The sequence below is a fragment of the Gopherus evgoodei genome, chromosome 5 (assembly GCF_007399415.2).
Source record: "Gopherus evgoodei ecotype Sinaloan lineage chromosome 5, rGopEvg1_v1.p, whole genome shotgun sequence".
NCBI lineage: Eukaryota > Metazoa > Chordata > Testudines > Testudinidae > Gopherus > Gopherus evgoodei.
The window spans coordinates 30,956,754-31,830,695 of NC_044326.1; the positions used below are offsets into that span (position 1 = coordinate 30,956,754).

Below are 873,942 nucleotides of genomic sequence, written 5' to 3' on the forward strand. Positions count from 1 at the left end.
AGAGCATGTTCTCCAGTGGTTGCATAATCTTGTATTTGTGGACCTTGCAGTTGGAGTTTTTGGTGCAATCTGAATGAGATTAATCAAAATAAATAAATATTAAGTTTATAAACTCCATGGCCAGAATTTTCAAAAGAACTCAGCACTCACAATTGGGACCAGATTTTCAAAACAGCTGCCAAAATCCCATTTAGGTGCCTAAACAAGTGGTTGAACTTTCAAAAAAAACCCTGAAAACAATGGATGGTGGCCTTTTTTGAAATCCATCAATAAGTGTTTCAACAACAGGATCTGCTCGATGTAGAACATATTTGAGAATCTGTCCCCAGTGGTTGGTGCTCAGCACTTGAAAATCTGGCCACATATCAATATTCTGGGTTACTACAGAAATAAAATCAGAGAGTGTTACGATAGATGAGATTTAGAGATTAACTATAATGGTCATATTGAGCCACTGATTTTTAAGTAGTGCTCACCATTAACTGGACCTGACCTAGGTATTAACAGAAACAGAGTGGCACACTCAGAATATTCCACTATTTGGAAACCTACAATTTCCAGCCATATTCTCTATGCCTATGATGGGTAATTCTGATAGAAGTGGTAGGACCTTCCAAAATGGTACAGAATTTTAAGTTCAGTCACTGTATGCTATACAGTGTAATATATTTGAACCAGTTACTTCCTTAATCCTGAGTAGAAAAAAAGACAAGCTCCCAAAGAGGGGATGATCTTATTCCCGCTCATTTCCCAAACTTAGAAACTAACATGACATTTAGTTGTAAACGTTTGATTTGTTCCAGTTTTATGGCATAATTTTAGCAAGGATTGTCTTCATATAAATTTAGGATTTATCCAGCTATATATCACTTCACACTTTCTTCAGAGAACCATTTTTTTGTCATCTACACATTTTGCCGATATGCTGTGCCATGCCCCTCTCACAACTGTGATAAATCTACACAACAACTCGTCAAGGATTTAAAATGATATTCATCTCCTTTTATCTGAGAAAGCCACTACTAGTTCCTGTAGCAGATTTCACAGCTAACAAAAGATGCAAAATGACAAGGGATTACATGATGCATGTACTCCATGCTAGTAGTTTTTCTAGTGAGCTCTCCTCTCATGATTTTCTATAATCTCTGTGTTTAATTTCTGCCTTCAAGCTTTGACATGAGATTTTGACAAATTAGGACATTAGGAATGAAAAAATTAAACTAGGGAAACCATACAGGTTTTAGCACCAAAATGGAAGGAGAGTTTCCTCCATCAGTTGTAATTGTGTTTGATGAGAGATAGGAAGAATGGCTACGAGTAAATAATACACCAGCTCCCAGTCCCTGCTCCCTTTGTACCACTCTGACAGCAGAAAGTGGCTGGAAAGCTAGTCTGGGATTGTCCCAGAACAGGAGAATCCCCCAGTGGTGTAGAATCAGATACCTGAAGTAGGACCATGTAAGGAGTTGCTATAGGGCATGGTCAGAGCATCTCGGGGACCATTACAAGCCAGCATAATTGAGAACAGCCTTAAAGCTCTCTAAATTGCACCAGGGGCTGCAACGAGCTTTCAGCCAGTCCCAGAGTTGGGGGGATGTAAAAGTGACATATGACCACTTTTATGCCCCCTTCCTCTGGACCTGTGCAGCTTGGCTGGACCTGAGGACTGAACACATTATAAACTATTCACTGCATATGAAGGGAGCGGCTGCCAGCCCTTCAAAAGCACCTTACTAATGGAAAAAATAAATATTGGTACTGTATATATCATAAGATACCTATTTGTATTATTCAGGACATTCTAAATTCAAGTGGGAATAGATGGGCCAGATATGTTATGGCATCTGTTATACCTCAAAAACATCATAGGGGTTATTACTGTGATTGTGACAAGCCTCCCCTTTGTAGTGGAACACACTATTATGGATTCTGAGGGGAAGACTATTTGGTTGTTTTGGGGTGGGAGCTTCTAAAATTCAACTTCTCTTTTCCTGTTCATTTGCCCCCTTTCACCTTACCTTGAATAAACCCTCCATCTAGTGGAGAAGGGATGGATGCAATATCTCTTTCAAGTTGATGTGTTTATGTTTTTCGCCAGCTCTTTTAATTCCTCAGAGAATTTATGAATCCAGAGTACTTAAATTCCTATCAAGCCCTTCAGCCAAAGTTTCTGAACAGGAGAAAATTTCACATTGTCTGAAAAATATTTGCACTAAAACCAAACAATTTTGTTTACATTATTTATATTGTGGTACTACCTAGAGGCCTTAACCAGGTTGGGGGTGTCATAGGACATTGCTGCCCCCAAGCATCCCCACTGGATAAGCATGGCACAGTTAGCACTCCCTTCCTCAGTTTCCCTCCCAGAGGTTGGTCTCCTCAGCTTTTCTAGCACCAGTTTATACTGGAGACATGGCTTAGCCCTCCAGCCAATGATAAACTCAACCTCTTCCAGGATGGCAAAAGCCCAACTAAAAGGTCCTAAACAAACAAACAAAGAGGACTCTCTTCTCCTTTCTTTAGTCCACCATCTAGGCCCTGCTAGGCTACCTTTGTCAGTCCTTCTCCTACTCTGGTATAGGAAATATGGACTTGGTGTAAGCACACACCATTGTGCTCCCTGCAGTTCCACACCAGGACTGAGCTCTCAGTCCTTTTAGAAGTCCCAGGTATCTATTACGATATCACCTGACCTGCCTTAGTCCTTCCCCTTCAGACTAATTACTTATGGCACAGGTGTGGCTAGCCCCATCTCCCCTTAAAAGGGCCAGTCATCATGTAACAGGGCCCCATTACATTAGATGTCACAAGATTCATGCCTAGCTGAATGTGTTGCTCTTGTGTGTGGAAGTATTGAACACATCACTGGAGTCCAGCAACGGACTCACTCTCCCTCGAGCTCATGCCCTATATTCCTGTGGATTAGGGCTGATGTACTCATCACCATTAAACATTGCTTGAGGATCATTTTTTTTAATTACCCCAAATTGATTTACCACATCAGAAAGTTAGTTACAATGCAACTCAAGAGAAGAGACTGTAACATGCATTTTAAATACCTCCTTCATTTAAAAGGGTACCTAAACACAGAATAATAAAAATTAAGGACAAAACACTTAACCACAAAATAATGAAGAACCATTCAAAGCAAATGCATGGCTAGCCAGAAACAGGAACCTAGCACAGAAGGCTATTCAATGACTCCCATAGCCAACCATCTCTTTGGAAAAAGGGGTCAATTTCCATCACTGTTTATGATCCCTATTCTCTTGCTTATAGTAAGTGAAATTCACTCTGATGTAGAGTGACCACCCCATGCCCTACACACAGTGTAATCCTACTTTATAGGATTAACTGTTGCAAAGACCTTCAATTGGCTGTCTGCCCTGGGGTGAATTATGTGAGTAAAGAAGACAGAGAAGGGTGAGGACTATATTCAGCAAAATAAGCAATTAAATTAATTCATTCCCTATGTTTTCAGGGAGAATGATAATGCCACCTGCAAAATTCCTGTAGGGAGCACACATACAGCACACATCATGAGATTAACATGACAGGGCCCCTCAGCTCCAGTTTCTGTAATTAACTTTATAGAGGAGTGTCATTCTCCCCAAATGAGCTATAAGAAAGATGCCTAAATTTGATACCGATCAGAACTCAGCTAGCTGAAAATTTACAATCTAGGTAAGCAGGAGGGCTGGGCAGGGGTCTGAAATGCTTCTCACAAAATATGTTAAACTCAGCTTTCGCCTCCTATTGGGGGCCCTGGCTGCTGAAGTTCTAATAGCTTGGAATGAATAGAGTAATTGTTATTGTAAAATGTAAAATACATTGTGGTTTAGTTCCCTACTCCCTGTCTCAGGCTGCCACCAGCAATGGATTTCTGCACCACCCAGGAGGGCGCCACTGTAAAGGAAACCTACAAAGAAGCAGCAAGCTGCTAATGTATTTTCTATCAGACGTACAGAGCAGAAGCAGAGTTTATCCCCTCAACTGCCTCACAGCTCTCTCCTTCCTCTTGTCAGGTTCAGCACAGGAACGTGCATGATGAGTAGGAAACAAGAGAAAATTGCAGCGAGGATGGTAAAGTGCTTCAGACTTTAAACAGTCACCTTTCAGTACCCTTAGTGACAATTTAACAGCAACACTATTTCCTGAGCAGGGGGGTGAATTATCAATGTTTTATGCAGTGGATTAGCCAGGCATTTTCCAGTGATTTTTAAAAAATTGACTCGAGTATTTTCTGCATTCTAACTCTAACCCAGCTAGAGTATGGAGATTAAGAACTGGGAAAACCTACACTGTCCCAGTGTGCAAAGCACACCAAACTCAGTCCATAATTATGCTAATTTGCATATGTACATGCCCAAATTCAGAATGCTTTTCAACTTGTAGCTATGTCATAGCAGTGGTACAAGTCTGAATACAGGAAATACATGTAATGCTATTTGAGCACACCTTAGGTTTGATGTCTTTGGCTGGATTGATGAATTTCCATTCCATACGGCTAAATGCAGTGCCTTGCATGGTGTCAAGTATCAGAGGGTAGCCGTGTTAGTCTGGATCTGTAAAAGCAGCAAAGAATCCTGTGGCACCTTATAGACTAACAGACGTTTTGGAGCATGAGCTTTCGTGGGTGAATACCCACTTCCTCAGATGCAAGGCTGGATTGTAAACTTACAGTCTAGTAAGGGGTAGCACATAGCTGTGCTGCCCTAGGAGCAGAATAAGAGTTAGATTGTGAAAGTCACAATGTTCCCCCTGGTTCACTGCTGCTCCAGGGGAATAATAACCTGCGCCTTTTGCTTGTGTAGCTTACTTACCCCATTGATCTGGTTCAGCTGTACTGTCTCAGGTGAGGAAGAGCCAAAATCTCGTCCTGCACACCTGCTCCTCACCCACCTGCTTGGCAGGTGGAGTAGTAGCCCATTGGGGCTGCTCCTGTCACTAGCAGGTCTGGCAATATGGGCACTGGTGAATAAATGGACAACAAACACAAGCTGATTCATAGACTTGAAGCCCTGAAAGGACCATTCTGACTATCTTGTCTGGCCCTTGGCAGAACTTCCCCAGTAGTCTCTTCATCAATCCCATAACTCTTGTTGGAGCTGTAGCATATCTTTCAGAAAAGACATCCAGACTTGATGTGAAGTCTTCAGGTGATGGAGAAGCCAACACATCCTTATGTAAGTAGTATGAATGGTTAACTACCTTCACCGTTAAAAATTTGCACCTTATGGCTAATCTGAGCTTCCACTTCCAGCCATAGGATGGTGATGTCTTTTTCTGCTAGACTGAAGAGCCGTATAATTTTAGAAATCTCTTCCCCATATATGTACGTGTAGACTATGATCATCACCAACCTTCTTTTGGATAAACTAAATATCAGCATCTTAAATCTCCTATTAGAAGACATGGTTTCCAAATTTCTTGTACCTTTCCAATTTGTCAACATCCTTTTTATACTGTGGACACAATAACCAGACACAGTATTCCATTAATAGTCCCACTAATGCCTTCAACAAATGTAATACCACCTCTCTCTTCCTACTCAATATTCCCCTGTTTATGCATCCAAAGATGGTGTTTTCTCTCTTAGCTACAGCATCACACTGGGAGCTCATATTCAGCTGGTTATCTGCCACGACTCCTAAATCTTTTCCTTTAAGACACAGAAGCTAGACTCTTAGTGTCACATTCTTCTTGCAGACAAAGCTCATGCTCAGAATACAGCAACACCTTCCCTTCTTTTTTGAGAAATGCATGTTACTGTAACACATTAAAAATAAAAATGGTAAGGAAGAATGTGTATCAGTGTCCAATAGCATTATTGCCATTGTTCATATATTACAGTACTCCTAGAGGCCCAACTGATATTGGGGCCTTTGTGTTGAGCACTCTACAATCACATACCATAGTCAGAGACAGCTCCTGCTTTAAAGAGCTTACAACCTACATAGACAGGACAGATAAAGAGTGGTGGAAAGGGAGTATTGTTATTAATAAGCTATAAGAATTCTAACTAAAATATTAGCTACTGGACTCAATTCAGCATGTGAAATCTGGGAGCCCTGTGTCTTCCTCTCTGTTGTTAATGTAGAAGAGGTCTTTGACAGAGCGTCTGGAAGCTATTGTTTTCTTATTCCAATATTTTGTTCCATAAGTTTGAATCTGCTCCTTAATTTTTAGTGAGCTGAATTATAGAAATTTGGAGCATGTATGTGGTTTAAAGGAGAGAGCCAAGATTGCTGAGGGTCTAGTCCCAGATTCTGCTACTGACTCACAGAGGGACCTTGGACAAGTTACTTAATTCCTCTGTGCCTCACTAGCTATCTGTAAAACCAGTCAAAGGGGTCAGAGGTGGAAAAGTTCTATCAGGTCATCCCAGTCCATTCATTGGTCAGCAGGATTGTTTCTGATAATGTATTTCTAATGTTTTGTCTGGTTTACTTTTAAATGCCCAAAGTGATGGGGTTTTCACCTCATTTTTGGGAGACTGTTCTACAGACTAACAGACCTCAGTGTCTCTGTTTCATCCTGTTAGTCCTATTAGATGCCTTTCTACTGCACTAATTAGTTCCTGTTGCACCTCAGCAGTTACACCCTGCAATTTTGTTTTGCAAAGAACTGAAGATGTACATTCATATGTCACGACTTAAGTATACAAACAATCTTCCCATAAAAAGTCAGCCACAGTAGTGATACATATTAGTGTGCGCTTATGTATTATTTGTGAAGACAGATAAAATGAAAGCATCCAGTGATAAAGTATATATTTTAAAAAAACCTTTGACATATATTTGACATCTATTTCGTATTACCAAATGTGCATATCGCTGTCTGTTTTATAGTTCGGGTTAAATAGCTTTCAGAATATCTCAATACGTCAGAAAACCCCACAAAACATAATAAAAAGAAACACAAATGTGAGTGACTAAGAGCGGGAAGAATGTGTGACAAAAATTCCATTGTCAAAAGAAATCTCTGAAACCTCACCAAATGCTCGGAGTGTTATCTGCCCTCAGATAGTACGCAGTTCACATTGAAACCGACAGGAGATGCACATATATCTGAGTGCCAAATTTGGCTTCTCATACACAGAAAATGTTGATAGTTCATAGTTTATAGCAGAGTTGGTAACATACATTTTATGACCCTTTAGCTAAGCTTTCAGCACTCAGTTTCTGCATGTTAGAACTAGTCAAATACATACTTATTTTCAGTTGCTCAAATTTGGGCTTCTGAAACACAGCATAAATGGGCAAAATGTGTTGCCTACTAACTTTTGACTGTGAAACCCAATCTCTGGTCATACTGAGGCTCTATTGGGATGGATGGAGTCAGGAGGAATGAGTCAGATAACATTTTTATAATTGGGTGCTTTCAAGTTTTAAATCTGTATTTTCTCACTGACGTATAGCCTCATTAAAGAGATACAAATCTCCTGCAACACTTTTGCTGTCAACGTGGGATTTGAAATACTTGCAGGGATTGCTGTTATCTTTGTGAGCTAATATTACTCTCATCAAAATGGATCAACTCCCTAATGCTCTTAAAATTCTTTATGTCCTTTTGCCAAATATATGTCAGTCTCATATATTGGTATTTCATGAAGCAGAAACAGGAGTGGGTTTATGTCTTCTCTATGTGCTGGAGTGCACTATACCTCACTCACCTCTTTGACAGTGGTAATGTCCCTGATAGCTACTACGAGACTGGGAGTCAACATTCAACATGCTCCACTTCTGTCTCTCTGGGCAACCTTGGGAAAATCACTTTACTTGCTATGATGCAGTTTGCCAATCTATAAAATGGGTGTAATAATACATGCCGTCCTGGCAGTGCTTTTGTGAACACTATTTAAAATTTGTGAAGTGCTCTTAGAGATTGTCATCTGAAAAGTGCTATAAAATACTATATTAGGAAGCTGGGTGAGTATATGCACTGTTTGGGAATGGCTGTATTTGTTTAATGAAGGAAATTATATAAGCAGCTAAATCAAGGACTTTTTGCCTCTCATATTAGATAAACAGCCTTTTTCTTGCAAGTATGTCTCATCTTCCTAAATTAGTTTCAGGAAACCCTGTTAATGTCAGTCACTATTAGCGTTTGGAACAGCATTAAGAGGTTTATGGGCGCTCATATTAATCTGCCCGGGTTAACCTTTATATCCAGGCTCCTCAGTTGTATTTCAGGTTTGCAGAATGTCAGTCCTTCTCATTGGGCAGAAAAGAGTTTAGTCCAGATTTAACTCTTCTTTGATCATGGCATGATGCAGTAATTTTGAGCTAATTTTTTTTACCAGAAAGAAACTTATGAGCAATTTATGTCTCATCAACTAAGTTGCTTAACTAGTGGAAGAAAACTCTTTGAATCTTCACGCCTGAAAGCTGAACTGGAGTGGAGATGCCAATCTGCAAAGATTATTATATTGCATCAGGATATTATTATTTGGGAAACTGAGAATAATGTAATACTAGATAATGATGTGCACAGAATTTTAATAATTCTATTTCACTGGGTAAAAAGAAGGGAAGAAGAATTGTTTTGAGGTTATGGCCCAGAGTGTGAGTTGATCTGGATTTTATTCCTGGTTCTGCAGCAAACTTCCTGTGTGACCTGGGCAAATCGACTTCACCGTGGTTCAGTTTCCTCATCTGTAAAATAGGGATAATGAGCCTAACCTACTAAGCAGGGTTGTATTGAGAGCCCGAGAGGGAAGGTGTTGTAGAAGTGCAAAGTATTATTATTAATTTGTGTGAGTTTGAGCCTGATATCACTTAAATAATTAAGCAACCCCATTGGTTTATGTCTGAATACTGGTGACATCATAGCAGTTTTCAGAAGCCTTCATGATCCGTCACTAATTTTGAGTACCCAGAAACTGACCACCTAGTGATTTGCCACACACCATCCATCCATCTTTTTGCTGGTCATCTCCTATTATAATGACCTTTCACCATTCCTTCTGTGATAGCTTTCTCAGGGTTATTTCTATTACTACGCCTAATGTGACCAAAGTACTGATTTCTGATACCAAGGTCTGCTTCCCTTCAAAAATACTTCTAAAATAAGCATTTGTATTCTTTTTCATCCAGGAGAGACACAAGAGTTTCACCAACATCACATCTCAAAATCTTCACTTTTCTTCTTCATCCATGAATCACGAAGGAACAAATAAGGCTTTACACCAGATGCACCTTTGCACATTTTGAGATACCATTTTTTTCCCCACACTTCTTAAAGGAGTCTATAGCTGAATGAACCAGCCCATGTCCTCATCCAGTTCCTCTGGAACAGCCTCCTTGGTTGGATATATGTGATCCCAGCTGAGGAGGCTCTTCCAAAGTTATCATTTACACTATTTTGAATGCAAAGTAACTCCACCAAATTCAATGGAGTTACTGCAGATTTATAGCAATTTATCTGAGAGCAGAATCTATTCCTGTATTTTATTGTCTCTACTTTTATAAGGGTCTTATTTTTATTTTCCTTTTAATAGTTCTTTGTGGCAAGGAATGTGTGTTTTGTGTTTCTACAGCACCAACAGTGTGCCAGGCACTGACAGAAATGACTCTTTTTCAGGGTATTTGTACACTGGCATAATCCATTCTACTATATACAATGTGAATAGGTTGTGTACTTGCTAATCACTGTTGGGATGTTACTTGAGTCACCTCAAACTAGCTGTCTATCTGTTTTCTTTTCAATTTCCTGGCAAGGGCATAGTCAATTTTGTTAAAGATATTTTTCATTAAAGGGACGTAGTGTTATAACAATTTCAAGGTATAGCTAGATTGTGATTTGCAGAGGTTAACTAAAGTCTCTTCAAAAAGAAAGTGTGGCTGAAATATCTGCTACAGGGTGGTGAAAATAATCTGGTAACAGTCTGAAATGGTTTTAATAAGGGCCAGCCCAGCAGATAGATGAAAGCACAACATGCTGCTACCCATGTGATTTGCATTTTGGCCCTGAGCTTGGTTCCAAGTTCCCTTCCAACTTTCCTTACTGGCAAAGAACTAGGACTTGCTGCTGAGATGGTGTGTTCAACTCCCACAGTGATCTCTTCTGGTTAGCATGGCAGAAGCCACAATCCATCCTCCCCCAGACTTAGTCATGGTGTTGTTGAGCCTTTGAGGTTGGTGAAAAGGGAAAAATTAAGAGGATCCTGAAGAGCCACCTCTGTCCAAAAGAAACAATGTTGATAAATGTTGATGTTTGTGTCTGGCTGCCTGTCTGCTATTTAAAGATGCAAGGAGGCTTCTGATAAATATTTAAGTGGCATCAATTTATTTAGTTCTGTACATGGTTAACAGTCTGAATACTAAGAAGGGGAAATAGTTGAGAATTTTAAATGAATAGTTTTGCTGTATTGTTTTTTAGGGTCTGTCTGTAGCAGGGATATATCATATTTGTACCAACATAGCTACGTGACAGAGCTAAATCAGGCAACCCTCTCAACATGTATAATACTGGGTATCCATACTAGGGCAAACTCTGTTTTGTATCAGTGCACTGTATCTAGGGCTTTGCATGGCTTTGCTACATTGATGTACTAATATTCCCAGTTCAGATGGGGCTGTAGATGACAAAGTTTTCTGCATAACTGCTCTGGCTGTCATGCGGATGATCTCTATCCTCACCTTCAAAAGAATTGCATCTGTGTGAATACAGTTTTAAGGCCAAATATTGCCCTTGGCTATGTGCACACAGTTGTGCACACAGTTACACAGCTGAAGTCAGTAAGAAGTGCATGTGTATCCAAGGGCAAAATTTGACCCCTAAGTATTTCTACATCAGTCACATGTTATTGTTATATGAAAGTTTAATTGTAGGTGATTAGCTCAGAGTACTTTGCTGTGACATATAAAAGACTCTCTAAGTATCACTTGATTAGTTCTCCTGTCTTGACCGCAATACAGAAGTAAAAATACTTAATGGCCTGCACTAAATTAAGCAACACCAGACTGTGATTCAGGTATGCATGACTAAATCTAGATCAGCGATTCTTACGCTTACAGTGTTGACAATGAGCTACCCGGAAAGGGAATTGCATTAGAGAGAGCTGCTTGCAAGGACAGAATAGTTCCTGGATTCTTGTTTATGACAGTCACTAGGCATCTGTATCATTTAAGGGCAGTACAGCAGCTGTACATTTTTGTTTCAGAAATAAGAATACACATTAGAAATGTGTCCTTGAGACCTTTTTCTTCTTGCAATGTTTTAGAGAAAGCATGGCTTGGCAAGACACTGACTCTAGTACAACTATCATTGTTACTGATGTCAGGACAAAATAATGCAAATACATAGCTATTGTTTTATTCCCTTAGCTACATTTTTCCTTCAACACTGGGAAATCTCAGCAAAGGAACCTGAGGTAGCAGTACATTAGCTACAAATGTAGGCCAATATTCTACATAGAGATCCAACCTCAGTGAGAGTCTCCACTGGCTCATGAGTCTTCCTTTCTGCAGAATTAGGGCCGTAATCTTTAAAATCAGCAAAGAGTCCTGTGGCACCTTATAGACTAACAGACGTTAGTTAGTCTATAAGGTGCCACAGGACTCTTTGCTGCTTTTACAGATCCAGACTAACACGGCTACCCCTCTGAATCTTTAAAATGTTATTGACAGTTATGACATCATATGACAGATAACATTATTGAACAGCTGTATTTAATATATCATATTTATGCATTGGTCCTCGTTTGGTCTTCTATGCAAAGTTATTTTCTCTACTAAATCTATGTTTGCCAACTACTGCATTCATCCTGAATGCAGTGGGGGCATGTTAGATTTCCATTTCCTACACATCACGCTGATGGCTTCTTACAAAGATGTGAACACTCATTTGTTAGTGATGCCTGGGCGCTATAATTCATCTGCCAATTCCATTATACCAATCTCCAACGCGGGGCAGAGACTCAAATGCAGTAATATTGAAAGCCCTCTGCTTCTATTGGTCCGATATAGTGTAGTTTGTGGCAAGGAAAACTGTGGGAGATCCTTGAGTGTCAAATTGAAAGCTATGGAAAGGGTAAAGAGGAAAGAGAATTTTGCCACATTCTCCACCTCCAAAACCCTGAGGCCAAAACAGGATAAGTTATAGCTGCTTATGTCACCGAACCCTCTGGTTTGGAATGCATTATCCCACTAAGGGAGATTCCAGGAGTAGCCAGTAGCTGGGGGAGACTTTGGCAGCATGGCAGCAGTCTTGCTGTGCAGAGGACAGTGGGATCCAGAGGCAGACCAAGTGTGACACTCTGGGCCCCAAAGCAACCCCCTGGCACCTCCATATTCACCACTGTTATATAAATTATATGTTTTGTACAAAGTATACCTTGTGAGATGTCATTCTATAAGTCTTGAGCTATTGAACATTAATAACCTGTGGGATTGTATGTGAAAAATTATGAAGTTTTGCTACGTGTGTTACTGAAAGGTCTTGTGAAGTTGGAAACACCCACAACTAGCCTTTCAAGTACAACAGTGAAGGAGCAAGACAGTGCTAATGGCACATCAACTAAAACAATGGGCCATGTAAAAAGCTTATCGCCACCTGGTGGGCCTTCCTGTGAACACTTGTCAGCCTATGGATAATGGCTGCCATGAAAGCATGCAAGGGCAGGTGACCTGATCAAATGATACTGAACTTCATTTTGGTACCTTTGTTTTTCCACAAACTGAGCTGGAAACTTGGCTTGGAACAAAGGGTTCTTGCTATATAGAAGAAACTATAAAAGGTGGAGGTGACATCTCACTTTCCCCACAATTCAACACCTGGAAATACCTCTAGAAGAACAAAGACTTTGAACTGGGAAAGTGTTGGTCCCAGACAGGAAAGAAGGAAACATCTACAAACTGCTTGTAGTAGCTAACAGTGTGAGAGACTGATTCAAATTCTGCGTAGTATAGTAGGCTTAGATTGCGTTTTTGTTTAGTTCTTTGTGTGGAAATAGAGCAAGGCCTGACAGGGATTGGAAGGGGATTTCAATGCAAACAGTCACCTATGTGAGCAAGAGTCAGGCTAGCTGTAACCCTAATAACGTGAGATTTGTAGAAGCAAGGATTGCATGAGGCGAATGGGAAAGAACTGTGTGAGAAGTTGTTGCGACCTTGTGTAGATAAGATAGAATGTGGACTAGAGTCAAAATAAGTGAGAAAAATAAGAAATCAAGATATGTATAAACAAAATGCAGCTGTTGCTTATTATTGTATGTAACAAAAGGTATAAATGCTGTAATTGTTTATCTTTGGAGAGACCTGCCCTGTGTCCTAGCGCACTCCCTCCTTCTATGCAATTGTAAAGAGAAAATAAAGTATCTGACTTTGCCGCACCCAACCAAAAAGCGAGAACTAAGTTTTTCTCCAACATTAGGTAACCATCTTTGATCTGTTTGCTATCACTTATAATCACTTGAAATCTATCTTTCTATAGTTCATAAATCTATTTTATCTTTTTTACCTAAAACAGTGTGGTTTGAGTGAAGAGTTTGGGAAAAATCTCAGCTCAGTTAACAAATGTTTTTGTGCATATTCCTCTCCACATCAAGGGAGGGGCAACCTGGGTAATTGTAATAAACTTTACTGGTTGAGCTTTTGCCCAGGGCAGGATGGTAGAGCTCTGGGAGTCCTAGGCTGGGGAGCTTGGGGTATTTTGGCTGAAGCTTCTCTATTGTTGGTTCATGCAGCGCCTGGCCACAGCATTCATGAATGTAGCTGGCTGTGGTCCCAGCCTGTGGATGTTGGTGTGAGTGCAAGCTTGGAGGGCTCAGCTGTACCCAAGTTCTGGGAGGCACGTGGTAGAGACCCATAACACCAAGAAGCCTCGAGGTAGCTTACTCCTGCTTGAAGAATTTGCATTCTTGGAGTAGAATTCCCTCAGCTTCGTTGCTGGGGATCAAGATGGAAGGCAGACGAACCCTCCTGCTTCTCTGAAATGATTCACTCAGGGGATTTCTGTTCTCCTCATTTCCGTGTTCTGGTCATTCCCGCATGTGGGGGCCTGAGTAAGGATTGCAGGATTTGACTCTGTTTTGTAAAGGCCAGATTCTTCCTCATGGGGTAGCTCCAGGTAGTAGCCTCCTACCCTGGTAACCCTATGGAAATCAGTGGAAGTACTCAAAGTAGAGGGGCATCAGAATTTGACCCTAAGTGATTGATTTGTGCAGGGAAAAATAATAATTTGATTGGGGTATAAAACTCTGTTTTTCCACTTGTATTTGAAATATTTCTCCCCAAAATCTATCGCAAAGTAACATTTATAAATACTGAAAGAGAAGAACTGATCAGTGTAAATTTGTGGTGTTTTCTTGGGGAGACTTCATCAGCATGCAATCTCTGCTATTCTTGCTGTGAATAGCATTCTTCCTCTTTGTAGTCCTGGGGTAAATTAGAATATGAGATATAGCCTTAAAAAAAAAGGTTAATTAGCACTTCCATTGTACAGGATCTTATTTTAGTCAGTTGTTTTAGACTCATCCACAAGAGATGCCTGTTTTTCTGAGATTTTATACACAAATTAGAATGTGTACACAGTTATTTTCATTTGTACACAAAAAATAGCACACACACTCTACTTTATGTATTTATCCTTGGCAATTGAGGTTCAATACATAAAAAAATCATGCATCAGAAGCTCCCATCCAGGCACCCACCTAAAAATTCATGAAGGTTGAGGGGAAAAATCATTGTCTTTCAAAATAAAAATCCCTGTTTGTCTGTCTTTTTAATGAATGCCAAGAAGTAGCTACATTCATGCAGCTTAGAGACTTATTTTGAAATGGTAACACTAGACTTTTCTTGCTGTCATGTTCTCTGGTGTTTCAGAAACAATGGGTGAGAGTCATTAAATGTTTGTGCATTGTTTACACATAAATTTTGTTTAATTTCCAGAGTCAGCTTGTAGAAAACACCAAAATTCTGGGCACTCTCTAATAAACTAGCCTCCTTCTTACTATGCAGATCTTCCTAAGAATCAAAACTACACTTGGGGCAGAGGTTTTCAACACAGAAATTCTCATTTCCACTTAGTAATTTACATCTAGCTCACCCTGCAAATATATATAATTCATTTTGCATATTTTATGCATAATACAATTTTAATAAGACTCAGTTTCAAAAGGAGATAATTCATAATGTGAAACAACTGAAGGGGAAACGAGGACAGTAACATCTACAAAGAAGGAATAGGGCTAGATCATGCAATTTAGGTACTCTCCTGAGTAGGGGACAACACGCAGCCTTCCCCACCACAAGGGAGCTCAGAAAATGAGGCTTAATCCCTCTGAGCTCCCTGCTGTGCAGGCGCACTGCACAGGCTAGATCATGCTTTAGCATAATGCTATCTCTGCTTAGTGCACCCAACCCACTCGGTGGGCCAGTTCAGAAGGGGGAGAGCCTTTGTCATCCCTCCCTCCCTCCTCATGCTTCATCCTCGTCTCTGGGCCTCCTTTGCCACAAGATGCACCTTAGAGGCATGCAAAAGGAACAGGCTCTCTCCGGTAAAGTAAATCACCAGCAGAGAATACCATGCCCATCACTTTGCTTTAATTGCAGAGTGTCAGGTTCTTCTCTCGTTGACTGCTGTACTTTAGTAACAAGATAGGTATGTTGCCTGAGGTTTGTTGAAGTCTGATCCAAGTGACAGCCAGGAAATGTAAGGTAGAGGCCCTTCCATACCCGTTAAACGGATTGCTAAAACGCCCCTGCTGTCCAGTCTTAAGGGATCCAACTGTGGAGGTTGATAAGCCAGTGTAAGGAATCTCTAGAAAATCCAAGGTGTCAAGTTTTCTGCAGTTAGATAAATAGCCTGGGAACTAACCAGCTCTCATAGACTCAAGGACTGGAAGGGACCTCGAGAGGTCATCGAGTCCAGGCCCCTGCCCTCATGGCAGGACCAAATACTGTCTAGACCATCCCTAATAGACATTTATCTAACCTACTCTTAAATATCTCCAGAGATGGAGATTCCACAACTTCCCTAGGCAATCTATTCCAGTGTTTAACTACCCTGACAGTTAGGAACTTTTTCCTAATGTCCAACCTAAATCTCCCTTGCTGCAGTTTAAGCCCATTGCTTCTTGTTCTATCATTGGAGGCTAAGGTGAACAAGTTTTCTCCCTCCTCCTGATGACACCCTTTTAGATACCTGAAAACTGCTATCATGTCCCCTCTCAGTCTTCTCTTTTCCAAACTAAACAAACCCAATTGTTTCAGCCTTCCTTCACAGGTCATGTTCTCAAGACCTTTAATCATTCTTCTTGCTCTTCTCTGGACCCTCTCCAATTTCTCCATGTCTTTCTTGAAATGTGGTGGCCAGAACTGGACACAATACTCCAAATGAGGCCTAACCAGCGCAGAGTAAAGCGGAAGAATGACTTCTCGTGTCTTGTTTACAACACACCTGTTCATGCATCCCAGAATCACGTTTGCTTTTTTTGCAACAGTATCACATTGTTGACTCATATTAAGCTTGTGGTCCACTATGACCCCTAGATCTCTTTCTGCCATATTCCTTCCTAGACAGTCTCTTCCCATTCTGTATATGTGAAACTGATTGTTCCTTCCTAAGTGGAGCACTTTGCATTTATCTTTATTGAACTTCATCCTGTTTACCTCAGACCATTTCTCCAATTTGTCCAGATCATTTTGAATTTTGACCCTCTCCTCCAAAGCAGTTGCAATCCCTCCCAGTTTGGTATCGTCCGCAAACTTAATAAGTGTACTTTCTATGCCAACATCTAAATCGTTGATGAAGATATTGAACAGAGCCGGTCCCAAAACAGACCCCTGCGGAACCCCACTTGTTATACCTTTCCAGCAGGATTGGGAGCCATTAATAACTACTCTCTGAGTACGGTTATCCAGCCAGTTATGCACCCACCTTATAGTAGCCCCATCTAAATTGTACTTTCCTAGTTTATCTATAAGAATATCATGCGAGACCATATCAAATGCCTTACTAAAGTCTAGGTATATCACATCCACCGCTTCTCCCTTATCCACAAGGCTTGTTATCCTATCAAAGAATGCTATTAGATTAATTTGTTCTTTACAAATCCATGCTGGCTATTCCCTATCACCTTACCACCTTCCAAGTGTTTGCAGATGATTTCCTTAATTACTTGCTCCATTATCTTCCCTGGCACAGAAGTTAAACTAACTGGTCTGTAGTTTCCTGGGTTGTTTTTATTTCCCTTTTTATAGATGGGCACTATATTTGCCCTTTTCCAATCTTCTGGAACACTGTGTGTTTCCATTCCCAGAGTGCTCTAAGATGGCCTCCTTCTCTTTGGGAAGGACTCTCCCCAGATTTACGTACATACCTGGTGCCTTGATCAAGGATTTGGACCACTCCTCATCACATTAACTCTCTCTCTGTGCTCTGAAGACACGCTGAGTGACTACTGGAAATGCAGTTTACCTACAAGATGAAAGAACATTGCAAATGTCTTTGTGTCTCTGGCAATCTGCCAGCTTCCTGCATCACGCCATGCAAGATCCATTGTGCCAGCCAGAGAAATGTTTGGCAAATCACACTTGGGGGGTGGGGGGACTCTTAACAGTGGGATGGTCTGCTGACCAAATTCACTAAGTTAAAGCTGATAAAACTTTGTTCTCAAGGGAATACTCCATTTGAGGAATGGCCTCTAGACAAAATATTTAAAAGATATAGCAGATCCTAAGGGATACTTACAGGTAAGACATTGATAATCAACAAATACTTAATCTAACAAAGATTTGTAAGCACTTCTGCAGGGTCCAGGTCATTATCTTACAGCCCGATTACACAGAGGGAGTAGTCCAGGTCTTCACCATTCAGTGTTTCATTAGACATTAAGGAAGGAATTCTCCTGACCATCTGTCAGTAGTGTCCCAGAGACTGAAGCTACAGAATGTGATTTAAACATATTCTAGCATGGACCTAGCCCTGTCCACACTGTCTGGCCAAACGGAGTCAGAATTGCTTAGGACAGTGGATTCACTAAGACCTTAAATTGGTGAGGAGTAACATGGAATCTTATCTTATACACTTTGGGTCAGTATATATTTTAATGTTTCCTGGGCTGTTTGCATTTGCTTGACTATTGTTAGCACAAACCTTGGAGAAAATAACATTCCCGCCAGAAACAACTTTTAGAGAATCTCAGGAAGGGCTTTTGACGACAAAATCTGTTCTTCCTTACTACTGGGAAGGGTGTTGAACAATATCTGGATAGAACAGCACATTCAGACTGGAGATTTGTCTCAGGAATTCCAGATGGGTAGTCAGCCCTCTCCCCCATCTCTCTCTCAGTTCTTCATCGTCCGTGGGGATCACATGAGCCCCTGTCTTGGGTGTATTCTTACACCTCTGCCATGTGTCTCAGATACTTATCAACTTAAAGGTTGGTCTAGGAAGCAAATGTAGGCAAACACACAAGATTTGATCCAAAGCTGTTTCTCTGGCAGAAATCCAGCAGCCTGCATCACACTGCAACAGCTAGGGCACTACTGACTGGTCCTCCCAGCAGAGCTCAGGTTTCTGACATATGGTGGCCATAAAAGGATACACACCATTAGTGTTAACTATGTGCAGGGGAAATTAATAATAAAACCCAGAAAGACGGAAAAGGGTGGGATTTTTTGTATCAACACGGCCAGGTGTTCTGGAAAAGGGGTTCTACATGTTGGGAGACTGGGGATGTTCAATGATCCTGTCTGGGTATTGATTCATGTCTGTATCTGGCTCTGGCTCAGCTTCCATGGTTACCTCCTCACCATTATCAGTGATATGGGAGTTTTCTTTGGAAACGAGTCATTGCTTAGAGTGCCCAGGCCCCAGATGCTTCTCTGTATCAGTCCCCTGCTGTTAGACATGTGCACTAGCCATGATATTAAGAGTCTCATACAGCGCCCACGGAGTGAGCCATTTGGTAAGTGAAACACATCATTCACCTTCACATCAGTCAGGATGATCTTACTACAAGGGGATACAATGTTGAAATTAAAGGCTGGAAGTGTGAAGGGTGTTGTAGATTAGAGGGAAGTGGCTCAGCTAAAGGGTAGTGTTTGAAGCTTCACAGCAAGCTTGTTAATTTAAAAAAAAATATTTCCCTACAAATCATTTCTGGGCTAAGACTGAACATGAGAAATTTCAGCTCAGATAATATGAGATGATTATAACAGTGAAAATAAGGATTACAGACCTGGTTTTGCCATGCTTATTCACACGAGCACTACTGTTGGTCTTCCACTGACGTCAATGAGATTCCTGACATATGTGGGTAGATGCCCGGGTATGTTCCGCCAAGGCACAGCAGCCATAAACATGACATAATTGAAGATTAAATCAGGTTTACGGGTGCTTTGGAGAAGTGCAAAGCAGCTAAAACGTACCACTGAATCTGGAACAAGGGAAGCAGAAGTGGGACGTTGGGGTAGAAATGTCATCTTCTGTCTCAATGTAGCATAACAAATACCACAATGGTAGTGAGTTTGAAAAAGAATGAGACAATTTTACTCAACATCCAAAAGAAAAAGATTTGAGAGTTCTTGGCATATATTTTAAAGAAAGAAAGATAGATGTATTATAAGGAAAATGTAAAGCATTGTAAAACGTTATATTCAGAAAGCTCCGATGTATCAGGAATACCAGCATCTGAATCTAATTCTTCACCTTCAGAAAATACTTTGATTTTTTAATCCAAACACAAAAATCTTCATTTCAAAACCATCTAAAGCTGCTACGTGACAACAGTGAGCTTACCTATCACATTGTTGCTCCTTTTTGACCTGAGTGGCTAGGCAAATTTCAAGGCCTTGGGGATGGTCCAGAAATTGGAAGCAGAAATTGATAGAAAATAGTATTTTCTTTAACACACTCTTGTTATTTACGAAGGCTGTACAAAGGCCTCCTTCGCCAAATGCATGAGGAACCAAGAACAAAACAGCAGTTTCTTACTTGACAACCCCAAGCCTCTTCAGCCAATGTACCCAAAAGTGCTCTCACTGGCTTTTTAACCAGGCCATACTCTATTCACAGGCTAATGCTTGATTTTCTGTTTTTTGCCTCTGCCTCTCTTTCTGTTCTGCTTCTCAGTTCTCTCCCCGTCCCCCCCTCCAAAAAACACAAACTCAGACAAAAACTCCTGGGCACTAGGATCACACACACCTTTTGTCTTAGATGGGGGCTTATGCATACAGATATGTTAACTGATGGATGAGTTCACGGCTATCAATCTCAGTGGGATTTTAACTTGAACCTATAACAAGGTTTCACTCAGCTCATATCAACATCATTAGAAAACCCAAACAAATAGGGGCATAGAAATGAATAGTAAATTTGTACTGCCCACAAAACCTAATAGTATCATCAGTTATAATGAAATATATTCCACTACAAGCTTAATGCTGACCCCTCACAAAATTAACCAGTTATGATAAAAGCCCAGCACAAAACGTTTGTGAAAAAGAAACATAAAAAGTATATTGATTAAGCTCAAATGTAAGTTTAGCTACAAAGCTATTATATCATTAACCAATGTCATAGAATCGTAGGACTCAAAGGGACCTTGAGATAGGAGCTAGTCCTGTCCCCTATACTTGTGGTAGGATTAAGTATTCATAGAATCATAGAAGATTAGGGTTGGACGAGACCTCAGGAGGTCATCTAGTCCAACCCCACCTAAATCATCCCAGCCAGGGCTTTGTCAAGCCGGCCCTTAAATACCTCTGAGGATGGAGATTCCACCACTTCCCTCGGTAACCCATTCCAGTGCTTCACCGCCCTCCTAATGAAACAGTTTTTCCTAATAGCCAACCTAGACCTCCCCTACTGCAACTTGAGACCATTGCTGCTTCTTCTGTCATCTGTCACCACTGAGAACAGCCTAGCTCCAGCCTCTTTGGAACCCCCCTTCGGGTAGTTAAAGGCAACTATCAAATCCCCCCAACTCCTCTCTTCTGCAGACTAAATAAACCCACTTTCTTCAGCCTCTCCTTGTAAGTCATGTGCCCCAGCTCCTTAATCATTCTCATTGCCTTCTGCTGGACTCTCGCAAATTTGTCCACATCCTTCCTGTATGTTGGGGGCCCAAAACCAGATGCAATACTCTAGATGTGGCCTCACCAGGGCAGAACAGAAGGGAATAATCACTTCCCTTGATCTGCTGGCAATGCTCCTACTAATGCAGTCCTGTCATAACATTTCTTCCCAGATCTGGACCTTAACATTTCTTCCCAGATCTGGGTGTTAGCATGAAAACCTCCAAGCTTAGTTATCAGCTTGGACCTGGTAAAGCTGCCACCAGCCAGGAATTATACAGTGCCTAGCTTACTGTGGTCTCCCCAAAATCTTCCCTGGGGGACCCCTAGACTCAGATTTCTTGAGTCCTACAACAAAGGGAAATAACCCCCTCCCCTTGTTTCCTGGTTACTTCCTCCCAGGCTCCCCTCCCTGGACGACCCTAGGAGATTCCCTGCTTCCAAACCTGGAAACACAAGTACCGAGAGAGCTAATCTCTCTTCCCCCTTACCCAGAGGGTATGCAAAGTCAGGCTTAGTAAATCTAACACAAAGAGATTTTCCCCCTGATTTCTTCCTCCCACCAATTCCCTGGTGAGCTGCAGACTCAATTCCCTGGAGTCTCCACTAAAGAAAAACTCCAACAGGTCTTAAAAAGAAAGCTTTATATAAAAAAGAAAGAAAAAGAAATTAAAAATAGTCTCTGTATAACGGTGAAAATATACAGGGTCAATTGCTTAAAGGAAAAAAATGAATAAACAGCCTTATCCAAAAGAATACAATTTAACACATTCCAGCAACTACACACATGTAAACACAAAAAAAATATAAACTTATTGTCTTACTATCCTTGTACTTACAACTTGGAAACAGAAGATTAGAAAGCCAGGAGATAGAAAAATCACTCTCATAGCCGAGGGGGCACAGACACAAGACAAAGGACAAAGAACTCACACCCAAAACTTCCCTCCACCCAGATTTGAAAAAGTCTTGTTTCCTGATTGGTCCTCTGGTCAGGTGTTTTAGGTTCCCTGTGTTAACCCTTTACAGGTAAAAGAACCTTAACCCTTAGCTATCTGTTTATGACAAGCCCACTATGCCATTAGCTTTCTTGGCAGCAAGGGCACACTGTTGACTCATATCCAGCTTCTCAGCCACTGTAATCCCCAGGTCCTTTTCTGCAGAACTGCTGCTTAGCCAGTCAGTCCCCAGCCTGTGGCAGTGCATGGTATTCTTCCATCCTAAATGCAGGACTCTGCACTTGTCCTTTTTGAACCTCAGAGAATCAGAGATTATTAGGGTTGGAAGGGACATCAGGAGATCATCTAGTCCAACCCCCTGCTCAAAGCAGGACCAATCCCCAAATCGCCCCCTCAAGGATTGAACTCACAACCCTGTGTTTAACAGGCCAATGCTCAAACCACTGAGCTATTCCTCCCCCTAGATTTCTTTTGGCCCAATCTAGATCATCCCTGAGAGGTGTTCATCTAACCTGCTCTTAAAAATCTCCAATGATGGAGATTCCATAACCTCCCTGGGCAATTTATTCCAGTGCTTAACTATGACAATTAGGAAGTTTTTTCGAATATCCAACCTAAACTGCCCTGGGTGCAATTTAAGGCCATTGCTTTTTATCTTATCTTCAGAGGTTAAGAACAACATTTTTTCCTCCCTCCTGCTTGTAACAGTCTTTGATGTACTTGAAAATTATCATGTCCTCTTTTAGTCTTCTTTTCTCCAGACTAACAAACCCATTTTTTTCAATCTTCCCGCATAATTCATGTTTTCTAGATCTTTAATTTTTTTTTTTTTGCTCTTCTCTGGATTGTCTCCCATTTGTCCACATCTTTCCTGAAATGTGGCACCCAGAACTGAACACAGCATTCCACTTGAGGCTTAATAAGCATGGAGTAGAGTGGAAAAGACGGTTACTCACCTTTGTAACTGTTGTTCTTCGAGATGTGTTGCTCATATCCACTCCAGTAGGTGTGCGCGCGCCGCGTGTATGTTCGTCGGAGACTTTTACCCTAGCAACACTCGGTGGGCCGGCAGGACGCCCTCTGGAGTGGCGCCGCCATGGCATTGGTTATATACCCCTGCTGGCCCTCCGCTCCTCAGTTCCTTCTTGCCAGCTACTCCAACAGTGGGGAAGGAGGGTGGGTGTGGAATGGATACGAGCAACACATCTCGAAGAACAAGAGTTACAAAGGTGAGTAACCGTCTTTTCTTCTTCGAGTGCTTGCTCATATCCATTCCAGTAGGTGATTCCCAAGCCTTACCTAGGCAGTGGGGTCGGAGTGAGACGTTGCGGAGTGTAAGATTGCTGAGCCAAAGGTGGCATCGTCTCTTGATTGCGCAACGAGCTCATAGTGAGAAGTGAACATATGCACTGACGACCAGGTAGCTGCGCGGCATATCTCCCGGATGGGAATGTGTGCCAGGAAGGCGGTCGACGAGGCTTGAGCCCGAGTAGGGTGGGCGGTAAGACGGCCAATCGGGACGTGGGCCAAGTCGTAGCACGTCCGGATACAGGACGTTACCCATGATGAGAGCCTCTGAGCAGATATAGGCATACCTTTCATACGCTCCGCCACCGCTATAAATAACTGGGGCGAGCGTCTGAAGAGTTTTGTCCTCTGGATGTAAAAGGCGAGGGCTCGGCGGACATCCAGGGTATGAAGCTGTTGGTCCCTGCGTGATGCGTGCGGCTTCGGGAAGAAGACCGGTAGAAAGATATCCTGATTAATGTGGAAGGCAGAGACCACCTTGGGAAGAAAAGCCAGGTGCGGGCGTAGCTGCACCTTATCTTTGTGGAAGATCATATATGGAGGGTCTGCCATTAAAGCACGGAGCTCCGAAACCCGCCTGGCCGATGTGATAGCTACCAGGAAGGCCGTCTTCCAGGATAGGTACAGCAACGAGCAAGTGGCTAAGGGCTCAAAGGGTAGAGCTGTGACCCGAGTCAGAACAAGGTTGAGATCCCAGGTAGGGGAAGGAGGCTTAACCGGTGGGTAGAGGCGCTCCAAGCCCTTAAGGAATCTCGAAACCATCGGGTGAGAGAAGGTGGAACTGTTCAACTCCCTTTGATGGAAGGTCGAGATGGCAGCTAAATGCACCCTTATTGAAGAGAGTGCCAAACCTTGTTCCTTGAGGTACCACAAGTATTTCAGGATAATAGGGATCGAAACGGCCTCTGGAACTAGGGAACGTTGTGTACACCAAAGAGAAAACCGCTTCCACTTGGCGAGGTATGTCATCCTCGTGGAGGGTTTCCTGCTTCCCAAAAGGACCTGTTGAACCTGGGCAGAGCAGCGGAGCTCGAATTGGTTCAACCAAACAGTAGCCACGCTGTCAGGTGCGGGGACTGCAGGTCTGGATGGTGAAGCCTGCCGAAGTCCTGCGTTATAAGATCCGGGCAGAGTGGCAGTGGTATCGGAGTCGTTAGGGATAGGTCGAGCAGCATGGGATACCAGTGCTGCCTCGGCCATGCCGGAGCGATCAGTATCAGTCTGTCCCTGTCCCTGTGGAGCTTGAGCAGGACTCTGTGGACTAGGGGAAAGGGTGGAAAGGCATAGAGAAGATGTCCCTTCCAGGGGATCAGGAACGCGTCCGAGAGAGAGCCCCGGGAGCGGTCCTGAAGGGAGCAGAACACTTGGCATTTCCTGTTCTCCCTGGAGGCAAATAGGTCTATTTGGGGAAAGCCCCACTTCCGGAATACAGAAAGAAGGATGTCCGGACGGATGGACCATTCATGGGACAGGAAGGATCTGCTCAGGCGATCTGCGAGAGAGTTCTGGACTCCCGGAAGGAAGGAGGCTACGAGGTCTATCGAGTGGGCTATACAGAAGTTCCACAGTCGCATCGTCTCTTGGCAAAGGGGGGAAGACCGTGTGCCCCCTTGTTTGTTTATGTAATACATGGCCGTTGTGTTGTCCGTGAAAATCGCAACACAACGGCCCTGTAGATAGTGTTGGAAGGCCTGGCACACCAAGTGGACCGCTCTCAGTTCGTGAACATTGATATGCAGAGTCAGCTCTTGCAAGGACCAAAGGCCCCGAGTGTGAAGGTGCTCTAAGTGTGCACCCCAGCCCAGGAATGAAGCGTCCATCGTTAGCGACACCGAAGGCTGTGGTGGGTGGAACGGGCGACCGGCACACACCAGGGAGGGTGTCAGCCACCAGATGAGGGAGTCCAGGGTTTTTGTTGGGACTGTGACTATCATGTCCAGGGCATCCCTGCGCGGACGATAAACTGAGGCAAGCCAAGTCTGAAGAGGGCGCATGCGTAGTCTTGCATGCTTTGTCACGAAAGTGCACGCAGCCATGTGGCCAAGTAGGGCGAGGGTGGTACGGACAGAGGTTGTTGGGAAGGCTTGTAGCCTCTGGATGAGAGAGACTATAGCCTGGAGGTAGACTGGCCATTGCAAGATTCGAGTCCAGCATGGCCCCGATGAATTCTATTCTCTGCGTAGGAAGCAGAATGGATTTGTCTAGGTTGAGGATCAGACCTAGATGGGAGAATAGGTCCTTGATGACGTTTACGTGTGCGGTAACCTGAGCCTCAGAGGTCCCTTGAATAAGCCAGTCGTAGAGATATGGGAAAACGTGAACTCGACAGCGACGGAGGTCGGCGGCGACTACTGCCATACACTTTGTGAATACTCGAGGGGCCGAGGAGAGGCCAAAGGGAAGGACCGCAAATTGGTAGCGATGGCGGTTTATCACGAAGCGAAGGAACCTTCTGTGTGTGGGGTAAATCGCAATATGAAAATATGCGTCCCTCATGTAGAGAACAGCGTACCAATCTCTGGGATCCAAGGAGGGTATAATGTTTCCCAGGGATACCATGCGGAACTTGAACTTCGTGATGAACTTGTTCAGAGCTCAGAGGTCCAGGATGGGCCGGAGGCCCCCTTTCGCCTTGGGAATTAGGAAGTATCTGGAATAGAACCCTCTTCCCCTTAGGTCCTCTGGAACCTCCTCTATAGCTCCCAGCGCAAGGAGTCTCGAAACTTCCTGCAGAAGGAATTGCTCGTGAGAGGGGTCCCTGAAGAGGGACGGGGAAGGAGGGTGGGAAGGAGGGGACAAAATAAACTGAAGACAATAGCCACACTCCACCGTGCTGAGAACCCAGCGGTCCGATGTTATCTGGGACTATGCAGGGAAGAATGCGGCAAGGCGGTTGGCGAACTGAAAAGGATCCTGGGACGTAATTGGTACAGTGCTTCTGAGCGCACCCTCAAAAGTTTGGCTTCAGTCTCGCCGGTGGTTTGGCGGGGCCGGAGTTATTACTCCCTTGCGGGCCAGACTGGCGTCTGCGGGAGTTACGGCCTCTCCTTCTGGAGAAGTCCTGTCTTGGCCGAGGTGGGGGATAGGGCGCTGAGGTTGTGGGCGGAAAGGTCGCCTCTGAGTCTGCGGCATATGCATTCCTAGCGAACGCATGATCACGTGGTTGTCCTTTAAACTTTGGAGGCGAGGATCCGTCTTTTGGGAAAAAAGGCCCTGACCGTCAAATGGTAGGTCCTGTATAGTATATTGCAGCTTGGGTGGTAGACCCGACGCTTATAACCACAATATGCGTCTCATAGCAATCCCGGAGGCGACCGTTCGAGCTGCCGAATCAGTGGCATCTAACGAGGCCTGGAGGGAGGTCCGTGCAACTTTTTTCCCTTCCTCCAGGAGAGCAGAGAACTCCTGGCGGGAATCCTGTGGGACTAGTTCTACAAACTTCCCTACCGACTCCCATGTATTATAATTGTATCTACTCGAGAGGGCTTGCTGATTCGCCACTCTGAGCTGGAGGCTCCCCGCTGAGTAGATCTTCCTTCCCAACAAGTCCATGCATCTGGCTTCCCTCGATTTAGGCGCAGGGGCTTGTTGGCCGTGGCGCTCTGGTTCGTTAACGGATTGGACTACTAACGAACAAGGGGGAGGGTGTACATATAGATACTCGTACCCCTTGGATGGAACCATATATTTGCGCTCGACCCCCTTGGCTGTAGGTGGAACGGATGCCGGGGTTTGCCAGATTGTATCTGCTCGAGCCTGTATGGTACGAATAAAGGGGAGGGCCACCCTTGTCAGAGCCTCTGCTGATAGGATGGTGACCACTGGGTCTTCCACCTCAGGAACTTCTTCCACGGGTAGATTTATATTAAGAGTGACCCGGCGGAGGAGGTCCTGGTGCGACTGAAGGTCAATTGGAGGCGGTCCAGATGTGGCCGTCCCCGCTACTGCCTAGTCTGGTGACAAAGAGGAAGAGACCCCAGGGACCAATGGGTCTTGAAGCGACTCTTGGTCCTGTGGAACGTCCTGGGGGGGGGGTCTTGTACATCTGAGACCAGCGCCGGGAGATGTTCTGTACCCGCTGGAGGAGGTCTGCTCACCATGGCCTCTGGCGCCCTATGTTCGGAGGGCCCCGAGCGCGGCAGTGGATGTGGGGCACCTTGGCTCTGATGGTAGGCCCAAGGAGTCCAAAAGGACCACTGATGAGGGTCCTGCTGATTGTCCGAGTCCCCATAGGATGCCGATCAGGCATGGGAGGAGACTGATGGCTGATGAGATGGCCATGGCGGGGTGGAGACCGTGAAGTGATGGTCCCTGCGTCCACTGGAACCGTCCCTACACGGTGCCGGGGAGCGGTGCCGAGAGCCTCGACGGTGCCGAGATTGCGACTGGGACCTGTGACCAGCGCGGTGCCGGAAGGTCGACCGGTGCCGGGAGCCGTGGTGCCGAGATCGGCTGCGGGAAGCCCGGTGCCGCGAGTGATGACGGGACCTGGAACAGTGCCGGTAGTGTCTGGACGGTGACCGGGACCTCGAGCGGTACTGCGAGTACGACCGGTATCGCGACGGGGAACGGTACCGGGACTGCGAGCGGCCGCGGGATCGAGATCGATGGCGGGACCGTGAGCGTCTGCGGGACGTGGACCAGGACCGAGACTGATGAAGTCCCATGGTACCAGATGAAGAAGGTCTTACAAGGGCCGGCTTGCCTGCAGATTGAGGGACCCGCACCGGCGGTGCCGGGGGTCGAGGCAGCTCAGGCTCCGTTAAGGCGATCAGGTCCTGTGCCGCAGAGAACGTCTCCGGAGTGGAGGGCATGACAAGCTCAACCACGGCCCGCACCGGGGAGCTGGTAGGCACCGGACTCGACGGCTCATCCGAGGCCGGAGTCAACGGTGTGGTGGAAGTCGATGCCGCGGCAGACGGCAGTGCCGGGGGGGTCCGGTCTGGCTAAGCGCTCTGACTGCGGTGCGGACACGGCAGCCGCAGGAGGCTTGCGCTTCTTGCTCAAAGGTGACATTGAGTGGTGCCAGGTAGAAGCTGGTGCCGGAGAAGGTCGGTGACTCGGAGTCTTCGCTGAGGAGGTATGCTCCGGTGCCAATGAAGCAGTTGATCTCGGTGCCGATGCCGGTGCTGAGGAGTGGGGAGTCAGTGCTGCCTCCATCAGCAACTGCTTGAGACGAACGTCCCGCTCTTTTTTAGTTCGGGGCTTAAAAGCCTTACAGATCCGGCACTTCTCTGTCAAATGGGCCTCGCCCAAGCACTTAAGGCAGACTTTGTGCGGGTCACCAGTGGGCATCGGCCGACAACAGACCACGCACGGTTTGAAACCCAGTGAGCCGGGCATGGGCCTGGTACCGGGGTTGGGGAAGGGGCTAACCCCCAATCCCGTCGAACTATCTACAATACACAAACTCAACTACTAAATAACACTAACTACAATTAATCGAACTATATACAATATAAGAAAAAGACGAGTGAATAGCTAGGGAGGTGGAGAACAGCAAGCTGCGCTCCACGGTTCCAACGACCGACACGGGCGGTAAGAAGGAACTGAGGAGCGGCGGGCCGGCAGGGGTATATAACCGACGCCATGGCGGCACCACTCCAGGGGGCATCCTGCCGGCCCACCAAGTGTTGCTAGGGAGGAGAAACTGGTTTTGTAATTGGCAGAAATTGTGGAAAAACAACATCGCTTGCCTCATAACCTAAGTCGTGCAGAACGCAATGCCATCCACAGCCACAGAAACCACCCAGATATTATCATCAAAGAGGCTGATAAAGGAGGTGCTGTTGTCATCATGAACAGGTCTAACTACCAAAAGGAGGCCGCCAGACAACTCTCCAATACCAAATTCTACAGACCACTTCCCTCAGATCCCACTGAGGAATACACTAAGAAACTGCAACATCTACTCAGGACACTCCCTTCACTAACACCAGAACAAATCAACATACCGTTAGAGCCACGACCAGGGTTATTCTATCTACTACCCAAGATCCACAAACCCGGAAATCCTGGAAGCCCCATCATCTCGGGCATTGGAACTCTCACTGAAGGACTGTCTGGATATGTGGACTCTACTCAGACCCTATGTCACCAGCACTCCCAGCTATCTCCGTGACACCACTGATTTCCTGAGGAAACTACAATGCATTGGTGACCTTCCAGAAAACACCATCCTAGCCACCATGGATGTAGAGGCTCTCTACACGAACATCCCACACACAGATGGAATACAAGCTGTCAGGAACAGTATCCCTGATGATGCCACAGCACAACTGGCCGCTGAGCTCTGTGCCTTTATCCTCACACACAATTATTTCAAATTTGATGACAATATATATCTCCAGATCAGTGGCACCGCTATGGGCACCCGCATGGCCCCACAATATGCCAATATTTTTATGGCCAACCTGGAACAACACTTCCTCAGCTCTCGTCCACTCACGCCCCTTCTCTACCTGCGCTACATTGATGACATCTTCATCATCTGGACCCATGGGAAGGAGACTCTAGAAAAATTCCACCACGATTTCAACAGCTTCCACCCCACCATCGACCTCAGCCTGGACCAATCTACGCGGGAGGTCCACTTCCTAGACACCATGGTGCAAATAAGTGATGATCACATTACCACCACCCTACACTGAAAACTTACTGACTGCTATGCCTACCTTCAGGCCTCCAGCTTCCATCCCTTGGGTGGCAGGCCTTGGGTGGCAGGCCAGTCCTCGCCCACAGGCAACCTGACAACCTGAAACATATTCTCACCAGTAACTGCACACCGCACCATAGTAACTCTAGCTCAGGAACCAATCCATGTAACAAACCTCGATGCCAACTCTGCCCACATATCTACACCAGCGACACCATCACAGGACCTAACCAGATCAGCCACACCATCACCGGTTCATTCACCTGCACGTCCACCAATGTAATATACGCCATCATATGCCAGCAATGCCCCTCTGCTATGTACATCGGCCAAACTGGACAGTCGCTACGGAAAAGGATAAACGGACACACATCAGATATTAGGAATGGCAATATACAAAAACCTGTAGCAGAACACTTCAACCTCCCTGGCCACACTATAGCAGACCTTAAGGTGGCCATCCTGCAGCAAAAAAACTTATGGACTAGACTTCAAAGAGAAACTGCTGAGCTTCAGTTCATCTGCAAATTTGACACCATCACCAAAGACTGTGAATGGCTTGCCAATTACAAAACCAGTTTCTCCTCCCTTGGTTTTCACACCTCAACTGCTAGGACAGGGCCTCATCCTCCCTGATTGAACTACCTCATTATCTCTAGCTTGCCTGCATATATATACCTGCCCCTGGAAATTTCCACTACATGCATCTGACGAAGTGGATATTCACCCATGAAAGCTCATGCTCCAAAACGTCTGTTAGTCTATAAGGTGCCACAGGATTCTTTGCTGCTTTTACAGATCCAGACTAACATGGCTACCCCTCTGATACTTATTTACTATGTCACCTGAATATGAGAATAGGCATTTGCATGGCACTTTTATAGCCAGTGTTGCAAAGTATTTGTGTGCCAGATATGCTAAACATTTGCAAGCCCCTTCATGCTTCAGCCACCATTCCAGATCACATGCTTTCAAGCTGATAACACTTGTTAAAAAAGTACATTAATTTGTGACTGAACTCCTGGGGGTGGGGTTGTATAGCTCAAGCTCTGTGGATTCACCCTCATTCTGCCATATATTCTGTGTTATGGCAGTCTCAGATGATGACCCAGCACATGTTGTTTGATTTAAAACTTGAAAAAGACCTACTAGTGACAATATCGAGGAAGGTATCAGAGGTCGGCATAAAACTCTGAGTTCTTAGGGATGGGTAGAATAATTGAAAATGCCAGAGGACAGAAGCTGATATGAGAAGCTGTTTGGCTGCTCTCTGCCATTTTGCATTCGAATTGCTGGGGTGTTCATAGCTTTTGCACTGACATCTGGTGTTTGCAGATGGAAAGACAAGCTTTGTTTTTTTCTGAATTCCTTGCCAGTGCTGTTGCTGTGACCAGAGGCTTCCTGAGCTTAGCATCAATTAAAAAAAAAAAAAAAAAAAGATTCTTTTAAATAAAAAGGAAATAAGATCAAGTCACTTGGGTACATGAAAAATTATTTCATTATAATATAACTGGGCAAAAGAGTTGCCAGATTTTTGAAAAAGGTCCAGTACTGCAGCATTTTGGGAATATTTTTCACATGTGAAAAATTTAGACAAATTGTAATGAAAAAAATCTATTCCACAGTCCACGTTCTTTGTAAAATGGAAAAGATGTGCTTGCTCAAACATTCGCACTATTAAACTGTGAACCAGAAATGAAAAGTACATGTTTGTCCTAGAGGCAACATGCACTAGTATATTGGCTACTGGGCTGGGAACCAGGAGCTCTTCGGGTGTCGTATTAACTAGTCTCAATTAACTTTTGCAATTATATAGTATTTTATATGGATAAACTCTTACCTGAGCCCCCTGTGCTGTAGTAAATTTCACCCCATGAGAAGGTGGGCAGGGGGGAGAATTGATTTTTTTGGTCACATACTTTTACCAGTGCTCACATTGTTGTTTTTTTTAAGGACCCAGTTCCTGGAGTCCTTTGATTACATGAGAATCTTTGTTTTCATTTAAAAATAAAAGTAAGTTTCTAGCTTTCATAGTTGCAGAAGAAAGCATGAAAATGTGCAACCTAAAGACTTAAACACCAGAAGACAGATGCACTTTGGATTGTGTTTAGCTTTTTAAAAATATCATGATTTTTAACTTGGTCTCATGCTGTATTTTTGGAGGGGCTGACTCATGATTTTTGAAGTCTTAGGATCAGAGACACTGGTAATAATATCAATAAATGTGCACCAAAACTCCTGGTCTCCAATGCACTTGTGCATGCCCCTAGACACACACAAAACAGCCACAAAATATTCAAAATCCAGCACAAACATGGTAAACACATGAATCAAAGTTAGTTATTCCCCTGTGCTGAACCAGAAACACCAAGGGAGTGTGTGGCCTCTCAGATAGAAGCAGAAACTGATAATGCAGTCTTGTTGGTCTTATTCCCCTACTATGGGACTGATCTACTGAGTGATTTTTGGGCAAGTGAGTTAGATTCTCTGTGCTTCAGTAGATCAATCTGTTACATGGAAATAATAATATATAATCTGCTGTGGAAGAAAGGGGTCTTGTGCAGCTTAATTGAGGTTTCTAAATTGCTTTGAGATTGCTGTCTGAAAGGTGCTATGATGAATGCATGGTATTGTTTTAATGCATGGATTGTATTTCATGTATCGAAGTACAGAAATGATTGTGACTTAAGTGACAGCAAATTATAGATTTTGATGCACACATTTTAGTGCATACTATGAATATCAGTTATGAACAGACATGCTGACTTTTAATTAGTGCCAATGGTCTGCTTGGGGAATTGCCTGGAAGGAAATATGGTATATTGCCTAATTAATTAGTTCAGATTAAAGGGATCTTTACTGCATTGAAGTGCAAACAATATTGGTGCTTTCAACTTACATCCCAAACACTGTGGCATTGCACTGTTGTTGTAGCTGTGTTGTCTCAGGATATCAGAGAGAAAAAATGGGTGAGATAATCTCTTTTATTGGACCAAGTAGTGTTGGTGAGAGAGACAAGCTTTTGAGCTTAGGACAGTTGTGTACACTTAAAACACTGCATCAGCACACAGCTGTAGTGCTTAAGTGAAGATGCTTCTACGCCAACAGAACTTCTGTCATGTAGTTAATCACCTCCATGAGAGGCAGTAGCTATGCTGAAGGGAGAAGTCCTCCCATCCACACAGCGCTATCTACACCAGGAGTAGGTCGGTATAAATGCATTGCTCGGAGATGTGGATTTTTCACACCCTAAGCGACATAGTTATACTGCTATAAGTCTGTAGTGCAGACCTGGCCTTACACAGAGCTCTTGATAAATATCTGAAGATGAGCTCTGTGTAGCTCAAAAGTGGGTCTCTCACCAAGGGGAGCTGGTCCAATAAAAGATATTACCTCACCCACTTTAGCAGGGGCAATTAAATTTGTTTTACGTAGGAGGAATCAGCTAGACTTGAAGAATTGTCTCAAGCCATTTAAAAGTAGAAGGTTCTTGTGAAATGTTTTACTCTGGAAATCCGTACTGGGGTTACTTTAAAAGAAGAGACAGGGAGAGAAGGGTAAAAAAGCAGTTGGCCTTATGGTTCTCTTACTGGGCCATATTGACAGGGCTGCAGTCTTGCTTTTCTTAATGAGACTTAATCAGGGGACAGGAACCCAAAGTAGATCAATTCATAATCACATTCTTTTGTGTCTCATTTTAATGGCTAAGTTCAGTAAGGCTGTTAGAGCAAAGGGATGATTCCATTTCCTGCTTGTCTGTGAATGATCCACTATGGTTTCATAGTTGTTGCCTGAAGTATCTCATTTCCATTTCTTGTTAAGAAGAAAACATCCATATATTTGACCCCTAGCTGAAAACTGAAATGCAGAGAATAGCAAGGGAAAAAGTGTATTAAGCAAAGTTTATAGCTTTCTTTTCTCCTTCACAGTATCGCCATCTAGGATTTCCCATCAAGATGGAAAGATCATGAGTGGAGCCTGTATTGCATTTTAATTATATGCTCCGGGTCCCGTAAAATGAAAGGTCTGAGTTATCTATAGATTAGGCCTAAGGGTATCATAGCACAACCATTAAGTTACATTTATGTCTGTTATGAGCTTAAAGGGAAACTAAAAATCTGGCACTCTGTATTACAAAGGCTGACAAAGGTTTTTGGGTGCCTACCTTCCATTGAAAGTTCAGAATTAGCCACCTAAATACCCTTAAAAATCTGGCCCAGACTATAGACAGTGCCATTCTGGTTAGGAAATGCATCTAAATGGCAGATGTCAGACACTGACCCTACAGCTGAGAAGGAGAATCTATAAACTGGCACAGTTGCCCAAAATAGTTGGGAACCTTTAATATAGCCTACACCTGCTGCTTCCATTTCACATATCCCATGTGCCTTTAAAGCCTCAGAACTCTTACCTTCCACTTGCAGACAGCCCTATCTTAAGGGACACATTTGTCCATGTCCTAATCTTGATTTCCCAAAATCATCACTACAGAATTATTTTTGTTTAAATATGGCTTTCACTTAACTCCTTGCCTCACCCCAAAACTATGTATTTACCAACAGTGTGATGTGACATGACTAACAGATCTCACCCACTGTTTGGCAGGGATGGAATTCAACCATTCAATACCCAGACGGAAGAGCAAATTCAGGAGTCTTCCCTCAATGACTGGGCTGTAGAAGAATTCAGCCAGGTAGGACTGTGGCTGAGCTAAGCTAAAACCAATTACCACATCGTTCAGCCAGCTGTTAGCACATGTAAACCCAGGCTAAGTGGAAAGTGATTAATTTCTACATCCATACGTTTTAGAAGTGGAATTAATCTGATGTTTAAAAAATACCCACACAAATACTTAAGAGCCAAATTTTGTTCAATCAGTGTTTCTTTGTACACACTTATAGAGCTGGTCCCTCTGTGACAATGCGTTCCTCAAGTTGCACTTCAGTCAGCAGCCAAGAAACGAAGATGAGCTGTGTTCATTCCCATTGACCTCAGCCATCATGCTTGTGCACAATCAGAGAAGCAAACTGAGGCAAGCCTGTTAACATCTGCACCATTAGCAACACAAGTCATGGGGAGCTGGAAAGAATTCCACACTAGCAAATAGACAAGGATGATGTAGCTTAGGTACAAAAGGGCCAAATTCTGCTGTCACACTAGTCAGTGCAAGCCTACTGATGTAAACAGGATTGCATCAGGGGAACTGAGACCTGACCTTGACCCTCTGTGTCATATCAGCTTGGACCAGACCTGCATCTTTACAAGCTTCATTGTGGTTATCACAAAATGAGAGTGAACAATGACCCAAGATTTGACACTATCTTTTGAAGATACTTACCTAAAGAGAAAAGCTGCTGTTGTCTACCAGACTATTCTGTCTAAACTCTTTGGAAGCTGGGGATGTTACCTACATGCTGTATGTTCTAAATATTCATTAGCCAGGTAGTCTAGAAAGCTCCAGTGGTGCAAGGGTTAAAGATTTGCTTACATGTATGAAAATCTTGAAAACTCCCTAAGCTGTTTAGTTTTACAATGGGATTTGGAGCAGAACAGTTCTTCGGTAGTTCATATTTTTGTATACAAGTTTCCCACACTCAATGTCACAAATCTATCCCATTCAAAAAAGAATCAGTGGAATATTTGAGACTGGCTGCTTTCTTTGTCTGTCATCAAACAGCATCATCATCACAGGAAATAAGCTGGGCTCTCAATCATTGGCATGAGACATGACAGAACATTCTCTAAAATGAATCTCTGGATGTAACTGGACCAATTATTTATTACAACACAAGGGCAAGTGAATAGGAAACTTTTGTGCTGGGATACAAAGGTTCATTATTTATAGTTACAAAAATAATTTTGAGTGAGGCCATTTTCTGTTTGCCACTTTTATGCTCAATCTACATTCATAGTTAGTCACAGTTTATTTGGGGCCATGTCTCACCTTCATGTCCATGAGCTGAGAGAAACCAAACCTAGTGAAAATTAGCGAAGAGGCAGAACAGGGCCTGGGGACAAGTGAGGATCCTTAGCTGCTCAGTATGCACCCAATCACAAGAAAGCCTCCTCACAAGTACACATCTCAGGGGTCTGTATGGATCCATGGATGGGAGAAGCCACCTTGTTGCCACCTAGCTTCAGAGCAAGCAAGTTTTGCCAGTGGTAACTAGGTGTCAGGTCCCCAACACAACCACCAGCCTCTCAGTCACTCAAGCATTATTCTCTGGGCTATACATGCTGCCAATTGACAATAGATGTACCTCACCCCCGAGTGCATTCAAAGTGCCCCCCTGTGGTATTCAGCCCGATTAGTGGATACCCACAGAAATCCCAGCTCCTCCATTCCCAAAGGAAGAGTGAGTTTACCAGTTTTACCTTAGCCCACCGCTCCTGTATCACACATTGCACTTGGGGATCAATTGTAGTAAAACAGAAGGACATTAAGAAAGACTAGAGATTCAAAGAGAAACCAGGGTGAGCGATGGAAACACATGGTTACATCCAAAACAAAATCATAAAACAAACTAGGGCCTACACTTGTTACCTTCCTATCCAGTAAAGATGAGTCTCATCCCAAAGTTGTCTTTTGCTGCATGTGCTGGCCCCCAAGAAGCTATGACCTTGTCTTTCAGGAAGCTCCCCCACACTCATCAATGTTCCTTAGTTAATGGATCTAGTGTGTCTTTCTCCACCCTGTGATATACTGAATTAGTCTTCATTTCCGGCCAGGGTGTTCCCCTTGCTGTTATAGCATTCCTTTTCCTTCTGAGGGGTTTTGATGTTTATAGTTTGTCTTTGCTAGTTTTCCATTGACTTTTCTGGGTTGGTGCAAAGGTAGACAATTGAACAATACATTACATAATCCCCTAGCCAGGGAAGGGTTAAAGTTACCTCACACTTGAATGGGCCATCACTGAGACCTATTTTCCCCCCGTGACTTGCTTTCTCTCCAAAACCATAAGGGCATAATTTTCAATATAGTCACTTTGTTGCTTATATATTACCCATACACATGATTATGACTATGAATAAATTACAAGCTGTCAGTAGAGACCTCATATGCTACCCATGTTATAAATACCATGAAAGCAGTGTATTAGGTGTTTTGAGTTTGTCAGGTGTCAGACAGAAGTTGATTGGAAAGAAGAGTGAGCCCTCTGCCAGTTGGCACCAACAGGCTTCAGAGTCACAGAAAATAGTGCTGCTGGTAGCAGCTGCAAACTTCCATTCGATCTGATGTGTAGGTGCTGTTGTTCAGTTGTGGGGATGAGGAAGCCCATAGCATCATGGCTCCTGAAGGAGCAGCACTTCCATAGTGGGGTGTGATGGGTCACCTGTGTAGAGGCAGTTGGCTGTCTGCAGATTTTGGGACATTCCCTAGCTAATGGGACCTAACCCCGTACCCATTCCACCAGGGAAAGGGAGTAAAACCTACCTCCTCACTGAACACTGATGAGAAAACTCCTTAACTAGAACTGCACGGAGTTTCCTAGACCCTGCATGGGCTTTTCCTATGTATTTTATGGCACTAATTTTAGATCTTCTTGTGGGGTGAGGGGAAAAAGGCAAACAAAAAGATGCTGACTAGTTTAGAGGGGATGACTATATTAGGACCAGTTTCTCCTTTCCAGATTATGTATTGCACACACTCCTGCTATCCTCAGCTCTTCAAATCAGAATCAGAGGGTATCTTTCCTAAAGCAAAGCTGGTAAAGAATCAGTGTCATGCACTGCAATACTGCTGTCCAATACTCTTATGCAGGCATTTAGTAACATATTGGGCTGAGTTTGTTGCTGTAAGCAGGGCCGGCTCCAGGCCCCAGCACGCCAAGCACGGGCTTGGGGCGGCATGCCGTGGGGGGCACTCTGCTGGTTGCCGGGAGGGCGGCAGGCAGGCAGGCTGCCTTCGGCGGTTTGCCTGCGAAGGTCTGCTGGTCCCGCAGCTCCGGTGGACCTCCCTTAGGCAGGCCTGCAGAGGGTCCGCTGGTCCCACGGCTTCAGTGGAGCTGCGAGACCAGCGGACCCTCCGCAGGCACGTGCGCGGGAGGTCCACCGGAGCCGCGACCGGCAGAGCTCCCCCGCAGCATGCCGCCATGCTTGGGGCAGCGAAACGTTTAGAGCCTCCCCTGGCTGTAAGCATAACTCCATTGACTTCAATGGACAGACAATATAGCCCATTGTTTAAAATGAGACAAGTGACACAATATCTAGTCCATATGCATGTGCCCAGAATGAAAAAACAAAACTAATTTCCTATTACATATTGCTTCCACTAGATTAAACAATACAGCCTCTCTCTGTCTCTCTCTCTCTTGAAATGTGTGTCTTTAATCAGGCTACACGTATTGCCATGTTCAGTGTATGAAATTGTACATTTGCATGGACTCATTTTCATATCAGTGATTTTCTTTTCTGGAGCTGTCAGGTTCAGTTTATTTTTGTCTATAAATCAAACTTTTTGGTGGTGATAATTATATTAGTATTACTGTCCTGGGCATAATTAAATCCTTATTGTATCCTAAGAGCTAGATGAATGGCCCAGTTTTTGCAGGTTCGACTGCTTAAGGAAGCACTCTATTCCCTGAAATTTACTTGTGGTTTTATACATGATGAAATTACACTATACAATATTTAAGAGATTGGGGAAGACATTAAAATAACGTACGTAGAGCCTAGATAGGAGATAAAACATTTTTCACATGCCTTTCAGGCCTCCTCTTAGCTGATCCAGCAATGAAACCGTACTCACTATTCGACAGTCCAAAAAAATTCATGGCGACAGGTTACCAGAAACAGAGCAAATGTCTTTATGGCAAAACCAAGCTAGAACAGTAAGGTTTTGAGGAGGAAAAACTCTTTAACACACATAAATCAGTATTAGTAACTTGCCAGCAATTTTCTGGATTGCCTCAAAACAATTTTGTGCTTCTTTTTCCTCATGCAGTTTTGTTCCTGCGTGAAAATCCCCCTTTACAAACAAGATGTGTAAAGGAATGCTCATTTTGGTATCATCAGAAGACCCAGAGAATATGGCCTGGATGAGGAGGATATTAGTCATGGAAAAACTCACATATCAAATGACAGCAAGAAGGAGACAGACTTGAAACCTGGCTCCCTTTCTTAGAATATTTGAATGAGTCAACACCAATACCTAGAGTTAAAAAGATGGCATAGTGGCTACTTCTACAAGTGGCACATGTGCCATCCAAGTACTGTACTGTTCAAAACGAGACCACCACAGAGCGCATATTACTTTAAGTGACCAGTCCCTATTTCCCTCTATTGGAAGTGTGGCATTTTTTCTCCTTCATGCTGGAAGTTGTGGTTGGTTGATTTGGTTTGACTAGTAAAGGTTCAGTTCATCTGCTGTGTTTAAAAATATTGGAAGGAAGAAACAAAACGCTCATTGATTACAGGGAAAGGGCATTGGAATTGTAATAGGTGTTTATGACCATTAGTTTGTCAGAACAATGAATACATACAATCAATGGAATAAATACAATAAAAAGGCACAGAGCAAACGCTCAAGCTCATGTTGCACACACAACCGTTTCCAACAGCAGACCCACCATTCCCCAGAGCAATCAGTTGCATGTAGGGAATAAGAATGGGACTACTAGACTCAGTTATGCACATGCTTAAGTGCTTTGCTGGACCAGGGCCAGACACAGGCAGGTGCAGCTGGACATAGATACCTACTGTACAAAATTGTCTATAAGAAATACTCCATGGTTTCAGTCTTTGCTCTAGGGAAAAGCTGGGCCAGTGTGAAAATCCAAGGCTTCATCTATTTAAGAATTTTCTGTCACCTCCCATGTGCAGCCCAGGCAGTAGATCCAAATGCAACCCTGCTGTAGGCGGGCACAACAGATTTGCAGTAGCAGACACATGACAGACAAGCACAGAATGTCATGTTAGTTCTGCCACTGCTATGCAGCTTAAGCTGTGTTGCCAACACAAATTCTCCCTCGTGAAACATTCTGTTGAATCTGGAGCCTAAGGACAGCTCAGAAGATGGTTGTTGGATCAGCCTAGTTGTAGTTGTCAGGTCCTTTGTTGACGTTTTCAGCATCAGCTACTAATACAAGATTAGGTTCCAGTGCAAGACTTATTGTCTCATTACAGCTGCTGATTTGGGGTGTTCAGAAGATGTTAACTAATCTGGATGTGAGGTCCCACTGCTTAGAGGTGAGAAAATCTGTTTTGTACTGGTCAGCTCTCATGCCTGGTAACCAGCTATAACAAACTGCCTGGTCTTATTTTTGCATATATGAGTTTACAGATGCAGTAAGCAGTTTGGGATAGAAGAGCAGTATGAAGTTCCTAATATTTCCCTCTCCCCACTGAGCTGAAGTTCCCACTTCTGGGGATGAGCAAGCTGTTCAGTAACATGACCTAACTGCGGCTATGATACAGTTCTGTGTTGTGCTGAGCCACCTCAACTCCTGTTCAAGGTCCGTGAGCATGGGTGGAATCAGCATGTCACAGGATCCAGTCATTACGCTCACAGCCTGCTTCAGTGGGGCCAGGTGTAATCTGAGGGCAGGAAGTTCACCATCACCCTGACTGGATGGAATAAACTTTGAGCACTTGCAGGGAGGACTCTTTTCAAACTGGTACTTTAGCTCCTACCACAGGAGAGCCAATGGCTGTAGAAGAGCAGAACTGGGGCAGGATTAGGGCTTGAGCTGTATGAAGTTGCGTAGTGTCGGTCTTCCCTGAGCAATAAAACCACTCCATTTTAAAAAGAAACACTTTGTTTAGTAACTTCCTTTGATCCAAGATACACATTCCCATCCAGGTCCTGCCATATGATCCCAGCACAGCTGGTCTGAGGTATTTGGACAATAACTTGTTTGTTGTATAAAAATGTGCTGATCATAGCATATGCAGATTTAAGGCTTGTGATTAATATTGAATAAGCTATTACTATGAAGTATATTTGCCTATACAAACATAAAAGAGGATTAATTTTCTATTTCACAATGTTTGCTTGGTGCTTTACATCATCATCTCTAATAGAATTCACCATCTAAGGAGTCAATCCTACAGACTAAGTCTCTGTGTCTGCATGGAAACCTGCTTATGCAGGATAGCTTGCAGGACTGGGGCCTAAGATGCATCTTCAACATCCTCTGGTGCTCAGTATCTCATAGGCTTAGGTGAACAGACCACCACAGATAAAACTGCCCTTGGTGATCAGGTTTGCAGAGCCCTGCATATTATTTAACAGTGCTTTTCCGTGTCTGGAGAGGAATACAATGAACCAGGGGTGGAATCCTTGACTTATTAGGTGTGTCTACACTGCATTTTAAAACCCCACAACAGCTGGTCTCAGAGCCCAAGTCTACAGACTCCGGCTCATGCTACAGCCCTAAAAACTGCTGCATTGAAATTTGGCTCTGAAGACAGGGGAGGGAGGTGTGAAATGAAAGACCAAATAACTTGGTAATTGATTTTCACATTGTTACAAAAATGAAAATTGGCCCAATATTGCAAATCCCCCCACCTCCTACCATTTTTAGCTTTACCTTTAGATCCATCGCTATATCTGGAACAAATTTAACGATCTTCAGTTTCCACTTACATATTCAAACAGCTCAATTTTAGATCCTCTCTGGTTGCAGGTTCTGTTTGTGATGGGGAGAAAACAACGTTCTACCAAGAAACAAAGAATTAACAAGCTCTAATTTACAAGATGGATAAATTTGTTGCTATGCTAGAGATAAGAGACAAATGGAAAAGAACTCTTTAGCTTCATTAGGAAATCTCCACACCATTCATCTGTGACAAACAGCTTAACTTCACCTTCCCCTGAATCATGTTCATGTGATGCCTCCTAATATGCAGAGGTACCTTTTAGGTTTCATAACTATGAGAGATGCTCCAGCTGCATAAGTTAATAAGTCAGTTAAGGCCCTTCCAGTGAAAATAAAATTTCAGATGGCTGCTTAGAAGTCATATAAGGTAATTTGTTTCTTGAAGTCAATAGAATGAACACAGTTGAGCCCTCTAATATGCAAACAGTAGCTATTTAAAAGGACATTATCAGAAGGAAAGATCCTCCCATTGAAGATCTCGGAAAAAGTCAATTCCAATACAAAGCCAGGATTTCATCAGCTGATTAAAAGTGTGCTTGAAACTAGCTTGCTCACTTAAATTAGAGTGTGTCCTGATTTGTAAGGCAGAAATGTGTCACTCTTTTGCACTCAATTTTAGTAACATTCAGGTGGCAGAACAATTTCAGTTGTATAACTTTTAGATAGGACATGAGCAGTTATGAATAATGTCTATTTGTTTCATGTGTCTTCCCCTCCCACCAAAAATAAAAATTCAAATTTCCTATTTATAAGACTGGACAGCTGTGAATTAGCATTTCAAGTTTGCCATAATAAAGTGAATACTTACTTCATTAAGACGGGATTTACTGGCATGACAAAAAACAAGTTGCTTTACTAAAACTGTAATGAAAAAATATATAGATATTTACAGTAAGGGAAACTTAACAAAATCAAACCACTAAAGAGGAGAAATTTACACAATACATAAGCCCTAAATTATGACTGACAAATAAACAAACAGAACACTCATGATTATAAAACCCACTTTGCCTTGAGGGGAAATTCTGTTTGGTCTGGTGAATGTTTGAAAGGCTGCATAATATTTCATAGCTTAATAAAACATTCCTATGGAAAAAGTTTGGTAGTTAAAGACCAACAAAATGGATCTTGTGTGCACACTATCAGTTTTCCATGCGTGCTTTTAAAATTCATTTGGCAATTCATTTTAGCTTAAAGACAGCTGGGGCAATCTGGTTTCAATTCTTTTTGGGATACACAGATTCCACATGCCCATTTATTCATTCATTCCTCAATAATCTGAAATAAAACAAGACAGGATGACTGAAATTTGCAAGCAAAGAGAATGAAATCCACATAAATGTAAATAAATGGGATGCACAATACATAGCTGGTCCTGGCTGGTATTTGCAACTGTGCTTCCCCTGACTTCAGCAAATCACTTCTGGGGTTATACAGAGGAAAGATAGTAGAAAGTAACTAGACTAAGGTTACAAAAGATGTAGTGCTCTTTTCTTCAAGGTGCAGACTAAATGTTCAAAGAATCAATGTTAAGTGTGCAGCCAGGGAACTAACAATTTAAGAGAGCCTGGTGCAATGGGAACTTTACATCCCAATTTGGTGCCTATAATACCAGATATTCAAACTGTCCAACAAAAAGTTTGTGCGCTCACAATTGCCCTCTGATCAACAACCCTTTCTCAAACACACCTTTGTATTACTCGGATGCAGCAAAACACTGAAGCATGTTTGTAACTCAGTGAGTAGTCCCACTGAAGTCATTGACTTCTCACATGCTTAAATCATGCATGACTTACTGCTTTGCTGGACTGAAGCCCAGGTAAGCATCTTCTAATAGCTCCTTTCGCTGTCATTGGCTCTTGTTAACTTTGTCATTCACACTGTAGCCTTTTGTAACACCCCTTCCCCACAAAAGTCTGCTTTTACTATTGCTGAAGCCAAACTATTACCTTTTAATTTCTCTCTCAAAATCCAGAGGTATTAGTTTGTAAAACATGAGCTAAAAAGTTAAACCTCTAACATTTTACTTATTTCTAATAAAATACATAAAAAGGGGCTACCTATTAAAACATCTTTCCTCTTTTTCCTAGGGCAGTTGAAAATGAGACCCATTTAGAGGTGCCAGCCTAATTAAAATTTGAATTCACATCTAAAGATATCATTTAGCTAAATAAAAACTTGCTATCGGATCAGCCCTCGGTAAGGTATATCTATAATTTGAGTATATTGTTTTACAAGTTCTTGCTCATTTCTGATCTTTATTTTTGCTATATATTCTCTCAATTACTATTTTTACATGGTTATCTTCTACTTCGTTCATTTCTCTTCGCAATAAAAGCTTCATGGGAACTAAGGAGCGCTTTTTAATACATCAGATTTGCACATACTGATTGATTATGTTAAATAATATCTGACAAATGTGCTCCTGCATGAATAAAGAAATGGCCAGAACATGACATCCATTTCTGGTAATTACACATTTACATATCTGCTGAAACTGTTGAACTGTATGCAGGTTAGGAAGGAGATATAGGAGCCTCATTTTATGAACTTACCTGTGGCCCTACATAGTTTCCTGCCCATTGCTTGAGTTCTATGAAGTTCCTTGAGTGGAAAGTGCCTACATCTTAGAAATGCACAAACAGCATTTTGACCTCCCCCCCTACAAATCTAGGCAGGGGAGAGATTTAAATATAAGGCACCTGTGAGCACTTTGTAATCATTTTGTAAATATTTTATAAATATCATTCGATTTAAATAATGTCTTATTTATTCCTTCTCACAAGTCATGCAATGGCAGATGCTACATTGCGCCAGGTAACAGGCTACCTCCGGTAGACCGCTTGGCACAGAACAAGAACACAACTTGTGGCAAAATGGAGCAGGCTGATCGTTCAGTAGTAACATAAGCCCACACTGTGCTGTGGTTCAGAACTCGATTAAAGACCATCCAGGGAAAATATCTGCTAGTTAGCTATAAGTTATTTATAAAGACTTGTCACTTCTCCCTCCCCAACCGCATATCTACCCTGTAAAACTGGTTAGCCAACTACAATCTAGAGCACATTTGACTTTCCCCTGCTTGTCTAAGTCCATCCATCAGAAACACGCTCCTCCTCACCAACTCTAGGAAAAGCACAGGAGCAGACAGACTAGGAAGAGAAAGGATGAAGAGGGGACAATGCAGAGAGGAAAAAAATAGCGAACAAGAAACTGTAGCAGCTACAGTGTCATGTGGGCTTGCAGAGCCTGAGCCACACATCCACACTGCTATTTTTAGCATGCAGCTCGAGTCCCACTAGTGCACGTTTGTCCACCAGGCTGGGAGGCAGGCTCCCAGCTGCAATGCAGACAGGCTTATCTACCTGGAGACACTCAGGAAAATTAATGTGAAATAATGAAAAATTTGAATTAAAATCAGTTTAGTTAAACTGCATTAAATCCCAGTGTGGACACACATTCAGAATTAAAGTGACCTTAAAATCAAGTGAGGGCCACAGACCACACATTGCAACTTTAACTGCCCCCTTTTCATCCTTCTGCAATGCTACTTTACCACATTATATATTTCCCAACACTAATCAAGTTTGGTGCAGTAGTCTATCATGTTTGGAGAGGATAATCTAATAAGGAATTGAGTAGAAGGGCAGTTAGAGGGGTGATGGAACGCTGGCAGTTCTAGGGAGCTCTGAAATTTGCAGGATATGGTCTGTAGTGTACAGCAGTAGTGATATGTCCCTGCAGGTGAAGGAATAGAGGATCTGGATAGATAGGCATTAATATTAACTTCATTTCTTTGCTTTTGTGGGGAGATTAGTCAGGTATATTGTGTGTAGCAACCTTAAGTGCTTTGCAACCTCAAGTGCTTTGTTTATTAGTTTTGTAAGTTTTTTTAATGCTTGAAAGGGAGTGGGAAAGCCAAACCTGTGTGGTAGAAGAAATGCAGCAATCCTGTTGTAGGCTAAAATCTGACATAAATGGGTAATTACTGAAAGCGAGTTGGCGACCTACTCCAGTCAATCAGGTTTGGATTGTCTATTTCCCATCAATCAGATTTGCATTTGCACCAGTTCTAGTTAGTACACCTCTGGAAAAAGTTTTATGTGGACAGACAGTGTTCAGTACAAACTAGGATGACAAGGAAAAATGTCAGTGAGCGCCCTATTTCAAAGACTTCCTATTAAAACATTCTGAAGAGAAACCAAGTACGTATGGTTTGTATGAAGTAAACAAATAATCCAGATATCATACAAACTAACAAACTGCATGATATTTTAGAGGAAAAAAGGAATGTGTATCCCATTTTAAGCCCCATTAGAACACAACCTTAACTATGTAGTTGCTACAAGTCACCTGCAAAGTGTGTTCACAGAATAAATGGAAATACAATATATTTAATAGGTTGCATTTTAAATAGTCACATATTTACAAATCACATTTCTATAGGAAGTTTTTTAAAAAAAAATCTGCTATTACTGCAACTAACTTTTCTATCATGAAGAGTTGCTTTTTTTTTTCTTTTTTTAAACTTTTGCATTTGACAATACTTTGTATAGTCAGTTCCCCTTGTTTGTGTAGGTCTTTCTTACACTATGGGAAGAAAGACACTAAGAATAGGAACACAGGCTGTAAAACCACAAAAATTAACAAGATGATACAGGGGCGATTGAAACAAAAATACCCTACTTAAAAAAAATGGACTGGATTTCAATTTGATTCTGTCTCTAAACAATTAGCATTCAGATTAACAGTAGGCTGACATTAGTACCTCCTGCGGGTTTGACATAGTGATGAACACACAAGAACAAAACCAGTATTAAAACTAGGTCTAAAGTAGGCTGCTTTTCCTGTGCTTGCAAAAAATAAGTTCTTCACTGTGAAACCAGAATATGCAGAAGTCACACTGCAGTATTCAAAATTGACAACTGTTGCAAAGAAATCCAGTCCATTCTTTTCCTTTTTTAAAACAAAGATTACGAAATTGAATTTTATTGAGTTTCACACAAGATGCACTTATAAAATTGGTACAGAATATCATTTAACAGATGAAAATCATTCTAAGCTTCCTTTGCCAACTGCTAAATAACTGAAAAATTCACAGATGATCTGAATTGAATTTGAATGTGTAAATTTCTCAATGAGCATAAAATACACCCAAAATAGAAGCATTTTAGACTCTCCTCTCCCCTCACCCCCAACTATTTCAATTGATTCTGGACACTACTGCAACTGCTGTTGGTGGAGGAGGAGAAGGGGCAGCAAGAGGCTCCTTTTAGAGCAGATGATGTTGACTTGTATGGTAAAGCCATTTTTCATGACAACTTCACATTCTGATCTGTTTCATAACATTATTTCTGTACATTTCTCTGTTCTGTCATATTAATACAACTTTGCTGATTTTAGGAATTAGCATGTATTCTTCCACATTTCATATTCATAAATCAAACATTAAACTTTGGCTTTTCAACTCCAATGGATTACAAATTAGTTAATAAAAGAAATCCTGTGGTTTGTTCATCACTGAAATAACCTGTATCATATCAAAAAAACAAAAAATCCCAATAACTTAGCAGACATCAACTTAAATCTTTTGAAAGGTTTTTGAAAATAGAGGTTAATGTTACATTTTAACAGCAAATGTAGGATTCATCACTGGATGAAAGATTGTCTTTTGATTCAGTTCTCTAACCTAATTATTGAGCTGAAATGCAGTTCATTCTTGAGGGATTCAACATGCCTTTCATCAATTCCCCCAACCTTGCCACACAAACCAGAAATTAAGATGCATTACACTTCATAAAACCAAGCGTTTCATAATATAGCTATTCATATCTACTTAAGTTTGCTTAAAATCCATCAATTAAAATGGACACTTCTGATTTTCTGTATAACTATTCTATGGGCAATTTTTCCAGCTAAGTTAATATACAGATGCCATTTTTATCAACTTGTTTAAACCAAAATGTAGTGAGTAATTATTTCTTCCATTGCATTGGAAATATCTGGAATTAATGCAACACTGGTGTTGCTGGCTGCAGTTCACACTACCTTTCTCAATATAAAGAAGTGTCACTTTGTAACAAATGCTTCCCATTGCAAAAAAACAAGCCACAGCTTTTTTTAAAAAAAGCCTTTCATATAGAATTTATAAATGCATATAGTTTGCCTTGCAGAACACATTGTAATTGAACAGAATAATGATGAAGTTGAGTTTGCCCAGTTATGCGGAACCTTCACTGTATTTCTTTGTATGTGTGATCCATTTCCCTCGCTGGTTTAGATTTTAGATAAAATACTATGCAGTGGGTCTTTCATTTAAGATACTGTAGTATTTTATTCTGATCAGTTCTGATACATCTTCAAAGATTTTTCTGGTGACAAGAATAATTACCTTGACTTACTGTTTAATCTACCAGTGCTTTTTTATGTATTCGCTGATAAGTACAAGTTTTGAAATCTGCAGCTGTTTATGAAAACAACATGAGACTGAAAAGATGAGCTTCCTATTAAAGTTGTCACATATTCCCAGGTATATCCATGTACTGGAGAGACCTTGATGAAAAATGATATGTTCTGGAAGCATGGTTTCAAAAAGCAGAACAGGATTTTGATTTTTTCAGTCTATTTCCAAGGCAGCGATACTGTAGCTCTGCCAAATAGACAAGAGACTCTCACAATCCATTATATTTTCCAAAGAGCCAAGTTAAAGATTTCTGTTACTTGATCTGACCAGCTACCAAGCCTAGTTACTTGTAAAAATTAATATTTGTTTGCCATTAATAATTTAAGTTTTTAAATAAATATTTAAGTGCCTTTTTTTTTTTGGCAACTGTCCATTCTGGTAGCATTTGCTGTCCCAATAGCTCAGTATCCTAAGCACATCTATTCAGAAAACTTAGTCAATTCTGTTTCCACAAATAGTAAACCTGTCTATCTCCAACAAATCTTTCTTTGAAGATCTGTGTTTTAATTCTGAATTGTCTTGGCTTATATCTTTATCTTCTCCATCAGGAGTCATCAGGAATTGATCAGAGTTGCTTGTCACAAGTAAAGATGGAGGATTTTCCTTCTGATGCACAGGCTGATTGGTAACTGATGCAGAGAAACTTTCGTCTGTGGGAATTCCTGTTGGAAGAGCAGAAAAATCAGAATTTTTAACTTGTGTTAATTGTGTAAGCACATCAATGAATTTGAAATTGACAGATCTGTCCATCATCAAAGCTGCACTGAGAGTTTAGAAAGTTAGCCATGTGAACAGTAAAAGTAGTACAAAATAAATGAACCAGTTTTGAAAACCAGATACTTCTGAATATCTGTCAAACCACTTCACTTTTTGTTACCACTACCATTAGGATCCTAGAATGCTTACTAATGCAACAGAATATTGTGTATGAATTTCCAGTAACGTTGTGATACAAATCCAGCAAAATAAAGAAGTCCAGGAAAGTCAGGAATATACCATATGTCATCCAATATTAAGGAACAACGGAATGCAATAAAACAAGCAGATAAAGGTCATGATCATTGTGGCATGTTACAGAAAGCCATATGGTATGTTTCTGGTTTACTTGCCTGTTTTTGATGATTTGTGTAATAAGTTTGTTTTCTCTATCTCTGAAGCCAGTTGAAATGATCCCAATCAACAGTAGTAACAGATCTGATTTCAGAGAAAGAATCTACCTATGTTACTAGTGACAGGATTTGTATCCCTAAGTATCTGCATATGAAAGCTGGATGCCCTAAGTTTTATCCCATGGAGAAGGTTCAGATACGGTAAAATATTTTTATAGCATTGGATCCCCAAATAACTCTTTGAAGCCCCTGATTTGTTAGGATTCCTTCTTTTTGTTTCCTTAGAACTGAACATTGGGTTTATTAATACAATTTTAAAAAACACATTTCTATGCTGTATTAAAATATAATTTTTGAAACAGTTGAAAATGCATGATTTTTCCCATCGCAAAGGGGAAGAGTGACAAGTTATTTTTTTTCTCCTCTTAGAAACAAGATAACTAACATATTTTAAGGGATTTTTTGAAAAACATCTGGCTTGGTTTGAGAAGCTGTTGTAAGACCCAGCCAAGAGAACATTTTCTGACAAAAGTAATAAACATCAAAATAGGGGTTTGCAACAGAAATATTGCAGCAATGTGTAAAACCATATAATTACTAGTTCCAGATAACTACTTTATAAAGCAGCTTCTCTATCATATCACCTCTTCCAGTCATTTGGTTATTTTCCTAAAAAATATACAATCTCTGGAGTAATTTAATAAAGTCCTATGTAAGTAAAACATACTGCATCCCCCAGGAAAGATCAATCATAACAAGGTTCACTGTAGAGCTTCGATATGTAGGTAGGTATCTTCCCATTGCACAATTTCCAGAGGAAATCACTGTTCAATTTAAAAATGATTACCAGTCTAATTAGTGAGCTTATTCTTCAAGAGTAGTTTCAAACTTTACCCAGGGTAACTGCAACTGTATACATTCCTATGAGAAAGGTGCAAACTCTCAGGAAAATAAACTACCCTTACACTATAGGCTGAAGGAAAGTAGGTTAGATGAATTCATTGACACTGGTGATTATATTGCTAGCAATAGATGCTGTGCTGTTCAAGCCCATAACTGGGACATAGGGATTAATCAATAATGCAGAATTCTGCAATAATAGTGAATAGACAGGAGTGAAGGCAAACTAGAAAAATTCTTACATATGATCTGGTTTACAAGGAAACAATTGTTAAGAGTCACTGTATTTATAAAATGAAGTGATGGCATTGAAAAATTAAGCTTCTTCCACCTTTGAGGATTTTATAGAAGCTGAGAATTTTTTTTTAAGTGACGGTCACAGAAATATATAGGTCTCTGCTTCTTATAAAATTCTGTCATTTGAGGCATAAGCTCTCTGGTGGACTGACCTGGTAAGCTTACTGCTGCTTCAGCTAAAAATAGTCTTCAGGATGTATTTACTGGGAACTGTTGGTGAGTTTTAATGGCCAACCCTTATTATTGTCCCACATCCAAATGAAGTATTAACATATTTTATAATTTAAGAAAAAATTAGTACTGTAATACTGCAACATTTTCTAGTGAAAGCTTAGAAAAAGCATCCAGATCTACTGTACATAAGTTTTTTCACCATATAACTAAAAACACCAATGTTATGGATTTAAGCCATTTTAAAATGAATGTATTCACTAAGTTCAGCTCAACGTGATTTGACACAGTTGAGATACAGGGTTTTATAACTGAAATGCTGACAGACTCAACTCTCGTATTGCTGGCGAGACACTAAGATGTCTAATAAACATCTTAAATTTCATGCTGTTCAAGTCTTTGGCTAACAGAGTAGAACACAACAAAGCCTCACTGTTAAATTCTAAGAGGCTTCCACTGGATTCTTCCCAGAGATGATATACAATCCAACTTTGTTGATCAGAACAGTGAAGGTTTCTGTTTTCCCCCATATTATGTCAAAGAGAGATATAAAAAGAATATACCATTACATTTATTTATTAACAACAGTTTTTTTTAAATACTGATGTTAAAGGTGCTATATATAAACTGCAGAAGACTAAGAAGACCACCTTAAATACTACAAAGCAAAAAACATGGAGGCAAATCTCAGACCAAGAGAATTAACGTTAATTTCACTTAGAGAATGAAAAGCTGCCTGAAATCTTCCTATCTTCATCACAATTTTAAGTAATTGTATCTGCTACATGTCATATTTTGCCTGCATTTCTGTAAGAATTCAATGAAACATTCCTTATGAAACGTCAGTATTGTCAGACCTCAAGCCAAATGTGAAATATCAGCATTTACAAGAAGGTGCTCCTCTAAATGGTCACGGACATGCACACAAAGTCAGTACTAGCTCTCATTTTGCTTCCCTACCTCCTTTCCCATACCCTGGTGGAATTTTATTGTAGTGGAGAAAATTAACATCTGTGAAGGATGAAGCACTGAATAATGGAAAATAATTATTTTGTTTACAGAACTGTGCTCCAGCTGCTAGGTGTATGCTCACAGTCCTAACATGTGAACCAACGCATAGTTATCTTGTGGTAAAGGTACTGTTGAACAGCAGAGAGGGTAACAGCTGACTGAATATTAAATTAAATCTGGAAACCGTTTCCTTTTCACTGATCATCAGAACAAGCAGTTAAACTTACCTTGAGGAGATTTAAATTTGCTTTGGGGTTTGCTGAGTGGTTTGCCTGGGGTGCTAGTAGGGGGAGGATCGAACAACTTCTCTTCCATTTTTGCCTCCTTTACATATTGGCATGATTTGCCCAACAACACAATGCTGTTAAGTACTTTTAGTGAAATTAACCTGAAACATAAAAGAGTACATTTACATATTTGCATTAGTGGATGTTCATATAAAAACAGTTTCATGTATGGTTTCTGCTGTTCGGAAGGGATTTAATTTGTTAGCTAATCCTTCCAACTGTAAGGCTCTTTCTCATGGCCAATAGACACACACTCCCCTACCTCCACCCCCCCCAAAAAGCAGCACGCTAATTTGGTTTCAGGTTCAATGTTTTAACGTAAAGAGTTTCATAGGGTAAAAATTTCAAATGTTGCCAGAAGTCATTTGGATTCTAATATCAGTATTTTAGTTACTTAATATCAATGTTTACTTCATGGAGCAGCTATGGGAATTTCAATAAATTTTCAATACAATCAGTATTTAAACATCTACTTTGAAAAGCATATAAAAGTAACAGCAAGTCTGTGATAGCTTTGAAGCATCTCTAATAATAATAATAATAATAATAATAAAAAATAATGCACACTATGTGGAGCTCTCAAACTTTGAACAACCAATGGCCACATAAAGAGTTCAAAGACTACACCTAATTTCCATAAAATAGCCAAATTGCAGTAGCCCTCAGCTTTAATACTGAGGTGTGTGGTCCACAGAGTCTACCAGTTTCATCATGCAATATTCCACTTCTATCTGAGTAGCCAGGATGGGAGTAACATGACCCAGTAGATAGTGGACACCTAAATTCTTTTCCTGCCTCTGATTTGTTATGTGAACTTTGGCACACCACTTTAGTTCTACCTCAGTTTTCCCATCTGTAAAATGGGAAAGAGGTTTTTTACCTTTGAAAAATGCTTTGAGATTTACAGATGAAAAGCACTTTATAAAAGCTAATTACTACTATGATTGACAGAACAAAAAAGGGGGAGGGATAGCTCAGTGGCTTGAGCATTGGCCTGCTAAACCCAGGGTTGTGAGTTCAATCCTTGAGGGAGCCACTAAGGGATCTGGGGCAAAAATCAGTATTTGGTCCTGCTAGTGAAGGCAGGGGGCTGGACTCGATGACCTTTCAAGGTCCTTTCTAGTTGATAGGTATATCTCCAATTATTAATTATCATCACCACCACATGCTAGGATCGTACATATTTTTAGACTATGTCTCCATATTGAAGATGAAGGCAGCTGTGATTTAGAGCTTTGATTTACAGGAAAGTTTGATGGTTCTATGCTATTCTGGGCTCAGAATTTGGGTCTCCTGAACTTGTTTCTCACTCAAGGAGCTGCAAGAGTACCTTTTATTTCTCTCAGTAGATAATCCTGCAGCAGTTGTATTGGAGTTTGGATGGAGCCCTATATCCTTGCTCAACATTAGGATAGTAAATAGGTAGAGAAGAATGTGGAAACCCACTGATTATGGAAATCTTAACAGACATTGTGATGATAATCTAAATTCAGAAAATTTGCTGGAAAAAGTGAATGTTTTCAAATTAAAAGCCCTAAAGCACGTCTAAATTTGTGCATTATAAAAAAGACCAAAGTATACTTCAGTAGCAACTCAACTATCACACATTGCATTAACACAAATGTCAAAAAGAAAAAAAAATTAGCATACAAGATTTCTCTCTCAAAAGTATTTTTATGTAATACATTTTCCTATAAAAGTAAGTCTGTTAGAGGGATAGGAGGATATACAGAGCAGACAATCTTCAGTATTTAAAAAGGAATCTCTCACTTCGGTATCCAAGCAACCACAAACTAGACAAAATTAGATTCCCCCAGGTCTGTAACTGTGGTTCTATAAGGTCCCTTCTATTAGGGTAAGAGAATAGTGTGATGTGTCATGGTGGGCATCTGCTACAGACCACCAGACCGGGAGGATAAGGTAGACGAGGCTTTTTTTGGACAATTAACAGAAGTTTGCAGATCACAGGCCCTGGTTCTCATAGGGGACTTCAAGCACCCTGACATCTGCTGGGAGAGCAATACAGAAGTGCACAGACAATGCAGAAAGTTTTTGGAGCGTGTTGGGGACAACTTCCTGGTGCAAGTGCTGGACAAACTAACTGGGGACCGTGCTCCTCTATTGCTCACAAACAGGGAAGAACTGGTAGGGGAAATAGAAGTGAGTGGCAACCTGCGCAGCAGTGACCATGAGATGGCAGAGTTCAGGATCCTGCCAAAAGGAAGGAAGGAAGGAAGGAGAGCTACAGAATACAGACCTTGGACTTTAGACTTTGACTCCTTCAGGGCACTGATAGGCAGGATCCCCTGGGAAGCTAATATGAGGGGGAAGGGAGTCCAGGAGAGCTGGCTGTATTTTAAAGAAGTCTTATTGAGGGCACAGGAACAAATCATCCCAATGTGCAGAAAGAATAGCAAATATGGCAGGTGACCAGCTTGGCTTCACAGAGAAATCTTCGGTGAGCTTAAGCACAAAAAAGAAGCATACAAGAAGTGGAAACTTGGACAGATGACTAGGGAGGAGTATAAAAATATTGCTCGAGCATGCAAGGGTGTAATCAGGAAGGCCAAAGCACAATTGGAGTTGCAGCTAGCAAGGGATGTGAAGGGTAACAAGAAGGGTTTCTAGAAGTATGTTAGCACAAGATGGTCAGGGAAAAAAGTGTGTGATCCTTATTGAATGGGGGAGGCAACCTAGTGACAGATTATGTGAAAAAAGCTGAAATACTCTATTTATTTTTTTTGCCTAGGTCTTCACAGACAAAGTCAGCTCCCAGACTGCTGCACTGGGCAGCACAGTATGGGGAGGTGGTGAGCAGCCCTCATTGGTGAAAGAACAGATTAAGGACCATTTAGAAAAGCTAGACATGCACAAGTCCATTGGTCTGGATCTAATGCATCCAAGTGTGCTGAGGGAGCTGGCTGATGTGATTGCAGAGCCACTGGCCATTATCTTTGAAAACTCCTGGCGACTGGGGGAGGTCCCAGACGACTGGAGAAAGGCAAATATTGTGCTAGATCGTTGGGCTCAACAGATAATGTTCGATGGCTTGATGTCTAGTTGGCAGCCGGTATCAAGCCGAGTGCCCCAGGGGTTGGGTTTGGGGCTGCTTTTGTCCAACATCATCTTTAATGAGCTGGATGATGGGATGGATTGCACTCTCAGCAAGTTTGCGGATGACACTGAGCTGGAGGGAGAGATGGGTACACTGGACAGGAGGGATAGGGTCCAGAGTGATCTAGACAAATTGATGGATTGGGCCAAAAGAAATCTGATAAGGTTCAAAGGACAAGTGTAGAGTCCTGCACTTAGGACAGAAGAATCCCATGTGCTGCTACAGGCTGAGGACCGACTGGCTAAGCGGCAGTTCTGCAGAAAAGGACCTGGGGATTACAGTGGATGAAAAGCTGCATATGAGTTAACAGTGTGCCCTTGTTCCATATTGGGCTGCATTAGTAGCAGCATTGCCAGCAGATGGAGGGAAGTGATTATTCCCTTCTATTTGGCACTGGTGAGGCCACATCTGGAGTACTGCGTCCAGCTTTGGGCCCCTCACTACAGAAAGCATGTGGACAAATTGGAGTGTGTCCAGCGGAGGGCAAAGACAAGGATTAGGAGGCTGGGACACATGATTTATGAGGAGAGGCTGGGATTATTTAGTCTGCAGAAGAGAAGAATGAGGGGGGATTTGATAGCAGCCTTCAAGTACCTGAAAAGGGGGTGGGAGGGAGCTAGGCTGTTCTCAGTGGTAGCAGATGACAGAACAAGAAGCAATGGTCTCAAGTTGCAGTGGGGGAGGTCTAGGTTGGATATTAGGAAAAGTTATTTCACTAGGAGGGTGGTGAAGCACTGAAATGGGTTACTTGGGGAGGTGATGGAATCTTCATCCTTAGAGGTTTTTAAGGCCCGGCTTGACAAAGCCCTGGCTGGGATGATTTAGTTGGGGATTGGTCCTGCTTTGAGCAGGGGGTTGGACTAGATGACCTTCTGAGGTCTCTCTGGCCCTAATCTTCTATGATAACAGTTTTTCTTTCTACAAAGACATGTCCCTTGCTTCCTTTCCCCACACTGCCTTTCTAAAAAGGCCTTCAAGAGTTTTTTCCAAAACAAGATACTTTCACAGATATGTACTAATTATTTCAAAAAAATGAAGGGGTTCATGGCCTAATCCAATTCAGTGACAGTTGGACCAGGATGTTGCCAGGTTACAACTCACCTATCTGATGTATTAATACCAGATTTTCATCATGGATTACATAAGAACTTCCAAAATTTTTACTGTCACAGAGTTTTGAGTTTCTAACTACTGGGAGGGCAGAAGTGGGTCAGATTAGTTTATAATGTATAAATTTATAGTTTATAATCATAAAATTAAATCAAAATGCAAATTACAAATATTGGGTAAGACTTAATATTTTTGATTACATTTAATAATGTAACTTAATAAAGAACTATTGTTGCACCCCATCAAAACAATTTCCTTCTTATTTTAGCCTACAACTTTTGTGATAAAATCTTAAAGCTTTATCTAGGCAGTGTTTCTCATGTCTGTATTATACCTAATTCTGTCTCTCACATTGCAGATAATTCCACTTATGTAGATTATAATTACAGACACTGAAAGCAGTGTGCAGAACTTTGAATTACTCAGAGGATTTAGGAGATGTACTAATTCTAAACCTGAGATCACAGCAAAAGAATAAGGTCCATTCTCACAGTATGACAAAATCTAATCTAATAAACTAAATCCAAAGAAGAAAGAGGTCACAGCTGTCTTTATTCATGAATACTTAACACATCTCTATAGACTCTGTCTCCTGTCATTTTGAAGGTCAATGTCCCATTGTCCAATTTGGAGCAGAATTGGTGAGTTGGAGTCAGGTGTTTTATTGGTGTAATTTTTTTATTTACAAAATGTGCACAGGCCCTGTTTCCTTGAATTGAGGTGGTAACAAACAATACACAGACAACTCCCTTCCTGCAGAAACCTCAGACCAGGCACTTCTGCCCTGGACCCAGGATTCCTGCACTTTGTTTCTCTCTAAGGCCATACCCAAGTCTTACTGCTCAACACAGAGGGTATGTCTTTGAGTATGTCTACTGAGCAAAGAAAAACCCATGTCTGGCCTGTGTCAGCTGACTTGGGCTCTCAATCTGTGGGGCTGTTTCATTGCTGTGTAGACCTCTGAGCTTGGGCTGAAGCCCGAGCTCTGGGACCCTCCCACCTTGCAGGGTCATAGAGCCCGGGCTCCAGCCTGAGTCCAGATGTCTACACAGCAATGAAACCGCTCCGCAGCCAGAGCCCTGATGGCCCTAATTGGCTGGTATAGGCCAGCTATGGGTTGCTGTGTAGAAAGACCCTTTGTGACCCTGAGAGCCCTTCAATGTCAATTGGCTGAGGGGTCTCACCCCATACTGTAACTTACATGAGGCCTGACACACACACTGCATCAACATACTGTTGTCATAATATATATCTAAAAAGTGTCACACAAATTATATATAAACGGGTATCAGAGGAGTAGCCATGTTAGTCTGGATCTGTAAAAGCTGTAAAGAGTCCTGTGGCACCTTTCAGACCAACAGACATCTTGGAGCATGAGCTTTCGTGGGTGCATGCATCCGACGAAGTGGGTATTCACTCATGAAAGCTCATGCTCCAATACGTTTGTTAGTCTATAAGATGCCACAGGACTCTTTGCTGCATATATAAACTGGTGACACGCAGGTCCTGGAAATCACTGTATGATGTATTATGGGTTGGGTACAAAGTTGTAGATGTGTGTTGTAAATGTGTTCTTAATATGTGTGTTGGAAAACAGAGCATAAAACTCAGTCTGCCCTAGACAAAGGAATATGTATTAGCCAGTCTGATTGGCTTGGTTACCAGCAGAAGACAATGGAAGAACATTTACACATAAGATAAATGAAGCCATCAAGCTAAATGAGCAGGGGAGAAGAGCATTTAACAATCATGCTGAGGGACAAAATCTGCACCCCAGGAAACCTTCCTGGCTCTTGAGACAGAGACAATGGAGTTTGAGTAATATAAGGGGAGAAAAAAGATTTTTTTAGTTATCCATCACTGAGGGGACAATAGGGTACAGCACCTATGAAAGCTGGATCCTCTTGGCCTGAAAGACAAGAGCTGCTGGAAACTTTATATAGTGAGAAACTGCTTGGGCAAAAATTGTAACTTGCTAAAATTAAGTTTTAGTCACTAGAAAGCATGTTTGGTCTAGTTACAAACAAAACAAATCTATTATTCTTGCCTACTCGGTACTCTAACTTTTTCTTATTTTGTTTCAAAACTCTCTCAATGCTGGTATATTAAAGTGAAGTGAGAGTCTTCAGCTGAGCCAACTGGCAGAGTCCTGAAGAGTTTGCTGGCCTGACACACAGCTGAGCAACAGCAAAACTCATTTACTGAGGCTGAAGGATAACACAGTGGCTCAGAATTCTGGGTGTCCTGAGCAGGATGTCAGTCTTCTCTGCAGTTAACTTGGTTTTGCCTAGCCTGGGTGTGAGCAGACACATTGAAAAGCCACACTCAAGTCACAATGTCCTCACTGGTGCTGCGCTCACCACTGAGAGTTGCTAGGATTTCAGTGGACGTATCCCATAGTTTTGTGATGCACTAAGCTGAGACGTTAACTGTTGGAGAATTTATAGAAGGCACTGAAGGACTATCAGCATTCAAAGGATTTATCCTGCATCCTCACTGCAAAGTGGGCTGGTAACTAGCCCATCTGAAAGAAGCACCCAGACTTTAGTCTATACCACGGGACAGGCCAACTAGCTGAGGCTGAAAGCACCACTCATCTTGGGCCAGAGGATTTTATATGTGGATGTAAGAATCTGAGTAAGAATCTGGGTTAATGTTATAGGGCTTGTCTACATCAGAAAGTTGCAGCGCTGGTGAGGGAGTTACAGCGCTGCAACTTAGGAGGTGTACACATCTGCAGGGCACCACCAGCGCTGCAACTCCCTGTTTGCAGCGCTGGCCGTACTCCCGTTTTGTCTCGGGTGTAGAGGATCCAGCGCTGGTGATCCAGCGCTGGTAATCAAGTATAGACACTTACCAGCGCTTTTCTTGACCTCCGTGGAATAAGCAGGTATCCCAGCATACCTGAGGAAGCCTCTGGTAATCAAGCTGGTCTCCTTCCCCGGCTTGCTCTCGCGTTCCCCGAACCCCGAGCAAGCAGGTCTCCTTCCCTGCGGTTTGCAGGGTGGTTCGGGGAACGCGAGAGCAAACCGCGGCGAAGCTGGTCTCCTTTCCCGGTTTGCTCTCTCGTTCCCCGAACCCCCGAGCAAGCAGGTCTCCTTCCCTGCGGTTTGCAGGGTGGTTCGGGAAACGCGAGAGCAAACCGCGGCGAAGCTGGTCTCCTTTCCCGGTTTGCTCTCGCGTTCCCCGAACCCCCCTTGAAGCCGCCCAACAGCGCTGCAGTGTGGCCACATCTAACACCACTTGCAGCGCTGGTTGCTGTAAGTGTGGCCACTCTGCAGCGCTGGCCCTATACAGCTGTATTAATACAGCTGTAACAACCAGCGCTGCAAAATTTTAGATGTAGACATGGCCATAGTGAAAACATGTCCAGATATTCTTCTCAACTTGACCAGTCCCTGAGTTTTATATCTGGGAAACCTCTAGATCAAGCAAAGACATCGACTTTCCAAAGCGCAGAGGGGGAGGGGGACGGGGCGTTGGGAGGTGTGGGGTTGACCCCTCTGCCTCACTTCCCCCTCCCAGGCCCCACCCCTTCACTTCGCCCAAGGCCCCAACACTGCCCCGCCTTTTTCCACCCAGTTCCGCCCCCTCCCCTGAATGCGTAAGTGTGGCACAGAAAAACTACAGATATCCACCTCCAGTTGGATTTAGATTAAATGTATGAGAGGATCTATTTTTTTCTAAGGGTAGCACTTGTGTGCTCAAGATCAGGGTGACTACCATCTGCTCCATTCCATCCAAATTTGATATGGTCCTCGAGCTCCTGGCCAACTGCCAAAGTTACCCCCAGCTGAGAAAAGTTTTTATGCCTCTGGTTTAAGCAGACAGCATTATTAATTACTGTACAAGTTTCTATGAGGTCGTATAATAAGCTAATCACTATATTAAATAGCTAGGATTACATATAATCTCAGGAAATGTAAAATAACCCAAGTTTAATTCAAATAAGAAATATATAAAACACTCCTTATACCCTTTTTGACCCAGACATGAAGGATAATACAAGTATTATCCCTTGCATACTCACCTACTTTAAAAAAAACACCCAAACAACACTACAATCATTCTTTGCACCCATCTTCTCCTCCCTTTTAAACTCTGGTCTCATTTTGTTGACCATAATCATAACTTCTCACTAACTGAAAAGAAAGGCTCTGAAACTGATGCAAATGTTTATCTGCAAATTGCTCAGTGGTGGATACTCAGAGTGCATGGCTGTTATTTTTATTCTCCCATGCCTCAGTCAAAGCGTGTACTTCTGCAAAGAGTGTGAGCTCCATATAGGTAATCTCAGCTTCTGCTGCTAGATCCAACTATGATTGTTCTGCAATGCATTTTATGTAAATTTCACACCTATTAGACTCCATGGAGAAGAGATTGTATTATGATTGTACCTTGAAACATCAACAGAGCAAAATTATTTCTTACAATATTTTAGTTAAACAGTAAATACTGTTCAATAATTGCTTCTTTTGTGTTCCACTTACCCACAATAGAAGAGCACAACACAGGCATAAGCCAAGACTCCTTGTACTTTTATTGAGCTTGTTACGACTCTGATGAGCTGTTTTAAAAATAAAAGTTCAACAGTTCAGGCACATAGATTAATAATTAATAGAATAAAGAGGACATTTACATCGAGTGAAGTTTGACAAAAATGAGAATATTGATATTAAAGACAATTAACTTTGTAATGTTCTGTGTTCCTCTTGATATTGCTAATTATTCAAGAATTATCTGAATAAATATTACACAACTATCTGCTATTGCTTGACTATGCAATAGAGTTGTAATTAGAGTAGGGCTGTCCATTAACTGCAATTAACTCATGCAATTGACTCAAAAAATTAACTGTGATTAATGGCAGTTTTAATCGCACTGTTAAACAAGCAAATACCAATTGAAATTTATTAAATATTGCTGGATGTCTTTCTACATTTACATATATATTGTATTCTATGTTGTAACTGAAAAAGTGTATTTTATTTTTTATTACAAATATTTGCAATGTAAAAATGAAACAAAAGAAACTATTTTTCAATTCACCTCATACAAGTACTGTAGTGCAATCTTTGTCGCGAAAGCGCAACTTGGAAATGTAGATTTTTTTGTTACATAACTGCACTCAAAAACAAAACAGAGTGATTAATTGCCTGACAGCCCTAAATTCTAGTTAGAACTCTACAGTCTGTTGCTATATAAATGATTTATATCAAGTTCAGCATTATGACTTCTTTGCAGAATCAAGAAAGAAATGATGGGCTGGAAGAGGATACCAGTTATTGACAGAAATATCTGAGGAAACTACCCAATATGTCTGTGTGGAAATCACATTAAAGATATTGATATAGTGAACCAGGATTGTAATGTATTACTCTGCACTAAAGAAAACTTCAGAATGAACTCTTTTGTGCACTCAGCATGGTATGGAATCTATCTGTTTGCAAAGTTTGAACACCAAGAAATCACAAAAGTTCGTTTTCAGTGTAGCAGTTATAAGGCCCCAATACAGGAAAACAGTTAAGCTTGTGCTTAAGTCCATCCTTGTTAAGGACTGCATTTCAGCACATGCTGAACTTTAGATATGTACTTAGGTCCCATCTTGAATATGGATGCGTTCCATAATTGAAGTCTAAGCAGGCAACTGTAATTTTGACCACAGTAGATGTTGGTCACTGCTGAGCTTAACTAGACAAAGTTATCAGTAACACTTTTGCTCGATCCTTGTGGGACAGTATTGCAACAAAAAAACTAAAAATGTTACATCACTAATCACTCTACCAGTAACATTATGGGACTTTGCTGGCAGAGTTGGTGCTTCTGTCCAATGCCATTATGACTACAGGCTCATCTACACAGACAAATTGACCAGAACAATGATTGCAGAATATGGTTGTCATAAACAGATAGTCAAGGGTTAATGTCTCTTTTACCCTGTAAAGAGTTAAGAAGCTCAGTAAACGTGGCTGACACCTGACCATTGCACCAATAGGGGAACAAGATACTTTCAAATCTTGGTGGAGGAAAGTCTTTGTTTGTGCTCTTTGTTTTGGGTGTTGTTCGCTCTTGGGACTAAGAGGGATAGCCAGGCAAGGCGGATTAGTCTTATGTTTGTTTTCTCAACTTGTGAATGTTGCTTTTTGCTGGAAGGATTTTTACCTCTGTTTGCTGTAACTTTGAATCTAAGGCTTGGGGGGGTCCCTCTGGTCTATATGAATCTGAGTACCCTGTAAAGCATTTTTCCATCCTGATTTTACAGAGATAATTTTTACCTTTTCTTTCTTTAATTAAAAGCTCTCTTGTTAAGAATCTGATTGATTTTCCTTGTTTTAAGATCCAAGGGGATTGGGTCTGAACTCACCAGGGATTGGTGGGGGGGAAAGGAGAAGGAATGGTTAATTCCTCCTTGTTTTAAGATCCGAGGAGTTTAAATCTGTGTTCACCAGGGAATTGGTGAGGCCTCCCAAGGCAACCCAGGGAGGGGAAAGTCTGGAGTGGGGGGGGGGGGGGACGACGACAGGGAGTGCGCCAGACACTGAATTTCTGGGTGGTGGCAGTGTCACCAGATCTAAGCTAGTAATTAAGCTTATAAGTGTTCATGCAGGTCCCCACTTTTGTACTCTAAAGTTCAAAGTGGGGAAAGAAACCTTGACAATGGTATTCCAGAACAGTTCCCTTTGTAGTTCAGAATAAAAGTCACTTTATTTCAGAATAATGTACGTGCTCAGAAATCACAAAATGTACTAATTATTCCATAATAAAGTGACTAATTCTGGAATAGCATGCCGACATAGGGGGAAGAGTGGGAGAGGGAACACAGGGAGCTAATCCAGAACAGTTTATACCACAATAATTATTCTGATCACCTACCCTGTGCAGACAAGCCCTAAGCCACTGAACATACCAGTGCAAGGAAGGGTATGATAAGAAAACACTGAAGGTGTTTTATAAAAATGTTCCTATCAAGAGCCTTAAAAACCTGCACAACTGTCAGCTTCCTGGCAGCCAGCTGCTTTTGCTATTCTGACTGAACAATCAAGATACTTGCCAAAAGGAATAAATGTTCAATCAGTATGGCGGTAGCCTGTTCCAATATAATGGTCCAAGTCATTATAAATTCCATAGTAGTAATCTGCATTTTTAACTCTCTATGCTAGGAGGATAAACACTAACACATACATCAAGTCATGACTCTGTATCAAGTGATATAAAACTTTCCTTATGGTGAGTGCTAAATGAGATGTGTAGAGCCATTTAGATGTGTTAAAATATAAAGAAGAGCTCATTTCACAGTCACACAATTGTTTCAACAAAATGAGCTGTGCAGCCTACTAACAACTATACATACATCAAACCTCTCCTCAGAAGTAACAGTCAAGCCCTCTAACCCTTAGCTCACTTCCTTCCCACATAACAGGGGGTGGGGTGGGAAGGAAGGGTGTTCCAGCATGTCCAAAAGAAACTAAGGCCACGTCCAGCCTAGGGCATTAAAATCGATTTTAGATACGCAACTTCAGCTACGTGAATAACGTAGCTGAAGTCGAATTTCTAAAATCGAGGTACTCACCCGTCCAGACGGCGCGGCATCGATGTCTGCGGCTCTCCGTGTCGATTCCGGAACTCCATTCGCGTTGATGGAGTTCCGGAATCGATGTAAGTGCGCTCGGGGATCGATACATCACGTCCAGACTAGACGCGATATATCGATCCCCGAGCAATCAATTTTAACCCGCCGATGCCGCGGGTTAGTCTGGACGTGTGCTAAGCCTTTTTTGGACCAAGGAATGGAGTGAATTCTGAAGTTGAGGGAACAATCTTGTGGTTAAGGTACTGAACTTGAATTTAAGAGATATAGGTTCAATGCCTGGCTCTGCCACAGACTTCCTATGTGACTTCAGTCAAGTCACTTAGTTTCTGTGCCTCATTTTTATATATAAAAAGAAGATAATGCTTCCCTACCTCACACAGGGTTGTGAGGATCAATTAATTGTTTGTGACCCACTCAGATATTAGGGTGGTTGTGGCCATATAACCAAATAGACAGCTCCCTCTCAGTTACATGAAGAAAACTCCAGCAAAAATGTATATGTTGACCTTAACTGTGGCAGCAATGGAAAGAGAGAGAGAGAGCATTTCTTAGGTAATCAGGTACCTAACTCATTTACAGGTTAAAACCCAACACCATGAACTCTACCAGGAAACTTAACATCAGCCTGTATAAATCCTGGGGCATTTATGCTCCCAGCATGAAGCTACATCTAATAATCATTCACTTTATTCGCTCCAGCTTCAGTTTCTATGTGGCCTTAAAATAGAGCACCAAAAATAATACAGTCTCCTGGTGGCAAAGACATGGGTCCTCATCTGTCTCACACTGAGTTTCTTCAGAGAAATAAAGCATTTTTCTATGACCTTGAATTAATCTTTTATCCCTAAGCAGAATTCTTACTAACCACTGAGATTTTTGGTCTGAAAAATGAAAATACACGACTTACTAAAACAGCCAATGGGAGAGGAATAAAACCCATTCTCCTGGAAACAGAATCGCTGTAATCTGTGTATGCCTGCAAAAAAAGAATTGGAATTTGAGTCATCTCTTCCCTATTTTGGCTTGGCGCACATTCTAGGAAGGTAGCAATCACTACTAGCGTATACATTACATTGATAAAGAAGCAACTATTTAAATCTGGTAAACAACTGCTTTCACAGAAATCTACATGGATATGCAAATGCAGATATCTGTTTGTGTGAATACAATTAGCACTAATACGACTGTTAAAATTAGCCACAGAGCTCTAAATCAAGAGCAGTTAGGAAATTATGCCTCAAATCATGCCAAAGCATTTCAAAAGTGCATTACTGCCACTTCACTTAGAGATTTTTTATTATCAATTCAGTTTCGATCCCTAAATATAACATGCAAAAATCCACACTGAAGGGGAAAAAACAAAAGAAAGAAAGAAAAAAAGAAAAAAAGGTGATTATCCAAAGCACCATTGTAGCAATTTCAATAGTCACTCCAAGTTCCTCTGTAATTAGGCTCAAGATAATACTTCTCCTTATCCCTTTTTAAAAAGCCAATTAAGGGCTTTGTGCTCATTGGTACTATAAAAGTGGTCTACTTTGCCTGAGAATTCTCATGTGGTACTGAAATTTCTCTGATGCTGAAGAACAGTTGTATCATATTAGCACTCATTTTCCTCAAGCCACCCTCACAAAAATATAAAATATACGACTTTTCAGAATTATCCAGTTTATTCCTAAAATTTGTAATATGAAGATTCCATTAGTATTCCAGGTAATTTAGGCCCTCTTGTCCATGGCACAGTATGAAAGATTTTTACTTATGTTTCTTCATTCATAAGCTTGATAAAGGAAGATTGCTTACCAGTAATCTCAGTTCTCTGAATGTACTGCCTCTGCAGATCCACGATGTAGGAGTAACAAGCACGGTACGAGGGATTTGCATAGGCAATTCATATGGCAGTAGGAAAATTACCAATGAATGTTGTACAGATAGCATAGTTTGGTGACCTACTATAGTTAAGATTAAATGGGAAGGAAGAATAGATCTATTTTATGGAAGGCTGCAGGTAGTTCAAAATTACTCCAGGAAAACCCTGCTAAACTTGTTTAGCCAGTTTACTTCCAACATATCACATAATTAAACCTGTGCGAGCATAGTTTGCTCTTAAAAATAAAAGGCAATTTACTGCAAGAAAACTGAAGAACTGAACAGAAGTTATGTGGCTAGATCATGGTGCAATATTCATTTCGTTTTGTACGTGCACAATAGCAGGATATAATTTCAGTGTTATAGAAGAGAACATTTTCTGAATATCTGTTGGCACTGACATGTGCTGTACTGAAAACAATGACAGCAGCTAATAAAAGAACATGCCCTTTTTATTTTCACGCTTACATTTTTCTGTCGACTGCTAACAAGGTCAAATGCCAAGCTGGCTCTGTACTCACTGTAGACCTGGGAAAACAAATCCAGCAGATTGGATGTGTGATTAATGTACATGAGATCACAATTTACAGCAGCAACAGGATTTCATTGATAAAATATTTGTGCAGGAACTGATGCATTCAATCTTGCCGTTTCATGGAGGTACATACCGCTGCATAAGTAAGGACAATACTGTATACACATGAGCAAACAGAAGCCAATTTTCTAAAATATACAACTGTACATGATACAATTAGATTACAGTATATACATTTACTTTTGGATTTTAGATTCACCAATACGGTATTAATAACTGTGTTAAGCCAACTGGCCATGTATATTTTGCCAGGATGATTAACGTGGCAACTAAAACCCAAGTGGGATATCTGGAAGAGGATTTAGGAATGAAGAACCCCATGTTCTGGCCAAATTCCAAACAGGAAGTTAGTGGCCTGGATGCAAAAAAGGAGTTAGCTTCAGCAGGATAGATGTCTGTTGCATTTCGGATAAATAATTAGTGTCTCTTTTGGGCCACAGAGACTGAGACTGGGAAAAAAACATGAAATGTATATATTCATAGTGGAACAATTTCAACAAGAGAGACTGAGGGAGCCCCCACATCAGAATATCCTATAATTCAATGGTACAGTACTCACCTGAGAGGTGGCAGATCCCTGTTTAAATCCCTCCCCCCAGGTGACTACCCTAATCACTGGGCCAAAAGTTATGAGTGAGGTTTTCCCTCCTCCCCTACTCCCCATCCTGGTCTATTTTATGTTAACTCACATGAGAGGCTAGTCCAGCAGGTGAGCTCAGAAGGCACCTACTAGATTGGGCCCCAAATGCCTATCTTCTCCTGGTTTGTGAATTGCTCTGGGGCTTAGGTGAGAGAAAGATGTCTAGACACCTAGAGTGGGGCTGCAGTGTGCTTGTTCAGAGGCAGAAACATAGGTATATATGGAACTTTTACAGCAAAAATTTAGGTGCCAGTTAAGGCACCTACAGGGTTCAGTGGGAGTTTTCTACATTGCAGAGATCCTGAAACTGAGACTTATGCATCTAACTCCTTTTGTGCATCCAGCCATTCTGCCTATCCAAAATATCCTCAATAATGTCAATTTGATATAGTGCCCTTCATTTTCTTGAGTTAGGTGTTGTGATGCATTGCTGCATCCTGCTTAATGATTGTGCCTTGCACCTTGTGTTGACTGCATTTCAGTGACGGAATTAGTTTTGTGTACACACACACACACACAGTTTTGAGAGTCTCTTTATGAAAGACGCTATGTAAATGTCAAGTATTGGTTACCTAATTAATTCTTGTAAACAATTAGCAGCACCACAAAGTAATACAAGACAATCTCTATGGTCTTATTATTATTCATTTAAATTGCAGATCTTTTTGAGTTAAGGCCAATAGCACAAAGTACAAAGGATGTACTGTAATTTGAAGGACTATGATTTTTACATTTAGTTAACAGTTTAAATTAGAAGCTGCGTGAAAGCACTAGACTCAAGCGAAACAAATAACTGAACTTGTAATCGTATGCTGACCTAGGATCCCATAGAATGTTATATTAGGCAGCTGGGAAGGAAAACAGGAAAGTAATATTTTCAGACACTAAGGAAAACATAGCTATTTCAAGGGTAAAGGGACTGACCATCTGCTACTCCAGTAAACTTCAATTAGCACTGCATGTGCTCACCACCTCTGAAAATTAGGCGCAATGGCTATAAATCTTTAGAATCTACATGTAATATGGTAAAGGAGTGTGTTAAATAATAACCTTGCAGGATGGTCTATAACTGATTCAGCACATTGAAATGTATTTCTGGCTATCATTTCATTATTCCTTTTTTCTGTACTTTTTACATGAAAGTAGGGCATGCATAAATGCCTCTGGCATAAGGGAGTTTATTAAGTGCATCTATTAAACTTGTTTCTACACCATATACTGTAGTTACTTTAGGAAGTTTTGACCTCGCTTCTTTAAAAGAGGATTTAGGTAGTGAGAAGAAAATGCTAATACATCTCTCAAATTTACAAAGGGCACCTGAGTCCACACATCAGTTTCTAAGGGTTTGTCTACACTTTAAATGATACAGCAACACAACTGCACTGCTGTAATGCTTCAGTGTAGACACTACTAATACTGATGGGAAGGGTTCTCTCATCAGAATAGGTAATCCACCTCCCCAATAGGCAGTAGGCTAGGTGGACAGAAGAGGTGGTTACTCATCTTGTTCAGTAACTGAGGTTCTTCAAGATGGCTGTCCCTGTGGGTTCTCACTTTAGGTGTCTTGATGCCTTGCACTTGTAATCAGAGATTTATGGTAGCAGTGCCCAGGTGAGCCGCGCATGCGCCATAGCGACTCATGCTGGTCTGAACAGTTACACAGTGGTGTGGAGGCAACCATCCCCCTGTTCCTTCTCTACCTCAGAGAACTGGCCTGAAACTCTGAAACAGAGGGGAGGAGGGATGGTAGTGGAGCACCCACAGGAACAACTGTCTTGAAGAACAGCAGTTATTGCACAAGGTGACTAACCTCCTCCTCTTCTTCGAGGAGTGTTCCTGTGGGTGCTCAACTTTAGCTGACTGTTGAGCAGCGCCCATCAGTGGAGGAGCAGGATTTCGGAGTTGGCCTATTGATGGTGGATAATGCTTAAGTCCAAAGTGAGCATCTGATGCTGATTGTTGTTCTAAAGCATAATGTTTAGTGAAAGTATGGAGTGATGCCCAAGTAGCTGCTCTGCAAATGTCAGTGACAGGCTACAGATGCTGCCAGTACTCTAGTGGAGTGTGCGCAAACTCCTGGTGAAGGTTGTAAATTGCTGTTCTGGTAGCACATATGGATACATCCAGATAGCCATTTGGATAGTCTGATTTTGGGAGAGTTTGATCCATTGAGTGTTCTGTTAGGAAAACAAATAGTCCAGGTGATTTTCTAAATGTTTTTGTTCTTTCAATATAGAAAGCTAATGCTCTGTGAACATCCAGTGTCTGGAGTGAGGCCTCCGTCCCGCCCGCATGTGGCTTCAGACAAAATATAGGTAAGTAAATGAGTTGATTTAAATGAAAGGGGAAGGTGACTTTGGGTATGAACTTAGGATGTGGTCCTAGGATTACTTTATATTTAAAGAATGTTGCATAAGGTGGGTGTGCCATTAAGGCACCTAATTCTCCCGCCCGTCTTGTGGACGTGATGGCAATGAGGAAAGCCACCTTCACTGATATGTGCAACAAAGAGGAAGTTGGAAGGGGTTCAAACAGTTTTCCCACGAATACATGCAGAACAAGGCTGAGGTCCCACATGGGGGGGATGAGTGTTTTCAATGCCTTCAAGGAAGCATTTAATCATCAGGTGAGCAAATATAGCGACCCTGTCCATCTTGCCATGGAAGGAGGTAATAGCAGCCAAGTGTACTCTGATGGAGCTTGTGGATAGCCCCGTATTTTTAAGTCCCAGTATATAGTTGAGGATCCTCGGTAGGGGGGCCAACTCTGGTAAGATCTGTTTGTCTTGGCACCATGTTCAGAATTGTTTCCACTTAAGGATATGTTTTTCTTGTATTTAAGTCTCCGATTGTTCAGTAATATATCTTTTACTTCCTCAGAACAGGCCTTCTCGACCCCAGTCAGCCATGAAGTAACCAGGACTTAAGGTGGAGTACTGCAAGGTTGGGGTGACAGACGCATCCCACATCTTGTGATAGAAGGTTAGGTACTAAGGGAAGGGTTCAAGGTGGTTTCACTGTCATCTGATGCAGCTATGGGAACCACATTTGTCTGGACCATGTGGGTACACTGAGAATGACCCTAGACTTGTCCTGCCTGATCTTGTGAATGACTCTGCTTAGAAGTACAGTTGGAGGAAATGCATACATCAGTGGCACCTCCCATTTTATGAGGAGAGCGTCGCCTAGAGAGTAGAGTCCCAATCTCACTCTGGAAAAATATTTTAGGCATTTGGCATTCTGAGCTGTTGCAAATAGATCTATGGTGGGGATCCCCCATAGTTTGAATATGAATTGACAATTCCTCGATCCATCTCCCACTTGTCGGTTTGTGAAAAATTGCCACTGTTGTATTCTGACATCCTAGCAGATAGGATGCTGATATCTCTATGTTGTTCATTATGCACCAATTACAAAAGGTGTACTGCTTCTGTACATAGGGAGTATGACTGTATTCCCCCTTGGAGGTTTACATAAAACACGCATGCTCTATTGTCCATGAGGATCTTGATAGCATTGTTCTTGATTAGAGGGAGAAATTAGAGGGTTGCATGCATTTCGGACTGCCCTTAGCTCCAGTAAATTTATGTGCAAGTTGGACTCTGCTGAGGACCAGTGGCCTTGGATTGTATTGTTGAGTAGATATGCCCCTCCAACCTATTAGGAAAGCATCTGTCATGATTGTCATGTTTGGAGTTCTTTGTTGGAAAGGGACTCCCTGACCAGACATTTTTTGGTTGTGTCCACCATGTTAATGAGTCTTACTCTGTGTGGCACTGTGAGGCATCTGTTGAGAGTGTGTCTGTGGGGTATACATACTGTTCAAAGCCAGGCCTGCAAACATCTCATGTGGAGTCTGGCATATTTTACAACAAACGTTGCTGACATATGCCCCAAGAGTTGTACGTATGTTCTGGCAGATGTTTGTGGGCTGTCCATCATCGTTGAATTTAAGTTTACTAGAATGAGAAAGCATTGTTGGGGTAACATTTCTGTTGCTGTGAGACAATCGAGGTAGGCTCTTATGAATTCTATCTTTTGGACAGGAACCAGTGTGGACTTTTGTGTGGTGTTTATTGCTTCTTGCTGAGTTGGTGTCCTTATAAAGCAATCATCTAAGTATGGAAATATCACTCCTTGTCTGCAGAGCTGAGCTGCAATGACAGCGAGAACCTTGGAAAAAACCCTTGGGGCAGTGGAAAGGCCGAAGGGTAGTACTCTGTACTGGAAATACTGTTTCCTTAGGGTGAATCTCAGGAATCTTCTGTTTGATGGGTGGACTGTAATATGAAAATAAGTGTCCTGAAGGTCGAGGGCCAAGAGCCAATCTTCCTTCTCTAATGCCAGAATTATTGTAGTTAGAGTCACCATTTTGAAACGTTCTTTTCTCATGAATTTGTTGAGTTTTCGTAAATCCAGGATGGGTATCCACCCAGCAGTCTTTTTATGAGTTAGGAAAAAAATGTGTATAAAAATCTCTTCCCTTGTGTTGCACTGGTATGGGTTCCACGATACCTACTTGGACAAGGTGGTTTATTTCCTGTTGTAATGGGTGCTCATAAGAGGGGTCCCTGAAAAGGGATGGGAAGAGATGTGGGTAGGTGGGATAGAAGTAAAGAGGATGGAGTAATCCTTCTGGATAATCTCTAAAACCCATTTGTCTGCTGTGATGGTGATCCAGACTAGGTAGTATGGTGAAAGGTGGTCTCTGAATGGGTGGTGGACTGCTTCTGATTCCAGAGTCAGAGAGTGTGGCGGCCTCAAGCCCCTGACCACACCTTCAAAATGATTGCCTAGAGGTGAATGATTGAGACATTGAAGGCTGATCTTAGTTCTGCCAACGTCTATGCTGTCTTTGTTTAAAGCAGTTGGTTGTACTGTCTTTGGGGCTGAGAGTGTGCTGTAGCCCGGAATCTCTGGTTGTAAAACCTGCCTTATTTTTGTTTGCAGGTACGTTGATGCCCAGAGTTTTTAAGGTCATCTTGGAGTCCTTTAAGGTCTGTAAGGACACATCAGTTTTGTCAGCTAACAGTTTTTGACCCTCGAAGGGAATCCTGGACCTCCCTTGGGAATCCAGAAAGATGGAGCCAGGATGCATGGTGCATGATCACGAATGTGGCAATGGATCATGCTGCCATGTCTGCAGAGTCAAGGGAGTCCTGTAGGATTGTCCTGGCAATGAGACACCCCTCAAATGTGTGTCTTATATTTTTCTTGTTTTTATCATCTGGCAAATTTTCAATAAATTCTGACATTTTGGAGAACAGATTGTGTGTATATTTAGCCAGCAAGGCCACATAGTTAGCTTGTGGAACTGAACTGTAGCTGAGGAATAGGTTGTCCACCCAAAAAGGTCTTGCCTTTCCATTCCTTATCATATGGGGTCATTCAAGACTGGTGTTGTTTCCCCTTTGATTGACTGCCTCCACCATTAAGGAGTTTGGAGTGGGATGTGTAAATAAAAATTCAGCTCCTTTTGCTGGCACATAATATTTTTTTGTCAGACCTCTTACGCAAGGTAGTGCAGTAGATGGAGTCTGTCAGATGATTTTCCCAGGCTCCATAATAGCATCATTTATCGCAGGGCTCTCTTTGCTAATGGGGATGCCTGGAGTATGTCCAGGAGCTTAAGTTGGGCTTCTGGCAGCTGTGTAAATGGAAAGCCTAGAGATTAAGCAACCCTTCTGAAGAGGTTCTGAAAAGATTTGAAATCATCCCCCATAGTAGGGGGTAGTGGCATTCAGTTTCATCTGGTGATGAAGATGAGAGGTAAGCAGGTGGTGAAGTGTCATGTATGGCTATGTCCTCGGGTTCTTCAGCGTCTTCCTCTTGTGTTTCTGAGGGTGCTGTGATGGTTGGCGAAGGGACCGGACTATTTTGGACCTAGGCGGACTAGGGGGCCTGCAGTTTTGGTTGCCCATGGATTCCACGATCACCAGTTAGGTGGGAATGGTATGGGGGCGGTGCCCATGGGTGACTATTCCATTCTCGTGTCTCCACAGGTGGTGGGTTATGAGATGATCCTGGCTTGGGTGAGGAGTGTATATTACTGCATCATCCTCTTCTTCCTCATTAGTGGAGATAAGAGGGGCTGATCGGCAGGGAGTAGTCAGCTGGGTTAGTATTGATCTGGACGGGGTGCCCTTGGTGCCAAGTAGAGGAGATTAAGGCACTGAGAGCACTATCAGGTCTGCATGCCTCAGGAGTTGCTGCGGTCAGGGCCGGCTCTAACTTTTTTGCTGCCCCAAGCACAAAAAACCAAAACCAAAACCAAACACCACCCTGCTGAACCAAAAACAACTCCCGCCCCAGCGAACCAAAAACAAAAAACCTCAGTGCTGCCCTGCCGAACCAAAATCACACCCCCCCCCCCGAGTGCTGCCCTGCCGAACCAGAAACACTCCCTCAACGCCGCCCTGCCAAACCAAAAAGAACCCCGCCCCTCCATGCTCGGAGAGCAACCGCACCAAACCAACAACAAAAAAACTTAAGCGCCACCCCGCCAAACCAAAATCAAAACACAACAAAACCCAGCACCGCTCTACTGAACCAACCACCTCTCCTCCTCCCAAAGCACCGCCCTGCCGAACCAAAAAGAAAATCAATACCTTCCCCTGGAGCGCCACCCCACTGAACCAAGATTGGCCACTCCTTTTAAGGTGCCGCCCCAAGCACATGCTTGGTCGGCTCATGCCTGGAGCCGGCCCTGGCTGCGGTACCGTGAGATTCGGTGCTGTAGATGGCATGGCGGACAGCCCAGGAACATGATTTGAAACTGCCAGTGCTGAACATTTATAGCTGTTCAGCATAGGTACAGCAGGTGGTGCCATTGTACTGCTTGGGCAGAGATCTCAGTGGATGCTGAGTTGGATGGTTTCACCTTAGTGTGTGAACCTCCATTAGAGCCTGCCCATATAGTGTCTTTAGCTTGTCGGAAACTCTCGGTGCCAGACGTTCCCAGTGCCTTGTGGTCCGGCGCTCTTGGTGCTGTCAATACTGCGGTAGATTTTTCAGTTGGAGAGCACTTTCTTTTGGGTGATTCTTGGTGCGAGGATGTCTGCGACCACTTTTTTTTTTTGTAGCCTTTCTAGGAGCAGGCTCCTTAGCAACACGCTTTTGTTGTTGGAGCAGGGCTCCTATCAGAGGCTGCCGCTGGCGACTGTTGGCCAGGAAGTGACTTGGACTCAGGATTAGGGGCTGGCGGCTGCCCTGAGGAATTTCTCCATCATGAGGAGCTTCACTTGGAGATCTCTGGCTTTTCTTGTCTTAGCTGCCAGCTTTCTGCAGTGTGGGCACTTTAAAGTAAATGTGCGTCTTGTTGAGGCAGCGGACACGCTGAGCGCGGCCGTTAGAGACCAGTATGGAAAGTGTACAAGTCAGGCAGTGTTTAAAAGCAGCTGAGCCTGGCATGCCTGAGAGAGTTAGTCTCTTGGAGAAAAACAGGGGTACACCCTGTTTGAGGCTAAGGCTGTAGGCCTGCTGGAGTGATGGGTGAATAGGGAAGGTAGACTGGAAAAAAAAATTTTTTTTGTTGAAATTAAAGAAAATAGAGTAGGCCAAGGGGATAGGGAAGCTAACTACAACTAAGTTAATACTACTATGATGAATTATCTACTGTACATTTTTTCTGAAGTAAGAGAGGGCACTGCTGATCACTCTAACTCAAGCCAAAGGCAGCAGAGGAGAAACTGGAGTATGGTTGCCTGTGCACCGCTATGTAACTGCTTGGAGCGGTGTGAGATGGCTACGGAGCATGTGTGGACCAACCGGGCACTGCTACCACAAATCTCTTATTACAACCACAGGGCGTCAAGACACCTAAAGTGGAGCACCCACAGGGTCACTCCTCAAAGAAGAATTCTTTTGTCGACCTAGCAGCCTACACTATAGGTTAGATTGGCTTAAATACACCACTCAGAGGTGTGGATTTTTCACAATGCTGAGTGACGTATTTAAGCAGACAATTTTCTAGTGCAGACCAGGCCTAAGACAAATACAGCATGTGTAGTGTCTATATATGTCATGTTAGCATATAATATAAAACAAATTTCATACTATATATGCCCCAAGAAATTACAGGAATGGTAAACCAACATTAACCTACTTTATATTCTGTGCTGCAGGGACAGAAGGGAAAAAAATATTTCTGATCTCAGTTTCCATCTTTAAAAATACACTGAAACAGAAAGATTCAATAGTCTCACAGAGAAAAAGATTTTTCTAAAACATGAATTGTATCTCACAATCCATTTTGTTTAGAAAAATGTACATGGTCTGGGTGACTAAAGTAAAATATAAACATTACCGTTATGTTTTCCTGACCTAGCAACTGCCCCAAAAGTGATTTGCAAATTATGTGAATTGTGGTTGTTACACAACAGTCACAAGTTTAATTTATGGATCTGGAACTATGAATTTAGAAGCAAAGGTATTTCAGGCACATTAAATTAATCCTCAGAAGTGCACTGTTAATAAGAAAATAATTACTGGAGTTTTAGGAAATGGCTTTTTTAACTTTAATATCAAAAAACATAATCTACAACATTTTCTGCATTAGACTCAATCTTTTTCTACATTTTATAGCGGTCTTAAAAACAGAGTAAATCACAACTAGAGCAAACATGTTTAGAAATCCAATAGTATACCTACATCTGCTGTAATGTCATTGAATTTTGTTATAAATGCATGTTTCACAATATCCACTGCAATTTCTGATGCAATGACCATGCAAACATCTGGAAACAACACCCAAAGGTGATCTGAAGGTTAAGAAAAGATTAAAAATCAGTTATACTGTACAATTTGATCCCATAAGTAAAGAAAACTTGCAATTACTGCTTTGCACAGCAGTCAAACTTTCGACGGTACAAAGCATTTTATATCTCTCTCTCTCTCTCTCTCTCTCTCTCTCTCAGAAATGAATGGGTGACTATTAGAGATGAATTCCTACCACAGTATCTACTCTGGGGAATTGTTTGTATTAGCATAGCTCCCAAAGGCCCTACGGAGGATCAGGCTCTGTTGTGCTAGACCCCGCACTGTAAGGCTTTATCTTCACTAGGATAAAAGCTATGTTTTTTAACATGTGATAGCTATCATGTGTTAAAACTTAGTGTAGACAAAGCAGTTGCAGCTTAACAGGTTATCTGGTTAAGATAAATCCGCTGGCCAACATGCGTTAAACACCTTTTGTCCTAGAGAAAAAGGCACAGAATCAGGCCCTACATCACTAAACACATTTCCAGCCTGCAACATTAGAACAAACACCAATGTTTATTTGAATTAAGCATTTAAAAATAACAAAAAGTTTAATTAGTATTAAAATCAAGATGGAAATACATTTTCAGTCTTATACTTGGTTCCTTTCTTGCTAGCATAAGAAAATAACTACACTTTTCTAACAGGATTTCTCACTGGTAGATTCAAAAATATAAAAAATGTAACTCAAAACGTTGCAAAACACATCAATGTTTATTTATGGTGCAAGGGGATATGCTTCCATTGGAATCAATGGAATCACAATCCACAGAAAATGAAATAGTTAACAGATTATTCAGATCTTGTGATCTGAGATCATAGGAGTCCGATTTTAAGAGTACTGCTCGCTTTTTGACTTTCAGATTGCTGTGTTGGTATGTATGATTGCCTTACATGTGTACCTGTACTATTGTAATTACATACTAACAAGTATATAATTTAAAAAATTACATGTTTTTCAATAGCGTCATTACCTGGATTCCATGAGAACTGCTCCATATTTCTTAGACATACTATCAATAATAGCACATAGTTGGTGAATCTCTCCTTTATATCTGGGGAAAAAAAAATCAATCGTCAACTCCAAATAAAATATTTATCTGTATTATGGTAGTGCCATTGTACTAGGCACTGGACACACAGTAAGAGCCAACATTGGCCCGAAATTGCTCAATCAGGTTCAGAAGGACAACACACAGTTTGTCACTTCAAGTAATTTGCAACTCAAATTCCTGCTTCCTCTAGAGTAGGCAGAGATCAGACATATCAAAGGGGTGATATAGACTCGGTGCTCCGGTGAAAGTGAATGGCTTTAAGTGAAGTTGATTGCACCATATTTAGAGGATCTCTGGTAGTCTGTCCCGAAGCAGCATTAAAAGCAAGTTGGAGGAAGCTGTCAGTTCTGGTCTCATTAAGGTAAAACATGGTGCCACAAAGACAGTCAAAGCTTGATATTGAATCATTTGCCATGCCGGATCAGATCATGTGTCCTCCACCTGCCTATCGCAACAGATAATAGTAATATATTATATGTAGCATCTATAAACATAGTATGATAAGGCCAAGTTTATGAGGTCTTCTACTCAACTTGCTAGCATTTCTGTTTGGATGTAACACAATAACTTTGGAACACTGCATCCAATCAATTCCAACACTTCAGCGACATTTTCTAAGCATCAGTGGGCAGAACCCTTTTGATTGTGGTGAAAAAAGAATCGGACCAACAGAAGGGGGAAATGGATGACACATGGAGACCCTGGAACACATCTGGTTAGCAGAGATAGCAGCTTCAACTGCCTCTGTAATGATGCACAGATCAAAGAACTGGTTGATGGCAGTCATTATCACATTCCAGCCTAATACTCCTCATTTCAGCTATCCCTAGCTTGCCAATAAAGTTTCAAAATAATCACACCCTGAAGGAGAGAGGGAGAAGCGTGGTGAGGTGGAGGGGGGGGAAATGGAGAGGTATGGTGGAAGGGAATGCACACAGAACTCCTGGCATGGGGGACATGGGGACACACACAGAGCCTCTGGTATGAGGGAAGAATTGGGGACAGAGGGAAGTGGGGCTAAACACAGCCCCTAGCATGGGGATACTGGAGGACACAGAATCCCTTTCACAGGGGAGAGTTAGAAGGGGTTGTAACGAGTCCCTGAAATAGAGATGGAAAGGATGGGGCTTGTGGGGGAATAGAGGAATGCAAGAAGCCATTGGTTGTACAATGATCTTGGCCCACAGAAGTAATGAATGGTGCAAATGCCTAGTTTCTAAACTGCTTGACTGAAGAGACAATTCCAGTTTAGACCAGATAAAAAACATACTTTTTACATACAGTTCAATATACCAGGTATTATAGCAGGATCAGCATCTAAATGATGTAAGTTTTTCCAAGGATAATTCTACAGGAAAGCTTACGGACAACCAGGCACCATTAGATTTCGTGTGCATTCTGATGTACTTTGGCTTATATTTGACATGACAATTATCAGCATTACAAAAATGATCACGCAGTTTTCAAGAGACCTGTAAATAAATACTCTCTCTTTTACTGAGCAAAAAAAATTATGAAATCCTTTACTCTGTCTTGTATGTTGCATAGAAACATTAGATCAATATGTAATGTTTCATCAAAATGCAACACTGCAAAAAAACGATACGCAAGACTCCACCATTGATATCACAAAAATATATGAAAACGGTGAAGGGAAAAATTCCAAAATTTGAGTATGGATCCTCAATGAAACCTGAAATGGCCACAACAGGTCCCATACTTCCCCGCAAGCCCCCCAAACTCTGTTCAGTATGTGATGGCTCCCCATACCCTGTGTTAGGGGACACAGGAGAAGAGGTAAGGGGTGATTCTAAAGATCTGCTATTTTTGTTGTTCTTGCAGGTGGACACTATCCCACTTTCTGTCCCTCCCTGAGTTCTTCCTCTGCTCAAGGTGCCTTCTCTTCTTATCCTTTTCCTCTTAACTGCCACAACTGTTGAAGGGACAAGATGGGTAAGGTAATATCTTTTATTGGACCAACTTCAGTTGGTGAGAGAGAAACAAGCTTTTGAGTTTACACAGAGCTCTTCAGGTCTGGGAAATGAAGGCCATGTCTACACTATAAAATTAAGCAGACTTAACTTATGTCGGCATACAGCTGCCACATTAATCACATCACTTGCATGTGTCTACACTTTACTCCTTGTGTCTTCAGTGCGCATCCTCATCAGAAGTGCTTTTATTGATTGTACCATTGGTGTGAGACTTCGTGGGATAGCGCCTGAAAATCAGTAACAAACATAAGCAATGAGGTGTCTACACTGACACTGCATCGACCTAGACATTATGCTGCTCATGGAGGTAGAGTTATTAAATCGGCATAGTGGAGCTGTTACGTTGGTCAAGTGAAATTTTAATTGCAGATGCTTCCTTAGTTGAGTCAACATAAGCTGCCTTGCATCAACTTAACCCTGGAGTGTAAATCAGACCTCAAATAGATCAATTTGGGAAGTTCCCCAGAGCAGGAAGATGGACTTGTCAATATCCAGAAATACAGACCACTCATGGTGATTGAAGAAAGTCCTGCTCAGTCAACCCACCAATGTTTTCTGCTTCCCTGGAAGGTAAGCAACTCAGATGAACTGGTTATGCAAAAGATCCAGAGGCAGATTGCCACCTGTCAGAGCTGTCTGAAGCGTGCCTGTCTCTGTCTATTTAAAACATGGTTGCAAAGTTGTTTGTTAGAAGCAGCAAGCTCTTTCTTGCTTTATGTTGGAGGAAGGCTGAACAGATCTTAACTCTCTGATATTTCTGAGAGTCATTAGATCCTGAGGTGCCCAGAGACTATCAGTCTGCAGGGACTCTCCAACCCAGGTCTGATGCATCTGTAACTAAAATGGAGAGCTGGTAGGGAGGAGAAGGGTTAAAGTTACCTGACACAAGACATGAAGGGGTTACGGTGGCTAGATAGGCCAATTAAATGCCCAGGCTTCCCCTGGAGGAGGAGCAAGGGGTAGCAATTAATCAGATGAGGCTCAGCTGGATGGGAACAGGAGGGGACTGTAGAAAGCCCAAGAGCTGAGAGCAGCTGGGGGGCTGCAGAGAAGTAGTCTGCAATCACTCCCTGGGAAAAGGGAGGTGTGTTTGGGTCTACAGAAGCAAGCACCCTACAGTTACTCCCTGGTAGGAGGGAGTTTGGGCTGGCAAATGCAGAAAAGTAGGAATGGCTCCGGGGAAAGGCAGCAAGGGACAGGATAGGTCAGACCTTGGCTGCTAATGAAAGGGCCCGAGTTGGAACCCTGAGCAGAGGGTGGGTCCAGGTTCACCTACCAGCCACTGGAGAAGCGGCACAGACCAATTAGTGGAGCGTGGACTGCTTGGGACAGTTTGATATCCCAGAAGGGGGAAACATGCAGTGACCCGGCCTGAGGGCCAAGTCATGAAGAAGAAGCACCTAGAGTTGCAGAGATGGGTAGAAAGACCACTATAGGGGATACAGCACCTGGAAGGAGCTAATCACCAGAGCAGCCAGAAAGCGGAGCCCTATTGATGAATGGATCCCCATGACATGGGAACCCCTCCCCACACACAGGTTCATAGAGTCCACCAATCCAGGAATGATAAAACTGACGTTGGCACCCAAATCACCTTGCCCAGATGATTTCAACCTGAGATGTATACAGCAGCTAGCCATGCAAGAAGCTTTCTAAGGTGTAGCTTGTTGTGTTGAATGACATAAGTCAATGTTGCCATGTCACTCAGGATGCAGAGGAAGACCTAGTGGGTGGGGGAATGACCCACAGTGCCCAGAATGGCCACTGATATTGGACTGGGACACAACTTTTGTTGGGCCATTGTCCCTCAGGAGGAGGGGCAAGCCAGTGTTGAGGCTGCTGCATTGCCCATGTTCCCAAGTCTCTGATGGAGGGTATGTCTTCTGTCTTGGATGAGACACAGATAAATGTATCTCTGAGTCTGAAGATGAAGCATCTGAACTGTCTGATATTGGGGGTGGGGGACAGAACCAGTCAATCAGGGACAGGTACCCCAAGCCCTGGGAAGGAGGTATTGGGTTAACCAGTAGAGGCTTGCCCTTAGACTGCACCAGCCTTTGCAGAGGCTTGGTAGCTAATGGCACTGAGAGTTAGGAGCCACAGGCACTGGTACCAACTCTGACCCTTCTTGCATCACCAAGGGTACCGGCACCGAGAAGCTAAGTCTCTTGTGGCTGCATACGCCTCCAGGGTAGATGGGAGTGCCAGTGGCAGTAGCTAGTGGCTTTGACTCAGAGACCTTTCAGGGGACACCCTCGACGGATGTGGCACAGGCTTGGGAGGTAACAAACTCTTCTTTTTAAGGTGAAGATTGCTCCAGTCAGAGACTCTCCCCAGCATGTTTCCTAGCCTCTGCCTTTACTAGGCTTAGGCACAGACACGACCAAGTCTGGTACCAAGCTTGAGGAAGGTCTAAGCCTTTTCTTCAGTACCAGAGGGATTAGAGACGTCTTTGGCGTGCTCTTCACTGAGGACGATGTATTCAGGGTGCTCTAAGTGTGCACTGAGTCCGATAGGGGCCAAAATGCTGCCTCCATAAATAGACACTTGAGCCTTCTGCTCTGTTTTTCTTTGAGCAGACTCAAAACCCTTGCAGATCTGACATATCACTGATATGGGAGCCTCCTCAACACTTTAAACAGGCTTGGTGTGGGTCACTGACAAGCTTGTGTTTAGTGCAAGTTCCGTAAGACTTAAACCCTGGTGAGCATGGCATCGCTGCAGGAAGGAGAAATGAAACAGTCCAAAAGACCTATGACAAAAACTAGCTAAAACTAACTTAACTAATTCCTAACAATAAGAAGCTATATATACAAAGGAGGGAAGCATTTACAATAACTAGTCTAAGATCTTTCCGACAACTGTCACAGGGGGAAGAAGGAACTGAGGAGAGTGAGGGGCAACTCCACCCTCTTATGCCAGCACACAGCAGTGTATCGCAACAGAGGGAGCTCGAGCCACCCTGATGGGTACTAATGAGTGAAAAAGTTCTCCAATAACTGTGCCCAAGGCAAGCAGAAAAACAAAGAATCTCTGAACCAGGCATCAGTACAAAAATGGGATTGAAACCTCCAGCCACAACAATGCACTCTGGCCCAGCTGTAACTGTTCTAAGGAAAGAAAGGGGCATGAAGCCCAGATGGCGTGGACAATGCTGGAGGGTCCAAAGTCCACTGGCAGTCAGTGCCTCAGAGGAAGTCACCTTAAGACTTTTTTTTTTTTAATAGCAAGTTATATTTTAAACAAAACACAGATACTATTGAAAATGATATGGTGGAGGATAAGAGGATAATGGTGAGATGGCCTTGCATCAAGCTGGGACTAATGCTGATGATCCATTGGTTGAGGTTTCATGGCAATTAATTTGCTCAATGTGGTTAGAAGCGAACCGAACTTTGGAAAACTAGTGTATAGCTTGAGGATTAGTTTGAGTTACGGGAGTTCCCATCAGGCTTGAGCGCAGATGCACAGATCCAAGAGTGGCATTCTAGTCAGATGAGTATCTTTAGAGAATACACTCCCAAGATGTATCAAGCAAGCAGGAGGGAAATCATTGGAATCCTACATCAGAAAACAAACAAAACAAAACATGCATGTTAAAGTGAAGGCACAGAAAGTAGTTTTCAAAGCATCAAAAGCAGCTGATAAGTCAAGAGGGATAAAGAATAGATGCAAGACCTTTGAAGTTTGCTCTAAGGAAGTCATTAAAAACTAGTGAAGGCTGTCTCATTAGAATGAGAACAAAAACCAGCTCAGAGAGGATCAAGAACAGAATGTTGAGTGAGGTAAGGAAGCATGTGACAATTAGCAGCCATTCCAAGATAGATATTTTAAAAGAATGAAAGAAATGGGGGTGGGGGGGCAACTGGAACAGACAGTAGGATTAGAAGAAAGGTAATTTAAAAATAAAAACACAAATGAGAGAATTAGCTTTTGGACATGGAAATGGAAATTCAGAAGTCCAAGATATACTCCTGACGGGAACTCTGCACCAAAAATATTAAAAATTCTGTGCCAAAAAAATAATTATGCGCACAGCATTGCAAAATTCTGGAAATTTTATTTGTCACATAAATGTGGAGGCGCCAGCAAGGCGGCGGAAGCACAAGCCACTGGCTGCACAGAGTTGGGAGATCACCATGCAGCTCCCCCCACAACACGAATTCAGTGGGGAGGCCGCCCCCAACCCTGACATAGCACAAGGCCTGAGGCTGTCCCAGAAACACCCCAGCTCTGTTCTTCCCTTCTTCTGTTTCTTTGTTCTCATAATTTGAACGTAAATATCTTGTGATGCCGGCTATAACAGTGCCATATGAATGCCTGTTTTCACTTTCAGATCACACTGTAAACAAGCAGAGGGCAGCACTGTCTCCTGCAAACGTAAACAAACTTGTTTATCTGAGTGATTGGCTGTACAGGAAATAGGACTGAGTGGACTTTCTAGGCTCTAAAGTTTCACAATGTTTTATTTTTGAATGCAGGGTTTTTTTGTACATAATTCTACATCTGTAATTTCAACTTTCATGATAAAGAAATTGCACTACAGTACTTAAGGAAATTGAAAAATACTATTTCTTTTGTTTTTTACAATGCAAATATTTGTAATAAAAATAAATATAAGTGAGCACTGTACACTTTGTATTCTGTGTTGTAATCGAAATCAAAAAATTTGAAAATGTAGAAAACAACCATTTATTTGAATATTTTTGTTTCTCTTATTGTTTAACAGTGGGATTAATCACAATTAATTTTTTTAATTGCTTGACAGCCCTAGTTTTTATATACAATATTTCTATATCCATCTTAAAAGTCCTTTAGGATCAAAGTATTCTTCTGAGATTTGTTTGCCGTGTTGTTTAAGCCATGTTGGTTCCAGGAGACAAGATGCATGCACCTGAAGAACTCTGTGTAAGCTCAAAAGCTTTTCTGTCACCAACAGAAATTGGTCCAATAAAGGTATTATCTCACCCGCCTTGTGTCTCTTCTCTTGACACGGTCAACAAAGATTTGGAATATAAGACATTAACAGATCCCGTCTCTGGGGAAGGGATACTGACTGTAAATGTTGTAACTGAAATACAGTTGCACATCTGTATTGATGAGGTAATATAAACCATGTTAATGAACACGCCACTTTATCTACTCAAGGCTGTTATATAGAGCTAGAAAGGATTGGAGCTTGTAGAGAACATGGGACACAATCCTTTCAGCAAACCTGTTGGGTCAAGAAAGAAAAGTGTTGCTAATTATGGAAAATCTTCAGGCATTTAACCAAATTGTTCTGGAACTAGGTTTAAAGTCTGCATTTTGCAATATATAATTTAGTAATATTTGGATGCAACATTCATTTTATACCCCGTTCAGTAGAACTTTAGCATTATGGACACCAGAGTTACGAACTGACCAGTCAACCACACACTTCATTTGGAACTGGAACTATGTAATTGGGCAGCAGTAGAGACCAAAAAAAAAAGTGCTTAGGGACGACGCTACCTACATTGATGGGACAGCTTCACCCATCAGTGACGGTACTCCACCTCTCTGAGAGGCAGTAGCCCTCTCGTCAACATAGCCCTGTCTACATTGGGCATTAGGTCAGTATAACGCCACCGCTCAGGGGTGTGGATTCCACACCCCCGAGCAACGTAGTTATACTGATATAAGTTACTAGCATAGATCAAGCCTAGCAACTTCCATTGGTATAGCTACGTCTCTCAGGCATGTGAAAAATCCACATGCCTGAGGGCAAGTCTACACTTAAAGCACTGCATTGGCGCACCACTATAGCTTCAATGAACACATAAAGTGTAATTAAGCCACACATACATACCCCCAGAGGTGGTAGTTATGTCAGTGGGAGAAGCTCTCCTGCCAACATAGCGCTATCTACAGAGTGTTTGATCAGTATAACTATGTCGCTCAGGGGTGGGGATTTTTCACCCCTGAGCGATGCAGTTATACCAGTATAGGTCTGTAGCATAGACCAGACCTGACAGACATAGCTATACCGACCTAACCCCCAGAGTAGACAGCTACAGCCTTTCGGGGAGGTGGATTACTTATGCAGACAGGAGAACTCCTCCCGCTGGCATAGGCAGTGTCTACACTGAAGCACTGCAGCTATGCTGCTGTAGCATTTTAAGTATCGACATATCCGTTGATGTTTTAATGATACAAGTCAGAATTTCCACAGTAAGCTAACACAAAATATGCCACTGTTTCAGTACATGCAACTGAAGCTATCGAACCACAAGTGGAAAGGGGCTACTACCAAATATACGAACAATCTTACAAATTGATTTGCCAGCCAGTATTTGCAAATTGCAGTGATTAATTTAGTGCTATCTATACTGTTGGAAAAGTATTATGGTACATCTGAAATTCTAAACACACATGGAAAGCTTAGAAAACTTGCTGTTTTCCTCTTTTTAGGCATACAATATGTATGTGATTCATTAAAGTTCTATGAATCATTTCAGGAAAAGTTAGCTATCAATTTGAAGAGAATGAACTCAGTTGTTATGTGCACTCTTGCATGCACTCATCTATTTCTATACCCATCTGGCATAATGCATGGCCTCACTTCACCCCATGGCTAGGAGCGAAACTTGACATTGCCATTACAGATTATTGCTAACAGTGCCCAACAATAAAATAGAAGAAATAAATGAGAAATGGTTGATCATCACAGCCTCTAATCTATTTTAAGTAGAACTCATCTAACTTAAAAACCATGATTGGGACCTTAAAAATCATAAGACCAAACAAAAACCGAGCTGGGTGAATATTGCAAATATTTTCTGAGTATTCACTCAAGTTTGAGAGAATTTGTTCTGGCCGTGCTCAGACCCGTTTTTATGTTCACTTTGTGAACATTCCAGCAATCCAGTTTTACGTGCACAAAGACTCGCATTGAGCAGATTTTAATTACACATCACATTTCATTCTCTAAAGTTGATATTTAAAATTGGCCATCAGAAATGATCACCGCTAGTACAGGATAAGAGTTCCTTCCGACATGGCTGAAGAGTATCAATTTTTTGGCTTTCACAGACTTCCAATAAAAAGATAAGTTTAATGTAATAGGAGAATTATTTAAATTTATCGTTTTATTATTCTACTATGTTTACTCATGTATGACCTCTTATCCAAGAATTTAAAGGCACGATGAAAACATTAATTCTCTCAACATTAACTGAAGTAGTATCACACCGATCTTCCAGAGGGATAAAGTCACTGAAGCAGACACAAATCATCTTGTTCAGAGTCAAAAAGCAAGTAACTGGCTGACCTAAGAACGCAATCACCTGCACTAGACATATTCCCCTCCAGAAGTGAAGATTGTGACAGAGCTGTGATCTTAGTGTCTCACATACACAAGTCAGATATTCAAATGATGAAGCAGTTTGCTAAAATCTAACTCTTGGAACACTTCAAATTATCCGTTTTACGTAAAGTTTTACACTTAGTCATTGGTTTAGTTTCTTTACTAAAGCCTGATTTAAAGGAAAGTATCTTCTTCATTTACAAGTTGAGAGAGTGTCAAAAAAAATTAAAGCCTTTTATTTAATGCGTGATGTTGCCGTCTATATGGTTTTATAAAAATATGCTAATAACTGAATATACTGTAACTGGAATATGCTTCATGGAAAAGGTCTCTTGTAAGGTAGCATTACAAAGTTTATAATCTACTGAGTGTGATCATCCTAGTTGTATAAATGTACCACTCTTGTATCTGAAACTAGAAATATGAAATATAACTCTGAGGGCCTATTGTAATTATGCAAAGTGTGGGCCATTAATGGTGGTTTGGAATCTTGATGACTCCCATTAACCAGGACAATTGTCTGAAGATGGCTGTGGTCTTCCTGCATATGTGAAGTCTTCCTGCATGTGTGTGTGCTGGCAAGTAGGCAATGAAGTCTTGCAGTGACATGTGATCATGTCACCTGAACTGGAATCCATCTTTAACCTGGTGTCTTTCCATTGAGAAGGAGGGGGTCGGAACCCAGAGAGGGACAAAGGATTCTCACTTTATGCAAAAGATATATAAAGGGGTGGAACAGAATAAAGGGAGGAAACATCATGAGGAATCCCCTAGCTGCCACCTGAGCTGGAAAAAGAGCTGTACCAAGGGAAAGAATTGTGCCCAGGCCTGGAAGGTGTTGAGTCTGGGGAAAAAACTTACTGAAACATCTCTGAGGGTGAGATTATCTGTATTCAGTTTGATTAGACATAAGATTTGCGTGTTTAATTTTATTTTGCTTGGTAACTTTGTTCTGTCTGTTACTACTTGGAACCACTTAAATCCTACTTTCTGTATTTAATAAAATAACTTTTTACTTATTAATTAACTCACAGTATTAGGGGGAGGGAAAGCTTAGTGGTTTGAGCATTGGCCTGCTAAACCCAGGGTTGTGAGTTCAATCCTTGAGGGGGCCACTTAGGGATCTGGGGCAAAAATCAGTACTTGGTCCTGTTAGTGAAGGCAGGGGACTGGACCTGATGACTTTTCAGGGTCCCTTCCAGTTCTATGAGATAAGTATAGGTATGTATTAATACCTGGGGGAGAAAACAACTGTGCATATCTCTCTATCAGTGTTATAGAGGGCAAACGATATGAGTTTACCCTGTACAGGCTTTATACAGGGTAAAACTGATTTATTTGGGATTAGACCTCATTGGGACTTGGGCATCTGAGTGTTAAAGTCAAGAACACTTTTGTTAGCTGCTTTCAGGTAAACCTAAAGCTTTGGGGCAAGTAATTCAGACCCTGGGTCTTTGCTGGAGCAGACAGGCGTGTCTGGCTCAGCAAGACAGGGTGCTGGGGCCCCGAGTTGGCAGGGAAGGCAGAGGCAGAAGCAGTCTTGGCACATCAGCTTGCAGTTCCCAAGGGGGGTTCTGTGATCTAACCCGTCACAGTGTGATTGTGTGCATCTGTGCACTCATATGTAATTTTTAATTTTAATGCTTGCCTATCACATATGCATGTAATGAAGAACTGAAACAAATATTCTTTTTTCTAAGGTTAATGCACTGCACTTGTATGAGGAGATATCAGGAATAAAGAGACCTTAGCATCTCTTCAACATCATACTATATCTCAAAGCATCAAAAAAAAATATTTTTCCTAACTAGGTACTGAAATTAATACGAAAATTTCTACTGGCCACCTGAAATATTTGACAAAGGTACTTAAGTCAAAGGATAGTTCAGACTTCTCTTCCCGGAACAATCTTTCTAATCTAGAGTGTTTCCAAATTTCAATACATTCAGCAACACAATCATGAATACCAGATACACAGTTGTGTTCTTTAAGGGTGTGTCTATACAGTGTGGCCATGTCTACATCTAAAATTTTGCAGCGCTGGTTGTTACAGCTGTATTAGTACAGCTGTATAGGGCCAGCGCTGCAGAGTGGCCACACTTACAGCAACCAGCGCTGCAAGTGGTGTTAGATGTGGCCACACTGCAGCGCTGTTGGGCGGCTTCAAGGGGGGTTCCGGGAACGCGAGAGCAAACCGGGAAAGGAGACCAGCTTCGCCGCGGTTTGCTCTCGCATTCCCGGAGCCACTCAGCAAACCGCAGGGAAGGAGACCTGCTTGCTCGGGGTTCCGGGAACGCGAGAGCAAACCGGGAAAGGAAACCAGCTTCGCCGCGGTTTGCTCTCGCGTTCCCGGAGCCACCCAGCAAACCGCAGGGAAGGAGACCTGCTTGCTCGGGGTTCCGGGAACGAGAGAGCAAACCGGGAAAGGAGACCAGCTTCGCCGCGGTTTGCTCTCGCGTTCCCGGAGCCACCCAGCAAACCGCAGGGAAGGAGACCTGCTTGCTCGGGGTTCCGGGAACGAGAGAGCAAACCGGGAAAGGAGACCAGCTTCGCCGCGGTTTGCTCTCGCGTTCCCGGAGCCACCCAGCAAACTGCAGGGAAGGAGACCTGCTTGCTCGGGGTTCCGGGAACGAGAGAGCAAACCGGGAAAGGAGACCAGCTTCGCCGCGGTTTGCTCTCGCGTTCCCGGAGCCACCCAGCAAACCGCAGGGAAGGAGACCTGCTTGCTCGGGGTTCCGGGAACGAGAGAGCAAACCGGGAAAGGAGACCAGCTTGATTACCAGAGGCTTCCTCCTTCCACGGAGGTCAAGAAAAGCGCTGGTAAGTGTCTACATTGGATCACCAGCGCTGGATCCTCTACACCCGAGACAAAACGGGAGTACGGCCAGCGCTGCAAACAGGGAGTTGCAGCGCTGGTGGTGCCCTGCAGATGTGTACACCTTCAAAGTTGCAGCGCTGTAACTCCCTCACCAGCGCTGCAACTTTCTGATGTAGACAAGCCCTGTGTTAGTTTGCACTAGAGGGGTATAAATTAGTGTACATTAGCATGTCGTGTACTAACTGGTCTGAGTTGACCTTGCTGGCTTACATGAAAAATCCGAGTGAGCGTTTGAAACAGGATTACAGTAACATCCAGTAGGAAACTTTTAGTGTGCATGAACAGGTCTACACAGGTCAATTGGTGAGCAACATACTAGTGTGCACTAGAATTTAAACCCCTCTAGCATGGACTAACATATCACATAGACAAGACCTAAACCTCTTGTGGTCTTAATTTTATCTAACATGCAGATCTATGGTTCTTCCTGACATGCTCTAAGAACTACCATGATTTCATAATATACTCTCTCAAAGTACATTTTTTTCATTACATTGTTTGCTTACCAGAATAAAACATGATATTGTGATATGCACATAAGCCCCAGTGATCACTAACCTAGCAAAGATGCCAGAATACTTACTAACAAGGCACAATTAAGTGGTATTTAATAATACAGTGGTCTACCAGAGGTTTCTGAAATTGACAATAATCTTAAATGGTATTTGAGTAGGTTAAACGTGTGAATTTTGAGAGTGTATTTAAGTAGACAGAAAATGCATGGACAGATTCCTGGCATATTTAGATACTAAAGTGCAAACAGTTATTTATGCAAATAAATGTTCCTAAAACTGAATTCTTGGTTTAGTCCTATTAAACAAAGCAGTAATGAGGTGATCTGGAATTCAGGTCTACATTAACAGAAATACAGAGTGCTCAACAGCTACTTCAAGATAATAGCTGTTATATCAATACCATAAACATAATGGAAGACTATACTTGAAATAACAACAAATTTTGAATTATCAATATTTTTCTGACCTATGTAAATATACATACCACTGTTTGACATTTGAAAAAGATTGTTCTTCTCAAATTTCTTGAAAACACTTCCTTTTATTTCAACGAACTGTAATTTTAAACACAAACAGCTTCATTACAGATTATCCATGTGCTATGGAAGTTAAATTTTTTTTTTAACTGAAAATCAAAGAATCAAACACTTAAAATTATTCAGATGCTATGTTTAGGATAACTTAGGGTATATATAAAAATTATGAAGTTATACTACTCTCTAAGCATTACAAATTTGTCCTGTGGAACAATGATGCTAAAATGCACTGTGTCACTTGTTCATCTCTTTCATTTACGCGCATTTGCTTATTACTCTGAGGAAAAAATCAAATTTACTTCATACTTACATTATTAGACATCATGATGGTAAGCAGTGACTTGTTGTGGGAGTTGAAGGCTACATTAAGTGTTGTTGCTTGGACCATTATAAGAATAGCATGCAAGACTGAAAATAGCAGTGTTAAAGAAAATGACATTTGAAAAGAACATTTCTATACTGTATTATATTAGCATCATCCAAAACTGAAAAAAATTCAGACAAAGATCTTATTTTGTCCTCAAAATTAATAGAAAATAAAAAATATTTCATGCATCATTGAAAAATTAATTAGTGGAGTAGATTAGTAGTTATATAGTACTTGCGGAGGTAAAATTCTCATTGACTTCAATGGGGCCAGGATTTCATCAGTGTGTTGATATGCTTTTTACATGAGCACTGTAACAAGATTTTAAGTTACAGCAATTTCTTATACTCAAACCTGTGAGTTTCAGAACTGCTTATATTTCCACAACATGCTTGTAATATACCACACCGTTTTACAACATTAATCACATAGTATTAAGTTAAGGCACTGAAGTCCTCTACTAGGCAGCTCATTCGACTCTGATAGAAACAGCATTCTTTTGCAGGTCATGTTCCAGGTTGCATCAAGGTTTCCTGTTTTGAAAGAGCCCAATGTCATCACGTAAGAGAAATGTTAATATAGGGTGAAAGTACTTGAGATGATGGAGTCTGAGTGTATAACAACTGCATTGCACACTGTATCTGGCATGTAGTAATTCTGGATCTATCATTACTGCTGCTGGTTTCTGTACCTCTTGTTGATCTAAGTTAGGGACACCACATCTTGTCAGTCCCAGAGAAAAAATGTCACCAGAAGAGCTGCCACAAAAGCAGGCCAGTGAAATAGCAGAAGCAGTAAGAAATTTAAGTCTAATAATAAATAAAGCAATGAGGAAAAATAAGCAGGAGAGGGCTCCCTCTAACTTTCATATGCCTCCTTTCCTTCCCAAGAAACATTCCAGGAAAAGCTCTCTAAGTATAAGAATAGTTAAGCACTTGAATAGGCTTCCAAGGTTGGTTGGGGAACCTCCAGAGGTTTTTAAGAACAGGTTAGAACAAACACCTGTCAGGGACAGTCTGGGTATATGTGGTCCTGCCTCCGTGCAGAGGAATGGACTAGAAGACTTCTCGAGGTCCCTTCCAGCCCTTCATTTCTATGGCTCTATGATTCTTTCCTCTCTGGAAGTTGAGTAAGAGACTGAAATGGGCCCATAGAATTCAATAGGGAAAAATGCAGGGCTAAGTGGCAGACAACACTGCACTTAATTATTTTTGAAGAAACAAACATCTATTGGACTCTTCTCCCAATTCACCCTATATCAACAAACGAAAGTCTAGGAACCCATCTGCATGGAATAAGAAAATCTTCTGCCTTGATTTATTTAACATGACTGTCATGGTACAATTCCCCACTCTGAACCTTAGCGTCCAAAAGATGGGGTACCAGCATGAATTCCTCTAAGCTCAATTACCAGCTTAGAACCTGTAGCGCTGCCACCAACCAGGAATTCCAGTGCCTGGTACACTCTGGTCCCCACAAAACCTTGCCCGGGGACCCCCAAGACTCAGACTCTCTGCATCTTAACACAAGGAAAGTAAACCCTTTCCCTCACCATTGCCTCTCCCAGGCTTCCCCTCCCTGGGTTACCCTGGAAGATCACTGTGTGATTCAAACTCCTTGAATCACAAAACAGAGAGGACAATTCACCTTCCTCCCTCCTTCTCTTTCCCCCTCCCAGACTCTTCCTGAGAGAGAAAGTAATCCTGACACAGAGAGAAATTAGCCTCTCTCCCACTTTCCTCCTTTCTCCCCACCAATTCCCTGTTGGATCCAGACCCAGTACCCTGGGGTCTCACACCAGAATAAAAAAAACAATCAGGTTCTTAAACAAGAAAAGCTTTTAATTAAAGAAAGAAAAAACAGTAAAAATTATCTTTGTAAATTAAAAAAAAATGAAATAGGTACAGGGTCTTTCAGCTATAGACACTGGGAACACCCTCCTAGCCTAAGTATACAAGTACAAATTAAAATCTTTTCAGCAAAATACCAATTTGAACTCCTTTCAGCCAAATACACATTTGAACTTCTTCCAACCAAATACACACTTGCAAATAAAGAAAACAACCATAAGCCTAACTCACTAGTCTGAATTTATAAGAGCCTGTATTGGAGAGATTGGAGAGAAACCTGGTTGCACGTCTGATCCCTCTGAGCCCCCAGAGTGAACAACAACCAAAACTAACAGCACAGCACAAAAACTTCCCTCCCTCAAGATTTGAAAGTATCCTGTCTCCTGATCAGTCCTCTGGTCAGGTGACAGCCAGGCTTACTGAACTTGTTAACCCTTTATAGTTAAAGAGATATAAAGTACTTCTGTGCTATTAACTTTTCTTACCTGTTTATGACAATGACAAAGAAATAAGAACCACTTCCATTCTTTATTGACATTAGAAGACACTACCATAAAGAATATACGAATTTCTGCCTTATAAAAAGTTTCTTGCTTTTATAACCCAATTTGAAAGTCAGGAAGATGGACAGACAAGCTTCTCTGAAGGGCACCTCAAGCCAACCTCCTCAGTTAAAGAACAACAATGTTGCATGGCTGCATGGGGCAACATCACGAGTAATGCAATATATGAATGTATTTAATCTAGTGACAAAAATAGAAAAAAAACCCTAGAGCTGGAGGAGGGAAGCAAAAATAATTATTAGAGTTATATTTTTTTCAAACAAATATTTTCAAATTAGGAGGGCAATTATGCTGTACCGAAGCTAGTAAAATTGCTGTTTTAAAAACCTCTTGTGAGAAAATACTTAAATGTAAGCACAATCAATGTTCATTCAGAGTCCATTTGCTCCACTTTTGGTGTTAGCAAGATCATCAATTGCTGCACGAGAAATACAACCCTTAACTCACATCTTGGCAGGTTAAAAGTATTTCAATTCACTTTTAAAAAATGAAGTACTGTAAATCTTATTCTGAAAATGAATGTGAATATGTAATTTCAGGCAAGCCCAGAAACATATTCAAATAATTTTACACAATTCTGTTTTTAAATTATTCTTACTTTAATTTACTGAGAAATTCTTTAACCTAATATACAACAAGCTAAAGAAAATTGTTGCAATTAATTCTGACAAAAAGCAAGGAAGGATACAGACATACAGCACTGCCATGAAAAAGTGAGGAATCACACCTATATGAGCTCTTTTTCTCTCCTTAGGTTCGGTAGCTGTCCAATAAAGGGCATCCAAAATATCTTGCCCAAAAGAGGAAAACAGGCGATCGGCCACCTAAAGAGAGAGACCTTTTAATATTTTAAAACATTGCTTCTCCTATTAAAATAAGTCATTTTCATACATTGCAATAGTTAAAGCTCAACCCACAAAAAGGGCCTTAGAGCTCAATTTTTTTTTCATATGATTTTCCTTTTTTGGACACATCATTCCACTGCGAAGTTTTCCCAGTGCTATGTTACAGTTGCCTTGTTCACATTCCTAAATGGTCTACTCTTCCCTAACCTCACCATCTCTTTCAGCAGGACTTACTCTGGCACTGGACATCTACTTGATAAGTGCAAAGCAATGCACATTGGAAAAAACAATCTCAACTATAAATACAAAATGATGGGGTCTAAATTAGCTGTTACCACTCAGGAAAGATCTTGGAGACATCATGGCAGTCAAAAAAGCAGAACATTAGGAACCATTAGGAAAGGGAAACATCAAACAGAAAATATCATAATGCCACTATATAAATCCATGATACACCCATGCCTTGAATATTGCATGCAGTTCTGATTGCCTCATCTCTAAAAGATAGATCAGAATTGGAAAAGTTACAGAGAAAGGCAACAAAAATTATTAGGGAGTATGGAACAACTGCCATACAAGGAGAGATTAAAAAGACTGGGAACATTCAGTTTAGAAAAGACATGACTAAGGGGGGATATGATAGGGGTCTGTAAAATCATGAATGGTGTGGAGAAAGAGAATAAGGAAGTATTATTTACCCTTTCACATAACACAAGAATCAGTGGTTACCCAATGAAATTAATACACAGCATGTTTAAAACAAAAAGAAGTACTTCTCCACACAATGCACAGTCAACCCCTGGAACATGTTGCCACAGAATGTTGTGAAGGCCAAACATATAACTGGATCAAAAATAATTAGGTAAGTTCATAGAGGATAGCTCCATCAATGGCTATTAGCCAAGGTGGTCAGAGATGCAACCCCATGCTCTGGATGTCCCTAAACCTCCAATTGCCAGAAGCTGAGACTGGACAACCAGGGATGGATGATCGACATCCCTGTTCTTTTCATCCCCTCTAGCATCTTGCTCTGGCCACTGTCAGAAGATAGGATACTGGGCTAGATGGACCTGACCCAGTATGGCCATTCTTATGTACTTATGGACATGAAATCCTGGGCCTGGCAAAAACTGCAGCTATGGCAGCTTGTGGTTAGTGGCAGACTGCAGTTCAAACTTCTTTCACAAATCAACATGTTCACTATCATGCCACAAAGTCAGCCTGCATCTCATTTTTTCCAAATATTTTAAAAGAATGAAGGAAAAGGTAATGATAAACAGCGAAGTGTCAAGATGGGGGAAGAGGGAGGAGATGTCTAGTGGGGGGTATGGCAAAGATTGGCATTTGGTCTGTTCATATAACACCTTCACTAATGCCCTGGAGCACAGAATGACTGGCACAAATTCAGATAACATTTAAAGGAATTACAAATACCAAAGAGGACAGAAAAATGATACAAAGGGATCTAGAGGGATTAGAAAAATGGGCAGAACATAACATGAGAGCAGATTTGGAAAACTGCAGACATCTGAGGAAATGCAATCTGAAATATATATGCAATGGGGGAGGAAGAACCCAGAAAGCAATAATTCTGATAGGAATGCAGTAATAATCACGTGTAGCAAATTACACAAGTTTGCTATTCAATACAGCAGCAAGAAAGGTCCAGATAATTAAATTTAGTTCTCAGCAACTGGAGATATTGCCAAATTGAAAGCAGTTCAGAAGAGAATTGATGGAATCTCTTCCTCCAGCACATACATACAAGTCTGGAATATTTAAAATTAAAATGAACAAAGCACTGGAGGATGTACTTTAGAGAACAATTCTATATTCATAGAGCATGTTTGGCTGAATTAATAAGTATTTTCCATCTCTTACGAGGCTGACCCAAGTAAACAGATCAATATGACAACACTAATATATTACCATTCCTTATTAAACTGTAAGATTGTGATATAAAAAACACTGTCATAAAAGGTATTAAGATTAATGCTTCACTCAGCTGTTCTTTTGTAAACTAAAAATGACAACTTTAGACAAGTAAAGGCTATAAGCAGTAATATCAGAGTAGAACAGAAGATATACAAGCAAGTACTGCCACAATTAACTAAAAGGTTTTTCATAGAACAACGTAAAGTCAGCCAGGGCTCAATGCTTTTTTTTTTTTAAGCTGTTATTACTCAATTTTTAAAAAGTTATTGAAGAGCAACGTCTGACGGAAATTAGAAAAGTTCAACAAACTCTCAAGCTAACACTCATTATTTAGTACCACTAAAAAAACTTAAAGGTGAAGATTTGACCAAAACAGCAAATGGCAGTTATATGCTGAATGTCCCAAAGAAGACACTTAAGAGTAGCATTTAGTTATTAACTGCCTACCCTCACCGCATTATGACAACAGAATCTCCTACTCTGAGTTATTTCAAATTTAGCAGCTTGAAATTTTGAATTAGAAAAAGAATTAGATTAATTCAAAAGGATATTTACAATGGCACTGTTTTCGGCTTTTTACTTTTCTCAGTGAAGGTGGTCAACAACCCCTTGCTCCAGCTCCATGTGATGCCTCATCATGCCCTTTGGTGAAGTGGCACCCACTATAGAATACTTAAGGAGTCAGGTAAGTTTGGTTTTGCGCACAATATTGCGGGGGGTTTAAAAGGTGTCTTTTCTTTTAACATTTAAATATCTTTATCTCTTAGGGTATAAAACAAGGAAACACCACGCAATATTGTGGGTTTTTTTAAAGTGGACTTACCTAAACCCTATATGCCGGCTCCAGGCTCCAGTAGAGTTCCATGGTGAATGTTGTGTCACCAGCATAACACACGCTGGGGCTTCATAAGGAGCAGGAGCCGGTGGGTCTGAATCTAAAAAAAGAAAAGCGTCATTTTAAGCCAACTGGGCTGAACGCACCCCTTAGTCTGGTTATTGGGGTGGCATTCAGCACATTATTTGGAAGTTTTTTATTTCTATCAAATCCATTTGTAGGACAATTTTCTCTGACCCAGAGATAGCCGAAAACATCATTGTAAACATCTTTGTCAGTCTAATCATTTCTCCAAATTAAAATTTCAAAATGAGAAATTTGAGTTAAGTATATTTTGATACAAATGTAAGTCTGGTTATTGCCTTTTAAAAAAAATAATTAAGAAGTGTCTATTCCTATACAGGCAACTTGAAAGGTGTACTACTAGTGGCAGATCTGTGTTTGGGTAAAATGGAAACATGCTCCCAGCAAGTATGCTGAGTGGGACCTAGGACCCTCTGTTTCCTTCTGTGATTTAGGCTTGTAAAAAGAAATCATTTTTCCTGCTCTGCTAGGCATGAAGTTATTCATAGCAGATCAAAGAAATCCAATACACTTTCTAGTTGGATCCTTCTCCTCTGAAATTAAAGGGAGTTTACTTTGCTAACCACAGTAGCTATGAGCAGTATCAGAACACAGAATTCAGATCAGCAGAAACTATTTCCTTGCTCTCGAGCAGGGAAGTGCACTATTGGTTCTGCTTGGATTCAGGTAAAGCCACACAAACTCTCCCTCTGTTAACTCAGTGAGGGGATGACATACTCCTTCTGTTTCTCTGAGCAAAATACGGAAGTCTCCTTTTACAATTTGTAATAAGTAGGCCATCACTGTTTTGAAACAGTTAAACTGAAATGAACTGAACTATTTTGAGCATTAATAAGTTGCACCATACTTGGATTTACTTACTAAATCATGATCACTCATACTGCCAGAGATTAAGAAACTGTATGTGGATGAATGTCTCCCTAGAATGTCACAGTCCACATGATCTCAGAGTGCTGAATTTTGCATTTTGATTTCCAGATTATTTAAAAGTAGTAATTAAAAAAAATTATTTGCAAGGCAAGAAAGCCTTAACAACTAAACATCCAAGGTAACTCACACAGATTGCTTATTTCAGGAAGTGTATTAATATTGTGGTTATAAAATGTGCTTCTTATTCATTATTTTCAAACAGCAGTAGGGAATAACTCATGTCTAGAACCAAAATCTCTAGATTTTGGACAAACCGCGTCCCGATCTCAATAATCCTCAAAGGTTTGTTAGACATCTGTATCATACTAATTATTCAAGGACTATTAGGAACACTACAGTATCCTGGCAGAACAAGAGAAGCTGTAGTATCCCCTTAAACACGTTATGCCACTTACATGCTACAGATATGCAGATCTGGAGTCAGACTCAAGCCTTATCCAACTACTTTTTCTTAAATGTTATTTACTATTGTTCACTACATTTTAGTGATAAGAAAATCACAGTTGTAAAAGCACAGTTGTCCAAAAGCTTTATATTAATAATGAATAATACAAAAACAGATTGTGACAGGGTGCCTGCTCCACACTGGGCTCTAAGGGGTTAACAGAGCGCAAGAAGGCTGTGCAAGAGGCAGCCAATTAGAGAAAGGTTGAAAGGAGCAGCCAATCAGGGCCAAGCAGGCCCATATAAAAAGGGAGCTGCAGGGCAGAGGAGGGCAGTTCTCTGCTGGGAGCCCAGAGAGGAAGGACTGTGCCTACGGAGGACTGAGAGAACTGCCATCACCCAGGATAGAGCAGTGCTGCGAGCAGGGACCGGGGGGAGCGAGAGAGAGCTTCTGGCTGACTGCTGGGGTTTGCAGGCAGAGTCCCTGAGGCAAGGGCAAAGAGGCTGCTGGGGCCATGAGGAGGTGGCCAGACAATACAGTGCAGTAGCCACTAATGGAAGTGGCTCAATAGGAGACTGCAGGCCCCTCAGGGGGTAGCAAGGTGTGTGGCACTGCCAGAGGGCTGAGTGACTGAAGAGGATGCCACAGTCTTTGGAGTAACATGGATCCTAGAGTAGGAGTGACGGTGGTGAGACACTACCTGAAGAGGGCACAGAGCTAACTCCCAAGACAGCCAGCAGCTGGTGCCACAGTGGTGCATAAACCCCGTTACACAAATACTTTGAGTTTTTCCAGGATTTCCCTTTATTCTACCTCATAAACGTTCTCTCCCTCTGCTTCCCTCCCCTGTTTCTCTAACACTCCTCTAAACTCATGGCAGAAACTCTATCCATGCACTCAGACTTTTCTCTGATGGTATGGATTGGGAGAGGTTGAAAGAATCGATTTCGGTTTTTGTAGACAAGCCTAAGCATACTAAAAGGCACATTTTTAAAAAGAAAAATTAAATAGATAAATTTAATCTACCTTTTGCCTTTTCTTTTTTCTTCCATAGGATTTTGCCACTAGTGGGCAAAACCTTCTCAGAAGCTCTTCCTATTCCAAATAATTTTTTCAAACTATCAGTCTCTGACTCTTGCATTTCAAGGTTCAGTCTCTTCTCTGTTTTCTATTTCTCACTTTCTCTCTTCCTCAATTTTTATTTAACTTAATTAACTCTGACTGCATTACAGGAAACAGATTTATGAAAGAGTATGTATAACAAAGATCTTGCGCCCTGTTTTATGGAAGCATCTCTTATAGATATTTTCATGTCCACGTCTATTTTACTATATGTTAAAGTCCACCTTGAGGTTTAACGTCTTTCTACTACTATATTAGAGAGATGTACAAAGTACCAAAGTCATAACAATATGTTATATTAGATATCCTGAAAGAAAGCATACTTTGACATTTCTTTTTGATGCCAATGCCCTTACCTCCAGCATGTTGTAGATGATGTAGAGTTTTATGACAGACTGTCCTCTTATCAGATGGTACATCATAGAGTAGTCAACATAGTGCATCATGAAGTAGCAGATGACCAATATAACTCCTTTGAAAATGTCACATACCTGAGCAGGTTGTAGCAAACGTCTATCGCTGAAATATAAAGCATAAAATAATTCTACTATATGTTATACAGCCACAAAACACAAATGCCACTAGTTGATATGCACTGTTGGCTAAGAATACATAGTATTTGAAACGGGGCTAAAAATCCAAGAAGCAGTGAACTAGGAAAAAATTATACAAAATTACAGCTCAGTCTTGAATAGGATTGCTTCTCTGCTAGCTGTCAAGACTCCAGGCATTCAGATAAAATCTCATTTGTCCCCAACCTTGACAAGAGCCTTGTGCACATAGGCATATTTGCTTTTACTTAACCCTTCATTCTGGGCCATTTTACATATCAGTTTAATCTTTTCCCTTACAAAAGTAGCCATGCTTGCTTCACTCTTTGAGAAGGAAATGAAGCAGCGTTCTCTGAGACTGCAGTACAAAGAATGAGATGCTGAGGGATGGAGCACAAACCCCTAATATACTATTCAATATCTCTTTTTAGTACACCTCTACCCTGCTGTAACGTGGTTGTGGGGAGCCAAAAATCCCTACTGTATTATATCTGAAACCCCGTTATATCGCGTTAGGGGCAGCAGGGCTCCAGCTGTGACTTAAAGAGCTCCAGGCTACAGCTGCTGCGGGGAGCCCCAGGCCCTTTAAATCGCCAGCAAGCCCTGCTGCCACAGCCCCGGGGTAGCAGTGGCGGGACTCCAGTGGTGATTTAAAGAGCTCTCGATTCCGGCCACTGTGGGGAGCCCAGGCCCTTTAAATCGCTGGTGAGCCCTGCTGCTGCAGTCCCGAGGTAGGAGCGGCAGGGCTCTGCGTGATTTAAAGGGCCCGAGGATCCCCACAGCAGCCGGAGCCCTGGACCCTTTAAAGCACTGCCGGAGCCATGCTGCTACCGCGTTATACGCGGACCTGTGTTATATCGAGTCGCATTATAGCGGGGTAGAGGTGTACTAAGATTCTGCGGATTTCTCAAAAGCACACAGCCTGAAATGTGCAAGTCCCAAGGTAGCTCCCAAACACGTGTAGCCATGTAAAAGTACACAGCATAACACTTTCCACGCATGTTCTTCTGCCTTAGTTGTATGGCTACCAACCATTCAATGTACTTTAACTAAAACCATACAAAGCATGCCAACTTGTCCCAAGACACACACACTTCATATTTAGCATGATGAAATTCCAAGGAAGATACTTACCTATGAATGCTTATAAACAACTACTTAGCACTAATCAGATGCTGAACACTTGAAATTCTTACAGATTGGGTCAAAGCACCATAGCGCCAAATATCAAAAAAGCACACGGAAAACTAATGTGAAGTAAGCCTCAAAACATTCTTGTGAGGTACCGTACATAATCATGTCTACATTTGAATTAAAACATGTTTATTAACAAATTAAAGCTTTAGTACATACAAGGACACTACAGTTAACTTTGACCAGTTAAAATGACTATTATTATGACTGTATTCTTGTTTACACTAGAACTTTCTGATGCATTCACAAGTGTTAAAACATGATCATTAATTCTGGTGTAGATCAGCCCAGAAAGATAATGCATCTTTGCTCCAGCTGGAGAAGACGTGAAACTGCCTGGAAGCTGGACACAGAGTATGTTCCTTTATCTTCAGGGTTGTCTACATTTGGACATTTTCGGGAATAGTTATTTTGGTCTAAGCCCCTGTGTGAATACTCATTCTGGAATAAGTGAATTAAAAAGGCACTCATATACGAGAATTAGTGTGTAAACGGGGGATTATACCAAAATAACTACTCTGGAATACTTATTCTGGAACAGCTATTTCAGTACATTTGCAAGTGTGAACAAGCCCTTATTTTCTACCAGCCTAAATTAAAATTAAAAAATTACTGGCAAGAAAGAAACTGCCTGGACAGATACATATACATAATGAAATCACTCTATGTAGAAATTATAAAATATGCCAGAGATGCTATGAGTGATACATTTAAAGGAAGAGCCATAATCAGATTTAACTGGTACCTTATCAGAACGTAAAATGTAGACAAAATTTTAGTACATTCCCAAAGCAAAACTTGTGGTATAAAAATACAATGAATATGTTGGGTTAAGCGTACATAAATTATGTAAGGTATACAGTTCCATTGCAGCAGATTACTTTACTTATTTGCAGTACTATTGTAAGCCACATTGGTCCCAGGATATGAGACACACAAGGCAGGTGAGGTAAAAGCTTTCACAGTTGGTCCAATAAAAGATAATACCCCTAACCTACCTTGTCTCTGATTACTTTACTTAACAGAAGTAGGCATATTCTACATTCTCCTTGGACTGACAAAATCAGAAGCCCATCTACTCATTGCAGTGTTTTACACACACTCCACACAATTGTTTAATGATTCCAACTCATTATTTACTTATTTATTTAGAATCTTGAATTACAGACAGCCTAAAAAAGCCTCATTTTTTCATTACTATACCCTTGTTTTTCCTCCTTCCCTCTCTCCTGCTATTGTTAATTGGCCACTCATTTATTATGTCTTGAATTAGTCTGTAAACTCTTAGGAGTTTGGACAATGTCATTTTATGTGCTTGTACAAATCTAGCACAAGAAGATTCCAATCATGATTTGTGCTTTTGGTTGCTCCTGTAATATAAATTAGACAGTGTTAACAGTAGGCATCATTTCAATTTTAAGGCACGATACATTCTTTTCAACTAAACACTGCATCGTACGACTGTAGCATAATATAATGCAGGTTCTACATAAAAGCTCATTTCTTGCAAAAAACACATGGCTGATAGTGTTTGAACCAAGTGTTTATATGGATTCACACTCTTGAGGAGAGTGTCATATTTGTCCCAAGCAACTGCATGTACCTATGTTGCAGTGTTTAATGTCCATTTTGCTTCTGTCTTCACTAAAAAGGGAAAGGGTTACCAGATATTCAACACAATTTAATATTAAACACAAGGGGAAGGAGCATAAGCCAAAATAGGGAAAGTACAGGTTCAAGAATATTTAGATAAATTAGATGTATTCAAACTGGCAGGGCCCATCCTAAGGTACTTAAGGAACTAGCTGAAGCAATCTTGGAACTGTTAGTATTATCTTCAAGAACACCAGGAAGACAGGTGAGGTGCCAGAATACTGAAGAATGGCAAACATACTACCTATCTTTAAAAAGGATAACAAAGAGGACCCAGGGAATTACAGACCAGTCAGCCTAACATCGAAACCCGGAAAGATACTGGAAAAAATTAAACAATTTGCCAGTACCTAGAGGATTATAGGGTTATAAGTAATAGCCAGAATAGATTTGTCAAGAACAAATCATGCCAAGCCAACCTAATTTCCTTCACTGACAGAGTTACTGGTCTAGTAGATGGGGAAGAAGGGGGAAGCAGTAGATATGATATATCTTGATTTTAGTGAGGACTCTGACATAGTCCTACATGACATTCTCATAAGCAAACTAGGGAAATGTGGTCTAGATGAAATTACTCTGAGGTGAATGCACAATTAGTTGAAAGACAGTACTCAAAGAATAGTTATCAATGGTTTGTTGTTAAACTAGAAGGGCATATTTAGTGGGGTTCTGCAGGGGTTATCTTGGGTCTGATATTATTCAATATTTTCCATTCATGTCTTGGATAATGGAGTTTATAAAATTTGTGGATGACAAGAAGCTGGGAGAGGTTGCAAGCACTTTGGAGGACAAGACTAGAATTTAAAATGACCTTGACAAACTGGAGAATTTGTCTAAATTCAACAAGATGAAATTCAATAAAGAAAAGTGCAAAGTACTTATAGACTCATAGACTCATAGACTCTAGGACTGGAAGGGACCTCGAGAGGTCATCGAGTCCAGTCCCCTGCCCTCATGGCAGGACCAAATACTGTCTAGACCATCCCCGATAGACATTTATCTAACCTACTCTTAAATATCTCCAGCGATGGAGATTCCACAACTTCCCTAGGCAATCTATTCCAGTGTTTGACTACCCTGACAGTTAGGAACTTTTTCCTAATGTCCAGCCTAAATCTCCCTTGCTGCAGTTTAAGCCCATTGCTTCTTGTTCTATCATTGGAGGCTAAGGTGAACAAGTTTTCTCCCTCCTCCTGATGACACCCTTTTAGATACCTGAAAACTGCTATCATGTCCCCTCTCAGTCTTCTCTTTTCCAAACTAAACAAACCCAATTCCTTCAGCCTTCCTTCATAGGTCATGTTCTCAAGACCTTTAATCATTCTCGTTGCTCTTCTCTGGACCCTCTCCAATTTCTCCACATCTTTCTTGAAATGCGGTGCCCAGAACTGGACACAATACTCCAGTTGAGGCCTAACCAGCGCAGAGTAAAGCGGAAGAATGACTTCTCGTGTCTTGTTTACAACACACCTGTTAATGCATCCCAGAATCACGTTTGCTTTTTTTGCAACAGTATCACACTGTTCACTCATATTAAGCTTGTGGTCCACTATGACCCCTAGATCTCTTTCTGCCATACTCCTTCCTAGACAGTCTCTTCCCATTCTGTATGTGTGAAACTGATTGTTCCTTCCTAAGTGGAGCACTTTGCATTTATCTTTATTGAACTTCATCCTGTTTACCTCAGACCATTTCTCCAATTTGTCCAGATCGTTTTGAATTTTGACCCTTTCCTCCAGAGCAGTTGCAATCCCTCCCAGTTTGGTATCGTCCGCAAACTTAATAAGCGTACTTTCTATGCCAACATCTAAATCGTTGATGAATCGTTCCTTGTTACTTCACGTAACAAGGAAAATCGCAAATGCATAACTATAAAATGCAGAGTAACTGGCTAGATGGTTGTACTGCTCAAAAGGCTCTGGGGGCTATCGTGCATCACAAATTGAATATGCGTCAACAACGTGATGCAGTTGCAACAAAGGCTAATATTCTGGGGTGCATTTAACAGGAGTGTCATATGTAAGACATGGGAGGTAATTGTCCCGCTCTATTCAGAATGGGTGAGGCCTCAGCTGGAGTACTGTGTCCAATTCTGGGCACAACACTTTCAGAAAAATGTGGGCAAATTGGAGAGCTCAGGGAAGAGCAACAAAAATGATAAATGGTTTAGAAAACCTGACCTATAAGGAAAAGTTATAACTATTGAGTATGTTTAGTCTTGAAAAAAGAAGACTTAGGTGGGAGCTAATAGTCTTTATAACAGCCCTTAACATTTTGGAAGAGGATGGTAAACAAGGGTTCTCTATGTCCTCTGGAGACAGGACAAGAAATGGATTTAATATTCAGCAAGGGAGATTTACATTGGCCATTGGGAAAAGCTAACATAAGGATAGTTAAGCACTGGAATAGGCTTCCAAGGGAGGTTGTGGAAGCCCCATCATTGGAGGTTTTTAAGAACAGGTTAGACACAGCTGTCAGGAATAGTCTAGGTTTACTTTGTTCTGGCTCAGCACAGAGGGCTGGCCTTGATGACTTTGAGATCCTTGCCAGCCCTACATTTCTATTTTACGATTCCTAGTTCAAAATGTCACAGCACAATTATCGTCTAGCACATTTAATCATCCAGGTAAGGAAGGTGAGTGTCAAGAGCTATTGTGTATTTAATATGGGATAGGAGAAATGTATTATCCATGCAATTAACTGCTTCAGTGTAAGACCTTCCACAGGGTAACCTGGGGGACAAACTGCCATCTTAACCTACCCATCAATATAAATTTCACATATCTCCTACGTTCATTTATTCAATACACTTGCTTCTATTTTTGTCACCACTGTAAAACAGTCATTTTCCCCAGAAATTTAGCATCATGCTCAAATTGAGACTCACGTTTAAACGTGTGATTAATATGGTATAATTTCTGTAATATCCTGGACAAACCGTACTGAATTAAACTTGATTCAAGAAGGTTTAATTTAAGAGTTCACTGAATTGAAAATGCAAATGTTTATGTATTATCATGGGACCGTATGCAATTTATCTAGGGGGGAGACATGACTATTGTAAACCCTGGGAAGTGTTATGAGTTTCAAAAGGACTATTTGAACAATGTACAGTATCCTAGACACAAGACTGTGACCTTTTGAAACTTAACCCTGAAGAGGGGACCATTGTCTGGTTTATCACCTATTCACAGTCTCTGCAGATCAAAGACTTAATCTGTATAAAGGAGCAACTTTCATACTCATGGATGTTCTTGTTCTGAGCAAAAGATGTTATGAACTTGTAACCACAGTGTGGGATCTGAAGGTCTAATCCCCTGCCAGAGCCCCTGTTGGGCTTAAGGGTGATCTCTGGTAAAAACTTACTAGCATTCAGGTCCTTTTATTGTTTTTAATATGTTTTCCCTGTAATGTTTCCACTTTAAGAATAAATGTGTTTGCTTAGAAAAAGCTGTGTGGTTAACTGTGGGCAATTATGCTGTTCATAGCTTCTGAGGAGAATGCAAAGCATGCCTGTTTACGCAGTCTGATTTGCTAAGGAATTCACAGTATAAACAGGCAGAAAATATCCTGGTCAGGAGGGAGAGAGACATGTCCCTCCATCCAAGAGAGGTGACAGCTGGGGAGCCAGAGGCTTAAGGGTAGCCCATGCTGGCCCACGGAGGGGGGAAGAAAGGAGATACAGGTTCAGTTGCCCTAAACCGTGACAGAAAGGTGCTTTCAGACCTTTTTAATATTGAGCATGCAATGGGTTTTGAGAACTAAAATGTGGAGTGGCAAGCTAACAACATACATCCACAGAATTGCACCGATTCAACGAAAGTGGTTTGAAATCACATCTTCAGTTAATCTAGTGCAACTGTGTGTACCCAGAACTTGGCCAATCACAGGTGAAGGACGAAATAGAGGGCAGCAAATTGGAGGAAAGAAGAGTTTATATACATGGCTGGTTTTTCTCCCGAGAAAGAAAAAGAATGACCAATGTACTACAACAGCACCATTTACTCCTGAGGAAAAGGAACTTGACAACAGTCCTATGTCTAAAGCAGGTGCTAAAAGTGAGCAGGGAATAGCAGCTTCCTATACTGGTCTGCTGAACCCCTACGTCAAGGCGGTCCCAAAAATAGAAGTAGCCATACAAGTAGAATAGAGGTGAATTAAGTGGATATCACAGCTACTAGCTAAGTAAGCGGCGTAGTAGGTTTTCTCTAGATTTTCCTGGGAAAAGATTGGGGGGTTTAGCAGAGGAAAGTGATATTTTGAAATTATTAGAAAGATTCCTGCCTATCCATTACCAGTTCCCCGATCCCCTCGAGAGGTATGGGGTGGGATTTTTTAAATTGACAATTGAACGTTGATTGTATATGTGTGTAGTTTCATAGCTTCTCTAGTCACCAATATGGTCATGATAGGATGCTTATGAGCAAAAGGTGGCCACAATTATTACCATTACAATCTTGGAGAGCAAATTTTAAACTAAGACAGTTTTTTTCCTTGAACAGTGTGTCCATCCTTGGTATATTCTTCAGTGCTGGGAAAGGCGAACAGCAGCCACATAAACAGAAAGCCTACTGTGGAAACATATCCTCAAAATGCATCTATAACCAAGCATGCATGTTTGTTGCTGTGTGCAATCCAAGCTCATCTAAAAGAAAGTTATGTCTGGTACATGCTAGCTCCGGTAGGGTAATATCCAAACAGCCTGCTGTCCAAGATGTTTCCTATAACCTCTTACTGGATTCCAGAAGTACGTGGTTTTTGTGAATCAATTACATTTCTATAATATGCTGGCAATATAGGTAAACTTGGTTTAAGTCATAACTACTGTACCTCCATTCACAAATCTACAGAATTCTTTGAGGAGGTCAACAAGCATGTGGACAATGGTGAATAACTATATCCACTGGATATAGTGTATTTAGATTTTCAGAAAGCCTTTGACAAGGTCCTTCACCAAAGGCTCTTAAGCAGAGTAAACTCTCATGGCATAAGAGGGAAGCTCCTCTCATGGATCAGTAACTGGTTAAGAGATAGGAAACAAAGGGTAGGAATAAATGGTCAGTTTTCAGAATGGAGAGCAGTAAATAGTGGTGTCACCCAGGGGTCTGTATTGGGACCAGTCCTATTCAATATAGTCATAAATGATCTGGAAAAGAGGAACAAACACTGAGGTGGCAAAATTTGAAAATGATACAAAGCTACTCAAGATAGTTAAATTCAAAACCGACTGCAAAGAGTCGCAAAGAGACCTCACAAAACTGGCTGACTAGGCAACTAATTAGCACATAAAATTCAATGATAAATGTGAAGTAATGCATACTGGAAAATACAATCTCAACTATACATATAAAACGATGGTGTCTAAATTAGCTGTTACCACTCAAGAAAGAGATCTTGGAGTCACTGCAGGTAGTTCTCTGAAAACATCCACTCAATGTGCAGCGGCAGTCAAAAAAGTGAACAGAATGTTGGGAATAATTAAGAAAGGGATAGATAGACTCATAGACTCTACGACTGGAAGGGAACTCGAGAGATCATCGAGTCCAGTCCCCTGCCCTCATGGCAGGACCAAATACTGTCTAGACCATCCCTAATAGACATTTATCTAACCTACTCTTAAATATCTCCAGAGATGGAGATTCCACAACTTCCCTAGGCAATTTATTCCAGTGTTTAACTACCCTGACAGTTAGGAACTTTTTCCTAATGTCCAACCTAAATCTCCCTTGCTGCAGTTTAAGCCCATTGATTCTTGTTCTACCACTGGAGGCTAAGGTGAACACAATATGATAATTAGACAGAAAATATCATATTGCCTCTATAGAACTCTGTGGTGTGCCCACATCTTGTGGTGACCCCATCTCAAAAAAGATACATTGGAATTGAAAAAGTTTCAGAAAAGGGCAACAAAAATGATTAGGGGTATGGAACAGCGGCCATATGAGGAAAGGTTAAGAAGACTGGGACTTTTCAGCTTGGAAAAGACACGACTGGGGGAGGAGGGGGGAGGTTTTATAGAGGTCTATAAAATCATGACTGGTATGGAGAAAGTAAATAAAGAAGTGTTATTTACTCCATCTCATAAACACAAGAACTAGGGGTCATCAAATGAAATTAATAGGCAGCAGGTTTAAAACAAACAAAAGAAAATATTCCTTCACACAGCCAACCTGTAGAGCTCCTTGCCAGATGTTGTTGTGAAGGCCAAGACTATAACAGGGTTAAAAAAAGAACGAGATAAATTCATGGAGGATAAGTCCATCGATGGCTATTAGCCAGGTTATCAGGGATTGTATCCCTAGCCTTGGTTTTGCCAGAAGCTGGAAATGGGCAACAGGATGGATCGCTTGATGATTACCTGTTCTATTCATTCCCTCTGAAGCACCTAGCATTGGCTATTGTTGGAAGACAGGATACTGGTCGAGATGGACAACTGGTCTGACCCAGTATGGCCATTCTTATGTTCTCACAAGTCAGTAATGCATGAACTGTGTGCTCGTGGCTGTCCTTCAAGTGATCTTTATTCCAGCGGAAAGACTGTAAAATTCTTGCCTTTTCCTCTACTTGCTCTTCCTACTGTTTAGTGTATTATAACACAATTATTTCAAGGCTTCATAACCGATTTGATTATCCTAAACTTGTACTACTTATACTTAACCTTAATTATAGACAGGACTAATTAGTAACAAAGCTTTAATTCAAATTGATTAAAAACTGTAACTAATTCCCTTCAATGAAGAGAAGAGCAATTTGTTTTCTCCATAATCCACTGCACAGAAGTTTCAATTTACCTTATTATTGTTTATGAGCGATAGTATGTTAGTGTCCACAAACTGTAACACTTTTTGCATTTGCAAAAAAGTCTTACAACTTTATGTTCCACTGAGTTTGTATCAAGCTCCCTGGCACAGCCCCACCTTCCCAAATAGCAACTATTCGGGGGGGGGGGAGATAATGAGAAAGAGCTTTTTATCTCTGGGCCACATGTTGCAAGCTGGACAACCGAAAAGATACACATCAGAAAGACCAGCTGATTGCATTTGTCAGCAAAAGAGGATAATCTTGGGGCATTCACCAGCTCACTCTCCATTGAACATCCATAGATATTGGTATAGACCAAAGAACTCAATCTCTCTCAGGGCTCTAGTGAGGCAGCAAAGCTGTAAGTGAGGCTACTCTCTTAAGAGCACACAAGAGGCCAACCTTCATTTGGGGTTTTTGTCCTATCAAACTATTTTGTTCATCACTTTGTTATGGTACTTAAAAAAATATAGCGGTGCCAGAGATGTATAGTGGCAATATATCAAAGTCTAGGAAGTGTTACCGTGATGTTAATGTCACATCAATTAAATATATCTTTCCAGTTGTCAGAATGTAAAGTTTATTTTAACCTCAAATTTATTTTGCTTTAAATATGAGCTAATGGGAAAAAATAATCAACTTTTAAAAATGATTATATTTCTGACATATGAAAAGGCACTTTTAAAGACCTACATGAGTACCTGCTTCCTGGCCCTCAGTTAAACATCCCTGACTATTGCAATATAATGCAAAACTATAGAAAATGAACAATGTTTGACCAATGAAAAGGAACTAATGGGGGAAATTTCTTTGCTTCAGAATTTTTTTTTTAATTCCATTTTTGAAACAATCATAACCCAATGATTTGACCATGTGCAAGTTTTATACACATGCTATTCTAAACAAATTTCTTACGTGTATCTCATACAGTAGGAAGGAGTTCTGTCTCCATCTATTGTTTGGGAGAAACAAAGCCCAAGTGTCTAAACTTGTGCAAAAAATCAGAAACACACAAATACTATTATGAAGAAAACAATTATAAATGCTCATACGTTAGGAGTATTTCAACTGCAGAGAATATTTGTTTCGACAGTATTTGTACTGTACATTATTCTAGGAGAAGAAAATAGCTTCAGGCTCATATCGCACTGCCATCTGTCCTTGCCAAACCCTTCTTTTTTTCTAACAGCTGTACCATTAAAGTTATTTAACAATTGGTAGAGCATGAGTAAAATGAACCACAATAAAATCCTGGTTTACTGTTATCCAGAATAACTAACCCACAAGTCAATTAAATGTACAAAGCTGATGAGATTCTGGCATCCAAAACCTGTAATCTGGCTAGTGCATTTTTAGCTATCTTTATCCCACATACAAAGGATCCATAATATAATGATATAATAAACTTATTCACAATTTTACTCAGTGCAGCCAATATTTTGAAGAGAAGCCAGGCTACTGATTATTACCAAATTTATCCCAAGAAGAATCTGACAGCATTTCTTCAATGGGCCCACCACAAAAAACCCCAAAAGCCAATCTAAAAACAAGAATGCAACAAAGACACTTAAGAATAAACATGAAGGCCTTCTGTTGTTGTGTTTTAAGCATCAGCTCACAAAAGACAGCAGATTTCTTATATACAGTTTGTTTGTTTGTTTGTTTGTTTGTAAGTAAAGGGCCATCTGGATAAAATATCCTTGGCCTATGTGGCTCTTACACAGTAGAGGTGGTAACTGATTGCAAAACAGAAAGGACAGAAGCACAAAAAATATCCATCTTCTCTCTTTAATTCTAATGTCATAGTACATTTACTTTGTATTGCATTAAATTGCAACATCTAGGTACTTCTCTACAGTTTTTAGATTATAAATTAAAGATGCATCATGACTATACAAATAGATGACAAAAACACAAACAGCCATATCTGATCCAGTCAAACTGTCCGTCTAGTCCAGCATCTTGTTGTCTCAAATACTGATTAATGCTTCAGAGGATAAACCCTCACAGTGGAAAAATATTCAGTAATATGCTCAGGTGGGAAGTTTCTTTCCAATACTAGGCAGCAAATGATTGGTTTTTATTCCACAAAGTTTATTACTTTTCTAAATTCTTATCTAATTTAAGTGTAATAGTCTTATATAAATGTAATCCTTTTTTAATCTAAGTCTATCTTTTGGTTCAATATTCTTTGGCAGTGAGTTATGAATTATGCAACAACTGATTATCAATTTTAAAATCTGTTGCCTTTTAATGTCATTACTGTATATAATTTTATCATGCTGTTGCATATGTGAAAGAGGGTAAAAAATAAGCACCCAATTTATTCTCTGTATAGCCCTGTTTGTGACAAACAGTTAAACTGTCCCCAAAACATCATGCCCGCTAATAATTATGTTTTGAGATCTATGAGTTTGTCATTCTGACATTATACAGGGATAATTATGTATTGTATATACTGATTTTGTATAGGGCTATTTTTTTTTTAAATCAGAATGTTGTGAACTACCAAGTCTAATGCCTTACAAAAGTTTAAGTATACAGTACCAACACAATTACCTTTATTAACAAAAGTTATAATCACATCCAAGAATCAGACAAGTTAAACTATGTCAAATGGCACATTACTGTCCCTTGATTTTTTTTTTTAAAAGGAAAGGTTGTTTTGAGACGCAATAATTTTCCCAGGATCAATGTAAAATCCATCAGCCCATAATTACTAGTTCATCCCACTTGTCTTTTTTAAAGATGAGAACAACATAGCAGTCCTTCCCTATTTTTAAAGATTTACAAAAGATCAGCAGCTGTCTAGAGTGCATCTCAGACAACCCTTAAAACTTTAAGTGCATGTAATCTAGACTTGCTGATTTTAAAATATTTAGCTTTAGCAGATTCTGTTTAACATACTCCTTAGTTGCTATTATGATAGAAAGTACACCTCTACCCTGATATAACGTGACCCAATATAACACGAATTCAAATATAACACGGTAAAGCAGTGCTCCGGGGGGGGGGGGAGGAGGGGCGGGACTGCGCACTCTGGCGGATCAAAGCAAGTTCGATATAACATGGTTTCACCTATAATGCAGTAAGATTTTTTGGCTCCCGAGGACAGCGTTATATCAGGGCAGAGGTGTATATAAATCATTCTACTACTAGACAGGTGTAATTTGTGAAGTCGTGTCGGTAAAAATGCCACAAATGGCTGAAAACAAACTGAATGGTAACAGACCACAAATCTCAGTGGTGACTGAACCTGGTGATATTCTAAACAAAAACAGCTCTCAATCATGTTTGTAGCTGTTGTCATAACTTTATAATAACCTCAAACATCAGTCTGAAGCCTAGACTGTTGAGTCATTGTGTGTACTGGTTGTGTTCATTTATGAATGGGTGGCACTGTGCGGATCTGTATGGGTGGTAAATGAGGGGTATGTGCTGCAGTGAAAGGTTTATGTTTCAGGTTACCGCATATGCTGGTTGTGTTGTGTGAATGGTTGTGTGGATTTGTGTCTGGGGCATTGTGCTGGGAGATTTGTGATGATTTGTGCAGGTGGTGCGCTGCAGTGAGGAGCTCTGTGTGTCGGGGGTTACTGTGCAAACTGATGATGTTGTGTTGGGCTGGGAGAGTTGTGTTGATTTATATGGGTGGTGAACGAGGGGTGTGTGCTGCAGTGAGAGGCTATGTGTATTTGGGGTTACTGAGTACGCTGGTTGTCTTGTGCAGATTTGTGCAACTGAGCCAAGTAATCCATCACCCTATACAGTCTCCTTCATACAAACAATGAAATTGTTGCATGCAAATTAGCTGTAGAGTAAGGTGGTGATTGGCTGGGTTACCTCTGAAATCACAGTAGTCTAGGACCCTTGCCACTGCTTAGATACATGCCTTACTATAGCTGCACATGGAAGTAATTCATATCATAAAAATGGCTGAGAACTTAAAAAGTGGATGGTGACAGACCACTAAACTCAGTAATGATTCAACCTAGTGATATTCTGAACAAAAAGAGTTCTAAACCACATTTGTAACTGCTTCCAGTGCTTCACACTGACCCATCAATCATTTTAGGGTTCAGAGCTACAGTCCTGGAACCTTATATAGATAATACAAACCCAGGTTCCTCCAAATACAGACAAATATTACTGAATATTTTCTCATTAGTAGAAAAGGTGGGGCTAAAGTTGAGTCACTTGGATCCCAGACTAGTATACCATCCCCATAAGGACGTTTTGACCAGTAGCAATATTTGTTTTGCCTATGTCTCCTCCAGAAATTTCCTTGTGTGGCTGCTTCGAAAGACAAGAGGTTCAGGTATAGTCAGAATGTTCAAACACTTAGTTTTCAGTCAATGATAATTCAGTCAACTCTGGGTGGCTACTCCACAGTGAAAGGAAAAAGCACCTCTCTGACTTCATGGCTACCAACTGATCCCCTGCCAAATTTTGAATTACTGTTCCAGAGAGCTGAGGCACTCGAGCCATTCCAAAAGACTCAGACTCTTTTTAATAAATACTGGCAAAACTATTTATTTTTCACTAACCTTGTTACTGAAAAACAGTTGAACCATTTTTGCTCAAACTTTCAAAAACAAAACAATCTGAAGCAGACACTAAGAATGGAATATTTCAACCAAAGCAGTTAAAAATTGACAAAGTTATAAGCAACTGAAGAGAGGCTGTAATAAGAGACGTGTTAGACAACCTTATTATTGGTATTCCTACAGTCCTCACATCACAGCTGCTGTAGGCGAGACTGCTAGTGTGCAGCAACCACAGTCTTTCATGCTGATCAATAAATCTCTTCTTGTTTACTTGTACTCCCTGTCTGTTGATATTCATCTCTGTCTCTTGTTCTATACTTAGATGATAAGCTCCTTGGAGAAGGGACTGATTTTTTGTTCTGTTTTTGTATATTGGGGATTGGTCCTGCTCTGAGCAGGGGGTTGGACTAGATGACCTCTTGAGGTTCCTTCCAATCCTGATATTCTGTGATTCTAGGTATAGCATCTAGCACAATAGGGCTCGTGGTGCTATTGTTATACAAATAAATACACAGTAATACACACTACAGATTATACAAAAATATAAGATAAAAATATGTAGTTGTTAATGAACACATTATCTTATTAATACTATCTTAGATTAAGCCAGATTTTGTTAATAAATCTAATTTACTTAATTATATAGAGTACTTATTGCATTTCACTGAGCTTATATAATGCAACAGGATAGTTAGTTGTATTGTCTGGTTCATGCATTAAAAACACTTAAAGATCCGGTCGCAAAACTAAGTGAATTTTTCAGTCCAAACAAAAATCCTTTTTCATTTGAATTTTTAAAGATATTGATTACAACTTTTCCATTAAATATTAAGCATTATACATTTAAAAAGAAATCATCACTAAGTTTTGGGCCTCAGTGTATTGACCACATCTCTCTTTAAAGTCAAAGAACATTCAATTTAAACACAACTACTGCTAACAGATTAAAATCTGTTTTTGTTTCTCTTTTTTATAACTACTAACTACTAACGATATTTACATGAAAACCAGATTGTTAAACTTTTAGCTCCTTAATACATATTTTTCCTCAACTGAAGTCTTAATCCTTCACTTGTAGCATCACAATTATATCAAAATTACTGCACTAGAGGATTATGACTTTAAATGAGGCACCAATAGGAATGAGCAGGCTACTATGCTTTTATTTTTCATAAAAATCTCTTTACTAATTAAAATGTCAGGGAAAATAAAACCAAAATGAGTTTGCTATAAGCATGCCTGTATATAGACTGAAATCAGTGTCAGTTTTTGTTTTGGAAAAGGTGTGTGCATGCGCACTTCTCAACTGGCTTCTAATATTAGGGTATTGCTCATACACCTCCATTTGAAATATAGGACAAAATGAGGATAAGTTTATCAGTATTAAATGGCACTTCACTTTTCAAACACAAAAACTACATGCAAACAACACAGCACAAGACCATGCTAAGAATGTAATATAAAACCAACCTGATTCCTAGGCCCTGAGGAGAGCTGTCTCAGAATAAATGAAAATAAGATTTCATGTAAGAACAAAAAAAATAAAAATCACTTAATACATTTACTTTTTAAATAACAAGCAGCAGTAATATTAAGTCAACAAATGAAGAACCTAGCACAATTTTAAGTGTCTATTTTATTTTGCAAATAAGTCTAAAAAGTTTTCACAATATCGATAACTTTCTTTCTGAAAAACAAAGCCATCAGCTTAGTCTTTTATACCTGGTGAAATGCAGATATATTTTCAAAAATCCAGAGACTAAAACTGGTCTTGTGGTCACCCAGAGATACAAAGTAATTTCACTCCGTTAACTGAGTTACAGGTTTTATAAATCTCCTGTAGTTTTAATTATAAAATTTGGTTAAAAAATAAAGTACAAGCAAAAATATGATGGTGCAGAGAAGCATTCGGAATACAATGTATTACAATACAAAGTAAAAACAGACCATGTGCTATGCTAGATAATTAATCAAAACAGAGAGAGCAAGGGCGATGATGTTAAGAATATTTTATATGTTGGTTGAAGTGGTGCACATACACTGTACCTACAACATTTTTAAAACCTAGTGATTTTTAATATCAAACTATATTTCCATAGCCAAGAAAAGTCACATAAGACCATTATGTGACTTACACAAGTAACAGACTTACACAAGTCTATTACTTACAGCAAGGGATAGCCTTTATGTTTTCCTATAAAGAGCCATACATCTGTGAGCCATGTATAATAAGCACCAGACTTTTTATCCAGGAATGTTAATTAATAATCTACCTATGTTGTCCATTTATATATTGCGATCAGTCAGTTTACTGAACACAAGAAGATGGGAATTTGGCTGATAGCATAAAAGGAAAATCAGGATTTACTCACCATGGAGAAGTTCCCTGTGACACCACATTCCATCCTATAAAGGAAGTGAAAGTGCTCTTCCCTTCAGTCTGATTTACAAGAGAGAAAGAAAGAGAGAAGGTTGTAATGTCGCTACACTACGTAGTTATGAAAAGGAAAGATGGACGTCTGCACTGACACTGATAAGCTTTTCTAACGTAGCATACACAGAATGCACATGGACAGGGTTTTGTTTTTTCGTTTAGAAGGAATAAATTAGAATATATCCTGATGAAAGAAGACACACATTTGTCTTCTCAGTGATTTCATCAGACAGTGAAGAATCTGTGTGAGTACGAAGGCTGGAATTAGTCCTTAGCACAAAAAACACCGTCCCAAAAAAAAAAAAAATCAACCAAACAGCTGGGGAGTCTGTATGTAATGGAACGCCAATTTACTTTTTTTAAAAGGTCTGACAATGACAAAGAAACAAGATCCATAGAGGAAAAGTATGTTTGGTTTTTTTTAAACGGTTCTCTCTGCTATAGTTCTTTCTTGGAAGTAAAGCAGTAACATTTATTTCCTACTGAAAGGCCTGAAACCCAACAAGGATAAGGGGGAATTTTATAGTTATAGCCACTACAACCAGGCCTAGAAGGGAGCTAAATTTATTATAATTGGACATAGTTCTACTTATTCCTTTTAGGAAGAAATGAGCAGAGCAACAACATACCTTATATGCCAAGTGTATTTAAAAGACAAATCTGTTGATTTCCATATAACAGAACAAGTTTGAACATTTTAGGGAAACACTCCAAGGATTTAATACTTAGATACTGACATTTCTTCCCATATAAGAAAATTTATAATCTAGTTCAGTATTTTCTAGAATGCTGCTTTAAAAAAAAGTCTGAGATTACAGAAAAAGTTCACTTTCAGGAAAGAACAAAGATGTAATTTAATCTAGTTTTTATTCATTCTATGGCTTAATTACAGAATTAGTTTTACTGGATAGGATTCTCTTTAGTCCGAATATCTAAGAAGCTGTCTTTAATAATGTGCAATTTTAAGACTTCATCCTATGACTCTCTGTACTAATATTATTATGAACAAAGATCTTGCTATCATTTCTTCATGGGCCTTTAGCTATGCTAGGCTGAAAATAAATGATCAATATCCTTATAAAATTCTATAAGCAAAAGATTAAGATGCTTAAGAAATCTATTGTCTAAACTAATCAGATCTGGTTCAATTGTCAAGGAAACATCTAATTCTTTTCTCAGAAGTGCAGTTCAAGAATTTACTCTTGAGAAGTATCTGAAGAGATTTATTCCAACAAATTTCCAGAATTGGTGTTTCAGCATAGCATGATTGAGTGGTTGAAGAATATCTTGGTTAGTATCCTGAATTTAGTTAATACACCTCTACCTTGATATAACATGACCCGATATAACACAAATTCAGATATAACGCGGTAAAGCAGTGCTCGGGGGGGGGGGGGGGGGGCTGCACACTCTGGTGGATCAAGCAAGTTCGATATGACGTGGTTTCACCTATAACAGGGTAAGATTTTTTGGCTCCCGAGGACAGCGTTATATCGAGGTAGAGGTGTAGTAAGTATAGGGAAAAAAAAAATTTACTGAATTTAGAAGAATTTTTTCCTTCCTTGGAGGAACACATACTGGAATTGTTTAAGAGTTTCATAAGATTGCCTTACTAGTTCTACATAACTTTCTAAACTGTTTGTCAAATCTTTAGAGACACCAACTCTATGTTTGGAACACCGACTTAAGGAAATTAGGCCTGCCAAACTACCAGAATACACACTATCACTCACTCCCAAGGGAAACAGCACCAAAGTCCTGCCAGTTTTGCTGTGCAAGATTGACAGGCAGTTTACACTTAGTGACAGACTCTTGAATTGCTCCAGCTACAAGTGAATTGTAGATAAGCTGTAGCCTCAGTAATTTTGAGCATCTGTGAAGATATAGCTATCTATGTTAACATTAATGTTGCTCTAACAAATATAATGGACTGGAATTTGCACAACAGATCTAGACTAAAGAAAGTGACCTAGAATGACTTAGTGGTCAAATTGTTGATGAGCTTATATTCTCTAACCTGTAAAGTAGGTATGTCAAAACCTGACAATACGCAAGTAGAATAGCGACAGGAAATTTATCCTAGATCTGGGAATCTCCTTGTTCAGCTAATTTGTTTCATGGGGATATTAAAATATACATATAAGAAACCTATATGCAGTTTCCTCTTTGCATTTAAGCACCATGCATGTCACCATGAATACAGATTAGCCCAACATAAAAGAAAAAGCTTTAAGTCCTTCCAAGAAAAAAGGAAGGGAAATACAATCCCTTTCTATTTTATAAAGAACAGTAAAGTTACAAGGAAATAGAATAAATGAAGAGCAAAAGGAGAAGGGAGACAGAATGCTAATCAACTTCTCTAATGAGATCTTGAGAAAAAAGGTCCAAGTGAAGGGAGGAGCACTTCTATTTACTATACAGAATGGAATGCGATGTTACAGGTTACAGCTACAAGAAAAACCTAGTCAAATCTTTCCAATCAAAGGGGAGAACACCAACTTGAACTGTGTGAGGAAGAGAAAGTTAATCAGCCATTTGCTTTGTCAATAACTTCAGTAATTACAGATATGCTTTACTTACTGACGTGATATTTAGCTATACAGAAGTGTATATTGATAATTTTGGCAAAGCCCAAGTTTTATTTTTTGCTATACCAAATCAAATCAGTGGTTATTAAATAACCAAAGTAAAATGGAGAACTCAGAATGCCTAGGAACAGCATCATCATGTCATGCTAAACAAAATTACAGTGTATTGTAAACATGAATTAAGTGTGAACATTATATAAAATCATCACATTTAAAACATCCATGAATTAGACAATGTATCATAATCTACTCTAATGAAGAGTCTACCTACCTAAATGTATTTGGAAAGGTGTATTCCGAGTGAAGCTGTTTTGAAAAATGATTGAACAAAACTGAACTTACTCACTGAAAAGATCTGCTCCTTAGGTATAATGAAGCCATAGCTGTTGATATTAGCAACAAAAAAGGTTTACTACTACTTACTTTTTAGCCCTGTATAGCCAAAATAAGTTGGATTCTGGCTCAAACATTGAAAAAGAAAGTTAAATTAGTGGACCAAATTGTTAAATTACTGGCTCTTGGCTAAACCTGACTGAAGACACTGGGGTTGCCAACACGCATCTAAAAACCAATGTTTACTCTATAGATATTTATTACAGATTATTATGCACAGCAGAAGAGACTTGTTTTCCTGATCCCAGCCTAGCATCAGGGAAAACATTTTACTTGTAAACTGTGTAAAAAGAAAGGAAGTAACAAACAATAAATCCCCACAATGCCATTTTTAAATTACAGTTTTAGAGTTGAACTGCATTTTAATACTTTGGTGATTACATCTCCTCTTATAAGAATCTGTATGGATGTTGTTTAACTGGTGATGAAGAAAAGTTAAAATTGATAAACTGTAGTACTGTGCTATCCTACAGATGTACATGGTAAGAAAATCTTTGTTTTGTATTATGAAAAACTCCCAGATTAATCTCATGAAACAGCAAGATAAAATACACCAAAGGCTGCCATCTAGTGTCCATTTTTAATAGTTTTAAACATATCCCAAATTTGGGCACACAAATTTCACAGCACAAAGCAGAAGATGCTTTAAAGGTATGGTGGTCTTTGTCATGTAAACACACTAGTCTTCCCTCTGTTAAAATGCTATGTTCTAAAATAAAACATTTCAAACCCACAAAACATTGTCTACAGAATACAAATACAAGCTGCCTTTTTATTATTAGGTCAACACAGTACTTATGAAGTGCAGACTGCAGCCACACAATATTCTTTTAATTCAAATAAATATTACAGCATAGGCACCAGTACTGCAATCTCTCAAGGGTTTGCATAAAGTCTAAATGGAGATATCCTCTTTTCAGAATTAAACTAAATTTAATCTATGCATCCATTCAGGGTTTGCAGCAGGGAGAGGGAATGGGGGACAATTGTATATGGGCCCTGAGATCAGGAGCCACACCAAAAGGGCAATAACTTCTGTGTAAACAAAGTGAAAAAGGAGAGGGAGGGGCCCCAGTGAGCATGATGTACCAAGGCTCCATGTTTCTCTGGACAGGCCTGCATCCATTCACTCTTTGTTCTTTCAGCCAGAGAGGCAAAAAACAACCCCAAAACCCAAAGCCATCAGATGGTAATAACTTTTACGCATTAACATTTATAACTATTGATCTAGGAGTGAAAGTCTCTATACTCATTACCAATCCCCCAAATCAATCAGGTTCCTTAAATAATTTTAGTAAGGCAGTGCGCTCAATCCTTCCAGATTACTGTACCACTTTCAGGAGTATGACCTGTCTTGTGTACCCCCAAATTACACCTCACTTAAAAACTACTTGCTTACAAAAAAAATCAGACAAATATACAAAAGTATCACAGCACAATATTACTGAAAAATTGTTTACTTTCTCATTTTTACCATATAATCATAAAACAAATTAAATGGAATATAAATACTGTACTTACATTTCGGTGTAAAGTATATAGAGCGTATAAACAAGTGTCTGAATGAAATTTTAGTTTGTAATGACTTGGATAGTAGTTTTTATGTAGCCTGTTGTAAAACTAGACCAGGGGTCGGCAACATTTCAGAACTGGAATGCCGAGTCTTCATTTATTCACTTTAATTTAAGGTTGTGTGTGCCAGTAACACATTTTAAACTTTTTTTAGAAGGTCTCTCTGTAAGTCTATATATTATATAACTAAACTATTGTTGTATGTAAAGTAAACAAGGTTTTCAAAATGTTTAAGAAGTTCATTTAAAATTAAATTAAAATGCTGATCTTATGCCGTTCCATTCACCTAGGCCGGCACTGGGCTGAGTGGGGCCTGGGGCCAGGACCCCAGACTGGCAGTGGGCTGAGCGTCTCTGCCCACTGCCGACCTGGGGTTCCGTCCGCCGGCACCTGTGAGCCAGGGCCAGAGTGGGTACCTACCTTCTCCCTAGTTTTAGCCCATTCTCTTCCCCTCTCTGTGCACTGAGCACAGGACTAGGGGTTGGGGTGTAGGGTCTGGCCAGGAGCTAGAATGAGGGAGGGGGCTCAGGCAGGAGGTTTGGGTGTGGAGCAGTTACCTGAGCAGCTCCCATTTGGTGTGAGGGGTGCAGATGGGAATGTGGGGGAGGGATGTGGGGAATGCAAGAGTCAGGGCATGGGGTGTGGAGGGGTGGGGTATGTGTGTGCGGTGCAGGAGTCAGGGCAGGGTGATGGGGGTGAGTGAGGGAGGTGCAGGAGTCAGGGCATGGAGAGTGGGGAAGCTGGGTATGTGTGGGGGGTGCCAGAGTCAGGACTGGGGATGTAGGGGGGGAGGTTAGGAGTCAGGGCAGGAGCCTGGGTGGGGCAGGGGGTTCAGGAGTCAGGGCAGGGGGCTGGGAGCATCCCCATGACTCCAGCCCACACCCCAGCCCCCTGCCCTGAGTGGCTCATGGCAGGGTCCTGGAGGGTTTATGCCCTGATTCCACTCTCCTTCCCCAAAGCCTCGTCCCCACCTCTTCTCTGGAGCAGAGAGCAGAGTTCCGGCTTCACTTCTCCCCCTCCCTCTCCAGGGCCAGCAGCTGTTCGGCCATAGGGAGGGAGAGGAGGAGGGAACCCAGCATGCTGGAGGAAGAGGCAGGGGAGGAGGGAGCTTGGCTGCCAGTGGAGGCTGCCCTGCAGCAGGAGCCGGCAGGACCAAGCTTCTGCCCTCTGCCCCCGCAGGAGAGAGCGGTGGGTGGGGGCAGAGAAGAGCAGGCTGGACTGGACAAGATTTTTAATGGCACGCTGCTGCCTGCCGGGGTCCCAGCCGCTGGCCCCGCCCAGCCCAGCCCACTGCCTGGGGGGTTCGGCAGCGGCTGAGCGGGACCAGCGGCTGGGACCCTGGCAGGCAGCAGCGTGCCATTAAAAATCGGCACATGTGCCATAGGTTGCCGACCTCTGAACTAGACAATTCTCTAGATGAGTTGATGTACTCCCTGGAAGGCCTCTACATAGCCTCAGGGGTATGCGCACCCCTGGTTGTTGAAGTAAGGTACCCACTCCACCCAGAATTGGCTTCCTTATTGAAGTAAAATCATGCTTTTTTCATAGGCAAAAGGGTTACCTTTGATTTCACAGCGAAGTGTTTATTTCAAAGCAAAGCCACAACGTATCAATGTGCCCATTAACAAGAACTGAATTAAAAGGGCTATTTAATTCAACTCTTTAAAAAAAAATGTTGTTATAGGCAACATGTGGGGCAAATAAAGGGGTGAGTTAGTGATGAGTGTTAAGACTAATTTGACTTTTTTTCCCTGTTTTGGTAGGTTTAAATGAGATCTTCTGTTCACAACACTGAAATTCATTACAATATGAGTCTAAGCCAAAAGAGCCATAACATTAAATAGGCCAATAACAAAAAGTTAACCACGTAGCTGAAATATTATTTAAAGATAGTAATATTTTATTTCTTTAAAAACAAAACAAAAGCTTACCGTAAGCCATAGCAAGGCAGAGTGATGAACCGGAACAATGCCAGAAAAATTCGCAAAGGAAGCAGGGTGAACACATAGAGAAAAGCATCCAGGCACAAAAAGATTCCAAAAAACATCAACTAGATTATAAAAACAAAACAAAAAGACAAACATGTCATTCCTTTTACACAACTGTCTATATTGTAATAATTTCACATATAGGACCTTAGTCAACAAAAATATCAAACAGTAAAACCCAGTTATGCACAATACTTCCATTTATTTAGACAGCTGAACTGTAGAAAGCAACATGCGGTAAACTTGGAAATCTACCCAGCAAATATTCTGTTCCATGAGGTCCAAATGCAGAAGCTTTGCAGGCTTCCGCAGCTCACTAGTCTCAATGTTTATTCAATAGGTGAACTGAACTTGGATGAAGCTGCAGATCACCAGCTCTCACTTCCACTAAGATTACACAATTCAAGTTGAAGTTTTTAGGTTTTCAAATATAAAAGTAGCCATCTTTGGCAGATATTCTTTTTAACGTGTTTGTCTTTTACAAATAATTATTTCCCATCATTATGAAATATATGGATAAAAATTCAATTTTTAAAATATCGTTCTACCATATCAGGCCAAGGTCAATGTTAATTTTCTTTGAGGGGTATCATTCCCTTTTCTTGTCCAATCTTATGGGAGAGAACTTATTTAGGAAGTTAATCTTTTAAATTAAAAGGCAACAAAACCTACACACTGGGTGTAAGTTAGCACACAAGATACTTAAGGCTGGAAGACAGCTTTTCCTCCCCCAGCCAAGTTCACAGGTACTCTGTGGTAACTAAGTGGATGTAGATTCCTTAAGTAAGGCAGCCTGGAAAGCCTGTGACAAACTCAGGTAAACTTTAAAAAAAAAAGGATCTTAATGAATTAAAGATGAAAATGAATAATCCAATTGGTAAAGTGTCTCATTGTTGGGTATTAATTTCAATTATGTGCAGGTTTTTGAACGGTCAATGAATATCTACTGCAGAAACTGTCAGGGAGAAAGCTAAATGTTTTGTCAGCTGGGTAGGAAATTGTTAAGCGTTTGGGGGCTGTGAAATAAGCACACTAGGTAAAATTTTGCAAAAAGGATGAAACCCCATCTCCATTTTTACAGGTGCAATTAGTGCCTGAAAAATGTAAACCCATATTTTACATCAGTTTAACATTTAATGGCTTCTGCCACTTTTGAAGTGAAAAGATCAAAGCATATACACTTTCATTTCAAACTGTAACCACTTACTTGATTTAAGTACAGAGCAATAGTAAAAATATCTGATGTTTGTAACGTAACTTGGTATGGACAATTCTCATGGGAACCCTAATGGCATCGTTGAAAGTGGAAAAATATTAGGTTTTGATTTACCAAAGTTACAATCATTTCAAAACTACGTGCTGAGAATCCACAGTAGCAAGTGTCATCAAGTCTCTATGTATACAGAGATTCACTGCTCATGACCATCTAGTTTAGTGCACTCTTTCCCAGACTTGCCCACTTTCAGTATTTCACAACTTCAAGGCTACTAAAGCTATATACACTGCTTGCTTTGCAGCTCTTCATAAGAATTATATATTAAGCCAAGTTTGAAGAACTGTGCTGGGGAGAAACGTCTTTGGTTTTGGCAGATACACCTTAAAGCAGACGTTCTCCTGTCAGTAATCTACAGGGATCTTTCCAGCTGCTTTTTTGTACTCCTTTCTGGTGACAAAATGTTCACTAAACTGAATTCTGAAAAAGGCTAAACGGACCTCATGGGCTTGCGATTGTGTGGCAAGTCACAGTTTGAAAAGGAAAAGTTCATTCCTGCCTATTCTTTCTATAAAGCAATTGTTCAAAGTGTAACAAATTTAATGTATATGTTGTGCCTTTCTGACTGGAGACCGAACAAATTAAAATTTAGGCAGGAAGACAACCAGTCAGGAATTCATTTTCTCCCTTCACATTAAGTTTCACCCCTTCTCAGCCCCCATGTGTAGCTTCCAAAGTTGAAATTCCTACTTCTTTAAACTGAACCCTCAAACATAAGCTCTGGAATCTGCACTAACACATGGGCTACGTCTACACTTGGAACTGTGGGGTGGAGGGAAGGAGAGAGAGAGAGAATTCCCAGCTCATGCCAACATACTGACACTAGTTCTCAAAGCCAGAGTGCTAAAAACCATAGCGTCGCCACAACAGCACAGCCCCAGGCACAGGCTAGCCGCTCATAGTATGTCTACATTGCAATTAAAAACACGCAGCTGGCCTGTGGCAGCTGACTTGGACTCATGGGGCTTGGGCTAAACAGCTGTTTAACTGCTGTGCAGACATTTGGGCTCGGGCTGGGACTCAGGCTCTAGGACCCTGCAACATGGCAGGGTTCAAGAGCTCGGGCTGTAACAATTAAACAGCCCCTTAGCCTGAGCCTGCCGTCTGAGTCAGCTGGCATGGGCCAGCTGCAGGTGTCTAATTCCAGTGTAGGCATACCCTATGAGTACAAACTCACCCAGATGCAGTGTGTATGTACTTGGGCTGGTTAGCCGTACTCTGCACTTGCTATAACCATCACACTATTATTTTTAGTGCACCAGATCAATGCAGCTAGTGTGAGTAGGTTTAATCAAGTTGGGAATCATACCCCCAACTCCAAGCTTAGACATAGCCACTGTCATAGGTAACCTGCCAGTTAGTCAGCCTCTACTACGAATGACCTGATCTACCTAGCTGGCACAAACCAAGAGGCAAAATAGACCTCTTCTGTCCTTCACAGGATGAATAAAAAAATCAACGATTTTTTTTTATTTAAAAATTGGATTTTTTTTTGATACAATGCTTTATGAGGAAAAAAACCTATCTAAATATAGTTTTAATTAAGATATCTTTGAGCTACAATGTATCTCATCATGGAATAGGGATTATAAATTATAACTTTATCGTATGAGAATATATTCATGTAATGTTTAAGAAAAGTTTTGTAAATGAGTTCCAATAGTTCATGGAAACAACCCAGGAAACTACAGACCAGTTAGTTTAACTTCTGTGCCAGGGAAGATAATGGAGCAAGTAATTAAGGAAATCATCTGCAAACACTTGGAAGGTGGTAAGGTGATAGGGAATAGCCAGCATGGATTTGTAAAGAACAAATCATGTCAAACCAATCTGATAGCTTACTTAGATGGGATAACGAGTCTTGTGGATAAGGGAGAAGTGGTGGATGTGGTACACCTAGACTTTAGTAAGGCATTTGATACGGTCTCGCATGATATTCTTATCAATAAACTAGGCAAATACAATTTAGATGGGGCTACTATAAGGTGGGTGCATAACTGGCTGGATAACCGTACTCAGAGAGTAGTTATTAATGGTTCCCAATACTGTGGGGTTCTGCAGGGGTCTGTTTTGGGACCGGCTCTGTTCAATATCTTCATCAACGACTTAGATATTGGCATAGAAAGTACGCTTATTAAGTTTGCAGATGATACCAAACTGGGAGGGACAGCAACTGCTTTGGAGGACAGGGTCACAATTCAGTATGATCTGGACAAATTGGAGAAATGGTCTAAGGTAAACCGGATGAAGTTTAACAAAGACAAATGCAAAGTGCTCCACTTAGGAAGGAACAATCAGTTTCACACATACAAAATGGGAAGAGACTGTCTAGGAAGGAGTACGGCAGAAAGGGATCTAGAGGTTATAGTGGACAACAAGCTAAATATGAGTCAACAGTGTGATGCTGTTGCAAAAAAAAGCAAACGTGATTCTGGGATGCATTAACAGGTGTGTTGTGAGCAAGACACAAGAAGTTATTCTTCCGCTCTACTCTGCGCTGGTTAGGCCTCAACTGGAGCATTGTGTCCAGTTCTGGGCACCGCATTTCAAGAAAGATATGAGAAATTGGAGAGGGTCCAGAAAGGAGCAACAAGAATGATTAAAGGTCTTGAGAACATGACCTATGAAGGAAGGCTGAAAGAATTGGGTTTGTTTAGTTTGGAGAAGAGAAGACAGAGGGGACATGACAGCAGTTTTCAGGTATCTAAAAGGGTGTCATAGATCATAGAATATCAAAGTTGGAAGGGACCTTAGGAGGTCATCTAGTCCAACCCCCTGCTCAAAGCAAGACCAATCCCAACTAAATCATCCCAGCCAGGGCTCTGTCAAGCCTGACCTTAAGATATTTTGCCCTCTGTAGTGAAATCTATGTGTGTCTGTGCGCACACATGCACATATATTAGGGTGGAGGCGACAAGAGTAAGACCAGCAGAGGCTCAGGTTTGAACACAAACCCTCTCCAGGTCATAAGGAGGAGGGAGAAAACTTGTTCACCTTAGCCTCCAAGGATACAATAAGAAGCAATAGGTTGAAACTGCAGCAAGGAGGTTTAGGTTGGACATTAGGAAAAAGTTCCTAACTGTCAGGATGGTTAAACACTGGAATAAATTGCCTAGGGAGGTTGTAGAATCTCCATCTCTGGAGATATTTAAGAGTAGGTTAGGTAAATGTCTATTAGGGATGGTCTAGATAGTATTTGGTCCTGCCATGAGGGCAGGGGACTGGACTTGATGACCTCTCAAGGCCCCTTCCAGTCCTAGAATCTATGAATTAGAGACTCAATCTTATGGGGTTCCACAAGATTCTGTATAGATTATTTAGGTTAATCTTTCTATCTACGCAATGGGACTCAGTGCTCAGTCTAGGGGATACCATCAGAGATGCTTAGTTTTGCAGTTCTCGAACTGTGGATTTGTTCCCCTAGAGGTAACATGCTTGTTAACAGAAAAAATGTATTTAAATAAATAAATATATAGAAGTGAGAAATAACCAACCTCAACCCTACTGTCCCTCTGCAAATTTGTGTACACAGAGTCAACCCCCTACCCCTTTCTAAAAGTGCAAAGTTTCAAAAAGTTCAATAAATAGAAGATTGTTGAGGACGGAATAGATCTGGACAAGGAGAAGAAGTCTGAAGATAAATGTGAAAAAGGAGAGATAGGCAGTAGAAACAAAAATGAAACTGTTTGAGCAGCATATTCCAGAAGTCTTGAGGTCTTTCTTAGTATAGCCTTCATTGATTTGAGATCTACCATACCATTCTCTCACTAGAAGAAAAAACCTATAATGGCAGAAGGCCAAAAAAGAGACCCAGTGTGGGAATATCTTAATGAAGTTCCTCTATCTGTGGGTAAGACAGGCATGCGTGCAAAATGCAAACACAGCAACAAAAAAGCAAGGCCTGGCTGCCCGAATGAAACAACATCATGAGAAGAACAGGAGTACTTGTAGCACCTTAAAGACTAACAAATGTATTTGAGCATAAGCTTTCATGGGTTACAGCCCCACTTCATCAGATGCGTTTCTCAGGAGGAAGCTGCGTTGAAGATGATGAAAGGAACATATCTGAACATGCAGGATCTTCAGGTTGGTAAACTTTTTTATTTCATACTTCTTTCTTAAGGACTGCCTATCTTCCTTCTCGACTATTCTCGAATTCTCATGTTTGTGCAATGTTGTTACTCTATGGTACTATGTCTTACGTTGTTACTCTACGGTACTACCATTTTAGATGCAGTTGTGATAAAAATAAATAGCTGAAATAGGCAGGTTTTCTTTTTACAATTTTACCTTTGAAGTAGTACTATCAGAGAATGCAATGAGTAATATGGTAATAAACGAGCAGTATGGTAATAATAATTAAATAACTGCATTGACTTATTTAGTTTAGGAGAATCCATCCTCAATATACAGGATTCTGAAGACTATCCACCTTCAAGATCACCCTCATTTTCTATAGTTTCAGAGTTATCTGCCAAGGCGGTAACTGATGAAAATATTGCCCAGTTTGCTTATGAAACAAACTCTCCTTTTCGTATGATTGAGAACCCACACTTTATTAACATGGTTCAGTCATTAAGACCAGGATACAGTCCACCCAACAGAGCAGATGTTGCAGGCAAATTCCTGGATAAAGTCTATGAAAGAGAAATTGAGCAGTGTGTAAAAGGTCTAGAGGGTGAAATTACCTGAGTCTTGATGGGTGGAGCAATGTCCACAATGATCCTGTTGTATGTGCTTGTGTGACAACAGAAGGGGGAATGTCTTCCTTACAAAAACAATTGATACATCAGGAAATGCACAAACAGCAGAATACTTACAAGAATTAGCAGTAAAAGCTATAACAATCCCTGAAAAAGAATTCAAATGTCTAGTATGCAGCTTGGCCACAGACAATGCTGCAAATGTATCCAAGATGAGAATAAATTATTCAGAAGAGAGTACCCAAGCTAATAACATATGGCTGTAGTGCTCATTTGATGGACCTCCTAGCCAAAGGCTTCAGTGTTCCAGAAAAAAAGGCTAATGATGTTGAAATTGCAAAATACTTCTCTAACACCCATTTTGCAGTAGGCACTATGAAAAAAGTGGAAGGAACCAAGCTAACTCTCCCACAAGATGTGTGATGCAACTCAGTAGGGGACTGTTTTGAGCACTATATCAATAACTTGCCTAATCTGATGACAGTTTGTGAACAAAATCGTGAAAAGATAGATGGCACTGTCACAGCCACAGTTGTCAACATTGGTTTTAAGAGAAATGTTGAACACATGCTAAGTACCCTGAAGCCTATTTCTGTAGCCTTGAACAAAATGCAGGGAAACGGCTGTTTTATTGCTGACAAGGTTGAAATTTGGAAGGAAATGAGTGAGATCTTAAAACGAGAAATATGCAATGACCGAGTTAAATTACAAGCATTAAAAAAGTGAATGGGACAAGCACTATCTCCAGCTCATTTTCTTGAAAATATTCTCAATACTCGGTACCGAGGTCAAGCCTTGACTGCTGAAGAAGAGGAGTTGGCTATGACATGGACATCCAGCAATCATACCTCCATAATACCAACTATAATTAACTTCAGAGATAAGGGTGAACCATTCAAGAAATATATGTTTGCTGATGTTTTAAAGAAAGTCACACCAGTGAACTGGTGGGAGTCACTTAAGCACTTGGATTCAGAGACTGTTGAAGTTATAGTCTCGCTTTTAACAGCTGCAGCTTCTTCTGCTGGTGTAGAAAGAATATTTTCTTCCTTTGGACTAACTTATTCTAAATTGAGAAATGGTTTGGGACCTGAAAAGGCAGGAAAACTTCTCTCTCTTGTCCAGACTATGAACAAACAGGAAAATGAAGGTGAAGACAATTGAGTTAGCTGCAGAAGCCAATATTTTAAGATTCTCGTGTTGACCTGGCTGACATAGCCGATTTAATTTTTGGTTTGTTTTTTTTTAAATTCATTGAACTATTTTAGTTAAAAACAATTAACAAAAGCAAACCTGATTTTAAAAAACTTGAATGTTTAACTAAATTCAAAAATTTATGCTTGTTTTGTTAAAATACTATATGTTGCATAATATTTTGTTAAAATATTACATACAAAAAAATTCAGAATACATAATGTTGTTGTTTTAGTTAAATATAACAATTTAAATGTCTGTCTGATGATGTTCTCCTCCTAATACAGCATGGCAAGAAAATCCTCCAAATATGAATGATTAATCTGTTGAATTGGAGATAGCTCACCTCCCAATGACTTCATAAATATATGCTTCAATTACCTTTGGTAAATGAAATAACCAATCATTCATTTGCTAATATAGCTATAAAACTAATCTGAAAAGTTTAAAAAAAATCACTTCAAAAAATGTATTTTGTGTACCTTCTAAAAACGAAACCTACATCTATCTTTGAGTTGCGAAGAATATGTATTAAAGTTACAACCACCAACAAGAATGCACTTTTATGTAGAAATCCATGATTAAATCAAGTCCTCCTGACTAGTGATTTAAATCAAATCCACCCTGCTAAATTTTCACACACCCGTCTCCCTCCATAAAGGTATATATTTTTAAAATTATTTTTAGTTGTTAGTGCACATTATGATTTCTTCTTCAAGAATTTCAAAAGTTAACTATTTGCTAAAATAAAATTTAAAAAGAAAATATAGGGGGAAATGGCAAGCATGAATGGTTTACAGCAAATCCTGAATACATATTATTGGTCCAAGAGCATTCCGATATTTAGTTTCCCTCTCGATGAAAGAGAAGGGAAGAGAACTGTCCCTTCTACCTCACCCCTTTAAGAATAAGGGGGGACATGGTCAGGTAATTCACAAAAATCCACTCTCCCCCTTCCTCTAAATTTAAGTTGGTCATTTGTGTCTCTAGGTTTTCATGTCATCTACTTCCTGTGTTAGTATTGTCTCCTTTCCACCAGTCTCTCCTTATTTTCTGTCTGAATTCTTTCTAATGCCTTTATTTATTTATTTATTTATTGGAGGGGGGGCTGCACATCTTCTGGAATAGTCCTTCACTTCTCCTCATTTTCATAAATAGCAAGTAGCCCCATTTAGAAGGGACAATTCATTTTTTGCAAATTGTTTGCTATTTTCCTTGGTCAGCGGTATTTCAATAAAATTGAGAGATGAATCCATATTTCTCTCCAAATGTTTTTATTTTTAGCTTTCAAATGTTGGCAAGTATTTGACAACTGCATTGCAGCTACTCCCTTTTCAACTAAGCACTGGAGACTGCTCCCTTCAGAAACATCAGCCTTGTTTCTTCAGATGCTCAAAGTAAAATACTTCCTCTTCTCTGCAGACTTACTCATGGTCTACACTAGAAAATTAGGTCAACATAACTACATTGCTCCACATTCTTCTGTTGACCAAGCTAGCACCTCTTGGGGAGGTGAATTATCTACACCACTGTAGTGTTCTAAGTGTAGACATACCCTTCAGTGTGTTACTTCTATAGCCTCCCAAGCTTCACAGCCTGAGGAACAAAGGACAAAGTTTGGTCACAGTTGAGGTAACACTAATTTTAACCAATCCACTCAGTCTTTTTTCCCCCCCTTCTCCAGTCCCCAACAATTTGGGTCATCTTAAAATGCTCCGTGGACTAGCACATGTTCATTCCTATGTTAATGAACAAGGTGTTCGTGTAAAGATGCCAGTAGGAGCAGAACAAACCCAGTCATGATTGTGTGATCCTTTGCAGATTTATTGCTGACTACTTCAGCACCGTTGTAAAAGAGTAGAAACAGCTGGTAAGAACAGAAGGAGAAAAGGGATTTCTCATCCCTCCTTTGCTCATGGAACGAGGACTTTGAAGGCACATGACTGCACAGGCCACTCAAGGCATAACCCATTAATGAGAGAAAGGCTTATCCCAATACCTTCTAACTTCTTTTCCTGCAATCCTCTTACTCCCTCTCTCTTACCAACCGACAAGTTAGAATTGTAGTCACTGTTAAACAAGGAAGGTTCAGGAGATAAAGTTCTAGGCAATGATGTGTCATAAAAGAGTTCAGAAGAGCAGGCAGTTTCTCAAGGAGAATATAAAAAAGGCACAACTGCAAACTATTCTGATGTGAAGGAAAGATAAGAATAAGAAGAGGCCAATATAGCTCCATAAGTAGCTCTTTAATGACCTGAAAATCAAAAAGGACTCCTACAAATAGTGGAAACATGGACAAATTGCTCAGGAGTACAAAAAATTAGCACAAGAACGTAGGGACAAAATCAGAAAGGCTAAGGTACAAAATGAGTTACACCCAGCAAGGGACATTAAAGGCAATAACAAAACATTTTTTAATACACTAAAAGCAAGAGAAAGACGAAGTAAAGTACAGGTCCTTTACTAAGACAAGAAGAAGAGCTAACAACTGATTACATCAAGAAAGTTGAGATGTTTAGTGCCTGTTTTACTTCAGTCTCCACTAAAAAAGTCAATGGGACCAGATACTCAACGCAGTTAATATAAACAAGGGAGAAGGAACAAAAGCCAAAACAGGGAAAGAACGGGTTAAAGAATATTTAGATAAGTTAGATGTATTCACATTGGCATGGCCTGAAGAAATCCATCCCAGGGTACTTAAGGAACTAGCTGAAGTGATCTCAAAACTGTTATCAATTATCTTCAAGAATTCCTGGAGGATGGGTGACGTTCCAGAGGACTGGAGATGGGCAAACATAGTACCTATCTTTAAAAAGAGGAACAAAGAAGAACAAGGGAATTATAGGCCAGTCAGCCTAACATAGATACCTGGAAAGATACTGGACCAAATTATTAAATAATAAATTTGTAAGCACCTAGAGGATAATAGGGTTACACAGAATAGCCAGAAAGGATTTGTCATGTCAAGAACAAATTGTGCCAAACCAACCTTATTTCCTTCTTTGACAGAGTTATTGATCTATTTTAGCAGATGGGGGAGGGGAGGAGTGGTACACTTGAGTAAGGCTTTGGATACAGGCCCACATGACATCATCATAAGCAAACTAGGGAAACGTGGTCTAGTTGAAGTTACTATAAGGTGAATGCATGTCTTGTTGAAAGACCGTACTCAAAGAGTAGTTATCAATGGTTTGCTGTCAAACTGGGAAGGCATATCTAGTGGAATCTCACAAGGGTCAGTCTTGGGTCTGATACCAGTCAATATTTTTATTAATTACTTGAATAATGGAGTGGAGAGTATGCTTATAATATTTGCTGATGACACCAAGCTGTGTAATTGCAAGGACTTTGGAGGACAGCATTACAATTCAAAATAACCATGACAAATTAGAGAATTGGTCTGAATTCAACAAGATAAAATGTAATGCAGAACATTCTACACTTTGGAAGGAAAAAGCATAACTACAAAATGGGGAATAAGTGGCTAGGTGGGAGTACTGCTGAAAAAGATCTGGGTTCACAAAAGTGGTTCACAAATTGAAGAGGAATCAACAATGTGATGCAATTGTGAAAAAAAGGTTAATGTTCTGCGGTGTTGTAACCCAGGAACCTTTTGACAACGACTTGTAGAGGGTGCAGGGGGCATATGGAATGTTTCAGGGATTCTGTGGGTTTTATATATGCATAATAATTCACTAAAGGGTGGCATGTGAGGTTTCTACCATAAGCCAATAGCTCAACATAGCTATGAATAGTATTTAAGAAGTTATATATCGATATCAAAAATTATGTTCTTACGGCAGGAAACCAGGAGGTGATATGTCTCGGACAGGGTCCTTTCTTCGGGGGCTTCTCTTCCTGTTTGATCATTATGTATTCCAGCATATGATTATTTGCATACTGAAACAGATGCTTATCAAGGATACAGCTACACTGTTTCTTTCAGCTGTGTGTAGAGAATTATACAGGGACCTACTCCTCCCCCGCTCCCGCCACCCACTAGCATGAGTATAAATAGCAGCATATAGGACAAGGCACAACTTACATGAGAAAAGACACTGAACTGAAGGGTGAGAGTATATACCCGAGTACAAACCCTACATGGCTCTTTATTTGCCCAAGCCATGCCTTCCTGCCTACCCTGCTATTTTTAGCAGCGCAATGTTCTGCTGCCTCCCTGCTGCTGGAGCCTTTCCTGCCACAGGGAAAGACTCTGGCAGAGGCAAAAGGCTCCATGGCTACACTACCCTACAGGCTATCACCAGTGATAGCGTAGACACAGCCTAAGAGATTGCAAAATCTACACAAAAGGAGTACATGTGAAAAAAATAACCAGCAAGGGGAGTGTCCTACTTATCAATGATAATGGATTGTTTGGTTATATCTAGGTCTTTTCACTAAGGAGGTAAACTGACAGCATGACTTGTCTCATAGTGAAAGATCACAGCCACGCCTGGCTGTAAAACACTGGATGGACTTTGGGTGAGCATTGCTCTGTAAGAAATGAAAATATCTAATTAAGTCTAGGTTCTAGAATGCATGTTATAATTTTATGTTATACATAATCATTTGTTTCCAATACTTCTACTGGCTACCACTCTCTATATTTTGTTAAATAAGCTTTTACGACAAATCTACCTAAGACAAGTGTGTTAAATGGAACCGTAATCTGAGGTGTAATTGGTAAGCTTGGGTGTACTGTTCTTTGCAAGCAATGAATCTGTAACCACAGGTGTCCAGTGGAACGGGGGCTGGACACTCCAGAGATGCTCAGAGAGGGCTTGGGGATTGGAGTGTGCCTACTGCAGTGGTCCCCAAACTTTTCACATCACACACTCCTTTATCTCAGTCGGGAGCTGGGATGTGGCTCTAGGGGTGGGGGAAGGAGAATAAGTGAACAGAAGTAAGGCGGCTGAGGTCTGATCTGAGGCTGAGAGAGGGACCCGGAACAGAGCCAAGGCTGGGGGCAGGGCTGGGGGCAGGGCCAGGCCACTTTTGAGGGTTGAGGCTGGGGCCGTAGCTGGGTATGGAACTGCGGCCAGGCGCCAGAGGGCAAAACTGGAGCCACAGTTGTGGGCAGGAGCAGAGCTGTGGCTGGGAGCTGGGGCCATGGCTGGACTGGAGCAGAGTGGGGATGGGTGGTGCTCCCTCCACAACCCCCATGAAGGCTAGCCCAGACCCTGCCAGACCCCCACAAACATTCCTCCCACTGGCCTACTGCTGACAAGAAGAGGGACAGCACGGCCTGTGCAGGCCTAGTATTGAGTGCTTGTGTTGTCCAGAGAGTTGGGAAGTTGACCACCGGCAGCAACCCCCTTCCTAGGCTTCAAAGCGAAAGCTACAACTTCAAAGCACCACCTACAAAGCTATTTTCAGAGGGCTAGCACAAGCCCTACCAGAAGCAAGTCTGTTGTCACAGACTGTGTAGATATACGCAGTGCTTTCTCTTTTTTCCTGGTCAACTTTAATCTCTCCTCACCCCTCAGCTCTCTGGCTATTGGAAGGGGTCAACAATATTCTCTCCCCCAGTCACTTTCCTAATGTGAGTTGTTTACGTCTTCACTGTTCACTCTTGGCTGTATGAATAATATCTGACAATGTCTCTAAATGTAATTATGCTCATGTGCAATTCAAGCCTATGACCTAACTTAAAAATGAAATGGAGCTACATACTGTTCCAGCATCACAAGCATCCCAGGAGAGAAAAGCCAGCTGCTAAGAGACATCACAGTTTAACCCAGACTCGGAGAGAAATATATAGCTTTCTTCTCCATATACGATACAGCTTTGCTTAAGGCAAATGAGTGATCAAAGAAATATAGTGGGTAATGGGGAGATTAGTATTAAAAGGTGCTGACGTCATTAGTTCAAAAACATCACCTTACTAAGAAGCTAAAAAAGGAAACAATAAGGGAATAAGCGAGACTGGCATGGTTAAACAGGCAGTTTACACACTTATGCTCATACTTTTGCATGTTTGGGTTTCTTTTAAGTTTAACCTTAGCACAGTATTTCTTTGCTTTTTAAGGTTGTTGCTAACCACTATTCTAAGAACTTTTACCCTTAAGTTACTGATATGTAATCTGAATTTTAGTTTAGTCTTCTAGGTGATTTGCAAAGAACTTTCAAAAAACTGGAATTCTGCCCTTTTTTTATGATATATACAAGATTTTAAAAAATTATGTCAAGTTTGGTATGCCCCGTTTTTTCTAGAGGACATGCAAGTGATTGCAGGAATATTTATTGTGAACAACAATTTAGATGAAGAGATTTGAGTGCTGAATTTTTAACAAAAGTTCATTTAAATATTTGTCAGTCACTGGTAATAAATAGGGGTCAACAGAAATCTGAAAACAGAATTTTGAACAGTTGAACAAAAAAAGAATTCCCTTCAACTGCTCAATTTTCATTCTTGTGACGTCATTATTTCACTCTAGCAGATCTTGAGAGATGCACAAGAAGAAAAAGAATGGCCCTCAATATCTTCTGCTACTCCTCTCTACCTATAAGAGGTGCTCAGGAGCAAACAGTCATAAGGAAGTGGAGAAAGCAGGAACCCAGAAAAGCTTCCTTTTTCCTACACTCTGGGCAGGAGATTTGGAGAGTAACAACCTCTTCCCTTAGCTGTAACTTCCCTTAGCTTCACCTGCTTCCCAACTTGGGTGTCTGGGGCTGCCTGCAAGCCATAGTTACCTCAGTAGGTTCTGATCTTGCTATTTAAAACATTATAAACTAAAATTTGATCTCATGCAGCAGATACTAATAAGATGACTTCGGTGAATACAATTTTTTATCTTATTCCTTTTTCTTTTTTTTTTGGCTACAGAGTGACAAAATAATTTGAAGATTTTCTGAACACACCATTATGTCAGTTCAGGAATCCTTTTCCCTAATTTATTTTAAATTTGGCAAAAAAAAAAAAAATTATTTTCCTAGGCACCAGACTATCAATTGTGAAGATCATAGTCTTTTTTTTTGGTGGGGGGGGCGAGGGGGGAAGAAGAGGAAGGGACATCACCCATGGACTACAAGTTGGAATCAGAGGGAGGAGAAGCAGCAGCAAGTTTGAGCTCAAAATAAACAATTAACTACCACCTCACTTGGGGTTTATAAACAAAGCTCTTAATTTAAAAATATGTTTTGAAGAATTAAATTACTCTAAATACCTTAGCATGACAGCCATGGTTTGAATGTGTAAAGCAAAATAAACACCTTAAGAATATTTCACCTTTTCCAATTCTCTTGGTATTCGCATACATGTGTATACTCTCTCTCGCCGTTCTGTGTATTTTGCTTCATTATGTTCAAGGAAGTAACCTCTTGTTAGTTCAGCACTGATGAACCTCAGCAGTGAAAGGTCTGCACAGAGGAAAACACATAAAAACAAGTAAAACCCGTACAGAAGACATATCAAACATTAACTTAACTTTGAAAATGACAAGTCCAACTGTGCTTCCTTTTTCAAGCCCTCTCGCAAATATTTCTTGACCTGGAAAGCCTCCTACAACCTTTAACTCCGGTCAGGTCTATACGAGGAGCTGTCAGTATAGTCCAACAAAGCACTCCTAGTATGGATACAGTTTATTCAGGCAACTCTGTTTTTATCTGTATGGCTTATTCCAGCCCCCAAGTAAGCTATACTTGCAAAAGTGCAGTTTTGCTGGTATAACTGCATCTACACTAGGTACTTTTGCTGGCACAGCTAGGTCAGTGAGAAATCACACCTCATCACAACCATGACAGGCACAGCTGTGCTACCAAAAGCTTGTAGTGTAGACCTGGCCTTAATCTAAGAAATTTCTAAAACAAGTGTAGTGTTATTGAAAGCTTTCAAATATTTAATATTTTCTCTCTCAGAGACACGGACAGTTTGTTCTTCATGTTTTATTAAAATCTTGGCTGATGCCCATATTAAAATGTTCATAATACATGACCAAGTAATTCAATGCACAAAAATTATCACCACAAATCAGCCATACTTGGGACCATTTGAAGAAACCTAGACCTCTAAATGGCACATAGATCTGATGGCAATGATAAGAGCAGTTTTTGTTTTTAAAAAAAAATGTGGTACAAACATTCACAGTAACTTCTGTTTTGATGGCATGGAGTAGTACTCAACACTTTTTGGAAGCATTTCCTCTTCTGATTATGTGAATTCATAGATTCCAAGGCCAGATGGGACTATTGTGATCATCTACCCAGACTTCCTGAATAACACAGACTATAGACTTAGGCTGGTCCACATTACAAAGTTAGGCCAACCTAAGTTGCCTTGCATTGACCTATTTGTGCATGTCTATGCTCCAAATTGTCTTTGGCCAACGTTAGTGCCCTATTGCAGTAACGCACTACAATCACTTCCCTGAATGACACAGACACAACTGAAATTGATGCAGTGCGAGTGTATACACTGCATGACCTGTGTCAACTCTAACAGTCCTCCAGCAGCTGTCCCACAATGCCCCATTCCCTGTAGCAGTGACCAGTCTAATCACAATTTTATACTCCACTGCCAAGGTTATAGAGACCGGAAGCCACCATCCCCTTTAAAATTCTCTGCATGTTTTTGAATTGACTTCCCAATTGCCCACATTGGCAAGCACACCTACCAGCTTGCCCTTGTTGTGTGCAATGGCCCAAACAACCATGCCAGCTCCATGAGGAAGAAATGCTCCTAATATATCCTGTCTATTCCAGGCAGATCTCCTGGAGACTGTGCAACAACAGCTAAGGCCCAGCCATACAAACACAGACATCTAAGATCATATTGCATGATGGATGCAGCAAAGGGTGTGACAGGGATAAGCAGCATTGCCATATTAAAGTGAAGGGACTTTGCCAGGGAGAACAATAATAGATCTGGTGCTACACCACAGACCAGCAGCTTCTACAAGGAACTGTATGTCGTATTTGGCAGAGACCCTACCAGCACAAAAAGACCATTGTGGATACCTCAGAGGAGCTTGAGACTGAGACCACTGCTGTCATGGTAATTCCCACTCTGAACCTTAGCATCCAAAAGATGGGGTACCAGCATGAATTCCTCTAAGCTCAATTACCAGCTTAGTACTTGTAGCGCTGCCACCAACCAAGAATTCCAGTGCCTGGTACACTCTGGTCCCCACAAAACCTTGCCCGGGGAACCCCAAGACCCAGACCCTCTGGATCTTAACACAAGGAAAGTAAACCCTTTCCCTCACTGTTGCCTCTCCCAGGCTTCCCCTCCCTGGGTTACCCTGGAAGATTACTGTGATTCAAACTCCTTGAATCTTAAAACAGAGAGGAAAATTCACCTTCCCCCCTCCTTCTCTTTCCCCCTCCCAGACTCTCCCTGAGAGAGAAAGTAATCCTAACACAGAGAGAAAATTAACCTCTCTCCCTCCTCCTTCCCCCCACCAATTCCCTGTTGGATCCAGACCCAGTCCCCTGGGGTCTCACCAGAATAAAAAACCAATCAGGTTCTTAAACAAGAAAAGCTTTTAATTAAAGAAAGAAAAAACAGCAAAAATTATCTTTGTAAATTTAAAATGGAATATGTTACAGGGTCTTTCAGCGATAGACACTGGGAATACCCTCCCAGTCTAAGTATACAAGTACAAATTAAAATCCTTTCAGCAAAATACAAATTTGAACTCCTTCCAGTCAAATACACATTTGCAAATAAAGAAAACAAACATAAGCCTAACTCGCCTTATCACCTAGTACTTACTATTTTGAATCTATAAGAACCTGTATCAGGGAGATTAGAGAGAAACCTGGTTGCATGTCTGGTCACTCTCAGAACCCAGAGAGAACAACTATCAAAAACTAACAGCACACACAAAAACTTCCCTCCCTCAAGATTTGAAAGTATCTTGTCCCCTGATTGGTCCTCTGGTCAGGTGACAGCCAGGCTCACTGAACTTGTTAACCCTTTATAGGCAAAAGAGATATGAAGTACTTCTGTTCTATTAACTCTTATTTATCTGTTTATGACAACCGCCATGAATAATGAGGAGGTGGAGGTGGAAGATGCAGCAGAGCACTCGAGCCATGCCATGAGCCAGGCCCTGTTTGAGACTCTGCAACAGTATTTCCAGTCCCACCAGGTGAGCATGGATAAGCATGCATTTTTCCTTACAAATTTTAAATTTAAAGATGTTGCTCGTTATCAAGAGAAAGGTATAGATTTTTCATTGTTTTTTATACAAGAAGATGCAGAGATACCAAAGCAGAGGTAGAGTTGGCATGTTTTTCATTTCCCTGTTGGATTGCAGGGGGTGGGGTTTGGAGATGAGAAGGAAGCCTACACAGGACTCCGATTATGTGTCTAGGTATGTCCTTTTTAGTCTCCTAAGAGATATTTCATGGAGGCACTCTGCAATCCTCTCCTGAAGTTTTCTAAGGATGGTTGCTTTATTTCCTCTACCACAGTAGGATGCTTTCCCATGCCACTCTGTGATGAGTTAGGCTGTCACCATTGCAGTAAATAGGCTAGTGGCATACGGGCCCAAGCGGCTTCAGGACACCAGCAGCAGCTGTGTTCTCTGTGCCATTGTAACCCTCAGAAGTGAGATATCAGCTAAAATCACCACTACCTATGGAAAACAGTGCTAATATTCAGTGCTATTACCCCATGCTCGCATGCATGGAATAGGGACTGAAATTTTACAGCTTCGTGCAACAGAACATTCTCCCACGGTGGGCCACACCCACCATGGCTGGGGCTGGAGAGCGATTCTATACTGAAGTGGCCCAAGGCTGAAACCTCAACAAGCATTTCCTATCTGAAGTATTTATGGGACTACGGAAAGGGAGTTTTGAAACTAATCTTTCCCTTTTCTTTCTGACTCTAAATCCAATGGCACAGCTATCTGTTTTTATCAGCAGCTTCTGGTGTGGCAGCCTTAATGGTGCCCTCTCCATGCGTGCAGAACACCTGATCCTGATGAGGAGAGAGAAGAGGACTAGAGAGAATATGGTCTGTGGGATCCTGCAAGCCAGTGCTGCATCGGACCACGAACAAAGGGCTTGGAGGCCCAATATCACTGACAGCATGGAGAAATAGAGAGGACAGGTGAAAGGCTCAGAGTTCCAGAAGGAAATGCAACAGGAAACAATGTGTCTTCTCAAGCACAAACCCAATGCTGTAGACCCTGGTTGACCTATAGGTCCCAAAATCCCAGACTTTCCACCCATTGCAAATCTTTGAGATCTCCATGGTTACTGCTCCCTCTACCCTGCAACATACTAAGTACATCATATCACAGGTCACATCCTTACCCTACCACGCCATTCCAGGGACAGCAAGAAAACCAGAGCTCTACCTACCCTGACATGAAAAAAAACAGAACGATTTTTGTACCTGCAGCCAAAGACTAAATCCTAATTTTAAAGTTTCACTCTGTTCATTTAAATAAAATAAAATTTTGCATACTGTTTTTCCAACTCAAAGTTCTTTTTTTGGAGAATGAAGTTGTCTTTATTAGTTCACAACTAATATTTCAGAATACACAACAGTACCCAAAGCAAAGAGCACCTGTAAATGCACAACAAGCACCACATAATTCTTGGTTCAGGAAAATACCCAGTCATGTTTATAAATATAAAGCAAGCACTACGTGATTTTTATCAGCACTCAAATCTCCAGGCCCAGAAAACACTACTGTGGATGACCATTAGAATGCTCTTTCAAAGTCTCCCCCACCTGTATAGCTCCACACTGAGCTCTTGTAATGGCCCTTGCATCTGACTGTTCAAATTCAACAAGCCGCGCTATCTCTGCCCTCAACTTGGCAACAGCTTTTCTCCCTTTGCCTCACAAATATGATGCAGGCAAGTGCACGGATATGAAAGATTTTGAGTTGCTCTATTCTGTTTCCTAAGCACAGCACTGAAAACACTGACTTGCCATCATTAACTGAAAAATAAGAGAAGAACAAAATAAAATTAACTAGGTTGGTAAGAAATAGGGTGGCAACAGCAGACCTTAGCATTAGGATGCACAATTAACAATTGGAGACAGATTAAAAGGGATGAGGTAATTGTTTACAGTTTAATAGTTTTGGTAAACTGGTGAGAGTAAAATGTTGGCACACAGCCAAGAAGAGTGAAATAGCAGTTTCTGGGTTTGCCTATGGCTAGCATCTCAGTAGGCAACAAATGAGACTTGGGCCAAGTAAAGGTCACTCCAACACTGCAGGGAGAGGTCAGTCAGGCATATTCCTCCAAAACTAGGTGAGGGTCACTAGACCATAAATTTAAACAGACCATAATCCTAAAACTTATTATGTAACAGCTTTGATTGACAGTTAGATTTAGCAGTTGTGATTGGACTACAAGTACAGACCAATCAGAAAGGGCCTACATTTGATTGGAGGAAAAAGAAGGAGTGAAGAATAACCAATCAGAGCAGGCCAAACTATGAATATAAGGCAGACAGTCGCAGGCAAAAGTATGTGGTCATCAGTCAGTCGAATGGTCTGGAGCAGCACGAAACAGCAGCAGCACTGCTGGGACAGAGCAGAAGGACCCTGACAGAGCAGAGGAAGAGATGCCTACAGAGAATAAGCATACTAGCTACAGTGTAAATGTAGAATAAAAATAGGATTAATAAGTAGGTGTGTATATGTTTGGGTTAATAAAGATGTCTGTTTGTGTTAGGAATGTTACATTGTTCTATATGTATAAAGTTTAAGGGCTTGTCTACATTACCGCTTAAGTTGATATAACTTACGTTGCTCAGAGGTGTGAAAAACCCACTCCCCGGAGCGACCTAAGTTACATCGACTTAAAAAACTGCCCAGACTGCGCTATGTCAGCAGGAGATGCACTCCCACCGACACAGCGTTTGCCTCTCATTGAGGGGGAGTAATTATGCAGACGAGAGAGAGTGCTCTCCCATCGGCACAGTGCATCTATACCAGTGTCCTGTATTTGCAACATTTATGAGAATAGTGAATAGCCTTGCAGGCTTTATGCATCTGTCAGAGATGGCAGACATCAAAAAGTCCCATGCAGATGTGCGGGACTTTTTAAAAAATGGTGAGAAAATTATTGGACATGGACAGGGATAGTTGCATGCTGGGAACTTGACTTGTGGCTCCCAGAAATACCTGAGTAAGTCATTTATATTTCATAACACATTGTAAACATTTCCCAAAAAGGGAGCAAGCCAGATTGTGGCACGTAGCACACTGGGATACCTTCCTGTGGTGTACCACACTTTGCATTAATACAAGCACTCCTGGTGAGTATGCACAGTGCTGGCCCATCGAGCCAAGTATGCATGTGACTGTGCAATACACAAACTTCAGTGGTTATGCGCCAAGGTAACTTGCGTTGACCAAAGTTTGTAGTGTAGACACAGGCAAGGTATTAAACGCAGCACTTCCTTTACAAGCATTATTCCAGTAATTGCCAAATTTTTCATGCTGAGCATCAGGAAAATGAAACCAAATGCAGCCCATCCCTGTCTCTGCTACCCTGCAATGTGTGCATACAGCCTACACATCTTAATTTATACATCTTCCACCTTCTTGCTCTATTTTACTAAATGAAAACATAGATCATGATACTTCTCCTTTCTTATATGCTTTGAAGAGGCGAAAGAGTTTAAAATGTTGACATTTAAGGTATCGCCATTGGCACCTGAATTAGTACCCACTGAAATGAAAAGGGCAATTCAAGCACCAGAGCTATTGTAGAGAGCCGGAAACAAATTCAGGGCAGGTCTACACTTAAAACACTGCACCAGTGCAGCTGTGCCACTGTAGCGCTTCAGTGAAGATGCTACTATCTCTAAAATCTTCTGTTGGTGTAGCTAATCTCTTTCGGATAGAGGCAGTAGCTATGTTGATGGGAGAAGCCCTTCCATCTACGTAACACTATCTATACCAGGGGGTTAGGTCAGTATAACTGCATCACTCAGGGATGTGGATTTTTCACACGAGTGGCACAGTTATACAGATGTAAGTTTATAGTGTAAATGTGGCTTCGAGTATTCGAGTATTGGTTAGAAACGTCATATTCTGAAGGTTTTCTTTGCAACAATAACAGCTATACTTTTCTGTTTGTTTTTTTAAAGCTGACACTTTGGTGAAGAATAGAGAGGTCCTTCTATGCCCACCACTGGCATGTCCTTCACATTGGCCAAGTGAGGACTGGTATATGCTTAAAATTTACGTCGAGCCAGCTACAGTGTGAAAAATCCACACTCCTGAGAGCTGTAGTTATGCCGACCTATTCCCTGGTGTAGACACAGCTAGGTCAATGGAAGGATATTTCCACTGATCCAGCTACTCTTGCTCTGGGAGATGGTGTTCCTACACTGACAGAAATACCCCTTCCATTGGTGTAGGCCAGGGATTTCAAACTCAATGACCATGAAGGCCACATGAGGACTAGTGCATTGAACCAAGGGCCACATCACTGACACCCCCTCTCGCTGCTTCTGGCCCTGCCCCGCCCCACCTCTTTCCATCTCTTCCCTGCCCCAATCCAACCCCTTTCCTGAAGTCCCCACCCCAAGGCTGCCCCCAGGGGGTGCGGGATGCAGCAGGGGGCTCAGGAGAGGGAGTTGGGGTGCAGGGGGGGTGTGGGATGTGGCCGGGGGCTCAGGGCAGGGAGTTGGATGTGGGATGTGGCAGGGGCTCAGGGCAGGGAGTTGGGGTGCACGAGGGGTGTGGGATACAGCAGGGGGCTCAGGGAAGGGAGCTGAGGTGCAGAGTGCGGGCTCCAGCCCAGCGCCGCACCTAGAGTCCCTGACATATCCCTGGCCCCGTGCTGCTCCATTCCAGGAAGCAGCTGGAACCGTGTCCCTGCAGCCCCTGGGGAAGGGCTCAGGGTTCTGTGCATGTGCTGCTCGTGCCACTCCACTAGGTACCTTCCACAAAGCTCCCATTGGCCGCGGTTCCCTGTACCCAATGGGAGCTGTGGCAGGCGGTGCCTGTAAGGAGGCAATGCAGGAGCCCTCTGCCTCCTTCCCCCTCCCCTCCCGGCTTGAAGGGGCGTGCTGCCAGCTGCTTCAGACAGCGGCGCAGGGCTCGCAAGGCCACAGGGGGCAATCCCGTGGGTAGGCAAGGGGGGAGTGCCCACGGGGAGCTTGTGGGCCACACGCAAGAGCCCCGCAGGAAGCCCACAGGTTGCATGTTTGAGACCCCTGGTGTAGGCTGTGTCTACATTATGGGACTATGCCAGCAGAGCTATGGCACCATAGCTATGCTGCTATAGTCATAGCATAGACATGCCCCACAAGTTGGGAAACAGTGCATTAACCAATCCTCATGTCTGAGGTAGAAAATTACCACCACCATTTAAACAGTAAAATAGAGGTTAAATCCCTTACCCAAGATCACAAAAGCAAGTCAGGAGCAGAGCGTATAAGAATTCCAGGTCCTGTGCTCTGATAACCAGGTCACATTGCCACGGACATCAATCTATACTTGTTTCCACAGTTTGGGTAACAGTTTTCAAAACAAGTGTTTGACAGGCTTTAAAACAACACAATTCAACCCACAAAATTAAATCTTAGGCTAATGAGATCATTTTCTATATCACTAATACCAATTCCCTATATTTCAATGGTGATAAAACAAACGTGCACGATAGTGGTTAACAGGGTAAGGAAACTGCACCTACAAATCATGGCAGTGGTAGCATCAATGTGGCAACTACTCTCAGGATGGAAAGTTCCTTTTAGCTTAAACCTGTAATGGAATGGAACACCATCTAAAAACAATGTAGGATTTCTTTCAGTTTAAGAACAGCAAAAGTCATTGTTCCAATTGAAAACGTTCAGTGGCTTGAATTTCATCTTTACTGCAGAATGGAGAAAGAAAGAAAGAAAATCTGCCCCTATTCTTTCAATGGAGAGATTCAAATATTTTAACAGGGAGGGTATTTTAAGGTTTCCTGTTCTTTTGGGTTGTTTGTTTGGTGAGTTAACTGATCAGTGGAATATTAGACAAAAAAAAAAATCATGTCTCTGGAAATACTGTAATTACTATTGCTACAAACAACTCCTTAAATTCCTGTAGTTGAAAGATAAGAGAAAAATATTTATCGGGGGATTAAGGGGCAAGTTTAGCACACGAAATTAATCACATTTTTTCCTCTACTTGACTAACTTTCAAGCTGACATTCTCCCTTTAAGCAATTTGCTTTTAATTTTCTCTCTCCCCACAACTCTCACCATCCCTAAAATCTGCTTCTGGGTCCCAAAACCTGTTATTCCTTTGGGAACTCAGAGAGGGATGCACATCTCCTGGTGCTCTCATCCCAACCTTATATACGTACAAAGTTGCTGAGCAGAACACTGAAGAAAGATGGGCTTTTATAAGACTGCACCTTCCTTTAGTGCTCCACGTGGAGCCTAATAGGAAGACAGGACTGGAGTCAAGTCCAGGCCCCTGCTGTTGCAGGCAACCCCATCATATAATCCCATTGATAAATTTACCGAGATCCATCTTAAAACTAGTTAGATTGTTTGTTCCCACTACTCCTGCTGGAAGGCTGTTCCAGAGCCTGTGATGGTTAGAAAATTTGTAACTTCGAACCTAAAAATGTTCCACTTCATGGCCACTCCAGTTCTGCCCCACCTATCTGCATCAATTGCAGTCTGAACTAGGACAGCAGTGCTTTCAGAATTTGGCCTACTAAACTGGAGATTTAGCTCCATCCTCAATGAGTTCATCAATTAACAAGACTTGTAACTGACGATTTGAGAGCAGGGAATAACTTGAGAAACAGGGCTCTCAACCAGGGCTTTATATGGGCACTGATTGGTCAAAGTACTGAGGACAGCCAGAGATGAAGTCCCAGCTCAGTAAATCCAAGTGTACAGTGGGAATCTCATAACTGAAAAAAACATTCATGGAAGTATCATTAAAAATGTGCAAACCTGACAAATAAGCAAATTTAAAGACCTGTTTTTAAATGTGACAGCCCAGATTTTCTGTGCTACCATCCAGAGAAGCTAATAAGCAAGGTCATTAGTAAAAAATATTTGATGCTACCAGTTGTTGACCTGGGTTGGAATGCTTGAACCTTGGCAAAGAAGACATTGGAAAAGCTGCAGAGTTGACTTTCTCAGTCTCTGGGCTTGGCTACACTTGAGAGTTACAGCACTGGTGGTGGCCTTACAGCGCTGTAACTTACTCCCCGTCCACACTGGCAAGGCATATACAGCCCTATATGTACTCCACCTCCACGAGAGGAATAAAGCGAACGGTGCCAGTGTAAACAGTGGTTAATCTTACTACGCTGTAACTTCCCGTAATGTTTTTAAGTAAAGATAACACTCTTTGCTTTGTTGTGATGCCTCTCTTTGTTTTGCTGTGAACTCGGGGCTCCCGGAGCTGCTTATCTAAAAAACAAACACAGCTACCATTTGCAGTGAATGAGCAGAGGCAGGGGGATCCCTTTGGAATGTCCATAGCTAGTGTTTGCTTGAGGAGAGAAGCAGCAGGGCCGGCAGGGGGGTCCGTTTCGGAGCAGCTGCTTATCTGGTCTGAGGAAAAAAAACTAAGAAGGCTATTTGCATTTAGTGAATGAGAGAGGGGTGGGGGAAGGGGTCGGAACTTGCAAGGCAGGGAGCTGACAGTGTCAGCTCCAAAAAACCACTCTCTCTCTCTCCCCCACGCTCCCTGTCACACTCCACCCCACCCCCCTCTTTTGAAAAGCACGTTGCAACCACTTGAACGCTGGCATAGCTGTCCATAATGCACCACTCCCAACAGCACTGCAAATGTGGCCACACTGCAGCGCTGGTAGCTGTCGGTGTGGCCACACTGCAGCGCTGGTAGCCGTCGGTGTGGCCACACTGCAGCGCTGGTAGCCGTCGGTGTGGCCACACTGCAGCGCTGGTAGCCGTCGGTGTGGCCACACTGCAGCGCTGGTAGCCGTCGGTGTGGCCACACTGCAGCGCTGGTAGCCGTCGGTGTGGCCACACTGCAGCGCTGGTAGCTGTCGGTGTGGCCACACTGCAGCGCTGGTAGCTGTCGGTGTGGCCACACTGCAGCGCTTTCTCTACACAGCTGTATGAAGACAGCTTTAACTCCCAGGGCTGTACAGCTGCAAGTGTTGCCAAACCCTCTAAAAGATGGAGTCAGAGATTCTTCACACTAGGAGCATCTCCTCCCATCTCCAAGAATATGTTATGTGTAAACGCATCCAGACCAACAGAAGAAAAGACACACCCCCGTCAAGGTTGAGGCACTTTGGTAGGCCAGCAAGAAGAGACTTATCCTATTCTATACCAGTTACTATCAACAGATACTAAGGCTAGAAGACAACTCTGTAATAATCTAGTCTGACCTCCTGCATAACACAGGCCATGGAGGACTTCCCTTTCTTCGTCGGGTAGATATTAAATAGATGCTTTAGACACCCTGATAAGATATATATTTTGATCCACCGAAACATCAGACTATACTATTCCTGCCTGAACTCCTGTAATGTAAATTCACCATGATTGGTAAAAAATTAATTTGAGAACATTAAGATTCAGAATAAAAGCAACAATATACAACTATTATGGTCCAACTGAAATTCCAATAATACTGGAATCATTGCATAGGGACTTAAACGAGTTAAACTGAAAACTTTCTAATGCAAAAACGGAAAGTTACTTGCCCTTTCATTTTGTTTCTCTAAAGATACCACCACACAGGATTCTCACTCCTAGGTCTTAGCCTTTTTAAGATGAAACTGTCATAACACTCAGCTTTTGTATTTAACCCATGGAGGGTGCAGTAAATGGCGAGCTACACGTACTACTGGTTATCATTAAGACAAAGATTTTTGTCAAAGATATTTTTTAGTAAAAGTCACAGACAGGTCACAGGCAATAAAGAAAAATTCACGGAAGTCTGTGACCTGAAAATATCTTTCTTTTTACTAAAAACATCACTGACAAAATGAGGAGCCGCTGGGCAACTACCTGGGAGTTCCGGGGACCCCCCCACCAGGTATTGGACTTGGAGGTCCAGGGGCCCCCTCCACCTGCTCAGAGCTGGGGTTCCCCAGCGCCCAAGGCAGCCAGGAGCTGCGGGATACTCCCTGCAGTGGCCAGGAGCTGTGGGGTACCCCTGCAGCAACTGGGATATTTGGGATATCCCCCGCCGCCCATGGAGACTCAGTCACTGATTCCATGACTTCCAGGACCTCCATGACAAAATCTTAGCTTTAGCCATCATACATCACCCCTGCCAAGTACGAATCTCCTCATAACATTCCAGTCTGTTCCTCCTTGCAGGAGGCAAATCTCCCAAAACAATGTAAATATAAGATAGAAATGTGCCTCAAAAATAAATGCAAAGCATTTTGCAAGACAAAACCCCCACTCCAACAAATACCCTCCAAACTGAGGGAAGGTGGGCAGGTGAGTGGGAATCCTGCAAGATGTTAGTTTAAGAGAAGCAAAATATACAAGCAAGCAATTTGCCTTCTTCAAAGGTATGTATGCAGAATTCTCCCTCCCAGAAAGTAAGAAGCCTCAGGGATAGCTGAAGAGAAAATAAGAACAAATAAGCAGTGAGGGCAAGGTTCACAGTTAACAGGTAGGTTTATATATATTTTAAAATATACATCACAAGAAGGACTAAGATTCTTCTCAAAACTCAGAATCAGGCACAACATACAAGACTGTAGAATGAACAAATGGAGGAGGGGGCATGTAAAAATTTAGTCAACTGAAAATAATGGACATCCTAAAGCAAAACAAAACCTCTTTTGGTAAATGGGGAGAAGAACTTTTAGCTGCTTTGCAGATGTCTATGATAATGGAAACATCACTGAACCAGGCTGGTGCAATAACCTTGGCTCAGGCAGAGTGACATAGCTGTCTAGTTCAGACCAAATAGGTCAAAGCAATGTGAAATGCAGTAAGGCCCTCCTGGTAACAGTATTCCCCAAGGAACTAGTGTGAACTGAAAAAAAGTACTTGGGTGGACTTTATGAGGGCTCTAGTCTGCTACAAATAGGGCCCCAAGGATCTTCAACATTGAGTATACAGAGAAGGGCCTCATCAAGATGGCCAGGCACATGGATGCAGGGGGAAAATTTTGACAGGATAATAGGCTTACGGTGGAACTCTGACATCACCTTGGAAAGGAATCGAACTAGTCTACACCATCACTTTATCTTTGTAAAATCTGATATACCACGGATAAGAGACTGGGAGCCAAACGAACGTATTTTGAGAACCAGAGGTACACCTTTACCCTGATATAACAAGATCTGATATAACACAAATTCGGATATAACACGGTAAAGCAGTGCTCCGGGGCTGGGGGGAGGAGGACTGCACACTCCAGCAGATCAAAGCAAGTTTAAGATAACGTGGTTTCACTTGTAACATGGTAAGATTTTTTGGCTCCCAAGGACAGTGTTATATCAGGATAGAGGTGTACTGCCATCCAGAAAATGACCTTCTGTATAAAACCCCCAAAATCATAGGAATGGAGAGGAGGTTTAAAAGGAACTTTCATCAGTGTTGTCAGGACATCAATAATCCATTACAGAAGACTTCTTGATGGGAATTTTCAAGTTTATGAAGAGTTTGACAAAGGCACTGGTCTACTTTTGACTAATTCATGATATGACAAAACCCAAAATATCTCCAACAGGAGTTCGGTATCACACCACCATACCTTCTCACAAGAAACATTCTATTCCCAAGCCTTCCCATGGGCCAAACCCTCGTCATGGGCTGGAAAAGCACCTCTTTCCTTCACAAATGCAGCCCTCTCATGATCTGAATGGTAACTACCAACTGTATGCCAGTTCTATCCTCATCCTGACTGCCCAAAATACATGCTGCCATTTCCCAACCTGAGGCAAAAATTGAGAACTGGCAGCAGTAGAAGGGAAAACAAGGACTCAATGGACAAATATAGACTGAAAACTTTATACTCAAAATAAATAAAGCACAATCTCCCTCAAAATGTAAGAAGTTAAAACAGATTTTTTTTTAAAAGGACAAAGATGCAGTATACCTTAGGTAAATCAGTAACATGTAGATACTCACATGAAAAATATAAAGCACTAAGTAGAAAAGGAGAAATCCATTTATAAGAATGTAAACACAACCTTATCTATGGCTCACTCTATGCTCCCATTACATGTAAATTGCTCCATCCTTTCCAAAATGCCAAGCTACTACCTTCTCGTCACTTGAATCCATCTTAAACATATACTTATTTCAAAAGTCCCAGAAGTGAATCAATATGACAATACACGCTTCAGAAAAATCAGTTATTTCCTCGTGGCCTCCCCAGAACATCCTGTCTACGCTAACTTGCTTATATTATAACGGAAGGAACTATTTTTAATTTTGGGAACTTGCACAATATTGAGCATGTTGCTAGAGCCAGATATGAGTGAAGTTCTTTTAGTTTTTATATCAAGATAAATAAAGGGATAGGGAGGGATAGCTCAGTGGTTCGAGCATTGGCCTGCTAAACCCAGGGTTGTGAGTTCAATCCTTGAGCGGGTCACATAGGAATCAGGGGTAAAATCAGTCCTTGGTCCTGCTAGAGAAGGCAGGGGGCTGGACTCGATGACCTTTCGTGGTCCCTTACAGCTCTATGAGATTAATATACGGAGATATACCTAAGACAGTTTATTGTATTTTTTTCTAAATAAAAGTATTTTTATTCTTAAAATCCATTATGAACTATTGGCTCTTATATACCTGAATTTAAATATTAGTTAATCAAAACTAACATTAAAATATATGTTTTGTATTTTTTCTGCATAGGAAAATGTTTTATAACGATACCTAAACATACCATTTACTCAACAACCTTTTGGGTACATCAGTATATGTTCTAAATATAACATTCCATTTTACTATATAAAATTTGTAATATCATAATCAAGCTAAATATGTAGAGTCGTGGTGATTTAACGTTAATGCAGTTTCATCAATACCACAAAGGCACAACGATGCTATAAATCTTATGACATAATAGAGTCATCAGGAATGCAGTAGAATTTGAGACTGATATAACACTAGTAAAGCTTGAATGGAAATAATTCAGCTATTAGTAAATAGTAAAAATTAAAATCATACCTACTGTTTTCTATTCTAATGTTTATTGTTATGTAAAGTTATGCTCAAAGCCACAAAGCGGTAGATGAACAGTCTCAAAGTCTGATTTCTTCTTCAAGCCTGTTTTCAAAAGCCATTTTTAGCAAGGTATTATGTCAACAGTTCTAATATCACAAATAATAAATATCAATTATTTGGAATCTTAAGAATTAAATCAGAACCACCAACAGAATAAACTACACTAAATTATTTTTTAAATTTTATGATAAAAGCTTTATCTATTTCTTCTAAAGATGACAGAATACAGGACTTGGAAACATCAGGAATTCAAGCAAGTCTGCATACAGTTGTAGCTTGATGGCAAAAATTGTTACATTTTCCTTATATTATTTTCCTCTTACAAATGGTCATTTAAACTAAATGTAGCTAAACTGAAGACCACAAATAATAATGCATAATTATATTTTTGGAGGCTTACATAATATATTCATTCTAGAGACTAAATAGATTATCTAATTACAATATTCTGTATTAAGCAAATTCATTTATCAAAAACTGTTTATTCAGCAAGTGTTTTCTGTGCCTCAGTGACATAGAACACTGGACAAACATACACAAATAGTTCAAAACAGTAGAATAGACCAAACACAGTACCTGTCTAGATCTGAATCTCTAAGATTAGTTTGGAATACAGTACACTATTTTGTGGAATTGTTTTCTTAGCTGAAGTCATAGCAATAAAGTATCCACTGACGTCTCCTAACATTGATTTATAATACTTATCAATTACAGTTGCTCTTTTTATCATTGTACGCATTACATGAAACTACACAGAAATGCCACTTATTCCACTCTCCTTTATAGAGCACTACTGTAAATTTGATTTAAAGATATAAACCACTTAGATCTTTTGTTAAAGGTACATCTCTTACCAAATCTAAGCATAAGAGAAAATAAGCAGACGTAATGACTAATAAGACATTGTTTACTAGTTCACAAAGTCTTCTGACATCACTTAAGCTACCACAGATGCTACACACCACCCATATTTGAACTATGTTGCACATTTTTTAAAGTCTCTGGCCAAAATTTTCAACCACAGGTGCCTAAAATGCTCTTAAACGGACATGCAGAATTTAGGAACTGTGGATTGATCAGACCACGTTCACTTAGTAGCCTAAAACCAAATGTAAGAGGCTGACTGTAGGCACCCACGTTTGGACACTTTTGGCCGCAGACTTTTAACAGAGTGTTTGCTGAGTGCATCAGTGAGACACTTTTACTATCGCAGCGCTCACATGACCAGCGCTCTGACAGCCCGGAACCAACCTCCCTCTCCGAAAGGCCCTGCTTCGGCGCCCGCTGCTCACGGGGTCCCGGGCTGTCGGGAAGGCTCCCCCCGCCCAGCCAGCTGGAAGGGATAGCTCCGCTCCCGGCCTCCCTGGGGACTCCCCTACCCAGCCCGCTCCTCACCCCCAGCCAGCCTCTCCCCTCGCTAACTTCAACCCCACCCTTCCCGGCGCCTCACCCCGAGCCCCAGCCCCTCACCTGAGACGCTTCGCTTTTTTTTCCGCTCCCGGTCGCTCTCGTAGAAGCCCAGGGTTTCGGTTCGCTGCGGCGGCTGCCCGGAGCCGCCTGCAGGCGGCCAGGACTCACCGCTCGAACAGCTGCTTTTCTGCTCCCCCCTTCCCGCGTCCTGCTGCTGCTGCTCCGGGGCGCCGCCTCGCCTCCCGTCCCCGCTGCTGCCGGGAGCGGCGGCATCAGCGACGCCCGCCATATCCGCCTCCAGCAGCGCAACAAACTCCACTACTCCGCGCCCCCAATGTGCGTCATCGCCATGCGACTCTCACGCACGATCCTGACCGCCTCTCACGTCCTAGAGAGGGGAGAGAGCACTCCGGCCGCCATCTTGCTATAGGCAAAGTCATTGTTAACCATTTACATTCCACGGGCCTCCTACTGAACTAGAGCTAAAGTTTCAGCTCTCTCAGGCCTCACACAAACCTGCCCTGGGGCACAGCCAGGTCTGAGGGGATCTGACGCTCAGTCTACTCTAGATCCTGGTCTTTAGATGCTTTTAAGTCTGGGGAGAGGATTTAATACATAGCAGACCTAATGGGCCAGTCTAGCCTCCTTTCCTCTGCCCCCACGAAATCATCATCTGACTGTAATTATAATGAAGGAAATAATGTCATTACGTACCACGTCACTCTTCACCACAAAGGCGTTTGGGGTGCTGTACCATAATAGAAAACCAATGTACTTTAATAAAACCAATTTGATTAAACAACACCAGGTTCAAACAAATACAATGAAACACAAATGATTCAAATATAAGTTTTCAGGTATCTAAAAGGGTGTCTTAAGGAGGAGGGAGAAAACTTGTTCACCAGTAGCCTCTAAGGATAGAACAAGAAGCAATGGGCTGAAACTGCAGCAAGGTAGGTTTAGGTTAGACATTAGGAAAAAGTTCATAACTGTCAGGGTGGTTAAACACTGGAATAAATTGCCTAGAGAGGCTGTGAATCTCCATCTCTGGAGATATTTAAGAGTAGGTTAGATAAATGTCTATCAGGGATGGTCTAGACAGTATTTGGTCCTGCCATGAGGGCAGGGGACTGGACTTGATGACCTCTCAAGGTCCCTTCCAGTCCAAAAGACAGAATGGGGCAGGGTAAATGATTAACTGTAAAGCCAACAGTGTTTCTACTAAAATGCAGTATGTTTCAGACTAGATTGTAAACTCTTCAGGACATGGCTTGTGTCTTACTCTGTTACAGTGCCCAATACGATGGGGAGCCAGTCTCAGCTGAGTCCTGTAGCAAGAGCTTCTGCAGTGAGAACTAAAATTGCCCTATCTGTAGGGCCCTACCAATTTCACAGCCATGAAAGAGTTGTACTAGTAGGGTGACCAGATGTCCCAATTTTATAGGGACAGTCCTGACTTTTGGATCTTTTTGTTATTTAGGCTCGTATTACCCCTCACCCCCTGCCCCGACTTTTCTCATTTGCTGTGGTCACCCTATGTGCTGGTCTCCCAGTCAGCAGCTGCCGCTCTCCAGCTGCCCATCTCTGAAGGCAGTGCCACTGACAGCAGCAGCAGAGAAGTAAGAATAGCAGTACCATAACCTCTTCCCTCTACAATAACTTTGCGACACTCCCCCCAAAACTCCTTTGGGCTCAGGACCCCTACAATTACAACACCGTGAAATTTCAGATTTAAATAGCTGAAAGCATGAAATTTACTATTTTTAAAATCCTGTGACTGTGAAATTGAGCAAAATGGCCCTACCTATCTAGTATACATTTGTGAAAGTTGGTAACACTGTCTTTGTTGCATGCATATATACTGGGGCATGGGGAGATCAAATCACAAGTGAGACCAAAGAACACAATTCAATTTTATTTAAAATCTCATAATTCTTAAAATGTTGGGGTTGGCAATACTGTTATTTATTTGTATCAAGGGAGCATCTAAGGGTCCCCCATCAGGGATCAGGACCTCATTGTGTGAGGCAGTGTACACACACATAATGAAGAAATGGTCCAGGCCCCAACGTGCTTACAATTTACGTATAAGACAAGAGACAACAGGTAACTGCAACAGTTGCGAGGAGCACAATGTAACAGCAAAACAATTACTTAGTGTGATAAGCAACCTAACTGGGCAACAACAAGTAGGAACAACAAGTAGCCAAGGAATCACTAAGCTCTTCCAGTTCAGAAATAGTAATTATTGACAAATGTCCAATAAATGAATGGGGAGCCGGTTGTGTATCCTGATCTCCATTTTAAATGTCTCCTTTTGTATGTTTTATTAATTGACTATGTTGGTTCATGCTGATTGGTTTTGGTTGATATGTTTTATTTGGATTTGATTATAAAAAGTAAGATGGCCATTGCATTCAGTGCATAGTAATCTCTCTCCTCCCACACTTTATGACAAGGTACATAACTTTTTGTAACTCTGGCCTATATCAATGATTTTATAAGGCTGTTATTGGGAGATTTTTAGGTTTTAATTTAATTCAGTACACTGGATTTAGCACTTACAAACCATGCCATGGGATCTTTACTGACAATGACCTTGATCTTATCTGAAAGAAGGCAACTGCAGCAGCAGAGTACTACCTGGCCCTCTGTTTTCCAATTCAGTACTGGTTCACATGCTAGCTAGTGAGTTACTAGCACCTGTACTTGCCACACATGAATTTCCTTAGGACTGACCCAGTCTAATTTATGAGATGAAACACTATCACTGCTTAAAGTGGTATGGCTCCAGGCATAACATTTTAATACATACTAATATCTCATTCACATTTTTGACTGCTAGTCACATAGTGAGCAGATATCCTAATTTTGCCATCCATAACGACATATCTTTTCCCTAGAGATTACAGCTAATATTCAGTTTATAATAGCTTAACTTGTCCATTCCACATGCAAAGATTTTTGTGTTTTAATTATTATATTTGAGATTTTGAAGACTAGTGGTCACTACCAGAATCTCACCCCAACCCAAGCAAACTAAATTGAAGCCAATATTAGAGTATTCAGAGCCCTGGTATGAAAACGTTTAGCAGCTGTCTGCTATTGGTGAGTAGAACATAATTTTGTAGCTGGAAATCCACTATGGGGACCTGTAACCTGGCCCTCACCAGCCTAGGCCCCTAAAACACCCAGAGACCAACCAAGGTGCAGCACCTGTGTCCTTTTATTGTTTGTGTCCATTCCTACCATCTACTATTTACAAGCATTTACAGAGACCAACACTCTTGGAGACTACTAGCTTCCCAGCCAGCAGGGATCTAGAGCCCACACTCCTCCCTTTCCTGTCTCTCCCCTGCTTCCTGTCTCTGAGCCAGCTTTACAGGGCAGGCTGGCTACCCAGTCCTGCAGGTGGATCCCCTCTGGTAATTAGGGCGTGGCCCCTCAGCCAGCCCAACTAGCCCGTTTTCCTCTGGAACAGGGGCCTGGCTTGTTTCTCCTAGCCAGCATCCTGTTACAGGACCATTGTCATGCAAGTGTGCAGGGCCAGTTATTCTCTCCTGCTATGCAGGATTGTGACTGTTAGCAATGTGCAGGACATAATGCATGAATTTGCAGCAATGGGGTTTCCAAACCATGGTGGAGTGATAGACAGCACACAGCACACTTTGCCACAGACTATATTAACAGAAAAGGCTATTTTTCTGTGGTTATGCAAGCTCTGGTGGATCACTGGGGGTGCTTCTATGACATCAATATTGGCTGGTCAGGGAAGGTGCATGACACGTGTTTCTTTAAGAACACAGAACTGTTCAGAAAGTTATAAGCAGGGATACTTTCTTGACCAACAGATTGCCACTGGTGATGTTGAAATGCCAGTAGTGACCCTGGGGGACCCAGCCTACCCCTTACTCTCGTGACTCATGAAGTCATACACAGGACACCTCAATAGCACTAAACAACTACAGTTCAGCAGGTGCAGAATGATGGTTGAATGTGCTTCTGGAAGACTGAAGGGGTGCTGGCATTGTTTACTCACAAGATTGGATCTCACTGAGGAAAATATCTCAATGGTGATAGCTGCCTATTGTGTCCTGCTATCTGTGCAACAAAAGGGGAAAAGTTGCCACTGTGGTGGATGGTAGAGGTGGAGTGGCTGACTGCTGAGTTTAAACAGACAAATACATGGCTGTTAGAATAGCTCAACCTGGAGCTATATGGCTCAAAGAAGCTGTGAAAGAGCACTTTGACAGCAAGCTCCAGTAATGTGCTGTGGTGTACTGTGCTCTACCTGACGCTGTAGTTTGGGGATCTGTTAGAAACTGTGTAGTGCTTGGTGTACATGTAGGAATAGAACACCGACAATGCATATATTAATTTTGTGGTGTTTACTGTATATTTATGGGTATTACACTGTGTTTGTCACTGATTCTATAAGTTGTGTTACAGTATACAACAACAAGTAAGTGGGAGCTTTCACTACCACAAGGCATTCTACAGCATATGTTGGGCACTAATAAAGATCAATTATTTTCCAAACAATACATTTTTATTGACTACTGAAAACACTTCAAAGTTCTGTGCAAGTTAAAAGCAAATATATTATAACCTTAATACATTTATGGAACAGAGCTTAAAGAAAGAGAAGGAACATTCATGCTCATTTTAGCTACACATATATCAACTGTAGTTCTCACATGTCAGTGTATGTGAAGCTGTGGTTGTCCATAGTGTCCATGAGTGTGGAGTGACAGGAGTAGGGATGCAGTCCTGACACCATGTGGCATGTTGGGGGAGGCATGTAGGGAGGTGCTATACTGAAGTTCTCCATAGATTGCTAAAGGAGGCAAACCTTAACCCATGATTGTTGAACCTCTGTGCCCACAAGAATCTGCAATATCTGTGTTTGCTGCCAGAGAAGTCCCATTACATCCTGGTGCATCTCCCTCTTCTTTTCCTGCTGGGATTCCTGAGCCTGTGTGCTGTTGGCTCTTTCTTTCTTTCTCCAGGCAATATTCATCCTCCAGGCCTCTGTTCATGATATGATGCAGCATTGGTTTACATGATCTCTCTTAACATGTCATCCATAGGCGCCGACTTCCCCTCTGCCCACTGGATGCTCGCTTGGGAGGGGTGGAGGAGGCAAGGCGGCAGGAGCTTGGCTGCTGGTGGGTGCTGAGCACCTACTAATTTTTCCCCGTGAGTGCTCCAGCCCCAGAGCACCCATGGAGTCAGTGTCTATGATGTCATCCCAAGTCCTCTTGTTTCTCCTCCTTATTTGGCTTAGGCATTCTGTGGCAGCAGCTACAGATAAAACACATGAAGGTACCATTGTCAGTGTAGTCACAACAGAAAGCAAAAGTTATGATTCTCCTCCCTTGCTCCCCTAAAGTTTTAAAGGCATGCTTATTGATGCTTCTGCTTTGGAGTGCTTGTGCCCTACACAGCACCAGCCATGGTGAGTATGGCACATCAGGGGCGAGGGAAATGAGGAGGGAATTGCCCTATACTCCTAGTGTTGTGCAGCCAAGCAATGACACTGAATAGTGGTTCCATTTTCCACAAACAGTGGTGATTTTAATTGATATATTACTCTTAAGGGTAACAAAGGCATAGAGAGCACAGCTGCTACTGGTGTCCCAAAGCTACCCGGGCCCATATACTGCTAGCCCATTTCATCAAGATCTCTCAGGCTCCAATTTTTATGGTTACTTGCCTTTTCAAAAGCTTAGGCATTTAGAATATATGTAGTAAAATAGTTTAGTTTCTTGGCTCTTCTATAAGAATTTGTATCAAGTATTAGAAGACAAAACTGGAGCGTATCATCCTTCTTTCATTAAAAAAATTGGCTTTATAACCCCATGCACTTCTGAAGGGTCAAAGGCTGTAAAGTCAAAAAACTCATGATAAGTGAATGCGGTAGTGCTGAATTTTTGTCACAGGTAAAATTGATTCAGGCTCTGTCCTAATACAAAAACAGTAAATTCTTTTACATTGGTAATGTAAGTTTTAGCTCATCTATCCATTTAGCTCATGTAGGCTCATTCTCATTCTGCCACTGAAAAGCAATGCATCACTTAGCAATAATCAAAGTGATATTAACAAATTTAGTTTGAAAACTTTCCCAATCATAGCTGTCATATATTTTGACAAGTACAAAGGGCTAGTATGGAAGCAAAATCTAACTCAGTTTCAGTCAATGCTGTTCCTAGTTGGTTGTTAAAAATACTTCTATACGCCCCTGGGACAAAATCATGGAAAGATTATTTCCTTCATCTTATGTCTCTGATAGTTTTTATATGCAATCTTTACATGTGAAGAACACTCTGTACAAGAAATTACCTATGACAGAAATTAACTAAGACAGACAGTCTGCTAGTCTGGGGTTATACATTGCCTAGAATGCCATTCTTGGCTAGCCATGAGGCACTACCATAATAAAAGTGATTAAAGCTGGGTGAGATTTTTGGATGAATAATTTCCTCAATGACAAGTGCAGCCAAATGGAAAGTTCTTGCTAATATGACAAAAATTTGCCAAACAGTTTTCAGCAACTTTTTGGGGCAGTGGGGTGATAGAGTCAGAGGATTTAGGTGTCATTTACACTCTTGCAGGAGCAGAAAGTGGTACCCTGCTTGTAACTTTACCCTGTGGTTCGGATGCTCATCTGAGATGTGGGAGACCTGATTCAGTTCCCCACTCTGCCTGATATGGAGCAGAGATATGAACTTAGGTCTCCCTTCTCACAGGAGAGTACCTTAATCACTGGGGTATGACTCTCTCAATCTTGCTCGCTGAAGCTGTTCTACTTTGTATAAATAATTAAATATTGCTTGGAGCGGGGATTTGGGGCTCTCACATCCCAGGTGAATGCACCAACCACTGGGATATAGAGTCATTCTCACTCTCTATGTGGCCCAATAACTATTCAAGTAGTTTATGCAAAGTGAAACAGCTTCAACAGGATAGATTTGATAAAAGACCTGCCTCAGAATACCCCATAAGCTAGGGAATCCATTGTGAAATCGAAGAGACAACTTCAACTTCAAATCTCTGCTCCACATAAAGCAGAGAAGGAAACTGAACCTGGGTTTTCTGCATCCTCACTAAGTACCCTAATAACTGAGCGAAGAGTTTGCTTTTGACAAACAAAATATATTGTTCAATCCCAAATGGATGTTTTCAATTCACCAGTTTTTTTTTTAAATTTTCTGATTCAGTTCGACCCAAACCAAAATTTGGTTTTGATTTTTTGGAACTGTCAATGAACCTGAAATCAGTTATTCACCCAGCTTTAACATTAATCTAACATGATTAATAAGAATAAAGCCAATATGCATTATTAAATGTTCCTTTCACTATCTGTTCCAAAGAAGTAACATAAAATTTACAATACACAGGTCCATATGGCCCATGCCTAGGAGCCCTGACCAATTTGGGGACCTCTGCAGGAGTTCCAGAACCTGTGTAGAAGTTGAGGGGGCACTACCGGTGCTGGAACTGTAGCCCCATCCCCTGCTCCTCCTCTTCCCCCCGAGGCCCTGCCCCCTGGCCAGGCCAGAAGCCAGATCCCAATAGCAGCCCCTGACATGTGTCTCTGCTCCCCGAGGCATACTGCCCAGAGCAGCTGGATGGGCTGGGACTCCCTACAGCAGCCAGTACCCACTTCAGCAGCTTCTCAAAATCCATCTCTACTCCCTCCTCCCCCCAGTTGCTCATTCTCTTTCCTCTTCCCCCCATTCTGTGGCCTATGTTCAGACCTGGGATACTATATCATCCACATTCTCCACCATGTGATAGCTTGCTCAGAGGACCAGGTGGCCTAATAGTTAGCACAACTGACCTTCACTCTATTTTTCTTTCTTAGGAGGTGATAGTGCTGCCTGGTTCCTGACCCCAGGCCAGGAGTGTTTGGGTCTCCCCTCAGTATCTGTGCCTTTGTCCTTAAGTGAGGCATCATAGGGGCATCCAGGCCATGCAGCCCCACCAGGTTCCAGCCCAGGGCCCTGTGGGAAGTAACACAGTCAAATTCCTCCCTGTAGAGAGTCTAAGTCTACCACCTGGGAATACTTCCTACCTATGTGCTCCTTCAGTTTCAGGTGTGGACCCTATAACCCACAGTCAATAGCTTCACATATATCCAAATGAGCAGGAACTGCTGATTCATAAAGTGCATGGTGGTTACAGAAGGCACTGCCTTGGGGCCTTACCTGCTCTGTGATCCCTACTCAGGCTCCACTTTTGGTCTAACTTCCTGGAAAAGAATTCTTCTCTTCAGCTTACTCTCCATCACACCTTGGATGGCCTTCTGAGCTCCTTTTAACTGCTCCTCCAGCTACAGCATGCTCAGCAGGCCCAGAAGGTGGCTCCACCTGGACCCAATATTGCCTTTTAACCCCTTCTGGCCCAATGTGGGGTTTATATACCCCATCACACTTCTGTTTTTGAAAATCTTGGCATAATTGTGTAATTTTAAGAACATAAAAATGTCTATGCTGGGTCAGACCAATGGTCCATCTAGCCCAGTATCCTGTCTTTTGACCAATAGCCAATGCCAGATGTTTCAGAGCAGATGAACAGAACAGGATCACTGAGTGATCCATCCCCTGTCACCCACTCCCAGCTTCTAGCAATCAGATGATAGGGAAACCTAAATAATAAAAGGAGATATACCTATCTCCTAGAACTGGAAGGGACCTTGAAAGATCATTGAGTCCAGCCCCCTGCCTTCACTAGCAGGACCATGTACTGATTTTTACCCCAGATCCCTAAGTGGCACCCTCAAAGATTAAACTCACAACCCTGGGTTTAGCAGGCCAATGCTCAAACCACTGAGCTATCCCTCCTCCTGAAGCATGGGGTTGCATTCCTGACCATCTTGACTAACAGCTTTCGATGGGCCTATGCTGGTCCATACATTTATCTAATTCTTTTTTGAATCCCATTATAGTTTTGACAATGAGTTACACAGGTCGAGTGTGCATTGTGTGAAGAAGTACTTCCTTTTGTTTGTTTCAAACCTGCTGCCTATTAATTTCATTAGATGATTCCTGATTCTTGTGTTATGTGAAGGAGTAAATAACATTTCCTTATTCACTTTCTCCACACCATTCATGATTTTACAGACCTCTATCATATCCCCCCCTAGTTGGCTCTTTTCCAAGCCGAAAAGTCCCGGTGTTATTAATCTCGTCTCATACAGAAGCTGTTCCATATCCTTAATCATTTTAGTTGATCTTTTCTGTACCTTTTGCAATTCTAATATATCTTTTTTGAGATGGGATGACCAGAATTGCACACAGTATTCAAGGTGTGGGTGTACCATAGATTTATATAGTGATATTATACTTTCTGTTTTATCTATCCCTTTCCTAATGGTTCCTAATGTTGTTAGCTTTTTTGACTGCCATTGCACACTGTGGTTGTTTTCAGAGACCTATCCCTAATGACTACAAGATCTTTTTCTTGAGTGATAACAGCTAATTTAGATCCCATCATTTGTATGTACAGTTGGGATTATGTTTTCCAATCTGCATTACTTTGCACTTATCAACAATGAATTTCAGCTGCCATTTTGTTGCCCAGTTTTGTGAGATCCCATTGTAAGTCTTCACAGTCTGCTTCGGACTTAACTATCCTGTGTAATTTTTGTATCACCTGCAAATTTTACTACTTCACTGTTTACCCTTTTCTCCAGATTGTTTATGAATATTTTGAACAGCACTGGTTCTAGTATAGATCCCTTGGGGACACTCCTATTTACCTCTTTCCATTCTGAAAACTGACCATTTATTTTTACCCTTTGTTTCCTATCTCTTAACTAGTTACTGATCCATGAGAGGACTTTCCCTCTTGTCCCATGACTTCTTACTTTGCTTAAAAGCCTGTCAAAGGCTTTGTGAAAGTCCAAGTAAAATTATAATGACACACAAATTATATATACTAATACGTACAGAAAATGTGGCAAAAATGATGTTGATGTGTATCCAGGAACCCAACAATTAACAGACATTGGTTCAGGCCATTAGATGGTTTCTGAGTCATTCAAAGCTTAATACAACAGAAGCTGTATTAGATGTAGTATTATTCAGAATATAAATACAAATACAACACAAGCAGATTGTCTAATCCATTGTGTATGGTACTGAAAGCCTCAAACCACCCTTGGACTACAGGATTAAAATCAGAAGAGAAAGGAAAGGGGGGAATTTTGTTTCAGAATCACATGGCATATCTCTGCTCTGATATTCTGCTCTTCCTCCATGCATGGAGCTAAAGATTCCACATACATAAGGAGAGCAGAACATTGGTGTTGGGATCAACTCCTAGTGCTGCATATTGCTTTAAGACTGGCTGAGTTATAGTTAAGGCTATGATTTAGTCACAGGCCTTTTTAGTAAAAAGTCATGGACAGGTCACGGGCAATAAACAAAAAGTCACAGCCCATGACGTGTCCCTGATTTGTACTATATAAATACCTGTAACTAAAACTTAGGTGCTCCTGCGGCTGCTGCTTGGGGAGGGGGGGAAGGAGGGGCCTCCGGGGCGCCATCACTGTTGCCCTGGTATGCAGGGTGGCCCGGAGCCCCATTGTTGCTGCTGGGATGGGGTGGCCCAGGACCCTGCTGCTGTTGCTGCTGGGGTGGGGCAGCCTGGGGCCCTGCTGCCACTGCTGTGGGAGGAGGAATGCCAGGGTCCTGTTGCTGCGAGAGGGAGGGGGCACCCTAGGGCCCCACCACTGCTGCTGGTGCTTGGGGAGAGGACAGCCCAGGGCCCCACTACTGCGGCTTCCAGACTGCTGCTCTGGGGCAGCGGTCGGTATGGCTGGCCCTGGGGCCACCTGAGCAACAGCTGGTGCAGTTGGCCCCTGGGATGCCTCAGCTGCTCACGTGGCCTGATCAGTCACACTGGCTGCTTCAGAAGTCCTGGAGGTCCCAGAAAGGCACAGAATCCATTACTTTGGTGACCTCCATGAAAGACTCACAGCCTTAGTTACAGTGGATTTCTATTTTTTTCCAGACAAGAATTCTGGGCTACTTTTTTGAACATGCATCTTTCCCACAGGTCAATGTTTCCTAGAGCTATTTCCGTTTGATGGGCATGTACAATCTAATTGTAAAATTCATGTTGCCCACAACAGGATTTGGACCAAATTAAACCCTGATTTTAACCCCACTGAGGTCAAAATAATCTTCATGACATTTTATATATTACTGTACAAACATAAAAAAAGTGCTCCATGCCAAATAGTTACAATTGTTCTCAGCTTCAAGCATTTTTGAAAATCTGGCTTCTTTTTGTAGGTCCCTAAATGGAAATTGCTGGATGCTGAGCTCTATAAAAAAAATCTGTCCCAAAGCACATCTGTTTACAAAAGCATAGCTATAGAAATCAGGGTAGTGATTTATGCTTTTTTCTAACCCTCTGCAGTAGTGGGGTGAGGTAAGGATGGAATATCAACTTTAACTCACAAATTCTGGTCCTTTGTCTGTTCAAGTCAGACCCTTATTATTTTAATGCAGGCAGTTTTACTTGGGCAGCCTCTGTATCATTCTAATTAGTATTTGGAACTCCATGCGGATTTTTGTAAGCTGATGAGACCCAAGATGCAGTGAAATGTATTTGTGATTGCCCTTTCAGCTCTGGCCGACTATAAAGGAAAGCACTTAGGCTGAAATGTTTGATATTCCTGAGAAGTAACCCTTCAATGCCCTGCCTTTGTATCAACTAGGATAGCATTACCTACATGCTTTCCATTTTGAAATTGTTACTGTAGTTAATCTCTGTATCTTACTTTAGTATTGTGTAATTTGTTGTAACGTCATGGATTGACAGACCCATAGAGTATCATTGTAGCCATCTCGGTACTAGGATATTAGAGAGAGAGAGAGAGAGAGAGACAAGATGGGTGAGGTAATATCTTTTATTGGACCAACTTCTGTTGGTGAGACAGACAAGCTTTTGAGCTACACAGAGCTCTTCTTCCGGTCTGGTAAAAGTACCAAGTGTGTCACAACTAAAGACAAAAGTCAAACAAATACAATATGTCTAATTACTTATGCTAAACTATCTGTTTGATTTTGTATTTAGTAGGGCTGTCAACTAATTGCAGTTAACTCAAGCGAGTAATGCAAAACAAATTAACTTGATTTAAAAAATTAGTTGTGATTAATCACAGTTAAACAATAATAGAATCCCAATTTAAATGTATTTAGTTGTGACCCGTTAGTATCTTTCCCAGACCTGAAGGAAAGCTCTGTGTAGCTTGAAAGCTTGTTTCCCTCACCAACAGAAGTTGGTCCAATAAAAGATATTACCTCACCCACCTTGTCTGTCTAATTCCATAGAGGCACATTCAGAGTGAAAGCTGAGACTCCCTCCTTCCTAAACTCATGTCCTTGAGCTTGGGTATCACAGCACATAGGTTCTGAGGAACCACCAATTGTTTAAAGAGCTCTGCAATTTAGTTAAAAATTTTTTAAGAAAGATATCCCAGTCCGATTCATCTTATGATACTACACATTCAAACAATGGCAGCTGACTAAGGAAAAGCCTTATAAATGATGCTTGCTAATCAGGGCTGGCTCTAGGCACCAGCAAACTAAGGACATGTTTGAGATGGCACATTTTCAGGAGCAGCATTTTGGCCTTTTTTTTTTTTTTTTTTTGCTTCAGGCGGCAAAAGCCTAGAGCCAGCCCTGGCAGCAGTAGCACATCATGTGTGGGGGGCGCCCTGGGGCTGCTGTGGTTCACGCCACGGAAGCAGCACCTGCACTTTGTGGCTGAGCTGGGCTGGCTCCAAGCAGGGAACACTCAGGCTGGGGGCCTCCCTGCTGGGCACATGGAGCCGCCTGCTGATGCTGCAGGGCGGCTGCCCCTCAGCGCTGCAGCCAGGGCTGGGCGAAGCGACCCAAGCTGTCCAGGAACTGTGGCAGGGCGGCCAGAAGCAGCAGCAGGGCCACAGAGGGTGGGGCACTGCAGTGCAGGGCCCCGTGTCCTGCTCTCCAGGACTCTGCTCCCTCTGGGGCTACCCTGCCTTGGCTCCTCAGCCCCCTGCCAGGGCAGTCCCCCGGCCCTGCCCTCCTGAGTCCCGGCCGGTCCTGGAGGCAGGAGCCCTGGCTGGAGGGACTCTGGTCTGAGGTGTGGCCTGGGAGCCCCGCTGCTTACCCTGACCTGGCCAGTGTTGGACCGGCTGGAGTCAAGGAGGGGAGTGGGTGGAGTCAGCACTGGTTGGGGGGTGCCCAGGACTGGGGTGCAGGTGGGTTGAGGAGAAGGGGAAGGGAGAGCCCAGAGCTGGGGTAACAGGGGGTGTGGGTGGCAGGGGGAGAGAGCACAGGGCTGGAGTGGCAGGGGGAGGGGGTGGGGAAGGGCACTTGTGTGGGTGGGGGGAGTGAGAGCCCACGGCTGGGGTGGGAGGCAGCCAAAATGTTTTTTCGCTTGGGGTGGCAAAAAACCTAGAGCTGGCCTTGCTGCTAGTACTATTTTGCTTAAGGTTCTGTCAGCATTTCTATTATAGGGATTTATAGTAGAGAGCTGGATTAAACATTAATCCAGTCATAAAAATTGTTTCTGCCAAACCTAGTGGTGGACTTACTCTTGTGAAACATATACACAGCCACACTGACATACATGTGTATATTTAGTGCTTGTGTGTGCAAATAGTTATTTGCATGCATAACTACCTGTATGTGCCATAGAAATGCCTACAAAATAAATCTGCACAAGCAGTTATCCTCCTTGCATGGATACATGTCAGTTCCTCTGTATGTGCACTTTGTGGGCACTAAGCTGCTGGGTTATGAAAATTTGTTCCCAAGTGTCATTCTGGAACTATTTTTATGACTTAGTTATACATTATTTTAGTTCTCCATTATAAATTCCTATAATAGAATTGCTGACAGAACCTTTAGCAAAATGGTACTGTTCACTGAACCCAGGATTAGATGCTAGGTACATATTGTGACAATAAATTTCAAGGAGTTGCAGTCCTGAAGTCCTGCGTCATGAAGACCCCTTTATTGATAGGGCTCATGAAGGTTATGAGTCATCTCTCTTGTACGCTTGCCATTTGTACACCCGGTCCCTTCTTAACTCTACATTTTTCATGGTCTTAAGTAAAGATAGTTGAATGGAAGTTAAAAAAAAGCTACAAATTAACATAAAAGCAACAAAGTATCTAAACACTGCACCTTGGGATGAACACATTATGGACCCAGAATTGTCATCATAAACATATGCAGCATTGCTTACATAGCCGACCTCACTAAATCAAACCCCATATAACAAGTCAAACTTTTGCTGTCTTTCTGGGCCCTGGTCTACGCTACAGATTTACTTCAGTACAACTATGCCGCTCAGGGCTGAGAATAATCCACAACCTCGATAGACATAGTTAAACTGACCTAAGCACCGGTGTAGACAGTGCTATGTCAGTGACAGAAAACTTCAACCACTAACATAGCTATCGTCGCTCACAGAGGTGGATTAACTGAGGGCTTGGCTACACTGGAGAGTTGCAGCACTGGTGGTGGGTTTACAGTGCTGCAACTTAGTAACTGTCCACACCTGCAAGGCACATCCAGCGCTGCAATTCCCTGGCTGCAGCGCTGGCTGTACACCTGGTGGTACTGTTCACTGCTTGGGGTGTAATGATTGCAGTGCTGGTGATGCAGCGCTGCTTGTCAAGTGTGGCCACCAAAAGCACTGTTATTGGCCTCCAGGGTATTAGGAGGTATCCCAGAATTCCTGTCCACAACAAACCAGAAGAATGGCTGAACTCCGAGCTCCTTAGCTAAAAAACAAACACAGCTGCTCTTTGCTCCAGCGAGTGACAAGCAGAGGCAGGGAAATTGCTTTTGAATGTTCACAGCTGTTTGCTTGAGGAGAGAGGGGAGTATGTGTTGAGCAGCTGCTTATGTGGTCTGAAGGCTATTTAAGAGTGCATAATTTGCATTTAGTGAATAAGAGAGCAGTGGGGGAAGGGGTCAAAACTTTTAAAATGATTGAAGGTAGGTGCTGTGTATCTTCCAGTCCTTAGAACTTGCAAGGCAGGGAGCTGAGAACAGTGTCAGCTCCAAAAATCCACTCTCTCTGTCTCCTCCACGCTGCCTGTCACACTCCACCCCACCCCCTGTTCTGAAAAGCACGTTGCAGCCACTTGAATCCTGGGATAGCTGCCCACAATGCACCACTCCCAACAGCGCTGCAAATGCTGCAAATGTGGCCACACTGCAGCACTCGTAGCTGTCAGTGTGGCCACACTGCAGCGCTTTCCCTACACAGCTGTATGAAGACAGCTGTAACTCCCAGCGCTGTACAACTGTAAGTGTAGCCATACCCTAAGGGTATGTCTTCACTGGCAATGTTAAAGCGCTGCCGCGGAAGCGCTGTAACATGGCTTGTGTAGTCGTGGCACAGTGCTGGGAGAGAGCTCTTCCAGCGCTCTGAAAAAACCACCTCCATGAGGAGAATAGCTACCAGCGTTGGGAGGCCAGTTCCTAGTGCTGGTGCAGTCTATACTGGCACTTCACAGCGCAGAAACTTGCAGCTCTCAGAGGGGTGCTTTTTCACACCCCTGAGTGAGAAAGTTGCAGCGCTGTAAAGTGCCAGTGTAGACAAGCCCTAACATGCTGGGTCCAACACACCTACAACACCACTACAATCATATAAGGATAGACTAATTTCAGTTTGAACTAATAATGTTAATTGCAATACAGTTTGACCACAAGACTAATGAGTTTATGTAATTTAAAACCACACCTATGAATTAGAAATAAAGGCTTTGAGAATTTCAGGCTTTTGTTCTGACTCTCCCCTTTTGCCAGCATTTTTCTGGCTTCTGATGTTGCCACTTGTGACTGATGGTTCTTCCAGTTCACCTTTCCTGGCTCCAAGGTACTTCTTGCACTCGTCTCCTTAGCCACATTTGACTCCTCTCCTCAGCTGGCAAGTTTCAATCAAAGCTTGGAGGCAGATGTGAGGCCTTTAGCTCTTTCAAACAAACCCATACATGTCACTCATCACATTGCAGAAAAATGCAGTGACAGCAGGTTGGTATCAATGATGCAACATCCACATGTTGAACATTACACACTGGAAAATAGAAAGCAACAGTCATATATGTTTATATTGGCAGTTCAGATACTTGAACCCTAAAGACCAGCAGCTGTGGAAAGTTAAGACGGGACTAGAACAAGGTTGAGCCAAATCTTTCCATGCATCAAATCCTGCCTTTAATGGAGTTGCAGGAATGCAATGGCGGAGGGGAGGTGCTGGGAGGGAGGGCAGGAATTGGCTGCCAGTGGGTGCTAAGCACCCACTAATTTTTTTCCATGGGTGCTCCAGCCCTGGAGCACCAACAGAGTCAGCACCTATGGCTGTAGGTAATCAGCACCTTTGAAATGCACCTAGGCTTATTTAGGAGCCTAGTTTTAGGCATCTAGGTTTGAAAATTTTGGCTATGGTTATTACTCAAGGTGGGGCATAAGCCCCAAAATGCAAGAATAGAGTAAGAGCTGAACTTATGTTTGTGAGGAATTCAAACCTAGGTTTTCATTTCAGGTCCATCTCTAGCTCTTAAGCAGATTGACTTAGTATAGTCAATCATTTTAATTTGAAGATATGTGAGTATCCAATTACATTAAAAGCAACATATCGATTAATAAAGTGAAGTAATTAGTTGGATGAGGAAATGACATTAAAATTAGTGCAAAAGTCTTGAGCCAACAAGCAACGTACTAAAATCTGGATGCTAAATGCTTGGGGGAGTTAAATGTACAGAGCAAAAAGAAAAGTAGATCTTCTTAATAAAAAGTCATCTCAGCACATTTGAACAAATCAAAAGCACATCTGCTTCTCCACCAGAGTGGGGTTAAAGGGATTCTGTTTCTTAGAAGGGCCATACATGATCATGAAAAACATATGACTAAGGCACTGGGAGTCAGCAAATCTGAGTTCTACTTCTGGTTCAGTCTTCTTATGTGACTGGAGGTTAGCCACTCTGTGCCTCAGTTTCCTTATAGGTAAAATGAGGATAATACCACTTACCTCCCTCACAGTGGTGTTATGAGGCTTAATTAAATATCTATAAATGGCTTTGATAGTCTCAGATGGAAAGTGCCATATAACTGCAATTATTATTATAACTATCACACATCTTGATATTCCTTTGCACTATTATTAGTATTATTTATAGAGCATGATAGACACAATTTTACATACAATAAAGGAGACAGAAACATACTCCGATGATTTTCAATCTAAACGAGACTTACAGTAATAAATCAACAGCTAACAACAAAAAGATGGGTGAGTGTGATGCTTCTCAGGGACCCATGGCTGTGCATCATCTTATTGCCACCAGCCTCAAGTGTGAGGGAGTCTTGCTCATGACAGCTGAGTGTTAGCTCCTGTGATGAGGTTTACTCACCACTCTGGTGCCTCCTGACATCTGTCATGGGAATTAGCTCTACTTACCAGGGCGTCCTCTTCTGGTGGTGCCTTGTCACCATCACTTTTGTTCCAGGACCCACACCACTCCCTGGACTGTGGCATTCTCTTCAGTGACAGTGCCATCCAGCTGTGCCACACTCTCCGTTCCTTGCCTTCTCCTGAGGGGGCAGTGCCTTTTGATACAGCCCTTTTCATGGCACTGGAAGCAAACCCTTTCCTCCTTCTTGTCCATGGGTTTCTCATTGTCCTTTCCTTACTCAGTCCCTTCCCCTGGGCTAGCCTTAACTCTACAACTGATGTAAGGACACTCCCTCTGCCAATATTCCTGTTGCCTGTAAGCCCAACACGCTCATCTCCTCCCTGTTCTCCTCATGGGGGGGGACTCCCTTGGGCTCTTTTCTTTCTGTTTTCAGAATGAGGCTTCTGTTCCCCATTCTGGTAGGGCTATGCTCTCTTCCAATGTCCCTGTTGCCAGCAGACATAAAACATTCACCCATCCCAGCCACCGGCCTCCTGGCCCTGGCTTCCCCTCTCACTTTCTATGGACCCACTTCCATAGCAGCTCAAGTATACAGAGCTGCTGCTCAGCTAGCAGAGACATACACATCGGCAAGCACTCCTGTGCCTCCCTCTGTCTCTGTAGAGGCCTGAGTACCTGCAGAAGCAGGACCTGGAGCTGCCCTTGCTGCTTGTCAGCCCCTTTTTGCAGCACTAGCGGTATCTAGTCAAGGAGGGTATATAAGCCCTCAGCAAAACATGCTTTTCTGCATATTGCAGCTCCAATGTATCTCCACCTCCACCGTGTCTCAGATAGTCTCTGCAATCTTTGTGACTGGCAATTCACAAAGGTATTTAGCTTCTAATTCTCACTGAGTTTGGTGATGAGTTACCTTTGTGACTGCCACTCTAAGCAATGCTTGGAGGTCTTTCACCTAGCTACTCACAGGTCCAAGCCTGTAAGATCTGATACTATCACAGAAGGTTTCAGAGTAGCAGCCTGTTAGTCTGTATCCGCAAAAAGAACAAGAGTTCTTGTGGCACCTTAGAGACTAACAAATTTATTTGAGTGTAAGCTTTCATGGGCTACAGCCTACTTCATCAGATGCATAGAATGGAACATACAGTAAGAAGATATATATGCATACAGAGATCATGAAAAAGTGGAAGCAGTCATACCAACTGTAAGAGGCTAATTAATTAAGGTGAGCTATTATCAGCAGGAGAAAAAAAGCTCATCTTAATTAGCCTGTTCTGTTCTTATCACAGAAGGAACTGTCACATTTTTGAAGAAACAGGAGAAAAAATTGAGGGAGAAATAAAGAAGATATTGTAAATGAGTACAAATATAAATTAGCTTATCTGTTAAATACATATATGCTTATAATATCAGTAACAGATACATTTTAAACCAACTCTGCTGTGTATGAACTGATACATATCTGTAGCATTTATTGCAAACTGATCATTTAGATTGATTTTAAAAGGATGGTTTCCAGTGTAGCCTCTTTTGAAATAATAAATTGTTGTGAACAATCTAACAGTCAAGCATTCTGAAAAGAAGTCTTCAGTACCCTTTAGCTATATTGGTGCAAAGGGAATGCAAAGCAAATGCACAAGGAAGGGGGCAGGGAATACTTCCTGGTGCAGAGAGCATCCCTGGTAGACTAGTCAGCCAGCATATCACCACTCTGCAAAAGCTCTGGGGGAATGGGGAGGAACATTCTGAGACATGTCAGAGTGTGCTCTACAGCAGTGTTTTTCAAAGTTCAGATTGCAACCCAGTACCGGGTTGTGGCATGTAAGGCATTGGATCACCTTGCTCAGCACCCAGGGACCCTGGTGGCTCTGGTCAGCACCGCCGACCAGGATGTTATAAGTCCCATCGGCGGTGCTGCCCAGCTAAGGCAGGCTAGTGCCTACCTGTTCCGACACTGTGCTGCTCCCCTGAAGTGGCCAGCAATGGGTCCGGCTTCTAGGCAGGGGGCCAAGGGGCTCTGCGCACTGCCCCTACCCCGAGCACTGGTTCCACAATCCCAATGGGAGCTGGGGGGAGGGTGCCTGCGGGTGAGAGCTGCATTCCTTTGCTTAGGAGTTGGACCTTCTGCTGGCCACTTCAGGCATGCAGCGCGGTCTGCAGTGCCAGGAAAGGTGGGAAGCCTATCTCTGCACCCTGGCTGCACCACTGACCAGGTAAGTCCGCACCACAATCCCCTGCCCCAGCCCTGAGCCCCTCTAAACCTGGAACCCCTTCCTGCACTCCAATCCCCTCATCCCCAGTCCCACCCCAGAGCTTGCACCCCCAGTCCAGAGCCCCGACACCCTCCTGCACCTCAACTCCCTACCCCAACCTTGAGCCCTCCCAAACTTGGAACCCCCCCTGCACTCCAAACTCCTCATCCCCGATCCCACCCCAGAGCCCCCTCCCACACCCTAAATCCCTCATCTCCAGTTCCGTTTGGTCGCAGGCATCAACAATTTTCTTCAACTGGGTCCCCAGAAAAGAAGTTTGAAAACCACTGCTCTACAGGGGGGATGTGAACATATGGGCAGGGTAGTCCTGCACCCTGCTTATTTCCTGGCTGCTGCAAAGCCTATATGGACTTTGCATTCTGGAAAGCCTTGAATAAGTCGAATTTTGCATAAGTTGGGAATGTATCTCTGACAATTATGAAAACAACAAAACAAAACACTTATGGAACTTTTTCTGTAAGTCGGGTTTGCATAACCCAGGGACCATCTGTATTTATTTACATTGTTCATTTATGCCCAAGCATTTGGCTTTTTAAAATGTTCACTCCATTGTAATTTGTATTAATTTTATATGCACAGTCTGCTTAGTGGCTGGTCTATATAGCTGGCAATTACTAGAACTTCCCAGCAGCTGCATTGTCATACTGCACTATAGTTTTGATGTGATTGTTAACTGTCCACATTTAGTTGCCTCCAAAATAAACTCATCTGGAGTGGATGATACTCAGCATCAATGATAGACTTGTTATAAAGGAAACCCAAGGATAACCAGCAAAAAATGCAAGAAAGGTCCAGAAATGTATAGGAAGATATGTAGCAGAGAAAGAGAGTAGTGCTGATAAAAATATTTAAGTAATTTACATACAAGCAAGAATGAGGAAAAATTGTACCGTTTAACTTAACTTCTTCCATCAAGCTGGTGAATCAGAATGCAACATGCAAATTTAAAGCACCATTAACAATACAGTATAGTGCTATTCTTTTCTATTCCATGCTGCCATCTTGTGTCTGCAAATATATACTGCACTTATAATGGCTAGAGTGCTAATCGGGTCGTTTGATGCAGTTGCTACGCAAATGGAGCGGCTGTTACATTGAAAATGATATTCCCTTTGTGCACAGCCCATTATGCGTGACTGCTACCTACTAAATACATGACAGGAAAAGAATAGAAGCAAATGTCGCCAGGGCATATTGCTGATATCACCACCAATGAGGCTGACATAAGCATAGTCAATCAACTGGATGGAATATACTTGCTGAAAGAACAATGAGGGAGTACTTGTGGCACCTTAGAGACTACCAATGTGATATATGCCATCATGTGCCAGCAATGCCCCTCTGCCATGTACATTGGCCAAACTGGACAGTCTCTACACAAAAGAATAAATGGACACAAATCTGACATTAGGAATTATAACATTAAAAAACCAGAAGCAGAACATTTCAATCTCCCTTGACACTCAGGCCACGTCCAGACTAGGAATTAAAATCGATTTTAGATACACAACTTCAGCTACGAGAATAACGTAGCTGAAGTCGAATTTCTAAAATCGAGGTACTCACCAGTCTGGACGGCGCTGCATCGATGTCCGCGGCTCTCCGTGTCGATTCCGGAACTCCGTTCGGATTGATGGAGTTCCGGAATCGATGTAAGCGCGCTCGGGGATCGATACACCGCGTCCAGGCTAGACGCGATATATCGATCCCCGAGCAATCGATTTTAACCCGCCGATGCCGCGGGTTAGTCTGGACGAGGGCTCAGACTTAAAAGTGGCAATTCTTCAACAAAAAAACTTCAAAAACAGGCTCCAGTGAGAAACTGCAGAACTGTAATTAATTTGCAAACTGGATACCATCAGATTAGGCCTAAATAAAGATAGAGTGGTTGGATCATTACAAAACTTAAACCTAATTTCCTCAATACTAATTTCCCTCTACTGTTACTCATACCTTCTTGTCAATTATCTGAAATGGGCCACTCATTATCACTATAAAAGTTATTTTTCCCTCCCTTGGTATCCTGCTGTTAATTGAATTGTCTTGTTAGACTGATCTCACGCTTGGTAAGGCAACTCCCATCCTTCCATGTATTTATACCTGCTCCTGTATTTTCCACTCCATGCATCTGATGAAGTGGGTTCTAGCCTACGAAAGCTTATACCTAAATAAATTTGTTAGTCTCTAAGGTGCCACAAGGACTCCTCATTGTTTTTACTGATACAGACTAACAAGGCTACCACTCTGAAACTTGCTGAAAACTTCATGAAATAATGCACACAGTAAGAAATCATTGCTCAGACAGTTTCTGAAAAGCAGGCTTCTGCAGTGATTCATTAAATGAACTGGGAAAACACAGAACCACCAACAGTCAGGGCCGGCTCTAGGATTTTTGCTGCCACAAGCAAAAAAAAATTTTTGGCAGCCCCCTCTTTTTCATGCCCCCCTGCCCCTGGCCTTGCCCCAACTCCACCCCTTCTGAATCCCTTCCCCAAATCCCCAGCCCCGCCTCCTCCCCTAGGCGTGCCGCATTTCCCCCAATTGCTTCCTGGGGTCTCCCGTGACCTCCAACCGTAGCTCACCTCTGCTCCGCCTGCTCCCCTGAATGCGCCATTGCTCTGCTTCTCCCTCTTTCTTGCCTGAGAGGGAGGGGGGAGAAGTGGAGCAGCAGCACACCTGGGGAAGCAGGCGGAGCAGAGGTGAGCTAGGGTAGTGGGGCACAGGAAGTAATGAGGGGGTAGAGGAACCACTCCTCGCTCCAGCTCACCTCTGTTCCACCACCACCACCACCTCCCCCAAGCGCCCCGCCGCTCAGCTTCTCCCCCCTCCCTCCCAGGCTTGCTGTGCACGAAACAGCTGTTTTGTGCACAGCAAGCCTGGGAGGGAGGGGGGGAGAAGGGGAGCAGCAGCAGCTCACTCAGGGGAGCAGGAGGCGGCAGAGCAGAGGCGAGTTGGTGCGGCAAGGGCACTTTTTCCCCATGCCCCGGAATCGGCACCTATGATGGAAACAGTCTCTGATGTGCCTATGCAACCACAAAGGCTTGACATATAATAGAGGGTCTGCCTGTAGGCTTCCTCCACCACTCAGTTGGTGGAATTTTATCCTGGATGTTACAAGCCACCTGGAGAACGGCTTGTTGCATCCTTGAGACATGTCCGAAAAGCATAAGGCATCGCCTGTGGACAATGGCCCCAGTAATCTGTAGATCTGAGTGACCAAAAACCATCTGCATTACAGATGAAGTCATTCCACTTTATGCCCAATATAACATTGGCATTTTGTGTGGAAAGCCTCCAGCTTTGTCCAATCTGCGCGATATAGTGTCCATGTTTTGCAGCCCTACAACAGTATAGGAAGGATTCAGCTTGAATAAATCTTGAACTTGGTTGTCATACTAAGATGATGTTGATTCCATATCCATTGTAAACAGCCCATGGCAGATGCTGCGATACCAATCTGTGTGAGAACTGGAGGAGCTGGTAAGTATAGAACCTAGATAGCAAAAGGATTCAACAGTTTCATTGTTTAAAGAGATTAGCATCACGGGTGGACTTGGTTCTAGATTTTGCAGTTTTGTCTTTGACCATGAAATATGGAGATCAATCATAGCTGACTCCTCCTCCACATGCTGGAGTGCCTCACAAAACCTGTCAGGCCTCTGTACTAACAGAACAATATCATCAGCGTAGTCATAGTCTGTGAGCGAGAGCTCATCGATTTTCAATGACTATGGACCTGACGGACAAGTGGGCAATGAAAGCTGGCATTACTGGCTAATCAGAGGGAGTCAAAATTTAGCTGTGTGAATAGATAGGAAAGGCCATATCTTAGAGACAATACGAAGAAACAATAGTCAAGATAAGCATAGCTTGGATGTGACTAAGAGAGAAGTCTGAGTTGAAGATGATGCCTGAAGGCCTAGCTTGACATGAGTAAATATGTGGGAAGCCTCATTTCTTGGAAGACAGGATTAGGGAGGTAACTAGATTAGCAGGCTGAAAATGGAATGTTTGTGCTAAAATAAGTAAACGGGTCAGTAAGACAAAAGACAGTATGTTTGAGCTAGCTAAGATAAGAGGAACACTACTGCAGGAACCATTTGCTAAGAAGATGATAACAGTCGATAAGTGAAGTTGGCAGCATAAAGGTGAAGTAAAGAATGAACTTGAACATGGACAGTTTATGCTGTACAGGGATTGATTCTTGAAAAATCCCCAAACCAGTTCCAAAACGTGTGATGCAATGTATAGCTAATGTAATGAGATATGTAAATGTATATAGAGGAAGGTGGTTTCTGAGTAAGAGTACGTCTACACTACCTGCCGGATCGGCGGATAGCAATTGATCTATTGGGGATCGATTTATCGTGTCTAGTGTAGATGCGATAAATTGATCCCCGATCGCTCTGCCTGTACTCCACCGTGGTGAGAGGCAGAAGTGGAGTCGATGGGGGAGCGGCGGTAAGTCGACCTAAGATATGTCAACTTCAGCTATGCTATTCTTGTAGCTGAAGTTGCGTATCTTAGGTCGACCTCCCACAGTGTAGACCAGGCCTAACTTTGAATATGTGGTATGCCCTGTACCCATCCCATTATGCTTGAGCCTGGTCAACTCAAGTGTAGTTTGATTTCATGCCAATAAAGAAACCTCAGTGACAAGTTCAGAGTTGAGCTGAGTTTTTGGGAACTGAGTGTAGAGGCTACTTAGTGGATAGAGTCTCAGGGGCTATCCCAAAAACACCCCAGTTTCAGACTTGGGCACCAGGCATCATGACGGTGTTTCCCACAGTGACCAAGAAAGAAGGCTGGGGGAGGACTTGGAGGAAACATTAAGAGCTCTGTTTTAGCCATGTTGAGCTTGAGTTGATGGCTAGACACCCAAAAGCCAATGACAGAGATAGGTTAAGATTTTAGTTTGGACAGAAGGAGACTAGTCTGGAGTAGACCTGTAGATCCGTGAGTCAACAGCACAGAGAGGGTAGTTTAATTGGGTTTGCGGATAAAATTACCCAGAGAAAATGTGTAGAGTGAGAAGACAAAGGGTGAATAGAGCGATCTGAAACCCCTACAAGAATCTGGGGGGAATGAGGAGGATCCTCCAGAGGACAGAGTCATGGAAACCACAGGAGAAGATTTCAAGAGGAAGAGCATTGTCTGGGAATAACTCCCTGGGCGGACACTTTATTCTGAAATAAAGTGACTTCATTCCAGAATAATTAATTATTCGGCTTTCAAAGTGGAGTAATTTGCAGATTAAGAGAACTCCAAAGTTCCTGAAGGTTTGAGCTTTTTCCCTGTCCAACTATGTGTCAGCCTATTGGGGGTCTGGTAGGTTCAAAGGATGGCTCTAATTTTGTCTAACTTCAACTCTAACACTGATCAGATCTGGCTGATTCTCATTTGCTCAGGAAATTGCACCTGTAGCAAGAGGAAGGAAAAGATGGTTCAGTACAGTTTAATGTGTTTAACTGTATTTTGAAGATTTGTGTAGCCAGGCTTGAAAAGCAAATTCCAGTTACAACAAACCCATTATGTGATTAAGTTGCTATTAGTAAGTAACATTTTCTGTTCTAAAATATTGTGCACACACAGTATTACACAGCCAGTGATTGTATCTGTGAGTTAGGTAACACTACTTAGCAATTAGGTAGAGCTATTTGCTTCAGTGTTAACTCCTTTTCTGTATTTTTCTGAGGAAGAGCCTGGGCAGTAGGAAAGCTTGTGTTTGTGTGTCTCTATCCAAAGGAGAAGAGTTTTTCCTTTGAATTCTTTGTCTCATGCCCTAGTTCATAGCTGCCAATGTTTGTGGAGATCCACGTGTGGCACTTTATGCAAATTATTTGCAGATATGAGAACAACTGAATTAGACAATGTGCATACTTGTTCATTTGCTTAAGACCATAAACTTTAGCTTAATGTCAATATCTCATTTCTCAGTCAGTGGCAGTGGCAAGACATGGAGCTGCATAAAACAGCAGCTATGGCAGGTGGGTGGGGTTGTGGGCATTGAAGGGTGTCTGGGGAGCAGTTTGTTGTTGAGTAGTGATTATCTGAGAGGTGGGAGAAGCTGAGGGTATTGGGGTAGTTGGAGAAAGCTAGGTTTATAGGGATGTTTAAGTGAAAGCTGGGGTCTGGAGGATAGCTAGGGAATCTGGGTTTATGGGGGTGGATGGGGTGATAAGGCTGCTCAGTGGCTGGGGGGATAGAAATGTGGTGAGAGAAGCTGGGTATATCTAGTTTGTAGAATTATCCAAGGAACAGGTAGGTGGCTGAGAGGTAGCTGGGGATAACTAGATTTGGGTATATTCAAGGAGGCAGCTACATGGATTTGGGGAGAAGCCAGGGACAGCTGGGTTTGTGGGGTGGAAGAAGAGTACTGCTGGATTAGCTGGTGGGGAGGGACTTTGTGGAAGTTGTGTGGAAGCTGGAAGCTATTATATGAGATGTGTGACATTCACCAGGGCTGTTAATTATTTCTCCAGGCAGCACAGTGTCAAAGTTAGGGTATGGCTACATTTGGAATTTCGGAGCGCTGCCGCGGCAGCGCTTTGAAGTGTGAGTGTAGTCAGAGCGGCAGCGCTGGGAGAGAGCTCTCCCAGCGCTGCATGTAAACCACATCCCTTACGGGTGTAGCTCCCAGCGCTGCTGCCCTGATTACACTGACGCTTTACAGTGCTGTATCTTGCAGCGCTCAGGGGGGTGTTTTTTCACACCCCAGTTGCAGCGCTGTAAAGTGTGAGTGTAGCCAAGCCCTTAGACTCAGGACTCACAGTGGGCTTGTCTACATCAGAAAGTTGCAGCGCTGGTGAGGGAGTTACAGCGCTGCAACTTAGGAGGTGTACACATCTGCAGGGCACCACCAGCGCTGCAACTCCCTGTTTGCAGTGCTGGCCGTACTCCCGTTTTGTCTCGGGTGTAGAGGATCCAGCGCTGGTAATCAAGTATAGACACTTACCAGTGCTTTTCTTGACCTCCGTGGAATAAGCAGGTATCCCAGCATACCTGAGGAAGCCTCTGGTAATCAAGCTGGTCTCCTTCCCCGACTTGCTCTCGCGTTCCCCGAACCCCGAGCAAGCAGGTCTCCTTCCCTGAGGTTTGCTGGGTGGTTCGGGGAATGCGAGAGCAAACCACGGCGAAGCTGGTCTCCTTTCCCGGTTTGCTCTCTCGTTCCCCGAACCCCCGAGCAAGCAGGTCTCCTTCCCTGCGGTTTGCAGGGTGGTTCGGGGAATGCGAGAGCAAACCGCGGCAAAGCTGGTCTCCTTTCCCGGTTTGCTCTCTCGTTCCCCGAACCCCCATTGAAGCCGCCCAACAGCGCTGCAGTGTGGCCACATCTAACACCACTTGCAGCGCTGGTTGCTGTAAGTGTGGCCACTCTGCAGCGCTGGCCCTATACAGCTGTAACAACCAGCGCTGCAAAATTTTAGATGTAGACATGGCCACAGTTTGTCAGACCACTCTGTTTTATTAGCACAGTGCTCTGCTAAAAACACCCAGATAATGTGAGCACCATGCAAAAAACAAACTCTTATTTATACAGATAAAAGGGTGAGAACTTAAGATAACAAAGGAAGCAGAATCAGATAAGTTTACCTGGGCTAGACATGCATCTCTTATTTCCTTACAAACTATTACCGATCTGTTAATGTTTCGCCGTTAGCACCATTGTTTATGCCTAAAATTTCTTTTCCTGGCACCTGTATTTCAACATTTCTTATTTCTGCTTAAAGGTACATACAACATTTCTTTAATCCATTTGTATTTTTACAATATAATTCATTCTACTTTCACAACAGAAAACAGTGAAGCTGGTTGAGCTGCTCCCTGCGACTTCTAGAAGAGGAAATTGCAAGACAAACAGGGCTGGATTAACCTTTTGTGGGCCTGGCACCAAACATATTTGTGTACCCCCAGGGGGCAATGGAGCATGGCTGGCCTGGGGAAATGGGACATGGCATGGCAGGGGCAGCCCTGCTCTGCCCAGCCCAGTGTGCGGGCACTGTTTACAAACCAGCAGACACTGGCTCAATGCTGCCAGCGTGCCCCTTCCCTTTGGGGGCAGGCCCATGCTGCACCACACAGCCCCCCCCGCCCAACACCCCCTGACTCTCTATGCCTAGCATCTCCAGACCCGCTATGCCCAGTGCCATCCCTCACAGACACCCCCACACACAAATGCACTGTGCCCTGCACGCATGCACGCACACACACACGCACCCCTTAACAGTAGCTGCCCACAACCCCACCACAACTGCCAGAAACCCCACACAGTACCCCTACTCCCTAGCACTCCAACACGCAGATCTCTCCAACCCCACTCCTACTCATCACTGCCTAGTGTCCTTCCCCACCAAACACAACTACACAGTGCCCAGGGGTGAAAGTAACTTACAGGATTTACTGGTACTGCTGGAGTCCTGGGTGGGGGGGAGGGGCGTGGCATCATCCAGAAGGGGCATGGTGTCATCTGGAATGGGATTGGCCTCATGATTTAAAGGCCTTGGGACACCAGCTGTGGCTGGGAGGCCCAGGGCCTTTAAATCAACCAAGGCTCCCAGCTGCAGAGGTAGCTGGGAGGCCCCCAGGGGCAAATTAAAGGGCCCAGAGCTCTGGCTGCCATGGGGAACCCTGAGCTTTGCAGGGCTGGGGCAGGTATTTAAAGGCCCAAGAGCTCCTGCCACTGAGGGGAGCGCCAAGCCCTTTAAATCCTGGCCCCAGCCCAGCCACTGGAGCCACAGCTGGGATTCAAAGGGCTCTGGGCTGACCGCAGCTGCCCTTTAAATTCGGCCCCAGCTTGGCTGCCAGAGCCGCGGGCGGGAGGTTTAAAAGGGCTCTGGGCTGCCAGCTGTGGTGGGGAGCCCAGAGTCCTTTAAATCCCCGCAGCGAAAGCCGGTGCAGTCCGGCACGGCATACTGGCTCTTGCCGGTACACTGTACGGGCTTGTACCAGCTTACTTTCATCTCTGACAGCACCCCACGCAGACCCCCCACTGTCCAGCACCCCAACACAGACTTCCCCCACTGCCCAGCTCACCCACCCCCTCATAGCTCAGCACACCCCAACAGCCACGGCCTCAGACTGAATCTCCCACGCCCTACCTACCAGGTGCACTTATTGACCCTGCTGAGCCAGTGCAGAGCAGGGACTCGCCCCTTCCAGCACAGTGCTAGGGAGCAGGATAGTTGAAGCTCAAGACCACAGAGTGGCCCTGTCCCACAGGGCCCCACCCAGCCCTGTCCACCTGGCACTGGGCCTACAGTGGAGGAGGTGACTTCCCTAGCCTGCCACTTCTGCAGAACAGCAGGGAGAGGCCGACAGTTACCGTCCTGGAGAGGTAGCACCTGAGGGCTCCTCCCTGCCAGTGATGGGGGCAGAGAGGATCACTCAGGCCAGCTGAGAGGGGTGAGCAGTGGGTGGAGGGAGGAAGTGGGGAGCGGGGGAAGCCAGCGAGTGGGGATGGGGTGGAGAGAAGCCCTGGACTGGCTGGCCAGCTGAGAGGAACGAGCGGTGCAGGGGAGGGGCTGAGGGGGGAGAGGAGCCAGCAGCTCAGGGCATAGTGCAAGGGGAGCGGGCCAGGCCACTGGCACCATTGTAAACCTGGTACTGGACAACACACAAAATGACTGGCTTACTGATAGGTCTCAAAATGTAATTGTAAAACGGAACCACCACCAAGCAGGTGTTTTTCTAGTGAGTTCCCACAGGTATCGGTTCTTCACCATATACTGTTAATAGTTTTATCAATAACTTAGAAGAAAACAAAATCACTACTGATAAAGTTTGACACAATGTTGGAGAAGTGTTAAATAAGGAAGAGGATTGATCACTGATACAGAGCAATCTGGATTGGTTGGTAAACTGAATGCAAGTAAACAATATCTGTTCCAATGTGGCCAAATATAAATTAATACATGTAGGAACAAAGAATGTAGGCAGGCTTGGAAAGATTAGATTTTTTTAATCAGTAAATGGCTATTTCACAGTACACTTACAAAACCAATGAAAAAATATTTCAGTTGAAAATGTCAGAATTTACCAACAACAAAGAAAAATGCTCTTTGAGATTTTGATTTAAAGATTATTTACTTTGTGTATTTTGACATGTGAGGTTGACAATATGTATTTTAACTTTTTAAATCTCAACATCTACTGTCATTAAAAAAATGTCTGGCCCCATAATTTCCCATAACTGTGAAAATGGGAATTGATAAAAAGTAAAAAATGTTTAAACCCATAATTTTGCACAACTGTGAAAAATCACTAAAAGCTAATTTTTTTTTAAAACAAACAATGTTATGCATTGAAATTATATATATACAAAAATTGAATTCTACCAAGCCTAAACGTAGGCCATGCTTACAGGCTGGATGATTTTATCCTGGGAAATAACAGCTCTGAAAAAAACTCAGGATTCAGGGTGGAAAAATCAGCTGAATGTGGGCTCCCAGTGCAGTGCTGTAGCTAAAAGCGTTCAAGGGATCACTGGGATTACAGTGTGCAATTCAAGGATGTTGATAAATTGGAGAGCAATTTGAGAAGAGCCACAAGAATGAGGTAAGGACTAGAAAACATGCATCATCATGAAAGACTCCACAAGCTCAATATGTTTAGTTCAGCAGAGAGAAAGTTAAAGGGTAACTTGATCACAGTCTGTAAGTACCTAAGTGGGAACAGAAATTTGATAATAGAAGGCTCTTCACAGCTAATAAAGCCACAACAAGATCCAATGGCTGGAAGCTGAAGTTAGACAAATTCAGACTAGAAATGGAGGTGCAAATTTTTAACAGTGAGGGTAATTAACCATTGGAACAACTTAGCAAGGGCTGTGTTGGATTCTCCATGAGAGGATATTTTAAAATCAAGATTGGATGTTTTTCTAAAAGATATTCTGCACACCAACCACAGCTACTGGACTTCAAGCAGAAATTTGTCTATGGAAGTCTTTGACCTCCTACATAACACAGGTCATGACTAGGTGATTACAGTAGTCTCTTCTGGCCTTAATCTATAAGTGACCTCCGTCTGGAACAAGATTACCACAACTCTTGGCTAGGCAGGAGATTGTAGGCCAGCTCCTCTAGCTTGTGCAGTCCTCTGTGCCATGCCTCTAGTACAAAGAGAATGGAATTTGCCCTTGATTTCCCTTCTGGGGATAACCCCCAGTGGGCATACATGATATTTCCTGTAGCCCATGACTCAGGGGATTGAGAGGGGCAGGAAGAAAGAGTAGCTGGAATGGAACATGCTGCAGCTATGCTCAGCTGATAGTCTCTTGGGGGCCGATGCAAATTAGGGCGGTTTCCAGCCTACTCTATCTAACCCATGCCACGGATAGGGTTAAGGCAGAGAATCAGAGATCCAGTTACCTTTCCTAAGAAGCTGAAAGCAGTCAAGAATCTGTCCCTCTATTCATCTTTTTCCATAAAACGTTGCTTTTTGTAGCCTTAGTTATGAGCTACTTTCACCAATTACCCACCCCAAGGTGAGGGTTTACATCTACTTTAATTTGTGAGTGTTCAGCCCTAAGATTGACTATAAGAGAGAGGTTATCCATAGAAGAGGGACCTCATGGTGCACAACAGGGACAACACTATGCTCTTTTTACAATAATTACCAGATTGCAATGTATATATTGTTTGGCTAAAGTAAAGGACAGCGATCCCAATATAGAACACACAACATTTGCATTGCTCACACAAAGCCTTGCAGAAAAACCCAAAGTATTAGTCCTCATCTTCACCACCACTAGTGGTTGTTACCCTGGTGTGTTTCCCTCCACAACACCAATCGTACACATACACCAGGATACAGCTTTTATCAGATGTTATGCTGGTGCCCACTCAGGCTCACATGCTTATGAAGGTTTTAACCCTTTTCTTTATTTGAGCTTCCACACCCCACTACTTTTGGGGTATCCCATTTTCCATAGGTGAATTTGTTAGTTCCATTGGTATTTATTAATATTTACATCACTTTATAACCATAGTAACAGGAAGTTACCTTATGTTACCAATGATCATCTTGCATCTGAGGAAGTGGGTATTCACCCACGAAAGCTCATGCTCCAAAACGTCTGTTAGTCTATAAGGTGCCACAGGATTCTTTGCTGCTTTTAATGATCATCTTGTGATGTGTCCACTGATCTCTCCCAGACACCATCCAAACTGAGCAGTTAGTTTCAAAACATCAGTATATCAAACATAGACACAATTTCAGCAAGTTTATTAATTTATTTATGCTAATTTAATATCGCTAACTTATCCTAACTCCTAAGGCCTAATATGGTAAAGCTAAATATTTTACAAGTCTGAGGCCTGTAAGCCTCGAATTACAACATGAATTAATACTTCTATTTCACCTCTAAATATACTTGATATCGCATCCTTAGTTACACTTTGGAAAAAAACTCCTAGCTGAATTTTAACAGCAGTGCTGCGTAGCTAGTTCAGCCACCAGATAGGGCTCCACTAACTGGTTAAACCAGCTGTTGTATCAGCCACTCAGATGGCAGATATAAGAGTATGCTACTTTGCTAAGGTGTTTGGATACCACAATGCTGCAAATGGTAGGATTTTCTGACATCCTATACTACAATTTGTTGTTAGTCCTAACTGACTTGAACAGAGAAGGCCAAGTTTATCCCACATTTAAAAGACCACAAGTAAGATTTTATTTGTAGCTAGATATCCTTAAATTGAAGAGGGGGATATGCTGGCAAGAGATCTAGGAATTGGATTGGAAATAAAGAGAACTATCTTGTTGGGCCAAATAGCCTTTTCTGTTCCTGCAGTTCCTTGTTCTTTTGATATTACTAATTATTATAATTTGTAACAGCTATCCATTTGCTAGTTTCCCCTAAATTTCCTGAAAGATTCTCTTTTGCAATACTGCCTAGTCCTTCACCTAATGAAAGGTTCTGCTCCCATCTTTGCATCCCTCAAGTTCTAAACATTCTTCAGTATGAAGTCCTCAGTGGAAAAAGGTAAATAGCAGGGTCCCCCAAGGATCTATACTGGGACCAGTGCTGTTCAACATATTCATAAATGATCTGGAAAAGGAAGTCAGTGGGATGGCAACATTTGAAGATGATATAACATTACTGAAGACAGTTAAATACAAAACAGACTGCAAAGACTTACAAAGGGATCTCACAAAACTGGGTAACTGGGCAACAAAATGGCAGACAAAATTCAGTGTTGATAAGTGCAAAGTAATCCACACTGGAAAACATAATCCCAACTATATCTACAAAATTAGCTGTTACCACTCAAGAAAGAGATCTTGGAATCATCGTGGATAGTTCTCTGAAAACATCTGTGCAATGTGCACCGGCAGTTAAAAAATAAAAAACCAAAACTAACAATGTTAGGAACATTAGGAAAACGATGGATAACACACAAAATATAATGTCACTACATAAATCTTTGATACACCCACACCATGAATACTATGTGCTGTTTTGGTTGCCCCAGCTTCAAAAAGATATATTAGAATTGAAAAAGGTAGGGAGAAGGGCAACAAAAGTGATTAGGGTTATTCAACAGTTTCCATATGAGGAGAGATTAAAGAGACAGATTGCTCAGCTTGGAAAAGAGACGACTGAGAGGGGATATGCTAGAGGTATATAAAATCATCAATGGTGTGGAGAAAGTGAATAAGGAAGTATTATGAACACATTCACACAACATATGAACCCAGGGTCACCCACTGAAATTAAGAGGTAGCAGGTTAAAAGTAACATGAGGAAGTACTTCTTCACACAACACAGTGTCAACTTGTGGAACATGTTGCCAGTGTGTGCTATAAAGCCAAAACTATAATAGGGTTCAAAAAAGAATGTGATAAGTTCATGGAGGATAGGTCCATCAATGGTTATTAGCCAACGTGGTCAGGGAAGCTACCCCATGTTCTGGGGTCCTGTAAACGGGTTGGGACTCACCACCTGTGGCACCTCCTGCTGGTGACTCTGGGAACTAGCTCGATTCCAGTGGAGCGCCCCCTCCTGGTGGTGTCCTATCCATTGTTCTGCCCTCTGCTCTCTGCTGCTGTCGCTGGACCCGTGTTGCTCCCTGCTCAGCAGCATCCTCTTCGAGGCCACTGCCCTTCAGCAATGTCCCTTAGTCCATCTGGACTCCCTTCCAGGGATCAGCAGTCCTCCACTCCAGCCACCATGTGCAACCAACACACCCCAATGTCTAATCCCTCTTGTCAGGGATCAGGTGTAGTCTATAATGGCTGCTCCCTATGGCCAATGGCTGGATGTACTGCCGGGGGGGGACACCCAGGCCCGCCCTCTACTCTGGGTCCCGGCCCAGGGACCCTCCGGCCTCAGCCTCACTGTCCTCTGTCTGTTTCCCTGGGCTGCTTCCCTTATGGCCCCTTGCACCCACTAGGCCCTTCCCTTCAGGGCCTGCAGCCTGGCGGCTATGGGCTAAAGCCTTCTAGCCTCCCTGAGCCTGCCCTGCACTGTCCATGGTGCTAGTCTCCCCCTTGGAGACTGACCTTCCCCTGTCAAAGGCCTGGGACAGACTGACCGCTCCTGCTCTGGGCGGCCTTTATATATGGGTGAGCCTGGCCCGGATTGGTTCCCTCCCGTCTGGGCCCTGATTGGCTCCCCATAAGCCCTTTTCTGATTGGCTCCTGGGCTGTGCAGGCTCCCTGGCCTGCCACAGCCCATCCTCCCAGGGAGTGGGGCAGTCCACCCCACTACAGGTCCCTAAACCTCTGATTGCTAGAAGCTGGGACTGGACCACAGGGGATGGATCATTTGATAAATTGCCCAGTTCTGTTCACTCCCTCTGAAATATCTGGCACTGGCCATTGTCAGAAGACAGGATACCTGGCTAGATGGGCCATTGTTCTGACTCAATATGGCCATTCTTATGTTCTAAAACTTTTCAGTTACAGCACCACCTCTTTCAGCCTCTTAAGTGTATCTGGATTTGACCAGGTCTGTGTAATATCTCTTAAAGAGCATTTGCTGTTTGTGCATCCATACACAAAGCATTTGATAAGTAATATCACAATTATGTTGTGTAGTCACACAATACCTGTTGGCACAAGATGAATTTGGTACTATATTTCTCAGAGTAACAAAACATCTCGTTAAGTACCAGAGTAAATAAATATTCTTGTATAACTACTAAGGAGCTGGACAAGCTCCCACCCAACCTCTTGATGATCTGATTAACATATCGCATAGTCAAGGTGCTGAAAGTGTTTGGTATCAAGCTTCATTTAAAAAGAGACAATTAAAGCCTGCTTCTGGGGACAATATTTTCAAATTAATTGCTGTTTCAGAGGTGCTGAGCACCTACAACTAACATTGACTTCAATGAGAGCTAAAGACACTCAGCACATTTTAAACCCAGGCTACTTATTTTCTGCACAACGCCAAAATGCCACAGAGCCAGAGCTTCAGACATAACTTATATTCTTCCTTTTCATCACCTGAGATTTGTATGGTAATTTAAATCTGTATTAACTTTATTATTATGTATTTATTTATAAAAACTTTCTAACATAAAGGTATATCAGTGCTATAAAAACAAACTAGTTACAAAAGCAACATGACATCATCAAATAAATTACCCAACCATCAACTTAAAAAAAATCTCAAACTTAGGGCCTAGTTCTGATCCCACTGAATCCAAAGAAAGCAGGTTTGGACCACTGTACAACTAACATGCATCATTCCAGACCCCAGCCCAACTAAAAAAGGAAATGCAAACATTTCACCTGGAAGTAGGACATAGACTGTGGTATGCAGGATACAGAACCTTCTGAAATGAAAGATCCTTCATGCAGAGAACCCTGGTGTTTCATATATCATGTGCTGAATAATAAAATGAGCGGACTCCATAGTTCTGTAACTAACTGGCTCTTTTTAAAAATAATTATTTACAGAGATGCTGCAAAAGCAGCTAGCATTCCAGCCATGTGTATACAGACTGCCTTCCTAGTGCCGCCTCCAAACTCTTCCCTCCTGCAACTTGCACTTTCTCCTCCTAGTTCCATGAAGATTGCTACACCCTATATCCCAGCCTCTTGAAGTTACAAAAATAGGGCAGATCAGCAGATTCTTCTTATCTGAGGTGGAAAGGGGAGGTAGAGCAGTTGGTGATTGCACAAATACTTTGGATCAATATTATTTAAGGCTTTATATATGAAAGTAAAACACAAAACATACTGTAGATGGTAGGCATCAGTAAAGTTCAGTAAGAGTCATCGCCTCTCTCTTTATGTCACCAACATATAAAACCTAATTTGTCAGTAGGATATTATTTTATATCTGTTAATTTAAATGGTTCATATTATAATAGATAATGACATTAGTACTGCACATTGCTACATGGTTAGGTGTATTTAGCTAAAGACGCTCACCAGTTATTAGCTAGATGAAATCTGATAAGCTTGGCTTTGTTTAATTACTAATATTATTTATTCTGTGATAACTAACTAACCTCAATTAATATTATTGTTTGCCCTGTAATGGCCAGATATTCCGTTACATTATGTAAATTATTTGCATAGTGATTATGATGTAATGTTATTGATAATTCTAATTATTTGACAGCTGGTAATGCTGTATAAATGCTCTCTCATTAATCACAGATCATACCTTCCCAGGAGTCCTAATGAGGAAAGCAGTAATAGAATGTCATTAAATTATTGGTCACTGCTATACTCTTGTTTTACATTGCAGGCAAAGGTTTTCAGTATTTGTTAAGCCACTTGCTGATCACCACAATAGGAGTGTGGTTTTGTGTTTGTTTTTTTTTATTGGACTGTAATAAATCAGCCTGGAGTTTGGTAATATGCCAATATGTAGCTGCGAAAATTTATATCTACTAGTTATTTTCACACAATATATTTGAAACTTGAGGTTAAATGTTATCCTCTTGTAGAAAACACATACTTCAAACTCCATAACTTAGCACTTTCACAGTTAGATGCACACCTTCCCTCACAGGGGAGAAGTGTGGAAAGCACAGAAAGGATAGAACACACAGCTGGTAAAACCAGCATAGCCAGATCCTTAACTGAGGACAAGAAACTTCCCCTTTCCTCCTCACCAGGAGGATTCCAGCTGAGAGAAGGCAGTTCTCATTCTTTCTAGATTCTTCACTGCCCTGAACACCTCCAGAAAGCACACTCCATTTCCTGTGTACTTTTTCTATGCCTTGTGCTTCCATGCAGCAAGACCACTAATGTCCTCTGGCTTCTAATTGTTGAGAGGTGTGACCTTTAGTGCATCCAGTATAGTCCCTTCCAGACTTAATTTGGTGTCTGTTGTATTTTGATAAACTGTGCTGTTTTTATTGTTTGAGCAGAAAATTCTGAAATCCTTGGAAGGTTCTGAATGCCAAAATAAAAAGGATAAACTAATAGACATTAAAAACCTACTAGAAATTGATAAATATGTTGATATCCAGTTGATGGCCGGATATGCATGAGATGTCCAAAAGAAAATGCAGTTGTGTAATTCTAATTGTAAGGAGTTGTGTTACAGCCAGGCTCTCTGCAATTGAACAGGCGTCCCAGACTAAGAGAAAACCCATTCTGGTTTTTCAGGTTTATTTAGATTTTTCTAACACAAACAACAAAAATCACACTAGCAACACTTCTGGTGTCATCCTTCTCATGCACTTGGAGAGTCTTTAGACACCAAAGCAGAATAGTATATTAAGGGAAATTCCTGCAGCTCTCAAGGACTCCTGCTCTTCTTTTGCTGTTAGGCTTCACTACCTCCCCTCTTTTTTCACTGAAGGGAGACCAGCCCTCTAAAATGTATTATCTGTACTACAGTAGCAACTAGAGGCAGGACCAAAGCACACTGTACATAGACATACAAAAAGAAAGTCCTTGACTTGAAGATTTTATGATCTAAATAGACAAGGCAGACAAAGGAAGTAGTATTATCCAGATTTTACAGATAGGAAACTGAAGCACAGATAAATTAAGACCTGGATCCACAAGGGAATTTAAATTTTGCAATGCTCACCATCGTGGCACCTAGAAAATCCTAGGGACAACACTGTAATCCACAAAATCTGAGGTAGAATGAATGGAAAGAGACTTGCCTTACAATGCAACCCACAAAAGCCAGCATGGGAAGCGAGGAGCTGCCTAATTTAGCCAATGGGGGATGCCGATGATAGGATTGTGACCTAAGGCTCACGCCTCTCAAAGAAATTGGCATCTATGAGTGGGTAGAAGCAAGGCACCTATCTCTGCTTTGTGCAGGGTTGCTGGAACTAGGCATGCAGCAGCAGCCCTTGGTTTGAAATAGTTTCCATCACATACAGTTTTGTTCAATGACTTTCAACACCCCCACTACAAAAATTGTTCCCACCCAGGGTCCAGTGCCCCTGCTCCAATCTCTCTTTCATTATTTATCCACAGTGGAACACCTTCAAGAGGAGAGACTGAGGGAGCTGCACATCAGAACATTCTATGGTGCAGTGATAAGAACACTGTCCTAAGAGGTGGGAGAGCCCTGTTCAAATCCTTTCTCCCCCTTTAGCAGATGGGGGGAATTGAACCAGGGTTACCCACCTCCCAGAGGAGTGTTCTAATCACTGTCTAATCCTCCAGCCAGATTTTGAATGGGACCTGATTCAGGAGGTAACCTCTGAGGACGCCTACCAGACTGAGTAACTCATGTGATTTAGGAGGAGGAATACTTATCTTCCCCTGCTTCATAAGTCACTCTAGGTCTTGGGCAGGAGTGAGGAGTCAGGATGCCTAGAGTGAGGTAGCAGTGAATATGCACAGACCCAAGGGAACTTTTTCCCTGAAAGCTTAGGTGCCAAGTGAGTTTAGGCATCTCCGTTGTCCAGCAGTTTTGTGGATCACAGGGGAGCCTAAACCTGGAACTTTAGCACCTAAACCTGAAACTGAGGGCAGGTCTAAACTACTGGGTTAAGTGGACCTAAGTTACACAACTCCAGCTATCTGAATAACGTAGCTGGAGTCAATGTACTGTAGGTCGACTTACTGCGGTGTCTACACCATGCTGGGTCAGTGGGGAAAACTCTCCCATTAACTTACGTTATGCTTCCCATTCTGGTGGAATACCAAAGTTGATGGGAGAGCCATCAGCAGTCGATTTAGCAGGTCTTCACTAGACCTGCTAAATCGATCCCAGTGGATAGAACACTGCAGCTCGATCCACAGTAAGTGGAGACAAGCCCTAAGAGTTTATCCACACACCCCTGAGTGTGGACTACAGGGGCATGAACTGCAGCATTCCCTTGCATGCTGTGCTGTAACTCCCCTGTCTGGACGGTGCTGCTGTGAACTAAAAGGTACTTCATTTGCACTGACTGGTCCTGATTGAAAGAGCATCCAAACTGCAGGGCTGTGTAGGCTAACCCATAGGAGCTTAAATATTTTTGTGGATCTCACTCTAAGTGACTTGGTAAAGATCACACAGGAAGTTTGTGGTAGAACAGAGATTGAATCCAGATCTCTTTAGGTTCTAATCCAGTGCCTAAACCCCAAGAACATCCCTCCTCTCCTTCAAGCCTCTGAACCTAATTAAGATCAGATGTACCTGATTACAAAGCAGACATCTAATGCTTCCCCTGTTAATCTCAGCTGAGGGTGGCATTCTGAGATGAGAGTCACAAAACTTGGTTCAGAACTCTTGCTAGGATTTAATTTCTAATTTTTTTATTGTAGATGAACCTTTAGTTCTGACACATTATATTAGTCAGGACAAGAACCAGAGTAACAACCTTATAAAACTTTCTACTCAGTGCAGCCTTTATTCAGATGCTGCTATAATATTTAAGCTAAACCTTGATATTTAAGAGTCACCTTGAGTTGACTCTTACTTCAAATATGCACAGCCTTAAACATCAACAGTACCTTCTTTTCCTTACACTGACGAAAGCCCTATTTATTCCTAAACCCAGAAGAGATGCCATAGTACGTTCCAATTATAGGCCAGTTTCACTTATTAATGGTGATGTCAAAATATTGGCAAGAGTTCTGGCGATGAGACTGGAGAAGGTTTTGGATTCTGTCATATGCTCAAATCAAGTCACGTTTGTTACAGCTCTGATATCAATAAATTGTTAAAGGTATAGAAGTGAAATATGATGACCCAAATCACAAGCCTTAGATGCAGAAAAGGCTTTTGATAGAAGGGGCTGGAGGTATACATTTATACCCTAAAAAAATGTGGACTTGGATTTAGAACCTGGATCCAACTGTTATATTCTCAACCAACCTCCTGTATCACAACCAAAGAGGTGGCCCTGGAAACGCTTCCAGGGTAGTATGCAAGGGTGCCTGCTGTCTCTGTTGTTTTTTGATTTGGTTCTTGAGCCCCTGGCAATAGCTGTATGAAATCATCCAAATGGCCAAAGCATTCAACTTGGTTTTATGGACTATAAATTGATATTATATGTAGACAATGCCCTTTTGCATCTATCTAAACCAGAAACCACTGTTGCAGCCCTTCTATCACTAATTCAAAAATTCAGAGCAATAAAAATAAATTGGGGAAAAAATCAGAACTATTGGAAATTGCCTGATTGTCTTGTAGAGGGGCTTTTTCTCAATTGAATTTCCATAGGAAACTGGTGCAATAAAGTAATTACTAAGAAACATTAAATTAGTGCAGATAAATTTAGATCCTGTATTCTCTCAAAATTAGTGAAACAAATAGATGGCATCCTCTAATACAATAACAATGAATATTCTGCCTATAGTCTAAGTGGCCTACCTAGATATATCTCCATCTTATGTTAGAAAAGATAACATAATTAGAACCTTTCTATGGAGCCCTGGTCACTGCCCATTAAAAATGGAAGTTCCTTATAGCCAAGGCCAGTTTAGACTTCCAAATCTACAAAATTAACAGTATGCTTTTATGATGTGACAGATAGCATGCTGGAACCAAGCTGACAATACCCTTATATACCCATGGCTGGAAACTGAACGGGTATTATTGCATTCAATTCCTCCTGTGGGTCTGCTCAGTTCCACTTTTTTGTTCAATAGAGAGAAATAAGGTGCCTACAATGGTGGCTGTGTGAAAGGTCTGGGCTATCCTAGATAAGAGGTTCCAATTCCATCCTTGCTGTCATGCAAAAGCACCTAGTTGGTGTAACACAGATTTGCAAACTGGGAGGGGCAACCCTATAATTTGGAAGAACTGGCTGAGCAAAGGCATCACATGGATTGCTCAATTAATCAAGAATGAGAGCTTTGTCTCCTTTCTAACACTAAAGCAACCACATGGCCTGCCACCCTCAGCAGACTGGCAGTACTTACATTAGCAAGTGTTTTTTAGTTGTATCAGTCAGGTCTGGATGCCCCAGGATTGCCAGGGGCCCCAGAGCTACTGGGAGACTTGGAAATAGTTCATAACCTCCCCATGCTCATCTCCACTATGTGTACCTTACTGAGGAAGAGGAAATCCACTGGTCTTCGTGAAAGAATGGAAAGATGAGCTGAAAGACTCCTAATGGCAGAGCATATTAACGAATGTTAAAAATGCTTCTGTGAATCTCTGGTGAAGTCTAATACAGCAAAAGATTCTATTCCAAATATATTGGATGCCACAAATGTTGTGCAAGAAGGGGGTCTTGTCCTCTGGTGTTTGTTGGTGGTGTAATAAAGAAAAAGGAACCCGGATGCATATGCTGTGGGACTGTCCGACAGCCAGGCAGGTGTGGAAAGAGTTAGACACAAGAGTGAAAATAATACTTGACGTCAGCAACCAAATGTCAGCTTACTGTACCTACTTCACTAGGTTTAACTGCACCACAAAGATTTTGCTTCTTGACGGCCACTCTGATTATCAAGTGCATAATTTTACAAAAATGGAGGAATGGGCTGGTGCTCATAGTAGAGCCATGGCATTTGATCCTATCTGAGTTAGCAGCAAAGAAAAGAACAACTTATTGAGGTTGAGAGAATTTATATTAATTTGACACCATGTCTTGATACATTTGGATAAAGAATGATGAGATAGCTCAAATAATACCAGACTTCCGCTCAACCTGACTTCTCTCCTTTTCCCCCTTCCTGTCCCTTCTCCTTCCCTTTAACTATTGGTCTGTCTTTTTTTAAATTGTCACTCCCACTCTAACATGTTATGTTTGTAATATTGTCTGATTTTGTATTAGCTGCTCTTGCATCTCTGACAAGTTGTAAAGATGTATAATTTCAAAATTGTATTGACTAGCCTGTGACGTGCTGTATCTGGTAACATACAAACTGTAACTCTTTAACCTTTTTTGTATTTTTGTTTCTTTATAAAAATTAATAAAAAAATAATAAAAAAACAAGCCCAATAAATTAAAATGCAACAAGCAAATGAAATGAAATTATCCGAGACCAATGCAGGTTCGAGTAAGGATTTGATTGAGAGAGGAAAATCAAAATGAAAACAGATTGTAATTCAAAACCAAGTGGTTGTTTATTAATGGGGAATGAGTTGCAACTTGGGCTGGGGAGGAGCACTTTTACCAACTAACAATACTATCAGAACAAGAATATACACACAACTTGAAACAGTCTATTTACATCCAACAACAAGAAACCAAGCAGTCTATAATCAACTGCTCACTAAAAACCAGAGCAAATACATAAACCAAGTAAACTGTACACGCATTAATTGAATACTATAAAAATACACCAACTAACCACAATAGCATTTAATACAACAATTTGACTCTCATATACTATATACACAACTTGGTACCAACTAAGGGAAGGGAAAAAGGGAAGAAGTTAAACAGAGTATCTACAGAAATTAAAATGCATATACCACACTCCAGGCGCAGCTGACCAGCAGTACAGACACCGAGGACATGGTGAATTGGGGAGGGGAAGTAATCCAAAGAACCAAAATGACACGACACAAGCCGGCTAAATCCGGAGGAGACCCTGGCTGGAAGGGTGATCAGGCCTTCCAGCTAACCTGCGGATACTCCTGCAGAGTTTAGCGCAAGATACAGTTTTATTTGGACACTTTTACTCGTGTCAGCATCTGATTGGTCCCTAGCTCCTTCACCAACCAGGTTCCAAGCTGGTGCCCTCTATGTCAATAGGAGCTGCACCCGGCACACTACTTTTGCACACAGCCCTATGCTTTTGCACACAGCACCAACTTGACCTTTTGACCGACAGAAGGTTTGAGAACAGGCACACTGGAATTTTTGCACACGGCACTAGCCTGACCCTTAGGTGACCAAGGAAAAGAGCAGGAATAGGCATACAGCACTACAGTGTTGCACACGGTACCAATGTGACCTTTTGACCGACAATTGGCCAAACAGACGCCATGTTTGAGCATAGGCTTTAGGGCTGCGACAGAAATAATTTCATTGACTCAAATAACCAACAGTATGGATAACGTCTCTAAAACAAAAACGCACATATACCTTTACCATTACTGGAAACTCAGAAAAAGACAGCACTGTATACAACAGATGGAAATGAATCAGTTGTAGTATGTTCTGAAATTTTGTGGGGTTGAGGACTTGTTTTACATAGGTAATGATTCATTTAAATTGTATTATCTATTTACCCAAACCAAATATTTTCATTAATCTCTTAAGTACCAATGGTAGTAAAAACTGTTACCTAAGAAATCAAAAAGAAAATTGGCTGAATCCTATTGAACCAAAAGATGTTTTCAAAGGAAGATCAAATGTGAATAAAAGATCTTTTAATATTTCACTACAGAAAAAATATTTTTTTAAATTTTGGATACCTGAAAGATATGAACAAGCTTGGTTTTCATCCCAGAAAATTAAACAAAGAGCAATCAGTTATATTAGGGAGAAATGGATAATAGTTTAACATGAAGGATTTAATATATTTAAAAGGCCTATTGATCATAGATTAATGCCAATAGATACAGAACAATGAGTCTTTATCACACAACTTATGTGCTTCATAAAATCTGAACTATAAAAAGTCTAGTAAAAGATTAGACGATGAACCTGCATGTATTATTAATGAAATGATGAGGAACAGAAAAGGGGGGAAATGAATTTAAATATATCGGATGATGAATCTTTCACACAAACTGGTATACTTCCTAAAATACAGTGGAGTTGCATCTTATGCAGGGGTTAGGTTCTAAAGTCTATTTATTAAAGTCAGCTAGGGAGAGGCATCCATTTGTGTGCGCAGTAAATAGGGAAAGAAGTTTTTGTTGTGAGGTCTGCATCCAAAAGCCAGTATCATTTTGGATCCAGATAAGTCTCCCTGTCTCACTGAAAGCTAAGGAGATGGCCAACTACTGATTCTGGGACTGGAATTGTTGATAGCTGTGAGGATCAAACTGCTTTTCCTGAGAAATTTGGAGAGGAACTGTCAGGCTATTATTCTCCATAGGTTCAGAGGAATCCAGGTGACATAAAAAACTTTTGATGCCACAGTGCAGAGTCTGAGAAGTCATCTCGGTGGAAAAAAATCAGGGCAGTGTGTGTGCATGCTGCAGTATACTTTCCACTGAAACTCATGTAACAGGGATGTCTATATCTATCAACAGAGTTACTGCATAGTAGTTGTCCAAATGCTGATTGCAGATTATAGATAACCCTTCTGCCAGGTGGAGTTGGCAGCAACAAAAGGCCGGGTTCAGTGAACGGAAGTTTCTCTTAACACAAAATAGAACCAGCCTGAGCCCCCATCCAGTATTCTGGAAAAACTAAACACCACCCCAGGCACCTCTAGGAGGCAATACTCCACCCCCACCCCTGACAAGCACTGAGTGTTTAAAAAACAAACAAACAAAAACCCCACACAACACACGTTTACAACCACAATTCAAAAAGCATGCGACCATAGGCAAACACCCACTCTACAGTGTCTTGGACAGTGTCCTTTGCCTCTGTTTCTCACCTTGCACTGTGAAAGTCCAACAAATGAATGTCCCTTAACACACTACTCCTCCTCCCTGCGCTGCACCCCTCTCACAGTTGGCAGTCCTTGGTTAGCAAAGACCCAGAGTTCAGAAGTGCATTCATGGGGGTTCACTTCCCATCTGGGGAAGGGCGCTGAGCAATCCCTCTGCTGCTGCCACCTCTGCAACAGGCTCACAGCTGCTGCTGTCTCTTTTCTGCCGCTGCTGCAGTGCATCAAGTTCTGAGGTTCCACCACTTAACTCAGCTGTCAGTGATTTCAGCAGGTAGTAGGGAACCTCACAGCCAGCACAGTTTGTGTTGCCTTTTGCTGCAACACTGTCCCCACACAAGGTCTAAGACTTAGCCCCTAAATCTGCTCAGCAGTGAAATCAGCTCCAGGAATCGTCAACTGGAAACAAGGACTCTTAATTGAATTGAATCAGTTCTGTCATTAAACACTGGAGAAGCGCAGGACTCATTGGGCAGACTCCATGGGTGTGTCTACACTGCAATTAGACACCCATGGCCAGCCCATGCCACCTGGCTCAGGCTAAGGGTCTGTTTAATTGCATTGTAGACTTTCCAGCTTGGGCTGCCCCATGCTCTGGGACCCTTCCCCCTCATAGGGTCTTAGAGCCCAGGCTCCAGCCCAAGCCCCAAAAGTCAGCTGTCATGGAGCAGTCTTGGATTTTAATTGCACTGTAGACATATCGCATACCACCAGGCAAGAACACCTTTCCCCACCCACTCTTCTCTTCACTAGGATTTGGCATCCGAATCCCCTGCTTAGCAAGTGATAGTCAGTTTAGGGTGACCCCCTCAATCAGGGCATGCTAAGCACAGTTCTGCTGACCTTCACTCATACAATCATTATTCCCGCATTCAAATAGTAGAGTGAATTGTAATCTAAAACCAGCCAAAATTGATCTCTCTGGCAAAGCTGCTCCATGGGCTGCGCGTGTAAGCAGAGTAGGCATGTCAGTGCAAACAGGATGTGCTCCTGAAGTCTTTCCCCCTACTCATCACTAGGTGTCAGAGGAGAGCAATTTAACTCTGGTAATGCTTATTTTAAATCCTGAAAAGACCAAGCACTGGTCTGTGCTTCAGCAGAGAAGCAGACTGAGGTGCAGGAAAAAGAGGAGTGTATTAGAGTTATACATAATATTACTCATACTCCCCATCCTGTTGCAGAAGCATATGTATTTACAGAACTGTGCCTACATCATTGCAGCAAGGTAGCATATACTCTGTGGTTGATGTACTGTCCAAACAGAAGTTGCTGTTCTTCATTAAAGTAACACAATCCACTAAATTGTATTTTGTATCTTTTTCCTATTCAGGTGCAAGTTTATAGTACAGTAATTAACCCTTTCATTTCCTTCTCCCATTCTGGAATCTGTATTTCCTTTCATGCTGCCACCCTCTATGGAGATGCTGGAACAAATTTTAGTGGGGGTGCTATGACAGAAATCACTTCAAGTCAGGGGTGCAGCAGCACCCTCAAAATCCCTAATTCCAGCACCTACAACCCCCTAACACATTGAACACACTCTCAATCTCTAATCACCAAGCAACCACCTCTTGTGGATTCAAAGCTTGCTTAAAATCTCAATTCTGCCACATTGTAGAAGAGTAGAGTTAATACACACAGTACGTGCAAACCCATCGCAATGAATCCTTGATCTTTTCATTGTACCCCTATCTTACTCCACTCCTTCCCCCATTTTATTACGTTCTCTTTTGCTGCACCTAAAATTTAGATTTTAAAGCTCTTTGATGTAGGCACTTCTGGTCATGATCCTTGTGTCTGGCTATATTCCACCTGCAAGTGGAAAGGAAAAGGTGGGTATACCTCATCTCTGTCCTCCCCTAAATTCCTGAGTTAGCTGTGATGCAGGAAGAGAGGTGGCAGTTCAGACGTACTGGTCTAAGTTATATCAATGTCAAGCATGCTAGAAGGAATTTCAGCTACCTTTTTAGGGCAGCTTTACAATCTCTTTGTAACTCCGGTGGCAATAGGGGTGAACAGTGTTGGCCAAGATCTAGCCCCTGGTGTCTTACAAGTTATCTTCTGAGAGAAAATGGCTGTGTTCTTGTCATGTCCCTGGTAACATAGCTGTTGTGGAAAAGCCATTTACTCGATCAGCTTAATGATTTCTCTTTTTCCTTTGAGGTCTGCTTTGTCACTTGGGCTTCTGTTTTATACCTGAGATACCTCAATGTCCTCTCATTCTCAATATACTCTCCTTGTTCTTTAATCCCCTTTCAGCTCCAATCCACAATTTTTAAACAGACAATATAAGGGCCCTTATTTTTATTAATAGCCAGCCTTCTGACAATGTAGCAGCTTGTTCCTTCTGATAAATTAGAGCAAAATATTGCTACATAATTTATACAGTACTTTTCATAATTGCCTGCAACAAAACTTTTTTTGTTGGATAATGGTGTCTAGTAAGGTTAGATTTAAAGAATCTCATATTACGAGTGTGTGGAAGACAAGATGAGCACTAAGAAATCTTATTTATTTAATGCTTACATCATCTGTCTTGGTAAGAGAATGGAGGCTATATTACTATATATTGGAATGGTGATCATGCTCCAGAGGTAGTACTGCCTTACAGGAACTGCTGAGACTGGAAGAAAGGGACGATAATTAGGAATAATGGGATGAAACTAAGTAATACTACTAATCATGTATAGGGGGCACAGTGGGGCTGACTCCCATCACCTTTTAGGGAAGGTGTTAAGAGCCAGGTAATGTATGTGTGATTGGCGGATCAGGGGTGGAGATAGGGAAGGATTATTAGGCACCTGGGCCTTATGAGGAGGTGGAGGAAATGGGTATTAACTTGCGAGATAAATTCACAGACAGCAGGTCAGACTCTTGTGGAGGGCAGCCCAGACATAGGACTTAAACAGGCAAAAAGCCAGGGAGGAAAATCCATAGGGAGCAGGTTATGTTCTTGTGCAGGAGCTCCTGGGGTAGGGTGAGTTAGGCACTTCAGTGGAGTCCACGATGGTAGAAGAGTGGTTAGTTCAGCAAAGAAAGGATCTAGGGGAAAGCCAGAGGCCTGAGAACCAAACAGAGGCTGTGTAAAGCACACGCTGCAAGGAAGCAATGCAAGAAGGTTTAGAGGTAGGGGTGTATAGGTGACTAGGGAGGGGTAGTACCTCTGTTGGAGGAACACATTGTGCTTTTTTGGGAGTAATTCATCTGCTCTGGTCCCTACCTACACCCAACTCTCACCTATGGCTCCAAGTAGCTGTTTGCACGAGATAGCGGCCACGACCCAGGAAACTGCTTTGATGAACGGGCCAAACTAGGTGAGGTAGCCAATGGGTCTTTTGCCCTCGTTGAGATAAGGAAACTGCCTTTCTCTAGCATACAAAGACTGTTCTGGTGGACTGGGCAGAGAAAATCAATTTGTGATTCAATGGCCAGGAAGGCAGTTCCACAATGTGCTGTGGGGCACAGGGAACATGACAAGGTGTGGAAGACGTCGTGGTCCATCCACTGCAGCTAAGGATATCCCCAGTCGTAACGATTCTTTGTGCCACTGGAATATGGCTTCCACAGCCGACAGAGTGGGACTGCCCCTATGCAATGGCTTTCTCACTCAAAAAATTCCTGCACAGGTTTTATATTTTATTAATTATTATTATATATCATCATAATCATCAGCAATGGACTATCAATAGTGACACAGGAAAAGAGCAAAATGTCTGAAGAAGCAGACTTAGCTGCTTAATACAGGGTTCCAGGGCTAGAACCCAGAATAGACAGTTGGGCTGGGTTTCACTACCAACCTCCCAAGGAAGGGGCATGGATGCTCAACAGAAGGAAATATTGAGCCCAGAGTAGGGCTGAAGATTGACCAAAGGATGTACTGAGGAATAGCCCAAAAGGGATGGGGGGCTGTCATAAACAGATAGTTAAGGGTTAATGTCTCTCTTACCTGTAAAGGGTTAACAAACAGGGACCCCAAACACCTGACCAGAGGACCAATCAGAAGACAGGATACTTTCAAATCTCATGGGAGGGAAGCCTTTGTTTGTGGGTTTTGGGTTTGGCTTTGTTCTCTCTGGGTCCTGGACGGGACTAGAGGTGCAACCAGGTTTCTGCCAATCTCCCTGCTACAGTCTCTTATCTATTTAGAATTGTGAGTAAGAAAAGGTGGTCATAGGCTTTTAAGTTGGTTTTTTTTTCATTTGCATACGTGTACTTGCTGGAAGTAGCTTAAATTGTGTTTCTGCTGGAGAAAGTTTCTTTCTATTGTTTATAAGTTGAAAGACCCTGTAACTGTTTACCATCTAAAGTGCAGAGATAAACCTTTTACTTTTTTCTTCTTGCTTATTAAAAGTTTTGCTTTTAAGACCTGTTTAATTTTTTTCTCCTAGTTAAGGTTCAAGGGAATTGGTGGGGAGAAGAGAAGGATAAATTTTCTCTTTGTGTTATATTCACGCAGCTTGTATTGCCTCTGGGTGAGGGGGAAGGTAACACTCCTCTCGGTGTGGTGATTCTAAAAGTTGAATCAGGCAATCTCCTAGTGTTCCCAGGGTGGGAAGGAGCGGGGAGGAAGAGGAGAGGGGGAAGGGAATGGTTTATTCCCCTTTGTTGTGAGACTCAGGGAATCTGGGTCTTGGGGTCCCCATGGAAGGTTTTGGGGGGACCAGAGGGTATCAGGCCCTGGAAAATTCCTGATTGGTGGCAGCATATCAGATCTAAGCTGGTAATTAAGCTTAGGGGAATTTATGCTAGTACCCATATTTTGGACGCTAAGGTCCAGAATTGGGAATTATTCTTGACAGGGGCATGAAGGTTCTTTTGTGCACTTTTAGTGGGACCTTCCTGTAACCTCAGAAGGGGACTGAACTTTGTGACTTGGCCGAAGGGCTGAGCCACAGAAAACCCGGTAGAGGCAGCTGGCCAGTAGGAAGTGCTGGAGACACAGAACCTTTGCAGTGGTGTGCCCTGACACAAGGCTTACATATGACTTTTTCATCTATAATGTCCTTTACAAATATTAATTAATGCAAAAGAAAATATAGTCCTAGCGGAAAAGATTCTTATCAGCAAGATCTGTTAGTAGATGATTTCCTAAGTAGAGCTGAGTGAATAATTGATTTTTATTTTTTTTTGGTTTGCTAGTTCCAAAAAAAATGAGGGGGGGGATTTGGGGTCAACCCCAAACTTAAATGGTTCAGAATTTTTGGTGAATCTGAAAGTTGAAAAAAGCTTAATTTTAGCTTAAGCAAAAACATTGTGTTATGTGGATTCTTAAGAAGGAGGCACATTCTGGATTCTTAAGGCTTTATTAGAACTAAAACAGCTACAGAAGACAAAGGAAATGCATGAGCTCCTGGCTGTGTATCTGGTGAAGGTGACACTAGACTGCTTCCAGCTAGCTTTTTCTAGCATGTGTTCTGCTATTAAAGAGAGAGTACTACTCCTACCATCTCAAACAATAACATACATGCCCAGAGCCATAACTAGGCATTTTAGCGCCCAGGGCAAGCAAGTATATTTGTGACCTCAATGGTTTTTTTAAATCATATTTTCCACCTGGAGGCAACACATGATGGGGGGATCATGTGCCCCCCAGATGTTTTTGTTGCAGCCCTCCCCTAATCCCAACCCAGACAGGCTGGGTGGCCTGCTGAGGCAAGTCAGGGTGGAGGTGGCGCAAGGCTGGCCTGACTGAGCCCTACCACGTGGGGCTTTGTGTCACCTCTATTTCCATTCCATTTTCCTGCCTCCACAGCTTTGCACCCTACGTGGCTGCCCTGCTCATCCCGCCCTGTATATACCAACTGTTTTTCTACAGATACCATAATATACTCAACTTTATTGAGTACTGCTAATGAGTCTTTCAGGTGCTCTGCTTAGTCTATTAGATCTATGAGGCACCACTGCAATGCTTGCACTAGCAGACTGCTCTACTTGCTGATGTGAAGGATCCTCAGTGATTCCTTCAGCTCTTTGTCCTGTAGCTATCTGTGAAGTATCTGCTCCCTTATCTCCACTCTTCTTTAAAAAGATATTGCAGATGTACATATGTTTTGGAGGAACAGGAGACTTCAGGAGTCTATACTTCATTAGGTCATGCAGCAACCTCATGAGTCACTACTGTCCTCTGTACTCAGCAGGTACCATTGTGAAGCTGCACAGCATCTTTGGGTTTTAAAGGCTCCACCACACTGGACCCTCAGTCATGATACATCTTTTGTTTACACGTTGTTGCTTATATACATCTAGGTCACTATTGTCATTAGGGCTTATTATTAAGTTAGGAGTCTAGCTCTCAACTTCCTGCCAAACATTCTCTCTGCAGGCGCCAGTCCACGATTCACTGGTGCTGCTCTTTGGTTCAGCATAGCCAAATTAGGGTTGCCAATTTTGGTTGGATGTATTCCTGGAGGTTTCATCACATGACATAAGCTTTAATTAAAGCTTAATCTTTAATTCCTGGAGACCCCAGGACAATCCTGGAGGGGTGGCAACCTAAGCCAAATATGGATCAGTATGCAAGTCCGTGGCCTTTTAAAACAAAAAAGTCTTAATTTTTACACCATTCTCTACAGGACTGTTGGATTGAGGATACTGGGACTCAAAGTCACATGCATAAACCCATACTCTCTAGCAAATTTAAGTTTATGTCCATTAAATGACAGACCATTATCAGACATACCACCTTTGGGGATTCCATACCTGGGAAATGTATATTTCATGCACATTACATGTTTTGATGCAGTATTTTCTAATAATCTCTGGGTAATGAGAATACTACTATAACATCAAAACAGTCTTTACTAGCATATGCAAATAAATACACCAACTTTAGACCATGTACTAACTGTTCATTGTTTATCAACAGAGGATCTTTTCTGTTTAGGTGGATTTTTGACATGTTTCATGCAGAGTACAATTTTACTAACAATTTTGTTTGGCTTGAAATGAGTTGATTTTAAGCACTGAACCATTTTTTAAAATAAAAGCAAATTCACAAGGGGACTTAGACACGACCGGTATTCACACAATCAAGGAGGCAGTAATGGAGCCACCACTGGTTAGGGTGCTCATCTGGGATGTAGGAAATACAAATTTGAATCCCTGCTCTGGAATGGTGATTCAAGTTTCCCCCACTCCCAGGTGAATGCCCTGGCCACTATGCTATTAGGTATTCTGAAGTGGGTCACACTCAGTCTCTCCTAATCCAATTTGTATAAATAAATAGAGCGCTGACAAATGTTCTATAAGGAACAATTTTGTACTGGCACCAGTGCCTAAGTAAGAACAGAATATGGCCCAGAGGTCTTAATGAAAGGCTTGGTCTAAAGCTCATTGAAGTCAATAGGAGTCTTTCCATTACTTCAATGGGTTTAGAGTCAGGACCTAAGCCTAATAACTGTATTCAGGACAATGGAGTTCTACATACTTAAACTGGTGTAACATAATAAAACATGAGATGTTGATGAGACTTGATTCAAGAGATGCAGATTCAAAGTGGATCATTAGCTACAATACACAAGTTGTCTAGGTTACAGCTATCACTGAGGAGAACGTACTGTACTGTTTCTAATGGGAGAAAGCTGAAAGGGTATGCATGATAGTAACAGTGTCGGTCTAGGCAGGTTGAGCAAGTCAGACAAGAAAGTTATACATATACTCTTGGTGGTTGTGCTCTGGTGTTACTAGTTTCATTCCAAAGCTCTTCACTGAAGATGGCTTATACTCTGATACACGGTTTTTAAATAAATTGCAAAATCAAAACATCGTGGCAGACAGAAAAATGAAACTACATATATATAATCCTCCACAAGATGGAGCTCTGAGCTAGAGCCATAGAGGATGTTCTTTGTGGAATCAAAAAACATTTTTACTTTCATCCATCTCTAATTTTTATCCTTTGCTAATATAATGCAGCTTGGTTTTATACATTATTCATGGAGCAGAGGGCTGGTGCTCATTTTAATGATTTAGATGTTTTTTATTATTATTGTGCTTGTAGACTTTGGAAGACATTCATTTGGATTCTATTTAGAATACAGGAAGTTACCCAAAACTTGGATGTGAACCTTAATTTACTGAACTCCTTGTAAGGCAGAAAATATTTATTGCTGGCATTTATTGCTCCAGAGAGAGTTGGAGAGAGAAAGAAAAAGAAGACAATTATAACTTGAGCCAAAAGAACAAGTAACATATGTTGTAGTCATGATCAACTTGCTATGAGAGTGCAGCAGCAGGATAATCTGCCTATGATCAGTTCTGCCTGCATTAGAAGGTGCCTTATTGTCTTGGAGATTTAGCAGAAAATAATTTACAAAAAAAGGATTTGATTCTGTAAGGTGCTGAACCCTTCCTATAAGAAGGACTTCAGTGGTAGTTGAGGTGACAGTACCATGAATAACATAGAAGATTAGTACCAGAGGGGTAGCTGTGTTAGTCTGGATCTGTAAAAAGAGACAGAGTCCTACAGCACCTTATAGACTAACAGACATATTGGAGCATAAGCTTTCGTGGGTGAATAACCACTTTGTCAGACGCATGAAGATTAGGCCCATCTTTTTGCAGCAAAATTAGAGCTGGACAAAAAAAGATTCAGCAAATAGAAATACCACTGAAAAATGCATTTTTTCAGGGCTCAAGGTATTGACGGACTTGGGTTGAGTTTGACATAGTTTTGGCTGGGGAAAAAAACTGGAAAATATTTCAAGAGTTTAACTGTTTGATTCTGAAATGGCATTTCGTTTTCACATGTGGCCAGTTAAAAACCACACACAAAATACGGTTGAAAAGACACCCTACCCAAAACTCAGCTAAATTGAAATGAAAAACAAACTCATTTTGAGTCAAACCAAAATGTTTTTGTTAATTGAAAAAGAAATGAGAATTTTGATAAAAATGAAATTTCAGAATAATTAGTTTTGTTCAAATTGAACTGGATTTTTCAGTTTATCCCCCTGGGGAAAAAAAAATCCATTATTTGCTTGGTTCTAAACAAGACAGCTTCCCTTGAGAGCTTTCAGCTGTGCACTGCAATCAAAGATCATATAAATATTAAAAACTTAGGTCTTGACTCATCAGTTAGAATTCCAGTTTTGTTAAAAGGCAGTGTACAGTAACAAGTCAGTCATGTCTTGGTTTGTTTAATTTGTATAGCAGAAGTGGAGGAAATAGTCACAGTGGTTCAGCCTACTCATAGACTCATAGATTCTACGGTCAGAAGGGACCAATGTGATCATCTAGTCCGACCCCCTGCACAAAGCAGGCCACAGAACCCTACCCATCCACTTCTATAACAAACCCCTAACCTATGTCTGAGTTACTGAAGTCTTCAAATTGTGGTTTGAAGACCTCAAGCTGCAGAGAATCCACCAGCAAGTGACCCATGCCCCACACTGCAGAGGAAGGTGAAAAACCTCCAGGGCCTCTGTCAATCTGCCCCGGAGGAAAATTCCTTTCTGACCCCAAATATGGCGATCAGCTAAATCCTGAGCATGTGGGCAAGACTCACCAGCCAGCACTCAGAAAAGAATTCTCTGCAGTAACTCAGATCCCATCCCATCACCGACCACTGGGCATACTTATCTGATGATAATCAAAAATCAATTGCCAAAATTAGGCTATCCCATCATACCATCCCTTCCATAAACTTATCAAGCTTAATCTTAAAGCCAGATATGTCTTTTGCCCCTACTACTCCCTTTGGAAGGCTGTTCCAGAACTTCACTCCTCTAATGATTAGAAACCTTCGTCTAATTTCAGGTCTAAACTTCCTAGTGTCCAGTTTATACCCATTTGTTCTTGTATCTACATTGGTACTAAGCTTAAATAATTCCTCTCCCTCCCTAATATTAATCCCTCTGAGATATTTATAAAGAGCAAGCATATCCCCCCTCAGCCTTCTTTTGGCTAGACTAAACAAGCCAAGCTCTTTGAGTCTCCTTTCATATGACAGGTTTTCCATTCCTCGGATCATCCTAGTAGCCCGTCTCTGAACCTGTTCCAGTTTGAATTCATCCTTCTTAAACATGGGAGACCAGAACTGCACACAGTATTCCAGGTGGGGTCTCACCAGTGCCTTATATAACGGTACTAACACCGCCTTATCTGTGCTGGAAATACCTCGCCTGCATCCTAAAACCGCATTAGCTTTTTTAACGGCCATATCACATTGGCGGCTCATAGTCATCCTGTGATCTACCTATACCCCAAGGTCCTTCTCCTCCTCTGTTGCTTCCAACTGATGTGTCCCCAATGTATATCTAAAGTTCTTATTATTAATCCCTAAGTGCATGACCTTGCACTTTTCACTATTAAATTTCATCCTATTATTATTACTCCAGTTTACAAGGTCATCCAGATCTTCCTGTATGATATCCCGGTCCTTCTCCATGTTAGCAATACCCCCCAGCTTCGTGTCATCCGCAAACTTTATTAGCACATTCCCGCTTTTTGTGCCAAGGTCAATAATAAAAAGGTTAAATAAGATTGGTCCCAAAACCAATCCTTGAGGAACTCCACTAGTAACCTCCTTCCAGCCTGACAGTTCACCCTTCAGTACGACCCGTTGTAGTCTCCCCTTTAACCAGTTCCTTATCCACCTTTCAATTTTCATATTGATCCCCATCTTTTCCAATTTGACTAATAATTCCGCATGTGGAACCATGTCAAATGCTTTACTGAAATCGAGGTAAATTAGGTCTACCGCATTTCCTTTGTCTAAATAATCTGTCACCTTCTCAAAGAAGGAGATCAGGTTGGTTTGGCACGATCTACCCTTAGTAAAACCATGTTGTAATTTGTCCCAATTACCATTGACCTCAATGTCCTTAACTACTTTCTCCTTCAAAATTTTTTCCAAGACCGTACATACTACAGATGTTAAACTAACAGGCCTATAGTTACTTGGATCACTCTTTCTCCCTTTCTTAAAGATAGGAACTACGTTAGCAATTCTCCAGTCGTACGGTACAACCCCTGAGTTTACCGATTCATTAAAAATTCTCGCTAACGGGCTTGCAATTTCATGTGTCAGTTCCTTTAATATTCTCGGATGAAGATTGTCTGGGCCCTCCAATTTTGTCCCATTAAGCTGTTCAAGTATGGCTTCTACCTCAGATGTGTTAATATCCACCTCCATATCCTCATTCCCATTTGTCATCCTTCCATTACCCTTAAGCTCCTCATTAGCCTTATTAAAGACTGAGGCAAAGTACTTATTTAGATATTGGGCCATGCCTAGGTTATCCTTAACCTCCTTTCCATCCTCAGTGTTTAGCAGGCACACTTCTTTCTTGTTTTCTTCTTATTTATATGGCTATAGAACCTTTTACTATTGGTTTTAATTCCCTTTGCAAGGTTCAACTCTACTTGGCTTTTAGCCTCTCACTTTATCCCTACATGTTCTGACCTCACTAAGGTAGCTTTCCTTGCTAATCCCACCCTTCTTCCACTCCTTGTAGGCTTTCTGTTTTTTCTTAATCACCTCTCTGAGATGCTTGCTCATCCAGCTTGGTCTACAACTCCTGCCTATGGTTTTTTTCCCCTTTCTTGGGATGCAGGCTTGTGATAGTTTCTGCAGCTGCGACTTAAAGTAATTCCAGGCCTCCTCCACATTTAGATCCATAAGTTCTTCAGTCCAATCCACTTCCCTAACTAATTTCCTTAATTCTTTAAAGTTAGCTCTTTTGAAATCAAAAACCCTAGTCCCAGATCTATTTTTGTTTATCCTTCCATCTAGTTTGAACTGAATTAGCTCATGATCACTCGAACCAAGGTTGTCCCCTACAACCATTTCTTCTATGAGGTCCTCATTATTCACCAAAACCAAATCTAAAATGGCATCCCCTCTTGTTGGTTCTTCAACTACTTGGTGAAGGAATCCATCAGCTATCACATCCAGAAAAATCTGAGCCCTATTATTCTTGCTAGCACTTGTCCTCCAGTCTACAAGTGGGGGTGTTTTATAAGAATCAGGCCTTCCAAAGAAACTCAAGTCTGTACTTTAGAAAGGATGAGTTACTCCTGGGGGAATTCTGTGCCAAAATACAAAACAATTCTGCATATTTTATTTGTCAAAATAATATAATCATGCTGGTTTCAATTATTATGGTAATTTATTTAAACTACAATACAACGGATGGAGAATAGGAGTGGGGAGCATTGGAGGAAATCCCCAAACCCCTTCTGTCAAATAGGTTTGGCCTTTTATTTCTAGTTATTAGTCAACAAATATATGCAGCCATATGCTCAGTGTTACATCATAGGCAACTGAAGAGCAAGTGCAGGCTGGGAAATCAAACTCACAGTTTATATTGGCTACTGACTATCTCCAGAAATGTCAGTAGCAAACAGTTCCTGGAGCACATTTTGATAGGAATTATTTTCAGTCCAAAAATTCAGACCAGTTCTAATCACTAAAGCATCATAAGCATTTATAAAGCCATACTGTCCTTTACCCCACGCTGGCAATGGAAAGGAGCCTTAAAAGCTTTACACCTGTTTTGTACTCCTGAGGGAATTCACAAAGTCAGTGGGAACAATTCACTAAGCAGGCAGGCTGCTAAATTCTGCTCTGCCTGGAGGGACACAGCCTGCCCCACACCTATCTCCTCAGAAACACCCCAAAGCCCTGCCCTTCGGTGCCGAGCATGCTGCAATAGTGAGTCAGAGGGACCGAGTGTCTCTCTCTCTCACATGCGCAACTTCTCATTCTCTCCTCCTCGCCCCCTGGAGCCTGCCTTAGCCTCCTTGCACGCCACTGCCACCCCAGAGCCGCTTGAGGTAAGTGAGGCCAAACACCAAACCCCTCCTGCACCCCACATCCCAACCTCCTGCCTTGAGCCCCCTGCTGCACCCCTCCTTTACCCCAACCCCCTTCCCTGAGCCCCCTCCCGCAGTCCTCACCCCCTCCTGTACCCCAGCCTCCTGCTCTGAGTCCTCTCCTGCACCCCAACCCCTTTCCCTGAGCCCCTTCCTACACACTGCATCCCCTCCCACACCCTGCACTCCCTCCTGCTCCCCAACCCCCCATCCCAGCCATACATTCATGGCCCTGCATACAATTTCCCCACCCAGATGTGGCCCTTAGGCCAAAAAGTTTGCCCACCCCTGTGCTGGACCTTCCTCTTAAAGGGACCAATCAGCTTGTGAAAAGATGTTTATGAAATTATACATTGATTTCTCTTTTGGGGGTGGATTTTCTCTGAAACTGTTTTCCCAACTCTCACCCTTTACTTCTCTTCAACTCAGTGCATTAAGGAGAGGCATCCTTAGGGACTGAGAGCTAGCTTTGCCCCCCTCCTGTGACCTGGACATCATAGGTCTAGGGGCCACATTCACAAAAGGGTTTTAGGCACTGCCACCCAGTGGAATTTTTGGTCCCTAGTTAAGTGACCAGATTCCCCAGGCATTGTATGGGGAGAGTTAAGTACCTAAAAAAAGGATTCACAGAAGCCAGAAAGCTGAGCAGGTAGCTGTCTAAACTAGCCAGTAGGAAATGCTGAGGAAGAGGGCAGGACTTAGGGCCCAGAGCCACAAAGGGACTTAGGTGCCTAATTCACAGGTTGGAGGTTGGTGCCTACCCAATCAGGATTCATGGCCATGAACCTTCCCCTGGAGTGAGGGCTGACCTGGTTTAGGCACCTCTCTCACAAAAAGACAGAGACAGAGTCTAATCTTCAGCCCACTATACCCAATAGCTCAGTTTGCTCACCTGGGATGTGGAAGACCCAAGTTCACACTGGCATTGTACCTGATCTGGAGTAAGGACTTGAAGCCAGGTCTCCCACCTCCCAAATGAATGTCCCCAGGTATCTTTTGTGTAGATTGGGGCATAGGCACTGGGCTTGTAAAATTCTTGATGGGGCCCAGAGATCGGGGGAAAAGCCCCAGCAGTGTAACTGGGTTCTGGAGTGAAGCACCCTCAGTAGGCATGTCATGATGGAGGATGGCTGGGCCAAATTTGAATGGCATGTTGCAACACTCAAATTTGGCCCAACTGCCCTGCCCTCTGGTGTTCTTGTGCACCAAGTTGAAATGCCACTCAAATATGGGGCAGCCGAGCAGGTAATCTGAGCACGCTCATTAGCAAAATTCTGGTTACGCCCTGGCTCAAATATTGGTAGGGATCGGACGACTTGGTAGAATATTGGTGGGGCCTGGGGCCATATAACCCAGCGCCTATGGTTAGGGGTGCTCAGGGCACACCTATCAGATCAAGTGAGATAGATGTGAGGGGAACTCCTCATTTGAGAATCCCTCCAAGGCATAGGCATGAGCTCAGGTGCTGAGCAGCCCAGTTGCAGCAGGACTTAAGTGGTTTTGTTTACACCCACCAGCAAAAACTTTGGTGCCTATGGAATTTGGACATTTACAGGGTTAGTCAGCAGATGAGTGGCGGGTTTGTCAATGTCAGTGGTGCCTTGATGTTGGAAGTAGGTGCCTAAAGTGTGAATCTTGTGAATCACAGCACAGCAGCCCCCCTGCAACTTGCTCCAAGTGACCAGGCACTGCTCTCTTCCCTCTGTAAGGGGCAGGCCTTCTACCAACAGGTCAACTCTCAGGGGGATTGGACAGTTGCCCCCTCTCAGGGGGATTGGATTGCTGTCTAGTTTCCAAACAGCAACTGATTCCAGTGAGAAGCCTCCATATTATACTCTCGAGGGGACTGTGAAGAGGAGGTTTGCCCCATGGAATTCAACCTTTACCTATTCTTCTGACACACAGTCTTTTGGGCACTGAGAGAATATGGAGGAGGAGGAGGCGGCAACCAGTGAGTTTATAGTTATTGATTTCATTAACAATGTTGTCTTCAGCTCATGCTAATTTCACTTGCACCATTAGAATTTTTAAGGGAGTGGCGTGTCCAATATTCCCTGTGCTCTTGGATTGCACTAAGGTCCATCCCTCCACTACCCCAAAGGCTCTGATAGCTTTGTGGAAGTAGAATATAGCTCTTTTTAGGTTGGAAGGTGCCTAATTTAAAGAGGAATTATCTAGTGTGTCTGTGTGGTTTAGTAGAACACTAGTAGACTCAATCAGCTCCCTAATATACACTGCAGCATCACACCAGCCTCTTCATCAAACCCTATTGGGATGCATTAATTCTCCCATCCTTCTGCATTAATCCATCTCAAACTCCTAGATTCAGATCTCCATTCTGGTGCAACCCCCTCGACCAATCTATCCAAGATTTTAGAGCCCGTAGTCTCCCTCTGAACCAGAGCAGACAGAACACTTGTATTTTAATCCCTTGCTATATTATTATTCTGGCCTCCCACTTCAATATGAAAAAAGTTGCAGAACTCACATTCCTAGCACCAGAAAAATTCCAGGATCCATCATGTTCACCAGTCTCAGGCCTGGGACCAATCTTCATGACCTACCATTATGAATTTCCCTGAACTTCCCCTTTTCACTCACTGACATATAGCCACACAAAGAACTTTGCTGTCCCAGGGACTTTTCAGAGTGCCTCTTCTTTTCTTCCCATGAAGCATGTTAAATCTTATATTTTTCTCTGACTTTCCTCTGTCTCTGTGCTCATGGGACTTTTCTCCTGCTCCACGGAACTTTTGACTGCTTTCTGGAAAGGCTGGCCAGGCTTCAGCTCCCATTCAGGTCCAGTGCTGACTACAGCACTAACTTCACATTGATGGGTGTTAGGCTAATCCAATGCAGAACTTGGACTTTCCATGTGCTGTTCTCTCCTTACATTTACCCCCTCCCCCAAATATTAGAGTTCTGAGTCTCCCTTTCCTGCCTGGTTTGAGCAGGTATTCCCAACTATAGGGATAGGAATCCCACTAGTATTGGTAATATATTACTGGTAAATAGGTTTAAACGCTCACTCTAACTACATACTCTGTTATCAATTTCTGTAATCAAAAAGTTAATTTAAGCAGTTGGCTTCAGATGCTCTTGCTAGAAAAACACAGATTTGACTGGATTCATCTTTCCAATGGCTAATCTACTGAGGAAGGCTTTAAACTAGGCTTGATGAGGGCAAGAGACAAAAGCCCACAAGCAAGTTAAAAACATGGAAACCTGGGAGTAAGGTTGGAAACTGCAGGGAGCAGGAGCCATTATAGCAGGGATAAGGGAGAGACAAGAGAGAACATGGGGAGGGGAAAATCAAATCAATATTTTAGATGTCTATATACTAATGCAAGAAATATGGGGAATAAACAGGAAGAACCAGAAATGCTAATTAATTAACTTCAGTACCCGAAAAGATAATGGAGCAAATTAAGCAATTGATTTGCAAACACCTAGAAGGTGATGAGTAACAGTCTGCATGGATTGCTCAAGAAAAAATCATGTCAAACCAACCTAACAGCTTTCTTTGACAAGGTAGAAAACCTTGTGGATAGGCGAGAAGCAGTAGGTGTGGTTTATCTTGACTGTAGCGAGGTTTTTGATACTTCTCACATGACCTTTTCATAAGCAAACTAGGGAAATACAGCCTAGATGGAACTACTATAAGGTGGGTGCATAACTGGTTGGAAAACTGTTCCTAGGGAGTAGTTATCAGTAAGTCTTAAGATTTTGTCACGGGCAATAAAGAAAAATTAGTGGAAGCCAGTGACCTGTCCCTGACTTTACTAAAAATATCCCTGACAAAAATGGGGAGCCCAGCTGCAGGGTCCCACACCACCTGCAGAAGTTGGGCAGCTGCGGGATCTGCTCCAAGCTCTGAGCCCAGGGATTTGGAGCACCAGGTGTCCCTGGCTCAGAGCTCTGGGGTACCCCCACCACCTGTGGTTGCTGGGAGCTTTGAAGGTCCCCTGGTGCCAGCAGCGGCTCAGAACTCCAGGGGCCTCTCTGCCCTTGGCAGCTCAGAGCTCCAGAGTACCCCTGCCACCACCGTCAGCTTGGAGCTCCCAGCTCCACTGTCTCTCGCAGCAGCTGGGAGCTGTAGGGGGCCACCGCCGCCCTCTTTGTTCAGGAGCTGCAGGGAGCCTCAACTGTGGCCAGGAGCTATGGCCGTGCAGCCTGTGGTGACTGGGAGCTTTGGGGGACCCCTCTGCCTGTGGTGGCCAGGAGTTGCGGGAGGGGGACCCACTCCAAGGGACCCTACCACCTGTGTTGGCCAGGAGCTGCAGGGGCCCCCCACCACACAGAGCAGTTCAGAGCTCTGGGGGGAGCCTCCGCTGCCCATGTTCACTGAGAACTGCCGGGGGCCCCCGCTGCCCACGGCAGCCAGGAACTGCAGGGGGCCCCAGCTGCCTGTGGCCATGGGGAGCTGCAGGGGACCTCTGCTGTCCACTGTGGCCCTGCTGCCCATGGCATCTGGGAACTCCAGGAGGAACCCCAGCACCTGCGGCCAATGAGGCTGAATTCATGGAGTTCACTGGAAATCACAGAACCTCTGTGAAAAAATCGTAGCCTTAGTTATCCGTGGTTCACAGTCAAGCTGGAAGGGCATATCAAGTGGGGTCCCGTAGAGAACAGTTCTGGTTCTGGTTCTGTTCACTATCTTCATCAATGATTTAGATAGTGGCATAGAGAGTACACTTAAAGTTTGCGGATGATGCCAAGCTGAGAGCGGGTGCAAGAGACAAGAAGTAATTCTCCTGCTCTACTCTGCGCTGATTAGGCCTGAACTAGATTGTGTCCAGTTCTAGGCACCACATTTCAGGAACGGTGAGGGATAGGATAGGAGACATTCCAGAGAAGAGCAACAAAAATGATTAAAAGTCTAGAAAACATGACCTATGAGGGAAGATTGAAAAAACTGGCTTTGTTTAGTCTGAAAAAGAAAAGACAGAGGGGACATAACAGTGTAAGTACGTAAAAGGTTTTTACAAGAAGGAGAGAGAAAAATTGTTCTCCTTAACGTCTGAGGATAGGACAAGAAGCAACAGCTTAACATTGCAGCAAGGGTGGTTTAGGATGGACATTAGGAAAATTTTTCTAACTATCAGGGTAGTTAAACACTGGAATAAAATTGCTTAGGGAGGTTGTGGAGCAGATTAGACAAGCACTTGTCAGAGATAGTCTAGATAATACTCAGTCTTGCCTTGAGTGCAGGGGACTGGACTAGAAGACCTCTCACGGTACATTCCAGTCCTACATTTTTATTATTCTTCTACATTAGTGTAAATTATAACTATGGAAGTACATTTGGATTACATTAATGTAAAATTGTTGTGAAGGAAGAATCAAGCTCATAATGTTTACATTTAAATCTAATACTCTGTAGAAGCTGGGTTGTTACAAAGCAAACATGTAATACAGGGGCCTTATTCTTGCCCTTTTTGTATGTATTTTGCTTCTGCCAAACTATGTCCCACAAACTTTGATAAAATGAGCCATACGATTGCAGATAGACCTCAAATATTTCAAAAGGGCATGAGATACAGTGATAGCTACTGCCCTTAAGTGAAATGAGAGGGGCTAATTTCTAACCTGTCCACTTATGGGAATGAACTACCTTAGCTCTGCCCTGTAGTGTCACCATGCAGTGAACATGATTATTTTAAACTGATTTTTAATTATGCAGATTTTTTTTCATAATTTTTTCTTTCATGGTGCCACTATAAGATAGAGTTAAAATTGTTTGAGTGCCTTCACTGTGAGTTTTCTTACTTTAACATGTTTGAATTTATTTTCAGTGTAACCTTAACTATGAGTTTCCAGAATTTATAAACACTCGAGTTGGAGATAATTACAACATCCATATAATTTTTACTCACAAATCACTGATATTGCTCTCAATTGTCACCCCATTTTAATAGATTTTTGTTCAGGAATTTTCTCGGTGTTTTAGAGTTGTTAAAAATGTTATGCATAAACATTGTACAAGAAACCCAAAGAGAATGCTACCATGAGGGATTTCTAAAGAATTTGATATGTAGTATAATCCTTAAAGTAGTTTTTAAAATTTTAACTTGAGGGCAGATTCGTTGGTACCCAAGAATAGTGCAAACCAGACAGAAAGCCGTGACCAATTATGCTGGGTTTTCAGCTGATTTGCATTGCCAGAGCGGCACAAAGCAGCCTAAAAGTACTGGTGAATCTGTCCCTTAATTTGCAATTAATGCATTGGTTTAGAGGGCTGGCTATGTGGAGGGGCAGGTATAATCCAGTCATTGAGTCTGAATGTCTGTGTTTTAAGGGATTCCCCTGTGTTCTTGCCTCAGTTGCCCTGGTAGTGCTTCCTAAACGTGCACTGGAGTAGAGACAACAGTGCCATAGAGATAGGGTGACCAGATGTCCCTTTTGGGGGGGATTTTTTCTTACATAGGCGCCTATTACCCCCCACCCCAGTCCCGTTTTTTCACAGTTGCTAGCTGGTAACCCTACATAGAGAACCTTTCAAGCACTGATGCCCAAACTAGCATGCAGCCACAGAACCTTTTAAAGAGCAGTGACAACACCAAGTGATCTACTAATGAGAACTCTTGACATATGTCTAGTCTCCCTCACAGCACCGAATCGTTTCAACCAACAGAACTCTTACAAGCAAATTAACTATAGGGGCTAGACAGTGATTGGTTGAATTATTTCTGGTGTCACAATAGCACCACTCAAGAATGACCTGAGCTCTTCACCTGACTGTGGATCCAATATAATCATAACAATTAGATAAAATGATAATTAGAAATTTAGCCTAATTGCAACCTAATTTCTTTAAGAATAGCTTGTGCCTAAGATTCCAGTTAATTTCAATATATGGAGAGTTTGAAGAATGTGTTATGTTGTTAGGATCATTCAATACAAAAGAGACCGACATAAATACCAATTTTTTTTTAAAGGACTAAGTTTAATTTTAACTCAAACAAATTAATGAACTTACTTGTTCGTTTCACAGAAGAAACTCACTCTATTCAGAATAGCCTTAACAATGGAGTCGTGACCAGGGCATCCGTAGCAACAACCACATAAAAGATAATAAACCTCAAAAAGAACAGGAGTACTTGTGGCACCCTAGAGACTAACAAATTTATTTGAGCATAAGCTTTTGAGGACTACAGCCCACTTCATCGGATGCATAGAATGGAACATATAGTGAGTAGATACACACACACACACACACACACACACACACACAATCCTGAGACAGATTGCACTAGATCCTGTATGAATGCTCAAGGAGGTTGAGGTTGGTGGCACACAAGGAGGCTTCCTCAATTTATCCTCCTGCTCATGGCTGGGCATAATCATAGTCCCAGTATTGGCAGTTTTCATGATGATGTTGCAATTTTTGAGATATTTTATGGTTTTCTAAGGGTTTTCAAAGTTTTTTCTGATTTTTGGCCTTCCAATTTGAATAGTTTAGTCTTCATCCAAAATAGCCACCATCTCCCACTACTGTCAATGGCACTGAAGTCATGAGCAGTTCTCAGCAAGATGCCCACAATTATCCTGCCAGCCTCTGTGGGTGAAAACGAGGCTGCCTCCAGCAAAGACGGCCAACTTCTGCCATTACTGCTAATAGGACTGAAGCTACAGTTTGTTCTTAGCAAAATCACTGACATGCGTCTTTAATCTTTGTAGATTAAAGTGAGTCTGTTCCTAGCAAAAGGGACATCTAATAGATTCATGGACTTTTAAGGTCAGATAGGACCATCATGATCATCTAGTCTGACCTCCTGCACATTGCAGGCCACTGAAGCTCAGCCACTCCTGAAATAGACCTCTAGAGTCTGGCTGAATTACTGAAGTCCTCAAGTCATGGTTAAAAGACTTTAAGTTACAGAGAATTCACCATTTACACTAGTTTAAACCTGCAAGTGACCCATGTCCCATGCTCAGAGAAAGGTGCAAAACCACAGGGTCTCTGCCAATCTGACCTGGGGAAAGTTCCTTCTTGACTCCAAATACAGCAATCAGTTAGATCCTGAGCATTTTTCAATGTTTCCAATGGGACTGAAGCCAAGCTGCTTTCAGGTAAGATGGTGGCTCTTAGTCACCATATAAAGGCCAAATGGGATGGGAGACTGTAGCGATGCAAGGAATGAAACTGCAGGGTCAGCACGGAGGGGAAATGTGCTTGGAAACAGGATAGGAAATTGAGGATTTAGAGGAATGTGGGGGAGCAAGAGGAAGACAGAGGGTATTTCAGGGAGTAGGGTATGACAGAGAAGATGTGAGGGATAGGAAGTTGAGGGGAAATATGGGCAAGAAAAGGTAGAGGGAAAATGTGGGGCAGAGGCTATGAGGGAGAATGACCGGGACAGCTGCCTATATTGTCAAGGGTGGGAAGGAAATAGAATGGCCAACCTCCACATCCTAGTGGATAGGAAAGGGTCAGCAATGAGCAGTGAATTGGGAGGCTGCATTTTTGTATTTAAGTTTGCATTTTGACCCTGAGATGAACTAACACAAACTGCGGGACAAGCGTCTTCCTCCAAAAGAAGGGTGTGTGTGTGTTGAGGGTCGGGAATCAGTATGTCAGCACACAGTTGTGAATCTCACAGTTTTTGGCGTCTGACACAGTCTTTGAATGCTTGGGGTTGGGAATGTTGACCTTGTTCTCAGGTCTGTAAGGACGCTGCATAGCATGTGCCAATAGTGGCAGTAGCCTCTCCTGAGGGAAGATCTAGCTATCACTGTTCTTACATGGCTGTGGCACACCTCAGCCCACCAGAGACCAGCAGAATGGGCCTCCCAGGTGGGGTTGGGGACGTGCTTCACCCTTTCAAGGGTGTCACTTCAGCAGGCATTGTGTTTGCCTGAGGCACAGTGACTCTAGGAACTCCAGCTGGGATGTTGGGGCAAGTGTGACTCCATTTAATGCCAAAATGCATCTTTTCCTTGTACAGCTTGTTCTGTCCTGATGTTAGGTCTCCTTCAAGAACTCTGGCCACCACAAGCTGACTTTAACCTATGAAATTATATCTCATTATATAATCTAGCTGGCCCAAGTCTCAGACCCCCATTGGCCTTGTCTGCCCCCTGCTCGAGACACGGCCCTGATCCTGGCCCAGGCTCTGGGGGTGGGGCATGGACAAGGGTAAGGGGGCTGGCTTTCAGCACTCCTACTATTAAAAAAAGTGTTCCTGCACCACTGCTCCTGAATGTGCATAAAATGTGAACATCAGATGTTCTGATTATATCAACACTTATCAGAAACACTGATCTCTGGTACTCAGTGGGCATATGTTCACGAGATTTAATTGGCCGAGTGAAATTTGAGATTTATACTGGTGCTCTGCTAGAACCCATGCATAATTTGTGCCAAAGGTTTGCTTTAACCACTATAAAAGCGCCATGGGTTAGGCCTTTCAGAATAAGGAAAGCCCACTTCTGAACCTTTTGCCACAGTTGGATACTCACTCATAGAATAGTCTTCATACTGCCAGTACAGTCACAATGTGAACGTTTTCTTTTCAAGGTCAGCGTTTTAAAGCACTAGACTGCTATTGAAACTGTAGGGGCAGAGCTTGAACAATTCTACTGGTTTTCTAAAAATAAGAGCTTTAGATCTAAACTGCAGGATGTATTTTAAAAGAAAGAGTCTGATCATTTTTCTTTTTATTGCTACTCTTATCCCATCTCTACCAATTTTTTCCTGCTACCTACAAAGGCACATCTGTTGCCAAGAACTTTGTAAAATCAACACTCTTGAGTCTAGCAGTTAAGCCCAGTTTTGCTGTGTTTGTAAAATGCATTGTGTTCATGATAGTGAATTCTCAAATGCATTAGCGCACAATCTGAAATACCAGAGGGAATAAAGTTCTAAAAATAAACTTACTGTACTTGAGAATGTCAGTTGGTTAAATTCAGACCTTATAGCTACAGCTACTGGTACTATTTCAGATTTTAAAATTTAATATTCTAGTTTCACAGACTCAGCCATGGTGCCACATTGCAGATTGTCATGAATAAAGATGCCTAAATCACCTGCCTAGTAACAGGCGATCCTGGGTTCAACCTCCAGTGGTACCTCCGTTAGCTGACCTTGTGTTCCTTTGTCACTTTTTATGAGGATAGGTAGTCTAGTGGTCAGAGCACTGGACTGTGGGAGACAAAGCTTCACGTCCTCTGCCAAAAACATCCCGTGCAATCCTGGGCAAATCATTGATGCCTCTGTGCCTCAGTTTCCCATCTATAGAATTGGTATAACCTCACAGGGATGTTGGGAGGGTAAGAACACTAAATATTGTGAGGTGCTTAGATAATACAGTGATGGGGGACAATAGAAGTAATGACAACCCAAAATACATATACCATGAAGAGAACTAAATATTTCTCTTCTTTACAATAATCCCTGAAGAGAAAGCTCAGTTAAAACCTATCCATTTTAAAGACCCACGTGAGAGATACAATATGTAGCAAAGAATTAAGAAATTGCCTATAGCACCTCTGAGAGCTGAATGAGGAAGTTAGATACAATTTTCCGTAACTGACTTGCTTAGGTAACGCTCTTATATGTGAGTGTAGGTTTGAACCTTGGTATTGGTTTACCTTGATTAAAAAAGAAAATGCTGCTCGCTTTGTAACCAGAAATGCACACAGCAGGGTGTTTGGATACATGTCTAGACAGCAAGGACCTTCTTATCTCCTTTTATGGGAACGAGGGGAAAGGAGTATTTTAATGTGTTTTAATTTTTGCTGGCTAGTGTGGACATTCTACAGTGGAAATTATGTCAGCAACCTCTTTATATTCAGCTGCACTGCACTGAGCTATGTGCGTGGTTAGTGTGGTGCCTAAATAAGTAGCAGTGAATGCCATTGCCATCTGGTAAATCTGAGTAGAATGGCATTAGCAGGAGGAGGACTAAAACCTTGACTTTTCCATGTGAATCACTTAACCAATGTGTGTCACAGTGGCTCTTTCTACTCTGACCTCATGGGTAAAAGGTGATTCCACTAATGGAGCAGTGGGATATCTATTGTATATTTCTTTGCATTCTGCTTTGTACGTGCATCTATACACTAAACTGGTTACAGCCCAGTTTCTCATCCCACCTCTCTTATATTCCAATAGGGGAAGAGGGGGGAGAGAAAGAGAGAGAAGGGGGGGGTGGAACGATAATCTAACTAGTTTTAAGACAGAGTTTAGCTCTTTCAGTGCTTGAAAATTCGTATTGAGTGAGAGTGAGATTATTTGATTTCCTCTGACTGGAAGTTATACTATTTGCCACAAATACTATCCTCTCCAAAAATGCTGAGGGCTAGATTCTGGCCAGCCTACAGGTAGGTATGCAGTAGTGAAGTGGAAGTAAGGAGTTTCCCCCACTTGTCTAGCCTGCCTATAAATTAGCCACAATCGCAGCCCCTATACATCTCAGTAGCAGCCCTGTGTTCCCTAGGGTGCAGGTAGAGCTGAAGAGATAGGGGGTGGGGTGAGGTAAGGGTTTAGCCTTTAAAGAGTGCCTTACCATTTGTCTTGGTATCTCTGGTGACTTGTTCTTTCAAGGCAGTCATTTTAATCACAATCTAGCTGTACATCCTACCTGCCACAGTTCCTGAAAGAGTTTGTGTTCTTTAGAGCCCCAAAACTACAGTATTGTGCTAGGGTACAAGAAGCAGAGTAAGGGAAATGCAGATAGTAAGGCAGCCTGATTAGTGAAAGGCAGATTAGGGTGAAATCCTGGCTCAGTGAAATCAATGGCTAATCTCACATTGACTGGGGCCAGGATTTCATCCTAGGTTTTTAAGGCTAGAGCCTCTGAGGAGCTGAATACCTCACTTCTTATCAACTTCAGTTTTATACACATGACATGATCAAGTCCTTCAAGCCCATTCCATTTTAACAGATGGTGGTGTTAGTAGTATAAGCAAGGATAGTTATAAAAAAAATCAGGTTAATGTATATTGTATATGTATTTAAGATGGTCGGTTTTTATCCATCATTTTACCATTTGGATAAAGAAATGCTGAAAGGGACCTCGAGAGGTCATCTAGTCCAGTCCCCTGCACTTATAGTAGGACTAAGTATTATCTAGACCATTCCTGATTGGTATTTTGTCTAACCTGCTCTTAAAAATTCCCAATGATGGAGATTCCACAACCTCCCTAAGCAATTTATTCCAGTGCTTAACTATCTTGATAGTTAGGAAGTTTTTCCTAATGTCCAACCTAAACCTTCCTTGCTGCAATTTAATCCCATTGCTTCTCAACCTATACGCAGCGGTTAAGACAGACAATTTTTCTCCCTCCTACTTGTAACGTTTTACATACTTGAAAACTGTTATGTCCCCTCTCAGTCTTTCTTTTCCAGACTAAACAAACTCAATTTTGTCAATCTTCTCTCAGAAGTCATGTTTTCTAGTCCTTTAATCATTTTTGTTGCTCTTCTCTGGACTCTCTCCAATTTGTCCACATTCTTCCTGAAATGTGGTGCCCAGAACTGGACACAATACTCCAGTTGAGGCTTAATCAGTGCAGAGTAGAGCTGAAGAATTACTTCTCATCTCTTACTTACAACACTCCTGCTAATACATCCCAGAAGAATGTTTGGGGTTTTTTTGCAACAGTTGGTACTTTTTTGCAACAGCTTGTGGTCCACTATGGCCCCCAGATCCCTTTCTGCAGTACTCTTTCCTAGGCAGTCAGTCATTTCCCATTTTGTATGTATGCAACTGATTACTCCACGAGGGAAGGAACACTTTTAATTTGTCCTTATTGAATTTCAACTTATTTACTTCAGACCATTTCCCCAGTTTGTCCAGATCATTTTGAATTTTAATCCTATCCTTCAAAGCTCTTGCAACCCCTCCCAGCTTGGTATCGTCTGCAAACTGTAAGTGTATTCTCTATGCCATTATCTAAATCACTGATGAAGATATTGAAGAAAACTGATCCCAGTGGGATCCAACTCATTATGCCTTTACAGCATGACTATGAACCACTGATAACTACTCTATGGGAACAGTTTTCCAACCAGTTTTGCACCCACCTTATAGTAGCTCCATCTTGGATGCATTTCCCTGGTTTGTTTATGAGGTCATGTGAGACCGTATCAAAAGCTTTACTAAAGACAAGATATACCATGTCCACAAGGCTTGTTATCCTATGAAAGAAAGCTATCAGGTTGGTTTGACACGATTTGTTGTTGACAAATCCATGCTGACTGTTACTTATCACCTTATTATCTTTTAGAGGTTTACAAATATGCTCTTCAGTTGGAACAGTTTTGTGCTTGAGTTTAACTTGATGATATATCTGAAATCATTTGAAAGCTCAGACTTAAAAATGTTTCCACCAAAAGCCCTGTCTATGTCAGCATATAAACCATGCTCATCACCATGGTAACTCAGCTTCTAATCAACAGGAGTTTGTGTATGAAAGGAATATGGGCTTGAGCCTCAAATGCATTATTTTTAAGTAGTGTTTTTGATGCCTGTAGATCTTACACAGCTCTGCAACAACACATACCGTACCAAAATATGGAATCTCTTTGAGTAGCATGGGGCAGAATGAACAAAAGGACAGGGTGTGTCTCAAATTTTTAGCAAGTAAATAAGAGTTCTCTGTTCAAACTGAAAAACACACCCATCTAGTGATAATGTATTGCATTTCAATAGTTACAGAAAACTGGCACTTCATAACTACTGAATTTTGCTATTATAGTAACTGTTTATGTACTGCTTTACTATAAATATTCAAGTTTGATAATTACCACTAAGGTTTATTTGGCATCTTTCTAATTTTAAGAAATGAAACTGCAATTGACTGTGTTAGTGAGTTTCTTTGTAAGATACCTAAACGTTATCCCCTTGATGAAGTTGACCCATAGCTGTGATTATAAGTACACATCCCTGCAGAAGCTATCTGATGGAGACTAGGAAAGAGGAAGAGATGAGGAGTAAAACGTAGGATGGTAACAAGCTCTACAGGGAGGAGAACAAAAAAAGCTGTTAACACCACAAAATTTCCTCTTGGGAAATGGACTACTCTTGTGAGAAAGTACTGCCCAAGATGCCTAGAGGGGTCAGAATATGGCCAGCAGAGAGAAATTATCCACCCCACCAGGCCTGAATAAAAGGCTTTGTGTAAAGAGCTTCACAGGGGTTGGTGTGGTGGCATGACTTATTCAATTTCTCCCCAAGTCAGGAGCAGGTCATGGAGCTCAATTCAATCCCTCTTGACCTGCTAGTCCAGCCACACCTGTCAACTGGACCACATTTCACAGTACATCATATATTACAGCACCACACCCTTTTTGACAGCAACTGGCTGCCTGTGGAAGAGGGTGTAGAAGTGTGCGTGCATAGAGTTGTCTCCAAGCAGTTAGTCCTAGGGTTACCACCTCTGAGGTAGCAAAAAGCCAGGGCATCTGCTCACCCCCCACCACTTAGGCCACTGTCTCCCCATCCCACTCACAAGAGAGGGCACCAACTCCAAGGGCTGCCTGAGGTACTGACCTTGTCAAGCAGGATGCAGTGCCAGCTCCTCTCCAGCTGATACCTGTGAGGTGGTGACTGGGTGCTGCCAGCCCCAAGCTCCCTGTTGTGCTTGCTGCTCATGAGCCATCCTGTCCCTGTGGCTCCCAAATGCAGAGTTCCCATTGCACAGGTACTTCTGCCCCATGGTTCCCCCCAGCCATTAAGGGCTGAGAGAGTCAGCAGGGCCTGACTGCCAAAAACCAGGATTTTTTAGTGTCCCAGGAAGATGTACAGATTTCCTGGGCCACCTACCTTAAAAAAAAAAGAAAAAGGGGACAATCCTGAGAAAACCAAGAGAGGTAGCAACCCTAGGCTACACAGAGAACAGGCACAGGAGCTCTGAGACCAAACCACCTCCTCCTGCAGGATCCGCAGCTCATCACGAAGGCCTCAGCATAGTATCAGATCAGCATCTGATGCCATCTATTTCTCCTTGCCCACTAGAAAAGTTCCACTCACACCTAGAGGGAAAGAGGCAGGCACTGCTCCCTCATTCCAGATCCATCTCATTCGAAGCATTCATGGGTTGAAGGCTGCTCTCAGCCATGTGATGTTTCCACCACAGCCATCTGCCTCCATGTCTGATCTGAATGCACTAGCTGCCAGAAGTTCAGAGGTGCCACCTGCTCCTGCCTCACTTATGGAACTGGCAGGTGCTTCTGAACATCTCACTCTGTGAGAGGGTACTGAGGGCAGGGCAAGTAAGGGGTGGGGGCAGGAAAAATTTAAAAAGCATAGAGTAAGAATGGGGGGAAGTGTTTTGTCACACGACACTCCATCTGACACATTAGTGTCTTTAGAGTTTTAACTAGGACACCTATTTTAAGGCTGTTTTCCTCACTGTGAGCCAAGATAGATGAGCTTTATAATTTGATTCATAGAGAAAATATCCTTAGAAGCAGATTTATAGTGAAAAATCATGATCTGTTAATTATGTCACAATGCACAACAAAGCCCAGATATTCCACATTCTGATCATTTGTCCTACCTTACAGTTGCTGTGTATGGAAGCTAAGGGGTCTGATTATTCTAGCCCAGTGGGTCTCAAACAGGGTACATATACCCCTGGAGGTACACAGAGGTTCTGAGGATACATCAACTTATCTAGGCTACATAAAAAGCTACTGGCTTACAAATAAGACAAAAATACAGAAGTCTCACACCACACTATTACTGAAATTGCTTATATGATAAAAATGAGAAGGTAAGCAATTTCAGTAATAGTGTGGTTGAGACTTCTGTATTTGTCTTATTTTGTAAGTAAGTCGTTTAAGTGAGGTGAAGCTTGGGGATATGCAAGACAGACTCCTGAAAGGGGTACAGTAGTCTGGAAAGGTTGAGAGCCACTGATTCTAGCTTACAGGCTGAGATAGTCATGGCTGCTCAATGCTTTCCTCTTTCCACTCCTGTGTAGACCTGGTCAATGGCTTCTGTGGACAAAGGGACATGCCCGCTATGCTGGAGTTAGCAATAGTGAAACTAAGTTGTTTGACAGTAGCTCTTTGCAACTTCCCTTCCTATCAGAAAAGGAGACTCCATTACACACACACGCATCTCCTAATGATATTGCATTCATCCCAGTGCAGTACAGCCTTCCTCTGTTAAACAGGGATTAATACTTCTATAGAATGCTTATGGAACTCTGTATAAATTGTGCAGGTTGGTTTGTTTACAGGTCTCCCCCCACCGCCCTGTTCAGCAACTATTTCCTTTCTCAGTTTTCTAATGATTTTGTGACCTAAGTATGAATATTGTACAATACATCTGGGAGTTGTAGTTCACTATGCATGCTTTTACTCAGAGGCACTTTAATGAAAATATTTGGTTCACCTTATAAATGCCTAAAGTATTTTACTGGCATCAATGTTACTAAAATCATTTAAATCCAGGGGGAACCAATTATGTATGTGGAAACTAAGGAACACTTGTGGAACTATTTGATACTGGGAAAGAATATATGAGCCCATTGGTTGATATATTGTACTTTCAGAGTGTGTTGTAACTGCAGTAAGTCTTTTAGATTCACTGGCAAGACTCCCAAAATAGAAGGTTTAATAACTTACACAATTCTCAGCAGTGTATTTACCACCCACACTCTAAATGCCAATGAGAGGTGTGAGTGCTGAGCAACTCTGAAAATGTTTCTGTAGTTAAGGCCCAATCCCCAACACCTCACTCATGTTAAAAACTGATATCAATGGGGAATTTTACCTCAGTAACAAGTATATGATTAGGCCCTTAGAATAATGGGTGAACTGTTACAATAATGTATTAACTGAGCATCATCAAAAGTATGTTTTACTAAGATACTCATTTTTATTTCACTGTGTAAATATATTTTAAAAAACCTTTGTGTGGCTTCACAGTTCATGCCAAAGGGCTATATAGGTGTGTATGTACACACACACACACAGTGTAAGTGATACCAAGCAATAAAAACTGGCATGGAAGAAATTATCTCACGTAGAAGCTAAAATGATTATTAAGAAGTGCTTTGTACAGTATACACCATGTTTATAATTGATAGAAAATGCTAGTATGGACCAGTATTGATGCTTTTGACCATTTTATTTAGCTTGTTTATGTTGTTTCATAGCATTCAAAGAAGTTAGATAACATACAATACTTTTGCTGGAAGTTTGCAGTGTAAACACTTTTTTCTTAGAATACAGAACACACAAGAACTCCAGACCAGAGAGACAGACAGATTTGGCTCCGCCCTAAAACAGGCACAACTCAACCCTTTCTACTGCAAGGTTCATTGTGGAACAGAATGGGAATGAGATTGGGTGTATGCTGTTTTAGGCCTTTGAAGTAGGCACATGTTGTAGACTGAAAGCAGGGAGACTAAATAGACCTTTGTTTAAGACCTATGACAGTGGCATACCTTGGGGGTTTGAACCTCAAAGCCATTAGACTCAGAATTTGCTGAGTTCTGTTTGTTTGTAGCAGCCTAAAATCCTAGATCTGAACATCCCTGAAGTTCTGATTCAAATTTCCCAAAGTTCACAAGGGTGAGCTTCAGTGTTTTGATTTGGCCTATTGATAAAGAAGATTTGAGCTTCAATTTGTATCTAAATTAGGATTTAGATCAGGGGTTGGGTTCTGGCCTAACTCTAGGTATAACTGATCTATTGAAGTGTATAGATCTATGCCAGTTTGCTTTAGGTGAAGATCTAGCTCATGGTGTATAAACTGCAATGAATTGAAAATTAACGTATGATCTCACTTTTAAATGTTATGATGTTTTTCCTGGTCCTGCTTGCAGACTAGGGGGCTCAGTAGGGAAGCATACAATCTGGGCCTACCTGAGTTAATTTTCAGACAGTCTAAGTCTTCTTAGCCTGGATCCAAGCAGTGTGTGTTCCTGCTTGGGTGCTATGGTCCATACCTCACCTTTTAAAGGCCTACTCCTCACTAACACAGCTGTCAGACCTTGCTTCCTTCCAGGACTGACAACTTGCAGTCTTTGGACTGGGGATGCTTCTCTTTTGGTGAAATGTAACTACTTCCACCCTTTGCTAGGGATGATATTAGTATTTTGTCACACTATTACAGAGATATGAAGTTCAAAATCTAGAACTGTGTTTGGATCGGAAATTCTTGTTTGAGATTATTGAGATAAATAACATAAACATGCTAGGTATGTAACTGGCAAAGACGACAAAGAAGAGGAACAATTGCCTAGCATTAGCCTCTGGTGAGTAAACCTACTAAAAAGGCACTCCATCCACTCCCACAAATAAGTCAATACTTTGTTGTCCATGGTATCAAAGCCAGACCTAGTAGAATCAGGGTAACCACCATATCCTCATTCACCTAACCCAATTGTACTTATTTAATCATTTAACAAAAAAAGGCAATGCAATATGCATGATATATATTAATGGACTGCCATGCCATATACTATTCAGTATTGTTGTAACTGTGTTTGTCCCAAGATATTAGAGAGACAAAGTTTTGTTGGACTAACTTCTGTTTGAGAGAGAGACAAGCTTTTGAGCTACACAGAGGTCTGGTTTCCCAGGCTGGAGGAAGAGCTCTGTGTAGATTATACAGAGATACACCTATCTGATAGAAGTAGAAGGGACCTTGAAAGGTCATTGAATCCAGTCCCTGCCTTCACACAGGACCAACTGTCCCTGACAGATTTTTGCCCCAGATGCATAAATGGCCCTTTCAGAGACTGACCTCACAACCCTGGGTTTAGCAGGCCAGTGCTCAAACCACTGAGCTATACCTTCCCCCCAAAAGAGCTTGGAGATGCTGAGGAATGAACCCAGGGGCTCATACATGCAAAGCATGCGCTCGACCACTGAACTATGTCCCCAGATGAAAGCTCGTGTCTCAAACCAACAGAACTTGGTCCAATAAAGGATATTATCACACCCACCTTGTTTCTCTCATGCCATATACTTTCATTTCTACTTTCACATAGATTTTGTGAAGTCATCTACTTCTCATACTTACATCTTCTATTTATGGGAAATATACTGATTTGTAACTATGGGTTTTATGTGGACAGTTTTGTGCAAGCCCATTTTTTGCTCTGCAAAATTCATTGCCTACTCACTGCTATTATATATACAAACACACACATAGAAGGCATATAGTTCTTGTAGGCCTGACTTGATATGGGTAATTGGACATGCGTTAGGCTTTATTTCTTGGGAGACACGATTAGGGAAGAAAATGGATCAGCAGGCTGGAAACAGAATGCCTCCACTAATTAAGATAAGGGGAAACATTCAGGTAATCATTTACAATGGACAAGATAACAATGGACTGGTGGTTGAAGCATGAAGGGACATATGAATCTTTAGTGCATCTGGCAGATAAATATCTTGATGTCAGTTACAACAGTGCCTGTTCTCACTTTCAGGTGACATTGTAAACAAAAAGCATGCATCATTATCTCCTGAAAATGTAAACAAACTTGTTTATCTGAGCAATTGGCTGAACAAGAAGTAGGACTGAGTGGAGTTGCAGGCTCTAAAAATTTTACATTGCTTTATTTTTGAATGAAGTTTTTTTTGTACATAATTCTATATTTGTAAGTTCAACTTTCATGATAAAGAGATTGCACTACAGTACTTGTATTAGGTGAATTGAAGAATACTCTTTTGTTTATCATTTTACAGTGCAAATACTTGTAATCAAAAATATAAAGTGAACACTGTTCTGTGTTATATTCTGTGTTGTCATTGAAGTCACTACATTTGAAAATGTAGAAAACATCCAAAAATATTTAAATAAATGGTGTTCTATTCTTTAATTGCACGATTAATTGAGATTAATTTTTTTAAGTGCTTTACAACCTAGTTTCAAATATATATTCTTGGTATAATTTTTGGATTTTTATCAAGTTTCAACTCCAAATATAATTTTTTTTCTCCAATGGATGTGTAGTTATTACAACCTAATTTCATATGGACTTTAAAAATTCATTTTTTAAAGCCATTTAGATTCAATTGTGCATGGTTGTTGGATTATAAGCTTCTTAGTTTTAACGTCTATTTTTGAATGCTGTCTGGGGTCGATGGTTAGAAACTCTGAGGATCATCTTTAGTGCTGAAATATACTTTTGATTTCTATGTCTGAAGCGACAAAACCTCTTATCATTTTTGAAAGATTGCCAAGCCAGCCAAATCTTTCACTGCCTGCTACAGGAAGCTAGTTCTTGCCTTTGTCTTATGTACTGTAGAATTCATTATTCTAATGCCTTGTTTACTTACATTTCTTTCGGTTCTAATAGGCTTTTCAGCATTCAAGGTCCTTGTCCACAGAGAGAAGGAAAAGGAAAATAAAGTCAAAAACATCAGGCTTTCATCAAGCTTTTCACAACGAACTGGAAAAGTTTGCTGTTAACCATTTGGGTGTTACATCATATGAAGGAAATCTGTAATGTTTCCAGATTCAGCAACCCCACTACAACTGGGAGTTTATGGAAATAACTTATTCATGGAGTCATTTTCTGATGTTTTGTTTTGATGTGTGGCATTACTTCCACAAATTATGTCGCACATTTCATAGTTAGTAGTATAAGGCTGCAAGATAGTAAAACTTCTGAAAACTTTCAGGCAAGCCAGAAAAACAAAAATGGTGGCCTTAAAAAGTATTATGATATGGTAATTCAGTTACCCTAGTTCCAAATTTAACTACTGGTCCACCTATGTCTATGTACAGAGTTTCTCATACCACACCCATTACAGTGGTATCCAATGTTTCAGGTGGCCCAGAATTCATAAAGACTTGCTGAAGTTTTTTGAATGTGCTTCTCAATATCAAAAGGGATTTTTGGGGGGAAGATATGACAGTTTTCTTTGTGAAAAATTATGACACTATTTTCATTGAAAATATTAAATATTATTTCTGGAGAACCAAGTTTCAAACAACTTAATTTTTGTAAAACTAAGTCTATTTCAAATATCTGAAACAAAAACAAACTTCAATATTTCTTCACAAAAATGGGATTTGAATGCTCAACAAATTCTGACTTACATATGTAATGGGCAGGGCTGGTAGCCCCACCTATTAAGGTTGCCTGATACAAGACCTAGTTTTTAGTTATTTTGCCAAATTTTAACCATTAGGACTGAAGTTTTTCATGTTGGGCATCTGCTTCAGACAGAATCTTTCTGAACTATTGCAGACAGAATTGTTCGGCCTCTCTTTTTGCCTCTGTTAAATTCTAATGACTGTTTCTTTGACAAGATCTAGTGAGGTCATGCTTTGCAGGCGGGACTTCAAAGCTGGCATGTGACTTTTGAACATTTTATGCTAAGTCCCCTCCAACCTGTCCCAGTCCTGTCTCTTTGCTACTCCTGGTTTCTCATAAAAGTCCCATTCTGAGCTATGCATTGCCCTCGCAATTAAAATCAATCCAAATGTGGCCAAATTATAAACTTTTAAAAAGTCGTATTTGGCACATGCTCAGTAGAGACCTGCTAGGATTTTCCAACTAAATTCCCTGAAGATTCCCTCTGAGCATGTAGGTAGCTGAGCAGGACTTTCCCTGCAATTGTAGCTCCCAGCTGCTCTGGGCTAGTCAAAGTCTGGGCACTAGGAATGAAAGTAGGGACTGTCTCCCCTGAGCTCTCAATGTCCTTCTGTGCTGAGTCCAAACAGCCTGGAAGAGGAAGCCATGGGAACTAAATGCAGAGGGGACAAGAGCCAGACCTGGGGGAAGGAGTAGGGGAAGATGGAAAGTCTGACTGAAAATTGGGGTCAGAGGAGATACTGGGACTGGCTAGGCAAAGACTGGGGTCAAGGAACTGGGAGTGGGGAAACTGGAGTTGCCTAGGCAAGGAAACTGGGAGTGAAGAAAGGAGAAGGAGCCTGGGCTGGGGAGAGTGTGTGTGTGTGGGTGAGACTACTACTGGCTGAGCAAGGAGACAGACTGGGATGAGAAGCCTGAAGAGTGAAGACCAATACTGGCTAAAAGAAAGGGACTGGGAGGAGATAGGGTTGGGGAAGAGACAGGTTGGTGGGGACAAGGCAGAAGGGGTCAAGTTTGTGGGCAAATGGGCAGACAGTTTCTGCCCACTAGAGTACACTCCCTTCAAGAGCCTGCAATGGAATTTAAGAATCCTGAATCCCACCGTTGCTCTGCTTTCAGCAAATACCTATGAAATCCTCCAGCAAAAAAAGTGTCTTACCCCCTTCTAGTGGTGGTCCCTAAAGAAGATCGGGCCATAGAACTTCCCCAAAATAGTTCCTAGAGCACATCTTTTAGAAGAGCCACCCAATCTTGATCTAAAAATTGTCAGTGAAAAAGAATTCACCATGACTCTTGGTAAATTGTTCCAATGGTTAATTATCCTCACAGTCAAAAAAAGTCTGCCTTATTTCCAGTCTAAATTTCTCTAGCTTCAACTTCAAGCCCCTGGATTGTGTTATAGACTGAAGAGAGACTATTAAATATTTGTTCCCCATGTAGATACCTTATAGATTTTAATCAAGTCACCCATTAACCTTCTCTTCGTTAAGCTAAATAGATAGAGTTCTTTCAGTCTGTCACTATGAGGCATGTTTTTAAATTCAGTAATCATTCCTGTGGCTATGTACAAAGCTTGTTCTATATGGATATAGCCAAAGTCTATGAAGTAAATGGTGTTCCAGGCTCAATTGCTTTCTAATTGCTGGTCCACCGCTGGGCTGCTATTCCTTCTCCTGCACATGGGAGTGGAGAGTGAGTGGGCAGGGCTTGATCAGAATGACAGACATTCACCAGTGTTTTTCCTATGAATCACTTTCAAGTTATGTTTCAAGCCACTTTTCAACTGACTTCCTAAAGATACAGCACATGCTTTTTCCTCATGGAAGACTTAATTATGAACATTCTGAAAGGCCCTTATAAGCAGCTTTCAGTCACACTCTCTCTATAAAAATAAATGATCAGCTTTCACTAGCAGGCCTAAGTGTGAGTACAAGGGTAAACACTGCTAAAGAAAATATTTGATCATGCATATTATATTGATCATGCATATTACATGGGTCCCTGATCCTGCAATGAGCTCTGAAAAGGCAGACTAGAAGGGGGATCACAGATACAAAGAATAGACAGCGTAAGGTCCTGATCCTGCAAATTATCTCAGAGAGAATGACAGACAGACATGGATCTATAAGTTTAAGCTAACATTTTCAAATATGACTATTAATTATGAATGGCTATTTTTGAAAAATCTTGATTTTATTCTTTCCATGTTTTATTTTGTACTGACAGGAGCCCCAGTTCAAAACATGTAAGTGAGGGTATGTCATTGGGTCTTATAAGCAGGCTTAAGGGCTTTTGCCATGGAGTATATTACTACATATCAACTAAATATTAAAGGACAACTAGTAAATTATCACCACATATGATAAAACCTTAATCTAATTTTATCTGGATACCAAAAGCTAGAGAAAGGCATATGTGGGATTTTAAATGAGCACTGTCAAGTACTTTAATTGTTTTTAATTTCTCTTTCTGTAATATGCTGTCTCCTTGGTGCATCTGTGTGTTTGGGTTTTTTTTTTTTTAAACTGTAGTGTGTTTAAATTATAACAATTTAAAAATCTCTTGCTTTGAGGCTGTTCAAGATAAAACTAAATTAAAATACAACCAAACAATTAAAAATAACTTTTGACTGGAGAAAAAAAGACAATTAAACCATGCATTAAAATAAAAACCTTACAGGATTCTGTTCTGCAAACACTTAGTGACAGGAAAAGAGCTTTCACATTTAAAGTCCCATTGACTCAAAAAGGACTATTCTTAAGAGTAAAGACAATTTGCTTGCAGAGGAGTATAAGAGGGAATGTAGAATCATGCTCTAGTTGATTTTCCATAATCTCATGTTTGCCCATTTGACTTAAAATAAGCAACATGGTTAAAATGTGATTCCATTATATTTGTGCAATTAATATCTCTGCATTAGACATGAATTAACTCTGATAATTGCCATTGGTGCTAAGATTCATTAACTCAATGCCACTCAAGTTAATAAAAAAGGAATTATAATTTCTTGTACAAAGTAATGATCAGCTTCAATCAGCAGCAATTTCAGTCAAAACATACTGACAGTCATAAACATAAGCTTGTAAAATATAATAACTTGTCAGACAAGAACAGTTATAAGTATTGCAAACAATTGTAAGTGGTGAGCATACGGAAGAATAGGCACTATATGCTTACCTATACATGAGTGTCAGGAACCATTGCTTGAATATCGTATGATTTATAAGAACTATTTCATTTTTTATCACTAACAAAATAATTTGGTATTACTAGATCTGAGACAGGGAAATACTACCATCATCAACACGGTTTACTGCAGTTATTTTATTGTCATCTTTGGACATAGGTGAGAACAGAATGTTCTCTTTACTGACCTACTTGTCAATAAGTTATTATTAGGAGTTCAGTCCTGAGGTTTATTTGAAGGGTAAGCTGAAATGGCTTTTATTAAAGAATTAAAAAGCTGTTTTTAGGATTCAGTTCTGCTCCCAATACATACAACAGCAGAACTCACACTGACCTCAGGGGCAGGATCAGGCCTTGAAACAATCAGCAGACATGTTCACCTTCCAGACTTAAATTTATAATTTTAAAATAAATTGTTTACAAATGGGCCAGGGCCAAAACCAAAATCCTGGCTCTGAACCAGCCTGAACTCTACCAGTTTATAAAAAAAAACAAAAAACAAAAAAAACCAACAACAACACACCACAACCAACCACCACACATCAAAAGCTTGCTTCTCCCCACCCCCACATTCCCATTACACTAGTGTAGAATTGCATCAGTGTAAAACTAGAATACATTTCTCTCCTGGCTTACTGTATCAGATTCAAAGCTGCTCCAGAGCTTTTGGTCCATTTTTTTAAAATCTAGAAACAGGAGCAAAGTGAATTTGAGGAGCCCATACACTTGCCTTCTCGCCCTATGTTATTTGAAGGAGGAAAAGATGACTAGGCTCTTCTCACCATTGACTTTTTCTGGTCCCATCTAGATGGCAGATCGCAGACTTCACAGGGCTAGTTGATATGGACCATTCCTTCCCCCACCCCCACACTGCCATTTCTGCTACAGCAAGGAGTCTGCTCATGTTGTAACTGCCTGCTCCACTTTACCATGGGGCAGAGAATCCAGTTACAGCTACGGTGGCTCTTACAGCAGCTCTCACATTGGGATTTGGAAAGTCTCATCCTAACCAAAGTTCAAGCAAGTGTGATGTAACATTTTGGTTTGGGCCAGCTCTGTCATGCATTGCTGCTCTCTTTAAGTGTTAGATGTCATCAACTCCACTAGTGACATCTGCCTCTCAGATCAGGGCTTGACCTTTAAGACATGTTTATTTGCCTTGTTTAAGTCTGCACTACTCATGTTCTCTAATGACTTGGGATCTTGAGATCCCATTTTTAAAGGGTACTGTGAAAGTAGAATGAATTATATTGTGAAAATAGAAAGGATTACAGAAATGCTGTCTGTACCTTTAAGTAAAAAACTGTTGGAATGCTGCAATCCAGGTGTCAGGAATACAGATATTCACATAGAACAATTGCACCATTTAAGGGCAATTGGTGAAGTATTAGCCTTAGATCGATAAGAGTTAGTAAGGAAATAGGATATGCATGCTATGCTCCTGGTGAATTTTACTGTTTTGCTTTCTTTGTCCCTTTGTCTAATTCCCACTCTTTTATCTGTATAAATAAGACTGTTTGGGTCTTGCATGGCCACTCACATTATCTGGGTGTTATTGGCAGAGCGCTGCGCTAATAAAACAGAGTGGTCTGACAAATTGTGAGTCCTGATTCTAACTTTGACAATTTGGAGGTTCCACCGAGATGGCAACCGTCTTCACTAGAGCTGTGTGATTCCTGACCGTTTTTGTAGGATGACCGTGGCAGCTGGCACCTGAGCATTTGGCCCAAGCGGTCCTCCACTAGAGTGGAAAGGCGCACAGCCACAGTGAGGTCTACGCCATCGAACCTGTTGGTTCCCACTCTGTTCTGGTAGGGATCCCAGGATCTGACATCAGGAATCTGGTCAGGTAATTATTTCTGTGTTTTATCCGGACTAAAGACTGTCCTGTCTCTGTGTCTATCCATCCTCTTGTGGAGTGTTTGAGTCTGGGTGCCATCTCCGTCCGGGGATAGGCCGACCAAGCGGTTCCTGTCCCCGCAGTCCGAGTGAGTGGAATCTGCACAATCGCAGCCGCACCGCACTTTGGATAAAACCCCTGGTGTGAAAGCAAGGGCGATTGAGGCAGTAGCCTGTGGGCTCCTTTTGTGTGTTGCACTGGGCATCGCTCTGAGGAACCCGAATTTCCTTCTTGTGTGATTGGTATGTGAAGTCCTCCTGTATTGGTAACCAGACGTCTAAGTCGGGACCGTTCCCTAAATGAACGCCAGCTCATTTTATGTATTTAGGATGGGTCCAGACTTCTGTAAAAAGGGTCCAGACTCCCGTAAATTTCTGGAAAAAATGGTCTAGGCTAACTCAGGGGGATCCCAAAACTCAGTGGCCACTGTTAAAATCTTGAAACAAAGACTGAGTGGACGTCTTAAGGACAAACTCGGCCAACCTAAAACTAAATTGGCTAAAGGAGAGGTTAATTGTTTCATGCAATGGTGGCAAGAGGCAAATCATAGGTGGACAAAATCAAAACTCACCTCTCTCAAATATTCAAATAATAAGTTAAAAGCTTTATTAAAAGCCTCCTCTCCCACCACCAGATTGAGCGCTCCCCTTTACCCTGTTCTCCAAACCCCGCATCGATCCAACCCCCTTCATACTCCCATCTCATTGTAAAAAGGACAAAAAGCCCCTTGTTCTGTTCCCCTTTGTTGTCTGCCTCAAAAACTGATTCTTTAGTGTTCCACTACCAATTCAGCAAGGAGGGTGGGCTCCTCAACTAGCCCCCACCCTTCCTGGTCCCTTTCCTTGAACATTTCTTTCAAAATTGTGAAATGACCACAATATCACTCACAAACGGTTCATTGGGAAAAAAAAGCAGGATCAGGCCCAGACAAGCAGGCAAGCAACACTCACCCCATTGCTCGCCATGCCTTCGCTACCGTGGCCTCTCTGTGCTATGTTAGGTATGTGGGAATGACGCTACAAAAAGTTTACAAACTCCTTCATTGTGATAATAAACAATGTAGCCTCTGTATTAAATATTTCTATTTATGTTTTTTAAGTGTCCTTGAATAATCCAGCCCTATCACCGCCTGCGCGAAGACTACAGAATTTGAGGAAAAATCCTAGAAAATCAAAAGAAGATTTGATCAAAGCAGTTATGAATCTGTACGCCAGAGACAGTAAGAGGCTGCAGGACTGGAGAGAGAAAATGCATGAGTGGAGGCAAACACAGAGCAGGAGAAAGGAATTGGCTACCAAGAAAAGCACAAAGCAGCTGATAAGCCTCCTGGCTCGCCAAACTGACTGTATGCAGTCTCTCATAGCCGTGCAGGCAGATCAGTACCGTGGTAACCCCCACCCCTCCCAAAGCTCTCTCCCTTGTTCCCCAGTGTTTGCACAAAACACCTTTCTCCAGCAGCCTGGTTCTTACCACCACCAGCTGCCCCCAACACCTGTACGTTCACCTACCAGCCCTGAGAACTACAACCCTTACCCTATGCACTCAACCCCCATCACGATGCAGCATATTAATACTGAAGTGCAGCAGGCATTGAACAGCAATCCAAGCAGGACATATTCAAACCTCTGAATGTACAGTCCACCACCTTACCCCCCTGCCCTTTTATGTACTGTATTTTGAATAAATGATTTCCTAGCTTATAAAACATTTTTTATTATTGCAGAAAGTGAGAAATACTGTACCCCAAGGGAAAAACGGGCACAGCAAAGGCACCAAACATTACTGTTGGCTTTCAGCCTCAAATTGCTCCCTTAAGGCATCCCTAATCCTTGAAGCCCTTTGCTGGGCCTCTCTAGTAGCCCTGCTCTCTGGCTGTGCAAATTCAGCCTCTAGGCGTCGAACCTCCGAGGTCCATTCCTCACTGAATCTTTCACCCTTCCCTTCACAAATATTATGGAGGATAAAGCACGCGGATATAACAGCGGAGATGCTGCTTTCCCCCAAATCTAGCTTCCCCTAGAGACACCTCCAGCGCACTTTTAAATGGCCAAAAGCACACTCCACAGTCATTCTGCACTGGCTCAGCCTGTAGTTGAACCGATCCTTGCTCCTGTCAAGCTTCCCTGTATACAGTTTCATGAGCCATGGCATTAAGGGGTAAGCGGGGTCCCCAAGGATCACAATGGGCATTTCGACGTCCCCTACTATGATCTTGCGGTCTGGGAAAAAAGTCCCGGCCATCAGCTTCCTGAACAGGGCACTGTTCCGAAAGATGCGTGCATCATGCACCTTTCCAGGCCATCCTGAGTAAATGTCAGTGAAACACCCACGGTGATCCACAAGCGCTTGGAGAACCACAGAGAAATTCCCCTTGCGATTAATGTGCTTGGATGCCAGGTGGGGTGGTGCCAGAATAGGAATATGCGTCCCATCTATTGCCCCTCCACAGTTAAGGAAACCCATTTGTGCAAAGCCATCCACAATGTCCTGCACGTTCCCCAGAGTCACGGTTCTTCTTAGCTGGGTGCGATTAATGGCCGTGCAAACTTGCATCAACACTATTCCAACGGTCGACTTTCCCACTCCAAACTGGTTCGCGACCGATCGGTAGCTGTCTGGAGTTGCCAGCTTCCAGATTGCAATAGCCACCCGCTTCTCCACTGGCAGGGCAGCTCTCAATCTCGTGTCCCTGCGCCGCAGGGTAGGGACGAGCTCAGCACACAGTCCCATGAAAGTGGCTTTTCTCATCCAAAAGTTCTGCAGCCACTGCTCGTCATCCCAGGCTTGCAGGACGATGTGATCCCACCACTCAGTGCTCGTTTCCCGAGCCCAAAGGCGGCGTTCCATGGTGCTGAGCACATCCGTTACTGCCACAAGCAATAGTGTCTTGCACATCAGGCGAATCAATATCATCGTCTGACTCCTCACTGTCACTTTGGAGCTGAAGGAAGAGCTCCACTGCCATGCGTGATGTGCTGCAACATTCCTCAGCAGCTCGGGCTCCATTTGTAACAGAAATCTCAGAAATTGCGCTGCAGACTCACAATGGTGCCAAACTGCTTGGAATGTGTAGCAAAGCACCATGGGGCATTGGAACAGGAAGTGGAAAGACTCGAACCCTTCCGTCCCCTTCCCACAGCACCAAAATGGGACGAGGTGCTCTGTGGGATAGCTGCCCACAATGCACCACTCCCAACAGCGCTGCAAATGCTGCAGATGTGGCCACACTGCAGCCCTGGTAGCTGTCAGTGTGGCCACACTGCAGCGCTGGCCCTACACAGCTGTACAAAAACAGCTGTAACTCCCAGCGCTGCACAAATGTAAGTGTAGCCATACCCTTAGGGCTCCAAAAAGGACCGCAATAGGCTGTGTTTTCTTTTTCAGATCCCTGTGTGTTAAGACAGAGGCCATGTCTACATCTAAAATTTTGCAGCGCTGGTTGTTACAGCTGTATTAGTACAGCTGTATAGGGCCAGCGCTGCAGAGTGGCCACACTTACAGCAACCAGCGCTGCAAGTGGTGTTAGATGTGGCCACACTGCAGCGCTGTTGGGCGGCTTCAAGAGGGGTTCGGGGAACGCGAGAGCAAACCGGGAAAGGAGACCAGCTTCGCCACGGTTTGCTCTCGCGTTCCCCGAAACCCCCTGCAAACCACAGGGAAGGAGACCTGCTTGATCGGGGAACACGAGAGCAAACTGGGAAAGGAGACCAGCTTCGCCGCGGTTTGCTCTCGCGTTCCCCGAACCACCCTGCAAACCGCAGGGAAGGAGACCTGCTTGTTCGGGGAACGCGAGAGCAAACCGCGGCGAAGCTGGTCTCCTTTCCCGGTTTGCTCTCGCGTTCCCCGAACCACCCTGCAAACCGCAGGGAAGGAGACCTGCTTGATCGGGGGTTCGGGGAACGAGAGAGCAAACCGGGAAAGGAGACCAGCTTCGCCGCGGTTTGCTCTCGCGTTCCCCGAACCACCCTGCAAACCGCAGGGAAGGAGACCTGCTTGTTCGGGGAACGCGAGAGCAAACCGCGGCGAAGCTGGTCTCCTTTCCCGGTTTGCTCTCGCGTTCCCCGAACCACCCTGCAAACCGCAGGGAAGGAGACCTGCTTGTTCGGGGAACGTGATAGCAAACCGGGGAAGGAGACCAGCTTCGCCGCGGTTTGCTCTCGCGTTCCCGGAACCACCCAGCAAACCTCAGGGAAGGAGACCTGCTTGCTCGGGGTTCGGGGAACGCGAGAGCAAGCTGGGGAAGGAGACCAGCTTGATTACCAGAGGCTTCCTCAGGTATGCTGGGATACCTGCTTATTCCACAGAGGTCAAGAAAAGCGCTGGTAAGTGTCTATACTTGATTACCAGCGCTGGATCCCCAGCGCTGGATCCTCTACACCCGAGACAAAACAGGAGTACGGCCAGCGCTGCAAACAGCGCTGCAACTTTCTGATGTAGACAAGCCCAGAGTCTCTGAACTCTGCTGATGGCTTTGAATCCAAAAGCCAAGCCTGTTTTGATGCAAATTACCTAACTGATAAAGAAAGGTGAGAACTGCCAGCACAAAAGAAGCTGCAAATAAAGAACATACCTCGTCAGCAAACAAATTGCCTACATAAAAGGCATGGTATAACAAATACCTTTAATAGATTTGATGCTAATGTTATTGTTAATATTAAACATTAAAATAAATTTGATGTTAGTAAGTACCCCTGTAACAAGTTATAGTGTGTATGATTTTTGGAAAAATCCTTTAAAGTAATATGGTAATGATGCTTCTCAGCTATTACCTGTGAATACACTTAAAGCTTAACACAGCAGGAAAAACATTACAAACTTGGTCTGCTATATAAGAGGAAAAACTTGAGGTACACCACCTCATGAATTTAATAACTAAACAGTGGAATAATTTCCCCATAACCTTAAAAAGTAGAATCAATTAAAACCTGGCCTGCCTATAGAACAAAAAACACAGGAAAATATGAGGTAATGCCTCTGTTTTGCCTGCAATCAGGAAGGGTATTTGTAAAAGAATGGAATCTTTAAGCAATAATCAATGCCACACCAAAAGGGGTAGAAAAATGTTATTTTTGTCTTTCAGAAAATCATAAAAAGCTAATACCAGCTACAGAACAAATGTCAGTTAAAAAAATACTGCAATAGCTATGGAATGTACTGAAATGCAGATATTTAGAACATAAGATGTTTTGGGTAATAGAAAATATTAAGTTTTTAATGCATTTGTTAAAGCAAAGAAAAAAAATCATTGTTTGATACCTATCAATATAAATGGTTGCAGTATGTCTCCAGTACGGTGAGACAAAATTTGTTAAGTGAAGAAATTGTTAAAATCGCACACCAACAGGCTCTGGAAGCAAAGACATGGAAGGTTAGCCCACTCCCCAGATTGCACCTGGGATCTTTCTGGCTGTCCTGGACCTCAAGCCAGTGGGCTGTGGAGAAAGGGAAACTATTGAACACTACAGGTTGTACAAAGTGGGTATGCTTATCCATGCCTGTTGCTCCAAAGCCCTGTAGTAAAGACATCTCACTAGAATCCTGTATGTGAAATAAAATTAATAATGAGACCAAATACTGTATAATGGGCTTTGTGTATGTGTTAATTCTTGGGGAAAATTGTTTTTTAAAGTGTTAGTAACCCACCAGAAGACAAATGTAAATGTAATATAAGTACTGTGTTTACTAATAATCACATTCACTATTTGCCACAACAACAGAAAGTCTCAGCTTACTGTAAGCACTGATTTAGCTGAGTTCTCTATCAATCTTGGCGTTGAATGGCAAACAGTTACCAATCATCTGTTAAAAGGTAATGTGGAAAACTGGACCATTCATATTATACACACAAATGGGGACATGTTAAGAATTGCCACTACAGAAAAACATAACTGCTTACCATTGGTATAACATTTTCTGGATAGTCTCCCATAACTACTGGCATACTAAGGTTACTACCCCTAATTGTGTTCTTGGTTTTAAATTGTATGTGTTTAATTGCAATGTTTAAAATGTGCTGTTGGATAAAAAAATGTATGCAAAGCTAAAGCCACAGGCCCAAATCACCTCCCAGTATTTTCTATTACGCGGACTAAATAAGAAGTGACACTAGCGATTAATAATTAGTGTCAAAAGGGGGATATGTTGTAGGAGCAGGATTTTATAATGTCCCATAAGAATTAAAGTATAATTTGATTTCATCCTGCTAGCCACCTTTTTAAATAGCAGAAAGAAATGACCCCCTGGGACTATAAGATTCTGTTTTCCCATATGCTTTACAAATTGGGCCCTCTCTTAACTCTTTAAGATTTAGTTAGTAAGAGACAGGATTCTCTATTGTGTCTATGTTAAGTAAATCAGAGAAACATTGAAGGCCTGGGTCTCAATGTAAATTGTCTTGGTTATCAATTGTAAAAACTTAGCAAGGTTTAATTTGCAATGCTTTTTTTTTTTTTGCTCGATATAAAATACTACTGTTTGTATTCTCAATCTATTTGTGTGAATGAGGAATGTATGCATCAGGAAAAGATAAGATGTGAAGGCCATTGTTATAGCCAGAGTCAAGGAAGAAGTAGTAAAGAGACTTAAAGAATATCAAAGAATCACCAGGCACTGCTTACTACCCCGACGGCTGTTAAACTGTCTGGCATCTCAGAGTGGATACATGCTTCGCAGTGTAAGAATGCACCACCCCCAGTGAACCAATCACCACCTCAGGACCACGCAGAGTCAATTTTGACTCCAGAAGAAGACGTAGAGGAACAACCTACAATACTTTACAATCTATGCTCTTGTAAGGGTTGCCGGAAGCAGATGACTACATAAAGCAAGGCCCAAGAAGCAGCAGTAGTGAGCCTAGCGCCTGCTGCCTGGTGGACATAAAACTGTGACTGCAGTTCCCTCAGTTGAGGTTGTCAGAACCAGAAGGGCCCTGCCTCCAACATGCACCTCTGGTGGTGCCTGTTCTTCGGCTGTTGGTGTCTTAAGGTCTGGGGAATCCACAATGTCAATTCTTTTATCCAGCAGCAAGTGTGGGTAGCTCAGACCCTTATTATTTTTAACTGCTAGGTCTGCAGCCACATCCCAGCCCACTTTCAAACTGGTGTTCCTGTCCTGGCTACCTATTCAATTCCCCAGACCTCACTGGAGGACCTTGTCCATTTAACACAATATGGAACAGTAATGACACCTGGGCAGAGGCTATTGGCAGTTCCTTTATCCCACTTGGGGGAGTAATACACCACGCAAAAAGGCTCCTGAGGTTACAAGCAGTAGTTAAAATAATGGCAAATGAAACCAGAGAAAGTTTAAAAACCCTGGCCAAAGAAACAGGGGCGATCCGACAGGTGGCCCTCCAAAACTGTCAGGCATTGGACATAGTGCTGGTGGCCAAAGGAGGGACCTGTGCTCTCATTGGAAAGGAATGTTGTGTGTTTATACCTGACAATACCAATGAGGTAATAGATCGCGCTAGCCACTTAGAACAAATCACATATCTTCCCCATGAAGAGTCGAGTTCTTTATGGAAGTGGCTAAGTAATCTGTTCAATTTCTCTGGCATAGGAAACTGGTTGTTTCAGGGAGCCCTAACTATCCTGTTTGGAATCTTAGTGATTTTTGTATGCTTTCAGTTAATCTCCTCTTGTATCCAGAATTTTGTCACCCAGGTGACTGCCCCAAAACAGAGTGCTGATATGATGATTTTGAATATCACTGATGAACAAAGAGATAAGGAACGGTTAATTTGTGGAACCCAGTAATTGTTGGTCATGGCGTGCGCTTGACCAAAAGGAGGGATTGTGAAAGCAGAATGAATTATATTGTGAAAATAGAAAGGATTAAAGAAATGCTGTCTGTACCTTTAAGTAAAACTGTTGGAATGCTGCAATCCAGGTGTCAGGAATACAGACATTCACATAGAACAATTGCACCATTTAAGGGCAATTGGTGAAGTATTAGCCTTGATAAGAGTTAGTAAGGAAATAGGATATGCATGCTATGCCCCTGATGAATTTTACTGTTTTGCTTTCTTTGTCCCTTTGTCTAATTCCCGCTCTTTTATCTGTATAAATAAGACTGTTTGGGTCTTGCATGGCCACTCACATTATCTGGGTGTTATTGGCAGAGCGCTGCGTTAATAAAACGGAGTGGTCTGACAAATTGTGAGTCCTGATTCTAACTTTGACAGTACTTATTTCTTCTTAAAGATAATTAAGAGATGCATTTCTGTTCATGTCTGTTCAGGATTAGTCACATTGTTGTATGCCATATAGTTGGAGCCCTGCTGGTCCCAGAATATTAGAGACACAAGGTATGTGAGAGACCCAGACTAACACGGCTACCCCTCTGATACAAGGTATGTGAGAGAACATCTTTTATTTGACCAACTTCTGTTGGTGAGAAAGACAAGATTTCTAGCCACAAAGAGCTCTTCTTCAGGTCTGGGAAACGTACTCCAAGCATCACAGATAAATGCAAAGTGGAATAGATGGTTTAGCATAAGCAGTTATCACATATTCAAGGGTCCCTTAGAATAGGTTTAACTCTTTGATCTTCCATTTAGTCATGACCTCGGATGGGGCTGCAGCGCCAAGGCTTCCACCCTGGAGGCACTGCCTTCTTTAACAGCCCAACAGGGGCCCATTTCAGTACCCTCAGTTGGTGTCCCTTCAGCTGCCCTCACCTGGGCTCAGTCTTCAACCAGACCAGCAGGGCCCTTGCCTGGTCTGGTTAGGTTCTGGGCTCACTCCCTCTGTCCTGCCTGCAGTGAGCTGTCCTTGTCTGTTACTAGCTGTATAAATATTCATACAAGTCTGTCAGATCTTCCTCCTAAAATTAGTCCATCTTTTTTTTAGGTCCTTGAGAAAAGTCTCTTTAAAAACATATTTATGCACTTTTTCCTTGGTATATTAGATAGACTGGATATGGCCTTATAAATTACAGGCTTTCCTATACTCATGCAGTCATGGGGCCAAATCTCCAAGTTAACTTTAATGGGATTTTGGCTCAGCAAGGATGGAGAAAAAATTTAGCCTATGATTTATACTGCTTTCAAATCTCCCAGTGAGGAAAAATACAGAAATAGTCCTTATGTAATACACTTGTGTGCAATTGATTTTCTGCATAACCCATATAAAATGTAATCAGGTATAATAAAGTCACATTTCACTGAAGTCTTACATATTCTAGCCTTAGTGAAAATAACTGCTGGCTTCTCCAATCAGTTTGATCAAGTCAGGTCAAAAAAAGATGTATTCATTGCATTGTGCGGTTTGATTTCTTTTTTACTTTGAAAAAAAATGAAATTGCTTTGACAAAAGCACACCAACATATGACAAAAATTAGGAAGTGTGCTCTACAGTAACTCTTTGTTTAATGTTATAGTTATGTTCCTGAAAAATGCGACTTTAAGCAATACGATGTTAAGCGAATCCAATTTCCTGATAAGAATTAATGCAAATGGTGGTAGGTTCCAGGAAAGTTTCTCACCAGACCAAAAAAACCTATATATTATATAGATATACACACAGTATTTTTTTTTAAAAAGTTAATACAGTTCACAGCTATGATGATTGTGAGGCTTGGCTGAGGTGGTGAAGTTAGAGGGTGGAAGAGAGAGGGATATTTCCCAGGGAATGCCTTGCTGCTAAATTATGAACTAGCACTTGGCTGAGCCCTCAAGGTTAACACATTGTAAACTTGAGGGAGGGGACACAGCATAGCAGACAGAGACAGACACACACCTTGTGTGTGGGAGTGAGAGAGATGCACACTTTAAGTAAGCTGGCCCACTCTTAAGTGCACTGTCTTTTTAAGTGGATCAGAAAGTTGAGACAGCAGCTGCTGCCCCAGACTCTCTGTCCGTGTCCCCTCCCTGCTCTATATAGAGAAGGGGTAAGCAGGGTGCAGGAGCAGGGGAGAGGGGAACACCCTGACATTAGCCCATCCCTTCCCCCCTGCACAGCAAGCAGGAGTCTCTAGGAGCAGCTCCAAGGCAGAGGGCAGGAGCAGCACAGGGTAGTGGGGGGAGGGACAGCTGACCTGCCTGGCAACTGATATCCTGCTGAGCGGCTGCCACACACAGAACTTAGGGGAGCGGGGAGCTGATGCAGGGCTGCCGGTCCACCCTGGTTCCAAGCCCCCCCACCAGCTAGCCGCAATGGACTGCTCTTCCTGCAAGCAGTGGACAAAGCAAGGGACAAAGCAGGCAGCTGCCAAATGATGTTATAAAGGATCATTGCATAACTTTAAATGAGCAGGTTCCCTAATTGATCAGCAACATAACAATGAAACAACTTTAACCAGGACAACTTTAAGTGTAGAGTTACTGTATGATGTAGTTCTCAGCAGGAATGAGAGATGAGAATGCATTGATGATTAGGGACAAAATTGTCAAATTTGGGGGCCTTGAACCATATTAGACACTTAATTAAGTGGCCTGATTTTCCACAGAAGTCGGTGGTAGCTCCAGATGCTCAGAACCTCTTCAAATGTTTTATGGGTTTAAAAAGCTTAACTGCAGCCTGTTCATTTTGAAAATTTAGGGCCAGGCTTTTTTTTTTTTTTTTAAACAGACAGACCAGTAAAGGATATCACGTTGGCAAGCCCTCAGCGTTGAAGATATTCCCATAGAACTGTACAGTACTTTTAGGTTAATAATCTACACATCAAGTATGAAATGCCTAGATTTGCCAGTGTTGATGAAGTCAGTGCTTTCAGGATAGATAAATAATACAGTAATCTATACTGAAGTCAGTTTAGCACTTGTATTACTGTAGCGCTATGGGGCCTTTTGGATGAGATCTTTAAATTCCTGGTGCTATCTGCTCTGCATTTACATTAAAGACTCCGTGTCAATTTTTGTGAGAGCAGAGGTTTGCTCTACTGTGATGGCTGGTTGCCCTTCTACCACCCAAGAGGTGCTGCATTCCAGGTATGTGTAAACTTTGCAAATAACTACCCCTCCTTTGGGACGAAAGGTGCTATATATGCACATTTGGCATACATTTTTAATTAGAGTCTGATCGAATAGTAGTTCTACTTGTGGAACCCCTGCTGATGTCAATGGGACTTCATGGGTACAATGACTGCAAGATCAGGCACTAATTTTACTGAAGATCTTGAATTGCCACTCATTTGTGAAAACTCATTCCTCACACTACCTAATATTTACTTATTTAGACCAGTGCATGCTACTGTTTTTGACAGAGGCATATTTAATATTTGTTCATTTTAAAAACAGCCAACTTACGCTTTCATTGAAAATTAATCCAGATGATTTACTCTTAATAGGGGTCTTAATTCTACTGATCAATTTTTTTTAAATGAACTATTTCCCAAAAGCAAAATAAATAATCACAAGGTACTGTTTGATTGAAAAGAAGTTCCATTTATATGGAACATTTGGAGCTCCACTGACACAGTAAAAAAATTTTTTTCCATCCTCTCTGAAGAAATGAGGTCAAGCATTACCTAGTCCCTGGCAACAAAACTTTGACTCATTATTCTACCACAAAGCATCCAGAATCCCCCTCGGGTCCCCTTCAAATTGTTCAGATCCTTTGGAAAAAAAATCTTTGACATCATGAGAAAGGGAATATAGAAAAGATGTCCTCACTGCATGAAAGTATTTAGAGTTGGTCTGAGATTTGAATTAGAATCCCTGCACTTTCCAGGATATCATCTATTAATTCATTAAATGCATTTTATAAGCACTCAGGTACTTTATAGTAAAGTTTTGTAAAGACAGTTACAGTACAGGTATCCCTTTATTATACAATTACTGAAATGCAGCTATTTCTGCTGTAGGAACCAGCAACTATCTCAAAGAATCATCAACTCGGCAAAAAAAATTTCGGACAGGAAGTAAAGAATAGTACCACATTCATTTGAAGCAACTGGGAAATTTAGCTAGTCAGAAGGCAATACTTGGCATCCCTGATGAACTGAAGAAAAATGCAGAGTTCAACAAAACAAAAACTAAGAAATATTCAGTATATTTTCTACAGCTAAGAGAACAGGTCAGCTCCTCTGCCCTGTTAAGTACGAAAAAGCAGCCTTAAAGCCAATTTAACTGGTAAGTGGAAGAGTCTTTCATAGTGGAATATCCCAATGGCATAGAGTCCCCAAAACAGCCCCTTCATCAGTCTCCTCCCATCCTCCTGCATATCAAGTACATCTGGAGACAAGGGGCCAGGGCAAGATGTTTCTAATTCTCTAGCTATTCCCAGCTTCCAGAACAACACCTTGGAAATCTAAGCCTCGATCTCACAAAACACTTAAGTGTCTGCTTAACTTGATTCATGAGTAGACCTATTGAAATCAATGGAACTGCTCATGTTCTTAAAATTCAGCAGATGCTTACGTGCCTTGCTGCATCACAACCATAGCTAACAGGGTCTAAAACAAAGAAATCCGGAAACTGCTCTACTTCATGGAGGATGCCAGCTTTGTGGCCAGACAACCGCAGGATTAGAAGGCATCAAGGTGACTTAAAACACCTTACCACTCTGTCCTGAGATGAGCATATGGATCTCTGCCAACATAATTTATTTTATTATGTATATTATAGGTAAATTCTAATGTATGTTGGCTTAGATTATAACTATTATGTAATGTGAATATATTTTCTGTCTGGTTAAAATAGGAATCATTTAATATTTTTCTTGTGTTTACATAAGAATTCACTATGCTTATGCCTTCTCTCACCATTTCCTGAATATTGTCTGCTCTGTCACACATCATGAAAATATTTATTTGGTGACTTTGATCCTATTTATGCTAATGTCTCATCTGCTGTTGACAAGTCTGTTCTTGTAATCAGTGGTAATAGTGCAGATGTGTTGCACAATCAGTGACAGACATTTAAGGGCCAGATGCAGCCACGCTAAGTGTGCGGGGCTCCCACTGATTAAAATGGGAGTAAAATATATTTAAGGGCATCAGGATCTGAACAAGTCAAAAGAACAACAACTTCTGCCTGAATTGACTTAGAAGTAAAAATTCTTGACTTTTTAAAACTGAGCTTGAATTATTACTGCATCCTAGACCATAGTTTTCATGACCATTTGTTTGTGCAACCAATGAAACATTGTAATAAATGAAGTGCTTGGCTCTGTTTTCATTCATGAAGTCCCAGGAAAAACTGAGAATGCAATTCTGAGTAGTGCTGAGTGCATCTTGGGCTGTTACTGGGAGCTGAGTATGTTCAGCAACATACAAGATCAAATCCTAAGTGTTCTTTCTAGTGGAATTTTGAGAAGAATAAAAAGATTGACACTGTGCCTAGAAATAGGAGCTGTATATTTTGTATCTTAGACCTAAACCAGGGGTGGGAAACCTTTTTTCTATCACAAAATCAGTCAGGGGCCACACAGCCCCCCGGGGGGGGGGGAGAAATACACAGAGGCTTGGGGCTTCCCCCTCCCCACCTCTGCAGAGGGGCGAGCCAGCGCTTGTGACTCCAGCCCTGCAGGCTGTGGGGAGCCTCAGGTCTTCCCTAGGCTCTGGGGTGGGGCCAGAAATGGGCTCTGGGTGTGGGAGGGTGCTCAGGGCTGGGGCCAAGGGGGTTTGGGGTGTGGGCTCTGGGTGGGAGCTTGGGTGCAGGAGGGGGTTCCAGGTTGGGGTAGGGATGCAGGAGGGGGTGCAGGTGCAAGCTGCAGCTGGGAGTTGCTTACCATGGACAGCTCCTGGTCGGCAGTGCAGTGGGGCTAAGGTAGGCTCCCTAGGTGGAGGACCAGGTGACTCTGCGTGGTGCACTGCCTGCACACACACACTCGCCTCCCCCCCGCAGTTCCCATTGGCCGCAGTTGCCGGCTAATGAGAGCTGCGGAGCTGGCGCTGGGGGGCCAGGGCAGTGTGCAGAGCTTCCTTGATTGCCCCCACACCTAGGGGCCGCAGGGAATGTCAGTGAGCTTGTGCTTATGGGTCCAGCCCCGTGGGGAGGGCACTGAGAATCAGGGTGTCTGGCCCACTGCAGAGACTTGCCGCAGGCCAGATGAAAAGCAGCAGCTGACTGGAGGTTCCCCACGCCTAGTTTACCAGCCCAAACTCCCACCTCCCAGGGACTCATAGTATATAGTTCATTTGGCTTCTTGTCAGACTCTGTAACCCAAAACATATCTCCCTTCTCCCAAGTAGTGACTGCAAACTACTTCGTCTAGAGCCCTCTGCTCTTCTGAGCCTCCTCCCTTTAAAACTTTAGTAAGAACATCCCTTTTGATCAGAGATGTGTTTGTTCAAGTATCTCAAATAAGACACCAGTTTTTCCTCTATTTCAGTAGACTGTGCTGGCCATTAAGGCTGAGATGGCATGCCTTCCCCACCCCCCACCCCCCGCCTTTTAAAAAAAATCTTGATATTTATTTCAGATAAATTAAAAAGGCTACACCACCACTAACTGTTAACCCTCCTGAACACAAAAATACACTATGGACAGCTGGGCAGAGTCCTACTATCACGTCACAAGGCTCACTGGATACAATGGTCCAGGGATCTGCCTGGAGGAAACTAGTCAGATATTACATTGATGTAAAAATCCTGCTAGCTCATCATCGGATATAAGCTATTAAGATGGGGATGCAGGCTCAATGACGACTTTACTTCTTTCCTACCTACCTCCCAAACCTGCCTCCCTCCAACTTGGCGGGGGAAATACCTTTCCTTTTAGACAGAATGTTGTTTTGTGCGTGTCAAGAGTATTATAAAAAAGCAACAATTTAGATGCATTTTACTAAAATCTGCAACCAAGTTACTTTTTGTTTTCCAGCACCAAGAAATGTGCTAGGTGCCTCACACATAAATTGCACATGGCCCCTGCTCAGGTAACTTATTTGCTCCATCACTGAATAAACTGTGAAACTAGATTGTAAGCTATGAGATATTGGGAGGAGAGAGGTAGGAGACAAAGTAAAAAAAAAAAAAAAAATTGAAAAAGTGAGGAACCAGTGAAGGCATGTGCACATCATAGGTGACCAAGCTTTTCTGGGGTTGTATTTTTGTTTGAACTTTTAATTAGCTTAGAAACCCAATTAAAAGGTGTCAATAAAAAGGACAAAATAATGAGATGAGCCTGCAGTGGGAAGGAATCTGGTTTTTCATTTCAAGGAAAAAAAAACACACACACATTTTTGGCTGTTAGAATTTTTTTTAAGTGACAGTGAAATTTGCAAAATAATTGAAGAAATGCTAATCATGACCATCTTTCATTTCTATACTGTCTTTCATCCAGCCTCTGGATGAAACTATGCCGATCACACAGACTTAAATAGGAGTTGCTTGCACATATCCAAGGATAGAATTTATCTCCAAGTATTTATGGTAGGAAACATTTCCCACATGGAGGTAAAACCTAGCAACTGTTTAACACCCCTGCAATGCTACGGCACATTTTCAGACAGGAAATGAAGGGTACCTGAGCCAACTAAAGCCACAGGGGAAGGTTTAGAAGCACAATATACAATTACTCATAATGGAATTTAGGAAGGACACAAGGACCAACGTCCCTACTCATGTAAATTACCATCAGACCTTTAATACCAACAAATGGTCAGGGCAGCAGCTTTAGACCTGTCCCAAACAAGAACAGCTCTAAATCATTTAAAACCATGCTGGGGTATTGGTTCAGTACCAACTGGCAGGGAAGAGTAGAGTCTGACTCAAAAAAACCAGAGATGAAGGAGATAGAAAAATACCTTCACTGTCCCCAGACTAGCAGGTACCTACATCTCCCCTCCTCCTCCCCCAGTAGAACTACTTTAATATTTTCAAGAACACAAGAACAGCCATACTGGGTCAGACCAAAGGTCCATCTAGCCCAGTGTCCTGTCTAACAACAGTGGCCAATGTCAGGTGCCCCAGAACAGATAATGATCAAGTGATCCATCCCCTGTCGCTCATTCCCCCAGCTAGTGACACCATTCCTGCCCATCCTGGCCTATCCTTTGTGATTTTATCAAGTTTTTTTGAACCCTGTTATAGTCTTGGCCTTCACAACATCTTCTGGCAAGGAATTCCACAGCTTAACTGTGTTGTGTAGGGAAAAAAAGCAACCGAATAACTTGCTTTTGTTTGTTTTAAACCCGCTGCCTATTAGTTTCATTGGGTGTCCCCTAGTTTGTGTGTTATGAAAAGGAGTAACTAGCACTTCCTTATTTACTTTCTCCACACCAGTCATGATTTTATAGACATCTATCATATCCCCCTACAGTCATCTCTTTTGCAAGCTGAAAAGTCCCAGTCTTATTAATATTGCCTCATATGGCAGCCATTCCATACCCAGAGTCATTTTTGTTGCCCTTTTCTGAACCTTTTCCAATTCCAGCATTTTGTTTATTTTTGAGATGTGGTGACCACACCTGCATCCAGTATTCAAGATTTATATAGAGGCAATATAATATTTTTGGTCTTATCTATCCCTTTCTTAATAAAGAAACAGAACATTGGGAATCTTGATTGCTGCTGCACACTGAGTGGATGTTTTCAGAGAACTATCCACAATGACTCCAAGATCTTTCTTGAATGGTAACAGCTAATTTAGACTACATCATTTTATATGTATAGTTGCTCTAACGCACTCTGGTAAAATATGCATTTCAGTATCTCAGATCTCAAAATAGCCTTATATTCCAGTCCATCTTGGGATCCCTGAAAAATAGCTTCTATTCCCAAGCCTTTGTTCATCTCCACCTGTAGTATGGAAAGGTGATATACCATATTGAATTAATGGGTTGGTTGTGAAGCTTGAGACTCAAGCCCACAAGTGGAATTTTGTGCTTAGTTTCTTGTATTTCAGTAGGAGCTGGATCCTATTTAACACATCACTTATGAAAAGCAACAGAATTCTGGGAGTATGGGGTCATAGTTTTGTTTTTCCCACAAAGATGGTATTTCTGCAAACTACAGCTCTTGAAATTTTTTCAGCTGATAAAGGATGTCAGCCCAGAAAAGCATGGGTTCATTGTGCACACTATATCGTATTGTTGCCATAATTCATTAAAAGCCTGGGACGTGACATGTCCCATGATGTTTCACCCTACAATCTCCGCTTTTAGCTTTCATAAATAAGTGTTGTACGTGAGCAGATTTAAAAAAAAAATCTGAACAGTGTATGTACATAGAAAGAAAATCTGGGTTAGCTGTGGGTCACCAGTGATTTATCAAGCATTATTAGCCATGCCAAAGGGATGTTTGCATAATCTGAGGTTATTAAGTGATTTTTTTTTTACACTAATAATTAAAATATAGATGTGAAGCCTGGCTTCACCATACCTTTGTTAAAGAAAATACAGTTGTGAAGGTGGGTTCCCCCCCCCACTATTTGTAATAAAAAAAGTTATTTAATAGTAAAATCACTCTAATTATATCAGAGGTTGTGGACTTTGGGAGTTGGTTGAGCCAGCTGCTCAGAGCCAGTCTTTTTGATCTTCGTACTAAATGGTTTCCTTTGATCACCAAGACAATAACTCATAAAAGAACAGAGTCTTTTCCCATACCTCCCTAAATTCCCACGTAAATAATGAGATGGTTTAAACTGAGGCAGGAGTGGATGATTGTTTATTAAAAAAATTCTCCTCTTTGAAGTAGAGTGTAAAATTAGCATACAAGGCTGAAGAAGAGGGATAATTGAACTTGCTAGTTCCTAAATGACCAGTAGTTAGGCTACAGGTGTATTCATTTGAAGACTTTGATACATTATTTTAACAGTGGGAGATGTTTAGATTGGGAAACACAAGCAGGTCTGAGGAGTTCTCTGTAGACTATAAACCAGGACAAACTTGAATCTGAGAGAGAGAAAATGGAAAACATGGAATATGAAATATTCCACCTTAAGTTGTGCCTCCTATGAGACTAGAGATTCGTTTAGATTGGGAAACACAAGCAGGTCTGAGGAGTTCTCTGTAGACTATAAACCAGAACAAACTTGAATCTGAGAGAGAGAAAATGGAAAACATGGAATATGAAATATTCCACCTTAAGTTGTGCCTCTTATGAGACTAGAGATTCATTTAGGATAACTCAAGTCTGACTATGGTTCATGGTGTCTGTAAATCTATTAGTCTTTAAACATATTTTTATATAATATGGTCTATTAACTCCTCTTTACCTGTAGCTATATGCAGAATGAGCCACATTATGTTCCTTAATGCATAAATGCCACTAGTCTATAGGACAGTCAGATAAACAGCTTCAGCAAGTGATTAAATAAAGAGGCAAAGTTAGGGCTTTTGACAACTACAAACATCTGTGTATTGCATGTTTATACCAATGCCATAACTGTTTTCTTTCAGTGACAATAGAAGAGACGATTCAATAAACCAAAAATTGTAATTCCAGCTATGTTGTGTTTAGTCCGGGCATGGGAGCTCTTTCTTGGTCTCTCTGATGTCTAGGGCTTAGTGAAAAAAAGTGTTGGAGTGTAGGTTTTAAAAATAGGAATATGTGATTGAAAGAGTGGTCCATAGCATATGGCTACAGGAGAAGAAATGGTGGGTGTATACATATGTGGTGTCCAAGATTTCACTGTTGTGACAGACAGACAATATCCAGCAATATTCTAGACAAACCCTTATGGAATTAAGATAAACTTGACTGAATTACATTAAATCTTACAGAATTTGGTTTAATATCTTTGGGGTCCAGTGTAATAAAAATGCAAGTGTGTGTTATTGTGGCCTTGTACACAACTCCTCTAAGAGGGGGATGCTAATGTATTGCCTTTGGTATCAGCCCTTTGAAGCCCACCTTGGAGAGGCCTTGAAGTTAAATGCAGGTCATCTAGAAGTGACATGCCTTAAGACAGGTTTCACCAGACAAAAGTTAGGAACCGCTGGCTGCCCAGTATGTTTCTTAGAATGCATATAGATTTCCATTGTAAATCAAATGCTTATGAAGAGATTGCAAGGACCTCAGGAGGAGAAATTCACCTCTTCCTGTTAGGCACCAGCAAACCAAGCACATGCTTGGGGCAGCACATTTTCAGGGGCAGCATTCCAGCCATTTTTTTTTCTGCTTCAGGCGGCAAAAGCCTAGAACCGGCCCTGGCAGCAGCAGCGCGTCATGCACGGGGGGCGCCCTGGGGCCGCTGCAATTTTTGCCACAGGGGAGCAGTGCCTGCACCTTGTGGCTGGGTCAGGCAGGCTCCAAGTGGGGGACACTCGGGCTGGGGGCCACCCCGTGGGGTACACGGAGCCACGTGCAGGTGCCACAGGGAAGCCACCCCCCAGCGCCATGGCCAGGGCTGGGTGAAGTGACCCAAGCCACCCAGGGACTGCAGCAGTACGGCCACAAGCAGCAGCGGCAGCAATGGGGCGATGGGGGGTGCTGCCATGCGGGGCCCATGTCCTGCTGTTTGGGGCTCCTCTCCCTCTGGGGCTACCCTGCTCCAGCTCCTCAGCCCTGCCGGGGGGGCAGGAGGTCCCCCGGCTCTGCCCTCCCAGGTCCCGGCTGGTCCTGGAGGTGGGAACCCTGGCTGGAGGGACCCTGGGCTGAGGCATAGCCCGGGAGCCCCACTGCTTACCCCGACTCTGCCTGTGCCAGACCAGCTGGAGGCGAGGGGAGAGTGGGTACAGTCAGCATTGGTGGGGGGGGGGCCCAGGGCTAGGGCGGCAGGAGATGCAGGTGGGGGTAGGGGTAGGGGTAGGGGGAGAGCCCAGGGCTGGGGTGGGGGGCAGCTTCGGGTGGCAAAAAACCCTAGAGCCGGCCCTGGCCCAGGTAGCTCAAATCTAGAGGCAGAGTGGCCATTCTACTCTTTGTTGGGCTCAAATGGAAGAGAGGTTCACACAAACCAAACTCCTTCAATTCAGAGCCAAGAAGAATCTGAGTAGCCTGCTAATCTGTAAGCCACCTGATACCAAAGACTTTCAGAGGAATTGATAGACACTGCCTGATGTAGTGATGAAGTTCACAAGACTCCTTGTTTTGAGAGACTTCAGCATCCCATGCAGATGCTGCCTCTAATAAGAATTTTGGGGATCTCTCAACCGAAGCCTTCATTTTAGGTTCCTCACAAGTTATCTCCAGACCTACACACTCAGCCAGCCACACCCTGAACTGGATTATCAGGCAGCATGTGAACATAACAGGTGGAAGAACCAAGCAGTATCCTGGTCAGACCTCTCCAAACGAGAAATCATCATTACTAGCATCTGCCCAAAAAAACCTCAGAGACCCTGTCAAATTATAAATCTTATAGAAACTATCACCTAAGCATAAAAGTGAAGAATTAGAGGTCTTGAGGTAATTGCTCTGGACATTCTCAAATGTGATAGAAAAAACAGGAAGGAAAAAAACCTCTCACATCAGAGGTGGAAAGTTCAGTCTTCTGCAGACAATGTACCTACTTTTCCTCTGCAATAGGAGCAGTAAAGCCAAACTCTGTGGCACTTTTCCAGATAGTGCACTGTTTTATTAAACCTGGGCTTGCCTCTGCATAACTCCTGCTATGGAAGATTGCCTGCATCTGAAATGGTTTCACAGGCTATCAAGAACTGCAAGCCAAGACCAGGACCAGAAATACAACATCCTGCACCCAAGAAATAACACACTTACACATTAATATAAAATGCTGTTGAAACAGATGTCACCAGGGCCACTTTCTGTAATTCTGTCCCTGCACTTTGTAGATGGTAAGAGAAAGCAAAGAATCCCTGGAATCCCTATTAATAGAAACTGTCAACAACTGCTTTGATGAGGGAAACCCACCCTCCTCTACTCTAAAACAAGCAATAGTCTCCTTACTGCTAGACACCATTGCTCCACATTAGTGACCATAAAAACTGCTGCTCACTTCTAACCTCCCTTTTTTAAGCATTCTAAATGAAAAGCTACTGTGTACATACACATGATCACTGGCACTTGCTAGGTACTTGTGACGAAGAACACTCACCTCTTGTAAGCATCTCCTGTTGGCCCCATGTGAATCTACACTCCCTCTCTCTGCTTGCAGTGCCCAGTCAGTTGTTGTCTATATCAGGCAGGTCATCAGTGGCTCAGCCTTCCAGTTAAATCACATAGGTGTTCCAGGGTGTTACGTGCCTGGATGCTCTGCAAGGACGAGGCCCACACACACAGGTGAATTAATTGGCTTTAATGAAGGTTAAGTGACACATCCGCAATGGGAACTCCATGCGTTGCTGCCACTGGCTTGGGGAGTCCAACGTCCAAACAGGTCAGTCAGGTGCGAAGTTCAATGCGCAAGCTCTAGCCCTCAGCAATTATAGCATCATGCTAATAGCATGCAAACTAGCCTTTACATATGCAATAAGGGACTTTCCATCAGCAATGGCCACCCCCCCTGGCCTCGGGCCAGGGACTTTCTGCAGATGGTCTGCAGTTCCCCAAAACACCGAGGCTTCCCACACAGAGCAGTTTTATCCGGTTAAAAGCAGCAGCTGCTAGCAACTTCTGTCCGCTAATAACCTCTCCTTGAGAAAGCGCAAGCCCTAGCTTACACCGTGACAATATCTTCCGGGGTCCCCTACACAGGGTAACAAAGGTCCAACACAGAATGTTACTGTGCCCTGGTTAGTATCTCTGGCCCTGCCTCCGGGACTCACTTCTCAGCTACTTCTAGCCTACCTTTAAGTCATTGCCCTGATATAGAGCAGTTCTGTGGTGTCCCAGCTTTTCGACAACGACACTTAACTTCAGTCCCCTTCCGGGAGGGTAACAAAGTTCAGGAAAGAGTTGGCCCTCTCCAGGGTCTTTAGCCTCATCCTTGGGCCTTTTAAAACTTCCAATCCCTTTCTTGGGCTTTTAATATGTAGTCTTAGCCTCTTTTCCAGTGGCAGGGGCCCAGGCCTGCTTACCACTCCATGTCCCAACCTAGGGACCCTATAGACAGCAGCTACATACTGCTTGCTTTTACTTGGTTGCATGTGCTGTTCCCTGGGCCATTTCCCACTCAGCCCCATCACCTTCACCCATTACCTTAGGTTCTCTGTCTCATTTCCTGTTTGCACAGGGCCACCCCCAAGCTTCCTTGCCCAGTAAGTTTCTCCATATTCCAGAACTTCCTCACTCTTTTGGGCCAAGCCAAGAACTGACCTGTTTAGGCCCTATAGCTCCTTTTAACTGAGCCTGCTGCCCTCTGATTGGCTGCTTCCCTGTAGCCTTTCTAGGCAAGCCTGGAGGACTCACCTTCACTGCTCCTTTTCTAGGGCAGGGTCTGATAGAACTTTCATCCTCCAGCAGGGAGCCTCAAAGGGCCCAGTACCCCTGCATCACACTGCTAGTATGGTGGATCACTCTGGCAGGCTTCAGGCCAGGACATCGGTTTTGTGTGATTAGAAAGTTGGCACCCTAACATCCTTGCCCCGCCCCACCACTTCCCGGAGGCCCCTTCCCTGCTCACTATATCCCCCGTCCCTCTGTCGCTCATCACCCACCTTCACTCACACGCTCATTTTCACTGGGCTGGGGCAGGGGGTGGGATGTGGGTGCAGGCTCCAGAGTGGGGCCAGAAATGATGGGTTCGGGGTCAGTAGCGGGTTCAGGGTTTGGGAGGGGGCTCTGGGCTGGGGCACGGGGTTGGCATCTGGGCGTGGGGAAAGGTGAGGGCTCTGGGGCTGGAGATGAGGGGTTTGGGATGCAGGAGGGGGCTCTGGGATGGAGCAGAGTGTTGGGGTGTGGGAGGGGGTTCGGGCTGTAGGCGGCGCTTACCTCAGGCAGCTCCCGGCAAGCAACCTGCATGTCCCTTGGCTTCTAGGGGGAAGTGCAATCAGGTGGCTCTGTGCGCTGCCCCCGTAAGCAGGTGCTGCCCCTGTAGCCCCACTGGCTGCAGTTTCCAGTCAATGGGAGCTGTAGAGCCAGCACTCAGGGCGGGGGCAGTGCACGGAGCCCCGCTGGCCATCCCTCCGCCAAGAGGCTGCAGGAACATGTTGCCGCTTCCAGGGAGCCATGCGGAGCCAAGAAGGGAACCTGCCTTAGCCCTGCGCCAACCAGACTTTTAATGGTTCGGTCAGCACCCTTTTAGACCAGGTAACCCTATCAGGACATGGTTCTGAGGCAGCACTTGTAGTTCTGGGATTGACCTCCTGCTCCCCTTGCAGAGGGGAAATACATCTTCACTCGTGTTTCTTTGCAGCATTTACTATTGTTGATAAGATACTTTTGTCCTGTCTCCATGATGCTGTCAGGGTAAATGAAAATACCTGAAAGGGATCAGGTCCTCTCTCTCACATCAAGTCCAGGAGACTGCTATGGGTAACTGTTTTTCTTATTCAGAGATAGCTCAATCAGGTACTTGAGGATTTCCCCATCCTACAGAAAACCTCCAGTAATGGAGAGTCACCACTGTGGGCTCTATGGCTGTTGGAACACTTTCTTGGGGCCATAAGCAGCCAGCATAAATTAAATCAAATCAAGGTAATAAGATATCTCTAATTAAACATTAGCAGAAGAATAATGCCCCAAAATTGGTGATTACACTAATTGACATTAACTGAATGGGCAGAGAGAGCTATCACCATAGTGATTCCTCTTTTAAAATCTAATTCAGCCAAATTAAGATGACATTGGACATATAATGCTACAGCTTGATCTGGGGATGGCTGGGCATCAGACAGGGTCCCCTGAAGTTTTCCAGATGACTCAGCCAAAAGTTTGCTGAGGGAGCTGGAAATAGGGCATTGGACAGTAGGAACCTACCATCTGTTGACAGGGTGGTCATGTTCTCGTTCCACTTTTCATGCCATTGCAGCTGATGCAGATGATGATCTTGCTCTGTACCAGCAGTGACACAAGACTCATGAGGGTTTTTTTTTACTATATATTGGGGGTTGTGCTTCGCCACTGCACCAGAGGGCCAGGGGAGGGTTTCTTGCACATTCTTCCCAAGTCTCATTCATTCATGCAGAGCCAATTGCTGGCTATACATTCTGGATGAAGGATAGTGATGCTAAGACTTTATGCCATACTTCTCTATGTGCCACTTGGGGGATTTAGCTACAGAGTTCCCATTAAAATCAATGGAGGTGTGGGGGGCAGTGATCCCCTCAAGTCTCAGCTTTAGGTGCTTATACTATCTTTTTCTACTGCCAGTGGGAGACACCAAAGGGGTCCATGACACAAACAAGCAAAAAAAGAGTCCTCTCTCTTCTTCTTTCCCTTATGGGAGAGAGGAGTCTGTGAGAAAATAAAGAGAGATAAGGGTGACTTGGAACTAAGCCCTTTGGGCTTAGTCTAAAATAGGGTCTACCTCCAGCCCTTCCTCATGGGGCATACCACTCTGAGGTCAGATATCGCAGTTTTGGGAGCAGTGAGGTTTGTTTCTGTTTGCCTCTCACCAAGCCTATCCTGTGTGTCTGAGTTGGGGCAGTCTTTTCCCTATTCACCACCCCTTCTTGTGGCAGGTTTTCCCTTTTAAAATCTGCCTCTCTTCCTCCGCATCCTCCAGGCAGAACAAGCCTTGCAGGTGCACCTCACTCATATCGGACGGGCAGACAGGAGCACATTAGTCTCCTCTCTGCCGGTGTGAGGGCAAAGCCCTTTACAGGGAGTCACACAAATAAAATCTATGCACAACTCTTTGAAACTGTACCAATTTATGTCCATAAATGACCACAACTAAAAGATACATTGTAGGCAATGCCTTTCTCGTGGTATTTAGTATAATGAATGTACATTCTAAAATCAGATTCTCTTCATCAGCCCTGGGAAGAAAATGAGTCAGAACTACAGATGTAGTGGCAGAGCATCAGTGCAGATCACCAAATGAATTGCTCCTAGACTAGCACAATTACCATTTCTATTGTGTATTTTATATGGCAACAGATAGTCAAACCATATTAATGTGCTACCTTGCAACTCTTAGACAGAAATTCCAACTGATCAGTTAATTACCTCTACAAAACATGAAGTCAGTGGTCATCAAGAAATGCTGACAAATCATGTGTTTTGTATGTCAAAAATAGCAGGTATTTTATTGGGCAATGGTGATAGGACTCATTTGCTTTTCTGCCAGAAGAGATTTGCACTGATCCATCTTTGAGTACAAAGCAGTTTCAAAACCTGCCTCTCTATGTCAGATGCCTGCCCCTTCCTATCCCCGCCATTAGAACACCCACAGGTATAAATCACATCTATAGTTAAGGACTGCATAGCTCAGCATTTAAAAAAATAGTTTTCAGTTCACGTGAAATATTGTTTAGCTTGGTGCCTGTGAAAGGTGCTGCATTAAAAGTCCCCTTCCTTAGCCACAGTGCAAGCTTTCCTCAAGTTGTCCTGCCTGTGTGTCTCAGCCCTGACCTGGAGGCACTACCTATAGGGCAGATATCAAGCTGTCTGGAGTGGCTCAGGAGCGTGGGTACCAACCTCAGGGCAGACTTTTAAGAAGTAGGGCACGCACCCAAATTAGTTGTGAGTTCTATATTTGGATTTCACCAACCAAGTATCAGGTTCATTCTGTTTGTAACATTATCCCTTGAGATTTTAATATGTTTAACATGTTGACTATCCCACTTTGTACCATTCAGAGCCTCAGGTTTCCAGCACATACCAATTTCTTTTATTCCCAGCTGTGAGTATCAGGTGTGAACTCCTCAGGCACTAAACAGCCTCAACATGGAGTCACAGACAGTCCCCTTGGGTACGTGGATCCATCTTGCCACCCAGGTAAGCTTGCTTTTGTGATAGGTGGTCCCTTACGCCAAGCATTACAACAATATTCAGGTTACCCTCAGTCCCAAAGAACTGGTCACTTACCCCAGGTTAATTGCACCTCAGCTCTCACACCAAAGACAATACTTGTAGCCAGTCTTACAATAAATTAACTAAAGATTTATTAACTAAGAAAAAGAAATGAGAGTTATTTATAAGGTTAAAGTAGGTAAACATACACACACAAATGAATTACAGTCTTAGATTCCAAAGGCTGCTGTAATATGCAAGCTCTATATATCCTGTCGGGCTAACCCAGGCTGAGCAGCTGGGGAATCTCTTGCTTATGTTAGAAATCCTGTCCTCTCAAAATCCAAGAGTTTCTTCTGGTTGCAGATTTTTATTTCCTCCCCACCAGAATTCAAGCTAATGGACGAGTCCACAATCACGCCTCCTCCTCATGCTTGTGTGAGGGGCAGGGAGCAATCAACAAAGTCTGTTATCTTTTGATGTTCCACCAGGGCTTGGCTGGTGCCTATGGGCCTTCTTTTGTTGGGCAGGAGATAACACCACCTCACATGGCAAACTAGTATTTCACACTTGGCAATGCTTCTCTCCTACTGTTAGTGAGTTACATAGTTACAGAGGTTTGCAATACAAACACTTAATATAACCTTATAACATAGGGTACAGATGATGTAAGTGAGACTGCTGGTTTCCAGCAATGTCCAGCTGAGGCCTCGGGGCCTTGGCATGAGCTGGCACCTGATCTGCCGGCGTCACAGCAGATATTGCTCCATAAAGCTGTACGCAATTTCTAGCAAGCTAACTGTGAGGGGTTGGATCACAGAACCCCCTGCCCTCCCTCCCCCGGGAGCTGCTAACTGATGTGCCAAGACTACTTCTGCTCCTGTTTTCTCTGCCAGCTTGGGGCCCCAGCACCCTGTCTTGCTGAGCCAGACACTCCCGTCTGCTTCAGCAAAGACCCAAGGTCTGAATTACTTGCCCCAAAACTGCAGGTTTACCGGAAAGCAGCTCCCAGAAGTGTGCTTGTCTTTAACACTCAGATGCCCAACTCTCAATGGAGTCCAAACCCAAATAAATCCGTTTTACCCTGTATAAAGCTTATACAGGGTAAACTCATAAATTGTTCGCCCTCTGTAACACTGATAGAGAGCTATGCATGGCTGTTTGCTCCCCCAGGTATTAATACATACTCTGGGTCAATTAATAAGTAAAAAGTGATTTTATTAAATACAGAAAGTAGGATTTAAGTGGTTCCAAGTAGTAACAGACAGAACAAAATAAATCACCAAGCAAAATAAAATAAAATGCACAAATCTATGTCTAATCAAACTGAATATGAATAAGATCCTCACCATTTCCAGAACACCACCTTTTACAGACTAGTCTCCTTTTAGCCTGGGTCCAGCAATCACTCACACCCCCTGTAGTTACTGTCCTTTGTTCCGGTTTCTTCCAAGTATCCTGAGGGGTGGAGATGCTCTGTCTTTAGCCAGCTGAAGACAAAATGGAGAGGTCTCCCAGGGGTTTAAATAGACTTTCTCTTGTGGGTGGAGACCCCCTCCTCCTTCCCATGCAAAGTCCAGCTCCAAGATGGAGTTTAGGAGTCACCTGGACAAGTCACATGTCCATGCATGACCCACAGCATCCATTGTTTACATGCTACCTTGAACATCTTCAAGTAGCCTTCTTATGTGGATTGGAGCATTCCAAGATCCAGTGTCCTTTAAGTGTTTCTTGATTAGGTACTTAATTTCAACATTCCTTTCTCCAGGAACTGACCAAATGCTCTACTAAGGTTATTTAGAAATCAAGCCAGTACACAGCCAACATTCATAACATTCATAACTTTGAATAATGATACATGCATGCAAATAGGATTAATGCGTTCAGTGGATCATAACCTTTGAGATATGTTACATGGCATATATAGCATAAAATACATTCTAAGCATATTTCCATAAAGCTTTATGGGAGGTACCATCACACTATTGGAGTATTTCCTTCCATTAACAGTTCTCAATTTGAAGGGTGGGGTAGAAGTCCTAAAAGCTGATAAATTGGAGCAGCTACTCAAATGAGTGCAAGGACTGCGTGTGATGCTCCAATAGGAAGCATTAGGTCACATCAAGACCAGCAGCAGAGATAAAGTTTGGGGTGGGTGCTCCTGAGTCTGAAGGACCTGAGCAGTTGGGGAACACATGGTGCAGCGTTTCCTTGGATAACTAAAAGAAGGAAAAATATTGGTGCTACAGTGCAATCTATATAAGATTGACAAATCATGCAACACCTAGTTAGAATGGATTTTGGGTTTCCCAAAGCCAGAAATCACATCCAGGAAAGCAAAGATGCAGAGAGAAATGACTACAAGAGATTTTTTTTTTCCCTGAGGAGGGATGCAGTCAGGGTGTTAAGAGGAAAGAGTGGATCATTGGACAATAGGAATAATTATGAAGGGAGGATTATAGAAGGAGTAGGAGTGGCTAGCTGCCAGAACTTTGGTCTCCCCACCCCTCTCCTTGCAGACTGGAGGAGGCTGTTGAGGGAACAGGAAAATCACCAGGGACTCTGAAAAATTACCTGAACAAAATTATATTTTCCATGGTGTGAGCAATTGCACAAAACACAGATAATCATCCTGGTTTTAAAAATAATCATTGTGTTTGTGTTGCTCAGATAATCCCTGTCCATTTTATGCAGATGTTGTCTATTAATAACCAAATACATTATTACCCCAGACAGGTCCTCTATATGGAATAATCCTGCTACCAAAATTGAGAATGAAAGGTGGTGATGGATGACTAGCACATAAGCAATTGTTCAGAGGTGGGTCATTTGCATCCTATCCTCTACTTCCGTAGAAGTTTGTTGGATTCCCAGCTGTGGGAATACCTGTACCCATGGAATTTAATATTTCTAATAAATAGATCCAAACTGCCAGACCTCTGCAGAAGACTCACTAGTCTTGAAATATATAGCTACCTTGGGTCGTGCAAAATGTTGAGTGGCTTCAATATATAATTACATATGTTAAAATATTACCATGGACACGTAATGAAGAATAGCATGGGGCAAAGAATTAAAAAGGAATATTTACTCTATCTAGATATTAACTGCACATTCTTCATCAATGGCAGCTGAACACAACGGCTGGGGACTGAACTATGTGCCATTAATCCAACAAAAATAATTTATGATTGGTATGGTCAAAAAGCAAAGCTGGGAATAAAAGAAATTGGTATGTGCTGGAAACCTGAGGCTCTGAATGGTACAAAGTGGGATAGTCAACATATTAAAACCTCAAGGGATAATGTTACTTACAGAATGAACCTATCCTTAACATTGATACACCCTGAGTCCCAGTGGTGTTAATTCTTGGTGTTCTAGTTATCAGAAAGCATAGTTCAACAGAAGTTTCTTTTAGGTGTTTCAGGTGTTTTGTTAGGATGTGCTATCTCCTAAAGAATACTAGAAAAGAAAAACACAGTAGTAATTAATACTACTTACCACTTTGAACAGCAGGAAAAGCAACAAGTCCTGCCAACTGTAAATGACCACTCTAAAACCACAGCTGTTTGTTCCTGCCAAACTTAAATGGCTGGTTACAAGAAAAGCATGCTGGGATAGGTTCCTGTAAAATGGTGACCCAGACCCTTATGAGTTTTATTATGTCTTGCAATATTTGGTGTTTTTCTTAAAGACTGGAGTTGGGAGAATCTCAGTGTTCATTTAAAGAAAAAAACAAACACGAGTCTGTAGCCCTCATGGTAGCAGAAAAAAAGCTGGAAAATGTGACCAAAGTATAACCGAAAACTCAAAAGGGAAATGAAAAAAATCTAGTATTTATTATTTTCAAGCCAATCTCATGATTTTGAGGGGCATGAACCATGATTTTTGAATGCTTGGCATTGTCTATACCGGTGACTCTACACTACTGAGTTTCAGTAGTAAGCATGCAATCAGAGTGAAGGGAATGAACTCTCTCCTTTCTGAGTGTGAGGGATTTGGCTAAAAGACACACCAAGATTTTCAAAACCAGAGCCTCATGGTTTGTAATAATAATTAGAACTTCTTAGAAAAAGTTTGAGTTTTTTTGTTTTCCCATGGTAAATTTCTTGGGAGTTGTAGTTCAGATGCCTCATGCCCCCATCCTCCTTTATGGGTTGGACTCCCTGGTCAGACTACAGTTCCCATGATGCACTGTAGTGCATAATGGCAGTTGTCTGGCCATGGTCCCTCAGGGAAATGAAGTGCCTCTGGGGAGTCTGTCCCATGACAAAGATTAAACACATGAAGCACTGCAATTATAACTGCCAGGTTTAAGAATCAAACTATTTTTGGTCCAAAAATGGAAATTTTTCAATGGCAAGCAGACACTTATGAAAAATTTCCCATCAAAATATTTTGATGGAAAATTTTCAAACAGCCCTAAAATTATGCCTATTTATCTTCTTTTGATATATTATTTCTGTAAACTGAAAGCCTTCTATGGTTGGTGCTCAGTGTGGGGATGTTGGTAATGGAGGTATTGACAGGAAGCCCGCATTGACAAAGAAATGGGGAGACGACCCCTTCATATACATGTCTTACTGCAAAAAGACAATCTCCAAAAAAAATCAGTCCCGACTACATACTTCACACTGAACTAATGGGCATTATTGCTGAATCGCCAGTATAGAAAAAAGAACTCAGGGCTTGTCTACAAGGGACTGTTATACTGGTATAAGCTAAGACAAATCAGTATAGTTATGCTGGTTTAACCCCATACATAGACATTCTTATTTTGGTATAAGACTCCATCTTTTGGATTTAGCTTATTAAGCGAAACTGGAAAAAAATACTCGTATAGTGGAATATGTCCACACAGGGTGGAGGGCAAGGGTGTTATACTGATATCACTATAATGGTATAAGTGGTAAAACTTTCCAGTTTAGACAAAGTCTCGGTGTTACAAGATGAAATAACTTCATTGACATCTGGTTAGGGATTTGAGTCAATTTTTTGACTTGGAGGGTTATGGCTAATTAATTCATCATTGCATTACAGCATTGGCTAATAGAGATGGTGTAATTAACGCTGCAAAACATATTGTTATGCCCCCATTATCATAGAGCAAATTAAAAAAAATAACAACACCTTTTTCCATTTCCATCTTAAGTTCTGATCCTGCACTGATTTGCATACTTTCACATGGCTCTGCCTGCCTGGAGCTCATTCCAGGAATGGAGCCTCAATTATTAGTTGTTTGGGCTTTTTCCTCTATGTAGGTTTTTCTTAGCAATTCTTTTCTTGTAGTTAAAGAAAAGAAAGAAGAAGAAGAAGAAGTAGTTAAAACTCTCTGCCAATTTTAAAAGTGTTGGACTGTGCCAAGGTTTTATGAGTGATGTCTATTATGTGTCCTTGAACTTAAAACTGTTAAGTCCCTGTGGACTTCTAATGTTCACATCACAGCATCGGATTTCTTATAAATTGGTGACTAGTTGTTCTTTTCTGCTGGAATACAACTGGCATTCACAATATTGCCAGCCCCAAGTGCTCAACATTCCTGAGTCAGGCCCACTAAGCATGATATGTCATTTAAAAAAAAAAAAAAAAAAAGTTTAATTTGGGGTTTTTCTTGCTTTTCTTCTGGTTTCTGAGTCCTTAAAGTGCACATTTTCAATCTCTACACTAGATCATGAGGGCTAAATAATTACTTTTTTTAAATAGTGGAACCTGAGATTCCTGTTCAGAGTTTATGTAAAGAGCAGCCGAAGGAAGCTATTTGCAGTGCACACCTAAGCAACTTTATTCATCCTACAAAACCCAGGAACTCTGCTGCATATTTTTGAGCATCATCTACTGGCACCTTTTTCTAATAACTGTTTACATACATAGAGGACTCCTGTAACAATTCCTAAGTAATCACATGTCAAAACAAAAGGTACAGAAATAAGAATTCATAGCTGATTTTTTTTCCCTTCCAAAGTTATCTTGCTGAGAATTCAAGTGCCAGATTACAGCTCAAAGGGTAAAATTCACCCATGTGCATTGGGCTGCTGCCAGGCCTGTGTAGAGGTGTGAATTTCACCCAAAGTGAATGTAAGGGGTTGGGCTTGCAGTTCCTTCATAAAGAAGGTGTAAAATAGAAATGATAATTTAGCAAACTACACTCACAGTTTTATGTCTCTTACACTATTGCGGGACTCCTCTGTAATACAATATAAAACATAGTTGTTCAGAAAGTATTATTTTTATTAATTTATTTTGCAGTTCTATCAGCTAAAATGGATCATCTTTTGCAACCTATATAGCTTCCTAATTTTAATGGGGTTGCTCGTGGGCCACAATTTAGTTTCATACATGGCCAACAGAGGGCAGAGGATTAAAAATGTTGGGCAAAACCGCAAATGAGTTTTTAAAAAGCCATCAGGAAGATTAGAGAGAAAGTTTTAAAAATCGGCTGTAGAAATAAAGAACACAGTTCATAAAAGCTTTTCCAGTACTCAGATTCCCCCCCCAGAGATCACTCAAGGAAAACGAAACTTTATGTGAGAAATGAGAATGGGAGTTGGATCCGATAAGAACTAAGTGTTAAATGACTGTTTCGTATTTAATTTTTGTAAATGTCTCCTAAATGCACTTACAAAGGAGACACTAGCTATACATTATAACTGAAGTGTACACACTATCTCAGATGAATTCAGAATTGTTGAGGCAGAGTTCTTAATTAAACTAGAAAGATACAAAACTTGGGGCTCTCCAGTCATTAGACAGAATCCATGTTAGCGTGTTATAAAATACTTAAGAGAAAGTTGTAATCTAATGGCATTTGTGCTTGCCAGTTCACAACTTATAAGACTGGAAGCAGCTGAAAAGAATTAAATATTATACCATAATTAAAAAACAAGACAAAAACAAAGCACCTCCCACCTCAAACCAAACCAAAAAACGCCTCTGGCCCAGTATGCACCTCAGGTATAAATACATATTTAAATGATGCCCAGGATGAACTAGTGCACTGTATATATGGCATTTTGAACATCAGCTGTGTTTTCTGACATACGATTTATGAGAATGGACCTGCCCTTTTAAAAAGCATGGCTCTGATGTGTTTACAGTATCACCATTAGCGCTGAGAGCAGCCCCGAAGAAAAAAGGCCCTAACTCGTGATGATTTTTCAGACCAGGAGATGCCTGTAAACTAAGGGCCCAGTTCAGCAAGGCATTTGAGCAAATGCATAACTGACCAGGGATAAGATTACAGACATGCGTAAAGTTAAGCATGTGCTTAAGTGCTTTGCTAAATCAAGGCTTATGGGCCTGATCTAGTTCCCATTGAATTTGATGGAAATGCACATATTGACTTCAGTAGGATTTACTTCTGGCCATCTAAATCATATGTCTGGCATATTGGAATGGCACAATGTCTTTCTATGACTTTAGAGTCTGTAAACATAGGTGGACTGTTTTCTAGCTTATAAAGTTGTCTGTTGTGTTTGTGCATGTGTGGAGAGTGGCTTTGTACAAGTACTTTTACAAAAGCAGAGTGGATTAAACATTTACATGGATATGAGAACATCTACAGTTACATTAAGACCAAAATATATTTTTATAAGGGATATAAAACTCTATGTTTCAGAGCACAAGCCAACAGCGGACTGACAGGGTCAGGAAGAAATGTTCCATAAATCCAGATTATTCCATAACTGTCCTCTGTGGGGCTTCTTCCTCTGAATCATCTGGTACCGGCCACTGTCAGAGACATGATACTGAATTATATGGTTCTGGTATAGTAAATTTTATGTAAATCTAAGTATTGAGTTCTTCAATGGAAACTACAATCCGTTGGTATGGCACAGCAGTATTGTTAATAAATTTAGAGAATTAGTTAAAAAATATTTCTGTCCAGTGGCACAGTTAAAATTTCAACATTCCTCGCTCTGCAATATTGTGGTACCACAGTATTTCCTAATCTTAGCACAGAAATATACCAGTGTTACTTCAGCTATATGTGGTGCTGAATGTTAAATGACTGGTATACTGGAAACCTCCGTGTCTGAGGCATCTGGCAAGTAAACACAAAGCTATTGAAACCATAAGTGTCATTAGGCCCTACTCTTGCAAAGTTATGCTGGCAGTGGGAATATTTTAAAATTTGTAAAATTAACTTCTGGGATTAGCTGTGCCATAAGGCAGGTTTCTAATCCACCAGAGTTGCATTAGCATGGTATATTTACAGTAAGATAATACAATTTCAATTAGCAATTTCTCCAGGATAGTTCAGGCACAAACAAGTTTTTCTTCAACATAATCAGGCATGTTTTCCCTTTCAACCTATCTTTTCTAAAATAGGCATATCAGGTAAGGCCATTAAAATAGAAAAGTTAAGTGGCTCTTATGGCTGGGCTCCTTCTTTTCTGCTCTTATACAGTGTCTTAGAGTGAGGATGGAGTAAAAGACTTTGCTGTATACTCAGATCATATAGCAACTTCTATATATTATTACACTTTTCCATCAGTTGTTTCATCCTTGTTTGCATGGATCAAGACTGATTATCCACAGTTTGGCATCAGTGCTGCAAGTGAAGGCCATTGCCCAGTTCCCCAAGTACGGGAACTGATTAGGAGAAAAGGATATGAAGATATCAGCTTCTCCACTACAGGGATTACAGATTAAGTTGTTCAAGATGTTCGGTGGGGCTCTTTGGTGCTACCAGAATACAAATATGTAATACATATTGTTGTCAAAGGTGCTACTGGTGTGGTGCTCTGCTCTGTTCTGTGTTGATATCACTCAGCTGCGTGCGTGTGTTCCCTCTGTGTGCTGCCCCAACTCTGCAGATAGCTGACACAGTATACCCGAAAAGAACCCCCAATAACCACAGAGTCTAGTAAGGTACGAAGGCATGTTGGCCAGGTTTATTGCCATATGGACGCAATTGCAGTTCCCCGTAGATTACTTAGTCTACCGGGCATACTATGAGAAAGTGTCCTCGGTCAATGGACTCAGCTCAGTCAGTGGCGGGACTTTCCACTGCCCCCTCAGCCGGACAAAGACACCGCCTGAGGGATGCATTTTTATACACAGGTACAAACAAGTTACACATCACTCCTGATGTATTGAGGTGCAACCCCTCTACGCACTCAGGTACAACCCCTCTAAGTAGTAAGGTGCCGCCTCTCACCTTGTACGTGTTGGTTAGAACAAAACAACTCTATCCATCATATTACCCTTTTGCCCCTATCATTGGGATGGGACAGTCTGTTCCTTGTTATCTGTGTGGAATGTGCAAGTATGTGAATGTTCTGATCTCTAGTGTTCAGTACGTTTTAGGTACGTATCTTCTTGCATCAGCCCTTTCCTTGCCAGCTTCTGAGAGCAGAGCCTGCCTCTGGCTCACAGCTTAACTTTGCTTTATGTTAGCAAAGTCTTGACCATTACTTTAGTTTAGGCCTCAGGCCTCATACCAGGCCTCTGATACCAAGGTTTATATCTTAGGGCCTCCTCTTACTACACATATTATATTGCCAAATCTTTTGTTGCTTGCCAGGGTAGTCAGAACAGAGCATGCTCTTCTTTCTGGAAGTGTTAGAAAGGAGCCAATGGTGCATTGTTCTGTACATTGTGAAGGAAATAAGATGATTTGTCAATGACAAAAAGACTAATCGGTCGATATCATGCTCAAATTTCCACACTCAAACTTCTGATCTGCCCCCATACACCTCATATTTGCACTATGTGCATGAAAGAAAGAAGCGACCCTGGTGTGGATAGAGAGTGGGGGAACCCTCCTTGCACTTGATATTAGAAGCCATTTTGTTAAAAAATAGTCACACTTACTTAGTAAAAGGTGTACAGTAACTGGAGATATCTACCTAGTCAATTTACTGGTTGGCATGAGGGGAATTTGGCCTGTACTCAGGTGCCATGTCTTCACTCTCTGCATGGTCACAATTGCCCCTATTTTGGGCCAGTGCAGGATTTAGCCCAGGAAGTATATATATCGCAGAGCTGATCAGATTCTCATTAAAGTTAATAGCAAAACTCTTACAAATTTCAGTGGGTGAATGATCAGGCCCTGTGTGTTGACCTGAGCAGTTCCCTTGTAAATTCAAAAAGCATTTCTGGGTCCATATTTAAAAATCTGCTGTGAAAAATGCTGCTGTGAAATCCAGGGCTGACTGACAGGAGGGTAACATAATTCTGATGCTATTTCAGTAAGATACCATGAAGTAACCTGCAGAAATAAAGCAAAATGAAAAATACATACAAGTCAAAAGTCCCAGGATGGAGCCCATTACCTATGATTCCTGACTGACTGTAGTCCTTTGGAACTGCAGCTAGCTCAGTTATCAGATGTCTTAGTTGGTCCACTAACTAATTATATGATTCTGCTTTTCTAAGCAAGCTCCTGGAACTTCCACCTCCTGATCTGGCAGAACGCTTCTTGTGGTTAGTGCGTCCCTCCTGTTAGGTAAAACAAACAACATCTTTCTCTTTGTAAAGTTTTTCAACAGTTTGAGATAAGTTTCCTTCCTCCTTTAATAACTGCATGGCTCTATAGACGAAATCTTTGACAACATTATTTCCTTCCAAATTTTAAAACAATTACAATGTTTTCCTCAGTGGTAAGATTAGATTACAGTAAAATTATTTGTTAATTTTAAACACTCAGTTTTCAGACAGCTACATTAATTCCCATGATCTTGTTCTTTTAACTCTCCAGTGATGTTTCTTCTCCTCTTCCGCTTCTTTACATACTTGTTGGAAAAGCACAAATAAATCGATGGGGCCACATTGTCAATGGCCCTCCTTAACTGCTCCCGCAATATTTATACAAAAATCTGTTTGCATGCTCAAAAGCCAGGATTTACCTGATTTATTTATACAGATTGCTGCATCTGCAAGCCGATGTACCCAGGAATACAGCAGGAGCAATTAAGCAATGGCCAGGTGGTTGAAAGAGCATTTTCAGAAGCTTGATGCCAGCCTTCCCAACACCAGAGTGGAGCACTTGTTTAGTACTGACTTAGAAGCATGCTACTGAATAATCAGTACCATTTCCTGCACATACAGGTGTGTTTTGGATGTCTCCGGTCCAAATACTGATCCAGGCCAAACCTGCTTATCTGGGAGATTTGATGTGCTCACACCACAAAACAGTATGATTTGTAAGGCAAGTCAACTCAACTCAAGTTTGTCATGTTTTTCTGGTAGGCCTTGATGACAGTTAGGCAAACAGTGTATCATATGGGATGAACCTAGAAAGATAAATAAATTATTTATTATTTAAGTTGTGATAACATCCATATACCCCAAGTAGAGTAGAGTCTACTCTACAGACACACAGAAAGACACAAAAGCTCTTTAATGACCTGAAAATGAAAAAGGTATCCTACAAAAAGTGGAAATATGGATGAATTACTCAGGAGCGCAAAAGAATAGCACAAACATATACAGATAAATCAGAAAGACTAAGGCACAAAATGTGTTACACCTAGCAAGGGACATAAAAGGCAAAAGGAAGAGGTGCTTTAAATACCTTAGAAGCAAGAGAAAGATGAAGGAAAGTAAGGCTGCTCAGTGGGGAAGGTGAGCTAATAACTGATGACATCAAGAGGTGTTTAATGGCTCTTTTGCTTCAGTTGTCACTAAAAAGGTTAATGGCGACAAGATACTCAACACAATATTAACAAGGGGGACGGAACACAAGCCAAAATGAAATTAATAGGTAACAGGTTTAAAACAAATAAAAGGAAGTATTTCTTCACACAATGCACACTCAACCTGTGGAACTCCTTGCTGGAGGATGTTGTGAAGGCCAACACCATAACAGAGTTCAAAAAAGAACTAGATAAATTCATGGAGGATAGGCCCATCAATGACTATTAGCCAGGATGGGCAGGAATGATGTCCCAAGCCTCTGTTTGCCAGAAGTTGGGAATGAGTGACAGGGGATGGATCACTTGATGATTACCTGTTCTGTTCATTCCCTCTGGGGCACCTGGCACTGGCCACTGTCAGAAGACAGAATACTGAACTAGATGGACCTTTGGTCTGACCCAGTAGGGCCGTTCTTATGTTTAAATAGGGAAAGAATAAGGTAATATTTAGATAAGTTCGACGTATTCAAGTTGGTGGGGGGCTATTGAAATTCATTCTAGGGGGTACTTAAGGTAGGAGGTGAAGCAATCTCAAACCATTAACAATTATCTTTGAGAACTCCAGGAGGATAGGCGAGGTCCCAGATGACTGGAGAAGGGCAAACATAGTACCTATCATTAAAAAGGGGAACAAAGAGGAGTTACAGACCAGTCAGCCTAACTTCAAGACTTGCAAAGCTAATGGAATAAATTATTAAGCAAATAATTAATAAGTACCTAAAAGATATTAGGAAGACAGCATGGATTTGTCAAGGACAAATCATGTCAAACCAACCTCATTCCCTTCTTTGACAGGTTACTGGCCTAGTGGATGGGAGAAGCAATAGGTGTGATTATATCTTGATTTTAATAAGGCCGTTGACACAGTCCTCCATGACATTCTCATAAGCAAATTAGGGAAATTGCACCTGACACCAAGTTGGAGGGGGCTGCAAGAATTTTGGATGACAGGATTAGAATTCAAAATGACCATGAGAAAATGGACCCTTGGTCTGAATTCAGTGAGATGACATTCAATAAAGACAAGTGCAGAGTACTTCACTTAAGCAGGAAAAATTGAATGCGGTTACAAAATGGGGAATAACTGTCTATGTGGTAGTACTGCTGCAACGATTTAGGAACTATAGTGAATCATAAATTGAATATGAGTCAACAATGAGATGCAGATGAGAAAAAGGCTAATATTATTCTAGGATGTATTACCAGGAACATTGTATATAAGACACAGAAGGTAATTGTCCTGGGCTACTCAGCACTGGTGAGGCCTCAGCTGGAGTACGGTGTCCACTTTTGTGCACCACATGTTTGGACAGATGGGGCCAAAAGAGTCCAGAGAAGAGCAACAAAAATGAAAAAGGGTTTAGAAAACCTGACCTATGAGGAAAGTTTAAAAACTGGACATGTTTAGCATTGAGAAAAGAAGATTGGGTTGGAAGGGACTTGATAACAGTTTTCAAATATGTTAAGGACTGTTATAAAGAGGACAGTGGTCAATTGTTCTCCCTCTCCAGTGAAGGTAGGACAAGAAATAATGGGCTTACCCTGCAGCAAGGGAGATTTATGTTCACTATTAGAAAAAGCTTTCTAACTATAAGTGCAATAATGCTCTGAAATAGGCTTCCAAGGGATAGTGTGGAATCCTCACCATTGGAGGTTTGGAACAGGTTGGAGAAACATCAGGGATGGTCTAGGTTTACTTGGTCCACCCTGAGCACAGGCGGCTGGCCTTTGACTTGGTAGTGGCCTTTCCAGCCCTACATTTCTATGATGCTAGATCAATCTTGAAGAGTATGCCAGCTAATCGGAAACAAGAGCCAAAGAGTGAGTTTAACAAATTAGATGAGGGACGTGGAGGGTAATAAAAAGATCATGTTTACATAACTAGGTATTGCATAATTTAATTGGTCCAAATCATCTGAAAGTTTTCTTTCATAGACAGCTAATTTTATCTATCTCCATCTGCCACTCAACCTATCATTGTCGGACTGTTACCTTGTTGGGAGGGTTTTGAGGTTGTTTGGGGCACTAGTCTAGTTCAAGCAGGACGTTCCAAGGAGTCTGTTTTCCATTTTTGAGATGTTCTTATGTTTATTTACTGTAATGACATGAGTGATATCACATTATACATATTTTATGAATTAAAATGGTAGCACCAGTCTTAAAAGATTAATAATAAGGAACACCTTTTAAGTGTGCTTGTGGAAATATAATACAAATGATTAGGGTTTTAGAATTAGAATTACAGTGCGTAATTGTAATGTTTCTGTGGTTATATAGGAGCCACTAATCCCTTAATGGAATACAGCATGTATTTAATTATTTACAGGGAAAAAATAATTGCTGATAAAGTCATAGATTGATAGACCCACTGTCTCGACATGCTGAATGTGCTGTGAAGGAGCAACTCCACTATCTCTGCAGCCATACTCAATCCAGGCTTTCTTACATTATACCACACTTAATACATCAGATATCTATACACTTCTGTAACGAGAGCTGGGATCTGAGAAAAATATACAGTGCACAAGTACTCCTGTACCATCGTGGAGATCACAGAGGGAACTATTCTTTACCCAGAGGCAGTTGTGTACTTTCCAAGAGGTGCACAGGGCATATAATTAAATGATCATATGGAGAGGAGATTACTGACATTAGATCGTTCCTACTGTGCTAGTTATTGAAACATTGAGCCAATGTATGAGTCCCCTTAGCTCAGGCTAACAAAGATTTTCTGGTGAGAGAAACTGTATTTTTAACATAAATAGTATTATGAAGTCAGCAGCTCCCTAGTTAAGGTTGCACTAGGTTTTGCATGTAAGGCCTGAGCCAAAGTCCATTAACTTAATGGGAGGTTTGGATTAGGTCTTCATGTTCCTATTCAATAAGATACAAAAGGTGATGCTTAAGTCCATCTGTATTCAGCAAAGCAGTTAACCGTGGGCTTATGTGTTTTGCTGAATAGGATGCTTTTCTGAATTGGAACCTTTAAGTGGGGTTTTAATATCTTAATTATACCTGAACATTCACACAAAGGAGTCAAACATAAACTTATTCAAATGAGAACAAACGTTAATGTTTTAGGTTGGGGTAGGCAACCTATGGCACGCATGCCGAAGGCGGCACGCGAGCTGATTTCAGTGGCACTCACACTGCCTGGGTCTTGGCCACCAGTCCGGGGGATCTGCATTTTAATTTTAAATGAAGCTTCTTAAACATTTTAAAAATCTTATTTACTTTACATACAACAATAGTTTAGTTATATATTATAGACTTATAGAAAGCAACCTTCTAAAAACGTTAAAATGTATTACTGGCACGCAAACCCTTAAATTAGAGTGAATAAATGAAAACTCGGCACTCCACTTCTGAAAGGTTGCTGACCCCTGGTCCAGGTACTTTTAACACTCATTTTATTGTATTTTCAGAATTCAAAGGTTTCAAAATCATTCCTTTTAAAAATGTTCCTATGCCAGAGACTCCAGCCACTAGCAGGAGCAGCTACAGACACAGCCAAAGTAGTAGTGCCTTTACAGTGCACTTGGGCCATATTTTCAAACTTTTCTCTCCAACAGAAGGGCTAGTAATATACTTTTTTAAAATGCAAATTGAAATTCTCACTTAATCACTTGCTGCCAGGAGCTCACCTGTAAGTAAAACATCCACTATTAACAAGACTCATGATAAAATCATGAGAGTTGGCAACACTGCAATCTACAAATCAGTCACTGTCCTAGAAAGATTGTTTTCCAAACTTCTGACAGTCTAACTCTACAATAAAAACATATATGTCACCACAAGTTAGTAGAATCCCCAGGTTTGACATTTTTTTGTATTATATAATGTTTATTTCAATGGCTGACTCAGTAGCATGTCTAAAATCTGTACCTCTCTGAGTTAAAAAAAAAAAAAAGTGGTGTTCATGAAAAATTCCAAAATGAAAAGGTTACCAAGAAGGAAACACAATAACTAGACAGATAGATAGGAGCAAGCCCTAAACTTTTTAGACTGAGAAAATACTTGCAAATTAAAAAAGAGAAAAGTTTGCAATTTCATTATTGAATAATTGATTTACAAGGGCATTAAATCACATGAGCCATGAGTCTATATCTTACGGAGGACCAGATCCTTGTCTGGTGTAAATTGGCATAGCCTTACTGACATTAATTTATATCTATTAATGATCCGGCTTATAGTGTAGAAATTACTTTCATTTTTTAGGTTTTTTTCCTGTTTATCTCAATACTGCTGTGTTTCAGGATCTCTTGAGTACCAAAGATTGCAACAATCACACTTTATTCAACTTGCTGTGTTTAGATAAGAGCTCAGCTTACTGTCGCTCAATTACAGTAACTTTCATGAGGAGCCAATTGTTTATAACATATTTCTTTTATCAGCTTTAACAGTTTGTAGTCTTTAATCGGTCAGTGCAAATCAGGAATCAGGAACTGCTGCATTATTTTATTTGACTCTTTAACTTCACATATTGCTTAAGTTGTGGGATCTCTCAGTAAACTTGTGCAGTGTTAATGATGTGGCTACTACAGTAGCAGACATCCAAAAGTGGTGCGCCCAGGAGATATTGTATGATCCTCTATTCACTAAAAAAAGTATTATGAAGTACAGTTCCCTTGGGAATCTTGTGCAATACTCTCCCTGAAGGATTGCACTTTTTAATGGTGTTCACAGTTGTCATAAACAGATAGTTAAGGGTTAATGCCTCTTTTAGCTGTAAAGGGTTAAGAAGCTCAGTGAACCTGGCTGCCACCTGACCAGAGGACCAATAAGGGGACAAGATACTTTCAAATCTTGGTGGAGGGAAATCTTTGTTTGTGCTCTTTGTTTTGGGGGTTGTTCGCTCTTGGGACTAAGAGGGACCAGACGTCCATCCAGGCTCTCCAAATCTTTCTAAACCAGTCTCTCATGTTTCAAAATTGTAAGTAACAGCCAGGCAAGGCGGATCAGTTTTATTTTTGTTTTCTCAACTTGTAAATGTCCTTTTTTGCTGAGAGGATTTTACCTCTGTTTGCTGTAACTTTGAACCTAAGGCAAGAGGGGGTTCCTGTGGGCTATATGAATTTGATTACCCTGTAAAGTATTTTCCATCCTGATTTTACAGAGATGATTTTTACCTTTCTTCTTTAATTAAAAGCTTTCTTTTTAAGAACCTGATTGATTTTTCCTTGTTTTAAGATCCAAGGGGATTGGATCTGGACTCACCAGGGATTGGTGGGGCAAACGAGGGGGGATGGTTAATTTCTGCTTGTTTTAAGATCCAAAGGATTTGGATCTGTGTTCACCATGGAATTGGTGAAGCCTCTCAAGGCTGCCCAGGGAAGGTTTTGGGGAGGACAAGAAGTGCTCCAGACACTGACATTTCTGGATGGTGGCAGAGTTACCAAATCTAAGCTAATAATTAAGCTTAGAAGTGTCCATGCAGGTCCCCACATTTGTACCCTAAAGTTCAGAGTGGGGAAGGAACCTTGACAACAGTACTCTTCTGACATTCTCAGCAATTCCTGTTCTGTCTGAAACAAATGTTATTACAATTTCCCAGAATGCATTGCTCTGGTATCATGTGCATAAGGTTGTCCAGTGCTATTTAAAATGTTGTAGGTTTCTGTTACTGTTGCAAATCGGAATTTTTGAATACTGTATTTGATAGCAAAAGAAGAAGAAATAACTTCCAATCCTTTTGTCAATAGTCTATGGAACCCTATCACACAGAACTCAGCAGAGTGGGCTGTTTCTGCTCAACTGACTCCCCAGACCAGAAGATCAAAGGTATATAGCTCAATACAGGGGTGCTTTGGCCTAGGCAGTTCAGTGCTATTCCTGCTATACTATACTTCTTTGGCCTTGGTGCTAGCCACTGCTATTGGCCCCTCACTGACACAAACACTTAATGAGAGAAGATATAAACCAATTAAAATGTGAATGTTAAATACCTTTAAATACAGGTTCCCTTTATGCTAGAAACAGTTGAGGATGGTGATGGCAGGTGAAACACCGATTTCAAGAAATGAAATTGACAAAGGAATTCAGATCAACTGCATCTATCATTTCTGTTACATGATCAGTCCAAGTTGGTATGTTTCTTGTCTGTAAGGAGCTATAAAAGTACTACATAAGAGCACATTTGTTAACACAGTTTATTGGCACACTTATTGGCAAAGCATACATAAAATACAGTTGTATTATATAACACACTGACTCACTGTGTCTTTACATGATGAATTGAACATATTAATATGGAAATGAAAAAAATTAGTTTCTTTTATAAAGTTTCACATAAATACACCAGAATAATAATAAAAAAAAATTAACTGGTTTGAGGGCTCCAGGGCTTTACAAAAATATGATACAAGAAATATACTATGAAAAGAAATAACAACAAAGCCAACTCAGATACAATAATAAACACAAAAGTTTTAGATTTATTAAGCTGCCCACAAAATTAATGGATTACATGGCTTTAAAATGTCTGGATCAACAGCAATTTTACAAAGCATAAACTCTCATAGGACAGGGCGTCTTTCTCCACATAAAAATATTTTTCATGTCTTTGATGAAAAAAAAGACATTTCTTGTTTCAGCACTTTTGATAAATGACAGAAGGACTATTGGCATCAGCTACAATATAAATTAAAAATGCTGGATCCTTTAAATGGTTAACCAATGAAAGAAGAGTTAAAGAAAGAACTAAGATTACTTTAAATTACTTTTTAAAAGCTGATTTTTCTGAAACAAGAAATTGTAGGTGCAAGTTGAAAAGCAGAAAATATTTTACAATTTTAAAAAAGTTTTCCATAGTTATGTTAACGAGATCCTGAGCACTGAAGACTTGTTAAATATAGCCTTTGTCTGATGAGGAAAAAAGATCCCTCCAACAACATGTTTTGTTTGAAATTTGCCATGAGGTGCTATTTAATTTTCAATTATTTTAATTGAGGTCAGTGCCAGTATCGTGTCATGTGTGAAAGCTTCCAAGAAAGGTACATGAAAGCTTATATATGATTTTTCTCTAATTAAGAAAAAACAGATAGCTGTAGTTTAGAAATAGATACTGTATCTGGAAAGGTTTTGTTTTTTTAAGAATGGTTTAAAATAGTAATTATAATCCACTGAAATACATAACAGTGGATAATGCTGCAGAATAACCTATTGGGAAGCTTGTGGTGTGGGATTTTCAGATTTGGTCTCCTGGTTAGCAGGAGGTTTGCTGTTCCATGGGCTGTTATTTCCCAGTGCAGGCGAATTGTTGAAGTCGTCTTCATCATCCATGCCATTTGCTGCATCATACTGTGTGTTCTCTAGTCTAGTGATAAGCCTTTCGTCTTCATCCCCAAATTCTCCTCCCATCAGCGTTGGTTCTCCTACCACCATCACATCCTGTGAACAGCACCCAACATTTGTTATATGGAAACCTTGAGAGAGAAAAAACCAACTTAAAATAGCCATATTAGAGGATTTGAATCTGTTAACTTTGTGACATTCGCACAATGGAATCAGATGCTCCTATATGGTTAGAGCCATGATGCAAACTTACACTTGAGTTTTAATTTATAAAATAAAACACTGTAAAACCCTCATCTATTTGTATATTCAAGGTATTGGGTCTCAAACCCCCAAAAATAGATAAAGCAAGAAGAATGAAATATACATTTAAAAAAATAATCAGACTACAAAAGTGGAGACTGTTAGAAAGTTTTAAATGGTTGGTTTAACCTTCTACTTGGTATTTTTACCCTTTATAAATTATTTTCTTTTCCAGGCCATAAATTATTTTGTTTACAAAGACTGCTCAGGATGCAAATGAGTTGCAGTTTTGTAACAGTCATGCAGTAAATCTAGTACATGACACAGTACTTCTCATACTCAGGCTGTTGAAAAAAAGAACACAGTGCAAAGACGGTAACTCTCTTATACCTAGCCAACCAAGCCCTTTTGCACATCCAATATACTTGACATTCTGCTACTTAATTATGGTAATTAATTTAGGTAAAGTTTTTGATAAAAACAATGTTCACGCTGATTTGACAATTTGCATAGTTAATTAAGTCATTAGCAAAAACCTGCTGATTGCCAACAAGCCCTGAATTTACCATCTGTTATTTCATGGTGCCTGTCACCTCTCTTTGCGTAGGCAACCCTGCCGCCAATCTGTGCAGTAAGAGGACCGATCTGTCCAGCTGGTACCATCAAAGGAAGATGAAGAGAGCTAATTATAATTATACTGATGAAGCTAGTAGGCATCAAAAACTGAAGCATTCAAGAAGGAAAGAATCCATCTAATCACTGCATTAAGTACAAACTGTCCTTCCACGAAAACTAGTAAACCACCTACTGTACTACAGTGCATCACAGATTTATTGCTGAACGCTAACCAGCATGGAGTAGAAAGGCGCAAAGCCAGACTGAAAACCAAAGTGCTCTCTTGTATAATCTATTTTAAGGAAAACAAACCACTGCACTGGGAAAGGAAATATATGGAATGCATCTTTTGATGCAACTGGACTGGCAGGGCTTCAGATAACATATCTAGTGAAAGTGCAATAATTCCAGATGTCCAGATTTGTACCTGCTGATTTAACCAGGATGCATTTCCATTCATGACTATAAAGCATCAGTAAAGTGCAAACAGAAGACTATTGCTTGCATATAATAAGATTTTTATCACATATGTACTTCACTCTCCATGAAATGAAACAAGCTATTGCCTATACATATTTACACTGCTTCATCATATTCCTTAACAAAAGCTGACATGTTATAGAAGATGGTGTATGTGGTCATTTCAAACTGTACTCTGTGAGGAAGTGTAGAATAGAGGAAATGTATTACATAATTTCTTCTTTACATCGTCTTGATTGTGTTACTCTCAATATCAATAAAATATTTCTTAGATCAAACCATCACACAGCTTTGCAACAAAAGAGTTTAAAGCAACAAAGGTGTTTATAATCAAAAGTTTGTTCTAATTTAGTCTTATGGCTTTAAAGCACAGACCACATTTATTTTGCATTGCCGAACCACGACTGACCCGATTGTGTAGGGAAAGCAGTAAAGAAGACATTAAATTAAATTTGAGCTTGCAATGTGATATGGCAGCCAAAAAAGACCAGCATGACATTGAGCTGGATATTGAATCACAGACTAAGGCAGTGATAGTTCATCTCTAAAAACACTGAAAACACTTAGATGTCAGCAATTTGGATGAAGTTCAGAGACGTACATAAAAAATTACTAACAGGCTAGAGGCCCAATTTAAGAGGACAATTAAAAGAACAAAATATGTACACATTTTACCAAATTACTGCTACGGGGGCATATGCTAAATGGGTAGATGGATTAAAGGGGGAGGAATTGTGTAGGGCGGTCCAAGGAGGTATAACCAGGACTACCAAGATGAAACTAAGTAAAGGATAATATAACTCACATTAGAAGGACATTTTTCCTGATACTCAGACTAGCAAACTATGGAATTATATCTGAAAGGAATCAGTAATAGCCCCATCATTTGAGTCACCTCAGTATGATGTAGGAAACATTCATGCACTGGCATGGGATAAACTAAGGGCTTGTCTTCACTACGTGGAAGATCAAGCTGCTGCAACCGATGCAGCAGGTGTCACCAATCAATGGCAGAGCACTTTCCAGTTGACCCGGGTGCTCCGAGAAGGGTACAGTAAGTTGACTGGAGAGCGTCTCCCATTGACACAGTGCAGTGAAGACACCAGGGTAAGTTGACCTAAGCTATGTCGACTCCAGCTATGTTATTCACGTAGCTGGAGTAGCGTAACTTAAGCTGACTTACCCCGGTAATGAAGATAAGCCCTAAGTGACCTAGCAAGTATGTCCCATCTCCAATTTCTATGATCCTTTGCAGATCATTTATTATTCTTTCAGTATAACAATACCCGCAAGACAGAACAGCTTGCTTATCTATCTTCTCACCAGATTCAGTATATAATTTCTGTCTGGGGGCTAAACTTCAATTTTATTGAGTTTAGTGGGGTTTTCCCTGATCTTACTTACAAGATACCACAGCATTAGCTAGAGGGCACATGCTCTTTATATTTTTGCTCTTTGTAATGTATTATATCAGGCAATAAATAATTTCTCAGGTAGCACGCATACTCTCTTCTCCCCATCGTGGGCTTGCTGCTCCTCAGATGGAATGCTAAAGATCCCCACCAATTTAATCCCATTTAACCTCCACTCACTAGTTCCACCAACCTCTGAGGAGGACTGGAAGTGACTCCTTTTAGAGCCCCTCAATGCTTCTCCTTAAATTGGCCAGTGGGGGTCACTGTTCTTGAAAGACACAAGGCTCCATCCCTCCCAGGGTTGAGGCTGCAGCTCTGGAGTACTCCGAGCTCCTGCTCATGGAGTGAGAAGCAGAATCCAAGAATTAAACCCTAGTCTGTTGCATGGCCTCACATACTGCTCTGGGCTAGTTACAGTAGCACATATTTGACTAGATCATTTAAATAAAGATTTAGGCTATAGTCACTCTTATTAATTTACTTTGTGATTAGAAACATTTTTAGTGACAGCAAAATATCTTTGCAGTGAAGCTCAGTAAATAAAGCACTGGATGTTTTACACACTGTGATAGAAAATTATCATTTAATAATATAATCATAACAGCAGCTTCCATATATTTAGTGCCTTTCATTGACAAATCCCTAACTCAGACATCAAATTTAAATTTATATATATATGAACAGAACAATAAGGTCATTATTCCCTGTGCTACTTCCCATTATATTAGATTCACTTAATTTAAGCCATCCTCAAATTTTTAATTTACTACAATTTCTGTATTTCTAATGCGTAAATGTAGGTGTTTTCATGGGCAAGCAGCTCCTGGTTTTGAAAATTTGGCACTGGTTTTGACAACTTTTGGCACCCAGGAGTACCTATTGATACTGGGGTGAGGATATGGCTTTCTTTCCTTCGGGGTGAATGGGGTTAGAGATGATTATGTTGAGAGGTTTGAACTCATGGTTTCCCACAACAGCAACCATGAACAATCCCCTGCCCGAGTGCCTCCCACCCCAATATTTGTGACTACATCCAGTGAAGAAGGATAGTCACATCAAGCATGACAATTCTGCTAAAATGATGGGCAGTGATAGAGTTGTCATTTAAATTAGGTTTCAGGCTTATTACCCCCTTAAGATGCATGAGTAGTTTACACTCTCAGTTTTGGCTGCCCATTAGGTTGACAATCTATTCTTGTTTGTTTACCCATCATGGCTGAGAAAAAAATCTCGACTTGCACATCTCCATTCCCTTAAAATTGGAAATTGTAGAGTCATCAAGAAGTCTCTGAGTGTCCTACATGGTTCTGATAGCATGATACAAGAGGGGAATGGTATTTCTGGGGCATCTCTGCTGACTTAGGAAAGTGACTGCAATGTGAGGCTTTGGAATCTCAGCATTCTGCCTGCTACAGGAGTCCCTTTGTGCTAGAAGTTCATCGCGCCCACTGTACAGTTTGACATAGAAGGGATCACTATTCTGGAGGACTGCTCAGTGCAGTCAGGCTTTCCAGAAGCTGAAGGAGAGTTTGATCAGAACCTCGTTCAGGGTTATCTGGAATGGGATGCTCTTTTGCACTGGGCAAAGCTGCCAGTGAGAGACTGTAGCTGTGCTCTCCCAAGAGGAAGTGACCGAGAATGGACTGTGGTCTTCTATAGCCTGATCTTCAGGAAACTGGAATGAAACTATTGTATGACCCACAGGGAAAGTGGCAGAGATATTTCACCCATAATGTGGGCATCACTGCATAGCATGCTCATAATTCCTACAGACTGTCAAACTTCAGGTAATGCAAAGAACTGAAAGCTTATAGGCTGGATAAGCTGGAGCAGTACAATTTTAGGGTGTGGCACCAGCCAGGGCCCCAGCATGGAAATACAGTCATCTTGTCTCACTGTGTGTGCTTGTAACTGAATCATCAATATTGTAACTGCCAGAAGAATCGGTCAGAATGGAAGCAGGTTGGGGAGACAGCCTCCATACTATTATTGTAGCAGGAGAGGGAGAAGGCCACTTAGGCAAATAGTGTTTCAAGTAGTGCACTGATAAAGTTTTTGTTATCTCAGTGGGTTTGGACTGAATCCTGGGAGGGTTTATGCAGGAAGTGTCAGACCCAGTGTGGTTTCAATGTCTGTGTTAGCTGATGGTGCTGACTGCACTATGACCACCTGTGTTGAAGATGAAATATCATATGCCTATAGCAGAGTACTGTGGAATGTTGGAGACCTCATACTGGGTTCTGAAAAGATTCTGCTGGCTCAGGTGACAAATGTGGACATTTAGTGCTAGGGCTGTTATATCTTGTACATCATACAGAGCACAGGCAGTGCCAATGTAGGGGCAACATTGGAGTGGAGAGTTACTGATGCTCTGTAACAGGAATGACCTTATTGGAGACAGGCTCCAGAAACATTCTTTAACCTGGAAGACAGGATGATTTTATTTACTAGAGAGAAACTGAGATAGAAGCACAGCATTCACTAGAAATTATTGCACCTCACAGGAGAGAGGTCTTTGCTGGGTGGAGCTGTATCACTGGAGAAAAAGGGAAACCTAATATTAACCCAATGTGGGTCTGGATATGAGCTCACCATTGGGGTCCTCCAGAGAAATGATGTGGAGGAAAATGGGACAGGAGCTGGTGCTACTTAGTTGAGTCACCTAGAGACAGAAGTTAGGATCATCTAATTCCTGTTAGCTAATGACATCAGGAATAAAGGAGAAGTTCCTCACTTGTCTGGTGCCTTCAACATTTGCAGAATTGTTTAGTTCCAAGTTGTTTATTTCCAATGAGCAGAGAAAACGACAGGTCCAGTCACAGAGAATGCCATGACAAATAGGGACTTCAGTTTAATGGCAAATTGTAGCCTGAAACTTGTGAAGTGAGGGCAGTGTATTGAGGATGAACACATGCAAAGGCGAAGAAATGTAGTGTGTTTCCCTCCCTCACTGCATATAGGTGAAGGCAAGTGTAATAAATTTCACCTTTGCTATTGATCAGTTTGCTTGTGGATGAGGTTAAAAAGGGCAAACTGAAAGCGAGATTGCTGCGACCTGTAGCCAGCTTTAGAGAATACAAGCACTTCTGAAATGAAGAACATAGCTTGTATTGTTTTAAATAAATATGGTCTTGCCTCATTCACTCACATGCCCTAGACACTTAACAGTACAATTAGGTGAAAGGTATATTTAATATAAAGAAAAAATATTTGAATAGGTTTACACCAGAATGTCCTATAACTGAAAACACATTAGGTTCTGTCTGTCCTATATAATAGTATTTTTTCTACGAAAGACAAACAATAATTAAAATATGTTCTCTATGAAGCACTATGAAATACAGTGAAGACTGAAAGGCAACCTACAAGACTTGGAAAAAGCATATGGAATATATTGTACCCCTGTGTGCATCAGAACAGATGTACAAAAATCATTCCCATCAATAGGAGCTGCACTATAATAATTCTTTAATTAATGAGAAAGAAAGAAAACTCCCTCACCCTTGCATATAATTGAGTGAAGCTTACTGTATATTAAAGGGCTTGATTGTCCAATAAGATGTGAGTGCCAACTTCCACTGCAGTCAATGAGAGTTGCATGAACAGATCTCCTGGGATGGGGAGGCCTAAGGGATGTGTATGCTGGGGAACAGATTCTGGTTCAGTTGCATTGAGCTCACTAAAGGAGGTGGTAGAAATGAAGTGGCACTAGCCGCCTTTACTATCCCTTGATTCTGGAGACAGGTGAGGAGCAATCTGGATGCACTACCTACAACTGAAGGTTGCTTTTTTTAAGACATGTTTTCTCACAGCTGCGAAGTCATCATTCTGGCAGCCAGGAATAGCCAGACATAACTGCACGTGGCTCCTGGGGATGGAAGGAATTTCCAGGGTAGCCAGTTATGCCAGCTTTCTGGCTGCTTTTTGCCACCAGAATAGTAGAAGAGCTGGGGTGAAAATCTTCTCCTTGGACGAAGGATCCACATGAAAAGTTTGATTTTACAGAGCGAAAATAGGAACTTAATATACTGAAGCCAAAAGCTGTAGTAATCTAGGAGGTTGCTCAATCAGTTGTTGAATCAGTCCATTTCATATCTTATGGTATTACTTTTAGATAGTCCATTCCTCTTTTTTACCTAAAAAGTCAGGCTTTCTGGGAGCCCACCTCCAGTTAGTTATCAATGGCCTACATCCTTTGTTACGATCCACAAAGGACCCACCATTTTGTATATGCTTATCAAAAATACAATAAAAGTCATTGCATGTTATTCTCTTAGTTCCCATATAGTCAAATTAATTTCCGTAGCTTTCAAATGCATGCATTACCCTCTCTGGATATAAGAGCCAATTCATTCACAGTCTGGGGGCTGATTACTCATATATAGTGATTAAGACAATATACTTAACACTGGTAAGAGGACATATTATTTTGCATGCTGCATAATTAACCCATGGAATTATTGCCACAAGATATCACTGAGATTAAGATTTTGGTATGGTTCAAAAAAGAATTAGCTGTTAATATGTACCACAAGATCATTAATAGTTACACATAACAGGATAAAAATTTGTAAGGGGGAGCAGTTCTCATGCTTCATTGCATAAGCCAACTGCTAACTGATAGGGGTTATGAGGAAATAACTCCTACTCTCAGGTTATTCCATACTTGTTCAGTTGTCCACTGAAGCATCTGACAAAGATCACTCACTGCTGGAGACAGGAGAGCAGTCTAGAAAGACCACTGGTCTGGTTTGGTTGGCAATCCCTATGATCCTATTACGACTCAGGTTACTGTGTTCATCTGCCCTGTGATGGACATAAGTCTGAATCTATCAGCATTGCTACTACTGATAACCAAAAGTCCAACCCAACTTCAGCTGAAGGCAGTGGAAAGACTTTCATTCACCTGAATGGGATTTGGATCATGCCTCCCAAAATTACATCCACTGCTTGAGGATCATTTATTAAAATTGCACTGCAGCACAGATTCCTCATCGTTCATCTCTGTTTTCCCTGTATCCACACCATATTATGTAACATCTCTTCATGCCTGTGATAATTTTGGCTCAAGAATACACCTTCTTTAAAATGTTAAGGAAAGCTTAAAGCATTGTAAGTGATTCAGGCCTAAAAGGAAAATGAGACTTACAGGTACCTGACTTGACAGGCTCAGGTTTGCAGCTGCTGTTTTTTTCTTGCTATTGGTACTATTTGCATTGTTCCCAGCACTGCTGTTTGAAGTGCTGCTGGTTGAATTTTTCCTTTTTCTCCGTTTGGTTGTCGGTTGTCTTGTGGGCTCTGCTATAATAAAAATGCAAGAGGCAAAGCAAATTACAGACATTTTAGAGCCCGTAGAAGAATTAACTACAAAGAGAAGCACTAAAAATCTGTTTCTTCTCAGCTATTTTAAAATTCATGGGTAATTATTACTTTATTATTATTTATTATTATTATTTGGGAGCAAACCCATGAGCTTGTAAATTCTGCATGGAACAAAAAGAAATGGAATCTGGTTTCAATTTAAGTAGTAATTAATTTTACATCACTATCCATCCATGCATCTCAAAGTGCTTTATAAAGAAACAAGTATCATTAGAGAAAACTGAGGCATCAACAGATGAAGTGGCTTGCTGAAGGTCAGATAGTAGGTCAGGCACAGAGCTAACAACTGAACCCAACTTTCCTTTCTCCAAGCCCACTGCATCTAACCTTCAGACTATCTGCCTATGTCAAACATGTTTTACAGATAAGAGCGGCGTTTTAAAGTACTGTCAGCATCCAATGGCAATCAACTGAAAGATTACATCATATTCTGATACTTCAGTTACAGACCTCACCTTTGGTAGATCCTCACATTAGAATATATCAACCTGTGCTAAAATATGTTTCTCTACTAGTTTTCCAAATATATATCAACTCAAGACTATTACATTCACTTGACTTCAGACTTTTGGCCACAAAAAACCAAAGGTGATAACTGTACAGTTCACTCAGATTGTGGTATGTGCATTTACTTTCAGTGACATTGCACCCCATAATGCTTTATGGAAATATGCTTATAAATGTATATGTGACATAACTGGAATATGTTTTATGCTAAATATGCCACATATCTCTGTAAAGGTTATGACCTACTGAATCTATTGCTCCTATTTGTATGCATATATCATTTTTGTGTTCGAAGTTATGAATATTGGCTGTGCACTTGCTTGATTTCTAAGTAGCCTTAGTAAAGCATTTGGTCAGCTTCTTGAGAAAGGAATGTGCAAGTTAAGTGCCCAATCAAGAAACATTTAACAGACAAAGGATCTTGGAAGGCTCCAATCCACATAAGAAGTCTACTTGAGGACATTCAAGGTAGCATGTGAACCATGATTGCTACCTGTAAGTTCTGAGTCATACATGGACATGTGACTTGCCCATGTGACACCAAAACTCCAGCTTGTAGCTGGGATTCTACACAGGGGGAGGGAGGGGTGTCCACGCACAAGAGAAAGTCTGTTTAAACCCCTGGGAGACCCCTCCATTTTGTCTTCAGCTGGCTCAAGAGATAGACACTCCACCCACAAGGATACTTGAAAGAAACTGGAACAAAGACAGTAATTACAGGGGGGTTAAGTGATTGCTGGACCCAGACTAGGAGGAGGTTAGTCTGTAAAAGAAGCTTCCTGGAACATCTTGAGGGTGAGGTTCCATCTGTAATCACTATCTTACTGTATTAGGCATAGACTTGCGTGCTTTATTTTATTTTGCTTCGTAATTTACTTTGTCTGTCTGTTACTACTTGGAACCACTTAAATCCTACTTTTTTATTTAATAAAACCACTTTTTACTTATCAATCCAGAGTATGCATTAATACCTGAGGGGGCAAACTGCTGTGCATATCCCTCTATCAGTGTTACAGAGGGCGAACAATTTATGAATTTATCCTGTATAAGCTTTTAAACAAGGTAAAACGGATTTATTTTGGTTTTGGACCCCATGGGGAGCTGGACATTTGGGTGTTAAAGACAGGAACACTGCTTTCAATTTGTGGGACGTGGTTCAGAACTGGGTCTGTGTTTGCAGCCGGCAAGCATGTCTGGCACATCTAGGCAGGGTTCCAGACTCCCAAGCTGGCAGGGAAGGCAGGGGAAGTAGTAGTCTTGGCACATCAGTTGGCAGCCCCAAGGGGGTTTCTGTGATCCAACCCGTCACACTTTCAATTTTAATTTTTTTTTTGCAAATGGTATTTTTGTGTTTATGATCAATGAAGTAAAATTCAGGCCTGTAAGTATAAATTTATTAAACCAGAAGACTATTAATTATGACAGGAAGCTGTAATATATAAACTATGGTTTCTAATGGAGCCAGTGGGCATTTCATATACTATGTATTATCTTTTACTTATGCTGAATTATATCTTACACATTGTGAAACTATTTGAATGTGTATACATCTAAAACTTATTTCATATTATGTAGCATCAGAGTAAGATTACATGCCATTAGAATTATATCTAATGCCTTGTCTACAAAGCCGGGGTAAGATGACCTAAGTTATGCTACTCCAGCTACGTGAATAACATAGCTGGAGTTGACATAGCTTAGGTTGACTTACTGCGGTATCTACACCACGCTGTGTAGATGGGAGATGCTCTCCCATTGATTTACCTTAATCTTCTCATTCCAGTGGAGTACCGGAGCCGACTGGAGAGCGCTCTGTGGTCAATTTAGTAGGTCTTCATTGTACCTGCTAAATTGATCGCCGCTGCATCGACTGTAGCAGCGTCGATCCCCAGTAAGTGTAGAGACGGCCTAAGGTTATGTATAGAATAGTGTTTAACTTTGTTGTGTTATTTCCTTTACTAGTGGATTGTCAGCAAAGTTTTTCAGTGTTTCTATATTAATTCAATAATAACAACAAGTGCAATAAAAATATAGAGAAAAACATACCTGGTGGTGCCACCATTCTCTGCCATTTTTGAAACAAGCATGTCTTCAGGCAGTCCCGAGGACTTAGATTGTAAGTTTTATGTCTTGACATCAGTTCTTGCATTGGCTCCAATATTACGCACAACTGAAAGAAAGAATGTTTTAATCTAAAAACAATTTAGCATTAAAGTGTTTGCAGAGTCTGAAACTCAGTTATTACTTTCCTGGCTTTTGTTTTGACTTTTCCTAGTTAGCTAATAAAGAGTGTCCAATACAGTATAGTTCTGTCTGTGTTGAGATCAGCCTAAATTTGGCCTCCAGGACCTCTCCTCCTTTTCCTATGACACTGGTACTTACACATGCCATGATTACATACTCCTCCCCAGCACTGCATATAAGTCTTTCTAGATGTCTCGAAAGGTCCACAGCCTTCGCACCCAGCAGGAATACACTATGTGGGTCTCCCAGTCATCACAAACCCCACTATCTATATTTCTAGTAATCAAATCCCCCATTACTGCTATCTGTCTCTTCTTAATAACTGGTATCCCCCCTCCCCAGGAGGGGTATCCTCAGTGCAAGAGGATACCATGACATCATCTGGAAGGCGGGTCCCAACTATGGGATCGTCTTCCTCTGTGCCAGTTTGATGTCTTTCCCCAAGATTTTATTCTCCTCAACAGCACAGAGGCTGTCAAACTTGGGGTGGGACCAGTCTACTGTGTCCTGAAAAGTCTTGTCTATGTATCTCTCTGTTTCCTTTAGCTCCTCCAATTCAGACACTCTGGTTTCAAGAGCCCATAGGGCCATGAATTGCTTGCACCAAAATGTACACATATGCCCCTGCCTACAAGGCAGATAATCATACATGCTGCATTCAGTGCAATAAACTGGATAGTGCCCACTTACTGCTGGACATGTACAAATAAAATTTCTCCTGTGTCATATGGGTTTATGCTGCCTGTATTGTAACTAGGGAAAACTAGAGTCACTGCTATTTATAGATCTTTTAAATGATAATTCGGTCTGTACTATATTTCATTTCACACAGAAATTATAACTGGATAAGAAACACAGAAGAAGGTAGAGACGCCTGCAGGACTGGTCATAAGCATAAGCATTCAAAGAGATTCCTTGTTGCCCTCATGTACTGATTGATTTAGCACTCTGTCTAACTTGAACAACCTCTCTGTTTCTGGAATCAGGACATTCTCTGCACATTTCTCTCTCCGGAGCCTTGGACCCTGCAAAGCATAAGGTCAGTTCTGGATGCCTCAGGAATAATAGGTACTGTGCTCTGCAGTGACAAATTCATTTTAAATGCATCTAGCTCGCTGTGAATTGGACATATGTAAAAAGAACTGGATTAACCATGATTGATTTTAAATCTTTCAGTCTTTCTTGGTGACCTTTGAGACTCTTTTGAAATCTAAAGTGACTCAAAGAACAAATCCCTGAAAGAGGAAGGGAGCATGGTCCAATTATCCTAAGTCTGAAGAATCTGCCAGCAACAATCAGTATCTTGGTCCCTGCAAAGAGCTGAATTCAAAACGTAAGGACAAGATGCATTTAATACAGGGGCGGATGCAGACCTAAAGCACCTGCCACATTGACATACCAGTGAGTAGTGTAAATGACAGTCCAGATTTAACAGATTAGAGTGATTTTTCTCTAATAATTGTAAAGAAATGTTTGACATTCCCCTGACTTTATCAGATAATCTCATTCTTTTAGTTGCCTTTTTTAAAAAAATTATTAACGTCTACAAAGGTTTAGTTCATGCTTAAAGGCAACAATCCTTACTTAAGAATCATTATAATTAATAATGATTATTATAATAATTATTATTAAGAATAATGCAATAATAACAATAATACATAATTATCTTATCTATAAGCATTTTCTAGATAGCCCAATACAAATTTTATTGATGGGTAAAGCTACACACATTAAATATTCTACTGCAGTGATGTATGAGTCTGTAAGTAATATAGCAGTAGGGATCTATTACTGACCACCTGACCAGGATGGGGATAGTGACTGTGAAATGCATGGAGAGTTTAGAGAGGCCATTAAAATAAAAAACTCAGTAATAATGGGGGATTTCAACTCTCCTCGTTTTGACTGTGTACATATCACCTCAGGATGGGATGCAGAGATAAAATTTCTTGACATCTTAAATGATTGCTTCTTGGAGCAGCTAGTCCTGGAACCCACAAGAAGAGAGGCAATTCTTGATTTAGTCCAAAGTGGAGCATAGGATCAGGTGCAAGAGATGAATATAGCTGGACCACTTGGCAATAGTTATAATAATAAAATTAAATTTAACATCCCTGTGGTGCGGAAAACACCACAGTGGCCCAACACTGTAGCATTTAATTTCAGGAAGGGGAAGTACACAAAAATGAGGAGGTTAGTTAAACAGAAATTAAAAGGTGCAGCATCAAAAGTAAAATCCCTGCAAACTGCAGGGAAACTTTTTAAAGACCACATAATAGAGGCTCATCTTAAATGTATACACCAAATTAAAAAACACAGTAAGAGAATCAAAAAAAAAGAGCCACCGTGGCTAAACAACAAAATAGAAGAAGCAGTGAGAGGCAAAAAGGCATCCTTTAAAAAGTGGAAGTTAAATCCTAGTGAGGAAAATAGAAAGGGGCACAAACTCTGGAACATGAAGTGAATTAGGAAGGCAAAAAAAAAGCTGAAAAGCAGCTAGCTAAAGACTTAAAAAAAATAATAGCAATTTTTTTTAAGCATATCAGAAGAAGGAAGCCTGCTGAACAACCAGTGGGGCTCCTGGATAATCAAGATGCTAAAGGAGCACTCAAGGACAACAAGGCCATTGCGGAGAAACTAAACGAATTCTTTGCATTGGTCTTCATGGTTGAGGATGTGAGGGAGATTCCCAAACCTGAGCCATTCTTTTTAGGTGACAAATCTGAGGAACTGTCCCAGATTGAGGTATCATTAGAGGAGGTTTTGGAACAAACTGATAAATTAAACAGTAATAAGTCACTAGGACCAGATGGTATTCACCCAAGAGTTCTGAAGGAACACAAATGTGAAATTGCAGGACTACTAACTGTAGTTCATAACCTATCATTTAAATCAGCTTCTGTACCAAATGACTGGAAGATAGTTAATATGATGCTAATTTTTAAAAAGGGCTTTAGAGGTGACTCCGGCAATTAGAGACCGGTAAGCCTGACTTCAGTTTGGGGCAAACTGGTTGAAACCATAGTAAAGAACAAAATTGTCTGTCAGACACATAGATGAACATAATTTGTTGGGGAATAGTCAACATGGTTTTTGCAAAGGGAAATCATGCCTCACCAATCTACTAGAACTCTTTGAGGGAGTCAACAAAGGGGATCCTGTGGATATGGTGTATTTAAATTTTCAGAAAGCCTCACTAAAGGCTCTTAAGCAAAGTAAGCAGTCATGGGATAAGGTCCTCTCATGGATTGGGAACTAGTTAAAACATAGGAGACAAAGGATAGGAATAAATAGTCAGTTTTCAGAATGAAGAGAGGTAAATAGTGGTGTCCCCAGGGGGTCTGTACTGAGTCAAGTCCTATTCAACACATTAATAAATGATCTGAAAAATGGGGTAAACAGTGAGATGGCAAAATCTGCAGATGATACAAAACTACTCAAGATAGTTAAGTCCCAGGCAGACTGTGAAGAGCTACAAAAGGATCTCACAAAACTAGGTGACTGAGCAACAAAATGGCAGAGGAAATCCAATGTTGATAAATTCAAAGTAATGCACGTTGGAAAACATAATCCCAACTATACATATAAAATGATGGGGTCCAAATTAGTTGTTACCATTCAAGAAAGAAATCTTGGAGTTATTGTGGATAGTTCTCTGAAAACATCCACTCAATGTGCAGTGACAGTCAAAAAAATGAACAGAATGTTGGGAATCATTAAGAAAGAGATAGATAATGAGACAGAAAATATCATATTGCTGCTCTATAAATCCATGGTATGCCCAAATCTTGAAAATTGTGTGCAGATGTGGTCGCCCCATATTAAAAAAAAACTATATTGGAATTGGAAAAAGTTCAGAAAAGGGCAACAAAAATTATTAGGTGTATGAAATGGCTTCTGTATGAGGAGAGATAAATAAGACTGGGACTTTTCAGCTTGGAAAAGAAACGACTAAGGGGGAATATGATAGAAGTCTATAAAATCTTGACTGGTGTGGAGAAAGTAAATAAGGAAGTGTTATTTACTCCTTCTCACAACAAAAGAACTAGGGGTCACCAAATGAAATTAATAGGCAGCAGGTTTAAAACAAACAAAAGGAAGAATTTTTTTCACACAACGCACAGTCAACCTGTGGAACTCCTTGCCAGAGGGTGTTGTGAAGGCCAAGACTTTATCAGGGTTCAAAAAAGAACTAGATAAATTCATGGAGGATAGGTCCATCAATGGCTATTAGCAAGGATGGGCAGGGATGGTGTCCCTAGCCTCTGTTTGCCAGAATCTGGGAATGGGAGACAGGGGATGGCTCACTTGATGATTACCTGTTCTGTTTATTCCTTCTGGGTAACCTGGTATTGGCCGCTGTCGGAAAACAGGATACTGGACTAGATGGATCTTTGGTCTGATCCAGTATGGCCATTCTTATGTCTTAAGTATTAGTATTATTTTTTTTATGCAGAGACTTTGCATCTAGCACTGCACAAGACACAAAATAGAGTTCCTAATCTGATAAGCTTATAATTTTCATAACACAAAATCTTTGAAAATTATATTTCCTTTTCATTATATAAAATGAGTGTTTGCATACCATCATCCAGACAGGAAAAGAATATATGATCTCCCTCAATTACTAAAACACCCCCCAAAGTACCATATATTTCACTTACTATTCTAGTATTATTATAATTAGTCTCCACTCCAGGTTTAATATTGCACCTCTGACCATGGGATTTGACTACTACTACCACAGTACTACTAGGAGTACCAATAGAATCTATGTGCAGTAAGTGAGCATGGCCCTTAAAGCCACAGAAAAACCCACTGTGCTGCTAAGTTTACATTCTAGGGTGTTAATCATGCAACTGGATCCTCATGGTTTGACCCTCACACCTGTGGGGTGGAGTCTTAATGACTTCATTGGTGCTACATGTGGGCCCTATGGTGCACCCACAGTGATCCAATGATCAGATTAGTATGTAAGATAAAATATGAGAGAATGTGCAGCAATACGCCTTTGGAGCTCAGGGGATGGGAAGGTATATTGCCTAGTACAATGGGGTCCTGGTCCATGAGTATTGCTACTAGACACTATGGTGAAAGAAAAGAAAGAAAGGAAGGCAAGGATAAGAACAAGAAGATCACATTGGGTTAAACATGCACATATCTTGAAGGCTCTGCTTTTTTTTTGTAAATTACATTTCTCTTACACAGAAGGCTATTGTTTATGGGCTTCAGATAAAGAACAGTGTTTTAAGGAGGGACTTGGAGACATAGCAGACAGGCTCAAGAAGGTTTCAAAGTGTTTGGGGCAGTATGGAAGCTCCTGTAGTCCTTCAAATATCAACAGATAGATAATAGATAATACAAGACCAAAATCTGCTTTCACAGATAATTCCAACCCAGGCCTGGAGGTTCACTGTCATTACTCCAAGGATGGATTTGGCCCATCGATTTTTGTTCTAACACTGATTTCCTATAGTCATTTGAGAACATCAGTGCATAGTGATAGCACCACAGTTTAGAGGAAAGAGCTAAGAGGAAAGTTCTCTTTCACACTAGTGTATAAGAAGTTTATGTCTCTTGTTTCTAATTTTGATTCCCAAACACTCTCTTCAGTCACTATTCTTTTCTCCACCAGAGTTGCTCCAGCTCATATAATCTAGGCTTATTTTTCCATGCATAAGATTATTTCTTTTAAAAACTATTGTAGCTCTGCCAGTTATGAGCTGCAGGTGGCACAACTAACTCAGCTAAGAAACTTTTCCCACTACTTAAGTACTATGGAGCACAAAAGAACTGCATTCATTTCTGTCAATCAATGCTTTTTGCATTTTAAAGAGAATGCAGTGGGACTTGGAATCATGCAATACTTATGTGTGATACGAAGGATCACAATCAGCAAGCTAATATCTTTACAGCAAGAAACCTATTTAGTCAGTATGTGTCATACCTACAACTCCAAAATTCCACTCAAAGCAGTAGGTTTAGGGGGAGACTGCCTCTGTCTACGGCTTATTGCTTTCACCCCTCAAAAGGAAAAGCTACGTTCATCACCATGGAAGATGGACTTTTTAAATATTTCATTGGAGATGACACAGAAAAAAATGTGGAATATGATGACGTAATATTATTTTGTCTGAAAGAAGAGTGAGAAATTCACCAGCAGCTAGAGAGACTTCCTTGAAGTTTTATTACAATTCAGCATTTACTCTCCAATATCTGGCATCTTTCTCCAACTGAGAGCCTGTATCAGCCACTTGGAAAATGGAGGAAATTGTGGAATAGTTGCAGCTCAGACAGATTTACAACTCTTCATAAAAGTGACAGCCCTCTTCCCCCCACATTTCAATCTGAGTTTAGATTCAGATTCAGGGAGGGTCAATTATACCTGGAATAGACTGTGCAATCTTGATATGGTTCAATGCTTTGTTTTACAGCTCTTTCCTTCTCCTCAAAGGTTCTGACTTAATAACAAACAAAGCTGAACACACACATTTTGTGCTTTAATTTTTAGGTTGAACTGTCACATTCCAGCATGTACTTTGCAATGGCACTGTGTGCATTGTCTATACAGAATGCTTTAATTTCAGTTAACACAGCGAATGAAATCCTGGCCCCATTAAATTCCATGGCAAAACTCCCACTGACTTCAGTGGAGCAAGATTCACCAAAGAAATCAAAATTTGAATGTCAGGTATGGTATCACTGTCTTTTTCAGAGGCCCATAGGTATTTTTACATATCGTTACTGATACCCCTGTGAACAGCTGATTGACACAATATGGATACTACTATGTCACACTGGGATGAACTAGCCCTGAAAGCTTGACCTCTGTTGTGCCCTCAAAGCACTGTATAATAGCACACGGCAGTAACGTATTGAAACAGCATCACCTCTCAGCAGCTCTGAATACGGTGTACCGTTAGGTGAGGTAGATAAAGGGAAGGAAGGGTTTGGGGTCACTTTAAACCTCTCTGCTGATGACTTTTTCAAAATTAGTCTAATTATTCTTCTGTAGAGCCGAATGGAAACGTCCCAGGAGCATGCAACATATTGCTGCGTCTTTCATTAGCCAGGCTGCAAAATGCATGACTCAAAATAGTTTGTGCTTTGTGAGAATTCACATGTGAATATAGATTTTCACCTTAAAAACTGCCTTTAATGGGTTCCATTAAAAAGATTTAGGCATGCATGAAAAAAGTATTTAGATTTTTCATGACTCCAAATAAATGTGCTTTTTTAGTACTAATTTTACCAGTGGTTTTACGGTTTGGTTGTTTTTTTTACTTTGCTCTAAGCACTTGCCTGGTTTTGCCACTTCTACTATGACTCTCTTGCATCACTGTGTTTTTAGTGGGTCAGCTACATGCCTTCTTCCTACATATTGAACACTACACCAAAATTAGTATTTCGGTATATTTCTGCTGCCACAAAACAGAATTAAGCTCAACTCCTTGGTACCTAACTGCATCTTCTTCAGCACGCACAGTACATTCTCTGTACTATGGTATATTTGTTCAGATTTTGGAAACTAACTAGACATTTTCAAGATATAGTCAAGGCGCTGCATGCCCCACAGCAAGCTGAACCTAAATTCTAGATTTCTGGACTCTGTGGCACTTTGATGTGGCAGGCAGGAAATTCTGCAGCAGTTTTATTTCAATTAAAAAGTAGTGAAAACAATCTGAAAACTAATAATTCAATCAGTACAGTATTTATTCTTTGCATTGTAGTAATGTGGAGGAGACCCAGTCATGGACACTGATCCCATTGTGCTTTTGGTAGTCTGCCAGATGCCCTGGGAGAGCTCACCATACAGAAGTTGGCGAGAGATTCTGTTGGCATTCATGCGGCTGACATGACCAGTCCAACATAGCTGTGACTTCATGTTCATCATTCGATGCTTGTCATCTGGGCTCTCTTGAGGACCTCGAGATTGGGCACTTTGTCTTGCCAGCGGATCTTCATGATGTTGCGGAGGTAGCGCATGTGTAATGCTTCAAGCTGCTTGATGTGACACCTATATAGTGTCCATGTTTCGCACTTGTACAAAAGAGATGAGAGAACAACAGCTTTGTACACAAGCAGTTTTGTTGACATCTGGATGTTGTGGTGGTTTAAAACTTTGACATGCAGACAGCCAAGTCTTGCTTTTGATATTTGTGTGTTGATCTCATTATCCAGTGATCCACCACTGGATATGACACTACTCAGGTATTTAAAGTTCTCCAGTACTTTAAGATGAATGCCGTCAATGGAGATACTCAGGACAGAAGCATTTGATCTAGGTGCAGGTTGATGAAGAACTTCTGTCTTTCCGAGGCTGATAGTCCGAAGAGTTGCGAGGCCTCAGCAAACTTGTTGACAATGTCCTGAAGATCATTTTCAGTGTGAGCCATGAGGGCACAGTTGTCGGCAAAGAGTGCCTCAAGAAGGAGTTTCTGCACTGTCTTAGTCTTTGCATTGAGGCGACGGAGGTCAAAAAGTGAACCATCGTGCCAGTATTTCAAGTATATACCTCGGTCCAGATCTTTCATTGCATGGTTAAGGACGCATGCAAAGAACAGGTTAAACAGGACAGGTGCGAGAACACATCCTTGTTTCATGCCATTGGTGATGTTGAAGGGGGCTGATGTGGCTCCATCAGACAATACCTCGCCTGTCATGCTGTCATGAAAAAGGCGTATAATCTGGACAAATTTTCTTGGGCAGTCAAGTCATGTTAGAATGGTTCAAAGGACTTCCCTGTTGACGGTATCAAACGCCTTTGTCAGATCTATGAAGACAGCATACAGATGCATATTCTGTTCAATGCACTTCTCTTGTATTTGTCTGACAGCAAACACCATGAAGACTGTGCTCCGGCCAGGTCAGAAACCACATTGACTTTCAGGTAGATTTGCCTCAAGAAATACTGGCTATTAGGCGGTTCAAGATGATCCGGGCGATGATCTTCCCACCAACGGAGAGGAGGGATATGCCTCCATAGTTTCCACATTCTGCTTTGCTGCCTTTGTTATATTTGGCTCACATTTTCAAGTACTTCACGACCATATGAAAAATGAAAGCTGAGGTTCCAGAGCACAATTCTGCAGCAAAGGCAGATTCTGTGACAATTTTCAGAGCTGTGGAATAGATTGCCATATGCCCTGGATCCCCGGGGCCTAGATATCATTAGTGACCCCCCCATTCCACACTGGGTATGACTTTGATTCATGTGATGACCTGTCACAGTGAGTCAAGAAGCATCTATACTTGTGATTATCTAAAAGGCTAAGAACTGGAGTTTTCAACTGAACATTCCAATATTAATGATTATTTTAATCTAGAGGTTATTAATTATTATTTGTATAGCATTACAGGTATGAATGGTGACTTACAAACCACTGAGCCCCTGCTCTGAAGAGATTACTATTTCAGTTACGACAAGAAGGAGATGTCAGAGACAGGAGAGATTTGCGGACGGGGGGATGGAGAAATGGGGGAAGACAATAATTCGATGAGGTCACCTGCATGCCTCTTGAGTGTTGCACAGATTTTGTTTAGATGCTCCTGGAGTGGAGCCTCTGGCAGCTTTGAAGGAATATGGCTGGTTTGCCCATGCAGCTTTCCTGCTGCACATTAAACAAGTTGTTATTCTTTTCATTCACTGTTTGGTTATTTAAGAAACTGATACAAATTACAACAGAAAGCTCCTGAAATTTCGGGTCACCTTACCTTGAGTTGCCAACCCTGTAGCATTCCACTGGCCAGTTTGGGACTACTGAATCTCCATCCTGGATTTATCAGTAAATACTCAGTGCTCCGTTATGTTTATTCATCCTATGCTCTGCCCTGAATGTCAGTCTAGGACTCCAGTTTCTGCTTAACACCCAGAGGTAAGGAATGATTTCTCAATAATGCAGTATTCAGTTGCTCAATTGCTCCCAAGTTACACAGCTCATCATGTTTTCACACCGCTCTGTATCAGCAGCCATTTCAACTCCCAGTAACAGTGAGAATGGAACAGAAGATGTATTATTTCAGGGAGGGCAAAGCTTTTACAAATTAACTATTTTCTATACATATATTATGGACATCTAGAAAATAAAATCAACTCCTAATATATCACTGACCAAGGCTGCTACTAATCCTTTTTAGTGTTTTGTATTGCAGTATTTCTAAATATCTTCCAGCTATTGGCATCCAGTACTGCCGTTCTCTCCACTGTGCTCAAGACCAATGCAGGGGTACATGACTACATTGCGAGATCATCTTCTTCTTAATCCTGCCCTATCTGAGTAGTGGCAGGAGCAATGAGAACAGCAGCATGAGCCTAGGTGGGCAAGGATTTTACTGTCCTTAAAGACACAAGAACCTCCTCCCTCAAAAGTTAGGGCTCACGTTTATGGCAATTAGCTTGCTCATACTAACAAAAGGGCTTGGCATTTCAGTACTCCTGTGGTCAAGAGGGCACTGCTTGGATGGTTACATAACTGTTATTGTAATGCTCTGTGAATGTCCAAGCACACCATTTCCCATTTAAAGTCTTCCTCAGGATTCATATTGTGTTTGTTGCTCCTCTTTGTATGCTTCTAACCACATTGCACTGAGCTTAGCACTCTTTTTGCTGGACATGTGCAACCCTATTTGAATCTTTTGTTCGCACAGAGAGGGGTGTGTGAACTTTTTTAAAGTATGTTGCACTAGCCAGCTATGCCCTTCTTTCTCCACTTCAGGTGAAGCATTCACGCTGGAGCTGTTTGTGGAGACGGGGTTGATATCTGCCTAATCTATCTGTTTTGCAGTATGCTCTTCATGATGTTATGACATGGGTAGGGAGGGATCCTGCTTTGCAAGAGTCTTTCTCTTGAGGTTTTATAAAAAGCTTTAGACTACCAATTTCTCACTGCTAAGCCCATTTGATACTTGTTTTCCCTTAGGCTTTTTGAAAATGTAGCTTTTTTACTTTCCTTGTTATTATGCTTAATCACTCTATTTTAATACATAGTTTATATGTTTATAAAGGCGGTTTTATTGCTTATGTTTAGTGCTTCTGCCTTTGAAGTTTTTATATGGTTTTTCTAATAGTTTTATATTATTTTTAGATTTCTGTACAGTGGAGAAATGATTCTTAAAGCCCTTCCTTGAGTGGCACCATCTTATTTGTCTGAACCTTTCAAATAGTTTACTTCTACCAGGCTCATGCCTCGTTTTACTCCCTATACTGAAACTCAACATTGTAGGTGACCTAGGCCTTTTCTTTATTCCCAGATGATTAGCGCCCTGCAAATCTGCACAGATCTACTTTATATTCGCAGATATCCAGATCTGCAGATCATTTCTGTGGCTCGTGGGTGGATGCGGATCCAAATTTTATATTTAAAGCCCTGCAAATCTGTGGATATTCGCTTTATCTCTGCAGATCATTTTTGTGGATTGCGGATTGAATGCGGATAAAAAATTTACAACTGCGCAGGGCTCTATAGATGACAAATTAGGTGAACCCAGGATGCTTGGTTCCCAGGGAATAAGATACAATTCTGGATTCCGAACTGCAAAGGCAAACTGCATCTTATAGTCATAGTTTAACAAACAAAAGCAAAAGTCCTTCTTTCAGCCAAAGTCTCGTCTCATCTTTGGCTGGGTCTGATTCTCAGATCTATGAAGACCCAGAGTGTGATTAATTCAACATCTAACTCTTATGGTCCCTCCAGATGAACTCTATCCTCATCTCTCCCATGCTGGGTTTCCTGGAATTCTTTACAACCAACACTTCTCCTTTAGCAGAGAGGATAACCACAAAGTAGGGTAAATATAGCCATTTTAAGCCCTATCATAAGGCATAGCCTCCTGCAGACCATCAGGTGATCACACAGCACGTGTCTCATCTCAGACACACTTGCACTTAGGCAATGGCCAATACACAATGATCAGAACTTTGCACATCTGAGATCAGCTCTTAATGATTTTAAGAGCAAGCATAAAAATTATCTTTGTAATTTAATTTAGCATTAGTTTTAGACTATACTGAGGTGCAACACATTGACTGGATGATAAGATCCCCTGAAAATTATATTATGCTGAGTATCAATTTGAAATAACTTGTCATAAATCAAGTCACTGGAAAAAATTCAACCTTAACGTAAGGTACAACTCCATTGACTTCACTGGACTTTGATGGAGATGCACCATTATGACATGGATAAGGTTGGCTCACAATATTTAGGAGAGGACCTCTGCACCTTGACCCTAATATTTTTGATCAAAACCTCCTCCTATGATCTGATCTCTCTCAATTCAATAATGGGATATGAATCAATGCAACTACCCCATATCTGTTGATCTATCTTATTACGACCTGATGAAAAGTGTGTGACATTTGAAAGCTTCCTTAATTCAATTTTTTTCTAAATTGTCCAAAACCACTATTGCTTACAGCTTGTTCTTGTTTCTTTATTATTGTATCCAATACTAATACAATGCCCAATTTTATTTCTTGCATTGTACTGAATTAAAGTTAAAACACTCAATGATGTGCACTTCAAAAGATGTTCTTTTATTACTCTTCGCACAGTGCAGATTTTTACTAATCAGAATTTCTTAGTAAACTGCTGGCAAACCAACCCAAACAGTATCTTTAGGAAACAGCATGGGAAAGATCTATTTCCTTGCTTGCCACCTCCCATCACTATCATGTGTGATGCTTCCGCATAACATTTCCTTCCTCTCAATTTCTCCAAAAGGCAAACAAGCTACTATACAGCAGTTCTGAGTCAAATCCTACCACCTGATATTTCTGATATGCAAACTCTTAGCTTTTTCTATTTGTGCAACACTGAGACCTTATCAGTTTTTCTGCTTTTCATTTGGACTATAAAATGCATCCGCTATCTCTCTTCACCTGTGTCCTTGGCAGCTCCCTTAGGTTCAGATGGATTCTAGGATGTTGTTTGTCTTGTTCAAACTATTGCTGATCCCAAACAAATCACAGGGTGTCTGAATTGCACTTGAATGCTGACAGTTTTAAGAATGCAGGTATATTAAAACTTGCAAATAAGTTTAGGAATGTTTTCTTGGTAAAATGTTCTTCAGACAGCAAATGGAACTTTAGAAATTCCTAAGACAGAAGAATGACTAGGTCACACTTGACGAGAACATGGGTCTATAATTTAGCAGCACCCTAAAGATTTTAATATCGTGTATAATGTACTGTTTAATTTTACATACAGCACATAAGTAATCACTTTCTTTATACTGGAAATCAAAACATCATACCATGCTTTTTGTTTTAAAAGCACATTTTCCTACATTTTCTTATATCCAGGTTTCCTGTACCAAAAGTCATAACCCCCCCTTTACTTATATAGACGCACACATGCATGCCCGCACAATCATCCACACAAACAGAGTCAATATCACAAATGAAGCACATCCATCTGCAGAAGGTTACATGTACATAGCAACTATAATCTTATTTACAACCATGTAAAAAGGAAACTTTTTCCAGGGTGTAACAGGCTAATTGTTTCTCCATCATGAATCTCTTCCCATGCCCACATAAAATCATCTTGTTTCTATACTGCGGCTGAGGCACATATGCAGTATTTTTCACATAACCAGTTCTATTTTTAGACTGAATTGTAGGAAGTCGGAAGCACTAATAAATGGAAGAGAAATACAGAACTACACCACATGGTAATGTGCCAATGCAAAAGCTACTCTGGCCTATAGCCAATGAACTGTGGTTAGATGTTAGAGAAATGAAAGCAGAAACACCACTTATAATGGAATGATTAATAAGCTGACAAACTTTCACGCATTTATTTCATACTTTTTGCATGCCATCTGTATTAATACCAACATTTTCAATTTTGTTAGTCATAGTTCTCAGCCTGATTCTATTATGTGCACTTTATTGAGGCCCTCTTAATATTACTTGCAAACAGAATGGAACAATATGAATAGCAGATGACATTTTACCTTGCAAAGTCTGAAAAGCAGGAAAACAAGAGAGCTTTAAAAAAATGTAACAGTAAAACAACATGTCTGGCCACCAAATCCATGGTTTGTGATTCTCTCTTCTATGGACTCTGCAATTCACTTGTTTATGAAAAGTATGAAAGCAAAAATCCTCCATAGTCTTTATACATAGGGGAAGAGTTCAGAGTTCTTTCAGGGACACAGATTCTTCCCTAATCTCCCCACTTCTCACCCAACCTACAGTACTTGTCCCAGCCACTGTTACCCTGTGGACAGATGAATGTTTATATAAAAGACCTTGTGCCTCAATAAAATTCCATTTTGGAGTTACATAAAAACAGCAATTACTGGAAAATGGAGCTTTTTAATTAAATGCATTTGAAGGAAGTAGGGATTAATGACTTTAAAGTAGGAGAGTATTTAATGCTTACAGTCATAGATCATCCCCTTCTGAAGCTGTATTATTGCTGTCTGCCAACGATGCTTTTAAAGTATTGATATTGCCTGCATTAATAATGCTCTAAACTATGTTCATAACAATATAATTAGTAACACAATATTATATACTGTACCCAAAACTTTGCATTACCAATTATAGAACAATAAATATAGTTTACAGCAACATGCTCTAATTTGAGTTCTCAAATTAAAGGAATATAAATGTTGAGTAAGAGCTTTCCACAGATCCTGGGGTTTGTGTATCTGACACATTTCAAATCTCCTTGATAAATGCTGAAATAACAGGGCTTTGGTTTGTAACATTTGCACATCTGTCTAGCTAATTTGCAGGTACAGTCTGGTAAGTAGATATGTAACTGTTATTGTCTGCACCCACAGTTAGCTGCAGTCACCAAATACTGGACAAAATTATTTGCAGACCCAAAATTGTGACTGCAAAAATCAGTGTCCAGGTTGCATCCCTTGTGAAATTCAGGGCCTGTGTCTGTACCCTACAATGGATGAAGAGCTATATGGCAAATGTGGAAAGCCATCCACAAAAGTCAGCAGGGAAACAACCATTACGTTTGTCAAGTATTTCCATTAAGAATTCCAGTCAGGTACACCAAATCAATATTTTACCCCTGCCTGTACTCAAGCTGTTCTGTGAAGATCTATACAAAATCAGATATGGGATGTAGGGTGTGTGTGTCTATGTGTGTGTCTAGCATCAAATATCAGCACAACGTGCAAGCATATGTGGGTCTAGACTCCCAGAATGGCAGGATGTGAGAGTGCTATGGGGCCGTTACCATGTGCTTGGGGGTTGGGATATGCCACACAGTTACTTGGTAACTTTCTAATCGTCTGTCAGAGAGCTGTGGATAGAGTCTGTTGGGACTTGCATCCAGCTTGTCTTGCAAGGAGGAAGACTGCCAAAATATGGGGTCTTTGAGAGAGAGAGAGAAAGGTCTCCCTTCCTCCCTCATGTAAAAATAGCAGAAAAACCAGTCAGGTTCAGAATCATTGGATATCTATGAATAATCAGGTAGTACAATCTGCCTGGTACCTTAATAGGTTAAGTGTTGGTGTGTTTTGTAGCCACAAAATATCTGATATTGCATCAAACATTGGCCTCATCAGCATTCAGTACTAATGCCATAGAATGACTGAATGCGGTCCACTGCTTTCCCTTTTCCTAGAAGCATTAACAAGTTGAGATGAAATGAAAATGAGTAGTAAGAAAAACATCTTCTCACCTGTGTTACTACTTTTCTTCCTTCCCTTCTCCTACCAACCTAATGGCATGTTCTATAGCTAGATTAGCAGCACCATACATACTACTCAGCATACCTGGCACGTAGTATTTTTTTGTTTTGTAGTTGTAGGTTAGTTGTTGCTAGTTATGGTTGATGGAATGAGATGGGGAAGGACAATAACCCACAGTTGTCTTATGGAAAGAAAATATTTCAATCTTTAAATTACTTAATTCACGTGACTATTGAGAAGAATAATTTGAGCTGCAAGTGGAAGGGCAGATGTTTTATCTGAGATGCTTTTCAAATTCATCCATTAATTTTAGGATCTCAACAGTGGTAATACTGAGAAAGGTCATTGAAGCAGCACTCTGACTACTGCAAAATGTGGGCATGTCAGAGAGAAAGTTTTACCGGAATCATCTTCCAGCTGAGGACAGCTGCAGATCTGATGACAGGGAGTGCCACTTTTACTGCAATGAAAACAGCCTGGGTTTTCACTACGGGATGGAAAGAAAAGATCTACATTTTCCTTATGCAACACAACTAAGTTACTACAGTAGACTGACAGTATGTCATGATATACTCTGTTTAACACAACACATTTTTAGCAATTTGGATCTTCTGAGGAAGGAAGGTAGTGTGAATTCTGCCTTTGGCATGTGGATCAAGCATTATCGCCAGTGCCAACATATTCTTCCTCTTTGGACAGTCTACTGATTCCAGAAATTGAGGGCAACTTTTAAGCTGTTTTCTACTATTGTGATCACAGTTACGTATCTTTTATTTTCAAATGAGCTTTTAATTTGTTCCAGACAGCTTAGAAAATATCACAAAGCACAGCACAATTGTCAAACTCTCATTGTCACCACTGGGGTCAGAAGTAGCCAGCTAGTCACAGGGTTACAGTGATAGGAAGCAAGGACAGCATTTTCCTTTTCCTCTTGTACATGACTTCCTGATGGATCACATGTTCACACCACCTCATCTAGAAAATACCTCCAATGGTTCCACTCTCTTCCTGTCATGAAGACTCTATCCCAATCTACCTGCATGTACTCATGTTTCCCTGCACCCTGCCTCCTATTTCCACAGTATTGGTTTTGGGGTCTTCCAAGTTCTCTACTCTATCATCTCCTCTCTTTACACCATCTCCAGTGCACCAGATATCTGGAACAGTTTGCCTGTCCCCTTACACCTCACTGAGTCCCCAATCAAGGGCTAAAGTAAGAAGGAGCGGTGTGGCCAGGAATGGCAGCTCACCAGATGCTGCTAAAAGTGGAAGGGAGCTCCCCTTCCTCTCACTGGCTTGGTGTAGCAGTGCTTGCTCTCAGCTCTCCCTGCTCTGGGGCAGTTGTGCTGAGAGTTCCACCTCCTTTTTCAATCTACTTTAATCTCTGCCCATCCCTATTTATAATATAACTCTAGCCCTCCAGTTCTTCTTCACTACCTACTGCCTACAAGGATGCTTACCATTTCCAACCCACTGCATACCTCTTCTGGCCTATGTCTCCACCTACTCTCACACTTTCTTATTGTATTGCTGTTGCTTTGCTATTACTATTATGGGTGTGCATTGAGGGATACTTGTATAAATGGCCTCAGCCCATGGGAGGAAGGATGATTTTGTGGTGAAGGCCCTGGACTGGACTAAACTTGGGAAATTTGTGTTCAATTCCCAGCTTTGCCAAAAACTTGCTGTGTGACCTGGGGCAAGTCACTTTAGCCTTGATGTGCCTCAGTTCCCATTTGCAAAATTGGGACAATAATATGTCCATACCTCAAATGGATACTGTGAGGATAGATTATACTTTATCCAAACACAAGTCATTGGGCCTCAATACAAGGGTAACTGGGTGAATTTCAATAGCCTATGATATATACAGGAGATTAAACTAGATCAGTGATACTCAGACTGAGGCTCATGAGCAGCAAGTAGCTCTTTAATATGTCTCCTGTGGCTCTTTGCAGCACTTGATATTCAAACACTGTGTGATTTAATTATCAGCCAATCTAAATTATTAACCAATCTAGACACTTTTACTATGTTATTAACCAATTGCAGTTGATAAAATAATACTTGGCCAGTCATTTTGCTGTGAGAATTTTATATATATGAAACAATTAATTCACACTATTGTGGCTTTTGAACCACTGAGGTCTGAGTATCACTAGATTAGATGATCTAATAATGGTCCCTTCTGGACTTCAAGTCTATGAATCTATGAATTTATTAATCTATGACTCTTTCATCAATTATAGTGAGGGGCTCAGATATTACACATATGGGGCCATTTAAGTAGCTAAACAGTTATAAAATTACTTTGTGTTGCACTTGTTGTTTTAGTAGCCTCTCCAATATATATAACATGGTGTTCCAAAATGTTATCATATTCAACTGCAGTGGATATTTTTTAAGCAAGCTCCTTTCTTGCTACAGCTGAGTCAGAATTTTTCAAGGCTTCATGGTTGGGGCACAGTGTTTGCTGTTCTTGCATGTCATCTCACAAAGGAAGTCATTTATCAGCAAGTTAAACCAGTGTGCAAGACCCTTTTTGCTTGTATAGCCACCATCCTTTGTAGCATAGATTTAGTTTAATTATGACCAATTTAAATGCAACAATTCAATTACATTTCATATAACAAAAACAATGAATAAATTATATTTTCTAGTATTCAGACTATCTAAATAATAGAGCTTCCCAATCACTGAATATAATTATACAGTCCAAATTAAGACCCTTATTTGATGCAATAATCTAGAAGGCCAGAATAAAGGACTGAAATTTAGGTCATTCAAAATGACAAACAGAATGCACTCCTATTGGACCACTGGGTTAAACTTCTGAAATACTCTGACCCATTGTGTCCAGTTTATACACACTTCCATCATGAATGTGCATTGAAGATTGAAAAAATTGGGTTAGTTTAGTTTGGAAAAGAGAAGACTGAGGGGGAACATGATAACAGTTTTCAAATACATAAAAGGTTGTTACAAGGAGGAGGGAGAAAAATTGTTTTTCTTAATCTCTGAAGACAGGACAAAAAGCAATGGGCTTAAATTGCAGAAAGGGAGGTTTAGGTTGGACATTAGGAAAAACTTCCTAACTGTCAAGGTGGTTAAGCACTGGAATAAATTGTCCTGGGAGGTTGTAGAATCTCCATCACTGAAAATATTTAAAAGCAGGTTAGACAAACACCTGTCATGGATGGTCTAGATCAGTGGTTCTCAAAGCCAGTCCACTGCTTGTTCAGGGAAAGCTCCTGGCGGGCCAGGCCGGTTTGTTTACCTGCCGTGTCCGTAGGTTCAGTCGATCGCAGCTCCCACTGGCCATGGTTCGCTGCTCAAGGCCATTGGTGGTTGCGAGAAAGACGACCAGCACACCCCTCAGTCCATGCCGCTTCCCGCAGCCCCCATTGGCCTGGAGCAGTGAACCGTGGCCAGTGGGAGCTGCAATTGGCCGAACCTGCAGATGCGGCACATAAACAAACCAGCCCGGCCCGTCAGGGGCTTTCCCTGAACAAGCAGCGGACCGGCTTTGAGAACCAGTGGTCTAGATAATACTTAGTCCTGCCATGAGTGCATGGGATTGGATTCTCAAGGCCCCTTCTAGTCCTATGATTCTATGACTGAGACACAGGCATATGTGTCCAAACCCCCAACCTGCATGAGTGCACTGGCACTGTCCATACATGTTTGAAAAATCTGCACTTCCTATTCTAAAAGTAGCCATTTCTTGGGCTAGTTTAATTCACATGATCACTCCTGCTGTAATACATTCATGCTGGAGATAATGTCTTTTCTCTTATGTTTCAAATTTTTTTCTGCTCATATAGGTGGTATAGAAGAAAGTCAAGTAACCTTCTAAGACTCAGAAATGGTACCACTGGCGTTTGCTTTTACTTATCTCAACAAGCATTAGCTTCATAAACACCCAGGATTTTAGTTTTCATGGCCTTGTGAACCAATTTTCTTTTTCCAAATGGCATTTCAACACATATTCCCAAATGTCTGCCATCCTGTCCTCTACTGACACTTGGGCCAGCAGATGGTGCAAATGGACTGGTATTCATAGCATTTGCGGAATCAAGGTCAGAAACCTACTAATCTCTGTTTCTTTGCCCAGTGATATCACATTCTACTTGGAGAGTGATGGTGTTTGCTTATTGTTGTGATTTTGCATTTTGGGGTGTTTCTGAATTGAATTACAAGCTTATCTTTTTTGTTTGATTTTTATTGTTGTTCCCCTTCCCCCTGCCCCCCACCCCAAGAATGCCTGCTGTCAGAGGGCTTGATTCTCCACTGCCTTGCAGCTCCTATAGTTTTCACACCTATTCAAAGTGTGTGGGAAATGCTTCCGTAACAGTTTCCCACTCATTTTGCATAAGTGTAAATGACTACATGAGGTGAAGAGCAGAGAAGAATCAGAACCAGACAGACTTTTTAAATCATTAAACGTAGTTTAACAATTAAGAGAAAATCAGAGTGATAATATATATTGTGGCATGAGTCAATTGATCAGGACACACTGATGAGTCAGTGTGCTGATGTAACTTAGGCCTTGCCGACGTGGGGAAACTGACCAGCATAGCTTTTGCGGAGTAAACTATTCCACAACAGGTATTCTGGTATAGCTCCCCATGTGGACACTTTATTCTGGAATAATTACTATTGATTTGCCAGTCAATTTCCCTGCATAGATGAGGCCCTGCACCAAGAAGATAAAAGGAGAGAGTATAGCAGCAAAAAGAACTAAGAGAAGTACATAAGTACCTCGTCCTACTTTATTTTACACACTTCTGTTTTTCTAATAGTACATGGGATCTGAGATGGGCACTGCTCAGGGCAGCTAGCCCACCCCACAGCTCACTCAGCTCTGGCTACATTCTATTTTTAGTGTGCTAGCTTGCTGAGAGCTAGAGCAAGTACGTCTCCTCATTCAGGGGTTAGATTAGATGACCCTTGTGGTTTCTTCTAACCCTATGGTTCTGTGTTGAGATCGAAGTGTAGACATACACTAAAACTGTGCTTTCTCCTGATTGTTCTAACTTCTACTAGAAAAGGTCAGAGAACCATTTTTTCCCTGTTTCTCTACCTCCTTTTGAGGGTTATCAGATCTTCCACAGTTTTGTAACACTACAGTATATGCGGGCCGATGCACCAGTATATCACAGTTTGGGGTGACACCAGATAGCACTCAGCACCTGCAAGTTCTTTAGTTCTTTTTATGTGAATACGCTTTTTCCATTTTGCTCTGGGGTCTAGTGTGATGGAAAAGAGACAGTAGTTTCCTGATGGTATTTGAAAGTCTGATAATTTATCTTAGGTTGGCAGGCAAAGCTAAAGCTGTATTTTTCTTCTCATTTTGATGGATACTGGCCCATGACCCAGGGCACAATAGCAACATGGTTGGTTGTTAAACCAAACCAAACAAAAAATGGAGCTCTGGGTGTGGAATCTGTAGGTGTAGCTCACTTTCTATTCTCTGATTTCCCTCTCTCATTATATTTTTAATTGAGCCTTTGTTTCAAGGCACTTGATAACAGGAGGCTGAAGAAATAATTCATCACTGAATACTGTATATAACACAGAGTGTTGAGAGGAAAATACAGGCATAATTAAATTAAAGATCAGATTTTTAATTTCATACAAATATATTGTGGCCTGTTTACCCATTTCAGATTCAAAACCTTGGGTCAAATTATTCCTTGAGCCGGAAGGTGTGCCTAGGGTCTGGGCTAGCCCCTACAGGGGAAGGAGAGGGAGCGCCACCTAGCTGTGCTTGGGCCCCCTTACTCCTGTCCACATCCCCACCTCCCGGAGCCCTGGCCCCGCTCCCAACCCTGGCTCTGGGGAAGAGCGCAGAGCTTAAGAAAGTTCTACTCTAGAGAAAACATGAGAAAAGACTACATGTAGGCACTGGTAAGCTTAAGTGTCTGTCTTAGCTTTCCATGCTGAGCAGTCACCTCAAGCCTGTCAGACATCCGCTACCTTATTGTCAGAACTGCGAGTTAAAACAGGTGTGGGAGGAGAGTGGGCTTGTCTGAGGAGCCTGAGGCTTTATGGTGACCACAGCACGCAGATGAAGGGATAACAACACACTCCCCTCTCAGACTTTACTTCTGCTACAAGGCAGGAATAACTTGGCAGCTATGCAGCAGAGTCTCATTAACATGGGACTGGGTTGCCCTGTCCCGCTTATCACTTTTTACTTTGTATCCCTATGTACAACACTCTGCAGGTGCACTGGACAGAATCAAATCCCTGATGTAACACCATGCGGCAGGACTCACTAATCCTCAGAGTGTCCCCTAGCATTGGTGTGGGATGTTGCCAGTATCTTTGGCCCCAGCACCTCTTGCCACCGCCAGCCTCTGGCCCCAAGTCTTCTGTGGTTCAGCCTCTGGTCACGTCACCACAGTTTACACCTTCTGGGGAGTCATAAACAAGTCCAAATAAAACTAAATAGTTCTCCTACCCTCTTGGGCTACTGAAATCTTTTTTTCTCTACTTACAACCTGAATCTTATGGCTTCCCTTGAAGAATCCTATGCTGTCCATACGGTGCACTGCTCCTGTTGTCTCTGTCTTGTATACCTTCAGTCAGAGACACCTGTGTCTTGGCTTTGGCTGGACTCTTCAGTCTACTTACTAGCCAGGAGCCAATTATCTACTCACTTCCCCCAGGTGCAAAAGCATGACTCCTTCGGTGCGTTGTAGCTGAGGAGTTAAGCTCCATCACACACCACTAAAGTCAAAGGAGTTACATCAGAGATTATCTGGGTTTTGAAAAGGCCTGCACAGTTTAGTTAGCTTGTGCAGAGGTAGTTGGCATCACTGGGCTCAGTTTCACTTGTTACCTCCCTTCATCCGCAAGGACAGCTCCATAAAGAATTCTGGGATCTTTCCAGCCCCACCACTTCAGCAGGTGCTGCATACTTCCCCGATGTGATTGCCACTCCACTGGCTAGCAGAGGCAGGGGGATATGGCCATAACCCACATACTCCCTTACCCTTTTAGGGGGTCTTGAACTCCATGAGTGCAAAGATTCCTGAATGTGAAGTTTGCACCTCCTCTCCAGCTCTTGCCTGTGCATCTTTGAAGAAGCTGGACACTCTCTGGCCTGTCCCGTTGTCATACAGTCAATCAAAAAATGTGCACAGGGAGTCTAGATAAAATTTTCAGGCAAGAATCAAAATCAAACATATTCTCTCTCATCTCATCATCATTTGTGCAAATGGGGGATAACTCTTTACTCTCAGTGCAACTTGTGGTGAGAAAGCAAGATGATTTGTATTCAATGTGCCTAGATAGGACTTTCAACCATCAGGCATTCTATTATTAAAAAGTGGCTGGATTACTTTATTTTGACTTTCTTTTTAAGGACAATTTGTGAAATAGCCTAGTGTCATGAATGAGCAAAATAAAGGATCAAAACAACAACTGTACGTTTTTCTAAACTCAAAACAAAAGTATAATTAGGGTTGTCAAGCGAGTAAAAAAATTAATCATGGTTATTCATGCTGATAAACATAATAGAATACCATTTTTTCAATATTTTTGAATGTTTTCTACATTTTCAAATATATTGATTTCAATTACAACACATAATACAAAGTGTACAGTGCTCAGTTTATATTTATTTTTCATTACAAATATTTGCACTGTAAAAAACAAAAGAAATAGTATTTTTCAATTAATCTAATACAAGTACTGTAATGCAAACTCCTTATCATAAAAGTTGAACTCACAATGTAGAATTATGTACAAAAAAACTTCATTAAAAATAAAACAGAGTAAAATTTTTGAGCCTATAAGTCCACTCAGTCCTACTTCTTGTTTAGCCAATTGCTCAGACAAACAAGTTTGCTTAAGTTTGCAGGAGATAATGCTACCTGCTTTACAATGTCACTTGAAAGTCAGAACAGCCGTTCTCATGGCACTGTTGTAGCCGCTGTCACAAGATATTTATGTGCCAGATGTGCTAAAGATTCATATGTCTCTTCATGCTTCAGCCACCATTCCAGAGAATATGCATCCATGCTGATGATGGGTTCTGCTCGATAACGATCCAAAGCAGTGCAGACTGATGCATGTTCATTTTCATCATTTGAGACAGATGCCACCAGCAGAAGGTTGATTTTCTTTTTTGGTGGTTTGGGTTCTGTAGTTTCTGCATTGGAGTATTGCTCTTTTAAGACTTCTGAAAGCATGCTTCACATCTTGTCCCTCTCAGATTTTGGAAGGCACTTCAGATTCTTTAACCTCGAGTGCTGTAGCTATCTATTAATCTCACATTGGTACCTTCTTTGTGTTTTGTTAAATCTGCAGTGAAAGTGTTCTTAAAATGAACAACATATGCTGGGTCATCATCCGAGACTGCTGTAACATGAAATATATTGCAAAATGCGGGTAAAATAGAGCCAGAGACATGCAATTCTCCCCCAAAGGGCTGAGTCATAAATTTAATTAACACATTATTTTTTAACAAGCGTCATCAGCATGGAAGCATGTCCTCTGGAATGGTGGCCGAAGCATGAAGGGGCATATGAATGTTTCCAATATATGGCACTTAGATACCTTGCAATTCTGGCTACAACGGTGTCATGTGAATGCCTATTTTCACTTTCTGGTGACACTGAAAATAAAAAGTGGGCAGCATTATCTCCTGTAAATGTAAAAAAACTTGTTTGTCTGAACAATTGGCTGAACAAGAATTAGGACTGAGTGGACTTGTAGGCTCTAAAGTTTTGCATTGTTTTGTTTTTGAGTGGTTATTTTTTGTACATAATTCTACATTTTTAAGTTCAATTTCCATGCTAAAGAGATTGCACTACAGTACTTGTATTAGGTGAATTGAAAAATACTATTTCTTTTGTTTATCATTTTTATAATGCAAATATTTGTAACCCAAATAATATAAACTGAGCACTGAACACTGTGCTTTGTGTTGTAATTGAAATCAATATATTTGAAAATGTAGAAAAACATCCAAATTATTTTAATAAATTTCAATTAGTAGTCTATTTTTTAACAGTGCAATTAAAACTGCGATCAATCATGGTTAATTTTTTAAAAACATGATTAATTTTTTTGATTTATTTGCATGAATTAACTGTGATTTATTGACAGCCCTAGTTAAAATCATACCCAAACACTGGTTTGGAATCACATCTGTCCTTACCAGGCTGCATATGATAAATATGAAAGACACAGCATCCAGGAAAAAAAGTGCTCCTCTACTAAGGGAAAAAAAAATCACAATCTTTTCTTGGGGGCAGGGAAATAGTCTTCATTTCCTCCTTTAGAAAACAGACCATCGGACCTATTATTGCATTTTGTACAAAGCTTCACACAAGAAGGTCCTTAAATTAATTGTTAAGCTCATTAAGTCACTCCATAAAATAGCATGATGGAGCTCCAAGGTTATTATCTCAGGCTGACTTCCAGAAAAGATTTGAAGTTTACATGTACAAATATTTTCCCACTAAATTTCTGGAATCTGAGAGTCAAGCTGTGTTCTTTCTGACTCATATATCACCATCATAATAATTCTGCAACCAGAACTTAGCTAACGATATTGTTGCTGAAGTGCAAGTCAGAATGGAATCTAGCCCGGTCTCTCCTCATTGGATTGGCTCTATAGTGCTTGCAAGAAATAATAAAAAATAGCAAATCCTTCTTTTACTCAGAAATATATACAAGGAGCAGATCCACTAAAAAGGAGGCCTCATTTTTCTGACAACAACCATATTTCAAGCAAATTGAGAAGATTCATCTTTTAAAATATAACAACCAGGGATTCTCCATGGGGATTGGGGATTCTCCCCATATCACAGAGCAGCACAGTCCCACCAAGTGTCATGCATCTTATGTGGGACTCAGACATTTGGCAGCCCTGTCATGCCGGCCTGCAGCTCAGGTGGCTGGCCTCTTTCCGGTAGGCAAAGAGAAGCTGCTGCTCTTGCTGTCGGAGATTCTGATGAGTTGGGGATAAAAATGAGTTATTTCTACTGCAAGTTGGGGGCAGCGAAGAGCTGCTTCCAGCCATGGTCCTATACTTCAGGGGAGTAGAAGTATCTCTTACCTGCAATGATAAATATCATCATGTGTGGAAAATAATGGCAGATAGTTGGTATGGTCCCACGATTAGTGCACAAGCCTAGAATTTAGGAGACCTATGGTCAAAGCCCCTGCTCTACCACAACCTTCCTAGGTGATCTTGGGCAAGTCATTTAGTCTCCCTGTGCCTCATCTCCTCCTGTGAGAATAGTACTTCCCCACCGCACAGGGCTATTGTACCAAAAAATAAATTAAAAATGGTGCAGTGCTCAGATACCATAGTAATGGAGGCCACATAAGTGCCATAGACAGTTCAAGATTTTCGGAGTCCAGAGTATATAGAAGCAGGCATAGCAAGATTTACTTTATAAATAACTTTAGTATGCCAGACACAAATGGAACTTTCAGCCATGTTGTCCATGATGTCATAGGCATACGCTCTAGTAAAATATATATGTATGAACTTTTTCCCTCTTTATTATTATTTCCATTTTATAATAGCAACAAGAGCCTGTAGGCAATGCATTTTCTGGCACGTCTTGGGTGGTTGAAATCATCTGGCCTTCCTGATGCCACGCAATACATTCCAGGTGTTCAGTACTGATAACTAACCACTGATGCACTTCCTGGACTTTCCTACTGCATTATTAACACAGTGCCAATACTTGCTAGCTAGTGTAACTTTTATGTGTCAAAACTTGAAGAAAAGTCACTGAGTTTTTATATACATACTAAATACAGTCTAGTTTCATATTTAATTTTTTTGAGCGTTCCCAAATGGAAGGCTTAATTTTTTGTTACTAAAGACATTTTCCACATGATTATGATGCCTGTGATATCCCATAGATTCATGCAGCTTTATTTATTAATATGCAGAGAGCAAGTGTTAGTAAGAGCATGCTTCTGACAGCCCCTGCAGTTACCAATAAAGCAGCTAATGAAAAGAAAAACTGCCCATATTGCCTAACTCCCAAGGCTCAAGCCATCTTTAAGATAGAATGCAATGGCAAATGATACTTTTCACCTTTATATATATCATCTTTCCAAGATTATAGATTGAGATGGATAGCTTTTTAGAATAACACTACCACAAGCATTAGACACAGATCAAACGTTTGCCTCCAGCATGAATGCTGTACAATGCAGCAAAAATGTTCCAGAATAAAATGAAATGCACTAATTGTTAGATGGAAAGTATGTTGTTATATTCTTAAAGCAAATTAACATCCAGTAATTTAAAAAATCCAAGGAGTAAGCTCATTGATAAATTTCTCTCAGTCTTCCTTGAAAAAAAACTCTGGTAACAATAAGTACAGGTATTTTCTTCTAAGATTTCTCACATTTTGGTGTAAATAATTATAGCTCCACTGAAGTCAACAGATCTATACCAATTTACAACAGTTGAGGATCTGGCCCAACTCATCGTTTTTCAGGAGAAGCCCACATAATAAGCAACCTTTGGATAATTAAAGCAAAACATTCTAAGATAGAAATGTAGTCACCCTTGTAGCTATGTTTGCAAAGTCCTGTAAGATGTGGAAAACTCTCTCTTGAGAGGCACTGAGCAGCCATGACTTCCACTAAAATTTAGTGAGCTCAGCATCTTGCAAAATTGCCCTCAAAATTACATTGTTAGCAAGTATTTAAAAAAGCCCTATAATATCAGCTTGGTTCCTCCTTATATCACTTCATTTTAGGGAAGAGCAGACACTGAGAGAAAACAATCTCAAATAATTGCCAAAAACTAGAGAGACAAGGTGGGTGAGGTAATATCTTTTATCACTTGTCTCTCTCACCAACAGAAGTTGGTCCAATAAAAGATATTACCTCACCTACCTTATCTCTCTAATATCCTGAGACCAACATGGCTATGACAACATATGCCAAAAGCTAGGCAGCACAATCTATTTTTCTTCTATATTTTAACCTTTTTCTTACTTTCTTTCTTCTTTCAGGCAACAATTGTGAGCAGAATTTTGGTGGCAGAAAGAAAGGCAGGAAGGAGTTAGCAGAAAATTAAAAGTATCTGGAGGGAGGGCAACTTGTTCATGTATCTCTGGGGGCCATAATTGACTCCTGTGGCTAGGTTCTGCTTCTGTTTCTTTTCCCCCACTTCACATATTTCTAATCCCTACTGCAGTACACAGTGAAAAATAATGAAAGCTTTCAAAGCTTCCATGGTTCCCTATCCAACTATCTTCTTCTCAGTCCAAATCAGAGAAAAGCTTTTCCTCTGTGAACCAGAGTTGTACTTTTGGGGCCAAATCCTCCATGGTTGCAAATGAGGATAGCACCATCGACCTCAACAGAGCTATGCTGATTTACACAGCTGAAGATAAGGGCCTTTGTATCCAATACTGTTGTAAATTAAATTATTACAATCTTCACATTTTTTTTGCTTCTCTTAGGGTCCTCAAATTGTTATTTTTATAGCTGTTACTGTTCATGCATTACATCTTGAAAGCAATGTGTCATACAAGGATGAAACTCTGCTCCCAGTTATATCACAGTAAATCTGAAGTAATGCCATCGGTTTCTGAGGAGTTACTCCATTTTATATACTGATGTAATTGCAAACAGAATTTGCATTCTATATATTATTTAGCATGCTTATAGAATGACTTTCCAAGGGAGTTAAGTGGCAATCTGAGCCAAAATGTTGAAAGAAAACTAATTGAGCCAGTCTTCCCAGAAACAGAGCCAGAAAGAACTGATGGAGCTGGCACACAAGGAGTCCAGATGGCCTTCAAGGTACTGTAAACTACCCAGAAGATGCAAAAAATAAGGTGTCATGAACATTTGTTATTTTGCTGCTAAACTTTTGTAAAGCAAAAACTGGCACTTTCCTCCAAGTGAAATCTTAATATGGAAAAAGTGAAATTTACCAGAAAGAGGGATTTCCAGTTACTGTTTCAATTTGGTTTGGGTCTAACAAGTTTACAGGTTTTTTTGCATCTGTATTACAGACTCTCAACCACACTCTTCTGTGTTCTAAATTCTTCTCTACGTTTTACTCTTCATCAAGAAGAGAATTACAGGAATGTAGATTTTGGACTGTATCATTCTTCATTCTACTCACGATCTTCATCATCAGAATGGATGAGTTTTGTTCCATGTTCTGTTTCTTATTGCAACTGTTCTCACAGAATTTATTGTGGAATTTAAAAACTACTATATTTAAGGGAACATAATAATAGTATAGACAATATTCTGTCCTTTACGTGGCTGGACATTTCACCTCCACATCACAGGTTAATTAATCTATCAGGGATACAATGGAATATCAGTCATAATATTGCACATGGAAGAGTTATAAAATACAGAAGCATAATACTAAACACTAAAATAATATTTTTAAATGGCATTAATGCTTTGACACCTCTTGCCAAAAGCCAATAAACTGAAGTGTCCAGTGGCATCTATTGAGGATGTTGAGCATTATCTTTGTTTCAGCCTCACACTCAGCAGATTATTTAGTTTAATAATAATTCTTTAGAACAGGTTGTGTCTTCCAGTAAGTTTGGATCATGTATTATATACAAACAATAATAAATAATAACAATCTTCCTCCGACTGACGAAAAGGGAAGAAGGAGAACCTGGGGATCTACAGACCAGTCAGCCTCACCTCAGTCCCTGGGGAAATCATGGAGCAGTTCCTTAAGGAATCCATTTTGAAGCACTTGGAGGAGAAGAAGGTGATCAGGAACAGTCAATATGGATTCATCAAGGGCAAGTCATGACTGACTAACCTGATTGCCTTCAATGAGGAGATAACTGGCTCTGCTGATATGGGGAAAGCAGTGGATGTGATACATCTTGACTTTAGCAAAGCTTTTGATATGGTCTCCCATAGTATTCTCACCAGCAAGTTAAAAAACTATGGACTGGATGAATGAGCTATAATATGGATAGAAAGCTGGCTAGATTGTTGGACTCAATGGGTAGTGATCAATGGATCGATGTCTAGTTGGCAGCGAGTATCAAGCGGAGTGCCTCAGAGGTCAGTCATGAGGCCGGTTTTGTTCAACATCTTTATTGATGATCTGGATGATGGGATGGATTGTACCCTCAGCAAGTGTGCGGATGACACTAAGCTGAGGGGAGAGGTAGATATCCTGGAGGGTAGGGATAGGGTCCAGAGTGACCTAGACAAATTGGAGGGTTGGGCCAAAAGAAATCTGATGAGGTTCAACCAGGACAAGTGCAGAGTTCTGCACTTAGGATGGAAGAATCCCATGCACTGCTACAGGCCAGAGACCGACTGACAAAGCAGCAGTTCTGCAGAAAAGGACCTGGGGATTACAGTGGATTTGAAGCTGAATATGAGTTAGCACTGTGCCCTTGTTGCCAAGAAGGCTAATGGCATACTGGGCTGCATTAGTAGAAGCATTGCCAGCAGATCGAGGGAAGTGATTATTTCCCTCTATTCGGCACTGGTGAGGCCACATCTGGAGTACTGCATCCAGTTTTGGGCCTCCCACAATAGAAAGGGTGTGGATAAATTGGAGAGAGTCCAGCGGAGGGCAATGAAAATGATCGGGGGCTAGAGCTCCAGACTTACGAGGAGAGGCTGAGGGAAATGGGCTTGTTTAGTCTGCAGAAGAGAAAAGTGAGGAGGGATTTGATAGCAACCTTCAACTACCTGAAGGGGGCTCCAAAGAGGATGGAGCTAGGCTGTTCTCAGTGGTGGTAGATGACAGAACAAGGAGCAATGGCCTCAAATTGCAGTGGGCGAGGTCTAGGTTGGATATTAGGAAACATTATTTCACTGGGAGGGTGGTGAAGCACTGTAATGGGTTGCCTAGGGAGGTGGTGGAATCTCCATCCTTAGATGTTATTAAGGCCCGGCTTGACAAAGCCCCAGCTGGGATGATTTAGTTGGTGTTGGTCCTGCTTTAAGCAGGGGGTTGGACTAGATGACCTCCTGAGATCTCTTCCAACCTTAATTTTCTATGATTCTAAACAAGGTTTTCCAGCTATTATATAAGGTAAACACAAGCTTACAGCTATTTATTTACTGTCCTTGATCCATGTGCTGAAATTCCACTAACTTCCATAGAAGCTTTGCATGGAAACCAAAGACAATTTACAAAAACACTTAGATATACATAAAAGAGACAAGGGGGTGAGGTAACATTTTACTGGACCATCTTTTGTTGGTAAGAGAGACAAACTTTTGAGCTACACAGAGCTCCTCTTCAGGTCTAGGAAAGGTATTGAGAGTATCACAGCTAAATGCAAGATCAAAGTGATAGTTCAGCACACATTGTTTGCACATATTCTAACGCAGTATTTCTCAACCTTTTCGATATCAGGGACAGACTTGCTGCTTTCCTAAACTGTGTCAGGGAGATCTCAGGGACTGGTGCCAGTGTTGATCATTGTAGCAGTGAAGCTATGTCTGCATCCTGAAAGAAATCTTTCCTGAACCCTCTCTTCTGGCCTTCAAGCAACCCTCCAGCCTCTCCAAGCTCATCATCAGAAGCCAGCTCCCCACAGCCCAGTACATGCCTATCACAAGATGTGCTGTACTGCATCCAGTGCACTAAATGCCCCAACAACAACTATGGGGGTGAAACCTGACAATCACTATGCTTTTGAATGAACTTACATACGAAAATGATAAAAATCAAAAACACTCTATCGCCTGTGGATGAGTACTTTTCACAAAGGGATCACTCTATATCTGATCTCTCAGTCCTCATCTTCAAAGTAAATCTGTACAACACTTTCAGAAGATGAGCCTGGAAGCATAAACTCATTACTCTGCTAGACACTAAAAATCATGGACTGAACAGAGACACTGGATTTACAGCTTATTACAACAATCTGCAACCCATTAACCCCCCCATTTTGTTCCATGACTACAGGGGTCTTAATAGGCCACTTCATCTTGAATGGTCCCTTAGAATATATACTAACTACTTATCTATGCATAACAGGTTAAATACGTTTCAAGAGAATATTTTATATTAACCCAACAGGCTGTTAAATCCCTGACACCTAAGATACCCATCGTGATTTTTAAACATGTTTGTGAATCATACGTATTTATATGCAAGCTCAAATGAAATAGAGTCACAAAACAACCCTGTGTTTACACACTTATTTCAGCATTGGTTTGACATTCTCAGTTAAATGCCATAAAATACGGTAAATTCTCAATGGGCCAGTTTCTGCTCTCACAACCATATAAATCAGCAGTAAATCCACTGAAGTCAACAGTTACAACAATGTACAGCTGGTGTATGAGAGATCAAAATGAGACCCAATTGCTGTAATTTTCTTAGATTTGTAGATTAAGAGTGGAAAATTTACAGCCCGTGATAAGACTCGGTATTCAGCACTTTCTAACAATTAGACCTCTTCAAGTTGTCTCAGGTTGGGTATCTCAGAGCTGAGAAACCCAAAATAGCTAATCACTTTTGAAAATCCTGGCTCACATTTTTATTTAGGGCCCATTGCTATTTTTTTTAATAGAAAGTGGTGAGACTAATTTCCAGTTTGGGGAACATTTGGGTGTACAAGACAAAGCAAACTCAAAACAAGAGATATAAAAGTATTCAAACCTAACAGAATGATTAGTTTTGTAATTACAATCGTTATATGTGCTTTCTCACTTCAGTTAATAGTCACATCAAAGTACCATGGCCTTGTCTGTCTCCTTAGCTGTTCCTGAGTGGATTCACAGAGTTTAACCAAATCACCATAAAGAGAAAGTTAAACTCCAAGAAATAAAATAGTTACATCTGCTGCTAACGATCCTTTTGGCTGCTCAGGCTATGGTCCTTCACAAAACAGGAAAAACATACTGATGCTGAGTTTTTTTACATTAATTCGTGCTATTTACACAGTCTGCCATTTAATATTAGTGAATGGTGGCTGTCCACTTATAGTGAAATTCACTCCTGCCTACATAAATCTAGAGTAAGTAGGCTTTGTGCAAGAATATAAACACAGATGGGGGGAGGGGATGGAATTTGTCTTCCCAGCTTGCCAGCAGACCATGTAACTGCAATGCAGCTCTTTTGCAGCTAATGCTTCAGACTATGGAATACCCTATGCAGACTAGTGCAGTGATTTTAAGCCATTAGATTTGCATCAGTACCTATTCCTTGATCGCCTTCGAGTAACATCCCTCTCTGCACATTCCTATTTGCATCAGGCACACTACTGGTATTTGATAAACAATAAATCATTCTGCCATTCTGACTGCCTGAAACAAAATGTTGGGATTGGCACTGTCACGTCCTCATATAAATCCTACTTCCCTAATGCTCATGTCTTAGTACTATTTATGATTGTATTGCATTCTAGTACAGGGTTTTCATCCTGTCCTCTAAAAACTTCCCTAAGGCTCTATTCTTGGCCCTCTTACTTTTTCTCCTTCTATCTTATCTCCCAAGATAACATCCCTAACATTCTGTCTTCCATCTTTCTGTCTTTTTCTAAACCGCCTACATCATGCTATACCCTGATTTCCCACTCCTGAATGCTTCAGAGACTGAAGACCTCTTTGTCTCAATCTATCTGTCACCCTCTCATTCTCTTTAATCTAGACCTTAATTTTACTCCCAAGGTCATGTGTTTGTACGTCCACAGTGCACCAATAGTCAGTTTGAATTCATGCACAATATATCTTGCCTTTAGGACTCTCTTAAACTAAGACCCAAGAGCCCATCACAGTGTCCTGTATGTGAAAATTTGCCTTCACTACTTCTGCAATATTGCTAGAATTTGTCTTTGCCTCACTCGAAATTCTGAATGCTTTAATCACTTACTCCCTTGCTGCCACCACTCCCTCTTGTTTATTGTCTTCCTAAATTCCTATTATCTAGAAAAACAAATACTATGCCAAGAAACAGAATTGATCATCCATACCTATACTATTGGCATCTGCACTGCCTTCCTATACATCTCAAAATCCCATTAAAAATTGCCTTCCTAATTTTCAAAATTCTTGAGACACTTGCTTCAGCCTACTTTTCCTCTATCTGCCTCAGCTTCCCCACCTACAAAATATGTATCCCTTTTTGTAAAGTTCTTTGAGATTGATGGATGAAAAGTGCTACATAAGAGGCAATTATTATTAATAACAACTTTATGACCTTGTACCCATCTCTTGACTCTGTTACCCCAGATTTGGTCTCCTCCTTACAATATTGCTTAGTTGGATGTTCATCTTTTACTTGAGCTGGCCCATTTTTCTGGAACTGATTTGCCTTCTGTCCCTCTACCCCTTTCATCTTGATTACTTCTTTTAGATAAACTATTTCTTCAGAACTTCTTTCCCCCTTTCTCTTCAGCTTATGATGGATGGATTCTTGCTGTAAAGCATTTTGTGACACTGTATATTAGAGGATGTTATATTTAAAAAAAACTACCATGTTTTTGATTGTCAAAGATGCATACTTCATCAAATTTTCCATTCAGAAAGTACCAGCCTATCTTATCCTACAAAGAGGTAGACACACAAAAGGGAGGGATGCAAGCTACTGTGATTGCCACTAAAATAAACACTTCCTGCAATATAGTGTTTGCCTCACTAGAAATTCCATGGCAGGATCACCTGACTAAGAACATAAGAACGGCCATACTGGGTCAGACCAAAGGTCCATCAAGCCCAGTATCCTGTCTTCCGACAGTGACCAATGCCAAGTGCTTCAGAGGGTATGAACAGAACAGGTAATCATCAAGTGATCCATCCACTGTAGCCCATTCCCAGCTTCTGGAAGCACAGATTATAGGCAGCACAGGTAGACTGTAGATTCCTCTGGCAAACGTTGTCTGGCATTTTCAATTATAATATCCTCCCTTCAGTTGCTTATAACTTTGCTAAACTTAATCCATTTGGACCAAAATTTCTCATGAACAGTGCGTTTCCCTCAGGCTGAAGGTTTCTGGAAAGTTTCAGGTAAAATGATTTAGCCATTTCTCAGAATGAGATTAAGGGGCAATAAATTTGTTTTGCACATGTTAAAAAAATAAAACGATCATAACTGATTTGTTGAAAAGTTCTGGCACTTCCATGCTTTGGTGCAGGGACTAATCATTTGGCAGGAAGATCACCGTAGTGTCTGGGCTGTGCCTTTTGCTGTCCCCATGAAAAATCGCCCAAATTTGGCCAAATTATAAATCTCAGTTTGTATGTGCTCTGCAGAGACTTGTTAGGTCATCAGCTAAATTTCTGGATATTTCATCTGCACTGACCATGCTCCATCCCCTCATTGCTCCTACCTGTAACTGAGCTATGCATTCCCATCTCCACAGATCAACTGAGCATGCTCCATCCTGGGCCTGGAGGGGCTGAGCCAGACTTTCCTTGAAATTGCTCCTCCCAGCTGCATGAGGCTGTGGCAATGGAACCGTGAGCAGCAGACTGTCTCTCCTGTGCTCCCAGTGCCCCTTGATGGTGCCCAGGCAGTGAGGAGGAGGAGGAAACCTGACTGGGATTCACAGAGGGAAGGTAGGAGTGGGAAAGGGAGGAGACATGGGCAGGACTCAGGAGGAGCAGGGGCATGAATTGGGTGAATAGCTGCTGGAGCAGGACAGGAGCCAAGCAGCAGGCAGGTAGGCAGGAGTCAGAGGAGACAGACATGTATGGTAGGAGCAGAAGGGAACAGGAAGAGGTTGAGGTGGGGGGAAGAGGCAGAAGGATCTGTAACCACGGAGCACAATCCCCTATAGAACATGGAGTTGAACCCGAGAGCTCTGAGTCTCAACATTCCTTCACTGCCTAGGAAATTGCTGGAGCTTTATGTGTCTCATCTCCTTCTAGTGGTGGGTCCATCTTCCACGGCTACCAGTTAAGTTACTCTCTTAGCTCATGTATCAGAGGGGTAGCCGTGTTAGTCTGGATCTGTAAAAGCAGCAAAGAATCCTGTGGCACCTTATAGACTAACAGACGTTTTGGAGCATGAGCTTTCGTGGGTGAATACCCACTTCATCAGATGCATGTAGTGGAAATTTCCAGGGGCAGGTATATATGTGCAAGCAAGCTAGAGATAATGAGGTTAGTTCAGTCAGGGAGGATGAGGCCCTGTTCTAGCAGTTGAGGGGTGAAAAGCAAGGGAGGAGAAAATGGTTCTGTAGTTGGCAAGCCATTCACAGTCTTTGTTTAATCCTGAGCTGATGGTGTCAAATTTGCAGATGAACTAAAGCTGAGCAGTTTCTCTTTGAAGTCTGGTCCTAAAGTTTTTTTGCTGCAGGATGGCCACCTTAAGGTCTGCTATAGTGTGGCCAGGGAGGTTGAAGTGCTCTCCTACAGGTTTTTGTATATTGCCATTCCTAATATCCGATTTGTGTCCATTTATCCTTTTCCGTAGAGACTGTCCAGTTTGGCCAATGTACATAGAAGAGGGGCATTGCTGGCATATGATGGCGTATATTACATTGGTGGACGTGCAGGTGAATGAACCGGTGATGGTGTGGCTGATCTGGTTAGATCCTGTGATTGTGTCGCTGGTGTAGATGCCCACATATCTACACTGCTGAGCTTCAGTTCATCTGCAAATTTGACACCATTAGCTCAGGATTAAACAAAGACTGTGAATGACTTGCCAACTACAGAACCAGTTTCTCCTCCCTTGGTTTTCACACCTCAACTGCTAGAACAGGGCCTCATCCTCCCTGATTGAACTAACCTCATTATCTCTAGCTTGCTTGCATATATATATCTGCCCCTGGAAATTTCCACTACATGCATCCGACGAAGTGGGTATTCACCCACGAAAGCTCATGCTCCAAAACGTCTGTTAGTCTATAAGGTGCCACAGGATTCTCTTAGCTCATGTGGAGCTTCAGTAGTAGAGAACTGTGCTGTGAATCTTAAGATTCCAAACTTCCTGATGACTCATGCTGGAAGCTGGTATGGTTCCACATTATTAAACTTTCGTTATTTCAATTTCTACTTTTATTAAAAACACAGGAAATGACATCCAAAAATATTACAGTTGCAAAGTCAAGCTCTCTGAAGTTAGGAAATACCAGAAATAAAGTTGGTGTGCCCCCTCTACTCCACCCGTGCATATACATCCTGACAGTGTTTAATTACATGATCACATACTATTGTTTCTACAGGATCCCTTTTTCAGGGCTCAGGATGGACTTGCTCTGGGAATATTAGGACCTCTCCCTCATTTGTTGCAAATTTTGAACTCAGGTGGTGAATGAGGCTGGGAACGCCAGGAAAACAAGGAATGGCCTCATGGCTATGGCAATTGAATTCTCCAGACTTTCTGGAGAAAAATTCTATCCTTGCTTCTGCTACAGTGGGCCAGTCACTTAGGGGAGCGCTACACTGTGCAGTTGTCACCAAAAGTTTTGTCTTTTGCGGGTACTTAAAAAAGCCCCCCCCGAAAGACAAAAGTTTTGCCAACGCAAGAGGCAGTGTGAACACAGCTTTGCCGGTAGGATCGCTGTCCTGCTGACAAAGCTTATGCCACTCGCAGGGCTGGAAGTATTTTGTCGGCAAAAGTGCCAACAAAATACTTCAAAAGAGCGTTCATACTTGCTGACTTTTAGCGACAAGGCTGTATCGACAGCCTTGTCGCTAAAAGCTCCAAAGTGTAGGCAAGCCCAGAAACTAAACTTTTCACATGGGGAAACAGTGTGTTCCTCATTTTCTTTTGATTTACAAAAGTGCTCAGCACTCCCAATTACAGGAGCTCTGCTCTGAATATATGAAGTGTTATAACATTCTAAGTACTCTGAAAAATCAGGCCCTAAATCTCTGAAATTGGGCACCCAGAATTAGTTGACACTTTTGACGGTTTTGGCTTTAATCCTTGGCTTCACCTCATAGGGGTTTTCTGAATATAAATTCATTAACATTTATAAAGGACTAAGACACTACGATGAAAGCACCATAGAAAAGCCCATGAGGAAATTAATAACTCTGTGTTCAGTGTGGGGTTTAGATAGTGTGCAGTAAATAATACATGGGACCACACACTGAATTATGAGGATAAAAAGAAATATTGAATAGCTACCCATTCAGTGAGGACCATCTACCATGCACACTAAATGAGGCAGAAGTTCTGTGGGAAAAAATAACATGTGAACATATAATTAAGGACTATATCATAATGCACATAGGGAAACAATTAAGAGGGCAACCTTAATTTTGGCACCTCCTAACTTTTGAGTGCTTGACTTTGCAACCTTTTAACATTCTTTTAATATATATATATATATATTTGGGGTGCAATATAACAGTGAAACAAATACTGACCAGATAGTACCACAGACAATTGCAGAACTAGGGGCAAACTTCCTGAGCAGAACCCCTAAATGACATTCAAATATTTTGTCCTAATACCCATATTTGTACATGTAAACTCCTTAATGGCACATTAAAAGGAATAATTGCATACATAAGTGTATATTTTGAATGTACAAATGAAAAATGTGCATGCATAACTGGTATGCATATAAACAGTGTGGATGCAATTTAAGCGTCCCCTTTCTAAATGTTATTCCATTATATAATTTATTCCGTTAGCCTTCTAAGACTAGAAGACTGAAAACGTCTAGTGAGAAACTAATTAAGTAAAAAGCGGGCTCCAGAGGTTATTGCCCCCAACATTGACATTTGCAATAGTGACATTTTGTTACTGGGGTGCATAATAGAGAATTGGATACCTTGTAATTAAGGCTCGGCTTAACACACTCATGCAGGGACGTAAGGGGGAAAAAGACCTCTCACTTCCCTCTCTGGCCTGCCTGGATCATTGCTCAGACACTGGGTGGAGAGAGCTGACTCTACAGAGCTGGTTCTTCCTGTGCAGGGGGTGGGCGGTGGCTGGGGAATGGGCAGAGCTTTGGTTGCACTCACTCTAACACACAAGTGAGTAGAGCTGAATTGGCTTGAGGGGAAGATGGAGTATCTACACCTGGTAAAGGGCTGTAACAAACTACTCCGTTCCTTTCCTTCCCCAGAGCCAGGGAGAAGCAGAGGAGTCATTCTGGGCTCCTGCTGGACAGCATAGGGCTGTGCCTAAAGGTTCCATCTAGCTGCAACTGCTTTACAGTGCTGGAGTGACCTTTTTTTAAACTTCAATTATGTGAGAAACGTAGCTTTGTCTTCTGGAATATGAAATTCTATGGCACAGGGACAGAGAGGAATTTGAGCTCTAAAATATAAAGGAATGGTACTCCAAGTATATCCCTACTGTTCAGACTTGGTTCAAGTCCATTGTACATTAGATGTAGCTAAATTCACCCCTAAGGGGAGTAGCTGAGTATCTAACAAAGCACACAGGTAACAATTTACCTACCTAAAATTCTTACAATCTGATAGGAATTGTTCTACGGATTGTCCTGTTCATCCTCTCTCTGTAAGGGCTCCTATTCATTACCTAGAATGTTGATTGAGGGTAGGATATAGTTCTTAGCCTTAATATCTGATTTTTTACAATATCCATCACTTGCTAAAAAACAAAATAAAAACAATGGTTGATATTAATTTAAAACCTATGAGGTATTGTTCACTGTTTCTCAGAGGACCACAGTAACTAATGAATCCTATGCAAGAGCTACCACAAAGCATGCTGACCCCACTGATGAGCTAATCAATTATGCTGGTACAAAACAAGGTAATAACCAAAGCAAAAGAAAACCTATGTTCTTTACAGAACCAGGAAGGAGTGGGGAGAAAGCACATTTGCCAAATCCAACACAGCAAAACAGGTAAGGCAGTAAATTTTGTTTCAAGTTTCCAAGAAGATATTTTTAAGATTTCTACCTCCCTCCAGCCTTTAACAAAAATTAATGTTCCTCTAAGCACAACAGCTTTATTTCCACCAACTCAAAGTGAATGAAGAAAAAACAGAGTATACAGGTAGAAGGTTTGAATAGTAGAAATTGTAATTATCCCAAATAATAGGGATATGCCATACTATAGTGTTTAGAGAGTACAATATACATGCTACACCTTTATATCAGCAGTATCTTAAATCAAGGTTTAAATTCTGCTTTTGAAAAGACTGCAGCATAGCTCGCTGCTGTGTGCACTTTGGAGAATAAAAATGATTAATTCTGCCCATCAATGAAGTTTTTTCTTATGATTATCACAAGCCTTTGCAGCATGCAGCAAAAGAAAAATGGAAATCATTTATAGGCTTATGTTTAAAACCTTATTTAAAAACACATAACAATACTAATTATTAAACACCAGAAAGGTTTAAATAAAAATCAGGTAAAATGCTGACTTTAAAAATTTTAAACATAGCCGCATTTAAAAGATTTTTTTTTTTCAATGAACAATTTTACAGCTCTGGGTTGAGAAGGAATTTTTATTTCAAAATTAAAAGAAGAAAACGATGGGAAAAGAAGTAAATCAAACGGGAAATGTGTCATCTCATGTGAGCGCCAATGATGAGCTGCACATCTGAAAAGAGCAGAATGATCAATTCATCACTACAAAGCAGAACGAAGCAGAGAGTGGCTCGAAAAAGATTTCCTTTTGGAATCACCATGGCCAAGAGTCAGCAAAAGCTTTGTACCCAGGGACCTAATGTTGTCTCTTAAACTAACAAAACTAGACTACACTGGAAGAAAAGAAAAGGTAAGACTTCATCATTTAATCCCCTTCCACTTCACTGTGTATCTTCTCAGTGCTTATCTTGATACCATTTTTCTTCCCCCACCCACCTCCCCGACAGTATGACACCAGCATGGATAGTTCATGCCAAATGTGCACTAAACTATATCTCAGAGTTTCTGCCTATCTCATTAGTTGGTCTCACATTCAAGAGTTAGAAAACACGTAGCAAAGGAATTGCAAGGTGTTGGCGGTTGCTAGAGTGATAGAGTGTTGCAAATTCAAAATGGCACTCCCTGAACCATCTAAGATTGCACACGGAACACCACAACACATACGTCTGATTGTAATATCTCTACTGGCAACAATTCTAATATGCTGTTTCATTTCACCTCAGGTTTTGTGCCGAATTCTTCTTTCAGTTCTATTGTGGATAAACCTGCTCCTTGTAACTGAGAGTAGCATTTGAGTTATTGTTTTTAATCTGCAAAGAATCCTGTGGCACCTTATAGACTAACAGACATTTTGGAGCATGAGCTTTCGTGGGTGAATACCCACTTCATCAGATGCATGTAGTGGAAATTTCCAGGGGCAGGTATATATGTGCAAGCAAGCTAGAGATAATGAGGTAGTTCAATCAGGGAGGATGAGGCCCTGTTCTAGCAGTTGAGGTGTGAAAACCAAGGGAGGAGAAACTGGTTCTGTAATTGGCAAGCCATTCACAGTCTTTGTTTAATCCTGAGCTGATGGTGTCAAATTTGCAGGTGAACTGAAGCTCAGCAGTTTCTCTTTGAAGTCTAGTCCTGAAGTTTTTTTGCTGCAGGATGGCCACCTTAAGGTCTGCTATAGTGTGGCCAGGGAGGTTGAAGTGTTCTCCTACAGGTTTTTGTATATTGCCATTCCTAATATCTGATTTGTGTCCATTTATCCTTTTCCGTAGCGACTGTCCAGTTTGGCCGATGTACATAGCAGAGGGGCATTGCTGGCATAGGATGGCGTATATTACATTGGTGGACGTGCAGGTGAATGGTAGTCACACCTATTCATGATGACAACAGCACCTCCTTTATCAGCCTCTTTGATGATAATGTCTGGGTGGTTTCTGAGGCTGTGGATGGCATTGCGTTCTGCACGACTTAGGTTATGAGGCAAGCAATGTTGTTTTTCCACAATTTCTGCCTGTGCACGTCGGCGGAAGCATTCAATGTAGAGGTCCAGACTCTCATTTCGACCTTCAGGAAGAGTCCATGTGGAGTTCTTCTTCTTGTGCTCTTGGTGGGAGGGTACCTGTGTATCAGTGTGCTGTTCAGTGTTGTCCTGAAAGTATTCTTTGAGCCGGAGACGGCGGAAGTAGGCTTCCAGATCGCCGCAGAACTGTATCATGTTGGTGGGGGTGGCAGGGCAGAAAGAGAGTCCCCGAGATAGGACAGACTTTTCTTCTGGGCTGAGTGTGTAGTTGGATAGATTGACGATATTGCTGGGTGGGTTGGGGGTACCACTGTTGTGGCCCCATGAGGCAGGTAGGAGTTTAGACAGCTTACAATCCTTTTTCCTTTGTAGAGAGGTGAAGTGAGTAATGTAGATCTCCTGTCTTATTTTAGTGAAGTCCGTTTGTATGGAAGTTTGGTTATTAATGAGAGTCTCCAGGTTGGAGAAACCACCCAGACATTATCATCAAAGAGGCTGATAAAGGAGGTGCTGTTGTCATCATGAACAGGTGTGACTACCAAAAAGAGGCTACCAGACTACTCTCCAACACCAAATTCTACAGGCCACTTCACTCAGATCCCACTGAGGAATACACTAAGAAACTGCAACATCTACTCAGGACACTCCCTACACTAACACCGGAACAAATCAACATACCCTTAGAGCCCCAACCAGGGATATTCTATCTACTACCCAAGATCCGCAAACCCGGAAATTCTGGACGCCCCATCATCTCGGGCATTGGCACTCTCACTGAAAGACTGTCTGGATATGTGGACTCTCTACTCAGACCCTATGCCACCAGCACTCCCAGCTATCTCCGTGACACCAATGATTTCCTGAGGAAACTACAATGCATTGGTGACCTTCCAGAAAACACCATCCTAGCCACCATGGATGTAGAGGCTCACTACACGAACATCCCACACACAGATGGAATACAAGCTGTCAGGAACAGTATCCCTGATGATGCTACAGCACAACTGGCTGCTGAGTTCTGTGCCTTTATCCTCACACACAACTATTTCAATTTTAATGACAATATATATCTCCAGATCAGTGGCACTGCTATGGGCACCCGCATGGCCCCACAATATGCCAATATTTTTATGGCCGACCTGGAGCAACGCTTCCTCAGCTCTCGTCCACTCACGCCCCTTCTCTACCTACGCTACATTGATGACATCTTCATCATCTGGACCCATGGGAAGGAGTCTCTGGAAAAATTCCACCACGATTTCAACAGCTTCCACCCCACCATCAACCTCAGCCTGGACCAATCTACACGGGAGGTCCACTTCCTAGACACCACGGTGCATATAAGTGATGGTCACATTACCACCACCCTATACCAAAAACCTACCGACCGCTATACCTACCTTCATGCCCCCAGCTTCCATCCCGGGCACATCACACGATCCATTGTCTACAGCCAAGCACTGAGATACAACTGCATCTGCTCTAACCCCTCAGACAGAGACCAACACCTACAAAATCTCCACCAAGCATTCTCAAAACTACAATACCCACATGAGGAAATAAGGAAACAGATCAACAGAGCCGGACGTGTACCCAGAAGCCTCCTACTGCAAGACAAACCCAAGAAAGAAACCAACAGGACTCCACTGGCCATCACATACAGTCCCCAGCTAAAACCTCTCCAACGCATCATCAAGGACCTACAGCCCATCCTGGACAATGACCCCACACTTTCACAGGCTTTGGGTGGCAGGCCAGTCCTTGCCCACAGGCAACCTGCCAACCTGAAACATATTCTCACCAGTAACTGCACACCGCACCATAGTAACTCTAGCTCAGGAACCAATCCATGCAACAAACCTCGATGCCAACTCTGCCCACATCTCTATACCAGCGACACCATCACAGGACCTAACCAGATCAGCCACACCATCACCGGTTCATTCACCTGCACGTCCACCAATGTAATATACGCCATCATATGCCAGCAATGCCCCTCTGCTATGTACATCGGCCAAACTGGACAGTCGCTACGGAAAAGGATAAATGGACACAAATCAGACATTAGGAATGGCAATATACAAAAACCTGTAGGAGAACACTTCAACCTCCCTGGCCACACTATAGCAGACCTTAAGGTGGCCATCCTGCAGCAAAAAAACTTCAGGACTAGACTTCAAAGAGAAACTGCTGAGCTTCAGTTCATCTGCAAATTTGACACCATCAGCTCAGGATTAAACAAAGACTGTGAATGGCTTGCCAATTACAGAACCAGTTTCTCCTCCCTTGGTTTTCACATCTCAACTGCTAGAACAGGGCCTCATCCTCCCTGATTGAACTACCTCATAATCTCTAGCTTGCCTGCATATATATACCTGCCCCTGGAAATTTCCACTACATGCTTCTGACGAAGTGGGTATTCACCCACGAAAGCTCATGCTCCAAAACATCTGTTAGTCTATAAGGTGCCACAGGACTCTGCTGCTTTTACAGATCCAGACTAACACGGCTACCCCTCTGATACTTGTTTTTAATCTGATGCTAAATAAGTAATTAGCAATGACCAACTAGCCAACTGGGGGAACAAGGGCATAGCCATAGAGACGTCTTGGTGAGATCTTACCTTAGGCCCTAGTCATCCCTGTGCTCACATAGAGCCCCACTGATCTGAGTGGGGTTCTGCTTGGTGCAGGTCTCTGTCTGCCTGGAACATTTTTTAGAATCATGACCTCCACTGAATTGCAGCTGATTTAACTGCTATTCTGTGCAGTTCTGCATTGGGCTGATAACATTTTCATCTTCCAGAATACTCTTGTTTTTCTAAAAGCCCAAACATTTTGAATAACTATTCACTTAATTAAAAGGAAAACCAAACAGTTACTGGTGTCCACCTTAGCTTGGTGCATTGTTAGGTACCTTGCCTCATTTTATTTGCTTAATAATATTTCCAAAACTAGAAACGGTTTGCATTTTAATCATAAAAATATTAACTTTCCAAACACTTATTTCAGTGTGTGCACTGTGAACCCACACAGGAGAGTACTTTGAGAAAATAAAAATAAACTTACAAACTTTGAATGCACTTCAAGGTTCAGAAAGCAATGGGAACAAATGCATTATTTAATCATAAAAAAAATACAGACAATGTAGTGCAAAGCTGAGGAAAGAACTCAGGTTCCCAGAGGCAAAGCAGGGTGGGAGCATGGAGGGTACGACTGCTTTCAGAGCTGGACCTGTGCCTTCTCCTAATACTGTTTCTTATTAGGGAGGTGGAAAGGAAGCTGAGACCACTGGATGGTGGTAAGAACTAGCTGCAGTTTTCTCAGAAACAGTGATTTAGAGACAAGAGAAAACAAATACGAAATCTTAGCAAAATAGGATGGAAAATTTCTAGTTTACAAACAATAAATCCTGTTAAAGTTGAAAAGAAAGGCCAGGAAAAACACAGGGGCAGATCCAGCTTCCATTTAAGTCAATGACAAATTTTCTATTCACTTCAAGGGGGCAGGTTTGAGCCTCAACATTGCTATGTGCTGCTTTGTTACCCTAATTCTAATCACAGTATTACTCCCCCACCCTCATTAAGGGCTCCTTCCAACCTTACCTGACTGGTTCATACCCTATTTTTGTTATGTTGGCTCAACAGTGCTAGTAACCTTTTTAAATTACTCACAATAACTGCCAAGTGCAGTAGCGCTTACCCTGAGGTAGTTGAGGGTGAAGTTAGTCAGACCCATTCGGGTGATGTTTTTGGACAACTGCTCCAGCACCTGAGGGTCTTGTGCCTAAGAAGGAAGGAAACAAGGAAATTGGCACTTTGCTTTTGGTTTGTTTTTTGAGGGAGGAAATCACTCTTGTGGAAAAATTACATTTCAAGACTAAAATTAAAATTTAAATAAATAAAATCACTCCAGAGGTCTTTTACTGGATTTGTAATATTAAGCAATACTAATTTGTTGTAAGACAAAGTCCATTTCAGATGGTCTTCTATAACTCCCTCCACTGCTCCAGCTCATCTTAAAAGCTAAATGCATTTATATACAATTACTATTATATATATTATATTAGCACCTGGAGACCCTAACTGAGATTGGGACCCCAGTGTGGTAGACACTGTACAAAAGATAAAGTATGAGACAGTGACCATGCCCAAGTCTGTAATCTTTTTGTATCACATTTTTCTAAATACACAACTGTTGCTTTAAGTGATTAACCCAGTTGTGCAAACTTTCATTTACTTTCATGAGGGTTCTGTGTCGGAGGGCTTGTAGGATCAGGCCACAGACTAGAAGATCTTCTGGTAGGGACTGTGGGTTAGATTTTCAAAAGTATTTAGAAGCCTAAAGGTGCAGATAGGCGATTAGTGGGATTTTTACCTACTTAAGTGCTTCTGAAAATCTCACTAGGTGCCTATCTGTATATTTAGGCATCTAAATACCTTTGAAAATCTGGGCCTGTATCCTTAAAACCTTTGTGGCCCTAATCCTGCAGATCACTGTGTGCAGTTGGAACCCCACTGACTTCAGTATTTGTATAGGCAGGGACGGTGCTTCCATTTAGGCGGCCCAGGCAATCACCTAGGGCGCCAGGATTATTGGGGGGTGGCATTTGCCGGGGGGAGGGGGGGAAGCAGGCGGCTCCAGTGGACCTGCCGCAGGCATTCCTGTGGACGGTCTGCTGCTCCCGCTGCTCCGGTGGACCTGCGGCAGTTCCACCGGAGCCGCGGACCAGTGGACCCTCCGCAGGAATGCCTGTGGTGGGTCCACTGGAGCTGTGGGACCAGTGCGCAGGGCGGCGAAATAGCCGTGCAACTAGGGCGCTAAAAACACTAGCGCCGGTCCGGTGTACAGGGCCGCTGGACTTGGCAGAGCCCAGCTTACACATAGAAGATACTGCTGCGTGGAGAGAGAGTGAGCTAGAGGGTTCCTGGGAGCTGCAGTTCCCAGCATGCCCTGAGAGGAGAGGGCAGCATGCAGAAAACTCCGTGCAAGCCTGGGACCAAGCATCAAGCTGTTTCTTCCTCTGGATTCCTGGGCTCTGGGGGATGGAGGGAGATGGGTGTCTGGGCAAGGGAAGCCTCATGGTTGGGCTCTGGGGAGGAGGGGGTTCAGGTGTATTGGCTGGCAGGGGGGAGGCCTTGCAGGTGGGCTCAGGGGAGGGGAGGAGGGGTTGTGGGTGTCTGGCTCCCTCCTGTGGGGAGAGGGAAAATAAGAACTGGATTGTCATTGGAGTTTCTTTAACTGTCTTCTTCTGGGGGGATTTTTGTGTATGTCTGTATTGTTACAGACATGCTTGCTAACCGGTATTTTGAAACAAATTACCAAAATAATTGAAACTGGCATGATTATGTAGTGTTATTTTGACAAACAAGATTTTCAGAATTTTGCAGAATTTTAAAATATTGTGCACAAAATTTTCTGGTGCAGAATTTTTATTTTTTTGGCGCAGAATGCCCCCAGGAGTTACAATGTAAAAGTACTCTGGAATTCTGGTTCATGTCATTACAGAGAAGGGGCTTTTAATATGAAAATAAGATCTGGATTCATGTTCTGAAGTTTTGGTTTGGCCTATCTCTACCAAAAATGTGGGTTTGAATGTATGTGCTATCTCCTGTGAGTATAAAAATCAGCTTTCACATTTAAGGGTCAAATTCTTCTCTCAGCTACAGTGATGAAAGCCCACCGATTTCCATGGCGTTGCATCAATATAAATGAAAGTGGACTTTGGCCCCAAATCTTTGTTATGCAACCCACAACGACAAAATGAGATTCAAGAAAAATGTATTAGAGCGAAGTGAAAAAACTGTGAAAATATAGCTACAATACAGCCTTACACGAAACATTGAGAAACAGGGGAAAGTGATGAAAGAAGGGCTTATAAATTAATGTGGTTGCAGTCAGAACAAAATATTTATATTTAATTGCCTGGGCTGTGAAATTTGCTGAAGTTCTTTAAAAATATAATCTCATCTCTTTGCATTAGGTCAAATGAAAAAAGGATTACTTACATGCATGGCTAGAATGCTGCGTGGGACTAATTCTCTGTACTGTCTAATGGTAAAGTGCCATGTTTTTATTCTCATAAGATCATCAAAAGTAAACTCCAAGATAAGACGCCCTTCTGTGCATACCTAGGATTAATGAAACACATGAAATAAAATCTTCTAGGAAATCTGTGCAGAATTACAATATTCTCACTCATTTAAACTAAACACCAAAATATCATCTGTATTTTAATGTTCATTGTCGTTGGGTTAATTGTTTCTCCTTCTCTAGAAAAAGAATGAGGGAAAGTAACTTCACAATGAAGACAATAACTTATTGCACTCTAGATTTTATAGCATTGTGTGTACTAAATCTTATTTATTGCACTATTTTTGTTTCCTTTTTAATCACCACTGCTAATTAATGATACTAAACCTTTCAGCATAGGTGACTGTTGTGCATACTTGATGTCAAGCTGCTGAGCCAGTCGTTCCCAACCTTTTAAAGTTTGATCCTCCCTACTAATGGATTAATGTATAAATGCACCATTTGCATCCACTAGCAGTGCATAATGCCCCAGCATGTTTGCTGTCAATACTCATTTTTCTGTTTTTTTTTCTTATTGTCTTTTTCCAAGTGCTTCCTCCTCACATATACATCCCCTTTTTATTTTTAATCTGGTTTTCTTCTCTCATTTTCTTTCTCTTTTATCAGCTGCCTATCCCGCAGATTTGCCCCTAACCAGAAAGCTATATGCAGGTGTCCCTGGGTCTGCACTGGTAGCCCCATGGAATATTGAAGCTGAGTGTTGTGGGAGCAAAGAAGAGATACTTAGACCAGTATGCCAATGCCTGATCTTGTAGCTCTGTACACGTGAGTTGCCCCCAACAGTCAAATAATTCATATCGTACTGTGAAGTATGCTGTATTAGAAAAGCAAGGGGGTGGGTGGGCAGGTAGAAAGATGGGTAAATGCAGTTGGGTACTGCAGGAGAAGGGAGAGGAAGTGGCTGGCTTTCATAGAGCTGCCCACAGCTTGATCTGTGAGCAGTGAAGTATCTGAGTATCATGTGGCTGTCATGCATTCAGTCTTCTTGAGGGTGCCAAATGCACTCCTTGCATGGGGCCCTGGCTAGTGGATCCCTGAAGCATTGTACACATTAGCAGCACTGGAAACTCTTTTTAAAAAACTGGTTATGAATTTAGTCTCAAAGCTCCTGTTAGGAGTTAGTATGACTGAGGGAACCTGCAGTGAAAGAAATAATGAAAGGAGAGAGACAGTAATTAGTGAAATGTTCTTACAGTACTGTGCACAGACAATTAGATAATCTTCCATTAAAAAAAGACACTTATTGCAACTTTAATCAAATAACAGCTCAATTAAATAAAACAAATTGTAAAGCTAGTTTGCTAGTTAGTCTGTTTGCATGTTGGTGTGACCACCAGACCCAGGTTTATTTCGTTTGTGGTTTTGCAGTGTGTATTTTTTCTGATTAACTACTCATTTGATGCTGGTGTCTCCTCAGTTTGACTTGCTTTAGCATAGTGTTCAAAACCACTTAGACTAGGCTACCAGGCATATTGTGCCGGCAAAATATTGTAGGCCTAGGAAAGAAAGACTTGTTAATAAGTTCTGGGTTCTCTTATTCACTGTACCTCAGTCATGCATTCAGTTTTGTATAGCTGATGACCTATATCGAGGATTCATTCCCTCACTTGACTCTTTGATGTTCTCATTATTTTCATACTAAGATTAAAAATTTCACACACACGACTCTAATACTCCAATGTGAGGTAGCTGAGCCTATCAATATTACTGTACTGTGGTCAAGGATCCTGGGTATTGCCCAGTGAATATTAAACTACATCAGGTTTATAATAATTTCTTACAATAATAGCCCATACATATGCTCCCAAATATGTCTTCTCTGAAATGTTAAGAAATACAGCTCTCCATAGACGTTATTTTATGCACACATGTTAACAAATGGTCACAGAAAAGCTGCAACACATACCTCATATCATTGGCAAAATTTTACTCATCTTATAAAGGAATTTAATTTTCCCCTGTACAAAAGAATTTCGGGTATTGCTTCTAATCAATAAAATTAATGTAGTTCTTATTTGAAGTTGGCCTCTTTTTTTTAAAGAAAAGGTGTCTTTCCTACAGAATCCAAAATCAAAAGAGTCTCCAATTAAGAAAACATTTTCTGTTGTGCTGAATTCATGTTACCTTACTGTGAGCTCTGACATTTTGTTTCTGTGGTAACCAAAATCAGCTGATTAGTTGGCATGGCAACAGAAAAGATGTAATCCCAGCAGACACACTCTAATCAATGCCCCCAGCACAGATGGTCTCCGGAGGATCAACAAGAAAGAGGCTGGCAGGCATTCAGTATATCACGTGGTAGCTCTAGACTAGGCCAGGAAAAAGAAAACTAAAAAAGAACATTTCTCAAACTAACCAATAGCTTTTTAACCCCTTCCTTACATTGATTAATTGTAGGCTATTCAACGGGTTGAACCCATGAAAAATGACCTCAAAATTGCTTTCTATTGGATAGAATGTAGTTTTTCTAAAATAAAAAATCTTTTAATCTCTTTTCAGCCCATATTAATAGATCATTTCTCAAACCTGTTCCTTCACTTGAAAAGCAGTCTAAAGCTTATATGAATACATACAATTAGTAAGATTCTTTACTCAGTAAGACTTAAAAAGATAAAGTGAGCTTTAGTGTTATACTTGTGAAGTATGGATGATTGAGTCATTGTCAACTGCAGAGAAAAATGTATTTTTATTATAACGATACGTGCATGTAGGCTATTACCATTTTTAGTAGAACTGATCTCTGTAAAGTTCATTTATGTGAGGTTATTGGGAAATACAAAAATCACTAGCACTAAAAAACAGCTCAACTACCATATAAAGTTTGAGTATAAGTAAATTATAAGAGTCTGGTTTAATTCTGTGAGAGCATTGCTTCCACTGTGTGAAGGGAAAAAAAATCAAAAATCCAAACACCAAGGTGAATTAACATGGTTGCTTGGATGTTTAGAACCTGATTTTACTATCACAGAAATCAGTGGCAAAACTGTTAACTAGGACCTTTAATCCTGAACATGAATTTCCCTTCTTTTATTAGTTTCAATTCACACCCTGAACATTATTAAAGTATTTCAATTAATTTATTTCCTTCGGATTTTATTAAAAATGTAGCATTTACTTCTTCGTTCAGTAAGATATTTAAACATTTGGGTAACTTTAAACCGGTGAATAACTCCCCCATTGAAATCAGTTTTGACTACTTGCACTTAAAGTCAGGTATATGCTTGAGTACCTTGCTTAAAAAAGAGAAAAAAATTACTAATCTCATATTTACTCAGTACTATCTAATAAGTTGACCTAAGCAGGAAAATACAAAAATGCACAGCATGTGGATCATTGATGCAACAGATGATCAAACCTCTATCAGGACTGTTCCACACTGTTGTATTAAAACTACTTAGAGAATTTTTAGCTTACAGACTGTACATCAGACCAAAGTGGGTGCTAAACAACAGCAGTGTGCTTGATGTGTTTGAATACTAAAAATGTTTACAATAGAGTCACTAAAGGAAGGAAAAACCTTACTCGACCAAATTCTGACACGGTGTTAAGTGGGTGAATTAAATTTAATGTAGTTACACATGTTACATGAGGTTTGAATTTTGTCCACTGTACCCAGGCTGCAAGGGCACAGTTCTGCCATTACATGTGCTGGGTCCTTATTGTCTTCACTGGGAGTTGTGCATGCACCTTAGGGGGCAAAATTTGGTTCTAATTCACTTTCGAACATGCCAAGCAATGTTACTCTTTTCTCCCTTATTCTGCATTCTAAAGGTGTTTTATGAAGAAAAATAATGTTTTAATTGTAAAAACATATAAAAACAATTTAAGTTTTTTCCTGAAGCTAAGTTGTATCCCTGAGTGAACTTTCTACTGAAGTACAGACATTTACAGAACCTTCACTATTGGAGTGTGTATGTTGTCACTAAGACTCCAATTTTGCGAATCTTTGCAAGATTGAGACCAAACTGCCATCACATGTATGAAGTGCTTATCTTGAAATATATGGGATCTGTATATATTCAGCCCAAGATAGATTTTGGTCCTTAGCAGCATTCCATCTTTTTTTTTTTTTTATATCAGCTGGATACTATTTCCCCCTCTGAAGGAACAGCGCTATAGTACAGTGTGCTGACAATGCAAAACAAATGTGTTAAATCAGCAAAAGTATTTATTGAATGCTAGAGATTCCAAAGGAAGGGTTCCAAAAAAACTGCTTCTCTGTGTAATATTGCATTAAACCAGCTGACCCGTGTTCTGCCCTTTGGCCAACTGCGCCACAAAGGGGAGAAAAATCATGGAAATGACACAAATGTTGTTCGAGTGCCATGCAGAAGGGACAAATAGCTACATTATAGCTTCCTTCCACTGCACATAGCCAAAAATCTAGCCATGGCTGCAATATGCAAGCTCTTCATTGGCCAGGTGGTAAGGAGGGGTCATCTAGGAACAGCTGGTTTACTTGGCATGCTTCCTTCTCTTTGTGGGGCAAATTTTTGATGCAATACATGCATCACAAACTCAGAGCCCGAGTAACTTGAGTTGTTTGGAATGTTTCAGTAGAGCCCTTGAGTTTTTTTGTGTTTTGTTTTGTTTTCATTCCGTGGAATAGACCCAAATGTTGAAACCTCAAAATTGTTCTCAAAACAAAATTCTTGTTTTCTGGCCAACCCTACCAGTAACTAAATCTCAATGTCCTTTAAATACTGTGAAAGAGGTATGTGAATATGGCAGGCAAGAAGTCAATGCAATCTGATGGAACAAGTTCTACATGATCAGACCATGCAATGAATACCCTAGAAATTCTCAGTCATCACAATGCCAGCGGCCTATATTCTCTGCCTGCACTAGAACCTCACCAGTACCACATGGCAGTGAGGAACATAGAACAGGTTTAACGGTTTCCTAAAGGCTCGGATACATTTCATCAGTCCCCTCCCTCTTGTACTTTTCTCCATTCAAACAGTGGGAGTTAGCCATCTGAGGATGCATAAAAATAAGAATAAAGGCTAAATAAGCAAAGCTTGTATTTCCAGTCTCACTAACCAGTTTGTTGTAATTTTTCATTTCAAGTGTGTCATTTAATTCCAAAAGATTGTTATTTTATTTAAATTTGGTATATCTAATTGCTTTTCTGCCTGTTTGGTCTTGTTTATATAAGTATAATGCATCCTATCTAATTATATGATTTAGCTGCAAGACTGGAAGGGGCCAAAGCATGAAGAAAATTCAATCTTTAGTCAGACGTGGTGGACACCTATTTAGAGCCTGATCTAAAGACTGCTGAAATCACTGTGAATCATTCCTTTGACTTCAATGTGCTTTGGATCAGGCTCTATTGTATTAAAGCACCAGCTGTACTGAGAGGTCCCAGTCCCCAATGGGTAAAATATCTAAACAAAGCATGTTAACGAAAATGTATCAACAATGTAATCATTCACTGTTGTTTTAAAATTAAGATGAGATAAAGTACACAGGCAGCTGAAACTTAGTTCCTATAAGTTTGGTGCCTGTGATGGCTTAGTTTTATGTGCCTTCTCTTGCAAAACTTCCTGTGAAGACTGCAAAAGATGCCCACAAAGCTTTCCAGTCTGTAACAAATAATAATAATACAAAATATAAAGGATGAAAGTGCTTGAGGCATTAGAAATCAAGAAAGCCTTTAGAAAAACACCGTAATAATTATCCTTCAATACTCCCTGAAAAACACACACACATACACAAAACACAACATGTTTTACTGAGTCTTTCCTGTTACCTTGGTAAACATGGGTTTTCCATGCTGGGTGACCATGGTGCATTGATCACAGTCCACTGTGATAGATGAGTTGTGGTATGACTCTTTTGAGTGCTTGAGAATGTAATACAGGTCTGTTACACCTCCTTCAAAGACAGTGCTAAAATAACGAGGAATTAGGGTCCTTCCAATGGCTGTGAGGAAAATACAAAGCAAAAATCAACAAATACTCTAGGTTATAACAAACACAATATCAATGTTTTAAAGTGAAACTTTCATTTAAAGAATATAATACATATTCTCAGAGAGCTACAGAACTAGAGTCTCCACCTGCTCCCATTGAAATCAATGGAAAAAAGCCTATTCTCTTCAGTAGATTTGGACCTCAGTTTGTATAGCTTTTTTATACAGTTGGTGAACTAGCTTCTTTCTTCCTGAAGTTTTGGAGATTCTTGTAGATGTTCAAAGGTTATTGCTACACAGGAGCCAAGCTGGGTAAATCTTGTCTGAAACTTGGATGCTATATCCCATTTCCATAAATAAATGTGTAAATAAAACCAGAGCATATGTGTGCTTATGTAAATACATGCACACACAGAAACATATATGCATAGAGTACATACACATATATATTAATACAGTATATACAATATATATGTATAGCTAATATAGTCTGTTGAATGGAGTGAGAACTATAGGAGGAAAACAAAAACTCTGCGATTGAAAGAGGGCCTGACAGTGGGATGCAACCTATAAATCCACAGGCTAATAGCACAGAGATCTCTTTTTCAATTCAAATGGAAATAGTTGCCTATATACGGTAATCTAAAACGGCTGAAGATGCACAAGGGGTAAGCCTGCACTGTGATACAAGACCTGCGCTGCGGCTGGCCCAGGTCAGCTGGCTTGGGCTGCAGCATTATAAAACTGCAGTGCAGATGCTCCAGCTCTGGCTGGAACCCAGGCTCTGAGACCCCAGCTGACCTGGTCTCTGAGACTCGGTGCCGCAGGGTTTTTATTGCTGTGTAGATATACCCTGACCATGGATATGGGCCGTATGCGAAGAAAAATTTGACCAATAGAGCAGCCTCCATTCGTTTTTTAAAATCTCAACTCATAGACTTCAAGGGACAAACCCTGTAACCCTTGGAAACAATTCTCATTGAATTCTTATCACTAAAATCAACGGCAGTTTTGAAGGACTGCAGGACTTAGCTCACAATAAATAAATAAATAAACAAGCTCTGAATGTTTTTCAGTTGCACAGAGCAGTAGCAGTAATCGACATCAAAGGGAAATGCGTTATGTGCAATTGATGTTTTCCTGCTCCATTTTTGCAGACAGTTTGGCTGCCACCAACAACTTAAAACATCAAGATAACATTTTCGGAATAGGTACTTTCTGAACAGATCAATATTGTATTTTTAGAATGACTTAATAATACTTTGAACTTACAATATATTATGTTTTTCACCTGAAAAATGTGTTGCAAATATTAATTAATCCTCAACATTCCTGTGTCTATACTCCTGTGTCGCAGTAGGTAAAGATTAACTCCATTATGTAGAGGGAAAACCAAGGCAGACTTAGTCTATACCAATAGAGGAGTCAGTATCAGAGCCCAGATTAGAACTCATTAATTCCTAGCTCAGACACTGAGATCATGTCTCTCTGTCTTGTTCTGTATGTTTTGAGGGTAATTTTTAAAAATGCACTTCCTTTGGAGTTCTCCCTGCATAAGAACTAAGGAATTTATATATCTGAGAGTGGGGCTTGGGAATTAAAAAGTCTGACACTTTATAGATGAGCAGTTTTGTGGAAGTAGTATAGGTCTTTCCACATTACTTTCAAAAATATCATATATAGCTGTCTCAGCCAATTTAATTGTGCCAGAAAATCCCAGGGTTTAATAAATCTCTTTTTTATTTTCTATATTATAATAATATAACAGTACAATAGGTAGACACATATAGAAAATAGGGTTTGCTAAAAGTTTTTGCTGAGATATGGAACTTTAACATGGCTATGAATGCCTTATATTACATTGAAGTTTTATGTATAATTTATAAATCTATACTGAAGTCTCTGGATATAAATAACAAGTCAATGTATAATTTGAACAATTATTCTACCATACAAGCCCCCATAAAAAACTCACCTATGCATCAATTATGTATTAATTTACTATAGTCTTTTAATTTAATTAGAGAAACTAAAGTCCAGTGAATCAGCAGAAGACTTTTCTAAAGCTTTAAGTAACAATTTCCTATGTTGCTCAGTATGGTATATTGTAAAATGAGAAAGTTATCCATCAAGTTAATTTCTTGCTCCCCTAAGGCTAATTAGGACAAATTAAGTTTCCTGCTAATCATCCAGAGCAGTTACTGCCTGATATGAAAATCCAGGATTTGTACTGATTGCAGTAAATGTATATTCACGTTCCTTGTGCAGTGCATGAATATCATGAACATATTTTAAATGCAGTTTAAAATAATTTGATAGGTGGTTCCCAAAATGGTCTGGTCGCATGGTGCTGGCTTTCCTCTTTGCTTCCAGTTGCTGCAACACATTAAAGAAAGCTAGGTATGTATTGAATACTTTCCTGTTATTACTTTTATACATAAGCAATGGCTGTGATTGCCACAGAGATATTATGCAGCTGTGTATGGAAGAGTGGGGGTTTCCACAGTCATGAATGGGAAAGGAGGTGTCCCCATGACTATCTCTCTATAAAGATGTGCCCTATTCTGTGAAGAAGCATGAAAACCTTTTGCAGTATGATGTCTTATTTAAACACAGCACACATGCAAGCGCACACACCAATTTTCTCTCTCTAAAACCAAAACTAACCAACACGAATGCTCAAATTGAACAAAAATCCTAAACAGGTTTTCACCACTTGGAAAGGTGCACCTAGAACTGGGGTGCACAGGGAGGGTCAATACAAAAAATTAATTGAGCACCATTTGTACTGCGCACTGAGTGAGGCAGGAGTTCTCTGGAAAAAATAGTATGTGATCATGTAATTAAAGACAAGGGGGATGAATAAAGGTTGCACAGGTAACCTTAATTCTGACATTTCCTAAGTTTCAAGTGCTTGATTTTGCAACTTGATTAATGTTCTTTTAATGTAGGTTTTTGTGCATAATTTCCTAGGTTTTTAATAAGGCAAACTGAAAGAACAGAAATTCTATTATGTGGCATCATACTGACAGCCAGATGGTTCACCCAAAGGTCCTAGTCTCCTTGCCCAGCCAGTATCCATTCCCCCACTCCTTTTCCCTAGTCTTCTTATCCAGCCTGTCCCAGTTTCCTTTTTGTGGCTCCTTATCCCATCTGTCTCTCTCCCTGTCCCCCACTGGCTCCCAATATCCCTACCTGGGGTCATCCTTCAATCTCAGCCTATCCCCTACCCCAACAGTTCCTTGTCCCAGTCTCTTTGCCCAGCCAGTTCCAGTTCTCCCTCACTCTGTACGCTGTTTGTCAGATTTGTCTCTCCTGCCCTCTTCTCATGTCCCCCCCACTAGTTCCTTGTCTAGGCAGTCCCAGTTTCCTCATGTTCCCCAGCTCCTCATCCAATCTCAGTGTTTTCCCCTACCCAGCGAACTGGCTCCCAGTCCTCTCCCCACACACATATTCCTCACCAGCTCCCAGCCCCAGTCTCCTCTCCACAGATCTCAGACCCAGCCTCCTTGCCAAACTAGTCCTAGCTTTCCTTCCCACACAGCTACCAGTCCCATCTTCCTTGCCTAACCAGTCACAGCCTGCCCTATTCCCAGGTCCTAATCCCAGTCTCCTTGCTGAGTCTGGCTGATGTACGGAGGGATGGGGGGGCAAGGAGAGGGTCCCACAGCCTGAGTCCCATTGTAGAGCTTCATGGCCTTCTCCATTAGGTTCTTCCTAAGGCGAAGTTCACGCCATTCCCGGGTACGGCTGGGGAAGGAATGGCAGATACTGCACTTTGCCGCAATGTGGGCTTCCCTGAGGCAGTACAAGCAACACTGGTAGTCACTGCTGACTGAGAAGGATTGCAGGCAGGAAGCACGAAGTTTGAAGCCTGGAGTCCTGGGCATAATCCAGTACCCAAACTGGGCATAATCCAGTACTGGCAGGGGGAAGGGCAGGAGCTCCCCAGGTCAGGGAGACTAATGATAAAATACTAAAACTATCAAATAAAAACTTTAAAACTCAGAATATAAAAATTATTTACAGCTCTCTAAACATCTTCACAGATAAAGAAGAAAGCCGAAGCTTCAGACACAGGAGGTTCTGACCCTGACCATGTGGCGGTGACAAGGAACTGGGGAGAGGCAGTCTGCCCACTCTTTATCTCCTTGGAGGAGACATAAGGTGAGCCAGTGTACATGTGCAAACCAACGGATATCGCTTTCAAAATTCTCCAGCTCTGGACACATGGAGCGCATGCCTACTCACAGTGGAATATATGTTGAGATCAGCACTTGAAGAAAATCAAGACCTTTCTAAGAGTAAACCACCACTGCCTTCATCAGTGACTGCACATTCTGCAGCCAAGAAGATAACTCTTTCCCCTCTCTTTCACTACCATTGAAGCATGCATTGATCTCTAGAATTTTGTTTTAAGTTACGCATTTAGGAATGGATACTAGCCTCCACACTTAACTGAGTATCTGTTCTCATCCTGTTATTTCCCATGAAGGGCAGGTCACTGTGGCTTAAATGTGATAGTAAAAGGGGTGTGAAATGACAAAAAGCACCTGGATTTAGAATCAGGGAGAAGATATTTATATGAAAATAGCTACAAAAAAGGCATAGTTGATATCAGGTATTTTTAGCATAATCTTATGCCAATATTAGCTAGAATAATGTACAATTTTTTTAGCCTATCCAAATGTCTAACCATGGGAGCTATCTAGCTATGTGCTATTTTGTATATTTTTCAGTGAATCAGATATCTAAATGCAAATTCTAGAACTCAAGAAAATCATGTGGATTTATGACAGTCCCACAGTACTGGGATCCAGAAATCAATTAACTGATGTTTACACTGATCCAGAAAAATGGGTGACAAACACCACACTGTTAGTGATCTTCATATTACAGAACCTTTACAGAACAACATGCATGGAAAACTCAAAAGAATAGAAATGTGATATGCGCTGTTTGAGAAGAGCTGAAGCATTTCACGGCATGTGGTCTGCTTCCCAGTGAAGTGAAAAGCATGTCACATACTAGCTTTTTGGCTGTGGCGTGCCATTGTCACTTAGCATGGCAGTTTGTGCAGCACTGTCATACCGGTACTCGTTAAAAGTATGTTCATATGTTTTTTCAGTTATTTCGCTCTTAAATAGAACAGAATACCCATAAATTCCCAGAAACTTTGCCCTTGTTCTCCCCGAAAAGACTGCCATCTATCTATCTAGGTTTTTATGCTGTACTTTCATATTGAAGTATCCAGCAGATACCCTTATTTTCCAAACTACTGAATAACAAATTACAAATCAAATTCCTAAGAATCCCTTATAAAATGAAGGAGGTGGGGATTTTTGTTTGTTTCTGTTTTTCTTTTGAGGCAGCAAAGAATCCTGTGGCACCTTATAGACTAATATGTTTTGGAGCATGAGCTTTCATGGGTGAATACCCACTTCGTCGGATGCAGAATCAACTGCCTCTTTTGAGGCAGTTGATTCTGCAAGTTTTCCATATACAATACTCCTATTTACTTGAGTGAGAGTTCTGCATGCTATAGAACCACAAAAATTAGACTCCCATTACATTTTTCATCGTTCACCACTATTGCAACAAACTATCTGCCATGTTGTTAGCTGGCTAAATGAAAATCTCTGTTTTTAAAATATCTCTTTGTAGTTGACCAGCTCTAGGACGTATATGGGAATCTGTTTGTTTCTTGACGGCCAACAGTGTGGTCAGCACTATACAAGACATGAAGGAATAAAAAAAGCCTGATTTTTATTGGCTTTGCGCTTTGCATCATCATTTACACTTGTTCAAGGGAGTGCAAAAGGGTGTAAATAGTGACCACTGAGGTGACTGAGTGAGGAATTCTGATCTGCTGGTATTTGACACCAAATATGCACACATGTAAATGACAACAAAAGACAATGGCAGTGGAGCCTCTGCCCCAAGCTATACAGACAGATAAGAATAAGACTTAACAACCCTGCATTAGACAACCCAGATACGATTTTGTTTTGCTTTTATACGCAGCAGATCAGTGACCGCTTTTTTATTGGTAAGCATTTAGTGTTTGTGGGCTTTGCAAAGAAGTGAGTTCTAAGAAGGGATTTGACTAAATAGAGGGTGGGGTGGTTGGCACCCTGGGATAAGAGGGAACCAAACTTGTTGGGAAGTATAAAAGAAGGCACAGCAACAAAGCTAAAGGTTAAATCTAAACACAACCCAAGTGTCTGAAGTTGAGGATTTGAAGCTGAATGTAAGAATTTTATTTTTTAATTATTTTATTTGAAAGATGTACAGAAAAAAAAATCCAATAGCACCAACAACAGGGTGGCTGTATGAACAGGTCAGCCATATGAGAAGCATGGTCCACATAATATATAACAGTCTGTCTTTTCTTCGCTTGGGATAAAAACCCTAGCAATGGGTGAAGCTTGTGGGGTTCAGGGTTTGCGTACCTCACACTGTTTTGGGAATTTTCAAAATTAGTTTGCATTTGTGACTCCATGATTTTTTTCGAGAGAGTCAATTAAAAGAAAAAATAAACATGTTTTCTAGTTACTGGGAAGCCTCTATTATTGTGAAATTAGAGATAAAAGAACACGTCTTCCCTTTATGTCCCAAAGCTAGGCTGGCAAAATATTCATGGTATGTGTATTATATATGTGGAGGCTATAGTCTTTCCTCTCACCAAACCTGCTTGTTTGTCTGATGCATCTGTCATGTCTTGTCTTTTAGCCGATAAGCTCTCTGAGACAGAGATTGTCATTTACTATATGTTTATATAGAATCACAAATGGCAACCTGGTTGAGACCTATAGGCACTAACACAAGATAAATATTAAATAATAAAAAAAGACTCATGCCTTTGTCACATCTAGATTGGACTGCACTGCATGATGTGTCTTAGATTAGATCTATTTGGAAGCTAAAGTTAGTGCAAAATTCAGCAGCTCACTTGATAAGAGCATCTTGTGAGCACTTGACATCTGTGCTCCACTATCTGCACTGGTTGCCTACTAGCCTCCAGGTGGAGTGTAAGGTGTTGGTTTCATCTATAAATCCCCAGACAGATTGGGACTTTCCTATTTGAAATACCACTTCTCTCCCCAACCTGAATGCCACAGTTGTGATCAGTGGAGGTACTCTAGGTTGATTCTCCCTTGGTATGTGCAGCAGGAGTCCTTCCACTGATTTCAACTGGCTTTAGCTCAGGTGCCCTATCATAAAGATGGGGCTGCTGGGAAGGCATTCTGTGAGGGCCCCTCTGGTTGGGAATCTGCTCTCATTCCCTTTGGTCCAGAATGTCTTGACTGTCCAGCCACGTGCAGAGCCCATCTCTTGGAGTGAGTATTCAGGGAGGGCTGAGGCAGGCTTTAGTGAAGTCTGTGCATGGGGTGGGACCTTCAGTAACCCTGCTGAGTGAAGACTGTTATGTGATTGGGCAAAAGGGTAGGATCCTGCTGGCTTAGGTCTTCTTTACAATAATTTTTATATTGTAGGTTTAATTGATGTCAATGTTGCCCAGAGCCTGGGATGAGTGTTCTTTTATGTTCTGCTTTTGCAACTGGAATAAATAAACTAACATATATAAACATATATAATACACGATAAACCAGTGTGATACATAAATTTTATTGGCACTCATCTGGGGTGAACTAAGAACTTAAGAGTAGTGTGCCCATCCCACATGCATGTGAGTTACACACACAGACTCTCTCTCTCTCTCTCTCTCTCTCTCTCTCTCTCTGTTTCAGGTTTGAAAACAAAAAATATGAATTTGCTTATCCCTAGAAGAAGCTCCCATCAGATCTGGCAGGCATGCAGGGCAGTCAAAAGACAGAATCTCACAGATGTTCCATTGACCTTATAAATCCAAATTCTGCTATCAAATATATACCATTAAGCAACCCACATGCTGCACCTACAGGCAGAATTTTGCACACAGACCTTCCAAAGTCTTTAGTGTCCACACTTGTTTCCTCTAATGGATAAAATTTGGCCCCAGTCATTTAGGCATTTTTAAATGCATCATTTATTTAAAATATCTTATTAGTTTTATAATTATTTTACATCATATGTTTATCAGATTTTTTCATTAAGTGGATAAATTTAAATGCAAGATTAAATCTATAATTCTATTACATAGACTGTATTTACACAATGGACCAACATTACAGAAATGCTACTAAAGGAAAATATTCATTTAAAAATTTATATATCATTGTAGTTGGGGTCCGCCGGGGCTCGACCCTCCCTGAGGGGGAGGGGAACCACACCGGCCTCACTGTCATTCCTGCAGTTACAATCAGCTCTGGCCCTTTGGAGCAGGGCAGACCAGTGGCAAAGTCAAAAGGGGCCCAGCCCTTGGTTCGGGCGGGGCACCAAACACAGTAGAATCCGCTCTGGCCCTTTGGAGCAGGGCAGAGCAGTGGCAAAGTCAAAGGGGGCCCAGTCCTTGGTTTGGGAAGGGCACCAAACACAGTACTATCAGCTCTGGCCTTAGGCCGGGGAGAGGGGGAGTCTGCCATCCGGTTACGGGTGGCAGGTGGAACGCAGGCCCACCCACTCCTCTGCGTTCCAGCCCGGGGCCCTGGTAGCGGCTGTCACCGCTGCCGGTGGTCAGTGGGGGTCCTGACCGAAACAAACTGACATTGGCAAAGTTAGCTCTGCAGCCTGACTGGAGTCAGGTGCCCCCGGGCTACTTCCTAGCTCCCCCTCTACTCCTACCTGGTCTGGGGCCTCCGTTCCGGGGACGTCCAGGACCATTGGTTCCTCCCAGTCCAGGCTGGGTGGCAGGTCTGGTAATATTTCGGGGAATTCGGGCCAAGCCTGGTCTGGGGGCTCCTCGGGGCCGTAGTAGGGGCGAGGCAGTTCTGGCAGCTCCTCGTCGTAGCAGCCTCGAGAATGCTCCGGCGGCTCCTCGTCGTAGTAGGGGCGAGGCAGCTCTGGCAGCTCCTAGTCTCGGCCTCTGGCTTGGGTATTCTCCCAGTTACGGGCGTCGGTGGACACGTCTGCTCCTGCCAGTGGCAGACTTGCAACTGAAGGCTGAGGCCCGGCTTTTATTCTTCTGGGTCGCTGCCTGACCCTCTGAGGGGCGGGACTTCCGCTCAGTGGCCCCGCCCCCGTGGATGACTGATGGGGCTTGACCCTCCCTGAGGGGGAGGGGAGCCACACCGGCCTTGCTACAATCATGTAGACTAGATTAGAGTCATACACAGTAAAATGCTTTGTTTCCCAAACTTTAGCAATTTCCATTTGGGAGACCAGGTAGTTTACGGTCACACTAGCAACCCTATCATTACCAGGTATATAAGTTTCCTACTTCTGTTTAATGTTGATTCCACCTATCCTTGCTCATGCTACATCACATCATTTTAACTGAAATGCAAATAACTCGCTGTTTGGAAACAACACATTCTTGGATTCAGTTTAGTACTTCAGGCTCAATATAGTTTTGATGAAAACTCAAGAGCACACTAGTAATTTATTAAGGGTGCTTGATTTATTAAGCCAAACAAAACTATTTCTCTTCCTAGAGAATTAATGATCCTTAAAGATTTTCATCTATGGAAGTGAAGGAAGTCTGAGGATTAGAGACTCCATCCACTTTGCTCTTGTACTGTTTTGTTATGTGACTGTGCCGTGTCTTCCTTTCTGATTCCTTGAAATCTTTGATAGGGTTACTGGTGAAGTGGATGGGGGGAAAATGTATATATGATATATCTTGCTTTTAGTAAGGCTTTCAACAGAGTCCCACATGACATTTTCATAAGCAAACTAGGGAAATGTGGTCTAGACGAAATTACTATAAAGTAGGTGCATACTCAGCTGGGAGACCATACACAAATAGTAGTTATCAGTGGTTTATTCTCAAACAGGGAGAACATATCCAGTGGGGCCCCATAGGGGTCTGTCTTTGGTCCAATACTATTCAATATTTTCATTAAAGACTTGGATATGGTCTCTCAGCTAGTTATGAACCCACTTGACAGTAATTTCGTCTAGACTACATTTCTCTAGTTTGCTTATGGAAATGTCATGTAGGACTCTGTTAAAAGCCTCACTAGAAGCAAGATATATCACATATACAGTTTCACATATATCACATCTCCACTGAGCAGAGCGTATACTTATAAAATCTGCAGATGACACTAAGCTGGGAGGAATTGCTAGCACTTTGGAGGACAGGATTCTAATTCAAGATAACTTTGAGAAATTAGAGAATTGGACTGAAATCAATAAGATGAAATTCAGTAAAGACAAGTTCCAAGTACTGCACTTAAGAATGAAAAATAAAATGCACAGATACAAAATGAGGAATAACTGGCTAGGTGGGAATGCTGAAAAACATCAGGGGTTATAGTTGATCACAAAGTGTTCAACAGTTGTGAAAAAGGTTGATATTCTGGGGTGTGTCCCAGGTAAGATATAGGAGGTGATTGTCTCACTCTTCTTGGCATTGATCTGGGCTCAGCTGGAGTAGTGTGTCCAGTTCTGGGTAATGCTCTTTAGGAAAGATGTGGATAAACTGGTGAGAGTCCAGAGGAGAGCTAAAAATATGATAAAAGGTTTAGAGATCCTAACCTATGAGGAAAGGTTAAAAAAAAGGGCATGTTTAGTCTTGAGAAAAGATGACTGAGGAACCTGATAGTCTTCAAATATGTTAAGGACTGTTACAAAGAGGATAGTAATCAATTGTTCTCTATGTCCACTGAAGGTGGGATGTGATGAGCAGTGCTCACTGGAGGTGTCGCCTAGTGGTTAGGGTACTAGGTGTCTCCTAGCCCCACCTCCACTGGTCTGCTTTTGCTGGGTGTCAACCCAACCCTTCAGTCAGGTCACCCTCTTTGGTGTAAAGCAGACTTCTTGGGTGTAAAGGAGTCCCAAAGAAGATATTGGGTCCCATGCCCTCCCAAAGGTGGCAGGGGGAAGATCTTCAATCTGTTTTGCTACCCCGGACAGTATTCAATGACAGCCATAGAGTTTACAAAGTCTTTTCCCTCTCCAGATTTCCCGAAGAGTGGGCCTGGAAGAGACTCTTGCACACCCTCTATTACAAGATGGTTGGTAGGCGAGCCCAGACCTTCCCACTCCTCTGCTTTTGCTGGGCTCTGGCCTAGAGTCTTGTGAGAAGCAATCATGTATGGCCTTAAGGCTGTCTCCCTGGGCCACTTCCTACCACTTAATACCTCAAGAGTCTTACAAACTTTTACACAGCAGCAAAGAAAAGGAGTATAACTCCTGGGATCAGGCGGCAGGCTTGTTTGAGAAGGGAAAGGTTTCTGTAGCATTCTTCTCAGGGTAGGTCTCTCTCTTTGCCCTGTTAGGCTCCTTCTGAGGTGTCTGGCTCCCTTTTAAGCTCCACCTGCTCTGCCCAGAGTTGCTCCTTGATCCCTTCAGTTCCAGTGTGGGGTTATATCTCCCATCACATAGGACAAGTAGTAATCAGATTAATTTGCAGCAAGGAAGATTTAGGTCAGATATTAGTATAGCAAAGTATTGGAATATGCTTCCAAGAGAGGTTGTGGAACCCTCATCTGTGGAGGTTTCAAAAATAGGTTAGATAAACATCTGTCAGGGATGATCTAGGTGTACTTGAGTCCTGCCTCAGTGCAGGGGGCTGGACTGATGACCTCTCAAGGTCCCTGCCAGCCCTACATTTCTATGATTCTGTGAATACCATACAGTATAATGATTAATTTAATCTGTTCTGCCTATTTTCAAACATGGCCAGGTTGCTTGCAAGTGTCTTTTTTCTACAGTAATTAAGTATACTGCCGGGTTTGACAGTTTGCTAAGATACAGTTTACACTGGTTTCTCCAAAAGTTTTGCCCAAGCTGTATTGATTCAGCAGGCAATATATTCCTTTTTCATCAAAAGTTTGTAACATCTTCACCAGCTTTGCTGTCCTTTCTTTGCAAAACTCGTAAGTAAGGAACAAATGATGGTTTACTCTTCATGAAAATGAGATCTCTCTTCAACTCTTTATGGCTGGCTCTAAACACTCATTCTCATAAACATATTCTCTGAAGAAAACCTGGCAGCCCAATCTTAATTCCACCATCTCTCAGAAAAAATCCAATATTTTATTCATTTTGATTTAAATAATAAAAAGAAGACTATACAAAGCTCTAGGGACCTGGAGACATAATAAATACAACAAAACCCTAGTAGCATTAAAATAATTATTCATTAATGAGCTTTGCAAACCTGCCACCCAGCAAAAAAGTCTCCTTTCCACCCTTTTATCATTCTGGGAAACATACCCTCAGCCCCTTCCAAAACAGGTCTTTTGCAGCATATACCTCTACCCTGCTATAACACGACCCAAAATAACACGGGTTTGCATATAGCGCGGTAGCAGTGGGGCTCTGGTGCTGCTTTAAAGGGTCTGGGGCTCCAGATGCTGCTAGGAGCCCTGGGCCCTTTAAATCACTGCTGGAGCCCTGCCACTGCTACCCTGGGGCTGCAGCAGCGGGGCTTGGGCGGTGCTTTAAAGGGTCTGGGGCTGTGACTGCTGTAGGGAGCCCCAGGCCCTTTAAATCCCTCTGGAGCCCTGCCGCTGCTACCCTAGGGCTGTGGTAATGGGGCTCCACCGGCGATTTAAAGAGCCTGGGGCTCCCCACAGTGACTGAAGCCTGGACCTCTTTAAATCACCACTGGAGCCCTGCCACCCCTACCCCGATATAATGGGGTTTCAGCTATAACATGGTAGGGATTTTTGGCTCCCCGCGACCGCATTATAGCGAGGCAGCGGTGTACTTGGAAGTCACCACATATGAGATATTTCAGAACAAGGGCCCCAGAGCCCTTGCAGAAAAAGCCAAATCAAATGCCTCTTCTCTTTTATACTGAGGGTGATCCAACTAGCACAGTAGTTCTGACCGTGGCTGTGGCAGTGTGGCTGGAGTGAGAAGAAATCTCTCAGAAAGGGCTGTCACAGGCCATTTACCTCAGCTTAGGTCATAACCAACACCTTGAACTCCATCTGGAGACCAATACGTAGCCAGTACTGGCAATATATGCTCCTAGTAACATCTCCACTCAGTAAGTAACCGATGCTTTCTGCATCAGCTTCAAGTTTCCGACTGGTTTTACGTGCCCCATGTAAAGTGTATTACAATAGACTAATATAAGGTTGCAGTGTTTTTAATTAGGCTTACCAATCATAAAAGGATGATATAACAGCTCACATGGCTTGGCATTTGAACAGCTGAACTAGGCTTCTGGAAGCTCACAGTAGACCACTCTGTTCTCCAAATACAGAATTCAAGACTTCTAATTGAAGATGGATGTAGGTTTATAGTCGGCAACTGTTCCAGGAAGAATTATGAACTAATCATTTGCCCACTTTCAATGTTTAAAAAAATTACTGTCAATTATTAATTTTACATAAACGGAAAAACCTATCTGCGATAAAGAATCTTTAGTTTTAACATATAAACATTCACATTTGGAAAACCAAAACCATCACTCCTCAGTGAAGACCTAATATCTCAAGTTTCAGATCTGGGATCAGTAAAAGGCACAAATATATCTACTTTTAACAGAGTGCAAATATAACTAACAAATGTGTTGCCTTAATATAATCACAGTTGCAGTTTTTTCTGTGAGTATTGTCTGTATTAATTATTTTAGCTGACTTGCTCCAGCAACTGCACAGAAGTTTCAAAGGCATGCCAAAGCAGTTATCCACAGCTTTATGACACTCTACTGTCAAAACATAACAAAGCACAACCAAGCTCAAGCAAAAAAACAACAAAATGCAAGACCATAAAAATGATGGAGATTGTGCAGGACAGGCATTATGGAGGAACAAATGCAATCCATGCCAGCACATAGTACCACAACAACATAGAAAATGATTCCCAGATAAATGGTCTGAAGAAATAAGGACAAACACATAAAATTCAAATGACAGCCCAACCAAAAGGGATAAACAAAAGACAGGCAAACAATCCACTTTTACTCGATCAAACAGACATCTACCCTCTGACTTTAGTTGACTTTGGCAGTATACTGAAGATTGTATTACACAAAAATTATGTGCATGAACAAACAAAGTGACATTAAGCCAAAGTGATAGCAGTCATACACTCTCTGGTGCCATGATCCTGTCATATATCATAAGCTAATTGGAGTTGGGCTGGGTCAGAACTTAGATGGGAGACCTCAGAATCAATACTTGGTTGCTGCAGGAAATGGTGTGCTGTACTTCTAGACACGACTAAAAGGCTACTGAATTTCAGTGATGGGTTAAGTGACCCATGTACACATTTCATTTTCATTATACTGGGCCAGATCATATCTGGTGTTAACTGACACAGTTCCATTGAAATCAATGGAGCTATGCCAATTTATACAAGCTAAAGATCTGGCCATTATGGGATCCTTCCAGATGAAACGCAATTTAAACATTCAATTTATGACTATGAGAGTAGGCAATCAAGCAACAAGAACCCTTCTGCCAGATTCATTGGAGTAAACGTTCTGGAACTCATTTACTATAGTCTGTCTCCAAATATAGTTCCCTCAGTTATTAATTCCCAGTGTCCACTCGAAGCTATGCTGATATGCTCTGGAAGTTGGAGGGCCATGGATAAAAGATCCTTAACTTTGCTCTAAATAAGTCCTCACCATTTATAGCCTTTGTGTGGGAAGATGTACTCCTGATACAGTATTACTCTGAATGGAAAGACAGAGAGATCTCTCTCACCAATGCACACCCTTAGAAATATCAAAAAACAAGTTGAGGGGTACTGAGCCAGAGGGTTGTGAACACAAGGTGGAGGGTTTCAAGTGACACTTTCGTTTACAACCATATCAAGTCAGTATCAACCCATCTTTATCAGCTGCTCATTGTTCATGAGTCTTTGTGAACTGTGTTTCCGGTCACCGTCCATTTCATAGCAGACAGATGTGCATACGATAAAATCACCACCACTTGCACTAATCTTTCCAGTAAACCCAAGAGAGCTCAAGGATTGAATGGACACTCAGAATGGATGACCTTTTCAACCTTAAAAGACATCTTTTCAGGACTGAGGCGTATTGCCAGGCAGTGTGGGAGGGGAAGCTTGCCTAGTCTGTGGACAGACAAATTCATGTTCAGGACTGTCAATCCAGCATCTCAATCAGCTCATTCAGTTTACAAATACTAGCAGAAAAACATACGTCCATAGCTGCAACAAAAGCTACTGTATAGTGAGGACCATGTAGGGAGAATTTGTGGTAGGTGAGGGGTTTAGAGCAATATGATAAAAGATCTGCAAGAAATTCTCAAATTCATAAGTCTGCAGTGAGCATATGTGGATTGATAACCAGCGTGATTTTTCTGGTAATTTTATACTGTAGACATATGAACAATATCACACAGTGGATAACATCAGTTGTCAGTCACATACACATTTTATAATAACCAGAACACTTTTTTCCCACACACAAAGCGGTTGGTGGTTAGCTTTGATTTCTTTTTCTACTGCAAAGCATTTTTTCTTTTTCTTTCATTCTTTTTCTTTTGAAAATGTTAATGGAAGTTAACTATAGAGAAAGTTAAAAACAGTATTCAAGAGCTTAGACCAAATAATCAGAAAAAATATTCCAGTTTTAAAATGTTCTGTTTGTTTATTACTTAGAGAACTAGTTAGTGCACTGCTTTCAGCAATACAAATCAGATTTCTGACAAAATTGTATCAAAACCATTTTCAACAAAGAGCAAGAAATGTAGCAAGTTTCCATGCTTCAGTCAGAACATATATTGTACACCATTTCCAATAAAATCTTACTCAATTATACAGAAATAAATGTACGCCAATAAAGAGCGTGTATTGTAGGTTCTGTAACAAATCTGTACTGATGAGGAAATGACCCCTTCCTGTGATTTTCTTTCCCTTCAGCTGTGGGATATTTTCCATGTTTCATATAATCATTATGCTATGTTTTCTATATATTTGCCACAACAATTGACTACAATTTTTGGAACTGATATATGTAAGGAACCGTGACTGACAGTTTAAAAAAACAGTGGACAGACAACTTCAGGAACCTATTATTCTCATGATTTCAAATGATCAGAAAGTTATTTTAATTAAAGAAATATTTTTACTACTATATTTTGGTCTGAGACTTGGAACATTTCATTACAAATTCCTATCAGAACACACTTCCTTGAAGAACTGGAGAAATTCAAGATGGTAGAATCCCAAATAGATAGGAATAAAAGCCACCTATTTTTCATTGATATGGACATGGGACTTGATACAACTCCCAAAGCAACTAATGGGCAGCTTGTTGACTTCAATTGGGATTGAATCACACCCAGAATTTGTAGAGCTCCACGTGGACACAAAAAGGTGTATTCGCATCTGATCCACTATTCTCAAAAATTTTGTGTAGCTATCCGCATTTGCGGATTTGCAGGGCTCTAAACAGCTCCATAGGTTACTGTGCAGCAGTGACACAAGGCTGCCAACAGCTCCTACAGCCCCACTTTCCCCGCAACCCCACTTCTCCCCAGAGACCTCCTGCCCTGCTGCCACTCTGCCCCTACAGGACCTCCTTCTCCACTCTGGGCAGGGAGCCTACAATTCTGGGACCTTCTATGCAACATCGCCCTCCCTGTCGGGGACTCGGAAACACCTACACAGCTGCAGAGGCTCTAATGCATGCGGCATTGACACCTGCTCGTTTAAAGAACAATCCCACCTTCAAAATGGTGCTTGGCTCACTGCCTTCTTGGAGTTGTAGTTTACCTCCTCCCTCTGAGCAAGATGGGGACTACTTGTCCCAGAATTACTGCATGAATTCAGAGAGCCAAGCTGGAGTCCGCAGGCTTGGTGACAGCCGCTCCATTTGGGTAAGTGTGTGCTGCAGAGTCCTGTGCAGATACAAAATTTGTATCTGCATCCATACTGCGATCCTCAAAAATGGTCTGCAGATATCCGCATCCCCGGATACAAAGCAGATACTTGTGAATTTGAAGGGTTCTAATAATTTGACCTGGAGCGGCCCACATGTGGGTTGAAATGAAAGAGACAAAAATATTATCATGCAGGAATTCGAAACTGGTGTGGGACTTATTCCTCAGGTGTAAATAACTCTTTCTATAACATCTGTTCCATAATTCTTTATTTCCGATGTAACTAACTTACAACCATAAAAGTGAGGGGACACCAAATTTGTGTGGAACATAGGTGACTTTGGGACAATAGTGAGAGATTACCTTGAAATTAGGTACATGTGATAGGTATGCTCAGGCCATAGTGAGACCATTGACTCAGCCTGGGTGTGTTTACTGCATAATACCTACGTGGTTTAAAACCATGCTGCTATTCAGACTGACACAGTAACTAGAATATGAGCATCTAAGGATTTGTCTACATGGTGGGGTAATGTGGAGTATGGGGATGTGACTTCTAAAGTGCATTAATGTGGTGAAACATTAATCGGTCTTTGTAGTATTGAGTCAAAGAATATTTTAGGGTCAAATCCTGAAGTCCCTATAGGGTCCTCTCTTAGGCAACGGGAGTTTCCATGAATTAAGGGACTGCAAGATTTGGCTCTTAATATCATTGTCCTTTCCAATGATGAATAAGGAAGAGCATATTTATCTTGGGGATGATTTGCTTTCGTTACAATTTACTAATAGCAGTCAAAGTCTCACTCTTTCTTCCCACTGATCAGTCTGCTACACAGACTGACTTCATCCCACAACAAAACTCATGCCACTCAACTGCAGAGAGGGCTTCTTTATTACGTTTTGTTTCTTTGAGTAGTTGAATCTCTCACATTACTAAGTATGGAACGATAATTTCCCCAAGTCGTGTGCAATGTGACTAAAGCTTCAGAAACACAAAAATGATGTTCTGCCATGGCTGTATTTCTGTGCATCTATCAGGGCACAACTAAATATTTAACAGAAGTGACTGCTCATTTCTTCAGCACCTTCCTATGGATAAAACTTGAAGGAGGGGAAATGAGGATCAGCCTATATAGGGCCCTCAAAAAGCCTGAGGTCCAATTTGCATGAGGTAATATGTTAATTTGCATATATTTACAGATCAAGACTGTTGGCAAATTACCTTCTTCTTTTTCTTCTATTTTTTAAGAAAAAATTCCTCCTCTTCAGGGACAGATATTTCCCCATGAGGCAACTTCAGGGCAGTTCCCGTCTGTCTGGGTAGGGGTGAGCTGTTCCTTCTCGCTCTATTTCCATCTGTCTCATGACTTAGTACCCTAATTTCTGTCTCCACCTGCATTTTATAGATTCATAGATTCATAGACTCTAGGACTGGAAGGGACCCCGAGAGGTCATCGAGTCCAGTCCCCTGCCCTCATGGCAGGACCAAATACCATCTAGACCATCCCTGATAGATATTTATCTAACCTACTCTTAAATATCTCCAGAGATGGAGATTCCACAACCTCCCTAGGCAATTTATTCCAGTGTTCAACCACCCTGACAGTTAGGAACTTTTTCCTAATGTCCAACCTAAATCACCCTTGCTGCAGTTTAAGCCCATTGCCTCTTGTTCTATCATTAGAGGCTAAGGTGAACAAGTTTTCTCCCTCCTCCTGATGACACCCTTTTAGATACCTGAAAACTGCTATCATGTCCCCTCTCAGTCTTCTCTTTTCCAAACTAAACAAACTCAATTCTTTCAGCCTTCCTTCATAGGTCATGTTCTCAAGACTTTTAATCATTCTTGTTGCTCTTCTCTGGACCCTCTCCAATTTCTCCACATCTTTCTTGAAATGCGGTGCCCAGAACTGGACACAATACTCCAGTTGAGGCCTAACCAGCGCAGAGTAGAGCGGAAGAATGATTTCTCGTGTCTTGTTTACAACACACCTGTTAATGCATCCCAGAATCACGTTTGCTTTTTTTGCAACAGTATCACACTGTTGACTCATATTTAGCTTGTGGTCCACTATGACTCCTAGATCTCTTTCTGCCATACTCCTTCCTAGACAGTCTCTTCCCATTCTGTATGTGTGAAACTGATTGTTCCTTCCTAAGTGGAGCACTTTGCATTTGTCTTTATTGAACTTCATCCGGTTTACCTCAGACCATTTCTCCAATTTGTCCAGATCATTTTGAATTTTGACCCTGTCCGCCAAAGCAGTTGCAATCCCTCCCAGTTTGGTATCGTCTGCAAACTTAATAAGCGTACTTTCTATGCCAACATCTAAGTCGTTGATGAAGATATTGAACAGAGCCGGTCCCAAAACAGACCCCTGTGGAACCCCACTTGTTATACCTTTCCAGCAAGATTGGGAGCCATTAATAACTACTCTCTGAGTACGGTTATCCAGCCAGTTATGCACCCACCTTATAGTAGCCCCATCTAAATTGTATTTGCCTAGTTTATCGATAAGGATATCATGCGAGACCTATCAAATGCCTTACGAAAGTCTAGGTATACCACATCCACCGCTTCTCCCTTATCCACAAGACTCGTTATCCTATCAAAGAAAGCTATCAGATTGGTTTGACACGATTTGTTCTTTACAAATCCATGCTGGCTATTCCCTATCACCTTACCACCTTCCAAGTGTTTGCAGTTGATTTCTTTAATTACTTGCTCCATTATCTTCCCTGGCACAGAAGTTAAACTAACTGGTCTATAGTTTCCTGGGTTGTTTTTATTTCCCTTTATAGATTGGCACTATATTTGCCCTTTCCAGTCTTCTGGAATCTCTCCCATCTCCCATGACTTTCCAAAGATAATAGCTAGAGGCTCAGATACCTCCTCTATTAACTCCTTGAGTATTCTAGGATGCATTTCATCAGGCCCTGGTGACTTGCAGGCATCTAACTTTTCTAAGTGATTTTTAACTTGCTCTTTTTTTATTTTATCTTCTAAACCTACCCCCTTCCCGTAAGCATTCCCTATGTTAGACATTCCTTCAGACTTCTCAGTGAAGACCGAAACAAAGAAGTCATTAAGCATCTCTGCCATTTCCAAGTTTCCTTTTACTGTTTCTCTCTCCTCACTGAGCAGTGGGCCTACCCTGTCCTTGGTCTTCCTCTTGCTTCTAATGTATTGATAAAAAGTCTTCTTGTTTCCTTTTATTCCCATAGACAGTTTGAGCTCATTTTGTGCCTTTGCCTTTCTAATCTTGCCCCTGCATTCCTGTGTTCTTTGCCTATATTCATCCTTTGTAATCTGACCTAGTTTCCATTTTTTATATGACTCCTTTTTATTTTGTAGGTCATACAAGATCTCGTGGTTAAGCCAAGGTGGTCTTTTGCCACATTTTCTATCTTTCCTACCCATCGGAATAGCTTGCTTTTGGGCCCTTAATAGCGTCCCTTTGAAAAACTGCCAACTCTCCTCAGTTGTTTTTCCCCTCAGTCTTGATTTCCATGGGACCTTACCTATCAGCTCTCTGAGCTTACCAAAATCCGCCTTCCTGAAATCCATTGTCTCTATTTTGCTGTACTCCCTTCTACCCTTCCTTAGAATTGCAAACTCTATGATTTCATGATCACTTTCACCCAAGCTTCCTTCTACTTTCAAATTCTCAACGAGTTCCTCCCTATTTGTTAAAATCAAGTCTGGAACAGCTTCCCCCCTAGTAGCTTTCTCAACCTTCTGAAATAAAAAGTTGTCTGCAATGCAGTCCAGGAACTTATTGGATAGTCTGTGCCCTGCAGTGTTATTTTCCCAACATATATCTGGATAGTTGAAATCCCCCATCACCACCAAATCTTGGGCTTTGGATGATTTTGTTAGTTGTTTAAAAAAAGCCTCATTCACCTCTTCCACCTGGTTAGGTGGCCTGTAGTAGACTCCTAGCACGACATCAGTGTGTGTGTTTTCCTCCCCTATAGTCCTGCCTCCAATCACCCTCCTTCAAATTCATGCTTCTCTTTTAAAATCACAAAATCCATTCCCTGTAGAATATGTGTTTGTGACAATTTGTTCAGTATTTAAATATGCTAAATAAATATGGCATAATTAGTTGTGCTCTGGAAACTCTTAATAATAATAGTATTTTGGTATATGCGAAATAACAGATTCCTGGGAGAACTGCTGTTCAAGATCCCAGAAAAGGCGGCATTTCAAAACTTCAGTGACTGTGCTGAAGTGGTGAAGAGAGCTGGCACGCAAATGATATCCCATAGTAGTGGCGTTAGAACAGTTTTAAAATGCTAAAAGCCATTGAACAAAACTGTTAACCCGATATATGACGGAAACTCCTTTAAGATTAGCAGCCCCTACACACCAAGATCCAGCACACCGGTTCCATAACAAAACATTTTGTTAACTGAAACAAGAGCAAAAGCCGAAGTGTTAAACTGAGGAACAGTTGTTTTTTTTTAAACATATAACACTCTGTGGGGAAATTAAATACAGGAAAAGGAAATGCTCTAAAAAATTACACCATGAATAAAGGGTAGACATGATCCATATTATTATGTCAGTGTTTCTCTATGATACGTTGAACCCTAAAATGGAATCACAAACCTTTGATGCTCCCCAAAGTATTATTTAATCTATCATCATCTTCCTCCGAAGAGCTTCAGCGTGAATTGGAAAGTACCTACTATGTTTTCTATCTTGTCCTATGGTGCGTAGCAAAATGGGGTCAATCATTCATCAAGAAGCAGTTAATTGTTTTCACTGATGTTGCAAAGACAGGTTGCTTATGATGTAAGAAAAATCCTGAAAGATTACTGAAAATACACTCTTTGTTCTCACAGCCTAAGGCCTGGTGTACACACAGTTTTGTACCAGTATAAGTATGCTAATTAGTTTTACTTAGAACAACTCCTGGAGTGCATGTGGTTATACCAATATAAATATACTTTATACTAGTACAGCTTTTACCCCTTCTTGCAAAGGAATAGCTACAGTATAACTGTATCCACACTAGAGGATATATAGTATAGTTAAAGCAATAACTTTTGTCTATAGATAAGTCCTAACACTATAGTTTGCAAAGGTTATTTATCGTTCTGATTTCAGCAAGGATGTTTCTGGCAACTACTACAACTTGACGGAATCAAAAATAAAATTTAAATTTTACAACAGGATATATGGCTAAATAATTTTACTCTGTTTGTACCTCTTCTCAACCTGGGATTCACCCCCAATGGCTGATATAGTTGACTGTACAATTGATTTTTCATAAATTTAACCTCAACGTCCAATCAGTATTCTGAGGCTGGAATATGCATATTAAAAGTAAGCATTTGATTAGCCCACATATAGTCTGTGCTGGGTCATCATCTAAGACTGCTGTAACATGAAATATGTGGCACAATGCAGGTAAAACAGAGCAGGAGACATACAATTCTCCCCCAAGGTGCTCAGTCACAAATTTAATTAATACATTATTTTTTTAACGAGTGTTATCAGCATGGAAGCATGTCTTCTGGAATGGTGGCTGAAGCATGAAGGGACATACGAATGTTTAGCATATCTGATATGTAAATACCTTGCAATGCCAGCTACAAAAGTGCCATGCAAATGCCTTTCCGGTGACATAAATAAGAAGCGGGCAGCGTTATCTCCCATAAATGAAACAAACTTGTTTGTCTTAGCAATTGGCCAAACAAGAAGTAGAACTGAGTGGACTTGTTGGCTCTGAAGTTTTAAATTGTTTTGTTTTTGAGTGCAGTTATGTAACAAAAAAAAATCTACATTTGTAAGTTGCACTTTCATGACAAAGAGATTGCAGTGCAGTACTTGTATGAAGTGAACTGAAAAATATTATTTTTTTAATCATTTTGACAGTTCAAATATTTATGTACTTTGATTTCAATTACAACACAGAATACAATATATATAAAAATGTAGAAAACCATCTGAAATATTTAATAAATTTCAGCTGGTATTCTATTGTTTAACAGTGCAATTAAAAGTATGATTAATCACAATGAATTTTTTTGAGTTTATCAGTTAACTGTGATTAATTGACAGCCCTACTAATAATAGAAGGGCTTTGACACAGGGAAAGGAGAAGGCAACTGCTTTAAACCTGGAGGCAGTAACAGTGCTAAATACTGTTCCCAAAAACTTTGGGAGAAAAAGTGTTTAGATGTTGCTTAATACTGCTACATTTTTCCATTTATCCAGTTAAAAGATACGGTTCTAGTACCTTCCCTCTTACATTTGGAAAATCTTCTTTTTGCTACAATACATATTGAGTACAATTATATTTTCATTTAGCAATATTTGCTAAATTTAAGCAATAAATTTAGCAATAAGTGGCTTTCCGTATTATCACAATAACCAAGGCCATTCAATAATAAATAAGAATAACTTCATCTTAATTTTTATGGTATCTTTCATCTTGAAAAATCCCAAAGCACTCAATTCTTTATGACCAGCTTTTAACACCTTAAAAATCTATGAATTCAGTGGGACTACTCACAAGAGTAATTGTTTTCAAGATAGAGTCCATAACTTACACACAGGGACAGTTTTCACTGCAAGAAATTACCCTTACAATACTGCTTCTCAGGAGGCAACTACTTCAAGGAATGAAAGATATTGCCAAACAAATAACTAGATAGCTGTAGTCCATCCTGAAGTTCTAACATGGCTGTGCTTTCAGACAATCCATTAACTTCCTTTAGCAGTGACCATTATGAACATCTTCAGCGCCCCAGCAAACATAAAGCAGCAGATTATTATTGAGTGCCTCATGCTGTACAATATCCTGAATTATTTTTGAAATAATATGCTGCTGTTTGATTAATGAATAATTTCCAAGAAAAAAGATTTTATACTCCTTTTTTACTGTTGATTTTTGTGGCATATGCACTACAAGGCCTATTTACCATGACCCCAAATCAGCAAAGTACTTGAGCATGCACCAACTTTAAACATCTTAGTATTCAATTGACGTAAACTCACACATTTAAACTCACATATTTAAAGACAGGCACATGATTAAGCACTTTGCTGAATTGGGGCTCAGCCTGGTACTACCTCCAATACCTTAGCCCATTTAGGGCTTTACAGATCTACACCACCATCTTAAGTTTCACCGAAAGAATATCACAAAGCACAGCTGAGTGCTCACGGTGAGACGCTCTGCTATGTAAGTGAACTATCACGCTCTGTACCAGCTTCTATTTAGTCTGGTTTTAGGCCTAGCCCTTTGTACAGCACACTGAAGTAGTGTAACCTCAAGGCAACAAAAGCATGGATGACAGTTGCAAGATTTGCTCTTGGCTGTATGTAAAAGATAAAAAGGTGACCAGACTGCTCCTGCTACCTGCAACTGGGACTCCAACAAAACCTGACCAACAAATGGCAGACACACACACTCAGTTAAGGAGAAAAGAATTATTCTTACCATCCTCTATGGTTACTCTCCTCCCAAGCCAAACAACATCTCAGTGGTTTTAGCATTGGCCTGCTAAACCCAGGGTTGTGAGTTCAATTCTTGAGGGGGCCACTTAGAGATCTGGGGCAAAAATTGGTCCTGCTAGTGAAGGCAGGGGGCTGGACTCAATGACCTTTCAAGGTCCCTTCCAGTTCTAGGAGATAGGCATATCTCCAATTATTATTATTTTTTATATTGTCTGGATTCAGTCTTAACCAGGTGGCTCTCATCCATGTACCATTCTCACCCAGTCACTGACTAAGCTCACTGAGTGTTTTGCATGGGTCAAATGAAATGGAGACTAGACTAAAAAGAGTAAATTGGATGACCCGGGTAATTATAGGCCTATCAGTCTGACACTAATCCCTGGCAAGATAATGGAACAGCTGATACGGGAGTTGATTAATAAGGAATTAAAGGAGGGTAATACAATTAATGCCAATCAAGATGGGTTTATGGAAAACAGATCCTGTCAAACTAACTGGGTTTTTTTTTATGAGATTACAAATTTGGTTGATAAAGGTGTGATGCTGGCAGATCAGGTCATGCAAGAGTGTATTCAGATCAATTCACTTGTGTATTAGTACAGATCAAAGTAATGGTTAGATGTATAAGAGTGTTTTGGGTGTTTAAACTTCAAGAAAACTAATGGGATATTATTTACATAGTTTTCAGTTATCTATTCCTGTTGTAATGTAATAGCAAACATTTACATTGTGTATATCCCTGTAACTAAATAACCCATCAAATAAATCTTGTGAAATACTAATGAAGGACTTAAGGACTTTAACATAAAATACTAACTACAAAGTAAGTGGCCATTATGTATGAGTGCCTTCCTCACTCATTGTCATCAAAGGAAAAACCCACATGGGTAGAGACATTGTCAGCTTGTCTTCTGTTCAAAGAAGTTATAAATATGGGATTTATGGAAATATCCTTTATCTCTAACTGTTTGGACTCTTACAGTACCAGATGCAAAATTAAGATCCCAGAGACAATCTGGACACCCTGAAAGGACTTTTGGGAAACTGGCAGTTTATTACATCACTGCCACCATTTGGAATTACAAACTGTAACTCACCTCTTATTACATTTTACCTGCTTTAGCCTCTCAATAACTCTCATTTCCTTTTCTTAGCTATAGTTTACTTACTATAGAATTGGCTGCCAGCATCATCTTTGGTGTAAGATCTGGAATATCAGTTGATCTAGAGTAAGTGGCCAGTCTTTTGGGATTGAGAGCAACCTGATGTGGTGTGATTTTTGGTTTAAATAACCTTTTATCACAAACTTCAGTTTGTCTGGGTGACAAGATAGACTGGAGAGTCTAAAGGAACTGTCTGTGACTCCATAGTAAGACCGTTATAGTGATCCAGGAGTTCACATCTGGTAAAATCTAATTGCAGAACACACCATTAGCTTAGGGTATTTGCTCTGTTTTCTGACAGTCTGCCCTGAGGAAGGCACTCACAGTGGTGAGCTATTCCAGACATTGTGACAAAAGGCAATAGTGTTGATGTAACAGACTTAGACTTCTGCAATGCATTTGACTTGGCACTGCATGACATTTTGTTTAAAAAACTAGAATATAAAATTAACATGGCACACATTAACTGGATTAAAACTGGCTAAATGATAGTTCTCAAAATGTAACTGTAAATGGGGAATTGTCATTGATCGGTATGCTTCCAGCGGGGTCCCACAGGGATCGGTTCTTGGCCCTATGCTATTTAACATTTTCATCAATGAAGAAAACAAAAAATCATCACTGATAAAATTTGCAGATGACACAAAAATTAGGGGAGTGGTAAATAATAAAGAGGACAGGTCATTGATTCAGAGCAATATGGATCACTTGTTAAACTGGGAGCAGGCAAACCGTATCTGCTGTAATAAGGCTAAATGTACATGTATACATCTAGGGACAAAGAACCTAGGCAAGGGTGGACTTTATCCTGGAAAGCAGTGACTCTGAAAAAGATTTGGTTGTGGTGGATAATCATGTCAACATGAGTTCCCAGCGTGATGCTGTGGCCAAAAGAGTGAATGTGATCCTGGGATGCATAAACAGGGGAATTTTGAGTAGGAGTAGAGAGGCTATTTCACCACTGTATTTGGCACTGGTGTGGCTGCTGCTTTAATACCGTGTCTAGTTCTGGTGCCCAAAATTCAAGAAGGATGTTGATTAATTGGAGAGGGTTCAGAAAAGAGCCAAGAGAATGATTAAAGGATTACAAACATGTTGTATAGTGATAGACTTTAAGGACTCAATCTATTTAGTTTAACAAAGAGAAGATTAAGGGGTGATTTGATTACAGTTTACAAGTATCTACATGGGGAACAAATACTTAATAATGGGCTCTTCAATCTAGCAGAGAAAGATACAACACAATCCCCAATAGCTTGAAGTTAAAGCTAGACAAAATCAGACTAGAAATAAAATGTACATTATTAACAGTGAGCATAATTAACCTTTGGAATAATTTCCCCAGGGTTGTGGTGGATTCTCCATCACTGGCTATTTTTAAATCAAGGCTAGATATTTTTCCAAAAGATCTGGTCTAGGAATTTTGGGGGGGAAGTTCTATCATCCCTATTATATAGGCGGTCAGGCTATATGATCACCATGATCCCTTCTGGCCTTTGAATCTATGACATTTCACTATCCTTGCCCATATGCACCTAAAAATATCTGGGATAATAAATTAGGCTGCAAGTGCTAATATAAAGTATGAACGAAAAGATGAGAAATCTTATACAGTGATCAGAAATGCAAAATTAAAATTGATGCAATCCAAGTGACATCATAGGTTATATTTTAGCATTGCTCAGTAATATGAGCCTATTGTAGGGCTATGCAATGACAACCTTTTTTGGAAATTGTTGGACAAAATGGATAACTATGGACTTATCTTCTGGGAATGTGCTAAATTCAGGAAAATGTTGATTCCCTGTTTTCACCATAATTAGTATAAGTCTGCTTCATGCACGTTAGCAGACTATACACAAAAAGATGATGGGGATAAATGGAATAAACGGATTAATGGTGACAGAAGAAAAGTAAGCTAAAGGCGCTTGAAAGATCTCTGAGAGCCAACAATTCAGGAAGGAGCCTGGATAACAAAATTGAGGAACTAAAACTACTGGTGCAGGAAGTGAAGCTAGATATTATAGGGATAACAGAAACATGGTGGAATAGTGGTCATGACTGGAATACAGGTATTGAAGGTATTGAAGACAGAAATAAAGGCAAAGTTGGCAGAGTGGCATTGTATATTAACAATGAGTTAGACTAAAGAAACTAGAAGTGATGGAATGGACAAAACAGCCTGTGAACAGTAATCGGGATGAAATACAACATGGCTTTACAAAAGGTAGATCACACCAGACCAACCTCATCTCTTTCTCTGAGAAGATAACAGATTTTTTAGACACTGGAAATGCAGTAGATCAAATCTATCAGGATTTCAATAAGTTATCTGATATAGTTCCAAATGGGAAATTATTAAATTGGAGAAGATGGGATATTAAATATGAGAAATGAAAGGTGGATAAGGAACTGGTTAAAGGGGAGACTACAATGGGTCATACTGAAAGAACTGTCAGGCTGGAGAGAGGTTACTAGTGGAGTCCCTCAGAAATCAGTCTTGAGACCAATCTTATTTAACATTTTTATTAATAACCTTGGCACGAAAAGTGGGAGTGTGCTAATAAAATTTGCAGATGACACAAAGTTGGGAGGTATTTCCAATATGGAGGAGGACTGGAAGATGATCTGGGTGACCTTGTAAACTGGTAATAAAAATAGGATGAATTTAAATGATGCAAAGTGCAAGATCATGCATTTAGGCAATAGCAACAAAAATGTTTGCTATCAGTTGGGGACTTATCAATTGGAAGTGATGGAGAAGGAGAAAGACTTGGGTGTACTGGTTGATCACAGGATGATTATGAGCCATCAATGTGATACAGCTGTGAAAAAGGCTAATATAGTCCTAGGATGCATCAGGTAAGCTATTTCCAGTAGAGACAGGGAAGTATTAGTACCATTATACAAGACACTGGTGAGACCACATCTGGAATACTGTGTGCAATTCTAGTCTCCAATGTTTAAGAAAGATGAATTCAAACTGAAACAGGGGCAGAGAAGGGCTACTGGGATGATCTGAGGAATGGAAAACCCACCTTATGAGAGGAGACTCAAGGAGCTTGGCGTGTTTAGCCAAACCAAAAGAAAACTGAGGGCAGATATGATTGCTCTCTATAAGCACAACAGAGGGATAAATACCAGGGAGGGAGAGGAGTTATTTAAGTGAAGTGCCAAAGGGGACACAAGAACAAATGGATATAAACTGGCCATCAATAAATTTAGGCGGCCCCCATTGGCCTGGAGCAGTGATCCACGGCCAGTGGGAGCTGCAATCGTCCGGACCTGCGGATGGGGCAGGTAAATGCACTGGCCTGGCCCACCAGGGGCTTTCCCGGCACAAGTGCTGACCCCTGTGAGAGAAACATTGCCCTAGGTTCTTTTCTGCAGAATTGCCACTTAGGCAGTCAGTCCCCAGCCTGTAGCGGTGAATGGGATTCTTCCGTCCCAAGTGCAGGACTCTGCACTTGTCCTTGTTGAACCTCATCAGATTTCTTTTGGCTCAACCCTCCAATTTGTCTAGGTTACTCTGGACCCTATCCCTACCCTCTAGCATATCTACCTCTACCCCCAGCTTAGTGTCATCTGTAAACTTGCTGAGGGTGCAATCAATCTCATCATCCAGATCATCAATGAAGATGTTGAACAAAACGGGCCCCAGGACAGACCTCTGGGCCACTTTGCTTGATACCAGCTGCCAACTAGACATCGAGCCATTGATCACTACCTTTTGAGCTCAATGATCTAGCCAGCTTTCTATCCACTTTGTAGTCCATTCATCCAATCTGTACTTCTTTAACTTGATGGCAAGAATACTGTGGGAGACCATATCAAAAGCTTTGCTAAAGTCAAGATATATCATGTCCACCGCTTTCCCGATATCCACAAAGCCAGTTATCTCATCACAGAAGGCAATCAGGTTGGTCAGGCATGACTTGCCCTTGGTGAATCCATGTTGACTGTTCCTGATCACCTTCATCTCCTCCCAGTGCTTCAAAATGGATTCCTTGAGGACCTGCTCCATGATTTTTCCAGGGACTGAGATAAGGCTGACCGGTCTTTAGTTCCCTGGATTCTTCTTCTTACCTTTTTGTTAAGATCAGCACTATATTTGCCTTTCTCCAGTCATCCGGGACCTCTCCCGATAGCCACGAGTTTTCAAAGATAACGGCCAGTGGCTCTGCAATCACATCAGCCAACTCTCTCAGCACCCTCGGATGCATTAGATCCAGACCCATGAACTTGTGCATGTCCAGCTTTTCTAAATAGTCCTCAATCTGTTCTTTCACCAATGAGGGCTGCTCACCTCCTCCCCATAGTGTGCTGCCCCGTGCAGTAGTCTGGGAGCTGACCTTGTCTGTGAAGACCGAGGCAAAAAAAAACATTGAGTACTTCAGCTTTTTCCACATCATCTGTCACTAGGTTGCCTCCCCCTTTCAGTAAGTGTTCAACACATTTTCCCTGACCTTCTTGTTGCTAACATACCTGTAGAAACCCTTCTGGTTACCCTTCATATCCCTTGCTAGCTGCAACTCCAATTGTGCTCTGGCCTTCCTGATTACACCTCTGCATGCTTGAGCAATATTTTTATACTCCTCCCTAGTTATGTGTCCAAGTTTCCATTTCTTGTAAGCTTCCATTTTGTGTTTAAGCTCACCGAATGTTTGTTCCTGCGCCCCCAATAAAGCTTCTTTAAAATACAGCCAGTTCTCCTGGACTCCTTTCCCCCTCATATTATTTATAATAGCGTCTTTAATTTTGTGTTAAAATATGCTACAAGTCAGTAGCAATTTATACAGCACTTATTACTTATATGCTTCATAAGACAAGCACATCATTTCCTCTGTAATGGTTTCCTTTATGACTATGGGACTAACCCTCCTCTTATTATTATTGTGAGTAGTCCTATTGATTTAAACTGCACTTCTCCTAGCAGTAAGGCAAGCAAGAGTTGGTCCTGCATGTTGTTCTTTATGGTTGCATAAGATATTGACAAGAATAAAGCAAAAAAAAAAAATCAAACAGAACTCATTCCTGAATAATATTGGAAGATCTATAGCAGGTGCACTTGAAAAGATCATTCCATCTTTAGAAAATGTATGGATACTACAACTATTTCCCATTTTAGTATAGGGAACATCTGGAAATTGTACTGTCTCTAACACCGCCATGAGCAATTTTTAATTGTGCCCAGTGAACACACAAATTTTGCAAATATGTCACAGTGAAGATAATGCAGAATGTCTTGTTTGTTTTTAAAGACGTGAGAAACAAAACCAGACCCAAACAGTCTCCTCTGTGAATAGACAGAAGCAGAAGCCTGTTTGTCATGTGAGCAAGGCACGGAAGAGGACAGGAGTTAGCTGTGTGATAGGCACCCTTTATCCCCATGATCTCATGGGAGTGTCTGCCCCAGAGGCTCCAGGGATCCCGAAGGACAGACAAGACAAAGTCACTCCTCAGCCTACGAGCCAACTTGGCAGAAGGTAATGTGGGCCAAGATCCTATAGCTTCAGTGAGGGTCTCTCTGCAAAGAACTACTTGCTGGATGGGTGTATTAATTTGAAATGGTTCCTCCTTTGAGTTGTGCAGTCCCTGATGGGGTTTCCTAGGGCAGCTAGTAGCAGGGAAATAACACTGGATCTTTTATTTGTAATTTAGTTTATTGGGCAAAATTTTACACTAGTAAATCAGTCAATTACACTAGTTTAAATCCATGGTAATTCCACCAATTTCCATTGGAGTTACAATTCCAATGACTCATAGACTCATAGACTCTAGGACTGGAAGGGACCTCAAGAGGTCATCGAGTCCAGTCCCCTGCCCTCATGGCAGGACCAAATACTGTCTAGACCATCCCTAATAGACATTTATCTAACCTACTCTTAAATATCTACAGAGATGGAGAGTCCACAACTTCCCTAGGCAATCTATTCCAGTGTTTAACTACCCTGACAGTTAGGAACTTTTTCCTAATGTCCAACCTAAATCTCCTTTGCTGCAGTTTAAGCCCATTGCTTCTTGTTCTATCATTGGAGGCTAAGGTGAACAAGTTTTCTCCCTCCTCCCGATGACACCCTTTTAGATACCTGAAAACTGCTATCATGTCCCCTCTCAGTCTTCTCTTTTCCAAACTAAACAAACCCAATTCCTTCAGCCTTCCTTCATAGGTCATGTTCTCAAGACTTTTAATCATTCTTGTTGCTCTTCTCTGGACCCTCTCCAATTTCTCCACATCTTTCTTGAAATGCGGTGCCCAGAACTGGACACAATACTCCAGTTGAGGCCTAACCAGCGCAGAGTAAAGCGGAAGAATGACTTCTCGTGTCTTGTTTACAACACATCTGTTAATGCATCCCAGAATCACTGCTTTTTTTGCAACAGTATCACACTGTTGATTCATATTAAGCTTGTGGTCCACTATGACCCCTAGATCTCTTTCTGCCATACTCCTTCCTAGGCAGTCTCTTCCCATTCTGTATGTGTGAAACTGATTGTTCCTTCCTAAGTGGAGCACTTTGCATTTATCTTTATTGAACTTCATCCTGTTTACCTCAGACCATTTCTTCATTTCTCTGACCTAATGGAGTTACTTCAGATTCCTACCAGGATAACTGACAGCAGAATTTGTCTCACACAGTTTTACTTTTTTAAAATTATTATTTCTATTTTTAATCGATCTCTTTGTTTTAAGCATGTATTATTTCTCCATTTGGTACAGAGGAGGGCAGATTCATATTTTTGATGAACTCTGATATTAAGGTGACAAAGAGCATAAAAACTTATAAATAAGAAATACAACATTACTAGCTCACTACAGCATGGCCTGTTATATCATGTTATTTCTGAAAACAATTGCAATAAAAATAAATATTACCAGCATGATAGCCAACAAATCTCAATTATTGGGAGTTTTCCGATTACAAAACAAAGAAAAACCTTTAAAAATGAAGTAACTACCTCCACATAAATAATTCATGTACACAGAGAGGACCAAAGTGTCAAATGGTTGGCTTAATGTTTTATGTTTACTATTGATATTATGTGCACCTTGTGCTTGATAGCTCAGGACTTAGTTTACACCGACTGCTTTTCATATTTTTTAAGCACTACATAGTGCAATGCGCAGTCTAAATTATAGCGCTTCCTCCAGGGGCATTTAACACCTTGGTGACACCCCCCAAATAAATAGATAAGGGGCTGATTTGCAGATTCACCATTTGCTGGGCTCTCTGGATACACCTTACTTACTCTCCTTAAGTTCAGGCCCAATATACAGGCACACATAGTAAGCAAGTCCAACATTTTTAAAGGATTCTCATCTCTCAAAGAGGCTAAGGTTCAAGTAGGCCTCAGGACTCAAGCTTCATATTTTTTTAATGAAAATCTGATGTCTGCTCCCAATTATGCAGTCCCAATTCAAATGATGGAAATAAATGATTGTCTCTGGAAGTCATAGGCACTAAAGCAGCCATAAATAAATATGAATAATAAAAAGAGAAACTGAAGTAGAAACTGTGCGTATACTGAGTCTATACTGAGTGCACATTTTGTTAAGCCTTTCACTGTTAAACCTGCAGACTTTTCTGAGAGAGAAACAGTTCCTATTGGGATGTTATTAAATATGGTACACAGATTCTATCAAGCTGTTCTGTTTATATCCAGAAAAGCAGAAAATACCTTGGAGATTTGTCACAGCCACTTCTGCAAATTCATATTTTGAAAGAGCTGCTTATAATACAGAAAACAGCCTAGCACTTCTTTAATGAATGGCATACATAGCATAATATTTCATCTTACAGTCAAGGTACATTTTCAGTAGAAAAGCAGTTATGTTACAACCAGACTAGAAAATTAAATATACTACTCAGAGAGAAGAAAACCTCCACACAGTCTACGAAGTTTAAACAACCAAGTGAATGATACAGCAGGTATCCTGTTCAAAAGTAGATTGTTTTCATTATTTGTAAATCATAATTAGGCACTATATTGTCATATGCATCAGTCCCATTTTAATTATACAGCATCTCTAAATTAAAACAGGCAGGGACAACTAAATTTAATTTAAGACAAAATAACTAAAAACATACACTGATCTGCAGCAAAAAGGTATGTGTTTTATAGCCAAAAGATTTAAATTATGAAGATTCAAATGTGTTTGACTATCATAATTTTTTGAATGTTAAAGGCAATGTTAAGTATTATAAATACTATATTGTATTCCATGGGTCAAATTCTACTCGCAGCCACACCCGTGCAACCTAAAATTTGACCCATATGTTAATGAACATTAACATCACTATTTGAAAATATCTGACTTATACATCTGTAACAACCCTATTTGGCTACACATCTTTGTAGTCTAACAAAATTCTTTACAAGATAGCAAAAGATACATGGTTGACTATTGGCATGAATGCTGTAACACTTGAATTTGGCAAATGTATTTGAGTTTAGATTTTTCAATGGGGAAAGGAAGAATCATTATTTTGATTTTATTAGGCAACCATATAAATACTAGCAGACACATATGCTATCTCCTCTTTTAAAAAGGACCATCACTGAAGCAGGCTTGAGTAGTATATGAGCTAGAAAACAAGTTACCTTCATATTATAGCACAAGAAAACAAATCCACAGTTTGTTGATTCTGATTGCTTTGATTCTCTTACAAATCTTTAAATGAAATTAAAAGTTAGAAAATTCAAAAACAAGAAAAGGAAATACCTTTTCTTACAATGTGTAATGAAGCTGTGGAACTCACTGCTACTGTGTTGTTGAAGCCAAGAATTTAGCAAGATTCAGAAAGGGATCAGACATTTATATGGTTAACAAGAATAGACAGAATTAAAAGAGTTAGCGCTAACATAAATTTTATAAGAGATATTATAAAATCAGAAGCCAATCTCTAATTGAAGTGATTAGGATGAGATTTAATTTGGGGGCAAATTATCCCACATCAAACTACTGTGAGGTTTCTTGCACCTTTCTCTAATGCTTTTGGTGCTGGCCATTGTGGGAGACTGGAGACTAATGGACCGTGGATTAGATCCAGTAAGGCAGTTCCTCCTATGTTCACCCTAGAGAATCAACTTTTTCAAAATATATCACTATCGATGTCACTCACCATAGATTTTCAAGGGAGAAAACAAGGAGCAACTTCTAAGTCTTTATAGGGCAAGAAAAAGAAAAGTTAAATAAAATAACTAATATTGAAAATCCTAGATTGGACTATCCTGACAAAATTCATGCACAGATCTGTCCCCTTCTGTGTAGACTGAGGATTTATCTGCCTTTGTGGCACTTTCCCCTCACAATGGATATCGCAGAGAGTGCTATATAGGTCTGGGGTCTGTGGTGGGTGCCCAATAGCCCTTTGGTGATTTCCCTGATAAAGTAATACAGGAAGTATTACCCTTACTGAATGGGAGAGGCCAACCTAATGACAGATGAATTGGAAAAAGGTGAAGTACTCAATGCTTTTTTTGCCTCAGTCTTCACAGACAAGGTCAGCTTCTAGACTGCTGCACGGGGCAGCACAGTATGGGGAGGAGGTAAGCAGCCCTCAGTGGTGAAAGAACAGGTTAAGGACTATTTAGAAAAGCTGGACATGCACAAGTTCATGGGTCCAGATTTAATGTATCTGAGGGTGCTAAAGGAGTTGGCAGATATGATTGCAGAGCCATTGGCCATTATCTTTGAAAACTCATGGTGATTGTGGGGAGGTCCCGAATGATTGGAAAAAGGCAAATATAGTGCCCATCTTTAAAAAAGGGAAGAAGGAGAATCCTGAAAACTACAGAACAGTCAGCCTTATCTCAGTTCCTGGAAAAATCATGGAGCAGATCCTCAAGGAATCCATTTTGAAGCACTTGGAGGAGATGAAGGTGATCAAGAACAGTCAATATGGATTAACCAAAGGTAAGTCATGCCTGACCAATCTGATTGCCTTCTACAATGAGATAACTGGCTTTGTGGATATGGGGAAAGTGGTGAACGTGATATACCTTGACTTTAGCAAAGCTTTTGATATGGTCTCCCACAGTATTCTTGCCATCAAGTTAAAGAAGTACGGATTGGATGAATGGACTATAAAGTGGATAGAAAGCTGGCTAGATCATTGAGCTAAAAAGGTAGTGATCAATAGCTCGATGTCTAGTTGGCAGCGGGCATCAAGTGGAATGCCCCAAGGGTCTGTCCTGGGGCCTGTTTTGTTCAACATCTTCCTTAATGATTTGGATGATGGGATTGTTTGCACCCCCAGCAAGTGCGCAGATAACACTAAGCTGGGGGCAGAGGTAGATATGTTGGAGGGTAGGGATAGGGTCCAGAATGACCCAGACAAATTGGAGGGTTGGGCCAAAAGAAATTTGATGAGGTTCAACCAGGACAAGTGCAGAGTCCTCCACTTAGGATGGAAGTATCCCATGCACTGCTACAGGCTGGGGACCGACTGGCTAAGCAGCAGTTCTGCAGAAAAGGATCTGGGGATTACAGTGGCTGAGAAGTTGGATATGAGTCAACAGTGTGTCCTTGTTGCCAAGAAGGCTAATGGCATATTGGGCTGCATTAGAAGGAGCATTGCCAGCAGATCAAGGGATGTGATTATTCCCCTCTATTCAGCACTGACGAGGCCACATCTGGAGTACTGCATCTAGTTTTGGGCCCCCCACTACAGAAACGATGTGGACAAATTGGAGAGAGTCCAGCGGAGAGCAATAAAAATGATAAAGCGGTTGGGGTACCTGATTTATGAGGAGAGGCTGAGGGAACTGGGATTATTTAGTCTGCAGCAGAGAAGAGAGAGGTGGGATTTGATAGCAGCCTTCAACTACCTGAAGTGGGGTTCCAAAGAGGATGGAACTTGGCTGTTCTCAGTGGTGGCAGATGACAGAACAAGGAGCAGTGGCATCAAGTTGCAGTTGGGGAGGTGTTGGATATTAGGAAAACCTATTTCACTAGGAGGGAAGTGAAGCACTGGAATGGGTTACCTAGGGAGGTGGTGGAATCTCCATCCTTAGAGGTTTTAAAGGCTCGGCTTGACAAAGCCCTGGCTGGGATGTTTTAGCTGGGGTTGGTCCTGCTTTGAGCAGGGGGTTGGACTAGATGACCTTCTGAAGTCTCTTCCAACTCTAATCTTCTATGATTCTATGTACAGCCTGGAGCAGTTGATAATGTTTAACCAAAATAAACAGATTTGTCTTTTAAAAAATTGGTGGAAAAAGTTACATGCCTGCCTGTATGTTGATGGAAATTGGATCTGTACCTAAAACAATGGAGAACTTCAATATATAAATAACAGTATTTAAAACTTAGGTTTTCATCTTGAATGTACTTCACAAACATTTACTAATTTAGTTTTGCTTTAAGATGTTACAATACCTCACAGTTCTGCCAAAGTCCAGGTGGATCTGCTGAACGGCTGGGCTAATATGGATGACTGACTTTTCAGAGAACTTTCTAACTTTTGCGAAAACAGATGAGTGTAGTCTGGTGGTCATTCATTCATGGCAACCGAACCTGCTGGTTTATCCTACTAAAAATATAGCACATCTTATCCAATTTTAGCTCACTGCTTTATAAGGCCTTGTGGGGAGTTAGGGGATAGATTGTTTGGTCTATGAAGAGATGACGAGTGTCATGTGGCTCATAATGAGTGAGAGTCTTAGGCTCATGGGTGAGAATCACAAGCCTCCTCCCTCTTTACTAAGGTCAACTAAAGACTGCAGGCACACAGTAGTGTTTTGAGTGTATTTTACCTTTTAAGGAAATTAGAAGTTAAAAAGTTAGTTGTTTTTAAAAAAAGGTAGAAACACAGGATATTCAGAGATAAGGTTACACCTTTCACAACAAGCCACACGGTCTCAGTCAAATGAACTATCTCCGTAACCTTAACTCTGCCCCAGTAGAGACAACAAAAGACACAACTCATACCTGAGGAACAAAAATAATAGCATTTCATTGCATTAAACAGTCATAAGGAAGTGCAAGTAAAGTGCTTGTAGTGCTATAGTGGGGATTGCCTGTAATAAAATTACTTCAAAATGTCCTCCGCTGTGAATTTAAGTTCCATATACATCCAAAATTGTAGGTTTATACTGTGCACACCAGGGACATCAGTTTTAAATTCAAAAGAGTCATGAGCTGTATCTCTTTCAAGAGTTAGAAGTTCAACTGTAGAAGCATTGCATACTGTTAACTATATATACACTTACATTTCAAGCCATTTTCAAAATACAAGGTTTGAGTATGTAAATGCATGGCTAAGATGAACACTAAGACAAAAATGGATTATGGTTCCATTTCTTCATTAGTACATGTTAAAAATTACATCTGTCCATAGCCATAGACTGTGGACTCCATTGTGCTAGTATTTGACAATAGAAAACAATTTAAAATAACCTTGCAGGCCAGACATCTATGAACTACAGCTGGATAGTAGGTGACATAAGTGACCTATGTTACCATCACACTCCTGACATCTCTCACTGCTTGGCTTGAAAGCTGGTCTCTCTCACCAACAGAAGTTGGTTCAATAGAAGATACTACTTCACCCACTTGTGTCTGTAATCTCTCACTTGTAGATGTTTAAGTGAACAGATCAGGGATCGACAACCTTTGGCATGCCGATCCATAGAACAGACAGACAAATTGCAACAACATTATGCAATCATTTCAAAATCCATAAGAGAATATAACATTGCTGCAACTCTACTGGGGCAGAGTTAAGGTTTTGGTTTTCATCTTAACGTGACTTCGACATGTTGCACAATCTCAACTTTCACTCAGAGGTTTGGGGGTCTTGTCTACATTAGCATTCCTGAAAGACAACACATGCTCAAAACACTAATGTGCACTTGCAACTTGACCTTCACCTTCATTAGGTTGTGAAGTCTTGATTTCAGACGGCAGTTGGATCAGGCTCTATGGCCTGGCTGTACAAAAGGAGTTAGGAACCCCACCAATGTCCCTCTTTTAGGTGCCTAAATCCTAGTTGGCTCTACTGAGATGCACAAAACATCTGAACTTTGTAGGCACCTAAACTCTGAACTTAAGTTTTTGTGGTCGTAAGCCAGAGCACTCAAGGCATCTGAGAGCCATTCTCCTGCCTAAGCCCTGGAGTGAATGGAAGTCAAAGTTATAGCCCCAACTACATCTTTCAAAAATGTTGTAGGTTTAAATCAGACTCTTAAAGTCACACCAACAAGGGTTTTATAAAGGCAGCAATAATACTTCAAGCTGTGATCTCATGAGATCTCAAACCAAGCATGGCTGGGTTCACGGGCACTAAGTTCTTGTGTTTCCGGGAGGTACTCGACCCTCGCTCCACACCAGGCCCCAGTCCTGCTCCACCCCTACCCCTGAACTCCCACCCTACCCTGCCTCTTCCCGCCCCCATTCCGCCCCTTCCCCTGAGCATGCCCTGCCCTTTTTCCTCTCCCCACCCCTCAGCGCCTCCTGCACACTGCTGAACAGCTGATCCATGGCAGGTGGGAGGTGCTATGAGAGCAGGGGAGGAGATGATCAGTGGGGCTGCCAGTAGGTACTGAGCACCCACTATTTTTTTCCCATGGAAAAATAAAACTAAAGCTCACTTTCCTCTCTGTATTGGTACTGAATCAGTGCCTGAGAATGGTGTTAGGACTTAGAAGCATAATACTGTTTGTTGGAGGTGCCATCTTCAGATGTAAAGCTGAGGTCTTCACCATTTATATTCCGTGAAGATCCCATGGCACTTTTCTTAAGTGTCAAGGTTTGTTAACCTTGGTACCTGAAAATTTCAGTTTTGGCAATTATATTCTGTCTGCTGGTTGCTAAATTTCCCCTCTAATTTCTTATTCACATCTTATTCTAAGACAGTTTGGAAACACTGTTGTGCACTATTGTTGTGCATTATTGAGGGTCACTTCATTGTGCATGACTGAGCAATAGCTTTGTTTCCTCCTTCACAGGCAGCTGCACTGCAGTGATAGGTACAAAGATTTCCGGACACCGAATTTAGATTTCCACAATCAGTCTGTAAAGAACTTTAGTAGGCATCTGCCTGCAGGTGATATGTAAATGTAAGATCATTATTATTAGAGCTAGTTAGATTTTTTCAAATTTTCAGTAATTTTTTGTAAAAATGTTTCAAATTATATTGCAAACAATTTTTGCTGTTTTTGACCAGCTTACAGACTATTTGATATTTTTGAAAACTCAGAATCTTGACAAAATTTACTGATGTATATTGTCTTTCTAAGCTCTTTGCTAAGTTTCTTTTAAAATGTTTCAAATAATGTTTGAAATGTTTGAAAATGACATGCTCAGAGTATGCCATGTTCTTTACCGATCTAAGCATGTACTTTCAGCACCAAATTTTGATCCCGGTTACACATCCACTCAATATTCAGAATTCGGCTCTCTATAAGTGGGCATATTAAATAACAGTGTACAGAGTGACAATCACACAAAATTGCACAATTGCACAAAATTGAACCTGAATGTACTATGCAATGATCTTACATTCAAACAACATTCAGTGGTAATCATGACAAGTCTTGGACCAATCCAGCAGCTGCTAAAGAATCCTCCTGATCATAGCTTCTCACCTTCTCGTGACAAGCTCCCATTCTCTCATCTTAGGAAAAAGTAGTTTTCAAGGATAGAATAATTATTGTTAATTTAGTTACAGAATTAAATAGTTCAGTTAGGACCTTAAGGTCAAAGCAGCAAAAAAGGTGAACAAGAAAATAGGAGTGAGACTCCCGGGGTTGTCAACTGAACATAAGTGGAGGGGGTCATTTGGTTTTTCCTGTAACTGAACAATAAATAGTGTTTTAGTAAATCAGACAGTTTGTTTCAAGAACGGAGGGCCAAATTTTCTTCTGGCATAACTGTCTTGACTTCAGTGGAGCTATTCCCAGAATTTGACCCAGAGTGTCATCTTGCACCTCACCCATCTAACGAATCCACTGCAACATACTTGGATTCAATACCGTACTCACTGATATAGGAGTCATGCACCCAGCTGACCTTCCCTTGTCAGTCAAAAGTTTAAATGTTCACGTTTCCATGTGATAATGGATCTTCATACAAACAGTTTTTCAATATTTAATTTTTTTGCTTGAATATAATGTCCCATTCCCCACTTTTTAGGAGAAAAATGGGGCCATAAAGCCAAAAATTGATATATTTTTCTACAAAAAGACTGACATTTTTACAGGTTTTTCAATAAAAAACATTTGATTGGGCAAAATAACCAGATTCTGAAAACCTAAAATTCTGAGGATCTTTTAAAATTTCATTGCAAATATCTATACAGCCCTACTTTAAAAAAGGCCTGACTTTCATGCATATAAATTCATAATCTTAATGTTGCATTAATGGAATAGAACCTGGTTCTGCAAAGATGTACATATATGATCCCCTTTACCCATGCACAATCCCACTGAAATCAGGATCTGGCTGATATAAGCATAAGATCAAGTTTTTACTTGCTTATAACTTTGCCAAACTTTAACCATTTTGGCTGATATTCTCCATAATGGGCATCTGACTCAGACTAAGAGTTTTTATTGTTATTTTTTAAGTTTCAGCAAATATAGTTCGGCTGCTTCTTAGAAAGCAGTTAGTGAAATATATGTTGTTTTGCATGTTAAAAAATTCTTGAAACCATTTCACTGAAAAGTTTGAACACCCTCAAGTTTTGTTGCCAGGGCTATAAATTTGGCAGGAGAAGGGGTAAGAATTGAAGGATCCTACCCAGTATCAGGGATGTAACGATTGCTGTCCCTGTGAAAATCCACCCAAATCTGGCCAAGTTACAAGCTTCTGACTGAAGCCAAAAACCAGACTGTAAAACCTGGATGGGTAGCAACCCTAAGGCAAGAGGAGGGGTGTATAGGATCAGACAAGGGAGTCCCTGCCAGGGACATGGGGGAATGGAAGCAGAAGGGGCTATAACCAGTAGAACACACTTCCCTCTAGAACCTGGAATTGAATGAACTCATCATTTTTCAATTTTTTTAAATTAGGATATTGCATAGAAAAAAGCTGATTTTAAAGAACACTACAGGTGTCTAGCCAAACACTCAATAATTAAGCAAAGGCAGAATTAAGATTGCCCCTGCAACTATAATTTGATCCTCAAACATATATTCACTGTAAAAGAAATTACTACCTATAAAAGCAGTTACTAAATGTTTCTGAAGGTAATTCACTACCTTAGTTGCTCATTTCATTATATGCTGTAGTTCATGCATTCCCTTAAGACATGGTTTTTATTTTTAGAGAAGCCTCTATTTGCTGAGTGTTGTGAAAGGAGCACTCAGGAGATGCGATTAGCAGTCACTTGTTTCAGTAAACACTGAATATAACATATGCCTCTCAAGTAATGTGTATCCAAACATGCAATTTACAAATAATTAACATCATGTTAATTAGTCACATTAATTTATGCCACTTTGTGGAATTATTTCCTCAGAGTCTTTAGGAATGCTGCCAGCAGTGTGAGCCAAAGAGTGTGAAAATTTGCTTGAAGTAACTGTTGTGACTGGCTGTGACACACAGCTTGAACAACAGGCAACTAAAGGCCATAAAGACTGATTGAAGATCACCAAGTCTTAGAGGTGGGTTATTGCTGACACTGCACATACTGTGTAGCAGCCAGAGAATATTTCATATAAATAGCTCCCTGACACACACGCCCTCCACCCTCACTCTCCCTCAGTCTCTCATTGAAAAACATGTTCATACAGTAATCTACAATACCATGACAAATTCATGTAATTACCACGGGTTATTTGATATGATGGATCTTACAAAAAAGCTGTTGAAAACAAACATAACGTCAAATCTGAGAAATGCCAAAAATTAAGCTTTAACTTCTCAAAAACAAAGGAGAAGCCATTTGGAATATTGGCTCAGTCTCAAAAAAAAATCAGGCACAGCTATCCTTAAATGTGTGAGAATGGGACTTCAAACACAGCTGTACCTTTCAGTAATACAATGTGAACTGTGCCTGGGATAAAAGAAGGAAAGAGTTGCCCTCTGTGATAGAAATAGTCAGGCCACATGCAATTAAGAAAAAAAGTGAAAAACAAAGGCATAGCAAAGTAATGGATAGGACATGGACTGTATCATCAATTTGTGTTAAGGTATCAGAATTTCAAATTGTGCCGATATTAAAAACACCTCAGCTTGAAAGAATTAGTCAGTTTCTTGCTAAAAGAAAAAGAAAGAAAGAAAGATTACTGTAAAAACGTATGGCTTTTGAAAAATTAAGAATATATTTTCATCTTTCCCCGATAGTGAGATATATACACACACACGTCTTGCCAGCACAATTCCGTATAAACATTTGTGGAAAAAACTACACTTTTGGCCCAGCACCGTAGTTTTAACGCAGGAAAAACTTCCATTGGCATCAATGGGTGTCTGGAAGCCTAAAGACTGCAGCATCAGGTCTTTACATAAACACACTAATACAAAGCATAAGAGTTGCTTTAACTATTTGTTAGGAATAACATGTTACTTTCAGCATTTGTAAACATTTTCACAAATGCCTGGCTGTTGTCTAAATACTTACAAGTGATGAATGATATGGGCCTGACTCAATGCCCACTGAAATAAATGGAAAAACTACTGACTTCAGTGGGCATTGGATTAAGACTTATAAATCATCTACCCACCTCTGAAATCAAAGATAATTGAATGTGACACTTCTACTTATGAATATATTTGCAGATTAGTTATATTAATATTCAACAAGCTCTACAAAGAATTACACATTAAGGACTAAGTACATTTACACATATACGACATACTGTATATGACATATATATCATATAGAGTTCTCTATCTGAATACACATATATATGATAGAGATTTTCACATACAGTATGGTGCATATTCTACAAATTCCTTTCCACCCTCAGTTAGAAAAGAAAGTCCTTTTCTAACGGGTGCTGGGATCATTTTAGGTTATCTAGCAAAGCCAATTAAGTTAATAACACTATATTCCAAGCACTACAACTTACATTTTATTTAGGATTATTTGACTCATTTTGGATTTTATTCTTTGTATCCTTTTAAAATATTTACCCAGTATGTGGCAGAACAGAGCCTATCTGAATACATGAAAGGTAGTCACTAATGCCCAGCACACTACTGAGAATTTGAAAGCAGTGAATCCATCCTGGGATTTAGGTACAGCCTGCACTTCAAAATGATTTGAAAGGAAACTGTAGCCTTTTTTCTCAATCTGAAATTTCACATGGTACAAGCAGCACTTCTCACCATGTGTAACATTTCAAATATACCATGTATTTGAAAGAAGAGCCCAGTCCTTCCTTCACAGAAATGAATGGTAAATCTCCCATGGGCCTCAGTGGGTGCAGGATCAGGGCCAGTGTTTTTAATTAAAAGCATCTATCTCTAGACGCTAGTTAGGCCCTCAGAGTGGAAATGCTTACCCTCGAGCTCTTTACTATATTCCTATGAATTAAGTACTTTGAAGGTGGGCTGTCTGTAATGATCATGATGGACCTGCTCTCTCACACGTTCATGCACTCTGCATTCACTGGTGAAGTGTCTCATTTTTTTCTATGCTGATACCATTTCTGTGGCAATTCAATAAAACCTTTCCTTTTTTGAAAGTGCCATTTCTGAGCCTTCTGCTGGAGCAGACTTGCTGAAAAATGTCTACAAAACACTCAACAATGGCTAGGCAGATGGTATGCTTGTTATATTCAACACACTCATCTCTTTGCTACCCTGCTCTACCTCCTCCTTCCATAGGTGCTGGAACTAGGGGTGCTGCCACACCCTCAGGCTTCAAGTAGCAATAACAACCCCAATACATGGTTTCTGCCTTCAGCATCCCCACTATAAAAATTGTTCCAGCACCATGTTTTCTGTCCCCCTTCTGTTTGTTGTATTCACCTGCTGTCTCTCATGATACACTTAGGATGCTACCTGTTTGGGGCAGGAACTGTCTTCATTACATGTGAATAAAGTATCTAGCATAATGGGAATGTGACTGCCAATTGGGACTTGTATATGCAATCTTATTACAAATATATCAAATCAATAATAACAATGGTAGTTCTAATGGGGACACCACAAGCAAAGCAGTAAAGTCTGATGCCAGAGATAGTAAACTGGTTTCTATCTTGCCTTAGTTATACTGTGGGTTTCCAAAATGTTTAAGGTTTAATTCTTCCCTTGATGCCTGCACAGAACTTACAGTCTTAAGTGGAGTTATGTGCACGCAGGGGAAAATCCTGTCTCTGTAAATCCCTGAATGGATGGGATGGGATAAGGGGCAGAGGGCAATTGTGTTGTGCTTCTCCTCCCTGTGATTTCACCTCCCCTGTGGATGCTAAGTGTACTGTTGAGCAATGCGGAGCCCAGTGTCCAGTCCAGTGATGGGAAGGGGACTGGGCCCATATTAAGAAGTAAGGGATGGCTAAAATTTAATAAGTCATCCAGACATTTCCTCTGCCACTATAAAATCAGTCCCTGGAGTACATTTTCTAGTGCTTTGTCCAATCTAGTTTTAAAAAAACCAAAGCAATGGGGTTTTCATTACTTCCCTCTGGAAAATATTTAACAGCCTAATACATCTCACTCTTGAGATTGCTTCCCTTGACACGCAGTCTGATTTCCCTTACTTAATACCATGCCATTACTCCTACAGCAGTTAAATTCCCATAGTTCACACTAAATAATTCCTCTCCCTCTTTGTTGTTTACACCTTTTAGATATTTGCAGACAATTCAGTCTCCCCCTTATCCAATATTTAGTTCTTGTAATCTTTCCTTATAAATTAATCCCTTCCTGGTCACAGATCCTGTAGGACTCTTTTGTGGCAAACAGTGTCAGCAGCCCCATCTCAGGGCCAAGCAGAGATACATTACCCCAGTGAAAACTCTGAGACACACTGAGGGCACAGTGGATGTAGTCACTGTGCCAGTCTTGGAGAGGAAACAGTGCCCATTTGCTGCTTTCTCTGGCCTGCGCTGCTATGCCTGGGTTGCTGAGTGGGTGTGGAAGGGGTGGGTGGGTGGAGGGGAAGCTTTTAACTCTCGTTTGTACACCTGTGCTGGAGACTGGCCCAATCTGGCCATTAATTTTAAAAGGTCAGATATGAGCTCTTTGCTCACATTGGCAAGCAATGCCTCACCATTGTCAAGGGCTCACATTCTGGCCTCCAATCCAAGCAAAAGTTAAATATCTCCTTGGAAGTGGATGTGGGTTTAGATGACAGGACCGTAATATCTCCATCCATCATAGAAATATACAGGTGTGTGCAAAAGCACAGTTATATAAATAAGTTTAATTTACCCAGCTGTTACGGTTGTATATAATTTGTGAAATGGGCATTATTTGATAAAGCTATAAAACAAATACAGCTCTACCCCGATATAACGCTGTCCTCGGGAGCCAAAAATTTTTACCGCGTTATAGGTAAAACCACTTTATATCGAACTTGCTTTGATCCACCAGAGCACACAGCTCTGCCCCCCTGGAGCACTGCTTTACCGCGTTATATCCAAATTCATGCTATATCGGCTCGTATTATATCGGGGTAGAGGAATATAATACTTGAAAGCTTCTTCTGTGCTTCAAAGCAGACATTTGGAATGGTAGTGCATTACCATATCAATCCATGGTATATACTGGTTAAGAACATAAGAACGGCCGTACCGGGTCAGACCAAAGGTCCATCTAGCCCAGTATCTGTCTATCGACAGTGGCCGATGCCAGGTGCCCCAGAGAGAGTGAACCTAACAGGCAATGATCAAGTGATCTCTCTCCTGCCATCCATCTCCATCCTCTGACAAACAAAGGCTAGGGACACCATTCCTTACCCATCCTGGCTAATAGCCATTTATGGACTTAACCACCATGAATTTATCCAGTTCTCTTTAAACATTGTTATAGTCCTAGCCTTCACAACCTCCTCAGGTAAGAAATTCCACAAGTTGACTGTTCACTGCGTGGAGAAGAACTTCCTTTTATTTATTTTAAACCTGCTGCCTATTAATTTCATGTGGTGAACCCTAGTTCTTGTATTATGGGAATAAGTAAATAACTTTTCCTTATCCACTTTCTCCACATCACTCATGATTTTATGTACCTCTATCATATCCCCTCTTAGTCTCCTCTTTTCCAAGCTGAAGAGTCCTAGCCTCTTTAATCTTTCCTCATATTGGACCCTCTCCAAACCCCTAAACGTTTTAGTTGCCCTTTTCTGAACCTTTTCTAGGGCTAGAATATCTTTGAGGTGAGGAGACCAAATCTATACACAGAATTCAAGATGTGGGCATACCATGGATTTATATAAGGGCAATAATATATTCTCAGTCTTATTCTCTATCCCCTTTTTAATGATTCCTAACATCCTGTTTGCTTTTTTGACCGCCTCTGCGCACTGCGTGGACATCTTCAGAGAACTATCCACGATGACTTCAAGATCTTTTCCTGACTTGTTGTAGCTAAATTAGGCCCCATCATATTGTATGTATAGTTGGGGTTATTTTTTCCAATGTGCATTACTTTACATTTATCCAAATTAAATTTCATTTGCCATTTTGTTGTCCAATCACTTAGTTTTGTGAGATCTTTTTGACGTTCTTCACAATCTGCTTTGGTCTTAACTATCTTGAGTAGTTTAGTATCATCTGCAAACTTTGCCACCTCACTGTTTACCCCTTTCTCCAGATCATTTATGAATAAATTGAATAGGATTGGTCATAGGACTGACCCTTGGGAAACACCACTAATTACTCCTCTCCATTCTGAGAATTTACCATTAATTCCTACCCTTTGTTCCCTGTCTTTTAACCAGTTCTCAGTCCATGAAAGGATCTTCCCTTTTATCCCATGATGGCTTAATTTACTTAAGAGCCTTTGGTGAGGGACCTTGTCAAAGGCTTTCTGGAAATCTAAGTACACTATGTCCACTGGATCCCCCTTGTCCACATGTTTGTTGACCCCTTCAAAGAACTCTAATAGATTAGTAAGACACGATTTCCCTTTACAGAAACCATGTTGACTATTGCTCAACAGTTTATGTTTTTCTATGTGTCTGACAATTTTATTCTTAACTATTGTTTCGACTAATTTGCCCAGTACTGACGTTAGACTTACCGGTCTGTAATTGCCAGGATCACCTCTAGAGCCCTTTTAAAACATTTGGCGTTACATTAGCTAACTTCCAGTCATTGGGTACTGAAGCCGATTTAAAGGACAGGTTACAAACCTTAGTTAATAGTTCCGCAACTTCATATTTGAGTTCTTTCAGAACTCTTGGGTGAATGCCATCTGGTTCCGTTGAGTTTATCAATTAATTCCAAAACCTCCTCTAGTGACACTTCAATCTGTGCCAGTTCCTCAGATTTGTCACCTACAAAAGCCAGCTCAGGTTTAGGAATCTCCCTAACATTCTCAGCCGTGAAGACTGAAGCAAAGGATCCATTTAGTTTCTCCGCAATGACTTTATCGACTTTAAGCGCTCCTTTTGTATTTCGATTGTCAAGGGGCCCCACTGGTTGTTTAGCAGGCTTCCTGCTTCTGATGTACTTAAAAAACATTTTGTGATTACCTTTGGAGTTTTTGGCTAGCCGTTCTTCAAACTCCTCTTTGGCTTTTCTTATTACACTCTTGCACTTAAGTTGGCAGTTTTTATGCTCCTTTCTATTTGACTTCCACTTTTTAAAGGAAGTCTTTTTATCTCTCACTGCTTCTTTTACATGGTTGTTAAGCCACAGTGGCTCTTCTTTAGTTCTTTTACTGTGTTTCTTAATTTGGGGTATACATTGAAGTTGGGCCTCTATTATGGTGTCTTTAAAAAGCGCCCATGCAGCTTGCAGGGATTTCAGTTTAGTCACTGTACCTTTTAACTTCTGTTTAACTAACCCCCTCATTTTGTATAGTTCCTCCATTTGAAATTAAATGCTACAGTGTTGGGCTGTTGAGATGTTCTTCCCAACATAGGGATGTTGAATGCTATTGTATTATGGTCACTATTTCCAAGTGGTCCTGCTATAGTTACCTCTTGGATCAGCTCCTGCGCTCCACTTAGGATTAAATCTAGAGTTGCCTCTCCCCCTGTGGGTTCCTGTACCAGCTGCTCCATGAAGCACTCATTTAAAGTATCGAGAAATGTTATCTCTGCATTTCATCCTGAAGTGAAATGTTCCCAGTCAATATGGGGATAATTGAAATCCCCCACTATTATTGAGTTCTTAATTTTGATAGCATCTCTAATTTCCCTTAGCATTTCATCATCACTATTACTGTCCTGGTCAGGTGGTCAATAATAGATCCCTAATGTTATATTTTTATTAGAGCATGACACTTCTAGCCATAGAGATTCTATGGAGCATGTGGATTCGCTTAAGATTTTTACTTCATTTGAATTTACATTTTCTTTCACATATATTGCCATTCCACCCCCTGCACAACCTGTTCTGTCCTTCCGATATATTTTGTACCCCGGAATGATTGTGTCCCATTGATTGCTCTCACTCCACCAGGTTTCTGTGATGCCTATTATATCAATATCCTCCTTTATCACAAGGCATTCTAATTCATCCATTATTATTTAGACTTCTCACATTTGTGTACAAGCACTTTAAAAACTTGTCCCTGTTTATTTGTCTGCCCTTTTCTGATGTGCCAGATTCTTTTTTATGTGACTGTTTATCATCTGATTTGGCCCTTACATTATCCTCTTCCATCCTCTGTTCCTGACTATAACCTGGAGATTCTCTATCGTCAGACTCTTCCCCTAAGAGAAGTCTGTGTCTGATCCACATGCTCCTCTGCAGCAGTCAGCTTTCCCCCATCGCCTAGTTTAAAAACTGTTCTACAACCTTTTTAATGTTTAGTGCCAGCAGTCTGGTTCCACTTTGGTTTAGGTGGAGCCCATCTCTCCTGTATAGGCTCCCCCCATCCCAAAAGTTTCCCCAGTTCCTAATGAATGTAAACCCCTGGTTGCAGATATGCATTCAGCAACATACAGAAAGAGTTAATATTCAGAGGTAGAAGCTGATTTTCAAATGTTACTAATAAGTGGAGGGTTTGATTTTATGTTTTGTTTGTCTGTTTAAGAAAATGGACTTCATTTTATATTAGCATTTTACCGCCTGCAAGTTTGCATCTTAGGATGAGATAGAACTCATCAAAACTTGGCTGGAAGAAACAAAAAAAAAGACTGCCCTTGTCTTTGTGCATGTTTATAATTTAAAATGTCCCAAACTGATTTTAGATCCTGGGCTCCTTATCAAGTTCTCTTTGTACATTCTGACAGCCAAGTTATAAATCCCTAAAATTAGATTATAATAGAAACAGACATAACCTCTCAGTACAATCAGCTGTGAGTTGGAGATCAGTAATGACCAAGACAAACAGAAATGTCTTGCACGCATAGGACCCAATTCTACCATGAACTGAAGTCACATGCACAGAAACCCAAGGGCAGAGTTTGATCCTTGTTATTTAATAAACCAGTACTGGATGGGAAATACACTTAAAACAAAAATACATTAAGATGTCATGTTTTCATTGCTGTTTTGCTTGCACATGAAAGCTAAGCTTTAAATAGTGAGTCTAGTAAGGATTTGAGGGGAACTTGGCGGTTTTAGTTTTTCATCCTAGTTTTGAAAACACCTTATCCCTTAGACATATGTTTTTGCTTAGAAATGCAGAGAGGTGAATAAATCAGTTGATCAGCATTCACCTATAGCTGGCTGTATTAACTTCCTTGGCATGATCTCACCACTTACGTCAATATGACTTAAGAGTCTCTCTAACAGTTTATTTGCCTTTAATTCCATATATTTCCTGAATGTAAACGTTAAATCTACTGATTGGGGGGGGGTGAGGGAAAGAGAGTGTTCACAGGATTCAGAGAGTCCAAAGGTTTAACATCTTAAGACGCAGACGGAGAGGAGGAGATCCTCACTGTCAGTACTGAATGAACAACCTGCTGCAGAAACCTAGCTTTCTTATTTTCTGACATAAAGGACCACACATGGTCAGTGTTCTGGGCTGTGCTTTAGAAAGAGGTTAAAGACATTTTAAAAGAAAATAAATCTGAACATTATCATCATAGTCCTGTAGCTCTATTACTAAACTATGCATTTTCTCTCTCTTCTATATAGACTTCTTGGCAATTCATTCTGCTTAAAGGCCAGTTGGCACTTGCAGCCAACAATTAAAAAAAAAGTAACAATGATGGCCTAAGAGATGGTATCCGTGGTGAATTTGGAGATACTGAGCCCTACTGAACATGTGAACATATTCTGCACACAATCAGATGTATGTATGCAAATAACCAATTTGAACGCACACATGGTTAGATATGGGCGTACCTTGCCACGGGAGTGCATAAATTGTGTCTAATACAAAGATACATCATGTTCTTGTAGCAAGGAGATGTTTGGAGACTTGTGCATATAGAACAAGTTTTGGCAGTATCAATTACCTGCCATCCATACGTTAAGGCTAGATTGTGTATAGCTCTGCGTGGGGTGCTCAAGGGACCGGGCGGCACAAGAATCTTCCTTTCAAAATTTGCATAGAGGATAGCTGCCATCCCAATCCTTATCTCCCCAAGTGTGAGGAGTAGAAGAGTCAGAAGTGCCATGGCTAGAAACTCCAGAGAAGCTGGGAAGGAACATGGCTGGCAGAACTAAGCCAGCACAGAAAGGAAGCCATGCCGCACTGTCAGAAGGTGGAGATGATGATGCAGTAGGCAGAGTGTCAGGACTGCTAGAAGCACTGGGCTAGATGCTCAGCTGGAATATATTGGTGTAGCCAATGAAGCAAAACTAGCTGAAGATCTAGTCCATTGTGTTTTCCCAGACATGCTGCCTTTGGGAGCTGCAGCCAAATGATGCAGAACCACATGCCGCCTACCATGAGCTGTGACTGAAAAGCTACAGTTAGTTTGGATTACAAGACCGAACCAGCCATGGGGACTTATCACAAGGAGAGAATTTCTGCTTCAGGAAACAAGCTCCCTTTCTACAAAACCTCTCCTTGCAATGGTTGATTTTACCATCAGTGCTGTTTCAGTTTGTCTCTAACCAGCTGTGAGATAGGCAACATCATGCCATGTGAGCAGTCTCCAAGGAACTATATCCTTGCAACAGTAACAGAACATTTCAAAAAATATAAACAGTTTGTTTTAAAGCTGCAAATATTGTGCTATGAAGGCTGCTTAACTGAAATGCCTGTGCTGAAGCATTATGACAGAGCCAACACACTGTAATCCCCTCTGCCCAAGGTGACAGAAAGAAGTACATGGAAAAGGGATAATTTTCTTCCTATAAGCTTCAGCAAGCTGTCTCCTGCGGGAGAGGGATGGGACTAATACAATGTAAAAATATAAGAATCTCTAATCAAATACACATTTTAGCATTCATTCAAAGTGGCTAACTGCTTCCTTCTCTCATTGGGTTTTCATAGCAGGGCACAGTAGTTTTTCAGAACTACATACAGATTTTGATTTCATTTGTTTCCCAAGCACATAGCCTTAGCCTAAACTCATATAATCGAAGTCATTACAGGTCATTTTTGTTTGAGCTTTTTTCTCTCTTCTGTTAATTCACATTATTGCTGCTGGATATGCCATGTTTCTTATGGGAGGTCAATTTGAGGTCCTGATCACGTGTGGTCTTTAAAGATCCCATAGCACGTTGAGGTGTTGGCTTTGGTATCTTTACTGAAGCCTAATTTGGGCTGTTATATTGTGCTTCCCTACATTTCCCTTGTAGTTTTAACTGGCTCCGCCATTTATCTTCACTGTTCTAAAATGCTCTGAGGAGCTGCAACATGGCATGCATTCCAATGGCAGGTAAAGCGAATCCACTACAGAAAGGTCAAGTCCTGACATTCTCTCTCAGTTTTTACTCAATTCTTACCCAGGCAAAAACCTTATTGCTTTCAGGGGTAATTTTACTTCACCTATGAGTCTATAAAAACTGAGTAGGAATATCAGGATTTAGATCCTGAGTCAGTAAAGCACTTAAGCAGGTGCTTAACTTTAAGCATGTGCTTACTGGCTTTGAACAATTGGGGTATCGGCCCAGAGTTTGTAAAGAGCTTCGGGAGCCTTTAGGGTGAAAGGCCTTTTTATGCATTCAGGCTATTGTTATTATTACTACTACATTGTTAAAAGACTAAAGCTGAAGTAAAAATAACAAATGCTTAGCCTCATGGCATTACTTCTGCCTATCTAATTCCAGCTCAAACTATATGCCATCTAGTTGGGGTAAAGAACAGAGAATTTGATCAGGACTCAGAGCTGGGAAGGAAAGTGAGAACAGCTTTGTCTCAAGCACTGAGTCCGTTAAGCAGGATTAGTGACAGTGGATTATTCTAACTCTCTGTACAACTGTTTCAGATTCCTCACCTCCCCCCACCAAAGAGAAAAGGAAAAACACACATACGCAATCTGGTGGATGTTTAGCAAATGCAGACTAAAAATATACAATATATATGGGTTTGTCACTGTTGATCCAGCCATGCCACATGCTAGTTTTAAGGTTCCAGTTCAGTAATAATAATAAAAAAAATCCATCTGGCTTCTGCAGCATGGATTCTGGAAGGAAGCAGACTTTTGAGCTTTCCTGGCTGCACACAGGGAACTGTGCCACAGGAGTTGGATGGAGTTTTAACTGAAATGGGTCCTTAGAGAGGAATTGCAGAAGACAATGTAAGTGAACACTAAGGAGAAGAGACAGTAGGTAGCATGTATTTCCACATCAGCCCATCGCTAATTGGTCTGTAGAAAGCCAACACAGAAAGCATATTTCTAAACTTAAATAAAATTGAAATAGCAAATTCTCTTACTTATTTATAAGTTGTAATTACAGGGTTTAAAGGATCATGTAATCAGCTGTTATGTTCTGCATTTGTCAAATAGAAGAGCACTATTTGTACTAATTAAAACCAATAGATGGATATTAAGGTATAGCAAATCAAGATCACATAAATATATATATTTTTAAAATAGCAGCAGGGATTTCAGTTTAATAGAACCAAGACAGAGAATTACAGAATCACATGAAATTAAAGATGACCAAGATCTATTTGACCATCTAGTTCATCCACTCACAAATGCAGAATTGTTTCCAAAAAGAGAGTTATATGCAATATGATGTGTTGTGATATATGTGAGGATTTTCAGTGTGGTGGAGGCTTTTATGAACTCCTCACCAGACATGCCAAGCCTGCGAAAAAACCACAGGAACTGGGCTTGTTTTCGGTTTAATTAGCTTGTGAGTTGTTTATTGGCTAGTTTTTGGTTGTAGCTTGTTGCTTGTTTGGCTTGTAGCTTGTTGCTTATTGTAGCCTGTTGCTTCTATTTTTTTTACCGGCTCCCAGCAAGCAGGGGCAAGGGACAAGCAGGGCTAAGGGTGGGAGAGAGTCGGGGGTGCACAGTGGGCCCACCACAGTCCCAGACTGCATGCCGGTGGGATCCAGTCACATAGAATGTTGGGGTTCTTAGGGATTGCCTTGTTTTGAAATGGGATTGGCTTGATTTTTGATTTATTTTGAAAGTTGGGGTGCTTATTTACCACGTGAAAGCTAGCAACTGTGCTCCTCACCCCCATAAACTGTAATCTTTAAATCTGGCCCATTATGGTAGCTGCAGTTTGTACTACTGCAGTTTAGTCCAGAATTACACCTCTGGTGTCTGAACATGGGCTAGGAAAGGGCCCTATCATTTTCAAATTGTTCTACAGGATTTTTGTTTTGCCTTATCCCCAGTAAATGCCATGGGGGTTATGCAGCTAAAATACCATAGATGTTTTGGAAACGTACCCTTCAATGTCAGACTGATGTTGCACCTTTTAGTTTACATTTTTGACATTTCTTTTTCCACATTTCAGTTTATATATACCAATGTATCCCTTACAGCCAGCAAAACACTTTCCTTTAGGTCTAAAAAACACATAGGACACATTAAAGTCTGATCAGAATAAAATATATATAACTGTTGTCTCGAGAGCAAAACAGGACAGCAAAAAATAACTAATACAAATAGGGGTACAAATATTCAAGCCACATTTGAGGCTGCAACAAAGAGTGCACAACTCCTCCCTCTATCTCCTAAATGTTTCCAAACACAGTAAGAAATAGACTAGAGTGAATATTTCTAAAAGTGCCTAAGAGACCGCAGAGAACTTTGAAAGTAATGATGAAACTGCCTTCTGTTTAACAGGTATTCAGAAAAAGGATACCCACACGAACGCACATGATGTGGAAACATGTTTCGCATATAGGTGTTTGCACTGCTGCTCATGTAGATTAGTAGTAGTTCTTTGAAGCTCCTTTCCATGCACATTCACCACTAGTTTGTACAAAACGTAGGCCTCTAATCATCAGCTTTACTCTTGACATTGACTTCACTGTGCAAATAAAATCTCAGAAGTTTTCCAGGTTAATATTCATAGGCGGATGAGTCACTACACGTACCTGGAACCAGAAAGAGTTCTAGTTCGTCAGTGTAATAAGCTCACCTACAACAGTGTTGCACTCAGGCTAACATTTTATGCAAGGAATCATACAAAAAACCTGCAGTTTCTACAAAAGCTAGTTGTAGCTGCCTTCTGATTTAAATGAAAACTTCTTGCCAGCTAGATGAATGCAAGAGGAAGAAGCATACAGGCCACTTCAGCACTCTGGGGGTTAAAGACTCTTCCTTTGTAGTTACTGAACTCTGTACCAAAAAGTATCCTTCAGCAAAAATAGGAAGTGGCTGATTCCATTCTGTTCAGATTCTCTCACATTCCTTGTTCTTGCAGTGCTGCCTCAGGTTGTGATCCCTTTAAATTCCATATGCTAAACGAGGTCAGGTAATATCAGCATGTGGATAGGAGACCTTCAATGAAAATTAAGGTGCTGCAGGAAGCTGGGTTAGTAATTCCACAGGTGGTGCTTCTTCCCCTTGAATCAGTACTAGCTCATACCCTACTTTAGTGTTGTGGGTCACCAAACTGCTGGACATGCCATTTTTCAGACAAGTTGCAATACCAAGATTGTGACCATCTGGGATAATTACAGATCCCATGTCACTCTGTGGAAGAGGAGGAGTTTTACCCAGGTGTCCTGAACAAATTCCATCATGTGCAATTACACTATTTTACTTGAAATGCTTGTAGATTTTCAGTGGGGGAAGATACTTTTATTTATTTCCTGCGCTATGCTGTTGTGTTGCTTTACTGGGCACTGTTAAACAGCTGCCATGTTTCACTCCTATGCTGGCTACAGTGAAACTGTTTCTTCTCTTATTAAAATAACCCTATAGTATTCACCAATAATGTCCCAAATCACTTCAGTAACACCAATGTAAGCTGTAGCGTTCTGGACCGTTACTCAGAACACTGCAGTTTTGCTCTGTTTTGTAAGGGTAGTTTATATAATGGTTTACATTTGTGAATCATCTCTGGATCCTTTGTGATGAAAGATTCTATAGAAACTCAAATTATTATTATTCCTATATACCAGTGCTCCATGAGTGAGAGAGATACAGAGGCAGCATGGACCTGTGATATGTTTGTGATCATATAATCCTCTCTGACATTTCATTTTTACTGGAATCTGTGATTAACATGAACGTTGTGCTGTTTCCCATATCCCAGCCCTTTGTTAGGTATGGATTTCATGCAAGGCAACATAGAACTGCCTTTCTCTAAACTATTTCAGGGGAGCCTGAGAGGGGCAATTAAATTGGCTGCTGGAGCCTAAAGTCAGCATAGCCTCTACCTGGCAAGCCTGTCTTGAGAACACAGCACTGTGGGCTCTGTTCCATTTTTCAAAAGGCTTAGAGAACACGGAAAAGTGTGGCAGAGCTTTCTCAAAGAGCTCCTTTACAAACAATGGGGTGATTTAGGTTATAATTACTTTACAGGGGCAAAAGTTCAGGAAATCTTTGCTGCTTTCTACATATGATGCATAACAGGCTGCAACGGAGTCCTGGTTTTTTTCCTTTTATGCTTCAGAAAGTTCTCTCTCACCGGCACAATGCTGAAGTGATCCCCCTTAGACACACTTTGCAGTTCACCCTCCTTGTTGATACATTACAGTGATTTGAAGAAGCCAGTAGTTGAAGCTGATAACTTGCTGTAACAAATAAAAGGTGGCAAGATACAAAAATTACTTGGTAGCTGCCATTTTTGAGGAAGGAAGGGTGAGAAATGGAAGGGTACCAGACATGCACAACCAAAAATTATGTTAGTAAATTAAATCAAGTAAAGGAGGCAAGAGCAATGAAAGAGTTAAAGGAATCTAATCTGTGCCCTAGTTTGCTCGTGTGTTCTGGTTTCTTTCTTAAACTACACTACAGGGATGGACTACAAGACCTCCCTTCTCCTTATTAAAAAAAAAAAACAAAAACTGCTTATGCAGCAAGGCACTGTTGTTAGCAGATTGTAAGGGCATATGGAGATGAGCATCAGCATCAGTACCAATGGAGACATTTACAGGGAAAGGAATCATTCTGTGAGCACCACAAATTCTGGCTGCAATTAAACATTAAACAAGCTCATTCTTCTGTGGGGGGAGGGAAGAAATTATTCTCCTGTTATTTGCATCAGGATATGCTGCTCTGTGCTGACAGCAATGAACACGGAGGGTTATGCAGACTGAAGCCAATAATTACAGCCTTTTGAATGGACTCTGCATCTCCCCTACCGTCCCCCAAAAAGTGTAAATCCTGCAGCGTTTTAGTCACTTAGCTGTGTCTGTCACTACAGATGTGCGCCATTCCTTTCTGGGCTTCCAGTCCTTAAAACATGCTTGCAGAATGAAGAATGAAGCAAAGAAACCCAAGTAGACAGATGAGGTGTTTCCCATGTGCCCAAAGTTCATTCATAGTGGAAGGCTTCATAATTTCCTACTTTCAGATGCGGCAGGTATCGTGTATCCCAAAAGTTTTCTAGGGCCAGGGGGACAAAAATGAAAACCCCAAAGGTAAAGCAAAGGATGATCACAATGACAAAAAGTGAATTGTCTGTTTATCATCTTCTATTAGATGGAAACTGCCAAACCTTCGGTCTGAGCTACATTTGGGAAAATAATTTATTCACTGGCCTACTGGAAAAAAATTATATTCTACTGTGTGAACACCTGTAATTTTCTTTCTTCCCTGATCACTATGCTTTTTTCCCTTTTACTATTATATATCCTCTAGGGATGCAATAAAGAGTGAAGCTCCTTTTTGTTCAGGGAAAAAAAAGTTATATACCCCAGCAATGATCAACGAATCCAAATGAAGAATCTAAATGTTTTCAACTTTCACATTCATGGGGAAAGAAGCCCAAGCTGCAAAGTCTAGATCTGCTTCAGAACTCTTTTAAGGGGTGTTTGGATCAGGTCCATTTCTGCGTTTCTGAATATGTACTGCCTATAACTACAAATAAACTGTGGCTATATACTTGTATAGTGTTGTGTGGCTCAGCTGAGAGATCTAAGCCTAAATAGTGACAAAGAGTCCTATGGCACTTTCTAGACTAACAGACATATTGGAGCATAAGCTTTTGTGGTGAATACCCACTTCGTCAGATGCAAGCCTAAATATCGCGTTGGAAGTGGCTCATATGCCCTCTTATTACAACCGCTGGACTTTGGACTCATGAAGGAGAATCTTAGATTTCAGTTGGATTTCAGCCCTTTTTACTGTATCCATTGCCTTGAAAATGTTGACCTTATGTATAGGCTTGGAAGGATTAGATTTGTATTGGTAAATGTTGGTAGACATTGATTATACCATACACACATAAACCAATGAAAAAATATTTTCACTGCTAATCATCACAGTTTACAGATAGGCAAAGTAAGAAAAATTCTGCTTGAAAACTTCTTAGAGTTTCTTAAAGTTCTACTGGCGGGGTGCTGCCTTCAGAGAGGAGCACCCAGCCAACAGCTGCCACTCTCTGGTGGCCCAGCTCTGAAGGAAGCAAAGAAGTAAAGGTGGCAATAACATGACTCCCCTAAAATAATCTGGCAATCGCTCTGCAACTCCCTTTCGGGTAAGGATCCCCAATTTGAGAAACGCTGGTCTCCCTCGTGAAATCTATATAATATAGGGTAAAAGAACACAAAAGACCAGATTTCACATGGGGAGACCAGATTTCACAGTCCGTGACATGTATTTCATGGCCGTGAATTTGGTAGGGCCCTACAAATGAGTAACTACAAGCTTCTATGGGGACCAACCACTAAAGGGGGAATTGACATACATTGTGCTACAGAGTTAATTTATTTATTAGGGAGCAGCAGAATGCTGGAACTTAGGATTCCTGCATTTTATTCATTGTTCTGGGAGGAGAGGGTGGTCTAGTATTTACAGACTGGATAATCAAGCACATAGATTTAACATGGCCTTTCAGAAAAAGTGGATAAGACTTGAGTCTGCCATATTAGAGACTTGAGTTCTATTCCCAACTCTGCCCAAAGTGATTTTGTGCAGTACCTATCTTATTTTAGGAGGAATGATTCTTGACTTCCTTCTAGATCCTTCAGAGCATAGATCAAACTGAAATATAAATCATACCACTGGCACAGGGAGAAATGTCACTACTAATGACATAGTGTAACAGCAAATAATACACAGGAAATGACGGGACTTTAATGAGCTTGGATTCATATAACCAAGAACATGCTACAGGATACAGAGGTCTGCCTGATTGCTCATATTTCTTGTTTTGTAAAATAAGTAAATGAATAAATAAACGTTAATATGTTATCACTGTTTCTCTGAATTGGCCAAACTGTGTAAAACCGGGGCACCACCCCCCTTTACATTCACTCCAATTCAAGGGCTAAAAGCCCCAGGAGTTGTTCCAATATCTGGGCAGTGGCAAGATGCAGGGGCATCTTGACTATGTCCATTTTCACCTTGCATGTCCCCTGACCCACCAGATGAAATCTGGGTTGCACAGAAGACACTATGGCAACCCTATTTTACTGGAGAAAATCCATCTCACTAGGAAATAGGCTGAATATACCTAGGGTGGTGGTGCAGACTTAGTGCACCAATGAATCAACTTGTCTATATGGCAAGTTAGTGCACTCCAAGTCAGGATGTTGCCCCAGCATGCCATGCAGTAACATCCTGCATGAACCCTACTACAGTGCAGCTACAGCATGTAAGCTACACTCTGGGACTTTCACTGTCCTGTAGCAGAATCCACACGGGACATTACTGTGTGCTAAGGTGGTGCATTGCAGATTCACATCCTGGATTGAGTGCAGAAACTTTCTGTGTAAACGAGCCTCAGACCCATTAATGGAACCCCCAAGTCTCATTTAAATGTAAACTTTACTAAAAGATGATGATGAAACAAAGTGAGTTTAGGCTTGAGATAAATCCAGTAAGAAATATACATGCTTTAGCATTTACCACCACATAAGAGTGTGGCATGTCATTGTTAAGAAAGCCAGGAGATGGTTGCTATATAGACAACCCTTCGTTAGATGGGAGGCTGTGGAATCTTCGTCACTGAAGTTTTTTAAGAACAGGTTAGACAAACACCTGTCAAGAATGGTCTAGTTATTATTTGACTCTGCCTTGAATGCAGGGGACTGGACTGACCTACTGAGGTCCCTTTCAGTCCTACATTTCTGTGATGATTCTATGATACCAAGAATAACCTCGAGAGGATCACTGCAGAGTATGTGGCTCTAGGAAGAAGGTTAAAAGAGTTTGGGGTGCAAGTGGTGTTCTTGTCCATCCTCCCTGTTGAAGAAAAAGGCCTGGATAGGGACCGTTGAATCATGGAAGTAAAAGTGTGGCTATGCATGTGGAGTCAGCGAGAGGGCTTTGGCTTCTTCGATAATGAGCTGATGTTCCAGGAAAGAGGATTACTGTGCTGGGATGGACTCCATCTATCAAACACTGGGAAAGAGCATCTTTGGACATTATCTGGCTAACCTGATAAGGAGTGCTTTAAATTAGGTCTTATGGAGCACGGTGACAAAAATCCAGCCAATGCCCACCAAGTAATGAAGACAAGGTTAAGGGGCTAATTTCTGGAGAAGGAACTAGAAACCATAACTGCATTAAAAAGGCTTGAAGAAAAGCAATGGGGCAAAATATCTTCAGTGCTTATATAAAAATGCAAGGAGTATGGGAAACAAGCAGGATGAACAGGAAATCATGGTATATGAAGAAAATTATGACTTAATTGGCATTACAGAGACTTAGTGGGACAACTCCCATGATTGGAGTATCAGCATGAGGGATACAGCTTGTTGGAGAAGGATAGACCTGGGAAAAAAGGAGGTGGTGTTGCACTGAATATCAAAAATGCATACACTTGCTCCAAGGTCCAAGAGGAAGTGAGCTACAGAGCTACTGAGAGTCATAGCTAACACACATGAATTAGTATTAATGGGGGATTTTAACTTCCCTGATATCTGTTTGAAGACTATTACAGGAAAACATAATATGTTCTGCAAGTTCTTAGCATATGAGGAAACAGCTAGATCTTCATCCATTTTGGATCTGCTTTTGACCAATAGGGAAGAATTAGTTGTGAATCTGAAGGTGGTCAGGAACTTCTGAGGAAGTAATCATGATCTGAAAGAATTCAAGATCCTAAGGAAAGGATGACATGAAAACAGCAAAACGAGAACACTGGACTTCAGAAAGGCAGATTTCAAACCACTCAGAGAAATAGTTGGCAAGGAGAGACCAATTACGAAGAAAAAGAGTTGAAGAGGCCTGGCAGTTCCTAAAATACATAATACTAGAGGGTCAACATCAAGCTATTCCGACACAGAGGCAAAATAAGGAGAGCCATAGAAGGCTAATGTGGCTGCACATGTTGTCTTTTAGCTATCTAAAAACCAAAAGGGATAATTGAAAGGAGGGGCATGTCACCAACAAAGTATACATGGGAATAGTATGAGTGTGTAGGGACAAAATCAGGAAAACCAAGGCAAAGAATGAATTACAGCTGGCAAGAAATGCTTGAGACAACAAGAAAGGGTTCTTCAAATCTGTCACATAAGAAAGAAAGATCAGAGATGGTGTGAGTCCACTGCTCAGTGGAGAAGGTGAACTGGCAAGAGAAGATGATAGAAAGGCAGAGCTACTCAATGCTTATTTTCCTTCAGTCTTCTTACACACGCAAAAAATAACATGACAAGACAATTAGCAACATTACCATAGACAATAAAGGGGAAGGAATTCAGATCAGGATAAGTAAAGAACACGTCAGAGATCTTCTGACCAATTTGAATGAATTCAAGTCAGCAGGACCTGATGCTATTCACCCAAGGGTACTGATGGAATTAGCTGAAGAAATGTCAGAGCCACTGGCAATAATATTTGCAAAATCATGGATGATGAGAGAGGTTCAGAAGACTGGAGAAGGGCTAATGTAGTGTCTATCTTTAAAAGGTGGGGAAAGGAGGAGCTGGGGAACTACAAACCTGTCAACCTGACTTCAGTAGCTGGGAAGCTACTAGAGCAATGTCTAAAACATTCAATTTGTGAATACCTGGAGGATGAAGGGGTAATCACTAGCAGCCAACATGGATTTATTAAAAATAATCACGCCAAACCAGCTTGATTTCCTTCTTTGACAGGGTAACTGATTTGGTGGACAGGGAAATGCAGTGGACACATATATGTGGACTTCAACAAGGCTTTGGATACAGTCCCATGTAACATTCTGACAAGTAAGCTGGAGAAATGTGGGCTTGGTGGAACTACACTGAGTGGATTCGTAATTGGTTAAACAGCTGCAAACAAAGAGTATTAAAGGAATGATGTCAGATGGAGCTCTCAAGTGGGGTTCCACAGGGATCTGTTCTGGGTCTGGTGTTGTTTAACATCTTTATTAATGACCTGGATGTAGGAATAGACAGCATACTGATCAAATTCGCAGATGACACAAAGCTAGGGGGTTGCTTACACTTTGGAGGATAGAGCTAAAATTCAGAGGAATCTTGATAAATTGGAGAACTGGGCTATAGACAACAAAATGAAATTCAACATAGAAAAGGTGGGTGAGGAGAGCTGTGTATAGCTTGAAAGCTTGTCTCTCTCACGAACAGAAACTGATCCAATAAAAGATATTACCTCACCCATGGTGTCTCTGTAATGATTTAAGATATAAGTTTGAATTGTTTAATGCAGTGCTCCTTGCAATTCTTTACCACAGTCTTTGTTTTGTTATCAGACTATTACTATCACTTCATTGTGGAACTTCAGTAGACAGCCTTAGACTACCTCACTTCTCAAATATTTGTTGAAGAAATATATATTCAAACTATTTGAATACATTTGCATTTATAGGTTTCTTTCAATTTGGTAGTGTAAGGCTGAATTTTTTCCCCCATATCCTAAGACAGACTATGGTTTTCTGCAAAAAGTTACCAGAAAGATTATCCTGTCTAAATCTTCTGATATAAGATCAAGTGGCACAATACTGTGCCTTTGTTTTGAACTGGAATTATTTACTCCCTGTCCTAAATGTTTGTGTCATTACTGGGCACTTAAGAGCCCCATCCTGCAACCCTTACTCCAGTGAATAACCCTTACTCTAAGAGTATCCATTTGGTTAGGCTTCATAGAAGGGCCCTAAATTCCTCAAGGTCTTCAAGGACAGCAGGAAGCGCCTGTATCGCCCTTTAAGGGAGCAAAAGTGAGAAAAGACTCTCCTTTCAGCATTGTTAAGTGGCAAGAGCAGACAGCACCCTTTAAGATTTACCATGGTAGACAGGGAATCCACTGGTGCTTCCTTCCATCAACCACAGTCTAACAGCCATTCAGTGTTGTTTTTACTATACTGGTGCAGGAGCACCACTATAGTTAAGGTTGCTTATTGACATCTGTTTCAAGGTGGACTTTCTAAGTCCTCTAAAATTGACATGATTATTTCTATTTCTTTGAAATCTGATGTGCCTCAGAATAGGGATAGTGACCCAAATGTGGTGTCACTGGAGCCAGAGGTTCTGCAGATAATATAGCCACTTAAAAAAAGTTTTAAAAGTTTCTAGGTGGGTTCCCCTCTGAGCTAGAGATCAAACTATTGATGCGATGTGGGTCAAAATGGTCTCAATCTGCTGAGTTTACCCAAGATAGTGCATAGCACCCAGTTAATCTATGAGGGACCCAAACTGAGACTGGTATTTAAGAAAATGTAGCTTACATTGTGCACACCCCAATACAGAAAAATGGCTAGAGGGTTTCCATTCCTGCCATGTTATATGCTTTAAAGCTTGACTCATGCAAGTGCTCTAAAATCCAAATGGTTAATTGGACAGCTTTGAAATTTCCTGTGCCACATAGAGGCACAGATAGCATCAGTGATCTAAATTTTCACCCTTTTGATCAAAAGGCTCCCAAATTACAGACTCCACTCAAAAAAAGTTCCATCTGTTGCCCTGTATTGTTAAATTGAGAGATACTAATGACTGGATGAATCCAGCCCGAGTGTCTACACTGCAGTTTTACAGCCTCGCAGCTCGAGCCCCATGAGCCTGAATCAGCTGATCCCAGTCTGCCACAGATATGCTGCGGGACTTCTCTTGCACTGTAGACATGCCCTAGGTTTGCAATTTAATTCTCACCTTTCTCTCTCTCTCTCACCATCCCTCCCCAAAAATTCTATGAAGGTTGTGACTTTTCATGTCATTAATAGTCTGCCTGCCACAGTTACCAAACTTATATCACTCATGATGAATTCACAAATTGACAAACCTTATAAGAGTGACTTTAAACATGAACTTTCTACTACTCTGGAAGACTCTGGTGGATAGTGAGGCAGTAACTAAACCCTAACCCACACCTGAAATAAAATGATAAAGAATCAGAGAGTTGAGAAATAGGCTCTGATCTTCAGGTGTTTCCCTGAGAACAACAAATGTTAGAGAGAATAACTGTGTCATAGCTCAAATTTCCATAAGCTTGAGGACCTTCAGTGGTTGTCCACAGTGGGATAGAAAATGCAAACAACCAGATTTTGGATGGTTGGAGTTCATAGCTGATCATTTGCACAGCCTCACAACATTTTAAATTGTATCATGTTTGTGTGATGTGAGCACCAGAACCTTAGTGTCCATATAAATGAGGAGTTGATTCATACTGTAATGTTGCAACCTATAATGCTTTATGGAAATATGCTTATTAATGTATATATGACATAACTGGAATATGTTTTATGCTACAGATGCCATGTAACATATCTCTGCAAAGGTTATAATCTAATGAATATATTCATCCTATTCGTATGCATGTAACATTTTTTTATTCAAAGTTATGAATGTTGGCTGTGTACTTGTTTGATTTTAAGTAGCATTAGTAAGGCATTTGGTCAGCTTCTTAAGAAAGGAATTTGCAGTCAAGAAACATTTAACAGACAAGGGAACATTGGAAGACTCCAATCTACATAAGTCTACCTGGGGACGTTCAGGTAGCATGTAAGCAATGGCTGCCACTGGTAAGGAACTGAGTCGTGCATGAACATGTGACTTGCCCATGTGACTCCAAAACTCCATCTTGGAGCTGGATTCTGCATAGGAGAGAGGAGAGGGTCTCCACTCACAAGAGAAAGTCTATGTAAGCCCCTGGGAGACTCCTCCATTTTGTCTTCATCGGGCTCAAGAAATAGCCTCTCCACCCCCAAAGGATACCTGAAAGAAACTAAACCCTAGTTACAAAGGACAGTAATCACAGGGATGTGAGTGACTGCTGGACTCAGACTAGAAAGAGGCTAGTCTGTAAAAGAAGCTTACTAGAACATCTCTGAGGGTGAGATATCATCTGTTATCACTTTCTTACTGTATTAGGTTTAGACTTGCATGTTTTATTTTATTTTGCTCAGTAATTCACTTTGATCTGTTATTACTTGAAACCATTACTTAAATCCTACTTTTTGTATTTAATACAATTACTTTTTCTTATTAATTAACCCAGAGTATGTATTAATGGGAGAGGGGGACAAACAGCTGTGCATATCTCTCTCTCAGTGTTATAGAGGGCGAACAATTTATGAGTTTACCCTATATAAGCTTTATACAGGGTAAAATGGATTTATTTGGGGTTTGACCCCATTGGAAGCTGGGTACCTGAGTGTTGGAGACAGGAACACTTCTTAAGCCATTTTCAGTTAAAGCTGCAGCTTTTAGGGCATGTGGTTCAGACCTGGGTCTGTGTTTGCAGCAGGCAAGCATGTCTGGCTCAAACAAGGCAAGGTTCTGGAGAACCAAGCTGGCAGGGAAAATTAGCTCAGAGGTAGTCTCAGCACATCAGATAGCAGTCCCAAGGGGGTCTCTGTGATCCAACCTGTCACACATACCATTGCCAGTCTTGCAAACAAATCCTTCAGGGTCTGGTTTGTGTAACCTGCCTGAATTAAATGCTGCAAGGTTTGTTCAGTTCTATCCAATTGTCATTTTCCATTCAACAAAAGTCCGGGTTTAGAATAGCATGGATGTTAAACATCGGGGTGAAATCTCGACTCCACTGAAGTCAACAGCAAAACTCCCATTGACTTCACTAAGGCCAGGATTTCACCGTGGGAGAGTTGAGCTCTATTTACACAGCCATGCAGGGAAGCTTGGTCACAGTATGTATTTCTAGCAGCAGTCCACATCTATGAAAACCAAATTCAAATTCAATTTAAAAAAACCAAAAACATAATAATAGTAGCTTAGTTTTGCTATGTGCTTTAGATTTAAACTAAACTAAGTCACACCTGGCCATTGAAACATATTTACATGCTTAGCTGGGTTAATATCTATTCAATATTGCATTTTTTCAAGTGACTCCAAACTCCCTTTGTCTCCTATTAAGTAACAGCCATTTTTCACATAAAAATACATTCACCATCAGCAGTCATATCTAAAAAGTGTTTGGTTAACAGTGCTATTGCAATACTTTTGCTTAACATAACATAATTTCTATTGTTCTGAACTCTGAAAAATAACTGAGGTGTATCCATACTGAGAAGGATTCATGTCCTTTTTAGGACATCAAAACTTTTACTGGAAGACAGAAAATATGGTTATTATCAAGGATGTATTTAGTATGTGTGAACTGCAGATATGCTGCAGATGTGAAAAATAGCTTTGCAATGTGTGAATACTTTAAAGGATGGTCTACATACTAGGGAAATGTTTAAAAAATACCATATACATGTAATTTAAAAGTTTACTTTACATGTTTTCTCCTTGTTTGTGTCTGCTCACTAAATGTTAAAGCTATTTGTGGTTATTCAAAATTGTGCTCCTCCTCATAGCTTATTTTCTCCTACTTGATTCTGCAGTAAAGACAGGATGGTGAATTTGTGAGACCACATTAAATTTCAATAAAAACAGATAACGATGCCATACGCACAGTGGATCAATCCTGAAGCGCTAACACACACACAACTTTTATTGAAGTTTTGGGTGCTTTACCTGAGTAAAGATTAGAAAATTTATTATTGTTATTGTTTTTATTTACCACTATTTATTTACACGAGCACTGACTAGCCCACAATTTACTAGAGACTTTACAAACACCAAAGGACAGTCTTTGCTCTGACCAGCTTACGCTGTAAAAAATACAGATAGGAAGACCAAGGTTACAGTAGGCAATTTATGTAAAAGTCAATTCTCCATTCACTATAAGTAGCACATCGGAAGTGGGTCTTTAAGAGGGAGTTAACAGGGGCAGGGTAAAATTTGATCTAACGAGTGTAAAGTCACAGCAGGACCAAGCAAGTGGAGAAGCAGAAATGTAAATGGAGAAAGGGTTTTTTTCAGAAATAAATTCTAAAATAATAGAAAAGGAAATGCAACAAAATACAGTCCAACAACACTGAGTCTTCTATAAATATTCTGTTTTCAACTTTGGTTTAGCATAAAAGTCCTCTTTAAATTTATTATATATTACTTTATTGATTGTACGGGCATTCCCTGAGTGAAAAAGGAACCTGGTAGCATTCCATCACTTGAAGGGGTTGTGCTCATCTAAGGCCACGTCCAGACTAGGTATTAAAATCGATTTTAGATACGCAACTTCAGCTACGGGAATAACGTAGCTGAAGTCGAATTTCTAAAATCGAGGTACTCACCCGTCTGGACGGCGCGGCATCGATGTCTGCGGCTCTCCGTGTCGATTCCGGAACTCCGTTCGGGTTGACGGAGTTCCGGAATCGATGTAAGCGCGCTCGGGGATCGATACATCGCGTCCAGACTAGACGCAATATATCGATCCCCGAGCAATCGATTTTAACCCGCCGATGCCGTGGGTTAGTCTGGACGTGGGCTAAGTTGGAGGGTGTAGCCAAGTGTCTTCCTTGAAACTGCTGCTGCCTGGAAGTTAGTTCTATAGGAAGTGTACAACTCTTTTCTGAAGTAGCAGAACAGGCTGTTTTTGAGCACACACCCCTCACACTTCTGAGACATTTTCCTTTTATTTGCCCTGCTCAGTCAGAATGAGTCAGCCAGGGAACTTGGCTGCTCCAGTGTCATTTCCCCTTTCCGCACTCCTCCCACAGCAACAATCAGAAGATGTTCCTAAGTGTGACTAAGAAATAGGACTGAAAACTGGTCTTAGTTGCTGAGAAATTCAATTCAAGTCTCAACATATTTTCTGAATTTTACTAGTGTTGAGAACAAAGGAGTCGTAATCTGGGACCAAATACTGTACTGGTGAACACAATCCATCACCCTATTTACTGCAGTAAGGTTGCAGGGAGTATACATCACCACACAATTTGGGTTCAAGAGATTAGGGTTCTGTTCTTGGCTCTGCCAATGACCTCCTAAGTACATTTGGCCAAATCATTATGCCTCTCACTGCCTCCGTTTTCACATCTGTAAAATAGAGATAATCATGCCCATGGAAGAGGTCTATAAATGCAAACAACTATTATTACTTATATGAATGCATCTGTAAGATAGGACAAGCCCTCCCAAAACACCCAGTGTAAGAACTGATGGTATGTGAATGTTTATATACTTTATCCCCTAAACCTGAGGCCTATTAAAGGGTTAATTCTAAAACACCCTCTGAAACCAGAGAACTACAGGTATTCTTGATACCCTGAACATGTAATATTTATAACAGTCATACAACTTTAATTTTTCTTCTTTGACTTAGAAAGAAAGAGTGCAATTTTTCTAAGCACAGCACTGCAGAAAAAAAAAATCGAAATGCTCATTACTTTGGAATTTTCCATTTCTTTTTGCTTCTGCCTAAGAGGCAGAGGACTGTGGGGGTTTCATAGCAGAAAGAATTTAGATCTGTCTCCCTTTGACTTGCAAATTTTAGAAACAGTGCACTGTCTATCTATATAACTGGCAAGGATTTAAGGTGATTTACTATCCCCCTAACTAGCCATGAAGAATTGTACAGCAGCATCACTTCCCCCCACTCGCCCCCTTCAAATGAGTATGATAGCGCAGGACATGTAGAATTTATACATATCACAGAGGTGGTCATTAGTGTTGTTATAAAGTGTAATGACAGCAGTTAAACATCTGCCCATGTTACCATCATAAACTTCGTATTTCTTCAGGGGAGGTTATAACTTGACTATTACATCTCACCTTGCACTGAAATTTGGCATTAAATATTTTTTAAAATCCTGTTTTCACAATACAGATTAGACAAACCATGAGAATCTTTCCCATTTTAAATATTGCGTCCATATGTATTTAAGATAAGCAATCTTGATTTGCAAATTATACTGTTAGTGTTCAGATATGTAAGAGAGACCCCAAAACTAATAAATGTAAACTACTAATGCACCTCGAGGGCATCCCTTATTCTTCTTTTATTAAACTCTTGAAGACTAACACCCTAAAGTTTTCCCACTCTGTCTGTGCTCTGTTTTGTTTTCTTCTTTATTGTACTGATATGTACTTTTAAATTCTGAGCTTTGTGGGGAAGCAACTAATTTATTTGACACACTTACCCTTTCCACAATTCTGTGTACATCTGTGGTGCTGTATAAATAGTCATCGTAACAATGGGTGTTCTTGAAAATGCTCACATACCTGTTGTGCCCACAAAACCCTGCTTTCCCATCTGGAAACCCAAGCAATCATTTGCACACACAGCTCCCTGAACTAAACATGCCAATATTCCTTTTAACATGCAAATGCTGGTTTTTGAGTATGCATGCATAATTTCCCTCATTTGCAAATTTAGGGCTATATATCATATCATATCAACCTCAAAGCCAAACTTACAACTGAAATCAAAGTTAACACCCCACTGAGATGTTTAAGAGTTCACATGTTTCTTAGAGCTATTATTTTAGGCTGTCAGTAAACTCAGGAAGAGAAAAGTCCATCACTTTGCATTTGGAAGATTATCCTAACAACCAGAAGGACTAGAAACTTAAATTCTGCAGAAGATGATGGGGTCACCGGGGAAATACCAGTACAGTGTCTCACTGTTACTGAGCATGGGCTTAATCCAGGCCCTGGTTTTATCATAGACCGGGGTATGATAAAATACAAGCAAAATATTATCAAACAGCAGAATTCAGTGTGTAATGTGATTACAATCTAAATATAGACATCAGCAGTGGTAATGGCATTATCAGTACCTCAGAGTTCACATTATCTCTGCTTCTGAAGTACCATAGCATCTTAGAAGCATCTAATTGTTTGAAAGTCAGTTAAGCTATTTAGTGTAGTTCATAATTTAAAGAAAACAACATCTCAAACATGCAGTACATTTCACTTATATGAAAGCACACTGTGACCTATGGAATACACATTACAATCGCTCTCACTGAACACTCCTCACAGATAAAATACTGTGGATTTTTTCAAACTGGAAGTGGATGAAATTAATAAAATCAAAGTAGATCCAGACTCAATATTCTGTTCCATTTTGCAATCATGTTATAAACGATGTACTGCAAATCAGCAATGGAACAAATCTAGTAAATGGCTTCCTCAATCCCATATAAAACCCTTTTGAAGTGCTGTCTGCAATACGTGAAGAGTTGCATGAGATCTTTATATCAACACATGAACTAGTCTCTAAGTCTGAGAAATAAAAGATGGCTTTTAATAAAGTGCCATTTATACAATTACATTGCAAACAAGACTGAGTTACATGAGTGTGTAGGTGATAACCTGCCCTCTCTTCAACCACAGCAAGTAAGGGAATGACAACAAAACTATACTGCCTTGGGGAAATCTCTTTCATTACTGAGGTACTATTTATTCCTCCATATGGATCAAAGCAGGAAGTCTTCTCTACTATGTTTCATTACTAGAGAAGAATTATTCTTAAATTGCATCAATTATTTATTTACTTACACTTTCTGTTTTTGTGTAACGCAATTTGGGCAATAAAAGAAAGTTTGCTGCACTTTGCTATGGTCTGAAGGCTACTGGTTTCTGGGCTTTTCACAGATTTTTTTTTTCTAGTAGTCTTTTCATTGTGGTATCTTCTCCTATTCCTAAAATCGTATTTATGAACTATAGTGATGCATTGCAGGCTTGGTTTTTCCAGCTACTATTATTGATTTCATGTGGCCTAACTGGGATATCTATTTAAGATGTACCACATTCCATACAAAAACTACACTAAGAGAATGTTAAGACTGCACAGTTAAGCACATGTGCCAAAATTAGGGTTGCAGCGATGCCAGCCGTGCACAGGAAAGGGGCCTCAGGTGAGTGGCTTGGACCAGCCCTGCAGAGGGCAACCGAGGGGGTAGGGACCTTGGGCTAGCCCCACATGGTGTCCTGTTTTGCCTTTGGGAAATATGGTCATCCTAGCCCTGTCCTATCAGGGCAAAGGGACTGTTTGAACCTGGGAGAGCTGTAAAGGACCGTAGTGCCCTGGAGAGAAGACTGGAAGGTTGGTGAAGACTTGGGGAAGGGCTGGAAGGAACTATTGGATCCGGATAAGAGGGATGGAAGATTTGCTTTGAGTTAGACTGCTAATGAATCAGACCTCATAAGACTTAATTTGAATGCCTCCCTTGTGAGGTATTTTTATTGACTGGAAAGAAAGTAAATTGAGGTGGTGAACATCCTTGCTGCTAGACTGAGTAAATTGCTGCTACAAGGCCCTTTATGTGTAGCATGACAGGTCTGCAGGATTTTCTGTAGGGCTATCACAATGGCATCTAAGCTCTGCACAAGTTCAAAGAGCAAAGACGGCTAGAACAAAAGGTTATTTTCTTTCTATGTTCCTCTGGTGCAGAGAAGCGTGACTTTGTGCGTAGGTAGGATTGTTTGTGTTATGAGCATCAATTATGAGATCTGTAGGAGCTGAGGAAAGGGCTCTGAGGAAGTCCTTGGCTTAGTCCCTGTGCATCTTACAAACTTACAGCAGTTCTTTCCACATCCTCTACACACCAGACAAGGTTCCAGCCCCTTGTGAATTTACTGGTATTCAGAAATATATTGCATTAAACTTTTCACTTTTAGCTAAATTAACCAAGTGCACAGTGATTCCTTTTGCTTGGTGGGGGAAAAAAGGCCTTTTTGCTTGCTCAGAGGCTTATATAAGTCAAATCAACACCAATTTTCTCTAGAAAAAACAAAAGCACCTTAATGAGAACCATTTCCATTCCAAATTTTGACTTTCTGGCCTCAGTCAGTTCAGCTACAGAACTGTTCAAAAAAGGCCACAAAAATTATCTTTATAACAGGAAAAGTATATACTTCGTCTCTCTCCTCTTACTAAAAAGTGGCTGAACCATTTTTACTTAAACTTCAGAAAAATCACCTTTGGCAGATAAAATGCATGAAATATTTCAGCTCAAAAATGAACATTTCAGCAACTTATGAGTGATTGACAACCAGGAGTTAAAACAGAAACCACTATACACATTCAACTCATCATGCAATCTTAAAAAGGGCACAGTCAACTTCAACGCTACAATTGTGCCTCTCAATTTCGTAACCATTCTTACTACAAATAATACCTGCAATAGAAATGGGTTACAGAAACAAATAATCTGTTTTCCCTTCCCCCATTGGTTTTCTCTGTGCAGAACTTTTATATGGTCAGTTTCGCTGTATGTTCTGTAGTCAGGTAGTCAGTTTTACCTGTTTATGGTGGCCTTTCACACAGCAACCAGGGAGAGGAAAAATCTTATGTTTAAAATTCTATGTTTAATATCTAATGCTCATCCAAAATTCTGTGAATTGATAACTCGGAAACCAAAGAACTTCAATTACAACTATACCCAAATCAACAGATACAGAAACAAGAGTACATAAGGAACCCTGAGACAGTTGTTTGTATATGATAATCATGTTATTTATTTCTGTTAGCTATATGCTCCATGGGGCCTCTCTGTGACCCAGAGCCCAAGACATAATTCTATCAGATGTGACCTGACAGAATCCATGAATTATCCTTTCCTGATCAAACAGCCAGAAAGATTGTTATAACCTTTTCTGTTTTGTTATCTTTTCTCTTTACTTCTGATGGTTCTGAAAGCTGTACTAATATTGAGACCTACACTACGCACACTTATACCAAACCTGGTAACCAACAGAAAAATCTGTATTAAATTTGCATGCCAGAAATAATCAAATGGTCTTTATAAAAAACAAAATAAAAATTGTACAATTAAAATTAAATCACTCCTACATTAAGACTTGTTTTTATCATTAAAAATGTATATTTTATGTCTACATGCTCACACCTAACAAAATGCATATCATATATATGCACGCACATGAAAATATACATAAAATCTGTATTTACACACCTAAGAATTTAATCAACCCTTTAATCATTGACAGTTAACAGAATTTGGCAGACTGATTATTTTCAATATCGATCTCAAATCATTTTCACAGAGATAATTTCTAGGGTTAATTGTTGTAGCTTATTCAATGCAATCTTCTTCACCAGCTTTATTTTATCTGCCAGAACACCAATACACCATGATTAGCATAAATTAAGCTAAATGAATTCTGTGGGTTACTAAATTATTTTATACTGATCCCTTTATTTATTTATTTATTTAAAACATTTAAAGGTTATGGATGGGTGAAGAGTTTGATGGTGAATTCCTGTTTGATTCAGAGCTGCATAAAAACTGGCTGATTGTTTTTCTGGAATGTTTGGGAGAAAAATACAACTTGAGAAATGTCATCACATAAGCTGCTGTATTATTATATACTAATCTTTTAAAGGAGTGCCCATAGTATGGTACTGTGAGACAAGGAGCTCAACATGTATACTCGAGTAACACAGGACAAGAGAATGAGAAGCACCTCACAATTTGCTTGCATGATTCAAATGAGAAGTAACTCTGGTGTTAAAAATGATACAGACTGACTGTTCCAGACAATGTTTTCTTCACCAATATTAGAAAGGTGTTTGCTCATCTCAAACACTTGGTTCATGCCTGTTTCCCATGCCAATAACCACAACGGCTTTCCCAGTAAATCTGCTAACTACACATACATCAAATGAACAGAAGTGGTTGGGGTATTGTTCAGGGTAGGGGACAGACACAACAACACATTGTTTCTAAACTGGCAAACATCACACAAGATCTCCAATATCAAAAAAGAGCTCCTCTTTTCCAGAAGTGTTTTGACTTTATTTTTGAAGAACAAGAATAATGTGTATATTGCTGAATGAATCTTGCTCTGCAGGAAGAGCTCAAAACCACAAACGCAGCCATCTCATGCTGGGTAGGTTTATAGTTGTTGAAGCTGTAGTATGTATTCTCCATTTTATCTGTCAGCACATCTGGTGCAAATCTACACATTCTGTATCACACTATGTAGAAATAAAACTAGAAGTGAGAATCACAAAACAGCTTCGTTTGCTCTTTGCCACATGACAGCACAGTAAAGTTGTACATTATTCTAGTTTGTTTCAATGATACAATGACACAAGAGGTGGCTGTTGCAGAAGTAGATCTTAAAGGGGATAGAAACCCAGTATTAAATTTTCATCTGGAGAATGTTGATGGCAGAAGTAAGGGAATTTAAACAGCTGTTGTGATGGGGAAAAGTGTTGATTATCAACTTTGCAATGACAATATTTTTTAATTCAGCAAATGTTGCTAAAACTATGCTTGGTAATAAAAAGTCACTTTTACAAACAGTTGTTTGAGTGTAAATATGATAATATATTATCATTCATTACTTATTCCTGTGACAAAAGAAAGGAGCTGGGACAAGTTAATCTGTAATTACAGTACAAATGTAGATGAAGATGATCCAGCCTCCCTGGAGAAGTGAATCAGGTGTCTGGTCAATTATTTAACCACAAAATACTGAAATGAAAAAAACCGGTAATGATGAAGAGGGATGCAACCACTGACTGTTCCATACACACTATGGTAGCAGAAAGACACAATAGGAAGCAGACAAAAACTAGCGGCAGTAAGCAGCAGTGTTCCCCACACAATAACTTTTATGCGGCTAAGCTGTAGACCAAAGATGGGCCAAAACCACAAACTTTCATCTATTTTACGCCCTTTCGCATAAGACTGGGACTCATATTCAAATCGCAAATCAGTGAGGTTTTGCAAAGCCAAAACCAAAACCAAATCCTTATCCTGCCTTATCTTGTCTTTAGCTAGAACCAGTTACCTACAGTATTCTGATCAACAAGGCTACAGTAAAAATGTTCTGCCAATTTGAGAGGTGTCACTGTTTCTTTCACTGTTCTTCATCATATGTTCAGGAAATCTCTGTCAGTAACAACTTTGAAGTGGTAGAAACATGTTAAATCAGACAAAGACAAAGAGGAGACAAATGGCTGATAATTTCATACAAAACATTTCAAGTTGCTGTCTTTGCTACCTTTCTGCTGGAAACAGAAGAGCCTTTGATACCTAGTCTCACGTCTGCCCAACTATGTGCCTCTCCTCTACAAGGACAGACCTACTAAGTAAAAGTGATGACCAAGCCATGGAAGTCATGTTAGCATATCATGACTGTAGAGATCACAAGGGAAGGGGAGCTCATGTGCCTGATATATTGTATTCTCAGGATCAATGAAGACATTCCTCATTTTACACCAAAAGAGAGTAAGTGCTTTTCCCAGACTTGGTACTCTGTTCCCAATTCTAGAGGTTCATCCACAACAAGATAGAAATGTACTTCCCCTACATATCAGTGGTTGGACAGGGGTTGCGACCCGCTGGGTATCAAACTTTAAAAAAAAAAAAAAAAAAAAAGGCAAAAGAAAGCTACTAGCACCAACAACTACCTGGGCTCCTGTTCAGTTTGATTAACAATACAGCCTTACTTTTTAAATATTTGTTTTAAACCAACTGTGCTTTAGTGGTCAACATGGCTGTACATCAGCTGCCTCACTACGAGTTGATGATGTTACTTCATCCCTGCATAATGGCAAGAAATTCACCAATAAACTTAGTGGAATCCCTTTTGTTACCACAAAAGGCCATATACCAAGTATAACTTATCACTGACGGTCTCTAGTTTGTAAGTTGGAGTGGGTGACGACTGGGACCAGAGACTCTAATCAAGCTCCCAGCATTTTCCTGGGCTGAAACGAAACTTAGGCCAAGTCTCAGGGAGGTTTTGTATTTCATTAGCCATTGAGTTAATTTTTGCTGATATCCAGCATTTGGGGCTCTATCCTGCACTCTAGTCCTGTGCTCAATGAAATCAGTGAGACTACTCATATGTGGTTAAAGTGAAGCCTGTGCTTCAGTGCTTCATAAGATCAAGGCTAGAGTGATCACCTCCTTGCAGGTCAAGCCCTTGGTGAATTGTATTTTTATAGGAAAAGTCTTATCATTTGTCTACATAAGCCTATTTAAAAACACCTATGAGTTTAAAACACTCTCAAATAAGGACCATCTTTAAAAAGAAGACACAGAGCACATTCCAGTTGTATTTGAGCATACATACAACAGCAGCTTAAGGCAATTGATCAAAACCAAGAATTGAGGTGGGTTTTCAGATGCTGAAAGCCATCACAATCCCTCTTTCATTTTGAAAAAATTATTGCATCCCATTTTCAAATGGTTAAAACAGACACTGGATAAAAACTAAGCGAGCTGGAACCTCTCTTTTTCTCTGGATTCTCTACATGTTTTCATAATGGCCTATTACAAACATCCCGAATGGAAATCACATCAACGTGTGGTTACATTACTGGCAGCTTTGCTTCACAAATGCTGTAACTTAACTGTTTAACAGTAAATTAAATTTAGAGTTTGTAATATAAATAAATTGTTGTTTTTGATTGGAAATAATATATAATATGTATATAATAGAAGTTTGATTTAGCAACAGACTGTTTTCACAACAGTTAAAATTTACTTTATTTATTGCTGAACAATCCCAGAATGACAGAGGTTGTTTTCAAGTATAAATGTTGTATTAAAACATTTAACTTTAATAGCAAACTCTTGTCAAATTGATGTACAGTAACAGAATGTCATAAAAGCTTATTTCAAACTGTAAACTTAAGCATTAAAAATTAACAGTTTCACCATTATAGACTTGGAAAGAAAGGTTTACATTGTTGTTATATATTTAGAAAGTGCAGTTAAGAAAGAAGTACAGGTTAGAAAAGGATCACAATTAACAAACTGACAAAATTCCTTGACATTAGCAAGTAGGGAGCAACTATCTACCATTTCTCTAGGTAATCAAAAATGATTTAGGCCTCAATTCTTCAAGCTGAGCAGCACCAGCAGATCTTTGTACTTCTGTGGTATATGAGGCATATGAGCTTGCAAGATTGGAACGTTAAATCACAATATCCATGGGAAGGGACAATATTTTGAAGAACATTGAATATGTTGTTGGTACTCAAAAAATCATACTGTAAATTAGCAGAGGTTACTTAGGCCACATCTACGGGGACTACAGCAGCAAAAATACATTGCTGTTAGCTATGCCAGCATAATCCCATCATGTAGATGCAGCGTTCAGCAATGGAAAGGATTTTTCCATTGCTGTAAGAACACCACTGCTCTGCGTGATGGTAGCTACGTCCACACCAGGAATTAGGTCAACATAGTTACAGTGCTCAGAAGTGTGGATTCTTCACATCATTGAGCTATTCTGACCTAAATTTTCAGTTTAGACCAGGCCTGAGAAGTAACTTGTACTTCATGAGTTGTCTCTCTAACCTTGATTATCAATATTCAGGGCTATGAGTGGTTGTGTATGCATCCCCCAGCAAACATGGTTGTGAATAGGATTCAGCAGGTCTTTGTCCAACATCTGAGCTCTTCATGCCAACTCTTCTCTATTTTAATCCTAATTGGCTGGATGGCAAATGAGGCTGATACAGATTTTTGTGATTTTAGCACTCATGAAACTAAATAGAGTCTAATGTGGTTGGGGACAAGCACTGCCCATGTCATGAACATATCATCTCTCTTTGCCAATTTCTAGCAAAACACTCTGCAATTCCAGCCCTTGATCTCACTTCAGCAGAGACTGCCAACTGGGTCAGGCTGTAACAATTGTTTTGTTATGTTCCTTGGATAAGAAAAAGTTATTTACTTATTCCCATAATACAAGAACTAGGGGTCACCAAATGAAATTAATAGGCAGCAGGTTTAAAACAGATAAAAGGAAGTTCTTCTTCATGCAGCACACAGTCAACTTGTGGAACTCCTTACCTGAGGAGGTTGTGAAGGCTGGGACTATAACAGCGTTTAAAAGAGAACTGGATAAATTCATGGTGGTTAAGTCCATAAATGGCTATTAGCCAGGACGGGTAAGGAATGGTGTCCCTAGCCTCTGTTCATCAGAGGATGGAGATGGATGGCAGGAGAGAGATCACTTGATCATTGCCTGTTAGGTTCACTCATTCTGGGGCACCTGGCATTGGCCACTGTCGGTAGACAGATACTGGGCTAGATGGACCTTTGGTCTGACCTGGTACTGCCGTTCTTATGTTCTTATGTGAACAAACATCCACAACAGAAGCAAATGTGACCTGAACTTTATAACTTGGTATCATCTCAAAAGAACATCTATCAGTATAGCATACTTTTAGACAATTTTGAAAATGCATTTATCCAATAGGCATTAATGGCTTTTTACAAAGAGCTAAACTTTTAATCACATTTTCTTAACAGGTTCTTGTTTGTGTGTAGCAGGATTTTCATAAAACACAGATTATTCTGAAAGATTTAGTGTCAGTTTATTTAGGGAGAGAGTCTGATATCCTTATTCAATCTTAATAAGACTTATTCCAAACATAGTCCTGCTGATGTCAATGTGGAATTAGATGCTACCTCAGAATCTGGCTCTTAGATTGTACTATTACAGTGAATAAGAGCACCATAAACCCAAAAGGATCCCAAAGTACCTTATAAAAAGTGTATACAGAGATTGGTCACTCATCCCTAGTTTTCCTTGAAGGCCTCTCATCAGAGTACTAGTCAGGCCCAGCCCTGATTCACATCTGAGATATGATGAAATTACAGCAAAAAGTGGTATGAGGGCTGCAAATACAAAATAAATTATGGTTTTGCAAATGCACTCCAAAAAAAGTCTGAGTGCCTCCCAAAAATTGGTACAACCAAGCTATTTAGAACAAATTCAGCTCTTGTCTCTTCATGTCATCTAACCGATAGTCAGAGGGCTTAATCTTATTAAACAGTTTTGGTTTATTTCAGTTTCAGAGGGTTCTGCCTTTGCTCATTTTCACTCTGCCTAGTTGTTGGAAAAAAAGAGTGGTAGCTATATAAAAAATTAGAAGTGAAATCATTTTAACCATATACTAACATTTTTCACTATTATTATTCATGTTATAGCAGTGCTTAGATGCTCCAACGGAGATTGGAAGCTAATGGCATTTTGGACTGTATAAGTAGGACTATTGCCAGCAGATCAAGGGACATAATCATTCCCCTTTATTCGGCATTGGTGAGGCCATCTGGAGTGCTATCCAATTTTGGGCCTCACACTACAAGAAGGATGTGGAAAAATTGGAAAGAGTCCAGTGGAGGGCAACAAAAATGATTAGGAGGCTGGAGCACATGACTTATGAGGAGAGGCTGAGGAAACCGGGATTGTTTAGTCTGCAGAAGAGAAGAATGAGGGGAGATTTGATAGCTGCTTTGAACTACCAGAAAGGGGCTTCCAAAGAGGATGGATCTAGACTGTTCTCAGTGGTACCAGATGATAGAACAAGGAGTAATGGTCTCAAGTTGCAGTGGAGGAGGTTTAGCCTGGATACTAGGAAAAACTTTTTCACAGGAGGGTGGTGAAGCACTGGAATGTTACCTAGGGAGGAGGTGGAATCTCCTTCCTTAGAGGTTTTTCAGGTCAGGCTTGATAAAGCCCTGGCTGGGATGATTTAGTTGGGGATTGGTCCTGCTTTGACCAGGGAGTTGGACTAGATGACCTTCTGAGGTCTCTTCCAACCTTGATATTCTATGATTCTATGATTGGAGTAACATTGTCGTGAGCACTGTACAAACACAGAGGAGTTTATAATCTAAACAGACAAGACAAGAGGAACTACTGAAAAAGGAAATGATTTCACCTAGGTCACACAGCAGGCCAGGGGTAGAGCTGGGAACAGAATACATCTCTCCTGAATCTCATTTTAGTGTCCTACCCACTAGAACACACTGCCTACAGTAATGTTGATTTCCATTTTGCACTTTTCCCAGCTTGGACAGCAGAAACAGGGCAGCTCCAATTCACTGCAATTTCATTTTGTTTAGTCAAATTCTATCAACTTCATTTCCAGATTATCCTGCATTAGGAAGATGGAGCAGTGTTTGGGTTGCAAATACTGAAGGTTTTAAAAAAACGGTTTCCATCAGAATTTAAAAACAATTTAACTATCAATCTGAGATTTTATAAAACCTACATTTTAGACCAAGTTAGTAATGAATTTGAGAAAAAAACAAGTTCTGTTCTAATACTCAATGAGAAACTTTATTAGAATAAGGAAAATTGTATTATCTCTGAAGCTACTCTATCTGTGTGTCTTTCCTTCACTGTAGAGCTTCTGCCTTGACTCTTACATGGGCACCCTCTGCCTCCACCTAGCTTCCTGCTACACATTTAAAGCAACAATACCTATACCCCTCATATATAGTACCTCAGTGATGTTTACTAAACTGGTCTGACCCATTGCTCCTCTACCATGCACCATTGCTCTGGACTACCATGCAGGAGACTTCTGTTCAGTTGTGAAGGCAATTTGTTCAGCCCTTCAGGAAACAGAGCTATGAACTATGTATCGGAGGGTAGCCGTGTTAGTCTGGATCTGTCAAAGCAGCAAAGAATCCTGTGGCACCTTATAGACTAACAGACGTTTTGGAGCATGAGCTTTCGTGGGTGAATACCCACTTCCTCAGATGCATGTCTGACATGCATCTGAGGAAGTGGGTATTCACCCACGAAAGCTCATGCTCCAAAACGTCTGTTAGTCTATAAGGTGCCACAGGATTCTTTGCTGCATGAACTATGTAGCCAGTGAACTATGTAGTAGCACTGATGGGACTTTACCCCAACTCCCACTCAGCAATTCTTGTCCAGAAAGCACCCTGTGCTCTGAACCTCAGCTACAAAATAAACACCACTGAACAGAAGTTCAAATGAAAAGGGAAAAGAAAAAAAAATACCATGTCTGCTTGGACTGAAAAGCTGTTGGAATCTCTCCATATCCCTGTCCTACACAATGGATGATGTTGGTTGAGTTTCATCAGGCTTTTGAATTGTGGCATGGAAAAACTGATTGTGCCTCGGTTTTATTCACCTTTGCAGTAAACACTAATGCTCAGCCCACCTCCTGTTTGGCTACAAGAATTTAGAAGGAAATAAATAATGTCTTTCACAGAAACTTTTTAAAACCCTCTTGTTTAGCAGTGGAAATTGTGCCTTCTAATATAAGAGTCTAAGTTCAAATTCTGTTTATCATAAGTGCACTAGTTCGCATGCATGATACATTCTTACATACAAAGAGAACTGGTTAGAGTCATAGAGCTGGGTTTGATGAAGTTCTGTCACAAATTCCTATTTAAAATTTCCCATTCTCAGGAAAATCATGCAGTATGGCAAAAAACTAACACTTTTTTAAAAAAATAAAGCTGCATAATCTGCTGTATTTCAGTTGGTCTTTATCCTCAAAATCCCAGATCTTTGTTTAAGCTACAAATGAACTATAAAAATCAGCTCAGTGGCCTCTCCTTATTATCCACATCCCTTCACAAATAAAATGAAGCTTTTGCTGTAAAGCTGATAAAAAAATACCAAACACATGAGCAAGCTGATGTATTTAAAAAGTGGTTATCATTTCTAATCCTTTCCTCTCTCTCCAGGGAATATCATCTTTCCCAGGAATACACAAAACTCCACCACTGAGCACACATCAGCACTTATACTTGTTTTGATTAGAGATTTTCTAAAATAATAATGAACAAAGTACTCTAGCATTATCATTGATTTTTAGCACCTAGGGAGGCAATATGACATTAGCGCGACTGTTTAAAATCAGTGACTAGCCAAGACTAGGCCCTACAAATATTTGCACTCATATAAGGTATTTCAGAGACCTTGTGAAATGAACTGCTATACCTATTTTGATAGCTTTCGGATGCAATTGTCAATTCTTTGTAGGTAGCCCAGAACCCTGTGTATAGTCCAGAGCAGGAGAAGCAGCAGTGGGTCCTGAAAATAAATTTGTGTCTGAATTTAATGGACACTGGAGAGATTAATTTTGCATTTTGTGTATGCACTTAGATTCTACACATTTTCAGTTCTATGTGAATTGTTCCAGGAAAACAAAACAATTTTATCATCAAATGTAGGCAGATCCAAATGAGTTTTCTTAACCCAGTCAGTTGCCTTTCTACATAATCAGGTTTAGGATTTGGACACAAAGTGACTAATGGTAATTTCATGATGGTGTAAAACAGGTGTAAATTCAGGCCAATAAATTTATACCAAAGTAAAACTATTGTGAGACCAGAGTCAGGCACAAAATATTAGAATTCAGAGTAATTCTTTTTAAAAAGGGAACCTGTCCCTATGGGAAGCAACTCCCTGTAAAAGATTAAACTATCCATCATTGACTTGTCTGATTTCAACCTGACTTGTTATACAGTTGAACCAGATACTAAAAAGTTTGTCTTGCTAGCTAAATGGTATATAGAAAGAAAGAAGATTTATGCTTTACCTCCAGATCTGTATTGTGAGTCTTTGTCCTTTCAAGGACCTTTCTTTACCAATGCAACTACAGTTATGAGCTATGCATTTAGGTATGCCCTAAAAAAATAAAGAACTAAATTACAGAATTCCCTTATAATAGTACATGGATTTCTGCCCCCCCTGCAGGGTTGCAAATGTTGCTTAATTAAAGTGGATTTTAGCACAATGCTTCTTGCATCCATAGCTGCTATTCCTATACCAGAAGAAGTTGTACATTTCACATAGCATATGATTATTAAACAACATCATGTATATCAAACTGATTTCACTAGAGGGTTTGACTTCTACTAATTTAGTCCCTCCTTAATAAGTTCAATTATTATGCAAAGGTAGCACACAATTTATGTAATATGAGTTTAAGCTTAAAATTACAATATAAAGGTCACTACCAATCAACAGCCCTTGCTTTTAAACAGAGAAAGGATTGGAAATTTACATGAGTCTGCCAGTCCAAAATGTTTGGATTTTTTAAAATATAAAATATCAGGATTTTAGATTTTTAAGATCTTCAAGTGCAGATAAATTATTATTGTAACAAAATTTTAGAAGCAGCAGATCCAAATGGTTGAAAATTCTGATATAAACAAATAAAATCAGTTCAATTGATTGAAGCCATTTACATTTGTACTGTTATGTTTTTTTTAAATAAAGACTTGTACTTTCAGTTCTCCCTGACTCTGTCTTCTTTGGTGGAAGGTTAGAATTTACAGGAGATCAAACACACTGATCACCCACAGGATCTGCGTCTCAACAGAAATAAACTAGCTGTTTGGGAAAATTAAACTTGATTGAGTGTGGATACATGTTTTAAACTACTAAGATGTGTAACCAAAGCTGCATTAAGGAAAATTAAATATAGCATGCCAGCAAATTCTGCTCCCTCCAGCTAAATTAGATTGTCAGTTATTGTATTTGGCTATTTCTATTAAATGAATAATCAGATAAAGCTAAACTAACACCTGATTAGACTGAAGTGATCCCGGAAGTGAAACAGCAGCCCAAGAATGCAAGATAATGCATCCAATGTTAGGCTAATTTTCAATGGACTTCAGTCTATTCAATGTTTGATAAAAGCCTTTTGGACCATCATATACCAGACTGCAGAAGGTACAGAAAATAATGAACACATATAAGCCAGATCAGTCTAAATGATAGATCTACCTTCTATTTGCCTAACTTTTTAGGTACCGTTTTTGACAGCTATGCATATTCCTTTTTCAACAGAGCTAAAAAGCATAAGCCCTATCTGTATGGCATTTTTGATTTACATCTGCCCAAATGTCATGGTATTTCCTAGGGAAAAAAGATGTAGAATGGACTTTGTGTGTCAGTTAATAAAATTATTTTGCAATTCATTCAATTACTTTTCCTGATCTACAGATAAGAGTATCTAACAGTTACAAGGCAGAAGACAGACAAGGATAAGATGATGCAGCCGCCTCTGAATTTGTTGTCACACTACTAGTCCAGAAAGGTATGGATGAGAAATGATGTAAAGAACTCTTAGTTTCTCATAGAGACCAAAAAGCTCATCTCCACAACCCAAATTGTGACAGCAGGTATGCCCAGGTAGCACATACAATTTGGTTTTAGAAATTTGACATACAACTGCAATGTGATGAACAAGTTTTGCTATTTTTCTTTTCTGATCAAATTTATAACAGGGGATATAGGTATTCAAGTTTATTTTCTTCTTGTAAGATCTGTGCTTACCTGTATGTTGGGGGCCATGGATTGACAAGCCCATAGTATTTGGGATGTTAAAAGCATCCCAGCTTACCTGGTAGAAGCTGTGAGCTTCTAACCAAGGTTTGAAATCTCGAAGCCTCTGTTCATTGGCTGAGCTTTAGTCAGAGGGTGGGGCTATCAGGAAGGCTTACAAAGCAGCGAGCAAGTGATTAGGGAGCTTTGCGAACAGGGGCCACTAGCAGGGAGTTTCGAGAGGGAGTTTGGAAGGGGAGTGGGAAGGGGGTGAGGTACACATGCCATTCTTTAAAACCTTTAACCTAAACTATAATCAAATCCTTGTGATTTAAACAAAAACCCTACCATTAACCTAGGTAGCTGTAGGAGAGAATGCAGGCAGAAGCCCAGCAGCAGATTAGGGGCTATCCAATTTATTGCACCAAGTGCAGCATGTATGATTACTTGCCCTGTGGGCGGGTGGCGGGAAGGGAAGGGAGCTCCCGGCCCTCAGAGACAGTGTATGGGCTTTGGAGGCCAGAGTGGCGGAACTGGAGGAGCTAAGGGAGGCAAAGAGGTATGCTGATGAGGCTTTCTGGGACACTATAGATTTGTCCCACCTCTGGTCAGACAGCCCCTGTGTGTTAAGGAGGATGAAAGGCCCAGGGAAGCAGAGCAGTCAATGAGAGCAGAGGGAAACCTTCCCATATTGGTACCCTCCTTCCAAATATGTTGGGGTTTCCTCTCGCACTGAGGTTACCTCTCCAGTGGAGGGAACTCCAGTCATTAGGAAAAGGCAGGTGTTAGTAATGGGAGATTCGATCATTAGAAACGTAGATAACTGGGTTTGTGATGACCGGGAGAATCGTATGGTGACTTGCCTGCCCGGTGTGAAGGTTGCAGATCTCTCAAAGCATCTAGATAGACTTATGTGCAGTGCTGAGGAGGAGCCAGTGGTTGTGGTACATGTAGGTACCAATGACATAGGGAAGGGTAGGAGAGATGTCCTGGGGGCCAAATTTAGGCTGCTAGGAAAGAGACTGAAATACAGGACCTCTATAGCATTCTCATAAATGCTTCCAGTTCCACGCACAGGGGCAGGTAAGCAGGCAGAGCTTCAGAGTCTCAATGCGTGGATGCGATGATGGTATAGACAGGGGGGGGGTTAAATTTATTAGGAACTGGGGAAACTTTTGGGATAGAGGGAGCTTATACAGGAAGGATGGGCTACACTTAAACCAAAGTGGATCCAGACTGCTAGCACTTAACATTAAAAAGGTTGCAGAGCCGTTTTTAAACGAAGAGATGGAGGAAAGCCGATTGCTGCAGCGGAGCATGTGGATTGGACAGAGACTTCTCTTAGAGGAGAGTCTATTGATAGAGATTCTCTAGGTTCTAGTCAGGAGGAGAGGATGGAAGAGGATAAAGTATGGGCCAGATCAGATGAGAAACATTCACATAGAAAAGAATCTGACACGTCAGAAAAGGGCAGACAGATAAACAGTGACAAGTTTTTGAAGTGCTTGTACACAAATGCTAGAAGTCTAAATAATAAGATGGGTGAACTAGAGTGCCTCGTGTTAAAGGAGGATATTGATATAATAGGCATCACAGAAACCTGGTGGAGTGGGGACAATCAATGGGACACAATCATTCCGGGGTACAAAATATATTGGAAGGACAGAACATGTTGTGCGGGAAGTGGACGGGGGGGAGTGGCACTATATGTGAAAGAAAATGTAGAATCAAATGAAGTAAAAATCTTAAATGAATCCACGTGTTCCATAGAATCTCTATGGACAGTAATTTCATGCTCTAATAAGAATATAACAGTAAGGATCTATTATTGATTACCTGACCAGGACAGTGATAGTGATGATGAAATGCTAAGGGAGATTAGAGAGGCTATCAAAATAAAGAACTCAATAATAGTGGGGGACTTCAATTATCCCCATATTGACTGTGTACATGTCACCTCAGGATGAAATGCAGATACAAAATTTCTCGATACTTTAAACGACTGCTTCTTGGAGCAGCTGGTACAGGAACCCACAAGGGGAGAGGCAATTCTCAATTTAGTCCTGAGTTGAGCGCAGGATCTGGTCCAAGAGGTAACCATAACAGGACTGCTTGGAAATAGTGACCATAATATAGTAACATTTAACATTCCTGTGGTGAGAAGAACATCTCAACAGTCCAACTCCGTGGCATTTAATTTCAGACAGGGGAACTATGCAAAAATGAGGAGGTTAGTTAAACAGAAATTAAAAGGTGCAGTGACTAAAGTGAAATCCCTACAAGGTGCATAGAGACTTTTGAAAGACACCATAATAGAGGCCCAAATTAAATGTATATCCGAAATAAAAAATCACAGTAAAAGAACTAAAAAAGAGCCACCATGGCTTAACAACCATGTAAAAGAAAAAGTGAGAGATCAAAAGGCATCTTTTAAAAAGTGGAAGTCAAATCCTAGTGAGGTAAATAGAAAGGAGCATAAACACTGCCGAATTAAGTGTAAAAATGTAATAAGAAATGTCAAAGGGGAGTTTGAAGAACAGCTAGCCAAAAACTCAAAAGGTAATAACAAAACGTTTTTTAAGTACATCAGAAGCAGGAAGTCTGTTAAACAACCAGTGGGGCCCCTGGACAATTGGGATCCAAAAGAGCACTTTGTCATCCTTAAGTCATTGCGGAGAAACTAAATGAATTCTTTGCTTCAGTCTTCACGGCTGAGGATGTCAGGGGGATTCCCAAACCTGAGCCGTCCTTTGTAGGTGACAAATCTGAGGAATTGTTACAGATTGAAGTTTCACTAGAGAAGATTTTGGAATTAATTGATAAACTTAACAGTAATAAGTCACCAGAGGGACCAGATGGCATTCACCCAAAAGTTTGGAAAGAACGCAAATGTGAAATTGCGGAACTATTAACTATGGTTTGTAACCTGTCCTTTAAATCAGCTTCTGTTCCCAGTGCCTGGAAGATAGCTAATATAACACCAATATTTAAAAAGGGCTCTAGAGGTAATCCCAGCAATTACAGAGCGGTAAGTCTATGGTCAGTTCCAGGCAAATTACTTGAAACAATAGTAAAGAATAAAATTGTCAGACACCTAGAAGAACATAAACTGTTGGACAAAAGTCAACATGGTTTCTGTACAGGGAAATCATGTCTTACTAATCTATTAGAGTTCTTTGAAGGGGTCAACAAACCCGTGGACAAGGGGAATCCAGTGGACATAGTCTACTTAGATTTCCAGAAAGCCTTTGACAAGGTCCCTCACCAAAGTCTCTTGCATAAATTAAGTTGCCATGGGATAAAAGGGAAGATCCTTTCAGGGATTGAGAGCTGGTTAAAAGACAGGAAACAAGGGGTAGGAATAAATGGTAAACTTTCAGAATGGAGAGGGGTAACTAGTGGTGTTCCCCAAGGGTCAGTCCTAGGACCAATCCTATTCAACTTATTCATAAATGATCTGGAGAAAGGGATAACAGTGACGTGGCAAAGTTTGCAGATGATACTAAACTGCTCAAGATAGTTATGACCAAAGCAGACTGTGAAGAATTGCAAAAAGATCTCACAAAACTAAGTGATTGGGCATCAAAATGGCAAATGAAATTTAATGTGGATAAATATAAAGTAATGCACATTGGAAAAAATAACCCCAACTACACAGACAATATGATGGGGGCTAATTTAGCTACAACTAATCAGGAAAGAGATCTTGGAGTCGTCGTGGATAGTTTTCCAAAGATGTCCAAGCAGTGTGCAGCGGCAGTTAAAAAAGCAAATGGGATGTTAGGAATCATTAAAAAAGGGATAGAGAATATCTTATTGCCCTTATATAATCCATGGTACACCCACATCTTGAATACTGCATACAGTATGAATACTGCATACAGATGTGGTCTCCTCATCTCAAAAAAGATATACTGGCATTTGAAAAAGTTCAGAAAAGGGCTACTAAAATGATTAGGGGTTTGGAATGTGCCAATATGAGGACAGAATAAGAGGCTAGGACTTTTCAGCTTGGAAAAGAGGAAACTAAGGGGGGATAGGATATGACAGAGGTATATAAAATTATGAGTGGTGTGGAGAAAGTGAATAAGGAAAAGTTATTTACTTGTTCATATACTATAAGAACTAGGGGCCACCAAATGAAATTAATGGGCAGCAGGTTTAACACAAATAAAAGGAAGTTCTTCTTCACACAGCGCACAGTCAACCTGTGGAACTCCTTGCCTGAGGAAGTTATGAAGGCTAGGACTATAACGGGGTTTAAAAGAGAACTAGATAAATTCATGGAGGTTAAGTCCATTAATGGCTATTAGCCAGAATGGCTACGGAATGGTGTCCCTAGCCTCTGTTTGTCAGAGGGTGGAGATGGATGGCAGGAGAGAGATCATTTGATCATTACCTGTTAGGTTCACTACCTCTGGGGCACCTGGCATTGGCCACTGTCAGTAGATAGGATACTGGGCTGGATGGACCTTTGGTCAGACCCAGTATGGCCGTTCTTATGTTCTTATGCAAAAGGCCTCTTACAAGACAGGCTTCTTCTACTCCCATAGGCTTTGAAAATCAGACAGTTATTTAGATGCCTAAACATACTGTTAGGAGCCTAGTTTTAGAAACCCACTTCTTTAAAACCTTGGCCCAGATCTCCTGGGTGTCTTTTCCCCTGATCTAACCACTAGACAGCACTGCCTCAGTCAAAGAATGGAGATGAAAGAAAGAAAACATTACACAAATGTAAATAAGAATTGTGGCAAGTAAAAACACTTTACTGTGAACATAACAATCCAAGCTGATCTGCCAGAGTTAGTGTTCACACTTTGAAGAGATAAATAATGAGCTAATTTCTAGCTAGCAAAATCCTATAGACTCTTTCCAGTAGTTGAGATGTCATTTCAGTCACAAACTTCACCAAAAGTCAACAGTTTTATTTCGCATCTACAATATGCTGTGAATACAGTATTACCTTCAGTAGATTTTGGTTATAAATTCAAGAGGAAAAACCTTGCTCAAGAAACAATATAAGAGCACAAATTCTTACAGCAGCCACTGGACAGGAATCATTGGATTATACAGACTTTTTTGTCTGTGCTACTTTTATAATTTTGCAGGCGAAATAAATGAAAGCATGGTAATTTCCCCACAAAAACAGGTTATATGATAAAAGTCTCAGAAAGTCTGTGTGCTGAAATGGAAACTGTCCTTTCGGCAGCTCTAATGTGATGCAGTCAGACATGCTGCAGAAGATTAGAAGCAACCTGCAAGGTTTTATTACCTTTGATTTTTAGCTCTGCGGTACATAAAATTAATTTGTATTTTGCTGAACAAAATTCTGGATTAATGATGGCAGCATAGAAGGGATATTTTGCCTGTGCATGTTCTATGAACTCTTAGGATTCAAGCAACATTTACAGCAGAAGAAAAATATCTGCTGTGTGTCTGGTAGCAATAGACAAATCTCAAGAAATTCAGTTCATATAAGCCTTCAAATGTTTGGATGTCTATCTGAGGCTTTTCTAAATCACTTTGATCTTAAAATCAGAGTAGATATCTCACATGAATACCCCATTTCAGAAGAGTTTTGATATCTTCTGTGGTCCTGGTTAGATTACAAATACTATGCGAATAGCCTGTCCTTTTTCAGTACCTCCACTTCCAATATTAGGCAAAATCAGGAAGTGGTGAGAAGCACAAAAACAAACAAAAGAGATTTTAAAAAAAACAACCTAGGTTAATTACAAAAATGATTTTGTACTTGGACTACATTTTGGCCAAAATTTCCAAAAAGATGGTCTGAGGAAGAAAGATGATCTTGTGGTTCAGGGACCAGTGATTGAGAGTCAGAAAACATAGTTCTAGACTTAGCTTTTTCACAGATCAAGAGCAAGCCACTTCATATTGGATTCACCTGTCTCTGTTTTTTTCATATATGAAATCAGAATAATACAGATTGCTGCAGCATTACCTCTTACCAGTTATAAGAGATCAGTAATCATGACTCAGAAACCAAAAAAAAATCAGGAGATTGTCATTAAAATCACAACATTGTTGTTGTTTTTTAAATGGATTATGTTTTTTTGGACACTAATGATTTCTGTTTTTTTAACTCTCTCTGCTCACCTCCAATATGAAAATTCAAGTTTAAATTCAAATTAAATATGAGCACACTAAAGTGTATGCCATGGTCTCCCTGCTCCCCGACCCCTCTTCTCCTGTCCTTCCCTTTGTCCAGAGCCCTCCCTGCTTCTTGAGCCCTTCCCCCTATACTGGAAGGGTCCTGCAGCCCCCCCAACCCCACTCCTGCCAGAGGCTTATCCAGGAGTATCCCACAGTCCCCTACTCCCTCCACATTCCTCCCAGTCTCCTGGGCTCCCTCCCACATTCCTCCCAATCTCCTGGCAGGCTCCAGCAGGGAAAAGGTGCCCCTAGGCTCTTGCCTCCATTAACGTCCACTTCCTGCACTGTAGTGTGGGACCAGGCCAGTTCTGATCAGCTTAGGGTAGGAGATCAGCTCTGCTGCATGGTATCTGCTCCAGAGACACAGATACACCCCAACTCTGCGGGAAGCAGCGCAGAATATGTTAATATTTGCATTTTCTATAATTTAATCATATGAACCATGATATTTTCTAAATGAAGCTCCAATATGTGGCTGTCCTACAATTCTGAGAGAGAGTTCTGCACAACAGAGCTGCTCCTAGCTGGCAGCTTGCTTGGAGATGCTTCTTTATGTACCCACTAATAATACTGATGGATGCCAGAGCCCTACCAGACTTAAAAGAAGTGGCAAGTGGCCTTCAGTGCAACTCTTTGCTTCAATAGGGTTGTCATCTGAAGAGGGAAGTACGTTTCATGCAGTACACAGATTCAGCAAATACAGGGACAAACACACAATGTGGTGTTCTCCAATTCATTGCAAGGACGCTTCTGACTCCAAGTGACAGAACCCATATAATATTTACCCTGTTTGTGTATGATGAGACAGAAAGGTCATAGTGGGAAAGAAAGGTCTAGGTAAAAGATAGGCAGGATGTGTTTAGATATAAATCTCTCTCATCCTTGCACAGATGTCCGAAGCCTGAGAATCAACTGACACACTACAGTTCTACTGGGGCAGGACGTGCAGGTTGTAAAGGAGCCTGCAAGGCTATATGCAGGGACACCTGGATGGCAGGTAAAGTCAGTGAGTTTATTACTATGCTGATCCACTGGCCAAAGGCCCCTGTAGTGGATGAAGTGACAGGCTGTTGTGTTGGGTCATTCTCTCATTTCCGTATTATTTAGCCTTTGCACAAGGGACAAGGATTAAAGTCCATGGGTGTGATTTTAAAAAAGCACATGAGGAAGTTAGACACCCACATTCCTCTCAAAGTCCTTGTAAGTTGAGCACTTAACTCCACGAGGGGCTTTTAAAAATCATACTCTTAGGAAATGAGGATTTCTTACAGCAAATAAGGACATAGGGTCCAGAGACAAAAAACAAGGAGAATGAGAAAAGATGAAACCTAATTTCTGGGAGCTTCCTATTCTTGGAAAGAACACATGGTAGAAGCCTCCACTGAGATTCCCCTTTAGCAAAGCATTTTGAGATAATTAAGTCAATCAGAAATAATTTTTGTTGCACTTTTGACACTGACTAAAATTCAGGGGTTAATTTTAAGTATGAGAAAGCTCTCATGAGGTCTGTGGGCAAAATGAATAAGGACATAGCCAATCCTGACATATGTCCTGAGGAATCCAAGGTGCCACATTTAATAGTCTATATTAAATATGTTGTCTAAGATATCTTTTGGCAGCTTTGAAGAATTTGAGAAAATGCAATGAACTGGAAACTTGAGGAACATCATCTTTAGCGCCGCTGCTATAGTGAATAGTAATGATGGTAGACAGATGAAAGCTTCTATGTTGTTTAGAAAGAGAAATAAATTTTAGAAGTCCTTACTGCATCTTCTGTGGCAGCAAAATAATCCACACAAAAGCACTGTAACATTAAATAAAATATTAACTGAGATTTATTATTTCTATCTTTGTTGATATTTATTCTCTAGGTTGGTCTTGAAACAGCACAAATTCATTTTCTGTTGTTGTCCCCCCCAAGCAGGAAACATGAAGGATCCGGAACAGGGAGTTTGACTTCTTCTAGAGGAAGAGAAGAAGCTGGAACTTCTAAGGAAAAATTTCTGTTGATCCAAATTCATCAATAGCTCACAGCAACCTTATGAAACAGATTTTGGCTACTTCTGAAATATCAAAGAAAGAAAGGGGCTTCCCTTTGATGATTTATAGCTTCTCTTACATCATATAGAAACAAAGAATCATAGAAGTGTAGAACTGGAAGGGACCTCAATATGTCATCTAGTCCAGTCTGTTACACTCAAGACAGACTAAGTAATAACTAGACCATTCCTGACAGGTGTTTGGCTAACCTATTCTTTAAAATCCTCCAATGATGGAGAGCCTACAACCTTCCTAGGCAGTTTGTTCCAAAACATAATGACCCTGCCAGGAAGTTTTCCCTAATCTCCAACCTAAACCTCCATTGCTGCAGTTTAAACCCATTGCTTCTTGTCCTATCCTATCATCCAAGAAAACTTTTACATATTTTGTTAAGATGGTAGATTTACTGCCTGTCTCGTTTGGCCTCTATGCAACACAGATCAAGTCTCTCCCCAGCCTGCAAAATATGTGAGAAAACAGAGAGAACAAGAGACAGAGGAAAAGATGACAAATAAAATTCTAAAGCTCTCTCTCTCTCTCTCTCTCTCTCTCTCTCAAAAAAAAAAAAAAGGGGGAATATTACACACTTTTTCTATTATTACGGGGACAGGTACTGTGGGCACTGTATATAAGTCAGAGAGATATGGCCAATTAAACATACCATAGGTTGATGTATATGCCTAGAGCTAAGAATAAGAATGCATGATCAAACAGACCAGCAAGGAATCCAGTGTAGCTTTGAGAAGATGCTGGTTACTCCTAATCAGAAAATCTTTTAAACTGAGTTAATCTACCAAACCAAAAATTTGAAGCACAATGCTGGAGTTCTGCCTGGATTTGGTGAGTAGACCATTTTCTCAAACAAGATATAGAGCTAGCTGGATATTACTTTAACAAGGTAATTACCAAGTGAAAAATAGCCGCTGCACTGCTATGAACCTGAATAATAACTCTTGTAATTACTGATATTTTGGCCTATCTTTATTTAAAAAAGAATAAAGCAGTTTTGCATATTAAAGTTTTTGTATAAAATATGTTCAGGTACAATGTGTAAAATTGTAGGTTTACTCATATATAATCAAACATTATTTGTCTTCCCTAGACTGGCTTTGAACAAGAAAGTAAACGTAGGAAAATCTGCAAGCTCTATTATTGCCAGTCACCTTGAAAAAATTGGTTATTATATGAAAAAGTACTAAAGTTTAACTTTTGTGAATGCCTTGGTAGCAAACTGAAAAAATGCACTTAACTTTAACAAATGGTGGTAAGACTTCAAACACATGGCATAATAGATCTTTTCAAAGAGAATTTTGCATGGGCAAATACTTCTCTCAGGTAGCATTACAGAACACCAACTTTTAGCATGTTGTGCACATGAGGTAAGGCTTTCCCAAACTTTCATTATCATTGGCTTTCTGCGAGGTTGTATTCTCATTGTTCCTCATATAACTAACCTAACCTGACATATCAAATTGAGAGTTTTCTAAAGCAGAGCAAGGACAAACAATCAAAGCAGAAATTTGATTTTACATAGGGGAAAACACAGAAAGACAAGCATTTTTAAAAGGCTTGTAAAGGATATGTAATTTTCTTAATCCTGAGTAATACTAAGATCAGATATTAATGTGTACCTGAAAAGCAGCACCCGGTCTTAACAAGAATGCCTGTTTTCCGCACCAGGCTCCCAACTCTTTTTGTCTAATATCAGAATTGTTTGAGAACTGCATGTAAAGGGTACTCAAACTCGCTGTTGTCCCTTTCAAATCCCACTGACTTGTGCTTGAAAATTCAAAGCCACACACACACATAAAACCCATAGTTCACCTCCTATCAACAAGTCTGGGGAACTATGCCATGGTCTGGAGGGTAGTTGTATCAGTTTCACAAAAACAAACTACTAGTGCTGCATAATTGTGATACCTTTTATTTTAGAATTAGGGTGATAAAAGTGGAACACAAAGATAGCCAGCCAGCTCAGAGAGCTTTTGAATTCAAACATACATTCATTATAATGTGGATTAAATAGTGGTTTGAGCCTGAGCCCCATAAATAATAGTCTTGTACACTCTCTCTTTTTATTTACTATCACTTACAGTATGAACTAAAAGGTCTTTAAATTTAATCATACACTCTGTCTAGCCTGTACTCATCAACTCATCACCTTACAATAAATAAATTACATAAACAAGAAAAGTCTAAAAACTATTGACCTTTTATTCTTTCCCTTCTTTCTATGAGCATGTAACATGAGGACCTTGTTTTCTTTACCTCCAGCATCATCTGTGTTGTAGGGTATGTGGATGGGGGGAAGCAGTAGATGTGGTATATCTTAACTTTAATAAAGCTTTTGATACTATCTCGCATGACCTTTTCATAAACAAACTAGGGAAATGCAATCTAGAAGGAGTTACTATAAATTGGGTGCATAACTGATTGGAAAACTGTTCCCAGAGAGTAGTTATCAGCAGTTCACAGTCATGCTGGAAGGGCATAGCGAGTGGGGTCCCACAGGGATCAGTTCTGGGTTCAGTTCTTCTCAATATCTTCATGAATGATTTAGATAATGGCATAGAGAGCATACTTATAAAGTTTGTCAATGATACCAAGCTGAGAGGTGTTGCAAGTGCTTTGGAGGATAGGATTAAAATTCAAAATCATCTGGACAAACTGGAGAAAGTGTCTGAAGAAAATAGGATGAAATTTAATGAGGACAAATGCAAAGTATGCCACTTCAGAAGGAACGATCAGTTGCATACATACAAAATGGGAAATGATTGCCTAGGAAGGAGTACTGTGGAAAAGGATCTGGCTGTCACAGTGGATCCCAGGCTAAATGAGAGTCAACAGTGTAACACTGTTGCAAAAAAAGCTAACATAATTCTGGGATGTATTAGCAGGAGTGTTGTAAGCAAGACATAGAAAGTAATTCTTCCGCTCTACTTTGTGCCCACAAGGCTTCAGCTGGAGTATTGTGTCCAGTTCTGGGTTCCACATTTCAGGAAAGATGTGGACAAATCGGAAGTCCAGAGAAGAGCAACAAACATGATTCAAGGTCTAGAACACTTGACCTATGAGGGAAGATTAAAAAAAAATGGGTTTGTTTAGTTTGGAAAAGAGAAGACTGAGGGGGAACATGATAACAGTTTTCAAGTACATAAAAGGTTGTTACAAGGAGGGAGAAAAATTGTTCTTCTTAATTTCTGAGGACAGGACAAGAAGCAATGGGCTTAAATTGCAGCAAAGGAGGTTTAGGTTGGACATTAGGAAAAAATTCCTAACTGTCAGGGTGGTTAAGCACTGGAATAAATTGCCTAGGGAGGTTGTGGAATCTCCATCATTGGAAATATTTAAAAGCAGGTTAGACAAACACGTGTCAGGGATGGTCTAGATCAATGGTGAGTAACCTGCAGCCCATCAGAGTAATCTGCTGGTGGGCCATGAGACAGTGCTTACAGTGACTGTCCGCAGGCAGGGCCACCCACAGCTCCCAGTGGCCGCAGTTCACCATTCTCAACCAATGGGAGCTGCAGGAAGCTGCAGCCCGCATGTCCCGAAGGCCTGCGCCGCTTCCCCAACTCCCATTAGCCGGGAATGGCAAACTGCAGCCACTGGAAGCTGTGGACAGCCGTGCCTGCGATGGTCAATGTAAACACTATCTTGCGGCCCACCAGTGGATTACCCTGATGGGCTGCATGCAACCCATGGGCTGCAGGTTGCCCACCACTGGTCTAGATAATAATTAGTCCTGTCATGAGTGCAGGGGACTGGACTAAATGACTTCTGGAGGTCCCTTCCAGTCCTATGATGACTTATATTTTCTCAAATTGCTACTATAAAATAGTATACTGTTTTCTCTATTATGTGGATATACATTTACCTTCTACAATCTAGAAACACTCATAGCAGTTTAAAATATTTTACAGATGTTTATTTAAGCTGATATATCATAATGGTCCAATATATTTTTATTGATGCTGGGATAAAATTTTCAAAAGTGCCTAAGTGATAGTCACTTCGGTGCTTTTGACAATGTTATCCCCAGGACCAATAAAAGATTAATTTCCTTTTGTTTGAGTTCTATAAAATAGAGTTTGACAGATTTGGTCACAGAGACTTCCCTCGAGACTGTCACTCGATGAGCTGAAATACTACTTAGAACAACCCTCGTGCCAGAACAGGTGCCCCTCCACTCCTGTCTTGATGAGTTAGACACTCCAGTCAGCTCCAGCACAGACCTAGAAGTTGGACCACGCCTCTCTGCAGTTCACTAAAACTGAGATTCGCTCAGCCCAGGCGCTTCTCAGTTAACAGGGACTTTCCTAGCACCAAGAGTTCAGCCTTTCTGGGAACCTGAACCCCAAGTAAATCTTTACTCTGTATAAAGCTCATACAGGGTAAAATCAAAAATTGTCCCCTCCTATAACACCGATAGAGAGATATGCAGAGCTGTTTTCTCCCCCAGGTATTAATCACTTACTCTGGCTTTATTAATAAACAAAAGTGATTTTATTAAGTATAAGAAGTAGAATTTAAGTGGTTTCAAGTAATAACAGACAGAACCAAGTAAGTCACCTAGCAAAATAAAGCAAAACCATGCAAATCTAAGCCTAATACATTAAGAAACTGATTACAGGTAATATCTCACCCTCAGAGGTGTTCCAATAAGCTTCTTTCACAGACTAGACTCCTTCCTAGTCTGGGCCCAATCCTTTCCCCTGGTACAGTCCTTATTAGTTCCAGCAGACATCACAGGTGGTAGGCAAGGGTTTCCTCATGACTGGCAGCCCCTTTTGTACTGCTTCACCTCTTTTTATAGGTTTTGGCACTAGGTGGGAATCTTTTGACTCTCTGGGTTCCCACCCTTCCTTCTAAATGGAAAAGTACCAGATTTAAGATGGATTTCATTATCAGGTGACACGTACACAGGAAGGCTTTCAAGTAACTAAGGCCATTTACAACTGATTGTTTCTGGAACACCCTTAATGGCCTCCACTTAATATATTTACATCAGTGATACAAGTTTATATCTTATTCTCCTAACTCCAGACATATAAATAATACATGCAAACAAATGGGATGAACACACTCAGTACATTATAAGCTTTGTAATGATACTTTACAATAGGCCTTTTTCATAAAGCATATTCCAGTTATATCATATTCACATTCATAAGCATATTTTCATAAAGCATATGGAGTGCAACGTCACAGACAGGTTATGTTATTATGCATTTCTTAAGGCTTTTGTTTTGGTTTTATTAAAGAGAACAGATAGAAAAAAGAAGAAACTTCAATAGAAGGCACTTAAGTCTCCAAGACTTTGAAGATCTACTAGCTTCCAAAAAATGCAAATACCTCATGCAGGCTCCATGATCCATTCCCTTGCCTTAGCTCTGCGCATCTTACAAGGTCCTTAGCAATCTGTGTCTTACAAATTCCGGTTAAAATATTAATCCAATTTAAGTTGGTTTGCATTTACTTACCTTGCCACCAGATGCAAATACAGAGAATTTCCCTGAGCACAAACTCCTCTTCTTGCACACTGCCTGGGGCCCTTATCTTAGTCACTGAACAACTCGCACGCTGCACCAAAGCCCACTCCACATTCCCTGCATATCTTACTAAATTGATTGGAGCTCCTGCCTCAGCACCTCTGCATCAAATACACAAGATCTCTTGCCTCATCTTCAATCCAAAGTTACTAGCCTGTCCATTATGAAGCCAATATAGCTGTGCATGCATGATTGTGAATTGCAGGAAATTATTATGGTCAGTCAGTGGAAAAAGTCAGAAGAGAACATGGAATTGCTTTGCTCCCAGCCTAGTGCACATTCAGCATCCCCTTCATCAGGTTCTGTATTTCCCTCAACCTTTTGAGAACTGGTCCTGATTTGAACTAACCTATGGGACTACAGAATTCAGTGCATAACTAGCCACTCATATGCAGTGCAAGTGTCTCTAGGAGCACACATTTAGGAGAAAAACTACTGTGTATGCTGTCTATGTGATTTTCAAATATAGATAACTGTCAAATCAAAGCTAATTTTCTCCAGAACAAGAAAAGGCATTGGTCCTTCTATGAGGTCTATTTCTATGCCACATTTCCACCACTTACACAAAGCTCTTTTGTATACAGGTCTTCTTGGGAAAAAAAATCACTGAAATTTCTCTCAATCAGAAAGTTCAAATTTTTACTTTAATCTCGCTGAAAAATGCTGAACTGCTTTTTCTTAAAATTTCCAAAACCAACAACAACAAGAAGACTGAGCATGAGAAATATCAGCCAGAAAGGTAAAAAAAAAAAAAAAAAAAAGCAGATGTTTTTGAGCAGCTGAAAACAGGGGTCTAGAATAGAAACTGTTACATAGCTTTAACTATAGCAGGTTGCAACCATCACTTCTTCCTCCTTCCCCTCATAAAAAGTGTTTATACCACTTGAACCATGGTTTCATTTTACCTTGTTTTAGTAAATCAAACCATGTGCCACAAAGGAACTTTGGTCTGAATGGGAGGGATAAGATTGATAGTAGGTTAAAAAGTAATGACCTATTAAATCAGCCCAGGACACTAAAGACAAAAATAAAACCAATTCACAGCACACACAGTATTCTAATATTTTTATGCATTTGCCAGAGCTGTATTATGTGAGATTGTATATGATAATATTTAGGAGGGACTGGAAGCAGTAAATGGAGTTTTAAAAGACATAACTAAATGGTCAACATGTTCATGCAGCCACTAGGTGACCTGGTCAGGACATATGGATTCAAGTGCCAGCAATATGCAGATGACAGAGAGCTCTACTTATCCTTCACTGCATTTCACCACACCACTGCCACCAAGATGGCCCCATGCTTGGATCAGTTCAGCTCATGGATGAAGAAGAGCTGGCTGAAGCTGAACCAATCAAGACAGAGGTAGAAAGAGGGAAGCATTTCAAATAGCTTGCAGCTACAGTGCAGTCTCCTTTGGTTGAAAACACACATCCACAATAGGTCAATTCAACCTGTTTCAGAGTGCTCCTGAACTCCCTACAGATGCTAAGCTCTCATGTAGCAGCATCCATGAGTAATGCTTTCCACCATCCTGGTTGGCTAGGAGATTTTGTCCCATCCTGGTGAATGATGGCCTGGCCTCAGTTAATCATACCTTCATCACCTCTCAGCTACCGCAAGGCAATATCCCTGGGCATGAAGCCTTCGATATTTAGGAAACTCCAACTGGTATAGAATTCTGCAGCCTGTCACCTTAGCAATACAAGTTACCACAAACACATCAAACCTGTCCTCTACTCCCTAGACTGGATTAGCATAGAATATGGAATCAGGTTCAAAGTCTTGATCCTTATCTTCCCGCTTCCTGGCCTGGGCCCAGGATAGCTCCTAAAAATCCAGGGTGAAGATTGGGCTTGACAGCTTTAGTCCTCAGGCCCAGCAGGACTACAATAGGCTTGTCTGTGCAGGAGACAGAGCTTTCTCAGGGGAGGCCCAATGCTGTCAATGAACTCCCCCAGAACTGAGGACCAACCCCACCAAAACCAAACCCTCCACTGCACATATAATTCTTCCCCTGATGTGAGAACAAACAACAACTGACAGATGTTAGTCATGTTGCTTAATGTACTACTGGAAGGCACTCAGATACTCTGGTAATGAGAGCAATATAAGAAATTATATAGAATAGAATAGAATGCAGAAGACGACCGGGGATAGCAATGGCACTGCAAGCATCAATTTAAAGGATGAATGGATATATATACACACACACACTCAAACATCTATCTTGCTATCTAAATTGTCATACCACAACAGATCACAAGTCCATCTAGCCTGGTATTCTGAGTCATCAGCACCTGATGTTTAAAAAAGGAAGCGGGGTGTGAAATATCATAATACACCTGTTCAGTTGTACAATGCTTTATAATGGAGAGAGGAAGGAATTATTTTTTGAAGCCTGCAGGCGACCACAATTCCCTGAAACACTACTGTTTACACTACTGCTGGATAAAACTCAAAAAGGCTCAGAGGTTTGGACTGATGTCTATCTGAATCTCTTTGGTCCAGAAATCAGGATGGAAATCTCATAAGAATAGTCTCTCTAATGAGATTGCCAGCCTCCTCTGGTTCTGCTTATGTCTCTTATAGAATTCTATGTTTCTATTTCTAAAACCAGACAGAGCATAGGCAAATGAAGATGGAAAATAATAACCAAACAAGCAGAGAAAAAATATATTTTTGACCACTAAAAAGTATACAGTTCAGTTATGGTTGAAGATTCAAACAATCTTATTTCTTATGGGGACTGATTCATCTGTCCTTTGTCATGTGTATTAGTACAAGTGAGGTTATGTAAGATATAGAAATAGATGAAAATTAATATTAATACACAATGAAACCTGTAGTAAGTAGCCACCCCAGGGACTGACAAAAAGTAGTTTGATCTTTTGATAAAGGTAACTGATAGTTTTATTTTAAAGGCTGAAGGTGATTGTATAAAAGAATAGATATTACTAATTTGAGACCAAAATTATTTTAAAATATTTAAGTATATTAAAATTTATATTTTAATCAGTACTTGAATACCTAATATAAACAGATATTTAATGTAGTGATGTCATTTGCAGCTAAAACATGGATCTCTCTGGCAGATACCCTAGACCTATACAAAATAAAAATGCGTGGCCCAGAGTTCCACTCTCAAGTATCTGAGTGCAACTCTTATAGTGTAAATAAGGTGAGAATTTAGCCTGTTACATTCATTATATTTAATACCTGTTTGGTGTTTCTGTATTAAAAAATATACTGAAACATAGGTACTGCCACTATTTTCTCTTCTGGTTAATTAAAAAAAAAGAAAGAAACGACTGAAAACCATCTAATTGGAGACATAGGTCTGACCCAAATTCCAGTAAAGTCAGTGATACGCTTCCCACTGGGCTTTGGAGCAGGCCCATAAATAGCTTATATAACTGTGTGATCCTGTTATTGTTAAGCTTGTCTTCACTCCCTATGCTGCTCTGATGGTGTGTTGCACTCATGTGTTGTGTCCTATCTTAAATTAGGTTGTGAATTCTTCTGGGTAGAGATTGTGTCTGACTCTTATGTGTGTGCATAGCATCCAGTAGAATGGATCCTGATCCTAAGTGGCAACTTTCTAGGTGTCAGTGCAAGGCAAGTAATAAATAATAACCGTGCAATTGCTGCAGCACCATTTTTGAAATAATTGCCTAGAAGTGTGGAAGCTGTTTTCAGAAGTGCCATCTTCCAGGGATAGAATTGCTGGGACAGATGCTAGATGTGTAACATATCGGAGAGGCAAAGACATGTCTAAAATCCTTTGCCTGCTGGCATTTTCCTATCCTCACATGTGTACTGAAGTTTAAGTCAATGTGAGATTTATAAAATATACCAAAGAGGAAAGAAGTGTGTTACTTTGGTTCACCCAAAATGCTTAAAATGGTCTTTAAAAAAATTTCTCAGAAAAAAACAGCTTCTTTTGATTTAAAAATAAATAATGATAAAAGAGCTAACAGATATGGGGTATCAGCAAAAGGAAGGGCATTCATGGAACTGTATGCATGCCACCTATAACACAAAGACAGGCCATCAGAGCCACTGGCTGATAAATGTTACTGCAAAGGACCAATGCAATGAAAGTAATGGAGAGATTCTCACTCTGCTCTACCTATGTGATGCCAAAGAAATACCCACAGCCTTAGGGGAACCTGGTCAAAACACCGTATCTAAAACATACTGCAGAATATTGAAAAATTTAGTAAATATCTCAACCCACAAGCAAAGGAGGAGGGGGAAAGAAAATGGGTTAGTAAAAAGAAAATGAAAATGGACTCTTAAGGGACAAGAGAGACGTTGTACTCCAATGTACTTGAATTATCAAATCACGTTTAATAACTGGGATTTCTCAGGAAAAAATAGGAATAAGAGAGAGTATACTTTGAAACATCAGCAAACTGTTTCTTTTGGTAAATACATTTTTTCTCTATGAATTATGCGAGAGAAGTCAGATAACAGTTTTATGAAACAGGGTATAAAGACAGAGTGCCAGCATCTGATAACAATCTTTCTGACAACAGTTGAGCACATGAGTAAAATGTGACAGATGGTCACTGTGTATTCCTGGGGGCAGAGTCCCAAAATACACATCTTTGTTTGAGGAAAACACCCAATACATCTCAACCTTCTTCTGTTAGATTGCCAGGAAGTATCCAACCAAAGTCTGAGAGATTAATAAATGATCACAGGGTGTAAAAAAGGGCAAATGATAGAGTGAATGTGGCTCAGAAATATAAGCAGCATTTGTAATATGCTTGTCTCATGTATTCACAAAGAGCATAATTTGAAATATGGTCTAAAATACACAGAAACAAACGATTCTTTGTAAAAGCATGGGCAGTACCTACTTAATCACTTTAAAATCAAAACCATGTGGTATTTAGTCCATTGCTGGCTGCATATTACTTTACTGTAAAATCACTTCTACAACATGCCAAGATAAATCCAGAATGAAGAGAAAAATACAAAACATATTTCATGCACCAAACAATAAGTAAATGAATCACAGTGCATAATGTGCACAGTATATTATAGTCACATTGTATATTTCACCCACAAAATACAATAGCAGCTATAATATAGAATGTATATTCAGATATCTGAAGATTTAGAACAGCAATGAAACTAATAAAACAGTACATTTTTCTAGGAAATCATGAAGCAATCTAGCTGAACTTGAACTTTCTGAAATTTCTACCTTTCTAAACTGTGTAAAGTTATGCAAAGGCATATACAGTACGATAATGTAAACTCATAAAAAAGTGCCTGAAATCCACAATACTTTCTATGTATAAGCTTTTGAATGTAAAGCTTAGATAAGCCCACTCTGAAGCATCTATCTTTACCTAACATGAATGTAATTTAGGTAATTTGTTACTGCTATAAATGTAATAACTAATCCCTGTGTTCCTTATAGTACCTATTTCTCCCATAAATACGAAGATCTCAGCTAATTAGACATGTCCGATTTCCAGTACAGTGTCAGATACATCTATTATGCGTTACAATGTCATTTTGCTCTGAAAGAGTTAACTTTCTAGCTCCTATTTTCTGCAGTGCTGCATAAACACTGCACATTATTCTTACTGAGCATGCTTCATCTTCCCTGTCTCCACAGTCGGGCTGTCAATCAGCTGTCAGTTCCTACTACATCAGCACAGTGTGCATCATCAGGCTGTCAGAGCAGCAGCAGATGAGACTCTGCTAAGGGCTGTCAATCAAACTTGTTTCTCTTATCTGTTCTGGAAATATTTTGTCTCAGAGAAACAAAGAACCTGGGCAACAATGGATCAGACTCTAGTATTTACTCTTTTACTATTTACAAGGATATAAGGCTTTTAACAGGAAACAAACATGTTTTATCCACAACCAGAAAAAAAATCTGTTTTATTAGGATAAGTTGCAAATTTTCTTGTCTTGCACAACTCCTATTGTGGTCTTGACCCAGTAAAACAGGGCCTAATAAATTTAACCAAATTCAGTTTTGGTTACATTGTAAAATGTATTTCACAGGTTTCCTTGTTCAATTACTTTGTTTAGTGAAATTCAGCAAACTCTGTGCAGTGCTTTCAGTTTAAAATAAAGTAACATCTTTGACTGGTATAGGGATTTTTTATCTCTCCTTAAGGCACTAGAATGTGGGGTCTTACTGTGCCTATCTCCAGCCTAAAGGCCAGTCTACAGAATACACTTAGGAGTCCTACACACCTTTATTACATAATACTATACATTAATTTTGTATAGTGTTTGTCCTGAAACCGAATTCCAAGATGTTACACATAGTTCAACAACATATGGATAGCGTTCATAATAATTAATAGCAGAGGGATAGGGGTGTTAAGGGATATATCCAAGGAAGAAAATATACGTTTCCAAATGAGGTTTGAAACACTATCATAATCTCCCTGGAATTCTGTACTGGAGACCAGGAGTTGAAGAGACTAAGGATCTTGGTCTTACAATGATAAGCATATGAGGAGGGACAAAAGAAACTAGGTCTGACTGATAGGTTGTGTTACAGGTTGAGCTGGGCCTTTAAGAGGAGTTCAACTCCTAGCTTTGAGCCAAGTCTGGTTTTCCTCACAGATCAAGGCATTCTGGAACTTGTGGTCCAGGCCATTAGAGCTGTAGGCCTGGAGAGAGGCAGTGTTATCTTGGTAAGCAACTTTTCTCAGTGTAGAGAGGAATGTTACCAACTATAGTGATTTAATTGTGAGTTTCACCAAATTTGGTGTTTTTTCTTAAAACCTCAGTCTCTTGGAGTCATGTGATTAAATGAACATATCAATTTCCATTTTTTTTTAAAAAGTGAGTTTACAACGCTCACCACTGCCAAGAAAATCTTTAAAACACAAGTGTGAAAAGTTTAAAAATCAGAAGGCAAAAAGAATCAAAAAGTATTTTTTTGAAAATCATAATTTTTCAGACAGTCTCATGATTTTGGTGCCTGAGTTATCATTTTTGAACACTTGGGATTGGCAGTACTATGAGAGAGAGAGCTGAAGAAAGCTGGTGGAGCCCTCCAGTGAGGAGGTGGATATAATGTCAAAGGAAAGCTCAGACAGAGGTAGGTATTACATTTAATTCTGAATGCTATGAGGTCACTAGACATTTTTTATTTCATCTGCCAGCAAATTCCATACTCTTGGTCCTGCTGCTGTGATGGTTCTGTCCCCCATGATATGAGCCTCCTGCTATTAGTCAAAAATTCGTTGTTCCCAGGGAATAAAGCTATTGTGGTAGATCATGGTCCCTGAGAGAAAGAGTGTCTTGGTAGCAAGGGCTGATCTTACACATGGCTTTGACATTCAGGAAAGAGACCTTGAACGGAACTCTGTGTTCTCTGGGGAGTTCCTGCAAAGAGTGGTGAATTGTCCTGATGACTTGTATTGCTGACTGACATAACCTTATTCCCAGATTCTGGACCTTAGCGTCCAAAATTTGGGGGTTAGCATGAAAACCTCCAAGCTTAGTTACCAGCTTGGACCTGGTACTGCTGCCACCACCCAAAAAATTAGAGTGTTTTGGGGCACTCTGGTCCCCCTGAAAAACCTTCCCTGGGGACCACAAGACCCAAATCCCTTGAGTCTCACAACAAAGGGAAATAATCCTGATTCCCTTCCCCCCTCCAGGTGCTCCTGGAGAGATACACAGACACAAGCTCTGTGAAACTACGCAGAGTGAGTCCCCCTCTCCGTTCCCAATCCTGGAACAAAAGCACTTTCCTCTTCACCCAGAGGAAATGCAAAATCAGGCTAGCAATCCAACACACAGCTCTCCCCTTGATTTCTTCCTCCCACCAATTCCCTGGTGAGTACAGACTTAATTTTCCTGAAGTAAAGAAAAACTCCAACAGGTCTTAAAAGAAAGCTTTATATAAAAAGAAAGAAAAAATACAAATGTTCTCTCTGTATTAAGATGATACAACACAGGGTCAATTGCTTAAGAATATTGAATAAACAGCCTTATTCAAAAAGAATACAAATCAAAACATTTCCAGCACTTATATTCATGCAAATACCAAAGAAAAGAAACCATAGAACTTACTATCTGATCTCTTTGTCCTTACACTTAGAAACAGAAGACTAGAAAATAGAACTACTTCGCCACAGCTCAGAGGAAACAGGCAGACAGACAAAAGACTCAGAGACACACTTCCCTCCACCCAAGGTTGAAAAAATCCGGTTTCCTGATTGGTTCTCTGGTCAGGTGTTTCAGGTGAAAGAGACATTAACCCTTAGCTATCTGTTTATGACACGCCCCCCAAATTGCAGACAGTGGGAAAGCTCACTGGCGGCAATTTCCTTCTAGAACTTGAAAATAAACAGATTAATACAACACATGCACCTTTACCTATACTACGAAGTATATAACTAACAGACTTTTACATGTTAAGAACACTTTTTAACTACTGGATTCTGGGAAACTCTCACGGGAGAGTGCATCAGCAACTTTGTTAGAAGCTCCTGTGATGTGTTGAATGTCAAAATCAAAATCTTGGAGAGCTAAACTCCAACGAAGAAGTTTCTTGTTGTTCCCCTTGGCAGTATGAAGCCACTTGAGTGCAGCATGGTCAGTTTGTAGTTGGAACCGCCGTCCCCAAACATATGGGCGTAGCTTTTCCAGGGCGTACACAATGGCATAGCATTCCTTTTCACTGACTGACCAGTGACTTTCCCTCTCAGACAGTTTCTTGCTGAGAAACACGACAGGATGGAAGTTGTGATCTGTTGCTTCCTGCATGAGTACTGCTCCTATACCACGCTCAGATGCATCCGTGGTTACTAGGAATGGCTTGTCAAAGTCCGGGGCCCTGAGTACAGGGTCAGACATGAGCGTTGCCTTAAGCTGGGTAAAGGCTTTTTGACACTCATTAGTCCACTTAACGGCATTTGGCTGGGTCTTTTTGGTTAGGTCGGTCAATGGGGCAGCGATTTGGCTGTAGTGTGGTACAAATCGCCTGTAGTATCCGGCCAAGCCTAAGAAGGATTGGACCTGTTTTTTTGACCTTGGGACAGGCCACTTTTGGATAGCATGCACCTTGGCCTGTAGGGGGTTTATGGTTCCTCGACCCACCTGGTGCCCCAGGTAAGTCACTCTGTTTTGGCCTATTTGACACTTTTTGGCCTTAACAGTTAGTCCTGCCTGCCTGATGCGCTCAAAGACCTTTTCCAGGTGTAGTAGGTGTTCTGGCCAGGAGTCTGAAAAAATGGCCACATCATCGAGGTAGGCAACTGCGAATTCTCCCAGTCCAGCTAGTAGACCATCTACCAGCCTCTGGAAGGTGGCGGGCGCATTTCGAAGGCCGAAAGGAAGGACATTGAATTCATACACCCCCGCATGGGTGACGAATGCTGACCTCTCCTTGGCGGGTTCATCTAGCGGTACTTGCCAGTACCCCTTGGTTAAGTCTATTGTAGAGATGAACTGGGCACGTCCCAACTTTTCCAATAGCTCATCAGTGCGTGGCATTGGATAGTTGTCCGGACGAGTTACCGCATTTAGCTTACGGTAGTCCACGCAAAAGCGTATTTCCCCATCTGGTTTGGGTACCAGAACCACTGGAGATGCCCATGCACTGGTAGATGAGCGGATTATACCCATCTGTAGCATGTTCTGGATCTCCCGTTCTATAGCAGCTTGGGCATGAGGAGACACCCGGTAGGGTGGGGTTCTGATTGGGTGAGCATTACCTGTATCAATGGAGTGGTATGCCCGTTCAGTCCGTCCTGGGGTGGCTGAGAACAATGGGGCGAAGCTAGTGCACAGCTCCTTGATTTGTTGCCGCTGCAGACGTTCCAGGGTGGTTGAGAGGTTCACCTCTTCCACGCCACCGTCTTTTTTCCCGTCGTAGTAGACACCGTCAGGCCACTCAGCATCATCTCCCTGGACTGTAAACTGACAAACCTGTAAGTCTCTGGAATAGAAAGGCTTGAGAGAATTAACATGGTACACTTTAGGCTTTAGTGAGGAATTGGGAAATGCTATGAGGTAGTTTACAGCTCCCAGGCGCTCTTGGACCGTGAATGGCCCTTCCCATGATGCTTCCATCTTATGGGCCTGTTGCGCCTTCAAGACCATAACCTGGTCTCCTACCTTGAAGGAACGTTCTCTGGCATGTCTGTCATACCAGGCCTTTTGCTCTTCTTGAGCATCCTTTAGGTTCTTTCTAGCAAGGGCTAAAGAGTGTCGGAGGGTGCTTTGTAGGTTGCTTACAAAGTCCAGAATGTTAGTTCCTGGAGAAGGCGTAAACCCCTCCCATTGCTGCTTCACCAACTGTAATGGCCCCTTAACCTCGTGACCATACACAAGTTCAAATGGTGAAAACCCTAAACTGGGATGTGGTACAGCCCTGTAGGCAAACAGCAACTGCTGCAACACTAGGTCCCAATTATTGGAGAATTCGTTGATGAATTTTCTTATCATGGCCCCCAAAGTTCCATTGAACCTTTCCACCAGGCCATTGGTTTGATGGTGGTACGGGGTGGCAACCAAGTGATTCACCCCATGAGTTTCCCACAGTTTTTCCATGGTCCCTGCCAGGAAATTAGACCCTGAATCTGTAAGGATGTCAGAGGGCCAACCTACCCTGGCAAAGATGTCTGTTAGGGCCAGGCACACAGTGTTAGCCCTGGTGTTGCCTAGAGCTACTGCTTCTGGCCATCGGGTAGCAAAGTCCACTAAAGTCAGTACGTACTGCTTTCCTCTGGGCGTCTTTTTTGGGAAAGGGCCCAGAATATCCACAGCTACTCGCTGAAATGGGACCTCAATTATGGGGAGTGGCTGGAGAGGGGCCTTGACCTGGTCTTGAGGCTTACCTACTCTTTGGCATACCTCACAAGACCGGACATACTTGGCAACATCCTTGCCCATCCCCTCCCAGTGGAAGGACTTCCCCAACCGGTCCTTGGTTCTGTTCACCCCAGCATGGCCACTGGGATGATCATGGGCTAAGCTTAAGAGCTTCTCCCGGTACTTAGTTGGGACCACCAACTGTTTGTGCGGCTGCCATTCTTCCCGGTGTCCACCAGAAAGAATTTCCTTGTATAAAAGTCCTTGGTCTATAACAAACCGGGATCGATTAGAAGAGCTGAGAGGCGGTGGGGTGCTCCGTGCCGCCGCCCACGCTTTCTGAAGGCTGTCATCTGCTTCCTGCTCAGCCTGGAACTGTTCCCTTGAGGCTGGGGTCACCAGTTCTTCCTCAGACTGTGGACTTGGGCTTGGTCCCTCTGGAAGCGATGTAGGTGATGGGGTTGTTTCCGTTGCTGGTGAACCGCTCTCCGCTGGTGCACCTGAGGGTATTTCAGGCTCTGGCTGAGCCTTTTGGGTATGGCTGTTTTTTGCTTCTGCCAGTTCTGGCTCGCTGGCGCCCTCTGGCGTTGAGTTTGAAGATGTGGTTGCACTTGCTGGTGCTGGTTGCTGTTCCAGTTCCGGGCCTGGGACTGGAGATGCTGTGGCTGTTTCAGTGGTAGGCATGGAATCCGGGTCCACTGCCTCTGTCTGGGTCTCTGGTAACACAGACGGGGCTTCTGTCGACGGCTCAGGAACAGGAATGGGTCTGGAAGCTTGCCTGGTTTGGCTACGGGTAACCATTCCCACTCTCTTGGCCCGCCTCACCTGGTTGGCCAAGTCTTCCCCCAGTAGCATGGGGATAGGATAATTGTCATAGACTGCAAAAGTCCACATTCCTGACCAGCCTTTGTACTGGACAGGCAGTTGAGCTGTAGGCAAGTCTACAGCTTGTGACATGAAGGGGTAAATTGTAACTTTGGCCTTTGGGTTGATGAATTTGGGGTCAACGAAGGATTGGTGGATAGCTGACACTTGTGCCCCCGTGTCTCTCCACGCAGTAACCTTCTTTCCGCCCACTCTTAAATTTTCCCTTCGCTCCAAGGGTATTTGAGAGGCATCCGGGCCTGGGGATCTTTGGTGTGATGGTGGTGTAATGAATTGCACTCGCATGGTGTTCTTGGGACAGTTGGCCTTGATATGTCCCGGTTCATTACACTTAAAGCATCTTCCATCTGATGGTTCACTGGGCCGAGGTGAGTTACTGGAGACTGGTGAGGTTGAAGAGTAGGGTATCTGTGGCTTTACTTGGGTGGTATGGAGGGTCTTTGGCTGTCCTCGGTTGTAGGGTTTATGGTCTGTGTGCCCCCTGGGGTAATCGTTCCCCTTGACAGTAGCTTTTTTGCTTTCTGCCAGTTCCATCCATTTGGCTCCAATCTCCCCCGCCTCAGCGATAGTTTTGGGATTTCTATCTTGTATGTACCGTGTGATGTCTTCAGGAACACCATCCAAGAACTGCTCCATTTGTATGAGGAGGTTCACTTCTTCCAAGGTTTGAATGTTGTTTCCTGTTAACCAGGCCTCATAGTTTTTTGCAATGTAGTAGGCGTGTTTGGGAAATGACACCTCTGGTTTCCATTTTTGGGTTCTGAAGCGCCGACGGGCATGATCTGGGGTTATCCCCATCCTGTATCTGGCCTTGGTTTGAAAAAGTTTATAGTCATTCATTTGCGGCTTGGGCATTTCAGCTGCCACCTCTGCTAAAGGTCCACTGAGGTGTGGCCTTAATTCTACCATGTACTGGTCTTCGGGGATGCTGTACCCAAGACAGGCTCTTTCAAAATTTTCCAAGAAGGCCTCGGTGTCATCACCTGCCTTGTAGGTGGGAAATTTCCTGTGCTGGGGAGCAATAATTGGCGCCGGGTTGTTAGGGTTGGCTGGCACATGCAGCCCAGCTTTTGCCATCTCCAGTTCATGTTTTCTCTGTTTTTCCTTCTCTTCATTCTCTTTTTGTTGTTTTTCCATTTCTTTTTGTTGTTTTTCCATTTCTTTTTGGTGCTTTTCCATTTCTTTTTGGTGCTTTTCCATTTCTCGGCGGTGGGCTGCCTCATCTTCTGCTTGTTTCCTTCGGTAGGCCACCTCTTCTTCTTCTAGTTTTCTTTTGTGTGCTGCCTCTTGGGCTGCCTGTTCTCTTTGGAAGGCTGCCAGTTTGAGGCTTTCTTCCTTTTCTTTCATCTCCATCTGTCGCCTGTGTTCAGCGTCTTTGATTTGTTCTTCGGCGTCAATCCTTGCCTTAGAAGTCATGGTTCCTGTTTTCTTGTGTTGGAGTGCCCTCCGATGTTTATCTTCTGAACTGCAGGCTCTCTGTTGCCTCCTGAAGTCTGCCTAGCAACAGTGCTTTTTTCCTTTTCTCTCTAGTATCTAATGTTCAATGAAGGGAAACCAGAAAAACCACTTTATTTGCATGCATATAGAGTGCTGGTATGACTCTCAATGGGAGTGCTATTGTGTGACAATAGACTGTCAATAGTCTGCTAATGGCTTCTCGCTTAACATGCAAACCACAAACTGCTAGAGAGAGCAGAAAAAAAAAATTCTCTCTGGTTCCCTTTTAAAACCAAACTGTTTCTCTCTGCTAAAAAACCCTTAGCAGAGAAAAGAAAAATATAATATTCCTACTGGCTTCTGGATTCTGTCTATCTCCCGCCACTGCCACCATGACATAACCTTATTCCCAGATTCTGGACCTTAGCGTCCAAAATTTGGGGGTTAGCATGAAAACCTCCAAGCTTAGTTACCAGCTTGGACCTGGTACTGCTGCCACCACCCAAAAAATTAGAGTGTTTTGGGGCACTCTGGTCCCCCTGAAAAACCTTCCCTGGGGACCACAAGACCCAAATCCCTTGAGTCTCACAACAAAGGGAAATAATCCTGATTCCCTTCCCCCCTCCAGGTGCTCCTGGAGAGATACACAGACACAAGCTCTGTGAAACTACGCAGAGTGAGTCCCCCTCTCCGTTCCCAATCCTGGAACAAAAGCACTTTCCTCTTCACCCAGAGGAAATGCAAAATCAGGCTAGCAATCCAACACACAGCTCTCCCCTTGATTTCTTCCTCCCACCAATTCCCTGGTGAGTACAGACTTAATTTTCCTGAAGTAAAGAAAAACTCCAACAGGTCTTAAAAGAAAGCTTTATATAAAAAGAAAGAAAAAATACAAATGTTCTCTCTGTATTAAGATGATACAACACAGGGTCAATTGCTTAAGAATATTGAATAAACAGCCTTATTCAAAAAGAATACAAATCAAAACATTTCCAGCACTTATATTCATGCAAATACCAAAGAAAAGAAACCATAGAACTTACTATCTGATCTCTTTGTCCTTACACTTAGAAACAGAAGACTAGAAAATAGAACTACTTCTCCACAGCTCAGAGGAAACAGGCAGACAGACAAAAGACTCAGAGACACACTTCCCTCCACCCAAGGTTGAAAAAATCCGGTTTCCTGATTGGTTCTCTGGTCAGGTGTTTCAGGTGAAAGAGACATTAACCCTTAGCTATCTGTTTATGACACTGACAAAGTGGACTGCTCTGTTCTAAACTAGTTGGAGCCTTTTCAGGACACGAAGTTTCATTCCTAGATATAGAGAACTGCAGTAAACTATAAACCTAGAGAGCCTGTCCATCTCCTCCCATTCCTTCTCATACACTATCTGAGACTGGGACAACCCACACTCCATCCAGCCAGGAAGGTTGCTCTTGAACCCAAATAATATTTAGGGAACAGTCACTGGCCTCGCTGTTTGACAGGTGAGGAGACACTTAAAAGAGATTTTACAGCAACAATGAATATAAATAGGGCTAGTGCCTGAAAACATCAATATTACTTCATGACAGAATTATGCAAATATTTGCTAATGAAAGTACAGAAATAAAAAACTACTGAAAAAACCTCTATATGATCAACGTTAATCATATTGTTAAGGAGCATGATAACAAAAGCTACAACAACAACAGTTTGTTCAGAGGTCACCAATTTTTTTTTAAATCATGCATACTGGACAGGTTTGAAGTGTACTCACAGTAATTTGATCTTTCAATCACAATTATCAACAGCAATGCTGAGAATTACAGCCCTGGCCTGCACTGAACTACCAACACTTACAGATAGCACAACCATTATCAAGCGTGTGTGGCAACCGGAATCTTTTACCCTGTGACAAATTATTTCATATATGGTACTATTTTCCAGAAACACAACTCCCTCTGATCTAACTGGACATTAATTGCTTTTCGGCTGATGTATCTGTGTCTTCTCGACTGATAACACGACTAGGAAATCTGATATCTGACAAGTTGACTCAACCTAATCAGGACAGATCAGCTGTTACCAATGTTGCTACAGGCTGTAATTTCAGGACCTTTACAGAGTTATCACTCGCTTTGAAAGGCAAGAAACTGTAATTCTGTCAACACTAATCCCAAAATGTGCGTTCAATGTGACTGTTATATTTTTTCTTCAAGAATAAATACCTGATAATTGATAAAATGAATTAGAAGTATGTGAATGATACACTGACAATCAGTCAATCTCAAGAAAAATAAGAACCTTGCAAGATTCAGAACATTAAGCACAAGCTCTCACAGAGAGGCAAGGGGTCATTCAGAATGGATTGAAACAATTTGCAATGCAGTTTTTCAATGTTTATATATCTCTGTGTTGCCTGGTGCTAGAGTAGAGTGAATAATTCACTAAAAACAATTTGTTCAATTAATTTTAGCCCTTTCTTTTGCTTGTGGAACATGGGCAAATGGATCACAGCGTTGTCAGATGTATTCGTTACTCGAATTTATTCATGGATTGATTGATCATATTCTAAATTTCAGCATTGTTGCTTAGTTGTGATTGGTTAATTAACATCCAAGGGCAGATCTTCAGCTGGTATAGATCAGAATGGCTCTCTGACATTGATGGGGAGCTCTGAGTGAATGTGTAAGCTCTTCTATCAGGAATACTGAAATTTCCCACAAAATTCCCTTTCTGTGAAAATTTTTGCCAACAAAACCGCATCATTTGAAAGTTAATGGAAAGTGAACATATAAAAAGTGCAAATACAGCAAATTCATTTAAAAATTCCAGTGAATATTAGCAGAATGTTTCACATTATTTGCCCAGATCAGCTTGCAACTCACATACTTATATTCTGAATATAGAAATACACAGAAATTTCAAAACTTAAATTTTTTCTTTGAGAAAACCAGCCAGTGCATTTTGTTTATGGAACTTGATGGTAGCTTCATGTGTTGTAGCAAGCATTCCGCTATTACCAGCTCTTAGGTCTGTATTGCTTTTATAGAAGAAATGCACAGAAACTAAGGTATAAAATCATAACAATAAATTTGTCTCTTACTGTATCGCTTTGGTCCATCTTCCAAACAAAATGAAAGGGTTAAGGTTGCATCATCTTCAAAAAACTCAGTTGCAAAGGCATCCCACCAGAGGTTGTCACTATCCTAGGAAGAGAAAGACCATTCATTTTACACATGGCAAAAAGAAAAGAGTCTCTTTTAAAAGAAGAAATTCAAAGGATCTCATTTTTGGTTTGGGATCTGTCTGCGTGGAAGGGTGGATGTCCACGTGGTCATATTTCAAATTAATGTACTCATGTAAGGGTTTTGTTCTGATTTAAGGAAACAGATAATATATTATTAATAAAATATAATTTTTTTTTTACAAGAGATTTTCCATTAAGCTAGGCACTGTTCAAACATATACAATAACATAGTGTCATCCATACAAATGAATATTTACACATCAATATTTTACAAATCATTTGGTACTTAATATACTGTAATTTTTTTTCTTTTAATGTGCTACCTATATGGTATGCTTGGACTTGAGGGTGAGAAAGAACCTTACTTCATTCTGTAATCCTATGTAAAGTGATCATTATTAGCATGCACCTACATGTAAGTTATTTTGAAACTAAAAAAAAATAGTTATTGGACTTAGATGCATTTATTATAACTATGACAGTTCTGTAGGTTAATTAAATATCAGCTAGTTATTTAAATGCACTTGCTAAGAGAATTCTTTACTGTTCAATAGGACACAGAAGATGAAACCAACATTTTAAAGCCTCCCCCGCCTGTTTTCTGAGACATTCACTGCTCTACACTAATAGAATATAATAATTATTAACACAAGGTAAAATATACAGCATATTATAAATAAAATATTAATGTTGGGTTGATGATCTTGGAAATTGAACCAAATTTTTTCAAATGCAGGTGCTTAAATTTGGACATTCAAAGCTATAGTTAGGCACCTAACTAACAGGTTTCAGCAGCCGTGTTAGTCTGTATCAGCAAAAAGAACAGGAGTACTTGTGGCACCTTAGAGACAAACAAATTTATTTGAACATAAGCTTTCGTGGGCTACAGCTCACTTCATTGGATGCATGGAATGGAACACACAGTAAGAAGATATTTATACATACATCCGATGAAGTGGGCTGTAGCCCACAAAAGCTTATGCTCAAATAAATTTGTTAGTCTCTAAGGTGCAACAAGTACTCCTGTTCTTTTTGCACCTAAATAAATATTCTGATTTTCAAAGGTACTCAGTACCCACAGTTCTTCATGAAGTCAATGGGAACTTGAAAATCAAGCGCCTTATTTAGGTGGCTGCTGTTCAGTTTAGAAAAGAGATGATTAAGGGGGAATGTAAAAAAGACCTATAAAATCATGAATGGTGTGGGAAAAGTGAATAGAGAAGCGTTATTTACCTTTTTCCACAATACAAAAACCAGGGCTCACCCGATTAAATTGATAGGCAGCTGGTAATACTTTTTCACACAATATACAATTATCCTAGGGAACTGATTGCTGTAGAATGGTATGATGGCCAAAAGTATGACTGGGTTCAAAAAAGAACTAGAAAAGTACAGAGAACAGGTCTATCTATTGTTATTATCCAAGATGGTCAGGGATGCAACCTCATTCTGGGGGAGACCCTACATCTCTAATTGCCAGAAGCTGGGAGGGGAAGACAGCGGTGGATCTTTCCAAAATTGCCTATATCTATGCACTCTCCTTGAAGCTCTGGTACCAGTCACTGTTGGAGACAGGATACTGGGCTAGACGGACCATTGGTCTGACGCAGTATGGTAGTTCTTATGTTCAGTCTCCATTCATCTTGGCTTCTGTGCTGAAAATATCCATTAAGGATTCCAATGAACATTTATTTTTTAAAACATAACTGTATCCTTGCCTAAACCCATCCACACATTGACACACACCAGCATAAATGATGCACATCCTCTTAAAGTTCTGAGGACAACAAGAGTAGGGAAAGAAAACTATTTGTGGTTTAACAAACACAAAGGAAAAAAAATCTAGTTAGGCAGCTTGTTCCAAAAATGTGGAGTGCATATCTGCAACATGGATGGCTATACCAAGGCACTGATTTAAATGACTTGCTGAAGCTCACAAAGTGACTCAGTGGCAAACCTGGGAATATCAATCAGGAATCCCATGTATTGTAACCACTCTACAACAATCACACCAGCAGGCTACCCAATGGGTGGCTAGATGCAATTTGGTGAGCTATAGGCCCCCCACATGACCCAGCCTGAGGCCCTGCACTCTCCCTCCCACACCCATGATCTACTCCACATTGCTTGGGGGGAAGGAGGCTCTGTCCTCCTCCCACTGCGCTGGAGACGTCTGAACCGCAGGGCTCTCCGGAACTGCAGGGGTGAAAGGAGCAGGGAACCACAGTGGCAAAAGGAGCAAAACGTGGGGCGGCTGGGCAGCCTCATGCCAGCAGTTCCTCTATCGCAGCTGTACCGCCCACAGCTCTGTCCTCCAGCGGGGCTGCTGTACAGACCTCAGACAGGACTCAGGAGATGCAGCTGCATGGAAGGGCTAGGGGCAGAGCTGGGAGCGGTACAGCTGCACTGAAGGAGCTGCCGGTGTGGGTTCGCCCAGCAACTCTACATTCTGCTCCTTCTGTGTCTTTCCGGAATGGCATACCGGCTCTAAATACCTCACTGGTATGGTGTACCATAACGTACCACCCTACTTGCCCCACTGGGCAGACCTCATACGTCCTCAATAATATGTATCACAGGCAGCAAGCAAACAAATAAAATGGGATAAAATGCTAATTTAAGTAAAAATATGCATATATCATATCAATTATATATACAAACACTGATAAATAACTACATGGTCTTTTTAGACACTCCTCCTCTTGCCTTTCTTTTAAGAACCTAGTTATAGACTTTGCTCTCAATTGTGTTTCGACAGCTCCTTTTTCTTGACATTTAATGAAGTAATAAGAGCACTTGATAATATTCTAGTTGTTATGATAGTACAAGAGCTTTCTTGGCTGGCTGACAGCCTTCATTATTCACTGTTCCTCATCAATGCTTATTCCTGCTTTCAGTAGCGTCACCAACAGGAGGCAGTGTGATCAGGAACAGAGCAGGTTGGGAGTGCCTGAGAAATAATTCAGTCATGCTCTCAAAAAAGACGAAACAAGATTTTAAAATAAATAAATACTGACCCCACTTTTCAAAAGTCTATTGTCAGTGAGAGATTCCTGCTCTCTCCTGCTTGGCTGCGTAACTTTTATGGGGGTGTGCACATGCACACATTGCTGTATTTATTAGCTGAGGTGCTACAGTGACAAGCATGGAATAGATAGATAAATATTCCATAACAGCACAGCACATGGGCTTCCAACAGCTCCCCTCTGTATTCTGAACACTCACACTTCACTCATGGCAATCTGGTGGGTTGCTATCACAAGTGCATATAATAGTTTATTGTCCAGCCAATAATTATGGGCTACCACTTTCAATTGCTTGCCACCCCATTCTACTGAATTCTTTTGGACATACTTCTTGTACCTGAAAAGGGAATGGAGCGTTAAGGAAAGTCACGTATCACATTTACAATTCTGCATTGGGAAAGCTCCTGTTAGTTCTGTATTTTTGTATGATCACAGCTACTAATGAAAATCCAACAATGAGAGAGGCGAAAGGGAAGCATCACACAATTGTAATGCACAGATAAAACAAAGCAAAGAGCATAGGAAAAAGAGCAGAACTTCAGCTGAAACCGCACATACTTTCATTCCCTCTCATTTCCACTAAATCTAAAGGCTAGGAAAGTGTAGCAACTACATTATCATAGATTATCTCCAAGGATAAATAAAAACATCCAGCTTCTATGGCAGTTTGAACATTGTCCAAAGTCTTTTTCTGGTGTTTTTTGCATACTTAAAATCAGGAAGAAAAAAACCAACCACCCAGTGGAATGTACACATTTTGCATAAAGAATTATATACACTTCCCTGATTAATCCTCTTGTCCAACCTCCTCACAAGTGAGCCCAACTGCACTCATAGTCAAATGGTGAACAAAACCAAGGGAGATATCCCCAGTCAAATTGCAGAAAATGGATATAATTACTATGAAAAAAAGGATGAAAAATCCCTTTCCTCACTAAAAAAGAAGGAAGTTGAAGTCAAGGCTGCCCCTAGGCATCTTTAACTTATGCGCTGACAGGTTACGTGGGATTTTGCCAGAGTAATTATTTTTCTATTCAACAATAATGAGAAATTACCATGGCAACCTCCCTTTCACACAGCACACTCACACACTGGAACACTGAAATAATGGACCAAATGTAACAAAAAAATTAACACTTGGAAAACTATTTTCATTAAAATAAACTTAAAGAATAGGTCAAAGGGGATGAAAGGACAAACAGAATCCAATATTTAGGTCAGTGGAAGAGACAACTTCTCTAGAAGCAAAATGTTACCTAGAAGCAAAATCTCCCTCAGTCACGACTGTCTCTGTTCCTTCTTATCACCTCCACCCTATTGTTAATTGTATTTTGAAGTGCGGTTCAATTCTGAATAGTGTTCATGAATTGTGGGGCTCCACATTTATTTTCTCTTACTGATTTCCATGTCAAGTGGGCGCAGTTTTAAAGATTTTTTTCCTTGACAGTCCCACAAATTCACTCTGCGATCTGGAAGTCCAGCAGGATTCTTTCCTCCTTACACACCTGCATCAGTAATAGTCTGCAGACCAAACAATGCCTTCCCTCTTGCCTGCAATGGGGACTGCTGGACAGGGGAGCTGACTCTGCAATTGGAATTTAAGACCAAACTGCCCCTCTCCAGTGAAGTGAAATATCTACATTGTCCTGTGGTTTTCTCCTAGTTCTTCTATTGGATGGAAGTGGGGTTTGCTCCCTACTCCCACTCTGAAACAGGGAATCTGAAGCCAAATGTCACAGGAAGCACATGGTCCTTTGCCTCCACACAGCTCCCTACCAAGCTGTTGCTCCTCTCTTCCTCCTGTAAGTGTGGCCCCAGTAGAGCTGTGCTGACATGTTTCTACTAAGGAATTGTTGGGATTACCTCCAATCAGGCCTACAGGGATCAACACTTGCAATTCCACCACTTAAATAAGAGAGTTCCACAGCACAGAGGACAAGTCGGTGACAAAGTCTTTACAACCTCAGGCTGTATCACCTTTACTGATTATTCCTCACTCCAAGTGTGAGTTTCAGGAGAAGGAATGACATGCACCCCCAGTCCTCCTCTCTACTCTCAGATTACCAGTCTGGCAGAGAATCTTCTGCAGGTCCAGGACATGGATGTGGGGAAATAGTGGCCTAAAGATGGCTGCCTCCATTTGACCAAAAAGTGGGGAGATGTATAGAGGATCCCCATTGCCTATGAATCTCTGGGGCACAAGCTGGCCCTTAGTTAACAAATTCTGTTGACGACGCAGCTGAATCGTGTTCACTTCTCAGTTGTCTGTGCATGTATCAGAGGTGTACAAGGTATTGTAAAACAGCAATCACTACAGCTAGTAAATGTGACTCTGAATGCTCACAGGAAGCACATCTCTTGTGAAAAGGGACCATTTTTACATAGTCATTTTCAGAGAACAACTGTATTGTAAATACCAACCTGTGTGTGCTCGGCACTGTATGAGCCCTGGGGAGCTTACCTTTTAGTTCTGGCCCTGCAATAATTCTTTGGACCCTTATTATTTTCAATACTGTGTGTGTCCTCACTCCTTTTGGCAACATGTACCCTTCTCACTTCCTTTCAACTTAACTTAGTTGAAGTTTCTAAGTGCAATACAAGAGGGTTGTGAGTTCAATCCTTGAGGGGGCCACTTAGGAATCTGGGGCAAAAATCAGTACTTGGTCCTGCTAGTGAAGGCATGGGGCTGGACTTGATGACCTCTCGAGGTCCCTTCCAGTTCTAGGAGATAGGTATAGCTCCAATTATTTATTTATTTATTTATGAGATCTAACTTTAAATACATCTGCAAAAATTGACAAACTTTAAAAATTGTTGAAGTCAGAAGATAAGATTTGCAAAAAAAACTCTGACACCAATTTTATACCCATTTTACACATGCAGACCATGAAACAAAAATTCTCATTGACTAATAACGCAACTCTGCCCTTGGATTTGCCCTAACTTTAACTCTGCCTATGATATTTAAGGGCCTGCTACAACTTCCACCAAAGTCAGTAGCAGTCTCTCTTTTTAATTAATTGGAAATTAGATCAGACCCCTATATGCTTTTTAATATTATAAATGTTGATGATTGATATATTTATCTATGTATACCTATATCTATCTATCTATATTTTGTAACAGACAATATTTTTATGATGTGGTATCAATTGTGTTGTTGTCTGTCTTTGTTACTATTGGGACATCTGAGACAGAATATTGATATTTGAATTATTTGATTTTGTTTAGTATGAGAGAGATAGACGTGTTAGTCTGGATCTGTAAAAAGCGAAAAAGAGTCCTGTGGCACCTTATAGACTAACAGACGTATTGGAGCATGAGCTTTCCTGGGTGAATACCCACTTCGTCAGACGCATTGATTTTGTTTGTGTACAGCTGTAAGAAAAGCCAAACTTGTATGAATAAGAGTAAGATCATAAGAACTGCCAAGCTGTATCATAACAATGGTCCATCTAGCCTAACATCCTGTCTCCAACAGTGGTAAATACAAGATCTTCAGGGGAGTGTGTACAGAACAAGGTGATTTTAGAGAGAGTCACCCTTGTCTACACACAGTATTGAAGGTGTAGGCGCAACATGGATTTACATAGTGACATTATGATATTTTCTATCCCTTTCCTAACATTTGTTAGCCTTTTTGACCACTGCTGCTCACTGAAGTTTTCAGACAACTATCCACAATAACTCCAATTCTTTCTTGAGTGATAACAGCTCATTTAGAGCCCATTCATTATATATGTGTAATTGGGATTATTTTTTTCAATGTCCATATCAGTGTTCAATTTCATCTACCATTTTGTTACCCAGTCAACCAGTTTTATGAGATTCCCCTGTAAATCCTCAGCTTTGGGATTTAAATATCATGAATAATTTTGTATCATCTGCAAACTTTGTCACTTCACTGTTCATTTCCTTTTTCAGATAAGTAATGAACATGTTAACAGCACAAGTCCTAGTACAGATCCAAGGGTGATCCCAATGTTTATCACTCTCCATTGTGAAAACTGCCCATTTATTCCTACCCTATCTTTTTACCAGCTGTTGATCCATGAGGACCTTCTCTGTTATCCCATAACTACCTAGTTTCCTTAAGATATTAGAACATTTATGTAAAGTTCTGAGAGAAACCTTAATGATTAATGCATACAATTCAGTTAAACTTTGTATTTACATTTTGATACAGGGCAGAGTTAAGGTCATTTGGCTGTTGTACATTGTGAATTTTTCTGTTTAAATGAAATCTCTGTGTGAATTGTATGTTAAGTAGTTGGCAAATATCCAAACTACTATGACAAAGACTGTTAGTAACCTTTTTATGCCCAAACCAAAGTTCTAATAAGCTATATTATGCAAAAGAATTTATACATGCATACCTATATTTGAACTTTGGAGTTTATGGAGTATTCCATTTTAAAGTTTTAAGCGGTTAAAGAATCCTGAGAACATTCTGTTTTACACTGCAAAAAGTGCTCATCTTTCCACATTTGAAAAGTTTTTATTCTACACTTTTTAAAATATTTCAAAAGTATCCTTTATCACAATTATTTTCATAGCAATAGCACCTTTCTATGAAAAGTCAGGGTGGAGTGTGTCAAAATATGCTTAAAGTCTACATCTGTGGAACAGTCACCAGTGCCTCTATAAATACTATATTATTTGTTTGGTGCCAACAATTTGGTTGGTATTTCACAGCATGCAAAATAAGAGTCAGCCTGTTCTCAGAAGAGCTTCCAATGCATGATTCTTTCTTTTGTCCTGAGCAAAGATGAGTGAGAGAGCAGGAATCCATGCTAACATTCCCTGCCTACCCTCTAATCCCTTCTTTCCCCATAATCCCCTTCTCTGCCCCACTCAGAGATGGGCACATAAGGCAAAAGTCACTTTAAAAAGTAAATTGCATATGCTTCTCTTTGCTTCTGAGGCACGAGTTCACATGTATGATGACGTGGGATCTTTTCTTCCTCTTAGGGCCCTTTTAGGTAAAGCACATGCAAATTTAATCTACCGTTTCTCCAGGGTTTCTGCACCTCTTAAATGACCTTCTTTATCTGAAATCAAAGGTATATCTGACAGTGAGACACAACCTCTTCTTCCATTCAGAACAATGGTCCTAACAATACTGGTAACTTTGCCAGACTAATACTTGAGCCTTTACGTCATACACCTTTCTCAGATGCAGCCAGATGGAATAATATAAAACATGGTCTGGTACAAGATGATTCTGCATCAACTGTTGACCTTGATGCATGATAAGACTTGGCAGGGAGAAGAAAATTTGGTCATTCCTTCATTCTCTCTTCTTCCTTGGATATGATTTGTTTGGTATGGTACACCAGCCTTCATTTTTTAAACTGACCCTTACCACTCCTGTTGCAACTTTTGCTTTTCAGCCTTATTATTTAATTATTATTAATTATTATTATTATGTCTGTGTGTTATAGACAGAATCTCTTTCAGGGAGAATTAAAAACTGCTGCAATCTTATCCAGGCATTATATTTTATTGGAGCCCTACAATTGCCATTGTTGAACAATACGAATACAAAGCTTTATGACTGCCATTTGTTATTTCACACATATTGATAGTTTTACTTTCATGGCATTGCTTACTTTACTTCCCATACTAGCATGGCTGGATGCCAACTCTGGAACAAAGTGATGTAAAACTGGCACAAAGATTTGAAGACTTGGCATTTGTCACATTCTCCAGTTTCTTGCCAACAACCTATTTAGTAGCCAAAGCACATCAGTTTCTTCAGCTGAGTTAATAATTAATTAAATCACTGTTTACATTCCAAATTGGAACTCATCTGTTTCTGGAGTAAAGACGCTCCCAGGTTTTATCTGTATTGTAACTACAGTATATGATTACATCACCAATGCACACAGATATAATTTCAAAGAGAAAATGCCATCTAAGTCACATGTAAAGAAAAAAAGGGCCTGATTCTCTCTACTCATGGTTTGAATCAGAAGTAACTCCACTGAAATATATGGAATTACACCAGTGAGAGAGACCCCACTCACAAATAATTCCTTCATGGGTTATGAAGCATCAAGAGTCACAGATTTATTGCTCTAACATCATACCACAGTAACATGCAATAAGGGACACCATAATATAATACAATGCAATAGTGGCTCATTTCTAAAATGGGCATGCTGTGAAATCAAATATTTATTCTTTGATCCAAAAAAAATCCAGTAGACTGAAAAATAATACATTAGGGAGGATCCATAAGAGGCACAGATTGATTAATGTCAATTTCATGGTATGCCCCACTTATGTTTAAGTAGCTAAAGGCTTGTATACATAGGAGAAATTGATTGGCATAACTATAGAGATACCAACACTGCTATTCTTTATTCCAGAATAGAATATCTACATGGGGAAACTATAGCAGCATAGCAATAACAGTATAATTACTCCTCTACCAGCTACAGCTACACCGGTCAATTTCTCCATGTAGACAAACGCTAAATATATTTCAAGTCAGACATCTCTTTAGAATGAAGATGGAAAAACCCACGTATCCTGTAGGTTTGTTAACTTTAGTAGTTAGGAAAAGCAAAAAGATACAAACTATCTGATTTAGTATAATAACAGAACTGAAAGAAAAAAAAATCTCTTGTCCAATATTTATTATTTGCCATTGTTTACATTTCAATGCAGCTTGTGGACAAAAGAGAAATGAATCCTTACGTATCCATTCTCTGGGTGACCCATTAGCCACCTATGGTAATTATACCTGGATTGCAATGTTTAATACCATGCCGTAACTCTTGCAATAATAAATAAATAAAACCCTGACAATATATGAGGTATGTCACTTTACCTGTGGATTTAATCCAAACCCACCATTTATATTCCTCCGTGCGATTTTGCATCGATGAAGAAGGGTCATGGATATGGAAGGAAGAAAAAGGGCTGAGGAAGCTGGGGTCAAAAAGGAATCTCCCATTGCCATGTGGTATTCTATAGCAAAATTGCCAAGAATTATTGCGAGATGTTTTTTGTCCTTCTTTTGAAGTATCTGGTATAGGTCACCTTTGGGGATAGCCCAACCATTAGACTCCATAGTAATTTCTGGATTCCTGGAGAGTGGACAGACAGGTCAATAAGGAGCTAAAATTACCACCATTTTGTAGTTCTTAATAGAAATGGACCTTTCCATCTTTCATATAGCATCCATTTGGCCTGCCCACACTCCACTTAGTATATATGGCATTTGATAAATCTATATTCTTCAAAGTTGTTTGAAACTTTAAGGATGTTGCCCCTCTTTATAGCAGACTAAAGGAGGCCTCTGCCTGCCTGACAGCAGTATAGAATTTCTTTAATAGCACTCTTCACCCATGACTATTGCAGATAAATCATAGACTTGGGTTTGTGCTTAGCCCAAATGAATTGTGGTTACATTCTTGTGCTCTGCACTAGAATATGCAATAGCCTTACCTTTTAGAATGGTTTATAGAAACGGAATACAATATTAAGTGTATGTGCGTTATCTTGTCGATTATCCTCACTGGCATGGAGTTCCCTTATTTTATGTGACCCAGTTTCTTTTTACCTTGTTTACTTGCATCTACCTTAGTAAATGGAAACTACCTACTCCATCTATCTCACTAAACAGACAGTACCTACGCATACCATCAGTGAGTATAAGCTACCTATTATCATCTGTCACAGTGGAGCAGAAAAAACCTATGCCCATCAACTTCAGTAAACAGAAACTACCTGGTCTATCAATGTCAGTGAACAGAGTGAATCAATATTCTCAAATTCAGCGATCACAAAAACCACTCATCTATAGCATTATAGCTGGGTTTACAGGAACTAAATTACTACTGCTGACAACATTTAAATATTGCATGCTGAAGAACCAGCAGAGATAGTCTTTGTGAACCTCACTGGATTCTCACCAGCAACATTATTTATTGATATAATCCCAACAGAGGAAGAGGTACTTTGCAGACATGCGTGAAGATAAGGTCCCTGTCCCAGAGACCTTATCATGTAAACAGCATGTTTGTCAGAAAACAGCTACATCTTGAAAAGCAAGAAACAGGATAAAAATTATGAGGAATATAAACCCTCCGTTTTCAGAGCATGAGCCAAGCGCCAACTTTAGAGTTAGGAAAAAACTGTCCCTATGTGTAAGTTATTCTATAATTGCCCACTAGAGGATTTCTTGCATCTTACTCTAAAGCAACTGTATTAGCCAAAGTATGAAACAAAATACTGGACTGGACAAACTACTGGTCTGATCCTGTATGGCAAAACTAATGCTCCAGCTTATTGATAGTTATATAATTAGCCAACTACCAGGACTGTAGTGAGCTGAGAAATTTGATAATGAAGAGTTGAGATGATTTTAGACTAAATTAGAAGGATTGAAAAGGCTTTCAGGTGAGGAAACATATAGCAATAAGATGAGTGTTCTTGAGCTGCCAGCCAAAAAGGGCTTGGAGCAAACTTGCATAAGACTCTGATCCAGTAAAGCACTTAAGCACATGCTTAATGTTAAACACAGGGTTAAGTGCTTTGCTGGACTGGGACCCAAGCGTATATCTATAGCCTATAAACAATAAAATAATGACCTGTAAATCAAACCAATGAAAGATTATTATTTTATTTCTCATTAAGCGCTGAAATCCATCCCACCAGTCGCAGCAAAATATGCATCAAAATCCTAGGCCCCTCTTTCTTCCAAAAGGGATCTTACCTCTTAGAAATATAGATGCTAGAGATGGGAAAGACCCATTGCTATCTATCCCATCCCCCCTTGTTCCCTCTAGCCTATGCTGAAGAAGCTTGATCTGCAAACAGGCAGATAGACAAAGAGACAGCATTTGTGAGATTCTATTACAGCAGTAACTGCAGGGAGAGAGGAGTTCAAGAAATTATTTCTTTTTCTTACTGCCTGTTGACAAACATGTGTTCACTTTTAAATTATATATAGTTGCCTAATGATGTAATTGTAGCTCTGTTTGCTTGGTATCACCCAGACAATTTACAAGAGTATTATATAATTCCAGAAAGAGCAGGCAGGCAAATATTAAGGTGGTGGTACAGCAGCTTCATTGTTACAGCTATGCTGAGAGTTTCAGTTAAAGCAATAAGGAAACAGATCAACAGAGCCAGACGTGTACCCAGAAGCCTCCTACTGCAAGACAAACCCAAGAAAGAAACCAACAGGACTCCACTGGCCATCACATACAGTCCCCAGCTAAAACCCCTCCAACGCATCATCAGGGATCTACAACCCATCCTGGACAATGATCCCACACTTTCACAGGCCTTGGGTGGCAGGCCAATCCTTGCCCACAGACAACCTGCCAACCTGAAACATATTCTCACCAGTAACTGCACACCTCACCATAATAACTCTAGCTCAGGAACCAATCCATGCAACAAACCTCGATGCCAACTCTGCCCACATATCTACACCAGCGACACCATCACAGGACCTAACCAGATCAGCCACACCATCACTGGTTCATTCACCTGCACATCCACCAATGTAATATACGCCATCATATGCCAGCAATGCCCCTCTGCTATGTACATCGGCCAAACTGGACAGTCTCTACGAAAAAGGATAAATGGACACAAATCAGACATTAGGAATGGCAATATACAAAAACCTGTAGGAGAGCACTTCAACCTCCCTGGCCACACTATAGCAGACCTTAAGGTGGCCATCCTGCAGCAAAAAAACTTCAGGACCAGACTTCAAAGAGAAACTGCTGAGCTTCAGTTCATCTGCAAATTTGACACCATCAGCTCAGGATTGAACAAAGACTGTGAATGGCTTGCCAATTACAGAACCAGTTTCTCCTCTCTTGGTTTTCACACCTCAACTGCTAGAACAGGGCCTCATCTTCCCTGATTGAACTGACCTCGTTATCTCTAGCTTGCTTGCTAGCACACATATATATACCTGCCCCTGGATATTTCCATTATATGCATCTGAGGAAGTGGGTATTCACCCACGAAAGCTCATGCTCCAAAATGTCTGTTAGTCTATAAGGTGCCACAGGATTCTTTGCTGCTCTTTCAGTTAAAGCAGAAATTAAATCTCTTTGTTATGGATTAATAACATAGTGTATCTTCCCCCAAATAAATAGCACTTGCCCTTTAAGCACAAAATGATTTTTCTGAGAATTGACATGTTTGTAAACGAGAGATAATCATTTTGAAATGACCTCTTTAAAAATATTTTGGTCAGTTACACCTTTTTCAGCCCACTCTGGTAGGCAAATTCTTGACTCATTTCTTGACTTTAACAAAATTTAAAGTACAGGCTACATTTTATGTGTATTAATATGTTCATTTTTTATTTATTAACACTAGTAATGGTAGCCATTTCTGTCTACATTGCAATGATGTTTCATCAACAAACATTACCTTTGCTGAACATATATTTCAGAATCTAAGCTTTCATTTGAAAAAATATGGCCAAGATTTTTTAAAAAATAGTGCCTAAAGATAGGCTTCCACATCTATATTTAGGTTTATCTTGGACATAAAAAAAACTTCCTGTCAGGATGGTTAAGCACTGGAATAAATTGCCTAGGGAGGTTGTGGAATCTCCCTCATTGGAGATTTTAAAGAGCAGGTTGGACAAACACCTGTCAGGGATGGTCTAGATAATACTTAGTGCTGCTATGAGTGCCAGAGACTGGACTAGATGACCTCTTGAGGTCTCTTCCATTCTTAGGATTCTATGGTATTTAGGAATCAGACTAAATGGTCTGACTTTCCAAAGTGCTGGGCACCTAGCAGTACCCATCTGAGTCAATATTTGGGCCATCGAAGTCAGTGGGTGCGGCTGGGTGCCCAGCACTTGCAACAATAATATGTCTGTGTTTTATAAGTGTAGTTTGCAGTTTATATGTATAATTTTGCAGCTATAAAATGTTATAGGCATTAAAATTTAGACACTTAGGCTGAGACTTAAAAACTGTTTATGGTACCCAGACACCTAATTTTCATTAAATTTAATGAGAATTGGGCATCCAAAGGCCCTAAGTGGCTCTGAAAATCTCAGTCTTGAAATGGATGTTCTTATATTTTACAAGATGAAAACTGAAGATGGGGAGTAGGTGCTTACCCAGGACTTAAATTAGAGGAGGGAGATTGGCTGAGCGTTTTGGGAGCCTCGCAAGCCAAGAACAGGGTGAGAGTAACTGGGGAGCTGGTGAAAATCAGATCTGCTCTTCTCAAACTTTACACTCTTGGCAGAGAAAGCTTTAAACAACGTTAAATTTTTCTCCTCCTGGTGCTCAAAGCTCTTCAGGCTGCCAGGTTCCTGTGCTTCACATGAAAAGCTTTGAGTGGCAGATAGAAGAGTTTGGAGCATTGGTTAAATGTTTCACTGTCAGTGTGAAACATTTTAATGAAGGAGATCTGACTGTTTGGCTCCTCAGCCCCATTCCCTAGCTAGCCCCTTTCACCAGTTCCAGGCCCCTACGCCTCCTACATACATACTTTTTTTTAAAACAAGGAAATTCCCAAGAAAAAAATCATAGTAACTTGAAGAGATGGGGTTTTTCAAGTATAGTCCCTCACTAAACAGCAAGGAAATCATATGTCAAGCCAACATTCACATCAAACATTATCATTCTTCAAGCATTAGTCCATTACCATCACTACACTCAGCCATAAAACACACTGACACCTTCCCTTTCAACTCTACAATGCTATCATAACCCTCAATGCGCACATCCAAAACTGACAAGCATATTACAATCATGTCTGTGCTATAAAAAATAACAGTTAGGAGTTAAGCATACACAAGGGCAACTACTTTTTGGGGGGAGTGAGGGAGCAGGAAGGGAGAGATATGCATAAGAAAGTGGTACCCATTCGGCTTAGCATACTGTTCAGAAATCTTACATGGTGGAAAGCATTAATGAACAGTAGCTAACATATCTGAGCTGTCACATATATTTATAAAGTTTTGGTTAAAGCAGGCATGCCTGAACTTCCTGTTAAAGAGCTTTAGAAAGGACATTACCATCAGGAAAACCGCTTACCACCAAAACCTTTTGATTGCTCTTATTATTAATACTAATATTATTATTAGCTAATTGCCAAGGATGTGCTAGAAGCGGAACAAAAAAGAAAGAAAGAAAAAAACCCATGAGAGAGTCCTTGATCTGAAAGGCTTCACATCTAAAGCAGAGATCTAGAGAAGGCAGGACACATTGGGAACGCCAGAGGTATAATCACAAAGTTGTTTGTTTGAATTATTAACTTATTTTTTATTTTTGTTAAATTTAAATTTTTATTTCAAAGAATAGTGAGATTTATGTATAGTAAGAAGTGCCTTATTTCAAAATTCTGTCTGCACTAAGCAAAGTGAGAACAGTTTTCTTTTAAATTAGATCTCTTATCTTGTCACCCTCATTGAAAGTAAAAAGGCACCAGCAGCAATAAAGAGAATGCCGTTTGGAGAACAATTCCTTCACAGAAGCCAGCTATTACATATTGTAACAAATTAAAAACTCTATGCAAGTCCTCCGAGAAATGTTATTTAATAAAGCAAACACCGATATTGAATGTGATAGAATTCCATTTGCTATAGAATCCCATCCAACTGAGGCTGGCTGCCACAGAAGCAATTAGAGAAAGCTGTGATTCAATGATTATGCTAAAACCCTAGACAAACAAAGCTGTCACCTACCAAGTGGCCACTTATAAGGAGCATTTCCACCAAAAAGTATAAATCTCCTTGTAAGATTTCATTTGTTGTCACTCAACTAGTAGCAACATGAGCAGTTATTTGCTAAAAATGTCTAGTTACTAATTGCCCTACTGCAAGAACATGAAAAAATGTTTAAATCTAAATTTTAACACAGTAAGCAAGGCCAAGTGTGAAGCATGTAATGTCAGGAAAAGCACCCAGTAAGCTCATCATTGCTGCTGAAACCTAATATGATCCACTGCAAGGATCACAGGAGGTGAGAGTTCAATCTCTTTTAAAAAATAATTCTGTATGTTATATCTGATAATCCAATAGGCCTCACCTATGGGCCCATGAACATCTAATGAAATTTTAAACATCACAGCAGTAGCCTCTTGTGAACTGCAAACCTAGTACTTTAGATTGTGTGACTGTTAGATCAGCAGTAAAGCCCAATGGCTTAAGATTTCTTTACTTTTGATGCACTGTATTTGGCCACCCCAACTTTCTAATGCTTTCTAAATTCCTTTACAAGCCCTTAAAGGATATTAAGCACTCAGAGACACCATCACAATACACTGTTATGAAATGTTACCATATTTCTATGCACCATGTTCCATTAGTCAATTTTTTTATTTGACTGCAGTTGGACCTCCTCTACATTGTTACATCTAGGGTATGTCTAAATCTTGCAGATTCTTTCTGCATAACGTCTCTAAAATACAACTTGTCCTATCAACTCACACCTCTAACACTTCCATCCATGCTCCTACCATCTTGCATCTCGACTACTGCAACATTTTTCGCTAGCCTTGACAAATATAATCTTGTGCTGCTCATATCCACTCAGATTGCTGCCGCAAAGACCATTTTCCTAGCCCATCACTTGGACCGTGTCATTCCTCTCTTTGCATCCCTTCACTGGCTCTCCCATCTCCATCACAGCAAACATAAGCTACTTTCTTCATTTTCAAGGTGCTTTATGACCTATCCCCAACCTACTGATCATCTCTTATTTACTATTGAGATGCTGACTTGCAGCTCCAGCCAGACAATAACATCAGGCCTCCACTGCCCACTTGTTACATTTTCAGACAAGCTCTTTGTGCTTTCTTCCATGCTGCCCCTCACGCTTAGGAGGAGTTCAACATGAACATCCACAAAACTAACTCACTGTCCAACTTCAAAACCCTCATTACAATTCTTGTACAAGGACACCTACAAAAAATTGACAACAGTTGGGCTGCTGCTGTGCTGAGACCACTGCCTATCATGATGACCAATACTGTCTCATTGTAATCCCCATCGGGTCTGCCTGTATCCATCTGTTATCTCTTGTCTATATGATAAGTTACTGCACAGCAAGCGGGGATGTAAATCTACAGCGCACCAGCCTGCTGTGCACTAACAGACCATGCGGATCCTGCTGCTGCCCACTAAAAGTTTGGTAGTGCACTTTGACCTACAGCTGTTTGAAACACTATGGAACTTCTAATGCATGGTAGTAGGGTCCACATAACCAATTAGTGCCTGCACACTCCAGGCTGTAGATTCACAGCCTTGCTTGCCACACACTAGCTCTCCATGCACTTAGACTGCAAGCTCTGTGGGGCTAGGAATGTCTTTTTGTTCTGTATTTGTACTGGCATAATGGGGTCCGGGTCCATGACTGGGACTCTTAGGCACTATGGTAATAAAAATATTAAATAATAATAATTATTATCTAATAAGAGGATCAAAATGATTTAGTAGCAGTACTGTGCATTGCTATTCTGCAAAGAATGTGTGCATTGGCCCTCAAGACAAAATGACTGAAAAACCTCAAAAGATTTGGAAGTTCCTTCAAAAGTTGGATGATCTTCCTCAAAACCAATTCCTCCCCAACCAACCCTTGACTTGACCCCCAATCTGATCCTCAAATAGTGAAATTAGTCTCCTAGAGGATCCTCTCCCTGAGAAGGATCAAGGAACTCTTGATCTCAAAGAGCCTACACATACATACATACCCCTTCAGTCTTCTCTTTTCCAGACTAAACAAACCCAATTTTTTCAATCTTCCCTCATAGGTCATATTTTCTAGATCTGTAATCATTTTTGTTGCTCTTCTCTGGGCTTTCTCCAATTTGTCCACATCTTTTCTGAAATGTGGGGCCCAGAACTGGACACAATACTCTAGTTGAGGCTTAATCGGTACAGAGTAAAGCGGAAGAATTACTTCTCCTGTCTTGCTTACAACGCTCCTGCTAATACATCCCAAAAGGATGTTTGCTTTTTTTGCAACAGTATTACACTGTTGACTCATATTTAGCTTGTGGTCCACTATGACCTTCAGTTCCTTTTCTGCAGTATTCCTTCCTAGGCAATCTTTTTCAATTTTGTATGTGTGCAACTGATTGTTCCATCCTAAGTGGAATACTTTGCATTTATCCTTATTGAATTTCATTCTATTTACTTCAGACCATTTCTCCAGTTTGTTCAGATCATTTTGAATTTTAATCCTATCCTCCAAAGCACTTGCAATCCCTCCCAGCTTGGTATCATCCACAAACGTTATAAGTGTATTCTCTATGCCATTATCTAAATAATTGACAAAAATATTGAACAGAACTGGACCCTGTAGAACCCCACTCGTTATGCCCTTCCGGCATGACTGTGAACCACTGATAAACTACTCCCTGGGAATGGTTTTCCAACCAGTTTAGCACCCACCTTATAGTAGCTCCATGTAGGTTGGATTTCCCTAGTTTGGTTATGAGAAGGTCATGTGAGACAGTATCAAAAGCTCTACTAAAGACAAGATATATCAAGTCTACCGCTTCTTCTCTATCCACAAGGCTTGTTACCCTGTCAAAGAAAGCTATCAGGTTGGTTTGACATGATTTGTACTTGACAAATCCATGCTGTTACTTTTCACCTTATTTTCTTCCAGATGTTTGCAAACTGATTGCTTAATTACTGGTATTTGCTCCATTATCTTTCTGAGTACAGAAGTTAAGCTGTCTGGTCTGTAATTACCCGGGTTGCCCTTATTTCCTTTTTTATAGCTGGGCACTGTATTTGCCCTTTTCCATTCTTGTGGAATGTCTCCCATCTTCCATGACTTTCCAGAGATAATTGCTAATGACTCAGAAATCTCCTCGGTCAGCTCATTGAGTATTCTAGGATGCATTGTATCAGGCCCTGGTGATTTGAAGACATCTAACTTGTCTAAATAATTTTTAATTTAGTCTTTCCCTATTTTAGCCTCTGATCCTACCTCATTTTCACTGGTATTCACTATGTTAGATGTCCAGGCACCACCAACCTTCTTGGTGAAAACCGAAACAAAGAAGTCAATTAGGCACCTCTGCCATTTCCATATTTTCTGTTATTTCCCCCCACCTCCCATCCCCCCAATTAAGTAACAGAACTACCCTAGCCTTGGTCTTCCTCTTGCTTCTAATTTATTTGTAGAATGTTTTCTTGTTACCCTTATTGTCTCCAGCTAGTTTGATCTTGTTTTGTGCCTTGGCCTTTCGAATTTTGTCCCTACATACTTGTTGTTATTTGTGTGTATCCAATGTATATCCAATGTACAGATGGATTAAGATTTGGGCTGACTCCTTCTGAACTGATTACCCCTCTGCAAAAAGTCTATAGTAGCACACTTTGACCCCCATCCTGCAGTCTCTATGTATCCACAAAACAAGTACGGAATCATGGCAAATTTCTCTGTATTGCCCTGACAATGTGCAGGCATCCTGACCTGGAGGGACACCAGTAGGATTAAGATATCAGTATAGTCTTTATGTTCGTTCATCCCTTTGCCTCTGGCAAGTCTCCAAGGATGCATAATAATTAGTACCAGCCAAGAAGGTTATGTGCAACTGTCCACTGAGAAATGCATAGAAACCACAAAAAGACACTGATAATGTTCGAAGAGAGATACATTAGCATCCTGCCACAGACATACAGTTCTGTGCACTCAAACACCAAAGCTGATCCCATTTGCTGGGATGAGACATGAAAAGAGAGTTGTTCTCTAAGTTACACAGGACCTAAATCACAATCAAGAATGTCATATGGAAAGATTTAAACCTATTGGACCATCAGAGGTAGGACAACTACAGTGTCTTTCAAAACTCAGAGGAAATGTGATATTTCATAATGTTCCTACGATAATAAACATAGGCATACTAAATGTCTCTCAAGAAATGTTAGGTGACAAGGTGGTACTGTATGAAGTAACCATCTCTTTAAGAATCTAAGTTTCCTACCTGAAACACTAAGCTTCTCTATTAACCCTAATGAATCCTCAACTGCCACCTCTGCGTCTGAACTGACTATGTTTACAAATGCAAAGAGGTCAAAACTTGCAACCTCAATCCTGTCAGGCTCTGAGAGAGAAAACTTAGGGGGGGTAACTTACCCTAAAGTGAAATAAGCTAAAGAGACAAACAGAGATCTGACATTCATTTTGACTACCCTTTCCACAATTGACAGGAGGCCTTTTCTACACAGCAACTGCTACACATTATATGGAAACATATTAAACCTTTTAAACTGTAAATATTGTGAGAACAATGAAAACCACAAAAATATGTACTTCTAGGAGCCTCTGTGAAGCTTACTATAAACAATGTTTCAATATAAGAAACCTGTCTTTTCAGCCAGGGCTATGATTTAAAGAGTTTGGGACGTCCATTCTGATCTAAAATCTACATCACGGGTCAGATGCTCCAATATAATCTTCTGTTCCTGGAGTTGTTGTACTGAAGGAGATGGGTTACCACTTCTAGTATGTTTGGAATGCTCAGACTCCTAGAACCACAGGCTCAGTTCAGGTCAAGGGAACTCAACCCTTTATTCATATATGGTAAATTGTGCACAGTGTCATTTAGTTTCCTATTTGGTATTTCAGAAATGAATTTGAAAGCAAAGGTCTTGTCTTTTTCAGATGTGTATTAAAGATACTCTGGAACTTTGGTAAGCGCAGTTTTACCTTGCTTGTGTTCTCCGGTTTCAGAGGAAAGCTTGAAAAATGTGACCCAAGCACATGTTAAAAAATCAGCACATGGAATAAAAAAATTAAAAAGAAAAATAATAATTTTAAGCCAATCTCATGATTTTTGAGGGCCTGACTCCTGGTTTTTGAATGCTTGGAGACGGTCATATTAAATAACTTTCCATTTTAAACTGTACGAGTTCATTTCCAAGCCCACTGAGAGAGTATTTGTGAAATACTGAAAGCTTTCTCATTGATGAGACATTAAATAGAGTGAAAATCTTTCACTTAGAGTGGGTGAGATCATGGTTATCTCTTTGATATTATTCTTTCTCATCCAAGCCAAGTTCTATTTGAGTGTTGGTATTGACAAATAGTGGTCTAAATACATTAAAGGAGATGCAAGTTCCACCCTTCCTCTGCTGTACATGATTTTAAAACATTAACAAATAGTTAATGTCCAAACAGGTTCACTCTGGGCACACAGCTGTTCAGATGTGCAGGCTAGATAGCGCCAATGTCTGTAGGCACTGCCAACCTGTTTATAAAATAACTGGAAGACAGATGTGTTTAGAATACTACCTCCATTGTCTTGAGGTGGCAGAACTGTACCTCCTGTTCAGTAATGGAGCAAATATTTAGGAAACCTTCAAGCCTGTTTTTCAATCCCATCTATGACCTGTCCCCTACACTTATTAACATTATATTGCTTTATAGTCAAGGATGTGTGTATTGGCTTTAGCAATTTTCAGCTGTATAGGAAAAGAGTGGTGCCTGCAGTTGTACGCATATTATCCATGGTGCGTATCAGGGTGCGCGCCTCAAGTTTGTGTTGGTGCTATCCCTGGGCCGAAGGAGGACATAACACAGAGATGGCCCTAGCCCGATCCCAGGCAGCTGCCCCTTCAAGGAGAAGCAGCCCTCTACGATCTCATGGAAGGTAAGAGATCCTGTCCCTGGTTATGAATGCCACTCCCCAAGCCCAGGCAACATAAGGTAGCAACCCAGCTAGGCTGCCAGGGGAATGTTCCTGCCCCGTTCCCAGTCACTTGCTGATCCCTGCCCCAATGTCCTCCTGCCCTTGCATGGCCATTGGCACCAACTCCTGGTATGAGACAGATGGATAGCTTCAGCCACAAGCACAGCAACATGCCTGGCTACATGTCTACGCCCAGCCCCTGCAGGCCTATCTACCTGGGTAGCTGTTGGCCCCTGTCCTGGCCACCATCACCACAGCCCTGGCCACCAACACCACACTATGCCTTCCACTTCAACTACACCATGTCTGGGTTCTGCCACCATGTAGGCTATGTGCCCAACAGCAAGGTCCTCATCCAGAAAGGTATGGGGGGACAGGTGGGAGGGTTGCAGGCTGGCATGGGATGGGAGTGCAAAGTGGGATGGGGGTGCCAGAGTGTGGGGCCAGGCTGAAGGTGTAGGGGCCAAAGTGCAGAGACCCCGCTCCTCCAATATGCGTACCCTGTGAAAAATTTCTGGGGGCACCACAGTAAAAAAAGATCCACTTGTTTTATCTAATTGAATGACAGACTGACCACCATTAAAGGAAGAAAGGTGGCAAGCTCCCTTTCCCTCATGCTTTGATAGAAAAGCTACAGACAAGTAATACAAACTGACAGGTTTTTATTACTGAACTCCCGATACCTACTCGTGCATAAACATGCAGTTGTTAAAACTTATCACTAGGGCCAGATTTATCCCCTCCTGACTAGGAGTCTGCCAAGTAATAAATAAATAAGCTAAGAATAGCATTCCAAAATAACATGCACTATTTAGTGGTTTCCACCACTAAAACGGCATGCAAGTGTGCCCCAGAAAATTTCCAAACTGGAAAGTTATGAGAGATTACAGTTTTGTGTCTCTCTGTCCCAGGTGTTCAGAAAGAATTGCATAAGAAACTACATTAACATGAAGATTGTCTCCCAGCCCCTCCATATATGTACAGTGTTTTTCTCCACTTCTAAGCAAAAGATGATTTCCCCTCCCCACAATGGACAGGAGGCCTTTTCTACACAGCAACTGCTACACATTACATGGAAACACATTAAACCTTTTAAACAGTAAATATTGTGAGAACAATGCTACAAAAGCAAAGCATATGGAATTCTACGCTAGACAGCACAATGCACTTCCTACACCGCCACTGAACTAGGGATCCATCACCACTAGACGGCTGTTTCCAGTAAAATGCCTTATAGCAGAGTTGGCTAAATAATATAAAAATCTGCCTGCAAATGGTCTGCCAAATTACAAACCTGGTTTGGATTCAGCCTGTTTATGCAGATTTCTTCAATCAAAGTTTTGCTCATGCAAATGTTCTGAACAGTGGATCTGAGGCCTGTAGCAAGTATTAATTTAAGCACAAAACAAAATTTAATGTATTAAATTAAATTTATTTCCAGGGGAGACAGAGGTCATTTATAAAAGGTTAGATCATGCAGTAGGGAGCAGAATAACCACCATGTGACATAGGTGACCAATCACAACCACGAGCAGCAAATTTTTGAATATTGAATAAAAAATGGAACACTTGCTACCAACAGTTAATGAACAATCCATAGTGAGATATGTTCATAGCGATTATTCGAACAATTTTGGACCACAATTTCATAAAAATCATGAAGAGGAAGTTCAGCAAATAAATTATTCATAAAGAATAGCTTGACTAATTCCAGCCTACAGTGACAAATGCCATTTGAAGCTAAAAATCCCCAACCCCACAACTTAATTTTGCAAGGAGTAATATTTAAGTAGAAAGAGTCCCACAAAAGATACTATGGGACTAAATTCTGCTCCCAATTACACTGAAGTAAAATCCACCAGCTTCAAAGGAGGCACTCCAAATTTTATTCTGGTGTAACAAAAAGGAGAATTTAGCCCCTTAAAAGGCAAATTAGAGCCTTACAGGGCTTAACGCTAGACATGTGTTGTATAAGCGACTGTCCTCATTTTGACTGTCAGAAGAACAGCAAAAAGGAAATTCTTACTGCCTGGCTATAGAAATCTGTTTGCACAAGTACCTGTGTTGCTGGTTGTGGGACAGGAGGGAAGGGGGAGGGGTTGATTCATCATAACCAACTTCATTATCACAAGTCCAGTTCAGTCTATTGGAATTAATGGGATAAACCCCACATTTTGTAGTTTAATATGTTGTCTGTTTTATATTTGCAGTGGACTGAACCTTGGCACACATTGTCAAATCAATTTTTTTTTATTCTTTTATTTTTACAAAGTATTATATAAACAGGAACAGCTGGTGTTGATTTATAAACATCGGAGTTTTCGTGAGAGTTTCGATATTATTTTGCCAACATCTAGGTCTACGCATTTGAAGGCAATTATTCAGTGGACAGTGGTTTTTCTAGAGTTTTAAAAAGAAAGGAATTTCTTAAAATAATAATATTTTACATTTCTGTAACACCTTTCATCGCAACACACAGAACTGTATTGACTAAAAATTAACTTTTAGATCTTTGGCAATTTCAAGATCATTAACTAAGCCATGTTTCACAGAAGTACTTAAGTATGTATAACATCCTAAGTGCTTTCCTGATTAATGGATAGAAGTTGACTCTCTCTGTGTGTGTGTGTGTGTGTGTGTGTGTGTGTGTGTGTGTGTGTGTGTGTGTGTGTGTGTGTGTGTGTGCGCGCGCCCACACATATGAGTATGTGTTAGGCAGGCAATATTTCTGTTTTTAAGACAAACAGTTCTAGTTTTGGAAAGGTTTGTCCCTGTTCAGTACTGGACATGGTTTTGTTCAGTATCATCCTGGAGGATGCCATTTTACAGAATGCGCTGCTCCTCCCCCACCAACATTACCTTGCATGTCATGCTGGCTGGGTTGGGTCACACAGGCTGTGATGGGACCACACCGTTCTGGAACGTCTTATTTTCTGGGGATGCATCAGTGGCCACAGGGCTGGTTTTCCGTTTAGGCACAGTAGGCACGTGCCTAGGGGCACTGGCGTTCTAGGAGTGCAGCAGTGGCCAAGTGTGTGATTTTCTAGCCCAATTGAGCTATTTTTAGCTGTTAGTTTCCGGGGTTTTTTAGAAGTTGCGAGTTGCAGTATTTTGGGCTATTTTGTTCCCCTGTGGCTTCTGACTACACTGCAGGGAGGGAGGGAGCCTCCTAATCTGCCCCGCCCCCTGCCGAGATGCCCCATGCACCGCTTCTCTCACGATGTACCCCCTCCCCTTAAGGTGACATTTGCAGCATGCGCAGAATTCTTGTCCGAGGGAGGCAGAATTTCTTTTCTGCAGAAAATATGCTGCAGTTCTGCCTTTTTCCCACCAGAGGCTGCTGTGGCACCAGAACACACTGAGCTGGCTGAGGATGACTGGTCTGAAGGGCGGAGGTAAACACCTGGCATGTAAGTGACGGATGCATTTTTTCCTCAAGTGAAAAGTCAGAGCAGCCTTTTTGGACCCAGGTTAGGAGGCAGAGCAGGCCACACAGGGCTGCTGGGGAGTGGGGAGGTCACAGGGCCACATGGGGGGTGGGGAGGATTCCAAGCAGGGTCACATGAGTGAGAGGGAGGGTGGCGCTGGAGATGCTGTGCCTAGACATGCATAAGGTGTAAATCTGGCCCTGAGTGGCCACCCTAGTATGAATGTACACACGCACACACACACACAAAATACATACATATATATCACATGAGTGGACTGGAGAAGTATGGCTCCTGCGCTGAATTCATTTGGGTTGCAGCTTTGAAAATATCTGAGCTCTAAAACTTAAGTATAGTTAGTTAATAATATATCTAGTATTAAATGCAATTGTGCGCGCACACACACACATCGCTTTTTGTGTGTGATTGCATTGGATTTTTTAAAAAACCACTGAAAAAACAGAAATTCGATGATGTGGCATCATATTCACATCCACATGGGTCATCAGCAGGGTTGGAACCTTTGGATCCACCACACAGATCTCTTCCACTTGAGCTAAAGAAACAATAGATATCAGTAGTAGGCTGTCATTCTCTATGTCAGGGTTTCTCAAATAGGGGTTGCTGCTTCTGTAGGGAAAGCCCCTGGTGGGCCGGGCAGGTGCGTTTACCTGCCCCGTCCGTAGGTCCGGCCAATCATGGCTCCTGCTGGCCACGGATCGCTGCTTTGGGCCAATGGGAGGTGCTGGAAGCAGCGGCCAGTAAGTTCCTCGGCCCACGCTGCTTCCTGCAACTCCTATTGGCCCGGAGCAGCGAACCGCGGCCAGTGAGAGCCGCGATCGGCTGGACCTGTGGACGGGGCAGGTAAACACACCGGCCTGGCCCACCAGGGGCTTTTCCTACAGAAACAGACCCCTGTTTGAGAAACCCTGTTCTACGTGGATGTGCACCAGAGGGAGATGAGACACACACTTTGCCAATGGGTTTCACAGATATTGGCTGATTGCAAAGGAATATTGAGACTCAGATGCCATTCCAGAATCCAGAAGGGAGTGTCTCCAAAACTTTTTTTGCCAGTTCCTCTCAAGCTTCTGCCCAAACCCTTCAACCTGCTTCTCTCTGTCTCCTGTCTCCGCCCCATCCCTGGCTCCTTGTTCCAATCTCATTTTCCTTGTGTTCCCAAGTCCCTAGGTCCCAGTCCCATTGTTCACCAGTTAAATGCTCCCCTTAGCTTCCAGTCCCAGTGTTCTCTCCTCTCCCCACAGTTCCAGACTTTTTGACCACCCATCCCAGTTGCTCTCCCTCCTACCCCAGTTTCACCAGAGGCCGTGTCCCAGTCTACTTCTTTCCCTTCTTCCATGGCGCAGCTTTTGTCCTCTGTGCATTCAACTCCAGGCGGCTTCCTCTTTGACACTGCCTGATTGCCAGCAAGAGGGTCACTGAGAGCAAGAAGAGATGGGTTCCCTGTTCTAGTTCCATTCCCTGGCTCCATGCCAGAGCAGGAAGTACAGAGAAAGTCTGACTTCTCCCTGGTAGGTCTGGACTGGAGCAAACAGGATCTGTCACTCTGTAGGGATGGAGCACACATATTCTGGTCAGCATTAGGAGCTGAGAGGGGATGGTGCATACTCAATTGCTCTGTAGGGATGGCATGTGTGTATTCTGGTCAATGCTAGGGGCTGTGAGGGGATGGTGCATGCTCAGTCACTCTGTGGGATAGCACATGAGCAGTCTGGTTCAAGAGGTGAATATGGCTGAACCACTCAGTAATAACAACCATAATATAATTAAATTTCACATTCTTGGGGGGGAGGGACACACCACAGAATCCCACCACAATAACTTTTAAGTTCAAAAGGGGAACTACACAAAAAATGAGGAAATTAGTTAAACTGAATGTAAAAGGAAATCACAAGAGTGACATGCTTGCAAGCTACGTGGAAACTACTGAAAACCACCACGATAATAGCTCAAACTAAAGCTATGCCCTCCTACCCCCGCCCACCTGCCCCAAAGAAAACATTATGAGGACAAAAAAAATAAATGCCACCATGGCTAAACACCAGAGTAAAAGAGGGAGTTAAAGACAAACAGATATCCTTTAACAACTGAAACTCAAATACTACTGAGGAAAATAGAAAGGAGCATAAACTCTGGCAAGTCAAGTGTAAAGGTATAATTAGGCAGGCCAAATAAAAGAATATGAAGAGCAACTAGAGAAAGACATAAAAACTAACAGCGAAAAATTGAAGTACATCGGAAGCAGGCCAAACAATTAGCGGGGCCACTGGATGAGCAAGGTTCTAAGGAGGCTCACAAGGAAAACAAGGCCATTGCAGAGAAGCAAATGAATTCTTTGCATCAGCCCACACTGCACAAGATGTGATTCCTACCCTTGAGATTCCCACACTTGAGCCATTATATTAGCTGACAAATCTGAGGAACCAGATTCAGGTGTAAATAGAAGAGGTTTTGGAACAAAGTGAAACATTAAACAGTAATATGTCACTAGCACCAGATGGTATTCACCCAAGAGTTCTGAAGAAACTCAAAGATGAAACTGAAGAACTAATTGTGGTATGTAACTATCACTTAACTCTGCTTCTGTCCCAGATACCTGGAGGATAGCTAACATAACACCTCTTTTTAAAAAAGGCTCTAGAAGCAATCCTGGCAATTTCAGGCCAGTAAGCCTAACTTCAGTACCAGGCAAACTGGTTGAAACGGTAGTAAAGAATAGAATTATAAGACATATGGATCAACATGATCTGTTGGGGAAGAGTCAACATGGCTTTTGCAAAGGGAAATCATGCCTCACCATTCTATTAGAATTCTTTGAGGGAGTCAAACATATGGACAAGGAGAATCCAGTGGATATAATATATCTGGACTTTCAGAAAGAATTTGAAAATGTCCCTCACCAAAGGCTCTTAAGCAAAGTAAGCAGTCATGGGATAAGAGGGAAGGAATCTCATAAAACTGGGTGACTCGGCAACAAAATAGCAGATGAAATTCAGTGCTGATAAATGCAAAGTAATGCACATTTGAAGACATAATCCCAACTACGCATAGAAAATGGTGGGTTCTAAACCAACTGTTACCATTCAAGAAAGAGAAGTTGGTCTTTCTGGAAAACATCTGCTCAGTCTTCAGTGGCAGTCAAAAAAGTTAGCAGAATGTTACCATTAGGAAAGGAAAGCTAATAAGATTAAAAAAAACAACATAATGCCACTATATAAAACTAGGATATGTCCACACCTTGAATGCTGTGTGCTGCTGAGCTAGATGAACCGTTGGTCTGACCCCTAGAATGCCACTCTTATATTCCTATGGTTAGTAGTATGAGCTATTAGAGGCTAGAGCATGCTCAGTGAAGATGGAATCTTTGGGGGGTTTAGCTATTAAAATCAAAGAAGCCTCCTGAGCATGTGCGAACTGTGATTCAACAAAGACTTATGACTTGGCCAAATTTTGATTGATTTTAACGGGCACAGGAGAAGACATATCCCTGATGTAAAAGCCCCTTCCACCTGACCACACTTAGCAAGTTTGCTCAATACTTCCTATTTTAGGATCCTGTTTTCAGTTTCTCATAACTTAACCAAACTTTAACATTTAAACTGAAATTTTCCTTACTGAGTATCTGTCTCAGTAAGGACAGACTCCCTCCCCCTGTGAAAAAAAAATGTTCATCTATGTCTGAGAATGAAGCTAGGGAAAATAGGTTGTTTCTTCATGTTAAAAAGTTCTAGGATCCTTTAATTTTGTAGCACCCTCATGGTTTGGAGAGGGACTTGAAATTTGGCCAGAGGTAACAGTGAAGTTTATAAAACATAGTAATAATTAAGTGACTATTGATGCCTCTGATATAATGAAAGCATTGTTTTCTGTGCTGGACTGAGTCAATAGTTTGGACATTTTAACTATGTATTATTTTTATTTTATAATATCCAATTAATATTAAAAGATCCCTTCCACAAAGGGCCAAAAGGAGTTCCAAAACTAGAGCCTAATGAGACCAGCTAACTAGCTAATGACTATAAAAATAATACCCTGTAACATTCATTCCTTGACTGTACCTAGCCTTTACAAAACAAAACCCAACCATGGATATGGTAGCTGATGTTCAAAAATGGGGAAACAGATTTGTTTAAAATAGATCTCAGTAGCAAGAGGCAGTTTTAAATGCATGAAAACAAAGGAATTCTGAGCTAAGATTGATGATCAAAGCAGTCTTAGGTTACCCTGTTGTGCCAAGGTAATGTAAATCATAAGTTATGTCAGATCCCCTACTTTTCCAAGACCCTCAGTAGATGATTATATAAGATGCAGTTTCAAATCATAGCAGGAAGAATTACAGATGGAATCAAAAACCTTATATCTGAATATCCAGCTTTTGTGGGTTTAACTAAACACTCACTGGTCATTTAATACTATTTTTAAAATTAATTATATTTAAGGACTTGTAGGTAAAATTCCATTCCAGCTAATAATGATCAAGCTGCCAGCTCCCTCGGTAGCAGCTAAAGTGTCTCATTTTTCATTCCTTAGATCACAGGAGCTTTCTTTTTACAAGTCAAGGAGATTTTGCTTTGTTTGCATTCTATGCACAGATGTATGAATACATAAACAGAGTTTACCACAGATTAGAAAAGACTGGATGACATTTTACATTTGGTAAGCAATTAAGAAACAGTTGTTGCACTTGGACCTCCACCTTTTCCATTCAGAACTCTCAAAGCTTTTGTTCTCCATTAAACCCTCATTTTTATGGTAGTACAGTAGTTGTTGCACTTTCCATAGAGCATGCATGCTCCTCTACTGTTATTCTAAATGGAAAAAAAATCTGCTGATAGTTAGCCAGGTTTAGAGGTAAATACATTTTCATCAGATATAGATAATGATTAGAAAATAAAGTTTGTAATGAACTTCAGCGGGTTTCTAGGACACATGTTATTTTGATCTCAAAAGGCCTCGACTGTATAATGAGCTAAGCACAGGGTGGGGACCTGTAGGCACAGACACCCTGGAACTCTGTATGGGTGCAAGGGTCTGCCATCATGAGGCTCATTGCAGGATCAGGGAAAAGGCTATAACTGTGTGCAGAAGAGAGCTGAGGTTTGTAGATGAAAAACTACAGGTCATTCTGCAGACTGAAAAAGTGACACTGGATACAGCTAAAGACATTATTGCTCAAAGGAAGTCATTTTTTCAGCACAAGGAGTGCTAGTTTTGAAAACTAAGTTTTCTCTTGAAACCAATCTGTTATTAATCCTTTAAAATATATTTTAACAGTGAATATGTTGCAGGATAGCTTCAATTTTGGCTGAAAATACTGATTGTAAACTCACTTTCACAAGTGACATTCTCAGCTACTTTTTACTCCCTGCCGAGTCAATACAGCTACAGGTAAATGAGCTAGATCCTATTCTGGCTCAGGTATCAAAGAGAAGCATTAACTAAGTGCCAGTTGTAGAATCTTTATTGAAGATGATGTGGGAGCAAGAACAAACATAGCTGGGCTTGCAGCAATTAGACGGAGTCTGTTGGACTGGCAATTAGGGTGGTTTTACTACTTGAAAACTGAACTTGTTTGATATAGAAATCCTGGGGAAACAGAAAGCATCGATCCCCAAGAGATCATTTTTACAGTAGAATCACACTTCAATGTTTCCCAGCTTTTTGTTTCCCACGGTATTGCTTAAAATCTACAGACGAGTAAGAAAATGGATTCCAAGTCTTCAGTAAAGGGTCAGAATGCAACTGCAAGGTGAGAGGGGAAGGAGAAAAAGCAAAGAATCTTCCTCGTACGCACACGTGTAACCCACACATCTTCTGGGTGTAATGCTCTGTCCCATCTAGTTGGCTTTTAGCTCATGCTATAGAGGCTCACGCAGTAAGCTCCAATGGTTCCTGGTTCGATCCCGCCTGCCACTGACCGGGGTCTGTTGGTGTTACACATGCATGGAGCCTAGCACAAAATACCAGGAAACCATAACCAGAGCGTCATGCTAGGATTGGTTATGATGCTAGTTTCCCTAAAAGCAGCAGACAAGAGTGGATGAGTAATTAGCCGTGGTCTCACACACCCTTCTACAACAGCCATCTGAGCTGTTCAGATGTAAAAAGGCACACATATTGCACTTTTTCAAAGTGTGGCAATGAATCTCTGCTAGGACTTCTACTGATGCGCAGACCCTCCTAAACCCCACACTTTCCAACATAGGACCATGTCTTAATCCTGAGTGTGGAACACGTTTCAATAACCCAAGGATGTTGAGACAGGTATTGTATTGTGCCTTCCAGGAGTATGCATATATAGTATGTAGATTAGTTATGGTAAGTCTAGGGTTTGTCAATTTCTTTATTTTATTGTCCTCAAAGTCCTAGAAGCATAACAAGTAGAAAAGATTACTATTTTAGTTTGACACTGTCAAACACTTGGAAAGCACAAAATACTCCATAATCCCCAACTGTGTATGACACATATTAAAAATCAGGGTGGTTTTGTCACACAACAATGGAAGTTTTGCCAAAGCCAAAACATGCCCAAATCCATCTCTAGCTAAAAATAAATTGCCAGTATATTTTATTACTCCCTTTAATGATGATTCACTAAGATGTCTATACAGCACTGCCTTTGGTGTAAAAAGATCCCAAAGTACTTTACGTACGTCCACCCGTGGATTTACAAACTCTTTATAAAAATAATTAAACTCATCATTGAAATTCAGTGACTATAGTGGTGAAATGTTGCAACTATTTCACATGTATGTTACATCACTGTTCAGTATGAGAAGTAAAACAAGCCTGAAGAAAGGAGGTCAAATTGTAGGTCCGGAGAAAAATCAACCCTTTCAGCTCCCCAACAAATCCTTGCCTCTGTAACCCTCTCCCCTCCTTCTCCTTGTTTGGTTATTTGTTTAAAGCCTTGCCTCCTCTCTAACCTGAATTTTTAACTCTACAGATAATTCCTTTCTGAAATTCCTTCATAGTTTCCTGTTTAAGTGTGTGCAGCCTGGTACTTTCAGGGCTCAGGTATTCCCACAGAAATTTTGCACAGATTGCTGCTGAACTTTCTTTGAAGAAGAACCTGGAGCAAGAAAGGAGAGACCAGCACAGACTGGCAGAATTTCTCAAGTTTGTCAACACAGCAAACGGAACTCCAAGAAATATTTCAAAACCCCTGCAGTTTTTTAAAAAGTCTAATCTTATAACAATAGCAAATATTTCTAAGAGATGACAGTATAGCCCAGTTTTCTTATGTGTCTAGTAACCCCATACATTGAGCAGTATTAGATCGATTATATCAAAGTACAAATTAATGATATTTGTGCTACGACATCCTTTCAAAAACAAATTTATCAGAAACAAGCCAATCTGTTCACAAATCAATGTTTATATGACAATACAAATTTGATGGTAAAAATGCTACTTTCCTGATAATTAATATACAAACTTATAAGTAAACAGTGGATTCTCTGCAACTTGAAGCTTTAAATCAAAGATTTGAGGACTTCAGTAACTCGACCAGAGGTTGTAAGACTACTCAAGGAGTGGGCGGGCGAGGTTTTGTGGCATATGATGTGCAGGAGGTCAGACTAGATAATCATGATTGTCCTTTCTGGTCTTAAAGTCCATGAATCTACTCACTCATTAAAATAACAAAAATATTTCACTTTGTAAAAATCCCTCCAAATCACCAGCATACTCTAGAACTTCATTTGTATGTTCTGAGCCTTAATTCAGAAATATTTGGCTTTTGCTGATGAATCCTCATTTATAAAAGTCTTCTCCATGTGGCAGCACAGAGGCCTTGTGCATACAGTACTCTGCAAAAAAAAGAATCACCAAACAATGTCACTCTCTATGGGTATTTCAGTAGGGTCACTGGGGTATACATATGCTAGCTACTGGTATTGCATGATGATCATTCAGAGGACTGGCACAAATTTTAATATATAGTGAGCCTTTTGACACATTAGTCATCAACAAAGTGCACGCAGCCTCTGCAATGTAAGAGTAAGAAGCATCCAGGCATCTTTGCAAATCAACAGTCAGACCATAAGCCTTGGTCAGACAGAACCCTTGTCAGTTTTGAACCTACATCTGCAAATAAATACTCCTAGTCCTTCCCCTAACACTGGCTTCTAGAGTGTTTTATGAGAGGACAGTTAGTAGATTCCATCAGCTCATAGTACACAAGGCTGAGAACTGGTTGCCTTTACAGAATAGGCTGCAAAAGCTGCCTCAACAAATCTGTTCATGCTGACGGTCCTGTTGCTGCCCAATGACATGTTTGAAACTGCTGCTTCCCTATTCTCTGCTGTTGGTTTTACTGCACATTCATAGGAGATGGGTGAAAGTTACACTCTAAATCCATGCCAAAATGGAAAGCAAAGCAGCTTCTATGTCCAAAATACAGACCCGCTGTTACAGAATAATACTAGTACCTATTTCCCTCTGGCTCAAGAGTTTTGAACGAGAATCAATCCTTTAAATGTGAAACAAGATCCCGAATTTCATCAATACTCTGGAGTACAAGAGACTTATGAGAACTCAGACCCAAACAGAGAGTCGGATTTTCCTTGCATTAGCCGTAACAAAGATATTTGTTTAAGAAAAAAATAAAAAGGGGGTAAATATATGCATAGTTGATGTGGGGGAAGGGGGAAGTCTATGTGTGCCTAATACATTGGAGAAATTGTTCAAGTTCATCGTTATGTAAAGACCCTGCCAGGCTGTGAAGGTCAGCATGAGCTTGGGTTATCTGTTGCCTGGAGCTAGTGTAACTTATTTTTCCTTTAGGAATCATTGATTTTCACTTGTTTATGTGGATTTAATTCCACTCTTTTTTCTCCATTCTTTGCTCCCCTTTCAGTCTGCAGTCCCCCAAGCACACACCAGACAACTGTCCTCCTGTGGGCTGAGAAACCCATGATATTGGAATTAGATGGGACTGCAGCATTCTACCATGTTTCCTCCTCCTCTTCTTTTAATGTTAGAAAAAGAAAAGGCATTGAAGTGGATAAAGAAGTCTTTGTTGAAAAAATGAGAAATTCACTTAACAGGTTTGAAGGATAAGAAATGTCATGTACATAAAGAGAACAAAAAATGTATCTAAATGTCTTTAGTGCAATAAGCAAGGGCTAGAGAGTTGTCCCTGTGCTTCATTGCCACTCAGTAATTTAGGTAAGTGGGTACTTAAGGATTAATCAGTAGGAGTAACATAAAGGGAGGAGAAATGAAGAAGAGGGCAGAAGAATGAAGTATGAGACTAGGAAAGAGAGGAAGGCAGACAGTAGGAAGAAAATAGAAAACCATATAATATGCAAAGACAGATGCACAGTAATCAGGGAGTAGAGGTTTCCGGTAAGGCTTTTGTGCTAAGATGTAGTATAATATTGTTTTTTGAAAGTGCAATATTTTCTATCATAAGTGTCATAGCTATCTTTTGTATCCATTCACTTAAAACCTTTCTTACTGTTGCCAAGGTATATATTGTTGTAAGTTCCACTTAAAGGCTGTATCTCTATAGAATATTTTTCAGGAAATATTCTCATTGAGCCATAACTTGTTACACACACAGAGACCTTGCAGAAAAAAATGTACACAAGAGACCAAATTCAACCCTGACATAAGCAACTCGAGCTCCCATTGATTGCAGTGGGAGCTGGGCTTGTGTATGTTGAGGCTGACTTTGCTTCTAGCTCTCCAAAGCACCATGTAATAGGCTTTCTTCTCCTTCACTCTGCCTGGGATTTGAGATCCTTTCGAGGCTCGTGTGTGATCTGCATGCTCCTGGACATAAAATACATAACCAGTTAAATAATTTGCCTTCTCTTGAATTTCAGCTCTGTTTTTGTTGTGCCAATAAGGAAATGAGTCTAGCCTACAAAGGCTAAAATGTAGATTTTACAATAAATGATTATTTTCTATATATGCTTGGTTTAGGATATGTTTATATATTTGCAAGAAAGTTTCTTGTTTCAATAGGCTCAAAAGGTCTCTAGGTGCTGTAGGACAATTGAAACTGATTGGTAAAAGTAACTTAATTTGTGCAACTCGTGGCCAAAAGTATTGAATGAGGATGGGAGAAAAGTCTGTCGTAGATGACATCGGTGTAGGAAATAAAGTAGCTTACTTCAGCTAGACATTACAGGAGGTCTCTGGAAATCTAGTGAGCCTGACCACTTAGTTGGGTTTTCAAACTGGCTGCTTGGAACTTGCACAAAGGACAGGGCAAAGTTATGGTCTCAGTTCTCTGGTATGAGTCAAAATAGTGTCCATCGATAGAACCTGCCAAAACAGGCTTATTATACCTAAATAATATAGGATTTTTCAATGCAGAGAAACAAGGTTCATATGGTTTAATAAGTAAACATTGTGAGCCTTTTGCCATTTCTTTGACATAATGGAAAATGGCTCAGTGACAAAGATGCACTTTGCAGTTTCCCAACAGCACAAGGAAACATTTTTGTAAAACTTAAACTTGTTCTCTAGGAATACTAGGAGTTCATTCACTTTTGGAAAATAATAGTCTTAATAAAAACATTAAATAGCACTTTCCAAACCATGAACTTTGTAAGAACCATATATAGTGGTTTTATTTCCCTTGTATGGGATTTGCAAAGACGTTAATCAAGGTCAGTACATGTGTGCACAGTTGATACAAGATCTGCTCCTAAGCCTTGTTGCAGTTACACAGCTTTGGGAAATGGTCTTAAACCTTTGCAGGAAACACTACCTGGGACTAGCTGATAAACTGGTATTGATTTTCACATATCACCCTTGTCAAAAGGATTTATTGATGAGTTAATGCATGTTGTAGTAAGGATCATAGCAGGAGAGCTTTAAAGGATTTATAGGGAATCTACAGGCTTTAATACACTCTGTGGTAAATAACAAACAAGTACTGTGTATATTGATTCCTGTCATGTGGTCAATGGAATCTTTGGCCCACTAATTGTCAGTATTGACAAACAGTTCATGATCTAAATGAGCAGCTCAAAATCACTTCCAAATGGAATTGTTCCAAACAGCGTTTTCTCAGTGCTTCTCCTCAGGGCCCATCTTATACTCATTAAGTAGATGGGAAAACGCTGATTTCAGTGACTAGGCCCTTAATGTTCGTAACTGTGCCTGATAGCCAAGAGGGTTCTGTGCACATTCTTGGCAGTGAAAAGGCATGTTACTATGATTATTTTATTCTGTCTCACACTAAGAATATTCATACAATGGTTAACTAAACAATAGGTGCATTTTGGCCTAAATCATCCAACATGGGAACCTGCAGATAGGCAACTAAATCCACATTTAGGCACATAACTAAGTAGCCTGATTTCCAGAGGTGCTGAGCAACCTCCGCTTCCACTGAAGTTAATGGCGTTACACGAGTAAATAAAATCAGAATTGGAACCACTGCTGGCACAGAGCTACAAGATGAAAGAGCTTTGAGGTAAAATGTTAGCCATTAGCGTTATCGTGTTTGTTCTGGGAGGTTCCTGTTTACACCAGCTAGTAATCTGGCCCAGTATTTACAATTTTATATATATTTTAGTTAGCCAAGGAAATAAAGGTTGTAAAAATATTTGTTCAAACTCTTTCCCAATTTAATTCCATTACACCAGGAATGAATTTGGCTCATTGTGTTGTTTATGTTTAGTAAATCACTATATTGTAGGGTTAATGAATACATTTAACAGAGCGCTAAACATGCAAAGTGCCATATAATACTAAGTATTAGTAACTCAGTCCATTGTGCCTAGGTGTCGCAGACTGTATTTTATTTACAGGATACATAACGGCTGTCCAGAGCTCTAGGCATCATAGACAAATGTCAAATGTACAACCACCCTGGTACAAACAAGAAAATGAGGGAAAAAATCAAAGTTCCCAAAACTTTTCAGAGCACCCTTTCCTCCCCAGAAGCCTGAGCAAAGAGATGGCAGCCTGCATTATAACAGCAGATTTGGGTTAATTTGGACCAACAGTGGAAGAGTGAATTCAAAGCTGTAGGCCTCTAATAACAAAGAGGATGCCAAGAGCTGCCTCAGTTTTGAATAGAAGGAAGCTCCAGCTTGATGTGTTGTTTTAGATAACTCACTGTTCAGAGGTCCCTGTAACACCGTGGCAGTGCAGGAAGAGTTTGGGATGGAATTTCAGCCTAATACGTAAATTTTTTTTTACGATGGTTGGGTGCTAGTATGAATTCAAAATTACTTCACATTTTTATTTGGTATTTAATTTCCTTGGGAAGGGTTCTACTACTGTGTTTCAAAACCAAAATTTATCCAGGTAATGCTTCTGCATAGATTCAGTCAGCTAACAGTCCCTTCATAAGAAAACCACTGCCAGCTGTTCTGTAAAACGACTTTGAAAAAGCTTTTTATGCAGTTTAAAAAAAAATTCTCCTCATCAGTTCATAGTATGAAGCCAGTCCGGTGTTCATATGGACATGAGCTGGACTGGTGTCACGTAAATACTTCCAAAGCACTGCAGAATACTTTGAAATGTCAATAATTTATGGATTAGCCTAAAAAAATCATTTTAAAAAAAGATATTTAGGGTCAGTGGCTAAATGAAAACCATGGCAAGTTATGGAGCAACCTTACGTCTTTGATTACTAACAGCTTTTTGGTGAAGTGGACCAACAGTAACGAACACCAGACTCCAGGTTATGAGGCCTCTCCTGGTCATAGGACAGGTGCGTAGCAGGGATGTACTAAAATCTTAATTATCATAGACTTTTGGTTGAATTCTGCTCAAAATGCTGATAGTAAGCTTTAGCCTCATTTTTTTCATGCATACTTTTTGAAACAAGGAAGTGATCTCATTCCCTTCCTAGAAGTAGCTGTGTCAGAGCCATCCAGTAGCTTTTTCTCCTCTCTTCGTCACAGACATTGCTTATGTTGTGCACGTTTCAGCATGGCTTGCACGAGCTTCTCTTCCTTCTGGCCCTTCTCCATGGCACGAACTGCTTCTTCTTCTTTCTTGCTCATGGCCAATTCCTTTTAGATTCTTCCAATACCTTCCCTTCCTCCCACCTCCCTGCCCTGACCCCACCTTTCACTCTCCTCCTCAGCGAAGGTGGACCACTGAAATCAATGGGAGTGTTGTCACTGATTACAAAAGGAGCAGAATCAGGCAGTAACAGAGGAATGAGCACTGGAAAACTGCAGATATAAGATATGCTTATGGAGCATGGTTTCACCACTGTATTGCTCTAGTTTCACATCAACTTAAGTATAAACAATTTCATTTGTAGTAGCAAGGCATAAAACGGGTATGCAGTGATGACTTAGGTATTTCATTCCTCAGTTCAGGAAAGCACTTAATTACATGCCTAAGGTAACTGTTATTCAAGAAAGCACATGCTTTGACTTTAATGGGACTTAGGCATGTGCTAAAAGTGTCTTTCCTGAATAGGGATGATTTCCTAAATCAAGACCTTAGTTTTTAGGGAGGATATTTGCCTCATTTCTCATCCTGGCAATTTATATTTTAAAATGATAATTTTGCCACTATCAGATCATCTGTCTTAGAACAGATGGATATGAATATAATCATATAACCTCACTATTTTATACATCTGAATATAAGCATATGAGCATTCAGAGTAAAGTCTTTAACCTTTCCAGAAGGTATTAATACATAATTACATTTTAGAAACAAAAACAAGTTATTTGTTTCATAAAAAGATGAAGTAATTCTTTCCTAAACAGACTTAACTGATAAAACATTTTTTAGGAGTGAATGGTAAAGTATTTTTAATAGTAATTAAGTATGCATCGAGACTCCAGTGCAACTACTTCATCCAAATGCAGTATTTTATTTATACAGGCCTTCATCAAGGTACAGTAACTGCAGTTCTAATTTCAAAATGTGTGATGAGGACCATAGGAACATATTAATAAAATACACTGTGAAGGCTAATATAGCTAATAGATTCTGTTTTGTGAAGTTAGGAGGTTGACTAATTATTGGTATTGTTTTTAGAGTCAGAGAGTCATAGACTTTAAGGTCAGAAGGGATCATTATGATTGTCTAGTCTGATCTGCACAACGCAGGCCACAGAATCTCACCCACCCACTCCTGTAATAAACACCTAACTTATGTCTGAACTATTGAAGTCCTCAAATCATGGTTTAAAGTCTTCAAGGTGTAGAGAATCCTCCAGCAAGTGACCTGTGCCCCATGCTGTAGAGGAAGGCAAAAAAAACCCAGGGCCTCTGCCAATCTGCCCTTGAGGAAAATTCCTTTCCAACCCCAAATATGGCAGTCAGCTAAATCCTGAGCATGTGGGCAAGACTCACCAGCCAGACACCCAGGAAAGAATTCTCTGTAGTAACTCAGATCCCATCCCAACTAACATCCCATCACAGACCATTGGCCATATGTACCACTAATAGTCAAAGATCAATTAATTGCCAAAATTAGGCTATCCCATGATACCATCCCCTCCACAAACTTATCAAGCTTAGTCCTGATGCCACATATGTCTTTTGCCCCCACTGCTCCACTTGGAAGGCTGTTCCAGAACTTCACTCCTCTGATAGTTAGAAACCTTTGTCTAATTTCAAGTCTAACCTTTCTGATGGCCAGTTTATATCTATTTGTTCTTGTGTCCACATTAGTACTGAGCTTAAATAATTCCTCTCCCTCCTTGGTATTTATCCCTCTGATATATTTATAGAGAGCAATCATATCTCCCCTCAGACTTCTTTTGGTTAGGCTAAACAAGCCAAGCTCTTTGAGTCTCCTTTCATAAGACGGGTTTTCCATTACTTGGATCATCCTAGAAGCCCGTTTCTGTACCTGTTCGAGTTTGAATGCATTCTTCTTAAACATGGGAGACCAGAACTACACACAGTATTCCAGATGAGGTCTCACCAGTGCCTTGTACTAACTACAGTACTAACACCTCCTTTATCTCTACAACCTTTTTACAACATTCTGCTGCAATTAATGATAAAATATATGTATGACTTTATCATGTACTGCTCAACTCAACATTTAGCTTCCAATTTAGCTTTCACTGAATACCAATTTTCAGCTGTACTGAATTCAACCTAATATTACAATTAGGCCTTTTGTATACCCCTTGTCTGTATGCAGTGTTGTGTGTCCTATGAGAGGGATAGGGGAGAGATTGGATTAAACAGTGAAAAAGGTAGCATAGACTGAAGAGATGAATGAACCAGCTAACTCTCCTCTTAGCAGTTCAGTGTCTAAACATTCTGAAGACAGTGCAAAATGGCACTTCTTGCAAGTTAAATGTGCTGCAGAAGTGTGGGTGCCAAAATCTAAAATCAAGAGAGAATATTGGCTTGTGGGTGGTCCAAGTCTCTGTTTGCTAGGTTACTATTATTCATACATGCCACAAATATGCATGGTACTTTACAAAAATATAAGAGGACAGGTCTCAGCCCCAAAGACTGTACAGTATAAATCAGCCTTTGTTTTGGGGGCCTTATTAGTTTCGGGGGAGAGGGGGCGGTATTTTTAACAATTTTTGAGTTTTATGTAGAAGTCCAAAAATTGTAGGGGGAAGTGGGGAAGCTGGAACTTGCTCTTTGTATGTACAGTAATGAGTAATGTGTATTATTTAATTACTCATGACAGTTGTATACACTGTAACGAGTAATCTCTTTGTAATGCTCCCTAGTGTCCTTTAGCATAGTGCTGTTTGAAACAGTACTGTGTCAAAGTGCTAGGCAACCCTTGGTGTGCACCAGCAGGGTATACACAGACCCATCAGAGCACTTTATGAACCACACCTCTGCAGTCTACATTACTGCTCCATGTAGATAAGCCCTTAGATACAAGTATCCATTTCTGGTGTTCTTTCAGTGTTCATTGGATAAACACCAATTTCCCTCTTTCTGTTTTTAAATTAGGAATGTTTTATCGGCATTTAACAGTTAAAACCAAAAATCAGAAGTCCCAAGTATGAATAATAAGAAGACAGACCAAGGGATTAATAATGGCACAGGAGGAAATGCAAGGGCTATAATAAATAAAGATTGGTTTTTCAGGCTACTTAAGTATCTTGTTAGTTCTGATTCCTCCCTTTTCCTCTATTTATAACATCATATCTACTACTCTTTCCTCACCTTTTTCCAATCTGAAAGACTAATGTGGGACCCAGTGGAGTAGAAAGGATGGCTAAGAAGTGGAGGTCAGTGGTGGACAGCTAACCAATAGAAGTGAATTTTGAGAATGGCACTGAAGTGGGATGAGGGAATGCCTGGCATTTCATGAATTCCTCACAAACGAATATAATTCAACACTAATTTTTGGGGAAGGAGGGAACTGGACTGAGGATATTTCCGTGCAGTTCACCACAGTATAGTACAGTATGCACTATATTAGGATGGAGCATCACCCAGACTCTCCAGAGAAGAAGTACTGATGCTCAGTTCTCTGATATGTTACTTTTTAAATAACTGTCAGCACTAGCATAGCTGATCTCCAGTGTCTACTTATCACTGGCCATTTGAGTGAATGACAAGATATCAGGAAAAATCTCTGTCTTCCAGATTCCTTCTGGGTGTTTAAACATAACATGGTTCCTTGTTACAAGCAAAAACATCGGTTTTAACTCTATAAAAGTAGTTTATAGAACTCAAGGTGAGATTGCTTCCGTTCCTTTCAAGTAGCCAAAAGCCTTTCATGGTTACAATACAGTATCTCTTTTTTAAAAGACTGTTTGATTCTTTCTGCATCACATAGGGTCAGAGAATAAAAGCAGGACCAAAGAGGAATCAGATGAATCTACAGTCACTTTCAAAGTGATTACAATTTGCAGGATAGATGGGATCCTAACCACAACCAAGGCCTTAAGCCTAGTTATTAAATATGTTTCATTTACTTTACAAATTGGACCTGTGTTACCAGCCACCTGTATTTGTAGTGCTGATGGACTCTCAAATTTCCCTGTATGATGAAAGGTGCTGCTAGCAGTCTTTGATGCCAGCTTCACTTCAGTTTCTTTAACCAGGCTCAGAGAATTTTACTCTCACAGCTTTTGCGGAGGCTAAAAAGGGGACTCAAACATAATTTTGATCTGCACCACTACTATTTTCATTCCAAAATCCAGAGTCTTCACCTTATCCAGGCCTCTGTTCAACCAAAGGCATCTGTAGTTTTATAAGCTTTGGATACTGGCTCTGCTGGGCAGAAGGGGCTATGCTTCCACCCATAATCCTCCACTCCTAGATGGTGGGATTCTCTCTCCAATCATATTTTCATTTGGGAAAGGAGGAAATAAAAGAAAGAACTTTCACATTCTTACATAGTTCTCTATTGGGGATACATGTAAAGTTTTCGGTTGAATTGTCCTCAATTCTTGTGATTTTGTAAATAGTTTTAAACCATGAAATAAATAAATAAATTCATGCCTTTCTAATTTACATTGGTCTAGCACTTGAGTGTGAAAGATTTTAGCTCAGTTTTACTTATATACATCAGCCCAATTTTTTGGACATTCTGGGTGAGAGTTCCCTCCTCTCTTGCCACTATATGTCACATAAAAGAGCAGGAGCAGTGTACAAGAGCCCTAAAAGTCCCAGGCCTGGCTATGGGAGAATTCCCCCAGTATAGGCACTGTAACAGATGGCTGTAAAGCTGCTTTCTGAGGATGCCCTCATAAACCCTGGCATAAGGAGAACATTACGGTCCTGCCATAGGCAGAGTCTCCAGCCAGCACTGCAGCTTGTAGGACAACACAGGAAGGCTGCCATAACTTAGACAGGCCCCCAGATTATTTAACTGATGCTGGGGGCTACAGAGCAGCCCAGGATCAGGAGAGTGCAAAGGTGCATAGCCTCTTCCTCCACCTGAGCTGTTAGCTGGACAGTTAATTTCAACGTATTTTTTTAAGGTACATTTCCAACCCTTTCTGCTTTGAAAAATAACCTTCAAAGTGTAAACCACTGACCTCAGTGGGACTATGCACATGCTGAATGCTCTGCTGTACTGGAGGCAGAATGGTCAGCACCTTGCAAGATCAGCCTCTCTCTCTACCTCTTATCTGTAAAATAGGGATAATGCTTCCCTTTTCTCCACTTCTGTAGGTCTTGTCTGTTTAGATCATAACCTCTTCGGGTCAGGAAGTGTCTTTCACTGTGGGTTTGTACAGCACCTAGCACAACGAGGCCCTGATCTCAGATGGGCTGCTAGACATTACCAAAATAAATAATAAAAGGAAGTATTAGTGATAATTATTAGAGAACATTGCAGAGAAAATAACCTAAAATTCACCCTGACATAAAATTAGCCAGCAGATGGGAGCCTGGCACTCTCATAGGGCCTGGTTTCTTTGAAAGCCAGTCTCATGTAAACGTTTATAAACACTGGCAAATAGGTACAGACTTCAGCACAAGTAATTGCATTCCCTCATCGTGCAGCAGAAGCAGCTGGTGGGAGCCCAAAGATAACGCATCCTTCCCCCACACAGGTGTTTTTTTAAAAAAATATTAGTCTGTTAGTTGATGTGCTGGGGGCAAAAAGGTTTGAAGAGGACCACAGAGAATCATCTGGTTCACTCTTCCAAAAATCCTAATGCTGGCCCTGGCAGGAAGGGGGAACTGTGTCTTCTTCTGGGTTTGAAAAACACTAGCTGAGTGTCAGAACATGCAAAGTAATACACACTGGAAAACAATCCCCATTATCCATACAAAGTGATAGGGTCGAAATTAGAGATCTTAGAATCATCACATATAGTTCTTTGAAAACATCTGCTTAATGTGTTGGGCAGTCCAAAAAGCTAACAGAGTATTAGGAACCATTAGGAACAGGATAGATAATAAGGCAGAAAATGTCATAATGCCACCATTTAAATCCATAATATTCCCATACCTTGAATACTGCATGCAGTTCTGGTCACCGCATCTCAAAAAAGGTATATTAGAAATGGGAAAAGGTTCAGAAAAGGGCAACAGAAATGATTAAGGGTATGGAACAGCTTCCATATGAGGAGAAATTAAGAAGACTGGAACTGTTCAGCTTGGAAAAGAGATGACTAAGGGGGCATATGACACAGGTCTATAAAATCATGAATGGTGTGAAAAACGTGAACAAGGAAGTGTTATTTCTCTTTTCACGTAACCCAAGAAGCAAGGCCACCCAATTAAATTAATAAGCAGCGGGTTTAAAACAAACAAAAGGAAGTACTTTTTCACACAATGCACAGTAAACCTGTGGAACTTGTTGCCAGGGAATGTTGTTAAGGCCAACAATACAACTGGGTCCAAAAAAGAATAAGTTCATGGAAAATAGGTCTATCAATGGCTAATAACGGTGATGGTCAAGGAAGCAACCCCATGCTCTGGATGTCTGTAAGCCTCAAGCTACCAAATGCTGGGACTGGATGACAGGGAATGTATCACTCAATAATTGCCCTGTTTGGTACGTTCCCGCTGAAGCACTGGCATTGGCCATTGCTGGAAGAGAGGATACTATGCTAGATGAACCATTGGTCTGAGGCCATTTTTATATTCTTTTGTTGACAAAGTAGTCAGGTGTTTGGCTTACTACCTAGTTTTCTGATTCACCATCTCTAGTATCAACACCATCTCTATAAGATGCATAAACTATGCCTTTCAGCTGGCTGATTCAAATTACCTTGGCTTGGGAGCATTAAAAAAACATCACACACTTATTTTGCGATCTGTGACATTTTAGTTTAAATTCTTCCTGACAAAACAAGCAAACCTGGCCACCTTCAAAACACAAAATGACACATTACCAACTGGCATGTGGGTGTTTCAAGTCATAAGCTATTTACATTTACAAAGTGTAATGGCTGTTGTATTTTATGATGCAAAATAAGTACATGAAAAAGTAACAAAACTTAGAAATGAATGTTAATAGAGACTGGGAATAAAATCAAACTGCAACTTTAATTATGTTACACTGAAAAATTAAGACAGAATTGTAGAAAGAAGACTATTAACATTGCCTGTATGTATTAATTATAACCATTCCTATAAATTCTGTTCAGTGACTACATGCAGCAAAAGGCCAACCAACTAGCCCTAGGGTTGGGATTTACAAAAGAGCCCAAGGAATTTAGGTACCTGAATCCCATTGAAATTCAAAGGGAGTTGAGCATTTAACTCTCATTTATTACTTTGAAAATCTCCCTCCTAGATCTCCAACACAAATGTGTAGCAATGAGATTTGCACTGGAGAAAAGGGTTTGGATAAGTAAATGGAATAATGTGGTAGTTCTGTAACTGGAATCTGGATGTTACAGGAAAAATGACTGTATATTCTCTAGAGAGGCAACACTATGTAGGGAAGTCATCTTTTGTTCATGCATTGGGATGCTAATTAGCAATAGAACCCTATGCAAAAGCCTCTGTTTTTGTGTATACATGAATATTAATACACAATAAAGATAGCAATGGAGCGTCACTAAACATTCCCTGTCCGCTGTTTAGTGGGTGTCTGCCTGTAAGCTTTGAATCACTACTCTGGGATCCCCTTGGAGAAGACACTGTAGTTTGCAGGGTTGCACCTTAAGCCCTTTGCAACTCAGCTCTTCTTTTCTGATAAAATATCACCCTCAAATTGAAAGTTCTATATTTCCTGCACAAACACACAGGAGCTTCAACCCCTCTCTGCTTCCAGCACCACTGAGATCTTAAGCCTTCCTGATCCTTCCAACTAGTCCTCATCTGTGTTAATGCACATTCACCAATATGTAACTTCTGTGGATATGTAATCAACATCATTAATGTGATGACTTGCCAGAAGAGTAACAAAATGTTATTTACATATTTGTGTATGAAGCTCTTGCTGTGCACAGCAGCGTAATTTGATAAGGGCTTACTAAGGCATTAACTATGATTTGTAAAGAAGCATGTTGATTACAGGTATTGTATCTGCTGTATAAGTCTACAGCATCTAACCTGCTGTAGTGTGATCCCTGATGTTTGTGTCCTGTTTTCCAGCTGACATGAAGAGGAAACAAACTTGTGCTTCTAAAGTACAGTCTTGCCTAATTATGCTGACTGATCACTTAAAAGTAATGTTTTCACAGACAGGGTAGATCTAACTGTACAAGAACAAGCTGGTTGATAAAGGCCATGTGTGCAGCTTTGATTCCTTTTCAAAGAACACCAACTATTTACGTCTGTTTGAAATGCAGTAATACAGCATGAATAACTATGGTGTAATATAACATAATACACGCAACCCATTATAAAACCTGCTTGCAATCCATGAATATGATTTAACCTGCCAAGGTGGAGAGCTGCTGAAATGGAAAGGCAGAATAGCAGGAAAGAGGAAACGACTCGAGAGGGAGGCAACAGCCCCTCCCACAGGGAAGATGAGACTGCTGGAGCAGGAGTGAGAGCTGCTCTGGCAGAAAAGGCAGAGCCACTGGAGTGGAAGGTGAGAGCTGCTCCAGTGCAAGACAATTAAGGGTACGTCTTCACTACCCGCCATATCGGTGGGTAGCAATCGATTGCTCGGGAATCGATATATCGTGTCTCATCTAGACGCGATATATCAATCCCTGAACACGCTTATATCGATTCCGTAACTCCACCAACCCGAACGGAGCTGCGGAATCGACAAGGGGAGCTGCGGACATCGATCCCGCACCGTGAAGATGGTGAGTAATTCAATCTTAGATACTTCGACTTCAGCTACATTATTCACGTAGCTGAAGTTGCGTATCTAAGATCGATTTTCCCCCGTAGTGTAGACCAGCCCAAAGATTGCAGCACAGGGAAAGAAAGTGCAGTAGCAGACGGGAAATGGGGGAGAGTAGAGAGGAAGGTAGGTATAGCAGGCAGCAAAGTATAGGGTACAGTAAGCCCTACAGGGCATGCAGCCCGGTACCAGAACGATTGATTGATTGATTTCATATGAAGTAACAAGTCAATAACTTTTCAATCGCAGGCTATAATCCCACTGAGAGATAGTCATTAGAACCCCTCAATGGAATTATAGCCCATATCATTAATGTTTATTCTCTGCATAATTCTCATTCCCATGCATATACATACATAAATATTATGAACAAATTCTTCTAATACTCTGAGGACTACACCGCAGACCACAAGAAATCTGTGGCACCTTCCCAGTCGTTCCCCAAAAAGGAACGCCCCCCCTCCCATTATAAGCCAGGCCAGTAAAGGCGATTTGGCATGAGCAACAAAATAAATAGGAGTCACCCAAATTTTATATTTACAGTTTCAGAGGGCGTGTAAGGGGAATCTTAGTTTGGCTATTTAGGAATGTTTAGAATAAAAAAAGCAAATGACATATCTACCCTAATAAAACACTAGAGGGCTTGAATGCCATCTCAACACTTCGACGGGACTGTAAATACAAAGAGCTCTACTGTGGGAATATGAATATTCACTAGCAACAGAGGGAGGTGAATTGTTATGCAAGTGGCAATATCCATCACGTACATTAAAATTCCTCTTGCTTCACTCTAGTGCACAAGGCTCTTGCTTGTAGACTTTCATACGTGGCTATAGCATGTTTCTTTAGCATTTTTATGAAGCCTAACATAAACCTTGACTCTAATGGTTAGAAGATAAACCTTCATTCTATGCTACTTGTAATAAATTAGATTAATCTCGTTGTCAACAAATGGCTAAGAAAATGTGCTATTTTCTATAAGCTTAAACAGTTTTCTCTCAGAAAAGTTACCTGAGTTAAATACAAATGGAAAAAGCTTACGAGGTGTAAAGACTGACATTTGAACTACAAAACTCTGTTGTAATTCTAGATTGATTAAATACTGTACTAAGCTTGACTGATTTAAAGGCACAATCATAACAGTTGATTAGGTGTATTGTAGTATGGAAAGGTGAGTGTAAGGCTTTAGATATGCTCTGAAACATCTACTACAATAGCTCTATAGAAAACACACATTTACTGTTTGTATTTTAAAAAACATTTATATGCTGCCTCATGGGAAAAATCTCATTTAAAATAAGGACAAGACCCCCGAAAACAGCTCTGTCTGGGGAGCAACCCTAGAAGATTCACTGCTGTCCCACCGCTCAGACACAACAGGAGAGCTGAGTATGTGTTCAAAGCAACTGTCACCATAATGACACCGCAAGGCACAGAAAGCAATGAAGGTCTAATGGGAGTGAGTATCCTCACTAGAGGAAGTAACACAATATAAAACCTGACACAAACTGTTACCAAAATGCATCTTATTGCTAACTGATACCATACAATGGGGCAAATAGGGAACCATTTATCTGGAGAAATCAGCCTTTTCTCCTCTTTGCAACTGTCTGCAAATAGGCTGCCATTCTTATGAATTTGCTATTCAAAGTTGTACAATGGTATATGTGAACAAATCTCAGCCTATAATCCACACAAACTGTTCCTGGGGAATATTCCCTTAAGAATTCAATATGCACAGGTCAACATTTGAGCTGTACAAATTGGTCAGCTATGTCACATGACATTGTTTATGTTCCCTGATTGGTTCATGTAACCTTTATAAATAATTTCCACCCAAAACAAGTTTTATTTAGTTGCAAATTGAATTTTGTTTAATGATTAATGTAATCTTGGCAGAGGGCCCCACAACAGATTTCTGCAAACTTTCATATCAACAGAATTTCAGCCATAGAAATGTCCATCGAAAAGAAAGAAAACCCAAGCATGGGAAGACTATGACACTAAGAATTACAGGGTTAGGGGTTGGTGTTTAAGTTTGTTCAGTGCCGATAGATCCCAGTCGCTGGCAGGCAGGATTGAACCAGGGACATCTGGATCTTAGTGCATGAGCCTCTACCACATGAACTAAAAGCCAGGTAGCTGTTAGCTAAGGCTGTAGAGCAAACTCATTAATCTCTCTCTCTCTCTCTCTCTCTGTAAGGGTAGGGCTACACTGCGAAGTTGTCAACAAAACTTTTGTCTTTCATGAGTACTTAACCCGCCCTCTGCCCCCTGCCTCCCCCAGTGAAAGACAAAAGTTTTGCCAAGACAAGTGACAGTATGAACACGGCTTTGTCGGCAGGAGAGCGACACGCTAACACCACTCGCTGGGCTGGAAGTATTTTGTTGGCAAAAGTGCCGACAGAGTACTGACAAAGAGTTTACACATGCTCACTTTTAGCGACAGGGTTGTCCTTAGAAGCTGCGTGGTGTAGACAAGCCCTAAGTGGTCTTGGTGCCACCAGATGGGACAGAACACCACACCCAGAAGGTGTGTGTGTTACATTTGCATTAAAAGGAAAATCCCAAGTAGGGGGAAATTGGAACTATTTCCAGTGTCCTTTTGCTTTGTTAGGACCACGGAAGGAACTATACTTGCAAATATCCATTAAGCCCCCAATGCCACATACATGTTCTGCATACATTAGCAAAAAATTCAGAGGTAAGCATGCAATGTTCTCTGAGATGCATTAGAATGTTTCCAAGATTTCATTTCTCAAGACCTCTATTACAGTATTAGAGCTCATCCCAGTAATTTTACTCTTCTGAATATGATGAACATTAATTAAATCAGAACAAAGCCATTGCATGAAGCTTTAAAAAAAAAAAAAAGCTATGTGAGAAGAAACTTCCAGTATCAAGTGTAACATTTCCCTTACTTTTTTCCTAAAACAGTGAGTCTAAAATAAGAATAGTTAATTCAGGTAGATGTAAGAGTTTTTGACCTGACACTTGACCATGGTTAACATTGGTGTTAATTTCAAAATATCTTAAAAGGGCACCAATAACTATTGGTAATCCATGGCATTGGGAATGTACAAATGCAGCATAATCAGATTTACGTAAATGTTTACTCATTCACTTTATTCAGAAGCTCATAGTAGCAGACTGATCAGTCTTTATGATAACTGCAAGTAGTATTTTTATCAAGCTAGTACAATGTAAGTGTAAAACTTGGATGTAAAAGTTTTAAAAGCAAAAGTTTTGAAATTCTAAGAAGAAACTAAATGGGGGATACACTCATGACATTGTTATCACATAAAAGACAAAAGAAAAGGAGCAACTGCAATTTTCTGGGTTTATTTTATGCTTTCTACAGTCAAATGATGAGAAACACTGACATTACTATTTTCTATTGGGCCTGTTGTAACAAAAAGAAATGCACAAATAGGAGCCAAAGGCACAGATTTTCAGAATTCACGTCACTCAGAGATATTTGGGAAGATCAAATACACACTGATTTAAAACCCTGATGCATATGTTTTAAAGGAGCATTGCAAAAGCACAGCAAGGTGATACATACGAACAGAGCACTATGTTGCAAAGCTAGAAAACATTCTCCTCTTCCAAAACTACATTCTTTAGCATACAACTCTCCAGATGTCTTTTAACTGAAGTACTACCATGGACCCATATAAGAAAAAGTACCCCTACAGTTTATTACACAGAAATGTCAAATCTCCTCAAGTTTCCTGTATAGGAAACATACGCTATGTACAAAAGTGGTACCCATTTGACCCTATGGCTGCACAGATTTTGAAATAGATTCAATAGATTTGCCATAGAAGTTGCACTATTAAGTGTTAGCTGCCATGAAGACAGCAAAAAGGAATGATGACATGCAATTCAAGACTTTCTACTAATTCTCTCTCTAATACACATATTTAGGATGATTCCATAAAAAGTCAACCTTTACTATAGTACTAACACAGTGATTGCAGAAACTGCAATTATTTAAGAAAATAATAACTGTACACGATCACATCTCCATTAGTTTTGGAGACTACACAGAGCATCTTTGACAAGGAAAGAATTAATCTTTTTTCCATATGTGCTAATACATGACTCAGTCCAATATGCAGTAACACAGATTTTGGCAGAGTTTACTCAAGTGTGCAACAGTCATATTCCTATCAGTGAGTCAGTCCTGCTGTGTTTTTATTTTTTGCTGTTTATTTAACACTCTTCCCAGTGTTCAGCAGCAGAATCACTATTTTGCCCTAGGGGAGAGTGAAAGCCAAAAAGGGAACAGAGAGAGAGAGACAAGAAAACGTGTTCCCTGATCAAATCTGCAAACACACTGTCCAAAGCAGAAAAAAAAAATCCTAAGAATTTTCTAATAATGAAAATAAATAAATGTTTTTATGACCACTTACATACAATGCGTTACTGTGAGGAACTCTAGTATGCAAACATTCCTGAACAAGATCCTTTTAAAATATATCTAGGGTGACCAGATGTCCCAATTTTATAGGGACAGCCTTGACATTTGGGGCTTTTTTTTTTTTTACATGGGTTCCTATTACCCCCCACCCCCTGTCCCGATTTTTCACACTTGCTATCCAGTCACCCTAAATATATCTAACTGTAGAAAGAAACCCCAATAGATGATCCTTACTGTTGGAATACTGTGTATTTCATTAGACCAATATATCTGATTTTAAAATAGACACATTTTAAAATGTGTGTGTGTGTGTCTCTCTCTCTCTACACATCATCAGGTGACCCATCTAATCATGCCCACACAGTCTCTGGAATACTAACACAAGTTTATGTGGGATCTATATACATATTAATTCAGTAGCATTTTTAATAGTGCATTGCTCTTCACGGTGATCAGACACTCTCTTCCTAAATTCTGAGCTCTAACACTCCTGGTTTTTGTAATCAGTAAATCCATTCTGCAGGATTTTAAGGGAAATAGTGTGACAAGCAATATAACTACACCTCTGTTCCGATACAACATGACCCGATATAACACGAGTTCGGATATAACGCGGTAAAGCAGCGCTCCGAGGGGGAGGGCGGGGCTGGGCTGCGCACTCTGGTGGATCAAAGCAAGTTTGATATAACGCGGTTTCACCTATAACACAGTAAGATTTTTTGGCTCCCAAGGACAGCATTATATCAGGGTAGAGGTGTATTTTACTAATTTTGGGGCCTTATTCTAACTTCTTGTAGGCAGAGTGCATTTTCTTATCACTAAAATATATTTATCATTTTAGAAGGATAAAAAGAAAACGAGCAAATGCTATTTACTGGGTTTATTTTATAAAGATGAGGGATTATAGAGGAGAACTAGTACATAAATTGGGCTAAATTCTGTTCACAATTTAAGTCAATGAACAATTATTGTCTGATGCTTTATTACTCGTCTGATTTTTGTTTCAGCCTTCATCAGAATATATAGTCTAAAGTGCATCTCTGGACAGGAAATCATACTATTAAGGGCACAATGGGTTCAATCCTGTAAGGCACTAAGGGTCTCCTGTGAGGTGCTAAACACCTTCAACCCCCATTGAAGTCATTAGATGTTGAGGGTGTTCAACACCTTGCACAAGGAATACTGAACAACATTGCATTGTTGTACACTTCTTCATTCTTAAACCTAAAATCCATAAAATACACTCTGCTTTCTATACACCCTAAACTGATGAAATTCTCTTAGTTGGCACATCAAATACACTGGAACATTATGGAATACTTGCTTAACTTTCAGAGAAAAAGTACCCAGTCATTACATTGTTAACATTCAACTCATGCATAACTAGATATTGCTTCAGCATTTGAGAACAGAAAAATGTTCAGGAAAACATCACTTAAAGAGAGCCAGGGTACAGCGTTTGGTTTGGAACATTATAAATATGGTTGAATTCAAAACATGCTATTCTGATAAAATACTGTTTCTTTGTCATCCTGAAGTACAGAATTATATAGATTTGGATGAGATGTGATGAGTTCAAGTTTCACTGTGCACTGTATCCACTTCTTTTATATTGTTGTGGATCACTTATATCACTTTGTTATATCTATACTTTTGTCTATTAGCAAAATTAATTTACTTTAAAATACACGTATATTGTAGACAGTCCTATAGACCCTGTATTAACTTCATGTCCACCTACAGCTAGCCTAAAGTCTAACGCTAGCAAAGGCCTAATCAGACTCTAGAGCTATAGTACCTTGAACTTGTAGATACTAGGGTTGCCAGGTGGCCTGTTTTTTACTGGAATGTCTGATCTAAAAGGGACCCTGGCAACTCCGATCAGCACCACTAACTGGGGAGTTAAAAGATCGGTCGGCGGCACAGTGGGGCTAAGGCAGGCTCCCTGCCTGCCCTGGCTCTGCGCAGCTCCTGGAAGCGGCTGGTATGTCTCTGGAGCCCCAAGGCACGGGGCAATCAGGGAAGCTCCACACGCTGCCCTGCCTCCAACACTGGCTCCACAACTCCCATTGGCCAGGAACCATGGCCAACAGGAGCTGCGGGGATGGCACCTACGGGCACAGGCAGCGCACACTGTGCAGAGCTGCCTGGCCCCTCCACCTAGGGGCCGGACATGCTGGCTGCTTCCAGGAACAGCATGGAGCCAAGACAGGCAAGGAGCCTGCATTAGCCCTGCTGCGCCGCCAACTGGGAGCCACCTGAAGTAAGCACCGCATCTGAGTTAAGCCCACACCCCAAACCTCCTCCTACACCCCAACACCTTGCCCCAGGTTGGAACTCCCTCGCACACCCAAACTCCCTCCCAGAGCCCACACCCGAAACCTCCTGCTGCACCCCACCCCCATGCCCCTGCCCAGAGCTGCCTCCCATATCCCAAACCCCTCATCCCCAGCCCCACCACAGAGCCCACACCCCCAGTCAGAGCCCATACCCCTCCTGCACCCCAACCCCCTACCCCAACCCTCAGGCTGCTCCCGCACTCCAAACCCCTTGGCCCCAGCCCAGAGTCCCCTCCCGCATGCTGAATCCCTCATTTCTGGCCCTACCTCAGAGCTTGCATCCTCAGTGGAGCCCTCACCCCCTCCTGCACTCCAGCTCCCTATCCCAGCCCAGTGAAAGTGGGTGAGGATGAGGTAGAGCATGCGACTGAGGGAGAGAGGCTGGAGTCAGTTGGGACGGGGCAGGAGTGGGCCTTAGGGAAGGAGCGGGGCAGGGGCAGAACAAGGGTGTTCAGTTTGTTGCCATTAGAAAGTTTGCAACCCTAGTAGATACTTGCAGCTGTACTGACTATAAATCCTTAATATATATATTTTAGTTGTTAATTAAAAGTCTAGTGTATGAACTCAGGGCAGATGCAAAGTTATTAAAAAAGCCTAACAAATTTTTATTATTTATTGAAATTGGAAGAACAGTTTAAGTTTAGATGTAAATATGCATGATACCCTCTCACTGTCTGTTTAAATATTAAGAAAACTGAATTTTTAAGTGTAGTTTCTCAGAATATGCATAATCCTTTAGCTTTGAGTATTCAAGGTTTCTCAGCTTCCTGTGCAATTTAAATAGATTTATCCCTCTTGGGAATGTTTGGTTGGTGGGTAGGAATATGAAACAACTTCTCTAATCCATCACACTGAACATTTTATAAAAACTAGGAACTTTTGCTTCCTGCTCAGTACAAGAATAAGGTTTTGCAAATTTTCACAATGCTGCAAATTGTGGTGATGTGAAATTTCCCAGTAGGACTAGGAAATTCCTAACAGCTACCAATACTTTCTAAAGTGAAAAAATGGCAAATCCCCACTTCCTGTGCAAGACACTGGTGCAAATTCTACAGCTCAAAATTCTACGCTGCTGTTTGCTACAGCATTGTTACAATAAAAATGGAAGTAAAGCATTCTCTGTCATGGACAGAGTCTGTGTGCAAAAAGAAATTTCTTATAAATGAAAAAACATGGCAAGTCTGAGATACCAAGGGCTTCACTGTGGCTTTTCACTCCATACCCTGCTTGGAATATGGCAGTGCAGCGTTCAGCTGTAGCAGCAGTAGGTCCTGGAGGCATGGTTTCTGCTCCAGGGCTAAGGCAACCAGAATGCGGGGAAAGGAATAAAACAGCTAGTTGCTGAACTATTTCACAAGTTCCCTGTGTGTTCTCCCAGCATCACACCCGTGCTGAGAACTGGTGTAGAAAGGGAGGGGACTGTGGGGAGTCCAGCCTTACTGCTGCATGCTTTGGCTTTGGGGAGTTTAGCAGAGCTGCTTATGTTCTATGGACCCAAGCTTAACATGCTATGAGTCACAAGAACTTTATAGCCTCTCTCATCTCCCTGAGCATTTCACAATCACCATCCTGGTCAGATACTAATATACTCTCATTATTCAAGCATGGAATTTCTATCCATAGAGATTCTATAGTACAGTTGGATTCATTTAAAATTTGTACTTGACTCTCTGCTTTCTTTCACATATAGTGCCACTCCCCGATCAGCACAACCTATTCCGTCATTCCAATATATTTTGTTCCCTGACATTACAGTGTCCCATTGGCTATCATCATTCCACCAAGTTTCTGTGATGCCTATTATAGAAATATCCTCATTTAATAGCAGGCACTCAAGTTCACCCATCTTAGTATTTAGACTTATAGCATTTATATACACGCACTTATAAAATGTGCCTCTTTTTGGTTGTCTGCCTTCATGTGATATAATTGTATGGGACTCTTTTATTTGACTGTTTATCTTCAGTTTCTACCTGCACTTTATCAACATCTATCCTCTCCTCTTTCCTAGGATATAGGGAATCCCTGTTTGTAGATCATTCCCCTATAGGATGTCTCTGTCTGAACTGTGTGCTCCTCCGTACGTGTCGGCTTTCACCCAGCCCTAATTTAAAAACTCCTACTTCCAGGTTAAAGTGCTGACAGCATGTCTACTCAGATGGAGGTCATTTCAGGAGTGTATGGGGTACAGATTCCAACAAAGGACTAACTGGGAAGAAGCAATGCCTAGCTGATAAGATATTAGGTGAGAAGCCCTGTTTCCAGGAAGGTGGTTTAATGACTAGCTGAGGAAGCTAGTTTTCTCGAGAGAATAGGAGGTTTAATGGTTGTCAATGAGTGGAAAGAAGAATACCAAACCAAATTCCAGCAAGGTAGTTGGAAGTCTCCCCAGGGAAGGGGAGCACATTGCCAGGAATAGGAAAGGTAAGTCAGGCTGTTTAAGAAAGCTCAAACATTGACAGGCATGGGACCTGGATGAGACAAAAAGGGAACATTACCCAGAAGAAAATGTTAGGAAACAATGGTTTTTGCTTAAATTTTTCCTGTAAATCTAAAAACTTTGTTACCTACCCAGAAAGGTGTCAGGTAATCTTACACGGCAGTATGAAGTTTTGTAATTTACTTTTATTTCCATTGATTCTTTATTTTCTTTGTTAAATAAACCTTTCTTAATTCAGGTAAATCTAAATTTTTGATAAATTGGAGTATTTCTTCAAGCAACTCTGTGTAAGCATCATGCACACCTATGATGCTCTACACATAATCTGAACGGCAATGGCTTGTCCCAAGGAGAAACAATTGATCCTTCAGCCTCTGATTCCAAGTCAAAGACACAGAGCAAGGAATCCTGCACCACGATTGGCACTCTGGTTCAGATTGGCCCAAAGCATGTTAAAATCCCTACAGACCGCCAAGAAAAAGAGGGTTTGAAAGTTAAATAACCACATTCTAATTCATTATGCCATAAATCTGCTAGTCCTTTACATAGGAATATACAACCATACATAACTTCAAATCCAAACAGATTAGCAATCCATCCAGTTCAGTATTCAACCTTTGGCCAATACTGGATGTGTCAAAATAAGCTAATACACACAATTCCCAGAACAGTCATCCTTAAATAAGGGGCTTATCCAGAACATTGAATTATCTGTATCATGAGCAATTGTTCTAAAATAGCACAGTGCTTTAGAAATGAATATTAACCATCCAGCATGTAAATAGTGAACTCTAATCAGTGACTTTATTTTGAGATAAGGCTGACTGAACTTTTTGAAACTTTGCAGCAAACAAAACAAACTTTAAAATACCGTATTTCCTTGGCAGGGCTGTTTACTAAGTATTGATTGATTAATATTTGTTTAGCAAAAATTGTATATGAAAGCAAAAGGAGACTAATGTTTTCCTTAAGACTAAGACTACAAAAAGCCTTCCTCCATTATCCATTTCTAGATCTATAGCCCCTGCAGGCACAATGTATCCCGTCCCCTCCGGTACCTTCCTGACTCCATACAGGATATCCACACCAAAGGAAGCCTAGATTTAGTAACACAATCTGTTACAAGATTCTTGTTTTCCATCTCCCAACAGAGTGCATTCCTGCAAACAAATTATTCCCATGCAGCAATGGGAATATATTGAAATACCTCACTATCTTTCTGCAGCCCCTAATATAGGTTCAAGTGCAGAAATCAACAAAAATATCACCTCCTTATAGTATGTAAGTGGGATGCAAGGAAAAAGAGCGTTGGCGTCACAATGTAGTTAGAAGGGATTGATGCAATGTCATGCTTTCACATCTAGAAATATATCCTCAAAGCAATGATACTTTGGAGAATAGGATTATAGCAGCAGTCAAGACTGAAGTGATTCCTGAAAGAGATGCCATTTTCTGGGAGTAATCTAGAACTATGACCACTTTCTGGAAACTGATAGTATCTGTCTATTCCTCCCTCCCCTGCCCCCAAATAACTGAACTACCCAAGGACATCATCAGATTTGTGTTTTGGTGCTAATTCCTGAAAGCACCACTTGGAGGCAGTACTATCAAACATAATTCAAGAGAGTGACAGCCACTGGTAACTGGGGGTAGTCAGAATGCTATCTGTGTCCATGAGGCTCTAATAATCCCTGTGTACATCGATTCCACCATTCAGAAACTGCATCTAATTAATGCATCCAATTGCAACTGGGATTCCTCCACATTGTTCTGTACCAATGATACGTTGTCATAATATCTTACTAAGAGCAGTTGGAAGTTTTAAGCAATAGTATTATGGTTCCTCACTCCCCAAGATGACAAACTGTTATACACTCCCAGAACCTTCTTACTCAAGTCTATGTGACATCTCGCTACAACTCCTCTTATTTTCTGAGAGGGAGCTTGTCTGGAGCTGAGAGATAGGAACTCTTTGGTTCTGATGACAGCTCTGCTGGTATCTTGTTGCGTTGCCCTGTGTAAACTAAAAGACTAATTTCCTGGCAAATTTCAAATATTCCCGTACCTATGTCATCTCAGTGTTGTGAGAATTAAATAGTTAATGTTTCCACAGCACACTGTAAATATAAAGCAGTAGAGAGATTCCACTTTTCAAAAAGGAGCATCATCACAAGGCATTATTCTCTCCTTTCCATTTTAATGGGTTCAGCTTCTCCAATCCCATCACAAGGGAATGCCTTCTTTTCTAGATTTAAAAAAGAAGTTAAGCTAAGAAAAAGCATGGTGCAATTTTGAATGGGCACAGTCATACACAGATGACTAGCTTTGTATAGTTCAGTGACTAATTATCTCTTTCTGATTTAAGGTGAAGTATGCTTACTCTCTGGAGACTGCTGATGAAGGGACATTTGAAGAAAGATTTGGTTACATGTTTTAGCCTATTATATTTTTCACCTGTTCCTAATAAGTTTTAACATTCAAGGTATAGATTTCACTAGCCTCAATGCAAGATCATATCTTTTATAATATGGCATGTACAGTTCTTCTCTCTGTGAGTTTGAAAAGACTTTTCAATAGATGACTTTGCCTGTGTAAATACATGGCAAATATAAAGCTAGTAAATATTTATACATTAAGAAAACCATGGAGATTACATGTATGAGTATTGATGAAAGCAGCTACACAGATTCTGCTTTTCCAGGTTGCCTAACTACCTGAAATGCCTCATTGGTAAGATCATCTTATTTTGCATAAAAATGTGCAAAAAATATTTGCAAAACAGTCCTTTGTATTAAGATGCTAAAAACATATGAACCAGACAATACAAATCATGGCTTGGAAAGATTTCTCTGTCATACTGATTTATTCTGACAGTTTCTGAGGATCTTTGATATCAAAGTCTCTTTATAAGACACTGACAGTCATCAAGTGGATGTTTGTCAAAGTACATTTTCCAGATGTCCAAATAAAACAGGTTTACTTTGATGAGTTTTATACTGATAGCTGAAGGTAGAATACAGGCTTTGCTCCTATTTGCATCTCTTTACTTCAATGGCTCACAAATTTGCTTCAGCTTTCCAACTATTTTTGTTGCACTTTTTGACAATTAATTATTGAAAACTTAATAAAACATTAAATCCTTCTTCTAAAAAAAGGATAAATACAGTCAGTCAGTCCTTTTGGCTTGTAGGTTCGTTATGATGGGAACCAGGCGTTGGAGCTGAGAAGCATGCCACAGAGAGGCCACTCCAAAGGACATTCTCTGCAGCAGCATACATGGAGAAGAAGTTGGGTTGGGATAGATAGAGGGCCTAATACTGTCCCAATGAAATCAGTGGGAGCTTTGGCATTGACTTCAATGGGAGTAGGACTAATTTCCAAGAGACGGACCATGACTAAACAGATCAACTATCCCACAGAAACAGAAATAGACAAGGAACAGAAGTTACTTCTACAGCCCAATGGGAAAGCAGCACTGATGCCTTTTACCTCTGCATGTCTGGGTGTGTGAAAGACACCCCTTCACATGCACACACACCTTCCGCAAGTTCCCTTTAATCAGGGTTTAGCTTATAGTTCATCCAATCAGTTACCATAGTTAAGCTTATAACATGTTTAGAGATCCACCTAGATGGTAAGTGGCTAGACACCACAGTGATGGACACAGTATGAAAACAGATGAGATACTGTAACATGAAGGGTCAGCATCATTGGCCTGGCTTATTAAAAATGTTTTATAAGATGGTAATGAACCTGTTTTTAAAGTTACTATATATATATAATGAAATTAAATTATTCTAAAGTTTCCTTACTGGATACCCACTATTTTCAGGGCTTTCTGAGTTCTTTTTTCATGCAACTCCAAGTCAAATATAACATTTGCTTTAAATCCATGCAAAAAATTAATTTTATTCATTTTCCTATGTGAACAGTGGAACGCTAGGAACTGTTAGTCACAAAGGTGCCAAACTATGTCATTAACAGTTAAATCTCACAATCTCTTCCAAATATTTTAAACACCATTAGTCACTGTGCCCAGGATATTTTATAAATATTTCTCTAGGTTTTAGGTAAACAAGTTGGGCAGGATTTGGGAATTGGAGAAAAGGAAGCAGTCTTAATTTAGTGAAACTTTTGGTTTTACTCTGCATGTAAATAACTGTGGAGGACAAAAACTTACTTAGGGCTTGTCTACATCAGAAAGTGCAGCGCTGGTGAGGGAGTTACAGCGCTGCAACTTAGGAGGTGTACACATCTGCAGGGCACCACCAGCGCTGCAACTCCCTGTTTGCAGCGCTGGCCGTACTCCCGTTTTGTCTCGGGTGTAGAGGATCCAGCGCTGGTGATCCAGCGCTGGTAATCAAGTATAGACACTTACCCAGCGCTTTTCTTGACCTCCGTGGAATAAGCAGGTATCCCAGCATACCTGAGGAAGCCTCTGGTAATCAAGCTGGTCTCCTTCCCCGGCTTGCTCTCGCGTTCCCCGAACCCCGAGCAAGCAGGTCTCCTTCCTGCGGTTTGCAGGGCGGTTCGGGGAACGCGAGAGCAAACCGCGGCGAAGCTGGTCTCTTTCCCGGTTTGCTCTCTCGTTCCCCGAAACCCCGAGCAAGCAGGTCTCCTTCCCTGCGGTTTGCAGGGGGGTTCGGGGAACGCGAGAGCAAACCGCGGCGAAGCTGGTCTCCTTTCCCGGTTTGCTCTCTCGTTCCCCGAACCCCCGAGCAAGCAGGTCTCCTTCCTGCGGTTTGCAGGGTGGTTCGGGGAACACGAGAGCAAACCGCGGCGAAGCTGGTCTCCTTTCCGGTTTGCTCTCTCGTTCCCCGAACCCCCGAGCAAGCAGGTCTCCTTCCCTGCGGTTTGCAGGGGGGCTCGGGGAACGCGAGAGCAAACCGCGGCGAAGCTGGTCTCCTTTCCCGGTTTGCTCTCTCGTTCCCCGAACCCCGAGCAAACAGGTCTCCTTCCCTGCGGTTTGCAGGGTGGTCGGGGAACGCGAGAGCAAACCGCGGCGAAGCTGGTCTCCTTTCCCGGTTTGCTCTCGCATTCCCCGAACCCCCCTTGAAGCCGCCCAACAGCGCTGCAGTGTGGCCACATCTAACACCACTTGCAGCGCTGGTTGCTGTAAGTGTGGCCACTCTGCAGCGCTGGCCCTATACAGCTGTACTAATACAGCTGTAACAACCAGCGCTGCAAAATTTTAGATGTAGACATGGCCTCAGTCTTCATTAGCAGCTGGTTAGAAAAATGCTTGACTGTTAAATAAAAGGTGAAATCCCACAACTCTGGGAAATACCTGAGGAAATGGGCTCAGCAGTTCAGAATTAAGAAGAGAGGTAAAACAGAATCCACCCCAACTGTAGGCAGGATCTGAGACAGCTCTCGCCACCTGAGAGTGTATGGTTGCTGGAGCCACATAGTGGGGACCACAAAATTTTTGACCATGATCCCAAATCCCTTTCCATTACTAACCCATTATATGGAGCCCTGTTCCGCCACCAGTGGGAGTTACAGAGTTCACTTGCATGCCTACACAGTAGCCACCTCCAATCCATGACAAAGCTGTGCCATAACGGAGCATTATCAGGGCTCTTCAGGGACCTGAAGGTATGAGGGATTTTCACCCAAATGGCATTCCTGGATGTATCCAGCAGCCAATACTGTAGAGAAACAAGGTGGGTTAGGTCGTATCTTTTATTGGACCAACTTTTGTTGATGAGAGAGACAGGCACACAGAGTGTGTGGCTCTTACCCACAGAAGTTGGTTCAATAAAAATATTACCCTCACCTGGGACCAGCATGGCTACAACTATACTGCAGCCACCATTCTGGCTGACACATTAAGGCTTGAGCCAGGAACCAAGAGAGCTAAATGGATGATCTCCTACAGCTTGAACTGAAGAGCCAAGGCTCTCCGAGGGGTTTGTAAGAAGCTCATTTCTTCTGTGGACTGTGTATAGAGGAGGGACCTGTAACAAACATTCACCAATGGGTTACATATATACTAAAATCCTTGTATGAAATTTGATGGTTTACCTGCAGTATGCAGTCCTCTAGCCATTAACAGTTAAACCCATTTGTTTAAAAATACTTTGAGTCATTTAAAAGAACAAAAATAACTATACACTTTCTTTCTTGAATACAGCAGTAATAAAGGACCTTTTTATTCACTCTAAATTGTTAAAATATATATTTTGCAAGAGTGAAATAATTTTTGGTGCCTGTGTCCAGATGCAACAACATTTTTACCAATCTGATGAATTGGAAAGACGAGTTTTATTTACTCTGCATAGAACTAATTTAAAGCTGCATGGAAAGGGTGTTCCTCAGATCCATTACTTCATCAGATACAAATGTACCAAAATTATTCTATTTTCAGTTGGCAAAGAATTCAGTCCACAGCATGATCAGTTATCTGTGTCGCCTGGAAGGAACTCTGGGTAAGTCACAGGAAAAAGGTGGGAGCATTGTCAGTGTTTCCTGATGGCCAGAACACTAATGTATTGTTCTGACTTTTTTTTCTTTTTTTTTTAACACTATCGCATCATGTCATATTTATTTCTGCAACATCCTCTTTCCAGGCAGGACTTGATACAATATTTATTGACTTGTGAAAACTGCGTCAATATACATACTCCATTTTGCATTCTTAAATTAAAAGAATCTTTCATGAACCCTTTGTTGTGTAGATAGTACTATACAGTGTTGCCAACTCTGAGATAGTCCTGGAATTCTTATTTTAAATAATTTTATTTTTTGTAATAATTTTTTAAACACCAACAATCCTATTTATGTTTTGGGTGCAGGGGTATCCTACAAGCTCAATTTCACTGAGGAACAAAACTGCACCATTTAACTAGAAAATGTCTGAAGTATTTATCAGAGGGTGAAGTTCGTCCCTGTACCAGAAAGCCAGGACAAAGTCTGTGCACCACACAAGTCCTCCAAACAGGGCTTAAGTAAATTTAATTGGTATAGTGGCCTTGTGCTAGCTCTCTGCATAAAGGTAGATTTCACCCTACAGAGAATATCTGAAAAGCAGTAAGTAATGTGTAGGAAAGTTGTTACATAACTTGACCTTTGTGTCTTTAGTTATATGTAATTGAACATATTAATTAGATTTTAAAAAAATAGAGGCATGCTCTTTCTAGCTTCATAGATGAAATATCACTACAGACTCAAGAAGCTAATCAATCTTTGTTTATTTTATTTTGTATGACTGAAATATGGGAAAAATCAATGTGGAATACTGAATAGTATTTCAGCTATATATTAGTTTGCCACTGATTTGCAATATATAACAAAGTGAGGTGCACTGAGAGAAGATTTCCAGCACTCTTCAGCACCATAACAGATCCTGCATTAGACAGCTTTCTTTAGTTTGCAAAAAATTGCCTAGTTAGCAAGAACAGACTCAATATTTCAGTGCTGTTATGACTGTTTTGTCCAGTAGTTCTATGCAGTGTAGTTGTAGCTGTGTCGGTCCCAGGATATTAGAGAGACAAAGTGGGTGAGAGAGACAAGCTTTCAAGCTACACAGAGCTCTTCTTCAGGTCTGGGAAAGATACTAACAGTGTCACAGCTAAATACAAGATCAAACAGAGTTTAGCATAAGTAGTTAGCACATATTTTAAGGGACCACTCATGGTGAAGCCTCAAGAAAGTGTAGTGATTGTCTGGTTCCACCCACATAGTGCTTATTGGGGCAATTAATGCACTGGATGAGGTCCCACATCTTGTGATAGGCATGTGTAGGACCCATAGATCTTGAAAGGTGTGTTGTGGAGGGTGCTGATCACTGTAGCAGTGGAAATGTGTCTACGGGTTTTGCATCTGTTGTTCTGGCAGGGTCTGGTGCCACTTTGAGTTGGTGTGGCCTGGTCTGTGGGGTGCTGGCTTCTGATGATGAGCTTGGGTCGTTGTTTGAAGGCCAGAAGAGGGGTTCAGAAAAGATTTCTCTCCCGGTGGGGTTGTGTAGTGGGGTGGCTGCCCCACTTCTGGAGAACAGGTGTTAAAAGCAGCCAAGCTAGGCTGATTGGGGAAGCAACCACAGCTGTGGCCAGCTCAATCAGAACTCAGCTGGCCCTTATAAGAAGGCTGGGGGCTAGGAGCTGAAAGAGTCTCTCTAGCTTTGGAGAGAGAGAGACCTAGCTGTCTGAAGGAGCAAAAGGTACCTGAAGTAGAGCAGTGCTGGGGAAGGGCAAGAGGAGCGGGGGAGCTCCAGCCTGGCAAACCCACAGGCTGCAGGCCTTGTTCAAGGCCTCAAAAAGGTACTGGAGCTGCAGAGGGGCAGCCCGGGGATAGGGAAAGGTGGCAGGTACTAACCCCTTGCCAACGATGAGTGGCCATTACAGACTGCAGTCTGCCCCAGTGAGCGGGGGCTAGATGATGACTAGGAGGTTGGGGGTTCCCCTGAGAGGGGAAACCCAGAGTTAGAGGGTACTGCTGGGGACAGAACCCTGAAGTAAAGAGGCACCAGCGTCTGGGAGAGACATAAGGCCAGTGCAGGTGAGACACTGGCCTGCAGAGGGCGCTCCGTATGCTGGAAAGAGTAATTCCCGGCATGATCAGCAGGCAGCGCTGTGCCGGTGAGTCTTCGCCTCCCTACAGGTCCCCATCAAATATAGGTTGTGGTTGTTTGATAGTACCCCATATGGTTTTCCTACAGGATGTCATCAAACAACTTGTAACAACTATGTGGGTGAAACCAGACAATCACTACATTCACTAATGAACTCACACAAGAAAATGATCAAAGACAAAAACATCCTATCACCTGTGGGTGAACACTTTTCACAAAGTGATCACTCTATATCTGACCTCTCAGCCCTCATCCTCCATGGAAACAATACTTTCAGAAGATGAGACAGGGAGTTTAAATTCATAACTTTGCTAGACACTAAAAATCATGGACTGAACAGAGACACTGGGTTTATGGCTTATTACAATTATCTGTAACCCACTAACTCCCTTTTTTGACTGCAGCGGTGTTAATGGGCCACTTCACCTTGAATAGTCCCTTCGGATATGTGCTAACTGCTTATCCTAAACTATCTGTTCAATCTTGTATTTAACTGACACTGAGGACCTTTCCCAGTCCTGAAGAAGATAAGTTGGTCCAATAAAAGATATTACCTCACCCACCTTGTCTCTGTATTTTGGTCAAGACATTTAAACCTGAGTGTTACACTTAGGTTACTAATCCATATTTAGGCATCTGAAATAAAGTAGCCTGATTTTAGAAAGTGTTGAGCTTTCACAAATCCAGCTGAAATGATTCACACCCACTCTGAGGAAAGGGGCAAACGCAGGCAGGTGATGAAGCGCTCTCCTCCACCTCTGCTGTCTCCCTCTGCCTGATCAACAGGAAAGGAGCCTGGGAGTCACCACTGGGAGACATCTTGCAGACCGCAATCTGCCAAAGGCTGATTCTGACTTGATCTGCACTGTTTCATGTTGGGCATTTAACCCTCTATCGCGTTGGGATTGCATCACTACGACATAACATGGCTGCATTGAATCAGTACCTGACGTTGCATCGTTTCATTAATATTGTCACATTCTGAAACGAGGAGATATGACACAGAATTATGCCAACCTGCAAATCAGTAATTTCTAGAATTTGATGGAAATAAAGTCTGTCAGTGCGCATCTCAGAATTGGATCACCAATGTCAAAACCAGGGCCAAGGGTGAGTATAAGAGGTATTTTGTTTTCAGTGATCCTGTACATTAATTTTTATTTGAGGGCTCACATAAGTTTTCACAAGGAACTTTTATTTATGACTTATTCCAAAAATATTCCCCTGCTCATCTTTGTGTTTATTCTTGTTCTGTAAGAGTCTTTTTGTTAGAGATCTGCAACTGCTGGAGTACATGAAATGTCTTTGCAGTACATTGAGGAACTCCGTTTTCAAATGAAGGTGCCCTAAACTAGGCCACTCACTTCAGCATCTATACTCTTAAAACTGGCATTTAGTCCTGAAGGTACCAGATTAATATTAAACATTCCTTATTAAGTCTATGCTCTCCACAAATGCACACTGTATTCTTATTCAACAACACGAGAATGGCACCAGCATGGTCCAGTCTGTTGACACAGATAAGATAAACTCCTGTTATAGCTATCCTTCCACCTTTCCCCAGTCCTTTGTATAGCATAGAGGCTAATTTAAAACTAGCAAAACATCACATACAGCAGTAGGCTAACAGAGCTCTGCCCTGTTTAGCAGGGTGCTGTTCCAGCTGGGAAATGCTGTAGTGAGTTTTTCTGACTACTTGTGCAGCTGGCTAGTTATTCCACCCAAGTACAAGGGAGGTTGGAATAGCCCTAAAAGTCCAGCAGGGAGGGAGCCTCAGAGTAGCCAACCCTTGAGGGAAGGTTAAACAGGGTTAAAGTACCATAGGGACAATCATGCCTGACAGAAAACTTAGGCTGACATTTCCATTGTAGTAGTATTTTGAACTGTTTTGCTGTTAATAAACCAAACCCAGGAAAGTGTGGTTTTTGTGTGTGTGTCTCTCTCTCTCTCGGTGTATTATTTCACACAAAATGAGTTACAACCTGCACCCCATTACTGATCTTACTGAAATTTTAAACACAATGTCACATATTTTCTCCATTTTGCTTAATTATTAAAACTAAGCAGAACTATTGCTTTGCTCCTCCTCCCTAGATATCAAAGGGCAGATATTAGAGATTTTGCTAATAGTTCTAGATTCTCTAGCCGGTGTAACAGAGACACCAGTTGGCACCTTGCCTACTTTCATTCTTGCTTCCCAAGCCAAAGGGCAGACCCCTTCATGGGTCACAGAGCAGTGCTCAGCACACCTGAGGGAATAGGAGAGGAGCCTAGGGCTTTCCTCCAACTGATTTTGGAGGTATACAGAGGTCAGTTTAGCCCCAGAGCAAGTTGGAGCAGCTTCCAATTTGTGCCAGCAGGAACTGTTCACAAGTCGGTTTAGGATTGCCACACTCCTCTCACCCTCAACACATTCCTGTCTGCCCGCTATGCAAAGAGCAGCCAGAAATAGGTGGTGTAGAGCAGTGGTTCTCCACTAGGAGTGTGCCCCTTGGGGGTTTTCAGAGGTCTTCCAGGGAATACATCAGCTCATCTAGAGATTTGTCTAGTTTTACAACCGGCTACATAAAAAGCATTAGCGAAGTCTGTACAAACTAAAATTTCATACAGACAATGACTTGTTTATCCTGCTCTGTATACTGCACACTGAAATGTAAGTACAATATTTGTATTCCAATTGATTTATTCTATAATTATATGGTAACAATGAGAAAGTAAGCAATTTTTCACCAATAGTGTGTTGTGACACTTTTGTATTTTTATGTCTGATTTTGTAAGCTAGTAGTTTAAGTGAGGTGAAACATGGGGTACGCAAGACAAATCAGATTCCTGCAAGGGGTACAGTAGATTGGAAAGGATGAGAGCCACTGGCGTAGAGTCATTTATGCTGGCTGTATGCAACACAGGGAAATCTGCCCCTACCTGTTTAGCCTGGCTTCCCATCCCCTTTGCACCACCGCTCAGCCAACAGAGCAAGGTCAAAGGTCTAGCCCAAAGATGACTCCTCTCTATCTGCATGGTATCACCACAGTTTTCAACCGACTTTCAGTCTGACAGATTTTATTAGTAGCAGTGTCAAGTTTTGTATCAAAGCAACCAAGCAGCCCCCCCCATTCCCAAGAGCATAGAGAGCTGGGATAATTGGTTGAAAATTGGCACAAGATGTAATGATCAGCTCCAATGCAATTTATTTACTTATTTCGCCTGACAGCTGCTAAAGGAGACTATGGCAGAGAGTGAAGCAGAAAAGAAGATCTCTTTGTGCTGTACTCCAGTCAGGCATTTTTGGGAACTCTTTCCCTAACTTTATATGTAGTGCTTTGTTGACAAGGTGAATGCATGGACCATAAGTAGAATAAAAAGAAAAACAGCATGGAGACTGGTGTCTCCTTAAGCTAGGAAGAGCAGGCTTGAAAGTTACAAAGTGAGAAATTCTCCCCAAGGTGGGCTGCTCACCCAGTCAAGGCACAAAACCCATCAGACAGCACCCAGAGAAGAAAAAAAACCTACACAATGCACACTGCCCAAAGTCAGAGTCTATTACAGGGGTAGGCAACTTATGGCATGCATGCTAAAGGTGGCATGCGAGCTGATTTTCAGTGGCACTCACACTGCCCGGGTCCTGGTCACCGGCAGGGCCGGCTCCAGGGGTTTTGCCGCTCCAAGCAACCAAAAAAAAAAAAAAAAGCCACGATTGTGATCTGCAGCAATTCAGTGGGAGTTCCTTTGATCTGACTGGGAGTGAGGGACCCTCCGCCGAATTGCCGCCAACAGCTGGACCCTGCCACCCCCACTCGGAGTGGCCACCCCAAGCACCTGCTTGCTAAGCTGGTGCCTGGACTGGCCCTGGTCACCGGTTCCGGGGGCTCCGCTGCTGGCCTGGGGTACCGGCCACCAACCCCCTGACAGCCGGGGTTCCGTCTGCTGGCCCCGCTCAGCCCACTGCCGGCCCTGGGTCCTGACCAGTCTGAATCAAAATAGCTGAATTATAAGACACTCAATGACAGGCATTATAATGGAAATACGACACTACTGCACACAGATTGCGGCTGGGGAGTGAATTGCATATTGTGTGCAAGTTCCCAAAATAGTACTCCCAGCCATAGCAAGGCTGACTGAGTCAGTTGCTAAAGTTTCTCTCTTTCCCACGGGAACTCCAGGAAATTAAAACTGCAGAAGAAAATAAGAGGAACAGAAAAGCCTGTAACTGCCCTTTCACACCAACAGACCCCCAAAATGGAGTAATTCTGAAGTATTTTTAAAGTCGCAGCAACACTAAAGAGACACAGTTGGACAGCACTGTGCCATCCAGGGGAAAAGGAAAAGGAACAAGGAAAGGAAGGGGATGTAGAAAGGCAATGCGAGTTTAGTGAAGGAGCTATCAATCTCCTGGCTACCGCCAGGCATCCTGCTAGCTGACAGCAACTGAGGGCATCAGTTTCTGTGAACCAAGGCTGAGAAAAACCAAACAAGAACAAACAGAAGGTCGGGGGGTCCAGAGGCCCAATCCATTCATTCCAAATCGCAAGTGACATAGAGCTGGCTGGAAAGTTCTTTACAAAACTTAAGCAAACTATTAGCAAATACACTTAGGTCAAGCAGCATTCTAAATACAAGGGGACAAATTGTGCCCTTGGATACATATGCAGGAGTCCCTCTTAAAGTGAGACAGGCCCTATGTATTTACCCAAGGGCAGATTTGGTACCTTAATATTTTTAGCCATTTACCAGCTGCTGCTGTAAGGGCAATGTCCTGGCAGCTCTCTGTACACTACTGCAAATAATCACTGCATTGGACTCCAATAGTGTTACTCAATATAGATGAATGATCTGGAAATATTATGCCTAACACTGCTATGTTATGCTTAGTCACGCTACTATCCTTGTTTGTTGTGGCTTAGGGTGGTGACAGATCACAGGGGAACATTATCGTGTCAAAGGCCAAATATAAAAACCTGCTATTCCATACACTGCAAAAAGGTTTACAAAACTTAACACACAGGGGTATAGAGCATACACCCTGATCTCACCATATAACTGATGATCGTAACACATTCGATGCAACACTGTATTCAGCAGTTACAAGGTAAATCCATAAAAACAACGAGGAGTCCAGTGGAACCTTAAGACTAACAGATTTATTTGGGCATAAGCTTTCGTGGGTAAAAAACCCACATCTTCAGAAGCATAGAGTGAAAATTACAGATGCAGTCATAAATATACTGGCACATGAAGAGAAGGGAGTTACCTTACAAGTGGAGAACCAGTGTTGACCAGACCAATTCAGTCAGGGTAAATGTGGTCCACTCCCAATACTTGATAAGGAGGTGTCAATACCGAGAGGGAAAATTGCTTTTGTAGTGAGCCAGCCACTCCCAGTCCCTATTCAAGCCCAAATTAATGGTGTTAAATTTGCAACTGAATTGCAGCATGATTCCACTCTGTTCCCCACAATTCCAGTTCTGTAAACTGGGACTGAGCCTGTCAATGCCAACCTCTCTGTCCCCTGCTGCTCCTCTCTGTGCTGTCACAGATCCTCACAAAGCCCTGGTGCAAAGGACACTATCACAGCCAAGTTGTGGGTAGCTAGACCTAGTAGTCATAGCTGGAGTTCACAGTCGTGAGATAGGAGTCAAGAGGGGGCTGGCTCAGGATAGCAGGAGGTCAGAAGCAGGAGACAAACTGGAGATCAGGAATTACAAGTCAGATGAGGAGCCAAGCTAGGTCAGAATGTCAGGAGCACAATTTCTATCATGATTTCTATGGGGCTTCACACCAGAAATGCAAGAGTTCTTGAAGCTGCAAAAAATCCTTTCCTCTCAGGAGATCTGATTTCATGCTTTTAAGGCCCCTTTATCCATCTGTATCACAAAGCCTCCTTGTTATCAGTCTGTTACATGGGACATTCCACCTCCTCCCAGCTTCACTTCTGCAATCCACCACATCTAACCTTCCTCTATATTTTATAGTTCTGCAAATGACCATGAAGACAAGTTGGCATGCAAGCGCACAATCACCTCCAAGCAGGAAAATAAAACAAATGTGAAATCAACCTACCTTTCGGAGTTATAATATATTATTGTAAACCTAGCTGGTCAGCCCAGTTTAAGTTACTTCGCTAGGAAAGAACAAACCAACCATTTCCAACCCCTGCAAGGAAGGAAAACAGAGATATCATTGTTGTTCTTATGCTTGGCAAGTGCTCAGATACCTGGATGGAGGCAAATAGAAGATCCTAGATAGGTAGATTAGGATGATTTCAGGAAGATGATAGGGATCTGCCATCTCATACATGAGAAATGTGAGGGGTTTGCTAGAGTATTCAAGAGCACAAAGGGTGAAGCGTGTGCCCACATGTTTAAGACTCATCAGTTTGAAGAATTTAATTCTTTCTTCCAACCAGCAGACTTCATTCCTGCTATTGCTGATCTCAGCTAAAACAGCAGAATATTGCATGCATGTGAGTGTGAGGCACAGAAAGGTGAAGGGTTCAGAGATTATTTGCAGATAAAAAAAAAACAATGGAAACTCATTTTACTGGAACAGCAACCTGTTTCTGGCACTGAGGCTCCAGCCCTGCAATGGGTTCAGTCAGGTCAGACATTTAGAGGGATTCAGTAGGGTTCAGAATTGGATCTCTATGTAGGATCAGGGCATTTGGAAGTGCACAAAAAGGCTAAAAACTAAACTTTAAAAGAATTCTTGCCAGTAGAGATGGTCCCAAATACAACTTCTGGATCTTGATTTAAAGTGTTTGAATCAGAGAGGTGGGGGCACTCCATATAGCAGTAGTTTTCTGGCCCTGATTCTGTGCATTCACAGAATAATGCATTTTAGGACAATACAGTGGCTTCAATTGGCAGTACTTCACATGCCCTGAAAATAATGATTTTTATAGGATAGGTTTTCAGTTGCTCCTTTTCGCCAGATTAGTGGGACCATTCACCATTATTTCAGTAAACAGTTTTTAAGAACTGGAATTTAGTCTTCAGATTTATGACCCTTCTCATCAGATGTTTATTATTCCAGAATGTCTCTTTCACTCTTGCTGTTCTGGAGCTTCAGCATACAATCTTCTATAACGATGCTTTCTAAGCCCTGGTCTACATTACGAGTTTAGGTCAAAATTAGGAGCATTAGATCGATTTAAGCCTGCATCCATCCACACATGGGTTTTCATCAAGAAGAAAAAAACAGAACTTTCACACCATAGCCTGGCCAGTCATGAAACTGGTTTTCAAAGCTTCTCTGATGCACAGCATTCTCTGCTGTGCTCTTCTAACCACCCTGGTGTATGACTGCACATAATCAGCGGCCAGGCAATTTGCCTCAACCTCCCACCCTGCCATAAATGCCTCCTCTTTACTCTCACAGATGTTGTGGAGCACACAGCAAGCAATAATAATAATGAGAATATTGGTTTCACTGGGGTTTAACTGAGTCAGTAAACTGCGCCAGCGAGCTTTTAAACGTCCAAAAGCACATTCGATCACCATTATGCACTTGAACTTCTCCTTATTACTGTCCAGGCTTCATGAGCCATGAGAGCAAGGGGTAGGCTGGGGTAGGTGTGACTGTGTGGTGCTGCTGACTGGGAGAGCAGCCTGAGGCAGAAGCCTCCAGCTCACATGATATTCCAGGCAGGACTGAATCTCCATTAGACAAAACTTAAATTAGAGAATGACCTGGAGTCAATCCCATTTTTGTCCAGGCACCCCCGACCGACCTCACTGAGGTCGGCCAAGAGCACTCATGGGACGATGATTGCACTGTCTGCCATCCACAAGGCAAGGCAAGGGGATGCTGCTGTGTAGCACTGCAATGCCATGTCTGCCAGCAGCACCCAGGAGACATACGGTGACAGTGAGCTGAGTGGGCTCCATGCTTGCCGTGGTATATCGTCTGCATGGGTAACTCAGGAAAAAAGGCAAGAAATGATTTTTTGCCATTGCTTTCACGAAGGGAGGGAGGGAGGTGGGCCTGACAACAGGTACCCAGAACCACAATGTTTTTGCCCCATCAGGCATTGGGAGCTCAACCCAGAATTCCAATGGGCGGCGGAGACTGCGGGATCTGTGGGATAGCTACCGACAGTGCAATGCTCCAAAAGTCTATGCTAATCTCGGTACTGTGGACGCACACAGCAGACTTAATGTGCTTAGTGGGGACACACACAATCGACTGTATCAAATCAATTTCTAAAAAAATCAACTTCTACTAAATCGACCTAATTTCATAGTGTAGACATACCCTTAGTAGCAATAGTTTATCACCTGTCATGCAGCTGTCATTCATTGGAATCTTGCATATTTTCTCAGGATCCTTGCATATCACCTATGGCATATGTCTTGTCCACATTCAACTCTAGACCATATTCTCTGCCATACTTACCTTCTTTCAAACATGTATTGTTGTATTAGTTCTACAGCATTAAATTTCTGTTTATAGAATGTCAGTTTATTTGTATTTTCTTCTAGTTATGCTCTTCTATCAATATTAAACTTCTTGAAGATAGTCACTGACAATTTTCATACCATGTGATGGTTTCTGCCCTCATGTCACAGGGTTCACTCATTGTTTGGCACCTCCTGGTAACTCATCTGGGAATTAGCTCCACTCAGGCCTGATGCTCTCCTTCCTTGCACCATGCCTCCTCCCCACTCCAGGATGCAAGGTGCGCTCTCTTTCTGACTTGGCCCTCTGGCCAGGTCACTAGAGTCCCTCCCCTTCTGGGGTACAAAAGTCCCACAGGGTCAGCTGTCCACATACTGTTTCAAACATTCTTCTGCTCCAGAAGCCGCCAGGTCCTGTGCCATTTTCCAAGTAGCTGGTAGGAAAACCTGGGTCCAACTGCGACTCCAGGTTCCAGCCCAGGGACCATATGTCTAGGACTATGGTTTACCTGCTCCCAGACCCTTTTGCCATTTTCCTGGACTCTTTCCTATTTCCCTTCTCTGTCTTCTGGCCCCCTCCTCTGAGTTTACCAGCCCAAACTCCTTCCTCCCAGGAACTTACTGTATACTGCTCCTTCCTTTGGCTTCTTGCCAGACTCTGTAGTCCCAAACATATCTCCCTTTTCCCAAGGAGTGACTGCAGACTACTTCCCCTGCAGCCCTCTGCTGGGGAGTGGACACCCCATCACATCTCAGATACACAATCATGATGTCCATTGAAGACAGTGGGAGCTGCACACACACGCACATGCACACACACCCCTAGAATTTGGTCAAGTAAAACTGTTACCTGTCTAATCTTTACAGGCGACCTTTGTTAACACAACATTCTCTCCCAGTGGTTTCATCTAGGAATAGGAATTTGAAATTACATAAAAGAACTGTGACATTAAAGATAACATCAACGATGTCAGTCTTGCATTTTATATATTTGATTTTCAACATTTCTGTCCAATTCCAAAAAAACTCTTCTAAACCCAAGGTTGTTACTTTGTCAAAAGGCTAACTACTTTTCTGAATGCTGGCTGGCCTGCCAGCAACATAAACAGGGTGTTGGGATTTGTGGCAGATTTTTTTTCTGGTGCAGTCACAAGAATTGTGTGCATGTAAGACAAACATGCACATTCGTGTTACCTCTGCACTTCCTGATGGATAGTTATTTGCAGGCAGGTAAACCAGTGCAGAGGAGATGGCACCGCATATAAACACACATCAAAGACAAAAACTTTGGGGTTAATTTTTAGGTCTCTGGGCTTATCCCTGTATGCTATTCTACTCTGGCTAGTTTAACACAAGGTACGTTGCTAGCACATACGCTTTCCGACAATTATTTTAAAAACTTATTCATTCATCGCATTCACAGAATGGGGGACTTTTCAGTATTTGAAGTTTCACTGTTATTTACAGTAGTGTTTACTTTTTAGTTATAGTTTGCAATTAAAATCCAGAATTGCTGCAGCTACACAGGTAAAGAGCTGTTTTTGTCCCTACATATTGGGATGAGTACCTTTCCTTTTTGTACAGTACCGCATCATTGATAAAATATAGAATCAGTCAGTAGTGTGCCCCTAGCTATTAGTGAAGCATTTAGCCTCCATGGCATTATCCTTTTTCAACAGTTAAGCAGCTTTATTCCTCTTAAGATCACTAGATAGCAATGCACTCACAAAGAAAGTCAAAAGGTGCCCTAGATAAAAAGATTTGGGTTATGATTCACTAATCAATGTTCACAATAGACACTGGAGTATTCAGGACACTTTGTTAATGCCAAATTCTTGATTAATATCATCTCAACTTTAACTTACATGATTTTTAAGGTAATACAGAGAGAGAAAAAAAATTCTACTTTGATATTGAAAGGCAGACTCCATAAAGATGATCTAACACAAAAACATTGCATTAAAATTAACACGACATCAACAAAAGCTAGGAAATTCAAAGACGTGAATGAATTGCTGCTATGGGTCCTTCTTCAGAAAGCCTAAGAACAATGGATGACCCAACGATAAATACCGTCAGATATGGAAATCCATTGGGACTTTATATGAGCTGCATGAGACTCAGCAAAGCAAGTTAAAGAGTAGTTTTAATCCAGACTCCATAGACCCAAATTTTCAGAGACTTAACTCAGCCTTGAGACTTGTCCATTCACATTTGAACACAAACGGCATTTGCAAACACAAGTTAAGTAGACAGGTACTCACTGTCCTATTTGCATGTATTTGTAAACATGCAAAAAACATTTCCTGTGCAAACTCATGGAAAGAAATTAAGCTGACTGTTTAAACTGGGCCTTTAACTATTTCAGACAGACACTATGGATTATTGTTAATCTGATTGTGTGTGTATGGGCGCCATTTATTAAAATCCAGTTTAAAACACATGAGATATAAAGTCTATATTGGAGCTAGGTGAACACTAAAAAGGAATTATTTGTGAAATTCATGGGCAAAAAGTTGTCCTTTGATAAACCTTGTAGACAATGGACCCCAATGTGTCAACAAAGCAGTGAGAGTATGGGAAATCTATACATTTTCTTTTTCATTTAAACATTTTTTTCTCCTAGCCCATAAGCAAGAAATGAGGCACCATCATTTTGATAATTTCTGGTCCACTCTAAAGGCATAAACATTTTCACTTCAAAAGCATTTTTGCACATATATAAATCATCTCCAGAGATCCTAGAAATCCATTTGCCATGGAAAAACACGGAATTTGTGTATTTACCAGAGAATTTTTAGTTTTTACATTTTGTGAAAACATAAAAAATATATATATATTAATAACTAAATTTTATTGAAAGTACCAGCGTCATTTATTCAGTGAGCATAACCCCTCCATCTTGTGGTTGATTTGTGAATGTGCTTTAAATTTACATAGCTAAACAAATTTCAATAAACTGCTTCCGGCGTACAGAGATTACTTAACGGCATATAGAGGTTCGCGTTTTAATGCATCTCAAATTTCACTTCAGCCTCCAGACATGAGTAATTAAAGTTATGAAAAAAATTTAAAAAACATTAAAAATCACCCATAAAGACCACATCACTGACTTTGGCAAGGAAAAATTTCACATTGATGGTAACGTTTTGTTCTGTATGCAGCAAGGCTGTAGATTAAGTTCAAAGGCAGACAATTGTGGAACACATGGAAAGCACTAAACATAAACCAAATGAAAAGAAATGAAAACAAGAGGCTGAGACAGCAGGTCCATCGACAATAGTAAAAAAATATATATACTCTGGATTATTACAGCATTTTTGTGCATTTAATTTTTTTTTCTGAAAATATAGAATACAGACATAGAAATATCTGGTATATGTAAAACATAAGAACTGCAGTTCTATTAATTTTATTTTAATATAATGATTGCTGGCACTGGTAGGCTTCAAACTTGCTTAAAAAGTGTAATTACATCAATAAAACATTGTGTTCAACTGACACCTATATATATTGTGGCTAGGGAAACTAAAGTTCAGCATTCCATTTTAATTGCAGAAAAACACGTTTTTTAATGTTTTTTAATCTGAGAATTTGGAAGTTTTTTATCACAGAAAATTAGGATCCCTGGTCATCTCTAGGAGGGATAATTTAGCACAGTGTTTCCCAAACTTGGGGCACCGCTTGTGTAGGGAAAGCCCCTGGCGGGCCAGGCTGGTTTGTTTACCTGTCCTGTCCACAGGTCCGGCTGATCGCGGCTCCCACTGGCTGCGGTTCACTGTTCCAGGCCAATGGGAGCTGCTCGAAGTGGCGGCCAGCACATCCCTCGGCCCGCGCCACTTCCAGCAGCTCCCATTGGCCTGGAGCAGCAAACCATGGCCAGTGTAAGCCACAATCGGCCAGACCTGCGGATGCAACAGGTAAACAAAGCCTGCCAGAGGCTTTCCCTACACAAGCGGTGTCCCAAGTTTGGGAAACACCAATTTAGCAGTATCCAGAAGGAAAGTGAACTGCATCCAAGACTGGGAAATCACCTTAGCACTCCCCTCAGTTTGCTAGCAGAATTTTAACAAGGGGATACCAAGTGTCTGCAAGACCCTTCTAGATCAGTGAGTGCAGAATGTTGATACACTATTTCACAATAACTTCTTTGGAGTTGTCACAAAAATTGTCATGTTAATCCATTATGATGTAGATGTGGATCTGAATATTAAGGAATCTCAAATAAAATGTTCTTGTTCATGTGTCAGCCCATTTTCACATTGTAATAACAGGGTTTTTTTTTTAAAAAAAATCACATTCCAAACAGATGCCAGTGTATATTATGGACCAGAAGTCTGCAATTTTAACTTTAGAAAGTGTTTTTCAGCATAACCAACCAGAACTAATGAGCTTCTTCATTTCTTCTTCATATCATGTCTGGAAAAAGCAGCTACTTGTAGGTCTCTTTTCTGTGTGGCAACACGATAGTACAGAGTTGTTAGTCATGACCTCTGGAGAGGATATAAAGGAAAAGGCTTAACAGTGTCCAGGGTCCTGCCAGAAAACTCTGTTTCTGTGATTCTGTGGTCAGAGATTCAGCATTCTATCACCTGGATATGGTAAGAAGTCCCTGTCAAGCATCTAATGGAGTAGTTTCTTTTGCAGTGATTTCAAAAATGGGTAATAAAATGGTGCATCGTTAGAAATAGTCAAACAGGGACACCGTACTCAGCGATGCCTCTCTTCAAAACTTCCTGGGGGACCTTATTGACCAGAGAATTGTCTGATCTTGCTAGTGAGGCAGATTTAACGTTAATTGCTAAAGAAGAATTAGCCATCAAAATTCTTGGTCTTGTGCTTTCTACTGTACAAATTCCTCTTCTTCATATTCATCCTTGTCTTCCCCACTTGTCCCACAAAGAAATGCCAAAAGGTCCAAGAAATAAAGAGGAATTAAAAAATTCAAGACCAGCTCAAACAGAAGTTCCTCTAAAGTTCAGAATCTGCCATTTCTAGACATGGTAAATTGTTGCCTACGGAATTCTTGACAATACAGTTAAAAAGACAGTCAGCTCCCATGAAATTCCAGAGGAACAAAATTAAGGACACAGTCCAAAGCACAGGGAAAATACCTGCCTAGAAACAACCAACAGCATCTCTTTTCATTCCTTCTTTGAGGACACTGATGCTGTCTCAAAGAAATGAATATGTCAAATCTAGACAACAATTAAATACAAACACTACATAACCAGGAAGTAGACACACATCAGTTTATAGTAGTATGTTTTGTTTTAAAGTTTGTCGGCTTAGCACTTTTAAAATACTTAATACTAATAAGCTAATGGAAGAAGGGTTTTTCATGGTGGGATTTAAGGAAGAGAGGGGGCATGCAATACCAGGTAGATGGACATTCCCGGTGTAAGAGTATGTCTTTAGAAGTCCAAGCTAACTCAGCAGTACTCAGGTGTTGCCCCAATACCCTCCTATCTGCAGACCATAACCTCTCACCTGAGTTAAATGGTGCTTTCAACCCAAGCTACCTATGTCTTAGAGCCTGGGTTCTGCTTTCACTCGGTTCAGTTACTCACCCACTTTTCAGAGAGAACTCAAGTGCTGATAGTCCTCCAGTGCCTTCCCACAATTCCCCCATGTGCCCAGAAGAACAGACAAGTTCTCCAGCACCTGAATTAGAAAGAATCTTAGGGCATGTTCTACCCTGAAAAAAACACCCACAGCAGCTAGTCTCAGAACCTACGTCCTATGACTCAGGCTCACAGGATTTATGCTATGGAGCTAAAAACAGCAGTGTAGATGGTCAGGCTCAGGATAAAATACAACATGGTTTTAGAAAAGGTAGATCGTGCCAGACCAAACTGATCTCTTTCTTTGAGGAGATAACTGATTATTTAGACAAAGGAAATGCAGTAGATCTAACCTACCTGGATTTCAGTAAGGCATTTGATACAGTTCCATATGAGAAATTATTAGTCAGATGGGAGAAGATGGAGATTAATATGAAAACTGAAAGGCGGATAAGGAACTGGTTAAAAGGGAGACTGTAACAGGTCATACTAAAAGGTTAGCAGTCAGGCTGGAGATACGTTACTAGTGGATTCCTCAGGGAGTGGTTTTGGGACCAATCTTATTTAACATTTTTATTACTGACCTTTGTAAAATTAAACTGGGAGTGTGCTAATAAAATTTGCGAATGACACAAAGTCAGGAGGTATTGCCAATATGGAGGAGGACTGGAATATTGTACCATACAAGAAGATCTGGATGACCTTGATAACTGCAGTAATAGAAACAGGATGAAATTTTTATAGTGCAAAGTGCAACATCATGCACTTAGGGACTAACAACAAGAATTTTTGCTATAAACTGGGGACTTATCAGTTGAAAGCGACAGCGGAGGAGAAAGACCTGGGTGTATCACAGGACAACTATGAGCCACCAATGTGATACAGGCATGAAAAACGCTAATGGGATCTTAGGATACATCAGGCAAGGTATTAAGAGAAAGGGAAGTATTAGTACCATTATATAAGGCACTAGTGAGACCTCATCTGTAATACTGTGTGCAATTCTGGTCTTTCATGTTTCAGAAAAATGAATTCAATTTGGAACAGCTGCAGAGAGGGGCTACTAGGATGATTAGAGGAATGGAAAACCTGTCTTATGAAAGGAGACTCAAAGAGTCAAATGACGGCTGAAGGGAGATATGATTGCTCTCTATAAATACATCAGCGCGATAAATACCAGGGAGGAAGAGGAGTTATTTAAGTTAAGGATCAATGCTGACACAAGAACAAATGGATATAAACTGTCCATCCACAAATGTAGGGTTGAAATGAGATGGTTTCTAACAATCAGAGGAATGAAGCCTTCCAAGGGGAGCGGTAGGGGAAAAAACCTAACTGGCTTCAAGACTGAGCTTGATAAGTTTATGGAGGGGAGAATCTGATGAGACTGCCTACAATGACATTTAGGTGACCAGCAACTGCTAGTAGCAAATATTCCCCATAGCAAGTGATGGGACACTAGAGGAGGAGGGTTCCGAGTTCTGACTTCTACAGAGCATTCTTTCATGGTGTTCTAGCTGTTGAGTCTTGCTGAAATGCTCAGGGTCCAACGTACTGCCATATTTGGAGTCAGAAAGGAATTTTCCCCCAGGTTAGACTGGCAGAGACCCTGAGGTTGTTGGGGGGTTTTTTGGTTGGTTTTTTTGCCTTCTTCTGCAGCATGGTTTAAATTACTGTAAATAGTGGCTTCTCTGTAACTTGGAGTCTTTAAATCATGATTTGAGGACTTCAGTAACTCAGTGAGAGCTTAGGAGTCTATTACAGGAGCAGGTGGATGAGGTTCTTTGGCCTTCAGTATGCAGTTGGTCAGACTAGATGATCATGATGGTCCCGTCTGGCCTTACAGTCTATGAGTGAGGCTGTTTACACCCAGGCCAGGCTAACCAAGGTGCTCAGGCCTGAGGGCCTATCACCCAGGCTAACTCTGCAGCGAAGACACGTCCTAAGGGATAAGATGAAGAGATACGTTTGGGAGATGGAGGAGAATACCCATGGAATGATGAAGCAGGAGGCACTGGCAGAAGCACAGACATGCATTTGAAGGCGATCTATAGGGTGATGTTTGTAGAGCCATCTGCCACATATTTCTTCACGTTTGCTCTGTCAAGTAGCTAGCTTCTGCAAGACATGAACGTTTCCAGAGACAAGACTTTGAGATCAGGTCATTAACCATTTAATTTATCACTGACACATCCCCAAGTCCATTCCATCTGCATTGAGGTCTATGGCCACCAGTGCTGTCACTCCATAAGGCACTTGTATTTCTATTCCCTGGAGATGGACAACAAACAAACACATTTGGTAGGGATGCTGTGACTGATCGTTAAGTCAATACTCGGCTAGTGCAAAGTTTCTGTGCAGTGATCTCTAGCAATCTACTGTTATTGAGGTGGGGGTAGGTTTAATGTTTTTCCCATATAAATAATAGAAGACCAGATTTTCAGTTAGTATAATTTGGTGGCGCTCCATTGACTTCAGTGCCAATTTACACCAGCAGAAAATTTGACTTCCAATGTCTCTTTAGGGATAGGTCTACTGTTTTCAGTCATTAGGCTGCGCTGTGGAACTGAATTTTAGTACTGTTAGGATGCAAGATTAGGAATGCAGTATGGAGGGGAGGGTTAACCTGGTTTTGTTTATATATCTAAAAAGTGTTGGTGGTGAGACTTCACATGTCTTTATATATGTTTGTGTCCACATCTCAAAGGAAATATGCATGGACATTTGAGCCATTCTGGTCCAGGTGTACATTTGTTGATACCAGAATATAACAGTTTTCCACTGGTTTGTTGTTCTAATATAGGAAACTAGATAAGTTCTAGGCAAAATTATAGTGCAGTTCACCAGGATAACTAAGGTTTATTAAGTAAATCATCTTAATTAGATGACAGCATTGTCCAATCTTAAACTTGTCCCTCCAAACACCATTCTAAAAAGAGTTTGTCTTCTGTCCCAGAAATTGTTCTTTCACTGTACTTTTGGTCAAACATTTTATGTACAAAAAATGGTATTTAAGCCCATCATTCTGGCCAAGGAAGATCAGCATTGTAATGTGATGACAAATGACTCCTGAAAAAATTTCCTTCCTTTACGCCAAAAGCCAATTCTCATTTTCACTAATCCCTGGCGAGTCTATTCTTCTATTTTCTTGAATCTAAGGTACTGTCTACACTTTGAGCTGGGAGTGCAATTCCCAGCTTGAGGGGACATAGCATGCCAAGAATACAGGGTAGCCACGATGGCACAAGCAGCAGGAGGTGCTAGCCACCCTGAGAACATGCCTGGAGTCTCAGATGAGTATGTACTTGGGGTGGCTAGCCCTTCCTGCCTCTTGGGTCATGATGGCTACACTCTAGTTTTAGTGCACTAGCTCGATCATCCCCAGCTTAGGTGTCTCCTTGAGCTGAGAACTAGACTCCCAGCTCCAAGTGTCAACCTACCTTTAAAACACAAGAAAAAGGAACTTTGGAACAAATCTGCTGTTGAAAAGAACATTGAAATGGACCAAAGAGCTGCAGATGTACATCCCTTTTCCCTTCACTTCACCCAAACTGCCAACAGTTAAAGGACTTCCAATTAATAATTTCCAGATGTGATGTTAAGCTAAGTCTACATTAAAATCAGCAAGCCATTCCCAAATAGGGTTTCTAATCGCACAAAACCGAACATCCTTGCCCTACTCCCTGCCCTTTCTCTGAAGCCCTGACACCCACTCACTCCATCCCCCCTCCCTCTGCTGCTCACTATCCCCCACCCTCACTCGTATTCAGTGGGCTGGGGTAGGCTAGACAGCTCCACACTCTGTACTCGTCTGCAGATGCTGCCCCTGCAGCTTGGGGCGGAGGCAGAGCATGGAGCTTCCCTGATTGCCCCTGAGCCTAGAGGCTGCGGGGACAGGCCCACTGCTTCCCAGAGTCATGCAGTGGCAAGATTGTCAGGGAGCCTGCCTTAGCCCCACTGCATTACCAACCGGAGTTTTAACGGCCCAGTCAGCAGTGCTGACCGGAGCCACCAGGGTCCCTTTTTGACCAGGCGCTCTGGTCAAAAACCAGACGCTTAGCAACCCTATTTCCAAAAATCAGGAAACGCTCTACAAGGGCCTTTTTGTTGGCTGGAAGGGGCTTAACCTCAGCTGAAGAAATCTATAGAACTGCTACCTGGTAATCGATTCCCCTCTCCACCACTCATTATTTACTATCTTTCTCTAATACATTTGTAATTCACTGGGTTAATGTGTGAGACCCTGCTCCCCTCTAGTGACCGGTCCCAGCACGGATAAGAGTCTGTTAGTCACTGACAGCTAACAGTTATTCCTTCAGCTTGTCCTTTTGATGCTGCAAATCCCAGCTGCAAAACATGCTGATGATTAAGATGTCTGCACATATGCAGTCATGTTTTATTATACATGCTCAGGCAGAGGTCAGCAGTAGGCCCCTACAGCTGTAAATTGATATAGGGTCTTCTTTCTCCCAGATTAAAGGGTCTCCACAAGTTCTTGATTAATACAACATTTAGCTATACTCTGTACCCTCCTTTTCCAGAAAGAATGTATTCTGTGTTCAAGCAGAACATTTCAGGCTGTAGCAAACTTAGACTGGAAATTAAAAGGTTTCCATACATCAGAGGAATGAAGTTCTGGAACAGTCTTCTAATAGGAGTAGTGGCGGCAAAGAACCTAATTAGTTTTAAGGTGGAGTTTGATCAATTTACAAATGGGATTAGATGACAGGGTGTCCTGAGATAGCAGGGGACTGGACTTGATCACCCAGGAGGGCTCTTCCATTCCCATGTTCCTAGGTGACATTGCCTGCAAAAAGCAAAGTTTAGCCCCAAACAAATTAATCATGTCTTTTTGGGATGTTCTAGAAAGTTCTATGCTGTGGAGCAGAGTTATATAGTTGAATTAACTGATATATGCAACACTGACTGCACTGCAGTTAAGATCTTTCCCTGAACTAAGAAAAAGTCCAGTAACAGTGTTTCTTTTTGCAAATGTTTGCCCAGATGAAGAATATTATGGGATTGTTGAAGGTGACTGGAAAAGTTTCCTTTTACAAGGTGAGTGGTAAGAGTTATTCTGAAATGGAGTATTGTGCAAAGAACAATGGAGGGGATTCTCAGACGCCACTGATTCATTTAAGAATGGATACTGCAAATAAGGTTTCTTCTTAGAGGTACAGAGTGTGGACAGCTGATAAATACAACATTGAGCTACAAGACGCCATAAGGGAAAATGAGAATTTACAATCTTTGGGAATTATCTGGTGATGGCTCATGAGCTGAGAGGTAATGGACATTGATGTCCAAAAGACAGAGCCCTCTATTTTCCTATGACTTCCTTAAAATTATATGACTGTCTCCTGCAGAACTGCTAGCCCAAATTAGGTTACTAAACAGTAGTTTGTATTGTGGAAGATCTGAGCAGGACTTTTTAATGGAATCATACTCAGAGAGAGCACAGCAGGCAAGAAGGAATATTCATTTTCAATATTAAAATGCAGCCCATAAATAAAAGTCCCAGTTATTTTAGTCCCTACAGGCTTTGTTAATGAGAGAATTGGTGTTGATGAAGACTATTTTTTAAAGATCAGGGATGAATTTTATGCCAAAAAGGATCAATTGCTTGGAAATTTCAAATGGAGTTGCAAGAAAATTCACATATTTGAAATATGAGTACTATTAGGATTAGATTTTTGGACATTTATTCTGTAGCCGAGAAGCTTCCAAGGGTATTCCATGCATCAAGGTGGTTTGTGTGTGAAGGGTACAATAAAAAGACATCAGTGTTAATTGTAATCTTGTAGAGGAATTTATTTCATTCTTATTTTCCTAATGCTCCTCTACCGGAGCTACAAATGTGTACAATTATTGAACTAACAGAATCCATGTTTTAAGATAAATAAGAGATCTTGATTTGTCATTGATTCAGTGTGGCTGGAATTTCATCCATGGCATTTGCTAGTTGCACAAATGCACCACAAAACCCAGTGAAGCCATTTTCTCTCATTGAGCCAGTATGTTGTTGTTTATTATAGCTAACAAGTAAAACACTTTTCAGTAAACACAACTGTGAGATAGCTGCTGAACCCAGCAGTTGAGGCCCTGCTTACAAGCAATACCAGTCTGTAATAGTAACCATCAGCTTGATTATTTTCCTCTCCCTTTTTAGATGGAGTACATAGCCTCCTAAATAAGAGCAAGCTGGGGGTTGTTTTTTCAAAGCTGATGTTTAACTTGCACAAATCCACGACATGCACACTTGACATCGTATGGAGGCTGTAAGCTTGCCGATTCACCAGCCACAAACCACACATGCTGCCAGTCTCAGCCCGAACACACACTAAAAGGCTTCGAATTTCATTTAATCCTCTCCTTTTCCCTCACAGCCAAGTACCAGAGGCTAGCTGCTGTCTGAAAAAATGTTGAAAAATATTAACTACGAGAGTCTAATTTCTGATACAAACAGAGAATAAATCTAAGAATGAATCTTGAAAAAATTGTAATCTATGAACATAGCTAACAATGTAGTCTTCAATGTCTCATTTGATTAATTGCATGGATGAAGCTGGGTGGATGAGTTACTTCATCCTATTTCCTGTCGAAGACCAAGCAACATTTTGCTAAATAATTTATGTGCCATACATTTCTCTATCTGGTTAAACTTGTGAGTTAGTGAAACTTCACCCCCCTTAAATGGTATGCTTTGCTATCCAAAATACTCTGAAAGTGAGGCTGGCTGTTGTTAACCAAGCTTTCTATATTTGTTATGTGTGTGAAACTGTATGTGGAAAATTCATGTACCTATAAAACCTGGTACATGTAATTTTGCACAGCTGTCAGATAAGGACAACATTTTAAGAGTAATTTACGACTTCAGGTGCATCAACTTTTGGTGCCCAATTTGAGACATTTTAATGGGCCTGCTTTTCAGAAAGGCTGAATATACCCCTTTCGAAAATTGAGGCTCAGATAGGTGGGGGGTTGGGTTTCTTTGTTGTTTTCTGAACAAACATAGAGCCCAATCCTGCAGCTATTCTACTACAGTTTCCATGGGGCTTCAATGCAAGTTCCACAGAGCCAAATCCTGGTCTCACTGATGTGAGTGGCTAAATTTTCAGTGGAACCAGGATTTGCTCCGCAGAGGCACTACAAACATCAGGCTCTCACTGAAATTCAGGCCACTAGCAGGGATGCTGGAACAATTTGTATAGTGGGATTGCTGACAGCCATTGAACTAAACTGTAAACCCTGTACAGAATGGAAACCACTTCAAGCCACGGGGTGCAGCAGCATGCCCAGAACCCCTAGTTCCAGCACATATTGCCACTAGGTTTGTGGTAAAAAGCAAGTTAAAAATGATAGAAAAGCCACTGAATTACCAGACACTGTGTTATTTCTTTTCATGTGTACCTCTGGCTTCAGTTTCTCAGTAAAGAAATGGAGAATACTGAACTGAGCTTTCTCAATTTATATTTTTCTGTTGCCTCTCATAATCTTGCTCTGGGTTCGCAAGCTAACAGAAGTTATTTTATTAAGGAAAGGGTGTACACCAGGTGGGTTTATCCAAGTTCTCATGGACCTAGTATTTTCATACACTTCCTGATAATTACCCTGAATATATATATATATAAAGAGAGAGAGAGAGAGAGTGAGTGTGTGTGTGTGTGTGTGTGTGTGTGTGCACGTTTGTACACACACATGCTTAATTGTATTTGTAATAGGCCATCCTCGATGTTTCAGTAAGTTTAGTGAAGGCATTTTTTTCTCCAAACATAAAAACTGTTTTTAAAAGGCATCTACCTACCTCAGACATGGAAGTGGTACTAGTTATCAGATCTCCCTCTACCATCCTTTAAAAAACAAACAAACAAAAAAAACGCACGTTCTTAGATGCTGCTTTAGGCAAAGGTGGGAGAACTCTGGGTTATAATAATCATAGCCACCAAATTTTTCCACCACTAGAAGGGCATCAATGTAGAAAACATCTCTTCATCCCTGCCACACAGATATTCCAGAATGTGTGTTAACATTCCTATTCTAATTTATTAGTAGTAATAGAGCCACAACTCCTTAGCTGTGATGGGCCTAGCGAATCAGCACTACAGTGAACTGCTCCAGTTCTTTATTGAAATTCATTCCATCTTATTTGTATTGCAGGAGGATGTAGCATAATAAAATGGAGCAGAGATCATTTGAGTAGTTTTAAACCTCTGTGCTCCCTTACCTTCTTGACCAACGTATAACCCTCTGTCACTTCTGCCCCAGAGCGAAATGGTTCTTTGCAACTTATTGCAGCTTCTGTAACATTTAGTGTATAATCTGGCAACAGATAGATACAGCTACTGTACCTGCACTCAGAAAAGTATCACCATAATATTGCTACTATTTTAGCATGTGTACCACACCACAGATGATTCATGCTTTGCTTAAGGTAGCCCAATTTATGTTCAAAATGACATTTAAAATAGCCCCTTTGCTCAAGACTAAAATATTTAGACCTATTCTATTCACTTGCCTATAAATACAGATGTCTATTAAAAAGCAAAACTGAACACACATCTGCTTGATACTGAGAGCTGTGTTTGATAAGCCAATAGGGTTTTTAAAATGTTTATACTGGGCACACAGTGGTTAATTAGATCAGTTGAATGCAGCAGTTAAAAAGCAATGTTTCTCTGTCCCCCAGGAGGATCTCCAGCATTCATCTCTACCTCAGTACTTATGCACGTTGCAAGAGTTTACTGCATTTCCTCCCAACACCCTAGTGAGATAAAACACATAGACCACAACACTAGATACTGTCAAAAAGAAAATCCTTTTCATATGGAGCTGAAGGCAGGGGTGCTGGAACAATATATATGGTACGGGTGCTGAGAGCCAATGAACCAAACCGTAAACTCTGTATATGATGGAAACCACTTCAAGCCAGGGGGTAGCACCTTTAGTTCCAGCATCTATGGTTGAAGGTATGTTAAACTTTCTGCTACTATAAGAACAGAGACTTGGAAGGAATCCCTTTAGAATCACAGAAAATCATGGTGCTTTAACAACAGACATCAGATTACAATATAGTTGGACAAATGCTGTCCTTTTCTATATTTGTGCAACCATAGCAAAGCCTCTAGCATGGCCTGGGTGTAATGGAAAGCAAAAATATGGCCAGTATGTATTAGAACAACAGGTGTTAATGGCATCAAATCATTGTAATTTTCTTGGAAGATTACAATTATTTGATGCTATTAATAAATAATTTGTGGTATTTTCTAATCAAAGTCAAATTTATGATGGACAAACATGTAAAATATAAATTAAATCCTTTTGATTCATGGGATTAAAACCAAAGTGAAATACTTAGAATCTGATTTAAACCAGGATATAAAATCCTACTTTCTAGTTCTATATTGTCTATGATCCTATTATTATTCATTATTTGTATTACTTCTTTGTGCCTCAGAACCCCAGAGATGGATCAGGGCCCCATCATGCTAGGCATTGTACAGGGCTAAGAGTGTGTTGTGGCAAATTGCCAGCACTATTATGATGGGTCTCGTGCTTTCTCTTCTTTGAGGGGGGTTCAGGGCACCATTTCCTGCCCCTGAATTGGAATATTAATTGCCCCACTAGTGTCCTTGAGGAGAGGAGTGGAGAGGGGGGGACCTGGGCCTGAGGATAGTGGTGAACCACTTGAACTGGCAGTTCCTTCTGCTGGGCTACTTCCATCTCCTGCCCTTCAGCTTGTGGGGGCTTCCCGTCCTCCCTCTTACCTAGGGTCTTGGACTTCTTAGCCCACCGCAGCATTCCTCCAAACTTTCCTGTGCTTCCCTTCAAACTGTTCTCTGTTCCAACACCAATCATCTCTGCTCCAACTCCTTCAAACTGTTCTCTGCTCCAATATCAATCCTTTTGGCTCCAACTCCCACACTGTCTGATTGAAGCAGGGGGGTTTATCATGTGACTGACTGCAGGTGCTCTAATTGGCTTCAGGTGCTCTAGTTAATCTATTGCAAACTTTCTTCCCCTTACAGGGAATAAGGCTCCCTTCTAACCCTCTCCTGCTGCCCTCTGGCCATGCTGTATCACGGTGTCTACACAATAAATGCTGTGCACGGGCTCGTTTATGCACAGGCTTGAATCCAGCTAGTGCAGGTAATTACTGTAGTGAAGACACCACAGCACGGGCTTCAGTGAGCGTTAGCAAGCAGAGTATGCACCCAAGATCTGTGCCAGGTGCCAGGCTTGTACTATCATTGAGGACAGGTCCATCAATGGCTATTAGCTAACATGGGCAGGAACGGTGTCCCTAACCTCTGTTTGCCAGAAGCTGGGAATGGGTGTCGGGATGGATCACTTGATGATTACCTGTTCTGTTCATTCCCTTTGGGGCACCTGGCATTGGCCATTGTTGGAAGACAGGATACTGGGCTAGATGGACCGTTGGTCTGACCCAGTATGGCCGTTCTTATCGTCTTACCAGTTCTGAAGCCCACACTGCACTGTCTTCACTGCTGTTGTTACCTGCGCTAGCTGAAGTCAATCTAACTTGGGTAGTATAGCCCATGCACAGCATTTGCTTTGAGAACATACCTAAGTATAAGACAAGAGACAACAGATGGATGCAGGGACAGATAGAGGAACAAGAAAACCATGAGACAATATTTCTCAGCATGATATGCTGCAGTTTCAGCCACTTGTTTGCAAATTTAATAAGTAGGTGATGGAGGATGGCATCTTATACTGTAAGATCCTGATTCGTTACAGACATAAAGCTCTGTCTGAGTATCTCAGCATGGTACATCATTGATCACCTACCCAATTTAAGTTCCAGAAAGAATTTTTCAGAAAAAAAAATTATAATGAGAAAATTCACATTAAGAATAATAGGTAATGAATTATCCACAACCGAAGACCGTGATCAATTTTCTACCCCAATTTTGCTGTAAAGGGGTTTTGTGTCTATTGCCTATTGTCTATTGCTTAGCACATTTTAGTCACTTTCATTTAACTCTGCTAGTTTGTAGCCATTTTCCACAGCCAACAAATATTCTCCTCATTTTTAGGGGGCTTTGGGGTTTAGCCTAAATCTTAGTTACAAAATTAGTTGGTCCTGCTCTGCAGCTACATAAAGTTTCAGTATTTAATCTGAGTGATGAGGTGATACCAGGAGTATGAATATAAGATCAAAGAATCAAGTTTAGTGAAAAGGCATGTATGCTGTGACACTTATAAAGTACATTACAATACTTTGACAAATTCATTCTAGGGACCGTTAGCACAGTTAAAACCAAATCATCACCATTTAATTTAGCTACTCTGGCATAATACGCTAACCAGGAAATGTATTTAAACCAATAGATAATTGTATCCCATGGTATTTGTCAATATCCAAAATAGCTCTAAGTTTTAGCTGTTATTTTCAAAAAAATACGTATGTTACTTAATAAGCCACAAGGTGTCATGGTGGCTCAACTGGTAGGACTCTTGTCAGTCTAGACACGCAGGTTGTGGCTTCAGGTTACATACCAATGCTAACACAGCTCAGTACTAGGATGTCTGTGCTGTGTTGCATATTTAGAAGTGTACATTCTGCAGTCCTTTGGATGAAAGTCAGTCAGTCAAAGTCCAGCCTGGTTGTTTCAGGCTGGCTGTTTTTGTGGGTGTTAAATATTTTAGCTGTCTCACAAGCAATACGCTTAGTATGCTGGCTTCTTGACCAATCATTTTACTTTACATTATTAACCCTGTCAGTGTGCTAAGAGGCACTGAAAAGGGCTGAGCTAGTCATAGCAAAAAACAGACAATGAATTGAACCTCTTTCTGCTTACAGCAATTCTGTGAACAGATAACTTCCTGGAATGTATTAATTATTCACATTTTAGACTAATTTTTGCTAGGTTTTTTTTCTTTTTAACTCACTGGATTTATCACCAGTTTGCTGTAAGTACACAATATTCTATATTCAAAATTCAACTTGCGATTGGTCATACAAGTCACATGTACTGTTTCTGTTCCCTGGCTGGATGACCATAACCCTTATAATTATGATGAAGGCTTAAAAAGCCACTGGAGCTTTAAAATGCTTCAGTCAATTTTTTTCTTGTTACAGCCATATGAAGTAATTGCATGTCAAGCAGTGTCCCATCCCAAATAAAATACACAGGTACATGGCATTCACTAGTCTCTTAAGCTTCCACTATCACCAGTCATTGACACTAAATAGCTTCATATGTATGTGCAGACCTAGTTATGGAGGTGGCAGGAAGATCCTTGCCTGGCTTGTTTAATTGTTCTGCGCCAGGACTCTGGCAAGGTTTGTTTGTTGTTTTTTTTTTTGGAAATTATCCCCTTGATGGGTCAAGTAGCATCCTATCTCATATCAAATAGGCAACTTCCTGGCTGAATACTTGAGAAGGATAGATTAAAATTCACTTCCTCCAAGTATTCATGAGAGTGAAACTCAACTGTTCAATGTTAACAGAAAGCAAACTCATAAAGGGCATGGATTCATTTTTGAATTCAAGTGAATACTCATGGACATTTTTACTGCAGTATTTGTTACACTCTAATACTCAGCTGTTATCTACTGTATTGGTTCTGCCTGCAACTCATGCCAGCACATTCTTCATAATGGGTCTACCCTTTGTAATAATAATCGTGGATGTGCATAAGGCATGGCAATCAAAGGGTTATTACCACAGCATGTTGGCACACTGTTCATGATTACATGCAGGATTCCATTCAGTGCATAATGCCAACTATCCCACAAAGCATTACCTACGTGGTAATTATTGCTATGTAAAACAGATAGATGCACTATATAACAATTGCAGTGCATTATATCTGAACTCCCAATTGCTAAAAATGATACTTCAAATCACATCAACAACATTATTAGCTAATTACTCTAAGGATTAACTGATATTCTTGTGATGCAGACAAGGGACAGGTGACAGGGCTATTTATTACCTTCATTCAGTGAAGTAAGCAGATAGGGTGACAAATGCAGGTATAAGGCTGCATATCTCTGTAAAAGCCTTTTTGGTTTGGTAGTGAGGAATAGCAGCTGAGGAAGGATGGATGATTAAAAATATTTTCTTTATGAAGAGGGAAGTGGGTCTGTGACAATTCTGAACCATCTGACAAGCAGAATTCACATATGAACACATCCATTACATGCTTTTACTTACTAGTGATCTCAGTCACAATATTATTGTGATGCTAGCTGGAATATTATAAAACCACTTCTGATATTGAAGCCTTATATAAGTATTATGGAAGACTGAGTGACACTGGTCTAAAATCAGCAAAGAATCCTGTGGCACCTTATAGACTAACAGACGTTTTGGAGCATGAGCTTTCGTGGGTGAATACCCACTTCCTCAGATGCAACACTGGTCTAAAATGCACATGCCATTCAGATTACTTGGAACTGGACAAGAAAGGTGCAGTGGGCCAGATTTTCTATTGCCTTACAATCCTGTGTAGTATTTTACACTTGCACAAACTGAGGCTATGTCTACACTACAGCCGGGATCAATGCTCTGAGATTGACCCACCAGCAGTCGATTTAGCGGGTCTAGAGAAGACCCGACAAATCGACAGCAGATTGCTCTCCACTCGACCCCTGGACTCTCCCCAAATGCGAAAAGTAAGGTAAGTTGACGGGAGACAGTAACTTGACCTAAGGTACATTGACTGCAGCTGCATTATTCAAGTAGCTGGAGTTGCATAGCGTAGGTCCACTTACTGCGGTAGTGTAGACACAGCCTGAGTGTAGAATGCTACCATTCTGATTAGGTAGCATTTCACACTCACTTTGATCAGCTGTAAAATAGCATAAATGTTGCAAGGCAATGGAAAAATCAAGCCCACATATTTGTTCTGTCCAGTCTCAAATAATCTGAAAGGTTCCATATCACAACAAAGAAATCGGATGTGGAAATTTGGTGCTGTTCCCTAGCTTCTTAAGGAATAAAGTAAGAAGTGACGTAACCTGAATTTTGGAGGGAGGTAAAAGGTTGCCCTCTTTTGCTTTTATGTTTTTTAAGTCTTTTTTCCATATATATGGGTGCATGGGTGCGCACAAGCACATGTGCGCATATTGAATTTTATACACCATAGATAAGTAACATTTCAAATGTTCATTTGCAATCAGAATATACGGAACTTTTTAAAGAAGAACAAAAGTAGCTCTTTTGCTGATAAAAAGGTGAAATATGCTAATGTGTGAACCATAACACGTTACAAGCATCCAATAATGTACAATGAATACGGTAAACATACATACAGGAAAATTACAACAGTAACTCTGTCTTAACCCAGAGTTTTGGCAGAGAATTTTTTTATTACTGTAGAAAATAACTTTATTAGAAATGTAGTTAGAAAAACAAGTGTTTGAAAGCTAAAAATGTCTAAGTGAAGACTGAAGTTTTAACCAAACAGGAATCCATCATCTGTGTGATGCAGCATTGCTTCTCCAAGTATTGCAACTGCTTCTTGCATTTTTCAAAAAACAACCTACAAATAGACCTACAAATAGAATTTCAGTCTTGAGTCTCTCCTAAGCAAAGAATTCCAAATATACCCAGTTGCATACACATGATATTCACACATATTCCCTTTTGCCCCTAGGTACAATGGGTAAGGTAATTTACTAGCCAACATAGTTCCTTTTGTAACAGGAAGGTTGTTGTATTCTGCAGCTAGTATTTCTGTAACTGATGGGATCAGGACAGATACTGTATCTCATGTGTGTGTGGTTGGATCTCAAAACTGTAACAAGAGATTACATTTTTTTTTCCCTTAGAACAAACATTCAGACAGATTCGAATTAGTTCCTGTTTGGCTGCTTAGATTTGGCAAATTGACTTCATGGTTTACAGTGTAAGGATAGAGAGCACCAGGTATGCGGGAACTGCGTGTCTTAGGAAAAACAAAATTGTTCTAATTTCTCAACCATGGGGCAGGGAGAGTGGGAAGGGCATGTGAAAGGGAAGCTATTTGGTCTATATAACAGGGTGATAGTTTTCCTGTAGGACCACCCTGCTAGCAGGTTTAGAAACCTACATAAAGATGTGAACTCATTGTGGCTGGTGTAGCCCATTAAAATCCACCCTAGATATAAAGATATCTGTGAGCTGACTGGAGAGAGAGTGGGAAATACAGTTTGTAACAGAAATATTTACAGGCCAAGCTTAGGAAGAAAGACTAATCTGAGGTTTATTGTTTTGTTGTGGTTATCAAATTACCAATAAACCTCTATTTTGCTATGGAGCAGGTGGGAACACCATGTGCTTACTGTCTAAGTGTGGGTGAATGGGAAGGTGTGGCTGAGTAGGTGGCTCCCACGTAGCGTGCGGTTTGTACATTAGTGTGCAGAGTGTAGGGCGGTAAAGAAGGAGCATGTGCCTCATATCAAAGAATAACTGGAAGAATTGCCCTGGTGTGATGAGCCATGGGGCTGGGCGGTGTAAAGAAGTTTCGTTCTGGTGGAGCTTCAAAGTTCAGATTCTGCATCCCTGTTCCTGCGGGAATTTTAGCCCTGGCGGCACTTCCAGCTCCTCTAATGTTTATGGGCTCCACTGGCACCCCACTCTTGCATCTTTCTTTGGTCCTGACTCCTGATGAGTTTATAAACTTTACCAGCCACCACATTCTGATGGCCATGAAAGTTTTTGTACAGCTTATACATTTTTCAGTCAGGACAATTTTCATTGGTCCCTCAGAATTAAGCTCCACAGTTAAGTCTCCACAGCTTACTGTTACCTGACTGTGGGTTATAGCCCCTGGGTATTCCTACCTGATCCTCAGTCCTTTTTTACTTCAGTCTTATCTATAAGACTGTTAGGCAAAGGCTAAGTCTACACTGGAGCTGGAGGGGCCATTTCCAGCTCAGGTAGGTATATGCGCTCTTTGATCAACCTAGCATGCAAAAGATAGAAGTGTAGCGGCAGTGCCATAGGCTGTGGGAAGTCCTAGCTTGTGTAAATACATAGCAAGGCTCCCAGACAAGATTGTACTGTTAAGCCTGACCCGATGCCCATTCCACCGTAGCTTGATGCAGATTGCCCCAAGGGTCGGTCCTGGGGCCGGTTTTGTTCAATATCTTCATTAATTATCTGGAGAATGGCATGGACTGCACCCTCAGCAAGTTTACAGATGACACTAAACTAGGAGGAGTGGTAGATACGCTGGAAGGTAGGGATAGGATACAGAGGGAACTAGACAAATTAGAGGACTGGGCAAAAAGAAATCTGATGAGGTTCAACAAGGAAAAGTGCAGAGTCCTGCACTTACGACAAAAGAATCCCACGCACTGCTACAGACTAGGGATCGAGTGGCTAGGCAGCAGTCCTGCAGAAAAGGACCTAGGAGTTACAGTGGATGAGAAACTGGATATGAGTCAACAGTGTGCACTTGTTGCCAAGAAGGCTAATGGCATTTTGGGCTATATAAGTAGGGGCATTGCCAGCAGATTGAGGGACGTGATCATTCCCCTCTATTTGGCATTGGTGAAGCCTCATCTGGAGTACTGTGTCCAGATTTGGGCTCCACACTACAAGAAGGATGTGGAAAAATTGGAAAGAGTCCAACAGAGGACAACAAAAATGATTAGGGGGCTGGAGCACATGACTTATCAGGAGAGGCTGAGAGAACTGGGATTGTTTTGTCTGCAGAAGAGAAGAATGAGGTGGGAGATTTGATAACTGCTTTCAACTACCTGAAAGGGGGTTCCAAAGAGGATGGATTTAGATGGGGATTGGTCCTGCTTTGAGCAGGGGGTTTGACTATGACCTCCTGAGGTCCCTTCCAACTCTGATATTCTATGATTCTACACTTCTATTCTTAGTGTGCTAGCTCAATCAAAGCTAGCAGTCATCTACCTGAGCTGAAAGTTACACCCTTACGTACAGGCCAGATACATTTTCTTGATTTTTACACACACATTGTAGCCAGCTTATCCAGGTGTGGCTCATTAGACAGCAGCTTGAATATAATGGTGGTCAGGTGGGGGAAACAGTGCTCTGGCACAAGGCAGACAAGTTCTGAGGGAAGAAACCCTAGGAGCAACCAAAACAATAGTGAAGACTTAGCGAGAGTGAAAAAATCCTAGGAGTAGTGTGATGGGGCAAGGCCAGATGGCTACAGTAAAGTAGTCAGGAACAGGTATGTTAGTCCCAGTATAAACAAATCCCTGGTATCATGGTAACCAAATGGCCGTTGCTCCAGGTTAATCAAGATACCTGGGGCCAGTTAAGATCCTTCTGCAAGGCAGTGGAGATAACTAGATTGATTGAGACCTGAAGCCAATCAAGGGCTGGCTTGAACTAGTTAAAAGCCTCCCAGCTAGTCAGTGAGATATGGGGGTCAGGAGTGATAGGAGTTGTGCTGTTGGAGGAATGAAGCAGTGCAAAGCCATATCAGGTGCAAGGCAAGAGGCCCTGAGGTAATGGTGAAGGAGATATTGAGTGGGGGGCTGCTGTAGGGAAGTAGCCCAGGGAATTGTACATGTCCTGTTTCCAAAAAGTCAACTACTATAGCTGCTAATTTTAGGGTCCCTGGGCTGGAGCCCAGAGAAGAGGGTGGGCCTGGGCCACCCCACTGCTCCTTGATTAATCACTGAGACTGGGAGATGATAGGTTGAGGGATGGAGAGTTGCTTCTCCTCACCTCCCTTGTTGGTTTATGATGACAATGGCTCAGTAAGCTGTGACCCTTGCCTCTAGAAAGAGAAGGGCTATTTGGAGGGTCACAGTGAGCCTCTGAGGCTAGCAAAATCTGCCAAGAAATTCAGGACTCACAGAGTCAAGGACAGAACTTTGTCAGAGTAGTCAGGCCTAAGGAAAAAGCTTAAACTGGGGTCTCATATACTAGTGCTTTGTAATTACCTTTTTGTTAATAAATCAAGCCTCTGGAGCGGTGACTGACTTGAAGAGAGGGCAGCTGGGTGAGGCATCCAATATGTGGGGTCCTGGTGGCCCTGGCCCTGCACTATGGCTCTGCCCATCTTTGAGATGGCAGGAGCCGTTTACAATAGTCTTCTTCTGGGGTAGTGGGGGACTCATGCTTGGCCCTCCTTGGGCAGGCCTCCCCTACCCAGATCACCATTCCCTATCTTCAGGTGGGCTAGAATCTGTCCTGAAGAAGGGAGAACTCAGCCTTCATGCAAACAGGAGTACTCTGTGCAAATCTACCCAGCATAGGTGTTGAGCTAGGAAAATCAGCACCGTTGGAATGCTTGGTGCATGACACACATGCAATTTTTGGCAAAAGGACACAAAAAAATACCCTACAAAGTAAAGTGTCTAGTAAATATGTTTTTATTTCTTCAAAAGGCCACCCTTAGTGATATCTTTAGTGATACACACAGTGGAAGCTAGTGCACCGCATGCATCTAAATCAAATGGGGTATTTTTTAGGTCTGATCTAGCAGTCCTACTGCAGGCAAAACTCCCACTGAATAAGAGCACAGGATTGGGTCCATCACATATGATCTCAGGTCTCCTCACAATAAAAAGAGCTTTTGCTTTTCAGATAAGATCTGCATTGTAAATTGTGTCTACATCCGATCTGAAGAAGACTGAGTTTTGAACTATTTGTGTTGCTTTTTTTGCTCAAAACATTCTTTATAAACAATGAGCTGGTAAGGATCTTTGCGATTTAAGGAGGAGGTTTACAGAAGAGTGCTCCCCTTAAAATTCACATTGATTTTTTTTTTCCCCACCAAAATCAAATAAGACATTCTGTGCTTGCCAAGTATATAGTTTATGTTCTATATTATAAGCTCAAGAAAAACAAACAAGCAGCAAGCCCTGTAAGCTCAGAATCAGTGTGGAAAGGAAGTGAACAGAATTTTTTTCTAACCTCATAAATATTGTTAGTTTGTAGCAATTTTAATTGAAAACAGCCTCAACAGAATTGTTTTTTTAAAAAAGAGTAAAAGAAATCAGTAAAAAAAATACAATCAGTACAAAAACCCTTGAATTAATTTTCAAAGTCCATGTCAGTCTAAAGGGGCTTGTGGGGTCTTCTTTTAAGTGACCTTTACTTTCAGACAAACATGCTTTCAGAATGGTCTTTTAAGTTATCCTGCTGGCTATTAGGATATTTGAGGGTAGCATTCTCATAAATTCTTAAGAACAAGAGTCAGCGACTCAAAGCATTTTGGGGTTCTTCCCACCACAAAACGCAACCTCATCTGAAACAAACTCAGACTTATTATAAATATAGTATCAGAGATCTGTTTGTGATATCAAGTTGCTATGTGAATTCACAACATAGAATTTTAAAACTAATATATTCAAAAGAAAGGAGGGAAAAAAGATGATTTCATAAAACAGTAATCTGAGGAAATAAGCCAGGAGGGGAAAAAGAGAGACTTCCATTTATGTATGGAGTGTAGGGAGGTTGTTTTGTTTTGCTTTAAATGTTTGCTTTAATATCTGTGTAAATAAGTTTCCAGTATGTTTAAGCAGCTGTTTTTAATCATTTATTTTCTTTTATTGATATTCTTCATTGTGAAATCAGTTCTGTGAAATTTACTGTACAGATTAATAAAAGGTAATATGGTTTGATTGCTTTGTTTTGGTTTTAAAGAAAGAATCGTATTACTCTAAAGTACTTCCCCAGTCACCTCTAAAACACTGTTTTCTGAGCCAGGTAAGAAGTAACATGTTGCATATTGGACATAATACTTAATGAAAAATATCACCACTTGTGATAGAGACAAACATAGACTGCTAGACGATTTGAATACAAACAACTTCCAGGAATACAAGGGAACCTAGAAACAAGGGGGAAAAGTTGACACATTTCGTTGCATATTGACGATAAAGAAATTGATCGAACTCTTAACTGTCAGCAGCTATAAGTGATCTATCTGCAGCATGTTGTAGTATCAGTGGATATTTCAAACTTTTTCGTTTGTGTTATCTCTTTATTTTAAAATTTTTCAATTGTAAAAAATTCTAATAAAATAGGAATTGCAGCATCAAAGAAGGAGAGAGGTTGTTTCTTTTATGTTGGAAGCTCCATGGAGAAGGGAGAGATCAAATCTAAGCTAATTTACCAATACTTTACACTACACGAGAGACTTCTTACATGGCTACAACAGATTTATTTTCAAAGTGTGTTAAACTAATACAAATATCCAAAACATTCACATAAATGGAGTATGGATGTACAGGAAAGAAGTCCTATGGCGCCACACACAGCAAGAAAATAGCTGCATTTTTATAAACCAAGAACTTCAGTTGATCAGGATAAAAGTTAAATGGAGTTTACCTTTATTTCTGTCAGCCAACTTTACTTACACATTTTAAAGAAAAAAAATTATTTTTACTTATTAAAATCATGTATGCTGGAAGGACATTTGACTCCCCAAGGGGAATTAAGAATTGGTGTATTACTTTACCTTGTTAAAGGAAAAGAACCACCGTATCAAATTTCTGTGTGATTTGACTTTTTCCTCACAACCTTTAAAGAGCCTGAAGTATGGCTGAAGGCTGGTTAACAACCTGGGCTCTAGCACAGTTAAAAATCACATAAGAAAGAATGAGTTTGGTAGTGACAACCTTTAGCCACCGGACAATTATCTCTACATCACAAAACCATCACGTGATTGGGCTTGACTTTGCTTAGGGCAGAGCCAGGATTTAAAAGCCAATTTGTAGGAGCACTGAAAGCAGCGGGGATGGGATTTGAAGTGCAGAAGAGTGTGCTATGCCTAGCACGGTTTAGAGTCATCAGTTCTTCACCCATAGCTTCCATTTATCCCTAAAGAAAATATACTTGAGAAAAACAGAAATCTGGAAGCTGTGTCTAAATTGCATTTTGCTTAGCTTCATTTGCTTAGCATGTTGAGCTACAGCTACACATGCTTCATTAGAGGTTATTCTTTATCCCCACTCCATGCCAAACCAATCAGGCTTGATGCAAAAGGCTTTGTAAGGCAGGACCGCCCAGAGGGGGGGGGCAAGCGGGGCAATTTGCCCCAGACCCCACAGGGGCCCTCATGAGAGTTTTTCGGGGGCCCTGGAGCGGGGTCCTTCACTTCCTCTGTGGGCCCTGGAAAACTCTCGCGGGTCCTGGCCCCCAGAGCTTCTTCCACTCCAGGTCTTCGGTGACAATTCGGTGGTGGGGGGTCCTTCTGCTCCAGGACCCGCTGCCAAAGTGCCTCGAAGACCCGCGGCAGGGGGTCCTTCCACTCCAGGACCCGCCGCCAAAGTGCCTCCAAGACCTGCGGTGGGGGGTCCTTCCACTCCAGAACTCACTGCCGAAGACCCCAGCCCCCTGAATCCTCTGGGTGGCCCTGTTGTAAGGCCTGCCCTAAGGCCTCATAAGAGCTGTATCCCACTTTTGGGCACATCTGCATCCCTAAGGAGATAGCAGACCCTGCCTCCCAGGGTGAAGGACAGGAGGATGCAGCAATGGCTGACCTAAGTAGTGGCAGATCCACTGATCCCACACCACTCTTTCTTGGCCCACCTGAACATACTCACAATAATGTACAGGGGGTCACTGCAACACTGGACACAGCAGCATATGGGGGAGGGGAGGCATATAAGAGAATGTCCCATGACCCTCTATCTTGGACCTTCCTCAGCTGTAGAGGAAGGCTGTAGTTGGACTCTAAAGGATTTATTAAGAGAGTTATTGTTGTGCATCACAAGACAACCACGGTAAATAATAAAATTATAAAATAAAATAATAAAACTATGAAGGCTGTAAGTGTGAGGTTGTGGGGTTTTGTTTTGTTTGGCAGTGTGGTTCCACCCTTCAGGCATCCTTGCTTTCCACTGGCCTTGTCCAAAGTAGGTCCAAAAGGAGTCCCAGAAATTCCCCATTCCCTTCCATTCCTCCCTTCTGGAGACTCTCTTTATAACTGCTTTCCCCTTAAGCTGCCTTACTTGTGCTATCTACCTTGTGGGGTTGAGTGTATTCAAGCAGCCTCTACCAGAGGCCATCACCTACATTATTCCAAGGACTACCTGAGGAAAAATGCTTATTTAGTGAGCCCATATCCCTCAAAGCACATGTCTTCCATAACTTACAAGGCTCCACTGATCAGGATGTAAGATATCCGAGGCTGGTCCTAACAGAACTCTAGAACTCCACAGCTACAAATCGCAGATGGGCTTATAAGTGTGTAAAATGAGTGTGAAACTTCCACTCTCCACCTGCAATTAGACAACATTTGGGAATGCTTCATTGCAATCTTCCCACATCTAGCCACCGTAAATGTCAAAATGTCCAAGGAACTAAATTTTGTATTAAGGAAGCTGCTCTAAGTATGGGTGATGGCACTGAAGGTAGTTGCTCAACAAGGAGCAATGCCACAGTCCAGGCTTCAGGAACTCAGAAAGAAAAGAAAAGAAAAAATTTAACATTGAACAATCACAAGGCAAAAGTATTTTTACACTGAGAAAAGAAGAATTCATAAGGGTTCACTTTTCATTATCTGAACTCTGTCTGTTACAGCTCGCTGAAATCCATGAGGGTAACAGCAAAGAGGGGTAAATTACCCTTTCCTCCTCAGAGTGGCCCAAACAGCGGAGCATATGTGGAGCAAAATTTTAATGAAATGCACTAGAGCCTACGTCTGGCTCAGCTCACGTCAGCAAGGCAACAGGAGAAAGTCTTTCTACAAGTCCTCCAAAAAGTTTCGGCAATGGAAAATTTGTAACTTAGGTCTAATCAGAAAAAAGGGCACATTTAAAATATCGAAAACAGCATTGATGCAAAAAGGTTGAATTGCCAGTCACATATACAGCTTTTCAAAATAATTTCTACAAAATTACCCCAAAGTGATCATTTAACAGCACGTTCTCTTTCCTGCTCATTTGTAAGACTATAATTGTTACACTAATTTGTATAGGAATGTAATCACAGAGCTGAAAAAAACAAACAAAACACAACACCTTCCACACCCAAGTATCAGTCACTGCCAGCAGCTAAAGACCTGAGGCAAAACTGAGAATTCTTTACATGACTATGGAAGCAATGAGCTTCTTTAAATTTTCAGCTACTATCAACTATATTTAACATATACAGACAAATAATATGTTTAGAAAACAGCAACGTTAGGAAATCAGTCACTCTCCAGCAGTTAACCAATCAGAAAGCAGGTCACATCTTGTTAGCTGTATCATATACATTAAACGTCATGAATTCTCTATGGGTTAGCTGACGATTCAGGCATGTGTGTTTTATTTTATGATAACCTCGTGTTCCCCTTAAAGAATTACAGTACAACAAATAGATTCATCTTAAAATCCACCACAATCCTTCACTGGGGCTCGACACAAATTCACCGGACACTTGAACTCTACAGAAGGCTATTCATTCTACAAGATGTATACTTCTTAAAGTGTTTTCAGTGCATCCACAGTAAACTACTCTGGAAAAACTGCAGCAGGAAGCATGTGTCCTGCACAGACACATGGGCAGAAATGCAGCCTGATCTAGTCCACACACTTTTCACTCCAACAGACCAAAAGTCTTGCTTCATTAAATATTTAAATTGCAAGTGGCAGCCCAAGATTTTTAAATCAAAAAGTATTAAAAGTATTTCTACTGCTTCTTTTCATTTAGCATATTCTTGAAGGGAGCTGCTCTCCATGTATGTACAAAGCAGTAGCAGACTACACAAAGCATTACAAACAGTACATTTCTAGGTAAACTGACAAGTACATGATAAAATCATGAACTGATCGTTTGTCTTGCTAAAGGCAACTATTTTCTAACCATGCACAAATTTCAGTATCTGTTTGTTACGCACATGTGTTCTTTAAGGGCAGCTCTGGAATAAGTTTTTTAAAACTCTGCTTCTGTTTGCTGCTATCTTTCATATTTAAGGTTAAGACTTTGAAAAACAAATGCAGGATTGTGGTTCACTCCTCTGCAAAGGAGAAGCATTAGTTTAGTGCAATTGATTAAGGAATACTTTGCAATATTATAGCTGTAAATGCCATTTTCCTCAGAATGGCATCAAACCTGAAGTGCTGTACTGTAATTTCAAGATTTCAGCCTAAGCTGGTGTCTACTCAAAGAGTTGCTTTGCATGAAAATATAATGAGGATTACCCAATTAAACTACTAAATTAATTAGGGTGTTCATTCCTGTGTATATTGGGCTGTCTAATGGGACGCTTCAGACGGAATTCAGCCTGAAACCTATCACAGTCCATGCACAGTAAAACAAGGCTGAGGGACTTACCTCTGTACGAGACTGCAGCCTCTTGTTCATTTCATAGATTCGGTACTCTGGTTGCACCATGTATGGTGAGTGTCTCCTATAAAATGGGCCAAAAGGAGAAGAATAGAAAGGGTCATGTGGTGTGCTGGACATCTTGCCTGCTTGCAGAGAATCAAGCTACACAGAGTATCATCAACATCCATACAGAGCACATGGGCTGTGTGTTCTTCACAGTACAAAGTAGCAGCAGGCAGGCAGGCAGGCAGGCACACACAGAGACACACACACACACACACATACACACAGACAGACGCACACACACAGAGAGAGAGAACACACTGGCTGGAAACTGCTGTTGGAGCTCTTCTATAGCAGGAGACGGAGAGAGAGAGAGAGAGAGAAGGGGGGGAGAGCGAGAGAGAGCACAGGCTCCAGAGAGAGACTGGATAGCTTCAGGCACCACTGCTTGTTTTTAAAGAAGCAGTTTGTGAAGGGGTCATTTCCTGTCCACACTGTAGACTAGTTCAAAAATATAATTTTCTTCTCAGTCTGACAGAGGTCTAAGGTTTGGTTTTAATTTTTCCCAGCCAGGACCCCTTAGGAACCTGGTAGCAAAGGCTTGTTAGCATATAGGTGGTTTAACTGCTGCCTGAGCCAATCACCCTCTCAGAAGACCACACTTGTATAATATCAGAAATGTGATGACTACAAAATACATAAACAAAGGCCACAACAACAACATGCATTTGGAGCCCGGTGAGTCACTTCTAGGAGACTAGAGATCTGGCAGTTCCAAGTGTTTGTGTTTATCTACAGTGGTTTCAACAGCCTCTTACTCTTCTGCACGTTTTTTGTTTTCACATTTCAAATCAACAGTTAAAGGATTGTAAGGCGGTTTTGCTCACTGTTTCATCAGAGACTAAAAAATATTGTGGAGAGAGAATTTGCACAGAGAAATAATCTCAGTAATACACTTCATGCAACAGAGAACACTCAAATGCTAATAACATAAACCTCCCAGAAAGATACAAAAAGCAAAGAACTGGGGGGAGGGGCAGAGGGTATTTAAAGAGGAGGGGGCTATATAAAATAACTGCTGAAAAAAACTGTTAAGCAATAAATTATTATAGATAATCTAATGGATCATTTAAAAAATAATAGATCCAGATATTTTCCAAGACTGTTTAAGTACATAAATGTTTGACCAATTACAGTATATTATAAATGGAAGAAATCCAAAACTGCCCATGGAGAAGGGGCGGAAATCACCAGTTAAAAGTGAAGGGTGAAATCTATCTATTAAATTCATACGAAAGTTCTGGAACCTGTAGTGTGTGGCTTAAAAAGCGTTTAATATATAGAAAACTGAAATGGGTTAATCTACTACATGGGAGATTAAAAGTTTTTGGGAGGGAAGTTTTTAATACTCCTGTAAAAAGCTTGTTAAGGCAAGGACTGTATCTTTTTATATTTCTGTAAAGTAGCATGCAGATTTACAGCACAGAAAAATTGTAAAAATTATAATAAACAGGGCTGAATTAATTTCTGGTGTAATTTCATTCAAGTCAGTGGCGTTAAACCAGGTATGGATTTAGCTATGTGAAAAAGTTAATGACAATATGAGCATTTTCATACTGCTTTTCAAGCATACATCTTTCAGTGCTTTGCCAAGACAGGTAAGTAGTATTATCCCCCCATTTCACAAATGGGGAAACTGAGGCACAAGCAGTCACGTTTTGGCAGGTTACCTGTTTATAACCATGGGAAATATTTTAGCTTCATCCAATGCTATCAACTGGTCCTAGGTTCACTAGAACTTTGACATCGACTATACTTCGCCAACTTTTGTCAGTGAACCTCAGTTTCAGGATTAATTATCAGAGTTAATCTGGATCTGTAAAAGCAGCAAGCAGTCCTGTGGCACCTTATAGACTAACAGATATATATGAGCATGAGCTTTCGTGGGTGAATACCTACTTCGTCGGATGCATGCATGTGGGTATTCACCCACGAAAGCTCATGCTCCTATATGTCTGTTAGTCTATCAGGTGCCACAGGACTCTTTGCTGCTTTTACAGGATTAATTACAAAAGTTTCAGATTATTATCGGTCAAGGAGAGATGAGATAGGAATCAGCTTGAATACATCATTAGCAGAAAATTTCCCATACATTTTGTGATATTCTATAACATGTTGCCTATTGAGTTGGTTTGTGGATTCCCACAAACTTTCTGTTACTATGTATAAGGACTGGCAGACAATATATGGAGACAATAGGTATTTTACTCCCTCTTAATATTCACTACATATCTATATTGTATCTGTGATATAATTGCCAGAAAATGCTGATCAACTGGCAAGGCTGATGTTATACAAAGTCTGATTCAATGGTGTTACAATGACAGTGACGTTACCATATAACATTCAACTCGTACACAACTAAGGGCTTGTCTACACAGTGTACTAGTCTGTACTAAAAGGGTGTAAATTCTAGTGTGCACTAGTATGTTGTATGCTAACTGGCCCATGTGCACACTGCTGGCACACACTAAAACTTTCTTAGTGCACACTAATATAGTCCCATTTCAAACAGCACTACGTTAATGTGCACTAGGGAATTTTCAGTGCACACCAGCAGGGTCCACATGGACCAGTTAGCACACAACATGCTAGTGAGTACTAGAATGTACATCCCTCTAGTGCATAGTAGCACACCATGTAGACAAGCCCAAGTAAGTGTGGTATATGTATAAAGTGGATGCAGCCATGATACAGGGTTTTTAACTACAGTAGAACCTCAGAGTTAGGAACACCTTGGGAATGGAGGCTATTCGTAACTCTGAAATGTTCCATAATTCTGAATAAGACATTACAGATTTCAGACACTGGGTGGTTGGGGCTGCAGCCATGGGGAAGGTGGGGGAAAGGGGAGGAGAGGCAGGGCTCCAGGTCGGGGGGCTCAGGGCTTTAGACCTGAGGAAAGTGATAGGGCTCAGGACTTCAGCCCTCCAGCTCTGTTTTTGGCTGCTGCGCTGCAGGGGGCACCAGAGCTCACGGCTCCCCACAGCTCCACTCCCAGTTTCAGTGAGGGGGGGCACACTGGGGTTCATGGCTTTAGCTATGGGGGGAATGCTGGGGCTGAAACTGGTGCTTGCCTCGTAGCTAAAACCCCGGCACCCCCCGTGGGGCTGAAACCGGGAACGGAGTCGTGGGGCTGAAGCCTCGAGCCCTGGTGCCCCCCCTGATCTAAAGCCCTGAGCCCCAGTAGTCCCAAGGGTCAGAAGCCCCTCCCCTCCCACCCAGAGCCCTGACCCTCAGCTCCCCCCACACACACACCCTGTGGCTGCAGCCCCAACCCCCTTCTTCCCCCACTGAAGCCCTAAGCCCCAGGGCTAAAGCTCCGAGGCAGAACAATACTTGCCGGTTGATTTTTTGGTTTTGTTTTGTTTTTTTGTCTCCACTGCTGCCTAATTGATTACTTCTGGTTCCACAGGGTGTCCAGTTGACCAGTAAGTCCGTAACTCTGGTGTTCGTATCTTTGAGGTTCTACTGTACTTTTCTAGCTATCTATATTGTATTGTAGCAAATCCCAACAACCTTACCCAGAGCCTAAAACCAGGGTGACACAGATGTCCAGAAAAAATAACAGTTTTAGCTCTTCAACCATTTACATACACAACTGATTTTCCCCTTCTGTAGGAAAACCTGTTTAACAAACCCCATGTAAACAAAACCCTCAGCTAATTGAAACTCTGTCATGTTTCTCCACAATTTTCATGTCAAATTGACCAACACATAGGATCTTCACCACATTCTGAGCTGGATGGTTTTTAACCTGCCCTTCAGATGTTTCTTCTAAATAGAACTGCACTTTATTTGCAAATTAAGTCCAGAACAAAAAATAAATTAAAAAAAATTGCCAGCTCCACTGACAAGTGTGCACTACATTTCATGGTTTAAAGACTGAACTTCACACAAGGGGCAAAATGTATCAATTTTGAGGAATTTCTGCCCAGTCCAAAATTCACCATTTCACAAAATTGCATTTTGCAATAAAAAGACCATTTTTAATTTTTTTTGTTTCTGCAAAAAAATATGGAAGATGAATAAGTATCATGTTTTGCTTTACTGAGAACCTTAACAGGGAGAGAGCTTATGCATAGAGCTCTAATGATGGGCAGAAATGTGTAATTTTTAATACCACCTACTGATTTATTGATAGATTATAAAACCCCATAATCCACCAGTAGCAATTAAATCCCAGGCTGGTTGTCTGCCACCTACAACCTCTCATAGCTTTTCCACTTGTATGTTCTCATCCTGACTAACATCATGCTTGAACCAGTAAATTAAAACACAAAATGAAGAAAAAATAGAGTTACTGGGACTGAAGGTCAATTTGGAGAGGTATATGCTCAGATCTTGTCTCTTTAAAAGTTCTGCAGATCTGTGAATGACTGACAGTTAGGGGGCGTTCAGTGACACTCCTTAATCTGGAAAATGGGTTTTCTGCAGCAGAGAGAGGGCATAGGCAGACATGAGGAAGAAAGCAGCCAGTTTCCCCAATCCTGAAGATGAACATCTGCATGTAAATGTATGTGATTGAAAGAGAGCCAACTCACAATATGAGGGTGTGGGTGTGGGTGGGTGTGTCCCCATCCATCCCCAGGCCAGAGAGCAGAGCGCCATCTACTTTCAAAGTGTCTAGAATTGAGATTTGTCTCCATTACCACATACTAAAGAGTTAAAGTTACCTCAACCAATTAGATGCTTAAAAAGCAGAAGTGTGAAAGTTAAATTAATGCAAGAAAGGAAATAATACTGAAGTAAGAGAGGCCCCAGATTTACTGAGATATAGGCATGGCCTGAAAAAAAAAACTGATTTGTGTAAAAGATGAGAATTGTAAAAGCTGGCAAGAGGGGACAAAGGCACCTTTCTTGTTTGCTAGGGAAAGTGTACTGATAAACTAAACAATGGATTTCAAATATTCAGAGGAGCCATAGTATAGCAATAAGCTGACTAGTGTGTATGTGTACTAGTGCCCTCTGCTGATGGAATCAGAACTGCTCCACTGTATGTCATAGCCCTTATCTTTTCCTTTAGTTTAAACAGTAGAAACCTGTGTTTTTTGAAGTTTGAGGGTCTCAGTTATATTCCTCACGGCCGCCAAAAGTTCAGAGTAGTCTTTGTTGTACAATGTGATGACAACTGCATAGTATCCAAGATTTATTACAATATAACAATTGATACATTGGCCAAGAGGCATCAAGGAAGAACTTTCTTCAGGACGAAAACCTGGAGAGAGAAGGGGTGAACGGGAACAGTTCATTCATCCATCCTTGATGTTTGTGCTCTCACACGTGGTCTTTTGCAGCCTTCTGGTTGTTACTATTATTAGAAGCCTGGGGGAGTTATGTTTCTACCCTGCCAGTTGCTGATCATGTTCCTGCATAGACTGCAGTGGAACAGGAGCTGTTCTGCACCACACACAGACACACCTTCCATACTACAACTAGACTTTTGAAATTAATAGTCATTACCTAGCACTGCACAGGTCAGTATACAGTGTCCCTGCCTTCAAGACCTGACTATCTAAGTAGCTCTAAAGGTTGCACTAATTTGTTTTTTTTAAATAACTGGTTGGTAGTAACATAGCAAAGTGACAGAATTGTAAATAAGTCTGATCACTGATGTATCTCTGCTTGGTATGCAGCAAACAAGTCAGTTTGTTAGAACACGAAGTTTATTTAAGGTGGTTTCTAACTGAAGGAAGGAGGAACAAGGGCTGTTCTCCTTTAGCTAAAGATGTATGCCAAATGAAGATAGGGTAACTACGGGTACCTGAAAACAGAAGTCTTGTGAATATTAATTTACAGGAAGGACTGAACCAAAGTGACCTGTTCCACTTTTCTTTTGTTTTATATAAAAGTAAGTCTTTCCCACAAGAAAAGAAACGGTGGCGAAGTATTTTTATTAGGGCTGTCAGTTAATTATAGTTAACTCATGCGATTAACTAAAAAAAATGAATCGCAATTTAAAAAATTAATTGTGGTTAATCGCAGTTGTAATTGCACTGTTAAACAATAGAATACCAATTGAAATTTATTAAATATTTTGGATGTTTTTCTACATTCTCAAATATATTTCACTTTCAATTACAACACAGAATACAAAGTGTACAGTGCTCACTTAATATTTTTATTACAAATATTTGCTCTGTAAAAATGATAAAAGAAATAGTGTTTTTCAATTCACCTCATAGTACAATCTCTTTATCGTGAAAGCACAACTTACAAATGTAATTTTTTTTGTTACATAACCGAACTCTAAAACAATGTAAAACTTTAGAGTCCAGTCTGCCCCTGGAAATTTCCACTACATGCATCTGACGAAGTGGGTATTCACTCACGAAAGCTCATGCTCCAAAACGTCTGTTAGTCTATAAGGTGCCACAGGATTCTTTGCTGCTTTTACAGATCCAGACTAACACGGCTACCCCTCTGATACTTGACATCATGCAATGCACTGCATTTAGCTGTATGGAGTGGAAATCCATCAACCTCATGAAGAAATTTGCACAAATACAGACAGATATCATCTTCCTTTCCATATGCAAACGGATGGACATCATACCAAATGGACTAAAGGTAAAAAATCCACTGCTATCTACATACTACACAGACCACAGTGAGAGATTATGCCATACTCTATCAAAGAAACCGAGGAACCACCTGATCAGTATCCTATACAGCAAACAGGAAAACATCAAAAAAGAGCTCTCCAACCTGGAGACTCTCATTAATAACCAAACTTCCATACAAACGGACTTCACTACAATAAGACAGGAGATCTACATTACTCACTTCACCTCTCTACAAAGGAAAAAGGACTGTAAGCTGTCTAAACTCCTACCTGCCTCATGGGGTCACAACCGTGGTACCCCCAACCCACCCAGCAATATCGTCAATCTATCCAACTACACACTCAGCCCAGAAGAAAAGTCTGTCCTATCTCGGGGACTCTCTTTCTGCCCTGCCACCCCCACCAACATGATACAGTTCTGCGGCGATCTGGAAGCCTATTTTCATCGTCTCCGACTCAAAGAATACTTTCAGGACAACACTGAACAGTGCACTGATACACAGGTACCCTCCCAGCAACAGCACAAGAAGAAGAACTCCACATGGACTCCTCCTGAAGGTCAAAATGACAGTCTGGACCTCTACATTGAATGCTTCCGCCGACGTGCACAGGCAGAAATTGTGGAAAAACAACATCGCTTGCCTCATAACCTAAGTCGTGCAGAACGCAATGCCATCCACAGCCTCAGAAACCACCCAGACATTATCATCAAAGAAGCTGATAAAGGAGGTGCTGTTGTCCGCATGAACATGTCTGACTACCAAAAGGAGGCTGCCAGACAACTCTCCAACACCAAATTCCACAGGCCACTTCCCTCAGATCCCACTGAGGAATACACTAAGAAACTGCAACATCTACTCAGGACACTCCCTACACTAACACCGGAACAAATCAACATACCCTTAGAGTCCCGACCAGGGTTATTCTATCTACTACCCAAGATCCACAAACCCGGAAATCCTGGACGCCCCATCATCTCAGGCATTGGCACTCTCACTGAAGGACTGTCTGGATATGTGGACTCTCTACTCAGACCCTATGCCACGAGCACTCTCAGCTATCTCCGTGACACCACTGATTTCCTGAGGAAACTACAATGCATTGGTGACCTTCCAGAAAACACCATCCTAGCCACCATGGATGTAGATGCTCTCTACATGAACATCCCACACACAGATGGAATACAAGCTGTCAGGAACAGCATCCCTGATGATGCCACAGCACAACTGGCTGCTGAGCTCTGTGCCTTCATCCTCACACACAACTATTTCAAATTTGATGACAATATATATCTCCAGATCAGTGGCACCGCTATGGGCACCCGCATGGCCCCACAATATGCCAATATTTTTATGGCCGACCTGGAACAACGCTTCCTCAGCTCTCGTCCACTCATGCCCCTTCTCTACCTACGCTACATTGATGACATCTTCATCATCTGGACCCAAGGGAAAGAGACTCTGGAAAAATTCCACCACGATTTCAACAGCTTCCACCCCACCATCAACCTCAGCCTGGACCAATCTACATGGGAGGTCCACTTCCTAGATACCAAGGTGCAAATAAGTGATGGTCACATTAACACCACCCTATACCGAAAACCTACCGACCGCTACGCCTACCTTCATGCCTTCAGCTTCCATCCCGGTCACATCACACGATCCATTGTGTACAGCCAAGCACTGAGGTACAACCACATCTGCTCTAACCCCTCAGACAGAGACCAACACCTACAAAATCTCCACCAAGCATTCTCAAAACTACAACACCCGCACGAGGAAATAAGGAATCAGATCAACAGAGCCAGACGTGTACCCAGAAGCCTCCTACAGCAAGACAAACCCAAGAAAGAAAACAACAGGACTCCACTGGCCATCACATACAGTCCCCAGCTAAAACCTCTCCAACGCATCATCAGGGATCTACAACCCATCCTGGACAATGATCCCACACTTTCACAGGCCTTGGGTGGCAGGCCAGTCCTCGCCCACAGGCAACCTGCCAACCTGAAGCATATTCTCACCAGTAACTGCACACCGCACCATAGTAACTCTATCTAAGGAACCAATCCATGCAACAAACCTCGATGCCAACTCTGCCCACATATCTACACCAGCGACACCATCACAGGACCTAACCAGATCAGCCACACCATCACCGGTTCATTCACCTGCACGTCCACCAATGTAATATACGCCATCATATGCCAGCAATGCCCCTCTGCTATGTACATCGGCCAAACTGGACAGTCGCTACGGAAAAGGATAAACGGACACAAATCAGATATTAGGAATGGCAATATACAAAAACCTGTAGGAGAACACTTCAACCTCCCTGGCCATATTATAGCAGACCTTAGGGTGGCCATCCTGCAGCAAAAAAACTTCAGGACCAGACTTCAAAGAGAAACTGCTGAGCTTCAGTTCATCTGCAAATTTGACACCATCAGCTCAGGATTAAACAAAGACTGTGAATGGCTTGCTAATCACAAAACCAGTTTCTCCTCCCTTGGTTTTCACACCTCAACTGCTAGAACAGGGCCTCATCCTCCCTGATTGGACTACCTCATTATCTCTGGCTTGCCTGCATATATATACCTGCCCCTGGAAATTTCCACTACATGCATCTGTCGAAGAGGGTATTCACCCACGAAAGCTCATGCTCCAAAACGTCCTTTAGTCTATAAGGTGCCACAGGATTCTTTACTGCTTTTACAAGTCCACTCAGTCCTACTTCTTATGCAGCCAATTGCTAAGAGAAACAAGTTTGTTTACATTTAGGGGAGATAATGCATCCCTCTTCCTATTTACAATGTCACCTGAAAGTGAGAATAGACATTTGCATGGCACTTTTGTAGCAAGGTATTTACGTGCCAGATATGTAAACATTCGTATGCCTCTTCATGCTTTGGCTACCATTCCAGAGGACATGTTTCCATGCTGATGATGCTCATTAAAAAAATAATGTATTAATTAAATTCATGACTGAACTGCTTGGAGGAGAATTATGTGTCTCCTGCTCTGTGTTTTACTCACATTCTGCCATATATTTCATGTTATAACACTCTCGGATGATGACCCAGCATGTTGTTGGTTATAAGAACACTTTCACTGCAGATTTGACAAAATGCAAAGAAGGTACCAAAGTGAGATTTCTAAAGATAGCTACAGGACTCAACCCAAGAGTTAAGAATCTGAATGTGCCTTCCAAAATCTGAGAGGGACAGGGTGTGGAGCACGCTTTCAAAAGTCTTAAAAGAGCAACACTCTTACGCGGAAACTACAGAACCCAAACCAGCAAAAACGAAAATCAACCTTCTGCTGGTGACAGCTGACTCAGATGATGAAAAGGAACATGCATTGGTCTGTACTGCTTTGGATTATTATCGAGCAGAACCCATCATCAGCATGGACACATGTCATCTGGAGTAGTGGTTGAAGCATGAAGGGACATATGAATCTTTAGCACATCTGGCACATAAATATCTTACAATGCCGGCTACAACACTGCCATGCAAATGCCTGTTCTCACTTTCAAGTGACATTGTAAACAAGAAGTATGCAGCATTATCTCCTACAAATGTAAACAGACTTGTTTGTCTGAGCAATTGGCTGAACAAGCAGTAGGACTGAGTGGACTTGTAGGCTCTAAATTTTTACATTGTTTTATTTTTGATTTCAGGTTTTTTGTATATAACTTTACATTTTTAAGTTCAACTCATGATAAAGAGATTGCACTACAGTACTTGTATTAAGTTAATTGAAAAATACTATTTCTTTTATGTTTACAGTGCTACTATTTATAATACAAAATAAATATGTTAACTCTGTACACTTTGTATTCTGTGTTGTAACTGAAATCGATATATTTGAAAATGTGGAAAACATCCAAAATATTTATATAAATGATATTCTGCTATTGTTTAACAACACGATTAATCACACGATTAATTGCAATTAATTTTTTTAATCGCTTGACAGCCCTATTTTTTATTAAATGAATTTCAGCTACAGGTCCAAAATTAGTTTACTAAGAACATTCATACAATCACAAAATGAAGTGTGTTTCATGGCTACAGGAAATTTGCTTATAATTTAAGAAGTCTGTAAAGGTTAAGACATCCAGTCAGGAAACAGAAACAATGCCACTTTACCTATAGTAGCTAGCCAGTTGCCCAGCTCAAATATTGAATGTTAACTGTTTCAATATTGAATACTGCCATCAGTTACTACAGTGATAGGAGATAGGTTACACAGGTGAGATTAGCTACTTGCAAACAGTTTATAAATAATCCAGAAGCTGAAAGTTGCATAAATTAAAGCATTTTAAACAGTGAATATATTCAAAATAAATTGCACAAACAATACAATTCACAAACAATTTGTGAACAGAAAAATAGCTAAATTGTTACAAAATGTATGCCTGGCTCATCTAGCATGCACTTTAATTTCTATTGGTATGAATGAGATTTTTCCGTTATTAAGGATTACGTTCTCTCACCATTAAAACAGTGCAAGAAACTTTTGTAAATGAGGAAGAAAAAATAAATAGGGGCCTGCATAAAGGAATGGATTTCAGAGTTAACAATGCATTACAAAGAATGAGATAGCTCATACCTCTCAAGTTATTGTTTCAGGCTTTCTGTAGACTCAGGCAGACTTAGCTATATCAGTTACATTCCGGTCACATTACAAGGGTTCTTTTCACATACATTATTGCTAGAAACACACAAACATATTCTTAGATGAGATTCTGATACCATTACATGACTTCAAGAGTTGGGGCCGTAGGTCCATTCCTATGCCTTAATCCAGCCCTCGTTGGGCATGTCTGCGCTAGAAATACCTGTGAACCAGTGATAGCACCAGTGGGATTTATTTTTTTAATTCCCCTATGTAGACAAGGCCTTTGTTGATATGATAACAGAAAGGAAGTTGAAATTTTGCTATGTAAATTGATGAACGCTCAACTGATGAAAGCCTTCAGTGAGCCTACAGATTTCTGAATAGGCAAACTGTCAGGTTTACATAGATTGTACATGTGCAGAAACCTACTGCAAGTAGGGCAGGGAGGAAAAATAGGACAGATGCAAATTGGAATAAATGATAGTGACTGAGGTGCTACTACGATGGGTCGTCTAAAAATACTGATAGATTAAGTTATCCCCTCTCCAATGAAGCTGTTGTAACCTACTATTCAGTGTGCATTACACATCCCCCTCTGTGACAGATGAACAGAAAACATGGGTCTATTACGGCTCTCAGCTACAGTATGGCTCTTAAGCTCAAGATGTGGAGTTTTATGTTTTAAGCTCTGGAAGCCTCAGTTCTGTTCTCAGTGAGCTGACCAAGACCGCAGCCACCTTACTATATTGTTCCACTCTGGGATGGCAGTATATTCAGGAAGGCCTGATTCCCTGTTGGGTTATCCCTGGGTAATGTGAGAGTAAAGTGGATATAAAAAGCTACCAAGTCGCAGATGACTATGCAAGGTAAGTGGCTACACATGGTACAAAGGAGTGGAGAATGGGTAAACAGGGTGAAGTGCTGGCCCCATTGAAATTAATGGGAGTTTTGCCATTGACTACAATGGGATCATCATTTTACCCAGAACATTTGCCCTTTTGCAGAGCCAGCCTGCCTACATTGGACTGATAAAAAGCCTAATATTTAATGTATGTATTGTATGCATGCACAGGCATTTGCTGCATTTTGACTCTCAGAGTAGCCGTCAGGCCTGTTCTCCAAACTTCAGCATCTTCAGGGACTGACTCACTCTCTCTTGTTCTAAGGGATATCTCTCCTACCCCATTCCCCACCTTACCCTTGTCTCTTCCAACTACTTCAATGTTCTCACCTTCTCTTTGCACCTTCCTTCACAGCATCCTCACCTGTCTCTTCCCTCCTTCTCTCCCCAGCATGGGGCTCCATCCCTCCCCCAAAACAGACCTCTCTGCTTCCACCCCTCCCCCCCCCACCAAGAACTTGATTGCACCAGGGTCAAGAAGTTGGGTTCAGGGTTGATGTCACTGGTGGTGTTGTTGCTTGGTATTACTGAATCAGTTGAGACTCCTCCACCCTTTTCTGAGTGGCTGTTCAACTTGCTTAGTTTCACTGGCTTCTCCCCTGAGGTAAAGCATGCAGAGTGTAGTGAATGCTGAGCAGTCAGGCAGCGAAGAGACCGAGAGGAGGGAATTGCAATCACTGGCCTCCTGCAACCTCACCCAGCAGCTGAGGAAGTGAACAGCCTGCAGCACCAGACAAAAAGGGAAGTTTTGCTGTTTTTAATATTGGCACATGGGCAGAGAAGCCAGAGAGGTGGTGGAGGAGGCAAAGGAAACTGAATAGTTCAAGAGACTGAGCTTCCAGCCAAAAGATGGAAATCAGGTAAATCAGCACAGAACCGAGGACCAGGGAAATCCAAGTTTACTCTGGCACATCAATTTCCCTTACGGGGAATCTGAACATGTTAAAGCAAGCACAGAAGCAAAATTCAGGTGGCATAATCACTCAACTTTAATGGGCAGCTTTCTAGAACGTGTGCCCCTTGCAATCTCTCAGCCCAGCCACAAAGTTCTTGAGCTTTCCTCAGTCCTGAGCAGGAACTAACAAAATCTACTTCATTCCATACACTTATACCAAAGATATAACCTAACTCATAGGCACAGTTTAAGCAATCCTTTCACCTACCCATCCTTCCCAAATATGAGAAGGCACAGCCTGATTATAACCGAAACGTAACAGGCATTCAGGGGGAAGGGAGCTGACGTGTGAGATAAGAAGAAGCTCACTATGGCTAGGGATCCATATGTGAAAACTTTGGCCAAATTGTCACCCAAGAATGTTCAGTATTCCTTCTTGTAGCCTTTTATTTTATTTAAAGTGAATTTTGTAATGTAGTCTTACACCACCGTGCGTTCAGCTCTGGCGGCTACAGTTTCCAGCTTAACAGAGTGAAAGTCACCTCTGCTACTTGCTTCAGAATTAGAGTCTCTAGAAACACGAAGACAAAGGTAGTGACCATACAGACATTCACAAGTACAAGGTCTACTCTACACTGTTTTACAAGTTTTATTAAAGTTACAGTTAAAGTTATGATTACAGATGCCTATAGAAATTCTACACAGACCTATGCACAAGTTATAAATATAGTTATACTCACATCCTTAACAACAGTGTTAGGGTTTGATGGGTCTCTCATGGCTTGATCATCAGTAGAGGGATGGTTCCTGCTGGAGTCTCCCATAGGGAGCTCAGTTTTCCCATTCTGGGCATCCCCTTTTTATAATGTGATTCTGTCTATACCTACATTCTGCACATGTCCACAAAAGTGTCAATCTTCTTTTCTCTTATTGGTCTTTGTCCCCTGGATACTTAAGGGAACCCAATTTTCTGCAGACTGTATACATTCTCTTTATTCTCATTAGCACTGACACACAACCTGTATCCTGTGGTTAAGATACACGTCAGAGACAGATGCGCCTTTACAGTATTTTTAAGATCTAACATTAATCTTCTGGGTAATTTTTCACAATCTTACCAGTTGAAGCCTCTATTACCATAATCTTAGGCATCAGGTTATTTTCCGGCCACTTATGTCATCATTTCTTGTCTCCAACGCCTAAGATAGCTAAGCTAAAGTCCTACAGGTTATTGCATTTCAGCTTGTTTTACTCATGTCTAATACTTAGTTCCTCTAAATACTGATCAATCTTATACTTTAATAATCCTACAAATTAACTCTAATTAATATACAATAAATATATATGATATAACATATTGATTAATCATGACATCACACAATAAATGAATAATTACTAAAATCATTGTCTACATACCAACACCATGCCACTCCAGTGCCGATTTACCTGTTGAAGGCCTCATCCAATGTTCAACTTTCAGCTTATAACAGTAAGTGAAAGCTTACTGTATGAGCTAGATTGCATTGGTGCTGGCAAGATCTTGTACAGCTGCTGAGATAGGACTGAGATAACCAGGCTTTCCACTTTTGGAGTCTGATTATGTTGCAGGAGTGATATGTTCCATCTCATCAGGGCAGAAGGCTGCCTATGGATCTCTTCTTTTCTTGGATGATGCTTTACACAGCAAAACAGACTCAAAGCAAAATATATAGCTAATAAAGCCTTGTTTTCTCTAGACTGCATATTATATTTGGTATATATTTTGCTTACACTAGGAAATGACATTCCAATTACCTCTATCCAAACAACGCAGTGTCTCTGTTACATCCTCTCCAAAGTGATAGCATGCCCAGATAACTGGCACAGACTAGTGCCTCATTCATGTCTTTTTAGAGCAAGAGTCCTGATAAGTACCGCCCAGATTTCAGTACTGGATCATACAGACCGGAGATGCGATTCCCATAAAGAGAACGGCAGAGGGGACAAGAACAATGAAAAGAAATTACAGTAACAGTAAGGCCTTTGTTTTAACTTATAAAAGCAAAAGTAGTCGTCAAAGCTGCCGCAGGACCCATAGCTCAACCTTTCTGTAGCTTAGCTAGAAACTACAGCACAACACTTCCCACTCTTTTGAGACCACCTGATACAGGAACTTATGCGATGCAACACTTTAATTCTAGGACTGAGTTACAGTTCGCAATTTTATTCAAGAATGTGATTTATTCTGTAGTTTTAAATTTAAACCTTGAATGGTTTGGGGGATAGCGGAAAGTTTTGGGAGAGAATCAAGGGACAGATCTTAAACCAGTTACAAAGTTTATTAATAAAAACAAACAAACAAACCGGAATGCAATTTTACATTAACAGGATAAGCAACAAATATTTTCTTCACTCTTCAGTGCAACCTTCACTTTTTTCCTATAGTTTATGGTGTTTTTCTTTTATATAGATATATATTTAGACATCATTATATAAATATATGCTATACAGCAGCTAGAACAGAGGAGGTAATGGTATGTCCACAGTTAAAATTGTATTGAGACTTGCCCTTACAGCAGGTCCAATATCCTCCCATTTCACACTTCGATTAAGTGAATTTAGGATAGGATTTCTAAGTGTGTAAGTGACTCAGGAACACAAGTCCCAATGAAAATCAAAGTGTTTTTGTTTGGGCTTTTTAATCCCACATTTAGTCTCCATATTTACTAACTTTTACAGAGAAAACATTTTTTAATGTTCCCTTGAAAAAACCTTGCCTGGACCAATCTTTCATTTTTAATTTTATTTATTGGTTTCTCCCCAGCTAAACAACCCTGATCCCCAGGGACTCCAAACCTCCTACACACCCTGACAAAATCTCAAACAGTGGCTACTTTTGAAATATTAAAATTAAAGCTCACAGTGATTTCCTTATTCAGACGAATGGAGACAGTAGGAAAACTTATGGAACTGATTTTCCAAAGCTACAGCAGACAGCTTGTATAGGTGTTTGTATCTCCCATAACAATTCTCCCTGCTCCTATGACCCTTATAGCCCCTATTTAACAAAAAGTGTTCAAAGGGCAGGAAGGGTGGAAAGCCCAAGTTGTCAGGCACCCATAACTTAAAGCTCATACTTTTGCTCCTGAAGTATTTTCAGCTCAAAATCTCTACATCCCCATCCCCTCTCTCTCATCATCTTCCAGCCTCTATCACTAACAAGAGGCAAGAAGAACGGAGGGGAGTTGCCAGCTGTTGCAATTTTATCATGAGTCGTGCACTATCTGATGTTTTTCCTTAAAGCCCCAGTCCATAGAGTTATGTAATTATGTTAGACTCTCAGCTTTCATTTTAAAAAATATGTCTAACCCTCATAGAAAAGCTTGAAAAAATGACCTAAGTGCACCCTAAAGGCTCAAATGTCAGAAGGCAAAATATAAAGAATCCACTTTCTTTTTAAATCTCATGATTTTGGGGGGCCTGATTCACCATCTTCAAATGTTTGTGGCTGGCAATACTGTTTGCAGTCCTGAGAGGCAGAACTAAAGACAGGTTCCCTCTAGTGAACTTCCTGTGGTCCCTTAGAGCAGTGGTCTCAACCTGGGGTATGTGCACCCCTGGGGGTATGCTGAGGTCTTCCAGGAGGTCCATCAATTCATCTAGAGACTTGCCTAGTTCTACAACAGGCTACATAAAAAGCACAGGCCAAGTCAGTATAAACTAAAATGTCATACCAATAATGACTTGTTTATACGGCTCTGTATACTATACACTGAAATGTAAGTACAATATTTATATTCTAATTGATTTATTTTATAATTATATGGTAAAAAATGAGAAAGTAAGCAATTTGTCAGTAATAGAATGGTGTGATGTTTTGTATTTTTATGTCTGATTTTGGAAGGAAGTAGTTTTTAAGAGAGGTGAAACTTAGGGGTACACAAGACAAATCAGGCTCCTGAGCAGGATACAGTCATCTGGAAAGGTTGAGAGCCACTGGACTAAAGGTAAAGCCATGAGCAAGTCCATCAGACATGAACTTCTGCTGCAGAAGACTAGGACCTCCCACTTAGCCTTGGACACCTTGGAGGTGGGTAACGAAGACTTTCTCCTCTGCCAACAGTTCCACTTGCATTCTCTGACCCTTAGCTCAATCCTTCCCCCACAGCCATTCTTCCCAGGACTGTGTTCACTGAGATATCACTTGTAGGTGATTAAAGGGGGGTTAATTGAGCCTAAGGAGGGGACTAATGTATGGAACATAGAGAGGGTGCTGAGTGACTTAACTTGCTGGTTCTTAGCTTCTTACAGTATGCAGTCTAGCAGCCTTAAATCTAAATTAATGAATTCTTTTTGTGTGGGGCTGCGAATGTATGTCATACATATAATGTAACATGACCTACTGTCAACATCACAGAGGAACAACCATAGAAATACAGCACTGAAATAATTTTCTCTTTTCATATCATAACATCATAGAAGCATAGTAATGTGCTCACTGACACTTGTAGTACATTGCTTTTGCATCATAATCTCACATACTAATGGCATTACAATTAGGGGAGGACTGTTCCCAAAAGGGTTGAAGTACAGTCCAGTTCAGTTAAACCTCTGCAAGCACAGATGCTTATTTCACTTTATCCTATGTAAAGTCTCCTCCTCACCATCAACCCTCTCTACAGCCTCTCTCTACCGTGTCTTTCTCCCACTCCAACTATAGCCTTCTCCTCACCCTCTGCTCTATCCATCCCTCACCTTTCTTCCTCTCTCTCCAGCTATAATCTGTTCCTTACCTGATACATCACATCCCGAATCAAATCAATTGCATTCTTATCTCTTTCTATTTTAGATATTTTCCAATGCAATTACTAATCCCTCGCCAGCCACGCTATGTATTTTCCCCCTTATACAACACTTTGTTCTTTCCCCCACCCAAGGTCTGTCCTGCTTCCAGCACTCTCTCCCAACCTACCACAAACTTTTGCTTATCTCTCCCCACCCTAAGCGCATGAGAGGGTCTCACAGCAGGTCTGGCAAAATGCTGGGTAAATTGCAGTGCTCAAGCCTTGTTTGGTCATAACATTCCAATGATGCATTGTGCATCTGCAACCCCATGGAAACCCTGAAGTATATAAAATATGGCAATGGCAACCAGCCCAGAGGAAATGATCAGAGCTGCTGATGCTCTGCCAAGGACTTTGTGAGAGATCAGCAAAGGTAAGAGGGAGCCTGTTGGAAACCAGCAGGGTGGGAGAGACATGAGATCAGCGATGGGGGTATTATATTTAAATTAATCTAGACAGTCAAAAAGACTTTATGCTCTGGGGAAAGGGGGAGAGATATTTATTTATTTTGGCAGAGGGAAAAGGGAAGAAAGAATTTTAGTGCATATTATTGCTATTTTATATTAAAGCATCACTATACAAACACCTTTGGATCAAATTTTGATGTCAGATATACATGTTTAAGTCTGGAATAAGGTTGCTGAAGTCAGAGAATTCCTAGAGAAACTGGGATCAAAATCTGACCATCTAGATTTAAATCATTTTTCATTCAAATATGTATTTATTCTAGCAATTGTAACACCACGTTTCAGTCAAATAGGATATGAAACTCCACTGCTACTGAATAAGAGGGCTGGGTGAATTGATAGAGAGAAAATTAGAGCCATCCCATCATTGTACCTTCCCCCATTTTTGGAACAGACCTTGACTCAAGCTCCACCTATGCCCAGGTTCTGAAATGTTGCAACTCAAATTTTAAACTTTAGTTCTGACCTCTGTCTTGGACCAGAATTGGAAGCTGCAGAAGTCACACAAAAAACTTGTTTTCAAAAAATTCCCAGAACTAATATGCAGAATGAGATTCCAAAAGTTCTAATGAGCTTCAAACAACCATCCAAAGTTTTGAATGGGTACCAGAATCCACAGTCTAGCCTTTTCACGTTTCCTTTTTGTTGCTGAAAACTAGGGTTTACAATGAACACCAAACTCAAATGGTAATTTCAGCATCAAATCAATAAAAGCACATTATATTGGATAACTTTAAAAAGCTATAACAACTCAGGGGCCTAAAGCATTTTTCTGCTGACTGTTGCAAATCAACCCCAGTTTACATGCCAGTGGCTAAGGTCACAATGCCATTACATTTGTAAGCTATGCAATCTGGGGATATGGACACAAATTTAGCTCCCAATATCAATTTCTTCTGATCCCATATCCCTCTGTATCAGCTGTCTCCAATCCACTGCAGGGCAAATGTCTGCAGAGGGTGGCTTCTATGGTCATGCTGAAGGGTTTGGATTTACTTAGGTTGCAGAGGTCAATATGTTATATGAAACCAAAAAGGAAAAATCGTACAGTGCAGTTTTTGTTCGCTAGGAGCTTCTCTAGCTAATAACTAGAAGAACAGCTGCCGTGCTGTGTGATGCAGACATACTGTACATAGTGTTGCCATTTTACATGCATAGTATCTAAAAGTCACATATTTTGTTCATTTTTACAATTTTGAAACTAAATTAGTACTTTTATTTTCCCAACTTCTACAGCAAATCAGGCAGGGATCCTACAGACAGCCTGTATTTAACAACCCATTTTTTATTCAGCTCTAAATGCTAAACATCTTTCAAAATCAAGCCTCTCATACACGTCTAAATATAGATTTAGGAGCTCAACTTTAAGCACCCATTTAAAAAAAATGTTGGTTCTATTACACTGTTGTTCCTTTTCAACCTGAGAGGCTAGTCAAAGCTTGGGACCCTGGGATGTTCCAGTTGGAAGTAGAAATTGATGGAGCCAGGCATTTTCTGTGATGCAATCTTGTTTATATACAATAAACATACAAAGTCCCGTCTCTCTGAATGCAGAAGGAATTGGAACAAAAGGAGCATTTTCTCACCTTACCTTACCAAACCTCTTTATACAACACCAGACCCAAAAGCTCTCTCTCTCTAGCTTTTTTCAGGGTCATGCTGTGCTTACAGGCTTCTGGTTGGCTGTCTTGCCTCTCTCTCTCTCTCTTCAGTTTCTGAAGGTATTAGCGAAAGCCTTTAACATCTAATTATAACCTATATTACATATAAAACCCCTACCTTCAAAAAAATCAAAGTAAAAAAGTTAGGCAATTAAAGTTACTTATTCAGTTTGTCTGTGAACTCTTCAGAATTGCATAGTTTCATTCTGTTTTTGTGTGTGTGGATACAGAGCAATGAAATATACTGAAGCATGCTGACAGTACTGAAATGTAATTATCAAAATCAAGCTGTGGTATACAACATACCCACCCCAAAATATAGCTGTCAATGGTTTTTAGCGCTCCAATGGAATTAATGAATAGGAACAATAATGTGGTTTTGAAAATACCATTTCTTTAAAGTAGAATTTAGAACTTCTGGACCAAACAGGACACTAAGCAGAAAATTTGGGATAAGGAAGATTTTCACACTGTAGTTCAGATAGTTGGACTCTGACAGAATGATAGTTAATATGATTTGTGGGAATTAGATACGTTAAAGAAATCTACTTTAACTGGATATTTCTTGACTTTTAAGAGATTGCATTTGGAGGTTTTTCACCTAAGCAACCTTAATGGTTACCAAAGATTTGTTTATTGGAATATGTACACAATCAATACAACCAATATTTGATAATATATGTATATAATTACATACAAAAATTACATTAAAAAGATAGTTATTAGGGTCCTTCAGTTTTCCCTCTGCCTTCCATATAACATGCTCCCTGACCATAAAGACTCCATCTAGAGCAGTGGTTCTCAAACTTTTGTATTGGTGACCCCTTTTACTTAGCAAGCCTCTGAGTATGACTCCCTTTATAAATTAAAAACAGTTTTTATATTTAACATGATTATAAATGCTGGAGGCGAAGCAGGGTTTGGGGGTGGAGTCTGACTGCTCAGGACCCCTCCCCCCCAGGGGTCACAACCCCTAGTTTGAGAACCCCTGACCTAAAGCATGGTCCCCAATCAGACAATGGACATGGAGATTTCACTTAAGTGACTGTATATATAGCACTGTTCTAGCCATAGCTTTGTGGCTATGGAGAGGGTGAGAGCTATATGCTCTAGGGCAAGACTTATATGGTTTGAGTTCTGAAAGACTCCTCATGTCTCTGTGGTTTAGAATTTTAAAGCAATACCCAGCAGTCTAACTATGTACAGGATATGTGGCTAAGAGTGACTCCCCTACCCTCCCACTGATAACTGGAAATAGAAGCAGATGCTCAGGAGGGGACATGCATAACTGGGAATCTCTCAGACAATTTTTGAGACATACTAGCCCTGTTATGCCTTATTCACTGAACATCAACCAAACCCGTACTGGATACAGAATTACCAATTTCCTCATAGGTTGTTCTAGTGAACTCAACAACATAGCATCTAGACCTCACAAAGAAACCCTTACAAGTCTGTGCTGAGGTACAAAAGTATAATTATCCCCATTTTACAGATGGGGAACTGAGGCTCAGGGAGATTAAGGCTAAAATTTGCAAGTTTTCACAAATATGAGATATTTAGGGCCTGATTTTTCAGATATGGTGAGTATCTGCAGCCCCTGTGGATTTCAGCTGCAGTGAGAATGTTGAACACTTCTAAAAATCAGGCCCCAGGTGTCTGAAGTTGGGTACCCAGAAAATGAGGATACACAGTTAATAATCACCCTTTTGGGAAACATCACGTAGGACATGTGCAGCAGACACTGAGAGAAAACCAAGTTCCAGGTCTCCTATGTCTCAGTGAACTACCTTCACCACAATACCATCTTCTTTTCTCCTCCAACCCTCTCCCTCATTCATACACATCTTCCAACTTCTGCAACAAAAAAATGTGGGGCCACCACCAAAAGCAGCTTCAAGCACTTAAAAAAAAGTGATTCTTTCTTTGAGCATTCAAGGCATTGAATAAGGCAGAGATCCCGTGGAAAAAATAGTTGGGAAGCCTTGGAAAGAAGGAACCTGTCTCCCAACCTTAAATGAGGTGGAATTAGGAGTGAGTAACCTGCTTGGGCACTTGGTCAGAGGGAAGTTAGTTGTCAATCCTCTTCCCCAGAGACTTGTGTGAAGGGACTGCTGTGGGCCCTCAATAGAACTGAATGGCCTGAGCGCTGCCAGGCTGGGTTACATTTCTATTCTAGAAACACACTGAATATAGTTTTAGAAACAAAATGATAAAACACCAATATGATGTTATTCCCATGTTCCTAAGTAGTGCTGTAAAATCTACTGATTTCAGAGCTGATAAACAGATGTATCAAAATCTAATAAAATTACACATTTTTTATTATGAGGGACTCCTATGAACACATTTCAATGTGGCACAAACAGGTAATTGACCAGTTCCAGCTTTTGACACAAAAATAGCTGAGGATTTTTCCCTCTGGATTTTAACTGCAGAAAAAAAGAGGCTGTCACATAAACTTTATCCTCCTTTCCCCTCCCACCTTTCCCTCTCCCCATCCCTCCCAAACCCCACATGAACACACATAGATCATGTCTGGCTCTAAATGTAAATATACAGCAGTAAAACAACAGAGCTAAAATTAGAAGATGAGTCCAAGGAACAAAAACAGCCAACAAATGTATCTTGTTAGACTGCTCTCAGAACAAGATTTTTATCAGGAATGTTGTTTTCCGTGGACACCAGAACAATTTTCTCCTAATAACTTTCTATCTTGTGCAGAGAGGCTAAAATTCAGCCAGTAAGAGGCAAACTCTTGGGGTATAACTCAGTCACTTCTACTACCACTGGATTAGATGTGCGTCCACGTTTCAAAATACAGCGAGCCAATCGATCTCATCAAAGGGCTTTGGGGTATTTTTAAAAATACAGTAGTGTAAAAGCTTAACATTTACTTAAAACAGATTTGGTGCTTTTGGTTATTGCAGACTTTCCTTTTAATTCAGAGGAAGGGAGCATGCATAATTTCACATTCCCTGCAAAGCTGAAAGAAAAATATTGGTCTAAATAGGGCTTTATCTTCTTGTCGTTGCTGCTTTGATTCATGGAAATTAAAATACATTATGTTTTATATGGCATTACTTGCAATTCCTCTGAAATATTTATTCTCTCCCTTTAAAAATGTCTGCAAAAATAAACGTGTGTTAGGATATTTGCGGATTAGTTCAGTCAAACAGTGCTAATTATAGGTTTAATTGCTTATATGTGAAAATCATTTATTTAAATTAGCTGCATCAAACATGCAGTGTATCCAAATACTGAAACATTGTGATACTGGAAACTAGGTTTGTTTGTCCCACCCCGAAAACAGGACATGCAAAAAATGAAGAACAATATCCCTCTATGTACTGATCAACAAATGCGTTTAAACCCCAAGCTCCCTCCTCCTCTCTCCCTGGGGTCAGAGAACAGCCTCATTTGAACAATGACTAATGGAATGCATTGAAATGCGTGGGGGGTTGCAAGGAGAAATACTATTGGAACCAACAAACTTATTTCATTTGTGATTTAGAGGGACATTGCACCTTTTCCCTGAACTTCTCCAGGGAAAGAATGAATGGCCATCTCAATGTTATGTGAGAGTTGATATTTGGGATGGAAGATGTTGTACCACATTAGGTTTTAAATAAATAGGGTTTTTGGCATGTCACAGGAATTCTGCAAAGCAAAAATGTTGCTTAAATGGCACAAAATCCAGTTAGAGACATTCAGGACTAAGGTGAGTACAGCAGTGATTAAATGAATGTTTATGAATGAACAAATACATTGTATTAATACACAGACTGATAATATTACTACAGTAGCTGGGATGGACTTGTGTTCTGATTTGAGAAGGAAAAAAGAAAAGGAGGGAAAAGCCAAGGAAGCCTACTGATTTTTACCATCAGGAAAGCCTAGGTAATTAACATACTGAGGAGTGCCTGGCTGCCAATCCCTCTGTCTTGTGGTGACAAAAGAATGCATATGAGACATTTTTATAAAATGAACAAAGAGAAGCAGAAGAGCTGGTACTTCCTCAGGTGAGACATATCAAGTTTTCATGTTCATGTCTCTGTTCCTTCAGCAATCAAGTTGTATCTGAATGTTATTGCATTTTTCTAAACCTTCATGTTGATATTAAGCTCCAGTACTCTCAACAACATTATGGAAGTACAAACACAGCAGCAAAGCCTGGTGGCTGCAGAGAGCTCCTCTTAATTTAATAAGGGTTTTTAAACAGAATGCTATGCACCATTGACTGTGCAGGAAAGCTATTTTTGCTGCAGAAGTTCCCAGCTCATGCATATCCTTGTACACGTCTCTATGCATTCCCTCCCTCCGTGCCCCTTTCCCCTTTTCCTGCTGAGAGGGTCACATGGCCATAGGAGAGCCTGACCCCCTATTTACATTTCATTGTGCAGATTACACACTGAAGAATAGTACTACAGTTTACTGGTTCCCATTTAAAAAAAAACGTTAAAATTCTAGTTTGTTTGAGTCTCTCTCTTTGCATGCAGCTTGCAATTTTTAAAAAAATTTTTAGTTTGGCATAAGAATTCATTCTGAGTTAGGATGCGCCTATATAAACAATATTATGTTTCAGTTTTGTGCTATATAGTGCCTTGCACTTGAGATCTCACAACATGAAAACGTTTACAAACTTTACCAATTTTGTAGATGAGTACACAGGCAGAGAGACGTTACGATTTGCCTGAGATCACACAATGAATCAGTGACAGACTGAGCTGGGAATATGCTCTAACTCTGGAGTCCCAGCTAACTGTTCCCTAGTCTGATTACTAGATGCTCCTGTCTCCCCTTAAATACTCTAGCACACACACAAAAACAGACTCTGTGGTTTTTCAGCAGATATACTATTAGAAAACCATAGTGTATGTGTCATAAACAGATAAGTAAGAGTTAATAGAACAGAAGTACTTCATATCTCTTTTGTCTGTAAAGGATTAACAAGATCAGTGAGCCTGGCTGTCACCTGACCAGAGGACCAATCAGGGGACAGGATACTTTCAAATCTTGAGGGAGGGAAGTTTTTGCGTGTGCTGTTAGTGTTTGGTGGTTTTTCTCTCTGGGTTCTGAGAGTGACCAGACATGCAACCAAGTTTCTCTCCCTGATACAGGTTCTTATAGATTCAAAATAGTAAGTACTAGGTGATAAGGCGAGTTAGGCTTATGTTTGTTTTCTTTATTTGCAAATGTATATTTGGCTGGGAGGAGTTCAAATTTGTATTTTGCTGAAAGGATTTTAATTTGTACTTGTATACTTAGGCTGGGAGGGTATTCCCAGTGTCTATAGCTGAAAGACCTTGTACCTATTCCATTTTAAATTTACAAAGATAATTTTTACTGTTTTTTTCTTTAATTAAAAGCTTTTCTTGTTTAAGAACCTGATTTTTTTTTTTTATTCTGGTGAGACCCCAGGGGGCTGGGTCTGGATCCAGATCCACCAGGGAAGTGGTGGGGAGAAAGGAGGGAAAGGGGAGAGAAAGATTAATTTTCTCTCTGTGTTAGGATTACTTTCTCTCTCAGGGAAAGTCTGGGAGCGGGAGAGAGAAGGAGGGGGGAAGGTGAATTTTCCTCTCTGTTTTAAGATTCAAGGAGTTTGAATCACAGTGATCTTCCAGGGTAACCCAGGGAGGGGAAGCCTGGGAGAGGCAACGGTGAGGGAAAGGGTTTACTTTCCTTGTGTTAAGATCCAGAGGGTCTGGGGTCCCCGGACAAGGTTTTGTGGGGACCAGAGTGTACCAGGCACTGGAATTCCTGGTTGGTGGCAGTGCTACAGGTTCTAAGCTGGTAATTGAGCTTAGAGGAATTCATGCTGGTACCCCATCTTTTGGATGCTAAGATTCAGAGTGGGGAATTATACCATGACAGTATGTAAAAAGGGGCCATAAGGAGATGTTGTTTCAAATTTAGAAAGAGCATATTGGTGAGACTTCCCTGAGCTTCAATCTCAATTGAGTGGATTTCCATTGTGATCAGGGAACAGCATAGTAAGAGTGACTTGGAGATGCACAGCCTCAGGGGATTTATGTGGTTATAGCTCTAGATGATCCTATAACAGGTTGGAAATGAGATACAAAGGGCTCTATACTGCCCTCGTTTACACAGCACTTAACTTCAGATTTTCATGCCACTTAAACAAGAATGTCACATAAAGCATCTCACTCATTTAAAATGATACAAACTATTCTCCCATCAAGATTATCCCATGCAGCTCAGATCATGTTACATTTACATAAGCAGAGATGGGCTTTGGAAAACTGGGACACAGATTAAAATAGAGGCTGTGAGAAAATTAAGCTGAATTCTCTTTAATGCTCAGAAGTATGCAGGCAAATTAGGCATAGCAACTAGAACTTCTCTAGTAGTTTGTTTACATGTGTATTTATCAGTACAAATAGGTGTGTTGTACTGTAGTTTATATAAATGTACAACCTGCACTTTTTCACTAGGAATCTACTGGAACTTTCAAAATGTCATGCTCTAAAAATAATCTGCTGTTGTGTATGTACATACAATATTGAGAATAAAGGGGATGGTGCAATGTTATATTCATTATGTTATCAGAATTAAATGTTTCCTGTACTTACGTATATAGCACTGCCATTAAGAAAAATATTTGCCAGTTACCAAGCCGAGGTATGAGTTATCCCCATTTTCTGCCTCATATTAAATGTAGTGAAATACCATGTCATCTTCATCTCCATTTCTACTGTGTGTGGTAATGTGGCAAATGTTGACTTTGAAGAAAAGCTATTATACAGTGTGTGTAGCACACAACATTTTATGCTAAATCCCACTTGAATATATTAGTGTGTCTAATACACTAGCCTGCTGTACTACCCACCAAGGACTTTTACCGTCTAACGGTAAAACAAACACACTCCAGACAACTGAAAGAGAAGGATTATCTGGGTATAATATTTTTATGCATGCCAATTAGTCCAGATACAATGGTTAAATTTCAGATGCTAACTATTCTGGCTACAATGCCTACATTAAGACAGGATACCAGCTACAGGTGTGATTTTATTCTCCAGTAGTATCGATGATAATTCTGCTCTTATGTAGGCACAAACTGTACAACTCTCAAAGTCAACAGTAGTTTCAAGTACAATTGCCACGGGCAGAATTTGGGTCTCTCTGTGACCTTTTATTACTGTGCTCTTCATGATCAATCAAGAATTTATCTGGTATTTACCGTGACTCCTTTTAATTTATGGCTATTTTGTGATATTGTTTTTATATTTGTTGGATAGTTTTAGGACATACCTACTTCAGAATTTTCCATCTGGAAAATATACAGGTTACCAGAATACGAATATAGAGATATTTTGCATTGACATGGTTGTGAAGCGTAAAGTGTACTTCATTTGTCTGTGAAAATCTCAAAACCTTCTGTTTGGGATCAGTTTCATTGTATGTTTATCCAAAGTAGAGCTAAGCAAATACTTGGGAGGAGAGGGAGCATTTGTGAATATTCACTCAAACATTTTGAATTTTACTCAGCTGTTTCCATGCTCATCATTTTCACTGTCCAAAATGTTATAGCAACATGTACACTAGCAGAAGTATTCAAAGCTACAGCAAATTGCAAGATAATATTGGGTAATATTCAGGGAAAGAAAACTTCAAATTTGAGTAAACTGATTCTAAGAGTCCTGTGGCACCTTATAGACTAACAGACGTATTGGAGCATGAGTTTTCATGGGTGGGTGAATACCCACGTCATTGGATGCATGTAGCCACTACATGCATCCGACGAAGCGGGTATTCACCCACGAAAGCTTATGCTCCAATACGTCTGTTAGTTTATAAGGTGCCACAGGACTCTATGCTGCTTTTACAGATCCAGGCTAACACGGCTACCCCTCTAATACTTGATTCTAAGAGTTATAGTCCTGCAATCAGAAAATAGAAACAATACCACGTGATCTGTTTCTGGTCAAAATAAAAATCTTTTACATTTCTAATACCCAGTGTTTGCATAGGACCAGCTTGAGCTCTGTGGACAAAAATATTATTCACTAGATAATTTTGAACAATGAATTAATTTGTGAAGTTTGCAAGCTGCTTGAATATAATTCATGAACAGGAACAAATATATGTATACAATTACCAGTTAGTTCTTTCAGCTCTAATCCATGGAAATCAGGACAGACCAGCTTCTGGCCCCAGGTGGAACTAGGAAGCACAGGGACATGTCAAAATTAAAAATAATGCCAAGGGATAAAGGATAGAATGTTAACTACATTTTTTCCAATCTCAAATAATGTTCAGTTTGTATTTGATCTGAGGGGGCTTCCTATTTTATCCAAACCTGTTCACTTGTCCCCATCATGCATCTATGTATACCTCTACCCCGATATAACGCTTTCCTCTGGAGCCAAAAAATCTTACTGCATTATAGGTGAAACCGCATTATATTGAACTTGCTTTGATCCACTGGAGTGCGCAGCCCTGCCTCCCTGGAGTGCTGCTTTACCGCGTTATATCCGAATTCATGTTATATTGGGTCGCACTATATCAGGGTAGAGGTGTACCACCTGTTAGATAACCAAAGGGCGTAGTGAACTGAACAGCTATGGCAGGGTTGGTCAAACTGCAGCTCATGATCTGCATGCAGCTCCTTAACGGCTCAAGTGTGGCTCATGGAGCCTCCTCCCCCACACACACATTCTCTGTCTAACAGACTGGGGGAGGGAACTTGGGGCTTCTGCCCTGCATTGGGGTGGTGGGGCTAGGGGCTTCTGCCAGAGACAACAGATGACTGCTGAGAGTTGCGGGGGAACAATTTAAAGGTTCACCTCCCCCCACCCAACAGTTTGAGTCATGCCCCCCAGGCATGTCCCCGCTCTTACCCTCAGTGGCCCCACCTTAAAGCTCCCAGGTGTTAGCTCTGCAGGGAGAGGCAGCTGCAAAAGCAGGTTTCTCCCTGCAGCTTGCTGAAGCCTCTCCCCACAGCAGCATCTCTAAGCTTGGCAGCTCCAGCAGCTGCTGTGCAGAGAGGGGGCCCTGCAACATCATGTGGCTTAGTGGGGCCAGCAAATCCTGGCAAAAATCTGGGGGGCATGTCATCACACATGCACCCCCACGTGTCTCCTCTGGCTTCTGCCCGCTGGCCAGGGGTGTTTGAGGGCTTCACCCCAACGAGGCGTGCCTGCCAGGGCTCCGGGCTTCCCACAGGGCTGAAGCCCCAGAACCCTCTACACACACGGCTGAAGCCCCAAGCCCCAGCAAGTGTGCCCCATGGGGCTGAAGCTCCATCAGACATACCCTGGCTCTCACACTTCTGAAGATTGTCGTATGCAGCTCAGAGGACCTATAAGTTTGGCCTCCCCAAGCTATGGAATGGGTGAAGCCTTCTTCATTGACGTGTGCTGTCTAGGAACTTGGGCACACAAAGAGCATATGTTTGGCTATTTTTTCAAGTGGTTTTCTTCCACAGACCTCACAAGACTGCTTATCTAGGCTAGAAGAGCAGTCTGGCACTACTTGCTCAGCCAAGGACCAGTGATCATTGACTATTTTTATATCTCTAAAACATTATTAGCGCACTAACATCAAAGTACACCTCTACCCCAATATAACGAGGTTGTGGGGAGCCATAAATCCCTACTGCGTTATAGGTGAAACGCTGTTATATCGCGGTAGCGGTGGCAGGACTGCAGTGGCGATTTGGGGAGCCCCAGGCACTTTAAATCTCCGGTGGAGCCCCACCGCCGCAGCCCTGGGGTAGCAGCAGCAGGGCTCCAGCGATGATTTAAGGAGCTTCGGGCTCCTCGCAGCAGCCGGAGCCCTGGACCCTTTAAAGCGCTGCCCGAGCCCTGCTGCTGCAGCCCTGGGGTAGCAGCAGCAGGGCTCCAGTGGGATTTAAAGGGTCCAGGGCTCCCTGCAGAAGGCCCGGATCCTTTAAAGCACCGCCGGAGCCCTGTTGCTACCGCGCTATATGCGAACCCGTGCTGTAGCAGCATATCCTTCACACAACATAACGAAAGAAGGCCTCATATTTCATTGTACTACCACATCATAAGTTGCTGCAGTGATAGACGAAATCACATAACCTCTAAAACAACAAGGAAGAAAAAAATGCATCTATAACATTCTTTGAAAGGTCTCTAAATGCATGTTAGGCATCAACTGCATTTCACCAAAACAATACGAGCTGCACTGACAGCAAAGTCCTAAAGTCACATACCTTTACCAAAAATGATAGAGGAGATACAATTTAAAGTTGCCATCAGGGAACATGACTGTATAAAGCATATGCACGTGATATTTCTAAATGGGTCCTTCTTTGATCTTCACAAGGATGACTATGTAACCAGAACATAAAATGTGCTCTTTAGGCACACTGAATACAGGTACAATGGTCATTCTTAAAACTTCCAGTTGTCCCCTGAGTATCTTACACTACTACATTTTACCTCAAGTACCTGGTTCTTCCTGTGGAAAGGGCCAATATTTATATGAACTGTTGGCACTTAAAACAACGCCGCCACTCTCATGCAGCAAAATGTAACAATAGAGAGAGGGTAAATAAAGATAATTGAAATGTTGTGCATCACTTTAGCCAGCATTCTGAAGTAAACCAGAAGCCACAGAGACACTGCAGACCACTCCTACTTTCCCATCTCCCTGGCTGTCTAGTGGAGTTCTTCAAGGGGACAGAAGCAGGTTTCAGACAGCATGAGGTTCCCCTATTTAATTTTTTTAGCCACCTACTTGAGACCCAGGCTGCATATAGCATTTCCCACTGGGAGAGGGAGGAAATTCATGGATGGAAATAGGCCATTTTTGCCTTCCCAAACTGCCTTTTACTCAGATATTTTTGTGAGGAAGAGAGGATTGAAAATATGTTTTTATTTGTGTGTCATATTTGTGACAAACATGGGACCATAGCAAGCCACGTATTTTTGAGCAGAATTCCCCAGTGATTTCCATTCAGATTGTAAGCTCTTGACTTGTGTGTATATCCATGTAAGCCAGGCCTGCTCAGCGTAGCACTCTGTCCCTCTCTAGTGGTGGCGAGGCAGCTGAACATTGATGAGCCTGCAACAGCTAAGAGAACTGTCTCTTTTAGCTCAGGCAGTAGAAGCTTACGTATTAAGATGCAAAGATCCCAGATTTTCTCCCTAATGCAGACAACCCAACCAGGGTGGCAGCGTTACATACAGTTCTTAACACAATGTAGCCTAAGCACTGTTAGAGCTTCTAAATACTCCTGAAATACAAAAAATAAAATGGATGCCAATATAAGGCACACATATAGAGAGAGTATCAGAGGGGTGGCCGTGTTAGTCTGGACCTGTAAAAAGCAACGAAGACTCCTGTGGCACCTTATAAACTAACAGTTCTAGGAACTGTATGAATTACATTGCCAGACCCTACCACTATCAAATACAAAAAACATATAGGTGTTTACATTTTCAGAGAAATGGGTGCACTGTTACTCATCTAATTGGATGAGACACATCTGAGCTGTTAAAGAATTTCCCTTTTACTACTTTAATTTTCCTTCTTATGCATGCTCCTTCCTGCTGCAGCGTGGGCACTGATGACTGAATTAAAACACCTTAGTGCACCTCTCAAGGGTAGTCATAATTTTTCAGTTTTTTGGCAGAAGACAGGTTGGGGGAAGGGGATGGAAGAGAGATATTTTCCTAAATTCAAAAGTACAAAACCTATGGGTAATGTGATTGGTACCTGGGAAATAGGAGGGGGAGGGAGGCGGGGGAAGGAGAGAGTGAAGATGTAGCAAGGGTTGTATTTCAAGACACAAATAAACATCTTTACTGTCAAACTCATATCACCAAGACATTAATTCATGTCTATCTGTAACAGACAAAATATTGCTGATAAGAAGTTTTGTTGTAACTCATTAATTACTAACCATATTTAAACCAACCAAACATAGTGCTATTTCACATGCCAGTCTTTCTGGAATATAACTTGTATGAAGGATACTGTACTAAATAAAGTTGCATAACTTTCCACACCTACTCTGTGTACAGTCAACCGAAAGCAATTCTGCAGTTTGACAACATTTCTGCAATATGGAAAGACAGACAGTCGAGTACAATATGGGCTGAATAGCTCATTGCTGTTAGCAGGAGCCCTCTTTCTCTGACAACTTCAGAAATGCATTTTAATAGAATAGCAGCCACTACAAAATTATGATGTTGGCTGGCCCATATACTATACCACTAATTCATTAGAGATGAGATATTTACCAACAAGGTTTCAAATACAGTATACAAATTTATGAAATGTTAGTATTTTGATATGATACCTAAGAGGTTTACAGAACTATGACAGCTGGGAAGAAGCAGAGGGGTTTTTTATTTGACTTTTTCCACAAATATCAGTTAAATACATACACGTGAGGCACTTTTGCAAATAATCAGAAGATTCTTCCACACTAGAAGATAGAGACATAAAAAAGCAATGTTATTCTAGGAGAGGCTGCAGGAAAGTTTGGCCTAATTTAGAGAACTTTGTTTCTCGTAGACACATGAATTGCTCTGTTGATGAAACATGGAGATAAGAAGTTAATTTTACATACACACGCATATGCCAACTGCTGAGCAAAGCACATTATATAGAAGCCCCACATGACATTAGAGCTCCATTGTGCTAGGCAAAATACAAACACACAGTGAAAGTGTGCCCTAGGGAGAGGGATAGCTCAGTGGTTTGAGCATTGGCTTGCTAAACCCAGCATTGTGAGTTCAATCAATCCTGAAGGGGGCCACTTAGGGATCTGGGGCAAAATCAGTACTTGGTCCTGCTAGTGAAGGCAGGGGGCTGGACTCAATGACCTTTCAGGGTCCCTTCCAGTTCTGAGATAGGCACAGAAGAGCTTACAGTCTAAACAGACAAGATAAAAAAGGGTGGGAGATGAAGACTATTAGTATCCTATTTTTGAGGATGGGGAACTGAGGCACAGAGAGAGTAAGATCCTAGCATCACACAGCAAGTCTGAGGTGGAGCTCACAGTTGAATTCAGATCTCATGTGTCTCAGTCCATTGTCTTCCTCTTTGGTATATGATACATGAATAAACTATAGTTGTGACCCTGTTGAAAATGTAATAGAAGCAAATCGTTTGAGCAGCAGCACAACAACTGAAGCCAATGAGCAACAACTGAAGTTCTACACAGGAATAACTGGTTCGAGGATTGGTTCCTAGGAGTCTCTTTATTTTGGCCATTATTGATACATTCTTGTGAACAATAGATTTTAAAAAAGGCAATTTACAACAAAAAACACCTAGCGCTAAACATTCATTATCTGTATTTCATAGTAGGCATCTTTGATGGAGGGACTGGGACCTGCCCATTATGTACAAACATTGTTCAGAAGGTTTTAACAAGAGGCCTTACCTAAAATTGATACAGGTAACCAAAGCAGTCTCTGAAAGAGGATATATGTGATCTAGGCCCTAAAGCCTTTGAAGGATTGCTATTAATCATCACTAAAGGATCTTGATATCCTCAGTGGTCCATGTCCTAAAGGCAACAGTGAGTCCAAACCATATTGTGTGTGTAGATAACTGAGGAAAGAGTGTTTTGGAAAGTAAGGGGTAGTAAGCCTAGATCGGGGCGGACTTGATAAGAGAGCTTTCCTAATTGAAAAAAGGAGTTGTTGGTCTCTGGACAGGAAAGGATGCTGACAGCTGGACCAGAGTACTCAGAGAGAAGGAATTGGCTCACGAGGGATGTAAGTGATTCATTTTTCTCCTCACTCCACCACCCTCACCACCATAACTAAACTTAAAATGCCTCATCTGGTTTAACTGATGAGAAGTGTATATAATCAACTGTTTCTTTTGTTTTAATTCCATTTTCTCGTTGGTTTTAATAAATCTTGTTTTGATTAAGATTACTATTGTCTGTGGAATCTAAAATCCCCTATCAGTCTCATTTGGGTTACCATGAGGCTGTGGAACACACACACCAGGAAGAAACCAAAACACCAAGAAGGAAGTGAGTACAGGTGATGGTGTTGATCACAGCATCTTTTCAAGGAAAGATGCTCATCCTTCCTCCTTGGCCTCAGCAAGTAGCCACAAATGAGCATCATTCCTGGAATATCAAAGGGAAGGTTGACATACTGGCAGAGTCAAAACAGTAAAATGCAGTATATCTATTCAATACCAAACATGTTTCAGGACAATGAATGGCTTAATGCCCATCAACACTCAGGATTTTCAGAAACAACAGGAAGCCTTCGTGTCTAATTCGTCCTGTTGATACCTGGTATTATACCAGATATGTGTAAATACGCTGCTCTACAGCCAAAATGCTTCTGAAATAAATGTAGTCCAACTTTACTAATTCTGGGTCACTGAGAACGAAAATGATGCTTAAAATTGTTGATTGGGTCTAGTTTTCAAGATATGCTATTGGGTCAGTATATACGACCCTTGACTTGGGAATGGCGGAGGAGAAGTGAGTTATAAAGGGAAGGGATCTCAATTTAAACCAGAAATGACTAAAATACATCTTTGACTGGATCTATGAATAAATCTATGACTGGGTTTGGACAGTACTTGCTTTTTAGGCAAAACAATGAATGCTGCAATCTGAAGCTGGTATTGCGTTATACATGATATGAATTACATCATGTTATTCCTAGAAGTCATGGATGATGCAATCATAATGAAGCTTACACCACTCTGCTGAACAAATTGCCCTATATCAGCTCTAGAAATCATACAGTGTCATGCTCTCTTATTTGTCAGTGTTTGATTTTGCAAAGGGACACATTTCTGTTTAGCCAAAGTGAGCAGAGATGCCTCGTACTTGTGTGAACAGTGCAGATAACTTCTGCTATGTTTGTGGTGAAGTGACTTTTGCATCACAAAAGTGCAGTATAACCACTATGGTTAAGAAAGCCTATCACCTTTCTTTTGGCTGCAAAACTGGAGATCAGGACAAGAGGTGGGCCCCACACATATGCTGCAACACTTGTGCAACAAATCTTTACCAGTGATTGAACAGGAAAAGGAAATCTATGCCTTTTGCAGTGCCAATGGTTTGGAGAGAGCCAACAGATCATACCAGCAATCGTTACTTCTGCATGGTGCCTTCAATTGGGAAAGGTGTGTCAAAGACGAAAAAGTGGACTGTGCATTATCCAAACATTCCATCAGCTATACGCCCAGTACCCCACGGAGAAGGACTGCCAGTTCCTGATGCACCAGAATCATTCTCACTTGAGTCAGACGAGGAAGAGGAAGAGGATGAAACTTCTGGTCCTGAACCATCAATGTCACAGGACCCACATTTTCTCCCATCCTCCTCCTCTGAACCACACCTCATAACACAAGGTGAACTGAATGACCTTGTCAGGGATTTGGAACTACCCAAGAGTAAGGCAGAGCTGTTGGCCTCCAGACTACAGCAGTGGAATCTCCTGGCAGGCTATCAGAGCAAATGGAGCCCATCAATGCTTGCAGATTATTGCTGGACAGTGACAAGAGATGCTCCATTTAATGAATACAAGAGACAAGCCAAGAAGAGCCGAGTAGACACTGAATAGGACTAAACTATGTACATAATAGTTTTTTGCCTTTTGTTTCATAATAAATTTTATTTATATAACCCTTTTGCTGATTTTTAAAGTGTTACATAAACAGGACAGGTGAAATATTATCATGTAAAGCAACCATAAACACATGAAAAGACCTAGGTTTACAATTTATGATTAAAACTCTACTATCTACACAATATACATAGACATAAAATGTAAAAACTTAAATATCTTAGAAACAGTAGCCAATCAGTTGTTTTAATTGTCATATTTGAATTCAGCATATCAAAATACATAATAAATATCACATTTTATCTCTGAAGCAGACGACTTCTCAAAAATTGTAGACCAGTGATATTTATCGGTTTTCGCTGATGCCTGTAAAATCCAGGCCAAAAAGGTATGCTAAGAATAAAAAGCATTGACTTTAAGTTTGAATTTTTTTTGCTATAGTTCATTGAAGTTAGACCATTGGTTCTCAAACTGTGCTGTATGGAGCACTGGTGGTCTGCAGAGCTGCTTCTGTCACAGTGTTGAAGTTAGAGAGACATGGTAGGTGAAGTTAATATCTTTTACTGGACCAACCTATGTTGGTGAAAGAGAGAAGCTTCTAAGCTACGAAGAGCTCTTCAGGTCTTCTTCAATGATGAAGTCTCTGTCACCTTCAAGCAGTTACACCGGTCAGGATCCTTTTACCATTTCCAGAGGTTTGGTTGGTGTGGAAAAAAAAGCAAGTATCATTCTGCACCCTTCAAGGACACTTGGCCTTTGCTGTACAATTAACCACATTTCTAATTTGTGGTTGACTCAATAATTGTACATAGATAATGTAGGACAGATCTAAAACTATAAAACAACACGGTGGGGCTTCAGACAACATAAGATTCAGCACGAAAAAGTCTGAAATCCTACACCCAGGTAAGTAAAATAAGCAGCAAAGAAACAAAATGAGAAGATGAAAACAAACAGCTGCACCCCTAAGACTAAAGCAAATTTATTTTCATTGCGTCTCTGTAACACTGTCTTAACATGAGCTAAACCTTAGGTGCTAAAGGATGAGGGGTGGGAAGGTGTGCGTGTCCAAAACAGATTCTCTATCCTAAGAAATGGTCCATGATCTGAAAAACTTTAAGAGCCACTGATTTAGCCCCTGCATTTTGAATTGATATACCTGTCCTCTATACTGTATTTTAAAGTGATTTTATTTAGTAATTAAGGTAGTTGTACACAGTTTTGATCTCAGAGGAAATCTATTATATAAGAAACCCTCATACACTTTGGCTGAAGCCAATGGAATTTAATGAAGCACTCTCAATAACTTCATGTATAATTGCTAGAATTCCCTGTTTACCAGGAGCTGGGAATGAGTGACACTGGATGGGTCACTTGATGATTCAGTGTTCTGTTCATTCCCTCTGAAGCATGTGGCATTGGCCACTGTCAGAAGACAGGATACTGAGCTAGATGGACCTTTGGTCTGACCCAGTATGGCCGTCCTCATGTTCTTATCCTAGTAAGTCATGTGCATGCAATTGAGGGCAGAATTTGTCTGCATCTTACACATGTAAGAATTAGTGTTTTCAGCTTCCCCTGCCAATACATTGGTGGAAAGGAAGCACTTGGCAGCGATGCAGAATTTGCCCCTCTCCCAAAAAGCACGTTTACTGGAAGAAGGTTGTGGGGGAGTCAGGCATGAACCATTTCTCTGCCTTAAGAACAGTGCTGGGGGAGGATTATGAACAGCATACAACCTTTTCCAGTGCTAGGGGAGGCAATGGATGACCATGGACACGTAACGCCCTAAGAAAAATGTCATTGGAGTTGAAGGTTCAGAACTTCCCCCTGAAAGAGTCCTGAAGCAGAGGATGGTAGCAAGGCCATGAAGACTTCTCCAGTTGTAAGCTGTGAGGTGCTTCCCCTGTGGAGAAAGTTGCTGCCAAGAGGAAGTTGGGCTGTAGAGCCTCCCTAATAATGATTCCTGCAGATGGGGGCAGAGGGCTGCGCAAACCTGGCACCAGAGCAGAGAGAGAACAACAAAGGTGGAAGAAACTCATTCTTCTCACAAACATCCAGACCAGTCTATAGCTATCCAAGCTGACTCTGAGGTTCACCCATCAGCTATATAGTGTTTGTTTCCTTGATGAGGATTATTTTCCCCCAGGCAGAGTACAACGAGGCAAGGAAAGCCTCTGACCTCCACCCAATAAAATAATAACACATGAAATGAGGCAGAAGGCTTTCTCCTCTTCCCCATTGTTTCCCCAGAAAAAGATCTGACAGTGGGAAAGGGCTATAGCGAGAAATGCCAGTCTAATCCAAGTTCACTGTTTAGCAGCAGCAAGTCATGTATTTAAGAGAGAAAGGGAGATTGAATCCTCTCCACTGCTTCCTCCACCCAAACTCAGTTCCTTTCAAGACAGTTGCACACAATTCCTTCTTCTAATAGACATTTTTTTTTAAAAAAATCCTTATTACTGTCAGCTTCTTTTTATTTAAAAATTGAGGCTGTGACAGCGTGTGGGTGTGTGAGCCATGTGAGAGCAAGGTTGTTCAGGCACAATGATTAGTAGAGACATGCCAAACTACCTGCGGGAGATTTTAGAACAGCATCCCAGAATGCTGGTCACCCAATGACCTGCAGATAGCAAGGAATTAGTCCACCTGCCTTGCTACTGCTTACCAGCAAACACAGTTGAGTTACCAAATCACTGCATCTTTCCTCAAATATTGGCAAAATATGTGCAATAAATATTTTAATGCAATTTTAGCAGATTTTTTTAAACTATGAGATTTAATAAAGAAAAAGATTATAAATTACTACATAGATCAATATAACCTGTAGAATAAATCTTTCCAGTAATCATACACGAAGAGATTGTGGCTTTACCTGTTTGGTCTGAAAAGCCACAAAGCTGAGCATTTTACCAAACTAAATGTGGTTTTGCCTTAAGGGAAAAGCCAGAATGAAGCAACACAATGCTATTTAGAAGCGGAAGGATGTGAGGACAGGATTTTCTTTTTTCAGTTTTGCAACTGGAATTTCATTTATCTCAAAGATTTTATGCATTTTAGTCTACTGAAGAAACACCATGGTTTACCTGAAGCTATCCCTCTGGGTTCTTTAGGAATCCATAATGGCAGACAGCTCTGCAGACTTGGAGGAAATGCAAGTGCGTTCTAGTATATCAACGAATATAAAAAGAAATTCCACTATATTGAGGATGATGCTGTAAAGATAAGTAGGGAAGAAAGTAGGGACACTAGATAATCCCCATAGAAGACTAACTCTTTGATCTCCAGCATTTACATGCATTCCTTTACACTTTGTACATTGCTGGCGTTTGATTTCTTACCAACAAAATGCCACTACAACCCACATTTGAGCATTCCAGAAATAAAATTCTACTTGATCTAGTTATATGCCTTCTAAATGCTGAGGGGGGGCAGGAAGTGAGGTCCTCAAATGACCACGATGAATAAGTTATCAGCCAAATGCCAACCACTAATAAGGTCTATTTAGTTTAGCTGCCTCTAAATATTAAGTCAAGTATGGCTTCTGCCTCCTCCACTAGAGTTGAGGGGTTACCATGATTTCAATGTTCTGTCTCTGATCACATAGGCAAGTCATGCTCAAGGGACTGTGTAGGTGGGAATGCAGTAATGTGGACATTTTCTTCATTACGTTTCTATTTGCATTCTGAACCAAGCCTAGTTTATAAGAGTTTTGCATCAAATTGCATGATTAAATCTCACTTTCACCTGTGTGCTTGCCTGCAGCTGCCCTGGCCAACTGACCCCACCAGGGGCTAGTTTTTTCTTTTGATTCAGCTCCATCTTTGAAATATTCACATATTTGAGAAAAGAGAAATAATGAGATATGATTTCTCGCGATATTGCCTGTCTTAAATAAGTGGATATGTACCAAGGGAATCATATCAGTGGGAGTCAGTGTAAGGGAAATGACTCACTAGACTAGCTTAGTAGCTACCTGTAACTACAGAGATTTAACAACAGCTACACAAATACAAATAAATAATATAAAATAAATCATGATGTAGTGTTACTACTTAAAATCCAATTAATGTATTATTAAAATTAAATGGAAACAAATAGCCTGCAAGTATCTGAGCAACAATTCCTTTAAAAAAAAAAAGTGGAGGAGGGGTTAGTATTTTTTATAAGGGTGAAGAAGGGAGAGAAGAGAGAAAGCCAAGTGAAGACATTTTCCTAGATAATAACATCAGAGTACAGTTGGCTGTTTAACTGGATATGCTCACTACAGTGGAGAGATTTAAATTGCAGAGAACCCAGGAGTCAGACAAAGCTGGGAATGGATGCTTGCTTAATATTTGCAACACCTCTCAGGGTTTTAAATATGTGTTATTCATGCCTCAGAGTAGTAGCAATAAAACAAAGTAGTCAGAATCAGGACAGCGTAATGCGTGTTACACATTACCTTAACTTGACTGTGAACGGCATACTTGAAAATGAATGTCAACTAATTAGCCTATTTTAGTTACTCCTCAAAAGCTTTCAGGAGTCTTTTTGCTTCTAGTAAAAAGCCTTACGCACCATTCAGACCAGTTGGGATTCTGAGTATGACATGACACTGCATTCATGAGCAGAAAGTGGAAACCCTGGAAATCCTCATATATTAAAACTTTAGGGAGAGTATTTTGCTTCCTTTCTGCTTAATTAACCTCTATCTGGTAAGCTTCCTTACTGTAATTTCTGATTCCTGCCAACTGTGTCTATGCAGAAACCGTGTTACTGGGACAAATTCATTTCAACCACATTTGAAGTCCAGTTATTCCATTATTCCTTCTGATGGAATGAAATTTGGAGGTAAATTCAGAGATAACACAGTAAGCTCTTTGGGGTAGGAGAGTCTTTTATTATTGCTATACATCAATACAGCACCTAATCCAATGGATGCCAGACCTAGCTGGGGCTGCTAGGTACTACTATACTACAATAATAATTACTAGTAAAATAAAGCCTAGATCATTCTCCACTCTTCCCATTCATTACTTGCTTTCATAGCTCTTTTCTGATGACAGTCAACCAAAGAAAACTATGAACACTAGAAAGTGTAGAAATTTTAGCAGATCACTTCCAAGACATAGCCTGATAAAAGTTAGAGGTACAGATTTGGAATACAGATTCCAGATGATGAAGCAGAAGTAATCCAAGCCTGGAAAGAGGCCATTTTCTATGTGTTTTCCTATTGCAGCTGTATAGACAAAAATCAGAAGCAATTCATATCTGATGGACAAATTAAGTATCTGGCCCCCCAAGCACAGCAGAAATTGTAATCGTTCCATAAGTGTTATCGATCCTGAAGAAGTTGACTGGTGACATTTAACTAATACTGAGATCCAAAAGGTAAAATGCCTGTTTCAAACTCTTAAGATGAGACATATGTATCAACCAGAAATCAACATTACCATTAAATTGGACTTCGCAACCTTACAAATATTTATTATGCAAATGTGAGAGAGAACTTTCTAACTGCACAAAACTGAACACCCTTGTCTGGTCCATTCTCCGAGGCCTCACACCCCATTCATTCCATCCGCCGTCACTTGCTCTCTCTCACCCTCACTCACTCACAGGGGGTTGTGGTACAGGAGGGGTGAGCAGGGCCAGCGCTACCATTTAGGCAGCCTAGGCAATTGCCTAGGGCACCAGAATAATTGGTGGGCGCCGTTTTGCCGGAGGGGGCGGCAGGCGGCTCTGGTGGAGCTGCCGCAGTTGTGCCTGTGGAGGGTCCGCTGGTCCGTGGCTCCGGTGGAGCTGCCGCAGTTGTGCCTGCGGACAGTCGGCTGCTCGCGCGGCTCCAGTGGACCTCCCACAGGCACCACTGCAGCAGCTCTACCGGAACTGCGGAGTGCCGGACCCCTGCAGGCACCATTGCGGCAGCTCCACCGGAGCCGCGGGACCAGCGCATGGGGCGGCGAAATTGCCATCCGCCTAGGGCGCTCAAACCCCTAGCGCCAATCCTGGGGGTGAGGGCTCTGGCTGGGGGTGAAGGCTCCAGGGTGGGGCCAGAAATGAGAGGCTCCACGTGTAATAGGGGGCTCTGGGCTGGGGCAAGGGTGCAGGATCCAGCAGGGAGTTTGAGTGTGAGAAGGGGCTCAGGGCTGGGGCAGGGGGGCAGAAGGGGGTGTGGAGCGCGGGCTCTGGGAGGGAGTTTGGATGCAAGAGAGGACTCAGGGCAGGAGCAGGGGGTTGGGGTGTGAGAGGATAGGGGGTGAGGGGTGCGGACTACAGGCAGCACTTACCTCAGGGGGCTCCCCAGAAGTGGTGACTTGTTCCTTGGCTCCTAGGCAGAGGTGCAGCCAGGCAGCTCTGCATGCTGCCTCCACAGCTCCCATTGGCCACATTTCCTGGCCAATGGGAGCTGTGGAGCCGGTGCTCGGGTGCAGGTAATTCACGGAGCCCCCGGCTATCCCTCCACCTAGGAGCTGAGGGACATGTTGCCACTTCCAGGGAGCTGCGCAGAGCCAGTTAGGGAGCCTGCCAGCCTTGCCAACCGTACTTTTAATGACCCAGTCAGCAGTGCTGACTGGAGCTGCCAGGTTCCCTTTTCGACCGTGTGTTCTAGTAAAAAACTGGACACTTGGGAACCCTAAGCATTTGACCAAATGTTGATGTCATGAACACTACAGTAATTGTCTTAGAAGTCCCAGGACCTGTTCAAATTATCACAATAGTGCAGCAACTGAAAGAATTAATTATAAATAGAATTAAAACCAGAAAATATGTAAAAGTTGATCATCCTCAAAAGAAAACATCACTACACAGTGATAAAGTCTGATACTGTTTGAAAAAAAAAAAGGAACAAAATGAACACTTGTCTGCGTTACAGATAATCATGTAGGAAGGGGCTGGTAGAAATCCTATGCTTAGTGTAACATTAATGGCTGAGGGCATCTATGCAAATGCATAGGTAGGTAGGGTCTAAAATATAGGTAGTTCACTCTTTGCTTAAGTAGCTGAATTCCAAACATATACTTGGGTAAAATAATGAAACTAATTATCTCTTGTCCCCAAAAGTGGTCCTCATTCAAATCAATGATCAATGTGTTGCATTGTCTCAAATACAAGTGGCACAGTGCACAAAGCATAACCCCCTCTCAGTTTCTCTACTCTATTTTGTAATATGAGTACTGAGGAAATAAACTAAATTAACTCTTCCTAGAGCTAATGGCCGTAAGGAACCAGAGGCATAGGCGGGCTGGCCTAGCAGTCACAGTTGGGCTGGTGTCCACAGGTCAAGGATGGCCACAAGGCAGCAGTAGCAGTAGTCAGTGAGCAGGGATGGGCATAATCGCTAGAGCTAGAATTGATATGCAAGAGCCAGGATCAGAGTCAGGCCAGAGTCAGAGATCAGAGGTAATACAAGAATGGAATCAGGAAGCACGGGTTAGGTCAGAGTAAATGGAGGTTGGAGGCTGGAGACCAGAAAGTAATGTGAAGTCTGGAGTCACAGCAGGCCAGAAGTCTGCATGGTTGTTCAAACAACGTCTTGGGATACCTTTCCAGGTTACATAGTGAGCATGGGCCAATCAAAGGCTGCAAGGTCCTTTCACTCTGGACCCTTTGGGCAACACTTCCTGTGGTGCTTAATCTCCACAGTGCTGCTTGGATGCAAGTCTTCATGGCCTCCTGGTGACAATGGGGGGGGGGAACATCAGCTGTCCCAGGCTCCAGGGAGCTGGGTTCTAGTCCCACAGATCTTTAAAATGGCATGGCAACACAGCTACTTAATCATTTCTATTCCAGAATGAGAGTGTGCTTTAGTCTTACCCTGCAGAATTTTCGAAGTATTTTTCTTTTTAAAAAATGTTTCATGTCTCTGCATCCCCAAAAACCAAGGAACAAAGTACATGTTTTACAGAAGGTATCATCTGATTTGCTGCTTCTTGAGTTCCTCTCTTCATTTCATCTTTCTAAGAATACACACATTAAGCTTCCTAGAGTGAATCTCCTTAGCAATGAGATTCTTCGTTACAGAACCGGCATGTTTTTTCATACAATAGAAGGACTATTTCTTACCGTTTACCTCTTGATCCTCCAAATTGTCTGTTAGTGGTTTCTTGGAAGGAATATTTTTCTTGATTGCTGCTACCACTATGTAGCCCATTTCACATATTAACAGAAATGTTGGCATTTTGGCTTTTTGAATTCCACTAGCACAACTTCCCCCCGCACCTCCCAACTGACGCCAAAGGGGCACGGGGGAAGGTGCGGGTTGTTTTTTTTTTTTTTTTTTTTTTTTTTTTTAAGCCAGTGATGTTGTTTTGCACTTAATAAAAAAAAAAAAACCTGCATAAGAAGGAATTGAAAGTCAAAGGGTAAGTTCCATTTACATTTTCACTGACTGACGTGATCAGCAATATTCAGACACAGCAATGAAGAGCTTGGAAAGAAAGAACTGAGGTGCGTGACTCAAGAAAATAAGTTTTACTGCCAAAAGCTGCGATTTAGCTGCTAGAGCAATGGGCATTCTGTACATTTGGAAATAGCAATGGAGATCTTTTGGTGTTTGGTCTGGAACCAAAAAGAAAAAATATTTAGTACCTTTTTCTGTATTGTTTGTTTGAGACAGGAAATCAGGGAAAGTCGTGAGCAGAAGTTTTCCCATAGGGTGAAGTCTGAGGGACCATGGAGTTTTCTGCTTGGTTCTGAAGACCTGATCATTCAAGCTTAATCCATTCTTCATTCACTGAAATAAGTTAATGGGAATTTTGCTGCAGGATTGGATTCATGATGTATTTTAAAAATCCTGTTACAGGAAAGAGGTGTGCATTGGTTAGTCTTCATCTTTCTGTCTATGTCCCTGTAGCGTAAGACAGCCTTTCAATGGGACTATTCGTGTGTGTAACGTTAAGCACATGTATAATATCTGCAGAATCAGAGCCTACACTCTCGGCCACTCAGGAGAAGACAGAGAAAGGAGAGGAGGGGCAAAAGAGAGAAGCAGTATCCTTGCAATGTATTCTGTGCCAGCAACAAGGAAACGTAAACCATCACTGATTTTCAGAGCAAGCACAAAAGCCAATCAACCAGTTTCTATTGTTGTTACAAGCTTGGCAAGAGAAGGCATATGTGGGGCATGGTGGAACGGATAGCAACATTAGTTGTAGTAGTAGGCAGTGCCTCTCACATTCTGTCACTAACTTCAGCCAGAAGAGGTAGATGCTACTTCTCTCTTCTCAATAAAAAGAATCCCTTTCCTATGAATAACTGGCAAGTTCCCTCTTTTCTCTTTAGTTTTCAACATATACAGCTGTGTTGCATAGAGCGTAGAAATCAACCTTTCTGGTCAGCGGTATTAAAAAGACTTCTGCCATTTCCACAATTCACTCAGAGGTTTTGAGTCATCTCCAGTCCTGTAAGATTAATAGGATCGGGTATCATTGATGATGAGTAGAGAGTGGTTCTGGTTAGTATAAACCCCTAGTCAATAAGGGGCAGTCAATTTTCACATGGGCTGATGCTGCCCTTGGGTCTCCTACAGGAGCCTCCCAATCCTGGGCAATCTCACAGTTCCAGGCAGAAGTCCAGCTCACTCCTGGGATCCTTTGTGATCCAATTACCTCTAGATTCTGGAGGCATTCCCATCACAGGCTGTTGGCTGGGAGCAGCCTTCCAGGGCCCTTTACCCATGTGAGGCTTGCAGTGTCAGTGTGCAACCAAACAAGGAGCAGAGAGAGAAGAAAAACCAGCTACTACCCAAGGCTGGGCTCCCCTTGTTACTGGAGTGCAATGGTAGCCTCTCTTCCTGGGCAAACTCCCCACCCCTTCAGCTTTTTAAAGCTCCCCATTGCAGGTGGAACATGTGTAGATGCACCTTATTGGCACTGCCTGTGCACAGGTATGCTCATTAACCTAACAGTGGGATGGAGGCATGTCCCATCACAATGCTTATAAGTGGTTGGATTTTGGGTTACTGCATTACCACTATGGGAGGATAGGGCCCAGGTTTTTTGATCATTTTAAACTGTACCTTATCAGAACGTTTATTATGTTTTACGTATCTAAATAATCATTGTAGTCAATGACAAGCATGAATTATACATACCTAAAAACATTAGATGTCATAATGTGTGTGCTACATTGTTAGGAGATATAGGGGCAGAAATCCCCATGGGAAATGGCTTGGGTTGGGAAGTTTTTTGTTTTGGTTTGAGTATTTGTGCCTGACTGAGCACAAGCTCAGGCACAAAATACTTTTGCTAAACTGGTGAAGAGATCAGTGGTGTTCTGCACTGGGGAGGGAGTGAGTGGAAGATTGAGGGAGGAGAGAAGTGTGCTTGCGGCATATCTTCCTGGCCTACTCGAGCTCAGAAATAATAAAAAACACAAGAAGATAGAGATAGGGAAAGGATTTTGCTTTGTGACCAGCTTTGAAGCCTGTTTTTGTCACCACTGAAGGCACACCCATAGCATGCAGCCCTCCTACCTCTTACTCCCCTGGAGAAGGGTTATGTTTACCCCTTTCCCATTAATGATTGTCTTTATAATAATTTCAAAAGAGTGTAAACGTCTTTTACGGGAGAATGAGGGCTGCCTAGTGAGGGCTTTAAGGGCATGAAGACATTAGTAAAATCATTTCCAGCCACTTCATTGATTTTTAAAAGAAACCTAAACAATGCAATTATGTCAGCTAATTAAAATGGTTTTTTCCTGTTGTTCTGAATTCCTTTTTGAGCATCATTACTTTCCTTGCAGCAAATTTCAGGACTTTGGTTTAACATTTCAAGTTAAGGAAAAAGAGGTTGAGTAGAAACTTAAAACTGTGCAGATGTCTTTGTGTGGTATGAGTATTTTTTATGTGGACAGTGAGAAGACGAGGGGCTGCATGAGCAAGGGCTTGAATGATTTCTAATGAATAGGATATTTTTCAGATAGGGTAATAGGAACATTAAATATGGAAAGATATTTGTTTTTTTGCTAGTGTTAGATACCAATGATATATAGTCAGAATAAAAACAAACAGTTGCAAAGGGAAAAGTTGACAGGTCTAGTTAACACACCAGTGAAAGCAGCCGATGACGTGTCAACACATCTAATTTGTTATTATTACTATTATTTCTTGCTGGTAGCCTTAGGGCATAAGAATGAGGGAAAAGACTTGGCAAAGGTCACTGTCCTAGAAGATGACACCAAATAAAACAAAATAAACTTATTGTTACTGGAACAGACTCTCAGAGAGGAAGTGAATAGGATGCTAGCACAGGACTTGGAGCTCTGGGTTCAAGCCCCTGCTCTGCTGCACACTTCCTGTGTGACCATGAGCAAATCAATTAGGGCCACATTTACAGAGGTATTTAGGTACCTGTAGATGCAGTAAGCATGCCTAACTCCCACTGAAATCAATCAATTTACATGGGAGTTGGGTGCCTGAACACGCCTGAAAATCCCACTAAGTGTCTATTTGCTTCTTTAGGCATCTAATACCTTTAAAAGATTGGCCTTTAGTACTTCTGCATCTTGGTTCTCGATCTGTAGAATGGGAATAATAGAACTCCCTACCTCTTGTGAGAAAAAATACACTAAAGAATGATGTGCTCACATAATAGGGGCCAAGTCAGTATCTAAAGATGGATGACCTAACTTGACGAGTGCATACCACAAACCTATTAAATCTAATGCACAGGGACAACTATATCAAAAAGGCTATTACTATTACAATATTTTTAAAGATAAGAAGGAAATATTCTTGAATGAGAGTGATGGAAATAATATTTTCTGTTACCAGGACTAGAAATCTAGCTGTAGATCCCTATGGATTTTTAAGTAATGAATGATTAATAATCACTGTTTTTTTTCTCCAGCTTTCATAATGGCAACGTCTGTGCATGTGTGAGTGAGTGAGAGAGAGAGAGAGAGAGAGAGAGAGAGTGTGTGTGTGTGTGTGTGTGTGTGTGTGTGTGTGTGTGTGTGTGTGTGTGTGTGTGTGTGTGTGTGTGTGTGTGTGTGTGTGTGGAACAAAGCCAGGTTAAGAGGAGTCAAAGGGAATGTTTTAGATTAAGTCAGATGTGACCCGTTTGAAATCAGAAGCATTTGAGTGGCTTTAATTATGAGCCTAGGAACAAAAGTTAAGCAAGCTTGAAGATAGCTGCTCTTTCACTGAGCTTGGTGAACTGGTAGAGAACTTTTAGAAGTCTGCCAGCTTTACAGCACATAGGTTTTAAAGCCTCTCATTTCATTAAAAGACAGACAAAGAAAGAAACTACATTTTTAGAAGTAATGAAAATCCAACCTGTCTACCGCTAAAGCATTTAAAGCTGAAACATGTTCAGCCTTCCAATCCAAGAATGGAAGTAAACTAAAATGAATTAAAACACTATTGCTTTCCTGTAATCTGTGTTGTAGCATACGGTACATGTCTGAACCTCAGAAATTCACCCCATGCTTTCCTGATGAAGAACTTTGACTTAACTAAATAGATACTTCATTACAGCAGCAAACTATATAAAACCCCAATGGGCTAATCTAGGAAAGTCACATCAATTAGTCAGTTGTGTCAAAGAAGCTAGCACACCATAAATGAGAGGCTTTGGGATCTCTGAAATCATTACAAAGATTTCAGGTAAACAGCAACACAAAGTGGAGATGACGTATAGCGGATGTGCACATGGAAAAAGTTATAGGGCTTCCCTAACTGCAAAGTTCAGATCTCAATAAAAACTTTATGAAAGTTCAGGGGATCTTATATCCTGTGTTTTGGACTGATCTTTCTTTAGGGAAAAAAGCCACCCTTCCCTACTCCAAAATCAACATCTATTTCCAGAACAGAACCCAATCTTTATAAGGTTCTGCAATGTTCAGGATCCTCTCCTCCACCCATTTGTGTAGGCCCAGATGGAAATGTCACAAGAAAGGCTGAAAAGCTAGTAAGAAAAAGCTAAGTTTGCAGATGCAAGAGGTCATCTGGTCATGAGAATATCGAAATCAAACCCTAGCTCTGCACTTCGGGGCTCTTCCTTTGCCAGCAAAGAACAAGCTGCTGTCCTCTCGCCCAACCTCAAAAAGTGTACCACAACAGTGTTCCTGTGAGGCACCTAAGAATTAGTAGAAGACGCAGATGATCACAAAAGTAGTTAAATGATAGTAATTGTTTATCAAAACCACCTAAGTACAGAACTGGCTGAAGATTTTCCAGTGGAACACTTTTCTGTCAGGAAACGCTGATTTGACAGAATCAAAACACTCCGTGGGAATGTGTCAATTTTGTCAAAACTTTTGACGGAACCCAGTCAGGCAGGTTGGCCAGCCTGGGCTTACTCAGCTCCTTGACTCTTTGGAAAGCTGATACCCTGGGCTGCCCAGCTCCTTGGGCAGCTACCTGTTCCCCATGGATTCAGGCAGCAAAGGGAGGCAGCTGTTTGGTGAGCTGGTTCCTTGACTCCCCAGGCAGATGCCTTCTGGGTCTTCCTGCCTCCCTAGGTAGCCAGATCCCTGTTAAGTCAGGTAGCCTCTGGGAGGCAGCTGTCCAGGGAGTTGGGTACCCAGGAGAACACCCAAAAATTCAGTTTGTATTCTCTCAAAATGGAATTTTTTCTCCCGTGGAAAAAATCGGTCCCCCCCCTCCATTTTATCCTCATTCATAAAGATAGTTTATTTTTGCAGAAAATTTTTTTTCCATGGATGAGAAATTCAGTTTTCCAGCCAGCTCTAATGAACTGGGAGAACAACAACATGTAACCCATGGATTGCATGCAGCCTGGTCAGGTCATGAAATACAGACTTCCTTGCCACTATTTTAATGAAACTACATAGCGAATACAAAACTAATCTAAAATAAGTCTGATTGCTAGCATACTCAAAACACACCAATTCTATGTTCCTATACATCTTCCAAGGAAGTTCATATGTAAACAAATATTACGGGTGTGTGTGTTTTTAAATTGTGTATGTAATATGTGCATTTATACATGAATTAGTTACTGTACTGGCTCTGAGCTCCTGTTAAGTGGCCACTCCTGAGCAACCTATTTTAGAAGGACCCCCACCAACTCAAAGCAAATTTAACTCCTGACTAGAATAGAGCCGTGGGATTCTGTATTGGTATCTAGTGCATTCTGCATACATAGTGGCACTTGAGTTCCTAAGCCCCAAAGTCATTTTTGAAAATGGGACTTAGGCTCCTAGGTCATGCAGATGCCTTTGAAAATGTTGCCTCATGTCTCTTAATTGACACTAAGTTTAGGTTGCAGAAACTTCATTCTAAGTCTGCTGCTCAGTATAGTTGCAGCAATTAAGCAATACTGTACAACATTAAACCGATATTCAAGCACTCACCCAAACCTCCATGGGAGTAACTGTGACAGAATCTTCAATGGTTCCTCCCTCCAAGGGTGGGAGAACCTGACCACGCCCAGTTGTCTCCACCGGGTGGCTCCAACACAGGCCCCACTTCCTTACTACTTGCCAAGGGGATACTCTGCCATTTGTGGACCTTCTTAAGTCTCTCTAGAGGGAGGATCAAAATGAATGCTGATGCATTTGAGCATAATCCCTCCCTGTAGCCCCAGGGGGTTGCAAGTCTACAGTGCTGCCAGAGATCCAGCACCAAATAGTGAGTTTTGTGGAAATTGCTCTAGCCGGGCCTTGGAGGCAGGCTCTGTTTTGTTACCTGCACAATTTAGGCTCTAACCCCTCCCCCCCCCTTTTAGCTACTGAAGGACCCAACTTTTCTCTCCTGTGGGCTCTGGGCTAACATCCATTCCCAGTGGACTCAGGGATCTGCAGATCTGTGGGCCCTTTTACCAGTGAAAGAGCCTAACACAGTAATCTCCCTAACCTCTATTAATTAACAGTTACCAAAACAGAATACACATGCTAAGCATACAATGCTCACCACTCCCAATAAGGGAGATGAACTTTTCTTGAGGGCTAATCAAGATTAGATCGTCCAGGGCTCCAGCTTCTGCACGGTATGGTTGGCAGGGTTTTGAGGTCTGACAGCTCTGATCTTGGGCTGTGTCCTGAAGTTAGGTTCCAAAGAACTTCCTTTTGGAGCCCAGTTTATACAGTTAAAACTTGGGTCCTATGTAGCTATACCGTAACCAATCATTTTAAACTAAAGCACTATAAAACAGTATTTTTCACCAATTCTAGCCCATTACAAAACAATTCTGTAACCATTCTTAGCACATTATGAATCAATTCTTTAACCAATTATACCTGATCACTTTCGTTGATTTAAATCTTGCAAAATTAGTTATACAACAGACAGAAATAATTAAAGAACCAGACAGAGACCATACAGATAAACAGTAGAGAAGCAGGGACCATAGAGGCAAAACAATGGAAGTATAGATTTCACAGTCACAACTGTTAAGTGGTTTCTTGTCAGACAGAATGCTATCAAACAAAGTTTTCTTTAACCATCTTAAGATCTGTTTCTTTATCTGGTGTTGGTGGCTACCATTAGGACAGGGGTGCCTTCTTAACAGCCCAATATTACATTGTTTTGATGCAATTTATATGGAACATGAGGATGTGACTCTCTTCAACTTAGCTCATGGCTGCTGTTTTTACTGCAGAAGACGACCTCAGACCTTACACGCCTGTCCATTTTCCCCTGGCAGCCCACTGTACTCTCCTCAGGGTCGCAGGGAAGGTGTCCTGGCTCCTCCTCCTGCTTTTTAGAGCGCTCCTGCTGCTCCCCTACACACTGCAGTTTCCTCCCCTTTATAGGCCTCCTCCTTATCATGCAAGATTGACAGGGCTGGAGTGGTGGAGCTAGTCCCTCCACCAGGGCCTCTCTGACACCTTTCTTGGCCATGTAGTCTATGCACCCCACCACAGTAACTATGATATTCTTTTCTGTGTTCTGCACCTTAAATTGAAAATATGCCTACACATGTGTTGGGATAGGGAGGGACAGGGCTATGAGGCAGTACAAGAGCTTACAAAGTGACACTCTACTTCCTCACTCAGATATTTTATACTTGCTCTCTCTCTGTTACTTTTCTTAATCTAAAGTAAGTCCCCTAGACTGAAAGTACATGATTTGCAGTGTGCATATGGGAACACACAAAAAGATGGTATTAAATTGTGTCTGCTATGTGCATATTTTTCCCTTCCCCATTTTCAAAATATACCATTTAACTGGTATAGAGTGAAAAAACAGTCCAGACCAATTAAGAACCACCTCCCCATCACACAAAACCTTTGCCCCAAACTGAACGCAGACACTTCAAAAAAAATGTGGTTAAATTCCTCTCTTCCAATTACCCCCATTATTTTACATTTTTACCCAATTTGGGGGTCTGGTCAGCACTGGATTGCTGATGTGTCACAAGAAAGGCTTTTGCTGACCAACCAGAATCGAGAGGAACTTGAAATTTTACAAGGAAGTCTTTCTCCCAAGACTTCTGTTCCAAATGATGCAAGTCCTAGAGCATGGTTCAAACGTTCATAGACTGCAAAATTTTCGAGACAGAGCCTGTGTGTGTGCACAGTGCATGCCACAAGGTGGGCAGGATCCTGGCTGGTGACTCTAAACACTCCTGCAATATAGATATTAAATAATAATAAATGAGGGCCTGATTTACATAGGTATTTAGCCATCTAAAGGTGCAGGGAGGTGCCAACTGGAATTTACACTAAGCAGGTTAGGGACCTAACTCCCATTCAAATTAACAAGAATTAGATGCCTACCCTGATTAGGTACTTTTGAAAATCCCCTGAGGTGCTATTTTCCTAGGTTTTTACAATAGTGCTCATCACCAAAACTGTATTTGAGAGCACCATGCAAATTAAAAAAAAAAACCAAAACTCGTAGGGTGTCAGTTTCAGATTTTGGGGTGCTTATCTCTTTTGAGGTTCACCTGTCTCTACTAACTAGCAGAAGTCATTATTTTCAATACTGAAATCCCATTACATCTACATTCTGCATTTCCTGGAAAGGTGCAATGAGAGGATAGAACAGGATGCCTGAGTTGTCACATTAAAATTCTTTTAGGCAAATATCTAATTTGAGTAACTTTCAGAAAATAATTTGCATCTGAAGAATATGTCAGAGTTATTTAGCAGAAGATGGGAAGCTGAACTGAAATGTAAATGACTGAGGTCTCCTTACAAAAAGATAGCTCCAGTTTTTAGCACAGACATTTCTCTTAATAAGGTTTTCAAATGATAATGTGCTCCTTGAAGAATGTTAAATGTCTGAATTGTAAATTTCAAATTGCCGCTGCATGATGAATTCCAAGATGAGAAAAGGAAGGAAAGTAGTAATTGTTTTTGAATTCCAGCTGTATGTAAGCTACTGAAAATTCATATTTCATTTGTTGGTTTTGCTTAACTTTAACAAAAGCTGGAGATGCTAATGTAGAAGTGATTAATGGGAGCAACACTGGATAGATTTCTGAGTTATGCCACTGGAGAAGACATCTGATAGGTAACAATAAGAGCTGGTCAGAACTGAGAATTTTTGTTGTGCAGGAAATTTGGCGATTTCAAAATTTATTTTCTTTCCAAATCAAAATGAAAACAATTTTTTGACATTTCCCATAAAATTAAATTTTGGGTCAATCAAAACATTTCATTTTGATAGAAATCAGAATTACATTTGTAACTATAATACATAATAAGACTGAAAACAAAAAGTCATTTCAATATGAAAAACTGAAATGTTCAATTTGGATAAGGCCAAAACAGATCTTGTTGCAATGCTTCATTTAAAATGTTTTTAAACAAAATTTTATCAGATCAACACATTACAGCGCAGAGTTTTGATTTAGACAAATCAGCATTTTCTTACAAATAAACATTCCATCAAAACATTTTTGATGTGTTCTAGTAAGTTTCATGCGTCCATGCTAATCAAGCATGGTGAGGTTCTAGCCAAGAGCCAAGTTCTATCCTCAGATAAGAATGTGAAACCCACATTGCCATTAGTAGGCTGAAGTTTTGTGCAGAGCAGACATCACTTCAAATCCTAGAACATAATGTGAGTTGTACTGAAGCAACCTTGGCAATGAACTAAGAACATCTGATAAAGATATGGGTGAAGGGTAGAGTTTCCATAAGGGTCACAGGGACACATTTTGTAAAATGCATCAAGACCTGGACCAACAATACCATGCCAGAATTAGTTTAACACCACAAACAGCAGTGAGCCTATATGCTGCTCTGTCAACTACTCATTGTGTGACCTTTGGCAGGCACAAACTCTCTATCCCTCAGATTACCCACTTCCATTCCTGCCATCGTTGTTGTAAGACTCCTTTAACTTTTGTCAAGGGCTCTGAATCTCCAGAAAAAAGATCCAAAATATTTATTACCTGCTATCCAACTCGATCCTGGCTTAAGAGCTGGCCATGTTACTGTGAGAGCCCCATTCTCCAGAAGAGATTCAGACAAAGGTACTATAATAGTATGGGGAGAAAAGCTAGTTTATTCTCCAGATTGTCTTGATGAGAGAATTTGTAATTACTTCACCAAGAGCAGGGACAGATCAGACAGAGGAAAAATGGTTTCTATCAAAAAGTGGAATAAAATCCTAATTTACTACCCCTAAAGGACAGAAATGCATAAGGCACTAATGAATCCACCAACACCTCGCTTGTCTTCCCCTACTGATACAAATACATACGCTGATGTGGACTTAAAAGATTCATAACAAAATTATTTTTTAATGTATAGACATGTTGTATCCTCTAATCCATGAGAACTAATGAGAACAGGGAAAGAAAAAGCCATGAGAACAAATGAGAACAGGGAAAGAAAAATAAAATCCCTCAGACAATTACATACCTTTTTGTGACTAGGATTCTTTCAAGCACAATGTATAGTTTTATGTAAAATAGGCATGGAGCTACAGAATTGTTTTGCCTATAGATGCCTGTATGTTCACATGTGGAATTTATTCAAGCACTCCATTAAAAAAAAAATCACAATAGCTTAATAGCCACCATTTGCTGTACTCGCACAGCAGCAACACAATGTCTCAGAACAGACATTTCAGCTGCCTCTTGCATCTCAGGCAAAGGACAAGTGCAAGTGCAACAATGCACAGAGAACAAAACAACTCTGATAACAAAGGGAACATTAAATACTGGCATGGAAATAAGAAACAAGGTCTTCCCTTCAAACATGGGGAAGGCACACGAGTTCACATTTGATTCCAGTGTGTTTTCTTAGTAAGGTTCCAAGTATCTCAGAGATATAAAATGTAACACAGACTTGCTTCGGTTGCTATGGTAAATCTACTTTTTTTATATGGTTTAACTGAAGAGCACTGTACACAGTTATATAACTGTCCAAAACACAGCTTTGCCCCAGGCAACTTTTATTTACACACCCTTCTTTTTTAGCAAAACTTTGTTATCGTTGTTTCTAATTAATATGCACACACTGTGCACCGAAACAAAACGGTAGTGCCGAGGCACAGGAAATTGAATTCCAGCTAATGAACAGCATGATATTTGCAACTTTCGGAACCCAAATCTGTCAGATGCTAGGATGGAAATACTTACCTGATGAATTCCGAAATGGGTGGTGTGACAGTGCTCAGGGTACCCAGGACTCTGGGTCACCTTGTTATCGCCTGCCTCTAGAGAGAGAGGGAGCCTTTCTTGCTGTAGTGGGGTGTCATCTCCCTGGCACTGCCAGCCTTCAAGCCACTAGCACTCTCCTGAAGGCTTATGCCAGCCCTTCCTTCCTGTTTCTGGCTAGTAACAGATGCACTGCAGTCCCCAAGTCCCTTTGAATCATACCCCTATGATATGCAGCCCGACACTGGATACTTACAGCAATTCCATATCCTCTGCACCCGTGTATCCCAGTTTACCAGTTTTACCTTAAACCATCAGTCCTGTAAACCACACAGTACTTGTGAGCACTTACAATTACACAGAAGTAGAATAAGAGAGAATAAAGATTTAACTGGAAAGAGGAGAGTGTGATGGAAATAAATGATTACAATACAAACCAAAATCATAAACTGTGAATCTGGGTCTATACTTATCAATAGCTACAGTGACACCCCTGGCACCCCAATATTCACCACTGTCATGTAATTAGGATATGTTTTGTATAAAGTATGCCTTATGAGGTATCACTCAAAGTGATCTGCTAGACATTCATTTCTCGTTGGATTGTGTGTGCTACCATCGTGTGTGAGGTTATGAAGTTTGGCTATGTATGTGTTACTGAAACATGTTGTGAGGTTGAAAACACCCACAAGCAGCCTTTCAGGTACAACAATAAAAAGGCCAAACAATCTTAATGGCTTATTGAGGAAATGCACACATGCACAAGGATTACCCCAGGAACTGTGTACAGTAGAAACATGTCAGAAATAGCACTGCACAATGGGAACTGTTTGATCCAGGTCACAGCAAAAGAGCTTTCCAGCAACTGGGAATAAAATCTGTAAGGGGGACAATCATTCTCCCTACAACACACCTGGAAACTCCTGAGGGGTTCCAAGTGTCACCCCAGGGGGAACCTGTCAGTTACCTTTTCTGTCTAATTAAGTAGATTTCTCCCCCCTGACCCTCCAAAGTTTAGTTCGTTGAGTGTTGGATGGTTTCTCAAGAACCAGGACCCAAACCTTCATCAAAGCAATCCCTTCACCCCCCACCACCAGCAGTTTTCACCAGTGAATGGATCTAGAGTGCCTTTCCCTACACTCTGTCCTATTATTTATTTATTTAACGTTTGCATATTCGCCGAGCCAAGCAATAGTGTTCTTAGTGGCCAAATGGAGTTCTCAGCGCCCACTCTGATTAGAAGCCACTCCTCAACAATGTGCATCATTGTTTGATCTGTCTCACAGCTGCAGTTTGGATTATCTCGAAGACCCCAATGATGCTGGCTGACTGCACAAGGCCTTGCCCAGTCTGGAATTGGTTAAGGAGGGCGCACTGACAACATGGCAAGTCAAAGCCGGGCAGGCAAGCTGTAGGGTCTATGACAAGGAACTGATGTGTTGTTGATGTTAAGCACCAGTCTTCCCACCGGGACTTCACTGTTACATCTGGTGTGGCAGCCTTGACCATAGTGGGTGTCGTGATGAAAGATGTGTAGCTGGTGGGCTAAACAGGTAGCTGAACAAGGGCAAACTTGGGATGGCACTTGCCTTCTCAAGCAACTTGTCAGCTGCAATCTCCCCCCTGATGAAAGGCAGAGAAGTTTGGCTTAGAACTGGAAGCCATGGAAGATGAATCTGTTGAATAGCTCCCGTGATGATGTGCATTGTTGAGTTGAGTTGCACGTTAACAAGTTTGGTGTGTGCCAACGGACTCTATACTAGCACACCGTACTCTGCTATTGAGTATGAGATGGCAAGGCATGTGGTCCTTAGAGTTGGAGCATCTACTCCCCATGAAGAACCTGCAAGTTTGCTAAGATGGTTGTTGCATGCTTTGTCCTTAAGGGTCACACCTAAGTAAACTGAGTACGCTTCATGTTTCAGCCTCTGGCCATACATTATGATGTTTAGTTCCCACTTAGCATTGGCATGGTGGAGGTAGATTGTGCTAGAGACTGTCTTGCTGGTGCTAGGCTGAAGGTGCCATGTCTTACAGTAGTCGGCCAGCTTTGTAACATCATCACTCAGGGTCTTCTCCAGCTTAGAGAAAGTTAGAGCCTGTAGCCCACAGTAGATGTCATCTGCAAAGATGATCTTCCATGACCAGGTTGGTGGCAGGTCATTGATGTATAGATTGTACAAGGTTGGGACTAGAACAGACCCCTGGGGTAACCCATTCATGTGTTTTTTCTAAGCACTTCTTTTCTCTGGTCATGCCACATATGTTTGGACTACCATTCCAGGCACAGTCCATCTGTCACCCACTGAATACTGTGATGTTATCTGTTATATTGAAAACAGTCTTGTTTCTATTCACAGGCAGGGTGAACCCCAGCCTTGTTGTAGAGCTTCCTCTCTACTTTTGATTGTTTGTTGTGGTCTCTGATGGTTTTCCATTGATTGTTCTGGGATGTTGTGAAGGGTACACACTAGAACCGTGCAATATTTTGTCAGTTGACTAGGGAGGGGTAACAGCTCCCTCTTGCTGAAGTGGGTCATCGCCAAGACGCATCACCTCCTGGTGACCAATTTCTATTCCAAGTCCATAAAGCATACTTTCAATACAAATACATTATTCCTTAATATTGCCTGTACATATACCCTTAAGTATATGCAGCAGTTTGTTTTTGAAAATAAACACTGTACCACTGATCATCCATATCAGACATCAATCTTTGTGGCTAAAAATGATACCCCAAGAAAGGAAACACGATCACAAATAGTATTTCCAAATACATAATTGAGGCCAAATTTTTGGAAGATTTCGAACATGCAGATGTGCATGCCCAGTTTTAATAGTTTTTTTATTATTTGTTAAGTATTTACAGTGTGCTCAGCTCAGTAAAAAACCACAAATGGACACATGTCCCATGTAGGACAGTCTGAAAGCTAAAGACTAGACAGAAACATACTGGGAGACCACGACAAAGGTGCTTACTTACGTCTTTACAAAAAAAGTTATACAAACCTGTGTGTGTGCATACAAGTGCATGTGATGTATAAGGGGGTGGTCAGGGCATTTTATTGATGTTTACTGTTGTGTATCTCACAGGAGTAGTGGGTTCCAAGAGGGATTTGAATCTGTGTAGCTAGCAAGTATCCTGCCAATTATTAATGGCATTGGTAACGCCAAGTTAACTTAACAGTGGCAATTATTTCTATGATATTTCAAAAGGTTTATTGGGGACTGAGATAAAATTTACGGAACTTATTTTACTTCCTTTCTGATCTTTCCTACTTAGTACTGGCCAAACGCACAACGACACACACCCACTGAGTCTCATCAGTCATTGATTTAAACTAAGGGTCTCAAACTCAAATGACCATGAGGGCCACATGAGGACTAGTGCATTGAACCGAGGGCCACATCACAGACACCCCCGCCTGCTGCCTCTGGCCCTGCCCTCACTCCACCCCTTCCATTAAGCCCCACCCCTGCCCCACCTCTTTCCAGACCTTCCCTGCTCCATCCCAGCCCCTTCCCCAAAGTCCCCACCCCAACGCTGTCCCCAGGGAGTGCAGGTGGTATGCAGGGGGCTCAGGGGGCTCAGGGCAGGGCATTGATGGGTGGGATGCAAGAAGGTGAGGGGTGCGGCAGGGGGCTCAGGGCAGGGAGTTCAGGAGGGGTGCTGGATGCAGCAGGGGGCTCAGGGCAGGGAGTTGGGGTGCAGGGGGGTATGGGATGTGGCAGGGGGCTCAGGGCAGGTGGTTGGGGTGCAGGAGGGTTGTGGGATGTAGCAGGGGGCTCGGGGCTCAGGGCAGGGAGTTGGGGTGCAGGCTCCAGCCTGGCACCACTTACTTAGAGCGGCTCCGGGGTGGCAGCGGCACTGGGCCAGGGGCCAGACCAGGCTCCCTGCCTGCCTGCTTGCCCTGGCCCCCAACCCTGCGCTTCTCCCTTCCAGGAAGCAGCTGGAACCGTGTCCGTGCAGCCCCTGGGGAAGGGGGAGGGGGAGGGGCTCAGAGTTCTGCACGTGCACTGCTCTTGCCACTCCTCTAGGTACCTCCCACGAAGCTCCCATTGGCCGTGGTTTCCTGTTCCTGGCCAATGGGAGCTGTGGGGGGGGGGGTGCCTGGAAGGAGGCAATGCAGTAGCTCTCTGCCTCCTTCCCCCTTCCCCCCCCAGCCTGAAGGAGCATGCTGCCAGCTGTTTCAGACAGTGGCGTGGGGCTTGCAATGCCACAGGGGGCAATCCTGTGGGTAGGCAGAGAGGTGGCAGGGGGGCGCGGGGATCTTGGCGGGCCACACGCAAGAGTCCCGTGAGCCGTGTGTTTGAGACCCCTGGTTTAAACAATGAAATCTGATGCTCCCAACACTCCAGTGTTAGCTTTAAAATTTATTGTATATATCTATACGTTTTATGGGGTATTGGGAAGTTGTATTTTTTTGTGCAACTCATGGACAATATTTAACATAGGGGAGTTCAAATGCATTTTATGAAAATTAGAAATGTATTGTCTGAAGCTTCACAATGCACTATTAGCCTTTTCCCTTAATTCTCTTGGATTTTGGCTATTTTTAAAATCAATCTATTCCCATATCCAAATATCACTTTCAAATTCAAACATAAAGGTCCTCATCACATCTTTTGCAAACTTCTTTGATTTGATTTCCTTTAAAAACATTTCATGCTCAGTCAGTCAAAGAAAACCGGAGAAATGGCCATATATGTACATAAGGTAGAAAGTATTTTAACAATCAGTCTATCTATGATATTTACATAGGGTCAATCATATTCTAGGTGCTGACGATGCACATAATTCACAGGACAAAAATAATGTTTGGACATATTGCATACAGCACATTAATTCTGGCCCCCTAATATTAAGGGTCTCATGACATTCATTTATTTTACATGTCATAAGGGTATGTGTTTGTATGTATTGTACATTAACTGTTTCTAGATATATACTGTCTATAAATATACCCGCCAAGAAAAAGCATTTTTACTTAAGAAAAAAACAGGCATGCTGTGAATCAGCATTAGTCATTAAAATGATAACATTTCCAGTACAATGCCCATAGTTAATGTCTTATGCTTTCATGTTTCTTTTACATCTATGCTGTTCAAATGTCAGTGATTTTAGCACCGAGTTTAACCTTTACACATTTTTTCCTCTTGCTTCTGAGACATTTCTAGTCTCTTTCCTCTGTTGCCTTTCAATAGTAATGGGCTAGGATGCATCATACACATATATGCACTAGTATTTGAATCCCTCCAAGGCATTGCATGGCAAGTCTACTGAGTGACACAGTTCTTTCAATGTATACATACAGATCAGCTCTAAAAGCTTGTTAGATCAGTCAGAAGTATGGTACAAACAAGACAAAAGTCTACCTCCCAGTGCTTTATGTGCTAATCCTTGGAGGCCTTCTGTGTCTTACTATCATACACTGGTTTCTGAAAGTGAAATGGAGAATTTATAGAACTTTTCAAACAGAAGTTTGATGCTCCACACAGTTAACAAAACTTGTTAAAAATGTGGAAGTGTAGTCAGGAGAATCCTTGATGAAAATCTCATTCCAACCATTCATTCACTAAGTAACCTCAAGCAAATCCATTAGTGATGCTTTAAAATTGGATATAAATCAGGCCCTCATTTAAAAAAGAAAAAGACAATTAAGTCTCGTTTCCCCAGTAAAAAGCTTTTCTACATACAAGTTCTGGTTTGAAATGATCACCATATCTCCAACAAGAGAGTCCCTCATTTCAGGTATTCCAACTATGGACCAAAACATTCTGAAAAAGTAAGGAATTTTATAACATCAATAAAAGTCAAGTAGAAATAAGGTGAGTCCATTCAGCAAGCATTTCAAGGAGAAATTGTTAACTCTATGACACAAACAACAATAATTCTCTCATAAAGCTACTTCCATCCGTAGATCTTAAAGCTCTTCACAAATGAATGTTAGTGCCACTATCACCTTATGTGAATATTAAAAATTGAGGCACAAAGAGGCAAAGTGACTTATCCAGTGTAACAGTGTCCTAGCTGCTAGACCATGCTGCCTCCCTTCAGGAACTAAAAGGTTAAATACTGACCACATATGCCAGGATATGTGAATTGTTCGTATTCTCTATGTCTATTGATGTTTTTGCTTCTCTTGACTGCTTATGAACATGTTGTCAACTTTGCTGCCTCCCTGTAAAACAGAGCACACAACTGGTTTCAGAACTGCTGTAAGCAGTCTGAATATCAGTTTATCAGCTAATGCTTACAACCAGCATTCCAATAGTGGTTGGCAAACATTCTAATGTTTGGTGGTACAACGGAGTTCAAGACAGAAGTTTATTTAAAAACGTATCCAAACATCTTTGGTCTGGAAACTGCAAATCTCATAAGATCAAACTTACAGAAATGATTTGTGCTAGAAGGATGATCAAAAAAGTTCAAAATGATACACAAGAATAGACTCTGCTTTGCCTAAAAGGTAGGAATAAACTATCATCTCATGAGAAACCTAATTTTGAAGTATTGTAGGAGAAGCTGTTCCTACTATATTTTGGCTATGCCAAAAACAACCTGAAAACAGCCCTTTCTGTATATCTTGATATTTCTGTTTCTAGTCTCTCTCTATCCACTCCAACACACAACACAAAAACCCCAAAGCTAAAAAGAATACAGTTATCTTCTCAGAATTCAGATGACCAAAAGGAGTCTGACTGGAGGTAAAGCATATGTTTTCCCCCAAACAGCAGCACAGCATCATATTCTCTCATTATTTGTACCTTTCAGATGATTACGTACCTCATTCTGTCAGGATCATTAACCAACTGACCTACAAAAGTATAGTCCATGAAGTGAACACCACATCACGAGAAAGTATTTACCTCATTCACTTTGGAGTAACTGCTCAGATTGCTGACCCGATAGAAAGTCTTGAGTCTATTTAATCTGTGCACTTCAGTTCTTGACAAAGTTAAAGATGCTGATCCATTTTATTGCTATTTATTTATTGTATTATCTTGTAAATATTCTACAAATCTTTCTAAATTAGTTTACTGGTCACTTTGTTCTTCTCTAATTCTGTCTTACCAGTTCAAGAGAAACCCTTAAGCGATAAGGTTTAACAGATAGGACAGTATCACCCATCACATACATGTGCACTTAGAGCTCAACCCAACTGCCACTGAAGTCAGACAAAAGACTTCCACAGATCAGGTCTCTGTTGCACAATTTCCCCATCTCTTGCTGCATTTTTGGTGCCTTCTCCTCTTGTAGGACCTGTTCCAAAGCTTACTGAAGACAATAGGAGTCTTACTATTGACATCAATAGTCTATGGATCAGGCTTCTACTCAAAAAAAGAACTCTGGATCATCTACTGATAGATAAATGTAACAGTAGGCAAGATCCATACAAAGATCAATTTTACATGGTGGAGCTCTCTACTCCTTTTGTATTCATTCATTCATTACTGCAATGGCTTCATTTCATTTTTAACTAATCATAGGCCACTAAAGTTGCAAACATTTTAGCTTTACTTATCAGGATATTGAATACAAAATTAAGGATCCACTATATAATCACATAACTATTGCATGTTACATTATGAACACTGCACTGATTGGCAGACCGAGTGCTCCCTGAAATAAAATATTAAATAATAAAATAGCATCATAGAGCTGTGAGGCTGTGAGGGACCTCAAGATGGTATCTAGACCATTCCCCTAATCTGAGACAGGAATAAGTATTCCTAGACCACAATCTCCCTCATCTCTCACCAGATTTATTACAAAAGCATACCTTGAAAATAAAGCTCTGAATAAAAGACCAAATCATGGAGGACAACATTTAAAAGAATGTAAACTGCAGAATTTCTGGCTGAACTTTGTGCCCTTCTATGCTTTTAAAGATTGTAAAGATTATCCTTTTCAGTGAGTACCTGTGATGAATTAACTAGTCAAAAATCTAATCATTTCCAAAATACTTTAAGGTAATAGCTGGCCAGATTTGAAAAGATTGTTGTGTATTTATCCATTTTTCAGTTTCACATTAGTGGTCTCTACTCCGAGCACATTTAAAATTTAGATCTTTGTGTCTGTGATGCTAAAGCTGAAGGATATTTTTTTTTCTGGTTACTTGTTTCAAACATATTATGCAACTATCTTGAAACAACACATTCCAGGGCGCACTCTTTTACTACAAACTCCACTTTCAATTTAATTATTCATAAGATCTGCCCTGATTATGTGAAATAGATTCCAAAAAACACTTTTTAAATACCACAATCTGCAAGTAAATTGGTAGCCCACAGTAACAACATATGCTTATAGTTATGATTACCATCAGGGAATTCAACCTTACTGAAGGATAGAAGAGAGGCCCAAGCAGGGAAACCTCAAAAAATGTAAGAAAAGAGAAAGCTGAAATGGGAAAACATGCCAGGATAATGGAAAAAAAACTTGGTAGTAAAAATAAGCACTGGTTTCAGCCCAGGCTGCTGCACAAATTTCAACATTTTTGGTGAACAAAAAATATTGAGAAATTAATTCCTCCTTTCACTACTGAAACAGCAATATTTGCAATCTAACCCTTGAGTCTAAATTCTTCTAAAGTATAAATCCTAATTGAAGACCATGCACTAATAGCTCAGCTACTTGACAAAAAAGATTAAAGTGCAGCAAACTATTGTTTTATGATACTAATATAATGTGCATAGATTAGAGCTGCCATAGTTAATGCTGAATTGAGGTTTCCATTAGAAACCTCATCTTTGAGGGTTCAATAACTCAGCCATCTGAAATCACAGTGAGCTGAAAGTTGGCAAGCTTCATCTGTGTGCATAGTATTCAGTGTATTCTAGTATATAAGTGCATACACAATGTTTGTAAATGACCAGCTTATGGGTGAATCTCAAAAGATTCACAGAGCTTGGTTTGGCCAAGGATGCTGATCCAAAGTACCTGAGGCTTTTGTGTATCATGAAATGGACTGGAAATTTTTACAAACTGTCATTGTTTTGTATGTTGGCACTTCCGATTTGACCCCAAAAGTTCCAGAAATGCAAAGGCCTATAGAATGAGGGACCATATTTAACCAAATATTTCAAACCTTAGAAAATGTGTGTTCAGATTTAAAAAGTGAGTGAAAGCTATTTATATTTAACTAAACTGATTCACCTATATACACATTAAGTTCCCTGGTAGCAGAAAAAAAATTTAAGATTGAGTTCAAGTTCTTTCAGAAAAATTCTATAGGGGCTGAGATTTTTTTTTTCCTTGCTTTTATTTTGCCCTGGGAAAAGATTCAACTAAGTCATTTCTGCAATTCTTAAGTTATATAGGATTAAAAAAAAATAAATTTCTTATGTCCCAAATGAACTTTTTGTAGTTGATTAGCTCCAAAATGGCTTAAGCTAGACACACTTCATACCGGCTTATTTTGTATACTTGTTGAAGGAAAAAAAATCCAAATTTGAAGAAAATCTCTTTAAAACTACTAAAGTGATTGAAGTTAGAATATTTCTTCTTGAGCACATTTGTTCATTTTTTATATTTTTTTAGTTCTACACTAAAGTTAAAGTGAATTAGAACATGAAGCATCTGCTGAATTGTTTTAACTGGATTACCCTTAACAGGGAAAGGATTTACCCTAAAGGTAGTTCAGCCTTTTAGACTGCCTTCACCTCTAGGAGTCTGATCAAAAGACATTGAAGTTTATTTAAAGACTCCTAGTAACTTTAACTGGATTGGGCCATAAACAATCTTAAACCGTTTGCCTATGGCATAAAGAGCCTGATTATTAGAGTTGCTGAGCACCTGTAGTTTCCATTCCCTTCAACTAGAGTTAAGCGCAAAAGGAAAGTTTTAATGCAACATTAAAATTGAGAAATCAAGCATAAAAATAAAATTGAAAAATGGAAATATTTGTAATGTAACATTAACATGCTCACATGCACACAATAATGGTGTCCTATGCTGATTTGATCTAAGGGGGAATAGCAAATGTAAATTTTGAATATATACTCTAAATAAACTTGATTTTGTACTGGGAACTACTCAGATTGACCCCTGTACCCACAGAATCCATGGACTTTAACTGGCCTCTGAGCAGGTTCAGGGGTCTGCCCACGGAAAACTAGTTGCAAGATCTGGGCCCAAGTTAATATACTATACAGTGTGCCAACTCTCGTGTTCTTATTGTGAGTCTTGTGATATTTAGTGCCCTACTTCAAGCCCCAGCTTCTGGATTCATGTCATTACAGAAGAAGCTCAGTTTTCATTTTAATACAAAATAAGTTTCTGTAGTCTCATGACTTCAGAAGAAAGCTTGAAAACATGAAATAAGTGCACCCTAAAGACTCAGAAACCAGAAGGTAAATAAAAACCACCACATATTTATTATTGTTTAAATAAAATCTCATGTTTTTTGGGTCTGACCAATGATTTTTGAACACTTGGCATTGGCAATACTATAGATAATACAGGATGGGCTATATAACTGTGCATTAGAGATCCCCAGGTTTTAATGTTTCTAACTTATTAGTGCTTATTCTCAATCTTTACAATAATATTTATACTATTTCCTTATATGTACACACAGCCATCTAAATAGTTATCTTGAGATGAGAGTTTGCTATGACTGGTTAAGTAACAAATCATGCAAAAGCAGATGGACACTAAGAATTAATGGTCCAGAAACTGGAAAGAATTCAAAAGAGGCAGGTTTTTCAGTACCTAATATATCCTACATATCTTCAGGAGATTTAAGTAAAAGAAGCTTTGAATTAAATTTAACTTCTGGCTGAATTAGCTAGAACCTCTAATGTTGTATTAGAATATGCTAAAATAGTTCTGATTCTGGTAACAAAAATCTTTGAAAAACATAGTAATGAGAAATATTTTTTATTCATCTAAAACCATTATGGCTCAAGCCAGCAGAATATATTAATTGCCTTTTGGGTCATACAAGTTCCTGGAAGGCCCTGAAAGCTGGCTTCATAACAGGCAAATTTATTCAGCAGAAAGGTCCATACAGAAAAGAATCACCTTGATCCCAAGTCTGTTGTTCAGATTGTAGTATAAGACTCAGCTTTTTTGACAGAGCCAGGAACAGCACCTGTAAATAATTTTCTTTAAAAAAAACAAAAACTTTGACCATATACATTTTAAGCACCCTGGAATAGAGGGAACAGGAAAAGAAAAGACTCCTTGAATTCATAGATTCATAGACTCTAGGACTGGAAGGGACCTCGAGAGGTCATCGAGTCCAGTCCCCTGCCTCATGGCAGGACCAAATACTGTCTAGACCATCCCTGATAGACATTTATCTAACCTACTCTTAAATATCTCCAGAGATGGAGATTCAACAACCTCCCTAGGCAATTTATTCCAGTGTTTAACCACTCTGACAGTTAGGAACTTTTTCCTAATGTCCAGCCTAAATCTCCCTTGCTGCAGTTTAAGCCCATTGCTTCTTGTTCTATCATTAGAGGCTAAGGTGAACAAGTTTTTTCCCTCCTCCTGATGACACCCTTTTAGATACCTGAACACTGCTGTCATGTCCCCTCTCAGTCTTCTCTTTTCCAAACTAAACAAACCCAATTCTTTCAGCCTTCCTTCATAGGTCATGGTCTCAAGACCTTTAATCATTCTTGTTGCTCTTCTCTGGACCCTCTCCAGTTTCTCCACATCTTTCTTGAAATGCGGTGCCCAGAACTGGAGACAATACTCCAGTTGAGGCCTAACCAGCACAGAGTAGAGCGGAAGAATGACTTCTCGTGTCTTGCTCACAACACATCTGTTAATGCATCCCAGAATCACGTTTGCTTTTTTTGCAACAGCATCACACGGTTGACTTCTACACATCTACTAAATAGCATTAACTGTGTCGATTGATTTTCAGAGGTGCTTAGCACCCACAGTGTCACTTGGCTTCAGTGGGATCGGCAAGTGCTCCATGCCTCTGAAAGGCTGGTCCTTTCAAGTTGACCTTCAGAGCTGATCATACATTTTTAGACTAAGATTTATAACTCTTTCCTGTTAACATTAACCACAAAGTTGTGATTTTAAAAATTATTATTTTAACTATCATACTTAGTTAAAACTTATTATTATCTCAGGAAACTGATTTATATGTATTTTAGGACTTTATAAATCCTGCTCTGGATTTGTATCATACTCTGAAAACTGACTGGCCTGTGTCCAAAATATTTGATTGATCGGTCAATCAGAAAATAAATCTGAAAGATCATTTTAAAAGAAAATTATAAACTCTACAACAGAGTTTGACAAACCATGCCAATAAATCACAAACAATATATTTACATTCATAAATCCTCATATTTTCAGATTAGTGATTTCATTTCTACAAGCATTCAGGGTTTTGATGACTTTAAATTATGATCAGGGTCATAAACCCTGTTCTAGCATTATAATCATTTTGATATTTGAAAATAACATTTTGCCAATTCTCTTACATTGTTACATCATCTAGAAGATGAGCCATCTTGGGAAAGGAGTATCACCATCTAACAAGTAGAGATTGTAGAAGAAAAATATGGCAGGTGTGAGCAGAAATCATTTTGCAGATTATATATGGTAAGAGAAGTGTTCTAAATTTCTTGTGACATCATGAACAGTTTTGGCAATCTCAGAACTGACTATCAAGACCCTTTCCAAATCAAAAATGCTAATGTGTGAAGCCCTAATTTTTCTTTTTTCATGACATCTTGAAATAATAAGAAAAGGACTATATATATTGAACAAAAGAAAATTTCTGCATCCAGATATCTTCACTTTCTGGACAACAATTAATCTGAGTACCTGTATCTTCCTCTTTCATGTCTATAGTTCATGCACCAAACATTTGTGTACTCTTAATTTATCTTTTACTTTTGATGTGTATGTATAAACATTTAGTCAAAAAGGATATGCAAAGTGTGGAGCTCCCACTCCACATGCCAGCAGTTTGAAAGGGTCAGCGCTACCAATCATGAGCCCTGATTGATTAGGGATCAGGCAGAAGGAGGAAATAGACCCTTTCAGACCCCTGACTGGCTAGAGGTCTGGAAGAAAACTCCACCCCAAATTCCTGCTGCCAGTCTGCCAGTTGGCGGATGGAGATGCTGCCCCGCAACAGGAGCTCAGCCCTGGGGCTGAGGGATGTGTTTGCAACTGGGTCGATCAGCAGGCACAGGGACAATGCTATGAAAAAGCTGCATAGCTTGATCAGAGATGATGATGATGGAGAGAAAATTAAATCTAAATCCAAGGCTAGGAGACCAGCCCTATGAGCAGCTCAGGTGCACAACCACAGTTAGGCTGGAAGATTGACCCAGACCCAGCAGAGGAAACCCTGACCAGCATTGTGACAGACAATCTGGCATTATAAGGTTGCCAAGCATCTGGTTTTTTACCAGAATGCCCGTTCAAAAAGGGACCCTGGCAGCTCCGGTCCGCACCACTGACTGGGCCAGTAAAAGTCTGGTCAGCGGCACAGCAGGTTCTAAGGCAGGCTCCCTGCCTGTCCTGGCTCTGCACAGTTGACCACAAGTGGCCAACATGTCTGGCCCCTAGGTGCAGGGGTTGTCAGGAAAGCTCCGCGTGCTGCCCCTGCAGCTCCCATTGGCTGGGAACCACAGCCAATGGGAGCTGCAGGAGCAGCATCTGCAGTGCCGGGCAGTGTCACTGTTCAGAGCTGCCTGACCATGCCTCAGCCTAAGGGCAGGACATGCCAGCCACTTCCAGGAGCAGCACAGAGCCAGGGCAGGCAGGTAGCCTGCCTTAGACCTGCTGTGCCACCAACTGGAAGCAGCCTGAGGTAAGTGCTGCCCGGCCAGAGCCCCCGCCCTGAACCCCCTGCTCCTGGTCGGAACCCCCTCCTGCACCCAAACTCTCTTCCAAACCCCACATTCCCACCTGCACCCCAACTCCCTGCCCCAGGTCAGAACCCTCTCCCACACCATAACTCCCCCCCATTCCCCACACCACCTCCCGCACCCCAGCTCCCTGCCCCAGCCCAATGAAAGTGAGTGAGGGTGATGGAGAGCGAGTGACATAGGGAGGAGGGCTGGAGTGAGCGTGGGGCAGGGCCTCAGAGAAGGGGCAGGGGTGAGTCTGAGGGGCAGGGGCAGGGCAAGGGTGTTCAGTTATGTGCAATTAGAAAGTTGGCAACTCTATATGGCAATTCAGCACAGACTAGGACTCACTACTCTGAGTTTCCATGGTACTCAAGCATCAGCAGTCACCAGAAGGGGCAAGAGATACCCCATTGTGGGAGTCAGGGCCTGAGCATGGGGGCAGTGTGGACTACTTGTCAGGTAAAGTAGAATTACTCTGTTAGATAATAGGATAGAGATGGTTGAAAGATTTTTCAAAACTGACAAAATAAAATAAAAATGATTATTATTAATTCTGTTGAAAAATGTCATTTTGTCAATTCTAAAAATGTTCCAGGGAATGTTATTGGTTTTGAAGAAAATTTAGGCAGGAAGATTTCACAGGTCCAAGTTGGAATTTCTGGTCAAAAAAAGAGAGAGAGAGAGAGAACATGCGCTCCCCACCCCCATCCCATTACCTGGGTCTCCCACATTTCAGGTGAGTGCCCTAATCACTGAGCAACACAGTCAGTTTCTCTCAATCTCTCCTGTTGGAGCTGTTCCACTTTGTATAAAGAAACAAACATTCATTGGGCCAGAAAGAGAAACTGATTCTATAGCTAGAGAGTAGGGCACTCACCTGGGCTGTGAGAGGTTCAAGTCCTTGGTCCAAATTAGGTAGAGCAGGGACTTGAAGCCAGGTCTCCCACAATCCAGATGCGTGTCACAACACACACAAATTTCAAAATCTGAAAATGTGAGAGGAAATGGAATTACTGTTTTCTGGCTACCCTAGTCAAGAACTCAGTGTATTGTATTACTGCAGGAGTTATGTGTGTGACTTCCTGTTGGGGCCCCTTAATGGTCCCTGTTACAATCCTCAATGAGCTCCCCCTCCTGGACACTCACCAGGCTGCTGTACTGAATCCAAACCTTGGGTCCTACATGCTCTTGTCTTGCTGGAGCTAAGCAGTGCAAGGCACTCTCTTTCTGGCTCTGGAACTTTAGGCACACCATCTAGCTGCAGTGCCTGCGTCTGACTTCCCTTTTAGCAATGGGGACCCCATAGTCCATCTGCCTAGGCCCTGATACAAATGCTACCTCTCCCAAGCCTCCCCAGTAGCTATTGCATACTCTCAGAGTTACACCAAAACTGTGAACTCTCTGGTTTGCTATTTCTCTTTTCTGGAACTATGTAAATCAGAAAGCAAAGGAATTTCTGAACACATATGCACATATTTACTTTACTCTTAGACAGCACAAAAGATATAAAGATCCATGGAAAAACAACCTAACGTGCACACAAACTTCTGCCAGTTTCTTTACTACAGTCTGTCTGTTCTCCTGTCTCTAAAATAGCCAGTGAGAAAGTCTTCCTTTTATGAGGTTCTTCTAGCTCCCCATGTCAGATGACTCCCCTCAGTGACTTCAAGTCCTTGTCAGGTGACCTGTTGCTTGGTTACAAGCTGACCCAGTCTCATAAACAGATGGTTAAGGGTTCATGTCTCCTTTACCTGTAAAGGGTTAACTAGCTCAGTAAACCTGGAACACCTGACCAGAGGACCAGTCAGGAGACAAGATACTTTCAAATCTCAGTGGAGGGAAGCCTTTGTTTTGTGCTTTTTGGGTTTTTCTTTGTTCTCTCTGGGTTCTGAGAGGGACCAGACATGTATACAGACTCTCCAATTTTCTGAAACAGCCTCTTCTGTTCAATTTAGTAAGTACCAGTTAGAAAGGCGGTTTAGTCTTTTGATTGTTTTCTTTATTTGCAAATGTGTATTTTGCTGGAGGATTTTTGCTGTTTGCTGCAACTTGTATTTGTGCTGGGGGGGAAGATTCTCTCTAGTGTCTGTAAGCTGAAAGAGCCTGTAACATTTTCCATCTTGATTTTACAGAGACACTTTTTACTTTTTTTCCTTTCTTTTATTAAAAGCTTTTCTTTTTAAGAACCTGATGGATTTTTTTTAAATTTGTTGGGTAAGACCCAAGGGGAGGGGGTCTGCACTCACCAGGGAATTGGTGGGAGAAAGGAGAGAAGGGGGGAGGAAAAACCTGATTTCTCTCTGTGTTAGGATCACTAACTCTCTCAGGGAGAATCTGGGAGGGGGAGTGAAAGAGGGGGGAAGGTGAATTTCCTCTTTGTTTTAGATTCACGGAGCTTGAATCTGTAGAGTCTCTCCAGGGTAACCCAGGGAGGGAAAGTCTGGGAGGGGGAAGGAGGGGAATAAGCTCCTCCTTGTTTTTAGATCCAAGGCGTTTGGGTCTTGGGGTCCCCAGGGCAGGTTTTTTGGGGACCGGCAGTGTACCAGAACACTATACTTCTGGTTGGTGGCAGCACTATCAGATCTAAGCTAGTAATTAAGCTTAGAGGAGTTCATGCACATACCCCATCTTTTGGACGTTAAGGTTCAGAGTGGGGGTTCATACCTTGACACCCAGTTTCATGGATGCGGCAGAAGCTAGCTTATTATCTTAGGGTGCTTGCTTTTGAATGAGAAATGCTACAGGTAAAGGAGCCTGGATTTCACTGTATTGTTAACCTTCTCTCAGAGGTTTCAGCACAAGATAAAGAATAAAAGGCAAAAATATAGGTACATTAATCTTACAATCAAAACAGCACTCAGAACAAAAGTTTGAGATAGATACATACTAATTTACACTAATCTGTCACAATCTCTTTTACTACTGTGGATTGTCCTTGCTCAGATAAAGTCACTGGTATTATATTGGAGTGTAGTATTTATTTCTTGGTCAATTCCAGGCTCCTGAAAAGTTGTGAAAGGGAACAAAAGGTTTTTGCCTCATGGAGGCAAGTGGAGTTGCAATTTGAGGACACCTTAGCAATCAGGGGTGCTCCCACCACAAAGTGTCCTCTTTGCAATAAACCAACACATTTTTTCCCTGAAACATATCCACCATTTGCTTTAAACATGCCAGTTTCTCTCTTTGATGTATTATTCTTAAACATTTTGCATTAGTGCCCAGAGACAACAAATCAGAATCAAACTCCCTTGTGCTAAGTTCTGTACAAACATATTGTAAGACAAAGTCCCTGCCCCTAGAAGCATACAGTCTAAGATTTACTAGTATCTACTATATAGAGAAGACAGCTTTAAATTAAAATTAGAACAGATCTTTCTTTACCATTTGGAAAGGAACTGGGATGATAGCTGAAATATGGTCAAATACATCAAATGCAAGAAAATTGCAATCTACAGTGTTATATCCTGCAAACCTTTCCTCTAACACAGAGTTCCTAAACATTTTCATGGTTTATTTTTCTCATAGAAATGTATGGTTTGTGCATATAGAATCAGTAAAGGAATTTTCTTGTTTTTAGTTAAAAAACAGCATATGTTCTCTCCCCACTCCTCCATCTAAAGATAAAGTATTTTGATACAGAGTATTTTATGATTCCATACATGCATAGCTAGAAATTAAAATGCTCAATTTTGAAGCTTTTTTACAAATTAGGAATGGTGATTTTTTGGACATATTTCAAAGAGAAACTTAAAAGTACACTGAAGTGATGGAGAAAATTCCACTAACTTCTACTCACTGTTGACCTCACTTATATATACTTCACAATTAAAAGTAAGGTATATAGGGATATATTATTCACTAGTTCCTCATACATGTACCTCATGTATGAGCAGATCTCCTGTTGATATAAATGGGTGTTTTGTTTGTGGAATGAAGACTATCACCTGGCTTTTATATATAAATATTTTTGACGCAAAGTACTTGCACAATTGTCATGACAGTTAACACAAGACCTCATGAGAGTTAATGTGACCTCTCAACACCGTTTTGCTTCATCAAATACAATTTCCTGCTACCTCACAATAGATGTTTTATGAGAGCTCATCTGGTAACCACCATTATTTTATTGTCACCCTTGCGTACATGTGCAAACATATGTCAGAAAAATACACGTTCTTCAGTGCACCAAATCCCATTCTCTTTCAACATAATATAAGAATTTTGAGTCTGATTCCTAGGGTGCTGAACTCAGTGAGAATTATGGGAGATTAGAACATTGCAAGATCAGCCGATAGATAGATGTACTATATATTGAATATCTTTTGTGCTTAAAGTGAGTTACTTGGTGAAGTAATGTCAATGTGAAGAATTCCTTGCCTTTATAGTTGTGTAATTCTCATTTCTTTTGAATATTTTGACTTATCTCAAGCCTTCTTCTATTTTTGTTTTTTTTTTCTTTTTCCTTGCTGAATTATTAGCTTGTTCAGGCTGAAGGACCCTCTATTTATACTTCTCACACTTAAGGTTTTAGTTCCAGAGGGATTTTTCAGTGGAAAAATCATAAATAGAGGGTCCTTCAGTTTGAACAAATGGATTGATAATTCAGTAAATAAGCTGAACAAAACGAGAGAGAGAGAGCTTCAAAACATCCAGCAGAAACGACAGCTTAGCGATGAATGTGATAAGAATCATTCAGCAATATATGTAGTCACGATCTGAGTGGTTAGTGCACTTAGATCTTGGTAATTTCTTTTAGGAGAGAAAATGAGTAGACAGCAGACAGCAAATTACTAAATTATCCTATTACACTTTTATTTAGAAATGTACAATTCCTGCAGACAGACTTTGAACAAAATGGCTTTTAACAGCAAAAGCAGCACAACTCAAGCACACATACTGGACCAGCAAAGATTTTTTTCACCATCCGCTCTTGGAAAATCCTGTCTCTCCAGCCCAGCCCCCACACCTTTTCTGTTACAATATTCATTGTGCAGCTCAAAAAATTTCCATAAGGCAGTAATTCTGTCCCCCCCAAAACCCTCTGAGTAAAGTCTTGTCCCCAGTTAAATCAATGGGTAAACTCCATGGACTTTAATTGACCCAGGATATCACCCTCCTTTTAATTTCTTTTTGTCTAAAGTTGGCCACCTGGCTCCAGATGGTCTGAAATTAGTCTTTCAGGATGGATTCTCCTGAGCTATCCAGCAGAGCAGGCCCCCATTCCTGCTGGGACTGGAGTCATCAAGTCTAGGGTCACTTTGCCAACACAAAAGGGAAGCCACTTACCAACTAATGACCCAGCTGGTATTCACTCACTGCCTTAAACTTCCCTTTTGCTGGCCTGTTGACACTTATGGTACTAAAAAATTACACACACCCTCCTTAAAAAAATGGCACTTTTAATTCTTACAGACTAGTAAGAATTGCTTGTCCCTTTGTTTTCCCGTGAGGAATAGTTTTAGTCTTCTAAAAATATATATATATATTTGCTGTGATTTCTTTACATCATTGCTATTTCTGTACGTAAACACTTGCATTACTTCTATCCATATACAACACCAGGTGGGCTGCGAGTTGTTTGTGGTGTTAGCAAAGTGATCTTAGTGATGTGATGGCTTCAGGCTGGTATGGGGGTCTTCGGCTCAGAAGAATCAATCCTGATATACCAGTTTCAGAGCTTGTCTACACATGAAAGTTAATCTGGAATAAAAGTGGGACCCTGTGAAAAAAATCAGTTTCATGGACTGTGTGGAAATCATGAAATTAGCCCAATACCACAAATTTTCCAACAACAGAGAGGCAGAAATGGTCATCTGGGTGCACCAGTCTCATGCTCCATGTGGACCATAGTGCACAGCAGTGCCATGTCGGAGCAGCGGTTCAGGGGCAGGGAAGCCAGTTTATGTGAGACATGGCAACTAGCACTGCTGCCACTTGGACACAAGCAGCTGTGGCCTAACTCAGAAGCAGGCATACACACACCCTGGTTTTGTGCAGCTCGTAGTGTGTTCCAAGCAGGGGCAGTGCTGGCTACGGTGCTTTGCATAAAAGCAGCTGCTGAGTCCCCCTCAAATTGCTGCTCCAACATGATGTTGCTGCATGCCATGAGCCACATAGAGCATGAGATCAGTGCATGGAGATTCCTGTTTCTGCCTCTCCACAGACTACTGCTGCTTGTGCCCCAACAGTGGCAATGCTGGCTAGTGTGCCCACATAAATTTGGCTGCCAAGCATCCCCTGAAACTGAAGGCCCTACATGATGCTGCCACTGCCACACATACAAGCCACACCCAGCACAAGGCCAGCATGCACAACACCCACTTCCACCTCCCCACTGTTGGAAAAAAGTGCAGCAGGTCAGAGGAGACTCAGCAGTCGTGCATATTCCATAAAATTTGATACTTAATGGTATTGCCGTGAATTCTCTCTCAAAAAAAAAAATCTGCAATTTTCACTAAGCTTTAAATTCATCCTCCCTTATTCCTAAAGTGGATTAACTAGTCCTGAAGAACTCCATATGTAGATACTCTTATTTCAGAATAAGATAGTAGCACATTGATACATTAAACAGTAATAAGTCATCAGGAACATATAGTATTCCTGCAAAAGTTCTGAAGGAACTCAAATATGAAATTGTAGAAATTGTGGTATGTAACCTATTGCTTATATCAGCGTCTGTACCAGATGACTGGAAGATAGCTAAAGTAATGCTGATTTTTAAAAAAAGGCTCCAGAGACATTCCTGGCAATTACAGATTAGTACACCTAACTTCAGTACCAGGTAAACTGGATGAAACTGTAATAAAGAACAGAATGATTAGACACACAGATGAATATGTTTTTTGGGGGAAGAGTCAACATGGCTTTATGTAAAGGGAAATCATGTTTTACCAATCTATTAGAATTATTTGAAGGGGTTATTGAACATGTGGACAAGGGTGACCAAGTAGATATAGTGTACTCCCAGAAAGCCTTTGACAAGATCCCTCACGAAAGGCTCTTAAGCAAAGCAAGCAGTCATGGGATAAGAGGGAAAGTCTTCTCATGGATCAATAATTAGTTAAAAACGGGAAACAAAAGGTAGGAATAAATGGCCAGTTTTCATAATGGAGAGAGGTATATAGTGGTGTCCCCCAGGGGTCTACGGGGACCAGTGTTGTTCAACACGTTCATAAATGATGTGGGGAAAAGGGGTAAACAGTGAGACTGCAAAGTTTGCAGACATTACTCAGTTACTCAAGATAGTTAAGTCTAACACAGACTGTGAAGAGTTACAAAGGGATCTCATAAAATTGGATGACTGGGCAACAAAATGGCACATGAAAATTTAATGTTGATAAATGCACAGTAATGCATATTGGAATAATATAATCCCAACGATCCATACAAAATGATGGGTCTAAATTAGCTGTTAACACTCAAGAAAGAGATTATTGAGTCATTGTGGATAGTTCTCTGAAAACATCCACTCAGCGTGCAGCAGCAGCCAATAAAGCTAACAGAATGTTGGGAACCATTAGGAAAGTGATAGATAAGATAGAAAACATCATAATGTCACTACATAAATCCATGGTATGCCCACACCTGGAATACTGTATGCAGTTCTGGTCACCCCATCTGAAAGAAGATATATTAGAATTGAAAAAGGTACAGAGAAGGGCAACTAAAATGATTAAGGATATGGTGCAGGTTTAAGGGTAAGGGGCAGGTTTAAAGCAAACGAAGGGAAGTACTTCTTCACACAGCACGCAGTCAACCTGTGAAACTTGTTGCAAGGGGGTGTTGAGAAGGCCAAAACTATCACTGGGTTTAAAAAAGAATTAGATAAATTCATGAAAGATAGGTCCATCAATGGCTGTTAGCCAAGATGGTCAGGGATGCAGCCCCATGCTCTGGGTGTCCCTAAACCTCTGACTGCCAGATGCTGGGACTGGATGACAGGTGATGGATCACTTGATAATTGTCCTGCTCTGTGAATTCCCCTTGAAGCATTTGGCATTGCCCACTGTCAGAAGACAGGATACTGGGCTAGATGCACAACTGGTCTGACCTAGTATGGCCATTCTTGTGTTTTTATGAGTGCTTTATTCTGAATTAGCTTAATCCAGTGGAATCAATCCATCAGGAAGAGCTATTCTGAAATAACTCCCAATGTAGGCAAACTCTAACCTTGTAGCCATGTGTAGAGGAAAATAAACATTGTAATTCTCCCCCAGACCTCCCTCCCCCAATTTTTATCCAATTTTAATTTTATAAATCCTAAATCAATTTCTTATTTCTGTTTAAGGGAATTTCACGATCATGGTTACTTAATACTTGAATAGAAAATTCATATACATTAATAGCAAAATAAAAAGGGTTCTTCTAATGCTAACATGAATGGGGACTGAAGTTCTCCACTTGCTTACAGAAAAGGCATTGCTATTGTCAATGCTGTGCAGTTTTCCTCACTTCACCCTCTCAGCTGATTCAGCTCTGCACAGGCAAATACTGTTACTGCACAGACTTCTGCTATGCATCCTATGGAATTAACAAATGACAACTTCATGAAAACAGAATAAAATTTCTTGAGGTACAGGAATACAGAAGGAAAGCAAAAGATGTACCAATATTCAAAATAAGAAAGAAGAGTTTTTCTTCTGATTTACTGATCATAAATTTAACTTCTGTCTCCAGAAAAATACTAGAACAGAGTTTACCAAATTTCTAAATTGGTAGAGGATAAGAGTGCAGCTGGTTAAATAATGGGGAAATGATTTCAGAAAAAAATAAATAAATTGAAAAGTTGTTTCTGTTTTGTGGGGTTCAAAATAGATGTATTTTCTCATTTTTGTTACACTTTTCACATTTTTAGAATAAATATTTCTGCGGAGTTTTCTATGTCACATTTTGATCAGAAATGGAAATTTTCAGTAATGTTGACTTTTTTTGTGAAAATTTTCATTTAAAAAAAGATTTTTTTTAAGTATCTCCCAGGCAGCCTCTGCATTCACATGTACGGCTGGTCACACTTTCAACTGGCTCCACAGGTTGGATGTGGGCATAAGAAATAAAAGAACAAACCCTTCACTCTAGTTGTACCATTGGGGGGGGAAAGTGTCCTAGCAAAAGTACAACTGGCACAGAGAATTTCAAGTTTGTTTTCATCTACACTTAGCCATAAGGTTTCAGTTGCTCTTCAGGCTTATCTACAAGAGGAGTTATTTCAGACTAGCTATTCCTGATTAACTTTTCTGATAATTCTTCCATTGCAAAACAAGAGATACTCATCATAATTGCCCATCTCTGAAAAATGTGACTGACAAAAAGAACTGGAGAAATCACAGATTTTTTCAGTTCATTGGCAATTTCAACATGTTTAAAAATTTTATTTCAGGTTGGACCAAAAATTAAAGGTTTTCAAAAATTTTGACAAGTTGAGAGGTCAAATAAAATTTTGTTTCAAGTCAAAAAATATTTTGTTTTGTCAAAATTGAAACATTTCATTTTTCACCATTTTTAAACTTCTTTGAATTTTTTAAAAATAAAATTAAAGGAAACGTTGAAGCAAAAAGTAGTTTCAAACCCCAAACCCAGAATGTTTCATTTTAAATGTTTTGCTTTTTTTGAAATCCCCCCGCCCCCAAATGAATGCTTTAGTGAAAATCAAACACAAGTTCACAAAACATTTCAGTGTCACTAAATCTGCCTTTTTTGCTGAAGAAAAGTCTCGGCCAAAATATTTCACCCAGCTCTACTGATAAATACTAAAAACTTACTAGATTAGATTCTCTGGCCATTTCCTACATCTTCCAGCTCACACACAGCATCAACAGATATTGGGAGGAAGGTGTAGGAGGCAGCTCTACCAAACTGGCTTTACCCCTGCTGGGGACTTCCAGGACTTCCTCATCCTGGGGTTATCCCACTTAATAGAACCAAATCATCAGGGAGTATCAGAATTAACTAAACTCCACAGAGCAACAAGGTATTGAGATTAATCAAAGATAATATTTATTATTAATATTAATATTTGTATTAAGATTTACACCACATCATATCATGTTATGCAACTTTCAATAATTTTCCTGACAGTCATTCCTAATATTAATATTGAGGAAGCACCAGTAGTCTAACTAGGTGACTGGGTATCCCAAGAGACTGGTAATAAGAGAAGGACTAAACCACTTTGCACATTCTGTACATTTTGCATGCCTTCAGAGCCTTTAGAATGATGGAAAATTATTTTCCACATTTTATAGATAGGTAAACTGAAGCACAAATAAATGAAGTGACTTCCATAAGGTCACCCAGCTTGTCAAGAATAAAACTCAAAGTCTTCACAACAAACTCCCTTCTCCAACCACTAAGCAATCAGGCTTCCTTCAGTATTGCTGCCCCCATTTTGTATAACTGGTATAGTAACAAAGTAAAGCACAATTTTAGAATACCTACTGTTTTGCCTAGATCTCCCTTTTTGCTCCAGCATTTCATGCATCCAGCCTCTACTCTTTCAAATCCTTTTGAAGCACTAACTTGTCTTGATAAAAGTTGTTGTCACCCATTCACATTACTCAAAAGGAGATGAAAGGGAGGATAGAGAAGGAGAAAATAATGATACCATTGCAAGTCAGAACCTCTGAATCTTCCAGTGCATTTTAGGTCGTCTGTCTCGTAAACTCCTTAGGACAAAGTCTGCATTTTAGTCTGTATCTGACACAGCAGTGAGACACTATTGTCCCTTAATAAATTAATCATAATATTCAACAGAGTAAAAGAAAAATCACATCTTGGGGTATTCCAGCACTCGGGTAACATTCACGATAGGTTTCAGATATCATATTTACTGCAATTCTTCATTATTGGTGACTGAAAATGTATTACATGTAGTAGTTTAATTTACATTTGCTCCAGAAGTAGTTATAAATCAATACATTGGACATAAACCTCCCTTTCCTAGACAATTATATAACAATTTTATAGTTTTACACTTGTTAAATGAGTATTATTGGAGTATATGCATCAGACAGTATCCATGATGAGAGAGTACATGCAAAATAAGGCCATCTCTGAAGGCTTCTCTTCACTGCAGAGTTAACTCGGGCTCTTACTTTTGTGTTGCCCCTAACCCTTCTCTTTCCCCTACACAAAACCCTCTGACCTGAGTGCAGCAGTGCTTTGCACCTGAGCTAGCTGGCCCATCCAGGGGGGTGGACTAAAGCCTAGGTGCTGCTTATATTCACCCACTTCACAGTATGAACACAGGCTAAACCACTCAAGTGCTGATAGTTCTCCGGGGCCTTCCCACAATTCCCTTGGTGCGTCCAGAAGGACAGACAAGTTCTCCTGCAATTCAGTGGGAAAGAATCAGAGTGGCTTAGTTTACTGCAGTTCTAAAAGCCATGGGTTATGACTCCAGAAGCCCTAGCCCCTCATATGAGCATATGTACTGGACCAGTGGGGATGCAGTTGATTGGCCAGTCTTGACTCTGGCTTTGCAGTGTGGCCAGTCACATGCAAGTGCCGATCATCCACAGAAACGCTGTAGTGCAGACGCACCCTGATACAAAAAAGGGTAAAGTTAGCTCTAACCTTAGCCTTGATGAAAGCTAAGATGGTTCCAATGTAATAAATAAATCAGCAGAATTAAGGAGTGTATTAGTTTTTAAAAAAACTTTCATAACTTTAATTGGATTTAAAGTATTTCTCTAAAATATTAGACAGCTGACCTGCTACTGTATATCTTTCCTGTATTTTCAAAATCATTTTAAACAAAGATTACAGAAAGCTGAGATTTGTGCATTTTCACAGAGGGGAATTTGTTTCTCAGAATCAGACGAGGCTCTCAAAAAGCTGTACAATGTTCTTGGTTTGCATATAACATTAACTATTTTATGCAGCCAAGAGAGGGCAATTCCATCTTAGCTGATTTTCCATAGTGAGATTCAACACAAAGAACACATTTCAGCCTCAGCTTGTTATCCTAGACCCTTGTCAGAGTGTGAGGGAAATTAAAAGAAAAAATTTTACAGACTCAATATCTATTTGGTGTCAAGAGACAACAGACTAGCAAGAGTGCTATCTATATATTCTCTCTGTAAAAGCCAATGTTGTTGTCAAATACAACAAAGATAAACCTCAAGACATTCTGCATTTTTCTCACTTGCATGATACTGAAGAGTTACACTCTTGGTATGAATATTTCTATTATATTTCTAACATATTTAAAGAAGTGGTTGATAACTGCATTTTTAAGTCTTTTCCACAACCTCTCCAAGCTGCCTCCAAAAGGAGAAAAGAAGATTTTAAATAATTTAAACATCCAACCACCTGAAGAAGATTCAAGGTCTATGCAGTGCAGTTATTATGCTGTTTCCCCAAGTAGTTTAAGGCTTATTTCAAGTACAGTTGAAAAACAAATATTTTCCTCCTGAATAATAAAGCTGAATTCAATATGAAAAAGACATAAATTGTACATTTTTTTCATTATAAATCTTCATCACACTATGTAAAAAAGTCACAGCTTTAGATACCCTCCTGACCAGATCTTAGCGCCTATGCTCCATCCTCGTCTTCTCAGTAGCTCCTCACACTATCAACCACTCCCTAAATTCTTGAAACCCTTTCCTCCATTAATTTACAAGGCTCCATCCTCTCATGGTTCTGCTCCTACCCCTTGATTGCTTCTTCAGAGTCTTGTTTGGTGGACCCTCCCCTTTCCCACCCCCTGTTTCAGAGAGTGCCCCTGAAGATTCATCCTTGGACTCCTGCTCTTGTGTGTCTGCACATTATCCCTAGGTCCTTTTTATCCAGGTGACTTCTAATGCCATCTTTAAGCTGTCAGTTCAAAAATTTAGCCCTGCAGGGAAGACCCATGTCCCTCAATCCAGCCCTGCATCTTGGCCTTCCCCTTTCCCACATTTGTTTGTCCCTTCTGTTTATTTAAGGCCTTTCAACATTTCCTCCTACTATCTCAGATCATCAATCCATCAACTCCTACTTTCACTCTGCCACTGATGACAGCTTTGATCACTTTACTGCTCACTTCTCCCCTCAAACACTTCTATGTTTTCTCCCATGATGCCCTATATGCATGAACAAAATCACCCCACCGAAATTTGTAAAGCCACTATTTTACCCTTTAAATCCCTTAACTGTTATTTCTGCCATGATGCTTACAAATCACTACTTTCTGGTACTGATTAGAGAATTGGAGAGTGGTGTCTTCTGCTGTTCTGCTCTCCTCAGTTCACTTTGTTACCACATCCTCTTACCAGCCCCACACCATTTCTCAGTCTATTAACCTGTTTATGTCCTGCTGCAGACTGTCAGCATTCTGGGGCATGGATTGTCTTTTTTGCTACTTGTCTGTACAGTGCCCAGCACAATGGCACTCAGAGCCTCAATCAGGGTTCCTAGGCACTGCCATAATATAAACAACACTAAACATGTGGGGATTATTTTTACTTGCATAAAAGAAATTAGCTCCATTTTAAATAAGCTTCTAGACTGAAAAAAGGAAGTTTATTCACTTTGTTGTAACTGGAGTTCTTCAAGATGTGTGCTCCCTATCTGTATTCCACTGTGGATATGCGCATGCTCCATGCACCTAAGACAGAATTCTTACAGGCATTGTCCATTTGTTTGCACCTGTGTCTCTGTCCTCCTCATCCTCTGCACCAAGAATAAGAGGTGGGGCAGGCAGGCCAATCTCTCAAGTTCCTTCTCTACTGCAGATCTAGTCATGATCTGAGGCAGAGGGGAAGGAGGGTGGGTAGTGGAATATAGAGAGGAACCACACATCTCAAAGAACTCCAGTTACAGCAACAAGGTAAGTAACTTCTCTTTCTTCTTCCAGTGATAGTTCCCAGATGTACTCCACTGTGGGTGACTGACAAGCAGTACTCAGAGACATGGTCAGTGTAAGGATACAGGTGATATAGCTTCTTGTAGAACCACTGTCCCAAAGGATGCATCAGCGGTGCACCCTGAACCAAGGCATAATGTCTCCTGAATATGTCAATGGAGCTCCATGTAGCAAATATCAAGCAGGGCCATCTCTTGATGTGATGCTATTGAGGCTGCCTGTGCCCTTGTAGAGCGAGACCTTACCCCATGCGGGGAAAGAAGCTGTGCCAACTCAGAGTAGGATACAGCCAGAGATCCACTTGGAGAATGTCAGCGAGAAAACAGCTTGACTTTGGACTTATTCTGCTATGTCAACAAACAGTCTAGGTGACTTCCTTATCTGTTTTGTCCTCTGCAGATGGAATGGCAATGCTGACTGCCTCACGAGGGAATGAAGTCTTTGCTTTCACTAAAGGCAGGGGACTTTGAGAACACCACAGGTAAGTAAATTGACTGGTTTCTGTGAATTTCTAAAACTGTTCTAGGAACATAGCTGTAATGAGACCTTATTGTTATGGAATTTTGTGTACAGTGGATCAGCCATTAAGGCCTCAAGCTCACCTAGCCCTCTGGCTAAGACGAGGGCAATCAGGAAGATGATCTTCATTGAAAAGTGAAGCATGGAACACATAACTAATGAGTCAAAGGGTGGCTTAGTGAGTGCTGGACGTACTAAATTAAGATTGCAGTGAGAGGTTGGTTTCTTTACCAGCGGAAAGAGTCTGAGCATTCCTTTCAAGAACGTGACTGTTAATTGGTGAGTAAAAATTGAGGAACTGACATATGCTAACTGCAGGCTGATAGATGCATTCACCCAGGGCTTAGATTCAGCTGGAGCCATCTGGAGCAGAGCTCCAGTAAATATTTTGAAACCTGTGGGATACCCGGTACTTCCCATGGGGCTGAAAACCCAAGCCCCAGTGCATCCTGTGGTTCAGAAGCCCTGAGCCCCAGTGCCTCCCACAGGGCAGAAGCCCCAAACCCTAGGACACCCCACGGAGCTGGAGCCTCAGCGCCCTTCCACTCCCATGGGGCTAAAGCTCCAAGACCTTCCACCCTACAGCTGAAACCTGGAGTCCCAAATAGAAAGGGCACGGGGGGTGCTTGGAAATAATCTCTGAGAATTTAAGCCCTGCATACACCTTTCCCTCCTCATAAGGTCAAGAAGGTTGGCCTCCTTATCTGTGGGGTTGGTGTTTGGGAGTTGTTGTCTGGAACTTTCCATGGCCACCTGGACCATCAAGGCAGGATGAGCGAACAAAAAGTCTGCTCCCTTAGCCTGGACAAAGTACTGCTTCTCTGCACTCTTGGGTTATGGACACAGGTAGCTGGCATGTGCCATACAGCCCTTGCCAGTTCTGATATGGCTTCATTTACTGGCACTGCAACCAGACCAGAGTCTGTAGGTTGTAGGATATCCAGGAGCTTACATTGAGGGTCCTTGACCTCCTCTAAGGAGATCTCGAGCTATTCTGCTACTCTCAGTAACAGTTCTTGAAATTGTCTATTATTGTCCGGGGGAGATGGGAGAAGATGAAGTAATCGTCTCACTAGGTAACAGAGTCAATATCCACATCAGAGTTCAAGGGGTTCACACTGGCCCCTTGGAGGAGAGAGTTGGTAACAGTCCTTGTTGGATTAGATAAATTCCCGGTAATATGCATAAAGGTCCCAAGTGCCCCAATAAGATCAGTATGAGGGGTTGAAGGGGGTTGGGGTGGTCCCCAAAGCACTAGGGCCCACCAGTCCTGAGAAGAAAGACCTTGTCTGTATGGCTGAGGCTGGTTCCAGGAGATTCTTAATCCCCTGTCTGGGCTGAATTACCTGGGTTGAGGGGGAGCTGGCTATATCCAACTGTCCTGAAGATCGAAAGGTCAGATCCCGATCCTTTGGCGGTGCCTAGTGGATGGGATGAGGGTTAGACTTTTTCTAGAGTCCTGGATTCCTGCAGGCATTTGTGTCTTCCTGATGAGGGTTGATCCTGATAACAAGGGAAATAGTGGGACCAAGAGGACAAAGATATCGTCTGGAGTGGTATAAGTCACCATCACCTTTGAGAGGTTGTATCTTGTCACTCCACACCACACCTGCCACATTCTTCTGGGAAAATAGCAGCAAATACTGTACTTAGCAGAGATATGAGCTTCTCCAAGGCAACAGAGGCAGCACTGGGGTCATTGCTGACCAAAAAGGAGCAGAGCCATTGTAGGAGACAGTTTTTGAAGCCTAGTGTCCTGGGCATACCTAAGTCCCATACTGAGAGACCTAGAGGGTTTCCAAGAGTAGAATTTGTAACACTACCTAACTGAGTAACTATTATAGACTAATGAACAATAATACATCTTGAATATTTACAAGGGAAGAGAAGTATCAGCTCTGGACACCGAAGAATTCTGACTCAGGCCATGCAGAAATAAGGAGGAGCTGGAGAAGCAGTCAGTCCACCCTGCTACTTACACTGTTGGTTCAGCACAGAAAAAATGCAGGGGCACAGATGCAGACAAATGGACCCCACTTGCAAGAATTCTCCAGTCTCAGGTGCATGGTGTGCATGGCTACCCACAGGGGAATACACACAGAGACCTAGACCCAAAGAAGAAACAAAACATTTCTATAGATTTGTACTGTGAATTGAAGCTCTCATTGTTATTGACATACAAGATTCTGAGGCACGTCAGCAACAGGAAATAGAGCGGCTCTGTAATGCAGATCAGACACAGAAGGCAATTTTGAGAACCAGGAATGGGAGCAAAAGCTCAAGTTCTCAGAAAATAAGGGGATGAAGAGATTGGAGGTGGCTGTATTTCAGCTACTATCATGGAACATAAACCTAGAAAGGTACTTTTTGGTTACTAAATTTTCAACCCATCCTCGATTTACATGGATTTAGAAGTTCAGCAAAACTTTTTTTTTCCGATTTTGACATCTTAATTTAGATGCAGATAGACAAGACATAGAGATGCTGATAAGATCAAAAAGGGAAATCACTTGCCAGTTGTTCCTGACATGAGCAGTCAAATCCATGTTTGTGGTACAGTTAGATATGAAATGTTTTTAAGCAAAGTGGGAAAGAGTTGATGGTCTGCTCTCCTTTTATACTAGGGCTTTCATCATGCCCATCTTTAGAGGTACCAGTATCTATCCTAACTATTGACAAAAACACTTATATACAACATAAAATGAACTTGATTTAAAAAATAGCTATTTTTACATTTTATCTCAGATCTGGAACCAAAAACCATAAGGGCCAGTTTAGATCTAAGGATCTGAATCTAATGAACACACCAATCCTGAAACTGGGGAGGGAATGGATTAGTGGTCCTGGTTTGAGTCTACCTATATTTAGAACATTTGATCCATTTTCTTAGTTCCCTGAGGTTTGTGTATTTCATGTATTTTACTGTATGCTGCATTGATGACTCAAAGCCACTGCTATTTTGGATTCTAAAGATGTTTAAAATAGTTTCACTGTTCCTTAAGAGTAAGGTAGTCAGATATAGCCTGGTCTGCCATCATCACAATATATAGGCCTGAGCCAAGCACTTACAAATTAATTGCTGAAAACCAGTTCCTTTCACTTATATGTTAGTAGAGTTAAGATGGGTATTGGATTTATAACAATGTGTTTAGACTTCATGAAATGGTTGTAAATTGCTGCATGCATTAATCTCAAATTATATTTTTATCACCTGCTGTAAGGTAATATTTAAGTTTTTGCTTTTTAACTGTAAAAAAATTTGAACCCAGTGAACTCTGAAACTGTGAACCTAGTCAGGAGGGATTCTTCTGCTCACCAAGAAGGCCTATCAAAACTAAATGGGCCATTGTGGGACATTGCAATACAAAGACTTTGTTAATTGCCCCTTACACTCATGCAGAGGCTATATGCAAAAAGGATTCATCCCATCACCTTGGATTGTGAAAGAAGGAAATAAAAATAGTTGGCAATCTTTTGTTGTTTGGACTCTCAAGGGGCCGGAGCTATGAAACAACCAGAGATCCCCAGGATCAGCTTTGGTTAGCCCTTAAAAGAGACATTCAGAGCTGACAAATTACTACAACTCTGTCACCTTTTGGAACCATAGACGTTTACTCATTTGTGTATATATGCTTGCTTGCTTTAACCTAATAATAACTCTCTAATTTCTTTTCTTAGTTAATGTCTTATGCTAAAATAAATTTGTTAGTCACTAAAATGCCACAAATACTCCTCGTTCTTTTTGCTGATACAGACTAACACGGCTACCGCTCTGAAATCTCAGGGTATGGCTACACTTACAGTTTTGCAGCGCTGGTAGTTACAGCTGTGTTAGTACAGCTGTGTAGGGCCAGCGCTGCAGAGTGGCCACACTTACAGCAACCAGCGCTGCAGTGTGGCCACATTTACAGCACTTGCAGTGCTGTTGGGAGTGGTGCATTGTGGGCAGCTATCCCATAGATCATCTCGTCCCATTTCGGCGCTGTGGCTTGTGGGAAGGGGAAGGAAGTGTGAGGGTCTTTCCGCTTCCTGTTCCAACGCCCCGTGGTGCTTTGCTACACATTTCGAGCAGTTCGGCGGCATTGTGATTCTGCAGCGCGATTTCTGCGTTTTTTGTTATAAATGGAGCCTGAGCTGCTGACGACGTTGCTGATGAATGTTGCCAGCACATCACGCATGGCAGTGGAGCTATTCCTTCAGCTGCAAAGTGAGAGTGACAGTGACAGTGAGGAGTCAGACAATGATATTGAATCGCCTCACGGTGAAGACAGTAAATTGCTTGTGGCAGTAACAGACGTGCTCAGCTCCGTGGAACGGCGCGTTTGGGCTCGGGAAACCAGCACTCAGTGGTGGGATCACATCGTCCTGCAATCCTGGGACGACGAGCAGTGGCTGCAGAACTTTCGGATGAGAAAAGCCACTTTCATGGCACTGTGTGCTGAGCTCGCCCCTACCCTGCGGCGCAGGTACACGAGATTGAGAGCTGCCCTGCCAGTGGAGAAGCGGGTGGCTATTGCAATCTGGCAGCTGGCAACTCCAGACTGCTTCAGATTGGTGGTGAACCAGTTTGGAGTGGGAAAGTCTACTGTTGGAATGGTGCTGATGCAAGTTTGCACAGCCATTAATCGCACCCTGCTAAGAAGAACCGTGACTCTTGGGAACGTGCAGGACATTGTGGATGGCTTTGCAGAAATGGGTTTCCCTAACTGTGGAGGGGCAATAGATGGGACGCATATTCCTATTCTGTCACCACCCCACCTGGCATCAGAGTACGTTAATCGCAAGGGGTATTTCTCCGTGGTTCTGCAAGCGCTTGTGGATCACCGTGGGCGTTTCACTGACATTAACTCAGGATGGCCTGGAAAGGTGCACGATGCACACATCTTTAGGAACAGTTCCCTGTTCAGGAGGCTGAGGGCCGGGACTTTTTTCCCAGACCGCAAGATCACAGTAGGGGACGTTGAAATGCCCACTGTGATCCTTGGAGACCCCGCTTACCCCTTAATGCCCTGGCTCATGAAACCATATACAGGGAAGCTTGACAGGAGCAAGGACCGGTTCAACTACAGGCTGAGCCGGTGCAGAATGACTGTGGAGTGTGCTTTTGGCCGTCTGAAAGCCCGCTGGCGCTGTCTTTATGGGAAGCTAGATTTGGGGGAAAGCAGCATCACCGCTGTTATATCCGCGTGCTGTACCCTCCATAATATTTGTGAAGGGAAGGGTGAAAGATTCAGTGAGGAATGGACCTCTGAGGTTCGACGCCTAGAGGATGAGTTTGCTCAGCCAGAGAGCAGGGCTAATAGGGAGGCCCAGGAAAGGTCTTCAAAGATTAGGGATGCTTTAAGGGAGCAATTTGATGCTGAGAGCCAACAGTAATGTTTGATGCATTTGATGTGCTTTGCTTTACCTTGCTGTACAATATTTACCACTTCCAGCAATAATATAATGTAGTGAAAAAGAAAAAAAAATCCTTTATTCAACATACAGTACATAAAAGGCAAGGGGGTTGGGGTGGTGGACTGTACATTCACAGGTTTGAATATGTCCTATTTTGATCACTATTCAATGTCTGCTGCACTTCAGGATTACTATGCTGCAGGATAATGGGGGGGGAGTGAACAAGGTAAGAATTATAGTTATCAGGGCTGGTAGGTGATCATACAGGTGTTGGGGGCAGCTGCGGATAATAAGGAACTGGCTGCTGGAGAAAGTTGTTTTGTGGAAATACTAGGGAACAAGAAAGAGGGCTTTGGGAGGGCTGTGGGTTACAAAGGTACATATTTGTCTGCATGGCTACGAGAGACTCGAAAGACTCAGTTTGGCAAGCCAGGAGGCTTATCATCTGCTTTGTGTTTTTTTTGGCAGACAATTCCTTTCTCCTGCTTTCTGTTTGCCTCCATTCATGTACACTCTGTCTCCATTCATACATTTTCTCTCTCCATTCCTGTGTCTTCCTACTTTCTCTGTTGTAGTGACTCATAACAGATTTGATCAATTCCTCTTTTGATTTTCTGGGATTCCGTCTCAAGTTCTGCAACCTACGTGAGGCCAGTGGTCCGGCTGCAGTAGTCAAGGTCACTAGAAAAAAGAGAGATAGACCCATGTAATATACAGAGGCTACATTGTTTATTATCACACAGTGAAGGACTTTTTAGACTTTTGATAGCATCCTTCTCACATACCTCACATAACACAGAGAGGGCAGGGAAGCTAAGTCATGGCGAGCAATGGGGTGAGTGGTTTTCCCCCGATTTCCCCTTGGGAGTGGGAACTGACCAGTGGGTCACTGGGGTTTATCTGCAATGGGTACAGGAGGTAGCTGGTGTCCTGAAGAGGGGACAGTAGTGAACAGGAAGGTGGTGAGCTGCTTGGGGGGGGGGGGGGATTGGGCTTTGGTCTGCGTTCACGCCGTCCTGCTGGTGGGGGGGGGGGAAGCACCGCGGTGCTGGATGCCTGCTTGGAGGAGGGGTGGGGAACACCGGAGCGCACCGCGGTGCTGGATGCCTTCTTGGAGGGGGGTGCATAACACCGGAGCACACCGCGTGGCTGGATACGTGCTGGGAGGGGGGTGCATAACACCGGAGCACACCGCGTGGCTGGATATGTGCTGGGAGGGGGGTGCATAACATCGGAGCACACCACGTGGATGACTACGTGCTGGGAGGGGGGGTGGTGAACACCGGAGCTCACCGCGGTGCTGGATGCCTGCTTGGAGGGGGGGTGGGGAACACCGGAGTGCACCGCGGTGCTGGATGCCTGCTTGGAGGGGGGTGCATAACAGCGGAGCACACCGCATGGCTGGCTACATGCTGGGGGGGGGGGATAACAACAGAGCGCAATGGGCTGGGGAAACACGAACCTGGCGCCCTGCACTCAAGTATCCCTAAATTCTCAACAGGGTTTCCTACTGCCAGACATATCACTGCTGCGTGTTACCAGGGAAGAGAGGGAGGGTCTTCTACAGGAATGTGGATACCGCCCTGGCCCCTGTGCAGCTTGCCTGTGTGCAGCCATGGTCCCCCCACCCCTCGCTGCACAGTGGATTGGACGAGTTAGCCTGACCGGGACAGGGACCACGGTGGCTCTCCTGATCAACTTGAGAAAGCAAATTGCAAACGCTCTTGCTGCAACTTTTCAAGAGATTACCGAGGCAGATTACAGAGACGTGATAGAGCAAATCAATGGGCTATTCCACGTTTAGGCATGCATGCAGGCAGCCATAACCAAAACCGTCCTCTCCCAAAACATAAAAATCTACTTACCCCGAGCACGATCCTCAGTTTCTTCCTCACCATCAACTTCCTGCTCCTGCGACTGGCTAGCCTCCTCCTGGCTTGAGAAGAGCTCCTGTCTGCATGTGTACTGGGACTCCGGGGTGTCTCCCTCCACGCCAGTAGCCTCACTGTCGCCGTCCTCTACAACCTCCCCCACTTCTCCCTGCTCTGAACTCTCCATCGTGCTCCTAGGATTGGCAGTGGGGTCACACCAAGTATGGCATCCAGCTCCTGGTAAAAACGGCAGGTCGTGGGGGCAGCTCCTGAGCGGCGATTTCCCTCACGAGCTTTGCAGTAAGCACTCCTCAGGTCTTTAATTTTGACCCTGCACTGCAACGCGTCCCATTCATGGCCCCTTGTCATCAAGGACTGCGATATCTGCCCATAGGTATCATAATTTCTCCTTCTGGAGCACAGCTGTGCTTGCACAGCCTCCTCTCCCCAAACACTTATGAGGTCCTGCAGCTCTGCATTGGTCCCTGCTGGGGCTCGTTTGGTGCGTGGAGGCATGGTCGCTGAGTGATTGATTGATTAATTGCACTCCACACCTGGCTGAGCAAACGGGAAGGGGATTTTTAAAATTCCCGGGGCATTTAAAGGAGGGGTCAGGTGAGCCCAGGGCAGTGGAGTTTTCATGATTACCAGAGAGGCTTCTAAGGTATGCTGGGATACCTGCTTGTGCCACGGAGGTCAATAAAAACGCTGGTGGGTGTCTACACTTGCTGACCAGCGCTGGATCACCAGCACTGGATCCTCTACACCCGAGGCTCGACTGAGTGTACAGCCAGCGCTGCAACCAGGGAGTTGCAGCGCTGGCCGTGCTGTGCAAGTGTGTACACATCCTAAGTTGCAGCGCTGTAACCCCCTCACCAGCGCTGCAACTCTGTAGTGTAGCCAAGGCCTCAGATAGTTTACTATAGGACTGGCTACACGTGTTGTCTTTGGTATGAGAACGAAGGTACAAATTGACCTGGAGTAAGTGATCGGTCTCTGGGAGCAACCTGAATATTTTGTCACCTTTGGTGTATAGCAACCCATCAATCACTAAATCCAGCTTGCCTGGGTGGCAATATAGACTGGAATGTCTAAGGGGACTGTCTGTGACTTCATGGTTAGACTGATATAGTGCTTTAGGAGTTCACACTTGTTACTGGGTTGATGAAATCTAATTATAGAACATATAGCCATTTTGGGATCTCTGTCCTGCTTCCTGGCAGTCTGCCCTGAGGTTGGCACTCACAGCTGTGAGCCACACTGGACAGCAGGACACATACAATCACTCGTGAATATTTTTCCACCTGGTAGCAACATTCTGCTTATGCGTACTTCTCAAAACTCACAGGTAGGCTTTTAAAGCAAAGGTTTGTGTGACTCAAACCTGTTAATTCTTTCAACACATTTAATAGTCAAAAAGTTGACAGCATGAGACATTTAACTTCGCTTTCTGATGACACAGAAAAGCAGCAATGCAAATTACCCCAAAGTACCTCACTGAAATGTCTCAACCCTGACTTGCAGCGACCACCTGTGAGCGTGTCTGTGCTGAGGCCTGTCTACTAAGTCTGAAAAAGGATACAGTTAGATAATATAATGTGGATGCATCTACTGCGAACTGGACTGAGAGCAGTAACTGATTGAAGATGGGATGCTGACAATGTCTGTAGGTCACTAGTGAGCTGGGCTGGCCAGTCTCAAAGCAGCAGCCTAAAGACACTCTCTCTCATTATTAATCCTCTGAACATGTCTCCCAAGCATTTTCATTTGCTGATGTTAGAGATGGTGCCATTGACAAGTATAAATACAACATATATTTGGAAAAGACTGTTTTACATAAATATCAATATTGTTCCTTTTCCCTGCAACTTTTGGTATAGTAAATTTGGGATGTAGGAGTGTGGGAGTGGGTGTGTGGGAGGGTGAAGGTGGAAAATAGAGATAAGCACCTGATCACATAAGAAAAGTTGCACGATGTTGCCTATTCTTGGTTAGACCCTTTCTGACATGGTACTATGAATCAGACACTTTCACTTCCACACTTATATAGATCCACTATTAAAGAAATCCCAGGGCTCTGTTTCATCTCACTTGCCTTACAATATTTATATGCTGCCACTTGGACAGAGAACAGATGTGATGGATTAACTACTAATAAATCTGATGGCAAAGAACACAAAATACCATCAGTCTAAAGAGGCAGCATTAAGAATTCTGATACATAATAACCTTTTCCTGTTTTTCAATAAAAGTGTTTCTCTTTCCCACTGGTGACTATCTATCTTTCCCCTGTACCCTGCACCTCAATGACACCTGGATGGCAATGGCTTAAGTTACATCATACTGAAAAATGCATTTATGGTTTGCTCAGGCTTGCTAGAAACAAAGACAAGTAATATTCTTCAAATTGGAGAGAGGGCATTAGGTTCTACCAGTATCTTTTTACTGAGACTGTTGAAGTGGGAGTTCTTGCAGTCCTTAGTTTCTTGCTACAACTCTAGAAATCCCACAAATAAAACAGCAACAAAAATGTAGTACTTTTGGTCCAGTCACATCCGCCTTTGACAGCATTCCCACTTTCCTGACATCTATTTTCTGATGGCAAGATGCAAACTCCTACAACTTGCACAAGGAATCTAGGCGTCAGTACATCTCTCATTATAATTTGCAAACCATCTGGCAACTATTACTGAATTAACATACCATAATAATTAAAACAATTTTTAGAATGTTATAATTCTGTTCTGATGAACCCCCCAAAGTAAGGAAGTTAAAAAACAAATATGGGCACTGATTTGATTCCTGATTCCAAAAATGTATGAGACCATCACTCTGCGTTCATGCCTTGTTGACTAACCTTGTGATTTTATTGTCACCCTTCTCCTTAGTTCCAACTTCTTGTCAGTTTATGACTCACTTGCTTTGTCATGTAGAATTTAGACTATAAGATCTTTGGGTCAAGGTCTATGTTTTTACTTGATTTTGTTAGATAGTTAGCACACAGCTGGACCCTAGAAAGACAGAAACTAATTCTCATGCTAATTTTACTCCAGTTTAAGTATTACCTTCAGTGAATAAACTCATGATTTACATCAGCTTAATACCCTATGTTTTTCACTCACTAGGGCCCCAGGTGTTGCACAGGTTTTAATCTTAGAAGTTCATTTCCAGAGCACAGTAATTAGATCCATCCACAACATCCTTGTACCATACAAGCTGTAATACTACTCTGGCAGAAAAGAATAAGTTAAGGATAAAGTAACAACGTAGTCTAGTCTTCAGTGCCACTTAAGGAATTTTTGCTTTGTGTTGGGGGCCTGTTTTGTTTTTGATGGCTTAATTTCCATTGGGAAACTATGTAGTCATCTTCTTAAAGTGGGAAAAATTAGACATGTTGTGTTGTATTAATAACCTTATTTAATTTAAATGCTTAATAATAAAATTCAAACACGAACCACCATATGCAGAATCAAAAGTGTTCAGCCATTCATTGCTTAACTCAGTAGTGTCATCTTTAAAAAAAAAATCAGAAGAATCGCTGAGTTTCAAAGATGCAAAACTCTTGTTATTATAGAACATTTAGAAAAAAACAGCTATTTGCTTATACACATTTATTTTTAAATGAAATACACTGGTTGCATTTAAAGAATTTTAATGCAAGGACCAAATATTATGGCCACAAAACTTTATATCCAAATGTTTGCTGTAATTCCCACTCAAAATACATGACTAATAAGCCTATCCCATCTTCACTAACACTGGCAAAATATCTCTCTGCCAGATTACAGATTAAATTGAGCAAAAGCATCTTTCCCAGTGCTAATGGCCAGTCTGCTCAGGCAACAAGCAGCGCGTATTGGTCCGGTAATTAATCTGCATGAAACTAAATCCCTGGCCATTACCATCAAGCAACCTCCAAATCCAGATTACAGTCAGCTCAGTATTAACCTGTCTGGATGGGACATCAATCAGGTGACAACTGTCAAATATTCGGGTAGCATCATAGACAGTTCTGGCGGGTGTTCAAAAGATGTGGACATTCATATAGCAGCTGCTGCCATGTTTCAGGCCTTTCAGCACCTTCTGTGTGGACATCATGGCATCAGACTTGCTGTGGTGGATCTACAGAACCATGGTTACGCCAACTCTATTGTATGAAAGTGAAACTTGGGCACTGAGGAAGGCTGAAGAAAACTGGACTGATGTTTTCGATTCTCATCATCTTCAATAGCTGCTCCATATCAAGTGGCAGAACAAGATCAGAAATGAGGATATTCAAAACTGAACCTAGCAACTGCCTCTCTCCGCACTAGTTCGGTTTCAGTGGTTTTCTTGGTATGGATATATTATTAGAATGGAAGACAAACAGATTCCAAAGCATGTGTACCAAGGAATGCTAATACATGGCCAGTGATCACCAGGGCACCAAAAGCTTCTGTGACACAATAAAATTGCCAGTGATAACTATAAATTGAATATACAGCCAGACCACAACAAGCACCTTGTGAATGAGTTGGCAGCCCCACCCCCAATACCCCATCATGGTCTCTGCACTGCCCTGCTCTTTAATTTCCCCTCTTCCAGGCCCTTTTGAAGCAGACCCCACACATTTGTTCATCCAATCACCACCCTTATTGGGTCTGGGTTTATTCAGACAAATTAACTCTAAAAGCAAAACTCAAAGTCTCAAAAGTCTATCCCAGAGCATGGCTCTTGCTTCAGAGCATGGGTGAGGGAGAGGATTCCTTCACAGGGTTCTTTTATCAGTTCTTAGGAGGTGCCCTGTTCTTGTTTCAACCTGCAGCTGCCCTTCTCAGAGCTGATTCCCTTACAGACTTCCCAGAGTCACCTCCCCATGCTTCAAGAACTGCTTCAGCTCTCTTCTAAGGAACCAGCTACTTGAGGTTCCCGTCCCACAGAGGGTGTTTCTGATTGACTCATTTAGCAACCCTGCTCCAGGCTTCAAGTCTCCTGCAAGAAGCAACCTCATTCCCTCAGTCCCTTTGCTCTCTCACAGATGTAGCCAGAGATCAATTCAGGTGGCACTCAATCTGCAAGGAGGCCACATCTTTTGGGGACCTGCCAGGATGATGATGATGATGATCTTGCCCAGGCCCTCCTCATGGTAACCAAATTCAGACTCTGGCAGTCCACAGGAAAGAACTAATTCCACATCTCTCCTGAAAACATGCTGCCATTCACCCCAAGGTTTCAACCTTAGGGAAAAACATTTATAGCATGCCAGGTAATAATAATTGCTGTGGTGGGGACATGTAGATGATGCAGCAATAGACACAATCCTCTCCCCAAATTATGAAAGGGCTTTATATGTAAGCATATGTGCCCCAATCCTGCAAACAGCTACACATGTGCTTAACTTTACTACTGTAAGCAGTCCCATTGAAAATCAATCACATCAATGGGACTTTTCATGTTAGTAAAGTTTGTGTAACTGTTTGCAGGATCAGGGCCTGCAGTTGACTGTTATTGATTAAGAACTGTTCCCTAACCAGAGTTCTAGCTGACAAAGTTATTTTACTACCACCACTAATAATAAAACCCAGCTATTATATAATGCTTTTCATCAGTAGATTTCAACGTGCTTTACAGATGAGGAAACTGAAGCACTGAAGGGGTAAGGGACTTGCCCAAAGTCTGTCATCAGGCCTGTGAATGATCTAGGACTAGAACTTAGGACTCCTGAGTCACAGTATCAAGTAGAGAAAATGCCAGCAGTTTCATTCCATGCTTAACGGATCCAGATGGTAGAAGTGCAATGGTGGTGAAGGGGACGGACGGACTAGACATGTCCCCATTAGCCACACTGCATAGGTCTCTCTGGGGGAGGAGGGCAGGAGGGGAGAGGCCCGGCTGGTCTCTTTCAACTTGGGCCAGTCCTGGGAGATGGGGAAGAAGTGGCAACTGAACCTATCAGCAACCAGCATAGCCTGGAGTGGGGGCAATGGCTTCTCCTAATACTCCAGTCCCCGGAGCTCACAGATCTGGCTCCTCGCTTACCAGAACCCTGCGTTGCTGTCTCCTCCTTCATCTCTTCCACATCTGAGCCTGTGCTGGAAGGAGAGATGTTGCCTGGTGACAATATATATTGTGCCAAGCAGCAATGCAAAGCACGGGAATCCTATATGAATAATGTGCACACCTTTCTGAAGGCAGGATCCCACCAACAAGGAATTTGGGAATGTAGTGCATGCGCAGAGCTGTGCAGCGCTTGGTTGTACATTGATTAGCTTGTCCCACAGGTCTGTATGGTGCAAAGGTGGATTTTAATGGTCTGCGTAATAGGTATGCAAATACAGGCTTTTGTAGTGACCTCTGCTACTTGGTAGATAGCCTGGGCCCCTGGTTGTGCCCCTGCCAGATGGTACCTAAAGGATTTGATCCTGCAAGGTGCTGAGTACTCTAGCTCTAATCTTGCAAAGTGCTTGTAAGCATGTACTTAATGTTAACTTCAGTAGAATGACTTGTGATTAAAGTTAAGGAATTGTTAAAATGCTTTGCTCCATCAGGGACAGAGTGCTTAGCACCCTGTAGGATCAAGTCCAAACAATCTAAATCACTTCTCTGTGACCCAATTTATGTTTAGCATAAAATATTTTGATTGTACGTGAACACTTTCCCTTGTACAACTTAATAATCTGTAGGCCTGCATGATAATGTGACAGCAGAAAAACAAAGATTTTTCACCCCCCAACTTTTTGTTTTCTGATTTAATGACCACCCTTCCAAATACCTAATGTACCTTTTGTGAATTTCAGCACAGGAAAGAAAATAACATTGTCTTCTCTACTACAATTTAGTAGCTGAATACAAAACATGACATTGAGCAAGATGGCTCACTGATCTGTACCTAAACTATGTGATCAGTTGTGCAATTTTTTTTTTTTTTTTAAATAAAGAGAAGGTGATGTTAGCTTGGAAAGAAGTTCACACAACCACTGGGAAATATATAAATTACTAAAAAATATTCTAAAAACAATCAAAAGTTCCTGGCGTGTAATAACCTTCTATTTTGTATGACTACTTTAAAAAAATAGGAGTAGAGATCTATTTCCTTTGATTTAGTAGTCCCTGGAATGAGGAATTTTAGTGCCACAAACATGAATAAAGGAAGTAAGGCCATAGCCAAAAAATATCTATAATACAATAACAGCAACAGTACTCAAGGCAGATTTAGTGGCACTGCCATACAAAAATAAACCAAACAACCCACCCCAAGGGGTTTCGCCAGGTGTGTGGCCTGTGACTAAAAAAAATGAAGCAAATCTCTCTCGCGTGCGTGCGTGCGTGCGCGCGCACGCACGCACGCACGCGCACACACACACACACACACACACACACACAAACAAACTGTAATAACTTATGCTCCTAGTCTCTGGGAACCTCACCCTGTTGGGAACTCAATACTGCCATTATCATGCCACACAATTACACTTTCAGCAAAGATTCATCATCAGTTTGCCATCCTGTTATACACTACGGCTCTCTCAGGTTACAAGTTGTGTACAATCACATTCCTTACTCTTCTAAAGCCACGTCTTCACTACAAAATTATGTCGACTTAACTTATGTCATCATACAGCCACCACAATTATTAAACTGTTTGTGTACACAGTTGGCTCCTTATGTCAGCACTGCTTGTTCTCACCAGGAGCACTTGTATCCATTGTATTGTCAGCGTGGGGCACTGTGGGATGGCTGCTGAAAGCCAGTAACAGTCAAAGTCAGTAACACAGTGTCTACATTGACATTGCATTGACCTAATTACATTGACCATGACTCTACTAAAATCAGTGCAGAGAGGCACTTACATCGGCGGGAGCCAAATTTAAGTGAAGACACGTCCACAGCTAGATCGACACAAGGCAGCTTACATTAACCTAACAATGTAGTGTAGCCCAGGCCTACATGTCTCAGCCCTAGTACATTAATTAACTCTTCCACTGGAGGCAGACAGGCTGCATCACCACATACCATTCTCAACATGAGTCCTGGCAGTAGCCTGCAGAACCCCACACACCAACTTCAACCATTTAAAGCTGGTTGAACTAGAGGCAGCTATGTGCTCGGACTTCTCTGCCACTGCATTTGCCCTGGCATAGTAGATTATGCAGCACCATTATCATGTCGAATCCAGAGACAAAGAATCCAGTGTCATGGCATGACTCCACCTCTTCCCGTCTCCTCATATATATGAGAAGGAGCACAGTTTCATTAGCCATGTTAGCTTACATTTATAATAGCACAGAAATTAGAAATAGAAGAGACCAAGTAGATCAAGTTACCTGTTTTTCCTGACAGAGCAGGATTGTTCCATTCAGGATACTAGAGGGGCATTATTTATGGCTCCATAGATAAGACCGAGTTGAGTTTTGCACTTAAAAGCAAGGATTCAGCCTCTTTATTAGGTGTGACAAATAAACTGTATTCTCCCCTCAATTACATTACTGAGCCAGTTTTCTGAGCATTTAGCAGTGAATCAATGAGTTTACATGTGAAAATTAATTTAAAAAATAGATTTGATCCAAAAAACAGAAACACCTGCTTAAACGTTAAGCACATGAGTAGTAACACTGATGTTAAGCATACGCTTAAATGCTTGGCTGAATTGGAGCTTAAATCTCCAGTACACACCCCAAAAACCCCCAGAACAAATGAACAAAACACCCCTAGTGATAGAATCAGCATTTTCAGGATTCCAAGCTTGTCATCATATGCAGGGTGACCTCCAGTAGTTCTAGTTTTATGTTTGAATACAGCAGATCAGACTAAAGTATAGCCAGTCAATAGTCTGCAACAGAAGCAGACTAGCCATGTTCAATTGACCAGCTGTCTCAAGCAAAACATGTCTTTGTGACAGAAGTCAAACACATAGTAAATGGCTTTTCATAACCAGTGTTAAAAACAAAAGAGAAAGGTCCCTTGCCACTACAGTCTTTTAAAATGCTCCTCTCTCAGGAAGAGCCTACTCCCCTTTGTGTTCAAATCCTAGGGCAAATGATTTCTGAACCCGTTCCCTTCTTAGTCCTTCTTCCTGATGGACAGGGGATCACTAGCTGATCCCAGTGTGAGTTGAACTCCATATGCTTTATAAAAATATGCTTATAAAGGTGAATATGATGTAACTGGAATATGCTTTATGCAAATCTCTCTCATAAGGTATCATTACAAAGCTTATAATCTATTGACTGTATTCATCCTATTTGTATGTATGTATCATTCTTGTATCTGAAGCTAGAAATATGAAATATAACTCTGGGGTCCTATTGTAATAATGCAAAGTGTGGGCTCTTAATGGTGTTTTAGAATCTTGATGGCTCCCATTGACTAGAACAATTGGTTGTAAATGGCTCTGTTAACTTGCAAACCTCCCTGTGTATGTGTGGGCCAGGCCAGGAAGAATGGAGGCTAGGGTCTCACAGCACATGTGAACATGTCAGCTGATACTAGAATCCATCTTAAACCTGGTGCTCTTCCACTTAGAAGGAGGGGTGGGGACCACGGCCAGCTTTAGGAAGTGCGGGGCTCAATTCAAACATTTTTGGCGGGGCCCTGGCAGGAATGACTAAAAGTTAAAAAAGAAGCCTTTCATTTCTTAGCAACCAATTCCCTATAAAAAGTTCTGATTTAAGGGATGTGCCACAGTATGTATTTTTTGTACCAATAGGGTTACCATATGTCTGGATGGTGATTTAAGAACCAAAAAGCCTGACATGTCCAGGAAAATACGGATGTATGTTAACCCTACCTAAAGTTCTTTTTTAAAAAAGATGGGCCTGAACTCGAAATGAGCTGTTTCACATGTGTGGGTCCCAACCACTCCCTGGGGGTGTGCTAGGGATCCCAATTTTATAGGGACAGTCCTGATTTTGGGGTCTTTTTCTTATATAGGATCATATTACCCCCCACCCTGTTCCAATTTTTCACACTTGCTGTCTGGTCACCCTAGGGTGTGCACATGCGTGGGTTCCAGCTGCCCCCTGACCCCCTCATTGAAGCACGTGTGCAGGGTTACTGCCCTGGGAACTGCAGGGCACTAGCGGACATGGGGCTGGCTGGAGGCAGGACCTGGGGCTGGCTGGAGGTAGGGTCTGGCTGCAGACAGGGCAAGGGATGTGGGGCTGGCTGGAGATTGCGGGGTGTGGGGTGGGCTGGCAGGCTTCAGGCAGGGCTGTAGGGGGGTGCAGCATGGGTTGGCAGGGCTGGAGACAGAGGAGTATGGGATTGGCAGGCTTCAGGCAGGGGGGTGCAGCAGGGGCTGGCTGGAGACAGGGCAGGGTGCGGCAGGGGCTGGCTGGAGACAGGGGCTGGTGCGGGCACGGGGCTGGCTGTAAGCAGGGGCTGGCTGCAGGCAAGGCAGGGGGTGCGGGGCTGGTGCGGGTACAGGGGGTACAGCCCACTCTGTACGGTGAGTGCCCTCTCCTCCTCCCTCCCCCATGGGGATAGCAGCAGTTTATTGGATCATCTGAGGGTGAGATTTTACCTGTAAACAGTGTCTAAATGTATTAGGCTTAGACTTGTGTGTTTTTGCTTTATTTTGCTTGGTGACTTACTTTGTTCTGTCTGTTATTACTTGAAACCACTTAAATCCTAATTTTGCCAGCTATAACATAGTTGGATCAAAAGCCAGATTAGGACTAGAATCCCTGTGAAAAGCCTATGGTTGTCCATAATCAGCTGTCATTTCATAAAAAAAAAAAAGATATTAAATCCTGTCTATACTAGGATGTGAAACATGTTGTTTAAAAATGTGTTACACATTTTTAAATACGATCTACACTTCTCTTCTAGAAAGGACCTATGAGAGTTGTTTTTCCTACAACCAGCGTGACAGTCACGAAAACAAAATGTTTTAGCTACAGCCCAAAAAGATCTGAGGCAGCCACAGGTCCAGAAGAAGGGGAAGCTGTAAATGTGAAACAAAGAAAGGCTTATAATATTTTGCAGCCGCACACAGCAATAGAAATGGAAATTATCGAAAGACCAGTGGCCCTAGACATACTGAAAAGAGAAAACGTATTTATGTTTTTGGCTTAGTTAGCTGGTTCAAGGTCACTGCTTATTAACATTTTATAAAAAGTCAACACCACATCTGAATTTTCTCAATATTGTACTAATACGATTTTTAAAAAATTTGTCTTGAAACTCTATGGCCATAGGGCTTAGAAAGGAAATAGGAAAGTCACAGTTATTCTTCCTGCCATATTTATCACAAATGAAATGGAGACATTTTTACTGTAGGCAGCGAAAGACAAATCCTAATTTTACACTGTCTCCAAATATTTGTAAAGATATTTAAGTTTAAACCATCTTCATGGACTGAGAAAGCCTATAAGGAACCCAGATCAACGTTATCATATCCTTGTAATATCAGTTGCCTAGCTTCCAATGAAATTGCTGCTTTCTTAGGGCCCAAAAGCAAAGTATGGGATATTGAGCCTTCTTTAATCTACCAATATGTATATCATATAGTTAAAAAAAACCTGTTAGAGAGAGAACACCACACTGTTTATGTTTATTTCTTTCATCAGTGATATGAGATTGTGGACTGAAATAGAAGAAAAACGAGGCTGTGCTGTATCTTTTCCAAGCATCATAAAACACTTGCATGAGGCAAAAGAAAGCCCATGTTATTTTATTTAGAATATTAATTTTACTCAGGTCTCAAGCAAACAGCTATACTTTCGTTAATGAAATGCTCTTAAGCTAATTTCCATTTGTATGCAAGCACAGTCATCAGGTTTAGTACATGCACACAGTCACACATACTTATACTGATATCTGCATGGCAAGAAAGAGAACAGGGCGTTGATTTATTACACACAAATTGAATGAATAAGATAACATTTTATTAGTTAGATACCATTATAAAAATGACTATAAAAGGATGCAATACAAGTAGTATATGGCCTTATCAGTAAATTCTCTGTATGTTAGGACCTGGTACACGTTGTAATAAAAAGATAATTAAAAGTATTGAATCACAGAACCGTATCAAGAAATAGCCTTCTAACAATGAGCTCTATTAGTATTGTAGTATGTATCAAAAAAGAATAAGAAGTTAAGCCACTTTTTAGTGAATATAAAAAACCCATATTAGTTTAAAGAATCAGTTTTATATATAATGCCAGGTAACAAATACATTTCATTTAAAAAAATTATACTTTTTGTAAAAATCTACTTCACAGACATTGAGAGTTAAAATTAATTACAAAAGCAGACTAAGGGCCAGATTCTGATCTCAGTTAAACCAGTGTTAATCCCAAATAACTCCAGTGAAGTCAGTAAATTTATACCAGATTTACACTGATTTATCTGAGGTTAAAATCTGTCCCTATATTTCCTGGTCCAAGCAGTATAGGGGTGTGGAGGGGAGTATTCCTCTTAATTTTAATTTTAAAGGATTTTACAGTTTCTTGACAAAAGGATTTCTTGTTTGAGGGGCTTTATCTCATTTTATTAACAAGCATATTTATGCTAAGGTAATAATCACATATCGTAACAGCTTTAAGTAATAAACCATTGCTGAAAATCTATAGAAATATTTCACAGATTTTTTAATTTTGTGAATAACAATGTCTGGCTCCTGAAATCTAAACGGTGCTCACCCCCGTACCTCCTCCACTCCCGTACCTCTTTCAGGTCAACTGCACCCTTCCCCCATACTGGTCAGTTTAGTATGGAGATGCTGTCTAAGCTTTGTAGTATAGAATAAGCACACAACATTTTCTCCTGGGAGTGAGTTCATGCAAAACACTGCCCCGCTGAGAGAGTGGAAATTTACCCGTAAGACATTCTTCCAGCAGCAAGACTCCAAAGGAAACCTGATCAGAATTTTTAAAGACGTCTTGATTTTCTCCATAATTCCTTCAAAGTTTCTTAGGAAAAAATACAAACCAAATGTTTAAGATTTATTAGACCTGGTCAGGAGAGACAGACAGTAAGGCACAGTCTAATTTGCAGAGAAAAACATAGAAGGAGAACATAATGGATTGTTTCCAATAGGGTTTTCTGCTGCTATGATTTCTTTTTCTTGTTCTTTCCTCCTCCTAACTTTTAGTTAATAGTCTCTGCAGCACTCCAGTTGATCAACACATCAACTTTTCACCCCTATCACTGCCATAGTCTCACTGACTTTAAAACAAGTAGGTGTTATTTTGCAACCTTTTGTAAAGTTAAAGATCAGGGCAGCTCTAGCTTTTTTGCCGCCCCAAGCACGGCAGGCAGGCTGCCTTCAGCGGTGCGCCTGTGGGAGGTCTGCCAGTCCCGTGGCTTTGGTGTATCCACAGCCGAATTGCCGCCGAATCCGCGGGACCAGCAGACCTAGTGCAGGCAAGCCGCCAAAGGCAGCCTGCCTGCTGCCCTCGCAGGGACCAGCAGGGCGCCCCGCCCCCAGGCACACGCCTGGAGCTCTGATGCCTAGAGCCGTTGCTATTAAAGATATATTTTCACTAACTACATCTGTCACTCATTTACATCTGAAGAAGAATATGCGCTTCCAAATTGTATAGTTCATAAGAAACATTATTTAATAATTTTTTTGCCATTATTTATTTATAAAACCTCTGGGAGGAGGGAGGGTGGGATTAGGAATGCTATATAGTGGGCTTCAAATGCTTTTTAATCAAGAAAGAAGCCTCTATTTCAGAGCATGATCCAAAGTCCATTGAAATGCATGAAAAAACTTCCCACTGATTTCAGTCAGCTCTTAATCAGGTTTTTAGTGTCTAATCCTTCTCTGATTGATATGAATTATTATAACAAATTTAACATTTATACTGCGGTAGCACCTAAAGAGCACAACTAGGCTGGGCCCCATTGTACATACACATAATAAATTAAAGTCCCTTCCCCAAAGAGATTTCAGTGGTTCAGGCCCCTCAGTGACAGACCCTTCAATTGCTTACCATGGAATGTTTGTAGGATCAGGAACCAATAGCCCAAGTTTACAAACTGAAATCAGTTTGAGATTATTCACATGAATAAGGCTTTGCTGAACTGGACTCTTAGACTGCAACATCCTCAGGATAGAGACCACATCTTCCTTTTTAATCTTCAAACAACAAAGAAAGCAGCCTAGGTCCGCCCTCATCCTAGGACTTTTACTTTCACTTTACAAGTAGTGAGTAAGCACAGAGAGATTATTTTACAATAGAACCTCAGAGTTACTAACACCAGAGTTACAAACTGACCAATCAACCACACATCTCATTTGGGACCAGATGTACACAGTCAGGCAGCACCAGAGAGAAAAAAAAGCAGATATAGTACAGTACTGTGTTAAACAAACTATGGGGAAAAAAACATAAAGCAGCATTTTTCTTCTGCATAGTAAAGTTTCAAAGCTGTATCAAGTCAACATTCAGTAGTTGTAAACTTTTGAAAGAACAACCATAATGTTTTGTTCAGAGTTACGAACGTTTCAGAGTTACAAACAACCTTCATTCTCGAGGTGTTTATAACTCTGAGATTCTACTGTGCCTCTGTAAGTGGCATTGGTGAGACAGATACTGAAATACTGTGTATGGTTCTGATGTTCACATTTTTGACAGGATGTTTAAAAATTGGAGAGGGTGCAGAAAAGAGCACAAAAATGATTTGAAGGCTGCAGAAAATGTATTACAGTGCAAAATGCATAAACTCAATCCGTTTAGTTTCTCAAGAATGAGATTAGAAGATGACTTGATTATGGTATATACGTAACTTCACAGGGAGAAAATACCAGCTCTTTAATCTAGCAGAGAAGGGCACAACAAGAAGCAACTCCTAGAAATTAAAGCCAGATAAATTAAAAAAAAAAAGTTTTATTTATATTTTTAAACAGGGAAGGTGATTAGCTTGTTCCAACGGCTACCAAGAAAGCTGATGTCTTCAGCTGAACACTGGATGCCTTTCTGAAAAAAAAGCTTTAGTCAAACACAAACTATTGGGCTCAGTACTGGGGTAACTGGGTGAAATTCTACAGACTGTGCTGTACAGGAAGTCAGGCTAGATGATCAGGCTTTCTTTGATAGGATAAAGAGTCTTGTGGCTAAGGAGAAGCGGTGGATGCGGTATACCTAGACTTTAGCAAGGCATTTGATACGGTCTCGCATGATATCCTTATCGATAAACTAGGCAAATACAATTTAGATGGGGCTACTATAAGGTGGGTGCATAACTGGCTGGATAACCGTACTCAGAAAGTAGTTATCAATGGCTCCCAATCCTGCTGGAAAGGTATAACAAGTGGGGTTCCGCAGGGGTCTGTTTTGGGACCGGTTCTGCTCAATATCTTCATCAACGACTTAGATGTTGGCATAGAAAGTACGCTTATTAAGTTTGCGGACGATACCAAACTGGGAGTAATTGCAACTGCTTTGGAGGACAGGGTCAAAATTCAAAATGATCTGGACAAATTGGAGAAATGGTCTGAGGTAAACCGGATGAAGTTCAATAAAGACAAATGCAAAGTGCTCCACTTAGGAAGGAGCAATCAGTTTCACACATACAGAACGGGAAGAGACTGTCTAGGAAGGAGTATGGCAGAAAGAGATCTTGGAGTCAGAGTGGACCACAAGCTAAATATGAGTCAACAGTGTGATACTGTTGCAAAAAAAGCAAACATGATTCTGGGATGCATTAACAGGTGTGTTGTAAACAAGACACGAGAAGTCATTCTTCTGCTCTACTCTGTGCTGGTTAGGCCTCAACTGGAGTATTGTGTCCAGTTCTGGGCACCGCATTTCAAGAAAGATATGGAGAAATTGGAGAGGGTCCAGAGAAGAGCAACAAGAATGATTAAAGGTCTTGAGAACATGACCTCTGAAGGAAGGCTGAAAGAATTGAGTTTATTTAGTTTGGAAAAGAGAAGACTGAGAGGGGACATGATAGCAGTTTTCAGGTATCTAAAAGGGTGTCATCGGGAGGAGGGAGAAAACTTGTTCACCTTAGCTTCTAATGATAGAACAACAAGCAATGGGCTTAAACTGCAACAAGGGAGATTTAGGTTGGACATTAGGAAAAAGTTCCTAACTGTCAGGGTAGTTAAACACTGGAATAAATTGCCTAGGGAGGTTGTGGAATCTCCATCTCTGGAGATATTTAAGAGTAGGTTAGATAAATGTCTATCAGGGATCGTCTAGACACTATTTGGTCCTGCCATGAGGGCAGGGGACTGGACTCGATGACCTCTCGAGGTCCCTTCCAGTCCTAGAGTCTATGAATCTAATGGTCCCTTCTGTCCTTAAAAATTTATCACTCTCTCTAATCAATTTAAAAAAAACCATTGATGGCAAATGATGTACATTTCAGCTATAAGCTTGATTTCAGAAGAAGTTTAGATTGTAAGTTCTTACTTAGACTGGAAGCTGTTTGGGATAGGGACGATCTCTAGCACAATGGAGCCTTGGCTGCTATGCACTGCTGTGATACAAATAAATTTACCACAAGGTGAACGTATTGGCTCGGAAGTTCTTCAGGAAAGAGATCTAATTTAGTATCAGGAAGTCCAGGTTAAAATCTTATCAAGCCTCACTGTCTTTCAACAAAACTTACACACCTTTACTTGGGAATGAACTAAACAAAGCCTTTGTATGTGTTTGTGCAACACAGGGTTCATATTGCTTAAAATTATGTGGGAATTCTGTCTGAGCAAGAAATGCCCGATTAGTCCCTTTAAAAATTGCTGTTTACATTAAATTTCTACTCTGGGCTGCCTCTGTGTAATCTAATTGTATCAATTAACTACTCAGATACTACAGTGATCACCATATAACATATGGATTAGATATAGATTGGAAAGATATCATAGGTATAACTAAAGGCAGAAATTTGGCCTAGAGTTGGCAAACTGAGGGAAAGAAAAAATAATTTGTTTAATTTATTTTAACCAGTCAAAGCAAGAAAATCTGATACCATTGAAAGGAAACTGTTCTTAAAGGAGAGAGCAATTATGTGTTTCATTCTCAAAAGACTGTGGATTCCACAAAAATCATATATAGTTATTACAATCATTCAGAGTTCAAATTCTTAGTATAGCAAATGAAACAATCTTTAAAAGTGCAAAAATTACAGAGTGCACAAGCTGTTCTTTCAACTATTCGATGCATTCATTTTGCACATAAACGGTCTTCATGTATTTCAGAAGATGCTGTACTTGTTATTTTTAAATATAAAAATATCATCTATCATTTTAGTAACACCTTTGGGCATCTTTTAACTAGATATCTTAACAGAATTACAGACATGTTGGAGAAGATAGCTTATGTTCACCAAAAAAGCCACCTCAGTGCATTTTTCTTTATCTAAAGTAATGGGATCTTTTCCATTTATTAACAATCCTCCACTCCAAAGGATAGCATAAAAAATTTTAAATTGCTTCATGAAGACAATGTTACAGAGCACACATGGCAAATTGTTACTGGAAAAGGGGCTGGCAATCTATACATTGTTTGCTTTAGAAAAAAAATGAATTTGCAAGCATCTTCCCTTTAAAATTAAGTATTTTTAAAAGTTAACATCAGAGTAACAAATTAGAGGATGGTTTTATGTTTGCAGGTCATTTCATTTGTTTCATGCCTTTCAAAGAGACTTTATCAGATGATAAAGTCTTCAAATTTAAATGTACCCCCCAAACACAATTTAAATCAAACATATACAATATCACATTGAAACCAATGGAATTTCTTGCTAAACTTCACACTAGCAACCATTAAAAATAAGTGTTTATCTAAACATCCAGGGCCATACATAACATCAATGGTAGCTCTACCTTCACATAGGAAGGAGGCTATAAATGGCCCTTAGTGTATGAATTTATGTAATATTCCACAAGTGCATTTTATACAATGGCATCAGGAGCCAGATAGCCATCATATTACTTGTTTAACCACTCTCAACTTGCATCAGCTTCTTATTCCTGCATCTGCCTTTGACTTAATCAAGCGTGTTCAAAAGGACTAGTGCGCCTATTCCTACAATTTTGCCCATTTCTCTGGTTCAAATTTCAAAGCACTCGGGATCAGGAAATATAAAACCAGGCATCTGGCAAGGTACCCAAAAGTAACAGAAAAAAAATATGTTGTGAGGAACAAATGATGAATCAGTCTTTTATTCATTTTCCTGCAAGGTTTGTAGCAAATAAATGAGCCTTTCTTCTTGGTGCTATCACAGCATAAAAAGAGTCACTGGAACACGCTGGAGTATCCATAAAAAGTAAATAAAAAAATTGCAAAAAATGGTTTTCAAATGCCTACATAAAGCTAAGTCAGGACTATAAAAACTGCTGCATCTAATTCCTTAATTTCTTTCTGTGTTTTCATGCAGTCAGCCATTCTGGGTTGTCCTGGAGTTCACTGTCCAAGACCACCACAAAAAAAAAAAAAAACACCACAAACTCCACAACACAAATTATGATTTTCATTATTATTTCCTGTGGATGTCATTATTGCCCAAAAAGGTTGTTAACTACAAGCAAAATGACTATTGGAATAGAACATTCACTCCTCTCTTTCTCCTCTTCCGCCCCCAAGATTTTCTAGCTTTATAGGCACACATTTCATCTGCTTTTCTCCCCACCTTTTTAACAGTTTGTGAATTTTCATTCCTCTCTAAGTTATGAATATATTATGCTAAGAGATATTACATAAATGAGGCCATTATTCAAAATGAGAACCTTCTCTACTAACAGCATCACTATTTGTGGAGTATAAGACAAAATAAATGTTTCCCATGAGTGACTAAATGCAAAATAAAAAAGTAACCGCTCAACTTTAATAGTTTAAAAAATGCTGTTAAACGTAATGGCTCCTCAACATTCAAGCAGCACTATGTTTTAAGTGATCTTCATTTTTAAAGAACTATTTTATTTACATTTTAAATATTGATGGTGCATAAAGTTCTGCTCATGTAGTAATGATAGTCAAAAGTATTTAAAATAAATTGCCACAAACCCAAAGTCATAAGTTTGCTCTCTTCCCTGGGCTGGAGCAGACTGCAATACTAGGAACACAAACAGCATCTCTGAAGAACCAATAAGAGACGTCTGCTTTATTCTGGATAGTTCTTGAAATTTTTTATAAGCTTTCACAATTCCCAAAAGAAGAAATATCAGAGGGGAAAAATGCGCCAACCAGGTTATTAAAACAATAAAACGGCAACTCAATCCAATGTTGTTGTTTTTAAATGGTCAAAGAGAATTTTGGCTCTAGATACATGTTTTTTGAAATTAACTCTTTAGGCAGAAACCCTGGGATCAAAATGTACTCAGGTAAAGAAGAAGTTATTTCAAAACAGCATCAACTTCATTATTTTATATAAAAAGTGATAACAGAGAGGGAAGTTTGTTTTCTTACAGACCCTATAGGAAATTACACACACATACACACACACACACACTGCTTCCCATGCCAGGTGCAAGAGCAAAGAAAAGAATAGTGCAATTTACTTCTCAAATCCCTCATTCTTTCAAATCACCATCCAGAAGCTAGAATACATCTGTGGAGCATCCATGACACAAACGCTAATAGAATGTGCTCTGAGCAAAAGTGGAATTTGTGGGAAAGAAATACACATGCTGCTTTATCCAGGAAAAACGAACGGTATCACAGGTTAGGGCTGCACCAGAAAGCTTTTACTTGATATGTACCAACTGGCCATACACAATTCTGGATGGCCCCAGTAAAACCAATAATTCAAGCAGGTGGGTAGATCTACAGAGTCCAGCTGTTCATTGCAACATTGCACTCCTGATGGGAAAGCTGGACCTGTTTACAAAAGCCACAACTAGCGTAACGTATGTGTGTCCATTCAGCTATAGAATGGATAGTGTATTTTGTGGCAAGAGAAGTATCTTGTTTGTATTGAATTTCTGGACCATTTTTATATGGTTGTACATCTGAAGATCACTCCCACTGTCTTCATTTTAAAGGAATTTAAAACAACACTAAATACTGGGATGTATTATGTCACCCATGACAGTCCTACTGGTAATGAGCTGAGTAATGAGAAAGACCACAAAGCAACCAAGTAGTACACAGTGGATTTTCACATAGAAACTAAAAGACTTCAGCTTTGTAGATGACATCAATGCTGTTCATACCCACAAAGCTATGCAACCTAAAATAAGTGATCTCCAAACCTATGCACAGTTGGAGGGCTGAAAATCAGCATAGAGAAAACTAATACCATGAGAAACAACACACAACCAGAAACATCAATAACAATTTCTGGGATTGACACTGAAGAGGTCCAGCACTTCAGATATCTTTGTAGCACTGTCAGCAAACCAGGTGGAACAGACAAAGACATTAAAGTGAGAATAGTGCAAGTCAGACATGCCTTTGCAACCCTAAAGCCTATGTCGAGAAACAGAAACCTTGCCCTCTGAATTAAACTTAAATATTTAAACACAATTGTAAAGTCTGTCTTATTGTATGGTGCTGAAACTTGGAGACTTACCCAGACCTTACTATCTAAACTCCAAATTTTTATAAACGGCTGCCTTAGACAAATTCTCAACATCAGATAGGCGGGGGAGGGGAGCGGGAAATCACAGATGAAGAGCTTTGGAGGAGGACAAAACAGAAAACTGACAGAATGGGAAATTATGGAACAAAAATCAAAATGGCTAGGACACATATGAGAGAAAGAACTGAACAACATAATGAGACAGGCATTGGACTGGAATCCTCAGGGCAAGAGGTGATAAGGTAGACCAAGGCCAACTTGGAAATGCACAGCAGAAGCAGAACTGAAAACTATCAAAATGACATGGGAAGAAGCTAAGACTGCAGCAAGAGACTGCCAGAGATGGAAGGCAATGGTGAAGCCCTATATTCCGCATGGAATAATACAATGCAAGTCATAGACTAGTGGTCTTTCACAGAATAAATAATGCACAGTAATCTCAGCGTCCGATTAACTGTTATACCATCGCTATCTATGAGTTGGTTATACTGGTTTGCCAAAAGAAACACACAATAAAATACACTGGAATTGAAGCCACTGTGAATAGCATGAAAGATTGTCTGTTCACATGAGGAGACAAATTCATCCCAAGTCTAATTCTATTGACTACAATTAAGTTACACCAAGGGTGAATTTGGTCCATTGAGTTTAAAGAGAACTTACCAAACACATAATAAAGGAATGACACGAGGGAGGAAGGAAAACAAAAAACATTCAATGACAGAGAAATTAGTCTGAACACTTGTAAAAGCAGCAAAGAATCCTGTGGCACCTTATAGACTAACAGACGTTTTGGAGCATGAGCTTTTGTGGGTGAATACCCACTTGTCAGATGCATGTAGTGGAAATTTCGAGGGGCAGGTGTATATATATGCAGGCAAGCTAGAGATAATGAGGTTAGTTCAATCAGGGAGGATGAGGCCCTGTTCTAGCAGTTGAGGTGTGAAAACCAAGGGAGGAAAAACTGGTTTTGTAGTTGGCAAGCCATTCACAGTCTTGTTTAATCCTGAGCTGATGGTGTCAAATTTGCAGATGAACTGAAGCTCAGCAGTTTCTCTTTGAAGTCTGGTCCTGAAGTTTTTTTGCTGCAGGATGGCCACCTTAAGGTCTGCTATAGTGTGGCCAGGGAGGTTGAAGTGTTCTCCTACAGGTTTTTGTATATTGCCATTCCTAATATCTGATTTGTGTCCGTTTATCCTTTTCCATAGCAACTGTCCAGTTTGGCCGATGTACATAGCAGAGGGGCATTGCTGGCATATGATGGCGTATATTACATTGGTGGACGTGCATGTGAATGAACCGGTGATGGTGTGGCTGATCTGGTTAGGTTCTGTGATGGTGTCGCTGGTGTAGATGTGTGGGCAGAATTGGCATCGAGGTTTGTTGCATGGATTGGTTCCTGAGCTAGAGTTACTATGGTACGGTGTGCAGTTACTGGTGAGAATATGTTTCAGGTTGGCAGGTTGCCTGTGGGCAAGGACTGGCCTGCCACCCAAGGCCTGTGAAAGTGTGGGATCATTGTCCAGGATGGTTTGTAGATCCCTGATGATGCGTTGGAGAGGTTTTAGCTGGGGACTGTATGTGATAGCCAGTGGAGTCCTGTTGGTTTCTTTCTTGGGTTTGTCTTGCAGTAGGAGGCTTCTGGGTACACGTCTGGCTCTGTTGATCTGTTTCCTTATTTCCTCGTGCGGGTATTGTAGTTTTGAGAATGCTTGGTGGAGATTTTGTAGGTGTTGGTCTCTGTCTGAGCGGTTAGAGCAGATGCGGTTGCACCTCAGTGCTTGGCTGTAGACAATGGATTGTGTGATGTGCTTGGGATGGAAGCTGGAGGCATGAAGGTAGGCATAGTGGTCGGTAGGTTTTCGGTATAGGGTGGTGGTAATGTGACCATCACTTATTTGCACCGTGGTGTCTGGGAAGTGGACCTCCCGTGTAGATTGGTCCAGGCTGAGGTTGATGGTGGGGTGGAAGCTGTTGAAATCGTGGTGAAATTTTTCCAGAGTCTCCTTCCCATGGGTCCAGATGATGAAGATGTCATCAATGTAGCGTAGGTAGAGAAGGGGCGTGAGTGGACGAAAGCTGAGGAAGCGTTGTTCCAGGTTGGCCGTAAAAATATTGGCATATTGTGGGGCCATGCGGGTGCCCACAGCGGTGCCACTGATCTGGAGATATATATTGTCATCAAATTTGAAATAGTTGTGTGTGAGGATAAAGGCAGAGCTCAGCAGCCAGTTGTGCTGTGGCATCATCAGGGATACTGTTCCTGACAGCTTGTATTCCATCTGTGTGTGGGATGATCGTGTAGAGAGCCTCTACATCCATGGTGGCTAGGATGGTGTTTTCTAGAAGGACACTTTTCTGAACACTTGTTGAACCATAAAATGTCAGTGCTGTAGAAGAGAAAGGAGAAGCTCAAAGAGTAGAGTAGAGTATCAGTAACCATACTGATGTTAGCTATGAACCGGTCTCCTCTGGAGAGATCAGTACTGCCTCAGAGGTTCTAAGAATCCACAAATCACTGTTCAGAAAACAATTTCCTCCAGGTTTGACAAATCATGTCATACGTAAGCAATAACAATTGAGGCAGACGGCATTTTCTAGGGATTAATTACTGGCTGGGAGAAGTTTACAGTCCAGGCAAGCGGCAGCTTGGAACCATTAACCCCAGTTGGTCATTAATCTCTAAGAAATGCCCTGTACCAAGGTAATTATTCCTTTTAATAAACTAAAAATGGAAAAAAACCCAGGTGACTGATTTTTTTAAATGAGTGATACAGTATCATTTGGTATTTCTAGAGAACTGATGCCCTGTACTATAACATTAGCCAGCCAGATTATTTCAATCATCTCCATATTCTATTCATCTCAGTCTCTTTTTAGGACCTAATCTAGATGTGAATCAAGTGAAGGCTTTCCCAAGCAAACCTGTCCTGCACTAAGTGACCCTGCGTGCTGTGCACTGCTTAATTTGTAATGAAAGAGGGGCCAGAGGCTCGGAATTCAAGTAATTGGGTGCTGGAGTTCAAACAATATTTTTACTTTTGTAACTGATGCAGCAAGTCCAAAGGTGCTGGAATATGAACTGCCAACCCTGGAAGTGCCAGGGCTCAGCTCTGGCAAACTCTGGCACAAGTTAAGAACTGATGCTGTGCCTTATTTCTCCTTGGGTTTTACAGGTGACATTTTTGCCACAGGACTATTCCACCAAAAAACTGGAAAAAGGGTAGAGTGGGAAACAGGGAGTCACAAAAATAAACATGGCAAGTTTGAATTTAATTTGAAATGTTCATTAAATTTTGGACCATTGCTGTTAGTACCACAGAGATACGGTATCCATAGTCTGTGGCATTAAAGAGCAACATTTGCAATTCAAAGAAAGAAGAGGAAATTGGTTTCTATCTAAGCTAATACGTCCCTAGTGTTCTTGAATATTCTCCACTTCATTGGGAACTGTGATCGTGAGCATGAGTGTCAATTTGGAGCCTTTGAACCTTTCATGAAACCCTCCCAACCTGCACCTTCTTCCTGTTCACGCAAGATCTTTTCAGCTTTTTCAGAGAAAAGATCAACAAAATCAGCCCAATCTCCTGCCTCCTTTCTTGCTCCCAACATGCTCTCCTTCTTTACCTATGTCTGACTGAGGTTTCTTTCCTGCTGTCTACTCTCTCCACCTGCTCCAGTGATACTATTAGGCCCTGTCTCCTGATAACTCTTACTCCTACTTTCAATCCATCCTCTCCCCCTCAACTTCCCACTGTCCTCTAGCTGCTTCTCTTTACAATGAATGCATGATCTGGTCTTCCCATTCTCAAAAACTTGTCCAAACTAGGAACTTCTCCCTACCTAGCTCTCCAGCTACCACAACATATACGTTTTTCCATTCATCAGTATGGTCTTCAAATACCCACTCCTCTTGTCAAAGTGTGTCTTGAATCCCTTCCAATCTTGCTTCTGTCCATTTTCTTTCTTCTGAAACAGTTCTCTCCAAGGTCTCTAATGACCTGTTCCTGGCCAAATCCCAGGGTCTTTAGACCATCCTCATTCTCCTCCACAATTTCTTTGCTGTATTTGACATTGTCACTCACATACGCTGAAATCTTGTCATCAAAACCACAGTAGGATGCTCTCCACCTACCTCTCTGAACATTCCTTCAGGCCCTCCTCCTTAAGCAACAGAAAATGAGGGTGCCAGTTTGTAGTACAGTAGCACCTAAAGGTCTCAGCCAAGACAAGGGCTCAGCACTCCGGTCAGCACCATACACATATATTGTAAGAGACCAGCCCTTCCCAAAGAGCTTACAAACTAAATAGACAAGATGGGAGGGGAGACCATGGGTATGTCTACACTACAGGATTACTCCAATTTTACAGAATTTGATTTTTGGCAACAGATTGTATAAAGTCGAGTGCATGCGGCCACACTAAGCACATTAATTCAGTGGTGTGCGTCCATAGTACCGAGGCTAGCGCAGACTTCCAGAGTGTTGCACTGTGGGTAGCTATCCCATAGTTCCCGCAGTCAGCCCCACCCATTGGAATTCTGGGTTGAGATCCAAATGCCTGATCGGGCAAAAAATATTGTCGCGGGTGGTCCTGGGTACATGTCGTCAGACCCCCTTCTCCCTCCCTCCCTCTGTGAAAGCAACGGCAGACAACCATTTCGCACCTTTTTTCCTGGGTTACCTGTGCAGATGCCATACCATGGCAAGCATGGAGCCTGCTCAGCTGACCGTCACTGTAAGTCTCCTGGGTGCTGGCAGATGTGGGACTGCATTGCTACACAGCAGCAGCTCACTGCCTTTTGGCAGTAGAGGGTGCATTAGGACTGAAAGCGGCGCCCTCCTTTCCCATACAAAGCAAAGCCCACTAAGTGCTGCGGTTTTCATGTTAACGTGCAGCAGCAGAAACTAATCTAACCTCCCCCCGCACCCAACCAATTCTCTGGTATGACCATTTTACCCCTCCCCCCCACCACATGGCTGGTGTCAGGGAAAATCCCTGCTAGCCAAACCCTAACAGCTCAGCACCAATGCCTCCCCCCGCCCGCATCCCCTGCTTGGCTAACTGCGGGGAGGATTGCTTTTCAGCCACAGGCGAACAGCCCAGTAGGAATGACCACCTGTGAATGTCCCCTTAATTAAATTCCCATTTTTCAACCAGGTTACCATGAATGATATCACTCTCCTGAGGATAACACAGCAAGATAAAGAACGGATGTTACTTGAATGCCAGCAAACACTGGGACCATACGCTGCCAGGCTTTGTCATGCAATGAATGATACCAGATTACTTGCTACTAGCATGGCGTGGTAGAGTGTCCTACCATAGAGGATGGAATAAGGCTGCACTGCCCAGAAACCTTCTGCAAAGGCTTTTGGAGTACCTCCAGGAGAGCTTCATGGAGATGTCCCTGGAGGATTTCTGCTCCATCCCCAGACACGTTAACAGACTTTTCCAGTAGCTGTACTAGCCGCGAATGCATCCTAAGTCCTCAGGGCAAATCAATCATTAAAAAAAAATGTGTGTTTTTAAACCATGTTTTATATTTACAAAAAGGTACACTCACCAGAGGTCTCTTCTCCAGCTTCATGGTCCAGGATAGCACCTTTGGAGGTTATTTCAGTCAGGCTGAGGAAAAGATCCTGGCTGTTGGGGAGAATGGTGTTCTGTGTGCTCTCCGCAAGCTCGTCCTCCTCCTCCTCCTCATCTTCCTCATCCACAAAATCCTCAGGCATGGCTGAGAGTACCCCCTCCTTGGAATCCACGGTCAGGGGTGGGGTAGTGGTGGCGGCCCCCCCTAGAATTGCATGCAGCTCAGCGTAGAAGCGGCGTGTCTATGGCTCTGCCCCGGAGTGTCCATTTGCTTCTTTGGTTTTCTGGTATGCTTTCCTGAGCGCCTTACCTTTCTCCATCATACCCTTAGAGATTCTCAAATTTTTGGTATTTTGTCTTTTGGAACATAGTTCTGCTAGCACAGAATTGTCTCCCCATACAGCGATCAGATCCAGTACCTCCTGTATGGTCCATGCTGGAGCTCTTTTTCGATTCTCAGACTGCTCAGTCACCTATGCTGATCAGCTCTCCACATTGGGCAAACAGGAAATGAAATTCAAAAGTTGGTAGACAGGAAAAGCTCCACCTCGCCGGTGCATCCCAGTTCAGATTGCTGTCCAGAGCGGTCACAATGGTGCACTGTGGGATAGCTCCCGAAGGCCAATACTGTCGAATTGCATCCACACTAACCCTAATTTGAACTAGCAATGTTGATTTCAGCGCTACTCCCCTCGTTGGAGAGGAGTACAGAAATCGATTTTAAGAGGCCTTTATGTCGAAGTAAATGGCTTCATTGTGTGGATGGGTGCAGGGTTAATTCAATTTAACACTGCTAAATTCGACCTAAACTCGTAGTGTAGACCAGGCCAGCGGCTTGCCCAGGGTCATATAGCAAGTCAGTGGCAAAGCTGGGGATAGAACCCAGAATCCTGTCTAGTGGTATATCCACCAAATCACTAAATCACCCAACTTCTTTACTTTCTTTCTTTCACTTGCTTACGTTTTTTCTTTGAGTGATCTCTCCACTCATATACTTTATCTGCTATCATTTTGCAGACAACTCAGAATTCTGCATCTCCACTCAACGTGTTGCCATCCCTCCAATATCACTTCTGTTTGCTACATTTTCAGCTGGATGTCTCACCAACATCAAAAGTAAACATGGTAAAAAGTTGTCTCCCCTCCAAATCTCTGCCCAGTCCCTTCCTTCTGTCACCGTTGACAACATCTTGGTCCTTCCTATGATCATCTTTGACTTCTCCCTCTTGTGCCTTACACACCCTGGGCCCTTTCCTGTTGCTTCTTCCACCCAAACATCTAAAATCTGTGCTTCTCTTGTTCTCTACAGCTAACACTCATAATTTCCGTACCTCCACCTGTCTGTCCTCCCTGACACATACAGTGCTCCTCTCCAGCCCATGCAAAATGCAGCTGCTAAGATATTCCATGCCTTGTCTAACCAAGTTACCTCTCCACACTTTGAATCCCTCCACTGGTGGTGCTTCCATCTCTACTACAACACATGTAATTGTTTGTCCTGGAAGGTCCTGCATAACTCTGCTCCTCCCTACTCACTGTACAGCACCACTCCCATCCCATCTGCTCTGGCAATGACAGCCTTGTATCCAGTGTGTCCACTTCTCCCACGGGCATTTCCATGCTAACCCCCCTCCCCCCAGTGATGCTCTGTAATGGTCCTCACTCAGTGTTTGGTAGGGAAGTATGGCCTAGTGGTTAAGGCCACAACACATGATCGGCAGAGGGGGTTGTGTGGAAAGGAGCCCGGGCCCTCCCATTCTACCAGGCTCCGACCCAGGGCCCTTTGGGCAACCTGTGGTCTGGCAACTGAGGCTGCTTAAGACAGCCATCCCTCAGCCACTTCCTCTCATCCCTCTCTGTCCCCCTAACCAAGTCAGCTTAGTCCAGGGCTTTCCCCTGTTGGGGGAAGTCCCAACTAAATAAGTAAGAGGGAATTACCAATATCTGGGGGCCACAGGCCAGGGAGAAGGGTGGGTCCTCCCTTCCCTCAGGGAGGGCTCCTTTGGGCAGCTGTGTCAGAAACTTTACGCTTCCTCCTGCACTGCACTGCTGGAGCTGTGGGCTGCAGGTCTGCTCACCTCCAGGTCTGCCAGCCAAATGAGCTAATTCTCTGTCTTAGTTCCTCCAGCAGATGGAGCATTTGCTGCATGTGTGGTTGGCCAGGGCTAGCTGGATCCAAAAATATTCCTTTAACCCCTTGTTGCCCAGTGTGGGGTTTGTACACTCCATCACATACTCCCATACTTGAATCACTCTTCCTAAGCTTATCCATAAGTCCACTACCTTCTCCACATTCAGATCTCTGAAGAAGATCCACTTCTACTGTGACAGCTACAAGGATGTGTATGATTATGGGAAGGTTGAAGGGTATGTGAAGATAATCAACTGATTTTTACATATATTTAAAGTTTACTGTTAGGATGTGACTAATCACCAACTCATTACCTTTACTCATATTTTATAACTTACTCTTATCTTCGTACCTCTGATCTGTTTGTCTCGCCTTTTGAGGCCATAAATTACTTGGAATAGACACCAGGCCTTCTTTAGTGTCTATATAGTGCCTAGCACATTGTGGATGTGCAAATAAGATACATGAAAAAACAGAAACATACTAGTGTGGTAGGCCTCTCCCAGGAAGCCCTCGACACTTGTCAGGATCAGGCCTTCTAAGCAAGACCCTTTTGTTTTCAGTTTATTTTTGTTGAAAGTTTCCGGGGCATTAATCAGTGCCTATTTCAAGAATTTTAAAACTGGTGAAAAATCAGTGAAAAAAATTAATTTCACAGCTTTCTGGGTAAATATCAGGGTTAATATTGGTGGAGTGGCAGGAGAGGAAAAAAGAAACAAAGAATAAAATTTAGAGTATAGAAATCAAAAGCAGTTTAAGGTTGTAGTTTATTTAATAAACGGTACATTAACAGTACGTACACATATGCATGCTTGTGTGTGCATTTTCCACTACATTGCCTTATTTTAAGGGACAGCATCGCAGTTACACTCAAATTATATTATTAACGAATGCATCTAACATAATGTATTGGATTTTCTTAACGTAATCAGTATTTTCATGTACTTAAGTGGTCTAAAATTTGGGTGAAAAATGAGTAAAAAACTGAATCATAGTTTTTGTAAAACTCAGGTATTTTTTGGTGAAAAATCAGTAACAACTAAAATGAAGGGCTGTAGGTATAAGGTTTCTGGAATAATGTGACACTGATCAGACATGCATTCCTCTAAGACTATTTTGATATCAAAGTTTCATCATGTTATCAAAAAAAGTTGTTTCCCCCAGATTTGAAATAATGCCTCTGATTTGCTTTATGGCCCCAATATTATGAGATATTAATAATCTCTGTATGTGTAAACAAATCATGATTTTTTTGGTAGATTGCCTGGAATTTTATTTACAGGGATAAGCTTAATTTGTACAACTCATTGATTTTGTGGCAGAAAGCTGAAATCATAATTTATGCTGAATATACCTGTTCCTCAGTTTGGTAATTCCACTGCCATTCTTTAGTTCTTATTAGCATGGCATTATCTATTGGCCTCAGCCTTTTAACTGTTTTCAGTGGAGGGAGCAACAAAAAAGGGACATGCATCCATTGTCCTCACTAGTGTTTTTCAGCATTGTGACAGGTTCTCACTCACAGGCTGACAGTCAGCACTGACAATAGGTGGGTTTTCACCTGGTGTTTTCTGGATGGAGAATAACCGAGTGACAATGGACAGAACACGAGTTACTGCAGAAAGGGTTACAGACTATCTCTCTGATTTAGGCTTGGTTGATGAACCAGAAGAACTTGCCTGCAGAGCCTGTAGGAGTGCAGCTGTGTCCAATAATTCTTTTGCTTCTAGCTTTTTAATATGTTCAACTTTTTTTTAAAGGCTAGGCTTTTCATATACACTAATAGCTTTCAGGATGACAAAATAAGACTTGTCATAGCTTATCTATCATACAAATGTATGGGACACTTGCAGTACAGCTTCTTATTGGTTCCGTACACTAGCATGTGAATGAAGTAGAGATTGACATGAACTAAGACATTCCACTCTTTGGGGAAGTTCAGATCCTGATCTTTCAGGCTTGGACCCATCTCTAGGCTATTGTGACAGTGATGTGAAATTACAGTGCTTCCAAAATAAAACTTATGCTCTATACAATGTTTAAATAAAAATATTTCTCTTTCCTGCTTAGCTTTCTTATTTTCTAACAAAGTTAACAAAAATTCTCTGTCTCTCCAGTTCAATGAGTATGAGTGGTGGCTAATGACCAATACACTTACCCTAAGTGCTACACAATATACCGAATTCCCATATTTGTGACTTTGAACTCTTTTCTCTCTCATTCACTGAAAAGTAAATGCATTTTTATGCTTATCTCTACAATGCAATAAAAATGAAATGCATGGTCAGACAGTGCCCAGAATGCCTTTTTGCCTTGAGTCCTTTTAGATACTACAGAGCTTTTAGGAATCTCTATCTGTTTAGATTTCATTTCATGACATGCCTTCAGCAGCAGGCTGAGAATGAGGTAGCGAAAGAAGAATTCTGTCCACCCAATGTGCCAACGGAAAAATACAGGGAGCACTGTGTAATGCTCTTTGCAGCAATATTTATCTTAAACATAGACAGAAAAGAGATTGCAAACATCTTGGTTGCTATGTTCCCCATACACTCTTATGTCCCCTAGTTTAGCCCTCTTTAACATGATAAAAGTTTTTTCGGGGGAAAAATATCATTCAGTTCCTGCCTCTTCCACCAGTACCACTGGTAGATCTGCTTCCTAAGGTCAACTCTAATTTCTCTTCCTTCTCCTAGATCAGAAACCACCAATGGAGGAAAGTAGGATGGCTTCTGTTTTTACAGACCTCCAGGCCCTTTGCAAAGAAGAACCTGGGATAATGGGAGAAACAATTGGAAACAAGGAAGAGAGCTAGATCATGTTATCAACCAGCTCTCTATGGATTACCAGTAGTCCATTGTTTAAGAAAGGCTGAGCTAAATAAATGATGTAAACCCATTTCTAAGTACAGTGAACATTAGAGCTTAACTACTCCTGTCCTTAAGTCTTTCTAATTAATTATTCTGAGGCCATGTCTACATCTAAAATTTTGCAGCGCTGGTTGTTACAGCTGTATTAGTACAGCTGTATAGGGCCAGCGCTGCAGAGTGGCCACACTTACAGCAACCAGCGCTGCAAGTGGTGTTAGATGTGGCCACACTGCAGCGCTGTTGGGCGGCTTCAAGGGGGGTTCGGGGAACGCGAGAGCAAACCGGGAAAGGAGACCAGCTTCGCCGCGGTTTGCTCTCGCGTTCCCCGAACCACCCTGCAAACCGCAGGGAAGGAGACCTGCTTGCTCGGGGTTCCGGGAACGCGAGAGCAAGCCGGGGAAGGAGACCAGCTTGATTACCAGAGGCTTCCTCCTTCCACGGAGGTCAAGAAAAGCGCTGGTAAATGTCTACATTGGATTACCAGCGCTGGATCACCAGCGCTGGATCCTCTACACCCGAGACAAAACGGGAGTACGGCCAGCGCTGCAAACAGAGAATTGCAGCGCTGGTGATGCCCTGCAGATGTGTACACCTTCAAAGTTGCAGCGCTGTAACTCCCTCACCAGCGCTGCAACTTTCTGATGTAGACAAGCCCTGAGTGAGCAATTTAAGTTTGATCAATACAAAAATGTGATTTTTCTAATTGTAATTCGTTACAGTCTCTCTAAATTCACTGGTCGAAGAATAAAGACTGACTTTTCCAAACCTCTCAGTCAGAAATATTATGATAATGAGCAATGCCCAAGCTTCACAAAGAAAGTCTGCAATATTAATCTTGTCCAACAAACAGATCTTTTATAATAGCAAAGGTGGTTTCCAGAAATAACATCTTTATGAAGATGTTAGTCCTCTCTACATGAAAAATGCAGGCTCATTTCTTGTTTTATGAGCTTACCAAATGACCCCTGAATATCTTTTAGAACTTGTAGCTTATGTGAAACTCTGATTTTAACATACAGAAATAGATGCTTATCACCACTCAAACCAATGTAATATTCTTACTAGAATAATCTTTTCAAAATGAAAGCTTTCCATAATGAAATTCCTCTTTTCTACTGAAATAAAGGGGCCGGGAGAGAGTACAAACTAAAGCCTAATTAATCTGATGTAATTTATACGAATGATCTCATAGCCACAAAAGAAATCTATGCTCAAGCATTTTAGCATTTAGGTATCCAACAAATACTCCAAAGAGCACTTGCGCAATGCACATAAGTGTTGATGTTACAGACCAATAGATATTCTGTTTGAATTTTTTTGGAAAATGGAATTTACAAACATTTATTTTAGAAGGTCAACAGTACATTTTCTCATTTGGCTAAACAGTCTGGTAAGATTATTGTTTGTATAGAGTTATACATATTGACTCTCTCTTTTTTAAGCAAACCATGAGTTTAAATTTCCCTCCAACACAAGAAATTTTACTTGTTATTTTCAAATATTGCTTTTCTAGCAAGCTAATATGCACTGTAGATGCAGTTTCCATTTACAGCACCAATGCTCTGCTCCAACAAAGCACTTAGGCCTGGTCTACACTACGCGTTTAAACCAATTTTAGCAGCGTTAAACCGATTTAATGCTGTACCCGTCCACACTACGAGGCCCTTTATATCGATATAAAGGGCTCTTTAAATCGATTTCTATACTCCTCCCCAACGAGAGGAGTAGCACTAAAATCGGTATTACCATATCGGATTAGGGTTAGTGTGGCCGCAAATAGACGGTATTGGCCGCCGGGCGATATCCCACAGTGCACCACTGTGACCACTCTGGACAGCAATCTCAGCTCAGATGCAGTGGCCAGGTAAACAGGAAAAGCCCCGCAAACTTTTGATTTTCATTTCCTGTTTGCCCAGCGTGGAGCTCTGATCAGCACGGGTGGCAATGCAGTCCCAAATCCAAAAAGAGCCCCAGCATGGACCGTACGGGAGATACTGGATCTGATTGCTGTATGGGGAAACAAATCTGTTCTATCAGAGCTCTGTTACAGAAAACAAAATGCCAAAGCGTTTGAAAACAAAATCTACAGGCTACACAGTGCTGCATGACAAACATAACGGGAAGCCAGAGACTCAAACGGACGCTCATGGAGGGAGGGAGGGGGGAAAGAAAAGATTCTGTACTGCCTGGGAAAAGATTCTGTACTGCCATAGCAGTGGGATGCTGGGCTCCTCTCCCCCACACTGCTTAATGTCCTGCCTGGACTATCATAGCACCAGGAGGCTGCCTCCCCCTCATTTTATGTCACTAAAAACTCAGTGTTTCTTATTCCTGCATTCTTTATTACTTCATGACACAAATGGAGGGGACACTGCCACGGTAGCCCAGGAAGGTTGGGGGAGGAGAAAAGCAATAGGTCGGGTTGTTGCAGGGGCACCCTCTTTGAATGGCATGTAGCTCATCATTTCTGCAGGATCTGACCCAGAGCAGCTGCGCTCTCTGATACACTGCTTCTCTAGTACATTTGCCCCATATTCTAGGCAGGACTGACTCTATTTTTAGAAACCATAAAGAAGGGATTGACTCAGGGAGTCATTTCCAGTTTTGCTTTTGTGCCCCCGGCCTGTCTCAGCCAGAGGCACCCATGAGAGCAGCAGACAGCACAGAAGGACAGATAACCGTCATTTCATTGCCAAACTACACTGGTAGCAGACAGTACAGAATGACTGGTAACCATCTCTGCTATCATGCAAAAGCAAATGAATGCTGCTGTGTAGCACTGGAGTATCGCCTCTGTCCGCGGCATCCAGTACACATACGGTGACTGTAAAAAAAAAAAAGCTGAACGGGCTCCATGGTTGCTGTGCTATGGCGTCTGTCAGGGCAATCCAGGGAAAAAGGGCGTGAAATGGTTGTCTGCCGTTGCTTTCCCGGAGAAAGGAATGACTGATGACATTTACCCAGAACCACCCGCAACAATGATTTTTGCCCCATCAGCCACTGGGCTCTCAACCCAGAATTCTAAGGGGCAGGGGAGACTGCGGGAACTATGGGATAGCTATGGAATAGCTACCCACAGTGCAACGCTCCGGAAATCAATGCTAGCCTCAGACCATGGACGTACACCGCTGAATTAATGTGCTTAGTGTGGCTGCGTGCACTCGACTTTATACAATCTGTTTTATAAAACCAGTTTATGTAAAATCGGAATAATCCCGTAGTGTAGACGTACCCTTAGATAGTCTCTGACTCCAATGAGACAACTCGCATGCTTAAAGTTAGGCACATAATTTACTGCATCAGGGCCTGACGCTTCCTTTTCTTGTTTGTTGTCCTGCAAATGATTTTTGTTCAATGTTAGATGTGTGGTAGCAAACTATGTTACAGTCCTTGAGTGTCCAACATGCATGATATAAACACCACAAGACCATAGTTTTGTCTCACACAATGCAGACTAGCTCAAGGTGCTGTTATATGCTCCATCACAAAGCAGCCACATCTTCCAAAATCAACAAAAGTAATCTCCTGGCTATGCTAACAGTCATCTGAGAACTACCACATAATCTAATTGAACTATTGATTCCCAACCCAGGCTTTCTATTTAAAATTCCAGAGAGAGAGAGGGGAGACATTTGTGCAGTAAAACATCATGCCCCATAGAGCTTCCTTAACTTTTGGATTCTTGGTGCATTTACTTGTATTTGTCACTAATCTTACAGAAAGAATTGTTGTTGTAAGGATACTGATGTTTTGTCTGAAATTGTTCATCCTCCTGTTTAACTGTTGCAGAACAGACCATGAATTTTACAGCAGGTGAAATACTTTCTTTAATTACTGAGGATAAACCTGCAAAGGGGAGGGAAGTCAAGATGCCACATCTCTGCTTCACTACTCGTTATTTATCCAGCTAGACACTTTGTAATATTATAGGTCTGACAGAATCTTTTTGTCATTTGTTTTTTGGTTAGTTTTTAATTTAGAAAAAAAATGAAGTACAGTTTGCACAGGGGAAAAAAAATCAAAAACAAAAGTAGGTTTTCTGCTATCTTTTCATTCCGATTGCAAGAGCAACAAACTCCCCTTACACAATTATTTCCTATGAATATTAATTATGCCACTGCCACAGTGTGTCTTCCAATCTCCCAGAAATAATGCAAAAATTATGGGGATGAGATAGTAGCTGAATGGAATGATAAATATTTTGTTCATTTCACCAAAAAACAGAGGTGCCATGAGAGTGATAATACGTTTACATATATACAAACTCTTCTACAGGAGGGCAATTTATGTCAATAGCAGTGTATGAGAGAGACAAGACAGGTTAGGAAATAATTATTGGCCCACCTTCTGTTGGTGGAAGGGACAAGCTTTCGAGGTTTACAGACAGTGGCAGATTCTGTGGGTGCTCCAGGGCTAGAGCATCTACGGAAAAAAAAATAGTGGGTGGTCAGTATCCACAGGCAGCGCAATGGGTCAGTGCCACCCCCTCCTTCACAGAACCTCCCACTCACTGGTGGCCCCGCCAATTGTCTCCTCCCCCTCCCTCCCAGCACATCCTGCTGCCATGATCAGCTGTTCCGTGGCATGCAGGAGGCACTGGGGGAAGGGGGAGAAGCAAGGGCAGGAAGAGGCAGGGCAGGAGTGGGGGCTTGGACAAAGGGGTGGAGTGGGAGTGGAGCCTGGGGTGGAGCGGGGGTGGGAAGATGTGGGACAGGGGGCTTGGAGGAAGGGGTAGGGATGAGGCCTGGGGAAGAGCAAGGGTTGAGCACCCCCCAGGATCTGAGTAAGTCAGCACCTATGCCCAGGGACTCAAGCCAAATTGAGGGCCCTCACAGGAGCGTGAGAACCTTTGTAGAAGTGGGAGGACCACCAGTGCTGGAACTGTGGCCCTGCCCCCTGCTCCTGCTCTTCCCCCCAAGGTCCCAACCCCTGGCCAGGGCAGAAACGGGAGCCAGGCCATGGTAAGAGCCATCCAGAAAGCCCTGGCCACTGTAGGGAGCCCCACACCCTCCACCTTCTCTGGGTGGGAAGCCGGGCCCCCCCCCCCAGAACAGTCCCTGGCCTGTGACCTTGACCCCAAAAACACGCCACCCTGGGCAAGTGGAGATTCCAGGGCTCCCCCCAGCCTGACTCTGGCTTCCAGCCTGGCCAGAAGGTGGGGCCATCGGTGCGAAGAGAAGGAGCAGGAGGTGAGGCCCTGTGACAACAGGGGATTAAGGCTGACCTCAGCCCCCTACCGGGAAGAGGCTGGCACTGCTAACAGGTAGGGTGGCCAAATGCCTGGTTTTTTTAACCAGAAAGTCTGGTCAAAAAGGGGACCTGACCGTGTCTGGTCAAATCTACTGACTGGACACTCAGAGTCCAGTTATTGTGGGTGGGGGAGGAGGGGAGGCGCCAGGTCATCATTGGTGCCAGCCCCTACTCAGCCAGGGCCACCTCCTACCTGCATCAGGCCGCTCCAGCTCTCAATTCTGTCTCCACGGGAGAGTCTCCCCCCTGACCTGGGCTGGGGTGTGGGAGGAGAAAAGGAGCGAGCAACAGTGGGGAAGGGGGAAGAGGATTGGATGGGGGCCAGGCCTTGGGGAAAGAGTTAGGGCACGGGTGGGGCCTCGGAGGGAAGAGGGCGGCACGGGAGGTTCAGGCAGTCCTGCTGGAGTGTCCAGTTTTTAAATATTACCAAGTTGGCAATCTTCTAGCAGGGACTGCGCTTCACAGTGGGGAAGCAGGTCACCTTATCAGCTCTTCTAACGCGAAGTGCAGCCCCTGCTGCTACCACTCCGTGTCTGCCTGAGGCTACTATGCCCAGGTTAAAAAAGTAGGCAGGCATGGCGTTCTCACTTTTAAAATTTCTGGTGGCCCTGTGCCTCTGGAGTGTGAGGGGCCCAATAAATCTTAAGCCACCTCTGTTCACAGAGCTCTTCCTCACATCCATATCAATAGCTGTACGTGACTTTTCCTAATACTTTCTTAAAAGACTAGTCACTATTATTCACACTAGCATGCAGTGTATTAAAAAAGGTATATTGGGCTATCTTCCAATCCAAGCATATTTACTTCATATAACTAGAATACTTATCCAAGAAATGTGTCTCATATCAACAAATTACATTGTCTTCTAAATTCAATCTGGGTGGCCAGGAGTGCTTTTTTCCCCTTCTTTCTTTAGTCTGTCTATGCTTTCAATCAAATAAAAGTCTTTCAAAATTGTTTGTCCGTTGGTTTTGTATCCATAGAGAGGTACCAAAAGGCATACAGATAATTCAGGGGGCCTTCTGAACACTGGCATGGCCACTCCGGGGAATGGATAGATAAAGCCTGCCCAAGATCATTTGAAATTGTGCAGCGAGGAGTTCCTGTGTAAAAATTTAAAATGCAATTACAGCTCAAAAAAGTGATAATTTTTTTTATCACTGACCAAATCAAATCTAGTTTATAAGTCAAAGGACACTTTTTGTAACTGCCCACACACCACAAGCCACCAAAGTCCACCCACTGACCCCTGAATTGAGTCCAATAACTTGGATTAGCCCAAAGTATTACAGCCCTCAGGACACTAACCCATTTTGGGCCAGAGGCAGAGATTACGAGGGACTGAGGTGCACCAATGCTCAAGGCCCTTGCAAATGCGGGTTATTGATTTGGTAAGATATATCCACATGATCCTAGCAAGCAAACTCCACCCAAGACCTAAAAATCAAGCTGTGTTATTTTTGCCTCTTATGCTTTAGTAAAACAATTCACTAAAAGCCACAACAGGGACGCCTGGGCACTAGGGAACCACTATTAATAATATGATAGACTGCACCAGTGGACAAGTCTTGTACTCACAGTTTTGGGTGACCATGCTAAAACAGATGCTATAGTTACTACCTTTTATGACAGCAGCAAAGAATCCTGTGGCACCTTATAGACTAACAGACGTTTTGGAGCATGAGCTTTCGTGGGTGAATACCCACTTCCTCAGATGCATGAGGAAGTGGGTATTCACCCACGAAAGCTCATGCTCCAAAACGTCTGTTAGTCTATAAGGTGCCACAGGATTCTTTGCTGCTTTTACAGATCCAGACTAACACGGCTACCCTCTGATACTTGATACCTTTTATGACAATCACCTGCCTCTTTTCCACGAAGATTATACTGTATGAGTGACATTCTGGCACCACTGAAGTCAATAGCAAAACTCCCATTGACTTCAGTGGGGCTGGATTTCTGTTTATGAGTGAGATCAATACTTACTTCAGTCCCTCTATGCCATGTAAAAGTGCTAGAGTGGCATAAAGGGGCCCTAGAAATCCAATATCCAGCCAAGGGAGGATTTCCCTGGCACAGGCACTGTAGCAGGCAGCTGCAAGGCTGCCTTCTGAGGACTCGCTCGTAAGCCATGCACAGGACGAGGATGGGGCTGTGTGCGCACACGTTGGGGATGGCACCGCAATGTGCAGAGCTGTGGTCCATTGGGCAGCCTATGGAAGCTACTGTAACTTACACACCACTGGGAAGCCTAAATTACACCAAGGGCCACTCCAGTCTCCAGAGCAGCCTAGGTCAGATCAGGAGGGCACAGAAGTGGCTTAAAGCCAACATAGCTCTCCTTTTCCCTGGACTGAAAATTCTACGCTGCTTCTCTTAGAGGCACAGCTCAATATCTTGCTCTATATATCCTCACATCTTTCCTAATAAGGGTAGTGGTTATTCTTCTGGTTTCCCTAGTGTGTCCTGCTGTCGTCAGAATTAATAGCATTTATCCATAATTCTATTAACCTAAAACTACCGTTGAGGGGTCTGCTCTCATGAACTTTGCAAAAGGAGGTTACTCACTATGCCTGATCTATGGTCACTATTGTTAGCAACACGTCCTGCATTTCACCAGTTCCACTTGCCGGTCTCAGTTCTCTCCCAACAAGGAAGTACTCCGTTCCTGACATCAAAATCTTTCTTGCCCAGTCAAAGACTGGGGCAAGACACTACTGGCATCATTACTCTTAAAAAGTGATTATGATGTCAGGTAATTTTGTTCAAGGATTTTCTTGTATGTTGCCTTATTATTGATAATAAGTCTTCGAGGCCTTCAGTGATTTCTAGAACTGATTGGAAAATTCAAATATTTGATGAACAGTCTATCTCTAACAATGTCTCCTGTCATATATACTTCAATACCCTCTTGTACTGGTGAACTCTATTGAATTTATTGGTTTTATACCAACAATGAATGTTATCAAGATAGCCTGTCCCTGGGAAAGTTATTCAAAAATACAGGAGGTGAAGAGAGCTCAGGATTTTGTGGCCCTTTAGTTACCTTTTGGTGACTTTTCTATAAGTGATGCCTATATGCTCTAAAAACCCAGAAACTTGTCTAATTTCTTTTTTACACCATCTTTCTGAAGTCTATGGGGGCTCACTCAATAACTAAGCTAGTGGGAATTCCTGTGATGAATAAATAAATGCCATAGCAGCATATTATCTTAGATTTCATTTCCGTAATAATGGCCTATATCAGAGACCTTAGTTCAGATCCTTTTCCCTATCCATGTGTGTGGTTTTTTATTATTTGTTTTGATGCCTTAAGATAAAAACATACCAGCAGATGAGTTTAACTGTCAAACGAACTATGCAACAAAATTGATGCCAAGAACTGAAGTTGTATTCTCCCTCCTCCACACTGATTCTTGAAGATATCACTAGTCAGCCTGTGACAGTTAACTGCTATTGCAATTGGCATACTAGAAGTTTATTTTATTTTATATATTTCAATATAGTTTGATTCAATATAGTTTGATTGAGTCCTTTGCCATATTCATTAGCAAGAACAAAAGTGTTGATTCTAAAATCTAGGTTAAATGATGTAGCCATATTTCCTACCCACAAAGTTTAGTACAACTGCCTGTGCAGTTTCTTGCAAGTTTCAGCAACACAGGAATTTCCGTGTTGCTACCTAGAGCCCTGCATTGATAAACATTTTGTATCCGCATCAGATGCACAGTCTGCAAACATGGTGCACGGATATCCACATCTGCAGATGTGGATATCTGCAGATATAAAGCGAGTATCCGCAGATTTGCAGGGCTTTACTGATACCTTCATTTTGCCTGAAACCAGTAAATAATTAAATGACAATTTGAACTCCTAACAAGACCTGTCCCAGTCACGCTTCTCCAGTACTTAGTCCTCCCAACCTGTTCAAATGGCCTCAGACATGCAATACTTTTTCTCAGCTAACCCTCCTCTAGAACAGTGGTGGGCAACCTGCAGCCCATGAAGGTAATCCACTGGCAGGCCACAAGACAGTTTGTTTACATTGACCGTGTGCAGGCACAGCTGCCCACAGCTCTCAGTGGCTGTTGTTTGCCATCCCAGCCAATGGGAGCTGCGGGAAGTGGCATGGGCCTACCCCGACAGGCCATGTGTGGCCCATGGGCACAGGTTGCCCACCACTGCTCCAGAAGGTTGAGCTTTATCTAATTACTACTTCAACAGGTCTGGAGGTTGGGCATGCTGAATTCCCCCTTCCCAAACCTTTCAGAAAGAGCTTCATTTGCAGAGCTGGGAAGATGAGAGCAGATATTCCATCTATATGCAATGATGTGCTACACTTCTTCCCTCTTTCTCAGGATATTATGCTTCACCGACAGCCCCAAAATGTAAAAAGATACAAAAAGCAGGGTTGTTTCCCCCCCCATGCCACCATTTATTGTGGCACAACTGTGACAATTTTGTCCACTTACAATGTGCTGACATGGATCCACTAACTAAGAATGACATTTATGGTGTCTATTGTGTCAGAGGCAGTTAGGTCACCTTCTGGAATCCTAGCTTGTAAAACAAGCTTGTCCTCCGAAGGCACTCTTGCTTCTCTTTATGATTTCTAGGTTTGCAGGAGAAGACATGACTGATGATTCAGAATTAAATGTAACCCTGTAGGTTGTCAGTGACAGATATGGTATGCATTACATGCACTAGTATTAGTTCAGATGTTGGCGACACAGTACAATGAATTACTCCCCCTTAAGCAGCTCATAATTGTGTTTCCACTTTACCTTTCCCCCCAGAGTTTCATAAATTCTGCCAACCTGTGTGACTGCAGGTTGCTTTGGAAGGGGTGGCATATTTGGGGAGTTAGTATAGCAATATTCTATTAAATCTTTTCAAAAACTGACACAAGTTGCAGGCAACATACTAACAATGCCTCTAATCAAACTGCTGAGTTCTTTTTAAGCAATCATTGAGTTGAGAGAAGAGAAATTCAAGGCTTTAAAAAAAAAGTCTTGTATTGTCATATTTATTTCTTCTGATAGTTGTTTTTGTAAAAGATGGTGAGGTGCGCTGCCTAACACAATAATACAAATTAAGAAACAGAAGATTGACTGTATCTCCTACTACAATGACTAGACCTCAGTCCTTTCTGGCTTTTTTGGGTTGTTTGTTTCTCCTTCCAAAACTGCTTTACAATACCTTGAGTTTTAAAGCAGCTGTATGAGACCAAGTTCTACTCTATTCTCTCCAGTTTTCTGCATCTCAATTCTCAAGGAATATGGATGCTAAATCTTCAAGAGGTTCACTTAGCTATACTGATTTTTCTACAAATGCCTCTTTTAATTTGGCTTTCAGTGATAATCTTTCAACTGCAAAATTGTTGCACCCCTACTGATGTGATCTTTTTGGTCACTCACCCCGCAGCTACATGAGTCATTAGATTTTTAGTTAGAGAAACTAGGCTTTCAATTTGAGTGGTGCAACACAAGCAGAAAAAAAACAAAAAAAAGTCTCTCAAAGTCAAGAAGACTTCACTTGTGAGGTTTGCATGGGAAGGGCCAAATCCTACTTGAAAATAGCCCTTGTAAGGCAAGCTGCATTTGGCTCCAAGCGTAGGACATCTGTACGATAAATGCTACTGCCCTGTGGTAGCAACACCTTTTTTTGACAGTGATGTGCCTTCATCTCTGAACAAAGTGCAAAAGTACATCCCCTAGCAGATCTATGAGGATGTCTTTTCTGATTCAATCAGAGGTGTCGCCTGAGAAGGTAACAAAACAACAATTTATGTGTGAATACAGAAGAACTTTGTTACAAAACAACTGGACATTTTAATCCATTGATTAATTTGTGTTTCCAATTTCAAGGCACATGAAGAAACATCAAATAATGAGCGGAGGAAGCTGATCAGTTTCCAGAGCACTTCAATAAATATGATTGTTTAAAATATCAGTGGGAGATTATTTTTTCCCCTCACTGACAGTGATCTCAGCTGGAGCTGTTAAATCAGAGTTTGAGCTCCCTTCTTTTCCTCTAGGTGACCAATTTCCATCAACAACAGGGCTTGAGTATGTAGCACTAAGGGACAGTTGAGAGACAACAGGTGTCTAAAATGAGTAGCTAGTAAGCTAGGACTGTCAGTTAAGGCAGTAAAACTGGCATGTGAATAATAGCGGTTAGGTAGCAGCAGCATTGGCAGGCAAAGGCCTGTCAGGAGAGACAGTGGAGTTGGCATGTGAGCCTCTCCTGGGACTTTCAGAGACAGTATAGGCAGAATCAGAATCTCTTTAAATATTATGTACATATGGTCTTATTTTCCTCACCTCAGGTTGAAAGGAATCAGATGGGCAACACTGCTACTGCATCACCTCAGCTTTTGTTCTCTCAAGGCATGTCCGCACTAAGAAAACAAGGCGATTTTTGTTTGTGTGGTTTTTTTTAAATACAATCACTAGAAATGGGTTAAAAGCTTAGTGTTGACAGGGCAAGTTGTATCCTTCCCTAGGGCTCACCTCAGCCAGCTAATACGTGTTAAAACTACAACACCGCCCCATCTATATTAGGATATTAAAAACACAGTAGTAACACATTTTTTTTCTATAAACTCTTTACCCCTCACACACACAGAAGCCTTGAGAGAAACCCTCCCCTGACATCTACCAAATGGACTTGGCACAGCATGACACTGCAAGGACTGGAGTGAGCAATTCTTCTTTCCCTAATCCCCTTCAAAACCAGGCTGCAGAGTAGCAGCAAAGTCATTCTGTGGCCACTACTGGAGCAGGAGTATTTGCTGCTATGCTCCCTATGTGGGGATAAAGCATTAGTGGTTGCAGAACCCCAAGACCAGTCTCCTGCAGCCAGATGCAGGAAGCTCCTGAGCAAACTGATTCACACTGTACACAGGATGTGTGAATTTCCCATGCAAGCACCTTAAATTCTGCCACTAGCCTAGCAAAGCAGAATCACAGAGGTTCCACTGCAGCCAGCATCCTCTATAAACATGAGGTTTGCCCTGAAGGGAAAAAGCAGTGGTAGCTAAAGGAAAAAAACAAACAGAAATTAGGTACAAGAACTGGATATTCATAGATTCCAAGGCCAGAAAGGACCACTGTGGGCATCTAATCTGACGTTCACAGGCCACAGAACTTCCTCAAGTTAAAAGGATGCATAAGAAAAAGGGGATCAGCTAGTATATAAATGTGACTAAGCAAAAATAAATATTCAGAAGATAGCTGCTTCATTATTTCCCCTGATGCTTTTCAGGCATCTTCTGTCTAAGGGCTTGGCTACACTGGTGAGTTGCAGCGCTGGTGGTGGGTTTACAGCGCTGCAACTTAGTAACTGTCCACACCTGCAAGGCACATCCAGCGCTGCAATTCCCTGGCTGCAGCGCTGGCTGTACACCTGGTCTGCTTGGGGTGTAACGATTGCAGCGCTGGTGATGCAGCGCTGCTCATCAAGTGTGGCCACCAAAAGCGCTGTTATTGGCCTCCAGGGTATTAGGAGGCATCCCAGAATGCCTGCTCACAACAAACAGGAAGAATGGCTGAACTCCGAGCTCCCCCGAGCTGCTTATCTAAAAAACAAACACAGCTCCTCTTTGCTAGAGCGAGCGGAGGCAGGCAGGGGAATTGCTTTGGAAGGTTCACAGCTGTTTGCTTGAAGAGAGAAGTCACACGGCAGAGGGGGAGGAGGGAGTCCATGTTGAGCAGCTGCTTATGTAGTCTGAAGGCTATTTAGGAGTGCATAATTTGCATTTAGTGAATAAGAGAGGGGTGGGGGAAGGGCTCTAAACTTTTAAATTGATTGCAGGTTGGTGATGTGTATGTTCCAGTCCTTAGAACTTGCAAGGCAGGGAACTGACAGATCCAAAAATCCACTCTCTCTCTCTCCCCCACGTTCCCCCTCACCCCCTCTTTTGAAAAGCACGTTGCAGCCACTTGAACACTGAGATAGCTGCCCACAATGCACCACTCCCAACAGCGCTGCAAATGCTGCAAATGTGGCCACACTGCAGCGCTGGTAGTTGTCAGTGTGGCCACACTGCAGCACTTTTTCTACACAGCTGTACGAAGACAGCTGTAACTCCCAGCGCTGTACAACTGTAAGTGTAGCCACACCCTAAGACAGTGGTGGCCAACCTGCAGCCTGTCAGAGTAATCCACTGGCGGGCTGAGAGACTGTTTACATTGACTGTCGCAGGCACAGTCGCCCACAACTCCCAGTGGCTGTGGTTTGCCATTCCTGGCCAATGGTTACTAGTGAAAATAAATGGTATTAACTACCTTCATTTTATTTTAGATTTAAATACAAAACAAAAGCTAATTTTATTAATGAATCACAACTAGTCAATTACGAAATACTCCTCTAGTATGTTTTTAAATTCAGAATAAAAATACCTCATGCTATAAAAACCAAGCCCCTACCAATCCAAAGATATTACAATGCAGTGTAATAAAACATGTCTCTCTCTTTTGTTACTAAGAAGCTAAATAAAGTAAGACACACGCTTCTACTGAACCACTCATCATTAGGAAATCTCTCTGAAGTAGACAAAAGCACATATTAAAAACCCAGTCCTATACTTACGTGTGCATTCTCTTTTCTGACCAAATCCAAACCAGAACTGGCTTTTCCTTATCCTAAGCACAAGTTTTTCTTTAGGAAATCTGTAGAGAGTCACTTAGTGGCACGCTGTAAAGGAGAAATGCTTCACTTTGATTCCTGTCAAGTCTGAAAAGGGTCATATTTACTATATGCTGTACTAATACTAGTTTAAAAAACTCAAATGTTTGCCACATCTGGCACCAAATTGAAAGAGATACAGGGATTATTTATAAAATCACAAATGCTTGCTTACTCTCTAGAATAATGGAAAGAGTTAGCGATTATGTGTTAAAAGCCACCCTGAGGAGAGGATGTACACTTGAGAGCTGCTGTTGTAATGGAGAAATATTATAGAAACAATAGCCACTCAGAGGAGATGCAGTAGATACAAGATTGCCAGTGACTGCTCTAATAAAGAGAGGAAGATAGAGAATAGCATGAAAGAAATAAACCACAACCCAGAAGAGGAGACATTTTAAATGGTAAAGTTTGCTTCCTGCGCAGAGTTTGTCCAGAAAGCAGTAAATACTTATGTACAGTACAGTGCTTCACTGTATTACCCTTCTTCCATTCATATGGAATTTTTTTCTTGTTTCCACATCTTTTGTAAGAAGCCTATAAAAATGTCTACTGTGTTCTTCAAGTCTGCCTTAAGAATCTCTGTTGGAATGTTATTTGGACCAGGTTCCATTCCATTTTTTAACTGAATTAATGCCGTCTCTATTTCTACCCTGGTGATAGGTTCTCATTTGACATCCACATCTTCTCTTTCCATTCAGTAGTTGACTAAAAAGAGTACTTCCTCCATATATTTAACTATTCCAATGGGTTAGTTATTAAGTTGCCCTCATTGACTTGAATTGGCTGGTTGGTGTTTGAATTTCTTCCTGACAACTGTCTAATGACATTATACAGTGTCTTCATGCTGTTATTTTCTTCAGCAGTGGTCTGTACGTTTGATGCCATTTTGCCTATAAAGTCTCATTTATCTTTCCTAGTGGTCTTTACAACATATGCCTACTGGAGTTACTGTGTCTACTCTTGCTTGATTTAGAAGAAAAATATTAAATGAGTGGGAAAAGGGTCATATAATGAAGTTGCCACAGAAAGGACATCTCAGGCAGTGTAAAAACTGCAGGGGCATTCAATTGCTCTCTTTTCCAACTAAGATATTTACACTGTTATTCTAGACAGACTAAAGAACATAATAATTCAATGTTACAACAAGAACGGGCAGGGTTCAGACAAGAGAAATGTTGTATAGAGCAAATAGTAACCCTACATATCATCATAGAACTACCAATTGAATGGCAGTCACTGCTTTATAAGAATTGTATAGATTTCCAAAAAGCCTTTGATACAGTGGATTGAACATATTTAGGGAAGTTGCTATGCCACTATGGAATCCCTCAGAAATTTGTGAACATCATTCAGAGCTTCTGTCAGCATGACTTGCCAAATACATAACAGCAAATTGACTAAACTATTCCAGGCTACACAGGCATCAGACAAGGAGGTCTTATATCAGTGATTCTCAAACTGTGGGTCCAGATCCAAAAGAGGGATGGGGCTGAAGCTCTTGGGCTTTGGCTTTGCCTCCCCCCCTCCAGGACAGTGTGGCTTGAGTGGGCTGAAGCTTTGGTCTCTCTTCCTGGGGTCATGTAGTAATCTTTGTTGTCAGAAGGGTGTTGCGGTGCAGTGAAGTTTGAGAACCCCTGTCTTATGTCACACAAGATCTTTTTACTGGTCTCATAATGAGAAAGACCATAGAACAACCAAGGGGCATACAATAGACTTTCACGCAGAAGTTGGAGGACCTTGACTTTGCAGATTGTATGCTATCCCATACCCACAGACACATGCAATCTAAAACAAAATGATCTCCAGGCTTATGCACAGTTAGTAGGGTTAAAAGTCAACACAGAGAAAATTACTACCATGAGAATCAACATATGACAAGAAATACAACAATACTTTCTGGGGCTGATATAGAAGAGGTCTGATATTTCACATAGCTTGGCAGCACTGTAAGTACAAGAGATGGAAGGGACAAGGACATTAAAGCCAAAATAGCAAAAGCCATACATGCCTTTGTAATTCTAAGCCTGTCTGGAGAAATAAATCTTGCCCTCAAACTAAACTTCTAATATTGAACACCATTATAAAGTCCATCTTACTATATGAAGCTGAAACTTGATGGCTTAAGACCTTACTTTCTAAATTCCAAGTTTTCCTAAACAGCTGCCTCAGACAAATCCTCAATATCAAATGGATTTAAAAAAAAAAAAGTCCAAGAACTCTGGCTGAGGACAAAAGAGAAACCAATAGGACAGGAAATTATGGAACATAAATGGAGGAAAGAAGCAAACAACATAAGACCGGCATTTGACTGGACCACTCAGGGCAAGAGGTAATGCAGTAAACTATAAGATAATACAGAAATGCACCATAGAAGCAGAATTGAAAATATCAAAATGACATGGGAATACTGTAGCAGGAGACGGGCAAAATTGGAAGGTAGTCATGAAGTCCCTATTGCACAGAATAGAGATGCATACAAGACATACTGTACAAGTACTTTGGTATCAGGATATGACATACACTGATATAAAGAGAAGGCACTCACAGGATACAGCTGTGAAAGTACTTTTAGTGCAGATCAGGCTAATCCAGAGTCTGACCGCCTACAGAAAACACTTCAGGAACTTCCCCTCTTTGATAAAGATTTTCATCATAACAAGAATGAGATGTATGCAACCACCTACCATCCTCTTCTCTCTGCATCTCAAAAAAACCCACCACTCACAGTGAAGGGAGAACCAAAGACTCCATGAAGTTTCCAGTGGACATCACTATGCCTATCTTATTTTTCTGGGAAGCATTGACATACTACAGTGATGAGAACTATACAAAACTATAAGATAAACAGATACATTTTTATGCTGTAGTGGTTTATATTACCCTCTCCCACCCACCCCGCCGCCCGGTTAATACACTGAAACCTAATGCCTGAAGTCACTTTGTATTATTTCCTGCTGAAGGTCACTTCTCCAATGCAAGAAGCAATAATTCTTTGGAAATGGCGAATTCCAGTTCATATGTAGAAGACAAATTGCCTTCTGGTCTCTATGCAAGGGATATTCCCATGCAAAACAACTTTGTTAAGTTAGAGCGAAGATTGCTCAAGAGCACTTTCTAACACAATCAGTAAAAAAAAAAAAAAGCAGATCATTGCTCATTACCAGACAGCTGAAATTCAGTTCACATGCCTTACCACCCAGTCATCAAAAAATCTAGTCAGACTCTTTGCCCCTAACATAAAACTCTTATACTTCCAACATAGTCACCAACAAGACAGAGCCCTCAAAGTTACTCAAAACACACAAACACAACTATAATCATCTTACCAAAAGGAACGTTATTGCAGGAGACAGGAACCTTTCCTTCTTTTATGTTTGGAAAGTTTCTATTTTCTTGTACTACTGAAAATACAATAAAAACAATAGTTACAGTAAATGTTATTGCTACCTAAGAAATCTCAGGTTCTTGTTAAGTGTGTTTGTTTTATTAACTGAAAATGTATACAGAGGTAGCAGTACCTAGTTGGTAGAACACTGGATTGGGACTCCGGAGACCTGGATTCCATAGGTGTTGACGTTTGTTTTTGCCAGTAGGTGTTCCTCTCTGTGCCCCCTCCACCATGCGAGGAGAAAGCAGGGCCTTGGGGGCTGGAGGAGAGGCTGAGTGGGACCAGGCCTCAGAGTGGAGCGAGGGCAGGTGCCAGGGCCCACAAAAGATTCATCCAGCCCTGTGGGTGTTGAGCACCCCCTATTTTTTTCAAGTGGGTTCTTGAGCCCCAGAGCACTCATGGAGTCAGTGCCTATGTTGGGTTCTATCCCAGGCTCAGCAACTGACCTTCTGGGTGATCTTGGGCATTTCACTTAACTTCTCTGTGCTCAATTTCCCCATTTGTGAAATGGAAATAATGATACTAAACTCCTTTGTAAAGCACTTTGAGATCTACTGATGGAGAATTAGGTATTGCTATTGAAGGAAATTGTATGGTGTAAGTGAAAGGGAAGTGGTTTTGAGGTAAAAGAATACCCCTGTATTTGGTTAGGATTATGTTTGGTGATAAGGCATGTGAACTGATGTTGATCTATATCTGAATTGGGGATTTCCTTGATTTTTTAGCACCTGTGTTGATAGGAAGTGCACAACAGTGCACAACACTTTGAGGATAGAAATAAAATTAGGAGGGATCTTGATAAATTGGAGAACTGGGCTACAGACATCAAAATGAAATTCAATGAAGACAAATGTAAGGTGCTATACTTAAGGAAGAAAACCTAAATACACAAATACAGAATGGGGGATAACTGAGTTGGCAGCACCACTGCCAAGAAGGATCTGGGAGTTGTGGTGGATCACAACTGTGACATGAGTCAGTAATGCAATGCTGTTGCAAAAAATAAATAAATAAAATTAAATAAAAATGTTTAAAAATGCAATTTTAGATTGCATTAACAAAGGCATAGCATGCAAGTCATGGGAATGTTATAGTACTGCTCTACTCAGTGCTGGTTAGGTGTCAGCTGAAGTACTGTGTCCAGTTTTGGTCACCAATGTACAGAAAGGAGGTAGAAAAACTGGAAAGAATCCAGAGGTAAGCGACAAGGAAGATCAAAGGGATGGAATGCAGGCCATATAAGCAAAGGTAAAAGGAACTGGGTATGTTTAGTTTGGAAAAGAGGAGATTGGGGGTGGGGGTGGGGGAAGACGTGATAGTAGTCTTCAAATAGTTGAAAGGCTGCCATAAAAAAGGTGGAGAAAAGTTGTTCTTTCATGCCACAGAAGGCAGGACAAGAGGCAATGGGTTCAAACTACAGCATAGCAGATTTAGAAATCTCAGGAAAAAACTTCCTAACTGTAAAAACAGTAGAGCAATGGAATAGACTGCCTTGGGAGGTTGGGAAAGCTCCTTTACTGAAGATTTAAAACATCACCACCACACAACTGGCTAGCCATTTATCTTGTATGGTTTAGACAGGACATAAATCCTGCATCTTGGCAGGGGGTTAGACTAGATGATCCTAGTGGTCCCATCTAACCCTATGATTCTATGAATAGGTGTCTTTTGGTTCACTTCTGCATTCTGTAACACAAATAAGAACTCTCCACCTTTCCAAGTGCTATCTGCTCTTTGCTTTGGCCTAATGACCATGATTTTCCATGTCAATTCTTCTAGCTAGAGGTGCTAATCAGAGTTCACCCTCAGTCAGCTTTTTAAGATACAAGTTTTATACATTTTTTTAACTTGAATACTCTATATAAACTATGATCTGGCACATCAGAAAAAGGAAGTAGATAGCTCTGCAGTGTCCAATTCATCTGGACATATTAGTTTAGCTATTACACTTTAAGGCACTGTTTATATTTTTGACATATTTTATCACAGTCATAGAACTGGAAGGGACCTCGGGATGTCATCTAGTCCAGTCCCCAGCACTCAAGGCAGGACTAAGTATTATCTAGATCATCCCTGACAGGTGTTTGTCCACCCTTAAAAATCCCCAATGATGGAGATTCCACAACCTCTCTAGGAAATTTATTCTAGTGCTTATCCACCCTGAGAGTTAGGAGGTTTTTCCTAATGTCCAACCTAAACTGCCCTTGCTGCAATTTAAGCACACTACTTCTTGTCCTATCCTCAGAGTTAAGAAGAACTATTTTTCTCCCTCCTCCTTGTAACAACCTTTTATGTACTTGAAAACTGTTTTCTCTAGACTAAACAAACCCATTTTTTTTCAATCTTCCCTCACAGGTCATGTTTTCTAGACCTCTAATCATTTTTGTTGCTCTTCTCTGGACTCTCTCCAGTTATGTTTCAATACTTATCTTGTGCAGTGAAGATGAGTTGTGAAGATGAGTGATTGTTAAAGACGGAGTGTTTGGGAGCTGTAGATGGCAAGTTCCAGGATTGCAGAGAATCAGCAGACATACAGCAAAAAATTCAGAAAGAAGATTTCTGAACATCTTGACGGAACACAACGTTCTTTTTCATGAGTTGAAGCTTAGATATATTTAAAGCCCAGTTATGACGTTATTTGTGTGCACATGTAGTCTGCAAATTAAATTCCAGAATAGCAGATGAAACCTCAGAAAGTAATATAAGAACTTCTTCCCTCCAGGACCTGACCCCATTGCTTCTCTACACACTCAGTCTCCATCAGTATCAGACAATAGCCCAAGTCCCTGATCTCTCGTATATCAGATCACCATGTCTGAAGCCTTTTCTGGGGTTGTCAACTCTCCAGGACTGTCCTGAAGTATCCAGGAATTAAAAGATTAGTCTTTAAACAGAGTTTCTGTCATGAGATAAAACCTCCAGGAATATATGTGCAACCAAAATTGGCAACCCTAGTTTTCAGTAGTACATTTTTTACCTCTAGAACACACTTGGAGGGGAAGAAGAGTACCCACTATATCTATCTATATCTATATCTATATCTTCTGCTATTTGATTTGAGATAAAGGCAAGTTTTATTTCAGAGAAATATACTCTCTCAAAATTAGTACATAATATCTGCTGCTGTGATAGAAGTTTCTACAGATATCAAACCAGATATGAAGAGTGGGACGTTTCCTTCTGCTACACTCAGATTTGCCAAATTAAAGTATGTTTGTGACGTTTTACAGAGTTAGAATCATCCATCATCTCTGCTGTCACAAACTGAGTATGCAAATGGAAACAAGATGTTGCCTTGGAATGCAGCTTTAAACAAAGTTTTTGCAGATTTATAGTTTACAAAATTATCTCTTTGCAAGACAGTTTGCCTCTGAAAGATATGCACTATAACTATAGTTGTAACACCACAAGGAAAATGTGTCATGTTAGTCACTGGATGGTCATTTAATAAATTTCAGTATTCTAATATTAAACATATGCTCTTATTAATATTCATATTATTTGCACAGAAAAGATTAGGTTATCAAAATACGTACCACAATGTAGCCCAGAAAATAGAGGGGGAAATCAAAATTCTGTTGTAGTAATAAAGGTTTCCTTCTCCAATGATAATCAACTCTGCATAATTAAAATAGCTCAGACTGCTGAACTAATTTTAAGACTGGAGGTTTCTTCCTGTAGCAACACTTACAAAGTTTCTACTGTGACTGAATTTAATCGTGAGTCTAATTACAATTTTAATGAATATCTTCAGCACTGCATGTAAACTTGCACTCCCCAGTCTTGCTATCAGAGCATTTTAAACGCTTTTCTACATTTAATATTGCTCTGTGAGATGTTCATTTGAAGCAGGATTTTTTAAACTGAATGTTTAAAATGTATTTAGGTGAATTAAAGCAATTTGTACCATTTTGGCTTCTCTTTTCAGAATAGGGTTTTTATTGTAATTTTAAGTTCTGGCATCCAGATCTCTTGATAATTTTACTGTACATGTAGCTCTAAATAGCTGGAAGGCTCAGTGGCAAAAGTCAACCTGAAAACTGTCCTGGGTGAAAACCAAATTCTTCTGATTGGCAATTTCAAACATACTGCAAACTGTAGCATCTTAGTGGGCACACTGCAAAAACATCAGTAATGGAGCACCCCATCAAAAACAACTTTCACAAACCAAACCCCTCAATGGCCCTAGACCCTTTGGAAGGTAACATAGGCAAACAGACCTATGGAAAGAAGGGTGGTGGTTTTGTGACATGCTCTCTCCTCCTTTTGCCTCTGAGCCAGTGAAATACCCTGCATGTCAAGTCTGCATTCTTGGGGCTCTGCAGTTTGGAGGAAATGAAGAAAGGGAGCAGCCACACTACACGACATGCTCCTTCTGAACGTGACATCAGAAACAGTATTAAAATACAAGCTGCTTCCCTTGAGACCAAATGGAAGGAGACTGGCAGAGGAGGAGAAGGGGACATCAGAGCACAGAAATCGGAAGACACTCTAGTTTCCAAACTATGTTGCTGAAATGGGCAATATAAGGAAGGCACCAGATGGAAACATGAAGGGATTGCAATTGTGACGGATCCCTGGGTTGCAGCCTGGGACCGTGAGACTCTTGTGCCCCCTTAACTCCCTCCAGCCTGGGCTGTCTCTTATAATGCCTTGCTAGTGACCAGCAGCAAACCCCTCCAGGTGCTGTTATCACTCAGCACAACCGCATGTGGATCCCCCTGAGCCCTTTGCAAAACTTGAGCAGATTTGCCACAAACTTCATACAAACTCCCTGGTAAAGATAAACAGGGAAACAAAATTTATTAACTACAAAAGATAGATTAAGTGATAGGTAAAAAGTCAGTTAGTTTCCAAAAAGAAAAGAAAATATAAGCACGCAGTCTAAATTCTCAAACCTATTAGACAGTGAAACATCTAGATTAAGCAGTTTTTCTTCACCCCACTGGATATTGCAGCTCATAGTACACAGATTTCACCCTTGAAATCTGGGTCAGTCTCCTTAGTTGGAAACTTCAGAGTGTCTTTGTTGTTTGCAGCATAAGTGAGTGAAGGAAAGAGGCCAAGCATGGGCCTGCTCTGTTCTATTTTATACCCTGTTTCCCATGTGCTTGTAGAACATGAGTCTAGACATGTCTGGTGGGCTTTACGTAGTCTCCAGTCCAGGCTGAGCAATTCCCCTGGTGTGGCCTCATAGGTGAGTCATTACATTGTAGCTCCCTTGCTGAACAATGGCTGTTGATAGATTTTTGACACCCCATCAGGGTGTTGGTTACTTTCCTTGCTGATGATGCTGGGGAGCTAATATCTGGCTTATTCCCCAACCCACAGCATGTTTTAGAGACAACCATACAACACAATTCTCAACTTCATGTGTATTAATGACATACATATATGGATAGAGCAACGACTTCCAGCAGATCATAACCTTTCAACTGATACATATGAAGCATGCCCTGTAAGGTAAGGTCACGATTATATAAAAAATGAGAAATATGGGGGTTTCAGGATGCTCCCCCAAGGTATAGAATGTCACAGCCACTAATGTAGATAACTTAGGATCTTTTGAGTGGGAGCCAACATTTTCAACAAATCCTCAAGCAGCACAGGTTTGAGATAACATAACCCTTTCCCTACCCTAAACCCTTCTCAAGGGTTCAAATACATGGGGTGAAATCATAGGTGCTGGAACTAGGGGAGCTGATGCATCAGCTCCCCCTGGCTTGAAGTGGTTTCCATTATACACAGGGTTTACAGTTTGGTTCAGTGGCTCTCAGCACCCCTCCCCACCATAAAAATTGTTCCAGCAGCCCTGGGTGAAATGCTGGCTCCATTGACATCAATGGCAAAGCTGTTCCTGACTTTAATAGGACCAGGATTTCATCCATGGAATTTTCTAGTCTTTTTCCCTTTCTCCCCTCAAATAATTGATCCTGACTCATGGATTCTCCCACAGGAGGGGGCAATAGAGCCTCCTAATTCTGTTTATTTAGGGGAGACCTGGATATTTAACACACGCACACATTGACTGAAAATTCTTCCTTCCATGTATCCAGGAAAACACACAGTACATAGAAGAGATTCTAAAGAGTGCAGCCAAAATCAAATTGTTAAGGCCCTAAACACCACACCATCTGGACCCAAATTCTTGGTTATGGCCCTGGGTTTCTGTGGCATTCCAGTACAGCAAACTAAAAAAATTTGTGGCAGCTTCATGTAAAATGGAAGTGTTTAATTAAACATGATAATTAATGATAAAGTTGGTATGTTATTTCCAAGGGTTTTTTTAAATTCAATTTATTTTATGCTGCCCTTAAATTGCAGTGTGCCAGAGTTCTAACTGGATACGTCATTATAACACAACTGCACTGTAGAAGTTTACCAAAGGAAAATTGTATGTGTTGTCAGTTTGGTAGGGAACATCTGGAACCTGGACAGGTGGCAGGTTGGAGATTATGAGATTGACACATTCTGTAGCTGATACTGCTAAAACAAATCAGCAGTGAAATAGTTAATGGAGAGATGATGTAATTATGATTAGGTTCCAGAGTTAACTCACAGTTAGACTAATAGTGGAACCAATTCAGACCTCTTTAGGATGGCTAAGTTTTTGGGAAAGGTGTTGTTTTGTTTTCACTCTTTCTGAAGATTCCAGCTGAGAGGATTTAAACATTATTTACGTTGTGAAGATTTTCGTGACTAGAAATTTAATATTTTAAACAAAAGCTTAGATTAAGAAGCATAATTCTGTGGCAAGTGATGGATTGTGTGGCAAATGCCTCTGGATATGGAACCATAATACACATGGGTCCCTAAATATAGTCAGAATTATACCTGAAACTCAAAATTATAGTTTTGGAACTAAAAAATGTTTCCTCAAAATGGCCTTATTCAAAAACAATTTTGATTTTAATTTTAAACTTTTCAAAAATGGTTGATGGACACTTTTGATGAACAACTTAGACTGATAGTAGTTTGTTTTGTTTTTTATATTGCTAAGTTTGATTACTCACAGGATGAGGTTTTTTATAGATTAAAAAATTGCTATTTTCAAACTCAAAAAGTTTAAAACAAAAAATAGATCAGTTTGAAACAAATGGAACAAATATCAGAGGGGTAGCCGTGTTGGTCTAGATCTGTAAAAAGCGACAAAGTCCTGTTGCAACTTATAGACTAACAGACATATTAGAGCATAAGCTTTCATGGGTGAAATGTTCACAAAAAAACCGCTTAAAATGTTTGCAATTTTTTTGGTTTTTAAACCAGATCCAGTTTGAATGCCCATCCAGACACAGCAGAGTTTAGTTTTATCTTTTTCCCATTGACACTCTCTTTGTATCAATAGCATAATAAGGACTTGCTTTTTAAAAACTTCAGAATATATTCCAAAGCAAATCTTACACCAGAATTATCTTTGTCAGTTTGCACTTTCCCCTCATGTACAGCAAGATTTCAGAAGATTCCAAATTCCAGAAAAGAAGGGTTTGGCCTTTTATTTCAGTTTCTTCTACACCAAATAATGAAAGATCCCTTCAATGCTCTCATACCTATGTCAATTAATTAGCATCTCTCTTCACCTCTGCCCTTAGAATCAGGGAAAGAAGGCAAAACTGGATTTTATTTTTCTCAGTCTTTCACTTCACTTTCAATATGCCCTGTCAGACCAGTATTCCCTCTCTCAAGCTGGACATGGTTCTCCTTAAACACTGAGTAAATGACTTTCCTCTATGCTCTAAACCCAGTCCACAAAACCTGTCTAGAGTCAAAGTTTACATCCCTCCTAAGGTTTTACTGAACAAACAAATTAACAATTGACAAAGTCCAATCCAAGCCTTCTCCCAAGGCTGGCTGCTCCAAAGGTATCAAAAGATAGGATTGCTCAACCTAGAGGAGACACTTGAGTATGAAGCACATACACAAACAGCAACCAGTCATGAACTAAATTGTATTAAAAACAAAACATGAAGAAAAGCACACAAGAACATCCTGCAACTTGCTATATTTAAACAATCAGCATTGAGGGAGTTGTATGACTTATTCCAATACCTTATACTGAAACCAAAAGATAGATATCTGCTGCCTCATTCTTATTTAGCGTTGCAGGTGACTGGTTTTTGACCGGAACACCCCAGTTGAAAAAGGACTCTGGGGACTCTGGTCAGCATTGCTGACCGGGCCGCTAGAAATCTGGTTGGTGGCACAGCGGGGCTAAGGCAGGCTCCCTCCCTGCTGTGGCTCCGCACAGCTCCCGGAAACAGTGGCATGTCCCCACTCCGGCTCCTACATGGAGGCGCAGCCAGGCGGCTCCAGACACTGCCCCCACCCCAAGCGCTGGCTCCGCAGCTCCCGTTGGCCAGGAATCACAGCCAATGGGAGAGGACAGTGCCTGCACATGGGACAGCGTACAAAGCCACCTGGATGTGCCTTCACATAGAAGCCAGAGGTGAGGGACATGCCAGTGCTCCCAGGAGCTCCCTGAAGTAAGCACTGCCTGGAGCCTGCACCACTGACCCCCTCCCACACCCCAACCCCCTATCCCAGAGCTGATCTTCCTCCCACCCTCCAAACCCCTCAATCCCACCCCCCTCTTGCACCCCAAATCTCTCATCCCTTGCCCCTCAGCCCCGCACTCCAACCCCCCTGCCTTAGCCCAGAGCCCCCTCCCATACCCTGAACCCCTCATTTCTGGGGCCAACCTAGAAACTACACCCGTAGCCCAGAGCCTGTACCTCCTCCCACACTCTAACCCTCTACCTCAGCCCAGAGCCCCTTTCCATGCTCCAAATCTCTCAGCTTTGCCCCCAAGCCCAGAGCTCCCTCCTGCACCCCAAACCCCTCATCCTCTGCCCCACCCAGGAGCTTGCACCCCCACAGAGCCCTCAGCCTCTCCGGCACCTCAACCCCCTGAGCCAGCCCAGTCAAAATGAGGGAGGGAGGGTGCGGACAGCAAGCAATGGGGGGAGAATGGAGTGAGCAGGGCGGGGCCTCAGAGAAGGGGCGGGGCAAGAGTGTTTAGTTTTGTGCAAGTAGAAAGTTGGCAACCCTAATCTTATTCCCTCCAGCTGTCCTAACTTGATTCTACTGGAAAGGGTGCAGAGAGAAGCTGACTTCAGCCCATGTTTTCAGGCTAGATCATTAACACCTTCCTGATTTGGCTGACTGTGGGGTTTACCTCCGCACCTCCAATCACAGTCACTCATGAATTTTCCCCAAGCATTCTCCAGAGTAAGTTATATCAATCACCACATTTTCTTTTGAAACAAATTTTAAATCCATTTTCCAAAAATGATGTGTCTGCTGCTTCTTCCCCTTTCCTATAGGAGAGACCATGTTTTGCATTCAGATATACTCTTAATCTAGTTAGTCAGAGTTTCACTCTGACTATTTGGTAGCCTGGTCTCCTTCACTATGCTGTTGGACACCACCACGGTACCTTTTTAAACTCTGCTCCTTTTATACTTATCCTGTTTTGAGATCCAAGATGCTTTAGTTTACATTTTATTATTCAGATTTTGTTTGCTGTACGTCTATCTAGTTCAAAGTTAAATCATTGGCTGTTCCTCACTGTCTTCTCCCAGTTTTATATTTCAAAAATAAACCAGCCAACCAACCTATGGTCTTGCAGTTAGCTTCTTTCCCCCTCCCCCCCCCCAAAAAAATCTACAATGTTTATATCAGACTGGAAACAGTACAAATTAGATGGGGTCCCAAGGGACCAATACTCAAATTCTTTACTTAAATTGAAATACCTCCTCTTACAAGCACTTTTATTCTATATGTGTAACCACTAAGCTTTTTATCCACTTCCATCTTACCATACCTCCTGGATCTTTACAGCTTTTACTGTAGACAGTCGTATGCCTGTATTTGATACTTGCCACTTTAGGTCCTGCATTTCACCTGAATCACACTATGTATATATAATCTTAATATTATGCTAGATGTGACAAACATCTTTGTGATGCCTGATGTTTTTTGCCTTGCATACTTCTACTTTGCTTATTGGAGTAAATGAGCCTTTTTCCTGCAGTAAGGGCCCCCCTCAGGTGCACATTAGGAATATAGCAACCAAAACTCATTACCATTTAACAGCTACTTGCTGTTCTCTGTGAAATGAGGGTGTGCTCAATCCAGTTCCTAGTGGACAAGTATCCTCAGCACAAAACTGCAGCTCTCAGCCCTTCACTCCCAGTTCCTAAGCTGCCTGGCTTTCTGTCCTCCACTTGTTACCAACATAAGAACAGCCATACTGAGTCAGATCAAAAGTTCACTAGCCCTGTATCCTGTCTTACGACAGTGGCCAATGCTAGGTGCTTCAGAATGAATGAATAGAACAGGTAATCATCAAGTGATCCATCTTCTGTTGCCCATGCCAAGCTTCTAGCAGCAGAGGCTAGGGACACCATCCCTGCCCATCCTGACTATTAGTCATTGATGGATCTATCCGCCATGATTTTATCTAGGTCTTTTTTTAACCCAGTTATAGTCTTGATCTTCACATCATCCTCTGGCAAAGAGTTCCATAGGTTGATTGTGTGTTGTGTGAATAAATACTTCCTTTTGTTTTAAACCTGATGCCTATTAATTTCATTCTGTGACCTCTAGTTCTTGTGTTCTGAGTAAATAACACTTCCTTATTTACTTTCTCCACACCAGTCATGATTTTATAGACCTCTATCATATCCCTCCTTAGTCATCACTTTTCCAAGCTGAAAAGTCCCAGTTCAATTAATCTCTCCCCATAAGAATGTTTGTCTTCAGACTCCCACCTACCCCCTGGCTCCACTCCTCTCTCCAGACAGGATCTCCACAATCTCTTCATTGAAAACATTGATAGAATATGATGTGATCTTCTCCTTCTCCTCAGCTTGCCTTCCCTTTCCCGTCTATAACTCTCTCCTCCTTGTCCTGTCAAAATGCAGAAGTTTCTCATCTGCTTTCTCCTTTAAGCTCTCCATTTGCCACAATGGCCGCATCCTATCTGATCTCCTGATTTCCCTCATGCCCACTCTCTCTCTCCCTCACTCTTCTCCTTAACTTCTTACTTTCCTCCAGCTCTTCCCCCTCATGATACAAACATGCTTAGGTCTCTCACACCTTTAAACAAAAAAAAGCCTACCCTTGACCCAACTTGTCCCTCCAACTATCATGCCATTTCCTTTCATCTCTAAGCTCATTGAATGTGCTGTTTATAATCAATGTCTGGAGTTTAACTCTAATTTCAAACTAGACATTCTCCAATTCACATTCCACCCATTGCACTCCACTGCAGCCACTCTCTCCAAAGTCTCCTGATCTCTGCCTAGCCAAAGCTCTGAACCAGTACTCCTTTCTCATCCTCTTTGATCTGTCAGACACTTATACCACCACTGACTGTGTTCTTCTTCTTGAAATCTTGTCCTCTCTTAGATTCCGTGACTCACCCTTCTCCTAACCTCTCTAATCCCTCCTTCATGTCCTTTGGAGGATCCACCCAACCCTCCCTTCAACTTTCTGTGTGGGTTCCACAACCCTCTGTCCTTGGTCCCCTGCTCTTCTCCCTGTAGATCTTTCGTGTAGCATCTCTAAAAGATGATCTTTCTTATCCACCCACAGAGCTAAAACTCTCATCCAGGCTTTCATCTCATATCTCAGTTACTGTAACATCTTTTTCTTTTACATTGACAAATTTAGTCTTTCCCCACTCATATCTATTCAGAAGGATGCTGCAAAGATCATTCTCCCAGCCACTCATTTTGACCATATCACCCCTCTCTTTGTATCTCTCCATTGTCTCCCCATTCTCTATTTCATTAAATTTTCTTGTCTTCACTTTCAAGGCTCTTCATGGCCTATGCCCACCCTACATATCATCTCTCATTCACTATCCTGTACTTGACTACCCCTTTAGTTGGCCAATAATGCCAGCCCCCATTATTGATGTATTCAAGGTTCAAACAACCACTTTTGTGTTTTCTTTAAAGAGGAAAGTGATCAATTGTTCGCCATGTCTACTGAAGATAAGGGAAGAAATAATGGGCTTAATCTGCAAGGAGGAAGATTTAGGTTAGATATTAGGGAAAACTAACTATAAGGGTATTTAAACTCTGGAATAGGCTCCCCAAGGGAGGTTGTGGAATCCCAGTCATTGCAGGTTTTTAAGAACAGGTTGCACAAACACCTGAAAGGGGTTGTCTAAGCTGATTTGGTCCTGCCTCAGTGCAGGGAGCTGGACTTGATAACTTCTTGAGATCCCTTCCAATCCTACATTTCTATGATTTTATCATTTGCAAAGCTATTTCATTATCCTCCTTCAAATTCTCCTGTTCCATGATGCCTACAAAAACCTGACAATGGTTAGGCTGTGGTATCAGTGCACCAGTCGCCTATCATATTAACCAATATTGTCTAATTGTTTGTTTATTCCTGGGGCAATTCTGTGCCACTGCACAATGCAGAATTTCCACAGAATTAATGTTCTGCACATAATTTAACGTTTCCTCAGCAGAATCAAGGCTGCAGAACTGCTGGCCACTACTAGGGGCCACTGGACTCTGCAGAGCCTGGCTCTCCAGCTCGCAGTGGGCCAAGCACCCAGCCTGGCAGGGATGGAGGTTCTGCATGCTCTGGCTGCAGTGCTTGATCCTCATCCACCTAGGAATGGGAGACCTGTCTCTGGCAAAGGGTGAGGAAGGGCAGTGCTGCACCGTGTTCTCCAGTGGGACAAAGTTGCTCAGAGCAGAGCCTGCAGCTGGGCTTGGGGGTGGGGGGTGTGTGTGACACATGTCTAGGCCGGAGGGGCCTATGGCTGGGCTCTGGGGAGGAGGGGAGCATGTGTCTGGGCTGGGGGGGGGGCCCTAACAGCCATCTTCAGCACCCTCCAAATGGAACTGGGTTGTTTTAGGGGGTTCTTTAACTCTCTACTCTTGGGATAATCTTTTTTGTTGTCTGCATTGTTGACATACTTGCTGACAGGTATTTTGAAATAAAATTGCCAGAATAATTTAAACTGATGTGATTATCTTGTGTTATTTTGACAAAATATGCAGAATTTTAGAATATTGCGTGCAGAAATTTTAATTTTTTTGGCACAGAATTTTTAATTTTGGTGGGCAAAATTCCTTCAAGAGTATTTCTTGTAATCCCTCTTCTATCTGTCTCTGTACCATCAGTTGTTTCTTCTTATATCATTGATTGCAAGCTCCTTAGGGCAAGGACTATTGTTTTTTGCTCTGTGCTTGTACAGCCTAGCACAATGAAGTCATGGTCCGTGATTAGAGCGCCTAGATGCTACATTAATATAAATAATAACAACGCTCAAAGACAGAAAGAAGCACACATCTTATTATCCTATGTCAAAAACAAACCTACTGTGTCAGTGGAATAAAAGGAACTGGAAAAAAGTTGTTAACTTCATGCAAAAAACATGCAAATGTTTAGGCAGTAAAATTCAGCCTTCAAGTCAGGAATGCCAAAGTCAAGGTGATATATAAGTACAGCCTTAACTCACCACCTGGGCTTATTCATTAAAATAGAGTAGGGATTTCCAAAGTGCTCAACATTGGCCTAACTTTGCTGTCATTGACATTCCCACAGACTTCAGTGGAGCAGAGTTAGACCAAAGCTGGGCACTTTGGAAATTCCTATTCCTATTCTGTACCTAGAAGATGACATATTTCCTCAAGACCCCTGGCTCTCTGGTAGGAAAGTTTTATGTTATATAGAAAGTAAGGTAAAGTTACATAGTGAGGGTAATGTTGATTTTTGGGTGGTAGCTGGACTCAACTGAAACCCATTTTCAACTTTGATCCTTTTATGGGGAAGGTATTGTAACTGTGAATGTGTTATACAGATAATCACTCAAAACACAGGCAAAGCCCTTTCCTGCCCCACTGCCACAGCTGCCAAGGACCCCAGATACAGTAAATCCAATTCAGTTCCACTGTGCAAGGTGGAAAGAATATGAGGAACCTACAGTGCCAGTTAATCTTGTTTTGATTCTAGAAAAATCATGTATTTCAGAAGTTCAAGAATCTAAGTCACAGATTTCAAAAGGATTTTACCTGGCACATGTTTTCAATGTCCCTCTTGATATCAGTGAATAATGCAAAAAACTTTGTAATTTATACAACTAAACTAACATAAGAAACTCCTGTCGGCATATCTGCAGATTTTTTCTCTTTAATGCATTAAACCCCCTCCTCCTTTAATCTTAGTGTTTTGTACTGAGACCAGATGTGCCTGGGAGAACCCTCACTGACAATGCCAAGGACAGGGCTGCAAAAGAGAGAGCAGATTCTCCCAAAGACTGGTGGTTAACATTAAAGTTAAATTCTCTGAATAGTCACAAACTGTGCTTCTGATCCCCACACTGGTTATCAAGAAGAAGAAAAAGGGAATCACACACAGTCCCCTTATTGCATTCCAGCTCTGACTCCCAAGCTGCAATATAGTGAGAAGTTACTTTAAAACTCTGCTCACATATACAAAATGCTCTTCTGATCCCAAAAGGTCAGCCATGTTACCAGGTCAATGATTTTGGATCGTACCAAAAATACCACACTGCTAGCCAATCCTTTAGTGTCTATTATAAAGAAAAAAGAAAGAACAAATGAACAAGAGAGTTGTTAAATTGTAAAAGCAGTCACATACATACAAAGATTCTAAGTCCATGTATCAGGTTCTTAGCAGTATTGGTGAGTTTGCTGGCTTGAAAATCCCTCTGGAACACATGCACAGCTTGGAGGAGTCATTCAGTTCTTTGCTACAAACTGAAGCTCTGAACAAAGTTCCTCCAGAGGTAAGAAGCAGGAAAGACGACAAAATAGAGATCATGCAGCTGTCCTTTATATTCCTTTTGCTATGCAGTGTGTACTTCCTGTGTTCTAAAAACACAAGCTTTACAGCACACAGCCTGGAAAGCCTTAGAAGTCTGTCCATATACATTCTCCTACATAAGGCGTAGTCCCTGACCCTTTCAATGGGCCATCAAAGATTCAAGGTAGTGCTGATGTCAATCTGTCTGGGGATGTCCCCAGAAACACAGCATAAGTTTGAAAATACGGATATACTCTACATATAATATATTATATATAACTGCAACTCAGAATGCAAAGGTGATACAAACATATAAACAAGATGATCATACTTGGCAAATTATAACATTTTCACAGATCCAGATATGCTGTGTGATGTAACGTTTCATTGCAATTTTATGAAGTATCCCACATTTTCCATATGGCATCACAAACACAGCAGTATGTCAGTATCTTTCCCATGAAATAGATTGGCCACAATGAAGTCCCCAGTAAACTGTATGGAGTCTCTGGCTCTTTTCCCTTTTGGGATTATAGAAAGCTCTGCTTGGGTTGGGTTTTTTAAGATTGTTATTTAAGTGGTGCAACTGGTTGGTGGGAAGTGTCATTCTAGTTACAGTGGGAAAGATCTGTCAAATGGGGAGATTTTACAATCTTTCCTAAAGATGGTCAGAATCTGGATTAATTTGATCTCCTCTGGAAATTCATTCCAAGCTAGATTCCCCTTGGCTAAGAACTCTTTGTCCTCAGCTATCATGTGCTTTAGCCTGGATTTTGGGATCTGCAAAAGGCCCTCATCACTATGAATTTTTGTAAAGTCAAAAATTGCTTCTCTGAGAAAATTACATACTTTTGAAAAATGGCATGAACATTTATGTAACTTTTTTTTTTAACTTTTTCCATTTATTTTAGGTTTTCAGAATGTTCTTTTCTTTTGAGTCTCTTTCTGGAAAGTAAATTGGCCAAAACAGGCTTCCTAATGAATGCCACATCACCCCTTCGTTAGTATTTAATACTAAATATCCTTGCATGTAACATCATTTCTCTCCCTTCCAATATTTTTCAATGTATAAAGGGTCTAAGGAGCAATTACAGTATCTTAAATATACATCACTCTATCCCTACTGAACAAGGTCTCCAAGACTGCTGGCCCTATGGAAGCTCCATGAGCATCCTTGGATATGCAACTGTGGAGAATGCGCCTTTTCTTGAGGCGAGTGACTCCCCCTTCAGTAGCAGCCATAATGCTTGGTCCTTTTCCAGAACTGGTATTAGAGACTCAACCATATGTCAGTCCAGCTAGGCAAAGACTGAAATTCAGAGTAGGTTGCTGCTTTAATTGCTATATAGGCAAGGAGGGTCATTGACTTTCTACCGGCAGACTGCAGTGGAGGCAGCTGTTTTCATTCACTCAGTCCATCTTAGGCAGTCAGTTCATCCACCTGATGTCTGATTAAACAGGCTGTTTTCTTTCCTGGGTGATATACCAAACAAGGAAGAACCATAAAGAAACTGAATAGCGCAAGTCACTCCTCTCTGGCTAACCACCCATGATGGGATGTTTACCCCACACAGTTTGGGGAAGAGTTATACTGGCAAGCAAGGCTAATTACCTAGCCAGGGTGCACCTGGAGGGTGAGCCAGAACTAATTAGATTTAAAGCCCAGCTTGGGGGTGAGGAAGGCTTGTCTCTATACAGACCAGGTGAGTCCAGCTGGGGAGGGGACTGAAGCAAGAAAGCAGGATGTGCCCTATCTCTAGGAAGCAGCCTGAGGGGAGGAATGTGCCAGCCCTGGACTGGGGGATTGACTGAACCAGTGAGCAGTAGCAGAGGCATACCTGCATAGAGGACTGCCTGCTGAGCCCAGCCAGGCTGAAGGCTTTGTATACTCTTTTCCCCTCTGCTTTGGTGGACTTTGAAAAAAGGACTCTGTGGCCTTGAAAGGGGCTGGACTCTAAAGAGCCACGTCACTCTTATGGTCAGAGTAGGCCAAAGGACAGTAGGTTTGTTTGTGCAGGGGAAACTAAGGCACTGCTGCTGCAATGCCATTTCTGGCCACAATAGGGGGTGAGTTGGTGTGGCAATTTGCCACACACCCCGAAACAGACTGAAGATCATCCATAGGGACCCAAAGATTACTAGTGTATGGGGGCTAAGTAAAGTCATCCACTTATGGAGTCATCCCTTAGCAGCAGCACTCCTCCTCAGCAAAACAGAAGGGTCTTCTTGGCTACAGTCAAAATGAAGGCACAAGATCACCTCTCCCTCTTCGCTGCCTTCAAAAAAAGTTAAAATAGGAGTTGTTTCAGTCCCAGGGCTATAGTTGCTCCTGAAGACTAAAGGATACCAATGATGAGACCAGCCCCAGCCCATGGAACTCCCAAAGCAAGATTTTTTTTTTTAAATCAGGTCTTTTACCCCTAAGTTGATACAAGACACTCTGCTGAGAATTCTCTCTCCACTTTGGGCTTGCAGTGTGGGCCAGCCATTCCCCTGCATGCTTCATGTCAGCACAACATGCACCCATCAGATACAGCACTCTGATCCAGCATAACCCAAATGCCAGCGCTCATTTCAGATGGCTAGATCCCATTTTGCCTTTTGTATTAAGATTCTTAGTTTAGTTTCTTCAAGGCTACTAAAGCTGTTAGAAGCAAAACAAACTTCCTCTTTCCTTTGAAAGGAACTAATCTTTTAGAGCATAACCACTACTTTGTTTCAGATGATCAACAGTTAAAGGAAGGTTGCTGTGCCTTCTTCTCAGAGCACTATGTATTTCTTTTGAGACCACGGTGCATTCAGTCAGCCCTACTGTTTTCCAGTTACTGTTTACCTTGCTGCAGCAAACTGTGGAAGCTTTCTTTCACACAGTGCTGTGTTCTGGCTGCATTATGACATGAAGCATAAAACTGCAGCTGTATATGCCAAGGCATTTTGCAACAATAACACTTCTAGGATACACAGTGTCTATCACCACTATTCATTTAGGCTACTGAAACTAGTGAGCAGTAACATTTTCTCCAATACCAGATGTATATGGATGCACGAGCTATGATAAAGCTAGAGTGCTGGCTATTCTGGTATTTTAAGGCAAAAAAGGAAAGCTACATAATGATCCATCTGTTTAAATTTCTTAGAGAGAACATTTACCTTTGCATATTTTCCTGCTTCAGTGTGTATTTACTTTTTAAAAATAAATTAATACCTCTAGCATTACTACCTTTTGTAGAGAATCCCAATTTTTTTTAGTTTTATCTCTATTGCTTTGCCTTATAGGTTACTTGATGATCTCTTTAGAACACTGAAAATAAATACAAAGAATACTTTGGACATTTCTACAACGTCTCACATGTAAACTTTCAAGGCACTTTAGAAAATATTAATGAAAATTCATAAATCAAGCTGCAACCCTCAAGCACGGTTACTTGGAGTTTTTCCTACTTGGTTCAACCGATAGACTTCATTTTCCAGCCATGGTCTACTCCACTCATTTCCTGAGTGGAGATTCCCCCTTTTTGGGGGCTGTATTCATTATTATGCCAATTTCTAGACTGATTTGTTTGAATTTTGATTAAAGCAGGTTTATTTCATTTATCTTGGGATCGGACTGTGAATCCCTCACTCATCTTGGAGTAGTACCTGTTTACACAAGTACTGGCTTGAATGAGTTTATTTGCACACTGAAGTATGATTCATGGCGAGTAGGATTTCACAATCTAGCAGGCTAATAGTACGACCTTTAGTGGTGACTGTTCTGTTTTGGGCATTAGTTTGGACTTTCATGCTTTTCTTCCTTCCAGTCTACTTCAGTCCTTTAATCGGTCTTAAGTTGTGGACCTTCTTTAACATGTCTTCTTCCAAAGCTTCTCTATCTAGAAAATTAGTGATTCACAGCAATTTTGTTTTATCTTTATGGGTCAGTATTAGCCTTGGCTAAATACACTGTGTAGTTCCATAGGGCATTTGGACATGCCTAACATACTAATAGCTCAAACCAGCTCAGTCCTTTTTCCTTGTATCCTATTTTAAATTAGAATACAAGCTCTTTCAGTGCTGAGTACACGTTTGAGTGTTTGTACAGTACCCAACACAATGGGGCCTCAATCCTGATTGAGACCCATGTGTATCATCACAAGAAGTTCAGAAAGGCATTCCTCACATCTAAATATTCTTGTACGGCATTTCAGTCAGTTCTAGTTGAGGTCCACTTGAAATGTAACTGATTACACATTTTGCTATTCTTTGATAGCACTTCCTGCCCTTATACAACAAACTGTTTAGTATAAAGATTTTTACTATGATTATTATGATGGCAGCAAAAATATATTCTTCATTTTCCTTTTAAACTCAGCATAATAAGCTTCCAAGATGGCTTCTGAATCAGTCAATTAACTGAAGTCGTTAACAGTGAATACTAGTACTAGGTGCAGACTCTTCTGCCTTCGCTGGGATTCTTTGTTGCTAAAGAAAAAAAAAGGCTGAATTACAACCTAAAACCTAGAAATTGTCAGATTTCTTCCAGTTTTAGTTGATACCCAAAAAGGGGAGTTGAATCTTCTGCAAACAAAAATTGTTGTTTTTCTTTTTGAACCCTGATTATTTCTTGTAAAAGGTTTCCACTCAAATGTGGAATAGGCTTTCTTGTTTCTTCCCTTTGACTCTATTTTCCATAAGAGGAATGTAGCTATATTTTATAGTAATTATTTTCTTCCTGTTAACGTACGTGTGTGTGTGTGTCTCTCTCTCTCTGTCTGTCTGTCTCTCTCTTTCTCTCTTTCTATATATATACATACACAAAACCATCTCAAATTGTCTTGACCATTTCCTACCTAAACTTAACTATGCTTGGAAACATTCAATTTATAAATACGGTTTAAAATATACAGCAATTTGTATTACACAGTTTACAAACAAACTAGTTTTAAATCTTATTCTGTATTATGTATAGAGGAAATGGGGAGCGGGAAGGATTATTAGAATAAAATAAAGAACAGAAGCAAGCTTTGGGATGGGAGGGGGAGAAAGGGAATGAAAGGAAGTGGAGAGGAGGAAAGGGGGAGGTGGAGCCAGTGCATTTAATAGTATCATTTAGATACTTCCAGGAAAGCATCTCTCGAATGGAGGATATTCCTGTTACAGTATACAATTCTTTCCATAGTGGCCAAGCTTACATTGTCTGTGCTCCAGTATTCAATTGTTGGACTTTGTTTTGATTTCCATTTTCGTAACAGTGTTTTAACAATTATTAGTGCTCTGCTGAGCCAAAGTTTTTCATATTTATTCCACTTCCAATTAACGTTCATTAGGTTTAAAATTTCATGTTTAGTTCATAACACAACTTTATTTGATAGGAAAAAAAGTTAACTAATTAAATTTTATCCAAAACATTGAGTATAGGAGCATTCCTACAGCATATGGGTTGAATTAGCACCTGCTGAATCACAACCAACATTTGTCTGATTTAAACAGAGAGGTCCAATCCATCATCTGTATGATTTTCTGATGGATTAATTTTAACCAGCGAGCCAAGGAGCAGTTTGGAGCACCAGCTAATTTATTTTCATTGGTTAGTAGACAATAATTGGCCTAGTTCCACCTCCCTTTTTTTTTTCTTTAAAGGGAATCCATGTTTAATTCAAATTCGCTGGCCAGGTGTGCATATAGAGTTCCAATAATTCTTGGTAATCTGGGTAATTGGAGAAATAAAAGCAGTTCAGGTGGATCTAGGGTAGCACATGCATCAAGGTCAAACTGATTGGAGACAGCATATTTAAGTTGTATATATTGCCACTCAATCTCTTGACTGAATGTTCTTTCAAGATTGTAAAAGGAGGAAGGTATAATTTTTCATAAACTAGCTGATGGTCAAAATCCCTTTCCTTATCCAACCTGGCCAAATGATGCAGTTGCCTGATATACAGTTTTGATTTACCCCAGAGAGAGGCCTTAGTATGTAGAAGGGAGTGATTTCTGAATTTAGAAACATTGTATGCCAAGTATTTCTGGCGGTCAGTCAGTAGCAATTGTTCTTCAGGGAATCAATAGTTGTTTGAGCCCAGCACACTGGGAAAGGGTAAAGGAGCAACAAATTTTGCATCCACCTGGAGCCAATCCAGGGCTCTACAGCATGAGAGAATGAGCCACTGCACTGGTTGGCTAAGAATTGTTCCCTGATGGTAAAGATTAAAAAGTCATGAAATCTGAAACCACCTACTTTGGTAGGGAGCTGCAATCTTTACAAGGTGATTCTAGGCTTATCCGCATTCCATAAGGAAGGCCAGAATATGTTGTTGGGTTTGGGTAAAATAAAGGTAGGAATAAGACTAGAGAAAGAATTCAGACTAAAAAAGGATCTTGGGAAGAGCATTCATTTTAATTGTTTATTCCCCCTCACACACACCCCAAAAAGAGAGGCAGTATCAGCCATCTATTTAAATCACTTGCTAACTCTTTACAGTAACTATTTTTGAACTGTGCTTATTCATTCATTGTTAATTTCCATCTCTTCTGCAGGAAAGAGTTTAAATTGGCATATTAATTTGACCTTACTAGATTTCCATCTAGAGCATGACTACAGCACAACAAATTCTTCAGAATTTGGCATGCCATATTCACCTCACCCTACAAAATCTATTTGCAGGGTCAGTCAGTTTGGGGGGGGGCGGGGGGAACCAAAATCCCTACCTCAGTAATTGGCAATGATACAATGGCTGTTGGAATAATATGGCCAGTTTTGGCATCAAAAATTCAAGAAGGATGTTAATAAATTGGAGAGAAGAGTCACGATAATGATTAAAGGATTGGAAAACATGCCATATAGTGATGATAACATCTGGAGTGGCCATACTGGGTCAGACCAGTCGTCCCTCTAGCCCAGTAGCCTGTCTCCCAATAGTGACTGGTGCCAGATGCTTCAGAGGGAATGAACAGAACAGGGCAATTATCGAATAAATCATCCCCTGTCATCTAGTCCCAGTTCTGGCAGTTAGAGGCTTAGACACCCAGAGTATGGAATTGTTTCCCTGATCACCTTGGCTAATAGCCATTGATCGACCCATCTGCCATGAACTTATCTAATTCTTTTTTGAAGCTAGTTATATTTGGCATTTCATTCACAATAGCCCCTGGCAACAAGTTCCACATGTTGACTGTAATGTGTGAAGACATCCTTCCTTATCTTAGGATGCCTATTAATTTCAGTGGGTGATCCCTGTTTCTTGTGTTATGTGAAGGAGTATCTAACACTTCCTTACTCACTTCTCCACACCATTCATGATTTTAGAAATCTCTATCATATCTCCTCCCACCCTAGTTATTTCTTCTCTAAACAGAAAAGTCCCAGTCTTTTTAATGTCTCCTCATATGGAAACTGTTCCATACCCCTAATTAGTGACACATCGCCTTCATATTGGTGCACATAACAAAATTCATGTGGTGGGGATAATTTGGAAGGGGGCTCAAGGCTGGGGCAGAGACTTGGGGTGCAGGGGTGTGAGGGCTCTGGCTAAGAGTATGAGCTCTGGGCTGGGGCCAGGGATGAGGGGCTTGGGGTGCAGGAGGGTGCTCTGGGGCTACGGTGGGAAGAGAGGACTCCCCATAGCAGCACCTGGGCTACAGGGGAGAGGTACCTCTCCCTGCCACGGCAGCTCCGAGGCTGGAGCTGCAGGATAGGTGCCCCTCCCAGGGCAGGTCAAGGCTAGGCCTGGTTTCAGGTCAGGGGAGGGGTGCTGCCGCGGCTGGGTTTGGGCTGGTCATAGCTGGATTAGACGCACCCTGGCTGCGGCAGGCCCTGGCTGCAACAGCAGGTTGGGAGCTGGGGGAGGGGTGCCTCTCCCCTGGCAGGTCCCTGTATGGGTTCCCCAAGTGCCTGTGCAGTGCTAAGAGGGCTGCTGCATGGCCACATGACTTACAGGGAACTTAGAAAGGTAACAAATGATTAGGGGCTATTTATTTTTCCAACTCTAATCTATCTTTTTGGAAATGAGGGGTGAATATTTTGTGCAGTTGTAGTCAACGTATGGGCATAGTGTGGATTATTATAGAGGAATAATGATATTTTGTCTTATTAGCTAATGGTTCTTAATATTGTTAACTTTGACATTGAGCTGAAGCTTTCAGAGAATTATCCACAATGACTCCAAGATCTCTTCCTTGAGTACCAGCTAATTTAGATAATTTTATATGTTTAGTTGGAATTGCTTTCCAACATAAATTATTTTGCACTGATCAACACTGAATTTCATCTATCATTTGTGTTGCCCAGTCACACAGTTCTGGGAGATCCCTTTATAACTCTTCAGTCAGCTTTGACCTTATCTTGAGTAATTTTGTATCCTCTTCAAATGTTGCCACCTGGACTATTCATCCCCTTTTCCAGATCACTTATGAATAAATTGAATAGCACAGGTCCCAGTACTGATCCCTGGAGAGCCTCACTATTTACCACTTTCTGTTGTGATAACTGACCATTTTTAATACCCTTTGTTTCCTGTCTTAAACATCCAGGAGAGGTTATCCCATGACTGCTTACTCAAGGAGCTCAATTTATTTATCTTAAAGACAAGCTTAAAGGATGACTTGATCACAAATTACAAGTACCAAGTGGGGAACAAACGTTTGATAATTGGCTCTTCATTCTAGCAAAGACTAATATAACAAGATCCATTGGTTGGGAATTCAAACTACACAAATTCAGAGGGGAAAAGAGGTGCAATTTGTTTTTAAACCAGTGAGTAATCTTTGGACCAATTTATGAAGAACAGTGGTGGAATCTCTATCACTGATCATTTTAAAAATCAAGGTTGGATATTTTTCTAAAATATGTTCTAGTTCAAATGGGAGTTAATTCAAGGAAGCAAGGGTGTTGGAATAATTTGTATAGTGGGGGTGCTGAGAGACTGACTCAAACTGTAAATCCTGTATGTGACAGAAGCCACTTCAAGGCAGGGGGTGCTGCTGCACCCCGAGCATCCCCAGTTTCAGCACCTATGCAAGGAAGTCCTATAGCCTGTGTTGATGGGAAGTCAGATTAAAATAATCATATTGGTCCCTTTTGGCCTTATCTATGAATCTGTCCTTTGAGGTGTGGTTTCCACAGAAAGCAGGTGAAAATTTGGGCTTCTAGGAGTTCCCTTTGCAGCAATTTTTTTGCATTATACGTGTGTGTGTGTGCGCGTGCGCGTGCGTACTCTAACAATGGGATTAAACAACAGAAGTGGTCACATAAAATGTGTGGCTGGTCCTGCTATAATACTGTAATAGCAAAGGTTCTAGATTTTTTTCTTGCTAATCAAAAAGAACAGGAGTACCTGTGGCACCTTAGAGACTAAAATTCATTTGAGCACAAGCTTTTCATGGGCTAAAGCCCACTTCATCAAATGCATGCAGTGGAAAATACAATAGGAATATATATAATATGCACAGAGCGTGAGCAAGCATGAAAAAATGGGTGTTGCCATGCCAACTCTAATGAGACTAATTGATTAAGGTGGGCTATTAGCAGGAGAGGGGAAAAAAATGTAGGAATAATCAGGATGGCCCATTTCAAACAGTTGACAAGAAGGTGTGAGTAACAGTAGGGGGGAAATTAACATAGGGAAATAGTTTTTAGTTTGTGTAATGACTCATCCACTCCCAGTCTTTATTCAAGCCTAATTTAATGGTGTCCAGTTTGCAAATTAATTCTAGTTCTGCAGTTTCTTGGAGGAGTCTGTTTTTGAAGATTTTGTTGTTGAATAATTGCAAAGTTTTAAAGTCTAATTTAGTGACCAGGGAGGTTGAAGGTTCTCAGACTGGTTTTTGAATGTTATAATTGACGTCTGATGTGTCCATTTATTCTTTTCCATAGAGACTGATGCACCTGATGGCATGTGTCACACTGGTAGATGTGCAGATGAACGAGCCTCTGATAGTGTGGCTGATGTGATTAGGTTCTATGATAGTGTCTCCTGAATAGATATGTGGGCAGAGTTGGCAATGGGCTTTGTTGCAAGGATATGTTCCTGGGTTACTGTTTTTGTTGTGTGGTTGCTAGTGAATATTTGCTTCAGATTGGAGGGCTGTCTGTAAGTGAGGATTGGTCTGTTCCCAAGATCTGAGAGTGAGGGATCGTCCTTCAGGATAGGTTGTAGAGCCTTGATGCACTGGAGAGGTTTTAGTTGGGGGCTGAAGGTGACAGCTAGTGATATTCTGTTACTTTATTGGGCCTGTCCTGTAGTAGGTGACTTCTGGGTACTCTTCTGGCTCTGTCAATCTGTTTTTTTACTTCAGCAGGTGGGTATTGTAGTTGTAAGAATGCTTGACAGATCTCAGGGCCGCCTGGGGGAGCGGGTGGAGCAAGTGGGGCAATTTGCCCTGGGCCCCACAGGGGCCCCTCAGTTTTTTGAGGCCCCTGGAGCGGGGTCCTTCACTCGCTCAGGGGCCCTGGAAAAAACTCTTGCGGGGCCAGAGCCCCCAGAGTTTCTTCCGCTCTGGGTCTTCTGCAGCAATTTGGTGACGAGGGGGGGTCCTTCCACTCCAAGACCCGCTGCTGAAATGCCCTGAAGGCCCGTGGTGCGGGGGGGGGATGCTTCTGCCCTGGGACCTGCGCCAAAATGCCAGGTGTTCGGTGGAGGGGGCCCTGCCACTGAAGACCCCAGGACCCCTGAATCCTCTGGGTGGCCCTGAGAGATCTTGTAGGTGTTTGTCTCTGTCTGAGGGGTTGGAGCAAATGTGGTTGTATCTTAGAGCTTGGCTGTAGACAATGGATCATGTGGTGTGGTCTGGATGAAAGCTGAAGGCATGTAGGTAAGTATAGCGGTCAGCAGGTTTCCGGTCTAAGGTGCTAATAAGCGATGGTCACAAACACCACACTAGTCTCCAGGAAGTGGATCTCTTGTGTGGACTGGTCCAGGCTGAGGTTGATGGTGGGATGGAAATTGTTGAAAACATGGTGGAATTCCTCAAGGGCTTCTTTTGCATGGGTCCAGATGAAGAAGATATCAATGCAGCGCGAGTAGAGTACTTGCGCCTTCTTGTCAACTGTTTGAAATGGGCCATCCTGATTATCACTACAAAAAGTTTTTTCCCCTCCTGCTGATAATAGCCCATCTTAATCAATTAGTCTCATTGGCAACACCCATTTTTGTGTGCACACGCATGCATATAGATCTTCCTACTGTATTTTCCACTGCATGCATCTGATGCATGCACCCACAAAAGCTTGTAGCACCTTAGACTAACAAATTTATTTGAGCATAAGTACTCCTCGTTCTTTTTGCTGATACAGACTAATACAGCTACCACTCTGAAATCTTGCTAATCAAAGTTATCCCACACTGATAAAATAAATATTTCAACTTTGTAACTGTGATAACCAATACTGTAAATTGGAAGTAAACTTCTAGCTAGCAAATAAAGGACTGACTCATTTGTATCAGTTAGTTACTTTCCAGGACTGTGAAATTTTCCATCAAGTAGGAGAATCCATGCCCTAAACATAGTCTTATGTAACTTTGCATTTCTGGCAAAGAGTTGACTTCCAGTTCTTTGTACCAAGCTGATGAGGGCAGTCTGTACTTGCCAGGACACTCTTGAGATTTTTAAAATGTCTGGTGGAGCTGGTTTCCCAGCCAATCCTTCCCTGCTGGACCTGATCCTCTTGTTTACCAGGAAGGAAACTAGGAGATCTTGCTCTTCTAGATATTACGCAGAAGGGAAAGTGGCTGCTGCTACAGTATGTATCTTTCTCCAGCCTCCACCAGCTCCCCATCCAGCACTGGAGCAGCAATTACATCAGTTCTCCCAGCTGAGGAACCCCATTTTCCATCTCCACCAACCCAGCAGCCCTTAAATCTCTCTTCTCCAACTTCTGTTCCCAACCCCCAGCAGTCCCCAGAGCCTTGGCATCTTCACAGAATTACCCCAGGAAGACACATTCTGAAGCGATGATAACTGAGTGTCGCTTTATATAGAGCAAAGCATCAGAGCATTATTTCAGTCTGATAGAAGGATGGCTTGGTTTTGACTTGTCATAGTGCGGAGTAAGATTATGTATAGTGTTCAATAAGACTGAGCATAACCACCACAAAAATGACTACAGTGCCTGATACACATGCAGTCTCTGAAATACAGAACACTTTCATGGCAACCAATCCATCACACTAACGAAATATTACTGCTTTAAAAAAAAAGCTGAGATTCATGGTGAAACTAGTTTTTCTGGTGATTTCTAAGGCTTCTCTCCCCACATGAGAAATAAATATTTTATTTAAAAAGCAGTGAAACTGGCTTTTTCTTGGTGTTGAATGCCTGGCAACTGGCAAGTTTTCTCAAGGGTTTTCTTTGTCTGCTAAAGGAGATTATCCCTCAATCAACACTACAGATTCTTTGGTGGAACATTAGGAGGGCTCCCCCACCACTGACTTTTTGGGGGAAGCAAATCTTGCCATTTTATTCCCACTACCAGAAACCCTCTGTTCCCAGCCTTCAGCCCAGTGTGCCCCAATTCCAGTAGGTGCTGGTTCCCAAACTTTTTTCCCCCCAGGGCAAGGAATCAGCAGTGGTGAGCAATTGTGTTGGGAAGCCAAGATCAGGACTAGACAAATAGGCATGGGTCATGTTTAAGCTTTTCTCCGCAACAATGAGATCTAAAAGAAACTTAAGTGTGTAAAAAAAAAAAGTTATCACATGACTCCAGAAGCTGGGACTTAAAAAAATTCCAAACAACATAAGCTCTGATAAAAAAAAAAATCGCTGAAGTTTTCAGCATTGGAAAAGGAAATCAAATAGCTAGGAGGAAACTCCAGTCATGGGAGAAGATGTATTTACTCACCTTCAGTGTTCTAAGAATGTGAGAATAACTATTGTACCTTCTTAGCCTTCTCTGAACAAATGAATATGGGAACAGAGGAATATATTTTATTTTTGTGCACGGTGTGTGCTGGTCCAACCACTCCAAAATTGTGGTAACCTAGTAAAACCCAGAATATAAAAATCTAGGCTATAGATAAGTAATACATATTTGAGTAGCATCTATTTTTTGGTGTAGTGTTAGCACTTTACATTTTAAACAATTTGTATCCTTTTAAAATAGCTCCTGTTATGTCTCAGTGAGGTTTGCATTGTGGCTTAAAATAAATGAATTCAAGGTATCAAAACTAATTTTACTATAGAACTAATGACTGCACCATACAGATTTTCTATGGTTATTGCATTAGGGAGAAGAGTTATGAAACTTCATGTTTTTATACATTTTGATGAGCTTGCAATCTTGGTTGAAGGACAGAGTAAATTCTCAGCTGCTAAACATCAAATTGCTTATTAGAACAGCTGCTGTTCTGAGCTGCGTAAGCAGGAGATCTAAGGATGGTGCTTTTACCAGGATAGCACTGGAGTTGGTCAAAGATTAGGTATTACAAATAAAATGTCTAGTGGATTGATATTATTGCCATTTCTCTCCTAACCCAAGGGGGCTCTAGCTTTTTTGCTGCCCCAAGCATGGCAGGCAGGCTGCCTTCCGTGGCATACCTGCAGGAGGTCCTTGGTCCTGCGGATTCGGCATACCTGCTGACAAATCCGCAGGACCAGCGGACCTCCTGCAGGCAAGCTGCCGAAGGCAGCCTGATTGCTGCCCTCACAGTGACTGGCAGGCTGCCCCCCCCCCATGGCTTGCCACTCCAGGCACGCATTTGGAGAGCTGGTGCCTGGAGCCGCCGCTGTTCTAACCACATACAGGGTATTATCATATTTGGCTTTCTGTATCTGACTGGCTAGGCTGCACACAGTGTCAATTACACTATTCTACCCTCCAAGTTGCATGTCCCCTCCTCATTGTAGTGACTGGCCAAATTTAGCTCAAGGTGCATTGTTCTACCTATTTCAGAAGTGGTCACTGGAAAAACCACAGCCTATGTTTTCCCCTTAGACAGCCAGTGCAGAATTTCCAGAGTATACCCTATTCTGTGTGAATGGCTGAGAAATGCACACCAGTAAGTATAATGTTAGAATTCATGTGCAATCTAACACTAAATTCCACTGTAATGCCATTCACCCAGGGCCTCATCTTAAATGCCATTAATGACTGTCTTCCAATTGACTTTATTAGACTTTACATCAGGCTCCTGAAGTGCAAATTTAACTGTTTAAATGTTAAAGAAAAATGTTCTTGGGGGAGGGTTTAAGATCATGAAATCCCAATCAAATGTTGACTATCTATTAGTCCTGTTATGTAACAGCTACTTCCAGACATGTTGTTTTATTCTTGTTGGGTGGAATTATTTTAGTGGGAACAGAAGTCTGAGCAATTATTAGACAGTGTGTTATGGAAACATTAGAATATTACAGCAGGTGACCAATTCTTCAGACTGAGACTATTAAAATGTTGGAATTTGTACAACAGCAGAGATCTATACCAGCAAGCAGAGCAGGTAGGGAGCCGTGTCTGAAGCAGAGGGGGCACACTGCAAAGCAGATTCCATCAGATCCCATTAAATGCCTCTTCCTCCACCCCCTGCTTTCAGGTTTTATTTCCTTAACTCTTGATTTTTCCTCACTTGTTTGCATCATTGTTTTTCTTTCTTTGAGTGAAGTGGGGAGAACGACTAGTGCCCAGCTCATGCTGGGGGGGGGCGGGGGGAAGAGAATGGTGCCATTTTTGGGATAAATCACTGTTCAAAGTGAGCAGGAGCTCCCACAAGACAACTTCTATTCCAGCAGGTTTAAATTTGTGTTAGAAGCCTGCAGGAAATGGGCACATCACAGCATCTGAGTAAAGTCTCTCATAGCACAGATTAACACAAGGGCAGCAGACAGAAAAGTTTCTTACAAAAGCAACTCAGCATTTAAAAACTGAAACATAACAATCTCAAGATTCAAACCCAGAATAAAAAGACTCCACAGGTAGTTTTAAAGCTCTCCAAAGTATAGTTGGTTACCTTATTTGGGGGCCAGCATTCTAACAACAGCCCTTCATATTGTAAGCCTTAGTGGGACAAAATTAACTTGACTTCAAGCAGCACCTCAGAGGTCAGTTTCCTTATTATACCATCCACATTAGCAATGGACAAATATCAAAAGGTGTTCAGTTCAGATAAGCCAGAAATGCTCTAGTATCAAAGCTCAGGTAAGACTCTACTTTCTTCCACTGATCTTATTCTTTTCATTCCAACTAGAACTTCCTTCCTTCCTCTCATTATAACTCCCCACCAACTTGCACCTTATTTCTCTACCCCTAAAAGCTTGCCAATTAGCAGTGTAATCCTCTAACTTCTGTGATATTTTCATCCTTTCACATGGCCTCAGCAGGTCTGCAGTCTTTGTGCTGGATGCAGCAGTCAAACTTTATAAGCTCTGTAGTTTCTTGCACCCCTTTAACAACCAAAAAAAACCACTTATGACCCACTCCAAGATTTAATCTCCCAGATATGTTTCCTGTCTGTAGAATGTAAGTGGGGACCTAATGGCAGGGATGAGGTCATTGAGGATATTTATACAAGTCATTCTGCAATGAACAGAGTTGAGTTTGTATTTGGTTCAGGGAGAAAGGATGGAGTTCAGAACCTCATTTGTTTTCCTGAACCAATTCACCAGTCACACACGATAATACTGTAGACCAATGCTCAAGTAGCTCAGACCATTTAATGAGTACTAGGAGCTTCTATAATGGGTCCTGGTTAAACAATGTTTTGACAAGACAGCTTTCAAAGTATATCACACTCAGCTCTTTTACTAAACTAAAGAGAAACCCAGCTTCAACATTCAAAGTGACTACAAGCAATCATTGAAAAGTTCTTATCTCAGGTCTGTAGCAATGATGTTATACACTGCTGGCTTTTGTAAAGTCGTTGGTAACTTCTAAAAGATTGGAAGGTCCTCAGTCTATAGATCAGAATGCTCCTTTCAGCTGTAAGTTCATAGTCCAGAAAAATCAGAGCAGGAAAGAAGCAACATGAAGATGATTCAAGGGTCTTTTATATCCTTTGCCATGTCGATGGAATTTTACTGTCCCAAAACAAAGCTCAGTCTGTGTGTGGAAAGTGACAGGCACAAGATGGTGTCCAGGGTCACAGGAGCAAATCATATGTCCTTACATGGCTTGCTGACTCAGAGGCAGCCAGCCACTGGCCACTTGAAGTCTAAGGTCTGCAGGAAGAGCCATCTTGGGTGGAATGAATTTCTTCTATGGACCATTGTGAGACTCAGTGGTCTTTGATTGGCCATCAACCCAAAGCTGTCTGGCTTCAATGTAGATTTTATCTAGTGAGTGTTACCCAAGAAACAAACACATTTGGGATACAGAGCTATAGGTAGGCCCACTTGGGGGGAGGAGACAGAAGTGGGTGGGAAGAGGTAGGTTGGAGGTGGAGCAGGGGCAGGAAGAGACAGGGCAGGGGTGGGGTCTTGGGTGAAGGAAATCTGTAACTTATCTTCCTCTCCTAGACACCTAACAGTCTTCAAATCCTCATTATTATGGCTATCTGATTTCCTACACCAGATGGCCCATTCCTGCCTTTAATGCAAAAGATCCAGTATGTGAAAGTTTATTTCTACTTGAAAATATTATAGTACTTAAATGTACAAGTCTAAATATCTGTTTGGAAATGGAGCAGCGGTTTCATTTCCCAGGCTATCCAACCAACTCCTCTAACCAGGGCTTTCAACAAAGCCACTCACCAGCAGCTAATAGGAAACTTTCTCTGAAGAGTTGGGGGCAAAAGCCCTCCATTTCTGAAGAATAAGGTTATGTTTAAAAATGAAATGCAGCTTTCTACCCCTTACTGTTGAAAAGACACCCTTCTAGGCAGGAAACAAAGCAGTGCTATCCTGAGTCTGCCAACAAGCCACTCTGTTGCCTCTCCTGTTACTCTGCACATTCCTCAAGGAGCAGCAGAGTGAAATTGAAGACTGAGCAGGGTCACTGCTCACACTAGGCTCTAAGGAGCAGCTGTAAACCTGGCCAGGCTCTGGAGACTCACCCTGCTGCTGCTTGGGACAGCAACAGAATAGGCACTGCAGCTATTCAAAGATAATGCCCCAAAAAGGCAAAGGTGGGCAAGGAGAAGACACCTACCCCCTCACAACAGTCAGATGGTTTACGAAGAACACTCTCCAATAGCTAAGAGATCCTTGGGAGTAGGGTGACCATCTGTCCTGTTAAACACAGGACATTACCTTATTTAAGTCCTCTTGCAAATGTTCCACTTTAAATTAAAAAAAAAAAAAGGGCAAGTTGTCCCATATTTTCTGCTCCCCCTGCTGCTTAGTCAGCCCTCCGCACAGCCCCAGCCACCTCCTGTTTGTGGTTGGCTGGTGGGTGAGTACGGGTATGCGAAGAGCATGTGGTGTCTTGAGGCTGGGTGCAGAGGTGGGAAGACACGATGTTAGGTAGGAGGAGAGGCATCCCTGTGTGATAGAGGAGTAAGGATGTGTGTGCTTGTGGGGGGTAGGGGTGTGTATCACCCCTCCCTGAGTGAAACCTAAAGAAGAGTTTCTCCATGGGGCTCCTCCAGCCCTTTCAAGCCGTGAGGCTGGACCCCTTCCCCCTTGTGGGTCTGAAGCAGGGCTGGCTCCAGGCCCAGCATGCCAAGCGCGTGCTTGGGGCAGCATGCCGCGGGGGTCACTCTGCCGGTTGCCAGAAGGGCGGCAGGCGGCTCCGTTGGACCTCCCGCAGGCATGCCTGCAGAGGGTCCGCTGGTCCCGTGGCTCCAGTGGAGCATCTGCAGGCACGCCTGCAGGAGGTCCACCGGAGCCCTGGGACCAACGAGCGGCAAAGCGCTCCCCGTGGTGTGCCGCCGTGCTTGGGGTGGCGAAATGGCTAGAGCCGGCCCTGGTCTGAAGCCTGATCCCTAGCACCTGCCACAGAGCTGAAGCCCCTTCCTGGGCACCACCCCCTGCTGAATCCCCCCCACCATACATACCCACCCCATAGGCTGAAGCCCTGACTCCCCTCCCAGACTGAAGTCCTAATCCCCGACACCTGCCACTGGGCTGAAGCCCAAGCACCACTCCCAGCTGAAGCCCCTTCCCTGGTGCCAACCCTCCACACCACTGAAACCCTGGCACCCCCCTCCCCAGCTTGAAGCCCCCCTATCCGTGGCACCCACTGAGGGGCTGAAGGCAGGAGTCATGGGGCTGAAGACCTGGTGCCCCCCAGCAGAAGCCCTTTCCCTGGTGTTGCCCCATGCTGAAGCCCTGTCACCCCTTCTCTCTCACTGAAGCCTGGATCCTGGAGCTGAACGCAGGAGCCACAGGGCTGAAACCCTGCACCCTGGCACGCGCCCCCAGCCCCTAAGCCAGGAGTGGTGGGACTGAAGCTGAGAGCCAGGGCTGAATCCTGGATCCCTGGTGTTCCCCCTGTGGGAGAAGCCTCCTGAGCCCATGGGCAGAGTGGGGTGGACTCCAGGGGTGTTGTCCCCCCAAATTGCAGTGCAAGTGCAGGGCAGTCCAGGGGGTAGCTCCATACCCTCCACGGCTCCTTCTCTTCCCCACGCCAAGTTGGAGGCAGGAAGCTGGATCCAGGCTATGTGTGCAGGGCAGCTACTCCTCTGGCTGGTGCTCTCTCCTTGCCTCCTGGGGTGGGGTATTGAAGCTACTCCTCAGCTCCCAGCCTGCCTTGCTTACACGGCTGGTAAGAGCTGCAGGGGTGGGGGACCCAGCCCCATGGCTGGCAGAGCCCTGAGGGAACAGGGATGGCAGGGGAGCCCTCCTGGCACACAGCCTCAGCCACCCCCTCCCTGCATCCTGAGCTAGCCTCCTTGCCCAAACACAGCCCCTACTTACCCCCTCCCTGTACCCTGAGCTATTTTCAAACTTTTTCAGCTGACCCCTCTACGTTTGAGTTATAATTTTTGGTTGTGCAACCAAGATAGGCTAGGTGGCCTGCTGAGGTGTATCGGGGTGGAGGTGGCACTGCCTCCCGGGACCCTGCTATGTGGAGCTGGCTTGAACCCCGCTAACCCCTACCCCCCAAAATAAAAGTCAGAGCAGTAACCACTTAATTGTAAGTATACGCTTATAATTTTTACATATGAAAAAGAAATTCTGCATTATTATAACATTAACAAGTGCTCAGTCAACTTAATGTTATTTTGAATGTTTGTACTGCATAATTCTGATTGATTGCCATTGAACTTGCTTGAATACAAGTAATTTTACCAGGTGTCCCATATTCAGCATAGGAAAACATGGTCATGCTACTTGGACGGAGTGCAGGTGCTTCTTCTCCCTTCCAACCGTTGCCAAGTATATTAGACACAGGGGCAGCTCCAGGCACCAGGGCAGCAAGCATGTGCCTGGGGTGGCAAGCTGCAGGGGGTGGCAGTCAGACAGCCTTCGGTGGCATTTCTGTGGGAGGTCCACCAGTCCTGCGGTTTTGGTGGCAATTCAGCAGCAAGTATGCCGAAGGCGCAGGACTGGCAGATCACTCGCAGAACTGCCACCGAGCCTGCGTGACTGACGGACCTCCCTGCCTGACTGCAGTGCTTGGAGCCACAAAAAACAAAGCCACCCCTAATTATACAGATACATACATACTCTTGTGAGTCAGATTTGGCGTCTGCAGGAGTCAGTTGTGACAATACCCTTTGTCTGCAGGAGTCAGTTGTGACAATACCCTTTGTCTGCCTCTCTTTATTTCCAGACTGCAGGGAATAATTCCTAGATACTAAGGCCAGAAGGGACCCTTTTGATCTAGTCTGACACCTCATACACTTACTTCCTTGTGCTCTGGCATTTGAACCCAGGATCTCAGACATCCAAAATCAGGGCCCTACACCTAGGCCACAGAGCCACTTATTTTTAAGAGGGAGGAAATAGCCTTCTGAAGAACCAGTTCCATTATACTAACACTGTATAAAGTTTAGATTTGTTCAAGGATTATCAATTTTCTTAAAAACTGCTTTATTGGTACATGTCATTTCATTAATGCCTGGGGCATCATCAATTTAAAAGGTCTGAAGAACTCTCCTCTCAATTTGTTTGCTGCTGCAGTTCAGGAATATTCAGCACCAGTGTGTGTTGGCGCTTTAGCACTTTTCTTCACCTTTTAACATAAATTTATCAAAGAAGATAGCAAAGTACAAGTTGATCAGTCTCTGGTTTAATTTAGCAAGACAGATCACAATGGCTTTGTTTCTTGGCCAGCCATGCCAAAGAGCTGTTTTCACATTAAGGTGACATGACTTGGATGGTCCTAATTACTATAACAAGATAAAAGGAATTAGTTAAAAGTTAATTAAAACCACATGACTTACAACTGTGACACTCTACATATTTAGTAACTTTAAGTCTTTGTTCCTGGTTTATCAAGAGGGGAAGGGGTCCATATGAGTTTTCCTGGTATTACAAGTGCACCAATTAAGCAAGAAAATTAAAGACTGATCAGAAATAACCAGATAAGAGGCAAAGCTAAAAGATGAAAACTTTGACTCATGGTTAATCTCCACACCAATACCTAATGGGGGGGGGGGCGCGAATGGAGAAAAAGCAAGGGACATGCAGAGGCAGCACTTCCAAGGGGACAAGAGGAATTGATCAGTGCAAAAAGTAGGGAAAGGATAGAAATCTACAGTAACTTGAGTCACATCATACATAGCCTTTCCAAATGTGGAACTATAGGACAGACATCATGGAGAAAAGGAATAAGGCTTTTCCTTCCATATTATGGATTGAGGACAATCTAAATGAGACTTCAAACATTCTCTAGTGTATTACTACTCCTAATAATAGGAGATATACCTATCTCCTAGAACTGCAAGGGATCTTGAAAGTCATGAAGTCTAGCCCCCTGCCTTCACTAGCAGGATTAAGTACTGATTTTTGCCCCAGATTCTTAAGTGGCCCCCTCAAGGATTGAGTTCACAACCCTGGGTTTAGCAGGCCAATGCTCAAACCACTGAGCTATTCCTTCCCTCTTGTATAGCTGAGCTGAGGACAGAGGCAATGAGTGAAGTAGTACTGTTTACAATTTAAAGTGTGTAAGCAGTGCTGTAATAAGATAACAAATTATGCAAATTTTGCTATGTATGGTGCTGGCATTCTGTGCTGTCTTAGAGGATGATTTTTCTGGTGGGAATTCAGTTACTTCCTTATCAGTTGCTCCCAAAAAGAAGGTCTGGTTGTACCAGGCTACATTATTGTGCCCTCATTCTTCTAAGAAGGGGTCAGAGTGGGGGATAGAAAGACAGTGATACCCAAATAGGACCATAAATTATGCTTTGCCCATAGCAAGATGCCACTTACAATAGATAGCACACAATGTCCAAAATATGAATTGAGCTTCTTGATCTCAGTTCCTCTTCACTGGGGACTGAATACATGGATGGGCTCCGCTGACTCCTTGGGCTTAGCTTGCCTTCAGTAAAGCTCATATGCCTCACTGGGCTTCTTGAGCTCAGCTCCATGGATGGGGGGGGGTGCAAGGGGTTCAGCTGCCCTACTAGGCTTCCTCTTGATTGGATAGGGGGAGAGGCTGCAGCAGTATCTGCCAAGCCCACTCACTTGTGATGCCTAAGATACTCGGAGGAGAGTAGATTTTGTAGCTCTTCATAAAATGAGCCTTCCTATTCTTTCTTACATACTTTCAGCAGTGCAATAGTTAACAATGTGGCCATTTAAAACAACTTTGGGCACCTGAGCTAGCACCATTGACATGAATGGGGCAAATCCCACCTCTGAGTTATCATTGTAGGTCTCTACATCAGTTCTATTCAGTTCATGATTCCAAAGCAAAAAACAAACAGATAGGGACTTTCATTTTTAATTAAAAATGAAAGCAAGTTTAGCTTCTGTAGACCCAGGTGCCAGCACAAAAAAGAGGTATCCGTAGGCTGAAGCACCACATCCAACACAAGCAGAGTTCTCTACCTAGATCCTGACTCTGAAAACGGTACATTTCAAGGAATGGTGCTAACAAAGCATTTCTACTGCTGTGGAACTACAGAATGTTAAAAGGCAAAACTCTGGTATGAGGCTGCAGTTAGTTTTTGCTCTTCTCATGAAGGTACATGTTGTAGAGACAGAGACAGCTCCACTCAACTCTGAGGTTGCCAGTCACTATTTTTAACCCAGTTTTGAAGGACCATACGTTTCCCCAGGATAGGAGGCTAGCTCTTCAATTGGTCTTACAGTGGTAGCAAGAAGCTCTATGAGCAGCACTACAGATTGAAGCAAAAGCTTCTTTCTACCCACTGTGATGGGGCAAGGCCAGATGGCTACAGTAAAGTACTGAGAAACAGGTATGTTAGCCCCAGGTTAAACAAATCCCTAGGACCCTGGTAGCCAAATGGCAGTTGCTCTAGGTTAATCAAGGCACCTAGGGCCAATTAAGATCTTTCTAGAAGGCAGTAGAGATAGCTACTTTAATTAGAACACCTGCAGCCAATCAAGGCAGGCTAATCAGGGCACCTGGGTTTAAAAAGGAGTTCACTCCAGTCAGGCAGGGAGGAGCCAGAGGAGAAGGAGTGGGTGTGAGTGAGAGAGAGTGTGAACGAACTGCTGGAGGATTGAGGAGGACAAGCATTATCAGACACCAGGAGAAAGGTCTTGTGGGGAGGATAAAGAAGGTGTTTGGAGGAGGCCATGGAGAAGTAGCCCAGGGAGTTGTAGCTGTCATACAGCTAGTACAGGAGACAGTATAGACAGCTGCGATCCACAGGGCCCTGGGCTAGAACCCGGAGTAGAGTGTGGGCCCAAGTTCCCCTCCAAACCTCCCAACTCCTGATCAGACACAGGAGGAACTGACCCAGACTGTGGGTTCCACAAAAGGGGAAGATCACTGAGGTGAACAAATCTGCCAATAAGCGCAAGACCCACTAAGGTAGAGGAGGAACTTTGTCACACCACTATTTTGAAATTTTCTCCAAGCTTTTTAAGCACATAATGGAATTTATAAACATTGGTTTAAAGATGTTCCTCCTATTGCTGGAAAAAAAATCAGAGCCCAATTCTGCAAAATTTGCTCACAATGAGCAGCACTATTGAGTAAGCATGATTAAAAGAGAATTAATCCATGCCCTCTCCAACCCGAGAGCACCGCACTATAGCAATTTCTGTTAGAAACTTAGTCTTGGAACAGTCTTTAATGCAGTTATTCATCTCTGAAGGCTGCAAATCAATATACTGCAAGAGACACAAAGTGCTACAAATATCTTAAACAGGTTCCAGCTATAGCTTTCAAGCTAGCTATCCTTTAACATCCAACAAAATCATTAACATCTCAAATCAAATGTGAATGCTAATAAAGCAAAACACACTGTAGACAACCTATGGCAATCATCATTTAGAAATGCGCATTTGTCAACTAGCTGAACTCCTTTGGCACCACATCTGAAGATGTGAAAGATCCAAAATTATCTTTTATTCAGAAGTCACAAATCAAGAATAGTAAACAAGGGTCTAGACATTTTATACATGAACAAAACTAATCTATAAATGTCTGAAAGGTGTAAACCACAAAGAAGAGTTTTTTAGAGTGATCCCAGGGCATAACAACTATGAGTAATGTTTGAATTTTTTAATTCTTAATTCATTCCAATTTCACAAAAGAAATCTTCCTGATTTTGAAATGTTATGCTGTGGAATTTTTTTCTTGAAAACCACAAACTGCTCCCCCTTCCCACAACCGAAGCCATATCTGAGAAAATTCACAGAAAGCAAGTGGAAATAAGGAGTAAAACAAAAAGTACCAGAAAATACCAAACACGCTTTGGAAATAAAGATATCAGCTACAACAGGTGTATCAAAAACAGAAAGAAAACATGTATGAGTGTGACGAGTTGGACACACACAGCGCCCTCCCCCACACACACACCTGGGATGCCACCTGATGTGCTGGGGCCTCATTGAGCTCGCCCAAGCCTCCACACTCTGTTTTTGCTGTGCCAGGCCCTCAAGCCTTTGCTAGCGCGCACACGTCAGCTCTGTGTGAAAGATGTCAGCGCAGACATTCACCCAGCACTCATGTGCACACCCCCTTTGGGGAGTAAACCCAAAGTAATATTGCATTGCGCTGTAGAGAAATCTAGACAATGTCAGCTCATAAATTTGCCCCCTACCTCAATGTGGAGGAAGATATGTGCAACTTCTTGCCCCCCCTCTCCATTATAAATTGCACAAACTGGGTTTTATTATAAACAAGATTAATTACAAAAGGCAGATTTTAAGTGATAAGGGATAACAAACAGAACAAAGCAGATTACTAAGCAAATAAAACAAAAACACACATACTAATCTTAAGATCTTAAAGTGACTGGTTTCAAGAAGTAATTTCTCACCCTAAAGTGTTGCTTTAGGGGCAGGTTGCAGAAAATTTTGAAAGTTAGCTATGCTGCTTGTGACTTAAGTCTTCAGACACCATATTCACAGACCAGATCCCTTTTCCAGACCGGGCCCAACTCTTCTTCCCCCTCCCCCTTTCTCCACCCCCATGTCTTTGTTTCTCAGATCTTTCCAGCAGTCATCCTGGGTGGGGAATTCAGTGAAGAATGAACCATGATCAACTTATTCCCCAGCCTTAAATAGAATTTACATAAGGCAGGAACCGTTTCCCAGTCTTGACCTCCCCCTCCTTTTAGGAGGAATGAGGGGGGAAAAAATCACTGTAAGTCCAAGATGGTGTTTAATACCAGGTCACCTGACCTTATAGTGTCAAAGCAAGGTTCCCATGACATGTCTCAGGAAGGAGAAAGATTAGTCTCTTCAAAGTCTTATTGTTTCTTCCTAATGGCCCATCAAGGCTGATGGCCTGTTGTCTGGTGTACACAACCAGTTGTAAGTGTTACATAGCCAATATTCCTAACTTTAGATACAGAAATGATACATGCATACAAATTGGACAAACACATTCAGTAAATCATAACCTTTCCAAAGATCTCTCACATGACCCATCTTGCATAAAACCTATTATCTATGCCATATCCATATCATAATATTTCCATGAAGAATATGGAGTGTAACATCACAATGATCATCATAGTAATGAAAGCGGAAATATTTTTGCTCTAATCAGTACATTTATCGAGTCCAAAAGGGCCCATAAAAACCACCAAATCCTCAAATAGCTAATGTCAGCACATACACATTCCTCAGCCATTGTGTAACTGAAATCACTCCACTGCTTTAGAGGAAAGTTATCTGCATCAGCTCCCTCTTCCTTTGCTTCACCATATTTAACCAGAGTGTGTACTAAAACCCGTAATCTGCCCCACACCACTTTACTCTCCATTTGGAAGGAGAATAACGACTGTGCCATGGACACTGTGCTGCTCCCATATCTAGAATATAGAATGAGACCAGGTCAAAAAAAGCACATAAGGAACTGTCTGCATCCATGCTCAAGGGATGTCAGGGCTCTCCTGCAATGGCAGCTATGGGTGCTTAATGCATAAGGAAAGAGTGGCTGCGCATCAAGCAATTTTCCTACTTTCATAACTGACACAGCAAGTCCAGAGGTGCTGGGGCTATGAACTTGCAAGCCTAGATGTGCTGCAGCTCAGCCCTGGCACTGGCTATAGTGCTATCACTAGCCCCCATCACACCACATGGCTCCAGGGACATACATACTAAAAGCAATACGGGAATATTTTTCTACAAAGCCACAATACCTAACCCAGCCTTTCCTCCCCTCAAGCAATCCTGTTTGTGATCCATAGCAGGTTTTGTCAGTTCCCTTAGCTTTTGAGCCTTTTACTCCATCCTAGAGCATTCCCCTTCCATCTCCAGCTTGCTCAAATTAGTTTGTATTTACCTGTTTCTAGGGGGCCACCAAGTCCCACCAGTTCATACAGGAGCCAGATCCCATCCATCCCACTCTCTCACCTTCACATCACTAAAGGGTGCTGCCTTAATTCCACTACTCCCATTAAAGCCAGACCTTTTAAAAAAGCACATCACTAATCCATAACTGAAAGTACCATACTCCTCACATCAACTTCACTTTGGGTATAATACCACACTAGTCCAAGGGACTCCACATTGAGATCAGACCACTTCCTGATGTCCACAGAGCAACAGCAGGGATGTGTGATTTGTAATGGATCCTTGAACAAAACTCCCTTTCCTCCTGCACCAAAGACAAACCAAAGGAATTCAGCAAATGCCCAGCTCCTGGACCTTCTGGTTGGGATAGATGAACCAAAAAGTTATTCACCTGTCTAATAGCATCTATTATCTTGCTCAGAATATGTTAGAACGTCTTCCCTGCCCTTATTCATATTTCAGCTAAATCATGAGACAATGTCATCATAAGGGAGGGAAAAGAGTTCACCATCTGCAAATACCTCGTGTGAGCAATGTCACTGTAGCAGCGTTCTTCCATTCCCTGTGATGTGCTTCCCAGAATTTCAACAGGGCTGTCTGAGAGCTTTCATCTGCCTCCCTAGAGCCTGTGGGATATATCACCTGGTCCAAAACCCATGCCCTGGAAAATCTTAGTCCCAACTAGTATTTTCTGATCAGGCATCAGATCCGGGCGGGGGGGTGGGGAGGGGAAAGACAGCAGATAAACTGCACAAGCAACTGGTTCACCCCTATGCATGGGCTCCTCTTACTGCTTCTGCAAATGTAAGCAAAGTCAGGATGAGCTCTACCCTGACATCTGGTGGTGAATTATGGGAAATGTGGAAAGAATTTAAGGAAGTGTGAAATCTCAGATATTTGCATGGGCACGCCCAGCATAGCCCAAGGCAGCCTGGGATGGTTATTTTGACAGCTCTGGGATCCCCAATTTCTTTGTTATTGGGGCAGGATAAATAAAGTGTTGCCACCTGATTATGTGAATAAGGAACTACAAGACTGCTTTATGACAGATGTCTCAATATAAATTAAGTGACACTTGCTAGACAAGGGACATGGGTTCCAAAACCCAGTGAATTGAGAGAGGTGGGGGACTGGTGTGTGTACCTAATGGTATGGGCCCCCTTCTGAGGGCCTGGAACACCAATTGCACATCATCCTCTCTCCACTGTAAAAGAGTAGAGCTAATTTTGATTCCATTAGGGGTCCATCTAGAGACTGCTGAGCTGAATTCATGTTGGGCCAATGGTGCACCAGCACCAGGGCTCCCCTACTAAGAGCTGAAATCACTGAAAGAGCTGAGCTGAGATCACTGAGTGCTATGCTAACTAGTGGGGGAGCCTGAAGACCTAGCGTTAAGCAGCTGGCAGAGTGGTGCAGTTTGCAGCATGTTGGAGCAGCCCATGGAACAGTGAGCGGAGTGAAGCAGTTTGCAGGGATGGCTGAAGGAGCGGCACAGCTGGTGTAGTGGAGCTGGTTGTGGTGAAGACTGTTGCAGAACTCCACAGAGAGGAAGAGCAGTTGGCCCTGGCCCATGTAAGGTGCCCCTAAACCCCTTATGTTGACTCCTTCCCCCCATTTCCACCCAGGCCTGGGGGGGTAAAACTCTGCAGATAAACTTTTGAATTCTGGGGTGGCACTAACCAGAGACTTTCGGGTTGTTGGACTTTGGGGTGATTGGGCTTAAGACCCTAAGGGGGAAAAGGACATTGCCAAAAGTACTTCGAGGTGGGTTTTTGCTTATGGTTTGTGTTATAATCCTGTTTGTGGTGATTCTCCAATGGGATGCCGCATTGTTTCTTTCCTTTATTAAAAGGATTTTGCTACACTCAGACTCCGTGCTTGTGAGAGGGGAAGTATTGCCTCCTAGAGGCGCCTAGGGGAGTGTGGTATGTAAGTGTCCAAGGTCACTGGGTGGGGGCTCAAGCCGGTTATGCATTGTGTTATTGAAATGGAACCCCTGGATACTGAACCCGGCCCTTGTGGCTGCCAACTCAGAGGGGCAGAAGGGTTACACAGAAGTGCTGGTGCCATGGCAAAGGGCACCCTATCCTGTAAGTGGCAGATTTAAGAATAAATAAACCATATGAGACTGAAAACGTTCCTTCCATTGGACTTAAGGTCAAGAAAATAAATAAAGTCAAAGCTTATAGTATTGTCTTTAATATTGATGGTTGCTAGGAAACAAAAGACTGAAGTTTTCCATTGACTAAAACTTACTCTAAAGCTTTTCACTAGTGTGAACTTTTAAACATAAAAAAAGTGAACACTTCTCTTTTCACAGAAGGAGCAGTTGTTTGTTAGTTTTACTTAGTAAAACTAATGTCTGAGAAATCATCTGACAATTTGTGACTTGGAGGCCTTAAATCAGTTACATAAAGAAAATTAAAGTATTTAACCAAATCCAATAAGTGGGTATTCATCTAGCCAGCAATCTTAAACAAGTTCATCTGGGGCACAGTGAACTACATCAGGTAGGAATGAAGCAAAGTTTTACCTTTTTATTTTAAAATTAGAAATTCAGTTCCTATGTAGGCCAGGCCAATTGAAATGGGAAGGGTTTTTTGCTCACACTGCTTAAAATACTTTGTGCTTAGCATCATCTACTTAACTTCAATGATGTATGAACTTCTTTGGAAAATGAAGTCATCTTTAAATATTCAGCACTTTGTTTGAGGTGACAAGCCTCACAATAAACATCCTTGAGACTTCCCCAAGGAAGACCATACCTGATGCTAGTGATATTTCTAGGGTAATAAAAGCAAAATGTTTAATCTATCAAAGCAAGGGCAACCCCCCCAATTTTAATTGAAAACAAAACTTTACAGATCACCTTTAAACAAACTGAGATGGTTTCCACAGCCACCTATCTCAGCAGGGAATAAAAGAGATGCCACTGACAAAGAGCCATGAAATAGCTATTGGCACCATTGGCTCTCTAAAGGTATCTCACTGTACAGAGAAATAACTATCCACTCAAGTTGCCTTTATTTGTGTTGCCAAGTAATTTTACTCTGAGGACTGCCAGACGCGGAGAGGCTTGTACCTGTATTTATATTTTTCTTTTAACAAAATGTTTATGGCAAAGCAGTTGTTCCACCATTTATTTAGCTGAAAGAGGCTAAATTAGTAAAGATAAAAGTAACAATTTGCCTTATGTTTATTTGTTGTGACTTTTTTTCTTCCCATCATTGTGTTAGAGAGTTGGAACCATTTGTGTGTAAACACAGGACTTAAGTTCACCAACTATGGCAGGCCAATTAAGGATTATATATATTTGTCTATCTGTTTAGTTCTGTCCCATTCCAAGAGGGGAAAAATGAGCAATACAATCTTATGAGTGGCATTTTGCTGCCAATTGCAGCCTTCTCCTGGAGTTTCTGTTAAAATGTTGTTTTGAAACTGACCAATAGAAATAAAGTGTGAGGTTTGCAAAAAGTTGCTGGGTTTTGTTTTAGACTGATGCAGTACATTACAATGCTCACTCATACTTGTTTGCTGTTACCTAAACGATGCCACCAGGCAGTCTCTGAAATTGCATTTGCTGGCACACCTGGGCAAAATCAATAGCTTGCTGTCTCTGTATAACTGGATCAGGCAGCTAAATGGGAGACCCACACTCTGCTCTCAGTTCAAGCTTCTACCCTAGACATTGCAAAGGTATCTACCAAATCCTCAGGGTCAGGGGCTTCACAGCACCACCTGCCAACTGACCTGTACAGCACGGGTGAACGATTGCCTATTCTCCATTGCCAGTGATTCAACGGCCGCTCTGTCTACACTAGCCAACTGAAACAATGGGCAGGATTTGGTAAAGCTAGTTTTAGGGGAAAAGAATTACAACACCATCCACCAGTGATGCCATTTGTGCTCCAATGGTGGGCAGGTCATGCCTTCTGCTATACTTCCCTTCAGGCTGTTGGCTGAGAGTCAGCAGATTCATACTACACCAGGGCTCTACAAGACTTCTGCTGCAAGAAGCTCCTAAAAAACTGCACATCCCCAGCAATGCCTTTCATGAACCACCACCCACTTTGGGGACGACAGTAGCCTCCTCTGAACAGTCTTGGCAGAAGGAAGGTTGCAGCAGCTTTATGCTGCTGTCACCTTCGCCTCCTGGCAAACTTTCCAGTTTCAGGGACTTGTGCCAGGATTTATGCCAGTGGAAGTTGGCAGAAAAGCAAGGAGAACCAGGCCCACAGTTTAAAAGCATCTCAGCATCCTGGCATATGATGGCCGAAAGTCTAAGCATTTATCAGTATGCTAAAGAACTTCTATAAAGCTCTGCAAAAAGTAATGCTAAAAGAGATGGTCTAGAATTATTAGCCAATAAGAGCTAAACTGCTTGTTAAGTGAAAATATGTTTATGAGCATGACCTTTTGTTATAGCTGTATAAGGTTGTTTTTAATAGCATATGTGCTTGCTAGGTAAAATATGTTTGGCTAAGCGACTTGAATAACAAGTTACAAATTGTAACAAACCACAAGAAAGAAATAAGTAGATAAAACATAAAAGGGGAAAACAAGCAAAAGTTAAGCATAACTGAATATTTAATAATGAAAGAAGACTTGTTCTGAACCCACGTGAAAGTAAGTTAAAGTTGTTATGCTTCTTTATAGCTGGAAATTTGGGGCACACTGGAATTTGTAAGATGTTGACAATAAGATGGCATTTGTTAGTGATTGGATGGCACCAGCTTAAAAAAAAATTTAATGTGGGATAAACAAAGGAGCTATCATTTATATAACCCTGTGGGTTGTCATGCTCCTTGGACCATTGCAGACAGATAGGCAGAATTAATAAGTTAGCCTTTCTGGTTTGTGCTGTTTACTCACAGTCTGGACATCTGAGATCAATCAACCAAATGAGCTTGACCAATTGATGTCTCAGTCAATAATCAAAAGAACGCATCATTTACAAACTCCAGGTAAGGAAGATCACTTTAGATCCCATTGCTTTGTATGTGATTATAACATTTACAGCCCAACTATGTTATCCAATTAACCCCTCAGAGATCAACAGGGAGGAAGCAGGCAGCTGCTATTGTTTGGCATCTGAAAAGTACATACCTGGATTCCAAAGTGCTGCACTTCTCTCCCCCTATCCACATCTGTGTTCTCTTTTCCTCTGGCTGGCTTCCTACATGGGGCCTTTTCCTCTCATTAAGTCCTTCACCTCTTCCCCATACCACCCTCTACTTCTGGAATAGCCTCCTCTTCTTGCTTGCCAGTCACTCTCCCCCTCCTCCAAACTCCTGTTCAAACTTCACTTCAGGGGCTGCTGTCAAGAATGTCAGCTCCAGTACTACCACTTTTTGCACCTATCCACATTAAATTGTAAGCTGTGTAGGGCAGGGACCATGTCTTCATATACATTTGTATGGTGCCTGGCATTTTGGGAATGGGTCTCCACTTGGAACTGCTGGATGCCACTGCAGGACAAACAAACACTTACCAATAAAAACAGATTTCTGTAACAGTGTGCCCAACGTCATTGCTCTGTCACTTATAAAGCCTGACAAAACCAGAAGGGTGGCAGCATGACTATGCCAAAACTCATATTGGAGATTTTCTTAAAGCCCCAACTCCTGAAGTCCTGTTATTTCAAGTCCACTCAACCCCCTAGGCTTGACAGCCCAGCTCCACCCCAAGCTGGAATGTCCACACTGCAATTGTTAGCCTGCTAGCTTGACCCAACTCCCATGAGTCTGTCTGCCTGGGCTGGGAGGCATGCTCCCAGCTGCAATATAAACATGCTCCAAGGGAGTTTGAGCCCAACTCCACCTACGTCAGGTAGGGTTGCCAACTTTCTAAATGCACAAAACTGAACACCCTAACTCTAGGGATGCGGGACTTGGGGTGCAGGAGGGGGCTCCAGGTTGGGGGTAGGTATGAGGGATTCAGAGTGCAGGAGGGGGCTGTGGGTTGAGGCAGGGGGTTGGGGAGCAGGAGACGGCACAGGCTCTGGGCGTGGGCTAGGGTGGGGCTGGGGGAGGAGGGGTTCAGAGCGTGGGAGGGGCCTTTGGGCTGTGGGTTAGGTGGAAGAGGGTAAGGGCTCCAGCTGGGAGTGCAGGCTCTGAAGTGGGCTGGGGATGAGGGGTTTGGGGTGCAGAAGGGGTTCCAGGTCTCAGGACTGAGAGTTGGGGCTCAGCACTGGGGTTTGGGCTTACCTCGGGCAGCTCCTAGTCAGCGACAGTGGGGTTAAGGCAGGCTCCCTGCCTGTCCTGGCTCCACCTGGCAGCAGGTCTGTCTCCTAGGCAGTGGGGCCAGAAGGTTCCGCACGCTGCTCTTGCCTGCAGGCACCGCCTCCCCCTAGGTCCCATTGGCTGTGGTTCCTGGCCAATGTGCAGAGCCAGTGCTCAGGGCAGGGGCAGCACTGAGCTCCTTGCCCCCTCACCCACCTAGGAGTCAGACCTGCTGGCCCCTTCCGGGGCACAGCACGGTGCCAGAAGAGGTAGGGACTAGCCTGCCTTAGCCCAGCAACACTGCCAACCAGACTTTTAACAGCCCAGTCAGAAGTGCTGACCGGAGCTGCCAGGGTCCCTTTTCAACCAGGCATTCCAGTCAAAAACTGGACACCTGGCAACCTTAATGTCAGTTTTTACCCTGAATCAGGGGAATGCCAAGGCAAATCCCCTGATCAGAGATGGAAATCCTTCATCACATGACTAGGAAGACACGATTGCAAGCTAGAAATGACATCTTCCTCTCAGTTTAGGAGAGACCAGGGAAGATGCTCTCTGCAGACCTTGGCAGACAGACAGCTGCCTGGGGAAGCACAGTGACCAACACTCCGGAGTGGGACTGCCCGAGCTTCCTGTGTAGAGATTGAGAGATTTTGTAAAATTAATGCGAGAATTTGCTACGGTAATGCAGTACAACCAGATTAAGGGACTTGGGTAGCTCTGATACAAGAGTGGAAGGTGAATACTTTGTAGTCATACCAATAATAGCACTGCCAACCCCTAAAGTTCAAAAATCATGTGATTTGTCTAAAAAATTAAGTCATGTTGTGTGGACTGCCTTCTGATTTCTGCACTCCATCCCCACCCATAACACATGTGCAACCATACAAGGTTATCAGCTCTCTCAAATTTCCTAGCCCAAGAGGCAATTGTTGTACCTGCTGTAGGAGCTGTTGCTAGAAGACCCAGCTGAGATCAGGGACCCATTGTGCTAGGCATTGTACAAAGAACAAAAAAAAGATAGCCCTGGCCTGAAGTGTTTACAAACCAGAGTAAGGCAGGGAGTTTGTGATGTGAAAACTGGGACTTGCCAATACCCATTTCACAGGAGCTAGCCAGCATCCACTGAATGGGAACAACATTTAAGCCCTACTGGGCATGATTCAAACTGGTGACATAAAGAAAAAGTATCTATAGCTTATTAGCAGCATCCTGTGACATTCAAGCCCAACAGTGATAGTATTATCACTTTGAGAATGAGGCTTATTTTCTGAAAAGATATGTTTACTAGATACATGTCTGACCTTTACAGCACTCATACTGGCAGGGTCATCCACTCCCAGCTGCTCAGGCAAAAATCTCCCACCCATTGCTTTCAGTCTTTAAACATACTGAGTCTGCCACACCCAATTCTTAAAGGAACAGTTCTCATTAACCAAAATACAAACAACAATAAAACAAATGTTAACACAACATCCAAATTCCTTTTCAACTACAGTATCCTGCAATATAAAATAATTGCAACAATTACTCCAGGGTCTTTTTATTAACTTCTAAACAGATATATATTTTTTCACTCCTTTATAGGTTCTCTCATCATCACAGGCTTGAGCCTACAATCCTCAGCTTCACAGCACAGACCATTTCAGCCATCGGAGTAGCAGGGGGTCTACCACCTCACACACATTCCCAGTGGGTCACACAGATGCCTGTGACAGAGCAGTGGAATGTTGTACATCAGGATTCTCTTCCTGGGTCTGGGAGCAGATGTGGTCTAGCAGTTAGAGACAGCATAGCCAAACGTAGCAATGACTGTTTTGTCATCTAAGACAGTGGCTCTCAACCTTTCCAGACTACTGTATCCCTTTCAGGAGTGTGAATTGTCTTGCACATCCCCAAGTTCTACCTCCCTTAAAACTACTTACTTGCAAAATCAGACATAAGAATACAAATTGTTACCATATAATTATAAAATAAATTAATAGGAATATAAATATTGTGCTTACATTTCAGTATATAGTATATAGAGAAATATGAACAAGTCATTATCTGTATGAAATTTTGGTTTGTACTGACTTCGCTAGTGCTTTTTATGTAGCCTGTCATAAAACTAGACAACTATCTAGAGGAGTTGATGTATCCCCTGTAAGACCTCTGAGTTCTCCTGATTGAGAACCACTGATCTCAGGGGACTGAACTGGAGCCACCTGGATGGTACAAAAGCATGAGCCTCTACCATTTGAGCTAAAGAAGCACAGCTGAAATCTTACTCCATTGATTAAATTCCCATTGATTTCAGTGGACCCAGAATGTTACCACTATTTGCCTAGCATGGAAGTAATACCTCGAATACCTAGAAACTCGTATACCTAGAATACCTCGAATACCTAGAAACTCGTATATGTGGTCTGTCAGACTGTGAAAGAGCAACTATGTAAAGATGGGTTACACAAGCACTTCGTTTGGGATGTTCCTTCCAATAAATGGTGTGGAAAAGGGGATAAGACTTAGTTCTGTTCTGTTAGACTGGGAGTCTATTCCCAGCTCTGTCTGAAGTGACCTGGTGTAAAGTCTCAGTTATCTCATCTGTGATGGTGAATGATAATTACCCCCCAAGGTATGAAGCCTTGACTCATCACAGGGGTTGTGGAGGCCTAATAAATATTAACAGCACTCAGAGATAGCACTGGGCCTGGCAGTTCTGGGCTTGCAGTTTTTTACACCTTCCACTAGGCTACAGGGAAGTGGGTAGTGTAAGGTGGGGGTCTCTCTCAAATCATGTGAAGGCTGCAATCTTTCATATCATTGTAAGACTGCCTACAACAGGGGATCAAAATAGTGTTACTTGTGTGAGTTGGCAACAGTGAAGCACACCCTAGAAGGGGTGATTTTAGTTGAAACAATAGTTGTATGGTGTGTGGCTATTCCAGGACCACAAGAGGGGAAACTGAGGCACAGCCACACACTTCAGTGGGATAGTGTGTTGACTGTGTTAACCTCTCCAGACAGTTGTTATTCACGCTACAACAATATAGGAAAATTATTTTGAAGGCTAAATTAATAGTAAAAGTGCAATGTGGAGGGGACTTCTAAGCAAAGGAAATAAAGCCTGGCCATTTAAACAGCAATCCATTGAAAAGGAGTCTTGTAATGCTTTGATAACCCTGTTCCCCCAACCCCTTTAAAAACCACATTTAATTATTTTCACAATGGTGGATGTTTTTAATGAAAATATTTAAAATCATTACTTTTAAAATGCTGCAGTGAGCATTTCAATTACTATTATCCGCTTCCCCCTCCTCAGTGCTCAGGGACTGATGACAATCAGAGAGCCCAGATGCCAGCCTGTATATTATATTCTCAGCCAGGATATTTGGCTCCTTGGCAAGATCCATAGGCAATCATTGACAGCTTTTACGTTGTCCCTGCCTAGCAAATGATTTAGGCTGTTCACTGACTGCTAACACTGCTTTGTTCTTCTGGACATGTGGGGCTGGGGGTGGGTAGGGTTCGTTACTTGCAGTAGATCTGATACACAAATGCAGTACACACACAGTGTAAGTGCGCACTTTCATTTATTAACAAGGAGACAAGAAAATTGTTTATATGGCTCCTTTTAAGTCACAAACCACACATGGTCATAAACTGCTGGTATGATTTTTGCATAAATATGACAGAAAGCTTCCCAGGCAGCAGACACAAACACATACTGAAGGGTCCATTTGGACAAAGTGCTGTACATGTGTGTAAGTCTGCAGAAGGTAGTTTACCATGGAGTCTGATGAACATTATTTTAACGTGCTGAAAAGGATTTTGCCAAAGCCATGGTGAGGCCTGACTTTCCCCTTAACCTCCTCCCCTCTTCACTTCCTATGTAGCATTTCCACTGTTTAAAATGAGCCAGAAACATTCCATAGGTGGTCAGTCATGGAAAAATATTGGTCTTTGATTATTATTTCTTGAGAGCCACCAAGATGTGCTTGCAGCTGTGAAATATGGGGAGGAAGATATGGTCCCTGCCTCAAGGGACTAAATCTAAGCTAGACAGAGAACTCAGTACAGACATTCAAAGTAGTGATACACAGTGACCAGTTCAAGGGCCAGGCTTTTACCATTCATCACTTGCTAAGTATACAGGATTATCACAAAAATGTGTGTTTTAAGGAAAGATTTAAGGGCATGGGTCTCTTTGGCACGAAGGCTGCTCCATGAATAAGTGGCAACAGGGAAGAAAGCATAAATGTGGGAGAGAGTAAAAGGGACAAAGGGACAGTTGGACAGGAGGCTTGAAGTTGGACAGGAGGCTTGACGATAGCAAATGGGCATGAAAAGAACAGAAAGAAATGAACAGACAAGCAGGCACAACTGGAGTCACTCAGGACCAGAAGCTGGAACTTAATACTACATGTACAGGAGACCATTACAGGGATTCTGAGTGCTGGGAGAGAAAATGGATTTTTGCAGCAGTACTTTGAATTACTTGGAAAGGAGCAAATTGAAAATCCAGGAAAGAAGGAGAAGGATGGGGGAATAATCAATGCAAAATTGATTTCTGAAAGATATCCCAGGCCAGAACTAGTTTACTGACAGCATATCTCCTCAGCTCAGGCCACCAGGACAGATCCACAGTCAATTGGATATCCTCCCCCATCATGTCTCCTACACTTAGAGTGTTTTGCCTTTTATGTTTCAAGATCTATAAAATCCTTGTCTAAATTCCCACAAATTAGGAACAAATCTGACTATTGACTGCCTACATATGCCCATCTGTTCAGATGGCAAGGTGCCCACTTACAAGTTAGCTGGACAGTTTCACTAAGGCATAGATGCCAACCTAGCATACGTTTTAGATAGATGCCTGTATGACATTACAAGTGTCTTTGCCTTTGCACAAGTCCCTTGAGTGGGTCACGTTTGAAGAATAGGCATCACATGTCTTCTGGTACAATATGTGCCAAAACCAAATGCCTGAAAGGAAACACTGAAGAAACACAGTTTATAAACATTGCTGGCTGCAGCTCAAATACTCCATATATGTACAGAGTGTACTGCCGGTCAACATTCAGCCATGACACAAATGGTACCTGGTCATACACTGAACTAAGAGGAAATACAATGCCATCCATTTACATGTAGCAAGCGCAAATAGGAATATTTGTTGAGTCTCCTAAACTTTTCAATCATTTTCTAATAGAGTCTTGCACAACTTGGAAAACTTGTGAAAGCTCTCCCACAGATTTCTGAATAACAGATTCACGCTGCATTTCCCCAAGAATGAGACAACTCAGGGAGCAAGTCAGCAATGGATAATGCCCTTTCATATAAAACAAAATAAAAGTGAAGAAAGCTTGCACTATTTGGCTCCTCCTGACTGGGCAAGATGTAGTCCAGTGCAATTATCTCCAGTCATTTCATTGTCAGGATTCCTTACGAATTTGTCTGTTTATCCCAGTATTCTGTCTTCCTGGCCAGTGCCAGATACTTTCGAAGGAATGAACAGAACAGAGCAGTTATCAAGTGATCCACCCCTGTCGTCCAGTACCAGCTTCTGGCAGTCAGAGGTTTAGGGACTCCCAGAGCATGGGTTTGCATCCCTGACCATCCTGGCTAATAACCATTGATGGACTTTTCTAAATTCCATTGAGGAACTTATCTAATTCTTTTTTTACTCCAGTTATACATTTGACCTTCACAACATCCCCTGCCAATGAGTTCTACAGGTTGACTGTGCATTGTGTGAAGAAATATCTCCTTTTATTTGTTTTAAACCTGCTGCCTACTAATTTCATTGAGTGACCCCCTGGTTCTTGTGTTATGTAAAAGGGTAAATAGCACTTCCCTATTCACTTTCTCTACACCATTCATGACTTTTTAGACCTCTGTCACATCTCCCCTTAGTAGTCTCTTTTCTAAGCTGAACAATCCCAATTTTTTAAATCTCTCCTCATATGGAAGTTGTTCCATACACATAATCTCTTTTGTTTCCCTTCTCTGTACCTATTCCCATTCTTATATATCATTTTTGAGATGAGGTGATCATAACTGCATGCAGTATTCAAGGTGTGGGCATACCATGAATTGATGTAGTGGAATTGATATATGCTTCTTATTAGCTATCCTTTTCTAATGGTTCCTAACATTCTATTAGCTTTTTTAAGACTGCTGCTACACACTGAGCAGACGTTTTCACAGAATTATCTGCTGTGACTCCAAGATTTTATTCTTGAGTGTTAACAGCTAATTTAAAACCCCTCATTTTGTACATAAACATTTAGATTACATTTTCCAATGTGCATTACTTTGCACTTATCAACCCTGAATTTTATCTGGCATTTTCTTGCCCGGTCATCCAATTTTGCGAGATCCCTTTGTAACTCTTCACGGTCAGCTTTGGACTTAACTATCTTCAATATTTTTTTATCTACAAACTTTGCCACCTCACTGTTTGCCCTCTCCGCCCCCATACAGATAATTTATGAATATGTTAAACAGACAGGTCCCAGTACAAATCCTTGTGAGACCCTACTGTTTACCACTTTCCATTGTAAAAACTGACCATTTATTCCTGCCCTTTGTTTCCTACCTTTTAACTAGTTATTGACGGATGAGATGACCTTCTCTCTTATCCCATGACAGCTTACTTTGTTTATGAGCCTTGGGTGAGGGACCTTGTCAAAGGCTTTCTGAAAGTCCAAGTACACTACATCAAGTGGATCGCCTTTTGTCCACATACTTGATGGCACTCTCAAAGATCTCTAATTGATTTCCCTTTGGAAAAGTTGTATTGACTCTTCTCCAACATATCAAGTTCATCTATGTGTTTGATAATTCTGTTCTTTACTATAGTTTCCACCAGTTTGCCTGGTACAGAAGTTAGGCTTGCCAGCCTGTAATTGCCAAGATCACCTCTGGAGACTTTTTTGAAAATCAGTGTTACTCTAGCTAACCTCCAGTCATCTATCTGGTACAAATTAAAATGTAAGTGATAAGTTACATACCATAATTTCTACAATTTCACATTTGAGTTCCTTCAGAACTCTTGTGTGAATACCATTCTGTTCTGGTGACTTATTACTGTTTAATTTATCAGTTTGTTCCAAAACCTCCTCTACTGACACCTCAATCTGAGACAGTTCCTCAGATTTGTCACCTAAAAAGAATGGCTCAGGTGTGGGGATGTCTTAAGCTGTGAAGATTGATGCAAAGAATTCATTTAATTTCTCCACAATGGCCCTATCTTCCTTGGGTGCTCCTTTATCATCTCTATTGTCCAGTGGCCCTAGTGGTTGTTTAGCAAGCTTCCTGCTTCTGATGTACTTAAAAAAAATTTGCTGTTTTCTGTCTTTTGCTAGTTGCTCTTCAAATCCTATTTTGGCCTGCTTAATTATGTTTTTACACTTGACTTGTCAGCATTTATGCTCCTTTCTATATACCTCAGTATTTGATGTCCAATTTTTAAAGGATGCCTTTCAGCCTCTAACCACCCCTTTTATTTTGCTGTTTAGCCATGGTGACATTTTTTTATCCTCTTACTTTTTTGGCAGCTTTTCCTCAGCCCTTAGTTTAAAAACTCCTCTATAACCTTTTTAATTTTACATGCCAGCAAGTCTGGTTCCATTTTGGTTTAGATGTAGCCCAGACTTTCTTTATAGGTTCGTCCTTTCCCAAAAGGTTCCTCAATTCCTAATAAACCTATATCCCTCCTCTGAACACCATTGTCTCAACCATGCATTGAGACCCTGCAGTTCTGCCTGTCTAACTGGCCTGCAAGTGGAACTAGAGAATGCTATCGTGGAGGTCCTGGACTTTAATCTCTTACCTAGCAGCCTAAATTTGGCCAGTAGGATGGCTTTCCTACCTTTCCCTATGTCACTGGTACCTACTAGTACCTTGACCACTATCTTCTTCCCAGCACTACACATAAGTCAGTTTAGATGTCTCAAGAGGTGTGAATCCTTTGTACTCAGGAGGCAATTCTCTATGCAGTTCTCCTGGTCATCACAAACCCAACTATCTATATTTCTAAGAATTAAATCTCGCATTACTGTTACCTGTCTCTTCCTAATAACTGAGTTCCCCTCCTCTGGAGCGATATCCTCAGTGTGAGAGGATACCAAAAGTCGTATTTAATGAGTGAGGTCGCAGCTATCAGATTGTTTCCCTCTGCTCCAGTTAAACGTTCTCCTCAACAGCACAGAGGGGGTCAGACTGGTTTGGGACTGCTCTACTGTTTGCCTGAAAGTCTCCTTTGTGTACCTCTCTGTTTCCCTTAGATCCTTCAGTTTGGCCACTCTGGTCTCAAGAGCTGTACTCGGTCTCTGAAGGCCATGAGTTTGCACTGAATACATACATATGCAACCTGCCTACAAAGCCGGTAATCATATATGCTACATTCAGTGCAATCAACTGCATTACTTCCACTTTTCAAAAAATGTAGGGCTGATGTATGTCACACTATGCGAAAGACCAGCATTCACAAGCAGCCTCAGACCTTTCACACTCAGCAAGTTGGGTCCTGAGTGAAGGGTGTTGACAAATGCATAAGCGAAGCAATTCGTAGAGCTGCACTGGATGTTGGCTATGGGGGATGCCACTTTCTGACCTTTCTAGCCCCAAGATGATAAAATTAATGTCTTCCTCACCTAATCACATAAATGAACAGATACAAGACCATCACTTTCCCATCTGGGCTTGCTGTAGAGGGGGCCAGGCACAATAGGAGAATTGCCACAGTCAAGTTCTTGAACGTGTAGTGGTCCTGCTACAACACAAAATCTGTCACTGCTATCCCAGCCAAAGAAATTTCATGGCAAGAACTAGATCAACAAAGCTGCTTTAGATCCTTAGAATCCACAGCCTGTAAATTTCCATTAGTACCATCCTGGCAGGTGAAAAGAGAAAAGGAGGAACATATGCATTTCCTTTTATAAGCCACGTGGCCCCAGGTGCTGCTACACTACCTCTCACAGGAAGCCTGTGTTAGAGAAAAGAAATGAGTCTGGATTTCCCAAGGCCCACTGCACCATTCTATCTAGCAGAGAAGGAGCTGTGAGCAGGTTCAGCTGACTTATCCTCACTTTAGCGCTGGACCTCTCCCAAATTGTGCTCTTCATCTGAGTGAAATCAGAGGTGACCTTGTGATTCAGAATTAGTACGTGGGAATCTGTTTTAGTACAATACATATTCTAGTGGGTAGTTTTGACTAGAATCCAGTTCTCTATTACCCTGTTACAGTTCTTTCATATCTTTTACATTAAAAAAAAAAAGCATTTTATTTGACAGATCTGTCTTTAAGATTAGTTTTACTGTCGTTGACATTCCAGCAACAAGAGTGTTTGTTCCCATTATGAACTAGGGCTTTGAGGACACATAACATAGGCATTTTAATTCACTTTTTGATTAAATTTGGCCTGTTTGTGTTAATATATGGCTAATATCCTTTTGAAAATTTTTGTCTGACTTTTATGCATATAAGAGAATCACTAGCATCTGAAAAAAGACAGGCATAATACAGAATCACAAATTTGTATTTAGATTTCTTTGATCATTAGTAATGTAGAGTTACACAGAATAACATTCCTTATGTTTTTGATACTATTTTGCACTCTGCTAGAGAAAAACTGGCAGAAACTTGTGAAGAATTAAGTTTTACCAGCAATTATTCTTCAAAGTGAACCAATAGCTCTAACTATGAAATTAATTTTTTTTAAACAACTAAATTATTTCACCCTGAGGCTGTGTCTACACTGCAATTAGACACCCACAGCTGGCCTGTGCCAGCTGACTCATGCCTGTGGGGCTTGGGCTAAGGGGCTGTTTAATTGCGGTGTAGAAGTTCAGGCTTGGGCTGGAACCTAAGCTCTGGGACCCTCCCCCACTTATAGAGTCCCAGAGGCTGGTCTCCAACCTAAGCCCGAACATCTCCGTCAGAGATAAACAGCCCTTCAGCCCCACGAGCTTGCATCAGCTGGCATGGGGAAGCTGTGGGTGTCTAACTGCAGTGTGGACATACCCTGAGTAGCTACTATGCTTTATGCACATGCACTGGCTACATGTAATGTTTATTCTATATTATGAAGGAAAAGCCAGAACTTAAACTGTGTAATTTTCCATGACACACAGGAATTTTCCTGCAGGCTCTTCCACTCAACAGCAAGCCAAAAAAAAAAAAAAAAAAAAAGGGCAGGAGGAGTGAAGCAGTTCTATTCCTTTCCAACCTCAGATGCAAAAGAGGCAACACCCAACAAACCTAGTCATTGAGTGCACCCACATCGTCTACAAGGCAAGGGACAGAAAGATCGTGGAACTAAAGAGTGTTACACGACAAAGTCCTGCCCCCAAACCTCCAAGAAAAAAAAATATACCACAGTTCTCTTTAAGTAACTGAAGGAGAAACTGCCCAGCCTAGTACTGGAGTCTTGCAGACTCACTGTTAGCAGTGCCTTGATAACTAGTCATGCAAATATCATTTCCAATACAGTAGCATTATCCTAATTTCCATGTAGGACAAGATATTTTCTTGATCCATGCTCTACAAGGCACACACTGGATCTACTCTTTAGCCAGGGAGTAGACATTAGAACCTCTCTCCCTTTCTGCTAGTCTGACCACCACTTGAAAATCATGGCTTTCCTTCCATCCCATATATGTAGGGAAATACACCTCTACCCCAATATAACGCTGTCCTCGGGAGCCAAAAAATCTTACCGCATTATAGGTGAAACTGCATTATATCGAACTTGGTTTGATCCGCCAGAGTGCGCAGCCCCCACCCCCCGAGCACTGCTTTACCGTGTTATATCCGAATTTGTGTTATATCAGGTTGCATTATACTGAGGTAGAGGTATAGCTAGAAAGTTCACTCATTCTTAAACCCAATGAACTTTCAAAATTCCCCAGAAACATTAGCTATTCTATTATCAAATTATTGTCAGAACATCACCATCTGGTGGACACATGCACTGACAATTTGGTTCCAACCCTTGCTTCCTGCTGCTATCCTACCTCACATTGCTGGAGAAGGGTGTAACTCCATTGCAGAAGTTGAGTCCAAGTGGGAACGGGGGATAGGCTCTGAGCTAATTGGCTGGGTCAGACTGGAAAGAGGAGATATGCAGTTGAGATCAGAGGACACATAGCTGATTGTAGGAGTATGCCTAAATTCAGCTTGAATCTGGGGCTAGGGGATTGGCCAGGCAGCAGGCCCTGGGGACAGCTGGAACTAGATAGTCCCAACAGAGAAAACCTTGACCAGCACAGCAACAGGCATCTGATGACACGATAGAGACCTGAATACACAGCTCTGAGCTCACACAGTACCAAGCACTAGGATCCCCCACAAAGTACAGGAGGTGCCTGGGCTCTTAATCAGGTTAGATAGTCTTATTCTTTATATTTAAGTGTTGGGCTCAGTATATTGCGCTCTTACTGGAGGGAAGGTATGTGACTTCCCATAGGGACCCTACTTAGGTAGTCTAGCTGGAGTGGACAGCACAGCAATAGGATGTCCTCAATTATTCCTCTTGATCAGGATCCAGAGTGTGGTGATGGCCAGCTGGCCTTATTCCCCAGGGCCAGCTCATGAGAGTCCCATGGGAATCAGTGCTGTGCCCTTCTTTTCTGTGTCTTATGAGCCGTCATGGAGAAGCTGCAAGAAGCCCAGGGCTCCCCTACCAAGAACATGCCAGCACTCCTCTCTAAGACCTCCTTTTCACTGGATACCATCAGCAGCATAATAAAGATGTCACTATGTCTGCATGCAATTAACACCTGCATGGAGAGCGGCTGGCTCATAATGAAAGGAGAGGAGATTTAAGTGGGAATGGTTGGAAGAGGGGAGTACTTTGAAGAGCTACTTAGGGACCTAACCTCCTTCCTTCAAGGCATCTGTCCTCAATTTAAAAGTATTATCAAGCCTCAAGGGTCTATTAATCATCACTAAACTTGGATACCCAGGTAGCAAAAGTGGTGAGAAATACCTTTTTTCACCTTCAGCTTGCCTGGATCCTCTTGGGTGAGGATCTGTCCAAAGCAAGCCATGCCTTCATCACCTACAGAGTGTACTGTTCTAATTCATGCCATCTGGGGCTGAAGACTGAGGCAACACAGACATGGATTTGCACAAAATGTAGCAGCTAAACAAACCACAGAACACATAACCAAAACACACTGCACCTCCTGTTGACTATCAGTCCACTTCCAGTTCAGTACAGTTTCTGTGGAGCATCACTATGAGGTAGGTGCCTTCCAAATATATGAAGACAGAGCGCCCCCCGCGGCGTGCCGCCGTGCTTAGGGCAGCGAAATTGCTAGAGCCGGTCCTGTATGCAACCATTTTCAGAGCACATTGCAAAACCCACCTGCTTTTTTTAAACTGTGAACTACCTCTTTTGTTACAGCCAAGCCTCCTTAGGAGTGTTTGTAACATACTCCCTTTCTCAAGAAATCCCCGACTCCCAGGCCCTTAAACATTATATTACACTATTAACTGTAAATCTTTGGCATGGATAACACAATATCCCATTGATTTCAATAGGACTTTGTGCCCCAAGATTTACATCAGAATGTTTCACTAAGATTATAATGTAACATTATAAGACTAAAAGGTTGAGCGAGTAAAACAAAATTCTTTTGTTATGATTTTGCATAGTAAAACAAAACAAAAAAATCCAGCTGTTCAGTATTTCATTTGACAGGATCTTTTTAAAAAGTCCCCCGCTAAAGGTTAATGGCACAATGAGTCCTAAAGAGCTGTTACACTGCAGAGTTGCTGCTCATTAGATGGCGTCTGAAAGAATATCAAATGATGCATTAAAAACACTTTAGAGTATCAAAAATACAATGGAAAATAATTTTTGTTGTTTTTAAGATAAAATAATGATAAGGGATGGATGCAAACCATCAAGAGCATAGAAATACAGGGTTTAAGACCCAGATGCCATCCTCTGTGCCTGGGAATTGCAGAGGTCCCAGTGTGTATGATCTGACAGAAAAACCCATGTGTTAAGTGAGGAATGGGCTCAGACCCCCTGAACTCTGGTCAGTTTACTCTCACCCTTATAACATTTAAAAATGTGTATGTGTTAAACTTAGGATTTTTGAAGACGGGATCTGGTAGGTGACAGAAAAACAGCTCAATGGCAATTGAGTGGTAATGCAAACACTGGACACTGTCAAAACAAAAAACTCTCTTCCGCTGTTACATTAAATGCCACTTTTTAAAAAATAACATGTTTTAAAGCAATTAAGCAATTTTATAGTAGTCTGGGATTTTGTGCAGCAGGAGAGAGACTCCAGGCTTGCCTCATCTCCTAGAAGCATCCCATATTCTTAGATGTGACGTTGCCATGGCAACCACAACTTGGTGACCTCGTTATTTCAACCTAATCCTGCTTTGAAATTATAGTTGCTCCACCCTTTTGCCTGGCTAGCCTGATAACATAATAATTGTAAATGAGGATGGAAAAACACAGCAGGACACCATTCCCCAAGTGACATGGGACTAGTTTCACCTTATCAGGAAAATATACCAACAATTAAACTGCATAAATCTAAAAGCCCCGAAAGTGGATTTTTTTAAAATTTGTTATTCTGCTGTGCAAAAATCCAATAGCTGTGTCAGTGTAGGGATTGGGTTTTGAGGGAGGGGGTGAAATGGGGCTTGGGGTTTTGGGGAAGTTTTTCATTTAATTTAAATTTTTAGTAGTATTGCCAGGAAATGAAACCAAGCTAAAGGATAGTGTCCTTAATTATGCATTTGTTTTGACTAACAGCTGGAGAAAGATTTAGCTAGAAGTCAGGATAGACCGAGAAGTCAGGATAGAACTTGTTTAGCAAATCAGATTGGGGTTTCTTGGTTTATGCTTGCCCTGCTTTATTTAACCTGGTTAAAGCAGTAGGCATTACAATACCCCAGCTGTAGCCACTGTGAAAATACTGCCTATGTTTATTTACATGCTACATGAATATCGCTGTAATTTTGCTCTTATTAAACATACATAACACTACTGCTGCTCTCAAGGATTTAAGGAGAACATTTTCTTGGCTCCTTTGGGAGATAGCTCATAGCAGTCCATGTGCCTACTGCCATGTTATCCAATTACAGTTTTGGAGACTATAATTTGCACATTGTAACTGTGACTCTACTTACAGAGAGTTGCCCCTGCATCCCAAGAAGTTCAGTCTCATACACAACCTGCTGGGTGGTCCAACTCCCTGTATTTCTCCTTTTTTGAATATTTGCATCATGCTCTAGCATTTAGGACACATCTTACATTGGACAGTGCAAGATTGCCTGAGACTTCATGGGAGGTGGGGATGAAGGGAAGGGTCCTTGGAGCTTGCTAGAAGTTGGGGTTGGAGTTTCATAAAAAATTCTGGCAGACAGAGGCACCAACTTTCAAATGCACCAGGGGGTGCTTGACCACTGCTTTGCCCTAAACTCTGCCACCACTCCACTCCTTCCCCCCAGCCCCCAACTCCGCCCTGCCTCTTCCCACCCCTGTCCTGCCCCACCCCGCCTCTTCCAGCCCTGTTCCACCCCCTCTTCCACACATACCCCACCCTCACTCCCCGCCTTCTCCCCCCCCCCAGTGCCTCTTGCACTCCACGGAACAGCTGATTGCAGCAGGTGGGAGTTACTGGGGGGAGGGGAGGAGTTGATCGGGGGGACTGCTGGTGGGTGCTCAGCACCCACCATTTTTTTTCCATGGGTGCTCCAGCATCCACAGAGTCTGCAGTTATGCTGGCAGATATTAGGGCAACAGTGGATCTGTGGAGGGAGCTTAAGGAGAGTTCATGGTGTCCTCTTTAACTTGGTAGCAACCTAACCAATCTCCGCCTAAAGCAACCTGTCCAGTTTTACATTATTTTTCAACTGAATATTGTAGGTCAAAGAAGACTAATTTTAAAGTATAACGATATTAAATAACATTGCTCTTACATAGTACTTTTCATCCTGTTGGAGTCCAAATAAATTTACAAGCTACATCTGTGCAGAATATACACTGACGTGCAGCTACTTCTGGGGTGAAAGTTGGTAGCCATGTGGAAAACAAATGGACAACATGGCACTGTATGGTGAGAGGAGGAGGAGGAGTGAGAAAATGAGGAAGAAGGAAGACTATTCTGGCTGAGGACTATAAGTCAGCCCCTTACTCTTACAAGAAGTTCCAAGGGATCTTTACTGTCTGTGTGGAGCACACAGAACTTCTTCTTTTAAGGCCCCTTTCAAAAGACCCAGACAATTAACTGCCTAATACGTAGTTTATCTGCCTCGGATGGCTGAATGGCTGAGTCAGCTGACTGGGAACCTGTGATTCAAGAAAAAACAACGAGTCTTGTGGCACTTTAAAGACTAACAAATTTATTAGAGCATAAGCTTTTGTGGGCTATGACCCCCTGTGATTCAAGAGATACTCTAGATATTTCACAATTTAAAAGCTTAGACCACCATGTTCCGTGTTTAGTTGAAAAATATTTTCAGGGCATGATGAGAAATCACCAGCATGGTAAGCTAGCAAGGATCTATCTGTTAGAACAGGGGTCGGCAACCTTTCAGAAGTGGTATGCCGAGTCTTCATTTATTCACTCTAATGTAAGGTTTCACATGCCGGTAATACATTTTAACGTTTTTAAAAGATCTCTTTCTATAAGTCTATAATATATAACTAAACTATTGTTGTATGTGAAGTAAATAAGGTTTTTAAGATGCTTCATTTAAAATAAAATTAAAATGCAGAGCCCCCTGGACAGATAGCCAGGACCTGGACAGTGTGAATGCCACTGAAAATCAACTCGTGTGCCGCCTTCGGCACGCGTGCCATAGGTTGCCTACCCCTGTATTAGAATCTATCAGGTTTTCTTAGTGTTTATCCAAGAATCAATGCATTTGGAAAATGTATAGAAATGGCCTAAAAATGAGCCAGCACTGCCCAATCCTGGGATATTTGAAGTAAAGAAAGTGTTTGTATTGTAGTGTTTCAGATGCATTTATGGTTCTAAATAAATGTTGCTTTGTTGGTGGATGGGAGTTATTTTCATGGACAGCAATAGAAAAGAAGATGATCTGCAGTGGATTGAAGGAACACTGGCATAGGCAATATATACAGAGTTTAAGGTGAGAAGGGACTTCCAGTCATCTAGTCTGACCTCCTGTATATCACAGGCTACCAACACCTCCTAGCACCCACACGTAAACCCAACAACCTGATTCCTCCCTGTGGGCCTGCAATATCCTGCAGAACCAAAGACCCACTTAAAAACTTGCCATTCCCAATTAGAGAAAGTGAAACCAGGACCATTTCATATGGCCCCCTGAACTGTGATCAGCACAAGAGGTCCTGGGTACACAAATGTTTGGTTTTTGTTGCAAGAAGGTAAGGGCTCACAGAACACTCAGCTGACCCTTCCCTCAAAGCAGGGATCACTTACCCCCTTTCAAGTGCTGCATTTTGCTGTCAATTACAATTTATTAAACTGTTAGAAGAAAACATTATGAACATAATCACTAGTCATTTACATTTCCAAGGTGTGCAGCCGATGTTAGAAAGCAATCTCCATTACGATATTTTTTGTAGGCTTTGTCTACACTGGACTTCCATTCGTAAAACTTTTGTCAGCCCTCCAAATGACAAAAGTTTTACCAATTAAAAGCACCGGTGAGAACTTTCCTGCAGACAAAACTATCGCCTCTCACTGGGGGTAGAATTTTTTGGTCGGTGGGAGAGCTCTCTCCTGCAGACAAAAAGTACACCTTTTAGTAGCACAGCTGTGTCACTAAAAGGTGCGTAGTGTAGACATAGCCTTAACTCTGCTGAATGCCAAAAACAAAGGAATAGATGTAAGAAGATGTTTATATAGGATTGTAGCAAAGGAAGCAGGTTTTCCTCTCACAAAAAGGGCAAATTTCATCTTAGAAGAGCAGCATACATTCCTAAATGGCATCTTGCATTGTACTTGAACAAGAAACTCAGGGTTTGCGCTCAGGGCCGTCCTTAGGATTTATGGGGCCCTACGCAGTATTATTAAACTGGTGCCTCTATGCCAGATGGCAGCCCAAGCTCACAGCCTGGTGGGGGAGGCGGAGGAGGGACTTGCCACAAAGGATAATGAGATGCCCGGCCTGCCTCATGGTGGCGGAGAGTCACAGTTCCCCGCAGAGACTTCCATGCCCTCTCCCTCATGCAGAATGGACATGAAGAAAGTACCTAATTAAAAGCACTAAAATTTGGGAATAAAAAATATCAGTCACGGGGTTTTTTATATGCCCTGAAGTTTGTCAGAGATTTATTTGCAAAAACTTCATAGTAAGGGTGAGTCAGCTGTCCTGCTGAATACAACATTACATATAATGGAATACATGATGCAGCTCTTCTCTGTTTTACATTTTCTTATTCAGTATTTCTAAGTTGAACTTATATTTTAAATGTACTCAAATCTTAAGCCAGCATTCCAGATTATTACATATTTAACTCACTGAAACAAAGACATTCTTTTAAATTAATCAGAGAGGTTTAGTGTGTTCATAACAATGTTCATTGCTTTTAGAGAAAGGGAACAGTAATTTACTTTTTGTGATCTCCATAACAAGAGACATGGTTATGAAATTTCACCAACTTTAAAAAAATATGTTTCCAAAGATTTTAGGTATAACAAGGATTTTGTCTTACTAAGGTACTGATTTTGCTGGAGGTTCTTTTAAAACTAGTTCGTCGGATAGTCAGAAGTAAAGAAAGGGAAACTCTTTGTCCAGCTATCTGGAAGGGAAGGACTGTTGTCCCTTTAAGGGCTCTTTTCAGTGGGGAGTGGGGGGAGAGGTGGTGAAGGGATGGACAGAAAGGACAGGAAGACTTGGAAGCACTTTTTTTTTTAACTATATTAATTAAAATGTGTATTTTAGATAAGGGAGGTCTTTTGAAGGATTTATTTAAAAAACTGTATGTCTGAAGATCCACGCATTTAAGCTAAAGATGATTGTGCATCTAAAACTCTATGCAAGCATTTTTTAGAAATGTGATTTTATAATCTTCACCAGCTCACTAATGAAATATTTTTAAAGCAAATTTTAAACTAAGGTCCTGTAGACTGACATGTTCTGTGTAAATATTACATTAATGCACAACTGTTTTTGTCAGTAAAGTCAGAAACTGACAGTATAAAAATTTATTTAGGCATAAGCTTTCATCTGATGAAATGGGTTCCAGTCCACAAAAGCTTATGCCCAAATAATTTGTTAGTCTTTGAGGTGACACAAGGACTCGTCTTTGTTTTTGCTGATACAGACTAACAGGACTACCACTCTGAAACCTGTCAGTATATACCTTGGGGTTGGCAAATGCCTGTTAAATGGCTTTATTGCCCCTTGAATGTCTCTTTAACAGTTTCAATGTTGTGCTAATAGGTCTGGTAGGCTGGAGGTTTTTTCACTTTTAACTACTAGATTCCCTCCCAAGGAAGACTCACCAGGCTAGAGCAGCCATCTGTGGGAGCCTGCAGGAAGGGTCAGAACAGGGATAGGAAAACAAGAGGGTGGACACTAAGACCCAGTGGTGCCCCAAATTTTCAGGTGCCCTACGCAGCTGCCTATGTTGCCTATGCCTAAGGACGGCCCTGTTTGCGCTCTTGGTTCAAACAGCCATGGAGCTTGAAGGGATTCAGCTCTAATTCTGTACATGGATCAACAATCACGTCACACCCCCCGTCAGTGCCCAGCCTGGGTGGGGGAAGCTAATGATCCAACCAACGGACCAAATTCAGTGATGAATCCTGGTCATGTGCCACCTGAGGCATGTTGCGTGTACACTAAGACGACTAGGGACAATTGTAAAATACAAGCATATTCTGTACTTGATTATGGTTCATTTTAAAAAATCTTGTAGACTGCGAATTTTTCTGCCCTCATTGGTCAGTGTGAAAATATATATATATATATAAGGACAGAAAAATATATATAATTAGTACTTTTAATTACTAACAGATTCTTAAAGACAGAGGAATGTGGGTACAAAGTGATATTTCAGTTAGGAGCCTTCCTTTGACAGTACACGTCTGCATTAATAGCCAGACTTCTTATTTCTACACTATCCTTTGTTGTACCCTGTAAAAAGGAAGATATTGTTCCTTTTACAGTTTTGGTCCTTGATTCAAATAACAGCTAATATAAATTTTATGCTAAGACGAGTTAAGTTGTACAAAAACCCTTAAATCCCTTGTTACTTTCTGTAATTAAGAACACTTTCAGTACCAAAACTTTCACTGAAGCTGGGGAACAGGGCACCTCTTTGTGAATTTTACAATAAAATTTTCAGGTAAAGATTTATAGCAAAATATGGGGAAAAAATTTATGAACATGATTCTGGTTTTGCTATGGTTTTATAATAAAGGTGGAAACAAAGCTTTGCTTTTCTTCTAGACCATTAATGACCCCTAGTGGCCAAATAAATAATTAAACAAGTGTTCGAAGATGAATATTTTTGCAGAACACTACAGGATTATGTTACAGATAGACCTGGCCATAGACAAAACCAACAACTACCAAACATCTAGGTCTGACAGGAAAATAATAAAAATAAATCAGCCAATAAATATTGAAATTATCTGTAGGGCTCACTTAATCTGAAACTGAAATGCAGGAACTGTTTTAACAGCATTCTTGAGGTGAGGAATATTTTTTTTATTTGAAAGGGAGAAAACAATTTAAACAAGCAGGATGTAATTACCCTTATCAGAATTTGACTAGAGCACTGAGTTTAATACCCCTACACTTAAGCACGGTAGAGGATCTTGAATAGTCCAAAGTTGTCAGGCTCTCAATTTTCCATTTGATGCAGGGAGGACTCTGATAGGAACAAGCACAGTGGCCCCGCTACTATACTGGAGAATTTATTCGGAACTAAGGCTTTGTCTACAAGAGAAAATTGACCAGCATAGCTATAGTGAAATAACCTATTCCACTGTTCTGGAATATCTCCTTGTGTGGATGGACATTCTATTCCAGAATAAAAGTGACTTTAATAATTAGCAACAAGGAGTCCTGTGGCGACTAACAGACGTATTGGAGCATAAGCTTTCTTGGCTGAATACCCACTTCGTCAGACGCATGTAATGGAAATTTCCAGAGGCAGGTATAAATATGCAGGCCAGAATCAGTCTGAAGACAACTAGGTTAATTCAATTAGTTAGTTGAGTTAGAGTGCACTGGGCTGCTTTAATGTGCTCCAACTCACAAATTTAGCCATGCCCTAAGTCACTTTTATCCTGGAATAGAACATTCACAAAGGTAGATGGTCCAGAATAGAAATATACCTTATTCCACTGCAGGTATGTTGGTCAATTTTCCTGTGTAAACAAGCCCTGAGTTAGAGGGAAGAGTACTACTTACTGACTGGGCAATGCTTCTGCCTGCCACACTGAGGTGTTGCCTAGTGGATTTTTAAGTTTTGTAAAATACCTTGAGCCTGAGAGATGCACTTGAAATGTAAATAAAGTGATTTCCAGGATTAAAATTAGCAAAGAAATTTCCCAGAGGAAGAAAAGGTTTGAGGAGGAGAAAATCTTAGAGCACTCCACAATGGGAGAGAAGAAGGAGAAAATTTATATTCTCTACCAGAAACAAAAAAGGAGCAGTTCATATATAGAGCCACAAATTCCCTGTAGCCTTGCACTTTGCATAGTTTTTTACACCCATTTAGTTCAGGTGTAAATAACTATCAGAGTAAATAAAGGGAGAATTCTGACTTGGTAGTTCCTTTCTTCCACTAAGGGACATGCAACACACTTGTCTTCACTACAGGGCATCGATTTAGCAAGTCTGGTTAAGACATGCTAAGTCGATGGAAGAGCGCTTTCCCCTCAACATCTGTAATCCACTATCAGTGAGAGGTGGAAGCTATGTCGACAGGAGAGCGTCTCCTGTTGACATAATACAGTGTAAACATTGCAGTATGTTGACATAGGTTACATCGATTTCAGTTATATAGTTTACATAACGGAAGCTGTGTAACATACATTGACTCAGTGGTGTAGTGAAAACAAGCCCTAAATCAGTAGCCCTGAATCAGTGAATAATATAGCTGGAGTCAGTGTACCTTCGTTATGAGTTACCGCAGGGTCTACACTGGGGGGGGATTGATGGGAGAAAATCTCCCGGTGACTTATCTTACTCTTCTTGTCGGGGGCAGAGTACAGAGGTCGACTGGAGAGTGATCTGTAGTCGATTTGGCGAGTCTTTACTAGACCCACTAAATCGAATGCCGGTGGATCAGTCTCAGAGTGTCAATCCCCACTGTACTGTAGATCTGCCCTAAAGAATCAGGTCCATAAAGTCAAAACCAGGAATTATAAAAAAGGCACTGACCACACTGGATCCTTGATCAAAATGCTTAGGGAAGGTAGATGGCGGAATTAGATGAAGGAAAGCATGGAGGATGAAAACTAGAATGAAATGAATAGGTCTGAGCACCAGACAGAAAAGCAAGCAATACCCATGACACCTGAAAAGCCAGAGTGATAGCAGCTACCAAGAAGGCTGTGTTGGGAGTGGAGTTCAGACACATGAAAGAGAACCATTTGCTTTTTAAATTCTCTGAGGTAAGGAACACTGGAGACAGATGGCAGTCAGCAGGTGAAAATTTCTTCCTATAATGGAGGATGATGGTTGCAGTTTTGATAGAGACAGGGAAAAATACAGCACATTTGAACTGAGGATGACAGCTGTGCTGGAAGACACACAGAGTGTCAGTGTGGTAGGTCTCAATACACCCAGAAATACCACCAACCGTTCCCTTCTGCTTACTATTAAGCATTCATCTGTGCTGCAGCTGCACAGGCCTCGCTGTGCTCCTTGCTTCTACTTGCACTACAACATCACCAGGATATCCCACCTTCAGAAAGGGGGCCATAAAGAAAATGACTCTACACCACAGGGAAGGGACTGGGAGGGTTTGTTTTCCTCTACCCTCAAGCACTCGAGCATTCCCCAAAATGGCTGTGTTGCACTGAAAGAGAGAAGGAGCTGCTAGATATGAGAGGACAGGAAAAGCTCCAGCTCCACAGAAAAGAGAGAAGCAGGTGAGAAAAAATCCATTACTCAGAGATGTAGGGGTGCTCTTTCCTGCAGCCTGCACCACTACGATGAAGAATGCAAAGATGGGAAGACACAAGGCAAAACCCATGGAGCGAAAAGACATTGCTGAGGGCAACCTCTGGTTCACAAGGGAGTATGCTTGTGAGAGGATACAATTCATGATTTAAAGGGAGCATTTTTTAGCTCCCTTATAGCAGCTGACAGATTATAACCCCTGATACTTAAAACAGATAAAGGGAATTCTTCTTTAACTGAAATGTTAGGCCTATGTTTTTGGAGCCAGAAGGTCCTGGATCCTATCCTTGTGCTTTCCATGTATAGTTAACTACCTGAGGTAGCTAGTTATCCTGGTGTGTTTTATATATCACACAGATTTGATACCAGGTCAACGAATTCTACAAGGCAGCTGGAAAAAAGGGAAGTGAATGGCTGGTTGTAAATAGACAAAGCAGAATAAGATGCCTGAACTCAAGAAATTTAATTCTATCGGTGACTAATGGTTAGAGCATGATTTTGGGGGCCAGGTCCTGGGTTCTATTCCCAGATCTACCACTGACTTTCTGCACCCTTGGACAAGTTCAGAAGCACATGTTCTACCTAGCATGAATCAGTTGCTCATTGGGATTTCCTTTATTTGTTTCTTAAATTGAAACAGAGTTTTCTGAACCTGAATAAAGATTTGCAGGCTTCTGTGTATGGTATCTTTCTTGATAATTAATGAAACAGGTCAATATCTACTCTCAGCATAATTTATGTATTTGCTAATTACTATAGATTACATCTGAAGTGAGGTGATCACATACTTGTTAGCTCTAATTGCAACAGGAATAAAACATTAATCATGGCTGAAAAAAATACTGCAAAAGTAGGATAGGCATAAAATAGTTATTTAACTTACGCTAAGAAAGCAACTCTTATGACACCAGTGCCAGTAATCTAGTTCCTTAACGATTGTCAAAACCCTAGAATATTCCTGTTCTATACTATAGCATTATGATCTAAAGAGTTTAAAGTGGCAGAAATCCCTGGATGAGGTGGAGGCAGGGCCAGATTTCCAATAATGCACAGTAAGCATGTGCCTAGAGGTTGGCGTTCTAGAAGAACCTCAAAGTTAAAGGTGGGTTAAAAGTTTCATTTTTTCCAGACAACATGAAAATCAGCTGTAGACGGGTGTTGGGGACAGGCACTGAAGATGCTGTGCCTAGGGATGTGTAAGGTGTAAATCCAGCTCTGGGTGGAGGCGGGAAACAATTAAACTTCTATCAAATGAAACATACTATAATTTTGTTAGAATTCCTCCAAAAATGCACACATTTTCCAAAATGAAATACTTGCAACTCTGAGACTCAGGAACACAATAATCAAGCCCCCAGTCTACTAATTAGGTCTACCAGTCATTTACGTCTGCCCTTAGATACTAATAAATTTCACCAGGTTATCTGGTTTTCTGGCATCCATATTGCTCCTTTTAATCCCCCCCAAATTGGAATGTGGTGGAAACATGTTGCCATGATGCTGGCTGAGCAGGAGTGAAGGTCTTTTAAAAATTGACAAAACTCTAACAACTGTTCTATTTTCCATGATTTTTCCACCACGATTTTCCACCATTTTGGTGCAACACGCTGCTTTGCAACTATAGATCTTTGATTTTAAGCACTAGAAGAGAAGGAGCAAACTCAGGATTACATTCCATAAGCCAGGTTTCAGCCTTTTTTTCTCTTCTGGGCTCAATGTACAATCTTTGCTTTGGGGATGGTCAGTCTGGCTAAAATATTGAAATGGTCCATATCATCCCTTAATAGTTTTTCAATTTTGTCCCCGTGTGGTTCCTAGTTCTTTGTAATTCAGATCAATCCAGATTTCCACTTAGACTGTAACAGTAATATGAACCTATAAACTGTCAAATCCCTCCAATCTTCAATATGTGGGTGTACCAGGGATTTATATAGAGGCAATATGATATTTTCTGTCTTATTATCTATCCCTTTCCTAATGATTCCTGACATTCTGTTATGTTTTTTGACTGCCACCGCACATTGAGTAGATGTGTTCACAGAACTATCCACAATGACTCCAAGATCTCTTTCTTGAGTGGTTAACAGCTAATTTAGACCCCATCATTTTATATATATAATTGGGATTATGTTTTACAATGTGCATTACTTTGCATTTATCAACATTGAATTTAATCTGCCATTTTGTTGCCCAGTCACCCAATTTGTGAGAGCCCTTTGTAACTCTTCACAGTCTGATTTGGACCTAACTATCTTGAGTAGTTTTGTACTATATTCAAATTTTGCCACCTCACTGTTTACCCCTTGTTCCAGATTTTTTATGAATATGTTGAATAGGACTGCTCCCAGTACAGATCCCTGGGAGACACCACTATCTACATCTCTCCATTCTTAAAACTGACCATTTATTCCTAGCCTTTGTGTGGCAAAGTACCTGCTTCTCCTCAGCAGGCTCAGTCCTTTTTATCCTTGGAAACACCGGCTTGGGCAAAGCAAATCCTCCCAGGTAGCACAGGGTCTGGCTGATCCTTCCCTCAGTCAGTCCCTTGTGCTGGTTTTCTCCCCTTCTGGGGACAGAATGCAGCCTTCCTTGCTGGAAGGGTTCAGAGCCTTGCTGCACCTAACTTGCTGGCTGCTTCTCTCACTCTCCCCTCTGCTTCCACGCCAGGGAGGGTTTAAAAAGGTCTACAGCAGTTAGGGCCAGATGAACTAATTAGTTTCCTGGTAACTCCTTTTCCAGCTGAACCTTATTTCCCCATGGCTATCTCTCCTCAGTGGATAGGGAGAGGCCTTTAACGCCTTGGGACTAATTACTACCCCTCCCTTTGTAACCATTTGTCCTGGGTTTGCCACATTTGTTTCCTATCTTTTAACTAGTTATTGATCCATGCGAGGACCTTGCCTCTTATTGCATGACAGCTTACTTTGCTTAAGAGCCTTTGGTGAGGGACCTTGTCAAAGGTTCTGTGAAAATCTAAGTACACTATATCCACTGGATCACCCTCGTCCACATGCTTGTTGATCTGCCTCAAACAATTTTAGTATTCTAGAATTCTTGACAAGGCATGATTTCCCTTTACAAAAACTATCTTGACTCTTCCCCAACAAATTGTGTTCATCTATGTGTCTGATAATTCTGTTCTTTACTATAGTTTCAGCCAATTTGCCTTATACAGAAGTTAGGCTTACCAGCCTGTAATTGACGAGATCGCCTCTGGAGCCTTTTTAAAAGATTGGCATCACATTAGCTATCCTCCAGTCATCTGGTACAGAAGCTGATTTAAATGATATTTCACATAGCACAATTAGTAGTTCTGCAATTTCATATTTGAGTGCCTTGAGAACTCTTGGGTGAATACCACCTGGTCCTGGTGACTTAGTGTTGTTTAATTTATCAATTTGTTCCAAAACCTCCTCAACTGACACCTCAATCTGGGACAGTTCCTCAGATTTGCCACCTAAAAAGAATGGCTCAGGTGTGGGGATGTCCCTCACATCCTAAACCCTGAAGATTGATGCAAAGAATTCATTTAGTTTCTCCACAATGACCTAATCTTCCTTGGCTGCTCCTTTAACATCGCTATTGTTCAGTGGCCCTAATGGTTGTTTAGCATGCTTTCTGCTTCTGATGTACTTTAAAAAAATGGTTGCCATTACTTTTTGAGTCATTGGCTAACTGTTCTTCAAATTCTTATTTGGCCTTCCTAATTCTGTTTTTACATTTCACTTGCCAGAGTTATGCTCCTTTCTATTTTCCTCAGTAAGATTTAACTTTTTAAAGGATGCCTTTTTGCCTCTAACTACTTCTTTTAGTTTGTTGTTTAGCCCCCATGGCACCTATTTGGTCCTCCTACTATATTATTTAATTTGGGGTATACATTTAAATTGAACCTTTATTATAGTGTCTTTAAAAAGTTTCCATGCAGCTTGTAGTGATTTCACTTTTGGCATTGTACCTTTTAATTTCTGTTTAACTAACTTCCTCATTTTTGTGTAGTTCCCCTTTCTGAAATTAAATGCTACCATGGTGGGCTGCTTCCCCCGCCGTCCCAGGGATGTTAAATTTTATTATGTTATGCTCACTATTTCCTAGTAGTTCAGCTATATTCACCTCTTGGACCAGATCCTGTGCTTCATTTAGGACTAAATCAAAAATTGCCTCTCCTCTTGTGGGTTCCAGGACTAGCTGCTCCAAGAAGCAGTCATTTAAAGTATCAAGAAACTTTATCTCTTCATCCCATCCTGAGGTGACATGTACCCCGTCAATATGAGGATAATTGAAATCCCCTATTATTATTGAGTTTTTTATTTTTATAGCCTCTCTAATCTCACTGAGCATTTCACAGTCACTATCACCATTCTGGTCAAGTGGCTGATAGTATATTCCTACTGCTATATTTCTTATTATTCAAGGATAGAATTACTATCCACAGAGATTCTATGGTACAGTTTGGTTCATTTAAGATTTTTATTTCATTTGACTCTGTGCTTTCTTTCACATATAGAGCCACTCCCCCACCAGTATGATCTATTCTGCCCTTTTTATATATTTTGTACCCTGGTATTATTGTGTCCCACTGATTATCCTCATTCCATTCTTCTGCCAGTTCCCCCCAAAACTCTATCCCTTCTGCCCAATCTGTCCCAGTCCTGTTTCTTCTCCACTCCTGGATCCTCATCCCAGTTCCATTCTCCTTATCTAGTCTCCATTCTTCAGGCTTCTCATCCTGAGGGTGACCAGATGTCCCTATTTTATAGAAACAGTCCCAATTTTGGGGTCTTTTTTCTTATATAGGCTCCTATTACTCACCACCCCTGTCCCAATTTTTCACATTTGCTGTCTGTTTTTCACATCCTTGTCCCAGTCTTCTTGCCCAGCAAGACCCAGTTTCACCCCTCCAAACTCCTTATCCCATTCCCAGTTCCCCTCACCCATCCCAGCTTCTTCCCCCATCTCTTTGAACAACAGTTCCCATTGTCCCTCTACTTCCAAGCTACTCCATCAGCTCTGTTCCGCTCCCCCTCAGCATATTCCTTCCCATGACAACTCACTGGTTCTCAATCCCCGTCTCCTTGCCTAGTCAGTCCCAAGCAATACCCCCAGATTTCTCATCCAATTTCTGCCTCCTAGTCCTCGAACCCATCCCCAACTATTCCTTCCCAGCTCCCAGTCTCCTAACACAGCCGATCACAGTCCCCTTCCCCTGGATCCCAGTCTCCTTGTCCAGCCAGGCCCAGTGTCCCCAACCCCAACTCCCAGTCCCTGTTTTCCTTCCAGTCTCCAGCCTTAGTTTCTACCCCCATCCCTCCTAATTCCTTGTCCCAAACTATTCCTTCCAACCCTCCCCCACCCCTCAAGTCCAGCTCTTGTCCCTTTTGCATTTGAATCAGGAAACTTCCTCTTCCATACTGCCTGGGCCCAGAGGGTGGGGACGAGGGTGTCAGTGAGAACACAGGGAGACAGGCTCCCTGCTTTCATTTCAGGTGCCTGCCTGGAACAGTCTGTAGCAGCTCACAGTACAATTGCAGGAATAGCCCTGATCAGACCAGAGCAGGCAGCTATCCATTGCAAACAGCATCTTCAGGGAATATGGCTGCTAAATGCTAAGAATTCTATACTCAGCATCTGTTAACTGTGTTTTTTCAAATGCCAAATTTGGACAGATTTCCATGGATATAATAAAAGGAACATCCCTAACACAAAAGCCACCTGCCAGCCAAACTTTAAGTCCCTGCTTCAAAGTATGGGGGCTGTGGAGCTTTTCAAAGAAAAGGTCACCAGAATTTCACATTGACAACTTATTTTCGGAAATATCTAAACCATTTTGGCTGATTTTTTTTTCAGAAAAGTTCAGCCTGAGGCAGATACCCAGAATAGAAAATTTCAACCCAAATGGTTTACATTTAGCAAAGTTTTAAGCAACTAGAAACAGGATCTTAAGTGTTGGGTACCCTTAATAGAAGGCAGGGCTACAGTGCGGGCAAAATCAAAATTGTCAACAAGTTCCTACAGGAGGATCCTAGTATCAGGATCTCTCAGATGAGTGATTGTTAGGCCTATGCTCAAGAAGCCGTCTCTTAGCATTGACAATCTCAGTCCCTCACAATCTCTAAACTTTCTTTGGGAACGATTATGACAAAGGGACTTTTGTGGCGTTATCTAGTCTTGGACTTTTGATTGGTTCTGAAGGCAAGTTAATAATCTGACCCAAGGACTATCTGGGGTCCATCAGGTTCTATAACTTCACCTCTTTTCTCACAATATGTATGCAAAGCCCCTAGGAGAGAGAGAGTAAAGTTTTGGGATGCTGTGCTGGCAATATATCAGTGTTTGTCCTTTTCATCAGGTCCAAATGATAGTCCCCGTTCTTCCCTTTTTTCAATCGTCTAGCCATAATTACAGCTTGGATGAGAATTAACTGTCTGATGCTCAATCTAGATAAATCATAAGTGATGTACTGGACTGGGGGAAACATTGGGAAGAGATAACAGAGGTGATGTCTGTGCCTTTTGCAAGGAAGTTGTGATCTTTCCTTTCAAACCTCGGTCTCACTGCAGCAATCCATGCCTTTGTCACTTCTAGAATGGCTTATCACAACGAGCTACTCTTGAAGTCCACTTGTAACTTCAGCTAGTACAGCTGCCCTGCTTAGAATAACTTCTTGCAGAGATTGTAGGGCATCTGTACTTCACAAGACCGTAGCTTTGAATTTGTGGGTATAAGGTACTCACTTTGATCCCTAAAGCCCACATAATATGGATCCTGGCCATTTTAGAAACAGACAAATACTTTGTGATCCACCCACACAGTTGAGATGAGGTGAGATGTTCATGCTTACAGTCCCTAGAGTTAAATAATTGGTTTTGACCCTAAAATTTGTTTCACTCATTGGTCTGAGAGGGCTGAAGCTTGTTGTTCTTTAGAACATGGGCTTTTGCCTGAGGGGTTTTGTCTTTTTTTTTCCATGTCCTGGCAAATTTTGAGTTGACCTTGACTTATTTGACATAGGCTTCAATTCATGTGCTTTTTATCACTTGTGTAAACTCACGAATTGCAACAGGAGCAATTAAAAAAAGTACAAATACAGAAAAAATACCAAAATTTTATTTAAAAAACTTTTTGCTAAAAAGCCAAGGCAGCTGAAACAGTGAAATCAGCCTTATATGCTGCCAAATAGGGTCCTAATACACTTCTCTTTTAAATTATTATTTTGACCCTTCTATTTTTATTTCTATTTTAAGCAGTAAGAGCGGATAAATCTTTGTCTACTTGTTCCAAATAAGTTCCTCTCCTAGAACAGTAAACTTCATTTTTAACCTCCTTGCTTTGAAAAACATTCACTTTATAAAAACAGAGAAAATTAACGTTTTCTTGACTCTGTCAGTTGGTGCTTCTCTTCGTTCAAACCTGTGGAAGAGATGTATCAAACCCGGAAAGAAAGACGATGGGGCTTTTCTAGAGCCATGTAATATTTACACAGTGCAGTCACAGATAGTCACTGGACTTAACTGCCTCCTTACACACTGCGTAGTAGCACAGCACCACTTCGTTCAACACAACACAGATGCAAACAGCTGAAAAAAGTCATATCTGATTGAGGAGGAGTTCTGAGTGCCCAGATTTGCCTATCAAGGTTTAAGAAAAGCACATTATGTACCTGAATAATGTGCCTAATATTGCATTCTGGCTTCCAAGTGCTATATTTCATGCCTTTGATTCTTTGTGAAACTGATTTGATTTGTTATGCAACATTCATTTAGAGCCACCTCTATATTTCTCTCTCCTCCCCCGCTTGTTGTTTTATTTCTGATAAAAGATGGGGGGGGGGAACTTTTTGAAAACATTTTCTTGCAAGTAAATGTTTTAACAGACATTTTTTAAACAGCTCTAGTACCGATTATTTTCATCTGCCCTATAAAATAATTTAGCATGGAACCCTTTCTCAAAGACACAGAAATAATAAGCAAAGGAAAATGGTAATAAAAGCCATGATACTGAAATCACAAAAATAAGCCCCTCTAACTTAAGCAGGAAAAAGCTTTCGATGAACTTCATCTTCTGTGGAAAGAGGTTTAGAGAGAGCAGAAAATGTTGTAGAAAAATCAGAGATGAGAGTGAAGCCAGCAGGAGTTGAGCGAAGCATTGGAAACTTCACAAACATGGTGTTTAAGTATCCACAATGTGATGGCCATACCTAAGGGTCTTGAAAATTGGCCGGTTAATTGTTTAGTTTTCATAGGAAATAGGCAAGGCTGATGTATTACAATTCAAAGGCATTAGCATCAATTTAGCTCTTGAGTTTATGGTAACAAAACCAAGCCAGACCAATTGACAGAAAAAAATAGAAATCTAAGCACAGAGAAAATCCCTGGAACCCGTATATTTGGGAGTCTCCAGAATCAATATTGAAATAAAAACTCTCTGCCAGTCTGCCACAGAACTTAGAACTGGGGCATTGCACATAATTTAGATCCAGCTTGCAGCAGAATACGCAGGACGTTTGTTAGGGTTCGGTTTCCTGTTAAGGCAGCACAACTACCACCTCTTACCACAGGCAGCTTTGCTGTAACATCATGTGTCAGAGTTAACAGAAGTAAGGGCAACTCATCACAAATGATGCCTTTGCAATACTGTTTCCTCTGAAAATGTCTTCTGGAAAGTGGCCCGATGTAAGATCCCGTGAGAATTCCAAGCAGCATATGGCTAAAGTTTGTATTGTCCCAGGCCAAACATGTTACTGATACTCAATAGATAGTCATGTCTGAGGATTCTTTTAAAGTGTGTTCATAGCAACTAACCCTACAGTATAATTTGGATGTTAATAGGAAGCTTTCCTAATCTCCCCTCCACCAAAAAATACAGTTTGCAAACTGATATTGATAGCCAGGTTTCACTTTGCATTGATACAGTCTAACGTATGAACTCTTTATAGTCCACATCCAGATGTGTATTGAACCGAGCCATCTGTTCCATCTGAGACACAAAAGAGATCACATAAAATGAACTCAAACCCCTACTGTGCTTCTGAGTAGGTGGACAAATAATCAGGTCTACAATAAAACAGAAGTTATTTTGTGTTGGTGTGGATGGCACTTTATAGACAACTGGGAAAACAAGGTCCCTGATCTGAAGAGCTTGCAGCCTAACTGAGAAAGAATCATGAGCAAATGATGACAGATGATTGGGGAGGGAGGCTAACAGCAGAAAGTAAGGCAAAATGCAAAACTGCTCTAGAGGGATTGCTGTTTACAAGAGGATGTGCTGTGGGTTTGAGATTTTTCAATCTGACATATGTGTTCTAGATATTTGTTTGGCCTTTCCTCTACATTGTAGTGACAGGTGAGAAGGGGATTATTATTATTTGTAAGGCTACCTTTTAGTCATGGGTATTTTTAGTAAAAGTCATGGACAGGTCACAGGCAATAAACAAAAATTCATGCCTGTGACCTGTCTTTGACTTGTACTATAAATACCTGACTAAATCTTGGAGGGGGGATGCTGCTGCGGGGGAGGAAGGGGGCATCAGGGGAGCTACTGCTGGGGAAGGAGCTGGCAAACCGCTGCTGGGGGGAAGAGCCAGGACCAGCGGCATCAGCTGCCAGGGGCTGCCGACAGCGGCTTCTCTGGCTGCCCCGGGAACACTGCTGGGGACCACTAAGCAGCTACTGCTGCAGTGCTCCTGGGACCGCTGGTCAGGCACTCCCTGGGGCCAGCTGCACCGGCTGCTGCTCGGACGGTCCCTGGGGCCAGCTCTGCGGGTCTGCCGAACAGCAGCCAATGTGGCTGGCCACAAGGCCGCTCCAGCAGCGGCTGGTGTGGCTGGTTTCAGGGCTGCCCGAGCGGCTGGCTGCAGAGCTGCTCCAGCAGTGGTCAGTGTGGCTGTCCCCAGGGCCGCCCAAGCAGCTAGCCCCAGAGCCAGCAGCTTGGGCACCTTGGGGTCAGCCATACTGGCCACTGCAGAAGTCACAGAGGTTGTGGAAAGTCAAGGAATCTGCTACTGCTGTGGCACCCATGACAGACACAGATTCCTAATTATTTGTATTATCGTAGCACGTAGAATTCCCAGTCATCAACCAGGAGCCCATTGTGCTAGGCACTGTATAGACAATGCCCTAGAGAGCTATCAGGATTGTACCAAAGCAAAGATTAAGAGGGAGAGGCAAGTTGAAAGAAATGATTTTTTATTGGCAAATTTCAAGAAATATCATTCTAGGCAAAAGGTGTAGCATGGAAATAGGCATCAAATCATGTGTCGAAGCAGAAGACAAAGGAGAGTGGTCAGGTAAGAGGTATGGGTTGAACACAGAGTGTGAAATGGGGAATGAGAAAAGAGATGTAGATATGAGGCTTGAGCAGAGCTCCGCAGAGCATTGAGTGTCAGGATGAGGAGAGAACTTAAAGCAGAAAGGCATAAGGTATCAGTGATGGGTTTCTTGGAGTGGAAACTGACCTCGTCAGAGTTGCAGGAAAGGAAAAGGATTATAAAAGAGGGATAGCAAAGCCTGTGGTGCAATCTGACAACTGAGCAGTGAGTTCAGCTGCTCATTGCTGTTGGAGAAAGAGTGCAGAAGGGTATGACTGTGGGGAGTGCTGTTAGATGACTTGTCCCTAGTGGTATAGAAGGGTTCTGGCAGATTAGGGTGGTGTCTGCTCCACGTACATTTCCCCTGGTCATCCACTTCCCTGACAGTTTTCCCTTCTTCCTACCTCCCCAAGATCTCTCTCTGGGGAGATTCAAATTTTGGTCTTGGATGATACAAGCTCTGAAATACCTAGAATCTAAAATAAAGGCAGATGACAAGTAACAATGTATCTAGGATCCTCTGCATTCCAGTACAAATGCAAGTGGATTCTAACTTCATTGAAGATAGGCAAGAGTCGTAGCTGGGCGAGAGGCGATCTCTATGTGGTAGCAGCTCAGACATCTCCTAGAACCTGTGTAGATTGGCTCTTTCCCTCCCTCTGTGTAGGCCATCACTGCAATAGATAAATGTCGTTCTCAAACCCTGGGTATGCAGGAAGCACATGCACATCATAGTACTTCACTCCATGTTGATAACTTTCTAGTTTTCTCCTCTAACATCAATTCACTGATACCCAACTGAGTTACTGAGGCTCAAATTACTGAACCAACTAAACTCAAACTTACACCAGTACAATCCTACCCTCATCAATGGAGTGGCACCAGTGTAGACAAGAAATGAAATGGTTTTGTCCCTCTGAGTAATGAACTCTACTACCTACCTGGAATCTCCCTTACTATAACCTCCAAAGACTTTCTTTACTTGAAGGTTTTAACAATGAGGCTCTACTAGAAGTGACTACATGAAAGTAACACTCTCTTACTCAAGGAATCTGGAATTGTATGTATTCAGAACAATATCTGATGAATGAGACTGACATATCTTTTTACTGCTTTGTATTTATTTGTATTGTTATTAAGCTAAAATGAAAAGCACCCATTTAATTCCCTATAAAAATATACTAACAATCTATTTAAAATATACTAATAAAGACATGTCCATTACCTCAGATCATAATAAATAACCCAGCAACAACATAAATATAACAAAAATTAGCTGAATTCCTCAGATAACCCACCCAATCCTACACCACTGCTGCCCAATCTCCACCTCCTTGTGGGCCGGGGGGGGGGGAAAGTGAGTCTTTTTACTCTTATTAGCCATGTTGCCTCTGAAGTGCTATTGGAGAGGGAGCTGGATTCTCTTCTGTTCCTTTGAAAATAAAACATTTGCTAAATTTCAAATGCAACAGCAAATTTTTCCCTCAGTTAAAACTACGCAAACCCATTGCCTTCATGGGGTAGCACAGATGTGACCAAAGGCAAAACTTGGTTTTGCTAAATCTTTTTTACTGTGATGTTGTTATTGTGGTACATGGGAAAAACCCAGGTGGCTTGACTGGCATAGTCCAGGTTGAATTTCCATAGCTAGGAAAAGCATTTTTACTTGTAAATGGAGCAAGCTGGCTCTGGCATTCTCAGAGGCTCAGAAACACTCTACCATGAACACAGAACTCCACAGTATGTTTCATACCGTCACTTTTCACAGTATAGCAACACTTCACTATTAAAAATCAGGCCTAAAAAATACCATTTCTGTGTAACTTGAGCTCTCATTGTATATATTTAAAAGAAATTATCACTGAAAAAATATGACTTACAAAAGGTAAAACGCTCTGTATTAAACTGACAGAGTTCCATAATACACTGTTATACATATATTTTAAAATATTATGCCCATGATGGATATGTTCAAATATTAAAGAGTACATGGGTGCAATTCATAACCAAATATTACAAATTGGTGGTTATTTATTCCCAAATGATCCTATGATAATCCTCCAGGGACTTACTAGTCACACTCAGAGAAATAAAGAATTAATCTTTTATTGGCAACCAGCTGCTAGACTATTGGTAGGTTCTCACTGGAAAAAGAAAAATAGCCCAGTATTAGTGGAGTAGTTCTAAAAACTATGAAAGTTTATTATTATGGAAATATTAAGGCATCAAGTATGTACCCAGCAAAATAGACAGAGGATAAGTAGATACTTTGCTACTTGGTTATCATTTCTTTAATACTCAGACAGAATACACCAAATAAGAATCACATCTGATGAATGTTTTTGAATATTAAGTTTGTGATACATACCTGCATTAATAAACATGATGAAAGAAACTTCTGATGCTTTGCTAGTGATGATTTGTAAACCTGTTAAAACTTCCTATATAAACAGTTAAATTTTAAAAGTTTATACAGCCTGTAGTTGCAAAATCTTACATGCAGATGTTCTGTATAGTTACTTAGAAGGCCTCCAATGCTGCAATATCTGAGTGACTATGAAGTATTTAAAAATAGACGCTTACAGTGACCATCTCTCCCTCTTTCTTCCTTCCCTTCACATAGCTTGATTCATGTGTAAGAGTTTGTTTATGTTCATGTGTCAATGAGTGGGTGGGTTGTATGTCTGAGCGTGTGAAGAAACTGGAGGAAAGCCAAATCAAAGAAGTGAGTTTCTGAACAACTGAGATCAGCGGTTATCTCATTGCTTGTGGAAGCGAGTTTCCTAATCCAGATCCACAAATGAAAGTTCTACCTCAGGCACACACAAACCTCCCAGCTCTTCCTTCAGAACTACGATACAGCACCCTACTGAAATGAGTTTTGTTGAGACTGGGTCTGTAGGACCCTCAATCTAAGATACATTAGATTCACTCTAGCCTTTATTAAGGGGAAATGGCAACATTTTTCTTTTATGGTCTTTTTATCAGGCCACATTAATGAGAGTTTGAGCATCCAAAGATTGGAACAGTCAATAACGTTCTTCCCTTTGATGCTTTATATGTGAAATATCACCAGTGCTCCATGAATCCAAAAGGGATAACACTACCTCCCTTAAAGAAAACATTTAAAACACTTCCAAAGTCCCCACATGTCATCTTGCCTTGCATCGGTCTTGGTGAAAATACAACAGCAGACACTAGCTAATCTACTAATCTAAAATCACGATCCATGAGTTGTGTCTCATATGCTTCCTTATCTGTCTCTCTCTCTCTGACACACACACACACATTCTTTATACACTCCCATGTGTAAAGTCTCCCTGAGTAAAGTCACAGACACAAATCTTTAATTCAGAAACATGAATATATTAAATGCCATTTTGTTTCCAGTTAACCTCATTCAAGATAATGCCTTTCTCCTCTCTAACTTTGATTGGTTCTCTGTCATATATAATCCATCTCAACTTCATTTCTTTTGCTTTATATGATGTACTCTATGCCATTCTCTCTCCACCTGTATATAAACACATGTATTAACACTCATATTATAGCCACTGCTGTGACTGCATTATTATAACATTATTTTGTTCGCAGTAAACTCCCTGTTGTGTCTCTGGTGTTCTGTGATTAGGATCATTCAGACACACAGTTTGGTTATGGTTCATTTGATCAACTTTTAACAGATTATTTTCAATGGCCGAATTTTTATTCCATGCTTTTGCTGTTGAATAAAAAATGAAGATAATGGAGGAGAAAACATTACTTACCCTGCATCTCGGTCTAACATATTGCCTGAATCATACAGGAGGACACCAGGGATATCAGGAAGATGTTGCTGTGGAGAGAGGAACTTGAGAGACTTTATTGGACAATATCCTAGGAAGAAATGACAAGCCAGTACCCACGTTTACCGTTTCTAAATCTGAGCATTGATTCTGCTTTCACAAATGGCTTTCATCAAATGCAAATCACAAGCTTGGCATCTGCTTGAGTAACCAGGCAGCCCTGTCCCCCTTGAAGGAGAACAAAAGCCATCGAATCAAAGGGTTTTTAAAAGGACGGCAAACTTATTGTAAGCAAAGGAAGGTTAAAAGTCTGCCAGGCTAAAGTGTACCTCTCAGAAACCCCAGCAATGAAGCCACACTTATCTTTATGATTCTGTGCAGGAAAACTTACACACATTTAAAGCATGACAAAAAGCACCTAAACAAAAAAACGATAGATTAATTTGATTCCTCCTCACATACCTCCTCCTCAAGCCCCTGCCAAAAGCTCCACTATGCTTGTTTTACTCACATAATAAAATCTTAATTCCATATTTCTTTTTTCAATACCCAAAAATTCTGACAACCCAGCTGTGACCCTTTCCACCCCTGTTATCCTGTTAGGACTCACTTTTGTTCCCATTGCAATAAATGATAATATTTCTCTTTGAGAGGAGGTGTAAAGACTGCCACTCCTGCCAAACAATGGTATTTTTATGATCTGACAGATTTTCTCTAAGGAGGAGTTTTTTAAATATATTAGGAACAAAAAGAATCCTAACAACGGTATTGGTCCATTACTAGATGAAAATGGTAGAATTATCAATAACAATGCAGAAAAGGTAGAAATGTTCAATAAATATTTCTGTTCTTTATTTGGAGAAAAACAGATGATATAGTCTCATCATATGGTAACAATCACACTCTTTCCATTCCACTCCTATCTTTGGAGGATGTTAAACAGATCTACCAAAGTTAGACATATTTAAATCTACAAGTCCAGATAACTTCCATCCAAGAGTTTTGAAAGAGTTGAGTAAAGAGCTCACTGGACTGTTAAAGTTGATTTTCAGTAATTCTTGAAGTACTGTGGAAGTTCCAGAAGACTGGAGGAAAACTAATGTAGTACCAATATTTAAAAAGGGTAAATGGGATAATTATAGGCCTGTCAGCCTGATGTCGATCATAGGCAAGATAATAGAGCAACTAATACAGGACTTGATTAATAAAGAATTAAAGGAGTGTAATGTAATAAATCCAAATGAATATAGATTATAGAAAATAGATCCTATCAAACTAACTTAATACATTTTTTATGAGATTACAAGTTTGGTTGATAAAGGTAATAATGGTGATGTAATATACTTAGACTTCTTTAAGGTGTTTAACTTGATACTGCACAACAGTTTGATTAAAAACTAGAATATAAAATTAACATGGCACAGTAAAAACCGTCTAATTGATAAGTTTCAAAATGTAATTGTAAATGGGACTCATGATCGAGCAAGCACGTTTCCAGCGGGGCTCTGCAGGGGTTGGTCCTTGGCCCTACACCATTTAACATTTTTATCAAATGACCTGGGAGAAAAAATGTTTGCAGGTGACACAAAAATTGGGGGAGTGGTAAGGAATGAAGGACAGGTCACTGATGAAGTACTGTTAAATGTAAATGTATGCATCTAGGAACAAAGAATGTAGGCCATATTTACAGGATGGGGGACTCTATCATGGGAAGCAATGAGTCTGAAAATGAATTGGAGATCATGGTGGATAATCAGCTCAACATTATCTCCCAGTGAGATGCTGTAGCCGAAAGAACTAATGTGATGCATAAACAGGGGAACCTTAAGTAGAAGTAGAGAGATTATTTTACCTCTATACATGACACCTGCTGGAATACTGTATCCAGTTCTGGTGCCCACAATTCAAAAAGAATGTTGATAAATTGGAGAGGGTTCAGAGAAGAGCTACGAGAATGATTAAAGGATTAAAAAAACATGCCTTTATAATGATATACTCAAAGAGCTCATACATCTATTTTGGTTAACAAAGAGAAAGGTAAGGGGTGTCTTGATTACAGTCTATAAGTAGCTACCTGGGAACAAATATTTAAAAATAGACTGTTCAATCCAGCAGAGAGAAAGGTGTAGTATGGTCCAATGTCTAAAAGTTGAAGATAGACAAATTCAGTCTGTAAATAAGGCATAAATTTTTAACATTGAGAGTAATTATTCACCGGAACAATTTATGAAGGGTCATGGTAGATTCTCCATCAATTTTTATATCAAAACTGGATGATTTTCTGAAAAAAAAAAGATCTAGGAATGATTCTGGAAAAGTTCCATGTCCTGTGTTGCACAGGTAGTCAGACTAGATGATCACAATGGTCCCTTCCAGCCTTGGAATCTATGAATCTATAAGAGATCTTTAAAAATCACCTGAACCAAATTTGAACAGATTTTCAGATATACTGAGCACTTATTATTCCCATTGACTTCAGCTAGAATGGTGAAGTCTCGGCACCTCTGAAAGTCAGATTCAGGGTATTTCTATTGAAAACTTTATTGCTGACCTTTCAGAAAACTTCCTAACACAAATTCCTATGTATGTTTATAGTGAAAACCATATACAGGCTTATTATCCCACTATTGTGAAAGTAAAGCTTTCATTATGTCAAGTAAAGGCTCAAAACAGAAAATTAAACAAGAGGAAATTAAAGGGAGGGGGAAAAAACTCAGTGAACTCATCCCTCAGAATCACTTCATAATGTCTTTATTCCCCATTTACTTGAGAAACTTTGCAAAGATTTTAATTATTATGAAGTTAGAAACTAAAACCAGATAGCAGATCTGAGAAGGGTCTATGTGGGTTTATGGCTATATTTCTAGTTCTTTTTTTTCCTTTTTTTTTACTCTGTTTTAATTATTGATTCCAGATTCACAATACAGAGAGGAACACCATTCCTCACACATGTTTTAGTTTCACAGGGAACCCAGTTGACTACATTTTCTAGCTAGTTAATAATGATCACAGAAAAGTTTGAAGGCTTTCACTGCTGAAAGGCCAACCATACTCTACCATTATAAGTGAGATTTAATTTAAAACAGATCACAATTCCTTCTGTCTTGAACAAATTCAGTGTGTGACAGGGCTATTTATGATTATCTCTGAAGAAACCATAAGTGTTCATGGTACTTTACACAGCTATAAAGCAAAGAGACAAAGTTTTTAAGTAAGTTGATATGATCAGGAAAGAAAAAGAAAAAATACTGTTTTGCTGCCATTTCATACAACATTTTGAGTTTGAAGGTGATGTAGAGCCAAAGCATTCTTACTTAGTGGGATCTGACTACGGAACAAACTTCCAGAGGAGAGCAGGTGAATCCAGAGTCTAACCATCTTTAGGAAATACTGTAAAACATTCATCTTTGAAAAAGCCTTTGCACCATAAGAATGACACAAAACATTGACATCGCCTCATACCCAATAAACTCCTAACAACAGAAATCATAAAAAGTCAAAACCAAAACCCCTACCCCAAGCAGAGTTTTTACTCTGAAAAGACATAAGTGCGAGGGACTCTATGAAATCAGTTAGGGACTGTGCAGTTGCTATTGACTTTACATGGAAGGTGCTGAGGTATGGTGATGGGCAGCAGTATAAAACTAGAAGATAGAACAGCACATAAATGTTAAAATGGAGTTAAATTTTGTAGTGCACAGAATTCACCAACAAACTAGACTATAAAGAGAGGGAACTTGCCATGCCACGCAAACAACCTGAGTGTACAGCTACATTGCACACACAAAAAAACCCAAAACAAATAAACAAACAAAACTCTAGGTCAATTGACTTGGGTTTATGCTATGATGTTAAAAATAGCAGTGTAAACTGTAGCATTCTGGGGATCACTAAGACCAGGAAGGGGTTCTTTCACCACCTGCCTTGTAACCGTGGATGCCTTAATGCTGTACTGCTCTGTCTCATAGTACTGACTCCAGTAGCCAGCTCACATAAAGGTCTCACTCTGGCTTCCCCCAGCCCAGCTACTGCTTGCCAGGTGACCTCAACAGCTTCTGGTCCCAAGATCTGTCTACCCCGAGTTCTTAACTATAAGACACACTTTTACCATCTGGTTCTTCACCACCACAAGTATGAAAACAGCTATCAGTTCACTTTGGCACATGCATTCCACACAGTTTGCACAACAGGGACCTGCTGGTGGTAAAAATAAACAATACATTTATTTAATAGAAAATTTACGGATTCAAATATGAAATAGTAAGGAAAGCAATCCTTACATCCACCTTACACAGAAAATAAACATAAAGATGAAGCTTCAGGCTTTACATTTCCATATTAGCTAAATTCCCTTTTCTAATATGTTATCTAATGCCTTTGGACAGTTTCCCAGTGAACCTCTCATCATAGAGGGGACCCAGCATTTCATGAACCACTTGCCACTTCCTCTTCATTTCTGAATGTCCTCCCCTTCCCACCCCTTCCCTTTTAAGGATTTGCAATTTATTCTCTTTCTCTCAGACTGTGGTGATTCATGGTCAGGGAAATTCCCTACTCTCTGAGTTTTCCAAGACTGGGTTTTTCTTTTCTGTTTTATGTTTTTTCAGTGTTTTCCCATCAACTCTACTGGTCCAATGTCTTTCCCTGGCTGGACAATGTTTTCCTCTTGGGCTGTCTGGACTTTGATTGTCATATAAACATTTCCGCTGGGCTGGAGCCTGAGCTCTGAGACCAATCCCCCCTGCTAGTGTTCAGAGTTTGGGCTCCAGCCTGAGCGGGAATGTCTACGCAGCTATTTTTACCCCAAAGCCCAAGCCCTGCGACCTCAGCCCTGGGCTCTGAGACTTGGTGCCACAGGTTTCTTTGTACAGTATAGATATACCCTGACACACTTGGGGCCTGTGAGCCACATCAGTGCAACTGCCATGTTTTCTATGATCTGTGACATTCCAGAATGTAAGAAACCCAGAACCACACAGCCTTCTCTCAGCATCACTGAAAATCAGGCTGTTTATTTAGGTGCCTGAATACAGATTTAGAAAGCTAACCTCTAAGCCAGGGCCGGCTCTATGAACAGCGGGGCCCAATTTGAGTACCCGGCAGTGGTCCGGGGCTTTGGCAGCACTTCAGCTGTTGGGAGTCTGCTCCACATCTTCGGTGGCACCGAAGGACCCCCTGCCACCAAAATGCCACTAAAGCCCTGGAATGGAGCCCCCGCCACCACCGGGTGAATGAAAAAAAAAATAAAAAATTTAAAAGAAGCCTAAGGCGTGGGGCCCAATTCGGGGGAATTGGGGGAATTGGCTTAAAGCCAGCCCTGCTCTAAGCACCCATTTTTTGGAAGTGTTAGTCAATGAGACTAACCTTTTAAATTATTTCTTAAACTGTCACTGCCTTCCAACTGAACTTTCACTCCGAGATCAGGGAAACTTCTCCTCTCATTCATAGAATATAGCAGCATTACACATCTGAGTCACTACAAGTTTTTTATAACATCCTCTGAAGCATTCAGCTTACATGAATAATTGATCAGTTCTCTAAGGCAATTCCTAAAATGTCTTGCTTCTAAGACAGGTATGTTTTACATTTCCAGTTTCAGTGTTCTCCATCTCAACCCTCACACCTGCTAACTTCCCAAGTGAATCATGAGTACAGTTTCATGCATACAGATCACTTCTGAACTATAGGTTTAGTGATCTGCTCCCTCGAAAGTGAGGGACTCTGGTGTGACGTGCTTTTCAGAAATCTGCTTCAGACACATCCACAGCCCAAATAACTGGGCAGCTCTGTGCTGAATCATAGCCAATATACATATCACACTTTGCTCACTTCCTTTTCAGCTGTGGACACTGTTTGCAAGGTGTAGCCTTGAGCCCTTTGTGAAAATCCAAATAACTAAGTTTTCTCCTGGCCTCTCAGAGATGTTGCTTCCACCAATCAACCCTTGCACTGAAAAAACTTCATTTAAAATAGTTGTCTCTCTGGTCCTTGGACCTTCTCTGAGATTCTTCCCCATGAGTTGAGAAAATGTAAGAACAGAGCACAGGAAACATCTGGGCTCTGTCCATTTGGATTTTGTCACCAATACACAGATGAGGAGTTTAGGTAGTGTGAGAACTAGTAGCAAAGCATTTAGGACCAGTAAGCACCTTGCTAATATTAGTTTGCATTAGCCTGTTCTATACAAGGCAATTAAAAGCAAGAAATTATTGAAGCCATTGAGTGGAAACCTCTCCATCTCAGTGAGCTAAAGATCTGATTTAGCTGCCTGCATGATGTACTTTATGTTGGCAGTGTTGAAGGCTGGTAGTGCTAGACATTAGTGTTATGTTTGCTTAAGATAACTTTCCTGGTGCATCTGTATTGATGCACACTGTACAACAAGTATGCTATGTTTTACTAATGTTATCCAAAGTGCTGATAGCCTAATGTTAAGTACAGTATCCTTGTTCGTTGTGGTTTACACAAGATAGTACTGTAATGTCTATATAACATAAACATGGCACATTGCAATACAATTTTAATCTTAATACAGGCAGATAGTAAAACTTGTATATCAGTGCTTTCTGCACGATGCTCCCATTTTAGCTAGCTCTCACTTGAATCACTGAATGAGGTGTATTAGCACCCAATATATGTCAATTATTCAAAGTCACCAAAGTTTTACATACAGTACCAGTGTATCTAGGCAAAACAAAGGAAGATTTGCTTTCACCCAAGAAGCATAGGGAAAGCTTTTTAAACATATATTTAGACACCTAACTCCCCGTCAATGATTAAAAAACAAAACAAAAATGCTTGTCTTACATTCGGCTCTAATTTCACTCTTATTCAACCATTCACATAGCTATTTTATATGCTTAAAATTAACTTTATTTTGGAAAAGAAACATCACCCTATTCCTCCTATTCCCCTCCCCCAAGGAAAAATAAAATGTTCACAAGATTAAAGATCTTTTTAAATCTAAAAGGTTAAGCCATTCTCCTTTGGGTCTAAACATGCAACATGTAATTTGTATCTCTAATCAACATATCTAATTTTGCTCGTGCACCCTGACTGGGATGTCTGAGTGCTAATGAGTATCCCTGAATGCTAATGACTGTGAGAATAGATGCCCTCTGAACAGCACATGGATTGTCTCAAATTTATTTACATGTCAGATCCCTGGCACCATTCAGATTCACCTTGATTTGACCTTGACATTTCATAACCCAGAGGGAACAGTTGTGTGACAAAAGAAAAGCACAAATTAAATAGATCAAGAAAAAGGCAGGCATGGAATACATCCACTCTAGACAGATTTAAAATAATATATTGAATGGAGCATTTTCACAGTACAATTTGCACACTATTCAGTGTACTGTACAGGAGTTTAAGTAGCAATTCCCAGAGAGACAAGCAACCTAATCTTATAAAGACACACAATGCAGGTAGACTGGAAACAAATTCAAATAGGATATCTTGACTCCTCAAAGTATCCAAGTAACTGGTGAATGTTTATGGAATGTACAATTCATACGTCAACAAAACAAAATCCACCCTAATATATTGATGTATTTATTCATTGTTAGCTGTGTGTTATAATTCTTCAGACCAATAAAAAAGTGTCCTGTCTACAGACTTTACAGTGCTTGGCTTCCATAATAGTGATGAGTAGAGTTGCTTGGAAAATGGATTTTCTGTCTCATGAAAATTATGAGATTTTGTTGTTGTTTTTTTAAATAGCACAAAAAGGCAAAATTTCAATTTTTTTCACAAAATGAAAATTACAAAAAAAAAGTTTCTGGTCAATTAAAACATTTCCTTTCAATTTTTACCCCTTATTTTTTATTTTCTGAATATGAAATGAATTTCAGAATGACATCATCTTGAAATGAAAAATCAAATAAGTTTATTCCAAAAATATCAAAAGGACCCATTGACATTTTCAAATTTGTTTTTTCCAATTTTTTTCAAAATGAACTTTTGTCCAAAGTGATACAATTTTGAAAAAAATTATAATAGTTTAGTTGAAATGGCATTTTCCAACAGAAAACTGTTTTGACAAAATAAATTTGGATCTTGTACTATGTTATATGGAAAAGGCTAAGGCCAAGATTTTTAAAAAGTGGCTAATGATTTAGGATCCCCAGTTTGTGGGTGCCCAGTAAATCTAGTTGCAAAATAGAATTTTCAGTGAAAAATGTAAAATAAAAAAGTTTACATTTTTCTCTTTTTCAGGATGGAGGTGGAGGATAGTAAAAATGTTGTTTCCTGAAAACCAAAAATACTATTTATTTTGGTCAAAATTTTGGAAAAAAGTTTGAATAAAAAATGTGCTGCAAAATAGTTTGAGTAAAAAGCCATTTTTTGTCAAAAAGGAAAGTTGGCCTGGTTGTCATTTTTTTATCCAATTCCCAGCCTGAGACACTCTGAAGGTAACTTATTTTTTTATTAGATTCATATCACAGAGTTTAAGAAGTAAGGGGCCATTATAGGCGAGTCTCAACTTACAGGCATTTAACATGCGCAAATTCAGCTTTGCACGGTTGGCAAAAACAAAAACAAAACAAAAAAGAGAAAAGTAACAATTTAAATACTGTACCTGTAGTGCAGGCGATTCCACCCACCATTACACTCAATGTAATTTTGACTATATGCGATTTTTGCTTTAAGCGCTGACAGCGGAGCATAACCCCAGCATAAGATGAGACTTGCCTGTAGTTTAAATTTCACTCAGTTCCCCCTGTAGTGAGCCCAATAACTTGTGTTTGACTGAAGCATATCTTTCAGAAGGGCAAATGGTCTTGATCTGAAGACATGAAGAAATGGAGACTCCACTACTTCCCTTGGTAGTTTGATTTAGTGATTAATCACTTTCACACTCACTTCAACTTCCACCCATTAGCTCTTCTTATGACTTTTTCTACTAGATTAAAGAGGCCTTTAGTACCTTGTGTTTTCTCCTCATAAATGTACTTATATATTGTAATCACAACACTTTTCAATCTTCTTTTTATAAATTAACCAGATTGAAATGCGGACACCAGAACTACAGACTGCATTCCAGTTTCAATCTCACAATGCAATAAACAAAGATAAAAATCATTTCCCTGTTCCTCCTTACTACTCCCCTGCTTATACGTACAGGAATCATATTAGCCCTTTTTCCCATAGCATCACACCAGGAACCCATGCTGAGTTGCTTGTCTACTATGACCGTTAAATCCTTTTCAGAGTCATCGCTTTCCAGATACAGTCCCCGGTTCTGTAGCTATGGCCTGCATTCATACTCCTAGAGGTATAACTTTGCATTTGGTTGTATTAAAACACACTTTGGTTGAATGAGCCCAGCTCTTTAAGCCATTCAGATCACTCTGTATGATTGTCCTCACTTCATCATTAGTTACCATTCCACCAGATCTTTGTTTGAACCACCAACTTTATCAGGTGTGATTTTATATTTACTCCCAGATCATTAAAAAAAATGTTGAATAGCACTGGGTCTACCAGTCCCTGCAGGACCCCATTAGAAACACCCACATTTAGTGATGATTCCCCACTGACAGCTGCTTTGTACTTTATTGATAATTGGTCATTATTATTATGATAATTTCCTGTTCAGAAAGTGGTGCAGTACTAAGTCAAATGCCCTACAAGAGTAGCTGATATGCTCTTTGGGGCAGGGAATGTCTTTTTGTTCTCTTTAGGGTCTTGATCCATGACTAGGGCTCCTAGGCACTACAGTAAGATAAATAATAAGTACATGACATCTACCTTTAGCAACCAAACTTGTTATCTTAAAGAACAAAGTCAAGTTTGTCTAACAAGAACTATATTACATGGTGACTGACATTAATTATATCTCTATTCTTTATTAATCCAATTGCATATCAGCTTTTGGAATTTTGCCGGGGACTGATGTCAGGCTAATTGGCCTATAGTTAGCTGTATCATCCCACTCACTCTTTTTGAACACTGTCACTCTTTCAGTCTTCTGGAATATCCATGATATTCCCAGATACATTAAATATTAACATCACTGAGCCAGAGATCTCAGTCAGATCTTTTAAGACTCTTGAGTACAAGTTATCTGGGCCTGCTATTGTAAACATTTTTTATCCCCAATAGGTATTTTTTAACATCCTACTTAGTTATTAATGGATGGGAAAGTACTTTATCATCTTCTTATGATACAAATACATCATCCTGCTTCTTTCCAAAATACAGAACAGAAATATTTACTGAGCACTTCTGTCTCTTTTGAATCATTAATAGTTTTACCATCTATATCTAGTAAGGGGCCTATACCACTGATAGATTTTCTTTTGTTCCTAATATACTTAATACCTTCTCATTTTCTTTAGCCCTGCCAGCCCTGGATTTTATTTATTTATTTATTCATTCGCTGGTGTCTTAAGCTTTCCTGATCAATCGTCTATACTTTATCATTCTAATTTAAATTGACTGCTATCTATTTGCTGAAAATATCACTCCGTAACTCATACTTATTGCATTCCCCAACATAAATACAATCAATTTTATAATATATCTGGGGATCCCCAAAACCCTTGTAAAAATAAGCATTTTGGCAAGGCTGAAGGTAAGCTCTGCAGGAGTGGAGCAGCAACAGATCTTCGCTTCACTCTGGCAAGACTTAGCCTGAGGCCTGAAGCTGAGTTACTGCAGGCCTGGAGCTTCATTATTATTTGCATTATGACAGCTTCTAGAAGGCCCAGTCAGGAATCAGGGCCCCATTGTGCTAGACACTGCATGCGCATAGATGCACAGTCCCTACACTAAAGATAGAAGTCAATATAAATGAGAGGTTAGGGCCTGTAGAGACTTGATGAGGGGAACTGGCTTAAATATTTGATGAGACAACAGAGGTAAATAAATTTGGAGGACAAAATAGTGGTGAAACAAATATAGTTGGTAAAGTAAGCAGTAGTCACAGCACATACACAGCATATGCCTAGCTTCAGTCAGTGGAGCCTCAGAGGACGGAACCAACCTTTATGTAACTGGTATTTGGGCTTAATGGATGATAAAAATTTTAGTTATTGGAAAACATGTAAACAGTTTTTAAGAGAGTATGGAAAAAATCATCCAGATTTGTAATATTCCAATGCATATAAAACAGTGGTATTGTTCTACCATCAGTTTTGATGTGATATATTAAGAAAGTAAATTATTTGGAATGCGTGAAGTGTCAGGAAAATCCATATTTCCAAAGTAACTACATTCATCTTTTTCAATTCCCTAAACATTTTTGTTAGTTAAAATCACTAAGAAGCAAGACATTTGGTTGACCTGAATCACAAAGAAAAGATAATCATGCTAGAATCAATGGCTAAATGGTATATTGTAACAGTCATATTGACATAGTCTGTGATCATTTATTATCCTCTCATTACTGGCTAAATAATTTAGTCAGATAAATGCCTATTAGTGTTAATGGGAGTCTCCTGCATATATTCTATATGTTTATTTTAATAATCTACAAATTCTTGTTTTGCATGATATAATAATCACCATTTGCAGCTCAATGTACATGTGTTCATTTCTTTGATATTTAACATATTATGACATTTAAAAACTTTAAGCAAAGTGATTAGAGTGTATTGTTAAGTACTCTAATCAAGAAGTGACAACGTTAAGGTTGTACATACAACCCTTAATCCTGCTACCTATTATGTGGTCATTATATTAGTATTTAGTTACATTATCATTTTTCCCCTATAACAACATTTGATACGTATGTAGCATCTTGCAGTACAGGTATGTCAAAGAGGCCATCAAAGTCACTTGCATAATAAGTAAACAATAATCTCTGTAGAATGAGCATAAAAATAATTTAAACCTTAAAGAAAAATAGTGAAAATTTGGTGACATATACAATCTTTTTAAGATTACAGTAATTCACACACAATAGTTATATACTGACCCAACTACATAAAAAACTATTCCAAGATGCTATATGTATGTCTAAGGTAGCGGGGGTGGGGGACAGTGTGTTGCCCTTAGAGCAGGCTGGAAAATTGTAACATTTTGTCCTCTCCTCCACTTCCTTCTGAAATTTTTCAGATTTGAAACTGATCTGCTGGCTCTAATTGGTGGCAATCCAGCAAGGTACATAAGCACATGCTTAACTTGAAGCATGTGAGTAGTCCTGCTGAATTCACTGAAAAAGGAAAAAATCCCAGAATTTAGACTATAGTAGATTTAGTTCCTTAGCCATTTGTTTTATTATTTCTAATATGTTTATTACTGTGATATTTGTTTTCCCAATAAAGTTTTTTTTATTTGTTTCTTACTCCTGAATATGTGCACAAGCACTTTACATGCTACCAGATTAACTAAGATCCCTGGCCCATGGAGCTCACTAGCTTTTAAATATGATGCAGTAAAAGGAAATCAATGGTGAGGAAGGGGGAAGGCTGTAGCTATAAGATTACAGGGTTACTAGTTTGTGACACATATGAACCTTAATAGTTTCATTAATTTATTTGGGGAGAGGTCAGAGGAAGGAGGAGGTATTGACTTGGCTTTTTTTGATGATAGGTCAGTTTATTTCATGTTTTTACTGGCCCTTGCACAATTTCATGACATCTTCATCTTGTCCTGCTTAAAGAAGTAAACCAGACTAGAGCCAAAGAAACTAGTGCAAGCATTTCAAAGAAACTGGCATATAGTGAAAAGAATGTCCTGTTACAAGACAGGCTGGGGATTAGGGAGGCGGGGAAATCTATGTCAGAGTTGTGCAGAAATCAAGCTAAGTCAAACCTCAATTTAGGAAAGCACCTCTATCCAGGACAGCATGTGTTCAAAGCCATGTCTACACGATCGGGTAATGCATTCAATGGGGCTGATTTTTACAGTGCGCATTAACATGTTGCACATTAGTTGATCCATATGCATCTTGCTGGTGCACACTAAGGGTTTCACAGTACCCTTCAAACAGCCCTATATTAAAAGTGCATCATCAGGGTCTATGTGGACCAATGAATGCACAACATTTTCACACCCTTTAGAAGTTACACCCCACCCCCACCCCAAATGTGAATTACCCCCGCTGTGTAGACAAATCCTTTGTTCTTTTTAGTGCTTTCCTGAATTTGGGGCTTAGAGAGCAGCAGAGAGACTAAACAGAGTATTTAGGGTGCAGTTAGGAAAGGGTTCAAATATGTACAAAAATACTATTTTTCTGGATTTCTCATGTCTCTACAAAACTGAATATTACAAAAACTAAACATGTAGGATAGAAAGACATTTCTTCCCTTTTTCTTAACAGCGTTCTTCAAATTCAGGCAACCCAGGGAAAGTAAAAAAAAGCTACACACTCTGGATATCTGCCATGATAAGCATTTCAAACCTTGCTACTGTAACGGGTAACCAATAAACACCAGAACCTCTTCCTGCTGTTTTACAGTCCTTGGGAAGATTCCCCTAGTTCTCACGAACACGTCTGACACAAAGTTTCACCTTGTGAATCTGGAAAAATTAGAACTTTAACCTTTTTTAATTAATACTATTATTCCATGTGTAAGTCTAGCAGACACTGTTCATGTGTCTCATAATAGCTCTGCTTAGTGCATTTCAATCCTTAGTGCATTTCACACCCCTTTTCTAGCAGGGAATGGCAATCATATCAATTTATTTGATGGCTTTGTGAGAGATATATAGGTGTTGCCTACAGTCAAATCCCACTTAATTTTCACTTATGAATTAGGCCAGAATTAAGACCTCATATCAGCAAAGTATTTAAGCATGTCCTTAAGGGCTTTTCTGAAAAGGAATGTCCTGCTGAACTGGGACGTAGCCTCTGATGCATTGATCGACTCTGCCACCAAGTGCCATTGCTAAATATTCTAATCCAATAATTTTACACTTCCTATCTTAATCATAATATGGGCATTGTGGAAGAATTGCCATGTTTCACCCCAGATGTGACTGCATTCCAGTGATACCATATGGGAAACGATTCCCTTGGCCACTACTTTCTAAGTCACTTTGAGATCTTTTGGCATGAAAGATGCTATATAAATGTAAAATGATACGATTTACATACATTCAGAACAAGTACAATAAAATTTTCTCCAAATGATTCATTCTTCAGGGTATTTGGCTTGAATTTTGTACAATAAGAAGTTAGAGAAATTATGTTGTTATAACATATTGTAAAAGTTGTGTTTATAAACGCTTAATTTTACATGGTTTTTGCCTCCCTGTGAAAGTGCTATACTTCCCCAGCCCATCTCCCTCCCAAAGTGAATGTCTTTTTCATGTTATTTCAACTATTTTCAGTTATTTCAGTTACTGGGTCAGTTGGGATTGTGTGTCTGGGGACTGTCTGAGTCTTTGTTCCCTGAATCATCCTTGATCATCTTTGATCAGCCTTGCAATCACTCTCCCCCTGTGTGATTGAGATGATAGGACTGACCTAGGAGAGAAGGCTTAAAAGCCAGAGGCTAAGTGACCAAGGGGAGCTAGTGAACAGGGGACCACAAACAAGGGAATTTGAGAGGGAGTTTGTGAAAGGGAGTCATAATATAGTTGCTATGGTTAGGAAGGTCCGCATCACCAGTGCCAACGCTGCTCCTGTTTCCTCCACCTGTATCCAGATCCTAGTGTGGACTTGCAGAGACTGTGGCCTGCATTCCCCACTCATAGAAAGCCAAGCTGGGGGGACTATCCAGTGTGAAAGGTGCCTGCTGGTGGAATCTCTCAAGAAGCAGGTGGCAGAGCTATAGGAGGAGATGGCTAGGCTGAGGAGCATCTGTGCCCAAGAGGAATTCATCAAGGGTATTCATATGGAGACATCTAAGGCTGAGGAAGGTATCCAGCTACAGAGGACTGCTGTAAAACCACCGGGGGAGGTGGATATGGCTTTGACACAGGGAGGACACTGGTTGCTGGTTACTTCTGGCAGCAGGCACTGCTCCACCCCTACTCCCAACCCACCCACCATGGTGACGGAAAACCAATATGCTGCCCTGGCAACAAGCGTTGAGGAATCACCCTCAAAGGTGGAGCAGGAGAAGCCATGTACCCCCCCCCCCCAACGCTGGGAGGATCACAGCCACCACTCCTAGGAGGAAACGTAGGGTAGTGGTGGTTGGTGACTCTCCTCTGAGGCAGACGGAGGCACCCATCTGTCACCCTTGACATGGCATCCCGGGAGGTATGCTGCCTGCCAGGGGCCCATATCTGAGATGTTACAGAGGGATTGTCAAGGATCATCCAGCTCTCTGACTACTAGCACATGCTACTCATCCATATGGGCACTAATGATACTGCGAGGTATGACCCTCAGCAGATCAGAAGTGACTACAGGGCTCTGGGAGTAAGGGTGAAGGAGTTGGGGGTGGAAGTGTGCTCTCTTCAATCCTTCCGATCAAGGGTAGGGCCCCAGGCAGAGACAGATGCACCCTGGAGGTGAATGCCTGGCTGCAAAGATGGTGTCTCCAGGAGGCCTTTGGCTTCCTTGACCACAGGATGCTGTTCCAAGAGGAAGGATGGCTAAGCAGAGATGGGGTCCACCTAGGGAGGAAGGGGAAGAGCATATTTGGATACAGACTGGCTAACTTCATGAGGAAGGCTTTAAAGTAGGTTGAAAGGGGACAGGTGACCAAAACCCACAGGTAAGACAAAAAGATGGAGACCTTGGAGAAGGTTCGGAATTTGGGGAAAGCATGGGCTGTTATAGCAGGGGAGAGGGAGAGACAAGACAGAACTGTGCAGTGGAATCAAATCAGTATCTTAGATGTCTGTATACTAATGTGAGAAGTATAGTGGGATAATACACATGACTGGAATATTAAAAATGTACACACTTGGACTGAGGTTGAGATGAAAATAGGAAACAGACTTTTGAAAGTCTCTGGGTAAGGATAAAAGGGGTAAAAAATAAGGGTGATGTCATGGTAGGGGGCTACGACTGACCACCTAACCAGGAAGAAGAGGTGGATGAGGCTTTTTTTAAACAACTAACAAAATCGTCCAAAGCACAGGATTTGGTGGTGATGGGGGACTTCAACTACTCAGACATCTGTTGAGAAAATAACGCAGCAGGGCACAGATTATCCAACAAGTTCTAGGAATATATTGGAGACAGTTTTTTATTTCAGAAGGTGAAGAAAGCGAATAGGCGAGAGCTGTTCTAGATTTGATTTTTACAAATATAGAGGGACTGGTTGAGAATTTTAAAGTGGAAGGCAACTTGGATGAAAGTGATCATGAAAATGGTAGAGTTCATGATTCGAAGGAATGGTAGGAGGGAGAACAGCACAATAAAGACAATGGATTTCAAGAAGGCAGACTTTAGCAAACTCAGGGAGTTGGTAGGTAAGATCCCATGGGAAGCAAGTCTAAGGGGAAAAACAACTGAAGACAGTTGGCAGTTTTTCAAAGAGACATTATTAAGGGCACAACAGCAAACTATCCCACTGCGTAGGAAAGATAGAAAGTATGGCAAGAAACCATATGGCTTAACCAGGAGATCTTCAATGATCTAAAAATCAAAAAAGAGTCCTACAAAAAGTGGAAACTAGGTCAATACAAAGGATGACTATAACAAATAACACAAGAATGTAGAGACAAAATTAGAATAGCCAAGGCACAAAACGAGATCAAACTACCTAGAGACATAAAGGGTAAAAATCAAACATTCTACAAATTCATTAGAAGCAAGAGGAAGGCCAAGGACAGGGTAGGCCCATTACTCAATGAGGGGGAAAAAAAGAATAATAGAAAATGTGGAAATAGCAGAGATGCTTAATGACTTATTTGTTTCGGTTGGTGGCAACTGGACTTCTAAACATAGTAAATGTCAGTGAAAATGAAATAGGATCAGAGGCTAAAATAGGAAAAGATCAAGTTAAAAATTACTTAGACAAGTTAGATGTCTTCAAGAGATCAGGGCCTGACAAAATGCATCCTAGAATACTCAAGGAGCTGATCGAGGAGATATTTGAGACATTAGCGATTATCTTTGAAAAGTCATGGAAGGTTGGAGAGATTCCAGAAGACTGGAAAAGGGCAAATATAGTGCCAATTTATAAAAAGAGAAATAGGGACAGCCTGGGGAATTACAGAACAGTGAGCTTCATTTCTGTACCCAGAAAGATAATGGAGCAAATAATTAAGCAATCAATTTGCAAACATCTAGAAGATAATGAGGTGATAAGTAACAGTCAGCATGGATTTGTCAAGAACAAATTGTGTCAGCCTGATAACTTTCTTTAACAAGGTAACAAGCCTTATGGATGGGGGGGGAAGTGGTAGACATGGTATATCTTGACTTTAGTAAAGCTTTTGATACTGTCTCGCATAACCTTCTCATAAACAAACTAGGGAAATCCAACCTACATGGAGCTACTATAAGGTGGGTGCAAATCTGGTTGGAAAACCATTCCCAGAGAGTAGTTAGCAGTAATTCACAGGTCCCGCAGGGATCAGTTATGGGACTGTTTCTGTTCGATATCTTCATCAATGATTTAGATAATGGTATAGACAGTACACTTATAAGGTTTGCTGATGATACCAATTTGGGAGGGGTTGCAAGTACTTTGGAGGATAGGATTAAAATTCAAAATGATCGGGACAAATTGGAGAAATGGTCTGAAGTAAATAGGATGAAATTCAATAAGAACAAATGCAAAATACTCCATTTAGGAAGGAACAATCAGTTGCACAAATACAAAATGGGAAATGACTGTCTAGAAAGAAGCAGTACTGCAGAAAGGGATCTAGGGGTCATAGTGGACCATAAGCTAAATATGAGTCAACAGAGTAACACTGTTGCAAAAAAAGCGAACATCATTCTGGGATGTATTAGCAGGAGTGTTGTAAGTAAGACACAAGAAGTAATATTTCCACTTTACTCCGTGCTGATTAGGCCTCAACTGGAGGATTGTGTCCAGTTCTGGGTGCCACATTTCAGGAAAGATGTGGACAAATTGGAGAAAGTCCAGAGAAGAGCAACAAAAATGATTAAAGGTCTAGAAAACGTGACCTGTGAGGGAAAATTGAAAAAATGGGTTTGTTTAGTCTGGAAAAGAGAAGAATGAGAGGGGACATGACAACCATTTTCAAGTACATAAAAGGTTGTAGAAGGAGAAGGGAGAAAAATTGTTCTTGTTAACCTCTGAGGATAGAACAAAAAGCAATAGGCTTAAATTGCAGCAAAGGAGGTTTAGGTTGGACCTTAGGGAAAACTTCCTATCAAGATGGTTAAGCGCTGGAATAAATTGCCTAGGGAGGTTGTGGAATCTCCATCACTGGAGATTTTTAAGATCAGGTTAGATAAACACCTGTCAGGAATGGTCTAGATAATACTTAGATCTGCCATGAGTGCAGGATAATGAACTAGATAACCTCTCGAGGTCTCTTCCAGTCCTATGATTCTATGATTAATCACATAGCCTAGTTTATAAACATTACTTACTTAAAATGAAAGCAGTGCTCCTACTATAAAGGAAAAGAAGAAGGTCTAATCATGCTCTTGTATGTCAAAAAACGTATGCAAATCAATAGGAAAATCTGTCAATGAAAACTTTTATTGTCAAATATTTTATTTTTTCTTGCTGTATTCCACAGGAGTGTTTTTTCCTACTGGATCTCTCACCTACCAACAAGGCAGATCATTAATTCTATAGCCAACAGCTAAAGAAAATTAGTATGTATCATCTCAGATATTATAGATCTTTCTCATCCCTTCCTGATCATTGATGTCTGTATTGCAAAAGAATAGAGCTTTCCCTTCCTCCTAGAAATTAACAAAGCAGTAGCACCGGACTATTATTCCCAAATCTAACAAAAGCTATCAGTTACAAACACTATTTCCATTGGGGTATTTTTGTTCCAAAGTTCATGTCCATATAAAAGTAGTATAAAGGAAAATATAACTATAGTTGTAATGTATAATAACAACAATTAAAGTTATTTATACATTTAGGTTTAAGACTTTATCATACTTCCTTTAATGTATTTAGCTACTATTCTGTGGACTAAAACAGATTGCTTATGTAACCCTTCTGCTCATCTGAGCTGGCAGCAACAAGGGCCAAGTTCAGTATCTAGGGGTTCCGTTTCAATAACACAATGCAAAACTGGCTCGAGCCCCCACCCACTGACCTGGGACAATTACACACCACCCCCTGGGCACCTCTAAGAGGCAATACTTCCCCTCTCGCAAGCACAGAGTTTGAGTGTAGCAAAATCCTTTTAATAAAGGAAGGAAACAATGCAGCATTATGTTGGGGAAACACCACAAACAGGATTCATAACACAAACCATGAGCAAAAGACCCACCCCCAAGTAAGTTTGGCAGTATCCTTTTCCCCTCAGGGTCTTAAGTCCAACAACCCAAAAGATCACCCCAAAGTCCCAAAAGTCCAACACTCCAAAAGTCTCTGTCCCTGGTCAGTGCAGCCCCAGAGTTTAAAAGTTTATCTGCAGAGTTTTACCCCCCGCCCAAAACCTGGGTGGAAATGGGGGTGGAAGGGGCGCACGGGGTATTAAGGGGCACCTTACGTGGTCCAATGCTGACTGCCCTGCCTCTCCATGGGGTTCTGCTGCAGCCTTCACCACGAGCTGCTCCTCTCCACCTGCCATCCTGTGAGCTTCTCCAGCCGTCCCGCGAACTGCTCCGCTTTGCCAGCTGCTTAGCAATACATCTTCAGGCTCACCCACTAGTTAATGCAGCACTCAGTGATCTCAGCTCTTAGTAATTTCAGCTCTTTAGTGATTTCAGCTTGAAGTAGGGGAGCCCCAGTACTGGTACACCATTGGCCCAAAGTTAATTCAACACAGTAGTCTGTAACTAGACTCTTACTGGAATCAAAATTAGCTCTGCTATTCAACAGTGGAGAGAGGAAGCAGAGCAATTAGTGTTTCAGGCCCTCAAAGGGGGCCCATACTATCAGGTACACATACCTGTCCCCAGCATCTCTCTCTAATCACTGGGTTTTGAACCCATGTCTCTTGTCTAGCGAGTGCTACTTAGTTGATGATGAGTCGCTCTGTCATAAAACAGTTCCACTGTCCTTGATTCACATAATCAGGATAACAACACTTTATTCTTCCTGCCCCAATAACAGAGAAACTGGGGATCCCACAGCAGCCAAAGTGACCATTTGGGCAGCTGTGGGCTCATGCTAGGTGGGTGGGTGTACCTGGCAAACAAGATCAGCCCCTGAAGTTCTTTTCCACAACTTGCCACAATTCACCATCAGATGTCAGGGTAGAGCTCATCCTGACTGTGCTTACACTTATAATAGCAACTCAAGATCACAAAGAAATACCAATCCCCGCTTGTCCTTAACATGAAAGAACCATAAAACAATTATACCTAGGTAGTGTCTATTTAAAATTAGAGTCAGTAGCTGAACCATCATGATGAAGGCCAGGACTGCAGTTCAGAAACTCCATCTTCCAAGGGGTTAAACACTGAACAACTATTAACTGATGGAGGTTACCCTGCACTGACCATACCAGCTCTCAGAATTTGACATAAGGACATGCAGAGTCAGGTAGCCATTCAAGCTGCAGGATCTGGCATCATATTGGAGTAGTAGTGACAAGAGAGGACAATAAACTGGGAGCGGAAAAGAGAGAAGAATAGAGATGGGGGGAAAAAAGAGGGAGAAAGACGTTAACCTCCAGTAAATAATTCTCTGAGGGGATTGCTTAGCCAGCACAGTGCATTCATGAATCAAAACCATCTATCATGTGGTCACTTTGCAGATTTTTATAAAGGTGAGGTATTGCATCTTTTGACTTCCAGTTTATTTAAGCCTGTATGCTTGCCTGGATGTAAGCCTGACATTGATTTCTCAGCTGTCTACATGATATGGAAAACCACTTCAGCTGCAATATTGCAAAATGAATCTTTGTCATGTGATATTTTTTAAAAAATCTCAGGCAAGAGAGTTTGAGTGCTTTAAACTATAAAATCCACCAGTGGTTAGTTTTGCAAAGAAAAAAAAAGCATGTCACATAACTGAACACATTCTGTAGTTATTCCCAGAAGCTAGAAAAGTAGCTAGAGGCAAAAATCTGACAATAGTTATATTGCCTAGAAACTGACAGCATACATAAATCCACTACATTAAGCCTCTGTTCATTGATTCCTTTTCCAGAGCTCATTGCCACAATATCCCAGAAGTATCTTTTGCCAGACATTTCCTTGGGTTTTAGAAACATCAAATAAATTTTGATTCTTCAGACTGCAATAATTAAAGTTTGTGTATGCTTGTTCCCTCCCTTCTTTTTGCAACATTACTGCCAAGATTTTTTACTGCAATTTTTCTACCTGGTGAATTGCCAGCCACATGTGAAATAGAAAGCAGAGGTGGGCTTAAATAATGGTAATTCTGCCTTCATTCAAATTGTTATAGATACAATATGGGCCCCCAGTGATGGCAAGACAACAATTCAGTCTTGAATTTCTGTTGATGTCAGATCACAAGAGCACAGTCCAAGCAGTTTAGACATAGCAGGAATTCTTGGTTGAACTAGTTTTAATATTTCACTGAGAGATTTTTCATTAATGTTTGTGTAAGAAAAAATTAAGATTTGTGGTATTATTTAAAAAAAAAGCTTATAGGCATCTGAAAAGAAAAAGGCTTATGGCACATTGTAAGAGGCCATCTGATCGAAGGAATTTTTAAAACCCAGGAATCTTCAGGCAACACAGTGTTAGAGTAATTAACGTTTGGTACACAGTATATAATATTACATTATGGAAATGCCATAGGTAAGCTTACCAGATTTTTTCAACCACTTTTGAAAGCCCAGGATCTAACATCACCAGGGCAGCAGATTCTAAATACTAAGGAGTCTGAGTACTATGGTGGCAATGATCTGTTGTCTCAGAATCTTATGGTATCACTGGAATTATACCAAGTGGTTTTAATTTCTGCTCCTACAGATAAGCACGCTTTGGATCACAACTTTAGAAGAGAGCCAGAGACAGAGGGTGAAATCCTGGCTCCATTAACTGTAAGTGGAATTTTGCCATGGACTTCAGCATGACCGAGGATTTGAAGTCAGGCTAATATGGTTCTTATGGCCTGCCCTCAAAGGCTGATGGAGCCAGAGGGATTCCAGGTTTGTTTTACTGAGACAATGGACCATTCCTATTGATGGCTGGCTGGTACCTAGATGTCCCAGCCTTTTACAAAAGTCACCATAGTTTAGAGATACCCTTCAATGGCTAAGAGATAAAATTGGAAAACAACAAAGTCTGGCACTGTCCCTTCTATCTAGGTACTAGATCCAACCTGCACTGTCAGTGCTGACTCACAAGTTTGGTGGGGTATACTGGCTGCTGGCCACCAAGGCCAGTCTAGTGGGTTGGGTGCTAGTTTAAGATGTAGAGTCCCTTGGTTCAATTCTATGTTCTACCACAGACTTTCTGGGTGACCTTGGGCAAGTCACTTAGTCTCTCAGTACTTAACTTTTCCCCTGTGTCGTTATCTAATAAAATATGACCATATAGATCATTGTTGCTACCACTGTTATATAATTGCAACAAAACTTGTACAAAGGTTGTCAAGTAAGGTTATGATTGGCTGAACTTAATTATGCTATTTGTATGCAAATATCATTTTTGTATTTGAAGTTATGAGCATTGGCTTTATACCTGTATTTCAAATATGTTTGTTCCTGCAGTAACGCCCACAAGGTATTTAGCCTGAATATCTTGAAGGGATATTCAAATTAAGTGGCCCATCAAAAGAACACTTAACTCACAATGGAAGATGCCCATCCACACTGAATGGACTTTCCTGTGAATGTTCCATCTGAAGTATAGGTAATGGCCTCTGCTGTAACTAAGCGGAATCGTGCATGGACATGTGACTTGCCCGTGTGACTCCAAATTCCATCTTTTACCTGTAATTTTCCACTAGCTGTGCTGAAGGCTTTGTTTGAAACAATGCATTTCCCTCCACAGGGAAGAACCTATAAAAGGTGCTGGAAACATCTCCATTTTACCTCTTTCCTGCTCCAGTCTCTGGACTGTGGCCTTCTACTAATGGGAGCATTCTAACCAAGGGACTGAGATCCTTCCAATGATTTGGAAGCAGCCAGAAACTTAATTGAAGCCAGCAGTTTATTCCATCACTGGTACAAGCCTGAACCAAGAACTTTGCAATTACTGTATGTATTTGATTCCTTTAACCAATTTTAACTCTCACCTTTCTTCCTTTCTTTTTATAAATAAACCTTTTGATTTTAGATACTAAAGGATTGGTGTGATTATTGGGTAAGATATAAGCTGTATATTGACCTGGGTATGGCTGGTCCTTTGGGATCAGAAGAACCTTTTATTTGATTAAATTGGTTTTAAAGAACCACTCATTTTTAAGTCTAGTGTTTTTGGTGGTGATACGAGGACAGGAATGTCTAATGAAACTGCTTTTCTGACTTCTTGTTAGCTAGTGTGGTGAAACAGAAGTTTATTTTTGTTGCTGGTTTGGTATATCTTGTAGGAGAATAACCACCAGTTTTAGAGTGTGTCTGCCTTATTTCTCAGCAGTTTGTTCTGAAATTGGTATTCTCAGTTGTTACCCGCAGAGGCACAGTGACACCCACCCCCACTCCCATCTGTAAATTAGGGTTAATACTTCCCTACCTCAAAGAGGTGTTCTAAGAGCAAACACATTAACAATTATGAAGTACTTTGGAGATCTACTGATGAACAGTATGATATAAGAGAGAGGTATTATTATTACCACCTACAGATGTCTGGCAACTTTTTATCCACTGAGTAAAGGTTACTTAGACAAACAGATCATCATTTGATTAAAAGCTTGGAGAAAAAAATCTATTACTTAAATTACATATTTACTTATATTTATTGTGATCCTCTGTGTTCCTGCCCTTTGTGTGTCCTTCCATATTTCCTTTATTATTCATCAATATTGTTCAATATTACTTAATGGCTTCAAGGAAAACACTTTTTCAAATTAGAGACTTTCACCCCGGTGTTAAAATTTGTAGCATTCCAAGACACCAATTTTATGTATTGGATTTATATGTAATTAAGTGCTGTGCAATATCCTTTGGGATGACAAGATAAATATGTATAAATTATTTTGATAAAAATTGCAGTCCACTTGCAATGATGCTAAAAGGTCTGTGCATTGCCCATTATGCAGCTTTGTAAAAACTGTTTGACTATAAGGCTAGTCAGAGGAAAAATTTGTCATGCAAAATAGGTACTGCAGTTATGGTACAATAACTAGATATGTCCAAGACAACTAGAAACTGTTATGTAAATAATAATATACCAGGAGGTGAATTGGAGGATCACAGCGGTAGCGACGGTGGTGTGTGGGAGGTAGCAGTAAGCTCACTCAGGAGAATCACCAAAATAAGACACTTCTCACATGTTCAAATATGATCTTGCATGCTCTCTGGGATCCTTGCAATTGTCTCCTCACTGAGATCTGAGTATGCCCACAGGGTCTGCTGGACACTTGGGCTTGGTTTCCCCCTCAGATGTTCTGTGCGCTTTGCTAGACTACTTGGGCTGGCTCCTCCTTGATTTGGGAGAGGAAAGGGTGAGAGTAGGAGTATCTTTCCCAAATATAGCCCGCATGCATGGTGCCAAAATGAGATGACACTATTATATTTTATTATAGGATGTGCAGGTAGCAATGCACCAGAGGAGAGCCCATGATGACGTTAATAATTCTGCAATCAATACATGCTTTGGATGGCGTGCAGCAAATGATACACAAGGCCACTGTGACCCTAAGACCATCTCAATGCCAATCGGCAAAATGGGCCAGAATGAAACATTGCAAAGGATTTTCTGCTCTGGCACCTGTGGCGTGTTTAACAGTCTGCTTCTTCAGTGCCCTGCTCCTCAGTCCACGTCACCTGTCAGTGTAGTCCCCCTCCAGGAGAAGATAAAATTACAAACAGAAAACCTGAAGTTCAGTGGTTTCTGTGCTAGGTCTTTGGCCCCCATCTGGGACTTATCTGTCTTTGCCTCTAAAGTTTACAGATTTTAAAACATAATTTCACTGTATATATAGACACAACTCCTTATATAGTGTCAATACATACACTTCACAGTGACATTAATGAACAGTGCGTCACCAGCTCTGAACTGGGAATTACACTCCTAGCTCAAAGGAGACATACCCATGCTAGCTCTGATCATGTTAGGATGCAAAAAATAGTATAGTCTAGTTCCTAACTTTTAAGAGACTTGAAAATGTTTATACAGTATGGTACAAAAATAACTGAGATAGAAGACCTTCTGAATGAGCCTTGAATCATCCCAGTCAGATACCAGTACAGGTACTAAATGATTTATGTTAAACAAGACTCTTCTTACAGGTTGTCATGCTGTCTAGAGTGGCTCATGAATATGAGTGCTAACCTCAGGGCAGACACCCCAAATTGATGGCATCTTCTATAACTGGATTTCACCACCTCAGTAGCAAATGCAAACTCCTGAAGCACTATAAGGGCATGGCTACACTTGCAGATGTAGAGCGCTTTGAGTTAAACCAGCCTTCAGAGAGCACAGTCTGTCCACATTGACAGCTTCAAGCGCACTGGCATGGCCACATTTGCGGCACTTGCAGCGGCATTGGGAATGGTGCATTATGGGCAGCTATCCCAGCATTCAAGTGACTGCAATGTGCTTTTCAAATTGGGGGTGGGGGGGTGAGATAGGGAGTGTGTTGTGTGAATGTGGGGGGGAGTGAGAGTGAATTTTTGAGGGGCTGAGAGCATGTCAACATGCTGTCTTATAAGTTCAGACAGCAGCAGACCCCCTTTCTCTCTCCTGCCTCTCTCTCTCACACACAGCATTCTACAGTAATGGTTGCTTTGTCCTGGAGCAGATAAGTATGCTGGCTGTCAGAAACAGAGCTTTGAAAGGGCATATCTGCATGCCTGCAGCAGTTCAAAAACAATGACAAGAGTGGCCACTTGACTTAGGGGGATTATGGGACCTTTCCAGAGGCTGATCAGAGCACAGTAATGCAACACCTCATTCACACTGATGCCCAGGCATTGTGGCCAAGGCGCAGCAAACTTTATTCCACTCACTGAGGTGGAGTACCAGAAGCACTCTAGCTGAGGAGTCAGAGCGCTCTACATGCCCTGCCAGTGTGGACGGGTCAGGAGTTGTGGCACCCAGGGCTGCTTTAATGCTCTCTAACTTGCAAGCGTAGCCAAGCCCTATGGGTCTTACCATGGAGTCAGAGTCCCCTTGGGCACCCCAGTCTATCTTGCCACCCAGGCAAGATGGACTTAGTGATAAATGGTCACTTACACCTAAAATCACAGAATATTTAAGTTGCTCCTAGTTCCAAGAGATCGGTCGCTTACCCCGGTCAGTTTGTACCTCAGATCTCACAAAGACAATGTATGTAGCCAATCCTATAGTAAATTCAGGATTTATTAACTAGGAAAAAGGAATGGATTATTACACGGCGAAAACAGGCAACATATATACACTAATGAGTTTAGTCTATAGTTCCATTAAGTGACAGTTGTAGTAATCTGTCAGCACTGTATGTATTCTAGGGTTAATCCAGAATGACCTTGGGGATCATTGCTTTTATTTCCTAGCGCCAGTGCTGTGAGTCCACACAGCAAGGAGATGAAAAAATTTCATGTCAGGTATCTTTATTTCCTTCTTCAAGGATTCAAGCTGAGTGGATGAGTTTTCTTGCACAGGGAAAGTTCAATGGTGTGAGGAGGCCATTAATCCAGTCTTTGTATTTTGATGTTCCGCAGTGGCCCATGTAGTTCTGACAGCCCTTCTTGATGGGCAGGGGAACTACTAAAAGTTCAGAATACGCTTTTTTTTACAGTTCTAAAGCAAAACGTACCTAGTACCTTTTAGCATCAGCTGCAGACATTACAAATAAGATTAATGCATGCAGCAGCTTACAAACATTTTAGAGAGTCTAAACACTGAACACATCTGTCATAAACAGATAGCTAAGGGTTAATGTCTCTTTCACCTGGAAAGAAGTAACCTGAAACACCTGACCAGAGGACCAATCAGGAAACAAGACTTTTTCAAATCTGGGTGGAGGGAAGTTAGTGTGTGAGTCCGTTGTTCTTGGTCTTCTGCCTGTCTCTCTCTCGGCTATGAGAGGATTTTTGTCTCTTGTTTTCTAATCTTCTGTTTCCCAGTTGTAAGTACAAAAGATCAGATAGTGATTTATATGGTTTTTTTTTGGTATTTACGTGTGTGTAGTTGCTGGAATGTTTTGAATTGTATTCTTTTTGAATAAGGCTGTTTATTCGTATTTCTTTTAAGCAATTGACCCTGTATTTGTCACCTTAATACAGAGAGACCATTTTTATGTATTTTTCTTTGTTTTTACATAAAGCTTTATTTTAAGACCTGTTGAAGTTTTTCTTTGGGGGGGGGAACTCCAGGGAATTGAGTCTGTACTCACCAGGGAATTGGTGGGAGGAAGGAGTCGGGGGGGGAAAATCTGTGTGTGTTAGATTTACTAGCCTGACTTTGCATACCCTGTGGGTGAAGAGGGAAGTACTTCTGTTTCCAGGACTGGAAATAGAGAGGGTGGAATCCCTCTGTTTAGATTCATGGAGCTTGCTTCTGTGTATCTCTCCAGGAACACCTGGAGGGGGGAAGGGAAAAGGTTTATTTCCCTTTGTTGTGAGACTCAAGGGATTTGGGTCTTGGGGTCCCCAGGGAAGGTTTTTGGGGAGACCAGAGTGCCCCAAAACACTCTAATTTTTTGGGTGGTGGCAGCTTTACCAGGTCCAAGCTGGTAACTAAGCTTGGAGGTTTTCATGTTAACCCCCATATTTTGGACGCTAAGGTCCAAATCTGGGACTAGGCTATGACAACATCCTTACACATCTAACTCCTCTCTTGAACAATACTAACAAACAAATGAGCAGATCTGGTTTCTAGCTATGAATCTGTCAGTGCTCAGCTGACACCTAAGGTCTTGGCAAGAGCTGGTATTCCAGCATCACACAGGTTCACTCAGTTCAGCTGTCACACTCCTTTTCTTCCCTCTCTTTCAGATTGCTGATGCTGTAATTCCTTGGAAAGGAGAGGTTGGTGTGGTAGATCTTGTCAGTTACTTGCTTATAATTAACTAGGAGCTGTGTTCAAAGCAGACTTCTACTGCTGCTCCTTCATGCACCTGCACCTACAGGTTAAGTAGCCAAGTTCTCAAAGTAAAGCCTGAAATTACAGCACCAATGCATCGCTGAGGGGACAACTAGGGTATGCCTATGCTGCAGTAAAACACCTACCGCTGGCCCAGTGGCTATAAAACTACAGTGTGGATGTTTGGGCTGGAGCCTCCAGCCCAAGCCCAAGCATCTACACTGCACTTTTATAGCCCCACAGCCCAGCCACAAATACAAGCCAGTCATACGTGTTACTGCACTATAGACATACCTCTACTGTTCAGAGTCTTCTGATATTCACAGGGGCGGCTCCAGGCACCACCACAGCAAGCACGTGCCTGGGGTGGCAAACCACAGGGAGCGGCCTGCCAGTCACTGTAAGGGCGGCTTTCAGCGGTGCGCCTGCGGCAAGTCCGACGGGCCTTCAGCTTCGGTGGCAATTTGGCAGTGGGGACGCCGATGGCATGGCATGGGCGGACCTCCCACAGGCGTGCTGCCGAATCCACATTAGCAGCGGACCGCCCGCAGGCGCACCGCTGAAAGCCACCAGCCTGCCGTGCTTGGGGTGGCAAAAAACATAGAGCCGCCTCTGGATATTAATGTGTAGGGCCCTACCATATTCACAGCCCATTTTGGTCAATTTCACTGTCAAAGGATTTTAAAAGGCCAAAATCACAAAATTTATGATATTTAAATCTGAAATGTCATGGTGTTGTCATTGTAAAAATTCTGACCCAAAAATTAATTGTGGGGGGATCACAAGGTTATTATAGGGGGGGTTGTGATACAGCTACCCTCAGGGCCGGCGCTACCATTTAGGCAGCCTAGGCAATCGCCTAGGGTGCCAGAATAATTGGTGGGCGCCGTTTTGCTGGATGGGGCGGCAGGTGGCTCCGGTGGAGCTGCCGCAGTGGTGCCTGCGGAGGGTCCAGTGCTCCGCGGCTCCGGTGGACCACCCGCAGGCATCACTGCGGCAGCTCCACCGGAGCCATGGAGCACCGGACCCTCCGCAGGCACCACTGCGGCAGCTCCAGCGGAGCAGAGGGACCAGCACGCGGGGCAGCGAAATTGCCATCCGCCTAGGGCACTCAAACCCCTAGCACCGGTCCTGGCTACCCTTACTTCTGCGCTGCTGCTGGCAGCGGCGCTGCCTTCTGAGCTGAGCAGCCAGCGAGTGGTGGCTGTTGGCCAGGCACCCAGTTCTGAAGGCAGCGCACCACCAGCAGCAGTGCAGAAGCAAGGGTGGCAGTACCATACCATGCCACCCTTCTGTGCTGCTGCTGGCACAGCAGCATCTGCTGGCCAAGAGCCCAGCTCTGAAGGCAGAGCTGCTGCCAGCAGCAGCGCAGAAGGGTGGCATGATATGGTACTGCCACCTTTGCTTCTGCACTGCTGCTGGTGGTGCGCTGCCTTCAGAACTGGGTGCCTGGCCAACAGCCACCACTCGCTGGCTGCTCAGCTCTGAAGGCAACATAGAAGTAAGGATGGCATTACTGTGACCCCACTAAAATAACCTTGTGACAGCCCCCTCACCACAACTCCCTTGTGGGTCAAGACCCACAAATTGAGAAATGCTGGTTTCTCCTGTGAAATCTGCATAGTATAGGGTAAAAGCACATAAAAGACCTGATTTCACAGGGGAAGACCAGAGATTTCACTGTCTGTGATGCGTTTTTCATGGCTGTGACTTTGGTAGGGCCCTATTCATGTGGCTCTGCAGTGGTAGCAACCAAGCATTTGTTATAAAACACATCTAAGCTGTTTCAAGCAGCAGTGTTCCAGCTGACAAACACTTATCTTAAATAATGCCAAGTAGTTCTATCTTCATTGCTGCAGCTCAGCTCACTGCTAAAGAATCCAGTGGTAGCAGTAGTCAAAAACATTCTAGCATTGATCTCTCAGGCTAGGACTTGGAGACCACACTAGGAGTTGGGCTGCTTGCCTTAGCTCATCCAAGGTATGAGTGTATAGACTGCTCAATGTACACTCCTTGATGACTTATTGTTTAGACACACAATATTGTATTCCCCTGAGGCTATAAAAGTTACATTTCCACACATCCTCTAGTCTAACATGCATATGTCTCCCATCCCCGTATATTTTTAGTGCTACATGAGTGCATGATGGGTGCATTGACTTTGTCTTGTACAGCAATGATCATCATGTTCAAAAGTCACCTCATGGTCAGGTACTTATTTGTTAGATGGATATGACCATTAATCTAAATCTTCTAACAGCTGAGCTTTTATATTTTGAAAATTCTCTGATAGTAGAGTACTAGCAGTGTGTTCACAATGCACACTTCAGGCCTGATTTGCTATTGCCAACGCTATCCAATCAGAATGGAAGTGTTTTATGCATGCTTTGCACAGGTGGAATGATGACACAAGGTGAAGGGATATGACGACCTGAGTAGGTAGTCTCCGGAAGTGGGCAGTGAACAGGAATGTATTTAATGTGACTCAAAGAAGTTAATGTAGTATACCCAAAATAGGTGCAAATACTACCACCACCCCACTGACAGAGAAGACTGCCTCCTATACTCTCCTAATACAAGAGAGATGGGACAAGGGAGCACAAGGGAATCTATACAGGCCCTATACTAAGATGAAGGCTTAACCTTCTCTAGATCCCCACTCTCATCCCTTTGCCAATCCACCTTTTTGGAAAGGATCAAGCAACACCTCCCCCTCTCTCTGCAGACCCAAAACCCACCATCAGGAGTGTGCCACTTTGCCCTGGGATATTGTAAGACGGCGATGTAGGAACTCAAACCATGAAAGAAGAAGGATATTTTTATATTGTCCATCATAAATTTCATGAAGATAAGCTAGGTGGAAAGAGAATCTACATCCCTGATGTTGCTTTATGCACAAGAGAAATTGTTTAAGATCAGTTTACCCATGTTAAAATACCACAGTCCTATGTGATAATCTGATGCATAAGAAATGGTCACAGATGTTAAAGTTGCCTTTAATGTGCAGCTTTATTACATGTACTCAATTTTCCCAGTGTTCTTTTTTGCCACTCTCTTTAACAGCAAAATACAGGCCCCCACCTCCTCATTACCTTACCCTCGCCAACTCTGCAAAATGTACAGGCATGTGCGACAAGCTTTAAGGAGGGAAATATAGACGTGGATGTGAAATCAAGTTAGCATCATCACATTTCCAGTCAAGTGACGCAAGTATGAAAGATGCACAAGGTAAATGAAAGCAGCACAAAGCTTTTCCATGCAAGAGAGACTGCTCACAGTTTGCCAAATTCCAGATGCCTGAGCAAATGGACCTTGCACAGAGGATCTTTCTGGCCATAATGGAAATGGAGTCCTCCCTAAAGTCAGAGTACCAGTGCAGCAGCCAGCAAAGCTCACAATTTACCTGTGTCTGTTTTCCCCATTTTCCAGGTGGCAATAATGATGCTTACCACCTTTGTAAAGAACTTGGAGATGTACAGATGAATAGCTCTGTGTAACAGCCGAGCATGAACTATCATTCTCTGCAGTATGGAGAGGTCTGGGCTAGTGGATACATGAAGTTACAGACAGCTGGTCACACCACCTCCATGCTTCTTCTTCGCAACCTCTCCAAAGTCATCCTGCCTGCCCTCCCTATTCAGCGGAGCCAGCCATTCTGTTGTATTTACCTGCAGTGAGGCGGGGCAGGATTGCAGACTGTGAAAGTAAATGCACAGAGAGGCTCCCATACCACTTGGAAAGGGTGATTGTGTCACTTCTGCCATTTAGTTATTTGGCTACATTTTCCATTCGTATACTTTAGGAATCTCTATTGGGGGGAGTGAAGGCTGGAGGGCTGCATGAGAAGAACATTTCCACCTTCTAGAACAACCTATAATTTCCATTTAGCTGGGGCTGACAAGGCTGTGTGTAGTAGGGCAGAGGAATGTTGCTGCTCTCAGGCTGCTGAAGAGCTCAACAATAGAAGTTAAACAGGGTTAAACTGGGTTAAATCCTGCTCCTGGACTGTGCATAGGAGGCTCACTAGGGACAAAATCTGGCTCTTTATGGTACAAGGAAGGTTCTGATACTTGGCTGAGATTTCAATATCTGATGCTAATATAGTCGTTTTATGACTTTAAACTGTCAGCTGTAGATTGACATGCAGTAGTTAATGTATTATGTGGAAAGGGGCATTCAGGTGAAAACTGGTTAAACTAGGGTATTTAAATAGTTGCTGCGCTTTTATCTGCAATTAAAAACCCTAATATATAATACAATCAAGAGTACAGAACACAAGCCATGCTAAATAAATATGATGTAACTGCTTACTCTGCAGCCTCACTTGGCACGGCACTGCAGTCTAATACTGCATGACCAGTGCAGTGGCAGCAACTTGTGCACATCTTTTGATACAGACACTGGCAAAATGAGGACAGACACATGGATAGATTTAAGCAACATGCTGCAACTTTTATTAAATTTCAAAACAGAGGAAGGGCACTCCCCCCCCCCTTTCACCTATACTCACCTATTCCAGGCATTTAATTGGCTCCAGGGTAGGGGTAGAGGGGTCCTACCATATAACCTGTAACTCAGGGTTAGCTCTCCTCAGCTTACCCCCTCAGCACTCAGTTCTCTGAATCTTAGCACACTCATCCTGTGAGGAGGACAAAAGGGTGGGGACCTCAGCCCATGAGGGCTGACCCTATCCCATGAGCCCAAGGCCCGTCACCAAAATCCCAGGTCTTTTGCCTCTGGGAACCATTCATTTTATCCTTTTAACCACTGCGGAAACTAGTCACAAAGGGGTGCCAGCTTGGTCGCACCCACCCAGGCATGAGGCCTGGAATAAAACTCCTGGCCAGTCCATTTCCTCACATTCTATAGCCATACCATCGTCCCTGGGAAATTCAGGCCAAGACTAATAGATGTGCCTGTGCTGTATCACTGAACCCCTTGGTTCCAGGAATATCCTGGTGACCTCCCTACTCACTTTCTTTCTAGCCTTGTCCATGTGGGCTGTGTGGGGCTCCTGGCCAAACCCCCCTTGCGAGCATTTCTGGCCATACTAAACTCACCTCCAGCCATAACTGCTTGATCATGCTAACATGTCTCTTGATTCTGTCCCTGAAGTGGACGCCTGTACAGCCTCTGAGAGTGCTTTCTCCAAGGTGAGCAGGACATCAGGTGAGTCAACATTGCTTGTCAGTGAGTTCAGAAGCAGCATGAGTTGATCCCACTGCCTGCCTCTTCTGTCAAACCACTAGATGCAAACAGCTTTGGCCCTGAAGCCTAGCTTAGCTCTGCCAGTTGTCCTGGCTGCCCTCTTGTGGGTCCAATGCACTATAGAGTGCCTGCAAATCCAAATACCAAGTATGCTCTGGGTAGCCTCTGATGCAGACAAGCGCACTGGCTTGTTACACTTCCTATTCCCTGCCATTTTTCCCCTGGTGCAAATGTAAGTCCTGTAACACCTTGATTTCCTGAGCCTTATCACCTGCACTGGCTACAGGCCAAAACCTCCTGCAGCCACTCATGTCCTGAAAGAACAAATACTAAGTTTAAGTGGGTCGGGACCACAGCAGCGCAAGGTTTTTCTCAGTACTGTGGCAAATTGGTACCTTGGGAGAAAGCTGCCATCACTGTGTATGAACAGTGGACTTGGCTGCTGGCCCCAGATTTTTAGTAAAGCTTTTACAGGGCACAAGAGTTCATCTGCACATTCCTGTGACACTACCTAAGCCCCCCTTCCTGCCAAAAGAGGCTCCATGTGGCCTCTGTCCTTGTTCCAAGTTAAATCCTGGGAGCTGGGCATGCTGGTGAATCAATATGCCTTCTTTCAAGTGAGCCCGTGGGCACCAGAGCTTCCCAAGGCGGGGAGGAACTACCTGGTTCTCTTTCAGCCAGTGTCTCCTTCCCTTACCACTGGGCTTGTCCCTTTTCACTGTCGGCCCCATCAAGTTCCCCCATCCGTTGAATCAAGTGGGTCACTGTTACGTACAAATTGAGCAGTTTAGTGGTTCTAGAGATTTGAACACTTTCCTGGTGATCTGCAGCACCACAGCTTCTCTTGCTCCATGGCTGAAGTAAGCCATTTCCCCAGTGATATACAGCCACTCCTGTCTTCCCTCAGCACATGGAGCTAGGCCAGTCCTCAGCTTCTTATTTGGAAAAGAAATTCTAGGACTAAGACTCAGCCTGATCCCATGTCTCTTCCACTTTCCAGTGGGAGCAGAACAGTGGGCAGACTTCCCTCCCTCAATACAGGGAGCAAGCAGCCATGATTACAAGCTTCTATGTCTGCAGTGAGCTCAACCCGAAATCGAGGCTTTTGTCCAGACACATATAGAGCAGAACTAGGAAGACAAGGCCCGATGAGAGGTCATTTGAAGAAGAGAATGGAGCAGAACTGGGGAGAGAGGCTGAGTTAACTGGCGGGATGCAGAAGTGCTTCAAATAGCAGATCTAGTTTAAAGCCTTAGTCTTGATCTTCAAAGCTCGAAGGAGATTAGATCAAGTCTACTTCATAGACTGCCTCTCCCACTGTAGCCAAGACGCAGTGTCTGCTCCACCTAAGATTAGTCTACAGCCAAAGGATCTATTCTTATCCCTTACCAGTCACATGCATGTGTGCACATTTTCTGGTGATTTGGTTTTGTTTGGAGGAGGGAGGAGAGATGAGGGGATTTGTTTATCACAAAAATTGTACCAAGTTTCTGGAAGTTAGCCTGGTCTGTCCAAACCCCTGCCTTTCAAGTGAACAACATGAATAAAGCCTCTTTTAATCCTGCCAAACTTCTATTGCTCTTCATAATATGCAACAAATTAGGCTTATTTTAACAGAAATATTGGCTTTTTAGTCTTCACTCCATCCAACTACAAATCATGTGGCTGACAGTTAAATTGCCAGTACGAAGATCCTGTCTGACATTGTTGTGGCTCTGGTTTGCACCAGGATGTAGGTCACTGTTAATGCAGAGCTCTGCTTGTATCCTTCATCCTGTGCTGCATTTAGATGATGGTTTGTAAATGTGACCTTGTTTTAGAAGGAAATCGGAAAAATGTAAATCCAGCTTTCTACATACATGAGTCTTAATCTGCAATTCACATGACTCTTGACATCTTCCATCAAATGAGTTTGGCTTGTTTATCCTGGGGTGAGTGGGCAGATTGCTGCCATCTCAACTGCCAGCCTTGGTCTGATCCTTGTTCTTAAGCTGTTGGGTCCTGATGTTCAGAGGTGCTGAGTGCCTGCTGCTCCCATGGATATAAACTTGATTTCTGCATGCTCAATAGCTCTGAAAATGAGCCCATTAGAGTTTCTGGCACTGAGAGGGCAGTTAGACATATGGACCAGAGGTACAGTCGTTGTTGCCGGAGACTCAAGTCTCACCTCTTGCACCAAGAAGGGCTGCTGTAGCCTGGGGAAGGCAAGTGGTATTTCTCTCCCAATTCCCTTTTGAGCAACCCCTGCCAGCAGTAGATGCAATAGATGTCATTGAGTCAGCACTCATACCCCAGCTTCCTTTGGCCACATTCCCTCCCTGGCCAGCTTTGGCTTTTGACCGACACTCTGATGGAAAGGAGGTTGCAACTGCCTTGGGATGTTTGAACTCTCCTACTGTCTGTCATGGGGAGACCAATGCCTGGCTTTAGGCCAGCAGCTAAGAAGCACCTCTCACTGAATACATTGAAGTATGTTTTTAAAAGGTTTTTATCTGAGCTACAGCTAATAGCTAAAGAGAGACAAAAAGATGTGACAGTGACACTACTGAAAAGCATTGTCAGAGCCTAAAAAACAGTGTCCTCCATCCTTGGTTAGCTCATCTAACAATTGCAAGAGCAGCTCTAGTTATTGTCCAAGAAAAGCATTTAGTTTTTAAACACTGAAGTTCTTTTTATGACTGAGAGAATTTCCTCATTACATTGTGACAGGTTTCAGAGTGGTAGCTATGTTAGTCTATATCAGCAAAACCAACAAGGGGTCCTTGTGGCACCTTAGAGACTAACAAATTTATTTGGGCATAAGCTTTTGTGGGCTAAAACCCCCTTCATCAGATGCATGGAGTGAAAAATACAGTAAGCACCAATTCAATAAAGGTGGAAGTGGCCTGTTCGCCACAGTTGACAAGAAGGGGTGAATATCAAGGGAAGGAAAACTGATGAAGTGGGTTTTAACGCATGAAAGTTTGTGCCCAAATAAATTTATTAGTCTCTAAGGTGCCACAAGGACTGCTTGTTGTCATTACATTGAGTTTCAAAACACTCACATAACAGGGCTCCCAGTGTCACTAATTTCACTTGTAGCACAACGGTTGTCAGCAGCAGGCTTAGAAATTTCAAAGTTTCATTTTTAAATACACATCAGGGTCTATTTGCAGTGGAACATGCTTTTTATCTTCCAGTTTCCAAGTGCGGGGTGTGACAAAGTTCCTCCTCTACCTTGGTGGGTCCTACGCTTATCAGCATATTTGATCGCCTCACAGATTCACCCTGTGGGTTGGGAAACAGCCCAGAGACCTTCCCCTCTGGTAGAAGCCACAGTCCACATCAATTCCTCCTGTGTTTGATCAGGAGTGAGGGGTTTGGGGGGAACCCAGGCCCACCCTCTACTCTGGGTTCCAGTCCAGGGCCTGCAGACTGCAGCTGTCTAGAGTACCTCCTGGTACAGTTGCACGACAGCTACAATTCCCTGGGCTACTTCCCCATAGCCTCCTCCCAACACCTTCTTTATCCTCACCACTGGACCTTCCTCCTGATGTCTGATAACACTTGTACTTCTCAGTCCTCCAGCAGTATGCCTACTCACTCTCAGCTTCTTGCATGCCTCTTGCTCCCAGTTCCATGCACACACTTCCTCTCCTCTGGTTCCCTCTGACCTGACTGGAGTGAGCCCTTTTATAGCATCAGAGGGGCCTTAATTAGAGTCAGGTGTTTAACTGCCTCACCTGACTCTTAGCAGGTTAATTGGAGTCAGGTGTTCTCATTAGCCTGGAGCAGCCCCTGCTCTGGTCACTCAGGGAACAGAAACCTGCTTCTTCAGTGGCCAGTAGATCTTCCTTCTATTTCTCTGCTGTAGAGGGAAGGTGGGAGAGGGCTGCTGCTGCTGCTGTTCCTGCTGAGCACTGGGCCCTCGTTGCTGCTGCTGCTCTCTTGGCTGGGCCAGACACCACCACTTCCATCCCAGTCTCCCCCGTTCTCTGCTACCCTCTAGTTGGCTGGCTGCTGATCCCCTCACCCCCTCCTCACCCTCAACTGCTGCTGTTGCTCCACCTACATCCCCCTGGGTGGGGGGTGCTGGCCTGCTTCCCAGAGAAGAAGGGGAATGAGGGGCCCTAGCTCTTGTTGCTGAGGACACCATCTAAGCGGGGTCTCTCCTGCCTGGACACCAGACCACCACCACCTTGAGCTGTTGGGACTACTGTGGCTGTTGCTGGGGAGCTGTTGGAGCCCCAAGGAGGAGGAGGAGAAGGAGGAGGAGAAGAGGACCACCTGCTGCTGGAAGACCACATGAAGATCACTGTGGAGGGGGCTTTACTGGACTGTCTTTTTTGAACTGTGCTCTTGTGGTTCGGGTTTGGATTATGTCTGTAGGGACATTGGGGGTGTGGCGTGGAGCCTGCTCCCAGTCCATCTGTGTTCCACTTTGCCCCCACCACCATTGTTGCCCCCTCCACAACCCCCGCTGGCTGTTTTCCTTCTGCTTCAGACTCCTGCCTCTGGGTCTGAGCTGCTCGCCTGGCTCACCACGCCCGCTTCCATCATTTGGGCCTGCAGCAGCAGCAGCCAAGCATTGACTTTTGCACAAGTGCCTGTGGGTGCACCACCTCCCCCCACCCCCTGGACTGACCCCTTTCCTTTGCCACATTTGTCCGCCCCACCTATTTCCCTCTGCGGCCCTGATAGTCCTGCCTCAGCCCTGCAGCTATCCCCGTGGTCCCTGTACCCCATTCCCAGCTCGTCCTTTCCCCCCTACACCCTGTGATCCCCTAGCCCTGATTGGTCTCTCCCCTCGTGCGCCCACGCCCCCTCCCATGCGCTTGTGCCCTTCCCCCATTTGAGTTTGCCCTTGTTCACTGCACCCCCTATGCCGTTGTCCCCCCTGATCCTCTAGTGCAACAAGAGGAGCCAGAACTCCCCTCTGCATTGGTGACCTGACACCCTCCCACCCCTAGGTCCTTGGTTGCTCCCCACGCCCCTTTAGCCTTCCCTTTCTGGCACCCTCCTCCTCTGCCTGCAGCCTAGCAGGGAGGGGTGGTCGCCTCCTCTCCTTCCCTTCCCCTCACTGTTTGTCCCCCTCCCCGCTCTCATTATGGTGGGGGACGCGGTGGGGAAGACCCCTCGCGATGCTCCCACCGCCCTTCCTCCACCTGCCCCTGTGTCCACTGCCCAAGCCTCTACCTCGACTGCCACTGCTGATCCACCTAGCACTGCCCCTTCTGGGGCACCGGCGGCGGCGAGTACCAGGGAGACCGCTGCTAATGCCACGTCCCTCGCCTCTTCCGATTCAGGGGGAGCGTCCCCCAGCCGGTGGGAAAGGTCAGGGTGGGAAGAAGGGTAAGGGCCCCGCTAGAAAGGGCCTTCCATGGCAGAGACTGCCCCCGCTGCCGCAGCCCCGCTACCAGCTGCGGCATCCCTCCCTGCTACTCCCTCCACCAGCTCCGCAGGTGTCTCTCCCCTGGCCCCCAGGGCATACGCCCACGTGGCGGCGGCCCCCCCGCCTGCTGCTGCTCCTCTGACCGCCGCTTCCACTACCATCTACAGCGGCCGGGGTCCCTTCCCCACCTTGACCAGGAAACACGGCATCCGTTGCCTTTTGGTGCCTGCTTCGCCCCACGTGGAGACCTACATGCGGGCGTTGGCGAGGGCGGTGGAGCCCACGGCCATCGTGGCGGCCTCCAAAATGTATGGGAGGGTGGTCTTCTTCCTGGCATCGGAGGCCACCGCCCAGGAGGTGGTGGAGATGGGCCTGGCGGTGGGGGGCGTGTTCGTCCCCCTGGAGCCATTGGAAGACCTGGGGGTCAGCTTGATCCTGACCTCCGTCCCTCCCTTCCTGCCCAATGCCGCCCTGCTGCCCACCCTTTCTGCCCTGGGGCGCACCATCTCCCATTGGGCTGCAAGGACCCCGCTCTCTGTCACGTCCTCTCGTTCCGCTGGCAAGTGCAGCTTCAACTGCCGCTGGCGGCACGTGGCGGAGAGGCGCTCGAGGGGTCCTTTCTGGTCCCCTACCAGGGAGCCCACAACTGGGTGCATTACTCAACAGGGGAGGCCTGGTGCTACCTCTGCCGGGCGATGGGGCACGTCCGGAGGGACTGCCCCTTGGCCCAGCACGGAGGAGCATCCGGTACCCCCGAGCCCCAGCAAGGCGCCAGCCCTGTCATCGCCAATACCCCTGGCTGCCTGGCACCCGAAGCAGCCCCTCCTCCTTCTCGGTCCACCACTGTGGAGGAGAGTGCGGCAGAGATACCGCCGGACGTGGGAGAGGGCTCGCCCCAGGGGGAATCCTCCCTCTTTCCTGCTACCCCACCACTGCTTCCCTGAATCCTTGAGCCATTGACCTTGCCCCTCGACCCGACCCCTGTTAGCCAGCTCCTGGATTATGCCATGGAGGACTGGTCCTTAGTGCAGGGGAAGCAGGGCAAGCGGAAGGCTCGAGCATCCTTACATCCTTTGGATTCGGAGGCCCCCCGGAAGAGCAGGAAGGGGGGCACCGATGACGAGCCTTACGCCTTGCCCCCTGATGACTCCCGTTCTGTGGTGCCGGCTGGGGACACCGTGGCAGCACCGGAAGGTAACACTTCCCCCTTCCAGGGTCCCTTCCCGTGGAAGCCCTCGAGGGAGCCTCTCTCGCCCCCTTTCCACCCCGAAGCCTCTGCGAGCGCAGTGGTGGGCATCACCTCGGGTGCTGGCGGGGAGGGTCCTGGGTGGTGGATGGTGATCTCCCTTCCATCTATGCGGAGATCGAGGCCCTGGGCCCGACCCCGGTCACGCAGGGAGAGGACGACCCTCTGCCGGCGGGCCTCGACCTGGGCGACCTCACCACGGTCCCCCTGTCCCCGTGTTCCCTTCCCCTAACCGCAGCATCTGCTCCCACCTCTGAGGTTCCCCTGGAACCCTCCATCAACCCGGCTGCGGGTGGCACCCTGCTGATAGCCGCCGAGCCCATTGGGGCAACGGCCAGTGCCCCGCTACAGGGACCCTGTTCCCAGGGGGTGTCCCTCTTTGGTGTGGAGGACCCACCCTCCTTCCCAGGTAGGGACCCCATTGACGACCATCTATCTCCAGATGCTGGGGCTGCCGCACGTACCACAGTGGCTGAGCCCAGCATTGTTAGGGGTCTCCTTCCCACTCCCCAGATCCCTGAGCCTAACCAGGAGGGCCACCTTCCAGTGTCCCGACTACTGAGGCTCTGGATCCTACTTCTGCCTCCCTCCCCGGTTCTCTGCCTGATCCCTGCACTACTCCTGTCCCCTGCCCTATCCCTGATGCCAGCTCTGTCCGTGGCCCCTTCACCTCCTGTGATGCCAGTGCTGACCGTGGGAATACCCCCCAGCAAGTGGCTTTCATAGTTTTTCCTTGTCCCGACCCACCAGGGGCTACTGTTTTCCTTCTGCCACCCCGTTGAACGAGAAAACAGGGCAGGTCGTGTGGCGTCAGCCCATCGGACACCACATCAGGGGTCTGCCCCTGCCTGCCCGTTTAGCCCTATGACCTCACTCCCGATCCTGTGTTTTTATTAGATGTCCCCCGTACTTATTTGGTATCACGGACCTGTGGATCCTCCCCTCAGGCTGGGGAGAAGTCCATCTCCTGGATACTAATAGGACTACTCTGCTGTTCCCAGCTGGCCTGGGTCTATCGCAAGGGTAAACACAAGAGGCACCAGTTTCACCACAGATTAAAAATAGAAGCATTTTGGGCAGCTCCACAAGTGACACTTTACACTGTTGATGACAAGGTACTGAGTTCCCTTACAGGGTCTCTCCTGGTGGAAGCAGTGTGGGGAGAGGGAACTTTATTCCTTGTACCCTTTAAAAAGGAAGAGCGGCAAATTGTGGAGAACACACACACACCCCTTGCCCCGGGGCTAACAGTCAGAGCCAGAGGCGAAATGTGAAATAATAGCAGCTGTGAAACTGTGCTAAAAGGCTGGCTTACACGCAACTGATTTGTCCACCGATCTTCCACTAGCATGTGGATTGCTCTGGCCTGTGGTGGGAGATAACTGTCCAGATTCTTAGAGGGAGGCAGCAGTGCGCATGCTCAGAGGCAGAAACTTAGGCAGCTAGGGAATTTTACCCTGAAAATGTTAGCACCGAATAAGTTTAGATGCCTTCAGGGTTCAGCAGGAGTTTTGTGAATTGCAGTGGAGGCTAAAACTGTGCCTAGGTGTGGGACTGGATAAAGCCACTCCCCCTCCCCTCCTTGCAAACCTGATTAGCCTGGGAGCGGGGAGTGCTATTCCAAAACACGGACACACAATTAACTACAGACTACCTGGGAGGGTTTGAGCCAATGAGACAATGTGGGTGAAGAATGGAAAACAACCGCAGGAAGATTTGGAGAGAGAACAAAGAAAGAGGACTGGAGAAGAAGAAGCAGGGCTGAGCTGAGGCAGAGAGACACAAAGAGTGCAGGGGTGCAGAGACTGAACTACAAGCTGCTTGGAGGAGAGCCAGCCACTGCACTAGTGTTTGTAAAAGGGGTCTCTTAAGGATATACAACCTGAAGCCGACAGGATAGATAAAACCACATAGCAACACCCACCAATTTGAGCACACAACACTTGCCAGTATCAGAGCACATGGACAGGTTGGACTGACCCAGGCAGGGGTTTGTGTTGGCATGGGGCAAAGAGTCTGTGTGTCTAGCCAGGCATGGTAGAGGAAGGGGTGGGAACTACGTGCTGTATCAGGGACAGGGGAAACTGTGTAGGTAAACTCCTGCCAGAGATCCTGACCTGGGGCTACTCCTGGCTTTGGCTGGGTTAGATAGGAGTGTGGTTCTCTTGTAGTGTGTGGTGCTTGTTCCAGGAGTTAACTCTGGCCTCCTAGGAGAGAGGACTGGCATTTGTGCAGAGATATGTGGCTGGGACCTGGGAATCCCCCTACCTAACACAAATGTGGATTTTGTATAAAAGTTCCTTTGGGGATCCCACTCTTAGTGCCCAAAAGTGTTTTAGGCCATGAGCTGTACACTTTATCCAAATGGCAGTATATGCAGCTACACAGTGCCCGCTAGCACAGTGCTATAGCATTTATTTTGTACAGACTCAGGGAATGGTGGCACCATATATATCACCAAAAACACATCCTGAAGCAATGGGGTTTTGCAGTTGGAGGCCTCCATCCAAAAACTGGCTCTGCCCTGCTCAGTATATGAGGTTGCAGCCAGAGGTGAAGTTCTAGCTCTTACTTTATAATTCTGGGGTTGGATTGCTAAGCTGGTGGAATTTTATAGCCCTATTTGCTTAGGAGAGTTCAATTAGTGCTTTAAAATAAAGTGAAAACTAGCTCTCTAAGCAAAATTCAATATTTTCAGCTTCAGATTTTCATGATAAATTCCTTTTAGTTATATCCCTAGGTGCCCTTTCTACTTCACACCATGCTTTACTCAGCTGCTTTCACAGTCCGATCAATGTTCTCTCTCAGCTTGTAGTGCCGCTTTCACGCAGTCCCTGATACAATATACCAGTATATTCATTAGCCTCTAGTGTGAGCTCCCATACACTAGCGGGCCCTCTCTCCTCATTATCAATTGTACTTCAGTTTAAAAAAAATACAAAACAACAACCTGTAATAGTAATAGCTGGCTCATAGAATACAATCATGGCTCATTTAACCTCAAATAAATGTTTTAAATAGTTTCCATTGAACAAATGGAAAAAAACATTTTAATGGCAGAGAGGGGAATAACTAATACTGAGCAAATGGAACAGAACTATTTGAGATCAATACCCATTTTTGTCTGTTGTGCTTCAAACTATGAAATTACCGCATAACGACAGCCTTTCGTAGCCTTTTTATTGAGAGAACCCGAAGCATTAAGTAATTTTCTAATCATGATACGTTTAGCTGCATTCAGAGCCTCCGCATGAAAGCTACACAATGCAACAGGATCTACAGCAATTGTTCGGGTTTGGCCCCCTTCCTGAGGATTATTAAGTGCAATGGCTGCATCATACAATGGGAATGTACTACGCATTTGTTCCAGCTTTTAGAAATATTTTATTTTAAGATGACCATTGGCCAGACCATTTTGTAGGCTTGTCAGCTGGATAGCCTACATTTAGGGATGTTTTTAGAGTCCTGAGAAATGGCGCTGGCAGAAGCAATATGCACTGTAGCCTTGACTGAAGAAGAGACAGCACTGACTGTAACCATTTTCCATCCCCTTACCTAGTAGACAGAAAAATAAGAGTAGGATCACTCAGTCTTTAGTGCTCCATGTCTGAAATGCTACAGTAATGATTTGACGGTCAGGGTTAGGAATTAGGAGTTCATTTAAGAATCCAGTCCACAGTAGACAGATACCTCATTGATTGCATGTGTAACTCTCTCCAAGAAGGGGAGGCCTGTGCATGAACGTATCCCAAATGGGATGAAGATGATAAAAAACCCTTACAAGGAGAAACTGGGATCTTTGTGCTGTCTGGAATCTGAGGAGCAAAGATTCCTAAACAAAAGCAAGAGATCCCCATGCTGCTTGGCCTGGGTCACCCCTAAAGGACGTACAGAGCTGCTTATTACATAAGCTTATATTACCTTTTTACATCTAAGACTGTACTTCATTTGTTTATGTATGCTTCCTGTTTTAACCTTGTAAATCATTCTCATTTCTTTTTCTTAGTTAATAAATCTTTAGTCAATTTATTGTAGGACTGGCTACAAGTGTTGTCTTTGGTGTGAGATCTGAGGTGCAATTAACCTGGGGTAAGTGACTGGTCCTTTGGGACTGGGAGTAACCTGAATATTATTGTGATTTTTGGTGCAAAATGACCATCTATCACAGGGGTCGGCAACCTTTCAGAAGTGGTGTGCCAAGTCTTCATTTATTCACTCTAATTTAAGATTTCACGTGCCAGTAATACATTTCAACATTTTTAGAAGGTCTCTCTCTCTAAGTCTATAATACATAACTAAACTATTGTTGTATGTAAAGTAAATAAGGTTTTTAAAATGTTTAAGAAGCTTCATTTGAAATTAAATTAAAATGCAGAGGCCCCAGACCGGTGGCCAGAACCCGGGCAGTGTGAATGCCACTGAAAAACAGCTCATGTGCCGCCTTTGGCACACGTGCCACAGGTTGCCTATCCCTGATCGATCATATAGTCCTGAGTGGAAAGATAAACCCAGTCTGGCCAGCCTAGTCTATCTGTAACTCCATGGTAAGACTGTTATAGTGCTTTAGGAGTTCACACTTGTTACTGAGTTGGCAAAATCTAATTATGGGACATACAATCAGTTTGGGGTTTCTGCTCTGCTTTTTGACAGTCTGCCCTGAGGCTGGCACTCACGCTTGTGAGCCACTCCAGACGTGACACGGGTTAAATGGTTAAAAGCAAATAAAAGTAAAATACACTTTCTAGTGGCTAAGACTTAACTCAACAAGCTACAGTCTTGATTCAAAGTAGATTTCTTACCATTCTTTTTTCTTTCCAGCCATGGCTGACTTCCCCTCAGACAGGACCTTCCACCAAAGTACCAGGTGTTGGTTTCCCTTGTCTTTGTAGGTGAAAGATGCCAAAAAATGGCTGTTTCCCCTGATATCTCTGAGTTCATTTACCATCTTCAAGAGGCAGGATGACTTCATGTTGTTCTTCCCTTCCTAGGGAAGTCTCATGCCCCTGCTGATTCATATATAAATGGGGCTTCCAGTGTTTTGATTCCACCATGCTCACTTCCACCTGTGTGAGAGAAAATTTGTTTCTCCCTTTGTTTGGTCACAGACTTTAAAACATAATATTATAGTAAGTATTCATAAATCCTTATATAGTGTTATGATAGCAATCACCAGTGTGTCGTGGGCTTTCATAAAAGACTTGATACACTTTTATAATACATTAATATTCTGTACAGTCAGTTGATTCAGTCGCTTATTCTTTGAGTTTAGACCCCCTATATTTATAGACCAGTAAATCTTTTAAATGTATTCTCAGATAAAGTTATTTTTCTCCTGCTGGTAAGAGACATCATATGGTCTGGTGAAGACTTTGTGATGATTCCTCCCCTGCTGGTGATAGTTGTCATTACCTCCTCCCCTTGTTAGCTTGATGACTTTGTTTATCCTGTATGTAAATGTACCTTAATTGTTTCTGCCTGACAGCTAGGCCAGTCCAACAAGCAAATATCCATTCTCTTGTCTAGGGGAGAGTGGGCTTATGCATTGCTTGCCAAACACATTTAAGAACATAATTCAAGCACATATCCATAACTCTTTGTACACGCCCCATGCCTCTATCACACTAAAATATTAATGATCAGTGAGTTATTTGTTTTTCAATGATATATTACATGTCCCCTTCTGGGTATATATTATGACAACAGTATGTTAGATGTGAGTATGTCAGGCCTTGCATGAATTGCTGACACAGAGTAGTGAACCACCAATGGAACTGTGTGTCATAAACATCTCGTAAAGTGTTTTTGTAACATTCCCAATTATCATTCATATTTTTCTGATTAAATTCTTCCTCGCAGCTGATTTGGTTCAGAATTCTTTTCAGCTTTATGAAATGCGCCCTTTTGCGATGACAGATTCTGCTCGATAATGATCCAAAGCAGCGCAGACTGACACAGGTTTATTTTCATCATCTGAGTCAGATGCCACCAACAGAAAGTTGATTTTCTTTTTTGATGGTTCAGGTTCCGTAATTTCCACATCGGAAGCATATGCCACATATTGTCTCTCTCAGCTTTTGGAAGACACTTCAGGTTCTTGAAACTTGGGTTGAGTGTTGTAGCTATCTTTAGAAATCTCACATTGGTACCTTCTTTGCATTTTGTCTAATCTGCAGTGAAAGTGAACAATGTGTTGGGTCATCAACCACGACTGCTGTAATATCAAATACATGGCAGAATGCAGGTAAAACAGAGCAGGGGACATACAATTCCCCCCCAGAGAGTAAAGTCAAAAATTTAATTAATGCATTATTTTTTTAACGAGTGTCATCAGCATGGAAGCATGACATCTGGAATGGTGACAGCAATATGAAGGGGTATATGAAAGTAGGGCATATCTGACACGTAAATACCTTGCAATGCTGGCTACAGAAGTGCGATCCGAACACCTGTTCTCACTCTGAGGAGACATTGTAAATAAGAAGCTGGCAGCGTTATCTCCCGTAAATGTAAACAAACTTGTTTCTCTTACCAATTGGCTGAACAAGAAGTAGGACTGAGTGGACTTGTAGGCTCTAAGTTTTACACTGTTTTATTTTCGAGTGCAGTTACGTAAAAACAAAAAAAATCTACATTTGTAAAGTTGCACTTTCACGATAAAGAGATTGCACTATGGTACTTATGTGAATTGAATTGAAAAATACTATTTCTTTTATCATTTTTACTGTGCAAATATTTGTAATAAAAATAATATAAAGTGAGCACTGTATACTTTGTATTTTGCGTTGTAATTTAAATCAATATATTTGAAAATGTAGAAAATCATCCAAAAATAATTAATACATTTCAGTTGGTATTCTATTGTTTAACAGTAAGATTAGAACTGTGATTAATCGCAATTAATTTTTTTGAGTTAATCGCATGAGTTAACTGAGATTAATCGACAGCCCTAGTTATAAACCTTGATTTTAACATTATGGGAATCATCCTACCAAGTTTCAGTAATATCAACTAAATAAAAATCATAAATAGACAATTTCAATTCTTCTTGTTTGTTCCCAGGCTCCTAGCATTACATAAGTAATCCTTACTCTGGTAGGTAGCCTCATTTGGGTAATGGCATTACTTACCTGAATATCAACTGCTTAGGTGAAAAAAGGTTTGCAGGAGTAAAGGTTAGCAGGATTTGGACCTAAATTTGCAAATCATTAGCATTTATTTTATTGCTGTAAAAAACCAAAACTTGCTATTCACTTAAAGATATTTATCATCTATTATGGAAAAATGAGTCATTGATAGTTTCTGGATTGAGGACTGTTCCCTTTGAATAGTTGCAACAGACATGTGCATAGAGTACCCAGTGATACTATAAAGGTGACATTTCTCTACCTGGCTACAAACTGGCACTTATTTTAATTGTACATAACTACTCCCTGCTGGCTAGGACAGCATTTATTATTTTGGACAGCTAAGTCCCTGGCATTTTAAGAATCTTGAAATGACAGAAATTCAAGGACATTTGCAATCTGCATGGCTATCAAGTATCTTTAATATGTTCATAAGACTAGTCCAGTCATGAAGATGTGTGGCTTTTAAATGTGAGAGCATATTTTTCATATGTTGCAGGTGTCTGGTCTCACATGAAAGAGGCAACTTTTGTATTAGCTCCTTTGAATCACAGGGATCTCATATGGACCACATGTGCTGCTAAGATAGCTTTGTCACTGCAAGATGTGGGGATGGGACTCGCTTTCTCAGTAGAGAGAGTAATGATTCCTTCCCAAACCACAAAGTGTTTAGATTCAAACTTTAGTGGTAACAAGAAAAAAGGGTTAACACTTACTATACAATACTGAGATACTACACTATGGGGCCATGTAGACAAGCCCCAAGATAATAGTAGTATCTCAATTACCATTGTGTGGCAACTGTTGGTAAATCATTACCATCAATTTGCAACTACTGTACATACCTGTCAGTGAAAAAATGACTGAAGTGATGTAATTTGGGGCCGTCAATCACACCTTTAATTTCCCTTCCTAGAAAGAAACTGGTTCACTAAAAAGTTTGTGTGTGTGTGTGTATATATATATATATATATACACACACACACACACACACTGAATCTGTGGAAAAATAATATCTAGTTTGTATATAGTGCTTTCCAGCAGTAGATCTCAATGTGCTGTACAGAAGAGGAATCACTGAGGTATAGAGAGAAGAAATTACTTGTCTACAATCACTCAGCAGCTCACTGGAAGAATCAGCAACAGAACCTTGTTCTCCTGAGTCCTAGTCCAGTGCTCCAGCCACTAGGCCACACAGTAGTTATGGGCAGAGGCTGCATAGATGTATTTGATTCTGCTGTTGTTCTTGAACAATGAATGATGTAAACAAAATGGTAATGGTGTTTAAAAAGAAATATGCAAAGAAAAGAACCACCATTGCCTAGGGTAGCTTATATTTTCAGAACAATTTTCAAATTATATCACTAGCACTTGTGTGGCTGGCTGCTTTGTGTTCCCACCCCTAAGTAACATTGTTGTGATATTATCTACTGCCACTTGTTTAAGAATTAATTAAACCAGATTTCAGCTCCTCCAAATTTAAATATCATCACTAAACCTGCCTTCTACCCAAATTCTGCATTCTTGTTAATTCTTGACTTCTGACTTGGGCACAAGCACACTGCAGCTTCTTGCCCTCCTTACAAGCAGCGTCAAAGTTAAATGCTCCCCTTCCCATCCCAGACACATCTAGGGCCTTAAACGAAGCTGCAACTGTTGATAACTTGTCAACAACTCATTGCTGTAATGGCACACACCGCTGCAATGTCCCCTCCACAGCAATCTTTTTGTTTTGTTTTATTTTCAAGAGGAAGATGGAAGGGGTGAGAATAGTGGGAAACTCTTGAAGGGGGATGGGTCTTGGAGCCTCACAGAGAACAGTAGCCGGAGCCTCATGGGGAGAATGGTAAGTGGTGGGAGCTTGGTCTTGCACAGTGCCCTGAAAGGCCAGAAAACTTGAACTAGGGACAACAAAGCAGAGGAGGGGAGGGAGAAAAAAAAAAAAGCATGCCACAGTCTTTGCTGAAATAGCTGAGGGTTCCTCAATGCCAAAAAGAGCATTTCAAAGACACCCATATATCCAGGGGAGTAAAAACGAGGTCTTTCCCATGCACTGCAAGTTTCTGCCCTCTACTGGCATTCTTGAAGATTGCTCACAATTCTGCTGCAAGATTCTGTAATTCTCTGACAAAAAACCCCATCAGTGTTCAAAGACTGGCCATGCTGAATAACTGTTTACAGAGCAAATCCTTAGGATAAGGTGTGTCAAATTCTAGGAATGAGTGTGTCTGACAGGCATCCAAGTCATGAGTGACATTTGCTATTGACTTCTTCAGCAGTTTTCAGATAGCAGTCAAACACCACAAGGATTAGAATGAAACACCTCCCTCCCACACAGACAGACGGTCTCTACCTGCAGCATTCTGGCTAGCTGATACAGGCAGGAAGAGAAAGAGGTGGGAGTAATAACGCATATTCCCTTCACCTGTTATTCTGCGATAAATTCTTGAGCCTATTAAACACAACTGGATTATTTCAACAAAAAAATCTCACTGCATAATTCTGACTTGACTAATAGTTGTAATTCACAAATGAGTCAGAAATTGACATAATCATATTTGACAGTGATTCCATTATATAAAATTCTCTTCAAATCAATCAAATTTACCATGACTAAGAGCATTAGTTTTCTATAGGTGCAAAATATCATACTTTTTAAAAAATGGATACTTTTCATTGGTTAATTCACCCAAATTTGTGGAAATGTTGCAGTGAATACTGAAAGTTGAAATTTCCACAACAAAATTGCAGCCCATGATTTTCTTAGTCTTACTTATCTTCCAATATTTAGAGCTCTTCATATTCTTATCAGCCCTGTTCTGTTGCTTCCTTTTCAATTTTCCGGTTTTTGTGCTTTCTACATGTGTCATGGTAGTCTATCCCCAATCTGAACCTTAGGGTCCAAAAAATTGGGGTACCAGCATGAATTCCTCTAAGCTTAATTACCTGCTTAGATCTGATACGCTGCCACCAAACAGGAATTCCAGTGCCTGGTACACTCAGGTCCCCCGCAAAACCTTGCCCGAGGACCCCCAAGACCCAGACCCACTGGATCTTAACACAAGGAAAGTAAACCCTTTCCCTTACTGTTGCCTCTCCCAGGCTTCCCCTCCCTGGGTTACCCTGGAAGATACTGTGATTCAAACTCCTTGAATCACAACACAGAGAAATCAGGTTGGTTTCCCCCCCTTCTCTCCCCCTCCCAGGCACTCCCTCCCTGGGTTATCCTGGAGAGATAGACAGATTCAAGATCCGTGAATCTAAACAAAGGGATTCCCCCTTTCCTCCTCCCTTCTTTCTCCCTGTCTCCCACCACTTTCCTGGTAAGTACAGATTCAATTCCCTTGAGCCTCAACAAGTGGAAAAAAATCAAACAGGTCTTTGTCTGTTACAGCTGTCCCCCTGCTGCATTCCTTTTTCCCCTTTCCTTTCTGTTTGTCCTGTGTGGCCGCCCCTCCCGGCCATTGTGCTAACTAAAGTCACAGCCCTATTCATAGGAATGGCTTGTACAGACTAACTGGAGCCATTGCTCTGCCTAGGGAGGGGGCTTCTTGCTTCTTTGTTTGGCTCCTTTGTTCAGACCCGGGCTCGGTGTGGGGGGCGCTGCCCAGAAATACAAGACCTGAAATGGCCAACTAATTAAGCATATGAGTCATACCTGTGGCTCAGAACATGCCCAGGCATGCCTATGCTTACCTGCAGCCTTTCCCTGCCTTCTCTCCTCCTCTGTATTAAGAGGAGCCAATCAAAAGTACTGGTGGGAAACTGCCTGAGTTTGCCTTTAAAGCCGGACATTTTCTGATCAGACCTCAGAGAAGGTCTTTGCTTTGCCACCTGGTCTGATCAGCTAGGGGTCTTTGGGGGGGGCCCCTCTCCCCACTCTTGTTTGTTTTTGAGCAGACCCCCGTTTTTAAACTCCCCTCCCACGAACAACAAATTTGTGCCTGGAGATCTCCTGATTATTGTAAGCGAATCAAGTCCTCTCTCCATCCTCCAATGCTACTGCTGTTCCTGCCTCTGTGCTTGCTGCTGTCCTGGGGATTGGTAAGAACTCCCTCTTGCAGACTACCCCTGTCCTAGCTGCTGGCCTTGTTTCCCCAGCAGACAGACCCAAGCTAACTTCTTTGTCTGTATCTGTAATCTGTTTCTTGCTCCGCAGCACCTTTGCTGCTAAAAATAAGCCTGTGCCGCTGCTAAACTGTGCCTTCCTGGACTGTATCCTGGGCCTTCGGCTTGCAGCCGCCTTACTGCTGCAGCCACCACCCCCCCCCCCCGGGGGCTGTACCCTGGGCACACATGATTCTGCCCTCTGGAACTGCTCCCCCTCCCGATCAAAGAATCGGCATAGTGTAAGGTGCACCTATTAGAATCAGGTTTAGCCTAGATAAGTTGTAATTTCATTTTGCATAGCTGTGGTTAAGTTAGGTTTAAAGAATTGTTTGTATTATGCTCTGTAAGTCAGGTTTAAAAAAGAATTGTTGCATTGTGTTCTGTTACTTGCTAATTTGTGTAGTCTTGGTTAAGTTAAATCATAAATAAGATTTTGCTGTGTTCTGTATAATTGTGGTTAAGTTTGTCTTCCCGCTGCCCTACCCCCCCCTAAGCTTGCCCGTGTCTCCTCCCAAGCTCCCCAGTCACTCGTTGCAGTCTCTCGGCTGTTTAAACTTGCAGCCTGTCTGCTCTCTATGTCTCCCTGAGTTTAAATCTCCCTCCGCAGTGCCTCTGCCTTTGGTCTCTGCTCCACCATGTGCTCCTCTTCCCCCATCCCCCAACTTCATTCCTCTACCACTGCCTTTCTCTCTCTCTCTCTCTTTTAATCCCTTCCCCCCACGTGTTCACCCCGCTCCTACTGCTGCCAAACCACAATTGTATTACTGAAGTCTCGCATAAAACCCCATTGGTTACCCTTTTTCTCTTTGACACACCTCACATTTTACATTTACACCACTGTGACACATTTTTACCTAGAGTTGCTGGTTATTTAACACATTTTACCCATAACTGTTAGTTGGTTATATGCTGCTGTGACACACCCTTTACATAGAAATTGTTAGCTACCTGTTACATTTATACTTCAGTGTTAATTGGTTACCAACTGTATTGTACCCCACTATTGAAATCCCCTACACTATTTACTAAAAGAAACCCCTCCCCAATTGTCTACCTTAACAAACCCCATACCCCTCACTATTGATTTTTCTCTGTTTTTGCATTTTCTTAATAAAGTTTATTTTGCACCCCACCAGTGCAGTAGTTGTCCCCCAAGATCCCCTACCTGCTGGCAGGGTCAGTCTTAAAAAGCAAAACTTTTAATAAAAAGAAAGGAAAAAAAGTAAAAGTTGTCTTTGTAATTTAGATGGTAAAAGTTACAGGGTCTTTCAGCTTATAGACACTAGAGAGAAGCCCCCCGCCCCCTAGCAAAACACAATTTAAAATACTTCCAGCAAACTACACATTTGCAAATACAGAAAACAATCAAAAGACTATAACCGCCTTTCCTACTTAATACTCACTATTCTGAATATATGAGACTGTAGCAGGGAGATTGGCAAGAAACCTGGTTGCACGTCTAGTCCCTTTCAGGACCCAGAGAGAACAAAGCCAAACCCAAAAAAACACAAACAGAGGCTTCCCTCCACCGAGATTTGAAAGTATCTTGTTTCCTGATCGGTCCTCTGGTCAGGTGTTTTTGGTTCCCTGTTTGTTAACCCTTTACAGGTAAAAGACACATTAACCCTTAACTATCTGTTTATGACAACATGGTAGTCCAGGGAAGTATTGCAGGCTATACAATACATCACCTCATGTAGAGAATATAAACTGGGGAGCTAACATAATCCTTTGCAGTTATTTTTGTTGCTACTTTGCTTTGTGATCTGTCCTCATGACATTTTTTGGAAACTTTTTTCTGGCCACATTTAATTGAATTCATTTTTTGTTTTAAATATGAAGAATTAGGCCCAACCATGCACTTCAGATCCAAATCTGCATGTGGTAGAAGCAGAGGGATATTCTGATCTAGTTTTGGATTAGCTCATTTTAGAGGTAAAGCTAGCTGTGAAGTTCAGACCCTCATCTGAACTTCAAAAGTTCAGGGGTGTTCATATCTGGAGTTCAGTTTGGGCCCCCATCTTCTCTGTCCTCGTCATTTTACATTTGTTCCAGTCCAGATTCTAAATAGCAGGAGGACCAGAAATACCATAAACCCCCCACAGAAAGGTGTTTTCTCATAAGAACTCTAGCAAACTCATGAGGTTTGGTTTATGCCATGGAACAATGAGGAGGTCATAGTGCCACTACTAGGAGAAAGAGGATCGGCAAAATACTGCCTTCTTTAATGTGTGTACTAAGCAAAATGTCCCAAAGTATATCAGCAATCTTCTCACTCTTGAGAACCCCAGTCAGTATGCCTTAGCCCATAACTATGAATTTGAGTGGTGTGGTAAGTCCGGCCCCAGTCCCGTATAGACAAGGGGTGCTGAACATGAACACAGAGACCTCTAATTGACTCAAGTCTCATTTCCAACTGAGTGTTTTTGGATAGTGGACAACAGATACAAAGAAGATAAGGCAAGTCCAAGCTAGAGAAATGCTAGGGGTGCTCCTTACTTCTCTATAGTAAGAAACTATTTATAACATTTCCATAATTCACCGTAAGAAAGAAAACATGAGACCTTAAAGTATTCCTATTGTCTGTACACAATAATCTCAAGTGGGGAGCTAAGAATTGTTTTGGAAGCACTGTACAAATCTGTGTAGATGTTACACATGTTATAAAAGTAACTAAACCAATAAATAAAACAATATATATTTATTTAGCACAAAATCCTCTAACATTAGTCTTGGTGTTCTATTTCTATTTCCTAGGGCACTTTTTCTCCTTCAGACAGTAAAGAGCCATCAGGAGTTACACAAGACACATTTATAATATAATAAATCAGTTATTTGTGACAGAAAACACACAACAATTGTTGGGCTGACAGCCCTTTTGAAAGCTTTAAGGCAATTTAAGGGCTCTAATCTCGCAACCCCATCCTGTGCAAGTAATCTTTATTTAGTCCCACTGGCTCCAATGAATCAGTATAGCATACTAATAGGAAAAGGGGTAGCAGGATTGGGCTTTCCATAGGGCTGCAGTGATTTTATTTTATATCTATGTCCAACAAAAAAAACTAGAATTAGGATATTAGAAGACAAAGATATTGCTGAAATGGACAAAAAAACAGTTGCCCAAAAGACAACTGAGACAGAACTAGACAGTTATATATGTAGGTACATCACATCATTAAGCACAATTTCTGATACACAGCCACCACTGTTTGCCTTATTTTAAAGAACAGAGGTAGCCCCAAAGAGAATGCTCAAGATAAGGATATTTGCAGATTTTAAAATCTATAGCCTTGATATATATATCGAAGATAATGGATACCTTTTGGTAAAGGAATGTAGCTTGCATCTAAGAACAGAGAAACATTAGTCAACATCTTGTTTCACAAACAAGATAATAGAATCACTGGATACTGAAGACCACCCAAACTTGACTAGAATGTTACAACCTTCTCAATTGCCTTGTTTTCACAATCACACTGATCAGTCTCAAAGATGTGCAGCAGCTAGTTCTGTCTTCCCTCCTGTGGTTACCACCTGGATTAGGCTGCCTGAGCTTGGTCTGTTCTTCCCTGTGATCCAATCATAAAAGGTTCTGTTAAAAAAAATGAGAATATAATAAGTGTGAACAGGTAAAGGGTGTTTTAAAAAAAAAAAGTCAGCCTGCCATATCTACTTTTTTCTCTGTATGCTGTCTTTGTATTGTAGATCCTTTATAATTGTCTCCACGAGGAGAGGCCCTTATACTCACACAGAGCCCCACAAAATCAATAATGTTCTGCAATGGCACAGGCACCCACCCACGGAGATCTGATGGCACGACTGGAGCCTAGAATGTAAGTTCTTCAGGGCAAAGAGCTGTCTCTCATCTGTCTACAAAGCACCTATTGTCCTGTTGGGCTCTGTCACCATGATTTTCAGAGAGTGTGCAGCACCTCTGAAAATTCAGTCTTAGATACATAATAAATACTAAATGTTAACTTTGGGTGGAAGGTAACTGTACCCCGATTCTGCTCCTAAAGTTTGCAAAATATTTCAATTTCTTAGGAAAAAAACATTTTAAAGATAAAAAGTAAATCCTACAGAAATATACTGCAACTGATGTCATCAAGGTAACTAGGCACATTAGAATCTAAAACAAAAAATTTTGTTGGCATCCGAGTAGAGAACTGTTCTTTTCTTCAGAGTCACCCTTCCACTGAAGATTATGGCTAAAACAAAGTTAATATACTTCAAATATTTGAGAAAGGGAAAGAAAAAGCAAAGTCACAGCTTTGTTCTCCTCTCTCATTTTCCACTTATTCTTTTCTCGCTCTTCTCCCCTCTCTGCCCATTATTTTTTCCCTATTACCATCCTCTGAGTGTCTCCCAATTCCCTCCTCTGTTTCCTTCACCTCCAATGTCCTCCCTTCCTATCCCATCCCTATTCTTCTTGGTCTCATGCTCTCTCTTGTCTAGTGCTCTTTTTTTTTTCCCCAGGTTTTTTCCTTCCCTAGGCATCGTATCCCTTTAAACACTCTCTCCCATCATCACTCCACTGAACTCCACAATTGTGGAAATGGTTCTTCAGGGCTGTGAGGGGAGCAGTGGGACTCCAAAGTCTCACAGGGAGGAATTCACCCCTCAGCAGAGGGCCACCACATTGCCTATGCTAAATTTAAACACTATTTTGAAGATTGGAAGAGGTGCAGAGGCTGTGCATTAGCTGCCTAAGGTGGAAGGGAGAAGTGCAATTTCATCCAGGGAATGCAAAGCATTCTTCAGGGCCCATATTTTATCCTCATGCTCTGCACAACCCAGTAGCCATTTTGAATGGTCATGCAAACTGACGCAATGCATTCTGGGCACACTAAACCCCAGAATGTGGTTACCAGATGGTATGAGAATTCCTGTGAGAATTCTCAAGAGGAAGGTGCTGTCACCAGCTATCACAATACTTGCTGTTTTTCTTAAAGCCCCGGCTCCTGAAGGCATGTGATTATGTGAGAAGCTTTCATTAAGGAAGTAAATCTTTAACAACCACATGCTCAGCAACCAGGAGGTAAATTAAAGGAAGCACAATTTTCAAGATAATCTCATGATTTTGGGGGGCCTAGCTTGTGATTTTTGAATACCTGGGCTTAATACAGGGAAATAGTCTTTGGTTTTACAAGGAAGTGTGACGGAGCTTCTTACAGACTGTGATCATTACTGAATCATAAAACAATTTCAGAGAGAGAGATTTTAGGTTGATGGTGCTGGTTTAACTCTTAAAAAAGTGTGGGGGGGCACAGTATTGTTTTACCCACTGTGGCTAAAATTACTCTAGTGGAACAGATTATAATTTAGTCTTTTCTTTTTTCCTTCCAGTTTATTTACTTTATGCAGCACTCCGTGCAGTCAGTCTCACACATAGAATCAGTTCCCATGTTTGTGAGCATCTCCCACAAGAGAAAAACAGTTTAAAAACAACCCTTAAAATTAGGAACGTGTTTGTAAAACCACAGCATCTGGCCAAACGGTCTCAGGAGTGCAGGTAAATAACTGAAAGTACTTACTTTTTTTTTTTCCTTAAACTAACTAGATGTCAAGTTGGCAGTGACCTTTTAAATGAGGCAACTCAAACAGCTGTCTAGCACTCCTCTGGCTAAAACCATCCCTGAATGGAAGATCTAACTAAAGCACTCAGAACGGCAAGGAAATCATGAGTCAAAACAGACACGCTGTAAGAACAATGGTGGGAAGTACACAGCTTCAGCCTCGTTTCCAAGTGCCCTGGTTTCCACCAGGGCCGACTAAAGGTGGGGGAAGCCGGTACAAATTACTGGGGTCCGGAAGGAGGCCCAGGGCCCGGCTTCCCTGGCTTCGTTGGCCCTGTTTAGCCAGTCCGCCCTTGCTGGGGGGGAGGAGAGGGACGAAAAATTTTTTTCACCAGGGCCCAAACCCGCTCTTGGCAGCCCTGGCTTCCACAGGCTTAAAGGCAGAACTAGAAAACTAGAGAGGTTTATTCAATGCCCTTCATAATGTATGAAGTTGGGTCTGTTTCCACTCTTCCCTCCTCTCCCCCACAAAAAAAATGTTGCTGTTTAAAAAGAAAAAATCCTACATCATGCCTTCACTTCCCTCTCTATGCCATGCCATCTTCAGCAAGGTAATGCCACAAAGCCAGCACCAATGTGCTGCAGGGCTCCCTACCCTCAGCTGAGCGAAGGAGGGGACGCTGAGCCTCTACCCCTCAGTATGGAGCAAAGAGATCGGCAGCTCATCTTGCAGCTTTTTGCTGTTTCATTCAGGTCAGACCCTCCACAGATCTAGCCAGTGAGGACTTGACTAAGTGATATTACTCAAGAAATAAGCAGACAATGGCACTTCTGTGGGGAGGAAGTGGGCACACAGAAGGAGGGGGAACTACATCTACCATAACAATATAAAAAGGAGCATAAATGCCTCTCTTTACAGTTCACCTTTAAACCAGACTGCTTATGTCTGACACAGCTGATTGTGATTTAACTTGGTTGTCAGCATGCTTTATCATTCTTGCTGACTTTAACACACTCAGTGCTAGAGCCTCAGCTGGTGTAAATTAATGAAGGGCCACTGAAGTCAATGACGTTATGCCAATTTTCACCAGCTAAGATTTGGCCATATAAGCTTATGCTAACTTCAAGGCACAGAAAATAGGGTGTGCACAGAAACATCTAAATTCAAGTAACAAGACTGCCTATTTTTAGAAGAGAAGATGCAAAAAAACGGCTGTTTTAAAAAGGAGAGCTAGGAATTGTTTAGTCATTGTGCATGTACTCACTCAGCAAGGAATTCTAGGGGTGTCCAGGAGCTGAAATCTGCATCAGGCATTGATTTCCTGTTAACTGGTGTATCCAAAGTAACCCTGCAATTGAGAGAGATAAGCCTTTCATTTGTATATCATGCTTCTGATAAGAGCTGTCTGCTCTTCCATTCTTTGCTCTAGTATATGCTGAATTTTCAGAACAGGGCACTGAAATCCAAACAAAGTTAGATGGATTTCTCTTGATTACATGCTGTTAGAGGCATACAGCTTTCATCAGTTTTAAGTTTTTAAATCTATATAATTAAATATGATATTTGTAAGGCAGGATCTTCAAAAATGCCTAAGTCACTGATATGTTGCTGAAAATCCCCCCCACCGCCACCCTTAACTGTTACTCTCTTCGAACTTTATACAATAATAAAACCTTTCAAGGCATCTATGCAAGTTTGGAATGGCCAGTAGCCAAGAGACCAGAGTGAATTGGTATCTGACTGTTGGTGGTACTCCGCAGGGGCAGGTGTTAATTATTCAAATATCCTGTATGTTGTCATTCCCTGTCCCAAAAGAAATGCAGTTGGAGAAGCTTGTAAAGAAGAGGGGAAGATGTAATTAAATGAGTTCAGACAGCATTTTAAAGCCCCTCTTCAGTACTTCTGAGCACTGACAATCTTCAAAGGCTGTGTTTCACATGGGCCTGGAAAAGAAATCCTCAAATACTTAACTAGGTTTTCAAAGGAAATCACAGAAGTTAGATCTTTACCATGTCTGTTAGGCCAGCCAGTTCATCCACCCCTCTGCCAATGCAGGCAGCCAACTTATAATAAAGTGTTAACACGCTTGTAGCAGGGAAAAGAGGAACTAAACCTTCTGTAGTCAAGTCTTCAAGGGACAATTACTTTAGCTGCCCCAGTCACTCTACCAAGAGGATATATAATAGTGTGTACTACAGTAGAAGCTACATTTCTATGGAAAAAATCTCAGAAAGGTAAAAAGTTTGGCAAGGGATATATTCCTCATCTAAAACACCACTTCGCATTCAGAAGTAAAGTTTGATAGACATCAGCTAACTTTGCCCAATCAAAATTAAGGAACAGTGAATGGAAACATTAAAAAGCATTTTTGGTTAAATAAAACATTCCAGTATTTTCTATTTCCACATGAACTATAAGCACATATTTTAAACAGTTTCATAAGTCTAATTTGTCACTTTTAGACTCCTATTTACACTACAAAGTAACCACATTTAAACATGGTTTAACTACCTGTCAAGATTAAATCATGGTTTTCTAACATCGTAACAATGATTTCTTCTGTCTGACCAGGAAAGAAAAAAATATGTTATTCATTGTTTATGGTAATGCCTATACCATGCTAGGCATGTTCTAGACTACCGACAAGCGATGGTCCCTGCTTTGAGAAACCACAACCATGTTTAAACTGTTATTTCTGTAGCGTAGATGGGGCCTTAGAAAAGAAGTACATCCATGTGTCACTCAGTTACAGTCACACTTCAGAGTTAAATAATGCAATAGTACAGGTAGCTAGGCAACCACTTACGGTAGAACAGCAAGAGCAGTAGATCCAGATGGCAAGCCACTGTTTGCACCAGCTAGACTCTGACAAAGCTGATGTACTGCTCCTTTTGCCATGCCATACCCAACCATCCCTAATTAGAAATAGAACAGATTAAAAAAAGTTCTCATTGACAAGAGCTGTATAAAGAGACAGTGAAAGTTTCCATGTTATTTGGTGAAAGGAAGGTTTATATTCACCTGCAGCAATCTAGGAACAGAATCAGTCTTATAGCACATTGCAAAAACGTATACACATTTTTAAAACAACTTACCCATGACAAAAGAGTTGTGCTATCACAGAGCTCAATTTATCTAGTAACACAGAATTTTAAAAAATATTTTTAAAAATTATGATTCGCTTAGTTGGTCTCACAAATTGTGTGCCATGAGATCTGAACAGAGTGTTAAAGAACTTATCTTTAAAAAAAGACACCCAGAGAAGATATATCTAGAGCTGAGAAAACAACAGATTTTTCAGTTCACTGGCGATTTTAAAAAGTTGAAAAAAAATTGTCTCCGGTTCAACAAAACATTTTGTTTCAGTTTTGACCATTTAAAACTTTTTGAATATTTAAAACATAAAATGAAAGAGAATTTTGAAAAAAGCTGTTTCAACACCCCCCAACCCCCCCAAATCGAAGTGTTGTAATGAAATGTTTCAATTTTTTCAGATTTTTTTTTGTTTTTCTAAATGAATACTTGAGTGAAATCTACATAAATTTTAGAAATCATCATATCTGCCCTTTTCACCAAATTTTCTTTTACCCCGCTCTAGCTATATCTACTATCTCTGGCCATAATCTTGGAAACATTTATGCATGTACTTTACTATAAGGACAAGTAGCCCACTGACTTTACTGTTAAGTATGTGAACAGTTTCACTAAATAAGTGCTTAAATGTTTGCAGAATCAGGGGTGAATACATACAGCCATATTAGAAGAGCCCAGTGGTCCATCTAGTCTTGTGTCCTGGCATGTCTGACACAGACCTTTACCAGACGCTTTGGCAGAAGTTGCAAGAAACTCCACAGTGGAAAGTCATTAAATAACTTCCCTTATGGGAAGGTTTCTTCCTAATCCTTATCAGTTACTAGTTGAATTAGGTTCTGTAGCACGAGTTTCTCTCTCCAAAAACAAATGTCTTATACAATCTAATGTAACTGTGGATGTGTTCACCATCCATATAAATGCCTGTTACTTTATTTGGAATTTTACTGAATTCTTGCACTCAGTGATATCTTGTGACAATGAGTTCCACGGGCTAGTTATGCATTGTGCAAAGAGGTGTTTCCTTTGATCAGTTTTAAAGAGTGTGTTTCCCTACAGTTTCACTGAATGTTCGTTTTTTGGGTATTAAGAGAGAGGCTAAATAGACGTGGACAATTTACCTTCTCTTTACTATTTATTGTTTGTATGCCTTATATCCCCTCTTATTTGTCTCTTTTGTAAACCAAATAGTCCCAATCTTTTAATCTTTGCCATCCATCCCTGAGCCCCTTTTACTTCTATTTATTTTTTCCAGTTAGCTGTAGGCTATTCATTTAAAGTTACTGTACTTAAATAGGAAAATTGTTTCCAGAGTCTACTGAAAAACAAGAGGACATACCATAAGAATGGGGGAAAGAATAGCCAGACTTCCATAATTACGAATAATTACAAGCCTAAATGTCAGAAGACACATTTGCACTAGTTGAGCAACAATTCTTTCCCAATTCCTCCTCACATTTAATAAGGTTCATGTTTTTTCCCACAGCACTGCCTGTCCTAAAAATCCACAATGATTGAAACCATCCTCCTCAAAACATGAAAGCAAACTAAGTTGATTCTCTACCCTAGCAAAATGTCATGGAATTACTCCAAAAGGTTCACCTATTTGCATTTTTAACAATACATGGTCAGTCTGTTGCAAAAAGGAAACAAAACAACCTTTTCACTCAAAAACAATTTTATCTTCAGACTATGTTAGATGCAGCTTTAAACATGGGAATGTAGAGGCCAAATCATTAACTAAAAAACACAGTATACTTTCCTAGAACATAATGGTAACAGTTAATTCCTTTAGCTCTGTTTTCAGACCTAGCTTTGAAGAAGCACCCTTTATCTTTACAACCTATTCCATCATTTTAACTTTCAAAGTTTCTTATGTCACATCAGAACATTGTTGCAGATATCTAAGACAGATAAGTAACACTAATATAAGAGACATGGAAATGGAAGTTACTTCATTTGCATCTCAGATAAATCTTGCAGACTTTAAGGGATGTTAACTTCTCTGTTTTCACCCTTCACACCCACAGTCCCCTAGTGCCTGCGTTTTTTAAATTGTTTTCAGACTTTCTTCTCTACAAAGAGCATGAAAATCTGGAATGAGATCAAAGATCACAAGGTATATTTCACAAAGTCTATACTAAACAACTAATGGAGACAGAGGCTGAAGGTCATCAAGCTTATCTGTATCTGAAGCAAGGTGAACTGGATTCAGAACATAAGCAGGATGGCCATGTTCAATAAAAACAGAGTCACCACTAACTTTAAAAAAAAAATTAGTTACCTAAGAACCCTGCCTTCCAGGAAAGCAAATATGGAGTTTAACCTTCTCGAAGGGTTTACAATGTTGTACCTAAAAATTTTTATGGGGTGTTGTTGTTAATTATTTCCCAAGCATTTCTGACTGCTTGATATACTAAAAAAGATTTCACCAAAGCCAGACAACTAGTATTTAAGCAACAGATTTTCTCTCTTTCTTTTCTTGCACTATAGTTGCCTTGGGTTTTGGATTGCCAACTGCAAAGTTACAACTTTCCTCAAGGGATTCAAACAGCTTTTTACTATATGTATATGGGAAGAAATGTAAGGGAGTAAAATTGTTGTTTCTCAAATAAGAATAATTAAAATAATTATTGTTTGTGTCAAAGCAAACACCACATTTTGCTTATTACCTGGAGTTCCAGCCAAAGCAGCTTTTGCTCCAGTCAGAGTCAACAAGCCTCCTTCTTTCAGATGTTTTGTGGCTAAGTGACTGGAAATAGTTGATGTCCAAACACTCTGTTTCCACATCAGGTCAGAATTTTTGTATAAAGCTGAAAAACAAAATAGTTCATAGAATATCAGGGTTGGAAGGGACCTCAGGAGGTCATCTAGTCCAACTCCCTGCTCCAAAGCAGGACCAATCCCCAACTAATTCATCCCAGCCAAGGCTTTGTCAAGCCGGACCTTAAAAACCTCTAAGGAAGGAGGTTCCACCACCTCCTTAGGTAACCCATTCCAGTGCTTCACCACCCTCCTCATGAAAAAGTTTTTCCTAATATCCAGCCTAAACCTCCCCCACTGCAACTTGAGACCATTACTCCTTGTTCTGTCATCTGCTACCACTGCAAACAGTCTAGATCCACCCTCTTTGGAACCCCCTTTCAGGTAGTTGAAAGCAGCTATCAAATCCCTCTTCATTATTTTTTTCTGCAGACTAAACAATCCCAGTTCCCCCTGTGATAACCTAGTCCCAGATTTAGACCTTAGCATCCAAAATATGGGTGTTAGCATGAAAACCTCCAAGCTTAGTTACCAGCTTGGACCCGGTAAAGCTGCCACCACCCAAAAAATTAGAGTGTTTTGGGGCACTCTGGTCCCCCCCAAAAACCTTCCCTGGGGGACCCCAAGACCTAAATTCCTTGAGTCTCACAACAAAGGGGAATAAACCATTTCCCTTCCCCCCTCTCCAGGTGTTCCCTCCCTATTTCCAGTCCTGGAAACAGAAGTACTTCCCTCTTCACCCAGAGGGTATGCAAAGTCAGGCTAGTAAATCTAACACACACAGATTTCCCCCTGACTTCTTCCTCCCACCAATTCCTTGGTGAGTACAGACTCAATTCCCTGGAGTTCCCCACTAAAGAAAAACTCCAACAGGTCTTAAAAAGAAAGCTTTATATAAAAAGAAAGAAAAATACATAAAAATGGTCTCTCTGTATTAAGGTGACAAATACAGGGTCAATTGCTTAAAAGAAATATGAATAAACAGCCTTATTCAAAAGAATACAATTTAACACATTCCAGCAACTATACCATGTAAAATACAAAAGAAAAAAAAAAACAATAACCCTTATTGTTTTATGATCTCTGTACTCACAACTTCGAAACAGAAGATTAGAAAGCAGAAAACAGAAATCCTCTCATAGCCGAGAGAGAGACAGGCAGAAGACCAAAGAACAAAGGACTTAGGCACAAACTTCCCTCCACCCAGATTTGAAAAAGTTTTGTTTCCGATTGATCCTCTAGTCAGGTGTTTCAGGTTTCTTCTTTCCAGGTGTAAGAGACATTAACCCTTAGCTATCTGTTTATGACACCCAGTCTCGCCTCAAAAGTCATGTGCTCCAGCCCCCCAATCATTTTTGTTGTCCTCCGCTGGACTCTTTCCAGTTTCTCTCCATTTTTCCTGTTGTGTGGGGCCCAAAACTGGACACAGTACTCCAGATGAGTTGAGTCAATCATCTAGAATGCAAAAAAGTCTTCTAGTTCTAGCTTATGCCCCACCATACAGACTAAAACAACAATATGCAAATCTGCCTTACGCCACTTCGTATACCCCACTTCTGCTGAAATCCTCATAAATGCCTTCAGCACCTCTCGCCTTGCCCACTGTAGCTCCATTCTCTTTGGCTTCCTCAAGCTCCTCCTCAACAGCACGTGTCCAATACTGTTACTGACTTCTCATTACAACAAGTGTGACCACATCCCCTATCCTCAGCTAGTTCCATTGGCTCACCTTTAATTTCTATACCCTGTTCAAAACTCCCCTCATTTCTAAAACTCCCATGGATTTGCTTTCATCAGTGTCAAAGACCCCATCGCTTTCTTTGCACCCTCCTCCTGTGCTCATCTTGCACCAGCTTCCTCTCTCTGTCCCTTTAGATAGTCTCACCTGTGATAGCGAGACCCTCCTCTTCTGCAGCTCTTACCTTCTAGAAAGACCTTTTCATCTGCAGGGAAAACAACTCTTCTCCTTGCCTATTCTTCTTAAGTTCTCACTCTTTATTCTTTCAACTTTGTAACTGTATTATTTAACTTTATAGTCTAGTTAGAGTTTGTATGAGAGAAGCTGTATAAAATAAAGTTGCATTGTTTTGCATAAGCTATAGGTTTAAGTCTGTTTAGTTCTTGGATGGGTGACCACCTGAGAAAGCCAAATGCTCTATATGCTTTTTCTTTTCTGTGATCGCAAAGACTGCTCTGAAATATTTTATGTCTGCAGTGGTGATCTTTGGGTAGTGCTTTGTAGTATTACATAAAACCTAGTTTTTAATTTCAACTGCTGCTTGCTTACTTCCTGGAATGTCATGGAAAACAACACTAACTGCTGGACCACAACCATTTTTTCTCAGGGGCTTTGGTCTTGTTAGATCTCATAAGCTATGCAGAACTGGACCTAGTGGATGGAAAACCCCAAGGCATAAAGGAATTGGTGCGAAACACATCTTTTGTTCATCAGGCTATTGTTCAAACAGGGGCTCCATCTGCCTACAGGCAGTCTGGACTGTACGACTGCTGCCTAGACATGTTCAGAATCTCAAGACTTCTAAAGGACTGGCCTGCATGTAGTTTCAATTTATTAAAAAGAAAAAGAGAAATTTAGTATTACAGCTAGACAATTCCAATGAAAATAGAATTTTAAAATAATTCAGCAATCGTTAGTGTTAACATATTACTGGGGGACAGGAGAAGAAAAATTAAGATTAAGCAAAAAATATTGAATACTTATATCTTTAGCACTTAAGATGTTTATTTCCATAAAAACACTGCATTAAACTCAAACACACACACACACACACTTACATATATTAATGGCCTGAAGTAGACAGGATGACGACCCATCTCTAGACATTCCCATTTGCCATCCTGATTGTAATAACTAAAACTGATAGTACACCTCTACCCCGATATAATGCTGTCCTCAGGAGCCAAAAAATCTTACCGTGTTATAGGTGAAACCGCGTTATATTGAACTTGCTTTGATCCACCGGAGCCCTGCTCCCCCGGAGCGCGCAGCCCTGCTCCCCCGGAGCGCTGCTTTACTGCATTATATCTGAATTGGCGTTATATCAGGGTAGAGGTGTACTATCTGTTATCTAATTTACAGTAATTAAACTGTTTGACTGCATTGTGTTGGATTGTAACAGATACACACAAATATTTATTTTTTTATGAAACAGTAGTGAATGTCATCTTCCTATGTTGTCTTTAAAAATAAGAAACACCTTTGCCTTGTATGTGGTGAGAAAGGGAGGGTCCATCAGCTGCTTTATATACTCCAGACAGGAAATTAGGCTCATAATTTTGGGTACCCTAACCTAAGTTAGAAAAATTCCATTCTGGCTATTATGAAATGTTAGGAGCTCAGTAACAAGCCATTTTAATGTTAAACTTGAAGACCTGCATCCATTTAAAAAAGCTATTTTAGGCACTATATAAAAACCTGTCAGTATGCAACAGTATAGTGCCACAATACACCTGCAGTGAAGACTCTGGAAGGTAGTGTTGCCTAGTGGATAGCACACAAGACTAGGACTCAGGAGACTTGGTTTATTCCAGGCTCAGCCAGTGACCTTGGGCAAGTCACTTTAATCTCTCTGTGCCTCAGTTTCCCCATCTGTAAAATGGGGCTAATGATACTGACCTCATCTGTAAAGCACTTTGAGATGTACTGATGAAAAATGCTACATTAGAGCAAGGTATTATTACTATTAATCACATGTAACCATCAAATAGAAAAGGCTATTACTTAGAGGTGATCCAGCTCCCATTGATTGGGATACTGTGTGATCATAGTAAAAGAGAGATTTTAGTCTGAGAGATCTACTTCTTACCATGATTTTTTTCTTCCCATTGCATTAATGTGTTTGTCAGAATACTATTAACAAAGGGCTTACATTTAGCTTTTGCACTGCCACCTGCCCATCCTCCAGCTACACACAGGATAGCATCCACCTTCTGTTCACCCAGAAGTTTTTCAACATCTGCTGTCACCTTAAATATAAAGAAATTTATAAAGTCATTCTGAAAATACTGCACTGAAAAAGTAAAGATATAAATACCCAACCTTTAAATTGTAATTTTTTTAACTATGTTGCACATATAGTGACGTAAGCAGCTATTTAAAATTAGAGTTTATGATTTTACTCACTGGAAGTAAAACAACAATGCTGAATACTGGAAACAGATTAAACAACCACCATATGCTAGGTGATGTCAATGGAACTAATGTGTGAATAAGGCTTGCAGGATCAGATAGTTTCAGGGATCAGGCCCTTAGTTTACTATCTACTAGCACTTTGAGTTTCTCTTCGGACACTGCTTTCCAGGTAACAGTCCTTCCCTTTGTATTGTACTGTTCAGAAACACAGAATGAAGGTGTAAGAAAATCTAATAATGGAATAGCCTCGCTGTTGGTAAAGTTTCTGCCTAACTCTAAAGCTTATATCCTATAGCTTGGAAGCATATAGTTTATACCCTCACTTATAAGCTTAAAGCTGGAGAGTTTATACTTTTCACCTACCCTACTTTTGTTTCCTCTCCCAAGTGTAGGGCTTCATATATATATTAGCACTGAATTTTATCTCTGTGGAACTTGTACCAAGAACACCTTTTGTTGTTGTGCCAATTATTCAGCGACAGATCAGTTTCCAAGTGAAAAACCAGGGGTATAACCAAATCATTTCATGTTTTTAAGAAAAGACCAACATTAAAATAGCAGAAATATGACAAATTTGAGGCTTGAAATACTCCACAACCTATTTAAAAGCCTTCTGAATTATACATGCATAAAAGTAACTTTATGCCTAATGATTTAGTTGATCAGTTAGAGAAACATGCTTATATGTGAAGAACAAGGCTTCACTTGTTGATAATAATGTAAGAACCACACACAGGCCACAATTCTGCAACTTTTGCAAGGGGGTGAACTGTTGCATCTGCCTGGATCTCCGTCAAGCTCTCGGAGGCTCTGTATAGGCACAGCAATCTGTCTGCACACAATACATTTCAGGATTGAGACCCAATAAAGAAGTGGAAGGTTAGGAGACCAAGTTCTTAAATAAATTGTCACAGCTACGTCTCCAAGAAACATTTTCATGCAGATAAGTTGTGTTCAATTATCCTATTTAACTCTATTGGTTTTTCCTGAAAAGTGCTGCGCCTGCTTCTGAGGCTCACAATGAAGGGTGTCTAAATAACCATGACATTAACAAAATGAGAAGCCCTAATTCATCTTGACTACAAATGTGGGTGAGAACAAGTCAATCAAGAAAGGAAATCAGATTAGGAGATACAGACAATACAAAACTATAGTACCTTTAAAATTTGAATGTTTAAAATGACAGTGTCTGGTAATTTAGGGTCCAGAATTGGGTGATTTTTGTGTATTGTGTGGGGTGGAGGGGTGTTGGTTTTGTTTTTTTGAGTTTCATGGAAACGTTTTGGGCACCAATCCTGTGAGATGTTCTTCACAGTTAGCCCCATGAGTCCGTGTTAAGCCTCAATGACTTCAGTGGTACTCTGCATGAGCGTACAGGCATGCCCATGTGAGGAGCTGGCTGCACTGATGACTGAGTGTTGATGAAACTATTTTTCTTTATTTACTTCTTTTCATAATTTTGCAGAATTCTGAAAGGAAACAAGGAAATTGACTAGAAACTGGCAAGTCTAGTTTCACTGCACAAAGTGCAAAAAGTAAACAAATGTGACCAATAAAAAAAAACAAACAGATTTGTAAAATTCTTTCAGATTCTGTCTACAGCAGAGGTTCTCAAACTGGGGGTCAGGACCCCTCAGGAATTGCGAGGTTATTACATGGGGGGGTCGCGAGCTGTCAGGCTCCACCCCAAACTCTGCTTTGCCTCCGGCATTTATAATGGTGTTAAATATATTAAAAAAAAAAAAGTGGTTTGAATGTATAAGAGGGGGTCACAGTCAGAGTCTTGTATGTGAAAGGGGTCACCAATACTAAAGTTTGAGAACCACTGGTCTACAGTTTGTTGTTATCCAGATACAGATTTTAAAGATGAATATGGTTTTAATAAAAGAAGGGTGTCCTTGGGCTCTCTGAATGCAACAACAACATATGCATAGGCTCCATGTAATCCCAAAGAGAAAGAACAAAGGAGACTGAATGAGAACTCTATCTTCTTTTAGTATGAATACACTGATGACAGCCTTAACTGTGGGGAAGCCAGGTATCAGGCTGAAGATGACCTAACCGTATGGCCACAGGGAAACAGTTTATAAGAAACAAGCAAAGCAGTCTATTCTATAATCTATTCTAGAGAGGATTACATACTTCAGTCCTTAAGATATTTAGAGACCTGGTGCTTTTCTCAACACTTGAAAGAACTGCCCAGGCACCTTCCTAACACAAAGCAGCTGGCCCAGCGATTGATGCCACAAGCTTTATTACAACATTTAAAGGAAAATGAATCAGTCACCTGATCTGCTTGCTCAGTGAAAGAGTCGGTCATTTTCACAACAACGCTGGCATTAGCTTCTTCATTTTCTGCTAGGTCAATGCTGGCAACCCACTGATAACAAACAAGAACAAAGAGAGAGTATTACTTTAATGGATCATTTATCAGTAAATAACTATTTAAGGAGCCATACAGTCTGTACTTCACCCACTTCACAGCTGGGGTGAAAAACCAATGCACTCGATGATTTGCAAGGAAGGCAGCAATTGGCCAGTTCTCAGAGCTCTGCAATTCCCAGGTCACTGCACGGGGGAGAGTCTGGCCGCTGGACCGAAGCAGGGCTGCGAGACACAGGAGGGCGCTTCCCCCACCCAGGCAGCTGCTCCCAAACACACCCCCAAGCCATGCAGCAGTGGCACTAGCCCGCTCTGTCGGTGGTTACCCAGTGCTTGGCTCTGAAATACTGCACACATTTGGCTCCCAGGGCCCCTCTGCCTCCATACACCAGCACCCTGTGCGCCTCTGCTGCCGCTGCCATTCTCCGTCTGCTACCCGCCTGGCTCCCTCTCGCTTTCTGAGCCTGCCGCTGCCGGGGACTTCGGAGCCCGCCCCGCCTAGCAGCTCCGCCTCCCCGCAGGGCCGCCCAGCGGCAGAGGGACCCCTTCGCTTTCCGCTTCCGCGCTCTCCACCGCCATCTAGGCTGGCTGAGCAGGGGCGGGTGGTTCTGCACCAGTTCCCCCGGGGCAAGGATCAGTGCACACGCCCCTGGGGCGGGCCTGCTGTGTAGGTTCGAGGTTTAAACAAGGACGTTTGGTTGGTTGCACACCGTGGATGTGTCTATCAACTGCCAGTGAGACAGCGCTAGGCAACAAAATCCTTTTGTAACACCGGCGGTATGTGCATTTCCGATCATTTTCAGCCCTTCGGTGGATTGCCTTTGCGCTCCTATACAGATTTCCCAGGTGGCTAGGAGTCATTGTAGACTAGTGGCAGCAGAAAATTTCTTAAACGTCTGCATTTTAGTTAAAAATAAAAAGGTCTACCAAGCAACATGTTAATGCCCCAATACTGCCAATCCAAGGAAAAGCCAGGGTGCAAATGGTGCTGGAAATTCAGCAGGAGACACTCAGTACTAAGCCAGTGCCCACGCAGCATGTTTGAGAGCAATCCCTCATGGTCACTACGGGCCCACCATTGCACTTCATAAATAAAGGCCTCTTGGTCAAACTGCAATTCAAAACATTACATCCTACTTACATTGCTAGCACATATTCAATGAACCTATATCCCTATATGTTAATTTACCAACAAAATGCAGCTACCTCTGACAACAGCAGCTATTAAACAGAACGCTACATAATAACTTAGGGCAGGAAATATTTGTTCCTTTTAATAAATTTGTCCAGTGATCTTATTCTCTAATGCTGGGCTCGGGGTAAGAATATGTACATATAGATTAGATAAAAGAATATTAAGTAACCGACTGAATCTGCAGGTGAAATTTAGGTCCACTGTAATCAACTGAATTGGAATGTATCAGGACTCCAGAGTTACCCTCCTTACTTTTGCAAATGGTGCAATGTGGGACCTTCACTGACAATAAATGATCAAGACTTTGGTTTTATATTTTACCCAAAAGACAGCAGCACCTTTGACAGCACTAATACCCCTCCACAACTTGTTTAAGCACTAGTCAGAGGAGTATTATGTTATCTACTTTACAGGGATACTGGGAGGATTGATTGATTAATTTATGATTGTAAAGGGCTTTGAGCTCTGTAAGTAAAAGTGCCTATAGACGTGCAAACTTTTATTTTTTCAGTGCTATCTCATAGTACTTCTGGCATCTACAGTTGTGACTTTGTGCACATTTACATTGTGCCTTTCTAAGCTACAACAAATTGCTTTGCATCCTATTTTATGTAGGAGATTAATAAGTCTTGGCATCCTGAAACATCATTTATACACTTCAGTTAACAGGCTTGGCGAATGGAGGGTCATCATTTTGTTGTTTACAAACAGTTCTAGTGGCTGTGACAGTAGTGACATTTAGAAAAAGTGGGACTGCAGCAAGCACCAAGGGAAAGACATTTGATACAGCTTCGGTGTCAGCAGAATTCTGTTACCAATTTTTTTTTTCACGCTAAGTCCCTTTCACACAATTTGTTTAACTTTTCTTTATAACCCATACAACTGAATTGTGCATCTAAATTTTTCCCATGTGATTATTGTCAAGAAATTGGTGTCATTGAGTATTTAAAACAGGGAACAATTAAACCTTCTGATGAAACATTAGTCGTGCAATAGATATAGAATTACTTTCTGCAGAAACAAGCACCACTGCACTACAGTGTAATGAAGTTTCTTCGCAACCATTTCAGGATGTTGTTCTAGCAAATCTACACTTTGGTCTTGCTTTTTAACCGTGCCTCTGGTTTTAAAATACAATGAGATTTAAAGAGTGTGTGTGGAATAACTGGCATCTTACTACCTGTGGATCTCTGAGCAGCAGCAAAATGTGAAACTCACCTAATTACTGCAGAGAGGCCTTGGAGATGATTTCTTGAAACTACTAGGATGCCCAACTGCTTTAAAAAGACCTTGTTTGCCTTGGCTGCTGCATTGAGTTTTGTGTCTTTCATCTTGATTGTCATTGCTATGGGGACCCAAAAGTGGATGACTGGCAAAATCCTTTGTAAAACAGGAGCTGATTTGGTCAATGCCACAGATCCAGAGCTAGTCAAGTTCATTGGAGATATTTACTACGGACTCTTTCAGGGGGGCAAAGTACGACAGTGTGGTTTGGGTGGGCGGCGTTCCAAATTCACAAGTAAGTAAGTTTTGGTTGACTATATAAATAAAAGAGCATTGTAAGTCCTTTTGTTTGTAGTACGTGTAGAATAGGAATAGTTATTGAACTCATATCTATGGCTTGTTTTCCTTGTGGCTTTTATGGTTCTGAAATATGAGTGGGAATTAAAAAAAAACAACATTTAGTTATGTTCTTTGGTACAACCTTGTATCACTGCATAAGCAGAGAAGAAAAATATTCCTTAATTATTATGGGATAGACTGAGAGTCTCCTTTAAATTATGTGCTAGGGCCTGTGTATCTCTGTGCCACCCTAGGAGGAGTTCTGGGAAGGAACTGTGACTCAGAGACACCCCTCCGAGTCAGGATTCTCTTAGAGCTCCTATTTTAGGGGCAAGGGGAGGGGAAAGTATGTTGTATTGGTCAATTATCTTTCCCTTGTGTCCAGCTGACTCCAAAAGCTGTATGATAGAGGGAGGAGCCATGGCTCTGCCTGCTCCTTGACCCTTTCTTTTTTCACCATGCCCAGCTGTCTGTGGGTGGGAATATTGGCATACAGCCTCTGCTCACTCACCTGCCAATGCCTGAGCTCAATGTCTGGGTAGATCCTGCTCAGGGGAATGGAGGAAGGGGCAGCTTTATATCCCCTTAGTCTCCAGCCCAATCATGTAGGGCGAATTCAATCCTTAATAAATACAGACTTTCTCATTAGTTGCTATGACACCTGAAGGGGAGTGCTATAATTGCACAGTGACGACTGGAATGCATGGATATTATGCCAAAAGGGTCTGATCCTACAGTGCTTATGCAAGCCAAACGCCAGTTGAAATCAGTGGGACTCTTCCTTGCTAGGACTTCAACCAGATGGCAGAGTTCTGTAAATGAATACGGTATTGAGATTTCCTTTTTTTAAACATGTAGAACTATTAGATCTTTAGTTAAATGCTGTGGGCTAACACCTGGCCTCCCCTAGAGAGATTGCCTATGTTGGGTGTAAAAGCAGCAAAGAATCCTGTGGCACCTTATAGACTAACAGACTTTTTGGAGCATGAGCTTTCGTGTGTGAATACCCACTTCGTCAGATGCATGAAGTGGAAATTTCCAGGGGCAGGTATATATATGCAGGCAAGCTAGAGATAATGAGGTTAGTCCAATCAGGGAGGATGAGGCCCTGTTCTAGCAGTTGAGGTGTGAAAACCAAGGGAGGAGAAACTGGTTTTGTAGTTGGCAAGCCATTCACAGTCTTTGTTCAATCCTGAGCTGATGGTGTCAAATTTGCAGATGAACTGAAGCTCAGCAGTTTCTCTTTGAAGTCTGGTCCTGAAGTTTTTTTGCTGCAGGATGGCCACCTTAAGGTCTGCTATAGTGTGGCCAGGGAGGTTAAAGTGTTCTCCTACAGGTTTTTGTACATTGCCATTCCTACTATCTGATTTGTGTCCGTTTATCCTTTTCCGTAGAGACTGTCCAGTATGGCCGATGTACATAGCAGAGGGGCATTGCTGGCATATGATGGTGTATATTACATTGGTAGACGTGCCGGTGAATGAACCGGTGATGGTGTGGCTGATCTGGTTAGGTCCTGTGATGGTGTCGCTGATGTGGGCAGAGCTGGCATCGAGGTTTGTTGCATGGATTGGTTCCTGAGCTAGAGTTACTATGGTGCGGTGTGCAGTTACTGGTGAGAATATGTTTCAGGTTGGCAGGTTGCCTGTGGGCGAGGACTGGCCTGCCACCCAAGGTCTGTAAAAGTGTGGGATCATTGTCCAGGATGGGTTGTAGATCCCTGATGATGCGTTGGAGAGGTTTTAGCTGGGGACTGTATGTGATGGCCAGTGGAGTCCTGTTGGTTTCTTTCTTGGGTTTGTCTTGCAGTAGGAGGCTACTGGGTACACGTCTGGCTCTGTTGATCTGTTTCCTTATTTCCTCGTGCGGGTATTGTAGTTTTGAGAATGCTTGGTGGAGAGTTTGTAGGTGTTGGTCTCTGTCTGAGGGGTTAGAGCAGATGCGGTTGTACCTCAGTGCCTGGCTGTAGACAATGGATCGTGTGATGTGCTTGGGATGGAAGCTGGAGGCATGAAGGTAGGCATAGCAGTCGGTAGGTTTTCGGCATAGGGTGGTGGTAATGTGACCATCACTTATTTGGACCATGGTGTCTAGGAAGTGGACCTCCCGTGTAGATTAGTCCAGGCTGAGGTTGATGGTGGGGTGGAAGCTGTTGAAATCGTGGTGGAATTTTTCCATAGTCTCCTTCCCATGGGTCCAGATGATGAAGATGTCATCAATGTAGCGTAGGTAGAGAAGGGGCATGAGTGGACGAGAGCTGAGGAAGCGTTGTTCCAGGTCGGCCATAAAAATATTGGCATATTGTGGGGCCATGCGGGTGCCCATAGCGGTGCCACTGATCTGGAGATATATATTGTCATCAAATTTGAAATAGATGTGTGTGAGGATAAAGGCACAGAGCTCAGCAGCCAGTTGTGCTGTGGCATCATCAGGGATACTGTTCCTTACAGCTTGTATTCCATCTGTGTGTGGGATGTTCGTGTAGAGAGCCTCTACATCCATGGTGGCTAGGATGGTGTTTCCTGGAAGGTCACCAATGCACTGTAGTTTCCTCAGGAAATCAGTGGTGTCACGGAGGTAGCTGGGAGTGCTGGTGGCATAGGGTCTCAGTAGGGAGTCCACATATCCAGACAGTCCTTCAGTGAGAATGCCAATATCATGTTGGTGGGCATGGCAGGGCAGAAAGAGAGTCCCCGAGATAGGACTAGACTTTTCGTCTGGACTGAGTGTGTAGTTGGATAGATTGACGATACTGCTGGGTGGGTTGGGGGTACCAGGGTTGTGGCCCCATGAGGCAGGTAGGAGTTTAGACAGCTTACAGTCCTCATTATCTCTAGCTTGCCTGCATATATATATATACCTGCCCCTGGACATTTCCACTACATGCATCTGACGAAGTGGGTATTCACCCACGAAAGCTCATGCTCCAAAACGTCTGTTAGTCTATAAGGTGCCACAGGATTCTTTGCTGCTTTTAGAGATCCACACTAACATGGCTACCCCTCTGATACTTGACACCATGCAAGACACTGCATTTAGCCATACGGAGTGGAAATCCATCAACCTCATGAAGAAACTTGCACAAATGCAGACAGATATCATCTTCCTTTCCAAATGCAAACGGATGGACATCATACCCAATGGACTAAAGGTATAAAATCCACTGCTATCTACATACTACACAGACCACAGTGAGAGATTATGCCATACTCTATCAAAGAAACCGAGGAACCACCTGATCAGCATCCTATATAGCAAACAGGAAAACATCAAAAAAAAGCTCTCCAACCTGGAGACTCTCATTAATAACCAAACTTCCATACAAACGGACTTCACTACAATAAGACAGGAGATCTACATTACTCACTTCACCTCTCTACAAAGGAAAAAGGACTGTAAGCTGTCTAAACTCCTACCTGCCTCATGGGGCCACAACCATGGTACCCCCAACCCACCCAGCAATATCGTCAATCTATCCAACTACACACTCAGCCCAGACGAAAAGTCTGTCCTATCTCGGGGACTCTCTTTCTGCCCTGCCACCCCCACCAACATGATACAGTTCTGCGGTGATCTGGAAGTGTACTTTCGCCGTCTCCAACTCAAAGAATACTTTCAGGACAACACTGAACAGCGCACTGATACACAGGTACCCTCCCACCAACAGCACAAGAAGAAGAACTCCACATGTACTCCTCCTGAGGGTTGAAATGACAGTCTGGACCTCTACATTGAATGCTTCCGCCGACGTGCACAGGCAGAAATTGTGGAAAAACAACATCGCTTGCCTCATAACCTAAGTCGTGCAGAACGCAATGCCATCCACAGCCTCAGAAACCACCCAGACATTATCAAAGAGGCTGAAAAAGGAGGTGCTGTTGTCATCATGAACAGGTCTGACTACCAAAAGGAGGCCGCCAGACAACTCTCCAACACCAAATTCTACAGGCCACTTCCCTCAGATCCCACTGAGGAATACACTAAGAAACTGCAACATCTACTCAGGACACACCCTACACTAACACCGGAACAAATCAACATATGCTTAGAGCCCTGACCAGGGTTATTCTATCTACTACCCAAGATCCACAAACCCAGAAATCCTGGACGCCCCATCATCTCGGGCATTGGCACTCTCATTGAAGGACTGTCTGGATATGTGGACTGCCTACTCAGACCCTATGCCACCAGCACTCCCAGCTACCTCCGTGACACCACTGATTTCCTGAGGAAACTACAATGCATTAGTGACCTTCCAGAAAACACCATCCTAGCCACCATGGATGTAGAGGCTCTCTACACGAACATCCCACACACAGATGGAATACAAGCTGTCAGGAACAGTATCCCTGATGATGCCACAGCACAACTGGCTGCTGAGCTCTGTGCCTTTATCCGCACACAAAACTATTTCAAATTTGATGACAATATATATCTCCAGAGCAGTGGCACCACTATGGGCAACCGCATGGCCCCACAATATGCCAATATTTTTATGGCCGACCTGGAACAATGCTTCCTCAGCTCTCGTCCACTCATGCCCCTTCTCTACCTACGCTACATTGATGACATCTTCATCATCTGGACCCATGGGAAGGAAACTATGGAAAAATTCCACCACGATTTCAACAGCTTCCACCCCACCATCAACCTCAGCCTGGACTAATCTACACGGGAGGTCCACTTCCTAGACACCACGGTCCAAATAAGTGATGGTCACATTACCACCACCCTATACCGAAAACCTACCGACTGCTATGCCTACCTTCATGCCTCCAGCTTCCATCCCAAGCACATCACACGATCCATTGTCTACAGCCAGGCACTGAGGTACAACCGCATCTGCTCTACCCCCTCAGACAGAGACCAACACCTACAAACTCTCCACCAAGCATTCTCAAAACTACAATACCCGCACGAGGAAATAAGGAAACAGATCAACAGAGCCAGATGTGTACCCAGGAGCCTCCTACTGCAAGATAAACCCAAGAAAGAAACCAACAGGACTCCACTGGCCATCACATACAGTCCCCAGCTAAAACCTCTCCAACGCATCATCAGGGATCTACAACCCATCCTGGACAATGATCCCATACTTTCACAGGCCTTGGGTGGCAGGCCAGTCCTCGCCCACAGGCAACCTGCCAACCTGAAACATATTCTCATCAATAACTGCACACCGCACCATAGTAACTCTAGCTCAGGAACCAATCCATGCAACAAACCTCGATGCCAACTCTGCCCACATATCTACACCAGCGACACCATCATAGGACCTAACCAGATCAGCCACACCATCACCGGTTCATTCACCTGCACGTCTACCAATGTAATATATACCATCATATGCCAGCAATGCCCCTCTGCTATGTACATCGGCCATACTGGACAGTCTCTACGGAAAAGGATAAACGGACACAAATCAGATAGTAGGAATGGCAATGTACAAAAACCTGTAGGAGAACACTTCAACCTCCCTGGCCACACTATAGCAGACCTTAAGGTGGCCATCCTGCAGCAAAAAAACTTCAGGACCAGACTTCAAAGAGAAACTGCTGAGCTTCAGTTCATCTGGAAATTTGATACCATCAGCTCAGGATTAAACAAAGACTGTGAATGGCTTACCAACTACAAAACCAGTTTCTCCTCCCTTGGTTTTCACACCTCAACTGCTAGAACAGGGCCTCATCCTCCCTGATTGAACTAACCTCATTATCTCTAGCTTGCCTGCATATATATACCTGCCCCTGGAAATTTCCACTACATGCATCTGACGAAGTGGGTATTCACCCTCGAAAGCTCATGCTCCCAAAAGTCTGTTAGTCTATAAGGTGCCACAGGATTCTTTGCTGCTTTTAGAGATCCAGACTAACACGGCTACCCCTCTGATATGTTGGGTGTGGCAACCAGGCAGGCACTCCAGATCCATTTTGTCAGTGCGTAGCATACACAGGTAGAACACCTCAGGAGGCCCTAGAGGACCACACTTAATAAGGACCCTTCTGTCCATTGCTTTAGAAACCAGGGCTGCCCAGAAGATTCAGGGGGCCTGGGGTCTTCGGCGATGGGGGGCCCTCGCCACTGAATTGCCGCCAAAGACTCGGCACCTCGGCGGCAGGTCCCAGGGCGGAAGGACCCCCCGCTGCTGAATTGCCACCGAAGACCTGGAGTGGAAGAAGCTCCAGGGGCCTGGGCCCTGTGAGAGTTTTCTGGGGGCTGTGGGGCGAGTGAAGGAACCCGCTCCAGGGGCCCCAAAAAACTCTCATGGGGGCCCCTGTGGGGTCCTTCTCTTGCCCTCCCCTCCCCCCCGGCTGGCCCCATTAGAAACAAGTTATTGAGCAGACCCCCAAACTCAGTGGCCTCAAAGAACTATGTGATGGGTTATCTTTCCCCAGCCCTTGAGGAGGATGCACAGGAGCTCTTGTCATCCTCTTTCCCTCCTCCACGTACAAATCTGCAGGCTTAGTCAAATTTTGCCCTGTGTTTTGTCCTTATGCCCCCTCCCCTAATAACCTGCTTCATATTAGTGTTCCCAGTATCACACCGACAGTGTGTGGCACAGAAGGCCCAACCATGATAATTATTCTCTAATAACACAGGATACTAGTTTGTCTCCACACTGCTCAGGTATCCTCCTTCCCTCTGCTGGTCCTGTTCTTCCTCAGGCTCCAATTTATAGCAAAGCCTGTCAGTGTGGTGATTACTTTTTTAGTTTTTTTTAACCCAATTAACAACCCAAACATTAAATAATGAAAGCATAAACTTTAAAAATACACATGCTTGAAGAGCACTGAATTTTTCAGAGTAATCCAATCAACTCGGGTCTATGGAGGCATGGACACCTCAGAGAAGTGGAAGATTTGCAAGGGATCCTGCATGTGTTACTTTACATAGAGCCACATAAAACCTAAGGCCAGTCCAGACTGGGATGCTCTGCAAACTTTATACAAAATGTAAATAAAACTTGGCCAGTGGCCCAGCAAAGCTAGCTGTTACCTAAACTACAACTGAGCCAAACAGAGAAAAGAAAAAGAAGGTGAAAGGGGAGACTAAAATGGTCAGTGATATACAGACCCAAATAAAAAGGCCTTAGACCATGCCTGAAAAACAGTCATAGAAGGATTCTCCTGAACAGAATCTGTAGATTGGTCCCTGTTGATGGGGTCCCTAAACAGAGAATGGTGGTTCTCTTGCCTTGTTTAGAGTCAGCCTGAAAAAGGAGACTGAGAAAACTCATCTCACTGCAGATACATTGGAGGGAACACAGAGGAAACCGTGGGCCTAGATTATTATGAGCTTTTTATAGGTTGGACCTGCGGACATGAACTGGCAGGGCAAGGAGACTGGGACTAGGAGCCAGAAGAGGAATTGGGGTTGTGGGAGGGACTGGAAACAAGTGGACGTGGGGAAGACTGAGATTGGATGAGCTGTCAAGGGAGACTAGGACTGGCTAGGCAAAGAGACTGAGGACCAGTGGGGCATGGGTAAGGAGGGAAAAGGGAAAGGGGAAAGATTTATCTGCTGAGCAACCAGGGAGCAGGGGGAGAACTGGTACGGATTAGGGAAAGGAACTGGAACAAGGACACAGAGACTGGATGGTGAAAGATTTGGACTACAAACAAGTGGGGATAGGGTCTTAAAGTTCTCTGCGGGAGGGGGGCAGTGACTGCATGCCAGGTGGGGATGATAGATCGCATGAGGAGCTGGGAGTGGCGGGGAACTGGGATTAGCTGGGCAAGAAGTTGGGGGCGGGGGGCCTGAGAAAGGCAGTTTGTAGGAGTGGGATTAAGACTTGATGGGCAGGGAGACTGGGTGAGAAGCCTGAGAAATAATGAATGGGACTGGCTAATTGAGGAGAATGAGACTGAGATGACGAGCCGGGTAGGGGAAAGAAGGGACTGGACTGGGACAGGTTGGAGGGAACAGGGTAGAAGGGGTTATGCTTGAGGGGAATGGGCAGAACAGTCCGGACCCATGGGAGCATGGAATGAGGCAAGGGTCCTGTGGAAAAAATGGTACATGACTCTGTAATTAAAGGCTGTATTATAATGCATACAGACATGGGGAACAGGCAACCTGAACTGTGACATTTCCTAACTTTTGCATACTGGACTTGGCAACCTTAATAATGTTCGTTTTTTTTTTTTTTAATTTTAATTTTTTTTTGTGGCAGTAGTGGTATCAAGACAGAAGTAACTTGTTCATTGACCTATCTATTGTGACTGCAGTATCATATCTAGCCTGCTTAAGGCAGCCTGGCCTGTAGTGAAGTCTCCTAGGCTTACAGCCTGATTCAGCAAGGCACCTAATCACATTTAGTTGTTGTATAAGTTCAATACAGATACATAACTATTAGAAATGAGCTCATGGCACCAGGTGTATGATTCCCAGCTCACATAGGCATAGTTGCCGTAGCTCCAATCAAGCTAGCATGCTAAAAATAATAATGTAGCCGAAATAGCATAGGGATCAGTGAGCAGTCACATAGACTAGCTGCCTTGTGTACAAACACACCTGGGCCACAGGGGTGCATAATCTGGGAGGCTATCCCATGCTGCTGCTCGCCACAGCCCCACAGCTGGGCTGTGACCGCTAGTGTGAATATGTCTACTTGAATTGGGAGATCACACTCCCCGCTCATAGCATAGACATATTCTGTATCTGAATTTCCCCAAAATTCAGGGGGGTACAGGGTCAAAAGTCTGCTCCTCTGATGTAGTGAGCAGATAAATTCATCCCTCATGAACGAACACACCTGTATCTACCCAGATTGATTCCGCCTGTAAATAATGCCTTGTTAATTTGAGTGAAAAGCAGTTTATAGCATCAGTATAATGTGTATCCTGTAATTTTCACAGGAAGATTTATGCACTGAATATTTGTTTCTTGCCAGTCTTCCCTCATCTGGTGAAAAAGCTGAATGCAAGCCTTCATGTGATGATTTTAATCTTCCTTTGTGTGGCCATTTCCTTTGCTCTGGTCAGTTTTGGATTCTGCATTCTCAATGCAATAAAAGTTCCATACCGAGCTATTAAAGGTCCAGCAGGTATTTGCCTATGGAATTTACTTGCAGGTAATATAATTTTAAAATAATTTTTACTACCAACCACTTGAATAAAATGGTAAAAAATGAAAACATCTTCCCCTTGCCATATCTGTATTTCTCCTTGGCTTAATATGCTTGTGTGCAAAAATAGAGTTAGCACTGAATTCCTCTGTATTAGAATGAAACTATTAGAAGGCATTTCAGCCTTCAGCATATTGTAGATTGTTTTGTATGAACAGGGAGTTCACATATATAGCCTCAATATCACATACAAGAGAACTTTAATAGAAACATAATATTGGTGCAATGCTTGGTCACCTAACTAATAAAGGCCCCAGTTCAGGAAAGCACTTAGGTACATCCTTAAATCCATCCTTAATCTGGATAGCATTTAATTATGTGTTTAACTTTAAGCATGTGCTTAAATCATGTTTTTGTGAAGCACAGCCAAAATGTCTGACTTGTTTTGAAAATGATTAATTATTTTTTCATTCTGTTGCAGGAGGCTTTACAGCACTGGCAGTCTCTAGCTTTATAGCTTCTGTTAAACTTCATCGCCTCACAGAAAGAATTGCCAATTTCCAGGAAAATGTCTTTCAGTTTGTAATTTTGGAAGAACAGTATGAAAGCTCCATTTGGCTTTGTGTGGCTAGTGCTACATCTCATGTAGTAAATTTGTTGCTAATAGCTGTAAGTGGGGTTCGTTTCCCTGAATTCAGGACTAAAACAGAAGAGGCGACTGTTACAGCAGAAGATATCATGTACTGATAACCTTCACCTACATAAAACTAGTTCTACAAAGTGAACTCTCATGATAACAACAGCTCCTTGTTTCTGCAACTTTTGAACTGGATGGAGATTGTTGCTATCATGGACAGTAAAACTGCCACTTGTAGAAATATACAGTATTTTTTAGGCCAGTTGTCAGTACCAACAATTAATATTCACTGCATGGAAGACAAACTATAGAAACCTCATGATTGAAAAACTAACCAATATGGACAACAATAAAGTTATTTTCTAGAATATTTCTCGTCTTAAATATTTTACATATCGGAGTTAAAGTATGTTTTCACTAAAACCAAAAAGTGAACTATAGGTAAGGAAGAGAATACATAAATCACAATACTTCAGCCTTTAATTTACTATAATGTATTTATATTTCAAAGTAGGAAGAACAGACACAGAATTTAAGGTTTTATCCAGAGTTGCAAGCTATTTCCTCAGAATTCTCTAGAAAATCTGAGAGAGCCAAGTATACCTTGTTTATTGATGTGCTACAGAACTTGAAAAGTAAACTCCATTACCTGGAAGACTGAAATGTAAGGGAAAGCATCAAGAACTTGTGGAAAGATTTAGAAACTTAGAAACAAATATCAAAAGCTAGAACTCTAGAGGAGTGGAAAGAAGAAGAATATGAAATATTATAATAAGAATATTCTTAGGGAAGAATAATAGCATCTAAGAAAAGTGAAGAGCTGGAAAGTGAAGAGCTCTCTAGCCAATGATGGGCAAAATGTTTGTACACAGACTCTAAATAATGTTAGGATTGTTATGATAACCTGAAGATTCAGATTCTGACAGACTTATGGTCTCGGGCTTCTGCCAATTCTTGTTTTTATCTGAAATTAAGTACAAAATGTTATCTGATGAAACAGTATTAAAATGAAAAAAATATTATACTAAAATGGTTAGATGTGTGGAAAATTTTGTTTGAGTGAAATACCAGCACTACCACAAGCATTTAATCAACTGAGTCACAACTGATGTGTCATAAACTGAAAATTATCAAGCCTTAAAGTGAACATGAGACTTCTTAAGTTTAACTATCATAGTGAAACAAAATACATTCCTAAACTATTTATAGATGACAGTTACAGAAAATTGGATGTAAAGAATTTGTTTGAATTCATGAAAAACTCTTTTGGTAAAGCTACCACCCCAAATTAATTCTTAAAACATATTTTATTTGTAGTCATCTGATTAATGGAAAACTGCTATATTTTGTAAATTGCAAATACAAATCTTTGTTTTAGTCAAAACCCCTATCAAAAGAGGTATGAAAATCTTTTAGAAGAAAGATCTGAATAGTTCTTATACTGCTGCAGGATATTTTAAGAAAATCCTTCGTTTTCATATGAAAATCCCTCTACACTGAAAAAATAATTTTAAAAGCAAAGGTCAACCTTTTCAAACTTGGGTACTTACATTTAGGTAAAATTCTGTATCTGATTCCAAACAGAGCAGCTGGAAACTCATTCCATAAGCATTCAAAAAATTCACCCATAAAGATTATAAAATAGGGTAAGGAAAGCAGCGGGAATTTTCAATGCGTTTGGAGCACTATTACCATCAGCTTTGCATGGGTGAGAATCTAGAGTCAATAAAGGAGCTGTTTCCTAACCTATGAGTATGTCTACACTATGGGATTATTCCGATTTTACAGAAATCAGTTTTTTAAAACAGATTGTATAAAGTCGAGTGCACGTGGCCACACTAAGCACATTAATTTGGCAGTGTGCGTCCATGTACTGAGGCTAGCATCGATTTCCGGAGCATTGCACTGTGGGTAGTTATCCTGTAGCTATCCCATAATTACCACAGTCTCCCTTGCCCATTGGAATTCTGGGTTGAGATCCCAATGCATGATGGTGCAAAAACAGTGTCGCGGGTGATTCTGGGTAAATGTCGTCACTCAGTCCTTCCTCCATGAAAGCAACGGCAGACAATCATTTCGCGCCCTTTTTCCCTGGATTGCCCTGGCAGACGCCATAGCATAGCAACCATTGAGCCTGTTTTGCCTTTTGTCACTGTCACTGTATGTGTACTGGATGCTGCTGACAGAGGTGGTACTGCAGTGCTACACAGCAGCATTCATTTGCCTTTGCAAGGTAGCAGAGATGGTTACCATCCCTATTGCACTGTCTGCCATTGTAAATTGGCGATGAGATGATGGTTATCAGTCATTTTGCACCGTTTCCAATTGGAAATTGGCGATGACAGTTATCAATTCTTTTGTACCGTCTGCTGCTGTCATGGGTGCTCCTGGCTGGCCTCGCTGAGGTCGGCTGGGGGCGCATGGACAAAAATGGGAATGACTCCACAGGTCATTCCCTTCTTTATGTTTTGTCTAAAAGTAGTCAGTCCTGCCTAGAATATAGGGCAAGTGTACTAGAGAACCAGAGAGCACAGCCGCACCGTGTCAGAGCCCCAGAGATCCTGCAGAAATGATGAGCTGTATGCCATTCTAGGGGGTGCCCCTGCAACAATCCCACACATTGCTTCCCTCCTCCCCCAACCCTCCTGGGCTACCGTGGCAGTGTCCCCCCATTTGTGTGATGAAGTAATAAAGAATGCAGGAATAAGAAGATTTTAGCGAGATAAAATGAGGGGGAGGCAGCCTCCAGCTGCTATGATAGTCCAGGCAGGACATTAAAGGGTGAGGGGGGAGAGGAGCGCAACCTCCCGCTGCTATGATAGTCCAGGGAGTACATAATCTTTTCTTTAGACATGAAAGCGGGGGTGGGGGCTGATGGAGCTCAGCCTCCAGCTGCTATGATGAGGATGGTTACCAAGCCTTTTGTACCATCTGCCGGGAATGGCCAGGAGACATTCCCATTTTTACCCAGGCGCCCCCGGCCGACCTCACCGAGGCCAGCCAGGAGCACTCACAGGATGATGAGGACAGTTTTCCACCATTTTTCACTGTCTGCCATCAGGAAAGGAAGGGGAGGGGATGCTGCTGTTCAGCGCCTCAGCACTGCATCTACCAGCAGCATGCAGTAGACATACAGTGATGTTAAAAAAAAGGTGAGAAACGATTTTTTTTCCCTTTCCTTTCACAAGGGTGGCGGGGGGTGGTGGTGGTAAATTGACGAGATATACCCTGAACCACCCTGGACAATGTTTTTCACCCTTCAGGCATTGGGAGCTCAGCCAAGAATGCAAATGCTTTTCAGAGACTGCGGGGACTGTGGGATAGCTGGAGTCCTCAGTCTCCCCTTCCTCCCTCCATGAGCATCCATTTGATTCTTTGGCTTTCCGTTACACTTGTCACCCAGCACTGTGCTGAGTCCCTGCTGTGGCCTCTGTCTATCATAGCCTGGAGATTTTTTCAAATGCTTTGTCATTTCATCTTCTGTAATGGAGCTCTGGTAGAATAGATATGTCTCCCCATACAACAATCAGATCCAGTATCTCCCGTACAGTCCATGCTGGAGCTTTTTTTGGATTTGGGACTGCATCGCCACCCATGCTGATCAGAGCTCCATGCTGGGCAAATTCAAAAGTTCGCGGGGCTTTTCCTGTCAACCTGGCCAGTGCATCTGAGTTCAGATTGCTTTCCAGAGTGGTCACAATGGTGCACTGTGGGATACCGCCCGGAGGCCAATACCGTTGAATTGCGGCCACACTAACCCTAATCTGACATGGTAATACCGATTTCAGTGCTACTCCCCTCATCGGGGAAGAGTGCAGAAATCGGTTTAAAGAGCCCTTTATATCGATATAAAGGGCTTTGTTGTGTGGACGGGTGCAGGTTTAATTCGGTTTAACGCTCCTAAATTCGGTTTAAATGCGTAGTATAGACCAGGCCTCTAAGCTATAACAGCCAATTTTGTCTTGTATTTGTTTTACATTTGCTTTGTTGACTTTCCTTCCTTGAGTCCAGAGGCCAGGGGTTGACAACCTTTCAGAAGTGGTGTGCCAAGTCTTCATTTATTCACTCTTAATTTAAGGTTTTGCGCGCCAGTAATGCATTTTAACGTTTTTAGAAGGTCTCTCTCTCTCTAAGTCTATATTATATAACTAAACTATTGTTGTATGTAAAGTAAATAAGGTTTTTAAAATGTTTAAGAAGCTTCATGTAAAATTTAAGTTAAAATGCAGAGCCCCCAGACCAGTGGCCAAGACCCAGGCAGTGTAAGTGCCACTGAAAATCAGCTTGTGTGCCACAAGTTGCCTATCCCTGATCCAGACTATGGTGAGGAGGCAATATTAGGAGCAGGACTGCAGAAATCCAAGCACCATGTGAATATGACTTATATCTTAGCATCCCACTCGTCTATTAGTTCCCCCTGGAAGAACTCATTGTTGGTGTTCCCACCTTACCATCACCTCCCAAAACAATTCTGGCTGGTTCTGAATCTTGGGCATATGGCTCTGCTTTACTACATAATTGCAGACCCCCTAGTGCTGCTGTAGTTAAGACTGAATTTAAGCACAAACTTAACTGCAAAACTTCTTTCCAGGTTGAAGCTTGGTACACAGCACAAGGCCTTATAATGCAGCACTTATTTATTTTTAGTCAAAGAATTTAGTGTAAAATGAAATATTTGTGAAATTGCGATGCTGTTCTGTGAACATGTAACTTAAAAGCAGCTTTGATACAGAAACAATAAAATCATGGCAAGTAATTTATCCATAACTACCTGAAGGAACTGAAAAAGGAAAGGCTCTTAGAGATATTTAATTTGAGAAATAGCTTTAAAAGTGTACGGGAGCTACTTTTCATGAGGATTTTTACCACTTATTCCAACACATTTTAAAAACTGCTGACATACTGCATGGTCCTGAAAACTCTTACTCACATGAGTAATCTATATTGAGACTACACGCCTGAGTAAGGATTACTGATCAGACTGAACGTTCGTTGGACTAGGCTCACAAATTGATCAAAATGGCTCTAAAGGTACCATTAGGGGCCATTGTGTAAATAAGACTAGAGAAGATGGCTCAGAAGATTGGTATAACAACCTTTTACTTCTTGGTCACCAGTTCAAATTCAGCCAACATCGCACCTATAAAAATTGATGCAACATTTTGCAATCATAGTCCAAAATGATATAGCTTACAATAGGTTCATGGCTATCACTCTAGAAGACTGTAGTACTGTTTGCACAGTGTGTAGTGTGATCAACTATCATTATCATCTGATGACTGGGAAATTGGAGTTGGTAACCTGAATTTTGTTCCTGGTAGACAAGTGCTTGTATCACAAAAACTACCATGACAGCTGATACCCTTAGAGGAAGTCACCTGGACTGAACCGATTTGCAGGCTGAATTAGCCTTTCACCCCCAGAGGTCAGCTCCCCAAAATAGGTTGAGACATGTTGACAGGAGAGAGTGGAGGAGACGTGCATTTTAGCTGTCTGTACTGTAATGTTCTGTAAAATCCAAATTCTGATTACAGTTAATGGTGTGCAAATACAGAATAACTCCACATTGATTTAAGTGGGTTACTTTGGATTTAAATTGGTATAAATGATAAAAGAATTTGACCCATAACCTCAGTTGGTTCAGATGCTGAGGGTTCATTAGCATTTTGTGCTTTTAAATGTCCCCTATTACTAGTGTAACGTCCTACACACGTATCCTTGTGCTTTCAAATTATTTTTGTCATAAGGACTCATTCAGTTGTCAACAAATGCTGCTATTACTTTAGTTCACAGATTTACATTTAGCTTTATACTCCCCAGGTTACGAATAATGCTACTGTACTAGAATTACTCCACTCTTCTGGCTAAAAGCCCTTTTAGATCCTTCACACATTACTAATATTTGCCAGTGATTCGTATTAGTGATTACAATTACTAGTGCCTGAATATATAATCTTAACTATACAAGACTAGCAGTCTGCTACAATTATAGATGGGATTGGTAGCACTATCTGTTTTAAGGTTGCCCAACACTTCCTAATTGTAAGACCCTGTTTTTGGTTACCAAACTTTAATTGTTTGGTCAGAAATATTCAATGTGAGGAATTGGCCTCAAGCTGGTTATTATTATTATTATTTGTAAATTTTAGCCAAAATGGTTTGCTGTTTCCAAGAATGAGGTTGGGGGAAAATATGTCGTTTTGTTCATATTAAAAAATATTCTGGCAGCCTTTTCTTGAGAAGCTTTAGAGCAGTGGTGACAGCAAAATGACTGACCAAGTATTCTACAATTGGTTAATAACATAGTAAATGCATCCTGATTGGTTAATAATTAAATCATAGTGTTCTAATATCATGTGATGCAACGAGCCACAGGAGACACATTAAAGAGCCATTCGGGGCTCCCAAGCCTCAGTCTGATTATCACTGCTCTAGAACTTTGGAGTATGAAATATGGCAAAGGGGTTAGCTTTATGCCAGGAATGTGTCTTTTGCTGTCCCTGTGACAATCTGTCCATATTTGGTCAAGTTATAACCCTTTGAAAAATTGCAGTTCACCCGTGCTCAGAGATTTCTTAGATTCTAGCAGCTAAATTCAACTGAAGAATCTGTCTGCACTGGGCATGCTCTAGCTAGGGGCTGAACACAAATTTCTTGCAATTGCAGCTCTGCACTGCTGCGGGCTGTGCTGGGTTTGGGCACCTAAACAGAGAGTCAGTCTCTCCTCGTCTATCCGTCATCCTGCTGCTGGGCCTAGGAGTGTGGCAGAGGAAACTGCCTTGTTCAAATACAGACGGGATGGTATCTGTGTGGGGGGAACGGAACTGGGACTAGGAGTTGGCACAGGGGAGACTGGAAATGGTTGGGCAAGGCGATTCTGACTGGGAACAGGGGAGAGCAATGGAAGAGGGGGACTGGGAGCCAGAAAGTGGGGAATGACTGAGACCAGATGAGGAGTGAGGGGAAACTGGGACTTACTGGGCAAGGAGACTGGGAGTGAGAACTGGTAGGGCAGAGGGAAGGAGGTGAAGAGAGAGGGGAGACAAATCTGACAAGAAGTGGATGTCCATGGGGAGAACTGAGACTGAAGGGGCAAAGAGGCTTGGACAAAGAGCTGGGAGGGGGAGGCTGAGGCATGCTAAGACTGGATAAGTAGCCCAGGGAGGGACTTTAGTACAGGGAGTCAATGGAGAATGTGGGTGGTGGTGGGAGCCTGGAAGCCAAGATAGGAGAGAGACAAATTGGATTGAGACAGCAGGTAAGGAAACTGGGACTGGCTGGGCAATGCGACTGGAGCGAAGGAATGGTAAGGGGACGGACTGGGCCTGGGAGTCCAGAAGGGTGAGACTAGGACTTGTTGGGCAAGGAGAGTGGAATGAGAAGCCTGATTGGCTAAGAGAGGAGAATGGGACTGGAACAAGGAGTCAGGAGTCGGGAAGAGGCAGGATGAGGATACAGACAGGTTGGAGGGAACAGCATAGAAGGGATCAAGCTTGGGGAGAATATGCAGAAGTCTGTGCCCATGAGGACACACTTCCCTCCGGTGCCTGGTGTGGTACCCAAGATCACTGAACCTCACCATTTCTCTGCTATCAGCAAATATCTGTGAAACCCACTGACTAAGTGTCCCATCCCCTATGGACAAGGGGGCCCAATGATGGCATTTCCCAACTTTTGAGTGCTTGACTTTTCACCCTGGATAGTGTTCTTTTAATGTAGTTTTTTTTTGTGTGTAATTGTACAGCAGTTGTGACTCCCAACCTTTTCATTTTTCCAAACTTAAGCTAGATTCTTGGCCTTACTAAGGCCTTTGCGCTGCCTTTAAAAATCTCCCTCAAAGAGCCAAATTCCAGCCAGTGCAAATGATGATTGTGCCTGGTGC

At 41.5% G+C, this 873,942-nt stretch overlaps 4 protein-coding genes and 1 long non-coding RNA gene across 15 annotated transcripts; 1 reads left to right on the forward strand and 4 right to left on the reverse strand.

The window, feature by feature from the left end:
* Positions 1–42,358: 42,358 nt before the first annotated feature.
* On the reverse strand, positions 42,359–153,401 carry TAPT1 (transmembrane anterior posterior transformation 1). Of its 4 annotated transcripts, none has more exons than XM_030565501.1 (15): positions 153,153–153,401; positions 136,797–136,927; positions 122,342–122,460; positions 114,894–114,917; positions 99,037–99,199; positions 93,233–93,368; positions 90,075–90,172; positions 89,713–89,782; positions 76,434–76,514; positions 75,352–75,461; positions 65,937–65,996; positions 64,510–64,578; positions 60,502–60,578; positions 51,727–51,887; positions 42,359–48,673 (listed from the first exon to the last, which is right to left on the reverse strand). In XM_030565501.1, exons 1-15 carry the CDS (start codon positions 153,379–153,381, stop codon positions 48,444–48,446), a joined length of 1,758 nt encoding a protein of 585 aa, XP_030421361.1. In that variant the 5' UTR covers positions 153,382–153,401; the 3' UTR covers positions 42,359–48,443. The 4 variants fall into 4 exon arrangements, with proteins under 4 accessions (XP_030421361.1, XP_030421363.1, XP_030421362.1 ...); XM_030565503.1 differs by lacking the exon at positions 153,153–153,401 and adding an exon at positions 115,796–115,863 and having other exon boundaries at positions 136,797–136,921; XM_030565502.1 differs by lacking the exon at positions 114,894–114,917.
* Positions 153,402–280,000: 126,599 nt separating this feature from the next.
* On the reverse strand, positions 280,001–784,537 carry LDB2 (LIM domain binding 2). Of its 7 annotated transcripts, none has more exons than XM_030564377.1 (9): positions 784,503–784,537; positions 562,673–562,748; positions 459,803–459,905; positions 345,335–345,507; positions 339,495–339,617; positions 337,189–337,272; positions 291,842–291,965; positions 289,056–289,207; positions 280,001–281,249 (listed from the first exon to the last, which is right to left on the reverse strand). In XM_030564377.1, the coding sequence occupies exons 1-9, from the start codon at positions 784,520–784,522 to the stop codon at positions 281,019–281,021; spliced, it is 1,086 nt and encodes a 361-aa protein (XP_030420237.1). In that variant the 5' UTR covers positions 784,523–784,537; the 3' UTR covers positions 280,001–281,018. The 7 variants fall into 7 exon arrangements, with proteins under 7 accessions (XP_030420237.1, XP_030420239.1, XP_030420238.1 ...); XM_030564379.1 differs by lacking the exon at positions 784,503–784,537 and adding an exon at positions 617,708–617,723; XM_030564378.1 differs by lacking the exon at positions 784,503–784,537 and adding an exon at positions 562,991–563,206.
* Positions 557,869–561,179, reverse strand: LOC115652402. Its single transcript, XR_004000638.1, has 3 exons — positions 560,509–561,179; positions 559,957–560,086; positions 557,869–559,231 (listed from the first exon to the last, which is right to left on the reverse strand). It is a non-coding gene; the product is annotated as an uncharacterized LOC115652402 (long non-coding RNA).
* A 53,842-nt stretch (positions 784,538–838,379) lies between the features above and the next one.
* Positions 838,380–854,171, reverse strand: QDPR (quinoid dihydropteridine reductase). 2 transcript variants are annotated; one of them, XM_030564341.1, is made up of 7 exons: positions 853,925–854,171; positions 853,504–853,596; positions 850,954–851,050; positions 846,973–847,113; positions 844,017–844,125; positions 842,475–842,558; positions 838,380–839,262 (listed from the first exon to the last, which is right to left on the reverse strand). In XM_030564341.1, exons 1-7 carry the CDS (start codon positions 854,018–854,020, stop codon positions 839,133–839,135), a joined length of 750 nt encoding a protein of 249 aa, XP_030420201.1. In that variant the 5' UTR covers positions 854,021–854,171; the 3' UTR covers positions 838,380–839,132. The 2 variants fall into 2 exon arrangements, with proteins under 2 accessions (XP_030420201.1, XP_030420202.1); XM_030564342.1 differs by having other exon boundaries at positions 838,385–839,285; positions 853,925–854,165.
* A 1,888-nt stretch (positions 854,172–856,059) lies between these two features.
* Positions 856,060–866,992, forward strand: CLRN2 (clarin 2). The gene is made up of 3 exons (XM_030564339.1): positions 856,060–856,312; positions 865,250–865,429; positions 865,905–866,992. The coding sequence occupies exons 1-3, from the start codon at positions 856,060–856,062 to the stop codon at positions 866,168–866,170; spliced, it is 699 nt and encodes a 232-aa protein (XP_030420199.1). The 3' UTR covers positions 866,171–866,992.
* The last annotated feature ends 6,950 nt before the right edge of the window (positions 866,993–873,942 follow it).

Excerpts from the sequence above, each read along its gene's own strand:
- TAPT1 (XM_030565501.1), bottom strand. The coding sequence starts at position 153,381 with ATGGCGGGCGTCGCTGATGCCGCCGCTCCCGGCAGCAGCGGGGACGGG. Across the intron at positions 114,918-122,341 it reads CTGCCTTGCTATGGCTTACG|CTCTCCTCAGGGCCTAGGAA; the intron begins GTAAGCTTTTGT and ends ATTCTGAGACAG. Across the intron at positions 48,674-51,726 it reads CAAATTTAAATCTCCTCAAG|GAATTCCCACAGACGAAAGT; the intron begins GTAAGTTTAACT and ends CTCTTCCAACAG.
- QDPR (XM_030564341.1), bottom strand. The coding sequence starts at position 854,020 with ATGGCAGCGGCAGCAGAGGCGCACAGGGTGCTGGTGTATGGAGGCAGA. Across the intron at positions 853,597-853,924 it reads ATTTCAGAGCCAAGCACTGG|TGGGTTGCCAGCATTGACCT; the intron begins GTAACCACCGAC and ends GTTTGTTATCAG. Across the intron at positions 839,263-842,474 it reads CCCCTAGAATTCCTTGCTGA|GGAAGAACAGACCAAGCTCA; the intron begins GTGAGTACATGC and ends ATTGGATCACAG.
- LDB2 (XM_030564375.1), bottom strand. The coding sequence starts at position 562,804 with ATGTCCAGCACACCACATGACCCTTTCTATTCTTCTCCTTTTGGCCCA. Across the intron at positions 289,208-291,841 it reads GAGAATGGTGGCACCACCAG|CAGAGCCCACAAGACAACCG; the intron begins GTATGTTTTTCT and ends TTTTTATTATAG. Across the intron at positions 281,250-289,055 it reads GCCTGTCAAGTCAGGTACCT|GATGTGATGGTGGTAGGAGA; the intron begins GTAAGTCTCATT and ends TGCTGTTCACAG.
- CLRN2 (XM_030564339.1), top strand. The coding sequence starts at position 856,060 with ATGCCCAACTGCTTTAAAAAGACCTTGTTTGCCTTGGCTGCTGCATTG. Across the intron at positions 856,313-865,249 it reads GCGGCGTTCCAAATTCACAA|TCTTCCCTCATCTGGTGAAA; the intron begins GTAAGTAAGTTT and ends GTTTCTTGCCAG. Across the intron at positions 865,430-865,904 it reads CCTATGGAATTTACTTGCAG|GAGGCTTTACAGCACTGGCA; the intron begins GTAATATAATTT and ends ATTCTGTTGCAG.